This window comes from Balaenoptera physalus (genome assembly GCF_965194825.1).
Source record: "Balaenoptera physalus genome assembly, chromosome: 2".
In the NCBI taxonomy this organism is placed as follows: domain Eukaryota; kingdom Metazoa; phylum Chordata; class Mammalia; order Artiodactyla; family Balaenopteridae; genus Balaenoptera; species Balaenoptera physalus.
In genome coordinates this window covers 171281877-172435309 of record NC_138883.1, presented here as the reverse complement: position 1 = coordinate 172435309, position 1153433 = coordinate 171281877, and the positions used below count along the sequence as shown (strand labels likewise).

At 43.8% G+C, this 1153433-nt stretch overlaps 10 protein-coding genes, 6 long non-coding RNA genes and 2 pseudogenes across 70 annotated transcripts; 9 read left to right on the top strand and 9 right to left on the bottom strand.

Annotated features, from left to right (window-relative positions):
* The first annotated feature begins 200204 nt into the window (after positions 1-200204).
* On the top strand, positions 200205-667112 carry FRMD4A (FERM domain containing 4A). Of its 14 annotated transcripts, none has more exons than XR_014261317.1 (24): positions 336623-336765; positions 471549-471614; positions 521978-522072; positions 534188-534280; positions 545330-545414; positions 559340-559396; positions 560287-560309; positions 571905-571988; positions 576771-576836; positions 577079-577136; positions 581592-581678; positions 604566-604642; positions 609752-609890; positions 615817-615958; positions 632083-632216; positions 637196-637318; positions 640348-640576; positions 643020-643076; positions 644833-645070; positions 645870-646037; positions 647900-648801; positions 651098-651194; positions 653518-653684; positions 663860-667112. XR_014261317.1 is itself a non-coding variant. In XM_082452748.1 (24 exons), exons 1-24 carry the CDS (start codon positions 368809-368811, stop codon positions 663960-663962), a joined length of 3378 nt encoding a protein of 1125 aa, XP_082308874.1. In that variant the 5' UTR covers positions 366312-368808; the 3' UTR covers positions 663963-667112. The 14 variants fall into 14 exon arrangements, 12 of the variants coding, with proteins under 12 accessions (XP_082308881.1, XP_082308880.1, XP_082308874.1 ...); XR_014261318.1 differs by lacking the exon at positions 336623-336765 and adding an exon at positions 366311-368967; XM_082452748.1 differs by lacking the exons at positions 336623-336765; positions 653518-653684 and adding exons at positions 366312-368967; positions 511769-511864.
* On the bottom strand, positions 258508-284648 carry LOC309656479. Its single transcript, XR_014261398.1, has 2 exons — positions 283764-284648; positions 258508-262313 (listed from the first exon to the last, which is right to left on the bottom strand). It is a non-coding gene; the product is annotated as an uncharacterized lncRNA (long non-coding RNA).
* On the bottom strand, positions 504647-522038 carry LOC309656436 (uncharacterized protein). 4 transcript variants are annotated; one of them, XM_082452969.1, is made up of 4 exons: positions 521951-522038; positions 508804-508957; positions 506749-506899; positions 504647-505689 (listed from the first exon to the last, which is right to left on the bottom strand). In XM_082452969.1, exons 1-4 carry the CDS (start codon positions 521959-521961, stop codon positions 505571-505573), a joined length of 435 nt encoding a protein of 144 aa, XP_082309095.1. In that variant the 5' UTR covers positions 521962-522038; the 3' UTR covers positions 504647-505570. The 4 variants fall into 4 exon arrangements, 1 of the variants encoding a protein (XP_082309095.1); XR_014261334.1 differs by lacking the exons at positions 504647-505689; positions 506749-506899; positions 508804-508957 and adding exons at positions 516158-518442; positions 519550-519653 and having other exon boundaries at positions 521951-522028; XR_014261335.1 differs by lacking the exons at positions 504647-505689; positions 508804-508957; positions 521951-522038 and adding an exon at positions 507782-507844 and having other exon boundaries at positions 505761-506899.
* LOC309656446 lies at positions 654762-657561 on the bottom strand. 4 transcript variants are annotated; one of them, XR_014261339.1, is made up of 3 exons: positions 657253-657561; positions 655664-656549; positions 654762-655571 (listed from the first exon to the last, which is right to left on the bottom strand). It is a non-coding gene; the product is annotated as an uncharacterized lncRNA (long non-coding RNA). The 4 variants fall into 4 exon arrangements; XR_014261340.1 differs by having other exon boundaries at positions 654762-655863; positions 656232-656549; XR_014261338.1 differs by having other exon boundaries at positions 654762-656549.
* Positions 657571-671303, bottom strand: LOC309656448. Its single transcript, XR_014261346.1, has 5 exons — positions 669101-671303; positions 667445-667569; positions 665170-665273; positions 661894-662137; positions 657571-660933 (listed from the first exon to the last, which is right to left on the bottom strand). It is a non-coding gene; the product is annotated as an uncharacterized lncRNA (long non-coding RNA).
* A 157-nt stretch (positions 671304-671460) lies between these two features.
* LOC309656461 lies at positions 671461-680343 on the top strand. The gene is made up of 2 exons (XR_014261377.1): positions 671461-675386; positions 675680-680343. It is a non-coding gene; the product is annotated as an uncharacterized lncRNA (long non-coding RNA).
* Positions 680004-730123, bottom strand: PRPF18 (pre-mRNA processing factor 18). 3 transcript variants are annotated; one of them, XM_082452922.1, is made up of 11 exons: positions 729919-730123; positions 716064-716141; positions 715923-715949; positions 713274-713378; positions 711178-711291; positions 705489-705635; positions 704022-704090; positions 701818-701958; positions 701616-701687; positions 699247-699402; positions 680004-680601 (listed from the first exon to the last, which is right to left on the bottom strand). In XM_082452922.1, the coding sequence occupies exons 1-11, from the start codon at positions 729982-729984 to the stop codon at positions 680521-680523; spliced, it is 1056 nt and encodes a 351-aa protein (XP_082309048.1). In that variant the 5' UTR covers positions 729985-730123; the 3' UTR covers positions 680004-680520. The 3 variants fall into 3 exon arrangements, with proteins under 3 accessions (XP_082309048.1, XP_082309049.1, XP_082309050.1); XM_082452923.1 differs by lacking the exon at positions 715923-715949; XM_082452924.1 differs by lacking the exons at positions 715923-715949; positions 729919-730123 and adding an exon at positions 722308-722328.
* An 8013-nt stretch (positions 730124-738136) lies between these two features.
* On the top strand, positions 738137-764372 carry LOC309656431 (ADP-ribosylation factor-like protein 6-interacting protein 1 pseudogene; annotated as a pseudogene). The gene is made up of 2 exons (XR_014268284.1): positions 738137-754679; positions 754734-764372. The product of XR_014268284.1 is annotated as an ADP-ribosylation factor-like protein 6-interacting protein 1 pseudogene (transcript).
* Positions 764373-766017: 1645 nt separating this feature from the next.
* On the bottom strand, positions 766018-777628 carry LOC309654734 (uncharacterized protein; the record flags this gene model as incomplete). The annotated part of the gene is made up of 2 exons (XM_082449146.1): positions 766018-775434; positions 776629-777628. The coding sequence occupies 2 exons, from the start codon at positions 777626-777628 to the stop codon at positions 775409-775411; spliced, it is 1026 nt and encodes a 341-aa protein (XP_082305272.1). The 3' UTR covers positions 766018-775408.
* Positions 777485-853959, top strand: BEND7 (BEN domain containing 7). 4 transcript variants are annotated; one of them, XM_082452879.1, is made up of 9 exons: positions 777485-777687; positions 779956-780039; positions 800636-800935; positions 803673-803795; positions 807779-808044; positions 819266-819491; positions 839583-839702; positions 848001-848054; positions 853474-853959. In XM_082452879.1, exons 1-9 carry the CDS (start codon positions 777627-777629, stop codon positions 853500-853502), a joined length of 1263 nt encoding a protein of 420 aa, XP_082309005.1. In that variant the 5' UTR covers positions 777485-777626; the 3' UTR covers positions 853503-853959. The 4 variants fall into 4 exon arrangements, with proteins under 4 accessions (XP_082309005.1, XP_082309003.1, XP_082309006.1 ...); XM_082452877.1 differs by having other exon boundaries at positions 851618-853959; XM_082452880.1 differs by lacking the exon at positions 853474-853959 and adding an exon at positions 849751-850988.
* A 12468-nt stretch (positions 853960-866427) lies between these two features.
* LOC309656451 lies at positions 866428-939915 on the bottom strand. Of its 12 annotated transcripts, XR_014261350.1 has the most exons (7): positions 939684-939915; positions 918720-918984; positions 901944-902152; positions 895035-895183; positions 875204-875309; positions 874137-874854; positions 866428-871444 (listed from the first exon to the last, which is right to left on the bottom strand). It is a non-coding gene; the product is annotated as an uncharacterized lncRNA (long non-coding RNA). The 12 variants fall into 12 exon arrangements; XR_014261349.1 differs by lacking the exons at positions 901944-902152; positions 918720-918984 and adding an exon at positions 924234-924370; XR_014261351.1 differs by lacking the exon at positions 901944-902152.
* On the top strand, positions 938672-978859 carry SEPHS1 (selenophosphate synthetase 1). Of its 9 annotated transcripts, XM_082452919.1 has the most exons (10): positions 939104-939639; positions 941616-941885; positions 946446-946549; positions 948405-948512; positions 949420-949574; positions 952728-952818; positions 954783-954882; positions 963536-963748; positions 965335-965504; positions 967275-978859. In XM_082452919.1, exons 2-10 carry the CDS (start codon positions 941693-941695, stop codon positions 967278-967280), a joined length of 1140 nt encoding a protein of 379 aa, XP_082309045.1. In that variant the 5' UTR covers positions 939104-939639; positions 941616-941692; the 3' UTR covers positions 967281-978859. The 9 variants fall into 9 exon arrangements, with proteins under 9 accessions (XP_082309040.1, XP_082309042.1, XP_082309044.1 ...); XM_082452914.1 differs by lacking the exons at positions 939104-939639; positions 967275-978859 and adding an exon at positions 938672-938800 and having other exon boundaries at positions 965335-966603; XM_082452916.1 differs by lacking the exons at positions 939104-939639; positions 967275-978859 and adding an exon at positions 938832-938972 and having other exon boundaries at positions 965335-966603.
* On the bottom strand, positions 954892-1085144 carry MCM10 (minichromosome maintenance 10 replication initiation factor). Of its 3 annotated transcripts, none has more exons than XM_082452818.1 (21): positions 1084932-1085144; positions 1082931-1083017; positions 1076804-1077145; positions 1075893-1075997; positions 1075611-1075751; positions 1073773-1073944; positions 1071593-1071758; positions 1069705-1069872; positions 1068448-1068564; positions 1065584-1065783; positions 1064055-1064155; positions 1062969-1063079; positions 1062764-1062881; positions 1060830-1061058; positions 1059547-1059688; positions 1058803-1058921; positions 1056841-1056954; positions 1054805-1054950; positions 1050801-1050843; positions 1050615-1050714; positions 954892-955522 (listed from the first exon to the last, which is right to left on the bottom strand). In XM_082452818.1, exons 2-20 carry the CDS (start codon positions 1082935-1082937, stop codon positions 1050631-1050633), a joined length of 2625 nt encoding a protein of 874 aa, XP_082308944.1. In that variant the 5' UTR covers positions 1082938-1083017; positions 1084932-1085144; the 3' UTR covers positions 954892-955522; positions 1050615-1050630. The 3 variants fall into 3 exon arrangements, with proteins under 3 accessions (XP_082308944.1, XP_082308943.1, XP_082308945.1); XM_082452817.1 differs by lacking the exon at positions 954892-955522 and adding an exon at positions 1042342-1046266; XM_082452819.1 differs by lacking the exon at positions 954892-955522 and having other exon boundaries at positions 1046278-1050714; positions 1075611-1075748; positions 1084932-1085060.
* PHYH (phytanoyl-CoA 2-hydroxylase) lies at positions 979337-996938 on the top strand. Its single transcript, XM_082452925.1, has 9 exons — positions 979337-979495; positions 983094-983152; positions 984175-984285; positions 984924-985092; positions 988290-988371; positions 989766-989947; positions 992577-992726; positions 994615-994746; positions 996622-996938. Exons 1-9 carry the CDS (start codon positions 979421-979423, stop codon positions 996673-996675), a joined length of 1014 nt encoding a protein of 337 aa, XP_082309051.1. The 5' UTR covers positions 979337-979420; the 3' UTR covers positions 996676-996938.
* Positions 1028937-1041781, top strand: UCMA (upper zone of growth plate and cartilage matrix associated). 4 transcript variants are annotated; one of them, XM_082452972.1, is made up of 5 exons: positions 1028937-1029102; positions 1029425-1029490; positions 1029575-1029670; positions 1033029-1033127; positions 1041456-1041781. In XM_082452972.1, exons 1-5 carry the CDS (start codon positions 1029045-1029047, stop codon positions 1041509-1041511), a joined length of 375 nt encoding a protein of 124 aa, XP_082309098.1. In that variant the 5' UTR covers positions 1028937-1029044; the 3' UTR covers positions 1041512-1041781. The 4 variants fall into 4 exon arrangements, with proteins under 4 accessions (XP_082309098.1, XP_082309097.1, XP_082309096.1 ...); XM_082452971.1 differs by lacking the exon at positions 1041456-1041781 and adding an exon at positions 1037765-1038203 and having other exon boundaries at positions 1029575-1029634; XM_082452970.1 differs by lacking the exon at positions 1041456-1041781 and adding an exon at positions 1037765-1038203.
* A 1554-nt stretch (positions 1085145-1086698) lies between the features above and the next one.
* Positions 1086699-1131135, top strand: LOC309656459. Its single transcript, XR_014261375.1, has 3 exons — positions 1086699-1093172; positions 1124789-1124852; positions 1131040-1131135. It is a non-coding gene; the product is annotated as an uncharacterized lncRNA (long non-coding RNA).
* On the bottom strand, positions 1095954-1138724 carry OPTN (optineurin). Of its 5 annotated transcripts, none has more exons than XM_082452866.1 (14): positions 1138503-1138636; positions 1131120-1131296; positions 1130284-1130486; positions 1125039-1125197; positions 1122783-1122856; positions 1120517-1120651; positions 1112810-1112912; positions 1111191-1111306; positions 1109686-1109835; positions 1109217-1109310; positions 1107705-1107863; positions 1102161-1102291; positions 1101024-1101103; positions 1095954-1096891 (listed from the first exon to the last, which is right to left on the bottom strand). In XM_082452866.1, the coding sequence occupies exons 2-14, from the start codon at positions 1131283-1131285 to the stop codon at positions 1096764-1096766; spliced, it is 1698 nt and encodes a 565-aa protein (XP_082308992.1). In that variant the 5' UTR covers positions 1131286-1131296; positions 1138503-1138636; the 3' UTR covers positions 1095954-1096763. The 5 variants fall into 5 exon arrangements, with proteins under 5 accessions (XP_082308992.1, XP_082308991.1, XP_082308990.1 ...); XM_082452865.1 differs by lacking the exon at positions 1138503-1138636 and adding an exon at positions 1136518-1136656; XM_082452864.1 differs by lacking the exon at positions 1138503-1138636 and adding an exon at positions 1136518-1136655 and having other exon boundaries at positions 1101024-1101106.
* A 4813-nt stretch (positions 1138725-1143537) lies between these two features.
* On the top strand, positions 1143538-1152944 carry LOC309655487 (ras GTPase-activating protein-binding protein 1 pseudogene; annotated as a pseudogene). Its single transcript has one exon. The product of its transcript is annotated as a ras GTPase-activating protein-binding protein 1 pseudogene (transcript).
* The last annotated feature ends 489 nt before the right edge of the window (positions 1152945-1153433 follow it).

Genomic DNA, 1153433 nt, shown 5'->3' with positions numbered 1-1153433 from the left:
GACAATTTTACCAGTTTTTCATATTTTGTTCTTCCTGTATGTTCTTGTTTACCCACTAAGGCAGTGGTTCTCAAACTTGAGTGCATTAGAATCACCTGGAGGGCCTGTTCAGCTACAGAATGCTGGGCCCAGTCTCCCCAGACTTCTGACTCAGTAGGTCTGGGGTCGGCTCAAGAATATGCTTTCCCCACAAGTTCCCAGGGGTTGCTGCTGCCGCTGAGCTGAGCCCCCTCTTTGAGAGCCCTCACATGAACACACTCAGCCTAGCTTTGTGGGATTGTAGAGCAGCCGATTTAGAGGTCTTCAAATTGCCGTGATTGCAGCTGCTGTTCACCATGGCCTGGAGATAGGCTGCTACCTCCTCTGGGGAGGTTTTCTTCTGCCCTACAGTATGCAAGGTGTGTGTGCGTGTGTGTGTGTGTGTGTGTGTGTGTGTGTGTGTGTGCATGTGTGTGAACACAGACATGCCAGCCCATGACCTCTGGGGATTCTTCAAAGCCCACTGTTTTTCTGTGCAGACACTCTAAGTAGAAAGCCCTAGTCCCTGATACGGCTGGGAGAAAATCACTCACTCTTTTTCTGCTGTCTGTTTCACGTGATGAAAAGGAATAATGCTATTGTCTCTATTGCTCAGGAGTACACGAACATTTATTAACACCCATGAAAACCTTCTATCTCATTCAGACAGTTCATTAAAAAAATATTAATCGAACATCCAATTTATGATACCTTCGTTCTACATGCTGGAGATACAGCAGTGAACACAACAAAATAAGTCCCCGATCAAGTGGCAGGGATACGAAATAAACAAATAGAAAGGTAAATATGTTGTGTGTCCAATGGCAATAGCTGCTGTGGGGAAAACAGGGTAGAGTGTGGGAGGTAGGGTGAGGTGGGAGTGGAAGCATTTGCCCTTGATGTGTGTGTGCATGCGTGTGCGCATACGTGCACACGCATGCACACAGTGGTCAGGGAGGCGTCTCTGAGAAGGTGGCACCTGGGCATAGACGTTGAGGAAGTGAGGGAGTGAGCCACATGGAAATACGGAGGAAAAGTGTGCTAAGCAGAGGGAACAGCACGCGCAAAGACCCTGAGGCGAGAGCACGCTTGGCATTTCGGGGAATAGCCAAGAAGCTAGTGTGGCTGGCGCAGAGCCACGTAAGGAGGACAGGGTGAGCGGAAGGGTCAGAGAGGTAGCCGGGACCAGCTTGCATGGGACCTTGTAAACTGCTCCGAAGACTCGGTGGCTTGGGCGCATCATCGTCATCGGAGGGTTTTGAGCAGAGGAAGGTGTCCGGTGGGATTTACATGTTAAAAGGCTCTTCCTGGACGTCAGTGGAACGTGCATTGTAGGGGAGTTATGGGCAGGGGGAGCAGGAAGACCAGTTAGGATGCAGGTTCTATAACCAAGACAAGTCTTTTTTTTTTTTTAACATCTTTATTAGAGTATAATTGCTCTATAATGGTGTGTTAGTTTCTGCTGTATCACAAAGTGAATCAGCTATACATATACATATATCCCCATATCCCCTCCCTCTTGCGTCTCCCTCCCACCCTCCCTATCCCACCCCTCTAGATGGTCACAAAGCACCGAGCTGATCTCCCTGTGCTATGCGGCTGCTTCCCACTAGCGATCTATTTTACATTTGGTAGTGTATATATGTCCATGCAACTCTGTCACTTCGTTCCAGCTTCCCCTTCCCCCTCCCCCTCCCCCTCCCCCTCCCCACCCCCACGTCCTCAAGTCCATTCTCTACGTCTACGTCTTTATTCCTGTAACCAGGACAAGTCTTTTTTTTTTTTTTTTTTTTGGCTGTGTTGGGTCTTCGTTTCTGTGCGAGGGCTTTCTCTAGTTGAGGCAAGCGGGGGCCACTCTTCATCGCGGTGCGCGGGCCTTTCACTATCGCGGCCTCTCTTATTGCGGGGCACAGGCTCCAGACGCGCAGGCTCAGTAGTTGTGGCTCACGGGCTTAGTTGCTCCGCGGCATGTGGGATCTTTCCAGACCAGGGCTCGAACCCGTGTCCCCTGCATTAGCAGGCAGACTCTCAACCACTGCGCCACCAGGGAAGCCCCCCAGGACAAGTCTTAATGGTTGAGGGGATCAGGTTGCAGAGGTGAAGGTGATGACGAGTGGTGGGGTTTTGAAGGAAGAGCCAACAGGATTTACTCATTTAGTTGGGAGGCGGGAGAGAGAGGATCCAGGATGACTCCAGGTCCTTTGGCAACTGGAATAACAGTTGCCAGTAATTAACTGAGCCGGGGAAATCTGCAGGAGAAGCAGGCCTGTGGTCTATCTAGCTGAGCACCCAGGAGAAAAGGGAAATGGAACAGTAAAAGGAAAACAATATAAAATATAAAGGGAAATCACCCCGATGCTACAACCTCCGCAAAGCTGGTGTTTTTATTTTTTTGTGATTCTTTCCATTTCCTATTCCTATTCATTCCTAGTTTGCACATAGGGGTAGTTAACATTATTGAGCAGTTAATATATGATAGTCACTGTAATAAGCATTTCTCATGCATTATCACATCACATCCTCCCAACAGCCCAGAATAAAGATCACAAAAACTTAGACTGGTTGAGTAACACCCAGCTAGTAAGCAGAACTTACTGGAACTAGAATTTCATCCAGGACGGTTTGACTTCAAAAATCCAAGTTATTCCCTACTACACTACATTTCTTTATTATGTACGTATATATAAAACCCAGAGAACCTTAAGTCTTACATCTTTTGGAGCCATCCTTTCCTTTCTCTGGTACTGATGGAATTCCTCACCTTCCACAAGATTCTTTTTAGGGATCACTTTCCTTGGAATGTCTGAAATAAAGCGGAGATCTCCAGGGATAAACGTGTAATCTGCTGTGAGGCTTATTGACTTGTTACAACGGGGGAGAGCATTCCAGGGGAAACAGAGTGTCTTATCACACAAAGGAGGTGATGAGGTTATCACAGGACTGGGGGAGATGGTGGGATTTAGCTCAAATTCAAATAAATCAATGTGAGGGGTTTGAAGCAAAGTAGAGCTGTATGTAAAGGAATCAACATCAGCCTGGGCTAAGGGGCAGACTCAAGTTTCCTTGGAAATGACAGGGTTAAGAGAAACGTGGGCGGTTGTATCCAAAGCCCCTTATTTGAGGCTCTGCACCTGGGTTGGAAATCCGGGCTGCTTCGTCTGCGTCCAAGATGGCTGAGATCTCCCAGGTAGGAGAGAGGGGTTCCATTCTTATGGAAATGATTTCAAACAGGAAAGTTTCTGGAAGCTTATAGTTTTAGAGAATAAGGTTTCTAATGGCTGTGTCTTTTTGCTTATTAACAAAAGTGGTTTTTCCGAGATTCTCAGAAGGAAGCTGGCTTCGCCGCTCCTTGCCCTTGTTCCTGGGGCTCCTGTTTTTTTTTTTTGCCAACCAGGATCACCCTGCTGTGGTCCTGTGTCTCTCCATCCCATAAGTTCCACTCACATTGGCTGCTGATGCGTGTCTGTGTGTTAGGGGTCATGGTGTGGGATTACAGGACCATGAAGATGACGCTGCCAGATTGCACTACCAAGATGACTGTCTTAAAAATCGTTTCCTGCCTCAAGGAAATTGTCCACTGGCAAGTCTTACTTACTACCCTTTTCTTAGGCTTCTCTGCTCTCCTTGGGTTTCTGCGTCTCCGAGCTTTCCTCTTCTCTCCTGTTCTGAGGCTTCCACTGCTCTGCTCAACACAGTATCCCCAAATACGCCGCGCTCTCTTACGCAAAGCACTTCTAGCCTGTCTTTCCCTTTTCCTTCCAAATCCTGGCCTGGTGGCTGATGGTGGTCGCAACTTTCAAAGGTAAAGCGACTCCCCGGGATGGTGGTGCCAGAGCCCAGCTGCAGGGGCTCAAGAGAGCCCAGGAGATGCAAGGAAGGGAGGCTCCCGGGGCTCATCCACATAGAAGGTTCATGCCATGAAGATGCAAACGCAGGTGCAGTGTGGTTTATTTAAAATGCAGGGGCTTTTCTCGGCGTTACAGTAACATTACATTAACAAGATCCACCTGCTTTGGAATCGGTGTGCCCAGAATGAGCAGCCGGTGTCCTGTATCTTGAAGACAGACTTAGGAGAAGCGAACTGGAAGGAGATGGCTTGAGCAACAGTGTTACCCGCCATGGGCAGGAGCCGGGACCTCTCTCAGGCACATGCTTTAGGTAATTGAAGAGCTCCAGCTGGGCGCCAGAGCAAGGAAACCAGTTCTGAGTCATTTCACAGAGCAGCCGCTTATTTACTGAATACAATTTTTATTGCTTACCGAGCGCCAGGCACCGTGCAAGGCTGATAGGTAGAAGGTGAATCGCATGTAGACTTGTCCTCAAGGAGCATAACCCAGTAGGAGAGACAGAGAGAAAATAAACGATTTAAATAAAATGCACAGTGACAGCAACGGGAAAAGAACTTTAGTAACATGATACCCAGGAATAACGAGACGTCGGAAAAGGAAGGGAACTTAGTCTGGATTAGAAAGTCGGTACAATTAGGAGATGAAGTTTGGGCTGAGGCCTTATGGATGAAAAGGGGGCAGTGTGGGAGGGAACAGAAAGCGCAAATGGTCCATGTGCCTGGGTGGGAGATTCAGGTAGGAAATTGGCTGGCAACCAGCCTGGATAAATAAGCAGGAGCTGCTGGTGAAAGTGTTTGCGTGACTGAAGAGCCAGCAATTGTGGGGAAGCCATTAAGACTCCCTGAGCTGCCCTCCTTGAAGACGGGATGTCTCTGGTCCCCCTTTCATATGCACGGTACTTCACTCAATGCATGTGAACAGAGGTGAGTGAGGGCGTCCCATTTGCCCTTTAGGAAAGACATCTGGGTGCATGCAGATGAAGTACCAGAGGCAGGGAGGCCAGTTAGGAGGGTTAGGAGGCGATGTGGACAGTCCGTCCCCTGGGAGAGCCCGAACTGAGGCAGCTGGGGGAGGGTTGAAGGGGAGCAGAAAATCACATCCCAAGAAAGCCTGGAGGATGGCTGGGAGCGACCACTAGAGACTCTTGTGTGGTAACCAGGGCCTCACTGAGGACAGGAGCCCAGTGGAGGAAGAGACCCAAGCTCTGTAAAGTTTGGGAGCAAATGCCATGACCCTAGGGAGCCCCTAGAAGACACTCACCACTACCCAGGTCACAGCTGGTTCGGGCACATGGGAGAGACCATTTTAGGGTTGCTCTCTGTTTTTTGGGGGCTTGTGCCTGTGACTTGGTAGGTGGACCGGATGGGTTATTTCACCCTCATTTCACATTTCTGCTTCACTGCAAAGTGGCCGTGCCCGTCAGGGTGTGACTGATGCTCTCCATTAGGCTGCCTGGGGCCATGAGGGGTGTTCAGTGGTGTGTAATTAATAACTGCTAACAGCTCTATTATAATATACATTCAAGAGTAAGCCGTAGCATTTATCTTCACCACGTGAGTAAGAAGCATCATTTGATGAGATATTGGAGGAATTTGCTGGAAGACATGCCCGTGATATAGTGTGAGGATGAAGAACAAAGGAAGACCTGGCTTTTTTAAAGGTGACATTGCTGATCCAGCAAGTATTAACTGAGGACCTACTATGTGCCAGGAACTGTACTAGGCGCCGGGGATAGAGCAGTGAATGAAGGAAGCAAGACCCCTTCTGATGGAGCTGAGCTTGGTGGGGGAGGCAGGCAATTAACAAGTAACAAATAAGCAAGATAATCAGATGGTGGTTCAGTGCAATGAAGAGAGGGAATTCCTGTGGCTGAACTCAGGTTGGGGTGCTTGTGGCTCAGGAATCCGATACTGAGAGATAAGAGTTGGGTAAAAGGAAAGATAGCTTTATTGAGGAACCGGCAATGCTGGGGAGGAGACAGAATCATGTCCCAAAGAACCAGCTCCCCCTTGTGGGCCAGGGGGCAAGAGCTTTTAAAGGGGAGTTTCAAGGGTATGTGGGGAGGGGGGTCCGTGCAGAACAGCACAGGCAGCTCTGACCATCGTCTCGATACTGCTCATCGGTGGTCTGACCAGCGTCATCTTGATCGTTTCAAGTACAGTTAGTCTTCAGTTCCAGGGTACATTTGTTCCCATTTCCTTGAGGGCAGTTCTTGGAACTGTGGCAGCTTGTGTCTCAGCTGCAGTCTGCTCATCATGTAGTGAACTTCTTCCACCTGGTGAGGGTTTCAGGATCTACAAAACAGCTCAGAGGATGTGGCTCAGAATATTATCCGCAGCCCTTGAGGAGGAACTACAGGTCCTTGACTTTGTTTAACGGCTAAACTATTATCGTTTTGTCTTGTTGGACTGTTTTCCTTTGTTTCTGCATTTTCTCATTTCTCTGCTTAAATTTGTTCTTTGGCTGAAGTTCTCCTTCATTCAAGAGGCAGGGGGAGGATGTGGTTGGGGGGCGTGGTCTGTCCTCAGAAAGCCCCGTAGGGCCCTGCTCCGTTACGTTAACATGGCAACAGGATCGAGTGTATAAGTCAGGGTGGTCAGGGCAGGCGAGGCTGAGGCCGGAGGGTGAGCTGCAGTCAGCTGGTGGAGAGCAAGTGGTGCCCTGACGGGGGACTCTGGAAATCCAGAGAGCCTGGGTGGAGGATGGGCTTGTGCTGGAGCAGAGCAGAAGGGGAGGATAAACTGGGGGCGGGGGCAGTGAGCAGGTGGGCTGCAGATCGCAGAGCCCTTCATGTGGTCATGAATGTTCACTTTATTCTCAGAGCAGCTGGGGGCTGCAGAAGGGGTTAAGTGGAGGAGAGACTGGTTTGCCCTACGGGAACGTCACCCCACCACTGAAGGGAGGAGGAAGTGGAGAAGGGTAGGAGTGAAAGCAGGCAGCCCAGCTGGGAGGCCGAAGCAGCTTTCAGAGCAGGCACGAGGGTGGCTTGCATTAGGTAGCTGTAAACACAGGGAGCATAGGGCGAGGCTGGGAAGTATTCTTGAGGCAAAGTTGATGGGCTTGGTGTGTGATCCAGTGTGTGGTTTGAGGGAAAGAGGGATCCAGAAACACCTCTGCAGTTGGACTCGAGCACTTTGGGTGGAGAACGGGCATCCTTTACTACGATAAAGCGTCCAGGTAAGGCCAATGCGCCATGCTGGACACCTGGAGTCTGAGATACCCCTTGGCCATCCAGATGGGGACATCCAGAAGGCAGAGCTGGGCTCTGAGTCCGTTGCCCAGAATCCAGGCGTGGGATGGAAATTTGAGAGTCACCCATATATAGATGGTTTCATTCAGACTGTAAGACAGGACAAGCTCGCACGCAGAGGCTGGGAAGGAGGTTCCAGCCAAGGAAATGGCGTAGGAGCGGCAGGTCAGGTAGAAGGGAAATCCAGGGCACATGGCACACAGAAAGGGGAGAAGGAGAGACTTCTGGAAGGAGGCAGGTCAAATGCTGCTGACCCAACAAGTCAGGGGAACTGAGAGCAGAGGATGAACAACCCGGAGCAGCTGGTGACCTTGACTTAGTAACACACTTGAGCTATGGCACCACTGTTTTAAGATAGCAGGAGATGGCTGAACTGAGAACTTTTATTACATCTCAACTTGATAAGGGCCCTCCAGTCTCCCTGGGCCCCAGATCAGGTTGATATAAACAGTTAAGTAACAGTGATTGTGGTAAGAGCTGAGGATGGCTAGTTGTCTATATTGTCAGGAAACAGCCGCAGGCTTTTATCCTCAAATCCATCCTTTCTTTAAACAAGTGTCAGAGCAGAAACAGCAAAATCTGACTTCAGAGTGGGTTCCAGAGACTCACTGCCACATGTTCCTCCAGAAAAAACAGTCCAGGGGACTTCTCTGGTGGCGCAGTGGTTAAGAATCCACCTGCCAATGCAGGGGACATGGGTTCGAGCCCTGGTCCGGGAAGATCCCACATGCCGCAGAGCAACTAAGCCCGCGTGCCACAACTACTGAGCCTGCGCTCTAGAGCCTGCGTGCCATAACTACTGAAGCCACGTGCCTAGAGCCCGTGCTCCACAACAAGAGAAGCCACTGCAATGAGAAGCCCGTGCACCACAACTGAGAATAGCCCCTGCTCGCTGCAACTAGAGAAAGCCCGCGAGCAGCAACGAAGACCCAACGCAGCCAAAAAAAAAAAACCAGTCCAGATCTGACTATTCATTTGGCTCAAACCACGGAAGTCTCCATAAAAGGAAAGTTGAAAGCACTGGTGGTCTAGGCTTCAGGCAACTTTGATTAGGAATACTATAGGAACTCGCGTAATCACCGTCAGAACTCATGTAGCCGCCTTCTTGCAGTGGCCTCTTTCCATGTTCCTGACTACCTTGGAGTACAGGCTGCTTTGGCCTTGATGAGACATGGAAGTGTTGAGAAGAAACGAGAGCACAGAGGGTGTGACCTCCCCGGGTCTCAGGGCCACCGTGGGAGGAACAAGGACTGGGGCTTTGGACCCCCAGCCTTGCGTTCTTCCTGCTCCAGCCGGGGACCCTGAAAACTGCTTGTTGGTACTTCCTTTACCCACGTCCTCTTAGGGGCTTCCCAGTCATGTTAGCGGCCCTTGTCATCTGCTCCCTTACCTCCTTCTCTTTCCTACAGCCATATGCCCTGAAGAGAAAATGTACCTAGGGCTAGAGAGAGAGTTTATTACTTTATGGCCTTCTACTTTCTAGAAAGACCACGCAGGGATCAGCCTCAAAGACGCAAAATAAAACAGTTATCTATATGTGTGTGTGCAAGGACTCTCTCTCTCTCTCTCTCTACATATATATATATGTAAAATATATACACACACATATCTTTGTGTGTATATAAATATATATCTAAATATATTTTATATAAAATTTAAAAATATATTTCATTATATATATCTTTTTTTAAATCTTGTGATAAAATTAAAGTATCAGCCATTAGGTCCCTATAGGAATGAAATATTTGAACGTGGCCGTCCTTTGGCCTTGATGTCCAGTACAGACTAACCAGAGCAGGACGGCTTTGGTGGAAGAGGGACAGCGTCCTCTGCTCTTTGTTCAGGACGGTCACAGCCCTCGAGCCGTGGTGGCCAGGTGCTCAGGTCGCCCTTGGCCGACGCGCCTCAGGATGCCCAGTCCGAGCGGTCCGAGCCCACCTCCGGCGCGTGGTTCATCTCCATAACTGCTACAGCTCTCGGAGCCCCATGCTCGCTGTGCTGACCCGGCGGAGACCCCTGGGGACTCTTTCATGCTGTCACTGCCCGAGGCTGGCTGGGACCAGATGGTGTAGGTGGGCCCTGGACATCCGGGGAAGCTCTCTGCCCAAAATGATCCCCCTCACCGTGGCATGAAACACCCTTTCTGTTAAATACCAGCAGATCAGTTACTTAATGTGTTTATATTGAAGTATAGTTGCCTTACAGTATTAGTTCCAGGTGTACAGAATAGTGATTCAATATTTTGGTAGATTATACTCCATTTAAAGTTATTATAATATATTGGCTATAATGCCTGAATTATACACTATATCCTCGTAGCTTATTTATTTCATACATAGTAGTTAGTACCTCTTAATCCCCTACCCCTATCTTGCCCTTCCTCTCTTCCCTCTCCCCACTGGTAACCACTAGTTTGTTCTCTATATCTGTGAGTCTGTTTCTGTTTTGTTATATTCATTCATTCGTTTGATTCTGTATATGTGATAACGTATTACAGTATTTGTCTTTCTCCATCAGACTTATTTGACGAAGCATAATACCCTCCAGGTCCATCCATGTTGTTGCAAATGGCAAAATTGTATTCTTTTTTATGGCTGAGTAGTATTCCATTGTATATGTATGCGTGTGTGTGTATCATCTTCTTTATCCATTCATCTGTTGATGGACCCTTAGGTTGCTTCCATATCTTGGCTATTGCAAATAATGCTTCTATGGACACTGGGGTGCATGTATCTTTTTGAATTACCATTTTTGGTTTTTTCTTTTTGGATATATACCCAGGCGTGGAGTTGCCGGATCTATTTTTAGTGTTCTGAGGAATGTCCATACTGTTGTCTATAGTTGCTGCAGTAATTTCCATTCCCACCAACAGTGCGGGAGGGTTCCCTTTTCTCCACACCCTCTCCAGCACTCGTTGTTTGTGGTCTTTTTCACGATAACCATTCTGAGAGGTGTGAGGTGGTATCTCATCATGGGCATTTCTAAAAGTGCTGGACAGGGAGGGGGCAGTTTCTAGACAGTCTTCTTTTCTTCTGTGCCCAGGGGGACGAGGTCACTTAGGGGGAATGCATCTCCTCTTTCCTGTATTTATTCACCTGACAAATATTTGAGGGAGTATTGTGTGTCAGGCACTGTTTAGATGTGGGGATATGATGGTAAACAAAACAGATTGAAGCCCTCAGTCTCACAGAGCTTATATTCTAGCATGGGGCCGGGGGAAATAATGGAGAAATAAATGAGTAAAATGAATCGTGTGTGTAGTTGGTGGTTAGTACTTTGGAGGAAGATAAAGCAGAGGGCGGCAAGGAATTCCAGTGGGAGGGGGATTAATGATGCCCTTTTAAGTAGGATGGTCAGGAGAGGCCCCCAGGAAGGAGGGAGGTTATGCAGTTCTGGGGGCTGGGAGGTATTCCAGGTAGAAGGAACAGCGAGGGCAGAAGTCGGGAGGTAGGATTCTGACAGTGATTGAGAAGCAGCAAGGAGGCCCAGTGGCTGGAGTGGAGGAGGTGGGGAGAGTGGAGGGGAGGGGGTTAGAGGCTGGAGGGTAGCAGCTCATGCACAGCCCTCCGCTCTGAAAGCAGCGGGCACCATCGCAGGCTTTTAAGTTGGGGAGCTGGATGGTCACACTTAGAGCAAAAGTATCACTCTGGCCACCGTGTTCAGGATAGATGGAAGCGTAAACCGTAGGTCAGCTGGGAGGCTCTGGCCACGGCCCAGGTGGCAGATGACAGTGGGGACCCTGCAATGGGGAGGTCTGTACAAGGGATGATTCAGGGACCCTGAAGACAAGAGCTACTTTCTCCATAACTTGGTCTGTTGTGGAGTCTGCCCCAAATCTCCCTGGCAGACACACGTGACTCCAGAATGACTGATAAGCCCACTGGAGGGGGCGTCCACTCACCCTGCTGTCCCAGGCCCCAGGGCTTGGACCGTGTGTCCGCACTGCCACGCGTGTCCTGGCCCAGCCGCAACTTGTGCTGTGGCGCGGCACCTCATCACCTCCTGCTCAAGCAGGACGGGTTGAAGGCTCGTTGGTGGCGGGGCTGAAGGCACCGACGCTTCTCACCTCTTCCTCGTCCTCTACGCCTGTTCAGGTCTGGTCTCTGTGACCTTGGACATGCTGCTAAATGTATAACCTCCCTGAAGACCAGCTTTTGTGTGTGTGTGTGGGGGGGAATGTTTGAGCTGTGATTTCTGTGTTTATTCAGACAGGAGGCAGGAACCCTGAGTTCTTGGAAGGGCATCTGTTAGACGGATGCAGATGGACATGCCCACGGCCCGACCCTGGCACGTTTGCTGTCCAGAAAGGCAGCTCCTGCCCCTCCTCACCCGTGGACAGGAAACCACAGATGGCCGGGCAATTTGATGTGCTGTGATGTTTTCAAAGCTCCCAGAGTGGCGCGTGCGGCCACACTGCTTGCTTCCAGGAGGGTGCCTCCAGTGCAGGGAATTTGTCATTTGTCTACAGCTCCATCAGAAGCTCTGTAGTAGCACAAACCCCCGGCAGAAGTGGCCTTTCTCTAAATGCCAAGAAAATCACTGGGTTCAGATGCACTGTGTTTGTAAAAAGAGCTAAGCCAGAGTGATTTTTCACACCTGGTGCTTCCCCTGGTTCACTGTGAACGTGACAAAACATTCCGGTGATACTGAGATCATTTGCCCTATTTTCATGATCTATTTCCTTAGAAAAGATGATTCTTTGTTGCTCTTTTAAAATTTTTATTATGAGTTATTTTGAAAAGATGATTTTGTTTTTCAGTGTGCAAAAGATACCCTTCTTCAGACTTGGCTTTTTTAGGTTTTGTTTTAAGTTTAGGAATGCCATGCCATAATAGGTACAAAATGACAAATGCATTGGCCTTTTCATGCAGAATTCCCACTTTTGGAATTTATAAGTTCACTTCCCTGTGTATGAAATAACATCTCAGCATTGTTTGTAAAGACAAAGAGAAAACTCGTTTAAAAAAAACAATGCCACACCTTCACAGTGGGACCCTATGCCATGTAAAGAGGGATTAGGATGTGCTTTTTATCGACATGGTAAGGTTTCTAGGATATGTGATTCGGTGGAAGAGAGAAAGAAGCCAAACAGCATTAACTTCTGCATAAGAAATGGAGGAAAGTAACATATATTTATATTTGCTTACATATCATAAAGAAACACTGGAAAGGAAAAGAAATTGATGGAAATTATTCCTTCAGGGCAAGAGGAATGGAGTGGATGAAGACACGATGCAGGAGCCTTCAGTGTATTTTTCTTTTTTTTTGGCTTCGCTGTGCGGCATGTGGGATCTTAGTTCCCCCACCAGGGATCGAACATGTGCTCCCTGCATTGGGAGCGTGGAGTCTTAACCACTGGACCGCCAGGGAAGTCCCCTCAGTGTATTTCTTTATTAGAGTTTTGATATTAGAGTCACTCAAATGTTTTATCTCCGCAATTTTTCTTTTTTTAAATAAAGACAGACACACTGGACCATGTCCAGGTCCCAGTGCCTCGTCGCTTGACTTCTGACAGTGGTGCAGGGAAGTGCAAAGAGTTTTGATAATCATGTAATTTTTGAACACCAGCCAGTGAAAGGCAGGGGTTGAGAGGGGGCTCCAGGGGGAGGGACTAAGACCCAGGACCTGCCTGGAGGTAATTGCAGCCTAGTGGAGGGGGGGCAGATGAGTAAACAGCTGGTGATAACACATTGCACTGAGGGCCAGGTGAGAGGAAAGTACAGGATGCTGTGGTGTTGGGAGGGGAAGGAGAGGGTCATGGAGCTCCCACAGGGGATGGGGCTGGAGATGGAGGTGGGAGGTAAGGAGCTGGAAAGAGAAACAGAGAGGCTCAGCCCAGCAGAGAGAAGAGGACTGAGTATGGAGGTTTGGTGTGCTTGGGGAAATGCAGGTAGTTCAACACAGCTGAAATGGAGGGGGTGTGTGTCGACAGGGGATTAATGGGAGGTCAAAGGCAGGAGAGAAGTGACCTAATCTTAAAGGTCCTTATTTGTCATCCTGTGACAGATGGTGCTTGTTGTACTACCAACACCCTTCCTCCCTTTATCCAATCTGCCATTTGTGGTTGGCATATGAGCTCTTGGAATCGAGACTACATTACCCAGCCTCCTTTGTGAATGGGTATGGCCATGTGACTAAGTCCTGGCCAGTGGGATGTAAATGGAAGTGATATGTGCAACTTCCAGGAAGTGCCTTTCAAGGGAAGGAGTGTGCCTTTTTTCCTTTTCCCCTTCCTCCTGGAATGCAGATGTGATGGCTAGAGCTAGAGAGCAGCCATTTTGGCCCCAATGGAAGACACTTGTAGAGATGAGTAGAGCACTGAGACTTAAGTACCTACATTTATATAAGAGAGAAATAAATTTGTGACCTAGTTTAAGCCACTATAAAAGTTCTCTTTTACTTGTAGCTAAATCCAATACTAATTAACCTGGGTTTTAAATTTCTACTACATATATTCCTCAGTAGTTTGGGATTATGTTTCCAATATATCCAACTTCCCTTTAATAGCTTTATCTCAAGCTAGGAACCCTAAGTTTAGCCTGCGAATATTTTTGGTCTGCACAATGTCTTTGAGTGAACATCTCTTTATTCTTTCTACCCGTTCAGCATGTGTTTTTTGAATCATTGAAAACCCATGTCCTTCTAGCTTGATATCACATGTTTAAGTTAAGTCAGTATTTCAGAGTGGCTAAAAGGGTGGGCTGTGACACCAAATTGCCAGCATTCAAATCCTGCCTCTGTCACTTACCAGCTGTGTGACTTCAGATAAATTACTTGTTCTCAATAAATCCCAATTTCCTCCTCTTTAAAATGAGGAAACAGATAGTCCTTCCTTAATGGCCTTGTTAAGAGGATCGACTGATAAAATGCAGGAGGAGCAATTAGCACAGTGCCTGGTGCTTGTAACTGCCCGATATATACTAACTGCTAGTACATTTAGGGTCTCCCATTCTTGAGAATCTTTAAGCACATTTCAAAGTCTCATCAACATACCCCAAACTCCCAAAAGTCATATGAGTAACTTAGATTCACCCTTTCTATTAATAGGTACAAAGAGGTGAAATTGTCTTTTCTGCAAAGCATGGACACAGTAGAATCCAGATCTACTCATTTTCACAGATTAAAGTTAATATGCATGAAAAGAGTTTTGTTAGTTCAGAGATTTATAAAGGAAAGAGTCTGGCATTATTTCCTTGTCCATTTTAATCTAAATGCTAACATGTAGGCATCCTAGTGCTTGCCCCTTCCCTCTTGCATTTATGTTCCCATCTTCCTCTTTCCATCTGGCTCCCCTGGATGACAGAAGCCTCACAGGAGGGGAGAGACGTCCTTTCCCCCCAGTCATTACCACCAGACACTGAGCTCCCATTCTGTGCCTCTCCTTACCTGCCACCCACAAAACTTGTGCAATAAATGGGAAAAATTATTCCTTCGAGCATCTGCTCTCATTGGCAGGAAGAATGTGGTGAGTATAAAGTATTCAATGTGGAATTACAGGGCTGCTCCTATGGGGTTGTATCTCACAGCTGACAGGCGGGGCACAAGATGGCCCTAGAATTTGCATGTTGGATTTTGCATATATTGCCTGTGAATTTAGGAAAACTATTTGATGCAGGCTGTGTTCTGCAGTGAGACTGCCTGGATTCAAATTCTGGCTCGGCCACTTTCTACCTGTGTAGATTGGGGCACGTTCCCTAACCTCATCTGCAGGTGGGGACAAAAACCCAGCCCTGCCATAGGAGATGCAGAGATAGGAGAGTGCCATACGTGGAGCGTGCACGGCGTAGCACCTGGCCCCGTGGAGCACATGACAAGTGTTTGCTGGGTTGATTAAGTGATGTCTGTCAAGGAGGGTTAAAGTTTCCTCCTCCCTGAGAACTTGGCTCTCATTTGACTCCTAGCTGTAACTCACTGGGTTTCTTTATAGGCAAAAGTCTTTCTTCTCAACTAGATTATGGGCTCTCTAGTTTCTTTCTCCTTCTTTTCAGGAATCCTTTGCCAAGTCTAGCATGCACCTGTATCAGCTTTTGCTGCATAACAAACTACCTTAAAACTTACTGACTTGAAGTAATAATCATTTATTATGTAGCTCATCATTTTGTAGGTTGGCAACTTGGGCTGGGCTTAGCTGGACAGTTCTGGTCTCAGCTGGGCTCGCTCATGTGTCTGTGGTCAGCTGGAGGGCCAGCTAGGGGTGGGCTGGTCTATCACAGGCCCGCCTTGGATGGCTGGGTGCTGGGGCCTCTTTCCGCATGGCCTCAGATGCTCTAGCAAGGTAGCTTGAGTGTGTTAACAGATTGGCTCCAGGATCGAAGAGCACCATAGAGACATAAGCATTCTACAAGACCTTCCTACTGTCCTGTTGTGCAAAGGAAGTCCCATGGCCAAGCCCAGAGGCAGTGGAGGAGGGGATACCAGAAGCCATGGAGACAGGGTGTGTGAACAAATTAGGGCCCATCCTTGCAACAGTCTATCGTAGACCTCAGAGTAGAGTTTTCATAACTGTTTACCAATTGAGTGGTTACAGTCTGGCCCCCTTTCCAAGCTGGGTAGCTGTCAGAAGCTGCTGAATCTCTGCTTCATTTTCTGAGGATGGCATCCCAGCCAGTTCTCTGCAGCATCCTGGGCTCCACATGGGCAGCCAGGTGTGAAGTGTCTATCCCCCTCATTGGCTCCACCTAAGAAGACAAAGTAGCGAAGTCCAGGGATCCATGTTTCAAAATCCCAGGGGGTACCACTTCATTTTTTTGTTATGAATGCACTCCCTTAATTGTGCAGTGCATGGCCTGTGCAACCATATGTGCCAGTGCTGAGGCCCCAAGCAGAATCTCTCTCTGGTGGATGGGAAGGGTTTCCAGCTGTACTGGGGTGCTAGGGCGCTGTATGGTCCAGAGGGAGGGGGAGAGGTGGCACAGCCGTTAATTCTTCCATGTTTTCAGAAGGGGTTCATCTGAACCTCATCTTCGTTTGTAAACGAAGCAGCTTGCACCAGAGTCCCTCAAGTAAGTTTTCTTCCAGCTCTAACTTTCTTAGAGGTTCACAAAATACAGTGTTAATGATACCAGTTAATACCACTCTAGCTGAGGGGAAGGAATGGAAAGGGAACTAGCATTTATCTAAAGCCTCTTAAGTACCAGGCACTGTATATATATGTCATCTCATGTAATCTTCACACCAGTGATGAGGATGGTTAGCCCAATTTCTGTAGAAGCAGAAACTGGAATTCAGAGAGGATAAGTAACTTGCCTGAAGTCACACAGATGATATACAGTGGGGCTGGCATTTGAACTCTGGTCGGCCTGGCACCAAAGCCCTTTCCCCTCTGCTGTGCTACAGCAGAACCCGGGAGAATAGCAAACAACTTGTCTCTAACACTCTCCCACAGTGTTCCACTGACAGTCACCTGTTGCCGACATCAGACCTGGCAGGGGAATAGGGGCCTCGGCAGGTGACGGGGCGCTCCGAATAGCATCATGAGTGAGGAAATAGCGCAGCTGATCACCTAGGCTGGAGGGCAGGTCATTGGCTGACTGCCAACTTTGGGGAAAATCAACTGTTTACCGGACATAATCAAACAAGGAATCTTCCAGCATCAAGGTATGTGAGTTTTGGCAGGGAAAGATTTGATGACTTAATGGTGAGCACAGGAGGCTAATTTGAAAACGGCAGATAACTCCATCTATACCTAAGATGGTAGGCTGAGTTATTAAACTGGAGTGCCCGCGAGCCTGGAGACAGTGTCGTTTCAATTGGATGGGATAGAGGCTGCTCAGTCCCAGAGGATGGCTTCTATTACTCTTTAGGATCTGCGATGTGCTGGGCCTGTTCGGGACAGCGGCCTGGCTGCAGGGCTGGCACCTCCTGAAGGCTCAGTTGACTGGAAGCAGCTGTCAGCCCTGCTGGACGGGTCTTGGGGCTTCAGAAGGGGACGTGGGAGAAGCTCACAGCTGAGCGTCCAAGTCCCTCATCTGCCTCTGGGCTCTCTACAGCCGACGCCTTACCTGAATTGAGGGTGAGAGCTTGGCTAATCTGCAGATAATTGTGCATTTCGACCATGGCTGCCGATGCACCCATCTGGGCTTGGTGACGGACTGTGAAGGTGAATTAGCGTTTCCTTCTCCTGGCCTCACCTGTGGTTACAGGCGGAGGGCAACCAGGCAACTTCAGTGTGACATGCTAAGTGATCGGAGAGCGCGAGCGTGGGGCAGCCATGGATGGGGGCATGGGGGTCCAAATGTTTATCAGCCTGTCAGGTATCCTGAGGAAGCTCCCGTTCCCAGGTCGGACAGGGGAAGGCGATGCTGATGGAGCCCTGGATGCCAGTGGGGGGCTGCCTCCTCGGGCCATAGGGGCCCCAACCAGGATGCCATCATTGTCACCAGGCTGGTCATCTCCCTTGCCACTGTCCAGCCCCACTCCAGTTGAGGAGGCCATGCGGGGAGAGGGACCTCAGGAGGGTCAGGCGGGGCTACTTGGTGGTCATACAACAGTACCTCTGTATCAACTGGACAGTGTAGGTGGGCTGTGCGTTCATCTTTCCACCACGTTGCAGCTGGACCTGTGTGTACAGGGTCCATGTCACACAGGAAGAGCGCTAGGGCAGGGGGAAAGCTTCCTGGAAGAGGAACATGAAAGAAAAAGGTGAGAGGAGGGCTCCAGGAAGAGCGAGTGGTTTATACAGAGCCACGCAGTTGGGTGGGGCTTGAATTAACGGCAGACGTAGAATGAGGTGACAAGGCTGGAGACACGAGGGGGGAAACTCGAATGCCATTCTCGGGAGCTTAGAATACTTTCTGTTGGTGATGACATGTTGTTTAAGGGTTTTAAGGGGCCATTAGTAATAATGATAATAGCCATTTAATGAGTACTTATTACGTGCTATATTTATAGAATACGCTAAGTGCTTTACAGTCTTAATTCTGGAATTCCTAACCTTATGAGTTAGGAATTACTGTTCTCCATTTTACAAAAAAGGAAACCAATGTATAAGCTGACTTTCCACAGCTGTACACCCAGTGTCTAGAACAGCAGGGATTTATACACAGGTCTTTCTCCAAAACCCACCCCCTTAACCAGTTTCCTATGTACTACTTCAAAGAGAAGAGGGCTTAGACTAGAAATCGCCACTTGCAACATGGATGGCGACTTGAACGTGGACAAGATTGTAAGCCTTTGTCCACTGAGCCTTGTGCCTGGCATATAGTGGGAACTCATAAGGAATTCATTAAATAAAGAAATGATTGGAGGCGGGGTGGGGCTAGAGAGTGAGGAGACTACCGTGCTCGTGCATGGGCGGGAAGGCATCCTGAGCTAGAAGGTGGTCTCATGCATCTGGAATGGTTCGAAAGGTATGGAAGAGGTAAATGTCTCACACTTCACTGAGTGGTCTGTGAGAGACCTATTCTGGGCACAGCCAGGGTCGAGTGGGACAGCCAGGGGAAAATGTCTTTTGGGTATGTGTCTGTTGGGTGTGCGTGTCCAAAGCTCATGGGGAGGTTGAGGCAGCAGATAGAGACTTGGGGTCCGAAGATACAAAGTTAAAACTCCGTGAGTGTCCATGAAAGGCCAGGAAGATGAGAGGGGAACCAGGAGAGAGGGTGAGAAGGAGCCTGGGGACGGTGGGGGACAGACCGTGTGTGTGAGAGGCCACCCTTTGTTGCCGTGGAGAGGACAAGGATTCCCATGTGCTGTGCTCCCAGCATGCGAGGTCCACACTGGCCCCCCTGTGGCCTCTGCGGGCTCTGCTAGACTCTGGGTAGCCCCAGGGGAAAGGTACTGGGTGTTGAAGGAGAAGCAGGGAAGTAGAAAGGGTGCATAACTGTTTTTAAGCATCTCATTTGGAAGCCATGTGTGGGTGACTCTGATGTATACGGCGGTTCCCAAGGGTCTCTGTAGTGTGGTGTTACTACCATGTCTAAGATCTTTTACAGTTTAGCACGCTAAGATTTAAGTGTAAATATTTAAGTGTAATTGTAGCCTTTGCGACGGGGGGGGGGGTGGGGGAGTGGATCTTAAAATGTAACAATAGTGTATTTGTCATGTTCTCTTAACATTACAGGATGTGCTAGCAATCTCCCTTCCACAAGGGCGCTCTCTAAAGCACGTCCTACTTGGCTACTTTCTCTTGACTTCATATTTGCACCTGATGATACAGAAAAAGAGCAGGGGCTGAAAACACCTAATGTGTCTTGTGGTTAAGACTTGGGTTCAAAGCCTGCCTGTCACTTTCTATCATTGTGACCCTGGGCAAATCGTTTAACCTCTCTACCCGATCTCCTCATCTACACGACAGATGGGTATAATAATAGCAATAGCTGGCGTGGCTAAGTAGAAGGCATTTCACACGAATTTCCTAGTGAGTCTTTGCAACAATCCAGGAACTTTTATTATGTTTTTGGATTGAAAAACAGAGTCATTTCGGTGATGGAAATGTTATTATTTTAAATAAATTAATAAGTGGCTATTTAAAAAAATCTCAGTTTTAAGTTCTATTATGGAAAATATGAATAGATAAAATCCACATAAAGGAAAACTCCCTGGGGCCCTCAATTAATTAATTAATTAATTAATTAATTAAGGCTGCGTTGGGTCTTTGTTGCTGCACACGGGCTTTCTCTAGTTGCGGCGAGCAGGGACTACTCTTCATTGCAGTGCACGGGCTTCTCATTGCGGTGGCTTCTCTTGTTGCCTCCTTCCTTGGAATCTTAGGAGACTCCCTCTGATGATCAGCCCTCCCCTAGGCACGCAGGCTTCAGTAGTTGTGGCACGTGGGCTCAGCAGTTGTGGCTTACGGGCTCTAGAGCGCAGGCTCAGTAGTTGTGGCGCACGGCCCCAGTTGCTCCGTGGCATGTGGGATCTTCCCGGACCAGAGCTCGAATCTGTGTCCCCTGCGTTGGCAGGCGGATTCTTAACAACTGCGCCACCAGGGAAGCCCCGCTATTCTACCTGTTAAGAAGGCAGATGGCCCCTAGCGTCTAGTACAGGACCTGCGCATAATTAATGAGGCTGTGGTCCCTCTCCACCCTGGAATCCCAAATCCCTATACCATCCTCAGTTCAATTCCTCCTAACACTCAGGTATTTATAGTCCTCGATCTAAAAGATGCTTTCCTCACTATCCTTCTCTCCCGAGATTCTCAAGGCATATTTGCTCTTACGTGGACGGACCCTGACACCCACCGCTCTCAACAACTCACCTGGACCTCCCTCCCCCAGCAATTTAGGGATAGCTGCACCTCTTGGGTCAAGCCCTAGCTTCTGATTTATCCACCCTGTTACTTCCGGGCAGCACTCTTCTTCAATAGGCTGATGACCTCCTCCCGGCAGCCCAGACCACAGCGCCTCCCTTCCCCAAACCGTAGCCCCCCTCACCGACTTGGCTCTACGAGGCTACTGAGTCTCTCCTTCCAAAGCACAAATTAATCAGGTCACAGCCAAATGTCTAGATTTCTCTTGTCCCCAGGACAATGAACAATCACTACTCAGCACAAAGAGCTTACAGCCTTTCTCCTCCGCCCCATAACAGAAAGGAATTAAGGGCCTTGCTGGGCCTCACTGGTTGCTTTTGCATCTGGATCCCCACTATGGCCTTACAGCAAAACCTCTTTATGTGGCCCTCTAAGGACCCGAAAATGAACCCCTGGCATGGAACTCCTCTCTCCAGTCAGCCTTTACCTCTCTCCAGACAGCCCTCACCTCTGCCCCTGCCCTGGCCCTCCCAAACTTAGATAAGCCCTTCTTACTGTACACCCATGAATGAAGAGGGATCGCCCTGGGAGTCTTGAGACAAAAATACCACCCAGCTTTCACCTCTCAAAGTACCCAACAGGTGTCTCAAGCTTTAGACGTTAAATACAAACTACATACAGCCTGACATCCGCAATTGCAGGTAAAATAGAAAAGGCTCACTCTTCTCTTAAAAAGACAACTTACCATGTTTGCCTTTGAACTCAGTCAGAGCTGGTAGAACTCCTTCCCTGTGCCCTTTTCTGACTCCAGACTGCTCTGAAGGCCCCTCGTGCCTCAGTCCCTTTGAACTCATATACGGACGCCCAGCTCTTCTTGTTCCCTTTTCTACCATGAAACCGCCTCCTCTGGGCTCTTACCTCCCAGCCTTAGAACTAACTCGCAACCTTTTACGGACCCATACTAATAGATACCTACCCCAACTTCAGGACTTGCCCCCATCTACAATCCTACAACCTGGGGAATGTGTCCTATTAAAGGACCTCACCTAACAGAACCAATAGTGTGTATCTGTATCTCTCTCTCCCCGCTGCTCCCGCCCCATAGATAGATAGATAGGTAGATAGATAGGTAGAGAGAGAGATGTATGGATATACAGATACAGATATATAGGGGGAGATTTATTATAGGAATTGTCTCGTATGATTATGGAGGCTGAGAGCTTCCATGATCTGCCATCTGTAAGCTGGAGATCCAGGAAAGCCAGTGGCATAATTCAGTGCGAGTCTGAAAGCCTGAGAATCAGGAGCTCTGATGTCTGAGGGCAGGAGAAGATAGATGTCCCAGCTCGAGAAAAGAAAGGGAGAGAGAGAGAGAGAATCAATGCATTTGCCCTTCCTTCACCTTTTTGTTCTATTCAAACACTCAATAGATTGGATGGTGCCCACCCAGGCACGCTGGGGAGGGTGGTCTTTCCTCAGTCCACCAATTCAAATGCTCATCTCTTCTGGAAACACCCTTACAGACACACCCAGAAATAATGTTTTGCCAGCTATCTGCCTTTGCTCTTTCTGGCCTTTTGTATTTTCTTATGAATTTTAGGATCAGCTTGTCAATTTCTTAAAAAAAAACATTCTGGGATTTCGATTGGGATTGCATTAAACTTATAGATATATTAGGAGAACATTTAATTATAATATCACATCCTACAGTCCATGTACATAGCATACCCCTTGATTCATTTGCTGTTTCTTTATTTTCTCTGTGTAGTGTATTTTTAGTTTGCATTGCAGAGTTCTTGTATACCATAGCGGTTATTGAAGCTCTGAGATGTTTCAAAGGCAACAAAAGGATAAATTGAGAAGGCTAGACACATTCTATTGAGTGAAAGTTGAAATATTTTTCAATTAACTCAGCAACCACCAAACTACACAGCCATCACCACAGCAAGAATCTGGAGTGAACTTCAATCCTCCTTTCCAAAGGAAAAAGAAGGCTGCTGTGGTTGAATTGTGTCTCCCTCCCCCCTGCCCCAAAAGATATCTTGAAGTCCAAGCCCCCCTTCGCTTGGATGCAGGAGAGTCTGAGAAATACAGTTTTTGACATTTGAGTCTCTGTAATGCAGGAAGGCACACGGAGCAGCAGGAATGGGTGCTGAGTGAGCCAGCTCGCAGCATCGATCGCGAGGTGGAAGGGTGTTTCTTTACTGCTTGGCTTGTGTCAGGAAGAGGAAGCCCTCCAGGTCAGTTTAGAGGGTCTTCCCCATCTCTGAACTTCTCCCCAGTGTCTTCTTTTGGCGTACTGTTCATTTCTACTTACGTCTCACTCCTTGACCCCTAGTCGTCTTGGATTTTGAGATTTAACTCTTTCCTGCCCTTTCCTTCGTGAAGGTAACATTAGCACCGGTTTCAAAAGCTCTGACAATTCACAGCATCTATTCCCCAGTCCACAGGAAAAACTACCAGACGGTTGGTTCGTGTGCCTTTCCAACCTGTTTGAGGCAGAAGATGATTCTCGAAACCTCTAAGCCCCTCCTCCCTTTGCTGTCACTTTTGTTCTCGCAGTTCTATTCCTGGGACAGGCTGCAGCTTTGTCTAACGATAGCACCGCGTGGCATCCTGCCTCTTAGTCTACCTCTGATCGGCAGTACATTCTTCTCTCCCCTGGTGCAGCTGACTGTCGGGTGCTTTCGAAATAGGATCAACAACACATGCTGCTAGCTGGCACCAGTGCACACTCACACATATGTAATGTGTGTGGTCTAGCCACTCTTCCACTATGGCAACCGGGGCACAAGCCCTCCGAGATCGCCCTGGCACAGCCCACAGCAGCCAGTGGCGTGTGGATGGGCTCTGGCAATGGCACCTGTGTGATCTGGTGAGGAAGAGTGTGACGTTGCCACGGTGCCCAAACCCAGGCGCCATCTTGACCCTTCTTCAAGTGTGAGAATGACAGTAGAGCCGGTTGCACTTGTATTGCTTTGGTGGGAGGTAAAGAGCGGGGGTTTTCATGGGCTCCCGTGACGGTTGGCTCCACGTTCTCCGGAAAAGCAAGCTGCACTGAAAGCTGCTCTCTGATCTTGCCTAAGCTCTTTGGCAGACATAAACTTGCTGCTGCAGCTGCTCAGATCATTCTTAGTCTTGGGCAAAGGAGAGGCTGGCTCTTGTACTTGACAACGGGATGTGATTGGTTGAGCCAAGCTGGCTACCGCTTCCTTGATTCCTCGACCTGAATTCATTTTTACTGTGTGTATCAGGCAGGGTCCAGGCAGGAAACAGATGGACTGCTCTCACCGGTGAGTTAATTAAAGCGATTTTTATCAAGTGGAGGCAAGTGGTATAGGGGTACCAGCAAGGAGCTGTGAAGCATCTTTTGGTGAGATGAGGGGGCAAGAGGAGGGAGCAATGCTGAGAACTCTGGGGAGAGGGATTGTGCGGAGAGGCTGCCTGACTGGAGCTGTGACCTTCAGTTCAGAGAAGCAGCCACTCCGTGGCGCCCAGCAGGGAGGGGCTGGGGGAAGACACCCTAACCTCAGATTCTTCCTGCCCTCCAACCTCTTCCCCTCATTGAGCCAACCCAGCCAGAAACCACAGGGCAAGGAGCTCACATACAGCTTACATAGGTCAGCCTCCCGGGGTTCAGTGAGGGGTACAAAGTGGAAGTGGAAAAACAAGTAGAAAATCACCAACAACTACACTGGAACGTACTAGAATGAGTTCCCCCCACTACGCTTGGGCACAAGAAATGTCTCATTGCTTTATTTTTCTAAACCGAGATAAAAATGGCTCAAGATGCCATTATTGTCATAGATCACAAGTGAATATCAATCACTAGGAAGCACCGCTGTATGACACTGGGTGATAAAATATCCTGGCTCTTATGTGACTGTGGGAAAAATTGGAAGGGCCTTTTCCTTAGCTCACAGGGGCCCCTTTCTGTAGCAGACACCTGTGTTTTTGCCAGTTTGTTCCTTTGTTTTAGCAAACAGCCTCTCGTGTTCATGTGGGAAATCACTCCCCCTTAGTTGTATGTATACTGCTTGGGGAGATTGTGAGCGAAGTGCCCTGCCCTTCCTTGGCCAAGGGGGTGGGCAACCACCCCACCAAGCCAATCACCCTCAATTTTGAATTGAGTGTGATTTTGAAAGTTTGAATTGAAGCTGAGTACTGGATACCTGGACAGAAAATAGTTGAAACCAAAGCATCCCAACAGTGGAACCCCGAGGAGAGTGGATATCACTGGTTACCTTGATACCCTGAACTTCCCTGATTTCTGTCCTTTTGGAGACCTCGGTTTTCAGTTTTCTCTTTGGTTCTGTGAGACGCCCTTCTTAATCACTGCCATTGCTTTTTTTGCTTACAACCAAAGCATCCTTATAGCTACACAGTTGTTGCCATGGCAATGCCTGCTACACTGGTACCTTTGCTGCCCTGGTCCCTGATCTCCCAGCTGCACTGGGAGAGCTGCACGGAGCTCTTTGCTAAGGTCTTCTCCCAACCACAGGCTTGGCCAGAAGGAACCCTTGTCACGGCTTGGAGAGCTGCAGGCTTAGTGTCCAGCCTGTCATTCTGTCTCCAAGGAGCTGCCTGGGGACAGAGGGCATGTCCCCACCACTTGTACAAAGAACTGTCCCTGCACACCCTGTTCGCCTCCTTCATTCCTGAGGAGTCAAGACTGGGTTGGGCCTGTTCCCTCTCTTCCAATCCTCAGCACTCTCCTCCTTTGGACAAGTGACCTCTCTTACCTTGGTAGCCCACAATTTTAAAAATAAAATCTAACTCCTCCCAGGCAAGATAAGTTTTGATTTCTAGAGTTCAAAGGCCTTGGACTATCTTCTTAAATGGTGGAGTGCTGGGAAAATACATTATTTTGTTGTGAGAAAACTTCAGTACAAAACCAAAACCAAACAATACAAAAAAAAAGTTCATTTCTCAAATAGCTTATCCTGTAATATTACTTTCTATATCTTTTGATAGAATGAATCTAAACCTACAATGTGAGTATCTGGGGGATCTTCTCTCTTTCTATCTCCTCAAATATAATTTTCATGAATATAATTTACTACTAAACTATAAGGGATTTCTGTGTTTGCAAGTAAATTATATTTATCCATAATTGAGTATATGCCATTGTATATAAACAGTATTTCTTCTGAAACTGCTGGAAAAATGAATGAAATAATACCTACAATAAATGAATCCCTGCTGATTCACTGGCACTGATCTTTAATGATCTTAGTCAACATAATTAAGACTAAAACTCACTGTTTCGCCCTGACTTCCCTCACTGTATCCCTTTGTCATCACTCACTCATGCATCAAGGCTCATCACTGTTCCCTCCACAACCCTTCCTGTAAGCCTCTATCTTTGGTGGGTAATCTCCCTCTGGTAAACCTTCTGTCCTTCCATTCTTTTCCATGTCTAAGTCATATCTCACCACCTGTAAGAAAAGTTCCAAAATTGATTGGAATTTTGCCTTTATATAATATGAACGTATAATATAAATTCAAATACATGTTCACTCTCTTATGCTTGTATGTATTTATGTCTGTCTCTAATCTGTCTCTCTACCCATCCATCCATCATCTCTGTGCTTCTATAAGCAGAGACTTTGTTCATGTATTAAAACTTAATTATGAACAAGAACCCATTTATATATAAAGCAGAAGAAGCAAATGGGGGAAAAACTCTTCTTTCCCTTGAATATGTCAATTGGCATTTATTGAAGTTTAGACAAATAGAAATAATTTTCTCTAATTTGCTTCTTGAAGAAAATGAATTAAAACCATCTATAATAACTTAATGATAACAGATTAGGACTCTGTACTGACATGGGAGTCATGAGAGTACAAAAGGGCACAATGCTAAATGTAAGCAAAGTAGGGGCGGAGTCAAGATGGCGGTGTGGGAAGACGTGGACTTAGCGTCTCCCAACAGCTAGGGCGCCTGCCGGCTGCTGGTGGGGGACTCTGACCCCCAGGGAGAGGAGAGGAACCCCAGAGTGAACCAGTAGGACGTAGGGGGACCGAGGGGGGAGGAGAAGTGGAGGCCAGACAAGATCGGTGCCCCTGAGGCTGGGGAGATCAGGAGAGGCAGGTGGGAGGGACACTCCAGGAAGAGCGGGAGAGGAGTGGAGGGCGATCCCCTGGCCCACGTGGGCCGGGGAGCCTGCTGAGCTCCCAAGCCAGTTCCCCCGCCCTCCAAACCCCCCTCTAGGCCACGTGGGTCCTTGAGGGCATAGGAGGGAGGCTGGGGAGATCAGGAGAGGCAGGCAGGGGGCCCTACGGGAGGAGCAGGAGAGGAGCAGAGGGCGTTTGCCCTGCCCAGTCTGGCACGGGGAGCCTGCTGGTCTCCCAGGTGAGGTCCCCTGCCCTCTGAGAACAGGGGTGGGGGGCACGCCTGGGCCTCTTCTGTTCCTTGAGCCTGAGCCCCACCCCCCAGAGCCCCCAGGGCTTTTTCCAGCCCTATGGGTCCTGAGCATTGGCCCCACCCACTGCCCAAACCTCACCCTTGCTTAGGCCCCGCCCTCCACAGCCAAGGCCTTCCCCCCCCCCCACCCTTTTTTCTTTCTTTCTTTCCCTCCTCTTTCTTACTGTTGTGGTACTGATATACCTTCTGGTTGTTGATTCATCTATATTTTTATTTTTATATTCTTTCTAACATATCTGTTAGTTTCCTAGTCTAATTTTATTTTTTACTTTGTTCTCTTTTTTCTTTTTCCCACCCCACGCGGCTTGCAGGGTCTTGATTCACGAGCCCGGGGTCAGGCGGAGGCTCCTGTGGTGGGAGCTCCAAGTCTGAACCACTGGACTAACAGAGAACCTCAGACCCCAGGGAATATTCATGGAAGTGAGGTCTCACAGAGTTCCTCATCTCAGCACCAAGACCAAGCTCTACCCAATAGCCTACAAACTCCAGTGTTACAAGCCTCAGGCTAAACAACCAGTAAAACAGGAACTCAATCCCACTCATAAAAAAAAAAAATGAGATGGCAAAAAAATATGTCACAGATGAAGGAGCAAGGTAAAAACCTACAAGACCAAATAAATGAAGAGGAAATAGGCAATCTACCTGAAAAAGAATTCAGAGTAATGATAGTATAGATGATCCAGAATCTCGGAAATAGAATGGAACCGCGGACTGAGAAAATACAAAAAGTGTTTAACAAAGATCTGGAGGAACTAAAGAACACACAAACAGAGATGAACAACACAATAACTGAAATGAAAAATACACTAGAAGGACTCAATAACAGAATAACGGAGGCAGAAGAACGAATAGGTGAGCTGGAAGACAAAATGGTGGAAATAACTGCCAAGGAGCGGAATAAAGAAAAAAGAATGGAAAGAAGACAATCTCAGAGACCTCTGGGACAACACTAAACATACCAACATTCAAATTATAGGGGTCCCAGAAGAAGAAGAGAAAAAGAAAGGGTCTGAGAAAATATTTGAAGAGATTACAGTGGAAAACTTCCCTAACACGGGAAAGGAAATAGTCACCCAAGTACAGGAAGCACAGAGAGTCCCATACAGGATAAACCCTAGGGGAAACACACCAAGACACATATTAATCAAACTAACAAAAATTAAATTCAAAGAAAAAATATTAAAAGCAGCAAGGGAAAAACAAAAAATAACATACAAAGGAATCCCCATAAGATTATCAGCTGATTTTTCAGTGGAAACTGCAGGCCAGAAGGGAGTGGCAGATATACTTAAAGTGATGAAAGAAGAAAAACCTGCAACCAAGGTTACTCTACCCAGCAAGGATCTCATTCAGATTTGATGGAGAACTCAAAAGCTTTTCAGACAAACAAAAGCTAAGAGAATTCAGCACCACCAAACCAGCTTTACAACAAATGCTAAAGAAACTAAGTGGGAAACACGGGAGAAGAAAAAGACCCACAAAAACAAACCCAAAACAATTAAGAAAATGGTAATAGGAACATACATAATGATAATAACCTTGAATGTAAATGGATTAAATGACCCAACCAAAAGACACACACTGGCTGAATGGATACAAAAAAGACCCAAATCTATGTTGTCTACAAGAGACCCACTTCAGACCTAGGGACACATATGGACTGAAAGTGAAGGGGTGGAAAAAGATATTCCATGCAAATGGAAATCAAAAGAAAGCTGGAGTACCAATACTCATATCAGATAAAATAGGCTTTAAAATAAAGAATGTTACAAGAGATAAGGAGGGACACTACATAATGATCAAAGGATCAATCCAAGAAGAAGGTATGACAATTATAAATGTTTATGCACCCAACATAGGAGCACCTCAATACATAAGGCAAATGCTAACAACGATGAAAGGAGAAATCGACAGTAACACGATAATAGTAGGGGACTTTAACACCCCACTTTCACCATGGACAGATCATCCAAACAGAAAATAAATAAGGAAACACAAGCTTTAAATGACTCAATATATCAGATAGATCTAATTGATATTTATAGCCTATTCCACCCAAAAGTGTCAGAATACAGTTTCTTCTCAAGTGCACATGGAACATTCTCCAGAATAGATCACATCTTGGGTCACAAATCAAGCCTCAGAAAATTTAAGAAAACTGAAATCATATCAAGCATCTTTTCTGACCACAATGCTATGAGATTGGAAATCAATTACAGGAAAAAACTGTAAAAACCACAAATACATGGAGGCTAAACAGTGTGCTACGAAATAACCAAGAGATCACTGAAGAAATCAATCACTGAAATCAATCACTGAAAACACGAAGACCCAAAACCTATGAGACACAGCAAAAGCAGTTCTAAGAGGGAAGTTTATAGCAATTCAGTCACCTCAAGAAACAAGAGAAGTCTCAAATAAACAATCTAACCCTACACTTAAAACAACTAGAGAAAGAAGAACAAAGAAAACCCAAAGTCAGTAGGATAGAAGTCATAAAGATCAGAGCAGAAATAAATAGAAACAAAGAAAACAGTAGTAAAGATCAATAAAACTAAAAGCTGGTTCTTTGAGAAGATAAACAAAATTGATAAACCCTTAGCCAGACTCATCAATAAAAAAAGGTAGAGAACGCAAATCAATAAAATTAGAAATGAAAAATGAGAAATCACAACGGGCACTGCAGAAATACAAAGGATTATAAAAGACTACTACAAACAACTATATGCCAATAAAATGGACAACCATGAAGAAATGGACAAATTCTTGGAAAGGCACAATTTTTCAAGACTGAACCAGGAAGAATTAGAAAATATAAATAGACGTATCACAAGTAATGAAATTGAAACCGTAATTAAAAATCTTCCAACAAACAGAAGTTCAGGACCAGATGGCTTCACAGGTGAATTCTATCAAACATTTAGAGAACAGCTGACACTGATCATTCTCAAACTCTTCCAAAAAATTGCAGTGGGAGAAACACTTCCAAATTCATTATACGAAGCCACCATCACCCTGATAGCAAAACCAGAAAAAGATACCACAAAAAAAGAAAATTATAGACTAATATCACTGATGAACATAGATGGAAAAATCCTGAACAAAATACTAGCAAACAGAATCCAACAGCACATTAAAAGGATCATACACCATGGTCAAGTGGGATTTATCCCAGGGATGCAAGGATTCTTCAGTGTACGCAAATCAATCAGTGTGATGCACCACATTAACAAATTAAGGAATAAAAACCATATGATCATCTCAATAGATGCAGAAAAAGCTTTTGACAAAATTCAACACCCATTTGTGATAAAAACTCTCCAGAAAATGGGCATAGAGGGAACCTACCTCAACATAATAAAGGCCACATATGACAAAGCCACCACAAGCATCATATTCAATGGTGAAAAACTGAAAGCATTTCCGCTAGGATCAGGAACAAGACAAGAATGTCCACTCTCACCACTCTTATTCAGCATAGTTTTGGAAGTCCTAGCCACAGCAATCAGAGAAGAAAAAGAAATAAAAAGACAAATTGGAAAAGAAGAAGTAAAACTGTCACTATTTGCCGATGACATGATACTATATATAGAAAATCCTAAAGATGCCACCAGAAAGCTACTAGAAGTAATCAGTGAATTTGGTAAGGTTGCAGGATGCAAAGTTAATGCACAGAAATCTGTTGCTTTCCTATACACCAACAATGAAAAATCAGAAAGAGAAATTAAGGAAACACTCCCATTTACCACTGCAACAAAAAGAATAAAATACCTAGGAATCAACCTGCCGAAGGAGGCAAAAGACTTGTACTCAGAAAACTATACAACACTGATGAAAGAAATCAAAGATGACATAAACAGATGGAGAAATATACCAGGTTATTGGATTGGAAGAATCAATATTGTGACAATGACTATACTACCCAAAGCAATCTACAGATTCAGTGCAATCCCTATCAAACTAATAGTGGCATCCTTCTCAGAATTAGAACAAAAAATCTTACAATTCATATGGAAACACAAAAGACCCCGAATAGCCAAAGCAATCTTGAGAAAGAAAAATGGAGTTGGAGGAATTAGGCTCCCTGACTTCAAACTATACCACAAAGCTACAGTAATCAAGACAGTATGGTACTGGCACAAAAACAGAAATACAGATCAATGGTACAGGATAGAATGCCCAGAGGTAAACCCCACACATATGGGCACCTAATTTATGACAGAGGAGGCAAGAACATACAATGGAGAAGAGACAGCCTTTTCAATAAATGGTGCTGGGAAAACTGGACAGCTACATGTAAGAGAATGAAATTAGAACACTCCCTAACCCCATACACAAAAATAAACTCCAAATGGATTAAAGACTTAAATGTAAGACCAGACACTATAAAACTTTTAGAGGAAAACATAGGAAAAACACTCTTTGACATAAACCACAGAAAGATCTTTTTTGACCCACCTCCTAGAGTAACAGAAATAAAAACAAAAATAAACAAATGGGACTTAAAAGCTTTTGCACGGCAAAAGAAACCATAAACAAGACAAAAAGACAACCCTCAGAATGGGAGAAAATATTTGCAAATGAAACAACAGACAAAGGATTAATCTCCAGATTAATCTCCAAAATATACAAAAAGCTCATGGAGCTCAATATCAAAAAAACAAACAATCAAGTTCAAAAATGGGCAGAAGACCTAAATAGACATTTCACCAAGGAAGATATACAGATGGCCAACAGGCACATGAAAAGATGCTCAACATCACTAATTATTAGAGAAATGCGAATCAAAACTACGATGAGGTATCACCTTACACCAGTCAGAATGGCCATCATCAAAAAAGCTAGAAACAATAAATGTTGGAAAGGGTGTGGTGAAAAGGGAACCCTCCTACACTGTTGGTGGGAATGTAAATTGATACAACCACCATATGGAAAACAGTATGGAGGTTCCTTAAAAAACTAAAAATAGAACTACCATATGACCCAGCAATCCCACTACTGGGCATATACCCTGAGAAAACCATAAATCAAAAAGAGACATACACCACAATGTTCATTGCAGCACTGTTTACAATAGCCCCGTCATGGAAGCAACCTAAATGCCCATTGACAGACAAATGTGTAAAGAAGATGTGGTATGTAGATACAGTGGAATACTACTCAGCCATAAAAAGAAACGAAATTGAGTTATTTGTAGTGAGGTGGTTGGACCTAGAGTCTGTCATACAGAGTGAAGTAAGTCAGAAAGAGAAAAACAAATACCGTATGCTAATGCATATATATGGAATCAAAAAAAAAAAGGTACTGATGAACCTAGTTTCAGGGCAGGAATAAAGAGGTAGACATAGAGAATGGACTTGATGACATGGGGTGGGAGGGCAAAGCTGGGGCAAAGTGAGAGTAGCATCGACATATATACACTGCCAAACGTAAAATAGTTGGCTGGTGGGAAGCAGCAGCATATCACCGGGAGATCAGCTCAGTGCTTTGCGATGACCTAGAGGGGTGGGTTAGGGAGGTTTGGAGGGAGGCTCAAGAGGGAGGGGATATGGGGACATGTGTATGCATGTGACTGATTCACTTTGTTGTGCAACAGAAACTAACACGGTATTGTGAAGCAATTATACTCCAATAAAGATCTATTAAAAAAATAAAGGTTAGCAAAGTTGATCTACAAGGGCTTATTGTCTAAAAAAAGTTAACTATCTAAAAATAAACAATTAGTAATAATTTTGGTAGTCTAGAAGATGAAAATTTTTATGAATTACTGAAAATTCAAGTTACTGTTGGGAGAAGACAAAGAATACTGTACTGTGATTTATGATTATGAATCATAAAATATCAAATTTCAAAGTAAAAGAGAAAATCCTTTATTGTTTATATTTTATGTTCCAGGGAGCAAAGAGTGATTTCAGTTTCTTGGTGGTTTACGTCCCTCAAGTACCCTTCAAAGAATGCTTACAAATTTACGTATGTCTGCAGAAGTTGATGAGTCCCGCAGGAAAAGACTTCTAGGTACAAAAAGTTTTTCTTTACTATACTCAGGTGTCACACAGATTGGAATTCTATTAGAGACAATTCGTTTGTATGATATGTTGGCCATATTTTCATGATTTAAATTAATTTTGCAAACCTTTATTGAGCATCACCATCTTTAGGGAACTGCAGAAGAACATAAAGATGCTGAAGACTTGGTTCTGCCAAAGGATATTTAGGTTGGTGGGCTCCCTAGGCATGATAATAGATAACCATATGTGGTAAAACAGGAAATGTGCTCCAAGAGGATATAAACACAGTGGTGAAGGAGGGAGCTTGGGGAAGGAGTGAGGGGTTCCCATGGAAAGAGGTCTTCAGGGGTCCTGAAGCTGATGGTCCTTAAGCCTGCGTGGGGACTTGGAGAACAATGGAGTCCCAGGACCAGAGAGTCACTAGAGCACTGGGGACACAGACTCGAGCAGACTTTGCTTAGGATTGGCCCTGTCTACAAAATCACTAATGGAATTCAAACTCGCTAGGAACACATCCCCTGACATTTGAAAGCTGGCCTTCCAGGTGGATTTTTGTGGACTCTCACTATGTATTTTGAGCCTCTTGAGTCCAGAAGTAGAGGTGTCAGCAGGCAGTCTGACTTGTTGAGTTGGAGTTTGCTGTAATGCCTCCCTCTTGTTCTAGGTCCCCGCTCCTTCCTTTTAGAAACTTTTTGAATTCTGTCTGAGTGCACTTCTTGCTGCCCCGCCTCTTAGACTTGTCCCCGTTTTATTCAATAAGATGTCAATGCACCGACTACCTAAGGACCTGGGAAAGTTGAGCAGCATCCCAGATTGATTTCATTTCATCTCATTGGTCCCAACCGCTTTTCAGATACTCCAACGACTTTCACCTCCTGCCCACTGTATATGCCCCTAGAATTTCCCTGTCCCTACAGGAATCCATGCCAACAAAAAGGGGTGAATCAGAAAGGAAAAATCAATTATGTACATTTCTAATAAGCTCATTGACCAAAGTCTACCAGGCCATCACTTGTTCTGGTCCTTCGTGCTCTAGACCTTCAGACCAGTGTTTCTTTTTATACTTGTGTTAAGGAGTTGGGTTTGGATAGGAAGGAGTCTGAAGTACAGCACCGGTTGCTGCAGCAGCAAAAAGGATGCTGCCTGAGTTTCCACACTACCGGCCAGGATTGATGACTCAGCAGTACTGATGCGTGCCTTCCATTCAAGGTCGTAACAAGGGATTTGTCCTGGGCAGAGAGCCAGTACACCACCTAACTGGCAGATGCCTTTGCCCAGAGCTCTTAGGTTCTCTTCCCACGCAGAGGGGCCCTAGTGGTCCTGGGAAGAAGCAGTCCTATGACCTAGTATGTAAATGAACTCCTTGGAATGGATTTTGGGGACTTGGCGCCCTTTTGCAGGTTTTAAAAGAAGGGCTAATCCTCCTTACAAAACTCTTTTAGAAATTGTGCCAGCCTGGGAATGGCATTATAGGGCCCTAATGAGCAGATAACTGGGACATCAGGAGACCTGTCTGGTCACTTTGATGTAAAATGAGAGAGACGGATAGATGTTATGTATAAATTAGTCTTTGTCTTAATCACATTCCAGCCACATAATCAACACCTAGTCCCAACAGCAGCTACAGATGAAATGGACAAAACTCTAGTAATTAAGGTAGACTTCCCAAACATTTATATATATTCTCTCATTCTATGTGAACACATGGTGTATAGGAGCATTAATATTTAACATAACTGCATGGTTGAGACCATTTCACACTATGTGGCTGGAGGAGTCGGAAATTTACCATCTACTTATTGACTTTTTGGGCATTTGGTATTAATTATTTTATGTTGAACATTCTAAGCATTTTTTTTCAGGGACTAATTAGGATGTATTTCTGTTTCCATTTGGGAAAGCTCAGAAGGGGAGGGAGGCTTACCTCTGTACATTGTGTAATTAATTCTTTTTTAGCTCTTATTCTATCAAAAGTAAGGAATGAAGAGATCTCTATGGCTTTCTCATTCTAGCCTCAACTGTCTTTTGTTCTTGTGTTGGGCCCAGCGCAGGGGCTCCTAGGTCCCTCCTGTTAGCAACGAAGAGAAAGAATGAGGTGCTGGCTGCCAGCATCTGGTTTGATTCTAAAGTAGAAACAATATTTAAATTACATGTTAATGCTGGCCCTGCCCCTATGCAGCCCTGGGAGAAATAATTACTAAGACAGGAATTAATGTGATGAAAGAACAAGTGATAAACATGGAAATAAAGTACTTAATGGCAACTATTTCATAAGATAGTGTAATAATATTTAGCAGAGACATTACATTTTCTCTCTTACATTATTTATATTTTTAGGTTAATTTCCCTCTGGTTTCTATATTACATGATTTGTATAATTTTGTTTTTAAAAGTACTCTGGAATGGAAAACTTTCCTATATTGCATATGGTGAATTTAACTAGTTTATCCTTTAATATCTTTAGTATTCTTAAGGAGACTTCTTCCTGAGAATGTGATTAGAAATATTTAGTACATTCCTATGAAATGCTAATATTGTTCTCTTTTTTACATTAGTAAATATTTAAAGTATAAAACCATTTTTTAAAAATAGCATGTTAGTGGTGGATTTGCTCATGGTCATAGAAGCTACACCTTTGGAAATAATTCCTGAGATTCATTCCCAAACCCCTTTGCTCTCTCTCTTGTATTAAAACACATCGCTAGGGAGTGTTTGGTCTCCAATCTCCTGTGAGGGAAAAGTTGGAAGTCAACCCTGAAAGATACATTCACGGAGAATCGCCATGCAGGGATTTGTCTACTCAAATTCACAGCAATGCTGAGTTTATAAACCCCAAATTTTCTTTGCTCCCAGCTCTTTGCTTGACTTTTCCATCTTGACATTAGCTCAGGGTGAGGAGTAAAGATAGATGACTTCAAGTTGTGGGTTGTATGTCTTCAACTTGTTGACCTGATAGGGCCCAATCCTGTTGGTTCCTATGGGATGACAATGAATGTATCATTTATTGTCCAGTTGCAGGAAATTTTCCTTCTGCCTGATGCTCTGATTTCAGTTGTACAATTAGGGCTGAAACTCTCTGATCTTTGTGGTTGTTGCTTGGCTGGCTGACACCTGTGTTCTAGGGTGATCTTTGGTTTGACACAACTGGATAGCACAGTTTGCTGTTTGTAGAAGTATGCATTCCTTTAAATAAATATAGTGCATAGAAATCAAGATTTGAAGAATCCACTGGTAGTATACTTTACAAAGAGATTATTAGTTTTGAAAAAGTTTTTATCATAGCACTCAACTTTTACAAAGTGGGATCCATCCATACCTGTTCTTTATCTAACATTCCATTTGTCAGTTAGAAGCAGTGTTGCTATCTGATTTGTTTGGATTTTTGTAAAGATAGGCTACTTTCACAAATATAAGCAGCAGGAAATATTAAGACAATCATCTAGATAATTCAAGCCAAAAATTACTTTGACATCATCACAAAATTATAGGAAAAGTATACCTGAATCCATATTACCACTTATCTTGAATTTTCACATATAGCTTTGGAACTTTTTTTCATCATCAATTATGAAAATAAATCACATAATAATTAATATTTTTGGCCAAATTTCAGCCATGTTCACAGTTCTATTTTTTAAAATAAACTTAAAAAATTTTAGACCAGAGTTATATTTGTAGAAAAATTGAGAAGATAGCACGGAGAATTCTCCTTATAGTCCACACACAGTTTCTTCTATTATTAATGTCTTATAATGTATATGTATGGTACATTTGCCAAAATTAATGAATCAATATTGATATATAATTATCATATCAATAATAAGATAAAGTCCATACCTCATTCAGATTTTCTTAGTTTTTACCAAATGTCCCTTTTCTGTTTTAGGCTCCCATCCAGGATAGCACATTTTACTTAGTTGTCATGTCTCCTTAAGGTCCCCTTGGCTGTGACAGTTTTTTTAGACTTTTCTTATTTTTGATGACTTTAACATTTTTAAGGCACACTGGTTTGGTATCTTGTAAAATGTCCCTCCATTGGGATTTGTTTGGTGCTTTTCTCATGGGTAGACTGGAGTTAGGGCTTCTGGAGAGAAAGATGTTAGTAGAAATAATCTACCACTTTCATCACATCGTATCAAGGGTACATACTATCAGAATAGCTCATCACTGTTGACATTGACCTTGATCACCTGGCTGAGGTGTAGTGTTTGTCAGGTAGAACACTCTTTTAATAGGCAAATTCCCACTGCATATTTAAGAGATGATGAAGAAATTTCTTCATGTGCCACCTGTTAGGACACAGCTTTTAACTGGAGTAAATTATACCCATAATGTTAATTTTGGGCAGTGAGAGATTGCATGGATATGGAATGAATCAAAACTACTTATAATTGACCAAACAATTGAATTTCTGATCAAGTTAGAATTTCATTTGATTTTTAAATATTTGCAAGTATGAATAAAACACAAAAATTGCTTTTAAGTATTCTGAATCCTATACTGTAGTAAACACCAGACTTTTTACTATTGAAAGACAAAGGTTAATTGTAATTTATTCATTAAAATATTTGAATACTTCTCTGTGCTGGTATCACAGATAGATATGTTAGAATTAAAACCTATCTTTTACTTCTTCTTACCTGTGGACCTTTTATTTGTAGGAAACAGTAAGGATTAGGGAAACGGCTAGACGTTGGTGAATGAGTTAGGTCATTAAGGAGGTTAAAAGAAATTATAACTCGTGGGCTATGTAATATGACTATGAAACATTGTCTGCATAAAAGTAGTTGTTGATAACTGGAACTCCCGTCAACTAACCCAAACGCAGTCATTCATCAATATTATATACACAAACAAAGACGGCATATTCACAGGGGTCAATTTGAAATATGTCTGTGAAGCATTTTCTCTTCATCTTGCTTAGTTTCATGCTGGCCAAATCATTAGAATTTCCTCTTTTTTTTTTTTTTTTTATAAATTTATTTATTTTTTTTGGCTGCGTTGGGTCTTCGTTGCTGTGCACGGGCTTTCTCTAGTTGTGGCGAGCGGGGGCTACTCTTTGTTGTGGTGCGCAGGCTTCTCATTGCGGTGGCTTCTCTTGTTGCAGAGCATGGACTCCAGGCTCATGGGCTTCAGTAGTTGTGGCACGTGGGCTCAGTAGTTGTGGCGTGTGGCCTCAGTAGTTGTGGCGCACGGCCTCAGTAGTTGTGGCTCACGGACTTAGTTGCTCCGCGGCATGTGGGATCTTCCTGGACCAGGGCTCGAACCCGTGTCCCCTGCATTGGCAGGCGGATTCTTAACCACTGCGCCACGAGGGAAGTCCCAGAATTTCCCCTTTTTTGCTCTGTAGTGGATCAGCTAGTGGTCTGTATCCATGAGAAGGCAAAATGCCCAGTTGAACAATATATCCAGTACTTTTAGGAATATCTCTGGAGATTAATTTTATTTGACCATTTAAGGGAGAAATGTTTAGTGAAATACATTAACACTCTGTAGGATGACATAGTATATAAAATTACACCTGCCTGATGAGATGTTTAATAAAATTGAGCACCAGTTCTCAAACCTATGAAAAGAAGGAACAAAATATTGTTCTTTAACATGATAAAAAGTTCTACTTAATATCATAGGTAAAAATCATGCTGAATTTACATATATTCAGAGTTATCCACCCTCAACCTGCTACAAAACAATTTCATCCAATACAATACAATTCAATGCAATTATGTACTGAGCACCTACTTTCTAATGCTCAGGATACAGTAAGGAGCAAAACAGGCTTGCTCTCTAAAGCTTACATTTTAGTTTAGGAGTGTATGGGAGGGAGACAGGTAGGGAGATGAGAAATAAATACATATATGCAATGTCACATGGTGAGAAGTGCAGTGGAGAAAAATAAAGCAGGGAAGGCTTAGGAAGCCCAGGGGAAGAGGATGTAATTTAAAATAGGGGAGTCAGGAGAGGCATCACCGAGAATCTAGCACTCGAGCAAACACCTGGAGGAGGTAACAGGAAGAGCTCTCCCCATACCCGGGGAAGAACTTTCCAGGCATCCACAGTAGCAGGTGCAAAGGCTCTGAGGCAGGGACATATCTGATATGTTCAAGCAATAGTGGAGTCTCTGTAGCTGGAAAGAAGCTAATGAGGAACAGAGTCTTAAGTTGCACAGAGGGAGGAGGTAGACCATTTGGGGCTTTGCAAGGAACTCTCAGCACTTTGGAAGATTTTTGAGCAGAAGTGTGACAATATCTGACCTAAGTGCTCAAAAATTATTCTAGCTGCTCTTTTGGATTGTGCTAAGGAGGCCATTGCAATAATGCCTGTGAGAGAGCCGGGTTGCTGACACGGAGGAGTGGAAATGGTAGGGAGGAGTGGGATTCTGGAGGAGTTTTGCAGGTAGAGTCAGCAAGTTTTGCAGACAGGTAAAGGTGGATGTGAGTTTCTTTTCAGCATTGGCAGTAGGCAGGATGGAGTGGCCTTCATAATGACTATTTTATAGAGATTTCTATTTTCTTGTCCACATAATAACGTACAAAAAAGAAATGAGCTTTAAAAGGAAGTCCATTAGAAAACTATGATTATATGCCTAGAAGAGCTAAAGTAATCAAGCAAAGCTATTAGAGATAATAGAACAGTGGAGAAAACTGCTGGTCAGAAGATAGGATCACACGAATAAGTCCTATACTCAAATGCCTTTATTATCCAGCTAAAAAATATACTCAGAAAAGACTTCCAATTTATGATAGCCACAAAATTGGATTATGTGTTAATTACACTTGTATGACGGTATATAACACATATCAAAAAATCTACAAAATTTTCGTGGTGAAAAAAATGACTGAATACATAGAGAAATATGTCCTTTTTCTGGATACGAAGGTCGAATGGAAGCGGCAATTATTTTCTGTTTAATTTGTAGTTTGTTTTTTTTTTTCCCACGTTCTTTTATTTATTTATTTATTTATTTATTTATGACTGTGTTGAGTCTTCGTTTCTGTGTGAGGGCTTTCTCTAGTTGCGGCAAGTGGGGACCACTCTTCATCGCGGTGCACGGGCCTCTCACCATCGCGGCCTCTCTTGTTGCGGAGCACAGGCTCCAGACGCGCAGGCTCAGTAATTGTGGCTCACGGGCCCAGTTGCTCCGTGGCATGTCGGATCTTCCCAGACCAGGGCTCGAACCCGTGTCCCCTGCATTGGCAGGCAGATTCTCAACCACTGCGCCACCAGGGAAGCCCTAATTTGTAGTTTTAAGACAACTTCAGTTGAAATACCAGTGATGTCACTGGTGTTTTGTTAAAGAATTCAGAATAATTGGTTCTATGGTATACTTGGAAAGACAGACAAAAATATGAAAGTGTTAATGAAGAACTAATAATTATGAACTAGACTGTTTAAAAAACAACAACTGAGCCAGTGTAACCCTGGATTAGAAGGAAAAATATAGAGCGTTGAAATAAAATAGGGCTTGCATAAATATTTTTTAGTATGTATGAAAAGATAATATATGGCAAGTGAGTATAATGGAATTATACAGAGCATAATTATTTTATACATGCTTCTAGAATAATTTGATTTCAATGTGGCAAAAAACAAATTTACCTCAAAGAATTAAAATGGAAAATTAAGTCATATGCAAAGAGTTTATTTAAGCAAAGCCAAAAACCATTTTAGATTATTAGAGAAGTTATGAAGAAAAAATGGGCAAAGCTTTTAAAATAAAATTCAAACATCTGTACAATTAAAATAAAACAAAGATAAAATAGCAGCAAAATAAAGAAAATATTTTTAAGTACTTGCAGGAAGTCCAAGTGTCACATGGGCAGTGTTATTAAATGTTCTTTAGGGTTTCTGATGTTTTACAAATATATTTATGCAACAGATAGAAATTTAATAGGTAAAATATATAAAGAGCTTATAAAATCTCTAAAACTACCACCAGATCTCCCACAGACAAGCATATATGTCTACATCTATTTACAAATATTGTGTAAGCAAATAAGTCACACAAAAGAAAAACTTCTTAACCTCATTTATAAGAAAGTAAATAGAAATTAAACTAGTTCCAGAGTAAATTACACACCTATTAAATAAGTCAACATCAGAGGAAGTGCTGATGAATTCTGAAGGTGCCACGTGCAGTAGAGATGACACTATAAATTGATTCAGTCCTTCAACAGGGCAATATTTTAGGCAACATGAAAATATTTTTAGCTTTATTCTAGGAATCTTAGTATGGGGAAGCTTCTGTATGAAAATAATCTAAAGGAAAACGTTACCTGTATAAAAGTGAATTATAGTGGTATTACCTGGGATAGTTACAACAATAACTAGAAACCAAATAAATGTTCAACACTTGAGAATAGTGAAGTAACCTGTAGTTTAATAATCCGATGCAAGGCTGTTTATTATGAGCTTAAGGTGGGGAATTAGAAAAATAATTATCAGATAAGGATTATAGGGAGAAATAGCAAAAGACAAAATTTTGATCATGATCCAAATATCACAGAATGTTTACCTGTGGTTAAAGATGAGAGATGTTATCAAGAAAGGTAGTTGAGTCTAGATGAAAGAATTTGGGATGTAATTTGTGTAACGTTTTAAAAAATCAACATTAAAGAATTAACGTGAACATCTACGTATAGCAATGCATTAATGGGAGGTATTCGGGTGTTACAAGAAATGTATTGATTTGCCCATTTCCTACGCTTTGTCTTCCTTAAGCAGTATTGCTCATTGCATTTTGGAACTGGGGTGGCAAAACACCAAGACTGTTGGCACCTTCATTCTGTGGGCCCTTGGGGAGGGGAGTCCTGGAGTAGGTGGGGCTGGGGGAGTTGACCCAGGCCTCTGTGCTGCATGGAAGACACCTGACCTAGGGTTGGGGACAGAGCTGGAGTCTCTTGTGGAACTGGAATGCTGGGCATAGGACAAAGGCAGAGCCAGCTACGTGGATCCAGCCAGCCCAGCACGGATGTGGCAGATGAAGGCTGTGCGTACATCTTGGCACAGTATCGGATGCCACTGGGCTCCTTGCTCTGGTTGAGAGCTAAGAAGGACTGTGTTTGCTGGTGAGAGGCATTTGTAACCCCCCTGGATGGCCCAGGGAGGCCAGGGGTGGGGCTACCATCCGCAGTTGTACTTCAGAGGAGCAGGTAGAGACCTGGTGTTTGAGCCTGGGTCTGGGCTACAGCAGGACAGGGTAGGTTCTGGGCTGGGGTCTCTGGAAAACATTACAGAGAATGTCCAAGGGAAGCATGCCCTCATGTAGGCCTTGTAGGGGGTGGTCATCCACTCTGGAACCCTGTGCATTCATGTTAGGCAACAGCTCCGAGTGAGGGGCCTGGCATGGGGGGCAGGGTGGGGAGAGAGGAGGTGTGAACCATCCAGGGACCAGCGTCTCCCAGGGCATTTTATCCTGGTGAAGCAGAAACATGAGGACTGTCTACTGAGATCAAGACCATGGAGTGAAGGTGCTTCAAGCCCTCCTTAGCAGATTAAAATATCTGTTTCCACTCCTCCTTCACATTTTCTCAACATTTCTGTGCATTTCCACCTTTCTCTTCATCTCATGGGAAGACGCAGCCCTCTTTCCGGTGAAAAGTAATGCCTCTGTCTGGGATCCATTCTCCCTTGATTCCTTTGGGATTTATAGCACCCTTTGTCTTTTCGTCTTGCTGGCTTCTTTTTATGTGCCTTAAAACACAGCCGGAGCTCTTCTGCTTTCCATAGCTACAAACAAACAGCAGTGTCTTCTCTTGACCCTACTAGCTCCTCAATCTGTGCCTTCCTTCTTATTTAGGTATTAAATGATTTCTAAAAACATCATTATTTTACGTATTGAAAATATAATGTAAGGACAATTTGAAAAGTTTTAAACGAAAAAAATCAATCATACCATTCTAAAAGAACTAACTTAATTCTGGGGGTAATTATCATATCATCACGTTCCTTAAAAAACAACTTTATTGAGGTAAAATTAACATGCAGTAACCTGCAGATATTTGAAGTACACAGTTTGAAAAGTTCTGACACATTTCTACATCCATGAAACCACCACCCTAATGAAGATAATGACATACTCATCACCCTCCAAAGTTCCTCGTGCCCCATGGTAATCCCTCCCTCCTGCCTACCCCTTGTTAGGCGTCCACTCCTTCCCACCCCATCCCTATTCCCCAGGCAACTAGTGATCTGCTTTCTCTCACTATACATTAAATTTTCCGATCCATGAGTCCAGTATATCTCTCCATTTATTGTCTTTAATTACATTTAGTAATGTTTTATAGTTTTCAGTGTAAAGACGTTTCACATCTTTGTCAATTTATCCCTAAGTATGTCATGTTGTCTGATGCAATTATAAATTCTATTTTTAATTTAAATTTCCTATTCTTCATAGTTGGTGTATAGAAATACAGTTGATTTTTGAATATATCTTGTATCCTTCAGCTTTGCTAAACTTGCTTATTAATTCTAGTAGGTTTTTTTGTGTGTGTGTGTGTAAATTCCATAGGATTTTCTACATGAGAGATCAAGTTGTGTGTGACTAAAGACCATTTTATTTTTTCTTTTCCAAACGAAATATGTTTTATTTCCTTTTCTGGTCTTATTGCGCTGTCTGGTATCTCTAGTTTGATGTTGAAGAGAAGTTCAGAGAGTAGACAACCCTGCCCTGTTTTTGATCTTAGGGGGAAAGCATTTGGTCATTCTCACTAAATATGATAATAGCTGTAATTTGTTGTAGATGCTCTTTGTCAGGTTGAGAAAGTTCCCTTCTATTCCTGAATTTTTTAAAAAATCAGGAATAGATTTTGAATTTTGTTGATTGCTTTTTTATACATCTGTTGAGCTGATTTTATGGTTTTTCTTTTTTAGTTTTTTACTATGATGAATTATACTGGTTGCTTTCAGAATGTTAAATCAACTTTGTATTCTTGGGATAAGCCTTCGCTGGTCATGATGTATTATCTTTTTAATATACTGTTAAGTTCTATTTTCTATAATTTTGTTTAGAATGTTTGCATCCTTGTTCATGAGGGATAATTAATTTTTAGTTTTCCTTTCTTATACTGTCTTTGTCTGATTTTGACATCAAGGTAATGCAGGCCTTATAAAATGAGTTCAGAAATATTTCCTCCTCTTCCATGTTCTCAAAGAATTTATGTAGAATTCTTATTTCTTCCTTAAATATTTGCTATAATCAGTGAAGCCATCTGGGCCTGAATTTTTTTTGGGGGGGGGGTGGGAAGTTTTACTTCTTTCTTTCCAATCTGTTTGCCTTTTATCTACTTTGTATTTCTGAAAAAGTCTATATTTTGCTTTTGTTTTTTTAAGTTACTTTTGTTGGATTAAAGAATCCTAGAATGATGGTTTTTCCTTTAAATTTGTTAAAGGATGTTGTTCCACTGTCTTCTCGCTTATGTTATCAATATTTCTGATAAGAAATCTAATGTTACCTTTACATTTGTTCTTCTGTGTGTAATATATGATTGTTTCCCTCTGGTTGCTTTCAAAATAGTTTCCTTATCACTGATACTGTGCAATTTGATTATGATGTTCCTTGGTGTAGTTTTCTTCTTGTTCCTTATGCTTAGGGTTTGTTCAACATATAACATGGGGAAGTTCTGGCCGTTATTTCTTCAAATATATTTTCTGTGTCTCCCTTTCTTCAGGGGTACAAATTACACATATATTAGGCTGCTTGAAGGTACCCCACAACTCACAGATGCTCATTCTGTTTTGTTTAAAAAAATTTTTTTAATCTCTGTCTTTCAATTAGAATAGTTTTTAATCTCTGAAAGTTCAAATTGGTTCTTTTTTATATCTTCCATGTCTCTACTTAACTTTTTGAACATATTTAATAAAATTATAATAACTCTTTTAATGTTCTTTTCTGCTAACTCTAACATCTGTGTTAGTTCTGGATGATTTTGATTGATTTGTCTGTTATTAAATGGTCATACTTTCCTACTTCTTTCCATACCTGGTAATTTTTATTAGATGCCAGACATTGTAAATTTTACCTTTTTGGGTGCTGAATATTTTTGTATTTCTATAGATGCTCTTTAGCTTTGTTTTGGAACACAGTTAACTTACTTGGAAGTAGTTTGATGCTTTCATGTCTTGCTGTTCAGATTTGCTAGGAAGACTCAGGGGAGTGATCAATCTATGGCCAATTATTCATCACTACTGAGGCAAGAACTTTCTGAGTGTCCTACCTAATGCACCACGAATTATGAGGCTTTCCTGGCTGGATGTGTGAACAGGTACTATTCCTGGCCCTGTGTGAGCCCTGGTCACCAATCTTTCTAATCCTTTTAAGTGGTTCCTTCCCCAGTTTCTGATAGTTTCCTCTCAGTGATCAGTATTCAACTGAATACTGATATAAAAAGGGACCCTTTTATAGATCTCTGAAGTTCTCTCTCTCTGTACCTCTCTCATCTCCGGTACTCTGCCCTGTGAACTCTATCCATCCTGGTGTCCCCTGACTCTTAGCTTTGTCTCCTAAATTTGGGGAATCTGCTTGATTCCACTTGGGATCCCCTCTCTGTTCTGTGGCCTGGAAACACTCTTAATTCAGTAATTTGGGACAATTAGAAGGTGTATTGTGGATCATTGCCCTTTGTTGTCCTGCGCCCAGTATCTTGAAAAGTATTGGTTCATATAGTTTGTCAGTTATTTTCTTTGTTTTAGGTGGGACGGTAAACTTGTTGCCTGTTACTCTGTCTTGGCTGGAAGCAGAAGTTCATTCATATCCTCTTAAAATACAACTCTTTACATGGTTGCAATTAGACTATATGTATCATTTTATGGTCATATAAACATTATATCTCAGACAGACAGTTTCCCTATTTCTAAATAGTTTTCATAATTGCCCTTTTAGTAGCTGCAAAATATTCCACCGTGTGCCAAATTTATTTGAGAGCATCTTATACGTTAAAGAATGATTGATTCCAAAAAAGAATTTCAGATGGCTTACTGACAAAGCCTACTAAATAAGAGTAATACATTATGAATTAAAAGGAAAAACAAGGCTGAGAAAAACCAAGGAAGTGATAATGTCAACTATGATAATATCTGCTCTAATTGAAAGTAAAATTAAGCTTTGGGTATTCTGGCAGCCAAATGTGCCAACTGTGATTAGTTCCATTATTTTCATTATCCGAATGTAAAGGAGACTTAAGGGGAGCTAACAGTTATTGAATGCCTACTATGTGCTGCTTAACCTAAGGTATAATAATATTTGATTTGATTTTCACCTTACCCTCCTGCTACCCACTTGGGGTCACAGAGCAAATGACAGGATAGCTTTCTGATTTCCAAGAGTAAAATGGCACAGCCGGGATTCTGAGGCTGAAGCCATCGGTTACACAGGCTGCCTCAGGAGGGACAGACATTTTCCTTGTACTAAATTCCAAGAGAAATTTCTCACATGGGGCAATTTATACAGGCAGCAGTGAGTGACCCAAACATCAGAGTCTACCCAACAGTTTCATACTAAATACAGAAGAGGTTTTTATTGGCTATTTTTTTTTTTTTTTTGCAACAGCTTTTTGTGGGTATGACCTTGAACTGTCCTTCAACTGAGGAGCTTTTAGGAGGAGCTACACGGAAAGGAATTATGTAGCTTTCGTGGGATGTAACATTAGCCAAGGATGGAGCTTAGTTACTTAGAGGACAGGATTACTGTTCTCCACATGTCCTCGTTCTGTGATCTTGATTGCTCTTGGACAAGGTTTTGAAAAGACCTAGATAGCTCAAATCTCACTATTTGTTTGTTTGTTTGTCTGTTTGTTAAGTGTCTGTTTTACACTAATTGACTCTCCTTCCTTACAGATTGCCCCACAATCCTTCCACTTTGATTTCTAGGTCCATAGCTCTACTAAGAGCTCTGGGCATCTTTGTTGAGGGACCATTGTCACTGGAATTCTGGGGTTCTCTCCCTCCTCCTCTGTCAGACTGCTAGTTTTCCTCACAAACTCCCCATGTTGTACCCAGCCCTTCCCGGGTGCTGTCTTTGCCCCTTTCTTCTTGTATTTAACATTTTAGCGTCTCCACTGGTGCCTAGTTGAATATTACTGAGCACCTGCTGCTCTGAGCTTGATGCTCAGAGCTATAGGATTTCACAGAGAGGAATGGTACCTAGTTCTGACATCTGGTTGTCCATGACGTTTGGTTGCTCATGTTATTATACTCCTAGTAGGAGGATAATAAAAGAAAGTGAATGATTGTCATCAAAAACAGTAACTTAAAAGTTGTACAGACAAAGCAAATTTGAATGCCCAAATGGAAAAATTAGGGAATATTGCATGGAGGATATAACTTCTGACATTGAAAGTTTTGTAAACATACACACTTTCGCCGGACTCAGTTGATGTGGCTCCCAGCCTTGCTTGGCCCTGCCGTGGCCTCCGGGATGTAGCTGTGTGCTCAGTGGGGAGCCCAGCTGCGCCGTCACCGTCCCTTCCCTCCTCCTGGCACTGCCGGCCATCCCAGCCTCCTTCAGGGCGTGGGCCAGGCTGCGGGCCAGCTCCCATCACACGCACTGAGGAAGGACCATCAGCACTTCCAGTGCCTGCGTCCCATCTGACTGACCCACAAAGGCTGCGGGTGTCCCTCTGTTTCTGCCATGCCTTTCTGTTCACAGCTACCTGGAGGAGCTGGTCAGGTCACTCTGAGATGTAAGGGAGCTCATGACCTGTGGAGTCCCTTTGGCCAACCAGAGTCAGCTGATGGGCAGGAACAGGCTGGTGACCACCCCCTCCCCCCCACTTCCTCTCCTTGATGTACTATCCCAGGGAATAAAGTTCCCTGCCTGTCTGGACACCCTTCCTCACCACCAAGCATCTGTACTGTGACCAGCTGCGTAGGTACCACCTGGTACCCACTCTCATCCCCTCCCACCTCCTTCACTCTCACTGCCCTGAGATGACACCTCCCAATAATGTCTTCATGTGTGAGATCTGCTATAGGCTCTGTTCTCTAGATTCTTTCTTCTAGGGCAAAGATTCAGGGTGAGGCTTTACAAGCAAAGTACAGAGAGAGGAAGGCAGGTGTGCCAAGGTCCAACATTGGTGGCTGACATGAAATCTCTCACCCTGGTGTGTTTTAGGCTTCTCAACATCCAGAACTTCTTGGGCTGGGCCCTCTTCGGGGTACACCCTCCCTCTGCCCACATCCGCCAGTTGCAACAGCACCGATGTTCACTTTTTCCTTATGCTTTCTATATTTTCCAAGTACTTAGTCCATGAGGAATCATAAACCAGAAGTCATAAAAAAGAGGTTCTGCTTATTCCTTAAATTGCAGCTCAAAAACAATGACGTTCTTAAAGCTGAAAGTAAACTCTCTCTGCTCTGTGCTGCCTGAACAGTTTTTAGGTCACTTTATAGCATTTATTACATAACGTCTTGTACCATAAATGATTCTTGGGTATCATCACATCTACCAGATAAAAAGCTCCTTGAGGGGAGAGATTATGACTGAGTTTTGCACCTTCTACAAAGCCTGTCATAGAACACAGCACACAGTAGGCAGTCAGCAAAGATCAGTTGAATACACTTAGCAAACTATCCACGAGGTTAAGATAACCCTGTAGATACGTTCCTTAAATCATTACTATTATTATGGTTAATTTTGAATTTTTTTTATGAAACCCACCAGCACATCTAGAATGTTCTGACAGCTTGGTGCAAAGCCACACTCACGTGACTCAGATCATACTGTGAATTTCCAAGCACCTGACAGTGGGGAGTGATTCTCAAAAGTTCCTGAGGTCAAGGGCATTAAAGTCCAATCCAACAACATGGAAGGGAGTTTTGACCCATTGGGCCACCATAGGATAAACAATGAGAGAAGAAACTTTTCATTCACTCAGTTAATATTTTTGAGCACTTACTTTATGCCAAGCACTGTGATGATCAAATAAATTGCTTTTAAAAGTATAAATTATATAGGGGCAACAGCTATACCCATCCATAGGAACTTTTAAAAGTTATTCATTTCTTCCCCCCAGTTTTTATTTAGAAAATTGTTTTCCATGTTCCTATACTTCATACTGTGTAGTTAATTCTAAGGAGTTTTTGGAGTCATTACAGCAGGTGAGTAAAGGGAGAAATCGGAAAAGGACATGAGAAACTGTTGCCAGAAGTATTAGTAATTGCTATTTTTAGTTGAAAAAGTGGACTCCATAATAAGATATAAGCTTGGCAGTGCTCATAAAAAAAGATGCTTTAATTTTCTTAAGTCTCTGACTCTGGGAAGCCTTTGGAGCCAGTCATTATATAACAAGACTGGGCAGACTTCCTTTTTTTTTTTTTCCTTTGACATCTTCCCAGGAAAATGCTGCATGATATGATTTTCAAAGCTAATTTCCTTTTTTTCTTGTCTTAAGCAGTGTCCCTTGCTACAAATTAGCCTCCCTAAGCTAGAGAGTCTCCTTCAAAATTCCTAACAGGCAGCCTGGTGGAGAGATGGGAGGGAAGGGAAGGGAGGGAGCAGGGCGGGAGGGAGGGAGGGAGAGAGAGGTAGAGGGTGTCTGTCTGCCGTGTACATGTGGTGCAGGCAGGGAGATCAGAACGCTCACAGAACAGGCAGTGTAATTACATGGTCCTTGGAAGTATGTTAGCTCCACGGGGAACTCGGCTTGCCCTTCTACTTAGGGAGGAAAAGTAGATTTGGGGATGGTGGAAGGAGTCAGTTCATAACTGACTTCCTGCTCGGTAGTGATGAGGGCATCTGCTGATCTCCAGTGACTGCCTGATGCTCGTGGTCAGGCTTCACTCTCTTGCTCCCAGATACTTGATTTTGCAAAAGGAACACACCTTTCTGCAGGAAAGAAGATACTGACCAGCTTGCGAGCGGTAGGTTGACATCCAGCGTGTTTATGCAGCAGAATTGCTGAGAGATGCAGAGAAAGCGGGGGGTGGGTGGGGTGTTATTCGGGCTGATTGATTTATCTCCAATAGGAAATGATTTGTTTTAATTGTCAGTTAAAAGAAGAGCTGCTGCCTAGGCTAAGGTATCAGTTAAGCATCCTATGTTCTAAGCTTTTATGTTTGTGTTTGATGTGGCTTCTGTGCTTGTACAGCTTAGGGAAGCTAGGCAGGACTCACCTTTAAATAACCTGCAGCTTCCTATTTTTCCTTTTTTTTTCCTCTCTCCCTAAGCACTGTTCCCACCCCTTCTTGCCAACATCCCCCTGACCTCCCCTGCCACCCCATGTGAAATGTGGCCGCTCGCATCTCGAGCCCTTTGCATCCTGAGTCTGGATTTCTGGCTGTTTTTGCTGCAGGTTTCTGTGGATGCTTTGCAGTCACCCAGGGCCTAGGCGGACTGACTGTGCAGGAGGTTTGTGCGTGGGAATCGGAGACCATGGCAGTGCAGCTGGTGCCAGACTCCGCGCTCAGCCTGCTGATGGTGAGTGCTTGGGAGGCGGAGCGCAGGCAGCGCCCAGCTCCAGCCTCCCCGCATCACACCCCGCACACCGTGGTCTGCCGCTGCTGCTTCAGTGGCTGCAGACACGTTCAGACTCGCTCTGCTTTATCCCACATGCTCTTCTGAGATGATTTCTGGGGTAAGAGTCTCAGCCATGACAAAGCATTCCCAGGGAAAAGAAGCGTTAGATTTGCCATTTTAGAAACTTGTTGCTTAATGCTATTTTGAGTGATGTGCTGGCAGACAGGTGCTGAGAGCCCCTGGAAATAGATTCCCACCAACGCCTCCCCCTGGCTCTCCGCATCCTTCCCCCCTGCCCCACCCGCGCCTTTTGTATCTAAATCGGGGTAATCATGTTTGTTTACATCTTCTGTGGCAACTGTGGAATTTTTTTGCCCGCAGGGCGATCAGATAGGCTCTCCTTTCTAGGTACCCGTGTGTGTGCTTAGATTTCCCCATAGAAGCAGCCCAGGGGGTTGGCTGTGGCCTTTTGTGGCACTTGGGCTGCAGAGCTGGAGAATGCTTGTCTCCCAACCACATTGCTGGGGAGACCCTGGCAGGCCTCATGTGGATCACTGACCTACTTTCAGCTGCTCTGTGGTTTCCCTCATGTTAAGAAGGCCTCCTCTCTTAGTATATTTAAGCAAACAAGGTCAGTGGCATCACCTTGTTTTAACCCAGTCGACCTTTTGCTTGGCCCTAGGTTCAGGGTTTGCTTTTGCTGTCCTGTTGCTATACCCGCCTCCTCACCAAGTAGCCCACATGCCCTCAGAGATGCTGACGGAAGCTGCCTGTGTCAGCTTGGTGTCACAGTGGCCCGGGAGATTTTACACACAAAGCATAAGTACTTCTGCTGTGTATATTGATCTCTGTTTTCCCACTGAGAAGGGGAGATGCTGCTCTTTGAGACCTGGGGAGTTTATTAAGTTCACTGGGAAGAGGAGCCAGCTGGGAGCCTGTCTCCTGGGTGGTGAGCCAGGTCAAGCTAAGAGACAGAGACCTTGGTTCTGTGTTACCCCGGGTGTGGTTTCGGCCACAGAGGTATTTGCAGTGATTGCGATCTCACGGGTCTCTGCTGACTTCCGATGTCACTGGGAGAGAAGGATGGGAAAGAATGAAATTTGTTTTCTGGGGAAATTACCCTTTATACATCTTCCGTCCCTCATGAATTCTATTGTCTGGTGATGCTTTAGCCTCCATTGTCTGCCTGTGGCCACATAAGTGGATGGTAGGGGTTCTGAGTATTGGTGAGTGTGGCAGACACGGAAGTGGCAGTAACTGCGAGGACCAGGGGACTCCTGGGAAACTGGGAGTCTGGGTTATGTGCGAAAAAAAATAGACATGTGTACACTCATGTGCAGGTATGCACGTGTATATTATCTAATACTGTTTAGTAATACAGAAATAAATCCTGCATTATGCTAAGGCAGAGAAGAAACATGTTCTTGAAAAATGGCCTGGTTGCCTCCAGATTTCCACTCTGAATTCTCCCCCGTGCTTCTGAGCACTCGGATTTGTGTCTGTTTTACTGGGATCCCTAAGGATACATCCTCGGTGCCCAAGCAGCTCAACAGCCTGGCCCAGCTGCTCCTGCCACATACACACCCACGTTCTACTGTTCCCGGGGCTCCCAAATATCATGGTTGCCATCCTGGAGGTCTCTGCAGCCCAGACTTTATCCTCTGTTTGTCAGCGGCCTCTGCCCTCAGATCTCTCCCCAGCGCTCACCTCCTGCCCGGATTAAAGGATTATGTGCACGTCTTGCTCGGAAGCAGGGGGAAATAGCTCTTGACACTGTGATGGACCATTAGATTAGAGAACCCTGGAGCATTGTGTGTAATCGGGGTCAATGCATGTTTTCTGGTTCACATGTGGTTTGCGGGCATTTTCTGCTACGGACTTCATTGCTTTTTTCATTTTTAAAGGGTAAAACTTAAAGTAATTGCGTCCCTGATCAACTACATGATGAGTCTCAAAATTTATAAGCAAGTCCAGGAGGAAAGAAAGGAGGAAAAGAGGCCATTTAACAGAGTTGCTTTGGCTGTGAGTTCAGGAAGGAAGCTGTAAACATTATTACTTATTAGCTAATCAATCAGCCAATCAGTTCTCAGTATTTATGGAGCGCTCACTGACTGAGGGAAGCAGCATGGTGTAAGACCAAGAGCGGAAGCCCGAAAAAATACCCAGTTTGGGGGAAGGTCAGTATCAGGTTTCCTGATGGCAATTCTGGTTCTGTGCCATGGAGTCGCTGGGCTGCAGGGAAGGCCAGGCAGGGGGATACAGCCGTGTCCCTTGCTTTTGGATAAGGAGACAGCCAGAGGCTGTACTCAGTGTAGACTCTGAATGGCTCAGGGCAGAAGATGTTTACTTGGTTGTGGAAATGGCAGCAGAGTCGAGAGTGGGAGAGCCCTGTGTCCTGTTCCCAGCTCTGCCACTCGCTGGGTGGTCCTGGGTACGTCACATCCTCTCTCCGTTCCTTAGCCATTTGCTAACTGAGGGGGTCATACTCATCACTAGGGTCCTCTTCAGCTCTGTTAAGCGTGGTTTGAGACCTCTAGGGATGATATCTAGAGCAGAGCTCCTAATGCTTTATTCGGCGTCGTGTCTTATTTGCATCCTTAGCACGTGAACAGCGGTGCTTTTGGAGATGTGTTTCCATCCATGAGGCTTTTCAGCCAGGGCAAGTATGTTTCATAGTATTTTCTGGAATGCGTGATCACTAGGGTCCATTCACACTCTGCTATCAGGAGTCCTACCCCACGGGAGCTTCATTTGTACTACAGAACAAGAGCAGGTGACTTCTGAGAAATACCTAAGGTGCCTTTGCACCGTGGTGCTGGTTTGGGGCATCTGGGAGGGGTCCTGGGCTGTGAGCATGCTCTGACTCTTTATGGTGGGGGGATTTCACTGATGCTTTCAGTGGGGAGCTGCCATGGGGGTGATGAGCAGCCGTGTAATATGGAGCCCCTCAAACAACCAAAGAAGGGTGGTCTTGGAGAGGATGAGTGCCGGTGGTGGAGACAGCCTCCCGTGGTGTGGAAAAGCCCATCTTTGCAGAAATCTTGGGAAGCAAGAAAAGATAATGCTGCGTTCACCACGCTGTTGGGAGCCTTTAGCCTGATGTGACTAATTGTAGAGCAGGGAGCTCTTGGCTGTGTGTCATTTTCTGAAGTCATGTGAGTTTGGGGGACACTGCAAGGGCTGGAACGTACTAGAGCCAGGGATTCGTTGATTATTTCTGAGTGACAGGATAGAGATTCATAACCGAGGGCATACCGAGGTGGTATTATGACATTTTGCCTCTTAGATTCTGAAAGCTCTGACGCTGATTAAAATGGTTTTAAATGTAAATTAGCTGGCTAGGTAATAGTGCACATTATGCTTTTCTACAAACAAAATTTCTTTATATACATTATCTTACTTAATCCCTTCAACAATCCTATTTTTAAGACAAAAAAATTGATAATCAGAATTAGGGAAACTGTCAGTGGTCACACATCAGAATTTGATGATGCAAAGTCTCAAAATTGGGGTCCTCAGACTCTCAAGCCAGTGCTCTGACACTGTATCACAGCTTGAGAACTTGGCTACCAGGATCTTCTAACACTTTGGATCAGGCCCTCAGGGGGGCCTTACCTCGGAGCCCTTCTGCATTTTCCATGTTTCTACGTGGGTAACCCTGTCTTCTTGGTTATCATTATTCTTTTCCATGTAGAAATGTAAAATCAAAAATTGATACCACAAGTATGGCTCAAGACATGTGGTTTGACTCTAGCCAAATGAAGTATTTTTATATCCATAAAAGACTTGCCGTGTTTTCAACGTCCCATTCTCTTGGACTCTGTTTCTAAGAAATTGCCAAGATTCATGTTTTACAATAGGAAAATTAAATATGTAAAAACTCTAAATCATAATTTAGAGAAATTAGTAGGTGGTTATTCACAATGAATGACGGGTGTGAATTAGACTATCCTGAAGGTTCTTTCCATTCCAAGAAAAATTGATTTCATATTTCTGGGATTTTCTCTAATAGAGTCACTCCTTGATCTGTTTTCAATAGATTCCAGTTGATAACCTGCTGTCCTGTAACTTTATCTCTCTCATGTCATTTCATTTCATTATAGATTCTTCTGTCGTCAGCCATTTTCCTCATTTGGACACTTTCCTTTTTAATTATCCAACAAATATTTGCTGAGTATCTACTCTGTACAAGAAGACTATAAGGGGGTCACTGGCTTTAGCGGACTTACAGTCTAATTGGAGAAACAGGATAGAGACACATGGAGACTATGTTAGGAATTCACAGGACAGCTTCAGAGAATCACAGAAGAACTATAATAATACAGTGTATACCATCACCAAGCGAGCCCTGGGGTGTGCTGAGTTCAGAAGTCCTGGTGTGCACTGATTGTTAGAATGGAGGAACTGGCAAAGCTAGGCAATATGTTGAGGAATGGATGTGTTAAGAGAGCAGATTTGAGGTGAGGAGAGTGACTGAATTACAACCAAGTCTAGATTGTGTTTGCGAGATGGAAAAGTCATCTGGTTTAGATAGAGTGGCTGTAGGTAACACAGGGTTACATGGTCAGAAGGGCAGGCTGGGGTGTGACCAAGGTTCTAGTTCTATTACTATAACCTAATTTTCATCTAAATTCGACAAGTGACAGATCTGTATTCAGAATTTCTGATAAGACCACAGATTTTTCTCCAGATCCCCATTGGCAAAGGGCATAGAATAAAATTGAGTTCTGTCTCGAGGAATCTTGCTCTTGAGTTAATAATAATAATCCTTATGTTTTTTCAAAGTGCTTTTGCATCTGTTGTCTTACCAGATGTCCTCTGCAAGCCGAGTGGGACAGGCACTCTTTCTTTTATATAATGAAGCTGAGACTCAGAGAAGTTAAATGACTTGCCCAAGGTGAAATTGAGATATTACCCAGGTTTCCATGATGGCTAACTCATAAGTTTGAAAATGTGATATTGACGACCTTTATGGAAATTCAGAGACTATTACAGAGTGTAGCCATCTAAAATATTGTACACGGTGTGGGACCATCTAAACATGGGGCTTGGGACAGGGACCCTGGATGTTCTGGTCTACAGGTGTGACTGGTTCTTAGTATCATTTATCTTTCTGGTTTAGTTAAAGTAGAATAATTATTCAGAAGTCTCTGGGAAATCTCATGTCATTGTTACAACTAAGGCAGTAGCTAAAATCCTTCTTACACGCAATTATCTAGTTTCTAAGGTGCAATTTTCTATGGGTAAATCTGAAATCTTGATATCAACAATTTTTGTCATTAGTGTTTAATGTATAAATTTATCCGTCTCAGAGGGTGAAATTTGAAATCAGTGACAGTCACATCACCTCTCTCAGATCATTTTCTTTCACTAAATATGTTTTTATTTCATTTTATGTCAAATCTGTCTCTCTGGTTGAGACAGAGACCTACTCAAACTAACATTAGTGAAGAGAGAAAGGTATTGACCGATGTGATTGGGAAGTCCAAGAAATGACACGGCTCCAGAAACAGCTGGATTGAGGACTTTGAGTGGCTGCATCAGGACCCTGTTTCTCTGCCTCTCCCTGTGTCTTGATTCTAGTTTGCTGTCTGTCAACTTCAGGCTCTGACAGATTCTTCCCCCAGCAGCTCTGGGGTCACTTGTCCTTAGAGTTAATGAACCCAGATAAATGAGCAAGACTTTCCTTACAAGTTCCTTTCTTACCATCTGTTTGGCCTTGTTGGATAATAGCCTTGTCCCAGGCAAACCACTGGGTCCAGGGGTGGGTTCTTTGACTAAGCAGGTTGGCTTTTGTTTCTGGACCTGAGGTGAGGAAGGAGGTGGGTCAGTTGCCTGATAACTCCATCTGAATCACATGGAATGGGAAGGGCAGGTTCCAAAAGGAAAAGAACCTCCAGAAGAGGGGAAGGGATATAGCAAGGCAAAAACAATAGAAGTCCCTTACGGTGGTCATTGCACCTAGTTTACCATTATGGGGCGCCTACAGAACTAGTCAGGGAGGTAAAGCATCAGTGAACCCTAAATCATAGGTTCTGTTTCCCTCAAGATAAAGATAAATGGGAAAGTCCAATTGTCTAAATAGTTCATGTCAGGTTGAACTAGTCCTACAATCTCTAAAGTGGGATAATAATAGCTACTACATAAGATTTGGAATAATTCATTGAGATGTGCATGTAAAGTACTTAGCACTGTTTCTGGACCAAAGCCAATTCATAGTAAGTACAGTCGTACCTCGGTATCCCTGGGAGGTTGGTTCCAGGACCCCCGTGGATACCAAAGTCCTCAAGTTCCTCATATAAAATGGCATAGTGTTTTAATATAACCTACACACATCCTCCCATACACTTTAAATCATCCCTGGATTACTTATAATACCTAATACAATGTAAATGCTATATAAAGAGTTGTTATACTGTATTGTTTAGGGAATAATGACAAGAAAAAAGTCTGTACAGGTTCAGTACAGGCACAACCATCATAGGCCTAACTACGTAGTACATGTCCGCAACAATGTAATATTATTAGGGACTGCTTTCATTTAATGACCTGAAAGAGAAATACATAGAATAAAACACAGAATATTTAAAATACAAGTACAAATAGAAAATATAATTATAAATAGAAAAATATAAATTTAAATAGAAAATATAAATTTATTCTCACACACACACACACACACACACACCCCCGAAAACCCTGGTTCTTCTCTCTTGGTGACCCTCATGTGATGATGGTGATGGTGATAATGGTGATGACGATGGCTGCTGTATGGCGCCTACAGTGCGGATGTGATGAGGTGACAAGGCATGTGGGCTCTAGGTAAGTGGTGAGACATCAGGCTAACTTGAAGCTTCTCACAGGACGTCAGAAGGATCATCTGTCAATACGTAGGAAGAACTGGGTTCCGACTGTAGAAACTGATGCTTTGGAGTAGGTCAGTGATCTGTGGAGGTTGAGGGCTCGGGATCTTCAAGCGTCGAAGGTTGAGGCTTCAAGGTTGCAGATGCTTTAGTTAGAAGCATTGTTACAGGAAGCTGGTTCTTCCTTTTCTTTGCATCAGCAAACACATCTTGTGGTGGTTGTAGGCATGTTGTTATCCCTCTGGTGACACAGAAGCCTCGTTCCATGGAAGGATCGTGCCCAAGAATCATATCCTTTAATATCTGTGCATGTTGAAAGCCTGCCTCAAAATTTTCAAGTGTCCAAATTGATGGCTCTGCCTCCTATAATTTTCTGCATCACCATCATCTGTGGAGAATTTCAGCGTTGGTAAGGGTTTCTCTATGCTTTTCTACACGTTCCTCAACATCATCCTCAATCATGTCAGAGAATTCTTTCCCACCAATTTCCCTTGCAGCATTCAAGGTGCTCCTGACTTTTTTATCAAGAGCAGGGAAGCTCCTGAAATCACTGACTACCTCACTGCATAAAGGCTTCTAACGTGCATTGAGTGTCTCCACTTGATGGCATCCAAAGCCTCTGGAATTGTGAAGCGCTGCCACAAATCCGTGATGCTGCTGTCAGGTTGGCATCAAGGGCAGCACAAATCCTCCCGAAGGTGAGGGGGTGTAAGTCACCTTGGTGCACTTGATGATGCCTTGATCACGGGGCTGCAGCAGTGATATAGTGTAGGAGATGGGAACATCTCTTCCACACCCTTGGTGGCAAAGGAGAGAGATTGGAGGTGGCTGGGAGCATTGTCACTTACAAGGAGGACCGTGAATGGCAGCTCCTTCTTTTCAAGGTATTTCTTCACTTGAGGAATGAAGCGCTGGTGGAATCATTCCAAGAACAAGATGGCCATTACCCAAGCCTTCATGTTGTGGTGCCAGAACAAGGGCGGGAAGTTTTCATTTTTGTTCTTAAGAGCCTGGGGATCGTTTGTTCATTTGCTCATGTGACCTGCTGTGTCATCACACGACGCCAGAGTAAGAAGATCTTTCCAGGCTTTGAGCCCCAGGGCTTGCTTGGCACTGGCACTCAGGGATGGAGCTATGACTGGGCATCTTCCTCCAGAGCAAGCCCGGATCATCACAAGTGAAGGCTTGTTCTGGAAGGTAGCCTTTCTCTTCCGTGAGTTTCTTGAGCTCTTCTGGGAGCTCTGATGCTGCCTCGGCATCAGGTGATGTGGATTCTCCCGTGATCTTTACGTTCTTGAGGCCGTAGCACTATACATAGCTACATGGCCACCTCTCACTAGGTCTAAACTCCTTCCTCTTCTCGACCCTCTCACGGTAGTGCTCATACAGGCTAAGTGCTTTTTCACACATAATTTGGCCATCAACAGGGACATGCTTCTGTGACATGTCCTCTAGCCACACACTTAATGCTTTCTCAGTCTTGCAAGCACTTTATCACCAACCAGAGAGACCCCGTTTGTTGTTGGAGGAGCAGCGCAAACACTTCCATGAACTTCAGATTCTTTCTGGTTTATTGCTTGAATGTTGGATTTGAACTCACCGACTCTGGCCCTTTGGCAAGCGACACGACACTTTTCAAAAGATCTATGATTTTAACTTTCATATCAAGAAATAGCCCTTTATGCTCTCTCTCAGCCTTTGAGGGATGGCTTTGACCACTTAACTGCTTTGTAGGAGCCATCTTTTCACAGAGAGAAAGGGTGCACACAACACAAGCAATGAACAAATAAGACAGGAGGTGAAACATGGTTCACACAGCAGTGCTGTGGAGGGACTGAGGGCCTGAGAAGGTGGAGGCTACAGCAGGGTGTGCCTACACGTCACTTCATTTGCGTGGATTCAGCAGTGCTCAGCACACGGCTCATTTAAGTTCCACTTTTTGGAACTTTCTGGAATTCTTTTTCCGAATATTTTTGATCTGTGGTTGGTTGAATTTGCAGATGCAGAACCTATGGATATGGAGGGCCAACTGTGTTAACGGTTGCTTGCTTTATCATAAAATGATATGAAACGACCATCCACCTGAACTCATCTCATTGGGTTTCCTGCATGAGCCAGAGTCAACCTAAAATAAAAAGTTGCCCAATTCCCTCTTTCTGCAACCCAGTCTCTGGACGATCTGTGACCACTTTTGGACAATCAGCCAATGGTTTTAGAAAAACAGATGCTCCGAGGGTCAGGTGAACCATTCCAGTTGTGAGCAAATCTAAATTTGCATTCCCGTCTTGAATAACTAACAAAATTTTCTTACCCTCTGAGAGGAGATGATTAAAATATGGGCTGCAATATGTTCTCTCTGGCAAATGCAAAATGCACGCCATCCAGGCCTGGTACACTTGACTAGGCAGCTATTAGTGCATCTCTGCTCAAAATTAACTGTGTGGCTGCTTTGCAAAGTTTAATAGCGGTGTGGAGAGCGTATGCTCCTGGTGCAGGTAGCAGTTTCTCATTGAATTCTCTGCCAAAATAGGAAATTGGGACATATGATATGTAGTCTGGTCGTAATCAAAGGTCCTGGAAACATGCTTCACTAAGACCACGTGGTACATACTGAGTGAGACACAATTTCAATGTCAAGGTAACATTGACCTGCATCTCAGTGATGAGTGCTCTCTATAACCTTGGATATTGAAATCTTAGCCTCACCATCTAGACCTGGAGACCTAATTTTCCTGAGCGGTAGATGCACTTCCTGTCCCCAAGCAACGTCATGCACACCCGTGATTTTAACTTTCGTCTTACATTCTCCACTCTCTGATTATGTTTGTGGCTCAGGCTTGCCCCAAGCTCCTGATGACTACCAATCTAAATGCTTGTCGATTTATCCTCCTGCTTATCCCACAGGTACCTCAGACTCAGCACACCCCAGAGAGGACTTACGTTCTCCTCATTAGTCTGCATGTCTTAGCGTCATTGGTGAAAACATCATTTTGCCTGTCATCCCAGAATTCACCTTCGACTGTTTCTTCTCCCTCATCCACCTTGACCAGTTATCACCGGGTCCCGGTGCTTCTGCTTCCTCCTCTTCTCCCTCATCTGGCCCCTCCTCCCCATCCCCTTGCCTGTGCCATCATTCAAGTCTATAATCTCATGCACCTGGGCTACCTGGAGAGCCACCTGCCTGGTCTTCTTCCTTCTATGTCTGTCTTCTGTACATTTTCCAGAGTGATAGTTATAAAATGAAGGTCTACTTTCTAGACCTAAGATCCTCTGATTACACCTGATTACACATGGAATAAGGCTCAAGCTTTTTAATATAACACATATCACTTCTAGCTCTGGCCTCTGCCCGCCTGCCTGGCCTCATGTCCCACTGTTCCCTCCACCAGCCCTCAAAATTCCTATTCTAGCATTGAACGATTCCTACCCCTCACCCCTCACAAATGCCATGATGGCTCAAGCCCATGCACTATTGCCTTTATTGGATGTGCTGTTTCCACTATCTGGATTATCATTCTTTAAGTTTCTCCTTTATTTCATTCATTCATGTATATTTCATTCATATATTTTTGTCTGTCTCACTTATTGGTAACACTGCTGTATGATATTTGACTTTTATATCTATTTTCCTTAATAGAATGTGAGCACATCAAAAATAGAGAGTAGGTGCCATCCATTCATTCAACAAATATTTACTGAGCATCTACTATCTTCTGGACACTGTTTTAATGTAAAGGATGCAACAGGGAACAAGCCGGATGGGGCTTCTGCTGTGCTTGAGCTCACATTCTCTGGGTGAGAGATTGAAAATAAATAGAAATATCCAAGAGTCATAAGTGCCCTATCGGGAATTTAAAACAATGACGGGGAGACAGTACTCTAGCTTTAGAGTGGAGGACCAAGGAAGCCTCCTCTGAGGAGGTGGCATTTAGGCTGAAGGGTGATTGGTAAGCAGGAAACCGTGGTTGAAAGCTATGGCCTGGGCTTTCTAGCCAGGGAAAACGCTGTAGGACCGGAAGGAGTTTAGCAAGCCTCAGCTCCTGGCACTGCACTCAGTAGACTGGGTAGATTGAGGTCTGGCTTGAGCATTTCCAAGCTTTTGCACTGGACCAGGCTCTGGGAGGAATTTGAGGTAAGTCCAGCACATGGCCCTTACCCAGAGCTTTAATCTCATGAGAGAAATAGAATTACAGACAACGTCGTGGTACCATTGCATGAAAGGAAATGGCCCTGCATTAATGGGTGTGGTACCAACAATGTGCAGGAAGGAGTTCAGAGGAGTTGTGGTGGTCGTGTGGGCAGGGGGGACGGGAGGGAGGCTTAGAGACCTAGCTAAGATATCTGCAGGATAAAAGGACATCAAGCCATTTCAAAGGGTGCATTTCCCCCAGTTTTACTGAGATATAATTGATATATAACACTGTGTAAGTTTAAACTGTACAACATGTTGATTTGATACAGTCATATATTGAAAAATGATTACCACCATAGCATTCGCTAACACCTCCATCATGTCATATAATTACCAACTCTTTTTTTTTTTTTCTTTTGTGGTGAGAATATCTAAAATCTACTCCCTAGCTACTTTCAAGTGTGTAATACCTTATTAACTATATTCACCATGCCGTACATTAGATCACTGGAATTTATTTATCTCCTAACTGGAAGTTTGTACCCTTCAACCAACATCTTCCCTTTTCCCTCACACCCCAGCCCCAGGTAACCACCATTCTACTCTCTGTTTCTGTGAGTTTTGCTTTTTTAGATTCCATATATAAGTGAGATAACACAGTATGTCTTTCTCTGTCTGGCTTATCTCACTTAGCACAATGCCTTCAAGGTCCATCCATGTTGTTGCAAGTGGCAGGCTTTCCTTCTTTTTTATGGCTAAATAATATTCCACTTTATATATATTCCACATCTTCTTTATCCATTCATCTGTTGATGGGCACTTAGGTTGTTTCCATGTCTTGGCGATTGTGAACATGGGGGTGCAGATATCTCTATGAGATCCTAGTTTCATTTCCTTTGGTTAAATACCCAGGAGTGGGATTGGGGTGTGTTTATTTTTGATGGGAGAGGGAAGAGAGGAAGTGTCTTCCCAGCAAAAGGAACAAAGTGATAAGGGAGATTCAGGAGGAAATGATTATGAACAGCCAAGTGTAGAGAGGGGACGAGGGCAGAGGCGGGGATATGAAGGAGGGGTTGGTCGGGAGCATATGGGACGAAATGAAGGGCAGGAGTTGGAGGGGGAGGAAAGCTGGCGAAGCGAGCTGCGTCCAGATGAAGGAAGAGGCTGCAGATGCTTCTGTGAGCACCTGGAGGGGAGCCTGTCTTGAGTGAGGACTGACTTAGTGGGTGTGGCAGTGGGGAAGTCGAACGTGGAGGTGGCACGCAGGCTGCACTGGGGAAACGGAAGGGAGAACACCAGAGTCACTTGCACAAATTCGGGTGGGAGGTGAAGAGGCAGCGTAGTGGTGGCCATGAGCGAGGAGCAAAGTGGATGAATTCAAGGAGCATCCTGAAGGCAGACGCATCAGAACGATATGACGGGTTGACGACAGGGGACCGTGCCCAGGGAGGGATCAGTCAGGACGACAGCGTGTTGGCTATTGGAGCCGCAGGGAGTGGTGATAGATGGGAACAACTTCGGGGTGGGAAATACAATTTGAAGGAGAATGGGCTGCAATTCATGTAGGATCCTGAGTGGAAGGGGCTGAGGTAATAACAGGATTTCCCAGAAGAGATGTTTGATGGGCAGTTGGAGATGCTGGTCCCTTTAGGTCCATGGTTAGATTTAGAGGGCCAGAACCGGAAGTTAGTCCAGAAACTCAGGAACCCTGAAGAAAGATCATGGGGAGAAAAGAACAGGAGGCCAAGCCTGCGAAAGGGGAATTCCAACAGTTGTGGTTCGAAAGAGTTCATAGTAGCTTGGTACACAAGGCCACATTTGGACCAGATCAACGTTACCTTGACTGTGGAATTAATTTTCCTTACGTTAAATGCACCACATGGCCTCACTGGAGCAGCCAAGGAGCTTTTTTGCTAGGTGTTGGTTACAGATTTCTGTAGTGCATGGCTGAGCTAGGAATGTACATAAGCAAACTATTACTAAACTTCACAAAGCAGCTGGAGTTATCTATCCTGTGTGTGCATGTGTGCGTTCCGGTTAGTACTGCTGCGTAGCAACTATCCCACACTTCGTGACTTAACACACCCGTTTTATTGTGCTCACTAATGCTACGGGTCAGGAGTTCCAACAGGTGACAGCGGGAAAGGTTGTCTCTTCTCTACAGTGTCCAGAGCCTCAGCTGGGTAGGGTCGGAATCTGGGCTCACTGGACAGCTGGGCACTGGCATCTCCTGGAGGTGTCTCCACGCACATGTCGTGGCGGTGGTGTGCTGTCAGCTGGAGCACAGCTGGGTCTGTTGACCACAGTGCCCGTCCAGGGCCTCTCCCTGTGGCTTGGGCTTTCTCACAGCATGGCTGCTTCAAGGTATTGCACTGCTTACGTGATGGCTTAGGGCCCAAAGCCGAGTATCTGAGCTAACAAGGCAGAGCTGTATGACCTGTGGTGACCTAGCCTCAGCAGTCACGCAGACTTGCTTCCGGTTGCCAACCAGTCACTAAGGCTAGACTCAGAGGGAGAGGATTAGCCCTCACCTCTTGAGGCAAACATGTCAACATATTTGAAGATGTGTTTAAACCACCACAGTGTGTATTCATTCTTTGTAACCTGATTTCATGGTCCTTGAGGGTCTTTTACTTGTTGAATTACTCACAGCTTGTCTATGGGACTTTGCTCAGTGGAAGCATTCCATAAATATTCACTGATGGAATGGTAGGTTGATATCTGAAGAAGCCAATTTTTAATTTTTTTTCCATATTAGCAAAGAGTTGCATTAGAGTTTTCAGGTTTTCATCCGAACTCTGAATATCTGGGGAGTGACATGTGTTTAGTGCTTCTATGTTATACCTTCAAAGAATGTCCAGAGAATGTATGAGGCATGAAGAATGGCCTGACCTGCCAGATCTGTGACCTCTAAGGTTCCCGGGTTTAGTTCCCCCTGATGATTGGGAGCTAATAAAGCAATAGTGTTGCTTCCTTTACATGCTTGGTATTTGGACTCCTGATTTGTTTCATGTCTTTATTGCCCATGTGTCAAGGTAAAAGACGGGACGTAGCTTGGTGTTAGGACTGAAATGCTTTTTTTTTCCCTCTTGAGGAGTGTGAGCAAAATGGAGCCGTAATGAACACGGCTGAGGTCATTTCCCAGGGATTAATGACAGGGAGAATGTGTTCATGGCCTGAGGCTTAGTCTTCGGTCATTAACCTAGCTGGTCATTAATATTGTCGAGGAATGCTTTATGTTGGGCCATTACAACCACTGCCATATGCTGCTACAATTGGGGACATGAACATTACCCATGTCAACAACTATTTGTTTCCTCTCGATTCCCCATGATTACTGGGCCAGGCAGCCCTTTTAATAAACACTCGGAAGGCATGAAGCACCAAGGGCAGGAAAATTTGAAGCTTCCCTCCCCTCCTCTTCCCTTCCCTCCTCTTCCCTTCCCTCCTCTTCCCTTCCCTCCTCTTCCCTTCTTCCTCCTCCCTTACCCTCCCCTCTTCTTCCCTTCTCTTTTAAAAAAACATTTATAGGGGGTATAGCACTCAGACATACATTGTGGTAAAGCACTAGGATATGGGAATAGATTTATTAATACCACCTGGTCCCTGCTCTCAAGAAGTTTAGCGTTTCCATTGGAAAGGTCAAAAAACAAATAATTCCAACACAGCGAGTTAATGTTATGACAAAGAAATCGTCAACATGCTGTAGAGCACAGGAGCATAGAGCAGCAGCCTCTAAAGGGCGCTGGTGTTTCAGGTGAGTTTTGAAGGATCAGGGTTGGGAGGTGGACCATCGCGGTGGGGAGTTCCAGGTATAGGGAAGAGTAGACACAGATGCAAGTGAGAAAGTTGTACGTTTCAGCAACCATGTGACATTTGGGTATGGGAAAAGCAAGAGGGAATGGCAGAGGTGAGGCCAAAATCCTGGCTAGGGGCACACACAAACTGTTTTCTGAACAAACGGTAAGGAGTTTGAACTTGAAACTTACTAACATCAAGTCATTAATGATTTTAAGCAGGGGATGATGTGCTCAGAGCTGAGATGCAGAGCTATATCACTCAGGAAGCAGTATGGAGAATGGATAGAAAGGAGGAGTGACCGGAGGGGAGGGAGGGTGGGCAAGAAGATATGGAGGTCATTCTGTTGACAAGCTAGCTGGACTAATGCCGGGCCAGTGGGGATGGAGGAGAGGAATGGACTCATGGGCCACCGCCGTGGGAGACAGAGGTGGGTGGTTCGTCATGACTCCCGTTAATAAATAAAATAAATGCCTGCTCCAAGTAGCTTTAAAACGGAAAATTCTTTAGTTCATGTACCAAGTTCAAAGGTAAAGCCGTTGCCAGGCTCCGGTCCCACACCCCCTCCCACCCACTTTGATCTCTTAGCTCTGCTCTGGTCTGTGGGTTCTGCCTGCAGGCTGGCTTCCCTCACATGGTCACGAGGTGGCTGCCGGCAGCACCTGTTCAAGCCCAGGTGGAGAGAGGAAACATCTCTCCTCAAAATAGGAGCAATACATTCTTCCTTTCTTTTTGAGAGTGCCTACTCAGATCACCCACCCTCCCCAGGGGAAGGTCCAGCACCCATTGGCTGAAGCCTGGGATTCTGAACTGGCCACTAGCCGAGGGGCATGGAGTCACCCTGCTCAGCTTGGATGTATCAGTATTTCCTGCTGCAGCTGGGAATGGGGTCAGTTTCCCCTGTCTCACATAAAAGGGAGGGAAGAAGGTGGGTGTGCTTGCTGCAGAGACAACCAACAGTATCTATGCCTGGAGCACAGAAAAGGACACTGAACCCACCAGGGAAAGCTGGAAGAAGAAGGAGGTCGGTATGTGGACTGCAAGTTTCTTGAGAGCAGGACTTTTGTCTCATTCAGTTTTGCTTCTTTAGCTCTTAGCTCAGTGCCTGGCACATAGTAAGTGCTCAGTAAACATTTGTTGACTGAGTAAAGGCATCTAGGAAGAGGCAGTACCTGAGCTTGAAGGTACAGACCATGAAATGAAGTAGACGAAGGGTTTCAAGCCAAGTTAAAAAGAATTGGGGAAAGTAAAGAATCTTGCAGTTGCATGATACCTTTCAGAGAAGGCAAGGAGTTCAGAATCACTGGCACAGATGTCCAAGGCAGGGAGAGGCCAAGGGTGAGGCTCGAGAGGTAAGGAAGGACCATACTCTGCTGAGGAGCTTGGGTAATCACGTACAGAGAATGGAAGACACTTGAAAACTTTCAGGCAAGAGAATGAAGTCACCCCATCTGCATGCGTGTAGATCACTCTGCTAAGGAAGTGTGGCAGACTGCTGTAGGACCACGAGAAAGACGTGATGAGGTGAAGTCAGCAGTTGATTAGCTCTTGATTGGAAATACTAGGCAGAGGGAAGAGTCAAGGATGACCTCAGGTCTTTATGTTGGGTGAGGGGGCAGGTGGAGATCACAGGGAGGAACCGATTTTAAAGGACTAATGATACCTTCTTTTTGGACACGTACATTTCAGGAGCCAGTGAAATATTCTAGGGGAGGTGTTTAGCTGTGGTCAGATGTATGTGTGTGAAGTTGGGGAAGAGTTCTGGTCAAGACATGCATATTCAGAGTTGTCAGTATTCAGGGGATGGTTAGAACAACACAAGAGAATGAAACCACCCGGGGAGTATAGACCGGGTGGAGCTGTGAGCCCTGGGTGAGGCACTGAAAGGGTGGGGAGTGGAAGGACAGCCCATAAAAGAGGCAAAGAAAGAAAGTCAGGGAGGTGGAAGGAGGTCCAAGAGCATATGCTGTCTTGGATGACAAGAGAGTGGAGGGTTCCAGAAAAGACCGAGGTGTGATGATCAAGACTGTGAAGTGTAAAATTTAAAAAAAAAAAAAAAAAAAAAAAAGGCCTTCCCTGGTGGCGCAGTGGTTGAGAATCTGCCTGCCAATGCAGGGGACACGGGTTCGAGCCCTGGTCTGGGAAGATCCCACATGCCGCGGAGCAACTAGGCCCTTGAGCCACAATTACTGAGCCTGCGCGTCTGGAGCCTGTGCTCCGCAAGAAGAGAGGCCGCAATAGTGAGAGGCCCGCGCACCGCGATGAAGAGTGACCCCCACTTGCCGCAACTGGAGAAAGCCCTCGCACAGAAACGAAGACCTGACACAGCCAAAAATAAATAAATAAATAAAATTAAAAAAAAAAAAAAAAAAGACTGTGAAGTGCAGCAGAGACTAAGGAAAATAAACACTGAGACACTGGATTTGCCAGTCACGATGGCAGTGGTGACCTTATGGCGAGATGCTTCATGAATGTGGTAAAATCAGAAGACAGGTTACAAATGAATGAAGAGGAAATAGGAGGTGAGGAGTAAACACAGAGAGGATATAGGAGATGGGGAGAGGAGATGGTAGCCTGAGGAGTGGGAGGAAACGAGGTATTTCAGAGATGGGGAAATCACAAGAATTGTTATAGACTCAAGGAGAGAGGCTCAGCGAGACTGCAAGATTAAAAGTGTAAGGGGTTTGGGGGGATGTTGGCAATGCTTGCCCTCACAGTTCCAAGATGGCTGCAGCTCCAACCATCACGTCCCTCACTCCTGTGTCCAAAAGCAAAAAGAAGAGGAACAGTAAAGAGAGCTCTCCTTGTGTCTCTTAATTTCTATCAAGGAGGAAAATCTCTCCCAAAATCTCCCCTTATTTTCCTTGGTCAGAACAGAGTTCCCCTTATTTTCCTTGGTCAGAACAGAGTCATTTATGTGACATGTTGCAGATTGGTTCACTCAGCCCCCCTCTCATAACCCTTCCCCAGAATGCCCTCTTAAACTATTGGCTGGGGATCTAAAACATGCATTTCCCAACCTCCCTTGCAGCTGGGGTTCTGCATGTGATGTGGCTTCCGCCAGCCTAGCTCTCTGGCACCAGACTTGGAGGAGCGAAGTGAATGAGTAGAGCTGGCTGTTGCAGATTTTCTTGCAAGCAAGATGGCAGAGTGTTAGGTTCTTCGGGACCAGCTGTTGTGGAGGTGCTGGTGTCCAGTCTCTGATGTCAGAGGTGGTGGCTGAGTGACACTCTGGGGTCTGGAGGTATGCTTTGGCATCACTCTTGGCTCGGTGGTGAATGACCTTGATCATCTGGTTTTCCCATATATCCTTAAACTATCTAATACCCTGTAATAATTTCCTGTCTGCTTACACTAAGTAGAGTGGATTTTGTTGTCTGCAACAAAGAACCTTGAACAACACGCAAGACCGCTCCAGCTGTCAGGGAGGCTGGGAAAAAGAATCACTGATTTTTCTAGGCTCTTCCAGTAGAGATGAAGGTTCAGGGTAATGGCTGTTTTGTAGGGAACCAAAAGGATCTGCCATAGATAAGCATGGACCCAGATAGGTTTGCGAATAGAACAGACTAGGTGAGTGTTTTATTTGGTACACGATGTTTTTAGGGGACCATCAAAATATTTAAAGTATAACCATCATTCTGTGACAATGGCTTATGTGAAAGAGCTATTAGTACAAAAGCTAAACCTATTTCATCTGTGTTGTCATTGCTGACAACAGCCTTTGAAACACTATTCAGGCCACCATCCAAATTTGAGAGATGACAGTTACAAAATAGAATCCAGGGATGGGAAGGGAGGAAGGAAGAAAGATTGTCTTTTTAATAAATATTATAATTTTAATTATGATTATGTAGACAAACAAGCAATATGATTTTTGAAACTCTTGGTAGATATTTAGCCATTTGAATCTTGGATCCAAATCCTTTTGACTACTAATACCATTTTTTGCAAATTAAAGTTTTTGGCTAGTTTTTAAAAATACAAATACCTTTACATGATATATGTAGCTGGTTGTATATATATATTTTTTACACTCTGGAAACCTCCCATCCTAGTTCCTTAATCCTTTAGATTATTGTGTATCCTTCCAGAAGTTGTCTCTACATATGCAACATCTTTCCTTGTCAGTCCCTCTAGTGCTACCTCATTCTTTTTAAAGAATATATATTGGTAATATTATGTTGTATGAATGACTCATAATTTATTTAAACAATCCATTATTGATGGACATTAGGCTATTTTCAATATTCTATAATTACAAACAACCCTACAATGAAGATACACGTGCATCCATCTTTGCAGATGGCTTGAATATACTGTAGGACAAATTCCTAGATGGGGAATGCTGAATCAAGGGTATATCATTCAAAATATTTATGGATATGGTCATATTACTGTCTTCAAAAAGGCACCATGCAAATTTGTTTTTCAAAATTACACTTTCAAAGCTCTAGGTTTATAAGAACCCATTCCTGGGACTTCCCTGGTGGCGCAGTGGTTGAGAATCTGCCTGCCAATGCAGGGGACACAGGTTTGATCCCTGGTCTGGGAAGATCCCACATGCCGCGGAGCATCAAAGCCCGTGCGCCGCAACTACTGAGCCTGCACTCTAGAGCCCACAAGTCACAACTACTGAGCCCGTGCGCCACAACTACTGAAGCCCATGTGCCCTAGAGCCCTCATGCCACAACTACTGAGTCCACGCACCACAACTACTGAAGCCTGCACGCTCTAGGGCCCACGTTCCGCAACTACTGAGCCTGCATGCCTAGAGCCTGTGCTCTGCAGCAAGAGAAGCCACTGCAATGAGAAGCCCACGCACCACAATGAAGAGAGCTCCTGCTCGCCTCAACTAGAGAAAGCCCTTGCGAAGCCAAAAAAAAAAAAGGATCCATTCCTATCTGCTGGTACAGAATACAGGGACTATAGGAAAAGTGGGCTATTCTCCAAAGGGTATTTAGAATCTTACTGTATAAACAATTACTGCATTAAATGTCTGCAAAATTCAAGTGGCAAATGAGCAGTGAATATCAATTACACATCTGTTCCATCTCAAAGGCAAATGGCCTTTTAATTTTGTATCCCAAGTATTATACTCAAATTTCATCTCTTCCTCAGATTGCACCTCTCTCTTTTACTTTCACTGAGAAAATGGTTTATTGCATTTTTCACATATTAAATTAATTTTAACAGAAAGCACAATGGAACTTTCTTACACATTTTAGTAAGCACATATCTTGGATTGGGATTTAATCCATTAACATATATAGGGTCCCAGTAAGTGTTTAAACACTGAGGAGTGCCATTCAAGAAAAGTTATAAGGTCCCTGCCTTCAGTGATCTTACAGTCTGGGTTGAGAAATTGACATATAAAATGTAAATGATTAAAGGCCAAATACAAAGTAGTATCTAAATGCTATAATGTGTAATTTAACTATTCATACTTAGCAAAGCAAAGAAGGAAGAGGTTGCTTTGCGTGGGGGGCCATCAGGGATTCTGTGAGACAGATGGGTGTTGGTTTGGTTTTGAGGGGTGGGAGGGGAAATGGAAAAGCTCTCCCCAAAGAGATGGGGAGCAGGGTGTGGTTGCCATGAGCCAGTGGAACTGAGCGAGACCTGGGTTTGGATGGATGAGGTGGGATGTCGTAACAAAAGGCCATGCTTGTTGGTAGGAATATATAGGAAATAATAGAAACTAAGTGTGATCCACTGGAAGGAGCCTTTGGGAGAAAGAGGTGTAGTGTGTGCAGAATGGCCCCCGAGAAGCAAAGTGGCTCGTGGTCTGGGCTCTCACACTCAGCCACTTGAATCGGAAGTGGACCCTTCTTAGTGTCCCACATATAAATGCCATCCTTCTTTGTTCCAGCACTTTGTGAATTTATCTAAATTTGTCCAGCCTCTAGAGAATGAGAGAGCTGTTTTCCAGGACCGGATGTTCAAGAAAAGATTAAAGACGGGGACCGGTGGTGGGAGAAGAAGATGGAAGCTGGGCAGTGTTCCAGGCATTCAGCTACAAAGGGGCTGAGCTGGTGGTGCATGGGTGGGAGAGGGACAGTGCGGGTGGAACTCAGAGGAAGAGCAAAGCCAGAAGCCACTGGCCTTGGTGCTACATGCAGGTGAGGGGCAAGTCTATTCAATAGCCCAGTAAGTATTTACTGCTGGTCTGCTGTGTTCAAACCCCATGCTAGATGCTAGAGGGCAGTAAAAGCTGACCAAGGCAGCTTGAAGGAGCTACACATTGTGTGCATAGAGAAAGAAACAGGCCAAATAAGGTGAGAACCCAGGAGAGGTATCAACAAAATGCTGCAGAGATTCAAGGAAGAAAAGATCTTAGGTGGTTGGGGGTCAGGGGGACATCCGAGGTGGTGGCCCTTGAGGACACATTGGAATTCAGCTTGTAAGGTTGAAGAAGAGGGTCTGGGAGAGCAGATGCCCAGAAGCAATGAGCAAGAACAAAGGAAGGCAGGCGGAACAGTGGTGCACCCCGCCACTGACGCACGGGAAGAGTAACCGGTCGTTCTGGGGGGTTACACAGATGGCGGACGGGGAGCGGGCAAGGGAGGGCGAGGGAGTCAGGCCAGAAAGGGATCTTCTTTCAAGCTCTGAATTTGAGGCTGAGGAGTTTCCTTTGAATTAGGTAATGAGGATCCACTACAGATTTGTGAGCAGGGACGAGTGGGGAGGTGTTCATGGGGAGGGGCCATGGTGGTGAGCCGATGAATTGGGAATGGTCACAGGAGATCTGGAGGACATGAGTAGCTTGAGTGGTGAAAGTGGTGGCCCCCCCAGTTAGACAGGGAGTCGGGAACAAGGACCAGAGTGGCTGGAGTCTGAAATGCCCACTCAGCGCATCCCTAGTGACGGTAGACCTTGGGCCACCTTGGAGGTTCTCAGAACTTTAGATGACCCAAGAACCAGCGTGGCAGTCTGTTCCAAATTCAAGTTCCAGAGCCATAACCTCCAAGACTAATTCTCTACATCTGGTGTGGCTCCATGAATGAGCGGTTTGTAAAAACCACTCCAGATGATTCTGTTTCAGGTGGCCTGAGAAGCACACGTTGAGAGCTTCTCTGTCCCTAAATGTTTATCTGTGAATTGACTGTGGTTTCAATGCAGGCTTGCATAAAGCATTTTCCCCACCAAGGAAGAAGGGGATGGAAGGAAAGGAAAATGTCAAAGAAGGACATACCACTGAATCCTTGAATAGCTCTTCAGATACATTAAAAAAGTTGGCATCTGCTCATTGAATTTTCACAGTTCTTCCCAATATTAGCTGTGACTTATCGACGGATGTCTTATAAGATGATTAATCAAAGGGTGATTTGATAGGTTGCATTTTCAGTTTTTGTGAAAATGATGTGTCTGGTTCCTTCAATCCCAACCTGATTTTGTCAGTACCGTGTAATTATGGGGTGGTGGTTTTTTGCCTGTCTCAGAGTGGTGTCTTCCCAGCGATCAGGGCGGTATTTCATAACAATGGCAGCGATGGTCATGAACATGCTTCGCATCAACGCTTGAACCTTTTTAAAGAGTGTGCTTATCTTTCAACCTGAAAACAGACATAAAAGAGGCACAGTAACTACTCAGAGATGAAAGATATTTGCAGGGAGAGAAAAACCTTTGAATTTATAAAAGAGGTAGCTATTTCATACGAAAGCCGAGCTATATTTCTCCCTCAATCTGCTCCTGCATAATTTTATCCGGCTTTTCTAATTATGGTAACAGAACAAGAAAAATCCAGACTGCTGTTCACATTCTCACTACTTTCCTCAAGGGGGGAAAAAAATTGGTAGTCAGTATCTATGCCAGAGAAAGGGAAACAAAGACAGCATGTAAATTTTCTTTGTGTGAGTTATCCTTGGCATGTTTCTCCCTCTTCTCTTCCCAAAGTCATTTAAAAGAGTGTCACTTAAGACCAATTAAAAGGATTTGGATGAGAAACTTAGAGTTTACAATTGGTACCAATCAATAGTACAGTTTGTCCATCAGTAGACTCTGAAATGCTCTTCAAAAATGACTATATTTAACTGTGGCTAAATGATTAGAAAATGAAATTTCATTGAGCAAGGTCTCCTTTGTTTGAAAGACTGAGCTTCAGAGCACTGAAAATCAGTTTCCTTTTGTTTGTTTATGTCAAAGGCTTTCAATTAGGTAAGGAGAAACTGATGTATCTTAGATACTTTCCAACACAAAGGTTTTGCCACTGACTTTTCAATACATGCCTTGTGATGAATCCTGTGGAGAAAGGAAGTGAGAAATTGGGAATCAGGACCCCAGTAAAGACTAGGAACCAGGACTAGAGTCGGTTCTAAGATGAAGGCAAATATGTCTTTCTCACCCAGGGAGTATGTTTAAACTTAAAGCTCTGTTAAGACTAATTCCTTATCTTCTCTGGAGTTTGGAAAGGCAAATAAATGTTGCTAAACAAAAACTGTCCATGGAATTTTCCCACTGTTTTCTCCTCGTTTCTGAAAGTTGATGATCCCTGTCACAAAAGATGTCGCTCTGGGCAGGGAATACTTTTGTTTCTTCCCTTTTGGTTTTCTTCTGCAGTTACCTGAACAGTGTAGCTGGTGAGAGAGGTGTTTTCTCACCCTCAACAGGAGGGACAGTGGGTAGGTTAGTAGTTCTGGCTCTGGAAGATGTGGAATTAAAAGGAGAAGAAAGAGGTTTAGCGTTTGCATTTCAAGATATCTTTTAAAAGCATTGTGTAAATGTCACTACTGGCAACCTCAAACCAGACCAAGTAGAACGTGTCATGTGATCATGTTCTTTTTCTTTTCATGACTCATTTTTGGGGAGAGTGATTTCTCAGTTGGGGACATTCTCCTTGATTAGTATTGACATATGTATTAGTCAGTATATATTGGGCTGTCATAACAAAATACCACAGACTGCATGGCTTAGACAACAGACATTTATTTCTCACAGTTCTGGAGGCCAGGCATTCAGGATCAAGGTGCTGTCCAGTTGGATTTCTGGTGTGAACTCTCTTCTGAGCTTGCAGATGGTGTTACCAAACCAAACTTGGGTCTGCTCGCCCACATGCAGTAAAGCCAATCTACTGACACCGGGTTATGGTGAAGGAAGGTACAGCATTTATTGCAGGGCACCAAGCAAGGAGAACAAACAGGCAGCTCATGCTCAAAAGATCCGAACTCCCTGATGGCTTTCAGGGAAGGGGTTTTAAAGGCAGTGTGAGGGAGGGCTGTAGGGTGTGGGATCAGCTCACGCACATTTCTCAGATTGGTTGGCATCAAGGTGAAGTTTCAAGTAGTGTAGGGTCTGTGCTCTTGCGGTCAGCAGTTTTCATCTGGTGGAGGTCTGCTTCCTGTAAAAACAACTTAGGAATGTGTGTCAGGCCTTTATCTCTATCTTTCAGGGAAATGGGAGTTCGGTGATTCTGTGCTGTGGCAGAATTATAGTCTAAATTGTTACCAGTTCTCCAGCCCAACAGCTATTCTTTGTTTCTTCATCTTCACATTCCTAATCATTAACTCTTGAGTCAGCCTTTTGAGACTCAAGGGAGGCCTGGGAGACTAAAGCAAAAGCCTTTTACTTCAAAGGACAGATACACAGGGGCTTGTGTATACGGCTTCGTTGTCAGCCTTCTCACTGGGTCCTCCCATGCCAAAGAGAGCAAGAGAGTTCTTAGTGTCTCCTCTTATAAGTACACCAATCCCCTCAGATTAGGGCCCCACTGTTATGACCTCATTTCACCTTGATTACTTCCATAAAGTCCCTATTTCCAAATATTGTCACATTGGGGGTTAAAGCTTCAACATATAAAATTTGGAGGAACACAAACATTCAGTCCATTAAAACTGGTTGACATAGCTTCATGCAAAGCCTAGCCCTTTCTGGGGTGTTGCTTTTCCCTTCTAATTGTCTCTGATTCATCCTTGACTTTAAATTAATAGCTTTATTAATGTGTATTTTGTTTCTAGTGACAAATGCAAATGTGTTATCAAAGAGAAGTATCAGAAGTCAGAAACTGAGAATCAAAGAGAATTGATAAACAGTATTAATGGCTGATAAGTGTGAATAGATCCCTAAGATAGCAGAAGTATTTGACTTTTATCAACACTGCTGCTTTTCAGCTCTTGCATTTTCCTGGCTCCTATACTAATCACGGGAGTAGAGTCTTTTTGGAGGCTAAAAACAAATTTTTATAGGCTCTTGATTTTGCTAAATGTTATCAGATATTCTCCCTGGTCCCCCCGTCCCCCTCCTCACCATGCCCCCCACCAAAGTTTCAGATGTATAAAGTCATAGCTTTTGAATGATGGACAAGCCATTTTACCCTTTTCAAGAGCTGGAGAAATTTAAAATAAAAATTTTAACCACTACACCTTAAACAGAAGACTTCACTGAATATTTACTAAGCTGTTACATCTACATTTCTTCTTCTTCTTTTTTTTTTTTTTGTAGCATATGCATTTCCCTCAGAGGGGCATAGGGTTCCTATTATGGACCTACATCAAAATATCAGAACCGACTCCCTTAGTTCTTTTCCATGGAGAAAATGAGCAGATGTCTGGTGGGGAGTCCCTGTACCCCTCTGTCCACATCCTGAAGTTCAGAATTGCTTGGGTATTACTGCTGCCTGCTGTTATGACATCCATAACCTTGAAATGGAACATTGGATCTTTCTAATGGCATCTCAGTTTGTTCAGCTGTTCACTACATTCTCAGTATTAACTAGTTACTGTTTTCACTGCAACCTAGAGCAGTCTCCTGGCTTCTCTTGAGTAAACGTTTACTTTCCCACCAGGATGGTACTGATGACCTCTCAGTATTGGGAGAAGATATTTCTCAACTCCTTCCCCTCATTTCCATTTTGAACTTGGCTCATTTTAATTTTCACTCTCCTACTTGAAACGTGTATATAATTCCCTTCAGGAAAAAACTTTTATGTTTTTCATACAACAGTTGCTTTCTGGAATCTCACTCTCGGTATAAGAGTTATGAACCAGATATTTATGAAGGCGCAACTAACCACCAAGGGGAACCAATAGAAAAAACATCTGGTACAGAAGATTGCCATGATTATGAGCTGTATTATATTATTACTAGCATTAAACTCTATGAAGATGTTTCCTTGGATTGACATGTATGTGGGTTCTAATACATGTTGTACTGTGCTGGAGACTCAAGTATTTTTAATGGGAAAAAGTACAAACCATATTACTTAAAATGCTTTTTTTCAGCAATTTCCCATGTGCAGTATGCTATTTTGAAGTATTTTATAATTTGAGGTGAGTTTATGGGACATATGACTCTCCTTGAGGCACATGCATATCTGGGGAAAATGTGAATAATAGAACCTGGCAGAAAGGTTAAAGACAAAACACAGAGTCTCGAGCATTTTCACAGACCTAAAAATCTTTCCCTAACTTTTTTCACACCAACCAAGAAGAGGTATATGCTATTAACAAGTGTTGGTGGCTGAAAGAAGGATAATATCATCCGTATTGATTTGGGTTCCCCTGAGGCCAGGATTTGAGCACAGGTTGTTTATTTAGGATGTGATCCAAGGAGATGCGTGTAGGGAAGTAGGGAAGTGGGTCAGGGAAAGAAAGGAAGCCAGAATAGGAGGCATCATCAAACTAATTTCCACTGTGGACATGAGTCACTCAATCAGGAAACTCTTGGAGAAGTGGAGAAATGCCTCAGACTTATCCCAGCACAGGGGAGAGGCAGCTGGGGTATTTATCTACCAGCCCTCCATCTGCCACTTGCTGCAGGCTGCTCTGGGGCCATTCATTCTCCATCACTTCTGATTTGGCACTTCCCATATGCTCTGAGATGAAAGAGGATTCTCCCACTGCCAGGCAAAAAGTCCTCAGGCAGAGTTTTTAAGCAGTGATTGAGGAAGGGATCTGGGGGGACATGGGGAGTGCCCACCATAGTGTCAGTGGACAGAACAGCCACTCTGGCTTAGCTGGAATCGACATGATTCAAGCAGTCTTCCATCTAACTGTAAACTAAGACTGCCACCCATGAGTAGTAAATAATGAGATGCTGTCTATAAATGCTGAGAGTGAGATGATCTATTTTTATTAAACCTATTGCTCTCAACATCACTGATCAATAGGGAAACACAAATCAAAACCACAATGAGATATGACCTCATATACATTAGGGTGGCTACTATCAAAAAAGAAAGAAAGAAACCCAGAAAAGAACAAGCGTTGGTGAGAATGTGAAGGAATTGGAACCTTTGTGCACTGTTGATGGGAGTGCAAAATGCTGCAGCTACTGTGGAAAATAGTATGGCAGCTCCTCAAAACATTGAAAATAGAATTACCATATGATCCGGCAATTCTGTTTCTAAACATATACCCAGAAGAATTGAAAGCAAGGTCTCAAGGAGTTAGTCGTTCACCTATGTTCATAGCAGTTTATCTGTAATAGCCAAAAGGTGGAAGCAACTCGTGTCCATTGACAGAATAATGGATAAACAGTGTGGTATATCTGTAGAATGGAATATTATTCCGCTTTAAAAATGAAGGAAATTCAGACACACGCTACAACATGGATGAAACTTGGAGACATGACGCTAAAGGAAATAAGCCAGTCACAAAGGGACAGATGCTGTATGATTCTACATGTAGAATCATATGTAGAATAATTATGTGTATCGAGAGTAGTTAAGTTGCATAGAGAAAGCAGAATGATGGGGCTCAGAGGTCGAGGGGAGAGGGAATGAGGAAAGAAAAAAAATCTGCTGCTACAACTTTGTTCTTCTACTTCTTTTTACTTTGAAGTCTTAAATCCTTTCCTTCTGGCTGCAAATGCTGCCTGTGCCAGCCCTTGTCTCCACTCCCCAGCTCAGCACAGCTGAATTCACTGACTGCCCACGTGTGCAACCTCAGACCTGCCCGAGAGTCCTGACCATCTGGAGAAGAGCGTGATGGATTTCAGTGCTTTCTCCTTCTGTCCAGTGGGTCCTGGATAGAGGCACGCTTCCCAACCCAAGGACCTAGTAGCCAAGTCGCAGTTACTAAGCGGCCACTTGGGGCTTTTCTCCAGATAACGTGTGTGCTGCCCGGCCCCGCTGTCCACAGTCCCCCAACGAGCAGCCTCAGCCTCACCAGGGCACCTGTTAGAAGTGCAGAATCTGGGGTCTCAGCCTGACCTACGGAATCCCGATCTGCATTTTGACAAGAAGCCCCAGTATCCTTTGCACGTTAATAATGGAGAAGCAGTTGGATAAACTCCAGAGCAATGTTTCTCACCCTGGATGTACATTAAAATCATGGATATGGAGGAAGCTTTTTAAAAATTGCCAATACTCTGAAATTCTAATTGCGTTGCCTTGGGATAGAGCGTACTAATTGTTCAATCATTTACTGAACAATTATGTGCTAAGCATTGTTCTAAGAAGTTCATATGTGTTAACTAATTTAAGCCTCACAAAACCCCTATAAGGCAGGCCCTATTATTATCACCATTATGCATTGAAAGCACAGAGAAGGTCAGTAACTTGCTCAAGGTCACACAGCTGGTCCATGGCAGAGTTGGAATCTGGAGTCTGACTCCAAAGCTCATGTTCTTCACCGTTATGCTATTTTTGAATAAAGTTCCTTTAATACAAAGTGAGAAGGCCTCTGTGAATACAGGAGGGCAGGGCAGATCGAACTTACATTGTGTAAGTTCAAGGCAGAATACAATCCATGCAGGGCAGATTTCACTATGAAGCTCACTCGCTGAATTCAGCTTGACTCTGCATGACATATGAGTTTGATTTTTTAACACTTACGAGTTGCCCCTTACACCCACCCGCAGGCCAGCCAGGTCAGCCTCTGGTGGTCAAAATTTGTCATTGCCCTAGAACTGGTTTCAGGCAAGTTGGAAGAAAGAAGAATTCTGGAGAAAACCAGCATGTAAAGAGCGGACTGAAGGGGATGAAAAATGCAGGAAGGGACTTTGGAAGAAAGACCATCTGATGCACTATGTAAAAATCAAAGCTTTCCCACTTCAGTGAGGTCTGTTCCATAGCCACCTGGACTTTCAGGCCACAGTTTCTCAGTTCTTTTTCCCACATCCATTTGGAAAACTCCCCTGGGAATTATCCTCCTCTCTCAAGCCTTTCCTAACTGGCTTCCTTGGGTCAGTTGATGCCCTGCAGTCATGACTCACTGAGTTCCTTCAACCTGTACCCAGTCATTCAGGGTTCTGCCTGTTCCTTCTCCAGGCAATTTCTCTTTGCCTTTTTAAAAGCACTGGCTCAATTCCCCGTTCTTGAATCTCATTATCAATTTTACTCTCTGTAGATCTTTTCTGATTCATTATAAATTTAGCATTTCTAAAGCCTACCATTACATTGGAAGATATGTTTTCTTATAGGAAAATAAGTACTACACATAGTGTGTGGTTGTATTCATAGGTCTTGAAAGAAGATAATGTAAAAAACAAAAAACAAAAAACCCCAGCAGCATTTACTAGGCACTGAGTGTTTTTTTGTAATAGCCAAAATTCAGTCAATTGAGTAAAAGAGTGAGGCTTGGGGGTTTATACAAAAAACAATTTTGCTGTTAAGAGCAAATTGGCCCAGTGCTGAAAGCAGAATGCCCTGCCCTCTGCCCAGGGGACTTTTCCTCTTTCAGCACCTGAGATGGGAACAGTTCCCACAGGAGGCCATTCCATTCCACCAATTCCAAGTTTGAGGGGTTCCCCAAACCACCTTTAGTTTCAATAATTCTCTAGAAGGACTCTCAGAACTCAGTGAAAGCTGTTATACTTATAGTTACGGTTTATTACAGTGAAAGGATTCAGATTAAAACCAGCCAAGGGAAGAAGCACTAGGGCAGAGTCCAGGAAAGTTACTAGATGTGGAGCTTCCATTGTCCTTTCTTTTTTTCCAGCTTCAATGAGATATAATAGATATATAACGTTGTGTAAGTTCAACGTGTACAATGTGTTGCTTTGATACATGTATATAAGGTGCAACATTATTACCAACATAGCATTAGTTAACACTTCCATCCTGTCACATGATTACATTTTGTGTGTGTGTGGTGGTAAATTCAAGATCTATGCTCTCAGTAACATTCAAGTATATAATACAATATTATTAGCTATAGTCACCATGCTGAACATTAGTTCCCCAGAACTTGTTAATCTTATAACTGGAAACTTATACCCTTTGATCCATATCTCCCCATTTCCACCCACCTCCCAAACCCTTGTAACCACCGATCTACTCTCTGTTTCTATGAGTTCAGCTTTTTTTAGATTTCACATATAAGTGATACCAGACAGTATTTGTCTTTCTCTGTCTGACTTATTTCACATAGCATAGTGCCCTCGAGATTCTTCCAAGTTGTCACAAATGGTAGGATTTCCTTCTTTCTCAGGGCCGAATAATATTCCATTGTATATGTACATATAACACATCTTTTTTATCCATTCATTCATTGATGGACACTTAGGTTGCCTCCACTGTCTTGGCCATTGTGAATAATGCTGCAGTGAACATGGGGATGCAGATATCTCTATGGGAACCTGATTTCACTTCCTTTGGATATGTACTCAGAAGTGGGATTGTTGGATAATATTCCATTGTCCTTTCTGTGGAGTTGGGACGCATGTTACTTTCCTGGTATAGACGTTTGGCAACCTGCACGGAGTATTGCCAACCAGGAAAGCTCACCCAAGCCTTTGGTGTCCAGAATTTTCACTGAGGTTCAATCGTATACCTCCCACATGGCTGACATTCAGTCTCCAAGCCTTCCAGAGGTAGAATTAATGTAATGTGGTCCAAAGCCCCCATCATAAATCATATTGTTAGACTGTCCAGTGACCAAAGCCCCCAGGCAAACTAAGACATTCCTATCAAGCATCATATTCTGAGGGCCCAGTGATCACCTCCCAGTATCTGAGGCAAAGGCGAGACCTCTCTTTGGGTAAAAATTCTTCAGTACACAGCCCCCTCACCTCTTCCCTAAGGCCTCAGTCTTACTGCCCCTTCTTTAGGGAAGCTTTTCTTTTACCTCAGGGCTGTCCTTTTGTTTTGTGGTCTCATACACACCACATTCTTTTCCTTCATAATATTTCACACCATCTTACATCAATGATTTGAGTAAGTATCACATGAATCTCTGTTTCCCTCATTGGATTATGCATCTTGTGAGGTCAGGGATTGAGCCTGCCTTGGTCACCCATACAGGCCCAGATTTTAGCACAGTGCTGGACTCATAAAATTACCTAAGAAACAAATAAGTAGAGATCAGGGCCTGGAATTTAAAAAAAAAATACTTGGAGACAGGCTAACCACTTATGTGATCTTGGACAGGTGAATAAAAGGCAATGTTTATACAGCACTTGACTCAGGGACTGGCACAGTGGTACTTGGGTTAATTTTCCACGTCTCCAAACCTGTTGTCTTTTGTGTAATTGAGAATTGACTCTGGGGTAGAATTCAGTAGTTCAGTGTCACAAATGAGAGACTTGGGGATGATCCGAAGGCTGGAGAGACATGGAAGGACCTTGAATTTTGTGCTTTGCTAAGGAAATGCATCCCACTTGGAAAGAGGGAGACCAGAGCTTTTATGCATTCACCAACCTTGTCAAGTAGATCTTTCTGGATTACATCACACAGGGTGGGTGTCTAGCTAGGTTCCCTTCTGAATTCTGGGGCACAGTTTGTTCCGTGGGAGATCCTTCTAGAGCCTTCCCTGTGTGCTTCCACTTTCTTGCCTTCCTCTCAGCCATGCTTCCTTGTGCTGTCCTGAGCAGAAAGCCCACCCATTCTATGATGGCTTTGCTTTCTTTCTCCTCCCCACCCACAGCCTCCTCCTCCCTTGGCCTCAGCTTAGCCAAACCACACGTACTGAATTCTTCCAACCTTTCCTGACAAATCAATCCTTCTCAGACCTTAATTATACATGTGACTCTCCTCCGAATTCCCTTCAGGCTATTGGCTCTTTTCTGGCTGTTGACGTGTCTTGTCTAAAGCAGCTCATGCCGTTCTCGGGAGGTGGGCATTGGTGCTTATGGCCAGGACCCCACAAGGACAGATGAGGGGGTGACTGGAGTTGGGGAGGTAAGGTGTCCTGCAGGAGTAGAGGTTAGGGCGACTCTCACCTTAAATTCTGGCTCTCACACTTAATAGCTGTGTGACACTGGGCAATACTCAACCTCTTCAGCTACCTCGCTTGAAAAATGGGGTGAAAATAATACTTATATTGACTGGGTTCTTATAAATATCAAGTGAAGTTCTGGACCATAACAAGTACTTCTTCATGGGGGCCTTTATTATTATTAGCAGCCGTCAGCTTGCCCTCCCTCCTCCCCACAGCTCACTATCCATTAGCTTCTCCACTGGCCAGCCATATGCCTACAAATCAGTGTAGTCCTTCAGGGTAAGGTTTTGCTGCTAAAACGTCATGGTTAGAATGCACCTGGAACAAGGCATAAGCAGAGAAGAGGAGGCCTTTCCTTTCCACGGAAACTTTGGCAGGAAGTTGTCTATCAGAACAGAATGGATTACAGGTTCCTTAGCTTAGGAGTTTTGTCACCTTGTGTCTGGACTACAGGAATCGCTTCTGGACAGATCTCCTTGTTTCTGCAAGGCTGAACAAATGTCTGGTTTCCCAAGACTGTCCCAGTTTAAGCACTGAAAGTCCTACTACCCAGGAGACGGGGCAAATGGGAGCAGTAGGTCATCCTACAGAGAATGCCCCTTTTCCCCAATACCTTAGATAATTCCCTCCTAAAATTGATCTTGGCACACCCCTTTATCATGCGAACAACCCAGGCTTCCCCTTGTTCAGTCGGGCGGTTGTAGCCTTTGCCAGTATGGTCCCAGCTTGCTTCCCAGCCTCATTTGAATGTCCTCACGCCCACACTTTGCTCCCAAGGGCTCCTCCCTGTCCTCCTGGCATGTTCCTCCATTCATAGACCTTTGTTCTGCTGTTCCTACCCATTTCGAAGTGCTTGTCCCTATAAAGTCTGCTAATAACACAAATACAGCCAGTCAGAGAATAGTTGATCCCAAGTTTATGAGTGGTTCCAATAATTTCCTTAAACCTGGTGTACTTCCCCAATTTATGTTCCCTGTCTGATTCATGTAGGCATTTGAGCTTGGCAGTTATGATATAGTGCAGGGGTTGGCCTGCCTTCTCTTAACCCACCTGCTCCTATCCACTACTACCTGAAGGCAAGAAAACACAGAAGGCAAACAAAGAAAATCAGGAAATCAAAGCATGAAATAAAATGAGAACTTTAGTTAAAAAAAAAAAAAAAAAAAAAAAAAAAGAAACCATAAAAATGGACCAAACAGAAATATTATGTCCCACAGAGCCTAAAATATTTAGGGCTTTGTGGGACATAAGTTTACTGTTGCAGCAACTCTATTCTGTCTTGATGGCGTGACAGCAATCTTAGCTAATACGTGAATGAGTGACTGTGCCTGTGTTTTAATAAAACTTTATTTATAAAAACAGGCATTGGGTTGGGCTTGCCCCTTGGTGCATACTAGTTCCTGATCCAGTTTATCTCTCTTATTTTAGAGATGAGGAAACCAGAGAGATAACATCAGTTACTAGTTTGTAGAAGAATCGACACTAAGATCTCAGTGTTTTAGATCTCAAGAGCCCAACACAAATACTTCTACTTCGTGTCATCATTCATCCACTACTGGTCAGCCTCACTCCTGGGCTGTAATCCTGCCCTGCTGGATGCAGTGATATGATTGGAGCTGTAGGAATAAGGGTGGAAGGTACAAGTGGTGGAGCTTATTCAAGCCTATGATAAGGAGATCCTTCTCCCCTGGTGGTCTATAACAGCTTGACACTCATGCACCTTAGAAGTGGTGTATGCTTCACTACATTCTTCACTCTTTCTCTGAATATGATTTCTTAAAATGGAAGCCTGAATGATTTGCATAGTCTTCTTTATATCCTCTTTTCTAAGGAAAAAAATTTAGAAAAATATCATCTGAAAAGAGCCTATGGAGAGCTGGGGTTCTCTGGATCTGGCAGAACTGTAGCTGGTGGAGTTAAAGGGGAGATGACAAATAGGTTTCGTCTTGTGGGATATTTCTGTTCAGTTGTTCCAGGATGCCTGCAGCACTGTGGCAAGAAGAACTATGGAGTATTCAGGCTCAGAGAGAGAGAGAGAGACAGAGAGTTCTGTGATTGACCACTTATCTCTGCCGTGGCACAGAAATAAGGAAGCGGGCATCCAGGCTACGTATTTCCACCATTAATTTTAGGACAGGAAGATAATTGGGAGGACAAAGTTGCATTAGCTTTCTTCTCCCTTGCTGTTCCTCTCTGGGACAGTAATGAAGACAAAGCTGTAAGAAAGGAGGCTCCTGTGATGGAGAGATGCCCAAGAGGGAACCGAGTCAGGGAGGAGAGTGGTTGTAATTCATGGTGATGACTCTCAAGCAAGTAAATGAGCAGATAGACAGGAATTCATGCATTAATCTCCCTTTGGCATTAGGCACTTGGTCTCTCTTCTTCTCATGTGGTCTCCACATTAGCATTTTATGTTAATGAGCAGCTAGAGCTGCTAACCCGTTTTGCTGGTATGTCTGTGATCCTCTGAATGTTACAGATGATGTAGGGAGATGGATCTTGCTGATACCCGAGGGCAGATGGAGGCTGATAACAAATGCTTGGGGATCAGAAAAGTGGCTTCTGGATGGCCTAAGCCTGACAAGGCAAGGGCAGGAAGGCCTTTCTGAGAAGATGACAAACAGGATGTGGGGAAGCAGAGAGTTCCTGTTGCAGGTCAAAGGACATGCTGCACCCACATCTTGGAGCAAGAGACTAAGATCTGTTCTTTCTCTTGAGCACCAGCCCCTATTTTTCAGTCTGCATGTTCCTGCCTGTGAGTAGCCTTGTCAGGTCAGGCCAGAATTTTACTGCTTTGGCCAAAGGCCTTTACAGGAAATATCCTCATTCAATAAGTATTTATGACTTTGTGTACATCACCGGGTCCTTGGCTCTATTTTTCTTCTGGTGGGAGCAGGATGTGAGTTATGACTACAGTAGTTGCCCTGTCATGCCAGGTGACTCACTTTTGCATTTTATCTTAAAGCCATAAAGACACTTCTTGTTAAGTAATTAAAAAGATAGAAACAGTCATTGGGAAAAATTTTTCTTAACGAAGTGCTTAGGCAAAGAGAACTGTATCATGCCTCACCACTTCCAAAAGGATTGTTTTTTCATTATGTTTATTTCAGACAGATTTAGACTGCTGCATCCTGTTTTCTGAAACTATTTTTGAGATAATAGAGCTTTTTAAAAGCTTATGCTGTTGGATTTGTGTAATTTTAGTATTTGCAGAAGATTTTGACACTAAGCAGTAAATTTTAGTCTTTAAAATGTGTGTTAAAGTAAAATTTCTGTATTTCCTGCCCACCTCCCTCTCCCAAACTACTTGTGAGGGAAGGCTGTCCATCCAGGGCCCCTGCCGCAGTCTTATTTTATACGCTGTAGCCCCTCCCCCTCTCCTCTCACCCCGGCACGTTGGACAAGGGGTAGCCCAGAATTTAGACAGTGCCTTTGACATATGACCCTGATGGGCCTCCCACAAAATGTGATCTGGGTGCAGCAGATTCCTTGGTCTGGAACTGGGAAGAATGGAGAGACTGAGGCAGCAGAAACTGACATAGAAAGTTCAAGAAATATATGGGGTCAGAGAAGCTACAATGGGCTTATTCTTTGTACCTTGAAAAGCAAAACAGAAATGAAATTAGTCTTTATTTTCCTCTCGACGTATGGTTTTTTAATCACTTGACTTGTTAGCAAATTAGAGCTTCCCAGTGAATTATATCTTTGGTGGAAGTTAGTGTTTCGGCAGCTATGGTAAATCCTAGAGTAGACTAGGGCATCACCCAGAGGGAAATGTGGCCTAAAGCCACCTCAATGGGCTCAGCCCTTCAGGTAACCTGGAAGGGTCACATCATGTTGATGTGGGGCTCTCATCATCTCTTCCGCTCCATGTAAACTTGTCCCAAAGCCCAAGTCTATAGAGGCTGACCCTCCTCGGAGTCACTACTTTAAGGAGGGAGAGGATTAATCTCATTATAGGCAGACCTTGGAGATACTAGTGTTTGGTTCCGAACCACCGCAGTAAAGTGAATATCGCAATAAAACAAGTTTCACGAATTTTGTTTGTTTCCCAGTACATGTAAAAGTTATGTTTACACTGTACTATAGTCTATTAAGTGTGCACTAGCATTACGTCTAAAAAAAAGTATGTACCTTAATTTAAAAATACGTTATTGCTAAAAAATGCTCACCATCATCTGAGCCTTCAGGGAGTAGTAACAGTAGCATCAAAGATCTCTGATTACAGATCACCCTAACAGATATAATGAAAAAGTTTGAAATATTACGAGAATTATCAAAATGTGACTCAGAGACATGAAGTGAGCAAATGGCGCCTGTAGACTTGCTTGATGCAGGGTTGCCGCAAATGTACACAATTTGTAAAAATCGCAGTACCTGCAAAGCGCAATAAAGCAAAGTGCAATAAAACAAGGTCTGCCAGTACTAAAAATGCTTTGTCTTTGTCTGACTCTAGTTTCCCCGTTTACAGAAAGTGGAGACCCCGGTTTACCCCATCCCTGTGCTGCTAGGGTAGATAGAGAATTAATGTGAGACCCTGAAGTAGATGTGCTGAGTGATGCAGAGGGCAGACGCTATGCAAATGAGGGACAGAATAATAGCCGAGCTCAGCACACCTGAGCCCATCGTAACCTTTGCGTGGCCTCCTTGGAAATAAGACGGGAGCTGATATTTAATCAAGCTTGTGTTTTTTAGAAGACTGTGGTGGGGAATCTTGCCAAGCAGATTTAGGCTTCGTGACCTTTCTTTGCCATTACAAATAGTGTCAGTAGGTTAACGCAATGCAGGATGTACTCACTGTGGTAGAGAGAAAACCTTTATGCCTTTGTTAGGCTTTTTTTGGAAAGATACTAAAGGCCTCCATTTCACTGGTTTGTCCATTTGAATCTGCCTGAATTTGGGGCCAGGTTTCACTACGGATGAAGGGACCGTGGTCATCATGCCTCTATCAAGGGTCACTGAGCTACGGATTGCAGTACTTGGCAGGGATACTGCATTTACTGCAAAGCCACAGGCAAGGCCTTATTATTTTATCTGGAGGACACCTAATATTTGTACTTGTCCCTTTTTTATTAGTCCACACCATTTGAAGTCCTCGAGGTCCTGACTTTTAGCATCACGGATGGGTTAAAGCAAAGACTGCCTATTTTTTAATTAAAACGTAGGAGATAGGTCATACATACGAAAGAATATATAAAAATGTATGTCCATTCTAAAGAAGAAGAATGAAATGAACATCAAAGTACACTTCAGTCTGAATAGGTAACAGAATATCAACAGCACTTAGAAGTCCTGGGTCCCCTCCCTGTCTGCACCCTCTCCCACCCCACGTGGAGGTACCAACCTGCATTTTACGTTAATTGTTCCATTGCTTTTCTTGGTGATTGCACTGTGTCACTATCCCCAAGCAATACATTTATTTTTGCCTGTTTTTGAATGTTATAGAGATGAAATTATCCTGTATGTATTCTTCTCTGAATTTCTTCTTTAACTTGACAGGATCTTTGAGATTCCTTCACATGGATATAATGTTTAATTATGAATATGCCATCATTTATTTATTCATTAGACTGTTGATGAGCATCTGGATTGTTTCTGGATTTTTGCTAGGATGACAGTGGTGCATGAACATTCTTGAATGTGTTTTCTGGTGCACACGCTCGAGAGTTTCTCAAGGGTTTATACCAAAGAATGGAATTGTTGGGGCTTAGAGTAAACACAACATGTGTAATGCAAAATGTTTTCAACAAAGTTGCACTAATTTAACCTCTAACCTCTAATGCCATGGGTAAGCATTACCTGGCCTGTCTGCATCTTCATGAAAACTTATAATTGCCAACCTGATACTGTGAAATGATAATCTAACTCTAAGCATGAAATGATTTTTGTTACTGCCTCAGTTTGTGAAATAGGGCACTTTTGTTCACTGGACATTTGAGTTTCCTCTTCTATAAAATTCCTGTTCTTTCGCACATTTTTCTATCAACTGTTTGTCTTTTTCTTATTAATTTTTAGCAGTTTGTTATAAGCTCATAATACTTAATCCTTTGTCAGTTGTAAGTGTTGTAATATCTACATTTGGTGGCTTATATTCTCACTCTTCTTAAGATAATAGCTTTTAGTGAGCAGAAATTCTTGACTCTAATGTAGTCAAACTTATGAATCTTTTCTCTATGGATTATACATTTGTGTGTTTAAGAAATTCTACCTGGAGGTCATAAAGATAACTCTTACTTCTTCTAAAGTTTTATCATTTTCCCTGTGGAGTTTAATAAAATCTACCGGGACTTATGTTTGTATAGGTAAGAAGGAAGATATGCAATCGAATTTTTTTCATTGAATTGTCTGTCCTTCTCCCACTCATCTCCAGTGCTCTTCTGTGATAAGTAAAATCTCCATATATACATGGGCATTTTTGCCCATGGGCATATTTCTGAGCATTCTATTCTGTTCACTTGGCCTGTTTCTCATACCCTGTGCCAACATCAGGAAGTAATGTTTGAGTGTAAAAGATCACAATCCAGTTTTTTCACTTTATTTCTCTTCCCAACTTGCTGTGAATAAATCTCACATTCCTAAAGTGTCAGTTATTTACAATGGAGTCCAAAACCAATTTCACTGCTAGTAATAGATACCTTTTATTGAGTTCCTCTGTGCCAGACATTGTGCTAGGCATTTTGCATACATTTCACACATTTTAGAACCCAAGACACTGTGAGGTAGCTATCATTATTTCCATTTGACAGACGAGGAAACTGAGTTTAAAAGAAATGGAGTAACTTGCCCAAGATCCTACAAGATGGAAACATGCAAGACCATTCTCTTTCAATGCCTCAGTGCTGCTTCATTCAGTTTATTCAGGTATTTTTAATACATGGTGATGGCTTACTTGGACTGAGGAAAGTTTAAATTCCCAGCATGAAATTGCACATATTCCCTCTTGTATGATAAATTGCAGTTTAATTGGAGTAAATCGATCCCCCCCCCTTCTGCCATCCCCTCAACTCTAGGCAAACTACACTGGTGCATCCCAAGAGGCCTGGAGGCTTACTTTAAAGTAAGATTTTGCAGTTTCTCTCTGGGAGGACCGGAGCATCTCCGGCTTCGCCGTAGGGAAATTGGGCCATGAGCTTTGTGATGAATGCTCCACTCTTAGCCACCTCTTCAAATATTTTAGCCATAGTCACATTTCTTGAAAAAAAATAATGGTGAAGATGAAGAGGCTCATGGGGGGGTGGGTTGGCATACGTCCGTCCTCTCAGGGCTGGTGTCTTTTCATCCCCATGTTTTTCCCCTGGGGAAAGTCGTTTCCTCTGGAGCCTCAGTTTCCTCTGACAGTGGAGGATGAACAGCCTCTTCTCCACAGGGGTCCAGGGGCAATGCTGTACTTAGTTTGTAAGGCGCTCTGAGGTTCTTGGCTAAGAGTTGTTTTGTCATTTCTGACGTTAAGGAATTACTGTCTTAACATCCTAGTTTTCTGAAACCTGATATTTACCGTTTTTTCCATTTGCCTGGTTTTTGCAAAAGAGACCTCAAGAGCTGGCTGAGAGGAAAGGCTTAAGAAGGTTGAGAATACTTCTTTAATGGGGGTGAGGGGCGGTGATGTGTAACAAGAAAGGAATATGGGCATGGGTGAAGAGGGACCTTGTTTCTTCACTGGTAGAAGGACAAATATCTTTATGATAGGAACTGTCTTGTAAGAGTTGTTGTTATCTACCAATACTACTGAGTCTTAGAGGGTGTGGGTGAGGTATCCCGCCCCCTTTGACTGATATCTCACTCCTTGGATCCTAAAGATCTTCTGATCCTTTGTAATCTCTTCTACAATGTTTATGTGTCTGAGAGAAAGATACTGAAGGTGTTATCACTGGTATCTTAATCAATTTATTCAATTGCTTTAATAACGTATTCAGTAACTAAGTGTGAAAACCAACACTAAGGTCAGGGGATATAAAAAGAAAGGAAATAGAGCCTTCTCCCTTTAGGACCTTGCAGGCTGGGGCAATATACATAAGAAAGCTTTGTGTGTAGCAGGATCTCTGTCTACACACGCGCGCGCGCACACACACACACACACACTTTCTATAGAAACTCAGAAGAGGGCCATCCTGATCCTGATGGCCAGCCTGCGCTGCAGCAGGGGTGACCTGATGGCCATCTGAGAGCATGAATGTGTCATGGGGGGGGGGCATATCAGAGAATAAGAGGGTGACAAGAAGAGAAATTGGGACACTGGTAGGTGAAGCTAGAAGATAAACTTTGCTTGCTTTGCAGTTTTATTAAAGATTGACCCTAACAGTACGGAATCCCAAAAGCAACTTGAAACATACTCTTTGTGAGAATGGAAATGTGTTGTTTCTGTTGCTTCACGGGGGGCCATGGGACTGCCACCATTTCGAGTCTTTCAATGGTCCCACCGTGCGGGCAGCTACATTCCTGTCCCTGAAAGTCCTTGGCGAACTTCCTCATGTGGGCGTGGTCTCCTCCCGCCCCCTCCCAGCCTCCAAACCAATCTGATTTTTTGAAGGGTTACTTTTTTAGGTTTCATTTGTACAGAGCGGATCGAGGGCTCTCCATCCTCCCCATGCTGGGGAAGGACGGTGCCTTCCCTTTGCAACAATGAAAGTGGCTTCTGCCTTCGAGGCAGGCGTGCACCTGGCCTTGTGCTGGGAAACACAGCTGCTTGACTGCGGGGGGTTATTAGAGACTCAGCCTCACTGGGGAACTGGGAGGTATGTTTCTCTTCACGTAGCTCTTTCCCCATCATAGCAATTTCAGTTTTACTGGCACATTTTTCCTGAAGCCATTACTTAAGAGAGAGCAGCACGAATATGAATAATGGAATTTGAGCAGAACATTTCCAATGGCAAGAAGAGGCTGAGCCGCCAAGTCTCGTTCAGCCTGGAGACTTCACCACATGCCTGAGGAGCACAGGGGTCTGGGCCTGCCCATGCTTTCATTTAAGAGACGGGAGCTAGTTGAGTGAGAATAGACTCCAAAGCTATCATATCCTTTCTTTCTCTTTTTGACTGTGTTTCTAAAAGAGTGAAGAAATATCTAGCGAGAATCTGCAGTTCCTTTTCTCAGGCAGCCAAGTACAAATCCATTTGCTGAGTCCAAGAGGAACTGGGGCTTAGCTGAGAATGCCAAAGCTTTGCAAAGCAAAATAGGAAGGGCAATTTCTGATCTTAAATTAGCACCATCATGCATGAGGAGAATTCCAATGGTCCACATGTTGTGTTACACGGCTGTGATATTTTAGGAACTTTAAAGTTCTCGCACAGATCCGCCATTTTGCGTTCTTGAATAAATATGTAGGAAACTAGTATTTCCCAACCCAGACTGTTCAGACCAGAACATCATCACCACCATTAGATTAGTTTACTGGCCCTTGAGGCCAGTGGAGCTTCTGATCTATTGACTGCCAGTCAGCTGGCACTGATCCGTGATCTTAAAACTTGAGACGAGAGAGTCATTACTTTTCAGGGGAAGCTGGTGTTGGGCTCACGAGGAGAGCCGGGGAGCAGGTATTTATTGTGCATACTCAGTGCCGTGTCCTATGGTAGGTGCTTCACAGGTAGTACTTTTCTATAATCCTCACAACAGCCTCGAGATGTATTATGATCCCATTTTACAGATGGTCAGATAAGTTGAGTAACTTGCTTACATCTCACAGACAGCGTGTCTGTGAGGGGACAGACCAGAGTCACTCTGAAGCTGCCCTCTTTCCACAACACCAAGGCAGTGATGGGAACAGCAATGTCGGCTAGGATTCTGCATCCCATGTGCTACAGGGGTGGGTGCTGTCTAACGTGGCATTTTGTAAAACTCCATTTGCGTTAAAGGGAGAACCAATCTCGAAGCCTCCGATGTTCCCTTCAGTTGAACCTCACTATTCAGACTAGTGTTTTCCACCCATGTCTTGCTCATGTCTAGGATACTGGTAGCTGCAGGCGTCTACAGGTTGTAGCCCCAGTGGGACACTGAACCCTACAATGGGCTTTGTGAAGACAAGAATTGGGCCCAGACCCAAGAACGTAAATATGGAAATTAGGCACGTGAGCTGGGGGAGTCCTGCTGGAGGGATTCGCTTCGGGGGTCCATAGTATGCTTTGCTCATCACCCCAAGTCTGACCCTTCACTGTAGCCTTACTGGGAAGTGGCATCGCTCATTCTAATGTACGAAGTCAAATGAACGTTAGACTTTGCAATACTTAAACATATTAAACCCTGCTTTATAGTACCTCAACTATTCAGATTATTAGGAATTTTAAGCCAGCACATTCGAAGTATTCCTTCATTAAATGAACAATTACTGTGTACCTTCCATATCTCAAGCCCCATGTTGGACCTGGGTATCAAATATTTCCTAAGTGCAGTCCTCACTCTCGAATACCATCTAGGGGAGCTCCATAGCAGTGCAGAGGAGAAGGCACCTCCCTTCTGCTGTGGATGTAAGAGAAGGCTCCCCAGAGGAAGATACTTTTGAGAAGGGCCTTGAAGGATGAATAGGAGTTTTCTAGGAAGAGAAGGCAGGAATGAGGACTGGAGATACATTACCACCACACAAACATTTAGAATAAGTACTGCAGAAGTGCATATAGCACAGTACAAGTTTTGCCGTCACTACACATATTTTATTCCCAATGTGTTTAGCTCTGCAACAGTATTTTATAATTGTTTTTTTTTGTTGCTGTATATTTCGGTTACCACCATCACTATCTAAAAGTGTGATTTGGCATACCTACATTAAGTTCAAGTAAGTAGAGTTTATTCAATGGTGATATGCATAGTGACAATTTGGGGCACCTTAGGAAGGTATACAATATTACCAACCTGATATTTATTGAGTACCTACTGTACGTCAGCCTCTGTGGTATTGGTTACCCATGTAACCTCATTTAACTTTTACAACAATCCTATGAGTTGAGTATTTTTGCTCATATTTATCAGTTGAGATAACTAAGACTCAGAGAAGTATAATAGTATATTTGAACTGTTTGGGTTTAGATAACAACTCATTACTTACTAGTTTTTGTTTGACCATGAGCCAGTTACTTAACCCCTCCAACCAGCAAACCGGTAGTAATAATAGCGTACTTATCAAAAGGTTGTCGAAGGATCAACTGAGTTGATCTGTGTTCAGCCCTTGGCCCAGTATAGGTGCTCAATGAAGTATAACTATTTTTAGTTATTATTTCAGAGGTTAACAAACTTGCCCAGAATTAATCACTATTCTATCTGATTCCAAAACATGTACTTGCGTGTTTTAAAATTAGAGCTCAGATTCCATGACCTACAAGGATTATTCACGAGATAAGCAAAGTTGTTGAAACAACATGTATTACAAATAAATAGTTGAAGGTCAACACTACACACAATCAGTGGAATTCTTATAATTATGAGGCAGTGAGTAAATGGATGTAAACCCAAGAGAAAATAAATATTCAAGAGTTTTGAATGCCAATACATGGGCCAAATCTGAAATCTAAAAATCTTCCATTCTTGAATTTATTTCTTAGTCTATCTGGTTGGTTAAGGGTTTTTTTTTTCCAGTCTTTTCATCTTTACCATGGGTATAGAAATATATAGGGTAAAGCAATGATATAAGTCTGTAATTAGGTGTGTTAAATATTTTATATCCAGCCTTATTTCTTTTCAGTTAGCAGCTTTTCGACCATTACCAATTCGAACTCTGCTGCTTTAACAATTGCAAATTTTGGCAGAAGTCATTCTGATTTAAAGCCATTCGAACCCTGAAATCTTGCTAAGTTAAAGTCAGCTCCTGCTAGGAATCCGAATCTGAAGATGGGAGGTTTAGCTGAGAATTAGGTTGGAGGAGAGCTTGTGAATGACATTTAGCAAGTGCCACTCTCTGCAGACGCTGCTGTTTGATAATCCCGTCATATTTGTGAGTTGGAGCTTCAAGCTCATGCCTGGAACTCACAAGAGACAGTAATGTCCTTTGAGGACACAACTCTAAGTGTACAGTAGCAATGCTATCTGGACTTTGGCTTTCACAATCCTTTCTGGAGGGATGCACTTTGGTGTTAGGGCAAACCCCAAGCAACTGCTTTTTCTGGTTGTAGCTTAGGTGTAAGCAATGTTTCCTGACCCAACAGTCCAAGGAAGGGAAGGCAAGGAGGACCTTCCAGCCTGTCTGATAAGATCTCTCTGAGAGCAGGAGAGAGAAGGGAGGAGGTTGCGTGTATAAATTTTTGCTTGAGGACCCTGATTTCAAATTCTCACCACAGCTAAATGATTGATAATTGATGAGCAAACTTGTACGTATCTCTTTCCAGACGGGTTCTCATCAAACCTGTATCTTTCCAGTTACAAAGTTCATATATGACCTGGAGTCTGAGCTCTGTTGATTCTCAGTTTCTTTATATAGTTTATTTCTGCATTTTTTTTTTTGTCCTGGAAGCTTCCTGCACTTTTAGCTCCATTGAACTCCAGTTAGCATTGGGAGTAACTAAGGAGCATCTCTTTGGAAGCCTGTGACAGAACTGTATTAGAATGCATTTGTGTCCCCGTCTTTCCTACCTTTGTTTAATCTGCTAAGCTGTTGCTGCCTCCTCACAGCTAAAGCAAAGGTGATTACTCATTTTATTAGAGTGTTTGCCTGGAGACTTCTGAGCCTTCTGGAAGGATAGATGAATCACAGTTGCTAGTTTATCTTGTCTGTAAGCAGGAGAGTTGACTTAGCAAGCTGTGAGCTTCTTGGGATCACGGTCTAAAGCAAGCCCCTACCTTTAAAAAGGGCACTTGCCAGCCCCTCATAAATGCCTTCAGACATATTTAATTTATTGACTAGCTTGTTCCTACATGTCCCTGTATGAGTCTACTATGTCTGGGTTAAAGTCAAGCGAGAAGAGGTTATCATGGCTCAGAACAGGCATGGTTAAGAGTAGATTAAAATGGAGAGTTCGCATGTAATGGGTACAGAGTTTCCACTGGGGAAGATGAAAAAGTTCTGGGGATGGATGGTGGCATCGCATGGTTGTATGACATTGCGAATGTCCTTAATGCCACTGAGCTGTAGACTTAGAAGTGATTTAGATGGTAAATTTCATGTTATGTATATTTTACCACAGACTGGGTGGTATTTAAACAACAGAAATTCATGGTCTCACAGTCTTGGAGGCTAGAAGCCTAAGATCAAGCAGAGGTGGTTTCTTCTGAAGCCTCTCTCCTTCGCTTGTAGGTGGCCATCTTCCCCAGGCATCTTCACATGGTCATCCCTCTGTGTGTGTCTGTGTTCTAATCTCCTCTTCTTAAAAGGTCACCAGTTGTATTGGAATAGGGCCCATCCTAGTGACCTCATTCTAACTTACCTACCTCTTTAAAGGCCCTGTCTCCAAATACCATCACATTCTGAGGTCCTGGGAGTGAGAACTTCCACATATGAATTTGAGGGAACACAATTCAGCCTGTAAGAAAAATAAAATTTTAGAAAGTAGTTTGGACTTGGTTATCAGAAGGAGTTCAAAACTTGCAACTTCTAATGCAGTAGATCTCAAATGAGGCATGAGAATGGCCTACAAGTTCTCCACAATTCACACACCTTTCAGAATCTTAATATATGGGCCTAGATCTTTTGAAACACCTCCCTGGGAGCACAGTCTGGCAGGAAAGGAGGAAAGAATGGATCCACTTACTTTCACAGCTAAATCTAGAGCTGTTTGAAAAGGATTCTTTTTTTAATTTAAAAATTGATTTGGGTAAATTTAGATGATGTTGTTTATACATACAAGTCACTTACATGGTGGGCTTGACCTTGGTAGGTCTGAGACGTAAGCAATCTCATAATGTGCATGGCCCAGGTCAGGGTGGGATAAAGCTACCCCATCAGGAGGGGGAGTCATCATGATGCTTTTCCACCAGGTTGGGCTACAGGGAGCTTAGACGGCCCCCTCCCTTCCCCCTCTGCTTTGTCCCAGCACCACATTGCACTCCCCAATCCCAGGAAGTATTGTCCTTAAAAAATAAATGACCAGTTATGTCCCCAGAGGGTCAAATTCTACTCAAGATAGGTAAAGAGCTGTCAGGAGCCCAGGGTGGTCTGCTCACTCTACCACCAATTAACATGGTGATGTTGGGCAGTTCACCTCTGTGGGCTCCAGTTGCCTCATCTGTAAAGTGTGGGACACACACTGGATGGCAAGAATGTGTCGTGGTTACGCACGTGGGCTTGAGTCAGGCAGACCTGGGTTGGAAGATTGTGTCGTCTTGAACAAGTGACTTCATTTTTGACCCTCAGTTTCTTCAAAATGGGGGAGATAATGGACACTCTGTTTCTCGTAGAGTCGTGAGGATCAAGGAGATAATGCACGTAAACTCTACCATCTAGTAAACTCCCATGTCTTATCATCATTACCACCATTACCATCTACCATTCCAAACTCAGAACAGCCTGGTTCTATGATTCGAAATCACAATGAAGGGGATTCAATTTGACTAGATGAGAAACTAACTGTCTCTTCCTTTTTTTGGAATTGAAGTATAGTTGATATACAATATCATGTTAGTTTCAGGTGTACAACACAGTGATTCAGTCATATATATGGGGTTGGCCAGAAAGTTCATTCGGGAACTTTTTGGCTGACCCAATATATTTTCTTCTTCAGATTCTCTTTCCCCAAAGGTCATCAGAAAATGTTGAGTATAGTTCCCTGTGCTATATAGTAGGTCCTTGTTGGTTGTCTATTTTATATATAGCAGTGTGTATATGTTAATCCCAACCTCCTAATGTATCCTATCCCTTACCCCTGTTTCCCCTTTGGTAACCATAAGTTTGTTCTCTATGTCTGTGAGTCTCTTTCTGTTTTTGAAATAAGTTCATTTGTGTCCTTTCTTTCTTTCTTTCTTTCTTTCTTTCTTTCTTTCTTTCTTTCTTTCTTTCTTTTCTTTCTTTTCTGTCTGTCTTTCTTTCTTTCTTTCTTTTCTTTCTTTTCTTCCTTCCTTCCTTCCTCTCTTTCTTTCTTTCTTTCTTTCTTTCTTTCCTCCCTCCCTCCCTCCCTCTCTCCCTCCCTCCCTCTCTCCCTCCCTCCCTCCCTTCCTTCCTTCCATATAAGCAATATCATAAGATACTTATCCTTGTCTGGCTTACTTCACTTAGTATGATAATCTCTAGGTCCATCCATGTTGCTTCAGGTGGCATTATTTCATTCTTTTTTATGGCTGAGTAATATTCCATTGCATATACACACACCTTCTTTATCCATTCATCTGTTGATGGACATTTAGGTTGCTTCCATGTCTTGGCTATTGTAAATAGTGCTGCTGTGAACATTGGGGTGCCTGTATCTTTTTGAATTGTGATTTTTTCTGGGTATAGGCCCAGGAGTGAGATTGCAGGATCATAAGGTAGCTCTGTTTTTAGTTTTTTAAGGAACCTCCATACTGTTTCCCATAGTGGCTGCACCAGTTTACATTCTCACCAACAGTGCAGGAGGGTTCCCTTTTCTCCACACCCTCTCCAGCATTTAATATTTGTACACTTTTTGATGACGGCCATTCTGACTTGTGTGAGGTGATACCTCATTGCAGTTTTGATTTGCATTTCTCTAATAATTAGCTATGTTGAGCATCTTTTCATGTGCTTTTTGGCCTTCCATATGTGTTCTTTGGAGAAAAGTCTGTTTAGATCTTCTGCCCAGTTTTTGTTTGGGTTGCTTGTTTTTTTGATGTTGAGCTGTATGAGCTGTTTGTATATTTTGAAAGAAGTGTGAAGAACGTTATGAGCAGTAAATTCAGATTCTTGACCTGAGTTTATAAAAGCTGAAAAACCCCACTTCCTCAAGGAAATAGTTTACTTTGATAGTGTCTTTGGGTTTATGCTTTCTAAACACCCACAGATCAATGCCAGGCGATCGATGACCCAGGCCAGGTGCTCAGCACACCCTGAAATGGCTCGGACCCTGCGAGATGCCCATGTCTCCCCCAACTGTTGCACCAAGTAAACCAAAGTACAGGGGGAAAGGGGAGAGTTCCAACAGCACAGCTGAGAATAACTAGAGAAAAGAAATCCATGCATTTCATCCTGAGAACACAGAATTAAATGCAAAATAGCAGAAAATAAAGATTGCCCTCGCGCTGTCCTTGCTGCAGGTCTCCTTTGTAACATTTGTCAGACAGGATGAAATTGATGGCTTTACTGGGCCAGGCGCAAAGCTCCGTGATTGAGCTGCAGACTACACAGTCACGTGGTCACCTGGAAAATGCATGACCCCCGTCAAACTCCAGGCCTGGGGCCAGGTGGGATTCTTTCCCCCCATCTCATTCGTGAAACATCTCAAAGTATGCCGCTTTTTTGTGCCTTCATTTACGTTCCTAAGAAAATGGAGTCTGGCCCTACTTACTTATTTCAACGAAAGATTATAAGGAAAAACATGTTCAAAGCTGCTTAGCAGCTAAGATGTAGACTTGTATGAATGTGGGGAGATTGTTGAATTTTCATGTTGAATATGGTGACCTTAGATAAACGTTTTCCAGCTGACCCTTGAATAAAGTGGGTTTAAACTGCACTGGGTCCACTTTTACGTGGGTATTTTTCAATAGTAAATGTTGTAGAACTACACGATTCACAGATGGTTCAATCCACAGATGTGGAGGAATCATGGACATGGAGGGCTGACTATATATGTGGCTTAACCCCCTTCACTGTTAAGGGGTCCACTGTATTGGAAAAAAAATTACTAATTGATTTAAAGCCATATTCTGAGCCTTAGTCTCATAGCCCACTGGGGAAGATGGAGACCCCCTGGGTGTTGGGGACAGTAGAGTGGGGAAGAAATTAAACCTTGATTTGGAAATGATTTGTAAGTTAGAGGAAATCTAGAAATAAGTTAATGTAGCCTTCACTGGTTAAGTCCCTACAAACGGAGTTTCAAGCAAGGACCACTTTTCATCTTTATCCCTTAGACTGAACATCCTGAGACTAAGAACCCAACAGGGTTGCTTTCCTTTCAGGGGATCCACAATTTCAAATTCTTAGAGCATCCTAACTGATTTGAAATTCAGGGCTTCAGGCTGTCAAAGAGGTCCCTTCAGTTAGAACACCAGAAAAAGTGATGGACAGGACCCAGGGTCCTGTTGCTGGGAGCTGAGTTGGTGGGCAGGTCAGGTGTTGGCTGAGGGACCTGGGCTGGGGGAATTGGGTGCCATTCAAAACCTGGCACGTCATGATGTGTTCCCTTGGTGTTGAATTTAACTGCAATGTTCGAGGTGCAGAGCTCAGGCCATGGGGAGGAAGTGACCTTGAGAAGTCAGCGAATGCCAGGGCTCCCCTACCTCTAGGTCCTGCTGGGCTGGAGCCCCTTCCCTGGCAGGCGAAGAGCTTATGGATCCACAGAGAGCATCCTCAGTAGGCGCTGGACACGAGGGGAGGAGGGGCTGGAAAGGGAGACTGAGTGGAAAGTATAGTAACAACGTGTGGAAAGGACTTCTTGCCTCCTTGTTTGCTGAGAGGTTTCCCTCCATCTCTAAACCAGATTTCTCCATCCTTCCTCGTGCTCAGACGTAGATTCAGACCTTCCTCCCTAATGACTGTGAGGGCTTCTCCTGAGAACCTCATCTGGTTGGGGATGGCGGGACACTGGGCCTTTGACATCGCCCACAAATGTGAGAAACGTGGGCTGGGAAGCATGGAGGAGGCAGACACACCGCTGATCACATTGGAATGAAAGGCAAGGCTTAAAACCACAGAGAAACAAAAAATAAACGGAAAGCAAAGAAAACCCTCTTTGGCTCGGGAGGCTCTGGTGAGGTGAGGATTCTAGCCTTTTCCTCCTGCCTGTGGGAGCCTGTGATAAGGGGCCAGCTTTCCTCACATGATTTTAGACAATTTCCAATTTCCCTGGGAGGGAATGGAAGCCAAAGGCAGGGGGCCAAATGGCAAGTTGGACCTTGAAAACGGGGACATGGAGTTCCCGAGCTGAGAGGCCATAAGCCGAGGCCTTCTCAATAAGGGATTCTGGAGGGAGCTCTCTCCTTGAATGGGTTTCCCAAGAGGTGGGGAGGAAAGCAAAAGAGGGTGGTGAGGTTTGCTCCAAGTGACTGTTTGTGGGGGTCTTGGGAAGCCTCCTTAGAGGAAGTATTTAAGTTGAGCCACGTTGGGCCAGATTGTGAAGCTGGGTACTTTGAACTTGCACTCGGCTCTCGGAAGCGCACAGTGCACTCAGAGGGCGGTGTTTCAGGCAGCGTTTCATGGTCATGACACTGAGGCATGCATTTTAGAGCCAAAAAGGTCCTTACAGATTAACATAAAATACTGTCTTCTGCTGGGGAAAAAAAAATCCCTTAGAGGTCATTTGACCTGGTCAATGTCAAACACAGGGAGGCCAAGGCCAGGTCCTCAGTCTCCTGATGCACTCTGATGTTTTGTGTTTTTAAAGACCAGGGATGGACTCCTGATGGAAAAGGCTTCAGTGTTTACCTAAATACAGAGATGTTTGCATTTAACCACCTTTATCATCTAATGGCAGTCTGGTTGTATGTAAGACAAGGCAAAACTTCAAAACACACAGAAACAGCTTAAATATTATCTGAAAGTGTAAATTGGCTTGATGCTCTGCTCTTGGACATTTTTATTTGTTTGTCCTTTCTATATTCCCCTTCTTTGGGTTGCCTGACATCTTTTTTTTTTTAAAGTTCTCTTGGTTCTTTTTTTTTTTTTTTTTTTTTTTAATTTATTTTTGGCTGTGTTAGGTCTTCGTTTCTGTGAGAGGGCTTTCTCTGGTTGTGGGAAGTGGGGGCCACTCTTCATTGCGGTGCGCGGGCCTCTCACTATCGCGGCCTCTCTTGTTGCGGAGCACAGGCTCCAGACGTGCAGGCTCAGTAATTGTGGCTCACGGGCTTAGTTGCCCCGTGGCATGTGGGATCTTCCCAGACCAGGGCTCGAACCCGTGTCCCCTGCATTGGCAGGCAGATTCTCAACCACTGCACCACCAGGGAAGCCCCTGCCTGACATCTTTGAATAGGTTCAGCATATTCAAACGGCCACTAACCGGCTGGCTGATGATCGAAATACCACTTCTGTTTGAATATTTTGGCTAAAAAGAAAGGCAATATTGCTGTACACACTTCCTGATATTTTGTCCGTCTATGCCATAAGACATTATACATTTTTAATACTCCCCTTATAAAGCTTAGGTGGGTTTTATTTTCTTTAATCTTATTGGGAGAGGTTGAGACGGGCAATCAGCATTAAATGTTGTTCAGTCAGTCTAAGTGCTATGAGCATAAGTCTGGGAGGTCAGTGATGCATGCAAGGTTTTCTTGACAGTCTCCATGTGCCCAGGATGGGACAGAGAGCCTGACACCCAGGAAATCAGACCCTCCCCTCATCGAGACAAGGTGAAACTGCCTGGCACTGGCCAGAAGCTGGAGTCAGAAGGTGGATTTTGAAGGGTTGACCAGAGCAGGAAGTGTCTTACCAGTGACTGTAGGAAACAGGAAAACCAAGACTAAAGCTTAAGAGAGAGAAGGATGTCAACCTGGAAACTGAAATTCCAGTGCTGAGACCAAGAAGGGTCAGGGGTAGGAACCCGTTTGGGATTCAGCTGCCAAACTGAATCTTGATATCCAGAGATTTTAATCAAAGGACCCAAAGTCCCATCCCCATTCATCCAGAGGACATGGAGTCCTGTTTCAAATAAGAATCCTGGAGTCAACTCTGACCACCCAGAGCCCCGAGCTGAAGGTATGTAGAGATTAGGTCCCACCAAGACTCTTGCCACATCTGTGTCTAGTGTTTGGATCTGGAAGGTCTATGAAAAGGTTAGAATTCACTTCTACCTTGAATCTAAGCCCTGTTTTATTTATTTTTATTTTTTGGCCACACCTCATGGCTTGAGGGACCTTATTTCCCCGACCAGGGATTGAACCCGGGACAAGGAAGTGAAAGTGCCGAGTCCTAACCACTGGACTGCTATGGAACTCCCTAAGCTCTGTTTTAATTTGAAAAGGTGAGCAGGGAAGATTGCTATATTCATTTTTGTCTGCACTGGATCTTCGTTGCTGCACGCAGGCTTTCTCTAGTTGTGGCGAGCAGGGCTACTCCTCATTGTGGTGCGCGGGCTTCTCACTGAGGTGGCTTCTCTTGTTGCGGAGCATGGGCTCTAGTTGCGCAGGCTTCAGTAGTTGTGGCACACGGGCTCAGTAGTTGTGGCTCGTGGGCTCTAGAGCACAGGCTCAGTAGTTGTGGTGCACGAGGTTAGTTGCTCTGCAGCATATGGGATCTTCCCAGACCAGGGCAAAAACCTGTGTCCCCTGCACTGGCAGGCAGATTCTTAACCACTGTGCCAACAGGGAAGTCCCTATAACAGGGAATCCTTAACTGGCATTTCTCCATCTGGCTGTGTAACTTCAAATCACCATAGCTCTCTATGGTGGCAAAATTGGTTACTTCCTTGCCCCCAGGAAAGATATGTTTAAAAAAAAAATAATAGGATCAGGAAACTTGCACAAGCCTCTTAGACAGCCTCATCCACCAAAGGGCAGACAGCAGAAGCAAGAAGAACTACAATCCTGCAGCCTGTGGAACAAAAACCACATTCACAGAAAGATAGACAAGATGAAAAGGCAGAGGGCTATGTACCAGATGAAGGAACAAGATAAAACCCCAGAAAAACAACTAAATGAAGTGGAGATAGGCAACCTTCTAGAAAAAGAATTCAGAATAATGATAGTGAAGATGATCCAGAACCTCAGAAAAAGAATGGAGGCAAAGATCGAGAAGATGCAAGAAATGTTTAACAAAGATCTAGAAGAATTAAAGGAAAAAACAGAGATGAACAACACAATAACTGAAATGAAAAATACACTAGAAGGGATCAATAACAGAATAACTGAAGCAGAAGAACAGATAAGTGACCTGGAAGACACAATGGTGGAATTCACTGCCGTAGAACAGAGTAAAGAAAAAAGAATGAAAAGAAATGAAGACAGCCTAAGAGACCTCTGGGACAACATTAAATGCAACAACATTCACATTATAGGGGTCCTAGAAGGAGAAGAGAGAGAGAAAGGACCCAAGAAAATAGTTGAAGAGATTATACACGAAAACTTCCCTAACATGGGAAAGGAAATAGCTACCCAAGTCCAGGAAGTGCAGAGAGTCCCATACAGGATAAACTCAAGGAGAAACATGCTGAGACACATAGTAATCAAATTGGCAAAAATTAAAGGCAAAGAAAAATTATTGAAAGCAGCAAGGGAAAAATGACAAATAACATACAAGGGAACTCCCATAAGGTTAACAGCTGATTTCTCAGCAGAAAGTCTACAGGCCAGAAGGGAGTGGCATGATATGCTTAAAGTGATGAAAGGGAAGAACATACAACTGAGATTACTCAGCCCGGCAGGGATCTCATTCAGATTCAATGGAGAAATTAAAACCTTTACAGACAAGCAAAAGCTAAGAGAATTCAGCACCACCAAACCAGCTCAACAACAAATGCTAAAGGAACTTCTCTATGTTGGAAACACAAGAGAAGAAAAAGACCTACAGAAACAAACCCAAAACAATTAAGAAAATGGTAACAGGAACATACATATTGATAATTACCTTAAACGTGAATGGATTAAATGCTCCAACCAAAAGACACAGGCTTGCTGAATGGATACAAAAACAAGACCCATATATATGCTGTCTACAAGAGACCCACTTCAGACCTAGGGACGCATTCAGACTGAAAGTGAGGGGATGGAAAAAGATATTCCATGCAAATGGAAATCAAAAGAAAGCTGGAGTAGCTATACTCATATCAGATAAAATAGACTTTAAAATAAAGAAGGTTACAAGAGACAAGGAAGGACACTACATAATGATCCAGGGATCAATCCAAGAAGAAGATATAACAATTATAAATATATATGCACCCAACATAGGAGCACCTCAATACATAAGGTAACTGCTAACAGCTACAAAAGAGGAAATTGACAGTAACACAAAAATAGTGGGAGATTTTAACACCTCACTTACACCAATGGACAGATCATCCAAACAGAAAATTAATAAGGAAACAAAAGCTTTAAAAGTGCACAGTAAACCAGATAGATTTAATTGATATTGATAGGACATTCCATCCAAAAACAGCAGAATACACTTTCTTCTCAAGTGCACACAGAACATTCTGCAGGGTAGATCACAGCTTGGGTCACAAATCAAGCCTCAGTATATTTAAGAAAATTGAAATCATATCAAGCATCTTTTCTGACCACAACGCTATGAGATTAGAAATCAGTTACAGGGAAAAACACATAAAAGACACAAAGACATGGAGGCTAAACAATACGTTACTAAATAACCAAGGGATCACTGAAGAAAACAAAGAGGAAATCAAAAAATACCTAGAGACAAATGATAATGAAAACACGACGATCCAAAACCTATGGGATGCAGCAAAAGCAGTTCTAAGAGGGAAGTTTACAGCAATAAAATCCTACCTCAAGAAACAAAAAAAATCTCAAATAAACAATCTAACCTTACACCTAAAGGAACTAGAGAAAGAAGAACAAACAAAACCCAAAGTTAGCAGAAGGAAAGAAATCATAAAGATCAGAGCAGAAATAAGTGAAATAGAAACAAAGAAAACAATAGCAAAGATCAATAAAACTAAAAGCTGATTCTTTGAGAAGGTAAACAAAATTGATAAACCATTAGCCAGACTCATCAAGAAAAAAAGGGAGAAGACTCAAATCAGTAAAATTAGAAATGAAAAAAGAGAAGTTACAACAGACACCACAGAAATACAAAGCATCATAAGAGACTACTACAAGCAACTCTGTGCCAATAAAATGGATAACCTGGAAGAAATGGACAAATTCTTAGAAAGGTATAACCTTCCAACACTGAACCAGGAAGAAATAGAAAATATGAACAGACCAATCACAAGTAATGAAATTGAAATTGTGATTAAAAATCTTCCAACAAACAAAAGTCCAGGACCAGATGGCTTCACAGGTGAATTCTATCAAACATTTAGAAAAGAGCTAACGCCCATCCTTCTCAAACTCTTCCAAAAAATTGCAGAGGAAGGAACACTCCCAAGCTCATTCTATGAGGCCACCATCACCCTAATACCAAAACCAGACAAAGTTACTACAAATAAAGAAAATTACCGACCAATATCACTGATGAATATAGATGCAAAAATCCTCAACAAAATACTAGCACACATAATCCAACAACACATTAAAAGGATCATACACCATGATCAAGTGGGATTATCCCAGGGATGCAAGGATTCTTCAATTATGCAAATCAGTCATTATGATACACCATATTAACAAATTGAAGAATAAAAACCATATGATCATCTCAATAGATGCAGGAAAAGCTTTTGAAAAATTCAACACCCATTTATGATAAAAACTCTCCAGAAAGTGAGCATAGAGGGAACCTACCTCAACATAATAAAGGCCATATACGACAAACCCACAGCAAACATCATTCTCAATGGTGAAAAATTGAAAACATTTCCTCTAAGATCAGGAACAAGACAAGGATATCCACTCTCGCCACTATTATTCCACATAGTTTTGGAAGTCCTAGCCACGGCAATCAGAGAAGAAAAAGAAATAAAAGGAATACAAATTGGAAAAGAAGAAGTAAAACTCTGTTTGCGGATGATACGATACTATACATAGATAATCCTAAAGATGCCACCAGAAAACTACTAGAGCTAATCAACGAATTTGGTGAAGTTGCAGGATACAAAATGAATGCACAGAATCTCTTGCATTCCTATACACTAATGATGAAAAATCTGAAACAGAAATTAAGGAAACACTCCCATTTACTATTGCAACAAAAAGAATAAAATGCCTAGGAAAAAACCTACTTAAGGAGACAGAAGACCTGTATGCAGAAAACTATAAGACACTGTTGAAAGAAATTAAAGATGATGCCAACAGATGGAGAGATATACCATGTTCTTGGATTGGAAGAATCAATATTGTGAAAAGGACTATATGACCCAAAACAATCTACAGATTCAATGCAATCCCTATCAAATTACCAGTGGCATTTTTTACAGAACTAGAACAAAAAATCTTAAAATTTGTACAGAGACACAAAAGACCCCGAATAGCCAAAGCAGTCTTGAGGGAAAAAAATGGAGCTGGAGGAATCAGAGTCCCTGACTTCAGACTATACTACAAAGCTACAGTAATCAAGACAATATGGTACTGGCACAAAAACAGAAATATAGATCAATGGAACAGGATAGAAAGCCCAGAGATAAACCCACGCGCCTATGGTCAACTAATCTATGACAAAGGAGGCAAGGATATACAATGGAGAAAAGACAGTCTCTTCAATAAATGGTGCTGGGAAAACTGGACCGCTACATGTAAAAGAATGAAATTAGAACACTCCCTAACACCATACACAAAAATAAACTGAAAATGGATTAGAGACCTAAATATAAGACCGGATACTATAAAACTATTAGAGGAAAATGTAGGAAGAACACTCTTTTGACATAAATCACAGCAAGATCTTTTTTGACCCACCTCCTAGAGTAATGGAAATAAAAACAAAAATAAACAAATGGGACCTAATGAAACTTAAAATCTTTTGCAAAACAAAGGAAACTACAAACAAGATGAAAAGACAACCCTCAGAATGGGAGAAAATATTTGCAAATGAATCAATGGACAAAGGATTAATCTCCAAAATATATAAACAGTTCATGCAGCTCAATATTAAAAAAACAAATCCAAAAATGGGCAGAAGACCTAAATAGACAATTCTCCAACGAGGACATACAGATGGCCAAGAAGCACATGAAAAGCTGCTCAACATCACTAATTATTAGAGAAATGCAAATCAAAACTACAAGGAGGTATCACCTCACACCAGTTAGAATGGGCATCATCAGAAAATCTACAAACAACAAATGCTGGAGAGGGTGTGGAGAAAAGGGAACACTCTTGCACTGTTGGTGGGAATGTAAATTGATACAGCCACTATGGAGAACAGTATGGAGGTTCCTTAAAAAGGAAAAAATAAAATTACCATATGACCCATCAATCCCACTACTGGGCATATACCCAGAGAAAACTGTAATTCAAAAAGACACATGCACCCCAATGTTCATTGCAGCACTATTTACAATAGCCAGGTCATGGAAGCAACCTAAATGCCCATCGACAGACGAATGGATAAAGAAGATGTGGTACCTATATACAATGGAATATTACTCAGCCATAAAAAGGAACAAAATTGGGTCATTTGTAGAGACGTGGATGAATCTAGAGAGTGTCATACAGAGTGAAGTAAGTCAGAAAGAGAAAAACAGATATCGCATATTAACGCATATATGTGGAACCTACAAAAATGGTACAGATGAACCGGTTTGCAGGGCAGAAATTGAGACACAGATGTAGGGAACAAACATATGGACACCAAGGGGGGAAAGCAGCAGCAGGTGGAGTTGGTGGTGTGATGAATTGGGAGATTGGGATTGACATGTATACACTGATGTGTATTAAATGGATGACTAATAAGAACCTGCTGTATAAAGAAAGAAATAAAAAAGAAACCTGGGACAAAAAAAAATAATGATAGGAAGGTGTTTCAGTGCCTGAGATGACTAGTTGAATAAAATATTTGCCAATTAAATTGATTAAAATATTAACTTCAAACATAACTGAGAAGTTGGCATTCAAGCCCCTTTTGAAGGTGTAAGCTTTGAGTGAGTCAACATTATCGACCATCCTAAAGCTAAATCCTTCATGGAAAGACAAATGAGGTGGCTTCAAAATGTCAGTCACTGAGATTGCCATGACTTTAATGTAAATTAATTGTTTTAGGAAACCTTGAGAAACTGTCTTAGAGAAAATGAACCTGCCCTCAGAAAATTCCAGAGCTGCAAAATGGCAGAACAGCAATGGAGGTGTTAGGATAGAAGGTGGCTTGGATAGCTTAGCTGCAGATCACTTTTATTTCTACTTCCATCTGTTCATCTTTCACGATATGAAGGCAAAGGAAGTCAGTGAAAGGAAGGAAGGTGATGGTAGTGGCAAAGACAGTTAGCCCTGAGCAAAGGTCCCATGCGCTCCCCTCAATTTCCCAGCATCCTTTGAAGGCAAGGTAGGATCGTGTGACTATTTCTGGCCAATGTCCTGGGAGAGGAAGTGATACTTGTCCCTTTTCAGCTGAGGCAGTTAAGAGCAGGTACACCTTCTCCATCTCTTTCCTTCTGCCTACACCAACTTGGCTGTAGGAAACCATGCTTTTCTGATGGCGTAGCAACAGGATGGGGGAAGGTTACCTGAACTGCATCGGACTTTGCATGAGAAAAACAAAAATAAAAAAGCATTATTTTACCAGATTTTTTTGAGATACCAAGGTTTGTTAGGGTCAGTCTCTCAGAGTTATCTGAGACGTTGTGTCCCGGGCTTAAGTCCTCAGATTTGTCCATGGAATAAAACATAACTCTCAAAAAAAAAAAGAAATCAGGATTTGTTTGTTCCTGTATGATAGCCTGTCCTAACCTGATCAATATGATAGGTCTCTTTATGACTTTTCTGACAAGTGATTGGGTAAAGTAACAAACAAAATAATACATTATTAATTAATATAAAAATTGTAAATGTACTTATTAAGCTAATTATTAAGTAACAGCCATAAGAGTTCCAGTGAAAAGATTATAGAAATGCCATGATGTTGGCCACTTCCAGGCCAGGGTGGGTTAATTTTACCCCAGCTAACCACTTATAAAGTATGTTTTAAAAAATGCAGATTAAGTCACAGAACATCAAGAAAATGCCTCTCTCAGGAGTTCCCTGGTAGCCTAGTGGTTAGGATTCTGGGCTTTCACTGCCACGGCCTGTGTTCAGTCCCTGGTCGGGGAACTGAGATCTTGCAAGCCACGCAGTGAGGAAGGAAAGAAGGGAGGGAGGGAGGGAGGGAGGAAATGCCTCACTGTCTCCTTAGTTAGCTTAATTTTTTTTTATCAGATGCTGATTATTTAAATAAAAAATGATTTAATGCAAAGATACCCTGAATCCAATATTGTAAGATGTTCTTGAGAGTAAACAAGAAGGTTGTAACTGATTACAGCTGTATTCTTTTTTTTTTTTAACATCTTTATTGGAGTATAATTGCTTTACAATGGTGTGTTAGTTTCTGCTTTATAACAAAGTGAATCAGCTATACATATACATATATCCCCATAGCTCCTCCCTCTTGCATCTCTCTCCCACCCTCCCTATCCTACCCCTCTAGGTGGTCACAAAGCACCGAGCTGATCTCCCTGTGCTATGAGGCTGCTTCCCACTAGCTATCTATTTTACATTTGGTAGTATACATAATAAGTCCATGCCACTCTCTCACTTCGTCCCAGCTTACCCTTCCCCCTCCCTGCATCCTCAAGTCCATTCTCTAGGTCTGCATCTTTATTCCTGTCCTGCCCCGAGGTTTTTCAGAACCTTTTTTTTTTTTTTTAGATTCCATATATATGTGTTAGCATACAGTATTTGTTTTTCTCTTTCCGACTTACTTTACTCTGTATGACACACTCTAGGTCCATCCACCTCACTACAAATAACTCCATTTCGTTTCTTTTTATGGCTGACTAATATTCCATTGTATATATGTACCACATCTTCTTTATCCATTCATCTGTCAGTGGACACTTAGGTTGCTTCCATGTCCTGGCTGTTGTAAATAGAGCTGCAATGAACATTGTGGTACATGATTCTTTTTTTTTTTTTAATACATTTATTTTATTTATTTATTATTTTTGGCTACATTGGGTCTTTGTTGCTGTGCATGGGCCTTCTCTAGTTGCGGCAAGCAGGGGCTACTCTTCGTTGCAGTGTGCAGGCTTCTCACTGCAGTGGCTTCTCTTGTTGTGGAGCACGGGCTCTAGGCACAGAGCCTAGAGCTCCGTGGGCTTCCGTAATTGTGGCATGCAGACTTCAGTAGTTGTGGCTCACGGGCTCTAGAGCACAGGCTCAGTAGTTGTGGTACATGGCCTTAGTTGCTCCGCAGCATGTGGGATCTTCCTGGACCAGGGCTCAAACCCATGTCCCCTGCATTGGCAGGCGGATTCTTAACCACTGTGCCACCAGGGAAGCCCTACATGACTCTTTTGAATTATGGTTTTCTCAGGGTATATGCCCAGTAGTGGGATTGCTGGGTCGTATGGTAGTTCTATTTTTAGTTTTTTAAGGAACCTCTGTACTCTCCTGCATAGTGACTATATCAATTTACATTCCCACCAACAGTGCAAGAGGGTTCCCTTTTCTCCACACCCTCTCCAGCATTTAATGTTTGTAGATTTTTTGATGATGGCCATTCTGACTGGTGTGTGGTGATACCTCATTGTAGTTTTGATTTGCATTTCTCTAATGATTAGTGATGTTGAGCATTCTTTCATGTGTTTGTTGGCAATCTGTATATCTTCTTTGGAGAAATGTCTGTTTAGGTCTTCTGCCCATTTTTGGATTGGGTTGTTTGTTTTTTTGATATTGAGTTGCACGAGCTGCTTGTAAATTTTGGAGGTTAATCCTTTGTCAGTTGCTTCATTTGCAAATATTTCCTCCCATTCTGAGGGTTGTCTTTTTGTCTGTTTATGGCTTCCTTTGCTTTGCAAAAGCTTTTAAGTTTCTTTAGGTCCCATTTGTTTATTTTTGTTTTTATTTCCATTTCTCTAGGAGGTGGCTCAAAAGGATCTTGCTGTGATTTATGTCATAGAGTGTTCTGCCTATGTTTTCCTCTAAGAGTTTTATAGTGTCTGGCCTTACATTTAGGTCTTTAATCCATTTTGAGTTTATTTTTGTGTATGGTGTTAGGGAGTGTTCTAATTTCATTCTTTTACATGTGGCGGTCCAGTTTTCCCAGCACCACTTATTGAAGAGGCTGTCTTTTCTCCATTGTATATTCTTGCCTCCTTTATCAAAGATAAGGTGACCATATGTTTATGGGTTTATCTCTGGGCTTTCTATCCTGTTCCATTGATCTATATTTCTGTTTTTGTGCCAGTACCATACTTTCTTGATTACTGTAGCTTTGTAGTATAGTCTGAAGTCCGGGACCCTGATTCCTCCAGCTCCCTTTTTCTTTCTCAAGATTGGTTTGGCTATTTGGGGGTTTTTGTGTTCCCATACAAATTGTGAAGTTTTTTGTTCTAGTTCTGTGAAAAATGCCATTGGTAGTTTGATGGGATTGCATTGAATCTGTACATTGCTTTGGGTAGTATAGTCATTTTCACAATGTTGATTCTTCCAATCCAGAACATGGTATATCTCTCCATCTGTTTGTATCATCTTTGATTTCTTTCATCAACGTCTTATAGTTTTCTGCATACAGGTCTTTTGTCTCCTTAGGTGAGTTTATTCCTAGGTATTTTATTCGTTTTGTTGCATTGGTAAATGGGAGTGTTTCCTTAATTTCTGTTTCAGATTTTTCATCATTAGTGTATAGGAATGCAAGAGATTTCTGTGCATGAATTTTGTATCCTGCTACTTTACCAAATTCATTGATTAGCTCTAGTTTTCTGGTAGCATCTTTAGGATTATCTATGTATAGTATCATGTCATCTGCAAACAGTGACAGCTTTACTTCTTCTTTTCTGATTTGGATTCCTTTTATTTCTTTTTCTGCTCTGGTTGCTGTGGCTAAAACTTCCAAAACTATGTTGAATAATAGTGGTGAGAGTGGACGACCTTGTCTTGTGTTTGTGATCTTAGTGGAAATGGTTTCAGTTTTTCACCATTGAGAACAATGTTGGCTGGAGCACAGCTATATTCTAACGGTTGTCATTATGGCATCTGCCAGAAGGAACTTTGAGAGTTTGCTCTATAAATGAGCAAAAATACTAATGGGTTCTCTAGTGTCAATATGCAGCAGGCCAAATTGCTTCTGCAGTGGGTGGGAGGGATTTCCCTTTAAATGGGATGAATGGGTAAAGGATTCTTCAGATCATGGACCATTTTAGTAGGCAGGTTAATAGTTCCCAAAAGATATCCTCATCCTAATCCCCAGAACCTGTGAATATGTTACCTTACATGACGAAAGGGATTTAGCAAATGTGATAAAGTTAATGACCTTGAGATAGGGAGACTATCCTGGCTTATCCACGTGGACCCAGTCTAATCACACGTGTCTGTAGAAGCAGAGAACTTTTCCCAGCTGGGGTCAGAAAGAGAGATGTGACAATGGGAGCAAGTCAGAGAGATGCTTCTTTGCTGGCTTTGAAGATATAAGAAGAACCACGAGCCAAGGAATGTGGGCAGCCTCTAGAAAGTGGTAAAGGCAAGGAGACAGATTCTCCCCTGGAGACTTCAGAAAGTAATGCATCCCTGCTGACACCTTGATTTTAGCTCAGTGAGACTCATGTCATTAAATGTAAGATAATACATTTGGGTTGTTTCAGCTGCTACATTTGCAGTAGTTTGTTACAGCATCAATAGCATACAACCACGGCAGATTCTAAGGTCACTTGTATAAGCTGTGATGTAGTTGCCATTTCAAGCCTCTTCTTTGTTGGGCTTATGAGCAGTGTGGTATTTAGTGAGAGTACCCACCTGTCCCCCACTCCTTTCAGTCACCACCCCTTCCCATGGCCTTGCCCAACCAATGCATCCACAGAGCTGTTGTAGTATGACTTTTTGGTTCAGGATGGTTTCTCTGTAAACACAGAGAGAAATCGAAATTTATCTCAGGTTTCGCCTCTCTTAGCCCCAATTACTTTACCCAGACCTCAAGTAGTTGTGTCACTGGCTGCCTGTCCTTGGCTTTTATCCCAAGGGATGTGCTTAGTGGACAACTCTTACCCAGTGGTTGCTTCCAATGTGAGACTATTTTTTTTTTTTAATGCCATTGCTAGTTGATTTGGAGCATTTTTAAATTGAGGATGAGCACAAAATATGTAGAAACTCTGAACAGTTAGCTTTGGCTCTCTGGATGGTTTGTCGTGGCAGGGAATGCTGACTTGCTTCTATCGGCTGTTGGCTTAGCTTGGACAAAGCATTGTCTCTGACTGTCTCATGCATGCACATGAATTGCAAATGAAGAGCCACCAAGCTTTGTATTTCCACAGGGATATCGTGTCGATTTCATAATGCATCAGATGTTTTAGACCTTAAGTGGCTTTCTCCAAATATTAGTTAATCTGCACTAGTTTGTTGGAGCCCTTGGCAGGTAGGTAGCACATGAAGAACTATAGCAATTTATCTGCTATATTTTTTTATGAAGATGAATGAAAAAGCAAATGAATTGAGGGAGTCTTACAGCATATTGCATTTGCGGTGTTTAGGCCTATTTGCAGAAAATAAATAGACCTGTGGATGAAGAGAGTCCTGGGTGTTCATTGATTAGATGAAGACGTCTATACAGAGAATTCATGTTCAATTTGCTGTCATGTGTATTATTGTGGGCAGTATAAGTGACCTATAGCACTGGAAGAAACTGCCTCTTGCTACATAATGTATCTGTTGAAAAGTATCACTTGTTTCGTGTCTACAGCTATGCCATGATTTGACAGTTGTGTTTCATACTTGAAGCAAAAAACAGAACAAGACACATACACACACGCACACACACACACACACACATACCTACACACAGGTTATCCCACTAATAAATGGCTAAATCTGAGCTAGACACTTAAAATATGTGTCCTCTGTTTTAAATTAGATTGCATTCTAACATTTGTAAATCAGTTATTTAGAATCTAGGATGCATTATTTCCTATAAAATAATCCTACAGTGATGAGGTATATGGGGCCTAGGTCACAAACATCTATTTATGTCATAATAAAGCTAAGTGATGTTTGCCAGGATGCACAACTAGTAAATCGAAGAGCCAGGACTCAAATCTGAATTCTGAAAATGTGTTCGTCTGCTTCTATTAATTTATGCTAACATGCACATGATTTATAAACATTTAACCTAGAGTACTTAGAGTTCTAAAAGAGGTTTTTTGTTCACTTAAATGAATTCTCAATCGGCTGAATTGCAGACACTGAGAGAAAATGAATAGTCATCCATTCGGGAAATAAAAATATATATTTTGGCCAGAGAGGCTATATCAAGTGGCTTATGAGTAAGAGGAGGGCCTTGAAATTTGACAAAGCCATAATGTCTTTATTGCTTGACGTTGGGCAAGTTACATAACGGGCCTCTTGTTTCCTCATCTTTAAAATGGGTCAATATACACCCACTTCCCATATTGTAATGAGATGATCTATGAAGATACAGCTTTAAGCTATGTGTGTTTTTCCTGGTTTCTTCTCTTCCTTCTTTTAAACCTCCAGACACGTGTTCACAAGAAGTACAGTACACATAGACCTAATTTGTCTGAAAGAAACATGTGATATATAAAATAATAATTTAAAAAATCCCAAGGTCTTGATCTCTTACCTTTTTTAACCTCTCTTTCTTTTCTTCAGCCATAGACTTGATTTGTAGAACTGGAGCCAATTATGTTTTCTCTATGTGCTTTTGTTCTGCATCTATCTGCCTGCCTCAGGCATTGGGTCTCTCAAATAAAACATGTTTTGTCAATACACAGTGCTAGCAACACTGAAACTTAAATGCTGCTTAGGAATTCGGAAGAAAAAAATAGCTTTGTTCTTGATTATTTCCATGACACAGTGTGGGAATTCATTATATTTAATGGTAGCTCGATGATCTAAATTGTGTATGGACTACAGCATGAACATTTATACCCATCTCTTCACCCTAAAATTCTTAATGTCGTCCAGAGAGTAGTAAAAGGATATAATTTATAATAGTATAATTAACTTTTGATTATATTTGCAATTACATTTCTTGGAGTCTCTTCATAAGAAAGAAAATAAAGGGAGTTAAACTAATGTATACCCTCAAGTATGAAAATATGGTATTTTTTCTCATTCCTCATTTTTTCTCTATTTATGAATGTATTATCTTTATGTCATTAATATCTGGTGGAACATTTTTCAGACAGCTTTTTCTGCTTTCTGCTTTATTGAGTGTTTGTGTGAAACAATCCTGCATAGCCTTACACACACACACCCCACCCTGGGAGTTCCAAGCATCAAATGAAGCAGAAATGGGCTCATTTAATTCAGTGGTTCAATGGCATTTTACCAGAAAATATTATTAATAATCTTAAGGCGCCTCCCCAAAGTTAATCAAATTTGGAGAGAAACTTCTTGAGGGATAAGGGATAAGCAGTAGTTTTCAATCGGGGGCTATTTTATCCCCCCAAGACCCACCCACTAGGGGACATTTGGCAACGTCTGGAGAGATTTTTGTCTATCACAGCTAGGGAGAAGGGGTCACTGGCATCTAGTCCGTAGAGACCAGGGGTCTGCTAAACATCCTGCACTGTACAGGAGAGCCTCCCAGTACAGAGAATTAACCAGCCCCAAATTTCAATAGTACCAAGCTTGAGAAACCTGCTCACAGCTTGCAGCCAGTTCAGCTCCCTGGTCCCCATGACTCAGCAGTTTTTATGTTGGCTATCTTAAGTTTATCTTCTTTGTTTCCAAGTCTGAAAACTTGTGCTGGGGGCAAGAGGGGATTTGGGGGCAAGATGCTGAGCTACTCTACATACTTCTTTATTTTCAAAGTACATCACAACCTTCTCTCCATGTCTTCTTCCAGCAAATGGCTGCTCTTATCCCGTTTGACATCCAGATCATTCTTTCTCAATTAGTACGTTATAAGGTCCATTTTTCATCATGTTCACCTTTTTTTTTTAGACTGAATAAATAACTCCTGTTGAAATAATAGGGAGAGACAGACATGGCACACTTTGACAGTCCATTGTTGTAGTGGTTTTGGGGGCAGGTAGAGATGATGTCTTTGCTTCCACATGAGTTGAGGGGGGGCGGTGATGGGGCAGCACCAGGTGGGATTTATGATGAATGGTTGCTTCTTTCTCCTTGGTTGCTCTGGCAACCAGCAGCACACACATGTGAAGTCACAGTCCCAACCTATCTGGAGGGCACTGATTTGGGATTTTAATACGCAGATATGAAATATCTCTACTTCCTAGAATTCCATCGCTACATCCCATCACTTAGAACCATTCCTAAATCCTTGTCGTGTACCTAACGGGCCATTCCATTTTAATCCTGTTAGGATTATTAGAAGTCACTATAGAAATAATCAGTTTTGATTTTCTACCCTCGGAATGCATTGAATCTTTAAAAAATTATATTCTGTTGTTTCTAGCTGTATATGTATCAATACATGAGTCCTTGTCCTAAAGTTTATATGATTTACTTAAGATGTTTTCATCTAAGTTGGTGGGAATGTAAACTGATACAGCCACTGTGGAGAACCGCATGGAGGTTCCCTGAAAAACTAAAAAGAGAACTACCATACGACCCAGCAATCCCACTACTGGGCATACACCCTGAGAAAACCATAATTCAAAAAGAGTCATGGACCACAATGTTCATTGCAGCACTATTTACAGTAGCCAGGACATGGAAGCAACCTAAGTGTCCATCGACAGATGAATGGATAAAGAAGATGTGGCACACATATACAATGGAATATTACTCCGCCATAAAAAGAAACGAAACTGAGTTATTTGTAGAGAGGTGGATGGACCTAGAGTCTGTCATACAGAGTGAAGTTAAGTCAGAAAGAGAAGAACAAATACCGTATGCTAACACATATATATGGAATCTAAGAAAAAAAAATGGTTCTGTAAAACCTAGGTGCAGGCTATGTAAGTTGGCACCTTTGATCCCTGAACCTTTGAGTCTAACCCTGCTTCCTTCTGATTCCCTCTAGTGCTGGCTCATTGTTGCCCCCAGGTTAGACAGAGACATGATATGATGGTTTAGACCCACAGTGCCCCTCCAGCTGTCTACCCTCAGCGTCTCATAGCAGTGAGCCAGCTGGAGGTGGGCCGTGAGCTTGACGTTTCTTTAGGGCTTGAGCTTAACTCCATAATATGGAGCTTAACTGCATAACTTAATTTTCTTTGATCGGAACATTAATATTTTAAGTTACTCACCAGGTAATTGTCTTAACTTCTACCTCCTGAACCTTTGACAAGAGTGAACACCTTCGAAAATCACACATCGTTCACCAGCGGTTTCCTGCTCTAGGACGCGAGGAGTCATGCCTCCTACACATGTCTGCTGTGCTTTGGGAAACAAGGGGAGGGATCCAACTGTTAGCACAAGGGGCTGTGGGAAAAGTTCAGAACAAGTAATGGGCAAAAGGGTCTTTTCTTTTCCAATACTTGGGATAATGTTTATGGATTACAATATTAGGTGATTAGTTCATTCCTATGTCAATGAAATGTAGAGGAAGCAAAAGTTGAGGGCAGGGAAAATATGGAACAATGGGTTATTTTAATTAAATATTCCATAGGAATTCCCTCCCCAATATGCGTGTGCAACTTTTTTCCAAGATGGATTCCAGCCCAGAGGTCCATAGGGTGGCCTTAACATCACATACTATGGGGTGGTGCCCCCTCCTTTTTGACCCCCAAGGAGCCTTTCTGCGCATGTGCAATGTCTCCCTTTCCCCAAGGATGGGAGATACATGACCTCTTGATCTTTTCATCAAACAGGGTTTAGCCCCTCTCTGTCCGTGCCATAACTGTTATCTTCAAGGGTCCGCAGGAGGCATAGTCCAGCTATTTACCCTGTTCCTGTTGTTATTTCCATCTCGAAGTGCAAAGAGGAGGCTGGTTGTAATAAATATCCAGCCTAGAGCCCACCTGCCTCCTTCCTCAGGAAATGTAAACAGGAGGCTAGTTGTAAATGCCTAGCCTAGAGCCCATCTATCTCCTGCTTCAGGGATACTCATATCAGTGGAAGCTGGGATAAAAGAAAAGACAGGAAAATGCATCTCAGAGACTTGTGCTTTTTTTTTTTCTTTTTAACATCTTTATTGGAGTATAATTGCTTTACAATGGTGTGGTAATTTCTGCTTTATAACAAAGTGAATCAGCTATACATATACATATATCCCCATATCTCCTCCCTCTTGCGTCTCCCTCCCACTTGTGCTTTCCTTTATGGAGAGAGAAGGGCTGCAGTGTGCCTAGAGACTCCAGGAAGTAGCTTCATCTCTGCTCAGTTACTCCATCTCTGAACTGGGCATACTCATAATTACCAGCTTCACGGGAGGGCTGTGTGGATTAATGAGCTCATCTCATGAAGTGCTGGGCAGGTGGAAAGGTCTTGAGGGGTGCTATGATTGCACTCATTAGTTTTCGTAGACACTCCGGGAGAGAATCTCTAGCAAGGAGACGTGCAGTTAACGCTGCAGCTCTTTATGGGGAGTGTGGGGATGTTTGTGCAGGGAAGAGGAGCCTGCTGCGGCTCTGCCCAGTCTCTTCCCTTGGGTACCGCTGACTGCTTATGCCCCAGCTCCAGTCTACGCCCACGCGCCTTCTCTGGATCGCCTCTCCTGGCAACTGAACTGTCTGCTGGAATGTCTTAATTAGGTTTGGGACTTGCTTATTGCCTTAGTCCATTCAGACTGCTATAACAAAATACCAGAGGCTGGGGGGCTCGTAAACAGCAGACATTTATTTCTCACGGTCTGGAGGCAGGGAAGTCCACGATCAAGGTGCCGGCAGATTTGTGGTCTGATGAGAGCCTGTTTCCTGGTTCACAGATGTCTGTCTTCTCGTTGAGCCCTCACAAGGCAGAAATGGCCAGGAAGCTCTCTGGGGTCTCTTTTCTAAGGGCACTAATCCCATTCATGAAGGCTTCACCCTCATGACCTAATCACCTCCCAAAGGCCCCACCTCCTACTGCCATCACATTGTAGGTTAAGTTTCAACACATGAATTTTGAGAGGACGTGAACCTTCAGTCTACAGCTCGATCAAGGGCAGGCATGAGTCACAATGGAAATTAAGTGCCTTATAGCTCTTCTGATGATGCCAAGAGCTCCTTGAACATTGTCCCTGCCCTGCCCATGCCCTAACCCCAGAATACTACGGCGTTTGGGGGCCTTGTCTGGGATCTAAAGACCCCACCACTGACACTGCCACCTCCGTGATAGTCCCTACAGCATCTTCCTGGGGCAGTGGGCGATGGTATATGGTACACTGACAGATTCAGGAAACTCAGAGTCACCTGTGGGCAGGGGTGACTTTCCTGTGAAGAAGATTTACAGGGAACAACCTGGATATTTTGAGATTCCAAAGCACATGGAATGGATCCACTATTAATATTTGTTTAAAAAGAGAAAGTTTATGAAACCAAGGGAAAAAATGGAAAATTTTGGCAATTCTTAATAGCAAGCTTGTTCAGCAGCTTTACAAGTGATTTATGTGGCCAGCCCTCACCTCCTCCTGAATTAGCTGAAGGCAAGGCCACGGGCTCAGTTTCTGAGCCAGGGCCTCAGCTCTATCAAGAAAGAGCTTCGCTCGAATGGGGCCTGTGTGGAAGGCCCCGCGCTGGGCTATCAGGCTGTCGTGCCAGCACCTGAGAGGGGATATCAGTGTCCTGCTTCCTCGAATTAAGTCGGTTCAAACTTTATGGCTCTGTCTCCTTAAACACTGCCATCAGAAAATAGCACATGAGTCCCCTCCAGGCCATTTGTCCTGAAAGGAAATTTCTGAGCAAGGCTGGGACGGGGATCCAGGCCAGGGGGATGGTGTACTGGTTTATTTACCCCCTTTGCCAGCTCTGACTGACAGAATGAGAACAGCATGGACCGGATTTGCTGTTTCCTTCTTTTATGGCTTGCCCTCTGGTTTCCCTGATGAATTAGAGAGCTCTTCAGTATGCTGACTTGTTTAATTCACGTGTAAAAGAAGATGTTCTTGAGGAGGGGATGCTCGTCACCAGGATGCTTAACACACCTGAGGTCTGAGGCCCCAGGACAGCCACCCTGGGGTCTGTGATGTGCCTTCCGTCTTTTTCCCCATCACTAGAGCGTTATTTGTCTCTCACCCCCTCAGGGATGGGAAAGAGGCTCATTCTAAATGCCTTCTGCTGCTCACCACCCAGAAGCCTTTTGTGTATTTGTAGATCACCAGCTCTGACAAGGGTCTGAGTCCGCAGGACGAGGTGAGGGCAAGTCAAGCCTCTGAGGAAAGACCCTCGGCCCCAGCTCCTTTCTGTCTGCTCCGCCATCACCACGCCAGCGGCACTGTGTATGCTTGCGTTCCAAGGCCTTCTGGATGAGCCTCGTTACACAGAATATCATCACGAATATTTACATGTAATCATTACCAAGAATTTGCACGGTGCCAGGCGCTGAAATTTTTAACATGCATGACAACCTCATGCTGTATTTTAAGCGGGTATTTTAAGCCCGTTTTATAGAACCAGGATTCAGAGGAGGTGGTAACTTGGCCAGCGGTACCTAGTTAGTGTTAGAGACCAAGAGAGGAGATAAGCAGGCTAGGTAGGTGATGGGAAGCAATGTCTCAGCCCAGTTTTCATGTAGATATTTGGAGAAAAGCACAGACTGAAGTATGACATCTGTTTGCATTTTGCGGCTTTGCCACAAGAAGACGGGTTTTCCCCAAGACTCTTTCTACCTGTGAATCAAAGGTTATTCTTCAAGAAGGTTTTGGAAGTGTAAGGTGGAAGGAGTATGTTGAGGAATGAAAAAAGAGGTGGAGAGACAGAGAAGTCAAGATGGGGGGACAGGGGGAGATGAAGGGTGTGTGTGTGTATGTGTGTGAGACTGAATAGCTGCCTCCCACCAGCCCCTGGTTGGTTAACAACCTCCCTTGAAACCAGTGCCTGGGGTGGAGTCTCTCAGTTACTTTGCTTTGGACACAAGTGGCTTCAAAAGAACTTTGTAATTTTTTAAAATAAATTTATTTATTTATTATTTTTGGCTGTGTTGGGTCTTCATTGCTGGGCACGGGCTTTCTCTAGTTGCGGCGAGCGGGGGCTACTCTTCGTTGTGGTGCGCGGGCTTCTCATTGCGGTGGCTTCTCTTGTTGCAGAGCACGGGCTCTAGGCACACAGGCTTCAGTAGTTGTGGCTCGCGGGCTCTAGAGCACAGGCTCAGTAGCTGTGGCTCACAGGCTCTAGAGCGCAGGCTCAGTAGTTGTGGCGCACGGGCTTAGTTGCTCCGCGGCATGTGGGATCTTCCCGGACCAGGGCTCGAACCCGTGTCCCCTGCATTGGCAGGCAGATTCTTAACCTCTATGCCACCAGGGAAGCCCAAAAACTTAGTAATTTTAAAAGATGTTTATTAACTACATTAATATCGAAAAAAGATCCTTCCTGGCTCTCTCCTTCAGGCTATAGAAGAAGGGACTAAGGTACAGATAAGTTAAACGATTTACCCAAGGCCACCAAATGACCATCGGCAGAGCTGGGACGAGAGCCAGGTCTTCTCACGCGGTGCCTGAAGCCTCCCTCCCTGGGGCCGACGTGCACCAGGTTGAAATAGGACAGGGCAGCACTGCCATGGCATCCTCCCTGGAAGGGAAAGCGTTTGGAAAAGGCAGCTGTTGGAAAGCAGCTTCTCTGACAGCTGTTTCAATGGTGGAAGAAGCAGCTTTGATTTGGGTCCTTGCAAGGGAAGAGCTGGGCATTAGGGCTGGTGGTGAGGAGGTCACCTTTCAGTTCAGGACCACCTGGATGGCGGGATAACAGGGACATAGTGACAACCAGTTTTGCAGCAAAATCCATTCTGGGCACCAACTCTGATGTTCAGAAAAGACATCACTGGAAAAAGATTTGCTCTAAATTGACTCCAGAACGTCAGGCATTTCGTGATGCTTTGGGGATGTCTGCTCTCTTTGAGCCTTTGTTTCTTTTTATTTTCCTTCTTCTTCTAAAAGGGGAGCTACTGCATGGAGGATAATACTTAAAAAGAAATACCCCCTCCCCATCCCTGTGATGTAGGACTCCTTGGTGGCAGGGCTAATGATGACTTGGAAGTGAGGCCACATGGGTTTGAATCCTATAGTTAACCTTTACTCACCTTCTTCACCTCACTTTCCTCATCTGTAAAATGGGGATTAGGATAGTACCTACCCCATAGGATTGTTCATAAAGATCAAATAGGCCAACATTCATAAAACATTCAAAACTACCTGGCATGTGACATTAGGTCTGTATATATATTTGTTAAATAAATAAAAACAATTAACTACCAGCCAAGCAGAATACAGAAGTGGTGTTACGGGTCAAGTGTGGGTGAGGAGTTCATTCAGTTAGGACTCGGCCCCAGGTTCACTTAGATACATGGAATGTGGTCCATGTGTTGGCAAGTGCCACAGCCATGAAGGTAAATTCACTCTTTTGCCATCTTGGATGAGTGATCCAAGTAGCACGGCACTCATCAGCCTTGGATCAGTAAGTATAGGTCCCTTCTTTATTTTATTTTTTTTTAATTTTTATTTATTTTTGGCTATGTTGGGTCTTTGTTGCCACTCGTGGGTTTTCTCTAGTTGCAGCGAGCGGGGGCTACTCTTGGTTGCGGTGTGCGGGCTTCTCATTGCGGTGGCTTCTCTTGTTGCAGAGCACAGGCTCTAGACGCGCAGGCTTCAGTAGTTGTGGCTCGAGGGCTCTAGAGCGCAGGCTCAGTAGTTGTGATACACAGGCTTAGTTGCTCCGTGGCATGTGGGATCTTCCCAGATCAGGGCTCGAGCCCGTGTCCCCTGCACTGGCAGGCGGGTTCTTAACCACTGTGCCACCAGGGAAGACCTAGGTCCCTTCTTTTTGATACTCACAGTACGAAGGCATGAGTTCTCACCATATTCATAGCTAGAATCAGCTCCCCTCAATCACACTGCCCAGTTGTCCCTGAGGTCCCCCAAAGAGGTGCCCCACGTGCTCTCATTGTACACGTGTTCTCCTGTCAGTGCCCACTCCTCCCACATGCCCAAGACTGTTGACCTCAGAGCTGCTTGGAGCAGCCTCATGCCTGCCCCTGCCCTTCATGGGGAGGCAGTGTCCATGTCAAGGTAAGTCAGTCCACATGACTCAAATCAGGCCTGACATGCAGTAAGTGCTCAGTAAATGCGCACTATTATTGCTAAGACTGTTTTCTCGGGATGCCTCCTGAGCTTCTAGTTCCCACAGTGCTGTAGCCTGGTTAGTTTCCCTGCAGATGTGGGGAGACCGGATGCTTCCTACTCAGAAACATTTTATTTTCTGGGTGCTGCTGTGCCTACCATTTTATAACATTTTTCTTAAGTATTCCGGTCAGTTTCTGGCCCATACTCCTCGCGTGAATCCCATGAAGTCTCTCCTGAAAATCTTTTGTAGCTCTCCCTTTTGTAATCGGATGGGCTCACACTCAACCCAAGAGGTCAGATCGTAAGAACAGCCAACATTTATTGAACACTTGCTAGATGCCAGGCGCTCTTTTATGCGCCGGGTAACGGTGATATCATTCAATCCTCTCAACAATGCTATCAGGTTGGAATTATTAGCAATCATTTTATACACGTTGAAGCTGAAGCCCAGAGAGTATACCTTGCCAAAGGTTACCCAGCTAAGAAATGGTAGAGTGAGAATTCAAACCAGTGATCTGTTTCTGGATCCCAGCTCCTAACCAGTTCACCACAGTGATGGAGAACAGAGGTCATGTTACCCTAATCATACTCTGACCCTCCTTTATTTCCTACCTTGCCCAGTGGTACCAAAATCCCTTCTTTAGTCCTCAGTTGCGATAGGAATCGTTCCCCATATCTCAAACTGATGTAAACATTTCCTGGGATGCGTTGGGGTGGAGGAGTTGGTTATACCTTTGAAGCATCAGCTACACATCAAAGCTATCTGTTAATAGGGGCTGCTATCCTGAAGCACAAATAGCTGATTCGTATGGCAGTGGTCTTAACCCCAGAACCCAGAATGGTCTTATTCATTATCCTTAAAGATTCTGTCCATTGTCCCATACGTGTCACTATGCTCATTTAATAATGCAGTTGTAATGCTTACTGTGTAACTGCTATATATCTAATAGAAATGCTTGCTAAAATTCTCTTCTTCTCTTTTTGATATCTGTTCTTTCATTTATTGGTTTCTGCTGCTGTCCAAGTAGATGAGAGCAGTCAAGTTAGCTACATTAAAATGTGGTCCAGAGAATTCTTCACATTTAGTTTCTTTGTTCATTTATTCATTCATCAAATATGTATTTAGCCCACCACATGTAAAGAATTCATAAACAAGTGTAAAAGCAAATGTAAGGGGGATAATATTCCCGATATTAAGCCAGTATGATTTGATGCCCCCTTAAATCGTGAATCCATGCAGCCTCTACCTGCAAGACTGACTCATGAGGCATATTGCCCTGAGGAAGGAAAGATTGGACGCTGCCTGGAACAGAGAGACCAGGGACCATGTTGATGGTGCAAGACCAGACTCCAGCCTCTCAATCTCATGTGTTCACTGCCCAGACAGCCATCTTGTATTAAAATTCCCTCCAAGTGGTTAGGCATAAAGCTTTTAGAGATCATCTACCTCAACACACTCCTTTTCCCAGTGAGAAAACTGACTTAGAGAAGTGAGTGACATACTCAAAGAAGTTAGTGGCAGAGCCAAAATTGACCCTAATGCTCTTTTTGGAATCTAACAATTCTGAACTTTATAGCACCGTATCTTCTTTGTTACTGGGGGAAATATCTAGGTTTTCACCCATATTCATATTTTATTTTTAATTCATTTTTATGGTCAAGGAAAGAGTTTGTCCTGACAAAATCCATGTTTCATCATTGCTGGCAGAGTTTCTCTTAAGAACAAAGGCGGAGATGGTGAGCCTGGCTGTGAATGTGTCATCTGTTCTGCCCCTTGTCATCTGGTAGCTAGCGGTGGCCAATTTGAAGTGGTTAAGATCAGCATGTGCCTTGAATGGTGATCATTCTGGCTTCAGTTCTAATCTTCACAATGATTTGACACTGTCATTAAGGTGTCAGGCCATGAAAGAAAATACTCTTTACTTGTGATTGAATGAGTATTTGGGACAACTGGTAACCCCCTGATTGGATCAGTATGTGAACCTTGAGCCCTAGAGGACTTTTCATGTTTTCTCTGTGCTGTTGCAGCTGTTTTGGGCTTGACCCATTGACACAGTCACTGTTTGGTGTCCATATCTGCAGACTGGACAGTTTCCCTCTGCTAGATGGTTTGACCTGTGGGGACTAAAACTGCTTTATTGGTTTACTTGAGGATAAACAGATCCCCATCTAAAACTTGGATCACTATGAAAGCAAATGAGAGTCCACATGGTATAGAAGGAAGAGAGGGCAATGGATGGAAGTTGGATCATGGTGGGCTGGAGTCCGGGTCTTTCCATGACGTGATGAGGCTCTACTACATGTCACTTCATGCATTCCACTTTGTTGCCCTTTCTTCATGATGTCAGTGATATCCTGCCCTGTGAGTCGGGGTTAGCTGCCAACCAGACGAGGCACGGATTGTTTTTCTCCATCTCTGGACCTTATCTATGACATAGAGATCCTTAGAGATTTTCTCTTTCTTGAGAAGCTAGTATTAATTTCCTCTAAGTATTGTTAGGAAGAGGTAGAGGCATATGTGAGAGAATAAGCTGGAACCATGTGTGATTGGGAGATGCTAATGGGACACTGTGGTCATTGTGGTGTGCATCCAATGAGCCCTCCGGAAGCTATTCCATGGTGACAGTGTCATGCTACCCCTCCCCCACTGTGGGAAACCCATAGTCAATAGGTAGGAGACCTACAAGGTACATCCAACTCTTTGTGCTTGTACATTTGCCAAATGAAGCTAATTCAAAGATTTTCCTTTTTAAGAATATTTTCTCGGATGAAAGAATTTATGGTCACTGTTAAAAATGTGAAAAGAGGAAATTATAGAGGAGAAAATTAAAATGACTTCATATTGCAACATCTAGAGATATGAAGGTTTTAATATTGGCAAATGGCTTCTCTGAAAAGTTTTCCAGTTGCATTACCATTGCTGGAATATGAATGCCCATTTCACTGCATCGAAGCCACATTCATTATTAAAATTGAAAAGAAATGCCACTTTTATCAATGAGAACTGGGAGGCAAAGCATTGTTTTAAATAATATTTTTGTTAATATAATTGTTGAAAACTATATATTTTTAGTTGTGAATTTTTTTTTTACACTTTTGACTATTTTTAAAATTTGTTTATGTGTTCTTATTGAATTTTAAGGCCACTTTGTATGTTTGGTACATTAACCATGACATGTCATTGTTATAAATATTTCCCCATAATTTTTGTATGATTCCATTCTTTTTGTTACAGGGTTATTGAGGTATGATTAATGTATAATACACTGCACATATTTAAAGTGTACATTTTTTTTTTTTTTTTTTTTTTAAATTTTTATTTATTCATTTATTTATTTATTCATTCATTTATGGCTGTGTTGGGTCTTCGTTTCTGTGCGAGGGCTTTCTCTAGTTGTGGCAAGTGGGGGCCACTCTTCATCATGGTGCGCGGGCCTCTCACTGTAGCGGCCTCTCTTGTTGCGGAGCACAGGCTCCAGACGCGCAGGCTCAGTAATTGTGGCTCACGGGCGTAGTTGCTCCGCGGCATGTGGGATCTTCCCAGACCAGGGCTCGAACCCGTGTCCCCCGCATTGGCAGGCAGACTCTCAACCACTGCGCCACCAGGGAAGCCCTAAAGTGTACATTTTTGATAAACTTTGACATATGTATACAGTCATCAAACCATCACCACAATCAAGATAATGAACATAGACATCATTCCTAGAAGTTTCCTTGCGCCCCTTGTAATCCCTCCCCCCGACCCCCCGCCGTCCTCAGTAGCAACTGATCTGCTTTCTGTCACTGTATGTTAGTCTGCACGATCTAGAATTTTATATAAATGGAATCATACAATATATACTCTTTCTTTCTGGCTTATTTCACTTACCATAATTATTTTGAAATTTATCCATGCTGTTGCATGTATCAATATTTCCTTTCTTTTCTTGTTGTTGAATGGTATTTCATTGTATGGTTAAACCACAATTTATCTATCTTTTAAACCACTTGACGGACATTTGGGTTCTTTTCTGTTCGGGGATATTACACATAAAGCTGCTGTGAACATTCCTGATCAAGTCTTTGTGGAGCCATATGCTTTCATTTCTCTCAAGTAAATACTTAGGTACAAAATGACTGGATCACATGCCGGGTGTAGGCTTACCTTTTTAAGAAACTGACCAGCTGTTTTCCAAAGTGATTGTACCATTTCACATTCCCACCAGCAGTGCAGGAAAGTTCCAGTTGCTCTACGTCATTACCAACACTTGGAATAGTCAGCATTTTTTTTTTTTAATCCTTGTTTTAAATTGGGAGATAGTTGCTTTAGCATTTTAAATTTGAGCAATTCTAGTGGGTGTGTTATAGTGTCTTTTTGTGGTTTTAATTTGCTTTTTCCTAATAACTAATGACGCTGAGCATCTTTTCATGTGCATATCGCCATTCTTATAGCTTCTTTGGTGAAGTGTCTGTTAAAATCATTTGTCCATTTTTTATTTATCTTATTATTGAATTTTGAGAGTCAATATATGTTTTAGATAAAACCCCTTTGTCATATGTATGCCTTGCAAATATTTTCTCCCAGTCTGTGACTTGCCTTCTATTTTGTAACATGTTTTTTAAGAGCATAAGTTTTAAATTTTGATGAAGTCAAATTTATTGATTTCTTTTTTTTTATAGTCTGTGCTTTTGGTATCCTATTTTAGAAATCTTTTCCAAACCCAAGGTCACTAAGAGTTTCACCTATGTTTTATTCTAAATGTGTTGTAGAAAGTGATCCAGTTTTAGTCAACTTTTGTATCTAGTGTGAAGTAAGGATCAAGTTTTATGTATTTTTCCATATGGTTATTCAATATTTCCAGCGCCATTTGTTGAAAAGATTTCCTTTTCCCACTGAATTTTTTATTAGTGTCCTAGGGCTGACATAACAAATTACTACAAACGGGGTGGCTTAAAACCCAGAAATTAATTTTCTTCTAGTTCTGGAAGATACAAGTTCAAAATCAGGTGTTGGTAGAACCACACTCTCTCTAGAGATTCTAAGGGTGAATCCTTCCTTTCCTCTTCCCAGCTTCTGGTGGTCGTTGGCAATCCTCAGCACTCCTAGGCTTACAGCCACTCCAACTTCTGCTTCTGTCTTCACATGACAATCTTTCCTCTATATGTGTGTCTCTGTTTTCTCTTCTTATAAGGACACCAGTCATACTGGGTGTAAGGACCACCCTACTCCATATGAACTCAACCAATTACATCTGCAAAGACCCTATTCCCAATTAAGTCCACGTTCTGAGGTTCTAGGTGGACATGAATTTAACCCAGTATAAGTTACTTGGGCACCTTTGCTGGAAATCAATTAACCATATATGTGACTTATACTCTTTGATTTGGATCATTGCTTTTATGCTTCGAAAGTCATTTCTCATCCCGAGATCAGTTTAAATATTAACCTCTGTTTTATTCCAATTTCTTAAATGATTTAACTTTTAAAAATTTGAAGTAAATTTTGGAGTATGGTATATGGTTATACTGTAAGGTTATTTTTTTCTCCAAAATAACCAATTTCTTTTTTCCTGCCTAGTGCCTAGTATTTATTTAATGTTTTAAATTCTAAAGATATATACATGATACTTTATATAAATGTCTGTATATGATTACATATACTTTTTTAAAAGAGCCATTTTCCATTTGTGGGATAATTCATCTCTTGCCCTTTCTGCTGCTTCCTTTAAGTTCTTATAAACGTACACATTAAGACTAATTTAATGACCATTTTGTTCTATTACTGTTTTTGAGATTTGTACCAGTACTACACTCTAATAATCATTGTAACTTTATAATTGGCTTTAACAGTTATCAGGGAAAATCTATTACTTTCATTTTTTTTCCTGCTTATTTGTCAAAATGAACTTTAAAATAATTTGGTGAAAATTGTTCAAGTCCATTGTAATTTCTACTCAACTAGCATTGTACCAGTGCATAATTTTGTGGAAGACTGCCACATTTTCAATTTTAGTCACACCATAGAGAGATCTGTTTATGCCTTCTTTTATGTAAGTTTTTTATATCTTTCATTAAAGCTTTGTAGCTTTCATCACATGGGTTTCTATCACGCATTTCTTATTAGCAGCATTCCTCGATTTTTCTACTTATTGCTTTCTGTCGTAAACGGAATCTTTCTTTTCCCTATTATATCTTTTAACCAGTTTCGGCTAGTGTATAGGAACGTAAATGTCTTGGTATATTTATATTTTATCTGGTCACTTAAACTACCTTTATTAATTCTATGATTTTCAAAATTGCTCTTATCTCCTTTTGGCATCCAAACTTTAACCTGTGTTTACTTATTTATTTTGGGTCCCTTTCATGATTGTTTTCTGTTGTCCGAACTAATCACCTTTTCAGATCTGTAATTTGAGGCAGGTTTGTGTCTTCAGCTCATAACTAAATTCCCAGGGTCAGGTGGGTGCTATTCTGCTAGTCTGATTATCTCTTGCCTTCACTGCTTTGTTTTCTGAAATTCTCAACATTGTGGGGCATTAAAATGTACAATTCCCAGTGAACAGTACTACCAGGGCTCTTCTTTGGTCCCATCTACATTTCCTTTTGGAGGTCATACTTTGGCACAGTGTCCCCTGCCATTTCCTGTCCTGGGTCATAGCCTGCTTGTTTCCTGAGAACTGCTCTGTCCGGTCAGGTGGAGGAACTGGAGTGGGTCGTAGTGTGTTGGAATTCTTTGCCAAACTGTTGTTGAAATGTTAGGATAGTTTTCTTAAATTCTTAGAAGAGATGCTTACTATTTATCTTGAATGCGTCATGCTGTCATGCTCTGTAGAAATGATTAATAATGACACCAACTCAGTTACTTAGTCTTCAGTGGAACTAACCTTGACCAGAGCAAGGATGAAGACAACATAAAATTCTTAGCATGAGCAAAATCTTCACTCTAATAAAAGAAGATATACCCATGTCTTTTAGAGATGAATATATCTACTCCTGGTCCTTAAATGTTGTCAAAGCAATCTATTTGATTCAGAACTATTTAGATTTGTATTTGGCTTTAATACAAATTATGGAGAGTAAAAGATTATAACCTATTGAATAAAGTAAGAATCCATGAGTCTACACTGATGTAAATAGATAAATAAATAAATAAAGGAAAGCTTTTCCTTAAAGTAGAATGTCAACTAATAAATGCAAAATAAATTATGGAATTAGAAAAACACCGTTTGCCAACTAGCGTAGTGATAATTGGTTTTAGCATAGTGGGTCAAAGTTTGAGGAATAAAAGGTTATTTACATAGTCTCCAAGTATATCCCCACAAGCTACTTTTTGTTACAAAGAGAAAATAGTAACATTACAGTATAGATACATGGCAGACACCCCCTGAACCAATGATTAAAGGAAACATTGCCAGAAATGGCACGAATGGACAGCCTGTGCCACCTGACACCATGCTCTGAGAACTTTGCATTACTTCTAGAGTATTCCTGCCAAAAAGCATAACTGGGATCTAATTATGAGGAAGCATTGGACAAACCCAAAGTGAGGAATACTCTCCAAAATAACTAGCTTGTATTCTTCAAAAATATCAATATCATAAAGTACAATGACAAATAAAAGAGTCAAGAATTGTTGTGGATTAGACATGACATCTGAATGCAGCATGTGATGTTGGATTTTCTTTTGCTGTAAAGGGCATTATTGGGACAAATGACAAAAAAATCTCAATAATATTTGTAGGTTAGATGATAATGCATCAAAGTTCATTTCTTGATTTTGATGATTTTCTGTGGTTATGTGAGAAAAGCAAGTGGAAAAATGTTAACGTCTGACAAATCTAGAAGAAGAGTGTCTGGTCACTCTTCTTTCTCTTCTTGAAATTTTTTTGTAAATCTGAAGTTTTGTCAAAATGCAATACAAGCAAATACAAATTTTAAATTAAAAATACAAAGAATGATAGTGATGTCTCATTTTGTACTATGTTTTAATTGTCATAATGACAAGCACTTACATAACACTCTTTGGCACGTGTTTTATATATATATATATATTTATATATACATATATTTATATATATATTTATATATATATATATGTGTATATATATATATATATATATATATATACGCATTTAGTCTTTCTCCTGTGAGCCAGGTGGTGGTGTTATTCCCATTTTCAGACCTGGAAATTAAGGGACAGTGAGGTTAAATAATTTGCCTGTAGTTATATGCTGGTAAAGGGAGGACATAGGATATGAACTCCCAGGAATCTGGATCCGGAATCCACGTAAGGGCCGAATGAATCACATAGACTTCTTATTTCGACACTCATTAATACCACCTGGAACCCCTTTTTGGAAATTTCTATTTGGAGTCTGTAATAGTTATCTGCTTCTGTACAATGCGTTACCCCCAAACTTAGTGGCTTGAAATAATAGACACTTAATATCTCACAGTTTCTGATGGTTAGGACTCTGGGTGCAGCTCAGCTGGGTGTCTCCTGTCCAGGATCTCTCAAAAGGTTGCAGTGAAGCTGTTGGCTGGGGATGTGCTCTCATCTGAAGGCTTGCGTGGTGGATATTTGCTTCCAAGCTCACTCATTTGGTTGTCAGGGGCCCTGGGTCCTGTACCACATGGCCCTCCCACGAAGCTGCCTTGTGACAAGGCAGCTGGATTCCCCCAGGGCGAGCAAAGAGAAAGAGAGAGAGAATGCCTAAGACAGAAGCCACAGTCTTCTTATAAATGGATCTCAGAAGTGACATCCCATGCTATATTCTATTCATTAGAAACAAGTCAGTAAGATCATCTCACTTGGAAAGAGAGGGGATTTCACATTTCACTGGGGAGTAAATGGCAGGAGGTGGGGATCACTGGGGGCTGTCTTAGGGGCCACCTACCACAGAGTTTATGAATCAGTTGCGTACACGTGTTCGTATTCATTCCCGTTGGGTATAATGAGCTCTTGAAAGAGGCCAGTTTTTGAATGTAGCTAGAAACCACGTGGCAGGGGAATGGAATGGTAACTTACTAAGAGACAACCTTGCTTTGTCCTGGCAGTGAGTACAAATTGGCTTCCTATTACCTTTTTCAATCCAGTACCATTTTCCCTCTAGGTACTGGACATTCCTCCCAGTACCAGCAAGTAACCGGCTGTGACTTTGGGGCCTCCCCCAGAGACTGTCCATTTCCTTTCTGCTCACTGCATCCATGTCTTCATCGGCCTGGCTCTGCTGGATTAGTGGACTCCCTGAGGGTAGAGAATGTGTCATTTTTGCCAAATCTGTTACTTCCCACCTAGCACAAACCCTGGGCCAGGAACTGGGTTAAGAGAGCACTAGCTTCTTCCCTAGGAGAGCTTGATTGATTTTTGGCTGTAGCAGAGGGTCTGACATATGCCGTGTGCTTTGCACACTTGGTTGGTTCTGTAAGACAGGCTATTATACCTGTGCAGTTGCAATGGGGAGACCAAACCGATTTTGGACTCGATAACTTCCCAGGATTACAGCCTTAATCTTTTCCCCTTAATTGGAAAATCCTTTTGCAGGGCAACACCTCTGTGAAAGTAATCCAGGCAACAGTTTGGAAAACAAGACATCATTTCCACCCAGTTCTGTCTCCTGCCATTCCACGTGGCCTGTTTCCTCTTTCTTGACCCCCAGATTCTCACTGTTGGAGTTATGTTTTGGGGATAGGCGTGACTTTTTGGAAGGGGGAAACAGAAAAATAAAAATGAGAAAATAACCACCTCATTTAATTCCATCTCCCAAGATTAACTAAGTTAACCTGTTGTTGTGCTTCTTCCTAGTCTTTATATATATAGGCTTTTATTTAAAAAAATAATAAAGGTAGGGAATTCCTTGGCAGTCCAGTGGTTAGGACTCCACGCTTTCACTGCCGAGGGCCTGGGTTCAATCCCTGGTTGGGGAACTAAGATCCCACAAGCTGCGAGGCCAAATAATAACAATAGCAAAGGTAGAAGCATATTACACCACCTCTCATTTTTTCCACTTAATATTTCATGAATGTTAAATACAGCTGCTTACCATTCCAACATGAGTATATAGTTAGTTTAGCATGTCTCTCATTGTGGATGCTTAGTTTGTTTCCAAGTTTTTTCCCTTAAAAATAATGCTATCATGAATATCCTTGAGCTGAATAATTGTGCACATTTCTAATGGTTCCTTCTGATAAATTCCTGTAAGTGAAATTATTGGGTCAGAGGAAGGGATGCGAATTACCTTGGATTCTGAGAGCAGCAGGGAAGCTCTAGAAAGGGAATTGGCTGCAGAAAGTGGACATGAGGTCAAGGGCCACATGGGGGGAGCACGGGTAGTGGTGTTGGCGGTTCAGCACTTGGCCCTGCCGAACGGCAGTCAAACGCTAGCTTTTAGCAAAGTTACTTCAACTTCTGAACCTCAGTTGTGACCGGTAAAAGGGGGTGGATGATCTCATGTAAATCAGAACATAGGTCCAAAGGCTTTTGCCAAAATCATCCCTTAGGAAAGAAGGCATGTCCAAAAATTCAAATCCTTATAAAGTGTCTCAGATTTTGGGATGCTGTCTCACTGACTTTAACTGAAAAAAAGAAGAAAAAAAAAAAGGATTGTTTAAAGAAAATACATTGGCCTGAAATGACTTCAGTCAGTGCTTGTTTGGTATGCTTACAGAGGTTTTTTGACAGAATCAATCAACAGAAGGGAGGCAAATGACTTGAACACAGATTTAGCAGTTATTTCTGGGAATCCGACCTCATGAATTGCGAATGTTGGATGCCATTGTAAGCAGACCTTCTGAAGATTCCCTTCAAAGGCAACAGTGGTTACATTGTGGTCCTCGTAAATATACACCTATAGTTTCAATACATAAAACAGCTGTCCTAATGCTGTATTAATGGGTATTCGTGGCTTGGCATAAACTTTCCAGTGACTGTGTGCTGTATCTCAAACAACTGAGATGGAAATGAAGATGACGTGTCCTGGAAAAAATGAATTGACTCAAAAATTGACTCTGGAGATAATGAACATGCAATGAATAAAATTATGTAATGATATGTCAGACTGGAAAACGGCAATATTTCTCCATTAATGTATAATTTAAATAGTATGTGGTTATAAATATGTATGTGCAACCGAATTAATAAATTAAATTTTGTTAAGTCGTATTTACTTTAGCTACGGCCCTAAGAGTTTATATAATTGACTGGATAAAAAATTGGTGTTGGGGCTTCCCTGGTGGCTCAGTGGTTAAGAATCCGCCTGCCAATGCAGGGGACACGGGTTCGAGCCCTGGTCCGGGAAGATCCCACATGCCACAGAGCAACTAAGCCCATGCGCCACAACTGCTGAGCCTGCGTGTCTAGAGCCTGTGCTCCACAACAAGAGAAGCCACCACAGTGAGAAGCCCATGCACCGCAAGAAAGAGTAGCCCCTGCTCGCCACAACTAGAGAAAGCCCGCACGCAGCAACGAAGACCCAACACAGCCAAAAATAAATAAATAAATTTTTTTAAAAAATTGGTGTTGGAAGGATCTTCTCATTGAGTAAGATGGGTCTCCTTATATTTGGGGAGACGTATTAGTTATCAAACTCCTGAGGTTGTGTGAGAATAAAAATGTGCTGTTTATCAGATGCTCAGCCCTCTGCCTGGTGCATAGCAAGTGCCCCACTCACGCTGGCTCTTGTCACGGGGCGTCGGATGGCACTGCTGACTCTGGATGAGCGCCCGTGGGGGCTGGGGGAGGCAGGAGGGCTCTAGGGCAGAGGAACATAAGGCAAACTTGCTTATTCTATCACGTGGCTTAGGACAGGGTTTGACCATGTACAGTGGCTTGTTTCCAAAAGCAATTTTTTTTTTAACTCTTAGAAATAATGTTTTGGGTGGGGCCCCAGCTGAGCTTTCTGGCTCTTGTACAACGCGTGGAAGCACCTTACAAATTACAACCAAGCTATTTGATGTCCTCACAACACATAGAAGCGTGGAGTGACGGCTGGGCTTTAGTTCACGGTTGAGACTTCATGGTGCCGAGCGGGTCCCATGTTCTGTGCAGCTGTCCACACCCTGTCCTTCCCTTCATTTGAACCTCCATCAATGGGGCTCGTTCCCAAGCCACTTGCAAGGAAGAGGATAGATGTGTCTTCATACCAGCTTCCTCTGCCAGGCTGTGACATGTGGATCCTTGGGCCACTCTCCAGAACACTGGCTAGAGAGAGAGACAGACAGAGAGAGATACAGAGACAGAGGGAGTGAGAGAAACAGAGATAGAGGAGAGACAGAGAGAGATAGAGAAAGAGAGAGACAGACACAGAGAGACAAGGAGACAGAGACAGAGAGACAGAGAGAGATAGAAACAGAAAGATAAAGAGACAGAGAGAGACACACAGAGACAGAGAGAGAGAGACAGAGAGAGAGGCAGAGAGGGCTGTCTGCATGGTAAGCTAGCTAGTGTAGCAGAAAAAGGAAATGGGAATAATTTTAGCATGATCGTATTCTTCCTGACAGGTGCTCTGAGCTGCGTTTTCATTTGTCGTGTTTTGGGGACTGTGTAATGTCTTCACCCCAGGGCCTGAGGCCTGAACCTGTGTCTTCAGGAGTAAGTGCTCAGCAGTGGGACCACTGGGGAGATAACTGACCATCTTTCTGAGGCTGTCTCTGGCCACATAGGTAGCAAACCCAACTTCCCCTGGGAAGAAGGCAGGGTTCCTCTGGAGATGCCGTCGGTCTCCCACTAGTCTCTTGGGGTCACTGGGCCCCCTGTGTGGCCAGCAGTGTATACGTGTGGATGCCAGAGGAGACCCGCTGTTTCTGTCCCACCCCACCTCGTGCTGGTTTACACGCTGAAAGAGCTGCTCACGTAGCTGCGGAGAACTGCCATCATCCTTTGATCATTTGGAAAAGCCTCCTTTGAAGAAAAATGGTCTAGGGCTTCACGTCCCCGTAAAGGCTACCCAGTCCCTGCAGCTTTGCCTGTGGGCCTACGGCCTCCTTCCTTTCCACGTCCCTGGACTGGTCACCCTCCCCCCTCCTGCTGCTGGACGCGTGAGCTTTCCTTTCCCACAAACCTTCAGTCTCTCACTGTCTCCACGTGTTCTCCCTTCTCTGTTTCCCTTGAGGAGGGTCCTTACCTCCCTCTCTTCCTTTTTGGCACCATACCTTCCTTTGGCAATGGTGCTAAACATTTCTGCCTAGTGGACCTGGTGTTTTGTCAAAATAACTTAATTTCTCACAGCTCGTTCTATCAGTGGGATAAAGGCTCTGTGTGTGTGTGTGTGTGTGTGTGTGTGTGTGTGTGTGTGTGTGTTTTCTTAGTTGTTTTTGAACCAGCACTCCTTAGGCCTGTGTGTTTGAAAAGTACTTTCCTGATAAGAGTAACATTAGGTCTTGTGTTTGGCTGTGATATGTTTCTTCTTGATAAATTGACTTTGACTTCATTTCTCTGTAATCCTCCTAAATCAAAGACCTAGATTTTTAATTAGACCTGAGAAAACTTTGGTGGTTCAACCAGAAACCAAGCGCTGGCCAACTGGAAGGTTCCTACTGAGCCTGGGACCACGTCAGTGTTTGGGGGGTAGAGAGGGGATCTGGGGGAGTCCCTTGCAGGGGACGGTCAGCAGCCCTTGAAGCCTTCCTTTGGGTCAGTTCCAGGGTGATTACAGCAAAGGCCTCTGAGAGTTGGGGTTCTCTGTGGATGACGCGCTGCTGTGTCCTCATGGCAAAGCAGCTTTAATTGTCCAGCATCAGTAGCTAATGAAGGTTTTCAGAGTTGCTCTGGCAATTGGCAACCAGGAGAGGCTAGAGCTGCCATAACAAAGAACCACAGACTAGGAGGCTTACACAACAGAAGTTTTTTTTTTTTGTGGTTCTGGAGGCTGGAAGTCCAAGATCAAGGTGTCAGCAGGGTTGGTTTCTTCTGAGGCCTCTCTCCTTGGCTTGTAGACAGCCGCCTTCTCCTGGTGTTTTCACATGGTCTTCCCTCTGCATGTGTCTGGGTCCAAATTTCCTCTTCTTGTAAGGACACCAGTCCTATAGGACTGCTGCCCTCCCTAATGACCTTATTTAACTTAATTACCTCTGTAAAGACCCAGTCTCCAAATAGAGCCACGTTCTGAGGTTATGGTTTCAACATAGGCATTTAAGGGGGATGCAAATAGGCCTCAAGCAGCTTCTGGAAAGCACTTTGCTCTCCTCTAATGCTGTATATGTACTGTATGTGTTCCTCTCTAACTTACTCCCTGGGTGTTTTATAAGTAGGAACTCATTTTCTCCACACGTCCATCCCTTGGGTAGGTATTAATTTCTTCACCATTTCACGAGGAAACAGTAAAGGAAGGACAACCTGCCGATACCTCAGAGCTGGTCACCGGCCCGTGGACCAGAGGCTGGACTCCAGCACCACACTGTCCTCCCTGTGCTGATGATACACCCCAGCTCCTCAGCCCACACCCCTCCCCCAGCACCACTCATCCTGACCTCAGCGCATAAGAAAGGCTCCTCAGGACACAGGGTGAACTCTGCCGTGCAATGTCTGAGTAGACTCGTTGGAAGAATGAACATCAGGGTTTTATTACCTCATTTTACAGCTTGGGTTGTAGGATGTTGAGCCTTTTGTGGAGGATTCTGTATTCAAGGGATCCAAGGGCACCGAAGGGCTCTGCTTTCCAAAGAAGACTGTTCTTCCAGAAAGGTGGTCCTTATTTAGAGGCAAATCAAGTGAGGCAAAGAAACCATCACTTTATCTTGAGGATAAACAACATAGCCCTTTAGAGGTGACAGATAATAACTCATAATGGTCTTTAATGGTCAAACTAGACATGAATGTTAAAGGGAATATTATATTACAGTGGAAAGCGAACAGGTCCTGGGGTTTTAGCTGTAAGTACTACCTTACTGGGTATGATGTTTTGGCCTCAACTGCTTCATCTGGAAAATGGGAATATAATATCTCCTTGCAGGGTCACTGTAGGGTCACAGATTACAGGCACACCTTGTTTTATTGCACTTTGCTTTACTGCGCTAAACACGTACTGCGTTTTTTACAAATTCAAGGTTTGTGGCAACCTCACATTGAGCAAATCTATCGGCGCCATTTTTCCAATAGCGTCTGCTCACTCCGTGTCTCTGTGTCACGTTTATGGTAATTCTCACGATATTTCAGGTGTTTTCATTCTGATTATATTTGTCAAGGTGATCTGGGATCATTGACCTTTGATGTTACTAATGCAACTTGCTGAAGACTCAGATGATGCTTAGCGTTTTTTAGCCACAGAGTATTTTTCAATTAAAGGATGTACTCTTTTTTTAAACATAATGCTATTGCACACTTAGTAGACTACACTCTAGTGTAAACATAGCTTTTCTATTTGCTGGGAAAACAAAAAACTCATGTGGCACGCTTCATTGCACTATTTACTTGATTGAGGTGGTCTGGAACTGAACCTGCAATATCTCTAAGGTCTACTTGTATATATGTAAGGTACTCAGTTCAGTATCTCAGTTGTTTTTTTGATTCTGTTGCAAAAAATAGGCAAGGCTAAATAAACTGCAGTAAAAACTTACCCGCAATCTTAGTGGTATATCACTACAAATATTTATGTGTAGTATAGTATGTCTGCTCCTGACCCTTCACTCTGATAGAAAAGCCACCATCTCCAGCATTGCCAGTCACCAGCCATCTCTGGAGGATCTTGTACCAGCAATTAAATGCTTGTTTGGGAGTGACACCTGTTGCTGCTCCCAGCTCGTTAGCTGGACCTGGTCACGTGGCTCCACCTAAGTGCTAGGGGGCCCTGTGTGCAAACCTTCCAGCGCCTGCCAGGAGGAGCAGGTGAATAGCTGTAAGGACACTTCTCTCTACAGAGTAGGTGTTGAGTGCGTGGTACCAACATTCTTATGATGGGTCCTGCCTTTACTGAAAACCATTGTTCCATTTGCTCTCTTTCCAGCAAGACTTAATGAATCCTAATTCAATAGTGGGCTAGTAGATTTAGCTGCACGTCCTCTTACCCCCTCGCCCTTGGGGAAAATAGTCTATGAATATCCCGAAGTCAATTGTTATTCTCTGAGCTGTTGCAATAGAGCTGTGTAGGTTCACTTATAAAAAGAAGGCATTTCGACCATACGCTGGAAAGATTTTATGAGCATGTGAGTGACATTGTGTGTTTGTGTGTCTCGGGCAGAGAATGAGACTCAGAGGTAGTCATTTTTATCTGACTCGTACAGCTGAGGGCCACGCTGCTTTTTAGCACTGACCTGGCTGTGGTTACATTGCAGCCCAGTACTGACTTCTCCCCTTTACTTTTTGAAAAACTGTAGTAAAATGTACATGATATAAAATTTACCATTTTAACCAGTTTTAAGTATTTAGTGGCATGCAGACATTCACATTATTGTGCATGTATTGTGTATCACCACCATCCACCACCAGAACTTTTTCATCTTCCCAAATGGAAGCTCAACACCCACTAAACAATAACTCTCCCTTCCGCCTCCCCCATCTCCTGGCAACCACCGTTCTACCTTCTGTCTCTGAACTTGACTACTCTCGCATCAATGGAATCACACAGTATTTGTCCCTTTGTAACTGGCTTATTTCACTTAGTCACAATGCCTTCAGGTTTCATCTGTATTATAACAGGTGTCCAGATTTCCTTCCTTTTTAAGGCTGAATAATATTCCATTATATGTATAGACCACATTTGGTTTATCCATTCGTCTGCCAGTAGACACTTGAGTTGCTTCCGCTTTTTGACTATTGTAAATAATGCTGCTGTGAACATGCATGTGCAAATATCTGTTTGAGGCCCTGCTTTCAATTCTGGGGGGGATCTATACCCAGAGTGGAAGTACTGGATTTTATGGTAATTCTATTTTTAATTTTTTGAGGAACCGCCATATTGTTTTCCATAGTGATTGCACCACTTTCCATTCCCACCATCAGGATACCTTTTACTCTTTACTCCCTGGCTGACATCCCCATGGAGAACTTGGGAGTATTAGCTGCTTGTTTCACATTCTGGTACAAAGGACAGGGTCCCTCCTGCATCCCATCTATCATGACTTCATCTGGCATTTATTGCCTCCTTATCCTTGTTTTACTTCGTAATTTTGCTCAGAGGTCATGTACTAGAGGCGTAGGTTATACTTTCAATTCTGACACAGAACGTGTGAACAGGGAAGTTATCCTTTGTATGTTTCATTGGACTTTTGTCATTTTTTATTACCGTTACTATACTTGCTATACCTATGGGCTATCTGTCACTGAATTTCTCCAATATTCTTAGTAACAATGTGTAAGAAATACAAAGTCTAATATAGAAATGCAGCCTCTTAGAGATTTGTGGGAATAAAGTTAATTAGAGGAGTGCATTTGATGTTTAGTTAGCACCTGACTTTTAGGTGTGCTAGACATATCTGACTACATGCTACCGTATCAAAATACAAAACAAAACAAAACTTGGGGAATCTAGCTAAACCTGTGGATATTATCCTCCTCCGTCCCCTCTCTCTATGACTCTGGATGGTAATAAATATCCCATCAGTAGAATCTGTCCTCATTTTCTCAATATAATCTACGCCCTTTTACTTTGAAATGATGGCTTCTCCCATATCTCTTAGGTCCCCAAGCCTGAAAGGATTTTAATTTCCCAGGCTTGAGAGCTTAGCCTGTGAGGAGAGGTACAAATAAATGCTTTGAAGAGCCATATAGAGAAAACAGCCCCAAGTTCTCCAAGGCTCTGCTACTCACTCCTGCAGCCTGGCCATTCTCCCTCAGCTTTGTCTGAGCAAACAGCACTCCCCTCCCACCTGGGCGCTTAGCTTTCCAAGAAAAGCAGGTTGGTGGTGATACTAGCTTAGGAAAACAGAAGATATCCGAGCTGCGGCCTTGTTCTTCCTGCATGGCCAGGAAATCCCTACCAGGGAGCTCCTGGAGTCCCCGGGAAGCCATCTTCCTTTACTTCCAGGCAGAGATGCACATGCAAAGGACAGTTCTGTTATTTTATCTTATTTTATTTTTGTCACCTCTGTTCCTGACATCACCTATGTATAATTCTCAATTGACTTTTTTTTTTTACAAGGAAAAAACAATTCCCTCCAATACTTTATAGAAGGGGATTAGAGACACTGTGACATTCCAGGCTGGCTAATAAATAATTTGAATGTAAATTATATAGACTCTGAACACAAGTGTGTGAACTCACAGGTGTCCTTCAAACCATTGTACTTCCATATTTCTGCTCTTTATGGAAGACTTTTTTTTTTAAACCAAGAGTTAAAAATAAACTCATAATTGAAATCTATTTTATGCTAAATAGGAATATCAATTACTGTTGAATAATCAGCCTCACCTGATTATTTGAGGTTATACTCAAAATGCTGACAGTAGCAAAAAGGTTCTAGCAGCTATTTCAAATAACAGGTTCAGAAAGTTTCAACTGAGTCACTATTGGGTCGTTTAATATAAAGAGCCCAAGTCAAAGCCAAGCTTGTTTAATATACATTCTTTTTTTCTCTAAATGGGGACTGACGGGCTATTTTCTAAATATGGTGACATGAAATTACATTTTACGCTAGCTAGCTATTTTATTATAGGCTATTTTTCACACAGGCTATTTTATAGGACTGTTTTATTATATACCTTGAAAGCACTGCATTTTGGTAGAAGATATTCTGTTCTCATTAAACGAGCAGAAACCTGTGTAGACTGAATTAGTAGCCAACAGGACTCGGGTAACTGATTCTTCATTTGCAAAATGCTGAGCCATTAAGAGGATCAATCAGTAGGGGGTGGTGTAATCCACAAACACAGACATTTTTCCCCGTGGTTCTGTTCATGCATCTGAATGCAAAATTGTTCAGGATATTTTTTTATTTTTGAAGTGCATTAAGGAAAAAGGCATCCCAGCAGGGGCTTAATAAAGGACTTTTTTTCTCCTTTTTCCAAACTTTTTATATTCATACCAGGCTTTCTAGTTTGGAAACCATTTTGAAGTCAACGTTGTGAATATTAAACAGGGAAGGGAATGAGGCCAAGCTGTTACCTCATAAAAATCAGATACTAACCCTTTCCCACTCCCTGGGTGGAAGGTGTGATATGCTCAGAATGACCGTTTTGATCTTGTTAAGTGGTCAAATTTAGTAATAACGGTTAAATCTCATGCAAGCACAAGGGGGGTTGTAACTGGGGTGGATTTGTGAGGGGGTCCTAATCTCCAGAGCACAAACTTGAACCTCCATCTGGAGACCGAGGTGGTCCTGTTGAACTGAATTAAACTAAACATTGCTGGTGTTGCCCCTAACAACAGTTGCTAGGCGACCTTTGCCGGCATGTGGAGGGGTGGGAATCACTGCGCGTCACGGCACTTTTTATCATCATACACCAGCGGTCTTGTTTTGGGAAGGGCCCGACACATATATTGAGTGGGCCACGTGATAGAAATGTCACACACACACTGGGAAAGGGAGGCATTTGGGAACGGTCTGAGAAATCAGAAATAGTTGTCATGCAGCTGGTATGGCATCCCTGCCTGTGTGATCTCTGACTAAAACTCCCAACATGGGCTTCAGTTGATTGACAGCGTTGAATTTAGTGTGTGACCATCCTGCCCTGTTGGGGAGGCTGGGAAGGGAAGGGAAGATGGAACGAGTAAAGGTGAAGATGTCATTGCTCCATCAGTATTGGGATGGCAACTCTGGTAGCAATCTACGTGGTGCCCTGTGTTACAACATACTGCCCAAGTGAGTACACGTTGAAAGCATTCTCTCAAGCAGCACATGATTTGACTTACAGATCGCCACATATCTCATGGTGTTATTCACTTCCCGAGGTGCGAAGGGTCCTAATGCAGAAGTCTATTTACTCTTTTAAAGGGGTTACATCTATTGCAGCAGAAAATGTCGCCGCCGTTCATTGAACAGATTAGCTCAACACAAGCAGAGCCCAAATGACTGTTTCCAAAAATCACACTGCTCTTTGGGCTGAGCAAAGGCTTGGAGGGGCGTCTTTTCTTTTTTATTCTCCTCTTCTCTTTCCACGTGGCCAATCTATGCAGTCTCAGCAGCTGGGCTGAGATGCCTGTGGTTTGAGTAGTTAGATTGTAAATCAGTAGAAACCTGTCTGACCCCGCCCTGCCTTTACCGGTTTTAAAGGAGCAATTCTCTACAAGACTTTCTTTTAAAAACCAATTAAAAAGCTATTTTTAATTAGAGCAAATGAAAGCAGTTCATAAATTTATTAATCCCTGGAGCGTCATACAACCTAAACGACATCCCTGCTTCAGAGATTTCAACTCTTAAATGATCCAGCTCTGTTACCACAAAGGAAGCGAGCGTCTCCAGGACATTTTTCTATGAAGGTGCCAGATAATTAAAATGACAGTAGCTCCAGGGTGAAACGTCATACCTGCCTTCCCATGTTCTCAATATTAGAATTGCATTTAGAAGGCACTTTTATAGGTCACCAGGCAGGAAGGGTAGAAATAAATCAATGAAAAAAAAAGTGCATCTGGCTCAAAAAAGAAGGGGGGAAAGAAATAGATATTTAAAAGGTCCTTTGGAGAAGTGATGGGTCAGAGGACGTTATTATTTCCCTAAGGAAGAAATAAAGTGGGTGATGATCTGATTTCTGGACGGAAAGGCACGGCTCAGGACTCTGGCTCTGAGATCAGGTCTGGATTCATTTACTGTCACCAGCACTTGCTGATGACCTACATCGGGCAAGTTATTTTATCTGGATACGCTCCTGATTCTCCTACGAATTTCAGTTAGTAAATACATCTTACGTACACGCAATATATAACCACAAGATTTGATGACACATAATATGTAAGGCGCTTAGGCTTGTGCCTGGCACACGGTAAGCCTGCAACAGATGTTAGGGCGGTTGTTGCCTTATTTTTGCTGTACATCGCTGAGAAAGTTGTTCTTAGGCAGGATTCCTAAAGGGAGCAGTGAGTGTTATTTGAACGTGGGGAGCAGCGCTTGCTGGCAGGTTGGAAGCGTCCTGTCAATAGCGTGGACCTATGGCGGAACCCTGGAATGACATGAGCAGAGTAGGAACAGATGCTACCGAAAGCAGATGAGGGTAAAGGTGACACCTGCCCGCCTCTAGCAGATGTCAGAGGGAGGTCCTTGGCTGATGACTTTGAGCAGCCTCACCGTGGTGGACACTCACAGACCCAGAGTAAATAATGGGTTCCCAGAGGGACCTTAAGTGGTCAACATAATGAATAGCATTTGTGTTGAACTTCATAGTTCCTCACATTATCCTATTTGACCCTAGCAGCAGCCAAGTGACATAAATAGGGCTGGGATTCTTTCCTTCCTCTCTGTCTCTGTCTGTTTCTCAACAGAAGAGAAAATGATGGTCAAAATCTGTGACTTGCCCCTGATTCAGTGAGTCAGCCTGAGAAGCAGAGGCACAGGGACCTAGCACATGTGTTCTGACCCAAATCTCACACGCTAGAGCCTTGGCTTACTGTGATGGGGCTTGGTGTGCCCATGTCATATCACCGTGTCCCATTTGGCTTCAGTGCAGCTGAGCGGACAGCACTTACATGTGGTCAGGGACCTACCCGGACCACAGAACCTTGGTTTCTCTCTATCTCCCCTTCCAGGATCTTCCCAGGAGACTCCAGATCCTGAAGTAGGAAAGTTTAATGCCCTTGGAGACTATCCTCAACCAATGGGGGGGTTGGGGGGGTGGGATGGAGTTGGTGGATAAATGCCCCAGCTTCTGGTCCCTCTGGGGACAGTTTGGGGGGACATTCTGCAAGGCTTCTTAGGGGTCCCCAGTGAAGCTGAGCCCCCCTCCCCCTTGTCCTGGCAGTAATCAGCTCAATAATGAGCCTTTTCTGACTTCCCTTCCTCTGTCTCACTTTGCTGCCCTCTCACTGCTAATGCTCGGGATTTCCTCTCCCATAAACTATGCACATCCTGCATTCAGGGAAACCCAAAGGAAGGCAACAGACCCTTAACAAGGAAGCTCTAAAAGTGACATAAAGCTGTTCTAATCAGGAAGGACAAAGGCCATATTCCAGTTTAATAATTCAAAGGTACTCATTTGGTAAATGTTGGAAATTAAAAAAAAATATTCCACTTGGATTCAGAATTCAACAGGGCAAAAGGAAAACTTTTCCCCATGTGTTGCTTTTTTTTTTTAATTTATTTATTTAAATTTGTGGCTGCACTGGGTCTTCGTTGCTGCACGCGGGCTTTCTCTAGCTGCGGCGAGTGGGGGCTACTCTTCGTGGTGGTGCGCAGGCTTCTCATTGCGGTGGCTTCTCTTGTTGCGGAGCACGGGCCCTAGGCACGCGGGCTTCAGTAGTTGCAGCGTTGTTAAATGGGTTTGTCTTCTGTGGAGCCCAGTGGCCTGTGTCCTAGTGGGTTTGCCATCCCTTAACCAAGGTGCTGCCCAGATGCACAGAGCTGGAGCACAGCTGAGGGCCTTTGCTGCCTCCATGCAGTCTGGTTCCCTTTGCTGGGTTCACGCAGAAATGTAGAGGGTCCTCTGTCCGCCCGCCTTGGAAATCCCGCCACAGAGCTCTGTGTGGGAGGCCAGCCGGGGCCAGTGGTGGATCAGGGAGGGCTGAGCTCTCAGATCCGGTCCCCTCCCCCTGCTTGGGCTCCTCATCATCACTCGCGGGATATAGGGTAGAACTCTGGGTGTGAGTTCAGGCTCCTGCCTCCTGTAAAAGTCACTTATGCTCTCTCTCTGGCCTTTGGCTCCTCATGTGGAGAAAAAGGAAAGGGAGCAAAGCTAATGACGATGTGTGTATATAACTTATGGAGTTGTTGTAGTCACAGAGGTGGAGATATACGTGAAAGTGCTTAGAATACCAAAGGGAACAAAGCAAGTGTTAGCTCTTGATTTTTAGGAGGTGAGCAGGGGACAGGAGAAAGAGAGAGAAGAGAAAAGGTGACAAGGACCCTGCTTAGTAAGTTCCATCCCCTCGGGCTCCTCCCTCTGCCTGACCACGCCTCCCCTTCCCCTGCAGCCCCCTCTTTGCCTGGCCCACTCCTCTCTGCCTTCCGGTCTCAGCTTAAAGGTCACTTCCTCCAGGAAGCCCGCTCTGACTGCCCCTCCACTAAGTCTCTGACAGGTGCTTCTGTGCCCTTGTGTCAACCTGAACTTGACCCGTCAGAGCCCTTCCTTCATTGCCTGTGGTTTGTCTGCATTCCCTACAGCCCCATGACGACAGTGCCTCACCATTGGAGCATATCAGTACCTTACCCAGCAGGCCCAAAATGGGGGATAAAGGACTAATATGAGAACAGATGTGTTCTCTTAATCACTCCATGGCTGAGATTTTGGCGACGCAATATTCTTGGTCTGAATCATCTTAACCTTGTTACTAATCAACTACTGTAGTTATTAAAATACCAGAAAGTACAAACCATTGGGTGGGATATTTTTTAGTAGAAGAACAAATCATTGACTTATGTATAAACATTAGAGTTGCTTTATTCAAGTTCAGAATTAGGAGTTCCTGCTTTTCCTGAAGGTGAAGGAAGCCCTGAATGCTGCACTTTGGAGATCTGATCTACATAAACACTGTCTATTGAAAACTTGTCAATATACAAAGTAAACGCCATCAACAACTCACCTTATCAATATACTACATTGTAAACGTTAAAAAATAGGTTCCCACTCCATCTGATTTCATTTAGTGGAAGGAATATTTTTATTTACTGAGTGCTGAAGGCACAGTAAGCATGTGAAAATGAAAGACATATTATATATATATATATATATATATATATATATATATATACACCAAAATTCCTTGGGAAATTTCAGCACATTGTACATAACATGCATCTTTTTAAAAAAGCTTAAAATTTAAATGTCAGAAATATTACTGCTCTGTACTTAGTGCCTAAGTCTTTTTAGACACATTTTACAGATTTTCTTTACAGCAAATCATGCTCAGTGAAGTTACAGTTTAGTAGTCAATCTCTGTAGTGATTTAACACATAGGTATGTTTTCTTGTGACTTTCATGTTTGTAGCTCATCTTAACATAAAAGTATGAAACTACTACTAATGGTACAATGATAGCTATTGATCTTTCCTGCCCAATTAAGTAACAAAGAATAGAAAGGTGTGATGAGAGTTTGATGCAGTTGATGTCAAATTATGATCAGTTCATATCACTAAAGGCTATAAGGGCTCCAAGTGCTAAACGGGGCATAGCCCAGCCCCTGTGTTCACTGCAGCACATTCACAATGGCCAGGATGTGGAGACAACCTAAATGCCCATTGATAGATGAATGGATAAAGAGGGTGTGGTATATTCATACGGTGGAATATCACTCACAGTTCAAAAAAGAAGGAAATTCTGCAATATGCAATAACATGAACTTCAAGGACATTACTGAGTGAAATAAACCAGTCACAGAAAGACAATATTGCATGATTCCACTTACATGGGGTATTGAAAATAGTCAAATTCGTAGAATCTAATAGTGGAATGGTAGTTGCCGGGTGTCAGAGGGTGGAGAAATGGGGTGCTACTGATTAACAGGCATAGTTTCAGTCAAGATGAATAAGCTCCAGAGGTCAGCTGTGTAATACTGTGCCTGTAGTGCACAATCACATACACTTAAACGTGTGATGAGGGCAGGTCTCATGTTAAGTGTTCTTACCCCTATAAAATAAAATTTAAAAACACAGAAAACATAACAAAACAAAGCCGCCTTATGGTGGGCTCCCAATACAAGTGTTTTGATAGTGCTTGGGATTTTTAATTTGCTGTGGTCGTTCTTTATTTTTCTTACCAAGGCAGAGAAGCAGGTTTAGAAGAATGAGGGGGGTGTCCAATCAAGGTCTCTGTATTGATTTAAGATACTTGTTAGACATGGCAATGGTGACTAGACACCGAGCTGGAGCCCAGCGCTTGCAGGAAGTCTAGGGTGGAGAAATAAACGTGGGCAACATCGAATGGCCCATGCCATGCAGAGCATGAGCCGGGTGCAGTCATCTAAGGAGTGTAGCTAGGGAAAGAAGGAGGCTCAGCCAGGCGCTGCAGCGTTCAGCAGTTAAGCCAGGTTCTCCTGGGGCATTCTGCCCACCTTGACAGTTCTGCTCAGCAGGAGAACCCCAGGGAAGAAAGAGGCCCAGCTGACCCCAGGCACAGTAACCTCAGTGCCGAGAGGGTAGTTGCCAAGCACCAGCCAGACACAGTATTTATGCTGCTGTAAGAGCCTGTGTTCCAAAGCTCCCCCCAGGCCAGCACTGATGGTGGTCCCTCAATTCCCCCACCTCCCGCATTTGCCCCTGGAAATAGAGGTCTTGGAAACACTCCGCATCTACCTTGCTTCTGTTTCATCTCTATCAATATACCCTAGCCACCACAGGAGTCAGGGGCAGGGGGACTTCTCTTCTCTGCCTTCACCCCAAACCCCTCTACTGCCTAGTTGCTTTGCTTCCACTTGGAATTCCCGAGTTCAGGCCTAGTACTGGACCAACTTGTTCCCGGTCCTCCCTTTTATAGCATGGGCCACATTTTCATGTCTTTGGATTATGGAATTTTGCTTCTAAATCGTGCAGAGACAGTAAATGAGCCAGCTAGGTGTTGGCCCTTCTCTTACCACCATCTTCTTTGGTGAAGTCATTTTTCCAGTTTGAATAAGAATAAATCATTGACATATAAATAAATCAGTCTCTTGTGGGCACTGTATGCACAGTATCTCTAATTCTCACAGTGATTCCTGAAGTACAGGCTTTATCATCTGTCCTTCACAGATGAGTAGGCTGAGACCCCAAACCCCTAAGTCATTTGACCAAGGTCGCACAGACGAAGGTGGATTTTCCTTGAAGCCTTGTTTGGCCTTACTGTTCAATATCACCTGTTCTTAGTGTTTGCCTCTTGGATTGTTCACTCGTTTATTTATTGGTTGGCCACCATCTGAACTCCCTGCCTGTTTAAGGGCGTCTCGCACCCGATATGTAGGACAGGGTCCCACGGCCCAGGATGGAATGCAGGCAGTTGGCTGGCTGTGCCTGGTTCTCTGACTGTGCAGAGACAATGCACCAATGCAGGGGCAGTTACAGGTTATTAGAGGGCTTCCTAGTTTTAGTGGCAGCATCAAGCACCCAGCGGTCTGGGGCCAGCTGTCCCAACCGACTGACAGTGGGGGACCTCGGCTATCTCCTCTGCTACCTAGACCCCTGGCTCTTCTTCATTCTCTCACTCTGGTTCTCTAGTCTCCCTTTCAGTTCAAGTGTGCTTCTCTTCATCCTTCCAGTAATGCCTCTTTTGCTTGAATCAGCAGAACTGCTTTCTTGGATTACAACCAAGAGCTCTCATCCAATGCTGCTGAGGAATCCAGACCATATTCTACTAATGGGGTGTTTTACCCGACAAAAATGCCCCCCTAAAGAGCTATAAACAGGACAAGGCTGAAGAATGGAATGGGACCAAGGGAAAGGGTTTTACTTTGCTCTTCTTTACCATTGGATTGAAGGCAAGTGCAGCAAAAAAAGCATCCCTTTTAGGAAATCCTAAAGAATGTGAAAGAAAGACTCAGAGACTCTGTGGAGAACAGTCACGGATGAGACTTGATGGAGTTCTTTCTGTTTCACCCTCTTCCTGGACCTGTGAATTCTTGTTACAGGGTTTGTTGAGACTCAGATACACTCTCTTTTGCCCTGGGTTGTTGCCTCCTTCACTGTCAAAGGTTGGACTTTCTGTCTGATTCTTAGCAGAGTCATAGGTGAATATAATTCGGTATGAGGATTAGGATCTGGGCCTATTCTGTACAGTCCTTACAAGGTCATCCTAATTATTTCCTTTGCCTGGTAGATGGCACAACCAGCAAATAGTCCTGAGGACAGAAGTTATCCTTCCGCACGCCGGGATTCTCTCTTCATTTCTGTGAGCTCTACAACAGCACAGCAGTCTTGGGCTGGCTGGAGAGTTGTTGGAAAGAAGCTCCCCTATAGGACACATGGCAGTGGCTGATTCATGTTAATACATGTGTTAACAGGCATAACAAACATCCCATAAAAAAAACCCCATTGAAGCAGCAAAGGAACAGTTGTCATCACTGGTCTGGAAGATGTATTATAGTGTGACACAGGAAGTAACTCTGAAGTAAAGCACTTCTGGCAATGCAGAGATGGGTATGTGTGGGAAGATGGCATTGCTGCCAAAAGACTGCTGAGGCTGCCCAGAAAGCCCTCCCATTGAAGCATCACAGACCCAGAAGACATCACTGTGGTGAGCAGGTGACTACAGGTAGACTACTTGCTAACTGGAAGAGAGCTATACCTTCCACTTCTGCATGTGTCTATACAGGAGCAAATAAGAAGAAAAGTAACAGGAGCTACAAAAGTACAATTGATAAAGATAAATGCTTTAAAGCCCGAGCGTGGAGCAAGTTTAGAGCAACGCTCCATGAATCCTTCATGAGTCACAGAAGTGATTGATCTAATGTAGAGCCCCGAAGGGGCTGTTAGTAGATGTGGGACCATGAAGGTTGCAGAATTTGGTCAGAAATGAGAAGATCTGAAAGCCTAGCATAGAGACATTTCCCCAGCTCTTCATGGCTAAAAGTTTCCGCCATCTTAATAAGGAAGAATTGGTCTTTGGCATCAAGCTCACACTATAATTATTGAGTTCTGTTTCCAGAACAAGACCAGGTCCCTTTTGATTGTGGTCCACAGCCCACATTCATAACCCAGAGCCACATAAGACCTGCTCTGGCACTGAACACGTCTTCAGAATGCCTGAACCCAGCCCCGTGGGACACCATTCTGGGGCAATAAGTCTGAACATCCCTGTGTAAGATGGGCTCATTGCTGCCTATGAGAAATACCCTCGTGCCCAATTCACATCAACCCTGGGATCCCTCTGAGGTGGTCCAGAGGACCAGTGATAAGAACTTTATGTGCACACAAAGGGAAAACAGATCAGTGGGAGAGGCTGTTTCAGAACTTAAGGACTTCTCAGCAGGGACTGATGTAAACCAATCTAGTAACATAGGGTTGGAGCAGTTGATTCAACCAGTGCTGATTTTTTCCCATTCCGTGAAGTCCTAGTGAATAAGTAATCAAAATGCTAGACGCTTATCTTCAGAGATACTCTGTCAAGGGTTGAGACAGAAAAGATGCATTTCATTTATCTGTTTGCCTGGTCCGCAGCTCTGTAAGAGTACCTAGTGTTTGGGCTTAGTCTCGGGAGGGAAGACAGTAGCTTTCTATGCTTGGGATTTCTTTCCTCCCCCTTTGTCTTGGCGCAAGAGCAAAGAAGAGATGTTTGAATTCTCAGCAGTGGCGAAACGCTGCCTATTTAGAATCTTTTCCCCATGGCACATTGACTTATTATTTCAGACTCACTTTCAAAAAGAACTTTCCAGCTGTTGAATGTTGAATTAGAACTTGAAACGGATTCTGATCCTGACTTCAGTTCTCCGCACTGCAAAAGGCAATCAACTGCGTGGCTCTGAGGCTTAATTGTGGCTGTCTCTGCCTCTCCTGGCTCCCTGTGCAGAGCCCATTCTTTTGTAAGGAAGCAAAGCAAGCGGGGTTCTTTCGGCTCGCCTGTTTTTATTCTTTTTTAGTCTGTTTCTATTCTTGTGAATTTGCAAAGCTCTTACATTTTACACTGAACTGAATAGGGTCACAAAAATGCCCAGAATGATTGTGTTTTGTGGCGGGGTGGGGAGATGGGATACCGTGAAATCAGATGGTTTTGAGGACATATTTTTATGCCTCGGTGGAGGTTGAAGACCTAATATCAATAATGACCATTTAATGAGTACTTACTCTCATCGTCCCAATTACCTTTATATACATTACCTTTAATTCACAGTGCTCCTGTGAGGTAGGTATTATCCCCATTTCACAGATAAGTAAACTGAGTTTCAGAGGGGTTAAGAAAATGGCAGAGGGTCACATAGCTATTATGTGTCAGAACTGGGTTGGAATATAGATCGGTCTGATTTTCATAAAGTCTGAATTTTTGTTTTCGACTCTGCCACTCTGTCCAACTAAAAATGACTGTGCAGGCTTAGGAGTGCCAGTGATCACTCTTCTGAGTAGCAATAAGCAGCCGCAATAAAAACAAGCAACAGTACTAACAGCTAGTATTTACTGAGCACCTACCAGGTGCCGGGTTTGTCTGCATTATCTTTGTGATCCTCACAGCAATGTTGTGATTTAGATGCTATCGTTATTCCTATTTCGCGAACAAGGCAGCTGAGACCTAGCATGGCTGAAGAACTTGCTCAGGCTCCCACAACTTGGACATGATAGGGCAGAGCTTTATACCCAGGTCTGCAGTATCCAGACTGCAAGTTCTTAACCATTTCTCAGTGGCAGTGAACAAAAGCGTCCTTAAATCCGGCATCAAGTAGGTGGAAGAAGAGGGTCCCACATTCCGCATTTCTGGAATGAGAGACTGTCATGAGCCTTCTTTAGACTGTAAAGGAGAAGCACACGCCTTTGCTTCTGTTTTATTCAGGGAAGTGTGCACAGTGCTGTCCTTAGAAAGATGGGCAGTGATTGTATTTACAAGAAGCTCTCTGAGCAGCTGAGACCTGAAAGTTCTCTGACCGTTAGATTAGCCCGTCTCTGTAGACAGGGGTGGAATGAAGCAAATTGGATTTTCCACCAATTCCCAAAGGGCATGAACTCAACTTTCATAGTTCATAGGACAATTTGAGTTTTGATTTGAGGCTGAATGACCCCATGTAGAGAGGACAGACTGGCTAGATTGTACGAACGTTCAGCTCTGTTTCAATATGGGAGCTCTGGGGAGTCTGAATTTTAGTTTTATGTTTTGTGTAGAACTTGTTGACATTAAAATGCTTGGTTTTTGAAATAAAAATACATGTGTGTTTGTGTGTTTGTGATATACTATGACAGCCTCGTGTAATTGGCCTTAAGAAAAAAACAGGATCTCCAGATACATTTTACAAGCTTGAAAGTGTCTGTGGTTGCCATTTTCCCATACCTAATTTTAGTCTTAAAAAATGGCACTTAAAGCAGTGCAATATATTGAGTAGCACAAGTTTAAATGATGGTGTAGACATGCACAAAACCCCCTGCAACATGTCTACTCATGTCACCAAGTTGGCTTTAAATTAATTTTGTGTCTATGCTTATGCAATGGGTCTTCACTTTTTAAAAATATATATTTATTTATTTATTTATTTGGTTGCACTGGGTCTTAGTTGCGGCAGGTGGGCTCCTCAGTTGTGGCTCCAGGGCTCCTTAGTTGCGGCTCCAGGGCTCCTCCTTAGTTGGCATGTGAACTCTCAGCAGCAGCATGCATGTGGGATCTAGTTCCCTGACCAGGATCGAACCCGGACCCCCTACATTGGGAGCTCGGAGTCTTATCCACTGCGCCACCAGGGAAGTTCCCGAGTCTTTACCTTATTACCTCTGTGAAAGCCTCTTTTTCTGAATATGCTTTTAAATTTTGAACTATGTTAAGCAAACGATGACAAAGGAATCTTATCCTGGATATGAATCCATTCCACCCTCCCATCATGAAAAACGTCCACTTTTATCACAAAAACACTTCTCTAGTATGGGTGATGGAGAAGGGGAACAGGGTAAGGAAAATATACATGAACACTTAATCCCAGCAGTGCCTATATCAAGCTGTAGGGTGTATTCTTGTGCTTGTATTGCACGGTGGTTCAGCTGATACTGTGGGAATACTTAACATTTGAAACTAAATCACAAGGCAGTCTTGGGCAGTCCGATGCAAGAGCTCTAGAAAATGGACTTTGACATCCCACTTTATGCCTTTGAACTGTGAGGGCTTGATCATAATTTTTCTAAATGTAAGAAATTAATTGGATGTATTTCTCAGTGACCAAAAAAAAACCCAAACAGAAATTAGTGATTTGTATTAATCCAGACCCTAATTTGCTTTAACTCAATTACTCCAGATATATGAATCCTCTGTCAGCTCTATCACATATTGACTCAGATTTATTGTTTGTTTCCTTTATGTCAAAAGTCTGCATCTTACAAACTTCAGCTATTATCACCCTCTTGTTTCCAAACCCCACTTTCTCAAACAAACCTCATTCTGTATTTTTGGACCATAGCTATTTACTTTCTCCTAAGAAAGCAAAGTTAGGAAAATACTATTTTCATCTACAAAATGAGACATTTGTAAACTGGTGTATGGGTAGGTGACTGCGTAATTAATCGTCCAAATCTGTGCACTTGTGAGAGTGAATGGGAATGCTATTAAAATTATGCCTGAACAATAATTTGATGATCCCAATCAAAGGGAGACATGTGGTCACTGACAATTTGTGAAAGTATTATCAATGTGTACTTTCTGTGAGTATACAAATAGGATTTGAATTTTGCAGCTAAAACTATAGCAGATCTTCCAACATTGTTACCTACGTTGAATCTAGATTGATTAACATTTGATTTTGCTAAGATTTCTGGTCAGAAAGCTTTGTTAGAAAAATTAGTTACGAAGTTATTATTTTCTTTTTAAATTTATTTATTTATTTATTTATTTATTTATTTATTTATTTATTTATTTATTTATGGCTGTGTTGGGTCTTCGTTTCTGTGCGAGGGCTTTCTCTAGTTGCGGCAAGTGGGGGCCACTCTTCATCGCGATGCGCGGGCCTCTCACTATCGCGGCCTCTCTTGTTGCGGAGCACAGGCTCCAGACGCGCAGGCTCAGCAATTGTGGCTCACGGGCCTAGTCGCTCCGCGGCATGTGGGATCTTCCCACACCAGGACTCGAACCCGCGTCCCCTGCATTGGCAGGCAGATTCTCAACCACTGCACCACCAGGGAAGCCCCGAAGTTATTATTTTCAAAAAATATCTAACAATGCTCTTTAACACCTGGGACGAGCCTGGAACAACTGCTGGGTGCTAGGGATGCAGTTGTGTGCCAAGTAGATACAGTCCAAGCCGTTGTGAAGCTCACAATTCTAGTGGAGAAGGTAGATGACCAAGTGGACCATTTCAGTATTTTATGATGAGTAAAGAAGGGATGCCATGAAAATACAGAAAGATGACACTTCTCACAGCCTGGGTGCGAGTGATACCCAAGCTGGGCAGTGAAGGATGTGTAGAAGTTGCAAGGGTGAAGAGCTTAGCAGCAGTGTTCCAGGCTGAGGGAAGAACATGTTCAATGACAGAGGCAGGTAGGCGGGTAGAAGTAGTGATGGGGATTGTGGCGTGTCTATTCCGATCATTCTGTTTTCTCAGAGAAATGTGAAGGAAAGTCATCATCTGAAAATGAAGACTGAAAAATACTGTAAGCATTGTTGGCCAAAAAAAAACCAAGAAAAACTAAAATGTGACATAACAAAAAACGGAGTTGTCAACCATGTGAAACAACGGAAACTTGCCTACACTGCTGGGCATGAAAACTGGTAGACCCGCTTGGAAAATAGTGTGACAATATTCAGTAAAAGCAAAGATGTTCATATCCTATGACCCAGCAATGCCATTCCTAGTTATTTGTCCTATAGAAATGTGTGCACAGGCGATCGTGGCCCCTGTACAAGAATAATTATGGCATGATTGCTCTTATGGTAGGGAGTAAAATTATTTTAAAAAAATAATAATAATAACCAATCATCAACATAGTGGTTACCATTAGGAGGAAGGAAGGGGGCTGTGATCATGAACGAACATACTAAAAGATTCTGAAGTACTAACAATGTCCTATTTCTTAATCTGGATGATTTGTTAAACTGTAAATATATGTTTTTTGCACTTTTATAAACTGTTCAATTCCAACATTAAAAAGTATTTTTAATCCCTTAAAAAAAAGAAAAAAGAAAAAGACGGAGAACGTGGCCCCTTCAGAAAAGTGGAAGTAGGTCACTTTTGCTGGATGTGCAGCCCTGGGTGGGTTGTGGTCGAGCAATGTGGCTCAGTATGCGGACCCAGATCCTGAAAGGTCTTCAGAGCTGTGATGAGGACTTCTGATTTCATTTCGAGGGTAAGGGGGCCCCAGTGAAGTGCTTTAAAGGCAATAGCAAGTGAGCCCTCTGGGTCGAGGTGTGAAGAGTAGATGAAGGGTCTGGAGGCGGGGGTCACAGGAAGGAAACAACAGAGGCCTAGAAAGGGCAGTCACTGCGATGAAGAGACCCTCGGGGTGCAGTCAGTGGAGTGGACAAGGGCTTTGATGTGTGGGCTGGGGGAGACCAGGGGATTAAGGGTGTTCTCGTGGGTTCAACTCTGCTCCTCCCAAATTTACATGTTGAAAACCTAAGCCCTAGTGTCCTTCTGAAAAGGGCACGTTGGGACACAGACGTAGACGGAGGAAAGGCCATGGGAAGACACACAGGGAGAAGACAGTTATTCTAAAAGCCGAGGAGACAGGCCTCCCTCTCCTCCCTCTCCTCCCTCTCCTCCCTCTCCTCCCTCTCTACGGTGTTCCTTGCTTCCATAGATGATCCACTCCATAGGAACAAAGACGTGCTTTGTCTTTTTTTTTTTTTTTTTGCAGTATAGTTAATTTACAATGTTGTATTAGTTTCTGGTGTACTGGTGTACAGCAAAGTGATTCAGCTCATATATAATATCTATTCTTTTTCATATTCTTTTCCATTATAGTTTATTACAAGTGGTTTGTCTCTGAAATATGAATATCCTCCATCAGATTAAAGACTTGTCTTGCTGCCCTAAGAACCAGTCACTTGCTTTGAAATAATTCTGTATCTCGCTGCTTTCACCCATTATGCGCTGATTTTAAAGTTTCATTTCTCTCATTTCCACATTCTTGGCGATGGGGGTTGGAGATCAGGATTGGGGATGAGGCCTCACTATAGTTCTCATGCCAATTTCTTTTATTTTTTAAAAAATTTTATTTATTTGTTTATTTATGGCTGCGTTTTTGGTCTTTGTTGCTGTGCGCGGGCTTTCTCTAGTTGCAGCGAGCGGGGGCTACTCTTCGTTGCGGTGTGTGGGCTTCTCATTGCGGTGGCTTCTCTTGTTGCAGAGCACGAGCTCTAGGGGTGTGGGCTTCAGTAGTTGTGGCGCACGGGCTTAGTTGCTCGGCGGCATGTGGGATCTTCCCGGACCAGGGCTTGAACCCATGTCCCCTGCATTGGCAGGCGGACTCTTAACCACTGTGCTACCAGGGAAGTCCCCCAATTTCTTAAATAGGTATAAATATAATATTTTTAAAGCAATGATTTTAGTAATGGTTATTTCAGGCTCAATGTTTCGCAGCAAATTTTTTAAGATGTTCACTTGTAAAATACTGTTAACTTACTGTCACCTGGTGTATATTTAACCTTTCACTCATCCCACTATTTCTCACAAGAATGCCAGGTCTCTTTGGAGTCAGGTGACTCTCTTACCCTGGAGACTCTTGCTTTTAGAACTTTTTATAATTCAGATGACGTGGGATCATAATGGAAAAGGCAGGGCACATTTATTTCAGGTTTGCTGGTGCATTTCTTTGAGACCTCTCGGAAATTTTCCTTTTCCTTTTACTCTGTGAGGCATGGTTTCCTGTGGGGCTGCTCTCCATCAGTGACAAGTTGGACTTGCAAGTAAAGTTGATAAAATTTCCAACCTCTCTCCCTGTAGCTGCAGGCCAGTGAAATTAAGTTAATCAGGTCTTCCCTCTTAACATGACTGTCATCAAAAGTCATATGCTCTCAGGAGATAAGTACGAGTCTCTTTTAAGCTTCCTCTTTCATCTTTTGCTGCTTCTGGATAGTGATGGGGGCGGGCCCTTGAATGGCTGAAGCTGGCATTTGGAATTTTATCCACGTAGGCTTGCTTGCAAGTTGCTGGTAGTTTGAAGTTCTTTGCAGGAAAAATATTTCAAAATTTGGTCAAGGTGCCACTTTCACAGTCAAAAACGCTTCTCTTTAAGTATGTTAACTAGCCTTTTAACTGGCTAAACCCCAGATCTTTCTTCCTGGTCTAAGGAGCGGGAGTGAGGGAAGAAAAAACAAGTAAACACAGCTCGGCTCTCAAAGGGCCTCTGTCTGATGGGGAGACCGCACGTACACAAGTGACAATCACACAGTGGCAGGTGTCCCGAAGGAGCCACACAATGTTGCAGAAGGATAAGGATGGGCAGCTCTGCAGGTGTGTACCCCGCACTGAGAAATAAAGACCTTGATTCATAAGACACTCCTCAGAAACTGAGCTATTTTTATGGAGTTGGCTTCCTGCACACTTTTGGGGGGGCAGGGATTTGGAAGAGAGGGGCTTGTTTTTCCCATCAGAGGGAGCAGGGCAACCCTGTCCTGGGAGTGAAATGGGCAGGACCTCTTCCGCAAGCAGAGCAATGGATGGTAAATGTCACCTTGGCACAAAGCCCGCAGGGCAAAGCTCCTTGCTGCAAACGACCAGCTTTAGAGAGAAGTTCCCGAAAATCTTTGCAGCTAGCCCCTTAGCAGGAACAAGGGCGGTAGGGGGCTCCATGATACATGGGCCCGTGGGGTTGAAGAGGCGAGTTCAACCCAGAGCTGGAGGGTGGCCAGGGGGTCCCCTCCTCATCACATCAGCCTCTGCCCATATATCGCACTTGGCTCTTCTCAACACTTCTCCAAGAACCCCTAAGAAAATAATCGGAGCCACCGAAACCGGAGTCTGTCACCTTCCAGAGGGCAGCTCTTCCCAGAGAGAAGCACGGATGTGTCCCCCAGCCTAGGTTTGGGGAAGGAAGGAGGAGCAAGTGTGTGTCCCTGGTATGCATGGAGAAAGGGTGGTGCAAGGGTGAGGGTGTCATGCTGGCCTTGCTGAGCAGGTGCGCCTGAACCCCCAAGAAATGTGGGCCATAGAGGTCTTCCTCTCAGGGGAAGTGGAAATCACTAGACCAGTGGTTCTCCCTAGTTTATTAATTTCAGGGCCCCATGGCGATCGCCACTAGCCGGAAGCACCCCCTGAAAGCAACAAGAAAACAATAAATAATATTTGTCTCCTCAAGATGCGTTCACTCCAGTGATCTCCTGGACTTGCCTATTCAAGGCTGGTCCAATTCTGCAGCGAGTGGGGGAGGGGTGGGAGTAGCACAGGTTGGATGGAAAGGGGTCACACGTGATCAGAATCATATTTTGAATGTCATTTTAAGAAGTAGCTTCGGGCTTCCCTGGTGGCGCAGTGGTTAAGAATCTGCCTGCCAATGCAGGGGACATGGGTTCGAGCCCTGGTCTGGGAAGATCCCACATGCCGCAGAGCGGCTAGGCCCGTGAGCCACAACTGCTGAGCCTGCGCGTCTGGAGTCTGTGCTCCGCAACAAGAGAGGCCGCGATAGTGAGAGGCCCGCGCACCGCGATGAAGAGTGGCCCCCGCTCGCCGCAACTAGAGAAAGCCCTCGCACAGAAACGAAGACCCAACACAGCCATAAATAAATAAATAAATAAATTTATAAGAAGTAGCTTCTAATTTCTAAGTATCTGTTCCTACTGCTGGTTTAGAATATCCACTGTTACAGATGGCTTAGTTTCTGTGTCTCTATCTCTGTCTCTCTTCAAAGCAGATTCTCATATCTTCTGCTCTCAAAGGATGATTCTGATTATTCGACCACTGGATAACCTCACGTACCTCTTTTATTCATGCTCCATGGTGGGCACAAGCTGGGCTAGGTATTTTGCAGACCAGGGAGCACCAAGCAAACCTATGTTCTCTAAATAATGAGAACTTTTGCTAAGTGAGGCTTTCTAAGGTCTGTTGATAAGTATTCTGCGCTGCCAGTAAAGAACCCAAACACACAGGAGTTTCAAATGATTTCACAGCTGATTTATATGCACTAAGAATAATTCGCATCATGTAATTTTCCTTGCCAGATTGATTCTCATTTGAATATCGAAAGATATGTCGTTTAAAAATAATTTCATACTTCACTGCTGAGCTAAAATGGAGACATCGGACACACATGGCATGTGTGTGTGCTTGTGGGCAAGAGAACAATCACCTTCTCTCTTAGGAAGGCAGGGACAGCAAAACCCACTAGAAGTAATTAACCAGCTTTCAGAGAAGCAGCCGTCGTTTTTTAAGCCTGTTGTCTAGAAAAGTATACCAGGCCCTCACTGCTCAACAGTCAGCTGCGTCCCACCAGTAACACGGGGGAGTTTGGAAACAAAATCATTGGCATGAAAACTCTGCCAGTTAAGAAATACAGATTCAGGGAGAGTGCTGCATTAATCTTCTTCAAGGTAATGATTTGAGAGCTGCAGCAAACTGATTTGGGTTTGAAGAAAGGAAGGTATTGTGATCCATCTCCCCAGATCATGCCATCCAGGGCTGGCCCCGGCACACTGGGGTCAGAGAGCCCATCCTTGGTACCTGCCCCACACAGCGCCTTCTCTGGGGCATCTCACCCACATCCCCAGGCTTCCTTTTCCACGTTTCTCCAGACTCTGATATGAGGCCCCCATTGTCGCCAAAACTCGCTGCCTGGCGTCCCTCCTGAAAGCCCTCCGTCCCTGTAGATGCAGCAGTTTGCCCCGACCTGCAGAGGGCAGGCCCTCAGTCAAGTTCCGACAGGAATGCTCGCCTAGTCAAGAGGGTTTAAGGCCCCTCGGGTCAGTAGGGCAGCACCCACGGCGCTGGACCAGCCCTGCCTCTGCTCTGCCCACCCAGGATCCTGGATCGGCGCCTTGCTTCCCTTTGCCTAAATCTTGCCACCATTGGCTGCATGATCCCCTTTATTCTTCAGGACTTCTTTTCTCAGTCAACGTGGTAGGATTCCTGCCCCGTACACCTGCCTCAATGAGCTGTGCCCTGCCCCGGAGGTGCGGACCCTCTCCACCCCCGCCAAGCAACTCCTCCAACCCCTCTGCCTGCTTCCTGAGTGCCGAGGCCGCCAAGCAGCCCACTCAGAAGCCCTCTCATCCGGCTGGTCCAATGCGGGAGGACCTTGGGTTCTGACACTCCCTTCTCACTGATTTCAGTCACTTTATTTATTTATTTATTTAACATCTTTATTGGAGTATAATTGCTTTACAATGGTGTGTCAGTTTCTGCTGTATAACAAAGTGAATCAGCTATACATATACATATATCCCCATATCCCCTCCCTCCTGCGTCTCCCTCCCACCCCCCCATCCCACCCCTCTAGGTGGTCACACAGCACCGAGCTGATCTCCCTGTGCTATGTGGCTGCTTCCCACTAGCTATCTATTTTACATTTGGTAGTGTCTGTATGTCCTTAAAAGTCACTTACTGCAGAATCAGAATGCTTTCAAGCAGTTCAAGTGAATTTTCTCTAATTGGTGAGGTTTCAGCTAGCACAGCAGTGATGAGAGGACTTTCAGGCCATATAGCTCACACATACCAAACAAATTCAATGATTGGCTGAAAGGCTGGAGGTAGGGATGGGCCGTGCTGAGCCCCCTTTGGTGCATGGGGTGGGGTGTGGCACAGGGCACTGTGATTGTCGATTTCCAGGAAGGATTTCGAATTGCCCTGTCCAATTAACAGAGGTGAAAGGATTCATGTTTATTTTTGAATGGCATGACAAATTAGTAACATTATCAGTAATACAAATAAAGTTAGAATTGCTTTCTGGGATGAGGTGGTATAAATGGGGCATTTGAGGCTTGACTTGATGGAGTTAATTCACATTGACCTGGTGTTGGGGCAGTGTCTTTGGAGGAAGACGATAAGTGGCAGTTGGTCAGTGTTGGCCAGTTTGGGCCCCTAAAGGATAAGAGTAAACCAGTGTTAATCACTAGAACCTAGGTTCTGACAGCAGAGGAAAATGCAGGTCCTGGACATTCAGGGCCAGGTGGTCACCATGGTCAGTGGACAGTGTGGCTTAAAAACCAGCCTCTTGCTCCAGATAGTATCTGTGATGAGACTCATAATAAGTCATGTAAAATTCATCCTAGGAATCTCCACTTTCCTTTCTTGTCTTGAAAGAAAGGGAAAATACTTTCATCCCTCTTGACTGCTGGTACTTCCGAGCTTCAGGAAAAACTCATGTGATTCATCTTAAAAACCCAGGCCCTGACCCAAACCCGATGCCCTCCTCCCCACAGTCAGGTTTTGTTCCTAGACTGAGTCTGGACCGTGGACATCCACAAGCACCCGCCTGCCTACCCTCAGCCCCTCAGAAGCTCTCAGGACCCCTGTCTGAAGATATTCCATCCAGCTTAGCTGTCTCCGTTTGCTCCTCCATTCTTGAAAAGCAAAGCAATAAACGTAGGTATTGGAGACAGGATCGCACAGGACAACACAGCTCAGTCAAGAGAGCAACAGTTTGTAACCTGAGACTTGATGGACTCCCAGGTCCATCACTGCCTCATTCTGTCATCTCAGAAAGATGTTTTTCTGAGCCATAGTTTCCTCATTGGATAGAAACAGTAATATCCCAATAAAAATAAGAATAGTAATATCCATGTTGCAAATTCATGGCGGTGTTAGCATATGCTGACACACAGTAGGTGCTCAGTAAATATTTGCGGAATGTGGTGGATTAGCCAGTTTCGCACACGTCGGTCCTGATGTAGGTTCCAGGACATCCAGGTCCTCATCAAAAGCATCTCACAGAGATGACAGGGGCTGTTCTTGAAGAATCCAGCGACTCAAGGTGCCCACAGTCACAAAGAGAACTCACACCAGTGCTCAGACAATGCAAAGTAGGAACACTGGCTTTTGAGATTGTCTTCACTATTCTGTTCCTAGTTCTTTTTGTCACGCAGACTGAGCCCTGCTTATCTGACTTACTCTTGCTTATTCTTTGGCTTCCTCTCACCTCCTATTTTCCTGGCCCTTCCCTTTCTTCCTCTTCTTTTTTCATGAGCAACTCCATAGCTAAGATCCATCTTGATCCAGCCTTATGACCTACCACAATTTAGGTGAATTGCATGAGATGGCATGAGAGTATATACAAAAGAACTTTGTAAACTCTAAAATGTTATACAAATGTAGAGTGATGATGTTGGTGGTGGAAGTGGTGCTTTGTCATTTTGACTGAAGCCCAGCGGTTTAACCCTAGGGATGGTAACTCAGCAGTTTTGGGTTCTGATTTGGGTCAGTTAATGAGCATTTAGACAACTGTGCCTACTTGGTGAAAGAAGATCTGTGTGTCTCATCTTTAGGAAAATCTTCAACTTTATTTCACGCCAATTTAAACCAACTAAGTTGTCATGGAATTGGGGAAATGATTGGATATGGATTGCAAAAGAAAAGGAGAGAATAGAGATGAATGATGACAATTTTGGAGAAGACCCTGCTAGCCTACAAAGCACCTTTGTGAGAATTTCCATAGGTGGTCCTTCTTGTAGATGGATAGAGCCCTGTCCCAGGAGGGGAGGCCCAGACTTTAGAGAGCTGGATGTGACCAGGTGCTCCCGTGCAGGCCACCACCTGTCAACCCTGCTGGGTGGTCCAGAGTGGGAACCATGGGTCCGCTAAGGACCAACGCTTAGGATTATTTCCTTTGACATATTTTACGTTGTCTACAGGGTAGAGTGCATATTCATTTTGAAAACTTATTCTATATAGTAAAATGTTTAAACAAAAAGATGAGTGCATCAGGTGTAATGACAGAAAAGTGAGGAAGTGAAGGTAACACTTAGGAAATCCTGTGGACGGATTTTGGGGAAGAGTTCCAAGCACGTTCCTGTGTCCTTGGCAGCTAGTTACGTTTCAGGCACATAACAGATACTCAGGAAATGGATGTGAAAGAACTAAAGAAAGGGTAGGAAAGTGGGAAAAGGCGGAACATATAGAAGGAGGTTCTGGATACACAGAGTTTAGGGAATTGGTCCTTTTCTGTGGGATCTGTCATCTCACCAAGGAGGAAGGCTTGCTGGTGATTTGGTAGTTGGTACAAGACTGATAATTTACAGACTCTTTAAAGAACTTGAAGCATCCTTTTCCCCTGACCAAAGGTATTTTTGAAAAACCAGAAGTCTATTTTCCTTTCGAGCAAAACCAGGTCGTATCCCTACTTGGGATGGGGGGATGGGTGTGATTCCTGTCATTTTACCTCGAGAAGATAAAGAAACCAAGAAGGAGCCTGAAAATGTTGGGGTGTTTATGAAGAGAGGGGAGAAATGGAGTTTGATGATGTTTGAAGTCGATTTCATCATGAATGGTAACAATGGGGTAAATATTTGTTCAGCCAATCTCAGAATTCTGGAGGGAACTCGGAATAACCACAGTTTATGCGAAGCTGGTGGGTTTCCTAAGCCTAAACACAGAGTTCATGTCCCAAAGCAGCAGATTGTGGCCTTAGATACCACTGTCAGAACAAGGTTGAACTTCTTTTCCCAATGGGTAACGCAATGTTAGCAAAAAGAGTTTTAAAAAGAAGAAAATGAAATGACCTGCTCAGGATGGTAAGGCTTTCAAGGTAAGGATGCAAGGCAGCCAGGAGGCATGGAAAGTAGCCACTGAGACTCCCATGACTAAATTCTTAAATAGTGGGAAATGGTTAATTTCACAGTAGGCTTTCCTTGTTCTTTGGCAAAACTTGGTGAATTTACCGACTGATTGGTTAATATAGACTTTCACTCATGTGTTTGTACTATTCTTTCAAGCTTTCCACCAAGCTCTTTAAATAGAACCTCTAAGAAAAGCTTTCAACATGAGTGGGAGAAACAGCTGGACACCTTGACCTAGTATTCTATAGGGAACTGTGTTATTACACTCGGTTTTATTAAATTTGCTTTTCTTCCCACTTACTTAATGCTCTTTTTCTCTAAAAGAGGGGAAAAAAAGTATAAAGTCACACTTGTTACCTACAGTTTATGAAGTTAAAAAAGTTACAGTAAAAAAGAAAGCCATGCTTTCATGCTTTGGCTAAGATTAGGCATTCAGTAGTCTTATTAATGATATTCTGGTGTTATATTAACTTTTCAACCATACCTTGCAATTCAAGTAGCAGACGGCAAAAACAAAAAACAAAAACAAATTGCACATACTATTACATTTTTTATGAGTAAGAAATATTGGTCCCTTTCAAACCTGAGTAGTTCATATTGATGGCTTTAATTATTTGAGGGGCTGGCTTGTTTTTCACTTAAGTATACAGATGGAATTTAAAATAACTTTTGAACCCCTGGGATGTATTTATTTTCCATGGCTTTTCCATTAAAGTCAAGACAAAGGCTTCTGGAGCTGATGGCATCTACCGTTTTCCTGCTTCACTGGCTGCTATTGCGTCATTTCAACAGTCCAACTGTTGGCATTTTAAAATTCTCACATTCTTTTATCTGAAATCTAATCTAATGAAGTGACCTGGTTCATCATGCTTGCTCTAATTCAGCCACAATAATAAACTGCAAAACATTGGGATAATGTGCTTTTTATTATATACCTATTAGCTTTATTGGTGTGATTCTGCCTTACAAATTATGATATTCGAGTATAAATTAGCAAGGGGCTACGTTCTTTGTTTACATTTAGGCACAATACAAAGAAGACTTTTAAAAATCACAGCTGGTTTCCTTCCTTTCTATTTTTCCCAGAATGCTTCACTTGGTTGTGTCCATGATGACAGTGGAGTTCTAGACACAGGGGAAATGTGTCAGATACAAGGTTATCTGTGGACAATGGGACTCTGAACATCAAAAATCATTGTTTCAGTTGAGAATCTAGAGAGACCCTGCCTACCAGAAACTCACAAATTTTAGAGAAATATGATGGAAATAGATACGTGTGGAAATAATGATGCTGTATAAGATAATGTATATTAAGTACTAAGTTACAAAAATTTTGAGCTCGAAAGAGACAGGTTAATAGAGCTTTTGAGCTGGCAGGACCTTTAGACTCATCTAGTTCCACTCCTTTATTTTCCAGAGATAAAACTGAGGTCCGGGAAAGTCAAATGATTTGTCTAGGGTCACTCCAGTGTACACTCAGCAGAAGCACAGCTAGAACAATGTCCGCTAGCTCCCAGCCCAGAACTTTGGGTCCCATCACTGTCTCCCCTCATCTCCACAAGGACGACTAAGGAAGCCTTCATAGCACACATGGGATTGGAGTTGGGCTTTGAAGATCTCAGTTCAGAGCCTCTAGGTAGAGTTGTGCAGGTTGGATTCTGCACATCTCTGTTTGTGCCCCCGTAGATGCTCATGACCACCTCCCGGAGGGGAAGACAGTCTAAAAAAGGACAGGATTTATACAGGCAGAGAAGACGAAAGCTCTTCTAGCATCTCTCCCTCGGCAACTGTAAAGCCCTGTGTCCTTCATTCAGATGGCATCAAGACGGCTACAGTCTTCAAATGTTGAAAGGCCACCTCTGGTTCTTCTGTTCTCTGGGTGCTTCTGGTTGAGTAGACCACCTGAGCCCAGGGCAACCCTGAGGGATGATCTGGTCAAATCAACAGGACCTCCCTTTAGGACTGGTCCTTGGCATTGCTAAAAGCCTGGCTAGGGCCTGAACACTGGCTCCACTGCTTACTGTCTGAGTGGGTAAGTTACTTAACCTCTCTCACTTCAAAGATAATGATAGCACCTACCTCATGGGGTTGTTGTGAAAATTAAATGAGATCATGCTTATAAAGCAGTTACCAGGGCACCTGGTCTAGAGTCCCTTCCAGCTGCTTCGTCCATTACATGTCTTAGTCCATTCCAGCTGCTATAGCACAAAATACCACGGAGTGGATGGCTTAAATAACAAACATTTGCTTCTCACAGTTTGGAGGCTGGGAAGTCCTAGATCAAGGCGGCAGTAGACTCAGTGTCTGGTTCATAGATGACTGTTGTCTCCCTGGATCCTGACTTGCTGAAGGGAGAAGGGAGCTCTGAGGGGATCCCTTTATAAGGGCACTAATCCCATCATGAAAGCCCCACCTTTATGACTTAATCACCTCCCAAAAGCACCACCTCCAAGTACCATCACATGGAGGTTTAGGTTTCAACATATGAACTTGGGGGGGACACAAACATTCAGTCCACAGCAGTAAGTGTGAAATAACTGTTCACTATTTGAACCACGAGGGCTCTGATCCATATCACTTATATGCAGATCTAAAAAATAATACAAACGAATGTGTATAGCAAAATAGGAACAGGCTTCTAGATATAGAAAACAAACTAGTGGTTATCGGGCAGGGGGACAAGTTAGGGGTATGGGATTAAGAAGTACAAATTACTATGTATAAAATAGATAAGCAACAAGTATATAGTGTACAGCACAGGGAATTAAAGCTGTTATCTTCTAATAACTTTTAATGGAGTATAATCTGTAAAAATACTGAACCTCTGTGCTGTACACCTGAAACTAATATAATATTGTAAAAAAGAAAAAGACAGTTACAGCCTTCAAATGTTGAAATACCTTCTTGAAACACAGCTCACCATGGTGCCGGCGCGAGCCTTCCATCACCAAGTCACAAAGAGTCGTTCTCCTGCTCTCCTGCTCTGCTTTCAGGGCATCTTCATATGCTTTAAGGTTAGAGATCATTTCTCTGCCTGGTGTTCAGTGTCCACAGGAGAAGAGCTGGCTGAGCTTGTGGCTGGCTTCACAGGGACTAAATGATTTTCGGTATCGGGAGTGCAGATCTTCCATTAAGGAGGAAATAAGATCACTGGATGCTAGGAGCTCAGGGCAGACATCTGATCCAGCGCCCTCTTCTCTGATAAGGTGGCAGGGGTGGGGGTGGGGACATTTAGGTGAAGCTGGAGGGACAGCTGGGGCTGTTCCACCTCTCACTAGAAGCAGGAGGTCTTTGGAGGCAAAGGGTAATGATGTGCCGTCTCTTATAATTAATATTCTCCCGAAGGCTCTCTTCCCAGGGCGGCTAATACAAAGGCCTCAGTGCCTCTGTATTCTGGTGTGGACGCCGCTGAGCAGCCTTGTTAGCGGGGGGCCCCATCGGGAAGGCATCAGAGGGGGGTTACGGCAGAGAGGGCCACCCCTTTCTCCTGCTAGGAGAGGACGCCAATTTGGAGCTATCCTGGGGCACTTCTTCAGCCCAAACAATGGCTTATTGTCTCAAAGCATCAAAGGGGGGATGTCTGTTCATACCCCGGGCATCCTTTTGGAGCTTGAATCTGCTTCGTCGTATCACGCGGGTTCCCACTAAAGAGAGATGAAGAAAATCCGGCAGCCTGTTTCCCCGTGCGGAGGCATCTCTGAGATACAGTCAGGGCTTTTAAGCACTTTATATTGAAATACCTCTTCTGGCAGCCCGTCTACAACTTCCATTAGGAAATTGGATTATAATGTGTTGTAATGTCTGACAGTTTTCCAAGTCACTTAATTTGACTCATTCTTGTGATTCTCACTTAAATGTTAGATCCCAGCTCCAAATACTTTGTGGTCTCAGGAACGTCAGAATGCATTCTATTCCAGGCTGGCCCACACCAGACACTCATTTGTCCTTTGCTGTCTTGGGGACAGTGGGTAAAGCTTCAGGGGACCCAAGATAAGTAAAATACAGTTTTGCCCCCTAAAGATCTTAGCATGGCAGAGGAGGGGAGGGAAATTTAAGAGAAATAGTAAGTGACCCTTTACAAACAATATGTACAGTTTGGTCTGATGCCTACCACAGCGCTGTAGAAATACCTAGGAGCCTTACTTTCCTTGTCTGTGAAATGGAGATGGATCTCTTAAACATTTCAGTTCCCCTCCCTGGCTTTTCAGCATCATAAATAATACTGTGATGAACATCCCTGGGCAGAGACCTTTGTGGCACTATCGGTTTTTTAGGCTAGCTCCCCAGAAGTGGAGGTGTTAATTAGGTCAAAGGTTTTGAATGACTTTAAAGCCATTGATTGGGCTGGATGAAACTGCTTCCCAGAAATCTTGTATTATTTTGCATTTCAATCAGTGGAACATGAGCCCGTTGATCTCATCTCCAGTGTTTTATGTAATTTTTCAAAAATATATTTTGTTTCTCTTTTTAAAGATTGGCCTTTGAACTAGCTTTTCAATATGGAACATTTGGATCTACAGATAGGAGACAAAGAAAGGAAATTAAGATTAAAAGGAGCAACAGAGCATAAAGTAGATGAATATATATATTAAAATTCAAAACACAGGCTTCTAGTGTGGAAAAGACAGCGGCAATAGTTTTTTAAAAATACTGTAAGTAGTGGGTCCATCTTTTCATCTTCTTGTTCCAATTTAAGTGCTGGCTGGTTGTCAGTGGGTGGTTGGAATGGGCGGAAGAAATGTGAGCTCTCGTGTTGAGAAGGTTATGAAAACCTTGTGTGCCCGTGTGGTTATGTGAGAGTCTGTTAGATTATTCTGAATATTTAGCTTTGAAAATAACCAACCAATTATTATCTATTAGCAGTGGCTGGACATGATGCCCATCAAATGGGGAGGCCGACCGGGTCACTGACTCGAGGCCTGGTCCCTGGGTGGATCAGCCGAGAGCCAGCGTTTATCTGTCTGAACCCACTCGCTGCAGAATATACAATAAATCTCAGGAAGAAATAAGAGCCTCAAGAAGTGACAAGTTCTGGGGACAGTCATCGTTCTTGTTTAATAAGTGTACAGAAAGTCCTAACAGACCAGACCAAACCCTTCCGTCCCCCAGGGAAACAAGCTGGAGTCCTGGCTGCCCCCAAGTAGTCTCTGTTCGTCCTTATCCTGTTTATCCTTGGCATGAGCTTTGCTGTACTTCAAAGAGTGGAAGCGTGACCCCCTCCAACGGCTAGGCGCTAGTTGGTGCTTGTGCCCTTTCCAGGGCGAAAGGCCTGCGTGCGTATCATCTGGGAAGGTCAGGCAGGGCTGAGGAAGTTCACGGATGAGCTGTTCCATGGGCTTGAGTGAAGCATCCCCAGCGTTGTACACACTTACTGTGATGAGAAGGGTGATTGCAATTGGCTCACGAGATAAGGAGGCTGAGAAGTTCTCATGCCGAAAACTTGGCCTCTGTGCACCAGTGCTGAATCGAATCTCACAGACAGAGTTTTGGGTGAAGTAGAAAAGAATAGTTTTATTGCTTTGCCAGGTAAAGGGGGACACAGCGGGCTCATGCCTTCAAAAACTGTATGTCCCAACCCCATTTATAGCAATGGTTCAAGGGTGGGGTTGCTGATAAGCATCAGGGTGTGTGCTGGGACTGTAGTCCTTTAACCTGGCCTCAGGTGGTCTTCTGGTGAGCTTCTGTGATTCTGGAGGTCATCAAACTGTGACCTCTCTGGAATAAACAATGCTTCATCAAGTAGTTAACGTCTTCCATTTGTTGGAGCTGTTTTAGTTCTGCTGAAGGGTTCAAAGATATTGTTATGTGTATCCCTTGAGGTGGAACCAGGATCCTGTCCCAAGGCTGCGCTGTTGTTTCTTGACAAGGGCTCCTCCCTTGTCTCTGCATCCCCTCCCTTCCCTGATGAGCAACTGTTTGAACCTGCTCCTTGGAACTTGGAAAAGGTCTTGGAAGCTGAAGCCTATTTCCTACAAACAAGAAACTGGGGACAGAAAGGCTTCTGTGCCCAGGAGCCCCACAGGGTCCTGCTTGGTATCAGTCCCACGGTCTGGCATCCACAAGCTGGGGAACCAGGAAAGGCAGTAGTATAATGCAGTCTGAGTCCAAAGGCCTGAGAACCAGTTGAGCCTATGGCATAAATCCCAGGCCAAGGGCAGGAGAAGATGAGCTATGTCCCAGCTCAGGATTGAAGGGGTGAATCCCTCCTTCCTCCACTTGTGCTCTATTCAGGCCCTTGATGGGTTGGATGGCGCCCACCCACTTGGGGGAGGGCCATCCACTTTACTGAGTCTCCATTCGACCGTTAATCTCATTGGGAAACACCCTGACAGACACGCCTAGAACTAACCTGGGCATCCTATGATCCAGCTGATGCACAAAATTAACCATGACAATGACCTTGGGAGCCTACTTTAAAGATTAGGAAATCTTCTTTTGCGTCCCAAATAAAGCAGAGGCCTCATAGCCTGCAAGAATGAACACAGTTTCTAAACCTGAGTCACCTAGGCCCCGGGGAATTTCTGGCATCTGAGTCCACATTAGTAGTAATATCAGGAACTCAACCAAGCAACAGGGAAGGTAGGTTCTCAGAGTGTCAGAAAGCTTACAGCAATATAAACCAGCTGCATAGTGGAAGCTGAGTTCTGTAATCCTTCCATTGCCTGGAGAACTTTCTGCAGAGATGGAAAGGTTCTGTGTCTACACTGGGCAATATGGCAGCCATGTGTGGTTGGGTACTTGAAATGTGGCCCGTGCAACTGAGCAATTGAATTTGTAATGGTATTTTATTATAATTCCTTTTAAGGTAGATGGTCCCCTGTGGCTGTTGGCTGCTACATTGGCTAGCACAGAGGTTTCAAACAATAAAAAAGCTTTTTAGGTTTATGGCTAACAATGTTGAAAGCCCAAATCCTGTTTTAGGTAAACTTTTGATTTATACAAAGAAGTAAAGTGTTACTGTTATCGAAAGTGGGGTCTGGCTGCTCGCAGCTCTAAAGCCAATAAAGAAGGGAGGTTGGTGGAAAGGAAAGTTTGCTTTATTTCGGAGGCCAGCAACCAGGGGTGGGGAGGGCAGACTCCTGTCCGAGTGAAACAGGAGGGAAGGGGGCAGGACACAACCTTTGAAAGAATGACATAGCCCGAGGACATGACATAAACTGATCAGAACCAAATGGGCCCAAGATGGCAGACAAGTCAACTTCCACTAAACCTTGAGCCTCAGTATACGCTCACTGTAACACATCAGCAAGCTAAGTGACACACTCACAGGTACCATGACAGTCCCAAGGCCAACCATAAGGGTCAAAAAGTGGGCAATGGCCCAATTCCTGGAAATCCCCGCCCCTTCCCGAGATAGCTGGAATACTCCTCTCACTAGTTACCTATGAAATTACACACCCCTACAAAAACTGACAACCCCATGCCCTGGTGCCTTTCTCACCTTCTGAGATGGCCCACACTCTGTCTCTGGAGTGTGTTTCTCTCTAAATAAATCCACTTCTTCCCTATCACTTTGTCTCTCACTGAATTCTTTCTGCAATGAGACATCAAGAACCTGAGCTTCATTAAGTCCTGAAACCAGGTGTGTGATCTCAGTTGGAAGACCATGGGTTTTGACCGAGTTCAAGTCCCCACACGTGGGTTCAGGTCCCAATCTGAGGTACACAGTTTCACAAAGGCCAACTCCCCCACTGACCATCAGTGGGCAAAAGCTTTTATAGGCAGAGAGAGAGGGCTACATGCAGAAACAGCACAGTCAGCTCTGACAGTCGTCTTGAAACTGGTCATGGGGTGGTCTAATCAGCAACATCTTGATTGCTTTAAGTACAGTTAGTCTTCAGTTCCAGGGTCATTTTTTTCCCATTTCCTTGAGACCAGCTCTCGGAATTGTGGCAGCTTATGTCATTGCTACAGTCTGGTCATCATGTAGTTAACTTCTTCCACCTGGTGAGGGTTTCAGTATCTATAAGACAGCTCACAGGATATGGCTCAGAATATTATCTATAGCCCTTGAGGAGGAACTAAAGGTCCTTGACTTTGCTTACTGACTAAACTATTATTATTTTGCCCTGTTTGACTGCTTTCCTTTGCTTCTGCATTTTCTCACTTCTCTGATTAAACTTATTCTTTGGCTAAAGTTTTTCTGCAGACGAAAGGCAGGCAGAGGACATGGTGGGGAAGGACCATAGGGTCCTGTTGTGTTTCATTACCATTTAATCAATAAAGAAAAATGAGGCAGCAGAACTTGGGTAAAGAGCAGCTGAGGCAGAGGAATGTAATGGAGCTTGGAGAGAACGGTAATGAATTTTTTGAAATGCAACCAAGTTGGGTTTGCTTGCTGGGGTGTGCTTTGCTGGGGGCATTTATTCCTTTCCTTCCTGGTTGCAGAGTTATTTTCGTGGTGTGGTGTTTCGTGTTCAGTAGGCTTGGTTTTTCACACAGCTGGGGGATCTCGGCATGAAAGCTCTCTGCCTAATCTTCCTGATTTCTCCCTGCTCAGTCCTGCTGCACAGATGTGAGTGTGATGCTTTCATATTTCTCCAAAGACACTGATCAAGTATGACAGTTTCTATGATGTGCCCACTTAGAAAAATAAACAAAATGCAACTTTATTCCATAAAGTATAAACTTTATGGAATAAAGAGGTCTTGGTGAAAGGAATGTCATAGACCCAAGTGTTGCCATATCTTTTTTATTCCTTGGTGGAGTGGGTCCTAGTTGACTCATTTTACAGTTGTGAGAAAAAGAATTGACGTTGACTCTGGCAATCCACCTCGACTTGAGATAACTCAGTCTGTTGTGAGTTTCCACTCTCACATAAAGCCTCATTATACTAATCAATAATTATTTATGGATGGTTATAGTGATATCTTTCAGTAAGTTTCCCTTTCTTCTTTTCAGCCATTTTTCAATGCCAAAGGCACCTGGTGAAATAAGAAAGTTGATTATCCAAAGAAAAAACTAGCTTTCCCATCGCTTACAAAAGGCCTCGTCTCTCCACTTTTTTTTTAATGGTAATTTATCTGTTTTTTGAGGTATAATTGACAAAAACCTTATATGAGTTTCAGGTGTACAACATAATAATTTGATACTTGTATCTATTCTGAATGATCACCATAATAAGTCTAGGTAACATCCATCCATCGTTGTTACAAAAATTTTTTTTCTTGTGATGAGGACTTTTAAGATCTACTTTCTTAGCAACGTTCAAATATATAATACAGTCTTATTAACTGTAGTCACCATGCTGCACATTACATCCCATGACATTTATTTTATAACTGAGTTTTCACCTTTTGACCCCCTTCACCAATGTCATCCACCCCCCAACCCCTGACCCCAGCAGCCACCAATGTGTTCTCTGTATCTATGAGCTCCTTTGTTTGTTTGTTTTTTAGCTTTTTGAGATCATATAGTATCCGTCTGATTTATTTCACTTAGCATAATGCCCTCAAGGCCCATCCATGTTGTCTGATTTCCTTCCTTTTTCATGTCTGAGTAATATTCCATTGTGTGTATAGACCACATCTTCTTTATCCATTCACCCATTGACGGACACTTAAGTTGCTCTCATATCTTTCCCATTTCCTACAAAAGAATTTGGCAATCTATGTCTACTCTCAATACATGCAGAAATGGAAAAAAAGGGGAAATTGCAAAGATTTCTAATGATGATGGCACAGAGCCAAAGATGCAAACAAGGCAGGTGACACCCATGTGTCCATGGAAAGTACTTACTGATTCAGAAACCAAATGATCAGGACTGTAGGGAAATAAGAGTAAATGTAGTTGAGTTACTATCTGTTCTATATGTTTGATATTTTCTAGAATATAGTATTAGGTCAGCTATTTATTGGATTCCCCCTCTCATGAGTGTGACGTTGCAAAAACATTTTCTGTTAACTATAGGAAGATGACCTGTGTAATAATTAGGCTCAGTTTCAGACAGCCCATCTCTACCCAATTTTGAGATGGAAAATGAGAAAATAGTATCAGTTGTCAACTTCTTCTACATGATATCAAATATTCAAGTAACCGAGTATTTAATATTTTAAAAATGTATAGGTGCTGCAATGAACATTTAAATTAAAGAAGTGAAGAAAATGAAGCAAATGGAAAATAAGAAAGACAGCCAGTAAATGCTGAGTGTGCCACCACATTTCTGTGTTCCGTGGACCGTGGGCACCAATCTGATTCTAAATAACCTAGCAGCCCCTGCTTCCACTTGTGTCACCATCTCAACTCTTATGTTTGGGAACACACTTTGAAAACCTAGCAATTCCAGGAGACTGTTCAGGTACATTTCCTAATAGGATGCACGTTGCTGGATGAAAGTGAGGGTTGAGAAGCCACCAAAATCGGCCTGGTCTGTCCTATAGACTCCTGACTCCCCACAGAGCCCAATATCAGAAATAGCGGGATACAGGTCGAGCTGGCGTGACACGTGGTGGGGAATGAAGAAGTAGGACTTTTCTGTCTCTTCGGAATGGTTTGGGGATATTTGTTTCTCAAGCTTGCGTATGCAATGTTCTCATTTTCTACGGTTAATAAGCTGTAGACACTTAGGCATTAGCATGAAGTTGGCATTTTAACATGAAGTTTACATGTATGTTTGTATCACAAATAACTTCAAAGCTATATTATGGTATAAAACAGTTGTAGTAGTAGTAGTAGTAATAATAAAGTGTAAACCTTGCCATAACTAGGGTGACTTATATATCCTATTTGACCTGAATAGTTTCGGTTTATGTCTTTTGCTCCAACATTATTATAGTCTCCTTCACTCTTAAAAGTTATCATAACACAATAGCCATAATACCATAAATGGGGCCCCAATATGTTGGTTCTACCAAATATGAAGTTCCTTAATGGTGAGGTTAATGAATTAAACAATTGAGCTTCTGGGTTGGACTTTTGGTCACAGCCTTGTTGTGGCGCCACCTGGTGGCAGCTCTCTGAGCTAACTTAAATATCCATAGGGACAGTTCTGGGTATTGTGACTGGGTGAGACTTGGAGGACAGTAATAGCAATTCCAGGATTCTCCCAATTAGTTGGTTTCCAGTTCATGGCGATTGGGCTGGCAAACTGCTGGGAACTCATCCATTCATCCTAGACAGGGTTGCCTGCCTTCTCCTGCCTGGCCTAGGCTTCCCTTTGACAGCATCCTTCCCCATGACAAAAGCTTTGCCCACCCCATTTAGAGAACTAGGTCTGGACACAGAGGTGGGGGGCAAATCACTTTATATACGGATCACTTTATATTTGATTTCAGGTTATCACAGTTAGCATTGGTAATCACAATAATAGTTAACATTTACTGAGAGATTGTTGTGGGCCATCAGTGTACATTGAGAAAAGCATTTCTAATCAGACAGCAGATAAACATAAGCCTAAGTACCCTGTAGACTCTACTGTGATACACACCCTCCAGCCAACCCCACTGAAGTCAGTGTCTCTCCATGTCTGTGAAGTATGTAGGAAATATTATTTTACTTTGTGCTTGATGGTTTGTTCTTCTAAAAAGTAGAGCCTTCTGGTTTTAAATTGAATTTTAGCCTTTGATTTGAATCTTTCATGTTCTTCATGTGCCTCAAAGCCATTTGATAATAGGGATATTTTAATGTTTTACAACGTCTCTGAACTCTTGCAGGTTGAGCTAGTGTGTCTCTGGCTGAAGGTCAGCCTAGTTAAAGACTCTGGGATTCATCCTTGTAGGGTAGGTCAACTCTGAGTAGCTAACAGTTGAATTGATCTTAATTTCTGGTCCCACTCAGCCCCAGACACTCCTGGTTTCTAGTAATGAGATTCCTGCCATGGTCCCCTGTGACCGCACATGTGCAGGGTGTGTGTGTGTGTGTGTGTGTGTGTGTGTGTGTGTGTGTGTGTGTGTGTGTGTGTTTGTGTGCATGTGCATGTGTGCATTTGCAGTTATACTGGAAAGGTTTTTTTTTTTAATTTTTGAATTTTATTTTATTTATTTTCTATACAGCAGGTTCTTATTAGTTATCTATTTATACATATTAGTGTATACATGTCAATCCCAATCTCCCAATTCATTCCCCCCGCCACTTTCCCCCCTTGGTGTACATATGTTTGTTCTCTACATCTGTGTCTCTATTTCTGCCTTGCAAACTGGTTCATCTGCACTATTTTTCTAGATTCCACATATATGCGTTAATATACGATATTTGTTCTTCTCTTTCTGACTTACTTCACTCTGTATGACAGTCTCTAGGTTCATCCATGTCTCTACAAATGACCCAATTTCGTTCATTTTTATGGCTGAGTAATATTCCATTGTATCTATGTACCACATCTTCTTTATCCATTCGTCTGTCGATGGGCATTTAGGTTGCTTCCATGACCTGGCTATTGTAAATAGTGCTGCAGTGAACATTGGGGTGCATGTGTCTTTTTGAATTATGGTTTTCTCTGGGTATATGCCCAGTAGTGTGATTGCTGGGTCATATGGTCATTCTATTTTTAGTTTTTTAAGTAACCTCCATACTGTTCTCCGTAGTGGCTGTATCAATTTACATTCCCACCAACAGTGCAAGAGGGTTCCCTTTTCTCCACACCCTCTCCAGCATTTGTTGTTTGTAGATTTTCTGATGATGCCCATTCTAACTGGTGTGAGGTGATACCTCATTGTAGTTTTGACTTGCATTTCTCTAATAATTAAAGATGTTGAGCAGCTTTTCATATGCCTCTTGGCCATCTGTGTGTATTCGTGGAGAGATGTCCATTTAGGTCTTCTGCCCATTTTTGGATTGGGTTATTTGTTTTTTTGATATTGAGCTGCATGAGCTGCTTGTCAATTTTGGAGATTAATCCTTTGTCAGTTGCTTCATTTGCAAATATTTTCTCCCATTCTGAGGGTTGTCTTTTGGTCTTGTTTATGGTTTCCTTTGCTGTGTAAAAGCTTTTAAGTTTCACTGGGTCCCATTTGTTTATTTTTGGTTTTATTTCCATTTCTCTAGGAGGTGGGTCAAAAAGGATCTTCCTGTGATTTATGTCATAGAGTGTTCTTCCTATGTTTTCCTCTAAGAGTTTTATGGTTTCCAGTCTTACATTTAGGTCTCTAATTCATTTTGAATGTATTTTTGTGTATGGTGTTAGGGAGTGTTCTAATTTCATTCTTTTACATGTAACAGTCCAGTTTTCCCAGCACCACTTATTGAAGAGACTGTCTTTTCTCCACTGTATATCCTTGCCTCCTTTGTCATAGATTCGTTGACCATAGGTGTGTGGGTTTGTCTCTGGGCTTTCTATCCTGTTCCATTAATCTATATTTCTTTTTTTCTGCCAGTGCCATATTGTCTTGATTACTGTAGCTTTGCAGTATAGTCTGAAGTCAGGGAATCTGATTCCTCCAGCTCTGTTTTGTTCCCTCAAGACTGCATTGGCTATTCGGGGTCTTTTGTGTCTTCATACAAATTTTAAGATTTTTTGTACAAGTTCTGTAAAAAATGCCACTGGTAATTTGATAGGGATTGCATTGAATCTGTAGATTGCTTTGGGTAGTATACTCATCTTTACAATATTGATTCTTCCAATCCAGGAACATGGTATATCTCTCCATCTGTTTGTGTGATCTTTGATTTCTTTCAACAGTGTCTTACAGTTTTCTGAGTACAGGTTTTTACCTCCTTAGGTAGGTTTATTCCTCGGTATTTTATTCTTTTTCTTGCAGTAATGAATGGGATTAATTTCTCTTTCTGATCTTTCATTGTTAGTGTATAGGAATGCAAGAGATTTCTGTGCATTAATTTTGTATCCTGCAACTTTACCGAATTCATTGATTAGCTCTAGTAGTTTTCTGTTGGCATCTTTAGGATTATCTATGTATAGTATCATGTCATCTTCAAACAGTGGCAGTTTTACTTCTTCTTTTCTGATTTGGATTCCTTTTATTTCTTTTTCTTCTCTGATCACCATGGCTAGGACTTCCAAAACTATGTTGAATAATAGTGGTGAGAGTGGACATTCTTGTCCTGTTCCTGATCTTAGAGGAAATGCTTTCAGTTTTTCACCATTGAGAATGATGTTTGCTGTGGGTTTGTCATATATAGCCTTTATTATGTTGAGGTAGTTTCCCTCTATGCCCACTTTCTGGAGAGTTTTTATCATAAATGGGTGTTGAATTTTGCAGAAGCTTTTTCTGCATCTATTGAGATGATCATATGGTTTTTATTCTTCAATTTGTTAATATGGTGTATCACATTGATTGATTTGCGTATATTGAAGAATCCTTGCATCCCTGGGATAAATCCCACTTGATCATGGTGTATGATCCTTTTAATGTGTTGTTGGATTCTGTGTGCTAGTATTTTGTTGAGGATTTTTGCATCTGTATTCATCAGTGGTATTGGTTTGTAATTTTCTTTTTTTGTAGTATCTCTGTCTGGTTTTGGTATCAGGGTGATGGTGGTCTCATAGAATGAGTTTGGGAGTGTTCCTTCCTCTGCAATTTTTTGGAAGAGTTTGAGAAGGATGGGTGTTAGCTCTTCTCTAAATGTTTGATAGAATTCACCTGTGAAGCCATCTGGTCCTGGACTTTTGTTTGTTGGAAGATTTTTAATCACAGTTTCAATTTCATTACTTGTGATTGGTCTGTTCATATTTTCTATTTCTTCCTAGTTCAGTCATGAAAGGTTATACCTTTCTAAGAATTTTTCCATTTCTTCTAGGTTGTCCATTTTATTGGCATAGAGTTGCTTGTAGTAGTCTCTTAGGATGCTTTGTATTTCTGTGGTGTCCGCTGTAACCTCTTTTTCATTTCTAATTTTATTGATTTGTGTCCTCTCCCTCTTTTTCTTGATGAGTCTGGCTAAAGGTTTAACTTTTTTTTTTAATCTTATCAAAGAACCAGCTTTTAGTTTTATTGTTTTTTTTTCTATTTCTTCTTTGTTTCTATTTCATTTGTTTCTGCTCTGATCTTTATGATTTCTTTCCTTCTGCTAACTTTGGGTTTTGTTTGTTCTTCTTTCTCTACTTCCTTTAAGTGTAAGGTTAGATTGTTTATTTGATTTTTCTTGTTTCTTGAGGTAGGATTGTATTGCTATAAACTTCCCTCTTAGAATTAGGTTTTGGATCATCGTGTTTTCATTGTCATATTTCTCTAGGTATTTTTTGATTTCCTCTTTGATTTCTTCAGTGATCTCTTGGTTATTTAGTAATGTATTGTTTAGCCTCCAGTGTGTTTGTGCTTTTTTACATTTTTTCCCTGTAATTGATTTCTAATCTCGTAGCATTGTGGTTGGAAAAGATGCTTGATCTGATTTGAGTTTTCTTAAATTTACCAAGGCTTGATTTGTGAACCAAGATGTGTTCTATCTTGGAAACTATTCCATGTGCACTTGAGAAGAAAGTGTAATCTGCTGTTTTTGGATGGAGTGTCCTATACATATCAATTAAATCTATCTGGTCTGTTGTGTCATTTAAAGCTTGTGTTTCCTTATTAATTTTCTGCCTGGATGATCTGTCCATTCGTGTAAGTGAGGTGTTATAAAGTCCCCCACTATTATTGTGTTACTGTCAATTTCCTCTTTTATAGCTGTTAGCATTTGCCTTATGTATTGAGGTGCTCCTATGTTGGGTGCATATATATTTATAATTGTTATGTCTTCTTCTTGGATTGATCCCTTGATCATTATGTAGTGTCCTTCCTTGTCTCTTGTAACATTCTTTATTTTAAAGTCTATTTTATCTGATATGAGTATGGCTACTCCAGCTTTCTTTTGATTTCCATTTGCATGGAATATCTTTTTCCATCCCTCACTTTCAGTCTAAATGTGTCCCTAGGTCTGAAGTGGGTCTTTTGTAGATAGCATACATATGGGTCTTGTTTTTGTATCCATTCAGCGAGCCTGTGCGTTTTGGTTGGAGCATTTAATCCATTCACGTTTAAGGTAATTATCGATATGTATGTTCCTATTACCATTTTCTTAATTGTTACGGGTTTGTTTTTGTAGGTTCTTTTCTTCTCTTGTTTCCCACTTAGAGAAGTTTCTTTAGCATTTGTTGTAGAGCTGGTTTGGTGGTGCTGAATTCTCTTAGCTTTTACTTGTCTGTAAAGCTTTTGATTTCTCCATCGAATCTGAATGAGATCCTTGCCAGATAGAGTAATCTTGGTTGTAGGTTCTTCTGTTTCATCACTTTACATATATCATACCACTCCCTTCTGGTCTGTAGAGTTTCTGCTGAGAAATCAGCTGTTAACCTTATGGGAGTTCCCTTGAATGTTATTTGTCGTTTTCCCCTTGTTGCTTTCAATAATTTTTCTTTGTCTTTAATTTTTGTCAGTTTGATTATTGTGTGTCTCGGCGTGTTTCTCCTTGGGTTTATCCTGCCTGGGATTCTCTGTGCTTCCTGGACTTGGGTAGCTATTTCCTTTCCCACATTAGGGAAGTTTTTGACTATAATCTCTTCAAATATTTTCTCTGGTCCTTTCTCTCTCTCTTCTCCTTCTGGGACCCCTATAATGCGAATGTTGTTGCATTTAACATTGTCCCAGAGATCTCTTAGGCTGTCTTCATTTCTTTTCATTCTTTTTTTCTTTATTCTGTTCCGTGGCAGTGAATTCCACCATTCTGTCTTCCAGGTCGCTTATCCGTTCTTCTGCCTCAGTTATTCTGCTATTGATTCCTTCTAGTGGGTTTTTCATTTCAGTTATTGTATTGTTCATCTCTGTTTGTTCTTTAGTTCTTCTAGGTCCTTGTTAAACATTTCTTGCCATCTTCTCGATCTTTGCCTCCATTCTTTTTCCAAGGTCCTGGATCATCTTCACTATCATCATTCTGAATTCTTTTTCTGGAAGGTTGCCTATCTCCACTTCATTTAGTTGTTTTTCTGGGGTTTTATCTTGTTCCTTCATCTGGTACATAGCCCTCTGCCTTTTCATTTTGTCTGTCTTTCTGTGAATGTGGTTTTCATTCCACAGGCTGCAGAATTGTAGTTCTTCTTGCTTCTGCTCTCTGCCTTCTCGTGGATGAGGCTATCTAAGAGGCTTGTGAAAGCTTCCTGATGGGAGAGACTGGTGGTGGGTAGAGCTGGGTGTTGCTCTGGGGGGCAGAGCTCAGTAAAACTTTAATATGCTTGTCTGTTGATGGGTGGGGCTGGGTTCCCTCCCTGTTGGTTGTTTGGCCTGAGGCGACCAAGCACTGGAGCCTACCTGGCTCTTTGGTGGGGCAAATGGTGGACTCTGGGGTGGCTCACGCCAAGGAGTACTTCCCAGAACTTCTGCTGCCAGTGTCCTTGTCCTCACGGTGAGCCACAGCCACACCCAGCCTCTGCAGGAGACCCTCCAATACTAGCAGGTAGGGCTGGTTCAGTCTCCTGTGGGGTCACTGCTCCTTCCCCTGGGTCCTGATGCATACACTACTTTGTGTGTGCCCTCCAAGAGTGGAATCTCTGTTTCCCCCAGTCCTGTCGAAGTCCTGCAAGCATGTCCTGCTAGCCTTCAAAGTCTGATTCTCTAAGAATTCCTCCTCCCACTGTCGGACCCCCAGGTTGGGAAGCCTTATGTGGGGCTCAGAACCTTCACTGCAGTGGGTGGACTTCTGTGGTATAAGTGTTCCCCAGTTTGTGAGTCACCCACCCAGCAGTTATGGGATTTGTTTTTATTGTGCTTGCGCCCCTCCTGCCATTTCATTGTGGCTTCTCCTTTGTCTTTTGATGTGGGGTATCTTTTTTGGTGAGTTCCAATGTCTTCCTGTCGATGATTGTTCAGCAGTTAGTTGTATACTGGAAAGGTTTTAAGATGAGAGGCAGAATATGTTTTTGCAGTTCCTGGCCATTGTAACTCATTTGCCTTCCCTGAGAAAAGTCTTTGTTGAATCTCTATCTCTGGTGATCTTTCACAACAAGCTAATAAAGAGACATGATCACTGATTTCTGAATATATTGCATGAAATATTTCAGTGTTGTGAAGTGGTAAAGAACAAATTGACTCAGATTCGTAGTTCGTGTGTGGTCAGTGTGGGCAAAGGAATGTATGGCGGTGTGTACAATAGCCTTCTTCCTCTGTGAACCTCTCCTGGGCTGTATGTATGCTGAAGATTTTGATGGACCTAATCCAACTTGCAACAATTAATTTCCTAATGGGTTATACCCTCAGAAAAGGAACTGGTTTCACTCTGCTGTTTTCTAAGTGTTACCACCTCCTTGCCTGGCAATCATGTAAGGAGTTGAATGGACCCAGCTTGACTCTTCCTGTAGCAGGGACACCTGGAGATCTCTCATCCAGAAAAGTCAGAGTTGATGCTCAAAACTGAGCAAGTTTATTTATTATCTGAGGTGAGAATGGAATAAATGGGGAACCTTAGGGAAATGATATTTACAGGTAGTTTTCAGCCTATAACTGCAGCCCTGTGTGCCTCTGCTATTTCCTGATGGCAACTGATTTTTAGTGCAAAGAAACACAGGGGAGACATTTTACTTTTGTGAGAAAGATTTACTCTCTCACACAGGTATGCTTCTCTCCCAGGTATGTTTTCTTTTAAAATTCTGCTGAAATCCTGAGCCAGATTTTAGAGATTCAGTTTCTAGTTCTTGTTTCTAATTTACTGGATTATGATAGGCAATATCCTGAATGCCTCTGGGAATTTCCACTCAAGCAAAGATAAAAATTAGGACATCTAGACTCCATAAAAAGGATTGTCAGGGGAATACGGTAAATTATTTTTGACACTATAGAAGAAAGAAATAACATATACTACTACTAAAAATTCTTATTGTTTTATTTAAACCTGCCCTGAGAATAAGAATTGCTATTTAATTTTTAAGGAAGGAAGGGAAAATAGCAGAGAGACAATTACTTAATGCTTTGACCAGCCTGAAGTGGAAAAGGGGACATGCCTCTCCAAAACCAGGATGCGGTTCATAATTTTCATCTAATGGTCTCTGTGAAATCAGATGAGGCATTTTTTTAAAGGACATTTGAAATATAAATATGAATAATATTTTTTAAGAGCAAAAGGAAGCTTTTAAATTTTATTTAAGTAGATAAGAAGGAGGGGGATCATAAAATGTGAGATTTCATAAATTTCATCGTCTTAGCATTTCAGAAATTAAAAGTTCTCAAAGGTAAGAATGCTCCTTGGTTTTTTTTTTTGTTTTTTTTTATTTATATGATGAAAGCTTTTATTATTTATTTATTTATTTATTTATTTATTTATTTTTTGGCTGTGTTGGGTCTTCGTTTCTGTGCCAGGGCTTTCTCTAGTTGCGGCAAGCGGGGGCCACTCTTCATCGCAGTGCGCGGGCCTCTCACTATCGCGGCCTCTCTTGTTGCGGAGCACAGGCTCCAGACGCGCAGGCTCAGTAGTTGTGGCTCACAGGCTTAGTTGCTCCGTGGCATGTGGGATCTTCCCAGAGCAGGGCTCGAACCCGTGTCCCCTGCATTGGCAGGCAGATTCTCAACCACTGCGCCACCAGGGAAGCCCCCAGCTCCTTGTTTTTCTTAACCACGAACCTGCTCAATGCCTAGCCCAGTGGTGTGAAAAAAGGCCTCGGTGGGTTGTTGATGAGTGAATATAGGAATACATATGTGGATGAATTAATGAAGAAACAGGTGAATATTCTGGCATCTCCTCAGTGGTTTGTTTCTGCCTGTTTTAGTTATAGAAGTTCATTGTATGAAACTTGGAAAATGGAGATAAATACAAAAATGAAAATAATAATCACAGGGGTCCCATTATAAAGATTTCGGCATGCTTCCTTCTGGTTTTCATGAATGCAGACTACACACACATACACACATTGATGGGTTTATGCATAATTATATATTCATTTTTATAACTCGACATCATAATGTATCGTTGTGATTAACTATTTCTCCAATTAATATTCTATTGTGAATATTTTCACAAATAAAATGTGGTTAAAAATATGATTGGATGTACCTCGAGAGAATTAAATTGTCTTGCAGATTGGACATTTAAGTTTTACTATGAAATAATTCTGTAATGAGTTCCGTATGTATAAATAGTTATGCCATCTTAAGACGACTTCCTTAGGATAATTTCTAGATATAGAGGGAAGGTCATTCTTCAAGCTCTTGATTTGCTTTGCCGTGTGTTTATTAACATTTTCTATTTCTCCTTTTGCCTAGTCTTACCCTCTGCCTACAGGTGCCTGTTTTATTGGGGAAGGTGAAGCTTGTCTCTCCCGTAAGGAAGTACACACACCCAGTCACCTGCTGGGGAATAGGAGAGGGCAGAGAGCAGCTTTAGACATCTAAATCCAATCTTATGGGGCTCTCAGTATTTTCCAGCTTAAATCCAGATGTTGGTGCAGCTGCTGTGGAAAACAATCTGATGTTTCCTTAAATAGTTAAATACAGAATTATCATATGACCCAGCAATTCTACTCCGAGGTACAAACCCCAAAGAATTGAAAGCGGGGGCTCAAACAAATACATGCACACCCACATTCGGAGCAGCATTATTCCCGATAGCCAGAAGGTGGAAACAACTCAAATACCCATCAACTGCTGATTGCATAAACAAATCACCTGATGGATATTATTCAGTCATAAAAAGGAATAAGGTACTGACACAGGCTACAACACAGATGAACCTCAGAAACATTACTCTGAGTGAAAAAAGCCGGACACAGAAGGCCACATACTGTATGATTCCATTTTATGACAAGCCAGAATAGGTGAATCTATAGAGACAGATCACAGTTCGGTTGTTGCCAGGGGCTGGGGAGGGGGAGGAATAGGGAGCAACCGCTTAATGGGTACACCTTTCCTTTTGGGGTGATGAAAATATTCACCATATTTTTGAGGTTATGAAAATATTCCCCTTTTCCTTCTGGGGTGATAAAAATATTCACCTGTTCCTTTTGGGGTGATGAAAATATTTCGGAACTAAGTAGTGGTAGTGGTTGTACAACATTGTGAACGTACTAAATGCCACTGAATTGTTCACTTTTAAAGGGTTAATTTTATGTTGTGTGAATTTCACCTCAATTTAAAAAAAAAAGAAAATCCTTATATTCATGTGAAACTCAAGCTCTATCATAGGTCTAAGGTGCAGCCTACAGCATCTAGCGCATACCTAGATGAACGTGAGTCAGTCTATCAGCAGACTGTGAGGTTTGGGGATGTGGCAGGGATGGAGGTGGTGTAAGGATGGCTGAGTGAGAGGATGGGTGAGTGAAATGGGAGTGATGGTTCCTTTGTGGATAATGGGAGAGGGTCATCTCATATAAGTATCTATACATGCATATGCAATTTTTAGTTTATTGCTAATGTGCTATGCTTATGATAACTAATTAACAAGGTCTCTTGTTTATTCTATGGTATTTGGTTTTCTCCTATGAATCTTTTTGGCCTTTGTAAAGACTCACGTTTAAAGAACCACTTTAATTATTGCTAAAGAGGCAAACTAGAAGCATAGAGATCTAAGTGGCAATTTCCGACAAGCAGTACCCCCGTGTAATAGTGTCTCAGCAGAGACCATTCGGTTCTGTCTTCGTCTTCTGTTATTCTTGCCCTGCGTAGAGCTGCCCTCTGAGGTTATCTGCTCTTGCCTTTCCCTATACTGTCTCTGCCGTGTCTCCAGATTCTGCCTGTTTTGAAAAATCCAAACCACGTCTCCCAAGTGCGGTGACTTCTTTCCCTGCCCCCCACCCTAATTCTCCTCTTTAACTGCCTCTCTACTCTCTACATTCTTACAGGACTCTGGTCTCTACTGTATCATCTTGCTGGCTTCATAGACCATCTTTTATTAATTATGAATGATTTCTGGTCTCTTCTCTACCCCCCAAATTTGTTAAGTTCCTTGAAGATTCATCTGGATCTGGTTCTGTATTCATTCCTATGGTTTTTCATTCACTGGGCAGCTTTTTTTTATTGCACACTTGGTGTGTGATAAGACACTGTAAAGAATAGAAAGCAAGGCAGTATGACATTTCCATCTTATGGATGTTTCATTTCTCATTGGTGAGACAAGGTCTTCAGGCCTGAAACAGTTAAGTACAAGTGTCACCAAAGGCTCTCCCATTGCCTCCACAGCACAATTCTCAGTGCAAGGCACATCCCTGGGTGCAGTATTCCTGGTGGATTGATTGATTCATTAAGAGGCAACCTAACAGGAAAAAGCAAGGTAGAGTAAAGGTACAGTTCATTGGTGTACAGACAATCAAAATGTGTTTAAAAGTCATCTGAAGTAAGAGAGTGTTCTTCACCAGATCACGATTGCCAGAAATCTCATTCAAACATAAAACAAAATTAACCATGGTTGGCTCAGAGTGGAATTTCTGAACAGGGTATTTAACTTGACCTAGATATTGACAAGGATAACAGTGCAGTCCTTGATGTTGAAGTCAGCAAACACGGGCTGTTATTCTTTATTTTTTTTGTGGCATGACTCTCTGTGCAAATATATTTGGTGCACATTGCTGTGTACACAGCCCTGACACTGCAGCCCACTGAGGGTGATTAGAGATGTAATAGCAAATAAATACATCATCCTCTGGTAGATTCTGGTGACCTCTGGAAGAAAACGTTGACTCAAGGGTGCTTAAAAACTTCTTCAAGGAATTCATTATTTTTTAAATTCAGTTATGTAGAGGCAGAGATGTCAGTTCCTGGAAATTCACAGACTAAAAGTCACACATTGGTAGTGCCTTACCCACCAGTGTGCTTGAGTTTACTGTCTGACACTGTGGAGAGAGCAAGAAGGCTCTCTGGAGAGGTTTAGAGAGGGGAAGAAAATAAATAAGTCCCAGAGATCCTGAAACTCTCTTAAGGAAAGAGGTTCAAAGGAGAAGGCTTTTACATAAACCAGAAGGTTTGAAGAGGCTGATCTGGATGAAGAAGAAGAATGTGGAGGAGACCTTGTCACACAACCGTGTCCTCAACACTTTTCTTTGAACAGCATTTGTGTTTCCTGACTATGTATTCCAATTTTCCCATTTTTTTCTTTTACACCAACTAAGTTATTAGAGTTGTTATTTTTAACAGCTGATCAGTCTCTTTCAACATCTTTCAAATAAGGTAAACAACGTTTGTGTGTGTGTGTGTGTGTGTGTGTGTGTGTGTGTGTGTGTGTGTGTGTTTATTTCCAGAACGGTGGTTCGTAGTGTTAAACGAAATCCTTTTAGCAATTCTCATGGAGAAAAAAGTGGAAATGACATACCTATTATTCCAGATCCCAAAGGAAGATTTTCATACAAAGCCTGGAAATGTAAGTTGGGATCACCTTGGATGATAAGGTGATGGTAACTTCAGAGATAAAGAATCACCAGGGAGGCAGTTATGCACCTTTGACCAGGACTCAGAACTGTTGATTATTAGCAACTAAGGCTTAAAGTGTGATCAGTTAAGACCAGTGGGGATTGAGGCCTGGATGATGTTTCAACTAGGGATATGAAACATATAACTAAGGATATCCTGGTGAAAGAGGAGATCCACAGCCAGTGAGAAAATAATTTTAATTATAGAATAAAGAGAAAATAGGAAGCAGGAATGAAGCGACATCTAGGAAATACGTATATAAAGAGCTGCAATCGTGCATGAGGAGATAAAGCGTTTACCAGGAGGAAAAAAAAAACCAAAAAACCCAGCCAGTTGAATTGAAAAATCCCGTCTAAATATGAAAGCAGGGAATATATTCTGAAGCTGGAAATATTCATCAGTGTGTTAAATGTCACACATTCTAAAAATATGAGATAGATTTCAACAGCCCTATAGTTAAAGACTGATGATTGGAATTTTGCTTTTATGATGCCACAGCAATTCAGATGGTTCTTAGGTCTCCATAGCAACAGCCTGATGCTACTTTTTGTTCTTCTGAGTAGTCACATGATGCCTGATGCGCTGCATGGGAAACAGAAAAGCAGTTGATTGTATTTCCTAATTAGTGACACGGAGACCAGAACCATCATGAAGAACCTTTATTAGGTTTGGGTCCAGGCCTTGTAAACTAGAGCAATCCCATGACAATCTTTCTTCTGAGAGCTGGTACTTAAACTGGGTGTCAACCTTTGCTTTGATGAACCACAGCTCTATATCAACAACATTGTCGTTTTATGAATTGTGTGTCCATCTAGATAAAATTCCCTTAAGCAGATGACCCCTTCCACTTGTGATGCCCAATTTTCTTAGAAGTTGCCACCAATATATGAGATATATGAGTGGTGGTCATTAGCCATGAAAAGTCTCCCATTTTCACTCTAGGATGAGCAACAGAGTAGCTTACTAGGACAGGGGCATACTGGTGTGTCATGAATCAATGGAGAAGTCACTGTAATGGTCTGTACCTCAGTTTTCCCATCTGTGAAAGGGGGGTGATGAGCAAAGCCTTTTTCTTATAGGGCGATGTCTGCAAAACATTTAGACAAGTTTTGTCAAATGTTGTTTCAGAAAGTGATGTACTTGTCAAGAGAACCCCAACTGCCCAAGGTTTCAACTGCTTGAGAGGTGTCAAGGTGCTCCTTGGCTTAATCAAGAGTCAGAACACCATGAAGCTTGCAAGCATAAGGAAGACAGATAGAAGTCTCTCCCGAGCTCTCCTTAAATTTATAAGGGATTTCTTACTGAGGCCGACTTACATTCCCAACACTTTCACCATCATTCTCGTTAATGAGTATCTGGCTGAGTTAAGATCCATCTAAACTCACCTTGACATTGGCTGTTTTTCAGTGGGAGTCGGAAGTTTATGGACTCCAGTCCTAAGCAGTGACACCAACATTTGTTATCCTGCCTAAATCAATTCACTCCTTTATGTTATTCTTCCTTTGTATGAGAAGACATTGATGCAAGAACAAAGACTGTTACCTTGTGTACAGGAGGTAACCAATAAATACTTGTCCTCCTTCCTCTTATTATTCCTTTCCCCATCTAAAATTCTTACATTTCTGGAATTTTGCTATGGGGGGGGGGAAGAGGTGAGCCAGTGATGTAAGTGTGTCTGGAGCTAAGGATAACTTCTAGTGATGCTACAGCAGCAGCAGCAGTGCAAGGTGTTAAGGTCTTATTCTCTATAGGACACTATACATCGATAGAAATACAAAGAGCTATGAGAGGGTTAAAATGCAGTTGAAGGTTAAAAGATAGCAACAACAAAGGTAGCCTAAGCTAAATGTCAAGTAGGCAATATAGCTAAGGGGTGAGCTGGTTTGCTGAGGGAAAGCTCCCTGAAGGAAGAGGAATGGCTGTGGACTTTGAAGAGAGCTAATATTTATTGAGTGCTGATTAAGTAAAGGGCACTGGGCCCTTTGCCTGCTTTATCTCATTGATTAAGGGGGAGATTCTTGATAAGGGGATAGAAGTGGGAAAGTGGGAATGATTGAATTATGCATTTTGCAGGAGGGGAGGTAAACAGGAAAGAGGATGGTAGGTGACCCTAAAAGCCAAATTAAGGAGTCTGAACCACATTTTCATGTAATGGGGAGCTATTGTACATTTTTTAATGGAGAATGCTGTGTACCCAATTGTATGATTTAAGAAACAAACACTGGTGAAGTCAACCAGGAGACCACTGAAACAGCCTAGGCATTAGGTCTTGGGACCTGGGCATAGGAGGAGAGGTAGAAAGCAAGGAGGAGTATAAGGTTGACTGGAAGAATTATTACCATCAGTGACAGCATTTGGAGGTCTGGGGAGGGAGCTCATTTGGGAGAAAGAAGGTTAGAGTTGAGTTTTGGATGTATTAAATTTGAGGGGGCTCCACATAGGTGGAGATATCTTTCCTGTAGGATATTAGAGATGGGGAATTTGCACTGTGGGGTCTGCTGGGATACACCCCCTCACCTCCCTCATGGGGAACTGGGAAGGCCACAGCCTTCTGTCCCCAAGAATACCCTACAGCTGTTGAAGTTAAGTCACAGATGTCTCTCCTGGGGATGTTTTGGACTAAATGAAAAAAATGAAAAGAATCCATCTCTAAATCCTTCTCCTAAGGTCTCCCAGGAAGCAAGAGCCTTATGCAAATGGTGTCTCTGGGCTTCTTGAAACAGACATGCAGATTAGACCCCCGCAGTGGCTTCGGGCTATGCCATATTAGATACATAATAGGAAAAGTGGGGTGGAAGGTTATTTCTGAGCTATACATCTGGGAAAAACTTGTCTAGACACAGACTCTGGCAAAGGATGATCAAGATGTGCAATGGCCTTGTGTTGGTGTAGCAGAGAAAAGGTAAGCGAAATCAAGGCCCAGCGACCCAGATTCAAAGCATTCCTTTCTCCTGGGCATTGTTTTCTTTCATTCCAAGCTCTCTGGTTGTGTAACTGTCTAAACATATTCAGACATGAAAGGGAGACACCCTAAACTACTTTAGTGATCATGTTTGTTTATGCACCATTGTGCCTGCAGAGTTGCATCTTGGCGATCCCTGCCTGAGGATACAGTAAGGAAATCCAGCGTTTCCTTAAAAAAAAAAAAAAAAAAAGAAAAAAGAAATACCACTTTATTCCCCAAACTTCTCTCTTTTCATTTCTGACACATAGCCCATGTGCCATACATCTGGACTCCTTTGAAACAAAGCTTCAGGAGATTTATTTCATAGAGAGGTGAAAAAGGAGTTATGTCTTGCCCAGCCTGGGCATGTGCGTCTGCAAACAGTCAGGATGCCCCTCGGGAGATGGGCATGATGCCTTGCATAGGGAACTTTAATCTTTGTTGAGCAAATAAATTCAGGTAAATTGGAAAGAAAATACCATTTATTTAGGAAGATTTGGGAACATTTGAGAACTAGTAATTTTCCCGTTTAATAGAATAGAAAGTTGGTTAAGAGAAGCAAGGTAAATAACCAAGATTATTCAACAAGTTAGATATAGAAAATGAGTTCAGGTATAAGAACTTTGATGATCTGGCTTTAAAAGGTCCAATCCCTTTCCCCAGACCATGACCAGGGGGTCATTCCGTGATCATAGCAAAGTTTTAAAGCAATACCTATTTTTCTATAGCTGTGTTCCATATCATAACTTCTCTTGATGCTTATGATTAATTACCATTATGTTTAAAGGCAGTACTCTTCTCATTCAGAGTTTGGTTTCTCGGGGTCAGGCTGAGGTTCTGAATCAGAAAAATCATGTTTTATTAGAATTGAGGTAGAAATACTCCTCTTGTCTGATTAAAATGCCAATGACTTTGTGACCTCAGGCATGCCTCTTTTTCTGTTTATGAAAGAAAGTCACTAGTTTTGCTTTTAAAGCACATACTTAGATCTCAAGGTTCAGATACAGCTTGTGAACCAGAGTGTGTTTCCAGGTTTTGGGATAAAAGATGCCCATCAATATCTATCATTAATTCCATGAGTTTGACACAGTAAGAAATTGAATTAAGCAATTATTTTCCTTTGTGCCTCAGGTCAAAACTGGCCAACAAAATTTAAGTTGCAGGATTGATTTGAAAAACTCCTCAGAGCTATGAAAATAATGCACATTGAGGCACATTTGGTGTTTGAAAGGTCACGTTCTCAGCATAATTCCATTATTAGGTAATCTCACTACTGGTAATTAAAGAGACCATCAAGTACTGTGCAGGTATGCACACTTCAACTTGTCGTGTTAAATAACTTAAAAGAATCAGCACTCATGAAATAAAAGAATTTCCTGCAGAATGTGAAGTAAACTAATATGCAAATTTTCAAGAAAACACTGACAGTATAAAGTGAATTATGCCTATTATTTCATTTGTGCGTGGTGTCTAGATTTTTTCAAACACTGTGAGGTGTAAATTAAGTTTTAAATTAGGGAAAATCATATAACCTGGAGATCACTTGTCAGCACTCTGCACACCTTGGTGTTCTTACCTTTGCCCTCAAGCATCATGTTATTTTCTGCCTCTGTATTTCATTTTCATGTGTTACTCTTTCTGCCCGAAATCCTCTCTTCAGTCTGACCCTTCTCTGTGCCCATCCCACCATCTTGGCAACTGTAAGCCCCACATTGTGGCCTTGAAGCCACGAAAATAGCCCCCTCTGTGAAGCCTCCATCCACAGTGCCATGTGAATCAGTACTTCTCCTACCTTTGGTTCCACGTCAATTGTCCAACCCCACTCTGCTAGTTCTTCCTCAGTGTAATCATCTCCAATCCTTGGAATTCTTCAAGAGCCCTGACCAGTCTTCATTACTTTGGTAACCTCAGAGCAGAGCCTCTGGCTGGGCTTAGCATACAGTAGGTTCTTCCTATCGACAGAATGTTTGTGTCCCCCAAAATTCATATGTTGAAACCTAATCTCCAACATGATGGTATTAGGAGGTGGGACCTCTGGGAGGTGATTAGGTCATGAGGGTGGAGCCCCCATCAATGGTGTTAGTGCCCTTAGAAAAGGGACTCCACAGAGCTGCCTTGTCCCTTCCTCCACGTGAGAACACAGCGAAAAGACAACAGTCTATGAACTATGAAGTGGGCTCTCACCAGACAGTGAATCTGATGGCACTTTGATCTTGGCCTCCTCAGCTTCCAGAACTGTAAGAAGTAAATTTCTGTTGTTTATATGCCACCCTGTCTATGGTATTTCTATTATAGCAGCCTGAATGGACTAAGACATTTCTTAACACATACACGTGGCTTGAAAGAACCATGCAGCATCTCGGTGCCCAGCTTAGATGAGCTCAGTCATTAATGAGGTGCTTTTAGGATGAAGATGGGGGCTCTCTTTCATATCCCCAGAGTGTGTGGTGGGCACATTAGAGAAAAAAGTTCTTGTTCTGTTTACACAGCTTGAGGGTTCAAAAGTCTTCAAAGCAGAAACTGCTAGGATTCCCGTCTCTGCACATCACTGTCATTTTTGTCCCATCCATGTCCAGGTTTTGATTTTTTTTTCATTTGATTGTTTTTTTTTTTTAATTATTATTTATTTTATTATTTTTTTGGCTGTGTTGGGTCTTCGTTTCTGTGTGAGGGCTTCCTCTAGTTGCGGCAAGTGGGGGCCACTCTTCATTGTGGTGCGCGGGCCTCTCACTGTCGCGGCCTCTCTTGTTGCGGAGCACAGGCTCCAGACGCTCAGGCTCAGTAATTGTGGCTCACGGGCCTAGTTGCTCCGCGGCATGTGGGATCTTCCCAGACCAGGGCTCGAACCCGTGTCCCCTGCATTAGCAGGCAGATTCTCAACCACTGCGCCACCAGGGAAGCCCCAGGTTTTGATCTTTGAAAGTGATTTGTCTAAGGCCTGACCTTCCTGAACATTTTGAGAGAAAGATCAAGAAAAAGTGTTTTCCCTACATAATATCCTTCAGCACAATGACTTATTTGGAGCATTGAAATAAGGACCCCAACAGAAACAGGAGGCCTTAAAAATGCTAACAGATGCCTTCTTTGCAGGGAGGAGAGTGGAGAGGGGTAAAGGAACATCCAACTGCTTCCCCCTCCTTGGGGATCAGAAGGAAAGCAAGTGCCAGCAGCTTTCTTGGTGCCTTGCGCCCGGTACCCTCCTTCAGCTTTCTCCTTATCTGTGCTCCCAGAGGTCTTCTAAGCAAACACAGGAGTAATGGTGTGAGGCCACAGCAGCTGTTGGTTTCCTCTGTCTTGACAAAAGCACTTAAACCAAAAACCTTAAAGAAAAGAAAGAAAGAGAAATGTAAATACCTCTTTTCAACCACCTTGCAAAGTAATGTCATTCTGTTCTTTTTCCTTTTGTAAAACAGACGGGGTAGGTAGAGACCCATTTCCAGTTAAAGTTTGCATGAGGATGAACAAAAACAGTTTTCTTTTTCCCACCGTGTGGCACTTTTTCAGAAAGACAAGAACTGCTGAAGGAAGACGTCTCCCAGGGCTAGATTCCAATTAACTGCTGTACTGATTGCTGATAACTTTTGGCAATTGCTGTTCTTTAGAAAGTGGGACAGAGCATCTGAAAGATCATAAAGATGAGATGACTGATCAACCAAGACTTAGAACCTAACACCCACCTTCCCACAGGCTTCTGCAATTTTAGAATGAAAATAGTGGACGAAAAAAAGCACTGAGAATGAAATGTTGTCAGTCTTGTGCTTGATATTCAGTAATGCAGAAGTGCTAGTGTGTGTGTCTTGAAGCTCAGATAACTGATCCAGAGGTCTGGAAAATACTTGAATGATCATCATGTCCATCGCTCTACATGACTTGTTTTCGGAACTGTGTAGAGTAGGAAAACGAAATTTGGAGTTGGAAATCCTGTGTCTAGCTCTGGTTCTACTGTTTAGAAACTGTGATCTTGGATAAGTTATTGTATCCGTTAGCTGCCTAACAAACACACCACCTGGGATCAGCAGACTAGACGGGGTGTGCCCTCCCCATGGACATTGTCAACCTTCTATTTGTACCGCATTTGTTAGCATCCCACTGGCCCAAAGCAGTCACATAGCCACACCCAGAGGAAGTGAGAGAGCATGGCAAAATCTGAGTGGCAGACGGCATGGATAACAAAATGCATGAATAATTGAGGCTAAATGACGCAATCTACCACGATACTTAATTCTCTCCTTCTCCATTCTCTCATCTGCTAAATGGGGATAATAATGTACCATTGAAGACAAAATGATATGGCACTTAAAAGTACTCAGCTCAAAGCCAGAACAAAACTGATAGTCCGTAAATGTTACTTTCTTCCTATTAGCCTCTCCAACTTTTCGAAATGGAAATTAATACCTGCCACACCACGCAGGATTATCGTGAGGTTCTAAAAAGGTGATGCGTGTGAAAGCACTTGGGAAGAACGTCAATCAGTATATAATTTTTGCATTGCGATAACTTACAGAATGTTTCTCCTTACCGGATACAAACATAAATTCAAGCATTTGGATGTTAATTCACAATTTTCATTGAGCTGTTTGGTTTAGCATGTAGCAAGTGGAACTTTTCTCTGTGATATGTTTTGGTATTTACATTATAAAGCAATGTAAATACGTGTGGCCCAAGATCAAGGGCAGAGGCAGCGGAAAGTAGATATGGGAGGGAAATTTATGGCATGAGTTAAAGTAAGTCCCAGAGTGTTGCCCAGGAGATCTGGAACCCATCCGAGAATAAGGTCTTTTCTATGCTTTATCACCCGAAAGCCTAAGTCTTAATGAGGAGGTTTCCCAATAAGAAGTAAGGAGTGATGGGTCACAGAGGGAAAACCCTAATGTTGTCAGGTCAGAATCCTCTTATCTTAATAAATCGAAACTGCTTATGAAGCTGGGCAATACCATCCTCGGATAATGAGCCTTAAATGTGCAACTGGCTGTGGTCCCCAGAGACTACAAGGGGCCTAAAGAAATTAACCTTGAAAATGGAGAAATGTGGGGAAGAAAGGGTCAGCATCTTAATGCAAGAGAGATGGGAAATCTGAGCCTTTGACCGAGACCTGTCTAATGGCCTTTGTGACATTTCCAAGTGCTCCTGGCCTAGAGAGGTTTATTATGAAGTTCTTTCTTCTTTTTTTTTAATGTCAGAACGGGGAAGAAGGATGGCCAAAAGGAGAAAGGTATTTGCTAAGAGAGGTTCCTTGGTGCAGGGATGTTCCCTCCAAGGTCAGAAGCCCCTACCACGCCGTGGAAATTCCTTGAGGCAGACTTGAGCCAAGACTCCCTTTCCCTATGATGCAAACTTAATTGATATTTTACTGGTTTCTGTGTATTTGATATCCATTGACTTTTTCTTCCAAGGCTGCGTTAATCCCCGATGGTAACTCCTGCCCTTTTTGAAGCGGAAGGATCTCTTTCAGACCATGAAATTGTAAGCGGAGAGTGCCTCGACCTAAGGAAATCTAGGGGGAGAAATGTGAATGATTGTTCCCACTTTTGCATATTTTGGCCACACTGATCTTCCTTAAGAGCGTCAGGAGAACCAATGAGCTGGTTGTTATTGTCAACTGACATGGCACGTCTGTTGCCCAGGTTAGAATATTTCCTAAAAGCTCCCCCACCACTACCTGCCCCTTCTCATCCCCCAAATAAATCTAACAAATTTAGATATAAGGGATGGATTGGTCAGTCTTTAAAGGACTTGGAAATGACAGGCAGTAAATTGGTTGGTATGGTCCATCTCACAAATAACTCGCTTTCTTTAATAAACACCAGACTTGTGCTTGATGAGTATCTTACATGGTAACTGGCTTGAGGTGGTTGGCCAATGAATATTGTTTTCATGAACAAATAAGTGAATGAGGTACTAAAGTTTACACAGTAGCCTAAAATCATACAGTTTCAAATGCCTAATTTGCAGTCAGTAGCTAATAAAGAATGGACCATGAACTCTTTATATGTCTTATGTTGGTGGAGGAGATGGGAAGGAAACAGTGTTCCTACTGACGGTGGCCTCATTGAGCTAAATGGAGATCCATTGTGTGGGCAAATTACTTAACCAAAGCGTCTGCAAAATAGCAATAAACGGGGCTTCCCTGGTGGCGCAGTGGTTGAGAGTCTGCCTGCCAATGCAGGGGACATGGGTTCGAGCCCTGGTCTGGGAAGATCCCACATGCCGCGGAGCAACTAGGCCCGTGAGCCACAATTACTGAGCCTGCGCGTCTGGAGCCTGTGCTCCACAGCAAGAGAGGCCGTGATAGTGAGAGGCCCGCGCACCGCGATGAAGAGTGGCCCCCGCTTGCCGCAACTAGAAAAAGCCCTAGCACAGAAATGAAGACCCAACATAGCAATCAATCAATCAATCAATAAATAAATCTTTAAAAAAAAAATAGCAATAAGCATAGTACCTCCCTCATAGGGTAGCTGAGTGGGTAGTATGAGCTAATTCATGAAAATCGCTTAGTCCAGAACCTAGTACAAGATAAGTAGTTGAGAGCCATCATCATTTCCATCTTTACCATGACCATCAGCATCACCTCAAGATCCTAATTTGGTCCAGGTCCTATCAATGTTCAAAGGTTTAGGTTAGTCAGGGAACTCTCAGCCTGATCTCGGGTGGCCTCGGCCTGCAGCGGTGGCTTGAAGCAGGTTTTGGTTCCCGGGCAGAGATTGAGGTCGGGTCGTGGTGGTGACAGCACCGAATCCCAGCCACTAGACCAGTGGTCAGTGGCAAGGCCCTGGCCCTACGGCCTTGCAGAAAAAGAATTCCCACAGAGACGGAAAGTAGTGAAACAAGTGAAGTGTTCATTAGGAGAGAAAAGAGTACAGTATGTGTGGATAGGCACATGGCGGGGCTCAGAGAGAGAGTCGCGCCCTCGTGGTAGCTTGAATCACTTAATATGGGGCATTTCTTCCGGGTCTCCTTTGGCCAGTCGTTTTGATTTGCCTGGTTCAAAGTTTGTATTTGGTATATCTCAGGCTCTTCCCATGAGTGCACACGCATCTCTTAGCCAAGGTGGATTCTACCGAAGAGGCCTGTGGGTAGACTTAGCCACTTAGCGTCACTCCCCTCTTGACCTCCAAGGAGCCTTTCTGTACGTATGTAGTCGGGGAGGTCTCCTGACTTCGAGAATGAGGAATATGTGGTCTCTTACCTTCTATCTGGGCAGGGCCCAGCCTCCTCTCTCAATTGTCCTGTTATTCTCGTCTCGGAGTATCGGTCCACAGGACACACACTCCAGCCGTTTGCCCCAGGGGTCCATCTGTATCCTGCCTCAAGACTACTGTGAACATGGTGAGCAACCCCAGCCTCCAGGAGCTGGAGGACTGGAGTGTGAATGCCCAGAAGAGTTACACTCTCCTCCTTTGGTGTGATAATACAGGAGGTTCCAAATTCCCTCCTCAAGCTTCTTCCTCTGGCTCAGGAAGGCTGTTCTGGTTCCAAAAACTATGCTTGGAATTGGGCAGAAACCAACTAGCCTCAAACATATAATCAGTCTAATTTTTTTTCTAACCTGACACAGTCCTGTTCTGTTCTACCACTTTAGCCCTTTGGGAGATTTAGGGTCAAAGAGAGTAACAAGAAGCAGGAGGTTATCAGTTGTGCCAAAGACGAAAAAAGGTCAAGGAGAAAGCTCAAGAAAAGTGATTCAAATAGGTCATCTTGGTGAGAGGGGCTCCACGACTAGGAAGGGACAAAGACCAGAACAGAATCCTTCAGAAAAGAGTTGTGGGAAGTAAAAGGTACGCGATGGATGTCCCTTTTCCAGGTGATTGAGGAATCAAGCAGGATGAACACTGAATGGAATGAGTGACGTGTCAAAGATGAGTGGAGGAGCAAACCTGTTTTAATGTCCAGGGCTAGGAGGTGGGGCAGATGAGCGTTGCTATCTTGAAAAAACAAGAGTGATTTTCTCTCTCACTCCCCTGCAAAAAAATAAAGCCCTTGATGGGATAAAGGAAGGATTTGGGGAAGAGGGAATATAATTAAAGATGGAGGTGGAGGAATGGCATTCTTGTGGAACAAATTAGTTTTTAGTTGACTCAGAAAGTGAATAATGGGTATCCTGCTAGCAGGAGGGTCTCAGAGAGTGGAGTCATAGTGGAAGGGGAATCTCATGGTAGGGTTTACAATCTTACAGAGAAACACAAGAACATGGGTAGAGGTTGATATAAAAACTGAGGTGACAAGGACTTTCTCTATCCTATTCTCCGCTGTATCACCTGAAACTAGAACAGGCCCCAGCCTGTAGTAGGTACATTACAACTCTTTGTTGAATAACTGAATAAAAAAAAGATTAAGAGACTCCCAAATACTGGTACACTGAATACAAAAAAAGTCATGGTTAAGCTAATAACTAGAGAAACAAGGTCCAGAGTCCCCCAGAAATGGCAGAGATCAAAGCAGAGTGTTGCACTCAATATGCTGGGGTTATTGAAGTTTTGTCAGGATGCTAAGACTCCGGCCAAAGGATGGAAGTACCTGGTTGAATGAGAATGAGGTTGCAGTTGTGCACCTGAGATGTAGTAGGGAAAGGTGAAGAGGAGAAGACTGGTGGTCAGCCAGGTAGAGGAATCAGGGGGTGATAGAGTTGACGTAGACCCTGGGGTTCTTTAGAATGCAGGTGTATGAACTGGAGGAGAAAACATGGGTTCATCAAGGATGAAGAACACAAATGAAGGAAGAGGCTGGGTAAGAGGACCAACCTCTGACACCATCTGGAGGTCAGCATGCGGGTTGCCCCATCTTGGAGATGTATCAAGACTCAGGCATAAAAGCAGCAGATAGAGAGACAAGTTCCATCCAAGGGACAGGGGGCATCAGCCTTAAATATCGTTGCTGAGGTGTGACATACGGTATGTGTGTGTCACATGTATATATGATGTAGAGATTTCGAATTATTTCCACACAGAGAATTTCTCAAGCATGAAAACGTTCCAGAAACCCTCATCTTTTTCAATTTCATTGTGCCCTGACCCAGGTCTTGGCAATACTTTTTCACTGTCTACTTTTTACAAGGGACCAACAAGGCTGAATGAAACACTCAGTCCTGGTTTATGTAGAGTCCTGGACCACACACACACACACACACACACACACACACACACACTTAATATTTCATGCCCAGCTGTTCAGGAACCGAGTCCATAAATCTGCTTCTGAAACTTTTCCTAAGAAGAGGCTTTGCCTATATGCTTGTACACATCTGGTCAAGCAGCGAGAAAACCCAGTTCACTATCCAGATGTTATGTCAACACTGGGCTGAAAAACGGGAACCTAGAAATATCCAAGTGGTGAGATTTCTTTTCCGGCTTTCTGCGCACCAGCCAGAACACCAGCTGAGTAATGGTGGCAAAACCTTTACATGAGCCTTGCCACCATAGATGCAAGGCTGTCAGGGTCCGTTCCTTAAAAGAGGAATGAATGAATGAACAGCTCCAGCAGTGCCTTAGGCTGTCAGCTCTAGAGAGAGCAGCCGTGGAGCCAAACCTGGGGAGCCGGGGGCTGCCCAGGCACAGCTCAGCCCCCCTCGCCTCCTGTCCTGGGTGAGATGCCCCTGTGCTTTGGTGCAGATCACTTTTCTTGGCTCAAATGCAGTACCTAAGACAGGAATCATTTGTCAAGTGAGGCTGGGACACAGAGAGCTGTAGGCAGATTATGGAAAGAGAGAGGGAGGAGAGAGAGGGAGGGGAGAGAGAGCGCGGGAGAGAGAGAAAGAGGGAGGGAAGAGGGTGAGGAAAGGAGCAGGCTTCTCCAGGAACAGGGCTTTTCCCCAGGCACTGGGGATTCAAGTTAGACAGGGTGGCAGTTCCGTGCCACCACCGGGGAGAGGGGAGTGACCAGCAACTCCTGGCATGGCTCTTTTCATGTGGGATGCTTAAGGGCTGCGGGCAGAGAGAGTAACTTGGAGGCGAGGGAAGCTGGCATGAGGATTCCACCAAAATGGAAGGGCTCCTGTCTCCGATGAGGACGAAGGTAAGGAGACTGGATCTCAATTCCTTTTGATTGCGCTTGGAGGTACAGAAAAGGCCGCTGAGGTGCCCGAAGCCTCGGTGAATGGGAGGCTCGCAGAGCTTTTGTCTTGTTTCAGAACTAGGCTGGCGAATGCAACTGGATCTCTCAAAGAATAGGCTCGCCTCAAAGGCAGCTTGATCAGGAGGAAGGGGAAAGCAGGGGGGAGAAAACCATCTGTCAGCGTGGACAATGGGAATCTTAGTAAATGAGTTCTCCTCTCGGTGATTAGACAGCCATATTTTAGCAGGATTTTCAGTCACTCTTCCTTGGAGGCTGTGCAGCCCTCAGAGCTGTTCATTGCAGGAAGTACCGATTTCTCTATTGCTGTTTAGCAGAAGGAGTAACACGTTTTAAAGGAGAGCATGCCCAGCTCCCACTCGAAATATCCTCTTTCCTCCTCCTCTTCTCTAGAGCAAGAGGGCAAGGGAATTCTCAGTGGAAAGTAGGTTAATGCATTCTGGAAGCCAGCGTGTTCTCAGAGAACTACCAGACCCACGGAAAAGAGTCCAGTGCACTGGACTAGCCTGCCGCCTAGAACTCGGTGCTGTAACATTTAGAGACGCTCGTGGGAAACAGCTCTCTGGTCTCCGGGAGGGTCTGGGAACTTGTTCTCCTGGCTGGAGTTTGTTTTTTCACTTGAAAAGGGGAATGCCGTGAAGATGGGGCATTAAAAGCTCAGATGATGAGGAGTCGATTTGATATCTAGTGTATCCACATGTAACTCTAAATGGGTGTGCCAAAAGTTCTAAATCGTGCTAGAAATACTACCTTTCCGAAAAATCAGAGGGAAATTGGCTCCAAAACCACACAGCAGAGTTGAAGCCAAAAGATTAAGGCTTTGATTTACCTCATCTCTTTGATGCTCCATTTAGTGATTCCAACACAAATAGACTCTTTTGTCATTGAATATTTTTTTTTCCCCTGCTAGTTAATGAGCATGACCACAGTATTTTAAGGGGATGTTAGAACTAGAATCTTAAGCATGAAAGCCTCCCATTCTTCGGGAGAATTCCCCATTTCCCCGTCGTGTTCCCCAGTCATTTGACAGTCATTCATTAGAAGGATCGCGCCAAGTGAGTTGGTTACCAAAGTTTCTAATCACAGCCTCAGCTGATCTCGTGCAAGAGCCCCTCTGTGACCCGTTTGCTCTCTTGGAGCACATAGCTGACATTGTTCTGGTTGCAGGCTGCGTACCTCAATCCAAGGTGCTGTGGAAACAGCAGGTATCGTTTCCCATGTTGTCCAGCACTGCAAAGAGAATGGCAAACGGCATTGGATTCCTGTGTCTCTTTACTGACAGGGTGGGGTGTGACTGCTTTAGAGGATGGCATGAAAATCTGTTCGTTTGGCCAGCTTTTGAAATTGCTGCCACTGACCCTCTACCGTGGTCTTGTGCTCGGTCAGGCTCCCATCAGAGCTGTGAATCTGCACTCATAACCTTAATGCAAGTACAACTCTCATAGACTTGGAGGGGAGTTCCCAATGCAAATGAGTCAGAACCTAAACACTGCGTCAGTCACACTGGAGGCTGATGAAAATGGGAGAAATGGATGTCAGTGGGTCAGACTACTCGTATATTATGTTTATCAGTTTAATTCACATCATGGCTTGTTCCTTAACCATTATATCACACAATGAATATTGAAACTGCCGGGGCCGGGAGGAAGGCTCCCGCTAGAGTTCAAACATAGAATCTCTACATAGCAAACCGACTGTTACTCCAACCCACTAATTTTTAGGTTTCGTGAGATTTGTGTGTGTGGATTAAATTGCTCCTGTGAATTCTTTTTAAGTCTCTTTCCTTCTGACTCTGGAAATCGATAGGTCCATATTGAAGATTCAAATTACATTTGAATTTGGTAACTTCCAGCATCATCATGACTTAGGGGACAAGACTTCACTGTGTAGAAGTCAAAAGGATATCCCTTTGGTGGGTCTCAGCTTTGGTTCCTTAATTGCCCTGTCCTGTGTTGTTGAAATTACCCAGTGGTTTTTAAAAGTGTATCCAAAGACTTAGATGAGCGGCAGTGGGTTGATGTTCTTACACTTTGATCCACGTTGTGTCTCATTAAGTCTATTCTGGGATATTTTCCCCCTTTCATAAGGATTTAGCTGGAAGTTTCTGATTTCAGAGTATCCCAATGGGTTGGACAGAGAAAGCCTCCTAGCGCTAAATTTTGATGTGTTATGGTTACTTAATAACTTACTGACAGTTTAAAGCAAGTGTTGAGGTAAATTGGACATCAGGCACTAATTTCATTATGCCGTGTAATAGACTTAACCAGTCTAAATCATGGGTGCTTAATGCATTTTTATCTTGGGATTTGCATAATTGGCACATAAATATGCATGAGATTAACTGGAAGTGGCAAAAGGAGGTGGGCAAAATGTTCACGAGTGTTCAAATTAAGGCATTTGCAAAGAGGGCACCTGAGCACGAGGGTCTCCTGGGTGGTGGCCACACTTGACATACCTGGAAACAGACAGGGTGGCAGCTGGCCTCCCCACGTCACAGTCAGTGTGCTGTCAGTGATGCGGGGACTTACGGCAGCTTTTGGCTTGTGGCTGGATTCACTTGAGTACACTACTTATTCTTCCTTTTATATATAATGCCATCTCAGAGCGTCTCCAGGCTGATGGATATACTTGTGACTGGCCTCCTGGCGGGCCACGACGCAGGTCTCAGAATTCTAACCATAACAAATGATGTTTGCAGAGGCTGGGGGAAGAAAAAGAAAGAGGGGCACCGATTGAGTCATTTCTCCTAGGAGGGTCAAGGAAAGAATTTTATAATTAATCTTCTTTGTGCACTTTTTAAAAGTGTCCTTTTTTAATTTGATTTTTAATCTCCCAACTTTCATAATTCTCGTTAATCCTCTGTGCACTGCCTCCAGTGAATGAAGCTGGCAAAAAAATTCCTCTCATTTTCAGCTTCTGGTGATTCCTGCTTGCCAGTGCCTGCTACAAAATTCGCAAGAGGAGAGGAGAGAGGAGGAGAAGAAAGGGGAGGGAAGGGGAGAGGAAGGAGGGAAAGGAAGATGGCTTGGTTAAAGGTCTGACTTCTGGTTTTTCCTTTCCGTTCTACTGAAATGTAATTGACATACCATGGCGCTGTATACGTTTAAGGCGTGGAGCGTAATGGCATATGTATGTATTTCAAAATGATCATCACAGTAAGTTTATTTAACATCCAGCCCCTAATATAGTTACCAAAAAATGTTTTTCTTTGTGATGAAAACTTTTAGGATTTACACTCTTAGCAACTTTCAAATATAACATCCAGCAATGTTCACTGTTCTCACCATGCTGTACATTACACCCCTAGTACTTAGTGATCTTATGACCAGAAGTTTGTACCTTTTGACCGCCTTCCTCCAATCCCCCCTCCCCCGTTCCCCGCCTCTGGTGACCACAAATATGATCTCTTTTTCTGTGAGTTTTTTTTTTTTAATTCCACTTATGAGAGAGATCATACAACATTCATCTTTCTCTGTCCGACTTATCACACTTAGCATAATGCCCTCATTCCATCCATGTTGTCACAAATGGCAGGATTTCCTTCTTTTTTATGGCTAATTAGTATTTCATTTTATATGCGTATATATATTAAAAAATTTCTTTTATTTATTTATTTGTTTATTTATTTATTTATGGCTGTGTTGGGTCTTCGTTTCTGTGCGAGGGCTTTCTCTAGTTGCGGCAAGCGGGGACCACTCTTCATCGCGGTGCGCGGGCCTCTCACTATCGCGGCCTCTCCTGTTGCAAAGCACAGGCTCCAGACGCGCAGGCTCAGCAATTGTGGCTCACGGGCCTAATCGCTCCGCGGCATGTGGGATCTTCCCACACCAGGACTCGAACCCGTGTCCCCTGCATTGGCAGGCAGATTCTCAACCACTGCGCCACCAGGGAAGCCCTAAAACAATTTCTTCATCCATTTATCCACAGATAGACAGTTTGGTTGCTTCCGTGTCTTGGCTCTTGTAAATAAGGCTGCAATGAACAAGGGGGGCAGATATCTTTTTGAGTTAGTGATTTCATTTCCTTTGGATAAATACCCAGAAGTGGAATTTCTGGATTATATGGTAGTTCTATTTTTCATTTTTTGAGAAATGGGAGGTCCATCTTTTATATCCAACATTACAGATATGTTTTATCAAGCACTTGCACTGTAAATGGATTGAAATTAACTTCTCTACAAAGGATGGAGTATTAACTTTTAAAAAGTTTAGTTTGACAGCTTAGTACCTCTTCTGTGTGCTAACTCGGGTTTTTAGAATACCGTGATACTCTTGCCTTTATTATCTGCTCGCCATTTATAATTAGCTAACTCCCCAGAGAAGGTGCTATTTATGTCTGATTCCCTAATTTCTGCCTCAAAGATATTGTGTCGTTTACTGCACTTCAGTTACTTTTTTTGAAGGAATGACTTCTGATCTGTGGCATGAGGTAGATATCTAAGGGAAGTCATTCTGAAAGGATCAGGCCATTTATGAAAGGGATACTGAGGAGAAATGTAAGCTGAGCTGATAAAGTGTAAGCAATTGAAATTAACACAAGAATTGTGTCTGGCTCTTGTGCACCCAGGGTAAGTACCCCACGCAGCAGCTGCTGTTAGTTCAAGGACGATCCTTCTCCACCACACTGCACTTTTGGAAGCACATTAGATACAGATGTAAGATGTGAACATCCTAAAATTACAGGCAATACAGAGAGCAAAAGAAAGAATCAAACGAGTACAAAGGCTCTCTGGCTCTTTAGACCAATTATCATACAGTATAGGAAACCCTTCAAGTCACTTAGAATTGTGCTAAGGCTGCTTGAGACTTTGCCAGGACTCCATGGAGGAGAGTGTCTGAAGTGACTCATTGTGTTCTACCTGCTTGATGCAGAGATTCTGATAAAATATTGGAATCTCCCTTTTAAAGAACTCTCTGAACTGGAAGTCAGTACAGACTAAAGAATGGTGTAGTCTGAGTTGGGAAGACTAAGGGGGGACTTGACGATTACTTTCAAACACATTAAATATACACAAGATTATTCACCAGCTAATGACAGGCTATACTTTATCTTAATGGAGACTTGAAGCAGAGGAAAACTGCTGGAGCTGAAACATGTCAGCTGTAGATTAAATTCAAGGCAATGTTTCTTGACATCAAAATGTTTTCCTGAGAAAGGTTTATACAGTTTCTAATCTAGAGGCTTCTAAGACAGGTAAGGATGATCCTACCTGTGAAGCCAGGAGGAGACTTTGAGACATGCCCTGTTTCTATGATGCTGTGAATATTCACCATAAAGCCAATAAAACCAGAAATAGGTTTGTTTATGAGGCATGCATCAGATTCCTTTACAAAGAGCTACTGTAGTGCATTTCTTGAATCCCTCACCTCAGTTGGGTACGAACAAGAAACAACTTTATTCTTTTTTCAAACAACCTCTTTCGAGGAATCTGTGAATTGTGGAGAGGAAGTTGGGGACCATAGGACAATTTACCTGGTTAATGAGAGGAGATGCACAAGTCACCATAGCCTCTCCTGGTCAGACTGCAGACTACTTTGAGCTCCTGTAGAACTTGTGGTTCAAACTCTAGCTCTGCCACTGACTAGCGTGTAATTTCCTGAGCCTAGTTTTCTCATGCATAAAATGCATACAGTGATGGGACCAATACCGTAGGTTGTTGTGAGAAGTAAATAAGATAATTGCTATAGGGTCTTGGCACGCCATAATAAATGTTAGCTATTACTAGTATCAGTGTGTGAACAAATATATAAATGAATATATACAGAAATGCAAGTCATGTGACAAGTGTTTGGAACGAATGGTCATAGTCATGAGTACAAGTAGGAAAGGCAAACCATCAATCTTCGAGCTGAAACACAGAAGGAAAGCCCCTCCCCCCTGCAAGACCCCTGTGAAGTCAGGGCCTTGCCTGTCGAGGTGCAGCTCCAAGAGCTCAGAATAAAACAGATGCCTTTGGAGCGTAAATCAGCTCTCATTACTGTCAGGCCTTTCACAAAAAATAATTATGATAGGGAGATTGTTTAGAAGAAAAGACTGTGGATTCAGCTTATGCTGAAATGTTTCCTCTCCAGGACCTCGAGAAAATCACTTTTCTGCCCCAGGTTTTGGTTTTGTCATCTCTTCACTGACACCTTCATAAAAGCACAGTCTTTCTTTTGTGCTTTAGATCTTGTAAAGTTGAACGTGCATTATCTTATGTGATCTTTACTGCAGTGGTTACAAGCCCCCTGGGAGGAGAGAGCTGGGAACAGGCAGAGGGGTGCATCTGCTGGGTCTCCCCAGACAGAACAGCCCTCCTGTTTCCCAACAGTAAGGGCTTGGTGCTTGGAGACCAGACCTGGGCAAATGCAGGACCCAAGGCTTGTTCCACCTTCCATGCCCCAGAAGACAGGTGAAAGAGCCAGGAACAGACTGCGAAACAGCCTGGCAACTGTTGGGCTTTCAGAACCATGTTTGGTCCTTTTTCATCGTGTACCAACAAAATTCCTGTTGGCCCAGGAGATTTTATGAAGTCACAGAGGAGGCCGCCTGGATGGCCCTGTGGAATGAGAAAAGGCATGGACCACTGGCTTCATCAGATGAGATAACAGGGCCCCAGGTGGCCACTCCCAGGGGCTGGTAAGCCAAGCTCCACTTGTATTGAGGGAGGGTGTAAGATGAGGATTTTTGAGCATTTCTGACACACAAAAAAATAGGGAGTTGACTTATTTGTGGTAATTCTGTTAATTTTCTGGTCAGATCTGTTTGGTGCATTCCCAGCAGGAGAAGGGTTCTCTTAACAGCAAAGCTGCTGAGCAGGAGAAAGTAACCCGGCAGTTCTTCTGTCTCATTTACCTGTCCGCCCTACAAGGATGGAAGAAGCGCTCGGATCGAGTGTCAGGGAATAAACTCATTTCCTTCTGTCAGGGTTGTACAGACAAAAGGGGACGGGTTAAAGGGCCACAAACCAGACAAAGCAACCCAATCCCTTTCCTTGAAAACAATCTGAGCACACACTCTAGAAGCTGGAAGCAGGGGCAAATGCTGTTTCCAAAGGGCACATTCCTTCTCACTAAGTGCGATGCTTTTTAATACAAGTGGATGAGCGCAATTGGATAAATTAACTCCACGTTGGTATTCAAAGGGAATTACGTTAGTGGTAATAACTGAGTGTCTTCAAAGGGAGAAAGATGCCTCAGGGAGGACCCTACTGAGTCCTGGAAGGTTGCCTTTGTCTCACGTGAAGAGCGTGAGCTCCAACGTGTTTTCTGAATGGGGAAGCTGAAACACGTAGTCATTTCCCCTAAGATTTCCAAGTCAGACACTGTATTTAGCGCTGGGGAAAGCAGTTTAGAAAACACAAAGTAGGGTACTATGAAATTTGATAAAGACCAAAGTCCTTACTTAAACAATTTGTTTTGAGAACTAGAATAGCCCCAGGTACATACATGGACTTTCTATTATTCTTCTGTCTCTACAGATTTTTGGTGGGAGATTCATATTGTGTGTGTGTGTGTGTGTGTGTGTGTGTGTGTGTGTGTAGTTGTCATTGACTTTCAAAATTGATGCTTCTGAAAATGATTCCAATGCGAGTGTACGTGGTAGAAATGGAGTAGGATTTAGATATCTTCCTAAAGGCTATAAAACAACTTTTAGTTTATTTTACAGGTTAAGTAAATCATGGCTAGCTCTTGGGTAGGGCTCTTGGGCATGTCTATTACGGATAGATTGGAAGGATATTAACATTTACTCTAAGTTACTTTGTTTTCAATGTTAGGGATAAAAGCATAGTATGTGCCGAGGATGTGCTGTAGTATGTGACAAGGAGTGAAGAGTATGCAAGTTCTCTAACTTGGTGCTGGCCAATAGAAATATAATTTGAGCTACAGGTGTAATTTTAAAGTTTCTAGTAGACACATTAAAAAAAACCACACACACAGCTATAATTAATTTTAATGATATCTTTTATTTAGCAAAATATATCTAATATATTATCCTCTCCCCATGTAATCAATATCGACATTATGAATGAGATATTTTATATTCTTTTTTTGTACTGTCTTCAAAATCTGGTGTGCATTTAATGCTTACAGCACGTCTTGACCCAGACTGGCCACATTTCAAAGACTCAATAGACACACGTGGTTGGTGGCCACTGTGCTAGATTCTAGGGCATCTCTAACTGATTTATTGGTACAACCTACAGCTGGGATTGGTCTATACTGGTAAATTGCAATTGCTATTCTAACAGGTTATTTTGACAATGTCGGCTCTCCCCAGTGCTGCTTTGTCATTGGGATTTTGACACAGCCCGGGAGCTCCGGTACAAACATATTTGGTGGGATGAATGCCCAGAGTGCTTTGACCTCTACAGTGAAGGCTAATGGCCACACACAAAGAATGAATGAGCTCAATGCCCTCATTGTGCAAGAGGGACGGGGGTCAGGTCAGAGGGGACATGTGGACACCAGGGAACAGAGCAGTTCTAAGTGGTTCATGGGGTTGTTTTCCACACTTTCCTCCCAGTCAATTTAACATTAATCTTGAGTTTCTCTCTCTTTTTTTTTTTTTGCCATTCCAAGTGTTGTATCAGGTCTTTGCCTTTGGTTTAATCGCATTCCTGTAAGGATTTTCTGTAGCTGGTTGCTGCAGACACCAGGGCACTCTATGTAGAGGTATCGCTAGCCGGGGGGACAGTTTCCTCCACCATCCCCAAACAACGGAATCCAAGTTCTTGGCCCTGCTGACCCTGATTATGGGAGGCCTCCAGGATCCCTACCCCCAGCCCCCAACTCCCTCTCAAGTTTCATGGCTACACATCCAGATAGTTGTTTGTTTCTGTTGTTCTTGTTTTCATCACCCCCTGGATATTCTGGAGACATTTTTAACTTAATATAAGCATAAACTCATCATTACCCCCTCAAGCTCCTCCTCCTTCTGTGTCCCCATCTCACTAAGTGGAAGCCCCCTCCATCCAGGCTCAAGCCAAAGACCTGGTCTTTACACCCTCTCCTTCCCCGCTGACTCTTCACATCCCATCAGTTTCCACGTCTTGGTGTCTCATCTCTGCGCTGTATGTTGTGTCTTTTCCTTCCTCTTTATCCACGTGGTCACAGTTGTAGTGCAAGTGGCCATCTTTTGGGTGAATTCTCGCTAGAGTCTCCTCGCTGGGCTTCTGGTCTCCAAGACTCCCTCCTTCTAGTGCATCAGTTTATTCCTGATAGAGCCACTGTTCTTAAACACAAACCCAATGATGTCATTTTTCTTCTCTAGCTGCTCCCATCGCCTACAAAGAAAATTATCCCCCCTAGTGTGACATTCAGGTAATTGTTACCGACCAAGGTCCTTGGCCTCCTTAGTCAGTAGAAATTGATAAGAGGCCAGACAAGAAATTCAGGCAAGCCTTTATTGGGCCCCTGTTGCAGCAGAGGGGAGTGAGAACCAGTAACAGTTTCCCTTGCTCGCTCCCTGAGCGGGGGGCGAGCTTGTTCCTTACATGGGGTGAGGGTAGGGGTGTGTCCAGGGGTCTGGTCAGAGGGGTGGCTTAGGTGTTTTGCCCACACCTTTGGAGGTGTTGAGTGCAGGGGGCATGCGCAGTACCCTGCTTTTGCTCTTGGCTCTTCAGAAGTAGCAGTTGGGTTTTTGGTCTTTTTGTATCTTGTGGTCCATAATTTGCCCCAACTGTGCATGCACGCAGTTATTTTTAGTCCCTTATAGTTTCTTTGTACTTTGTTGCTCAAGGAGACGTTTGTCCAGGTGCAAGCACTGAAGCAAAGCGTCCCAGGTCTCAGGTCTCAGCATGTCTCATAATCAGGCCCCTCACTACCTGTTCAGTGTCTGCTGTTGCCACTGCCCCCGGGATGTTCTACTGTAGCATTACTGACGCTTCACCCAAATCCATGGTTTCCCTGTCCTCTGTGCCTTCGCACACACTGAGTCTCGTGCCTAGATTCAGCTCTCCTCCTCGTCTGCCTAAAAATTCTGTAGGTCTCCCCTAAATAACTCAAGTGTCACTTCTTCCATGAATCCTTCCCTGAACTGAGGTCAGAGTTAGGTCTCCTTTTCCCACGTCTCCACTATTGCACCCATACACCACCCCACCCATGCCCCGTACACGTCACACTAAGGTGTTCAACAGCTCACTGTGGAAAAAGGCAAGACCACCATCTAAGGGTTAAGCTCTCAGGCTTGTCCCACATGGATAGTAAGTTTGGCCAGATGCAGAATTATCATTTCATTCATTCAGTGTCTGCCTCATGTCCTGTGCATGCTGTTCCTTGGATGGCTAACATTCACCTACAGATGTGTAGGTGCCAGATGCAAAAGCCAGGGTGTCTCCACTGCAGCTGGAATAACGGGGCTCAGCTGCAGCAGGAGCTGTGTCAATGCTGGTGTTGGCCAAGCTCCAGTACAATGGCGCCAATGATGCCATCTGCTGAGTTCCACCCACTGTGATTAGCACATGATTAGGTGTTTTCATTCCCATTTTAAAGCTGAGGAAACTGAGGCTTGAGAAAGTCAAGTAACTTTCCCAAGACCCCACAACCATGATGGGGATAGAGCCAGGATCTGACCCCTTAGTTGGCCTCAGATCCCACATTCCTTCCACCATACCAAATGCCTCCCAAATCTGTGATATGGTTGGTGGTGATATGAGTATGGTATACAGGTGATCTAGTTCCTCAGGAAGAAGAGTAAAGGACGAGCCAGATTACAGTGGGTCCTGGGCTCCACTTGGGCACAGAGACAGACCAGGAGCCATGGAGAAGACTTAAAGGCTCTCCATGTAAGGTCAGTTCCTACAGCATCAGAGCAAACACCGTGGATGCTGTCTTATTAGGTCGATCTGATATGGGACCTCCTTCAAGGAGAACAGGGGGGTTGCTTTGCCATTTGGTTTTAGAGTCAGTTCACTGCAGCTTTCAGAGCTGAGCCCCGAGGCTCCCAAGGAGTGGTGAGTTTTGTCTGTGAAAATACACATGTTCCTTTGTTCTGCTCCCAGGAGCTTCACCTCTATTAAACAAATGAACCAACCACAGCAACGCAACCAACTGCTTTGGCATGAGTGCATTTGCTCTAAGAAAACATGTATCCAGATTGCTGTAAACTACCTTTTGCCTTACAGACTAATGTTTTCATGGGGAGGGACTTGATGGACTAATGAGACTCTTTGATGGACCCAGTGAGATCATCGGGCAAGGCTTGTGCTCAGGTTTACAAGCTGTGGTCCAGGAACATCTAGGAGTTTATGAAAGCTTCAAAGGTTTCCACTGAAGTATTTTCCAAGCAGAGTTGAGTTTTATGTAAGATGGCAGATTTGCTAAAATGCCTTATTTATCATGACTTATTTCAGGTATACAAAAACACATAAAGAGTATAGACCTATATAACTATATGTGTGTCACCCAGATTCAGAAATAAAACATTGCTAATAGGGCATTATCCCTCTCCTTACCTTCTCAGACGTGACGTCCATTTTATAACTTTATTTATATTTTTACTACCAATGTTTATAATAAAAGGTCAGTGATATTATATGTGTATTTTAGTGCTTTCCGGAAATTGTGCCTAAGTATATGAACCTCCTGTGACTTGTTCTCTCCACTCAGCAGTTTGTGTGTGCACGTCACCAACATGGATGTGTACAGCTGTAGGTCATTCATTTTCCCTCCTGAAGGAATTGCTAGAGAACAGCAGTGCATGAATCTACCACAAGTCCTATATCCATTCTCTTTCTTTTCTTAGTCATGGCAAACAATATTGCCCTGTCCATCCTTATATACATCTCCTTGAACTCATAGGGGAAAGTTTCCCCAGTGTCTACACCGGGAGGGGAATTTCTGGGCTGGGAGGTGTGAACATCCTAACATTTACTAAATTGCTCTAAAAAGACAGTGACCATCAAAACACATTTTATTTCCCTGTATTACACCTTTCTCTTCACTGTGTTCTTTGTTAGGCATATCTGTGTACAATTAAGGATGATACCAAGAATAGAAACAGCATAAATGTTTCTGTCTATATACACAACATTTATTATACTTGTTGCATTATGTCTTCAGGATGAAAGTAAGAGAGATATTTGATTACTTCCCTCCAAAACCTCCATCGGCTGTCATTCTACTCTAACATGTACATTCTCTCCTTTTTAAAAAATTTTATTTATTTATTTTTTAAATTGAAGTATAGTTGATTTACAATGTCATGTTTGTGTCAGCTATACAGCACAGTGATTCGGTTATACATATATAAAAATATATTCTTTTCCCTCATAGGTTATTACAAAATATTGAGTATAGTTCCCTATGCTATGCAGTAGGTCCTTGTTGGTTATCTATTTTATGTATAGTAGTGTGTATATGTTAATCCCATCCTCCTAATTTATCCCTCCCCCTCCTCTTTTCCCTTTGGTAACTATAAGTTTTTTTTCTATGTCTGTGGGTCTATTTCTATTTTGTAAATAAGTTCGTTTATATCTTTTTCTTTTTAGATTCCACATATAAGTGATATCATATGGTATTCGTCTTTCTCTGTCTGACTTACTTCACTTAGTATGATAATCTCTAGGTCCATCCGTGTTGCTGCAAATGGCATTATCTCATTCTTTGTTATGGCTGAGTAATATTCCATTGTATATGTGTATCACATCTTCTTTGTCCATTCATCTGTTGATGGACATTTAAGTTGCTTCCAACTCACATGTACTTTCAATGTCATCATCCCAATATCCCAGTGCCCTCCCTACTGTGCATTGCATTATATGTATGGCATTAATATATGTCACTAATGTATGTATATATGTATTTATGGCATTAATCAGTATGCCCTGATCTGGGGTGACTTGATTTTACTGGGGTTTTTTATATGTGCTCCTTTGCTCTGTCCTTTACATAAGAGAGCACATATAGAAAAAGAAATTTTCTTTACAAAAAATTCATAAAACTATAATGAAACCTGCTAGACTGGTACTAAAGCCAAGCCCACCTCCTTTAAGGCTGTCCAAGGAAGGAGAATCTCCACATGGAAAGAGATGACAGCTAATCCTCCAAGCTTCTATTCCTTTTTCTGGAGGCCCAGCTTCCCAGAGGAATTGCTCAGTATTTATTGCCATCACTACTAGGCTGGCCTCAGAGACACTATTGCCAGTTCTGCTTCTCAGGGGGCCTCTGTGAGCATTTTTATTTTACATTTCAACCCAATAATCTTCAAAACACAAATAGTAGGAGAGGACTGTGTACCATCTGATGCTGCCTCATCTGATGACTGCCCCCAAGCACAGGCCCACGATTGTACCATCCACTATATTTCTTTCAGGCTAATGAGGAAAGAGCAGAGATTTACTTAGTAACAGATGACGTGGTTCTGCCACATGCAGGGCCAAGGGCATCACCCTGTATCATTAAAGGTTTTGCAGAGGTTTGAGCAGGAAAAAAATGAGAGGAGAATTGACTTCTCAGACCACACGTGGTAATCTCGGCATGCCACACTCGAAAGAACCCACCGTGTGTGGGTCAAACATATTCACGCTGAGAGCAGCAATTTCGTTTCAGCCAAAAAATATCATCAGTTTAAATCGATGTTAATTTGAATTTTATTGATTTTACACATATATGTGTGTATTTAATTTACAAATTTGACATTTTAGTTATATAAGAACTCTAAGCATAAAAAGATATCTTTTTTTAATGGTTGCAAACATTTAAGTAACTAAAATTATTATAAAAAGAAGTGAAGCCAGCCCCGGAAGTCTGGGAGTAGGTTGTCCTTGAAAGGGGTTCACACATTTCTCAAGAGAAATCAAATCTCTTGGTATAGCTGAGACCCAGATGGAACATTTCCCTGTGACTTTGTCATCTCTGTTGGGAGGAGTAAGTCACTCATCTTCAGTCCTTGTGGAGGCTCCTATTTGTCCCCTTCTTTGGCAGAGGCCTTCCTTCTTCATTGCCTGCGGTTCCTGCAAAGCTGCCGGAGGCTCTCAAAATCCATATCCTGGAGCTTGAGGTCAAGAGAGAGACAGAACCTCCCTGCCCAACCTCTCTGGGACCACCTCCTGTCTGTTACTTCCTGTTTCAGTTGGGTCCAGTCAAGTGTTTCAAACCCAGATCATTTGAGACAGGGAATTGCTTACCCAGGTGCTGGAAGAGGTGAGACGCTGAGCAGGGGATGGTGAAGTGACAGCAGGAAGCCACTATCTCCCCCGTAAGGCTGTAGGGACACAGGGAGGGAGCGAGGTTACCTGAGTGCACCACCCTGAGCCAGCTGTCAGGAGTTAGGGTCCCAGCGGAGGCTGCCTGGGAGGAGCCAAGTTCATGGAGGGAGAGACGGCCAAGGAGAGGCAGCCCTAGAAGCTCAGAGACAAAGGCATCTCCCTCCAGTCTTCCCTCACCACTTCCCATTGTCAAAGCCAACAGCCAGTGAGCCTGGGAATGCACTTGCCTGTGACCCAGAGCAAGGGAAAAGAGGGAAACAGGCATATGAAGGCATGCCTATTGAGTTGTATTTTTTGTACAACGACCCTCTTCTTCTCTCAGATAACTGACACTGGGAATGACCCTTTATGAGTGACACCCCCTTTGACACATTGGTATGGCCTCACTCTATGTTGGGAACGGTAAATAGGATTCCTGTTTTGTACCATTGTCATTGGTTGCTGTGGCTGCCTGGGTCCCCGTGTTGATGTTCCTGTGACTCTGTCTGTGCATGTGCAGTCGGGAAAAGAGTGAGTGATTGATTAATCATGCCTGTCATGAGTGCAGAAGGCGAGTTTCAGCACTCATGTTTGGTATATACCATCTCTATCTTCTGGCTTTATCCAGAAAGTCATTCAGGAGACAACATATAAAAGTTAGCATCTATATGTAACAGATTTGAATCTTAGTCTGTCTACAAGGCGTAGGTGCACAAGAGTGTCCATTGCTTTATTTTCTCAAATTGAATTAATTTGAGTCTGAGTTTTCAGCCCTGTAGATGGGCAGGGATTACTCTCATCACTCTTTTTACGTGGTGCGTGGAAAATGGAAAAAGACCTCTTTCCAGTCCATCACGGCCACCACTGACTACTCAATGTCCAGCCTCCATGAGGCAAGTTGGGTAGCTCTCTGCTTTCCTGCCTTGTGTGGGACCCAGGAGTCTTTGCCAAGGTCTGGAACCCTAGTGCCCAGGGTCCAGCATTCCCAGGAGCCCCTTGCTGCCATCTCCCCCTTGGATCTTGCCTTCTTCCTGGGGCTCCACCAGAGAGTGGGGTAAAGATCTCTACTCTCACAGAACACGGAACCACCTCACCTCTATCTGCATCTCAGGCTGGGGGAGTCTCTCTTCTCTACATTCTTAAGTCCAAGAGGCTCAACAGAGGGCGTCCAGAAGGAAGACATTTGTCCCCAGGTATCCCCTTTGGTCAGTGCAACCAAGATGCTGACCAGATATTTTTATTTCCGTTTCACTGGCTGAGTTACTCTCTTTAGACTTCTCTAATGGGAGCACATGGATATATCTGGTTTGGCTACATATCTATTTATTTTTTGGCAAATTCTGGTGTATTAAGAGACGGCATGAATGCATTACATTGCCTTCTCTTTGTGTTGCCCAGAGTCCCATTCTCTCTCCCTTCTCCCCCTGGGAATCCTGGCAACATCTTTTCAACGAGCTGGGTTTTAGGAAGCTAGAAACTGGGGTAGAACGTGTCCTGCAAGCAACTTCTTCCTTTGGGCTGAGGTGGAAACTTTCCTGAAGTGAGAGGCACAGGAGCCTGCTGCCTTTCTAAAACAAAGGAAAGAAAAATATAAGGAGAAAAGAAATTAAACATCTCCAAAAGTAACCTACAGCATTTCTAAGAAGCATACCCTGGAGGTGGGAGGGAGGGAGGGAGAAAGGGTTACAGGGAGGATGGGCTGCTCTCCTTGTAGAAGGTTTTCTTCCTCTAATCAGACATTCATCCTCCTACAAAGGGCAGAAACCCTCCCAGGCACAGGGGGTGTGCCAGCAAATAAACTACCAGAACTACCTCAAGGAGCTTCGAACTGGGAAGTCAAGGTATTTCAATAACCTTGGTCTTCGCCTCTGACCAGCATGTGAAATCCCTAGGCTATCACTAAGGTGTGATTCTAAACTGAGATTGCTTTAGAAAAACCCTGTAGTTGGCAATTACAAGGTCTTTCCGTGAATGAGTATGAAATCGGTGGAGTAATTTATAGAGTAATTTTTTAAAGTACTGATGTATTTACACCTTGTTTCATTAGCTAAAGCTTCCTGGGAGAGGAGCTGGGGAGGAAAATGGAAATGTGTAGTTTGGGGTTCCTGGCTGTGAGCGTGTCTCCTAGGAAACCACGTGTGATGGAGTGCGATAGGGTCTCCAAAACGGGAGAGGAGGAGTGAGAAATACGAAGGCGAATATGCACAGGGAAAGGAAAAAATAAATCATTGGCTGAGCCCCACAGTCTTCAATTCATAAAGAAAATACTCTATTTTTAGTGAAATCTTTTGGAACTGCTGATAAGGTTGAGGTGGGTATAGGGTGGGAGAAGTCAAAACGGATATATTGGTTGGACTGGAATGCAATCTAATTTCATTAATATGCAAAAAATTAAGCAATGTACAAGTGAAATAACAGCATCACCTCTACTTTGGCATCCCAGCATAAATGAAAATAACAATCTAATTATCCTCTGAGAATGAAACTGATACTACTTACTCCCTATCAGCAAGTCATAGGCGTTGGTTTCTTTTGACCAATGGAGGCCAGGAAATTTATGAAATGCCCATGCTCCTTCATCTCCTTCCTTTTATGACCAAAGCATCAACCTAGATCCTAAATGAAAGAGCGCTGGCTAGGATGGGGATGCCACTTGGGGACAAGAAGCCTATGAGTTAACCCCCTGTCCTCCAACCTCCCTGAGGATGGGAAGTGGAGCTAGCTACATGTTTAAGGTGATGGGGGGATATTTAAAAGGCATTTACAGCAAACCCACTGGATATTTCTATGCCTCTAATATCGATATAATTAATACTGAAGTACAATATTAAGTACATTATGGCAGGAATCCAGTTGCATGATGAATGTTGTAATTTCTTTTTCTTCCCCCATGCTGTACATTACATACCTAGGACTTATTTTATAACTGGAAGTTTGTGCATTTGGAACCCCTTCACCCAATTTACCTGCTGCCCCATCGCCACCTCTGGCAACTACCAATCTGTTCTCTGTATCTCTGAGCTTAGTTTTTGTTTGTTTTTGTTTTTATTTTGTTTTGTTAGATTCCACATATAAGTGAGATATATGGTATTTGTCTTTCTCTATCCGACTTATTGCACTTAGCATAAATGCCCTCGAGGTCCATCCATGTTGTCACAAATGGCAAGATTTCATTCTTTTTTTATGGCTGAATCATATTCCATTGTATGTATGTATGTATGTATACATACACACACACACACACACATGCAGGCACACACATTTTCTTTATCCATTCATCCACTGATGGACATTCAGGTTGTTTCCATATTTTAGCAATGTTTCCAAATCTTAAGGTGATGGGAATATTTAAAAGACATTTACATCAAGTTCACTGTATATGTCTATGCCTCTAATACTATTAATATTGAAATATTAAGCATATTATGGGAAGCAGTTGCCTGATGAGTACTGTAATTTATTTTTCAATTGAAATTCTTCTGTGACACGTGTTTTCTGCGAAAGCAATGGACCCTGAAAGAGTACAGTTTCACTGTAAACAGTACAGCTCAGTAAGTTTTAAGAACTTGGCATTGAGTTGATCATGATGTTTGTGGGTTCTTAGAATCACCCTTATCAATGTTTTGTCATTTCTGTGCTTTGATGTGTGAATTAGGTTTATTTTCAGTGATGTGTATACACGTATTATACCTCATTTATAATTACAAGTGTGTGGGCATTTGCCTATATCTGGGTCTGTATGTGGAAGTAAAATCTCACTGTAAACCTTTAATCATCTAAGAAGTACATTAACACTATGAGGTCTTGCCCCAGATTTTAACGTTAAACATTCCTGGTTCTACAACTCCTCAAAGAAACAGGGGGAAAGGTTTTTTTCATTGTTTCTTTTAAAAGAGGGAGGGGTTTCCTCTGGATTTTAGAACACTTTGAGAACGTCTTCTTTGTTCATTCATTGTTTGCAAGGGAGAGTTCCCGGTTGAGGACGTGGTCAACTCATGGCCATGAGTTCTGGTCGAGTGTGTTGAGAATGGAATGGTGATTTCTATAGAATGGATGAAAAGAGTAAAACAGTCCTGACATGTAAACGTCCTGGAGCTCATTAACCTGGAAATGGAAAAAGGGCGGGTAAAACACTGTATTTCCTTTCCACATCTGTCTACATCTCATGGACTCCAGAATGGTAAATAGGGCATGTTCACTCTTCAAGGGCGTGGTGGGACTGAGTCTTCCCCCAGACCTTCTCGGTAACACTGTAGCACAGCACAGTACTTATTAGCAGAGGGTGTACCTCTTAAGGGAATGAGGACAGCTAACGTTATTGAGAGCGTTCTTAAGAAATTAATGGAATTAAATGATCCTCAAACACCTTGAGATAGGAAGAATTTCAACCATTCACTCCTTTACAGATGAGGAAACTGAGGCACAGAAACATTAAGTAATTGTTCCAAGATCACATAGTAAGTGAAGGAGCCAGGATTTGAACCCAGGCGGGGTGGGTCCAGAGCCTGCATCCTTAGCAAGTCTCTGTGGCACCTCTGGTCTGGAGTTGTGGCTTGGCCCCAGCATCTAGAGCCAATTGACTCCCATTAGGAACATAATGGACACCCATCAGGTCTGGCTCTGGACCTTCTCACCCCCACCTGTCCTTCAGACTCTCACCTGATTTGGCTCATAAGCTATTCATTAGCTGCAGGTTGGCATGAGGAAAGGAACATTTGTATCTTTTCCAAAAGCTACTGTGTCCTAGGGTTCCGAAATCTGTAAAATCCAGGCCATCTTTCAATGAGCTGTCCTGTCTGGCAATTTGTTTATTTATTTATAATTTATACTTTTTGTCTAAAGAGGAGTTGAAGCAGCATAATAAATATGTAGACATGTGCTTATTAAATGAAAATAGAAAATTGCAAACCTAAAGAGGAAATGAAGCAAATAGATGATGATATTTACTATAATTAAGCATTGCTGTCATTTGCCCCGGCTGATCACATATAAAACTGCACATTTATTTTCAACCCATCAATGAACTCATTTGTACTGGGAACCTGCCTCGTGCCCAGCAAGTGGGTGCTCTCGGTGAGACAGAGATGTTGAAGACGTGGCTGTTGAAGACATGGCTAGATACTGACATCGAACCTCAGGGAAAGTCTGGCACGCGTGCACCAAGAGACGAGAACAAGATCACATCTCATGCTGTGCCATGTTGTGTCAGAAATGGTGTCAGGAGGGGCTCTGCGAAGTGAAAAACCGGCCAGGTGTGGGAGAGTTCATCCCTAGATTTTCAGAATTCCAACAGGTATCAGTTACCTCATCATATACTGATAATGGCCATGATAAGAGTCAACAGCTGGAAGATGAGTAGGGAGCTGCTCAAAATGGTAAACACTGCTTTGCTATCTACTGCGTTGTGTCCTGTTGTGTTGAATGGTATCACATTGTACTACTATTGGACCCATGCATCTTCAGAGGAGATGCCTGGCCTGCTTACCTCCTACACTATGTAGGAATCATTTCCTTCCTGTATCATTTCTGTCACATGATCATCTAGCTGCCACATCCAACATAGTGGAGGAATGATGACAAAGAGAAGTGCTAACGTTTATCGAGCACTTTCCGTGAGCCAGCTTTTAAGCATTCCCCATGTAGAACTCACTGAATCCTTACACTAGCTTTATGAGGTAGGGCCTGTTACCAACCCCATTACAGAGATGAGGACATTGAGAGGCAGATATGTTTAGTCATTTGCTTAAGGCCACAGGGCCGGCAGACAGCAGAGCTCTTAACCACTAAGCCTTCTGAGATGATGATTTCATTTCCAGATTGTATTGTTAGGAAAATGTTCTAAGGTTTATCTGAAATCTACCTTCGCCTGCCGAGATCCAGTGATCCTATTTTATCCTATCAGTATAGAATAAGCTGGTTCCTCTTCCAAAGGAAAATGTTCCCAAACCTTTGTCAGGAAGCCTGCTCCTTACTTCTAAGAAAGGCAAACACACCTCCAGTTATTTTAGGAATTTTTTGTTTTTGTATTTTGGATCAGTTTCTGTCTCAGGCAACATAGTGAGAGATTGAGAGCCTGTCTTCTGGACCCAGGCAGTGTAAGTTCAAGTCCCCGTTCTGCCAGCCATTAGCTTTATGACCCTGGACATGATGTTTAACCTCTCAGTGACTCAGTTTCCTCAGCTAGTAATAGTAAATATAATTTTTGAAGATATAATTACTAAACTAATAATAAAATCAGCAAAAAAGCCTCGTCATAATGTTTAAATTGTTTGTGTGTATAACACAGGGCCTAGCACAGGGCAGGTAGGTCTTATGATTGCTGGAACCCGCCTCCTGAACCTGGGGAACAATGTCTTAAGAAGCAGCCCTCAGAACTGGACACAGATAGGATGAGACACTGAGCGTCTCAATGACCTGTGTGTAGAACTCATTTTTTAAATTGGTGAGCATTAGTTGATTGTATATATTATCTCGATATGGGGAAGAGAAGGAAGAGTGTGATCTGGGGGAGGTTTATTAAGTGACTCTTCCAAAGTCACTCAATAAATCAGTGGTAGAATTAGGATTACAATTCTCGTTTCCTGTGGCTTTCTTGCTTACTTAGCAGTTTTCCTCTGTGGTCGTCACCCACCTTATGTAGGCTACTTACGCTTCTTCCGCTTGTCCTTGTATGTATGTGTTTGCTTTGTCTTTCTGTTTCAGTGTAAGCTTGCTTCTGTTCACGGTAACACTATTCTCCAGGTCACCCCAGAAATGAACCTTGAAGTGACCTTGGATTCCTTTCTCTTCTTTGCCACCTACATCTCATCAACCACCAACAATTCCTGCAGGCCTCAGTAAAACGAAGGAGGAACATTAGATGGTTTCAAAACACCTTTCAGTTCTAAGAGTTTGTCTTGCTAAAGCTGGACAGTAGTTAAAGCAGTAAAAACAGATTTTAACCAGGAACTACTGCAATAGAGGAAAAGAGACCTAGGGGAAATGGAATAGGGCTACATTCTGAATACAGCATGGACAAGTGGGGATTTATAGCCAAGGAGCGGAGGGGGGATCCGTGGATAGAAAATTACTAAGAGGAGACTTCAGGGGTAAGGGATGATTCTGGCTAAAACAACTTGATAGGATTCTTGCTGAAGGGAGGCCGGGGTGATCAGACATCGCCTGAGGAATCTGATCAGATATTGACATGATCAGATGTCAAGGGTGGGTATTCTAAACCAACTTGACAGGATTCTTGCTGCAGTTGGATGATGCCAGCCCCACAAGGACACAAGGATGGACACTGAATGTCAAGGCCTGGAGGATTTAGAGGAGCCTGACTGGTGAAGGGGAGAGTCTGTCTCGGTTTCCACGGCTTTGTCTCAACCCCATGATTGCCATCTCCAGAATTTCTCTTAAACCCACATCCTTCTCTGCAGTGTCCCATTCATCAGGCTTCATCACCCAACCCCAGAACCAAGCAGGGTATGAAACAGTTTTGGGTTTTCTCATGCCAAAGCTACTCCCCGCTCGAACCAAGGCTTGAGAGATTGTCCCCTGTCTTTCAGGCTCAGAGATGGCCATTTCGTCTATCAGAATAAATTCCCATGTGGCACCCTGGCATGATAATACCCTTGTGAGTAACGCAAATTGTGCTGAGACAATTACCAAACATGATAAAGCCGCTGACAGCAGACAGAAAAATGCTGTAAAGACACATTTACTGCCAGTGGGATGGTTTAGAGCAGAAACCCATCAGAGTTTTGTGCTTTTCAATTTAGACAATGTAAATTGTGTGTGATGCCGACGAAAAATAATTATTTCTACTATTTGGAAGTTTCACCTAACACACCAGAGATTAAAAAGTAAAAAGGAGGGCTTCCCTGGTGGCACAGTGGTTAAGAACCCGCCCACCAATGCAGGGGACACGGGTTCGAGCCCTGGTCTGGGAAGATCCCACAGGCCGTGGAGCAACTAAGCCCGTGTGCCACAACTACTGAGCCTGAGCTGTAGAGCCCTCTAGCCACAACTACTGAGCCCATGTGCCACAGCTACTGAGCCCACATGCCACAACTACTGAAGCCCGCACGCCTAGAGCCCGTGCTCCGCAATGAGAGAAGCCACCGCAATGAGAAGCCTGCGCGCCGCAACAAAGAGTAGACCCTGCTTGCCGCAACTAGAGAAAGCCCGCACGCAGCAACGAAGACCCAACGCAACCAAAAATAAAAAATAATAAATAAATAAATAAATTTTTTTAAAAAAAGTAAAAAGGAGCAAGAGAAATAAGAAAGAATTCTGTTGAGTTATTAGACTCTTGTTTTCCCTCCTCCCCTCTCCCCAACCCTGAGAACCAGTTCCCAGGGGAGTTTGTGTCCTTGTTGTCTGAAGGCACTAGTGACTGTGTGACCGAGTGCTGTCACTCCCAGGAATAATGCTGATTTGCATTTACACAACCTAAAGTGAAATGAATGAACTTCCAAGGAAGAAATTTTGAATATCAGCCAGCAGGTGGGGAGGACTTGGGGACCCTCAAATCCTCCCCAGTAGCATATAGGCGTCCCCTCTTCCACTTCCATGTTACCCACACTTCCACATCTTTTCAGTGTTAACACTTTACTCCACCTCTTCCACACTCTCACCCTTTGTCCTCACTTAGTGAAAAGGGTACAGACACTCTACCTTGTGTTCCATTTTTATTACACTAACAGCATGTACTTTGGCAGCCAGAAATGGCAGGAAGATTCAAGCTCAGATGTCTAGGAGGCTCAAACTTTAATTCTACCCGTTAAAATACTCTCTGGCTTTAAGCACTTCTCCGTACCCTGTTCTCATTTTCTCTCATCTGGAAAGGAGGGTGTTGGGTTATATTATCACTCAGAGACTCTTCCAGCTTGGAAAGCCCTGACGCTAGTCATGATTACAAATGCTGGTTTTGGAGAGCTTATTGGATGCAGACTCTTCAGATCTATGTCCTAGAGCCAGATTTCCAGTTAAGGGTGCACATCTCAGTGTTTCTGCTTCTCTTAATTCTCTTAGGGTGTGGGATGGGTTTTTGACAGTATTTGTACTGGAAGAAGCAATCACCATGAGATTACAGCTTCTGAAGGGTCAGCATTTTACTAGGTCACATCTTCTGCTTAAATTGCTTGACAGTTACCCTTAATAACAGAGAGTACCCTTTACTTAGAAAACCCGCGCTCAACAATTTAGAGGAGGTCACCAGATCATGTGTATAAATGATGCACTCATCCTGAATAACCAGAGAGGAAGCATACTGAAGGGGGTTAATGATGAGAAAGCTGGAACTTTCTGACAAAAACATCTTTCCTGTTAGTAGCACCTTTGTTTAAAAAACTACTTTTCCATTCCTTATAATGTCTATTATTGATCCTAATAAAAGCCAGTCACCCAAACTGTGTTTTTTTCACGAACCTTCCTTTGTGACGGCTGAGCCAGCAGAGCAGATGTGCATTCTGTGATGTTTAAAGGGAAATGAGATCTTTCAGTCGACCAACCTTTGCTGAATATTCCATCACTGTGCCAGGCATCAGAGGATCCAAAGACACAAGAAGCTGGTAATGCTGGGGAATCACACACACACACACACACACACACACACACACACATATACACACACACACTCAAACCCCAAACTCTAAACCAGAAAGACCGCGTGGCGAGAAGCACTGGAGAGAAGAAAGTGGAAGCAACCAACCTCGATGTGAAAGTATCGAGGGAGGAAGCAGTTCGTCTTGTCTGGGGGCGGGGAGTGGGGAGGGCTGGGGCGATCCTCAAGGGAGGTGTTAGGGGAATGGTAACCTCTGAGGTGAACTTTAAGGAGAAGTAGGATTTCAGTAGGTGGAGGGGATGGAGATGGAGCTGTGGAGGAAAGTGTTATGGGCAAGAGGAACGGCTCCCCTATTAGGGTTCTCCAGGGAAATAAAACCAATAGGATGTGTGTGTACGTGTGCGCACACACACACACACACACACACACACACACACACAGACTCTTTATATATATGTAAAGAGATGTGTTATGAGGAATTGGCTCACGTGATTATGGAAAACAAGTCCCAAGGTCTGTAGGGTGTGCAGCGAGCTCTAAGACCGGCAGGCGTGAGGCTCAGGGAGAGCCAGTGTTTCAGTTCTAGTCTGAAGGCAGGAAAAAAGCTGATATCCCAGTTTGAAGACAGTCAACCAGGAAGAATTCCCTCTTACTCGGGGCAGGGTCAGCCCTTTGTTCTATCCAGGCCTTCAACTGATTGGACAAGGCCCAGCCACGTGGGGAGGGCAATCTGCTTTACTCGGTGTAACCATTTAAATGTTAATCTCATCCCGAAACACTCTCACAGTCACACCCAGAATAATGTTTGACCAAATATCTGGGTACCCCGTGGACCAGTCAAGCTGACCCTTAAAATTAACGATCACAACCTGGGCAAAGGCAGAGCAGAGGGTAGATGCTCTGTGTGTTTCTGGATGAGTCCCCGACGTGAGAATGGGCAGGACGTGATGAGCGATGAGGCTGAATAGGTTGTACAGGGTCCCGTGGTGAAGGGGCTTAGGTGCCCTGCTCTCTGGACCTCTTTTACTTACTTGTAAAATGTGATAAAAACGCTTCCCTCACAGTTGCTGTGAGATTTAAGTGCAATTCCTGCAGTGGCTTCTGCGGTGGCTGGCACGTTCTGGGAGCTCAAAAATACTCATACCTTCCCTTGCATCTTCTGAGTGGGGACTTGTAAAGGCTCCTTGTCTACCCATTCCTGGGCACAGGCTCCTGATAAAATATCAGATCATCACTGTCTCTTAAGCTCAGAAAACGTGTCCAATCTTCATCTCCTCGAAATCTTCCCTCTCCCTGGAGTGTCTTCTTACCAGTGCCTGTCTCTGCCCCCCACGGCTAGCACCTTTGGACAGATGCCCCTTTGGGACAGACTGCCACAGCCTCCCTTTGTGGTTGAGTCTCTGCTGTCCTTGGGGGTGTGCTGATCAGTCACTTGCCATTTTGTGTTTCGGTATTTTAACAAGTAGAGGTTGTATTAGCTGAATATCATGGATGCTAGTAGATAGGTTAAAATTACTAGGCCTCCAACTTGCTACTGGTGGTCCCTTGTCCCAGCAGCATTAGGAAGATAATAAAGCAGGTTGGATTTATTTATTTTGCTATCACTGTCATCAAACGTTTACTGCATTACCAGAACTAGATCATTATCTTAGGGAGAAAGATGAGCCACTTACAAGGCTGTAGAGAGTCTTTTCCACGAGACACCGTTGGATTCAGCTGCTTTGTTCTGCCCACCGTATTGTGAAATCCTGGAGAACAAAGGAACATCTTGGGTACCTTGGTGTTGCCAGCAGTGAACACTGTGCTAGGCGTGTAGATAGTTTGTGAATGAATAAACAAGCTTATTCTTTTTCGGTTTTTTTTTTTTTTTTTTTGGTTAACCATTTTATTTCACTAAGATGATAAACACAGGAAAAGATAATTTAGGAGAGAAGAAGTGGATTCGTTTGGGGATGTGTTGAGATTGACATGTGTCTATGTGTAATCTTAACTGCTAATCTTGTCCAGACTATTATTTCTTACCCTTAATCTTACTATACCTTCACCACATCAGTTTCCTCCAAATCTTTTCTTCATACAGAAGTCAGCCTGATGTTTATAAAAGCAATTCCAAATATATTCCTCTGCTTGATACTTGATAGCTTTTTTATTGAAGTATAGTTGATTTACAATGTTCTGTTAATTTTTGCTGTACAGCAAAGTGATTCAGTTATACATATATATATATACTTTCTTTTTTTTAAATATTCTTTTCCATAATGGTTTACCATAGGGTACTGAATATAGTTCTTTGTGCTATACAGGAGGACCTTGTTGTTTATCCATTCTGTATATACTAGTTTGCATCTGCTAATCCCAAACTCCCAATCCATCCCTCCCCCAGCCCCCTTCCCCTTCCCCTTGTCAATCACAGGTCTGTTCTCTATGTCCATGAGTCTGTTTCTTAAACAAGCTTATTCTTGATTCCTTTAGCATCCAGAGCTAGTTGAAAACTCAGTGACCCATTTTCCATTCCCATTCAGTAAATACGTTGGTCACATTTTGGTCTCTCGGCTTACCTGCCGGGATGCTGAAGTGCTCTTTCTACCTAACAATAACTTCATATTGTGAAGAGCCTGCTTACACTTGCTTAACTGGCCGGGTGAGTGCAGAACAACTCAGTTCAAAAATTTTGGTGTGCCCAGCCCCGAAATGCTCCCCAGGGCAAAAGGACTTGGGGCTTAAATAATCCCATAAGAGAAGGAAAAGAGGCAGGAATGAAATAGGTTCAGATAGGGTGAAAACAAAATTAGAGAACAGAGAAAGGAGGGCAGCAGAACACTCTTTCATATTCAGAGGTGGAGAAAATATATAAGCAGGCGGCAGCTAATGAGAAGAGAGATGATCAGGGTAGGCGAGGAAGCTGGGGCGGGGGACGGGGAGAGCTGGGGACCACATCTTGGAGGTGTTTCTATGCAGTGAGAGCAGGTTTTCCTGGGCTACGTGGCGTGAATTCTTATCATGCCTCCCTACTCATCTCCACTCAACTTCAATCACTTCACTCATATTAGGCAAACAACTTCTTAACGTCAAAATCAGTGTGTGCTGATGGCTCTGGAGGTGCAGGGGAAAATTCAAAGGGTGGGAGTTTCAGTGGGAGAGGAAGAAAGAGAGAAAGATGCCAAACCAACTCAAAGGTTCCGTTCAGTCAAACCCAACATCTTTTTGTCACTTGTCGTTGCTTCAAAACACACACGTTCCCAGGTAGAATTAAAAGCCCGGCTCAGATAGCCAGATGTGCTTGCAGATAGACTGCAAATCTGGTTTCAGAGTCACAATGCATCTTTCCATTGGGGATGGGGCATTAGTCCTATAGAGGAAGATGATTTTTAATGAATTCAGGGTCGATTATACTCGTTCCATTCCAGTGGAAGAAAAACAAAACAGAAGTCGTGAGACCCTCCTTATAGGATTCACCTAAAGAAAATTCCTCCACGCGTGCTGGCTTTCAGGAGGTCAGAATAGCAAGACCCTTGGAGTCTTCACCTAATGAATAGCATGGCTCTCGTTGAGTTGGAATAATTGGCAAGTGCTGAATCAAGGTGGGAGTGACATCATGGGGATGTCACCTGTAGGGAGGGGATAAGATAGGTGCATGCACGGGAACGTCACTGCAATTTGGCATTGCTTCATGGCAGTGCTCTTACACGTCTGCAAAATGCATAAAACTAATTATGAACACTTAAAACCTATGGTTCCTAGAGATTAGTTAACAAGATGATAAGAAAACTTTGAGCAACCTGGCTAGAAAGGGCAGTGAAAGGACCAGGGCTGCCTTTGATGAAGATGGGAAGCCCATTTGGGGAGGACCCAGGGTATGTTGTCAATAGGTTGAGCGTTTAGAATTCATCTCTTGACCATGCACCTCTGAGCACTTGAAAAAGTGAATCAGAAAGCTGAATTCTTAGTTCAGTACTGCTCTTGTACTGAGCACTCGCTTTCTTATTTAAAATTTTTTTCTATGGAAATAGAATGGCAGGTTACCTGTGCAACCTGTAGTCCTAAAACAAAATAGTGCCTCAAAAACTCTTTGATTTCCCTCCTATGGAGTTGTCAAGGGCATTGTATTCTGAGCCTTGACATGATAGGGCTTGTGACCATGTGTTTCTAAACTTGGTCGAGTCCTCATCCTCAGTAATCCTTCTATTTTTTAAAATCTCCCTTGTCGACAGCCAGACAAGACAGGGGTAGTGAATATTTTTCCCCCATTGCCTTAGTCTCCATCACTCTCTCCACCTCATTTATCTTTCTATCTCTCTGATTGTCCTTCCATTCATCCATCCACCCACCCATCTATGTATGCTTTCCAAGGCTCATTGAAATCAAAAAAGAGTTCAAGACATCTTGTAAAAGACATGCTTTATAGCAGAAAAGGAACAAAGAGAGAAATACAAAGGAAAAATGGTCACAGGAAACCGAAGACTGTTAGTCTTCATTTACCGGAAGTCTTGTAGAAATTATCAAAAGGTAAATTACCGCTGTGGCTCTAAATTTGCTAGTAGTCACAGCAAATAGAAGAAATCAGCCTGTCCCGAGACTCACAGGTCGTATCAGATGCTAAAGAGAAACAAGTCCTGCAAACCCCACCTCATCTTCCCCTCTCTCTGCCCATCACCATGTGCTCATAACAAACTATTTTCCCATCTGAATTTACCTTGTGTAGGACTAACTTTTAATACTAGAGGTGGAGAAAGAGGGAGGCCCTTTGTCCTCTAAATGATGGGCTTTTTTCAGAGGATACAAAATCACAAGATATGGGCAGTAAGTAAGCATGATTTAAAGCCGACTCCCATTCTCCAAGCAGGGAAGAAAGGTCCTAGCTGAGCAGGGGAGGAAAGGATTGTGTGCCCACCTCTCTGCATGGGATGCAGCACACAGGAGGGAGTGAATGTTTGGGAGTGGATCCCCGGAAGAGCTGTGTCCTTACTCTTCCAGCAGGAGAAGGACCAGGACATCTGCCAGCTGGGCCTCGGCAGCCGCTGGATGGGGTCCTGCTGGCTCAGGCTGTCCCCCAGCCATGGCTACCACACTCTCCCTACGTGGTCCATGGTCCTGTTGCCGATTGAGATGGCCAAGCGTCTAGAGACCGTGCTGCCCGGGCAGGAGGGACCCACAAATGCTTTGAAAATATATGGCCAAACGCCCGCCTCATTTTTACATTCTCCAACATTACTTTAGCACCTAAAATCAAACTCAATTATTCACTCAATTTTCACATGCCATCTTTATAGTTAAAGCCTAGAGGCTTTTACAAAGTGCTCTTTGTTTGGCCCCAAATAGCCATGTCCCAAAGACCCCTTAGCAAGGTATGATCCTTTCCTGCTAATTCGACATCTATCGATTCTATCACAGGCTGGATTGGAATCACTTGTTCCTTCCACAGCCAAACTTTTGAACCAAATCTTTGAAAATTTGGTCAGAATTCACTTACTCAGATTTCGCTGAGATTTTCCCTCCTTCTTTTTATTGATCTTGCTGATGAGGGCACAGCAAGATAAAATAGGACTAGCTGTTCGTAAATTAAATAATCGGGACGGCTGCCGTGTCTTTAGAATTCTAATGGTACAAGAAAATACAGTTGCTGTCAAGGACCTACTGTAGAGCACAGGGAACTATATTCAATATCTTGTTATAACCTATAATGGATAAGAATCTGAAAAAGAATATTATATATATATATATATTTTATATATATATTTTATATATATATTTTTTATATATATATATTATATATATATATAACTGAATCACTTTGCTGTACACCTAAAACACAGTAAATCAACTATACTTCAATTTAAAAAAAGAGGAAAAAGAAAATACAGTTGTTGAATCTATTGAAAACCATGATAGGGGCTCAACCCCTGTTCAGCAGGTCACAGTGAGGCCAGACCACACCTATGTCAGAATAAGACTCGTTTCCCTCCACCCATGATGTGACCCACAGAGGCAGGACTGGGCTGGTGACACGTCTCTCTGGTGGTTTCCCGTGACGGCCGTGGTGTGTCGTGGTCCTGCCGTGTGCAGAGAAAACTCCAACATCAAATGGAGGGTTTTAAAAGAGAGGAAGGGGGGATGGTGGAAAATACTCAAGACCCAGCTGTCCTACTCAACTCGGGCTGTTATAACACATTATCATAGACCCAGTGGCTTCTACAACAAACATTTATTTCTCACAGTTCTGGAGGCTGGGAGGTCCAAGATCGAGGTGCGGGCAGGTTCAGTCCCCTTCCTGGTTTGCACATGGTTGCTTTCTTACTATGTCCCCACGTGGCCTTTCCTTGGTGTGTGCATGCAGGGAAAAAGAGAGAGACAGAGATATTTTGTGTCTCCTCCTCTTTTTCTAAGGATGTTATTCCCATCATGGGGACCCCTCATGACCTAATCTAACCCTAACCATTTCCCAGAGGCACCATCTCCAAATCCCATCACATTGGGGATGAAGGCTTCAACACAGGAATTTGAGGAGGACGCAGACATTCAGTCCATAGCACCAGCTGTCCCTGTCTTCATCCTCCTCCCTCGTTCCGTGACAAGAGCCTCACAAACTCCCAGGTGCCTGTGGGGTAGCTCGTAGGAAACAGGTTCAGTGTGGCTGGCGACAGTCAAAGACATTAGGAGGTGAAAGCTTCCTGCCGTCTGCTGCTGCGAACCCTTGACAGCCTCCATCCTCAGCACACATGCTCTCCTCTCCTCTTCCTTCAATATTTCTCCGTCTGGTTGGTTGGCAACTTAGAAAGGCAAGCGTGACTCCCTGGGAACTCCCACCTGACTATGTATGTGTACGTCTTCTGCCCCGTTGGTCAGGGATAAGACATTGGAGAGTGCCTGTATGACTGCAGGGCAGAGGGTGACTGCCAGCAGAGCAGGGGGCTTGGGGTGGGAGTACAGAGGTGGGGTGTTTTGATCAAGAGTGAAGAGGTCATTGTAGTGGTCACAGCAACAGGACAGAGGTCCATGATTTCAGTAGCCCAGCTCCCAGCCCTGACAGCGTGGTGCAGCCCTTGCAGGAAAGGAAGAACGGGGCTTCCTGGGTCGGCAACATGCAGAAAATGATCCCATCCATCTAGGGGCACTGTGTCTTGTGTGTCTGTCTCTCCTGAGCCAACATCCTAAAATGTATTTTCGTCTATGCCCAAATTTCTTGTAATGGCCTGGCAAGTGGTTCAGAAGCTTCAGATGAAAGCCTCAGACATTTGATACAGGAGCCGGAGAGCCACACAGCTGAGCCACAGACACTTAACTAAGTCACTCTGTTTTGTTCGTGGGTTGGATCTTTGTCTTTTCCAACAGTCTCCAGGACGGTCACACTTAACTGGATTTCACCATCAAGGCTGAGTATTGAAGCAGGGTGTCCCAGGACAGACACCAGATAGAAGAGACAGCAGGGTGGCGGGAGAGCAGTAACTTGGACGAGCTAGCTAAGCGTGCAGAAGCTTCCCTTTCCTTCTCCCTCCTCCTGCCTCCCGCCTCCCGTCCACTGTGCGGTTCCACATCACCTTACCCTCCCCTCTCTCTGGTGGTTTTGCCAGTCCTGGTGTTTCATGTGTGGCGTAATTAGAGGAGAGATGTGTGAACTCTGCAATTCATTGTTTCCTTTGTTGTAGCAAAAGTATAATTCGGGGATTTGTGTGGTTCAACTCCATACTACAAACGCTGCAGTTCGGTGCTTGTGGTGTAACAGGCCAATTATAGGGGAGCTGCGGAGAAGGTACGCGAGAATTTAACACTGTCTGGTGCAGCTAACCTTTTCCGAAAGAACAACAGACCTGTACCTCTCCAGGTGACAGACATACAAACCAAAGATGCTGGGTTCCACCTGGGCACGTTAACCTCAGACCGAAGCTTGAGCTCCAATCTGGGATCTAGCTGGGATGTCCCGCTGGACAGTTTAGGAGATGCGGGGGCTTAATCTCAAGCTAAATAGATTTCGAAGCCTCCTGGGAGCCTGGTGTTAGGCGTTTTGAGATAAGTATATAAAGCTTTATTTCCTTTGTCGAGTCAATGTACACGTCTACAGATGGATGTGTGCAGGTATGTTGCAATGCTAATGCCTCAGTTGTGTAGCTTATATACAGATGTTTAGGTATGTGATCATCACATTGTTTTTCAAACATGAATGAGAAACTACAGTATGAGTCCTGTGTTAGGTGTCACTTAACAATGGTATCAAACATTTGCAATAAACCCTAAGGAGAAAAAGTAAGAACATTGACAGTGGCAAGTGAAACAGACAAAGGTTTCCAGTTTGGTGGAGGACAAAGGTCTCTGAATATAGTAAAGACAAGAATGGGAGACATGTGGGCATGTGGGGGGGAGAAAGAAGTGTCATGACAGCAAAAGGAGGCGTACTCCCTCCATCTGTGACTGTCGCCTGGGGCTCAGGGGAAAGGAAATCTTGGGTGGGGAGGAAGCATGGTGGGTCCACCAGGCAAGGAAACAGCCTGAATCCAACGGTAGGACCACAGCCCATGGAGGCTGGCAAGGAGGACAACCCCGGGGAACCAGGAGAACAGAGAGGGCATGCTGCAACATGGAAGGAGCTGGAAGGATCATCTACCCAAAGCTTCAGCTAGGTGCCCGCAAGGTGGAAAATGTGGCAGCGTGTGGGCAAAGAGGACTGACAACCTCAAAGGTCAGCTACTGACTTCTTGTTGCTTCATGTTAATTAAAACTGTTAATATCACTTAACAGTAAGACTTCCTGTCTCGTATGTCAGATATTTCCCAACAACCCTGAAAGATGAGGGAGAAGGAACAGGTCAGCTCAGCAGTAGTACACAGGACGAATTACCTAGGGCAATGCATGCATGGCCCCACTGGCAGGTGGCTGAGAAGGGCCCCTTCCTCCCAGGTTGGTGGTCTGCGGGTGGATGCCTCTGTTTCCAGGGGCTGGCCTCCTGCCCAGCAGATGGGCTGCCTGGGAACTCTGTTTCCTAGCAGGGAGCTACCTAAAGTCAGTGCTAATTCCACCGTGGTATTGACCTTCTCTGCAACCCCGAGCTGGTTTTTAAATTGCTGATTCCAAATTGCTTCTACCGTTCACATATATCTAGGAGTAGTAATGGTATTGTTATAAATTATGGGTGATATTTAATCAGTAAGCAGCCCTGAGACTCTTAGAGGAACTGTTTTTGTTTGGTCTTTTCCTGATTTAAGTCAAATGATCAAAGGGAAAAATGTCTCTGTGCTTTGGTCCCTTGAATTATTAGCTAGATAGACTGTAATAAGATGCTTCACTCCCATTCACAGTGGTGGAAAAGAGAGAAAGATTAAAGGCTGTTGGGGTGAGGCTGCTATCAGTGGAAAGGTCCATGCATATGAGGAAAAGCATGGGTTTGAAGAGGAGGTAGGGGCAGGAAACATGTTATTTGGGTGATAACGCCTGTACTGTTGATATACAAACTTGCAAAGGAAGCTTATTTTCTCAGCTAGAAAACAAGCAGCGTACCTTCCATTCACGTACCCGGCACTTCTGGTGATGATGATGATAATGATGGTGATGGTGATAGATGACGGTGATAATGATGGTGATGATAATGGTGATGGTGATGATGGTAGCAATTGATATGCATATACAGTCAGACCTCATTTTATTGTGCTTCGCTTTATTGCATTTTTTTTTTTTTTTTTAACAAATCAAAGGTTTGAGGCAACCCTGCATCGAGCAAGTCTATCGGCGCCATTTTTCTAAGAGCATTTCCTCACTTTGTGTCTCTGTGTTACATCTTGGTAATTCTCGCAATATTTCAAACTTTTTCATTATTATTATATCTGTTGATCTGTGATCTTTGATGTCACTACTACAACTCACTGAAGGCTCAGATGATGGTTAACATTTTTGAGCAAGAAAGGGTTTTGTTTTGTTTTTTTAAACTTTGGATTTATTTATTTATTTATTTATTTATTTATTTATTTATGGCTGTGTTGGGTCTTCGTTTCTGCGCGAGGGCTTTCTCTAGTTGCGGCGAGCGGGGGGTCACTCTTCATCGCGGTGCACGGGCCTCTCACTGTCACGGCCTCTCCCGTTGCGGAGCACAGGCTCCAGACGCGCAGGCTCAGTAGTTGGGGCTCACGGGCCTAGTTGCTCCGCGGCATGTGGGATCTTCCCAGACCAGGGCTCGAACCCGTGTCCCCTGCATTGGCAGGCAGATTCTCAACCACTGCGCCACCAGGGAAGCCCAAGAAAGGGTTGTTTAACTAAGGTACATACATTGCTTCTTTAGACATGATGCTATTGCACAGTAGAGTGTAGACGAAACTTTTACACGCACTGGGAAGCCAAAAAGTTGTGTGACTCGCTTTATTCCAGTATTCATTTTATTGCAGTGATCGGAACCAAACCCGCAATATCTGAGTCGGCATGCCTGTAGTGCTTTACAATCTACAAAGGTATCACAGGCTTCTTCTCATCACACAACTAGGACACCCATCTGCGTAATGTATGGGACACTGAGTCAGGAGGCAGAAAACCTTAGACCCTAGATTTGCTCAGCTACCATATTCAAAGCCAGGTACCAACCAGCACATTTATTTTATTTTTACAGGGAAAACGTACCAAAATTTGCGTGAGATTTGAGTGCCAAGGATTCTTGGAATATAATGATTGTGCAAATGGTGTTTGCCCTCAATAATGTCACAATCGAGTTAGAGGGAAGAATCACATGTGCCTATCACTCTTGAAGAAGCAAAAGATAAGAAGTGATAGGAAAAGTGGTCCAGCATTTAAAAGTGAGCTCAGAGAAAGTGAGGTGGCTGGGGGTCATTGAAGAAGGCTTTCTGGAGATGGAATTTGAATTGGTGTTTGGAGGATGGGTTGGATTTCAATAGGAGGTGGGCCAAAGTTATTTTGGGGAGAGAAAATGTCTTGAGCAATGACATAGAAGAGATAAATGTGAACACGTCGAGGGAGTAATGAGTGATCCACTTGGGATACAGCAGAGGACACAGGAAAGAGGGTTCTGAGTTAAAAGACTGAAAAGGTAGGTAACTGGTCCAATTGTGAAGGGTCTTAGAGGCAGAGACGGATACTGTCATCTCATTACACAGGTGAGAAAATTGAGGCACAGAGAGGACACGGTCAGAGAGCCAGGGCACGGATCTTGGTGGTCTCGCTCCAGAAGCCATCCTCTTAGATAGTACATGACAGGGCTTCTAGTCTGGATGCTCTAAAACCCTCTACGTCTTCAGCTTCCCCGGAGTGTGGTGAGGCCTCCTCTCTACCTCACAGGGCAGTGCAATCAGCGTCACTTATTTTGCTTTGGGTTGCAAGCAACAGACCCCAACTCAAACCAATCAAAGGGAAATGGATGACCTCACAGAACACAAGTCCCGAGGTCAGGCAAGAGCCATCGCCGGTCAATGCAGCGGCTGAACAGGGACATGCAGAACATGCTGGTCCCCGCCCCTCCGGCTCCAGCCTCTGGGTCTGCTTCCACCCATGGCTGAGCTCTCTCCACCCCCTGCCTACTTACCTCCCGAGTCTCAGCTCAAGTGCCGCCTCTCCAGGGCAGGCTTTCTGACTCCCTCACGCCGTCCCTTCACTTCCAGGGCTCCTGCAGTGCACGTGGGTCTCCTCCTCGCAGCAGGGCTGCACTTTCTCTCGTTATGTGACCCTGTCATTAGTGTCAGCCCTTCCTGTTAGGCTCCAAGCTCAGTGAGGGAAGGAACTCTGTGCATTTTTTGTTCACTCTCAGGTTCCTAGTGCCTGCCACTCAAATACTTGTCAAGTGAATAAATGATAGCTCTGCCTGGTACCTGGGGACCCAAGGACTACAATAAATATGTAATATGGCAAATCACTAATTTTGATTTATTCTTCCATAATGGCTTTTCCCTGAGGCAAATTACTATTGCTTTCTTCCCCAAGAAGCACTTTCCTCTTTCTCCTTCCTATGAAACCCACTTTTGTTTAGATAGCCACACAATGCCCTGTTCCAGGAGGAGATTCTGATTATTCTGCCACCCTGGGGTGTTTCTCTGGCAACTGCTGTTGGCCCAGGAGTGACCCATGTCCTAAGCTGCCCAGACTGAAGGAAAGGACATATTTTTGGAGGTGAACGAGGCTGCCTGTTGGCTCAGCTGATGCTGGTGGTCATTTTGTGGCCAAGGTAGTGCCAGTGGAGTTGGAAAAAAATGGAGAGAAATTTAGTAGGTAAAAGTGAACAGGACTTGGTGATATTTGGGGACATAAGGAGTGAGGGAGAAGGTGGTCTTAAAGACCCCTTATTTTCTGGCTTGGACCACTGGGTGATAGATAAGGGTTCCAATCACTGTCTTGGACCACTGGGTGGATGAATGGAGATTCCAATCACTGGGATAGAAAATACTGGATAAAAAAAGACTCATCCAGGCCAGATTTTCATGCACTGCTCCGTAATCGGTTCCATAAATTAAAGTAAGTCCTAATTCATCTCCTGCTCTTGTTTGCTTCCATTGTACCATGTTCGGCCCCCTGTTCTATTTATTACAGTTCTCCTTGTATCAGACTTATTTACGAATGTTTGCATTTCTTCCTTGGACCAGCCTGAGAGCTTCGAGATAACAGGAGACATGCATTCCCTTGTGTGTGTGTGTGTGTGTGTGTGTGTGTGTGTGTGTGTGTGTGTGTGTGAGACTGCATTCCCCACAGCAGATGATTGCTTTGTCCGCAGTCAGTGGTAGATAAATATTTGCTTGATTTAGCTGGGCTGTAGCTTTGTGAGGGTCAGACAGCCACGCTTTGGTGGAAGAGCTGCATTCTAACCTTGGAGCTGACAAAACGCCCACCTCATCATCTCCCCTCCCTCCTGACTGTGCCTTTAGTTGTTGCGTGTTTGAAGAGTTCATCCTGCAAGCTTCTCCAAAGTTCACATGGACCTTTGCCAGCCTCGGGCTGTTGGCAGGGTGGCTGTGTTTTTGAATGTCCTCGAAGGAAGCTCGCCGCCCTTTTGTCTTTGGAAGGTAGAGGTACTGGCTCCTCCCTGTTCTTATGAATAAGTTTGCAATTATTTTGGCAGATCTAAAATATTTCAAAGGCAGTGGAGAAGCATCTGGGGGACATTACTTATAATTGCTTAATATTATTATCACATTTGCTTACAAGAAAAGAGAGGCAACCTGCCATCAATCAAGGGAGGGCATATTCATAGGCACGGATCACGGAGCTTGCTTTGGAATGTCATGGCAACCGTCCCACAGTCCGGACTTGATGACTTCCTGCTGCATTCTCGGTCGTAGCTGAGTTGCTTCATTAACTTTACTTTCTTTAACCTCATTTGTAAAAGGAAGCTGGAAAACGGCCCTACACAGGACTTCATGCTCCTCTGCTCTGAAAAACTGATGTTACAAAACAAAGTAGAATCTCTCCTTTCTATCCTTCTCCAAATACAGTCTGTAGTTGTACTCAGAGGCTCATGGGTCCTACTGTAGCCACCAAGGAAGGACTCACCCAGAGGTGAAAGGAAATTCCACACTATCCAAACCTGTCTTTTTACAGGTGAGAAAAATGGAATCAGGAAAGGTGCACGCCCAGCAGTGGATAGTCCTGTTTGGTGATCAGGCACCCTTGGGTTCAAATCCCGGCTCCATCACTTACTACCTAGTTAGTTACTTACCTCTGCCAGAGCCTCATTTTTCTCCTCTGTGAAATGGGGGATCATAACACCTGCCTGGGAGCACCTGTTGTGAGAATCCCAGATCAAGCAACCATCATGATACCTGGCACAGAGCAAGGGTTTGGTACCTGGGTACTGAAATTATTCTGTCTACAGTCACAAAAGGAGGTGGCGGGAAAGCTGGAACTCAGATTCTCATGTCTCCTGAGTCTGGCCTGATTCGACCACACCACTCTGCTTGAGTCAGGAGGCCTTGGAGTCGGGCGCTGACAGTATCTGCTCCATAAAGGGTTTCCCTCATTTCGAACCCAGAGACTAGTGCTGTCCAGTTGCAGGGGATCCCGGTGTGGGTGGGTAAGCTTTTGGTCGAATGTTTGCCCTAAGCCCCGCTCTCTAGAGCATTTTACAGAACCCTCTGCATTCTCCTAGGGGACGTGGGGAGAATACATGGCTGTACAGGGAGTTGCCAATAACATGGCCAGTCCCAGTCTGAAAGACTCGGGGGCCGCCTGCACGAAGAAGACGACCACTCCACTCAGATCCAAGTGACCACTGGGCACAGAGCTGATGACAGCAAGCTACTCACAGGAGTCACAACGCTGGTGGATGTTGAAACTTCAACATCAACGCCAAGACAGCACGGTGGCCTCCCTCCTAGGACTGGGGCCAAGCACATCAGAGGTCTTGAAGTTTCTGAGAGGTGAACGGCATTTCTAGGAGACAGAAGGCTTTTCCGTTGAAGAAAGGCTGTATGTGGAGTGTGATTAAGAAAACAGGCCCAGGGTCCCTTCACAGCCAGAAGGAAAGATGGGGGAGCCCGGCGGGGTGGCCCTAGACCTGAAGAGGAGCCTGACCCTTCCGGTTTCCTTATGCAGGGAGAGGACAGGGGGCCCTCCAGTCCTGTGCGTTTTGCCTTTGTTTTCACAAAGTTATCCTTCCAGTTGGTAAGAGAAATGGAACTGGAGACAGTTGATGGAAGGTTAGGCCGGAAACCCAAAGATGCTGGCAAGAAGGAAAACTTCCGGAGCAGAGGTAGAATAGGGGGGGGCACGTGTGTGCTCGCAGGGCACCCCGGTAACACGCGGTTGTGAAGCTGCCGGCTCTCAGCCAATGGGGAGCGTGACCGCAGAGCAGATCCAGCTGATTGCCCGCCTCGGCATGGCGGGGCCAATGAGAGCTTCAATCTGCCTGAAGTCAGGTTTGTGATTAATTTCAGCAGCAGCTACCTTTCGGGTCATGCAATGCTTTATGTTCACTTTCTCATTTAATCCTCACAACATCCCTATGAAGCAAGTACTTTGATTCCCCTTTAACAAATGGCGACAACGAGGCTTAGAGAGGTTAAGTAATTTGCCAGGGGACAGAGCTGGTAGGTAGATGAGCGAGATTAGAACCCAGCTTTCTCGCCCTCTGATGCACACAGTCGCGCGCTCTAATCGTGTAGCAGTAGAGCCATTCTGTGCCAGGCACACACTTTCCCTATGTTAACGTAATGCTGACATCCGCCTTGTAAGGTCAGTACTACGGCTAACATCGTCTCCATTTAACTGATGGGGAAACTGAGGCACCAGGAGGCTGTGATTAGCTCCAGGTTGCACAGCTAGGGGGTGGCAGGGCCGGGGGAAGAGCCAGCTGGAATGGGTCCCACATGCTCGCCGTTAGCTGTGAAGCTGGTGGCTCTCGATGTCTGGTCCCCGGAACCGCAGCACAGACATCACTCAGAACTTGTTGGAAATGCAGATTCTCAGGCCTCGAATACCCAGAATCAAGGCCCCCAGCGATCTGGCCCTGCCCACTCACACCTGCAGCTGGTTTCTCTCCAGTTCACAGGTGATGGTAGCTTAAATGCTTGCTCGTCGAAGCGTGGTCTGTGAACAAGCCGTGTCCACATCAGCTGAGGGGGGGAGCTGGTTAGCACGGCAGGGCTCCACCCATTCTACGCAATCAGAAGCTGCGTTTTAACAAGATCCCCAGGTGATTTATACGCAAGGTAAAGGTTGAGAGGCACTGACCTGTAACAGATGAGGTCACGCCCGCAAGACCACCCTCTGATCTGCTGCTTTGGAGACAAGGAAGAGAGGTGAGCTGGAGGGACAGCAGCCGGGAGACGCGGTCCTTGCCTAGGATACTTGTGTGCTGTTAACGTAGCAGTAGCTGCTGTAGCAGGTAAACGAAGTCTCCGTGAATTTACAATAAGCATTTCTCTCTTGTGTAGAATCTAATCAGAGGGGAGGGCTCTGCTCCCAGTAAGCTGGAAGTGAAGCCCATTACTTGGGCTAGAACTCCTTGGCTACCTCTAAGCGTAAGGGAAGGTGGAAAACGTGGTCAGGCTGTGTGCTCAGGAAGAAGCTGTAGTGAATAGCCTGCAGTCCCCACCCCAGTTCAAAGGGAACTTTCAGCTCTCAACTGTTCATTTATTCATTCAGTGAATGCATAAATGCATGAATAGTACTGAATAATGAATACAATTCATGTATGCACCCGTTCACTCATTTATTCACTCAACAAACATGTGTTAATGTCTGGTATATGGAGGGACCTAGAATAACGGGAATGGAACTGTTCCTCCTTGCCGAGAACTCAGCATCCAGAGGGGAAGATGAGCAGCCCAGTGACTAGAGACCACGGACATGAGTAAGCAGGAGTGCTCTGGGAACCCAGAGACTATGGGCACAGGCAGGGATATCAGGGAAGGCTTCCTGGTGGAAGTGACACTGAACTGAGTTTAGACATATGGAAAGATAAACAAGGCAAAGAGTGAAGTCTGAAGACTCAAGACTGCAGTGCAAGCAGCCTGTGTGGAGTCGTGGAGGAGCTCAAGTTTGGGAAACTGAGACATTGGTCGGCTGGATGATGGTTTCGGGGAAGGATGAGGGATGTAGGGGAAGACAGTTCAGAAGGGCTGAGTGGCCTGTCTCCTGGAAGGTGGGAAAAGGTGTACCTGCGGTCTGGCCCAGGCTGGCAGGAAAAGATGCCAAAGGTTCTGACCACACACTTGCATGTCACTCTCATGCCTAGTCAGCTGGAAAACAGACACACACACACACACACACACACACACACACACACACGAATGAGCTTCCTCCCTAAAATGCCCCTTTGTAACTCTGCAAGAATGGAGGTGCAAGCTGCTTTAAATTACCCCATATTTTATAGACCTGGCACAGCTGTCACCTGTCTCACCCTGGGGAACTCATTACTGAAGGAGGGACATGCAGATTTCACCTGTTCCCTTGGTCTTGGGTGGCCCTGGGTTTTCAGAACAGCCAGAAACCATATCTCCACCAAACTGTCAGCCCCAAGTATGTCCTTCAGCAGGTCTGTGGGACAGGATACAAAGCTCTGTCGGTCGTAATTAGGGAATGATTAATAACTTAATCAGAACAAAGAGCAGCCCACAGGATGTTACCCCCTCTCATGTGTTGGGCTCTGGACCCCCATTAATCACGGGACGTGCCGAATGCAGAAGAGACAGGTTGATTTGAAGCTTAGCGTTGGGGTAACCTCACCATTGCTCCCTGATCTTCTTGTAAAGTGCTGCCAGTATATCACAGCGAACGTCACCGTCATTCTGTCTCCCTCGATTCCCAGCCTCTATTCCTGATGAGCTTCTTGGGCAGGGAAATGTCATTTCTGCACGTCGAGGATGCTTGCTCCATCCCACCTCCTCCCACCGGGGGTCCTCAGAGCTGCTCCACAGCAAATGCACAGGCGAGGAAGTTCCCTGAGGTTCAGTTCCACCCCAGCGACCCCGAGCTCTGCTGTCGCCGTCATGCTGTCTCCCACAGAAGGCAGGTTCCTCCTCCCTGACCTTCTCTTCCTCTCCTAAGGATGCTCCTGAGAGATTCTTCTCTTGCAGCTCTTGGTTCATAGGAGCCTGTAGCCCCGGTGTCTGCAGGGGTGAGAATGTCATCCTCCATGTCTGTCACCCCTCTGAACTTGGGCACTCGCTGGTTTGCCCTGGCTGCCGGCAGGCGACAACCCCTGCATCCCTCAGCACTGCTCCTGGCCACCTTCCTGGGCTGCACACTCAGCTGGAAACCAATTCCTTCTCCAACAAAAGACTGCTGGGTCAACTGGGAATCTTTGTCCCTCACTGTAGAAACACATCTGGCTGATTATGTAGGAAGGAAATTGGTTAAAAGGGAGACCACTCAGGAGGTTACAGAATTTCCACGAGAGCCAGAGAATTGCTGGGATTCAGGGTTAGATGGCTGGGAGAGATGCCCCAAATCCCACCACCCAGTGGCTCCCTTGAGGACACCACCACCTCCACACCATGCCCAGATGCTGCAGCTCGCACCCCTGGACACCAGACACCCTCACTGGGATGGCTGCCGCCACTGCTGGCCTGAGGCCACACGCTCTCCCACAGCTGCTGCCATTGGAGATGCCTCTTGGTGCCCAGGACTCCTTGGCACCAGCCTCTGACTCCAGATATAAGGCCAATGCATACGCTCAGGTCCCGTGCCCACACCCTACCTCCAGGGAGGCTGGGATAACAAGTAAGCGCCAAACATTTTCAGCTTCCTTGGCAGGAAATTGTCTCCAGGCCACCAAGTCTCATCTGGTGGGCATGCCCCAAACAGGAAGGAGGTTCATTGTTGGCTGCTTCTGTGTCGTGCCTCTGTGGGATGAAGTGAGGGTTAAATACATCAACGCTGGGTGGCTCGTAATATTATTTATAACAGGTGGTTAACACTTTCAGACACTGATTTGTGGGTTCACTCTCCATCCTTCCTGCCACTTGCCCAGAGTCTTTGCTTGTAAACATCTGCTGTCTGTCTCCCCACCTAATAAGGGCTGGTCACCTGTGACACGCCGAGTCTTCAGGGGAAGAAGGCCATGGGAGTTTTGCTTCTGTTTGGCTAGTGATGGAGGCCGTTTCAATTAAATTTCTATCTGTCATGTCCCTACCTTTTCAGTTTGATGCCAAAAATGGACTCTGTCGCTCTCAAGATCTCCAATTGCTGTGTCTTTAACACTGGCCGTGTAGACTACACTTAGGGCCAAGAATTTCAGGGATGCTTGTGAAAATTCAGATTCCAAGGCCCTGGCTCCAGAGATTATGGGGTCTTGGGTGTTGGATAAAACTGGCCCAGAGGTTTGAAGTTTACATTCTTTGGCAATTTCACAGTGTCTCTGGACATCACTGTTTCCCAGGTGCTGTACTCACTGCTTGAATATTTAGGGCATCCAACCTCACCCCAGGCTCTAAACAGGCTCACACACCTGTAGCCAAGGAAATACATCGCAGCTGTCCTAGGCTTCCAGGTTATGCTGCATGTGCTTCCGTGAGTCGCCAGGATGCTCTGTGGGAGTGAATCAAGGTCTCCGCTCCATCAGTAGATGCCCAGGCAATGCTATTCACATTGAGATGGGAGCCAGCTCCCTCCACCCTCCCTTTCCCAGGGACCCGGCCTATCTTGCTTGGAGTTAACTTCAGCAGACCATGTTGGCCTCATGATGGAGCCTCCTTTCTCAGCCCCACTGGGTGAAAAAAAAGAGTGTTCATTGCCTGATGCCTTAGGGACACAGAGATCAGTGAAGTCAGCTGCTGAATTCTCAGAGTCTCAGAGACCCAAAGTCACTGTGACCCCCTTGGCAGTACAATAATTCCCCATCAGCTTCTAGAAAATAGGACTTCTGCTTCCTTAGAACTAGAGGGCAGTGGCTCCGATGATAAGGAGGCCAGCCAGCTGACTGTCACTTTCACAATGAATGAAGGTTCATCTTTATAGTTAGGGCTACCTCCTTAGCTTAGTAAGGGACTCTCATTCATTCATTCATTCATTTACTCATTCAGCAAATATGACTTGAGTGACTGCTACATGCGAGGCCCTGTTCAGGCCCTGCCTTGTGATGAACTCAGGCCCTCTCCTGGGTCAGTGGAAAGGAGCTTGTGTGAATCTGGGCCTTGCAAGAAGCAGACACCAGGTCAAGGTTACACATGCAAAGATTTTATTAGGGGAAATGCCTACATGAAAGGCAATGGGGAAGAGCTGGGAAAAGCTGGGTGAGCCCTCAGAAGGCAATGCAAATCTGACCTGGAGTGAAGGGGAGAGGGAGCGCTATGATCTGAAGGTTTGTGTCCCCTCCAAATTCATAGGTTGAAATCCTTACCCCCAAAGATGATGGTACTAGGAGGTGGGGCCTTTGGAGGTGCTTAAGTCATGAGGGTGAGGCCCTCCTGAATGGGGTTAGTGCCCTTGTAAGAAAAGCTCCAGGGAGATCCCTCACTACCTTCTGCCATGTGAAGACATAGCAAAATATCTGTGACCCAGAAAAGGGCCCTCAACCAACCATGCCAGCACCCTGATCTTGGACTTTCAGCCTCCAAAACTATGAGACATAAATTTCTGTTGTTTACAAGCCACCCAGTCTGCGGTGTTTCTTATAGCAGCCCAAACAGACTAAGACAGGTGGAGCAGTTTGGGTGAAAGCATCCCAAACCACTGTGCTTGTGCCACTGGGGAGTACTTGAGCCTAAACTGGCCGACAAATGAGTCCAGTGTCTCCCAGGAATGGGCCGCCTTAGCGTCTCTGCTGCACTTGGTCGTAGGTGGGGAGCAGCCCTTGGGTGGCGATGCCTCAGGGTCAACATAGAGATGGATTTCAATGCACAGAAGAGGGCTCTGGATCAGTTACGCTCTCTGCTCTAGGAGGTCTGCCAGGCGCATTCCCCTGGTGGCCACAGAACCATGCTTTTCACCAAAACCAGAAAGGAAGCATGAGTGAATTTTGGCATGAAGTCAGAGCTATGGTAAGAGGAAGTTACATCCATCTTCCCGAGATGGCTTAGGCTTGCTTGGATGATAACCGTTTCCTGTCTTCTAAAGACAAGGAGTAATTTATGGCGGGGTGACTATAAATTTTGCCAGGTGCTGGTCTGAGTTCACTCTCTTATTTATGGGGGAAGGGCGGACTGGGCAAATGTTATGAGATGGCCCTTGTTTGCTTCTTGTTTAAAAACTGCTGCAAATGGGGGTTTTGCATGGTAAGGAAGCTGAGTTCAAGGATTAGCCCCCCAGGGCTCCTTTCTGCTTCAAGATCCTGCAATCAGAAGCCCTCTTTCACCCCTTCTGCCACTTTGTACATCAGGGCTTCTTTATTTGCAATGTCAGGGCTCGGTAAATCCCAGGATAAGCAAGTATTCCAGTAATTCTTAATATCCTCTTTCAGCTGAGCTAGAAAACACAAGAGGCCTAACACTTAAGTCTGTTCAACCCACCAGTTCCAACAGGTTCAATTTAATCGTAACAGAGGAAGAAACATGCAAAAAACCACCCACCAGTGTGCATTCTTCACCTGAATCCGAGGTGAAAAAACAAGCTGTCGTGGCAGCTTTTGGGTTTTCCCGACAGATGCTACACACGTTTCCAGAGTGAAACATGTTCCTGTTTTCCTGTGTCAGCTCTGGTTCCTAATAGGACAGAGCAATGAGGCAGGGCATGAAATTTTCATAACCAAGCCCTCCATTTACATGCAGGAAAGCTAAGATAGCCTGGGGAGAAAAACAACTATCGCACTGAGATCTGAAGTGTTTCTGAATATTGGTGCTGTTTTGCCCGGTGCTTTGAAATTGATGCGCATGGATGACATTTACAAAATATTTCTTCAGTCTTTCACTCAAAGATATTTATTAAGTGTCTATTATGCGCAAGAGTTTTTTTTTTTAGAGATACAGCCAGAGATGCTAATAGAGAAGGAGGTGGGGTTCAGGGGAGTTAAATGGAGTTTTCCATCCATTTCTATGCATGAGGTAGAGGAGAGTTTAATCATATAAGCAATACCTTAGTCTGTGGTAGAAAGACTGTAAGACTAGGAATCGTCTGTCTAACTAGGTGAAAGAGTAATTATCTCTGATTTTTCTTATGTAATCTGTGATTCCATGAGAACTATGGGATAAGCTATAATTAGCCCAACCACTGATGGGTTGGGACCTTTGCATATGTAATGATCAAGGGATAACCAGATATGCCTGGACCTCCATGCACTGGGCTATGCAGTGGCCGCTCACACACGTGGTTACTGTACACCTGCAATGTACCTGGTAAGAACTGAGGTGCTCTAAGTATAATCGACACACTGGATTTCCACAATGGGGCTGCTCTATAGTGTAAGCTCCTCGGGGACGAGTTCTCCTACTGTACCCTTAGAACACAGCCCAATTCCTGGAATGTACGAAGTGGTCTAAGATGTTTTCCAGGTAGGCGAGAGCATGAGTTCAGCACTGCAGCACTGTTGGTGGTGGGAAGGTGATTGTTTATTATCTCACTCGGCGCCCACTCTTAGCAGCCCATTCGCTTTCCTTCCAGTTCTTTTGTACCTTCTGATCGGTCCATTTGGAACTTGCTCTGAGGCATCCAGATGGCCATCACAGGTCCGGAAGCACACCTACTTGTGCTAATCCTGGCAGCTTAAATGGGGGTTTTGCAAGCTCAGTTAACTACCAGTGGATCTGTGGGGTTCAGAAGCTCTCTGAAGGGGGCTTAACTGTCCATACTCAGATTTCCCTTCATGCTTTTTACCTCTTACATTTTCCCAAACATTTTAGTTGATCCAAAAGAAGTGTGTGGCCATCCTTTCTGTTATCTGATGGTTCTATGGCCACCATCCCTTCCTGGAACCATTCTTCCGACTGTTCTTTCATCGTCAGGTTTCCATTGGTCCTTTCTTTCTGCTCTTTGTGGGTCTGCCCCTCGTAAACTACAGGCTATAAGTGCTTGAGAACTAAGGAAGCAAGAATGGGCTTTTTTAGAATTGTGTCTACAAATAAGAATAAATCTGTTTCAAGTGAGGGCTTGAAGAGCCATCCTGTAAATGACATTGACTTTGGAACACAGACTTGCGCTATTTCTGTTGGCTGTTCTGAGGACTTCTGCTCATCACTGGTCCTGGGCAACATTTCAGGTGAGGGGTGTTATTAGGGAAGTAAGCTCTGAAAAATGAAGTTAGGTTGTATCTAGGGTGATGCTGTGTTTGGAAAGTTAGAAGCCAGTGGAGTGCGGTTAGGACAGTGTTTGGCCGAAGCATTCAGATCTACCCAACCACACTTCCAGATGAGTATTTCTAAGAAAACATATGCACAGAGAACCAAGAACGGTGAAGGTATATCTCCCTGCTAGCTGGGCTGTGGTCTCCTGCACCACGGTGGAGCTCCAATAATCTGCGTGAAATGCCCTCAGAGGACTGTCTTACTCAAGCCAGGCTACTGTGAGCGGAGAAGAACCAAAGCAGCCTTTTTTTTTTTTTTTCCAATTGAAGTATAGTTAACTTACAATGTTGTGTTAGTTTCAGGTGAACAGCAAAGTGATTCAGTTGTATATATATATATATATATATATATATATATATATATATATATGTATTCTTTTTCAGTTTCTTTTCCATTATAGGTTATTACAAGATATTGAGTATAGTTCCCTGTGCTATGCAGTAGGTCCTTGTTTCTTATCTATTTTATATATAGTAGTGTGTATCTGTTAATCCCAAGCTCCTAATTTATCCCTCCCCCCACTTTCACCTATGGTAACCATAAGTTTTTTCTCCATGTCTGTGAGTCTATTTCTGTTTTGTAAATAAGTTCATTTGTGTCATAGCTTAGATTCCACATATAAGCGATATCATATGATATTTGTCTTTGTCTGACTTACTTCACTTAGTATGATAATCTCTAGGTCCATCCTTTTTGTTGCAAATGGCATTATTTCATTCTTTTTTTTTTTTTTTGATGTGGGGCATTATATTAACACATTTTTTTTTTAAACTTTGGGTTTATTTATTTATTTATTTATGGCTGTGTTGGGTCTTCGTTTCTGTGCGAGGGCTTTCTCTAGTTGCGGCAAGTGGGGGCCACTCTTCACTGCGGTGCCCGGGCCTCTCATTATCGCAGCCTCTCTTGTTGCGGAGCACAGGCTCCAGACGCGCAGGCTCAGTAGCTGTGGCTCACGGGCCTAGTTGCTCCGCGGCATGTGGAATCTTCCCAGACCAGGGCTCGAACCCGTGTCCCCTGCATTGGCAGGCAGATTCTCAACCACTACACCACCAGGGAAGCCCTATTTCATTCTTTTTTGATGGCTGAGTAGTATTCCATTGTACATAGGTACCACATCTTCTTTATCCATTCATCTGTTGATGGACATTTATGTTGCAAAGCCGTCTTAAATGATGCACTCAGAGCCCAACCTGCATCTCAGAAGGTAGGACCCAGTGGGTGGCAGGCCAGAGCTTGCCCACAGAGAGGAGAGAACCCAAGGAAAAGAGTGAGGGAGAATGGGGAACAGATCTCCCCAAGTCTTGGAGAGCTTGTCCAAGCCACCCTCCCTAAATCTTTTTGGAGCACAGAGAAGGCAAAGGGCAGGGGTGACCTTTCAGAGAAGCCTCGGGGGTGGAGGGGGAGACTGAATTCCAAAGCAAGCCATACCCAAGCGTGTTAAGCCTTTGGAAGAGCCAGCCACTGAGACGTAGCGCAGTCCGTGCACTGGAGTCTGACCAGCCCACATCAGCTCTCAGCGTCCTTGGAGACAGGATGGGTTGGGGTAGTGTGAGGCGTAGAAGAACAGACCTTCTTGACCCTTGACCCTGGAGGTCAAGAGGTCTGACTTCCAGACTATCCAAGTAGGAAACGTAGTGTTTGCTCCATAATAGAAACCTGAAGAAGAAGAAAAACATATGCATACATATACACACATATATGTACATTTCTAATTAGAGCTTCACTAATTAGTCTTTGATTCGGATAATTGAAGAGACGAACAACAAATGATTTCTGAAAATGGGTTTGTTATTTATAGTCGCCTTTTTTTTCAGAGGAACATTTTATCCAATAACAGTGATGACAAATGAAATGAAAATCCAAGTACCTCACAGCATTCTTTGAGCTGGTTTTCCCTTAAAGAATGCAGAGCATAGAGTCACTAAAAAAGATTCTAAGGATGCATCTGTACTAGACACACCAGCTCCTGTCCCCTACCTGCACCAAGTTATTCAAGCGGGCCTCTTGGGTGTACTTCCCAATTAGCACACACTTAAACAGCCACTATTTAATAGCCCCTTTTTATGTCTCCTTAATTATAATAATTATACCCATTGAGTGAGGATGGAGATGGACGCATAGAATGGCATGTCCTTTTGAATTTGGGAGAAATAAAGTTTAATCATTACCTTCCCATAATCCTGACCTAAAGCATGCAGATGGGGAGGTCCCAGGGGAGCTATTGTGAGCTCTTCAGAGCCGTCTCATTCTTTTGAAATCAATTGAGAGAAAATGCAGACCTGGCCACATCCAGACCCTGGCAAAGCATTCCTCACAGCTCTGTCTTCCTCTCTCTTCTCTGCACTGATCCATCGCACATACCTGCCAGATTAATCCTCCTAAAATGCCACATTAATCACGGTACTCCTGCTCGCCTCCTAACTACACAGAGCGTCACATTCAAAACCACAAGCCGCTGCTGCAGGGCTCACGTTCTCATATCTGACATTCCCCTTCAGGTACCTCCAGGCCGGTCCCCTTCCTTCTGGCAAACCACTCTGCTTAACGTGTCAGATAGTGCGTGGACTTTCCCAGCACGAAGCATTTGTTCACACTATTCCCCAGGCTGTAAGTTTCTTTGCCGTTTCAAATGCTACCTTCCTTCCTGCAGTAATCCTGAGCACCTACAGTGTGTGAAGAACTGTGTGTGAAACACCCTCCTTCCCCAGAGCACACAGCACTTAATTTTCTGTCATTAATTTGTCAATTAGTCATAGAATCCTGTGACAATCTCTTATGCTATTACAGTCCACTGTATTGGTCTCTTCTGGCTGCTATAACGGAAGACCATAGGCTGTAGGCTTGTGAACAACAGACATTTATTTCTCACAGTTCTGCAGGCTGGAAGTCCAAGATCAAGGTGCTGGCAGATTTGGTGTCTGGTGAGGACCTGCTTCCTGGTTCATAGACAGCCGTCTTCTTGCTGTGTCCTCACGTGGTGAGAGGGGCAAGGGAGCTCTCTGGGGTCTCTTTTATAAGGGCACTAACCCCATTCAAGAGGGCTCCCCCTCTGCAAGCTAATCACCTCCCAGAAGCCCTACTTGGGAGTGAGGATTTAGTGTATGATTTTAGGGGGGAAGCAAACATTCAGACTATAGCATATACTGTTCATTTTTCACATGTGTTTATCTCATCTCTCAAGGAGATTTCAGGTTTTGCAGTACAAGGATCATGCCTTATTCTTTTCAGTACCTGACATAATGCTTTGCCTGAGCTAGGTATGCCCGATACATGTTTCTTCTATGGATGAACCAATTAATGAGTGGATTGATTTTATTAAAATTCAGTCTTAATGATGTCTGTACTCTGATCTTTCCCACAGTAGCGATCTTTTCCCAACCGTAGCATTTCAAGCTTAGAAATCCCTCCAGGCAAGAGGCAGCAGTGCCGCCTAAGTAACCCTTTCTTGAAGGGAGGGCTTTGGAGGGGAGAGTAGTCCCTGAACTCGACACATGTGCACTTTACAACCATCCAACAAAACCATGAGCCTGATCGCAGCTTCCGGTGTTAACCCAGCATTCTTGATGGATCCAAGCCTCAGGGAAACCCAAGGCATAGAGCCCTGTGGTTTTACAAAGCAGAAGTAAATAAGAGTTCAAACATCGCCTCTGCACTTGAAGGACGTTACACTGAGTGAAATAAGCCAGTCACAAAAGGACAATTACTGTATATTCCACTTCTGTGAGGTACCTGGAATAGTCAAATGCATAGAGACAGAAAGCAGAGTAGTGGTTGCCAGGGGCTGAGGGAGGGGCGTGGGGAGTTGTTTAGTGGCTACAGAGTTTCCGTTTTGCAAGATGACAAGTGTTCTGGAGATGGTTTGCACAGCAATGTGAATGGACTTCCCACCACTGAACTGTACGTTTTTAAATGGTTAAGATGGCAAATTTTATGTTGGGTGTATTTTATCACAGTTTTTTAAAATTTAAATGACCATTAAAAAGAAAATGATAACTGCTCATGAGAGAATTCTCACAAGTGTGTTTGGCAGATTAAAATCATTTCAACAATGGCAAAAAAATTCTTATTGATTTTCAGCATAACAAAAGGATTCACAGCTGTTTCTCAAAATAAGGGAGAAGTCTGACTGAGGGTAGTTCAGGTGGCTAGATGGACCCTTCCCTGGAAGGTCTTCCAATCTTGTCTTTTTTTAAAAATAGATACACGTCTCAGTTATCTAGAATGCGTATTTCTGCATCATCTTCTTGAATCATAAAAAAGAAGAAAGCCTTACAGATCACTTTACAATTTATAAAACTGCTCATATTCCTGTTTTCAAAGACGAGAATGGCACAGATGTCTTCAGCACCCCATTTCCATGTTTGATCATGAGCGAGAGGGTATTTTCTTTCTTTCAAATGAATTCTTTCCATTCTTTTTACAAACCAATGTCTCTTTATTTGGTCTTCTAAATTAAACTGAAAGATCTCAGCAGCCTTTTCATGCAATCCCTCTTATACTTACATAGTTGAAAGCAGTGTTTGTGTGTGCATAACTTTTTTTTTTAACCATATCTACTTTTGATAAGATTTTCAGTACTTCGGGGGTGAAACATTTAGGAATAGAGGAGAGACCATTTGTAACATGTAGAAATAGTGAAGACTTTTAGGCACCTACATGGAGCAGTTCATGCCCATTGTTGACGAATTTTGCTACAAGTTTTTCCGGCAGCTTAGACACAAAGGGAAACACATCCGATTATGTGTTTTGTTTTCTACCAGTAGAATATGTTCAAAATTAAGTGGACTTGAATACAGCAATGGGACACCTCCTTTTACTTTCTTTAGAAGAAGTATATATAATTCTGTTTACTTTTCCTTATAACACTAATTTTCCATTTTTTGGTCAAGTTCTCTCTTTGTAGTTCTTTCCATTTCTCTGTAACTTCCATAACACAGTGAACCAAACTGGACCTTATGCTCTACTGGAGAGCTGACTGGATGAGAATAAATGAATGAGTCTTTCTCAGCCTGTGCAGGGTATAATATCTCACTCATTGCTACAGCCTCCAAGGCTTTTTCTGAGATGCTTTGAGCCAGCGTTTTCCCAGCACATGTGTCGATCATGAATGCCTACTATTCTGGAGGTTGTGAAACTTGAAGTATCTTGCACTTGGTGGGAATGTAAATTGGTGCAGCCACTATGGAAAACAGTATGGAGATTCCTCCAAAAGTTAAAAATAGAACTACCATACAATCCAGCAATCCCACTCCTGGGTATATATCCTAAGAAGATGAAATCACTATCTCGAATAGATATCTACACTCCCATTTTCATTGCAGCATTAATCACAGTAGCCATGACATGAAACAACCTAAGTGTCCATCAACGGTTGGATGGATGGATAATTATATATATACATAAATATAATGAAATATTATTCAGGCATGAGAAAGAAGGAGATTCTTCTGTTTTCAACAACAAGAATGGACCTTCAGGGTATTTTGCTAAGTAAAATAAGTCAGAGAAAGACACATACTGTGTGATCTCACTTCTATGTGGAATCTAAAAAGGTCAAGCTCATAGAAACAGAGTAGATTGGTGGTTGCCAGGTATGAGGGGTGGGAGAAATGGGGAGATGTTGGTCGAAGGGTACAAACTTCAGTTATAAGATGAATAAGTACTAGGGATCTAATGTACAGCGTGGTGACTATAGTTAACAATACTGTATTATACACTTGAACGTTGTTATGAGAATAGAATTCAATGTTCTCTCCATAACAATTACAAAATGGTAATTATACAAGGTCAAGGGTGTATGAACTAACCTTAGTGGGGTAAACATTTCACAATGCAAGTGCATATCAAATCATCACACTGTACACCTTAAACTTACATAGTGCTATAGGTCAATTATATCTCAACAAAGCTGAAAAACAAACTTTTTAAGGCCCAAAGAAAAGAGGAAACCATGAAAACACATTTAGCTCTTAATACAACCCATTGCTTACAGGTCAGGCTCGGTGCCAGGGACCCAGTTGTAGGTAAGTGGGACATTCAAGCTGATATTGTAAGGATGTGGGGGGCGGTGGGGAGGAGTCCACCAGAGTGACAGGAGGGCACCCCGTGCCCAGAAGTCCTGCCTGTGATGGGGAAGAGTTTGGTGTAACTGAAGTTGGTCCATTAAACACTGAGAGTCCTGCATCTTCCCTCCTCAGATGTCATCTAAGGACACAGTTCTCGCCCTGCCCCACAGCACATGCAAGTAGGAACCTTTCAAAGGTTGCTGTTTGGAGAGGATTGTGTGAGGTGCTTTTGGTTTTCCCCTCACAGGAGAGGAGCAGACAGTAAGAGCCATAGGATTAAGTTGAACCACATGAAATTGCCAGCTTCGTGGGTCAACAGTGGTTGACCGCTGGCAATTTCACACGCTCCAACCTCATCACTCTGAGACTTGGGACTGGCCCATGGAGACAAGAGTGGTCAGGAAATGTCTCTTGGCTTTATGTCTCCCTCACCTTTCTGCAGAGGCCAGGCTGTTGTTACAGCACAGACTTGGTGTCGGGGGTGGGGAAGGGAGGGAGGAAGATAGATAGATAGACAGATAGATAGATAGACAGGTGGATCTGGGTGACCTTCCGACTAACCATTTCAATAAAAATTCTGGCAGTGGGCAGACAAAGTAAGGCACCCCCTTGCAGAGCTCTGCCTTCATTTAGCAATTATGTACTAACTGGAACCTGATATTTGAAAGATGCTAATTATATCAATTAGGTTTACATTCAGCTGTTTATAATTTTCAAAACTAAGGCTTGCCAGGGTTACTAATAGTGGCCTAAACAGGATGCATATTTATTGCTCTCTCACGAACAAAACCATCCACAGGTAGTCAATCCAGGACGGGTGTGGAGGCTCTGTGGTCAGCAGGGACCCAGGCTTCTTGAGTTTTTGTGCTCCATCGTCCTTAATATATCACCTCATGCCCCCAAATGGCTGCTTGAGAGCAAAACATCACATCTGTATTCCAGACCGCAGTGAGGCAGAAGGGGGAGAGGCTATGTCCTCCTGGTTAAGGAGACTGCTATTAACGTCCCCCTAGGCAAAGCTTAGTCACAGAACATATCTTCCTGAGAATGCACCTGTATACCCTTTTAGATGGGCTCATTGCTGATCTGATTAAAACACATGTTTTGTTACATGGAGCAGAGGATAGAAAAGCACGTCAGGGTTGACACCTCAGGCTCTGTTACTTTTGCAGTGGAGCCTGCCATTGGCCAAGGCACCTGTGTCAAGGAGAGACTCATGTCATGAAACCAGATACAAAAGATGCCCAAATAGAACAAAAAGCAAATCATGTCATGCTCCTCACCCCGACTATTTTTTAAACACTCCTGATTTTTTATAGGCTGGGTTTAGAATTTCAGAGAAAAGAAAGCTTCAGGAAGTAGCTGTGACAAGTTGCCCTGCGTGAAACCTCCCGTGCATATAATCACTGCACCAGATATAATTGGGAGCTAATTTCATATTTCCTGGATATCATATTGGAAAATTGAGCTGTCAGATCTATTTAAGGGCTACATGCCAAATGAGAACACCCAAGCCCTGCTCTTTTCAAGCATACATTTCTGCAAGACCTTATTTTTCTCTCCTCAAGACAACAATAACATTGTACTAGGAGCCAAATCCATCTAATTGAGGAAGCTTTTGAAGTTCAGATATTTGCTGTATATAAAATTTAGGGGCTTCCCTGGTGGCGCAGTGGTTGAGAGTCTGCCTGCCAATGCAGGGGACACGGGTTCGAGCCCTGGTCTGGGAAGATCCCACATGCCGCGGAGCAACTGGGCCCGTGAGCCACAATTACTGAGCCTGCGCGTCTGGAGCCTGTGCTCCGCAACAAGAGAGGCCCGATGGTGAGAGGCCCGCGCACCGCGATGAAGAGTGGCCCCCGCTTGCCGCCACTAGAGAAAGCCCTCTCACAGAAACGAAGACCCAACACAGCCATAAATAAAATAAATAAATAAATAAATAATAAATAAATAAAATTTTAAAAAAATTTAGAAAACTTACAGGAGACAATATATAGCTGAGGGGAATCTTCTCTGAAGTATCTTTTCCCATGTAAAGTCCCTTACGTTTCAAAGCTTTTAAAATTGTGGATTGTAATACAGAAGGCTGGTGTCTTATGCATTATGTGAGGTTCAATTGAATCTTGATAATCCATGGTCAGGTTGCCCTGCCACACCTGTGTCATCACAAGCTTGGTGAATAAGAAATAAGCAGGGCATTATTCAGTCTGTCTCTTGAGAGAGATTAAGCTACATGCTGTGAATGTATATTGCTGAAGCCTTACTGCTGGTGTGGGACCGTAGGTTCTGTCACTTATCAAAGAATCTTCCAGTCACTGGACAACCCCATCTACATTCTCTTCCCGTAGCTTTTTCTGAAGTCTTTTGCATCTTGTGTTTTTTCAGAATATGCTTAACTGGGAGGAAATCTGCATCTTCTATTCCCTAAGTGTGGTAGTCCACAGGTTGGCCTGAAATCCACTGAAAGCAGCTTGATTTTCTCATTTGATTTCTAGAAATGGTTGAGAGATGATGGTCCTCAAACATCTGGTGGGAGATATCCTTAAAATTAGATGCGATGACCTTGACAGGAAATGCAGAAATGAAGAGGGAGCTGGGGAGGAAGAGAAGGAAGAGAGTGTAGTTCTGGGATTTGCTCCGTGAGTGCTTTGTGGGCATTATTCACGAAGAGAGATGTGTTGTGTTGTGTTGTGTTAGCATAGAGGCCAGGCTCAACACTGGAAGGTAGAAGTTCTCAAGCACAAAGATGGCGACTACACAGACCAGATCCAAATATGAGTAGGACATGAAGCAGGTAGAATGGATATTGGTTTCTTCTTCATCTCCTTGTGTTGTTTTTGTTCTTCACCTGACGTTCCTTTCTACTTTGATTCCCAGTGTCATTTTTTTCCTCTCTTCTCTTGCCTCAAAAGAGTCTGTTACAACTAATTTACACCTAAATTGTTATAAAGTATAATGAATTCCATTGGAATTTCAGCCAATGATGATTATCTGAGAAAGGATCTTTTGAGCAGCAGATCACAGAGGTCTTTTTTACCAATTCGTAAGACTAACTGTGTGGCAGGTAACTTTTTATCATAGATTTGTCTTTTTTCATTGATTTTATTTACTTTTAAGTGAAGTAGAGTTAATTTACAATGTTGTGTTAGTTTCCGGTATATAGCAAAGTGATTCTGTTATACATATATATATATTCTTTTTCAGATTCTTTTCCCTTATAAGTTATTAAAAAATATTGAGTATAGTTCCCTGTGCTATACAGTAGGTCCTTGTTGATTATCTGTTTTATATATCGGCAAGTAACTCTTGTCAGAAAAAAGCCTGCGACGTGTCTTAGCAAAGTCAACTCTCTATAGATTGCAAGTCAGTTCAACTAGTTTCATTGCCCCCAGTGTAGTACAGGAAGTTTTAGGTGATCCTGTAATTCTTCATGAGATATAGAATTGACAAAAGGATTACAAAATCACGGGTGAGAAGCTATCTAACTTCACTGAGCTATCACCTAGCCCAGAGGTTTATCAAACTTTTTGGTCTTAAGTGAAATATTTTCAAGTAGAAACAGTATGGGATTCTTAACACGTAAAACATTGAATGGATAAAGCAGAGCTGTTTTGGGGTAAACCTGGATGGGCATCAGGAAAGAAGGATTGGTGAGGGGGAGAGAAAGCCAGAGGCTCTTGCAGGGACCTCTGGGGTTTGGAGCCCGGAGTCTAAACATCATGGCACCATCTAACCCACACATCGCAAAGATCCAGAAGCTTGAGTTCTGAGATGCTAAAAGACTTGCTCACAGAGTTACACAGCCAGGAGGGGCCGAGTTAAACCAGACCCAACACTCTAAACTTCTAGTTCAGAGGTTTCCCATAACAGTGAGCAAATGACTGATTTTCCCTTCGATGTTTATTTTTTCCGATTATTTGAAAACCTAGAAAGTGTAGGGAGTGTAAGGGAAAAAATGAAATCCACCTAAATCCCATCAATCAAAACAAATGTACATGCTATATTTCCAGTATAATCTTAACTTCAACAATCGTAGACAGATTTGACTTTTCTCAGGTTGATTCAAATGTGTGGTTGATTCTGAGACCCAGTGAATATACAGAATCAAATGTCCCAGGCCCTAGATCATAACTGTGTATGGAAAGATTGAGCTGTTTCATTTATTCAGATTTTTAGGAAGGAGAAATCTATGGTGGAATAGTCTTTTTGAAATTGTTCTTCCTAGGGACTTCCCTGGCGGTCCAGTGGTTAAGACTTCTCCTTCCAATGCAGGGGCTGCAGGTTTGATCCCTGGTCGGGGAGCTAAGATCCCACATGCCTGGGGCCAAAAAACCAAAACACAAAACAGAAGCAATATGGTAACAAATTCAATAAAGACTTTAAAAATGGTCCACATCAAAAAAAAAAAAGAAAAGAAAAGAAATTGTCCTAAAATCTCCCTAACTAGTTATCCCAGCACCCAAACCCAACCTATCCTTGCTGAGAATGATAGACTAATTTTAAAATATTTGCAAGAGGGCATTTTTCTAGGCATTGCTCCCCAGTATTTCTAGGCATTGCTCCTCTGAGTATATCAAGCTCTGGCTGCAGCTGAATGTTTCAAATTAATTCTTTGAAGCTCCAGCACAGATGCTACTTCAAATAAAAAAGCGATAGAAAAGGAAATGCTTCTTTTACCACATGCATTAAGTGATTTTAAATTCATAAGTTCAGGTGAATCACAATGAGAGTGGAGATGAAGATGACATAAATCATAGGGCATCCCACGTGGAGCAACTGGCTTTGCTGGGCTGATTGTAAGACAAGGACGGGATGAGCCACAAAAATCCGGCACATTTGGGGTAAAAACCAGAGATCTGCGCTCTACCTGAGAGTTTGCATAAATGTCAGGAACAGGGAATTGAGGGGAGAGCCGGTCAGTGGAAGGCGGGGAGTGGGGGATCATGCTTACCCGAATGCCAGGTTGCCTTGGTTCAAATCAGGCTCTGTCACTTGAAACTTATTTAATCTCTCTGACCATTTACATCCCCATCTATAAAGAGGGGAACTAAAAGTGGTACCAATCTTTTAAGATTTAATAAGCCAATATACATACATCATGTAAAGCAGAGTCTGATATATCATGTTCAATGAATATTAGCTATTTTGATTATAATTATTATGCAACTTTCTGATTTTTACCCTCTTTGACCTCCCATCTCTCTTCTAACTCTGCCCTGGAAATTTAGACTAGAATGACTATTTTACCGGATGCATCTGGAAGACCAAAAGAAAGATGAACCATAGCTATGGGTTTGGAGCTTAAGCCAAAAGTCAGGCCTGAATGTGACATTGATGGAGTGTGAAGGTCAATTAGATAGAGCGAGCCCTGTATGCCTGGGCACCCCCTGAGACACAGATGGAAGAGAGGGCACAGAGTTTCCTGAGGCAGATAAAATCAGCTTCCATTTACTGAATGCTGTGTGCTGGGCACTATGCTAAGTGGAATGTATCTGTTCTTCCCTTTGATGCTGTCAGCACTGCGTGTTTTCAGATGAACAAGTAAGGGTTAGCGACGTCACACAACTAGCCCAAGGTCACACAGCTGGTAGGTGGCAGAGCTGGGATTCCAGTTGAAGTCCAGTCAACCCCAAAGCTCATATGCATGCCCACTGTGCCATACTGCCCGCCAGAAGGCAAGCCAGATTGGGGCCATAGCATGAACAAAAGTCTTGGTCCTTTTGAACACTGAACAGTGGGGTTCACGTGACTATGAGGCATATGAAAAGGACATGAGGCTGGATCAGGGGCCCTTAAGCGCCATATTCAGAAGTATTTTCTTTATCAGTCAAGTGAAAGGAGTCATTGAGAGCTTTGGATATTGGAGAGAATCATCTGACTTGCATTTTAAGAACATAACTCTATTGGCAACTTATGGGGATGGATTTGTTGGCGAAGAGACAGGAGTCGGGGTGGCCAGTTTGAAGACTATGACAATAGTCCACTGAGAACTTCCTAGGCTAGGAAAATGGGAATAGAAAAGAAATTGTATATATATATTTAAATAAAGATCTAAGACATCATCTAACCATAAGTGTAACAATTAAGGACACTGACTCTGGAACCCAACAGTCCAAAGTCTGAATCTCAGTTCTGTCACGTATTAATTGTTTAACCTTAGACAATCAACTTCCTCCTTTGTAAGACAGAGAAAATGTTTGTCTTACTTAGTTACAGCTGCTATAACAAAATACCATAGACTGGGGTGGGGCATATAAACAACAGACATTTATTTCTCACAGTTCTGGAGGCTGGAAGTTCAAGATCAGGGTGCAGTTATTAATGGGTTCTGGTGAGAGCCCTCTTCTTGGTTACAGACTGCCAGCTTCTCGTTGTAACCTCACATGGCAGAAAGAGGGCATGAGAACTCTCTGGGGTCCCTCTTATAAGGGCCCTAATCCCATTCATGAGGGCTCCACTCTCATGACCTAATCTCCTCCCAAATGTCCTCCCTCCTACTACCATCACAGTGGGGGTTAGGATTTCAACATATGAATTTTCTGAGTACACACAAGCTTTCAATCCAGTGCAGTGATGTTATTTTAAAGGGTATTGTGAAAATTAGGATTTAAAAAGATGAATCACTTAAAAACAATTATAATACAGTTGCCTAGCACATGGTTAGTGCTCAAAAAATAATAGCTACTTTATTATCATTACAATAATTATTAATATTCCCTGCCTTAGTCCTTCCTATCAACCAGAGAACAAAAGTCTGCGGAGAAACAGAATTAATGAATTTTTAAAATTTCATTATGATCTCATTTAAACAATTTAAATTTTTCAAAAATTATATTTCTCATGTTTCCTTCGGACCAGTAGGGTTGAGAATCTGTGGTGTGTAGCATGGTGTCTTCCACAAATAGACATTTGTTGTTGTTCTTCTTTAGTGAATGAGTAAAATGCAGTCCATCTAAACAAGCCGTCTTCTTAACGCCCCCCATTGGATGGGTGGGGAGTTACGCGCTGCTGTCATGTTTCTTTTTCATTGCCTTTTTGCCTCAGACCCCCCTGGGTCCCCAACTCCTGGACAGCGGAGTCCAGGTCGGCCTGACTCTTTTCATGGCCAAGCAGAGTGAGCCCCATGCAAAATTAGTTGCTTAAAATTTACTTTGTCTCCGTGAATTATCTGTTGTAAATTAGGAGGGAAATATCTAATAACTAAAAACATATTTATTTGCAAAGTTGGGTTAAGGAGTCATTTTTTTGCAAAGTTGCCTAGATTTCTGTGAAGTCAACTCCCTACCTCTAGGGAGATTTGGGAATCACAGGATCTCCAAATTGCTGCCAGGGAAAGTACTAATTAAGAATGCTTGGCACTATTTTTTTCCCCAAGAACAGGATGCTGAGGGTTATTTTTACAACCTCTCTCAGTTGGGCACAGACGATCCAAATTCATAGCATACTGGAGTGTTCTAGTTTTTCATTTTTACTCCTCAAATCTTGTTGTTCTACTGGTTTTATTGATCCTTGGAGAGCGGGTCCCCTGTCAGTCTCACACTGGTGCCCTTTGGACTTGCCCTGGGGTGGGGACACCAACCTCTGGATGAAGCACAGTGTAATTAAACTCTGGAGGAGTTGGACGTTGTTTGGAAAGCACGTTAGCTGTGCTTAGTTATATGCCACATCGTCGTATGTGGGCTAACACCTTTACATGTGGTCTTTGTTTCGTTCCTTCGTATTGTATAAGGATTTGATCCACCATGTAAGATAGGAACAATGATTCTGGAGAAATGGATCCAGTGAACAACACTGGCCCACTGGCTGCACAGTGCTAGAGTTGAGATGACGTTTAGAAGTACATCCGTAAAGTAATTCAAACCGAGTGATCCCCTGCGATATGCTTAGACTCTTTATGCATTGCTCTATTAATAGCTCAGGTCCCCAAGGATAGAGCAAGCATTCGAATTCAATTGACAACTGTTAAGTTACAATACAAATAGCATCAAATCAGTGAATGACCCAGTGCCAAAATATCAATAATAATATCACCATTTTTGCAACGGGGCAAATCTGTTCTGAGGGTGAAAGTGATGGCTAGCAGGAAACACACACAGTTACAGAGTCTTTTAACACTGAACTAGTTACTCTGGAGGATACCTGGGGGAGACATGTCATGAGTTGAATGGTCCATGGTCTCTTGAGTGAAAAGAACAAATCTTAGAGTTTCATTTTGGTCTCATTTAATTATTAAAATCAGTGGATTCTTTTTCCTTAGTTTCTGAGCCAAACGGCCTCCCCATTTCCTTAATGATCAGATTCATTAAAACTCACCCTTCAGAGACAATGTACAATAAGACAATAAGAGACTGGATGTCATCAGTTTCTTAGTGTTCACATAGCATGTACACACACATGCATGCGCATGTACTCGCACACATATACTACCATGTACGTGTGTGCACATGACACATGCTCCAATGGCAATAGCCACTGCACATCTCATTTGCACAAGTATCATTACCTGAACCTGAGCAATCCACTTCTCCAGCATGTTCACAGAACCTGGGCAGGCCTGAGAATCTGGGCAGGGCTGAGGGCTCTCATGATCCCAATAGAGAGAGAGGTAAGGTGGATTCTGAAACAGACGGACAAGATTGAGCCACACGGCAGCGCTCGCAGAGTCAGTGCCCACGGCCACCTCCCTCCGACAGTTCTGTGTGCGGCGTGATGGAGGAACAACGTCCTTTCAGTGCCCGGTGACCCTGGGTGTGAGCAGGAGGCAGTTACCCTGGCCCGCTCTTGATTTGGGAGGTTACAGCCTTTGTGTTCACACTGCAGGGAGATTGGCAAAGACAGCTGGGGGTTAGGAAAGCTGCACATGATTGCATTTCCGTTCTGATTACATTTCCCTCCCTTCTGTGATCGTCCCGTTACCATAGTTTTCATGCCTCCGACGCACAAACTCTGGAGCTTCGGCACCAGCTGCTTCATTCCAAACACCTTTTTTCTCTACCAAGCGCTTAACGTCTGTATACTGGGCCATGCGACATGTGGCCCTGCCTTTGGGGTCAACCAAGGGGCGGGCAGAGGAACAGACTGATTCTGTCCAGCCGGGCTGTCCTGATCGGCAGCCCCATGCTGTCATGAACTGCTGACCTCAACCTGCTCTTTCCAGAAGGTTCCACCGGACAGCGGCTTCATTTATGTGCTCTGCTCCAGTGGCTTGAATTTCATTATCTCCTCCGTGGCCCTTTTGGCAAGAGCTTCTACCTTCCTGCTCCGGGCACCTGTTAAAGCTATTTGCCTTTTTTTTTTTTTTTTTTTCGTCTATAAGTTGAGCTTTATTTTGAGTTCACATGATCCCCAAGGCAGCTTTTTTTTTTTTTTAACATCTGTATTGGAGTATAATTGCTTTACAATGGTATGTTAGTTTCTGCTTTATAACAAAGTGAATCAGTTATACATATACATATATCCCCATATCTCTTCCCTCTTGCGTCTCCCTCCCTCCCACCCTCCCTATCCCACCTCTCTAGGTGGTCTATTTGCCTTTTAAAAAGCATTTCCTTTCCAGCTCTGGTTTCTTTTCCAAGTAAATTCACTAGGTGGCAGCGAACAGTGAGGGAAAGAAGATTGCTTTTGAAGGGTTTTCAGGGCAAGTGCGGCTGAACGGTCTAGGATATCTATGAGCCCTGGGCTCCGACATCAATTACAAATAGAGACCAACCTGCACTTTTAAGGGAACACCTCGTATTTTACTAAATGATGAAATGCAAGATTCATTGTCAGACCTCCTCTTAGCTCTCTGCTCATTTCTATTCGGGTTGTATTCATAACATTGTTGAAGCTGACAGCATTTATTCATCACCTATGAACGTATTACCTTTCCAGAAAACAGTGATTACAAGCAGGTTCTCCTCATCCAGTCAAAACTTCCATTGTGTGTGCAAGTGTGAAGGTGTGTGTGCTTTCTTTAGAAGGCAGGAGAGCCTCACGATTCCTTGGAAGATTTAGGTGGTGCTGTCCTTTGATTAATTTCTCTACGCTAACCATCACCTCCCTTGCACCCTATTAGATGTAGGCTCACAGTTTTCGCAGCAGCTGGAGCCTGGAATCTTATATTGCCTCTGCCTTGGGAAGACTCTAAAACTACAAGTTTATGAAAGGACACTAAAATCTTAGTGCCTATGCTCTCAATTAGTTTATTGATACGCTGCCTGGTTTTTAACCTAAATGCACTGTGTTTAGAGGGGAAGAAAACGGTTCTAAATCAACCAGAAAGGCAGTTTCCATAAACTACCTAGTCTTGCCTGTGGCCGGAGAGGTTGACCTCACTGGGATCAGGAGTGCAGACACTGTCATGTCACAGCCTTTGCACCCCCTGCTCTCTACCCACGGCCCTACCCTGGCCCTGGCCCGGGGAACTTAACAGAAGTGAGGCAGGAGGCTCTGTTTCTAGCCGGACATTCGGGGGCCAACAGCATCACTGCAATCAGCCGTGTTGCTGCTCTAACCCTCATCCCATAGTCCAGCTCTCATGACTAGGCTTCTCCCAACTTCTAGATCCTTCTCGCCATCCAGGTCTCTGCCCCGGTCTTGGTAACCAGTCCCTCCCTCTAGTCCTGCCTTGCTCTCGCCAGACACCTTCCGAGGCTTTTCCATCTGAGCCTGCTCTCAGGACCCCACTCTCTGGTGCAGACCGTCCCCCCTCCAGTGTCTCTGGTCGCTGGGTATTGCTAAGTTCTGGGTCCCTGAGAGTGTCCTCCACTGCGCTGTTTGGATGCCACGTGATTCCCCTTTGACCCCCCTCCCATGAGATCACCACGAAAAACTCCAGCTTTGCTGATGCCTGCGCTGGATGAACTCTGTGGAGGGTTACTATGTGTGGGGCTCCGAGCTGGATACTGGAGATGCAGTGGAAATCAGACACGGTCCCTGTCATCAGAGAGCTTACACCCACCTCCAGATCTGCGTTCTGCCTCGGCACCTTTTCCCAAAGCCAGCGGCAGGGTCTGTTCCTGTGCTGGGCCACGGTCGATCCCGGTGTCCCCGGTCCTATTGCTGCAAACTGGGGTGTGGCTGGCTGCGCCTGAGGCCATCAAAGCGTCCTGCTCAGTTTCAGGTAAAACTCCTTCGGTCACTGTCCTCCAGCACGTTGGGGTTACGGTTAATCAGCACGTGGAGGGAACCGGAGAGCTGAATAGCCACTTACTCGCTGTCTTCCTGGGTCAGGTGTCCCCACCAGCAAGTGCAGCACAGAGCAGACATGAGGAACCTTCCTGGCTTGGGGTGTGAAGCCCTGGACCACTCACATTCTGCCTGATTACCTTGCTGTAAGAGAGATGAATGTGTCAGGAGTGTAAAATCACCCCGGCCTTGGGTTTAATCGCATAGGTCATCAGGAGATCCTGAGGTGGCGTTGAGCTGAAAATAAGCCATCCCTTGCTAAGGAGACAAAATTGACTGAGGTCAAGTTTCGATATGTAGTGGATAGTTGTACCTTCTAGAAAAGCTGTGCTTGGGATACTTTGTTAATTATCTTCTAAGTGAGTAGCGTGGGTTGTTAATAACACTGGCAATTCCAGTTGGGGACTTAAAGATACACATAATAAATCTTAGTGATGTACTAGCTGGATACACATAATAAATCTTAGTGATGTACTAGCTGGAAAGCAAATAAGTAAAGCCAAGCTCCTCTCTGGTGCTCCCATTGGAATGAGGCAAGCATGGTAGAAAGATACACTCATAGGGACACTTAAGATTGGAAAACATCAGTTCAATCAGTTCTTAGGAAAGAGAAATCGTTACATACATGGTGCAGTTTTGTCATGCAGCTCTTTTCTCTTGCAGTTATGGGAGTGTTTTGTTTTGGTTTGTTTTGAATGCTGTATGGAGCTACCTTGTCAACCGTGTACATATACATATACATACACACACACATGCACACAAACCACCTGATTGCTTTTTAATGCATTTTTCAAAGATCAAATGACTTACTTAAGAAGTTAAATATACAAGGAAATCCCTTTTAGGAGTCTGAACATTCTTCCCTCTCTTTCTTGCAGCCTCGTGCATGGCTTGTAGTGCGAAGAGGTTTGGTGTCATTTCGTGGTTTGCTGGTCTATACTGTCAGGATCCAAGGGCGGTGACTTCATTGTTGGTTTGGGTGCTTAATTTGCGTGCTTCTCTTTAACGAGAACTGAAGCTCAAGAATTTATACCAGTGACAGAAAGATGCATTGCAAAGTCCTGAACCCATGCTAACAAATTACCCTTGATGCAGTTCATAAAGTTAGAGGGACTTCCCTGGTGGTCCAGTTAAGACTCTGCACTTCCAATGCAGGGGGAACAGGTTCAATCCCTGGTCAGGGAACTAAGATCCCATATGCCGTGTGGTGTAGCCAAAAAAAATTTTTTTTTAAAGTTAGAAATAGAGAAAGAATTACAAATAGTACCCAGGCCCTGTTGCAGTCTGCTTCCCTCCTCCTTGGCCAACTGGCAAAGGCTTTAGCACAGAGGGGCTGGCTGGGGCGGTGCATCCTGATTTGAGCCCGGACGCTGGTCTCCTTGCCGCAGTTCTGTGTATCCTGCCCCTGCCTAGTGCACGGCCCGCAAGGGGGCCCCTTCCTGACCTGATGACCGCTATCATGCAGATCCTAGAGTGTCTTTGGGCTCCGTCACTGCGGCTCTCCAGCGTGCAGTGCAAAATGCCCCATTCACGTTCCTAATACTCTCCCTGCTTCCCTTCCTGTTTCCAGTTCCTACCTGTCAGGTCTGGGCAGCGCAGAGCTATGAGAGGATTACCTTTTGTGCACTCTGTGAATATACCAAATATTCTCTCCTGTGTGGTGAGGAATGCACAGCTCTCCAGGGTTTCAGAGAAGAGCAAGAATATCTTCTAAACCGAATGCTACCTTGAAGTCCCGACTCCTGTTACTCAGAAAGCTTTTCCTTTACAGTTATTTCTGGGTCCCTGCTATAAATATCCTCCCAGCAGCCATCTGCCCCTGCGGCAGAGTTTTACAATTTTATGCTGGCTGTTTGGGTTACACAATCACAGGACTGCCAGCTGCTCTAGAGCCATTTCAACTATTCCTCTCTCTCTCTCTCCTAGAGAATATCGTCCCTGCTCTGCTAGGAGAGGGCAAGATTTATTTTTGTTGCCTGAAAAATCTGTGCAGTTTATACAAAGCAATCAGCAGGTGGTCAGCTCATGTGGTTTAATCCATGAGCTCATGAAGAGGAGGGAGGAAACAAAACGAGGTCTGGAAATTACCTCGACATCTGGGCTGTGAGCTCCTGCTCCGTGGTGCTGGGCCACGTCCCTCCAATCAATCCAGACTGTGGGTGATGGCATCTCTCAATGGGGCAGGGGAGAGGTTTTCCCACAAGAAAAATTTCCAGTAAAACTAGAGCTTTCTTTTTTTTAAAAGCTTGAGAGGGTATACTGTTTTACAATTCACGACAAATAAGGCGCTTTGAGGCCAAGACCCTAAAGAGATAACCACCGCAAAAGCGGCCACTGAAAGGAGCATGTTTGAAAACGTATTGAACACATAGAACGGGCTGGCCCTGTTCCCAGTGGACTGCGTGAGAGGTGGGGGAACGGGCCTTTGTTTTCCCTGTAACAGGTGACCGTTCAGAGTTGGACCAGCCCATCCTGTCTGGGAACCGGGCTGATGCGTGCACGCAGGGGCTGGTTGGCCGGGTCCCTGGGGGGGAGAGAATGGGTCACGGGTGGGAAGTGAGCCAAGGGCAGCCACCCCGTTCACTGTGCTGTCCCCGTGGAAACAACTTCCAGGGACCCCTCGCCAGGGGCTGGTGGGAACATAGATAAAGTCAGGAGTAGGCTTTGCGGCTGTAAAACCCGCTGGGAAAGTAAATGGACTCCAAGCGCTGGGGACATTCCAGGAAAGAGGCTTTGAAGTGGTGGTGACCAGAGGTTGGCTGAAAAAGCCCCACTGGCCCCCTCATAAATGAGGGCTCATCTTACAGGCCTTTCCCGACACCTCCGACCGCTGCCCCCCAACCCTTGCTCCTCCTCTTTCCAGACAAGCCGGCAGTTGCTGGGTGACGGTGGTGGCAGAGCTAGGGATCTCCTAGAGTCAGACAGGAGAACAAGAATGAGTCCACTCCATGTTTCTTTATGCTGCAGTGATCACCCATAATTCTAAGAAAACATATAGTATATCAATAAAATCTCCAGGAGACATACGCACGAAACATCGTCAAGATAGGCTTTCTTGGCAACATTGAACTATACTCTGGTCAAGGAGGGCCACAAACTTTGCCCCAATATGACCCTGAAAAAAATGGGAAATCCATGAAATCAATGTTGGAAACAGCCTTTGAGCTGAGATGAGGGAGTTTATGATACAATACTTTTTAATCAAACTTGATTATCCCAAATTCTATCGATGGGAAATAGACCTATTTCACTTACCGAAGGTAAGATGTAAATCATAACAAAGTACATTATGAAGAATTTTTTAGCATAAGTATTTTCTAACCTTTGTTTAGAATACATGAACATGGATTCACATCTTTTATATTGGCAGACTTGATGTTCATATTAGTGAATTTGAGTTGCTGTCAGAAGCTGAAGTATCCAAGATTAATCAAATGTTCAGTCTACTGAAGCAGAAAAGCAGGCTGGTACATTTGAAAGATTTTTTGTCAGAATGGTGGAAACCAAACTGAGATTTTCGTTTAGACTTAGTTAAATAGTAATCAAATTTAATCAGTATATCCCATTCCCCAGCCTACCTAATTAGTTTTACTTCTTTGGTGATAAACAGAAATGTATATCATTTCCATTTATTTCACACTTATAATAAATGTGGACATTGACTACAGAAGTATATATCTAAGGTGGAAGTGCATGCCTTTGTATATATGCTGGAGGGTTCTTGAAAGACCGAGGCACAGAAGGCTTACTGCCAATCCCATTAAAGTTGAAGGCAGAGGATTTTGCAAAAGAAGAGAAAAATTGCTTGCAATGCTCATCAAAATGATCCGCTGTGTGCCTGTTGCCGTCCAAAAAGGGTGCTGATGCTCAAAGCTGTGAAATGAAGGCATGGTTCCTGCTGCTGAGATGCACAGTCAATGCACTTCCCTCCAAGTTCATGAACCACATTTGGGACCAGGCGGATGGTCCATCCCCCAAATCGTGACTACACCAATTTCACAGAGAAGAGGCTTCAACAGGATAGTGAGCACAAATGAATAGATAGGAAGATTGCAGCAGCCCCCAGACCTCCTCTCTGAGCTCCACAGGCTGAGCTCTCACTGCCGTGTCACGGTACCCAATGTATGAGGCAGGCAGCCTCTTTTCCCGGCATCCCCAAGGGCACTGAGTTGAAAGGCAAGCTCCCTGGATATGAGATTCTGAGCCCTGTTTAATCTCTCTGCGGCAGAAAGAATTTCTGATAAGGGGGAATGTTCCCTGCAAGCTGTCAGAGCCTCACCCAGGCGTTGTCAAGCCACAGTACCAAGACTGGTGATTGGAGAAAATAAGAATGCCTGAAAGCTACCCTTTGGTTAGTACTTACTGGAACCCACATGAGGGGCTGTGTCCTTTATAGACACCATCTCGTGTAAACCCACAACCCTGGGGGGTGGCGATTCACATAACATTTATACAGATGAGAAAACTGGGACTTAGAGGGAATAACCCGCCCAGCAAATAGGAGTTAGGATTCAGCCACTTCTTGCCGCTTCCAGTATCCAGGCGCTGTCCTGTAATGGCACAGGGCAGCCTACCTTGCAAGGTTTTCAGAGCATGGGATGAAAAATTCTTGATTTACAAACAGAAGGAGGAGTGATTCCCTTAGTAAAAATTAGGAGAATTTTTTCTGGCATTTAGCAAGGAGGTGTTTCAAAATGGACCTAAGATTTTGTTTTTATTCAGGTATGGTAAGGCCAACAGAGCAGGAGATAATTGCCATGGAAAAGAAATTGTTACTCAGAGTTCCCAAGGGGAGGGGGCATGGCATGCCATGCAGGGTCACACAGGGAAGCACCAGGGTCGGTCGGGAGGCAGAAAGAGCAAGGGAAAGGCATGGGTAAAAGCCTTTATTGTGCTTTTTCAGGGGAAAGAATGGGCAAGGATAGGTGAGCAGCTAGGCAGGCTTGCAACTGAATACTTTGATTAATGTTGGCAGACTCTGGGGTATAGACGTGGTCTCTAGCTGTCCTGCATCTGGCCCTGGGGTGATTTAGGGCAGGGGGATAATGTCCCCTGCAGAAGCCTGACAAAAGGAGGTAGGTCGGGGTATGGACCCGGAATTGGTTGGTTTGCATACCAAGGTGTGTTGGCGGCAAAGTGTTTGCTGCCTCTAGGAATTACAGGAGCCACACCCCTTACCCCGTTCATGGTTTTGCTTTCCATGGTTTCAGTTGCCTACAGTCAACCTTGGTCCAAAAATATTAAATGGAGAATTCCAGAAATAAATAATCTGTAAGTTTTCAGTTTCGAGCCATTCTGAGTAGCGTGATGAAATCCCGTGCTGTCCTGCTCCGTCCTGCCCAGGATGTGAGTCATCGTTCTGTCCAGTCATACCCCTTAGTCACTTGGTAGCCACCTCAGTTATCAGATCGACTGTCCAGTTATCACAATGCTTGTGCTCGAGTCACCCTTATTTTACTTAATAACAGCCCTAAAGCCCAAGAGGAGTGATGCTGGCCATTTAGATATGCCAAAAAGGAGCTGTAGAGAGCTTCCTTTAAGTGGAAAGGTAAAAGTTCTCGACTTAATAAGGACAGGGGAAAATTGTATGCTGAGGTTGCTGAGATCTAAGGTAAGAACGAATGTCCTATCCGTGAAGTTGTGAAGAAGGAAAAAGAAGTTCATGCTAGTTTTGCTGTTGTTCTTCCAACTACGAAAGCTACAGCCACCGCGGGTGGTGAGTGCTTAGTTTCCTTTAATGGAAAAGGCATTAAATTTGTACAATAAGATATTTTGAGAGAGGTTGAGAGAAGCAGACCACATTCACATAAATTTTATCACAGTATCTTGTTATAATGATTCTGTTTTATTATTAGTTATTGCTGTTCATCTCTTACTGTGCCTGATTTATAAGTTAAACTTTATCATAAGTGTGCATGTGTAGGAAAAAACATAGTATATATAGGTTCAGTACTAACTGCAGTTTGCAGTCATCCACTGGGGGCCTTGGAACGTATCCCCTGCAGATGGGGGCGGAGGGTAGGACAGCAGTTAATCCTGGGAGAAGCAGTCCATCCTCCAGGCCACAAGGCTCCAAGATTTCGAAGCATCATAAAATATAGAAAATAAAAACTATGATTAGTTCAAGAGAGCACCTAAAAAACCCTCTGTGCATGTGCCTTTTTTACTTTTCCCCGTGACAACATAAGCAGCAGTCACGGCTACAAACATTTTATGGGACAGTTTTGCTGCTTTCAGAGCACACTGCCTATGGACTGTTTACAAGTCTAAGAGGACTGAAACATGGGCTTGTTTGCTATTTTTCTCTGGGTGTAACCTCTCATAAATGAGTCTTTATTAGCTCGGGCGCTTGACTCATGGAAATATTTCTATAGAAATATGATCATCTGCTTCTTTAACAACCAAAGTTTTCATTCCCTGGAGTTTCAGTGGGACAAAGGTGGGGACGAGATGCCTAACAAGAGTATGGATGTCGTTATAAGCTTTGTATGATGCTCATACCAAGTTTTTCTGTTTTATTTATGTCTTTTGCCATTAGCTGCCTTCTTTGCTACCAAAAATGAAGGAACGGTGGCTAAGAGAGGTACCTACCCTAAAATCTACTCTAAACGCCTCCTCATCCATTGGTGGGCACTAGAAGGGTGGTTAGAGACACTGCCAATTGCTCTATCAATTCACAGCTTAGCTCTGCCCTTAGGTGTGTCCCCAGACTGAAGCCATGCCTGATAGGGTCACCTTGGCCGGCCTTCCCTCCCCCTGGAAGCACCTGAGGATCCAGCTCCTTTTACGCTCAGACAAAACTGAGTGGAGACAATAACAGTGCGTTACACTCCACCCTCCCTCCTCGCCCTTCCTTTTGCAGAGGCTGATGGCCGAGAGCAGAGGCTCTGCAGCACGACACTGGGTTTTCTCTTCTGGCTCCGTACCTGACCAACTCAGTGACCGGGGCTGGTCACCCAACCTCTCTGTGCTTCAGGGTTTTCCCCCCTAATCTCCAGAATGCAATGATAATAATAGAACCTATATCATAGCATTGGTGAGAGCATGAAATAACTTTTCCAGGGACAGAGTAAGGGCTCGTAAATGTCAGCTGTTATTAATGATCTTTGGAACAGCATTTGTCCAAGTGGGGCCTGTGGTCCATCTGCACCAAAATAACCTATGCTGCTGTGGCAAAGTGTCCTACAGAATCCAAGTCTCTAGGGGAGGTTCCAGGATTCTGTTCCCCAGCCGGTTCTTAGACATACACAGCCCACTAATGTGTGAGAACCACACCTTAAAATTTACGGTTGAAAGTGGTTGGGATAGAGGCTTTTCAGGCAGGCAGATCTAACTTCAAATTTCGCCTTACCTCTTAGATGGATCTATGTGATGCAGAACAAGGTACTGGATTTCTAGTTTCTGGCAACTGCTGTTTCGGTACATTGAGATATTAACATCTATTTTGTTCAACAAATATTTATTAGTGATGCTATGTATACAACACGTGCTTGGTGTGGGGGATATAATAGTGAACATTCTTGAAAAATCTATTTGTTTAGATCATTGTCAGACCTCTTGCAGGGCACTATAGATAATTCCCAGTCAAGCCCACCCAATTTAATGATTATTTATCATGATCATTGGTAGGTCTGAAAATGCCATGGAAGAGATGATCTGTAGAGTCAGCTATGGGCTACAAAGTCATTCCCTTTACATTTTGACAGTGTCCATGAAGACCAATCACTAATCAGACGCACCTGAGTTTCAGATGCCTCCTCCTCACCTGGCCCCCACCTCACCACAGCTTGGTTGCAGGGAAATGCCAGAGCAGTGGGTCATTGGTTGTACCACTCAGCCCAAGAGATAGCATTACATGGAGGAAGGAGTACAAGGGCTTAAAGTAACTAAGCCAGTTCTGTCACCAAGTAGCTGGTGACCTTGGACACAGTACTACAGAATCCATGAGCTGCAGAGCCCTCTCCTGCAGAACAAGGATGTTGGACTCAAAGAACTCTACCATCTCCTCCAACTTTATCAGCCCATGGGAGATCTATTCCAAATGCAATTAGGAGTTCTAGGCTCTCCTTGAATAAGTAGCTTTCGGGACCCCCAATATCTACCCCTATCTCCCACCCTCCACATCTGTAGGGCTTCTAGTCACTCTTGGAAAAGAAAGGTTGAGTTCTGTACGAAGCCTCTTGCATTGGTTGGCAACAAAGATGGCACCTCTTTTGCAGAATCCAAGCCTGGAATATTAATAAAAACATCCTAGGTTGTATCTGTGTTTTTAACAATGAGTAGAAAATCTTTGAAGAGTATGGTTTGAATTAAGGCAGATAAACCTTAGTAAAAATTACATGTTGAATGGTCTAGGGCAGTGCAAGACCATGACTAGAGCCAGATGACCAGATTGGAGGGCTGAATTTCCACAGGAGGAATTTGCTTGTGTCACCTCCAGCAAGTTACCCATCCACTCTTGAGCCCAAGGAGAGTGATACTTGCCTCCTAAGAGTGCTGTGGGCATCAAAAACAATACTGAATGTCTAGTGCTTGGCATAGATATTTATGTCATAGAAGACACTCGGTATATGATATTTATCACCATCATCATTATATTATTATTACAACATGATCGCACTTTTACATTTTCCAGGACATAAAGCTTGCTACTGAACTTTCACTTACTTTACCCTCCATCACCCCTACCTACAGGGTATGCAGAGCTGGTACTATTTTAGATGACAAGTCACATGCTGGGTCAGCCATGATTCCCACCCAGTTCTTCTTCAGAGAGTCTCAACTGAAGGTGGTTTTCGGGTCTCTTCCATCTGAGCCATCCAGCGAGGTGCTCACACGACCCCCAGGGCAGGCACCCGGACGCTGGGCGAGGCAGCCAGGCACACTGGCCTTCATCCGGTCACCTAACGGGAACTGACAGATGTCTCTCCACTTAGTTTTTGTTTTGTTTGGGGCCCTTTCGTCTTCATCGCACGTGTGCAGGAGGAAGTTGATACCAGAAATGTCACTTCAGCACAGACCAGAAATTGACTGCTGTGCTTTTACAAGTCAGGGGGAGTTTATTAAAAACTAAATTGATAGCTAGAAAGGGCTCTGACTAGAAGAAGCCCATAAACGTAATGGTATTTATTAATTTATGGGCTATTATTCCAAAATGAGTCATCTCTCTGTAAAAGCCTCGAGAGCTGGGATTTGGTTAGGACAGTGCTTGCCGTCTCCCCTTACAGAGATGACGACAACCACCAACATCTGAGCTGGGTTAGACGCCCAGCTCCACTGTCCCCACTTCAAGCCGAGTGCCTTTCTCCTTGACTTGACACATTTATATGTCTCGTTGAGATCAGTCTCGTAGTCCGATGACACAAGCCTGGCGGGTGATCGGGAAGGCAGTAGATGAGCCTTAATGAGACCCCGACTGGGTGCTGGTCCCCAGGCTTCTTCTCCCAGCTCAGCCTCTTTCTGGCATGCCGGGTCTCCTCTCAGGCTGCAGTTTCCTCATCTGCAAAGTGAGGGGCTAGCATCACTAGCTTCCGATGTCCCTTTCCTAATTGCAAGCCGTGCTCAGGATCCAAAGGCATCTGGCCCAGCAAAGTCCTGGGAAACAGTCCCCAGCCCAGGAGGGGCTCGCCGTCTCATCTTAGCCTGGGCACTCACGTGGCACCAGGAAAGAGAGGCCCCAGCAAAGAACATGCCCTGCGTGTCAACTCACTGATCCCCAAGAATCCAGTGAATGAGAGTCCAAGGTGCTGGAGGGCTTGACATCGTGGGTGGGGTCTCCCTTCCTAGACTAATCCGTGCACAGGACCCAGTTCCCATGTCCGCGGCTGGGAAAATATGGAGGAAAGGATAGAATGTCATCACAGCCTTCAGTTGGTGGGTAAGAAACAAAGTGGGAAAGCAGCAACGGAAGTGGATATTGGGAAGTCTGTCTCTACAGGACACCCCGGGTGGAGCGGGGAAGGGGTCATCAAGTGAGCCAACACTAGAATCACGCAATCTTGCTGAGCGCCAAAGGTGTTTGAGGCACTAAAGGACACGCAGAATCATCTGCACGGTCTGTTACTCTCTGGCCAGTGATCTGTTGTCTGAAACACTGTAGGTTTCACCCATTTCATTAAACACCATTGCTCTATAGACTTGATTATCTCAAAATTAGTGCTAGACGCCAAAGAAAGATGGAATCAGAAACCATCATTTTCATTAATGGAAGTATTAGAAAACACTTTTATTGTTTTTATCTCATTTGCTTTCTTTACATTTTTGAGGTATGTAAATATACCTAACATGTATTGCCACTCACTCAATGCTGGCCCCTGTTTTAAGTGCTTTCTGTGGCATCACATGTTTAATCTTCACGTTGACCTCGTAAGGCATTTGATGTTATTATCCCCAATATGTAGACAGGGGAAGGGAAGCTGGGTTTACATATGCAGGTGGCAAGTGGAAACGTTGGGATTTGACCACCTGCAGGATCTACTGTTAACCTCTCTGCTACACTGGGTTGCTTCCCTCTGCGCTGCTGCACTTGACTGCTGGGGTCAGGGAGAAGGAAAATGAGGGACCCTGGACCCTCTGAGATGACCAAACCTGGGTTGTCCCAGTCTCTAAGGGAAATCCTTCAAGACCTGGGGGTATTACTGTTTCCCTCTTCTAGTGAGGAATTCTTAGGACTCATCCAGAACATGGAGCCTTAATGCAAATGGCCAGTTGGAAGGGGCTGCGTAGGATACACTCGTTCCCACAGAGAGGGATGACAGCCCAGGACAGCAAGAGGTTGAGTGGTGCAACTGTAAACGTAGGTTTGGAGCCAGAAGACCTGGGTTTGAACTTCACTGTCTTTGGGGAACTCTCATAACTTCTCTGAGCATCAGTTCCTTTGTCCATCATCTAGAGGTCATAACCCCTACCATGCCCAAACCCAGAGAGTTGTTGTGAAGGTCACATGGAAAACAGATGTCAGACACTATAAAGTGCAACATGTCTCAGAGACTGCCTCGCACATAGTAGGTGCTCAGTGCATGACTGAATGAGGCAGCTTTATTCCGTGTGCCTGTGTATCTTGTGGATGGGGAGAAAGGTGGCTTTCCTCATGTGCCACTGAAAATGAATCTGTTGCCCCAGACATAGTCTGGCCCCGACTAAATGAAAGATGCGTGTAAGATTTGACACACAGTAGGAAGACTTCCTGAGAGTCAGGGTTTTAAAGCCTGGAGTGCATTCTCACAGGAGTATCAAGGTCCTTCTTACCCCTGTTAGGTTTGGTTTCAGGGTAATCTTGCCGGGAGACACAGACAAACCAGAGACACCCTATGGGTCCTTCCTCCCCTTTGGATTCTAAAGGAACGGACCTGAGACTATTACAACCAGGGCTGCTGTTCCTTTAGCGTCCAGCGAAGTAGACTCTAGAAGATGAACCTCTGGCTTGTATTTATTGCAGTTGTGTTTATCATGATTATTCATTCATGGGAGTGGTCCTTTGCAATGGGATGCTGTCTGCCTCAGAAATCTAATGACAAGGGTCATTAATCCTTGAAGCCAGGGTGATCGTCAGGCGGATTGAGGCTGAAATGATTCACCATCATGTAATGTTTTGCACAACTGGGTTCATTTTATAAGACCCTTTCTCATCTTCTTCTTTCCCTACCCCATGCCCTACTCACGTGTGGGTGAGGGCGCCGGCACATGCACACGCCACGTAACACACACAACCACCTAGCCACAAGCAACAGGAATATTCGAGATGGATGTGGAGCCTATGAAAATGGGTCTACTCCTGAGGATCTCAGGGGACGCAATCTCTGATTTAATTATGTAACCCTCTTAGCGTTAGACATAAAACCTCAATCCAAACAGGTCTGCTTCACCCTGTGTTTGCTTCCCAAAAAATGAATGCATTTATCAAACCTTAAGAGACGGTTTCTCCAAATGCATCACTCCCGACAAGCTTCCGTGTTGCAAAGGCCATCTCAGAATTGACAAGAGTGACCTCCTAAGAGAAGGGCAACAGAAAGGCCTTCCACTCAGCTGGAAAGGGATACAGAAATTGACATGTTGCCAGTACTAATAACAGTGACTGCAAATACTTAGGGCCCACTTACGAAGTATCCTCCTGTACATTATCCCCTTTGAGCCTCATAACAGCCCTGAGAGATCATGGAGAAGGCATTGTTATTCCTATTCTTATTCTCACTCGAGGATGAGAAAGCCCAAGCCCTGAGGTTCCACGGGCGTCTGGCAACAAGGAAGGGCCAGCATTCCCGGTGACCGGGTCCAAATCTTCCATCCCAGTGAGAACAGCTTTTGGTGGAAAAGCAATTTGGGGCCCAGAGGACAGTTCTTATAGCATCTATTTCTTGTCTCGTACATGGTCCTCAGTCCCAAGCAGCATTTTTAGTCCCTCGTGATACCTACCCAGGTACCATGGCAGAACCTGGGATCCCTGGAGTCTCCTCACTTCTCTCAGTGTTTGAGCGACACTGAGCTGGCCCTGAGGGAAACTGCTAGAAAGTACTCCTAGACCCAGGCCCTCTGTTAAGAGGATCAAAGTGCAAAACTCCAAGAGCTGTCTTCTCCACAAGCCTCTGGACTCTGCCCTCTCCTGCATGTTCACTCACCCCATCTTGTCTACATCCTCTCTCAGCCCCTGTATCTCTTCATCTGTTACTCTCCCCTCTGTCTCTCCTACTTGCTAGCTCATTGAGGACAAGACCCACACTTCATTCAGCCTCGTATGCTACGGCACGTTGTCCCATTCGGGGAATATGTGTGGAATGAACATAGGAAGACATTAATTAAATAATTCTTGACTAGGGAGAAATCCAGACGAGTGCTGGAAAAGGCAAATTAGTGGACTGTATCTATCTTGTTCCTTCCCCACCCCCAAATGAATAGTAATGGATTTAATAACTACACACATTTTAGCTTCTTAAGGTGATGGTTTTAGCCCAGGCCTAGAAATGACAAAGTAAACCCAAGCACACCGTATTCTTTTGCTATGCTCACCAACTCCCCAGTCCTCGTGAGCACACAGATAACCCGAGAGACACCAGTAGGAATTCACAGACTGGCCCTCGTGACACAGCTGCGGGCTGCTGGGGGCGACCCACGCTGGGTGGATGAATAGGTAAAGGGATGCGTGGGGGGCTGGCCTCATAGCACTGAGGCTGGTTTTTCAGAGGCTCAGGAGTGGCAGACAGACCCAAGACTGGGTAGCCATCCAGCTAAAGTCAATTCTTCTGGCAAATATTTGTACCTTCCTGTGATTAAAGGCAGGCGGTATATTACAAGCTCATTTTAAGCTAAAGTATACTTTGCCACTGTTGGTTTGGAGAAGCAACATGGTCTACCAGGAGGAGCAATGGCGCTGGATGCAGGTAGATGGGAGTTCCGGTTCTATCTCTGTTCTTAGTGCCTGAGAAAGCTACATCAACCCTTCAGACCTTCGTTCCTTGATTTGGAAAATAGAATGAATGGTAGGTAACGCATAGTGTTGTTCTGGTGATTGAATATGATAAGGGAGGGAAAGTATTTACTATGTACCTGGATTGACTAGGTTCCAAGGAAGTATTTCCTCCTTGCCCTGCCGCTCCTTTTCCCATTATAGTAAAGTAATCAGATGAACAGGATTTCACCAGGACATAAAGTGCTTACTGGAGAGAGGGAAAAAAAACATTTTTTAAGAGATGTAGATCATTGATTATTTGTATGCAAATGTGAGTATAATTTATAATAAGCCAGATCTAGTCATTGCTGATGATCTTGCAGAACCTTTCCCTCACAGTGCTCTACAGGCCAGCAGTTGGCTTGAGCTAGTGTAGCTTTTTTCTTTAATTATTTTTATTATTTTTTAAAATAAATTTATTTATTTTATTTATTTATTTTTGACTGTGTTGGGTCTTCGCTGCTGCGCGCGGGCTTTCTCTAGTTGCGGCGAGCGGGGGCTACTCTTCGTTGCAGTGCGCAGGCTTCTCATTGTGGTGGCTTTTCATTGTGGAGCATGGGCTCTAGGCGCGTGGGCTTCAGTAGTTGCAGCACACGGGTTCAGTAGTTGTGGCTCACGGGCTTAGTTGCTCCGCGGCATGTGGGATCTTCCTGGACCAGGGATCGAACCCATGTCCCCTGCATTGGCAGGCGGATTCTCAACCACTGTGCCACCAGGGAAGCCCCCTTTTTTCTTTATTTATTAAGGGCATCTTTCTTTGACTATACTCTATGGAATATGTAGACTGTCAGCTAGTCCTGGGTAATCCCCATGTCTGTAGTGTTTGCTGTGGTGTAAGCTTCTGAAGGACATAGATTAAACCATCTAAGAGTAAGTCCCCTGAAGTCAAGACCTGAAGGCTTTTTTTCAAATGTGAGTTATGCCTCCTATTACCCAGTCCCGCATGCTTAGCAGGTGTTTACCTGTGTTATCATCTTTAAAACCCGTCTTACCCCTGTGTGAGTCTCTCTCTCCTCCAGTGGAGTCCCCTCCGTTCCAGCTGTGCATAACCATAAGCAGGCAGATGGACCGCAGGTCAGTCCAACACTGTCCTGGATGAGACATTTCCTCTTCTATGTGTTCATTAGGCATGAACTCTGAACGCATTCCTCCCCAGGGGCGTTGTACCTGGACACAGAAATGCTTTCGCACAGCAGTTTATAGCATTCACAGTAGCTGTGATTGTCTTCTCGACTGTTGACTTCGATCACTGTTGCTTTTCTCAACTGTGTGTATCCGTTTCAGACATGAAACAGCTGATAATTGATCTTGTTGAAGACCCAGGTCTTAAAATCAATATTTACACTGCTGACTCTCATCCTTAGCTTCTGGACAAGTGGAAGAGTGGAGAACAGAGCCCAGGTTGAGGGGCAGTTGACACACCCTTGAGTTGTTCATCCTCCCTGCCCCTTCCACTGCTTCCGACTTTGCTCTGTCCACTACTGAGACCCCATTCCATAACGCGAACCCTTACAATTCAGCTTGACTACCCTTCTAATTGCCACCTAAGTACTTTGTTGGTGCCATGGTACTACCTGCACAAAATTTAAAAGGAGATTTTGGTGACTCAATTCATGCAGGGCAACTTCCAATCTTCCAACACCTGAGTTATCAGGAATTTTAACCTGACCATTCGGGTGGCAGATGACTGCCCATGAAAAGGGCAGACTCTTTCCCCTGAGCTGCCCCTCGCTCCATCCCCTCCCCCTATAGCAGTCCTTGGGCAAGCTAAGACACCCCCAACCTCATCAGCCATCCTCTGAGATCTTTCCCACCGTGGATACCAGCCATGTAGTATCTGACCACAGATCCCACTCATGTTTTGGTTTTGGAGGGTATATTCAAGGTCCTATGTGTTTAGTTTCAACCACACAACCACAAAACCAACCATCCAGAGATGATGGGCAAATTAAGTGAATCACCTGGGAACCTGAGGAATGTTAACATTTCTTGCATACAACCCAATGGATCTAGTTCTTCATGACCTAAAACACCTCCTTTCATACAAAGATGCTTCCAAGTTTCCCATCCCATCAATCTCCTCGCAACCCTTCCCTCAGCTCCACCAACATCCCAGCATGCAGGTCACCCTCACTCCCCGCCTACCAAAGGAATTGTAAGAAGTACATCAATCAGCAAGATCCCCAGAGACAGCATATAAATAGAAGACACTGCCTGGCACTAACATCTGAGCCAAGAGACAGGGACCCCCTGTTTTGCCTGGAAAGCTGGTATGGGTGCAGGTAAGACTTACTCTATCCTCACAGAGTGAGTCTTGTTCTTGATTCTTTTCTCTTTTTCTAATACTAAGTTATTTTTCTTTCATCCTTTTTTTTGGCCCTTTCTCTCTCTTTCCCTTCATATAAATTATAAACGCGTGTGTATATTTTTCTAGCAATCAGTATCCCTAACTATAATTTCCCAAGACTTGCATTGAAGAAACAAACCACATAACTGGGAAGCGTGTGGGGTTAAGGGAAAGTAGAAAGCTATTTTCCAGAAGCATGTTTTATTACTTTTATGACTCAGATATCTCCATCTCACCTCATTTTCCTTTCAGGCTAACAGTGTAGCAAACTGAGATGCACAGATAGGGATCTCGGGGGTGGGGGTGGGGGATGGGGATGTGTGCAGACAAAAAGCTTATTAGCATAGTTTCCTCTCTTCTAAAAAAAAATCCTCCCCTTTCCCAAAATAACTGATAAATGATCCTTGGTGGTGGTGGTTTGTGGTGCTGCTTCTATGTAGTCAGACGCCTACTGTGTATCTTGCTGAAAATTAGAGCTTCGCAGCTGTGGAAAGCAAATGTGGATGCTTGCTCACTGGGTAACACCACTGAGGTTGGGCAAGCACTAGGCTTTAGAAGACCAGCTGAGGCCAACTCACAGAATTTAAAATCTTTAAAATATTTTAGATTTCGCAATTGCCAAAGAACGCTTACAACTTTGCAGAGTGAGGGTTGCGTGAACCCTACATTGGGCCCAAACGTTGCATAGCCACAGTTGTTATTTTTGGCTTATTCTTCCTCGTGTCTCCTTCCCTTGGCACTTTGAGGACATTATCCTGGGGAAGTAAAAACTTCTGACTTCCCAAGACCCCACTTGTGCCTGAACTCAGCCCCAGCATCTCCTTGACACCACATTGCCTTGCCTCTTCTTAACCACTTGGCCATCGAACTCTCATTGTGCAGCTGACCTCAGCTAGAGATCCAGAAGCAGTCCTGTTAAACACTCGTCGTGAAAGATGAGCGGTCAATTGACTTGAACCTTCCCAAGAGAATGTTTATTTTAAAGAGGACATTGTTAGCATGAATCAATGTCGAATAGGTGGAATTTCAGGTAGAAACGTCAACATTTATTGAAGGCTTATTAAACATTGGTCACAGTTCTTTGGGCTTTATGGCAAAACCACAAAATTAAGAGAAGCAGCCTTGTGATACTACAGGGAAAGAAATACTTCCCAGCGCCTCTTTCACTCTCCCCCTACCCCAGCCGCCAGCTCCCACTCATCCAAGTGTCCACCCCACTGTCACCATCACCCAGTGTTCTCATCGAGTCAGTCTCCTTCATTCAATGATTGCCTTGGAGAAGATGCCCGGTAAGCACATATCTTTCTGCACATGTGTCTGGTCATCTTCTCTGCCCCATTACCACCCGTATCTTAAGCCACCAAGAGCACCCAAGTCCTGTCCACTCACCTCCTAAGAACAGAGTTTAGGGACAATAATAATTCAGAAGTTGAGTTTTCTTCCTATACTGTCTCCTTCTCTTGCTCTCCTAGTTTAAAAATATTTTCCAATCCAAAGTAGGTTTTTTTTCTCCTAAATTAATTCTTTACATGAAGTATTTTCAGATGTTAAGAAATTTCGGGATCATTTCCAAGGACATTTTTTTTTCTTTACATTTTTAAACGTAATTCATCCCAAACCAAAGGTTTCTCCTGTGTTTTGGGAACGGAGGCATGATGTATGAAGGGTAAGCTTAACTTTAAGCTGAAAAATCAGGATTTACGCAGTGGCCATTGTTGACACGAACTCTGTTTAAAAGTCATCTGCATTAAGTAGACTTCGTCCCCAGCTAGGTCAAGATGCCAGCCTGATTTAATTTTGAATCTCTTGGAGAACTGGTTGCCTTTCTGAATGTGGCATGGAATTTGGGGGGGATTATGTCAGCCTTGGATTTATGTTTGCTCTTGACAAGCTTCTGAGAAACTGTGATCTAAATGCCCTCGCAGGTGGAATGGCCACAAGGAGCAGCAGAAAGGCAACTCGAGAAAATGAGGAGGGTACCAGTGGTCAGGGATCTGGGCTCTTTCCCTGGTAAGGGGTGTTCGCCTTGGCACATCAGTGACCTCAGTTTATGACTTTTCCCTAGAGAATAATTACGTTTATTTCCCTAGAGAATAATTACTTTTCCCTAGAGAATAAAGGTTCACCAGTACAGATCTTATCTTGCAAATTTTCGATTCTCTTTGATTCGATTCATCAGTCTTGTTCTGAAATCCTTGCATCTCCCTTTAAGAAACTAAGGAAACTACCTTTGGCAATGAATCTGTCAACTCAGTGATCTTGAAACATAACCTTCTCCGGGATCCTGCTGGTCAGTGGTGTTCTGAGCCGCCATGTTTGCAGAAACCATGTCTGCATCTGTTTGCTGTTGCATCCCCAGCACCTAGCACTGTCTAGTACACAGTAGACATTCAATAGATAGTTGTCGAATTAATGAATAAACCAAGATATAGCATTAAAACACGGATAACAGTCCAAAGGAGCTCCAGAGCCCTGAGATAGATGAGTGGTTAGTGCTTCTGAAGCCCCCAAATGGACAGCGTTGCATTATCAAGTCCATTCTTGCTCAGATGGAAGACTAACTCTTCCTGTCGCTGCCTCTCTTCAGTGCTTACTCTCCTTGACCATTTTACTTTCATCCAATTCTTCTCCGGTGGGCTGCCCTATTATACTGCTAATAAAGTGTTGGTAGAAGAAAGATACTGGGGGAAAAAACAAGTAAAATAAAAGATTAAGGGTGAGGAATGTAGTGTATAGTTGTCTTTTTTTTTTTTTTTGAAAGTATAGTTGATTTACTATACAGTAGTTGTCCTTTATGCGTCTCACTTCTTTGAACTGTAACTCCATTACAAGATGAAGGATCTTACCTTCCAAATTTCCAGGATGACTACTTGGGGAGGAGGTGGGGGAAAGAGGGTAGAGTAGATGCTGGATCGCACCCCACAGGGGTCTCCCCAGGAGGGAGCACGGGATGGGGTATATCACTGTCCTCAGAAGGATACAGGGAGGGGGGTGGTTGGCAGTGTGAGGACAGAAGGAAAGAAGCGGAGCAAGAATTTAATTAAGTTCTGGTCACTGTGAGATTTGAGGGGAAGGAAAGTAAATGCACTGTGGTGCTCCGTGTGAACCATCCCTGCAAGATCACCCACAGTGAAGACCTTTTGTTCTTCTAGGCTGATGGCTGTTGATTTGTGTTGAATAGACCAGCCCTAGAGGCAGCCCAATGCTTCTTTTTTTTTTTTTTTTAAAAAACATCTTTATTGAAGTATAATTGCTTTACAATGGTGTGTTAGTTTCTGCTTTATAACAAAGTGAATCAGTTATACATATACATATATCCCCATATCTCCTCCCTCTTGCGTCTCCCTCCCACCCTCCCTATCCCACCCCTCTAGGTGGTCACAAAGCACAGAGCTGATCTCCCTGTGCTATGCGGCTGCTTCCCACTAGCTATCTATTTTACATTTGGTAATGTATATATGTCCATGCCACTCTCTCACCCTGTCACATCTCACCCCTCCCCCTCCCCATAGCCTCAAGTCCTTCTCTAGTAGGTCTGTGTCTTTATTCCCGTCTTGCCACTAGGTTCTTCATGACCTTTTTTTTTGATTCATATTACTCTCAAAATAGCCAAAGACAGATAGCAAATGTTTGAAAGGAACATTAAGGGCCAGGAGAATCTTCTATAAAAGCTGTAGTTCCCAAATATTTGGTTTCATGAGCCATGAAAATATTAAAAATCTCTTTGAACCTAACCTTAACATTTTGCCTTGGGAAGCCACTGGGGCAGAGAGCTGGGGGGACCACCCTACATTAACACCATCATAATAGTAAGTGAAACAACAAAACATTGGAAAATATACACTTTTTTTTTCAATTTTTTTTAACATCTTTATTGGAGTATAATTGCTTTACAATGGTGTGTTAGTTTCTGCTTTATAACAAAGTGAATCAGCTATACATATACATATATCCCCATATCTCCTCCCTCTTGCGTCTCCCTCCCACCCTCCCTATCCCACCCCTCTAGATGGTCACAATAGTACAGTCTTTAAAGTTGAATCCATTTGGCTTTATGGAAACTCCCTTACAATTTTTCTTATTTTTCACATTTCCTCATGGACCAATACAAAATTCTTCATGAGTCCCCAGACCAGTGTTTATGCACAGCTGTCCTGGAGGCTCCAGGGCAAACGGGCTGAACTCAGATGAAACTCACGAAACCTCTCCCAAGAAAATATGCAGATACACACAAGCTTTTGCAAAGAACTTCAGGAAGTTCATCTCTAAGATAAGCACTTGTGCTGCAGAGATCAGTCATTTGAATTCATCATACCACGGCCAGTCGTTTTTGCAATCTTATCTTAATTTTATAGCTGTGCATACCAAGGCATGGCAGTTCAATAACTTACAGTCTATCACCATGTGAATTAGTGGCAGACCGAGGAATACAATTCACATGATCTAAGTTCAACATTGACTTAGCCAAACTACTTAACACTCCGAGAATATAACATAGAGGGCAAATGATATTTCCCCAACAGTACTGAAAAGTAAATCAGCAAATCCACTTTCTCCCTACCCTGGAGGCAGGAGTGGGGATTGGGAATCAGGGGAGATGGGGGTGATTGGAAACAGAGCAACACTACAGAAAGAACAAAAGTGATGCCCTTGGACATGCGAGAATAAAATAACCGCAAATCATTCAGGATATTTTTAAGAGAAAGAGAAAACTGGCTAGATAAGACAGCTTCCTTCATCTCACTTAGCCTAGGCGGGGGGGGGGGGGGGGGGGGACAGGAAGCAATTCCAATTAACCCTAATAAAGCTAACATCCTAATATGTGGGTAGTTCAGCTGCTACCCAGCAGTGTATGATAATAGATGTGTGAGAACTTCAAACTCACACATACGTAAGTGATATCATACAAACATAATGAACAAAATACAGTAATAGAGACATTTACTAGATTATAATTAATCAAAGCTTTATTGAGCTTGAATTTTTCTATACCACACTTGAATGATAAAATCACAGGGAAACAAATAAGTAGTGGGGATCTGGTCTATATTATCCATTCTTGATCACAGCCAGTTCAGCCTCCCAAATGTTTCCTTCAGGCATGTGGTATAATTACCTCCTAGCGGAGTCATCAGGGAAATGGCATCCTGTTTCTTTCATTGACATCAGCCGAGCCCTGGGGCCTGGGGCTGGAAAAGGCTGACTTTATAACATTCCCCACAATTCCAGCTAAGGCGTCAGTGACTTCATACCTGACTCCGCTCGGGCATACTTAGGCTGCGAAAGATGATCCTAGAAAGCACATGACTTCATTTATTGAAATGAACTTCTAGTGGTAGGATGTCAGGTGGAGTGGAACACTGGATGGAAAAGATATTTGGAGTGGAAAGAAACGTTCCCAGCGCCAGTCTTGCTCTGCTCGTTCTGATTTTTGATCCCTAGAATCAGCCCTGCTCCTGCGGCTACTATTCCTGTCAATGAGATGCCTCCATTTGCATATATACGTATGGGTGTGTGTGCATGCCACCCACTCCTCCCCATTTCACATTTCCGCTGCTTTTGTTTTCCGGAAGTCACAGGATTCTTATCCCAGTGTGACTATGTTAGCAGGGAGAATTAGGGGCTAGGGCTCTGATCACCTCTAAACCATCCCATGGAGAAGAGGGTACTGTGACATTCTTCATGCTTTATTCAGTCCCTGGGTCTGTATGCCAGGAGGTGAGGCATCCAAAAAAGAAGGGACCAGCTGTGTTCCTCTTCTTTCATGGGGGCGGGGCTTCTTTGTTTCATCAAGTTAAGCAATGTTAGGCCACTGTTTATTTAACTTTAGTTCCAACAGCCTTTCCAATAGTGGAAATTTCTCCCGGGTTCTGTTATTTGATGTCTTAATGTTGGATACTGGAGTGAGTTCTTAGCATTTTCTGTGACTTAGGTATTTCAGTGGGAATTTGGAGAGGTTGCATTAAGGCCTCCCCTCATAGGCTACTTCAAACAAGAACTAGAAAAACAGAGTTGGACTGAATGAGGCTAGTCTCCCATTCTCCATCTGTCTCCTCCTATTACTGGCAGAATAAAATATCAGAGATGGGTGTGAACAAAGACCCCATAAGCCATCAACAGGGATTTACAATACTCTACCATTCAAATTAGGAAGCACTGGGAAAATGCTTAAAAATTACAAGTCATTCGATAAATGCTTGGTAACATTATTATAGTGTATTATTATCACTGCAGTTTTGCATGCTAAAATTGCCTCTGCTGCTGTTTGAATGACTGATCACTTCCTCAATGTTCAAAATAAGCATAGTATTCTGATCGCTGAAATTCACCAGGAGCTCCACAGTAACGGGCACCAGCAAAGTGCCCTTAAAATTTCATGCAGAAGAAATCATAATTTCCCGAGAATAAGCATTTATTGTTTTCCAAAGGCTGAAGAAAAGCCTTCCCCACTGGTGGCCATGGCAATGTAGGGTGGAGGAATTAGCGACTTGGATGGTCACTTTCACATGGCGCCCTTTTACAACAAGGAATATTTCTGAGGCTGCTGGATGCGGTCATAACGACGTGTTATTTAAAAGCACATGGAAGGAAAAGTGAAACTGTGAACACATGCATTCTTTCTGTGAGGCTGTAGTTAGGGAAAACACAAATATAAAAATAGACTATTTTTAGGACCTCAATATCTCCGGCTCCATGAATGCTTCTGAGTCATATGTTATGAGGACACACTTGGCTACTGTTGGGCTGCAGCTCCCATCCAGCTGGGGGGCAGGATTAAGCGGCATTCCATTGTTGAGCGCGTTCCAGAGAAATTGCTAGTGCGCTCCTGATTGCAAAATCTTTACTCATGGTATTGACTTAAGTAGCAGGAAGAATATGACTTGATTTTTCAAATCCCTGGTAGATGTATGGCTGCTTTTAAGCTTTTGAACCATTCAGTTGGCCTCAAAAGTCTCAGGGAAGCTGTAAAATGTCTATTTTCAGATCCTTAAGTTTAGTGCGCTTAAAACTCATGGGGCAATTTTTTAATGAGATGTATATAGCAAGTAGACTTAATTCTTATGTTTTGACTACAGCGTCTTTTTTACTGAGGTAGATAGGAAACTGTAAGGAGTTCGGAATGCATCAGCAGGAGAACGCATATCAGATGGGCATTAGCTAAATCCACGTGCACTATTGTGTGGTTTAAAGCTGTGATGCCCCATCCATCCTAGTTTGATTGGATAATGGCCAGATAGTTATTAAGAAATAACTGCATGCCCAGCAGTGGTTTGAACCTTGTGGGGTTTCAACAGAACAATAACAAGTTTATCACTAAATTAAGGACATGCAATTAAAGCTTATGATGTAAGACTTTTTTTTTTAAGAGGAAAGGAAAAAAAGGAGAAAGAATTTTGGCTTTATCTTTAATCTGGGGTATGTTGCTTGAACTCTCTGAGCCTCTGTTTCCATATATGTAAAATCTCCAGAGATAATAAAACCAACCTAATAGTGTAGTTGAGAGAATAATATATTAAATGTAAATGGCATAGCAAATATTTGGCTCATCTTGATGAGGCAAATCAGGGCTGAAATTAAAAGAAGAATCTGGATCTTGCCTCTGCTTTGAAGAGTTGGAGACTGACTCTTGTTAATGTCCAGGAGTAATTCAAGCTGGAAAGATGGACACAAGGTAACCATGGCATCCAGAAGACTGAGATGGGTACCAAGATACTAGAAATTTTGATTTATTTTTATCATTTGAGATTTATTACTTCGACTGGAAATATTTATGTCTGCAAAATAACTACATTCTCTCCTTATGTATAAAGCTCTTAAAATAGTGTCTGGCTCATATTAAGTACTTAATAAATAATCACTAAGATGCAAGTTGTATGATTAGAGTTAACATGAGAAGCACTGTCAAAAAAACAGGAAAATAGCCAGGACATGGAAGCAACCTAAATGTCCATCAACAGACGAATGGATAAAGAAGATGTGGCACATATATACAATGGAATATTACTCAGCCATAAAAAGGAACGAAACTGAGTTATTTGTAGTGAGGTGGATGGACCTAGAATCTGTCACACAGAGTGAAGTAAGTCAGAAAGAGGAAAACAAATACCATATGCTAACGCATATATATGGAATCTAAAAAAGTGGTACTGATGAACCTAGTGGCAGGGCAGGAATAAAGACACAGATGTAGAGAATGGACTTGAGGGTGCGGGCTGGGGTGGGGGGGAAGCTGGGATAAAGTGAGAAAGTAGCATTGACATATACGCACTACCAAATGTAAAATAGATAGCTAGTGGGAAGCAGCCGCATAGCACAGGGAGATCAGCTCGGTGCTTTGTGACCACCTAGAGCGGTGGGATAGGGAGTGTGGGAGGGAGGCTCAAGAGGGAGGGGATATGGGGATATATGTATACGTATAGCTGATTCACTTTGTTGTACTTTGTTGTACAGCAGAAACTAACACAACATTGTAAAGCATCTTTACTCCAATAAAGATGTGGAAAAAAACAAACAAACATGAAATATGCAATGTCTGTAGGATCAGCACATTGTGTCCCTGGAGACAAAACCACTGGGAATTAAAACAAGGGAGTTGGAGGAATAAAATGAGTGCCAGCAGAGTGGATGAGTGGACACTATAGTATGCCCACCCACCACCCATGTAACCCACACGTCCTCTGAATATTACCCTGATTTTGTTCAATACCCCCCACTCAGGTAAAGCCAACCCACCCCCAGTTCTGATGGTCAACCCCGTTGGGCTGGGACAACACCGTCCTTACTGTAGCAATTAGTTCCAGTCCGGCAGTGGGAATGCGGTTAACAAGATGAAAGGGAGGTCTGCTGGGAGGCGACTGGCAGAGCTGCAGGAAGGGATGCCTCTCTCCTCTCTCTGGACAGTGTCTGGGCTGGATGTGACACGTAATTCAGTCATAGCAGAGAGCTTCCAAGAAATCCCACCTCTAGCTTTTACATTACTCTTGGTTTTTAAGGTAATAGCACTGGGACTCCAGAGGAGACAGGAGCTAATACTAGCCACCTGGTTTCATTTACACGCAAACATTAGATTCCACAGTGACGTTCACAAAACATAACTAGATTTGGACCAGGTTTGCTCCCTCTTTCAATCCTGATAAGATTTGCAAAAAGCTCTTTGATTTTTGTTTTTTTTTTTTAGTTGTTTTTAACCAAAATTATTGGATAAAGTAGGTATGCTTTGCATTTTGCTTTTTGTATTCTCTGTTATATCTCAATTCATCATTATTGCCTTGACTACAAGAAACATTTTTAGTTTGACCACAGCATTTTTTCCCTGCTTCCACCCACCTTCCAAACCAAGGGTAGACATTATATGTGATTATGGCAGCCTAAAATGCCACTTTGGGCCTCTGAGTGCTTCATATCCCATTTGGATCTGTGGTTTAGCTGGTGTGTGTGTGCAGCCAGTCTGCTCTCTGGAGACCCTGCAATTGCAGGGTTCTCTGTGGCATGTTCCTTCACCAAAGGGCTTCATGGAGACTTCAAAGACCGCCACGCTGGGATGTGTACAGTGTTCCCACCAGCCGACCCCCTTCCGGTCAAACAAGCTGCCGAGAAAGGACCATGAGAATCCAATCCCTGCTCACCTAGATGAGGTTCTCAGTCAACAGCGAATGTCTGTATTTATCCTTTTTGTGAAACTTAGTCAATTTTTTCTCTAGTTTCTACCACACTATATAGTAAATGGAAAGACCTGGATTTGAATAGTCACATGATGTTAAAAGATACCTTTCATATTTCGTCTCTCTCAGACTCTTCCACCCTCTGCCAGCCTTATTGATCCAGACTAGACAATGTACCTAAAAGATAAATGGAGGAAAGATTCTAGAAGGAGAAATGAAGATTTTGGAAGTATGCATTTCAAATTGCATATATCCAACTACATTTTGTCCTTGAAAAAAGCAAAAGATATGTAAGTTTAAACTTCAGATTGGCCCTAAACCAATGAATTCAACATGATGGATAAATTCATTATGAAAATACCCCAAATCTCCTCTGCTTTCTCATCTCTGAGGGCAAAAAGAAGGAAAGGAAGCTGGCATTTGGGAATGTGGTATATTTGGTAAGAGGAATCTCCGCCCACCACCACCTCCTTCAACCAAGCCTGAGTTTTACTAATCATTTCTCTCCAGTTTCACCTCTTCAAGGAACCAGAAATAGACACACATCTATTGTGGGTTCAATTTAAGACCTTAGTGAATGTGAATTAATTGATTCCTTTGTAGGGAACTAGATATTACTTCTCTGATCAAAACTGTTATTTCTGTATGAGTTTGACTATTATTCTTTAATCATGTTCACCAACACAGACAAACTAAGTTTGGTTTCTAGAGACTGGGATGCATCAAATGAGTGTCAAGAGTATAAACAAACACACTAGATGGGAAAGGGGTCTTTTGGTTTCAAAATTGGCTGAGCCCACATTGACTTCTGTCTTGCTGGATTTGTGTTTCCCTCTCTTTGAAATGTCTTGAGTTGAAGCAGTAATGCAAAATAGCCACAGAGCCTGATGTTTATTATTTTCTTGTGTTTGTCAACATAACATATTCTCATAAATCCAGCTCTAGAGTGAAGATAACGTGTGAGGAAGATGCTATATTCAGATTGTGCTGAATAAGACATGTTCTCTCTCTTATTGCTTTCATCTAATTAAGAATGTTGCTGTATTTACTGGGATTTGAAAAGTAAGGTACCAGTGTGTTCTCTGCCTGTGTTGCCTCAACGGAGAGGCAAATAAATAACGGAGTCTAGGGTCTGTATTGACAATATTACATGACGAAACTTCCACTGACCTAAAAGCAAACTACTGTCATTGCAAAGCTCTTTGAGGCCTCGTTCCCCATGCCTGGCTGAAAATTCTTGCATTCTTATTGTCGGCTGCTTTTTATATATGACAAGCCCAAAGAAGTCCAGAATATGTCAGTCCACTTACTAAGGCTTCAAGGTTTTGTGGCAGAAAGTCTGCCAGGCCTGGCAGGGCTAAATATAACCATAGAAAAATTCACTAAGGTGGACGTCGGCAACAATGATTTTTTTCAAAATATCCCATAAGCAATACCTTTTCTTTTTCTTTTGAATATATTGATATGAGGGGCAGAAAGCAAAAACTCTCGCAGGAGTGCTTTTCTCTCACTAGGGGAGACAAAGACGCAACACAGAGCTGAGCTCTGCATTTGAAACGCCTTAGTATTTGCACGTGAATGAACCGGAGCAGATGGTGGGGGGAGGCCTTCCCTGGGCTGTGGGTTCGGATAGGGTGGAGGATGCGTGAGTGGCAGGTTAGGTGGCCAATAGCAAAGCAGTGACGCCACACACACCACGGCGGGTACAGAGAAGGGGCAACTGGGGCCGAGACTGGTCCTGAAGAAATACTGGGGGAAAAAATCTTTAAAAAAAAATTATTTTCAATTGAAAAAAGGTCAGGAGGTTGGTACGTTAAAACTGAAAAGCGCAAATATCTTTAAAATGAAGGCAGGCATAATTTAGTCTTTTTAATCCTTCAGTTGTTTCAGAAGTTCTGCGAGAAAACAAATCTGGGGATCCTTCAGTGCCTGCTGTGTGCGCAGTTCACTGATTTTAGGTTTTGAGTATATATGCATGTGTGTGTGTGTGCGTGTGCGTGTGTGTGTGTGTGTAGCTGGAACAGTGTAGGGGTGGAGGGTACAGGGAAGTCAGCAAAGGAGATGCAAGCCTTACTTTCTATTCCTGAGGATCTTACTGTCTGCACGGGAACACAGATCATTACAGGCACGAAGACGAACGAACGTGGCGTCTGGGAGGAACGGATCCACTAATGCACGCTCCTGTAAAGGGACCCGATAACCTAACCTCCTTGAATCTTCCTTGGAAGAACACAGAGTATTAATTACTTTATTAACCAAGTGACTGTGTTTCAGTTTCTGGGGACAAGGACCAGATAACACTTGGGTGGTTAGAGGTGGGGTTTTCTCTGGGGTGAATCAGTGCTCTCTCCAGCCATCTTCCTGGGAGGAGGCTAAAATCGAAGCCCCAGCGAAGTGGACTTGAGATGGGGGTTGGGAATAAATACTCCCTCTCTTAGGATCCGAGAAGACAGTTTTTTCTGAAACTGAGGCCTGGAGAGACCTGGGCATGGGGTGATGCTGGGTAGCCTGGCCTCGCTCCTTGGACACTGTCCAGGCTCTATGTGGGATGCTGGTTGTGTACCAGATGGTAGGATAGGACTGTACCTGTAGGGCAATTTCCATTTTTCTTTGCACTCTTGTTGAATGTTCAATAAGGCCTATAAAAGTTGCAGCCTGGTCTCAGTCGTGGTTTGGGAAATTAGGCTTAGGACAGAGTTGGGCAGGGAAGAAAGAAAGAGCAATGTCCCCAGTCCCAAAACCAGAATTGGAGTCTCAGGGTCTGGGCTAGGAGAGGCAATCTCTCCAGGGTCACCAGCAATGGAGGAGGTGGCAGGGACATAACTATAGATGAAGGGCTAGGACCAAGCACCCTGAGCTGTTTGTTCCAGAACATACTGAAGACAGGGCCTCAGAAAATGCTCAAAAATAGCAGGGGTCTTTTTGACGGAGGTGGGCTGGTACCATAATAATCTGGGTATAAAAAGTAAGTGTAACCTTGTCTAGAAGGCAAAGGTGGGTGACTCCTAGGCTATAGGGGTGAAAAATCAACAACTGAAACCAAGTACTCAGAGTTACAGACTGAATGCTTGTGTCCCCAAAATGTGTGTGTTGAAACCCCACCCCCAATATGATGGTATTAGAAAGTGTGGCCTTGGGAGGTGATTGGGATTAGATGAGGTCATGAGGATGGGGCCCTCATGATGGGATTAGTGCCCTAATAGGAGTCAAGAGCTTGCTTCCCCTCTCTGCTCTCTGCTGTGGGCAGATATAAGGAGAAGGCAGCCTCTGTAACTTGGAAGAGGGTCCTCATTAGAACCCAATCAGGCTGGCATCCTGATCTCAGACTTCCACCCTCCAAAACTGTGAGAAATAAATCTTTGTTGTTTATAAGCCACCCAGTCTATGGTATTTTTGTTACAGCAGCCCAAAGAGACTAAGACACTCAGGGAACCTAGAAGAAAGGGGTTGGCTGAGTTGGGTGAGAATAGAGAGTTAAGAGTCACAGGAAAGGTGTATTTGAAGTGAAGTTCTAGGGAAATGGGGACATGGAAAAGAAAGCATCCCAACTTACAGCTGGGGAAACCTGCAGGCTGGGCTCTGCCGATATCAAAGCCCTACGATTGACGAGATTTTCAGGCTGCACACGGTGCTTCCTGCATACGCTGTCCCCAAGAGCCTCACATCCTTTGTTTTGTTTGGCCATGCTGTGCAGCTTGCGGGATCTTAGTTCCCCAACCAGGGATTGAACCCGCACCTTCAGCAGTGAGAGTGCAGAGTCCTAACCACTGAACTGCAAGGGAATTCCCTAGATCCACACATTTTGAAAGGTGTTAACTTGTGCAGGAGCAGAATTACTCATGGAGATGTGATCCTCCTTTGGCACAGCCGATCGGCCATGCTCTGCCATCACTTAACTTCTCTAAGCCTTCGGTTCATCATCCACACGACGGAGGATAGTAACAGTAACCACCTCACAGGGATCTTGTGGGAACTAAATGAGTTGATTCACACAAACCTCTCAGGACAGCTGCTCCTGGCACCAGGGAGAGGCCAGTAAGTGAGAGCTGTTTCTGCCTAATGTGACTTTGCTCTCTGTTCTGACTGCTTTACATGGATGAACTCAATCTTCACAACAACTCTGGGAGATAAATACCATTAACCCCATTTTACAGGTGGGAAAACTGAGGCCAAGAGACGTTAAAAGAATTGCCTAACACCGGTGTGTGTGTTGTAAGTGATGGAGCCAAGCCTACACTCACACAATGACTTTTTTGCCTCCACATATAGGTGCTCAATAAATACTTCTTGGTATGAAAAGATGGGCTGGAGGGAGATGTGGTAAGCATGCTGGGGAGGGCAACTGTGAAAGCATGGTCAATTCATAAAAGCAAGATTTTCCCTCATGCTTAAAAAAATCTTTACAGAGTAAGGCACAACTTTTTTTTTTTTAATAAATTAATTTTATTTATTTATTTTTGGCTGTGTTGGGTCTTCGATGCTGTGCGCAGGCTTTCTCTAGTTGCGGCAAGCTGGGGCTACTCTTTGTTGCGGTGTGCCAGCTTCTCATTGCAGTGGCTTCTTTCGTTGTGGAGCACGGGCTCTAGGGTGTGTGGGCTTCAGTAGTTATGGCTCACGGGCTCTAGAGCGCAGGCTCAGCAGCTGTGGCTCATGGGCTCAGTAGTTGTGGCTCACGGGCTTTAGAGCGCAGGCTCAGTAGTTGTGGCGCACGGGCTTAGTTGCTCCGCGGCATGTGGGATCTTCCTGGACCAGGGCTCAAACCCATGTCCCCTGCATTGGCAGGCGGGTTCTTAACCACTGCACCACCAGGGAAGCCCCAAAGGCCCAACTTTTAAAAAAAGATAAAATCCAATAGCCCCTAAGGACATTTAAGAGAAAAGATTTACTGTAGACCACTGTGAATTATGAGGAGGGGAAGGACACAGTTTGGCTGACCCCTCTCCTGATATGCCAACAACCAAACTGGGGGTAGGAGGGGTTAAGGAGATGGGGGTGGATTCCAGGGGGGTTTTGGGGTTTTTTTAAGATTTTGTTTATTATTTATGTATTTATTTTATTTACTTTTGGCTGCGTTGGATCTTAGTCGTGGCACGTGGGCTCTTTCATTGCAGTGCACGGGCTCTTCGTTGTGGTGCTCGGGCTTCTCTCTAGTTGTGGCGCTCAGGCTCCGGAGCACGTGTGCTCTGTAGTTGGCAGCATGCAGGCTCTCTCTAGTTGAGGCACGCAAGCTCAGTAGTTGTGGCATGCGGGCTTAGTTGCTCCACAGCATGTGGGATCTTCGTTCCCTGACCAGGGATCGAACCCACGTCCCCTGCACTGGAAGGCGGATTCTTTACCACTGGACTACCAGGGAAGTCCCTGGATTCCAGTTTTAAAAGGCCATGGTTTACCTTTGGTTCTTAAAGTTCTGGAATGCTTGCCAGCATCTTTCTTCAACTTCCTGTTCTCAGCCTGTTTTGAAGGCTCCGTCTAGTGTGAAACTGTCTGCTTCACCATGAATTCCTTATTTATATTGACGATTATCTCCTCACCCCCCAAGTCCCCAATGCACATTCGTAATTCTAATGATCTTAATTGCTCTGTTTACAATCTTTGTAAACTTGTTTATTTGAAAAAAGGTCTCAGGTACAAATTAAACCAGCACATCCGTAGGTGAGGAATACAGCAGTGGACAAAGCCAACACTTATCTCCCAGAGTGACTGGCTTCTCAGCTTTTTTCCACATGACTCTATGAGCCCTCGGTTGGTCCTGAACCCAAAATCCCAGTGGCCGTGGTCATTTCATGCATCCTTTTTGAACTACAAGGGGGTTTCTCCACGTTCTGCCAATAAGAGATGTTGTCGTTAAAGACCAACTTTTAGTTTGTCGTTAAAGAGCAAACTTTAGGAATTGGAGGTCAGTTAGTGAGTGGCAGTCTCCAGGGCCAGAAGGAAAGAAATAGATTTGTCTTAATAACAACGAGGGAGAGCCCGTTCTGTTTCCAAAAATCACTATTGTTTTTATTACTGTAAAACGCTGCCCTATGTAATAAGTGGGGAAGCTTACAAAAATCCGTCACACAAAATGAGGGATTATACTCGTAAGGGGAAAACAAAGTGAATCAGGCATTCTCAAAGCTCACTGACCAGAATTTCCAAAGTTTCTGCTTCTCCATCCAGATCCGTTCCAGGCCCAGAAGTTGTGTGCTCTGGCGTGAGTATCCGTGGGGACCATTCTGGGTTCTGTAGCTGGATGGGACTTCAGAGCACTGGCGTCCATCCTAGTAATATCTTGGTTGGCTGGTTCACGCTTCAGCCTTATTCAGGGTCTTTGGTTACTGGCCCATCCCCACTCCCACGTTCCTCCTCTTCCTCCTTCCCCGTAAGAACTCTACCCCACTTCCCCATTATCTTGGGATTTTACTGACTAACAAAGCAGAAACAATGTCTAATGTTTCCTGAGTGACCGTGTGCTAGGCTGTGTGCTCAACCCCGTATACATTGTTCACTGAGTGGTCAGAACCTCCTCTGAGGTGGGCACTGTCACTCCCCCTTGGTGGGGAAGGAAGCCAAGACTTGACCTCAATAGTCTATCTCGGGCCCCACAGTGGGGAAGCAGCAAAGCCATGCTTCTCTGTCCTGTCTAACTGCAAGGCCTCTTTCTATTCCATGCCAATACCTCGCTACTCGTTGGTATTCAAACCCCAAGGAGTCCCATTCTCCCACACTTCTTGGACTTGGAAATCCCTCAAAGGGGCATATCTCTAGGATGGAAAGTACTTCTCATCCTAAAGTTTCCCTTTTCATGTTACAGTCAGTTTTGCTTTCTGGATTATTCAGCACTAGTACAAGGGGGTTCTCATTTGGGTTTTCAGAACACAGATAGGAGAGAAACCAACAGGAATATTTAAATTATCTTCCTATCAACTGAGATAGGAAGCAGCTGTTGAGCATTTGAGATTGTATCAATGAAAGATTGGATAGAGTTTGTATCAACCTCCTTGACCCTTCGGCCTCTGAAATGAATAAAACTGACTGTGCTCTGGTTTGAAAAACTGAAATGAACCCAGTGGCTTCTTTTTCTTCTTTCCTTTCTTCCTTCCTTCTTCTTTCTTTCCCTTGTTTGTTTTTGTCTTGTTTTGTTGTTGATGATGTTCTTCTGTTTGGGATCTTGAGAGCCTGGTTGATAAGCTGATAAAACCTTGGCTCCTCTACCTAGAATCAGGCACCTGTATTTATTTACACAAATTTTGTCTATGGTCTTTGAAGTTTCTCAGTCCTCTTGAAGACAAGTGTCACAAGGTAAGAATCCCTATAAACACAATCGACATTGAATCAACAGTCTGTAAAAGGAGATGCTGCAAAGCCATCAGATGGTCAAGCTCAGGCCTGGGCAGTGGGTACGGGGTGACTCTAGCTTTAAGGCCCTCTTCTTTCTCTCCCAGCCTTTTGCAAAAGCAGCACCACCTCAGACCTGAGTTGCAGAGAACAACCTGTCACTTTGTCCTGGATGGATGGGGTATCAAGCTCTGGGCCACTTTCCAGTGTGGTCTACAGTGTGCTAGGCCTGAACCTTTTGCCTCTCACAGGCACATTTAGCTGGCACTCCAGAAATTTCCACGAAGGCCAATTCCTACAGAGTTCCATAAGGGAAGACGTTCCCATCAGGGGACGAGAGGAGAGAGCAGAGAGTGTCCGTGGACTACACACTGGGAGACGGGCATTTGAAGAACTTTCTTGCCACAGCCTGGAGCCCAGCCCTTCAAGACTGTGGTATTGTTCGGGGGCTTCACTGCGAGGTGCTGGTCTACTACAGCCAAAGCACATCGGAATCAGTGGGCAACCTTTGCTCCCAAGTAACCAAGGAGATGTTCTTCACATCTTTTCCACCAGGCAAGGACAACAATAAAAGCGAAACTCCAAAGGATAAAGAAGTTCAAACAAAACAATATGCATCGGTATATTTCCACCATGAAGAATCTATTCTTTCCTCAACAAACCTGTTTAATGGAATTAATATTTTAACACAAGAGCCATCAAAATTCTGTTCAGACGAGGACATCACTCTGCCTCACAGAGGGTCATTCCACAATATTCTGAGAGTGACATTGGAGTTGGAAGCCCACCACTGCATCTCCTGACAAATCAGAAGGAATTTGGATTGCAGGGGCCCCAGGACAGAACTGTACAGTTTATGAGTCTTTCTCTTCTCCAGATAATCTCCAGTGACCAGCCCTGATGACCAAGCTTAATAATAGAAGCAGCTACCACTCGGTGGGAATTTTACATCCCCACATTTGGATCAATTTGGATTATCCTCATTAGAGCAGGCAGAAAATCGCTCCCTTATCCAGTCTTTGGGCTGCTGCATGGCAAATCCAGGCAGGATACTGAATGCCTGACCATCAAAGCATGATAGCTGTGAGCACCAAAGGCCTGATCGTCATCCTGAGTAAGCAAATGATTTCCTTTATTGATCACGAACCAGAAAGTCTGGAGTCAGGAATCTCATGAAAGAAACAGCAAAGTTGAAAATGACCTCCACCTTAGCATTAACAAATAGTAAAATAATTCTGCCTTTGTCTGTTTGTTTTTTGGCCACACCGCATGGCTTGCGGGATCTTAGTTCCCCGACCAGAGATTGAACCCAGGCCCACGGCAGTGAAAGCACGGAGTCCTAACCACTGGACAGCCAGGGAAGTCCTAATTCTGCCTTTTGTTTTCTTAAAATGTGGTCAAATTAGGCCCCCTGGACTCAGCTGATCTGGAAAAAGAGTTTTTCTGAAAAAGTTATAGAACAGTTTTGCATGTTGCCATGTGTCTTTATATACTATTTTTGAAGATTCCTACAAGATAATATAGAAAAGGAAAATCGTGGCCTCTCTTGTGACATCAATAAGCTTTCACCTCCAGGTTTTATGCAGAAAAAAGTGTCACAGTTCCTAATCACTGTAGTCACTTTAGTGCAGCGGGGATTGTAAAGTTCGATTGTGTCTTAATTTTCATTGCTGTGTTTTATTCCCTTATGTGATTACACAATAGGAACATACTACATATTTATCTGTTATACCTCTGATGGGCATTTGGATTGTTTTTATTTTGGAGCTACCATGAATAATGCTGCTATGAAAATCCCTGGACATGTCCTCTGGTGCTTATATGGACACTTATTTGGAGGGAACTTATTTTTATGGGAAACTTATTTTGTGGGACGGTACATGCCTAGATGTAAAACTTATTTGCAAATGTTTCCTAACTTTAAATCTTGTTTAATCAAATAACTCAGGTATGAAGATTATAATGTGTTTCCCTTTTGGTGCAGAAAACAAATTCATTTATAAACAGACGAAAATAATTTCAGTTAGTCAGAATTTCAATGACAGAAAGTTAATCTGTAACTACAATGTCGAACTATTGGAAGTACCGCCGCAAAGCAAGGCTTTTCAGAGAACATCATCAGAAAGGCTTTTTTGAAAAACGTCACCAGGATGCCAAGTTAGCTTCCTTGAAAAGCAGCTCTGAAGAATTCAAAGGACAGAAAGAGCTCTGTTTTATTTGGAGAAAGCAGAAGTGTTCCAATTGCCCCATTTCAGCATGAAAACTAAAAGACAAAGCGAAAAGAAGCGACTGGAACTCCACATACTTTATGACTTTTTCAAAGCCCTCCTAGTTGCTGTTTCCAAAACTGCATTACGGTCAGATAAGTCATTTTGCTGTCTCACAAGGGAGTCCTATAATTCCTTTAATTAAGAGGAAGTAAAATAGTTATACCACTCTGAAGGCCTGGCACATGTTACTTCACAGCCCCAAGAAATATATTTCTGCAGGCTTGTGGGTCAGACACCTGGCCGTTCCATCTCTTCACCCCCCGCCTCTTCTGGTCCAGCCACCTTCCCATCAATGTCTCCGTTAAAGGAAGACCTGTGTGAGTGAGCACTGAACCACTGTGACCACTGCAGGCCGGAGCTCTCTCCTTATGCCCTCAGTGCCTGTGAAGAATGCGTTTCAGAGCGGGTCAGGGAGATGCCTGAGCTGATCTAAGGCCTCTGAGGAGTCCGTAGTTCTGTTAAGAAAGGATGGAAACGAGAGCACTGCACCTGGAGATGTTACGTCTGGATCCGGGTCCCTGGGTCCAAGATGGCTGCCAGCAGACAGGCCAAATGAGGCCATAGTCCCCGGGGCATGTTCTCTCATCTCCAGAACACAGTCAGTCTCAGATGAATCTTACACTCCTCCCAATTTTAAGAATTGCATCACTCTGTGTTTTTTGCTCCAACATTAATGTCAACTGAATTTCTTTAGTACCATTATTGAATCTCTCCATTACACAATGGAGATGCTATTAAGATTATCTTGTAAATGAATACCAGACATTTTCCAATGAACCCCACCATCACCACCACCACACACTTTTTAACCAGCTTTGCTTCCTCATAAGAACTCTCTGTTTCATCCAACAGAAGAATGATTTTCCCTCCGTGACAGGGAACAAGTGATGGTTCACAAAACTAGAATGTTGAACACACACAAGCCCAGTGTAGTGGTTACATCACTGAATCTGGAGCCAGAAGGCTTGGGCTCACATTCTGACTCCACCATTGGACTGGCTGTGTGACTGTTAGCAAGTGTCTCTCTGTTCCTGAGTTTTCCCACCTGTAAAATGGGGGTGGAAAAATGATAACCACCTCATAGGGCTATAGTGAGGATTAGATAAGTTCATATTTGTAAGGCAGTTAGAACAATGCCTGGCACAGGGTTAAGATTAGATGGGAGATAGATAGGTAGATAGATAGAAAGATAGATAGATAGATAAATGGATGGATAGATAGATGTTAGATAAATGATGGATGGATGGGAGAAAGAGGAATGAAGGAAGGAAGGAAGAGAGGGAGGGAAGGAGGAGGAAGGAAGGGAGAGAGAGAAGGAAAGAAAGATAGAAAATGGATGGATAGATAATAGATAAATGATGGATGGATGGGAGAAAGAAGGAAAGATCAATCGGTAGATAGACAATAAATGGATCGATGATGGATAAATGATGGATAGATGTATGTATGTATATATGTACGGATGGATGGATGGATGGATGGAAGAAAGAAAGAAAGAGAGGATAGCTTGATCGATAATTAGATAGATAGATAGATAAGCAAGTAAACAAGCAATAAGATCTTACTCAGAAACTAGAAATACAAATTCTTAGATGTGAAAGACCTGCCTCACCCATAGTATGTATAACATCTGCCCCTTTGTGAGCAAAAAGGGATATTATTAAATAGCAATACAAGTAAATTGTCTAAGTACAGGTCATGTTCTATAAAATAGTCTTCTAACAATTCATGAGTCTAAGCATTTCCAGCCACAGGATTAATAGCTTGGTGCTTGCGGCACATGAAAAAATCACTACAACCTCAATGCAAATCCAATAGAAAACAACAAGCTCAGTAAATATTTAATATGTTTAATTAAGTTAAATTAATTAAATTAATTATTTAGTTTGTTGGCTGCCTTTCTATAATGATTTTTTTACATGTCCATGAAATAACTGATATCTACACTGTCCTTTCCAAAAATGCTCAAGAAATGGTGTCCTGAAGATCAATATTATTATCATTTTGTCCAAACACAGCTAGTGACCTTGAAAGTAAGTGGAAACCTAAACAGAGGTGAGCAACAGCAGAAAATAGAGGCCCATCGTAAATTCAGTGAGGCACTAGGATCAACTTTACTGATGGAAGTCAGTGGTCACGACTCTTTGATCAACAAAGTCACCAGGGAATCTATAGCTGTACCTAGAGGAGTTGACATTCTCGTATATCTTGGCACATAGGGGAAATTCTGAGGACCTTTATTGTCTACCCTGCTGATCCTTTATGAGATTAGCTTCTGAGTTTGGTAGATTTGAAATGGAGTAGCTGACAAATGTTATCAATTTTATACAGTCCGCATCTGATCAAGTGTCATGGTCTGAAGTCTTTCAAGAGTCAACCTTTTCATCGCTTTGATATCTCTTTTCAAGGGCAAAGGGAAACTTTAGGAACGAATGAATTACCCTTTGCTCTTGCTTAGTGTCGTTGTAATTTCCAGTCATCCTAACAGGTGCATTTTGGAGTAGGTAATACAGAGATGCACGAGGGAGCCATTAATAAAGATTCTCTTAAATTGCCTTTAAGCGTGGACTTCAGTGGGTACATGGGTCTAACATCTTGCTGCTAATCATTAGTTTATGCCCGTTACCAGAATGTTCATGAGACACAGCTGGACCCATCTGGATCAATGAAGACTTGGTTTAAAAAAAGGGAATTCATGTTAGGGAATTTTTGTGAACCACTATTTTCAGTTAATAAAGGAGATTATAAATTGAAGTAAAAATGAGATGCCATTTTTCACTCATCATATTACCAAGATTCAAAAAGTTAGCTGTCACACCGTGTGGCTGACAGTGTCAGGAATCAGGCACGCTCTATTTTCTGTGGGGTATAAACTGGCACAAACTCTATGGAGGGTAAAATTTTTTTTAACGTACGTGACCTTTGAGTCAGCAATTCCACCTCTAGAAGTCTGCACCCAAAAATGCATTTTCATGTTGTGTTAGTGACACATTCGAATTCCCATCAGTAGGGTGCAGATTAATGAAATATTCCAGACAGTAAAGTACTATTTGCAGTTGTAAATACTTGTGATATACCTTCTATATATTGATACATATAACATAACAAGTGGTAATATTTTACGCCTGAGTCTGATTAGAACACCTCCAGAAACAGTAAAGGTGCTTGCCTCTAGTACGAACTGAGTGGCTGTAGGTCAGAGATATAAAACAGAGAAACTTTTTCACCTGTTCTCTTGTTCATTTTTAATTTTGTATCATCTGCATATGTTACCATTCAAAAACCATTAACAAAAAGAGTTTCAAAAAAGGGGGACTCAGTCTTGTGCCTAAGAATCAGTTGTTCATCCGCAAGCACATGCGTAGGGAAGAGATTTCATCGTGGTGAGGAGCGGTAGCACCCAGGGAGCCCTGATGTTTCCAGAACACACCTGGAAGGACTTGGGTCGACCAAGAAGCAAAATAAGATCACTACACTCTCCCTTGGTCTGGCTTTGTCCTTTCTCCACGCTTATAAAACTGAAAGCAGAGTGTTTGTTTCAGCTTCCCTTCTCTGCCTGGCCGATGTGCTCTTCCGTGGGTTGACACTGAACTTGTGGGAGAGAAGGAACACATGGAGAGGAAGGTGGAGGGTCTGTTTGCAGCGATTCACCGATGAGCTGTTTCTGCATATCTCTAGTCTGTGTTTTAGTAGCAGTGTGACGACGCATTGAAAACCAGGGATATAATCCCAGATGTTAGAGCTGAATTGTAGCTGATGATCCTCTGGTTCCAGGCACCAGTGCCTGCCTGTAATAAACTCCTCACCATCCAGCAGCACAGAAAATACAGACAACAGAGGGAGTTCTCCATCCGGCTGAATGCCATCCACTTTAAATTCTGAGATGATCTCCTATTTTTTTATTTTATTTATTTATTTATTTATTTATTGGCTGCGTTGGGTCTTCGTTGCTGCTCGCGGGCTTTCTCTAGTTGCGGCAAGCCGGAGCTACTCTTCGTTGCAGTGCGCGGGCTTCTCATTGCAGTGGTGTCTCTTGTTGTGGAGCACGGGCTCTAGGTGCGCGGGCTTCAGTAGTTGTGGCGCACGGGCTCAGTAGTTGTGGCTCGCGGGCTCTAGAGCGCAGGCTCAGTGGTAGCACGGGCTTAGTTGCTCCGCGGCATGTGGGATCTTCCCGGACCAGGGCTCAAACCTGTGTCCCCTGCATTGGCAGGTGGATTCTTAACCACTGCGCCACCAGGGAAGCCCCCTCTCCTATTTTTGGTGTGTGTTAAAATGTCTTTCCTTTAATAAAATTCCAGCGATGGCAGATGGTCATGGCCTTGTTTTGTTATTTATTCTTGTTAACGCCCCAACTTAGCGTATAAGATATTGGCAACCCTTGCTTGGTCCTCCCAATAGTTAATTCGATGTGCAAATTGTAGTGTTCCGTGATACCCACTGTCTGGAATCCCTTGTCTAGGCTCGGCCCGGATTTAGACACATGCAGAAGCTGAGCCCACAGAGGCTGCAAGCCTCAGGCCACAGATGAGGGGACCCCAGTGTGAGTCCGGCCTCAGCTGCACTAGAACAGCCTCCCTGCGGGGTGAGAGGGAGCACAGGCCTCACCGGTAGCCACACGAAAACCCAGTTATGGCAAATCCTGGCCGTTGTGACGCCATCCATGGGACAAAGCTCTCAGATCACTCACGCTCCATCTTCAGCCAAAGGTCCTTCTGTAAAAAGGGGGAAAGCGATATTAGCCCTTCTAGGGCAGGCCTCAGTGAAAATGTAAGGGCCTGGTCTCTGGAGCAAGGCTGCCATTGTGAAATAAATTCAGGTCATTTCACGTCCTTCTCTCTTTGGGGTTAACACTTAAGCTAAACTTGAACAGAGGGATTTGTCAACTGCATGAGGAGCTCAGGTTATTTATTGATTAGGGCTGTGAGTTATGGGTAGAGACCCACCCAAAGCCCAAGATCTGATCATCCTTCCCCCCCAACCCCCGAGTACTTCTTATGAAAATATTTGTCTTGTTGTCTTGTGGAAGCTTCGTTTTTCTCAGTGATGTGATTATATCAATCTCATAAGCCTTAAAAGCCAAGAATCATCCTCACATTGCCATTTTTCAGCCAGCTGTACCCAGAGTGCTCTTCCAAGATCTGGGGGGCAGGTGTGGAAAACGCAGGGCTCTGCCGGCTGAAGGATGGAGAAAGTCAAGAGTCAGTCTCTGGATGCTGACCTAACCACCTGTGAACTCTTTTTTTTTTTTTTTTAGTTGAAGTATAGTTGATTTACAATGTTGTGTTAGTTTCAGGTGTACAGCAATGTGATTCAGTTATACATATAGATATATCTATTCTTTTTCAGATTCCTTTCCCTATAGGTTATTTAAAAATACTGAGTAGAGTTCCCTGTGCTATACAGTAGGTCCTTGTTGGTTATCTATTTTACATATAGTAGTTTATATATGTTAATCCCAAACTCCTAATTTATCCTCCCCCCCCTCCCATTTGGTAACCATAAGTTTGTTTTCTATGTCTGTGGGTCTATTTCTATTTTGTGTATAAGTTCATTTGTATTCTTTTTAGATCCCACATATAAGTGATATCGTATGGTATTTGTCTTTCTCTGTCTGGCTTACTCAGTATCATAATCTCTAGGTCCATCCTTGTTGCTGCAAGTGGCATCATTTCCTCCTTTTCATGGCTGAGTAGTATTCCACTGTATATATACACAACTTCTTCTTTATCCATTCATTTGTTAGTGGACATTTAGGTTGCTTCCATGTCTTGGCTATTGTAAATAGTGCTGCAATGAACATTGGAGTGCATGTATCTTTTCAAATTAGAGTTTTCTCTGGATATATGCCCAGGATCACCTGGTGACTCTATTTTTAGTTTTTTAAGGAACCTCCATACTATTCTCCATAGTGGTCGTATCAATTTATATTCCCACCAACAGTGTAGGAGGGTTCCTTTTTCTCCACACCCTCTCCAGCATTTATTGTTTGTAGACTTTTTGATAATGACCATTCTGACCAGTGTGATGTGATACTTCATTGTGAACTCTTAAGAGAGCTACACTCACAGGAGGCCAGCCTGCCACAGCTGTAACAGCTGTTTGGGCTGCTATAACAAAATACCATAGGACCAGGTGGCTTTTAAGCAAGAGAAATTTATTTCTCACAGTTTTGGAAGCTGGAAAGTCCAAGGTCACCGTGCCAGAAGATTCAGGGTCTGATGAGAACCTGTTTCCTGGTTCATAGTCCTATCACTTCCCGGTTTGTAGATGACTATCTTCTAGCTATAACCTCACGTGGCAGAAGGAAGGGACAAGGGAGCTCTCTGGGTTTCTTTTCTAAGGGCACTAATCCCATTCACAAGGGCTCCGCCCCCATGACCTAGTCACTTCCCAGAGCCCCCAGATCCAAATACCATCACACTGGGGATTAGGTCTTCTACTTATGAATTTGGTGGGGACACAAACATTCAGTTCATAGCAAGTAGTAACCATCCCATAGTTCACATGCCCACAGCATCTCATCTTAGACTAGCTCATAGTGCTTTATCGGATTCATGTTCAAAACAACCCTGGAAGGCATGGAAATCTTTAACTCCTGTGCCACTTGAACAGATGAGAAAGAGTTATCAAAAGTGTCTGTAAAAGATTTGGGAGGATATGGTAAGGATCTGTGCTTCCACAGCCTGCATTTGAACTCCAGAAATCAAGGTGCCCTGGGAGGTGCATGTGGTGGAGCTGGGGCGATTATCCTTGGTGCATTCCCAAGGTGCCCTGCTGGGGGTGAGCTCAGAAGCTCCACAAGCCTCTTCTACTCCAAATGGTAGAGCAAGTGACAGGTGTCGAGACTGAAAGAAATCAGACGAGTATTTATGTGTTCTGTCCATCATCAGCCCAGAGCACCACTGCATGTGCCTGACACGAGTTTCACAGCCTGTTAGTTTTGAAAGTCTTGAAATTCACCCTTGTGAATGGGCAGGGGATGCAGGTGGGAGAGGCAAGGCCAGAGTGGGGTAGGGGGGACAGATGTGGAGGAATAGAGCCTTTGTACTTGTCAGAGAGGCTGTCAAAATCGAAAAGGCATGGTGAGTAGGGAAGACAAGGTTGCTTGTGTAAGCCCTGTGACACAAACATGGGAGGAACGAGGCAGACACTGCGAGCATGGTCTGCTGATAGATACCCCCGCCTGGAGCCACGGCAGTGCCAGTCTGCCAAGGGCTCTATACAGGCAAACCTTTTTTTTTTTTTTTTTTTAATAGATCTTTATTGGAGTGTTTGTCCTCCGAGAGACAGCTCAAGCAGACAGGCGAGCCGTTATTACTAGACCCAGACAGGCAACTGTCTGTAGGGCCATCAAAAGAGCCTGTTTTACTTAAACATGCATATCCTTAAAAACCCTCTCTTTCTAGTTTTAAGGTAAGGCAGAAGCTTGACAGATAAGTATATCAATAGGATAGTGATATCAGTTGCTTTTATATGTATCATTGGGAATTTTTTGCACTATAAACTGGGCTTATGGGACCTAACTGAGTGATCAAAATAAAAGCCAGTGGTTTTGCTTTTTTAAAAAAATCTCAATAAATATTTCATCACTTTCAAATCACTGTTCACATTCACCAATCGAGGCACTAAAAGGGTCAACTAGATTATCTTCGTGACCAATTCTGATCAACTGCACGGTGGTCTGATCCACTGCTTTGTAGTTGACCTTCAAAGGGTTTTGTTGAGTAGAAATTCACTGCAGTAGCGTGAACAGAGAGAACCCTCCAGAAAAACATCTTTGCATATTCAATTGCTTACTGCATTGGGCTTGCACACCATTGTACTTAATAGAGATTGTTTGATATGACTTGAACCATGATCTCTTTGAACTGAGGACCTCACCTCTGCAGAGTGTTCACACTCTAGAAGTGGATGATTTGTTTTCAGGGCTGCGGAATAACATAGTTCTCTCTAGAAGACTGGTTCGCCCACAGCTTACCTAGGGAGGATGGAAGGGAGACTGGCTTCATGTCTGTACAGGGAATCCAGCCAATCCCTACCTTCCAAAGATTTCCCTTCCATCTGCGTCCTATCAGCAAAATATTGAGGCTGCTGGAGGAGGTTTTTCATGGACTTGGGAGAAGGAAATGGTCAATGAGATTGAAACAGAATGAAACTGGAAATTTAAAAACATACCCACAGGGGCTCCCTGGTGGCGCAGTGGTTGAGAATCTGCCTGCCAATGCAGGGGACACAGGTTCGAGCCCTCGTCTGGGAAGATCCCATATGCCGCGGAGCAACTAGGCCCGTGAGCCACAACTACTGAGCCTGCGCGTCTGGAGCCTGTGCTCCGCAGCAAGAGAGGCCGCGATAATGAGAGGCCCATGCACCGCGATGAAGAGTGGCCCCCACTTGCCACAACTAGAGAAAGCCCTTGCACAGAAACGAAGACCGAACACAGCCATAAATAATAAATAAATAAATTTAAAAAAAAAAATACCCACAAAGGTTATTTGAATGTGCAGAGCAAATTCTAGCCATTGCCTACCATATCAGGTGTGTTGCTGATTAATTGTCCTTAGTTCCAGCACGGTGGCAAGTGTCAGATCCTTCTCAGGTGGCCACTAAGTTTTGATCAATAGTTGGAAGTGTATTTTTTTTTCTAAATGAGATGTGTACCATTAAAATGATGTCTATGGGATGGTGTCAGGATCCTGTGCTGCCGATACTGAGACGTTGGCTGCTACCTTCTCAAACCCAGTGGTCTCTGGGCTCAGACCCCTAGGATCCATCAGTGCCCCCAGCCATGCCCTTGCCACTTATTGCTGCAAATCCCATCCTCAGGAGGCATGCTCTATACCTGACTCACTCTCATTCATTTCCCATGGGGTGGGAGTAATGTCCTTTCTTTTTTATCAGTGAGCCCTCTCATCCCCTAAGTCCCAGAGTGAGTGCTCCCCAGTAAGGAAGTACGCTCTTCTTTCATATTCTCAATAAAAAGTATAAAATTCCACCAGCGCCTCTTGCCAAGTCTTCCCTAGACTGTAAGTCTTGAAGAAAGAGCTGTGTCTTGACCTTCTTAGCAGCAATAGGACTCATCCCAATATCTGGGCCAGTTGCTAAGTAAACATTTGTCAAAAGGATGTGTGAATGAATGAACAAATGAATGTTCAGATTTTATATAAGCATCAATAAAGTGTCTCCATAGTTACCAAAAATGTTTATCAATTAGAATATATTTACTAAAAAAAACTTCTGCGTTCAATCTGCCCAAGCCATCCTTTACCGTATGCTCATATATTGATAAGCACTGATGCCAGCGAGCTTGCCTTATCATGATGCATCTTCAGCAATTTCCCTGCCTTAGGACTAGTGTGGTCCTGCTGCCTCCAGGGTACCCAACTTCCTCCCCATGGTTCATATCACCCACTAACACCGGAACTCATACCAAATGCCTCTTGTGGGTGACATCCACAATCCACTACCTATTTCCTCATTTTCTCTTCATACTAACTCTCTTCTGGTCTGTGTTTCCCCTTTGGAAACTGTTAAGGTGACTTTGTTTCTAAAAAGTAGGATGTTCTTGATACATCCTCCTTAGAGCTCTAGCTCAAGAATATTAACTCCTCACGCTGCCCAAATTATTCAGTCTCTTGTCCTGAACTTTGCTGTTTATATTCTAAGAGAAGCCATGCCTTGGACTGACTATAAAACCATGTAAAGTCATTGCTGGGACTGGGAGACTGGTTGCCTTAAATGAAAAATATTAACTGTTCTGCATTGGCTGATCCATCCCAGGAAAAGGATTAATGAAATACACCAGTATATCTTCTTTGAAATTCTAGATTTTTGAAATACTATGTCCAAAATGAACTCTTAAGGCAAGGGGCTCAAGAAAACCTGATTTTGAAAGCTCTCCTGAGATTCTCAGGAGACCAGAACAGTATTGCATCTGTGTATACATCTCTCCTCTCCAGCAGTCTCCTGGTTATGGCCGATTGTTTATCCATCGCTCTCTTACCTGGTAAGAGAAGGTACCTGGCGTTCTGAGTTCCTTCAGGGCAGCTATAGTTTTAACAAAAGACGGCAACTACATGGCAAGATGTCAGCTAGTGCTGAGTCTTGGCGGCCGACATCGTTTGCTCTGGTCCTCGCCTCCACTGCAGACACGGGAAACACATTAGCTAATAGGGAGGTCTGTGAATATGAGTTTGCCCATCAGGGAAATATATTTTCTGTACACTCTTGGCTATAGGAGCCATTCATCACCACAGTGCCCCCCCCCCGGTGCCTCCGCCTAACAAGAGATGCTTGTCATGAAACCCACTCTAATTCCCCTATTAGAGGCTCGAAAATGGAATCGAAGCCATAATTCAAGGAACATTTATGTACAATTTATGACCGACTTGTCTACTCTGAGAGACTCCAAATCTGCTTTATAAATAATATGATGCTTCGTATCGGTTTTTTTCTTGGTCCTTTATTTTATGCTTGCTTTGTTTAAATGTTATATGCTGAGTGAAGTGGGTCTGCATCTCCTTTGGGAAAATGAAAATTCATGGAAAGGTACTAAATTGGAGAGTTTCAGCTGTTCCCACTTTAAAGAGCTCTGACAAAAAGGGTTGGGGGGAGTTTTATTATAGTCCAGAGGGTTTCATATTTTTGTTTCCTTCTCCGTACCATGTGGGCCACCTTCTTCTTTGGCATAAGTATTGACTGTTAAGTGGTCATAGCCTGTTTGGAGTCAGAGGCTAGAATTTGCATGGATTATTCAGTTCAGCAATTATTTAGGGAACAGGACAGAACTCACTTAGTAGACCAAGACTGTTTCTGTTAGAACACTCACAGGAAGGATGGCCACTGTAGGCTTGACAACCAAGTGTTCCTGAGAGATTTACTCAGGCCTGAAAACTTGTCCAAAGTAGTGGTCTTTCTTAAGATGTAAGATTTCAGCCTTAAAAGGGAAAGATGTTCTGACAAAGGCTGCAGCCTAGATGGACCTTGAAAACATGATGCTAAGTGAAAGAAGCCAGACACAAAAGGACAAATATCGCATGATTCCACTTATATGAGGTATCGAGAATTGTCAAACCTAGAGAGACAGAAAGTAGCATGGTGGTTGCCAGGGGCTGGGGTGAGGGGGGTGGGGAGTTGTTTAATGGGTGTAGAGATGGAGTTCTACAAGATGAAGAGAGTTCTGGAGGTTGGTTACACAACAACGTGAATGTACTTAACACTTCCAAACCACACACTTCAACACAGTGAAGATGGTCAGTTTCAGGCTATGTGTATTTTACCACAATGAAAATCTTTTAAGTTAAAAAAAGAAGAAGAAGAAGAAGACGCTGCAGCAAACTTCAGAAGCAGAAAAGGAGAAATGGCCTTTGCAAGATTGGATTGTCTTTCACTGGCAGAAGCTTGAGGAGTTGACACAAGAGATTCAATTTTTTTCCTTGATGTTTATCTACTCTTGAAGAGGAGGGGGTGGGGAGGACGCAGGACGGGGGAGAGTCTAAGGATCTAATAATATTCTGAGGAGAAATTTCGTTTCCTTGTTTTTCACAAGACTATGTGCTTTTCTGTCATCGTGTACAGAACAAGGTCTGATGGGTGTTTCACAAAGAACCATTGATGGCGTGTCTGTGTGAATTGCCCTAGCATTGGTCACAGCCAACTTCTGTAGGACCCACTGCCCCCATTCTACAATACGCTCCAGTGTGTTTGGCCGTTTATGAAAGGTCACAAACGAACTGAGAAATGGGCTGGAGTCAAAAACATGTGGCCCTATAAATATCAGAGTCAGACGGTTTATTCCATTTTTTCCCACTCTCCCTACTCACCCCATCTTGCTTTCTCTCTCTCTTTCACCCACTGCCAGGGTTTCCCTGTGTTTCCTACCGCACCTCGGACTGTGAAGTTATCAAGAGCCAGGCAGTAGCTGGATTCTTCACCTGGTGACATCACTTTGTGCCCAGTCTGGTCCCACAGCATCCTTAATACAGCTTTTTTTTTTTTTTTTTTTTTTTCAATCCTTTAAGATTTCTGGCTACGAAGCTCCAGCCAGACAGTCTGCAATGCTCTGTTCTCTTTTGAGGGTTTCCGCCTCCCATTAGCAGCGATTCTGCCTTGTGACTAAATTTGTCTCCGCGTGTTCTGAGCGGAAGAGTTTGCAAGTTTGGGTCGTCAGTGGGGCCTGATCACCCATCGGATCATTCGTTATGACTTTAGCTGCCAAACTGGAGGACTTTGAGGTGACGCTGGAACACCTGCTCATGGATGTGTTTGTAAGTAAAGGCAGACCCTCTTCTGCCACCCCCAGAGTCTCCCTGTCCCCATCACTGAGTCTGATTCTCTTCCACAATCATCCAATCCTCACCGTGCTGTTAATTTCTTCCTCGTGGGCCTCTGGGGGGAGAAAACCGTAAAGTCACTAAGTGCCTGAGCTGTGCGGATTGGTCTATACAGATTACATAGCAGGGAAGCAGCTTTTTAAACCAAGTAACATGCAGAAGTCGAATGAATGGGGTGAAGAAATAGAAAACATTTGCCAGAAGAGACCAAAGCAGTTTCAGAAGGCATTGCCTAGGAGAATCAGATTCATTTGTAAAGTGAAGTCATTGCTCCTGAAAAAAGGGAGAGGGTATACTGAAAAGTCTGTGCTCTTCCAATGGAGAAGGCGGAAGACAGGGTAGAGTGAGAACTCCCCTCTCCAGGGCCTGGATCCCTGCCTCCTTCGTAGGTGTTAGGTTACCAAGACTTCCTCAGGAGTTGATTTTATGGGGTGAGGCTTTTCGAGTGACTCTCTTTTAAAGAAAAAGCAGCTGACAAGGACACTTCTGTGCCTGTGATGAGCTCAGAAACACAATCTTTGAAAACCCCCGGCGTTCATAGCAACCTAAACAGCATTGCTACCTCCACGCCGACCACAATCTTTCTCAGTCTTTTCTGGAGGTTTTCTGTCCGTGATAGGTCTGTCTGTTTTGTGTTCTTGGCGGGGGCTTAGGGAACTCCAGACTGTGTGAAACATGCAGGTGGTAACCCAGCTGGGAGGTGTTCTCCTTCCAAGAACAACACCGGCTCTGCCCTGGGAAAGGCAGCTGGGGTAACATTTCGAGGACAGGCCAGTCTGCCTCTTGAATCTGGAAGAGGCTTTTAGAGGGTTGGCTCTTTCTATATTGTGCATCACTGAGGCCCTTTCAGGAACCTTTCAGGGAATGGTGTGTTTTGGCAGACGTGAAAGTCTGGGGTTTTTTTCCTTTATTAATCTCTAATTTGTCTTCAAATTGAGGCAACATGATGCTGGCAGGATTCCCAGAGGGAATCAGCCTTTCCAGGGCTGGGTACCAGGATCTCAGTGACTCGCGGTCGTTCTGACTGTAGGGTCGGGAGGTTATGCCTTAAGAAAGAAAGCTGTCAAGAATGGAGAGGGTCCTTCTGGGTTTCCAGTGATGGGAGATCCACGGCCGGCATCCTTACTTTATCTGAAGTATAAATAGAGACTGAACAGCAGAGACAGAACAGCAGGGAGTTTCTTTGATAGCTGAGAGCCTCAGCCTGCCGTGGTAGGGGCTGGTGGTGGGTGGCAGTGGCTCTGGGGTCTCGCGGCGGGGGGGTGTCTGTGGCATACCAGAGGTTCGGGGTGAGTTTGGTTTGGGGGGAGAGGAATTAATCCAGAAGCTGTTTTATTTAAATACCACAAAGTCATTAATGCGTCGCCCTTCTCTCCTTGACTGCCCCCATCCCTGTGTTCTTTCCCCAGTACTTCCACCTCCATAATCTTGTTTGGAAGCTGCTGGAAGGGACTGCAGTCATACACTCCATCCTCCTCGGTAAACATAACCCATAATTTCATGGCACCGGTTTAGGTCCTTACTGCCTCTCACTTGGACTAACCATCTAATTATTCCCCTGCGTCCAGCGTTTCTCCTCCATTTCATCCTAACATTATCATCTCTAGATCAACCTCCCCACACTATTTTTTTAATTTATAAAAAATACTTTTAGACTAGTCTTTAGATTCATAGCAAAATGGAGCAGAAAGTACAAAGATTTCCCATATCCCCCCATCCCCACACACTCACTGTGGATATCCCCTACAAGAGTGGTACATTTGTTACAACTGATGGACCTACATTGACACATCATTATCACAAAAAGTCAGTATTTTACATTAGGGTTCATTCTTGGTGTTGTTTGGACAAATGTATAATTACATGTATCCACCACCGCTGTGTCACACAAGATAGTTTCACGGCCCTAAAAATCCTCTGTGCTCCATCTCTTCATCCATCACTCTCCCCTAATGCCTGGCAACCACTAATCTTTTTACTGACTCCATAGTTTTGCCTTTTCCAGAATGTCATATAGTTGGAATCATACAGTATGTATCCTTTTCAGATTGGCATCTTTCACTTAGCAATATGATTTTTAAGTTTCCTCCATTTCTTTTCACAGCTTGATAGCTCATTTCTTTTCAGTGCTGAATAATATTCCATTGTATGGATGTACCACTGTTTATTTATTCATTCACCTACTGAAAAACAACTTGTTTGTTTCCAAGTTTTGGCATGTATGAATAAACTTCTGTAAAAATCCATGTGCAGGTTTTTGTGTGGACATAAGTTTCAATACATTTGAGGAAATACCAAGGAGCTTGACTGCTGGATTGTATGGTAAGAGTATATTTAGTTTTGCAAGAAACGGCCAAATTACCTTCCAAAATGGTTGTGCCATTTTGCATTCCCACTGAATGAGAGCTCCTGTTACTTCACATCCTCAACAACATTTGGTGTTATCAATGTTTTGGATTTTGGCCATTCTAATAGGTATGTAGTGGTATCTCATCGTTGTCTTAATTTGCATTTCTTTAATGATATATGATTTTGAACATCATGTGCTCACTTGCCATCTGTATATCTTCTTTTTTTTTTTAACATCTTTATTGGAGTATAATTGCTTTACAATGTTGTGTTAGTTTCTGCTGTATAACAAAGTGAATCAGCTATATGTATACATCTATCCCCATATCCCCTCCCTCTTCCGTCTCTCTCCAACCCTCCCTATCCCACCCCTCTAGGTGGTCACAAATCACTTAGCTGATCTCCCTGTGCTATGCAGCTGCTTCCCACTAGCTATCTATTTTACATTTGGTAGTGTATATACGTCAGTGCTACTCTCTCACTTTGTCCCAGCTTACCCTTCCCTGCCCCCTGGGTCCTCAAGTCCATTCTCTATGTCTGCATCTTTATTCTGTCCTGCCCATAGGTTCATCAGAACAATTTTTTTTTTTTAGATTCCATATATATGTGATAGCATACGTTATTTGTTTTTCTCTTTCTGACTTACTTCACTCTGTATGACAGACTCTAGGTCCATCCACCTCACTACAAATAACTCAATTTCATTTCATTTTATGGCCGAGTAATATTCCATTGTATATATGTGCCACATCTTCTTTATCCATTCATCTGTCGATGGACACTTAGGTTGCTTCCATGTCCTGGCTATTGTAAATAGTGCTGCAGTGAACATTGTGGTATATGACTCTTTTTGAATTATGGTTTTCTCAGGGTATATGCCCAGTAGTGGGATTGCTGGGTCATATGGTAGTTCCATTTTTAGTTTTTTAAGGAACCTCCATACTGTTCTCGATAGTGGCTGTATCAATTTACATTCTCACCAACAGTGCAAGAGGGTTCCCTTTTCTCCACACCTTCTCCAGCATTGTTTGTAGATGTTTTTGATGATGGCCATTCTGACTGGTGTGAGGTGATACCTCATTGTAGTTTTGATTTGCATTTCTCTAATGATAAGTGATGTTGAGCATCCTTTCATGGGTTTGTTGGCAATCTATATATCTTCTTTAGAGAAATGTCTATTTAGGTCTTCTGCCCATTTTTGGATTGGGTTGTTTGTTTTTTTGATATTGAGCTGCATGAGCTGCTTGTATAATTTGGAGATTAATCCTTTGTCAGTTGCTTCATTCGCAAATATTTTCTCCCATTCTGAGGGTTGTCTTTTCGTCTTGTTTATGGTTTCCTTTGCTGTGCAAAAGCTTTTAAGTTTCATTAGGTCCCATTTGTTTATTTTTGTTTTTATTTCCATTTCTCTAGGAGGTGGGTCAAAAAGGATCTTGCTCTGATTTATGTCATAGAGTGTTCTGCCTATGTTTTCCCCTAAGGGTTTTATAGTGTCTGGCCTTACATATAGGTCTTTAATCTATTTTCAGTTTATTTTTGTGTATGGTGTTAGGAAGTATTCTAATTTCATTCTTTTACATGTAGCTGTCCAGTTTTCCCATCACCACTTATTGAAGAGGCTGTCTTTTCTCCATTGTATATTTTTGCCTCCTTTATCAAAGATAAGGTGACCATATGTGCATGGGTTTATCTCTGGGCTTTCTATCCTGTTCCATTGATCTATATTTCTGGTTTTGTGCCAGTACCGTACTGTCTTGGTTACTGTAGCTTTGTAGTATAGTCTGAAGTCAGGGAGCCTGATTCCTCCAGCTCTGTTTTTCTTCCTCAAGATTGCTTTGGCTACTCGGGGTCTTTTGTGTTTCCATACAAATTGTGAAATTTTTTGTTCTAGTTCTGTGAAAAATACCATTGGTAGTTTGATAAGTATTGCATTGAATCTGTACATTGCTTTGGGTAGTATAGTCACTTTCACAGTGTTGATTCTTCCAATCCAAGAACATGGTATATCTCTCCATCTGTTCGTATTGTCTTTAATTTCTTTCATCAGTGTCTTCTAGTTTTCTGCATACAAGACTTTTGTCTCCTTAGGTAGGTTTATTCCTAGGTATTTTATTCTTTTTGTTGCAGTGGTAAATGGGAGTGTTTCCTTAATTTCTCTTTCAGATTTTTCGTCGTTAGTGTATGGGAATGCAAGAGATTTCTGTGCATTAATTTTGTATCCTGCTACTTTACCAAATTCATTGATTAGCTCTAGTAGTTTTCTGGTGGCATCTTTAGGATTCTCTATGTATACTATCATGTCATCTGCAAACAGTGACAGTTTTATTTCTTCTTTTCCAAATTGGATTCCTTTTATTTCTTTTTCTTCTCTGATTGGCATGGCTAAAACTTCCAAAACTATGTTGAATAATAGTGGTGAGAGTGGGCAACCTTATCTTGTTCCTGATCTTAGAGAAAATGGTTTCAGTTTTTCACCATTGAGAACGATGTTGGCTGTGGGTTTGTCATATATGGCCTTTATTATGTTGAGGTAGGTTCCCTCTATGCCTAGTTTCTGGAGAGTTTTTATCATAAATGGGTGCTAAAGTTTGTCAGAAGCTTTTTCTGCATCTGTTGAGATTGTCATATGGTTTTTCGCCTTCAGTTTGTTAATATGGTGTATCACATTGATTGATTTGCATATGTTGAAGAACCCTTGCATTCCTGGGATAAATCCCACTTGATCATGGTGTATGATCCTTTTAATGTGCTGTTGGATTCTGTTTGCTAGCACTTTGTTGAGGATTTTTGTATCTATGTTCATCAGTGATATTGGCCTGTAGGTTTCTTTTTTTGTGACATCTTTGTCTGGTTTTGGTATCAGGGTGATGGAGGCCTCATAGAATGTGTTTGGGAGTGTTCCTCCCTCTGCTATATTTTGGAAGAGTTTGAGAAGGATAGGTGTTAGCTCTTCTCTAAATGTTTGATAGAATTTGCCTGTGAATCCATCTGGTCCTGGGCTTTTGTTTGTTGGAAGATTTTTAATCACAGTTTCAATTTCAGTGCTTGTGATTGGTCTGTTTATATTTTCTATTTCTTCCTGGTTCAGTCTTGGAAGGTTATAGCTTTCTAAGAATTTGTCCATTTCTTCCAGGTTGTCCATTTTATTTGCATATAGTAATCTCTTGTAGTAATCTCTCATGATCCTTTGTATTTCTGCAGTGCCAGTTGTTACTTCTCCTTTTTCATTTCTAATTCTGTGGATTTGAGTCTTCTCCCTTTTTTTCTTGATGAGTCTGACTAATGGTTTATCAATTTTGTTTATCTTCTCAAAGAACCAGCTTTTAGTTTTATTGATCTTTGCTATTGTTTCCTTCATTTCTTTTTCATTTATTTCTGATCTGATCTTTATGACTTCTTTCCTTCTGCTAACTTAGGGGTTTTTTTGTTCTTCTTTCTCTAATTGTTTTAGGTGTAAGGTTAGGTTGTTTATTTGAGGTTTTTCTTATTTCTTGAGGTAGGATTGTATTGCTATAAACTTCCCTCTTAAAACTGCTTTTGCTGCATCCCATAGGTTTTGGGTTGTCGTGTTTTCATTGTTATTTGTTTCTAGGTATTTTTAAATTTCCTCTTTGATTTCTTCAGTGATCTCTTGGTTATTTAGTAACGTATTATTTAGCCTCCATGTGTTTGTATTTTTTACAGTTTTTTTCCTGTAATTGATATCTAGTCTGATAGTGTTGTGGTTGGAAAAAATACTTGATATGATTTCACTTTTCTTAAATTTAACAGGGCTTGATTAGTGACCTAAGATATGATCTATCCTGGAGAATGTTCCATGAGCACTTGAGAAGAAAGTCTATTCTGTTGTTTTTGGATAGAATGTCCTATAAATATCAATTAAGTCCATCTTGTTTAATGTATCATTTAAAGGTTGTGTTTCCTTACTTATTTTCATTTTGGATGATCTGTCCTTTGGTGACATTGGGATGTTAAAGTCCCCCACTATTATTTTGTTACTGTCGATTTCCCCTTTTATGGCTGTTAGTGCCTTATGTATTGAGGTGCTCCTATGTTGGGTGCATAAATATTTACAATTGTTATATCTTCTTCTTGGATTGATCCCTTGATCATTATGTAGTGTCCTTCTTTGTCTCTTATAATAGTCTTTATTTTAGACTCCATTTTGCACAGGGAGATCAGCTCGGGGCTTTGTGACCAGCTAGAAGGGTGGGATAGGGAGGGTGGGAGGGAGGGAGATGGAAGAGGGAAGAGATATGGGGATATATGTATATGTATAACTGATTTACTTTGTTATAAAGCAGAAACTAATACACCATTGTAAAGCAATTATACTCCAATAAAAATGTTAAAAAAAAACTATTTTATCTGATATGAGTATTGCTACTCCAGCTTTCTTTTGATTTCCATTTACATGGAATATCTTTTTCCATCCCCTCACTTTCAGTCTGTATGTGTCCCTAGGTCTGAAGTGGGTCTCTTGTAGACAGCATATATACAGGTCTTGTTTTTGTATCCATTCTTTCAGTCTTTGTCTTTTGGTTGGAGCATTTACTCTATTTACATTTAAAGTAATTATCGATATGTATGTTCCTGTGACCATTTTCTTAATTGTTTTGGGTTTGTTTTTGTAGGTCTTTTCCTTCTCTTGTGTTTCCTGCCTAGAGAAGTTCCTTTAGCATTTGTTGTAGAGCTGGTTTGGTGGTGCTGAATTCTCTTAACTTTTGCTTGTCTGTAAAGGTTTTAGTTTCTCCATCGAATCTGAATCAGATCCTTACTTGGTAATCTTGGTTGTAGGTTTTTCCCTTTCATCACTTTAAATATGTCCTGCCACTCCATTCTGGCTTGCAGAGTTTCTGCTGAAAGATCAGCTGTTAGCCTTATGGGGATTCCCTTGTGTGTTATTTGTTGTTTTTCCCTTGCTGCTTTTAATATTTTTCCTTTGTATTTAATTTTTGATTGTTTGATTAATATGTGTCTTGGCATGTTTCTCCTTGGATTTATCCTGTATTGGACTCTCTGCGCTTCCTGGACTTGATTATTTCCTTTCCCATATTAGGAAAGTTTTCAACTATAATCTCTTCAAATATTTTCTCAGACCCTTTCTTTTTCTCTTCTTCTTCTGGGACCCCTGTAATTCGAATGTTGGTGCATTTAATGTCCCCGAGGTCTCTGAGACTGTCCTCAATTCTTTTCCTTCTTTTTTCTTTATTCTGCTCTGCGGTAGTTATTTCCACTCATTTATCCGTTCTTCTGCCTCAGTTATTCTGCTATTGATTCCTTCTAGAGAATTGTTAATTTCATCTATTGTGTTGTTCATCATTGTTTGTTTGCTCTTTAGTTCTTCTAGGTCCTTGTTAATCGTGTCTTGTATTTTCTCCATTCTGTTTCCAAGATTTTGGATCATCTTTACACTCATTACTCTGAATTCTTTTTCAGGTAGACTGCCTATTTCCTTTTCATTTGTTTGGTCTGGGGGGTTTTTACCTTGCTCATTCATCTGCTATGTGTTTCTCTGTCTTCTAATTTTGCTTAACTTACCGCGTTTGGGGTCTCCTTTTCACAGGTTGCATGTTCGTAATTCCCATTGTTTTTGGTGTCTGCCCCCAGTGGGTAAGGTTGGTTCAGTGGGTTATGTAGGCTTCCTGGTGGAAGGGACTGGTGTCTGTGTTCTGGTGGATGAGGCTGGATCTTGTCTTTCTGGTGGGCAGGGCCGCATCTGGTGGTGTGTTTTGGGGTGTCTGTGACTTTATTATGACTTTAGGCAGCCTCTCTGCTAGTGGGTGGGTTGTGTTTCTGTCTTGCTAGTTGATTGGCATGGGGCATCCACCACTGGAGCTTGCTGGCCGTTGGGTGGAGCTGGGTCTCAGCATCGAGATGGAGATCTCTGGGAGTGCTCTCGCCGATTGATATTATGTGCGGTCAGGAGGTCTGTGGTAGTCCAATGTCCTGAACTCAGCTCTCCCACCTCAGAGTCTCAGGCCTGACACCAGGCCGGAGCAGCAAGCCCCTGTCAGCCACACAGCCAGGTACGTGGGGATTTTCTTGCCTTTTGGGAAGTCTGAGGTCTTCTGCCAGCATTCAGTAGGTGTTCTGTAGGAGTAGTTCTACATGTAGATATACTTTTGATGTATTTGTGGGAGGAAGGTGATCTCCACGTCTTACTCCTCCACCATCTTGAAGGTCCCCCTGCAATAGGAGACTCCACTGAAGACACCACCCTCCCTCTGCAAGAGCTAGAGATGCAGAGGCATTTTTTTTCAGAGGGTTTGCAGCTTGCTTTTTTTTTTTCTCTCTTCCTTTGTGCTTTGTCTAGTTTCACTTGTTCACAGGGTGCTTCATGCTGAGGCCTCACACCTGGCACTTCAGATCAGAGTGCCTAGTGAGAAATGGCTGCGCTGACACCTCTGTATATCTTCTTTGGTGCGGTGTCTGCTCAGGTCCTTTGTCCATCTTTTTTTTTTTTTATAAATTTATTTATTCATGTATTTATTTTTGGCTGTGTTGGGTCTTCGTTGCTGCCCACGGGCTTTCTCTAGTTGTGGTGAGCAGGGTCTGCTCTTTGTTGCATTGCAAGGGCTTCTCATTGCAGTGGCTTCTCTTGTTGCAGAGCATGGGCTCTAGGTGCACAGGCTTGAGTAGTTGTGGCACGTGGGCTCAGTAGTTGTGGCTCACAGACTCTAGAGCACAGACTCAGTAGTTGTGGTGCATGGGCTTAGCTGCTTCAAGACATGTTGGATCCTCTCGGACCAGGGCTCTAACCCATGCTCCCTGCACTGGCAGACGGGTTCTTAACCACTGTGCCACCAGGGAAGTGCCTCTTGTCCATCTTAAACCTGGCTGTTTGCTTTCTTATTGTTGAGTTTTAAGAGTTCTTTGTATATTTCGTTACCAGTCATTTGTCAGATATGTCTTTTACAAATATTTTTTCCCAGTCTGTGAAGTTTCTTCTCATTCTCTTAATATTATGTTTTGCAAAGCAGAAGTTTTTCACTTTAATGAAGTCCAACTTATCAACTATTTCTTTCATGGATCTTACCTTGGTGTTATATCTAAAAAGGTATTACCATATCCAAGGTCATCTAGGTTTTCTCCTATATTATCTTCTTGGAGTTTTATAGTTTCATGTTTTACATCTAAGTCCGTAATCCATTTTGAGTTAATTTTTGTGAAGAGTATAAGATCTGTGCCTAGATTCATTTTCTTGCATGTGGATGTCCAGTTGTTCCAACGCCACTTGTTGGAAAGATTGCCTTTGCTCCATTCTACTACCTTTGCTCCTTTGCCAAAGAACAGTTGGCTTTATTTATGTAAGTCTGTTTCTGGGCTGTCTATTCTGTTACATTATTCTGTTTATCTATTCTTGTACCAATGCCATACTGTCCTAATTAGTGTAATTTTCTAGTAAGTCTTGAAGTTAGGTAGTGTCAGCTCTCTGACTCTGTTTTTTTCCACCAACTAATCTGGGTCTTTTGCCTCTCCATATAAATTTCACAATCAGTTTGTTGATATCCATAAAATAACTTGCTGGGATTTTGATTGAAATTATATTAAACATATAGATCAAGTTGGGAAGAACTGACATTTTGACAATATTGAGCCTTCCTATCCATGAACATGGAATATTTCTCCATTTATTTATTTCTTCTTTGCTATCTCTCATGAGAGTTTTCTCATTTCACTCATATAGATCTTGTACATATTTTGTTAGAATTATACCTAAATTTTTCATCTTGGCATGTGCTAATATAAATGGTAATATATTTTTAATTTTAAATTCCACTTTTCCATTGCTGGTATATAGGAAAGCAATTGACTTTTGTATATTAACTTTGTATCTTGTAACCTTCCTATAATCACTTATTAGTTCCAGGAGTATTTTTGTCAATTCTTTCAGATGTTCTACGTGGACAATCATGTCATTTGTGAACAAAGATAGATTTATTTCTTCTCAAATCTGTATAACTTTTATTTCTTTTTCTTGTCTTACTGTATTAGCCAGGACTTTGTTCAGTAAGATGTTGAAAGGAATGATGAGAAGGACAACCTTGGCTTGTTCCTGGTCTTAGTGGGAAAACTTCAAGTTTCTTACCACTAAGTATGATGTTAGTTGTAGGTTTTTGAGGGTATTCTTTATTAAGTTAAGGAAGTTTACCTCTAGTCCTACTTTACTGAGACTTTTTATCATGAATGGGTGTTGGATTTTGTCAAAATCCTTCTCTGCATATACTGATATGATCATGTGATTTTTCTTCTCTAGCTTTTTGATATGATGAAATACATTAGTTAATTTTTGAATGTTGAAACAGCCTTGTATACCTGGGATAAATGCCACTTGGGTATGGTATATAATTCTTTTTATACCTGTTGTATTCAATTTGCTAATACCTTGTTGAGTATTTTTGCATTTATGTTCATGAGAGATATCAGTCTGTAGTTTTCTCTTCTAGTAATATCTTTGTCTGATTTTGCTATTAGAGCAATGCTGGTTTCATAGAATGATTTAGGAAGTCTTCTCTCTGCTTCCATCTTCTGGAAAAGATTGTAGAGAATTGGTGTACTTTCTTCCATAAATGTTTGGTAGAATTCACCAGTGAATCCATCTACCCTCTGGCTTCTCTCAAGTTTTTTTCTTTATCATATATGCACCTCTATGTTCATACCAGCACTATTTACAATAGCCAAGACATGGAAGCAACCTAAATGTCCATTTACAGATGAATGGATAAAGAAGATGTGGTACATATATACAGTGGAATACTACTCAGCCATAAAAAAGAATGAAATAATGCCATTTGTAGCAACATGGATGGACCTAGAGATTATCATAAGTGAAGTAAACCAGAAAGAGAAAAACAAATATCATATTCTATCACTTATATGTGGAACCTAAAATATGATACAAATGAACTTATCTATGAAACAGAAACAGACTCAGGAGACATAGAGAACAGATTTGTGGTTGCCAAGGGGGAGGGAGGGTGGGAGAGGGAAGGACTGGGAATTTGGGATTATCAGATGCAAACTATTATATATAGGACGGATAAACAACAAGGTCCTACTGTAGAGCACAGGGAACTATATTCAATATCCTGTAATAAACCATAATGGAAAAGAATATGAAAAAGAATTTTTTTTAAAAAAAAGATATTTTTCTTTATCTTTGATCTTCTGAAGTTTGACTATGATATGCCAAGGTGTAGTTTGGTTTCTTGTTGGGTGGGGGATTGTGTGTGTGGTTTTGTGGTGTGGGGTTGGTTTGGGGGTTTTTTAGGTCGGGGAGGGGGATTTATCTGGTTTGGTATTCTCTGAGCTTTCTAGATCTGTGGTTTTGTGCCTGACACTGAATTTGGGGAAATTCTCAGTCATTATTTCCTCACACATTGCTTCTGGTTTTTTTCCTCTCTTTCTTCTCCTATTTCCATTATGCATATGTTACACATTTTGTAGTTGTCCCACAGTTGTTGGGTATTCTATTCTGTTTTGGGTTTTTTTTTCCAGTCTTTTTTCTCTTTGTTTTTCAGTTTTAGGAGTTTCTGTTGTCATTTCCTCAAGCTCAGAGATTCTTTCCTCAGCAGTGTCCAGTCTACTGATGAAACCATCAAAGGCAATTCTTCATTGCTGTCACAGTGTTTTTGATCCCTAGAATTTCTTTTTGATTCTTTCTTAGAATTTCCATCTGTTTTTGTTATCTGTCTGTTCCTTCATATAGTCAACTTTTTCCATTAAGGCCCTTAGGATAAAAATCACTGTTTTTGTTGTGGTTGTTATTGTTTGTCTGTTTGTTAGTTCCTGGTCTGATTTAATTCCAACATTCCTGCCCTAGCTGACTCTGGCTCTGATGCTTGTTCAGTCTCTTCAAACTGTTTCTCGCCTCTGAGGATGCCTTGTAACTTCATGGTGGACATGATGTACTGTGTAAAGAGACCTGTGGAGAACAGGCTTTTAGTAATGTGGTGGTGAGGCCAGCGATGGGGCATTCTACACTCCTACGTGAGGTCTCAGTCTTTTAGGAGCCTGTGCCCTTGGACTGTGGACTTCACAGTACTTCTCAGGGATTTTCCCTCCTTTAGGTGGCACAGGATGGGAGGAGGAGGAAGCTGGAGTTGGCATTTCCCTTCCCCCAAGTAGGTTATACTCTGATACAACCTCAACTGTTTAGGCTCTGGTGAAATAGTTTCTTCTTGTTAAGAACAGAATGCTCTGATGTATCTCCACATACACATCCCTAAAGAATACTGAGAATGAGTTTCAACATCACACGGACTTGGGGTCTCAACCCCAGGTTGGCAAGTGTTTAATCTTTCTGAGCTCTGATTTCCTTGTCAATAAAGTGTAGGTAATACTACCCAGGTTACAGGATCACAGTGAAGGTTTAAAGAGGTCATTTAGAGCAAGTGCCCAGGGCCATGCCTGATGCAGAGGAGGCACTGGGCAAGTTAGTCTTCTTCTTCCCTTTGCCTTCCCCTGGAAAAGGCATTGGTTTTAAGTCCCTAACCATAAAAAGTAATTTCCCATTTCTTCGCCCTTAAAGCTCTCTCCCACTCTCACCACCTAACCTTCCCCTTTGAATGATCAGGGATTTGGGTTCTGTCGAGGCACAGCACTGGCTCCCTGCCTCAACCAGATCTGCCTCTGGCCGTTTCTCCTGCCTGCTTCCGAAATGGCAGGAGGTACCCGGTCCTGAACTCGTGCAGCAGCCGGCAGCGGGGTAGAGCACCAGGCACGGGCTGTGCTTGGCTTCTGCTCTCCAGCTGGGCTCCCCTGGTGGGGCCATTTAGCAAGGGGACCTGGGTCTCCACCTCCCAGAAGAGAGCCAGGGAGTGTTCAACATCCCACAGGGCTTAGGAGGATAAAAACCTATGTAAGAATGAGGGGACGTGACATCTACAGCCCAGTGTCCCCCCCACTCCGCCTTCCTAGGGACTACAGGCATTCTCACTTGCGTCTAATTGTCTAGAAAGAATATTTGCTTTCGAGTGCCATTAGCCTTGGGTTTCCTCCATAGCTCATTAGACTGTCGTCTCACTATCTCAAGAACAGCTGTTTCCATATTGACACTTCCTTTCCAGGATTATGAAGGGCCACTGGGGGTTTCGTGGGAATGCAAGGCTTCTGCAAGATGAGATAAAAGGAACACATCAGGCCTGGTGTTTTGTAATTAGTCGTCACCAGTCTGGGGCCCTTGTAGCTGCGATGCTGCCGGGTTCACAAGAGAAAATAACACACACGTGTGTGTACATGAGTGTGCACACACACACACACAACACCACACCGAAGTAAAGAGCTCAAAAGGTGACATCAGGACTTCCCTGGCGGTCCAGTGGTTAAGGCTCAGCGCTTCCACTGCAGGGGGCACCGTTTTGATCCCTGATCGGGGAACTAAGATTCCACATGCCACGTGGCATAGACAAAAAAAAAAGGTGTGATGAGTCAAAAGCATGAATGACCCTTCAGGACTGGTTCCAGAATTGATGGCAGTGCCCTTGCTGATGTATGTGCCTTTCTCCTTTTTGTCTGTCTATCCTCATCTTGTTTCAGAGGATTTAAGGTGCTCCTTTCCGAGGTATAGTTTAAAGGCTAGGCGTTCAACAGCTATTTCAGTAGCAGATCTGTGGACGGAGAGCCCTGTAACATACACTGAAGGGAAAGAAACCAGACGAAATGAAGCAGGTCTCCTGAAACATTTACTTGTTGGATTAAGTAACCCAGTATCTGGACTCAGATCTGTCCATTCAGAAAGAGGCCAGGCGGCCCAGGTCTCCTTCCACAGCCCGGCGTCTGCTATCTGCGTTCCATGCACACATTCTCAAGGCCATGGGTGCCCTTCTAATTACCACCCACTGCTCCCAGGCCCCCTCTGGCTCAAACCGCCTTGAACATTGTTCCTTCTCTTTACAGTTTCTCGTTTTTATCAAAATCATACGTGTATGTGGCAATTTTCATAACATGTTAAAGTTGAAGAGTACTAGAAAACTTATAAAGAAAAACACCAGGCTCCATTTCCCTTCTTTCCATCTCTGAGTCCCTCCCCAGGGGCACTCATGGACTTTCAACTGTTGCTTCAGATTTCTCAGTCATCTGTTTATACTGTGGTTTCTTTTTTTTTTTTTTTTTTTTTATTTATTTATTTATTTCTGGCTGCATTGGGTCTTCGTTTCTGCGCACAGGCTTCTCATTGTGGTGGCTTCTCTTGTTGCGGAGCGCGGGCTCTAGGCGCACGGGCTTCAGTAGTTGTGGCACGTGGGCTCAGTAGTTGTGGTGCACGGACTCTAGAGTGCAGGCTCAGTACTTGTGGTGCACGGGCTTAGTTGTTCCGAGGCATGTGGGATCTCCCCAAACCAGGGCTCAAACCCGTGTCCCCTGCATTGGCAGGCGGATTCTTAACCACCGCACCGCCAGGGAAGTCCCTATACTGTGATTTCTTAATTACTCAATTTTTGGTATTTTATGCTGCCACCCTGAAAGATGAGGCTTAAAATTTACTTCCATTGTACTCCACATCCCTACCGGCACACACATATCTCTTCTCTACTATCTTTTCAATATATCTGTATCACAGTTTAAGTCAAAATTCAGTTTTATTGTGACTACCAAGATATTGTTCACAGCTGAGGACAGTTGTATAGTATCATTGTATATCCTGGATTTTCCAACTTTATGTTTTTCCAGGAATTAACAGTTGCCTTGTTTCATTGTTCACTTACTTAATATTCTATTGTACCCATCATGCATTTTTCTCTACAGTCTTCAGTAGAGCTGTGTCTCTCCTCTCAATTTGGAAAACTCATTAGACCCTCAACCTATTCCTTTTTTCTTTCTTTTTTTGAGGCATCCTTCCTGGATCCCTCCATCCTTCTGCACCAATTGGACTAGCTCTGTAAGTCTCTTGTACCACTGTCTTCTTGAGGCTCCTTTTTTCCAGTACTCTGGGAACTCCCTTTGCACCAGTCCTGTGATCTGTTCTCCTTTTCTTGGAACTCATGTTCCCCTCTTTGTAGGTTTAGCTTTCTTTTGCTGGAGATTGTCTTCCAGTAAGCTCCTAAGAAAAGGTGCCTGAGAAGTAAATTTTTGTGTTCTTGAATGTCTGCCCTCACACTTGACTAGTAACTTGTCTAGTGGTTATTTGTCTGCTCTTGAAATCCAGACCTACATGTCCAGGCTTGACTCCCCTCTTCAGTACCAGGTCAAAATGTTCAGGCACCAGAAATTCTGTCCATCCAGAGCTACACATTATCATCTCTCCAAACCTCCCCCTTCTCCTGTGTACTTATCTTAACTAAATAGGACCATCCTTCCTTTAATCCCTCAGTAAAGAGGAACACTGTTCTTCCTTCCAGCATTTATAACTCGCCAACATCTTGTATTCAACCTCTCACCACCATCCTAGTTCTGGACTTAATCATCACTCGTTTGGACAATTTCAGTGACATTGTAACTGCTCTTCTTGTCTCTATACATCTTGGCTCTCCATTCTACACTTCATCCTTTATCACTCAAGTTCAAAATATTCAGGAAGATAGTATCACTTCCTTTCAAAAAGTAACTTTTAATGATTCCCTCTTGCAAATAGAATAAGATCTAAAATATATTCTTCTATAGTATGAAAGTCAGAATCTGGTCTCATTGTCATTTCTGACCATCCTCGTTGTTACACATGTGATTCCACTGTCTCATTCAAGTTTCACAATAGTCTTATTATCTGTATCCATGCTACCGAGGTTTAAAGTTCAAATAGAATGGAGTACCCCAAGCAAACAGTAACAGAATCCCTCACCCATCCTCATTTACATCTAGGGATTTGCCCATTGAAGGTCATTTTGCCCCTTTCGGCCATGATCTGATATTGGGAAACCCTTTGGCATTTTGACTTATGGGACCCCTCTAGGGCACACTTAAGGTAAGGCATATTCCTACAATATGAGACTTCTGGACACCCATCTTCCTAGCAGATTCAAATTCTTTCTTTCCTCTCCTTGGGAAAATACAGGCCATGTCGCTCATTCCAGAGACCCCTGGGCAAATGGGCAGTTACCCTTGTAAATGACATGTTCCTGGGCACAGGAAAGAAAGCAATCTGCTGGCCAAAATGGAAACCACCCTTTTTTGCAGCATCAGAGGGATCAGTTAAACCAAGATGAACCATTCTCCTATTGAAGAAAATTACATGTTAAATTTCTCCTCCCGGAAAAAGGAAGCATGGAAATTAGAAGCAGATTTAAGAGTTGGTCATTTACCACCCAATGCTTAACTGAAATTTGAGAGCTTAAAAAAAAAAAAAATCAAAAGTCAACATCCATTGACTGTTTGGAAGTATGCTACATATATATATTAAGCTAATCCTGGGTAGTCAATACCACAGATAAGGACATTATTTACTTGTCCATTCTAGGTGCAATTACACAGTTTAACCAGTGCAAACAGCACTTCATAAATATAGCAAATCAATGCTAGTTATCAAAATCCATCCACAACTGATAGCACATGAAAAAGGGCTTTGCAAATGGCCTCGAAAGCCAGTCTACACTGCCAGCCCCACACGGGTCAGGCTATTTACTGCTTAATCACACAGGCATCCCAGCAATCTTATTGATTCCTCAGGACCTGGCCACGACATCACTCCTAATAGCACGTGCAATAAGCCATTACCACCATGCAGAAGAGCCATCATCCCAGGCTGCAGCCATTGATTGCTTGACTTAGCCTCATGCTGGGAAGGGCAAGTGAAGCTCTGATGGGGGCAAATCATACCCGGGTCGCATGTGAAGAAACTTCCTAAGGAAGAATAAGATCCATCAGCTGCTTGCCATCAGGAGCTCTGCCTGCTCCCTCTTTCCATGGGTGGATCGTTGAATGATGCTGCCACCATGCTGATGGACCTGTTACTGGATGTCCACGGAGCACGAGTTGCCAGGACAGAATGTGGACGGATCTTCCTCACAGGCCATTAATACTTTCCACTTGACATTCTCTTTGGCTTGATCATTGCCATAAAGATTGAAGGAGATTCTTGGATGCCTGGTTAGTACACAAGGTTTCCATCAGCACAGGCTACATCTTCTTCCCTATCCTGGAAGAGGGTGAGATCTGGTTTCCTTTGTGATGGGATGTGTGTTTTTGAGTTGATGGGGATAGAGGGTCGTATTCTGGGCCAAATTCTCTGCTCAAATGAAACATCCTCAAGAGGGAGTTTTCAAAGGTCCGAGAAGAAGCCTCTTTACCCCTCCCCCCCAAAAAAAAGGGGCTTAACTGCATGACCTTTAGGGAATTCAGACGGATGAAACATGGCCATCATAGCAGGCTATGTATGAAGAGGGGGAGAGGTAGATGGTGAGGTCCAGGAGGGCTGTTGTGGTGACAGAGTTAACAGGAAAACTGTGTGTGTGTGTGTGTGTGTGTGTGTGTGTGTGTGTGTGTGTGTGTGATTTACAAAGAACTTTCACAAACATGATTTCATTTCCTCCTGTGGGGTAGGTAGGTGTGCAGTAACCTTCCAGGTGCCAACTCAGGTATAAGGCCGGTGTCCTTTCACTTCCCCATCACAGAGGGGAGCTGAGTTTCAGGAACAAAAAAGTCTTCCAGTAAGCAAAAGTTCTCTTGTGTCCTCAATTCTTGGCCCAGCACCTGATACACAGTAGCCATCTAGGCGAGTGTAACAGTTCATGTACTGTGAGGCTGCTTACAGGGGAACTCGGACAGGTGACCTCAAGGCTCCCTGCCTCGGTTTCTTCATCCAGGGAGAACAAGATTATCTATTTGATAAGGTATTGTGAGAATTAAACGAGTGACTGTACTTCTAAAAACCTTCAGAAGAGTGCCTGTAATAGAATGTGCTGGGTAAGGGGGTTGCCATTATGTTATTAGACATTCAGTCAAATAGTTGTTGAATGAAGGATGTGCAGCCCAAGCAATGAAAAGAAATGACAACATTGGTTTAGACAAGGGCAAGGCCAGTGTGGAGCTTGGTATGGAATACAAGAAGACCACAGGCAGTGTCAACTCAGAAGCGAATAGTAAACTCATCCTCATCCACCAAACCTTTTCCCAGCAAGGATAATTGGGAGTCAAACTGAAGGATTCAGATGAAGCTTCATTTATTTTCTTTGCCAGGCTGGTCATGGAGGGGAACTGTTCAGTGAAGCCCAGGACAGAGCCCAACTAGGCAAAGGGAGCTTGAGACAGAAAGAGAGAGAGAAATAGGGAAGGAAAAATTCATCTGCCTACCCAAGCTCCCTACAGTTCTACCCACTGTTTCTTCCAAATGCCGTAGCAGGAGGGAAAGTCTGTCCAAAGATGGGTAATGCCAACCATGCATAGCATCAGTGCAAACCTTAGCTCCAACCAAGAGAAACCTACACTGTCCCGCACGGGGATGCGTCAGTAATCCCGCAGGCCCTGGGCACGTGAGGTCTGGTGACACCAGAGTTGCCCCACGTTCTCTTCTTAGGGATATTGGGTTTCGTGTTTGGCCTGAATTCCAGCCATTTTCAAACAGAAAATTATGGCTGTCAGCAGTATTTCTGTTTGCATAGTCTCAGTCACAGCTTACTCTAATAAGACGTGACATGAATCACGCAGGTTAGCCGAGTTAGGAGCTAATGGAAATGGTGCTGGAATGTTGAAGAAAGACAGAGCTTCCCTCCCTCCTGCTGGAGGAATTTTCCAAATTGGTTAGGAATGTGTTGTCTTCACGTGTGTGTTTGGGTCAATCTCTGCCTATTTACTCTCTCATCCGTTTTACATGACAGTCGTTAAAAACTCCAAATGTCATTCAAGGCTCCAGCGCCCCCGTCCCCCAGCTCAGGGTTGGTGTGGGGTGATGCCGGGTGTGGGGAAGGTAGGAGAGGTCGGGGCAGGAAAGTCTGTCTCTGGGACTGGCAGGTATTTAAACCCAGTCTTGTCCTTGCAGGGTTCCCGTGGGTTCTTTGAAGACCCTGCCCTGACCCCTTTCTCACTGCTGGGATTTCTCACTGCGGTTCCCAGGCACACGTGATACCTCTTAATATCCTCGAACCCAGTACCAGTGTGTCGGGGGCGAGTGGTCCCCACACTGACGATTCTCCAGCGCCAGCCGCTGTCTTACAGTTCAGCTCAGTTCTGACACTGTCTACCCAAAGACGGCACTGGATCCCACAGGTTGAGGGCTCAGTCCTACAAGACTGCCCTGCCCCACTTCAGACGCCAGCTGCAAGCCCAGGTTATCACCTGAGCTTCTGACCAGATGGCTACAAATCAGACCCCCTTTGGGGGTTTGATTCCTTTGCTAGAGTAACTCCCAGGACTCAGAAACATTTTAGTTACTAAATTACCAGTTGATTATTAATGGATGTAACTCAGGAACAGTCAGATGGAAGAGAAGCATAGAGCAAGGTGTGAGTGCACCAATCTCCCCCAAATCTCCAACCCAGAAGCTCTCCAAACCCCAGACCATTGGGCTCTTTAGGGAGGCCTCCTTACATAGGCATGATTGATTACATCATCGGCCCTTGGAGACTGACGCAACCTCCAGCCCCTCCCCCCTCCCCGGGGGTCAGGGGGGTAGGACTGAAAGCTCCAGCCCTCCAATCACAGGCTTGGTTCCTCTGAACCAAGCCCCATCCTTAGGTGTCCTAGGGACTTTCTAAAAGTCACCCGTGAACATAACAAAAGGCACCTGTTAGGAAATTCCAGGGGTCTTAAGAGCTCTGTGCTGGGAAAGGGGACTAAGACCAAATGTATATTTTTGCTTATAGATCACAATATTCTACTCTCTCCCAGTTGGTCATGTAAAATCTTCGCCCCCAGCCTCTGTCAGCCGCCCTTCACACAACACACTGAGCACCTCGGATGAACCGAGGCGATGGGATGGGATGGGACTTATCTCCCCTCCCTTTGCTGCCAGCAGCTGCTGCACTTGGTCCCTTTCCCTGTGACCCTCCCCGCGGGCACCTCACAGCCCCTCTCCCCGGGCCTGCGGCTCCCCCTTCTGCCTCTTCCCCCTGCCCAGACAGCCTGCAGGGCGAGGTCGCCTGAGGGCTTCAGACCCTCCCTCGCAAGCCCTGGAGTAGGTGTAGGCGAAGCTGGCCCCTGCTGCCTTGCAACCGCCAATAAAACCGAGAAAGAGCCCTTTCACGTCCTGCTTAATGGACAAGAAATAGTGGCTTGAGATGGACGTTAGGAGAAGCATCTCATCTGTCCGCTTTCTGTTGTCTTCATTTCCCTAATATAAGCCATATTCCACCTTTCACCAGAGAAAGAATGAAAATGAACAGAAAGGCCAGAGATGACCTTCTTCAGATTGATTCTGTCCTTCTTTCCCGAAGGGCGCTTCAGCTCACCCTCCAACACGTCTCAGCTCGCTGCCCTTTGACCCTGACCCCAGGCTCACAGGGACCTCAGGCTGCCCTCTGGCCCTGGAGCTTCATTATGGCACCCCTCCCCCTCCCCTACAGCGTGCCCTCAGTCCCCTCCCCCAGCCGACACCTCTGTGTCCTATGACCCCTTCTCACGTTCTGCCGAATGAACAAAATCAAGCAGTGCCAGTGAGCTGACTAGTGCTGGTGAGTTACAGTCTGCGGTGAGTCAGGCATCCACGTGGACCTGCCAAGAGCCGAAAAGATTAGCCTCCCCGATGGTCGCTGCAGGCCCTGGGCCAGCAGCTGGAATGAGCCCTCGGTTCTGGTATGTCAGGCTCACTCTGGGCAGGAGGGTGCGATGACCGGTCCCCATTTCTGTTGCCAGTGTCCTCCCAGGAGGTCACCCGCCTTCCCCAGGGCTGCCTAGCAGGCGCCAGCACGGTCAGCCGTCCGACATGGGGGTCAGCGCTCGCACCCGTGCACACGTCACCCCGTGGAACCTTCCCTCTCCTGCTTCCCACCAGCACTGGTGTCAGCAAAGGCTTTCCCCCTGACAGGCCATCTTCCCCAGCCCCCTCTTTCCTCTCCTGCTATCCCTGACCGTTTGATTGGATACATCTTGCTTTGGTGTGTCAAGACCATTGATTTTCCTGAAGTATGGCTCCATCGATTCCTATGCCTTTTCATTCCAGGGTTTGAATGTGAACACTTTCACTGAGGCTGGAAGGACATATTCAAAACGAACAAATACAAAGCTTCACCAGGGATTTCCCTGGCGGCCCAGTGGTTAAAGACTTCGCCTTCCAATGCAGGGACTGTGGGTTCGATCCCCGGTTGGGGAGCTAAGATGCCGCGTGTCTTGTGGCCAAAAAACCGAAACATAAAACGGAAGCAATATTGTAACAAGTTCAATAAAGACTTTAAAAATGGTCCACATTTTTTAAAAAAATCTTTAAAGAAAAAGCTCCACCAGCCTTGAGTGGGTGCTGGCCTGCCAGAGGCGTCAGAAGCGGCAGCTTCAGGGACTCTAGAACAGAGGGGCGTCTTCCCCACGCCATCTCCCAGCAGCCTTCACTGATACCCCGGCCCGGCAGCACCCTCCCCGCCTGTCCCGTGCCCACTGGGCTGTTCCCTTGATGCACAGGGAACCGCCCCCCTGGTAAAACCCTGCTCTCTCTAAGTAATACAGTCCCTCGCTGCTATCCGCAGGGGCTTGGTTCCAGGACCCATGCGGATGCCAACACCTGGGGAAGCTCAAGTCCCTGATAGTTGGCCCTCCGTATCTGCAGGTTCCACATCTGCAGGTTCACCCAGCAACGGATCAAAACCTATATCCATGGTTGGTTGAATCTATGGATGCGGAACCCACGGATGGGGAGGGCTGGCTGCACTCGGCTCCAAAGGCTTAGCTCCAAGGGACGCCAAAGCAGCGGTTCCAGAGACTCTAGCACTGCTCAATATATCGCCATTTCCTGGATTGAAATTCTCTCTTTTTCAAAGACAGTGGTCTTTCCATTTCCCTGATGGGCCCCATGGATACATCTCCTTTCTACATTTCCAAAGTGCTGTAATCTGATAAAGTCCTCAGTGGCAGGTGAGAGTATAAGGGACCAAGTCAGGCCCTGAAGTCACCCAGATTGACTTTGGTTTCCATCTTAGCTCTGGCAGTTCTAACTGTGCTACCTTGGTCAACTTATTAACCGTCTCTGGGCCCCAGTTTCATCACCTGTAAAACATGGCTAATGGAACTTAATTCCGCCATGGAGTTAGCCCTTGGTGACCTTCCAGCATGTTGCCTGGCAACTGCTGGGTACTCAGTAAGCCTAAGTTACCCTTGCCTCTCCTAAAGTGGTCATATCCGCTAAGGTATGAGTGCATATCCCCTCCCAAGAAACATATTTGTATTGTAACAGTGTAACAATGGTCTCCTGGAAATAAATAGTTTAGACTCAATAATCAATTTAAAATGTGTAAATCTCAAACACCCACAGCAAGACCGTCAGAAAGATCGTTTTGCACAAGCTGAACTTTGAGAGCCTTCACACCTCTCTGGGGAGGTGTCCACCTACTCCATGGGGACTGGGGAGGGCTCTCTATTAGCTGGGAGGAGACGCCAGTGCTGACATGAGAAATGACCCTGCTCTCCACACCCCCAGGGTAGGGAATGGGGGTAGAATGAGTGGGGCTCAAATGTGTGGGAGTCTGGCCAACGGTTATTTTTGTTTCCATTAACATTCTCTTCTATATGTATTTTAACTTTAATCAAAGGCATATGTTTTTGTTTTATTTGCACTTAGTTCATCAAAGTGTCCCTTCTGATCTGAACTATGCCACGAAGCCTTGAGCTCTTCAGCGAAACACTCATTAATACCCCTGGGAAACAGGAAGTTGCATTTAGTCAAATATAAATAAATCCAGCTCCCAGGGGCTTTGCCCTGGCCTGGGTCAGGAAAGAGACGGTGACTTCTCAGTTGATCTGACCCATGGCCCCCGCTCGAACTGCACTTGCAAACAGAATCCCAGAGCTTTGGACAGATAAGGGTTTAGAAAATGTGCCTATCCTTTGTTCAAAACTGTTATGGAATCGAACAGGGTTTTATAAAGGAAAGAGAGTCTATCGATCTAGCCAAGCTATTGGGTAGCATTCCAGATGTATTTCCACGGGGCAGTGCAGAAAGGAAGTGAGAAAGAGGAAGAAGGGTCTGTAAGCCTAAGCCACCTCGCCAAAGACTCTCTGCAGGTCATGCTGGAGAAATTTCCATCTTCCCCTGTCTCCCCCCTTCCCTCTCACCCTTTCACAACTCTCAACGGCACATATGGAACCCATTACGAACAAAGCCCGATTGTTGTATATTTGGAATTTCCCACATCAACTTGATGCTTTCTTTAACTGCCTCTTAATGTGTGTCTGAGTTGGGTGCCCAGACCCACGTCTCCATCCCTCCCACCCCACCGCAAGGGGCACCCCGCTTCTAAGAGTCTTTTTCCTGATTCATTTTCGAGCAGCGTAGAATTCCACTTTTTTCCCTCTGCCCCCCCCCAACGCCCACTTCCCATCAGACTCTTAGAATAAACAGAACTTTCTTTTCCGTCGTTTTCAATAAACGGGTCTGTAGAGAATAAATAAAAGCTGGTTCCCAAAGCATAAGAGTGATATTAGGCAAACACCCAAAAGCATGGGATTTTTTTACAAAGGAAATGGCATCCCTTTCATAAAACCCCAGAACAGAGTGAAGCAGCGGAGGCAGAAACACGTGAAAAAGAAAGAAACTAAAATACCTCCAACTCTGGAAGCCCCTTACTTGTTTATTCTTTTGAGTAATTTTCTCTGCTATAGAAATAAGCAGATTTAGGAAGGAGTAGAGATGGAGGCAGTTGCACAAATGAACGATATATCAGAAACACAATATTACAGGACACTTAAATTTTTAGAGCATGTGTACCAGCAGTCTGAGAAGCTTGTTCGATGTGGAATTATACCATCTGATTAGAGAAGAATAGACAAATGTGATGGGTAAATCTGAGCATAGACAGTCCTTTTCAGAGCCTTGTAAAATCAAACATAATTTCTTCATGTTTATTGGCACACATAAAAATCAATGCTCTGTAACACAAACATTTAAATGAGGAGATGCCAAATGCGAGTCTGTCTGGTATATTTGATGTGATTCATCTGAACCATGGGATACAAACATTTTCTCCTTTCTTCCTTCACACTTCCTCTTTGTCGACGCCATTCACATATATAATTAACTGTATGCCTACATTTATTTTCTACCCGTTGGAAAGCAGGAAGGAAAAAATATGCCTGTCTGATGCTCAGGGTCATACTTATAATTTATGACTGTGAAGAGCGTTTCCCAACCAAGTCCCCACTGTGTTATGTCACTGCCCTTCAAATATTTTTCCTGTGTCCAGAAGAGAGTGAAATCAGAATGCAGGATTGCACATTAATCTCCACACCAGATGGTGATATTCCAAATAGTCTTTTTAAGGTGAGCATGTGACCTACTGTATGGCCAAGGGGCTTTGGAGTCACGTGATGGGATGAATACTACGTCTGATAGGGCTTCGATTAGACAACTGACCTGGTTACCGTCTGCAGCCACGAGAAGCAAAGTTGACATTTCTGGATCACTCTCCGCAGAAGCGTCATTTGCCCACCCCTAGGACATGCAGACTCACCGAGGGACTGACTGACAGGCAGGGGCAGACAGGAGGGGGCTGGGCTGAGCTGCGGGAGACGCGCTGAAGTTGCAGAACTTGGGCTCTTTTTCTTCTTCCCCATCCCCCCACCTCCTGACACACCACATCTTGGCTCATAGGTCGGAAGAAAAAAACTCTTTCAGTTATTTGATATTTGGGAAACCTCCAGGAGTTTCCCAGTTTTGAGGACGCCTCCGTCTCTCCCTTGGCTGAGAACACACACACACACACACACACACACACACACACACACACACACACACACACACACACACACACACACACACACACACACACGGCTCTACACCATGGTGGTTCAGGCTGCAGTGGCTCCGAATAGATCCCAGAGACTTTTACTGAAAATTCCGTATGGATCTCTGAGAAGACGCAGCGTGGAGAGGGTAAGCGACGTGGCGGGCTGTTTGTTCTTCACCCGAGCAATTGCTCCAGAGAAAGGGAGAGGTTTCTTTTCGTTGTACATGGCATCCCTTCTGGTAGTCATGTTTTCCTGAAAAATTCAAATTCCTGCGACTGGGGAATACTATGGCATATGTAATTTTTTTTCTTTGTAGATAATGATGAGAAATTTGAAACAAATGTTGGTCGGCTGTGCATGGGGGTTGGGACTGTTAGAGATGAAACATAAGAGAAAAGATTGGGGTAGAGACTGCCCTCTGGAAAGAGCATGGACGATGAGAGTGCCCGTGGAGAAGAGCTTCGGGCTGCAAAACCTGTTTTCCTCTCTGTTCAGTGAAACAGATTCATTGGTGCAGCAGGGCTGCAAATTTCCTTTCCTCTGCTGGGTGACAGTGTCTTCAAAGGAGGCAATGATAAGGAGCTGTGACGCTTTGAGGGTTTAAATGATGCACCTGGTTGATTAAAATCCCCTCTGTTGTCTAGTTGTGGTTGTACTGTTTCAAATACCTTGCTATCATTTGGGGTTTTTTACCATTTTGGATTGTGGCTCTCTGTTAGTTTTCTGAAAACATGCTTACTTTACGGTAGCACCTGGCAGAGAAGATGCTGTAAAACAATAACAGGGATTTGTCCTTCTCTGGAGTGACTGATGTAGTTTGGGGGATGACGGTAGTTAATGCAAATCTGGTCATCCTCAGGACGTTGGGCTCATTCACGTGGGGACAGCGCCTGTACCCACGCAGGGGTGGAATGGTTTGCGGGTCTCAGAAACCCCCAAAGCCCCTGTTTGCATAATGGCAGATCCCTCTGCGGGCTGCGGATGTCTACTTAGACATTTTAGGTGAAGGTGTAATCTAAAATCAATAAGGCAAAGAGGATCACAAACCGCTGTCGTGATAGATAAGCGACCTGCCGCGTCTTATAAAGGGGAACAGCATTTAATTCAAGTGACTTTTTCTGGTTTGTATACTGACTACTCGGTGATTTTTAAATTTAAGGAAAACATGAGTCAAGCTTTAAAACTACGAGGGGCTATCGAGATTTCCAGGTGGGGTTGATTTCCTGACTTTTGATGAGTTACATTTTATTCTGCCATTTGAGTAGTAATGGAAAAAACTTCTCTTCCTATTCTGGCTGTGTGTAGGTCTTTCTTTTGAGACATATTTCTTGGGCTCCATATCAGGGTCATCAACTTAAATGTATTCAGGGCCTAATGCGTGCTCCCTTTTATACCAAGAGTTTTACAGTACAGGACCAACTGTTAGAGCAAAATTTGCAAATTGATCATTATATTAACAAATGTAGCTTATCTTGAATGTGATTTTAGGTTCCGGTGAAATTTTTTTTCCTGTATGGTAACTAAGTTTATATAATATGTTCTGTTCACAAAAACTCCCTTGGAAATGTGAGTTGCCCGTACTCGAGTTGTACCACATGACAAAACTAAGGAGAGAATTATCCTGCACATTTGCACAAATAATCCAGAGTAACCTATTTAACCATTAGAATCTCCAGATGGATGTTTAATAAATCATGTATGTTTCATAAATCCAGATATATTCACGTACCATTTCTGTTATTTGTTTAAGAAAAACTGGCAAGATATGAACACAGGGTCAGATACAAAACCTGTCTACTGTTGTATGTGCTGGTGTATACCGACATTCAAGATACAGACCTATGTCCTGTCCTTGGGCACACACCAGTGTCTTAGAAGTCTGATCTGAAAACTTCTAGGCCCTTAAGAGAAGCATGTCCATCACTGGAGCATCAGATGTCCTGTTAATCTTCATTGCCAGCTGTGAAGTGGTGGGGCTGAGACACCATCACTCACAAGAAGAGCCCCCTTGCGTTCCTACAAGGCTACCCTCTCACCCTCCACCATGGGGAAGAGTGAGACTAATTGGAACATATAACGTCATGTCGATTTCAATTGGATATTTTATGCCATCGCTGGTTTTATGACAACTTTCACAATCAGAGTCATCTATTTATATAAAGGGGGGGGCAGGAAAGGTGAGAAATGGCATCTGCTTTCAGGGCAGACACTGACAAACAGCATTCTTTTCTCGGGACTCCCTGAATTAAAAGCAGCAACAGCTTTCTCGGTTACATCTGCAGTCTAGAGTGTGCCAGACATCCGAGTGATCTCTATGGTCTCATGATATTTAATGATGGTAAGACCTCGCATTTCTATAACACCTTTGCCCCAATGCACTTTCTTATCTGTTACCTCCCTTTACAATCGTGAGCTGCTAATGAGGCACAGAGAATGGGGATTATTACCCTTGTCCTGTATGAACAGGGAAACCAAGGCATGTGGAGGTTTAATCTTCTGTCCAGGGACATACAGTCAAGGACAGAGCAGGACCTCAGTCTAGGGACCTGGTATCTTACATCCGTGCCATTGAGACAGTGTTTCATCACCTTTGCTCCTTGAGGGAGCTTCGACATTGCAGCCTGGCCCTGAGAAATGGGATATAGCCAACCTGCCACGAGCACTTCACAGGAAAGGAAACTTACCAAAGGCAGAGATGCTGACAACCAAAGAGAAGAACTCATGACCTAGCGCACTGACAGTCACGGGCCCTTACGTGTCCAGGATTAAAAGATGGCTTCTGTTTTCCAACTGCCTGGAAGTTGAGTAGAAAAAACAGAAATGCACCTTTCTAACTCTGCTACTTAGACAGCCGTCAAATCCTGATTACAAAATACTCAGGCTGGTTGACCAAGCCTGGTTCTTGTTCATATGTGTTCACAGACAACCATCAACCAACCCATCACCATCCTAGGCAGGGCAGAAAAAGAAATCTAAGATGCCATGTTTGGAGATAGGAGATCTGAGGTTTATATAAATGAAACTGTTATAAGTCAATACAATAGGGCTCTAATCCAGCTCCAAAATAAGTAATGAAGGTGATTCAGGTGCAACAGGAAGCAGCCAAGTGGGGTGGAAAGGGTGGGGCTTGCAGCCACACTGTCCCAAGAAACAAGAGCCTCACTACCTACTAATTGTGTGACTTTGGCAGTGACTCGGTCTTTCTCAGCCTGGTTTATTCATCTGCACTATCTATCCTTGAGGACGGTTATTAAGGATTAGAGGTGATGTATGTAAGGCCCTACCATGATACACGGCGTGCAGAAAGAAGGTAATCATTAATGATGGGCATATTTTTAAAATTTATTTTATTGAAGTATAGTTGATTTACAGTATTGTGTTAATTTCTACTGTACAGCAAAGTGACTCAGTTATATATTTTTATATATATAACTTTTTATATAAAAAATATATATTTTTTCCATATTCTTTTCCATTATGGTTTATCACAGGGTATTGAATATAGTTCCCTGTGCTATACAGTAGGACCTTGTTGTTTATCCATTTTCTATATAAGAGTTTGTGTCTGCTAATCCCAAACTCCCAATCCATCCCTCTCCCACCCCACCCCTTGGCAACCACAAGTCTGTCCTCTATGTCTGTGTATCTGTTTCTGTTTCGTAGATAGGTTCATTTGTGTCATATTTTAGATTCCACGTATAAGTGATATCATATGGTATTTGTCTTTCTTTTTCTGACTTACTTCACTTAGTGTGATAATCTCTAGGTTCATCCATGTTCCTGCAAATGGCATTATTTCATTCTTTTTTATGGCTGAGTAGTATTCCATTGTATATATGTACCACATCTTCTTTACCCATTCATCTGTCGATGGACATTTAAGTTGTTTCCATGTCTTGACTATTGTAAATAGTGCTGTGAACATAGGGGTGCACGTATCTTTTCAAATTATAGTTTTGTCCAGATAAATGCCCAGGAGTGGAATAGCTGGATCCTATGGTAGTTCTATTTTTAATTTTTTGAGGAACCTCCATACTGTTTTCCGTAGTGGCTGCACCAATTTCCATTTGATAGGCATATTTTTGAAGTTTGACTTTGAGTAGAGGAACACTTGGCTTGTATTTTTAATAACCAGTAGCCTTTTACATACATTCTTAGTCACACTTACTGTCACCCAAAGATGTCCTTTAAGGGATATTCACCCAAGAAAGCCAAGACAGAAGTATTTCCTGGTGATAACTTCCCTTGAACTCCCAATTTTATGTAAGACATAAAAAATAGAGTGTTTCAAATTCATTGCACACCAGTGCCAAGTAAGTAAACTTACTCAAGCCCAGGTACTTCAGTAGGGTCTTTTCCTTCTCGAGCTGGGAAGGTAAAAATGAACTTCATGGAAAATTCTAAGAATGTAAGAACATAACATATAAATGAGTTAAGGAGAGAGCAAATGTGGACCTTTTAGGGGGGGAGTTTGCTGTGGAGACGGGGTGAATGTTGTATTAAGTTTCTATGACCCTACAATATGAGGAAATTGTTCCACATTGGAGATTACCGTTATAGGTCCAAAACCTAGGAATAAGCGGGCCAAGCTGTGTGTGGCCCAGCACGCATTGTTTTAGTGTGTGTGTTTATTAAGGATGCCCATCTCCCCACTGATTTATCCTCTCTGTCATCCAGACCCACGTTTCCTGGGACTGGATGACCCAGGGTGGAGTGGACGTCTCTCTTCTCTTGAGGCTCTCAATCCCTCACGTTCAACATGTTCAAAGTGGAATTCATCCTCTCACCCACAGTCCTGCTCCGATTCCTTCAACACCACCAGCCATCTAAACACCCAAATGAGAACCCAGGCATCTTCCCTGCCTCTCCCCTTTCCCTGGGGTCCGCCATCTAATCAGTCACCAAGTGCTGCCAATTCCAGCTCCAGAACCTCTCTCACATCTAACTCCTCCTCCCCATTTCTTGGTTCAGGCCTCCATCATCTTCCACTTGTCTACTTAAAATCCCTGCCTCAAGATAAGTACAAATGTCTAAACATAATTATAAGGCCCTCCATAATCGGGACACTGCTACCCTCTCCAGCCTGGTCTCTCCCCATCCCTTACCCCGGGTACTGTACACTCCAACCACACTGAACACGTCTGCAGTTCCTCCAAACTACCATGCTCTCCCTTGCCACAGGGCCTTTGCACGTGCTTTTGTAGGCTTGACACACACTGCATCCTCCCTCCGCCTCCTTAACTTCCTATTCACACACTTCAGCCTAAAGATAACATCCTGTCAGAAGGCTTTCCAGGTACCCACCCCCTCCCCAAGTATGAATAACGGCTCTTCCTTCCTTCAGGCTCTCAAAGCTCTCTGTATCTCCCTTACAGTAACACAAATGACATTGCATTGAATCTGCCTGCTGCCTGTTTCCTCCACACCCGTGACAACAAGCTCCTTGAGGACAGGGAACACACTTCCGCCCCTGGTTCCTAGTAGGAGGGCGAAACATTCGTTAGATGAGAGAATGAATGAAATCTGGAAGTTGCTAGAAACTTCCCTCAGGGAGAGAATCTGGGAAGAGGATCAGAATGAAAACATAAACCGGAACAGCCTCACATCTTATGTTAAATGACCACCAGCCCCATTTTTGCTGGTGGAAAATGTGTCCACACTTATATGCTGATACAAACTGAGGAGACAAATGCTTTTCTCCTATTTATTCTGAAATCTGAGATGTATCTTGAAGGGGAACAATGTGTGTATGTGAACAACGAATCAGACTCATTCTATGTCTCTTCACAGAGTAATAGGAATTGGACACTTTTCTTGAAAAAAATAAATAAGAAAGCATTCTCTTTTGCCACAGTTACTGAAATATCTAAGTAAAAGGGTTTTTTGTTTTGTTTTCGTTTGTTTTTTTTTTGTCCTGGAAAGACTGAATTGGTGTGGTATTTCTGGAGCAGTATTTTTAACACAGTGTAAATTAAACCTTTTTGCACCCACATTATTCATTATTTGACGTGTTATTCCAGGTTGACGTGTGGCCTGTCTATTATTTTGCAAACCGTTACATTATCACAGCTGCTAAGCTGCATAACTTAGGAATTCAGAATACAACAGAGTCTCTGTCGCGGAGTGTGTGGTGCTTACATTCTGAATGTATTCATGCAGGGAAGTGTGAGACTTTACCAAAAACACATACAGCAGACGGCTTTTAGTGGATATTTATTACCATGGAAAGCAGACAGCCCAGAAACGGTTCAGACAGATCAGTGTATTTATTCACACATATTATTATCCAGCCCCCCTCATCCTGCATAGGTTCTGTTCTTTCTATAAATACACACCTCTCTGGAGGAGAAAGAACATGCACTGTATCAGGGGCTCCAATTCTCGGGTTCACGGGCTGCACTGAAGGCCGTGTTCCCCACGTTGGTTAGTCCCGTGTGATTTTAAGTGACCCCAGGTTGGTGCACCAACATTTATTTTATTTCTCGCAGCAGCTCATGTCAAGTTAAACCAGTGACTTCTCATCTTGGCCAGAATGAGGTGGCATAATGGAAAGGCTGTCCCTCTACTGGGTACCACTCCAGGGTTCTCATTCCTCAGGCTGGTGGGGAAAGCAGGACTGGAAATGTCTCTTCAAATGGTCGAGACTCCCAGGAAGCTCACCATCCTGCCCCGAGCTACAGCTCTCAAGCTCAGCATGAAACCAGGTGACGGTTTCCCTCTTTCGACTACTCATCCCCAGGTCCTGAATCCTTCTTAGGACTCTCTTTAATGTCTTGGGTCAGATGACATCACTCATCCTACAGCAGTGCTTCTCAACCTTGGCTTCACTCTGGAAGCACCTGAGAAGCTTTAAAAATCCCAACACCCAAGCTGTACCCCAAACCAGTGACTATCAGCATCTCTGGAGAAGGGACCCAGGCATCATCCGTAGTTGAGCGCCCACGTGATTCTACTGTGTGGCCGCATTGACAACCACTGCCCCAAGGGGAGATTATTGCCAAGATGGAGTGTCTGGGCAAGATCCTAGCTTAAAGAAATTAGCCAGTTCCTGTGCTTTCCGGTGTCTTCACATAAAAAGGGAATAAATGAGTCAGTTGTGTTGGATTTTCAGTCAAGAGTGTCATTCTCAATAGGAAAAAAAAAAACACTTCATCTTTTAAAAGTGTGTTCGTATACCTGGGACATCTTATGAAGTGTCCAGCACTTTGAGGTCACTTTCTGGATAATTGAACACAGCCTTCTGAAGTCATAGTGGCTAGTACCATACAGGACTTCCTTTTAGATAATTTGAGATCAGAAACACCCAATCCAGCTACTCCAGCAAAGTTCTTCTCCACTGGAGCAGGGACAAAGTCCCTTCCGGGTGTATTTCAACCTACCATCTTGCAACCATGTTCATAAAATCGATCCTGTATTCGCAGGACACTCTCTGTAGGTATTTTGAAAGCAGATCTCTTATAAATTGCTCTAGCAGAGTGAATGCTATCCACCTGTGTGATATAAGAGTTTCTTTGAACAAATAGTTGAAAACAGTCCCCTTTTATTTGTACTGATTTATCAATACGCCTCTGAGAACAATAACATCTTATGCGTAGGAAGCAGTATAGAAGAAACTCTGCCATGGATCTATGTTTTCTAATCTGGGAGTGGATGAATCACATCTGTGGATTTTTTCATTCTTTTTTCTCTTCCCTTCCTGGTCACTCAATTACTAACTGCTTCAAAGGACTTGATCAGTTTTTCTACTAAGTCCCAGAGCCTAGAGCCATGCCTGGCACATATATAGCGTGATTATACATTTATTGAATGAATGTGAATAGATGAATGAAAAGAATGTTTTTATGGTTATAAACTCAAACAGAATTGTCACTCAAAGAATAGGGTTGCAAAGTGCCTGCATTTCTTATGCCGATAAATATTTGTGTCATTATCAGTTCTTAACAAAGTGACTCAAATTAGGATGCTAGGTCTTCTTGGTAGAGAACTTGCTCATGAAAAACTTCTTGTTCTACTCAATACTCTGTAATGACCTATATGAGAAAAGAATCTAAAAAAGGGTGAGAAAAAAGAAGAAAAACTGCTTGAAACCTTACTACACAATTAACCCTTCTGAGTATGTGGGCGGCCGTTTTCCTTCCCAATCAGAATCTGTGTGTATATTTCAAGATAGTCCATAAACACGCCCCTGATCTTTTTCCTCCACTGCCTGCTGAGTTTTCTCAAACATGCCAAGGTCACATTTCCACGTGGATAGGTTGCTTCCAAATGGTTCTTCCCGTCTCTCTATTGGAACATTAATCAGGAAAACCAATGAGGCTTTTAAAAGTATATTTAATCACTTCTGGAAAACATGGTTCAACTTCAATTAAAAAAAAATCAGTCTCAGAATATAAATACCACAGGGAATCTAATATCTAGGACCCAGCACTCTATTTTTTAATTCTACAGATTTTTATTTAATACCTACTACATGCCAGGCAGTGTTGTAGGCCCAGGGGCTGTAACAAAATCTCTGCTTTCATGTTGCGGTGGGCCTCCCTTTTACGCTGATGTGGCACCTGCAGATACAGAAGGCTGAAGTACTATGTACTGTGCCATTTTATAGAGGAGACTTGAGCATCCATGGATCTGGGTCTCTGCGAGGGTCTTGAAACTAATCCCCCACAGATACCCAGGGATGACTGTAATTGGTTCTAAGGCCTCTAAGGAAATACACAGCAGGATAAGGAGGGAGGAGAGAAGGGTGTGCTGCATTTTCTACGATGTGGCTCTCTGTTAAAGTGGTATTGGAGGAGAGGCATGACGAAGTGAGGGAGCAGGCCACGCAGCCATCTGGGGAGAGAACACGCCGGGCAGAGGACACTTCACGTACGCAGGTGTGATGCCAGAGCACACCTGATGGATCTGAGGAGTAAAGGGGGGAGGGCCGGGGGTAAGCGGTCAGGAGCAGCAGACAGCGAGGTGTTAGGAGCCCGTGTGACCGAGGGCTGCTCAGGCCAGGATGAGGACTTCGGGGTTTTACGCTGAGCAGGACAAAAGGAGATGAGTGGTTTGGGGGAAGAAGGATGACCTCAGCTGACGTGTTTTAAAGGAGTCCTTGCAGCTACTAGGCTGATGGGGAACCAGGCATGGAAGCAGGTGACTCATTAGGTCATGAGTGTAAGAATCCTGGTGAGAAATGCTAACTCTGGAGGTGGTGAGAAACGAATGGATCCTGGATTTGTCTACAGCGTAGAATTGACAGGATTGGCTGATGGATTGGGTGCTAGAGAAAGCGGAATCAAGAAGAGGAATCCCCACCCTGAGCAGCTGGAGAGTGGAGTTGCTGCTGAGATGGGGAACACTGCAGGACCAGCTTGGGGTGATGACAGCAGGGGCGGGGAGATGAGGGGTTCTACTGGGATGTGTTAAACTTGAGATGATAGTTAAAAACGCAAACGGAGGATGTTAAAAACACGTTTGGTGTTTAGGCGAGAGTCTGGACTGGAGATATAAATGTGGACGGTAATCAGGGGGATGATAGAGCTGACTTATCCCAGGCTCTGTGCTGACTGTGTACATCTCTTCCTAGCGCCACATGCAGTGCCCACATGTGGGCAGGTTGAAATGGTCAGTGATGGGAGAATTTACACCGTGGAAACTGGCAGACATTACAAATCGGGGCTTTTTCTTCTGGGGAGTCAGTGGTTGAACATTTTCTGGTATACCCTTGGAAGATAGTGTAAATAGCCACAAGACTAGGTGATGTTACCTGGATGGTGGCACAAAGAAACATCACGGGACTGGACCCAAGTTTAGAGATCACTTCCAGGAGGAGGAACCAGCAAAGAAAGACAAATAAGTGCATCCAGTGAGGTGCAAAGAGAATTGAAGAGAACTTCTCAGAAGGGAATGTTGGGCTGTCCAATGCTGCTGATAATCAAGTGCAATAAGGACTAGGAAATCATCTGATTGCTGTGTTGTGAAAGAGCTTGTGTGCAAGCTGCGTGCATCAGAATCACCCGGGATCACTTTGTCATAAAGCAGAAACTAACACACCATTGTAAAGCAATTATACTCCAATACAGACGTTAAAAAAAAAAAAGAATCACCCGTGTGTTCTCTAAACCCATAGATGCATGGTCTCTCCCCAGACATACTGAATCTGAACCTCTGAGGGTTATAACATTGACTAAAGTTTGAGAATGGTACCGGAAGTATAGCTTTCCAGAAAAGGAAAAAAAAAAAAAGGCACCAGTGAGGTAGAGAAAAGAGCACAGCATAGGGAGGGGGAAATAACGGAGACAGGAAAAGGAAGAAACTCTCAGGACAATTCTTGCTCAACCTGAGGTCAGTCCTGGAATGAGCAAGTAGAGACCAGGATAAGGAATAATGGGTGAAAGTTATGGCAACCAAAGCCAGTAGTAAATCTTCTTCCCTACAGTATCCTAGAAACTCAGTGCTCTTGTTTTAAACAACCCCCCTCAACTTAAACCACTGTGTCCGAAAAATAAAACTGCAATCAGTCCCTTAGAGCTAGTCCAGCCAAAAAAAAAAAAAGGCAAGAGAGAAGATGAAAGACAGATTTCAACATCTTACGTTGATCACCTGCGTCAAAAGCCAGTACCCCACCACTCGGCCTTAGCTTTCCTGAGATCTCTCTCAAGAAAACCTCTTTTCTTTTGCTTTGTTTTGTTCTGTTTCGCTTCTGAAAATATTTTAAAAATGGGTTGCTGCTCTCATGTGTCAGAGCTTCATAACCCAGCCGAGTCCCAGAATAGATTTAGAAAGTATAATTTAGGGCTGAGCCAGCTACCAAATGCCTGAAATGAGCAGGTCCTGATTTGAACCCTGAATGTTGGGGTTTAGACCTATTCTGTAAAAGTGAATGGATTTGGATTGAACTGGAAGAAATCACGTCTTTGACATCAGGTTCTGTCTCATTGGGTTTTTGTGGTGTTTCTTACAGAAGAAAATCTTGGTCTTATCTGCCAGTTGGGCTGAAGAATGGTAACGGCCTTTAGTAATGGGAACATAGCCCTTTATGTGGATCCTATCAATCAAAGAGTTTCTACCTGGGACAACTGAGAATATCCACCCAGTCAGCACATGCATAAGTCCCCTCCCCACCCCCTTTCATCTTCCTTTTAGGAACATCAGATTCGGACTAGTGAAAGGGACGCTTTAAAGGCAGACGTGTTGTGAGTCCCTCCCGCGATTCCAGGCTGATGTTGGGGAATTAGGCTATTTCATTTTCCAAGCAGAATCAGGTGTGTCTGGGTATGGACGAGCTCAGAGCCCAGCGCCCCGAGAAAGCTCTTCTCCTCCTTGCCTTGCACTGCCGTGTTGCACAGCCAGGTCCATCCATGTAGGCAGCAATGCGGGCGCAGGGTTTTACAATCCTTCTTGTTAAAATGTCCACCTAAGGGAAGAATGAGGAAAGGGAACCCCCCATCCTGCTGGGTCCCAGCTTTGGGTTTTCAAGCATCAGAGCATTTAGGGAGAGGAGCTACTAAAGAAAGAAAAAAATCCTCTGGAAACACACAAGGGGTACTCGTTGATTCGAAATCAGCAGCATAGAATGCTATGCTCACGCCAGGGCCCCCGGCTGGCAGCTCTGCCGTCCTCCTGAGGGCCTCTCCCAGGGAGCAGGAGCCAGGGTCCCCAGGCCACACACCACCCCATTCCAGCACCTGGGGGCAGGGGGGCGGGGCGTGGTGAATACCAATATCCTGCAGCATTTGGCTTGGCCAGAGTCCATTCTTTTTTTTTTTAATGTTTATTTATTTTATTTATTTATTTTTGGCTGCGTTGGGTCTTCATTGCTGCACATGGGCTTTCTCTAATTGCGGTGAGCAGGGGCTACTCTTCGTTGTGGTGCGCAGGTTTCTCATTGCGGTGGCTTCTCTTGTTGCGGAGCACGGGCTCTAGGCACGCGGGCTTCAGTAGTTGTGGCATGCGGGCTCAGTAGTTGTGGCTCGCTTGCTCTAGAGCGCAGGCTCGGTAGTTGTGGCACACGGGCTTAGTTGCTCCGTGGCATGTGGGATCTTCCCAGACCAGGGCTCGAACTTGTGTCCCCTGCATTGGCAGGCGGATTCTCAACCACTGCGCCACCAGGGAAGCCCCAGAGTCCATTCTTAATCATCTTAATAGTCCTTATTTCTAGCACAATCCCTGGACGTGTGTTTTGAGGTTCCCTCTGAAGAGCCCAACAGCAAACAAAAGTCTCTTCGGGACTCTGTGACTTCCTTTTTCCTTCAGTCAAATGGCCTTAAGGTGGCATGAGACAAACATGTATCACGTGTCTTAGAAGAGGGCCTGTGCAGGGCAAGACTGTTCTTGCTCCTTCGGGGACTCACCCATCAGAAATTGGCTGTTTTCAAGAGTTAATATCTATCTCCTGTGGTACCCTTAGGACCTCATCCTTCATCTTAATCCTGGGCTGCCTCTATTCATGCTTGTCATCCTATAAAATAGGGCCTTACACAGGCATTATAACTCAGATGACCACAGGAGTCAAGCAGGTCAAATACATGGAGGTCAAGAAGGAAAGCTGTACGTTGCAAACTGGAGATCTCGTATCTTAGCAAATGACCACCTACTACTCAGCTTTGCCACGGGGAAACTGGGGCTGGTGTTCCTGGATCTTCTGATTTTTCAAAGGAAAATCTTTGTGCAATTTTCTTATAAGTAAGAAAATATATATATGTGTGTGAGAAAGAGATGAAATATCTCAATTTTTATATGCTGGCAACAAATCCAAGCTTAAAGAAAAACATTGCATGCCAAATAAAGCATGTTTACAGGCTACATTTGGCCCACAAGATGCCAGTTTTCAACTTCTACAATAAAATGAGCACCATCCCACCCCAAATATCTATGTATTCTCTCTTCCCAGTCTTGAATATCATAAAAAGGAGACATCATGATACAAAAAATGAATCTTGGAGTAGATCCTCAGGCCCTCCAGCTGGCATCCTAATCCTACTGCTAAATCAGAATTAAAAAAAAAACTCTTCTGATAGATCAAATGCAAATTTTAAAATGCATTGAATGCATGTCCTCCAGCTATAGGAAATAGGAAGACAGCATCCTGTTTGTTGAGTGCGTGGTTTTATTACCTATTAAGAGGAATAGCACTCAAGAAGCTCCTGAACCTACGATCTAATTATGACCTGATAGGGCATCTAAGTGTCAGCCCATTCTTTTGCTTTTGGCAAATGTTCTCTGGTATCAAAGTGGACCATATCGAACAATTTCATCCAGTGAAGCAATTGCTCCATCACCTCGAGGTTTACTTTGCTACTAACTCATATTTACAGACCAGCAGTGTGTGGTCTTACCCCAAACCAGACATAGCACAAGAGCCAAAATGAGGTTCTTTTATGATCCAGGTGGTTGGCCGGTAACAACGGAACTAAAATTTTTTTCATTTTCAATCATCTCTTTCATGCTCGATGGAGGAGAATTCTGGGGTCTCAGCCAAGTCCTTGAGCAAGAACTTGAATGGATTCACAGTTCCTTTTCTGATGAAAGCATTGGCTCTACCCACAGGAATTCTTGATCTTACCAGGATGTCAAGGTAGAATGGTGCTCCAATGGGGGGACAATACAAGGCATGCTTCTCAACTGTCCCTTCTGAGTGGCAGCTCTCACTTGGACCCACAGCAGAGATGTATCTCTTTAGTTTTAATCTCAGAATATCTTCATTTCTACCTCTTGCTGGAGGAGGCCACTGTGAAATGCCTGCCCTCCAGCACTTAACCAAAGCCTTCCTAGGGACATCTGACACCCAAGAGAAGCAGATCAAGGGATATGGTAGCTATTCATTACCTCAGTCCTTTTTACTTTATCCTTATGAAGTTAAATAATCAAATATCAATATACCTGGACCATATGTTCTCAGCTGCCTGCTGAGATTCTTTTATTGAGTTAAGATTTAACTCATCCTTATTGAAGGCTGATATCCTTTTCTTTAATCATGCAGCACCCCATTCTGGGCCTGAACTCGGGCCAAGAGAGCTAGGACTTGGGCAGGGCATGGAGTGTGGTGGGCAGGATTTATAGAATATAAAACCAAGGCAAGGAATGAGAGTTTGCTGGTGGCAGGAATCCCTAAAACAAGCCCCATGGACAGGTTAATGGGTCCTGAGGGAGAAAGAGTTGGATGGAGCTGGAGAAATCTGGAATGACATGGTCGATGGAGACCAGAGAAATTAGAGGAGAAGAAGTAGGTTCAGAGCAAAGGTAGGAGGAAGAGTCTGGAGGAATCTCTTGATCCGCTTACAGAGCCGAGGGCAATGTCTGGGCACAGCCTGGGCTGTGGACAGGCAGAGAGTAGGTAAGGTACCACCTTGCTCAGAAAGCCAACAGAAGAAACATCAGTAAAAATGCTTCTGTAGCTTTTTCAAAATGACAGAAATAATGTTCCTCGTGTTTTTCAGTATTCCTTCTATAAAGTCCATCCTGTTCATTCCTTTTGGAGCTAATAAGACATAGATGATTCTTCTCTATTACCTTTTTACCTTTGCCGCCAGGAAACTCAGAGCTAAAGTTGGGGCCCAACTTGCTTGTTCCAGCTGCCTTTTCACATTATCTCATCCTTTTAACTCATTTTTGTCCTTTTCTTTTTTTCTATTTTACACTGTCCTTAATTTCCTAGTTTACCCTTATATTCCATGTATACAGTTGACTCTTGAACAATCCAGGGGTGAGGGGAGCCAATTCTTGGCACAGTGGAAAATCCACGTGTGATTTACAGTTAGTCATCCAGATCTGCAGTTCCTTTCTATTCACAATTCCTCCACATCTAAGATTCCACATCTGTGGATTCCATCATCCACAGGTTGTATAGTACTGTAGTATGACTACTGAAAAAAATCCACATATAAGGGGGCCCACACAGTTCAAACTGTGTTGTTAAAGGGTCTGCTGTATATTTATGTGCATCTATTTTGCTCCCTGCCCAGCAGCGTGGAGTCCTGTAACTTTCTCTTCTGTTTGGGTTAGATTCTGTAAGGGAAACCAACACAGTGGGAAGAGAGTCAACTGGGAGTAAAAATAGAACAAAGCGTACTGCTTCCCTTCTCTTGGCAGCGCTAATGATCCCAACAGGTGTATCCAAAATGCTGCCAGGTAAGCCGAGCCCTGGGAACTTCGTGCTCTGAACAAGGCAGTGCTTTTTCCCAGAAGGAAATGAATTCATTTGGAATGTTTGGTCCTGAAAAACAGAGCCCTTCCATTGTGTGCTGTGTGGACTCAGCAACTTAGCGCAGCTCCTTGGTGGCGGTTGGAGGAATGCTCTGGGGAAGATCAGAGAATACACTCTAGACAGTATCCCCAGGGGCGCAGCAGAGGTGCACCTCCTCATTCTGAATCTCCGTGTCTGACGCCCACCTTCCATACAGGCTGCAACTCTGCCTGAGGATGGTTCTTCTGTAGAGTCCTAACTTGTGCTGAGGGCCGAAAGAGAGGTGTTTCTGCTTTTAAGTTCCCACCGGGATGCTGGAAGCCTCCGTCTTGTCCTTTTCACCCTCCGCTTCTTTTTTCTTTTCCTTTCTAAATTTTGCTGTCAGCGTGCTCCGCTGTAAACGATCAGATGCACAAATAACAATAGCTTCCTGGGAAAGCTTTGCTGCTGCAGGTGCTGGGTCAGTGCCAAGCAGAGGAGGAAAGCCCAGAACACAGTTTCAGGGAAACCACAGCATTCAGATCGCAGTTTCGGGAGAATTGTTTGATTTCCATGAGGGATGCTGGCTCCGTATCCACCGTGAAACCTGGCTCCAATATCTCCTCTTTGGGGGGTGGGGGGACTTGAGCCCCACCCCACCCCCGATACCTTGGCTTTCTTGTTTTATTTGTTTAATGTTGAAGAACAGTTCATTACCAGAATCTAGTCTCTGATCTTGGCGTTCATGGGAACAAAGGTGAAAAAAACAAAAGCTGGGAGGCGATGAGGCTTCAGGGGTCAGGTTTACTCCAAGAGGAAGAAGTAACACATCCCAAATGCTGGCTCCGGTACTCAGCAGCTTTTTGAGAATTTCTGACCTTGAAATGTAAGGTGTGACTGTCCTGGGGCTTGTCCACCTTGCCAGGCTATCAGAATGCCCATTGCTCAGCTAACTGTCAAGGAAGCAAGATATCGCTCCCTGATGGCTAAGACATCCGGCCAAGAAGCTCTGGCAGAGGAAGGTCTCCTGAGTGCACTTCCTTCCATCCTGCAGTGAATTAACTGGGTCAGCCGGGGTCAAGGAGCAAATATCAAGTGACACATTTTCCTCCCTCCTTCCCTAGTACATCCCCCGACTCGGCCCCCAGGGAGAGAGAGGGCGGACATGCAGGGGCTAGATGGTCGCACCAGGCCAGGCCCCTCAGAAAGGAGAGGAAAGCATCCCCTTCTGCGGTTTTTCAGGCACCATGTCCTTTTCTCCCCTCTCCTCCCTCTGCAGATTGATCTCAGGTCTTCAAGAAAATGACCAGGAGCCAATTCAGACAGAAAGGAAGTTGCTGAAACCCACGAGATCTTGACCTGATAGACAACAATGTACATTTATTCAATGAGCTCCTACTTTGTGCTTTACAGATATTTTCTCCTTTAACCCCCAAACAGTCCCGTGAGGCAGGCTTTCGTGTGCATCCCCACTTTACAGAAGAGGGAGGCAGAACAGAGAGAGATGAAATCATTCGCCCAGGGTCCCACAGCCGCCAGCACTGGCGAGTCCGGGGTTTGAATCCAGGCAGAGACATCTCCGGAGGGAATCTGATTGGGGTCTAATCTGGAAGGAGGGCCTGAGCTTCAGAGAAGAGGGTCCTCGAGGAAGGAATGAGGGTTGCTAGATTCGGCAAATGAGAATACAGATGCCTAGTTACATTTGAATTTCAGATAAACAGCAAACAAATAGTGCTTTAGTGTAGGTCTGTCTCATGTTGTTTATCTGAAATTCAAATTCAGCTGGGTGCCCTATATTTTGTCTGGCAGCTCTGTCTATAGGGCCACTTTTGTTTTTCTCTTTGTCTTGTCTTTCTCCCATATTAAGTATGCTATCTGCCTGCTCTCTTTGATTTTTCCTATGTCCTTTTGTGCTTCTGCACATAATCTTGCTTCAGAATCACTTGTTAGCAGTGATCTAATACTGCCTGAGCATCCATAATATGCCGGGGCTTAGATGTTGTTCAGGAAGTGGTGGCCTGTGCCTTCTGGGACAGGAGGTGTTAGGGTACAAACATTAGGCATCCTTGCTTCCCCCATAGAAGTAGAAGTAACTGCTGGTGCTGGTGGGAGGTGCCACTAGGGGGCCGAGAAGCCTTAGATAACTCACCCCTGACTCAGCCAGAGGAGTTCCACTTCTAAGATATTTGTGTTTCCACCCACAGTTTCATTTGAGCAAATATTTCCAGTTATAGAAGATCACTCTTCTAGACTATTCTGCTCTAAAGCAGCACTGCTCCAACATCAGTGGACAAAGGGATCATCTGGGGATCTTGTCAAATGCAGATTCTGATTCAGCAGCTCTTGGGTAGGGTCTGGGAACCTGCATTTCTAATAGGCTCCCAAATAGTGCTGATGCACTAACATGTCCGCAGAGGACATTTTCAGTACCTCGTGTCCTAACTGATGTACATGAACATAGATTATTTTGCCTATCTTTGTTTCGCATGTCATCTATCTGTCCTCTATCAGTCTGTGTCTGTCTCTATGTCTGTCTATCCATCTATCAATCTATCATCTTTACCATGACTATTTTATACAAACGTTTGGTCAAGATCACTGTGAATGTCACTAACCCATTTTTTTTTCTCTTATACCATTTATTGGTGATGGGATTACACTGGAAATCAATCCCAGCAAAAGAACCATCCTGAATAGAGTCATTTTCTAAGTGAAACATTGCTTTGAAACGTAACATGTAAGAGACTCAACTATGTCATCAGGGAAGCCCTTGGTTTTGTGTAGACACCTCAGCTGGGTGTCTCACAGGTTTTACTCCATAGCACATCCATGAATTGGTGTGTGTGTGTGTGAGTGTGTGTATTACCTGTATCTGTGAATGAGGAACCATATTTTAGCCGGGCTTCTTGGAATAGATTTGCTCATATTGAGATGCAGGAAAGAAAGGAGTTATTTTTGGTCAGTGGGTTAGTGACATTCACACCGATCTTGCCCACTCAACGAGCAATGAAATCCGCATGGTGCCAGGGGGTCGTAAGAGAGAAAGAAAGGGACACAGCACATTGAGGTGTTCCTTTCTGAAAAGTATTCCCTCCTTGGATACTGTGGGTTCTTAAATATCTAATCCACTCTGAAATGGTCCATCCCGCCTTGATGTCCAATCAAGGTCAGAGAGTCCACTATGAGAATTTTACATTTGCCAAATTTGGAAGTCCAACAGACCTGAAACAATTCTGGGTCTTAAAAGGTCTTTAACCCTTGCATGACCAAATGGGAATCTTTATGGGTTATGCGTTATCCTAAGAAGTCCTCTGCACAGATTAAAGGCAGATCATGGTTCATATATATGAAGGAGATCATTTCCATTTCCCTCTCAGTTTTGTACAAATATTAAATAAAATAATTAGGCCTAAGACACCAGCCCTGGCCTATTGTCCGATCAGATTTTTTTTTTTCCACTTTCTATCACATCTCAAATGTACATGTTTCTGTTAGATGTATTGCTCTTCCTTTTAAAAAATAAAATGAAGTGTTTATTTTTTGGCCACAGATGATATCAAGTGCTCCTGCCTTGGAGTGATTTAATGTTTTTTCCCTCTTCCTTTACAGCTGTGACCTAGTTAATTGTAGGTGGGGGGCAAACTCTGAAATCGTTCGACTTTCTGCTTTGTTTGGAAATCTCGCTCCGTGAAATTGCAGGATGTCCTCCTTAATAACAGGAAGTCAGGTCTCGAGATCAGCACCATTTGTGTCCTTTGTGCATTGAGATAAAGAAGAGTGTTTCGTCTGCAATTTCCTCGTGGTTAAGGGAGAGGGGAGAGGGGAGATAGAGACATGAAAATGACCCAGAGATGAGTCACTTATTTCTAAAACAAGAGTCTAAACGCCCTTTGTTGAGGGCAGATTGTAACCTCTAAAATGTTCTGCCCTCCCGGCCACAGAGACAAAGGAGTAAGTGATTCAGGCTCTCGGTTTGGCTGCTTCGTGCCTGCCTTTAGGGAACTCAAGTCCTGAAATACCACATCATTAAGAAACCGTTTTAATTTAGAAATAAATGTGCATTACTAAGAGTCAGGCTTTTCAAGTCAACGAGCAGGTCCTTGTGGTGGGAAGAAAACTTGGATGCCTTTTAACAAAATATTTCTTTTAACTACTGAATTATTTTTCGGGGGGTTGGGGGGGACAGTGGTGGGCAAGGAATCATTGGGTAGAAGGTCCCTAAGTGTTGATTTTCCATTCCCCAAATGGGGAAAAGTTCATTTACTAGCCCCTACCATGACACTCAGAGGTAAATAGCAGTTCTTCTGAAAAGAATGTCCAAGAATGAAATTGTAAACAGTAAAAACCGTGACTGACTCACTTCCACTTCTCCCCATCGCCCTAAATCCAAGAATCAAGGGGTGTCGTGGGCCTCGATCAGTGGCTCTCGGAAAGTGTAATCCCAGAGCCAGAGTTTCAGTCTCACCTGGGAACACGTTAGCAATTCAAATCCCCGGGCCCTACACCTGATCTACTGAGTCAAAAAACTCTGGGGTGAAGCCTGGAGGTCTGTGTTTGAACACATCCTCCCGATATTTTAATGCAAGCTAAAGTGTGAGAACACTGACCTGCGCTCTTAGGTAACATTATGAGTGAAAGGAACTCATCTTCAAGACGCAGGGAACTCAGTGTTGGTCTGTGGCCGTGGTTCTTTTCCATGGCTGTATGTTAGAATGACTGGGATATTTTGTTAAGAGTAGTAATACCAACTCCCTCCCCCAGACTCATAAAGTCAGAATCTCTAGGGATGGGGCCCAGGTAAATGCACTTCATAAAAGCTTCCTGGCTGATTCTAATGGGCCAGCCAGGGCTGGCAACCAGTGGTCCATGGAGGGACCAGGTAAGGGAGGGTGCTAAGTTGGCTGAAATGCTGATGCCTGGGGAGAGGGGGGCTGCAGTCCACGGGGCAGGATCCAGGCAGGCCCTGCAGACTTGACATTCCAGGCAAGGGAGATGCCCAAAGCCAGTGGTGGCGTCCCTGTGATCGGTGGCCACAGTGGGGCTGGGGGAGTTTCATTTGGAGTCACTTGGTGGTTGTCAGAGCCCACCTTGCTAGACCTTCCAGGTACAGATGTGAAAGCTGCCAACACGCCCTTCCTAAATCAGCACAATGGACAAGGTCAAGGTCAAGTCTGGCCAAGTTCCAGGAGGCTGAGCAGCGCTAGCAGGAAGCATCTACCGGCTCTGAAGCCTGGTACCCAGTGGCTTAGGTGGTGCCCGGGACCCTCAAGTCCCCGGGTTGGAGCTGTTAACCCCTAAACCCAAGCCAAACCAGTGGGCTTGTGCCCTTGACCCTGATCTGCATCTGCTTTCCCACGGAAGCTGGAGCCTGAGGGGCTGCAGTCTTGCTCACCCTGCTCTGGCTGGGGGCCCTACTTCAGATCAGAAAGGACCCCAGTCCGTCTCCTGCATCTTTCCACATCCTGATGCTGAGTCTAGCTCAAACCCACCACCAGAAGCCAACCTATGTTCAGGGTAATTTAAATGGGGTCACAGCCTCAATCAGCCTGAAGCCACTGACCCCCAAAATACCCTAGGCCAGTGCGATCTGCTCAGAGGGCACCACCCATTCCCAACTTCCTTTTCTTGCCCTTGGCCTTCAGTGGAGGAACTAGCCCACCTCATGGCTAAGGCCCCTTGGGTCACGATGAGCAGAGTGGTCCGCGCGGAGGGTCCAGGAGGAGGCAACTGTGAGGGCCACGCCGGCTGCCACTGGCACTGGGCTTCAGAGCTGGACTCTGGTTCCAGCCTGGGAATGAGAATGCAAATCAAGCAGATGTAGTAAAGGTCAGGGCTGCTGAGGCAGGTGCATGCCAAGTAGCATAGGTTCACCTGAGGGCCACCTGAGCAGAACCCATTTACATAAACAAGTCCTAGAGGTCAGCAGTTGTGTGTCTGCCCGCAGGGAAGGTCCCAGGCTGTCTCAGGAGCTGCCCAGGAACAGGACAGAGCAGAAGTAGTAGGTGAAAAAGATGACTATCTAAGGGTATGTCCGTTCCTTCCAGACTTCAACATAGACTCATCAGATGATCCAGCATTCCATTTCTGGCTGCAGACCCAAAAGAAATGAAAACAGAGACGCAGCTATTTGTACACCCATGTTCATAGCAGCATCATTATTTTCTTATCGAGGTATAGTTAATTTACAACGTTGTAATAGTTTCAAGTGTACCGCAAAGTGATTCGGTTTCATATATATATATATATATATACACATATCTCTCTCTATATATATGTGTATATATATATGTATATATATGTATGTACGTGTATGTATTCTTTTTCAGATTCTTTTCCATCATAGATTATTATAAGATATTGAGTATAGTTCCCTGTGCTATACAATAGGTCCTTGTTATTTGCCTATTTTATGTATAGTAGTGTGTATATGTTCATCCCAAAGTCCTAATTTATCTCTCACCCGGCCCCCTGTTATCCCCTTTGGTAACTATAAATTTGTTTTCTATGTCAATTTCTCTTTTGTAAATAAGTTCATTTGTATCATTTTTTTTAGGTTCCACATATAAGTGATATCATACGGTATTTGTCTTTGACTTACTTCACTTAATATGAGAATCTCTAGATCTATCCATGTTGCTACAAATGGCATTATTTCATTCTCTTTTATTGCTGAGTAATATTCCATTGTATATGTATATGTATATATATACATACACATATATATACACACACACACACACACACACACACACACACCACGTCTTCTCTATCCATTCATCTGTCAATGGACATTTAGGTTGCTTCCACGTCATAGCAGCATTATTCACAAAAGCCACAAGGTAGAAGCAACCCAAGTGTCCATCAACAGATGAAAAGATAAACAAAATGTGGTATACACATACCATGGAATATTATTCACCCTTAAAAAGGAAGCAAATTCTAACACAGGCTACAACATGGATGAACCTTGAAAATATTATGCTAAATGAAATAAGCCCAGTCACGAAAGAACAAATACTGTGTGATTCCACTTGCATGAGGTACCTCGAATAGGCAAATCCAGAGAGACAGAAAGTAGACTCGTGGCTGCCAGGTGCTGGGGGGAATAGTACGATAGGCACGGAATTTCAGTTTTGCATTCTGAAGATGGATGGTGGTGATGATTGCACAACAATGTGAATGTACTTAATACCGTTGAACTGTATGTACACTTAAAAATGGTCAGAATGGTAAATTTTATGTTTATGTATATTTTACCACAATTTTTTTTTAAAAAGATCAATATCTGAAACCCACAGGGGTGGAGGGTAGGAAACCCAACAGGTAAATACTTCCATGCCTCACAAAGGAAATGAGGAGGGGCTGTCATCCCGGCTTGGGCTCTGAACACACATTCAGTTTCATGAAATCCCTGCCACATAGGCTGCTCTGTTTTTCACATTTTGAAATGCAGCCGGAGTTTTGGTGGAGAAGGTAGAGTGTTCCCTCGAGAGAGTGCCTCAGGCCACTTAATCGTGGCCAAACTCAGGAAGGAGATCTCAGACCTGCCCATTACCCGTGCTTAATTAACAAGAAGCCTGCTCCCAGCTGTGGTACAATGAGGGCGTCGTCCTGGGTTTATTAAGAGACACAAACAGAAGGCACTTAGCTCCTAAGTGTCTCCTTACAGCCAAATCTTAAATCATCACCTTTGTTTCGGCATCAAGGGGGAAATAAACAATCCCCTGATCCAATTTCCTTTCTCTCTGGCAGAAATTTACCTCAAATTATGCCACATAGAGACTTCATTTGAAAAAAGGAAAGAATTCATTTTATCTTTCGTAACAAGTCAAACAAAGTCTCAGCTAGTTTTCCTTATAGGTTTTCAGATGCTTTCATGGCCTGGGTGGGTATAATTACATTTTTTCACTTGCATCATTAAAGGGCATTACATTTCTTTCCATCTCCTGTTTCCCTGGCCCTCCTTCCTGTGCAATTTTAGGGTTGCCAATTGAGGGAAAGGACCTCTTGCAAATTAGGAGACACAGTGAGCCTTGGGTTAAGTAAATGTTTCACTTATATGGGCCGCTTGGCCTCTGTCAGAAATTGGGAAGACATAGGAGAGATCTAAATAAAAGGACTTTTAGATGGCTGATACGGGTACCTGCTGGAGCCTTACTTCCTCCTGTCTGTGCACTTGGATTCTGGCAGGTCCCAACTCAGCTGCTTCTACCTGCAGTTCATTACGCCCCTCTAGGAGCTTGACCACTGCTGTAAAGGGAAGGATGTGAAATTCCCTGGCACAGGCAGATGGAGGAGGGTCCAGCCAGCTATGCTTTCCCTCCAACCTTGCATCCAGCAGTGAACCCCTGGCTTGTCTTTCCTTATATCTTTTGGTCTGTTTGCTCTCAGCCCACCTAGTTTCTGGCCTTCTGGTTGACCTGAACTCTAAATTCATTGTTCACAACTGTTTTGACTGCCCGCTTTGAACTCATTGATTTACCTTGACCTTTAAACTCTGGATGACTCTGGATATCTGTGACCACTGACGTGATTTCCTAGCCATAATTTGCCTAGATCTCCAACCCCAATATAGTTCTTGGTTTTCCACCTCTGTTGCTAAATCCTAAGCTATCTCTATTATCCTTGGTCAGCCATGGATGCAGAACAGACCACGCTACCCATAATCAGGCTAATTTTTTTTTTTTTAACTTTTGGGTTTATTTATTTTATTTATTTATTTATTTATGGCTGTGTTGGGTCTTCGTTTCTGTGCGAGGGCTTTCTCTAGTTGCGGCAAGTGGGGGCCACTCTTCATCGCGGTGCGCGGGCCTCTCACTATCGTGGCCTCTCTTGTTGCAGAGCACAGGCTCCAGACGCACAGGCTCAGTAATTGTGGCTCATGGGCCTAGCTGCTCCGCGGCATGTGGGATCTTCCCAGACCAGGGCTCGAACCCGTGTCCCCTACGTTGGCAGGCAGATTCTCAACCACTGCGCCACCAGGGAAGCCCCCTCAGGCTAATTTAAATGGTTCCGAAAAGCAGCACTCCAAATAAATATTTTTATCCATAAGAGATCTTAATGAGAACGTACAGTATTAAATTCTTCAGTGGTAGTTTAGGTAACTCACTACATTAATAAGCTTATCCTAAAACAGGCCTAATTTTGTATATATCAAAGGATTTGCTTCTTGGTTCGCTTTGAATTTGTAATACAAACATCCAGTCCATGGACTGTTTCAGTCCCCCTTGACAAAGTCAACTAAAGAACTCGTGGTTGCTTTTTGTTTTGTTTTATGTGTTTTGGGGTTTTCTGTCATTGCTATGGAGATTGTTTCATGAGAGGAATTTTATTAACTCTAGAAAATGTGATGGACTAGAGTAAAACAGATTTGTTGACACAACCATGTTGGAATATAGTCTCTGGAACCAGGCGTAGCTGCGGGACTTCTGAACTTGGTGGTACTAAGGGTAAAGAGCTCTGGGGTGGGCCAGAGTGATGGTCAGGAGATAGTCTCCCAGCTGGGTTCTTCGGATGGCAGACGTATTTCTGTATTTCTCTGCTTTCTTTTTCCCCTTGGGAAAAGCATTCCAAGAAAGCAAGGGGAAAATGTAGCGTAGAGAATGGCTTCCCAAAGTCATTATCTCACCAAAATTGCATCTGACCTACAAAAGTGTCATTGACCACACCTCCATTAGCACAGCCATTCCATCCCCATTCATCAAGCCTCCAGCATTGTCATTGTCATAGCGCGTCATGTCTTCACAACCAAATAAGAAAGGGGATGTAGAGCTGAGCCTACATGCCTGCTCTTTGAGAAACCAAAGCAAGAAGAACAATGGAAACTCCTATTATGGAGCTTAAGCTACTCCAGGGTGGATTTTGTGAAGACATGTCACCCAAGAGCAGCAGGAAAAGCCACAAGCCTATGCTTTTATATAAAATACACATTTTCATTCATTCTTTGTCATTACATTTCTATTAAGCTCAAGACGCTGAGGATTTAAAAAAAAAAAGTAGGTTTGCTACATGAGAAGGAATTTTAGAGAAATGAGTAACAAATTTCTTAAAACCTTCTAATATGTTATGAACAACATAAGACATAAGAACATCAGGCCTGCAGTTGGGGCAAGGGTTAAAAGGAATTTAAGCCATAGGTGAAAAAGTAAGTGTTCTTATCTTGATTTACCTCTTACCAATTCTACTTGCCTTCCTTTATGTCTGGAGGAGAAACATTAACTTCTGCCTCACTGAGTTATCCTTAAACCTTTTCACAGCTTCTAGACACAAGTTTTCTAACATCTTCTTGGTTCCCACTTGGAGGGAAAGTTATCTCTCAACAGCTCTCCTCTGAGCAGTTAATTCATCTTAATCTCCCTCCATGAGAAGGAAGAAGAGATGGTTCTCAACGGAGGGCAGGCCCTGCTCCCAACTTTACAACTTCACTCCCGACAGGCCCCAGACCATTGCCCTCCCAAGCGCTTACAACCCCGAAACAACACAAGGCATCTATTTTTTTTTCATATAAGGCCATGATCACATAAACACAGGCTTGCAAAATATATGCTCAAAAATCATCCTTGGCCACTGAGTCCCATGGAAACCAAGTAACAAGAGATTAAGAAAGAGAAGAGCTGGGGGCATTTAATTTCTCTTCAGGGTCTGGACTGATTTGATTCAGGCGGCCCTGATTTTATTTCTACCGGGGCCTGGCATGTATATGAGAACTGACTTTTGTAACCAGGGTAATTGATAGGATGACATCACTTTTATGGCCCTAGGATCCCTTGTATAAAATGGTTTGTAGCACTTGTGGGAAATATTTCTAAACATAGCTCTTGGCGTGCAGCTCTGGAGCGCTTAAGCCAGAGGGCAGCTCCTGCCTCTCTGCTACTTTCCCAGGGACCCAAAATATTTTTATGTACACAGCCAAGCATTTTTTAAAAATTATTCTCCTACCCCCAAATGATCAGAGCGTGCTCCCCAGCATTTACACGAGCGGGTCATTTGGGATCCCAGGTTGAGGCATGATGACGCACTGATGACTCTTTGTCAGAGCTGGGATGTTTTCCAGACCCAAATATGGGATTCAGTGTGTTAGTGAGCAGTTCGGAAACGCCTCGGGATTTCAAGAGATTGTTTGGGTTTGGGTTTTGCATGTCGCCCACTCACTTCACCAGACAAGTGCTATTTCTAAATATCCTTTTCCCAAAGAGCTGGCACTGGGATTATAAAGTGACAAATGGGAACTTCCAAAAGCGTTTGGACTTTTGCTCCCGCTGGTGGGCGTGACAGTGTCAGAAGCAGAAGGAGAAGGAGGGGGAGGGGAAATTCTGGGCTCTTCTGTGCCTTCTGCCTCTGTTTCCCCAAAGTCCATCTGCACGCTTGGGGCTAAGTCAGGAAAGACAGCAGGCCGGCCCTCGAAAGGCAGCACTGCCTGCTGGCTATTGGGCCCCACCCTACCCAAAGCCGTATCTTAGAGCCCAACCAGGAAAGTAAGATCGCTACCACTTCATAACCACTAGGATGGTTATAATCAAAAGGACAGGCATTAACAAGGTTGACAAGGATATGGACAAATTAAAACCCTCATACACTGCTGGTGGGAATGTAAAATGGTGCAGCAGCTTGGGAAGACAGCTTGACAGTTCCTCAAAAGGTTAAACATGGAGATGCCATATGATCCAGCAATGCCACTTCTAGGTAGCTCTCTAAGAGAGATGAAAAATATACCTCCACACAAAAACTTGTACATGAATGTCCATAGCAGCATTATTCATAATAGCCCCAAAGAATAAACAACCCAAATGCCCACCAGTGGATGAATGGTTAAACAAAATGGGTTATCTCTACACGATGGAATTTTATTCAGTAAGAGAAAGACATGAAGTGCTGATACAGGCTACAACATGAATGAACCTTGAAAACATTATGCTCTGTAAGAAAAGCCGGGCACAGAGATCACATTTATATAAAACGTCCAGAATAGGCAAATCTATAGAGACAGAAAGTAAATTAGTGTTTGCGGGTGGCTGGGGGAAGGAGGGAGAAAAACGGGTAGCTGATAGGTATGTGGTTTCATATTGGGGTGATGAACATGTTATAAAATGAGGTCGTGGTGATGGTTGTACAACCCAGTGAATACACTAAAATCCATTAAATTGTATACTCTAAATGGGTAAAGTGTATGGGATATAAATTATATCTCAGTCATGTGTTCTTTTTTAAAGAATACTAACAAAGAATGCTGGGCCACCTTCATTTAAAAAATAAAGTTTCCAGTTCTGCCCAAACTGGCCTTTTTGATTACACATGGAGATTTAATAACAAAAGCATTCAATGGATGGAAAGAACTGTATGTGCAATAGATTTCAACCCAAGTTTGATCCTGTGTTGGAAGTCATGGCGGGGAGGGGATATAGAATTAAAACGTGAATTAGCAGCTAAGGCTGGAAAGGTCTGTGACACAGCAATGTTAACTGTACACAAAACCCAAAAGAAATCTGCTTTCTACAAAACCTAAAGATATGGTTGACAGGTGTTTCTGAACACACCCCTGCTTTTCCACTCACTGTTGTGGATTCGTTTGTTTTCCAGCACCTTCTCAGGCTCACTTTGGAATAAGTTGCCTGTTGATCCTCTTTAGGTCTTCCAAAAGAACAGATGTGGCTTTTAGCAGGCCTTAATTCTGGCTGAAACGTCTCGGCATTGGGTCTCAACGGGACCGGGCCTTGATGTTGGAGAAACTGCCCTTTCTCTTCAGGTTCTATCAGCAAAGGATAACATAACACAGGGGTCCCCAACCCCCGGGCCGTAGACCACTACTGGTCCGCAACCTGTTAGGAGCTGGGCCGCACAGCAGGAGGTGAGCGGCCGGCGAGCGAGCAAAGCTTCATCTGCCTCTCCCCATCGCTCCCCATTCTCGCATTTCCGCCTGAGCCGTCTCCTGCCTTCTGTGGAAAAACTGTCTTCCACGAAACCGGTCCCTGGTGCCAGAAAGTTTGGGGACTGCTGACATAACGCATCTAAGAGAATCCTTTTAAAAATGGTATTTATGCCTCCCAGTAGCTGAATTTAACCTGACACAGAGTATGGGAGTTCTCCAGTCAATCTTATGGCTGACATTTTCTAAAACAGATGTCAGTAAATAATCAGTGAATAATTAACATGGGTTAATTAGATTGCATTTCTGAACATATTTCTTTGGTTGCTGTAAATAGACTTCTCCGCATGTGTGCCATTTCCTGTCTTTGTGTATTTGCTAATTTTGTTCCTAATGACACTACGCATTACTTCCAACTTAAGAGTTTTTCCAATTTCTTCTCAAAGCAGTAATTATGTCTGAAAACATCCCTGGAGTCAAGCAAAGGCATTTATTGCTTTTTTAAAAATTCCTCTGTCTTTACAAAAATAGTGAGGAAAGTCTGGGAGCAGGGGTGGAAAACCCAAAGGCATGGAGATGGAGGGAGCTGGACCAAGGGTGGAGCAGCTGAGAGAGGGGGGCCCAGGTAGGGCCCTGCCAAGCCTCCCCCACCCCCCAACCCCCGCCATGCCCTATGAGGCCCCACCCACCTCTCCTGCCTTTGACCTGGGCACGAAATCCTGGCTTCACCAGGCTTGCCTCTCCCCAGGGTTAGCACCTGATTTAGAGCCCCCTCGATTCCCTTCCCAAACGTGGAACCACAGAACCAGGACTTCAGTTCTCCCTGTGATGCTCCCCCCGCAGGGCAAACGGTAGGCAAACAGGCAGCAACTGACCCAATCCTGCCAACTAACTCAAGACTTACACTCTTCACCCCAAACATAAGCAAAAAGGTTCATGAAAGGAGGGGAGATGCAGGATGGATCTTGACGATGTCTCCTGGGCATCTCATGGTACTCCTCTCCCTTTAGATACCCAGCGGGTCACCGATTCATTACTCCTTAGGTTTAGTGATCAACTGTCTAAATGGCGAATCACCTAGAAAAACCCAATTTTCTATTATTTTTGAAGAAAGAATAAAGAAAATGATTTAAAGGAGTTGGGAGTCAGTAAGACAAATCCAGGTCATTTGTTGGCCTGGTGAGCCCTGGTATCATGTCCCAACACCATCGCAATATTCACATGGCCCGGACAGGTCACTCTGATTTCCTTCTCTGCGACCTGAAGGCGCACACACAGAGACACACATACACACAGATGCACACACAGACACACAGAGATACACAGATCTGTATCTGATTGCTTGAGCATCATAAATCCCTTTAAAAGCACAGGGCATCACAGTCAATGGTAGCGGTGCTGTTTGCATGCACAGCCTCAGATGCCATCGGGAAAGCTGCCCTGTGAAAGTCTGAATTAGTGACCGAAGGTCTAGGGCAGAAACAGGCATGACTGAAGAGACGGGGCCAGCGAAACTGGGGCGCGTCGTCCACCTGCACTTGGGCATGACCCGTCCCTGTCACCTGTGCCTCCACGGGCTCGAAGACATCTGCTGACGTGACCAGGCTCAGACTGCAGGCTCCAGAGCCAGTCTCCGCAGAGGGCATCCCTGCCCCCATGTGCGGTAAAGACCTCAGGGCAGCTTGAGTAGGTCTTGCTCTTCTCAGGAATTGATATGTTTATATTCAGGCATGTTTTAAAAAAAAGCTTATTATGGCACATTTAGACTTCAAAGATTCCCAGACCGTAAGCTAAATATATATTTAACTTTTTTTTTTTTAATTTTTAAAGTCACATTATTTAATCGTAGATTTAAAAAGTGGCTTTAAAATTATCCCTATCCATTCCATAATTACATGCTCTGGATAAGAGCCTGGTTCACGGCCAAAATCCCCAGAGGTTGGAGAGTGTGAGCTTGGGGACACAGAGAACAGCTAACTATGATACAGCTTGCCTTTGTTTTTTCTTGAAAATACCACGGCAGTTAGCTAATGTTAATGGAGCAATCACTGTCCGTATACTATTTGGTTTTTTTAAATTTACCTTCCTTCCTTTCTTTCTTTTTCTTTCTTTCTTTCTTCCTTAGTAAAACTATCTCTGCTGATGCCTTTGTAGAAAGACTAGATTCCTTTGTAACCCCCGCTGCCTTTTATTACGGGGTGTGTGAAAATAAAGGAATAATACACAGGAATGAAATCATGCAGTATTACCCTGGAGCCATGACTCATGGAAAAATGATAAAACTCATCCAAGAAGAGTTTAAATGAAAATGGTCTTCACATAGTCATTAAATGAATGAATACATTGATCCACAGCAAAAGGAAAAAAAGGGATTCCAAGAAGGTGACTTAGAGAAACACAAATTTGGAAATGATCTCAAGAGTTTTATACTATCAGTGATAGATAATATCCTAGAATTACCTGATCATGGGAGACGCTCCAAAAAATTAAACTAGCGTACATGCCACACCCTGCGTTATCCATGTTAAGAATATCCCCTGATAGGGACTTCCCTGGCGGTCCAGTGGTTGAGACTTTGCCTTCCAATGGAGGGGGTGTGGGTTCGACCTCTGGTCAGGGAGCTAAGATCCCACATGCGTCGCGGCCAAAAAAACCAAAACATAAAACAGAAGCGATATTGTAACAAATTCAATAGAGACTTTAAAAATGGTCCACATCAAAAAAATCTTTAAAAAAAGAAAAAAAGAATATCCCCTGACTTAATCCTCACAACAGCCCTGTGAGGTTGGTGTGATTTCCATCACTATGGATAAAGAACTACTAAGTCAGTGAATTTAATTTGTCTGACCTCACGCAGTAAGTGGTAGGGCCGAATTCAAACTGTTATGTCTGATGTCAGGACATTCTAGAAGGTAGTGAGTTATGAGTTCTGTGAGTTATGTTCTACTAGTTTCCTGATGACGTTAAAGGTTTGAGTTGAAGAGACAAGATAATCCATCAATCAATCAATATAAAGAATGTGCAGAAGGCAAATATGCCTCAGTGACTACCACGCACTGAAAATGATGTTGAGACTTAAACACGCCCTTCTCTTAACTGTACAGCTTGTGTTATGATGGAATCTTCTCCTACCTCTTCCCTCCCCTTCTGACTTGGGCATCTTGTCTTTTGATCTATAAGCTATTGAATTAGAAAGCAGATGCCCTTCTGAAACATGGTTTAAAATAATCAAAATAATCATAATAAAATAATAATAAAAACAATAATCAAAAATAATCAAAACTCAAAATAACTTGATTGACATCTCAAATAGCTGTACCTTGTTTAACTGGAGGTCCTTCCTTGGATTAAGGTCGCCACAGGGCTTATCTAATATGTGATAAAGTCACAAGAGCATTTATAGAAAATGACCCTTCATGGGGAAAAGGAGATAGGCTACCTTTACCCCCTTTATCTGCTTTCCTCCAAAATCGCAGATGTGGATATTACATCTAATAGATAAGTTTTCTTACTGCCCTTTTCTTCCTAACCTAAACTTGGGAGGTTTCCAAAGTAAATGCCTGGCTTTTTACAAATTGCCCACAGAAATAGCAGTTTTTCCTAGTGTTGATTTAAAAAAAAAAAACCCAAGCTGGCCTTTTGGCTTGCCGTGCAGAAACTCTGGTTCTCGAAGTTTTAAAGAGTTAAGAGACTAGATGGAATGCCTTGGGAATGTTGGCGCAGAGGCTGAAAATCCATCCCCTTTGTTTCTCACCCTGGATGGAATCCCGGAACCAGGAGCACAGTGATGACTCCGGGTTCACGTTCTTCTTTAAATTCTGTTCCGATGTGCGCCGAGAGTCAGCCGGGGGTCCACCGAGGTCCACCGAGTACCTATCCACAGTGGGGGAGGCTTACCTAGTCCCTGGGGACTTCCCAGAGGCAGCGAGAAAACATTTTCATTTAGGAGCCGTTTGCTCATCCTTGAAGGAAAACAGTCCCAGAAGATTAATGAGGGTGGTGGGGAGGGAAGCCGGGGATGAGGACAAAGGACCAGGAGGAGACAGAGTTATTTGGATTGCATTTTCCTGGCCCGATGACATCTCAGTGACATTTGAACTTGGCGTTAGGAAAAGAACACAGCCCTGCGTGCATGTGGGTCCTGGGACCGGAGGGGCAGAGGCGGGGCCTGGGCTGGCATGGCTGCGGGGCCGCAGGGCTCCGAGGACCTGCTGAGAGGCTGGGACCGGCTGGTATGGGGCCTGACTTGCCGGGTGCTGAGGACGTGCCGAGGGGGGAACCTGCGGGTCCTGCAGCTGATGCTGAAACCATGGTGCATCTCCAGGGCTGTCTACCAGGTGGGACCCGATGCTCCTCTTCTGTTTCTTTGCAGCATGAGAAACCCATAGGGGATGGTGGGGAAGGGGTGTCAACTGCTGTCACTTGTGTATTATGTCCAATAAATAAAGGGAGGGGTTCGCTTCAGCTGGCATCTCCTAGGTGCCAGGCGCGGGGAGAGGTGTGTCGTAAGCAGGATCTAACTCAGTTTTCCAAACAACCTGATAAAATAGGCATTTAGGGCACCTTTTGGAGATGAGGTTATTGAAACTCAGAGAGGGATGTAAGTTGTTCAGAGTTACCCAGCTGGTAACTGACAGAGCCCTGTGATTTACACCCAAGTAAAAGATGAGAATGCCCTTTCCACAAATTCATGCCCCTCTCACAAGAGATGCTGTTTTCTCAAAGGGAGAGAGAGTGTGTGTGTGTGTGTGTGTGTGTGTGTGTGTGTGTGTGTTTGTGTGTGTGTGTGTGTGTGTTTGTGTGTGTGTGTGTGTGTGTGTGTGGTATAGAGGTGGCAACAAGCTGATAAGGGACGTTGGCTGCGCGGTACACGAGGTGAGGAGGGAAGAGCGCTGAACAGCAATATCGGGTCCCCATCCTGCCCATCCTCACCTCCCTCCCCTTTGGTGGCTCCCCTAGTCAGACATCCCCACACAGAATGTGAGAAAGCGGGAAAGTTTTCTGCAGGAGGGTGGCCCTTCTGAGTCAGTTGGCTGGGGATGCAGAGCTCTTAAAAAGAGAGAGACAAGAGAGTCTGCTTTCCCATCCAGACTGGTGGCATGAAGCCAGGGCCCTGCCGGCCACGGGCGTTTCAGTCCTGACAGCCCAGCCGAACCTGAGGAGAAGGAGCCAGACTTACTGAGGGGGGGGGTTGAAGGCAGATGAGCAAAGGGGTAGCTCTGCCCCTCCCTGGTTCTTGAAGGAAGGTGTCACTAGTTCTTCCTCCATTGATGCTTTCTTATAACGCAGTTGATTTCGCTGATTTAACTTGAGTGGCTTGGGTCCTCTCTCTTTGCTTCCCAGACTGCTTGAAAGCAAGCACGCACAGCTGGCCTTTGTATTTTTAGGCATAATTTGGCGTTGTAGAATTCTTTAATGAACCATAATGGCTAAACAACCCAGGACCGTGTAACCACCCTTCCCCCCAAGCCCTCCTCATGGAATGTCCAGACTTACATTGAAGGGACAGCTTCTTGGAAAACGCACCCAGGAGCCCTGAGTTGATTTTACAGAGGGGCAGAGTTCTTCCAGAATCCCCATTCCTTCTTCTTCTGCCCACGGGCAGATGGGATGAAGACTTTTCAAGTGGCTTGCAGAAAGGGTTGTTTGGTTTTTTTTTTTCAGAATTCTTGTGTCTGAAGGGCTCATACCCATGGTTTTACTGTAAACGGCAACTATGTCTGTAATAGATCATATATAAAAGAAACTTGAGAGAAGTCTTCTCAAATTTGACAACAATCTGGAAAGTCTACACAGTGTTTCCCATGACGAATTGTGAATCTGAAAGACTTCTGGAAAAAAAATCTCCCAGATGGGAGATTCAAGCAGTAACTATCATGGTTAGTTGGTCCATTTTTTTTTTTTTTTTTAAACCTTGGTTTTAGAGTCAGTTCTCCAACAGCTTGGTGTTTGGGGGTAATTCCTTAGTCCAGATTAGTCTGTCTTATTTGTTGCTGATTACGAATGAGTTTGGGGGTCCTGGCTTCTTACCTCTGTCTCCCCCTTTCTTTTTATCTCCTATTTGTCCTCCCTTATGTTTCATCAAGTTACATAAAAATCAAGATTCTAAATCGAGCGAGCAGGGTGGGCTAGCCCCACCTCAGGGGGGCTTTTTTAGGAACCTCCCTTTGTGTTACAAGTGTGTTGGAGAGAACACTGAATTATCGGACACCAGGCCTGGAAAACATTTTCTTCCTGCTTCAACCTCAACTCGATTCATCAGACACTTACTGAATAACAGTTGTGTGCCTGGCCCTTGGTAGGCACTTGGGACTCAGAGGCTAATTACACCTCATGCTTGTCCGTGGTTTGTCTCGGGCCAAGCTGCGCTGGTCAGCCAAGCCAGGGTGCCCAGAGGGCAGGTGCCTATGACCCACACAGCCTGTCTGCAGCCAGCAGTTAATCCCCGCAGGTGGGTCTGGAAAGCATTTGTGGAGGGGAAAGTCAGGACGGCAGGTCTAAACTAGTTCACTGACCGAAGAGGCCAGGTTGACCAGTTAGCTGTCTGCAGAGCCGGGCTGAAGGGCCTGGAGACCAAAGGGAAGCTGAAAGTAAACGGCAGCTGCACTGGACCTGGGTGAACTGAAGGAGTCCCAGATGAGACTTAGCATCTCCTGGGCAGCTTTACCTGCTCCCAGACCTTTTACCTGCCAGATGGGTAGGTTTTCCACACCAAGCAATTCTGACACTTAACTGCCTGGAGTTAGCACAAGTTCAGGTTAAGGGCTCAGGTTACGGACTGCCTCCACACTTCAGACACCAACCAAGCAGGGTTGGTTTAATGGGACACGTACAAAATACCAGCCCATCCTCAGGAGCTCACAGCCTCCTGGGGAAGAGTCAAGAAAACAAATTGAGTTTTCAAGGGAAAAACAGGAGAGTAACTAATTTTCTCAGGGAAGACTGTTCAGAAAGTCTTTTATTCTCTCAGAGCCTTTGCTTTCTCAATTATAGAGTATAGCTTCATAGCAGTATAAGGGATAAATCAGGGCATATTTGTGAAAGTGTGCTGTAACTATAATACTAAAGTATATACAAATGGGAAATGTTGTTTTTATTGAAGTATTGTTGCTGTACAATATTATATAAATTACAGGTGTATAATATAGTGATTCATAATTTTTAAAGGTTATATTCCATTTATAGTTATTATAAAATATTGGCTATATTTCCTGTGTTGTACAATATATCCTGGAAGCTTATTTTATACCTGATAGTTTGTACCTGTTACTCCCCCACCCCTATATTGCCCCTCCCCCCTTCCCTCTCCCCACTAGTAACCATTTGGTTGTTCTCTATATCTGTGAATCTGCTTCTTTTTTGTTATATTCAGTAGTTTGTTGTATTTTTTAGATTCTACATATAAGTGATATCATACAGTATTGGTCTTTCTCTGTCTGACTTATTTCACTTAGCATCATGCCCTTTAAGTCCATCCACATTGTTGCAAATGGCAGAATTTCATTCTTTTTTATGGCTGAGTAGTAGTCCATTGTATATATGTACCACATCTTCTTTATCCGTTCATCTGTTGATGGACATTTAGGTTGCTTCCATATCTTGGCAATTGTAAATAATGTTTCTATGAACATTAGGGTGCATGTATCTTTTCGAATTAGTGTTTTGTTTTGTTTTGTTTTGTTTTTCGGATATATACCCAGGAGTGGAATTGCTGGGTCATATGGTAATTATATTTTTAGTTTTTTTGAGAAACTTCCATATTGTTTTCCACAGTGGCTGCACCAATTTACATTCCCACCAGCAGTGTATGAGGGTCCCCTTTTCTCTACATCTTCTCCAATATTTGTTATTTGTGTTCTTTTTGATGATAGTTGCTTCTAAATCTTGGCTATTGTAAATAGTGCTGCTATGAACATTGGGGTGCATTATCTTTTCACATGAGCGTTTTCATTTTCTTCGGCTATATACACAGGATTGGAATTGCTGGATAATATGGTAGTTCTATTTTTAGCTTTTTATTATTTTTTTTAATGTACTGTATTCTTACCGCTTTTTATCTTGGGAAAAGTTCATCAAGAGTGCCTTTATTTACTAGTGGTAAGGTGATTAATGGCCATTTTTTTTTTAATTTATTTATTTGTTTGTTTTTGGCTGTGTTGTGTCTTCGTTTCTGTGCGAGGGTTCTCTAGTTGCGGCAAGTAGGGGCCACTCTTCATCGCCGTGCACGGGCCTCTCACTATCGTGGCCTCTCTTGTTGCGGAGCACAGGCTCCAGACGCGCAGGCTCAGTAGTTGTGGCTCACGGGCCTAGTTGCTCTGCGGCATGTGGGATCTTCCCAGACCAGGGCTCGAACCCGTGTCCCTTGCATTGGCAGGCAGATTCTCAACCACTGCACCGCCAGGGAAGCCCGAATGGCCATTTTTATGTATTTCGTTTAGGCAATTGTCTAAGGAAAAACTCTCTGTTTTCCTTTACTTTCACTCTGCTTTATACTCACAATGCTTCTGATGCCAGATGGGTAGGTTTTCCACACCAAGCAATTCCTACACTAACTGCCTGGAGTTAGCACAAGTTCAGGTTAAGGGCTCAGGTTAAGAACGTCCCCCACACTTCAGACACCAATCACAAGTCTCCAGTTTACCCACAACTTCTGGCTGACTTGGCTACAAATTGGAGGTTCCCACGATCCCCTCCTTGGATTTGGTCATTTGCTAGAACAGCTCACAGAGCTCAGGGAAACACATTTATCAGTTTATTACATGATAAAGGAGATGAGAAAGGATACAGATGAAGAGCCAGATGAAGAGATTCATAGGGCAAGGTCTGGGAAGGTCCTGAGTGCAGGAGCTTCTGTCCCTGTGGAATTGGCAGGCACCATTATCCCAGCACATGGCTATGTTCACCAGCCCAGAAGCTTTTTGAACCCTGTATTTTGGGGATTTTTGTGGAAGCTTCATCACATAGGCATAATCAGTCATTAACTCAGTCTCCAGCACCTCTCCCCTTCCCAGAGGATGGGGTGGGGCTGAAAGTTCCAAGTTTCTAATCATGGCTTGATCTTTCTGGTGACCAGCCCCCATTCTGAAGCCATCCAGGAGCCCAACAAGAGTCACCTCATTAGAACAAAAGACATTCCTGTCTTCCAGGAAATTCTAAGGGATTTAGGAGCTCTGTGTCAGGAACCAGAGTCAAAGACCAAATATTAGAACCGAAGATACTCCTAGTGCTCTTAGGAAATTACAAGAGTTTGAGGAGCTCTGTGCCAGAAACGGGGGACGGAGAACCATATATGTTTTTTTCTATTATTTCATAGCAATGTTTTCATGGTTTACAGTTTCTCCATTGGCTGAAGTGATGGCTGTCAGTCCCTGGCTGGACTTTTTTTTTTTTTTTTTTTTTTTTTATTTATGGCTGTGTTGGGTCTTCGTTTCTGTGCGAGGGCTTTCTCCAGTTGCGGCGAGCGGGGGCCACTCTTCATCGCGATGCGTGGGCCTCTCACTATCGCGGCCTCTCCCGTTGCGGAGCACAGGCTCCAGACGCGCAGGCTCAGTAATTGTGGCTCACGGGCCTAGTTGCTCGCGGCATGTGGGATCTTCCCAGACCAGGGCTCTAACCCCTGTCCCCTGCATTGGGAGGCAGATTCTCAACCACTGCGCCACCAGGGAAGCCCCCTGGCTGGACTTTTGATTCAATTGGGGAGCTTTTAAAGCAACCCATGCCCAGGTCTGACTCCTAGGGATTCTGATTTAATTGATCTGGTGCCTACATATGTATGTTTTTAAAGCTTTCTAGGTGATTCTATTGTGCAGTCCAGCTGGAGAGCCTCTGAGCTCAAGGAGGCTTATTCCACTGTCAGATAGTAAGCAGATGCTTACAGAAACCCCAAGAGGCCACATCTGAGTCACTGTGGGGGCCACTTTAAAAAAAAATATATATATATATATATATATATATATATATTTTAACATCTTTATTGGAGTATAATTGCTTTACAATGGTGTGTTAGTTTCTGCTATATAACAAAGTGAATCAGCTATACATGTACATATATCCCCATTTCTCCTCCCTCTTGCGTCTCCCTCCCACCCTCCCTATCCCACCCCTCTAGGTGGTCACAAAGCACCGAGCTGATCTCCCTGTGCTATGCAGCTGCTTCCCACTCGCTATCTATTTTACATTTGGTAGTGTATATATGTCCATGCCACTTTCTCACTTCATCCCAGCTTACCCTTCCCCCTCCCCGTGTCCTCAGGTCCATTCTCTACATCTGCATCTTTATTCCTGTCCTGCCCCTAGGTTCTTCAGAACCATTTTTTTTTTTTTTTTTTTTAGATTCCATATATATATGTGTTAGTGTACGGTATTTGTTTTTCTCTTTCTGACTTACTTCATGCGATTCATGAGATTAGTAGGAAGCACTAATAGAGATCAAAAGGGATTGTGTGACATCTAAGAATGAGGGTCACGAATAATGGTTTGATGAGGTTATCATGAGGATTAACTCAGTTCAAAAGAAACCCATTGCTTGGCACATAAGAAGCACTCAGTAAGTATTAGCGGCTTTTATTATTACAAGAATAAACATGATCACCCATGGTTGCAACTGTGAGAAGGGTATGATTTGACCCTTAGTGCAGCAGTGGCTTTCTCTAGAACAGGACTCAAGTGTGGCTCTGGAGGGAAGCCTTCCTCATTTCCAGAGCCCCATCCCAGTCTCAAAACAATGGCTCTGGCTCTGCTGGAGCCTGTCAGGCAATGCAAGTCTCTTCTCTGCAGGGACTTTTGTCTTCCTGAAGTGACTCTTCCTCCGGACTTCTTTCTCACAAGGGTTAATCATGGAGCCTGAATGTTATATAATTGGGGGTGAGGATGTTTTAAAAGAAAAATAATAAAAAATTATACAAACTTAGGTGTGGAAGGAAAATCACAACATGTTACAAACAGAAGAAAGGTGACAAATACCATAAGCATCATGAAATCCAAAATAGTAACAAATTTATTAATTAACTGCCTAATACATCTCTATTATACATTTTTTCCTACATACTTCGGCTGCCTACTCTTCCGTCTGTTCTTCACGAGGCAATGACTTTGTAATATTTTCTGTAGCAAAGGAAGAGAAGGAGAAGTTGGTCTTCCCTCTAACATGGCTGATCAAAATCTGTGTTTTTATTACTGTTAGTTTAGAAAGGTCTTGTTCAGATTCACAACTTGTCTTTGGAAATATTGGGCACATTTTTAGGATTGTCAAATTTGGAAATCCTTCTCTCAAGTTTCTTCTATGCATGATCTATTATCAAACATACTGTTTATAGTAAAACTACAATAACAGAGAGCTCTAAACAAAGGCATTCTGGAAAAATTCAGTTATGTTCTATTTCCTTTGATAAAGAAAAAAATTACATGATGCTTTTACAATTGCCTTTTTATATTATATACACTCCTGACAGAGACAACACTTTCACTTTTGACTGGGGGTTATGAGAACCAAACTCTCTACTTATAATTTTGCTGGTCTGTTGAATGGAAGATTTCTCCACAGACTAGGTTCTGGCTCCCTGCATTTATATATACATACTTTTTATTGAAATATAATTGATTTACAATGTTGTGTTAGTTTCAGGTATACAGCAAAGTCATTCAGTTATACATATATATACAAATGTATATTCTTTTTAATATTCTCTTCCGTTATAGGTTATTACAAGATACTGAGTATAGTTCCCTGTGCTATGCAGTAGGTCCTTATTGGTTACCTATTTTATATATAGTAGCGTGTATATTTCAATCCCAAAATCCTAATTTATCCCTACCCCCCTTCCCTTTTGGTAACCATAAGTTTGTTTTCTGTGTCTGTGAGTCTATTTCTGTTTTGTAAATAAGTTCATTTGTATCATATTTTTTAGAGTGTATATATAAGCAATATCATATGATATTTGTCTTTCTCTTTCTGGCTTCCTTCACTTAGTATGATAATCTCTAGGTCCATCCATGCTGCTGCATATTGGCTCCTTGCATTATAGATCTGATTTCTCCTATGTGGGGGCCACACACTTCCATAGCCAGGTGCTGTAAGATGTAGTAATAGCTGTGTAAGACCCCGGGCCCTGTACCTTCATGGGCAACAGAGAGTAAGTCAGCACTTAAGGGTGAGGATTAAGGCTGGAAACCATCCCTTCAATGGTATCATCCATTTCCATCTGTTCATAGATAGATGGAAATGACTGTGAACTTCATATGTATATATCCCTCTAAACCCAAACTACATGTATCCCAACTCAACTTTCCCTGAGCTCAATTCCAAAAAATACCTGTGACCATTCCAATGCTACGTGATCAAGATGGGAAGCTTAACAGAGGGTAGGTCAGTGCAGAAAGAGACGGTAGTCATAACTGATGGCAATTAAAATAGCTCCCTTATGCAAATATGGCTATGTACACATATTACTAGGTATCATCCCAAAGACCTGGAAAAGACCCCAAGAAGTGATGGGCCCTGAAGTTTAAGCTTCATTAGCATCGTGATGAATCCACCTTTGTACCCTACCACCCCACCCCTTATCACCAGTATGAACTATGGGAAAATTAAGATAAATAAGACCAATAACCTGAATTATTGCTGTGCCATAAATTGCTTCTGGCCCCAAAGATGGAGACCACATATGTAAGGCATATGGAGCCTGTTTTAGATTATTTTTTTTTTCAGTTGGATGTCATTCATTTTTTCAATTTTTTCATTTTTGGTCTATTTGTAGAAACAGTACCCTTCATGAGAGTTGTCAACTTTGTTTCTGTTTTTTATTTTCTGAAACCTGCTGAACAAAGCCCAAAGAGGAAACTTACCTGCTCTTCCTGACTTCAGGATATAAGCTGTAGGGAAGAAACTAGGAGTGGGAAAATGTCCCAGTGTACGTTCCCATCTTCTTCCAAGAAGTGTGATTTCTTACATTGTTTTAAAATCATCCATGGTTCACCCATCACTGCTTCTTCTAGAAGAAAATACGGACCAGTGGCTAGAGTGACAACCAAGTGTCAGGAATTTGGGAAGAGTCCTTTTTTTAATTATATAGAGTGGTTCTGACCCAATGTTCTGACACTGACTGTCTGTGGCCCACAGAACCAGGCCTACATTGACCTGTATGTACTGCATTTCCCACAAACGCTGCCAGAAAACAAAAACAAAAACAAAAAAATGACAATAGGCGAGCCAACAGAGGAGATTGCTTTATCACCCCAGGATGGGGTTTATAGTCACAGAGAATGATTCGTGCATTTTCCTCTTAGTAGGAATTGTGCTTCTGAAACTGAGAGGTTCTAGAAATAGGAATCATTTTGAAACTGCAACTTTATCAACTGTCTGCATGATGAGTTATAATGATATCAGTGGTAAATTCTCCTAATGATGAACATTCCTCTAAACGGGGATTGGGTTTGCAGTGATTCATTTGCATCTTCTAAAGCAACTAATACAACCAGCCTGGGACTGATGGATGATGCCTGATTTCAAAAAACATTCCCACATGTGCAAAGCTAGGCTTTGATGCTCAATTTGCTATTTTTGCTGTTCCTCTTTCATCATTTCATTCCGGCAATGTATGTTTTCCAAGGGCTGTGCTTTTCATATTATTTAGTGCCCACATATGGTACGGGGCTGAGCCTTTTCTCTGATGATCTATAACATGTGTTATGGTTATAGCGGAAAATAATAGACTTGCACCAAGAAGAACAATTAGCAAATTTATTCCGTTCCTTTCTACCTTTTGTCAAGTTTGTGCATTTGTTTGCTTCAACCTTTTCTGCCACTCATTATGGCTGTTGGTGCCTGTCAGTAAAGGATGATGTGTTTGCGTTTCTGCAGATGTGCTTGAATGTTACACACCCTGTGTTTGCAACAGCATTTTCTTACATTGACAAAGAATCACGTCTTTGCAATAGGACCATTCAAAACTCTTGAGTTTGCAAAACTCATTCTTGAATTTTCTAACAACATATTTACAAACAAAGCAGGAGCTCAGTTTTTACTTTGTTCAGAAAATATTTTTGAGTCTGACATGGGGTATGTTTTCATCCTTCTTGAAAGCACTTTCCTTGGTTCCAGTGAGAAAATAATACTTTCAAGGTTTAAAATTAGCTGTCAGTTACTACATCAAGCAACTCACTTTGGGCCAGTCCCTCCCAACATATGCTAATTTACTATGAAAGCATCGTGGAAATCAACTCAGAAGTTTTTCTTTTGACCAATATCACACACTACCTTTGAATAGTGAGGGCTTCTAAACTTCTACTCAGGTGGGGCTTGGAGACAGTAATCCCATCAGAAGGAGAGTAGCCAGTTTTTTGGTTAAATTGTACGTTTGTTTAGGGGTCTTTTGGGCTGAGGCTGATGGAGACTGGGGAATCTAATTTCTCTGCCATTGCCTAGAAATAATGATTATTTAACTAAATGGCAAGTCTTCGCCTAATCGCCTCAAAATGCCCTATTCTTCACAAAGTGGTGTCTTTTCAAAATCCCATCAATTGAGAGACAATTTTTTACACTTTCTAACTTCAAGAAAAACATACATGCATCTTTTTATAGTTTACAGAGTACTGTCAAGTGCATTCTCTTATTTTTGATTCTTGACACCAGTGAGAGGGGTTATAAATGAGAGTACCACATCAAGGCTCAGAGAAGTTAGTGGCTGGCCTCTTGTCAGGTAGGACTTCAGCATCTATGTTATCAACATTTGTTCTGGAGTGATGATCACCTATGCAAGTGCCAGCTGATTTCAAGGCGTCTCTTTCTACAGAGTGATTTGGGAGAAGATGGGCAGTAGTAGCTGCAGAAATCAAATATTCTAAATTATATTTTGTAGCTATACTAATAAATTGGGGTATGGCATATTTCTACCTCAGTTTCCTCACTAAATGAAGATTCATTCATTCACTCAGGTGTTTGTTCATTCATCTAACAAATAATTAAAGAACACCTGCTAAGTGCCAGCTATTGTGCTGAGTTCTAGAGATAGGATGGTGAACAAAACCAAACATGATTCCATATTTGTATAGAGATTATGTTCCACTGGGAGAGTTCTGACAATCATTCACTCAACAGTGCTAATATAATAATTATGCAAACTCATGGGAAATTAAAATTGGAAGTCAGTGCTTTGAGGACAAGGTACCCAATAGCCTAAGAGGGTTTAAGAGGAGAACTTACTTGTTCTGAGACATCAGGGAAGCCTTCCTGAGAAGGCAATAGATGAGCAGAAATCTTAAAGACAAGTGAGGGTTAACTAGGCAAAGGGGATGGGCAGAAATAACACAATGTACCAGCCCAAAGCTGCTGCAGAAAAAAGGAAGACAATTAGACTGAATTTGTTAGGCTTAACAATCATGCATCCTTATGTAATAAGTGTAATGTGATTTATATCATTTACAATAATGGTGACCATAGCACTTGACCACTGGTCGCTCTTCACGAGCCTTGTCCTAACCCAGCACTGGACCTTCTGAAAACAGCTGGCCTGTTCTGGAAGCCTCACCATCCAGCCTCAGCTGGAAATTTTCTTTATTCTCAAGGGTATAAGCTCATCCCCACACCAGATGGGTTCCTAATAAATGATGATTGTGCAATCTGATTATTTTCATGTCATGCTAACCTTCTTTGGAAGATGGAAACAGGGCCTGGGGTCTCTTTATCATCTTCCTAAGTTGGAGGAGAATTTCCTCATTATGGTTGCACACCCTGTATTTTGAGAGAAAACTTACATTGTAGAACTAGGTGGCAGTTCTGCCCTAAGGGTCCACTAACAATAACGTTTTAACTGTGGACAGTCGATTCATTTTTCTCAAAGGGTGCATGAATTAAAGTAAGTTGGGCTTCTGCAGTAGATACCTTGGAAATCTCAGTGACTTATCACAACAGCAATTTAGTTCTCACTCATAATATAAGTCCAACATGTTCTGGTTGCTAGACGGCCTTCCCCAGGATCTTTCAGGGTCAACTTGTGACTCATCCCTCCTCTAGGGTCTCAGTGACCTATTTATTTAGTAAAGAAGAACATGGAAGGGAAGCACCCCTGAGAGTTTTTCTAGGTCAGACCTAGAAATAGAACTCTTCCCTTATACTCACATCCCATTGGCCAGAAGGTGGTCACATGGCCAACCCCCAACCGTTAGGGATGCTGGGAAGATCAGGTGGACGGGCAGCTGGCCCGCCTATCACAAAGGGTTTAGGGCTTGTGCCCTGAGTCAGTGAATTCGGTATAAAATCCCAGTCCCCAGACCAAATCTTCTTATCCGGAAACAGAAATAACTCTATTTACCACTTACGGTCATCTTTAGGGTTGAATGAGGCATTATATATAAAATACTTAGACCAAGCCTGGTAAATAATACCAGCACAATAGATGTTAAGCCATTATTATTAATTTATTCATTGGCTACAAAATGAAAGCAAATGTAAAGGTACCTGAGCCTTTCGTATCCTCTCCTCTGAGAAATGAATGGGGATATAAAACAATATTCTTTAACTTCTAAAAGAAGAAAAAAATACTCAGTTTCCAAATTTGTACAAGACTATTCTTCATGAGCGTCCTTTAAGTTTCTAGGGGGAATTTAAGGAAGTCTTTTGACAGACAATTGTGTCAGGAAATAAGCAAGCTATGATCCAAGATTCTAAGTAGGCAATCTTGGTGTCTTAGGTAACGGTGGCCTCTGGGGACCCAGCGCTGAATGAAAGTCCCAAGGTTGGTGGTTCCTAGAAATCTGAAGGGCCCTCTGTTCTCTCCTCCCTGTGGAGCCAGGATCCAAGTGCGGGGGCTGCCTCCCCCACACCAGGCAGCTTTGTTGGTGCTTCCCTAGGCGAGCATTTGGTTTGTGATTTCCCTGTTTTGGGGTGGCCACTGTGGCTTTTGCACAGTGTCTGCTGGTCTGGGCCAAATACCCTGCAGTTTGCTTTCTCTCTTGGCCAAGCCCAGAGCACAGGGCACCACCACCCCCAGCATTTTCGGAGCAAGAGGATATCCTTGTTGCTCTTCAGCCCTGGGCGCCAAATTGCAGCTGACACCTCATTTGAGGGCTCTGATCCAGGCTTGGCAGCGGAAGGGCAGCGAGTGCCAGCTCTCACTGTATGCTCAGAGGCAGGCATGGAGGACCCCCGTGAGGCGGGTTTGACCTCCTTTAACACCTGAGGTTATATTTAGTTTCCTCCCGTGCCCACGAAGCCGTAGCTAAACCCCTGCAAAAAAAATTGGCTCAGCTGTGTGTCACAACCTGGCCTTCCTCTAAAAGGTCTCTGCAGGGTATTGAGAGCAAATCCTTAAAAAAAAAAATCCCAGCTTTTGAAGAATGCAGATAGACATTATCTGAATACCAAGGAGGGGGTTGCTGAGAAGAGACTGTGAGAATTCCAGCCCATGCTGTCTAATAAAATTCCCTTACTTAAGCCACTTAGTAGAATAAAATACTTGAAGTGCTGGGGAATCTTGTTAACTTAGTCAAGAGTAATCTCTTCTCTGCTGCTGAGGCTACATCTCAACCACCCAAGGAAACTACGTGTCTAGACTGGCGATAACTATAAAAGTAAAATAAATTGAAGGTGTTTGTTGAGTTCTGTTCCAAGCGCTTTACATATACATTAATTTTCTCCATGATCCTACAATGATTATCCCACTTTATAGGTAAGAAAAGGGAGGTTAGGTCACCCAGTTCAAGGTCACGCAGCTCGTAAGAAACAATCAGAGGCCAGATGTTTAGTGATTGTAGAAAACCCCTATTCACATACTGCAGCGTTAATCATCTACCACCAGGAGGTCCCTCCTGTTGCCACCCTTGGTTCCTACAGCCATTTGAGTGATGAGTTTCAGGTCAGCGTGGCATTGGCGTATGTGGTAATCCTTGAGATACGGTCCTTGGGTGGCCTTTCTCTCTCTTCAAAAACTCCCTACCGGCAGTTTCCTTGTTGCGTTCGGGATTGAAGGATAAAAACAGAGCTCTTTCCCATTGCCTGAAATCTAGTGAAATACACAACCATTTCTGCCTTTCAGCCTAGATGCTATTACTTTGGTCTAAGTTAGAGTTTTGGTTTTGTTTTTGTATTTTTTTTGGCTGTGTTGGGTCTTCGTTGCTGCTTGTGGGCTTTCTCTAGTTGCGGCGAGCAGGGGCTACACTTTCATTGTGGAGCACGGCCTCTAGGAGCATGGGCTGCAGCATGCGGGGCTCAGTAGTTGCAGCACATGGGCTCAGTAGTTGTGGCGCACGGGCTCTAGAGCGCATGCTCAGGAGTTGTGGTGCACGGGCTTAGTTGCTCCTCGGCATGTGGGATCTTCCCGGACCAGGGCTCGAACCCGTGTCCCCTGCCTTGGCAGGCAGATTCTCAACCACTGCGCCACCAGGGAAGTCCTAGAAATTCTTGATAATAATAGCTGACATTTATTTAAGGCTCCATATATGTGCCTTTCACATGTATATATTTAATCTTCAAGACAACAATATGAGAGGGTTCCATTATTGTCCACGTTTATACCTGAGGAAACTGAGTCACCAGGAGCTTAATGTCACTCACCCAAGGTCAAACAGCTGGTGAGCTGTGGAGCCGAGATTCAAACCCAGTCAGTTTGACTTCAGAGTTCAGAGTTTGAAGCACAAGGCACTGGGGAGGTCCCGTATGAGAAACTGCTAACTGCAAAGCTGTTTTCATGGAATCCTTGCATTATCTCCTTCTTGCTTCTGTTTCAGTTTCATGGTCACCTGTCTACAGCCACGTTAACCATAAGTGGAAATGTCCCTGCCTTGTTTCATTGTTGTTTTAGTCAGTCATCACATATTTCTTGATTGGGGCAGGGTAGCATGGCACTGATGGAACCCTGTAGCTCTAGGGCTGAATCTCAGTTCCAACATGTAATAGCTGTGCGATCGTTATCTTGTTACTGAGCTGCAGTTTCCTCCACTGTAAAATGGGGTTAAATAAGACCTCAAAATTGTGTCGTCGTGAGTGAGATATTGACATAAAGCTCTTAGCATCCATCTGGTGGGAAGGAAGCATTCAATAAAAGGTAGCCATTGCCATTGTTAACATTGCTGTTTTACATTTCAATCAACAAACATTGACTAAGTCCCGTGCCAGTCAGTGTGCTAATACTGAGAGAAGAACAAAAGGCTAGGTTAAGGCATTTGCTACAAGTTTCAAAGCAGCCAGGTAAATCAGTCAGGTAAGTAGTGAAAAGATAGCTAGGGATGTGTGGCAGTAGGCGATAGATGCCAAGTGAGAAGTTCAGACAACAAATCCTGTTGGATTTCAGAGAAAGAAGGGACCAGGGCTCAGAGCAGGATTCAGGGAGGAAGACAAAGACCAGACAGGATTTAGCAAGGCTATTGGCGAAGGGAAGGTTCCCAGATAGAAAAATTATTGCAAATATGGGAAAAGGTGTGAGAGAAACAACATCGGATGTATTCACAGTTACCATATATGATCCACTTTCTAAGTGGGGCTTATAGTACAGAGGGAGAGAGGGAGAGCTGGGGGCCAAAGAGATACAAGGACCAAAACAGGACTGAATGGAAGGGGGAACTGAAGGCAGGGAAAAACTAGTGATTTGCTCAACCCCATGAATTAACACCAAGGATTCCCAATTTCCAGCCAGATTCTGAATGTGAGACACTGTGCTCTCCCCAGCAAAGGAGGGTTTACACTCCCTCCTTTTTCTTTAGACTCTGCTTATGATAAAGTACAAGCCAAAGAGAAGTGGAAAGGTTAATAAACATCAACAGTGAGGCAGTAGAGCCCCTCAGAAGTACCTGCCTATTTGTTGAATCTTTACCCTTCAAGACACACTTCCCTTCCCACCCGCATCTGTATAGAGGCAGAGAACCACCTCCAGAGAGAGCGCTGATCTTGTTATTCACCGACTGTTTGGGTTACCCTCTGATTCAGGGCCTGCTGACGCTCTCCATGACTTTCTAGCCAGTTGTTTAACAAGAATGTTCTGGATAAGCAGACACTCAGTTCTCAGGAACTGAGGAAGTACCCGGTGTGGCGGCTGGAGGGAGGCTCGGAGCTGAATGCAGAACTCGTTGTGAATCTCAGGTCTCAAAAATGCTCAAGATCTCCTGCTTTCTGCCCCTCCCAGCCGCTTGCTGAGGGCCAAGACTCAGAAGGAGTCCATTTGTTTTGTTTTTCTCCTCCAACCCTGTACTGTCCTCCAAATCATTATTGATGCTCAGGAATGCACGTCAATTCATTTGACTCTTAAAACTCACCGCTAAATCCATTTTCTGTGCCACTGGGAAAAATACACAGCCATACAGCCACGATTTTTTTCTTATTTTTTCAGCTAGTAATTTTTTTTTCCAGTTTTCTTGAGATATAACTGGCATATAGCAGTTTAAGACATATAGCATAATGATTTGACTTACACATATTGTTAAGTGATGACCACAGTAAGTTTCGTGAACATCCATCATCTTGAATAGATACCCCCCAAAAAGAAAAAACTCTTTTTCCCTTGTGATGAGAACTCTTGGGGTTTACTCTTTTAACAGCTTTCATCACCATACAGCAGTGTTAACTACAGTCATCATGCTGTACATTAAATTACATCCCTAGTATTATTTATCTTATAACTGGAAGTTTGTACCTCTTGACCACCTTCATCCAGTTCTTCCCAGCTCCCACCCCTGCCTCTGGAAACCACAAATATGATCTCTTTTTCGATGAGTTTGTGGAAGTGTTGCTGTTGTGTTTTTTAGATTCCACACATAAGAGACATCATACATTATTTGTCTTTCTCTGCCTGACACACTCAGGTCCACCCACGTTGTCACAAATGGCTGGATTTCCTTCTTCTTTATGGGTGAATAATATTCCATTGTGTATTTATACCACAACTTCTCTATGTATCCATCACTACAGAAAATTCGTTTGTTTCCATGTCTTGGCTGTTGTAAATAACGCTGCAGTAAATATAGGAGAGCCACTTGTAATTTTCGATTAGCATCATGGCGTATCTGAGATGAGCAGGGACTTTGCTGTCAGACTGATACAGGTCCAAATTATCTGTCTCCACCAACTACAGGTCCATCATCTACCTGTTGCATGAACTTGGCAGGCTTCTTAGTTGTCACGAGCCTCGGTTTCCTCTTCTGTAGAATGGGGGTGAAAATCAATTTCTTGTTAAGATTGTTTTGAGGATAAGATAGCCTACCTAAAGCCCTCAGCGTATTGTATACGCATACGAGATGCTCAGTAAAGGGTAGTCATTCTGTTATTAATCTTTCATTTGTCACTTAAGCACTCATGGAAGTCTAGCTTTGCTAGGAAGGCCCTTTGCAGCAGCTGTAGAGATAAGTGTGAAAGAGCTTAAAATAAAAACCACCTTGATGTTTTTCACATGCATTACCAATTTCAAACCAAGAGTGGGAGAGCCTGAAAAATATAGAAATATACTTTTGACGTACTGCGTTATATATAAGAAATATGTTCTTCTCCCAGCATTGATTACTAATCAATACCCACCTTCCCCCCAATTGTGCCTTTCTGGAAGGCTGGGTATCTCCATGAATGGAGCATGGTTTTTCTGTAGGGCCTTTAATACACTAGAAATTCTAAAACAAAGTAGACCTCGGCAGGGCACTGGGTCCATGTCGGCAAGTAAGCCTGCCATCAGGCAACACCGCTGCTATTACAATGTGTTTTTAATTAAGGAAGGAATTGTAACGCCAGACTTCAAGGGTTAGCTCCTAGCCCCACATGAAAGCCCATGGGCTAATAGTACCACTCATCTGGGAACAGGTGCCTGGAGCCAGAGAGAGCTTTCTTCACTCCTGCGGTATTTCAGCCTCACCAGCCACCAGATTCTTCTTCGTGCGTTTACACCTCAGGAGCTTGGGTCAGAAGAATGATTAAATAGCATTTAGGAGCAGAATTATTCCAATTGGGTAGAATGACTACCTTACACAACTGAATATGACGTATGCTTTGCTAAGATCCTGTGACGTTTGAAAAATGGAGCAAGTCCAAGAAAGAAAATCATGTCAATGGCTAAAAGAATCAAAGTCAAGGTCCTTTATTAGGAGAAAATGCGAATTGCTTTTAAAGACAATGTGCTGATGATTTCTAGCCTACCTGCGACCTAAAGTATCACAAATTAAAAGGGTAACAACAGAGTCAAGATAGCGTGGAGACCCTGCATTTCACACGGTCGCTCTGGGTGGGTTTGGTGTGGAGTTTTTTACCCCAGTGTGCAGGTCCGTGATATACTCCAGGTGTGACCTTGGAGGAGCTTGGCTGATGACCCCAGCCAATCACACAGGCTGCCAGCAGGAGGGGATGGGGGTGTCCTGCCATGGGACTGTGACACCTGTGTCTGGGCGGGCTCTGGTGGTGCAGGGACCACGATTCTCACTTGGAGACGCTTTCCCATTACATGAACAGCCAGAGCCACGGGGCACCATAGGAAACTGATCAGAAAGAGGTCTCTCCTTTTATTTATTTCTGTGCAAACATATCCCAGCCCAGAGAAGAGCAGTGAGACTTGGTGGAGAAGTGTAAACTGCACACATCTGGGTCTGTTTCTGCCCTGACCTCCTAGCACAGCGCTAGATCATTCATTTTTGCTCCTGATTTGATTTTCGTAAAGAAAGAATGAGGATGGGCAGCTGCCCTGTGGTGATTCTTTGCAAAGTGAACTTCTTGTCTGATTATGCTAGGCTGAGTTCTGAGGTTTTACAAAGGGTAAAAATAGTTGATACTGCCAGGGTAGTGACAATACGTAGTTCTTTCATTTCTTAGAGGAAACATGCCATAGCTCACTTTAGAATAAAAAGGGAAATGTTGCACATGTTACAGGAAAACGTTCACAAGGTAATGGTATGTGGGAACAAAAATAGGATATACAACTCTTCAGGCACAGAAATTCCCATTTCCCAAAGAGAACATCTATGTGGAAAAGTCAGGTGAAAAACGCTGTTATCGCAAAATTGGGATATCCATACTTCCCATATGTCAGGCAGGAGGCGGTGTGTTCTCAGACGTAATTTTATCTTCATGTAATTCAGTCCTCACCACAGTGCTGCTAGGCAGTGGCTGTTACCACCATCTTCATTTTACGTATGAAGACGCCAAAGCTTTAAAGTTTATGTAATTTGCGAGGGTCCCTCAGTAAGAAGTAATAGAACCAAATTTGAACCATGGCAGATGTTCCTGGAATTCACGCTCTTAAGCCACCGTGCTGTAATATAACAGTTATTTCTGGGTAGTGGAATTACAGATACATTTTCACTTCCTTCCACTTTTCTGTGTTTTCCATTTTTTTTTTTTTTTTTTTTTACGGACAGCACATATTACCTGAAAAATCAGAAAACAAACAGCATAAAAAGAGGGGTGGGTAACTATATACGTTGTGGGGAAAAAAAATCTTGCTTCATCTAAGAGATGTTAAATTAAGCCAGATTTAATTGGTTCTAAAGTGAGCCACTTCTAATTTAAGATGAAAATGTTAAAGAACATCTTAACTCCAAAACATGGAAAAGCAAAGAGAACAGCTATTCTCACCTATCACTCGTCTGTAAAATTTTAGGTCCTAGTACCTGATCATCCTTCATGTTTTCCCACTGATGAGGATGACATTCCCCACCCCCAAACTTGGCTAGCTGAATCCCTTCATTTGTACTCTTTTTCTCCTTCTTCTCTCACCTCTTTCAGAAGGACTTCGCCTCTATAAACTCTCCTCTGCTTCTTTCATCTTCAGTGTCTTCTGAACACTGGTTTGGTTTCCTCCCGGTTTACACTCAAACTGAGATCTCCCCGTCTAACCTCAGAAGTACATCCTCTCAAGCCGCCACGATTCCAAGACAGCACACTAACGCTGTCCTCCCTCCTCTGCTAGCCATCAGGTGGAACTCACTGCTCCTAGAGTCCCCTGCATCCTCACCAAGCACTTCCTAAGCCCTTGTGATCTTGGCCTCTGCCCCTCCTGTCCTGTTTCTCTCAAACATCACCACTGACCACCTGTTGCATCCAATGCCAGGTTCCCACCCCCCTCAATGTGTCTGTAGCTTTCATCACCTTTTCCTTGGAGGCACTCAGCACCCTTGGCTTCTATCCTCCTGTGCTATCCTCCTCCCCTTCCTTCTCAGCTTGCATTGCCAGTTTCTCTTGATCCTCATTCCATCTAATGGATAAACCAAAGATCAATTCTCAGTCTTGTTTTATTCTGTCACTTTGAATCTCAGCCTTTTTTTAGTGCTGCATGTTCATGGCATAGTTTATTCTTGACTCTCAAGGATATATATGGGAAGCTTACATGCTATTGGGCAAGAAGGATAATAACTAAACAAATAAGCAGGATAAGGTCATCAGGAAGGACTTCCTGACCTGGCATCTGAGCTGAGACCCAAACAATGAAAAAGAACCAGGCAAGCAAAGTTCTAGAAGAAGAACAGAGGGCAGAGGGAAGGGCAAGTGCAGAAGTCCTGAGGCAGAAACAAACTTGACCTGTTCTAGGAAGAGAAAGAAGACAGGATGGCTAGGGTACGGTGAGCAAAGGACAGAGCAGAAGAAAGGTCGGATGGAAGGGTAGACTTCTCCATGAAATATTAAATTTCTGCATCCCTAGGTTGCTTTATTATTATCATTATGCCTTCAAACAGCATTGTTTACAGAATGTCTCACATCTCCTACAGGAGGCATCTCAAGTGAGAAGATCAGATCTTACTTATTTTTCTATCATCTCCGGCCCTAGATCAGCACAGTATTAAATTAGTTGAATTTCAGTGAAGGAGATAAGAGAAGACAGAAATGAAATCTGCTCAGATGCAGACTTTCCCCAAGTTAAAACCAGTCTTAGAGTCACTAATCAAGATGATGCCAGAAATAACATCACACTGAAACATCAGTAAAATTCAGCCAGAACAACTAAGGCAAGTGTCCCCCCTTTTTGTTGCGTCCTCCTGGCTGGGAATTCAGCATCCCTCAAAGCCACTCATCTGGGGCAAGATTTTAGGGTGTGTGCCTGTTTTTCATCTCCGTAGGACCAGCTGTGGGTGGAGGAGAATTCCTCACATGAGATCAGGTCACACTGCATTAACCCAGGAGACTCTTTCCTGGGGAAATCGTCTACATGTTGCAAAGTTGGTAACACTGCTAATTAAAGAAACATTTTCTGAGATTCTGTGATCGGTCATAAGAAGTATTGACTCTTGATGACATGGAGAATGACTACCATCTCATTTCGTGCATTCCGAAGAGGAAGATACACAGATGTGAATGTCTGTTCTCCCTCCCCATCGCTTCTGAAACGAGACGCTGAGAAATCTCAGTGGCGTAGGGTGCAGCTTGGAGTTGGAAAACCGAGTGTAAAGGGAAAACACTCACATTGCCCCTCCACTCTCAGGACTCTGCTACAAGACTGCTTCACTCCTGACTCCAGAAGTGTGGATTTTCCACACATCAGGCAATTCTGTGACACCAGCTGGCTGTCCTGCAATTTAACACAATTCTGAGATTGGAGATAGCATCAGATCTCACAGGTTAAGAGTTCAGTCCCACAGGACTCCCCCCCCAACCCTTTTCAGATGCCAATCGCAAGTGCAGGTTGTCACCTGTGCATTGACCTACTGGATGTCAGAAGTTCCCACCACCCCCTCCTCAAGTTCTATTAATTTGCTAGAGTGGCTTACAGAACTCAGGAAAACAGTTCACTTACTAGATAACTAGTTTATCATAAAAGGATATAACTCAGGAACAGCCAGGTGGAAGAGATGCATAGGGCAAGGTATGTGGGAAGGCGCGAAAACTTTCCATGACCTCTCTGGGCACCACCTTCCCAGCACCTCCCCGTGTTTACCAACCCGGAAGCTGTCTGAACCCCGTGCTTTGGTATTTTTATGGAGGCTTCAATAAGTAGGCATCGTTGATTAAATCATTGGCCACTGGCGATTGATTCAACCTCCAGCCCCTCTCCCCTTCCTGGAGGTCGCAACCCTCTAATCACACAATGGTTTCCCCTGGCAACCAGCCCCCGTCCTTAGGGGCTTTCCAAAAGTCACTCCATTAACATAAACTCATATGTGGCTGAAGGGGCTTGTTATGAATAACAAAGGACACCTTATCACTTAGGATATCCGGGGGTTTTAGGAGCTCTGTGCCAGGAACAGGGTTGAAGACCAAATATATATTTCTGATAAATCACAGTATCACACCTAGGTTCAGTTATCGGCGTGGTAGCAATTATTAACTGTCACCCACTCTGGAACTCAGTGTCCTTGTCTACAAAAGTAGGGACTTATAAAATCTACCCAATAGAGTTGAGTGAAGATCACTAGTTTGTGAAATTGCTTTGTGAATCATAAAATGTCTTACAAAATTTAAGTATGTTTGAAGCTTTTGAAAAATCTTGGCAGTATCGATTCTGGTCTACTTTGTGTTCCTTTTGATGAAATCTGGCCCTGGACATGAGCTGCTAGGACCCATGCTGTATTTCCCAAATCAGGGTGGTGAGTACAAAAAGAAAACTCCCCTTGAAGTCATGTATTAATTCACGTGTGAACTAAATTGCTGTGTAAGTAAGCAAAGCTCTACCTACAAAAAGTAAGTTTTAGAAAATGCAAGCAGAAAACCTCTCATTCAGAACATGATGAAAGTTCCTCTCACAAATCCCCCCTTAACAGGGTCAACAACTTCTTTACCCTGGGTGTCATCATTCACCAGAACGGTGCAGTTTTTGCCAAAGATCAACTAGCACTGACACACTGGAATCACCCCAAGTGCATAGTTTATCTTAGGGTTCACTCTTGGTGTTATACGTGCTATGGGTTTAGGCAAAAGTATAATGACATGTATCCATCATTATAATATCGTAAGAGTATTTTCAATGCCCTAAATCTATGCTCTGCCTATTCATCCCCACCCCCAACCCAAAGAACCCGATCTTTTTATTGTCCCATAGTTGTTGGCTTGCTGGTTGTTTTCCTATAATCATTATAGGCTGTCCATGCTGATATTGGGCGGGAGGGGGGGAAAGAAACCAAAATGGTCTTTTTTTTTTTGCCTTTTTTTTTTTAATTGAAGTGTGGTTGATTTACAATGTCATGTTAGTCTCATGTGTACAGCACAGTGATTCAGTCATTCTTTTTTAGATTCTTTTCCCTTATAGGTTACTACAAAATATTGAGTGTAGTTCCCTGTGCTATACAATAGGTCCTTGTTGGTTATCTAGTATCTATTTTATATATAGTACTGTGTACATGTTAATCCCAACCTCCTAATTTATCCCTCCTACCAACCCCCTTTCCCCTTTGGTAACCTATGTTTGTTTTCTATGTCTGTGAGTTTCTTTCTCTTTTGGAAATAAGTTCATTTGTATCTTTTTTTTAAAAGATACATGCTGATTTTTAACTGATCACTTTATAGCTCAGCCAGGAGAAAGGTAGTAAAAGAAAAGAAGTGCAAGTTGGAGGGTGTAAAAGAAAAGATGAGAAAAAAGACTGGATTCTATTCCCATGGTAAAGTTCCATTAAAAAGTGAGTCAGCGGCCACTAGAGTCTGTGGAGGGACCCAGGGGAGATGGAATGCATTCCGTGAATAAAAGACACATTTATGTGACTTGGGGGAAATGAGGGAAACAGACAAGTGACTATTACACCAGAGCACCTGGAATCTTTGCAAAGATGAGAAAAAATTTCCCCTGTCCTAAGACACCTCTGGCATCAGCTGGTTTCTGAGAAGGAAGAGGTAGAGCAGGGAATTCTGGGTAACCAGCGCATCTCAGCTTCCTGGTTCCAGCCTTAGACCTTCAACCCATCAAATGTGTTCATTGAGTTCAGGGAAGGACTTGCCTGGAAAGTCCAGCTGAGTTTGTTCTTCTAGCTCTGAGCTTCAGGAAGCATCCATGTGTGCCTCTGATTTCACTGGCTATCCCAGCCTCCTCGTGGCCAGGCATGCTGGGTCAGGTTAGGGCTACCACCAAACAGAGTTAAAAGCAGATCGGATCCCTTCCTTTGCCCGTTTGGATCCCAACTCATCATTGTGGGACCCAAAATTATTCCACACCTGGGCAGTGCTATTTTTACCTCCCTAAACCACTTGGTGTATCGCTCTGAGAGTTGGGAAGGCAAATCCTGAGGATGTGCAAATAATGCTCGGGCTCTGATTTATGGCTCTGGTTTCAGCCAAAGGAACGTAAAATTGATGCATCTAACCTGGCCTGGTCTGGCTTCTTCCTCGCAGACTGGAGAAGTCAGCAAAAAAATGGACTTAGTTGCTGCTGATACCTGGATAAGGAGAGAGAAGCAACAGCCAAATGCATAGACTCCTGCACTGTTTAACTGTGGAGGAGGCAGGATTTCTAGGGCTGACCCTGGATATATAATAGAGCACGCTTTATTGAACTACTTGTCACACCGAGCATGAAAATTCTCCCAGCCCAGTTTATATAACGTACTCTTCCAGAGGCGGAAACCGGTTTGAATTTGAACCTCCCCAGAGCCCTGCCTGGCAGATTTGCAGACAGCGGTGCCCATGAGACATCTCAAACTTTACAACTACATATTTAAGCATTTATGAGACTTGAACTGTGTTCCATTAAAATGAAAAAAAAAAAAAAAAAAGAAAAGGAGAGAGAGAGGCAGAGGAAAAAAAAAATCCTGAGACTTCCAGCAAGGGTAATTAGCCCCAAATGTTTCATAAAGGATTTGATAGCGTTCTGGTTTTAAGTTCCTTTCCCAGGTCTGTTGTAGGAGGGAAAGAAAAGAAAGGAACTTATGAAAAATTCACCATTGCTTTTAAAAAAAAAGAAACTTGTAGGACCAAACCAAGCGGCCAGACCCATATTTAGGAGGGACCTAACCACACAGACCTCAATCCCAAGGTAACAGATTAAAATTTTACCGATCAGAAAATATTTAAGACATGGAGTTGGCAGTTTTCATCTGCCACACCCAGGAAACACCTTTTTTTTTTTTTTTTTTAAATCCCCTTGTGTATTTACTCTACATCTTGCCTGTTGGGTCTGGGCTTGGCTTTGCCCAGCTTCCCTCCAGCTCAGGTATATTTCTCAGCTGTTACTCTTACTGCACCGATGCTGGTAGAGAGGCATGAAGGGGCTGTAATAACAGAGATGCTCCAGTAGAGCCAGCGCTAATCCCCTGGCCAGGTGACATCGCCTAAACGTGGCTCTACCTCCCTCAGTGAGGGCCACACCACAGGACTGTCCCCAGCAGCCTGGGTCTCGCAAAGACTCCATGTTCCTGATTGGAGGGCTAAGGGTCTCTCTCTTCATGTTGCTGTGGGTACAGGCAGAGAGGGCACAGCACCAGGAGGTATTTGTCAAGCCTTCCCATGTCACAAAAGAAGCTTCCAGAGCAGTCAGCAGCTGAGACAGCACTGGTCTCCAAAAATCACTACGAACTTATAAACAGGGGAGTTTTCTGTCCAATGGCAGGGAAAACACCTTGAAGGTTAAGCAGATCAAAGAGTGGTGTGCTCTGTCACACTCTGCTAATGGGTGTGTGGTTCCCCAGCTCATAAAAGAGCCTCAAGAAATAAGCAGACCTCCCGGATGGTTTCAATATTCACCTGCCGGGGAAGGGGGTCCTAGACAGATGGCCTCTCCTGGTTTCTCCAAGTCTTTCATTCTATTGCCTCAACATGGAAGAAGCATCGAAAGTTCTTCCTGATGCCCCAGTGACACATGACCTTATCCCTTTCACGGCCACATGAGTTTGCCTGCCTTCCCACCTTACTTAGCAGGACCCCTGCTCCAGGCACCTCTGAGTCAGACTTTCAACAGCAGTTTAACCCACAAACATCAACCTACTGCCATATCAGGTATTTGGAAAGGCATAATAGCTATTTGGCTTTGGTATTATTTAAAAAGAATAAAAATTATTGGCTTTATGATTATGCCAAAAACATTACTTTTGGATTTAGGTCTGTTTTTCATCAAATTATCTGTTTTGATCAAGAGTTGGAGCTGGCTTTTGTGTCTTCATGCTGGACATTTTGCCATGTGAAAAAGCCCAGTTCTTCGCAAATGCCATAGAAATTCACAAAATGAAATATATAACCCATAGTTTTAGGATGACTTAACAGTGTTTTATAATTCACGAAATCCCCCCTCCCCAACTCTGTGTAAGATCAGACATTTTATGACAGAAACCACAATATATCTGCTTCTCTCAAGGCAAATAAAAGCAAAAGATACATCTTTTTTTTTTTTTAACCCATTCATTTTATATGGGAAGAAGTTTTTCTGTTTTTGCAGAAAATTCAGAGACCTCTGTAAAATTCATCCACATTTTTTCTAAGCATCACAGTCACAAAAAATCAAGCCGAATGTCTTAGCCATTTCAGTTTGTTGTAACAAAACACCGGAGACTTAATAACAATAGAAATTTATTTCTCATGGTCTGGGAAATCCAAGATCAAGGTGCAAGCAGATTCGGGGTCTTGTGAGACCCCCTTCCTGGTTCATAGATGGTCATCTTCTTGCAGTGTCCTCACATGGTGTAAGGGTCAAGGGAGTTCTCTGGGGTCTCTTTTAGGAGGGCACTAATCCCATTCATGAGGGCTCCACCCAAAAGCCCCACCTCCAAATACCATCACATTGGGATTAGGTTTCAAGATATGAATGGGAGGAGGGGAACACAAACGTGCAGTCTGTAGTGCTGTAATGTCCTGTACACTGTTCCAATCGTGGAAACCCAGGTGTGCCCTCAACCATCCTCCCTCCTTCCCTGGTGAAGCCTAGGTAGCCTGCAGGGAGCCCCTGATCTCTTTCAGATGCCTTCAAGCTGGACGTGACTTTCAGACTTGAAGGCATCCTGGGTTCACAGAGTTCAGCCTCAGCAAGTCCGCTCTCCTGTGAAGGGCACAGGGACACAGCATTGCAGTGAGACAGCATTGGAGAAGCCACGATAGCACGATAGCACTGGGGGGGTGGTGGTGAAAGGGAGACCTCATTAGTGCCTTTAATGAACCTTCCCTGGTTTCATTTGTGGCTGAATCAGAACCTTTCTGAGTCATTTACCCTGTCACAGAGCAGTTTTCAGAGCAGGTAACCATCCTCAGAAAGGCTAGGACTCCTCCATCCCAGGGAGATAGCAGTGAAAATGTACCACTGCCCAGAACGGAGGTCGCCGTGCTGGCCTGGGGATGCTGGGTACCTGCCCCTCAAGCTCACCTGAACAAGGGGCTATGGGTACGAGCTGGGCGTGCTGGCCTCCAACCTGCATGTCCGGTGGTCCCTCCAGTCTCTACTAATAGGCTCGGAACAGGGTCTAGTGTCCTCAGGGACCCCCTGGGGAGCAAGCTAGAGTCACCGCTCCAGAAGACCTCAAGCCTTTTCTGGGATCACCCTTTGCTACTTGGCTCTCCTCCTGTGGGCACCGCCCAGAAGCAGGGAGATTCCATACCGGGGCAGGATTGATCCTGCTGAGATTGCAGGAGAGGTTCCCTCCCTTCCAGGGGCAGTCATGAGGTCGCGGCCGCCTTCTCTGCAAGGGCAAGCACAAATCCTAACTGCAGTTCTACCGGCCTGAGCCTCTAGGTAGCAGAAAAGTTCCCCTAGGTCACCTACCACCTGAGATTCTTCCCTCACCTTTTCATTTAGTTCCGTTTAGTTTCACTCTGTGTTTCTCGTTTTTTATTGAAGTATAGTTGATTTACAATGTTGTGTTAATTTCAAGTGTATAGCAGAGTGACTCAGTTACATAATACATATATATGTGTGTGTGTATACATATATTCTTTTTCAGATTCTTTTCCATTATAGATTATTACAAGATATTGAGTATTGTTCCCTGTGCTATACAGTAGGGCCTTGTCGTTTACCTATTTTATATATAGTAGTGTGTATATTGCACTTTGTTTTTCTGAGCCTTAGTATGAGTGTGCCCTGTTTTGGGAAAGCAAGGCTATGCGTTTTCTTTTCCACTGGCACTTTGAACTGAATTTAATTGGACTCTTTCAACACGTGGTCCTTGGACACTGGAATGTTGAATTCTTGGTGTCTTTCTCCATCCTCCTCATGGGTTCATTAGAATCCACCCATCCCACTTTCTTACTTTGTTGTCAGTGGCACCATAGAGAACTGGTCCCATCCTGGCCTCTGACTGGCGGTGTAATCATTGACCCACTAACAACTCTGGCCCACAGCTTACTGGAGGGTAGGACTGAACAGCCCTAAGGACATTGCTGGGCTGCAACCTTCCACGAGCCTGTGGATAAGACAACAGGGTCAGGTCGTCTGGCAAGGCAAAATGGATAAGCCCCATCTTGTAGCTGTCTTCCTAGGGCATCAACCAGACCCTTCCCCTGGCAGTGTTCTCTTCCCAGCACTATCCACATCACGCTCCATTCCTCGATCCCTTCAGAATCCACCAGGTAAGAGAATTAACAGGGTGTGAAGAAGCGGAAATGGAGCCCTTTCTGCTCCAGACTCATAGCTTGAGATTGAGAAAGATAAGTATTCCCAGGGTAACAGATGGACATGATGCAGAAATCTAATTTTGACACGAGGACAGTTTTTTTTTAATGGAACAAGAAATGACATATATGGCATCATATTAAATGTAAAGGCTCCTGACTTTTTTTATATGAAATCAACACAACACTGAAGGATGTCCTTTCTTGGAAGTGGACCAGGAGTAATCCTACATTCTTGCCCCTTCCAACTACAGCAGTCTCATATTCATAAGTGGACACTAGGGAAGGCTTGCAGGGCTGGCTTTGGCCACAGGACTTAAAGAAACTGGCTGCCCATGGGACGAGTCAACCCATGACCTTGACCTCAGATGACACTGCTCTGCCTGAAATAGTGTCAGACCCACAGGGAAGGAAGGATATTGCTCATAACTCCTTCAGGCTCACCAAGCAAAACATGGGCGGTAGTAATAGTTCTCTCTTTCTAACTCATAGGGCCACATGGCTTGTGGTACAGGACTTCAACAAGTATCAAGTTGTTTTCCTGTAATTATTTCTATCAAAGAGCTGCACTGTTGCTTTGCCAGCACACTGGAAATGAATACCTTGGTAAGCCTTACAAGAGTGGATCCCACTGAAGTTTACAAAGTAACTGCCTGTTACTGCCAACTGCCTGTTAGGACGTGGAACCTTATTTTCCAACCTGCGTGATGAGATGGGAAAATCTTTTTGCTGCCAGGAAGGGAAATCTGTTTTAACGTAGGCTCTGTACCGACTCCCCTTGTGGCCATCCTGTTGAAAAGGCATGTAACACATTTAGAAGTTGTCAGGCAAGACACTCACTCTACAGCACGGTAGATCATTATTGTTCTTGGCTCCACAAACCCACTAGAAGGTTTTGTTCCATTCTATATTTAGTCACGCCTGCTATGAAGTTAAGAATACTTTTATATCGTTGACATTTGACACATAGACATTTTTCTGGAGGGACAAAAACATTCAAGCTCTCTTGTTAATGTTGGGAAAGTCCAATCCACCCCCCACCACCAAATGTGGCAGTTTCTAAAGTCAGAGCCAGGGACTAACCAGCCAGAAGTTTATATTACAAATAAATCCCACACGTTATGCCAGGGAAGTATGTCAAGAGGCTGACAGTGAAGCTGGCCAAGCCAAAATGTTTCCTGAAAAATTAGAATTCCCAAATAATGAATTACAACTTTTACCTGATGAAAAATAGAGGCAAATTGGGTTGGTAATCCGACAATAAAAAAGGACTAGGTCCAAAGCATAACGAAAATCATGTGGGTAAGAATTTTCAAAACCTCAAATGATCTCCAGGCTGGTTTCTGTCTCTAATCTCACTCTGCATTGATTAATCCCGCGAGACTGTGAAACATTTAAACTGCACAGTCAATACCGGAGTTGAATTTCCTGCAGCTGTTTCAGGGGGTCTCTCCTTCCCATGTAGCTCCACTTCCTCCAAATCCAGGATTTGCCAACCTGGACACTATGGACTTTTCAGTCCAAATCATTCTCTGTAGCAGGCGCTGTCCTGTGCATTTTAAGACCTTTAGCGGCATCACTGGTCCCTACCCACCAGATGTCAGTAGTAGCTCTCAAGCTGTAGCAATCAGAAATGTCTCCAGGGCTTCCCTGGTGGCGCAGTGGTTAAGAATCCACCTGCCAATGAAGGGCACACAGGTTCAAGCCCTGGTCCGGGAAGATCCCACATGCCGCGGAGCAACTAAGCCCGTGAGCCACAACTACTGAGCCCACGTGCCACAACTACTGAGCCCACGTGCCACAACTACTGAAGCCCGCACGCCTAGAGCCCGTGCTCGGCCACAAGAGAAGCCACCGCAGTGAGAAGCCCGCGCACCCAACTAACGGTAGCCCCTGCTCACCACAACTAGAGAAAGCCCACGTGCAGCAACCAACACCCAATGCAGCCAAAAATAAATAAATAAAATAAATAAATTTATTAAAAAAAAAAACCCACCACAACAGGAGTGATTTCTGAACACCAGAAAAACTTTCTCATATTGAGGGTCATTAATTATGACATATATCTGATAACAGGACTTTTGAAGGTCTTTAAAAATTCTATTAGAAGACTAGTGGGTAGTGGATGGTTTAGGTCAGGGCACATAAATAGAAGAGAATTTCCTTAAAGTCCTTTTTCAAACTTTCTGTTTACTTTTATATGGAACAGAAAAGATGTGAGTATACAAGAATACAAAGGAAAAGTAGATTATTTTGCAAGAGGTTTTTTCCTTCTTTAACTGAAGAACTGGCATTCAAAAAAAAAAGAAAAAAAAAGAAGACACCAAGAGTATGCTTCAATGAGAAACAGTGGAGAATGAAACTGAGAGATTAGTGGCTCATTCATAACAGAATATAATAGTTACAATTAAGAGATTTGCCTACTGGTAAATGTTTCAGAACACACGTGTTACTAACTGTTCCTCCATCCCTTTCACTGGAAATGGATTTACAGATTGAAGAGCTTTTTAAATTTAAATTTTAAGTCCCCGTTTTTTAATTTAGATTTTATTAATCTTCACCATAAATATTAATATATGGGCACCGATGCCCCAAGGGCCTCAGCGTAGCCTCTCACAAAGGATAATGAAGATCACTACTGCAGTTCACCAAAAAGCAGCGTGTAAAAGAACCTGACAATTTGCTACTCAATTTGAAGTAGGGCTAAAGCAGAAAGACAGCCCTCCTTCTCCACTACCACATTTAAAGTAACGACGCCCTAAGTATAAGTAGGATGTATTGAGAGGCTTGTCACTGGGTTGCAGTGGGAGGGATTTTGGCTTCCACTGTTTAACGAGTTCATAGCTATCAGCACAGAAACCTCAAGTTGTTTTTCCGTTTATCTGCTAACTATTGTTTCACCTCCCCTTTCTGCTTCACTAAGTACATTCTCCATGGGGTCAATTATTCCAGATCTTGCTGGAAGCACCTCTGTCATCCGGAGTCCCTTAACAATTCACCTGAGGTTTGCTATTAGCAAAATGAGAGCTCCTCTTTCCTCTCTCCAAAGAGGCATAGCTTCTGGGGATGGCAAGCATTTCATGCTTTCCAGGGATAAAGGGGGTTACCCGCCAAAAGGATTGCAAAAATGTCACCCCTGGAGGCCTTTTTCAACCTCTCGTTTGCTGTCAGGAGACTTTCCATCTTGCTGAGAAGCGAAGGCTCCCTGGGCTAGCCCAGCCAAGGTTGCTACCGCTGCCTGTCTAGCCATTGTCAGAAGAGACTTCAGCTGCATTTATTAAATGGATCAGAGGCAGCACAAAGAAATGTCAAAACAATTTATTTAAGGGGAAAAGCTTAGTTAACACATGAGTCTACAGCGTAAGTGATGAAAGCATAACAACAGGAGAATGTTTTTTTCTTTTTTATCAAAGTAGAACATAGACTTGTAGATCTTTAGAACTCAAAGCAACCTGGGCATCCTTGGTTCACCGCCTCATTTACAATGAAGGGCCATTCTCACCCCACCCACAAGGGCCATTCTCACCCCACCCACAGTAAGAGACTGGGTCAAGGAACCCCGTGGGGTGCTCAGATTCTAGCCCTGGGCCGTTCTTGCCTCTCCACCACCCCTTGGTGATTTAAAACTGTGACTACTATCCAGCCTGAAACAAGCTGAAGCTCTTGACTTTCCCCTAAGCTCATATGCTGATCCCTCCAGGAAGCTTTCCTGGATGTGCATGTCAGTCTTATGGTTATTTGTGTACCAGCAGGTCAGGGTAGGAATTATATCCATTTCCTTATATCTTGTTTGCAATGTCTGAACCCCTGGCTTGGACAAAGGAGAATCTATAGAACCTCTTTTTGTACAAACACATCTTCCTTTATTTATGCAAATCTTGCTGGGGGGTGGGGGGGGATGGTCAAAGGGAGCAGAGGAGAGAGGTGCATCCTGGATAGATCAAGCTGGTTCAGGGCACTTGGACTTGAGGGGCAGACAGACTGTGATCAAGTCCGTTTTTCCACTTAAAAGATGCGTATCTTCAGGGAATTCGTGTGACTTCCTAAGCCTCCGTTTTCAGTCTGTAAGAAGGAAGGGAACCTAAGGGACCATGCCTGGTGCGAGACGGCAACAGGGTGACAAAGTGCGAAGAGCCCAGCGTAGCCCCGGGCACGTAGGGGATGCTCAGGACAGAGCTCCCGGTGGCTCTTCTCTCCCGATGGTATTTGCTTCACTTCCCCTCTGAAAAACTCATACCAGAGATGATCCACTTGCTTTGACCCTTTGCCCGGAAACATAGGCACACTTTATATAAAGATATACTCACAACACATTGCACGCAGATCATCCGGGGACTTTCTGGAATACCATCCGTCAGTGGGTATCATTTCCAGAATGAGGGCTGCCGTTCTAGTCTTAAATCTACATAGTTCTTGTCATAACTTGATATCGAATTTTTTTTAATTTTTTTGAATTAATTTTGTTTATTATTATTATTTATTTTTGGTTGCGTTGGGTCTTCGTTGCTGTGCGCGGGCGCTCTCTAGTTGCGGTGAGCGGGGGCTACTCTTCGCTGCAGTGCACGGGCTTCTCATTGCGGTGGCTTCTCTGGTTGCGGAGCACGGGCTTTAGGGGCATGGGCTTCAGTAGTTGTGGCGCGTGGGCTCAGTAGTTGTGGCTCACAGGCTCTAGAGCGCAGGCTCAGTAGTTGTGGCTCACGGGCTTAGTAGCTCTGCGGCATGTGGGTTCTTCCCAGACCAGGGCTCGAACCCGTGTCCCCTTCATTGGCAGGCGGATTCTTAACCACTGGACCACCAGGGAAGTCCCCGAATTTTTTACAAGGTAATTATCATGTGGTCCATTTTTAGTTTCTCTGCAAGAAAGCCAAAATATTACTTAGCATCCTAGTCTAATGCTGTACTAGTCTAATGCTGTACATGTAAAAACATTCTGCAAGTGACTGACAGGAAAGAGGCAGATCATTTTATTTCAGCAGACGTGTAGAGACTAAAGCTTATACTCTGAGGAAGCATCAATATTTACTAACCAGATGTAAGTGGGATTATCTGCAAAGTTTGTTTTCCTCTGTCCTTTGGTTAATGAATATGAAAGGACAGTCAACTTCTCCAATTTTAAAAAGCATTTTTTTAAATTGAAGTATAGTTGATTTACAATGTTGTGTTAATTTCAGGTATACAGCAAAGTGATTCAGTCATATACATATACATATATGTATATATTCTTTTTCATATTCTTTTCCCTTAAAGGTTATTACAAGATATTGAGTATAGTTCCCTGTGCTATACAGTAGGACCTTGTTGGTTATCTATTTTATATGCAGTAGTGTGAACATGTTAATCTCAAACTCCTAATTTATCCCTCCCCTCCCTTTCCCCTTTGGTAACCATCAGTTTGTTTTCTATGTATGTGAATCTGTTTCTGTTTTTGAAATAAGTTCATTTGTATCATTTTTTTAGATTCCACATATAAGCGATATCATATGATATTTGTCTTTGTCTGACTTCACTTAGTATGATAATCTCTAGGTCCATCCATTTTGCTGCAAAGGGCATTATGTCATTCTTTTTTATGGCTGAGTAGTATTCCATTGTATACGTATACCAGATCTTCTTTATCCATTCATCTGTCGACAGACATTTAGGTTGCTTCCACGTCTTGGCTATTGTAAATAGTGCTGCAACAAACATGGTTTTCTCCAGATATATGCCCAGGAGTGGGATTGCAGGATCATATGGTAGCTCTAGTTTTAGTTTTGTAAGGAATCTCCCTACTGTTTTCCATAGTGGCTGCACCAATTTACATTCCCACCAGCAGTGCAGGAGGGTTCCCTTTTCTCCACGCCCTCTCCAGCATGTATTATTTGTGACTTTTTAATGGATGGCAAGGACACTTTGAGAGCCCTGTTTTTGCAGCTCTAGAAGTAAGCCTGTCTCTCCAGCAATCAGATGAATAAAGTGGATCCCCAGGTATTTGTTGGGGGAAGGATTCCAACTTTTCTCCAAATTCTGATGTCCACGTGTTAAAACGAATAGTTCCCTCCGTCCTGCTGACCAGCACAGTCGGAAGCTGGGTTGTCTGCACCTTAACTAGGATCTGTTCCTTGTTCTCTCAGTCCTTTGATTTGGATATAAGAAATCAGATTAATGCATCCCTAAGACTGAACTCCGTTTAGCTCTCTTCAAGACCTCCTTCCATATTTTTCACCACCCTGGATGCTGTCATCATCAATGTTTTTTAGGCATAGAACTCATATATTTTTTCCAAAGTGTGAAATTTTAATTAACCCCGCATACAGGTGCTTGCCAAATCCTGTAGTGCTTTTTTGGATCATGGCTTTTAGATATTCATTCATAACAGTTTTAATGTTACTTTACAACCTTGGATGATTCCGGCTGTTGCTGTTTTCTGCATAACAGTTATTGAGCTGTCAAGGATACTATATTTCCCCACACAGTTACATGGGTGATGTTTCTATATTTTGTTCCCAGAGTTCAGCTCTCCTGATGGTTCACAGAAATGAGTTTCTCCTCCACGTCTGTCTCACCACCTGCCTCCCCCTCATCTGTTGCCCAAGTCCCTGGGGATGCCAGGTCCTTTCTTTCTTTGCCCCGAGTACCCCTCGGAAAGAGAAGCAGAAGGTAGGCAACACACATTGGCCATGATCATCTAAAATATCAACAAAAACAATGAAACTTCTCCTTACCTTGAAAAACTGAAAAGGAACCTCTGTTGTTTTTTTTTTTTTCTGAAAGGGAAACTTTTAAACATAGACAAATCCAACCTTTAAAAACATCCTGTTCCCCTACTGCTATTGTCTGTATTGATTCCTTCCCGTTATGTTTGGAGTGTGACTTCTGTCCTGTATATAATTTAGAAACCATTCACTCTTCTAAATGCAGCCAGAAGTGTTCTTTTAATTACAGTGAATAAAGTCAATTACTTGAGTATTCACATGCCTAGATATTGCAATGTGTTATCCACTATCATTTTATATGTGTTCGTAATTTCTTCAGCTAAACTGAAAGTTCTTTGAGAATGTCCCTTCTGAAAATACACGGTGGGCTGGGATGAGTATAAGTTCAAGATGAGTCAAGGGTGTTGCCAGCGGCTAAGGGAGCCCATGCAACCTTAAATCTCATTCATAGAATCATGGGACCAGAGAGTGCGAGAAATTAATCAGACTGGCCAGCCCTCCCCATCTGGAGTGCAGTGTAGCCTCTGCTGAATCACCATCTAAACAGAACTTTGAGAACCTGTAGTTTGCTTAGAAGAGGTTTTCAGGTGATGAAGAGTCTGGAAACCATGTCTTTTGAGCAACAGAAAAAAAAAAGAAATGGAGATGTTTAGCTTAAAGAAGAAAAGACATAGGAAGGACGTGGTTGATTCGTCATCAGTTAAAATTAATGCATTCATTCAATTTTCATTAAACAAACATTTGTGGAGCACCTTCTGTGTACCAGGGAAGGGACACCACAGGCGAAAGAGAGGGACTGGTCACAGCTTTTGCAAAACTTAGAGTTAGTTGTGGGAGAACCAGGAGAAAAGGTTTTCCAAGGGGGCCGTATGGTTTGGTTAGGAACTGCTTCTCTACAGTCCTGTGGGCAAAAGAGGCTGTTTCTGTTTGCCTTACTGTTTCTTAATTCTGGATCCTTTCGTTCCTATTTAACTGCTTTTTTTTTTCTTTCTCAAGAACAGACAATTATGCTCGAATGGGAGATGTGTGGTGATTGGGGGTGATGGGGGTTTAGAAGCTCAGGCAGGAGCAGGCAGCCAGCACTCGGGGGTCAGAAAAGCCCATTCTGAGGAATAATGCGGTGAAAGCTCTGAAATGGGCAGGGGGAGGTGGGATTCATCAGTCAGCAGGTCCTGGGGGTGCAGAAAGGCATCAAGGCTGGAGGGAGACTGGATTTGGTCAGCCCTGCCTGGAGCCATCCCAGCCCTGAAGGGGTGAGTGGGGTGGCCTGAGCCTTGGTTGGGGGGCGTCAAGTGACCTGCATCCTGGACCTCCCTTGGTTTCAGTTTAGCTGTGGGAACTTGAGCAATGGCCCAGGCTCTCCAGGGTCTCCCCTTTCCTGGCCGCATATTGAAAGACTGAATTATCTCAAAACTTCTCTCCCCTCTTGACTTCTACACAGCTGCATCACGCTTTGGGTCTAAGATTAAAATGTTAGAAAGATTTCCCAGGACCAGTATCATTTAGGCAAAGACTAAAAAGTCTAGGCTCTGGGATTCAGTGGTAATTAAAGGGCCCGTTTACCTTATTACTCTTAACTCTGCCCTGTGATGTTCCATAATTAAGTGTTCTCTCACTCTGACCACATTTTTCCCTAAAGCTGAAATCCCTTTATCTGTCTCTTCCCCAACCCCCCACCCCCACCCCAACCCTTTGGGGACTATCTAGCAGGGATGCTCTGCTTCTGGCTGGATTTTACAGTTGATTAGAGAGAATCATCTTGTACACCATAGGAACAAACCGTGCCTCACTGCAAAACTATCCAAAAGCTGTTTACCAGCCTCCACGGCTGCAACTGGCCTGTGGAGCTGATGGCTTCCTCTCTGATTCCTTGGAAGGTTCACACAGGACAGGAAACTCCTGTGGCTTATCTAGCGGAGACCAGCATTATCAAACACTCAACGGGGAAGTTGGGTGGTGGCAGGAACTACCCTCTGCTCACTCAACACCTCTCTGTTAAGGTTCTCAGCGAACCGCACAAGCCACCAAATCCAGAGAACTGTCTTTGATCAAAGCAGCTTGCCGTGAGTGACAGAGGCAGCATCGACTCTGCCCTATGAAGTTAGCCACTGGGATTTTAGCCAGAAGTGCTCCCACCACACATAGTTCTGTGCACCCATAAGATCATCTCTGCCTTCTGACTAAGTTTGAAATGCCACATTATTACACGCATCTCTTCTTGATGGAAATTCAAAGTCTTTTTCTTGGAGAAAAAGATTAATTCTCACACTCTGTCCTGGCCCAGAATAATAATTATTATAATCATTTTGGCTAACATTTATTGCATGCTGATTATGCACCAGGCTCTGGGCTGTGTGATTTTCATGGAGTATCTCATTTCATCTCCACAACAACCTTATAAGGCAGTTTTGGTCCCCATTTAAGAGGTGAGCTAACTGAGGCACAGAAGGTTTAATTTAATTCGCCCTGTCAAAGAGCTGGGAAGTAGCATGGCCAAGACCCAAACCCACAGAGGCTGACCCCAGATCTTGCCTCTTTACCACTGCACCTTACTGTCATTTTGCCGGCTGAGAATTTAAATACCAAAGATTGTAAAAAGTGGGCATAAGTTCACATTTGGGACAATATCAGAAACTAGACCTCCAGCTTCGGGAGCTCTTGTCTCCTCCCCTCCTTTTATTCCACTCGTAGAATTAGGCTACGTGCCATGTGTTTCTCCATCTCAGGGTTCTCCTTCCATAGATGACCTTGTTTGTCATCTTCAGAAACTGGCTTTCCCTCTGGAAGCAACAACACTTCCCTGCTCCAGATCTGACCATTGGAAGCCTTAAAGGTGCATCACTCCTGTGAACAGGAAACCCAAGACACGGGCAGGCTTGATGCCAAGGGGGCTGTGCCTGGCGCTCAGGAAAGTCTTCAGCAAGCCGTCATCCTGGAGAACATATAAGGAAGTCTTCCAGACTGCCTCCTAATTATTCCATACGGAAAGGAACGGACTGGACAAATTGTGAACCATGGAGCTGTCACCGTTACTATAGGACGAGGAAAATTTACATTTTGTATGTCGAGCGGTAACTTAATTTAAAAATAAAAAATTGCCGCAGGCTGCCATCCCACAAACCATGTGTAGCTTGCTGGGCAAGCCAAACACTTCTACAAATCATAAGGAAATAAAACGTGAGGCTAATGGGATGGCTTGGCACAGGAGGAAAAGGATCTCAAGCATGTCCGGTTAATTTCAGGTCAATGTCTAATACACTATCAAATGCTCAATCATGTTTGGAGCGAAACAGAGGCGTGGCTACATAAAAACTCCATGTAACACTATTCCAAGTAGGCCGCCTGCTTCGCGTTATTCTGTTACACATATCTGTTAAGGTGGAAGGAAGAGGGAAGGGAATTGGAGAAAGTCCCCCGTGATTTACACCCCCTGGGCCTTCTGAGTGGCTGAGTGTCCACTTGGTCCTCTAGCCCTGGGGTGGACTGAGCAGTGATGGACCATTCCCAGAAGTTCCCATCCCCTGCCCCGCCACACCGCCACACATCCCGCGGGCAGCCTCCAGCCAGCCTCAGAGCGCATGTGAAATCACACAATGGGCTATTAAAGAAAATATATAATCTCCACTTATCACTGAAGAGAAAAGGAAGTGAAATGGAGCCACTAAAATAAAAAACCCAACTGCTAGTCTTCTAGAAAGAGTCTTTATCTTTTAATTCCACAGGTTAAAAAAAAAATGCCTTAGATCATTTGCCTCAACCCAAGACACAAATGCCAATCCAAATACTTGCAAATAGTTGGATTTTCATTGACTCAAATTCACAGTTCAGGATTTTATTTTATTTTTTTAAGTAGAAGAGGAAAACAGGCTCAGTTGTGAAATCAGCTAAAGATGTGTTAAGTAGAACCATCCTTTTTCTCCTGGCTGAATTTCTACTTTTTCAACTAGATCATTGAGTGATCATTTTGAATCCCGAACGCAATTCAGTTGAATTGTGAAAATGGACTCTAAAAATGATACTAGGAAAAAAAATCAATTTCATTTCTTAGGATCTCCAACTTAATGTACATGTTCCAAAAGAACTTAAACTTCTTGGACTTCTAATGCTGCCAGCTACTTTAGAATTTAAAGATCAAATTGTGTTCACCTTTCATATATTGTTATGAAATTACAGCCCCTCTTCTGTGCTGACCGTCTCTCCACATATATAGAATTTGTAGAGTCTTTGCATTCATGGTCATGTTAGCTTCACTTTTAAGAGTCAGCCTAATGGAAATAACTAGACTCTTTTCCTGATCCTTTCCTGCTACCGAGGGTATTCCTTGGCTTTTTTTTTTTTTTTAAACTTTGGGTTTGTTTGTTTGTTTGTTTGTTTGTTTGTTTATGGCTGTATTGGGTCTTCGTTTCTGTGCGAGGGCTTTCTCTAGTTACGGCAAGTGGGGGCCACTCTTCATCGCGGTGCGCGGGCCTCTCACTATCGTGGCCTCTCTTGTTGCAGAGCACAGGCTCCAGACGCGCAGGCTCAGCAGTTGTGGCTCACGGGCCTAGTTGCTCGCGGCATGTGGGATCTTCCTGGACCAGGGCTCGAACCCGTGTCCCCTGCATTGGCAGGCAGATTCTCAACCACTGCGCCACCTGGGAAGCCCTTCCTTGGCTATTTTTAAATGCTCTTGCTGCTCCTTGTATCCAGATAGAAGGAAGAAACCCACTGAACCCAGTTGAAATTCAGATTTTTTACTTCTTCAGTGGTGTGAGAAAAATCGGACACCCATATATGATTCAGGATGCTGTACAACTCAATCTTCAAGCAGAAATTCATGGGCAGACATGAATTTAGGGTAAGTCTAGTGCTATGGTCTGAATGTTTCTGTCCCCTCAGTATTCATATGTCAAAACCTAACCCCCATTTGTGATGGTGTTAGGAAGTGAGGCCTCTGGGAGGTGCTTAGGTCACAAGGAGGAAGCCCCCATGAATAGGATTAGTGCCCTTATAAAAGGGACCCCAGAGAGATCCCGAGCCATTCCATCATGTGAGAACACAGAGGGAAGTTGGCCACCTGTAACCCAGAAGTTTCTCACAAGTTCCCAACAATGCTGGCACCCTGATCTGGGACTTCCAGCCTCCAGAACTCTGAGAAATGTCTTTCTGTTTTTTATAAGCTACCCAGTCCATGGTACTTGTTATAGCATCCTGAACGGACTAAGACATTTAGGTTCTAGGAAACATTTCCATTATTATGGAATTGGTCTTTCTAAATAGATGATTTTACATGCTAGGGGAGAGAAGAATGAATGAATGACCTTGGGCTTCATTCTAAATAGAAATCATAAATAGAGATTTATTTTGAACTCTCTGGACTGGAAAGAACTTAACCAGGCTATCTTCTTTGGAAAGGTGGGGGATTCGATTAGTAGGAACAAACATAGAAATTCCCGAGTGACCCTGCAGTGGCTATTTGTTTCTCTGTTCTGAAAGTATCAGGTGCTCAGTGGTGCCTCTGGATGTCTTTCTTCCCTTTATTCTGTGTATCCTTGTACATTCTCACCTCAAGCACATTTTTCTTATTTGTCTATGTAAGGAAATTGTCTAAGTCGAGGAGGACACATGAAGATCAGCGTACTCAGGGAGCTCTGAGTGAGGAAGCATCCTCTCTTACTGCTCCAGTCAGAACTGTTGCAACAGCAACTGGGGGCCACAAAGGAAATATTGTGCTTTACGCTGGTGTTTGGAAGAGGTGGCATTAAGAAGCCTGCAAATAAATAGCCAAGTTTCTGATCTTTACCTTTGACTTCTAGATTGCTGGCTGGTCATTGGCACTGCTGTTGAGTTGCTTTTTTACTACAGACAGGAGCTGCTTTGGGTATTGCCTTGCCCTTAATCAATACCCACTCCAAAAGAGAACAGCCTATTAGATCATCTTTAGCCCTCCTTCCCCTGCACCTTAAGGGGTCCAGACAGGATTATTCCCTACATCTCAAGTATTCCCTACATCTCAGACCAGCCTGGCTGCAAATGACTCCAACAAGGAGGCTTTCACCAGCTCTCTGGGGATCTGTATTCACAGGTTGAGAAATGTTTCCCGATACCCAGCCTTGCTTTCTCTGCTCTTCTATTTCTTCACGTAACTCTCAGTTAATGCCCAATACACCAAAGCAGAAACAGGTCAAAGCTGAATGTATTTTTTCACTCTGGTTTTCAGATCTCTGTAGCCAAGAATTTCTTTTTTGAACCAGATGCCTAAAAGGAAGAAATGCAAAGTTGATTTCCTTGAGCAGCAAATTTTTACCATGTACCATATTCAATCAGTCAAATACATTTACTGATTGATAACATGAGATTACCTAAATAAAAAACCTTTATACTAAGACAGACAAACAAACAAAAAACAAACAACAAACACCTTTCACTACAATGGAAAATTTCATAGTGTTACAGTAAAAGTGGGTTTTAATGAAGAGAGAAAGGGTAAGATTAAAAAGCATTGACATCCCCCTCTTGCCAAAATTAACTTTCTTAGGGAAATGGTCTGAATAAACAGGAGCTGTAAGTGGGAAGTGATCAGATCAGCGAGGCTGAATTTTTTTTTTTACATCTTTATTGGAGTATAATTGCTTTACAATGTTGTGTTAGTTTCTGCTGTATAACAAAGTGAATCAGCTATATGCATACGTATATCCCCATATCTCCTCCCTCTTGCATCTCCCTCCCACCCTCCCTATCCCACCCCTCTAGGTGGTCACAAAGCACCGAGCTGATCTCCCTGTGCTATATCCTGAGAAAACCATAATTCAAAAAGAGTCATGTAGCATACTGTTCATTGCGAGGCTGAATTTTTGTACACAAAAGTAAACATGCAAGTGCTTTTGGCTGACTGTAAAAAACTGCGATTAGAGGAACTTCTTCATATGATGTCTGCATCTCTCTCTCTCGGCCCAGTGGTCAAGTTCAAGGCCCATCCTTGGTGCAGTGATTGAATCTAAATCCTGACCAGTGATGTGACCAGTCTCAGCCATCCTAGTCGTCTCTCCAAGTGACTGCAGGGTCTCTCCAGTGGTGTCACAGACAGACATGCAGTCAACATTCAATGAAGAAACACTCCAATCAGATTCTCTATGAAGTGCTTCTTTCAACAAATGGCTGTGATATGCCAAATACTCCTCTAAATACTGGGCATAAAGCAGAGACCAAAACACACCCAACCCCACTGTCATGGGAGTCCCTTTGCGTGGAACAGGGTAGGCAGAAAATAAACAAACCTGTACTGTGTCCAGTGATGGGCAGTGCCATAAAGAAAAGTGAGGCAGTCTAGGAGGACAAAGAGGGGTAGCAGGGGAAAGGATGTGGTTTAGATTGGATGATAAGTGTGGCTTCCCTTTGAGAGAAGTCCTTTATAAACCGCGAGACTCTGTCTGGGGAAAGAGAGTTCCAGGCAGAGGGAACAGTAAATGCAGTGGCCTGGAGGAGGGAGCATGGCTTGTCCAGGGACTGGAATAAAGGGAGGCAGAGAGAAGGAAATTGGGAGGACATGAGTGGGAGTTGGGAAAAGGTATTCCAAATAATGTTGATTTCTTTTCTAGGCTGGGGTATACACTTTAGGTTTTACTCTGAATTAGATGGGAAGTATTGGAGGAATTTGAGCTGAGGCATAATGTGCTCTGGCTTATGATTTTAAAGAATTGTTCCAACCGCTGCTTGGACAGTAGACTCCCGGAGGCCAGGTTCTAACGTCCACGTTGTTTAATTATCCCCTGACTGGCCAGCACAGAAAGCATGTTCATGAGACTTGCAAACAATACGAGATAGGGAAAATAAGAGAATCAAGATCTTAAAACATTTCTTCTTAACTTTTAAAACCCAGCTAAGTAGCAGCCTGTCTCGGCCCCATACCCCTAGCCCCTACGCCCCCTGTCCTGATGGGTAGATTCTCTCGGGGGACGCTCCCTTAACCCCCGTACACACGTCAATCATCATGTTCTGGGATTTGCAGGTTTAGCCCTCTCTCTCCCCTTCAACACTGAGCCGTCCTTGAAAACAGGATGGCGCCTTAGTCACCTTCCAAGGTAGGGATTTAGTAAAATTTCTTTGAATCAGTGAATTCTTTAGCAGTCTGTTAGGACGGATCTGAACCAATAAGATGAAATTTATTAAAAATCAACTGCTTATGCATACGATAGATAAGGCTGACCTTACAAAAGTTCAGGTGAAAGAAAAATCTGATTTTTAGCCGGGCTTGAACTCAGTATGAGGTATCCATGTGATAGAGCTGCCTTAAAAAAAAAAAAAAGTTGGTGACGTCTTGTGGTCTAAGCAGGTTAGCCATTTGCTGATCAGAACAAAAGCTCTGTATGGGATACATGATGCTGTACTTATCACCTGGTTTGGATTTGCGTGTATAGTGGTGTCTTTATGGGTATGTGTGTGCCCGTGTGAGCTGAAACAGCGTAATCTTTTCTTTCATCGGAATAAGAGCCCAGCCAGCAGAGCCTGAATCTGAAATTGTGATGCCAGTAGTTTGGAAGCAGAAAAGTCCACACTCAGGAACACCTGTCTGGCGGCTGGGTGTGTTGTGTCCTTGGCCTTTTAACTTGGCCTCGGACTTTGTAAACACCTGAGGAAGAAAGCTGTACATGTGCATGTACACTACAGTATCCCCTGAGACGAACAGGGAGGCCTGATTTACTTAAGTACCCCCTTCAAGGGAACATGTGTGCAAGTTTATAAAATTCAAAGAGATGGACTTTTTTATATAAAATTGCCCTTGGCAAGCCTCGCTCCCATAGACCTCCCACTCTAGAGTCTTCTACTACATGATTTCTTCTGTGTCCAAGTGTGTTCTTTGTTATTTCTTTCAAGAAAATACATGATGATCCTGGGTTATCATTATGGATGGAGTGCATTTTTTTTTCATCCCATTTGCTCAGTTCTTACAAGTATAATTTAACTAAAGAATGAACTCCTCACAGTTGGTTATGATACTGAATAAGAAATCAATCCTGCAGTTTGAATATAGTCTATTTATTGCTGACAATTACTGTAGTCTGAAGAAGTCATAAATAGACAGACATGGCAGGAATAGTCGACATGCTTCATTGTAATGATTCAGTTCTACTGACCATATCCTGGAGAGAGAGGAAAAAATGACAAAGCACTGTACTTGTTGGCTTCTGAATTATTTTTAAATGGCATCATCTGATTCTAATTGTGTCTCCTATTTTGGCTTTTTCTAGTCAGAAGCAATGTGATCTTGTCATTAGAATAATAAAACAGGAATTGTACCTACTACTCTTAGTCAAGGTGGGAGGAGAATGAGAGCTTTGTATTTTTAGAGTAGACTCCACTTAACCTTATAGATAGAAATCAATCTTCTCTAAACACCGCAAAATAAACAACCTTGTTCTAACTTCTATGTGACTTTGACAAGTCACTTAACCTCTCTGGGTTCCACTTTCTTCTATAAAATAAAGGGGTTGGACCACATATTCTCAAACAAATTTTCTGGCTCTGTAAATGCCTTTAATTGCTGTTATAATACGTGCATTGACTTTGATCTTAAAGATCACTGTCTATCTGCTTACTTTCATAGTTCCTTAACTTTTTATTCTTCACTGCATATCTCAACATCAGGGGTAGGCAGATAGACAGATGGGCAGATGAATTGCCATATCTTAGTTCAGGCTGCTATAAAAAATATATATACACCATAGACGAGGTGGATTAAACAACAGACGTTTATTTCTTACAGTTCTGGAGGCTGGGAAGTCCAAGATCAAGGTGCCAGCAGATTTGTTGTCTGGAGAGGGCTCTCTTACTGGCTTGTAGACGGCCACCTTCTCACTGTGTCCTCCTATGGCAGAAAGGAAGCTCTGGTGTCTCTTCCTCTTCTTATAAGGACACTAATCCCAATCTCATGACCTCATTCAGCCCTAATCACCTCCCAAAAGTCCCACCTCCTAATACCATCACACTGAGGGTTAAAGCTCCAATATACGGATTTGATGGGGGACACAATTCAGTCTATAGCAGCCACCATACAAAATGTCTAAATTCTTAACATATAAGGAGGCAAAGCTTGCTAGAGAAACAATATGGAATAATGTAAGGGCACTGGACCCCCACAGTTTGAATTTCATTTCGGCTCTCACTAGCTCTGTGACTCTTCCTTATCTGTGAAATGGGGATGTTACAAGGTTTAAGTGAATTAAGATAAATGGAGTGCTTGGCATGGTGCCTGCCCACAGTAAGAATTTATTATATGTTTGTTACTATTCTGCTATTGAAGCACCTGTACTGAACTGATCCCATTCTAAGAGCTGCAGAAGGATTTTTAAAAGAAAAAGAAAACGATGCATTAAATATAAAAGTTGGCTCTCAGGCCCTCATAAACATAATATGTGTAAAATAATAGTGAAGGGCACTTGCCTAAAACAGAATGCTCCCATGGGAGAACCCAGTATTTAATTTCTGACTTCCTAGTACTGTCAGGGAAATATTCTTAGATATAGTGGTTTTCCAATACACATCCACAGTATTAAAATTCAAGTTCTGATGGTATGTCCAAATTTGGATGCAACCAAAGGGTATATTGTACTGTAGGTTCTTACATCCTGGAAAGAATTCCTATAAATCACCTTGAAAGTCTGCATTCTGGACAAACTAGTTCAATATACTAAATAATTGGGTCTAAATAACTGGGTAGATGTAGGTAAGGGCAGGTGGGATGTGAGGGAGGCGATGCAGGTGTTCAGTTAAAGAACCTCATCACGACCTTGAGGACAGTATTGCAGTGTTGTCTGGAATGGATAACATTGTGTCAGTAGCTACCTAGTTTTGCTTCCACCAAAGTAGTGCCTAGGTGTTAGAGGAATGCTAAAATGCCTGACTTTATTTTTCTTCATCTAACTGGTTTCAGAAAAATTTGCTGTGACTCTGGAACTGCTTTACACTTGAAGGCTTTCTCCCATTGCTGTAAACTCTTTACCAATTTAAAAACCCTGCTTTCTTTCTGATAGGAGAGATTTGGGTCTATGGGGGAGAGGTTCTGGAGTTATCAGGGGCCTCTTTGATGGTCAGATGTTCATGTAGGGGCATAATTTCAATCCAAAGTTTTAAAGAATTACTGAGGATTTCGAAATAGGTATTCTTCCACTTAATTGCTACTTTTGCATTTATTGGCGCTTTTTATTGTATATGTATATATGTCATTGGAAGCATTTTCTACACTCTAACTCCAGCAATAATGTGTTATTCTTTGAGATACACATACCACAAACATATTTCTGAAGGTCTCTAGCTCTTTGTAAATTTTCTTTCCTTCTCCACGCTTCCTTTCAAACTGTTTATGCTGTTACTGCGCAGAAGTAAAGTGGGACACATAATTGGAAAATACAGGCATCTAGTTGCTTATTAACCCAGTAGTACAATGATGAATGAGCCACTTCCTAAGTAAAACGATACCCAACTGCAGCGTAAACAAAGTACCAGACAACTGGCTCGTTTAAAAGTCATCACGTTAGAACAGGGATTTCCTTTTTAACCTTTTCCACTAAGGGAAAAGGTTTTCTTTTTGCACATCAACCTTATTCATTAATGTTATCTTGTAAACCCACTTATCTAACAAGGATGGACCTAGAGATTATCATACTAAGTGAAGCAAGTCAGACAGAGAAAGACAAATATCTTATGATATCACTCATATGTGGAATCTAAAAAATGATACAAATGAACTTATTTACAAAACAGAAATAGACTCACAGACACAGAAAACAATCTTATGCTTACCAAAGGAGAAAGGGGGGAGGGAGGGATAAATAAGGAGTTTGTGATTAACAGATACACACTGCAATATATACAACAGATAAGCAACAAGGTCCTACTGTATAGCACAGGAGACTATATTCAATATCTTGTAATAAACTATAATGTGAAAGAATCCGAAAAAGAATATATATACACACACACATATATATAACTGAATCACTTTGCTCTACACCTGAAACTAACACAACATTGTAAATCAACTATACTTCAATTAAAAAAAAAAAAAACACTCAAAACTTTCTCCTGCTTCCGTTAAGTCAAACTTCAACAGCCTTCATAGTGGAGGTTGGCAATAAGCTGAACTGAAGTTCAAGTTTTGCTTTGCTTGGAAATTTTTATTTCCTTTTTATCGTAAAATAGGTATTAACTTTTGCATTAAAAATGAGTGGGGGGGGCCGCCTTCCCTGGTGGCGCAGTGGTTAAGAATCCGCCTGCCAATGCAGGGGACACATGTTCGAGCCCTGGTCCGGGAAGATCCCACATGCCACGGAGCAACTAAGCCCGTGCACCACAACTACTGAGTCTCTGCTCTAGAGCCCGTGAGCCACAACTACTGAGCCCACGCGCCACAACTACTGAAGCCCGCGTGCCTAGAGCCCATGCTCCGCAAGAGAGAAGCCACCGCAATGAGAAGCCCAAGCACTGCAACAAAGAGTAGCCCCCGCTCGACGCAACTAGAGAAAGCCTGCGCACAGCAACAAAGACCCAACGCAGCCAAAAATAAAATAAATAAATTTATAAAAATATATATATATTTAAAAAAATGAGTGAGAAGGGACTTCCCTGCCTGTCCAGTGGTTAAGACTTCACCTTCCAGTGCAGGGGGTGCGGGTTTGATCCCCGGTCAGGGGACAAAGATCCCGCATACCTCAGGGCCAAAAAACCAAAACATAATACAGAAGCAATAAAGTAACAAATTCAATGAAGCCTTTAAAAATGGTCCACATCAAAGAATCTTAAAAAAAAAATGAGTGAGAGAGGCAGAGGTTTTTAAAGAATGTCATATTTTCCTATGTGTACATAGAAAAGAATGTTAGTCAATATCTAATATCATAAAAATAAATTCTACCTAAATTTTTGTGCAGAAAATCCCACGTATCTATAGTAATTGCAAACATTTTCGAAGCAAGTGTGGAAGAAACCAAAGAGTACAGTATCTCCCCCTCAGCGTCCAACCAGATGCCACTTTGGAAATTATGAGAAACCTCCTAAATCTAAAAAGAAGCCACCAAAAGCAAGATATCTATAAATGAGCTGTAAGGGTACCAAATAGAATGGACCCTGGGTATTAGGGGGACATTTGTCATTTAAATATGTATTTGAGGGCTTCCCTGGTGGCGCAGTGGTTGAGAATCTGCCTGCCAGTGCAGGGGACACGGGTTCGAGCCCTGGTCTGGGAAGATCCCACATGCCGTGGAGCAACTAGGCCCGTGAGCCACAACTACTGAGCCTGCGCGTCTGGAGCCTGTGCTCCGCAACAAGAAAGGCCACGATAATGAGAGGCCTGCACGTCGTGATGAAGAGTGGCCCCCGCTTGCCACAATTAGAGAAAGCCCTCGCACAGAAACAAAAACCCAACACAGCCATAAATAAATAAATAAATAAAATTTAAAAAAAATAAAAAATAAAAAAATAAAGCAAATAATTTTTAAAAAATTGTATTTGAATTTTCTTTTTTTACAAAGTCCATTTTGCTTTGTTTTACAATATTCTTGACTGACATTCATGCCTCACACTTGGATGGTTCCTTCGTTGCCTAGCCCAGAGCATTGCACATAGTAGATACTCAATAAACATCAGTTAAGTGAATGAATAAATAGATGAATAAACCACTTTCAAAACCTCCTTCCAAAACAATGTTCCTAAATCGATGAATTTGTGACTGCTTATTCACAATCTTAGAGCTGGGGGCTAAGAGTGGGCCACTGAGACTAGAAATATCATTTGACATTTATTCATTCAACAAGAATTTACTGAGCCTAGTGGGTGGCAGGTACTGTTCAAGACTCTGAGATACAACACAGAACAAAATGGATGGAAACCATGCCATCATGGAAATCACCTAAGATGGGGAAACAGACAATGGACAAGTCATCAAACATATGTTAGGAAGTGATAAGCACAAAGGAGAAAAACAAGTCAGTAATGGGGGAGAGAACATGTTGTGGGCAATTTTAGATCAAGGATCTCCTTTTTAAAATATTTTTAAAATTTTTATTAGAGTATATTTGATTTACAGTGTTGTGTTAGGTTCAGGTGTACAGCAAAGTGCATCAGTTATACATGTATGTATGTATGTCTATTCTTTTTCGGATTCTTTTCCCAATAGGCCATTACAGAGAATTGAGTAGAGTTCCCTGTGCTATACAGTAGGTCCTTATTAGTTATCTGTTTTATACAGAGTAGTGTGTATATGTCAATCCCAATCTCCCAGTTTATCCCCCTGTCCTTACCCCCTGGTAACTGTTAAGTCTGTTTTCCACATCTGTGACTCTATTTCTGTTTTGTAAATTTTTAATAGCAGATGGGTTGAATTCTCCCCACCGGAAAGTCTGTGGACGAAAGTAACAGTAACCACTTTCCATAGAGAGTGCTTTAGAGTTTACTATGCTCTCTCCCACGTTTTTCTTGATTTATCCCCCATTTTATTGATGATAAAACTGAGGGTCAGAAGCTGATGAAACAGCTTGGCCAGAGCCATACAACCAGTGAGCAGTGGTGCCTGGTGCTGGCCCGGATCTCCTGTCCCCTCTGCCTGGTGATACAAAGTATCCGTCTGTGTTGCTCCTGCCGACAGGGGAATTAAGGAAGACTGTGATGGTGTGCTTGTGTTCTAGTCAGAGTTGCTGACTCATGAAGTTTGATATTTACATAAGTTTGATATTTACAGTTTCCGTGTTTGGGGTTTTTTTTCCTCACTAAGGGGATTAAAAGTACAGTGCATGCTTATTATTTTTTTAAAACATCTGCACAGTATTAAGATACAAAAAAAGAGGGGAATTGGGTAAAATTGAAGGATTTCCCAACACTCTGGACATAACCCTCCTCATCCATCCTGTGCTTATAAATCTTGAATTATGCCCTAGCTAGGAGCTGCCACGTTGGTGCGGCACACATTTGTCATCTGGGCCATCACCTGACTTGTTATTCATGAAACTCAAGCCACTTCTTGGTGATGAGAGTCTTTATCAGATAGTGTGACTCATCCCTGCTCTACTGAATTTTTACAAATTTCATTTATAATTTCAATTAAGTTTTGAGAGCCAAAACTTCAGTAGACCCTCAGAGATGATTCTTTTCCCATTTAGAATTATCCAAGTATAAAATCTCAAAGCAAATTTGTCAAACACAGAGCTTTCATTTTAAATGTGCTCAACCACTGTTTAGGTAAAATCCTAAGATCGTGGCCTGTTTTTTGGAAAATGAGTAGAATGTTTTTCTTCATCCCCTAAAAACAAGCGAATGAATAAAAAAGCAATAATCAACCAATGTTTACTGAAAACCTGGCATCATTTTAGTAAGGTGCTGACTCGAAACTAGAGGAAAATATAGATGTGAGAAGCAGATGGAGAGGTTTGAATTCCAGCTCTACTTCTCACCGAGTAACCTTGGGCAAGTTAGCCTCTGAGCCTCAGGTTCTTCTTCTGTAAAGTGGGCATAACACCTGCTCTGAAACGTCACAATAGGGACTAAGTGAAATATAGACTGTTATGTGTCTGGCACATAAGTAGATAGTCAATAAATGGCATGATAGTGGGGCTACTGAGTGCCAATTTTACACCTGTTGGGCCTTCCCTCTAGGGCAATGAAGACCTTGACTTGGGCTACGAGCCCCCAAAGCCAGAGGGGGTAGACAGGGCTGAACCCCAAGAGCAGCCAAAGGAGCCAAAGGAGCAGTGAGGTCCAGGAGATGGATGAAGGCAGCCTCAAGAAGTGAGGAACAATCCAGAAAACCCAAGAGAGGAGGCAGAAAGCAAAAGCAGAGTGAAGAGTCTACAGCAGGGACCAGGCAGATTGGAGTGTGTGGTTCAGACGACAGAGCTGAGAGGGGTTCCCTGAAATTGTCCACAGGGGAGAGGGGATAAGATGAAACCTTCTAGAAGAGTCCAAGCCAAGCCAGGTCAGGCAGCCATGGAGGATGAGGGGCTCAACAAATGAAAAGCAGGCTTCTGTCTTGGAGAGATTTTGCATTTCTAATTGACCTGCAGTCAGCACCATTCCAGATAGTGTTTATTTCTCAAATGCAAGGCTTCAGGGGTGCTTAAATTCAGACAATGTTACATTTGTTCTCTAAATACAAATTACCAGTGTTGGGAAGCCACAGTGCCTGAGCCAACCATTCAACTGGAACTCTTTGTTGGTGGTACTTGCTCCCCAACTCTGAGAGTCAGAAGAACCTCAGGGTCGGGAGTCCATCTACCCACCCTGGGAGGAGTTCCCACCCCTGCAGGATCACAGGTGGTGCCCAGCCTCTGCAGGGACACTCCTGGTGACGGGACACCCACCCACTGTGTCACAGGGAAGCCACCCCATTGGTTAGCACATCTGAATTACACAGTCACGGTAAAGTCTGCACTCTTAAAGCCCCCTCCACCCCGGCAGGGGTCCTAGTGTCTTGCACCAGCACTTAACACTCGGAATCTCCCCGAGATCAACTCTCCAGGTAGCTGGCTCCCGCCTTCCCTCCACCAGAGCTATTCTTTCAGGGACTAAACACCACTGTTCCCTTCAGTCACTGAAGTGGGCCCTGAAAGTTCCCCATCCTTAATTACACTCATCTTGACAGAGTTAAATTTGCAAGCATTCATCTTAAAATGTAGCCCACGAAATTACACACAGTAATTCTTATATGTTCTGAATTGGTCCTGTGAATGCCCCTGTCAAGAACACTGTGATTTATTTTGTCTACTAATATTGCACTAGATTTCGAGCCCACCCCATGACACTCCAGGTTCCTAATTAAGCATATTGTCAATAAAATTCAGGATTTTAAAAATATTAATTGCTTTTTTTCATCCTAAGTTTATGCAGCTAGTTTGGTTAAACCCACGATTCCCGCTGTTAAATCCATCATTCTCTCTTCTCAGACCTTTTTGAATCTTGCTTTTTATCTCTCTTTTTAAGTGTTTGTCATTTTGAAAATTTGATAAGAATTCTTCATAATTTCAGCCAAGGGATTACTAAAAGTAGTTATCTGTACATAACCAGGAACAAGGCTCTCTGATACACAACCAGAGATGAATGAAACTCTTATTAGACTACAACTATTATTCTTCTTAATAATATCGAATGCCATTGATTATTTATATTAATCAACAATATTAATTGAGCTTACTCTTGCTAATGGTATTACTGTCAGTGCTTATCACAGGCATATTGAATGCAGTTACTTAGTATCTACTATATGATTTCATTAATTGACATTCTTTGTGTATGGTTATTTTATAAGTTATGAACCTACCCATGGTAAGGATATACCCCTATTTGTTTTGTTTTGTTTTAATTTTTATTTTATTTTGTTTTCAATTTTTATTTTATATTGGGGCATAGTTGGTTAACAATGTTGTTAGTTTCAGGTATACAGCAAAGTGATTGAGTTATACATATAGATATATCTATTCTTGTTCAAATTCTTTTCCCATTTAGGTTATTACAGAATATTGAGCAGAGTTCCCTCTGCTGTACAGTAGGTCCTTGTTGGTTATCTGTTTTAAGTATAGTACTGTGTACTTGTCAATCCCAAACTCCCAATCTATCCCTGCCCCCAGTATACCCCCATTTGAATATTTCCAGACCTCATGTTACAATTATAGAATTCAAGTACATACGAGGAACTTTGTAAAACGTTCCACTGAAACTAAAGTATACTCTGCTGATCAGCCCTAGCAAAAAGGAAACGAGGCTAGGACTTAACGCCAGCTCCTGACGCCTTTACAAAAGGAGGTGTCCACTGGCGCCTTCCCCTTCTTGGGCACAGCATGGGCCACAGCTGAGTCACTCAATAGGTCTTGCATCTTGCCCATGGCCATCCCCTTCCCAGGATGCAAAGATGCCCCAAGGAGGTGGAGAGGTGTTGGGTCTACAGATGGTCAAGCCTCATCTCCCTTCAGACTTCTTCACCCGCTCATGACAGTCGCCTTTTGGAGGCTCTGCCCTCTCTCCCTGCAATCGGCTTCCGCAGCATCTACCTCCCTCCCCGACCACAGACCCTTCCCATCTTATAGACTATGGACTTATTTACTTATCTGTTTGTTGCCTGGCTCTCCCGCAGGAATGCCAGCTTCGTGAGTGCAGGGACAGGGACTCTAGGGGCTGGGGGGTGGGTCTCTTTTGTTCACTAACTATATCCTTAGGACTAAAAATAACACCTGGCCTGTTGTAGGATCTCAACAAATGTTTGTTAGATGAATGAATGGGGATCATGTACTGGAGAGGATTTATCTAGACCTCTACTTAAATGTCTCCCGAATTCTTATGATTATAGGGTCCTCCAGCACCAAGGACCCTAATGGCAGAGAAGAGCAAAGACATGTTGCAGAGCCTGGGCACAGTGGCCCTAATGAAAGCAGAATGCTTTTGATTCCCGTACCATATGGTTCACCCATTACAGTGTACGATGCAGTGATTTTCAACAAATTCACAGAGTAATGCAACCACCCCGACAATGAGTTTTGAACATTTTCCTCATTCCCCGAAAGAAATCCTGTACGTCTTAACCATCACCCCCCTACACACCACAACTGTCCCATCCCCTCAACCCTAGGCAACCACTAATTTACTTTCTCTATAGATAGACTTGTCTATTTCAGGTAGTTCATGTAAATGGAATCAGACACTACATGGTCTTTTGTAACTGACTTCTTTCACTTAGCATAGTGGGTTCAAGGTTTATCCATGTTGTAGCTTGTTTCAGGACTTAACCCCTTTTGATAGCTGAATAATACTCCATTGTGGATACACCACATTTTGTTTATCCATTCATCAGCTGATGGACATTTTGGTGGTTTCTACTTTTGCCTCTTATGCCTAATATTGCTATGAAAATTCACGTACAAGTTTGTCTGATGTATGTTTTCATTTCTCTTGGGTATATTCCTAACATTTTTGAGGAACTTCCAGACTGTTTTCCAAAATAGCTGCACCATTTTGCATTCCCACCAGCAGTGTGTGAGGGTTCCAGTTTCTCCCCATCCTCACCAACACCTGTTTCGGTAGGCTGCCTTTTCTTAGTCTCGTTGTTTATCATACATTCCTTGTAAATTTTGCATTATTTTTAAAATATCAAAGGTTCATTTGTTGAATTTCAATTAGTTACTATGAGGAAGAATAAAGCAAAACCCCAAATTGAAAGGATTTGGATTGTGCCTATGCATTTTGGAAAACTGAGCTGCGTTCGAGAAAACTGAAGAAAGCTAAAAATGTCTGTTTCAGTGTCCAGAGAGTTTCTCTTCTCCGTTTTGGTGCTTCAGTATTCTGAGGACTCAGACATCCCATAAATATGTCGGGAGGAAGAGCAACGTTTCTCTCCCTGCTTTCATGCTACGCCAGCATAATCGCTAGAGATTCCCAGAGATGCGACCAAACTATGGAGCATTTTTAGACTTCTGCAGATGGAAATGTCAAAAATGCTTCCTCTTGCATATGGTGAACGGGGAGGGTCTCTGGTCCGTTAGCCAATCTCTTTTAAATCCTCAGGGACCTCAGACTTTCAGTGAAGTAAGATGACTGAGGGTGTTTTTCTTTATTTTACCCCCAGCAGGATGGTTTTCATAATATGAAGGAACTTAGAGTTACATAAGACTGTTCCCCATCAACTCCTTGCATTCATTTCCGGAACCTTCTTTTTATGGAGGTGATCATCCATTTTCAGAAAAAAATATTCATAGCTTTGCTTACCACTGGTTAACTGTGAAAGGTCAGCCTTGAAAAACATTTTGTGAGCCATTCTTCAACATTAGTAACTTTGTTTGTTTGGATTTTTTAATTTTTTATACAATTTTTAAAGGTTACACTCTATTTACAGTTATTACAAAATATTGGCTATATTCCCCGTGTTGTACAATACATCCTTGAGCCCATCTTACACCCAGTAGTCCGTGCCTCCAACTTCCCCACCCTCATATTGCCCCCTCCACCACTGGTAACCACTAGTTTGTTCTCCGTATCTGTGAGTCTGCTTCTTTTTTGTTATATTCACTAGTTTGTTGTAGTTTTAGATTCTACAAATAGGTGATACACAGTATTTGTCTTTCTCTGTCTAATTTATTTTACTTAGCATAATGCCCTTCAAGTCCATCCATGTTGCTGCAAATGGCAAAATTTCGTCCTTTTTTATGACTGAGTACCACATCTTCTTTATCCATTCATCTGTTGATTGACACTTAGGTTGCTTCTCTATCTTGGCAACAGTAAGTAATGCTGCTATGAATATTGGGGTACATGTATCTTTTCAAATTAGTGTTTTGTTTTTTTCAGACATACACTCAAACGAGGAATTGCTGGGTCATATGATAGTTCTATTGTTAGTTTTTTGAGAAACCTCCATACTGTTTTCCACAGTGGCTGCACCAACTTACATTCCTACCAGCGATATACAAGGATTCCCTTTAAAGGTTGTAGTCGGCTGGGGGGGTGGTTATTTGTTTGTTTGTCTGTTTTTATTTGCTTTCCATGAAGAAAACTAACAATTCATCTCTGAGTTTGAAAATTCCAGCTGGCAGTTTCCTCTGGCTGAGGGAAAAGATATGCTCAGAATGCTATTTTTCAAAAAGTCCAATTTCAGAGGCACTTTTCATTTTCCTAAAATTTCCTTAAAATGACAAGTTTTCAAACTACTAGACTTTTGCCTTGAAACTCCCAGAGGCTTAAGAGTCGACTGTTCCTGGTGAATGCTGCAGGGACTGCTGGCGCAGACTCCAGGGCAGCATGGTGTGACGCAGCTGTGTGTCCGTCACAGACGGGTGCCAAGCTGGGTACATGACCGTTTACTGGTTCCAGCAGCTGCTGTGCTCAATAAAACATTCACAGATCTTGTTGGAAAAAAATTATGTTATTTGGCCATCAAGCCCTTTGCAAATTAAGATATTTTCACCCATTTCATCAGCATAAGTATAGCAAAAGGAAAGAAACTGAAGAAATTAACAGCTCTGCTTTCTGTAGGGTGAGGAACCAAGTTAGCCTGTGCATCAATAACCATTGCTGTGTCACCAATCATTGCAAAGTGTAGCGGCTTCAAACAACCTGCCTTTAGTCAGCCTGTGATCGTGTATGTCAGCAATCTGGGCTGGGCTCAGCAGGGCAGTTCTTCCGGTCTTCCTCGTGCATCTGTGCTCAGTGGCCAGTCAGGCAGGCAGCTTGGCTGATCTCAGCTGAGCTCTCTCACCTCTTTAGGAATTCATCTGGGACAACTCAGCCGACTCAGCTTTGATCCACTAGGTCTCATGTCTTCCAGGCTTGTTCCTAGGACAGGAAGGCAGTGTTCCCAGAGATCAAGTACAAGCACGAAAGACCTTTTGAGGGCTAATTTTTGAACAGGCACGTTGTCGCTTCTGCATTTTACTGGCCAAGGCAAGTCAGAAGCACAGTCCAAATTCAAGAGGAAGGTAAACAGACTTCACCTCTACACATCCCTTCACAATCATTATAAGGAGCCTAGATTCAGGGAGGGATTGTGGTCATTTTTGCAAAAGATCACAACCTATTTTTTGACTGTTCAAGAATGTATTAAGAACACATTAAAATGTGTCATTCCGTTATATTCTTTGATCACACAGCCTTTTTTGGGGGGGGGCCATGCTGCGTGGCTTGCGAGATCTGAGTTCCCCGACCAGGGACTGAACCTGGTCCCTGGCAGTGAAAGCACCAAGTTCTAACCACTGGACCACCAGGGAACTCCCAACACACAGCTTTTAAAACTTATAGCTTAAGTTCTTCTTTTGGATGTAAAAGAGATTGACCATATCTGTAACAAAGGACTGTGTCAAATTTCCTCTTTTGATATGGGTTTCATGTTTCTGAAAATTCTGAATCTGATCCCAAAGAACATTCCATGCAATTTTTGTGGAGGTTTTCATTTTATGGCTCTCAGATAAGACTTCCTCCTTTTTAGTTGAAAAAATAATAAGGTGGCTTTTCTTCAAAATGTGTATAATGACCTTTTCGGTGTCACTGAAACAGTAATGGGTTGGAGCAATTTTTGTTTGTTTTCTTACACAAGAGGTACCGTGGCTTAGGAATGCATCTATAATAATTAACTCATATTTTAAATAAGCACTGAAAAACATCTGAAACCTTTTCGATGAACAGTTACTGTTTTTTATGAATTCATTAGTTGTAATTCACTAGTGAGTATCATATGTTTTCATGCTGGTTTCAACTATTGCTACAAAAATTTTAAATTAGTGTATTTCTAAAGGGAGGGAAAGAAAGAAGAAAGGAAGGAAGGAAAGAGGAAGGAAGGAAAGAGAAAGGGAGAGAGGGAGGGAGGAGGGAAGGAAGGAAGAAATTGAAAGAAAGAAAAGAAAGAAAGAAAGAGGAGAAAGGGAGAGAGAGAGGGAGGGAGGGAGGAAGGAAGAAGGATGGAAAGAGGAGAGAGGGAGGGAGGGAAAGAAAGAAGGAAGGAAGGAAGAGAAGATAGTGTGAATATGGGGAAATGGGGAATTTTATACATCGCTGATGGGAATGGAAATTAGTTCAACCACTTTGAATAGCAATGAGAAATAGCTAGTGAAGATAGACATCCTACAAAAAACAATTCCATTTCCAAGTGTTTATCTTACAGAAATTCACAGACATATACTCAGGAGACATACACAAAGATAGTCTTTGTATTATTCCATTCATTCATTCAGCAAATATTTATTGAACACGTACTATGCCTCACATACTATTTCAGGTATTATGGATATAGCAGGGGACAAAACAAACAAAAATCTTGCCTTCAAAGAGCTTAGGAAGGATGACGGAAAATAAGCAAAATAAATTAGGAAAATATATGGCAGGTAAATTCGTGATAAGTGTTATGAGGGGAAATAAAACAGAAAAAGAATTGGAAGTGTTGGGAAGGGGTTAAAAACTTGAAGAGGATGACAGGAATGGCCTCATTGAGCACATGACAATTGGGGTTGCTAGTTTAGCAAATAAAAATACAAGACACCCACCTAAATTTGAATTTCAGATCATCAGTGAATTTTCTAAGTATAAGCCTATCCCATACAGTATTTGGGACATGCTTATACTACACATTTATTCATCGTTTATCTGAAATTAAGATTTAACTGAACATCCTATATATATTTTTTAAATTTATTTATTTATGGCTGTGTTGGGTCTTCGTTTCTGTGCGAGGGCTTTCTCTAGTTGCGGCAAGTGGGGGCCACTCTTCATCACGGTCCGCGGGCCTCTCACTGTCGCGGCCTCTCTTGTTGCGGAGCACAGGCTCCAGACACGCAGGCTCAGTAATTGTGGCTCACGGGCCTAGTTGCTCCGCGGCGTGTGGGATCTTCCCAGACCAGGGCTCGAACCCATGTCCCCTGCATTGGCAGGCAGATTCTCAACCACTGCGCCACCAGGGAAGCCCTGAACATCCTATATTTTATCTGGCCATCCCAGTGACAATTGAGTAAAAACCTGAAGGAATAAGGAAGCAAATTAAGCAGACATTATAAGAATGTTCTTGAATGAAGGAATAACTGAGAAGTAAGCATGGCAGGCAGGGGAAAGAGTAAGAGCAAAGGCCCTGGCCAACTGTATTTGTGAAAACTTAGAAGTCACTAATCCCTCAGTAGGAGAAAGATAAATGACCTGTGGGCTATTTGCACAGTGGATTCAAATGGGTGGACTAAGTCTAAATGTGTCAACATGGACAAGTCTCAAAAACATTCTGTTGAATGAAAAATAAATTGCGAAAAGCTAGACCTGTTCTGGTGCATTTGTGTAAGGTTTAAAAGCACACATAATAGTATATACTTACAGTACCTATATGTATGCATATATAATAGTATATGCTTATGGCTATGTTTGTATGTAGTCAAAGGATAAAACAAACATGGAATATGGGAATGATATACAGAAACTTTAGAAGAGTCTCAGCCTCTGGGGAGGGAAGGAGAAAGGATGAGAGCTCGCTCTCTCTCTCTCTCTCTCTGTCTCTCTCCCCCCCTTTCTGTCTCTTGTCACTCTGTCTCTGTTTCTCTCTTTCAATAAAAACAGTCTACCACTTGCAACATCATGGATGGACCTTGAGGACGTTATGTTCAGTGAGATAAGTCAGACAGAGAAAGACAAATACTATATAATATCCCTTATACGTGGAATCTAAAAAAGCTGAACTCCTAGGAGTAGAAACAGAGAGTAGAATAGTGGTTTCCAGGGACTGGGGGATGGGAGGATTGGGGAGATTTTTTTTAAGGGTACAAACTTACAACTAGAGTATGAATTAGTCCTGGAGAGCTAATGCACGGCATAGTGATTACAGCCAACAACACTGTACTCTAAACTTCAAAGTTGCTGAGAGACTAGATCTTATTTATTCTCACCACAAAAAAGAAATAATTATGTGATGTGATAGCAGTGTTACAGCAGGGGCCAAATTGTAAAGTATAAATGTATCACATCAGCACCTTGTATTCTGTAAACACACACAATGTTATATGTCAATTATATCTCAATTAAAAAAATTAAGTCTAGAGCAAATAAGGCAAAATGTTCAGTCTTAATGGTATTCAGGAGTCTATTTTCTGTACTTTTCTGAATGCCTATGTTTCATTTTTTAAAATACTTTTTAAAGAAGGCCATCAAAATTTAACAAGAAAAGAATTTTAGGTGCTTTTGTATTATGAGGGACTCACTACAGTGGGAAGGAACTTAGGAGTGTGGACATATCTGGTCTTGTAACTACCCTGCATACATACTGGGAGGGGACAGTATTGGTGAGCAGTGCTCAGGAAAGGCTACCTGTTTTAATTCTGAACGTCCCACAAATTCACAGGGAGCCCTTGGGCAGGCCACGAACTCCTTATTGCCCATTTCCGCATCTGTGCAGCAGAGGTGCTTACACAAGCCTTCAAGCCTCAGAGCGCTTCTATGAACAATGCCTACGGACACAGCTGCACAGGCACTTGTTAAGTGTCCGAGGAACGAAGGGTCAGGGCATTTAGTTTTGTCTAATCTGCGATCCACCTTGGTTTTCCCATTGAACTGGAGATTGAACAGACCTTAAAAAGTCAGGCTCATTTTCTAGTTCTCTCCAATGTGCCCTCAGTGGCTGAATGAAGTTGTAGGTGTCCTAAATGGACCTGAATCCCCTCTTAAGTTAATCACAGATGAGCAGGGTGAACACTCCCTACAAGGACAGGGCATGCAGGACACTCAGAAGAAAGGGATGGAATTCAGGACACTATTCTTTAGGATCAGGGTATTTCCTATGATTTATTTACAGGACTTACATCACCTGGCATCTCATTAAAGCTCACAGCACTTAGGTACAGGGCTTAAACCAAATATCAACATCTAACACAGCAGGCAAGGGGGTATTGTATATGGACAAAAGCTGCCAGATTTCATGCCCTTAGTTGACACAGGTCAATGCAAATAAGAATATTAATAGCATATGTTTTATTCAGCGTGTGTTCTGTGCCAAAAACTATCCGTTTTGCAATGCAATCCTCATAGCAACCCTCAGGAAACTGAGGCTGAAAGAAGTGTAGAACCCATTAGCCCAAGATTGCTAGTATGACTAGTACAACAGCTAGTAAGTGGTTGACCTGTGGTTCAAACCCAGGAAGTCCAGTGCCATAGCCTGCACTCCTAACCACTTTGCTATGTCTCTCGGCGTCTTGGGGCAGGAAAGTGGATCCTAATACGGGTTTCAGCCTGCCGTGTAGACAGATAAGGAAGGTCCTGCCTGAAGAATTAGGTTGACCTGTTCAAAGCTGTACAGGAACGAGGAGCAGAATCAGAGATGCCAACCACTAAGATTACGGTGACAGCAGAGAACAGAGAGCATCTGCCAAATCACTGTTGGCAAAAGTACACACCAGGGGTTATGCCGGGGTTAGCCAGCTTGGGGCAGCGCCGAGTCCGCTACGTGCTGTCACTGGACGTGCCGGTGGGGACCACCTCCTGATGCCTGCAGAGCTCTGCTTGGGTGGGGATGATTTTGATGACCAGAGGCAGCTCGGGGCAGTGATCGGCAAACCCGTCACCTAGATGAATATCATCTTTGGTGTTTCCCGCTTTCCATTCCTTCCGGGAGCTCCCTCGCCATCCATCCACTCCACCAGAAAGCAATCCTGAGACTTCTCGCTGTGAGCCCTTAGTTGACCAACTTCTGGTTTTGCTCAAAATTAAGCCTTGCATTTTGGAGGCTTAAAAAAAAAAAAAATCTACATTAAAACCCTTTGCTGGAATGCTTTACACTTGCCACAGAACAGAAACTAAAATAACCTGTTATACAATTAGTCACAAATACAGTCCTCGAGTTTTGGAGCAGTTGAATACAGACTCAGATTCAAATCTGCCTCTTTCTGGGTATGGACTTTCGGCAAGTTCCTTAATGTTTCTGAGCCTCGATTTCTGGATCTATACAATGGAAATGAATAATACCTACTTGCAGCGTTGCTGCGAGAATTAAAGATGATTCACATAATGTGCCTGGTGCCACTCAATAAATACTAGCCATCGTTATTACCATCATCATCATCATCCTATCCCAGTTTAGGTTATAACCCATTTCCAAGGGAATTTTCTTTGCAAATAGCACAGAAGGCATCCTCTGAAGATGCTAAAGATACTTTCCTTTCTCTCCGCTGTATCCCCTCTTCTACTGAGAACTCAAGACCAAAACTGTCCTCAAGCATCCTCACCTCTGCTCAGGATCAGCTATTCAGACCAGTGTTTATTTGCTTTATTTTGCACTTTCGAGACAGTGAAAAAGAGGGTGAAATCCAAGAAAAGACCTGTGAAGATCTTCCCAAGACCCCACTAGAGAAGAATGTAAAATACGAATATGAAAGAATATAAGCCAAGAAAGAACCTTATGTTTCTGAAAGCCAACACCAAAACAATTTAGAGTTTACTAGGTAGAGACTGAGAGGAGAGATGGGAAAACATCCCTTTCAAGATAGAAATGACAGCTGCGGGATTAGTAAGTGTTTTTATCAGGCCTCCACAAACGCTTTGAGAAATCTGCAGAACGTTCCACACCACTGGCAGCGCACACACCACACCACTCGCCCCGGCTCAGTTCTGAGCGACAGAGCTCATTTATAGCTTCAGATTGACTATAATTTAGGCCGCCTTTATTAAAACAATTACACGGAATTGCATATAAACACCGGTCAAATGCTGCTTCCTACCATCACAGACGCTTCTCCTGTTTTTTATTAGCTGAATGGATTTCACTCTAAAAATCTATTGGGTAATGATCGTAATGCTTGGCCGAGAGAAAGTGATAAAGCAACATTAAATATACTGTGTACAGATGAACAAACTTTGAGGACTTCGAATAAAATAAAAACAAAAACAAAGCACCACCATGATTCCTGCCTTGGAGGAAATCCTGAGTGAGGCATATAGACAAATGCAGAAATGGTTACAATAAAGTGCTACAAATGGGTAGAGAGATGCATGGGCTATTTCAGAGCAGGGGAGGGTTTTAACCAGGTTGTAGGCAACAGGGGGACGGGGACCACGTCAGAGTCTGTTCCCTGCCATGTCTCAGCCCCAACCAGTGCCTACGGGAGAATATCCAAGGATCTTTGGCTTTATCCCGGGTAGAAGAGGAGATTTTTCTTTTTTTTTTTTTCAGAATGGAACAACATGGTCATATTCATTTTTGATATGGAGGCAACCAGTTATGAAGGGTTTCCATCAGAATTAAATTCTTAAAACCACAATTCTACAGGCAAGAATGTTTATTCCTTCATTTAATTCATCCTTCAATGAATACTCATTGAACGTCTAATATGTGCCAGGGACTATTCTAGGCTCAAGAGAGTCAGCCAAAAAGAAAACAGACATAAATCCCTGCTCTCCTGGGAGAGACAGATAATGAACAAAACATACAAACAAATAAGTTGTATAGTCTGTTAGAAGGTGATAAGGGAAACTGAGAAAAATAAACCAGGGAAGGGATGAGGGTGAGGGGCAGAAGCAGGAGGGCGAGAGGGAGGAGTTGCTTCCTTAAGAAAGATGGTCATAGATCACAGTGAGTTTGGCATTTGAAGAATTGAGTGACAGCTATGAAAAAGAAATAAAACTTGCTTCCATTTCTTGCTACTGGAAAAAAAAAAAAGATGGTCAGAAAGGATCTCTCTAAGCAGGTGATATTTGAGCAGGGACCTGAAAAAGGTTTGGGCTTGAATGGGCTGCTATCTGGGGAGGTGCATTCCAGGCAGAGGGAGGTGCAAAGGTCCTGGGCTAGAGAGAGTTTGATGAGTCTGGACAACAGCAGGGAGGCCAGGGTGCCAGGAGCAGAGCGAAGGCCGCTCTGGCAGAGGAGAGATGCTCGGAGACCGGCAGCGTCAGCATCCCAGGAACTTACTAGAAATGCAGATCCTTGCACCGCAGCCCAGACTTATGAATCAGAAACTCTGGGGGGCCTGGGGGAGGTGAGACCCAGTGATCTGTTTTGACAAGCCTTCCAGGTGATTCCAATGCTGGCTTAAGTCTGCCTGAGAGCTAGGTCCTGAGCCCTCTTTTCCCCCCGACAGTATCTTTCCTGGACAACCTCGTCAATTTCCATAGGTTTAAGTGCCCTCTATGTACAGGCGCCGCCAACCTTTTCTCTTTTCCACCCAGATATCTCTTTCTGAGTTCTAATCTTGCGTATCCAATTTGTATCTCAGCAAACAGCCTAACCAACTGCCTATTTGAGTCAGAACCTTAGAAACTTGCTTCACTGAACCCACCTTATTTATAACGTGAATTATAGCAAATTCTTTGCCATTGTAATCTGGGGTGGGTCTGATCTTTATTTGGTGGCAGGAAAAATATCATCACATCACAAGTCATCACTCGATGATAGTTTTCAGCCCCATCTCAACTCCAGGAAACTGACTTGCCTTTTCTCCCTGGGGCACAGGTGCCTCTGTTCTCTTAAATCCTGGAGGCCTTCCTCCTAGACTGGCTCATGGTTCCAATACATTCTTATTGCTTGCTTGAGAGATTGAGTAATTGATGTCACCTGCACAGAAGCCTTCTCTCTATTATAAGTTCCAACCGAAAAAGGAATGCTTGCTGAAAAATTTTTTCTATTCAATTTCACAAATATTTCTGTCTTAACTCCCTTTCGTAACGAGGTGATGGGCCCACGAATAAATAACGAGTATTGAGTCCCAGCTGATAGGCACTGTGTTAGGTAATAAGGGATGCAGTGCCTCCAAATACGTGACCAATGGACGGTGAGATGAGTGAGGGTTAATAATCTCAACTCGGAACTCAGACCACCCAAGTTTGATAACTGGCCGTTGCCTACTTTTCATCTGTAGGACCTGAGGTGGGTTATAAACCCTCTCCCTGACTTATTCCCTTCCTTCCAAATGAGGCTAATAATAGCACCGACCTCCCAGGGCTGTTGAGAAGATTAAATGAGTTATTGTATATAAAGCACATAAGCAGTATCTGGCACCTGGTAAGTGCCAAGTGAGTCTTAACTACGGTTAATATATATTTCAGAGCAAATAAACAGAAAGGGTTTGGTGAGAGAGTTAACCTATGTCCTTGAGTGTACTTCTAATGTACACCGATTTTATAGTATGGTACTCACCATAATACAGCTGCTCCCAGGGGCTCCAAATGACATTAATTAGCTTGTGATGTTTTGATTGATTCTTGTCTGTGTTTCACAGTTACTTGCCCTGGGTTTTAACTGCCCTGAGTTGAGACAGTCTAAATCAAGATCCCCAACCAGGAAAAAATAATAAGCAACAATCTCATGTAATGAGAACATAACAAGATTATAAAACATAGCTATTAAAAAAATGACATTGCTATTTAAAAAAATAACGAACTAAAACACAGTTATTAGATGGTTTCTTCATATACCCCAGGGACCGCGGTCTTAAGTGCTTGCTGTCTGGCCAGGAGAGGAGATGGAATTCTTTCTTTTTGATTGAAGTGGCTCAGAATTGGCCTTTAATTGACCTGGGAGTGAGGAGAGAAAAGGATTGGGTATAAAAATGTAATAGGGTTCACTTAAAACCAGTCAAGGACTTTAACCTGCCCCAGAGGAGTCTTGCTCTATCGTCAAAATCTGGTGAAAGTAGAAGGAAAAGATGCCAGTATTATTTTCCGGAAACATCTGAACGGAATGTAAATCAATGTCTGTTTGGTGCAGCTTAGAAACTAATATAACAACACAACATACTATCACCTCCTAGATGCTACCCAACTCCAACTGTGGCTCAATCCGTAATTAATAGTGTATATAAAGTAAGTGCGTGGCCATGCTCACCGTGATTGCCAATATATTTCATTTGTATTAGTATGAGGTAGTCAAGCTTGCAAGATAAGAGCTCAGGGTCACAAAAGGATGACTCTGGGTTCAAATCTGATACACAGAGTCCCCTCAGCTTGTTACTTCACCTTTTTAGACCCCAGGTTCCTCAACCATAGAAGAGAGAGAAAAAATAACTTCCACCTCATAGGAATCTTGTGATGATCAATGAATGTTTTGGAAAGTTCTTAGCACTGTGCCTGGCACAGAATATGCACTCGTAGTAATGTTAGTTATCAACTGTCATCAGTTGTGTGGTTTTGAAAATATTTAATATGTGTTGAATCCATGGTCTTCATAAGGCTAGAGAGAGAGAGAGATGATTCTCAGGCCAGTTTTAAAGGTGAAGAAACGGGCACCAAAAAATTAAGAGACTTGTTCAAGGTCACACTGCGCCTTCAGAGCAGGATTCCAGGGCTGTCCCATGTTATTGGTTCTGAGCAAAGGATTGTGCAGCCCAGACTCAGATCCAGCCCACGCTGGTATCTGTCCTCAGCTGGGCAGATACACAAAGGAATGAGTGGGGATCATCGTTCTCCAGCAGCAGTGGTACTCTGGCTAAGATCCACGCTGAGGCATCTTCTCCTAACGGCTCCATGTACTGCCCCGAGCTTGTTAGGAAAGCTGTGACTGCAGACCCCAGAGTTAAGAAACAGATACTTTCTATTAGTGAAGTGGGTCTAATTTTTGCTCTGCAACTTTGGGTGTAAAAAAATCACATTAGTTTACTCCTCTAAACCCAGTTCAATCTATGTCCTCACTCACCTAGGTGGCAGGAATTCACTCATTCTTTCCTCTCCACCAACTCACATTCTATCAATACCTCATGACAGAAAAAGGGTCTCTTGTCATTGATCCAGCATAGATGCCACTGAGATGCTCACGTACCCAAGAACTTGAGGTCCATTTTAAAGCCAAAGACTCCATCCCTCCTGGCCGAACCCCAAGATCCTTTGCTGTGCCTAAGACACACCTCTTAGCATTTGGTAACTTCCTCCATTGTCCTCAGGCTGCCCCAGCAGGTGACCAGCGCCCTCTTGAGGCACTCTGTAGACATGGAGTATGGGTCTCTCCAATTGCAGGTGGCACCCCTTTCCTTCCTCCGGGGGTGCTACTACCTTTCTCCATGCTTTTCTCCATTCCCCATTTTCAAGCTTCAGAGCACCTCTCGTCTCTTGGAGACTTTAGCTCCTTTCAATACAAAGCTCCCTAACTCTTTGTGAGAACCCCTGGTAATCAGGTCTCAAAGTCCTGCTTGCCCTCTGGAAGAACCAAAGGAAAAGTATTTCTCCTTCTTTCTGAATCTTCTCCAGCAGTAAAAGCAAAACACAAAGGCATATGTCCAGAAACCAGCCTTCCATGTTTCTTTTTTCAGTTAGGTTCTTCAAAAAGCATCACACTCGAGCTGAAAATGGAAACATGCTCTATTCTTTCATCACAACTACATGTTAGGGCTGGCCGATGGTCCAACACTTTGCAAAGATCCTTTGATTCTTTATGTCTTTGCAAGAAACTGCCTGAATTGTCAGTGGTAGAATTGGCCTCTCTTCGGAAAACAGACCATTACAAAATTCTGACTGGCAAAGCTTGTCATCCATGAACTCCAAGGATCACTGTTGGTGAAACAGAGAATATATTTCCTTCATATTTTCATTAACTTCCAGATGATTTAAGTTTGAATTTTTATCTCATTCATCAAGTTTTACCATGGCCTATTTCTCTCAGTACTTAAATTCTTCAAATGTAGTTTTTCTTCCCGAAATTTGTATCCATTCTCAGTTTGGACTCCAAACACAAAAGGCTTAGGGGGTAAAGACAGCCTGTGTTGGGGACTAGCCTAGGCCATGGGGACAGAGTGAGAATAAAACACATAAAGGCCCTCACATGTATACGCTTATATTGCCAGGTCCTGTTCTAAGTTTTTCACGTATATTGATTCATTTAATCCTTATAACAACGCTATGAGGTAGGTAGTATTATGATCCCCAATTCATAGGTGAGAAAACTGAGGCACAGAGAGGTTAAGATACTTGCCCAAGGTTGTACAGTTAGCAGGTGGCTGAGGCAAGAGCCAGGCTCTGGAAGTCTGACATCAGTCTGTGCCTTTCACACGCAGCTGTGAATACCAATCATAGTTAAGAAGGAAATAAACAGGCTAATGATACAAAGAGCAGCTGGGGAGGTCACTTCCCACGTGCTGATCAGGGAAGCTTATCTAGGAGGCAGGGTTTGAGCAGAAACCTGAAGGATGGCGAGGAGCCAGCTATACAAAGAGGGGGTGGGGCGGGGCGGGGGTGGGCGGTGAGCATTCCAGGCAGGAGAAACAAGACATGCAAAAGCCAAGAAAAGGAAAGAGTCATTCATGGGCAGAAAAGTGGCCTGGTGGCAAATCATAGAGAGGGACTCGGAGAATAACACGTGATGACGATGGGGCGGATACTTCAGGAGCAGTGAGAAGCCCGGATATTTGTAAGCAGAGATGTGACATGATTGGAGTGGCTTCTACAGTCATGGGCTGCTGGGGGACAAGGGGACCAGTGAGAACCAGGAGCACAGGGGACCTGGAATAGGGTTATGGAGCTGAAGGGAAGAGAGAGCGATGGGTCTGGTGGCCGCAGACAAGGCTGGACGGATAAGGAGGGCCTTATGCTCCGGACATCCCAGCCATCTAAAGAAGCGAGGACTTTATTCCTAAGAGCCAGGGAAACCTTGAATGGGTTCAAGCAAAGAAATCCTATGATCAGATGTGAGTTTCGGAAGAGTGACTCCAGGTGGTGTGGTGAATGCATTTGAGAGACAAGACTGGGGTCCAGTCAAGAGGTTGCTAGAGACATGGCGGTGAAAGGTGATGTACACTGACCGAGGCTAGGGGCAGGGCCTACTCATGCAACAAAGATTAAGCAATGGGCACCAGGCACTGTTGGAACAAGTCAGACAAGGGGCTGCTCCCAAGGAACTTTCCAGATCTATTAGGATAGGCCTGGTGATAATTTGACAGTGAGGAATGAGTAAAAGGAAGGAGATGAAAGATCTCTCTGTCCCTGTGGGGAGAGGAAGGATGCTGTTTAGTGAGACAGGGAACCTGGAAAGGGGCTTTACCAGTGGGTCAGCTTGATTCAGGACAAATTGAGAATTCCAGCGGCCAAGGTGGAAAGGCAGGAGGTGGATGTAGATGGAATCCAAAGACTCTCCTAAGGATGCAAACTATCGGAAGAGAAAGGTTTGAACATTTCCTCGATCCCCACCTGTTGGGTGTTGCAGTCAAAACAAAGCAGCGCTGGAAATAATCTGCTTCCAAAGCAATAATATTCCCTCTAAAGGCCTCAGAACACGAGGAGATGGGCTTCAATTGCAACATGGAAGAACCGGGCTTGGCATGAGAACAATCCTCAAGGACTTCAAAAATACAGAAACCTCCCATTCAGCTTCCCATTCCTCAGATTCAGATAATCAAGTCCCCCAGCCAGGAGCATGTGATCACCACCGCCTGAAATAAGATGGGTAGTCCTTCTCACAGGCGTTCACCTTTTCCTGCAACACTGACTTGGAGGAAAAGTTAGATGTTTCCCTTCTGTGGATTGTGAGGCCTTCTTGAACTGTCAAAAATGTTCACCAGAGATCATCAGAGAACACACAAGCTGTGTCTGGAAAGATCAGTTGGAAGACAGGATGTGTGAGATTTCTTTTTATTATAAAGTTTGTAAGTTTTCACTCCTGCCAGTGTCCTGGAAATAATCGTATCAGTATACCTGGGTCTCCTTCAAACTAGGCTGAAAGGGGAAACAGTCCCTCCCTTGAAGGATGGGTGGATGGTTGGATGGATGGATGGGTGGATGGACGGGTGGCTGGATATTGGGAATTCAAGTGACGAGTGAGTTCTAGGGAAAGATTTTACCTCTGAGACAAGCTGGCTTTTCCACCTTCGCTAAGCGAGTGCTCCCGCCTCCTTCTCCCTTTATTTCATCAACCGTGTTTTGACAATTCATGAAAAAAGGGGGGAAAAAAAGTGTCTAAGGCAAATTGAGCTCCTGAAGTAATAAACATTTAGACATACAATGTGAATTGAGTTACTGTTCTCGGGATAGTCTCCCAGTGTGTTTCTCTTTTTTGGAAAGAGAACGTGTCAGGCCGTCTTCCTCCCCCAGGCTCTGGAAATGGGAGTCTCCCCTCAGCAGTAATTGTTGCGAATCCTGACAATAGCCCCACGACTGGGTTATCTCACAGGAACTTCCATTTCCAAAGAGTTGAGGGGAGATTAATGCAAGAAAACTGGACTAGATCGAGGGATAAGAGCTGCACCTTCCGCCAAGTTCAGCCAAGGTAGCCTCTTCCTCCGGCTCCCAGGGTGGGAGGGGGCCTCCCGCAGCGGGTTTCTGTGGGTTTGTCGGGGACGGCGCCGGGTGCGCGGGCGGTCCCCGGGCTCGGAATCCCCGCTCCTCTCGCGCACGCCTCTGGCTCCGCGCAGCCTCTGCGGCTCGGCGGCTGATTCGGGACCTAACTTGGTCCCGATCGCGTGTGCGGCGGAGCGGGAACCGGGGGCTCGCGGGCTGCGCAGGGGCCGGGCCGGGCCGGCGCGTTCATTGTTGTCCGCGTGCGGGCGGCTCTCGGGGGTGCCCCGCGGCGCGCGCGGGAGGCGGCGGCGCGCTCGGCCGCGCGGGACTCGCCGGAGCCGGCCTAGCCCCCGGCCGCCGGCCGCCGGCCGCCCCGAGCGCGCTCGCCGTGCCCGGGGGCGCCGCGCGGGGCCGACCGCGATGCGGAGGGCCGGGCGCGGCGGCACGGTGCTCGGCGCGCGGGCGAGGGGCGGGCCGGCGGCGGTGCGCCCCGGCGCGCGGCCAGGCTCGGCGTGAGCGGCGCGAGCGGGCGATGGGCTGACTGGGGACCCGCGGGGGCGGCGGGGCGGCGGGGCGGCGGCGGCGGGGGCGCGCGGGGACCGGCGGGGCGGCTGCGGGCGCCGCGCGGCGGAGGCGGGGGCGGAGGCGCTGGGCGCGGATGCCGCCGGCTAGGCCCCGGGCCTGCGCACCCGGGGCGCATGGGACGCCCGTTTCGGCGGATCCGCCGCTGCAAACCTGAAGTTCCTCGGCTCCCCGGGAAGCGCCACGAATAAAAGGTAATGTGTCTTTGTTTCCCAGCCGCGACTGCGGGCAGGCGGTGGATTCTGCAGCACTTCTGGGTCCATTTCTGGGCCGGTGAGAGGGACATGACACTTCTGCTTTACGGAGGACGTAGAGCATTTAATGCCGCAGATGTGACATTGTTCCAGTGCACACCCCACGTGCGGCACAGACTCTACTCCCTCCTGCTACCCGCTCTCCCCGCACCCACTTTCTTTGGCATCTCGACCTCACACTGGCTGGGTCTACCCGGGGAGAAAGGAAAGGACCTTGCTGCAGGCAGACCTGGGCGTGATTTTGTTCTTTTTTTTTTTTTTTCTAACCGTTTTTCTGGAAGTGACAGGGCAGTCCTGTTCTTTGGGTGGGTTCAGGAGGCAGGCTGCAGATCGCCGGCTGCCTGGAACTGCTAAAATGGACTGCTCTTTCACACTCCAAATGGCTGCAGCAAGTTTAATGCAGGGAGACAGCGGGAGGAGGAGGAGGAGGAGAGGAGGAAACCCCCTTCAGGACGAACCCCCCAAACGCAGTGCTTCTGTATTGCAGGCAACTGCCCAAATGTGGGCGCCTATTGCATTTAGAAAAGATGAACCGGTCCTGTACTTGGAGAGCCGTGTGGGCTGCCCGTGTGTAGTCAGGAACTCGGTGCCTTTTCTCCAGTACCTCGTTAGGAGAGTAACTGCTCGGTAGATTCAAGCAAATTCTGCGAAATTTCCGAGGGATGGCTGTTCTAATAATAGGTCTGGCGGAGGCTTCTTAATAGACACGCTCATTCTGAACGGTGCAGCAATGCCAGTCCCCCCGGAAGCTCTGCTTGCTGGGAAAGGCGATCCCCTGACCTCCCCGTGGATGGAGGAGGCTTTCTCCCCTATGAATGGAACATCCCAGCAGAGGTTGTTACCGCTGTTCTGGCTTCTCTCAGTTTGAATCCTCCCAGCATCTGGTGAAAGGGATTCTCAGAACACCTAAGCCAAGCACACTTCTAAATCCGAGCTCTTCGGTGGGGATGGCTTATTCGGTGTTGGAGTAGCCCCAGCTGTATTTAGACACCTGGTCAGGCTGACTTGATCTGCATTTACCTGAGTGGGTTTTGAACAGCTTCTCACATACCTCTAACACCTCGGCACTATAAGTCTGGTCCTTTTCTCAAAGCATGACTGTGATGTTCGGGGAAAGCACCAGTCCAAGAGCCAGGGGCAAACTTATGACTTCATCCAGGGAAGCCACCGCTGACCCTGGGGGAACTGTCTCAGGAGTTGGATGCAAAATCTATTCCGTACACGTAGTAGAACTTAGCTCTGTGTGCCATTTTTCCAATGTGCAACAAAGTGGGAGGTTGATGGGGGGGTGGGGGGGGGCGGATGGGAGGACACATTTCATTGTTTTGTTTCTGGTTTTTAAATTGCTTCAAGTTCGTTCATAGCGTTTGGCCCCCTTTTGGAGTCTGACTTGGACATGGTGGGAAGACTAAACCTTCAGATCAGCAGAAATCTGATTTTGATTCTCAGCGTGTTCATCTCTTGCAACCTAGAGGGTCAGAGGATGAGCCTCTTCTGTTGGCTGAGGGGTCCCTTCTGCTGTGAATGAAATCTGGGTTTATTTAAGGTACACCAGGAATGGGGGGGTCCCGCAGCAGATAGACTTGAATCTCTTTGGTCCCAGAGGTTAAATAGCTGCAGTTAATTTGATTGGAAGCAATATTTGGACTTGCTTTGAAATCAACACTATATTGTCCTGCTAGTAAATACAGTGTTGCCTCCAAATAACTTGGAAAAAAGTGATGCTTGATGTGCAAAATTGTGTGGGTAGAAGTAACCTTTTAGAAAAACAACAACAACATTAAACTCTTCTTGTGTTAAAAGGGAATAGTGTTAGTTGAAATGAGGATCAGAAAATCCCTCCACCCACTTAAAAAAATTTTTTTTCTTGAAATATAGTTGATTTACAATGTCCTGTTAGTTTCAGTCATGTTAGTGTACAGAAAAGTGATTAATACATATATGTGTGTATATACATATATATATTCTTTTTTAGATTCTTTTCCATTATAGGTTATTACAAGATATTGAATATAGTTCCCTGTGCTATACAGTAGGTCCTTGAGGATTATCTATTTCATACATAGTAGTGTGTATCTGTTAACCCCAAACTCCTAATTTATTCCTTCCCCGCCTTTCCCCTTTGGTAACCATAAGTTTGTTTTCTCTGTTTGTGAGTCTGTTTCTGTTTTGTAAATAAGTTCATTTGTATCTTTTTTTTTTTTTGTAGATTCCGCATATAAGTGATATCATATGATATTTGTTTTTCTCTGACTTACTTTACTTAGTACGATAATCTCCAGGTCCATCCATGTGGCTGCAAATGGCATTATTTCATTCTTTTTAATAGCTGAGTAATATTCCATTGTATATGTGTACCACATCTTCTTTGTCCATTCATCTGTCAATGGACATTTAGGTTGCTTCCATGTCTTGGCTATTGTAAACAGCGCTGTAATGAACACTGGGGTGCATGTATCCTTTCGAACCATGTTTTTCTCCAGATACATGCCCAGGAGGGGGATTGCTGGGTCATATGGTAGTTCTATTTTTGCTTTTTAAGGAGCCTCCATACTGTTTTCCATAGTGGGTGCACCAGTTTATGTTCCCACCAACAGTATAGGAGGGTTCCTTTTCTCCACACCCTCTCCAGCATTTGTTATTTGTAGACTCTTTGACGATGGCCATTCTGACTGGTGTGAGGTGATACCTCATTGTAGTTTTGATTTGCATTTCTCTCATAATTAGCGTTGTTGAGCATCTTTTCATGTGCCTGTTGGCCATCTGTGTGTCTTCTTTGGAGAAATGTCTATTTAGATCTTCTGCCCGTTTTTTGATTCCTCCACCCACTTTTTTTCTGACCAAGTGTGATCTGCCACTGTTGTTGGTAATATTCTTTCTGGCACTTGAACTAATTTTATTAATAAGACTTGTTATTTATGGCATAGGGCCTCTTTGTAATTTGTAGACATTGTTGCCAAGTCCCCTGACAGCCTAGCAGGTGGCAAGTGCCATTAGCATGATCTTGTCATGGGAGAAACCGAAACCCCTTGAGGTTCAGTGAGTCACTGATTTCATAATCCATGAGATCTGCCTCCCAGATGTGGGTGGTGCTCAGCTTTATTGTAACGGCCCAGTTACACTCTGAGGTCAAAGAATAAACCAAGAATGAGTCCTTGGGACTTCCCCGGCTGTCCACTGGTTAAGACTTCCTGCTTCACTGCCAGGGGCACGGGTTCGATCCCTGGTTGGGGAGCTAAGATCCTACATGCTACACAGTGCGGCCAAAAAAACAAAAAAAGAATGAATCCTTGCTTGTGTTCTGGAACTTGGCAAAAGGTTCTGTGGACTAGTGAGAATGCCAGAGTTGTAAAAGAAAGGGGTCCTTGAGTCATCCTCTATGAGCTGATGAGAAAGTGTGATCGATTTGTGATGGGAGAGGCAGTGATGAGATGAAAGGTCCAGGAAATTGAGGGGACCTGTCAGGGTACCTTTGTATTTAGTAAATGTGGAGTTGAGTGTGACTGCCTCCAAAGAAGATCATTACTGACTTTACTGAGTAAATATACCACTCGTGCTCACGTTATTAGTGCTAGTGTGTGTGTATAAGTAAAAGACTTAGAGTTTTATTCATTTGTCATATACTTATCAGTTCTAAGAGTTGCATTTAGCCTGACACACTGAATGACTGAAAATATGATGGGGCACATTCAAAACTCAAGCTTTGTTCTGAGAAATTTTTGCATATGTCAATACTTTTTTTAAAAAAAGGAACAGTGTAGCTTCTGGAGAATTTCCATTTAAACTAGGTAAAGTGAGAAAGACATGCTAACAGTTAAATAGGTTTTGAAGTTAGTTTAAACCACACTCTACACAGTATCAGAATGTATAAGTCTAGATTCACCAATGGCTTTCATTCCTATCTTTTATTTATTTATTTATTTATTTATTTATTTATTTATTTATTTATTTATTTTTGGATATCAGCTGATGTGTCAGTAATCTTTGTGGCAGAAATTCTCTATTTGGGTTTATTCATTGTGAAAAATTCCAGCATCTCTATTAGAAAGGATCTCTGAGACCTCATGGGGAGAGAAGCCATGGGATAAAGATCTTCGATCTAAATTTCAAAAACTACATTCCTCTTGAGCTAAAGATGCAAAAGAGGAACTACCTTACAGGATTAGCACATACTCATAACCTCCCCAGGACACTGGTTATCCATTCTCTCCCATCTTGTCCATTTCTGATTCTTTGCTGTCCATTGCTCTCTGAATAGGTAGTTAAAGGAACAAAAGTAGATATTGGATGTCTCCTAAAAGGTAGGAGTTGATGGGAGAAAAGGAAGAGAAAGGATCATTCCATCAGTTATGTAAGATACATAGATGCTTGAACTTTTCCTACCGTAAGCAAAATCAAAGACTTAAAGAATCCGGGGGACTTCCCTGGTGGCGCAGCGGTTGAGAATCTGCCTGCCAATGCAGGGCACATGGGTTCGAGCCCTGGTCTGGGAAGATCCCACATGCCGCGGAGCAACTAGGCCCGTGAGCCACAACTACTGAGCCTGCGCGTCTGGAGCCTGTGCTCCGCAATAAGAGAGCCCGTGATAGTGAGAGGCCCGCGCACCGCGATGAAGAGTGGCCCCTGCTCGCCGCAACTAGAGAAAGCCCTCGCACAGAAACGAAGACCCAACACAGCCAAAAATAAATAAATAAATAAATATTAAAAAAAAAAAAAAAAAAGAATCTGGGAAAAGTGGCCACTACAAGTCGAACCTGTTGGGGAAGGATGAGATTTGAGTATTTTATCTTATGCTGTTTATTCTAGCCGTAATCAGACTGAAGTGTATTGGCAGTATTTTCCATTTCTGTTTTTGCATTTTCCAGGACATTTAATCTGAAGAGCTGGTACAATAGCTCTTGGAACTCTGGGCTCCAGGGTCACCACTGCACACAAAGCCTGCTGGTTTTGCTACTCTCTTTTGCGAGTTTTCCGAATCAGCATAAATCCAGCTTATCAGAAATTCTCTCCACAGCACTTTCCTTTTGGTTCCCTAAATCCGTCAGCTGCCACTCTTTCCCCTGTCCTGTGGGATCAGCATGTCTTTCTCTTATTTATAAGGAATAATTTAGACACACCCTTACTTTTGAGGCTACCATCTCTACCACTAGCCGCATTATCCTAAAAGTATCTATCATTATGCCTCTCTTACTTTCTCAGAAGACGATGAGAGCTCTTGCTACCATTTAGTGAGTTGCATTAATGCTTATTTTGGGTGCTGTTGAGTGAGTGAGTATGTGTGTTTGTGGGCAAGGGTGTGTGTGTTCAATTCTTAACTTTATCAGTAGAAATTAGGTATTTTTTCCCCAAAAGAGAAGTACTTTTCTCCTTGAAGATGGAAATTACTGCTCAGAATAAAGGCCATGGTTGTTGGAAGGGATTGAAGGGATCTGGTTCAGTTCAGTGATCTTATGACTACCAAATGATCAAGAAAAAATAGGCCTGTAGGTTCCGTTTGAACTGAATGGGTAACCCCTCTGTAGATGATCAAGCATCGCTAACTCCAGTTCAGAGATGGAGCTGATAGGAGCCAACTTGTTACAAAGCCTGATCTCCATCGTATGTGGTGGTTTCTGTTTTTTTATTTTAAAACTGAAGCTCTGGCCATTCCTTGATGCAGTGCAAGAAGACGTGAGTTGTAGGTGGTCAAGAACATTTGCACACGCACACCCTTCTCCCCAAACTCTACCTTCACACGCGCCATCTTGCTCCTATCTTATTAGTGATTATTTGCCAGTCCATAGTTACTGCGCACTTTCTGTTCACTGAAGGATCCCTACCTTTACCCTCTGCTTATGGTGGGCACTCAATAGATCCTGTTTGAATAAGAAAAATCACTGAGTGACTCTTCATACCAACTGCAACACTGATATATTTCAGCATCTTCAGAAACCTGGAAGACCCAGTGGTCTAAAGAAAAATGTCCTCTTAGGTCCTCCTGTATCTAACTTTTTTTATAAGTCTGTTCTGTGGTGTGGCCCCTCATTCCCATTTAGCAATACCTTGCCTGTCTTGGTACTCATGCAGAATACCAAACTTTTTGATGGTACTTCGAATTAGCCAAAAGCTATCCTCTCAACCTTGGGCTCTAACTCCACAATTTCCATCAGAGTTAGCCTGTTCTTCTGGTGATACAGGCTTCTTTGCAGGGCTTTTGCCTTTCTTTGTCCTTGCTGTATGAGGAATGCATGAAAAAAATGGCATGTAATGGGGAATTAGATTGATAATGCATGACAGCAAATGGAAATAATAATCGGAGAATTGCCAGGCTGTGCCATTCATAACCATAAAATGCACAATTATGCTCTCCCCACATGCCTGTGAAAAAGTATATACTTGTGACAAACCCAAACTAGGAAACCCTAATAGTGTGGAACCCTCTGGTGCTGGGCAACACACCTACATACAGTGGGTAGTGCACTGCGGGCTCACCGATTTCTCTGCACCCTCTGGTTACCCCCAAGAGATATTGGATACTTATTTCTCTGTTGCTCAGAGAGAGAGCAGAAAAGAGGGGAGGGTGGTGAGGACAAGAGCGGTGGGAGCTGAGCACAATGCAGGGCAGTGTTCTGCCTTCTCAATCCCCTTTTATTGGGGTGGTTGAGTGTTTTGTAACAGAGTAACTACGGAGTGACCAGTAGCACAGATGTAGCCGGCAGGTCTTGGCAGGAGAGCAGAGACCACGGATAACAGTAAAGCATCAAGGGCTGCAGTCACACTAAATGCTGAGCAGAGACTGTGGACCACGCACATACGAGATTTGGGGATTCTCCATCAAGTCAGACATCTCGGATGGAATTTTTGGAGTGAAAGGGGGCATAGAGATCATTTTTACAAATGAGGAGATGCTCACAGATGTTCAGGGACCTCGCCAGGGTCTCCGTTGCAGGGCCAAGACTAGAGTCCCTGACCACGTGGTTTGGCACACAGAGGGGGTAGGGCTGTGGTGTCATGTCCCTCAGGCTTGGACTTGTGGCTCTGCCCCTTCCTGGCTGTGAGGCCTTGGGTAAATTACTGAATCTCTCTGAGCCTCGGTTTTCTTATTTATCAGAAAAGTTATATTCAGTGGAGCCAATGAGGTGATATCCGTGAAGCACCCAGCACAAAAAAAATAAGGGCGCCTCTTCTAGAATCAGAAATTTTGTCTTTGCACTCTCCCCTCTCTGCTTGGCTTGCTTATGTCCCTGGAAGCCCCAACAGGACTAACTGCAGGAGGTTTAAAACTTGAGGGGTGTAAGAAGGCCACTGGCCGTGGAAGTGGAGGTATTACTGAAATAAATGGCACCTCCTTACCTACAATCCTGGAGTGAATTTTATAAATAGAAAGTAGCCTTAAGAAAAAAAAAAAAAAAACATTAGCTCTGATACTCCGTAAATGTCACCCACCCTTGCAGGAAGGATTCTGCCGGTAAAGACATCACCCTAGTGATCCTTTCCTTATTGGGACAGAGGAGGCTTATTAAGAATGGGTGGCATCCTGCTGTACCCGTGAGTCTTGACTGAGTCCAGGAACATTAAAGTGGTGAGGAGTGGTTGGGGGAGGGGAAGGAAGAGAAGAAATATGATTTTGCCTTTGCACTCATGGATTCTATCACCCTGCCTTTCTGAAATTCTTCAGTTTTCAGGATTGATCTGAAAGCTCTTAGGGTTTTTATTTTGAAAAAATTCTCCAGTAGAAATAAGGGTATGTCAGTCAATGGTTATGCCATCCTTTTTCTTTTAATTGAAGTATAGCTGATTTAAAATATTGTGTTAGTTTCGGGTGTACAGCAAAGTGATTCAGTTATGTATGTATTTTTTCAGATGATTTTCCAGTATAGGTTATTATAAGATATTGAATATTATTCCCTTTATTGTACAGTAAATCCTTGTTGCTTATCTATTTTATGTAGAGTAGTTTGTATCTGTTAATTACATACTCCTAATTTGTCCCTCCCCCCTCCCTCTCCCCTTTGGTAACCGTAAGTTTGTTTACTATGTCTGTGAGCCATTTTAGTTTCATAAATAGATTTATTTGTATTATTTTTTAGATTCCACATATGTGATAGCATATAATATTTGTCTTTGTCTGACTTACCTCACTTAGTATGATAATCTCTAGATCCATCCATGTTGCTGCAAATGGCACTATTTCATTCTTTTTTATAGCTGAGTAATATTCCATTGTATATATATATACCACATCTTCTTTATCCATTCATCTGTCGGTGGACATTTAGGTTGCTTACATGTCCTGGCTGTTGTAAATAGTGCTGCAGTGAACACTGGGGTGCATGTATACTTGTGAATGAAGTTTTTCTCTGGGTATATGCCCAGGATGGGATTGCTGGATCATATGGTAACTCTTTTTTTAGTTTTTTAAGGAACCTTAGTACTGTTCTCCATAGCAGCTGTACCAATTTACATTCCCACCAACAGTGCAGGAGGGTTCCCTTTTCTCCACACCCTCTCCAGCATTTATTGTTTGTAGATTTTTTGAAAATGGCCATTCTGACTGGTGTGAGGTGATATCTCATTGTAGTTTTTTTTTTTTTAATAAATTTATTTATTTTGTTTATCTTATTTTTGGGTGAGCTGGGTCTTCGTTGCTGCACACGGCCTTTCTCTAGTTGTGGCGAGCGGGGGCTACTCTTTGTTGCGGTGCGCGGGCTTCTCACTGCAGTGGTTTCTCTTGTTGCAGAGCACAGGCTCTAGGTGCTCGGGCTTCAGTAGTTGTGGCACGTGGGCTCAGTAGTTGTGGCTCGCAGACTCTAGAGCACAGGCTCAGTAGTTTTGGCTCATGGGCCTAGTTGCTCTGCGGCATGTGGGATCTTCCCGGACCAGGGCTCGAACCCGTGTCCCCTGCATTGGCAGGCGGATTCTTAACCACTGCACCACCAAGTAAGTCCCCTCATTGTAGTTTTGATTTGCATTTCTCTCATAATCAGCAGTGTGGAGCATCTTTTCATGTGCCTGTTGTATGCCATCTATTTCTTAACAACAAAGGCAACAATCCAATCAGTATGTAAAATTTTTGGTTATTTTCCATTCATGGTCAACAATTAGAAGGATTTTCACCTCCAATTTTCTTATTTATATTTCACCCAAGTACTTAACGCAGCAAGTGAATGGAAGAAATAAGCCTAGAACCTGAGTGTACCACATGTTTGTGTGAGTTTTATTAATTGTATCTACCATCTGACCGCTCTGAAAATACTGGGAGAGTTTTCCTCACAGTAGGAGAAATCAACATGCCAATTAGCAGAATATTCATCAAAAATTATCTAAGCACCTAATAACCTTTGAAGTGTTAAATAAAATAAATTAGAATGAGAGATGGTCCATCTTCTGGAGATGGATTAAACAGGCACACACACGGGCAGCAGAATAAAAGCATTAAACAAATGTAAAAACAAGGAAAGTATTTATAGAACATAATAACCACATCCAGAACAAGGATATATTTTAGGTGGATCTTCAGGGACAGCTTATAGGCTTCGTTTGCCTAGACAGGGTGGAGTGTGTCTGTCATTTTATGCAGAAATTGTAAACTGGTATTTGTTTGTGGTTCCATCTTTATTGTGGAATATGTGGTTTTCGCTCGCGCACGACAGTTTAGTTTCCCTGCCCTCCTGTTCCTAAGGTTATAACTTTATCAATGCAGATTTTGTGCCCTTTAGATACAGATATCTTGGAAAGATACTCAAATATATCTTGATAATAATATCCAAGAATAATATCCCAAACCACAGTCCTTTGGTTTTTGTTTTTGTTTTTTGTTTAATTTTATGGCTCTGTTGGGTCTTTGTTTCTGTGCGAGGGCTTTCTCTAGTTGCGGCGAGCGGGGGCCACTCTTCATCGCGGTGCGCGGGGCCTCTCACTATCGCGGCCTCTCTTGTTGCGGAGCACAAGCTCCAGACGCGCAGGCTCAGTAGTTGTGACTCACGGGCCCAGCTGCTCCGCGGCATGTGGGATCTTCCCAGACCAGGGCTCGAACCCGTGTACCCTGCATTGGCAGGCAGATTATTCTCAACCACTGCGCCACCAGGGAAGCCCAGTCCTTTGGTTTTTTTAAATGACTAAGTTCTTTTTGTCTCGCCGGTAGGACTGATCACACTCCTGAAGAACGAACAAAACCAAACTGAAGAAAATCTAAAAACTGTAAATTTTGTACTGTGACTTTGGGTTTTATGTTGGAAATAGAAAACCGTTCGTGTGTGAGCCTCCTTGCTTCTTGTTTGTGGAAAGGTGGGAGCGGGGAAGCTCGTGTTATGCAGCTTTCTCTGTTGCCTAGAAGGTGATGATGAAATAGCACAGCATTTGCCTGCCCCTTCCCATCAGACCCTCCCTGGTGGGATTGCCTGTCAGACTGGCTTTGGAACAGCTGAGTCTTTGTTTGGCTAGTTATCAGTATTCAGTAAATACAGTTCCCCAGAGGAACCTCATTATTCTAGTAGTCCCAGAGTCAGCCAATGCTTTGCTGCGTGTCCCTTTGTATTACTAGTTCCACCTGTGGTTTTTTTGATTACCCTGTTCCTCTTCCTCCTAAGGCTTAAACATCGTTGTCCTGTGATAAGTGACTCACCATGTCTCCTCACTCTTCCTCTTTGCTACATTACTAGCATCAAACTCTTCTGGCCTTTTACCGTCAGTTTCTCCAATGCCTTGTTCGTATGTTTTCTTCCCAAGTTCTTTTGGGGTGAGGTGCTGACAGCCACTGCCATGGTTCAAGGTTTCCTCTTTCTTTTCTGAGTTATTGTAAAATGATCACCACTTATCCCTTTACCACCATCCTACTGCACACACACACACACACACACACACACACACACACACACAAAAGCACGCACACAGGCATCCCCTCTCTCTACCTCTCCTTGCCGCCCCCCTTCATTCCCTGTAGACCACAGCCCTTAACATGGAATAAAAGGCCTCACCACAACCTGGTAGCTTCTTATTTCTTAAACTTCTTTTCTCACACTATCCTTCATACACTGTCTTGGTCTGTTCAGGCAACCATAACAAAACACTCGGTGGCTTATAAATAACAGACATTTATTTCTCACTGTTCCGGGGGCTGGGGAGTCAAGGCACCAGCAGATTTGGTATCTTCTGAGGACCCGCTTCCTGGTTCATGAATGGGGCCTTCTCACTGTGTCGCCAAACAGTGGGATGGGGCGAGGGATCTCTCTGGAGCCCCTTTTCTAAGGGCACTAATCCCACTCACGTGGGCTCCACCCTCATGACCTCATCACCTCCCGAATATCCCACCTCCTGATACCATCACATTGGGAGTTCATGTTTAGCATATGGATTCTGGGGGGGACACAGATACTCAGTCTGTTGTGCATACACCACCACACACCCTTGCCTTTCCCCACGTACATTTAACCTTTGCTGGACATCAGCTTCTTGCAAATACTCACCCTTCAGATTAAGAGGCCCATCCTGTCCCTTGTCTGCCGGACACCCCTGCTCATTCTTCAGTTCCAGCCTGCAGCGTTACCTCCTCCTGTCCCTCCAAGTGGAGCGAGTCTTCCTCCTCTGTTCTCCCACAGGAATCTCACCAGGTCGCTGTTCCAGTTTGATCTCAAATTCGAATGACCCGTTAATGTGTATGTCTCTCACTGTAGCTTCTAAGGGAAAGAGCATGTCTTTATTTTTTTAAATTTAATTATAGTTGATTGCGATATTGTATTAGTTTCTGCTGTACAACAAAGCGATTCAGGTATGTATGTAGGCATATACACATTTTTTTTCTGATTCTTTTCCAGGATAGGTCATTATAAGATATTGAATATATATATTGAATATAGTTCCCAACAAGTAGGACCTTGTTGTTTATCTCTTTTATGTATACTAGTTTGTATCTGTTAATCCCAACCTCCTAATTTATCCCCCCTCCCTTTCCCCTTTGGTAACCGTAAGTTTGTTTTCTTTGTCTTTGAGTCTGTTTCTATTTTGTAAATAAGTTCATTTGTATCATTTTTTTTAGATTCCACATAGAAGCGATATCATAAAGTATTTGTCTTTTTCTGTCTGGCTTACTTCACTTAGTATGATAATCTCTAGGTCCATCCATGTTGCTGCCAATGGCATTATTTCATTCTTTTTCATGGCTGAGTAATATTCCACTTTATGTATATGTATATATATATATATATATGTATATATATATATACCACATCTTCTTTATCCATTCGTCTGTCATTTGGGTTGGACATTTGGGTTGCTTCCAGTTGGTGAGTCAGCTATTGTAAATAGTGCTGCTATGAACATTGGACATTTGGGTTGCTTCCATGTCTTGGCTGTTGTAAATAGTGCTGCTATGAACACTGGGGTGCATGTATCTTTTCGAATTAGAGTTTTCCCCGGATATATGCCTAGGGGTGGGATTGCAGGATCATATGATTGTTCTGTTTTTAGTTTTTTTAAGGAAGCTCCATACTGTTCTCCGTAGTGGCTGCACTTAGTTGTCTTTGATTCTGAAGCACCTTCTATTATGCCCGGCATTTGGTAGGTGCTCAGAAACATGAATGAGTGATTATTTGTCACATATTGTGGTGGTGTCTCATTTCTTTCCTTGCTTGCATATAGCTGGAACTGTTTTTTTTTTTTTTTTCCTGCTTAAGCTTGGTGTCCTTACCTGTCTGTCAGCCCTTCTCTGTCTGCACGTGTCTGTGTCAAAGAGTAAACAGTAAGACAACAAGGATGGTGCAGCACAGCTGACATCCTTTATATGAGGGCGAGCCTTGCACCCCAGCTGGCAGAATGGCAGAACGTGCCTGCGCACGCAGTTCCTTCATTTATTCATTCATTCAGTCAGGTGGTGAGTCAGCCAGTCATTCTGACTCATGCACTTACTCATGTGCCTCTTCTGTCCCAGGAATGTGTCAGCAAACAAAACGAACCCAACTTCTTGCCCTCATGGAGCTTGCACTCTACGAGGAAGAGGCGGGCAAGACACATAATAACTAAGTAAATTATGTAGTGTGCTAGAAGGTGGTAATTGCTGTAAGAAAAATAAAGCAGAGGCTGGGAAGTATGGCAAGGTTGCTATTTTAAATTCAGAAGTCGGAGGAGACGTTATGAAAAGGTGATATGTGAGCAAAGCTTTGAAGGAAGCGAAGAGGTGAGTCATGTGGGTGTCTGGGGGGAACATTCCAGACAGAGGAAGGAGCTCATCACAGGCCCCGGGCAGAAGAGTGACCTGTAGGGAACAGCAAGGAGATGAGGGGGGAACAGCAGACCGAGTGAGGGGTTATAAAGGTAGGCATCACGTGGGGCCTTGAAGGCTTCTGCACTGGGGGAAATGGGACTGAGCGCTGGAGAGTGTGGACGTGGGCGGCACCCTGCTCCCACTTGGGCTGCACAGGGACGGTTTGGGTGCTGTGTGGGGACCAGACTGCAAGACAGGCAGAGGGAAGAGCAGGGGTGCCACTTGGCTGGCCATTGCCGGAATGGGGCAAGTGATAAAGTGAAGGTGATGAAAAGGGGCCAGGGTCTGGATACTCTGAGATTTTCTGGTGAGTTGGAAGTGGGATGTGAGAGGACAGAACGTGGTGATGCAGAGCTGGAATGGCTGTTAGCTAAGAGGTGAAAGCTGCGGGTGGAGATGGTTTGCAGAAGAAGGTAGGTCAGTAATTCTCTTTGAGTTTGACATATTTAACAGCTATCCAGAAGGAGACGCTGAATGGTCTCAGCTTTACGTATGTCATATACAGGCCTGGGGAAGGAGAAATTCCAGGCAGAGACACGAAGTGGGACTCAGCCAGATAGAGTTGATATTTAAAGACTTCATGGCTCAGTCCTGGATATGACAACATCTGAGAAACACCATAAATCCAATTCACACTTCAAATTTAAAAAATGTAAGATATAAAAAATGAAGTAATTTCTCCTCAAAGTGTGAAGAACTCTGCTGAGATGTACGGCTCCATACGTTGCACTCTTCGGTCACTTATTCACTCAACGAACGTTCCTTAGGTGCCAAGTGTATGGTGTGTGTACACCAGACGTGGCTATAATAAAATTCAGGAAAGTAACAGCAACAACAAAAACAAATTGGACTTTTCAGATCATCCTGATGGTCTGTCCCTTTTTTAATGCGTGAAAGGAGTGACTCTCATATTTTAAACGGATTTATTGATGTATCACTGACACACAATAAGCTGCGCGTGTTTAAAGTGTACCGTTTGATGAGCTTTGACATATATCCACACCTGTGAAACCATCACCACAGTCAAGAATTGTAACTCCATATTTTCAATCAATCATACTTCCCAAGAGTTTTGTGTGTTTCAAGCTCCATGCTGGACACTATGAAGGATATAAGATGAAATCGCTGCCTCATGTATTTGTTCATATTTAAGATTCTGCCTTTCCCTAAAAAGTGATCTCATCACACACTCATTTCCAGGTCTTTTCTCCGGCGTATGCTGAAAATACACTCAAGTTTGGTTCCCAAGGCTTTGGAATGACATGTGTAAACCATTTGACACCCGCGTTCCTGGTTAAATCAGGAAAGAGGAAAGATCAGGAACCCTGCCATCTTTTAATCAGTTCTGATACAAGCAGAAACTTCTCTCGTTCCTTCTTGTGTGGAAACAGCCCAAACAGTAGGCTCTGTTTCCTCCTTTTTTCCTTTGTGTAGGCAACAGAATAATTACCTCCTGCCGAAAGCTTGGAGAAATCATTCTGTGTCCAATTAGAATTTTTGATTTGACTAACAGATCCAGGATCATGTCTTTTTTTCTGTAACTGCTCTCAGTGAGATGCACCCAGGATGTTTCTAGCTCTCCCGTTTGCCATGGCCATTGCATGTTACGGCACTGCGTTACACCCTGCGACCGCCTTGCCACCGAGGGGCATCCTGGGGTGAAAAGGAGGTGGGAGCCCTCCTTTGGTTTTGGAATCCTCTCCCTCTGCCTTCCCCCCCCCCCATTTCCCTTCCTTTCCTAGTCTGATGCTCCGCCCCTATTTGTAAATGGTGCTGGGGAACAAGGGGTCCTGTCCTGTCCATGACGCTGCCGCAGCAGAAGCAGGAGGCCTGGGAGCAGGTCTTCAGGAAGCCTCTGCGGTGGCGCCCCGGGCAGCTGGCCAGCATTGAAACCTCCGAGATGAATGGAGGGTGAGATCTGCCAGCACAGCTCATGCAAGAGCGAGCAGTCCCTGCCAGCGACACTCCAGCCGAATCCCTTCCAGAGAACTCGGTTATGTAAACATCTAGGCGGCAGCCTCCAGCCCAGATGGACTGCCCTGTGCCGACGTCTAAGGTAGCTGTGAAAATTTCCCTCAATGCAAGCAGTCCAGGTTCCCAAGCTCTCCCTGGAGAGCTTTTTATTGGGGGCCTTGGACCGGGGAGGGACAAGGGCTTGCTTCTACCTCCTGGAGCTGGGACCATCCTGCAGGGCTGTGGCTTTCCAGATCAAGGCACCCATGTGCCCCGGGTCTGCTGTGCTGTGATGCCATTGGAAATATGATCTGATTTAAGCGTGAGTCTCAGAAGGATCAGCTCTTGGGCTGGAGCGCTTCCTTCCAAGCCGGGAAGATTTGGCATCTGCGCACTGGGCCCCTGGACTCAGGCACGAGTGGCGTGTGGCTGCTTTGTATCTCATGCAGGTTCTGTGAAAGCAGGTGGCCTGGGGACCGATCCACTGTCTTAGGCATCTGTTCTCTCCCACCTTGCTTCAGAGTCACCAAAGACCCAAGCATGGAACTCCAGGAGCTTGTGGATGTCTAAAATACTCTTTTCTGCCCCTCACATCCCTCGGGGTAGTGGAGAGTTTGACTGTATAATACACAAAGCGGGTTGTTTGTGGGAGGGACAACCCAGTCCCAAATTCTCTTATCTGTGTGGCAAGGCACCCCAGCTATCACTGATGGCAGACTGATGATAATTCTGCTCATTTGCTATGTCATCACGCAGATAATATAAACCACAAAGAATGCATGTGTTTCTGAGCCTGGGTTTGGGGGTATGTTTCTACAGAATAGGCAAATTAAAACATAGCTCATTAAATGCAAATCAAGTTCTATAGTACCTATAGTTTGGAATTGCCCTTGAAATGATATATAAGAATATATGTTATTTGAATGTATATTAATGTATGTACAAATATTTATTGAGTGCCTGTTAGGATAGTCATGTCATTCTATTTCAATCATATATATATATATATATATATATATATATATATATATATATATATATATATATATATATATACACACACACACACACACATATATATAATTTAAGATCAACAAAATAATTTACAATAAAAATGTGGTAACCTATTGCTTAATAAGACCCATGGCTATAAATAGTGTTGTCTCATCCCACTGAGCACAACATAAGCAAAAATAAAAAATTAATTTAAAATGACAGATTGAATTAGACATTGGAATAAAATAGGCAGAGTCATGTTACCAAGAAAATGTCATTGGTTCTTGGTTGTCAGTTACATGAAGAGCAAACCAACTACAGAAACATATAACCACCCCATACAGCATTGCAGTTTCATGTGTGTGTGTTTTTTCTTTTAATTTTTATTGAGGTATAGTTGATTTACAGTGTTGTGTTAGTTTCAGGTGTACAGCAATGTGAATCAGTTATACACATACGTATATCCACTCTTTTTTCGATTCTTTTTCCATATAGGCCATTACAGAGTATTGAGTAGAGTTCCCTGTGCTATACAGTAGGTCTTTATTAGTTATCTATTTTATATATAGTAGTGTGTATATGTCAATCCCAATCTCCCAATTTATCCCTCCCCCACCTTTACCCCCTGGTAACCATAAGTTTGTTTTCTATGTCTGTGACTCTATTTCTGTTTTGTAGATAAGTTCATTTGTACCCTTTTTTTAGATTCCACATATAAGTGATATCATATGATATTTGTCTTTCTCTGACTTACTTCACTCAGTATGACAATCTCTGGGTCCATCCATGTTGCTGCAAATGGCATTATTTCATTTTTTTTTATGGCTGAGTAATATTCCATTGTATATGTACCACATCTTCTTTATCCATTCCTCTGTTGATGGACATTTAGGTTGCTTCCATGTCCTGGCTATTGTAAATAGTGCTGCAATGAGCATTGCGTTTTAAATAGAGGACTTTTTTAAAAAAATAAATTTATTTATTTATTTATTTGGCTGTGTTGGGTCTTCGTTGCTGCACGCGGGCTTTCTCTAGTTGTGGCGTGCGGGGGCTACTCTTCGTTGGCTTCTCATTGCAGTGGCTTCTCTTGTTGCGGAGCACGGGCTCTAGACACACAGGCTTCAGTAGTTGTGGCATGCAGGCTCAGTAGTTGTGGCTTATGGGCTCTAGAGTGCAGGCTCAGTAGTTGTGGCGCACGGGCTTAGCTGCTTCGCGCCATGTGGGATCTTCCCGGACCAGGGATCAATGTGTGCCCTGCATTGGCAGGCGGATTCTTCACCACTGCGCCACCAGGGAAGTCCCTAAATAGAGGACTTTTGATTGCACGTTTATACAAAGGAAATTGGTAAGGGAAAAAGTAGAATAATGTGTTTGTGCCTACCATCTGTAGTGTGATTTTCTTAAAGTCTTCTGAAGCAGTCAGTGGATGTGGTGACTATTTGTTTCATCAAAGTACGTGTAATATTGTAGCAGGAAGCATTATAAGTAAATACATGAGTTATTAGAATGAATCTGTTTTGGGGGGAATTCTTGTTTATAGGTGTACACGTATATCCGTGGCTCATACCTTAGAATGTGTCCATCCACCTTCCCCCAGAGTCCAGTAACCCTTTCTACAGCATCGCAGGCTGACAGTCTTCTGGCCCTTCCTGATTACTTGCAGTGGTGGTGGGGCAACTTGTTCCATTTTGAACAGTGATGCTTGTTAGAAAGTTCTCCCGTCTATTGAAATCTGATGTGTCTTTTGAAACTTCTACTCATTGATCCCATTTCTGCCCGCCAAAGCAAAGTTCTCCCTTCTCATTAAGTTATCAAACATAATCATCAAATTAGCTTTAGATCATCACATTAGCAAGTCCCCACGTCCAGGCCTTCCCAGGACAGTCCAGTTTATACCTGGTACCCCCGTGGGATCCATGATAGCCTCCCTTTTCACTCGCAGAGGTGTCTTGCGTGGGGGATAGATGACAGGGTCCCTCTCACCGAAGCCAGCATGCAGCTTTTCCATCAGCCCCGAGAAGACATGGTTTCCATATCTTTACCCAGTCTGACTACCCTTCTTTGGTCTTGCTCCGCTTTCTTTCATGTCCTACCCGAAAATATGGTACCCAGAATTAAACACAAATTTCCAGAAATAGTTTAATCGTAGTAGAGTGTAGGAGACCTCTTGATTTCATTATTCAGGATGCTGTACTTCTAACTCGTGAACTAAGAACAGGACCTGAAACCATAAACAATATGACCCCCAACCTGTAGACGTGGAAGCTACCATCTAAACAAACCTCTTGTCATCTACACATTTGGTCAGCACACTTTCTGTGTCTGGTTACAAATCGTTGGGGGGTAATATGGATATGGAGAGCTTATGTTTAGTATCTCTTTATAATTTACCAACTGCTTGTGCGTTTTCTAAGGCAGTGAGCCTCAACACCTGCAATTAGAACCCTCTTTCCAGGCTCCCCTCATTTTTACACCAGTTAGGATTAAATTGATTTGGAAACGTGGTCCAGTGGATACTTAACTATTTCATCAATGGTTTAGCCATCCTCAGACGATTGATATAAGTTGCTCCTTCTTCCTGTTGTCATAAGTAGGGTTCTCCAGCTGTATTTCTCACTGCTCCACGCCCACCCACCACCCTGTGCCCCAGCTCTACTGCCTGGCTGATGTTTCCAGAACATGCCACGTTCTCTCCCATCCAGCTCTTCTTACGTCAGGTTGTCTCTGCCGACGTGCTGTCTTCAGATATCACTTCCTCACCTGAGCGCTCACCCATCCTCCAGGTATGAGGGAGGGTCCCCCCGACCCTCTGCCTCATTGCATCTTATGCCCACCCCATGGTCACACAGATTACACTGTAATCTCCTGTTGACTTGGGTATTTCTTCTGTTGGACATAGAAGCTCGTTAAGTATAGGAACAAAATTGTGTTCATCATTATATATCTAATAAAATGCCAGGCACATAACTATGTAGCATAAACATTTGCAGAATGAATACACACCATGATGGACACTACTTTGTATAATCCTTTAAACCCATTTCTCTTATTTCAGGAGGGGCGGTCACTAGATTACTCTCTGGATTGCTAGAAAGATGGATAGATCTTTTCTAGAGGAGAAATTACTGTCAAAGAAGATGAACTTTTTAGCCATTTGCATCTTAGTTTTATTTCCTGTAGGCTATTAGTAGTCTTCTACTTAACTTGTAGTCATCTACGAATTAATTAATTTTATCTTTAACATAGTAACCCTTCATTATAGTTGTTGTCTCTTCCCCCCCAACTTTGCATTTGCTTTTTCTTTTTGCTGATGGTGATTTATGGAGTAAAATTATTTAAAAATGTAATCAAATCTATACATTTTTCACTTTTGGCTCATCCATTGCTTTTATGCTTAGAAAGACCTGATAAACCTATCTATTTTTAATATTTAACTGTATGAAGCACCTGAGATTTTTTCCGGGGAAAGAGGTGCAGTTAGTTTATATTCTTTTAGTCGTTAGTCCTACCGTTTCCCTTCTTGGTTGAGAAGATTAAACTGAGTGGTCCAGCAGCTCATCTTTTAACAAAAATCCATTAGCACCAAACAATGAAAACTTTCCTTTCCTTGCTCTTCTTGCTTGGAACGTATCTTTAAAGGCTCTTTCATTGTCCTTAGACTTTCCTTATTTTAAATCTCAGCTTCAGTGTTCCACCTCTGTTCCTCTAAACTTGTGACACTTTCTCATCTATGTATCGATACAGAATATGTATAATGTACTCTATGCCCCTGACACGTTGTATATATTATACTACAATCTAGTCACCTTTGGGAATCCTCTGTGCAGATACTTTGTGTTCTTTGGATGTCACAATCTTCACTTTCTCATTCAATTTTATTTTTATTATGTTGTTTTTATCTTAAAAGTTTATGTGTTAAAGTTTCGACCTCATACAAAAAATATTCTTTTCGATCCACAGAGTCAACCTTATCTTTTTTTTGGACTTTTAAAAACCATTTTCCTTGAGTCTGGGGTCCCCGTCAGACTACCCCATCAGTCCTCCTTTTCTATAAAAATTCCAAGTACAGTCATCAGAACAAAAGAAAGTGTAGATATTTGCCTTTTCCTTTGGAAAAAGCATCTCCATTTCAACCAAAACTCTATCCCTGAGATACTGAAGCCAGAACTCCATGTGCCAAAGCCCAGGTGTCATTTTCCTTCTTCTTTCCTCCCTTCAAGGAGAACAGCGGGATGTCAGATGGCTTAGAAGGGTTCTTGCTGCTTCTTTGTATGTTTTGTTTCTTCAGAGTTTATACCTTCTCAGCCAGCCTTGAAGGACGTCTGCACAGACACCTGTGTCGTGAACAGTTGTCAGTAAGAATAACACCCTGAATCTGCCAAGAGAAACAGGCGAGGCCTCCTTGCCAGCAAGAGGCCTTCGTCTCCTCCTCCAGTGACAGAGTGTGTATGTGGCCTGGCAGTTCTTGTGGTCGCCACCGTCGTCATCTTACACGTGACGCTGGCACCCCTAAACCTCCATTCCTCGTCTGGCTCCGGCATGCCTCCCACCAGCTCTCTGTGGACGCTGGCAGGGAGCGTGGGATGAAAAGCAGCCATTGCTGTTTGGGGGAGGGCTGGACCTCCAGGTGCTCTGTCTGGGTGGAGTAGCCCCTTTACCCGGCACCAGGGCCCCGTGGCCTCTGCTCTGTGAAGACCTGGTACTTGCTCAGCGCTGGGGACAGCCACCCAGATGTTGCCCGCCCAGGCCATTGTCCTCTCCCATCCGGCCACAGCGGCAGACAGCCTGGCATGAGTGGCCGAAAGCTGCAGCCTCACCCAGGCCGTCCTGCAGGTGTGGAGGTGGGGGCGTGGCAGCAGTTGATGAAAACCGGGTTCCGCCCTGCAGGGCAGGACACGTAGTCTCTCGTCTCCCTGACACTGCTGCTCAGAGGAGTGTCACCTTCCCTGACTAGAGACTTTTTTTTCTTTTTTTTTTGGCTGCGTTGGGTCTTGGTTGCTGCACGCAGGCTTTCTCTAGTTGCGGTGAGCGGGGGCTACTCTTAATCGCGGTGCGCGGGCTTCTCATTGCGGTGGCTTCTCTTGTTGCGGAGCACGGGCTCTAGGCACGTGGGCTTCAGTAGTTGCAGCACGCGGGCTCAGTAGCTGCGGCGCGTTGGCTCTAGGACGTGCAGGCTTCAGTAGTTGCGGCACGTGGGCTCAGTAGTTGTGGCTCGCAGGCTCTAGAGCATAGGCTCAGTAGTTGTGGCGCACTGGCTTAGTTGCTCCACGGCATGTGGGATCTTCCCGGACCAGGGTTCGAACCCATGTCCCCTGAATAGGCAGGTGGATTCTTAACCACTGCACCACCAGGGAAGTCCCCTGACTAGAGACTGCTAAAGGTGATATTGAGCCTACTCCGTGCCATGCACACTCTATGTGTGTTAACTTAGTTATCCCTTTCACCAGTTCCACGAGGTTGGCACGAGGATGGTCTCCATTTCATAGACTGGGGAGTGAGGCACAAATTGGCAAAGTCCTTGTGGGGGGTTACACCCAGCTAGCCCCCAGTGAAGCTGGGATAAGACACGAACCCAGGTGGTCAGGCCCCAGAGCCCTCCTCCCATCCTCTGTAAACCCCGGCGCAGTGACCTGGGGAGGACAGGAGGGAAGGCTCCAGGCCTGGCATTGTAGCTGCCAGCCAGGGGTGGGAAAATCCCCCCACGGGGAGGAGAAAGCATGTGTATCAACACAGCTGAGTCTACAAGAATGAGTGAAAGTCATGTCCGTCTTCCCCTCAAGCCAGTGACCTCTGAGAATCAAGATGGTGCTTCCTTTGGTCACCGCTGTGTCTCCAGGCCCTGGCTTGGTGCGTGGCCTGGACCAGGCAGGCAGCCAGGGATGGTCCTTTGTGTACATGAGGGAAGAGAAAGTGTTTCCAGGCAAAAGAGACAGCATGGGCCAGGCCCTGAGGTAAGGGTGGCCCTCAGGGAAACAGAACTCAGAAGTCCAGGGCAGGTGAGTCCTGGACTTGGACTGGTCTTGGAATTGCAGGGATGGGGCCTGGGGAAGGAGAGCATTTGAAAAAACCAGATGTGGTGAGGTGAGGCCAGATCTCAGAGGGCTCGTTATCCAGCGTTCAGATACTCATCTCTCACAAATGGTAGCCACGGTGCTAATCAACGAGGGATGTTTTATAACCACGTCGGGAATCTCCTCCTCAGGCCTTTATTCCCCAAGGCCTTCCATCCAGATCTGCTCAGGATTCTGCTGGCTATACATTCCCACCTTCTGTTTCCGGCCGGCCTCTATCCAGGCTGCCTGAGACTCCCTCTCTGGTCGGAACTCCCAACTCCCCTTCACCTATGAGAAAGCTCTATTCCCTTTGCCCATCCCTCTCCAAATAATAATAACAATAATAATGGAATGTCAAGTAGCATGGAGTCTCCGTGAATCTTCAGAGACTTTAGTTCTTCTGGTTGCAGAACCAAAGCTTTGTGGGACCCTAGGCCTGGGTAGAAAGCAAAAGCTTGCCTGTAGATGTGCTGTGAATGAGGTGAATATGGGTTAATATGTGTATTTTGGGTAGAATAATGGATTGAGATCTTGCTAATATACTCAAAAGGGTGGTCAAGAAAATCCTGTCTTCGGAAGATGCTCTGGCAGTGGCAGGAGAAAGGACAATCAGGTTATCGTTCTTTCAGTGTCCAGCTGGTCAGAATGTAATTCAGAAAGCTCTGCTGGGGGCTTCCCTGGTGGCGCAGTGGTTGGGAATCTGCCTGCCGATGCAGGGGACACGGGTTCGAGCCCTGGTCTGGGAGGATCCCACATGCCGCGGAGCGGCTAGGCCCGTGCGCCACAACTACTGAGCGTGCGCGTCTGGAGCCTGTGCTCCGCAATGGGAGAAGCCACGATAGTGAGAGGCCCGCGCACCGTGATGAAGAGTGGCCCCCACTTGCCACAACTAGAGAAAGCCCTTGCACAGAAACGAAGACCCAACACAGCCAAAAATAAAATTAATTAATTAATTAAAATACTTATAAAAAAAAAAAAAAAAAAAAAAAAAGAAAGCTCTGCTGCCTTCCAGGGGCTGGAGGCCTCACCTGCACTTCCGTTAATTTCTGTTAACTTCTGTTGACTGAACTGCAGTGGCTTCACTGCTCTGTGGTCGCCAAGGTGGTGTCCGTGGTGCATAACCAGGGCCCCTGCATGTGGCTCTCGCAGTGTCCCTTTCCTCCTGACCATTTAGTCAGAGGGTTGGCTCTCAGATGGGTGAGGGCAATCATCTGTCACACTCTGGCCCTGGGCTGAAATTCCCCACTTGGGCCTTGACCTTCTGTATCTGAGACGCACCTGTCCGACTCCATGTCTATAGCTTGTCCTCAGATTGCAGTGTCTTGTTGGAAGGGGAAAAGAATCCCCTCCTTCCCCACATCCCACAGCGGAGCTCTGGGTAGGAGTTCCTCTCCACTGGGGTCACATGAGCCCATCAGTGGAGCTCCCAGGTTGTCCTCTCCTCCGACCTATCTGAGTCTATCCCTTTCTTCTCAACTTTAGGCCCAGAGACCGATTATTAATGTTTTTTGACCCTCTCCCCTGCAGTCCCATCTGGAGAGGATTGAAATGATGGTCCAGTAGGACTTGTGGCTTGATCACACACAGCAGTGGTCTGCAGGGTGGCAGAGTCGGGGTCTAAAACGGTCCACCTGTTACCAGGTCCAAGCTCATGCTGCTTGCTGCATGACAGGCCAGTAAATCAAGAGATGAGTTGCTGGGGTAACGGATAGCGACTTTATTCAGAAAGCCAGCAGGTCGAGAAGATGATGCACTCGTGTCCCAAAGAACCAGCTTGCCCACGTTGGAATTCAGGCTTCTTTTATACTAAAAGGGGACGGGGTGTGGTTGGCTGGTGCACACTTCTTGCTGTCGGAATCCTTTGTTCTGGCAGCTGTCCCCATAGGTCTGGTCACAACGTTCCTATAAACCTCCAACAAGACAAATGTTGTTATGACCCAGCAATCCCACTCCTGGGCGTATACCCAGAGAAAACCATAATTCAAAAAGACACATGCACCCCAATGTTCATTGAAGCACTATTTACAATAGCCAGGTCATGGAAGCAACCTAAATGCCCATCGACAGATGAATGGATAAAGAAGATGTGGTACACATATACAATGGAATATTACTCAGCCATAAAAAGGAACGAAATTGGGTCATTTGTAGAGACGTGGATGGATCTAGAGACTGTCATACAGAGTGAAGTAAGTCAGAAAGAGAAAAACAAATATCGTATATTAACGCATGTATGTGGAACCTAGAAAAATGGTACAGATGAACCAGTTTGCAGGGCAGAAATAGAGACACAGATGTAGAGAACAAACGTATGGACACCAAGGGGGGAAAGCGGGGGGCTGGCGGGGCGGGGCGGTGGTGGTGTGATGAATTGGGAGATTGGGATTGACATGTATACACTAATATATATAAAATAGATAACTAATAAGAACCTGCTATATAAAAAAAATAAAATAAAATTCAAAACATAATGCAATTAATGGATTTGGGAAAAAAAGACAAATGTTATTTTCTGTTCTGTAATTTTTTATCTCTTAGGAGTGGAAAAGTTATACCTTTAAAGGTCAGAGCCTTGAGAATGGGGTATCCTGTGTATTGTAGGCTGTAGGCAACATTCTTTCAGTGATTAACTTGCAGGAAAAGCAATAGGATACAAAGGTTAAAGAAAAAGAGACAGATCCAATATGGAGTCAGATTTGATCTTCCCTGTGACACACCTGCCCACGCAGCCCTCCACTGTCCCCAAGCCCTTAGTACCCACACAACACCACGACTCCTCTTCTTGTGTCACCAGAGAAAACCCAGTTTCCTTTCGCTGGAGGCAGAGAGACCCGGGCAGTAGCCACACCTCAGTCTGCTTTCCAAAGATCCTCCAGTGAAACACTGGCCGCACTCATGACCTCATCAGGTGCACACTTGCAGCGGGTCAAGCTTTGAAGAATGCAAGGCTGTTTCCGTTCTTTTTTTTTTTTTTTAATATTTATTCATTTATTTATTTATTTGCTTGTGCCAGGTCTCATTTGCAGCAGGCGGACTCCTTAGTTGTGGCTCATGGGCTCCTTAGTTGTGGCGTGTGAACTCTTAGTTGCGGCATGCATGTGGGATCTAGTTCCCTAACCTGGGATCGAACCCGGGCCCCCTGCATTGGGAGCATTGGGCCTTATCCACTGTGCCACCAGAGAAGTCCCTTCAGTTCTTATATTACATTGCATTGTGATGTGAATTTGTTTATAATAGGGCCACGCATTTAGTCACTTTCATCTGGGTTTTATCAGTTCTGACTGTATTCAGCAGCCAAGAACCTCAAGGACATGCCTGTGTGTGTCCTTCTGAACCCAGGAGACTCATAATAAAGGCAGAGGTGAAATAACTTGCCAGAGGTCATGGAGCAAAACTGGGACCAAGTCATTCTCTCTGAATCAGACTTCTGCTGTCTAATACTTGGTATCTCCTTTCTTTCCATTAGCATCTTTATTTTAATATGATGTCACTTAGAGACAAAAAAAAAAGGTAATAAGCTTGAGATAAATCAGACAGAGGGAAAAATCATAGTAAAAATGGACAGTATACCTTTAACATTTTTTAAAAGTTATAGGCAGAGGCCCCTCATGCACTTTTTTTTTTTTTAACATCTTTATTGGAGTATAATTGCTTTACAGTGGTGTGTTAGTTTCTGCTGTATAACAAAGTGAATCAGCTATACATATACATATATCCCCGTATCTCCTCCCTCTTGACCCTCATGCACTTTTATTATAATGTATGAAATACACACTATAATAACTTATTATATTATATCTGGTGTGTCCATGGTACAGGTTAGGTGTGAGCAGCAGACGGATGGATATTTTTAACAACCTTTAATTTGCCTGAAATCCTTTCTATCTGTGTAGTTATTTACTGTGGGCTTGTCTTTCTTGAGGCCACTGTGAATGTGTTGCATTTATTCGTCTCCTGGATGTGACAGCTTCATAATGATTGCGATTCTGGTATCCTGTGACTTTCTGGTACTTAGTTGAGTCCTTGGGTCCTCATTTATCTGCAGAGGAAACTGAAGTGGAGAGAGGGATGTGACACACTGAGGTGACCCAAACAGCAGAAGCCCCAACAGTGAATTTCCCTGGGAACTTGTAGTCATGTCTCTGGAATTTCCTTCCGAGCCACAGAATGGCCTGGGTCAGAGGGCAGATTGTGAGGTGCTGCTGTCATACTTCTGGCATCCTTGGGATGCTCCGTGGCTTCATGGACTGCGCTCACAGGACGTGCTCTAAGACTTACGTCTCTAGGTTTGGGCCTTGGCTTGGACACTTCAGAAATCGGAATTTTCTCTTTGATGATAACGTTTTAAAGGGTCGGATTTCGGGTTGTTTGGGGGAGTACTGACAATTCTCCAAAGTGTGTTTTGGAAATGTGAATTCTTCGTTTTGTGCAATTCCAGTGAGTCTTTAATATTTCTTATTTTATTGTCCCATGAAGTATTGTCTCTAAAATGAATCTGAATCACAACTTGGTAACTTGTGCAGAGCTATAAACAAGTAGGCACGTGGTAACGTGGCTCTCCTCCCCCTCCCTACCCTCACCCCAGCCCCCAGTGTCTTAGTGATAACAGTTCCAGTATAAATGAGTCTCAGGAAATATTATGGCAACATGTGTTAATTGAATGTATTTTAGTTTTTTATTTTTTGAAATCGTATGTTTTTCTAAGTTTATTATCTGTTAACCCTGTTGTCATTTGCACAATTGCATTAGTTTTCTCTGAAAATATTATGAACAGGGGAACTAGGGTTATTTCTTCAGAGTACTTCCTCTGCATGTATATACCATAGTAGATGATACATTTGACAAGGGGCAAGAAAAAGGGGAGAGTGGACATCCAAGAAGTGACTCAAAGAGGGAGAGAGAGGAGGGGGTGATGGGTAGAGAAAGAGGTGATAACAAGAAGCATATTGAAATGGGGTTTACTTAGTTTTGAATTTGAAGAGAAAACATTCCTAATAAAACATATTTTCACACGCTGAGCCCCGTACCCCTCCATGTAAAGCTCTTCAGAATCGCCCTTTGGGGGAGTTTGTCGTTGCTGGTTAGGTGGTTATTTGTTTTTCGGTAATGCCCTGCAGAGGGGCCTCCTCTGTCATGTTTGGACAGAACCCCCTTCCGCCATCAGGAGTGTGTCAGGCTCCGGTAGATGGAGGCCCTCAAGCACAGGTATTTATAATCCCCGCCTTTCGGATCCTGTGCTCCCTGAACCCCTTCTGGGAGCACAGTCTGTCTCCCATGAATTCCTCCCACAGGGAGAGAAGGTGTGAGACTTTCGGTCTTGAGATTTCTCACATCTGTGGACAATCATAATTCTCATTTGTAAATTAATTAGTTTGATTTGAGATGTTAAGATATAGGCAATCTAAGAAGAATTTGCTGAGAAGGAAGCTTCTCGAGCTCCATTTCCTATGGCAGACCTCAAAGTGTCCTTCATTCTTCTAGATTAAGTTTCCTTTTTTACATTTTTTTTTAAAATTTATTTATGGCTGTGTTGGGTCTTCGTTTCTGTGCGAGGGCTTTCTCTAGTTGTGGCAAGTGGGGGCCACTCTTCATCGCGGTGCGCGGATCTCTCACTATCGCGGCCTCTCTTGTTGCGGAGCACAGGCTCCAGACGCGCAGGCTCAGTAGTTGTGGCGCACGGGCCTAGTTGCTCCGCGGCACGTGGGGTCTTTCCAGACCAGGGCTCGACCCCGTGTCCCCTGCATTGGCAGGCAGATTCTCAACCACTGCGCCACCAGGGAAGCCCCCAACTGTCTTATTTTTGCCTCTTCATTCCTGTACATGTTCACGACAATTTTATTGGCTGCCTTTATAGTACACGTCTCATATTCTACTATGTTCACTTAAGCTCATGTTACAAATGCATTTCCATGTTTATATGTAGTTTTCGTGATTCGGTGTGTGTCTTAACAGCGAAGTTGGATAAGTGGGGTGGACACCTGACTTTCAAAATAACACATTTCTGTGTATCCTTTGGGGTCACAGTGCACTCGGCGGGCTTCTGCTTGGTATGGAATTGTACCGTAACAAGTCGATTTATGGCTGGAGTGGTAGCCAGCTGACATCTGCAAGAAGCCTTGTTCTCCAAAAGCATCTCCTTTGAGGGTGATGCCGGCCCTCCAGTTTGTGCCTGAGCAGCTGAAAACAAGAACAAGGAAAGCAATATTTGTTTACAATTGTTAGTATTCAGAAGAAAATTTCACTACGCCCAGGAAGCCAGACGAAGCTACAGACGTCCAGCCACTCTTTCTCCACACACACCCAGGATGGCAAACTTCTTCTGAACTGATGACGAGAATAGGCTGCTCCGATCTCCCATCCGTGCAGAATAGACAGGTCTCCCTTTTGAGAAGAAAAGTCACAGCTGTGCTGTCAAAAGAAAGTTGTGCTTTCAAAGACGTGATGATTCAAGGTTGAGTTTCGGTTTAGACTCACTTCTCTGTGCTGACTTTTCTCGGGGACAGTTTGCCTTCCAAAAGGGAGGCAGCTTGTAAATTTCCTATTAGAATAGGGAGTGTGCTTATAAATTCCTCAGGGCTTAGTAGTGAGATTTTGTTGAAGAGGAGAATGAAGTTGGAAGCTCCTTGGGTAGATCTTAACATCTGGATGCATAGCTACTTCTTTAAACTGCTGAGCAGATAAGGTGAGATTAAGGGAATGGGAATTATATGTTTCAGATTAAAATGAGAATCTCACGATACACTTTTAGGTATGGGTATGAACTCGGGGTCACATCACACTTTACATGCTTGGAAATATTTTGAGAAAATGATAGGCTACCTCTTCTTTATGACTGTGATTAGAACTTTATTTGATACAGTAATGTCTTGGGTACCAATTTTCCTTGGTTTTTATACAGCTTATTAGAACGTGAATAAGTAACTCAAGAACGTGTTTATACCCTTAACTTTTTATAGTAAAAGGAAGTTCAAAACTTTGTGCTTTAAATATGCACAGGACAAGCAGAATTGCTTTCTAAAAATTCCTTAAAATTGTCCCCACCTTTCAGAGAATTTTCTCAGATTGTTAATAAATGTTTTTGAAGGAATTCCAAAATAATATGCCAGGTGGTTGTAGCACTCTCCTTTCTAGAACTCCCTCTCTGTTGATCTTGAGTTCTTCCTAATGAGAACTCAAGTGCTAAATATCTAAAATGCTATCCAAAGTACCTGTGCAGTTGCTGTCAGCTGCCCTATTGAAACTTGAACATTTTGGGTGCACTTTTCTTTTTCTTTTTTTCTTTTTTTGTCTGCGTTGGGTCTTCGTTGCTGCGCGTGGGCTTTCTCTAGTTGCGGTGAGCGGGGGCTACTCATCGATGCGGTGCACGGGCTTCTCATTGCGGGGGCTTCTCTTGTTGCGGAGCACGGGCTCTAGGCACTCAGGCTTCAGTAGTTGTGGCACGTGGGCTGCAGTAGTTGTGGCTCGCGGGCTCTAGAGCGCAGGCTTAGTAGTTGTGGCGCATGGGCTTAGTTGCTCCGCGGCATGTGGGATTTTCCTGGACCAGGGCTCGAACCCGTGTCCCCTGCATTGGCAGGTGGATTCTTAACCACTGCGCCACCAGGGAAGCCCTGGGTGCACTTTTTTGCTAAAAGAATAATTTATACATTTTGGTATGGAAGCATATATTTTAGTGTAATTTAAAATTATAGTAGTTTTCTTTGAATTTAGAGGGGTCAATTATTGAGATGAAGCTGATAGATTTTTTTTTCCAGCAAAGTTTTTTATTTACTTTGTAAAACTTGTTTTCTTTTTTTAAATTGAGATATAGTTGACTTATAAGATTATATTAAGGCATGCAACATAATGATTCGATATCTGTATATATTGTGAAGTGATCACCACAGTAAGTCTAGCTAACATCTGTCCCCATATATGTTACAAAATTTTTTTCTTGTGATGAGAACTTTTAATATCTGCTGTCTTAGCAACTCTCAAATATACGACACAGTATTATTCATTATAGTTAGCATGCTGTACAATACATTCCCAAGTCTTATTTATTTTAACTGGAAGCTTGTACTTTTTGACCCTCTTCCCCAGTTCACAACCCCCATGTCCATCCCATGTCTTTGGCAACCACCAGTGTGTTCTCTGTATCTAGGGGCTCATGGTTTTTTGGTTCTGTTTGTTTGTTTTAGATTCCACATATAAGTGAGATCATACAGTATTTGTCTTCTTCTGTCTGACTTATTTCACTTAGCATAATGCCCTCCAAGTCCATCCATGTTGTCACCAATAGCAAGATTTCCTCTATTTTACGGCTGAATCATATTCTTATGAATCACTGTGAGTGATAATATATATGACTTGATGGAAGCGTGACTAATAATATGACTTCGATGCCTTCTTCAGGTGAAGGAGAAAAAATTCTCTCGTAGGAGTATGCAGCAGCTTTGCACGTGCCGATGATCAGGGAATGAGCCGGGTTGGGCAAGAAGAGAAGAGGCCACCTTCTGTGTGTTTCCTGGAGGAGGCGCTTCCAGGAAGGGACTCTGATGCCCATGTAGTGAGGCAGGGCCGGAATTAGCCCATGTGCATCCTTCCTTTGGATCTGCATGAAGTGGCTGGTAGCTGGGGAAGAAGAAGGTGGTTTCAGTGGGGGCTACAGTCAGATTAAAAATCCAAGGACCGAAAGGAGTCCTTGGGTCTTCTGGTCCTGGCAGCTGTACTGGGGCAGCTCATGAGCACCAGTTGTTATATTTTCAGGAATTTTGTGCTCCGCTTGTAAAACATAGGCATTATTAACACTGAATTATATAAACTTACAGTTAAATAAATTATATTAAAAACAAGGGTAATGAATACTATAATAACCACATAAATCAATCCGCTTCCTAATTATTTTACTGTCCTTTGCTAGCATCTACACTCTTGAGGTGTGTGTATTGGTTTTTGTTTTGTTTTGTTTTGTTTTGAACTTACTAGATTACTGGTTTATTATAAAAGGACAAAACTCAGGAACAGCCAGGTAGAAGAGATGCACAGGGAAGGTATGGGGAAGGGGCATGCCCTCTCCCAGCGGCATTCTATCTGCAGGTGGTGTGTATTATATCTGTCTGTTAGAAACACTCAGTGTTGTCCTGACAGTAGCTTGAAATCAGAGATGGTGAAGATACTTGGAGCGGCAAGACACTTTTTGGTTAGAGTGGTGTCCAGCTGTGACATCTACCAGAAGGCTTGCTCTTCAGAGGATTTCCTTTGAGGGTGATGCCAGGGCTCCAGCAAATGCTACTAAGTAAAACTCTCTCCTTCCAGAAAGCCAACTGTTAAACATTCACCAGCACTCCCATTGGGCCTGCCCACTCGCTTTTGTATCTGAGATTGGGGTGCAGAGATGAACAGAGGCTTGTTCAAAGTCCTGCAGCCAATAAGCGGGGGGGCTAAGATTTGTCTTGGGTCTTCCAGTTCCTGCCAAGATGCTCTTTCTATATTACACAGATATGTTAGTGGTGAAAGGCACAAGCGTCAGGGGTCAAGTTCAGCTGTGAGCACTTATCTCCAGGCTTCCTGTAACATAAGTGAAAGCTCTGTACGGAGTAGAGTCATAAATGAGGAGAGGGGATGATTAACACAGAAATCAAATGCAGTTGCCAGTGGGGTGGTCGTCTGCTCCCTGCGATCAGTTAGGGGGATAAGTCGAGAGGTGGAGAGACCAGATACTGAACTGTGTCCCTAATGCATGGTGATAAAATTATTGAATGGAAGAATGACTCAAGAATGAAGAACATTTATCACTACCTGATATTATGTTATATACGCATTTGCTAATTTATTTTACATCTCCCCCGTAAGAATGTAAGCTCCATGAGGGCAGACACCTAGTCTTGTGTGCTGCTATACACCCAGCTCTCAGAATAGTGCTTGGCACACAGAAAATGCTCAATAAATATTGTTGAATGAATGAATGACCCAATCCTGCTGCATCTTGGCCTCATATGGCTCCAACTCCCAGGGGAAGTTTTGCCCAGAGGAACGTGCCTGGTGACATCCAGCATTGGGGACCCTCTAACCTGTGAAAGGCAGCTAGACTGTTGGTGACCATCATTTCTCTTTTCTCTTAGATGACGGAAGGCCGTCGATGTCAAGTACATCTTCTTGATGACCGGAAGCTGGAACTCCTAGTACAGGTAAATGACTTTTGGCCAACTTTCTAAGTTTCTTCTGTGACTGATATCGTTCAGACTTTGATTCAGCTGAAGGGTGGGTGAGAATATAAACTATTTTAAAACCTCTATTAAAATCTACGAGTGAGGACTGGGGCACACCGTGGTATTCGTGTGTGTGTGCGAGTGCTATTTTTGTTCATTCTGTTTCTTTGTGCACCACGCCTAAGGCATTCGAGGCCAGATGTAGATCTAACCTATTGTTACAAATCTCTAGAAAAGGAAATTCCACAACTGCCATTAACTAATCTTTCTACATGGAAGGAGTTAACTATAATATAACCTAGAGAACTCTTGCTACAATTAAGACTGATTTTGTCATCTTCCTGGCTCAGAGGGGAGAAACAGTTTGTTGTTTTCAAGTTACGCCTTCATAGATGTGAAGAAAGAAAAACGATCTCTTGGCTCTGTCTTCCCTCTAAGGGCTCAGTAACCCCCGACCCCCGCCCATAGGTCATCACTGTCATTGCCGTTGACCATCTATATGTCAGTTAACACACAGGAAATCAATCCATTTATCCCCAAACTAAGAACATATCAGTGGCAGAGAGGTCAGAGCAGGAATTGGAATCATAGACCCTGATTTTGTTCAGCTTCAAAAAATACGTATCATTGTTTTCCTCAAAGCCCCAAAGAATGAAGTTTCCAAACTTGATTTAAAGAACTTAATTCTAAATCTGTTGCTTGCTTCCAGCTTTTCTAACTCTACTTGCTTGATATTCTCCAATGTCTATAAAATTCTCAGGGCAGTGCTCCTTATCCCCCCTCATATTTTGCCCTGAAGAAGCTACAGTACATCAGGAGGTTGAAATGACGCCCAGACACTCAGATCTCTTACTTGTACTTGCTGCTGGGATTTGAAAATGTTCAAACTGCTAACTTAAAGAGTGAATAGTTTTAATAAGATTTCAATTATAAAGGTATTACAAATGCAGTGTAGGAAAGAGAGAAGCCGTAGGAAGAAGCTCAAAACCATAACATACTAGTTTGACTACTATTCTCACTTTGGCAGATTTCTTTCCAGCTTTTTTCATGTTTGTATTTCTTACATGGTTGTAATCATAATGTGTGAGTAATTCTCTATTTTATTTTTTTCACTTAACGTCTTTCATTAGCCTTTTCCAAGTTACTTAAGTTGTCATCTCTGTTAATAGCTGCATAAATTCCGGAAATGGATATTCTATTAGTATCAAATCGTTTGCCCATTTGGGTCCATTGAAGGTTTCTTTACAATTTTTCCACTATTACAAGTAAATGCTGTGATTAATTTATCTACCTGTGTAGGGTTCTTTCACATTTTGGATTACGTCCTTGTTAGACTAGATTCAGAGGATCACATTCGTATTAAGAGTTAAAACCTCCGCTTGGATTTGGAGGGTGGGGCAGTGGACAGGACTGCAAAGTGAGCAAGATCTCTTCAATTAGCAGCGTCACTAACTAACAAAGCACTTGGAGCTTTAAATTGTTAAGAATCATCTTCAGATGCTTAGAGGTGAGTGGTCTGGTGTGTTTTAGATGCTTTTTTTATACCAACTCTTAAAGGCTTAGAAAGCGGCCACCCTCTTAAATAGGAATTAAGACCTCAAGTGGCAGTGAAATGACAATCCGTTGGCCAGCCTGCCCTGGGAACGTATGATTGGGGGCATCTGAAGTGGACCCGAGTCACAGAAAAGAGATGTAATTACTGATGTACAGCAGTTTTGAAAAGGTCATCCTCAACCCTTCACCATCAAGAAAATGTTGATTTAGGCTAAACAAGAGAAGTTCATACTCTTCCCATCCCTTTTTAGAACATGCTTCAAATGTTATTCCCTCTTCCTAGAACACTCCTTCCTGTACCCTCACCTCTGTCCCTGGATGGTTTCTGTTAAACTTTCAGTTCACAGCTTAGAAGACACTTTCCCCCCCCAAGGCTTTCCCTGGCCTCCCTGCCCCTCCCAGGTCTGGGTCTTACTGTTACCAAACCAGACTTGGGTCTACTCTCCTGCATGCAGTAAAGCTGACTGCTGATACCAAGTTGTGGTGAAGGGAAGTGCAGCATTTATTGCAGGCACCAAGCAAGGAGTTTGGGCAGCTAATATTCAAAAGGCCTGAACTCCCAATGGCTTTCAGGGAATGGTTTTTAAAGACAGGGTGAGGAAGAGGGTTGCGGGGTGTGTGATCAGCTCATGGACATTCTTCTGATTGGTTGGTGGAGAGGTAATCGGGAGTCAACATCATCAACCTTCTGGTTCCAACCAGTCTGGGGTCTGCGTGCTTGTGGTCAGCGTACAGTTAACTTCTTCCACCTGGTGGGGGGCTTAGTGCCTCCAAAACAGCTCAACGGATATGGTTCAGAATATTATCTATGGCCCTTGAGTCCTTGATTTTGTTTAATGGCTAAACGATTATTGTTTTCTCTGGCTTGACTGTTTTCCTTTGTTTTTGCATTTTCTCACTTCTCTGATTAAATTTGCTCTTTGGAACTTGGGGAAGGCCTAGGAGGCTAAAGTTCTTCTATAAACAAGAGGCAGGCGGAGGACATGGGGTGTCTGTCCCGGGAAGGCCCCTAGGGTCCTGCTCAGTGACGTTAGCTGTCACCCTTCCCCCTGAGGTTTCCCTCTTACTGTCACAACTCATCACAACTCACTGCCATCACCTGTTTACTTGTCAGCATTTCCCAGAGCCACCAACAATTTGAGGGCTGAGTCTGTGTCACGATCACTGTGTGTCCCCAGCACCCAGCCCAGTGCCTGGCACATAGGTCACTAAATAAATCCCTGTAGAATGAAAGAATGGGCAAATCCTAAGATACCGTGGAATTACCTCCCCCAAGGACCATAGAACCAATTGCTCTGCAGAGAACAACAACAACAACAAAAAAAACATGGAAGCAACCTAAATGTCCATCGATGGAGGAATGGATAAAAACAAGATGTGGTGCATATATACAATGGAACACTACTCGACCATAAAAGAGAACAAAATAATGCCATTTGCAGCGACATGGATGGACCTAGAGATTGTCACACTGAGTGAAGTAAGTCAGACAGAGAAAGACAAATATATGACATTGCTTATATGTGGAATCTAAAAAAATGGTACAAATGAACTTATTTACAAAACAGAAATAGAGTTACAGATGTAGAAAACAAACGTATGGTTACCAAGGATGAAAGGGAGGTGAGGAGGGATAAATTGGGAGATTGGGATTGACATATACACACTACTATATATAAAATAGGTAACTAATAAGGACCTACTGTAACCAGACAACCACAGAGATTATTTCCTGCACCGGTGCAGACCTGGCCACTGTGAATGGAAGCATTTCCCTTCTCTGGGTTACAGAGCACAATGGCGATAATCCCAACATTGAAGGCTTATTATAAAGCCGTTTGAGATTACATAGTGGAATCTGCACATTCAAATTCCTGTTGACCTTGAGTAAATCCCACATTACCTGTACAGGGGAAAGAACAAAGGTCAAGAGTGCACGTACGGGAATTTAATATTCGAAAGGCTTATCCCTAAATCCACAGGCAGGTCCCTGACACCCATGACATTACCATGTAACTCCCTAAGTCCTTAAATTGCACTTCAGGACAGCTGGAACGATGCTATGACACAAGGATGTCATTCAGTAACAAGTCAGGCCTTCAACTTTGGTCATCCATTTGGACTTTGTTCAGCTGCGTCACACTCCCATCCAACCCGGAGACAATGGCATTTGCTCTGTTGCCCAAAACTGTTTCAACCAATTAGAAATGAACTCGAAAAAGCCTGCATCAAAATGAGAGAGGCCACCATCGTGTACGTCTCTCAATCAACCTCTTCTTGATGCTTCTATAACCAGACAAGAGGGTGCCATGCATGTTTTGTATTAAACTGAACTTCTCACGTCTGGTCTTCATACAGTTATTCCTTTAAAATGACTTTCTTCACTTTTTTTCTGACCTGAATGCATGTTTAAGGGAGCATTTTGGAAGCAAAGAAAGAGAAATGTGCTTTAGCCTTAGTGAGAGTCATTGCAATAAGATGGAGAAGAATTTCCTGACAGTGAGGGTCGGTTGGTGGAGAACTGGAAGCCATAAATGGGAAGATTCTGGGCCCTTTCTCTTGGGTTTTTTAAAAATAGAGTAGATTTTCGCTAGATTGGAATGCCTGAGGTGTGGTCCTTCCTTATTAGGGTCTCTTGAGGCTTATGATACTATATGACATCCTGTCCTACAGGAAGAAAGGCCAGTGCAAGAAAAACAGACCTGTTTTTTAAAGCCCTTTCCCAGCACTTTAGATGAGTGGGTATTATGCTCTGTTGGCAGAATTTCTTCCCTTTGATGATAGAGCGAATTAGAGTCCTCTCCATCCCCCACCTCTGCCACAGTGGGAGCTGTGATGTGGGGCAGATCCTAGGATTACCGTGTCTCTCTAACCCCATCTCTAAGTGGCCATTGGCAGCACGTTTATAACTGTCTACTTCATTAAAATAGAGGAACAGAGTGTCCTGTGATTCTGAGAAATGGAACAAACTTCAACAAGTCAGTGTTTTTCAAGAGAATTAAAGATAGTAGCTAGACTATTGTTCTAAGTTACATGGTGTCCCTAATCTTGAGAAAACCAGTGGGACAGAAACATCAGGAGAGATTTAACGCTACACTGCAGAGTACATTGGAGCCCTTGAAATGTGGCCAGTCCCAATTAAGATGGGCTGTGAGTGTAAAATATGCACCAGATTTTGAAGCTTCATATTTTTTTAAATAAAAGGAAAATATCTTATTAATGATTTTTATATCGATGATTCCATGTTGAAATGATAATATTTGGGGTGAGATGAAAGAAAATACATAATTAAAATTAATCTCACCTATTTCTTGTTCCTTGTTTCATGTGGCTACTAAAAACGTTAAAATTTGCTATTGGGCTCCCATGATATTTCTGTTGGACAGCGATCTTTTTTTTTTAAAAAAATAGATCTTCATTGGAGTATAGTTGCTTCACAGTACTGTGTTAGTTTCTGTTGTACAAAAAAGTGAATCAGCTATACATATACATATATCCCCATATCCCCTCCCTCTTGCGTCTCCCTCCCGCCCTCCCTATCCCACCCCTCTAGGTGGTCACAAAGCACCGAGCTGATCTCCCTGTGCTATGCGGCTGCTTCCCACTAACTATCTGTTTTACATTTGGTAGTGTATATATGTCCATGCCACTCTCTCATTTCGTCCCAGCTTACCCTTCCCCCTCCCCATGTCCTCAAGTCCATTTGCTATGTCTTCGTCTTTATTCCTGCCCTGCCACTAGGTTCATCAGTACCATTTTTGTTTTTTTAGGATTCCATATATATGCATTAGCATATGGTATTTGTTTTTCTCTTTCTGACTTACTTCACTCTGTATGACAGATTCTAGGTCCATCCACCTCACTACAAATAACTCAATTTCGTTTCTTTTTATGGCGAATAATATTCCATTGTATATATGTGACACATCTTTATCCATTCATCTGTCGATGGACATTTAGGTTGCTTCCATGTCCTGGCTATTGTAAATAGAGCTGCAATGAACATTGTGGTACATGACTCTTTTTGAATTATGGTTTTCTCAGGGTATATGCCCAGTAGTGGGATTGCTGGGTCGTATGGTAGTTCTATTTTTAGTTTTTTAAGGAACCTCCATACTGTTCTCCATAGTGGTTGTATCAATTTACATTCCCACCAACAGTGCAGGAGGGTTCCCTTTTCACCACACCCTTTCCAACATTTATTGTTTCTAGATTTTTTGATAATGGCCGTTCTGACCGGTGTGATGTGATACCTCATTGTAGTTGTGAATTGTATTTCTCTAATAATTAGTGATGTTGAGCATCTTTTCATGTGCCTCTTGGCCATCTGTATGTCTTCTTTGGTGAAATTTCTATTTAGCTCTTCCACCTATTTTTTAATTGGATTATTTGTTTTTTGATATCGAGCTCCATGAGCTGTTTGTATATTTTGGAGATTAATCCTTTGTCCATTGTTTCATTTGCAAATATTTTCTCCCATTCTGAGGGTTGTCTTTTCGTCTTGTTTATGGTTTCCTTTGCTGTGCAAAAGCTTTTAATTTTCATTAGGTCCTATTTGTTTATTTTTATTTTTATTTTCATTATTCTAGGAGGCGGGTCAAAAAAGATCTTGCTGTGACTTATGTCAAAGATTGTTTTTCCTATGTTTTCCTCTAAGAGTTTTATAGTGTCTAGTCTTACATTTACGTCTTTAATCCATTTTGAGTTTATTTTTGTGTATGCTGTTAGGGAGTGTTCTAATTTCATTCTTTTACATGTAGCTGTCCAGTTTTCCCAGCACCACTTATTGAAGAGGCTGTCTTTTCTCCATTGTATGTTCTTGTCTCCTTTGTCGTAAATTAGGTGACCATATGTGCGTGGGTTTATCTCTGGGCTTTCTATCCTGTTCCATTGATTTATATTTCTGTTTTTGTGCCAGTACCTTACTGTCTTGATTACTGTAGCTTTGTAAGTACAGTTTGAAGTCGGGGAGCCTGATTCCTCCAACTCCATTTTTCTTTCTCAAGATTGCTTTGGCTATTCGGGGTCTTTTGGGTTTCCATACAAATTGTAAAATTTTTTGTTCTAATTCTGTGAAGAATGCCACTGGTAATTTGATAGGGATTGCATTGAATCTGTAGATTGCTTTGGGTAGTATAGTCATTTTCACAATATTGATTCTTCCAATCCAAGAACATGGTCTATTTCTCCATCTGTTTATGTCATCTTTGATTTCTTTCATCAGTGTTTTATAGTTTTCTGAGTACAAGTCTTTTGCCTCCTTCGGTAGGTTTATTCCTAGGTATTTTATTCTTTTTGTTGCTATGGTAAATGGGATTGTTTCCTTAATTTCTCTTTCTGATTTTCCGTTGTTAGTATATAGGAATGCCAGAGATTTCTGTGCAGTAATTTTGTATCCTGCAGCCTTACCAAATTCACTGTTTAGTTCTAGTAGTTTTCTGGTAGCATCTTTAGGATTTTCTATGTATAGTATAATGTCATCTGCAAACAGTGAAATTTTTACTTCTTCTTTTCCAATTTGTATTCCTTTATTTCTTTTTCTTCTCTGATTGCCATGGCTAGGACTTCCAGAATTATGTTGAATAAGAGTAGCAAGAGTGGACATCCTTGTCTTGTTCCTGATCTTAGTGGAAATATGTTCAGTTTTTCAGCATTGAGTATGATGTTGGCTGTGGGTTTGTCATATATGGCCTTTATTATGTTGAGGTAGTTTCCCTCTATGCCCATTTTCTGGAGAGTGTTTATCATAAATGATTGTTGAACTTTGTCGAAAGCTTTTTCTGCACCTATTGAGATGATCATATGGTTTTTATTCCTTAATTTGTTAATGTGGTGTATCACATTGATTGATTTGCATATATTGAAGAATCCTTGCATCCCTGGGATAAATCCCACTTGATCATGGTGTATGATCCTTTTAATGTGCTGTTGGATTCTGTTTGCTAGTATTTTTTGTTCAGGATTTTTGCATCTATGTTCATCAGTGATATTGGTCTATAATTTTCTTTTTTTGTGATATCTTTTTCTGATTTTGGTATCAGGGTGATGGTGACTTCATAGAATGAATGTGGGAGTGTTCCTCCCTCTGCAGTTTTTTGGAAGAGTTTGAGAAGGATGGGTGTTAGCTCTTCTCTAAATGTTTGATAGTATTCGCCTGTGAAGCCATCTGGTCCTGGACTTTTGTTTGTTGGAAGATTTTTAATTGCAGTTTCAATTTCATTACCTGTGATAGGTCTGTTTCTATTTTCTAATTCTTCCTGGTTCAGTCTTAGAAAAGTGTACGTATCCAAGAATCTTTCCATTTCTTTGTGGTTGTCCATTTTATTGACATATAGTTGTTTGTAGTAGTCTCTTATAATCCTTTGTATTTCTGCGGTGTTAGTTGTGATTTCTCCTTTTTCATTTCTAATTTTATTGATTTGCGTCCTCTCCCTTTTTTTCTTGATGAGTCTGGCTAAGGGTTTATCAATTTTGTTTATCTTCTCAAAGAACCAACTTTTAGTTTTATTGATCTTTGCTATTGTTTTCTTTGTTTCTATTTCATTTATATCTGCTCTGATCTTTATGATTTCTTTCCTTCTACTGACTTTGGGTTTTCTTTATTCTTCTTTCTCTAGTTGCTTTAGGTGTAGGGTTAGATTGTTTATTTGAGATATTTCTTGTTTCTTGAGGTGAGATTGAATTGCTATAAACTTCCCTCTTAGAACTGCTTTTGCTGCGTCCCATAGGTTTTGGGTCATCGTGTTTTCATTGTCATTTGTTTACTTTTACTGTGTACTTTTTATTTCTTCTTTGATTTCTTCAGTGATCTCTTGGTTATTTAGTAGCGCACTGTTTAGCCTCCATGTATTTGTGTTTTTTACAGGTTTTTTCCTCTAATTGATTTCCAATCTCATAGCATTGTGGTCAGAAAAGATGCTTGATACAATTTCAATTTTCTTAAATTTTCCGAGGCTTGATTTGTGACCCAAGATGTGATCTATCCTGGAGAATGTTCCATGTGCACTTGAGAAGAAAGTGTATTCTGCCACTTTCGGGTGGAATGTTCTATAAATGTCAATTAAAACCATCTGGTCTGTTGTGTCATTTAAAGCTTGTGTTTCCTTATTTATTTTCTGTTTGGATGATCTGTCCATTGGTGTAAGTGGTGTGTTAAATTCCCCTACTATTATTGTGTTACTGTCGATTTCCCCTTTCATGGTTGTTAGCATTTGCCTTATGTATTGAGGTGCTCCTACGTTGCATGTGTAAACATTTATAATTATTGTATCTTCTTGGATTGATCCCTTGATCATTATGTAGTGTCCTTCCTTGTCTCTTGTAACAGTCTTTATTTTAAAGTCTGTTTTATCTGATACGAGTATTGCTACTCCAGCTTTCTTTTGATTTCCATTTGCATGGAATATCTTTTTCCATCCCTTCACTTTCAGTCTGTATGTGTCCCTAGGTCTGAAGTGGGTCTCTTGTAGACAGCATATATATGGGTCTTGTTTTTGTATGCATTCAGCCAGTCTGTGTCTTTTGGTTGGGGCATTTAATCCATTTACATTCAAGGTTATTATTGATATGTATGTTCCTATGACCATTTTCTTAATTGTTTTTGGTTTGTTTTTGTGGGTCTTATTCTTCTCTTGTGTTTCCCACCTAGAGAAGTTTCTTTAGCATTTGTTGTAAAGCTGGTTTGGTGGTGCTGAATTCTCTTAGCTTTTGCTTGTCTGTAAAGCTTTTGATTTCTCCATCGAATCTGAGTGAGATCCTTGCTGGCTAGAGTAATGTTGGTTGTAGGTTTTTCTGTTTCATCACTTTAAGTATATCCTGCCGCTCCCTGGGTCATTTCATCCGTTTGAACTCAGTTTCTAATTGATACAGTGAAGATGTACAGATTTGACACATGACGAAGAGTTTCTACAACGTGTCGAAGCCTGAGGGTATCAGGTGTGGAAGAAACTTAGACAGAAGCAGATTAAGTAATTCTTGCCTTCTCATCACTTATCTCTGTCTGACAAAGATGCTAGTGATACTGGCTTAAAGGTTAAGTAAGTTAATATGAGCTCTGAATAAAGCAGCACTGAAGGCAAAGTAAATATTCTTACCTATAATGGGCTTAAAAAATACAACCTGGATATGACTTGTTAAGAAAACCTGGAGCTCTGTTAGTGCTACATGGAATAAGTGAACAGCCCTGGGTTCTCTGCATGTGCACACACACCCACATACACACCCATATACACACACACCCTCTCCCCCCCATCCTCCACTACTTCTGTGGTTTATCATGTTCTTCTGTAAAAATACAAAGGATTGTTCTCTACCAAGGAAGCCAGGAATTCCCCCAGAACACACTTTGCCAAGAAAAGAAATATACAGAGTTGATTCTGTATCTTCTCCACCGAGAAGGGTGGTCTGCTCCACTCGCTGGCCCGTCTGCTGAAGCGTGAGCTGGCTCGGCCATCTGCTTCTGTCTGGTCTGAAGTCACCAGGAGGTGCAGTTTCAGCCAGGGGTGGGAAGCCCTGTGCAGAAGCTGGGAGCAGACCGAGGGCCTGGGGCGTGATGAACCTTCTGTCCGGGACCTCCCAGGCCACCAGCCCACCTCATAAAACGAGCCAGAGGGGGAGTCAAGCAGCACTGCTTTGGGCTGACCTCAGACGTCACTGTGAGTACCGTCACCATTTATCAAGCTTCTCGCTGCAAAGCTGGGCACTCCCCCAAATGAGCCAAACAGATGTCTTTCCAGCCCCTGGGGGAGGCTGATAATATTTAACATCTTAAAGGCACATGGTGAAGCAAATAGATGTTAAGGTATAGATTAGAGGTGGCGAACATAATGGTATGAAATGGTCACTCTACATGGAATCAAAAGCTCATTTAGTGGCTTGGAGAAATAAGAAATAGTCCTTAAAGTATACCCTTGGGAGCCACGAGCAGCTCACGAGTTTCCCCCTTTGGCGAGAAGAGGGAGGGGCCTGTACATCCTCCCTTCTGCATCAAGGGCCTTTCTGGAAGAGTTGGTGAACTCTGCTGTGCTTGACAACAAAAGAGAATCCCAGTCTCCTGGCAGGGCTGTGACAGAGGAGTGTCAGGATATGGCAGATTGATGCAATCATCCAGGGGCCCCACCCAGACACGCATCCCAACATACACGCACACACAGGTCCAGGAGCAGGCAGCTCAGCCGGCCACAGGGCGAGGAGGGGAAACCATCTCCCAGGCAGTTGGGGTCCAGGCTCCGGCTGCCTAGCAGTATCCCCTTCTTTGCCCCCCTCCCCTACCTTACCCTCCTTCCATGCCCACCCCTCCGTTTCTGTGCCCCATTCTCCCTTGATGTTAATTTTAACCAGCCTTTAAATGTACTGCTTGGAACGATTTGAAACGGCCAATATTTGGCTGACTTTGTCCTGCTGAAAGGACAGCTTTATGGGGTTGTGTGGAGGACGAGAAAGGAACTTTTAAGAGAGGAAGACAGTGCATCTCCTCCCCTCCCAGGAACGAGCCTCTGGAAAGTTGACATCGCGGCTTGGTTTTGTGTGTGTGTGTTACTGCTGAGTTATTTGTTTCTTTGATCCCTTCACAAACTCGTTTCCACAAACCCTCTAAGGTAGCCCAAGGCAGTGTTGGCAGAAAGGAGCCTTGGGAGACGGGTGGGAACTGTGGCCTGCTGGTTTAGCATCTCTGGTCAAGAGGGATGAGAAAGGTGAGGGATAAAGACGAGCTCAACGCACAGTGCAGGTCAGCAAAATGTGAATAATTGTGCTTATAGGGGAAAGACACACAAAACACACACGCATGCGTACCCACTGCCCTCACCCTCACCCCACCCCCCAGGGGGTGTGGAGATGGAGAGGGAGCTGGCCATCTGGAAAGGGTGGCTTCACAGGAATCTGGGCGTTAACAAATCTGGGTGTTGTTTTGTTTTTCACCGCTAACTCGCAGATTGATTTTTGGCACATGGCTCATTTCAAGTACGTGCGCATTTGGTGAATCTCTATTATTCATCTTTCCCTGCGCTGTGCAGATCTCAGTGTGCCTCCCTTTGGGGCAGGAGGTCATGTCTAGAGGTGAGAAATGATTATTTGGGCTGTACGACTTTTTACACATCCAGGGGTGGGTGTTCTTAATTCTAAAATGGGCTGCATGTTCTCACGACTTGCTCTCCAGTGACCGCGACAGCCCCCCTTTCTCTGTGCAGTTATACCAAGGGCACCCCGTCCTCCATAATAAGGAGACAGTGCAGGAGGATTCGGGGGGCAGAGCTGTGCTTTCTGGCAGCCTTTGCTGCAACTCGTCCCATCTGGCCCAGAGATGGACGGAAGGGAGGGAGATGGGGGAAGCGATCCCCTCTCCTGGGAAATACGGTGTGATCCGTATCAGAGGTGGTGGAGAAGGAATCGGAGGTCTGGGGACATCTCAGCTGCTCTGTGCTTTCCCCTGCCTCTTCCACTGCTGTGGCCCTGCCTCAGAGCCCTTGAATCTCTCTGCTGTCCAGTTTCCTCACTTGCCCAGCAAAGACCTAACAATTTAGCTGTCAAACAACACGGGAGATTTCCAATCTTTCCAAAGCCCCCGTCTCACACCTCAGCCACCTCCTAGGTACAGGCAGACCGCGGAGATATTGCAGGTTTGGTTCCAGGGACTGCAAAAAAGCAAGTCGCACAATGCTTTGTCTTTCTCTGTCTGACTTATTGCACTATGCATAGTACTCTCCAGGTCCATCCGTGTTGTTGCAAAAAAATTTTCATTCTTTTTTATGGCTGAGTAATATTCCTTTGTGTGTATGTGTGCGTGTGTGTGTGTGTCATGACTTCTTTCTTTTTAATTTATCTTATTGAAGTATATTTGATTTACAATGTTGTGTTAATTTCTACTGTACAGCAAAGTGATTCAGTTATGCATAGATATATATTCTTTTTTATATTCTTTTCCATTATGGTTTATTACAGGATACTGAATATAGTTCCCTGTGCTGTACAGTAGGACCTTGTTGTTTATCCATTCTCTATATAATAGTTTGCATCTACTAACCCCAAACTTCCAGTACATCCCTCCCCCACCCCCCTCCCCCTTGACAACCACAAGTCTGTTCTCTATGTCTGTGAGTCTGTTTCTGTTTCATAGATATGTTATTTGTGTCATATTTTAGATTCCACATGTAAGTGATATCATACGGTATTTGTCTTTCTCTGTCTGACTTATTTCACTAAGCATAATACTCTCCAGGTCCATCCATGTTGTTGCAGATGGCAAAATTTCATTCTTTTTTATGGCTGAGTAATATTCCTCTGTGTGTGTGTGTGTGTGTGTGTGTGTGTGTGTGTATCATGATTTTTTTATCCATTCATCTGTTGATGGTCACTTGAGTTGCTTCCATTATCTTGGCAATTGTAAATAATGCTGCTGTGAACACTGGGGTGCCTGTATCTTTTCAACTTAGTGATCTCATTTTCTTCAGATACATACCCTGGAGTGGGACTGCTGGATCATATGGTAGCTCCATTTTTAGTTTTTTGAGGAACCTCCATACTGTTCTCCATAGTGGCTGTACCAGTTTACGTTCCCACCAGCAGTGGTACCAGGGTTCACTCTTCTCCACATCCTCGCCAACATGTATTATTTGTTGTCTTTTTGATGATAGCCCGTCTATAAAAATATCGAATCACTATGTTGTACACCTGAAACTAATATAATATTATAAATCAGCTATACTTCAGTTTTAAAAATTACGTTTACACTAGTCTATTAAGTGTACAATAGCATTGTCTAAAAAAATGATGTACGTAGTTTAATTTAAAAATACTTTACTGCAAATACAACATTGTAGAGCAACTATACTTCAATAAAAAAATACTTTATTGCTAAAAAATGCTAACCATCACCTGAGCCTTCAACAAGTCGTAATCTCTGCTGGTGGAAGGTCTTGCTGACTGATCAAGGCAGTGGTAGCTGAAGACCAGGGCAGCTGTGGCCATTTCTTAAAAGAAGACAACAGTGAATTTTGTCACATCGGTTGACTCTTCCTTTCACGAACAGTTTCTCTGGAACATGCAATGCTGTTTGATGGCATTTTACCCGCAGTAGAACTTCTTTCAAAATTGGAGGCAGTCTTCTCAAACCCTGCCGCTGCTTCATCAGCTAGGCTTATGTCATGTTCTCAATCCTTTGCTGTCATCTCAACCACCTCCACAGCGTCTTCGCCAGGAGTAGCTTCCATCTGAAGAAACCACTTTCTTGGGCTTCCCTGGTGGCGCAGTGGTTGAGAATCTGCCTGCCAATGCAGGGGACACGGGGTCGAGCCCTGGTCTGGGAAGATCCCACATGCCGCGGAGCAACTAGGCCTGTGAGCCACAACTACTGAGCCTGCGCGTCTGGAGCCTGTGCTCCGCAACAAGAGAGGCCGCGATAGTGAGAGGCCCGCGCACCGCGATGAAGAGTGGCCCCCGCTTGCCGCAACTAGAGAAAGCCCTCGCACAGAAACAAAGACCCAACATAGCCAAAAATAAATATAAAAAAAGAAACCACTTTCTTTGCTCATCCATAAGAAGCAACTCCTCATCCATTAAAGTTTGATCACGAGATTGCAGCAATTCAGTCACATCTTCAGGCTCCACTTCTAATTCTAGTTCTCTTGGGGTTTCCACCACATCTGCAGTTGCAAGAGTGACGTCAAAGATAAATACAATGAATAATGAAAAAGTTTGAAATATCATGAGAATTACCAAAATGCGTCACGGAGACATGAAGTGAGCGAATGCTGTTGGAAAAATGGCTCTGATAGACTTGCTCAATTCAGGGTTGCCACAGACCTTCAATTTGTAAAAAACAAAACAAAACAAAAACAGAATATCTGCAAAGTGCAATAGACTGATGTGCAGTAAAACAAGGTTTGCTGTATGTGGAAGTGATCATCTAAGTGGCAGCTCCAACTCCACAGACCAGCCCCAGCACTTTCCATGCTCCTCTTGAAATCCAGGTCATCTTTTCTTTGCACCTGCTTTAAAGGTGAGCCCACCGTTCTCCAAGGCAGCCAAGCTTAGGAACCCAGGCTCCTTTTTTGACTTACTCCTCAACGCTTTTCCCTTCCTGAAGTCTTGCCGGGTTTTTCCCTCTTAAGGAAATACCTTCCTTCTCCAGTTCTGCCGTCACCCTTGTGGGTTTGCCATCGCCGGCATGCTCATTGTCACCGTCTGTTTGCCCTGGTCCTGTCGTAGCCTCCTCGCTCACCTCCGTAATTCCATCCCAGTTTGTCCTGCACATCACACCCAGGTTATTCTTTCTGAACTACTGCTTTGTAACATATCTCTGCCCAGAAGCCTTCAGTCGTCCATCCTGTTTGAATTCTTCTGTCGGACTCTTACTTCCCTCCATAACCTGACTTTGTCAAGAGCAGTGTATTAAAGAGATGAAGGGTGTCATTTTGCCCCAAACTGCCTCTTCCACTGGGTGTGCCCTGTGGTGTCGTAGGTGCTACCCTTGGGCCAGCAGAGCGGGGGTCCTAAACTTCACAATTGCAGGGAGTTGTGTGTATAGTGATAGACAGGTGTCGCCACGTGACCCGACTCTAGTCTTTTAGACCAGTGGTTCTCAAGCTGCTTTTAGTTCCAAAATCCTTTGTCCAAAATCATCTAAATGGAGGAAGTCTGAACCTCTCCGGCTTGTTCCTTACCCCTGATAGGGATTCCCCTGAGGGGGTCTCCACAGACCCCTCAGGGTTTGGAAATCAGTCTTCTAGTTAGAAACCAGCGGATGGAGAATATAAGTGTCCTTTGCTTTATGCAAATGAACACGTTCCTGAACAGTTCAATGTGACTTGAGCTTTAATTGCGTAAGTCAATTTTTAAATGCTTTGGGAAATTTTATAGCTTAGAGATTCATCATCACATTAGCTAACTGAGTACTTCTTTCTGTACCAAACTGTTCTAAGTGTTTCCTATATGCTGAATCATCAGATGATAATTAGCTCCATTATTCTTCCCATGGTTCAGATGAGGAAATTTCGGCACAGAGCAGCTAAGTAACTTATTCAGGGTGGCACAGCAGGGAAAGAGTAGATATCTGATTCAAAATCAGGCTGTCTGGCTCTGAGGAAGGGCCGCTTGTCACCAGTACACTGAGCGTACAGGTTCTGGGGCCAGATGGCCTGGCTTCAAAACCTGGCTGGAATTCAAAACAGTCAAGGTCCTGAAGTTACCGGCTTAACAGTTAGTAGCTCCATCACCTTGGTCAATCGTCCAGCCTCTTTAAGCTTCAGTTTCCTTAATAGTAACCTGGGAATCATTACTGCCTCCAGTCCTCCTGCTATAATTTCATCTGTAAATTGATACTAGAACCTGTCTCACAGAGTTATGATTAGGATTCAATGAATTAGAACATGTAACATGCTCAGAAGACTTCCTGGCACATCACGGGCCATCAGATGCCCAGGCTGGACCACTTAGTAGCTATGGTAACCTGGGCAAGCTACTTCCTTTGCTACCTCTCTGTAAAATGGGAATGTTAACTACCTCGGCCTTTGGGGAAATGCTACGTAATTTGTGGTGTTATTATGCCTAGGAAGTAATTGGTCTTCCTTATGACTCTGTACAAGACTTTACGGAGTTATTTCTAGAGTTCGGTGCAAATTCATTTGACAAGTGATGGGGTTGAGTGTCAATCAAAAATGTCTTAATTGCTTAACCTTTTAGGCTTCCCAGCACATTGTCCCCCGATCTTTTTATGAACACTGGTTATCACTTCTCATCCTTCCAATGTCATATACAACTCATATGACAAGGTCGTAGAGTTCAGGCAGGATATCAGTGGACATGTAACCATGCCGAGTACTGATAAGCATCTAGCTGAGTGAATTCGGTTGTGACTTCCAATTATGTCAAAGCATGCTAATCACTCGTCATTCTGGGGGATAAAATAGGAAAAAAATGATTTTGATGGTTGCAGCCTAGTATCTTATAAATGCCCCTATCCATAATACTTTACATTTAAAATGATCTTGAAGCATAAGCATATATAAATGGCTGTGACATGTGGGAGTGTAAAAACTGAAGGCAAACACTATGCCTCATGAACAAGTTAGTGATTGGTTTCCCAGCTCATGATTCACAATCTCAAATTTCCCCAAGTTCACGCATTTCCCATTAAGGGCTGTATCCTTCCCAGAGAGTGCGGCGCACTTGCCAGATTTTGTAGCCCAGCGTGGGATGGACATTTTTGGGCATTCAAATGCGTTCTTTGGGACTCTGCAAGGCTCAGAAGAACATGTGCGTAAGCAGGCCTGGTGGAATCCCAGCCATCTGAGATCATTCCCAGGAGAATTGCCTGGCTCCGGAAACGCCTAACTGCCAGTTCAAAACTGGTCGCAACCTTTTTCTTGGGGGGAAGATTTTAAAATCTCACGCGGAGTCCTTTGCCGCTGGCTTAGATCAGTACAGTGATTCTTTTTTTAATCTTTATTTTATATTGGAGTATAGTTGATTAACAACGTTATGTTAGTTTCAGGTGTACAGCAAAGTGACTCGGTTATACATATATATGTATCTATTCTTTTTCAAATTCTTTTCCCATTTAGGTTATTACAGAGGATTGAGCAGAATTCCCTGTGCTCTACAGTAGGTCCTTGTTTGTTATCTATTTAAAATACAGCAGTGTGTACCTGTCAATCCCAAATTCCCAATCTAACTACAATGATTCTTCCATTTTAAACTGTTGATAGATCTTAGGATGCATTACGAGATTAAAGCTAGTCATATGTCGCTATTATAAAAATCCTTTATTAGCTTTCCTTACTTTTATAATAATAGAGTCAGTGATTTTTAAAACAGCAGAAAGAGTATCCGTAGACTCATACAAAGGTATTTTGGACTGTAATAATCCTCCAGATGACCCCAGTTCTCCATTTCATTTAACAACATATCTGTAACAGAGTCAGAGAGGTGTGGGTACATCACTGCCTTCTCACCCGCCTTTCGGAGATTAGTAAAATGATACATGAACTAATGAATACTGTGATATCGAAGTGTCTGCACCGTTCAGTTGGCTTTGTCTCACACACACACATACACACACACAATATGTGTATCTTAGGGAGTAGCACTGCCATGTAACCCTGAGTTCAACAAACAGCGCACTCACCAGATTGTATTCATAAGAACGAAAACAACCATCTTTCAGTTCAGCTTCACTTTGCGCTCAATGAGATTAAGTGCAGTTCCTCCTGTGGAAGTTCTCAGGCTCCCTGACTTGAGTGGTCACGAGCTGGCTCGCAGCAACTCCAAGTGCCACATCTTCACGCAGCCACGGTCCAAAGCAGGAAGGGAGCTTCTCCTCTTGTAACTCTTTTATCGTGGAGGGAGAGCCTCCCCTGTCCCCTACTTCCCTACCCACCCCAGACTCTAGCTGGTTCACATTCCCGTATCCGAACCAGTTCCTGACAAAGGGACTAGAAATGATGGGATGGGCTTAAACCAGCGCTTCTCAAACTGTTGTCCTCGATGGGCAGTGTTGGCACCACTTGGAAGCATGTTAGAAATGCAGATTCTCCAGCTCCACTCGGGATGCACTGAATCAGAGACTCTGGGAGTGGGGTCCAGTGATGGAGCCAGAATCTGGTTCCATGCAGCCAGCCTCTGGAGCCTGCATGCTCACCGGGCACACTGTATATTAAGGCAGTAAGAATCTAACATAGAGGAAAGTCCAGATCTCTACACCTTTCTGGAGCTTCCCTCTGGGGCTCACAGTTAGGGCCAGTGTGCTGCTGTGGTTCCCAGACTTTGGGATTTAAGGGGCTATACAATATAAAGATGAAAGTAGGGCTGGAATGTTTTCTGTTTTTGCCAAGTAAGGGTATTAAAAAATATTGCTGACTACGTTAACATTCATTTATTTAATAAAAAAGAAAAACATACCAAAAAGGATATAAAAGCAGAATAAAGAGCAGTCTTTTAAGTAGGATACATTTCGCTTTATGAAACGTTTACATACATTAATCTTGTTTTCCTTATTTCACCACCGGCCCTTGGTGAAATGGACCAGGGTCAGTGGTGAAACAAGTAAAATAAGATTCATGTATGTGGGCTTCCCTGGTGGCGCAGTGGTTGAGAATCTGCCTGCTAATGCAGGGGACACGGGTTCGAGCCCTGGTCTGGGAAGATCCCACATGCCGCGGAGCAGCTAGGCCCGTGAGCCACAACTACTGAGCCTGCGCGTCTGGAGCCTGTGCTCCGCAACAAGAGAGGCCGCGATAGTGAGAGGCCCGCGCACCGTGATGAAGAGTGGCCCCCACTTGCCGCAACTAGAGAAAGCCCTCGCACAGAAACGAAGACCCAACACAGCCAAAAATAAAGAAATAAAAATAAATTAAAAAAAAAAAGATTAATATATATAAACATTTGGACCAGGGCTCCAGGAGCCATTGATGTGATAAAGCTCGTACTTTGGATAAAGTCAGATCCCAGTTTGAATCCTGACTCCCTCTTCCCATGTGGATGGTGTGTGGGCTTGGGAAACATTTACCTGTATGAGCCTCAGCTTTCTTGCTGCTAAAATGGGAATTGTAATAACTATTTTGCAGGATTGTGGTGAGGATTGTGGTGAGAATTAGAGATAATGAAACCGGGGCTTCCCTGGCACTACAGTGGTTAAGACTCCGCACTCCCACTGCAGGGGGCACGGGTTCGATCCCTGGTCAGGGAACTAGGATTTTGCATGCCACACGACACTGCCAAAAAAAATTAATTAAAAAGAAAGAAAGAACGAAACCAAGCACCCTAGTCACGGGTGTCCCATAAATGGTGGTTGCTTTCGTCCAAAAGTTGACTCCACACTCTTGAACGAATGAACAAATGAATGAATAGCTTTCAAAGCAAAAACTTCTTGATTCTTCAATTTAGGACCTCTGTCCTCATTTAATTATTGTGACAAAGGGGCAACCAAATTCTTTTTCAATGAATCCAAGCGTAGAGACTAGATATACTAAAAAAAAAGAGAGGAACATAAGAGTGGGCACAGGCTCACTAAATTATTATTGGATAATCATTTTAATTCCTAAAATCAACCAACCTTGAGCTTGGTTGTTCTTTAGCCTCTAAACACCTCTGCCTTCAAGCGCTCAGCTGCGTAATAATAGCCGATCTGTGACTGACCACGCCTCAGGTTGTGACATTCACAAGGCAGCACAGGGTCACAGGGCGAGGGAGCGGCTGGATGGAGGAAGGAGGCTGCAACAGTGCAGTGTGTTTCTGGCACCAACCACTGGGAGTTAGTGCAGACCCTACCCGTCCCCAGCAAGACCGCCCGCCCTTCAGAGACCTGCCACAAGCTGCGGGGTCCACGGGCCCCCTGCACTTCTGACCAGCTGGCTGTAAATGTGGGGCTTCCCATCAACCTCTGAGGTTCAGCAATTCACCAGGATGACTCATGAAACTCAGGAAAGCATGATACTTAGGATTATAGGGTTTTATTATAAGGGATACAAATCAGGAGCCACCAATGAAGAGACACATGGGATGAGGTCTGGGGGGTCCCGTATGCAGAATTTCTGTGCCCTCTCCCTGTGGAATCAGGACGCATCCCTCTCTCAGGGCAAAACCACGTGTTCACCTAGCAGGAAGCTCCACCGAGCGTCAATGTCCAGAGTTTTATTGGGGTTTCATTACAGAGGCATGATTTTTCTTCATTTTTTATTGAGATATAATTAACACATAACATTGTTTAAGTTTAAGGTGTACAATGTGTTGATTTGATACACTTCTGTATTGCAATATGGGTACCATTAAAGATCTAGTCTCTTAGCAACTTTGAAGTTCATAGTACAGTATTGTTGACTATAATCTCTATGCTGTGCATTAGATCTCCAGGACTTATTGGGATGGCCAAAAAGTTCCTTCGGTTTTTAAGTAAAAATGAAAGACACATTTTTGATTTTCACCAAGAACTTTATTGAACAACATATTCACCCTTTTGCTCCACTACCTTCTGCCATTTTTCGGGCAACTTCATAATTCCATCTTCCCAAAACCTTTTATCTTTTTGAGCAAAGAACTGTTCCAGGTGCCTTCTACAGTCTTCCAGGGAATTGAAATTTTTTCCATTAAGAGAATTTTGTAAAGACCAAAGTAAATGGAAATCTGAAGTTGCAATGTCTGGTGAATACGGCGGACGAATTAGAACTTCCCAGCCAAGCTGTAACAGTTTTTGCCTGGTCATCAAAGAAACATGTGGTCTTGCGTTGTCCTGATGGAAGATTATGCGTTTTCTGTTGACTAATTCCAGGAGCTTTTCGTCGAGTGCTGCTTTCAGTTGGTCTAATCAGGAGCAGTACTTGTTGAAATTAATCATTTGATTTTCCGGAAGGAGCTCATAATAGAGGATTCCCTTCCAATCCCACCGTATATACAACATCACCGTCTTTGGATGAAGACTGGCCTTTGGTGTGGTTGGTGGTGGTTCATTTCGCTTGCCCCACGATCTCTTCCGTTCCACATTATTGTACAGCATCCACTTTTCATCGCCTGTCACAATTTGTTTTAAAAACAGAACGTTTTCGTTACATTTCAGTAAAGAATCGCATGCGGAAATATGGTCAAGAAGGTTTTTTTTTTGATTAACTTATGTGGAATCCAAACATCAAAGCGATTCGTATAACCAAGCTGATGCAAATGATTTTCAGCACTTGATTTGGATATGTTGAGTATGTCGGCTATCTCCCATGTGGTATAACATTGATTTTTCTCAATTAATGTCTCGATTTGATCGCTATCAACTTCGACTGGTCTACCCGACTGTGGAGCATCATACAGCGGGAAAACTCCAGCCCGAAACTTCACAAACCACTTTTGACACGTTCGATCAGTCACAGCACCTTCTCCATACATTGCACAAATCGTATTTTTTGTGTTTCAGTTGCATTTTTACCTTTCTTGAAATAACAAAACATAATATGCTGATAATGTTGCTTTTTTCTTCCATCTGCAATATTAAAATGGCTACACAAAGATTCACCAATTTTGATAAGTTTTTTTAAATGCACGCTGATATGACAGCTGTCACAATACAGTCTAACAAAACTGTTTCAAATGAGGTTAAAGACAACTAAGTGCTACTAGAGCCATCATACCGAAAAAAAACCGAACGAACTTTTTGGCCAACCCAATACTTACCTACTAGTTGCGGTTTGTACCTTTAAACATAACATCTCCCCAATTCCTCCACCCTCAGCGCCTGGTAACCACTAGTCTACTATTTCTATGAGTTCAGCTTTTTTAGATTCCATGTGTAAATGAGATTATGCAGTATTTGTCTTTCTCTGTCTAGCTTATCTCACTTAGCATAATACTCTCAAGGTCCATCCATGTCACTGCAAATGCAAGATCTCATTCTTTTTTACAGCTGAATAATATTCCATCGTGTGTGTGTGTGTGTGTGTGTGTGTGTGTGTGTGTGTGTGTGTGTGAATATCACATCTTTATCCACCCATCTGTTGGCAGACACTTAAATTGTTTCCACGTCTTGGCTGTTGTGAGTAATACTGAAGTGAACATGGGAGTGCAGTTATCTTTTGAGATCCTGTTTTCATTTCCTTTGTACATACGCCCAGAAGTGGGATTGCTGGATCATATGGTAGTTGTATTTTTAAATTTTGTTGGAACCTCCATACTGTTTTCCATAGTGGCTGAATCAATTTACATTCCCACCAACAGTTACGTAAGCATGATTGAATTGTTGGTCATGAGACTGAACCTAATCCCCAGCCCCTGTCCCCTCCCTGGAGTTTGGGAGGTTGGGCTGGTGACCGACCCACTCCTCTAATGACAAGGTTGGTCTTTCTGGTGACCAGCCCCTACCCAAGACATCTCATTAGCACAAACTCAGGTGAATGGCGATTCATGGTTCCAAGGGGCTCATGAATATCAAAGATACTCCATTACTGGGGAAATCCCAAGGATTTAGAGTCTCCTTCCCAGGGACCAGGGACAAAAGCCAATCAGATTCTTTATTATACAACAGTAGCTAATGATGCAGGCATCCAAGATCTGAAGGCTTGGACTGAGATTGTTGAAACAAGACCACATTTAATACATGAACTCTCTACTGCCCCCAAGCATGAACTTTGACACCAGACCACTTTTTAACTGTGTGACTCAGTCAGTTTGGGCTGCCATAACGAAATACCACAGACTGGGTAGCTTAAACAACAGAAATTAGTTCTCTCACAGTTCTAGAGGCTGGAAGTCCAAAATGAAGATGTTGGCAGGTTTCGTTTCTCCTGAGGTCTCTCTCCTTGGCTTGCAGACGGCCGCCTTCTTGCTATCCTCACATGGTCTTTTCCTGTACACGCATCCCTGGTGCATGTCCCTGTTCTTAAAAGGTCACCAGTCCTATTGGATTAGGGTCCCACCCTTATGATCTCACTCAAATTTCATTACCTCTTTAAAGACCCTATCTCCAAACACAGCCACAGGGGGTGAGGGCTTCAGCATATGCATTTGTGGGGGGGCAGGGGGACACAGCTCAGTCCATAAGAGTAATCTTGAGCAAATCACCACTTTAAGTCTTAGCATCTAAATCTGCCTTTTTTTTTTTCAAGAAAGTAAGTAAAAGAAAATAAAAGTGGATGACGACCCGTCCTTCGAAGGGCGGCTGTGAGGCAGAAAGGTGTGCAGAGCTGCTCAGTGCTGGCGTCCTAGGCAACACGGGCCTCGCACCGTCATTGTTTTTATAGGGTCGCCCTGGCATGCTGCCTGGGGGGAGTCTCTGGCTTCTCCCCCCCTGGGGAGTGGGTGTGTCATGGGGCTGCTTCTCTCGGTTCTGGCTCTGAAGGCAGCTGTTGCCCTCAGACTCAGTGCTTTCCAGAGGGAGTCAGAGCTGGGTCAGCACGTGCCAGCTCAGACCCAAGTCGGCGCTCTGGTGGTAGGTGTCCACTACTTCCTAATCTCAATCACCATGAAACCTGGGTGTCAGCTGGTAAGGCCCCTTCCTCTCCTGATCCAGGTGACTGTGTGCATTGAGCAGTGATGTGAGTCTGGGTTGGATGACCACTGAAGCAGCCATCTTTGACATGACCACAAGGCATTCTGGAAGAGTACATGAGGCTTAATCTTAAATTCTCAGTGTTCAGCAACCTAAATGTCCATCGACAGATGAATGGATAAAGAAGATGTGGTGTGTGTGTGTGTATATATATATGTGTATGTATATATATATATATATATATATATATATATATACACACACACACACACACACACACACACACACACCCTGGAATATTACTCAGCCATAAAAAAGAGTGAAATAATGCCATTTGCAGCAACACGGATGAACCTGGAGATTTTCATTCTAAGCGAAGTAAGAAAGAAAAAGACAAATACCGTATGATATCACTTATATGTGGAATCTAAAATAAGACACAAATGAACTTATCTGTGAAACAGAAACAGACTCACAGACATAGAGAACAGACTTGTGGTTGCCAAGGGGCGGGGGTGGTGAGGGAGAGAAGGAGTGGGAGTTTGGGATTAGCAGATGCAAACTATTATATATAGAATGGATACACAACAAGGTCCTACTGTATAGCACACGGAACTATATTCAATATCCTTGATAAACCATAATGGAAAAGAATATGAAAAAGGATATATATATGTTATACACATATATATGTATAACTGAATCACTTTTCTGTACAGTGGAAATTAATACAACATTGTAAATCAACTATACTTCAATAAAATGAATTTTTTAAAAAGTTCTCAGTGTTCAAAAAGCTTAAAGAAGAAAGAAAAGAGAGAAGAATGCTAATTGTGTCCTAAAGCCAAATCAACCAGGACCTCAATGAAAACCTCTACAGACTTCCTCAGAATCATCATAGTGGGCATTTTATGGCAGGAATCCTGTTGGCTGAGATGATTACCGAGGAGGGTCATTCAAAAAGTATTTCCTCATAAATATAATTTCCTTCATCTTTTGTTCAGTTAGATGACTAAATACTTTATCATTTTGAGGTGACCTCCTCAAAATGTCTTCAGAAATAGCAATTCTTCAAGCCATGCCCTAAAGTTATGTCCATCATTGTGTTTATCTTATTCTTCATCAGCTGGCTTTTCTTCAATGTCATGGTCATGGTCAGTATTTTTAGACCAGATAATAATGGGAAATAGGCAATGTCCCCACCTCCCAGGAGCTTACAATCTAAAGAATATCATGCCAGTGCAGTCAGATACATAGAAAACAATTCAGAGGGTAAGTGATGCATTAAACCAAGGAGTGCATCAGGAAGAAATGAATTTCCAAAAGGAGACTGTAAATGGAGTACTGGAATTCAGAGTCTCTTTCCCATGACGTTTGGAATAGAGGAATGACCACAGAAGAAAAGTTATGCCATGTCTTTCACAGGAGGGATGATTTCTGTGGGAGTTAAGCCTGCTTTGCTTCTCCACCCTCTTGAAAGGTGTTCACTGGGTAGGTTACCATGGAGGCCAGAGACAGATTCCTGGCTGTTCTCATGTTGTCAGAACATGAAACAGAAGGAAGAGAGGGAGGGAGTGAACGGAAGATGCCCAGGGGTTCGGTGTAAGCGGAGTCATGTGGATTGATGGTCACCTTGCAGAAGAGGAGTGGAATTGGGCTTTGATGAGAAGGAAGCAGGAGGTCATGCAAGCAGCTCACTTTTGAGTTTCTTGTTGGTGAGTGCACAGTTATACCATCAGAGTTGGAGCCCCGGCTGAGCATCTATATGATGCCAGCACAGAGGTAAGATTAACTTTGAAGAATCATATTGCCCAAGAGGATAAAAACTCAGAAGCTGCTCGTTCCAACAGACTGTGGCTGAAAATATGACCCTCTGATCCTTTGTAACAGTTGTATGTTCCCCACCGCTGACTTTCTATGATTCATGGAAAGCTCTAAACAGTTTCATTGAACAAGGTCAGGAGTCTTGGCTGGAATTCTTGACTTCTTGGCCCGTGTCATGGGAGAAGCGGTGATTCAGAGCCCAGCTGGGACTCCAGAACCTGAGTGTCGGGGCCCTTGAACCTTGCTGGCCTCGGCCCATTGTGCTTTGAGAGAAGTTTCCAGCTTAGTGACCATATTCAGGGAGAGAGAAAGGAGGCAGTTTGGTTGGTTTAAACTTGTATTTCTAATTTGGGATGGTTTTCTCAAAAAGTCACCCTTCTAAGGAAACCATTCTCTGAACCAGCATTCCCCAAAATGTGCTCCCTGGAACACGAAGCCCAGAAGGTTCTCCATGAGGGGAGGGTCCCGTATCAAGGAAGTTTGGGAAATGCCTCACAGTACATTTCCATCTGAGATATGGGCGCATTTGCCTGTTAAAACCATTGAGGAAGCCTACAGTGAAGGCACCTGGTCAGCTAGTCTTCCAAGGCCTCCCTCCCCATGAAAATCCCTCCATCTTAGACCATAAACTCCTTTTGGGTGGTCCAGCTTAGTGAGGTCCAAAAGGACCGGGGTCTACATCACAACACTCTGCAAAATGCTACATCAGACTCCATGTCTGGACGCGTCCTGTCTCAGCCCCACCGGGGGCCAGTGGGACAGCTCTGAGCAAGCCACTCAGCCTTTCTGTGCCTCAGTTTCCCTAACAAAGAGTACTGATTTCTGTACCACCTCTTTTTCCTTCTCGGGAAAGCTACCAAGATCATGACAAGATGACAAGAATGTTTTGAGTGCTTTAGGAACCTGGTGCCACCACAGTGTTGGATGAATGTCCTGAGAGTTCCTTCCAAGAAAGAATGATGTCCATTCCTTAAAGACAAAATTCCGTGCTGAGCTACGTAATGCCAGGCCCATCGTCCTTGCTCTCTAGATATTCGTTGAATCAGTGAATAAAAATAATAAGGATATATAAAGAGTATGTAACTGTATATTAAAAAAAGTACCTAAAGATATATAACAATCGTGAATACTTACATGCCATGCACACTTCTAAATATATTTGTATGTTTTGGCCGATTTTCATGACAACTCTGGGAGAAACTGTTCTTATCTCCACTCTACGGTTGAGGAAACAAGTCACAGAGACTTGAATAAATTGCTGAAGTTTGCACAGCTCCAGGAGTGAAGGAACTGGGCTCAGACCCCAGTTCGTCAGATATCAGAGCCCTCTCTTAACCATTCTGTATGCTGTCGTGCTGAATGAAGGTATTTTGAAAAGGAAAGAAAAGCATTTGCAGCAGCGTGGATGGACCTAGAGATGATCACACTGAGTGAAGTAGGTCAGACAGAGAAAGACCAATGTCATATGATATCCCTTACATGTGGAGTCTAAAAAATGGTAAACATGAACTTACTTACAAAACAGAAACAGACTCCCAGACTTATGGTTACCAAAGGGGAAAGGTTGGGGGAGGGAGAAATTAGGAGTTTGGGATTAACATATACGCACTACTACATATAAAATAGATAATCAACTACTGTATAGCACAGGGAACTCTACTCGACATTCTGTAATAACCTATATGAGAAAAGAATCTGAAAAAGAATAGATAAATGTATAACTGAATCACTTTGCCGTATACCTGAAACTAACACAATATTGTAAATTAACTATAATATAAAGTAAAAATTAAACTTAAAAGAAGGAAAGAAAAGTATATTTCTTTCTAGTCCGCTGTGATGACCTCTGTCTCAGGCCCTCCTTTGGCAGCCGGACTTTTTGGTCTTGGGCAGATGGTGGTGTGGTGATCACTTGACTGTGTACATGGCCTTCACAGGGAAGGATCTGGTTGTCTGGGTGTCCCTTTGCCCAAATGGGACTAAGGAAGAAACTCAACAGAGCAGAATTCTAGAGGTAAGAGTGAGATCTGTGTAGCCAAGAGGAGAAATGTTAGCCCTGTTGGCTTAAAAAGCCACTCGGCCGTCTCTCCAACGCCTTTAAATCACCCCCTTTTAATAGCCTTCCTGGAAGTATGTCATACATGGGCCTCACTCCTTTTTCTATTGATGTCCTTTGTAACCCTGAAGACTATTCTCTGGACCAGAAATTTCAGGCATGTCAATTTAGTCTTTCATATGCCCTGACGGATGACGTCAGTCTGTTCAAAAGCTTTCTTTCTAACGTTAGGCTTTCAAATCCTGGTTCCCTGTGACGATTCAAACATTAATGCTTAGAGGAGCTCAGAGGAGGCTTGGGGGTAAGGAGTTTGATTCCTCCCCATTTTTTTTCCTCCTGGAGAAGAGGACAGGGGATTGAGCTCATGTTTGCAGGCAGAGTTATATTTTAGGGAAGATTAAACTAATTTGTGTCCAGAGACTGGTTTCTTAAGAGGACTGGCTCTCCTGCCACAATTGGTATTTTTCAGACTAGCTTACGTGTCCTCAGGGAAGAGAACTTCCTTCCTCGTTATGTGTGTCCACTGTGGGCTTAGCTTGTGAACCCACTTCTGTGTGTGACCAGATCATCTGTCTAAAAACTCCCTGGGGGCTGGCGCTGGGGGGAGGGACTTCCTTTTACATACTTTTCACTGTGGATGTCTTTTACTGTTTGAATCATGTGCCATCTTTCTTTTTAAAATAAAAAAAAAAAGTTTCTAAGTATCTTTAACAGCTTTATTGAGACATAATTGACATACATCAAACTGCATGTATTTAAAGTGTACAGTTTGATCGTTTTGGTGTGTGCATACATCTGTAAAACCATCAAAAAGTCTAGCTAGGTCTGTAAGCACAGCCAACAATGCATCTTTCCTGAGCCCACCAGAGACCCCCAGATACTCAGTATCCCTTCCTGATGAAGCTGTTGTTGGTCATGAAACTCCATAATGTGGTCCCTGGATGGCCTGGCCATCAGCTTGTCACGGTATGCTCTTGGGCTCTCTGAAAACCACGTAAGGAATTTTAAGGGTTCTGTAAAAAGGAAAGGCAAGCATTTCTTTTTACTTCTCCACGTCTTTACCCCCAGACTCTAAGCTGGGGTATTCTGGGTCATGAATGTAACACAGGATGCTGTCCTGGCCTTGGCAAGCTGGTGGGGACTGGAAACTGGGCACACTAATTTCTGGGGCACACTCAGCATGCGCAGAGGGTTTCACTTCTTCATCTGCTCCAAGGCAGGAAGACTGGGCAGAAAGAGTCTCAGGAACGGGGCGTTTCAACAGGAAGTGAACCTGCAACAAATGCTGAAGGAGGGCACCAGTGGCGCGGGCTAGGGTGTGTATCAGGCCTTCAACTCCTGAGAAAGTTCCCTGTCATATTCCCAGTGTGTAGACAAGAAACCAAAACAAGTAAAGATGCCCAGGGTTCTGTTACTTTTAAAATGTTGAGTTATGAAAGTTTCATTTCAGACATGCCCCTCTTATTTATGCCTCTGACTTCCACACAAAGGCAATTATTTGCAATCCAAATGCAAAAGGTCGTGCTCCAAGCTTAAGGTCATGGGCATCTTTCCTCATGGTTGAGTGCAGTACATGAACAGGCAGTATAGCTTTGCTTATGGTCGAGAGCTTTGTAAACAAACTTAATCCAAATGATGTATCTAACCTGGCCCAATTCCCAGCATGCCATGTGCCCTTCCTGTTCTGTGTCATGCTGTGGCCTGGCTCCGCGGAGATTCTAAGTTTGTTCCTGTGGCTTGCTGTTCAATGTCACGGTTGTGATTTATTCAGAAAGAAACGGGTAGGGCTTCCCTGGTGGCGCGGTGGTTGGGAATCCACCTGCCAATGCAGGGGACGTGGGTTTGAGCCCTGGTCCGGGAAGATCCCACATGCCACGGAGCAACAGGGCCCTTGTGCCACAACTACTAAGCCTCTGCTCTAGAGCCCGTGAGCCACAACTACTGAGCCCTCACGCCACAACTACTGAGCCCTCACGCCACAACTACTGAAGCCTATGCTCCTGGAGCCCATGCTCCGCAACAAGAGAAGCCACCGCAATGAGAAGGCCGTGCACCACAATGAAGAGTAGCCCCCGCTCACCGCAACTAGAGAAAGTCCGCGCGCAGCAATGAGGACCCAACACAGCCAAAAATAAATAATAATAAATAAAATAAATATTAAAAACATATTTAAAAAAAAGAAACGAGTAAAGATAAGTTGAGAGGCAGACCTTTTGCACAGTCCTGTGTTGATTAAAAGTGAAATGTAAATGGCATCTGTAATGCATGGAGAACAGAGCATGCTGCTTTGAGTGACACATAGAGGACACACACCCCAGTTCAGGCCACGAGGACCTAAGCGGCGTCTCAAATCACTAAGAGTTTCCTTTCAGGACTGCTCTTTTGAAATAGAATTTTTTTTAAGTTCCATAGTTTTCAGATTCAGTTTAAACAGTATGAAATGTGTGTATCCCTTGTTGGAAAAGTTATGGTGGGGCTACAAACAAAGATACTCTTAAGGTTGGATTCTTAGGGAATTAGTGTGTTTTCTGTACAACTAGACTTTCATGTTTATTATCTTTGTATCTTACATTTTTAATACGTTGTACTCACGAAACATCAGAGTGAAAGATCAGGCAATAGAAATGCGATAAATGATAGAATTCTGAATTAAAGGTGTTAAAGGTGTTAAAGACCTGTAAGTTTATGTACTTCTTCTCCTTCCCTCTTTTGAGGCCATACCCACTCAATTTTGAAAATAACCCTTGCCTTCAAAATATACTTGATGCCTTGTTTCACGGGGCTAGAGTTTCAGTTTTGCAAAATGAAAAGAGTTCTGGGGATTGATTGCATAACAAAGCAAATGTCCTCAATGCTACTGAACTATACACTTAAAAATGGTTAAGATGGCAAATTTTGTATTATGTATGTTTTACCACAATTTTAAAAAAAAGCTGCCCTTGATACCTTGCCACCTTCTTGGAAAGCATGTTGGTGGTCAAAACCTTCTTTAAAAAAAATAATTTGATTGAAGTATAGTTGATTTACAATGTTGTTAACTTCTGCTGTACAGCAAAGTGACTTAGATATATATATATATATTCTTTTCCATATTCTTTTCCATCATGGTTTATCACAGGATATTGAATATTGTTCCCTGTGCTCTACAGTAGGACCTGGAAAAAACCTTCTTAGTGAGGGAATTCTTAATGTCTTTGCTAATTCCCTCCTCATAGAATTTCACATCATAGCCTCTTTAGGAGAAAGAAAGAGAGGAGCTTAACACCACCTGTAAAACACGCTTTCACAAGCACAAATGGGATTAAAGAGTAACCCTGCTTAGCGTTCCCTGACCCACTGGATACTCAGGAGGAGAGGAGGAGGGGAGAGTTCTTCAGAGGCTCTGAGACCCCATGGGGAGGGTTCAGACCATCTTTCCTTAGACCTGCCCCGTGAAGGAGGCCAGAGTCAGCCCGCTGCCCTGAGGTGCTCCCTGGAGAAAGATGGGAAACGCAGATGACACACTGCCACTCCTGCAACTCAACAATTCCCGGGGAAGGAGAGTAGCCAGGAGGAGCTTCCAGAAGCGGGGAGGTCCCTGCAGCCAGGGTCAGAGGCTGCTCCCTTTTTGTGCCTCTTCCGCCCACACTCACTGTCCCTCCGGGAAGCACAGAAGATTCCTGGACAGACCTGCTCAGGGTGGTGCCCTCTGGCTTTTCTGGAATGTTCTGCTCCTGGCTGCATGTTCAGACCTTGGCTGTAGGATACCACCCAGCCTACTGATCACCCAGGCAGAATGCCCGGACATTTAGGGTAGCCTAAAGGGCATGAAATTACAGTTTCTCTTCCGAATGGAAGTAGAGATGTTTCAGCATTTCCCGTGGACAGGCAGTGATATCTCTCTGCACTTAAGGCAACTCAGCAGGCGGTCCACCCCCAGTTTAAATTCGGACTCTCCCCCTTGCTAGCTGTGTGATCTGGGGTGATCTGTCTCGCCTTGGTCTCTCCAGACATACGGGGGGGCTTTACCTTTTTCTTCAGTTCCTGACTGTAACGGTCACATCTGATCACATAACCCCCCTTAGCCTGTAGAATCAAATCCCAACTTTGTGACGAGTTCCAAAGATCTATTATCTTCCTTCAAGGTCCATCCTCTGTGGGTCTTACACACCTTCAGATGTGTTACCATTCGTCCAAGTTTGATTGAGTCATGCCAGGCCCTGCTTCTGTTATAACCCTTGCATATTGTATTACACGTAGTGGGTTGGTTTGGGGGTTTTGTTTAATTCTTTCTTCCCCACAAGCAGCATCAGAAGCGGGGAGTTATGGTCTCATGGTTCAATGCAGAAGGTCTAGAGTCAGACCGCCTGAGTTTGAAGCCCAGCTATGGCGCGTAATAGCTGTGTGACCTTTCCTGTAGGAATAATGTTAACAATAGTACTTGCTTGTCGAGAAGATTAACTGCAATGACGTGTATATTACTGAACACCTGACTAGATGCCGGGCACCGTTCTAAGGCTTTACCTGTTCTAAGGCCTCTAATCCTCACAACACGTGGATGAGATACTGTTTTTTCGTTGAGAGGTTCATTTAACTTGCCTGAGACCCCATAGATGGTGAATGGCTTCTGAATCAGGGCTCTGAACCCCGTGGCGTGGGGCAGGTGAACGATGTGTAGTTGTGGCTGCTTCGCTGTGAGCTCCTTCAGGTCGGGGAGTGTGGCTTCCCGTCGTGGACCCTCACACCTTGCTCACCGCCCAGCACACGATGGTTGCTCCATAAATACCGCCCGGCATCCAGGGGAGACATCTATGGGAAGGCAGCCTATAAACTACAAGTTGTCGGAATTCTGATAACATCACAAAGAATCTCGCCCCCAACACACTACTGCTTCCTTCAGAGCAGCTCCGTCCCAGCTAGAATCAGTTAGAATCAATGATTCCTGGGCCTCCCCTCCCCCTCAGATCACTTAAGCCCCACCTCTTTAGGGTGGGACTCAGGCGGCAGTGGCTTCTTTGACTTCCCAGGTGGTCCTCACATGCCGCCAGGGCTGCTTATTGCTAACGTAGAACATCCCAGCTGACGTTTCTGCGCAGACCTCCTGCTTCCCATTCTAGAACCTCCCGTTTGGAGGAACGCATTTTTAGAGCACAGTGGAGAGTCCTGGATTTCACTGTTGCTGTTGGTGCACCAGGAGGGCACTTCAATCAAGTAGTTCGAAAAGTCAGCCTAGAGTGTATCTTGTAAGAGATGCTCAAAGACAGTACAGTTGGCCCTTCCTATCCGTGGTGCTGCATCCGCCGATTCAGCCAGCCACGGGTCGTAAATATAGTACATGATCCTGGTTGTTGACTCCACAGATGCGGAACCCACGGATCCGTAGGACCGACTAAGGGACTTGAGCATCCACAGATTTCAGTCTCCTCAGGGTGGTCCCGGAACTGATCCCCTGCAGACACAGAGGGCCGACTGTAGTCAGTGTATGCAGCAAACGCAGCATTAGGTTCAATCTCCAGGGACCCACATGGGGCAAACTGGTCCTCCTGATCTAAGGTATCACCACAGCCCACCTCACACGCATTAGAGTGGGTTTAATTTTTGCTTTTGCTCTGTTTCATTTTTCCCTCCACTCTCTGACTAAGAAAGTGAAAGTCCTGAAGATGAAGTGCCAAGAGATCTTTCTCTGACTCTGCTAAAACGGTCCTGAGGGATTGGGCTTGATGAGTTCTGACGGACGGGTGAGTCAACCCGGATTGAGGCTCATCCCAGAGTAGCTCAGCCCCGCCCCCAGTGAAGGCCAGGATGTCCCCAGTGATGACGTCTCACAGGAGGTCCTCCCCAAGGAAGGCAACATGAGACGAGGATGTTGATGGAGGTGGGGCTGTGGAGGGGGAGTTGCAGAGAAGGTGGCAAAGAAATTAACGAGCATGAAGTAATAATCATACGTCAAAAACTGAATTACAGGGGCTTCCCTGGTGGCGCAGTGGATAAGAATCCGCCTGCCAATGCAGGGGACACGGGTTTGATCCCTGGTCCGGGAAGATCCCACATGCCGCGCAGCAACTAAGCCTGCGAGCCACAACTACCGAGCCCGCATGCCACAACTACTGAAGCCCGCGGCCTAGAGCCCGTGCTCTGCAACAAGAGAAGCCACCGCAATGAGAAGCCTGCGCGCCGCAACGAAGAGTGGCCCCTGCTCACCTCAACTAGAGAAAGCCCGCATGCAGCAACGAAGACGCAACGCAGCCAAAAATAAATAAATAAAATAAGAATAAAAATAAATTAAAAAAGAAACTGAATTACATTTTACACATACTCTCATTTCATCTTCACAACATTCATAAGGTCAGTGGAATTACACCCATTTTACAGAAAAAGACTGATTTCTCTGGGAAAGTAAGCTCCTTGGCCATGACCCCACAGCAGTTTGTGAGCCATGGTCCAATCCAGGTCTGTGACTTCAAAGCCTTCCTTTTTCCAGACAATGATTCTGGGTTCTTAAGGCCGCAGTTAGAAGCCCAGGTCTCCAGAGGGCAGCCTGTGAAGTGGACCTCATCCAGAGGAGCACTACTTGGGGACCAGAAGACTTTGGCCTGAAAACGCAGCAGAGACTGGAAGTGAGGGTCCCACTTCTCTCTCTGTGCCTCTTTGTCCAACTGAGAAGTGTCTTGTGGGAAGACTTAGGTCTGGAGTAATTTTTAAAAATCAGAAGTTACGATACTGAGCACACGTGTGCCGTACACACACACACACACACACTCTCTCTCTCTATCTTTCTGGATGACATTGAACATGAACGTAGAGGGTCAGACTTTCCTTTTAGCCTCTTATGGAGGGTTCAGTGGCCGTGCTGGGGTTGCATTCATGGGGAGCCTCGTGCTGGCTCTGCGGGGGTGGGCACAGGTGAAACGGAGCAGTTGGAAGTTGGCTACATCTCCCAACTTCTCTGCACTGAGAACCAAGAACCCCGCGGCCAGGAGAGTCAGTACAAGACCAAGGATCTCTGCTCTCGGCCCAGGGCTCTTCCTCCTACACCCTGACTTTGGCGAAGCTCTGCGAGGGAATCCGTCTTATTTTCATTATTTTTTCCCCTGCTCATTGTAACGTTACTGCCATCTTGAATCCTTGACTTCTTCGATAGGAAGCCTTCAGAGAGGCCTGGCAAGGCAGCAACACAGAACAAAATCTCTTTTGTGCCTGTGACCTGGGCCAGGGTCTGACCCTTTGTCGCACAAGTGGAGGAAAGGGGGACCAGGAGTGACAGCTCCCTCCCCAAAGGACACCCTGCCTAGCAACCAGTGACACCGCTGCCACGGGGTCAACAGCCTGCGATGATTTCTCTCTCCAGACTGACACGCTATTAAGAATGTAAAGCGTACTGACCCGACTCTACAAAGGGAAATGGAGGGCCTTAAGAGAGAGGGTGGGTGAAGGGAGTCTGCCAAGGCCCCAGGTCAAGCCCCCAGATGAGTCATCGCCTGGCCCAAGCACCAGCCACGCTCGGGCGGGGCGCGGAGGGTCTTGGGCACTGCGTGTGAATCATCTCTCTGCAAGTCTAACAATTCAGTGTCGCAGATGGCCCTGCCAGCCGCCCCGGGTTTATTTTGATGAAATGATTTTTGACTGGAAGAGACAGGCAGGTGACTAGGGCAAAGGCTGGGGTGCACACCTTTGTCCTGGCTTTCCTTTATCCCCACTGACAGGCCCCTCCCACTTCCTCAGTTGGGGCTCACAGGATAACACACCGAGAGAAGACGTGAGCCCCCAGCCGGACCCTCCTGTGGAAGAGTGTCGCTGAACACGTACAGAGATCCCGGCAGCTGAGGGATGGCTCCCTGACGCCTCCTGAGGCAGACGTCCTTGCTGGCTTTGGAAGGCACTTGAGTCTGGTGGGACCTAGAACGAGGAGAGACGAGCTCACTCAAGGCCCGTGTGAAGACTGAGAAGGACCTGGACCTGGGAACGGATCTCAGGGGGAACACTGGTGTTTATCAGTATGAAGGCTTCCCTTGCTCCAATCATTCCTCCACCTCACTCTTCACTGACTGATGGACGGATTCATCCATCCACTCATTCATTGATCAACCCGGGCCGTCACTGGACATTGACCATCTGGCTCAGGCTCTATGGAAACAAAGATACAGGCGATCCTGCTCCCCAGACATGGTCATTCTTGAGGAGGAATAGACTCTGAGCACAGATGCGTGTGTCGTGGGACCAGAGCATCCGGGGAGGCTGATGGACCCCGTGTGCGTGACTCACGTGGCGCTGCTGGGGCAGCCTGGGTGGGAACCGGAGAGAGGGTGTGAGGTCAAGGCAGCTCTCTCCGCAGAGGGACTACGTGCAGGGTCTTGAATTAAAAAGGTAGTTGGGGGGACTTCCCTGGGGGTCCAGTGGTTAAGACTCCGCACTTCCACTGCAGAGGGCACAGGTTTGATCCCTGGTCGGGGAGCTAAGATCCCACATGCCACACCTAGCAGCCAAAGCAAAAAAGGTAGTTGGGGGCAGCAGAGAAAGAGGAAGGGGCCCAGAGGCCACAGGAGCAGATGTGCAGTGGAAGAGCCCGGCAGTAAGGGAAAGAACAGGGCCCCCAGACACAGGTGGAAGCTCCCTCCCACTCTCCCACCCACCCGCCTGGCTTGGGGGGTCTCCTCAGGGTGGGCTTGCAGACCTGCCCAAGAGGAGATGCAGATCCAGACCGTTCCCCACCTCCTGGCTGCCTGTACCGGCACCTCCACTCCATCCCGCACGGGTCCGAGGGCACTTGACTCAGCTCACCTGGCTTTGCTTTTTCCCAGCGTGATGTTTTGGATGTTGCCTCTCGCCTTAACAGTCTGCAAGGAGGCCGGTGCACTTCGCCAGAATTGGGACTGACTGCCTATTTCTTCTGTGGCTTGGCTTCAGAATCAAGACAAGACGTCAGTGCCAAGCTGCCTAATGGCTGACGTGAGCATGTGTTAAGAACCTAATAAAATAGCGCCTCCAAAATTTCTGGCCAAATTCACTTATGTAAATACATCTAACATAAGGCCTCTCCCAGAATATCCCATCGGGCTTCAGGAGACAGCTTTAAAACCTGCTGCAAGCGGAGAGGGTGGTGCATAGGGGCTAAACTACGAAACGGTTCATGGGAGCTGCATTTCTGTCCTTCCCAGGGACCATGTTGAAGACATGCTGTCTGCTGTCCCTCACGTGTGGAACCAAACGATAAATTCCTTCTTGGATGTACTCCCAGGAAAAGGCTTGCCTGCGCGTGTTAACTCAGCCTGCTTCTTGGGTCCGTTGACAAAGACAGTGTAACGTAGTCAGCAACAGGAGCTCGTTTATTTCATGTGTTTGAGCATCTTCAATGGACTCTGTCTTATTTTGTGTTTTAATCCCCCTATTATATACCATTTAAAATTTTGTAAGCCTCCTCCGAATCTTCTGGAAATGGGGGGTTGGGGGGGGTGAATGTAGGCAAATAATAAAATAATATTTTCGATCTGAGAATGAGGGTATTACAAGCACACAATTTTTCTTTGGACCCCGCGGCACATCATCTGTTCTCATCCACTTAATTAGCACGGCACGTGGGAGGGGCTGCAGTGCTTTTTGCCTTGTTGTCTGACTTCAGTGAAATGGCTCCTCAGGAATAAATATTTCTCAGCCAAAAGTTGACCTCCCCTCCTTCGTTTCCTGGGACACCAGTGCCTGTGCACTTTCTCATCTCTCTCCCACCCCGGCGAGAGTGCCTTTTTAATTATATTGAAAATGACATCATCATCGGGCAGCGCGCACTGTCTCTCTCTAGCATGTACCTGCCAGCAATTTGCAAGAGCGATGGGGGAAGGGTCCGCAGGGAGGAGACTTGGGGAACTTCCAAACATCAGAAAGCCAGCGCCGTGTCTCCATACATCCCTGGAGCAGGAGAGAGACTTCTTTCTCTTCTGGCCAGTAAACGTCGTTTTAACCCTAAAGAAGCAGGAGGCAGGGACCGATATGAGAAAGTAAACCAGTCGAGTGAATGGAGGCGAGCATCAGTGAGCAGACACTGGGAGCAGAGACGGGGTGCTATTTAGGGCATGTCTACCCAAACAAGTTCACTTCCGAGGGAAGTCGTCTGCTTTCTGTTCTCCTGACTGCCTAGCGATGATTTATTCATGGTTCCTGGGATAAAGGATATGACAGTTCACTCAAAAGAGGATTTAGATTGCGATCAGAGCAGGTCCTTGTCAAAGTGATGAGAGGATAAGTCATTTGTATGGGGAGTCAGTTACTGACAGAAGGAGAAAAGGGGAATCTGCCTTTATTCAGCATCTTTCGTGCACCCGGTACTTTATAAATGATCATGTATTGACTCCTCACAGCAACCCATGAAGTAGATGTTATTGTTCCAATGTTTCAAAGTGAAAATAAATGCTTTATTTATACATGGAATAGAATTGGGTTTCCAAGCCCTGTGGTCTGACTTCAAATCCACTGCCCCGATTGCATGAAAGGGGTGCTTACGTTTTAAGATCCATCACAGCATATATAGATGGATCAATCACAGCCATATATATATATATATATATTTTTTTTTTTTTTTTTTAATGCCTCACAACTCCCCACTCTCCCCATCCTCATACTGGAAGGCAAGCTTTCTATTTCCGGTATGTGGGTGAGGAAGCCATATTCTTTGAACATCAGCCGTGCCCTTGGCAAAGGACAGTAGGTGCCACCCTTCTGTATATTACATGAAAGGTAGCAATCAGCCTACCTGTTCCGGAAAATGGCTCTACCCTAACCCTTCCTCTCTGCCCTATTGCCGTATCATCCCTTTACTAATGAAACTCCTAAGAGGTCCTAGCTACCGCTGACTACACAACTGATTGGAATGGTTGAGCCTTGCCTAAGATTCCGTGGCTTCCTATGGACCACACAGAGCTAATTGCAAAACTCCGATGTCCTGCGCTCTGGGATGATGCCCTTCTTCACTCTTCCCTGAACATCAGGCAAAGGGAATAATTCAGTGTGCAATGTCGTGAAGACCTTAAGTTGGAATTGGTCTGGGTGCCATTTGTCCCACTGGAAAGGTGACCAGTTGGCCGGTTTGATCCTGGGGAACTTACTCCAGGATTCACCTCCCAGTGAATGTATGGGTGGTTTACATCCAAAATAGTAATTTACTACTCACTGTAGAACAAGATAGGGTCATAACCCAGAATGCAGGGCAGGCTTTGAGTTAAAGAAAAAATAATAGAAGGGGTAGACACAACGACTGTGGACGATGAATTCCAAGACCCTTAGCATCCCCTGTATTTTCTTCAAGTGTCTCCGAATTGGGGCCGCAGACTTGTCAGCCTGACCTTGGTAAAGGCAAGTTGAGTACCGCACATCTTTTTGTGTTTTCGCCTCACTGAAACCGTTATCATTTCATGAATGCGGAGAGGCTGCCGAGGGGAGCCACCCTGGACGAGCAGTCCTTGTGACATTGCCCCGAGCAGGCTGGAGTCTGGGGGTTACTATGTTAATGAGCAGGCGCTCCCTAATGAACACCTGCCCGCCCGCCCGGAGTCCCAAGGGGAGCAGATCCTGAATAAAGCAGGCTCCCCAGCCAGCTGGCAGAAGCACTTTGCATTTCTGGAGGAGTAATAATTATGTGCTCCTGTCAAAGCCTTCCCATTGGGCATCATTCAAATGCATGGATGAGAAAGACTCGGCTTCCCAGACTGATTTCAACCCCAACTTTCCCCCATGCTGGGACCAGGGTGAATCTTAGCAAAATGTGGAAGAAACCATGTGGAAATAAGAGGATGAGAACAAGGGAATAAATTAGTATCATATAAAGAATAATACATAGGAATAGTACAAAGGGCGGGGACGAGCAACTGGGAAACAAGCAAGGTTAGTCCCTGATGCTGGGTTAAAGGGCAGAGTCTGTTGAAAGGAATACAGACACAACACATCTTTTCCTGGGTGTACAAGTAACTTTCCCAAAGTATATGTCACAGCCTCCTTCGTGGGTGCCTGGAGGTATGTGACCCCATTGAAACCCAGGGGCTCTTTTGCATCTGGGCATATGGCATCTGGACCCATCCTTCTCCATGGGGTACCACAATCTCTGCCTAGCAGCTCTGTGCTTCCAACCAGCCTTGAGAGGGCGTGTGGGTTTCATCCTCCCTGTGGTCAGCTTTCCTGCTAGGCTGGTGTAACAATCAAACAATGACCCTTCAGTCTATCCCCATCTACCAATTAAAAAAACCTGTGTGTCAGGCACGGTGCTCCGGGGGCCGGGCTACAGATATTGATCAAACCTGATCCCTGCCCTCCGGGAACATATTGTCTGGCAGAATTCTATTGCGCTTAGAAAAAGCAGCTTCAGACCCCTCCTGTCTGTGCTGTTTGTGACTTGCTGGATCTGTACCCGGCATTTAAAACCAAAGCTTTAGAGTCAGTCCCAGACTCAAGCCCCTCGTCTGCCCTGTGCCCTTGGGGGGTTGTGACCTTGAGCACAGTAGCTGTTCTAAGCCCCAGTGTCCTCATCGGTACAACGTCGCAGGGTTGCTTTGCTTTGAAGATGAAATAAGATCGTATAAGTGAAGCATGGAGCCCAGAACCTGGCAGAGGGAGGCCTGTAGAATATGATGGTGCTGGGGCCAGAGGGGCAGCAGATGCAGGAGGGAAAGCTGGGGAGGAGCCAGGAAACCTGGACCTTAGCATAATGTGTGCAGTGACTGCTTTTTGCCTGCCAGGACCCACATGTGACTGACGCCCTTTGGTTTTCTTTCCTTCCTGTTTCAGATCGTTGCAGCCTTTTCTGAAACCGCCTACTTAAGTGGTCTAGCAAAAGACCGGTCAGGCGCTTGGGTCCCATCCCCACATGTGCCGGTCACTAAGGTGACCTCCCTTGTCCATGGACCGGCTTCTCGACCCCTTGAACCTTAGTTTCCTGCCCTGTCAGTTAAGTGGGTTGGGTAACCAGTCCCTCTGGCTCTTTATATGATCCAGCGTCCCTAGGTGACTTATACCCACCTGACTGTTGAGTTAAATCTGCGGGTTACTAGCTGTGTGCCTTTGGCAAGTTACTGCTTTCTCTGTGCTTTGGCTCCTTCTGTATCCAATGGGGGTAATCCTGGCATCTGCCTGCTGGGTAAGGATTGACTCAGTTCTGCGCTGGGACAGAGGCTGCACCCAGTAAATGGAAACCGTTAGTATTGGCTGTGTCTGGAGCCAGCTTGGCTGAGATGCTCTGCTGCTGGTCCCTCCTGAGCCGGAGGTAAAGCATTCGTCTTCTGTCCACTAACGAGCTGGGGTTCTTACTGGATGGGGACCTCCCAGATGGAGAGATGCTCCCTCTGGCAGGACCCACTGAGCTTTACACGCCCCCCACCCCTGCCTATCCCAGGCGCCTGGGAGCCCAGAAGAGCAAATAACCCTACGTAAAGGAAGCAGTGCCCCGTTTGCCCCCAGCCACGGAACCCAGGGGCTGCTCAGACGCGGTAGGAAGGAAGCCAGCCTCCCCAGCTAATCAGCCGGAGCGTCAAGCGGGTGACGGGGAGGGGGAGCGCGGCCAGACCCGCGTCTGTGTGCGCGATGACCTCACGCTTTCTCTCGATCACCGGCGCCCCCTCCCCAGGACGAACGAACAGCCAATGAGCGCTCGGCTGCTTAATGCGGAGCCCCCAGGGGGAGGGGGAGGGGGGAAGGGAGGGCGGGAGCCAGGCTCCCAGCTGCTCTGGGAAACACAATAACAGGCAGGGCTTCAAAGAGGCCGCAGGCTCAGGCATCGTTGATTCCGAGCTGCCCCCCTTCACCCCCCTCTCTCCCTCTCGGTTTTCAGAAAGGTTGGAGAGAAAGGGCGCGCTGACCACGCTTTCTTCCCCGCTCTCAGCACTGGACTCTCTGCCACCTCCACTGACGCGGCCACTCCTCCGGGGCCGGGAATCACCCTTTCCTGGGATGGGGCTGGCGGTGCCGTCGGAGCGGGAGGGTGTGGCCCAGCTGCGGAGCTGTCCCCGGCAGCCTGGCGGTCCCTGTGGGCCCTGCAGCCAGAAGCGAATTGTCCAGATCAGCCTTGGGGAGGAGGGAGAGGTGAGAGGGTCAGTCTTTGGGCCGTGATTCCTCCCAGACCACAGATGGGAGCCGTGTGATGTTTTAATTTTTTTTAATGCAATTCAGAAGTGGCCATTCCATTGATTTTGAATCTGTGAGCTGCCCCCAAGGGAGTGGCGGATGACAAGAAAGGGCTTGAGGGGAGAAGTCCCTGAGTTGAAGCCCACGCTGCCAGTGACTGACCCAGGGTCAGTTCTGATACAAAGGCTCCTCCACCTGGACTTGCGTATGTGGCTTCCTTGCCCAGAAAGTCAATGGCATTATAAAGAGAAAGTGCAAATACTAGTAAAGGGCTTTCTGCTGAGATCCCATTTTATGTCTCAAACAACCAGCAGATTTGGGGTTTCCTGCTATTAGGACCTGCCAGGCACTGCGGGGCTTCTGCCTGAGGGTGTGTATTCGTTTCCTGAGGCTGCCGTGACAAATCACCACAAACTTGGGGGCTTAAAATAACAGAAACATATTCTGTCACAGTTCTGGAAGGCAGAAGTCAAAATCAAGCTGTCAGCAGAGCCAAGCTTCCTCTGGAAGCTTGAGGGGAAAATCCATTCTTAGCCTCTTCTGGCTTCTGGTGGTTGCCAGCCTTCCCTGACATGCAGCTTCATCGCTCCCATCTCTGCCTCTGTCTTCACACGGTCCTCTAGTGTGTGTCTGTCTCTGTCAGAACTCCCCCAGTCTCTCTCTTAGAAGGATCCATGTGATTGCACTTGAGGTCCACCTGGATAGTGCAGGAGACGCTTTTCCTCTCAAGGATCATAATCACATTTTTGTAATGGGAGGTCATGTTCACAGGCTCCAGCATTTAGGATGTGGACAGAACTTTTTGGGGGCAACCATTCAGCCCATTACAGGACACAGCAAGTCATGTCACAAAAATTCACCATGTTCATAGCAGCATTATTCACAAAAGCCAAAACAGGAAAGCAACCCAGGTGTCCATTGATGGATCAATAAATAAACAAAATGTGGTTTATCCACACAGTGGAATATTACTCAGCCCTAAAAAGGAAGGAAATTCTGACACCTGCTACAATGTGAATGAACCGTGAGGATGTTATGCTAAATGAAATAAGCCAGTCACAAAAAGACAAACGCTGTATAATTGCACTTAGATGAGGTACCTGGAATAGTCAAATTCATAGGGAAAAAAAGCAGAATGGTGGTTGCCAGGGCCTGGAGGGAAGGGGAATGGGGAGTTGTTGTTTAATGGGTACAGAGTTTCTATTTTGCAAGAGGAAATATTCTAGAGATTGGTTGCACAACAATGTGAATATACTTAACAATACTGAACTGTGTACTTAAAAGTGCTTAAGATGGTCAATTTTATGTTGTGTGTTTTACCATACTTGTAAAAATGTTTTAATTAAAATAAATTTATCACAACACAAGAGCATGCATGCCAAGCGTGAACCAAGTCCCTGTGGTAAATGCTATAGGAGTTCAGAGGAGAAAGAGACTGTTTGGAGGTAGGATGATCAGGGACGCCTTCCTGAAAGAAGTGGGCCTTGAGCAAGATGAAATTCAAATGGGCGGGGAGAGGATGTTGTGGGCAAAGTTTTGGAAATAGAAACGAGATTGGTGTTTTCTTCACTCTGATACAAATAGATTGGACAAAAATGAGTACTTTTGGAGGGAATCGGGCAAAAGTGAGGTTGGATAGGAACTAGATTCAAAGAGTGGCCTTAAATACCAGACTGACATATATAACTTGATACCATTTAGGAGATTATTATAATAATTCATAGGTGAGATAATGAGGGTCTGAAATAATAATGAACACATAGAACATTCGCTTTGTGCCAGACACTTGCTCTAAGCACCTTATGCAGGTCAATATTAATTCATTAAATCCTCATAGCAGCCCTGTGATGTGGTGTGGTCCTCATCCGCATTTTGCAGCCGAGGAAACTGAGGTACAGAGAGCTCAAGTGACTTGCCAGAGCTTATATAAGAAAGATGGCTATGTTAACTTGACAGATTTAAGAGATCCAGGGGGGATCCAGAATGGTTGCAAAGTTTTTTAGAATGAGTGACTAGACCCTTGAGAAGGTTGGGAAGGTTTTAGAGAAGGAAGAAACTAAATTTGATAATAAGTTTAATGAATAAAGAATCAAATTTAGGGCAGGAGTTCGATTCATCAGTCTAGTTCATCACTTTATAGAGGGGAACACTGAGACTCTGAGAAGTTATACAGTTTGTCCAAGAGCATCTCTGTGGGATGGATCCATGTTAAGTGGAAAGTAGAATATGTGAGTGATAATAAAAATTTTCTGTGGGAAACTGGAGAGGAGCTTGGGTACCACCTGGTCAGCTGACGGCTCTCCCCAGCCTGCCTGCACAGCTCACGAGTTCACTAGAAGGATCATCGGCCAAGGGATGTGCCCAGAGCACTGTACAGCCATACATTCGTGTGAAGTGTTCTTTTGATCGTTACAATCCAGTCATGTCCCACCTCGGAAGGCAGCATAGACGGGGCCCGTTCCAGAACCTTGTACATGCTGGTATGTGCACGGCTTCCCACTGGAACAGTTCAGAGCCCTTGGGAACTTAGATCTGTGTGGTAGAGTCAGACGTTTATAAAGAGATTCTATTCATCAGATATAAGGAGGAATAAAAGCTTAGAAGGACACATTGGAAAAAGAATCTGAGATAGAAAAAGAAAATAAGAAAAGCTATTGAGTGAACAAAGTTCATTACAGGCTGAGAGAAAGTCAATCTTTTTTTTTTTTTAACATCTTTATTGGAGTATAATTGCTTTACAATGGTTTGTTAGTTTCTACTTTATAACAAAGTGAATCAGCTATACATATACATATGTTCCCATATCTCTTCCCTCTTGTGTCTCCCTCCCTCCCACCCTCCCTATCCCACCCCTCTAGGTGGTCACAAACCACCTAGCTGATCTCCGTCGTGACCTTGGCGGGCCAGGATGGCACCAATGACCCAGCACAGGCTGTTTCTAACCCAAGACGCGCAGGGCTTGCCTTGCTCACATCGGCACTGAGGCCCCGGCCCGGTTTGTCCTGTAGAACTTGACTGGGCTACAGGCTGCCTTTCTGCCCTCACTCCCAGCAACAAAGTAATTGGCAGATTGTAATCAGCAGATTCTGTAAACATCCCTTCAAAGTACATAACAGCATAAAGCTTTCTACCCAGCAACGTTCACCAAATGAGTTTAAGAAATGTAGTTCATTAATCACCATCGCGTCAAGGTGGGATATTGTCTTAGTTTGCAAGATCAGGAAATCACAGGCTGATGCCTTAAATGGTTTTAAACCTACCATACAGGGAATTAAAGTTTTGGTGCCTGAACCAATCAGGATAGATTAGGTTATGCTGTGATGACAAACAACCGCCAACGTCAAGGTTACTTAACAACGAGGTTTATTTCTCACTCATGCTACACGTCCATCAGGGGGATGGGAGAGCTCTTTGTCATTGATGGAGCAGCTACTTGCTGGGGCATTGCCAGTCACCATGACAGCGGAAGAAAGAGTGTGCCTTTTAATGGGACTTGAGATTCAGCAGTTCTAACCTCAACATCTTCTGGCATCTGTTACCTCACCCTTCAATGCCTTTATTTCCCCATGTATATATTGTGGGTAATTAATGTAGGCTTTTCTTTATTGAGGGTGGTGCTTAGGACCTATAATTACTGTTGTATGAAGTAATGGGACTAACCTTTTTTTATTTTTTTTATTTGTTTATTTTATTTTATTTTATTTTTTTATAAATTTATTTATTTATTTTTGTCTGTGTTGGGTCTTCGTTGCTGTGTGCGGGCTTTCTCTAGTTGTGGAGAGCGGGGGCCACTCTTCATTGCAGTTTACGGGCTTCTCATTGCAGTGGCTTCTCTTGTTGCAGAGCCTGGGCTCCAGGCACGCGGGCTTCAGTAGTTGTGGCACACGGGCTCAGTAGTTGTGGCTCGCAGGCTCTAGAGCGCAGGCTCAGTAGTTGTTGCTCACGGGCCCAGCTGCTCCGCGGCATGTGGGATCCTCCCAGACCAGGGCTCGAACCCGTGTCCCCTGAATCGGCAGGCGGATTCCCAACCACTACGCCACCAGGCAAGCCCACCTTTTTTAATTTTTTGACCAAAGATATGCATCCAAACGGATCCTATCCTTGAAAAGAGTTAGGCTGAGATGATAAAGTTTATTTGAGGGATGCTGCTATTGCTCAGATCCTTTTAGCTGCGTTCAGTGTATGCGTCCCCAAGAAAATTTGTTTTTTTACTGTAGAAATTCCAATGTAAAAAAGGATTGCGGTGACAGGCTAAATCATAGGGATGTGTCACCATGGAGAAACCAAAAGTCAGTGTCAACAAGGCTCCTAAGGTGACATCCATTATTCTGGTGAATTTTTCAGCATGTCAAGTCAGTCCCCTAGCTCTGCAGTGCAGAAACCCGATTGGTCATCCTCGGGGGAAGACTCACATTAACCAAGTTCAAAGTACCTGATGTATAAATCAGTATTGATGCAGAAAATGTCAGTGTTCTGGTTTCAAGTGAGCAATATAACCCTCACCCAGATAGGGCCCTCAGAGCTCATGATCCTTGACCTCTCACCCAGGAGGTAGAGTCAGTAGAAGTGGGGTGGCAGAAGGGTAGTACATGTGACCTGTGAGGCCAGTCTGACTTCAGTTGGAAGCCTGGCTTTGCTGTGAGACAGCCTGCCTGATGTCTCCAAGTCTCAGCATCATCACTGGCAGAGGAATGACAGTCTCTTATTTTAGAAGATAATGCAGTCATGTAGGAGACTGCTCAGCAGCGTATGTAGGCATGGCAATCACACCTCAATAAATTCTTTGGAAGCTATGAGATTGGAGGAAGGGGAGTTAAATAGGTAATTTGAGTGTTTCAAATGACTGGCTAAGGTCATGCCTCCTCATGCCTCCATGTCTGCCAGAGAAGAAGCCTTACCGCTGGGACTCAAATATTTAAGGCCTATTGGCTAAGACTGCATTTGTTTCCCCAGCTCGTTTCCTTTTCCCAGACTCCCCTCCATCCGCCACCCCACACACACCGGTCATTCACCCAGCCCCTTCTATGGAACAATTACTATATTTAGTCATGTTATAGATATACTATTATTCCGACCCTAACAACAATTCTTTTCTCTTTCTGGGTAAATGTATGTATCACTGGTCAATTCCACTGGGATGTTGTCTTTCAAGTTTAACTCTCAAAGAGAAGGAAATCTTATTCTGTCATTTCCAAGTTTAGGCTGGAAACCTCACCATCACCCCTAAGAGCCCACAAATAATGACTTTATAGTCATACCTCATTTTATAAAACCAACTTGATCCAATGTGCTCCTCACCTCCGCCACCTCTGTCACCATTCACCAGACTTGACTTAACGTGACTTGTGAAAAAAATCAAGTCCATTCTGAGTACAAGAAGACTTATCACCAGTGAGGATGCTTTTATACATGTGATACAAGCTTCAAAGGCAAACCCCAAAGATTATCAAAATGTTTAAAGAAATAGCAGATTATAGAAATGCTGTGACTGCTGTGAAAGGAACGCAGACATTTGGATGGATAAGTTACAGTACATCACAGTGTAAAAATCAGCCATGTTACCTTACATTTGGTCACAACATCTACATTAAATGCTTTATATCTGGGCAGCCAGGCACCTTATGGGGATGGAGGTGATGCCAGCAACATGACCTGCAGCATCCCATAGCAAACACAGTCTGAGGCTTCAAGAGCCCCCTCACCTTGGATTGATACTTTGCCATTTATCAGTGATGCTCTGAGATGTGCCACGATTATTCCCCTGCCTTCCCCTGTGGTATTTATGAAGGAGGGTCTTACATACAGTCTTGAATTCCCTAACGGTTACTTTTTCACTTTTTCACATTTTAGTGTGAATGGTAGTATAGAATATTAGATGACATTGATTTATCAAGATGGATTTTCCTGTTGATTTATTCATGTCTTCTAGGGGGAGGAAGCTCTGCCCTCACTTCAAACCCACTCCCATCATTTCTGGCAGTTTTCATTGGTAAATTGATGGTGATTGAGGCCCGGGGGCTGCCATCCTGGGAGCTCAGGATGAGGCAGCAAAGAGGGAACCATCTGCTTTGGCTTTTTAAAATGAACCGTAGCTCTTACTCTATGCCCTGATGAAAGTTTAAGGTCCTATTGACAAGTACTATGTGCTGTGCATTTTTGTATCTCCTGTAGGATTGGCTAGTGCCCTATACATATTAGACAGTAAATGTTTGTTGAATTAAAAGGAAGTACACCTGTCTTAGTCTGCCTGGGCTGCCATTACAAAATACCACAGACTGGGGGGCTTAAACAAAAGACACTGATTTGGGGGACTTCCCTGGCTGTCCAGTGTTTAGGACTCCATGCTCCCTCTGCAGGGGGCATGGGTTCAGTCTCTGGTCAGGGAACCAAGATCCCACGTGCTGCACAGTGCAACCAAAAAAAAAAAAAGAAGACACTGATTTTCTCACAGTTCTGGAGGCTGCAAGTTCGAGGTCTGGGTGCTAGCCAGGTCGGGCTCTATGAGGGCTCTCTTCCTGACTTGCAGATGGCAGCCTTCTCACTGTTTCCTCACCTGGTGGAGAGAAAGAGCAAGCAAGCTCTCTGGGATCTCTTCTTATAAGGGCACTAATCCCATCATGAGGGCCTGCCCGCATGACCTCATCTAACCCTAATTACCTCTCAAAGGCCCCACCCTCCAAATACCATCACATTGGAGGTTAAGGCTTCAACACATGAATTTGGGAGGAGGGGACACAGTATAGTCCATAGTGGCACCAAAAAAAAGTGAAATAAGAAACTAAACTGTGATGTAACTCTCTCTCTTTTTTTTTTTGCCACCTTCACCCATTTCACCCACCCGTACCCCCTCCTCTGGCAACCACCAGTTTGTTCTCTGTATCAATGAGGTATTTTTTAATTTTATTTTTTAGATTCCACGTATAAGTAAGACCATACAGTGTTTGTCTTTCTCTGTCTGACTTATTTCACTTAGCAAAGTACACTCAAGGTCTATCCATGTTGTTGTGAATGATAAGATTTCCTTCTTTTTTATGGCTGAATAATATTCCATTGTGTATGTATACCACATTTTCTTTATCCATTCATCCATTGATGGACACTTAGATTGCGTCCATGTCTAGACTTTTGTAAACAGTGCTGCAGTGAGTATGGGGGTGCACTTCTTTTCAAGTTAGTGTTTGTTTTTCTTTTAATTTATGTATTTTATTTATTTTATTTTTGGCTGCATTGGGTCTTTGTTGCTCTGCGTGGGCTTTCTCTAGTTGCGGCGAGCGGGGGCTACTCTTCGTTGTGGTGCACGGGCTTCTTATTGCGGTGGCTTCTCTTGTTGCAGAGCACGGGCTCTAGGCACACAGACTTCAGTAGTTGTGGCTCGCGGGCTCTAGAGCGCAGGCTCAGTAGTTGTGGCACACGCGCTTAGTTGCTCCGCGGCACGTAGGATCTTCCCAGACCAGGGCTCAAACCCGTGTCCCCTGCATTGGCAGGCGGATTCTTAACCACTGCGCCACCAGGGAAGCCCCCAAGTTAGTGTTTTTATTTCTTTTGGATAAATACCCAGAAATGGAATTGCTGGATCATATGGTAGTTCTAAAACAGTCATATAACTCTTGATTTATTGTCTTATCCACCCTCTTAATAGAGAAAAGCAACAGAGTAACGACCAGAACAGGAAATATACTCAGGAAGGGTATCCTAATGTGCATCAATGCACACACGTGTACACACACACACACACACACATTTTCTCTTCTCGAATCTGTTTCTGCTCTGAGCTTGGAGTATGCGTGGAACAGAACAGTCATCGTAAAGGCAGTGCATCGCAAATACCTGAACCGGGAGGCAATTTAGAAATAACTGTTCCCTTTTGGCCCCGTGTCTCCATCATCAGCCTTTCCCTCCTCCCTGACCTCTGAGCCTGGTGGTCTGTGGTCATCTCAACAGTGATAGACCAGAGTGATTGATGTATTGACAATACAAACAGCCGCAGTGATTTCACATCTAAGGCTCTGGCACACTCCTTTGGATTGGCAGAAAATTTTAGGAAAGAGTTCATGATAAAAACATTCTTGGGTAAAACTGTTCTCCTTTGGAAAGGCAAAGTTTCAGTTTATTCTTAAATACTATTCCCAAGGCCCTTTGGCCTTAATGTTAACATTTCTTTCAGGGAGGTACTTCTGTTGTTTGGATTTTAAATTATGGGAGCATATAGAGTGGTCGAGGGCAGTCTGTGGAGCCAGGACTCAAATCACAGCCCCAGCACTTACACAGAGGTGCTCAATCTTTGGGCACCTGTTTCCTCCCCATACAATGGAGTTAATAATAGAACCATCTCACAGGGTTGTGATGAGGGTTAAAGAAGCTGGTGTTTGTAAAGTGCTTGGAACAGGGCCTGGCATGTAGCAAATACTAAATAAGTGCATGTGAAATATATATATATAATCATATTCTATGACATGTTAATTATAGTATTAATATAGTATTATATAACATATGTGTTATACAATATATATTTGATATACATCGTAACATATATTTACTACATATATATGTGTACATATATATTTTTAATAAGACATCTTCCTGTCAATTCACTGTAAAATGTTCTCCTGTGTGGGGAAGGAAGCCACAGGGTTTGACAGCTGTGTTGGTGAACAAGTACCATTTGCTGATAGAAGAAACTACCAGGAAACAAGGTCTCAGTCCATTGATGGCCCTGTCCTCATTGTCTACTCCTTTGGGTTTTATAAAAATCATTTGTATGGATGTTCTTGAGCTTTGGGACATTCCTTCCAAAAAATTATGTAAACCTGAGATTGCACGTTTTAGGAAGAGTAATCTCTCATCACTTACCCTTTTTCCATTTTGTTCTCCCTCCAGCCCAAGCTTTTGGCCAAGGAGCTGCTTGACCTCGTGGCATCTCACTTCAATCTGAAGGAGAAGGAATACTTTGGAATCGCCTTCACAGATGAGACGTAAGTGCCCCGTGTGCTTGGAGAACCTGAAGGGAAAATACAGAACCTGAAGTCGTACTATCTCAGCTGTCCACGGTGAAGGCAGCTGCAGGCCACTTGGGTCTTGTGGTTCAGGGTCAGTCCAAGTTCATCGTCTGAATTTCAAAGGCCTTGTGATCATGCCTGGAACGGCCAAAGGATATAATTAGGGTGATGCTCATATTATGAAATTATGAGGTAAACCAGTTCTTATAATCAAGCCGGTACGTGTTCAGAACCGAAATGTTTATTTTTAAAAAAGTGGATTTGTCTGGGTTTGTTTTCTATTAGAGTTAAATGAAAACTTCTGGAAATGAAACATTTCTCTCCAGTGTTGGAATAACAATAACAGGAAGTCAATGCAATGATAAATTCAATATGAAAAGTATATGTGCAGTTTCACTGTCAACGCTGAAATAGAATATAAAATTCGAAAATTCAGATTGTTCATCTGTTGAAAAGTACATTTGCATTCAGTGATCTTACCGTTTGGCTCTATACAGCAGTGTTTTGCAACACAAGGAAGGAATATCTTTACTAAAATTTCAATTTCCTTCTTAATAAACTGTTCGCAAAAGACTGCAGTGAACACCTGCACAGATTCCTGGATAAAAATAAGCTGTTCTAAGCAAGTGTTTCACAGTTTTCTTTCCTCTGTGTGTACACATACACACGCATGCACATACACTCCTCCAAATCCTCAGACTTACAGAGGTGACTTCCTACAATACTAATAGATCAGGCTTCGGTTAGCGGCTGGACAAGACAGCTCAGGGAGGCTATGCCCCATCAATCAGATGGAACCATCAAGGCAGGATGGGCTCAGAGCAAGGGCAGGGGGCATCCCCGTTGGTCAGTAGGAGAGATGACCAGGTGTATCTGCATGAGGACCCTCCGGGAGCTGCACGTGGACGGGGTGGCCGTAGCATTTATGATCTAAATCGGGACCCTGTGAGTAAAAGGGGGTGTAAATCGGTACTGTCGTGGGCAAACTGGACAGGTGATCACCGTCTAAATTAGCAACCTTTCAGGTGGTGATGTGATCCGGGAGCAGCGTTGGGAGCAGAGTCACACCTGCCTCAAGAAAGCCAGGGTCCAGCGGTTAAGACTCCGCGCTTCCACTGCAGGGGGCGCTGGTTCGATCCCTGGTCAGGGAACTAAGATCCCGCATGCCACGTGGTGCAGCCAAAAACAAATTAAATTTAAAAAAAAAAAAGAAAGCTGGAAGGAACAGGTTACGCCCTGGCCCTGGAGCCTCAGGGAACGGAGCCAGAAGGAAGGCAGGAGTGGTTGCTTCTGGTCTAGAAGGTTCTCTGTGCCTGCGGGTGAGATCCAGTAACCGGGTCTGTGAACCGGAGGGCTGGGATGGGAAGGAGCCGGCAGAGTAATTTGAAAACGTGCTTTAAGACAAACACGCGTCGAGAATAACTACTTCCGCAAACGCAGATGTTTTCTACCCTTTCTCCTGAGAATCACTGTAAACCCCCTCGATCGCCACTCAGATGTTTTTTCACTAATTAGAAAGAAACCACAGTTTGAATGCATCACATTGTTCACATTTCCCAAGTACGTTTCCTCTTCTAAGAGAGCCAGTGAACTCGAGAGGAGTCCCAATTAGACTTCGCTTTTGAGTAAACAAGAGCCAGAGAATGAGCTTGTTGTCCTGGGCCAAGGAGCAAGAAGTCCGCTTGCTGAAGGTTTTAGACCACAGCCCTGATGGCACCAGCCAGAAGGACGTGAACGTCAGGGAGAAAGTGGCTCTTCTCCCGGGAGAGACGCAAGCAGGAAAACCACACAGCACCGTCCGCCTGTCCCATCGAATGGAGCCTGTGTGCTCCGGGCCTGTCTTGGCGCTTCTGGTTCCCTTGGGCCGGCAGGGAAGGCTTGTGTGTGTCAGGGGTGGAGGGCAGAGAGAGAGTCCAGGCTGGAGGGGAGGGTCCTTCCCCCTGGCCTGGTGGAACTGGCAGCTGGAGGGCCCTCTGGGGGGCGTTGATGGGGAGGATATGAGCCATCTTCTGGCACCGTCCAGGGGAAGAGTGGCCACCACCAACCTCTTCACCCCGAGCCTGGGCGCGGGCGTTCCTCTGGGGACTGTAGGAGTGGCAGGCGGCCAGCCGAGATCAGCGGACAGGGCTTTGCAGCTGGCAGACGGTTCCTGGAAAAGAGGTGGCAGATGAGCCTGACTCACCGGGAAATGGTGAGTGTCAGGAACCCCGAGGAAATCAGGAACCGGGCCTCCAAGGGACTAGGATGAGGAGACAGAACAAAGAGGAGACGGGATGGCGGTGACTCGGGGATGGCCGTGACTCAGGACGTGGTCAGTCATGGGCTGACAACACCTGGGGCCAAAGGCGTTGGCTGGGGGCCTCTTTGGTCATCTGACCTTTTCTCCTTTTCCTGCTGGAAAAGGAATGAATGAAAGCTGTCACCACAGAACGGTGCCTGGGCGGGGAGGCTTGGTCTAGGGTGGTGATCACAGGGCAGTAACCACTAGGCTTGCCCTGTGGCCCCGCCCCCCAGCCCTCACACTGGGCACCACTAGACACTAACACAAGATCATTTAATAACTGTGTTTTCAAATTGTGCATGTGTATTGTGTTGTGTGTGTGTGTGTGCGCACGCGTGTGATTTCTGCAGGTGCTACGCTGCATATTTTATAATAAAATGCATGGAACTTTCATCCTTTATTGCAACCCATGGTGTACTCCATGCATTTGCCTTTTTTCCTAATGCAAATCAAAACGAGACTAACTTAGAAAGTGCTATAAACTATAAAATACTGCACCAGTGTTAGGTATTCCCAGCAGTGTCATCATTCCTAGTAGTAGAATATATGACACCTAGGCCATATGTGTCATAGGTCAGTGAGTCTTTCAATATGAACTGCTGTTGATGACATTTTGTAGGCTCTGGACGGGCCTGGAGAAAAGAAACATAGAGCAGAATATAGACAAAATTGCAAGATTCTTTAAGTAGAGGTGTCCTGATCCCTAAGTTGTATTCATTAATAGTGTGTCCAAGGCCACAGTGCAAGACTCAGTGCCCAGAGAAGTTTCCTATTGTTAGTTAATCAACAATTGTGTGGGATTAATACTAGCTCCGCCTTCTTTTTCTTAATTCAATTTTTAAAACTTTTAATTTTGAAATAATTAGATTTACAGAACAAAGATAGTACAGAGAGTTCTCCTATACCCCTCACCCAGTTTCCCCTAATGTTAATATCCTACACACCATGTGATAATTATCAAAACTAAGAAATTAACATTGGAACTATATTAATAACTGAACTACAGACTTTATTCAAATTTCATCAGTTTCCCATGAATGTCTTTTTCTATTCCTGGATTCAAGTGCGTTTAGCCCCTTTTATTTTTAATAATTCTGCACAGATAAAAAGAGATATACAGGCATACCTCATTTTATTATGCTTTCCTTTATTGTACTTCACAGATACTGTGTTTTTTACAAATTGAAGGCGTGTGGCAAACCTGCATCGAGCAAGTCTGTCGGTGCCATTTTTCTAACATCATTTGCTCATTTCGTGTCTCTGTGTCACGTTTTGGTAATTCTCACAATACTTCAAACTTTTTCATTATTACTGTATTTGTTATGGTTTTCTGTGATCAGTGATCTTTGGTGTCACTTTTGCAAAAAGATTACAACTTACGGAAGGCTCAGATGATAGTTAGCACTTTCTAGCCATAAAGTATATTTAATTAAGGTATGTACCTTGTTTTTTTAGACATAATGCTATTGCACACTTAATAGACTACAGTATAGTGTAAACATAACTTTTATGTGCACTAGGAGACCAAAAAATTAGTGTGAGTCACTTTATTGTGACATTCACTTTATTTCGGTGGTCTGGAAGCAAACCCCCAATATCTCTGAGGTGTGTCTGTAGATGATTATCTGTGAATATCTGAATTGTGGTGATACATGCACACAATGACGTTTTGGTGGTCTTTAAAACATTCTGAGGCCAAGTAAGAGCCTAGTATAAATTTGATCTTAAAATAATTATTAATGTTTTGCTACAGACATGATCCTCGACCTTGACTCCACATTGAAGTCACCTAGGACACCTTATAAAATGCCAGTGCCTGGGCCCTACCCTCAGAAATTCTGATTTAATTGGTCTGAGTGTGGCCTGAGCATCAAGATTTTTGAAAGCTCCCCAAATGATTCTCAGATGCAGCCAAGTTTGAAAACCCCTGTTCTAGAGAAAGGGTAATGTTGGTGTAAATTACCTCTGCTCCCTCCCTCCAGATGCAGGAAGAGAAGCTGAGTTCACTCAAACTTTGAATGTTTGGGACCCATCAGGACACACACCAGGAACCTGCAAAGTTATAAACTCTCCCCAACTCCAGACTCTGGAAACCTGTTTGCAAACCAACTCAGAAGTTCAGATTTAATGTTTCCTTGAGTGCAAATAGAGTAATCAAGATTTTCATTTATCAAACATTGGTGTCCATCATTTAAGGAAAGTTATTTTTACATGTTATTTTCAAAATATTTCCACTGCTGTTTCAACAACCAAGTTGATTTTTTTTTTTCAGAACTTATGGTTCTGATTGATTGTACAATTTAAATCCATAAAGCCCTATTCTTGGTTATATGATCTAGTCTCAGTCATAATTTTTATTTCCTCTGTTTTGGTGTCTTTACAAAAAACTATATTGAGGTGTAATTGACATACTAAGCTATACATATTTAAAGTGTGCAATTCAAGGAGTTTAGACATAGACAAACACCTGTAACACCCAAGTTTTTAATTTTTTTTAAATTTTATATTGGACTATAGTTGACTTACAACGTTGTGTTAGTTTCGGGTGTACAGCAAGGTGATTCATTTACACGTATAGATATATCTATTCTTTTTCAAATTCTTTTCCCATTTAGGTTCTTATATAATATTGACATATGCAAACACCTGTAACACCCAAGTTTTTAATTTTTAAAATTAAAAAAAAATTGTTGACAGAGAATCCCATCATCAAAAGCAATAACTAAACAACTTTTAGACTATTCAGCAGAAGTTGTCAAACACACCCCAAGCTGAGGTCATGATTATGTAAAATATTTAAATTTGAATCTCTTCTTGTAAATGTTAAGGATTGTTTGTCAAATGCTGTAAATGAGTATCCATGTAAAAATACTTTAAGAAGTACTTCGGAAGTTGAGGGAAAAGGTTAAGAAACTCAGTTAGCCATTATTGCACATTTTCAAAGCCACATACAGTTAGAATGTATTTTCACCTACCAGTTAAGAAAATGAGCAGTTCTTAACCTCTTATTTAATCACAGACCCCTGTGAAATTTCAGTTACATTCCCTCACCTCCACAAATGTTTACAAACAAAATAATTAGTGCTTAAGTTTTAGAGGGTTCACAGATACTCTGAAGACAGAATCTAAGTTTAAGAACCAATTAAGGCTTTTTTTTTTTAAACAACATGCTATGTCTTAATTAATTGAGTCATGGATAGGTACTGTTTAGGGAGTGTGATTTATCTGGATAATTAAGGTCCAAAATGCCCCCAACACACTGGAAATACATCCGTAGACCCAACGCCAGGACAATGGGGAGACTCCTCTGTCCTACAGCGTCCTTGGGTCCTGCATCCCAGGACTGGCATTGACTGAGACATCTGGAAAGGGTCTAGTTGATGAGCATTTCCCAGTCATAAGCTAATGTACAATTTAAAAAATAAAGTAGAAAACCAATTTTCCAATTGCAGAAGAAACCTCCACAAGATGCAGCCCTGGGCATGTCATTCATTTAGAAATAGGTTTGGGATTTCCATTCATTAAATGCTCTGTACCATGAGACTAAGGAGAAAATCAATGGCTACAGCCTCGGTGCCTGGGTTGTAATAGCTGCTTCTGGGAACGCAGCATTCAGCCTTCGTTACCCCCTCGGAGGCGGCCTGCGTAGACCCTCAGATGCTGCGGAAAACAACAGAAACTTCTGTTCAGTAACTGGAAAGGGGCTTTAGCAGAACTCTTCCTGTGTGCAGCTAAGAGAAGTAAAAAAGAATGAGGCAACCAGAGGGGACCTTAGAGATCCTGGCTTTCTCCTGACCTTTTCCTTCCCAAAGCGAGTGGTTACGGGGGCACTCGGATCCTGGACGAGGTGAATTCTCATCGACTATGGAGATGGTTTAGTTAAGGCAGGAGCGGTGTCTATACGTGGAGGGCAGTCATGGCACCAACAGCAATATTGATCTGTGGGGCTTATCTGAGGCCAATGTATTCACTTCTTAGCAAATGTTTATTTAGCATCCACTGTTAAGCCTGGAGATACAGAAGTAACTGGCCTTTGACCCCTTGGAGAGCTTGTATTTTTAGTTTAGGAGGTAAATGTTAAGATAGAGTGTAGAAGGTACTAGAAAAGAAAATTTGGGATAGCCTTCAGAGGACATAGTGGAGCAAACAATTCCTCCGTATAATAAAAAATTAAAGGCATAAATTCAGATGGACAAAAGAGCCCATGATTTAGTCATCTGGGCTCGCCAGTACATTCCTTACCTTTATCTGTGTGCGTGCATCTCTCTTGCAGGCTCTCTCTCTGTCACTCATACACTCAACATATCAATACTTGAAAGCCATTATTTGAGGGATTCTAGCTAAATCAGTATGCCTGAGCTGTCCTTCCTGAGCCCACATACTTCTGATTCAAAGACACTGAAGAGCAATATCTTCTTCCTTTTGAAGAACTCTCCACCCCCTCTCTCCATCCAGTGACATCTGTAAGAATTTCATCTCTTGTTTAGACTTTCTTTGGAAGCTCATTCCATACGAATCAGCTGTCTACAATAAAAACCTCTGAAGGCACAGAGTCTCATTCTACCCTGGGGTCCAAAAAGTGATGGGTTCAGATAGACTTATCACACACCTCCACCCTCCAGTGACTTTCTTCGAAGAAAGCTCTCCTTAAGGCCATCTCTATTGAAGGTGCCAATGCTTGGACCAAAAATCTATTTGTATTATATGTAGAAGCTAAAAGCAATCTGTTAAATAAATGCATCCAATTTCTGTTGCCTGGAAGCAACTGCATATTTATTACTGACCTAACAGTTTGACCTATTGCCACCATAAACCAAATGGGGGGTGTTATCTCGCTCAGCTTTAAAGATAGTTATCAGTCAAGCAATAACAAAAATACCCTGAGGGTCTGCTGGGACTTTTTTTTTTTTTTTTTTTTTTTTTGCTTTGTTATCGGCAAATGCACTGATGTGCATTCTCAAATGAAAAATCAATGAGATAATGAAATCCAAGCTATCGGGGATCTCTTAGTTAAACTGTATAGAGAAAATACTTCTTTTACTCTTTGCTTCCCATCCCACCCTAGCTTAAAGGAAAAAAAGAAAAAGAAAAAAGAGGTTTGAGGAAGAGACCTGATGTCAGGAACGTGAGGTGTTACATATGAAAGAAAAAAATCCCAGACATCGAGGAATCCTTGATACTGTTGGGTGTAGGAAATGTGACTTTGAACCCAACGCAATCAGCAGAAAATATTTTAACAAGTTGGAAAGTGGTGGCCTCAGAACTGGGGTTTTTAATCCATCTCTTAGCTTTTGCCTAAATATTGGGCAGTTATCCTGAGGGACCTGGGGTGGGTCACTGGTCCCTCAGTCCTTCCCTTTGTAGCACCTTCAGTGGAGAGATTTTTTTACAGGCACATAAAGTGGAAGGAGTGACTTCCTTCCACCTGAGGGTCCCGGGACTCCAGGTGCAGGAAGCCCACCTCCCCGCAGATATTGGAACCCTGCCTCTGTCTGTGTGTGTGTGTGTGTGTGTGTGTGTGTGTGTGTGTGTGTGATGCCATCCCTCACAGAACTGGGGTTGAGGAATCCAAGTAGGGCACATGGGGGAAGGAAATTCATTTTTCTTCCAAGGCCAACTATTCACTTTAGGGGGAGTTCTGGCCTCCTTGTTCTTTCTGGTTTTTGACCATTTTCTCACTTTCTAGTCATTTCATGGCTTGATCAGTGCTAAACTAATATATGGCTGGGAACCAAGGAATTCGTCCCTAGAGTGCTGTTGTTTTAAAAAGTTGAGTGTAGGGAATGAAATTACCTAGGGAGGGGGGATCCATCTACCTATTTGTCCTCTGATAACGTGGATGAAGAAGATGGGCAGTGAGCAAACCCAGTAGAGCGGTACCCAAGTGCTGTGCATGTCTGTGTCTCTTCAAGCAAAAGGTCCCCATTTTCAGGTTCTCCACCAAGTGAATTACGGCCCCCAGAAGCCAAGTCAAACCCCCAGTGGTCTGAGTGGTCAGAAATGCTGTGCCCTTGGGGTGGGGTGAGGATTTCTCAAGCCTGGCCCATTGACTGATCTTGAGAGCACAGGTAAAACATTCCATCTCTTGGTTCCTCCTTATTCCTTGAGTTTGGGACCAGAGGAAAACCACTGTGCCCCATTCTAGTCTGTCTTTCTTGAGAGGATCCTTAAGAGGTTATCTCGCCAGACTCTTTATCAAGAATTATTGCCAGGCAAAAGATTAAAATTTAAATCTGCATGGTCATTGAATGGATTTCTGTTCCGAGTTTTTGCATATTCTGTATTTATTTGGCCTTATTCATTACAGGGCCAAACTAACAGCCAACGTTGTTTCCATCCCCCCTGTGACCCTGAGGCCACACTCTGAATCACTTCCTTTATGTAACTCTCACATCCCAAGCCAACATTCTCCCTGTCCTTAATCACCCGGGGGGGCCAGTTACCAGAGAACCAGGGACAGCTCTTATGCCTCAGGGTCCACCAGGATTGTTCAGACTAGCCAATCCTAAGCTGTTCCCCCTGCCTTTTCCACAAAAACCCTAAAAAAGTCTCTGGCCTATGTCTTCCCCATATTCCTTTCTGCCTTATGACCAACACTGGTGCTTCTCCTCATGGCCCTGCGTGGTGTAGGTGCCTCTCATTTCCAGGAAACTGTGAGGAACATTAAACTTTCCCTTCAGTGGCATTGACCTCTCTGTGTTGTCACTCAGTCACTTTTATAAATTAAGATCAGGGCACAAATCAGCTGCTTTTGGAGGTAGTTATCCGATCAATGAGCAAGTACTTTCGAGTCCATAGTATTTGCCAACTGCTGTGCTAAGATCTGGGGATGATTTTTTTTGTTTGTTTAATGTTGAAAACTTACAACTTAGATGGAGAGACAGGTCATGTTTTTTTAAATAACTAATTGCACAAGGCAGTGCTAAGTGCCTTGCAGATGACACAAACCAGAAGCTCTGGAGATGTTTGAAAGAAACCCCAGACGTAGGCAATCAAGGAAGACTTCACTAAAAGTAAGACTTGAACTCAGCCTTGAACAATGGCTATCATTCAGATAAAGAGGATGGAGAGACTGTTCCAATGAGGAGAAACCGCATGATCAAAGTCCTGGGGTGAGTGTGCATATGGCGTGTTTGCAAGAGGCTGAGCACAGAGAGAGAATCCTAGGAGATTTGGGACATTTTCAGAGGCTGGAAAGCAGGGGCTATAGCTTATTACTCCCCAATGATGAGGTCGTTTGTCTTACCTTCCAATTAATCAAAAATGCACATGCTGTCACCTTATAGGATAGATCTCTCTGTGCTTTTCAGATATAAAAAGTCTGTTGAGGAAAAGTGTGTACACAGAGTAAGTTCCGTAGACTTCGGGAAGTGCAGCAGCAGAGGTGTGCCTGGGATGGGTGCCGTGTGAGTCCAGAGGAGGACCCACAGCCCAGGCTGGTGTGTGGTGTGAGGGAAGGGGTGTCGGGGAAGGATTTCTGGAGGAGACATAGGAGAGCTGGGTCTTGAAGGATGGGCCAGACTTCGCTGTGCTGTGAAAGAGAGGAAAGGCATTTTAGGCAGAGGGAACAGCATGAGCTAAGGTGCAGAGGTTTGAAACAACATGATCCCCGAGGGGCATTGTCGGCATTCAGGTGTGACCAGAGACAACAGCGGCCTCCAGGCCTTCTGTTTCCAGATCCCATGTCCCATTGGACGAGAATTTATCCCGCCTTTCTGGAAGATGTTGGTCCAGTCGTTTTGCTTAGAAAACTTCTTTTTTCATTCTTTTTTTTACCCTTACTATACTCAGAGAAGAGTCACCAAGCATGAAACATAAAGTTAATAGAAAAAAATTTCTGTCTAGGTGAAAATTCTTGGAGAAAGAGGCCAGGTTCCTCAGGCGGACACTCTTCCAAAGCAGCTCTCATCCTCACCCCTAGAGCCACAGGTGTAGGCTTAATTGAAGAAAGGATTTGCTTTTTTGTGCAAAAGGTGCAGTTTGAATGACATCTCAAAAGGGAGATGGAAGCCTCTGGAGTGTTCTCTAGCTTTCATTTTTTGGAGGCTTAGAGGAGCAAACGTTTTAATACAGTGATGCAACAGCTTTTGTTTAATAAGCGCCAGCCTTTCACACAGGTATCTACATTATAAACATCAGTGTTACTCAGCATCAGGCCCTGAGGAAATGTTGTGCAGTTGTGTCTGTTCGGCATGAGCTTACTAAGTCAAGGCGGTTATAGGACTCTGAGACCTCCAGGATGATGGACCGAGATTGGGGAAGGAGAGGAGAGGAAAAGGACAAGGGTAGATTGCTCTGCTCCTACTTGTTCTGTGATCCTGCCTTGCTCTTCAAAGACCAACCTCCTCAACTTGACTCCAAGGCCTTGGTCACCACTCTCCAGCCTCATCCCTTTCTACTCTCATGACACCAAGATTTCTTCCCACCTCAGGGCATTTGCACATGCTGACCCCGCCGCTTGGAAAGTGGTTTCCCCTTCCTCTTTGCTTTCCTCTTGTCATTCTTCAAATCTCAATCAGACGTCAAGCAGTACTTCTCAGGCCTCAGGACTAGATCAGGTTCTTACAGGTTCTCGTAACTCATCGTCCTAATACTATTAGTAATTACATAATTGTGGAAATAGTTGCTGAGTGTCTGTCTCCTAACGAGAATATAAGCATCAGGGGAATAGGGACTGTGTTGATTTCACTTACTGCTACATCTCCAGACCCTTATTTGAAGAAGGTGGTCAATTAATTTTATGGAAGGAGGCAGGGAGAGAGGGAGGGAAGGAAGAAATAAATGCAGAAGTGACCCCATTTATATATCATCAGATATTTCCGTGGTTCACTTTAAAATAGCTTTAATGAGGTAAAGTTGACATGCAATAAACTGCATAAAGTGTACAGTTTCGTAAGTATTGACATACGTCTACACCCATGAAACCATCACCACCATCAAGATAATGAACGTCTCCATCCCAACCAAAAGTTTCCTTGTCCTCCCTGTGATTCCCCCCCATCACCCACCCCCAGGCAACCACCAATCTGCTTTCTGTCACTGCAGATTAGTTTGTACTTTCTAAAGGTTTCTATAAATGGAATCATACAGTCTGTACTCTCTATTGTCGGGCTTCTTTCGTTCAGCATAATTATCTTGAGATTCGTCTTTGTTGCTGTGTGTATTAATAGCTCATTGTCTTTATCACTGGGTAGTACTCCATTCTATAACTCTATCATAATTGGTCCATTCCCCCGTTGGTGAAAATTTGGGTTGTTTCACGTTTGGAGCGGTTACAAATAAAGTGAACATCTGTGTGTAAAAGTCTTTGCGTGGACGCCTGCTTTCATTTCTCTTGGGTAAATACCTAGGAGTGGAGTGGCTGGGTGGTATGGTCGGTGTACACTTCATTTTGAAAGAAACTGTCTCTGATTCACTTTGCACCCCATCTGCTTCCAGCAAGATGTTGTGAAGATTGCTAACATGTTTCTGAAGTGTGTATGGAGGCCTTCAGGAGAAAAGGCAGTCAGGAGTGTGGTGGTTAGGGAATTCAGGACAAGAAAGAGAGTATGATTGCCTTTTCATTTTAGTGCCATTGAGGAAATGGACTGGGGATCTCAAACCCCCGACTTTGACTGTCATGCAGTATCTCCCGCTGACGCAGTATTCCCCCGATAATTCCCTTGGGTTCTGCAAATACTGAGCACTTAAGAGTGAGGCAGAGGGCCACGTTTATCTGTGGTCCGGCATGTTTTGCAGCACATATACCTTCGTCCCAAGACACTCCGGCAAAACCCAAAGCCCTAACCCACTGGTCTCTCTTTTCCTCAGGGGACACTTAAACTGGCTTCAACTAGATCGAAGAGTCTTGGAACACGACTTCCCCAAAAAGTCGGGACCAGTGGTTTTATACTTTTGTGTCAGGTATGTACATTGGGTATCCATCCTTTCGCTTTTTTTTTTTTTTTTCCCCTCTTTTGTCAGAAAAGTCTGGGAGGGTAGAGAGATCAAAGAAAAGGGAAGTCAAGTTTGTCTTGGTTCACTGCCAGGAATAGAGGTTGTGGTATAGCTTCATTCCCAGCAGATGTAAACACAGGGCGTGAGTGTGTAAGGCATGTCGGCGTGTGTGCGTGGACACACAAGTTTGTGCTCTGACAATAGGATGCTTGTGTGGAATGAAAATAAAACCCTTTTTCTTTTGCTTTTTTGCGGGGGAAGGAGGGCATATATCTCAAAGGAAACTAAGTCTCTGAGAATAACACAAATCCGTGGTTTCTTTTGGCGGCCTTCGAAGCTACATAGCAAAAGTCTGCGTATTCTTTCCTTCTGTCACAAGTGCTGCTTGGCATCTTGAAACTTGCCTGTTTTATCCCAGATAGGAATAGTTGAAACCCAGCAGCAAACCACAGATTAACGCATTTCCTACTAAGGGAGGCTATGGTGTAATAATATATCAGAAACGATAGTCATTTTCTGTTCATTAACGTACTGTAAGAAGTTTTATTTCGTGACTGCAGGTAACTGTATGATTCTTAGAGTTCATATCTGCAACAGTCTTATGAAGTCAACCAGGCTGACCACTTGGGTTTGCAGAAGGTTGTGTGAAGCCAGAGGGGGATCATGTCATGGGTTCAAGGGCAAAGTACAAATCGCGCGTAGCAAAGCCAGGATCTGAGCCCCCAGACCTGGCGGCTCCCTGAGCACCCAGTCTGGGGAGCCATCAGGCTGCTTCTGTCTACACAGCTGCAGAGGTACTTGGGTTCACGTGTCTAACCCTTCCACTCAATGCATAGACCCAGCACTTTTTAAAAATGGGAACAGAAATTCAACAGCAGGACACCAATGCTTCACAATTCAGTTCCTCCTAAAAAGCACAGCCAAGAACACAGTTTTAAGCGTACCCGTCCTGATACAGCGAAAGGCAAACATCAGAGGTAAAGGGTCCCTTTCACAGGCGGGAGTGTGTGTCATTATCTCAGCTGGTTGAGTAAATTTAAACTTGCATTTAATCCCTTTTTGATTTGTTTAACAGCTGCAAACATAGCAGAGCTAATCTTCGCCATTTCCATCCCTGATGGGCATGATTTCAGTGTCATCTTCTCTTTAATGGCGGCTCCTTTTTCTCAGATAAATGGAAAAGTCATCCTATACAGCCAAGAGGAACAGTAGCGCCGGGAGGGGTGGCGGCATCAAGGGCGACACGGTTGCATTTAAGCAGGTCATTAACCCGCAGTGGGAGATGGGTGCGTACACTTGCCATGGATCAGGCCCCCCTCCTTCGTGATGCTTTTTGCGAACATTAGCCAAGAAGAGAAAACACTGGGCTGGTTGCATATTAGCTGTTTTTTTTCAAGTGTCTGTTATGAGTTGAGTTATTTGTGGGTTTGGGGAGCAAGCCTTGGAGAAAAGCCTGGAACGCCGTGAGATTGCTGGGTTGAAGTGTTTGTGGCCGAGGTTCTGCGTGCAGATGGGTCCAGATCACTCCAAGCCAACGTCTCTGCATGGAACCAGGTACACAGAGAACTGCCAAGGTAGATCCAGCCTAACAGTAGAACTGGGGACGGGGTGACTGAAGACCCAGGGACATGCGTTTTCCTAGTTGGCCAAAGCAGGCGCCTCCCCAAATGCTCATTAGGAAAAACTCTCCGAATTCACATTTAGGGATGGACATCTTACAGAAATACAAGGCAGAGCTTTCTCTAGCTCATCCTGCAAGCGGATCTTTCTGGAGAGCCCCAGGTTTCTATTTCCAGTGACCTCTTGGCCACCTGCGTACATCAAACTCAACGGGTCCAAAGCCAAATTCATCATTCTCCCAGCCACCCCCCACCTCCCCAAACCTGTGGTCCCATCAAATCTGACGTCATTATCCATTCAGTTATATAGGCTTAAATCTTAAAATCTGTCCCCCTTTCCTCTCCCTCAAATTCTTACGGGCATGAATTCTCTGCTGCTACTTAGGAAATCTCTCTCCGCCCTGCCTTCTCCTCTTTATTACGTGAACTCAGGCCCTCATCTTCTGTCACCTAAATTTTTACGACCGCCTCCCGGCGTGGGTGTCTCCCTGGCGCTGGCCACGAAGGATCCTGGTTCCCGGAACCCCCGCTCGCCCGAGTCCCCACTTTGCAGCCGGCTGAACAGCATGGTATCAAAATACTGATAATTTGTCTTCTCCCAGAGAGGAAGCAGGTTCTCCCACAGGGGTGAATTCCGCACTTTTACCTTGATTTTCAGCCTGGGAAGAATTCCCAATTTATAACTCGGTGCCTTTCTGAGGATGCCTATAGGCTATTTTCTACAACCGAGTGGTATGACAAATTATCTTCATAAAAGACCCGGACCTTGGAATATGCTGGAGTCTCTAAAAGAGCTTCTGACCAGCTGGGCTCTTTCCCTGCGCGTACACACTGACCTTTCTAAACAAGAACCCAGCTGTCCATCACCCGTGCACCCCTGAAGCAGGCTGACTCCCCAGCCCCTCATCGCCTTTCTCCTTTCCTTTAAACACCTATATGTTACATCTATATAACACGTGTACAGTTACATAGGAGAATAAAAGCAAAATAGAACCACCTGATAAAAGAGACCGTGGAAAAGATCAGCTGCCCTAAGCCAAGATTTAAGAATTCATGGAGTGGACATCTTAACCCTGTGTCACCGAGGATCTACGTTTGGGCTGCCACCCAGCATAGCTTGTTACTTGGCATTTATATATTCTTCCGCTGCGATGCATATTCAAAACATCTGTGAGAGTGAGGGCAGAATTATGGCCTCCGTTCAACCAATTAGGAAAAATAAGACCCAAATATATTAAATAACGTGAATTGGAACTCACAGAATTTTGCTTCATCCTCTAAGCCAGGAAATAAGCATTTCCTCCTTGGAGGGTGTGAAAGTGGCTGCAGGACAGTCTCAGAATGACAGGAAGGAGGGCTAAGAACCTGTCTTCACGGACCCGTTATTTAGCCTCACAGGGACTTGATCCCTGCAATTCTCATCAGTCAAATGACCAGGAATGGTCACAGTGGCATCAGGGTCTTAATAATTACCTAAAAAGGAAAAAGGTCAGAGAAGAGGGAACTGTCCATTATTACGGATGAATTATCTTCACAACAATCCTTGAAACAGGTATTATTTTTCCTAATCAAGATAAGGAGATGGGGGCCCAAGATGTTTAGGTAGATTCTGCCCCCAGGCATGGCTGGTAAGTTATTGTATCGGTTCAGCCAAATCTGACCCCAGTGGTGGGGGCCCACCCCTTACACCACGCGACCTCCGTCTCACAAGTGAAAAGTGACATCAGGATTGCTAACCAGAGAGCCTGCCGTTGCTGCCTGTGCGGCAGGGCCAGAGGACCCAAGTTGAGGTCACTGACCTTGGCCCATCTCGGCTCCACGCTTGGCCACACCTGCAGCACCAGCGTCCATCTGCAAAGGACAGAAGCCCCCACCTCTGGGCAAGAGGTGTCGTGGAGAGCAGCCCTCCCAGGCCTGACCTCGCTGCTCTGGAGCTACCCAACTCAGCACCATGACAGAGTGCCCCCTGCGGGGGACAAAGCAACCTGTAGTCCCAAAGCTTGGCGGCCCTATTGGAAACCACCTTGGTGGAGGAAGGGGCATCCTCAGTGGGAAAGCAGGCGTTTTCAGAAGCTGAGGTGTGTGCTGTTAGTCCCACTTGAGAAAGACTTGCCATCTGCTGACAAGGGGGACGTCCAGTGGGGAAGCGTTCTGCCCTGCCCTGTGCTCTCTCCTCTTCTACAAAGAACACTCCTCAGTCCCACCAGCCCCTTTTTGTCACCCTGAGCTGCGTCACTGCTGGGCCTTAAGAGCCAAAAGCCACTCTCATTTCAACTGTGAGGTGTCAACAGCTTTCTCACTTGTGAACTCCATGCTACGTACTCACCATTATCGATGGATTCGGTTGTTGATTCACGGATATTCATTGGCACTTGCTATGTTCTAGGTACCATTTGAAGAGGTAGGAAGAGAGAAGTGAACAGGTGAACAAGCACCATCCCCAGCTTCCAAGGTCTCTGTCTGTCTCTTACACACACACACACACACACACACCCACCCCCCTCATCCCATCTTCCGTGGCTGGTGGGTCCACCTGCCCTCCAGTTCCAGCCCCTCCCACCACCTCAGGGAGCTCTAGTCTCCCCTCCCTTTTTCTCTATCTTAAGGTGCTTCTCCACTGACCCCTCCCCTCCACGGTGCTCCCACCCTTACAAAAGTAATTACCCTCCCTGACTTGTCTCCTCCTACAGCTACCACCCCTGTTCCCCCTTCTGTTCACAGCAAAGGTTCAGAAGGATGGACTTGCTGCCCCCTTTCCCATGTCCCATTGATCCCTCAGTCTCTGGGAGTCCAGCTTCTGGTCCCATCACCCCCATGGTCACTGGAGGTCTCTGGGCACCAAATTCCACAGGCGCTTCTCTGCCCTCCCCTATCTGAATCAAATAATATCATCATCTTTCTGCCCCCAATTCGCTCTTCTTTCCCTGACACCTCCTTATCTCTGCCATGGACACCACCACCCATGCAGCCCCCCAAGCCAGGAACTTGAAAGTCGGCTTTGAAGTCATCTGCTGTCTCCCACCTGCTCCCTTCTCTGGCCTCTTATGCATGAACTCCTCTTGTTTTCATGTCTTTAAGAGCTCCATCCCTTACTTTCCATGCACACCCTCCCTGGCTATAATTAGGGCCTTCATAAGCCTCTCCTGGTCCTGAAATCTCCTTGTTCATCTCTGCTTCTGGTCTTGGCCCCTTCCATTCTATCCTATGTGTTGCCACTGAGCACCTTTCTAGAATTCTTATCTGATCCCCTACTCATGGTGTTCCTGGCTTTCCATTATCGTGCTAAGGCCGCCCTCCGCATGTCCCTTGTGACCTGGCTTGTGCATGCCCGTCCAGCCTCATCTCTCCCCACTTCCTGCCCCCTCACACACATCCGTTACAAGCAGCCCAGTGATCAATGTATGACCAAGATCGAACTCAACGACAAGACCCTTGTTTAATGCTGTGAAGCAAGCTCCCCAAACTGAGAACAATGACCCTCTGGTAGTGTCCACCAGGCAAGCTTAAGAAATAGGTCGAGAAAAAATAGAAGGAAAATATGCCTACCCACCCAAGGGAGCCCCTCTGTCCTTTTTTTTTTTTTGTAGATACAAGTTTATGCTCAGGACGATTCCTCCATGTCTGGGCTGTTCCTTTCATTGTGTATTCTCCAGCCATGTCCTTGGAGCTCTGGTCATCGACAGTGTTTATAGGAAAATAAATAGAGATTAGATATGTCTCCTCAAACTTAGAGTTTCACAAACAATAAACAAAAGTGAGCTACAGAAAAGAAAAAAAAAAAAAAAAGAAAGAGAGGAGATGCCAGGAAGCTTTAATCTGGGAGAGGGGATTTTACAATTGAGTTCATGACCTGACTGTTGGTGTCTTTCCTGGCTGATTAAGACAGCAAGTGCTGTTTCCTGTCACTCACGGTAACAATGATGGCATGGATCTAAAACGAGGTGCCTGCTAACCAGAACTTGCTAGATCTCAACTGGGTGTCCCAGTTAGGATTTGCAGCACTGTGGAAATTCTCAACATCAGAGATACTTGGCCGCAGAAACTCACAGCAGTATTAATTATCCTTCTCATTACGATCGCTCCTTTTTGCTACCAAAAGCAGGCCTTCCAAATGTGACATTTGTGTTCATTACAAAGTGAAATCACTGGGCCATTTAATTAACACTTGCTGTAAATAGTCAGTGATTCCCAAGTGCCAAGGGGTGGATGTGAGAGGGAGGAGGAGGAGCGAGGGGGCCCAGTGGAGGAAACCTAGCTGATGTCATCTTGCTGGATGGTGTTCAGTCTGTGTTCAGTCTGCCGCCCCCTGAGACTTCTACACGTTAAAGGGGACCAGACTCCCCAAGGCTTCAGAGCCTTCAGTGTTTAATATGCTCAAACCTATAATAGCATAGCACATATTTATTCCTACTTAGACCTTCTGATAATATATCCTCAGATTAGCATCATCTGGGTCAGGTTGGGTGTGGCATCAGTCATGGTACTGAGCCAGCTTTGCCCTTGGCCTAGAGCACCATTTCCTTTGACTCAAAAAGAAGCCCTAAGGGACTTCCCTGGTGGTCCAGTGGTTAAGATTCCGTGCTCCCAATGCAGGGGACCCAGGTTCGATCCCTGGTCAGGGAACTAGATCCCACATGCCACAACTAAGAGCCCACATGCTGCAACTAAAAGAACCTGCATGCCACAACTAAAGATCCCACATGCCACAACTAAAGATCCCACATGCCTCAACTAAAGATCCTGCATGCCACAACTAAGACCCAGCATAGCCAAATAAATAAATATTAAAAAAAAAAAAAAAAGAAGAAGAAGCCCTAAGATTCAGTCCTACTGGGAATTCCCTGGCAGTCCAGTGGTTAGGGTTTCACGCTTTCACTGCTCAGGGCCCGGGTTCAGTCCCCATTCAGGGAACTAAGATCCCACAAGCTGTGCGGCATGGCCAAAAAAAAAAAAAAAAAGATTCAGTCCTACTAAATATGCTGAAGGGCCTGTTTTAAATTGTAGGTTTTATTAGTATTCAGGTACTTGGGGCCAACAGATCAGGAGATGACTGCCATTGAAAAGAGAGATTGCTACTCGGTTCCCAAGAGGAGGGGGTACCCCATGCCAGGCAGGGCCACATGGGGAAGCACCAGGCTCGGCCAGGAGGCAGAGGGAGCGAGGGACCTGTGGGCACCAGCCTTTATTGTGGTTTCTGCAGGAAAGAATGGGTGAGGCAGGGTAAGCATGCTTAGGATTGGCTAGCTTGAATAATTTCAGCAGGCTTTGGGGCATGTTACAACTGTCCCAAGTTATCCAGCTGCTGGCCCTGGGATGATTAAGGCAGGTGGATAGCGGCCTGGAATGTGAAATCCCCATAGGGGAGGCGAGGAAGTGTACGTGGGCGCTGGATTGGCCGGTCTGCCTGCAAAAGGTGTGCTCACAGGTGAATCCTTTACCATCTTTAGGAATTGGCTAGGCCTGGGAGGGGCCATCCCTCCAGGGCCAGCAAGGCCCCAGACGTCAAAGCATCCAAAACACATAGTTAATACAGAATCGGACTTGGAATTGTCCACACAGACCCTCTGAACCTACGAGACATCATTCATTTCCTTAGGTTTACCCAGAGACCTGGAATTTTCTTTGTGAACCGGGTCTTTGAGGAAGCCCTCTGCGCTGGTAGGTAAGCAAATGCAACATCGCCACCTACTGCCCAAAGGGAGGACCTTTGACCAGGCTCTCAGGAAAATCCAAAGAAACAGAACTGGCATCAAGACTTTGAACACACACTGTCAACCCTCCCCATTTCCCTAGAAGTGTCTTCTCCGGTAGTGTGCGCTGGGCCTCGGTGTGGGATTGAGACGTCTGAGGTCTGTTTTTCTCTGGGCACTTTTTACTCACTTGCTCCCTAGCGCAGATGGAAAGTTCGGGATGAATTAAATATCCAGGGTTACAGAACAATAATATGACAGGCCTGGAACTCACAGGATTTCCCAGGCTGTTTCTTGGTGATAAAGGTTAACAGGAAACTGCTTTCCAGTTTCTTTCAAAAGGAGGTGATTTTTTTTCCCGTCCATCTCAGAATATGCTTGTTATTTCCTCCACCTTCCTGTCTCTTGTGCAGCCAGGGAACAAAATACTGTCTCAAAAGGCATAGAATTTGCCATCTCGCTTCAGTTTTCCATTATTAGAGAGTTGGAAAAGGAAGTATTACTTTTTTTTCTTAATATGCTGTTGAGGAGAAAATGGGGGGCAGGGGGGCAGAATGTCTTCGCTCCTTAATTCTCAAGAATTGAAGCAAATGGGATCAAGATGTAAGGCATGGCTTTGAAAAAATTGAGTTATTTCAGACCCAACAGCTTTAGACTCAGAATTATTATTCCAGAGCTAAGGTCACTGACTGGCAAACTCTAGAAGCCTCTGCTGTTCTTCTGGCTCTAGGATTGAAAGTCATCAGCAGCCCTGCGTGAGCAGCTTTCCATGTTCACAGTGAAAGAAGGGGCAGAGGGACCGGGGCTGGGCTTGGAGTATAAGACCCCCAATCACAAATGGTCTGGGAAATCATTTATTATTTTTTTCTCCCTCCTGCATTGTCTTCATCGCCCATTTCACTGTCCAGTAAGAACTCCTACCAACGGTGTGTGGAGGGGAGAACAGTTGAAAGCGTCTTTCATTCATAGAACCTTAAATGTTGGTGCCAGGCTCTGGATTAGTGCTGGGGATGCAAAAATGAATGAGATTTGGTCCCAGGCCTCCAGGAGTTAGCAGCCTACTAAGAAGGCATCTCAGGGAACAGAAAATCACGGGACCACGGGGCCACGGGGCCACACAATAAGCAGAGGGAGTCACCGGAGCCCAGGAGAGGAGGTCTTCTGTGGGGACCGTCCGCAGAGTCAGTGAAAACTTGTGGTGACCCTGAGTGAGGCTGAAGGGAGCAGGAGTGAGCTGGGGTGTGCAGGAGGATGGTTCTGGAAGTGAGAGGAATAGCTCGGACACAGGCACAGAAGCAAGATTGATGTGTAATAGGCCACGCCTGCAGGTCACCCAGCTGAGCTGGCTTTGCTCTGACCCACCCAGAGCCCCATCCTGAGCCTCTTGTCACCCTTTCCCCCTCCCCTCCTCTGCTTCCTTTCCCTTCCCTTCCATCTGTCTGCCTTCCTTCCCTCCTTCTGATTTTGCTATTCTGACTACCCCTTGCCAAAAACTTTACAACGGATGTAGACTTTTTAATTACATCAAATTTAACTTACAGTCGGTTCTCCATATCCACAGATCAGATGTGAAACCCGCGGATATGTACTGACTGTATTGCACCATTTTATTTACTTTTTTAAACTTTGTTTGTTTTAATTTATTTATTTTTGGCTGCGTTGGGTCTTCGTTGCTTCGCACGGGCTTTCTCTAGTTGCAGTGAGCGGGGGCTACTCTTCGTTGCGGTGCACGGGCTTCTCATTGCGGTGGCTCCTCTCGTTGTGGAGCACGGTTTCTAGGCGCGTGGGCTCCGTAGTTGTGGCTCACGGGCTCTAGAGCGCAGGCTCAGTAGTTGTGGTGCACAGGCTTAGTTGCTCTGCAGCATGTGGGATCTTCCCGGACCAGGGCTCGAACCCGTGTCCCCTGCATTGGCAGGTGGATTCTTAACCACTGGACCACCAGGGAAGCCCTACTGCACCATTTCATATCAGGGACTTGAGCATCTGAGGATTTTGATATCCTGGGGGAGGGATGGGTCCTGGAACCAATCCCCTGTGGATACCAAGGGAAAACTGTGTTTTGCTTTGAGATGTAGAATTTGCTACTATATTTCACGTCTCCATTATTAGGGGAGTGAAAGTAGTACAGCTTTACAGTCCCTCTGAGATCACCTCAGACCCTTTATGGAGACCTCCATGACCTAGAATACTTGCTCCAAAAGCCGGGGGCAGGTGCTTTTTTTTTTTTTTTTTTTTTGATAGGGAAGGGGGTGATGGTAGAGATCAACCAGCCAACTCATTCCCAGGCTTTGCATGAATAAAAACTATATTGTAATTTCCAAAAATTTTGTAGACCCTCCATGATGGTAATTGTCAGACTAATATCTGTAGATTGAAAATATCTACTAATCTCTGAAGTTACTCTGGATTCAATTACAAATGTAAATGAACCTGTGTTGTATTCATCACGACAGCCTCTGCACACATCTGTAAAATGGTCAAAGAGGTTGTCTACTTAGTCTGTAGACAAGAGGCTGCAAACTGGGGGGCCACGGGCTTGCCCAAGCCTACACACACATTTTGCTTGCCTCCCAGTGTTGGTGTGTTGGTTTTGCTGTCGTTGTTGTTGTTTTAATCTGAGTTAGGTTCCAGTATTTGAAAGCAGCAGACTTCTTAGGTGGGGAACTGCTGACCACGTCCTGCTGTCTTTTACAGACTGGCAAGCAGAAGCCCAGCAAGGTTATGGGACTTGCCCTGAGTCACACAGCGCTGGGCCCAGATCACTGGGCTCTCGGCTTCCTCCCCAGGATTCTTTCCATCACATCGTAACGCTGTTCTGGATGATCATAGCACTTGTTGCTTCTCATTTCACCTCCTGCCCCCTCTTGGGGCCTCCAGTTCCCATGAGACAGGTACCCAGTGCCCTCCAGGGGTTGCCACCCCACTCAGAATCTCTTCCCCTCCAAGGCTCTGCGTGCCAGTCATTTCCTTCTCCCCTCTCATCACAACTCCCTCAGTGCAGCTGATCCTTAGACAAGTACAGGTGCCGTACCTAATTAAGGAATTGAATAAACTCCACAGTCGATGTGTAAAGGATCACTGAATGTAAACTTAAATAATTTCAGCATGTGTTGTCTTGAAAAAAATCCGTAAGTTTCATCTGGATAAAAAATCCAATTCTCATTTGGCTTCATGTGCATGAATATCACGGCTTTAAGAACACCAGCCACAGCTCTCTGGATGTGCAGATGTCAAAGCCCACCTTGCCATCTTCACGAAGATCTGTTGTCACCATCTCAAGGAGAAATAGGGCCCTTTTTTCAATTAAGCAGAAGAAATTATCTTTTAAAACTCCAGCTCAACAGTGATTAGGACAAAAAGTAATGCAGTGGAAACAAATGACATTATAAAAAAATTGGAAAGCAGGTAATGAAAAAGGAAGTAAATGGTCAAGTTCAAGTTTACTCTTAGAGGTTGATGGCAGGCCGGCTCTTTGCTATGAGAAGGACTGTCAGTCGTGATGGTCCTAACCCACGGTAAACGAACTTGAAAAGCACTGTTTTCTCCCAAAAAGGAATGGTGGAAGCAATAGATGATGCCTTTTTCTTTTGTTCCTGTTGGATTGGGAGTCCTTATCCTCAGGTCAAATCGTGTAACTTGGAGAACACTTGATTTTCTGCCTGATTGGTTGATGCTTCTGTAGTTCACTGGCAGTTTTTCTCTTCCAGGTTCTATATAGAGAGCATCTCATACCTAAAGGACAATGCCACCATAGAGCTCTTCTTCCTGAACGCCAAGTCCTGTATCTACAAGGTAAGAACTTCTTCCTGTTCAGAGTTTTCCGTTGAAATCTGAAAGTCTCCTTTGAAGCTGGGAATCCCAACTTGCTGCCTCTAATGCGATTTTATTGATTAGTAGAAGTAATTTATAAATTGTTGACTATAAATAAATGAGAACTCCGTGGAGCTAAAGCTATCGGGTGTTCATAACGTGACTACTTCCAATCCCGTCACTGTGTTGTAGCTCCCTGGAGGTGTTCCTTAGCTTGATTTTAGGGGGTCTCCTGAACTTGGCAACTGTGGCCAAGAGAGGGAAACCCAGACCAATGTGACAAATGCACTAGGTCTCACAATTATAAATGAACCTCTTATGACCAAATGCATGTATATTTGATCATTTTTGGATGTTCTGGAAGTATCTCTCAAAAGGATGCTATTGGCACTTTGGGTGAGACAATTTTTAATTTTTTTTATTGAAGTATAGTTGATTTACAATGTGTTAATTTTTGCTGTACAGCAAAGTGATTCAGTTATACATGTATATACATTCTTTTTCATATTCTTTTCCATGATGGTGTATCCCAGGATACTGAATATAGTTCCCTGTGCTGCACAGTAGGACCTTGTTGTTTATCCATCCTATGGATACTAGTTTGCATCCGATAATCCCAAGCTCTTACTCCACCCCTCCCCCACCCCCTCCCCCACCCCCCTCCCCCTTGGCAACCACAAGTCTATTCTCTATGGGGTGGGACAGTTTTTTTACCATGATAAAAGTTACCATGGTCTCCATTGATAAGTGTACAGTTCAGTCGTATTAAGTACGTTTACCTTGTTTTACAGCCATCATCACATCCATCCACAGAACTATTCATCATACAGAACTGAACCTCTGTACCCCTTAAACAGTAACTCCCCATCCTCCCCACCGCCAGCCTCTGGCAGCCTCCATTCTATTTTCTGTCTTTATGAACTTGACTACTCTGGGTACCTCATGTGAGTGGAATCACGCGGTATTTGTCCTGTTGTGACTGGCTTACTTGACTTAGCATAATGTCCTCAGAGTTCATCCATGTTGTAGCCGGTGTCAGAATCTCCTTCCTTTTTATGGCTAATATTCCATTGTATGCAGTTACCACGTTTTGTTTATTCATCCACCAGTCAATGGACACTTCTGTAGCTTCCACCTTTTGGCTGTAGTGAATAATGCTGCTGTGAACGTGGGTTTATAAATATCTGTTCAAGTCCCTGCTTTCAGTTGTTTTGGGTGAATACCCAGAAGTGGGATGGCTGGATCATATGGTAATTCTCTTTTTCGTTTTCTGAGGAGCTGCCATCCTGCTTTCCATAACGACTGCACCATTTCATATTCCGACCAGCAGTGTGGAAAGGTTCCATTCTGCACATCCTTACCCTCACTTGTTATTTTCTGGGGTTTTGTTTTTGTTTTTTTTTAATAACAGCCAGCCTAGGAATTCCCTGGCAGTCCAGTGGTTAGGACTCTGTGCTTTCACTGCTGAGGGCGCTGCTTCAATCCCTGGTCGGGGAATTATGATCCTGCAAGTTGCACAGCGCAGCCAAAAAATAAGTAAATAAATGATAGCCATCCTAGTGGTATTAGGCGGTATCTCACTGTGGTTGTGGTTTGCTTTTCCCTGACGATTAGCGATGTTGAGCATCTTTTCGTATGCTCTTTGGCCATTTGTACATCTTCTTCACGGACACGTCTATTCAAGGGACAGTTCTTAATTGAGTGGGACAGTCCCTTGCATTCCGTTCCCCCATATGCTTGTAGTGTTTCCTGTCATTGGACAACCGCAAACGCCCGCAGAATCCAGCACACACCCCGTCCCGGGGGAGAGGGGCTTGCAGAATACCGCTCCCCACCCTGGGTTGAGACCCATAACTAGGAGAATGTATTTAAAGTAAACACCCACTCTGCACCCACCCCCCCAACACGCCCCCTCCTGTCTCAGGAGTGCAGCCTTAGGTCAGCTCATTGATGACCAGGGAGAAGGACGGCTGATACTTAACGCCCATGGCGCCGTGGCGGGCTTGGTGCTGAGTGCTTTCTGTAAGTTGCGTGGCTGCATGTTTGCACCATCTCTGAGATGAAGACTGTTCTTTATCTTAGTTTTCCCTGTGAAAAAGGGGAGGCGCAGGGTGGTTACGAGATTCACCCGGGGCTGCATATCTGCTGAATGGCAGAGTCAGTCAGGGCTGAAGTTGGCAGCCTGATTCCAGATCACAGATCTCACCCACTGGGCTGCCCTGTGCCCTGGAGGGCAGACTCTCCTTAGAGAGCTTCAAAGCCAAGTACACCTGTTGTAACATGGTCAATGGCTGTATTCAGAGGACATCCCGCTGCCTGTATTTTCCTGTTTAACTAAACCTGGTTTGGAGGGATTGCAACAACTGACTACACATTAAAGCACACACACAGGTGAAGCGGTCTGTCGGCCATCACTTTTCCTTCTGGAAGTTCTTCAGCACATCACTGCACAGAATAGTTCCACTGAATGCAAATGTTCAAAATCATGGAGGGCGTGGTAGTGATCAAATTCAGTTCTGTGAAAGAACCTCGCTTGGTGACAGCTGCTGAACCAAGACTTAACCTGGGCTCAAGCCCAGAGTGCTCAGATTACAGTATTTGGGGGTTTTGCTGAATGGAAGAACAAAGATGCTGCATGTAGTTCCAGGGACTTGCAAATGTCTTCCTCTCTCTAAACGCTCATTTTCTCATTATAAAGTGGAAATAATAATACCAGTCTTACGTACCTCATAGGTGGCAAGTGTCTCTGATGGTGTTTGTTTAATCCATGTGAAAGCACTTTGGAAGAATTCAGGAATAAAAAGTGAGGACTGTCCACCAGGGGGCAGACTTGGGCAATAAATGCCTGGGAAGTTGCTGATGGGGTGAAATCGCCCTCAACCCCAGCAAGTAAAAAGTTGCCCCAAACTGTGCTTATACAGACCCCTGGGTTAAGGGAGCAGACATGGTTTTTCTCGGAGTTGTTCAGTTCAGTCTAGTCACAGATGCTAAGCTGAAGGTGAAGATTTCAGTGCTTCTGAACATAATGATCACAGAGGACTCTGGGATTAATGGGAAATTAAAAAAAAAAAATCCCCAGAACTAAAGAGGTGATGCATTCGGAGCCAGCCACATTGAGGGTCCAGGTGCCCACAGCCATCAGCCTGCCTGCTGACCTGGGTGGTGTGTGCCCTTCTAGAACCCCAGCTGTCTCTTCTCAGCATCTGTCCTGGAGCTTAGTGAGTCGCGTCAGTGAGCCCGAGATGGCTCTTCTGAAGGTTACATAGGAGACAGAATCGCGTCACAAGGCCACCCGTCTCCTTCCCGTCATCAAAATAATATTTTCATTTGCATAAGTTGACACTTATAGAGTCTATAAAAATTGTTTCACTTATCTTACATTTTTTGAGGCTCATGAGTGGGATGGAATCGTCATCTTTACTGAGGGAGGAAACCGATGCTGGAGAGATTTAGTAACTTAGTGAAAGACAAGGAACCAGAAGTGGTGGAACAGGCTTGGCACAGTTGTAAATATGTAAAGATGGCGGAAGGCCCTGGAGCAGAATGATTGTGATTAGGGGTTTAGACTCCGTGGCTCATAGACTTGGGTTCCCTTCCTACCTCTGCCTCTTAGCAACTGCAATAAATGTGGACACCTTCTGTGACGTCTCCAAGCTTAATTTTCTTCTTCGGTTGAACAAGGATATTAAAAGACCCAACCCACCACCTTCCTGGGGAGATGAAGCGAGATAGACGTGAAGGTGGTTAGCACCCAACCAGGCACGTTATTAGCTCCCGCTGAGATAGAATTGCTTACTTGGAATCAGATCTGAGTTCATCTTGGCTGCAATTTTCTGTGTGCTGCCCACACTGCCCTCTGGCACTTTGGAGGCCTCAATGGACCTGAGAGTGGTGCCAGACACGTAACCGGTAGTTGATGCTGATACCAGCTGACCCAGCACCCTCCCTGTGTCTTGGGGAGCGATTCCTACAACGTACTAGAATCTAAGTTGTTCAGATACCATAAGCTGTTTATTCCTGCTTCCTCCAAGTCCTTATTTTATTCGCTTTTTTTAACGCATTCACATTTATTTTTATCTAAGTAATATATGCCATGGTTTAGAAGCCACATGGCTCTAGGAGGCTGTTTATGAAAAAGAGCCCATCTCACCCCTCCCTGCCCACCCCCCCACAACTCCTGCCACTTCCAGCAATTTTAGCTGTTTCTTCTGGTATTTGCCTCTCTCTGTTTCTAAATAATGGGCACAGGGTGTTATTCCTTGATTTATCCATTTTTGATGTACTGAATTCCTCGTAAGGTAGGTGAGGATTGAGGTCTCCTATGCAACCACCCACACTTTCCTTTTCCCATTTTCCCAGTATGGTGATAGCACAGTTCTGGGCAAAAGCCATACCCATCAGCATTACATTATTATGACTAATCCAAGTAGCCTCCTAAGGTTGTGATTCCTTTTTTAGACAACCAGTTATTTTACCTAAAGGTAATAATAATTGCCTTGCTGTTACTTGTTTTAGTTTCTATGTACCCATCATTTTTTTTCCAAAAGCTACAGGTTCCCAAATGTCTACCGACGTCAATTTGCATATGCATCAGATAATTCATCCATTCCTCTCTTTAGCTTGGTTTTTGTTGCTGCTGCCTTTGTTGTTTTTCCAGGCACCTCCCTTTTAGAGTCCTGTGTCCTTCTGTTCCTGTCTGGACATGGCCTCATTCATAGACCTCAGCCCAAGGTGCCCCTTTCCTGTCCCGTCTTCCCTTCACCCCCAGCTCTGGATTGGGTGCTTTGCTTCCTGGATCCCGAGTCTTCCTGTGTTTTGTTTTACACCACTGTTTCACTGGAGAACATCCTGCAGTAATCCAGAGAAACCGTATATGAGAAGTAAACTGTTTGGGTCCTTGCATATCTGAAAAAGCCTTTGCTCTACTTTTATATCTGGTTAATAGTTTGAATGGATGTGGAAATACAGAATGACTTCTCTTGGAATGTCAAAGGTGTTGCCTCAGAGTCTTTGAGAGTTGCTCTGGTGAAGTCTGTAGTCCCTACACTGTATGTGGGCTCTCCCCACCTCCATGACCACCTACGGGATCTTTTAGGATTTCTTCTTTATTTCTCTTCATCTGAAGTTGCAGGATGGTGCGCCCTAAAGTAGGTCTTTGTAAGCCCACTATGTTGTGTATTCAGTGGGCACTTACAGTCTGGACATTCGTATTCTTCAGTTCTGGGAGGTTTTTTGTATTGTTTCTTTAGTGATGTCTCTCTGTTTCCTCTGTGCTCTCCTTCTGGAGCTCCTGTTAATCAGATGCCGGGCACAGCCTCCTGCTTCGATATCTGGTTTCTCCTATTTTCCATCTTTGTCATTTTGTTCTACTTTCTAGAAGATTTCCTCAATATTATCTTTAATCTCCTCTATTGACTTTTTAACCTTTGCCATCATGTTTTGAATTTCTCAGACTTCCTTCATATTATCTGATTTTTCTTTATATACATGTAATCCTATTATTGTCTTTGAGCCTAATATCCTCTTATCACTCCAGTAATATTAATTATCATGCATGTTCTGTTTCCTTTGTGTTTCTTTCCAGTTCTTTCTTTTCTGTTTATTTATTTTGGTCTCTGTCTTTCATGTAGGAGGCTTTCCATCCGTATTTAAGAGTGAAGCACTCAAAAGCTCCAAGTGCCCAGGTGGGGGTGGTCCTCTGTGGCTGTCCCTGTGGAGTGTCCCAGTGGCAAGCTGTTTCTTTCAGTGGGAACCCCAAGTATCAGTGCTTGGTGACTTTTCTCTTGGCTCTTCGTTGTCTCCAGAGGATGTAATGTCTACTTCCCTCCTGGGATGTCTCCTCCCACTTCAGGGTCTTGGGGACGGAGTGACCTCCATTGGGGTGTAAGCCCCCTTTTTAATCCCTGAGCTCTCGGTCTACTTCATCCTAGCTTCCTACGCATCATCTTCTCCAGAGAGCAGACCTCTGATCTCTTCAACAGCACAAAAGCGAGGAAAGGTGTTTTGCTTTGTTCATTTGTTTTGTCATTTTCCCCAAACCACGAATGCCAGCTCTCACTTTCCACTCTTCACCAGAAGACAGAAAGCAGAACTGCAGTGGATTTCTCTCTCACTTCTCCTTGCTTGACAATCCCCCTATTTTCTACCAAAAGAGTGGGAAATTACAGTCATAATCTGTCCAAGATGCAGAAAGTTAGAATCTGGTCAGGAACGAGCCGGGCTCTACTCGTCTCCTTTAAGTGGAGCAGGAGGAGGTATCAAAAGGGGTCGTCGACACCCCACGTGGCCGCTGCCTTCACCAACATTTCTGTTGTGTTTCGACTCATTCAGGGGACGGGGGGGGTGATGGAAAGGAAACTTATGACCAAGGGATGGATGAAACTCATTGAGAAATGTGTGTCTAGTTCCGAGGAAGACTCCCATGGGAAGTGAGCCTGGGATGATGTGTGCTTCCTGGGAAGTGACATGGGAAAGCAGAGCTCTCCTGCCAAGTTTTCCATCTGGCCGTTTCTCTCTTGGGATGTGGCTTCCTCTGTCAACTGGAGAAGGCCCATCAGTCAGCCCCGTGGGGGGCAGTGGACTTGCTACGCTGGAGGGGGTGCTGGGGTGGGCGTGGACCCTAATCTCAGCACTTCCACCACCTTCAGGACTGACTCCTGCCTGCTCAGACTTCTCCACCGGCAAAGTGAGCTTGCTGTCAAAATTAGGCACCACAATAATTTTCAAGAGCTCTGCGGACAACAAGTGCTAGGTCATAAAACGTCAAAATGTTTTTTTTTAATTTTTAAAAAGAAGGATTCTCTTAGATGATAGATCTTAAAGTTATAAGGGAAACATAGAATTCTGAAATCCAGCTTCCAGTCATCTTCAGAGGCGTACCTTCCGAGAGATAAGAAAAGAGGCTCCCGGGACTTCCCTGGTGGCGCAGTGGTTAAGAATCCGCCTGCCAATGCAGGGGACAGGGGTTCGAGCCCTGGTCCGGGACAATCCCACATGCCGGGGAGCAACTAAGCCCGCGCGCCACAACTACTGAAGCCCGCGTGCCTAGAGCCCATGCTCCGCAACAAGAGAAGCCACAGCAATGAGAAGCCCACGCACTGCAACCAAGAGTAGCGCCACAACTAGAGAAAGGCCACGCACAGCAACGAAGACCCAATGCAGCCATAAATGAATGAATGAATGAATGAATGACAGAAAAGAGGCCCCCAGGCTGAAGGACCTTCCACTGCTATTCAGCTCCTCAGAGGAGCAATTTGATCTTTAGATGATTTAAGTTGGGTGAAGTAAGGGACTGGTCAAAATAACTAGCAGCTGCCCTGTTATGAATCTCACGTTTGAACGGAAGGGGTTGACCATCCACTCTTTATATACATCCATCACATTTAAATGCTTGATCTCAAAATTTATCTTGTCCGAAATGATGACCAAAGAAACAGGGCCCGTGGTCACCATCTGAAGATGCACAGAAATATGTCTCCTGGGTTGGAGGAGAAGTTGGCACCAGCATTTTTCTGAGTGAATTTTGACGATCACCTTCCACTGACCTCTCACTAAACAAGGCGCATAGTCAATGCTCAGTAAATTGTTTTTAATGGCTTCGTTTCCAATCCCAGGGAGAAAGGATTTGCATATTTCCTAGGAAATTACCAAGTTTGGAGCCTACATGTACCCACTGAGAGCAGATCATGTCAGAAAAACAAACAAACTTAAAATTCCTCCTTTCTGTGCGCTGGGGGGGGTCTTGTCCAGCCTTCTGTGCCTAGACGTCCCCATTGAACTAAGAGCGTCACATGTGATTGAAGTTCAAACAGTCATCCCTGGGCCAAGTTTGCTGCTTTGGTCTAAATACCATCACTCTTGCTGAAATTAAAATAAGCAATCTTTATCCAAGATCTTCCAAGAGATTTGCTAATGAGCAGAGGATATCTCATCTGAAGATGAGAGAAACAAAAGCCCAGAATCAAGTCCCACAGGACAAAGGAACCAACATAAACATTTGTCTCAGACTCACAGAATCCTGGTCCTTATCTCGTAGGTGGAGGGTTGCCAGCTTGGTGTGTGTGCTCACATGACAGAGAGAGGAAGGAAGGGAAGGAGGACAGAGAGGGACTTCCATCTTCAACCCTCTAGAAATAAACGTACGCAGACCCATGATCTGGGCTGTGCCCGTGGCCTCTACAGGAGAGATTCCTCAGGATCGTGAAATGGACTCTATGCAGTGGACAGCGGGAGAAATACCCGGGCCACCGAGAGAGAGAGTGCCCCAGACAAACATGTGCCCCAGAGAAACATGAAGGGACTTGACTGATGAAAAACCAGCAAAGGGCTCAGAGAGGAATTGTGCAAGATCACATCAGTCTCATCCTGCTCCTCAGCCCCTGATGGCCTGGGGGCACCTTCCCGTAGCCACTGTAGGTTGTGCAGTGAGACAGGGCGTCACATGGGCTCAACGAGGCTGAATGTGGGTGTCAGGACCCACTGGGATGGTATACGTGGTGACCGATACACACACACATGTAGACACACACACAATGCTGCCCACCTCTTTAAAAAATAAGTCTTACTAAAGAGTCCAACAACCATTATGGAGAACAGTATGGAGGTTCCTTAAAAAACTAAAAATAGAACTACCGTATGATCCAGCAATCCCACTCTTGGGCATATATCCAGAGAAAACTCTAATTCAAAAAGATACATGGACTTCCCTGCTGGCACAGTGGTTAGAAATCTGCCTGCCAATGCAGGGGACACAGGTTCGAGCCCTGGTCTGGGAAGATCCCACATGCCACGGAGCAGCTAAGCCTGTGCACCACAACTACTGAGCCTGCGCTCTAGAGCCCACAAGCCACAACTACCACAGCCTGTGCGCCTAGAGCCCATGCTCCGCAACAAGAGAAGCCACCTCAATGAGAAGCCTGTGCACTGCAACAAAGAGTAGCCCCCGCTCGCCGCAACTAGAGAGAGCCCGCGTGCAGCAGCAAAGACCGACCTAACGCAGCCAAAAAAAAAAAAAAAAAGATACATGCACCCCTATGTTCATTGCAGCACTATTTACAATAGCCAAGACATGGAAGCAACCTAAATGTTCATCGACAGATGAATGGATAAAGAAGATGTGGTACGTGTATACAATGGAATATTACTCAGCCATAAAGAAGAATGAAATAATGCCATGTGCAGCAACATGGATGGACCTAGAGATTATCATACTAAGTGAAGTAAGTCAGACAAAGATGAATACCATGTGATATCACTTATCTGTGGAATCTAAAATAATGATACAAACGAACTTATTTACAAAACAGAAATAAAGTCACATACATAGAAAAGAAACTTATGGTTACCGGGGGGAAAAAAGGGGGGAGGAATAAATTGGGAGATTGGGATTGACATATACACACTACTATATATAAAATAGATAAGCAACAAGGACCTACTGTATAGCACAGGGAACTCTATTCAATACTTTGTAATGACCTATATGGGAAAAGAATCTAAAAAAGAGTGGATATATGTATATGTATAACTTCTGTACAGCAGAAGTTAACACAACATTGTAAATCAACTATAGCCCAATAAAAAGGTTTTTAAAAAATAAAATAAAGTGTAAAAAAAAATAAAAAAGATTGCAATAAATGCTATAAAATGCTGAAGAACAGACAAAATTGTGGAGTTCAGATGATTCAGAAATACCAGTAAGTGAAAATAAATAATGCAGACCCGATATTTGTAGTGAGTCTCAGAGTTTCCAAATCACCTCTACATTTCCGCCCCACCAGACTCAATACAATAATTGGAAAAGAAATTGTTCTCCCCATTCTACTGACAAGGAAAATGAAACTCAAAGAGGTCCAGGGATGTATTTATTCAATGCCCCGGAGTAGAAATGGTCTTCAAGAGAATGGCAAGAAACCATCCTCTTCAGGCGTTTTGTGGGTACAAAGAAAGATGGTTACAGTGGGTGAGGATTTACCAGGAAAACCATCGGGCAGCCCTGAAGGTCGTTCTGCTTGGACTTGGCAAAGGTCGTTCTCATTGAAATCTTTTCAACCTACCATGTGGTTGCTCATCGTCTTTCCTGTTATAAAGCTCTCATGAATCTTCCATGAAAGCTGGAGTTTCTCTCATTCCTGGCCAAGGAGGAAGGCTTTTCATTAAGCTTCTCAGTTGAGTCTGCAGACCACCACCAAGGCCCTCGGAGCGAGGGGGTCGTGACGAGTTCCTCCAGCTCTCAGGACTTTTGGAGGCCGTCCTTACACCTGTCACTGGGGATTCTCATGGGGCCTCTCTGGAACACTCAGAGACCCTCAGAATGGAAATCTTTTTGAGCATGTTGTTAACCGTGAGGCTGCTGATATATGACCTCAGGCCTCCTCCTTCAGCAACTTGTAGAACAATGCAGAGTGCCATCCTCCCCAGCCCTGTCTGAACACACACACACACACACACACACACACACACACACACACACACCCTGCAGAGAGTCACGTTTTGTCTGTCCATACCACGTGGCAAAAGATCAGAGAAAGCGGCACACGTGATTCAGTAGTAAGTAAAACAGATGTCCAGAGGACACGTGAACTCCGTGACATCACTTTCCCTTCCATCAGCATCCCCCTGTTACCCGTGAGTCTCAGGAGAAAATGACTCCATGCCAGCCAGACCACCCTAGATTCCCAAGGAAGACTCCAGCTCAGCAGACAGCCCTGCCGACACCCCTCCTCAAATGGCTGTCAGAGCACTGGGGGCACAGAGGAGTGTCCCACGTCCAGCCTGTGGGCGATGCCAGATGGGAAACACCCGTACGTCTTCCTTGAAGGGCCTTCTACTCCCCATCCTTCTCCATTTCATCCTCGGTCTGGGGAAAACCCAGTGCCCCAGGAAAGTAAGGGATTTTTGCATGCACTCTTTGTGATCTTGTTCAGTTTATTTGCTCTGCTTGAGCAGAAACACTTGAAAATAGCCACCTCTGCATTTGAGAGAAGCCAGATGAGAAAAAGGTGGAGTGATCTTTGGAATGTTATATGGTAGGCGGATCCCTGGAAACATCTATCCGCTCCTCCCCACGGGGACTCAGCTCTCAGGGTTTGAGGTACAACGGGAGGTGTGTGGTGTGGGCAGGAAATCTAGAGCTCTGTTCCATCGCAGGGGATAAAATCACCCGGGAGGACGAGGTGTAAAAGGGGGAAGGTATTGTAAACAGGAGACATCAGGGAATCAGGCAGAGGCTGCGAGATAGGAAAGCATTTTCTTCGCCATTAGGAGCATCTCTTCCCCCGCCCCCATCCCCGTTCCTAGATTGGGTCTTATAAACACCATTTAGACTCTGTACTGATTCCTCTGAGGACAGATGATGCCATGATTCTTGAACTCAATAAATACTAAATGGAAACGGTGAGAAGGAATACTGCAGCTCTCTTTCCCATCAGATTTTGCAAGAGTGGGGATGTCTGGGCCACCTCATTCTTCAATCCTTTTCCCTCTTACCGGTCACGTTCTGGCTCTCATTGTTTTTAATATCTTCACTGGGAGATGGTCAAGGTCAGAGAAGGTGGAAACTCACCCCAGTTAGAGGCACTAGTTCCCACTTACCCTGAGGACACATACGGTCGGTGAGAGAGAACTCGTATAAATCAGGTTCGATGTTTAAATGGGCATCTTTGGTAGCTTGATTCTGCATATTGGTACATTACAGTTAATGCTGCCATGCGATTAGCGTCTGACAGTCTCTCCTGGACCTGCAGAATGGACTGTGTAAAATCAAATCAAATAGAAAACGACCGCCCTCCGCCTTCCCCACTCCTGCCCCCCTTCCCAAAGGTATAGACGTTTCCCTTTAGCAGATGAGTCAAGTAATGAGCTAAAAACAATGTTCACACTTAACAGGGTTGTTCCCGATGGTTGGTTTTGAGTTGGCCTCTCCTGGGACGTTAACTATTAGCCACCGTTGACCGTTGCCTGCAACCTCGGTGTAAATGTTTGACGGAGTACGCTGACAAGTACACACCAGCGACTTCAGGAAGTCGACTGGTGGGAATGGAAAGGCACATAGTGCGAGTAGAAATGATCCATTGTGGAAACCCTGTACGGTGTTTCTGTTAAATCATTTGTCCACTGTTAAATGATTTACATTCTGATGGGACCTGGTAATCCCAGGACTGCAATTCCAAGCATTCCTGCACACTCCAGCACTGACAGTCTGTATCAATTACAGTGTCCGTAAAGCTCCTTCAGCTGGTTAAGCATAAAGAATTATTGTCCCCAATCCTTCCATGTCTCTCGTTAGTTCTCTCAGCCCGCGCTCCAAGGTGGTTCGGTGGCAAACGTTATTATCCATATTTGAAATTCCTAAGCTCGAAAGAGCCTGCAGGATATCCTTCCCTCGAAATACACAGGCTTGCTTCAATGCATTGTTTTGAATTACAGGGGCCACTTCTGGATCACACAAAAATAATTAGAAAATCTGTGAATCAGAGTTTGGTTTATACTTCGAAAAAAAAGTAACCCTTGTTTTGGCTAACTTTGATGCCACATGTGGTCCTGAGACCATGTTGGCTGAGACTGTGACCTGATTGGTTTGGGGGAGAGCACGCCCTCCAGAAGGTCAGACGCTGGACCAGAGGTTGGGGGTGCTTTCCAGCCCCATCACAGCCGCTAAAGCCTTGTGACTTTTGGGGGGTCCCTTGATGGTTTTTGGTTTCTGTTCTCAATGAAAGCAGGTGGCTGGGCTAGCTGAGGTCTAAGTCGGTGCTAGCTCTAATTTCTCGTGCTCCAGTCACTCACTGTAGGATCTAGTGGTATTAAGGAGAGAAAAGAAAGGTGGGCATTTCTAATTGTACTTGATAACAGAAGTACAACATCAATGAATTTGGTTATTCTTCTTGCGTGCTGGTGGACTCCAGGTTTCCCTTTGTCTTTAAGATCTGAACTGTAGATCAAATACAGTGTTGTGCACTTAAAATCTTGTTAGGAGGGTAGATCTCACGTTAAGTGTTCTTACCTCCCCCGGAGAAAAACACACAGAGGGACACAAGGAAACTTTTGGAGGTGATAGATGTTTATTACCTTGAACATGGTGATGGTATCACAGGTGTTTGCGTATGTCTGAACTAACACATTATATATATTAAGTGTGCAATTTCTTTCTGTATCTATTATACCTCAATCAAGCTGTTAGATAAAAGGAGATGTGGACTATATACATTTTGAAATATATATACATAGGAGTTTTTAAAAACCTACGAGAGGCTGATGTCCTTTTAAGACCATGTCCGTAGATCACAATTAAATATTTGGGGGAAGAACTAGAGAACACAGTATTTTTAAACTTGGATTCTCTAACAGTGCGGACCAGTAGAACTTTCTACAATGAGCGAAGTGCCCTGCATGTGCTCTGACATCATGGTAGCCAACAGCTACCTTGAAGTATTGAGTACATGAAAGAGATGTGGCTAGTGCAACTGGGGAATTATATTTTTCATCTTATTTAATTTTAAAAGAGTCACAATCCCACTGTAACCTTTTCTTCAATAAAGCCTTATTCCTGGTTCTGAAGTAGAGTTTAGAGAGAAAAATGCGTGTGGTTATCAAGTAACCTTACTCCACTGATTAATCAGGTTGACAGATTTGTAAAAAGCCGGGGACTGGCCCATCCCTTAATTTCTCATGAAGACAAAGATGAAGCCCTGGAGGCAACTGTGTAGACCCAGGACCACTGGATTCATTCTAACAGCTGTAAAAAGCATGTCAGGGAGCATTCAGGTCCAAGTAATTCAGAGAAGACATTCTATGAGTGCTTGAGATTTTAGGGAACACCTTAGAAAAGAAATACCCATCCTCTTTGGGGAGAGATCATAAAGAAATCATCTCTAAAGGACCAAACTTATCTTCCTTGGTTTTCCTTTCAGGAGCTGATTGATGTTGACAGTGAAGTGGTATTTGAATTAGCCTCGTATATTTTACAGGTAAGTCGTCTCCCCCTCGTCTTTGTATGCCAGGGCCATACACAGAAGAAAGAGGAATAAGACTTACCATGCATGGCAATTGTTATATCCACTAGCTGTTTGACTTCTTAATTATTTTTAGCCACAAGCAGGAAAGAGCTACTGGGGAAACTACACCATGGCAGCAAATAGAGTCTTCTCTATTCTCTGTTCTTCTCCAAAATTTTAAGACTGTATTTCTCTGCAAAGGAAAGTTGTGTGTATAACCTGAGATTGGGGGAAACTGAGACCATCCAGTGACCCCCTTTTCTTCAGGTCACTGGGGAAAGCCAAGTAAAAAGCAGGAATTAATTGCCAGGAGAATGACTGTCATGAAAGACAAGGAAAAGATCCTTAGCTTATGTGAAAAAGAGGCATACTGAATATTAGAAACACTGGCAAGATGAACTAAAATGATGTCATTAATTTATTCCTTCAGCAAGATTTAGTGAGCAACTACTATGTTCCAGGCATTATGCTAATGCATTACAGATTCCATGGTTCCTGCCTCCAAAAGCCCACAATACAAGATAAAACAACAAATAACACAAGACATAGACACATAGTGCTATCCAGACAGACATCCAGGTTCAGAATCTTTAAACTGGAAAAAGTTAGATCAGGGCTTAGAAGTGGAAACTTTCCCTTTGTCATTATGAATCACTTTCTTTGTATATAACTTTCTAAAGTTTAATTGTCTCATATTCAAGCGGTAAATACACGTGTCCTTCCTTAATTATATTACTATAGCTGATAGGACGAAACAGCAGTCAGTCGGACTGATTCAGTAGAGGACTTCATTACAATGTATTTTAAAATCTGTAACGGGGGATCAGAATGTGTCACTGATGCTGAATTTTCTTCTTCTACAGGAAGCAAAGGGAGACTTTTCTAGGTGAGTTTACAAAAGTTTTTGGCTTAAAAAAGTATTCTGTTGCATCTCTATTAAAAGAAACTATTCTGTCTTTTCTTCGTAGGAGGGCAATTTATTAATATTATATCTAATGTTGAAATCCAATTCCCAACTTGTCAATGGAAATAGATACATCAGGCAGAGAAAGCGTAGTAATAGGAGGATATTCTGTACCAAATGAAAGTTACTAAAAGGCTGAGATTAGAACCCACTGTCACACATGGCCATTGTACTGAGGTGTGTCAGGTTGCCCAGGTGTCTTCGTGGAGCCTTGAATTATCACTGTGGTATGAACTTGACTAGAGATAACCCCATGGATGCAAACATCTTTTTTTTCCTCTGTTTTAGTTCCAACCCTGAAGGTACAAAATCCTAGCCCGCAGGAAGATGTCTTTCATGAAAGTGTTACAATATAAATATCCCACTTCTACTGTCTTTCCTTTTCCAGATGTTATGTTAGGGAGAGAACATAAACAGACTTAACCGTGGGGGAAAATGTGCCCTGCTTTAATAACCCTGTCGATCCACAAACTTCAGTCTCGTCATTCATTTCATTAAGCGTGGCCCGTTGACCAGTAGGGCTGAATTGCCAGTCTCTCCTGATCATTACTGGAGACAGAGTAGGGGTTGTAACCATCCACCAACAGGACTGTCTGCTTAAAGACAGACATCATTCCTGGGATTCTGTTTTATTGAACTCCCCTGAGGGAAGTCCAGTATAGCTCATTCTTTAGAATCAAGGTCTAGAGATATGAAGACTCAACCACATGTACAAGAACAGCATCAGGGCGTGGGATCCTGGCCCATCATTAGGAAATTAGCAGAATTGGTATGAAAAAGAAATGCAGATTATACCTCTGCTCCGTGAAGGAACTTGGGTGTTTTCTCATGCTTTGGGGGATCTGATCTGCAAATGCAGCCTAAACTACTTCACCTGGTGGTCTACCTCTACTTGTCCAGCTTTCTCAGCTTCATGCTCACTGGTTTTTCAGGTCTTAGCTGCCTTCTCTCTGCTCCCCATGCATTTCTAAGGCTTTCTAGCAAAGGCGGAGGTATATTTTCTCACTCAGCTATCTCAGCAAAACCAAAAAAATTCTTTGACGATCTAAAACAAGGGTCAGCAAACATTTTCTGTAAAGAACCAGACAGTATATACTTGGGTTTTGCAGGCCACCCAGTCTCTGTTGCAACTACTCACCCCTCCCTTTCTAAGTGCAAAAGCAGCCAGAGACAGTAGGTAAGCAAATGAGTATGTCGGTGTTCCAATAAAACTTTATTTGTAAATTCAGAAATTTGAACGTCATATACATTTTCATGTACCACAAAATATTCTTCTTCTTTTGATTTTTTTTCCCCAACCATTTAAGACTTTTTTCTTAAGATTTTTTTCCCAACCATTCTTAGCTCACAGGCCACATAAAAACAAGCAGGGTTGGCCAGTGGGTTGTAGTGGGCTGACCCCTGATCCTAAAATATAGTCCCTTCAGCTCAGTTTGATTATTTGTAGAAAGAGGCCTCCAGGCCCCTTTGATTTAGGTTTCCCAAGTTCTTGCTATGAAACAGAGGTAGTCCTTTTTTTGGGGGGGCGATGAAGGTTTATTTATAGCCTTAGCAGGAGACCTTGTAGGTAGCCAGTAACTGTTGACCGAATGCAGCATTTTCAGGATCTAGAAACTATACTTTGTTCTGTTTTTCCTTTGTTAGTTTTTTATGCCTTTCATTTGGTATTGGACTTGAGGCTCTTGGTAAGTGCAGGTTCATATCTATTTACAAAGGGCTCTGAAGTCCCATGAAAAAAATGGTTTAATAACCACAGATCCAGTGGATTCCATTGTCTGGTCTACTTACTCTGAAGATACTTTTCCCCGCCTTTTCTTTCACGGGCTCTGAACTCCGCTGTAAATATTATTTATTTTTGAGAGTCCCCTGACAGGATGGAATGTGAGCTGGGGACAGCGTCATCTGGCCCCGCAGACCCTGGGAACGTGGGGCTACAGGGATGGTCGGCGGGGACGAAGGGCAGGCCTGGCCTCCTGTAACTCACGGCCCCCTCATGAGCTTGTGGAATCCCAGCTTGTTGGCTGCAGAGAAACAAAGGATCCTGGTTTGGCTTCATTTGTCAAAGTGTTCCCTCGCAGTTTGTTTATAACAGCAGCTGTCTGGGGTGAGAAATAGCTGTCAGGGGAGGGGAGAGGTCAGACACCTTATCCAAAAGGTCAGTTTATCTCCCAGCGTAAAACTCACGTCACAGAAGTTGGGATTCCCTGATAAACACCGTTCTCTGTACAAGCCCACGGTTAGTATGCTTGAGTGGCCCGGAGTTTCGGAACAAGAGAAGTAATCCAGAATTCCTTGATTTTACCTCTTCCCATCCACATCTGGGAAAATCCCCATAACGTTGAAGTGGACCACATCTGGTCTGGTGGCCAAACGTCAGGCATTTTAGATGTCCCGTTCTCATAGTTTAGTATTGTAGAAAGTTGTTTTTGCTCTATTAACGAATGCTGGACTCTACAACCTTAATTGTATTTAACTGAATGGCTTTGACTTGTATACATACCCTGTAAATACAGTACATTTTCCTGAGCAGCATTCATAACGTAAGATGTCAACTTAGAACACACAGAGCACCGGGGAAGCGTTTTATATAGCACGTGGTCCAGGGCTTAATTCTGAGATCTTCTAGAATCTAGAGGATCAAATAACCTTTGAAATTAATGGTCGCACACAAAAGGCAAAGTAACTCTTTCATAGCCTGATGATCCTGAATCTCTACCTTCCTAAAAAGCTTCTTTGCCCAGGATGCTGTTATCCTGTATGTTTACATTTCAGTGAATACATGCAGATTACATTTATGTGGAATGAGTATTAAAAATCTATATATTATGGGAATTCCCTGGTGGTCCAGTGGTTAGGACTCGGCACTTTCACTGCTGTGGCCTGGGTTCAGTCCCTGGTCAGGGAACTAAGATCCCACAAGCCACTCAGTTGGGCCAAAAAAAATCTACATATTAATGGGAGCAAGTTCCTTGATGTACAAGAGGAAAAGGGTTCTTTTTACAAAAAGGAGAAGTCGAAAGTGCTGATATTACTTTAATAGAACGAGAACTATGTAAGGTCAACCCAGAGCCGTAACTACTCTTTCTCATGAAACTCACAAGCTGTTCTGTTTCTCCTTTTGGACTCTTTTGCTCAGCAGACCCCTGAAGGCTTATTCTTACGTAACCCCCTTTTCTTTCCAGTTAATGGAAATGTTCACTTCCTTGTCTTATTGAGCTTGAAGGATTATTCTTATGTAACCCCCTTTTCTTTCCAGTTAATGGAAATGTTCACTTCCTTGTCTTATTGAGCTTGACAATGAAATCTTGGGTTCAGTGTTGCTGAAAGAAAATGAATGAGGTATAGATAGGAAGTATTGTCCATGATAGGAAGAAATATATGTCACCCATGTTCATATTCTAGCATAGACAAATTTGTAAGGTATCGTGAAAGGTTGAGGAAATCGTCTTATCTAAAAATATTTTTTCCCTTGTATTATTTTCCTTAGCACAGCATGTAGTGATCGTATTTCATTTCCTGGTACATATGTATGTAAAAAAAAAAAAAAATGTCCATCAACAATGAGGAAATCAGTGAAGTTGGCATTTCTGTTTAAAAACAATTGAATAGCCTAAGAACTGTTCATCATGGCAGCTATATAAGCAAGTATTAGGTTGAAAAGGGTCAACACAGTTTTAAAAACAAAAAGTTCTCCTTTGATAATCACTCCTGAGCATTAGTCAGCTAATACACATTTTCTAGGATTTATACATACTTTATTCATCACAGACTCTGCAGTGGTTTAAGTGCCGAGCACTGATTTTTCTTATTAAAAAAAAAACTCCTTGTAAAATAGATAGCTAGTGGGAAGCAGCTGCATAGCACAGAGAGATCAGCTCGGTGCTTTGTGTCCACCTAGAGGGGTGGAATAAGGAGGGTGGGAGGGAGACGCAAGTGGGAAGGGGATATGGGGATATATGTATATGTATACCTGATTCACTTTGTTATACAGCAGAAACTAACACAACATTGTAGAGCAATTATACTCCAATAAAGATGTTTAAAAAAAATTATTTTAAACATTCGGTTACCATAGAAAAATAATACTCTTGTCTTTAAAAAGGTTAGTTCAGGGAACACCTAATTTAGTCAACTGAACAGGACATTCAAACTGTATAGTTACATTCTAATTTAATGTAATAGAAGACTTATTAATACACTGCACTAAGCAAGGTATTACTTAAAGAATTTGATTTTTTTGCTTTTTTCCCCTAAGGGGACCTTAACTGAAAACCCTAGTGGCTAATCTTCATACTCTGATTTTGAGAATAGCCTCACTTTTTACTTTCTGTCAGCCTTTCTGAAAGGGGGCCACCAAAAAAAAAAGGAGGGAAAAAAATCATTTTAAACAACATTTTACCAAATCGGTGAATTGATTAAAAATACTTTATGCTGAAGCACATAAATACATTCCCAAATCACACTGCCTTTGATATAAACAATCATCCACAGATTAACAAGAACTAGTAAAAAAACATCTGTTTTGTAGAATTTTTTGTTAACAAGATTTATTGAAACCAGACCGGTAAAGCTCGGTTACTCCAGGCCGTCTGTTGGGACCTGGAAATATCTTTGTTACAGAGAACCGGATGTATTGATGCTGATCATTAAAAGACTTATAAGGACCAGTAAGCAAACGGCACCTGAAAAGGGCTGATTTTAAGGAAATCCCATGTAAAGTTCTGTGGGTCACATTTTGCTTACCTGTTAGGCAAAGCTCATCATGTGCTTTAGAGGTGATGGAAGGCTGCCCTCCATCTGCAGGTTGTCTGTTCCAAGGAAACACAGCAACCAACGTCAAAAAAGCAATGCTGTGATTGAACACAGAGGGGTCAGTTTCTGTGACATCTGTACAAAGTTAAAGGCTGGTGCCAGTGGGAGAATATCTGCTTATCAGAGTGCCAGGGTCAGTAAGAGTCTTACTGTGACCCTGATTTATCAACCTACAGGGTTCCAATTCTGCTTCTTAATAATAATAATAATGCTTTAGAAATAGAGCAACACATTACTCCATCAATAGAAATGAGTAGCAGGGAAATTGAGTTTTACCTCCATTTTAGAAAAGGAGTTGGAGTATTTATTTGTCCTGAAAAATTCCTTTCAGCTTCCACAGACTGCCTGGTCTTAGGTCTCTAGAAGAGCAGCTAGAAGCAAAAAAAAAAAAAGTGAAGACCTTTTAATATTTCCTCTTCTGTAAACCATGGGACCATGTGTTCACTAAGCCAGAAAGATAAAATGAAATTTCTGTGGGAAAAAAAAAAAGTACCCTCTTGATTTTTTTGTTCTTTGTATGAAATCTCGTCTGCCTTTTTTAAGAGCATTTGTGAATTACTGCAAATGAAACTTGGCTTACTGGTATCTGAAAATTCCCTATTTGTAGGCTTTCGTTGTTCATTTTGTTTTTTTGTCAGACTAGATGATGCCTTTTAGGCAGTCATAGGTTAAAGGAAGAATTTTAGAAGATCAACAGGAAAAGAAGATAAAGGGCTGATTTTCTTCTAAAAGACTTTTTTTGGTAACATAAACATTTGTACAGATTACTATCTTTAAAAAGATGACAACATTATTTTCTTGCCCTGCTAAGAGACAGCGTTGACAGTTGGTTAATCTCAGGCAGTGGTCTATAAATCACAATTCTGAGTCTACTAACATCATTACTTTGCACTTACCTAAGTGGTTTTACTACTGCAAGTCATAGCCGGCTCAGGGTTAAAGCAGTATTAGAGCATTTGATCATTTGGGGTATATTTTCCTACAATGTTTTAATTGGCCTCTTGAAAGAAAACAGCTGATAGGATCATATACTAAGAGAAATCGATTTGCTGAGACTTTTAGATAATTAGTAAAAAAAAAAAAAAAAACTCAGACAGCTGTGTTTGGAAGAGTCAACATTTGGAATACAACTTACATAACCTAATAGTATCTTTAATACCCAAACTTGCAAATTTCCCTATTGGAAAATGACTAGAAAAAAAGTCATCTGTTAAGCTTGAAATACATGCAGCCCAAAGGAGAGTTTTTGTGGGAAGAATTTAAATTTATATAATTCTCGTATGTTATTTTATCAAAAAAAAAAAAAAAAGAGAGAGAGAGAATGGGGTGTGTGATATTTTCCCATGACTTCTAAAGGACTTAGAGGGAGAAGCAGCTGGAATCTTTCATGCCAGCAAGACCTTTTGAAAGGAACAGAATCTGAAATTTTGAAACAAAATGTTCAAGTGGAAATGTTATTACAGAAAGCTTTGTTTTGTCCACAAAAGTCCATTTTACTGAGCTTTTCAAGTGTGTAATTCACAGTTTCCAAGCATAGAAAAGTATTCAGATAGGATATTTTGCAGGATGATATTCTTCCAATCCTATGGGAATTGTTTAGATATACAGTAAAGGAGGAAATTTTGTATTACGACAGCTTGTCTCGTTTGCTAAGCATTTCTTTAATATCAATATCATATTTTGAGTTGACCTTGGTAATAACAAAAAGGTTCACGGCTATGACATTATGTCAGTTTTTCAGAGTTAAGATTTTGACTCAAAAGGATAACATAGAAAATTAAACAGCTTTTTGAGTAAAATTATTGTCTCAAATTGTAGGCTTATAAAAAAATTTGTTTTGAATTTTTACAAGTTTACAACTATGTGAGAAACTCAAAAACGGTTTCCTGTCATCCTAGAAAACCAAACTCACTAATCAAGAAAGAAATCTTTACTTAGATAAAGTAGCCATTACCATCAGAAATAAAGGTACATAGTTCATAAATGTTGGTAATTTTGCCCCTCTGTACAGGTGGCAAATTAGTGTGGCATATTTATCCATGATACATGCCCAGAATCCAGAATCCTCTGCTGGAAAAATCTCAGAGAGACCCGCAGGTGCTTCCCTGGTGTCTGCAAATGGTCACACAACTACAAGAGAACCCCCACAGGTGTCATCCTCAGCCACCAGTTCTGTGAGCCTCCCTGTACCCCTGAAGGAGAGTATGTGATAGGGAGGAGGTAGCCAAGTGTCCCCATTTTCTTTGCTTGAACCTGAAGTTCAACTTGGTTACAAAAAAAAAAAAAAGGAGGAAGAAGGGAAGGGAAGGAGAGAAATTGTTTCCTGCATGGTTATTAAGATAAGCGAAGAAGAGAAAATCTACAGCTCTCCTTATTCATCTGTCTCAGAGTTTTCTAGATGTATTGTACCGTTGAATAAAGTAATACAGATCCACAATGCATCTCTGAAACTTTAGGGTCCCAGTGTTTCTGAACCCAGAACTTTGTGGGGTTTAGATGGGTAATGCGGAGTAACACCCACGGCAGCGTCTGAGGCGGCTCCTGGAATCCAGTCTGTTCACGCTTCTGCACCAGATTATGGATATTCACACCAAGTGGAAGAGAGAGAGAAAGGTCAAGCATTAGGTTCACCACCAAGTTGGTTAGAAGGCTTTATATCTTAGAGATTTTCAGATTTTGTAATTGCAGATAATGAGGACCCGTAATACTCTTTTTAACTTATGAAGTTTGTCTCCCTGGAAAACTTGACCTTCATGATACACTCATGAAATACGGAGGAGTTAGTAGGACACTAGCATCATGTTACTGTCTCTGAGTTTCGTGTTAGTCCTTTTTTGTGACACTAGTGTAACTTTCTGGCTTTAGTGCTCTAGTGTTTTAGTACCAGGACACCTCAAAACCACTGGTTTCAGGAAGAATTCTTCCACACGAAGCCAGTTCTGTCTGCCCCAAGTTTGTCCTGCAAGTTATGGACATCTCATTTAACCCAAAGGGAATCTTCTGAAAAAGCATTTTGTCACTTTTTAAAGGAAAACAAGCACCTTGTGGATTTTGCTAATCGTCCTATGAAATTTCATTTTTGCTTTCTTCACTCTGTGGTGTCTTGGTTAAATTTGTTCTTGTTGTTATTTGTGACAGATCCCCTAGTTGACGCATATTGCTAGAAACCTTAGTTTTCCACAGTAGATCATTCAAACTTCCCATGTTTTATGAGCAGGGTGGACAGTAGAAACACGATCCATCATCTTAAAAAACAAAAAACAAAAAAAAAGCAAAAAAACCCAAATCAAAGACTAAAAAAGCAAAAAAACCCAAATCAAAGACACTTCATTGAGAGACCAATTTTTTGCTGGCAGCATTAATCACTACCTAAAAGTTGTGAATAAAATCTGGTTAATATTAAAAATAAGAAGACTTCAGTTTTATTCTCAGTTTAGCAAATGACTTTCCAAGAGACCTTTTTTCTTTTGCTAGAAATGGAAACTGACCGCTGTTTGGAACAAGGAACTGTTTTAGAGTATTTTATAAGTTGGCATTTATCATGTGTCCTGACTCTGGGGGAAATGTCCAAGTAGAAGATCTTGAGAGAGGAAGCTGGGAACTTCTAGCACATTCTTTCAGTTTCAGCTTCCCAAGTCTCTGGAGATAGAGTGATCAGGTCTCCCATTAAGGCAGCTTTGTGATTTGCAGCCAGGGTATGGCCAGATCATCTGACAGGGCTGGCCCCCTCTAAGTCATTACAGATGTTTACAGACAGCAGAAAGGCAAATAGGACATTTCTACATAGTTGTCCTTTGGGACGGTTTAAGAGCCCTGGATCCCTTCCAGAATGTAATGGATTTGGATGGGCTTCACGCCTTCGTGATTTCTTGTTGTATTTGTCTGTGTCACCTGGCCCTGGGGGAGCGCTAAAAAAAAGCCACTGCAGCTCCAGCCAGGAAGTCAGACCTGGGACTCTCATCAGGGACATTTGTTTGCCAACAAATGAGTGTTTAGTGGGTAAGACAATCTCTTCCTCTTTTCGTTCCTTCCTTCCCCAAATATACTTTAGATGTGATGAGTGTGAGTTAAACCCACACTCGTGCTTCAGCTTAATTGTCTTTCTCACAGTTCCATTCAATAAACGTTCAACCCATAAGGTGCCACCCTAGGCACTGATGCGTCCATGAAACAAATCCCTGTTCTCAGGGAGCTTAAAGTTAATAAACAGGGAAGATAAGACCCAGAAACTCATCATTGTAGGCTCTTGGGTGTTTGGGGACCTGAGTATTCCTTTATGCCTTAATAACATGCAAGTAAAAATTCCAAACTCTGCTTGGGAATTGAATTTTCCTAAACACAAGGAGGTGACCTGTTTGAAAAGCTCCAGTGCTGACCCTTGCCTCCTGGCTAAACTTGAACTCTACCAGCCTGGCATGGAAGGTCCTCAAAATCCTATGCCTAATCTGCCATTTATTTGGTCTGCTTAACCCTTCCATACCACCCGTTCTAACTGATCTCTTCAGTTCCTGGCCTCCATACTCTACTGTATTCCACTGAGAAGAAAAATAAGATTCCTGTCCTTTTCTCCATGTGGGCCCTGCCCCAAAGTCTGCTTTTACAACAGAGCCCACAGGGGCCTTCCTTTCCTGCAAACTTTTTAGTTTGTTGTTTGAATCGACATGATCCAGTGCTGCCCATGTAGTCAGTTCTCTTTTTATTTGCACCTCTCACTCCCTGCACTGAATTGTGAGCACCTTTTGAGTGAGGACTATGGCTTATCCTTTTTTTATATATCCCTATAGCAGGGGCTCCATAAATACATTCAACTTATTGATTATTAATCAATAAATCCTTGCCACCTATGTGATAACCATTCAAGGACTTAGATTTATTGATTTCAACAGTTACAAGTTGAGATTTTCCTTCCGGTTGGTTGTCCAAAGCCAAGATTCACAAACTTCACTGTCACTGTTTCTTAGTCCACTTGAAAAACACCCTTTCTGGGAGCAGCTATAAGGTCACATCCACGTGTTTCTTTGTCACCAGGTACATGAACTTGAAGTATGGAAATGGTTTTGCCCACTGGCACTTGGCATCCAAAGGGTAGCTGCTGATTCCTAGCTGGAGGCAGTGTTTCTGGCTGGGCGGGGGCCCACGGAAAGGCATGTGACTGTGGTGTTCCCTCCTTCCTTTGTATTTACCTGTGAGCTCCTATCTCGTTGCTTTTTAGATGCTACTGCCCAAGGTCCCGGTGGTCGATATTTGCCTTGATTTGCATGAGCAGAACAGAAGCTGCTCCCATAGCCTAGGTTAGAACTGTGTGTACATGCAGGCTTCACGGGGTGACCTCTGCTCCCCAGCAAGGGCCAGGAGGCGCTCTGGTGGACCAGTATAGGGAGACACCTTTACACAGCAGAGCCATCCCAAGTGGATGCTGCTGATTGGCTCTGGAGGTAGACAGTGGGGACCAACGCCCAGACGTCCCTGTCGCAGCAGGGGTGCGGGTCTGCTGAGTGCCCATGCTGATTGTCTCTGGAGGTAGACAGTGGGGACCAATGCCCAGACGTCCCTGTCTCAACAGGGGTGCGGGTCTGCTGAGCGCCCATGCTGATTGGCTCTGGAGGTAGACAGTGGGGGCCAACGCCCAGATGTCCCTGTCCCAGCAGGGGTGCGGGTCTGCTGAGCGCCCACAGGGGAGTCAAGCCTCTGAAGCCCCCTGATTAAATTAGGGGAATTTAAAGTACCTCCCAAACCTGAGATCATTCGAATCTGAAGGGAAGGAAGAATTTCTGGTCCAGGGACCGGACGCATAAGACCTCCTCCTAGTGCCTGATAATCCACTTCACACTTTCTAAGTCGTTTCTGGATCTTGTCAAAAGCAAATGACAAATGAACTTATATACAAAACAGAACTAGACCCACAGACATAGAAAACAAAGTTATGGTTACCAAAGGGGAAGTGGGGGGCGGGTAAATTAGGAGCTGGGGATTAACGGATACACACTACTATATACAAAATAGATAACCAACAAGGACCTACTGTATAGCACAAGGAACTCTACTCAATATTTTGCAATAACCTATAAGGGAAAAGAATGTGGGAAAAAATATATATATATATGTAACTGAATCATTTTGCTGTACACCTGAAACTAACACAACATTGTAAATCAACTATAGTTCAATCAAAAAAAAATTTTTTTAAAGCAAATGTTATTCATTTGTCATATTTTGGACAACAGTTTCTAGCATGTGGTCAGTCCAGGCAAAGAAAACTGGCCTGTGTGGGTTAGTGAGGGAAACAGCTTAAGGAGAAAACAATCGAGCTGTCCATTCTCAAAGCCCACGGCGGGGCCCTCAAGACCTCCCTAAGGTCCCCCCGTGGGGAAAGTGGTGACCCTTCTGCCCACATTCCTGCTGCCCGGGGACACTCCTCCGTGCCCCCTTGGCATGCAGGGCTTGAAAAGAACCCGCAGGCATCCGAGACGGCTCTGCCCGGCCCTGCCCTCTACAAGGAAAGGCCGCTGGGCTCTGCGTGCTGTGTGTTCTTTTGCGTCTCTGTTAAGTAAATAAGTACAAAGAAAGCACCACTGTTCACTAAAGGGGAACAGATGCGGGGTCTGAGGGCAAGACTGGGCCGGGTCGCCTCGCGTGGTGCTGTGGCTTTCTCCGAGTCTGATCGTGTCTCTGCCGCGCTGTCTGTCTGTCTGCCCTGTCTTCCAGCAACGAAGTGGTGAGGACGGACTTGAAGAAACTCCCAGCACTTCCCACGCAGGCTCTGAAGGAGCATCCTTCCCTGGCTTACTGGTAAACCCCCCCTCCGCGTGCCCACGCACCCCCCGGACGGAGCCCCTTCTAGGGATGCAGGGGGCTCCGGGCGACTGTCCGTCCTCGCCGCCACCACGGGTCCACCTGCACCCCAATCAGACAGCGACTCCAAACTGTATCGGGTGGCTTGAGTCTTCATGAACCTGTTTTCTGCATTTATTTAAACAACGTGAAATGTGGGAGACCTCTTTTCCCTATTTGCTTTCTTTAAAAAACAGAAAAACAAAAAAAAACCTTCTAAAATTTCCCTCTGGATGCTTTGCCTCCTTGGAGATTCTTTCGTGAGCTGCTAGAGTTTCGCTTTGGAATCCTTGTCATTTGATGACAGGATGTGTGGGGTTTTGAGATGTGGGAGCAGGGCAGGGTTTTTTTCTTTGCAGAGGAGAGAGATTGAGTCTTTTATTTTCCCACAGTGTTTAATATCTCCTGATTTAGCTTCCGTGTAACATTACACCACAGTTCGTCTGTCGGGCCCTAAATTACTGATGCTGAATGAATCGCGCACTTGAACGGTTCCCAGGTTGTGGTTCGGGTCACAGTGGAGCGGGGTTTGCATTGCCGGGCAGTGTGTTGAAATACTGCTGGGCTAGCGAGCCCTGACCACTGTCCTTTGAAAGCAAAATGCCGCTCCCCCAGTCGTCCTTCTGACTCCTTGACAAAAAGCACTGTAACGGCTTTTATTTAAAAAACAATAATAAGATAAAACAAAAATCGCAGAACAAGTCAGTCTTATTGAATTATAACATATGACTTTTAAGCACTTCTGTAATATGCTTTATGAAGTTGCCAGTTTACTAACATTTCATCTTGTCCAGACACCTTTCCAGTCGACAGACTAGTTATTCAGTCATCCGGGTGGCTTTAAGGGATTCCTTTGGCTGGGATGGGATGCGTCTTGCTGCAGAGGGCATTAGCAGGATGAAACTCCAGTACGTAACTCATTTCTTGCCAAGAGACCAAGTGATGGGGCAGCTGCACGGGAAACAAAAGAGCTGAAGCCTGAGGCTGAGAGCTCCCACCCGTGCGCTGGCATCCCCAGTTTCATCTCTCTGAACTGTTTTGTTGCCATTCTTTTTTTTGGTAACACAGGTGTCCATAAATAGTGGCTTTAGATCCTTCTAATTTGCCCCCAAAGAGCAAAATTGGTTTAACGTGCAAAGACTTTGCACGTGTCAATTTCCAGACTTCCAACCTGGCGGCGTGCACATACGAACACCCCCAGATGGCACTCCTGTTCCCTTGTTCGTGGAACCCGATTGGCCTCTCCCCAATTCCTTATGCTCCCTGGGCCTTACCTTCTCTATCCTCCCATCGGTTCATTTTCAGGAAACCAGTGGTGAAGGAGCTCGAGATACAAGGAAGTAACTCGAGAAGCTGGTAGATCCTACCTGGTGAAATGTATTTGCCAGCCGGGGGCTGTAGTGTTGCTGGGTTGTCTGGAATCAGAGTTGCTTTCAGCCTAATCCCTCCCTGAATTATCTCATGTGTTTGTTTCCAAATGTTTTTTACACCCTGTGCTCATTTCAGAGCTATGAACACCTCCTTTCCTCTCCTCTTTCTCTCTCTGGATTTTCTTCTGTTACCTCCACAGTCTGCTCTGTATGCAAACATTATCACCAATACAGAGACTCCTTCCTTCACGCTTATGCTTTCTCTTTTGTCGTTATGAAGAGCTTCATCCAAATCTACATCCGTAGCTGTCCTGCCAGAACAGCCCTCTATCTCTGTGACCAGGCCAGCGCTTTCCCCGGGCCTCATTTGGACCCAGAGGTGCCCGTGTCACTGTCTAAATGCACTGGGAGGATGGCAGGACCGAGGGAGGGATGTTTCTGAAGCAGGTACCCACAGCTGCTCTACAGCTCAGCTTATGCACAAACAAGCCAGTAGCATGAACCATTCTGATGATGCGTTGCTTAAAAAAAAAAGTATACACACGCACACACACATTCACAGATGCAGTGGGCAACCTTCAGGCCAAAAGAAGCCACTGGGAGCCCATCCGCCACTAGTCAGGGAAGGCATTACAGCCTAGTGAGCAAAAGCAGTGGGGTTTAGAATCCCAGCCAAGCCTCTGAACTGTGGGGTAATGATAGTCCAGGAAGCTCGTGTGACTTCTCTGCTGCCTCGATTTCCCATTTCTAAAATGGGACTAACCCTATCGACCAAATTCAGGCTGTAATTAAGAGAGGAGATAAAAAGGCACAGAATGGCATCAGGAAGTAGGGGAACGGCGCATAGTGATGCTGAGTCATCACGTCATAATCCTTTCTGCTCGTTTCCCCCAAGCGTTCAACAAGCTTGGACTTCTCACCCCACGTGATTTCTCTATCGGGGAGGCAGCCGGGGCACAAAGTGCCCAGGGCCACAGAACAAGGCAGCATCAGGGCCCCGAGCTGGATTCTCTGGAGCGCCTCTGCTGCAAATGCGGGACCACTCATACCGCCCATTCCAGGTGTCAGGGGACGTCTTCCCGTCACAGGCCGACGGCTCCTCCGAGGCAGGGAGCCCTGAGGCCATCGCCTTGTTTCAGGGCTCCTTGTCTGCAGAGATGGACCAGCCATCCCATGCCTGGGGCATGGTCAGCCTTGGTCATTTGCCTTTTTCCTTCATGTGACACCGTGTCCTCCAAACGTGTTTTGGGATCCCGTTTCCTCTGCCTCACGGGTCTCTGATGATAATCCCGTTTAGTCCGCGCCGAGCATCTGGGGTAGTTGGTGCGTGTGAGTCATCTGTCAAAGCCTGGAGAGGGGCAGGAGCGGGGCCGGGGGCGGAGTGGGTCTCAGGCGGCTCTTGTCACACGCCAGCCCGTGGAGTTTCCACTGGGGCAGAAGACGTGGGAAAAGCCAAGGAAGAAGGAAGATACTGTGGCCTCGCAGTGGGTCTCAGACAGCAGGAGGAACCAGGCGAGGCAGGGTGACTGATCTGCACAGCTGTCAGGCACGGTGAGACCCCCCAGGCTCGGACCAGTCAGTTTGTGAACAGCTGAACAGCTGCCTGCCGGTATTGCTGACACCGCTGGTGTTTTTCCCGACACGATGCTCATGTTCACAGCCACGGCACTGTGTTAAGTTCCGTCTCCCCTCCTCAGCCCAGGGAGCCAGGGACCCTCTCTGCAGCTCTGTACCAAGGAAGCAGGCCTGTAGCTATGCTGCGTGGCTGGACCCCGGGCCTAGGAGTCCACCTCCCCAGATGCCACGTCGTGTGGCCACCCGGCTGTTGATTCAGTGGCTGGCTGGGGAGGAAGCTGGAGGGGTAACCCCAGAACGTCCTGACACGACTCTGATGCTCTGGGAGGCTGGTGTCGACCCCAGAGAGGACGCTTCTGGAGAATTCTCTGTCAGGAGAGGGCTTTGTCCCCCTCCGCGTAGAACTTCCGTGGTGTGTGGGAGCCGAGGAGAAACACGGCTGCAGCTGCCCCCTTCTGAACAGAGGTGCCCGGACCCCATAGACACGACCCTCAACTAGACCAAGGCCCCTCGTAGGCAGCCATTCCCCATCCGGGACATTAGAGAAGACACGTTCCTGTGAGGGGCCAGCCTTACGTGCGTCAAATTTCAGAATACTACAGTGAAGAGAGATTCATGGAAGATTGGGAGAGTAACGAGAAGATAACTAAATGAGCCCCAAGTACTAGGTGATGAACACGTAGAACGTGTGACCCCCCCAGAAGTGGCCTCGCTGGCAAAGAAAGAGGGGGGTGAAAGAAGGCTTTCCATCAGTTCCGGGATACTAAATGAATAATAGCTCGTAAAGGTCAACCAAGGAGGTCTCGAGGGTTCGTCCCTGGGGTCGCCTCCTTGTCACGGAGTCCCCGGGCCAGCGGAGAGGAACGTGAGGCAGAGGCGTGAGGAGGAAGGCCATGCGGCCCGGTCCCAGAGGCCAGGCCTTTGGCCTTGACCCCCCAGCAGGTGGGATGTGCTTCCCCTGTGATTCCCAAGGTTGCTCCTGAGCCTGCAAAGGCAGCCGGGCACGGGGTCACTTCCCAGAGGGGCCCCTGCTGCCGTCCGCCCCGTCACAGGAGGGTGTGGCCTGCATTGCCCCTCAAGGAGCGAGCTGGCCTCTTGCTGTGTTAGAACTAAGGTTTCAGAAGGTTCCGGGGTGCCCCTCTGATTTCTGCCTCCTTCTTATCTCACCAGCGCTCCTCTGGGCCTTTTATTGCTTCACGGTCTGTGTTAACCGGCCCCAGATTCCAGAACTTTCCCATCCTCCTTGGACGCCCTCAACCCTGCCTGCTAACTCGGGGTGGGGAGGCCGTGGGCGTCCTGTCAAGAGTCCACGCCTGCCTGCCCCACCCCGGAGGCCCCGGGAGCTCAGGAGGGGGAGGAGGACCCGAGGGAGGTCGGCCAGGGCGTCCACGCGGACCTCCGGCCAGTAGCCCTCTCCCTGTCTTCTGTCCCGTGTTCCCCCCCCCCCACCGCTCGCACGCACGCTCCCCACTTCGTTCTCTGCTCCCACAGTATCATTTCTTACAAGGAGCCAACCCGCAAACCCCGGCTCTCCTTTTACTGATGATAAGCCCAAGACAAAGAGAACGCGAGTCCTCTGAGGGGAAAACAGAAGGTTTGGGCACATCCTTCGCCCTAGGCATCTCACTTGGGCTGCGTTCGGACATGCTACTTTCAGGACAAGTCATTTTTCCAGGAGCTCTTGGCTCCTTGGAGCTTCTCATGAGGATGCTGGGGCTCACAGATCTCTCCGTGAGCGGGGAGCGGGGCCGTCGCCCTGGGGACTGAGACAGAGGCTCCTTTCCTCTCGTTCTAGCGAGGACCGGGTCATCGAGCACTACAAGAAACTGAACGGCCAGACCAGAGGCCAAGCCATTGTCAAGTAAGCGCCCCCCAACCCACAGTGCTGCTGAGGCCGTGTGTGTGTGTGTGTGTGTTCACATAGTGGATGTCAGGGTTGTTCAGTTCTGCTGGGAGAGACGTAGCTCCGGGGGCGGGTGGTTCCATGTATTTTTCACGGAAATGATTACTCTGAGAACTTTATCACGTGCACACACACCCCAATACGTATATGATACCAGTTCTGCCGAATAACCAGGTGTGTGTGTTGTGTTGTCTTCCCAGCTACATGAGCATCGTGGAGTCTCTCCCAACCTACGGGGTTCACTATTACGCAGTGAAGGTAAGTGAACTCTTTTGGTGAAAGTTGCCACCATGCCCTTAAAAAAAAAAGTTCTCATTTTTTTTTCTTTTTAATCTTACTGAAGATTTTTTGGGGAGTGGGGAGGACTTGGACAGGAAGATCGCATGCTAGGGGGCGTTGGGACAATGGAACGTCCCCCCCTAGTGTAGTGAGACTTGATTCGGGTTCTCTCCAAAACTCACTTGCCTTTTTGTGAAGTGGATGTGGTAAATACCTACTTCTTCATTCTCAGAAGAATCCTGGAGATCAGGACTGCAGAGCCTCTCAGTAGGAAAATTCCATCTAAGCGCAAAGAACTAAAACTTTAATCAGAATCAACAGTGTTTTTCTTGGTGGTCAAATGCCACATAGGCAACTTAATAGGAGAAGTGGGAGTATGGGCTGACAAATGACAGGCTCTGTCTTCTTAAAGAAGACTATGGGCAATGGCAAGTCCAGTGTAACACAGGCCCCCTTCTAAATTCTCTTGCGTTTTATCCATAATGTCCCAGGCTGGGATCTCCTCTTCGAAATAATAGGTAATGATGTCCTCACATGCCCTTTTCTATCCTGAGAAAGGATAACTTCCTTTCCTTCGTTTACCCCAATGTGAAGTTTATCAAAGTCATTGCCCAAAGTCCAGACAAAAAGAGCAGAAAACACTTTGAACTCAAGACAGTCCCACCAACCAACCCGAGATTCCATGCTTTTCCACCAGTTTCCTTCCCTGTGTTTCCACCCAACTATATATATTTTAAAAATATTTTCAGGTGAAGTTTTATTTATTTATTTATTTTTAAATTTGTTTAGTTTTGGCTGCGTTGGGTCTTCGTTGCCGCGTGGGCTTTCTCTAGTTGCGGTGAGCAGGGGCTACTCTTTGTTGCGGTGTGCGGGCTTCTCATTGCGGTGGCTTCTCTTGTTGCAGAGCATGGGCTCTAGGTGTGCGGGCTTCAGTAGTTGTGGCGTGCGGGCTCAGTAGTTGTGGCACACGGGCTCAGTAGTTGTGGCGCACGGGTTTAGTTGCTCTGCGGCATGTGGGATCTTCCTGGACCAGGGCTCAAACCTGTGTCCCCCGCATTGGCAGACAGATTCTTAACCACTGTGCCACCAGGGAAGCCCCCGACTATATTTTTAATTCCTTTAGACCAAAACATACACCGTGTTTCATTCATTGTTGTGTCGCCCACGGCAGTTTGCACGGCACTTTGCACGTCCTTGGTATGCATTTTAACGTAATGGCCTGTATCTTCCTCTAAACTGCAGCCTTTTGATGGCAAAGACTGTTGCATTCTGTTATATTTTCCCAGAACCCAGTGTAGTGCCTGGCACTTAGTAGATACCCAGTAAATATTTACCAAGTACCATTATTGAGAATTGAATTGAGTAGTTGGATGTACACATTTCCGTGGTGGGAACAAATGTCAGAATGATATTTGTGGAGCTCAGTTATGAGGCATGTATGGGGACTGCAGTCCCACCCAGCAGCTCAGCCCAGGATCTGTCAGAGCCTGCAGTGGTTCAGTTCTTCCTGATGTCCTTCCAACACCCTTCCCACCAATGGAAGCTCTTCATCCCTCTTCACCATGATGCACAGACCTCATAGGACCATCACAGCCATCCCTGCCCTGCTTAAGCCTAAGCTATGGTCTGTCATGAGAAGTGTGACCTGGCCTCCTGGGCTATCTTCTGTCCCACATGAGAAGGATGGATCCTCTAAGGAGACTTACCCCCTGTACAGCTGGCTGTGCCCTGGGATGCGGCCACTGGAGCCAGTGGGCAGTCAGCTCCCCAAAAGGAAATGGAATTGATCATGAAAAGAGGCTCAAAATCCCCCTTTCTGGCTGCCAGGGTTCAACTCTTACACTGCTAATGAGAGTTTGGAGCCCATGTCCATCTTGCCATCTTGCTACCAAAAAGGAAACAGAAGGGTCCAGCAGTAGTCCTGACGTTATTACAAGAGGCATGTCACAGAAATCAAACTGTGAGTCTCTCCCTCAGTTGTGGAGATATTCTACGGTGATGTTTAGCAAAGGGGTCTGCATTCAGGAATGGGAGCCAGGAACTCGAGAATCCCCGACTCCATTCCATTCTCTGATTTGCTGTTTGTTCTTAGCTTGACCTCACCTCCGTCGCTCGTAATTAAAATAGAGATTATGAAATTTGCTTCTTCAGCTAGCCCGCAGAAGTTTTTTAGATGCTGGAAGACTGTTGAGATGGCTTGAGACAGCTAGATGGGAAGGCTTTGAGATAAAACCTCATCTGGTCTTTTACTTGCTTAAACCTGTGTTCCATTTCCTCCTCAGCCCTAGAACTTGACAGAAAGGCAACCTCTGATAATGCATGCTTTCTGCCTTCCAATCAAACTTTAGAAATATGCTCCTTTGCAGCTTGTTAGAGGCCAGAAGCAGACCTTGCGATTTTCCAAGTGCCAAGTGTGCCTGTGTGTTTGGCTCTTGGAATCTCCAGACGTGAGTGATTGCCCTCCTATCTATTTGGAGAAAGAGCCTAATTAACTATATCGAGACTCACTGTTTGGTGGCCTTATAAATTTCACAATGCCACATTTCACGGTGTGATGAGAGCTCTTACCTCGACAAACTGAAATTGCAGTCGCCTTCATCTCTCCTCTTGTTCTGTTCTCTGAAACCATTGCAGTCACCCGGGCCCTTTCCAGAGACAGGGGTTTTATACCTTTAAAGAAATTCAGAAACTTTTGTAAAAATTCAAAATGTATTTCTTTTTCCCTTTACCTTTGTGCTTACCTTGAACGAACTCTTGCCCCACATATATTTGAAAATGCTGAAGCCAATTGTGAGTTTTCAAGACATCCACGATGGGGTATGTTAGATCATTCACGCATGTGGCAATTAGGACAAATCCAGGGAAAGGCTGTTTGATATGCCCACTGTCAACTCCTAGCATTTGGGAGCTTCTAATTAACAGTCTTGAATGTAGATTTACAACTTACAATCTGGGGAGCCAGAGGTCTCTGTTAGAGGAATAAAGATGGTATTGGTGTTTTTAATTCAGTTCCCAGAGTGTCTAAGCTTCGATTTTGCTTCCGCAGTCCTGCCAGGTAGCCACTGTCTTCATGAGGTGAACAGGATACACACCTTATGAGCACCTGCCTACCCTGCACTGCCATTGGCCTGCTGGGGGGAAGGGGAGGGTCTTGAGTAGAGTAGGACGCAACCTTTGCATGATTTCTTTGTCTATAAAATTAGAGGAGTCCCTAATAAGAACCTACTGTATAGCACAGGGAACTCGGCTCAATCCTCTGTAATGGCCTATATGGGAAAAGAAGCTACAAAAAAAAAAAAAAAAGTGGATATATGTATATGTATAACTGATTCACTTTGCTGTACCCCGAAAACTAACACAACATTGTAAATCAACTCTACTGCAATAAAACTTTTAAAATAAATAAATTTATTCAAATAGGGGGAAAAAGTGATATAGAAAACTTGAGCTAGTTTTGAGAGCATTTCCACTGTTCTGGTAGGAATAAAATAAATATGCATGTATGAGCTACAAAATTAAAAAAATAAAATTAGAGGAGTCTTAAACGCATATTACTAAGTGAAAGAAGCCAATCTGGAAAGGCTGCACATTGTATGATTCCAACTCTATGACATCCTGGAAAAGGCAAAACTGGTTGCCAGAAGCTGGGATGAATAGGCAGAGCACAGAGGATTTTTAGAGCCATGAAAATACTCTGTGTAACACTACGTATATGATGGATACATGCCCTTATACATTTGTCCAAATGCGTAGAATGTACAACACCAAGAGTGGACCCTAAGGTAAACTATGGACTTCGGGTGATTAAGACGGGTGAGTGTAGGTTCCTCATTTGCAACAAAGGTACCACTCTGGTGCAGGATGTTCTTCACGGGGGGGCTACACATGTGTAGGGATGGGAGTACATGGCAAACTCCTGTACCTTCCTCTCAATTTTGCTGTGAACCTAAAACGGCTCTAAAAAAATAAAATGTTTTAAGACAAAATTTTTAGAGGAGTCAGCTTCCGTAGTCTCTATGGTTCCTTCCAGCTCTGACAGTCAATGACAGTTTCTCGGCTCAGAAGGTCATTCTGTTAGAATGTTCAGCATCGCTCAGATTTTCCCTGTTAGTAGGTGAGGGGCCCAGCTCGGAAAACCTAAAGTCTTAGAAGGAGAACAAAGAACAAGGCGTCCACTTCTTACTCAGAAAGGGAGAAAGGACCCCAGCTGGTTAGGAGCAGAGCTGGGTCCCCAACCCAGGGCACTGTCTAAGTCACTTTACTGAGCATCCTTTGATGACAGGGCACACCCGTTAAGGTAAGGCACAGAGAGGTGGGCTCCGTCCACTTCAAGGAATTTGCATTTCCCTTTGTCTTCAGGTGAACCAGGAGATCTCTTGGTTCTTGTCTTCTTGTCTGGTCCCATGCTTACCCGTACTCCTTTTGATGTCCTAGGACAAGCAGGGGATACCGTGGTGGCTGGGACTGAGCTACAAAGGCATCTTCCAGTATGACTACCACGATAAAGTCAAGCCCAGGAAGGTAAGCGTGCTCTCCTTTGTGGGAGGATGGCACTCAGGTGGAGGGAGAAACAGGCAGAGAAGTGACTACAAATGTTACCCCGTGCAGCCTCAGGGCCTCTGGGCACCCCCCCCCCGGTCTCCTGCTAATTTTGGGGGTATGCAAACTCTTCCGCAGTCATCCAGCCTGCGTTCCCTGGGGAAATATTTTTCCTCTCCATCACTAAGGAAACGGAAGCTGTTAAAATTATTTAAGGTAAGCAGACTAGATCAGCCCACCCAGGGCAGATGGACCAGAGGACTTTGAGAGACTGTCCTGTTCCTTCGTTTCCTGGGGTGCTGTGTGCTTGAGAACATCTCTCTTGAATCCCGAGGCTAATCTGAGTTTTCCCAAAGGTTTGTTTTTGTTTTTTTGTTTTTTGGAGGAGGGGAACTAAAAGAAGAGATTGTAGACCCAAAAGAGGTGAAAACTAAAGAAGCATGAGAGGCTTTCCTGCAAATCCAGTAAATATTTTCTGGCATATTAGAAGTGATCAGAAATCTGGAAGAAATAAGGTCATTTGCCAAAAAAGAGAGGGAAGCAGAAAGGAGTCTGCAAACTCACAGTGAAGCCAAAACAGAATGTTTGAAGAGGACACAGGGCTTGAATTTTCTCTGTTTTTGTTTCCACACATTTTTTAGACCAGAACAAATTGAAAAATTATAATGGAAAAATATCTCTGAGGTGAGAGCTGTCATTCAACTCCTCCGGCAGAGAAAAATGGGGAGACGGTATGCGGTTCAGACCCTGAAATACATATTAAAAGTTTATCAAAACCACACTTGCTTTCGGAGGGAGAAAGCAATATAGGTTCATTATGTTATTGCGTAATGCTTTCCAAGCCTCTTTATCCACGAACAGGATGGAAATCCACACTACACATCCGAGCTTATTGTAGTCTATCCAGTTAACATCTGCCTTTAACCAGTTTCTTTATTAAATTGACAGAAAAAAAAAATGGCCCTGTGTTGAGGAGGATTTTCACTCAATTGATCAGTCAGTCAGTTAAGTTCTATGAAAAGATCTGGAGCATATGATGGAGGGATGCTTCCTTGGGGACAGTTCCGTAGGAACCTGGCCGTTTCGGGGACCATCGTTTCGTGACTGTTTCCAAAACCCCTCCAGTTCCCTGCTGTAGGACGTGATTTGGACTCTGCGTTCTTATTTTTTCCGTCTTTGTTTTTCTCAGTCACTGGGTCTGTACTTCTTCCACACTCTTTCTGTTTCCTCTCTGCCTCTTTCCCTTATGACCTTTGTAAGTTTCTGTGCTTTTTCTTCTCTCTTTACTCCTTCCTTCTTCTTCCATCCACTGTCCCCTCTCTCCAACTTGCTTGGCCATTTTTTTCTGCTCGCAAGAGCCACGGATACTCCTAGATCTTTTAACCCAGTCCTGGTTACAATGTATCCAGCTCTTGATGGCCCACACTGGTGGAGACCAAGGCCAGCTTGGACGATTGGGGTCTACAGTGGAGTTCATTAAAATCCCACAGTTGAATTCTTCTCTCCCTCTGAGTGTTTTTGAAAAACGTGCTTACAAATATCGGTATGTGTTCAGTTTAATTTATTAATATGTTTAAGCTCGCTTTGTTTCTCTAGTTGAGGTGCTAATGAAGATTTTAGAGATAATGAGGTAGCGCTTGATGTATGTGATATATGTAAAACGCAGGGTGTGACACAGCGCAAGGGCTCAATAAATTGTAACTATTCTTGTCAGACTCCAAAACGGACTTCAAAATATGGAAAAGTAGGAAGAGCAACATGTGAATAATCAGCCTTTGAATAAGAGAATTTACTCTCATTGGTTGAATTTATGCAGGTCAGTGGATTAAAAATGTTAAAAGGTCAACACGTTTATTCCGGATATTGCCTGTATTCAAACTGAGTTGTTATTTAAAATAACGCACGCTTCTGTGGCCTCTAAGGAAGTAGTTGGGATTCTCAAGTCTATTGCTAATTGAGGGACAACCAAGCCATCAGAGTCATTAGTCATTCATTCAGAAATGTTTATTGCGTACCTGTTATATGCAAGGCAGACCACCAGGTGCTGAGATAATTAAGACACACATCAGGTCTTCAGGACCTGCGCAGGACATCAGGGAGAGGGGTGTGATAATTGCATCTTACAGATAAGAGAGGTCTGTGTGAGGGTTGGTGGTGAATTAAAGGAGAGAGTCATCAGCTGGGCTTAAGGAGAAACGTCTTCACAGGCAGCAAAGTAGGAGCTGAGTCTTAAAGGGCGGACAGAGGTTTTGCAGATGGACGAATGGGGTGAGGAGGCACACAGGTGTGCATGAAAGCGCCGTGAAGGAGAGCAGCGTGGCGTGATGGAGAAGCACACAGCACTGCTTGGGCCGGAACGCAGTGGGAGAGGAGCCAGAGGGGAGGCTGATGGGGCCCCAGCAAACAGAATCCTGAGGGTTTGCTAAGAGGGTTTCATCTTTGAGACAGAGGAGTGACCACATCAGACCTTCGTAGTCAGAGAAACATCGTCCTGGCACCTGGTGGAGGTTGAGTGGAGTGATACAGGGCAAGACTTGCCAACCGGGACATCGTGACATTAGTGTAGGCCAGAGCTGGTGGCGTGGCTTTGGGGGTGGCTCTCCGTGCCCGGGATAGAGAAGGGGAATTGGAAGTGAGATGTTTAGAAGGTGATGTGACTGATCAATGGCGGGAGGCGACAGGGTTGGAGCAGGAGGAGAATCTAGAACAACTTCTCGATTGACCAAAGCCTGGGATATAAGAGAAGGGGAGGGAAGTTCAGTTTAGGACATGCCGAGTTTTGGGCCGATGGGACATCCAGGTAGTGGTGGCAGATAGGCAGCGGGTATTCAGTTGGAGCTCGACAGTATCAAGAATTTCGAACCAGAGACTGAACAGAGAGAGGAACGGGAGAGGCACTCGGCACGCTGGAAAAATGACAGTAGCTGTGAGTGGCTTTCAGCTCCCCATCGTGACATCCCCTGCGAGGCAGAAGGGCAGGGCGGGGACCAGGACACCCTGGCCCTTCTGTAACCTGGGGAGCCGTCTTTAGGAAATGAATGTGCAATCTACGTATAAAATTAAGAACAGGCCTTTGAAAAGCCTATGACGGGAATTCCCTGGTGGTCCAGTGGTTAGGACATAGAGCTTTCACTGCCCAGGGCCAGGGTTCGATCCCTGGTCGGGGTACTAAGATCCCACAAGCCGCCTAGCGCAGAAGAAAGGAAGGAAGGAAGGACGGGGGGAGGGGAGGGGAGGGGCCCACGAGGGGAAGAGACCCAAAGTTTCATTAGCCCGAGGGGTATCCGCCTCTGCTGAGACCTGCCATGGGCCCTAAAGACTTAGCCTGAGCCGTAGATGAGAGGTCCCAGCTGCAGGGGGAAGGATGCAGGGCGTCTCTTCCTTCCGCTCACAGCCAGTGTCATCACCTTCATAAAAAGGCCATCTCTGTTTCGTGGAAGGCACCTGTGAGTCCCTGAATGCACAGGGCACACTCCCTGGCTCCGGACCTGTGAACCTAAAGAGACGCGGGCACGTGGTAGTGACCACTGGTGCACATCACATACGAGTGCCCCAGTCTGTCTTCAGCTAAAAATCAGAAACTCACGTGAAACTGTCAGGATGAAGAGATGCCCCAGTCTCCCCTGGCCCCACCCTCTGCCATCTCTGACCCGGCCGCTGACCGTTTAGAAAGCCTCCCAGCTGATTCCGACGTGCGGCCAGAGTTGAGAACCGCCGCCGCGGGCCTCCTTTCCGAACTCAGACTCGGGGAGGGTCAGCCAGGCGCAGCAGGTGTGTCCGGCAGGGCCTCTGCACTCGAGGAGCTGGGGACAGGGCTCAAGTCCGGGCCGGCCCCGAGTGATGGGTGACCCTCCAGGCGGCACCACACCCTCGCAAAAGGGGCCAGGCAGAGCTTGGCACCCGGGACCCCGGCAGTGCTTGGGAAACTGGGAGTGATGCCCAGTTCTGGGCACCTGAAGGCCCTTTTGTAGCAACAGCTGCACCTCCGGCCCAGGCCCAGGCCTCCCTGACACTCTGACCCAGTTACGGCAGCTGTGTCACATGGTACCACCATGCTAAGAGCCAACATTCAAGTAGAGGCAGGGGCAGGGCGAGCGACTCCCTCGCCTTCGGAGGGCCTGGAGGCCTTGTCTGGCATCCACAGCTGCAGAGCTTCAGCAGATAATGCACACAGCAAGCGGCGCTCAGCCTCCTACGAGACTGCGCTCAAGTGCTTCCACATGGGCCACCAAGAAAGGAGGGGTGGGTAGCTGATGACTGCCCAGAAACGGGCGGCACCGTAGCTGTTCCAAGTTCCCCGGGTGGCGTGCAGTTTGCCACTCTGGTGGCAGAGTCTACCCTAAACTGCTTAATCCTCACTCTGAAGCCCTGGGGGCTTTGGGGGGGATGGAGTAAAGCACAGGGTCCCTCACCCACGGAGTAGGGAGAACATTCTAGGCCCCTCCCAATCACGCGCCCCTATCTGCTACCTGGATCTTCTAAACAGACGCCTGGCCTTGCAGAAGCACAGCCGAAAATGCAAGCTGCTGATGTTAGAGGAAAAAAAAAAAAGACAGCTTCTTTGCCCTCAGGGCACATGTGTCAGGAACAGCGAGACACGTGTGGACACCCAAAGAGGGCGTTTTGGCTTTTGTGTATGTTCAGAAGCTCAAGGCCAATTTCAGAAGTATTTCGGAATGATGTGTGCAAGAAAAGCCCCCCAAATCCCTAAAAAACCCACACATAGGACTAAAAACAGTTAAAATATACAGTACATCCACATACACCAGGATAGTGGCCCTTGCTTGTGTAGATGAGCTCTTTTAAAAGATCAGACAGAATCCCAAACCGTATCCAAGGACAGATTGCAGAATTTTTATGTTATTAACTATCCCCCTATCAACTCTCACTAAATCCTATTTCCCTCCTTCACCCAGTGATGTTTTCCCTCTCACTCTGCCTGCCTCCCCATTTCTGCACTCTTGTTCCTACTAAAATACTGATCACACTGCAAAACATGCCTCTCTTCTTCCCCATGATTCTGGGGTGATAATTTTAGGCACCGTTTGTGAGTGAGGTATCAAGAGTACAGGAATGGCAGTATTTACATGTTTAACTGTCTGGGTTTAGCAATGGTGAGAAATGTGCAAAGAGGGTCACAGTGGTGAAAAAAAGAAAGAAAAACCTTGCAGCTACATAGATGATCTTACCCTGTTTTCTCCTATGTACCACATTCCCTTTTAGCGTGTGTTTGCGTGTGTAGGAACGGAGCTCTTCGCAGGTGAGAGGTCCTTTATTCCACCAGGTACTGTTCTGTTGGCTTCAGGGAATCATGAAACATTGTCAGACCAGCATTTGGGAACTTGAAGTAAATCCCAAGCTTCGTCTTAGGTTGCACTTATGGCCAAGGAAAGACACCCAAGCATCAAAAAAGAGCAAATGCCAGCTACGTAAAGTGACCATCAGTGGGGACATGCCGCAGAGCCACTGGCTCGTCAGTCTCAGATAGTTGTGTTAGTACAAGCAAGAGTGTTTCTTCTTCCCTGAGAACATTTGAGTGAAAATCAAATGATATGTACTGAAAAGGCATTGCTTATTAACTCCTGCAGAACCGGGATCAGCTGGGGCAGAGATAAATAAAGCTGGACGTAATCGATCACAAAGGGCTCCCTCTTTTAGAGGAGGACCTTGCATTCCTTAGATCAGAGCCTGGAAAAGTCCGAAAGCTCTGATCTCTGGGACAATCTGCCTCTTCTTTGTAGCACCAGGACCAAAGGCTTTGGGCGATTAGCCTCTCCCACACTCAAGACTCAACCCCCAGCAGGGCCAAGCTGAGCTGCCTTCTCTGTCCGCCCGCTGGAATTTGCACTTTCCAAACCTGTGGCCAGACCAGCCATCGAATCATGAGAAAACGTTATCATTTACAACAGAAAATGCTTTCCGAATGGGGTGCCAGGAAGAGTTAGGATGAAGATCTGTCCTGCAGGCTGTGTCAGAGAATATACGCATTAAAGAACGAACAGTGTGAAACACGTAACTCCAAAAAAACCTCCCTAGAAGGCGTATTCAATATCTGTAAATGATCATCTACAGCTGCAGCCCATTCGCCAGCCTATATTTAATGAAATCTCTCCATGGGGGGAAGGGTGGTAGTGCTGGTCCTTGTTACGTATTCAGCAGACAGCATTTACTTATTTATTTGATGTGCAATTAGGAGCGCTTTTATGTTCACTTAGGTGCACAATTAGGTGCACAGAGGGCTCCCCTCTGAGACATTAGGAGAAGGAACCAGAGTAAATGGTCGCCCCTTTCCCCAGAGCAGCCAATGTAGCTTCCTATGCTTCCTAAGAGTATTTCAGAATTGGGGGCATTAGCTCAGAGAATTGATGCATTGGTGTCGCTTCCCCAGATTAGTAAAGATTTTTGAACTGGATGAGATGATGAAACAGGAAGAGAAAATAATATTTACAGGAAATACTCCATTAACTGTGAACCGACTCCCAGCGCAGTCAGCCTGCTGAATTATTCAGCGTGATAAGCACGCCATTAAGTGCTTTGCCAACTTATTTTTCAGCTTCTGTTTGGATGCACTTGACTCATCGTTGGGCTGCCGGGCCCTCTGCCTCAGCAGGCCCTGGGCGGGTGCCTTCCTCATTCCGTTATCTGTATTCCCCTGGGAAACCGCACCCTAGGCTCTCTGAGGAGGAAGAGCTCCACGGACTACTTTTAGCATTCCTAGCATTTTGCAGCCTTTGCTTTTTCATCGTCAGATCGAACGAAGGGCTTCTCTGTTGCCTCCTTCAGACCTCACTCAGCGCTGAGCGGACCAGGAAGGGTTCCATGCCTGTGGGTGACAGGCCCTGGCCATGGGTCATCAAGGGGAGCCAGCCTCAAAGCTGAGGGGCAGGCCTGCCGGAGGGACGCTAGGGTGCAGGGCAGGGGAGGGGGGCAGAGAGAGTCACCAGCGTCTGCCATCTTAAAATAACTCCCCAAGAAAGAAAAAAGCAGTTGTATTCTAGGAAGACTGAGACGCTCTTCTGAAAGCATCAGTAGACAATAGACATCCTCTCCTCAAAGCACGTGTGTTAGGCATGGCTGAGTTCTCTCTCTTTGGAATGGGAACCCCAGTCTCTCCTCCCATCTAAGAATTGCCGTCCCCTGAAAGCTCTGAGCTAGGGCTTTAGACCAGCTCCAGTAGAAGGTGTTGAATGTGAAATCCTCTCCAATAAACTGGACCCCGTAGGAGAATTACCAAGTGCCTATCGTAAGCCAGGCCCTGCCTGAGGCCCTGCAGGTGTTACAGTGAACAAAAGAGACGGGTCCCTGCCCTCAAAGAGCTTAGAGTCTAGTGGCAAAGACGGTCAAACGATCGCATTAGGTAAATCTGTAACGTAGAGTGTCAGAGTATTGAATTCTACGAAGAGACAACCAATCAGTAAGGAAGAGGGGGATGGTCAGGGGTGGTCTTGCCAAGGAGGTGACTTTAAGGGACTCCGCTCCGAGTGTTGCATCCCCTGGGAAGCAGAGTTAGGGATTCTCGCACAGGAAGTGTATTGGGAAGTGGTCTGGAATCAACAGCAATGAGCAAAGGGAAGGAGACAGGACCCGGCAGAGGGAGAAGCTGAGCTGGGATACAACCTTAGGGAAAGCTGTGAAGCTGCAACAATGGGCCGTCAATCATCAGACCCATCGCCTTAGCCCAGCATCAACCAATCATTAGATACAGGTGAGCCACAGGCGTGGGGTTGTGACCTTGGGCAAGATGGCTCTCTACAGCTGAGGGCAATTCCCGGAGAGAGGATAAATCCTTCAGTCCTGAAGGAGAGGCTGGCCGATGCAGTAGCTTTTCCTGTAGTGGTTCCCCCAGTGTGGCCCTCGGACCAGCAGCCGCTACATGACCTGGGAGCACGTTAGAACTGCAAACTCCAGGTCCCCACCTGAGACTTCCAGACTCAGAAATTCAGAGGCTGGGACTCGGCAGTGTGTGTTCTCACAAGCCCTTGAGGCGATTTGAAGACGGGCTACAGAGTTTGAGGACCATTGCTCCACACACAGGTAACGGGAACTTTCTTCGTGATCCTACTTTGTTGTTTTGTTGTTAAGATATTGTAGTCTGAGTTAAAATCAAATTCCTTCTTGTAACAGTTATGCCTTTAAAAAAAGATGTTTTATAAGCCAGTGGCCTCCATATCCATTTAAAGGCCCAAAATAAATCTCAAAATCTCAACCAAGGAGGAATTTGAGGGCTATTGACTCACTCCCAGGGTATTCAGAGTTGTGATAAACTTGTTTAACCCCTCTGTGCCTCTGTTTTTATGTCTGTGAAGTAGAGACTCTAAAACAGGAGTAATAGTCTAGTTATCTTCATCTTGAATATGTTTACATCTCAAAGAGTTGCCTGTTCCCCAAGATAAAAGCGCTGTTGCCCTTGACATAGCAAATATCGTTACAGTCTCTTTTACGCTTAAGACAAGAGGCAGGATCACCGCGAAGAGCAAACAGAATCCCTTTGTTAAGAGGATTGATTTTTTTTTTTCCCTTGGTCATTGGATCTGGGAACCCAGGGTCCCTTGGTTCCCACAGGTTCTTCTGGAGGCCGTTTCCAAGCCTGGTCCTGAGTAAGCCACCCCTCCAAGGACACCTACTTGTATCCTTGTTGAAACTGTCTCCATAATACTCGTGCTGGTATCAGACTGTCCCTTTTGAAAACGATGCCCGTGAGCAGAAAATAAAAGCATGCCTCCATCCAGGTGGATAATCCTTAGAAGCTATAACGTGAGCGTCATTTCTCCGTGGAGGTACCGGAGGAGAGAAATGCACCTCTCCCTTTAAGAGAGGCAGGCCCAGCTCTCTCCTGGGCTGACATGCTTGGAGGTAGCTCTTAGAGGGGGTACACTCTACTCTGAAGAACTCACCCAAATGTTCTCTGGTTGCAAGGGTTAATCTCCAGACCTGGCATCACCCTCTGGGTGCTCTGTTCCTGCGCCCACCTCCTACTGTTATGTCTGGTGGGAAGATATCTGGCCTGGTGGTCAAGCCCCCTCAGTTTTAGCTCCGGGTCTGCAAGCTGAGTCGCGTCCGTGGGCCTGTTTCCTCATCAACAAGGCAATGATACAGGTGATGGGGAATCTTGAGGTTGAGAGAAGCAGGAAAGGAGAAACAGGGGAGAGGAATGAAGCAAGGGGCAAGCTCATTGTAAAGCCAGAAGGGAGTCCTTCATAAAAGAAAGAGAGAAAAGCAACATTTTCCCGGAAGAAAATGGTAGAGGGAGAAAATGCCAGTTTCTAAGTGGGTAAATCCCTGTCTGTCTTTGACTGTTGTTCGCGTTAGCCGAAGTGCCAGCTAGATCTGAGCAGACAACCAAAAATAGTCTCCCAGCCCCCCCCCACCCCCCACCAGCTGGGGCCTCTGTCCCTTGTGTGGGGTGTGAGGTCTCCCGGGGCTCGTCCTCGTGTGACAGCACTAGGATGGCCATAAACAACCACGTGGATTGGGACGGAGAGTAGGGGTCAGACTCAGCAGTCTGTATTTATCACATGCGAATAAACACCCGCGCAGCCAGGCCAGCGGCCCCCTTGAGACTGACGAGCTTCTAAATAACTCACAGAAACAGACTCCCGCTACTCGGGGCGCCCCATTGACCTTGGGTGCAATCTGCAGATGCAAATCAAAACCCAGTGCTGTTGCTGGATCTCCGTCCTGAGTAGAGGCGCCTCCAGAATCCCCGCCCACTCCAGTGAGCCCTGAGCCAGTCGTAGCTTAAGAGCTGATGGGTTTTCTCTGGCTTAAAAACCAAAGACTTGGCCAGGTTAACAAGAACATCGACCACCTGGGACTCAAAAAGGCACATTTCTTCTATCTCCCACCGTTCTTTTAAAAGCGTTCTTCCCTAGAGGGAAACGCAGGCAGCCCGTGATTTCTCTGATCACTCCCAGGTAATACAGAGTCATGCAGTCGCTTTAAGCAGCAAAGTTAATTTTATTAAGAAATGAGCGTCCGGTCCTTGATAACAACCAAAGTTCCAAACTTGGTCTAAAGTTAAATCCTGCCCCCTTTCCCAGCTGGACTGCCTCAATCTCCCCGTCAGCTCCTCTGAGGGCAGCTAGCAGCCCACTTCTCGTGACTTAGATGTCAGCAGGAGCCAGGGACAGTCTTAGGTGGCCCTTAACTTCAGGAGACACCTGTCAAGCTCTCCAGGCCACCCTAGCGAACCTTTTCTCACTAGGTTTGCAGAAGGTATCCTCCACGTGCCCCCCTCTGGGTCAGGGAAGCTGACAGCACACCTCTCTCCCTCTCAAATCCTCCCTCAGTTTCCACCTTCCTAAACACTTCATACCCCAATGGAGGGTGAGAGCTTTCAGAGTCACGTAAACAGTAATGTTTTTTTAAATGTAAAAAAAAAAAAAAAAAAATTGTGATAAAGTATGCATAACATAAAATTTACCATTGGAACCACTGGTTAGTGGTTCAGTATTAGGTATATTCCCACTGTTGTGCAACCCGTCTCCAGAACGTTTTCTTTGTGCAAAACTGAAGCTGTCTCCGTGAAACAATGATTCCCCAGCCCTAGCGCCCGGCAACCAGCATTCTACTTCCCTCTCTATGGATTTGATTCCTCTAGAGATCTCATATAACTGGAATCATAGAGTATATTTATTTTTGTGACCATAGGGTTTTAATATCCAAACCAGGACACTTTTGAGAATGGAAGAGGGCACTGGTTAATGATGACACCCCAGCATCAGGCAAACCCGGGCTGCCCCAAGCAAACCAGGGCACATGGTGGCCTCTCGAACCAGGGTGGTGACCCGTGAAACGGGCTCTTGGCCCTTTTGTTTGTTTGGGTTTTGCCTGTCTTACTGGGTGGTCTGCTCACTACTCACTTTAATGAGATCGATCATCGTAAAGTCTCGGCCAGTACATCACTGTCATATCCTATGGCTCTGGCTGTGCCGTGGTGGCATCACCCACCGATGGCATAACTCCTGACCAACTGTGCTGAGTTAAGAACTGGGGCAACCCCAGAGAGCCCCGGCCAGTGAACCTGTAGACCATCCCGGCACCCAGGTCTTTCTGGCATTCGCAACAGGTGTTTCTGATGCTTCATGGGGATTTGAAAGATTCCTCGTCAATCCTGAGAATCTTTCTGGAAAGCGTACACGGGCATTGAGTGTGGTCCGTGGGCAGACCCAGGGCAGACCCAGCCTCCCTGTGGTGGGTGCCCCTGTTCTGGCCTTTTATTAGGAGGTCAAAGAGCCAGGGGAGCTCCAGATGCCCGTCTCTCCAGGCCTCCCGGACCGTAAACCAGCCCCCAGCCCTGCCTGTAACAAGGCTCAGGAGGCACAGCTGAGCGAATGGCCTGTGCATGGGCGTGCACACGTATATATCTTTACTGATACATATTGAGCTGATGCTTGGAGCTGTGAGGGTTGAAAAACCATCTGAAACCCGGTCCCTGGCCAGATTGCTCACATGGCGGTGGTGGAGAACACCCCCCCAGAGGTGCCTCGGCCATGACAGCCCACAGCGGTCAGGCTGGAGGTCAGTTGGCACCTGCAGAGCCCACCCCAGGGGACCCGAGAGGAGAGCTCTATAGGAGGACCATCCGACCAGGGGGAGTGGGGGGCTGCTTATGGAGAAGGGGCAGCCCTGGGATGAGGGGGCTTTAGCCTGGACTGCTGGCTCCTTTTAAGTAATTAGTTTTACTGAGTTTTAACCAAAGAGCATCTTCTGATTTATGGTTAATGCAGAGTAGGATTTACCAGTCAAAACAGTGGAAAGGCCTCAAGGGAGCTCTTGACTACTCCCCATTTCTCCCCAAGCCCCACGAACCTACTTTTCTCTCTGGTCTTGCCTATTCCAGACATTTAGTATAAATGGAATCATAGAATTTGTGGCCTTTTCTGCTTGGCTTCTTTGATGTAGAATAATGTATTCAAGGTTCATCCATGTTGTAGCATGAATCGGAACTTCATTCCTCTTTATGGCTAAATAAGATTCCATCATTCCCTGTTAACTTCAGCATTTTCTGCGCTAACATAGCAAACACACACACACACACACACACACACACACACACACACACACACACACACATGGTGCCTTGGGTTTTTGCACTTCCTGTGTTCCCTCACATGGGTGTACGGCTTTGCCCCAGTTTCCTTCTGGTATCCACTCAGCTGTCACTTCGGTGAAGGCTTCCCCGACCGCTTTATAAACTGTGACAACCCCTGTCCTAGCCTCCTCAGAACCTGCTACCCTCTAACTTCCTCACTGTATAGTTCTCTTATTTGCCTACCTGGCCCCTCACAAAAATGTGCAGAGACTTTTGTCTGTTTTTTCTCTATTGCATGCCTGCTGGTAGCGCAGTGCCTGACCCATGGTAGATAATAAATACTGGTTAAGTGAACAAAAGCAGCCAGAGCAGAATATCTACTAGCTTGTTGGAAGCTACCACTAATTTTGAGGTCATCTCCATGTATATGTGTGTAGTGGCCTCAGAGATAGGATAGTGTAGCTCCTATAAGGAAGGGTTGGAGAAAGCTCCACGTGAAAGGCCAGAGTCTGTAAAGAAAGGGAGGGAGGAGGGAGGCATGAGAGCTTTTTACAGCTTAGATTTGTTGATTGGGGAAAAAAAAGCAGAAAATTTCCCCCCCAGTCCATCTAGACTGTCTCTTGATTTTATTTTTTGTCTCTTGGGGCGAAAGTACCCAAATTGCTGCTAGGAACTATATGTCGAAAGTGAATTGCAGGAGGACACAGACCGCTGAACTACTATAGTTCATCTGGATGCCTTTTCCTGCTTAGAAGCAGGAAATGTTAGGCTGAGAAACCCTGCTTGTTGAATCCAGTCACCTCTGCTTTGTCTCAGGGAATCTCAGCTTGTTTCTGCTGAGCCATATGATACTTGGGGAGCTCTGTGAGATTTTTTTTTTTTTTTTTTTAATGAGCATGATTCAGAGGGGAAACCCGGGCTGAACTGATCTTCCTGAAGTGTGAACCTATTCAATACTAAACCCTAGCACAGCCAGAACGGTGTCAAGCTCTCCCTCCCAGCGCCTGCAGGTAGGGCTGGGGGACTCTTACCAGGAGGGTCCTGCTCTGGATCATGACTGTCAAAGAGCCCTCAGCCAATCGAGGCAGTTTCTAAGCAGAATGGCATGAAGAGTCACTCCAGGTCTGTACTAGGATGCCAGCTCGAGCCCTTGAGCTCCTGGAGACCGTAACTTCCCCCATTCACTTCGGAGGAGAGTTGAATTCAGACAGAACTACCAGAAGAAGGAAGGGCTGTGGTTCCTGGGTTGCAGCTCTCGGGCTGGCCCTCACTGCCACTTCCCTGTTGCCATATCCTGTGCAGCTTAGAAATGTATTAACAAGAGGTGCAGGTTCAAGGGCTGGTGGTTCCTCATGGCACGGAAGTTACCTGAATTTTGAGCACCGAGGGGTTCAAGTACCATCTGCCACCATTTATCATCTGTGTGACTTGGAGAAAGTAACTTAACCTCTCTGAACTTTGGTTTCCATAATACCTACCTCATAGAGCTTTTCATTCATTCACTTAGTCACTCAACAATCACTGAATATCTAATATGCCCCAGGCATTGTGCTAGGTGCCAGGAAAATACCCTCAACAAGCCTAGAGTCGGGTAGGAAAGATAACTGAGTAAAAAAGACGCTTGTGACACAGGATGCGAATTGCTTGGCAGAGGGTAGTACATGAATCTCTGGGAGAACTAGCCCAGGTTAGGCCTGTTAAGTCGGGGCGGAGGGGGGGGGTTGGGGACAGCAGTCATGGAAAGAAAGTGGTTCAGGGCAGGCTGCAGAGAAGTACCCATTTCCTCCTCTGCCCTCACCCCTTCTCCCCCAAATTCACACTTCCCCACATTGAGCTGCCCACTTCAGGATTCCTCTAGGAAAATGGAACAAGGGCAGAGCTTGAAATAGGAGCAGTCCTCCTGGGAAGACAGAAATTCTAGAATTTCTGTCCTTACCTCTAAGAAAACATCCCCTTATGTTTCTTCTTTCTGGGAAGGCTAAAAGGTGGAGCAGATACAGAACTGCTTAGTAAGAGGAACCCGAGAGAGAAAGAGAGATGACCAAAGTCAACCAGGGTGCCAGCTGCAGAGATGGCGGCTTAACACCGGCCTCCCTGCTCCTGCTGGCTGCGGCCACCATCACAGAGCAGCCGGCTAGAGCGCACGTGGTCTCGGCAGCAGTGTGACTCGCCGAGCAAGCCTCCCAGCCCTGGCCCCGTGCCTCTCCGTCCTCCACACCCCCTGAGACACTTTCCAACCAGGAGAGCCTGGGGTTCACACCTGCCGTCTCCGCAGCAGTGGTCTGCCCCTCTCCTGGTACCCACAGCAACCAGGATCTGCAAGGCCTTCCCCTCCCCAAGAGGATGAGCCAACCCTTGAAGCACTGGGTAGTTTAAAGTGCACATAAGCTGCTCTTAAATAATTATCCCCGTAGAGCCCTTGCTAGTTGACTAATTTTTTTTTTTTAACTTTTGTTTCCCAGATAACACAGTGTAACAGAGTATTGTCATTTCTTTTTGTTTTTTTTTTTAAGCTTGATTAAGCAGCGGTTTTGTTACGATTGTTTACCTTTATTTATGTAGCACTCGTTGCCAGTCCATTCTTCTGCATTCTACCCCATCTCTCACGGCTTCAGCCAGCCCCCATCAGGGTCTCACTGTGATGCCACACCTCTGGGCAGGGCCGCCAGGTGTAAGACAACTGATAACTGCCAACTCCTCTCCCCCGGCAAGAAAAATATAGAAAAATACAGGTTTCCCCAAAGTCTGTCCTCCAAAGTAGTCAAAACAAAAACCCTTACAGCAATCCAGGAAGAGATCTTTGCCATTGCAAGTGGAATGGTCCATCATAATTCCCCACCCGAGATGGACCAACTACTTCTCAGACTAATTCCCTCTTTGAAGCATCCCATTCACTGAAGTCTTCACGGGTGTGATTAGCCTTGAAGTTTTTTTTTTTTTTAAAGGAAAGGCTGGAGCCCAGAGAAGTGAAGCCACACCAAACTGGGCCACCATGCTCATTGCTAGAAAAACCAAAGCTGGACTCAGGTAACGTGAATCCCTGGCCAGCTTCTTTCTCCCTTTGGATACTAACTCGCATCCATCCCCCAGAGGCACACAGAGGAGGGAAGAAAATTCCATCAGGAGGCCAAGGATAAGAAAGGAAAAACACTTTCAGCTTCTCTTGAAAGATTTTACATTTGCCAAAGCTTTATGGTCAGGTTCTTCCCCAAGAAAAGCCAAAATACACACAAGAAAATGATACAGAGAGATACCCCCCTAGGGAGAAAATTAAAAGGAAATTGCGTCCAGTGGGGACAAATAAAATGGCCTGTTTTCTCCGGAGGCCTGTTAAATATCTGTGGATCTTCTTTCCCTCTGTCTTCCCCTAGTAATGACTCTGAAGCCAAAGGAAGCTAAAAGGTTTTTGATGGGTTAAAAAGAGGCCATCCATTAAAGGGTCAAGGCCCAGCGCTCTGGGCATCTGTCACTGAGTTAACCAATCAATTGAGAGCTCCTGTGGTCTGACACTGAGGAGTAGGCAGCCGGCCGGAAGAACATCTTGATTCCATTAGGTCTGGCTGTGCAGAAAAATTAGCTGTTGTTTTCTTTGCTGGGTTATGTGGTCCTCTTGGAAGAAAGTGGAAGCCAGGGAGCCCTCCTTCAACGCAGGTCCTGAGGACACTGGTAGGCTCACTTTGCGAGCTAATAATCTTTGGACATAGATTGGCTGTCTTGGAGGCTCTGATTTGGATCCCAGTCTGGCCCATTCAGGGTACTGCTGAGCTGTATCACAGGAGGGTACTTTCCTCTCTGGGCGAATGTTGTGAGATGAGAAGTCATAGCAGGGCGACTTCCCTGGTGGTCCAGTGGTTAGGACTCCGTGCTTCCACTGCAGGGGGCACCGGTTTGGTCCCTTGTCAGGGCACTACGTTCCCACAAGGCGAGTGGCCAAAAAATGTCATAGCAGGAAAGTGGTCCAAACTGACTCTGGTCAAAATTGTGGTGGACCCAGGAATTGACTGGAGAAGGATTGGAAGCAAAGAATCCGAAGAGAATACGTCAAACACCAACTCCAGTGGATGAAGGAGAAGCTGGGTTAGGCTTACACTTGCATCGTGAAAAATCCAAGGAACAAAAAACATTTTTTTAAATGCCCATGGCACCATATTAGCCATCTTTTAAAAAAAAAAAAAATGCACAAACCTGTGCTTTGGGCTACGTGTTCAAAGTAATCAGAACTTTTTTTTACGTGAAGAGTAGCGTGTGAACGATGGCAGGAAGAGAGCATGATGGCTGCTATTTGAGTGCTAACTGCATACCGGGCTCCACTTGAAGCACTTCGTATGTATTAGTTCATCAATACAGCAGCCCTGTGAAAGTAAAACCGGTGTTGTTTGGAGTTGTATTTCAAAGACGAGAAAAGAAAGACACAAAGAAATTTCATTGCCAAGAATACACAGCCAGCAAGTGGCAGACAGTGTGACTTGGAAAACCGTGCTTTTAATCAGGAGAACAATCTGCTCCTTTATCTGCGGGTTCCACATCTGTGGATTCAACCAACTGCAAATCGAAAATATTCAGAAATAACTTTTAAATTCCAGAAAGTTCCAAAAAGCAAAACTTGAATTTGCTGCGTGCCAGCAACTATTTACATAGCATTTACATTGTATTCGGTATTGTAAGTAACCTAGGGATGATTGAAAGTGTACGGGAGGTTGCGTGTGGGGTATATGCAAACAGCACTCCATTTTATATAAGGGACTTGAGTATCCTCAGATTTTAGTATTCGAGGAAGGTCCTGGAACCAAGCTCCTGAGGATGCCGAGGGACAACGGTATTCTGTACTGTCTCCCATAAGTAGGAAATGTTTAAAACAAGCTACTTTGGAATTTAAAAATAAAGAGTAGCAGGGTGGCATTCCAAGGATTTACAATGCTGACCTTCAACCCGTGCTTAGGATGCAGGAATGCCCACACACATGCCCCTCCTTATGCGGAAAAGGAAGCCAAGATAAAGAGCGACTTACAAAGTCAGGACTATCACTGAGGCCTCCTGATTTCCAAGTCAGAGTTCTCATCGCTAAAAACGTTGAACCGAAACCCAGGAGACTCTCAGCGATGGTCACGAATGTTGATTCTGAAACAGAAGCATGAGACCTATCTTCATAAGCTGGTGGGGTGCCTCCCTAGAGTTTTAAAAGCCTGAAGCTATAGATGGTTTTAAACTCCATCATGAAGTTAGTTCCTATATCGTGGATACAGTCTGCTTTGTGTATGTCGCATGCTCCCAACTAGGTTGTAGGCGCCTTACACATATAAACGTATGTGAGGCGTCATGTCCTTTCTCTGTCCTATTAGCATAGGTTCATGCAAAGTAGATGTCACAACTTGAATATTTGGAAGAGGATTGGGGATTGGTTGTTACCTAAACCCCCAGGGCCTTGTTTCTCTCTTTTTTGAGCATAAGGTAAAATGTCTTGAATACCCATGCAACCGATATAGAAACCTCTGACATATGGTGTTAACCCGCTAAAAACAGCGCTGCTTCTGTTGTTCCCTAGAATTAGTTCTTGCGTGACAGTAAAGCCTCATCAGGGGACACCTGATAAAATTCTCTGAACGTGCAGGCTTGGGGTTTCTGTGTTGTGCTCCCATTTTAATTCAAGTCCATCCTGTTGGGGTTGAGTGATTCCTTTTGTCCTGTATCCCTCACGATGTGTGGCAGCTCATTTTTATTTGCCGAAGTGCATAAATACACCTGGAGATGAGTGAGTGACAGCCCTACTTCTAGAGGGTGAACAGAGCAGAAATGAAATCAGGAAGTGGGTGTTTTTTAGTTGGTATGTTTCATCCTGAGTTCGGAGGTTATTCCTGGTTGTGAGTCTGATTCTTCTTACGAGAGAACTCCTTGCTGGTGTTTGGAAGGCAGGCAGCCAAGAGCCTTTGGAGAAGTGATCACTTCAAGATCGGCTTGAAACAACTCTGTTCTTGCTCATCGTCCGGTCCTCCTGGTACGTTAGAAAGAACCCAGGACAGAAGTCCCAAGAGTGGGCCCGGCATCAATTACTTATTTAACCTCTGCCCCCCACCCCGGCCTTGCTCTATCTGTGGGAGATGGGGACTGGCCAGATGGCTGACGGGATTCAGTATAATGGTCCCTCTAGAAGCAGCAGGAAGTTAGTCAGAGAGAGGTCATTAAGAGGCTTGGTGACTCAGCCTCAGAGACAGGAGGAAGACGAGGCTCCCCCAAGTCCTGGTCAAGAATCAGAGCCACTAGAGCGGGCTTCCTCTCAAGCCTTTATTTCCGCCTCGTTCCGAGAGCTCACCCACCACCCCACGTGCTGTGCTAGCGCCCAGTAAACACTGGCTGTGGAGGAAGTCTCAGGGATCCAAGGCCCCTCTGCCTGTCCCCGCTGTGCCTTCACCCACTGAGAAAGAACAGGACATGAGTCCTCCTTGGCCCTGACTTTCAGCGTACACAGGATGTGGGAATCTGGCAGAGCAGCTACTAGGACCCAGTAACCTGGTCCTGCTCGTTCAGTGTTTTTAGTGCATCCTGCTGTGCTCAGGGCTCAAAGGCTCTATTTATTAGCCACTCTTGTCTGCTTTCCGTGGATAAACGTTTCCCATTTCCTCTTTTATACATTATGACATTGGGGCCCGGAAAGGGGAAGTGGAGGGCCTGTGATCACTTGGGAATCACACATCTGGGTCAGAAGCCACGAATCCACATCCAGGACCAGCCATGGTCCCAGCCATGGCGACAGGCACGCTCTCGATGAAACCGCTTCTGGATGGTTTCTCTATGTTTTTGTTTTCCAGGCAAGGCCAAATTATTAAGGCTGTTCTTAATCATGATTCTTGTTGTTTGTTAGTCCCTGATGGAAAGCTACGGATACTGAGGCATCTCTGTATGGAAAACCAGAAGAACCCAGGTCTCTGAGACAAGAAAGGAGTGATATGTATTATCGTTTACAGCCTGTAAAGGAAAGAAAATCCAGTGTGTAGGATGGAAAAGATGTGGCTTTTTACTTCCTACCTAGAGTCACATTGCTGCTTGTTTGTAAAAATCATTCCACTCATAAAGTTAACCATCCATTAGTGAGTAAGAGCTGTTCCCACTAATTGGGGGACCTATGGGGAAAGGAACAAGTTAGAGGTTAGAGTAATGGGCCAGGTGCCCTTGATTCCTATTTCTGGTTCCTTCACTGACTTGCTGTGTGGCCTTAGGCATTTTCCTCTAATTTCTCTGGGCCTTGTTTTCCCCAAGAAGAAAATTTCCCACTTGGTCTTCTTGGGGGGATGCTAAAGGATCAAAGAAGAGACATCTGCTTTTTAAAGATGCCCAGATGAAGTGCATTAGAAAGGCCTTTTTCATAGGTATTAATAAGCCCTTTGATTACTGATAGACTGTGTGTTTGAGCTTTTAGGTACCTCCTTGGACAGAATTGGCCATAGAAATTAGGCAAAATCCTAAGGGCTCTAGCCCAGTTGTAACCATCATTGTGTGTCCGGCGAGTCTTTATGGGGTGTCTTTAGCTGGTGATGATGGGTTATGATGGCTGCACTGAGCCCGGGAGGCTCCCCCGAACTGACACAGACGATCAGGGGCCGTCCCCAAACCAGCACATCGGAGGCCAGTGTACCCTGTTCATAAAGGGAGGCCCGGTCAAGCGTCTGCTCTTTATCTGCTTGTTGTTCAACTCTGCCAGCGTCAGAGGGGAGGGTGTGGTAGGTGGGGTCCCTGTGCCCACCATCAGCCCACCTTGGTGCGTGGGGGCGTCCAGCTGCCTTCATCCCCCTGTTCCCCAACACCTCCTGTCTCCCCGAAGTGGGGGGGAAAGGACAAGGCCATTGTTCCCTCGTGAGCACCTCCTCTTGGGTTCCTGGGACCTTCCTGTCCTGGAAAACTGCCCTCCTTCCCTCCCTCCCTTCCCAATATTTCATTTGGAAAAAAAATCCCTGCCTAGAGCAAACATGAGGCAAAGCCACTGCTCTACCCGCTGTTGGAAATGTCTAGAGACAGTACATCCATCCTCCTGGGGAGATGCCAGGAGCCAGGCCGTCAGGGTTCAGTGCCGAGAGAGCAGGAATCTGGGCAGGGGCAGCAGGTGGGAGGGCCACAACAGAGCCCGGATGGTTTTGTTTCGGTCCTTGGCAGACGTGAGACTCTCCACACCGGGGGAGCACTTCCGGGGAAGGCCCGGCGTGTATTCTGTTTTGCAAAAAGTCGGGGAGGGAGGAGTTGCCAGGGAACCCCCCGCTCCCTGAGTGTTGGGCTTTGGGGTTTTTCACCAGGTGGGGGGGGGGGCTTCCGACCCAAGGCCCAAGAGAGGTGCTCGCAAGCACACCCACAAAGAGAAAGCTTGTGGAGGTGTGCCCATCAGATGCACCTTCCCCCAAGCGCTGCCCAGCCCAGGACAGCGCCCGTGGCATTAGCACCGGTCAGGACCAGTGACATAATCTGCAGGCCCGGGACAGAATGAAAATGCAGGGCCCGTTGATCAGTCTTATTGAGAATTTCAAGATGGAGACAGCAGAACGTTAAAACCAAGCACGGGGCCCTCAGGTCACATACCTGTGAAGCGGGTCCTGGGCAGGTGGGTTCAGCACAGGGGCTGCGGGTCCCCCTCAGGGACAAGCCATCTACCACTCACCCCTCTCTTCAGAGGAAAGGGCGGGCAGGGCACTAAATCTGTACACTTCCTTGAAGATTTCCAGGATGCAGATCATCAACCTTTATTGTCTTAAACCCTGACAACAGGGCTTGAGTTTAAAAAAAAAAAAAAAAAAAAAACTTAAGAATTATTTCGGTTGTTCTGGAGTTAATCTCCTTTATTCGCCAGGATTTGGGAGAAGTAAGAACAACTAGGAATTGCACTGAGATCCGAGTTCATTGAGCATTTACTTTGTACCGGTACCGTGCCGAGGATCTGTTGCCTCTACCTTAGAGGAGCGTTATTGCCATTTTACAGACGGGAAAACTGAGGCTGAAGGAAATGCAGTCACTTGCCTAAGGTCACACAGTTTGGATATAGGGGAGTCAGGCTTCAAACGGATGCAGTCGGAGTCCAGAGCATGTGTCTGGCCACGTTGTTCTGTGTACTACCTCCAGGTTATAAGGTTAAGGAGCTGTGAGTTCCGGTGCTTTTGTGTCTGTAGCTAAGTTCAGGTGGACCATCTGTATATATCTAACAATGGGGGGGGCGGTCAGAGAGGAAATTTCCACATTTCACTGAGGGATTTAGCAGAGCATCAGATAAGAGCATAAGACTCAGACCTGGGACTCAAGTAATCGACTACACAGGTGGCATTTCACCTGTGATCTGACACAAGGCTATCTGAGCTCATGTAGGACTTGCTTTCCTTGGAACTGACCTGAAAGGAGAAAAAGAAGTACAGTTTTCCTTGGACTTCAGAGCAAAATGTACTCTGAGCTGGGAACAAAAGAGGTAGCTCTGGAATCAGAAAAAAGACATGTCCTCCTCCCTATTAGTCAGACAAAATAATTGTAAAATTCTGCAGAGCAGGTTGTGAGAAGCATGCAGCCATTCTAGAAACAGTTTTTATTCCAGCCCAGTTTGACAAAGGGGCGAAGTCCTCTGGCCAAGCCGGGAGGAGCCGTGTCCTGGGTAGATCAGGGCCGGGTGGCTGGGACACAGAAATTGTCATCTTTAAGGAGAAAATGTGAGCAGGTCAGAGAGGGTCAGGGGCCCCCGTTGAGAGGATGCTGGGTCTAGGATGAGACCCTAAAAAGCATTTGCCTTAACTGAGTGGGTGAAGAAAGGGAGGGTCAGGGGAGAAATCAGCCTCTCCCAGGATGAAACTCTGACCCTTCTTTGGGCTCAATAAACTCAGATTCTCAGTCTATACAAGGGGCTACAGTATGCATCAAATATAACTATGAACGTTACGGGCATAACTTGAACCTCTTTTGACATTTCTCAGAGAGTTTAAGTAACTTTCTTTTTCATCCAATGAAAGAACCCCCTTCCCGAGTAATGCTGCAGCCTTGATTACTCCCAAACATCGTAGTTAACAGGCGTACTCGTCCCAGGAGGAATGTCCACCAGGGCCAGAGGGGCCCATCAGGCAGTGCCAGGAACTCTGTTTAGCTCCCACTGTTCAGAACTGCCTTAATTTCGCTCTCTGCCTCCCTGAGCGCAGCAAGCTCCTGGCTGCAGAGTCCTGCCAGCCCCAGGACTCCTGATATTCTTTGTGCTGCAGAAAGAAGCCGGGCTTGACAGGCTCATATTGTTATCTTGAGTTGCCTGCCCCCAAATAGAGTCCTAGCAGCCCCCCGCCCTTGTCGGGGAAGCTTCCCCAGGCGCCCCAGATCACCAGGGCGAGCTGGGCTCTTACACATTCATGGGCAGGAAGTAGAGTCCCGAGGGGAGGCTGGGAATGTGACCGCCTTCCCAGTTCGGCCCTGGAGGGAGGAAGCTTGGTTCCGCATGCAGGCAGATGGCTACTGGTCCCTCCCTCCGCCAGCCCGCCCTCCTCTCCCCCCACCTCCCCCTCTCCTTGGAGGGAAAAGTCTGCAGAGCTGGGAACTGTCTTGGAGAATTCAACAAAGGCCAAGCAGAGCCGGGGAACCACTTGAAAAGAACTTGTTTTGTTCCCGTTGAGAAGCCTTCAGGAAAATCCACAGCCACATTGCTGGGGTTTTGAACTGAAGAGCAGCGTGCGTGTGTGTGCGTGTGTGTGTGTGTCAAGCAAGAGGCACAGGAGGTGCAAACAACTACTGTTTCAGCTTTGATAAGGAAACTGCCAGCTGTAAGTTCAGCCGCAGAGGGAGGACTACAGCCGTGAACCGCCCACTCTTGAACTTCAACTGCATTGTTTTCTGTCCAGATATTCCAATGGAGGCAGTTGGAAAACCTGTATTTCAGAGAGAAGAAGTTTTCTGTGGAAGTTCATGACCCACGCAGGTAAGCTAGACAAGTCCTTTTCTTCTGGGAGCGTGTGGCCTCGCCGGCATATTACTTATATTACTGTTTCTGTGCTGTCACTGTTCATGTTAATTTGGGGGGGGAAGAGGATGGTTGATCGGGAGAATAGAGTTCAAATAAGACAGCAGAGCTTTGTTTTTGTTCTATGTGTTGAGAAATACAGTGGGTTCGTGTGTGTGTGTGTGTGTGTGTGCACGCGTGCGTGTGTGAAATTAGCAGTTCCATGGTCATCTCATCTGGCTACACGTATTACTTGCTCATACGCGTGGAGTTGTCTTTACAAGCCGGGGCATTTTAGGAAAGATTTGTAGCACTTCAGAACAATCACCAAATTAAAGGGAGCGGTGGTCTGAGTCCTTCTAGGAAGTTTCTGCCAGAGGAGAGTCTGAAGGATGGCTTGTCAGAGCTCCTGAGAACGTGTCAGGTTGAAGAGTCAGCAGCAGAACGAACCTACGGCGGAAAGAGTTGTGCTAAATTGTTTCATTCCGTGAGCTGTGATTTTAGGGTGTTTGCCGTGGTGGGTAGATGTGAAAGAAATACAAGTCTTTTTCTCTCCACCTCACATTGTATCCCAGGGGGCACTCGGGTCAAAGTCAATGCTCTCCAAGTCCAATGCCAAACAATAGGGTCCCATTTTGGAACGCAGCAAGCCCGGCGTGGAAGGTTCTCGGGGCAGCATGTACCGTGGCTTTTCCTCTCTTTGTCTGCTAGTCCTAGAGTTATAGGCAGCCCAGAAGCGGCAGCAAAATTCCCTAAAAACAGACCTAACGCTCAAGGATAAATCGCTTTCGATAGGTCCAAAAGCCGACTTAGAACAAGAAGGTAGCCCTGGGAAGACAGTGGAAAGATGAGGCCCTGTGGAGGAGAAGGTGTGGCTGTTAGGTGCTGTCTGTACCCCAGCAGCCCTGGTTCGGGAAAGAGGGGCTGTTGGCATCAGTCCCTCACACACATGGCTTCTGGGCACTCAAGCCGAGGTGCCTCCCAGAAAGTTCTCAGCATGAGAATAAGATTTTGCCCCATCAGAGGATGAGGCTTGTGGGGTGATGTCCGTTCCTGCAGCCAGTGATAACCCAGGAGGACTGCTGTGCCGCTTGCCTGGCCACGTAATCTGCGTGAAACAGAACTCCCCCCGACACCCCGTGGTTACTATGCAACAGGCAAGCGGAGAACATCTTAGAGATTCGTGTCTCGTTGTCAGGTGATGATAGAGAGCGTTGGCAGTATAACAGCCTGTGCAGCGTTTTTTCAGGGTCCTGTGATGAAGGGTCTCAGGATCCAGAGACCCTGTCTCTGCAGAGCAGGAACGCATTGATTCAGGCCAGGCAGGGGGGCGAGGGATGCTGAAAGTCATGTCCCAGAATGAATGTTGCCACAGTGGGTCAGATGCAGAAAGCGGATGATTGACAGAATAAAGACTGGAGATTGGATGGTCTAAGAGGCTGAGCGTAGGACTAGCCAGACTCTCCAGGCCTGTGCTCTGCTGGGAATTCTGCTAATGCGGAGGCACCTTGGACGCATCCTGGAGTGAGTGGGCGGTGTGTGTGTGTGTGTGTGTGTGTGTGTGTGTGTGTGTGTACTCGTCGTGTTCTTTCTGTGTCTGGGTCTATTGTCCTATTCGTGATGTAATACTAAATTCCCTTCCCTTTCCCAAGACCCAGGGATATTGGAAACAGTCCAAACCTCATGTTACTATCATGTGGGCTTTTAGCCTATTAAATGAAAGTGATCAGTCTCACATTTGTTGAGTAGCTCCTATGTCCAGGCACAGTTACGTGTCCTGGGGTATAGAAGGAAGCCCTGAAAGAACTTCTAGCACAGTTGGAGAGACAGAAGAAGGAACTTGATGTTTATTAAGTGTTTACTATGCACAGTCACTGTTCTAAACACTTGGATAGTTATCTCATTGGGTCCTCGCTATAACCCCAGAAAGTAGGTACTAGTATTCCTGTTCTACTTGGGAAACAGGCACAGAAGAAGCAGAGTAACCGGCTCCAGGTTACAAAAAGCTAGTTAAGGGGTAAAGGCAGGATATGAACCCAGGGAGTCTGGCTCCAAAGCTCATGTGACTTACCGCCATGCTATACACAGACAGCGGGTACCAAGTGCCAGATGGCACAGCCTGTAAATGCTGAAGGTGGCCAGGCTGGTCTGGGGAGGCTTCTTGCGAAGGAGAAATCTTAGCTAAGGATATAAAACTCAAGGTGGGCCCTCAGGGGGATAGAGATGTCGGGCAGGTGGGCCTAAGAGAGAAGTGCAGGAGCCAGAGGCAGGCTGAGCACAGAACGTGAGCACGTCCCCTCAAGGAAAGTAGTCCTCTGTCAGCCTAGAGACACGCAGGGAGAGGCGAGGGGAGACAAGGAGAGGCCAGGGACGTGGCTTCCTTGATGGCAGCGGTGGAAACCCAGGTTGACAATGCCTTTAAAGGCACCTTTTCCAAATGCTCAGCAGGGCAGGCAAAGGGGATTGTTCCAGGTTAGCTACTTAGTTTAGTGGCCAAGCCAAAGCTCCAACCCCGTCATCTGGGGGGTCGGAGCCCCACCTGGCGCTGCAGTAAGCATTCCTCTACGGCCTCCTGGCTCTGCTCCAGTTAAACCTGTCATCCTGCTGCTGTTGCCTTGTTTATTTGAACACAGAAGAGCCATCTAATCAACTGTACTGTGTTGGGATGGTTCAGGGGTCATCCCCTCCCCCAAACCAGGAAGGAAGCCAGGACCAAAGTTATAGGATGGCAAGTGTGGTGCAGAATCGTGTCCTGAAGATGGATGTCCTGGGACACTGTGAGGGCAGGGCATGGCTCGGCTGTCCCAGAAGATGCTTCCAGATTTGCTCTCCTGGACCGCTGTCCTAATCAATACCCAGCGTTGTTTCTGCGGTTCTCTGGGCTTGGCAAATATTCCGTTTCTAAGGTTTTGGCAAAGCAGGAGAGTTGGTGGGGTGGGAAGAGCCTGAAGCAAGCAGTGTAGAGAAGAGATAAATTCATAATCAAGCAGGAGAAACACTCTGAGAGCATCTGATTTAGGTGCTCCTGGGAACTCCCAGACCAGCCAGCCTCTTCCCTCCCCTCCCCCGCCTTACCTGAAAAACACACCTAGCCTGGCACTGCTCTCACTACCGCCCCTGAAATACATTTCAAGTTACTTTTCCTTTCCAATTCACCTTTTCTGGGAGAAAAAAAAAAAATGAATTTACTCCCAGGATCAGCCATTGCCACGGAAGCCAGAGTGAGTATTCAGATCAGTTTCTTTTTACGCGTGCAGAGACCATGCGGGTTTCCTCCTCACTCTCTTGCTGGCTCCTTTGCCATTATTTGTAATTGTGTGTTCCTTTGTGAGCTGGCATTTTCTCTTAACTTTAGTTACAACCAAAGGGAAGAATAACACCCTGCTTAGAATCAATAGCATTAACGAACCACCAGATTTAAATTCCTCCTTAAAAGTGGGTCTGGAGAACACCTACTGTTAAATCTTGAGCCCCCAGGGGAAGGTGATCAGAGCAGCTTCTAATCTTCAAGGGAAAACTTGCCATGAAAATAATGTGATTATTCACAAGTCCTGACTACCCCAAGGTTCATCCAAATGAGATAGCTCAATCTTGAACACACATTGTTCTTCTGATGTGCACGTAAGATACCCCAAACCTTACCCCACTGTCCCATCACATTGCCCTACACACACACGCACACACACATGTGTGCACGCACATGCACACACATGTATGGAAACACATTCTCAGATTTCACTTGCAAAATCATGTACCCATCCTATAAAGTATACTTCACTGAGAACATAATCATATAACTCTTTTTCCCCTTGATTCCATTAATGTGATGAATTACGTTGGGACCGTTCTTTCCCACCTTCAATTTAAAGTCTGACTGCCTCTCTGCTCCGTGCATATGTCCTCCACATCTCCTACACAGACGTGTATGTGGACATGGGTAGTCGGTCGGCATTGGCCGGGCTCATTTCTTTCTGCCTTTCCTCTCCTGATTCTTTATACCCCACCTGCCCTCTGAATATATTTGAAACTGATAACCAACTTTCGAGGAAGATGGCGTGAGAGTAATGTAAGGAGCCCTGATTGCCTTAGATGCTGTGGCAATTAGAAGAGAATTTACTCATCCTTCACCGTAGGCAGCTTTGCCTGGTTAATAAAGGACATTGTCAAAGGCTTTTCCTGTCTCTGAAGTTTGTCTTGGCCCAGTGCCAGGAGCTGAAGACCAGAAAAGACCGTCCCGTGACCTAGAATGACCCGTCTGATTCCAGACAAGGCAGAGGCTTAGCCAAATTCTGAACCCTAAGGAGCCAGTAAATCAAAAGATTAGCATGATTCACGGTAGCCAAGATATGGAAACAACCTAAGTATCCATTGATGGATGAACAGATAAAGAAATTGTGGTGTATAGTCACAACGGAATATCATTCAACCTTAAAAAAAGAAAAAGAAGATCCTGCCATTTACAACAACATGGATGGACCTGGAGGGTATTTTGAAGTGAAATAAAGCAGACACAGAAAGACAAGAACTGCATGATCTTACTTATAGGTGGAATCTAAAAGAGTCACAGAGGCAGAGAGTAGAACAAGAGTTACCAGGGATGCGGAAGTAGGGGAAATGGAGAGAGATGCTGGTCCAAGGGTATACAAAGTGCTAGTTATGTAGGATGAATAAGCCTAGAGATTTAATGTACAGCCTGGTGACTGTAGTGAATAGCACTGTATTATACACTGGTAATTGGCTAGGAGTGGATTTCAGGTGCTTTCATCACACACATGCACACACGATGGTAACTGTGTGAGGAGAGGAAATGTTCTTTAGCTTGACTGCAGTGATCACTTCACTGTGTATATGTATCAGTACATCAAATCATCATGTTCTGTACCTTAAATAGAATGAACTTTTATTTAAAGAATAAAATGAAAAGATGAGCTCCGCCAGCCAGTTCCGTGTGTGCGTGCACGCTTGCTAATCTGTTACCTTTATGCCGGAGCTTTTAGGACCCAGTGGGTTCTCGGTAGAAGCTGTTGACGGAGGATTATAGCCCCTCATTGTAAGCGTGTTTGACCCTTCTGATTCTTGCTCTCCCAGGGCTTCAGTGACGAGGAGGACGTTTGGACACAGCGGCATCGCAGTGCACACGTGGTACGCGTGTCCGGCACTGATCAAGTCCATCTGGGCTATGGCCATTAGCCAACACCAGTTCTATCTGGACAGAAAGCAGAGTAAGGTAAGTCCCTTTCCTGGGACCGGGAGGGCCTCTGACAAGACCAGACCTTTCCCTGAGCTGTGAGCAGACGAGGGCCCTTGTCTGGATCTTGTAGCTGGGGGGTTAGGAGTTGGATGGCTGGGGAGACCCTGCATCCCTTGCTCTGAGATGTGCACAGGTGAGACTGGCCTCTTAGGACCATAGGAGGCAGCTCCTGAGATCAGCTCTTGAAGAGAATAACATGTCCTCAGCGACTTGGTCAACCACGGTCAGAGCCACTCAGACCATTTGCTGCAGCCAAGTAGGGCCCTTTTGAGGAATTCCCCCCCGTGCTTTTGAACCTCAGGAGCCTCTCCTGGAAGTAAGCAGTCAAGTCCTTTTGGGTGTGTAAACAGTGGCATATTGTTTTCCTTTTGAGGGAAAAAAAAAAACAAAAAGGAACCATTCGCAACTAATAGACACCACCTAACTGTTGAGGATAATTGCTGTGAAAACCCTCCAGGCTTTTCCAACTGCCAACTCCATTTCTTAAAAATGCAAAACCGGAAACATTATAATAATAATAATTTAAAAAAAGGCAACGAGTCTGTTTCCCTAAGGTAGACCTGGAGCCTCAGGCCGTAGTAAACAGTCATCCTCCAAGGGAGGTTTGACCCAGCCCCAGTTCAGACACACACATGGGCGCGGTGGGAAAATGACGTCTCCTTGGTTCACACACAGCTTATATCAACCCTCTGCCCCCTCTTCCTCCAGCCTTGTCTGCGTGCTTCCCTTGCCTTCCCCGCACAAGCCACTCCCATTCATTATCCGTCAGGTGAAGAGCCATATCAAGGTGGGCTCTGCACCTTTCTCAGGATCCTGCTGGCTTGGGCCAGGTGGGGAGTGGAATACAGAGCTTCAGAGGGAGGTCGACCTTGGCCCCTGGTCTAGTCAGTACCACCACCTGTGGGAGGTTTTATCCCATCCCGTGCGTCCTAGAGAGGGGAGGAAGTGGCAGGACCCTGGGCTTACTGGGCCCAAGATTTATTGGATTGGTGCCCTTTTGGATGCTTGTGGCTTCCTCTTTTGCCTTATTTTCCTTCTGAGTGGAGTTGCTCTTTCCCTGGCTTGGGGGGGGAGGATTGGAAGGGAGAGAGTTGGGGTTGAGTGGGAGGTAAGAGAAAGATAGTAAGAAAACAGGACAGGAAGAAAGCAAACAATCCCTCAAGTCATAATTCAGTTTCAATCACAGCCTTTCCCATGTAGGAGTCACGTTCTCCTTTGTAACACATTTTCTCTTCTCCTAAGTCTTCTTCCTCCCCCCCTGTTTTGGTCATTTTCGTGGGGTGAATGGGAACAGTGTGGAATATTTTTGTTGCCAGGAATAATGAGAGTATTCTACATCGCTCCTGGTGATGGTGGGCATTGGCACAGGAATTTGAGGCCCGATTAGATCCAAAGAAACGGGGCCAGAATCTTTTGACTCATGCTTTAGATTGAGACAGTGGTTGGGTGTCAGTGTTTTGCCCTCCAGTGGCAGGAGCTGGAGGTCAAAACCTGAGAACATTGATTCCATCCTCCGTATTGTTTGGCAGTGCGTCATGAGGGGTAGAGAGTCTGGCAACCCACCTGAACCCCACTGCCAATTCCTCTTGCGGGCAGACCCTACACACACTGATTTTGAATGGGGAAAAGAAAAAGCCTATCTCACCCTAAGGATGGTATATTAGCTGTTAGAACTCCTCCTCCCTGTGCTGGCTTTTTACATTAGAGGATCTATGGGGTAAGGCAGGAGGCCCATACTTAGGGCTCTGCAACCCTGCTCTCAAAGATGGTCTTACTCTGCAGCTGGAGAAGCCTTATTCAGCAGGCTTACAGGTCAACCCACTGATGTAACAAGTAAACCTCAAAAAGTAACTATCAAAAGATCACTTATTAACAAGAAGTGTCTTTCAAGAGACCAAACCAAATGCTCACAGCAATAGGGAACTTTCAGCTCGGCCACCCCTGGGGGACTGAAGGAAATGCACCTACTCCCAGGAGCAGAATTTTCCCCAGATAAGCTCTGAATGTTCATAGTGCTCCGGAGCCCATGTATTTCTTGTTGGAACTGGTTGCTCAGCCTGTGGTGACTGGTGAGGAACAAGTTCCCCCATAGGGAAGTCCAAGGACTCTGCCTTCCAGTTCTCTGACCCCGGGCAAGTCTTTCCTCGCTCCTTGCTTGCTTTCCACAGTTAGAGAACAGCAAAGGAAATTCCTGACCAGAATCACTGATCAGTCCAGTGACACAGTGTTGGTGAAGTTGCTTTAGGAGATGTGTGCTATCTCTCACTGTTATCGTTACTAATCCAACATACTGTTCCCTGGCCGACACCTGTGTGTAAAGTTTAAATTCTCTAAAAGTTCCCCCAAATTAAATCAGAGATGATCAAATTCACCTTAGGAATTGTGTTACAACACCTTTCATTTCTGGAATGTTCTTCAGACAACAGTGATGTGACCCATCTCCAGTGGGCAGGATGGTTCGGGGTGAGTGATGGTTGGCAGGCCTGGAATGAAGTGTTTTCAAATATTTCTGAACAGCCAGTGTTGGCTGGCATCCTGGCCATTGCTTCACACTCTACTGTATCAGGCCATGCCAACCATTCCTTTCTCTGAAGTGCTTCAGCAAAGCCCAGGCCTCCCGAGGGATGCCCATGAACCCCAGAAACAAGTGCAATCTAGTGGTTGGAGCCAGCAGGGGTGGGTAGCTGAGAAGTCTAGTGTCCTTCCCCTGGCACTTGGTTATTTTCTTCTTTCAGGGTCCTAGTGTAAATCACTTAAGAAAATCTCTCTCTCCTTGTATCTCTCTCTCTCTCTCTCTCTCTCTCTCTCTCTCTCTCTCTCTGTCTCTGTCTCTCTCTCTCTGTCTCTCTCTCTCTCTCTCTCTCACACACACACACACACACACACACACACACACACACACACGCCTGCCCGCCCACCCACCCACCCACCCTCCATCACCAAAGACAGGGCAGAAAGAGGCCGTATTGGTTCCTTTCTGGCAGCTCATTCAGAATGAGAGGCTGTGCTGGCATCAGTCACATTTGGTAAATTATATCCGCTGACCCCAAAGATCAGAAATGTTGTCAGCTAGATCCTGCCAACATACGAACCCCAGAGCCAAGGAATGTCTTGTAGAGTTCAGAGGAAAATACTTGAAAGCTTAAATTGTTTAGTCACTGTTCCTCTGAATTCAGATTGAGGAGTTGTTGAGTTGGCCCCCAGTCCAAACATCTTTCCTTCTTCTTAATCTTTATTTTTTTTTTTCCTGATCCAGTCTGCTATTCTTCATTCCATCTAGATCAAAAGCCAAGTGAAAGCATGTCAGGAGCCAATTAAACCGTGCTTACAGAATACCCATAATAATACTTAGTACAGCAAGACCCTCCAAGCAAAACATCCAAAACTTTGGAGACTCTTCTGCTTGGGCACAAAGACTTGACTTTATAAGGAGAGAATCTCCCCATCAATTCATCTCCTCTTAGTGGTCTCTCTCCACCTGGTCTATTCAGTCATTGTGATATTTCCATTCTAGAGAGAAGCCAGTAATTTCCTAAAACTTCTAAGAATCTAGTCTCCCTTGGGAAGTGTATCTGTTGTCCCTTTTCTGTATTTTGTTTCCTGCCTCCGAGATTGGTGTGGCAGGGCTGGAGGTGGGGTGGGGACAGGTCTTCCTTGAGATTAATGAGATCCCCCAAAATCTCCAGTTGAGTCATTCATTGAACCTCACTTAGCAAATTCCTGCCAGGCCCTGATTTATATCCTATTTCTATTCCAGTGTCACTGGCCTTGATGTCTAGCATCTAATTTCGTCCTGATATCACACCTCCGTGGTGTGGGTTTTAACAGCTCCATTTTACAAGCAGGGATCTCAGTATCAGAGAGGTTGAAAATCAAGGTCAAACTGTGATTCACTGGGAAGAGCCAAGATTTCAGTCCAGATCTTTCTTACTTCAGAGCCCAGGTCCTTCAGCATGCTGAAGTGGTCTGTGTCTTCATGAGTTATTCTTGCATAACTGCAAGCGTGGGCTTCTCTTGGTAAAGCCTGGGCCTTGGTAAAAGAATAGTGCTGAAAGAAAGGAAGTGACAGATTGTGCTTTCTGTGCTTTGCTCAGAGGATAAAACTCAGCCAGGTGGATGCAACTGATATACTGTGTCAAAATGAAGCAGAGGCGCCCCTGCTTTCCGCTACAAGCCAGAAAACCCTGCGAGGGGCTGGCAGCTGGGATTATATTATGAGCAAGGAAGCCCTCACCCCAGGAAGGCAGCCTGGTTCTGAAGGCAGGGACAAAAGTTGAGGTCAGAGAGGAGACATCAGTCAAGGAAGGACCAGTGAGATAGAAGAGGGTAAGGAGGAAAATGGGTCAGACCCGGTGAACAAAACAAACAGAAAGTCTCAGCATTTCCTCTGCCCCTCAGACTCTCATCTCGTTCACGTGAGGAAAGTACTTGGCGGTCAGAAGTCATTGTCTTTCACCAATTTTGGCATCAACACGGAGGCCAGAGGAAGGGCTTGCAAGGCCTCAGGGTTCAGACAGACCCTGCTGGACCACTGTGGGCACCTGGGCTCAGGATGCGAATAAGAGGGAGCCGGGCACTGGTCTGCCCATCCTCCGTGGCTTCTCCTGTGTGGCGGACAGACCTAGTCTCACACCAGTGAACACGCATCAGAACCTCAGTTGGGACCCTCAGCTGGCTCCATCCACGCATCCCTGCCTAATCACCAGTGGCCACAGAAAGATTAGCACATGTACAGGTTATACTAGGATTTATAGTTGTTTTCCAAAAGTCTGCAGTGCAGCGAAAGCCGCTTCCTGAAGCATTGTCACAAATTGATTTCTTGAAGAAGGAAAAAAAAACCAAAAACATCCAACACACGCAGGGCACATGCAAACCCACCTCTACCTCCCAAGGTGGGAACTAGAGCAGAAAGCTTCACTGCAAACAGTTGATTTTAGGAACGTAATCGTGAATGCAGAGTCCTTTTCAAATTGCTCTAACTTGCTGTTACTGTTCGACAAAGTGGGCCAGTTAATTTGTAGAATAAATGGAGTGGACTTTTAACCATAATCTGAAGACTTTGGCTCATATGTTTAGGTACCAAAATAGAAGCAAAGCACCGTGTCAGGTGCCCCCTTAGTGGGAACCGAGCATCCAGATGAGCATTTGTTCCAGAAGCCCTTACACACCACGCTTACACACCACGCTTACACACCACGCTTACACGCCACACTTGCAGGCTGACAGTGTGGTCACTTCCCAACCCTCTAAGTTTTCATGGCTCCATGGCTAATAATTTAAGAGTTTAAACCACCTTAGAATTTACTGGAACTTCATAAATTTGCTTCAGACATCTCTTAAATCATTCACAAAGCTGAAAATTATTTTTTTCCTCCTTTTAAGCACAAAATCACGTAAAATTGCTACTGTTCATTGAGAGCTATGTAGGAGGCGGAAGGGAGGGAAGAAGAGGGGGAGGGGAGGGGTGGAGGGAGGCCTTCACTTGCCTTACTTCTTTTGACCCTAACAGAACCTTGAGCGGTCGGTGGTGCTTTCCCTGTTTTATACTTGGGAGTAATGAGGCTCCGTGAGGTGAAGTCCTTCCCCAAATCAGGACTCCACCGAGGTCTGTCTGACTCCGAAGTCCACACTTGTAAGCCCTGTACAAACAGCCTGTGGGATAACAGGCTTCGAAATTCCTCGCCGTGTCACCTCTGGAGCCTTATCTGCTCCCACCGGGAAGCTTCAGGGGATGAACCATGGGCCCTGGGGACACAGAAAAATGCGGCAGTTCGCAGGCCCTGAGGCCGTTTGCTAGATCTCGGGAAGACAGGCGGCGAGCTAGCGATCGCTGTCGTCGGCGTGTCCTGGCTGGGAGGGGAGCGTCCCCCGTCTAACCTGTCCAACCCGGTGGTCTCTCTAGTCGAAGATCCATGCCGCCCGCAGCCTGAGCGAGATCGCCATCGACCTGACGGAGACGGGGACGCTGAAGACGTCCAAGCTGGCCAACATGGGCAGCAAGGGCAAGATCATCAGCGGCAGCAGCGGCAGCCTGCTGTCCTCAGGTGGGCGGCGTCCCCCGCGGACCCCCGAGAGGGGCCCCCCGGGGCGGGGCGTGCTCCGAGGAGGCGGGGCTGAGCCGCTGGCTCTCACGTCCTGAGCAAGGTTTGCGGCCCAACGGGGATCCGAGAAAACGGCCAAGAGTATGACCGCGTGGAAGCAGGGGAGGGGGAGAAGCGGCAGTAGAGCCTCACGGTGCGGGAAGGCCACCTAAGTGCCTTCGAGCAGCCCCCAGAGCCTTCCCAGTGCTGATGGCTGAGCGGCAGGAATGCCGGCTCCAAGGACGGAAGGCGCGGGCTGCCTGTGTGTCACTCAAGGAGAATTAGACGAGGAGGGGCTGAAGGTCAGGGTCGGTGACCTACATTCTGTTCCCAGGGGGACTTCTCGAGGCTTTCCAAAGTACAGAAAACCCTTGATCGTTTGGAAGGGAGAGACCTGTCGCAGAGTGTGGTCTGGTGCGCTTTGAAAGGGAGGGTCAGGGGATCCGATTGCCGTCTGTTTCTGCCGGGCCCTGGGTCATTTGTCTTGAGGTGTCGGGAGGGGCAGAAATGCCCCGAGGTTTGAGATGGGGCTGGACTTCAGGAGGAGGGATGCCATTGGCTGGGGTGACAGGAAGGGGAGCGGTTTTGAGTTGGGCAGGGAGTGAGAGGGAGGCAAAAATTGTCTGGAACTGTTAGAAAAGTACAATGCAGTTCACTCCCCAGGCCACGTGGTCAAGGCCTGATTATTCTGGGAGCCAGTACACACTTCCTTGCCTCCGAGCCAGAGAGTAAAACAAGAAGTCTTTGCCCTACCTCATCTTCCAGGGTCATCTCTGTACATGTGGTGACTGCAGACGGTAACAGAATAAAATAAAAGAAAAAGACAGAGGGGGTGGGGAAAGCCGAAAGCTGCCTAGTTAGCTCCTGGGCTGGTGGAGTCCAATCAGAGCCAGGGAAAACCTTCAGACCTGAAGGGCGAGGGTGAAGATGGACAGGCCTTTCTAAGGTCCTGGGAGGACCCAGGTCATGTGTGCACGGGGCCAGGCGTTTTATAAAATCTGTGAACGTAACACATTTTGCATTCTTTTTCTTAAATAGAGCCACCAAAATTATATGTAGGTTTCAGGCTCCACGAAGTTGTTTCTGCCTCTGCCAGATCACCGTTAAGGTTCACCGTAAAGTAAACCTCTCACTGTCCTGGATTCTTAAAAAGTTTTCATCAATACAATGGGCCAAGTAATCATTGTTTCTGAGGCTTAGAGGTTTACAGTGAAGACCGTGGACAGTGCTGTAGCAAAGAGAATGCCATTCAAAGTCCAAGACCCCTGCCTCGATTTCCAGCCTCTTCCTATCCCCTGCAGAATGATGACGGGCAGGGCCAGAGTCAGCCCTGTGATTGTCTTCTAGAGATGCCTATCCCCCGTTAAAGCCCAGAGTCTCAGATCTGAGCCTGGATTTAATCTGTCCACTGTCCTCCTAATCCAGCCACAGATGAGGCTGCCTCTTCCTTCAGCCTCAGTGAGGGGTGCACCCCTGCTGTGGTTTCATAGCCCCTTGGAAATCTACGTCCGTTCTGAATGTGGCGTGTTATACCCAGGAGAATAGATTCTTCCAGCTCAGGGGTTCCCTGCCCTCCAAGTGCATCGGAACCCCTTGGAGGGTTCGTTCCAACTCAGATAGCTGGGCTCCAGCCCCGGAGTGTCTGATCTGTAGGTCTGGGGTGAGCCTCGGAATTAGCATTTCTAGCAAGTTCTGACAAGTTCCCCGGTGATGTTGATGCTGGTCTGGGGACCACACTTTGAGAGCCACTCTTCTTGGTGAAGACGAGATAAAAGCCTGAGGTGGGTGTGCAGCTCAAGATCAAGGAACCTAGGTCTCCCCACTTTTACACCTGTGTCCTGGTCCACCTGCTCGGGCCCTTTGTCTCTGGCAGCCGCCAAGGGTACAAACGTAATAGCAGGTAGAGAGGAGGGTGGTGAACAGGAGCCCCAAAGCGTCTAACACGGAACTGACACCATTCAACCGTCAGAAATGAGATCCAGGGATTTCCCTGGTGGTCCAGTGGTTAAGACTCTGCGCTTCCACTGCAGGGAGTGCGGGTTCGATCCCTGGTGCGGGAACCGGGATCCCCAGGTTTTTTGGCGGCACGGCCAAAAAAAAAAAAAAGGAAAAGAAAGGAGATACCGAGATCCAGGCATCTTCAAGACTGGAAAGCAATTCCTCTCTGTTAACGCCAACAGCTTGACATTAATAATCAATCCCGTGGGCTAGGAGATGAATCAAAAGAAAACTTTCCTGCTGAGTCCACTCCCACACCTATTGTAAGCATCTTTATCTCAGGATATTAGTGCAATTTTTTCGTGTCTGATAACTTAGTGACGAGGACCCCAGGCAAAGCTGTTCGGGCATCGATGGAGGTAGCCGAGGCCCCCTGCCTGCCCCACTTCTGTGGTGGCTCCATCCTTAGGACCGAGACCCTCGGCCTTTTCCCTGCCCACCTTCTGCTGCTCAGCTAAGCAAGAGGAAAGCTGGGCAGACGGGGGAGGAGGTGGAGAGGTGTGAGCCGTGCCCCATGACCAGGCCAGGGAGTGCTTCAAACTCAGCCCAGCCCTGCAAGTTAGGTCCTGAAGAACGGTCCTTAACTGCTGAGGCTCCGTGGGGAGGTTTCCCCCGCTCTGACTTAGGAAAGGCCATGGGTCAGTGGAAGGAGAAACCTTGCACGGGAAGTGTTCCATCAGTCAACTCGGGGAACTTCTAGGACCTGTCGATCTGGCCATCACTGCCACCAGGTCTGCGATTGCTGCCCCTCTGACTTTTCATGTGCAGGACAAGATGCCTTCACCTGAGACCTTGCAGTCCCACCTGGACGGGACAGTTTCCCATCCCCTACCAGATGGAAATCTAGGCTAGCCTCCCACCCGTGCTTTTCATCCTTTAGTGCGTCCTGCCTGACTGCGTGTGGAGAACACCTTTTAGTGATGGGCTCCCAGAGAAGGAGAGGGCGTCGCTCTTTAGGGATGGCCTTGGTTTAAGCACTCTTTTTTTTTTTTTTTTTTTTGATAGAGGAAGTAACTGCAGTGGTTTTTAAATTTATTTATTTATTTAAATTATTTATTTATTTATTGGCTGTGTTGGGTCTTCGTTTCTGTGCGAGGGCTTTCTCCAGTTGCGGCAAGCGGGGGCCACTCTTCATCGCGGTGCGCGGGCCTCTCACTATCGTGGCCTCTCTTGTTGCAGAGCACAGGCTCCAGACGCGCAGGCTCAGCAGTTGTGGCTCACGGGCCTAGTTGCTCGCGGCATGTGGGATCTTCCTGGACCAGGGCTCGAACCCGTGTCCCCTGCATTGGCAGGCAGATTCTCAACCACTGCGCCACCTGGGAAGCCCTAAGTACTCTTTTTATGACACTTTCCAGACCCTATGATCTACCTCTCACTCAGGAAATAAGATACAAATAACCTAGTATCCTATTGGATCAATTATTGTCTCTCCTTCACCTACTGCCAAATGCTAAAAAAAAAAAAGATGGTGTCTGGTAAATAGTCCTGAAAAGCATTTTGAGAAACTGATGATCACTTGAGAATTCTTTCTGCTACCTCTAACCCTGTGCCTAACACTCAGTAGATGTTCCATACACGGTTTTTTAAATTTTTTACATGATTTCCCCATGACTCATTTATTTACTGACTGGAAATTTGTACCTTTTGACTCGCTTTACCCATTTCACCCACCCTCACCCCCTGTCTCTGACACCCACCAGTCTGTTCTTTTTATCTATGAGCTCAGGGTTTTTTGGTTTTAGTTCGTTTGTTTTTAAAGTCTATGTATCAGTGAGATCAAATGGTATTTGTCTTCCTCTGATATACTTCACTTAGCATAATGCCCTTGGGGTCCATTTATATCGCAAATGGCAAGATTTCATTTTTTTGGTTATGGCTGAATAATATTCCGTTGTGTGTGTGTTATAGTTACAATTTCTTTATGCATTCATCCACTGGTGGACACTGAGATTGTTTCCTTGTCATGGCTATTGTGAATAATGCTGGTATGAACGTGAGGGTGCAGATATCTTTTCCAGTTACTGTTTCATTTCTTCAGATAAATAGCCAGAAGTGAAATTGCTGGGTCATATGGTAGCTCTATTATTAGTTTTTTGAGGAACGTCCACACTGTTTGACATAGTGACTGCACCAACTCACATTCCCACCAACAGGGTATGAGGGTTCCCTTTTTTCCACATCCTCGCCAACATTTGTTGTGTTCTTTTTGATGATAGCCATTCTAACAGATGTGAGGTGATTTCCCACTGTGGTTTTGATTTGCATTTCCCTGATGACTGCTGATGTTGGGTATCTTTTCATGTACCTGTTGGCCATTTGTATGTCTTCTTTGGAAAATGTCTGTTCAGATCCTCTGTCCATTTTTTAATTGGATTTGTCTTTTGTTGTTGAGTTGTATAAGTTCTTTATATTTTTTGAATGTTAGTCCTTTATCAGATATATGGTTTGCAAATATTTTCTCCCATTCAGTAGATTGCCTTTTCTTTTTGTTGATGGTTTCCTTTGCTGTGCAGAAGCTTTTTACTTTGATGTAGTCCCATTTGCTTATTTTTACTTTTGGTGTCAAATTTTTAAAAATCATCACCAAGACTGATGTCAATGATACACGATTATTAAAATTAAATTTTGAAGGATACTAGTAAGAATCCTGCATGTGCTGCATTTTAAGACCCTTCTACATTCCCAGAGTGTGTGGTAAGATCCTCGGTCCTTGCCAAGATCGCTCATAAACCTGCCACTAACATTTTCCCTCAAATTGTACTGTATCGCTTTTGTCATGATGGTGTCAGACCTTCAGAGGTTAATCTTGTCAGATCAGGCTCCTCCTGCAAATACCATCCTTCCTCATTATCTTTCATTTATCCTTCCACCCTTGTCTGTACCCAAATTGTGCCGTAACTGAGCCGTGTAACCACACTGTGATATTGCTACTGTATAAACATTTTTTCTAGCTCCCGAACTTTGCTAGGGACTATGCATAACATTTAAAAAGTTACAGCTTCTCTCCTCAAAGAGTTTGCGTACTATTTACTGATGTAAAACAGAGATAAAATATTTCCAACTCTTAGTAACTTTGAAGGTGATTTTCCTATTTAACAAGAGTACATCATTACAAAGTACTGGACTTCAGTCATTTTAAAGCTATCTGAGGTCTCAGATGCTAAAGAAATGTTATTGATACCATTAAAGAAGTCAGAAGTCCACACTTATTAATGACCTGAGCCAGGGGCTAACATCTCAAAAAGAAAAGGTCTGCAGAGTTGAAATGATTTACTAAGGCTCCGGGCCAAGACCCTCTGAGTTCTTTGGTGGTAACACCCGGGGCTGTCCCGTGGGAGACCTGTAGTCCTAGTAGAGACCCTTAGAGGTACTGAGCCTTCTGAGCTGTGTCGGATTAAAAGGGGTCAAGCCCTCACCTCCCAGAATTGCACTGGATGAGATTCAGACCCTAGGAAGGTTATGGAACCCGCGTCCCAAATCCATTCGTGAAGGGGCTCTGGCAGGCAGGCTTTGAAAGGAGGTGAGGACCCTTGTCCCAGAGCGTCCCCTGGAGGAAGGGACGTTGAGGCAGCTCAGGGCGCAGCCCCCCTTCCAGGCCAGCAGAGCCCCACCCCCACCCCCATCTTGGTCTCCTCACAAGCTCTGCACCTCTGGGTAACCAGCCAGCCTGTTGCCTGACCACTGCGGGGTGGGAGAGGCGGGGTGGTGACAAGCAGGGGACGATGTAGTCACTGTGCCCTAGGAGAGCCTCCAGATTTTCCAGGGTTCAGATAGAGTTTGAGAGGACAACTGTGAATTCAAAACATTTGGTGATGATGATGATTTCAGAATTCAGAAAAAGCATCCGAAATCCTTTCTGTGGGAACTTTAAAGGGTTTATTCCTCTCTTCCTTACCCCCATTTCTTGAAATCTCAAAAACGGATGGGAAAGGGGAAAAAAATGGAATGGCAAAAGAAAAAACAAAACAACTGCATGCTGAACACGCATGGCATTTCCATAGCTCCTCTGAGAGCGAGAAAAAGTGTAGGATTGTCCCAGCGTTGCTTCTGGAATTTGCCATCCCAGAACAGTTCTGGTTTCAGTAGGAGGGGAGGGGCTCAGGGAGATGTGTTTTTGCTCTCAGCCGATTTAAAGAAAATGGCACAGACTTGCTTAGGAGACACCCTGTGTTCTGCAGGCCCATGTGGGTTGTGCATTAACTGCCCCCAAACAAAAAAATGTTACTGCACATCCTTTCTTAGAGGAATAGAACAATGAGACTGATGCTGGCTTTTTGAATGGAAATACAGGGCCAGAAGCCACCCACTGTCTCCAAAAACAAAATGGCATGTTGTGTCTATAAATAGGAATTGGGCTGTGGGATTAATGATACAGCAGTTGAGTCATCTTCATTGTCAAGGGCAGGATTGCAAAGAATGTGGTGATGGATATTTGGTTAAAAAAAAAAAAAAAACGAAATATAACAAAACCCTGCAGTCTGCTGGGATCCCCCGGCTCTGTCTGACCCTTTCCGCTCTGTAGAAAAACATGTTGTACTGAGTGTAGGGCCTGCTCTGCCTGGGACCCATCCATGTCCATGACTCAACTCTTCACACGTTCGCCCTCTCTGAATGCCAGCACTTCCTGCCATTGTTGGGCAGTTTATTAATAACTAACATAATAACGAGGGTGCCAGCTGTTTGCTGTCTCTCCTTCCAGAGAACTGATCTGATAGGGGTCTGCCAGCTTTGTGGTCAGGGCTGTATTCAGCTTAAAATACACGACCTGAAGTTGGTATCAATCACATGATGTTTGGGGGCTTTTTTCTTCTTCTTTTCATCTTCATCCTTTTTTTTTTAAATATAGATTTTATTCCTACAGTTCAAATTTATTTCCTTTATGTTTTGCAATTATTTTATGTCAATTTTTTTTTAATTGGGGTATAGTTGTTTTACAGTGTTGTGTTAGTTTCTACTGTACAGCGACGTGGGGTTCCCTGTGCTATACAGCAGGTTCTCATTAGTTACCTGTTTTATACACATCAGTGTATACATGTCAATCCCAATCTCCCAATTGATCCCACCACCACCCCCTGCCACTTTCCCCCCTTGGTGTCCATATGTTTGTTCTCTATATCTGTATCTCTACTTCTGCCTTGCAAACCAGTTCATCTGTACCATTTTTCTAGGTTCCACATATATGCGTTAATATACGATATTTGTTTTTCTCTTTCTGACTTACTTCACTCTGTATGACTGTCTCTAGATCCATCCACGTCTCTACAAATGACCCAATTCCGTTCCTTTTTATGGCTGAGTAATATTCCATTGTATATATGTACCACATCTTCTTTATCCATTTGTCTGTCAATGGAACTTTGTCAGTTTTTTTGCTGCCCAGCATGTGGGATCCTAGTTCCCCAAGCAGGGATGGAACCCACGCCCCCTGCATTAGAGGCATGGAGTCTTAACCACTGGACTGCCAGGGAAGTGCCATTTTCATGCTTTCTTTTTGGCTCTCATTCTATCTCTTCCCTCTGTTTCTCTCCAGCCTTTCAAAGGTTCTGTTATCGGCTGCCTGTCTCTTCTTAAGTCTAATGATGCCCAGGATTCCAGGGGCCTTTCGTGTTGGTCGCGGGCTCAGTGCCCTGCAGATGGGCTTAGCCGGCAGCACTGCCAGAGGGCTCGCCTTCTGCCAGGGTGTGTTTATATGGGACTGTGTAACCGGTGAGGGCTGCGAAATCTCTTTCTGTGGCATGGATGTTTCTGGCCGTGGCTTGAGCAGGACAGGCCTGAGTCAAAACTGTGAGAAGACAGAATGGTTGTCCCTTTCTGCTCTCTCACTGGGGGTAAAAACAAACCTAATAAAGCCATTTATACTGATATAGTTACACCCTCCCGTGTAAAGGAATATTTGCCTGCTAAAGAAAACCAGGGCAGAATGATAATCTGTAACCTAAGTGAACGACTTTGATGGAATTTTAAAAACTGAAAAAGAAATATCGCCGTCCCCGCCCATAGCCTTTGCTCTCTCTTCCCATTTATTGAGACCAGCCTTCTCAATATTACAGTCGAATCACAGAATCTTGGAGCCAGAAGGATAAAGCCCCCTTATTTCACAGTATAAGAAATGGAAACCGTATAAATTAACTCATAACAGTAGTTTCAACTAGGTAATTTACCAGATGCTGCTAATTTTTTAAATCAGTGGTTCACTTCTCTCCCTCCCTCCCTCTCCCCCAACCCCGAACCTTTCTCTTTTTAATCATCTTTGTACCCTTCACCCTTCGGTAAAAGTGCCACTGAGCACTTTTTTTTTTTCTGAGTCCCAGAGACTCTTCGCTGCCACCAAATGGTGTTTATTTTCAAAGCGCTCCCATTTCACTGCTCTTTTACATGCACTGTTTTATTTTTAAAATATCCGACCCTAATGAAAAGTTCTCCAGGCGTGCACTTTTCATGTGAAAAAATCACATTTCATTCCCTGAGATGCTCTCCAGAGATCACACACAGTTATCCTGAAATCTGCCAGGTGGCTTTATTTCCCATGTTCTCTTAGGACATCTTTTCTGTAAGGAATTCATAATTGAGGATTTGTAAGGCAAATAAATATTCTCTTCATCATAAAGGGTTCAGACCTTTTCCCTTGTATTTATTCCTGGGGTGTCTGCCAAAACTTTTCCTTAACAGCTTTTGTAGATCTGCTGGGAATATGCCTACTTTCTTTTTTTTTTTTTTTCCGTAAAAGTCTAAACAGACAGATTGTCATTTCCTTCCCTTACTTTTAGGACAACAGATTTCTTTCTTCTTTGGGGTACTGTTTGTTTCAAATTTCCCCTGCTTTCAGAGAGGAAAGAACCCCTTCTGTCTCCTGAGATCAGCGGGGCTGGTCATCAGAATTCCATCTGTGTAAAAACAGATGAGCCCCGGTTCCTGACAACATTCTGTTTAAGAGGATGCGTTCTCATATCCGGTGCAGAGTAGCCCAGAGTCTTTTGAAAGATTGGAGCACGTTCTCCATCTCAGCCCGATGAGGACATCCTTCCCCATGTTTGCCGGCTGGGAGGGGAGCTGCCGTTTGTGTGAGCTGGCCCTCCCCACGCATCCTGCCCCAGGGCACCAGCTGCCCACTGGGCGACATCTGGAGTTCCCTAGCTGGAGCACGAGAAAGTCCAAGAGGCGGTTTCTCCAGAGGTGGCAGAAATATCTCCGCCAACAACATCCCTAGCATCCGGGAGTTCACTCGGGAGATTTCCAAAGACCCACTGAAAGTGACTTTCTGATCTTCAGTGCATCATTCAAACACTCCCGGCTGTGTTTGGATTGGAATTGTCTTCTTTGGGGTCAGATCTTTTTCTCCTCCTCTCCAGCCAGCTGAGGAGTGACCTATTTCTATAAAGGATGTGGATTGAAAAATGATCATCAGAGAGCCAAAAACAAAAGACATTTTCAGTCTGGGCTCATTCAAAGAGATACTGACTGAGCAGTAAGCAGGATGAAAGGTTTTCCAGAGAACTAATCCGATGCTGATCATCCTGGCAGCGGACCACAGGGCGACTCAGCCTCCTCAGACCTCGTCAGCCCTGCAGGTTAATTGCCTAATTGGCCTCGGGATGTGGCAGCTGCCATCTCTCCCCTTCAAGTGCGTGGTTCATCTCCTCCTTCCTCCCACTGGACAGCTTTTCATGGCCGGACCCCAGGCTCTCTGAGGGCTGGACCCACGTCCAGTTACCTGTTTCCCCCACCCCACCTCGCACACAGAAGGTGCTTCAGAGACTTCTGTGGCTTCCTTGGCGCATCTGAAGGACCCGTGGGCTCCTCCTCTCTGCCTACGTGTTCCTCCATGCGGTCCCGCAGGAAGGGTCTGGGCTGGAGAGGCAGATAGGCTGGCACACTAACCGTGTTTATTACAGCCAGACCCAGTTCCTGCCCTCATGGTGCTTCCATTCTGGGGATGCAGCAGACCAAACCGCCAAGTTGGAATCCCAGCTCTGCCTCCTAACATCCCAATGACCTCTTCTATGAAAATGGGGATAATGTTTCTGTGAGGATGAAATGAAGTAGAACGTGTGGGAAGCTCCTACCAGGAGTTCTGTAAAAATCCCCTCCCTTCCCTTCTTCTCCCGAGTTTCCTGCATGTGCACCTTCCACCAGCCTTCCAGCTTCTTGCCTATTCACTGTTCTTCCTCTTTTACATTATGAGGCTCCCCAGAATTGGGGTGCCAACTCCTAACAAAGGCCAGGGGACACTCCTGAATACAAATAACTACAAATACTCATGTAGTGCCTATTACGTTCTGTTCTAAGCGTCTTGCAAGCCAATGCGAATCAATCTCATTTGATTCTCCCAACTTTTGAAGAAGTCCTGTTTTTTAAATTTATTTACTTATTTATTTATTTATTTATTTTTGGCTGAGTTGGGCCTTCGTTGCTGCGCGGGCTTTCTCTAGTTGCGGCGAGCGGGGGCTACTCTTCGTTGCGGTGTGCGGGCTTCTCATTGCGGTGGCTTCTTTTGTTGCGGAGCATGGGCTCTGGGCACGCAGGCTTCAGTAGTTGCAGCACATGGGCTCAGTAGTTGTGGCTCACGGGCTCTAGAGTGCAGGCTCAGTAGTTGTGGCACATGGGCTTAGTTGCTCTGCAGCATGTGGGATCTTCCCGGACCAGGGCTCGAACCCGTGTCCCCTGCATTGGCAGATGGATTCTTTTGTTTTGTTTTGTTTTTAATTATTATTTATTTATTTGTTTTTATTTATTTATTTGGCTGTGTTGGGTCTTCGTTTCTGTGCGAGGGCTTCCTCTAGTTGAGGCAAGCGGGGACCACTCTTCATCGCGGTGCGCGGGCCTCTCACTGTCGTGGCCTCTCTTGTTGCGGAGCACAGGCTCCAGACGCGCAGGCTCAGTAGTTGTGGCTCACGGGCCTAGTTCCTCCGCGGCATGTGGGACCTTCCCAGACTAGGGCTCGAACCCGTGTCCCCTGCATTGGCAGGCAGATTCTCAACCACTGCGCCACCAGGGAAGCCCGGCATGTGGATTCTTAACCACTGAACAACCAGGGAAGCCCAGAAGTCCTGTTTTCATTGCCATATGAGAAGGGAGGTAACAGGCTTAGAGCAGTCATGCGACATTGCCGAGTCCTCACAACTAGTACGGCACAGAGCTGGGACACCAGCCCTGACTTGTTAGCTCTAAAGTACTACCAGAAGTCTCCGGAAGCTGCCAGACCAGTTGACGTTTCCCGAGGTGTATTCACATCACTCTTTCCTACAAACTTGGTGCTACTTGAAAGTTTGACCACCACCAACAACGAAGTATTTATTCGCTACTTAGATCTTTCAAAAGCATTCAGATCACTCCTGTTTTTCCTTGGGTTCGTGCACCAATTGATTATGCTTGGACAGTCCTTTCCAACTAGCACTTGGCTACTGCTCTGTCACTCTCTACATTTTGAAATCTCACTCTTCTGGCTCCGGTAGAGAGCATCCATCCATCTTCGTACTTCATGAATCCCAAACAAAGCTCAGATTAAACTCTTACTTAGTATTCAGGTTTACAGATAATTTGCTTTGGCCTGTTGATAAGATGCAGAGGTCAGTCCTTTAGGTGCTGGTTGATAATTAGACATTTCCTTTTGAGTTGAAGCAAACTATAGCAATAGCTGGGAGAAGGACCAGAGTTGGAGGGATGCGTGTCTGTTCTGGAGGCGGAGATGGGAAAGAAAAGAGGAGAAAGATGGCGCCGTATGTAAGGGTCCTTTTGTAAAAATTGCAAAACTGACTGCTAGAGGTGAGAGGGAACTGCCTCAGTAAGCTGTTTATTTCAGTACTAGATTCTTCGAGTTTGGAGGAATCTTGGGGGTTAGTTAACGGGTCATTTTCTAGTTGGGGACATCATGGCTCTGAGAGGTTAACAACCCGAGATCTGACACCAATTAACAGCTGACACGTCTTGGAAATCCAGGTGTCTTTTATCCTTCACTGCTCCTCTCAGAGATAGCGGATTTCCATCTTGTTAATTTCTAAGGGGCTGAACGTATAATCTTGGAGTGGGGTTGCCTGTGAAAAGGCACGTGTGTGTTCACGTAACCGGAAATGGACAAATCACGGTAACTGAGAGCTTCTATACCGTTCATCAAGTGCAGCTGCCGACTGGAAATTATTTCTGTGTCTAGAATCATTTTAGATGTGCTCACAAACCTTTAGTTTGCAAGAGTCTCGTTGCCCTGCGCCCCTGAGGCTCTTCTGACTGCGTTTCTCCCTGGATTCGTTCTGTTCTGTCACTTGAGAAGATGAAGAGTGACTCTCTGCCTCCCGATTTCTGCCTCTCTGGCTGGCCTTCCTTTCAGATGTCACGCGTGCCGTTCAGGGGATGTCTAGAGGGTGACAGCGTCAACATCTCAGAGCACTTGGGGCTCCTTCTTCTGATACTCTTGAGTTTCTGTCAGTGCTCTGTGCTATTGGTGTGGTCATCTTGTCCCTGGGCACTCGGCTGCACCCCACCCCAGGGTTGCCACATTGGCCTGGTTGCAGGTAACCGCCCGACAGCTTCAGATCCGACAAGCTCCAAAAGAGAGCAGCACTCAGCACATTGCCCAGAGAGTGCATTTCCTTTACAGAAACAGAGGCACCGGGAACCTCTTTTTCAAATGCACTGTGACAAGAACCCCACTGCAGAGCTGCCCTAGCTCGAGGGTGGAGTGGGGGGCCCCAGAGCCTGCCGAACCCCTTGACTCCGTCCCAGCCTCATCCACAGGCGCACCAAAGGCATAAATGCAAACCCAGGGGCTCAAGAAACGAAATTTGAAAACAGTGCCTAGACCTCTGTTGCTTCTTCTAAAGATGAGCTTTGGAGCCCGAGTGGTAGCTGCGTTGCACAGAGCTTCTCTTCTTTGGCAAATGGCTCCTTGAGTAACAGTGAGGAAGTCATTTCAATCATTTCTGTCTTTCTAATTCTAACCGGAATGTCCCTGTGTGGGTGTGTGCACTCACTCAAGTTAAGTCCACCCTAGATACGGGGGGTTTACCTGTCCCAGGTACAAGCTAATGCCGAATGTGCGTGATCTCATTAGTCTTTACAGCAGATTGAGGAGGGCAGGTCACTTGTCCAAGTTCACCCGTCTAGTGAGTCGTTTAGAGTGCATTAAAACCAGATCGTTTTACCCTTTACCCACCATCCAGGTTAGATGAAAATGGAACTCTGCATGTCTAGGCCAGGCCAACTCACTTAATTTGCAAAGACTTGACTTGGTACCTGGCACCATATTCCTCGTGAAACAACTTCAAGAATAAAGGTGTGAAGCAGAGCCAGCCAGCATTGGTGGTGCCAGATACGGAGAAGGCCTCTTGAGCCATCACTTTGTCTTATATGGGTTTGGTATTTAGGCTAATTATTATAAGTAATCATAATTTAGGTACTGCTAATGAGCTCAAGACCAAAGCTTAACTAATGCATAACTAGAGATCAGATCATCCAAAAATTCTGGGCTTTACCACCAGGAGTTTAATGTTGTGATTTTTGCCATTCTTGAATATAGTTCATTCTTAGATTTGACTTCATAAATCATCATCTCCTATTGAGAGGTTAGGCAGGGGTGAGAGGGAAAACAATGAATTTTTCATTTGTGCTAGAAATCCTTTCATCTTCTTGGACCCAAGTTTCCCCAGGTCTGTTTTTTAAATCTAAAGTCTGACTTCCTTCCAGTATTATTTTACCTTCCCATTAATTCTTTAGATGATGGAATAATAGAGCGTAGCTCATTAAATTTTCCTGCGTCTTCACCTGTGATTGGTGACTGTGACTCAGGGAACAAGATTAAGATTCAAAATGATTTAGCTGTGTTACATTAGATGAATGTAGACTGGAGATAGTTCAGGACTAATAAGCTTAGGGTAATTGATTTATGGGGGTAGAAAACCTGAAGCATTTCAAAAAGGGGAGCCTGCAATAATGTCCAGCCATGTGTCACATGAGTATGACACCATGTGGATTTAGTATCTGAGAACCATGAGGTAATGGAGCCTTCGTGAGGGTCAAGCTTTCGCTTGAGTTTGCTATTGAATTTGGAAACATGCAATTGAAGCAGGACGAAATCCAGGAAAGAGCTACAAAAATGATTAAAAGTTTGGAAGGTCGATTCTATAAAGAAACAACCTACAGGTACTAGATTTCTTTACGGAGATGAGATACAACTTAATTATAGCATCCAACCATACGATTGACAACATTTATTCGTTTGTTTATTCAAGCTAATATTTATTAGCTACTGTGGAGGCATAAAGATGGTAGATTCCCGCAGTGATGGAGATTCTCTATTTCAAGCTAGAATGAGTCAAAATGTATTGTACCTAAACACTGAGAATTCTTGAAGATTAGGGTTATAAGAACTTAGGTGCCTGGTAATTGAGGGAATATGGGGATTCCTGCTCAGAGCCTAAATAAGAGTCAAATCTTATATTTATGGGGATGATTTGAGCATCACAGGCTTGTTGTTGGTTTTTTTTTTTTATTATTTATTTATTTGGCTGCACCAGGTCTTAGTTGCGGCATGCAGGAACTTTGTTGCCACCTGGGGGATCTTCGTTGCAGCATGCGGGCTCTTTAGTTGTGGCATGCAGGCTCTTAGTCGCGGCATGCGGGATCTAGTTCCCTGACCAGGGATCGAACCCCGGCCCCCTACGTTGGGAGCGCGGAGTCTTAACCACTGGACCACCAGGGAAGTCCCCATCACAGAGTTTTTGATACAAAAGCATAGAAGTCCCTTCTAGTCTTGTGATTCTTAGACGCCTTCTTTAACCACTGGAAGAAACAGAACAGTCGACTCTGGGAATTCTGATTGGATCATTGTCAAATCTGTCATTCATTCACTGAATTGTCCCGAAATGTTTCCTAAGGAAATACAATTCCTACCCATCCCTCCAACAAATCCCGCTAGAATTTTTACTGGTATTGCAATGATTCTCTGATTTAGTTCCTGAAGAATTGACATCATTACAACGTCTGGCTTCCAATCCATGACCAGACTACATCTCTCTCTTGTTTGAGGTCTTTCGTTTTTCTCAGCAGAGTATTATACTTTCCATTGTAGAGATCTTGTCCATCTTCCATTAGATGGATACCTAGGTGTTCGATGTCGTTTGATGCTGTCGCAGATGGCGTGATGTGAGCCCCTTGAAGGCACACCCAGTAATGCCCATCCATTTCTAAGACTTCCGCTGTCCATGGACACGAGAAGCAAGCAGTAATCAGCTTTTCCCTTCTCAGGGAGTCAAGGCGCCTTGTCTAGCCATCCAGGTAGAAAAGGTATAATAGCTTCACTGCAGGAAACCTATTTCAGAATCCAAACATTGCAGCCCAGAAATGATGCTCTGGTCTACCCTAAATCTCTCCAGTTGGCATTTCAGCATATTTTCCTTTTGTTTGGTTTACAGTTTTTGCCTTCCACAAAGGTTTCCTATCTAGCAGTCTGCTATTTGAATCATCAAGCAGATAGTTCTGTGCTGCATATAAAAATATGTATAACTTTTATTAGGAGGGAATTTGCTCATGTTACAGTCTCGAGTTCAAAAAATACAATACAAATCTAATTTTATTTTTTAAATATATGTGCTTAGGTAAAAGGGCTAAAAGAAGATGCAAGACAGTGGTTATCTCTGGGTGACTAGCTTCTGGATTATTTTTATACATGTCTACATTTTCAAAATTTTTGTGATAAACATGCGTTATCTTTGTACTAAGCAAAAATAAGTATTTTTAAATAGAAAAAATTAAAACTTTGTATTAAAATGGCTAGCTTAAACTTTACTTTCCCCTTCACGGCATAAAAAGTCTATTAAAATTTGCTAGTGAAATTGAAATGGGTGTGCGACATATCTTAAGATAATCAAAGAAGAGGCGTGTAAATTTTCCCGCCGGTCCTTCTGACCAGCTGTAAATTACCCGAAGTGCTGAGAATCCGCCCCTCACCCTTGGAGCTCTGAGCACCTGTTTTATTTCACACTCTCTTGATTCCTGGGGTAAATCCCACAGTCACAGCGTGGGCTCCGGTTCAGTTCCTTTGTGGTCCAGATGTGCGTCCCCTCGTCAGCTGGCCTAGTAACCCCACTGTTAATTGACAGGTTCTCAGGAATCAGATAGCTCGCAGTCGGCCAAGAAAGACATGCTGGCAGCCTTGAAATCCAGGCAGGAAGCTCTGGAGGAAACGCTTCGCCAGCGGCTGGAAGAGCTGAAGAGACTCTGCCTACGAGAAGCGGTAAGCATGGCTGCTTCGTCCTGTGGCACTCTGTGTTGTCTGTGCCCTCATCTGTCTTCACGTATTTATAAAAGGCAAGGGTCGGCGTCATAAAGGGCATAAGAGGGAAGCCAGCCCTCTTCTGTTGACGACCCCCAGCCCCCGGGATGAGCCCCATCAGAAACAGGAGTCTTGGACCATAATGAAAACACTCTGACAGCAGTGAAAGTGGGTCCTGGCAGAATCCCAAAAGGGACCCCACTAGGGGCCAAATGCCAAGTAGTAATAACAGTCATAATAACAATTGTAAACAACAACATTTGCATGGTGCCCCATAGTTTATAAAGCATTTCCTCATATGATAGTTCCCACGCTGGATGGAATGGTTTGCCAGCTTCCTAAGATCTTGTGCCTGAGTTTATCCTTGTGGTGGCTTTTGTTTCTCTTGAGTGTATTTCAGATTTATCTTTGGAAATCATAGTGAGGAGCACCTTTGGGGATCAACAAGGAAATCAGGATTTCACTTGATATAAAATCCCCTTCAAAACTCATGATCTGGTGAATCTTTCACTTTTTTTTTTTTTTTTTGGTAGATGATGCATTTTTTTCCTTTAGTTGTTTGTTTTTTGTTTTTACAGTAGGTCCTTCTTGCTTTTCTGTTTAAATATAGCAGTGTGTGCATGTCAATCCAAACTCCCAGTCTGTCTCACACGCCTTCCCCCCCGGTAACCATAAGTCCGTTCTCTAAGTCTGTGAGTCTGTTTCTGTTTTGTAAATAAGTTCATTTGTATTATTTTTTTTAGATTCCTCATATAAGCAATATATGATACTTGTCTTTCTCTGTCTGACTTATCTCACTCAGTATGACAATCTTCAGGTCCATCCATGTTGCTGCAAATGGCATTATTTCATTCTTTTTAATGGCTGAGTAATAGTCCATTGTATATATGTACCACATCTTCTTTATCCATTCATCTGTTCATGGACATTTAGGTTGCTTCCATGTCCTGGCTATTGTAAATAGTGCTGCAGTGAACATTGGCGTGCATGTATACTTTTGAACCAAGTTTTTCTCCAGATATATGCCCAGGAGTAGGATTGCTAGATTGTATGGTAATTCTATTTTTATTTTTTTAAGGAACCTCCATACTGTTCTCCATAGTAGCTATACCAATTTACATTCCCACCAACAGTAGGAATTACATTCTTCACACCCTCTCCAGCATTTATTGTTTGTAGATTTTTTGATGATGGCCATTCTGACCGGTGTGAGGTGATATCTCATTGTAGTTTTTTTTTTAATATAAATTTATTTATTTACTTTTGGCTGTGTTGGGTCTTCGTTGCTGCATGTGGGTTTTCTCTAGTTGCGGCGAGCGGGGGTTACTCTTCATTGCGGTGCTCATGCTTCTCATTGCAGTGGTTTCTTTTGTTGCAGAGCACAGGCTCTAGGCGCGTGGGCTTCAGTAGTTGTGGCACGTGGGCCCAGTAGTTGTGGCTCACGGGCCCTAGAGCTCACAGGCTCAGTAGTTGTGGCTCGTGGGCTCTAGAGCGCAGGCTCAGTAGTTGTGGCGCACGGGCTTAGTTGCTCCGCGGCATGTGGGATCATCCCGGACCAGGGATCGAACACGTGTTCCCTGCATTGGCAGGCGGATTCTTAACCACTGCACCACCAGGGAAGCCCCTTTCATGGTAGTTTTGATTTGCATTTCTCTCTGTGATGTTGAGTGTCTTTTCATGTGCTTTTTGGCCATCTGTATGTCTTCTTTGGAGCAATGTCTCTTTAGGTCTTCTGCCCATTTTTTGATTGGGTCGTTTGTTTTTTGGATATTGGGCCACATGAGTTATTTGTTAATGAAATCCTAGCCTAGTCATCTAAAAAATCTTTTAATTTTAGGCAAAGCAATGCTTCCTCAAGTGTATATATACACAAGGCTCATGTCTCATTGGGATTTAGAGACCGTGGCAGGTCACTGTCTCTATTTATTTGAACATCTATTTCCACCACCTTCTGCTTATTCCACAACTCCTTGTTATCATGTTTGAAGACTTGCTTTTTTAATGCATCTCGCGTTATTGTGCGTATGTGTGTATGCACACACGTGTGCATGTGCTTGCACACAGACACCATGGGGTGGGAGCCCTCAGGAGAGAGAGTGTTCTGTATATAACATTACAAGGAGCTCTGTTGGTCAACAGTTCAGAAAGGGAAGTGGAAAGAGGTTCCCAGACTAAGTTGAAGAGCCCTACTCCCCTCCCCCCAATCCTAATGCCTTGCCCCAGGAAGAATGAAACAAGGGGCCACAGAGTGAGATCATATTACAGTTCAATTTGGCTTAATTATGCTCTGGATTGATTCAAACCGGAGCTGGCTCAAAGCAGACCCACATTAGCGCAAATCCTTTGCAAATCTTGGGAAAGCAATTGTCCCGGCTGGGGGATGTGCTCTGAGATACTGTTAATATCAGCAATCTTTTTGTAAAGAATACGCTGGAAGGATTGAGAAAACATGGGTGTGGGTGTCTGCATTTAATAATTTGTAAAGCCTTGTTGTGTTTTTAATAAAGGCAGCATCCCTAAACCCAGCAGGGAATCAGCATCAGAAAACTGGCGAAACATGTCCGGGCAAGGTTAACATGTCTGGTGAAGGTCTCTGTGCCTCTCGTAAAAATAAAAGCAAAATAAGGAAAACAGAGCTCCTGCTTCTTACTATGTGGACACCAGAAAACAGAACTTGAGCAGCAGAAGAAACTTCACGAGAAGCCGGCCACATTGTCCTGACTCCTCTGAGGTTAGGGGACAGGAGAACTTCTGTCCTGACTCTGTCCTGCTCTTTCTGTGTCACACACACACCCTCAGCTCAGGGTATCCAGAAGTACTTTTTGTCCCCTGGGGTGTGGGGCAGCCAGAATGAGGTGCTGTGGGAGCGTCTGGCAAAATATAACCAACATAAGAAGAGAAAGGGAACCAGGCCGAGCCCTCCACAAGAGTGTGTTAAATTCCTCCTTCCCCAGGCAGCTCTCGTTACACGTGATGTCAGATTAAATATGGAGAATCAAGGCCTGGACTCAAATACCCCCAAGCAGATGGTGGAAAATCAGTAGCTTCATTTTTAAAAAAGATATTTTGTTTTAAAACCAAAGACTCTTTTTTTGTTCTTCTTCTTCTTTAAAGTTTTTATTTCATTATTCTAGGGAGACCTGGTACTCTCGCTGGGACAATACAGATTCTCAATTTGCACTAATTACTAATACAGCTGTTCAATTTTTCTTTTACGTTGTAGTAGCTTAAATTCACAAACTTAGAGACAGCATTTAAATTTTTCATAGATTTTAAAAAATTTTTATTTTATATTAGACTATAGTTGATTTGCAATGTTGTGTTAGAAAACCACAGGCTCTTTAGAGTTATAAATCAGTGGCCATTTTAACAACTTTTCCCTCCTTTTTATAAGTTTCAAAGTAAAAAAGAAAGTCCTAATAGTATAAAATCCTCAATATGTTATTTATAGGCAGACTTTTAGGGAAGCAAATAAAATGTTGCAGAATAAACACACAAACTACTTGGGAGACATTTAAACCACGTTTAGAAAAAGAAGAAAAAAAACAGGGAAGAAAATTGCAGAGCATTTCATACTCAAAGAGTTGGCCACTGTGCTCTGAAATGCTTACAGTGAGGAATAAAAAGTCCAAGAGGTCATTTCCCAGTGGCCTGAACCCAGGAGGAAAGAGGCCCAGGATTGCAGGGAGTGTGGGTGTGCTTGTACATGCCGGGTGTACCCCCCCAACACACACATACCCCAGTGTGTACAGACACACACCCCAATGTGTACACACAGCAGTGGCACAGAGAAGCCATGTCGCTCCTCCTCTTAGAAGGTCAGACTGCCCGTGGAATCTGATGATCAGGGTTTTCCTGCCCTTACGAGGCTGCCCGGCACAGAAGCTTTCTGCATGGGTGATGGAGTTCCCGAGAAGATCCTGCCTTGGGTCTTTGTGCAACCTCTGTGTTGATTTGGGACTAGAGACCAGGGCTGGGCTCTGCCTGGAAGGGCCACCGGTCCCTTGGAGGCAGGCAGTGGGTCTCCCAGGGTTTTCTGGTCCCTGGAAGTGTCTCCTTGCAGTGGACGCCTGGACTCTACCACATGGGTTAGCTGCTGACTCAGATTTGATCTCTTTTGAGCCCAGACATAAGCTGCTCATATAAAGCCTAATTCTAACCCTGAATCATCCCACAGACCTTTCAGCGATTGCCCGGGACTATTGTCACCACGGTGGTCTGTCAACTAAATCCACTGTCATTATACTCACAACAGTTAGATTTCCAGAGCCCCAAACGCACATACACCAGATTTTTTTTAAGTGGCCTTGTCAGTAATACGGATTATATTTTCAGTTTCGACTGAAACTCGTATTTGTACACATTTAATGTCTTTTCAACTCAGCCTGTTCCTTGAGCATCTGGCCAGAGTAGAATAATTATTACTCATACTCAGTTTCTAAATTATATAATAATGCCCTTTTCTGGAATTTGCCATATAGATACCACACTTCCTAAGAAAACTCATTTGAAAGACCCATTTTAAACTCAGATATTGGTGCAGTGAAATAAGCACAGAGTTTGGAGCCGGAAAGACCAGAGATCTCATGTTGCCTCTGCTCTTACTGGCTGTGTGGCCTCAACAGGTTCGTAGTAGACACGCCAGACACATGTGAAATTAACAAGTGAATGAAATTCGGGTTTTTATGATGAAAATCAGTAGTGATTTTATTTACCCGACAGGAATTTACTTTGGGGGAAATCTTTTCCAAGTGCCTCTGTTCTGGAAAGGAAGGACTATATTCTCCTACGTTCTTGGAGAAATGAAATTGTATTGCGTAAGGTTATGGTTTCGAATCTGTGCATTGAATCTGTGCTTTGAAGTGTGTGTGTATGTCCTAGAAGCCAGTCGTGTACCCCACTCTGATTCCTTCTCCCCTCGTGCTGTCACACTTCTGCAGGAGCTGACAGGCAAACTGCCTGTGGAGTATCCCCTGGATCCAGGAGAGGAACCACCCATTGTTCGAAGAAGAATCGGGACAGCCTTCAAACTGGACGAGCAGAAAATCCTGCCCAAAGGAGAGGTACGTGCTTCTCTCTGTGGCTGGATTCTCTTACACCCGCCTCACTTTCCCGTTTGTGAGGGTGCCTCGGTATTCTATTAAGGATGTTTCCGTTCTACCGGATGCCATTTCCTCTTTCCTCCTGAGTTGCTCTCCTTTTACCTTTTCTTAAGTTAGCTGCTTGGTCAGTATGTGGCTCCCATTGGTTGGATTGGCCACCTTGCGCTAATCTGTAAGCATTTTGATTTCTGTGGAGGCTGTGTGTCTAAGTCAACAGGCCTGTCGCAAGCAGCAAAGTTAATGGGAGAATAGTCCGTAACACTCATGTGTTCTCCCAGCTCTTTGTCACTGAGAGCCAAGCATACTGTCTGATCTATGACAGAAAACGACCAAAAAAGAAAGAACACTGAGGGCACGCCAGCAGGTGCAGCGATGCCGCTGGCCGGGGAAAGACAGTCGGGCCTGCCCTCGGTGGTCCTAACTCCACCCGGCTGCTAAAATCACTGCCCGAGCGTGAGCAAGACACTGCGCCTTCCCAAAGCACCCCTCACTTGACCCTCTTTGGACTAAACCTCGGCGGGGGCTGGGACTGGAGAGTTCAGATCTGGGGGCAGGGGAGCCTTGGGTCTCCAGCTGGTTAATAAGTGATCCAGTCTCAAACCAAGAGAAATTCAAGGCCAGGCACACCTCAGGCCCCAGGGGCACGTCCAGGAAATGTCTTTCCAAATTTATTCCGAATACAGTTACTCATTACAATGCTATTGAGCAGAGGACTTAAAAGGGCAGGAATCGAAGCCAGTGGAGACAGGAGTTCTGTGCGTATTTAGTCTTTTTACAAAGCGAGGGGAACCGACGTTCTCGCGTGACACGTGCAGTGGGCGAGCATGGGGCTGAGTTGAGAGGGGAACGCACGCGCCCTGGAGACAGTGGGAGGGGTGGCTCGGTCTCCTGAGATCTGTGGTAGCAGGGCCCCGTCCCCGGGTGCTGGGAGTACTGGTGGATGCGCCAGAATGCCTCACCCAGCTCTGGAGGCACTTTTCCTCTTCTGTAAAATGAAGTTCGGAACCCTCATTTCTCTGACTGTCGCTGGGATTAAGAGAGCCAGTGCACGGAAAATACTCAACTCGGCGCTGACACCTGCTGGATGCTCAGTAAACAGGAGGAGGTGTCGGAGAAGGTGTGCCGGGCTGGGGCTGGGCCTGGGACTTTACCGGGGTCAGAACTGGGGTGCAGGCCGGTGGGACTTAGGAAACCCTCTGGTGGAGTATTTTTCAAACCCAGCTGTCATCCGAATTGCCTGGAAACTTCCAGTCCTCTTGTGCTGGGCAGACACCTGCACTAAAGGATCCGGGGGAGACCCCCCCATGTATGAGCGCCACCCACCTGCACCCCGTTGTTCTTCCCAAGGTCCCATCACACCTACTCGTGGTGCCTCCTTCACACTTTCCAGTAAAAGATGACTTAGGCTCCCTGAGAATCCCACTGCATCCCTGCCTCCTCACCTGCCTCTGCAGACATCGCTGGGAAATGCCTGTTTCTCCTGGGAATGCCCTTGACGTCCTTGTTCACACGGCGGGCAGCCATCTGCACACATGGGCTGCCGGCCTCGTCCTGGGCTCCGTTTAAGTAGCAAGAGTTTGTCCTGGGCTCCCACAAAACTCCGGGTCGGTGTCTTGGGCCAGGGCTGCCCTGACAGCCCGCGAGCAGCTGCGAGGCTTTGTCCTTGGTGACTTGTCTGTCTCAAGGCCACGGGCAGGAGTCCACCTCGTCACTCTTCTCCCGGGAAGAAACGCAGCGGGCATTTGCAGGAACTGGGGAGTTTATTAGACCCGTAATGTTAATAATAGTTCCTTTAATCCTCACCTTCCCCTCTCACCCCTGGGCCCCCTCCCTTCGGTGCTCAGGAGGAGGTGAAGTCCAGCTCAGAGTTGTGTGCCTGATGGAGGCACCCAGCCTGGCACGTGGGGCTGAGAGGCGAGGCTCTCGTATCGGCCTTTAATTCGGAAGGTCTCTTGTGGCTCCAGCAAACTTGGTGACCTGCTCCTCCACGGTTAAATCCGTTCCTTTCGGGCTTTAGCCAGACCGGGGATCCCCCCAGAGCAAGATGCGTGCTTGGGCTCCCCTGGCCTCGCTGGTCGGCGTTTGAAAAAGGCACCAGCTGAGCCGCAGAGAAGCCACAGCTAGTACGCTGGCCCTGCTTTCATCCTTTGGGTCCACCGGGCATCTTCTGGCAGCCACAGCTGCATTTCTGCCGGGTCCGAAACTCCCTTTGAGGGAACATTCATCCATCTGGTCCTTTCAGCCAAAGTGAGGGGTAGAGAGGAGGGAGGGAGGGAGGGAGGGAGGGAGGCACACAGGAGAGGAAGGAGTGCCCAAGAGTGGTCCAGGAGGCAGGGGACCCGGCTCCACCACCGGCCGTCCACACTTGGGGCGCGGCCGCTGGTCACCCAGTGGAAGTTTTACGTAGAGGCAGGTGTGAGCAGACAGCCGGAGCTTGCGGAAAGAGCTTTCAGAGGAGGCGTGAGTGAGTGCAGGTAAGGCCCAGCGTGCAGGGCTCAAAATGCAAGAGGCAGAGGGCGTGTGTGCAGGGGGGGCACCCATGGGAGCCCCCTGGTAGCAAACCCCCAGTAAAGCACGACAGAGGCCACTCTGAAAATAGCGCTGCCCCCTCTGCCCCAAATGGGAAGGAAACACCAACCCAGTGGGCTCTGGATCTCCAGGAAGGCTGGGTCTTTGAGAGCCTTGCTGGAGACCTTGGAAATGAACCCCAGTGACCCCCAGGCCTGCAACAAGGAAGCTTCTCAGGGACGGTGTGTGTCTCCAGGATGGAACAGGGGCCAAGGGTCTCAAAAGTGGGCGTGTCCAGGGCCCTGGCTGCCGCGGACGGGAGGAGGGGGCGCTGCGGGGCGGGGCCGGGTTGGCGTGGGTGCCGAGGCTGCTGCTTCCTGTACGCGTGTCTCCAGGGACGGAGGCTCGCTGGCCTGGCGCGGGCGCAGGAGGACGGGTGTCACCCGCTCGGCATCCCCCTACGTGTGGTCTCCTTCTCACAGGAGGCCGAGCTGGAGCGCCTGGAGCGGGAGTTTGCCATTCAGTCCCAGATTACGGAGGCTGCCCGCCGCCTGGCCAGTGACCCTAACGTCAGCAAGAAACTGAAGAAGCAGAGGAAGACCTCTTACCTGAATGCACTGAAGAAGCTGCAGGAGATTGAAAGCGCAATCAACGAGAACCGCGTCAAGTCTGGGAAGAAACCCACCCAGCGGGCCTCGCTGATCATCGAAGGTCAGTGCCAAGGCCACTCCCCACTGTGGGCGCCGCCCTCCCCCACCGACCCTCAGAGGACTGGGTCTTCGTCCAAGGCATGAACCGAAAGCCCAGCCTCCTGAGCGACCTGGCAAGCTGCTTAACTACTTTGTGCCTTAATCTTTCCATCCATAAAATGAAACTAGAGAGACCTGAGCACAACGAGAGCAATAACATGCAGTCAGAGCCAGAGATGAAAGGGGTTTACACCAATCAAATGGTCATTGTCCCTCCTGATGGCCTCTTGGGAGAACGCTCCTCTCAGCCCTCACGGGGGGCTGAGCCCGCGGCCAGCCCAGGCTCCAGCGTCCTCAGAGACCTGGTCACCCTACCCAGGTCTGGAAGGAAAGCCGGGTGGCTCAGGCACCCTGAGGCCGGCATCCCCGCAGCCCTCCTCTGTCTCCAGGGGCTCCTGTCCCAGTGCTTAAGCTAGGGAGGACCGGACTGCCCCCCTCTGGTGGTCTAGAGCCCCAAACTCTGATCAGGAGGGGTTAGGAGTGGGTGGGGATTATATTCAGTGAACACGAGTAGGAAATACCCTAGAATTCACCACCAACCGTCAAGTCTCTCCAACTATTATGATCCTTTTTTTTTTTTTTTTTTAAGTCAGCAAATTCTTTTTCTTTTAATAGAAGTATAGTTGTGTTGTATCACGCTGTGTTAGTTTCAGGTGTACAGCAAAGTGATTCACAAAAGAATAGATACGTGTATTCTTTTTCAGATGCTTATAGGTTATTACAGGATAATTTAACATAGTTCCCTGAATACAGCTTATTGTTTACCAAATTCTTTAAAATATCTATCAAGTCTTCTTTCATAGTTTATACACATTTAAAATATTTTTGCTCCAGGAAGACAGAAAGTAGAAGAGAGGTTACAAGGGGGCACTGGGAGAGGGGAACAGGGAGTTACTGCTTCATGGGGACAGAGTTTCAGTTTGGGAAGATGACAGAAGTCCTGGAGGTGGATGGAGGTGACAGCTGCACAACGATGCACTTACTGCCCCTGAACTGTACAGTAAAAATGGCTAAAATGGTCAATTTTACATTATGCCTATTTTACCACCATTACATATATTGATATATTTTGCTGCAACCTAAAAATGTGGGCATCCTGGGGGAGGGATGATTTACTGTTGACTCCAAGATGCTAGTCAAGGCTGTGTCTCCTAATTGTTCATAGTTCATCAAGTGATATGAATAAAGCGAATTCCTAGTTCAAAGTGAGAGAGATCATAAAGAAAAATCCTTTTGCTCTAGGTAATTTGGAATAACTATCCTTCCCCACCTCGTCCCTTTGTCACTGGCCAAGACTTTGTCACTTTCCCTAACAGAGCTGTATTCAGCCAGCCCTCCTCTGTCTAATGCCTCTTGGGACCTCCTTCTGCCCCCTTGAAGGGACTTAGGGGGTCCCAGCACTATGGAAACATCAGCAAGGCTGACAGAGCCTGGGAAGGGCACCGGAGGGACGGACGTCCTGCTGGTCGACCACAGAAGAGCGTGGTTTGCCGGCCTGCCCAGTGAGGGCCATTCGGTGAGGACGGCCAGCAGAGTCTGTTTGTAAATCGCTATCTGACCAGCTTGGTCCCATCTATGCCCGTAGCCGTTCGTTTTTAACCGCTCAAGGATGTACCTTCTCCATTTTGCTGCCTCCTTGAAATAACGTTTCATCACACGACGAGCCCACTTCAATTAGAGGAGTGATTCATGTTCTTCTTCCTCGCCTTAGCCTGGTTTGTTATTTGAAGAGAGAAAACATTAAGCTTGGAATCTAAAGACCTGGGACCTTTTGCTAACTTAGCCAGGAGAGCAGCGTAGCCTCAGACAAACCACTCCCCCCTAGACGTCCCTCAGTTTCCCCAGATGTTAAAGGGGGAGGATCATCTTTCTGTCTCCCTCTGGGTGTGTTCTCATGGTTAATTGAATAGTGTCTATGAAAATAAGCTTTGGAGAGAGAAGCCGTATTTATTTAGAAGCTTGTTTTGTCTGCTAATGACTCAAGAAGTTTATTGAGAAGCCATTTACTGCCATATGAGCCAAACCAAGCTCCTCGCCCTAGTTTCACTTGTGTAGAACAAACGGCAGTTCACTTCCTTGGGTTGAGTCAGAACACGCCCTGAGCTGGGACGATGATGTGGCTTGGCCAGGCCAGGTGGCCTTTATATTGGATATTAAACTGCTGAGCATTGTTTTTGCCAATGAAACAAAGACCGGGCACATTGCAGTGTCAGGGATGGGGGGTGAGTCATGACCCACCACAGGGACTGTCAAAAGAAATGCCCAACAGCATTTTGATTGTGTTTCATGGGTTGTTTTCTGATAGAGGAGGGTATGGGGTGGTGGGAAACCCACTTTTTTTCACAGATAGGGCTTTGTCTAAGGGATGTGCTCACCTCATAGACTTTTGCTTTTTGTCTTCTCAGATGGAAATATTGCCAGTGAAGACAGTTCCCTGTCAGATGCCCTTGTTCTAGAAGATGGTAGGTTGTCTGTTTCCTGCTTGAGAACTCGGAACTGGGATTAAGCTGTGTGTAGTCTGGGACAGCCCAGTGGGAAAGCCAGGAGCCAGACCAACATGGCGCCGGGTTCCCTGTGATTCTTTCATTTCTCATTGGTCATCTGTTTGAGAGTGGGTGGGAGCTACAGAAACACACGTCTATTGGAATTTTATTATGTTCTGTGGCCCGGAGGTAAGATTTAAGGTGATCGTGAATGGTGTTCTACTTTTTTAGTTGCCAAAACCACATTTTTATCTGAACAGACAATTTAAATACCACGCATAGTTTCCTTTGGAGTATTTATAATTTCTGGAGGAAAGAGGTGGCCATTGGTTTGGGTCACAAAGATTGAAACCTGCTAGCAGAGCCTGGGGGTAGCCAGAAGCAAACAAGCCTCTGCACCTTCCTGAGAAATAGTGAAAGTGAAGGGGAGATGTCCCTTTAGACTCCTGGTCAGGCCTAGGAAACTGTCTTCTTCTTTCCCATTGACCTTTAAAAACCTAGTGATTCTCAGAATCTTTTCCTGGGAGATTCTTACAAAAACAGAAGTGACCCATCCCCTCCCCCCAGCCCATCACCACCACCACCACCACCACACATCGGGGAAGAAGGGATGCCAAACCCAGAAGCATCTCTGAGAAGGTTCCCATGGATTTAAACCCAACCTGGGGAGGTCAAGGCGTTAATGACGTGGAAATCTATTAAGTGGCAGTTACTTTTTTTTTTTAATTAAGTAATTAATTAATTTTATTTATTTTTGGCTGAGTTGGGTCTTCGTTGCTGCACAGGCTTTCTCTAGTTGTGGCAAGCCACGGCTACTCTTTGTTTCGGTGCGCGGACTTCTCATTGCGGTGGCTTCTCTTGTTGCGGAGCACAGGCTCTAGGCACGCGGGCTTCGGTAGTTGCAGCATGCAGGCTCAGTAGTTGTGGCTCGCGGGCTCTAGAGCGCAGGCTCAGTAGTTGTGGTGCACGGGCTTAATTGCTCTGCGGCATATGGGATCTTCCCGGACCAGGGCTCGAACCCGTGTCCCCTGCATTGGCAGGCGGATTCTTAATCACTGTGCCACCAGGGAAGTCCTGTGGCAGTTACTTTTTTTGCGCTTTAGGGAAACCTCAGGCGGGCAGTGGTAAGTGGCGATTCAGACAGAAAACATGAAAGATCTGCGTGGCTCCTAGCCATAATGATAACCGCAAGGATAATAATCACTGACATTGATGTGGGGAAAGGCTGGCGGCTTATTTACCCAGTTGTCTTGGCCCTGCTCTTTGCCATCAGATTGTCATATTTTAATTCATTACACTGGTGGGAGGAAAGGACAGGCCTGCAGGGGAGCAGGGGGCGTGATTTGAATATCAGAGATCCAGCCTGTGGCCTCTGTGCACTCCAGTCTCTGCAGGGGAGGAAACGGGAACGTTTGAGGGAGACTCCTCTGTGACGGGGCAGGTATAGATTGTCATTAGCTGATGTTGATGCAGCGCCTGTGATCAGTTTCCTCCCCATGTGTCAGACCCCGGACCTCCCAAGGGGCATTACTGCTTCACGTGGGCCGCCAGTCCCATCACAGGCTTGCTCCTGCCAGGGGCTCTTTCCTTACTGATCTGAGGGTAAAAGAGTGAAATTGTAGCACGTGCCCGCTGACGGCTGATGTCTGGGCGGAGGTGGGGTAGGGTGGCGGCGTCCGGGGGGTGGGCGGGAAGGATGGCCCTTGCTCACTTCCTCTCTTTCCTCTTCGTGCAGAAGACTCTCAGGTCACCAGCACACTGTCCCCCTTACAGTCCCCTCACAAAGGGCTCCCTCCTCGGCCACCGTCGCACAACCGGCCGCCCCCTCCCCAGTCCCTGGAGGGACTCAGGCAGATGCACTATCACCGCAACGACTATGACAAGTCGCCCATAAAGCCCAAAATGTGGAGCGAGTCCTCCTTAGATGAGCCTTACGAGAAGGTCAAGAAGCGTTCCTCCCACGGTCACTCCAGGTGAGCTGGGCCGGGAAGGCCACACGAGGTCACTGTCCACGCTTGGGCAGACTCCCAGGGCTGTCCTAAGTAGCATCCGCAAGTCACCCATCCCCACGGCCCTGGGTGCGCCGCCCTGGGGCTGCCTTTCAGCAGGGCTGCGCCACAGCGCCCTCTGCTGCTGACCTGCTCGAGGTGCAGATTCGTCCTTCCCAGGGAAATGGGGGTCTGGGCTCCCAATCCACGTGTTGGCCCCTGGCTTGAATGTCGTTAAATTCCCTGGGAATTAATTAATTAGGAAATCTTAGGCAGCAGTACTCTGAAATGGCAAATGAGAGAGCCCACTCGTTAAAAATCCCATAGTGGCTCAGAACCCTGAACTATCAGCCGAGAGAATTCTGGAGCCAAACAGCTGTAATCTTAGCTGTGTATCAGCAGCTCGTTACTCAGCTGATGTGGGAGAGAGGGGTTTGGGAAGGCGTTTCTGGACTGCTGCTCTGTTTTTCTCCTTTCCTTTCATTATGTCCTGTAAAGCTCCCAGTGGGTACCCAGACAGGTAAATATCTGTCTCTTAGAAACTGTGGCTCAGGGCAGGGGCTTCGCAGAACAGTCACACTGCCTGTCCCGGAGAAGGCTGGTGAGGGTCTTCATCGCACGTTGCCCTGGGTGTCAGGGATAAGGGCTCACCCACTTCTGGGGGAGTCCCGGGCAAGCTTCCCCGACACCGAGATTGAAGGCCCAAGGCCATACATAGTCAGCGACCTGGGAGAAGGTGCAGCTCTGTCTGGCGGTGACCAGCATGGCCTCCTCTGCTTTGCAGTAGCCACAAGCGCTTCCCCAGCACGGGGAGCTGCACTGAAGCGGGCGGGGGAGGCAGCTCCCTGCAGACCAGCCCCATCCGCAGCCTCCCGCCCTGGAACTCGCAGTGCAGCATGCCGTCCACACCCGACCTCCGAGTCCGGAGTCCCCACTACGTGCATTCCACGAGGTGAGTCCATCCATCTCCCTCCCTAGACCAGACCTGCCTTTGTAGAATCTGGCATTGCTGGACCCACGCTGGCCCAGATAAGCCGTGAGCTGGAGTCAGGACTGAACCAGCGAGGTAGGTTCTTCTTTAAGGGAAGCAGAATCAAGAACTGAGCTGGCAGCCGGAAGCCCGTGGGAGCCAAGAGACACATTATATCCCACTGTCCACGCCCAGTGGGTAGTTGGTCGGGAGTTGGTCGGATAATCCCCTGAAGACAGTGGGCATGGAAGGAGCTTTCCTAAGCCACAAAAGTGGAGGCCGGAACGGCTACCCAGGTTAGCAGGGAAGAGCACCGGGACCAGACAACCTTGCCCTGGTGGGGTGGTCTTTACTGGACAGTCCTCACGTATCTTTCTACTGGACAGTCCTCATGTATCCTGGACTTCCTTTAATGCCCCAAGGTGTAAATTCATTCAAGAGCAAAAGGAACAGGCAAACGTGTGAGGCTTCAGTGAATCACACCTTCCTTTCCTAAAAAGAGGCAAAACCAAAGCCATCACTCCATTTTCTCTAAAACTAAGTCCATAGGGACCGTAGCTCGAAGGACAGATGGTGTGATATTCTGTAAGTGGTGAACCATTTATGTAGGGTACGATTGAGCTCTCCAGGCAAGAGTCTCTTGTCCATTCATTCTCATTCACTCATTCATGCAACAGATATTTATCAAGTGCCTATATGTACCAGGTACTATTCTTGGGCATAGAGCCGTGGACAAAACAGACCACGCTGTGCACTCATCAGACTGACGTTTTAGTAGGAAGAGAGTCACAGTAAAGAAATAAGTCAGTGGTGACAAGTACTGAGAAGAAAAATGAACAGGGCAAGTGAGTGAAGAGAGAGACCATTTAAAGCAGAGCATTGGAGAAGGCTTCTCTAATAGGGTGACATTTGAGCAGAGACCTGGATGGAGGTGGGTAGCAAGCTCTAAGGATATTCAGGGAACAGCAGGGTCAAGGCCCCAGACACAGGCCTGCACTCAGCATGTTCCAGGAGGCCGGTGTGGCCAGAACAAAGTGATGGAGTGGGGTGGGGCCAGAGAGGAAACTGAGGCCCGAGTCAAGGAGGGCCACACAGTGGGGACTTCGCAGTCTACCCTGAGTGACAGTCAGCCCTGGGAATCGCCTCTTCCTGTACTTGGTCAGCCCAGCCGTGGTGAATTTCTGTGCAGTCCTTGTACTCTGCCCCCCCCCCATAGTGATGGATATTTCTCGTGGGGCTCCAATAAGCAGAATGGATTGTAAACAAAGAAGTGGTAAGTATTTGCAGCCGTCATTTTTAAGGGTTCCATGTGCCACCAACCCTCCGTTTTAGACAAGTGTTCATGGGGGAATGGAGATCTGTCCAGTACTCACAATAGTACTGGGTGGAACCATATGATTGCTTCTGCTGGGCTGTTTCTTGACCTACAAAAATGGGCATTTCATCTGGCTTAACATAATACCAGAACGGGGATGATCTTGGTTCGCTGGTGTCTATAGAATCTCTTTCCACCTTTAAAAAAAAAAAAAAAAAAAGACCTGGCTATTGGCATACTTTTTTCAGAAGCCCTTACGTGGGCACTTTGTCCCCATCGCCCATTCGGAATCGAAAATCACGGCGGGGATCAGCGTCCCCTTCCGGCCCGGTCTTCACCTGGGAGGGATGGGAAACACCTAGATCCCCAGGGTCCCCGCCCTTAGACGCGCTCTCCTAGATGCGCGTTTGCGGGAGGCTCTGGGCCCTGCGGCGTCGCGCTCTTTCCGAGCCCGACGACCGGAGCATCGCCGAGCCGCCAGCCCCTCCCCCGGGCGCCCCCGACCCAGCGCGCCGTGGTCTCCCCGCAGGTCGGTGGACCTCAGCCCCACGCGGTTGCACAGCCTCGCCCTGCACTTCCGGCACCGGAGCTCCAGCTTGGAGTCCCAGGGCAAGCTCCTGGGCTCGGAGAACGACACGGGGAGCCCCGACTTCTACACGCCGCGCACGCGCAGCAGTAACGGCTCGGATCCCATGGACGACTGCTCGTCGTGCACCAGCCACTCGAGCTCGGAGCACTACTACCCGGCGCAGATGAACGCCAACTACTCCACGCTGGCCGAGGACTCGCCGTCCAAGGCGCGCGCGCGGCAGCGGCAGCGGGCGGCGGGCGCGCTGGGCGCGGCGAACTCGGGCAGCATGCCCAACCTGGCGGCGCGCGGCGGCGGCGGCGGCGGCGGCGGCGGCGGCCACGGCCACGGCCACGGCCACGGCCACGGCGTCTACCTGCACAGCCAGAGCCAGCCCAGCTCGCAGTACCGCATCAAGGAGTACCCGCTGTACGTGGAGGGCGGCGCCACGCCCGTGGTGGTGCGCAGCCTGGAGAGCGACCAGGAGGGCCACTACAGCGTCAAGGCGCAGTTCAAGACCTCCAACTCGTACACGGCCGGCGGCCTGTTCCGGGAGAGCTGGCGCGGCACCGACGAGGGCGACGCGGGCCGCCTGACGCCCTCGCGCTCGCAGATCCTGCGGACTCCGTCGCTGGGCCGCGACGGCGGCACCCACGACAAGGGCGCGGGCCGCGCCGCCGTCTCGGACGAGCTGCGCCAGTGGTACCAGCGCTCGAGCGCCTCGCACAAGGAGCACAGCCGCCTGTCGCACGCCAGCTCCGCCTCCTCGGACAGCGGCTCCCAGTACAGCGCCTCCTCCCAGAGCACCTTCGTGGCGCACAGCAGGGTCACCAGGATGCCCCAGATGTGCAAGGCCACGTCAGGTGAGGGGGGGGGGGCGGTCGGCGCGGCGCGCACCTGGTGGGTCTGGAGGTGAACTGGTGGGGATTGAAGGTGTTCTTAGAGCAGGCAGGAAGGAGAGACGGTTAATTCTAGAAACCTAGCTGTCAGATGTGTGAGACCTTCCTTCCCCTCCTTCCTCACCCCTCCCACTCTAGCCTAGGTTTTGCCGAGTGAGGAAGACCTGGGCAGGGGTGGGGCAGCGCATCCTAAACCCCAGCCCAGCCCAGCGGGGTGCAAACCATCCCTGCAGCCACTTGTCCTTGTAAGGACGGAGATCCAAGCAGGGGTGAAGTCCGTGCCTTTCAGGGTTTATCCAAAGGTGCGCCTTTACCCTGGTGAAGGGGGCGACAGTAGTAGGTGAGAGACAGCAGTGGGTTAGAGACCTGAGCGGTACCCTTGCAGGGGAGAGGAACACTTGAAGCCCTGAGATTTGGCCAGTGTCTCCCCCAGGTGGCGCAGACCGGCTGCAGAATGAAGTGGCGAGCTCTGCCTGTGACTTGCCCTGGTGACTTCACGGAAAACTCGAGACTGCTACTCGAGATCCCGTTTCAATGATGTTATGTTCTGACCAAAGTAATTTTTGTAAAGTGCTTCTGATGCCCCGTTGTTACATCTTAAAGTTTTCATCATCAGAGGAAGGGTTACCGCATATGCTTGTACTCAGGGCATCGAGCAGTACCGAATCAAGTGAAAAATGGAAGAAACCGTTCTCTCCCTTAAGTTAATCCCCTTCCCACTCCTTCTCCAAGAAAGAATAACGATGATTAAAAAAAAAAAACAGTGTTTGTCCAGCAGTCTCCACGTCCCTGCGGGGTTTTCAGCGCCAGCAGACGCTAACTCATTTATGTATCTTAGCGCCCACAAAGAGGGGAGATTGTGCGGTGATGAGAGACTTGATCGGAGCGCCTTTCTAGTTGGTAGATGGGATGCTGCCCGATCATGAATCGCCTGATAAAAGCCAATTACAAAAAGACCGCATCACACTGACTGTAGGAAAGAAAGTGGGAGAGGATTTTGAGACATAATGAAAAATGATTTTTCAAGTATCAGAATAAAATAAGAGCAGCAAATGAAAGGAAGTGCAAGTCAGGATTTGACTTGTGACTGGAAAGAAGGCTAAGGGCAGGCAAAAATCCAGGGAAGGGAGAGTGATCTTATAGACAGAAACTGGGGGGAGGGGGTTCCTCTTTGGGGGACTGAAGGAGATTCTTGGGGCCTGGGGAGAACCGGGCGAAAAGGAAGGACCGGCCGGCTGTCCGGGTGTGCCAGCTCACAGGGCTTCTGCGTCCTCTCCCCCGATTCCCAGTGACTCGTTTATTATGGCGTTTATTATGTCATTGCCAAATGACAAGTTGCAGAGACAGGAATAAATATGGTTCAGGCAAGGGTGAGAGAACCGTGGACTTCAAGGCCCGAGAACCTTCTCCAGATTCCTCTGTCATCTGTTAAAATCAGCCCAGTGAATTATGCCATCAACTTCCTAGGAGGATTTTTGAGAATAATGAATGAATATATTATGTATATCATTTAAAGACCATGGTCCCCTGTAACCCTATTAGGAGAAGCTGAGGTTGGACAGGTCAGGAGTATTTATGTTCTGTCGAAACTGTAGCACTTGTCTAGTAGATTTGCTTTACCTAAAGAGATTCAGTAAATCTTTTGGAACATATTTTAGACTAAGCATCCTAATGAAAAAGATTGCATTCCCAAGGAAGCAGAGGGATGCATTTAAGTAGGATTTACTTCCTACTGAGTTTTCCCAACTAAAAAATCTTGCCCACATCAGTAAGCTCCGAGTAGTCAGATTTGGATGAGCTTTGAAAAGCCCTGCCCCATTTGAAGGGTCCTAACGTGGTAAATTATAAGCCTGAAACGGCAGAGACAACAAGCTCAGAGAACCTTTCTGGAGGTTTTCTGTTCGTAATAAAGAACAGCTTTAACATTGGGGCCGTATCTGGAAACGCCGTGTCCAGAGAAACAGGTCCTCCCTGTGCCAGGCCAGGCAAGGTCCCCCTCCGAGGACAGTGGGGGCTGTCGCCATCCCTGTGGCCACTTGCCAGTGGCAAAGCGGGGACCTAGGACCCCAAGCGAGCTTGACTCAGAATGGAGCTGCACGGCTGGGGGGAGAAAACATCATTGGCCAAACGTGGGGAGAGGAGAGGGGTGGACGTTTTCCCACGGGGACCCTGCCACGGGGTCACAGGCAGAATCTCTGGAAAGAAGCTCCTTCACTGCCGCGTGTCTGACCTGTGTCTCTTCTGCGCCACCTACACGCAGCTGCCTTACCTCAAAGCCAGAGAAGCTCAACGCCGTCCAGTGAAGTTGGAGCGACGCCCCCCGGCAGCCCTCACCACATCCTAACCTGGCGGACTGGGTGAGTTCCCCTTTCAGACCTCTGACCCTCCCTTCCTGGTTTGCAGTGATCCTCCGCGTTCTTCGTCAGTTAGAGCATAGCAGGTATAAGATCCTAGTGACAGAGGGCTTATCGGCAGAAGGGTGAGGTACTGGGAAACCGGGAATGATGTACAGCGCTGGAAACTTCCTCCTCTCCGGAGAAGCCCCAGGCACTGCTGTTACCTTCCACCCCCTCCTTTCCGGCGCTGTCCCTTTATTCGGGTGGATTCTCTCTACTCTCCTTCAAAGTTGGTGATGGTCCCGAAAATGTGGAGGGAGCCGAGTGCGCTTCTTTGGCCAGAATTCCAGACAGCGCTGGGCTTGGGTTGCGATCACCCCAGGCCAGCCAAGGAGAGATTCAAGAACGCACCCACACCCACCCCCGGCCTGAGCCCCAGCCTGCTGCTTTGCATGCTTGGCAGTGTGTCCACTGTCTTGGTGTCAGGATGCTTCTTAAGGAAAAAAAAAGCAGAAGGCTCAGATTCTCTCTCAGTCCCGGCCAAGCCCTTGTTCAGAACCAACAACAAAGGGGGTCGGGTACCTTGAGACCCTAAGAGGTGGCCCACAGTAAAATGATGAAACCAAAACTCAGCTCCTTTTTCAGCTTTAAATGTAGGCAGAGAACACCACATAGAACAGTAAATCTCATGGACACTTAGGATGTTTTCATGTACAGAAGAGTCCGGCAGGTGCACGTGACCTGCTTCCGGCTCCCCTCACCATCCCTGCCTCTTCCGTTGCTCCTAAGACGTGGCCTCTAAGTGGATGGTCCATTCTGTCATTATCCAGTGGCTAAAGGAATAAGAGGTCCCTTTATCCAGCTTTATTCAGGTTCTCGTTTGCTGGGGCATCCGTGGGGATGTCTGGGAAAATTTGACAGCTGTGAGTTACACCAGAGGGAAACTACAGGACCCAAACTGGCTCCACCTTTCAGGCTCTGTTCTTGGCAGACATTTTTTGTTGCTGCATATTTATCTCTAGCGATTTTAAACCGGGCTTTATTCAGCCTTAGTATTTGACAGAAGGGGAGCTCACATTTATTGACTGCTTGCTGTGTACTCAAAGGCTGGAAGCTTCTTCTAACATAGCTGAGCTCATATAATCCTCACTGCAATCTTGCAAGGGAAGTACCCAGATTTTTTTGGTTTTATAGACGAGGCTCAGAGAAAATCAGTGTCTTCCCAATGTCGCACAGCTGGATGGTGCTGGAATTTCAGCCCTGCACTCTGTGAGCCCACACCAAAGCCTCGTCTTTTTCCAAGCCAGTGGTTCTTAAAATGTGGTACCCCAGACCAGCAGCATAAGCATCGCCTGGGGTCTTGTTACAGATGCACTTGTCGGGCCCATCCGTGACCCAGTGAATCAGAAACTCGGGGTGGCGCCCGGCGGCCTGTGTGTTAACGAGCCCTCCAGGGGACTCTGACGCACTCAGGTGTGACGGTCCATCACCGGCCCACCCCGCGCTGCCCCTTACTCTCTCGAATTAACAGACCCTGCGGTCCCGACCGCCGGTGTTCTGTGTCCACTCCCACGGCCTGGTCTGTCTGTAGGGCAGCAGCTACCCCCGTCCTTATTACACACCCTTATAACACTACCTTACGTGCCACCCACACCCCACCTCTAGCTCGTGTGGTCAGGCAGCTGCTGCAGGGCTTAGGGCCCGAGAGTTTCAAGAAGAAAGATAGATAGATGGATTCATAAAAGAATGACAGATCTTCTGTGTATACGGTACCTCCACTGGCCAACCCATCTCACCCCGAATAAGGACCTTCAGATTTCAGGCTGTCTGTCTTTCTGGCTCCTCCAAATTTTCTGGATCACACCCAGTCTCACCTGATCTAAATACATGATTGTTACTTGACTGACAGCAGGCTTTGGAACTTACGAGCTCCCCTCACCTGCCTTTCCCCTGGAGTGGATCTGGGAACATGCCCATGTTTGATCACACACAGCTAGTGAGGATTCGAGACCAATTTGAAACAAAAAGGAATTCTGGTCCTTAAACTTTTATCGGATTGAGTTGAATTATCATTAACGAACAATAACTGTTCTCTGTGATGTGATAAGAAAATAAGAAATGGGTCAAAAGTGCCAAAGCCTGGCTGCCTTCCTAACAAAACTAAAGAGGTCTTTGACGCCCGCGAGGGGGCTGAAAGTTGCGCAAGGCCTGTGTCATGTGTCACCAGCGCTTGGGTGCATAGTCAGCTGGGCTTTGCAATGCATTAATAAGCTACTAATCGTGTCTGTCAGCCCCTCTCTTTAACCTGACCTCTCTTCTCTTCCTTCTGCTTTCCTTTGTTCAGAGAAGCAACAGAAAACTCGCCCATTATGGACGGGTCTGAGTCTCCAACTCACCAAAGTACTGATGAATAGAGGTATCGTAAGGGCATGTTTCGTTCTTACAGCCTTCCCCCTTCACTGCTCACGAGTCTGTGATCTCAGATGTGCTGCACCTGTGTTGCCTTTGCCCGTATGTATCAATTTCCAGAAGGAAACATCTGAGTGGTGTGGAAGCCGTTACTTTCATGTCTTATTTCTAGATACATGTGGAAGTCGATGTTTATATGTATGTTTTTACATCAGGTGTGTGTTTGTTAGATATCCCCACTGCTGCTTCCCAGAAAAGACCACAAAGTATGTTTTAGACTTTCCCAGGCTCTTCGTACATGCAGATACTTGCAGAAGCTTTTACGGGTTTTAGTACTCAATGTTTGTTGAAAAGAACAGCATCGTGCAGTTTATATCTCCAGGCGCCAAGGGCAGACCGAGTTGGTCCAGAGCCACGTGATCACCCACGATTTCATCCCAGTGCGCTTGAGTGACGGCTCTGCACTCTACCAAGCGCCGTAGGGCCCTGCTTTCCAGAACGTGATCCACAGACGAGCACCGTCCTCACCATCACCCAGGAGCTTGTTAGGAGGCAGATTCTTGGACCTACTTAATTCGAATCTGCATTTTAACAGGATCCCTGGGTGAATCAAATGCACGCTGGAATTTGCAAAGCCCTGCTACAGCGGGCATAAAAACATGAACACCTGGTCTGGTTCCTGTCCTCAGGGGGAGACAAGGTATTGAAATTGAGAGCATTTCAAGGGTTAACTAAAAAGGATACTATTCAGAAGTGGCTGAAAAAAAAAAAAAGTGGTAAGTTTATTCAATCAAAAAATGTCTCTTGCAGCACGTACGTATTAAATGCCCTGAGACTTTAAACAAACTGCTAAAAGGTTTCCAAGGGGAGAGGGATCCCTTCCAAGGCCCGGGGTGCGAGGAGGGGGCTCGAAGGGTGGAGGCCAGTTCAAGGGCAAAAGCAGCACAGATGCAGAAACAAGCAGGGGTGTCTGGGGAACAGCAGAGTGTCATTTTGCTGTAGAGAAAGAGTGAGACTTCAGCCTGAAAAGTAGGGTAGGACAAGATCCTGAACCAAAGCGGGGAGACATGGAACAATTTTTACTGCAAGTGCCCTGAGCTGGCAGATGGGGGATTCGGAAAACAGGGGCTGAGCCTTTGAGAGGAAGATGATGGTGTTAAAAAAATTCAACTGAGTATATTTGAAAGAGCTTACGGGCTTTATTTCAGTGATTCATGAACCAGGCAGCAGCCAGTCCGGCAGATAGAAAGGAGCTCTGGGGAGCTGTACAAAACGAAAGACATGCAGGCAGAAAGGAGCAGGAACGAGGAAGTTACACCAGGTGAAAAAGTGGGTTGGCTGTAGCCCACTCGATCTCTGTTAGGGGGCGGCAGGGGTCTGTCGGGCAGACGCCCTCCCTCGTGCTGATTGGCGAGTCCCGATTTGACTGGTTAAAGATTCCTTTCTGGGGGAGCTGAAACTATAACGTCACGTCTCGGTTTGGTGATATGGAACCTAGCCTAAGCGACTTCATTTTGGGTCTGCTGTCTTGTTTTTAACAATTCCCCCCTTTTCATCAGACTCTGAGCCTAATTAAGAGAAGTGATCAAAATTTAAGGCATTAGCGCTACTCCCAGCTATGGCTTTGGAGTTCTTACCGTTTTTTTTGCTGAATCTCTGTGTGGTCTTCACAGGTCACGGCATTGGGTTCACGGTCTTTCAGTCGGTCATTCTCTTTGTTCCTTTTCTGACGTTCTGTTCTGAGGGAGATCATTTGCTTGGTAGCTAGTGGCTGCAAAGCTGCATTTAAAGCTTTTGCGAGAATACAGCACACTACAGCGACTGCCGTGACTATTATAAGCAGGAAAGATCCCGTTGGCTGGTTTGTTGGCCTAAGAAAGTGACTGGTTTGTTCAGTAATCTTGCGTGGCTGAGTCTCACCTTCCCCAGAAGTGTTGATCCAGGTGCAGCAAGTGGTGGTGGTCACAGCACAGACATCTCCTTGTTCAGCTAAAGGATAATCAACCAGAGGCTTCTCTTATTATCAAGAACAACTTTGGCCAGAGAGTCTAGGGATTTTCATTGGGCAGCTGTTGCTTTACCAGCAGATTCTGGAATCTTCAAGAGGTAAGGAGAGATTCGTGGTCACGGCCTCATTTGCATCAGCTCCTGGCCGGCGGAGTTGGGCTGCTCCAAAGGAAGCAGATTTTGAACCACTGAATGCTTCCCGGTAATTCCTGTTTCCGTCTGTGGCTCGGGCCCCAAAAGGTGACAGCCGTAGAGGCCAGTACACCTGAAGGGTCTGTAGACAGCACAGGTGGTTTTATTCTCGTTTCCCTTGCCTTGTGTCCCTTTCTTTGTACAGAGCCTGGATGCAGGGTTCCCCAGGGTGTTAACCAGAGACAAGGAAGCAGATCCCCAGGGTTAGGGAGTGGGACACAACAGAAAGGTGGGCTGGCTGAGGTTGGTCCAGAGAATCAGAGGCATTGGAAATCAGGGAGCAGTTCGTGATGGACAGAACAGCGTAATCCCCGGCATCGTGATAATTCAAACAGTCTTTGAGGTTAGATTTACCCCCCTTTGCAACGGCCTTAGGTATGTGAACCAATGGCATTATCTTTCCAAGCCAGAGCAAAGCAAAAAAGATGGACAGCAAGAAATCATAAAAACCTTCACAGTGTGAGAATTAGGAAAAGGATGGTCCGAGAGGGAAGGAAGAATGGAAAGACATGTTCTTGATCTGACATCTTGGGAGGAGGCAGTCTCTATCTCAATGGTGGCTACTTCTCTTGCTAGTCGGTTTGATTGATTTGAGATCTCCAGCTTTTTTGCACGGGAACAGAAGTCAGGTGGAGCCTTCATCAGTTGTGAAATACGTACCCAAGGTTGGACCCCTTGTGATTTGGCAGCCACGTGGTGGCCGAGAGTTCGTGGTAGGTTCCTTGCTATGAATCTCACTTTTGCAAAAGCATCAGAGTAAAACAATATCTGTAAATGACAAAAGAACTTAAAAATGCCCATTGCTAAAGATCTGATGAGAGTTCATTATAATGGAATTGACAAGGAAATTTGGTTACTTCTGTGATAGACAATATTTTAAGATAATAAGAATTATGACTGATAACATTATACCAAGACATATCAGATTTCTAGGAATGTCACACAATTTCTAGAACACTTAATTATATTAATAATTAAGTGTTATTAAAATACAAATAACCCAAGATGATTTATCATCACTTAGTTGGCAATGCTTCCCATGTAACTGAACAATAAACCTAAGTAGTTTAACATCTCTCATGAGGTAAGAGACAAATCCTTTGAAATCTGATTTAGATAACCATAAGAACATGGGGGGCACAAATGTACTACGGTTTACAAGATACTTGTGTCAATTTGGGCAAGGAGAGTTATGATGAGAGAAAGGTAAAAATAAGGCACTGGGAAACCAGGCTGCAAAAGTTTAACACTGCAGCTGACATCGAAGGGACTTCAGCTGTTGCTTATGATGGCACTAAGGATGATTGATAGAAGAAAAATCGGGTTACAGGAAGGACCAGGGAGTCTCCAACCTTACAGACAGATCGGAGTTTTAAATGACAAATACAGAGTCTGAAAGGTCACCTCCCTTGGCAAAAACACGGGCAACCCAGAGAGAAAACAGATAAGTGGAGGAGTCTAGTTAACTTACCCCATCGTGATTTCCACAGTAAAGAGAACAGTGGCGGAAATCAAGTTAAGTTATACAGGCCTGGCCCGTTGTCTTGGGATAGCTGTCTATGTCTGATGTCGTCTGCTTCTGGTGCCGGGAGATCTTAAGTGTGAGATCACCAGTGGCTTTGCTGGTTCATTCTGGTCCTGTTACTCCTTTCAGGTGGGCCAGATGCCTTCAAGTTTAGCTGTGCAGGAACTGGCGAGCAGTACCAGAAAAGATCCTTTCCAAGGAGCAAAGCAGGAGTCCTTTAGTTGGGGTCTTTTCCAGCGGATGTATTCTCCAGGAAGTAGGCTGTAATCTTGTTCAGCATAAGCTTTTTAACCTGTAGGAGAAATAGAGAATAGATGACTAGCAATTTTTTAACAGGTCCTGTTGGGCAATTTGAGGGTCACAGTTTGGAGACTGAAGCAGATGCATGGGCCTGCCAGATACTGTTTCATCGGGAGTGAGCTTAGGTTTTTCAAAAGGCAAGGACCTTAGATGCAAAAGGACCAGTGACAGCACCTTGGTCAAAGTCTTAGGAAATTTTCCTAATTGGGTTTTAATGATGTCACTAGTCTTTTCTCCTAGTCCTGAATGCAGCCTGTACAGCATAAGAAGGACTCTCCAGAGTTCTGGCTTACCTGGCCAGTAAAATGAGTTCCTCAGTCACTATGCAAAAATGATGGGGGTGCCCCCTATAGGGAAGATGTTTTGAAGTAATTTCTTTGCTACAAAAGAGGCAGTTGCTTATCAACAGGAAAAAGCTTCTACCCAGTGAGAAACATACAGATCATTTGTTCTTAACAATTCTGTTTAGATTAGTCATGAAAATTTCTCAAGGCATTAAACAGCTAGCCAACATCTTAAGTTCTCTTCCTTGGTGACAAATTTTGTAACAGAGATTAACGTGAACTTATTTGACTAATAAACCCAGGTAGAATAAAAGTTGTACATATGCATTATATTTAACATACCTACTTTAATTAAACCAACAAACTTAAGTTAGCTTTCATTTACTAAAGATTTTTCCTAGATCATGCAAACTTGAAAAACATTTGGGTTAAGTTTCTGTATTTCAGAGTTTTAGAATACTTAATTTGATAATCGCTTATTTTTCTTTAAGCCAATTAAATATGCTCTTTTGCAAATTAATTTTGGCAATACCACTCAGAGGTAGAAAAACATTACAAATATACAATGTACATAAACATACAGACAGATGCAGAGAGATCATAAAGCTTTTGTTTTAAAATTTTAGCCATGAGACAGGTACAATAATGCAAAACTTACGAGTTTATAGAAGAACAGTTTTATCCAAATCCTGTTTCTGGAAGTTGGAGTAAGGTAGGGTTACCTGCTCAGATGGCTAACGCTTTTCGTTACTATTTGTGGAGAAGACACTTAAGATTTTTCACTCACCTAAGCTCCAAACAGCCTTCCCCATCTTTTTTTCCTTCTGGCGAGAATTACCTGCCTGAAGTTTGTGTTTCTAAGAGCTGGCCTAGGTAAGAATTCTTGGAGGAGACCAGGTAGAACATTCACAACTCAAAGGCACAGGAAAAAAATGGAAGTTCGTCCAGGAAGGACTTTTCTTTCTTAAACCCAGGTATTTTACAATGTCTGCAAGCCTTTTGAGATGAAGAAGGGATGTCTGGGGATTGACAGAAACGATAGGTGGGCTTTGAACTGCCTCTAGAGCGGCATCTCTGTTCGTGTAAAGACTAGGTCTGTAAGACAAGGACAGGCGGGGAATTGGGTTGCAACGTGAATGACATCATAGCCCATCCAACTGCATCATCTTCTATTTGCTTCTTTAGATCAGGGAGAAGATCTTCAACTAAGATGGAATGCAAGAGATTCCTATGCTCTAGATTTAGAGCTTTGTCTTTGGAATGTTTTTCTTTCCCTCTGGGCACATAGCTTCATTTTGACTTGGGGGACAAAGCCTTTAAAAAGTTCCTAACGGGCTCTGTATATCAGCTTCCAGTTTGGCCAACTTCTGACCATAGAGCTACTTAAACAATCCTTTTAAATATCTTGTCAGGGGGACAAACAGTAAATATTCCTGGCCATATTGAAAGACCCCATGGATGCAAGAGGCATTCCCAATGAGGGTGCAAAGGACACCACTCTCCCAAGCTCCAGAGCCACTCCCAAAGATAACCAAAAGAAGGAAAGACTTAGTTCCCCTGAGGGCTGGCACTAATCGATAGGACCTCAGCCACAAATGTAAGGTGCAACTTAACACTTCTGTTATAGCTGCCCAACCTGACGGTCGCCAAGCCAAGTTCTCAGGACACAAAACGAGACAAACAAGAAGGCAACAGCTGTCCCTGGGAGAGAAAAGATCAACCAGTGGGTCTGGATTTGGAAAGGAAGGGACATGAACATTTACCTTTCTATCTCAACTGGGCACTGCAAATAGAGATTCAGGAGAGCTGACTCTGGTCAGAATTCTCACCCCTTCCAGCTTCTGCCAGATTTACCAGGATCCCATCTGCAGGCTCTGGAACAACAAGGATTTAGAGAGTGTAGCTCCACTAATCTACCAGAATTTGGCAAGGTTTTCCATTAATTTTAGTTTCCCCTTGGCTTGTGAAGGGAATAACTGGTAGCAGTTACAGGAGATTCCATGGAGTCCCATCAGCCCTGGGAGAGCCCAAATGGGGGTCCTTCTTTGAGAGCAGATATGGGAGTGTCCGTAAGGCCACCAACTTGATGGGCTTCTGTTTACAGTCATGCGGCCTCTTCAACGTGGGGAGACGGTGCAGACAGAGGACGAGTATGAGGCAAGGTGGAGAGAGGGCAGAGTAGGAGTTAACATCAGTCTTACAGTCTTTTATCTTGGGTATCTCTTGTATCTTAATTGTTTTATTATCCTTTTGCAATGACTCTTTCAGTGAAGCTATTTGGGAATTTTGCAGCCTTTTGGAGGCTTCCTCACGCCAATTAAAATAGGTATCCCACTCCACTTGTTTGATTCGGGAGCCCTTGCTTTCGGGTGCACTTCTGAAGTGAACAGTCTTGGCTAATTGGAACATTCCTCATGGTGACCATTGCCATTTTAGTTTGTCTTCAGTAAGATTGGTCCATGTGCATGCAGACAGACCAAAAATTTTTTTAACACAAAACTGCTGGGGGTGGTTCCTAAGGCCGGCGGGGCGGGGTCGGGGGGGCACCCTTAAAGCATTTTGATGACTGGGATCCCATTTTCGGAGTTTTTAATCCTCGATAGCCTAAGGCATGAGCTTAGGGCTGGGACTTGGGTATTGTTTGACAGTTTGCCTTTCACAGGATACTTGTTTGTCCTGGTGGACAGCCTTTGCCCATGACCAGGGGTCTCATTACATGGAATTTTCCTGCAGGTGGCCAGTGACCTATTGTGAACCTTGCTTGGCTGTGACCACCTTATCCTTACCCGGGAGCCTTGTGTTTTGCAGACAGTTGTCTCTCGTTAGGTGTTTGACCCATGCCCTCCAATTTTTGTTTTAGTTTTGCTCTCGGGAAAACTACACGTTTGAATGTGAACCAAGTGCATTCTAATTCAGAAACCAAAAGAGTACTCACCAGAAGGACAATCTGTCCTTGCCTAAATCCTGAATAAAGTCGGACAGATCAACCAAAAGGAGGGAGCTTGAAATCAGAAGTCTCCTTTGGATCCCAGGGCTGCCACCACTGTTAAAAAAACAAGTTCAAAGTTTAAAGATCTTGTTGGCTTCATTCATTCAAGTTGCAACCCAGTTCCTTATGGAATTAGAAACTGTCCTTGTCTTACAAACCTAGTCTTTATAAGAACGGAAATGCAGCTCTAGAAGCAATTCAAAGCCCACCTATCCTTTTTTTTATCAATCCCCAAACATCCCTTCTTCATGTCAAAAGGCTTGCAGACATTGTAAAAGACTGGATTTAGGAAAGTAAAGTCTTTCTTGGAGGAACTCCCATTCTTTTCCTGTGCTTTTGAGTTGTGAATATTCCACCTGGTCTCCTCCAGGAACTCTTACCTAGGCCAGCTCTTAGAAACGCAAACTTCAGGGAGATAATTCTTACCAGAAGGAAAAAAGAAAAGCAAGGCTCTTTGGAGCTCAGGTGAATGAAAAACCTTAAGTGTCTTCTCCACAGCTGAGCAGGTAACCTTAATTGATTCCAGCTTCCAGAAACATGATTTGGAGTCTACTGTTCTTTTATAAACTAGTGGGATTTGCATGATCGCACCTGCCTCATGGCTGCGGGCAAACACGGAGCCTGCGTGTTCTCTTTCCATCTCTGCCTCTACTTCCTGCGCCTGGTGATCATATCCTTGGGAGGAAGCGCACAGCCCTGTGGTGTGAAAGCTGCTTGGCCTTGCTCGGGCATTGGCCCGCCTCTGACCAGTGACTGGGGTTAGAGGACTCTGGCCCTCCCGGGCCACGTGGCCACCCTCAGTGAGGGTAGGGCAGACACCCTGGTGGAACACACCACCAGGACGACGCAGTTAGGGAGAGACTGTCCCCCAATGAACAGCGTACGTCCACCGTGGGGTCCAACCACCTTTTGCCACGAAAAGTCTCTCAGTCCCTCAGGCACGATGGCACAGGTCAGTTTTATCAGGGTGGAGAGAGAGTTTGCAGGGTGGGTAGGATGGGATCAGCTACTTACCACCGGAAGACAGTGATAGACGGGCAGGGCCAGTTCCGGAATTAGGGCCTTGATGTTACTTTGCTTCTGAAGCCACCTTTAAGCATATTAACCCCAGTATATATTTCAGGGGTTCCAGGCACAGGACTCTCTTTAAAGGCCACGGTATGCTCACAGAGGCCTTGGGTTTTCCAACGTTGATGGGTTTTTTAAAAGCCAGATGAGAAACCTTCACGAAATCCAGAATGCCTTCATCCACTTGTTCCTAGAGAAATCAGCAAATCAAATAGAAAAATGGCGATGATGGCTTATTCTCAGTCATAAACTGGTTCACGAGGTTGTGCTGAAGATGCTCCTGAAACCTGCTTTTCTTTGAGTCTCTTCCTGCCACCCGTCCACAACCATAACGGTAGCGCAGGGCATGGGGAGATCAGCGGCAGGGGAGGAAATCATCTTCTGACATTTATGCAAAAAGTCCTGATGCTGTTTCCAAATAGGTATTTCTACCCCCAAATCGGCGTGTGCTCTGGGGAGGTCAAACTTGAAAACCCAGCTTGAACAAACCCACACCTACTAACTCAGAGGCACAGACCCGTGTCCCTCACAGGAATGTTATTCCAAAAACTGAAGGCTGTGGTTAAAGGCCTACAGGTTTCATCCCTTTAGAAATCAGCACAAATGAACACTCAGAAGTTACCAGGAGTAAAAGCTCTAAACAAAGGAAGAGCACAGGCGGTAATCCAGGCCACTCTGCAGCTGTTCCTGCACAGGGCACCGAGGTCAGCCATGCCCACGTCAGGGGCTGCGTGCGGCCAGCAGGGTAGGGAGAGGAAGGTAGGACCCCATCTCCTCGGGCCAGCGTCTGGGCGCCTCCTGGGCAAATTCCAGCCCACTCCTAGATTCACTGAGATGAAGTGTGATCTTTAGCCCTGAAAGAGCTAGTTTAGGATCAGTGGGGAGGGGCCGTTTCCCTAATAATGACGCCTAGTAATGATCATGGGCATCAGCATATCCGTGTGATTGCTTCTTGATATGTAAAAACCACAGCTGACCCTTGAACGACACAGATTGGAGCTGCACAGGTCCACTTATACTCAGGTTTTTTCCAACAAATACAGTCGGCTGGCCCTCCGATCCACTGATGAGGAACCCACAGATACGAAGGGCCAACTGTACTGCACCAGTTTATATCAGGGACTTGAGCATCCTCGGACTTTGGTATCCAGGGGGGGCTCTTGGACCCAATCCCCTGCAGATACCAAGGGATGACTGTACCCAACCTGCGTCGTGACGCACAGCTGCCAAGTATTTTTTTACAAAGTCTTTTCTATACGCTTTTCTATATATTTTCAATACTTTTTTTTGATAATCACACAACAATACATGTTATTTCAAATAAACAGCAGTAAGACTCCATTCAAAATATCACCTCAGTTTCCCTACAGGGAAACCTGCCATTTCGCATGTGCTTCCGGGATAGAATAAATATCTGGGGGACGCTGGTTACACCTGGGATCTCAGGGAGGACAAAGCAAACCACTGTTCTGAGAAAAAAAAAATCCTGCGGACTCCAGCCGGAGGGGTTCTGGGCCTTGGCTGCATAGGAGAGTCACGTGGGGGGATGTGAAAGCTCCTGACACTCAAGCACACCCCAGACCAATTAAACCAGCATCTCCACGGTGGGCCCAGACAGGAGTGTTTTGGGGGTTCCCTGGTGATTCCCAGATGCAGCCGAGCCTGAGGACCACCGCATAAGTGTTGGCTCCGTTTCCCTCCACAGCTGTGCAAGGTTTAGGTCCCCTCTGTGTGAATGTTTTCCCGTCGGCGCGAGCCGGCTGTACACTCAGCCTTGTCGCAGGCCTGGTTCCTTATGAACAGGGAAGACTAGCGATCATTATCGGCCCCCTGTGAACACGTGCTTCTGAACGCAGACTGCTAAGTGACATTCCCCCCTAACCGTCTCCTCTCGTCCTTGGATTCCCTGCAGGAGCTACAACGATAGCTGTTGCCTGGATTCCTCCCTCTATCCGGAACTAGCTGATGTCCAGTGGTACGGGCAAGAAAAAGCCAAGCCCGGGACCCTCGTGTGAGCCAGCCGGCCTCAATCTGGCCGCCTCGACGCCATTCTGAGATCACCTCACTGCCTCTCATTTGCCTTACCCAGACGCAGTGTCACCCTGCACCAGCTTCGGCCCTCAGCACTTTTCTTCTCCTGTCTCCGCGTCCCCCTCACCCTCCAACAACCTGACTGAGGAGACATTCTGGAAGGTTCCGGTCCCACTGTGTGTCCCCTGGCTCCCTTGCCCAGAGAGCCAGGCACCAATCCTCAACGGCACCTTGGTGGCTCCCCCCTGCCGCGACAGCCCCCTGGCCGGGAACCATCAGGGAAGCTGGCTGGCCTGGATTCCTGTGGGCTAGTGGCATTGGTGGAGACCAGGAGAGGGGACTTACGTACAGGGCGATCCAGAAAGACTGTGAAAGCTGGGGCCCCCCTGGAGGCCCACCAAGCCCTTGGTGACGAAGATGCCTCGTGCGAACATTCAGCGGACAGCTGAACCGCTTCCTGGGAGGAGTGACTGTGGCGGGAGCAGGGAGAACGGAAACAGAAGCTGAACACGTCAGAGATGCATCCAAGGATCACAGTCAGTTATGCTGCCAAAGATTTTAAAAAATTAAAAACTAAAAACACACAAAAAATTAAGAGGGGCCAAGAGGAAGACGTTCTTTGTGCAGTGAGACCTCCTTTAAATCCTCCACTGCTATTGCATCCCACACGTGAACGTCAGCCATCTGTGACGGATGCCCCTCTTCACCCCTCTCCATCGAGAGCCTGAAAACTAACCCCATGTGATGGCCACGTCGGGGGACCCCTGGCTGGCACTGCTGACTTGGATCTCCACGAGTCTGGACCCCAAGGAGAACAGACCCACGGGGAGTAGCGGAGTGTCCGCTTAGCCCCGGCCTGCATGGGGGGTTCAGCCCAAGACACAAAGCTGCTTTCCTTTGCGGATTTGTAGGAAACGTAAGGTGATGGTTGCCAAAAGTGGTTCTCTCTCATTAAAACAGCCAGTAAAAGTGTACCCTATTTTTTTCTCACAAGGTGTTTCATGTGATTTTCTATGGGAAGCCAAGGGAAAGAGCACACTGCGATCCATTCAAGTGTTTAACTGTCGTAGCCCATCTTCTGTTTGTTAGCACTCGTGTGACAAAGAGCTCAGAGCCGATGGCACCCGGCTACCAACGTGTCACTTCTTCCAGGAACCCAACTATGCCCTTAGGTAGGAAGACCGTACTCACATGTCTACTAGCTGGCAGGCAGAGCAGGGTTGAAAAAATATATCAGCTCCCAGAGGGCCCATATGCCTACGACATCATCAGCGACCTTGATATGTCACGATGGTCTGCAGGTACCAAAAAAGGAAGAGAGAAGAAAGGTGTGTGGGAGCTGCACGTTTACATGTGTTTTGAGCTATGCTTAATACACAACTGGAAAGCCATCAATCTTCAAAGGCCTCAAAAATAGTTTTATAATACTAACAAGTGCACACTCGTAGTTGGGTTATTTCAAATGGCACAAACACGGTCTCCACAGAGGTGGGATGCTGTGCTTATTGGCGCAAGTGGCGGGGCGGGGGGGGGGGGGGAATTTCTTTTCTCACTTGTAATGACTTCCTACTGGAAAGGCAGTGGACAGCCAGAGACAGGAGCTGGGGTGGGGGAGATTTGTGGGCAAGCAGAGTTGAAATTAGCTTTAGCGTAACAAGAAAAAGCTTTGTTTTTTATGTATAGGTAATCCAAGAATAAACAACAGACTCTACCAGACCAGGAGGGTAAGAACGGACACTTAGCATTGGTTAAAATGAACTATCAGGAAATACCCACAGTGCTCCCCCTGCGGGCTCACAGCAGGCTGGGGCCAGGCTGGACGGCTCAGGGCCGGGCTTCCCTGGCTCTGTGTACGGCTGGGTTGGTGATACCAGCTTGCGGAAGGGATTAATATTCACAGAACACTTTAGGGGTGAACCCTGCAGGGCAAATAAAATTGGTTATGATGATATTAAACGATTCTGGGGATTGACACGGGCAGGGGTGTTGCTCTTATTTTGATGCTCAGAGCTACAAACAGCAGGTTTTTCTTTCCCCATTCGGAAACATTCTGTATTAGGCCAGATTCTTTCTCCCAAAAGAAGATGCATGAATAATCAAACTGAACTCTGTCCCAGAGGAAAAGTCAAAAGGGAAATAGACGAGGTGACCAGGTTACATACTGCGGATGATACAACAGGGATAGTAGTTTGAAATCAAGTCTGAAGTCAGTCGGATCAAATTTTTAGCCCAGTTGGGTTACAATGACTGAGAGACAAAAATTCTTTCTAAACACTTGGGTGTGGGATTCGGGGGGCAGAAAGGAATGGAGGCAGGATAGAGGGGCAGAATTACAGTTCAGGCAAACAGTATGATGGTCTGGTAGTAAAGACGGAGATTAAGTAAAACAGGTTTTACTGTTGAGCTGCGTTCAGTTCCTACAGGATGTACGTAAAAGTGCTGGTCCTTTGAGACTGACGTGGTTAATGATGAGTGTGGTGGGAAATGATATAGTTACTGTACACAAGCACTGGCAAGCTCTTTATGTATCCCTATTTCTTTAAGGCAAATTAAGATGAAATATGAAACCCCTGGTCTGATACAAAGCCCCTACTGGATTCTTTGGATACGTATAAGAAACTGCCTGTTTAGCCAGAAGGCTGGTGAAAACACCTACGTCAGACTTTGTTATGAGACAGGTGGGTTTTTCTAATTTGATCATATGCAGGTGAGTGCTGAAACCGTTCAAATTCCAATTTGTTTTCATTTGGTATTAGTTTAGTTCTACACATAGCAAACCCCATCCAGGTGCTATCAGATGACCAGTTACTGCTTAATTAACTAGGTGTAAAGTTTTACATATACATTAATGTCAATAGTTTATTACAAGTCGTGTAAAATGGACTCTAGTTTAATAATGGGGAAGAAAGGATTAGGTCGCTCCTGAAACTGACTTGTAGAGCATGTAAAATGATTTTACTGGATTCTGTTCAACTGTAATCAATGACAAAGATGTATGTTGTAGACAAAGTTGCAGAATTAAAAAGAAATCTGCTTTTAATTTATTCTTTTTGTATTAAGAATTTGTATAGTACCTTTACATTTTGCAAAACAGTGTTGTCAACACTTATTAAAGCATTTTCAAAATGAAAAGATCTCAGTTGCCTCTTGGACATTCTGTTTGTTTCTAAGTGATAAATACGCATGCTCCGGGGATCTGTCATTCAGTTGCCTGTGCCCCATCGGGCTCCTTTTTTAAAGTCAGTCTATATAGATGATATTCTCAATGGCTTACTCCATGATGTAGACAGGCTTGGTTTGTTTAGTAGAGGCTAATTCCCTCTTATTCTAGTTTCCTTTTTTAATTATACAAAGATAATATATTCTTAGGTATTCCTCCTACTACAAAAAGGATTTGAGATGAGAGGTCAGCCTTTGTTAGGATGCTATTTTTGTATTTGTATCACTGCTCATGACAAATAGTTACCTGTGTGCAGTATGTGCTAGGCTGGGTACTGTTCCCACAGAGCAGTGCCACGTGGAAGAAACACCGAGGGCGTCTGGGCTCTGGAGGTCGTCGTCCTTCGTCTCTGTCCCCTGTGGTCCCTGGTTCTGTGTAGGACAGAAAGGGCCAACTGGGGAGACAGGCAGGAAGCTCAGGCTCTTTACCACCACTGCTGTTCATACCACAGCTCAGACTCCTGTCACCCACCCTCTAAATCCTATCACCAAAGCAACAGTCCGCTGGGCCTGCAGGTACAAAAAGCCCACACTGATGGGCAAATCGGTGACTGGCTTACTTTAGTGGAACTTTTGCTGCAACTACATCCCTGGCCCCCTAACCCACACTGCATGAAACTAGAAATCTGGCCGCCAAGAGCATCCCGGGATGGAAAGCCTTGCTGAAGCATTTGCCACCGGTGTGGGTTAACCCCTGCCAAAAATGGAAACAAGCCATTGAGAACTTGAAGCACGTCTGGAAGCAAGCCCATCAGGACAGCATCTTATACTTCCTAAGACTGTCCTTGGCAAAGCAACGAGGGCCTCTGTACCGAGGTGATCAACACTGATTGCAAACAAATAGGATCTCCCGTTAAGCCTTTTCCATGTAAATATGTCGCCGCTCAGGAAAGAAATCTATCTCCTATTAAGCTCTATCACGTGAAAGCAGCTGGCCCACAGGACGCTGGGACATTCCCGTTTCTTTCCCACTCCTTCCTACCTTTCACCACCCATACACACACACACACAAGCACACACATGCACACACACGCACTCCCCTTACGTTGTGTCAACAAGGCAATTCCAAACAGTCATTATTTTGGTTATTAGAGAACACGGTAAATACCTGATTGCTGTAGAAAGCACTAGAAATAGCCAGGCCTCTCCTTCCTTACTCCCAGAATACCAGTTCAAAAAGGCTCAGACACGAAATTCTCTCTAAAAAGAGGAACATCAGAGAACCCCTGATGTGGGCCAGCAAGCAGGCAGGGGCCCGCTGTTGAAGCCAGTCATTCACTCCATATTGTGTGATGGGTCCAGGTCCTCAAAACCTTACATTCTCGTGGACTAAACAAACAGGCACACGACCATGACATAAGGGGAAATGAGGTCACCAGCATTAAACAGATAGAAGGCAGAGAGTAAAATGAGCCCCATGGATAAGAGGTCAGCAAGTGTGTAAATGGGATCTCTCGCTCGTCTCTCGTTCAAGGAGCTGCCTGGTCAAAGGGATGGCAGAGAAAAGGTGAAAGGATGTGCAGAGGTATAACCTCTCTGCCTTGCACAAAATCACACCCCCAGCATAGGCAGTATCTGTTCAGGTAACAGCTGAAGGACCTGGGTTGCAATTCAGGAGTATAAACAGCGAGCAGGTTAGCTGATAGGGCCCGTGTGTGTGCAATTGCACCAAGATTTTTTTTTTAAATCAGAAAACCCCATTTTTCTCTCCATACATTTTTATCCCCACAAAAGAGTAGGTTCCTTTTGTTTTTCACCCATTCATCCATTTTCTATCAAACCCCCTCCAATCATGCTTCCATTCCTCCCACTCTACCAAAACCACTCCTGTCAAGGTCAAAGATGCCTCCCCACAAGGCCAAATCCGATGGTTGATTCTCTGTTCGCGTGCTATGTGACTTACCCGTAGCAATGGGCACAGCTGATCCCTCTGGCGTCCTTCATGGAAACCCACTCGCCACCTGAACCCAGGACAGCACATCCTCCAGGTTTTCTTCCTCATCACAGTCAGGGCTCCTCCCGCCAACCTCCTTGATGGTTTTTCTTCATCTGCCCGAGGTCTGGGCGCTGGAGTGTCCCAGAGCTCAGTTCAAGGCCTCCTCTTTACCATCCACAGTCATTTCCTGTAGCTCTCCTCTTGTCCATGGTTTTAAGTGTCTTACGCTGAGGACACCTGTGTTTCTCCCTGTACCCTGGACCTCAGCTCTAAAACTGGTCCAATCCTCCAGCCCACTCAACAGCTCCACATGGATGTCTAACGTGCTAACACGTCCAGAGCTGAATTTCTGACGTTCCCTCCAAACCTGCTCCATTAATGACCTTTCTCAGCTGAGTCAGAGGCAACTCCAGTCTTCCAGGGCTCAGGCCAAAACCCTTGGAATCAACCATGATGACTTTCTTTCTCACCTCATGGTCAACCAAATGGATGTGAAATCCCTGCTCTCGGAAGATATATATTCTCCTGGGAGTAGAAGGAGGGAGAAAATGAAAGCAAATTACATGGCACATTAGGAGATGTGTCATGAGGACAGTATTGGGTAAGCAAGGTTGGTCAGTGGAAGATCTAGCCCATGACAGGAGGAGCAACCCCTTCTCCTCCAAGTAAGGTAAGAACAGGTGGTGAGTGTGGGAAACAGACCTGAAGCTTTGCCTCCATACTCAGCCCGGTGTGAGAAAAGATAGGTGAGGCCACCCTCCAGGTGAGACAGGAAAGGAGGGCAGGGTCGGGCTGGAGCAGAGTCACAGGTGAGAACAGCCCCGAGAGGAGAGGAGGTGGAGAATGCCCTCCAGGCATCACTTGGGGCCCAGCTGCCACCGGACGCTTGGCGTGTGAACTGCCTCCAGTGGCACCTGCTGGTGGGCGCGGGAGGGGACAGATGGAACGTGCCGGGCCCGGGCTGTGTAGTGCAGTGTGGCCGGAGGGCAACAGGGCAGGAGAGTAGACGGTCCTGGTGATTGAGTGAAGCGGTGACAACGGGATCTAGACGGACTACACAGAAAAGCAAAGCCAAGAAGGTGACGATGAAGTAGCACCGAGCAGAGGAGTGAATGGACAGAAGGTCTTGAAGAGACTGAGGACGAGCAGGGTGGGAACGGAGGAGACGGGGCACGAGGACAGGACTGCACGCCCGCACAGGAGGTGAAATACCCACTTCTCCATCGCCTTAGTTCTCCGCGCTTGGGGTGAATCCCAGGATCTAGGAGCAAAGGCCACGCGTGCCAGCGGGAAGCCAACCTGAGCTGGGGGTGCCGGAAGAGGACCCGGCCTCATTCCCCCTTGCGCAGGAACTGCGAATCTGGCTGCCTGTTCAATCAGGAGGCCAAGACCACGCCTCCTGGGCTGAATATCAAGGGTTGTGAACAGGATAGTGCAGAGGCGACAGAGGTGATAACCAAGGGAAGCAGCCCGTACCCCTAGGGCTGGGAGACAGAGACAAGGGACTCTGAAGACCCAGAAGCTGCAGGGGGCGCCCGCGGAGCTGGGAGTCAGGCCTCTGAGGCGTGGACACCGCGCAGCTGGTACCGGTGCCTCGGGACGTGGCAGGACCTCACGGAGCCGGGATCCAAAGGTCTGAAAGGGGCACCGGCTGATGGCGCTGCGATTTTCGAGAGGCAGAGCTGGTTCTATGAAAGTGTGGCAATCCTGCGAGCCAGGACCTCCTCCTCCAAGAATGAACTGTCACTGCTGGGCTGCGACCCGCGGCTGGGCCACCACCGCCAGGGACAGGAGGCAAACATCGAGCAACAGGCCCCTTCTTCCCTCCTCGGGGTTCCCATCTCCCGTGCGCCCCACCATCGGTAGAACCCAACAAAAAGCCAGTAAGCAAAGGAGAAACGTGGTTTGCAGGGTCTCATCCTGAAGCAGGGTGTGGCAGGTGCCGCAGGAGAGGCAAACACAATTTTTTATAATTTTGCAAAAAACACATGTACCCTTTCGGCCCACGTTAGCGTAATGTGAGTTACTGTTCTAGAAGGGACCGTGGTAATAACAGGTGGAAGCGTATCGAGATACTTTCCCCCGGGACTTCCCTGGTGGCGCAGTGGTTAAGAATCCGCCTGCCAATTCAGGGGACACGGGTTCCAGCCCTGGTCCGGGAAGATCCCACATGCTGCGGAGCAACTAAGCCCGTGCGCCACAGCTACTGAGCCTGCGCTCTAGAGCCCACAAGCCACAACTACTGAGCCCGCGTGCCACAACTACTGAAGCCCACATGCCTAGAGCCCGTGCTCTGCAACGAAAAGCCACTGCAATGAGAAGCCCGTGCACAACGAGGGGTAGCCCCCGCTCGCTGCAACTAGAGAAAGCCCGCGTGCAGCAACGAAGACCCAACACAGCCAAAAATAAATTTAAAAAAAAAAAGATACTTTCCCCCCAAATGATGAAAGCACAATCGTGCATTTTCTCAAACACCTTTCACATCCGTAGAGGTATTCAGTTTATTCCTCTCAAAGTCATTTCTAAGTCTAATGGAGATTTGGCAGTAACACAAGAGAACAAGAGCTAGATGCCTCTGTCCAACGGAGTGACAAGAATCTCCACCACAGGCCAGACCTCTGTCTGCTCTGAAACCTGGCTGTCTCTGAACTGCCCTTAACGTCCGTTTGGCTCATGGCTTTTCTGCAGTTGAAATGACCTGGTGCCGATATCCAGAGCTCATTCCCGCACACACTGTTACACTTACGTGTATCATAGTAGGATGTGGACGTGGCAGAGTCAGGTCTTGTTCCCGGTGGGGTAGACGGGACCTCAGGGCACTGGGACACACTTGCTACACGCCTCAATGGTTCTGAAAGCTGAGAAATCTAAGTAACGTGTATATTGCTTAGGGACTGAATTCCACAGAATATATGGAAACACAACTGCAGGAGCTTACCCAATACTGTCCTCAGAGAACGTGAGGTCCAGAGGAAGGCAGCTGTGATGGTTAATTTTATGGGTCAACTTGACTGCGACCCGGGTGCCCAGATGTCTGGTTAAACATTACTCTGGGTGTGTCTGTGAGGGTGTTTCTGGATGAGATGAACATCTGAATCGGTGAACTGAGGAAAAGATTGCTCTCCAGTGTGGATGGGCCTCATCCAATCTGTCGAGGGCCTGAATAGAACAAGAGGTGGGGTGAGGGAGAAGCTGCTCTCTCTGCCTGACCGTGGAGCTGGAATGCTGGTCCTCTCCCTCCCTCAAAGTGGGACTTCCCATAGGCTCTCCTGGATCTCCAGCCTTTGGATTCAAGACTGGAATTTACACCACTGGCTCTCCTGCTTGCAGACAGCAGATCATGGGACTTCTCAGCCTCCATAATCAAAGGAATCAATTCCATATATACAATCTCCTTGCAGGTCTGTTTCTCTGGAGAATCCTGACTAATACAGTGGTTCAAGGTTTGAACAATGACCCCCACAATGCCATTAAAGAACTGACTCCACCATCTTTAGCATGGGTCTCCCACTGTCAAGACTGCAGGATGGCTGCAAAGCACTGAAGCATCATGACCACTTTTCAGGAAAGAAGAGAGAAAGGGCAACATTTTTCTTAACTAAGTCTATCTCTCTTTTTTTTTTTTCTTTTTTAGAAAAGCAATAGGTTTCCTGGAAGTCCCACTCAAAAGACTTCTATCCATATTTATTGGTAGAACCTGTCACAAAACCAACTCTAACTTCAAAGGGTCCCAGGAGAGCAAGTAGCTTTTACTGTGCTCACTGCAGCTCTGCACAAAGTAGGGCTCTGTTGGTAAAGGAGAGGAGAATGAAAACAGGGTAAGCAGCTGGCCACACCACACATATACGGCCCATAAACTTGCAGACCTAAAGAAGAAAAATACAAACCAAGTCTCAATGAAACAGTAATCTAATAAAACTACAAAGTTTGACAAAAATACAAAAACTCTCACGATTTCCTCTTCTCTCAAATCCCACACTCAGGCATGCCACTATGAAAAGATTATGTTATTTAAGATTCACATGATTTGATTTTTATAAAATCTATCTGGCAAAGATAGCTGACAAAGGTTATGCCTGAGCTAGTTACAAGATTATTTCCCCTGTGCATAGAAAACCCTACATAAAGGCAAGCCACAGGGCGGGAGAAGTATTTGTAATATATATATATCTAACATAGGACTCATAGCCAGAATATATAAAGAACTATAAGTCAGTAAGAAAGAGGCTGGGAAGTCAACAGAAAAAAGTGGACAAAAATAAAATCTTGAACAGAAACTTCACAAAAGATAAAATCCAATGGCCATTCAGTACGTTATGAAAAATGCTCGACTTTACTTGTCCTCAGCGAAATGCAAATTAAACCCACAATGTGATACCATGTTAACCCCCCAGAAGAGCTGAAGTGGAAATGACAGAGCACATACCAGGGGACGCTCAGATGTGGGGCACCTGGACCCCTCAAATCCTGCACGTGGGATGGTAACCTGGCACAAGCCCTTTGGAAACCTCTTCAGCGATACCTTCTGAGTACATGCATATCCTGTGCCCCAGAAATTTCTCAGCTTCGTATATACCCTACAGAAATTTATACTCACCAAAAAATGCATGTACAACATTCATACACAAACTGGAAACAACTCAAATGTCTATCGAGTAGAACTGGAGAGAGCAGTGAGAATGAAAGAACCACACAGACACACAAGGATGAATATCAGAAACTAAGTTGAGACAAAGAAATAAAATGTAAAAGGAGTCACATATAACTGACTTCATCTATAAATGGGCAATTAAAAACAAGCAAACTCCTTTTTATGGCTGAGTAATATTCCATTGTATCTACGTACCACATCCTCTTTATCCATTTGTCTGTCGATGGGCATTTAGGTTGCTTCCATGACCTGGCTATTGTAAATAGTGCTGCAATGAACACTGGGGTGCATGTGTTTTTTTGAATTATGGTTTTCTCAGGGTATATGCCCAGGAGTGGGACTGCTGGGTCATATGGTAATTCTATTTTTAGTTTTTTAAGGAACCTCCATACTGTTCTCCATAGTGGCTGTATCAATTTACATTCCCACCAACAGTGCAAGAGGGTTCCCTTTTCTCCACACCCTCTCCAGCATTTGTTGTTTGTAGATATTCTGATGATGCCCATTCTAACTGGTGTGAGGTGATACCTCACTGTAGTTTTGATTTGCATTTCTCTAATAATTAGTGATGTTGAGCAGCTTTTCATGTGTTTCTTGGCCATCTGTATGTCTTCTTTGGAGAAATGTCTATTTAGGTCCTCTGCCCATTTTTTGCTTGGGTTGTTTTTTTTGATATTGAGCTGCTTGTATATATTTTGGAGATTAATCCTTTGTCAGTTGCTTCGTTTGCAAATATTTTCTCCCACTCTGAGGGTTGTCTTTGCGTCTTGTTTACGGTTTCCTTTGCTGTGCAAAAGCTTTTAAGTTTCATTAGGTCCCATTTGTTTACTTTTGTTTTTATTTCCATTACTCTAGGAGGTGGATCAAAAAAGATCTTGCTGTGATTTATGTCAAAGAGTGTTCTTCCTATGTTTTCCTCTAGGAGTTTTATAGTGTCCAGTCTTACATTTAGGTCTCTAATCCATTTTGAGTTTATTTTTGTGTATGGTGTTAGGGAATGTTCTAATTTCATTCTTTTACCATGTAGCTGTCCAGTTTTCCCAGCACCACTTACTGAAGAGACTGTCTTTTCTCCATTGTATATCTTTGCCTCCTTTGTCATAGATTACTTGACCATAGGTGCGTGGGTATATCTCTGGGCTTTCTATCCTGTTCCATTGATCTTTGTAGAGACGTGGATGGACCTAGAGACTGTCATACAGAGTGAAGTAAGTCAGAAAGAGAAAAACAAATATCATATATTAATGCATATATGTGGAATCTAGAAAAACGGTACAGATAAACCAGTTTGCAGGGCAGAAATCGAGACACAGACGTGGAGAACAAATGTATGGACACCACGGGGGGAAAGTGGTGGGGCGGGGCGGGGGGGTGGTGGTGGGATGAATTGGGAGATTGGGATTGACATGTATACACTAATATGTATAAAATAGATAAATAAGAACCTGCTGTATAAAAAATAAATAAAATTAAATTAAAAAGCAAAACAAAACAAGCAAACTAACTCATTCAGGGAATGACTACTAATGGGTACCAGGTTTCTCTTTGGGGTGATGAAAATGTCCTGATGAAAATCAGGACCATGGCTCTGACTATAATGAGGCATGGGGCTTCCCTGGTGGCGCAGTGGTTGAGAATCTGCCTGCTAATTCAGGGGACACGGGTTCGAGCCCTGGTCTGGGAAGATCCCACATGCCGCAGAGCAACTAGGCCCGTGAGCCACAACTGCTGAGCCTGCGCGTCTGGAGCCTGTGCTCCGCAACAAGAGAGGCTGCGATAGTGAAAAGGCCCGCGCACCGCGATGAAGAGTGGCCCCCGCTTGCCGCAACTAGAGGAAGCCCTCGCACAGAAACGAAGACCCAACACAGCCAAAAATAAATATAAAAATAAATGAGGCATGAAGAGATTTCTGGGGCATTAATAACATTATCTTTCCTGACTTGGATGCTAGTTACTTTGGGAGATGTTCACTTTGAAAAAAGTTATGATATGGTACTCTTCTGATTTGTGCACTTTTCTGCATATGTTACATTTCAATAAAAAAATTTACAATAAAGGAAATGTAATCTAGCCCTGAGTCTTGGGAAATAGTCTTCAAAGGGCTAAACAAACCCTCAACGGGTAACTGATTAATAATACCTGACTCCTGGTATCTCTGCCCCAATCCTAACTCATGCTTTCAAAAACCTCTTATTTATTTTATAATATCTTGTTTATTCTTGCTGTACACAATGTACAGCCAGCCCAAGGTTGTATCTATCTTTACTGCCAAATTTCTTACAGGATTATATGAGGCTTGTCCTGGTGCTTCTTCTATGGACAAGTCTCTCCATTTGAAACCTAAGAATTATTACTTCAAAAGTATTTAACATTTGAAGCACTCGAGGTTTTATCATCTGCTAAATTTCACATTAACCTTGAGAGTTGAGTGTTCTCTCTCTTTGAATTAAAACAATAAAAAAGAAGTAGAGTCCTATTGCCCTGAATTTATCCACCAGGTCATTTCCTTCCATAACTCTTATAACTCCTTTTAATCCGTGGTTTTCAAACTGCTGGTCACAACATATTAATGAGCTGTGAGCCACTTTAGAGGGTCACAACCAGCATGTTTTTTTTAAAAATAAGAAACAACAGAAAAGAAAACATAAGAACGCACCGCACATGGCATGGTCAGTGCTTCCGTTACATATGCATATACGCAAGGAATACTGGGTCTCCACGCACTTGTTATTGTTGTGAGTTGTGGTCAAAACGTTTCAAAGCTACAACTTTAATCCTCCCACTTCACAGGATGGCAGAATCTCGAAACCAGGCTCCGACAACAACACTCATGGTTTATGATGTCTCCTAAGCCTCAGGAGGAGGGCAGTTGGAGAGCAAAGGCAATTTGGTCTTGGCAAGTTGTAAAATCTGGGCGTGCAGAGGGCAAGGAGAGCCGTCTACGCCAGTGACTGGATTGTGGTGGCAGGAAGCTCGGTGACTGCATCTGTGATCACCAACGATGCTCAGAAAGCAGCTCGAACCTTCTTAGCTGCCCTCCGTGGTCAAAGTAATGGGTTCACCTTGAATGCTGTGAGAAGGCTGACAATTATTTCAAAGCTGGTGCTTAAGGACATAGAGGAGAGGCTAAACAAAAGGAAGTGGGCTAGTTAAACAGAGTAACCATTACCATCAATACAAGGACTAGTTTGGACAAGCTGTGTAAGAGTTTGTGGAAAAAGAAGTAAATAATCAATGCTTTCATAATAAACTGTTTTGGTAAACGTAAAAAACTTTTTTTTAAATGAGCCTGGTTCCAGAATCTTGAATGGGCTCGGCTCACACCACAGCTGCCGCTGCCCACACTGCATTCCCCCAGTTGGTCCACACCACCAGAACTTATTTTTAAATTTCAAAAGATTTTAAGGTTACTGTTAACCATTCCAGGACTACTGCGTAGTTGTAACTCAGCCAATCCAACTGCAGAGTCTGTGATGGAAACCAGTTGCCGTAATGGTGTTCCCACAGCGACCCTCCGGGAACTGGAGCTGGCTCCTGACACTCTCGACAGCTGGAAACTCTTACATAAACCTGCCATGAGAAAGTGCTTTCAGTTCAAGCCTCCCAATGTGACTCCATACCATGAATTTCTATGGGATAAACATTCTTCCAGGGGCTCCAGGGGCTTCATGGGCGAGGACGGGGAGGAGGGAGGCATGACCCACTAAGTTACGCTCTTTGAGATATTTGCACAAAGGAAACGGCCGCATCTCAACCCAAGCTCCCCTTTCACTGAATCTGCCCCACTTAGTTCTACTACCCTTCCAGGTCCAGAAGCAATAAAGGGGGTTATTGCAGGGCTGAAAAGGAGCCAGTGATAGGAATCCCCCAAGTTCAAAGCTACCAAACGCTTACTTTCTTTCATATAAAAAGACAATTGTATTTCTACAGTATTTACTGGTGTCAAATCCCGGGACAATCTAAAGGGCTAGAGTGGGTCAGGAGATCACCGGAAGGAAAAACTTAAGAAGTCGCGCTGCTATCAACCCTATTTTCTATTCCTCCAAATTCTTCCTGAGAGCTCAGAGTCACAGCGTATTCTAAATGCTGTTGCCAGTGACAGCTGCCTTCCTAGCTCTGGTCTCTCGGGACTCCTCCTCCTTCCTACAAGATCAGGACCATCCTTTCCCTCTCCCCGCTGTGTGTCAATTGTCTTTGGCCTCAGCCTTCTTTTCCTAGTTTTCCCCAAAGGCCAGAATCACAGCCATGACCTCCAGACGGCCGCAGCCCACTGATGCAGTGCTGAAAAATACTGCTCAGTCTTTGCAGTTGGCAAGAACACGCCTAAGAAAAGCAGTATTTACTTCTGAGGGAAAACCAGTGTTTTACTAAATTTGAATCCAGAAAGACACGACTCCTTTGGAAAGGAGTCTGAGCAGGTGGGAGATAGAAAGGGAAAAATATACTTAGTTCAGGATTGTGACTGATTTTAAAAGACAGGCCTTTATTGTTTTAGAAATAGCTAAAAAATAGAAATACGTAGCATCTGGTGAACTAAAACTTTCATGATTTGGAGACTGTGAGAGGTCATTTTTTAACACACCCCCATGATATCTGCAATCCTCTGAAGATCTTTCACTTCAGGGAAACGGAAGACTTTTCCACAAGATCTACGTCTTTCAACCTAAGCCCAAAATGACCAACATTCACAGCACTGTAGAATACAGTACAACTCTTTTTTCCAACCATCTATCCACACTGATCAGTTTTAGACGATACTGGTGTCACATGACGCAGTTTCTTCTTTGTGGTGGGATATTAACTGACAGCAAATGGGAAGACAACACGAAATTAGCTGACTACCATGCTGACTGGGAATTAAAAAGAAGTGACCTGGGGAGTGTTCGTTCAACAATATTTATAAACAAGTCCTATACAACAAGACTACACAAGAGAAGTCTAGACTGTTGTCATATCTTATGAACGTCTGTCTCTTATTTGCTCTAGTAAGCTCTCTTCGGTTGTAATTTAGTAAGAAGAAACGGCTTCTAAAGTAGGCAAGGAACCCTGATTCAATTCAGGACAGCAGGCCTCAGCCACCATCGCACACATGACCAGCGGACACGATCGGCCAGGCACAGCCACAGACCCCACCAGTGGCCAAAACTGGCTTTCGAGGCTTCCCAAGAGGGGCCAGAAGAAGTGACTGTGAGCCCACCTGCACCCGCGCAGCTGACTCCAGCCCCACCACACTCTCGATCCTTCTAAACTCAGAACTGGCTCAAAGTGAGAGCAGCTACAGAGCCTGGACACAGTAAATGCTTAATAGACGCTCCTATTAGCACTGCCGACGCTGCTAGCACGCTGCTGCCACCACCGCTGTTCTCATCACGTGAGCCCACACTGACCCTGACGGCAGGCTGGGGAAAGCTACTTTGTCTTCACTCTAACAACAAGGACACAACTGTTATTTACTGAGCTCTTACTTGCCAGGCAGCGTGCTAAGCGTTTTCTTTTGCTTAAATACAACAGTGATGCCATGAGGTATGTACAAGTATCCCCACCATTTGCAGATAAGGAAGCTGAGGCTTGGAGAGATGAAGTAACTCGCTCATGGCCGCACGTGCATACTCACACCCTTCCGTGCACGGGTGCGGAGCTGCAGTCCGAGGCGAGTTAGTTCTGACTTCGGAGCCGCACTCCCACCTCTTGCCAGCAGTGCCAATCCACCTACTCAGGCCACTTTCTATTTCCCCACCTGCCTCTATCCACTGAGTCCTCTCAACCTCTAAAGCGCAGTGATTCGTCACAATTATCTGGGGGTGACACTGTGCAAAAAGAAGTCCTCGTTTGTGCAAAATCAGACCCAGGACCTACTGTCTCGGGCAGCGGCCAAGAGTCCTGGCATCCTCCTCTTCTGCTGGGCAGGATGGAGCTGGGGCAGCTGTCCACCACCGGTCTCGGGAGGATGGCGCTCGCGGGCAGTCCTATTCTAGGAAGAACCAGCAGCAGCAAAACATCCCCGTTCCTGGCTTGACAATCCATCTCCCCACCTTGAACCTTGATGCACTGAGGTTACTGAATTTGAACTTCTGTTGGTTTAATATACCATCTTTGTGTTCCAAACTTCTATTTCCTGTTAATTGTATCTGTCCCGAGAGATGACCAATACTAAAATTTACACACTTTAAAAGATAAAAGCAAGCTTTGAAATGCAAGAAAAATAACACGTAACAGTAGTAACATTTACATTCAAATCTATTGCAAGATGGCAAAAGTTCAGCAACATTTAAGCACTATCAAGTTTCATTAAATGGTTCCATGTTTTTGTTGAAAATATAAAAATATTTTTCTATAAACACTTCATAAGAGGCAATGTGAAAATTACCATATTTTACAGAAATAATTAAGTCCATCCTCAAATGTTCCTTTTTAATCCTCTAACTGCAACTTCCAGCTCTAGAGGGGAAAAGTTATTTTAAACCCTGTCCTGTGACTGTTGTCTACACATTTAACTTATGAGGAAAAGTCTTTAGAACTTAATTTTTCGACTATTTAAAATAAAAGCAAGACACAAAAATCACTTGGCAGTCAGATGTGACATGAGAGCCAACACAGTTCTTAAAACCAAGAGTTGCATTAGGCAGAACTCAGAGACCAGAAATTCCTTTTTCTTCTTCCCTCGTGCCTGCTGGCAATTCCACAGGTCCACGCCAGGCTTAAGTTTCTTGTGATACCCACGGGCCGCACACAGATCTCACAGCGCATTGTACTCCACACATTTCGATGGATCTGTAGGAAAGTGCTTCTGGCAGATGGTCATTAACCTCTTCAATCCCTAAGAAAATAAAAATAAATAACGGTTGGTTGGTTATGATATGGTTAAACTATTCTCAATCGCCCTCCTCTGTACTCACTCCAGTTTACCAACGTCCCCGCTAAAATGCAGCAGTCCCCTGCAACACCACTCAGATGTACACTGAGAGAAAGATTTAACCGTGTGCACTCAGAGAAAGGTACAAGATGGTCACAGCTTGTTCACAAAAACAATAACATCAAAAGTACCATAAACAACCCAAATGTCCATCATAGGAGAATATGTGAATAAGCTTTAGTATGCTCACAAATGGAACATACTACATCAGTAAAAAAAGAATTACCTAGAGCTACAATTCAGCCTTTCTCCACCAGGTTCCAGTAGAGAATCAAGCCCTGCTGGCTAGCCTAAAGCATCCATTATAGGTAATGAGACAGCCCCTCTCCGACGTACCCTAAAAGGGTGCTACGTGTGTCCCAGCCTTGGGAGGAATGAGAAAATGGGCACTCAAATCATCTTCTGTGTTCTACGGTCCAGATGAGGAACTCTGGTTGAGAACAATGGATATACATGAATTTTAGAACGTTAAATGTAAAAAGCAAGTGGCAAGGGGCTTCCCTGGTGGTGCAGTGGTTAAGAACCCACCTGCCAATGCAGGGGACACGGGTATGAGCCCTGGTCCGGGAAGATCCCACATGCCGTGGAGCAACTAAGCCCGTGTGCCACAACTACTGAGCCCGCGCTCTAGAGCCTGCAAGCCACAACTACTGAAGCCCACGTGCCACAACTACTGAAGCCCCCACACCTAGAGCCCGTGTTCCGCAACAGGAGAGGCCACCACAGTGAGAAGCCCGTGCACCGCCAACGAAGAGTAGCCCCCACTCGCAGCAACTAGAGAAAGCCCGCGGGCAACATCGAAGACCCAACGCAGCCAAAAAAAAAAAGCAAGTGGCAAAATGCTATATACAGTATTATACCATTTAAAACTTTTTTTTTTATTATATATAATTTTTACAGGTTACTTTCCATTTACAGTTATTACAAAATATTGGCTGTCTTCCCCATGTTGTACAGTACATCCCTGTGCCTGTCTTACACCCAACAGTTTGTACCTCCCCCTCCCCTATATTGCCTTTCTCCCCCCGCCCCCCAACTGGTAACCACTGGTTTGTTCCCTGTGTCTGTGAGTCTGCTTCTTTTTGTTACGTTCACTAGTCTGCTGCATCTTTTAGACTCCACTTGTCAGTGACGGCACTGTCTCTCTCTGACTTGTTTCACTTGGGCACAACACCCACAAAGTCCGTCCCTGCAGCTGCAAAGGGCAAAGCTTCACTCTTCATGGCTGAGCAGTACTCCATTGTGTATATGTACCACCTCTTCTATCCATTCGTCTGCTGATGGACACTTAGGCTGTTTCCATGTCTTGGCTACTGTAAATAGTTCTGCTATGAACATTAGGCTACATGTATCTTTTTAAATTAGTGATTTTGGTTTTTGTTTTCTTTAATTTTATTTATTTATTTATTTATTTATGGCTGCGTTGGGTCTTCGTTTCTGTGTGAGGGCTTTCTCTAGTTGCGGCAAGTGTGGGTCACTCTTCATCGCTGTGTGCGGGCCTCTCACTGTCGCGGTCTCTCTTGTGGCGGAGCACAGGCTCCAGACGCGCAGGCTCAGCAATTGTGGCCCACGGGCCCAGCTGCTCCATGGCATGTGGGATCTTCCCAGACCAGGGCTCGAACCCGTGTCCCCTGCATTGGCAGGCAGATTCTCAACCACTGCGCCACCAGGGAAGCCCTGTTTTTGGGTTTTTCTGGATATATACTCAGGAGTAGAATTGCGGGGTCATATGGTAGTTCTATTTTTAGTTTTTTAAGACACCTCCTTAATGCTTTCCACAGCGGCTGCACCAATTCACATTACCACCAACAGTGTACAACAGTTCCCTTTTCTCCTCATCCTTGCCAACATCTGTTAGTTGTAGACTTTTTAATGATGGCCATTCTGACAGATGTGAGGTGATATCACATTGTGGTTTTGATTTGCATTTCCCTGATGATTAGCAACGTTGAGCATATTTTCATGTGCCTGTTGGCCATCTGCATTTCCTCTTTGGAAAAATGCCAATTCAGTTCTTCTGCCCATTTTTTAAGTGGGCTATTTGTCGAGCTGTATGAGCTGTTTATATACGTTGGGTATGAATCCTTTATCGGTCATATCATTTGCAAATATTCTCTCTCATTCAGTAGGTTGTCTTTTAGTTTTGATAATGGTTTCCTTTACTCTACAACAGCTTATAAGTTTAATTAGATCCCATTTGTTTATTTTTGTTTCCATTACTCTAAGACAGATTCAAAAAATATTGCTTCAATTTATGTCAAAGAGTGTTTTGCCTGTTTTCTGCTAGGAGTTTTACAGTATCTGGTCTTACACTTAGGTCTTTAATCCATTTTGAATTTAATTTTTGTATATGGTGTTAGAGAATGTTCTAATTTCATTCTTTCACATGTAGCTGTTCAGTTTTCCCAGCACCACTTATTGAAGAGACTGTCTTTTCTGCACTGTATATTCTTGCTTCCTTTGTCGTAAATTAACTGACCATAAGCCATGGGTTTATTTCTGGGTTTTCTATCCTGTTCCATTGATCTATGTGTCTGTTTTTGTGCCAGTATCATAATGTTTTGATGAAAGTCAGGGAGTACAGTTCCTCCAGCTCTGTTCTTCTTTCTCAAGATCGTTTTGGCCATTCGGCGTCTTTTGTGTTTCCATACAGATTTTAAAATTAGTTGTTCTAGTTCTGTGAAAAATGCCATTGGTATTTTGATAGGGATTGCATTGAATCTGTAGATTGCCTTGGGTAGTATGGTCATTTTAACAATATTGATTCTTCTACTAGTATACCATTTTAATACAACTCAAAAACAACTTAAAAATAATATATTGCTTAGAAATACACACATAACATGGTGGAATTATTTTTGAAAAAGCAAGGAAATGACAAATTGTGGATAATGGTTACTTCTGGGGTACAGGAGGAAAATACAGATTCTATGATCTTCAGAAAGTTCTAGTTCTTAAGCTGGGATTAAGGCCTTTACACATCTATCTTATTCTTTGCTTCATAACTTACATATCCCATGTATTCTTTTTTACGTCCCAAATATTACACAATAAAAAAATTGTACTATAATCATAAAAACTAGCACAACACCCCAAACATGACCTGGCCAATTCTGCAGAATGTAGTCTTAGTACTACTACACTGCCTTTGTTCTGTACCTTTGGCATCTGTTACCATGGCCTTCGGTTCTTTTTAGACAAATGCAATACACACCACAAATTCCCATGATGTCACAAATTTCAGATGCTTTCTATCTCTTCTACAATTTGGCCAGTTCTCATCCAGTCTATAACTTCATAGTGATATTTTTAACTGATGACAAGAACTGCCACAATTAAGATTCAATCAGTCCCTTTCAACTCATCCTTCAGTCTGTGATCTTTTAAAATCCTTAGTGGGCATTTTATTTTCAGTTATTCTTCTTAGCTTTCTCATCCACCAGCAAGCAAACATGCCTCTAAGTCATTATCCAAATTCACAAACAGGCCAGGGACAAGAGCAGAAACCTGCGATGTGCCACTATAGATCTCTCCAGAACAATTCTGCAAGTTTTACAACTAGCATTGAATCCTATTTACTCTTTTATCTACCAGCCTACAAATGTCCTTGTTTACAAGGAGAGACTTTGTCAGATGTCTTACTGAAATCTAGACATCTATAGCAATATTGATAATTTATTAAAAACGACAACCAAGAACAGCAGCACTTAATTTTAATGATCTCCAAAGCAATTTTTGGCACAAACTATTTTAAGGTTTCTCACCTTGCAGTCACAAAAACTGAAACGACCCAGTTCCTATCACAGTAAGAAGAACAATGAAATCCCATCAGAAGCCAAAGGTTGACTATGTTCAGGTCTATATTAGATACGAAAAAATATATAGCACACTGCCTGGTACTTAACTAGTATTCCCCCCAAATTCATTTCCTTTCCTAAAAATGATACAATGAAATATCATCTGCTCTTAAAAGAAGAAAGAGTTTCATGACCCAGTGGGAAAAGCAGAGTATGTTGCTGGAATTATACAATCTAATAACAGAAAAGTGCATCTAGAAGTCTGAGCAGGAAGGGTAAACCCCCTCAAAATACATACTAATGTTAACAGGTAGCGAAAGCATCACCAAAGATCTAGAACTCTTACTCTGTAATTACCTACATATTCAAAGAACACTTAAGCTAAGTGAAATCACCAAAACCAAAACAAAACAATGAGGTAAAAAGCCTGCCAAATCTCTTTGGTCCCACAGTAAGCAGATAACACAAATATAAATTACTTCTATGAAGTGAGCTATAATCTAAGAGATTCAACATCAGAGAAACATGGTTTTCAGACATTTTACGTCAAGCCCTTTGTGGATTCAAAGATTGTCCATACTATGCTATTTAAGGAGTGGGAGCGTGGAGGGAGGTTACCTTTCAGCTGATTTCCAAGAAGGAAGACTTTTGCCAGCCAGTGCTAAGAAAGCCCAGGGAATCTGCCTGCTCCGCGTTCTGCCGGCGCTGTTGCGCCTAATCGGGTGTTCGCTTTAGGACAAAGGCCCTGCCCTCTCATAGTCCATCGTCTCCTGCTGGGAATTCTAATCATGTGGCTGCAGAACTGGATCTGTAGCCATGGAAATGTATGTGATATCACTAAAAGGATCCTAAGTCTCCTGAAGGAACAGGTGAGAAGAGAGGCAAAGCTAGGAAAGGGAACAGTCCAATGAAAGACTAAACAGCTTTAATCTGCAGCAAAACACAGCAAGAATTATATGAGCCAATGAAAGGCAAACAGATGCTAAGACGGCTGGGGGTCATTTTCCTTACACTGTAGGAATTAGAATTTAGGTGTCTGTGCCTTATTGAAGATATCTGTGATGCTTATTTACACTCACTGAACAGACTCTATGCTTAAAAAGTAAATATTAAGAGTACCCTGTCTGAAATCTTAGCTGTCAAACAGTTGTGAAACTCAACAGTCTCCATCATAAACAGTTACCATGGAACGTTACAGTAAATTTTTGCCATAAGGACTGACAGCACCCAGCACAGAGTTTTAAAGGGGCATAATCTGATGATAACATATGAGTATTTTCCAAATGGAAACAAATTTTTTCAGTTAGGTCCCTCAGGATTTTAGTTTCAAATTGCTTGGGGACGCTTAAACCAGTAAGACAAGGAGCTGCTTAGCTTAGCTAATTGCAAATAGCTTTTTAAAAACTAGTAGTATTTTTAAATATAATTTTCACTTTTGTAAAAGCAATACATTTATTCAATAAATCCTCATTCAGTGCCTACTACGTGCCAAGCACTGCTCTAGGCTCTGGGAATAGAGCAGGAGAAAAAAAGAGAAAAAATCCTCACCCTCATTGAGAATATTTTCTAATAAAGGAAGACAGACGAGAAACAAAATATGTAAAACGGACAAGAAACAAAATGAATATGTAAATATCTAACGTGTTGGATGGTGGCAAGTGTTATGGAGAAGGTCAGGCAGGCAAGAGGCGCGTGTGGATGTGGGAAGTGACTGGAAGGGCTCTGGCTCTCCCTGAACTAGGGAGCGACTGTAGGGCTCTGAGCAAGAGAGCATCACAGTCTGGTTTGTATTTTAACTGGATCCCTCTGGGTGCCGTACAGAGACTGAACAGAAGAGGGGCAAGGAAAGAAGCGCAGAGAGGAGACACTGCAGTCATCCAGAGAAGACAGTCAGGTGCCAGACCCAGACGGTGGCAGTGCAGGTGGTAAGAAGGGATCACCCCAGATGTAATCTGAACATGAGACAACCATGGTTTGCTGACATGACATGGGCTGAGACAGACAGAGAACAGCCAAGGGTAATCCCATGTTTTGTGTGCATGTTCTTGTATGTATTTTTAAAATCACATAGTTCTTCTATCAAATAATAGCAGTCCCCTGCCTCACCCTTTCCAATCCCTAATTCCAGCACCCCAAAGGCAACCACTCCAAATCTCTTAAGCGTTTCTTCTGGTATCTACTGCCATATTTCTAAATACTACACGCTGACAGTGCTTGATTTTTTCCCAGTTTTTATTTTTCTATCTCCTATGAAAGGTGAAGATTTCATCTCTTACACTACGTGCACTGGCCCCACGTATGCACACACGCGCCTTTCTCTCCCTCTCTTCCCCCAAGTCACAGTTCTCAGTGAACACGATGTTCAGGATATACCTCATAATGTCTACACAAATACTGTCCAAAACAGTGCCAATATCCTTTTTCTTAGGTATTTTTCCCCATCTTTTTGCTCTTCTGTGTAGATACCAATTCATTCTCCAACAGTGAGACTACTCTCAATACGACCAAATACATCAGGTAGTGTATCTGTTCCATTTTTTTCCTGGAGCCCTCTGTCTTATCTGTTCCAATCTAGATCAACTGAATTCCAAACCTCCTTGTACTGCTACAATCCTAGAGCATCCCTTCACCTTCAACCTGGGAATTCCTTTTGCCCTGCTCCTGTGCTGGATCTTGTTTCCTGGATCTTTGTTTGCTTCCCTCATTTTGGTGGGGTACATCCTCAAGTATTAGCAATATAACATAGTGGAGTTAAGACTATCCAAGTTCAAATCCCAATTCCACCACTTACTAGCTGTGTGACCTTGGGAAATAACTTTTCCATGCCTAAGTTTCCCCACTTGTAAAACAAAGAAATCATAGTATCATCCTCTTACTACATATGTGAGAGAGAGAGAATATATATGTGCTAAATTGCTGCAGTGAGCACACAGTAAACACCATATAAGTGTTAGCTACAATGATAATGATTCCAGAGCATGGGTATGTGACACAAGATGGGTCACATTTTTGAGACTTTTCCTGTCTGAAAATATCTTTAACCTATACTCACACTTGACTGCTCATGTGGGAATAGAATTCTGAGTTGGAGACTTTTTCCCTTACTAATACAAAGGTATTGCTCCACTGTCTTCCAGCTTCCAGAACCGTTAATGAGAAGTATGAGGGCATTTTAATTCCTGAGTCTTCATAAGTGACCTGTTTCTTTTCTCCAGAAGCACTGAAAATCTCTTTATCATTGGCCTCCAATATTTCATTATATTGAGCCTTGATGTGAGATCCTTCCTATTCATTTGCTATGAATTCAGTGAGCTCTTTTTTCATTCTAGAAATGCATGTCCTTTAGCTCTGGGAATTTTTCCTGCATTAATTCTTTATTTCCTACCCTCCAATTTCTCTGTTCTCTTTTTCCTGGAATTTGAATAGTTGCAGACCTTATAAATTGACTCTTTTGTTCTCGTATCTTTCAAAGTTCTGAGATTTCCTCAACTTTATCTTATAACCCTTTTATTTAATTTTTAAATTTCTGCTATAATGTTTAACTTCTGAAAGCTTGTTTTAATTCTCTTTTTTTGTAGCTATTGTTATTTCATAGTTACAACCTTATCTAAGGATATTAATTTTTTAATCAAAGGGGTTTTTTCTGTTCCCTATGCTATAATTCAGTTTCTCTCAACTCCTTTTTTGCCATGTGTTTTGGTCTCTGTCTTTCATGTTGGAAACTTTCCCTGAATGTCTGATGATCCTAGGTGAACATGCATATTTATGAGTAAGGCAATAAGGAGCTAAAGGAAACTCAACGAATGGGCAGGGCTCATCAATGGAACTTCATTTTAGGACAATATGGCAGCAAGTTAGTTTTTTCATTAGCAGAATACTAATTGTTAGTAACTGTACATCTTTTCCGTTGGGTCAGTTCACAGAGAAGAACCCTCCTGTTTCCTGAGGTGGGATAACAGCCTGGCTGCCAGCATCAGAGGGACCAGTGGAGAAAAGGAACCAGAGGTCTCATCTGTCAACACACAGACCCTCACTTGAGTTGCCTGTTTTGAGTAGGGCATCTCACCCTGCCTGAGGCTACAAATCCCTCAGAAAGTGAACCTGTTTTCTGCTATAAGGGAGAAAGGCAGGAGGGCCCACTTGCACAGGGTAGACGGAACCTCTGGACTACTTATCATAATTCTCAACCACTCCTTCATTTTCAGTACCATCCCATGGTCCAGTCTTTAATTTTTTTTTTTTTTAAGATTTTTTTGATGTGGACCATTTTTTAAAGTCTTTATTGAATGTGTTACAAAACTGCTTCTGTTTTATGTTTTGGTTTTTTTTTTTTGGCCTTGAGGCATGTGGAATCTTAACTCCCCAACCAAGGATCAAATCTGCACCCCTTGCAGTGGAAGGTGGAGCCTTACTGGACCGCCAGGGAAGTCCCTGGTCCGGTCTTTTAAAAGCACCTGAAAGTCCCATGTCTTGAGCCTTTCCAGATTCTACAGAGTCCTCATTAATGGCTCCTTAATGACTTTCTCCCCATACAATATTTAACTAAAACTGATTTTTTTAAAAAATCAATATTGTTTCTAGGAAAACATTCTGCACTTAAAAGTCTAACTGATGTGGAGCTTCCCTGGTGGCACAGTGGTTGAGAATCTGCCTGCCAATGCAGGGGACACGGGTTCGAGCCCTGGTCTGGGAAGATCCCACATGCCGCGGAGCAACTAGGCCCGTGAGCCACAAGTACTGAGCCTGCGCGTCTGGAGCCTGTGCTCCGCAACAAGAGAGGCCGCGATAGTGAGAGGCCCGCACACCACGATGAAGAGTGGCCCCCACTTGCCGCAACTGGAGAAAGCCCTGGCACAGAAACGAAGACCCAACACAGCCATAAATAAATAAATAAATAAATAAATAAATAAATAAATAAATAAATTTTTTAAAGTCTAACTGATGAACTGTACACTTAAAAATGGTTAAGATGGGGCTTCCCTGGTAGCGCAGTGGTTGAGAATCTGCCTGCCAATGCAGGGGACACGGGTTCGAGCCCTGGTCTGGGAGGATCCCACATGCCGCGGAGCAACTGAGCCCGTGAGCCACAACTACTGAGCCTGCACGTCTGGAGCCTGTGCTCTGCAACAGGAGAGGCCGCGATAGTGAGAGGCCTGCGCACTGCGATGAAGAGTGGCCCCCGCTTGCCACAACTAGAGAAAGCCCTCGCATAGAAACGAAGACCCAACACAGCCAAAAATAAATAAATAAATAAATAAAAATTTTAAAAAAAAATGGTTAAGATGGTAGAGCTGAACAAAGATTTTCTTTAAATGGTTAATATTTCACCACAATTTTTAAACAACCTAATTGCAAGCACTACAGCATATTCTAGATAAGGCATAAAAATATCAATTACATATACAGTTTGGTGTATCACAGTATGTGATACAGGATACAAATCCTGGAGAGAGTTGTTTATATCCAGATAAATCAATGAACCATTAAAACAATCAACCTGCATCAACTCAAAAAACAGCAATTTTTTATCACTGCAGAAAACAAATGCTTTTTAAAACCAAACCAAATTACAATCATACCCTTTTAGCTAGATTTGCCTTTTATTTTATAAACTATCATTAGTTAATAGGACTTGAGGAAGACTTTTTTTGTTTTTAAGTAATCTCCTTACTGAAGTATAAGGAAGACATTTTATCAATTATTTCTGTTCCTGTCACTAGTGTACCCTGTAAGAACAAAGTCTTGAAAACGAAAGCACAGATGCGTTTAGTGGTGCAGCCTAGGAACATGAAGAACAGGGATAAGTTGAGAACATTTTCCATGCAGCTATTTAAATTCTGTCAACAAACTGCCAAGGTTCTAATAAAGGAATGGATTACCATGAGATATTTAAGTTACTAATTAATCCTAATTTCAGACTAAAGGAATACATATTTGACTCGAAATGTGATTTTCAAAAAATGTGTACTTAATGATGAAAAGCTAATTTCTACAATATCAACTAACATTCATAGCCATACATAAAAAGGCCAAGCCTTCAAGAAGTGTCCACAGGAATTCTTTTCTTACAAGTATATGATTAAAATTGAGTTGATGTGAATTACTCATTCTAGACTTTTTAATACCTGATCTGGATCTAGCTACTTGGGATGATGGCAGATGAAGGCAATCTCATGCTGCTTCTAATGAAGAGTCCCAATGCAAGTATTAAATGTATTAAAATACTCAGGATCTGTAGGACTTAGTGGAAAATTAAAGAAAACTAATAGTTTGGGACTAAATCTTCTTCTGGAGTGTATGGTAAGAAATAGAGAGCTGCTCTCAATTTTTACTTGTCTGAATATTTGATATATAAAAGAACATTATTTCCAGTTCAAAGGTTCATCACTTCACAGAAAGGAACAAATTACAAGTGATAATTCCATTTTGAAAACAGCACTCATGTACGTAATGAAGTTAGCTAAAAATGTATGCCAAATGACCAATTTGAGCAAAGATTTTATTTATTTGACGACAAGGCCTTCACACTGCAGGGTGATCTGACTTTTTTTTTTAAGCATGTGGTTGAGAAATATAAGAGTTAACACCCCAAGTTAAATGTCTATTTAGCTGCCAGCTAAAAAGAAACGTGGCACAGTTTAGACCAGCATTCCCCACAATGTGCTTCTACCCAACAATGGTGTTCTGTAATATTAAAAGGTAATGTATGTGAAAGAGAAATGATAGCACTATTTTCCTCTAAAAATTTGTTTTAATATGCCAGGAAGTTATTAAATGGGTAAACAGTTTGCTACCAAAACAACTTGCCTTTAAGAAATGGTTTATCAGAGCCAAGAATGCCAGGAGGTAGCATAAGGCCACTTGACCCACAAATGTGTGACATATAATCTGATGCATAGGGAGTGTTTATCAGCTAACCATGACATGTGCATACAACACATGAATCAAGTTGTGATCACTCACTGCAGTAATGTTTCTGTTATACCATTTTCAGCAATTCACGAACATATTATAAATTTACAAATGTTCCATGAACAACTAAATTTGACAAATTCTAGTACCGGTGAAACATGCCAAAATCTGAAATGCGGATATAAATATCTGACATAAAATGCTGGAATGATGTTTTTACCAGGGAATTTACAAACTTAAGGTTATTGAACACAACTTGCCATAGAAGATTACGGGACATTTTGCCTTTTGGAACAGTGAAAGCTCGAGAAAAATTATTTGGAATGAATATTACTCCTTCATCTTCTAATCCCCAAAGAAACCTGTGTTGTAACACAGCACACAGACAGACTAATCTGTAGGAATCAGGGAGGGTATCCACAGGAAACAAAGGGCATACTCAAACTGGGTAATCTGAAGGTAGTAGTCCCAAGGACTTTACAAAGGCATGGGCAAGACCGGGACCCATGAGCTGGCAACGCTGCAAAGCTGTGGCTAGCTTGTTTTCTAAGGGGGCAAGAGAGAAGAGTGGCTACCAGAAACCCAGAGAGGGTAACTAACTGTATGGAGACGGCTGTGGCCTTGGGTGGAAGGGTGTAGTGACTCTACACGGATGAAGCCAGGGAAATAAACACCCCAAACTCGTTCTTCTCCCACCTACACAATGCCTTCCAGTCCTCTCATCGCCTGCCCCGTTCAGAAGTCAGAGGGCAAGGGAGCCTGTCCATGTTGTTCATAAAAGCCAGGTTTCCAGGGCACAGAACAAGGTGAGGAAGGATGGAGGGGATCTGGAGGACAAATCACCGTGTGATGTCAATTTCAGCTTTTCTTCCTGCTCTTCTTTACCAACAAGTAAAGAACACCCAAGATATGAACCTTTTCAAGAGATATCTTGAAATGACTGAATTATAAAAAAGACTCTAAATAATCAAGAACTTCCTTTAATCTGTGTAGAAGAAGCTTTACCCAAATCTGGGCCAAAGGCTACCTCTGCATTTGGCAGACCAACCAAAGTCCTTGAAGTTCCTACCAACAATTTCCATCTCACCCTAGATTTCAGGCTAGCCAATAAGCTATACAACTTCTCTTTGATCTACATGGTGAGCAAACCCTCCCTGTGGTGTGTTTAATTTTTGTGAGAAAGAGAACACTTCAAACAACTTTCACAGTTTAAATTCTATAGAGGTTTGCATAAAACCCAAAGATGAAATCATGTTACAGTAGAGAGCCCCCTGAATTGTTTTTGCCATATTTCAGAAAACAGTTACTTCTCACCAATATTTCTACATAAAAAAAATAATTATATATTGCAAGATTTCATTTAAATGATGTCCAAGAACTGGCAAAATTAACCAATAATGACACATGTCAAAACCGTGGTTATTTCTGATGGGAGGAGGAATTAGGCTGGGAAAAGGAATGAGGGAAACTTCAGGGGTGCTGCTTGAAATCTCCTATGGTCCAGACCTCATTTTATGTCTTGATAAATATCACATATATATGAGGAATCATTGAGCTGTACAATTAAGATTAGTACACTTCACAGGCTCCACTGTTTACTAAGGTTTATTATATCTCAATTTAAAAAGAAAAATTTTATTCAACATAGTTTTGGAAGTTTTAGCCACAGCAATCAGAGAAGAAAAAGAAATAAAAGGAATCCAAACCAGAAAAGAAGAAGTAAAACTGTCACTGTTTGCAGATGACATGATACTATACATAGAGAATCCTAAAGATGCTACCAGAAAACTACTAGAGCTAATCAATGAATTTGGTAAAGTAGCAGGATACAAAATTAATGCACAAAAATCTCTTGCATTCCTATACACTAATGATGAAAAATCTGAAAGAGAAGTTAGGGAAACACTCCCGTTTACCACTGCAACAAAAAGAATAAAATACCTAGGAATAAACCTACCTAAGGAGACAAAAGACCTGTAGGCAGAAAACTATAAGACACTGATGAAAGAAATTAAAGATGATACAAACAGATGGAGAGATATACCATGTTCCTGGATTGGAAGAATCAACATTGTGAAAATGACTATACTACCCAAAGCAATCTACAGATTCAGTGCAATCCCTATCAAACTACCAAGGGCACTTTTCACAGAACTAGAACAAAAAATTTCACAATTTGTATGGAAACACAAAAGACCCCGAATAGCCAAAGCAATCTTGAGAAAGAAAAATGGGGCTGGAGGAATCAGGCTCCCAGACTTCAGACTATATTACAAAGCTACAGTAATCAAGAAAGTATGGTACTGGCACAAAAACAGAAATATAGATCAATGGAACAGGACAGAAAGCCCAGAGATAAACCCACGCACATATGGTCACCTTATCCTTGATAAAGGAGTCAAGAATATACAATGGTGAAAAGACAGCCTCTTCAATAAGTGGTGCTGGGAAAACTGGACAGCTACATGTAAAAGAATGAAATTAGAACACTCCCTAACACCATACACAAAAATAAACTCAAAATGGATTAAAGAGCTAAATGTAAGGCCAGACACTATAAAACTCTTAGAGGAAAACGTAGGCAGAACACTCTATGACCTAAATCACAGCAAGATCCTTTTTGACCCACCTCCTAGAAAAATGGAAATAAAAACAAAAATAAACAAATGGGACCTAATGAAACTTAAAAGCTTTTGCACAGCAAAGGAAACCATAAACAGACAAAAAGACAACCCTCAGAATGGGAGGAAATATTTGCAAACGAAGCAAATGACAAAGGATTAATCTCCAAAATATACAAGCAGCTCATGCAGCTCAAAAAAGCAAACAACCCAATCCAAAAATGGGCAGAAGACCTAAATAGACATTTCTCCAAAGAAGATATACAGATTGCCAACAAACACATGAAAGGATGCTCATCATCACTAATCATTAGAGAAATGCAAATCAAAACCGCAATGAGATATCACTTCACACCGGTCAGAACGGCCATCATCAAAAAATCTACAAACAATAAATGCTGGAGAGGGTGTGGAGAAAAGGGAACCCTCTTGCACTGTTACTGGGAATGTAAATTGATACAGCCACTATGGAGAACAGTATGGAGGTTCCTTAAAAAACTAAAAATAGGGCTTCCCTGGTGGTGCAGTGGTTGAGAATCTGCCTGCCAATGCAGGGTACACGGGTTCGAGCCCTGGTCTGGGAAGATCCCACATGCCGCGGAGCAACTAGGCCCGCGAGCCACAACTGCTGAGCCTGCGCGTCTGGAGCCTGTGCTCCGCAACAAGAGAGGCCATGACAGTGAGAGGCCCGCACACCACGATGAAGAGTGGCCCCCGCTTGCCGCAACTGGAGAAAGCCCTCGCACAGAAACGAAGACCCAACACAGCCAAAAATAAATATATAAATAAATAAATAAATAAATAATTTTTTTAAAGTCTAACTGATGAACTGTACACTTAAAAATGGTTAAGATGGGGCTTCCCTGGTGGCGCAGTGGTTGAGAATCTGCCTGCCAATGCAGGGGACACGGGTTCGAGCCCTGGTCTGGGAGGATCCCACATGCCGCGGAGCAACTGAGCCTGTGAGCCACAACTACTGTGCCTGCAAGACTGGAGCCTGTGCTCTGCAACAGGAGAGGCCGCGATAGTGAGAGGCCTGCGCACCACGATGAAGAGTGGCCCCCGCTTGCCACAACTAGAGAAAGCCCTCGCACAGAAACGAAGACCCAACACAGCTAAAAAATAAATAAAATAAATAAATAAAAATTTAAAAAAAAAACTAAAATAGAACTACCAAATGACCCAGCTATCCCACTACTGGGCATATACCCTGAGAAAACCATAATTCAAAAATTCATGTACCACAATGTTCATTGCAGAACTATTTACAATAGCCAGGACACAGAAGCAACCTAAGTGTCCATCGACAGATGAATGGATAAAGAAGATGTGGCACATATATACAATGGAATACTACTCAGCCATAAAAAGAAATGAAACTGAGTTATTTGCAGTGAGGTGGATGGACCTAGAGACTGTCATACAGAGTGAAGTAAGTCAGAAAGAGAAAAACAAATACCATATGCTAACACATATATTTGGAATCTTAAAAAAAAAAAAAAATGGTTCTGAAGAATGTAGGGGCAGGACAGGAATAAAGACGTAGACGTAGAGAATGGACTTGAGGACACGGGAAGGGGGAAGGGTAAGCTGGGACAAAGTGAGAGAGTGGCATGGACATATATACACTACCAAATGTAAAATAGATAGCTAGTGGGAAGCAGCTGCATAGCACAGGGAGATCAGCTTGGTGCTTTGTGTCCCCCCTCGAGGGGTGGGATAGAGAGGGTGGGAGGGAGACACAAGAGGGAAGAGATATGGGGATATATGTATACATATAGCTGATTCACTTTGTTATACAGCAGAAACTAATACACCATTGTAAAGCAATTATACTCCAATAAAGATGTTAAAAAAAATTAAAAGAAGAAAAATTACCCTATTAAATGACTTTCACTATTACCTCCTCAGCAAATATCTTAACGTAGAAAAGGTTTGGGTTTATACATTTACCAGGGGTCAGCAAACTACGGCCCACGGGCCACTCGCCCCTTTTATAAATGGAGTTTTACTGGAACACGGCCACTGGCTGCTTTCACACAGCTGCAGGGTTGAAGAGTCGTAGCGGAGACCTATGAAGCCCAAAGCCTAAAATATTTACTACCTGATCCTTTAAGTGTGTCACTTCCTGACTTAAACTTCAAATAATATATTTAAACTGTCCCTTTGTAGGAATAATTCAACTCAACCTCACCCAAATACCAAAATAAGAGGAGAGAGATTTAAAAGACAGCTTAGGAAATCACTCGGTTAATTGTAATCAAGAATTTCGTAAAACGCTAACATGGGGGTGGCAGCATTCTGCCTTGAGCTGCACTATGGGTTTATTTTAAGACAGATCAAAAACTGGTACTTTATTTGGCCTCACACAATGCTAATTTTTTGTTTTTGTTATTGTCAATATTTTAAAAATAGGAGCATATGCTTTTTAAAAAAATTAAGGATTCTAGTTATCTCACTAAAAAATAAAGGAAGATGGAACAACACTAGCACCATATTCCTACAAGGTAACAATGAGCTGAAGTGACTCCAGTAACGCTGAGGCTAAGACTCCGCTGACACTTCACACTGTGCTTGCGCTGTCCACTTTTTAAAGTTTTTATTTTATATTGGAGTATAGTTAAACTAACACAACATTGGTAATCAACTGTCCACCGTTCTTATCACAGAGCTGAGAGGAAAACGAAAATACTGCTTCTACCTGTGGCTACATGAAAAAGGAAAAGTAAAGAGAGCCCGAGGGTCAGGGGCTTCTTAACACTCAGCTCACCTGCTACCGGACTATCCTGGCTGTGTGAGTTTGCAACCTCAGGTTTAAGCAATGGTCTCCAGGGAAAACGGCAGAGAAGTGTCAGAGAAATCAACAGACCAGAAGGGGCAACAGTTAACTGGATGTTTGCACACATCAAGTGGTAGGGATCGCCCCCATATCTTCTAAAGCAGCCCTACTCCTATTTTGGGGCAATTCTGCCTGTTAAAAAGGTTCTTTGTACTATTTTTGCAACCTCTTACCAGTCTCTCATTGTTTCAAAATAAAAAGATTAAAAAAAGAAAGAATCCTTTCCTTACACTGATTAGAAATGAGCCTTCATTCCTATACCTTACCTGGTCCTTAACTGTATGGGACAAGTTTAATCCCTCTTCCACCAGAAAGTTCTCTCATTAGCTATAGTTACCCAGACCCCCACCAAGAGTCTCCTTTCTCAAGGACTAGAAAAAAAAAAAGGAAGACTTTCACCTCTCTCGTCCTCTAGAGTATTCATTCATTCGGCAAATATTTACTGAGCACCCACCATGAGTACTATTCCAGACTCTGCGGATACGACAGAGAACTATGCTCTTGCCTTGTGGAACTTATACTACATTATTACATCTAATAATGTAGCATAAGCTATCATTAGACTTTCCAGTAGCCATACTGTACTGCTGTTATTGTACTTAAATTCCCTAATTCTTCCTCATATACATCGCTCAAACTGTTCGCTCAAGTCTAACTTGACTTGCTAGAAGTCTAACTGGGTTAGACTTCCAAATTTCTTTACGGTCATCATTGCTAAATATTATATTTTTAGAATCTGCTTTTTTCTTCAGTCTGTCAAGAACTTCTGGAATGCAAATTTCTTTTCCACCTGAACGCACACCCTATCCCTTCTGTTCTTACTGTCTGTTAATCTGATAAATATACCTCTCAGTACAGTCATCCAAACTGGTCATTAAAATTGTTGAATAGCACAGTATTGAGGTCACTAAGAGCCCCATGGCGTGTCCCTAGCATGCACCCAAACAGACACGGATCCATTATTTAGTATGCATGGCTTCTCTCACTCAACAAGCTGAGTCCACCTGATTATTCTATATTTACATCTGTACACAAGAATATTATTGGATTTAGGTCAAACACCTTCTTAAAGTTCAGATACAGTATGTTTGCCAATTTTCCCCAATCACCTTGGGAAAAAGGGGGAAAAACATTTTAATGGGAAGAGAAGAGTTAAAAAGGAAGAAAAATGGAGGGAGGATAGGTCCTGTATAGCTTCCAAAATAAACCAGAAGTCTTTAAAATACTAGGCATATTTTTAAACAGAAAAATCAGTTTATAAGATGATGGTAATCATACCATTGTCTAAAGAAGATGTTGTCTTTAAGACAATTTATCTAATTATATGAACTCTTATACACACTATAGCTTTGGCCATGGTATAGCTGAACACAATTAGCAAATTTAATCACTGGCAGCTGTTTTCTATTAAAGCCAAACCACCTTTTTTTTTCCCCAACTAAAAGCTTTTTGCCTTCGATACGGTCAATGGTGGTTATTAAGAAAATGGAAATGTTTTGAATTTCCACAAGTATATTTGAACTCTGTAAGTTCTACAGTTCACATTAGGGGGTCAGGTTGAAATCATATCTTAAAATGCTAATATGTATGAATAAGGTACAAAGCATGACACAAAATAACCTTTAGCACTTGGAATTGAAATGAAATAAAAAGATAATCCATGAACATGATATAGACTGCTGTCTGGCACAAATTCTGAAAGCACTTGCGGCATTTTAAGTGAATCTTACACTTTAAATAAACTTTCAGAGTTTCATCTTCAAGCTTTAGAGTTAACGTCCAGCAAAAGTCATTATACAGACACAACCTGGGATTTCTGACACCTTGGCAAAAGCTAGATTACAGTTGAGGGTTTTTTCCCACTAAAAAGAAAAGTTTAACCCAATAGCAGTGTAACCAGGTTTATGTGAGGCAGGTATAACTTTAAGAAAATAAACTATAAATACTTTAAATCTATTTGTGTACCGAAGTGTTGTTATAAAGTATTTAAAAATATTTACTAGCCATATGTTTACCATTCATACCTTTTTAGCCTAGATGTTAATCTACCTTGAAAGTAACAAAATGTGAATTATTGCAAAATACTCTAAATTCGTCATTCTTTAGTAAACTCCCAAAGCGAACAGCAATAGTTTTATTTCACTACTGAGGTAATTAAAGCACAACACTTCACCCTGTCTTACATCATATATGAAACCTAAAAGGTTTCTATTTTACAGTACAGTGCAAGGTGTCTTAAATACAAGTACAACTTACATAAAGAGTGGACTTGCATCCTATTATGCTATATCCTATCACTATAATTCTCCTCCTCTCAAAACTTAGTTTAAGAACCGGGGAATGTTAACCTCCAGAGCACTTTGCCCTCCAAACTGCTTACCTGAATATATTTCCGCTGCGTCTCATCATTTAAAACATGTGCCACGTGCTTGGAAAAAATCTTTTCCCTACCAGTTCTGGCATGGATGCCCACCATAGTGACACCAATGGGCCAAGGGGCATTTCCAATGGCCATCTGAAGATAAGCGTCATTAGCCTAAAAAGAGAGTTGAAGAAGACATCAGGAAAGCAGAAATATTCCGCTGGTCCAAATTTTCATTTAGTATTTCACAGCCCTTCGTGATGAAATTTTCATCCATCTCTTGGGCGTGTTGAAAATATTACCATTCCCATTATTCGAACAAAAGAAACTAAAATATGGGGTGACTGACATGCTTACCCAGGACCACAAATGTCTGTGGAAAAACAGAAACCAACGCTAACCCAGTGAGTAAAAAGACAAAACATTCCTTTGAAGCCCTGGTGCACTGGAAGTTAATACATTTCAGATCTGGAATTACCAGGCAGGTAATCTGATGCACTGACAAAAACGCTAGTCTGAGTTTCCGTTAGACCTAGTCTTCTCCCTAGGTGGTCACAGAGAAGACAGAGGCTAACTAGTTTTTCATAATCCAACCTGAAACTACAACTACTCCCTGCACAGCAGTGCAGACCTCTGAAAGCAGTGTGGGCTCTGTGTGCTGGGACCATCACATCGGGCCCATAGCAGATGTGTAAACAGAGATTAAATACTGGCCCTCGAGCCAAATAGCTAAAGGATGAGATCATTTCACTTTGGCCCCCCAAACCTCCCACCTGCCAAGAACCTTAAAAGCGACAAAATGAGAAGAGAGAAAGCAATGAAGAAAAATGGCTCTTTTTCTAAACCAAGCCTGGCTACCTGGGCTGGGGTGGGGGACAAAACAGAAAGCAAGTAAACTCTAAAAGACCCCAACGGTTTCAGAGAGGCTTACACAGCAGGCCTCAAAGAGATCTTTATTTAAAAATCAAACAACTATGAGACTGATATATGGAATTTTAAAACAGCATATACACATTTTTTTAAATCACTGATACTTGTGTGTGTAAAGTTTAATACTGGATATTAACTGATAAAATTTCCAATATTCAGTTTCCCCAAATTTCCAAAGAAGACTGTCCTAATATTAAGTTTTAGTTCTTTCTGTACTTTATATAAAATAAACTTTCACCAGCTTCTCATATACGAGAATGAGAAAAGTAACAAGAGGGAAGGCATCGCCTCTAGTAGGCAAGTGCCGTGAATTCCTTCTGCACTGATGGTGACCTTATCCATCGATCCCAATGCAATCATCCCTGGTAAGCTCCAGGCAACTCACAGAAACTATCCAAAAATAAAACTCATAAAGCAGAAACGCTTTCTTTGACTAACCAACAGGCTCTCATCTAGAGGGATTAAAAACACTACTTTAGCCCATTAGCATGAGGCTCTCATCAAGGAGACCTCCAGTCACCCAGGATCACCCACAGTCCCTTCTGAGGACACACACTCAGAGCACAGGAATAAGCAACGCACCCCCACTTTTCTGGCAGAGCCCCATCGAGGCTCTGGAACCGTCACTGGAGATGCTGCACGGACCCCCCCACTCCTCCCCTCTTGGGAGGCACAGCCACTGGAAGCCTCCCTCCTCACACTCGGCTGATGGCCCACGAGCAGGGGTGCACTTCCAATCCCATTAGTGGTGCAAGAGGCCCTTCTCTTCTTGTTCGCCACACTGACTGATGGCCTTCCACCTCCTTTCTAAACTCTACCCAAGGAGCACGTGGACACCAGAGCTCTCTCCTCTGCCACCTGGCCCCAGAGTCCGTTCAGGAATAAAGGCACTGCAGCAGGGGAAGAGTCTCCCCTCCTGGGCTTTGCTATTGTTGCAGTACTGAAATGGGAGAGAGAAATTCTGGCAGCCTTACTTAGAACATTTTCTCAGAGAAACCAGCATAAAGGGCGGTTAAATTCCACTGTATCATTAGTACAATGGTTCAGCTATATTATGGATTAAGTAGGTTTTTATAGCTGGCCTGGGAAACTAATCTACATAACATTGCTTCTATGGGAAAATTTGTTCCAAGCCATAATCAACAATCTAAAAACTTTGAAATTCAATCCCATTCATGAAATGAACGCTGCCTATATCCAGTTCGTGAAGAATCTTTACACCTTCCTTAAAAATGACTAAAAAATACAGTGTGGTCTGAAACTTTATTATTCATGCCTAACAATAAAGCTGACAATATATTAGCAAATGAAAGGTTTTTTTTTTTTTTTACTACTAATTCATTTCACATTTATTCTTAAATCTTCTATTAAAATACACCCACACAAAATGAACATATTATGCACACAACCTAGGAATGCTCATAAACATAATTCTGATGCACAGCATGGTAATGTACCTTCACATATTCCCTCTGCAACATGAATTTAATGATATCTGTTATGGATTCTTTAATATCGGCAGGAAGATTCTGGAAAAGAAAAAAAGCATAACTAACTTTTGGAAGCTACAGTGTGTAGTTACAGACTGCATTTATTCTAACTTCATATATTCTATTTTTTTAAAATCAGTTAACAAAAGCATTTTTTGCGAAACCTCACCCTTTTCCGTAGCTTTCTGAAAAGGGGTCTGAGATAGGACTCGGTCTGTTTCTGAGTAGCACTGTTCAGTTTACCCTGTACGCTGCGCTTCACATAATCCTCTCTGGCATTCAGCTCCTTAGCCCAAACACCAAGAAGAAACTGTGGAAAAAAGGGTAAATTTAGACTACAATGCCACCCAGTGGTTCTGTAAGTTTAAAAGTTCTCTGATGCACAAAATGGTATACACTCATCCTTAGAGTAAATGTCTTGACTGACTAAAACATCAACCAATATGTAACTAATGAACTATCTCTGCTTAGTGCGTCACGTATGTTTTAATGTAGTACCTTTGGCAAGTCACAGACTTCCCTATTCTACACCTCTCCCAGCTCAGATGTGATCCATTTCCCCTGAAAGAGCTATCAAATTTCACAGGCAACTGCTTGACAGAACTTTTTTTTTTTTTTAACATCTTTATTGGAGTATAATTGCTTTACAATGGTGTGTTAGTTTCTACTTTATAACAAAGTGAATCAGTTATACATATACATATGTTCCCATATCTCTTCCCTCTTGCATCTCCCTCCCTCCCTCGCACCCTCCCTATCCCACCCCTCTAGGTGGTCACAAAGCACCGAGCTGATCTCCCTGTGCTATGCGGTTGCTTCCCACTAGCTATCTATTTTACGTTTGGTAGTGTATATATGTCCATGCCACTCTCTCACTTTGTCACAGCTTACCCTTCCCCCTCCCCATATCCTCAAGTCCATTCTCTAGTAGGTCTGTGTCTTTATTCCCATCTTGCCACTAGGTTCTTCATGACTTTTTTTTTTTTCCTTAGATTCCATATATATGTGTTACCATACTGTATTTGTTTTTCTCTTTCTGACTTACTTCACTCTGTATGACAGACTCTAACTCCATCCACCTCACTACAAATAACTCAATTTCGTTTCTTTTTATGGCTGAGTAATATTCCATTGTATATATGTGCCACATCTTCTTTATCCATTTATCTGATGATGGACACTTAGGTTGCTTCCATGTCCTGGCTATTGTAAATAGAGCTGCAATGAACATTTTGGTACATGACTCTTTTTGAATTATGGTCAGAAATAAACTTGTACTTGTATTTCTATTACATAAAATTCAACCTACCTAGACTCATCAGCCATAATGCCATATGTGCTGTGATATTTAATCAATCTTCCAAGGATGATGATGTAGTATTTGGACTTTCTATTTTTGCAGTAGAGACCACAATTCAATTAAAAATTCCCTCTAAAGTGCCTGACCAAAGGAGAAGGAAGGAAAAAACGAACGAAAATAAAAGAAACTATGACCAGCCCCCACCCTGCCCCAGAAAACTACCCAGGTGCCCACTGAGTTAAACTGCACAAAGAGCATCCTTCCCAGAGGCAGGTAAACACTGAAGGCTGAGGAGGCCATACTCCCCTAGCGGTGTTACCTATGCATGTCCTACATAGGGAGAGGCTGTCACTCAAAGAGGAAATTCTAGTTCATGCTAGATCCCACCACGCCCTAGCTAATTCCATGCCAAATCCTCAACGGATTGAGAATCTTGATGACTAATTGTGTTGTATTTAAACTGTAAATACAAGTAAAAGCATTTCTTGCATTTATATCTCTTGTTCTGAACACAAATAATTTGTGAATAAATGTTAAAAGAATCTGGGATTTGCACATACTCTACCTAAACCACTGAAGAGAGGAATTCCGGGAAGAATGAATGAGCTAATCGCAAGTCTCTGAAAGGTTACTCGAGTGCTTTTTTCCCTGTCAACGTCTTCCCACCTCCTTCCATTCCTTACTGTCATCATCTCTCAGAAAAGCTTCTCCTTATTGCACTCCTTCCCGGAGTGTTTAAAATAAATTTTTTAATCCTTAAAACTTCTTGTTCATTCCACTGCTATGATTCTTTTCAGTGTATTTACATTAATAAGTCAGCCTTACAAGTGCTATGAAGAAAGTAAATATACATTTTCTTTGTTTAACCTCTATATCCAAGCACATAGCAATATCATAAACACTGTACGTGCAGAAATGTTTAGGGAGGATTTCCCTTTCCAGTCTTTAACTCTTAAACAATTCAAAAATGAAAAACCAAAAAAAAAAAAAAAAAACCAAAAAAAAAAAAAAAAGTAAGACCAGTTCTTAACTAAAGAAAACGTGTCCTCCTTTCCGAGCCAAAAAGTACATACCTTAAGGAATTTGGTAATGATGTCCATGTCTTTATGATCATCACCTTTTCCTAAAGACTCTCCCAGTGCCTGAAGAAAAAGAATGCTTCTGTTCATTAGTCAAGAGCAACAGGGGAATACATACATTATCAACACCAGACTAAACATGGCTCCTTATTACCTATACGTATGGTCCAATTTTGATTTAAAACCCTGATGGAATTTCTAGATAGATTTAAAAAAAAAAAAAAGACAATTTGTCATTTAAATTTAGAGAGCATGTTATCTTTTATGACTCAAAGAGGGAGTAAAGGGAGTGACTGCTAATGAACATGAGGTTTCTTTTTAGGGGAACAAAATGCTCTAAAATTAGATTGTGATGATGGTTGTAGCAACCTGTGAATATATTAAAAACCACTGAATTGTACACATTAAATGGATAAATTGTATAGTATGTGACTATCTCCAAAGTTGTTTGAAACGAAGGAAAAAGGAAAAGAATGTCCAGAACTGGTTGCTCACACCAATTATTGCAGTAAAATTTAGGGGGTCGAGGTATAATTAAAACGACATCTTCCTTAACTACAATCTCACTCACAGCATGCAATGTGGGTTAAGAGCCAGGAATGAAAGGTGACAGAAAAAATAACTATGTTTTATTAACCATTAAGAACTTTAAACTAAGTCATATTATTTTTGCTCATGCTAGATATTTAGATAATACAACTTTTAAATAAGATTACATATATCACTCCACATTCGACACACTGGCAAAAGTAAGAAAGCAAGATACTGCCAAGTGTTGGCAGGGATGCAGGGATACAAGACACTCACACAGTGCTGGTGGAGGGTGGAGACTGGCAAACCCGTTACAGAGAGCAATTTGGCAGTACTCAGACAAGTTAAACATGTATCAGAAGCAATCCTGCTCCTGCTCCAGAGGGGTCATGTGCAAGACTGTCTGTCACAAAGCTGTCTGTGGTAACAGGGAGCTGGGAGCAATCTCACTGTCTGTCATTATGGCGAACAAAAAGTAAAAGGCAGTGAATGCCACAGTGTATGAAATGCTATGTTAACAGTTAAAATCAAAAGTTTAGATGTACAAAAGGTATCAAGGATGGAACTTAACATAGTTCTAAGTGGAAAAAAAGTGAACAGAATGAAGAATTTCACAGTAAAATATCATGTATGTATATACCAAAACACATGCAGACAAAACACTACTGGTTCTACAAGACCATCAACAAATCAAAGGATACACATCAAACATATCAGAATGAATACTTTTGAAGGCAGGAAGTAGGGGAATGTGTATAGGAAATGAGAAAAAAGGGAGTGAATAAACAAAAGGCACGGAATAGAAGAAGGGCCTTTGTGGTGACCAAAGACGCCAGCACGCTGTACACTGAACCGTCTGAGGAGCTCAACCACCTGCTGCAGGGAATGAAAGGCGTGACGGGGCATCAGGGAAGGTGGGGGAGGGATCACCTCTAACTCTTCAATTGTGGTGTTTTCCTCATGAACTTTCAAATCATTCTGGGTGTCTTCCTCTCCAGGTTCTTGGCCACCCACAAGTTCATTCAGGTACTGCTGATCAATCTTATCCAAAGCTGCTTTCAGATCATTCCTCAATCCCTGAGGAAAGGTAAAAAGTTACATCTGGTATGAAATTTCACTGATTTCTTCTCTAATAATGAGTATAATCCACCTTCTTCTCCACAAAGAAACTCAAATAATATTTCAATTTATTATACAGCTATCACCACTGTCCATGCAAAGTCAATTCTTATGAACATATTTAAATTTAAAAGAATGTACACACAATAGGTAATCTGATGGTCAGAAAAATAAAACATACGAGTGACAAATCCAAATAAGAATAGGCATTAACGCTGTAATTTTCTAATGAGGCCCTAGTGAAAGTGACCAGGTCTCCACTGGTCCCCAATCCATTTTCCTGGTTCACTGAAAATGTCTAACAACTGCAACTACTGATACTTTGAACTCCCAAAACATTTGGAAATGTCAACAGTATAAAACCAGGGTCTCAACCATATCCAAGGATTTCACTATGTTTCTAACAAACCAGCAAATTCCATATTCTATTCACTTCCAGTTGGTGACCACTTGGTAAAAATGGAAGCCTTAAAGCTAGACCCTTGGCATATACCACATACAAAAATTAACTCAAAATGGATCAAAGACCTAAATGTAAGAGCTAAAACTATAAAACTCTTAGAGTTAACTAACAAAACAGAAAACAACCTGATTTAAAATGGGCAAAGGACTTTAACAGATGACATACGAACGGCCAGTAGGTAAATGAAAAGATGCTCAACATCACTGGTCATTAAGGAAATGCAAATCAAACCACAAAGAGATACCACTTCACAACCATTAGGATGAATATTATCAGCAGAAAACATAAAATAATAACTTGGCTAGGATATGGAGAAACAGAACCCTAGAGCACTGCTGGAAATGTAAAATGGTACAGCTGCTGTGGAGAACGGTATGGCAGTATCTGAAAAAGTTAAACACACCCACACCAAGACATATTATAATTAAATGTCAAAAGTTAAAGACAACTCCTACAATACAACACAGGCGGAGCACTCTTTGACATAAATCATAGTAATACTCTCTTTAATCAGTCTTTAAGGCAAAAGAAATAAAAGCAAAACCAAACAAATGGGACGTGATTAAACTTGAAAGCTTTTGAACAGCAAGGAAACCACCAACGAAACAAAAAGACAACCTACTGAATGGGAGAAAATATTTATAAATGATGTGACCCACAAGGGGTTAATATCCAAAATATACAAACAGCTCATACAACTCAATATCAAAAAACAACCCAATCCAAAAATGGTCAGAAGACCTGAACAGACATTTCTCCAGAGAAGACATGCAGATGGCTAACAGGCACATGAAAACATGCTCCACATCACTAATTATTAGAGAAATGCAAATCAAAACCACAATGAGGTATCACCTCACACCTGTCAGAATGGCAATCATCGAAAAGTCTACAAAACAAAAGTTGCAGAGGATGTGGAGAAAAGGGACCCCTCATACACTGTTGGTAGGAATGAAAATTGAGATAGCCACTACGGAAAACAGTATTCAGGTCCCTTAAACTAAAAACAGAACTACCATATGATCCAGCAATCCCACTCCTGGGTATATACCCAGAAAAAATGAAAATATTAAATTCAAAAAGATACATGCACCCCAATGGTCACAGCAGCACTATTTATGATAGCCAAGACAAGGAAGCAACCCAAGTGCCCAACAGGCGACTGGATTAAGAAGATGTGACACACATACACACACACACACACACACACACACACACACACACACACACACACACACACAGAGGAATATTACTCAGCCATAAAAAAAGAATGAAATTCTGCCATTTGCAACAACATGGACGGACCTGGAGAGTATTATGCTTAGTGAAATAAGTCAGACCGAGAAAGACAAATACTGTATGATATCACCCATATGTGGAAACTAAAAAATAATACAAATGAAAGTATATGCAAAACAGAAACAGACAGATATCGAAAACAAACTTGTGGTTACCAAGGGGAAAAGGAAAGGAGAGAGGGACAAATTAGGGGTATGGGAGTAACAGATACAAACTATTATATTTAAAATAGATAAGCAACAAGGATATACTGTATAGCACAGGGAATTATACCCAATATCTTGTAATAACCTATAATGGAATATAATCTGCAAAAACCTGAATCACTATGCTCTATACCTGAAATTAACATAATACTGTAAAACAACTATACTTCAATTAAAAAAAAAAACCCCAAAGTTAAAGAAGGAGAGCATCTTAAAAGCAGCAAGAGAAAAACAGCTTGTTTTGTACAAGGGAACCTGCTCCCCCCATAAGACTATCAGGAGATTTTTTCAGCAGAAATTTTGCAGACCAGGAGGGAGTGGCACAATATATTCAAAGTGCTAAAAGAACAAACTTCCAAGAACACTCTACCCGGCAAAATTATCATTCAGAATTGAAGGAGCAACAGTTTCCAGAGAAGCAAAAGCTAAAGGAGTTCATCAGCACTAAACCAGCCTTATAAGAAATGTTAAAGGGACTTCTTTAAGCTGGCAAGAAACGGCACTAATTAATAACAAGAAAACATATGAAAGTATGTATCTCACTGGTAAAGGTAAATATATAGTAAAAGTAGTGAATTAATCACTCATAAAGCTAGTATGAAGATTAAAAGACAAAAGTAGTAAAAACAACTCTAACTACAATAATTAGTTAAGGGCTACACAAGACATAAAGACGTAAAATGTGGTATCAGAAAAATAAAACGTGGAGGGAGGGGAGTAAAAATGTAGAGCTTCAGAATGTGTTCAAATTTATGAACTTTTAGACTGCTCCAGTTATTTATAAAATAAATAAATCACAGGGATATAATGTACAGCATGGTGACTAAAGTTAATAATACTGTATTGCATATTTCAAAGTTACTCAAGAGAGTAATCTCTAAATAAAAAGTCCTCATCACAAGAAAAAAAAATTTTGTTGGAACTCTGTATGGTGATGAATATTAACGGGATTATTGTGGTGACCATATAAAATCATTATGCTGTACACCTGAAATTAATGTTATATGTGAATTATACCTCAGTTTTTAACAAGTACATAAGAAACTCCAGTATTTGGGACAGGCTTGAATAAGATTAGAATACAGCAGGTTGTAATAAATTAATATTAAAAGCTAAAAGATTTTTCAAGTAATGAAATGAGCAGTAGAAAAATTAAATCAGGTAACAAAAACTGAATAGTTCACATTAGCATTTTAGACTATCTTTTGATAAGGAAAGTGACTCAGGAGATAGAAGAGAAACAAATATTGGTGAAATGAAGCATTACAAAACCACTTACTCTTTCCAAGAATTTAAGTTAGGAAAGTTTAGACAGGACTGAAAATAAAGAAAAACAAATTGCTGTGCACATTAATAATATAAACGAAGAAAAATTTTTAAATTTATTATGCTTTAAAAAAAAGTTAGACACAGAATCACGATATGATCTAGCAATTCCACTTCTGGGAATATATGCAAAAGAAGTGAAAGCAGGGACTCGAACAGATATTTATGTACTTGTGTCCATAGCAGGATTATTCACAATAGCCAAAAGGTAGACGCAACCTACATGTCCATCGAGGGTGAATGGATAAATAAAATGGGGTCCATATATACAATGGAGTATTACTCAGCCTTAAAAAGGCAGGAAATGCTGACACCTGGTACAAAGCAGCTGCACCTTTAAGGCAGCATTCTAAGTTAGAAGGCCGGTCCAGGGAGCCCTCAGATGACCTCAGCCACAGCCCTCACCTGACTGCATCACATGCAAGACCCCAAGCAAAAAACTGCCCAGCTTAATTAGCCCAATCGAACCACAGAACTGTGAGGGAGAATGACAAATTACCTTAGGTTACTAGGTTTCAGGGTGGTTTGTTACCATCATAGATGACTGAGAAAGATTTTATAATAATGAATTGTTTTAAGTTGTAAGTTTTGGGGTGGTTTGTTACACAGCCACAGATAACCACACCTGTCTCTCACTGAAAGAGCAAGTAAATAAGTTAATAAGGCCACAGAAGATCTGAACACCACCACTGTAATTGACATTTATCCAAAGCATAAAACATACTCTTTTCAAGAGTCCATGGAATATTCACCAAGACAGACCATAAGCTGAGCCATAAAACAAGATTAGAGTCCTAAAAGTAAAGCTATAACTATTAAAGTTTTAGAAGAAAATACCATCTCTTTAAGACCTTAGGGTAAGCAAAGATTTCTTAAGCAAAACACCAAAAGCAATAACCATAAAGCGAACTTCATCAAAATTTGGAAGTCCTGCCCATGAAAAGGCACCATTAAGAGAACACGTAAGGCCTAGACTAGGAAAAAATAGACACAAAACATGAATCTGTATATCTGACAAAGAATCCAGAATACACATAAAGAACTCCTATAACTCAAAAATAAAAAGACAAACAACCCAACTGAAACATGAACAAAAGACACACTGCATAGAGAAAGATATGGCCAATAAGTCTATGAAAAGATGCTCATAATCTTTAGTTATCAGGGAATTGTGAATAGAACCACAATGAGATACTACCACAATACAAGAGAATGGTTAAAATTTAAAAGACTAACAATAACAAACACTGATGAGACACTGGAAATATTTGGCATTTCCTAAAAAGTTGAGCATACATTTACTCTTACTATACAGCAATTCCACTTCTAAGCATTTACCAGAGAGATAAAAACATATTTACCCAAGAGGAATAACACAGATCCAAAAAAGATCTGTGTAAGAATGTTCACAGCAGTTTTATTCATAACAGCCCAAAGCTAGAAACATATTCTGATATATTCATACAGCTGAATATCATCAGCAATGTAAAGGAACTACCAACATCCACAATAACATGGATGAATCTACAAAATATCACACTGAGCAAAAGCAGCCAGACGTATCCTCCAAGTTCACTGATGGGGATAGAATTTAACAAGGTGGTTGCCCAGAAGTGGAGGAAGAAGAACCCGGGGACTGGCCAAGGAGTGCTGGGGAACTTTCATGTGTGTGTGATGAAAATACTCTATATCTTCATAAGGGCAGTGGCTACACACTTGCATGTATTTGTCAAAATGCACTAACTGCATGCCCAAGATGTGTGCTTTTTAAAAGAAAATTAAAGAAAACCTGGGACTTCCCTGGTGGTCCAGGGGTTAAGAATCCACCTTCCAATGCAGGGGACACAGGTTCGATCCCTGGCAGGGGAACTAAGATTCCCACATGTCGCAGGGCAACTAAGCCCACACGCCGCAACTACTGAGCCCGTGCACCACAACTAGACCTCGAGTGCCGCAAGTAAAACCTGATGCAGCCAAAAATAAATAAATACATACTGAAAAATAATAAGTAAAAAAAATAAACTCACGCACACCCAAAAGTTAAAAAAGAAAAAAAAGAAAATTTACATTCAGCAGCAGTAATCTGGCAACTTTATTTTTCCTTTTTTCTCTATAGTAATGCAATTAGTCGAGCTCTGTCGAAGTCCATACTATTCTCATTTATATGGTACAATGACATTCTTCTAGCTTTGTTCTGACTTCTTACCTTGTTAACTTCCGGTGTGAGGATCTCTATTTTTCTTAAACGTTGAAAAGCATCATAATCAGTTTCTCCAAAGAGTCTGATTGGTTCTCCTCTTTCTCTTAATCTCCTGATAACCTATTAAAAAAAATACATCAAACAACAATAGTAATTCCCTATGACATTAGTAATAGTAATTCCTATTTTAGGAGACCAAACACTTATTTTGGTAAGTGAAAAGTAGATGCAAAAAGTAAGTTATAAAAAAAAAAAAAAAAAAAAAAAAGTAAGTTATGCTTCTTTTTTCTTTAGTTTCCATTAACAGACATACTGAATTATTGTCACACCTTAAATAACCCTAATGGTTTAGGTCATTTGGCGAGTGTTTCAGAAAGGACCAATCTGTGTAGTAGAATACATAAGAAAAACATTACGATGGGAGGGAGTGATAACATTTATAAAGAGAAAAAAATAACATAAAACCAAGCCTGGGGTCAGCGGTAAGTCAACGACCATAGCTGGCCATGAGTCGGCACTGCAGTACTACATTAAAACCAAAAGCTAGTCCCTCAGAAGAGAAAGTGAGTTACAGATGGAGGGAGGCGGACGTGCAGGGCTTCTGAGGGGCTCATAATACTCCTCCTTGACTTCGGCCATCGTCATACAAGTGTTTGTTTTGTAATTATCCACTAGATCGCACATGTTTTACACACTCTTTGTATACATGTGGTATTTCATAAAAAGGACAAACAAGAATTATAATTAAGACAATAAGTTGTAATTTTAAAAATACCAAGAACTTTATCTGGGAACGTAAATGGTATCACACTTAGAAACCACTGGCAGGGCTCCCACTGGATTAACTGAAACTCGGTATTAAAAAAACTTAAGAGGTCATCTAGTGCTATCTCCAATCCATGCAGAAATGACCTCAAAAACACCTTCTCCTGGTCCCTGTCTGACAAATGACAAAAGTCACACCCCTTCATGAAACAGCCCATCCCATTTTTGGACAGATATGTTATGCTTCTCAAAATAAATGAAAAGCTACCTCTCTCAGTTATCTCAGTCCTTCTTTATGAACGACAGAGAATATTCAATGCTTTTTCAAAATTAGAACTGTGGTCAATGGCTCTTTTTAAAAATCTCAAATATTCGTTTCAGGCCAAGTATTCAAAAGTCCTTCACCTAATTTTCACACACAGCTTCTGGAATCAGCCCTCCTTTCCTCTGAGAGTTTCCTTTTGCTCAAAGTTAATTTCGTTGTGTACCTTGTGTACAGTCTGAATTCTTTTTTCACAGGAATATCTTAAAATTTTGTTGTTGGTGTTATTGCTGAAGGAATATAATAGTTGATACTGACCAGGGTATGGGCAAATACTACAGCTGAGAGCATGAACTGCTATAACAAGTCTGCAGGGCCTCTGGTAATATGTGTCCAGAGCCTCAGGCATGTCTATAGTCTTTAGTCTTTAGAACAGACTCCAGAAATCATGTTTCTAGAAAATTTTCCAAAGGAAAGTAATCATACATTATTACACATGCACTGACATCTGTATGAGGGCGTTCATCTTAGTGTGATCTAAAATAGGGAAATGCTGAGGCAACCTAAATGACCATTAGCACAGAATTGATTTTAAAAATAATAAAGTAGTTTTTAAAATATGGGAAATTATGCAGTCATAAAGAATCATACAGATCTCTGTATTTTGACTTAGAAAGATGTAATAAGAGGAAGTAAGTTACAAAACACTAACTTACTTTCTCTTAATACATAATTTATATTATTTTAAATAATTTCGACAACTTACCAAGTACAGTTATTTAGAATATATGCATTTAATTATACTTACTTAGAATGTGTTTAGTTTTTAAAGTTCAGAATGATACATTCTTTAAAAACAACTTAAGACATAAGATATTCGACAACACTACCAAGAAAAGCAGAGATTAATTTAGAACCTCATGAAGAAAACTGAACTAGAACACTGTGCAGCTGGCCAGTTAAGTCATTTTATATGGGAAATAATGACAAAAGTTATTGGAAAGAACCAGAGATAAATGCAACTGCTGTGGAGATTTTTCTTTTTTTCCCACAAAACATTCATATAAAAACTTACCTCTTGCCTAGAAAGAGTCATGGGTAATTTTTCTTCTGCCAGTTCAAGTTCTAATACTGGATTCGATGAAGTTAATGGTTTCTGGTCCTCCTCTTTTGGCTGTATCTACATTAATAGCCAAAAGAAACGAAATTCTCCTTTTAAAATATAATATGGTTTAACATTTATCATTCTATACATTAGGTATTCACTGAAATTAAACATGTTTTAAATATGGAAGGTTTTCTAAATGTTCCTCTGAGCAAAGAGCTCATAATTGATGTACATGCTTGTGAGAGCTCAGGGACACCCAAGCAGAGAGCATGCACCCAGGAGACAGCATTCTTGCTACAGAAGTATAATGGTTTCCACAATCAAAAACTTTAAAAGGCTGAAATTTAGACTCATTTTCTCCCTAGACTCCAAGATTTTTACTCTCTTCTTAGAAACAATCAGCTTGCTCTTCTCCTCTTTGAGAAAATCATCTTACAGGGTTATTTGATCCTTGCTCTGGGTTTAAAATGAAGACCAAAGAAAGGAACTGCTCTCTAACAAAAACCTGTGAAGCCTCAAGCTCCAGCTCTTTCCTCTCCTGATTTTTGAAAGGTGTTTTTCCAAGTGCACAGGAATCACTGCTAGATGTGCAGAAAACTTTCCGACGCTACACAGAACTTGCCCACAAACTGAGCTGCGAACCTTGTGGGAAAATAATGAAAACCAGCACCTCTCTACTCATAGTACACAAAGAACAGAGTGGACATTCTTGCTCATATGAACCTGCAGAGAAAAAAATTTCTTCATATATTTTCTTGAGTCTGCTGCCCAAGTCACAGTTTACGAAAACTGAGTTCAGCAATTTATAAGTCCCACTGTGTGGTCTGTAAAAAAGATATTGAAACATGGTTTTCCATCTGAACCATAAGACAAATCTCAGATGCCAAAAGAAGATCAAAAAACAAAAAAGATCAACATTAAGGAAAAACTCACATTCAGTTAAGAAAGGCTATATGATTAAAATGATATAATTTATGATTCTATAGGTTAAAGATTATGTTAATCAGTGTTAACAGTGGTAACAGAAAATTTAGGTAAAAAAACTAAACTTTTATATTTTCACAGACCAAATCAGCATCAAGCCCTAAAAAAAAACGGTAACTGGTTTTTATAAAGGAATAAAAGTAACACATGCTGTATTTTCATTACTACCAAGAAGGAAATATTAAAAAGGCTTTAGATAGAAAACCCTGTGCTTTCTTTTTAAGCATAAAAACAGATATTGCTCCCAAAATCTCAGGATAAAAAGCATTTTCAATTATAGAATGGCAGTGAATAGCTTTAAGGAAAAGATCTAAGACATTCTGTCAGCTGGACTCAACGTTACAAGCAGTACCTTTACAGTAATGATTTTGCTTCAGTGCTTTCCTCTATATAAGCAAGAAAGTACTGCCGTTATCACGGAAGCAATCTAAACAAAGCAAAACCGTCACTGTTTAAATTATTTTCCTACCTTATCAGAAAGTTGAAAACAATCAAATTCAGGGATCTGGGAAAACAACAAGTCAGCAGACTAAAACCCATGGTTAAGTGATTCTTATTCTAGTTCAAGTGTGAGTTTAGATAATGCTGGGCAAACAAAAGATGAGAATTCTTCTTTCTGAATATCTATTTGATGGCTATTTACATAAAACATATCTTAATTTCCTAAACTAGAAGCAAATGAAATCAATGTACCTATGGAAAATATCAAAATACAAACTTTCATATTTTAGAAGCCTATCAGAAATACTACATTTTTAACACTTGCCCTCTCCCAAAAGTACCAAAAGAAAGCAAACGCATATACATACCATTTGCATTCCTCATGCTTCTTTCTAGAAATGCTATGCCAGATAAAATTAATTTCCAGAACTTTCACCATTACATGCACAAGAGTATTACTTTATATTGATGTTTCAAAAGCAAAAAGTCGATTTCAAATTTATGATTTGTCAAAATTATTTCAATAGAACCTCTGAACTTTGTTTAAACAATTATTCAACTAGATTTAGCCTTCTTATAAAATAATTTAAACACAACTTCACCTCGTTACCTTTAACCCCTCCCAATAAAAACCCCAATACATTATTAACTAGGTAATCTCAAAGATAATTTGTCATGCTTCAAAAGTATACAAAGTCTTCCAGACAACTCATTTATTTCTAACAAATATTTCAATATCACATTTTCTATCCAATAGACTAAGCAGTGTTTGAAATGTGATACCGTATTACAAAAAATGACACTGTATCTCAGGCAGAGGTACTTAGGGCCAAAAGGGATTATTAACACTGCAAACATAAAAACAATGGCTTACAATATTCAGGAGAAAGCAGGGAAAATACCACTGCTAATGCCACTGTTGTTGAATGAATAAAATCTTTTGAATCCTTTAAAACTGGACTTTTATTGGGAGAGGTGAGGAGAGGAGTGGTGGTGATGGTGATGAAAATGAGGCAGAATCAGATCCAGGACTTAATTAAAAAGAAAAAAATTCAAGCTTTGATCTCAAGCCACTTCATGCTGTCCACAAAAAGCCAAACCATTCCAAGCCAAAAGTCATGCATGTATTTTCCTGAATTCAAGATTAAAAAAAAGAAAAAGGAAAGAAAAAAGAAAAACAAAAACTCATACCTCTCCAGATGGCTTCTCATTTATAGGCTAATGTATAACATTAATAAATTGAACAGAGATCAATCGTTTTGACACTTTAACAACAGCTGTATAAATTTAAACTCAGAAATATAAATTTAACATAAAAGCAGGCATTCATACCTTGTAGCCACATCTTTCAAAATATGCTTCCTCTTCTTTTTTTGCAAGTTCACTACGCTTGAAATATTTTTTATTTTCCTATTGAAGAAAGAAGTAAGTTAATGCCTTTGGGTAAAATTTCATGTCCCTTGGTCAACAACGTTGCAAGTTTTTCAAGAATTGTAAAGTTTTTTGGTTCACGGAGATTATACTGATTTCCTGAACACACCACCTGTGCTCAGCCCCTGTTCTAAACATAAGGTATTTCTCTTGCAGCATCAGTTTGACGGACATATCCAACAGCACAAAGAAGAAACCACCCACATTTTCCAAATGTTCACATTGTTTTTTTTTAGTTTCCCAGTGTTTGAATTCAATTTCTACAAATGGATTCATTATGAACCACGTAAAATGAGGTACTTTAATTATTTTCTCCTAACAGAACCAATCAAACCAAAATTATGGTAGCTTCAGCTGACATGTTAAATCTCATTACGAAGAGAGCTCCAAGGGTGTGTCCAAATTCTTTTTTGTCATCTGGAATCTTATTGTAATGATCAACTGTATTAGTATTAAACAAATTTTTATAATAATCGAGACACAGAATGGTTCTGGAGAGTCTCTTTAGTAAAAAGATGGTTCAAAGGTATTTGTTTTAATATGACATGCTGTTAAGAGACAAACTCTAAATCTAGTGTGGCAGGGGAAAAAAAAGGTTAGTTCTTTCCATGCTATGCATAAAATTATCCTGTTAAAAATATAGTCCCTTGATCATTTTGTAATGTATAAAACTATCAAATCACTATGTTGAACACCTCAACTAATGAAATATTTTACGTCAATTATAATGTAAAAAATACAGTCCCTAATTTGGAGGCTTGTTACTATATGCTTCTTAGATATCATGTCATTGATGACTTAGCTCAAATAAAGATACTGCCATACTTTAGTAGTAACCAAAATAGTACCTCAGTAATACCTCCACACATGTAGTTAGCACCTCATAGCTCCACAGCTCACTCACTCAGGCAGTGATCATCAATGGATGCTACAACCGTGACAAGAAAGTGTGACGGCGAACAATGTAAAGATAAGGCTGCCACACTTGAACCCACTGCTCAAGTTTGGCATCAATACCACGTACGTCCTATGTGAAACACGTAGGAAGTACACAGCAGACCACTTAGAAGTGTCTCCCTAAAAATCTAAATTGGAATCTAATCAAACAATTAACTTCCAGTTTACTAGAAATGTAAGGCATAGAGGAAAAAGCTCCAAACACCACTGGGAAGCAATCAAACACGAGCACATTTTACAAAACTAGCCCCGGTTTCTCCAACAAGTTGATGCATTAAAAAAAGTGGGGGACCTGGAAAATGTTTGCAATGAAAAGAAACCAAGAGTCATAATAAACAAATGTAATGAGTGGACTTTGTGTGAATTTGATTTGAATAAACCAACTGTAAAAACATATATATGTATTTATTTTAATTCAATTGGGGATATTCGAACACGAGAGGAGTATCTGATGGTATTAAGGACCCAATTTTAATTCTGTTGGTTGTGATCTTAATTCTATAAAAACATGGTCTTATTTTCTAGAGTTATATGTGTTGAGGAAAGACAGGAATTCATTATACAACTCTATTTGTGTGTATGTTTAAAACTAACAGCTCATAACAGTTTTTTTTTTTAAGTTAATTCATTAACTCAATAAATATTTACTGACTTATCTGCTGTACCCCAAGCACAGCTTTACAGGTATAAAAATGAAGATGTTACCCGGCGTAAGGAACTGATGGTATCACCCGAACATCAAAACTACTCTAAGAAAGGTGGGCGCAATTAATACTAATCCCACTGTGGAGGTGAGAAACCTGAAAATTAGAAAGGTCAGGTGACTTTCCCAGAACTCAGTGAGCCTCATGAGTTAACAGAAGCAGGACTAAGAACGCTGGTCCTTAAATCCTTTGTGCTGATCTAGTATTCAAGTTACAGTTCTTCACTCCCAAAACTCATTTCAGCATCATAAATTGTTCCTTTTGACTATGTAGCATGTACTGGTCATATTTCAAATAAGTGCATTGTTGACAAACATGTACTGGCAGCCTCTCAGAACGAGTTGATACGTAGGAAGAAAGTAAAAGGACTCTCCAGGCCAGAGGCCATGGTCCAATCTTTAACTATGGTATCTTTTACTACCGTCTCTCAATTCCATTGAACACACCTAACAAAACCTTAAGCCTTGAACATCAATTCTCAAAATGTGGACTTCTGGGGGGTCCCTAAGACCTTTTCAGAGGTTCCACAAGGTAAAATTTATTTTCATAATAATACTAAGATATATGTGCCCACCCCTTTTTCGCTGTGCTCAGACCTGCACTGATGGTACAAAAGCAATGGTGACGAAAACTACTGGAACCTTAGCATAAATGAAGGCTAAGTTTATGTACCAGTGGTCACTGTATTCTTCACCACCATGCACTTGCAGGAAAATAAAAAAGCCAGTTTCTCTTAAGAATATCTTGATAAAGTACAATTTTACTAATTCTCACCCCTTGAGTACATGGCCTTTTAATATTTGGTATGACGAAATGAAATGAAATATATGAAGCACTTCCACTACATAATGGAGTAGGATAGTCCTCTCCAAGAAAAGCAAACTGGTTGATTATTCAGACCTGCATATCTGGCAAACATTTTCTCAAAACTGAACAAAGCAAACCTGTCACCTAAAGGAAAACAATGATAGTATTTGTTGCCTATGATAAAATTCCACCTGTCAAGCGAAAATCAGAAGGGTAGAAAAGTGGTATCCCTCACTGTGAACTTGATGGCTTCCCAATACTTAAAGGCTTTTCTGATGAAATCAGTGGTGACATTAACAAATGTAATTTTTTCAATATTGTCCAATGAAACACATCAACATTTAGAAGATCTGCATAACTCAGCAAAGTTGAAAAAACTCATGATGTTAACAAAGGCAAGAGTTTACAAAATCATGCACAGGCAAAAGATCTATGACCAGGATAAATCAGAATAGATCTAGAGCAGAACAGGTCAATGAATTTTAATACACGAAAAGTCTATTGATATGCGTCAGAATCTAAGCTCTTAGCTAATCTTTAAGAAACTTACCACTTACCCAGTTTTGGTGTAGTATCAAAGAAAAACGTCCACAATTACTGAAAAGGCTATTAAAATACTCCCTTTTCCAACTACCTCTCTGTTTCAGGATAAATTTTCTTCACATACTTGAACAAAAACAACATATCGCAACAGGTTGAAAAAAGAAACAGGAGAATCCAACTGTCTTCTAATATACCAGAGATTAAAGAGATTTGCAAAATGTAAAACATGCCATTCTTCTCAGTAAATTTCTTTTGTTTTGGAAAACATAGTTTTCGTAAAAATGTATTATTTACGCTAACATGATGGATTTTTTACTGTACTTCTACAGAGAATATAAAAATACATTTTTAATATCCCAGTTTTAATTTCTAATAGAGTAATTATCAATAAATACATTCTACATAAACAAAGCTCTCTGGAGCTATCAGTAATTAAGAATGTAAAGGGGTCCTGAGACCGACAAGTGTTCTGTCCTACAAGAGTCCACTTGCTGGCACTCCCCACGCCTGCACCTAGCTCTTAAATGCTGGGAAACCACTTGCGTCCCAATGCTGCCCACTGATCCTGGTGTATTTACCCAGCTTTCTCTCCTATTGCCTACACTGATCATTATTCATTCTCCATTCTCTCAAACCTCTAAGCCCTTTATTTCTCCCCTTATTTCCGGCAAATGACTAAGCCACTCTACAGAGAAAAGGGAAGCCAGCAAACAAGAACTCCGAACTCCTCCCAGCACCAATCCCCTCTTCATCTCAGAAAGGAAGAGGAAACCCTCGCCCTGTCTAAGGCCAACCCCTTCCAGCTGTCTTCCAGATCTCAATTTCTCCTGCCTTTCTCATAGTCAGCTATCTATTTTCTGCATCTTCACCTTTTCCTTCTCTATTGGCACAAATGATCATCACTTACATATGTTCAAGACTCTGCAACCTTAAAGGAAAAATTCGTTACTCTGTGCTGGGTATCATGCTAAGTACCAATTACAGCAGAAGGACAATAAAACATTTCTCTATTCGGTCTCCATTTCCTCACCTCCAGTTCTCTTTGCAGCTGCCCAACAACTGGGAGTCCATTCTTAATGCTCCACTGAAAAATCCCCTTAGGTCATAACTAACTTCCAAGGTGCAAAACTAAAGGATCTTCAAGTCAACTGCTAATTCCCTCCTTCTTCAATTGCTTTCTTCTCTTGGCTGTCAGACAACTTTCTTGTTTCTTCCTTACCTACTGATTTGTTCAGATTTTCTATTTCTTGTTTTTTTGTCACTTATTTCACTTTGATTTTCCAATTTATTAGAACATATTAATGCATTATTTGCCCTAATTATTGTTTTATTATTTACTGTTTTCCAGTAACTTTCATATTGGTTACTATAGTTCTTTCTTTTACTGTTTCAATTTCAGGGTTTCCTCGGTTTCTGTTAAAGGAGGGGTTTTTTTTTTAATTAAGTGGTTTCTATATTTTTATAAATGAAAAAAGCAAGTGCAGAAGAGTGAATCTAGTATGCTACCGTTTGTATTCAAAAAGGAGAAAAGACATTTGCTTCTTCACATTTGCTTTTATATGCATGAAATAACTCTAGGAGACCCCAAAATTGATAATGTTAGCTGCTCTGGAGGAGGTGAGCTGTACAGCTGCGGGACATGGGTAAAAAGGAAACTTTTTATTGTACACCCTTTAGTATGTTTTGAATTTTGAATCATTTGAATGCATTACCTATTAACAATAAATTTAATTTTTGAAAATTAATTTGCTTTTCATTTTAAAGAGTCCTAGTGAGAAAAATATAAACATTTTGCTTCATACTATGTGACCCCTCACTTCAGGACAACAAAAGGTTATCAAAAACAAAAGGTTCCCTACCATGTTTCAGATGTCACTCTGCACACTTTTTGTTTAGAAACAAGAGCAGTTTACATAAGAAAAGCAAGTTAAGCAGTGACATCTAATTATAAAACATTATTTTATAAAGCACACTGAAAACATACTTTGAAATACAAACCACGGTGAATACATTTATGACAGAATTGAAATTGTAGGATGTAAGGATTAATAATACACCCCCCTTTATAGGTAAGTCAGGCAGGGTAGAGAACTTGCCCAAAGTTAAAGAGCTCTCTAGTAATGGAGACTTTAGGCCCCAATGAGACTTTAGGACTTGTTTACTCATTTCACAAATTTAGTTTCCTTTCTGGCTATATTCAAAGATTTTGAACTCTAAGTTTGCTGAATTAACGACAGAATATACAACAGCACCCTACAAACACAAGTCTGAAAGTGGGTGGTAAGGATTTTAAGACAGCATGTGAACTGACAGTAAATTTATTTGGGTTCTCTCCTAAAGCACCTGACCTTTCCATTGGGCCTCTCACTCCTGCAGATTTCAGAAACGAGTTGAAAAGGGTATACATAAAGAGCACTTCTCCTTTTAAAGACAGAACCTAATTCCTGGTGGTGCTTCATTCATGTTATTCTTGGACTTTGGCCAAGCTGTACTGTCTGGATTATAAACCTGAGATTCGCAGGTCTAAAGAGAACAAGTCTTTCTACCCCATCACCGGAAACGTCGGCCCACGCTAATGAGGGAGAGTCAAAATGTAAAAACCACAGGCAACGTGACTGTCACCATTTCATTAACTAGAAGCATCACTCCTTCAATCAGATTAAGGTTTTCAGTGTTTATATAAATGAAACACAAACATCATGAAGAGTTCTACAAAAAGACACTGGAGAGCTAACATACACAGCCTGGACATCCAAAGCAGAGTAGTATGTGTGAGACCACAAACCACGTGGCAGGGTCAGTTTCTGGCTGAAGAATGGAAATAAGCCTTAAAGAGTCTCAGGTAATAAACCTAATGGTTGGGCACTCAAACACAATTTAAAGAGACACAATGATTTTCAAAGTGAAAGAACTGCCAACTGTCAAGGGATTCTGTTAGCCAGGCAGTATGTTTTCTCAATGATGCCATCCAAAATAGGAAACTATACCAAAATCTACCCTGCACAGGTGAATTCTATGTACTTCATAATTATATATATTTATATCATTACATATAAAATTATGTAAAAATGTATGCAAGAAATAACACCAATCTTGCAAAGTCTTTAAGAAAATAAAGTTAAACAGACACTTACTGTATGATCCGACCACTGCACTCCTAGGCATTTACTCAAGAGAATGAAAGTGCACGTCCACACAGAAACCTGCACACCAATGTTCACAGCAGCTTTAGCATAAGAGCCAAAAAAATGGAAACAATCTGAATGCCCATCAACAGGCTAATGAATAAACAAATTGAGGTATATCCATACAATGGTGGAATACTGCTCTGTAACAAAAATAATGAAGTCTTGATACAGACAAAGGCATAAATGAATCTCAAAATTATTAGGCTGATTGAAAGAAAGCAGATAAGAGAGGAACACACTGAACAATTCTGTTTACATAAAACTCTACAAAATGCAAACTAATGCAAAGTAACAGAAGGCAGACCGGTGGTAGCCTGTGGGCAGGGTGGGTAGGGCACAGGCGGGGCTGGAAAGCAGGATCACAAAGGGGCACAAGGAAACTCTGGGGTGAGATGAACACGTTCACCCTCTTCACTGTGGTGACAGCATCCAGGTGTAAACATGGCAAAACTCACCAAACTGTACACTTTAAATATGTGTGGTTTACTGTGTGTCAATGATACCTCAATAAAGCTGCTTAAAAAATATATAGCACAATATGGCAGCAACCTAGGTGTCCATCAACAAATGAATGGATAAAGAAGACATGGTATATATACACAATGAAATACTACTCAGCCACAAAAAAGAATAAAATTTTGCCATTTGCAGCAACATGGATGGACTTGGAGGGCATTTGCTAAGTGAAGCAGACAGAGAAAGACAACTACTGTATGATATCACTTGTATGTGGAATCTAAAAAGTACAACAAACTAGTGAATATTTTAAAAAAACAGACTCACAGATATAATAGAGAACAAACTAGTGGTTACCAGTGGAGAGAAGAGAAGGGGGAGGGCAATATAGTGGGAGGGGAGTAAGAGGTACAAATTATTAGGTATAAAATAAGCTACAAGGACGTATTGTACAACACAGGGAATAGAGCCATTACTCTATAATAACTATAAATGGAATACAGCCTTTAAAAATTGTGAATCACTGTAATGTACACCTGTAACTTATATAATATTGTACAGCAACTATACTTCAATAAAAATTAAATTAAATAGAGTGGTAGCATTTACACTGCCTGACATTACAACTCACCAGACTGCAACAGCAATCAAGACAGTGTGGCACGGGCATAAGGATCAACAAACAGATTAGGACAAGGGAGCAGAGCACCCAGAACGGAGCCACAGTTAAACTATTACTGATTTTTGATGATGCCAAAAGCAACCAAAGGGAAGAGAAAAATATTTTCAATACACGGTGCTGGAACAAACGGATAATCACATGGAAAACAATAAACCGCACCCCTGCCTCCCATCATACAAAGAAACTGAGTCAAAAAAGTTTTAACTGTTTCTTATAAAAGATGAAACCATAAAGCTTTTAGCTCTTATAATAAGAGTATCTTGGGCTTCTCTGGTGGCGCAGTGGTTAAGACTCCGCCTGCCAATGCAAGAGACATGGGTTCGATCCCTGGTCCGGGAAGATCCCACGTACCGCGGAGCAACTAAGTCCATGCACCACAACTACTGAGCCTGCGCTCTAGAGCCCACGAGTCACAACTACTGAAGCCCACGTGCCACAACTACTGAAGCCCGTGCACCTAGAGCCCGTGCTCCGCAACAAGAGAAGCCACCGCAATGAGAAGCCCAAGCACCGCAACGAAGAGTAGCCCCCGCTCGCCACAACTAGAGAAAAGCCTGCACGCAGCAACGAAGACCCAAGGCAGCCAAGAATTAATTAATTAATTAAAAAAAAAAATCTTACTCTCCTAAGTAAATGTCTAGGAGTGGAATAGCTCAATCACGTAGCAGGCCTATGTTTTCTTTATAAGACATTACCAAACTGTTTTCCAACAGGTTATACTATTTTATATTCCTAGATAGGATACAGTCAACAATCACCATGAAAAATTGGTAAGTTGGCTTATTACATACACCAGAATGGCTGAAACTAAAGACTGACAACACAAACTGTTGACACAATGTAACGATCTGAACTCTTTTACTTTGCTAGTGGAGATGTGACAGGGTCCAACCACTTTGGAAAAAGGTCTGGTGGATTTCTATAAAACTAAACCCATAACGTACACCATGACATAGCAATTCCACTCCCTAGCATTTTCCTAAGAGCAATGAAAACATGATACTTGCACAACAGGGTCCAGAGCAGATTTATTCATAATTGCTAAATCCTGGAAACAGCCCAGCTGCCTATTATCAGAACAGATTAACAAACTGGGTCTATTTGTATAACGGAATACTTCTCAGCAATAAAAGGAGTAAACAACTGATACATGCAACAACATGAATAAAATTCAAAACATTATTCAGATTAAACAAAGTGGGTCATATAAGAGTACATAGTATGATCCCATTTATGTGAAGTTATAGGGCTGGCAAAACCAAGGGACAGTGGAAAGATATCAGTACAGCGTTTCTTCTCGGGGGGAGGGGCTGACTGGAAGGTGGAATGAGGGTAAGAGTCTGTATCTTGATACAGACTGGGATACACAAGCATATGCATTTGTCAAAATTCACTGAATGGTACACTTATGATTTGTGTATTTCTTCATACATAAAATTTTGCTGACATACCAAAAAAAGTATAAACAAACACTGAACACTAGTCAATGATATACATGCCATATTATATTTTGGCAATTATGTTACATTACATTTTAGGGGTAAAGTGTATCCACGTCTGTAAATTAATCTGAAATGCATAAAGATCAGTACATTGTCTTCATGACCCTGTCTGCAGCTGGAAAACACTTGTCTATGGATTTGCTGTTCCACAAGAGCCGCCTCACCTTTGGTCATTTCAAGTGGTTTCCCAGCCTTTTATGGTTCATCTGTGATAGGTGAAACAGTAATGACTTAGCTTGTGAGTGCCTCTTGTCAACTGTGGAGAAGCGGCCTTCCACTATCCTAAAACGTTCTGCCTGTTTCACTATTCTGAGGTAAAAGTAGTTTCTGCATTGCTAGGTGGATTGATGAATGGACGTACAATGATGGAGAGATGGACAGTTACATGATAAAACAAATATATTAAAATATTAATCGCAGGTTTACTCGCAATATCTAGATGGTAGGCGTATGGGTGTTCACTGCACAATTCTTTTGAGTTTTCGGTACATTTAACATTTTTCACAGTGAAATGCTGAGGAAAATATATCTTCTCTGCAGATGTCAAAACATGGTATCAACATGACAAACTCCCTACCGCACTGTTTTCTGACTATACCAAAAAAAACCATGAAAGGCTCCTAAATGACCACTAAAGAAAGAGGCGTTGGAGAGGATTATAGAAGACCGTGCAAGCAAAGCGAGGAACAAGTGTGAAGAAAGGCAAGTTCAAAAACCTGAATAAATGAAACAGGTTTAGAACTGGAACAGCTGACTGGTGGTAGGGATAAATGGGCACAGAGATTTTCACCAGCCCAGAAATGACTGGTTCTTGACCTTTTTGTCAAAGATCCCTTTTTTTTTTTTTAATGTATTTATTTATTTATTTTTGGCTGCGTTGGGTCTTCATTGCTGCGTGCGGGCTTTCTCTAGTTGCAGCGAGAGGGGGCTACTCTTTGTTGCGGTACGTGGGTTTCTCATTGCAGTGGCTTCTCTTGTTGCGGAGCACGGGCTCTAGACACGCGGGCTTTAGTTGTGGCGCACGGGCTCAGTAGTTGTGGCTCGTGGGCTCTAGAGCGCAGGCTCAGTAGTTGTGGCGCACGGGCTTAGCTGCTCCGCGGCATGTGGGATCATCCTGGACCAGGGCTCGAACCCAAGTCCCCTGCATTGGCAGGCGGATTCTTAACCAGTGTGCCACCAGGGAAGCCCCAAAGGTTCCTTTAATAATATCATCAACAGGAGGAGGGGAAGAGGGGTCACATGTATACATACATGCAAAATTTTTTATAATATTTCAAGGAACTGATGGATACTCTGAAGTCCATCCAAAGGCTCCACTTAAGAACCCATTACAGGTGGCAACTGAAATCTAGAGGTGAATATGAAATTAATATAAGAGAATTTTCAGTGTGAAGAGAAAGTAGCCTAGGCCTGAACTTTAAGGAAAACCAACATTTAAGGGATTAAAAACTAAACAATAAAAAAACAAAGAAAGAAGACGCCTGTAAAGGAGATCAGGAATAAGCAGCCTGAGAAGAAGGAAAAACAGGACGCTGTGGGGTAAGAGACGTCAAGGGAAGACTGAAGAAAGTGGACCAGCCAAGTGCAAATGATGCTGAGGTTAAGAAAGCATGGAGGTCACTGCGGCCCCTGATGAGGATGGATTCAGTGTAACTGTCAGGGCAGAAATCAGGTTAAGGAGTGAGTAGGAAACAATAAGAAGCTTGGCTGTAAAGAAAAAGGACGGCTGTGTTTTAAAAAAAAAAAGATGGGAGAGATGTGTATGTTTCGGTGCTGCTGGAGATAAGCCAGTAGAGACTGAAGACAGAGACAGAAAGGAGACAAGCGCTATTGAGATTCTGATGACGCTACAAAAGATGACAGCTGGGCTCCAACATGTAAGTGGAAGGTTTGACCCAACATACAGCCAATACCTCAGCCGCTTTAACAGGGGAAAGGGGAGGCATTTCTTGCCTGATGGCTTCCCTTTTCTCTGTAAAACTGAAAGTAGGTTCCTTAAAGAAAAGGACCAAGCATTACTTTTTAAAAAAATCCTCTGTGGCACACAGTGTAGTATCTTGAATATAAGAAATATTCAAAAAATATTGGAGAAAAAAACAAAGCTAAAATTCTACACAAAGTCCATGCTCAAAATTGCAACTAATAAAACTGCTAATTAAGCCCCGCTGAGTCCTGCAGTAGCCTGGCTTTCCCCATAAATGAGGCTTTGTGTTAAATGAAGACTCACCAACACCAGGGCTCCAAAGCACTGGCATTCTAGCAATACAGATACCACATTTACCTCCAAGTAGTTACACCAGGTGGAGCATTTAGCACAGGTGACAGGAGGCTACTTTAGGAGCTCCTCCAGTTTCAACAAAGGGGCTCTCACAAGCTGGGTGTTTACTATCCAACTCTCAGACTAACAATAAAAAGCTGGGGCACCATGCTATCTATAGGATGGATAAACAACAAGGTCCTACTGTATAGCACAGGGAACTATATTCAACACCCTGTGATAAACCATAATGAAAAAGAATATATATGTATAACTGAATCACTTTGCTGTAGAAATCACAGCAGAAATTAAACACTACATTGCAAATCAACTATAGTTCAATAAAGCTTAAAAAAAAAAAAAAAAAAAGCTGGGACATCACTCAAAATGACCAAAGAGGAGGTGGCGCTTCTGGAAAAACAATACAACAGAAACAGGCGTTTCCCAGCTACAGAAAGAGTAATGAAAAGGATTCACTGACCCCCAACCAGAATTGTTTTTAAAAATGAAACAGGATGGATTAAAACAGTGAAACATGTGATAGAATCACATGTAGTTAAGACAAGAAAGGTTGCATGAAACTTTTTTCATACTATCTGATGAAAATACAGATTTATTTCTTACTGTGGCTAGGGCAGTGAAAAAAAGTTTGAAAGTTACTGACAGACACTATGATACAGAAAGATAAAGGCTATAAAGCAAATGATTCTGTGTAAAATTTTACAGCTGCAAAGCAAATGACTGTCTCCCCAGGCCTAAAAAAGAAAAGTTGTCCAGTTACACGTGCGGCCCTATGTTATGCAGGAGCACTCACCCACAGGTGGGGACCTGAGATCCACCCCGCCCTGCCACAGGGCTAGGAGAAAATGATGCAACCCTCACGGGCACGATGAAGTCTCGGCTTCGTCATCCGTGGAAAGAGCATCCTAACTGCCCTATGCACCAAGCAGAGCCGTTGTAAAGCTCAAATGAGAAAGCATATTAGGGTGCTTTTCACATATGTGAATTTAATTTTAAGTAATTTAATTCTTAGATCAACCCTACCAAAACTAGTTCTATGTTCACAGGGTGGAGATAAATAAACAGCCTGTATGTAGTGGTGAAGAGAGCAAGCTTTAGAGTGGGAGCGATGGATTCAAATTCAGGCTCTATCTCTTGCTAGCTGTGCGATTCTGTAAATCAATCTAACTTCTTTTAGCTTCAATTTCCTCATCTATAAATGGGAGTAGCAGTAATTTTATGGGACTGCTGTAAAAATTATATGAGGTATGAGATATGAAGCATTCTGCATAATGCTTTGCAGATTACTATTAACATTACCAGAACTATGACTTTCAGTATTTTAATCCCCATTTCATGTATTTCCTTTGCTGGTATTAATTGGGAAATCAATCTTACCTTCTGGCCAGGGTTATCTGAGTAATTAAATCAACTATCAAATTACAAAATGAAAGACGTTCCAGAAAAAGTTTATATGTGATGATAAATTAAGAACAATTATGTAGAATCAGTGTTTTTGTAATTGATCATTTTTAAAGGCTGGTCTATTTCCATGACAAAGAACCTGATTATGCAAACACAACACTGTAAGCCCGGAGAGTGAGCTCAGCTTTTCCTGATTCAATTTTCCCTCTAAAGCACTTTAAATTTCAACACCTGGCTCTAACACCCACTATGCATTTCAACATCTAAATTAGCTTTTTCAAATACTCTGAAACCACTCATCAAAAGAAAAAGGCCCCTGAGTTACAGATGAAAATACCAGTTACAACTATGGACAAGCTCTCTCCCCGCTCCCCGCGCATTTGCTAAATAACATTCTATTTAATTAGTTCCACTTTGTTAATTGTTTTTAAAGTTTCAATGATTAGGAAAGCTGCCATCTGCCAAGCAAACAATCCCAACTTACTTGCACTACATCATAAACATCAATTATACACTACATCCAAAGACCTAAGTCAGACTGTTCTCAAAGTGTGGTCCACGAGACCCCTGGAGTCCTTGAGACTCTTTGAGAGGGTCCGTGAGGTCAAAACTATTTTCAGTACTAAGGTATTATTTGCCTGTTCACTCCGTTACCATTTATACGAAGGATGAAAAGCCACGGTAAGTCTCCTGAAGGCTTCACAAGAATCAAGACAATGGCACTAAACTGTACCAGCTGTCACTGATTCTTCAATGCTCAGCACTAATGGGGGAGGGGGGGCAGTTTCACTTAACTATCTCCTTGATGAAGTAGTAAAATTATTAACTTTATTAAGTCTTGGTCCTGGACCACAACTCTGTAATATCCTGCGAGACAAAACAAGAAGTATACATAAAGCACAAACCCTTCCTAAAACGACAGAAGTGAACGGCCAGAAAAACTGGGGCACGTCCGAAGAATAACCGGCAGATGGGAACGGGGATAAGGAACAGGTGGGGGGGCGGGTAGGGGAAATCGCCAAAATCTCGGGGTTTCCTGCAATTCCCACACCTCCATCCCAAAGGCTCCCAAGTGACTGCCAAGGGCACAGCGGTCTAGAGGGAGCCGCTCCGGGGTAGCGGCGGGGCTCTGGCTTAACCCCATCCGGCAAGGACCCTTTCAGTACCGTTCCCCTCCCCCACGCAAACGCTCAGCTCCTCCGTCGCCAACGCCCCACGACCCCAAGGATCCTCACCACCAACAGGTTCCTGTCCTCCACCAGCTGCCGCTTCCGGAGGATCTCCGATTTCAGAACGTCCATCTCGCTGCCCGGGTTGAAGCTCGAGTTTTCTTCTTCTCTCTCCGGCTCCCTGGACCAAGCCTTTTCATCCAGCCAGCCTCCGTGAACGCACTACACATACCGAGCCCAAAAACCGAAAGGCAACAACTGACAGAGCCGCTTCCGGCGGAAGCTGAGGTGAGCGAGAGGAAAGAGCGCTCCAGGGCGCCTGTTGTTGACGAAGCCGCTGAGGGTGAGCGCCCCTGGCGGCGCCCTCCGGCAGTGCGCTTGTAGTTTCCCATCCATGGACGCATGAACAAACGTGGGCTGAAACACGAGTCTTCTAAATCGATGCTGCATTGTTTAATAAGTTATATACCTATGTCAACTATACTTCAATTTTAAAAGGAGAAAAAAGTTATTATACCTGCTTGTACCTGCTAGTTCAGGTGCAAAAGCTCCTTAGCAAAACACCTCAATTATGTTCATTAACGCCAGATCTTTACTTATTATACGAGAAGTTCACGTCGGAGTTCCTGAAGTTACCTGCTTGCCAAAATCAATGTGCTGGAGTGAGAAAACCCTGGACAATAATACTAGCTCAAAAGTATAGTGTTCATTGCTAGCCTGTGAAACTTCCAGTAAACTTAGGCAATTACATCCATTTAAGTCATTTCAGAGGTAGAGTTGTCTCTCCTCCCTGAGTTCTAGACTGCTTACATATCTTGGTGATAATTTACCCCAGGAATCTGAGATAATCTCTTTGGTCACGTGTTCAGCAATCAAGATTTTCAGTGAGATGATTGGAGATGTAATCAGAGATTTTCATTTTTTAAGTCCAACCCAAGAAGAAAAATTGGTGAAAAAATTATATCAGAGATTTTAATTTTTAAAAGACCTAAAAACTAGGGCTTCCCTGTTGGCGCAGTGGTTAAGAATCCGCCTGCCAATACAGGGGACAGCAGTTCAAGCCCTGGTCGGGGAAGATCCCACATGCTGCGGAACAACAAACCCTGTGCGCCACAACTACTGAGCCTGTGCTCTAGAGCCCATGAGTCACAACGACTGAAGCCCGCGCGCCTACAGCCCGTGCTCCCCAACAAGAGAAGCCACCGCAATGAGAAGCCGGCGCAGCAAAAAGAAGAGTAGCCCCCGCTCGCTGCAACTAGAGAAAGCCCGTGCGCAGCAGCGAAGACCCAACGCACCCAAAAATAAACAAACAAATAAATTTATTTTTTAAAAAGACCTAAAAACTGTTTACAATGCATTTATTTTTGGTTCTATGCCATTGAAGCTGTTTTTAAATTTCTAGTTAAGTCATTACTGAACAATATTTGACACATTACTTTTCCCCACCCAAAAAGGAAAGAAATATTATTCAGTTCAGTCGGTTCGTAATGGGTGAGATGGTTTAGCAAAATAAAAGAGAATTGTTTGTTTCGATTTACAAAGTATTTTTATTGTATACGTGTGTGTTGGGGTATATTTCATCTGAAAGATATCTGACTTTTGCCAGAAATAAATTAACATAGGAAGTTAATTCACTCTGAGCTAAGATGCTTTGCTAATTTTTAGGGCTTTTGAAAGCTTTTACCACAAAAAAAAAAAAAAAAAAATCCTTGAAATAATAAACATGGTAACATTCTTACATGGATTTCTGTTTCGTGAGTCACCTATAATTCAATAAGCAAATAATAATTTATTAGCTTTTTCCTGATTTAGGGTTTAGAAATTATGACGAAAAAACCTGAAGAGTTGATGCAGGTGATTGTAACAGTAATGGAAGTTTACAGAGAAGGAACACCTGGCCAGATGGGAGATAATTCGTGTAAACCAGGGAAGATAGTGCTTCTGTAAAAAGGCTCCTTTTAGGGGGGCTTCCCTGGTGGCGCAGTGGTTGAGAATCTGCCTGCCAATGCAGGGCACAAGGGTTCGAGCCCTGGTCTGGGAAGATCCCACATGCCGCGGAGCAACTAAGCCCGTGAGCCACAACTACTGAGCCTGCGCGTCTGGAGCCCGTGCCCCGCAACAAGAGAGGCCGCGATAGTGAGAGGCCCGCACACCACGATGAAGAGTGGCCCCCGCTTGCCGCAACTAGAGAAAGCCCTCGCACAGAAACGAAGACCCAACACAGCCAAAAGAATAAATAAATAAATAAAAATAATGATTAAAGGTGCTAATAATTAAAAAAAAAAAGGCTCCTTTTAAATTTCAGACGTTCATTGATTTTGATGTTTATGTAAACATGCGCATTAAATCCTGATAAGGGCCTGAAATGGAAGAATAGGAAAGATGTGTGCTTGAACAAGCAAACTGATAAGGAAGCTTTTCAATATAAAAGGGGAAAAAAGATGACCAGGTGAGCTTAGAAACACTCAATCCTGATTCTAAGGACTCGTGCATCCCCTTCCATCACAACAGTTATGTAAAAAGTGAAATGTTGGAAACAATCCAAATGTAGTAAATGGGGGAACGGTTAGATAAGTCATAGTTCAGACGTACAACTGAATAATATGTTCCAAAAAAACTCAGTGATATGAGAATGCTCATGACATAATGTTTAATAAAAAAGTAGGATAACGAAACTAGAAAAATAGCATATAGTCTCCATTTGGTAAGAAAAGCATATAAACCTAGAAAAATGATTGGAAGGAAACATATCCAAATATCAGATTGCTACCTGTCAATGGACCCTCTGGTGATTCTTCTTCTTTATACTATAATTGTACAAATTCCATAATTTGGAAAAAAAAAATCCAGAGAGCAGTCATTTTCTGTTTTATTTATTATTGAAATTCTTTATAAAATTTCAGCACTACTACTTTAGAAATTATGTATGATAAATTTTAAATAACGCCAGTAAAAGAAAACAAAGGATCAGACAAAAAAAAAAGAGAATTTTTTTTAACCTTCATACTTATTCAATCAATATTTAAATGTCTTCTATGAGCTCTGTAGTATATTAAGTTCTGTGGCTTAAACCAAATACAATACATAATCCCTACCCTTGAGGATGTTACCAGCTAAAAGTTAAATTATAAAAGATAAATACAATTTAGTAGCATGTATGGGGCTATTTAAAGTATTCACAGGAATTAAAAGAAGAAATAGTAAAAATCAATATGTATATGATTGATGAGATGATTCTTCTGTTGAAGTAACCCATCCTAAGAGAGTATCTGTCATTTCTGGAGAATGGAGGAAATACCAAATTTACTCAGGACCATCTGGGTTTGTTTTGTTGCTGTCCTAAAGGATAGAATGTAACTTCTTTTTTGAAAGCTATACAATCACATATAGGGAGTACCCTGGTGGTCCAGTGGTTAGGACTCGGCACTTTCACTGCCAGGGCCAGGGTTCAACCCCTGGTCATGGAACTAAGATCCTGCAAGCCAAGCGGTGTGGCCACAAACAAACGAAAAAAGAAATTTTTTTTTTTTAAATCTCATACAGTAGCCCTCCATCTTCAACACGCCTCCGAATAACCCAGAGGAGTTTTTGAAACCTGGTCTGGGGGTCTACATCCCCCAGAAAAGGTCTGTGGAGGAGCCCAAGAATTTGCTTTTTGAACAAGTTCCCAAGTGAGGCGTTTGCTGTGGATCCAGGGACCACACTTTGAGAACCACTGATCTAATATATTATGTTGAAATCTCGGGGGGCAGATGAGTCAGAGCGTCAGTTTGCACGAAGTCCTGATAAACAGGACGGGGGAGGAAGCTGTGTCAGTGTCTGCGGCACTGTTACGGGGCCTCTCGGGGTCCCTGCCCACTCACAGTGGTGCTTCTACAGATTTCCTAAACAGAAGATGCAGGCTGCATTTGGATCCAGCCATATTCACAGGCCTGCTTTCGTGTGGTCACACCGTGGGCTGGTAGCTGACCTCATCTGGGCCAGAGTCTGTGCCCTAGAAAATTGACATTGCAATTGAGTCAGTCTTTGCAAGTGCAAAAGGTGTGACCTGGAGAGCGGTGGAAACCGTTTCAGTGGCATGCTTGAGCCAGACCAGTCCATTCTGACCTGCAAGAGCCCACGGCTCAATTTTTAAGAATTTTGGAGTCAGCTGTTAAGCATAGCCATGGTTAAAAGTTAAATGTTTATTAACAATTAAATACATTATGTTATAAACAATGGTAATAAATACAAAGAACCTATTACTTACTAATTATATTACTGCATTTTACTATTATTTATGCTCTTGGAGTTAGTTATGACTGTTGCACCGTTGTGGTAGAAATATAATAATGTTGAACTAACTGCATGTCTTTCCCTGACGCCACAGTTGAGGACCTCATGTTGGTAGCTTGAAATTAGCCATAATGGGAATATTTACACCACAGAAATTGGCAAATGCTACCAATCTGGACTTGATTTACTGTTTTGTTGATTGTCTAAGCTTTAAAAACTTATGGGGAAAACGTTAAAAGTGTTAATAAATGTTTCTCAACCTTGGGCCAGATAATTCTTTTCCGGAGGAGAAATGTTGCTAACCCTACCCAGCAGATGCCGGTAACACCCCTTCTATAGTTGTGACAACCAAAAATGTCTCTGGACACTGCCAAATGTCCCCTGACAGGCAAAATCTCTCTCCAGTTGAGAACCACTGATGCAAATGAAATTTAAAGCATCACGTCTATAGCCATTACATAGTAAAGAGGACAAAGATTTGAGGAGATACTCTTCCAGGATTTGAAAACTATTATGTGATTCAACAAAGTCTCTTACATCACTGACACACATGTGAAGTTCTGACGTGCATCTTTGTTGTTTCACTTTTGTTTTCTTCATTAATTTAAGTAAGGATTCATGTCAAAGCTGGACGCATTCATCAATTATTACTATAGGTTGGCTGGGAACACAAGAGTTCTACAAAAATCAATGAAAGCATTCTGTGAGAATCAATTGGCTCTATGGAATTTACAATAAAGAATATAGTATCATTCATTACTGCCTATAAATTGTCCTCCATATGCTTTACATCATTAAAAATTATACGAATATCTGTGCACACTTCTTTTCCTTCAGGGGCCAGTTTTTAAACATTTACCAGCACAGCACTGGCCATTACCCACTTCCCATGTGGGCGTTGCTAAACTATTCAGCAGAGAAAGTTTGAATATCAAGGAAAAAAAATAAAACAAGTTTGCAGGAAGAATCATGACTGACAGACAATGGAGACAAAGCCTCTGGATTTCCAATTCTCTACTTTGGTCTTCCAGGAGTCTAGCTTCCACTTCCGTACCAAAAACACTACTGAATTTACCTTTTTAAGGTATACTTTTTTCACATTTTACTGTTTCTGAATTCAGGATTCATTTCACAACAAACGTATTTGTAGTGAGTGCTGTGGGACTCTGCACAGACACTCCGTTCAGGGCCAAGGCACCCATCCCCCATCTGCCAGGAGCTGGGGACACACAGCTGCCTCCCTCATGGGTACAGACCCAGGGTGCAGGGACCTGCCTCAGCCAAGGTTACAGCCCCTCCCAGGGGGGCGCCCACCACCAGGGACTGACTGGAGATTTCAAGGCCCAGCCCCATTGCCTCAACTTAGGGCAACTCTAAAGGGTCATTTTAGCTCCCAGCTCCCCAAGGACCACAGCAGATCTCAGTTGACACTTCCTCGCAGTGTCAAAGCTGGACGCTTCTCCCTCTGCCAAATCCTGCCTTCCTCACTTCCTTACAAATGCATCTTCAAGAGCAGTCGCTAGGAAACCACAAACACGCACCTGCAAAGAGAAGAAATGCTTTGGCCGGTAGACACAGGTACGGTGGTTCAGTTGTCAGGAGACTCTTAAATCGGCATGCTAGTTTTTACATCAGTCATTTCTGTGAATAACGTTAGCCAGTTACTCCAGAGCTGGTGACACTAGCGAAACTGAATTTAAGGATGCTCAAAGTTGAGAAGCAGAGCTTGGATCCTGGTAGGCTTGTAAACAGCAGTGACCCTGGTTGAGAGACCAGCGGACAATCCCCACTGACATCTTTTTCTCTTGGACTTTCCCAGTGATCAGATGAGAGGGACAGACCATATACCACATCAGTCCCCTTTCCTTCTTCCTTGACATTTCTTGTTTACTCTGGTCATCCCTTCTATTCTCTTTGTCCCAAAGCTTTCATACTGTTTTATTAGTGGGGTATGTAAAATGAATGAAATAAAGAGTGAGTCCAGTGCCATTTGCAACAACATGGATGGATGTAAAGGGTATTGTGCTTAATGAAATAAGACAGAGAAAGACAAACACTGTATGTTTTCACTTATATGCGGAATCCGAAAAATAAAACAAACAAATGAATATAACAAAGCAGGAACAGACTCACAGACACAGAGAACAAACAAGTGGAGAGAGGGAAAGGGGGAGGGGCAAGATGGGGAAGGGGATTAAGAGGTACAAACTAGAAGGTATAAAATAAAAAAGTTGCAAGGATATATTGTACAGCATAGGGAATATAGCCAATATTTTATAATAACTTTAAATGGAGTATAAGCTATAAAAATATTGAATCACTATGTTGTATGCCTGAAACTAACATAGTATTGTAAACCAATTATACTTCAATTTTTTAAAATGAATAATAAATTGATTAAAATTTTTTAAATAATTAATTAATTAAAAGAGTGAGTCAGGAGAAAAAAATCAAGGTTAGGAATAAGAATGGAAAAATAACCAAGGATACAACAAGCACTTAAGGAAATATGAGAAATACTACCTGCAACTCAATGGAAATAAATTTGAAAACCTAAAACATATGAATGATTTCCTAACAGAAATTTAAGCTACCAAAATTGTTCAACAAAAGGTAGAAAACTGAAATAAGCAATAACAGCAGCAAGAAAGAAAATGTGATTGTAGATCTCCCATTTTGAAAGGCACCAGATTCAGAAGTTTTCACTGCTGAGATCCATGTAATCTTTAAAGAACAGATAACCTAAACTTTCCGGGCTCAGAACCTCTTTCTATTCATAAAAATTCTTAGAGATTTCAGAAAGACTTTGTTTATGTGAATTATAACCAACAATATTTATCATACTAAAAATTAAAACAAAATATCTTAAATTATTAATTCATTTTAAAATAACAATAGCAAACACATTACAACTTAATAGAAATAACATTTTTGTGGAAACATGACGTTTTCAAAAAATTTAGGGAGAAGAGTGGTATTCATTTACATTATTGCAAATCTATTTAATGTCTAGCCTAAATAAAAGAAATCCAGATTCTCACATCTGCTTCTGCATTCAATCTGCTGTAATATGTTATTTTGTTTAAAGTATGTGAAAAAGGGAATTCCCTGGTGGTCCAGTGGTTAGGATTCTGCACTTCTACTGCAGGGGGCATGGGTTCGATCCCTAGTCGGGGAACTAAGATCCCACAAGCCTCACGGTGCAGCCAAAAAAAAAAAAAAAGTTTAAAGTATGTGAAAAAAATCTAGCTTCACACAGCTATGTAGCTGGAAAAGAGGAATAACTTTTTTTTTTTTTTTGAAAAGAGGAATATCTTAATCAGATAATTGTGGGCTTTCTTCTTTGATACTACACCCAAACATGACAACTGGTAGTTTTGTAAAAGTTAGTTGCAGTATGGAATCTGAAATCATATCGATAAACTTTTCCTACTCTGTTACATTAAAATCCATCAGTCTATCTTGAACTTTATTTATTATTTTTAAAAAATTTTTATTGGAGTATAGTTGATTTACAATGTTGTGTTAGTTTCAAGTGTATCTTGAACTTTAAATGTATCTTTTACTTGTGCATGATTTTATAACATCATGCATTGGTCATTTGGAAAATATTAGTTCACTGATTTATGAAGGTCTTCCAAACATTGACATACTATATTACATAATATTTTTAAAATCACATTTATTAATATCACCCCTTCCATCTCCTTAGAAAAGCCTTTTATTGTTGGTGGGAATGTAAATTGGTGCAACCACTATGGAACAGAATGGAGGTTCCTCAAAAAACTAAAAATAGAGTTGCCATATGATCCAGCAATCCCACTCCTGGGCATATATACAGAAAAAACTATAATTCAAAAAGATACATGCACCCCAGTGTTCATAGCGGCACTATTCACAATAGCCAAGACATAGAAAAAACCTAAATTTCCATCAACAGATGAAAGGATAAAGAAGATGTGGTATAGATATAGACATAGACATAGACATAGATTGATATATATATATATATTTATACACACACACACACACACACACACACACACACACACACACACAATGGAATACTACTCAGCCATTAAAAAGAATGAAATAATGCCATTTGCAGCACCATGGATGGACCTAGATAATCTAGAGATTATCATACTAAGTGAGGTAAGTCAGTAAAAGAAAGACAAATACAATATGATATCACTTATATGTGGAATCTAAAATATGACACAGATGAACGTATCCATGAAACAGAAACAGACTCACAGAAATAGAAAACAGACTTGTGATTGCCAACGGATGGGGGAGGGAAGGATTGGGAGTTTGGGATTAGTAGATGCAAACTATTATATATAGGATAGATAAACAACAAGGTCCTACTGTATAGCACAGGGAACACTATTCAATACCCTGTGACAAACCATATGGAAAAGAATATGAAAAAGAATACATATATGTATAACTGAGTCACTTTGCTGTACAGCAAAAATTAACACAACATTGTACATCACTACACTTTAATAAAAAAATTTTAAAAGCCTTTTAATTATAGGGGAGATATTAAGCTCATGGTGTCAGATACAATTTGCTAATTGTAAAATGCTCGTTTTTACTGAAATCTCATATTTTATCACTAGCAACAAATACTGTCAGTTGTTTCCTTTAAGTGGCAGGCTCACTTTGTTCTTTTGCAAGAAAATGTCTCCCAATACCCAAGTCTGAATAACCATATTCTGTCTATTGGTTATTATTTTAAGTAAAAGTAGTATCCTACAAAAAAAAAAAAAAAGAAGCTAGTTCAGCTTGCAGTTCAAACATCACACATGCTTTTCCTAAAGCTGACCATGAGACTTCAGCATGCAGCAGAATTGCTTTATGAGTACTTTCTGTTTCATCACACAGGATATTAAGAAGATGCCTACCCATGTGGCAAGAGTTGATAAAATCAATCATTTTTACTGCTTTATTAAGAACTTTTTAAGTGAAGCTGGCTTTTGTGTGTGTAAGTGCATGAAAAGGAAGAATCTGTCTAATGGTATAGTTTAGAGTCACCACTTTGATTCATGCCACTGCATCAGTGTACTTACTATTGCTTTTCTACCTTCAGTGCAGATGTCAGCTTTCCAAAAAGTAATACATAAATTCCGTGTTTCACTTATACTTTTTATGGAGTGGGGTTTTGTAAGAGGAGAAAATTATCTTAAAGATCATATGGAAGTATACCTTTCCAACAATAGCCACAAAAATGGTGAAAAAGTGTAGTGGGTTGTTACTTCTAACCTGAAGGACTAACAGCTAAGGAACTGCTGTCCTACCGTAAACAATTATAAAAGTGGGCAAAATAGGTGAAACCACAATTTTTCAGACATTGGACGACAGGCAGCACAGCGCTGTGATTCTAAGACCAGGGAAACCAATGAGGTGAGCTACTACCTGGAGGTAGTTTCCAGGATACAGCACAAAGGCAAGCAGAACCCAGTCGTCTCACCGACTTGACGAAAAGAGTTCTGGGAGACTAAGGAAGCTACATTTGTAGGGCAGAATCCCAGGGAGAAGAGAAGCATTGAGGGGGAGATCTCAAGAGATCTGCAGAGGAGGCCCTTCAAATCATTGGCTGAATCCTGATCTGCATATGTTTAGATGAAACTCCCAAGGCTGCTGAAGAACCACCATAAAGCAGAGGCCACACTCTGTGCAGAACTCACACAGGGATAGGCATACACGAGGCATAGCATAGAGTTTTCAGAAGGGAGTCACCTACGTAGTGATGATCTAAATGATCTTAGACTTCAGGCTGCTCTGACTCACCCTATAAAGCAGAAAAGCCAGCCCCAAAAGAGTCAGTCTGATTCCAACTAACTGAACTGTGTGTCAGGTCAAAGGCCAATATTTCTGAAGGAGTACGACAAAATCCAGCACCTGACAATATAAAAATCCAGTGTCCTGAAATGCAAACAAAATTTTCAGGCATGCAGCAAATATAATCCACATCCAAGAGGAAAATCCATCAATAGAAATAAACCTAGAAATGACAGAGATGATGAAATAGGAAAGCTTCTAAACCAGCTATTATAAATATGCCCCACATGCTCAAAAATGCAGAGGAAGACAAACATAATGGAGAGAGAAATGGAAGAAAAGTCATTATTTAAAGAGGAACAAAGAAAAGATTGACTACAGACTTCCTATTAGAAATGATGCAAGCCAGGAGACTTATTTTAAGTACTGAAAGAAAAAACCATCAATCTAGAATTCTACACTCAATAAATTGATATACTAAAAATGAAGGCTAACTAAAGATTTTTTTTTCATGCAAATAAAATTGAGAGGGTAAATCAGCAAACTGCACTATAAGAAATGTTAAAGGAAGTTCTTCAGATGGAAGAAAAATGATACAAAAGGAAAAAGAAGAGTGTAGAAATGCTAAACATGTATGCAATATATAAAAGATTTTTTCTACTTTTTAGTCTCTTAAAAGAAAAGTAATTAATTATGTTTTTAAGAAAGGTAATTTACTATTTAATTAATAATTGCATTAAATGTAAATTGCCTAAATAGCACAATTGAAAAGCAGAGATTATCAGACTAGATTTTTTAAAAAACTGCATATGTCTACAAGAATCCCACTTTAAATTAAAAAAAACACAAATAAGTTAAAAGTAAAAGGATGGGAAATGATATATGCATGCAGCCATTAACAAAAAGAAATTGGGAGCAGCTATATTAATATCAAAGAAAGTCAATTTCAGAATAAGGAATATTACTAGGGAAAAAGAGGCATATTTCAAAATGATAAAGTTGTCAATGTATCAAGAGACATAACAGTCTTAAATGTGTATGGACCTAATAACACAGTGTCAAAATATATGCAGCAAAAACTATTAGAACTGAAAGGAGAAGAAAACAAGTCACAATTATAGGCAGAGATTTCCACACACCATTATCAGTAAATTGATGGAATAAGTAGACAGAAAATCAATAAGGATAGATCACTATCATCTAACCTGACTTAATTAAAATTTATATAACACTCCACCCAAACTTCAGAAGGCACACACACTGTTTTAAAGTGCATTTGGAACATGCACTAAGACAGATCACATTCTGGGACATTAAACAAGTCCCAGTAAATTTAAAAGAATTAAAACCATACAATGTATATTCTCCAAAAACAAATAAATTAAATTAAAAATCCATAACAGTAAAATATCTAGAAAAATCCTCCAATATTGGAAACTAAACAACACACTTAAAAATAACCCATAGGACCAAAGAATAAATCACAAGGGAAATTAGAAAGTATTTTGAAGTGAATGAAAATGAAAATGCAGGGTATAAAAATTTGTGGGATGGAAACAGAACTGTCCAGGCCCTGATAGAGTCATTGAAGAAATTACCAAATATTTAAAGTAGCATTAATACATCTTTTGGACAATTTCTTCCAGAAAATGGAAAAGGAGGGAATACTTCCCAACTTATTTTATGAGGCCAGCGTTCCCCTGATACCAAAACCAGACAAAGACAATACAGAAAAACAAAGCTACTGACCAATACCTCTTATGAACTTAGACACAAAATTCCTTAATATTTAGCAAAATATTTAGCAAATTGAATCCAACAATGTATAAAAAGAATTATATACCATAATAAAGTGGAATGCAAGGATCCTTCAACATCTAAAAATCAATGAATGCAATCTACCATATTAATAGGCTAAAGAAGAAAAAGCACATGGCTACCTTAACTGACAGAGAAAAAACATTTGACAAAATCCAACACTCACAGCAAGACAACAAACTAGGAAAGAGCATTTACAGAAAACCTACAGCTAATATCATATTGAATGGTGAATGAATGAATGGTTCCCCATTGGCTTGGATAAACAACCCAAATGTGCATCAACTAATAAATGAATAAACAAATTGTGGTATAATCTTTTCAAAGGAATAATAACTATTCTGCAATAAAAAAGAATGAACAGCTGAGACATGCAACAACATGTAAAAGTCTCAAAACATTGTGCTAAGTGAAATATTCCAAACACAAAATACCATATACTGCATGATTCCATTTTTATGAATTCTTTAAAAATTAAAGCTATAGTGATTGAAGGCAGATTAGTGATTGCCAGGAGCAGAGGTTGGGCTGGCAATTGACTCCAAAGGGGCAGGAAGGAGCTTTTGTTGTGGGGGAGGGAATGGAACTATTTCTATATTATGAAGTGGTTCAATATATCATGAAGTGGTTACAAAAAAAAAAAAAGACACTTCTAGACACTCCCAGACACTCCCTAAACTTCCTATCGTCTCATATATTCCATAGTCCTCCAACTGCATCCGTTCCTTATCACCCCTACCACTCTCTTCTTCATGCTAACCACCACACCCAAAATATGCACACTCCACTAGTTTCGGGGGGAGGGCACCATTTGTGACCGCAGCTGCTACAGTTCATAGCGCCCAAAAGGAGAGACAAAACATTGCAAGTTGGCAGTAGCAATGATCATGAGAAAGCTGGCTATGAACAGCCCCCAAGTGTTAGAAAAATCTATCAGAACACGATTATATGCTCTATTTCATCCATCTTGAGATGCTCTTGCTTTTTTCACATTTTAACTTCTCTGAAACAGGGATGCATCTTCAGTTGATGACATCATGCAATTGTAATTGGCTATGTTTCTTTTCCTTAGCGATACATGGTGCACCTTAGAACTGACGGCATCCCCGGCGTCAACAAACTGCAGGATGGCTGGACAGAGGATACACAGGCTATTGCTGTGGCTTACCGGGGTAAGACAGCAGAGATGGGAGCAAAGTCTGAATCTAGAGGACTGGAACCCATGCCCTGGGCCAGAGTCTCCCTGTTATGTTTGAAATTAACAGCCCTGTCCCCACCTATTCCTGTCCCTTGTTAAAGCTGAGGAGGTACCCTGGCAAGTGGTGCCAACAGACTCTGGAGCAAGAAGTCACTAAGAGAAATTGCTGGAAGAGATAGTGCTAGGGAAAGGTAACAAGAGCAGCCTCCATCTCCAGCAGATGGCGCCACAGAGAAGACAAATAGATGGGTTTGGGCCTGGCTTGCTGGAGTTAGAGCATGGTTGGTCAACCGCACTATGAAATTAGGTAACTAAGGAACGGGCCACAGTGCTACTAGTGGACTAGAGGACGGGACCTCTCCACTATAATGACTTATCTTCCTGAACGTCAGTTTCTTCAACTGTAAAATGAGGGGTAATAATAGTACCAACCTAGTAGAATGAGTACATTGATTAAAAAGACATATAAAGGGACTTCCCTGGTGGTGCAGTGGTTAAGAATCCGCCTGCCAATGCAGGGGACACGGGTTCAAGCCCTGGTCCGGGAAGATCCCACACGCCGCGGAGCAACTAAGCCCGTGCGCCACAACAGCTGAGCCTGCGCTCTAGAGCCCGCGAGCCACAACTACTGAGCCCACGTGCCACAACTACTGAAGCCCGCGCGCCTAGATCCCGTGCTCTGCAACAAGAGAAGCCACTGCAATGAGAAGCCCGAGCACCGCAACGAAGGGTGGCCCCCGCTCGCCGTAACTAGAGAAAGCCCACGCGCAGCAACAAAGACCCAACGCAGCCAAAAATAAATTAATTATTTAATTAATTTTGAAAAAAGACATATAAAAAACATATGTTAGGACTAAAAACAGTGTCTGCCATATGGTAAGTACTCAATAATTTTATGTAGCACCACAGTCATTTCCATAAATATTTAAAAATACATCCATTCATTCATTCACTCATCCTTTCAACAAACATACTTAGCAGTTATGATGCTAGGTGCTGAATAGCTTATTGTATTTTGTTACTGTTCTTTACATCTTTTTAATCTGCTTAGAAATAGCCAGTAGCAAATGCCAATTCCTCATAAGTCTTACTTACCCTCCTCAATATATTTTATTTCTGTTCCATCATCCTGCCAGTTAAGCAATTAGTTGAAAATACAGCCAGAGTTTTTACTCTTTATATTAAAACCAATACTATTGACTCATCACAGAATATCCCAGCTGTTAGCATGCCAGCAATGATATAGAAAAACACACAAGGCTGAAAAAAAGAGAAATAGAAAGTGGCTTTGTCACTTAAGGACCTGTGATTGTAAGACAGTCATCTGCAAAATAAAGATAATACTACACTGGCACAGATTTTTGAGAGAAACAAATGAAATTTTGGACTTCCCTGGTGGCGCAGTGGTTAAGAATCCGCCTGCCAATGCAGGGGACACGGGTTTGATTCCTGGTCCAGGAAGATCCCACATGCCGCAGAACAACTAAGCCCGTGTGCCACAGCTACTGAGCCTGTGCTCTAGAGCTGGCGTGCCGCAACTACTGAACCCACGTGCTGCAACTACTGAAGCCCATGCGCCTAGAGCCCGTGCCCCTCAACAAGAGAAGTCACCGCAATGAGAAGCCCGTGCACGGCAAGGAAGGGTAGCTCCCGCTCTCCACAGCTAGAGAAAGTCCACACACAGCAACGAAGACCCAATGCAGCCAAAAAATATATATATATATACAAAGTTTCTGGACTTACAATAAATTGTGATAAATCTGCTTTAAAAAAAAGAAACAAATGAAATTTTATATGTGAAAATACATAAATTTATTATTATGAGTAGACCCTAATCATAACAGGTTTTGTTATCAAAAATAACATACTACTCCAAAACTAATATATGTCAATTACACCTCAATTTTTTTTAATTAAAAATTATTTTCTTTTGATTGATAAATATTTTTAGCAATAAATATATTTATATAGTAATTTCCTACTGAAGAATTCATGAATTTAGTTCTCAGAATTCCTAAGAGAGCTAAGAGACAGAAATTAATATGTTACTCTGAGTTTATATACCATTTTTTATTGTATTGAAGAAAGGAAATTATCCAAGATTTATTAATGGGCACTAGTGCTAGATCTATAATTTGTACTTCCTACTTCCCAAATTTGCATTTCTCCCCTTGATTCTAAGCCCCTTAGCCTTTCAAAAGGAAAAACATACTTTTAGACCAGTGGTTTCTCAACCCTGGCTGCTCAGTAGAATCATCTGGGAGCTTTTGAAAAATACTAATGCCCAGGCCTTATCCCAGACCAATTACATCAGAATCTCTGAGTGCGGAGTCTGGACATTTGTCATTCTAAAAGCTTCCCAGGTGATTCTAACGTGATCCAATGTTGAGAATCACTAGTAGTGAATTAAGTATCAGTTATGCAATTTAAAAATCACACACGTGCAACAATACACTTTCTGATGCCAACTTCTCACCTGACATGGTTTCATTGAGCACGACCTGCACACAAGGCACAACACCGATTGTTGACTGTCATGGCATCCCCATCACCCTTTTTTTGTATCCCCATCACCCTTTACTTATATTTTTCTTTTGTGGTTAATAGTCCACCTTATTGTATAGATATTTGTGTATGTATTTAAGCCATCTTTTAGAATATACCTTTCTTGAAGACAAGAACTATGACAGTGCCCTTTAATGGCAGAACTTCACTAATTGTTTCAGTTGCCCACCTTATAATTTCACTGTAGAATGGCCCTGTATCCCATCTCCCCAGCTTTCACTCCCACCTTGCACCTCCCCTCTGACTAATACACCTATTTTCTTTTCCTATTTTCAGCTTTCACATCCACACACTTAATTTTGTTTTCATAGAATTCCATTCACCCTTCATACTCATTCTTCCAAATGTCTCCCCCCACCCCAAAATCACCAGAATGGCTTTACAATTCTTCCTCTCCCTCCATGGTTCTTCCCTTACAGTTTCACCCTTTTCCACTTCCTGCTAACTCTTTGCCTCATTCCCTCTGCCTATCACTTAACCGCCTTTCTTCTAGGTTTCCCACAAGGGGTATTAGCCCTATTCAAAAGCATTAGTTGCCTGAGGGACAGAGCTGGGGTGTTCGTGAGCATCACTTCTGGCCAGTGTTGGCGAGGTATTCCATGAGAGCTAGACCTTGAAACAAAAGAAAGGGTAGCAGTGGGTAAAACCAGATCATCCATTCATCCGTACTGGATAGGCAAGGTGGGGGACAAGCAGTGGGTGAGGGTATGGGCCGTTGTTGAAATGCCAAGTGGAAGAGGTAAGCCAAGAAGAATAGCCAGCAAGTTCATGGATCCAGCCAAGAGGAGATAGGTTAGAGTCAGGGACAGATAGAGAGGAAACATAGGTAACAAAGTGCAGAGATCAGAGTCCGTGAGCCAGTTAATGAATGGACTATTTACAGCTTCGACTTTGAACAGCACTCCACACCTCTTTTTGCTGCACCCTGTCAGTCTTAGAGCACTTAGATGCTTTCTCACTCTGCTCCTTATAGACCTTTCTCCTGAGTGTTATACCACATTGGGACTTGTGGGCATAAGAGGTGAGAAATGCCATGAAGCTATAGTCCTTAGACGGTAGACAGATAAATTATTCTTATATGTGGTTCCTATTAACAGGGGGAATAAGGAGGTAATGTCAGGAGTTATGGGGGCTGGGCTGGACCAGGCAGAAGTGCTGACCCAGAGAGGTGGAAGCAGAGGTAATCTTAGGGGTAAATGCAAGTTACTGTTGTGAAGAGAAATTGAAAGTCCATGCTGAAAGGACAGCATCAAGCATGAGATTGGAGGGTCAAGTATAAAGCCATAAATAGGAGGAGGGGCAAGGGATCAAGAGCCAAAGGGATCAGAAATATTTTCATGAAGCAGAGTGCAATCATGAAATAAACATTCATCGTCCCAGCCTGTGCACAATGTATCAGAGCAGGCATTCATGAGGATTGGACTCATGTGCTAGGGGGAGCTAGCCAGTTTAAGGACACAGGGTCAGATTAATTTCCTCCAATAGGTCCATCCTATCAGGCAGGATAGGCCCAGAGCTGCCCATCTGGGTTTTCTTGATGGAGGATGGAGCTGCTCTCTTGGGTGTGTATGAGTAGCCCGTGGCCATCCTTCAGTCTGTGCCCCTCCCACCGGACCAGAGTTGGAACAGGTCTTGAAGGCTGTGGCTACATCAGCCTCACTAATCATTTATCTGGGCCTCATGTAAGGTTGCTGGGGTGAGTCTTTAGAGTGTGTAATAGAGGACAGGTGCTAAAATATGTGGAATAGCATGTACAGGGGGAACTGAAAACGGAAGGCAATCAGAGCTATGAACTTTGTAACTCCAAACTTTGTAATAGACTCCCGGGCAAGTACAGATGGGGAGGATGGTGGAAGGAGAGCCAGGAGATCTCCCATCTGAATCATTCCCCTTGCTATCTGGTGCTTATTGACCATGGCCTTGGATTGTAATGTCCCTTGTAATGCTGAGGGAGTCCTACTGGTGTTTCTGAGCAGCCTGAGCTCCTGTACAGAATTGACCAGGAGCTGGGCTCACAGAGGTTCTGGATGATACCAGGAAGAGGTGGTAGTAAAACCATAAATACCACAAAAGGGAGTATTCAGGGGACATGAGTTCAGAGAGCTGTTGTTTCTGGACTACTCGCTTATCGTGTTCATCTTTGCCATCATTAAGGTGCACAAAGAGTGCTACTTTCCAAGTCTCCTCTGAAAATTGTTGTCCACAATAAATTCTGTAGCTGCATAAGAATATCTGGGTGCTGATGATGGTGAGTTCCAAACTGTCCCAGGAGAGTCATTAATGCAGACAATGTTTCAGACTAAATCACAAGACATAGGGTCCTTGAGCACAGTCCTGCCCTGACCTCCCCCAAATGGGGGGTAGAGGATCCACTTGGGGGTCCTCTACCCTCAGCATAACTTGGTGACAGTAAGTGACAGCTCTATCAGTATCTCTTCCTTGGCCTTGTTACAACCATCCTCCAATCCCATAAGGTGAATAACATCACCACCTGGGCAAACAGAGACACGGCATGATCAAGTGACTTGCCCAGTCACATAGCTCTGAACAGAGGACCCAGAACTTGAAGCCAGGTTGGCCTTGTTTCAAAGTCCATGATCTTACCAACTAAGTTAGCACTGCCTCAAGGTAGAGGACAGTACTGGGGGACAAAACAGCACAGCTAAAGGCCACGTCAATCAGATGACGGTCAGGGCTTGTTGATTTCAACGTTAGTTCCCATCACAGCCAAAAGGGAAGGGAAAGTGAGTACAAATTATGGGCACCTGGTGTTCCAGAAGGGCACTGGAGCCCAGCTATGCTAGAATCCATCTAAATCCAATGTGGAGGTTTTCAGTGAGTCTTTGCTGGGCTGCCTAGAAAAAGATGTTTTCGCTGTTGTTGCTTGTTTGTTTTTATTTCTTTTTATCAAGGGTCAAACCTGCTTCTGATGGTTAAATGATGACTTTCTCAAAATGGCTATGTTTATACTCACTCAAGGCTCATTCTAGGACCTAGGAAACATCGGGACAGCAATAAATTAATCAAAAGAATCATTTAAATCAAAGAAAGAGTCTAAATAGGAAGTAAGAATTACAGTATCTTTAAAACAAATACAACCATATTATAGAAATTTGGAAAATAGAGAAAATAAAATCACATGTAATTCCAACTCTATTACACAATCACTGTTACCATTTGATACCATTTATATACATATTTTATATGCATATTTATAGACTTGTAATAATTCTGTGCATATTATTTCATATCTTTTTAAAACAACATTATATCATATGCACTTTTCTATCTAGAGTAATAATCTTCATAAGTTTATCTAGTTATATAATATTTCATTAAGTGGGCTATAACTAAAATTAATTTAAATCATTCCTCTGCTGTGAGATATTTAGGTCATTGCAAGTTTTTGCTATTATAAATTATTCTGCAGTGAACATCTTTATGCAAATGGCATTTTATTTGCATAAAATATTTTAGATTCATTACTTCTTATATTTACTACCACTCTAGGCCAGATCTTAAGCACCACACAGTTCCATTAATGAATTCATGTGCTAGTCAGTGCCCCCAGTTTCTGATCTACCCTGCATAACACTAAGAGATTAATCATCCTAAAAATGCCACTTTCATCATGTCACTTTCTCACTTGAGATATCCTTCTCTGCCTGCCTTCCACCACGTGGTCTAATTTGACTATTCTATTATAACCTTTATAGACCAAATTGGAAGTATATTGGGGCCCCAAAGGCTAATCAGCAGGACCCAGGAAATAAACTGGAGCCAGTGGGACTAGATTTAGAATACACCAAGCCAGGAACAGTGTTGGGTCCCAAGATGCACGTCACAGTGTCTCTGGAGCAAGAAATACTTGGGTCCAGTTCAAGTTGGATCCACCCAGGTGGGCTCATCCGGTAAGGAAGGGCCTAGCCTTAATGCTTACTGAGCAGTGGTAATGCACATGGTCAGGATGAACCGGAAATGAGAGTCCACGGGAAGTTGATCCAGGCTGAATGAGACTTAGAGTGGATGGAGCAGTGTCACACACTGGGCACAGAAGCCAGCAGAAGCTAGACAGGGGATCAGAGCCCAGTAGGTCTAGGTTTGTGCCGTGGTTCCAGAACTACCAATTACTAGAGTGCAAACAAGGAACAGGACAGAAGCCCAGCAGTATAACCTAGGATTTCGTGGGGAGCAACAGGAAGGGCTGTACCTACAAGCAGCAGGCAGGCTTGTAAGCAATCGGGTTTTCAGGGAGTCACTACATTAGATGTGTGGTTGACAGCAGCAGACTACACCTGGAACTAGTGGACCCCGGTTCTTAATCTATTACCCATAGACAGAGAAAATCTATGACTCAGAGACTGTGAAGACTTAGCCTGTGGATGTGGGCACCCACTATCTGTAGGTGGCAGAGACTGACATCCAGAAAGATCCTCCACCAAAGACAAAATAAGGAAAACACACATCTATGTGTGTAGAATAAAATGCACATGTCTGCGGCAGCCCACCAGCCTCTCAGCACTCCTTTTTTTTTTTTTTTTTTTGGTTAGAAGACATTATATGGTTAAAAAGATATATAATGCCCTATCAATTTCACATAAACAACACTCTAGTGTAAATTATCTATTTCTCCACAAATTAAGAATTAGCCGAAAGCTGATTTAGGTTGAGGGCAGAAAGAAGGCAAGAGAAATTCAGAGCAGGTAGTGCACTATTAGCCACTGTATTAGGCAGGGTTCTCCAGAGAAACAGAACCAATAGGCCATATATATATATATGGAGAGAGAGAGAGAGAAATTTATTTTAAGGAATTTTAAGGAATTGGCGCATGCAGTTGTGGGAGCCGGCAACTCCAAAATCTGCAGGTGGGCCAGCAAGCTGGACCCAGGGAAGAGGTGATGCTGCAGTCTTGTGTCCCAAGAAATCCTGGAGATAGAATTCCTCCCTCTTTGGGGAACCTCGGTCATTTTCTCTTAAGGCCTTCATCTGATTGGATGACCACCCTCAAACCCCATTATGGAGGGTAATCTGCATTACTCAAAGTCTACTGACTTAAATGTTGGTCATATTGAAAAAGCAACATCCGAACCGGTTTTTGACCAAACAACTGGGTACCGCAGCCTAGCCAAGTTGACACACAAAAATAACCATCACAGCCATGAAACAAATCGAGGTCGTTGAACCCCTGAGCTTGGGAGAGAGATAAAGACAAATGTATCTTCTCCCAACTCTTCCTAGATGGTGTGACCAAACCCAAATTTCTCATTCTTATAATTAAGGACTTAGTCCTTGTGGCACCTGAACACAAGCCTTGAGTCAGGTCAGCTCTGCCGCTTACCCATTCACTAGCGTTCACTCGCGGCCACCCCTGATGCTGTGAATCTCAAACCTCTCTGCCTGTCCTGTCCTCCCAACTCCCTCAAGAACAAGCTCCCAACAACGCTTCTCTACCAAGATCTCTTTCGCATGCGGGCTCACACCTGTGGTGGCACTTTCCTTCTGACCAGCTCTTAAAGGAAAGATACAACACGGCATCAAAAAAAGCCACAGTTAGAGAAATGAAACCTGGAACTAGAATTCTTCCCTCTGCATGTTAGTCAACCTGAAAGACCAGCCATACAAAGGAACGCGTTTGAGAGCCATTCTCCACCTATTCATGAAGCTCAAGAACACGGCGGGCACTCTTCAAGGTCAGCAACACTTTTTCATAGCTGAGTCCTGGTTCCTTTAAACTTTCCCGTATTGCATCATATATTTAGTTGACTGTAGCCAAATTAAGCACAGATGATAATACAGAGTTGATTTTTTATTTTTGAGATAAAATTTACGTGCAGTTAAATGTATAGATTTTAAGTGTACAATTAAATGAGCTTTGATGAATGTATACACGTGTGTAAACACCACCCTGGTCAAGATAAAGACATTTCACTACAATGCTTTCCTCATGGAATTGACTTTTTAAATTTCTTCTATTTTTCTTTAGTTTTTAAATTAATAGAATTTATTCTTTAAGAGCGGTTTTAGGCTACAGAAAAATGAGCAGACTGTGCAGAGTTCCCATGTACCCCCTTAATCCTCCAACCAAGTTTTCCTTACTATCAGCATCTTGCATTAGTATGGCACATTTGTTACAATCGATGAGCCTATATGGATACATTATGATTAACTAAAGTTAACCTTCTGGGTAGCTCTTTGTGTTGTACATTCTATGGGTTTTGACAAATGTATAATGACGTGTATACACAATTACAGTATCATACAAAATAATTTCACTGCCCTAAAAATCCCTTGGGCTTCACTGATTCATCCCTCTCTCCCTCCCCTAACCCCTGGAAACCACTGATCTTATTATTGTTTCCATAATTTTGCCTTTTCCAGAATGTCATACTGTTGAAATCATACAGGGTGCGTTTTTCTGATTGGCTTCTTTCACTTAGCAATATGAAGTTAAGTTTCCTCTATGTGTTTTCATTGGCTTAATAGTTCATTTCTTTTTATCACTGAATGATATTCCATAGTATGAATGTAGCACAGCCTGTTTACCCAGTCACTGACTGAAGAGCTTCCAGGTTTTGACAATTATGAATAAAGCTGCTGAAAACATTTGTGGGCAGGTTTTCATGAGGATGTTAAGTTTTCAACTCATTTGGGTAAATACCAAGGAGCATGACTGTTGGATCATATGGTAAGATTATGTTTGGTTTTATGAAAACAAACAAATAAAAAAACTACTGAAGCGTCTTCCAGAGTGGCTGTATTCTCTTGTATTCTCACCAACAATGAATTAGTTCCTGTTGCTCCACATCCTCACTAGCAACTGGTGTGTCAGTGTTTTGGATTTTAGCCATTCTAATAGGTACGTAGTGATATTTTATTGTTGTAATCTGTGATTCCTTAATAACATATGATGTTGAGCACATTTTCATATAATTATTTGCCACTTGTATATCTTCTTTGGTGAGGTGTCTGTTCAGATCTTTTCCCCATTAAAACAAATTGAATTGTTTTCTTATGGTTGAGTTTTAAAAGTTCTTTATATCTTGTGAATATCAGCCCTTTAACAGATATGTGTTTTGCAAAGATTTTCTCCAATCTGTGGCCATTTCTTTCTCTGAACAGTGTCCCTTGCAGAAGTTTTTGAAATTTTAATGAAGTCCAACTGATCAATTTTTTCTTTCATGGATCACGTTTTAGTCTTTGTTTTTCTTTTTCTTTTTTTTTTTTTTGGCCGTACCACGTGGCATGAGGGATTTTAGTTCCCTGTTCATCTGTCGATGGACACTTAGGTTGCTTGCATGTCCTGGCTATTGTAAATAGTGCTGCAATGAACATTGGGGTGCATGTGTCTTTTTTTTTTTTTTTTTTTTTTTTTGCATGTGTCTTTTTGAATTATGGTTTTCTCAGGGTATATGCCCAATAGTTGGATTGCTGGGTCATATGTTTAAATGCCTTACTTTTAAATGCAAAAGGACAGCCCATGATCACTAGGCAATCGAGGAACACCTCCAGTGTTGTTCTTTTTCAAGATTGCTTTGGATATTTTAGGTCTTTTGCCCCTCTACATAACTGTTCTGATTTTTCCGCCATAGATTTGTTTTGTCTATTCTAAAACCTCATATAAATGGAATCAAATTGTATGTATTCCAGCTTTGTTCACTCAGCATAATGCCTGTGAAATTCACCCATAATGCTGCATGTACAAGTAGTACATTCCTTTTGATTACTGAGCAGTATTACACTGTATATCACAATTTTTAATACATTTTCCTACAGATAGATATTTTTTCTCCAGATTTGGGCTATTATGAAGAGAGTTGCCACAAATATTCACGTCCAAGTCTTTGAGTGGATATACAGTTTCATTTCTCTTGGGTATATACCTAGGAGAGAAATTATCAACCCTTTTCCAAAGTGATTTTATAATTTTACATTTTACTCTCAGCAATTTCTGAGAGCTCTGGTTGCTTCACACCCTCCTCTCAACATTTTCCGTCATCAATTTTTTAAAATATATTTTAGCCATTAGAATGGTATCTCACAGGTTTTATTTTGTTTTCAGAAGTGGGTATTTATTTATTTTGGAAACAATCTCAAACTTAAGAAAAGTTGCAGGTAAAGTACAAAGTACATTCCCCCACTTGAACCAGTTGAGAGTAGTTGCCAATATCATGTTCTTTACTCCCAAATAGTATTTTCTACAGAAAAGGATATTCTCCTGCATAATCACAACACCTTCGTCAAAATCAGCAAGTTCGCATTATTACATTACTACTATTTAATCCTTTTACCCCATTTAAATTTTACCAATTGTCCCAATAACATCCTTTAAAGCAAAAGGAGCCAGTCCAGAATCACATACGTACATTGCATTTGTTTGTCACATCTCTTTAGTGTCCTTCAGTCTAGAATAGTTCCTCAGTCTTTCCTTGATTTTCGCGACCTTGACAATTCTGAAGATTACAGAATAGTTATTTCGTAGAACGTCCCTCAGTTAGATTCAGCTAATGAATCCTTGACAGGATTGCAGAAGTGATGTTGTGTGTGTTTTTCTCATTGCATCCCATCAGGTGGTTTTGACTTCCATTTGTCCCATTACTAGTGATGCTATCTTTGCTCATTTGATTAAGATGATGTCTGCCACACTTCTCCACTGTAAAGTTACTTTTTCCCTTTGTAATTAATAAGTGCTGTAATTTCAGACTATGTAAATATCTGTTCCTCATCTAACTTTCAACTCATTCACATATTTATGTATTTCAAATGTGGATTCATGGATTCTCGTTTTATCCAATGGCTTCTAATTCATTACTATTATTTATTTTGATGTCATACTGTCCCAGATTTTGCCAGTGGGAGCCCATCCGAGCTGGATTCTCTGTCCTTTGACTGATTCCCACCATTCTTTGGAGATTTACTTATTTTCTGGCACAAAATGTTCCAGGCTCATTTTGTACATTCCCTACCCCAGTCCTCAGATCAGTCATGTATTCAAAAAGCCTTGATTCTTTTGGTTGAGAATGGTTTTCAGAAGTCAAGATTAGGCCTTTAGATGTGCTCATTGCCGTTAGGATGTTGATGCTTTTGAGCCTTGTCTGTGATCAGAGCTAGAAATTACATGGGTGTGTGTGTCTACGGATATATATATCCACATATATACACATATTCATGGACATATATACAGGTATATATATATTCATGGACATATATACAGGTATATATACAGGTATATATACAGGTATATATGTACATACATACACATATTACATCTATATTTATGTGTTTACTTATGTATATATTGAAAGCCATTGATTCACATGAATTCCAATACTACTGGTTCATTCTAGTTTCCTGCTTTTATATTTGTAAACTCCCTTTTCTGACCATAAGAAACATAATACCCACTATCATTAATATACTTTCTGCTGTTTGTTTTCTATTTGTCAAATGCATTCTCTGTTCCTCTGTACCTCTTTTCCTGCCTTCTTTTGGGTTATTTGAACATTTTATAGTATTCTACTTTGACTTCTCTGATGGCTTTTTAGCTACATATCTTACATTATTTCTAGTACTTGCTCTAAAGATTTCAGTATATGTCTTCAACTTGTCACAATCTACTTAGGGTTTATATTGTACTACTTTACATAAAATATAGCAACCTTCTTTTACTATAATTTTATTTACTACTCCCCCAAACTTTGTAAAATTTTTCTCATATTTATTACATCTACTTACATTATACACCCGACAACACAGTTATAATTTGCAGTATGCAATCATATGACTTTTCAAGAAGTTAAGAAAACAAAAGAAAATATGTACATACCCTTATATGTACCCAAATACTTACCATTTCCTGTGTTCTTTATTGCATCCACTGAATCCAAGTTACCATATGGTGTCATTTCCCTTCCACTTGAAAAATTCCCTTTAGTACTTCTACAAGAAATGCTAAATATACAAATCTGCTGGTGATACATAGTCTCAACTTTTATCTGAAAATATCTTTTTTTTTTTTTTCCGGCTATGCCACGTGGCACGTGGGATCTTAGTTCCCCAACCAGGGATCGAACCCACTCCCCCTGCATTAGAAGTTCAGAGTCTTAATCACTGGACTGCCAGGGAAGTCCCAATCTGAAAATATCCTTATTTGCCTTCATTTTTTGAAAGATAACTTTGCTACACATAAAATTCTGGGTTAACAGTTTTATTTACTTCAGTACTTAAGGACATTATTCAATTGCTGTCAAGGGTTGGGTTCCCTGGGAGATAGACTCTGAAATGGAGTTTATCCAGCAGTTTGTTTAGTAAGGAGTTTCCTTGGTATCAAAAGCTTGGAAAGGGGAAGGAAGCAAGAGTAGCGAAAAGGAAAAGTTGGGCTGTGATGCACGCCCTATAGCAGCCTCAGCTGACCCCCTGGGGGAGATCTGGAGCAGGGATGGCTCTTTGGATTGTCTTGTATTGCGCCAAGATGGTCAGTTCTTTATACTCCTGCATTGATCAGTCACTGGCTGTAGGCATTCCAGGAAGGGACATGACCTTGAGCGAGGCAGCTCTCTACGGCCGAGGCAAAGCCTGAAAGAGGCTGACAACTGAAGGCTGTCTGCCAGCAGCTGGGGCAACAGGTTTTTCACTGAGGGAATCTGGGTGTGCACCGCGGTCTTGTGGCCTCCATTGTTTCAGATGAGAAGTCTGCCATCATTCGTGTTACTGTTTCTCTTTATGTAATGTATAGGTTGTATTTTCTCCTGGCTCCTTTCTCTTCAGCTTTCAGCAGTGTGTCACGGGTCTAGTGTAGCTTTCTTTGTATTTCTTCTGCTTGTGGTTCACTGATCTCCTTGGATCCATAAGTTAATGTTTCTAATAAAGTTGGAGGTTTTCAGCCATTATTTCTTTAAATATTTTTTCTTCCCTCATCTCTCTCTTTACTCCATCTGGCACTCTAGTTACATGGATTAGACTTCTTGGTATCGTCCTACAGCTCTCTGAGGATCTGTTTATTTTTCTTCTATATTTCTTCTCTTTTTCCTTGAATTTGGACAATTAGTCTTCAGAGAGTTCATTTTTAATATTTTCACCCAGATTTTATCTTTGTCATCTGTGGGAAGGTTAGTCCAACCAAGCTAATCCACCACTCCCAGGAGCCGAATTTCCCAGTATTACTATTTTGCTCCATGCCGGAATCACACCCCCTTCCCCATCCCAGTTTTCTTTGTTAGTAGAATAGGAATTTTATTAAAATGTCCATCCTCCTCCCATGTATCTCTGGGGGTAAATCCTGATTTGTCTATGTCAGTGCTGTAATTCATTTCCCCTGCCTCAATGATCTATTTAGGAAGGGTCATCTCTCAGTCAGGAAACTAGAAGCTACTCTCTGCAGGCTAGATATAAAGGGTTCTAATATAGGGAACTGGTGGTTTACCCAGAAAAAAGGCCTAAGGGAGCAGTGGTTAGATAAATCACAACTGACCTTCTCAACTTGAAGCACTCAAGCAGACCGCTCTCAAAACTCACCTTGAAGTTTCTCTGAGTATCACCTCCGCTCACAGTTCTGGCTAAAACAGATGGAGAATAATGGCCTCTCCATCACTCTGACTCAAGGGTGCCTCCTGCCCACATGCTCTAGCTTGGAACCGTACGCTAAAGGGGATTCTAGCAAATGTAGCTCCTGCCTTCTCCTCTTCAGAGCAAAGGAGACCTTAGAAGGGGTGGTGACAAGGCCAAGTCAACCACGGGTAATCCAGCACGTGTGCCAAATCAGCCGAAGGCACGGGAGGCGAAGGGAGCTGGAGAGCTTCTGATAAAGATTTATTTGCTGATAAACTAAAGAAAACAAAGACTCACAGTAAGAACAGTCTCTCTTCGTTTTCCACTGGATTTTTTTTCCATGTGACTCTTGGAACCAAAGACTCGATCTTATGATCATGGGGGGAGCCAGCTGAGACGCAGGCAGACAGCATCTGTGTGAAGCTTGTCCAATCTGAATTTCTTGTTATGTGAGAATAAATGTTATTATTTAAGTCATTTTCAATTGTTTTTTTCTGTTACTTGTAACAGATGTAACACATTACTTAGATCATGGAGGTAAGTCCCAAAAGAAACCATTTACAGGAGGAAAATGGGAGCCTTGATGGAACAAGACCAGGGGTAATGAGATGTGGTACAGAGCACATTGGTTTTTATTCTATGCCTTATGCTATTTCACATCGTAAAGAAGACATATGCACTACTTGGACAAAAAATTGAATTAGAAAAGGGACAGTCTGACATCTCATGTCCATCTCCACATTGTGCTTTTCTCGATTTACTCTGATCTGTAGAACAAAAAGAAACGGCAGCTAAATGCAACAGTTCGTCCTTGCTTCTATTTCAGGCGATCATCAATTCCAGCTGCCCGCTGAAGAGCTTCCTAAGTGAATTCCATTCTCATCCCCCTTGATCTACTATCTGTCACCAAAATAATCATTCCTCAGGGCAAATATGATCACATCCCTCTTCTGCTTAAAATCTGTTATCGAGGGACTTCCCTGGTGGTCCAGTGGGTAAGACTCTGCGCTCCCAATGCGGGTGGCGGGGGTTCGATCCCTGGTCAGGGAACTAGATCCCGCATGCATGCCACAACTAAGAGCCCGCATGCCGCAACTAAGAAGTCCGCATGCCACAACTAAGACCTGGTGCAGCCTAAATAAATAAATTAAATAAATAATAAATAAATATTTTTAAAAATCCTGCTCTCGCTAGGGTTGTCGTGAGTGGCTCTGAGGAAGGCCAGTTTTGGGGGGCGTCTTGCGCTCACTGAGGGGGCACCTCGGGAACGATGGTGGAAGGAGATAATCGCAGCACCAACCTGCTGGCCGCAGGGACTGCAAGTCTGGAAGAGCAGCTGCAAGGATGGGGAGAAGTGATGCTGATGGCAGATAAAGTCCTCCGATGGGAAAGAGCCTGGTTTCCACCTGCCATTATGGGTGTGGTTTCTTTGGAGCTTCTGACTATCTACTATCTAGATCCATCCGTTCTGTCAGGTGTTTCCTGTTTTGTTATGTTTCTGTGCTTGGCTGACTACCTTGTTCCCATTCTAGCGCCTAGAATTTTTGGCTCCAATAAATGGACCACCGAGCAACAGCAGAGATTCCATGGAATTTGCAGCAATCGAGTAAAAACTCGACGCAGAGCTGTGGGCTGGTGGAAACGCCTCTTTACGCTAAAGGAAGAAAAGCCTAAAACGTACTTCATGACCATGATCATTTCTCTTGCTGCGGTTGCTTGGGTGGGACAGCAAGTCCACAGCCTCCTTCTCACCCTCCTGAGAGTGACTTTCTTACTCTTGCTTCCTGGACTAAACCAACATGGGATCATTTTGAAGCACATTGGAATGGCCAAAAGAGAGAGAAACAAGCTTCTCAAACAAAAAGAAAAGAAAAATGAATAATGCATCTGCTTTGTTCAGTGTGATTAACGGCGTATACGCTGTCCTTGGGGACAGTGTCTGTTATGCTGTCTGGATACTAAAACGTTGTAGAAGTAGCTTTTGCTGTCCCTCATTCTGCCCTTAGTTAGTAGAAATTCCGACCTGCCAAGTAAGGCTTTATGCCCAGTGTCTTCATGGGTGTGTTATCATCAGCTGGCCTTATATGGACAACTCATTCATCATTACCACTTGCCTTGGTTTTTCTCACCCAGGGTTAACTGAACTCTTACTTTTAAAGTAATATAGTGGTGAACTTCATCCTTTAGTACAGTTAACAGTGGCTTGGGAGAACTGTTCAAGTTGATCTTTGCTTTAGCTGGATACAAGATCGTGGTCTGTGGCTACAGGAAGCTTGTTCTACTGTCTGCTTCCACACTCTGCTTAAACAACTGTCTGCCTTCATGAATATACAAACCAAGTTTACCACTTCTGATGAAGAGACCAATTAAGATGCATTCCTCATTCTGTCTTGATACCGTGGGAGAAGAATCCCCGTGGAATAAAATGAAAGTAATTCCATGGCCTAGTATGTGTTGGCTTCTCCCTTGTGCAGAATGTAGCAATTTGTTGGAAACATTGATCCTTCCTCCCAGATGGGGAATCTGACAGGCTTAGAACTCTTGTTCCCGTGCACTTAAACTTGAACTTAGTACATCCTTAAAGGCTTTTTAGTAGCAGGCTTACACAAGATGGTATTTAGGATTTTTAGCATACCTTTAATTTCAGATTTTCAGCTAACTGAAACTAAAGTACATAATAAGTTAAGAGTCATGTCTATGGCCTTCACTCCAAGACCAGCCAATAAAGAACAAAACTCATCCTGTGTTTAGTAAAATTCATTTCAGTAGAAAATCCTACTAGCTTTTCAAGACCAGAATAAGCCTTTAAAGGTAAGCCTCAAGATTCTCATTTTATGGTAACACTGGCTGCTTTTTGTCCCCATAGATGGAGTGGTTGAAATCTGTAAGAATGAACCTCTGAGGGCTGGAAATGTGACATATTTGGGAACAATTCTTAAACTGATTAACTAGCTGTAATAAAGTTTTGTGAATTTATTGCACTGATGCTGTAACATCTGGACCTTGTGGTATATCTGTTCCTAAATAAGTGCTGTTTTCTCCCCTTCAATATTGCTGTAAACAGTGGCACCCATGTAGCATATGTTTGACTTCTTTTTTAATGTTTCGTATACAAACTACCATAATTTACATGTGTTTCCTCATTGTAAATAAGCTTGTCTTCCTATCTGGATTTTTGTGTGTATGTGTGCTCTACCAATTAACTACTTTTGCACTTTTAATCTTGTATTATTTCTTCTACTTTTTTTTGTGTAAAAGGGGAAAAATTAAAAAGCTGGAATCCCCCCACCCCCCCAAAAAAATCCTTAATTGGGATAACCAGCAAGGACCTACTGTACAGCACAGGGAACTCTGCTTAATGTCATGTGGCAGCCTGGATGGGAGGGGAGTCTGGGGGAGAATGGATACATGTATGTGTCGCTGAGTCACTTTGCTGCGCACGTGAAACTATCACAACATTGTTCATCGGCTATACTCCAATATTAAATTAAAAGTTACAAAAAATCCTTAATCGGACTCACATTGTCTCTACCAGATGAAGTCCAAATTCTATAATACAGTATCCAAGACTCTTCATGATTTGGCCCCTAACGCTCTCATGTACATATTCCAGCTATTCTGAAAATTTTCCTTTTCTTCGGACATGCCACGTTCTCTCAGACTTCCATTCCTTTGCATACACTGGTTCTTTGGTTTGGAAGATCCTTCCTAACTAACTCCTTTTACAGCTACCTCTTCTGTGAAGATTTCTTACCACTACCCTCCCCCTCAGTCCTTCTGCAATCTTTTCTTCCCAGTGTGTCATGAATACCTATAGTCTCCATCAGCACAAATTAGATTACAGATCAAAAGTCACTTACTGGGAAGTCTGAAATCCAGAAAAATCTATGAAAATGAAAATATTTTTTGGTAACTCATTGGATGGCCAAAACTGAACTATTTGTATTTATAACCTCAATTGATTCTGCCTTGTGTGAATATTCACTAATTTTGTTGCAGAAATATTAATGAGTTTCATTAGAGTGAAGCCTCAGACCTTACTGGTGTTCTTATGTAACATGTAGCATATGCACCTGAGGCCCATTCCAAAAATGGCTACTGCAATATTTCTCATCCCACAAGTTCTAGAACTTTCACTACTCATCAAGAGGTGAGGTCTATTTCCTCTCCCCTTGAAAATGAGAGTAACATTAATATGGCCTTGATGAGTAAAAGCCATGAATGACACCCATTGACTTCCAAGGCAAAGTCATAAAAGGTGATATGCAAGAACTTCTGCCAGTTCTCCTCTCTCTCAGAATTCTTCCCTTGGAACCCAGCCACCATATCGTGAGGAAGCCCAGCCACATGGTAAGACCACTTGTGGGTGTTCTTGCCCACAACCCCAGCTAAGGTCTCAACCACCAGCCAGCATCAACTGCCAGATATGTGAGTGAGTGATGCCTTCAGATGTTGCCTGCCCTTGGCATTCAGGTGCCCCAACTGTTGGCCGAATGGAACAAAGACAAGGTGGTGCCACCACGCCCTGCACAAAATGCAGATATATGAGAAAAATAAACATTTTTGTTGATTTAGGGCACTAAGTTTTGGGGTAATTGTTCCGCAGCCGTAGTAACTGGAATCCCATCTTTGCAAAAATGTGAAATATTCTGAATTCCAAAACCCATCAAAGGTTTCAGATATGTATACTCTAATTGTGCATTTATATATCAATTTTCCAATGGAATTAGAAGTTTCTAAGAACAAGAACTAAGTCTTTTTATCTTGGTATTCTCAAAACCAATATCTAAGATTGGGTAGGTCCATGAGGCATGTTTATTGAATGAATTTTGAATGAATGGATCAATAAACAAATGAATAAACACAGTTCCAAACAAACGGTTATTTTAAAATAGTTTTGTGGGGGACTATACTTTAACTCAATACATTGCTCAAAAATAATTCAGAATGACTTATTTTTATAATTATTTTCAGTTGAGGAGCTATACAAAAAGTGTCATTAATTTTGCTACTTTGTTTTTATCCAAAAGTGTTACCTGTTATGATTACATACTTTACCCATCAAAGTATGTTCCAAATTGTCTTTGGCTGTTTCCAAAAGTCAAACGCATCTTCAAGGATGAAGATTTTCCATGACTGAGAACAATCAAAACAATTTGACGTAAACTCTGAAAGTAATTCCAAAACAGGGATCCCAGTGTTTTTGAACAAGGCAATGTTCAAATGCAATGCAATGCAATGATGCCTAAATGCAAAGATTTAAACATCCATGTCGACAACTTCGGGGAAAAAAATTCCTTTAATTTGGAGTGTAAGTTCTACTTTGCATGACAAAAATATGTTTATCTCATGGTCACACATATATTTATCTATATGAGGGGAAAGGGAGGAAAGGAGGTAAAGAGGAAATCCACAGTGTCATGAAGACATGAAAAGATGATGTCAATTTATTTTTTAATGTTCCTGTTGAGAATAACTGTTTTAGTGCTCCCAGGGAACCTTATAAAGATGGAATAAACGAGGCACTAGTTTTACAGTTTTGCTGCCCAACATTTGTTTGATGAGAATTTGGTGGATCCTTACTGCCCTGCTTTTCCCCCTCTTCACTTTGTATGAATAGCATAAGCTAGGTTGTATGTAGGGGTACCCGAGGATAACTCGCATCCCGAGGAAACAGCACTGTGACAGCAAAAGGTCATTAGATAAATATAAATATTGGGCGCTTCCCTGGTGGCGCAGTGGTTGAGAATCCGCCTGCCAATGCAGGGGACACGGGTTCGAGCCCTGGTCTGGGAAGATCCCACATGCCGCGGAGCAACTGGGCCCGTGAGCCACAACTACTGAGCCTGCACGTCTGGAGCCTGTGCTCCGCAACAAGAGAGGCCGCGATAATGAGAGGCCCGCGCACCGCGATGAAGAGTGGCCCTCACTCGCCGCAACTAGAGAAAGCCGTCGCACAGAAACGAAGACCCAACACAGCCAAAAATAAATAAATAAATTTATATATAAAAAAAAAAATTAACCACAGTGTCTCAGAAAATGCCAAAAGGGGGACAGATCTTACAAACCCCAGCAAAACTTCTTGAAAATCCTTTCTTTCTCCTCTCTGAAATCTTCACTGAGCCCCACAGGAACAGTGCCTCCAGACTCCCTTCTTTCTCTACATTTCCCCTCCAAACTCCCCTGTCCCCCTCTGTCTCATATCCCCCTTTCCACACACACACATCGCCTTCTTCCTTTTCTGCCTTACCGCTCTCATCTTCTGAATCTGTTCCTTTCTCCTTTCGTCATTTTCTGAGATCAGTGGAACTGTCCTCAGCTGCATTTCATTCCCTCCCTCTCCCATTAACCTGGTGCAGGGCAACCTGGGACCAGAGACACAGTGTCGGTGAAGACAGGATTCTCCTTGCCAAGGTGAGAAGCGGGAGAGGCTGTGAATCCTCAAGTATTTTTTTTCTCTTGTCATACCAACAACCTACAGGCAGAATTACGTTTCACTACACAGCATGATTGGCAACCTTAACCAGATATACTGTTATGACATCACTGGGTACAACATGGCCTAGCTATAGCACCCAGGTGAACAATTCAGGGAACATACTCACTGATAAATATTGCTGCAGCCCTGCTGGAAGCTGGTTAAATTGGTATTGATTTCAATGGCTGGGTAAGCAGTCCTACGAGGAGCTTTCTCATGTCTGGGGCTGCCTCATTCCTGAGGACCTCTTCCGTTTCCGGATACCTCAGCACCACTTTTCTAGGCCTAAGATGGTGTTTAAAGCTCCAGAAAGTGCCAAGAACCCTCCTACATCCCCATACCCTCCCTTTCTCTCTGGACTCTGAACCCTGGGTGAAGTTGTGGAGACTGAAGCGTAGGGAAGCTGCCAGAACAGAAATTCCTGTTAATGATAGGGTTGCCAAATAAAATATAGGCCACCCAGTTAAATTTGAATTTCACGTAAAGAATGAATGATTTTTTAAATAAACTATAAGTATATCCCGTCAATATTGGGGACATACTAAGAAATTATTCATTCTTTACGTGAAATTCAAATTTAACTGGGTGCTTCTGTTTGATTGTTTGCTGCTACCTAGATCTGGTAACCCTAATTTATGATAATCAACCAAGAGTGAAAACCTTAGGCTTAAAAGTGGGAATTCCTAGGTATATACTGCCTCTTGAGTTGCCCACAAGAAAATATACCTGAAACATCAAAATATCAAAAAAGCAGTCTCTGAAAACGTCAAGATCAGACAGAGGGAGTCTGCAGCATTAAGATGCTTAAGTAGCTGGAAATGTTTTACTGGTGTCCTACAGACAGAGACCAAGTCAGCTTGTCCTTAGAATATATGGTGTGGTAGCCATATGAAAATGTACTTGTCAGCAAGCATAGATGAGCTCAAAGTCTCTTCTCAGTTCCAGGAAAGGGAGTTGGGAATTTCCAAGCAAAGAGCTTATAGGAATGTTTAAAAATCGGAAGGAAATCTACATTGCCAAACTGACAGATGATGCAGATCAAAGACACTACAACGAAATATAACTACACTGACTCAGAAAACTTAAAGAGGGGTGAGGGTAGTCATCGGCCAAAGTGTTCAAAAAACCCATGATTTTTTTTTTCCTTGAAAAACACTAATACAATTGAGTAGAAAAGTGAAAATGTGGAGTGATAAATACAGTCTAATCTGGCTAATTCTCACTTTCCTATCTTCAATCCTGATCATTCTCATAAAAGAAGAAAAAAAAAAAAGAAATTTCACCCTAATTCTTCAGAAAATGAAACTATTGCAGTGTCACTTCATAGGGCTAAATCATTATTTTAGAAGCAAATATGGAATATATTTTTACATAGTTATACACTATTTCAGTTAAATTAGTAAAAATTATTAGAATTGTATAGATGTATCTATATAGATTATTGATTACTAATAATCAAATTATAAAACCAGAAGAATCACCAAATTACCCGTTTCATGGCAGATATCCAATTTATTTGTTTTGCTTTGCTGTTTTAAAAACTATTGCTACATTACCTCCACTAGATACAGATCTCATCAAAGCATTCTTGAGCAAAGGTTTTAACTACAAAGGATTTCACAGGTGAAATGAGCCTATTTGGTCCCCCAACAAGGATGAAACAGAGCCCGTACAAGTTTAGGGGCAGCAGCAGCTGTGGAAAGTAATGAGCGAGAAGCAGCTTCCTGTACGCACAACTATCTCCTGTTGCCTGAATAGGATGGGGGCTCCCAGGTGAGTTTGAGTTAATGATAAGATTCAGCCCGAGCAAAAGCAGAGCTTCCCTGAGAACAGATCAGGGAAATGGGAAGAGGTATTCGGAGCATGTAAGAGGAGTGGAACAGGAAGAGGCTTCAGAGTGAAGGCACAGGCAGTAACAGATGACAGTGCTGTTTATGTCTCCTCCGAAGAAGTCCAAAAACGACTTCGCACGTTCAGCGCTCCGTTTGAAAGGATGCTATTCTGCTGAAATATGACTTCAGAGTCATGATGGTTAATTTTATGTGTCAACTTGACTAGGCCATCGGGTCCCCAGATTGAACGTTATTTCTGGGTATGTCTGTGGGAGTGTTTCTGGATGAGATTAGCAGTTGAATCAGTGGACTCAGTAAAGTAGATCCCCCGCCCCAATGTGGGTGGGCATCATCCAATCCATTAAGGGCTTCAACAGAACCTTGAATAGAAAAAGGCAGAGGAAGGAGAAATTTGCCCCTTTTGCTTCCTACCTGCCTGCTTGAGACGGGACACTGACCTTCTCCTGACCTTGGACTGGGATTTGCACCATTAGCTCCTTTGGCTCTCAGGACCTCAGACTCAGACTGGAATTACACCACCAATTTCCCTGGGTCTCCAGCTTGCAGATGCATTTCATGGGACTTCTCAGCCTTCGTAATCACACGTGCCAATTCCTCACATAAATCTCTTTATCTGTATGTCTACTGTTAACCTAAAACAATAAAGCAGCCAATTATTTTACCAGGAAAATGGGTTTATACTGGAGCAGCAAAGAATTGCCATTCAGGGTGCACAACTATGGCGAACCACCTGCAAGTCTGGTAAAACAAAGGAGAGGAAACTTTTTATAGAGGAGAAGGGAGAGTTGGGAGGGGCTATTACAAGCAAAGAGTCCATTGGAGGAAACTGGGAGTTGGAAGTACAGTGGCTTTTCATTGGCTGAGTTGTAACAGTCTCTGATTGGCTGAGCTGTTGCCAGACAGAGAGAAAATTTTCCTTCCTCCTACTGGCCTTATTAAAGTAGTGTCACTTCGTGCTGGAGATACAAAGTAGGTCTCTTTCTATTGGCATCTGTATTGACCTCAAGCGGTATGTGTGTGATCGCTGTTCTGCCTCCCAACTCCATTTCAGTGAAGTTCCCTTCATTAATTTTCACAGTATGTATATGTATTCTATATGTGTATGTATATGTATATCTATATATCTATTGCTCTTCTATTGGTTCTGTTTCTCTGGAGAAGCCTAAAGCAAGTCCGTTAAGCATCACAGAGGGAAATGAACCCATACTCGCCAACCTGGAGGCCTCCTCTGGCACTTCCTCTCTCCCCACCCCCAATCACTCACCATCTGAATTCCATTTCCTATGTTTCATTCAGCGTTTTAGAAGTGACCGCCCTGTGAAAACAGCAGCTCTTTCTCATTTTAGCAGCTAACCAAACTGTAAACTCACCGCAGGCAGGAGAGGTCTCTCAGATCTGTATTTCCTAGGGGCCTAAAACCTAGAAGCAAGTGCTTTGCGCATGGATAGGAGTTTCAGTGAATTAATGAGTGTAATCTCCAAATTGCTAACATTTACAAACAGTAATTAGCATTGTATTATTAATCTCCAAAATCAAACAAGACTGAATCACAGAGACCATTCTGCCTTTACAGTTCTCACACAGACTCCTTCAGAAAAAGACCGAAGTACTCTGTCAGGGGAGTGGAGAACAGACTGCAGACTCCGGAGGTATGGCTGTGGCTTTACCAAACTTTGACCAGCATTAAATTAGCCAACAGAAAATGAATGAAAGTCCTGTCAGCATGTTACACACATTGGGGAAAAGAACATATGAAATCGTATTAACAAAATACGCCTCTCTTTCTATAGAATTTGTTCATTTGATCTTTATCCCAAACCTTCTTTGACATGATTAACTAAAGACTGAAAACCGAAGATGTGAAACACACAAAAGCCCATTAGATTACGTAGCCCACGTTATTGGGCCCCATGTACAATTAAGTGTTCTTTATAGAAATATTTTCTAGAATGTTGTCTAATCCATTTCCAGTAGATTTGCTCTAAATGTTTCTAAGTCTTTTTCTGAAGAACTTATTCCAATTAGGCACATCTTTGATACCTGACAGTTATTGAGATTTCTATTTCAATTTGTCTTATTTAAATTTTGCCCCATTACTCCTACTTAGACCCTTTCCCTGTCACCATATTGTAGATAGTTTTCATATTCCCTTTTAGGCATAATTTAACCATGCTTCACACATTAACTTGAGTAGACAGTATATGGTATAAATTACAGAGAACAGCGATGTGTGAAGACATTCTGTGAATAAATTAAAGCATTAATTTCAGACATATCAAACTAACACTTTTCAAATTTGTGGTTCCTATAATTTTCAGACCTGTTTCTGAGGTCTTTGGAATGGGGGAATTGAATGGAAAATTAGTCTAAAACTTCTACTTTTATTTCATAGGATGGAGACCGGCCATTCCCATGAATATTTAAAAGAGGAAGAATTTTAAAAAGTGAATTTAACACAAAGGACCTACTCAGATTTAAGGAGATGTTGACATTCAGACATACAGGTGAGAAAGATTGTGTTTAGCAACTCACCAGACGTAATCACCACCAATCTAGCAGTGAAGAGAATTAAGGCTACTGCCAATCAAGAGAGGACTTTACGGCCCTCTGAGTATTTCTGCAACTTGGAACAATGAGTCTGGGTTGACTGAAGAAGTGAACATGTTTATATTATGAAGGGAAGATTTAAAAATGAGAACCTAGGGCTTCCCTGGTGGCGCAGTGGTTGAGAATCTGCCTGTCAATGCAGGGGACACAGGTTCGAGCCCTGGTCTGGGAAGATCCCACATGCCGCTGAGCAACTAGGCCCGTGAGCCACAATTACTGAGCTTGTGCATCTGGAACCTGTGCTCCGCAACAAGAGAGGCCGTGATAGTGAGAGGCCTGCGCACCGCGATGAAGAGTGGCCCCCGCTCGCCGCAACTAGAGAAAGCCCTCGCACCGAAACGAAGACCCAACACAGCCAAAAATAAAAAACAAACAAAAAAAATACTAAAAATGAGAACCTAACTCAAATTTAACCGAAATCTCTAGGTGGAAATGAAAATATTCGCAGCACAGGCTCTCCTGGGATTTCTGGTTTCCACAACTGATACAGAATCACAGGATATACATGGAACTGGCACCAAAACACACACACACACACACACACACACACACACACACACACACACTTCTTTTTAGGTAGTGAGACTTGAGAAAAAGGATCAAGTTCATTCTTGTTCCCAGTTTTATTACTCTTCATAGTACTTATCACTTATGCCATATGTTTTATTGCATCTCTCCCCCAGCTCCACCTAGAATTTAAGCTCCATGAGGACAGAAATTTTGTTTTCTTTTGTCTTGTTCACTTCTGTGTCCCTGGGGCCCAGATACTGCTTGACACATAGTAGAAGTTAATAAATATTGGTTGAACAAATTCATTTATTTGGCACTGATTTCTCTAGTTAAGGAATCAAATAGAAAGATACCATGCGTACTTCTCTGCTAAAAAGAGCTAACCCTCCCCCCGCAAACCAATATAGAATGGGAAAAAGTTCTTTAATTTCCTAAAGGTAGGCTTTGAGATAGTATTAGTCCTCAAAATGTAACTGGGAAGCATCTAACATCTGACCATCTAATTAAGGTCCTAAAGATGACGCTCATGAAGGCAGAGGCAGTGTCCCATTTTTCTCTTGATATCAGCTCATGACATGGGCCTGGGATGAGGTAATAAATAAGAGCCAGTTGGAACAGCTGACCTAGACTGTGTTAGCCCCCTATCTGAGCACTTACATGCTTTTTTGGGGGGGGCTGCACTGGGTCTTAGTTGCGGCATGCAGGATCTTCACTGTGGCATGCGGGATTTTCTTAGTTGCGGCATGCGGATTCTTAGTTGCAGCATGTGGACTCTTAGTTGCGGCATGCATGCGGGATCTAGTTCCCTGACCAGGGATCAAACCCAGGCCCCCTGCACTGGGAGCACGGAGTCTTACCCACTGGACCACTAGGGAAGTCCCCGTGAGCACTTACATGCTTTAATTCTTTTACTTTTTACAATAATTCTGTGTGGGGGGTATAGTTCTTACCCCCAGTTTCCAGTTCTTACCACAAGGCATTGTAAGAGGATTAGTATCAATAAGTAACTGCCAGTTATCAATGTATTGTCTCTCAGCTCCAAACCCACCCTTCTGTGAGCGGGAGGCTGGCGCAATGTGAGGCTATCAACAGAGGGCGCCAGAGAGACACTGCAAGGCCACAGCCCCAGGAAGACCCTCCATGGCAGGTATTCAGCGTGGGAGCCCGGTGGCTACCTTGGAGGAGTCCAGCTGCACTTCGGGCCACAGTGTCCTCACTGGGAGCTGTCTCTGCAGACCAGCTCTGGTCCCACCTTCGGGAACGTCTCTCCCCACTAGCAGGCTACATGTCCACGAGGTAGCCACAGCATCTCGGAAGGGGAGTGACTCCCAGCCTTGGGGTTGGGGGTGGGTTAGGGGGGTGGAGGTGGAGGTGGGAGTGGGCCTCTCCCTTCATCCTAAGTCCCTTTATTGTCCCCTCTCCTTCAGCCAAGAGGCAGTGGTTGCAACCTCTGTACCCCTTGGATGCTTTTCACCCCGTTTAGGAGCTAAGCTCCTTCTACTGGTTAGGAGTTCTTCACATTAAATTGTCCCGATATAGCGCTGGGAGGATGCTGTATTATATCAGACCCCGAACTGGCCAAGATGGTGCCACTAGGAAGCAATCAAGCTGGACTTCAAAGCCAGAAGGTCTGATACCAGAGGACACACTCCAAACTTCAATGCTATGTTGTCTCAAACATTTGGGAGAAAATCCAGGTTAACTTCCCCTATGGCCTGGGCACCACTAATGCCACAGGAAGAATTTACTTACCTAGGAATTCCATTCAATGGCAAAGATGAGAATTGCGATACAGAAGTGAGGTACTCAATTGCACCTCCTCAAGTATGGCACAGACTAAAACCATGACCATAGATTTTAATATTTCAAATCACTTTCACATGCAGGATTTTACCCAAACAACTTTGTAGAGGGAATAAGCCATGTGTTATTATTCCTGTAGATATAGAAACTGAGGCCTGGAGACATTAAAAATTTACATTGGTAGTTGTACTAAGGTCTCCCAACTCCCAGCCAGAACTTTGTCTATAATACCACCGTCTTGTCTTGAAGTTTAGTTGCTCTGGAGTCAATCTGACAAGGAGACCAAAAAGACCCACGTCCTAATTCTTGGAGCCTGTGCATATGACCTTATATGGAAAAAGGGTCTTTGCAGATGTGGTTAAGTTCAGGATCCTGAGGCACAGAGATTATCCTGGAGAATCAGGGCGGCTCTAAATGCCATCATAAGAGTCCTTATAAGAGACAGGCAGAGGGCTCCCCTGGTGGCGCAGTGGTTGAGAATCCGCCTGCCAATGCAGGGGACACGGGTTCAAGCCCTGGTCCGGGAAGATCCCACATGCCGTGGAGCAACTAAGCCCGTGCACCACAGCTACTGAGCCTGTGCTCTAGAGCCCACGAGCCACAACTACTGAGCCCGTGTGCTGCAACTACTGAAGCCCGCGTGCCTACAGCCCGTGCTCTGCAACAAGAGAAGCCACTGCAATGAGAAACCCACGCACCACAACGAAGAGTAGCCCCCTGATCGCCACAACTAGAGAAAGCCCACGTGCAGCAACGAAGACCCAACGCAGCCAAAAATAAAATAAAATAATAAATAAATTTATTAAAAAAAAGAGAGAGAGACAGGTAGAGTGAGACTTCACACACACAGAGAAGGTGTCGTGAAGACAGAGGCAGAGACTGCAGGGATGCGGCCGCAAGTGAAGGAGTGCCTGCAGCCTCCAGAAGCTAGGGAGGCAAGGCCCAGAAAGAGGCCAAGAAAAGTTCCCCTCCACAGCCTCTGGAGGGAGCACAGCCCTGCTGCCACCTGAATTTTGGCCCAGTGGGACGGATTTCTGACTTCTGGCCCCCAGAACTGTGAGAGAACAAATTACCACAATTTTAAGCCACCAAGTTTGTGGTAATTTGTTACAGCAGCCTCAGGAAACTAATATATTGACAAATTCAAGTTTAAAAGAAAAGCATGCATATAGAAAATAATTTATTTTCCTTTTTTCTTTTTTTGGCTTGCAGCTTGCAGGATCTTAGTTCCCCAACCTGGGATCGAACCCACACCCTCAGCAGTGAAAGTACGGAGTCCTTACCACTGGACCACCGGGGAATTCCCTAGAAAATAATTTCTTAACGTAATATAAAAAGATCTATACGGTTGATCCTTGAGCAACACTGATTTTAACAGCACGGCTCCACTTATACTGTACTTGGATTTTTTTCCAGTAGTAAGTGTTACAGTGCTGCATGACCCGCAGCTGGTTAAATCCTCGGTTGCAGAACCTCTGATGTAGAGGAACCACAGATACGGAGGAACCGCATATACAGAAAGCGGACTGTAAGTTACATTCAGATTTCTGACTGCGCCGAGGGTCAGCGCCCCTAACCCCTGAGTTGTTCAAGGGTCAACTGTAAACCCACTTTCTTTAAATTTCAGAATGTTAAGAACGTTCAGAATGAAAATACAAGCTACAGATTCGAAGACATTTGTAATATAAATATTCTACAAAGGATTTATATCCAGAATATAGAAAGAACTCCTTCAAATTAATGAAAAAGACCAACAACTCAAAAAGTTTTAAACGGCCAAGAGACTTGAACAGGTCCATCACAGAAGAGGATGTCCAAGTGACCGACAAGCACATGAAAATGTGCTTAATGTCACTGCAAGTTAAAACCCCAGTGAGACAATGGTATACCACTACACCCTGATAATACCAAGTGTTGGTGAAGATAAGGGACAGCTAGTGCTCTCATACACTGCTGGTGAGAGTGCAAATTGGTACAACTATTTAGGAAAACTATTTTACAGTACCTACTAAAGCCAAACATATACACATATATATATATATATACTATAATTCAGAAATTCCACTCATGAACATATACACAAGATAACATGTGCTTATGTCCACCAAAAGATACAAACTGAAATGTACAAGAATATCCATCAAGAGTAGAATGGATAAAAATTTGTGGTATGTTTATAGAATGAACTAATATAGAGCAAAGAAAAAGAATGAACTCCTACTGTACCCAACAAGAGAAATGAACCTCGCAGACCAAATGTTGAACAAAAGAAGTCTGACACAAAATGGTACACACTGTATGATGCCATTTTTATGACGTTCAAGAACACGTGAAACCAAGCTATAGTGGTAGAGGTTAGACTTGTGGCGTCCTTGTGAGGGTTACCTGCTGGGAGGGGAGCAGCTCCCACAGGGGAGCTGACTGGTGTGCTGGAAGTATTCTAAATCTTAACCTGGAGGGAGGGCGGTTATACGGATGCAGACGGAAGCAAAAGAAATTGATTGAGGTGTACACTTAAGAGGCATGTTCTTTACTGTATATGTTAGATCTTAATAAAAAAAGAGCATTAAATTTTTATCTTAAAGAAATGGCAGAAAGGTAGTAAGGTTAACGTATCATATTTAAGAGTCAGGAAACCGGTATGGCAATCGAGTTTCACTAAAAAATGGTCTTATGAAAACTGATTTTCCTCATTTGCAAAATTGGAATATTAATATCTACCAACCTCCTATAGCAATTAAGAGCATGAGATAATGTGTAAGTATTCTTGAGTTCCTATAAGAGAAGCCTCATATAAATATAAGGTAACATTTTGGGTGGCACATTCCAAGATCTCATTTTCACTTAAGTAATCTCTTACAGATACTACCTCCTGTCTTTTAAGTTACAGTCGCTAAACCCATAAAGTAAATGAAAGTGGAAACTTGAGTTATGCCAGCAACAAATTGATAAACTGAGGCTCAAGGAGGGCCGCCTCTTATTCTTTCTATGACCCTTCTGAAGGGCGATCATCATAAAATGAAAAGTTAATACTTATTAAATCTTCCTGAAGGATTCAGAATCTACTTACAGGATTTTCAATTCCAGAGACTCCAATCAAAGATTTATAAACAGCCTCAAGCCCTAATACCATCCCGCTTATCTGCTTCTTTTTGAGGGTTAAACAATAACCAGGTGTAGTCATATCTATGTACACAGCATGGTTGAAATCATATAATTCCTCTAAATCTGAGCCGCCTAATGTGGTAGCACTGGCCTTATGTAGCTATTAAATACTTGAATTTGGCTAATCTGAATTGGTTTGTCCTCTAAGTGTAAAATAGACACCATTTTCAGGACAGTGTACACAGAAAAAGAATGTAAACGATCTCATTGATATTTTTATATTGATTACATGTCAAAATGATAGTATGTCTAATATACTGGGTTAAATAAGATATATTATTCAAATAAATTTAACCTGTTTATTTTTACTTTTTAAAAATGTGGCTACTACAAAACTTTAAATTTAATTTATGGCTTGCATTATATTGTTATTGGACAGCAGGGCTGTAAATAAAGATGGAGATCTTCATAATGCTATTCCTCTCAGGACAGAGTTTTCAGAAATGGAGTTTTAAAAATTAGGGTTAAGATTGCGTAAATGTTCTCTGGCCAAATTACCTGTCTTATGTCAGAGATTAAAACCTACATTTAATCTTTATAATCAACTGAGTTTTAGAATGGTCATATGATAAGATATTTGGCCTACCTGAAGTCATGGAATATTTGACCAGTTTTCCCTGAGCTTTAATAATATGTAAACCTGCGGTTCTAAAACCTGTGGGGAAACTTGAACTATTGAAACAGAGACGTGACCTTAGTACATCTCCTACAGGACTATCCAGAACACCCCAACACAAAAACTATATTCAATTAACCAAAAACAATACTGCTACAAACTGAACTGTGTCCCTTGTCCCCAAACTCTTATGTTGAAGCCCTAGCCCCCAAATGTGATGGTATTGAGAGGTGGGGCCTTTGGGAGGTAATTAGGTTTAGATGAGGTCATGAGGGTGGAGCACTGATGATGGGATTAATGTTCTTATAAGGAAAGGAAGAGATCAGAGCTGTCTTTCTCTCCACCGTGTGAGGTCACTGCAAGGCGGCCATCTCCATGCCAGGAAGGGAGCCCTCACTAGGAACTGACCCTGCCAGACTTTGATCTGGGACTTCTAGCCTTCAGAACTATGAGAAAGTAAATTTCAATTTTTGAAACCACCCCATCTACTGTATTTTGTTATGGCAGCCCAAGCAACTATTACCTACCACTTGAAGCAACCTCTTTCTAATTAAACATCATAATTTATCTTTACTTAATGCTAATTATGAATATATACCTTTTTGTTATATAAAGGCATGGTGGAGAATAAACAAATATTTGTTGATTTTCTCTATATGTTAATAGGACAGGCCTGACCTATGGCCTCTGGAGACCAACTTGCTCACAGACCATTTTTGTTGAGCCAGGAAAAAGGGTCAGGGAGAACGATCATTATTTTAAAACATTATCACAATGAAACATTTTTTCTTAACTGTATCAAAATTATTTTCTTAAGCAAATGGAATTCATATTCCCACTTGAACTGAAAATGCTAAGTTGTTAATATCCCCCTAGGGATGTGCTTCCTGGTATGTCGCCTTCAATGATTTTATCATAGCTTAAGCATAATAAAAATCTCATTGTATGCTCCAAGGCATGAACGATCCTAAATGTTCCTCAATCAGTACAGTGCTCAGCCTTGTGGCTTCTGGAATAACATTTTTGTTTGTTTGTTTTTATTTATTTTATTTGTTTATCTTTGGCTGCGTTGGGTCTTTGTTGCTGCATGCGGGCTTTCTCTAGTTGCGGCGAGCGGGGGCTACTCTCCCTTGTGGTGCGTGTGCTTCTCGTTGCGGTGGCTTCTCTTGTTGAGGAGCACGGGCTCTAGGTGCACGGGCTTCAGTAGTTGTGGCTCACGGTCTCTAGAGCGCAGGCTCAGTAGTTGTGGCGCACGGGCTTAGTTGCTCCATGGCATGTGGGATCTTCCCGGACCAGGGCTCGAACCCGTGTCCCCTGCCTTGGCAGGTGGATTCTTAACCACTGTGCCACCAGGGAATTCCTGGAATAACATTTTTAAAGGCATTACAAAAAAAGAAAGAAAGGGTCCCAGCCCAGGGAGCAGCTTCATACGCTTTGTTTCTTTAGAAATCTTCAAAACATCTTTAGGTGCTTGGTTTTAAAGAAAGAGGGGGAAAAAATGGTAGAGAACCAAACAGGGTAGTTGATCAACCCTTGTTATCACGTTAATCCCTTCTGCCACCTTTTAGAACTCCAAAAAATCTATACAAAATTTTGTCCTGCACATATCTTCTTGGAAAAGGCCCTGAGCTCTGAACATAATCTCCAAGGAGACAGTGACCAAAAAAGTAAAGAACCTCTTATTGAAGGGTTTGCTTTAGCGAACTCAGTGAATGGTCCTCTTTCTCACCTCCAAGCCAGGTAAAACCAGCCTCCCCACTTGGCACATACAGGCCACCTAACATAAGACCTCAGAAGGCATACCAGGCTCTGCTTCCACTCGTTGCTGGGTTACCTTGCTCCTTGATTTAATTTCCTGGTGTGTATATGTTTACTCAGGTTGCTGTCTCATTTGAGCGAGACTCGCAGTGGAACCTGTTACCACATTTATCAACATACCCTCTCCCCTTACTCCTCTCTACTCTTTTGAGGCCACCTGAACTTGTCACAGTGCTGGATGGGTTCTCCATCTGTCTACTCTCTTTGTGTTCTGGTCTAGAGATGATCAGTTTGGTGGCGGTACTTTTAAGCTTGTCAGATCACATTTCTGTCCCGCCAGTCCCAGGTGGTATAGAATTCTCTTCCATTCCCACAATAACGTTGTTGTGAGAAAGCAATGGTGTGCTCTTAGCTCCCTAGAAAAGAATATTGTATAAAACTAACACAAGCTTTCGGTTTCCGCCAATTATTCTGGCATTGTCACATCAAAAGGCATAGCCCTCTGCACCTGCCTTGGCCATTTCTTCCCTAAGAGTCAGCAGAGCGCTCGGGCACCCCCTGACGTCGCACCGCTCACCTCTTCTACCCTCCCCAAAGCCCCCATTTCAAGTTCTCTCCTTGAACATAACTCCCGATCTTCCTACAACCCTCCTCGTATTGGGGTAAAGAACTGAAGCTCACTCTTTTCCATACTCGACTCATCAGTCAATTCTGAAAGCTCTTTTCCTTGCAGAGCGCAGATGGGTAAGTTTTTGGGTTTCGGTTGATTTTTTTTTTTTTTTCCCCTAAAACTTGCCTGAAACCAGTGAGTCTGGCCCTCGCGCACCCGGAATCTCAAGGCGGGGAGTGGGCTGGCCAGGAGGGTCCCCGACACCCAGGGCTGTTGAGAACGAGATCGGCCCCGGGGAGCGGCGAGGAGACGCAGGCGAGCTCGGGGCCCGGAGTCGGGCCCCCCGGGCAGCCGCGCCCCGACTCGCCGACCCCCGCGGCGCCGGCGGCCGGACCCCCGCGCCGGGCAGGGCCCTCGGTCCCGGGGGGACGGGAGGGCCGGCCGGCCGGGCCGAAAGCGCCGCGCCGCGGCCTCCGGCTCCTCCTCGAGGCCAGGCCGGTGGGTGGCGGCGGCCCGGGTCCCCGGGGATGGCGGCGGCCGCGCTCCGCCAGCAGGTGGCCCCGGGGTCCCGGCGGCGCCGCCTCCTCCCGGCGCCCCTCCTCCCGCGGGGACGGTCAGCGCCCCGACCCGGCTGGCACCCCGCCGCCGCCGCCGCCGCCGCCCTCGGCCCGCCCGCCGCGTCCCCGGGGCCGCGCTCGCCGCCGCCGCCGCCGCCGCCGCGTCCGGAGCTGCGCCCAGGCCGGCCCGCGGCGAGCGCCCAGAGCGCCGGCAGCCCCGGCCCGCCCTCCCCGCCCCCCCCGCCCCCCCCGCCCCCAGCTACGCGCTCCCCAACGGAAAGTTCGGCTCCGGCGGCGTCTCGCCCGGCAGCCGGGGATGAGCCGGGGTCGGGGGGCGCGCTGAGCGGCGGCCAGGAGGGGGCAACTTCTCCCGGGAGAGCGCCTCCCGCCGGGCCCCGCCGGCCGCAGCCCCCGGCGGGCTCGAGTGGTTTTTCCCTTGCCTGTGCCTCCCCCCTGCGGATCCAAGAGACGGACCTAGGTCCCCGCGCTCCCGCTGCCGGGTGACAAGAGCCAGCGCCGCCGCCGCCGCCGCCTCGGCCGCCGCTCCCTCCGTCCCTCCGCCCGGCCGGCCGGCCGGCCGCTCCCGGCCGCAGCCCCTGCCCTGCCCGCCCGCCCGCCCGCCGCACCATGGAGTTCTCGGAGAGGAAGCGGAGCAGGAAATCCCAGAGCTTCAAACTGGTGAGCCGAGGTAAGCGGCGGGCCGGGCCGGGCCGGGCGGGGGGCGTGCGGGCGGCGGAGCGAGGACTTGGCGCCGCGTAAACAGCCCCCGGCCCCTTGCCCGTCGCCCGGGCCGCGCAGCCAAGTCCCGGGGGCCCGGGGCTCCCGGGACCCCCCGGCCCCCTCCCGAGGGGGGGCTGCGGCCGCCCACACCGGGCGGCGAGGAAAGTTGTGCCGGGGGGAGGCAGGATGTGATTCCGCGTAAACAAGTCGGAGGGCACATCAGGAAATTAGCAAACAATGACACTTGGGGCGCGGAGAGCCTTCTTTGGTATTCCACTCCTGTGGCTCGGCGGCGGGGTGGGGGAGGACGCCTCTCCATCAGGCCGTGCGGACACCAACCCGGACCAGTGCTTGTGGTGGGTTGGGGGTCGGTGTGTTTTCCAACCCCCAAAGAGGAGGAAGAAAGGTGCTGGTGGCGTTTGGAAGATGGAGAAAGACGCTCTTTAGGTGTCCAAGCCCAAATAAGAATTGTTGACATTCAGCATCTTTTCTGGGTACGTTATTTGGCCTGGAAAGGTGTTTTCGAATAGATCACTTATCCGTCAGGTAAGTATCATTAAAAAAAAAAAAAAAATCCAGCCGACCCTTGACGATTTAACAGGTGTACACCGCAGTCTCTGGGCTTGGGTTTATTTCATCAGGCGAGGGGAAAGTTGAATAGTCCTGCCTGTGGTCAGTGACTTGTTAAAAAGAGTCTCTGTTTTTCCTGATGTGACTTCGAAAAACGATGAGAACTTAAGGGCAGACGTAAAAATGTGTCTATCAAAATGCATCGTGTCACCTTAAATTAGAGGCAGGTGACTTTTTTCTCTCCATCATGTCACAAGTCCCAATATTGAGTTTAGAATGATCCTGTTTAAGTATCGCCTTTGAATCAGCTTGAAGTCACAACCAAACCAGAGAACCTGTCCACTTTGGTCCTCTGTTGTTTTATCTAGCATGGGCATCAGAGCAGAGAGCAAGGCGATTGTGTTAACAACCTGGAGAAGTCCCATGTAAGCTGATGAAAATTCGAGGGCGATTGCAATTTCCAGCTAAGCTGAGCTAACTATGATGCAGGTGCAGTAAAGCCTGCTTTGGGTTACTCTGAAAATGGTTTGATTATAGACATTTTGGAGATCTACTCCTGTTTCCTCCGATTGAGCTTGGATACTGTTTAATGAAAAAAGCCTGAAGTAGTTTTACGTATTCAAAATATTTGGCTTTTCCTTGTCTCTAAGTACGTTTATTCCCCCTCAGCAGTGTTGATTGCTCAGTCATTTGTACTTTAAAAGTCCCTCCATATTTGACTGGCCTGTTGGTCTATCTGATTCATTCTGGAATGTAGGCTGCTTTCTTATTTATGACCTCAGGGAACCTACTACTTTATCTTAAAAGTGAGAGGAGTTTTGTAAACCTTGTCCTGGGAGGTCTAAGGCCCCAAAAAGGGAATCTCTGTTAACAAGGGACCTAGTCTAGTTTCTTACCTAAGCGATCCTACTTTTTAGAAACAGACAACTGCCAAAGCACAGTAGCCTCTATAGAGAAGCTTGTAAAATACTGTGTCTTAAAGTTTGACTGACATAGCAAGTTTGTTTTTTTCCTTTTTTTAAAAAAAATTATGGGTCTGATTTTTCTCTCTGCTCTGCAGGTGCATTTTTAGAACATAAACGGTTGCATATTAAAGTGCAGTAGCTGAATGCAAGACTCACTTTCTTATCCAAATTATGCTATACTTGAAATAACAAATCAGTATTTTTCATGTGTGCTTGCCTGTAAGCTGCTCAAAGGCTGGGGTTTTTCTGGGTAAACTGAGAGTACCAGGTAACTCTAAAGCATACTATTCATCTACTCATGAAAATGCATTGTAGAGATAAATTTGGCATCTTCCCCTGGCCTATGATTGGGCAAGGTTCTTTCTATTCCTTGTAAACATACTTGTCATTTGGAAGAAAAGAAGCCTCGTATGTAATTGGCATCTGTGGGCCAAATTTCCTGTGAAAACTGTGTGATCAAGCAGAGCCGTTTTCTAAAGTCAAAGTAATAATTTCAAGTCTGTGTACTTCTCCAGAGTAAGCAAAGTTGTAGGGATGACCAGTGACTACAAATTCTGTGATTAACCGAGTTCTCGAAAATTATATTTATAAATTAAAGTATAGCTTATACCTACTATGTATAATGAGATGCTAGCCTTTCTTGCTTATTCATATCTTGTAGGTCATTAGAATTCTAATTTTTCGTTGTCTTCTCACCCCAGATTATCACCATGAGGTCTATAAGATCTCAGAATTCAGCACCGATGTTAATGGGGAGGCCAAAGAGACACAACCCACTTTTTTAGGTAGGTTCTTATATCAATTAATTTCTCAGCAAAACAGCATGGCCATTTGCAATTAGAGAGAAGGAAAAAAAAAAGATTGTGCCACAATGGGAAATGTCTGCCATTGCTTAATGTATGACATTCTTTTCAAGACCTTTTATTTTACAGATTGCCAATATATCCCTTATTAACATTGCTAAAAGTTGTAATTTCAGACATAAATGTTTATTAGTGTCTACACACAGTGCTAATTATCACTCACACCCAGAGCCAGATGCTGACCGTGCAGTTTTGTGGCTCTGCGTTCACCCCATTTACATTGCGTATTCACTGGCATGCTTCACTGGCAATAGTTTGTGTAATTGGGGTATTACATCTTTGACATCTGGGTAACAGAAATTCAGTTTCCAAGAAGCTGCTATTTGTTTGGTTTTGCCTCTGCCTTGGGTGGGATAGAGGATTAATATGCTGTCTGATGATAATGTCCCTTCACCTCTGTGGCCTGGTTGCTAATCCTGCCATGACAAAATTAAATTAACTCTCCAGCCAAAAAGCGGAAGGAAGAGAAAAGTGTGATTGTCCGCCGAACCACCTCTTGATAGCACTAGCGATCACGGAGCCACTCCTCATCTGTCTGGCTTTGTGTTCATTTCACACCAGCATCGGTGGTCAGAGAGAAGAGCCAGGCTTTGCTCTCCCCACCCTCCTTCCCAGCTCACCCCAGGGCCAAGCAGAGCAAAGCAGCATCTTGGAGGCCATCCGACAAGAGTAGCTGCGTGATGGATGAGTAGGTCCCCCAAGAGGATGCCCCTCTTTCCAAGTGTGGTTTTTGGTGCACATACTGTACCTGAGGGGCCTTGCCCATGCAGTTTGTTATTTGCAGACCATGAGCCAAAAATTAAACGATTTAGGATTCTGCCACGAAGAATGAAGTACCCGTGAGGTTGGAGTGGAGGGTACATCATGGCGCTTGCCCTTCACCTTGCCCATCCCCAATACCTCCTCGAGCCCCAGGGGCAGGGTGAGAGCTGGGTGCCGCACACGAGGAAACAGAACACGGGAGACGGTCCTAGCAAGAGCCACTGAAAGCAAGGGCCAGAATGGCCGTATCTCTGGGGAGAGTTGATAGGTCTTAAGGAAGCAGGATGTGTGCTCAGACCCAATGTACTGCCAATTAAAACAACGAGGAAGCCAGGCAGTGGGGCTTTCTCACTCTTTTGCTTTGAGGAAGAGCAAGGGTGGGTTGCAAAGGACCGAGAAGTCAAACAGATAATAAGTAGAGGTAAAAGGGGAGGGAAGTAATGGCATTTCTTCCACAAGTGAGCACCAAAGGCACGTGAATCTTTCCATCCAGGCAGAGAGCATGACTGAGGCCAGCACTGTTCTTGGCACCTGTTTACTGTTCAGAGGTCTAGAACCCAAAACGTTCACAGTCAAGCGAAACGCTAAGACCCAGCAGGAGGATATTCCTGGCTTGTACTCTCTTCAGTTCCTTCAACTTACTCAGAATCCTGTATTTTCAGTTCCCTAAACTCGATCGGTTGGAATTCTATATATCAAAGCACCACTCGATCTGACCATTTGAAATGAAGAACTTGCTTATTAGTAGAAAAACATACATTTATCATAAAAAAGAACATCACATCCTTGGTTTCGTTCATCTCCAACAAAGCAGGCTTTTCCCCCCTTTCTGCTCCCTACTTGGAAAATGGTGAGGGCGCTATACAGTAGGTGGATTCTGGGTACGAGAGAGTGAAGGATGCAGGGCAGGAAGATGCCAGCGCTTGGAATTCGGTAAAAGGTAAACTCTCCACGGGGCAGGCCTGGCTTCGTTTTTCCTAGAGCGAGTCCAGGGAGATAGGAGACCATCAGTGAAAGGCCAGGCTTGGGATAAGTTTCTCAGTTGTTGGTCAGGGAGGCCCTTTGACATCAAGAGACAAAAGATGGACCAACATGAAAATGCCTGGGTTATTCTCAGTCTTCTGCTCATTCTGGGAAAAGTGTGATATGGTTCCCAAAGAACATTTCTCTTTTGTGATCTTCAGGTCAGTTTGGAAAAAAAAAAAAAAAAAAAAAAGTGGAAGCGCAAATGATGACGCAAACCCGATTTCGAGAGTAATTGAGAATAGTTACTGATAGCTTATGAGAATCAGAATTCTGTTGTTGACAGTGTAATAAAGTGGACTTTTATTTAGCTAATAGCTCTTATTCACAAATGTAAATCACGTTTGTTTTGTAAATGGCTTGAGTCTACCCGTAATATTACTCATCATGGCGCAGAATTCTGCGTGAGGTCTGTGACATCCAAGGGAGTTTGTTAGCAAAATAGCAGAACTGTTTCACCTATAACGCGTTCCTCACACATGGCCCTCGGGATGGTGTATGGGATCTTCTGTGTTCAGACGTACATGTGTGTCATCTTTGATACTATCTGCGCCTCTAAGATTACACTTCATGTCTCAGGGAAAGAGAACGCTCCAGAATCTGGCAGAGGTTCCCACCTCAAATCAATTTCCTCGGAATATTTTCAGGCTGTTGATTCATGCAGCACATCCAGCGAGGTAGGATAGCTCAATGGTGTGAATGGCTTGGCTGAGCGCTTTGGGCGTTCCTCCCACATTTTTAACTTGATAACAGGATCCGAAGAGGTTACTTTACCCTGTGGACGTTGGCTTAGTCAAGTTGGCCGTGATGGGCCACTATGAAGATTGGGTCACTCTTTTGGAGAAAAACAACTTAATTCGTTTTGATCCATTCAACAGGTGTTTTTTTGAGAATATGTGACGAACTCAGCACTTTTCTAGAGTGGCAGTGGGGTCAGGGGAAACCAAAGAAGTGGACAGGACAGGGACCCTGCCCTCAAGGATTAAAATCCAGTTGGGGTGACAGGACAAATTCAGGGCACAGTGAAGGAGCAAAATTCAGTCCGCCGTAACAGCTGCGGTTGTCTGAGTACTTGCTCTGTGCCCAGCGTCGAGTCGCGTACTTGACGTGAAGGATCTCATTTACTCCTCAGAGCAAATCTGTGAGAGTTATCACCATCCCTGTTTTCGTAGATGAGACTTAGAGGTGTCAGGTGGGCTGCCACAGGTCTCCCAAGGGACAAGCGCCATAGCCGGGACCCCACGCAGGTCCACCTGAGCTGGAAACACCCCATAGCACGCACAGCATGTATGCGTGATAAATCACAAATGTGAACCTTCCGGGCAATGCGCAAAAGCAGAGCTGGAAGGGAAGGATCACATTCAGGCTCGGGTGGAAAGCTCTGGAAGGGGGAGATCTTGAACTAGGGGAGGATTTGGGTAGGCAGAGGGGAGCTGGAGAAGGTTCCAGGTGGGAGGGGCGATGTGAGTCTCGGCAGAGGGCCAAGCATCACCGTCATCGGACTTTAAGTGCCAGGTGCACTTCGTAGTTTGGCCAGCGCTGGCGCATCTGTCATCCCATGACTTTTACAGTGGACCCGTGCGGTAGGCTGGGCGGTGGTGTTATTCCCATTCTCCAGAGGAAGAAACTGAAGCTCAGAGTTGAGTGACTTGCTCATAAGCAGCAGAACCTGGAGTAAACCCAGGTCTCCTGTCCAAAGATCCTTTGCCTCCGCCTGGTTGAGCCGGGCAAATCCCAAGGATCATCGGAGAGACCTCAGCTGGCAGCAAGGCACTTTTAGGAAGTATTTTAATGAGACAATGAACTTACTATTCGTAACTATAATACAAACATTTCATAAAATCTCTTTTTATATTTGGATTTTGTTCTAGATTTACTATTACAATAGATAAATATGAAACATGTCTCTTTTTCAGGTGTCTGGTCCATTTATTCATTCAGATATTTATTGCACTCCAATTATGTGTCAGGCCCTGGTCTAGCTGTTCTTTTTAACATTCAGTCTCTGACACAACTTTCAGGAGATGAAGCTCAGGGTGCAGTAGCCCAGCCAAGTGAGCTGGGTCTAGATCTCCGATATTTTGAATCTCTTTTCAATGGCTTTCTTGATGACAGCGGCCTCTACCAGGGTCCCCAGAGTCTCGAAATTCTGTTCGGGTTAGAAATGCAGCCAACAAGAGTAGGTGTCATTCATCGAGTTTGCTGTGTGTCAGCTACCATGCTAAGAACTTTGTTTTTTGTTCTTTGGTTTTTTTTGGCCGCACCGCACGGCTTGCGGGATCTTAGTTCCCTGGTCAGGGATTGAACCTGGGGCCACGGCGGCAGTGAAAGCACCGAGTCCTAACTACTGGAGCTCCCCGGGAGTCCCCATGCTAAGAACTTTGTTATCCCATTATTTGTCCCATAAAAGATATTATTATTTCCACTTCACAGGCGAGGAATTTGAGGATTTCACAAAGTAACTCAGTGACAGAACCAGGATACAAACCAGGGTCTGTCTGTCTCCAAAACCGTGCCCTTAACCACGGGAAAGGCTGGTTCAAATGAACCCCTGGCTGGGACCCCAATATGTACAGAAGTGGAAGAAGAGTGGGGCAGCCAGGAGCAGGCAGAAGAAGCCCAGAGTACCGTGTCCCATGTCCCACCCTCCTCTGCCGGCCTCTGCAGAACTGTCAGGGTGCCCTCATCACTGTGTAAAAGCCTCTTGTCCAGATGGTTTCCGAGAATTCCTGCGGCACTGAAAGTATATCTGGTTCTACCGTGGGTCCAAAAATGGCTTCAAAAACAAGAGCAAGCAAAGTCAAATTTGAGAGCCTCTTGAGACCTAAACACTGATGGCTTCTTTCAATATAAGTGCACATAAGTACATGTGCTTCTGTAGCTGTGGGTGCAGACTTAGTTGTCCTTGGAGAGCACTTACTTTACTGCCTGAAGTTCTGGAGCTTTTGCTGCTAAGCCTGTCTCATACTTCCATTAATCACTGAGTTAATATCATAACCACACCATGAGGTAGGTGTTATGTCCCTTAGACAAATGGGAAGCTGAGCTCAGAGATGACAGTGACTTGCCCGAGGTCACACAGGAATTAGTAGCTGGCCCCGCTTTAAATCGGGTGCTTTGACATCTAGTTCTGTCCTCTTTTCCTTAAGCCAGAGCGGCCTGTCCTCCCCGTCCCCTTCTGCCCACACGAGCTGATCTTAGTATGTAATTCATTATTCTCTCCCCTGCTCAGAGGCTTTACTGCCTTCTCATGGATTCTAGGGCCAAGGTGAAATCCCTTAACTGAGTCCTGAGTATCCACAGTCTGCCCCTAATCTGCATCACCATCTTCGACTTTGATGTGACTTACCTCCCTGGAACCCAATTGCCCCCCCCCCCCAGCAAAGTAGGACCTCCAGGTGAGAAAGGGGGCCCCACCACAGGTAGAAGGAAAGGGGGCGGCCAAAGGCTTGGGCGCGGGGAAGCCCGGGACTCATTTAGGAAGAAAGGAACTAAGGTTTGTTTAACATCCACCAAGGTCGGAAAACCCCAGCTTGAATCTCAGGTTAACAGTTCAGCACACCTCGGACAAGACTCTTGAGGGTTTCCTTTATCTTCCATAATGAAATACTGGTGGTGGTCCTGGGTTTCCTTTATCTTCCATAGTGCAATACTGGTGGTGGTCCTGAGCCCCTCATCAGATGCCCCGACAGCATGCAGGACGTCCTATACGGTGAAGCACATTTTCAAAGTAGAAAATGCTGTATTCTTATTTTTATCCCCTTCTCCCTTCTCCTCTGACTTAGAGGTTATGCTTTCTTCTTGGACACCTCAGCACTAAATAGGAACACCGCTCTCCTATGGCACTTACCGTGGACTGCCTAGTAGTTCCTCATTTTTGTACGTGCCTTTGCTGTGCTCCAGGTCACCCCAAACACTTCCCACGCTGAACTGTGGTCGTTTTTGCCCCATCTCTCCTCACGTACATTGGAGGATCACAGAGCAAGTGGCACCTGGATTCTATCTTGAATCCTTTAGACCACTTAGCACAGCATTTTGTTTGATCACAGTCGGTACCCAAATTATCGGTACTCAAATCTGCGTTATCTCATTGCATGAGTATACTGGATACGGTTGCGTAGGACTCTGAAGATTTGCTTTAAAATATACTACCGTCTTGAGACTTTAGAGACAGTTAGTGAGCCAAAGATATGCCTCATTTAACCGAAGAAGCTTTGGTCATGTACTAAACTAGCGTAGAAATTGGGGATTTCTGATGTTGATGGGTGAGAGACAACTCGAAATATAATTTCTTTTTCAAATCTAGAAAAGACCAAAAAGGAGAGGAGCTCGCATATGAAAGCAGCGGCGTGTTGCAAACCCAAACTGAAAAATAACATATGTTCTGCTGGCTCCGTACTCCGCTGTGATCTTGGCACACCTTCATAAGGGGGCTGAAGACTGTCTTGTCCTGTTTGTAAGCCCGTGTTTAGAACTGATTGTCTGGCTCTCGGGCTCCACCTGCAGCAAGTTTTCCTACCTGGATTTAAGAAAATCCATGCAGTAAGCAGCAGCAGACCTTGGTGAATGGCCCGTTTGGGAACCCTGCCCCGACCCCATCGCACAACTGCACGCACCTGTCTTTCTGTTTCTCATAAGACCTTGGTGTGGTTCAGTAACCGCCGTATAAGTGAAACGTGTGATGGGTTGTGAGACTTGGCTTTTCTAGTAACGATCACGACCGTATCACTAACACAAAGAAATCTTCATGAGGGACAGAATCTAAGAAGATGTCTTAACAATTTAGCCTCCCTGGTTCCCATGGGAATATGGATGTTTCCTTTTGGAGGAAAAGAGCACGGCCGTCCATAAGGTGAAAGAAAGACTCCGGAACAGTGTGTTTTGCATCTCAAAGTTGAAAATAGATCTAGGACGTTTATGCAACAAGTCTGTTATTCTTGAAACTAATAGATTATTGGAGAGAACACTACCTGGGAAGGAATGTTAGCGCAGTAGCAGGATGCACGCCGGGACCTATGGTGACTGAGGCAGGGGACACATGGAGGGCCCCTGGAGAATCGCCCCCTTGCCTGAACCTCCGGTTGTCTGTGGCTTTCAGATTAGGACCCAGATGACAGATAAGACGCTGCATGAACTGCCACCTGCCTGCCTCAAGCTTATTCCTGACACTGCCCTTCCCACCAAACCACTTCCCATTCCTGCAGCAGCCTCACTTCCCCTCTTTACCTCTTCGCCTCGGTGGCTGCACGGACCACCCCCTCTGCTGGCAACCCCGCACCTGCACCATGCTCCCTCCGCTTTGCTTGGCTCTCTCATCCCTAAAGCCTCCAAGCTGACCTCCTCCAGGCAGTCTTCTCTGATTTCCCCCTCCCCTCTCCTTCCACAGTATCTCTACCAAAGCGAAGGCACTACCAGTTTACTTCTGTCTCGCCCCCCAGGGTTGGAAGCTCCCTCATGGTCATCTCTGTGTCCCCACCGCCCAGCGCCACGCTGGTCATATCACAAACATCCAAGGATGCTTGGCGAATGTGCCAGGAGCCCGATTTCAAATTAAAAATAAAGCAGCGAGATCAGCCATCTTGAAGCCTTATCATTCACCTCTTTTACCTCCCAGCTCCCGTTCTGGCTGCACGAGGTGAAAATCTACACATCCTCCTCAGTAGCTACCTGGTCCTCACATGGCAGGAGTAACATACACCAACACTGACAATGGAACAGTTACTTTTCATTACACATTTTTTTCCCTTTCTTACGAGGTTAACAGCAGGCCCCCCTTTTATTTATTTCTTTATTTTTGGCCGAGCCACACGACTTGCGGGATCTTAGTTCCCGGACCAGGGATCGAACCTGCGCCCCCTGCAGTGGAAGCGAGGAGTCTTAACCACTGGACCGCCAGGGAAGTCCCCAGGCCCCCTTTTAAGGTTTAACTTGGGAATAGGACGCCCTTGTGTGTCTCCCTGCCCCCGCCCCCAGGGCCTCGCAGGCTTAAGCTGCACGGTGTGAAGGTGCCCCTGGAATGTTGCAATACCGTGGGCTTGGCATCTGCTCTGCTGGTCCCTGCCTACAACCACCTCTACTAACTGCCTTGCCTGTGAGATCCTCTGTTGACCGCTTGAGTCTCAGCTTGAATTCCTGCAGGGCAAGACTTTGAGCTTCCTGTGTTCCCAGTGCACAATACCTGGCACGAAGTAGACTCTGGATCGCTAATTTTGGGTAAATGAATGAGGACCATGTTAAGACACGTTAAAATGTAGTTTGCCGCCAGTTATCAGCTGATCCGAGTGGGACAGTTTGTTGAACCGAGACAGTTTTCTTGGGCAGGACTGTCCTGTGCGTGGAAGGAGGTCTAGATCTCACCCTCTGAATGTTGGCAGTATAAATACACATGAAGGTCGGGAGCGTCCCACCCAGTCATTGCGATGATCAGAACTGCCCCCAGCACACGTGAGCCAGAGCGTGGTCCTTAGCAGGCCAGGGCTGTGGGGTCCTTTAGCTTTGAGTGGAGAAAAACTAGTGCATTGCCATAGACTGGATGCCCTTCCCTCGCCGTTCTCTCAGATGCCCGTATGAAGGGGGACAACAGATGACAGAGGCTGTGATGGACCAATTCAGCTGCATCACCATCCCGAGAAGAGAGAGATCAAAGGGCACGTTCCGTTCAAGGTCAGGTTACTGTGCCTCCTTTCCGCACAAAGGACAGCTTATTGCCTGCATATCTGATCATATATTTTAAAACCATTAAGAAGTTTAGACAGATTTTCTTTCGAGATTCCAGACAATCAGTATCCTTGTAAATAAGAATCCATAAAATTGTTTTCTTAGTATTGCATTTTTTTCCCAGCATGTACAAATATATACTGTGTTATTTGAATTCCAAGGGTTTTACAATGTTTTTTTTTTTTTTTAACTTGGAAATCAAATTTTATATCTGAAAGGTTAATGGAGAAAACTAATTATGCTATCTGGTAACCAAATGTGTGATGAGACGTTTGTCTCTGTAATTAACAGCAAGGAACTTTTATAGTTTCATAAAATTGAATGCTACATAGAGTATTCCGTGAGCATTTGTTCGGACGAGGTGTCCAAAACAGAGATGTTTATGGATGATATAAAGTTGAACTGAAATGTAATGCAGGTGTCTGTTGTGCATCTCACAGAATTTCTCATTGTTGAAATGGAAGCCAGAAGATTAATAACTTGACTTTGTCATGATAAAATAAGTAATGTGTTCTTGGAACAGTGGTATGGCACATAAGTTACTCAGTAATTCCAAGAATTTATTCTGTTCCAGGAATAATATCCTGAACAATTTATTTTTACAGAAAAAGTTGATGCAACATAATAGCCTACGAAGTTGCTTGTATGGCTAAAGGAATTATATCTCAAACGTGACTTCACACCCACACATAAAGTGTAAAGAGCCCCACAGAAACGCAAGGTTAAGGCACACCTTGAAAGGAAGAAGTCAGGAGGTGCAAAAGTAAAGGTTCTTCTGTGAACATTAACTCATTCTCCTCGCACATATATAATTTTTTCAATTACTAGCAAGGCTTTAACGGGTACCTTAATAAGCATCGTGTGGAATATGGCGGCGCAGCGTTTGCTGCAGGAGTGGGAGCTCTAGCCGTCCCTGTGAACTGCTTAACTCCGCCCTGAAAGAGGGAGCAGTGCAGCCACGAGGGGCCCAGACCTAATCCGTCTTCCTCTGGCTCCCTTTGGTCATTTTGGGTCACTCAGTCTTATCCTTTGTGAAATGGGGGAAACGGTGCCCTGTCTGTCGTCTTCGATAAACTAGGAAGGCGCTGAGGATGAGACGCGTTCCCTTGGGAGAGCTTTCATAAAAGACACGATTGACTCTAGGCACCAAGTGGCCTCATCTTGCAAACCCCACGCCCCACGGAAACCGGGAGAACTTCCGTCACAGATGCCACAGGTGTTGGTTTACGCCTTGTACATCAGTAGTGTTTGGGTTTTTTTTTCCCCAGCTTTCCTCAACAGTAGCGTCCCAGCATAGCTGATACTAGAATTCACCCATTCCTGTATCCATTGGTAGGTCTTTATTGAGCAGCCCCTGGTGCCAGGCTAGGAGATTTGACAGCCCACTAGGGTGTGACAGGAACACAGAACCAGGGGACCTCACCTGGGGAGTTAAGGGATGTGACCCTTGAGAAGAGGGCATTGAAGCAGAGAAAGACCTGAAGACTAAGTATGGGGGTGGGGCCGAGGCTGTGAGCCGGCCAGGAAACGACAGGGCCCCAAGAGCCGAAGACCTTCCTTAGAGCGGATGCAGGGAGCCCTCTGGCCATCCAGGACAGTCGCTAATGGCATTCGGATTTAATTGTCCTGAAGTGAGGCCTGGGCGCTGGTATTTTGTCACAGTTGTCCAGGTAATTCTACTGTGTGTCAGACCCCAGAGCCGCCATCTAGAACAAGGGGAGACGTGGCAGGAGCCAAGGCTGGAGGAGCCCCCAGCACAAGCGCTGGCCTCCATCCCCAGGTGGCCGGCATCCCACCGAGGCAGGCCACGTGATGCGGTTTGCATTTCTGAAAGATCACCCTGGCTTCAGGATGGACGTGGCTGGGCGGGGAGCAGCGCTGAAGGCTTTTGGCCGTAGCCCCATCAGGTGGTAATGGGAGGCGAGTGGAAGGACTGAAGAGCAATCTAGAAGTTATAATAAGCAGGACTCAGTGATTAATTGGCTGTGAGAGGGGAGGGATGGGAAATGAGGCCCAGGTTTCTGGCTTGGACAGCGGGTTGGTGCTATTTATTAAGGCTCGGGGATAGTCATCATAAAATACATTTTTGGATGTGATTTTAAGGTTGCTCTTGAAATGTGCAAGTGGAGCCGTCCAGTGGGCAATTGGATATGTGGGCCTGGAGCCCCGAAGTGGGATCGGGCCCCCCACAGACAGATGGTCGCTGGAACCAGAGAGAGGCTGGGGGATCCAGGAAGTGTGCGGAGAGGGCCCAGGGAAACTTGGCATTTAAGGCAGTGACCGTGACCTGTAAGTGCGTGGTGAAGTCAATTTAGCAGATTGTCACCAACAGGAACAAGAAGAAGAAGAGAAATAGAAAATATCAGAGTGTCTTGCATGCAGGAAGGATAAATTCATGAAACTTTGGTTTTCTTGCTGTGAATCACAATCAAAAAAGATTGGAAGCCTCTGATTTAAGCTGTGGTTGCCTCACCCCTGGAGATTTCCCCTTGGCCTCACTCAGGGAAGGCGACCACTGCCAACCTCCAGGTGCCTTTGGGCCCAAAGTCATCAGAGTTTCTTGAGATTCTTGGAAGAGAAAGGTGCTGTGAATGTGATCCGTTTTCATCATCATTAACATTATTTACATTGAAGATGAAACTGTACGACAGCATGTGTATTTAAGTTGGAATATTTTTAAAAATTTAAATGCCTGAAGAAATATAATACCGCCAGTCCTTAATCTTGTTCATCCTTAACTGACCCACGGTGTAAATACGTGAATTAACATCTCAGTCAGGAGGGGGGATGTGTACTTCTGTACTAGCGTTCTTTTTGAGTTTTCTGTACAGTAGAGCAGAGGGTCAAGATTTCAGATTATATTGAAAAGGACTGTCTCTTTCCAGACAGTAAATTATGAACATTGTCTCTCATATTGAATGAAGGCAAGATTTTGGTTATGCTACTCTAGGAAAATGGAAGCAGCCCTTGATCTACAATCTTGTTATATTTTTCCTGTGCGTATTGTCAGCCTTTGAAGACTTTTGCTTTATGTTTCACAGAACCGTGAACACAAAAAAATTCTTATTCTGCTTTTTCCAAGCTAAAATATTTGGCTTTTGTAGAACCAACAGGAATCACATGAACCATGTTTTGAATTTATAGGACACGCCTGAGCCTTCTTCTTTTAGTTTGAAACAGTACAACTAAGTTGGACTCCATAAAGATAGTTTGGTCCAAAGGTTTCATTGTTTCCACCGTGTGTATTAAGATAAGTAGGGGGTTAAGGTGCTGACTAGTTGAAACAGCGCCCAGCGCAGGTCACAACAGCTTCCTGGATGCCACGCAGAGGGACTGTTTTGTGGGTGGAGCCCTTCCTGCCATCCAGCTAGTTAGTTTACCGAGCGTCTTAATAGAGCAGTGAGGCTCATGGACCTCGGAGTGTGGCGGGTCTCTAATGTCTAAACTCAGAGTCTCTGTTTTCTCCTGGGTGAGATGTATTCATAACATCCGAACCTCTTAGCTTGTGATCAGGATTAAGTGCAGGCGGCGTGCTCGCCAGAGGGCCTGGTACACAGTAAGCGCTCCATAAGTGGTAACTTTAACACTTTTCCCCCTAAGTACGTCCAAATTCCTTTAAAAAATACATGACTTGTAATGAGCGTCAAAAGAAAGTCATCTTAGGCCTATACCCCAGGGGTTGCAAAATATGCCCCACCCAGGCCCCTCCTTCCTTGACTTTCTCTTGCTGCCGTCTCTGGCCACCTACTTCCCCTTCCTGCCCAGCTTCATCTTTCCTGGGTGACTTAGAGAAGATTTTTTATGTCCAAAGCTGCCTCTACCAGTTGCCGTATACCCAGCTTTACCTTCCCACAGGGAGAAGATTGTACATAATTCTTCCAGATTATTTTTTTCTTACAAAAAAGTAATACATATTCATTCCAAAACCACTTTGAAAGTTTTAACGTATAAAGTTGAAAACAAGGTATAAAGTAAAAAGTCCTGTCCCAGTCACACTCTCCAGCAATAACCACTGTTTTTGTTTTTTGGTTGCACCAGGTCTTAGTTGCAGCAGTAGGCGGGCTCCTTAGTTGCGGCTCCAGGGCTCCTTTAGTTGCGGCTCGCCAGCTCCTTAGTTGCGGCACGTGGGCTTCTTAGTTGTGGCATGTGAACTCTTAGTTGCGGCATGCATGTGGGGTTTAGTTCCCTGACCAGGGATCAAACCCTGCATTGGGAGCGCAGAGTATTATCCACTGCGCCACCAGGGAAGTCCCGATAACCACTGTTAACAATAGTGTGTGTGTAAAAAATACACGTGTGTGTGTTACAAAAAGGAAAATTGAATCATCCTGTATAACGTTTTGTATAACCAAATCTCCATCTGTTCCACACAGGTTGAGTGTCTAGTTTGAGCCAAGTAGTTAGGCCTCGATTATCCAGTGCTGAAGGAAGTAATCATGGTCTCAGACATCATGGAGTTTCTAGTTTATCCTTCACTTACTTCCAAATGACTATAAAAGGTCCATTTCATTCTTTACAGACATGTAAAGATATACTGTAATCTCCTTGTACGGATATGCCATAATTCACTTATCTAATGCTCACTGATCGATGTCTGGGTGGTTCCCAGTGTCTCCCTAGCAAAATGAGGCTACCGTGAATGTCCTCATACTTGTGTCATGGGTACTTGTTGGAACGTTTCTGTGGGATAAATGCCTGCGAATGGAATTGCCGAATTCCCTCCAAAAAGATCCCCCAACAACAGCCTAGAGAGGGGACCGTAACCCTACGCCTTCACCCAAAATAGGCTTCATGAATCTATAGTCTTTGCCAAATTAATAGATAATTTCACATTATTTAATTTTCATTACATTAGTAATTAGGGACATTAAGAGATTTGAACTATTTATTTCTCGTGTGAATTGCATGTTCACGTCCTGTGCCCATTTTCCATTGTTAGTACGTGTCTTTTTCTTCATTGACTTATAAGACCTCTCCCGTGTATTTGGGATTTTAACTCTTTGGCTTGATTATTCCTGAACATTACTTGAAGTGGTGGCTTCTGACCTACCCACTTAATGTGGCTGGAATTACAGTCCATGTCTGATGAAGGAACGTTCTATTGGGAGGCCATGTTGTATTTATCGTAAAATCAAAGTTTTCCATGTTATAAGAACACCTGGCGGAGAGGAAAGTAGATAAACTCTCTGAACTGGTTGGGTAGTTCTAGTGGTATCATAGCACTCTCTTCTTCTCATAGAAGTTTATTCTCCTCTGTAGATGTTCTTTGAGGGACACGTTTGAGAAGCAGTGTGACAGCCCATTTTGAGTCATTTCCTGGCATTTCTCTGCTCCCCTGGCCCTTCTTACCCGTCTCAAGCCTTTCTTGCCCTTTCTGCTTTGAAGGCCCGTTTTCCAGCCTGGACCCATGGCATTCTGTCCTGGGACCTGTCCTGGCGTCACCTCCTCAGCCTTGATTAAAAAGAGCTCCGGCCTCCCGCCCTGGCTGTGGGTGGGCCTTGCTGGGTGCGCCTGCCCACGTGTTAGGAGAGAGGCCCTGGGTCCTTAGAATCATTGTGCATCCATTTGGGTCCCATGCTAGGCTGTAAACTCCTGCAGGGGAGAGACCGTATCTTGTATTTCTTTTCTTTTTCTTTCTTTGCTCCCACAGTATCTCATATTTAGTAGTAGTATAGTAAATGTTTATTGAATGGATGAATGAAACTGGTATTATCTAAATAGATTTGAAAGGAACTTCATTGTCCTTTCAGTGAAAACGCCATGTATGTGTTGAGCTGCTTAATTATTTTCCACCTAAAACTTCAGCTGAACGGGAAGGTCCTCCAGCACGTGGCAGCACGCATGCGGGTTAACGCCTCCTGTTCAAAGCTTTTCTCAGTGGCATTTAGACTCCGTTGTGTCCTTGAATGGACTCCAAGGGCTGTTTCAGGACTGCGGATTCTGGCACGTTCTCTTCGGTAGAGCTCGGCTCCTTTTTATTTTGGGGGGTTCCGCTTGAGATCGCTGGGGAGGGAAGGGCTCGCTTGGCAACCGCCGCTCTTTTCTGTAGGGCTCTTCAGACCGCTCTTGCCGAGTCAGAGCCCCAGGCTTGCGTGTCCCTGGTAAACATGGCTGTGGTCCCCGGGGACGGCCAGTTGTGACCCTGATAGCATCTGCAAGCCAACACGGGTTTGGAGTGGGGATGCCAACCCTGGGTCTTCTCAGAGCGCAGAGTGTGCCCCAGATGCCTGGCTCTTTGGCTCACTTGTCAAGCCATGTGGTGAAGAGAGCCGGGGCCTGGGCCTGATGGACCCTGCCTCCTTTTTCCTGCTCTTCCTCTCACTGCTGTCATTTGACAGGTTGTAGTTCAGCCTTTTCTGCAACATGGCTCCATGCCAACTTCTACTCGTGTTTGAGAGGAGTTATTTGCAACATTCAGTATAAATCCTGGTCATCTTAGTATTTCTCACTGATAAACTCAGCTTGTTTCTATTTAACATATCATTACCTGGAAAATGCAAGGAGTTTTAAAGTTTTTTTTTTTTTAAACGTATATTCACAGTGACACGCAGCCATCACCACTGCTTCCAGAACTTCTTCAACATCCCAAACAGAAAGAGTTCTTGCTGTCACTCCTTCTGCACATCTTCTCAGATGTCCCGCCTCTGTTTCTAGAACTGGCAGGGTCAGCTCTTTAGACCATAATGTTGCCCAGCCTCCTCCCTGGAAGCTACAATTTGAGTCTACTTTTTCCTCGTGGATAAAGAACAATGTCCGTAATAACTCGTAGTGTATTTGAAGATAATTAAGTCACTCAACAGCCATTTATCTCTCAGAGAAACGATCCAACTTCTTTAACCTTTCCACGTTCCTTTCCTCTTTTTTGTTGACTTTTGCATGATCTCCTCAAGTTTCTCAACAGGCTCTTTAAAAGAGCGCAAAACCTGGACCTGATGGGAGTTCCCTGGTGGCCTAGTGGTTAGGATTCCAGGCTTTCACCGCTGTGGCCCGGATTCAATCCCTGGTCAAGGAACTGAGATCCCACAAGCCCCGAGGCCCCCAAAAACAAACAAACAAACAAACCCAAAACTGGACATGATACCCTAGTAAGAGTCGGCCCATACTGGATGCAGTGGTGACTGTTCCGCCATGCTTTAAGTGTCTGTTGGTCCTTTCGTAGAGGTGAGTTACTGAGGGGCACCCTGGGGATGGACTTGACGGTGGGTCAGGGCACATGAGGCGCTGGAGGTGACACGGTTCTGACCGCTGTGACTGCTGCCTGCCACGGGGACGGGGGTCCAGGAGGAACAGGTGGACTCCTTCCCCAGCTTGGACACAAATCAGGTGATAGCTCTTTTAATGTTGAAATGAGGGTTTTGAGCTCTCTACGTTGTTAGATTAATAGGAAATCTGGTACCTCCGAGTACGATGACCTTCCACCCCCTGAATTGTTGGTGAACCCCAGGGGCTGACTTAGTCCAGAAGGCCAGCTACCACTGGTAGTAATAGTAGCTACTGCTACTATGGGAATAGTTCAGGAGCATTGCTTCACCGTCAGCTTTGTGTACATTTCCAACTGCCTGCCGATTATCTAAGTTGCCTTTGTCAAAACTAGCCTCGTTGTATCGCCACTTCCCTGCACCCTTCTAATTCTCTGACTGGTGTTAACATCCATCCGGTCCCCCAAACTAGAAACCTTGGAGTTACCTTTAATTGATTCTCCTTCACATCCCACCCCCATCCCCACATCCAGTGAATCACCAAGTCTCTCTGGTGAACCTTCTTAAATGTCTCTCTTTCCATCTTCTCTCTCCAGCCCCATCCCCCAGTGCTGGTACAGACGGGCACGGTCACTCACATAGCCTTTAGCAACAACCCGCTGGCTGGTTTCCTCTGCTCACACCACTTTCACCATAGTTTTGCCAGATTTGTTTTTCTAAAGGAAAGGTCTGATTATTGACCATCCTTACGTTAAACGAGATAATGAATTTTAAACTACCCAGAGCAATAAACCAGTTATCTCCAGCACAAAATTTTTCTTCCTTAACCTGGTACCTTACTGCGATGACCTCACTGTACATTTCCACTTCATCACCTGCCACTTCTCTTGATGAGCCTTAAACTCCCGGCACACAGACTGCTGTTCAGGAAGAAGGGTGGGAGGTGATACAGCTGTGGCATCAACTCAAACAACAGTGAGCTTCTGCCTGGGGCCAGAAGAGTGATGTTTGGGGGGGGCCACCGTCCCCAGCCCCGAGGGAATGGGAGGCGAATAATTTTCATGAGGGGCTGCAGGGAGGCAGGGTCCTCAGAGAAGAGCTGATTTTTATCTCTAGCAAGGAAGCAGAGGCATCTACAGATCGTGGGGCAATCTGCTACCTAGAGTTCCGGGGGCACAGAGCTAAAAGAGGTGTAGGGTCAACAGAATGGGGAGAATCAGGACCATTTCTTAGAACAACAAACCAGTATAAAGGGATTTGGGTAGAAGATGTTGAGAGATTTGGAGGGGGAGTACCTTTCAGTTTGAACAAGATGATTTTTGTATCTCTGGGGCGCAGGAGATGCTTGATAAATGTTTATTGAATGATTTATTTCTGGTACTTTTTCAGTCCATCCTATTAATATATTGTTTGTTTATAACCTTAGGATCACATTTAATTCTACTGGACTTCACTCTGCTTTTGATAGGACATTTCTTTCATTTACTTAAGAAAGGTATATGGAATGCCTACTGCATGTCAACACCAGTTAATTTTTAGGGCAAAGATATGGTGACTGTTCTTTGTGAGTCTTTGTGAAAAGAAGGCATATAGAAACGGACATACAATGTTTATGTACGTCATCTCACTCTATGTTTGGGCATTACCGTCTTTTTTTCTTTTATTACCCCAAACCATGAATAATTGTGTTCTGCGTAGTATTATCTTTCTCTCCTGGCCAAGTTGAAGGAGATCCTGTATGGTGACTTGTGTGTTGCAAGACTCTGTATGTATTATATAAATTCTTTACGTAAAGGAAAGTGATCTAGTAGAGTCTTGAGGTTTAGCAAAGGGTAGAATCCAGCCTACTATCTTTTGTAGACCTTGTCCAAAGGAGTCTAGTCAGTAAACACTCAAAACATTTTTCATTTAAGGCTGTTTTACCCATAAGGCAGCCACACAGCATGGATCCATGTTAGTAAGATTTCTTACTGTTTTGTCTTTTCTAAAAGGATGCAGCCCCTTGCGGTTAAACATAAGTAAAGGCATAGTTAGGTTTGGAAAGGAATCAGGAAAGTGCACAGCTTTCCTCAGGGAATCGTGCTTCTTTAGAGCTTCCTTTTCCTGACATTTATACCTGGAGAAGACATTGCCTTAAAACTGGAAAGACAAAGAGAGGTCAACTAGGGCTTCGAATCTCAATCTCTTAATACTTCCTGCCCTTTTTTTTTTGTTTTGGAATCAGGGAACTCGGCTTCACCGTGACAGTCAGAATAAGCCCACTTTTTCTGAGAAGGACTTTTAGAGGCATTCGGTGCCCTGTGAACATCTTGGTAACGGAAAAACCTGCATCCCTCCTAGGCTGCCCTGTGTCCCCCTAGGTTATGCCCAGCAAGGTCTGGTTCAGAATTCATTTTACGGTTCAGGAAGCTGAAGTCAGAGAACGGCAGGTGGCTTGTCTTGCATCAAGTAGCAAGTCAGCACAGTTGGGAAGCGAGTCCAGGCCTGGGGAGCACCAACCCCGGCCTGTCCCCTGACCCACACACTAGCATCCGTGGTCTGAGCCTCTGCGGTGCCCCTGCTCGCCTGCGATCCGCACCCATTCCATCCCCGTGCATGCAGGCTGCTCAGCTTTTTCTGTCGTCCCCACTTTTAGTCTTCAAGTCTCCCCCCCGGCCCTCTGCTCCGTCCCTCCCAAATGTGCTTGTGCGAGGATATTCTCCCCCTCTCTGCAGAGCACATCATCGCCAGCCAGCGTGTGATGTGTGATCCGGTTCCAGGAGCTCTTCCCCCAGGCGGTATGGTCAGGGCTGCTCCCGACTTCTCTGGCTAAAGGAAGGACAGTTCAGTTACCCGTTGTCCCCTGGGGACGCCCAGCGTGTGTCCTCTAAGAAGCTCCCCGCAACCAGCCCGTTTCCAGCCTTCCCCGAGTCTCTCAGTCTCTCAACTTTCCTCTCCTTGACTTGGGCAATTGTTGCACTTTTCTACGTTCCGTCCCTTCAGATGTCCCGCAGTCAGATGTACTGTGAGCTCTCTTCTCAGGAAGTCAGCCAGCTCTGCTGCCCTCCTTCACAGACCCCTGTTTTCTTCCTCCTCGGTCCCAGGTCCTGGTCTGGTGTTGTGGTTGGTTTTTTGTTTTGATTTTAGAAGAAATGTTTCTAAACGTCAGCCCACAGCCAGGATCCCCCTTGATGCTTGCGCCTTCTTTCCTCTACCGAGGAGCCTGGACCTCCACATGAAAATACCAAGTATGCAGACTTCACACGGTAGTTTCAGTCTTGTAATTTTCAGAGCTACAACTTCTGGGGCTGTGAAACGAAGGTCATGACAAAGCAGATTTGCTCTTAGAAAGTTCCAGGATCCTCATGACTTCTTTCCCCGCCCAAGACAGCACTTTATCATAGAATTCAGTCCCCGGAGCAGAGGTGGAACCTTTGAAAAGAGCATATCCCTGTTGCTGTGATGCATCAGGGTTCATGTGCAGCTGGCACTGACCCAGGAGCCAGGCAGTGTGCCTGCCTTCATCTGGCTTGGCTGGTGCAGCTCTCGCCAGGCAGCCAGGAGGGAGGGCAGTGGCAGCCACCAGCTGGTGCCAGCTAAGATCAGCGTGCCGCAGGTGGATGCATGTATAACGCCCTTGATCTAGAAGATCAAGAATAAAAACCCTGCAGGAAAGAAGCTGCTCCTTGCCGAAACTGTGCTGCTAATCTAGCCGGGAAGGGTTAGGTTTGGATGCTGAAACTAACACCAACCACACTGGCATATAGATGTATCTTTCAGAATTCCTCTGGGACCTCTTCCAGACACACCCTGTTCCCCAGACATCTTGAGAAACGTGTAAATTTTGCTGACTCTGCATTACTTAAATTGTGCTTGGTCATTCATTCTCATAAAATCTGGAACATGATTTATTGTTTCTATGTTGTCATTGTCACAGGTGTTTGAAGTGAAAAGAGTTTTATTACAAATTAAAATATTTCTCCTCTCAAGCATATGCCCACACAGAGCAGAACTGTAAATTTGGAAATCTGTGTTATTTCTGTGTTTGCTCATGTTAGATGTTAGACAGTTAATATTTTTATTATTTTAAAAATTGAAGATACTTACTTGAAAACAGTATATAAAAGCTCCCTTATATTCAGTAATGTATTCATATATTAATTAGCTAAATATCTAACTAGACAACACAAAATACCTACATTCATTGTGCAGTTAGTGCCACAGAGAAATCTGGCTAATATGATGCTGAGTGCATTAAAACATGATTGTATTAAATGTGCTAGATTTATCTGCAAGAGCTGTGTTTTTCCTAATAGATACTTTCTGTGGGCCTTTTCCTTTTCTTGTAGTTGAAATTGCAGGCATTTAGTAGAGTGACCGTATGAGTGTGTACACATACCCTGGCATTAGACTTTTATTTTAACACCCAGATTAGAGAAGAAAAAAAAAACAAAAAACTACTTGTCTTAATCTTTGTAAAGATACTGGCTGATGACAATTTAAGAAGATAGTATGTTTGAAATAGCTCCTAATAGATCTGGGCATCCTCTAATGTTATTATTTATAGAAAATATTTTATAGCTGTATAATTTGAGTCATGTTTAAGTAATATTTATTAAGTACCCTCAGTGCAATACAGATACCTTGGTTCAAAAAAGAAAAAAAAAAATCCTCTGAGGAAAGAAGATTCTTAAAAGAGAGGCTTGCATCTGGAGTCAGTAATCATTCCCATTTCCAAAGAAGGAAGAAAGGGTGGCTTTTTTTTTTTTTTTTTTTGGTGGTGGATTATTTTTTCTTTCGCTAATTTACAGTGATATCTCTGGCCCCATTTCCATTAGGAGATGAAAGCATGGAAATTAAAAAACAAATTACAGGAATGAGAAGATTACTGAATGACAGTGCTGGGAGGATCTACCAGCGTGTGGGCAAGGAGGGGGAGAAATTGAAAGAAGAGCCCCAGGATTTGGATTCGATCTGGCCTCAGCGTTTGAACTCTGTGGAGGCCCCACCTAGCCTCCACCCGTCTTCCCGTGGTGCATGGAACGAGTTGCCACCCCAGAGTGGGCAGTTCTCAGGGCAGTATGGCACCCGCTCCAGAACCTTCCAGAGCCAGCCCCACTCCGCCGGGAGCTCCAATGGTATGGCCGTCTTCAGACGCTCACAAGGCTTTCGGGGCCGTTGCCCCAATGTGTTTTCTGTCTAAATATTCAGTATGTTCTTTGAGTTCAACATATTAAACCCTCCCTTAATCACCCACCCGCCTTAGCTGAGTTATTTTAAAAGACCGGGAAGACAAAAAGGAAAAAGTTGAAGAGCATCAAAAACCAGAATTGAGACGCAGGAAAAACTGGGGGTTCTCCATTAGAAGGGATAGTTTCTTGGTAGAGATTTTAGCCCTTTAAGAAGTTTAAAGCCATCATTTGCAGAGATAACGATACTATTGTCACAAAAGACTGAACAGTTAGGGCAGAAAGAGCTCCGCTCTGTCATTAAAAGAAGCTTCCTGGTCACGTGGTGTAGTAATACATCCCCTTGCCTAGTCTTGCGCTTTCTGCATTAGCGGAAGAGTCAGTTAAAGGCAGGACTGATGACCTGGCCCCCAGGTGACAGCTTCACTTTAACCTCACGTCCAAGCTACAGAACCTGGTGATCCATATTTTACAACCTGCTTCATTCAGGTTGAAAATTCTTCCTTTAAAGTAAAATTTCCTTAATTTAAATTCCTAATCTTTTTTTTAGTAACTTTTATTGGAGTAGAGTTGATTTATAATGTTGTGTTAGTTTCAGGTGTACAGCAAAGCGAATCAGCTATACACATACATATGTCCCCTCTGTTTTAGTTTCTTTTCCCATATAGGTCACCACAGAGTATTGAGTAGAGTTCCCTGTGCTATACAGTAGGTTCTTATTAGTTATCTATTTTAAGTTCCTAATTGTTAAGAAAAAAAATCAAATGGCAAATGTTTTTTCAAAGCGTAAGGAAAAACTTGATCATTTCTCCATTCACGTTAATTTTCCCTCCAGTGACACGGGATGTTACTCGTTCTATAAATTATGTACAGATGTGCACAACTGTAGTTTACACAAAGAGAACAAGAAGAAAGGAAGAATGCGTTTTCAGTTTCCTTGAAAAGTTAAGGATTTTTTTTTTTCCCCATACATCATCCCTCAAGAAAAAGAGAACGACTGTGATTTTCTTTTTCTTTTTAAACACAATTTGCAAGAACCAGTTCAGAGGTGTGAAGAGCCATCCTGAGCCACTGCTGATGAGACAGGGAGGGACCCCAGGAGATGTATGGGTGTCTTCTCTCTCTCTCTTAATTTTACATAAGCCAATATCAGCTTCACATGCTGGCATGCTTCCAGGTTAGAAGGAGATGGCTCTTTAAAGACTGCTCCATAAAAATAAGAAGGGCAGTTCTCTTTAAAATTAGAAAATGATTTATAACAAGCTGAAAAGGGTTGGTTTTGTCCTCTAAAAATGAGAAAGCTAGACTTGGGGTAGTGACTAGGAATATTCTACAAGGTCCTCCTAACTCCGCTGCCATGTGAGAAATGATTAGAGAAATAAAATAGCCTTAGGTATGTAGGAAGTTAGTAAGCCCCACATCAATAAGTGTTGGGTGAGCAATGTTCTGTTTTCCAGGATGCAGCAAGGACAGGGGATTTACTTTGGAAAATATTAGTAATGGTAAAAGTTGCAAACCTGAATTCCCCCATATTCATTTAAAAATAGATCTTTTTGTGTTGATTGCTTGCATGTTTTCGATAGGAATGCATTTGGTGTCTCATTGGAATTATCTGCAGTTTTAAAGTTGTAACATCTCAATTTGCTACAACTTTGAATGTAAGTAATTATGCTGCTCCAAACATTAAGTATATCCACAAATAATGCATACTGCAGGATGTAAATTCCATTTACTGTATAGTAAAAGATATCACTGGACCACAACCTTAGAACTTCCCCCTTCCACCTGTGAAAAAACCGGAGTGACAGCAGTCTCTTATCCTGATCCACTTAAAGGTAGCAGGGTTGGATACTGAGACTGGGAGAACTGCGTTGAAAGCGTGTTTTTCCAAATGTCCCGTTTTATTACAGGGGTAGTAGGAAGATATTTGTTTACATGTAAGGGAAACAGAATAGGATAGTTTTATGAAGGAACAGATACTAAATTTAAACAGTGGAAAAGAGACTAAAGTGAAATTAAAGAAATGGGAATGGAAAAAAGATGTAGAAGGATCTCCTTTATGAAGCTGGAGAAAATCCAACACACCAGCACCCTCTAAACCCTCAAGTTCAAAGGGATCCTCCCAGACCCTTCTTCCCCGGCTTTCTCCATCCCAGACATACCACACCCAGAGTGAAAGTTTAATGTGTTGACCGTTCTTAATTTTTGGAATAACATGATTAATGATAAAACTATTTTTTAAACAGACACATTTAATTCTTAATATGAACCCTCAGGACATATCCAGCTACCAGGTTGTTTTTTCTTTTTTCTTTTGGTAACACCGTTCTCAGAGCTAGTTTTGTGTGCAATAGCATGAGTGTGTCTCTAGTGAATTTTTCTGTAATTGTTACCTGAGATGCACTGGGGTGACAGTGAATTGTGTGTGTCTGTTCACGCAGGCTCTGCCACCCCGAGACACAGCACACACCTGACAATAGAGAAGCCTGGATAATTAGATGAAGGCAGACCGCAAAATTTAGGTTGTCCAAATTACTGGGTACATTTTCCTCAGGCACGATTTCCTAGTTAACTGCACAGGCTTCACAAGCCTGTCACGGTGCCTTCCTTTTTTTTTTTTTTTTTTTTTGGCTCTTTATAATCTTGCTGTTGCTTGGCATCCGTCATTCTTTTCTTTCGTGCTCAGGAGAACTTCCAGTGGTGAATTCGTCAGTTGGATCAAACTGCTGTACTTGTAACTGCCAGTCAACGTTGCAGGCCATTCTCCAAGAACTCAAGACCATGCGGAAATTGATGCAGATTCAGGCAGGTACGAAGATCAGGCCTCGGATGGAGGCCTCGGGTTTCGAATGCATATGTGACATCTCTAGTCAGGATGTTCATGGTGCTTTGATTACTCTCTGCTTCCCTCCTTGCTATCCTTTTTTTGTTTGTTTGTTTTTTTAGTTTTTTTAAAAAAATTTTTTACTGGAGTATAGTTGATGACACGCTTCTTCAATTAGCCATTTTCTCCACTTTTTCTACAACCCATCTTCCCATTAGCAGCTCTAACAAATGCTTTATGGCTGGTACACGTGCTCCGGATACTTCACCCCGACTCCCCACACTTCACAAATGTCAGCTAATTAAACTTTGAAACAATTATACCCGAAAGTGGGCCGAGCGCTCCGGCTCATTTTCCTAACGTGAATCAACAAGGAGGTTCACGTCAGGGAAGGAGGCGAGAAGGCTCATCTTCGCTCCCGAGGGGCTCAGTTTGGGGGCTGCGTGCATCTCACACACTCCCACTCCTGCACAAGTTCCCACACGCACGCACACACACACCCGCCCCCCCCCCCCCACTGGGCTCCGCGTGACAGGTGGGGCGCCGCGCATTTCTGTGCACACGAAGGAGCCCTTAGGAAGCGTGGGCTCCGCTGGTGAAGATTCCAGAGCATCAGCTGACAAGGAACGTTGGCCCTCGGGCCCTGCTTGTGGCTTTTCTCCTTAACACGCAGGTCAGAGAAGCTCAGAGACACCTCCTGTTTTGTCTTTTTATTGACGCGACGCTGTTTCTGTTCTCGCCCCTGCTGGACAAGTTGAAGAGAAGAGCAGTGAACCTGCGGTTCGGGGTCAGAGTCCCCGTGTCTCCCGTGCTAGCCTGTTTAACTTCTCTGAGCCTCAGATTTCTCGTCTGTAACTGGAGTATTAATATCTAACTCACAGGGTTGTTGTGAAAATGGAATGAGGTAGTAAACGGAAGTGAACTGTGCAAAGCACGATCCGAGCCTCAGCTGTTTCGTTAGCGTTGTTACAAAGCCCGGGAGCATTTCACAGAGGTCTAGAAGTCCAGGCCCTTATTATAGTGGATGTGTTTTCTAGTCTCCACAATTAGGGGAGAGAAAAAGGACATTGTTGTGACAGGTACAGAAAGTAACAAATCATTTTATTAAGCGCCCCCACCCCACCTCGTCAGGGAAAGCTGCTCCTTGAGCAGGAAAATAGCACCGTCTTTTATGACTATCACCCCTACCCCCCTTTTCTCTGTAAAGGTATTCAGAAAGGTCACTGTTCAGAAAATCGTACTTGGTGCCGTTTAGTGAATTCTAGTACAATTTTAATATTCAGTGATGTGGTTTGATGTAAAAAGCTTCAGACGAAAACATATCAGTCACCCAAGATCACGTGAAAGTAAAATGGGCAAAAGGCTTTCTGAGAAGCGGCATCTAATTTTATGCGCTGGATTTGGTCTTATCCCAAGGAAAAAAAAAATAAGCATTTTGGTCAGGCCAGTAAGCATTTAACTTACCTTGTTCCACCAGGATAATCTGTGTTCTTATTAACCTGGTAAAGGTTAACATCTGCTAAATAAGGAGCTCAGAAAGAAAGGTTACTTCATTCGGTACAGATTCTTTCCTCAGTGGAAGAATTTGTTAGCACTTAAGAAAATGTGCGTATGAAATTGTAATGATTTATTTTGTTACTTAAGCTCCTTACTCCTGAAACGGCAGACTACAAATTGCAACCATTTAAATCCTTGACTGAAGCCTTTTTAGGATCTATTAAGTAAATGCCTCTATGTCACCCTGTTTTCTTTTCTGAACCTTTGCAGATTAGGGTGGTGAACGACTCCAAAGCTGTAGGAGAACCCAAAGGATAAACTGAATAAATTACTCTCCTTTTCTTAAACTTAAGAATTTGTGTTGAGTGCGTAGATTTACTTAACGTTTATTGCCTATAAAACGTAGATTTAAATTCTATTTAGAAAGTTTCACCTTTACTTCAGGGAGAAAGCCAGGACTAAGATCAAGCGGTAAGATCTGGATACAAAAGACTACGGCTCGCTCTGTCCAGACTTGCGGAAGGAGGAGAAAAACTTAGACAGTACCTGTGTTCTTTAAACTTAAATCATTTTGTTTTCAATTTTGGAAAGTGAGGCTGGAGTCCTAGACTGTAGATAATTGCTTCGGTCGTCCATCTGACTTTCAGGATGGAGACCCAGCCGCCTCGGGTGAAAATTCGGACCAAACAGAGAAAAGTTCCTGTCCGGCTTGCATATGAGGATCACTTGAGGAGCTTTAAAAAAATCCTGATGCCCAAGCATCACCCCTGGAAATTCCAGTTCAGATTAGTCTGGGGCGAGGCTGAGGTACTGGCTTTTTTTTTTTTTTTTTTTTTTTTTTAAAGCTCCAGGGTGATTCTGATGTGTAGCCGAGGTCGAGAACCGGTGAGCTAGACTAATTACTGCATGGGCGGTTAAAAAACTTCTCTGCTCATTTTGCAGTGCAAGTAGTTTGTTTCTAATACTTATTTATAAATTTCTGTCCAGCCTAGAGATGCAGATATCAAGTTCAGAGTACAAATATTCTTTCTTTGCAACCTGATAGGAAATGATCCATATTACGTGCACGTAAAGATCTTTAGATTTTCATTTGGCTTATTTTTAGACGTGTACTTCTGTAAAAAAAAACAAAAGTGGCTATGTCCTGTGGTTGTATTTATCAAACCATATTAACACATGAAGATTTAAGTAATAATGCCATATTTTCCTACTGAACTTTGCATCAGAGTATTTTTATTTATTTATTTATTTATGTATTTATTTATGTATTTGGCTGCATTGGGTCTTCGTTGCTGCGCGCGAGCCTTCTCTAGTTGCGGCGAGCAGGGGCTACTCTTTGTTGCGGTGCATGTGCTTCTCATTGCGGTGGCTTCTCTTGTTGCGGAGCACGGGCTCTAGGCGCGCGGGCTTCAGTAGTTGCAGCACGCAGGCCCTGGAGCTCGAGGGCTTCAGTAGTTGCAGTGCGCGGGCTTCAGTAGTTGTGGCTCGTGGGCTCTAGAGTGCAGGCTCAGTAGTTGTAGCTCACGGGCTTAGTTGCTCCATGGCATGGGGGATCTTCCCGGACCAGGGCTCGAACCTGTGTCCCCTGCATTGGCAGGCGGATTCTTAACCACTGCGCCACCAGGGAAGTCCCCAGAGTATTTTTAAATGGTTAATAAACGTTACTTCTCGAAGGGCACCTATGAGAACTGTAATTAGCATCCTTGGTTCCCTTAAGTACATAGGCAGCATCAGCACCCAGTTCTTGATGGGTGCTTTTCGTCTTTGGAACTCAAACTGTTTCTGGGTCTTACTGATTTGCTCTCCTTGTACAGAATTATAGCCTTCCTCTTTTTCAGCTACATGAAACTGAGGCACAGAGAAGCAGCCTGGTCGGAACCCAGGAGAGTAGTGTGTGGAGATAGTTGATGTGTGCAACAGCATTGGTTTGTGAGACCGGAGTAACTGGACCTGAAATTGACCGGCAGGCCTGGCCCACATGCTTACTGGTCATTCCTGAATGACGCTTTTGATCAGCTTTGCCCCAGTGACCGTCCTTGCTCAGCCTTTGTCAGTTTTGGCACCTGTAGGTTGCTGGCTACTGATCAGTTTAACCTCAAGTGACAACTGGAATATTCCTGAGACTGGCTTGCCAAAAAGCGTGGACATCCACACCGCAATTTAATTTCCGGAGTTCTCAGTTATACAAGAGTGTCATGGGATGCGTAAAGTCATGCTTCAGTGTTTTTTCATAGCTCATCATCCTTTCCTCCTGTTGATTACCCACCAGCGTTTGAAGCAGAGTTTTCTCTTGGGTTTTTCTGCCTGTGGACCTTTAAGGCTGCATTTGGTTATCTTCAGGTCCAGCGTGAGGTTGATTTCAGGGTGCCTCGTCCTTGAGTGAACCCCCTTCAGCCTCAGTTTATGATGCAAGTACGTACTCCTGAGTTAGAGACAAGTGCCTGTACCATATTTTTGTTTGTTGTTCGCAGTTGGAACCCAAAACAGACAACAACCCCCAATTTCCCTTATCTGCTCCCAGCGAACTGCCGTCTCGCGCAAGAGAAATAAAAAGAAAAAAGTGCCCCTGAAGACTGTGGAACCTCTCACTGTGAAACAGAAGCCCAGTGCGTTAGAAGCCGAGAAGAAGGCGGTGGCGGCCCCCGAGAATCCCAGTCTCCCCTCGGCCGAGCACGCCTCCCCCAGGGAGAACCACATCCTAGGATTCGGCATCGTCCTCGAATCACCAGCCTCTGATGTAAGTGGATGTTTTCTGGCTGCTGACGCTAATGTGTAACTTTGCCCTTAACTAGTTCTGCCCAAGAAAACCAGGGAAACTTGCAGAATACACGTGGGAAAGAGGAAAGGAAAACTCTTAATAATTTCTTTGCCCAGGATTTTCTCTTCTGAAAATCTTAGGCCTTATTTCCTTAAACATGTTTGCATTCTCTCCGAAAGAAGAAGGATCATGGAGTTCTGCTCACTAATTTCGTTAACATTTTTAATTTTGAAGCAGCCGTTTTCAGTTTCCTCAGCGTAGTGAGCTAAAAGAACATAATTAAATCCTTTGTAGATGGGCATAAATGAACAGAACCCTACAGATAAGGTCACACCTTTCTAGAAACACAAACTAATAATAAAAAAAAGAACAGCGGTGCTACTTCTATTTTATAGATGCAAGCCACACTGCTAATTAAGTTGCAGTGCCGTGCCATTGAGTCTGCGTAATGATAGGTTAACAGCCTGCAAAGGTTTCTCTATTTAAATATCATCGCTAGAAGGTCGTCGCAGCCCAAGATGCTGAATGACATCTAAGACGTTCGTCTGACTTACCATTTTATAGTCCCACGGCCACAAATGAACGTCTTCAGTAATGTGCTCTATCGGCCACGGCGTACTCTCCCTGCAGTACCTTGATCTGAGTACACTGATGCCGTGAACCCCAGCTCGTTGGGAGAGTTCCTAAAATAAACAAGGATGGGTGAGCTATTATTACCAGATGGCATAGGATGAGACTCCCGCTGAGAACTCCCACAGGCCTATATAGGATGAGAGTTTGGCCCTACCTCTTCAACTTTAAATAAGAAATAAATTGCTGTTTTAAATCAGTTGTTCCTTTCAAGTTGCAGAAAGATGGTCTGCTAGCACGGGTCTTTAAAAAAGGGAGGCAACAAAAAGAATCATCTCGTGATTTGGTTAGACTAGAAAATCATTTGACCTTTTATCCAGTCCTTGGCGTGAGGGGTTCCTGTTTATTTGTTTCTTTACCCACGAACACACACGCAATTGTTAAGAAGTTCTTCTAGACTAAAAACTTAGTTTTAAAAAATCATTGACGACGACAGCATTCTACCCTGGGCCAGCTGGCTCATTTGATCCTACCCCCTGTTACTGCAGCTGAGGCCCTGGGTTCAAAGCCCACGTAGATCACACATTTGGAAGCAGAGGTAAATGATTCCACAACACAAAGTACATTCAGTCTGAAGCAGTTTTCATAATACTTTTACATTTTTCTTGAATTTTTTAGGCCTTCTTTTCTGTGATAGGCATTAATGTATCAGGAGCAGTCATTTGAGTTGTGAAAATCATCTCCTGCATGAGTCGATCTAACGCTAATAACTGAACTTGCTCCTTTTTAAAAAATTTTTAAGGTCTAAATGGACTTCAGAGATACATTGAGAAAGATGTGTTAAAGGCTTTATGTACATTAGTGAAATAGAATAGAATTTTTCTTATCTTTACCAATATCAGTATTGTAATTTAAATACCAAAAAAATAATTTGCTTTTTATTCATGATGATTTTTGCTAACAAGAGGTATTAAATTTAATAAAGCACGTTCAGAATTGTCCATGTAAACTCAGTTAGGTGCTGACTGTCTTTGACTGAAAAATAACATGCTTCTAAAGAAAAGCAAAAGCATACATAGATATTGTCTTTACATTATCCAACTGATATGCCCTTTGATTCATCTATTCCACGGAAATTGTCACTGCACCTAGAGGACCACGCGGTGAGTCCCATCATTAGAAATTTTGTCCCCGGATAGTCTTGCTGGCATGAATGAGGCTGGCCCTTTAGGTGATGAGACCATCAGTGCTAAGGCATCTAAATTTAGGTGCCCTTCTAGTCTTTTATTATTTCTTAGCCGTGAGCCTTTTAAACTTTGGTGGAAGTCCACAGGAGGAAACAGAAAATAGATCATAATCTTGTAGGAATTATTCTATAAAATCAATTGGAGAAAAGGTAATATAACTGGATTATATATAAGAAGATGGGCATTGTGTATCTGAAGATGGGCTCTGAAAAGTACCCAGTGTTGGGACGATTAAGTCCAAAGTACTTATAGGATTGGGCGTGTGGTCCATTGTAGTTAGAGCAGCTGTGTGGCCTGCACTGATAGCAGATGATGATATAAACATGGGATCGAGTCAGACAGTGAAAGCCCTGACGTGTCCTGCCGAGGCCCTTGGGCCTTTTTTATCTTGTGGGCACTAGGGAGCCACTGCAGATTTCAAGTAGAGGAATAATCATACCTGTGCTTAGAATGGAATCTGGAACAGCACTGTGGATGATTGATAAATATAGAAAAGAGACTAGAGGCAAAGAGACCAGGAGGAAGATAATTCCAGGCAGCCAGGCAAGAGACGGGGAGGGTCTGTACGTGAGCAGTGAGCCTGCAGGGACAGAGAAATGAGAGGCACCCGGGGGTACCCACACAGAGGACTTGGTGACTCAGGAGAAGTAAGCCCCACATTTCTATCCTGGAAAACGAGGTTGGTTACTAGATGGTACTGATTTCCTTAACTGAGACAGGGAGGACAGAGCAGAAGCAGGCCTTCAGTGCTGGATGGGAAGGAAAAAGAAGCTGAGTGTCCTCAAAAGGTCATTAGACGTTTGGAGCACAGGAGAAAGATTAGAGCGGGAAGCAATGAAAAAAGCACACATAAAACCTGTGCTTTATTGCTTTTTAAATGTAAAAAAAAAAAAATTACTGTAAATTGTTTAAAGTTCACAGTGCATTAAGTTATCTCTTTTTATGCTGTGACTTTTAGAGTCACCCAAATACAAATTTGTGTATGTAGGTACAAGCACGAACATGAGGGGCTGTAGATCACTGCAGGTGGACCGCCGACCCTCTGCCCCCTGACGGGTACCCCTGCTCAGTGCAGAGAAACAGGGAGCCCTAATCAAAACCAACTGCAGTCCAGCACCTCAGAGTGCTGTCAGCACTAAATGACCTAGAGCACATGGGGAAACCCTGCTGTGGCGCCTGGCACATAGAAGGTACTCAGTAGATGGCCACACATCTCCATTTGTGTTAAGCACAATATACAAAATCACCTTTTAAAACTTTGGGTCTAGGACTTGGCTTGGCGTTAATCAGAACCCTCTCGTCAATTTAACTCCTATTTTCTTGTTCTTTCCCTGTTATTCCTCACTGCGCACACATCCCCCCGCCCAAAGCACCAATACGATTTCAACAATCCTTTATAGAACTTGCTATACCAGTTTGTAATTATTTACGTGATTTCCCCTCCTTCCCCCTTGGCTTCTCAAGGGCAGGGAATAAATTTAAAAAAGAAAATAATAATAATAATAGCATTAATAGTAGTAGAAGTAGTAGTGTTTGTGTGCTATCCTTTGCCAAATGATTTTTCAAATTTCATCCTTAATCTTTGAGGTATGATTACTATCCTCAATTTATAGATGAGGAGACGGTGGCATAAAGGGCTTAAGTAGCCTGCTCGAGCCCACAAAGCCAGAAGGGTGGAACTGGTTCCCAGACCAGGGCTGAGTGTGCCCTTACCCACTGAGTGCCAGACTTGGGCCCCTGCTCTGGCCCTGTTCTTGAACGTGACCACCGCTCACTAACTGTTCATGAGACGATCGTAACACAAAGGAGACCTGAAAGGTTAGACTATGGCTGTGTATGCTGTTTACTTGGAAGTCTCCGGGGGAGAACTTCATGGTTAAGGGTGCAGCCTCTGAGGTCAGGATGCCCGGGCTAGAAGCCCAGCTGTGTGACCCCGAGCAAGTGCACCCACCCTCGCCTCCCGCAGTTTTCTCTCCATAAAGTGGGAATGATGATAGTGCTAACCTCAGAGACGGGGCTGGCTGGAAGAGTTAAATGAAGACATCTATGTAAAGCACTTAGAATGGTACCTGGTATGTTTTAAGCACTCAGCAAATACTGGGTCTTTTTTAAACCTTAGCAGTCCTAGCTAAGTACCTTTATAGGGATAAATATACATGTTTGTTAAGTAAACTTATGTGTCATATACATGAGCAAATACACATGAGCTAATAGTGTCTTTAAAAAGAGAGTGGCCAGGGCTTCCCTGGTGGCGCAGTGGTTGAGAATCTGCCTGCCAATGCAGGGGACACGGGTTCGAGCCCTGGTCTGGGAAGATCCCTCATGCCGCGGAGCAACTAGGCCCGTGAGCCACAACTACTGAGCCTGCGCGTCTGGAGCCTGTGCTCCGCAACAAGAGAGGCCGCGATAGTGAGAGGCCCGTGCACCGCGATGAAGAGTGGACCCCGCTCGCCACAACTAGAGAAAGCCCTCGCACAGAAACGAAGACCCAACACAGCCAAAAATTAATTAATTAATTAATTAATTAAAAAAAAAAAAAAAAGAGAGTGGCCAGAAATCCTGCCCCTCTTTGGCACATTAAATAAAACTGAAACCTGAACTACACAGAAGCAAAAGCAGAAACCCCAAACTAAATTTCAGATTTCAATACAATATTTAATTCTTTCTTTAGGAGTTCCCAACCCAGTACTCTACCAGTACTCAGACAAGACAGTTGTGAATTTTTTACAGTCACTGTTTTTCCCTACCTAGTTGGATTTATTGGTTTTTCAGGGCAGATGTACGTGGCTTAGGTTTATCTCCTTGTTGTTGCTTCTTGTTTGGCTGGTTCTTTGGCCACGGTGAAACACTAACATCAGTTTTTTAAAATATTTCAAAATGTTTTTTAAAAACATAGGAAATGTTTTTCTATTTGTTGTCGTTACTATGAATATTTTCCAGTAATCCTAGGCAATACAGAAGTTATCAGAAGATACAGCTGTGGATATCCATCAACTTAAGATAATTTTGTTAATGTTTATGTCATTCTTAAAATAAATAATTTAAAATGCATTGGTGCTTTCAGCATAAATAGCTCCTGAATTCAGAATCTGTTTTCTTAATTTCTTCTTAGCCCAATAAATAAAGTAATCCACTGGGAACTGGTAAAGCAAATCAATCAAGCAAGTGATTTTTTAAATTTATTCATAGACACACTGAAATTAAGGCAGTAATATGCTTGAGGGTTTAAGTTCTAGTACAGACTGCCTGGGTTCACATCCTTGCTTCACCACTTATTAGCTGGATAACCTTAAACAAGGTACCTAATCTCTCTAAACCTTAGTTTTTGCATCTGCAGATTGGGGATCACGAAAGTGGCCGCTTCATAGGATGATGAGAATTAAATTAGAAAACCCACGTAATGCGTGTTAGCCTAGGGCCTGGACTATATATAGTAAGTAGCAAAGACATGCTAATCGTAGCGCCATTTTCCAGGGCTACTGAAATGAATGAAGTAGTCCTCGCCCTTCAAGTATACCATATGAGGAAGACACATAAACAGTCAGCACAGGGCAGTAGGACGTAAGGCTAGCAGGCTGTCAAAGTGAGGCTGGCCTCTGCCCACAGGGTCAAGGACTGGCTCTCAGCGGTGGACACCTTCTCCGAGGAGCAGTTTCAGTGGAGTTGTGATGGAGGAAGCTAGACTGCAGTGGTTGAAATCTTATGTGTTAAACATTCTGGCTCAAATAGCTTGAGCATAAATCAAGCCCAAGTCCTCAGTCATTAATTTACCACCTGAGAAAGGAAGATGCTGAAAACATCCCTGAGTGACTTGACAGTGTCTCATTATGCAAGTGCATGGAGGCGTTTTCAAGGAGCCAAACTGTATTGTCTTTTTAATAATTAATTAATTAATTAATTAATTAATTTTTATTTATTTATTTTTTTGACCACGCCACGAGGCTTGCGGGATCTTAGTTCTCCGACCAGGGATCAAACCCAGGGCCCCGGCAGTGAAAGCACCGAGTCCTAACCATGGACCGCGAGGGAATTCCCCCTTGTGAAATTCTTAGTTCTACCAAAATTTTGTCGAATAAAAATCCATAATTGACTTAATAATCCAGAATTGACTCTTTAATGACTTCCTGTAATTATCATCCTATTCAACATTCAGTATGTGCTAGTCTAGAGATTACGCCTACTTTTGGATAGAACTCTTGCCTGAGCATTTTTTACTTGCCTTTTTACACAATGGGTCCACCCACCATGGGGTCTCTGCCCCCTTGATGCAGTGGTTCTCGGTTCTGCCACGTCCCCAGGCCACGCTGTTTTGAGCTATGCCAGCTGGACCAACGAGAGCAGGCCCGCCTTCCAATCCAGTGGGTTCTTGGGGCTGCCCAGCTTATTGGCCATGGTCTTGGAGTGGCATTTAATAAACAGTAACAGTAATACTTGCTAAATCTACCTGGAGCAGACCTGAGTTATAGGGAACAATTTCAGTTTTTCTCAAACAGAAGCAGATTGCATTTGCGAGCAAAATACAATCAGTTATGAAGGGGTTTTGTGTGGTTTTCTTTTTATTTCATAAACTAAAACATTTTTGTAGAAGTACATCTAGTACACCACTAAATAAATACTAAGTGAGAAAAAAGGATCATTGTATATGATAATATTATGAACAGGAAGGTTGAATTTATAGCTTTTAAACATTCTTAAAAATGCTGTGGGTTTCCCTGGTGGCGCAGTGGTTGAGAGTCTGCCTGTCGGTGCAGGGGACACGGGTTCGAGTCCTGGTCTGGGAAGATCCCACATGCCGCGTAGCGGCTGGGCCCGTGAGCCACAACTACTGAGCCTGCGCGTCTGGAGCCCGTGCTCCACAACAAGAGAGGCCGTGATAGTGAGAGGCCCGCGCACCGCGATGAAGAGTGGCCCCCGCTTGCCGCAACTAGAGAAAGCGCTCGCACAGAAACGAAGACCCAACACAGCCATAAATAATAAAATAAATAAATAAATAGCATTCCCTTTAAAAAAAAAAAAAAAGTTAAGGGGAAAAAAAACCTTGCAAAATACATGAAAAGACTAGAGAAAATAGTTATTTAAAAAAAAAAAGGAAAAAAATGTTGTTATATGTTTTCAGTCCAAATCCTGCCTTTTCATCCATAGTTTTCTTGTAGGTTTCAGTCTTGAGCCAGTCTGAAACTTGACTAGGTAGCAAGTCAAGTGTAAGAACTATTGTGTATAATTAACCAGTCTGCAATTAAAAATCTGGGGCTAATGCCCAATATGAACAGTCATGCCCTTCCTTTTACTCTTTTAACCAATGACCACATGTAGCTTTTTACATGTCTTACTGTAATTTGCTACTGACAATACCTTATATAAAATAGCCAATATCAGAAATGTTCCCTGTGTGATTAATTTGTTACGATTGCCTTAAAATAGTTTTACATATTTTTCTTTAGATTATACAGGGGAGTCACATGATATGTTCAGAGAGACTTAGGGGAAAATCTTTTAGTCTACCAGGTGTTATGGGATCCCCCAGCCAAACTAGATCTTGACCCCAACTACTTCTAAGCAAAGGGAGACCACAGTTGAAATGCAGAGAGAAACAAGACGGTTAATGTCCACAGGCCTGGGTCCAAGAACATTTTCAAGAGTCTTCATGACTACATGCAGTTTTTGCCTCCCTAACTTCACTGGGTGTAAGATGTAACACCACTGGATAGGAAAATTCAACATTTGACACATAACTGTGCGAAGTGGCTGAGGTACTGAAACTCGGCAAGACACACATGGAAATCCAAATTTATAGTGGGAATTCAGACTCTTAACTCTTAAAATGGTGACTCCAAGTGTCGTAAATCCTGCCCCATACTTTGGATGTCATCATTTAAAGATCATATTACTTCAGTAATCAGTAGAATCTGTAAATTAGTGTATTAGCTGTCTGTCCTCACTCGGGTATCAAATAGTAATTCTGTCAAAGGAAGTGTAGCTTTTAAAATGATATTCATTTGGAATAGTGGTGGTTTCTATCATAGCCATCGTCCGTAAGCAGAGAGATCTCGCTTTGACTAGACAGTAAACAAAAGGAAGAGATTCAAGCATACAATTAAAGAGTTTTAACCTGTTTTTAAATATAAGTGCGAAGTTGTGGATCATTACACGGCTGTAATCCACCTGTGATTATATTTCTAAAGTGGAAGAAATACAAAGGTTTCAGAGTAAAAATTTGAGATTAATCAACCTTGTATCTTTTCTTCATGTCTCAGGACGTAAAGCTCCCCTCTTTTTTTTTTTTTAAAGAAACTGGTTTGTTGCTTTGTGGCCCCTTAGTGCTCGCTGACAACCAGCTAAGAAACTTGCATGAAAGAAAGGATGTGAGGAGCAGGGAGGGGCAGAAACCAGTCACCTTGGCCTCTGCTGCTGGCCTCCACCTAATAAAACTGACTCCTTTGTAAGGGACGCATAACTGGGCCAGTTCATGTTCCTTGATCTGGAAGGAGCGCTCCAAAATAACAACAACTGTCTGGCAGTAGAAAGTAGAACACAAAGCATCGACAGCTTCTGCGTCGGGAGAGCATCTCAGAAATCAACATGCTACTCTGATCCCATAGGCAGTCTCTTGGCTCCACAGAAACTTCCAGAGACTTAGTTTTAAGGGTTGCAGCAGATGCCAGAAACAGCAACTGCATCTCTCTCCTAAATCCTACCTCCAAGGCCCTGATAAAATGCTATCCTGGCCCCCTAACCAAAACCCCTCCCCCACCTCACCAGCCAAATGCTGCCTAATGGTCTGTACCCCTCTTGTAGCACTTATCGTTCTCCACTTTGTGTGCTGGGGGTTTATGAACATGTCTCGTCTAGTGAGCCCGACCTTAAACTCCTTCCACACGGAGGATGCTGAGTAAATATCGATTGACTGAGCCAGGGCCGTGTTCTCTAGGTAGCCTGCTCCCTGAGCCAGCATGGGCCCTGCGGGGAGAAGACTGGCGTGCTGGACCGGGCAGGGCAGACTCCACACATGCTTCCTTTATGTGGGGATAAAAGACCTCGAAATCAATACTAGTCATTTTGAATGAATTCTTACATAGTGTTTTGTTGATTCTGAGAAAAATCTATCAGGCGCTAGTTGGGTGTTTGGCACTCTGAATGCAAAAGACAGTACACATTCTGATGAGAAACAAACTCCCGACTAAATAAATGCAGTGTGAAAAGTGCCAGAAACATAGTTCGTAGAAAATACTCTGCATATGGGAAGAAAGAAGTGGCTAGTTCTGCCTGGTGGCTAGTTTAGGTCAGAGTCTCTCAAACCGGGTCCAAGTCCTACAAGATGGCTGAATTTTAAACACCTGCTTGGTGGTATCAGAATCCAGCAGAGATACCTGAACGAGAGAAGATGGTATGGTATCTTTCCCTTTTCTCTCTTGCAAATTTAAGGGCTACTGTACCCCCCAGCCCAGGTCCTCAAATCGCTGTGAGTTGCTGTTTCTATAAAGTAGACTGCAGTCCTTTTTTTTTTTTTTTTAATGGCATCCAAATGATACAGGAGCGCTTAGCAAAAATCTGTGGTCAGTTCATTTAGCATAAAAGGTCTAAAGGCAGCCATAGGATGTGAAAAATCAAATTCTGATTATAAATAAAACTTCATCTTCGATTTTGATGGTAGAATTCTCTCAATCCTAACATTGCTACATCGAATCATTCAACAACCGTGCATTGAGTGCCGAGTGTACAGCTTCTGTCCCGGGAGCTGGGGGCACAGAAGGTCGGCCTCTGCAGACCTTCACCAGCACTGAGGTGCAAAAGTCAGGAAACCATCCGGCAGCACTGTGTTCATAGTGATATTTACCAAGCATTCAGAGACCAAAAGCCAAATGGCAAAGTAGAGCGGAGAAGTGAGATGACTTTCTGGAAAATCCAGTTGGGAATTCCCTTTGGGAGCAACAGGGCCCCAAGTCATCCCCACGTCATCTGATTCATTTAAGCCCTTCTCTGAGCCCTTTACTCTGACCGCAGGACAAACAAAAATAATTCCTACTCTCCAGGAGAAAAACTAGTCCCAAATCCTCACATTTCTAATATGACTTAGAAAATCTAAAGTAGTATCAGGTTTGCAAAGTTTTAACTATGATCTAAGAAAAAGCTTTTATGATACATCCTAAGTGAAGTTTCCTTCTGACTTTTTTCTAACGAAAGTTTACCAACTGCATTTCTTCACCTTAAAGTTATTATTTTAAAGTCGTCGTGTTATAATCAACAGTAAATGACTTAGTAGTTTAGATAATGACTAATGAACTTTTATCTATTTAACAAGAATTTATTGAGTGCCTACAATGTGCCAGGCCCTAGAGATAACAAAGCCTGAGTTCCAGGCAACAGGAAGGGCCGTGATCTAATCAATAATTATAATACGGTATAATAAACACAGTCATATAAGTATGTCAAATAAATAGCAGTGACAAAGCATGCATAGCTGCCTCCTCGGGAAAGAAACAGTTAGGAAAGGCTTTTAAAAGGAAATGGTGTGAGCTGGGTTGAAAAATGGAAAGGTGGGTTGTAAACGTCCATGGCGTGTACATAGAGAATGTATTACCAGTGTCTGACCTTATGTGGTATAGAGTCCAAGTTGAAAGGCCCCTAAACGGCCTTCTGATCCAGTATCCCAGCCAGGAAATCCCAGCAGGGAAGCACTTTGACTTGCGCACTGGTTTTCCACTGGTGCTCTGGGATAGAGCTTCGGATTTTCCTCCCAAAAGCAGGGATCAGGGCACCTGCTCAGCATTTTTGTTTATTTTATGTATTAGTTGACATAAGTTTTCACTGGAGGAAAAAGAATACAGCTCCACAACTTAAAACCACTGGCCTAGTGCCAAGAGCATGGGACCTAGAAGGTAGCCTCGTGTTCGTGTCCTTAGGCAAATGAGGTCAAATTATTTAACACAGGAGAAAGTGATCTGTAAACAGTAATGCACTGAGTACGTCTAAATTATTTTTAAGTCATGTTTGTTATGATCTCTTTGGGCCTGTGTTCCCTCCTTTACAAAATGAAGACGTTTCACCCAGAAGTCTCAAGTCCCCTGGGTAGCTCTAGAATTAAATGCTTTGGTAATTATCCAGCTTTCTCTTAACTTTTTCTAAGGATGAGAATGCTTTTTCAGCGTACTCCTTTCCACTGCTTTTGACACGACTTAATATTGGAATTAGAGCATCTCATTTAGTGAATTGTAACTAGTAATTGGTTTTGTAAATCGCAAACACTGGCACACAAAGCTGAGGCTGTGTGCTTTGCAGAGTATATGGCCATTGCAAGAGCTAGTGATGTATTTTTGTTGCACATATGCCCAAAGTTGGTTGCTTCAAATCTTGCTTTTAATGACATATTTATGTTCTTTTGGTAGCCAGAAGTGCAACTTGCTGAAGGCTTCGATGTGTTTATGCCTAAATCTCAGCTGGACTCTATACTGTCAAACTACACTCGCTCAGGAAGCCTTCTGTTTAGAAAACTGGTGTGTGCATTTTTTGATGACAAGACTTTGGCTAACTCCTTACCCAATGGGAAGAGGAAAAGAGGACTCAATGACAACCGGAAAGGACTAGACCAAAATATTGTGGGTGCAATAAAAGGTTGGTCTGCATCATTTCATTTTACGGGGTCTTTGTTAAGCTTTGCCTTCATTCCATAAAGATGCAGCTGAAAGTGTAGTAAATGAACTAGAGACGAATTTAACTTGCCGCTGGCCATCTGCCCACCAGCCTGGCTTTTGGGTGTGAGCTCCCTAACTCTCCGCCCCAAATACCACTAGAATTTGCTACTTCAAGGTGATGTTAATTTGTTAAAGTCAGAATTTAAGAGCCAGTCTGATCTGCTGCAGAACCGAAAAGATGTTCCTTAACTAACTTTGAAAATGAAAGTATTTTTTCCTTTCAGTCATTTCTAACTAAGAACTTCATCAAAACAGGACTTGTACTTAGATATTTAAGTAAGAATAAGTAAGAATAAAGCTGTGATGCTCTTTTGAAAAGAAGGTAAAAGAGTTCTCTCCAAAGTTCAGAAGTTGCTTTACCAGGTCACTGCTTCTAAAGATACTTTAAATGGAAGTGATCCCACTGTGAAGCCAGACCCTACTCTGCTCCTTCTGGTTTTGTGACATGCAGTCGTGCCAGTTACATGCAAACAAGTACCTGGGTCTCCCCATTAACACCTGTGAAGGTGTGTCTGAATCCCACTGCGTTACGATTAAATTTAATTTTCCTTCTTATTTATTTCTTACTTTTAAAATGTCCTTGGGACTTCCCTGGTGTTCCAGTTGGTAAGACTCTGCGCTCCCAACGCAGGGGGCCCAGGTTCGATCCCTGGTCAGGGAACTAGACCCCACATAATGCAACTAAAAAAAAAAAAAGATCCTGCATGCTGCAACTAAGACCTGGCACACAGCAAAAATAAATAAATAAATATTTTTTAAAATAAATAAAATAAAATGTCCTTACTTAGGACTCTGATTAATGTAATTTTAGGTAACAGAAGTATTTAGATGTGACTTTCAGAAAGAATGTAAATGAATTTGCAAATATAAACACAACTGCCATGAAAATGAAATTTCGGATCAGGCCTCAGTTACCCCAGAATCACTGCTCGGGATGTCTCTCCCTGCCTGGGTTGCCATGTTGTCTGGCTGTGCACTGGGACAGACACACAGAGCACTGCCCCCCAACCCCTGCTTCCCCCACCGTGCAAAATGAGTAAATGAATTCAGTAGCACTTAGAGGGTACTTGGAATCCCACAATTAACTTTGCAAAATAATACGATTTTTAAATGGAGTTAGCAAGTACCAGGCAGCCTTTGTTCACGGCCAGAAGGACATGAGCCTTCCTTAACAGAAAACTTCTCATTCTCCAATAGAGTTTTTTCACTTAAAGTGACAGTTGAGTTGTATTAAGTAAGCTACAGAGATATCACAATCTGTGCTGTTTCTGAAAAGAATGATTCAGCCTGAAGCGACACTAAAAACAAGATTACAGAATTTGACAAATAGTCAATGATGTAACTAGGACTTGCTGAAGTGAAGAAGGGTCCCATTTGGATTTAATGTGGCTGGGACTTCTGGAAACATGAAGCGTAAGGCTGCTGATGCTTTTCATGCTGAAGCTTTTAAACATGCTGACATGTAGCCAGGGATTGTTTTAATGTTCTGTTTTTCCAGGGCAGTATATTAACAATATGAAAGTGTTTGGAAATTAGGGAATCATAAATGACTGTGTTCCATTTTAATGACAGAAGAGTTACCCTAATCATAGATGACAATGAAATATATCATTACAAGTAGACTGATACGGGTTTTACGCTACCATTTTCAATCTAGACTGGACATCATACAGTAGTTTGAAAAAGTATATTAGAAACAGAAATAGAAAACATGCCTTCATCTTCTTCACAGCCCTCCTCTTTAACTAGAAATAAAAATGGCAATGAGGGCTCTTCTGCCCCCAATGCATAATAAAGCAGATTATTCAAACCAAAGAACTTACACTTTCCATACTCTTCTTTTATTGTTGAATTAAACCTGGCATTAAAAAATTCTTTTAGAACAACAGAGTAACTTTAAAACAGACAGAAATCCACCCATAAGGCACCAACAACCTAAGGCCACAGATATTGTATCTTCACTTGTTTACTTGCCGTGTTGATTCATAGAAATATTTCAGTTTTGACTGTTTTTTCCTTGATTACAAAAATAACACACGCTTGTAAAAAATCCAAACCATAAAAAAGCATAGACAGCTGAAAGGCCTCCATCATCCCACTCTTCAGAGGGTACCGTGTACATTCCTACAATCCTCACTCAAAGTATGAATGTGGTATCAGGTTTGTCTCTCGTACGAAGACATCCTGTTCATACAGATCAGCCAACGTTCTTACCTGATTTATTCTGACAATTTCTTACAAGCACCTTGAGAAGAAGCTTTGTCTTCCTATTTTTTATTACCTGTTGCACTTCACTGAGAGCTCTACACACGGTCGGGTTCCCATGAAGACACGTTGGGTGAGTGAATGGACATAGGTTTTTATTTTTCATCTTGACTTTGCCCTTAATTTATTGACATAATGGGCCTAGTACTAAACGTCCATCCTCAGGTCTTCTCACACCTAATTTGGAACGATTGATGTCAAAATGTTGCTGTAAATTTCTACCACTTAATAAAGTGCCCATGAAACAAAAAAAAAAAATGGAAACCAAAACTGAATATAAATTTGAATATAATTCTCTTAATTCCCTAATACTTTTTTTCTTTTCATGCCATACTTTGACTCGCTAAAAGTTTATTAACCCACATACTATACTATAAAGCGATTTTTGGAAGTAGCTATTAATTGAAGGTCTTTTTTTTTTTCTTTAACAAGAGAAAAATCACACAAAATTTAATACCATGTATACATGGGAAAGACCCAGGAAATCTGAGCAACTCCTAATTGACGGTCTTATTGAATAATTATACCCAGTTTTTCATGCTATTATTAGAGTTAAAAAAAGAAATTTATTTCCCTAACCAAGTCTTTCGAATCTGAGTAATCTGGCAAAGCGATAAAATTGTTTCTTTCTACATAATAATGGCAAGAAGACTACTCATGTTACTACTGCTGTCTACCACATATTTTGAAAAGATTTTGCAAATACTAAATACTCAGTCTTTCTTCCTCCATCCTTTATGGGACAGTGCACCAATACTGTATTAATTTGAAAAGTTCTACAACCTAGGAATATACATAGACTGGTTGATTTTATAAAACCTTCAGTAAAAACAACAGTGGAGGCTGGATTTTGTTTCAAACAAAGTGATGAGGTTGGTTAAGACAAGAATGGGAAACAAGATAAGGAAAACCTGTAAAATGCTCATAAATAGGAACAGAAGTGGACTGAAAAAGCAGAGTTTATTGTGGGATTGTTTACATAGCTCTTCGTAGTTATAATTAAGATTCCCCATAGTACAGTATCTTGAAAAATATGTATAAGCCTCTTTGTAGAGATCACGCTTTTCACAGCCTCATCTGTTTTATGGTAGGTACCACTTATTGGTAATTCACTAAAAATTCATTTATAGGTATGACCCAAGGTGTTGATGATCCTTAATTAGAAACATTCACCTGAGCACTTTGAAGTTAAGTCTGGGAAGAAGCAACTTAGGATCTTATTAAGTGGAGTCTTAGGTTTTGGTGCTAAGGATAGTTTAGTATCCTAGATTTAATTTGGAAATGATTTTACAGCCAGGATGCAGAATGGAGGTCAGGACCCAGGTGTACTCTCCTCCCTTCATGCTTTACCTGCCAAAGACCACCTAGTTCTTGGTGTCCTATGCCCAGGAGACCACACAGGGTGACCTAGTGAGAGTTATCAGATATTGACATAATCATTGCACGTCTGAATACTCTTCAGAAAAGTGTAGTTGCAGTAAAGCCATTTTTAGAACCTGGGTTATGGTTTTTAATTCAGCTTCATAGTGATTAACTGAGAAAGTTTTATTACTATCAAACTACACTAGGTTTTTGAAGCCTCTTGCATTCAGAGGAAATGACGTCTGCTTATCAAGTGCAAGAACCACTCTATTGCCCTTGGTTCACTCCACGTAGCACAAACTGCACTGCTGCTCTCGGGGCGCATCAGTGCTGCTGACCGGCTGGGATGGCCTGCGGGGATCAGAGCATCCCTGGGCGGGAGCCCTCCTTGGGTGGTGGTGCTCCAAACACTCGACTATGCTTCTGACACTTCATGTGACCTCACCCTTTCATAGGCTCTGCGGAACAGACCACCAAAACCTCTCCTTTTATTTCAGCAACTCTAGAGACACGTAGGGTCTATATTTGCCATTTTGGAATTCCTTTATTTTCCATTTTTATTGTATATCGTCACTCATTTCCTTGGATTTATTCCCCAAAAGTGAATAGCTGTTTTCTATCTGATCTCAAATAGACTTTAATATGTTTGGGAGTGGAATCTACATCTGATTTCTTATTTCTTGATAGTAACTTCTGCGTGTTCTGAGAACTCCCTGTAAGAACAAGGCTGAAACATCAGTTTGGATTCGAATACCCCTACGATGTTGATGATTTTAGTTCCATTTATGGGAGAGGAAACTGAGGCTATGAGAAGTTAAGTAAACTTAAAGGAAACAACTAGTAAGTGGGAGAGCCGAGATTTAACCCCAGGCCTCTCTCACTCCAGAGCCATTACTTCATACCTTCCATGAGGACTATATGAAAAGAAAGAAAGGGGTCTCAGCTTTAAATTTCTATCTTAAAATTTAGCACTTTGGATTCTTTATAAATTCCACTGGGAAGGTGGCCATACTAATGATTTTAAATGACCACTCAGTTGCTGTGTTGTATTCAGAATGAATTTCTAGGTAAAGCTTAGCTGTCCTTCAGTTTATTTACTAGCTTCAAGAGCAGGTCTTCCTTTGAAGACACTGAGAATCAGTCCCGTCATAGTAGAGAGAAAAATAGAAGTGTGATCCCTTCCCTAGGGAAAGAGACTCTTCCAGTGCACAGAACCACAAAGAAAGAGTGTGCAAGTTGCCCTGCGTGGAAGTAGTCTTCCAGCGTTGTATGTAAATTCAATTCTAGTTGAAGTGTTTGGCCATTGGAACCAGTTGATAAATGCTTTCATTCAAGAAATCCTTTTGGAAAATGAATATTCATTTGTTAACTAATCTGTTCAGATTTTTACATATCGGATCAGCTTAAAACAGGATAGACCTGCAAAATATATGACAACAAAATAATCTATAATGACTATTTAATGACATCAGATTCATAGCTTGTCTGTAACTGTTACCTAGGTGGTGTTGTTTGCCATTCTCCCTCTTTTTATGGAGGCCCAGTGACAGGTGGGTGACGTTGAATCTTGGTCATTCCATACGCAGAGCCCTGTGTGTTCAGCCCCTTCCCTAGCTGGTCTCATATTTCAGTGTGCACCAGAATTACCTGAGGTATTGGTTCAAAATTGCCAGATTTCTGGGTCCCATCCTCGGAGGTTAATTCAGTAGGTGTAGGGTAATCACGGGAATCTGGATTTTGAACAAGCACCTGCAGGTGACTGGGGCAGGCTGTTCCCAGACCACCCTGGGAAGAGCAGGGCCATCCCAGCTCCGATGCTGACCGCTGGTTCGATCAGTCGCGATCCGTACTGGCTGCACAGCCGTCCTGCACACGTCCGTCCTCCCCTGTTGCTAAGAGCGCCCCTTTCCTGTAGGCTGCCCTGCGTCTCTCCTGGAGCAAATGAGAAGATAACGTGTGTCAGCGGCTCTCATCCGATGACTCTCCGGGGCTTAAACTGATTCTTCCCTGTTGTGTTACACAAGGGCCCTGGTTTCAGACGAGCCCGCAGTGCCTCCCAGGACTTGAGTGGTTAACTGCCTCGTTTACCAAAGTGGAAGAGGAGCATTGCCAGACTTCAGCGCGAGTCTAGCAGGTGGAGCAATAAACAAATGTGTCGTTTTCTGCGAAGCTTTATCATCACTACAGAAAATGTCATCTCCGTTCTTGGCAAGCACTCGGCCAGGCTCCCCGATGGCATATTTGAAGCACCGAGCCAGCCAAGTTGCGCACCAAACAGTGCGATACAGAAGACCCACTGGTCTTTGCCGCTTTTCCGATACTGGATAAGTCACGAGAGCACCAAACCGTTGGCAGTATTTTCACTGACCTCACAAACGTAGAAATCATCAGCAGGCGTGACGCTGCTGTTAGCCACGCTCGCGCTTATTACGCACCCACTGTGAGGCAGGAACGGGTGACAAAGACTAGTGAGGCGTGGCCGCTGACCTTCAGGAGCGCGCAGTCCAGCGGAGTGACAGACATGTAAACGGTGAGCCAGGACCTAGAACCGTCTCCAGGATAGAACAGAATAAACGTCAAGTGCCCATTATTCGTGGAGGGAGAAAGCACAGAGGCTGGAAATCCCAGTTAGAGAAGGGCTCACGGAACAGGTGACATCAGAACCAGACCTTGAAGGATGAGCAGTGTCCCAGAGGCAAGGAGAATGGAAGAGGTTGACTTACAGAATAATTTCAATGCAGCTTCAGTGAAGTAAGACGTTGCGTGAAAGCCTTTCGCCTCCAGAGCTGTTGAAAGTCTGTTCTAAGCGTTGGGCCACGAGTCCTCACCAACCCGTTCACCTTTAAGCGTTTAACTTCTTGCATATAAATGCCATTGCAATGGACCCAAACACAGTTTGCCCCAGCGGTTTTTAACCGGGGCTGTGCTTCTTAAAGCTGCCTCGGCCCCGTCCCAGACTTAATGGACCAGAATCCTTCGGGTTGGGGCCAGAGAGAGTGGCAAGACTGTCCCTGCTTTGTCACTGGTCTTCCGTAAGCTCAGAAAAGGAAGCTCCCCTTCCTCAAAACGACAACTCTATCCGCATAAGGAGCAAAGGGAAACGTGGAGATGTTTGTTAAGAAGGAGTTTGTGGCTTTTGTTGATCTGTCTTCAGCCCATCACACCACGGATGGCAACCCATTGTGGATTAACTCGCAGGGACTCAGTTCTAAGTCCCGGTTACTGAATTCTCACCCAGCCTGCGTTTCATAAACAGCCTGCATTTCATATGTTTATGTTCATAAACATAAACAGCCTCCTGTCAAAAGAGATGAGTTTCTGCCGCACAAGCAGGGCCACTGTAGCATGACTGTGTGTTTTGCAGTGTATGGGCACCCTTCCCCTTGTGGACGTTGTCGATTTGTTTATTTATTATGACAGTTTTCTGGCAGAGGCAAGTCACATGTCCCAAGGAAGGGGCAACTTTCTAATTTGCATCATGGCATGACGTGGGCTAGCCACAGCCCTGAACCTAGCAAACAGTGTTTTCTGTGTAGCCCGTCTCTTCTTCCTTTAGATCCCTGAATTGTGTGGCTGATCTGAAACGCTCACGAGTATCTTCAGGTAGTGCCACATCTCTCCTATTTTCTTTCCCACTGCTGGGAAGCAGAATTGGATAATGAGTCCAAAATTGGTCAAATTGCATTCCTCGTAGCTTTTCTCCTGGACCTATCGTTGGTGCTAGTGATCTGGCAATTATTTTAATTCATTTCCACGAAGAGTTATTGACTCTCTCATACAAGGTATGCTGCAGAAATTTGAGAGACTCGGGAATTGACATTTGCTTGGATCGCTGCCCTAGAGGGGTTTATGCAGCTGATCATGGAATAGTTGCTGTCACTGTAGTACTAGGGACTGATGGTAAGCCCACAAAAAAACTAAGGATCTGTGTCAGATTCCATTAAGAAAATGCCTCAAAATCCATAGACCTTTATTCAAAATTGAACTGAAAGCTGTCATCTATTGTGGCTGCCTTGAAGACATCTTTGTATGAGAGCGAGCCTGGATGCATCTGTCTGGTTAAAAGCATCCTTAGAAGAGAGAGACGCTGCCTCTTGGAATTAGTCGGGTTTTCTCACTGACTGCTCCTTAGAGTCAAGTCTTCTGTTATGCTGACTGTGTTTCCAGGTTCTTCTTTCTGGTGCTTCTGGCTCTTGGTTAGATTTTGACACTTCTCCATCATCAGCTCCTGGGATTTCTCAGAACCCTGGTGCCCCTGCATCCACCCTGTCCCTTTGATCACAGAGCACATCCAGTGTTGGTTATGTTATGCACATGTCTCCCCCAGCCTCTTCATCTCCCCCCGTGTGGAGGCAGCTTAGCCATCTACAGCTAAGTGCGGGCAAATCCTAAGTAGAAACGTGGACGGAAGCCCTGAGCAAGGGAGACAGTTGACAGCAGGGACCAAGACATGCAGGACATCCAGCCTAACCACCGAGCATGGGGGCCTGTCCTGGCCTCTTTCTAGAGTCAGGGGCGGTCCTTCTTACCCACACGTGCATCACCTGATAGGTGGCCTGGGGCTTCTAACACTAACACCCCCTAGCAGACACATTTTTTTATGCAAGCTATTTATTCATTCATTCATCTATTCATTCATTAATTCCTTTACTGTGTGCCTCTGTTACACACCAGGCTCTGGGTAGAACCCACTCCCTGTCCTCAACGAGCTGGAAGTGTTAGTATGGGGAGTAACTGATAGGAGTAGAGAACAGAGGTCGGGGAGATAGATACGTAAATAGGTTATTGATGTAGCAGACACATTATTTTTGACAGAGGCATCAACATTCTCCTACTTTTCAAGTTTGAAAGTTCAGAATCACCGTCAATGCCTTTTTTTTTCCTCTTCTGCTACTAACCCCAATTCACGACCCGGTCCCGTCTGTTCATTTTGTCCTTCCTCTCCCATTCTCCGGTCTCTGGCTTCTCTGACACCATCCTAGGCCAGCTGTCCATCACCTTGTCCCTGAAGTTTGGCAGAAACACTCTTTAAATATCCTCCCTGCCCCTCATTTCTTCTTCTGTAAGACAAGAGTTCATGACGTTTTTCCTACCGCTTTCCTACCATGAAATCAAGTGCAAACCCTGGCCTTTCCCAGACTTCCCATAACTTGATTTTCCTCTCCTCCCAACCACATCTCCCTGGGCTCCTACCCGGCGACCCAGCCCAGCACTGACACTGTTCCTCAAGCATCACATACTCATTTTGGACTTGGAGTTTTGCTGTTTCCCCCAGGGCTACAGTGCTCTTCTCTCTTTGTAGACAAATCCAGCTCATTCTTCTTAGTTCGGCCCAAGTCTCATCATCTCTCCCATGAACTTTCTCCTGATGCCCGAGCCTCCATTGATTTCTCCTTTCTCTAAATTCCTATGGCACATGTTACCTTTAGACCGCTTAGCAATACATCCTGACCCTTAGCTTTGCTACTCATGGTTTATGTGAAGGATGACTGTATCATTTATTGCCCAAACTGGGACTCTTTTGAGAGTGAAAATGGTGATGTTAATCATTTCACCAGGAAAACAGACATTTTGAACTATCCTGGGCAAATCAGGATCTATGGTCATCCTACTTGTGTTTAGACATCTTATCTTTCCAACAAGACTGTAAGTTCCTAGGGAGCAAATCTTACATGGGGAATATTTGCTTTGTATATTCCGCGGCACTGAAACATAATTAACGATCAATAAATGCAGGAAGGAAAGAAAGAGGGATGGAGGGAATCAGGCAGTCACTTCATCCTCACTGAAAAAGACAGTTTCTTAAAAATCAAAACACAACTCCAGGACTTCCCTGGTGGCGCAGTGGTTAAGAATCCGCCTGCCAATGCAGGGGACACGGGTTCGAGCCCTGGTCCGGGAAGATCCCACATGCCGCAGAGCAACTAAGCCCGTGTGCCACAACTACTGAGCCTGCATTCTAGAGCCCACGAGCCACAACTACTGAGCCCATGTACCACAACTACTGAAGCCCATGCGCCTAGAGCCCGTGCTCCACAACAAGAGAAGCCACCGCAATGAGAAGCCCGCGCACCGCAAGGAAGAGTAGCCCCCGCTCGCCGCAACTAGAGAAAACCCGCGTGCAGCAACGAAGACCCAACACAGCCAAAAGAATAAATTAAATAAATAAATAAATAAATTTATTTAAAAAAGAAAATGCAACTCCACCCCATTGGATGTATACAAGGCATGAATAACAGGATAAGCACACAACTTCTCCATGACCAGTTGGAAGAGGGCAGCTGAAATTCGAGAAGGCAGAATATAAGTTTGAAGATAGAAGAAAAACAGCAACAGACAAATCAAGTGGTGCAGAGCACTCAAGAAGGGTATAAATCGTGTCAATCAAAACCATCAAGGCGATCCTGAGCATAAACCCTAATTTGTATTCCGTGGGGACTCTGAAAGCGTGGATTATTGTTAAATGTCAAAGAGCAGTCTCCACAACGCGCAATACAGGAAGTGTAGTTTCTCGCACTTCCATTCATGCCAGAGGGTAATCATCTCCACAAGGTAAAGTGTAATAATTTTCTTGTGGGATTTTGATTTTAAATAAATCCCAAGATGGAATCCCTAAGCAGGCTAAATGTGCCATTTTCTGTCTTTACCATCTCAAGACTTCTTGATATATCTGTATACTTATCCATCCCTGTATTTTTTTAGCATCCATCCTGATGGCACCTTGGTACCTCAAAGAGAGTATCAAGGAAAAGTTTGAGAACTTTTCTATTGTCTGCCTCAACATAAGCCCCAGATTTCCTTCAAGCTGATCTCAATTAGAAGGGAGTTGTCACCGTTAAAAAAGAACAGGAAACAAAATCTGAGGCATCAGCCCTGTCCTAATGCCCAGCATCTTCACCCCAATGTTCACTCTGCGACATCAGCCACAGGTAGATGCAGGCAGGGATGGGGCAAGTGTGTTGCTCTGATGACCTGATCCCCATGGGCAAGGCCCGCATCACCCCCACTGCTCTCCCAGCTCATCATTCTTATTCTTCCCACCTTGGCCATCTCTGAATTTAGGTGGCTATGAGGGATAGGATGGTCCCTGAACTTCCCAAATGTGTCATAACTCATTCTGGTCCTGTGGCTGTTACTGGCTAGTGGGTGAACTCAGGACCTCATGGAATGACTTCGAAAGTTCATGTGCCAAGAAACCCTAGGCTTTAAGAACTCAGAGAAAAACTCAGCACTTTCTCCTCATTCATTTCTATAAAGAACAGATAAACATAGAAGCATTCTATGAAGCAGTGCTTGGGCACTTGGCGGACACGTGCTTTTGTGCCACTGACCAACTGTTTGAACTGATGATTCTCGACCTTTTAAATTTTGTTTCACTTGAGGCTCAGTTCCAGATCTATGAAATAAATGAGTTATACTATTTCCAAGATGCCTTCCAAGTAGAATTTCTATAAATCTATGACCTTGAAATATTTCTCTTTGCCAAAAAATGGGGTAAAGAGTAAAACACCATTTTATCAAAGTTTGTTATTAACCAGATCTTAATATTTAGCAGATATAATACATCCCCTTAAAATACACCAAGCACGTGAAGCAAACGTGTTACAGCACTGCAAGCCCAAGCCGAAGGAAAGTGTTGTACTTCCCACTAGTTGTGTTGCAGATTAGGCCTGCTGAGGGCTTTCTTAAATAAAAGTAAATTAAAATGAACTTTGTTTAATGTAAGACACCACTAAAGGCACTTCCTCTTAGACAGAGACGCCATTGTAGCAAAAACTAAATAAAGGGAGACAGAGGATACTGTTCTCTTCCTCCTACTCTGGCCTCAAATCTTTGAGAATCACTGTGATTCCACAAGATTGTTCAAACCTCCAAGTCCCAGCAGTTTGGGGACAGTGAAAGGAGCATCGTGGGATGTAGGTTTATTCCCAACTCTGCCACGTAAGGTCTTGAAACATTACCTTCTCTTGAAAAAAAAGGAGTGTGGCTTGGCTAATTTTTCCAAGTCTCTTCCAGTTCAGAAATACTATGGGTCAGTGAATTTTGTCCAAATTCTCATAATTAAATAAATATGACTGGGAATCAGTTTTATGGATAACTAGATTGCTTTTCATTACAACAACCAACTGGAAGTTACAGCCCCGTGCAAGGACCAGCACTAAGGGACGAAGTATTCGGTGGTTGTTATTGGTAGCTATCACCCTGCTGGACCAGCTGATTGCCCTGCAGTCGCCTGCATATGCAATTCAGTAGGGTATTCCGATCTCATCAATAAACACATTATTGTTTGCATGACTGTATTTCCTTATCTTTACTTCTAATCTGGAGACTTCGTATTTAGGTGCATTCGTTGACGAACCACTGTAAGTCTTATTGTTAAATCAAACCTGAAATGAATTCCAGGACTCTGTGTATTTCAAGATCAATGGCTATTTACTGAAGAACCTCTTCCTTCAGTTCTTTCAAGTTAAGTCAAAGACCAGAGAAAAAGAGTTTCTCAGATTTATTCTTCCACAAACCATACATTTACGCTGCCTGTTATGTGCCAGCCATGAACGAGAGAGCTGTGATCTCTGCCCTTGTTGAGTTTGTAGTCTAGACGATCACTAGATGGTATTATTTAAAAACCACTGGTTAACCAACTCAGGGAGTCCTTGCCTGCACCTGTTCCTCCCAGGAGGCCGATCACCCAGTCTTCTGGTTCTCTTTTAGAGAAAGCTTTTGGTGCTCATCCTGAGAGAGTGTGTGTAAGGAGTGTGCTTGAGACTAGTCAGCACTGGCATTTGCATGGCCTCATCCTAGGAGACACTGTCTGATTTCTTCATAGACTGATTGAAGAACAGCATTTGTCCCCATTAGCAGTAAGTAGTCTTGAGGTCAGAAGTGGAAATAATGGTATTCCTCTTCATCTTGAATGTGTTGAAGACATTTTCCAAGATTCCTTTTCTCTCCGTCTTACCACTGAGATTGAAAACAGATGTTAGATTTACTTCATACCCTCCCCCCACCCTGCTCCTTTATTTTTTTAGGAATCAAAATGTTCCTCACCAGACTCTTTCTCCCTCCTGCTCCAGAGTAACGTGAAGTTGGTGTGAATCTTCCCTGTTCATGCCGTTTTTACTTTACTGCTTAAATGTGTATCCATACCTCACATTTACTATCGTTTTGCGAATTTGTGAGTCTACATATGATACACGGCCTCATGCTGTACTTTTGCAAGTTTGTGTCTTTTTTTTTCTCAAGGTTATCCATATCAGTACACTTATAAAACTAGTGTATTCATTTTAACTGCTCACCACTGTATAAATAAAGCACTTTCTTTCCCCAGCCTTCTGTTAAGAGACAGTTAAGTTGGTTCTCCTTGCTCACGATTTTCCACGGTGGGCAGCGTGCAGTGGGCAGTGGAATTGAGTCTCGGGGTAGAAGCAGCGTCAGCACCACTAAGTGTTGCCAAATGGCTCCCTAAAGCCAACAGTATCATTTAGACATCCACCAGCAATGGATACAAAATCCCGTTTTTCCTCATTCTTGCCAACATCTGGTGTTAACAAATTGTACTCTTTGCCAGTCTGATTGGTCTCAAATGACACCTCAGTGGTGGGTTCCCCGATAATTAACGAGGTTGAGCGTCATTTCATATTTATTACTATTTGGTTATTTTGCTCTGTGAATTTCCATCCTTTTCCTATTTTCCCATTAGGTTTTTGTTTCCTTATTGACTTACATGAATTCTTTCCTCTGTTACAGGTATTAAAAATATTTTTTTCTCACTTTCCGACTTGTAGAAACTTTGCCGGCGAAGTCCTTTATCATACCAAAGTTTAGATTTAACAGTCAGATAGATCACTTTATGCTTTGTGCATTTCTTGTGCCCTTTTTAAGAAATTCTCCCTGCCCTGATTATGTAATGACATTCTCTTTTTTTTTTTCCAGCAAAGTTTTAAGGTTTTCTCTTTCATATTCAAGTCTGTTATCCACCTGGAATTTACTTTTGCCTAAAATGTGAGGGAGGGACTGCATGTGTTTTTCTCTGTGTGTCGTCAGTCATTTTAACACCATACTTCTTTTTTTTTTTTAACGTGAATTGCAATTCCACCTCTTTCATAGACTAAGCTCCCCTTTTCCATGTTTACACTTGGTCTTTTATCTGCCTCTGAGCCAGTACTACACAGTTTTCATTAGTTTGGCATTGCAGTAATTCTTAATATCCTACAGGTCATGCCCTCCCTTTCTTACCCTCCACCCCCATCTTTCCTTCCACATTTGGTTTCTTTTTCCTCAGGTACATACAGCCTTTAGTAATTCTTTGAATGCCGGTCTGTGTGACATAGTCTTTCAGTCTTTGTTCTGCAGATGTCCTTATTTCACCCTCACTATACACCCAAGCTACCCGAGTCCGTGTCCCTCTCCCTTCCATACCAAGGCCACCTGGGCCCCTTAATATGGGGGGACCATGATCTCACAGACCTGCCTGGGTCTCCCTCCCCCACTGGCTGCCACGCTTCTGCTTTGTGTGGTTGAAAGTAGAGCAGCATTCACGGCTCTCTCGCATGGAAGCATTACTACCTTAGCTGTCAACTTGCCTCTATGGAGAATTCTGTCATTATATTCCTTTTACAGAACCTGTGTGCTCATATACAACGTTAAGTTAAAAGTTAATTAATTTATGTGGAAAATAATCCCTATTAGCTGTGCCATCTTGGGCTGGTTATTTAACCTGCCCGAACACTGAGCTTGTCATCTGTCAAATAGGATCACAATACCTGTGCCACCAGGTTCTTGCCAAGATTAAATGAGATAGATAGATGGTACTTAGCACATGGGAGGTTTCAAATCATAGCTTGGAAAGAGTCAAAGGGAAGAGGGAAGTGTGGGAGGGGCACTGGCTTTTATCCTCACTCGATGGGAGGAGGTGGGTACAGCCCGAAGGGAAACCTTGTCCTGTCCGCTCTGTTCTCTTTCTCACCCTTGACCCAGGCCCGCACAGCCTCAGGTAGTTTGGCAGATCTAACAAGGACCCCACTTTCAGTTCTGCTTGATGTAAGTCTTGATTTCCGCTTCTCTGTCTGACCAGAAGTTAACACTGAGTCAACAAATCAGAAGCTGGGCTCTCACAGCTGGCCGGAGTTTTAACCCAGTTAGAGGATTTCACAGTGAAATTAAAGCTCTATAAGTCTTCTCCTGCTTCTTGAATTGTCTGTGTGATCCAGTGGCTTTCTTTAAACATCCGTACCATATCCTGCTTTTCTCAGTGCAGAGAGCCAGAAAAATCCTCACAAAGAGTCCTCTAGGAACTATCGTGTGAACAGACAGCTGTTTGGTGAACGCAGCCGATCTGCTCTGTTCCCAGCTCATCACATTCAGACACGCTACACACCGCCGTGTCCATTGATGATTATATTAGATGCCAGGTTCCCAGGGAAGGATCCACTCAGCCACCACTAGCTTATTCATTATTGATACACAGTCAAAGGGCATGGCTCGAATGGATGCAAGCATCTGAGAAAAGTCCTTATTCACGTACAGATCAAATTGAACATTTGTCATTTCCCTGGTGACTTCACATACTCTTTGGGCCTTGGGACCTCAAAGTATGTTAAGCAGAGTAGATGCTTCCACTCTTTTATTTAGTTTAATTGTTGGGCTTAATCCACTTGTTCAGATTATTTGGACTTGTTTAATATTATCCCTTGCTTCCCCTTAATATATTACAACAGGAGAAGAGGGAAATTTCTTTTTAGGACCTACTGCATTCTAAGGATAAATGCAAATTGTTCTACTCTGATTCTTAATGACCCACTATTAACATAGTAGGAAACCCAGCTCAGAAATGCAATACCTCTTTTCACATCATTACTCCTAATGGAACTATTACCAGGATAATAGCTTGACCTTTAGCTATAGATTCACATAGCAAAAAATATGTTCTGCTTACCCGATACCTCTATCAACATAGCATATGGAGTGTTTTCAGATCAATACAATGACCGTCCTTTGGCCCTGTTCTCAGGACTCCTCTGCGCATGTAACAGAAAGAATAGGATTTCGTCCTCTGTAGGTAGATTCTAGTTAAAAGTTTCTTTTGAGTGTAAGCCATGAACTAGAATGTCAATAATATGCCCGATGGAAATATTTGTTTGTAGAGGTATTTTTCGGAAAGCCCAATGCTTTGCAAGCAAAGGGAGACCCAGGAGGCAGAGATTTCTCTGGCTTCTTATGATTGAAACCAGATAACTTTTCACTGAAAGGAGAAAAAAATAACCAGAAATTGTCACCTTTTGAACAAGCAGCAGAATACTTGAGCTTAAAATGATGAGGAAGATCCGCTTGGAAGCCACCTACACAGTGGGAGACCTTCCCTCCGTTTCTCCTAAACTTAGTCGTTGACACACGTGGTTGCCGGGAATCACTTTGATGTTGGCATAATCCAAATCTGTTTTGTTAATTTTGAATCTCTACTTCCTAATGTGGGCTGATTTGGATGCATGCATTTCCCAATCTAAGAAGAGAGGCGTTGCTATGGAAATTAATTACATAAATAACATTACAAGGAAGGAGGGAGATGTTTACTTGCTAAGACAGTGTACTCAATCATTTCTGTGGTATACATTTTCCTATAATCGAATAGGGTGCCAAATACAAATATTTCCTTTTGTTCGTTAAAACACGATTTCAAGAACTTTTCGGCAACCCTCTGATTAAGAAGTGTCATTGTGGGCATCTGAATGTAATAAAACCTTGTTTCTTTAAATATATGCTATTAAGACTTCCTACTAATTCAGATAGGCCTTTCTCTCCCAATTAGCCTAAATATCTGAGCTACTGTATTTACTTCCATTAGAAACAAAAGTAGAAAATATGTTTGTTTATTCTTCAAATGTTTATGGAGTTCTTAGTCCAGGGCACTGCAGTAGGTGCTTTTAGGGAGACAAAATAAACAAAGACCCCCGAAGACCCCTGCCTATAATCTGGTACAGGAGATTCAGAAGCACCCCTACCCCAGGGATGTTGTCCCCTCTGCATCTCTCCCAGGTGGAGAGATGCATGCTTACTTGCATGCCCCATGTATCATAGATCGGGCAGCCTGGTTGATATTCTCCCTGGACCTTAATTCTCCCTCCTCCTCGTCTCTCCTCCTCTTCTCAGTTGGGGCTAGGATGGAGCCTTTCCATCAGCACAGCTCTGCATCTTCCTTCCTCTCACTCCCAGGTCCTGCTGCCATCTTGGATAACTTCACCATCCACATGAGAGATCCCTGTGGCCCCCTAGCTAGATTGCCCAGACCTCGTCCACACTGGCTTTCATCTCCACTACACTTGAACCCCACACCGTTGACCACACGTCCTGCTTGCTGCCAACATTTGATGCTCCACCATTATACTCTCAGTTGCCCTGGCAACTGAGAAAACCCTGGCAGCTCCTTGCCAACCCCATTGATATATCCATTCCCTGGTCTCCATAGATTTGCCCAAGTCTAAGCCATTTTCTGGCTTCACGTGCTTCCCAGATACGGGTGGAAAGGAAGGGTGGGTGAAGAAAGCTGTAATTTCATTCCAGGGGGCATCTTCACCACCATCTTCAATGCTTTATATCCTGTCCTTCTGCCAAACCTGTCCGGCAAACTCCTAACCCTACACCAGCCCTCCCATCGGGTGTCTCCACCCCAGACGAGGAGCTGCCAGGTGCCCTGGAGAAAACACCTGCCCTATGGCCGCTGCCGCCACAAGCACGCAGCCCCGCTCCTTCTCGGCATCCTGCGCCCTCGTCTGCTGCCTTCCCGTTCCTGTTCTCCTCTGGGCAACTCCAGACGTTCCCGCACTCTCCACGCCCTCCACCATTGAGTTCATTGAGGCGTCAGGAGCGATGATGACCCACCTGGACCCCTTCTAAGTCCACCCCTGTCTTCCCCTCCTCTGGGTTCAGAGGAGGAAATCTTCCTCCTGGTCCCTGCCGAGGGTAACGCCCATCCCTCTCCCGAATGCCGACCCCCCACCCCAGTTCCTCTGGTACATGGTTCCTTAGACTCTTCCCTCCTCCTCCCTGGACCCCCACTGGCCACAGTGCGGGCCGCCTCCCCCATCCCCAGCCTTCCCCCCCCCCTTCCTCCCCCCAAGCCCACCGCCAGGCCTGGTGTTTGGAGAGTGTCATCTGTGGCCACCCTCCCCACGCCCTTGATGACGGCCTCCAGGGACCCTCTCCTCACCTCTTTCCTGGCCCTTTGTCTGCACTCGGGACTGTGGGTCCCTCCTCTTGGTGATATTCACACCACTTCTGCCTGCACAAGACCTCGCTTCCCGGCTCCTTCCTGGACTCCTGTGCCTCAACCTCCTTTCAGCCCCGGGGGTTCTCTCTGCTCTGTGCTTGGCCAGTGCTCTGTTCACTCGCAAGCTTCTCCCTGGTCCCTGTTTTTCCTCTTGTCGGTTTAATGACCACATATACGTTTGTGCCCCCTCGAACCTGCATCTTCCTCCAGGACCCCTTCCCTGAACCAAAGGCTTCTGTGTTGAAATACCTGCCAGCTGTCCCCATGTGGGGACTCCGCAAACACCCCAAACTCAACGTGTTCCAAACCACACCTGATGCATCTCGCAGCTCCCCTCACACACCTTCCTCCTGTATTCACCGGGTCATGGGATTCTCCAGAAATGCCAGTTCCTGATCTGTTCCCGTCACCCCTTCGGCTTCGCTGGCACTGGCCCCGATTCCCGTGATTCTGTCGATCCCTGAAAGGCCTCCCCTGCTCCCACCCCCTCACATCTGCCCGCCCCTTGCTGCCCTGCATCTCTTCCTGCACAACTGGATTGCTGATGTTTGTACACTAGGCCCCTCGGATCCACAGGCTCTGCCCCTGTAGGTTCAACCAGCTGCCAATCAAAAATATTTGAAAAAGAATTCCAGAAGTTCCCAAAAGCAACACTTAAATTTACCAAGTGCAGGCGCCTATTGACATAGCATTTACATGGTATTAGGTATAATAAGTCATCCAGAAATGATTCAAAGTATACAGCAGGATGTGGATAGGTTGTATGCATATAATACACATTGTATATACGGAACTTGAGCATCCGCGGATTTTGGTACCATGGGGGTCCTGGAACCCATGCCCCACAGAGTCCAGGGGATGACTGTTTATGACTCTTTCCCCTTCTTTCATATTACTATTTCCTTAGGATAAATTTCTAGGAATAGGATTACCAGTCCCAAGGAAGAACAGTTTTATGTCTCTCATTATATAGAACCATCTTATTTCCCAAAAGGGTTTTGCCAATTTATGCCAACAGTCATATTTGAATGTGCCAGATCCACAGAATTTTATCAATATTAAGTATTAGCTTAATTGTTTTTCTACGTTAGTAGGTATAAAGTGTTTTGCAACTTGGGGGCTTCCGTATTATTTGAATGTTTTTTGCTAAGTGTACTTTTTCCATTTATCGGTGGAGGCTTGAAGTTGCTCTTTCGTTTGGGATGAGGTCTTCTTATCATGGTAGATTTAGTGCAACTAGCTCTGCTCATTCAAATGAAGTGTTTATTTTTTATTCAATAGAAATTTTACAGTTTTATGTAGTTGAATCTGTCAACATTTTCCTCTGTCCTTTCTTTTTAAAAGAAACCTTTAAAATGTTAAAATTATCGATGTTTTAAATACCAAGGAGGCAGTGTGACGTGACCACATAGCAGGCCTTGACCTTGAGGGGAGCAGGTTGAAAAGTGCTCAGGAATGACGTGTGAGGCAGAAATGCCAGCCCCGGCGCTGCGTGCACCATCACACGCTGTGCGGCTTTACTAAGATAACTGTCATGGCACGTGACTCCAGAGTTTCCTTTGTGCTTACTAGGGAGCTCTTTCCCAGGAGCTGCTAGTACAGGATGCAAGAGGTTGACTCAAAGCAGGATTGGAACTTTCACTAACACCCACCTGCACTGCCTCTATGTTGAGTGCCGATCGACGTGGCAGGAATCACCACGAGAGTATCATCTTCTTGTGTAATTTTCCATTTGATTTTGGGTTAACAGAAAAGTGAAATATGTGGATACACTTGCAGAATTCTGTCATGGGGCCAATGGACCCCTAGGAAGCATTTTCTCCTCTGCCCGTAAGACACATACACATGGACGTGGAGCAATTAGAAAGAGTAGTTTCCGTAGAACTACTTAATATCTGTAACCGGTTTCATTCGGAAGCACAGGACATGGTATGTAGGATGGGCCCTGCCAAGCTCCATCTTCACCAGAGGAATGCCGTATGGATTTTGAGACTGTCCACTGCAGAACTGACATCTTTTAGAAGTACACTCCTTTTTTTTTTTCTTGGGGTTATGTTCCTTTTTCAGAGCTGCATATTTTCTTTGTTAAAATATTTAACAATATTTCACATTTTCTTTCAGTCTTCACAGAAAAATACTGCACTGCTAATCACGTGGATAAACTTCCTGGCCCAAGAGACTGGGTTCAGATTCTACAGGATCAAATCAAACTGGCCAGAAGAAGGTTAAAAAGAGGCTCAGGTATGAATAAGCTGCAAGAAAATAATTGCAGAAGCGCTTTATCGAATTTTTAGATGATACAAAGTACAATTCTTTGCTCTCGGATACTTCATTGTCTTTTGTCTTTTAAAGGAGAAGCTTTATATAATGTGCTTTGGTTTTGTATCTTAAAATCTTAGTCAAATGATTTTGAAATTCACCTTAAGATTAAACAGTGAAAATTATGTCAGGCCATTTACTTTAAATAGTACAAATGAAAAAGATTGCTAATCTCACTGGTGGTCTTATGTATGAAATGAGGTCTCTCTTTCGTGATTTGTTTCTATTGCCTATTGATTTTTATTTGTTTGGATCTGCATGACTTCATAAAAAGTACTAGTTGCTTAAGGTAAAAAAAAACACACACACACAAAAAGAAGATTCTGTAGAAATATATTTAATTGCATGGAAAGGTGTTCTTACTGTACTAAGTGAATAAAATAAATTATAAATTAAAACACACACACACACCCACACACACACACACTCACATACACACAATAATCATCTTACCAGAAACACCATGTAAAATAGAAAGGGATTTTTAAGTCAGATCTTTACTTTTTTCTTTTTTTTCTTTCAATCTGGGCTTGGTGGTTCTGGGATCATTCTTCCAGGAAAGGTGAACACCAGTTGAATTATGACTATTTAGAGTTGGTCATTTGAAATCTCATTCTCCCCAAAGTGACAGTGGGACAATTTACCAATGAAGAATCCTTTTGAGGTCAGTTTTCTGCCATTATGTAAGAATAATCATCCCTAGGAGGCCACAAGCCTCTAGATATTATTTTTAAAAAACAAAACAAAAAACAACCGATCAAACCTCAGGCCCCCTGGCCTGCTGAGAGCCTTCTGTGCTTCTGTAGCTGTGGTGTGAGAGTTTCGGAGACAGGATTTAGATGCTTGAATGTCATGCTTTGGGGGTCCATAGAACAGCAGTACAAACTCGTGAGACTGTCTGTAACACAGCCCCTTACTTGAACTTTCACTGTGAGTAGAAGTAACCGTGACCAAGCCTGCCGAGGAGCCCAGCCACCATCCCCAGGGAGGAGAGCTCCGGGCTCAGGCTGGGTGTGCCCTTGACTCGACAAGACACAGGGCACCGAGGGACCGAGTGGATTTTCAGTGTGAAAAACCTGACAGTTCTATAAAAGTAGCTAGCAAGACGCTAAACTATCCAGCTATAACTGGATGAGCTTTTTTTTAATTAAAAATCTTCCCTCCCTCCTTTTTTAACCTTTTGACTTCTTTTACACTTAACTGATGCTCTTTTTATAAGGAGCAACGGACTACTAATATTTTTAATGGGTAACCAAATGGATTATTGCATTAGGTAACAAGTCACGTCAGAGTCCGTAGATCTGGTTTCCAAGGCTCATGTCCGCTCTTCACCAGCTCTGGACCTTGGACAAGTCACTCAATACGTCTCATCTCGGGTCCCCATCACGAAGTGGACATAGAGGTACAGCCTGCCTCAGAGCTGTCCTGAGGCTCCAGGCGCGGGTTGTACATGAACGTCTTTATCAGTGAAGCTAGTGTACCCGTCGGAAGATGTCTTTGTGCGCAGCCATGCTTGGCGGCATGGAGGTCACTGAGGCAGCCCCACGTCGTGTGCTCGGCCAGGGGACCGGCCAGCCTGCTGTGCTGGGGCAGCTGCTTTGCTCCCGTTGTCCCGGCATGATTGTCAGTGACGCCCCTTTCACTCTCAAAGGCTTTCAGGCTTGGGCAGTAAATCAGGCCCTCATCCTCCTCCTCCGTCTCCCAGTTTTCACTGGTGTCTTCTCCTGCATCCCCAAATCATCGCAAATAAACACAGTGTGGTGCAGTGGAGAGAAGAGGTCTGCTTTCCTGGCTCTGATCTGCCATTTACAATTTCCTGGGAACCTGGACCAATTTCTCAACCTCTCTGAGCCTCGGGTTCTCCATTTATATAACGAGGCTGATACCTAGCTCGGGGTGTTTTCAGAGTTAAAATTAGATAATGCAAGTATTGCCACCGATAGAGAGCAGACACGTAATAATGCTCAAAAAATGCCCACGACCTTACCCTCCTTCCCTTTGCTAACCAAAAACAAAACACAGCAGTTCCTTTCTCCTCCCGACATTCTTGGTCAGATTTCTTCCAAAAGGGCCTGCATTCCGAGTCCGCCTCCCCACCCAGTTCAGTTTAGAATCCAGGGCATTTTGCCCCTGACCTCACTCCTCCACGTACGTGAACCTTTGCCGCGTTTGCGTCCGGGTCATCAGATTTCACTTGTTTATATTGACACTCAGACTTGACCTCCGTATTGATTTTTACCCTTCCGAATCGCATCCTTCTTTAAACTCTCTTCCTCCAGGCTCTGTGAGTTCATTCTCTTTGTTTCTCCTCCAAGTTCCCTGTCAGTGCCTTGGGTCTCCGTCCCCACCTCTTTCTCCTCTGCCCGCCTCCTAAACCCGGGTCCTGGTTTCCCTCTTCGGTGCTTCTTCTCGTTCTTGTTGTGCGTCCTCCCACGTGACTTGCACTGTCCCATCATCGGGGGCTCTCCAGTGTGCAGCTCCAGGCGCGGCCACATCCTGGGACCCGAGGCTCCACTCCCTGAGCCTCTGCTAATGAGGTCCGGTCATGCCCCACCCCCCCGGATTAAATACTTCTGGCTTCCTGTCCGCCCAGGTAAAAACCCTCCTACATCCCCCCCAGCATGGCGCGCACGGTCCTTCACGGCCTAGCGCCGCCTCACCTCCTGCCATCGCCCGGTGCGCCCCTGGGCCACAGCGGACCCTGCCCCGCCCCGCCCCGTCTGAAGTCGGCGGGCCTCCCACACCCAGGCCTCCCCTCCGCCTGGAAGCGCGAAGCATCTCAGAGGCTACTTTCTCCTGGAGGCTTCACAGGCGGCTTGGCACTTTGATCTTCTGCCACCTGAATAGTGACAGGGACACACCTGTTTCCTCCACGAGATCCTCAGGAGCAAAGGCTGCATGTTTCTGTCCTAAGTGTTGAGAACACTGTGTGACACAGTGTGGACACGCCCGGATACTTGTTGAATGGACCAGTGAATGGGAATGAAGGGACAGCTGTCCACAGCAAAAAGGTCTTAGCTCATCGCGGTCCCGGGAGATCCTGCAGAACATTCCATCAGTTCCTGACTGGAGGTTCAGAGACTTCCTCACCCCCCGCCCCCAGAACCCGCGGGGCGGCCACGTGCTGGGTACACCTGCAGCCACTCGCCTGGCCATCCCTGGGTGCCCCGTCCTTCGTCCTCAGGCCCTTTCTCTCACTTCTCTGTCCCCGTCTCCTGAGGCCTCGTACTTCACTCCTGATCGCCCCTTCTCCCAGCTCCCCCAAAGGTTCAGAGTCTCGGGTCAACGCGCCCAGACCTCACTCTGGGTGGCTTAACTGGGAAACACCTGGGAAGGTCACCCTCCTGCCGGCGGCTCTCTTATCTCTTCTTAGGCTAAAGGTCCCCTGCCTCTGCCTGGAGACACCTCACAAAGGCCCCTTTGTGACTCTGCCCCCTTAGATTTCAGGCTCCAGGGAAAGCGCTTTTTGCGATTGACTGACAGGTGTTACAAAAGACAGCACCCCGCGAGTAACCCCTCCTTAAGCACTGGTGTCCTGCTGGGTGCGTGTCTCCTCAGCTTTATTGTCAAGTATAAGCTGAGCCGTGTCCTTGCTAGTTAAGTATTAAGTTGGTCTTATGTTGCCTAAGTTCTGCGTTAGCAATCCTGATGGTTTTGAATACGTGAGAACTTGTACCTACCTGTTGCTTTTCAGAGCAAGTTGTCAAACCCAAAAGACAAAGACACTAAATACAGTATCAGAGAGATCTAAGATTTGTCATAGTGACGAGACTGAAATGTAATACTCAGTCCGAAGGAAAGGCAAAGGGCCAGAGTGGCCGGATTCCATCCACCAGCTGCCCTGTGGTCCCCGCGCCTTGGCCCCAGCTGTGCCACCAGCTTCTAGCAAATCTGCACTTGCTTCCTCTACCTAGGACCTCTTCCTGCATCACAGGGGGTGGTGGCAGGACATAGGAAATGCTTGGAGCTCCTTGGGAGCTTGAGGGAAAAGGACGGTATAAATTCAGGATCCGGATGTTACTGACTGAGGGGCTTCAGAGACAACCCAGAGGAAGCAGGAAGAGGGCTTGGTGTCCCAGAACCTGTGCCTTTAGCTGGGGAGAGTGATTAACAGTCCCTAAAGGAGCTGAAAAGTTTCCGTTTGAAGAGTCACCTCCAAAGGTGGAGGACATACACGTGGGGAGCGGAGCGCTGGGCGTATACTGAGTACATTGGAGAAGGCTGTACTCAGAGACACGGGAGCAGCTCTGCTGCCAGAGGCCACGTGACCAGAAGAGCAAGTTCTGCTGCAATGTTGTTCCCCTCCTGTATGTAGTTTATACATAAACACACCTTTTTTTTCTGTTGTCAGATGCTGAGACCAGTTATTATTACAAGTTCTGGTCTCCACTCCCTTCCCCACAGCGTACACATGCACACAGTGGGGACCTTCCTCCACGTTCCTGCCTCTCTTTCCCCCAAATAGATTGGCCAGTGAACACGTTTCTTAACCATCTCAGGGTTTGGATTAGTAATTCGTGTGCCTGTTGGTACAGAATGGGGTGCAGTCTCCCCCAGCCCCCTGTGGAGCATCTCACCCGCTCAGATGATCGTCTACCCTGTTCCGGAGTCGTCGTCTTATCTGAGTGAGGATGCTTCCACTCTGACACTGGGTTTAGATTCTCTGCCTAGAGAGTTGTGGTTGGCACCTTGGCAGGTTTCCCCAGCCTGTCCAGCAGGTTCCATTAGCGTCTGAGAAGGGCAAGGTGGCTGAAGGACAAAACTAACCCTGACACACAGACCACACAAGAGCAAGATGACAGCACATCCACAGTGACCTGCCAAATAGGCTTTGTCTCCCAGTTTTGTCAAATCCTGTCCCACCTCATTCTCCCCAAGCGGCACAGAAGTGAGATCCCAGCAAACTGGAACCGGAGCCACGTGCGTTGCTGTCGTCATGCCGATGAGAACTGAGGGGCCAGGGTCGGTGCTATTGCTTGCTCTTTTTTTGTCTCCTTTTCGGTCTAAATGACAATACAGCATCTCATGGATATTCTACAGCTTCAGTCTTATTTATCATATCTGGCTCACTTCCTGGAATAAGGTACACACTCTACCTGGGCAAGTAATCAATTCGCTGCTAAAGGCAGCCCGCGAAGCCTCCAGCAAAAGGAAGTGCCCCTCACAGATGTGAAAGGTTCTTCTGCGAATCCAAATAGAAATTCATTTGGGGCTCTCATCACATGTAATAAATTTTTTTCGATAACTGGAATGATTCCTTTTCTGGTGTGGATTTTTATTATTTTCATTAGATCATTTCCTCAGCGCAAAAATTGCAATTTTTTTATTTGTGTTTGATCTAAGAGTAAAGCTGTCGCTGCTATTAAATTTTTATTGGACTTGCTTAATCTTTCCCAAATTTCACAACTTGCCTGTCACCAGAGAAGAAAGATTGTGAGCTTGTCGTTACAGACAGATGTTATAATCAAATTTAAGTTAACAGTCGTGTTCTTCATCTGCAACACTTGGCCCTGTTTGTGCAGCGGGCAGCTACTCATTTATACATAATCCTTTACAGATTTGGGGTTGTGTATGTTTGGTTCTTAGTAAAGCACATAATTGCACAGGCCTGTTTTTTTAAAGCGAGGAGAGCTGAATTACAAAGGGAAGATCAACTTACACCCAGAACTGATTTTTGTCATCACTAAATGAAAGGCCGCTTTTCATGGAAGGTAGAGAAAGTTACTAAAGTGTCAAATGAACTAAAACTTGAAGTTTTACAATTGTAGGTTATAGTGATGCATGTGATTTATATTTGGACTATTCATAGCGAAGAGGTCAAGCCCAGGCATTAACCTGAGTCAAACCCTTGGTACGTCTTAACGTCTGTTTGTCTCCGTTGCCTCATTTCTTAAAATGGGCATAAGATAGACCTGCCTTGTAGGGGTTGCCAAGGGTTAGCTGACACAATGCATATAATAACTGCTCAGTAGGTGGTATTCAGTAAATGGTGATGCCTATCATAGCTATTATTATTATTATTACTGAAGAATCTTTTAAATCTTCTGGTTCCTCTAGCCAAGATGCCTAGTCCAACTTTTTTTTTTCCAATTAATCACATCCTGGGATTGATGATAAATCCAGTATTGCATGTCTTATGCATAACTGTTCTAAAGGATCTTATTTTATGTACTATATGTATCAGAATAGTGTACATTGCCATGTGATGTAAAAAAGAAAAATCGACGAAAATAATGCAGCCAGCTATCTAAGTGTTATGCCAACTAAAACAATAAATAAACCTTGAACGGTGGAAAAAAAAAAAAATCCCAGACAATGAAAGAACTACCATGTACTTCATCTTCCTATTCAAGTTCACTTAAGCCAATCAGAAGAGAATAATATCTTCTAAATATAAAAATAACATGTTTGTTATTTTTTAAATATATAAGAAAAATTTAAAAACTCAAAGAACAAAATTTTAAATACCCATAAGCTTTTCATCCAGAGAGAAACACTGTTAACATTTTAGTATGTCCTGTGTTTTGTCCATAAACCTATTTATAGAATTCTAATCTTACCATTTATCCCATTGCTTGACTGGAATGTTTTATGCAGTATTAAACATTCATCTACAACATAATTTTTAGTGGTTGCTGCTCTTTTTTTTTTGAATTTTATTTTTTTTTATACAGCAGTTTCTTATTAGTTATCTATTTTATACATACTAGTGTATATATGTCAATCCCAATCTCCCAATTTGTACTGTTTGTTCTCTACATCTGTGTCTCTATTTCTGCCTTGCAAACCGGTTCATCTGTACCATTTTTCTAGATTCCACCTATATGCGTTAATATGCGATATTTGTTTTTCTCTTTCTGACTTACTTCACTCTGTATGACAGTCTCTAGGTCCATCCACATCTCTGCAAATGGCCCAATTTCGTTCCTTTTTATGGCTGAGTAATATTCCTTTGTATATATGTGCCACATCTTCTTTATCCATTCGTCTGTCGATGGGCATTTAGGTTGCTTCCATGTCCTGGCTATTGTAAATGGTGCTGCAATGAACATTGGGGTGCGTGTGTCTTTTTGAATTATGGTTTTCTCTGGGTATATGCCCAGTAGTGGGATTGCTGGGTCATGGCTACTGCTCCTCTCCAGCCAAAACTGGTCTTGACGACTCTGTCTCGGTGTTTTTGTGGTGGATTTAGCAGGTGAGGGGCGATGGGTCTTTCACCGCGGCCAGCGTGTGGCAGTCTGAGGGCAGGATGGTGGAGGGGTGAACCAGGGGAAATCTCTGAACGTCTCCATCCATCTCTGAACCCTGATTGTGTTTAAAGCCACGGCAGTCAAAACAAGAACATACCATTAGTTTGCTTCCCAGCAACTCAGCATTACAACGTGTTACACGGGGCAGCCCTCACCTGACTGGCCTCACGGGCACACGTCCAGGAAACTTACAAGGGGGCGGCAGCCCTGGGACAGAGGGAGCAGGGCCAGAATTATCCCAGCAGCCGTGGAATGTTCTGGCCTGTCCACAGCACGTTGGGGAAACTGACAAGCCCAACACTTATCAGGAAACGTATGGGCACCTTCTTTTTTGTAGTTGCTGGAAGGTTTTCTGTGACGGAAGGATCTACCTTTGGGAAACTCTTCAGGAGATTGAAATATATCAGAGATGAGCAAAGTTTTGCATTTTAAAGCACAGAAGGGACAAATCATTTGAAGAACGCTTACTCCTTCTGATTTTATTCATGACTAAATTAATGCCGATTTTAGATTGAATTTCCAGTCATCTCCAAAGAAAGTTTCGTTCCCAAGCTGTCCTAAGCCTGCCCCACTAGAATGGTTCTGAGGATGACGAGTAAAATTCTACCATAGGAATTCACTGACCTCCATGCCTTCGACGATCATATTTAAACAATTTACGCCAGATTCTGGGTGGATACTTAAGCCTATATAAATAAGTGAAAATGAACTGAAATCATCAATGACTGATAGAATAATGTTCCTAAGATATAAAAAATTTTAATAGAGGAAGATGGATTTTATATCATCATTTTAAAAATATTTAAATCATGGTACTAAAATCTCTAATGTGAACTGGCTGAAGCTGAGAAGGGAAAAGAAAGGTGAAAACTATCATGTGCGCTGGAGTTTTTAAATTGTATTACCTTATTCGGCAGAATGAATGAGCTCCCTGAAACTAATGAGATTTGTGTTTCATATTTGTAACCAACAGAGGCAGCTGACGGTGATGAACGGCTGGACTGCGTCTCTCTACCCCCAACAGGTAAAACACATTTCCATTTTCATCACCTGCTGGAAAACACAGCACGTAAGAATATTTGCATTGAAAATGTTTTTAACATCAGAGATACAGATGCTTGAGCAAACTGCTTCTGTAAGAGGCCCAACCCCTAGTAATCAGAGGAGCTCAATGCCCTGCATTCAGAGAGATTTTGCACATTGAGTACGAAAAGCTGCAGTTTTCTCACATTCTGTTTCATCTGCCTGATAACCTCAGAACAGCAAGTCCTAAGAACTTAAGTGTCACAACGTTTTGCCTCCCCAATCCCTGGGACATTAAAAAAAATATTTTAACACGAAATGACATTTCTGTTTAGATCAGGGATCATCCATTTTATGATGAAATTCACAGGCGTTCTGGCCTCACCCCCCTCGCAAAAAGCTTTGAGAGGCAGTGTCATTGCTGTTCCTATAATGGGCACCCGATGAATACTGTGTCTTAAGTGAGGGATTGAATGTGCCGTTCCATCTAGCCTGGGTGGCTCATTCCTAACGCTGTAACCCGATCAGCCGAATACACCATCTCACTGCCGCATCTGCTGCAGGGTTAAGCCATAAACTTAATTCTGACTTCTTCTTATTTGACTCTCAAGTAATCCTTCCGACCCTGGGCTCCTCCCTCTGCATCGGTTCTCGCCAGAGAGCCTGAGGGACAGGTGTCTGATCAGTGAGCCATGTGACAAAGAGCTTATCCCCTCAGTTGGTCTCAAGACTCTTTATTCACTTCCCTCAAAATACCTGAAGGTTCTCTAACAACCAAACCCAGACACACACACACACACCCCAAAAAAACCCCTGTCAATGAAAAAGCTCAACTCCGTGTTTTCTCTCCATTTGGGGTGGTAAGTTTTAAGTTGGATCCAGCAAGTATGAGAGGAGTCGTTAGTCTGTGTAGGAACTCTGCGAGGCCCCGTGTTCACAGACAGCGCTTGCCCTGAGTTCACGGTGTAGCAGAGATGTACGTTAGTGAACTTCAGAGCAGCCAGAAAACTTGGACACGCAAATGATACGGTGCTTTCTCTGTCACTGAGTAGCTAAGCAACAGATCGATGGACAAATAAACGAAATGACTGCAGAGGGCGAGAGCAACCTGCTTCTATCGCGTTCTCACTGTATATAGTCATTATAGAAATTACAGAAAGGGGAGTTCTTGTTTGGCTATGTTTCCACACTTATGAATCAAGAGAATTGAAATGCATGATCTCTATTGTTCCTTCCCAACCTGTGCTCCTCTGAGTATCAAGACAACTCCGATTAGCCTCGTTCTGACCACCCACTGCAGGTAGAGGCATGAAGCACTGCTACTAATGATGAAACTGTGCCCTTTCGGGAGGCTCTCTGGAGGAACACCTTGCTGTTCTAGTTGTACTTTCCAGGGTTCCTCCCCCATCAGCCCCCCATGACCCCAGGACATTTGCACTGCCCGTCCTGGCCACCATCTGACACAGTGGGCTTTTAAGAAGTATTATTACTGGAAAACCATTCCCCTTGAAATAATACCTTTGAGTTTTCCTGTCTGAAGATGGAGGCAGAGAGATGTTTCAGATGAGAAAACTGAACACAGGATGGTAGAACCACCTCATGGAACCGAAAAGAATTTCAAGGAATCTGAGAAAGAAGGAATGTTAGAGATCATCTAGTCCCGTCCCTTCTTTTTATCCAGTCCTTTTATTTTACAGGTAAAAAAGCCTGAGGCCCAGAAACACTATATGACTTTCTCAAGGTCTCACAGCTGGTTGGTGGCCTGGCCGGAGCCCAGGCCTCTCAACTCCCAGCCAATCCACCGCGTAGCTTTCTTACACCTTCTCTGCATGTTTCCTAAAGATCCTAAGAGGTGATGGATGTACTAATCCCTTTAGGATTCCATCTCAGTGTCGCCCCGTCTTCACACTTAGCGCTCAGTGTCGCCCCGTCTTCACAGTTAGCGTGTCTGTCGTAAGTCAGCCTGAAGTCCGCTGCAGCTTCAGCTCTCGGGTTCTTCCCAAGAAGACCCTACCCAAGGCCGTGAGGCCCTAAGGAGGACAGTAGTAGAGGCCCTAAGGAGGACAATAGTAGGACGCCTCCCGCAGGTTTTTCCACTAGACTCCTGATAGATATCTGATACAAATCACTAAACAGCATGATAAATAATACCACTTATCACCTCGAAAAGGGGAAGAGAAGTCACGGATTGGTGCCCAAATTTTGCAGTAATGGAATTAAACAATCTTGATTAGACTGGCATGTCTCTGGAGTGCCTCTCACGTAAAATCCCAGCCTGGGGCTTCTCTGCACACAGCACCACGACTTAGTCCTCCCTCCTCACGTGTCTCCTTGATGAGACCGTCCGAGGGATGAACTCCACCTTTCTTGTCCATGCAGCTTCCTCCCTGCACTGGAGACTCACTGGCCAGACCTTCCTCATCTGGTCTGTCTGAGCTGGCAACAGTTGGTCCTTTTTAAAGATTTAACAGTGCCTTTATTACCTTGTTAAGGTCTTTTTTCTCCTTCCAAATTCATGTGTGTTGGGAAGGGGTGGGACGGGGGGATAAATCCCCAAGTGTTTCTATGAACTAGAACCGACCAGGCCACGGTTACAGTCAGGCGTCAGATGACATTTATCTCAGTCCGTTAACACTTAAGCAAACTTCTGTTTGTCTAGTTTTAACAAAAATGGATACAGATTTTTCTAGTGGAAAAACATATTTTCTTAATTTCTTTCCCCTCAACCCTGTCAGTAAGCGTTTTTGAGCGATGCCAGGAATCAGCACTGAGATAGGTTCTGGTGAACAAATCCCACCCTCAGACCAGAGGCAGAGGCTACTACGGCCCAGGGGTGGAGACAGAGCTCTGATAAAGGAGAAAAACCACCATAAGGGAACAATTTGGGGGGAAAAAGAGTACAGAGAATAAAATCGAAACAGTACTAACATTTAAAGGCGGCTTCTGGATTTGAAATAGAATAGTACAAAGTGCACCTAGGCTTAGCATTGTTTGGTCATAAATTGGCATTCTTTTACACACATTTTAGAAATTAATACAGAAAAGTGTAAGGAAGAAAATGTAAATTACTTTTACCACCCTGAGATAACCATTATTGTTGGGTGTTTTTTCCCAGACTTTTCTCTATATTTTTAAAATTTATATAATGGAGGTCAAATCCATCCAATTTTGTTTCCTAAAGTTTTGTTCTGTTTTGTTTTACCACCTAACAAGCGTTTCCCATTTTATTACAAATCTCCATACACATTATTTTAATAGCTGCACTACATTCCGTCTTACAGGTCATATATTTTATTTAGCCATTTTCTACTCCTGGATGATAGATAATGAACATACTCTAATAGTAACCCACATTCATGAGTTTTCCTATAAAAATCATCATTACAGATTTCTAATGGCTAAAATTACTCATCTGGCACACCTAAAGCCTTGGCTAAAAAATACTGATTTAGAGGTGAAACAGACACCTCACCAATGAGGTCCTGCATCTGGCCGTGTCACAGAAAAGCGTACAACTCTTCCTTAGAGAAGTGGCCCCCCTTCACGTTCTTGTCTCTGTTGTAGGTCATATATTTGACACCAGGAGAGAAAACACGGAAGACACAGAGACAGCTTTCACTGCCTAGACTTTCCTTTAGTGACACTGCTTAGTGCACGCATCTCCTCCATTGGAATTTCCTCAAAGATCCACTAGCATTTCAGGTTACTGCAAAGTGTGGGCGTTCTGTGAAGCTGACCCGTCACGTTTGAATAGTTTTCATATTCTTTCTTTGTAATGTGTGATAATCAAGCCTCCAATTTGGTCTAAGATTTTTAAAAATCATCTTTAGAGTTGAATTCTCAGCCTTTAAATGTCCAGCATATCACTGGGTTGGTTCAGTGTCCATGAAAAAGCAGCAGTTTTATTTTCCGTTTTTTTTTTTTTTTCTTTTTCAGTGTGAATATGGTATAGAGTTTTGAAGCGTATTTATTTTAATGTAAATTGCTTAGTTGCAGTATACAGGAGAATGGCTCTTTCCGGACCAAGGAAGCAGTGTTGAAGGCCAAACTTAATTAGAATCTTCACCAGCTTAGAAGATGGAAAAGTTGTTTTGGGAGACAGGACAGCTCTGATCTATTAGATGAAATCATTTGTGGCATCATATCTCCCCAGAATAATCATCTGTCACTGATAAGTGCAAACGATACGTAAATTCTTAGGAAAGAAAAATCTTTCATGTAGGTTGTGTCGACACAGAGACAAAATAGCTAATTAAAAGGTGAGAAACAAAGTAACCAGCTATCCACATGACACCTGACAACTGTTTTAACAGATGGTTTTAACTGAGTGATCCAGGGGGTTGTGGCATCATGTGGCAACTGGCCACAGATGTGCTTAATCTTATATACTTCACGTGGTTCTGGTACACTTGCCCCTCCCACTTTATATAAAACCAACAAGTGAAAAGGTGGATTCATTTTAAAGAAATATTTTTGGCATGTGGATATTTGTTTCACAGAGATATTTGCCTCCAGATTCCTTTCTCTAGTAAGGTGGTGAATTTAAAATACCTGTTTATTTGGAGGCATTGCATTTACACTTCATTTATTGTATAAAGCAAATTACCGTGAATCTTTGGCACTTGACCCAAAGGCCAAAAGTTGGCTTGAAAGAAATCTGGACAGTAGAAACACCGAACCCCCGGGGCGTGGGGAGGGGAAATGCTGTGCTACCATTTAACACACGTCCCTAGCACTTATTTTATCGAATCGGAGAGTGTAAGAGCTCAGAGTTACCATTAGTCCCCCTCCCGCGGTCTGTGGTGAGGCGGCTAAGGAGAAATGAGGACCACGGCTGCCCAGCGCCGGGCAACAAGCCATCAACGCGCTGGCCAAGCCGGGAACCTCAGTTCCTTACTGCCCCATCCCAGGTACCTGTGCCATCACGTCACTCGGGGCGGCTAACCCTGGGCTAGGAGGGGAGCTCTAGGGGGAGTCAGTACCCACTAAAGACCAGCTAATCAACCCAAGACCATAGGAGGCATTCCTGTGATGTGACAAAGCTGGTCTAGGCGTGGCTTATGGAATCAATCCACCTGCTAGACAGCTACATCTCATACACGTGTGTCTTTTATCCTCTTTTCGGAGCCCCAAGGAAGGTTCAGATCAATGGTTTCCATCACAGGCTTAGCTAGCCTTTTCGATCTCAGGCCAGTTAGTAACCCTTCCCTGACACCAGCCTCTCTGTTCATCAAGGAGTCTAATGAAGTACCGTGAACCCAGGCTTTTGTTTTTCTGCAAGATATGTTTTAAAATTTGTCTTCTGCCTCTCAGAAGGAAGTCTTTCTCAAGGGAATTGAAAAGATTAATTAGTGACCTTTCAACTCTGTTACAGTAAGATGAATACATGGCGAATAAAAGTAGAAACGTTTACCTTACAGCTGTGGAATCTGTTAAATATACACCATGAACCTTCAAAGCACTTCCTGCCAAGACTGGGCGAGAGCTTGAATTTTTCACTACCTGAGGGGTGGGTGGGGATTGTTGGGCTCTCGAATGTGTGCAATGGATTCACAGATTGGAAATACACGGCATAAAACTGCAACCGTAAAATCATATTTTATAAATTAAAACTGTGTTTACTTAACTGCGACTACTGTTCAGACTTTATTCAGAAATCCTTTTTATAGGCTTTCTTAGCAAAAAAAAAAAAATTATTCCATATCTATGGATAAGGTCTCAATCTTCTGTATATATGTTTTATTAATATGTAAATATTTAGATTTTTTTAAGATTACTATGTTCTTTAAAAAAAATTCAACACAAGGCTGGTTGTGAAAATGGTGTATAACACGTGCTGTGATATCAATTCCCAAGACGCCCTTTATGTCTGTTCTGGAAGAATACAATAAATTACTTTAATTGAATGCGCCTGTCTCCTGCCTGTGTGCCAGCCCTCCTGCGTTTATGAAGGGGAGCCAGTGCTAGCCATTAATTAAAAGGTATTTATTAGTACTCTGGTGATCATATGCAGAAAGTTTTCTCTCCGTATGAAGTTAATTTTTAAAAATAAACGAACGAACCAGATTGCCACCAGAAAGAGTGTCTCGGAATGCATTAAGTCACAGGCTCCGCCTGGCAGTTAGATCAGCGGCAGGTCCCACAGTAACACTTGAGCAGTAAGTAGTGATCTGCTTGAAGCCTAATTTTAACTGAATTAGGTAGCTTCATAAGCCTCACTTAAACGGTTAAGCCCTGCTTCTATGGAAACAACACATCAGAAGGACAAATCAATCTTCTCTAACGCAAGTGGCTGTTCAAACCTAATTGCTTTATTCTCCTCTCTGAACACAGGGGGGCGCTACTCCTCATGGGGACTTGCCCCCTCCTGCCTCCAAAGGCACCCCGGGCTGGCCCGCCAGCTCTGTCGGGGCTTTGGTTCGGGGTCTGGTTCTTGGGCCCTCATGTGGAGGCATTGGCGCTGAGCTAGTCCACAGCTGGGAGGAAGGCAGTAGTCGCGGGTAAGAAAGCAGCCGGATTGCAGGAGGGAAGGTGACAGGGTGAACTGCTTGCAAAGAGAGAAAATCTAAACTACTGCCAGCTAGAGTCTTCCACGCACGCGCAGCCCTTGGAAGCTGGGGGCCTGGCACCAGCCTGCCCCTCCTGCTGTAATCCCCGCAGGGCTTGGTGCGGCCCTTTGTGCGGGGAGATTATTTGTATTATTGTATTATTGCCACGTCACATGATTTGGCCCCAGGCCCCTGGGATGCCCTTGCTCCCACTCGCTGGCAAGGATCTGTGCCTCGTATGTCGCCTGGCTAACACCCTGAAGGGCTTTTCTCATCCAGTGGGAGGGGATCCAGTCTTACCACCAGAAGGGGCACCATTTGCATTCTCGTAGAATAAGAGCTCACACACCTGCCTCAGTTGTTTCCCCTCCTACAGGCCCAGCCTTAAAACCAAGTGATGGGGGCTTCCCTGGTGGCGCAGTGGTTGAGAATCTGCCTGCCAATGCAGGGAACACGGGTTCGAGCCCTGGTCTGGGAAGATCCCACACGCCGCGGAGCAACTGGGCCCGTGAGCCACAATTACTGAGCCTGCGCGTCTGGAGCCTGTGCTCCGCAATAAGAGAGGCCGCGATAGTGAGAGGCCCGCGCACCGCAATGAAGAGTGGCCCCTGCTTGCCACAACTAGAGAAAGCCCTCGCACAGAAACGAAGACCCAACACAGCCATAAATAAATAAGTTAATTAAAAAAAACAAAACAAAACAAGTGATGGGGGGACGGCAGCTGACTCATTTCCCAACTGCCCCTGAGTCCAGCTTAAGCACTTACTGAACACCCACTGTTGGTAGATGCTGTGTTGGTTTAGCACAGCCGGGGTTGGGATGCAAGGGACGAGGGCTGATGCTGGGGAGGTCTGTAGGCCTGGTGCCATCCACGCCAGGCCTTATGGACCAACCCGAAAAGCTGGGAGCACGTAGGGGCCACTGAAGCATTCTGAGTAAGAGGTCCAATCAGAGTCATAGGCCCTCTTGATCGGTCTGGCTGAAGTCTGGGACGTTAACTGGAGGGGGCCCAGCCTAGAGCAGGGAGTCCCATTAAGAAGCCGAGGGAATAGCTAGGGATGGATAAAGAGGACCCAAGAGGACAAAGCCCCACATGCTGAAGCACAGGAGGACCAACACGGCTTGGAGACGCACTAGCTCGGGGTGGAGGAGGGAGGAGTTGTGGAAGCCGACACCCAGGTCTCTGGCTGGAGAATCGTGCGCGTGTTATTGGCGCTCCCGAGACTGGGAACACGGCGGGGAGGGGCGACTTGGAGAAAGATGACGGACAAGTTCAGGTGCACACGGTACTCCATTCCTTCCTTCACCGAGTGGTCGCTGAACATTTTGGGTCTGCCTGGTACTGTTCTGGGGTCCAGGAGCACAGCTGTGAGCCCCGGGGAAACACCAGCAACATAAGGCCCGTTGAGCTCCTGAACGAGAGGAGGGAACTTAAACTGGGTAGCTCTGTCCCAAGCTAGAGTCGATCAAGATTTGAAGCCCCATTCATTCCACATAATTCGAGTCTGAACTAAACGGCATCATCACAGAGCTCACAGGTAGCCCCCAGTCTGCATCAAGTCACAGTCTTTTCGTCCCTTCGGGTCACTTACCACACTCTAAAATTGTCTTGCTTATTTATGTGTTTACTATCTGGTTTTTCTCTGGAATCTAAGCATCGTGATGTCAGGGATTATCTTTAAGGCCACTTAGATTTCAGTCCTTGGGGAAAACATGTTTTTAGGAGCCCCGACTCCCCATCCTCCCCAGCAGAGGCGGACTAGGACGGACATTACCCTCTCCCGCTTCCGTGTCTCGTAGCCTTAGATCACGTGGACCTGCTTTGTCCCTATGTCGACACTCCTCAGAAATGTTGGCGAAACCGTGTCCATAAATCTGCCAGAGAGATACTGGGTGCGTTCCATGAGAATCTGGTAACTCTAATGATTCAGAGCAAAGCTTTGAATTTACACAAACCAACTCCTTTTGCATTTTGTGACCTCTCAAAGCATGCTATTGATCATTTCCCCTAAAATATATATATTATATATATGTTTATTATTTATTTCCATTTTCTTATCAGTGAAATTAAATGTAAAGAGTCATAATGGAAAAGCCGAAGAACAATCTAGAAATGGAGCCTATGTGGGGTAATCCACAGCACACTGTGGTTTACACATACTGATGTTCCAAATAGACTCGATACTTAAGGGCCTTTTTAATTGCGTTTTACTTTTTTTGCCATTTTTATCTGTTAATGCTGAGAAATTGAAGGACATTTTAAACCTAAACTTTGAAACTAAGCTACTTCAGCTAATTCCTTTAAAACGCCTTCCAAAAATGAAGCTGATTGTGAGTGTGTTAAAAAGAAGAGCTGATCAGAAACCAGCTCTCCTGAACTCCAGGTGTGCATACTCTCCACCAAGGTGCCGCCCAGAGGCAAAACGTGGAGGGCCCTGGATGTGAATATGGAGCAAAAACTCAATCTTACAAAGGAAATTTGAGCATCCTAAATTGGTTCAATGAAGTGGTGGACCAGCTGCACATTCCGGTAGAAGAACTACTTTCTGCTGTCCTCTAGCAATGGAGGGAGAAAGAATACATTATAATTAATAACACTTACTCTATATGTGACTGAATTAAGCATCCTCCAAAAGTGATGTATGTCTAACCACTGGCTAGGGAAAAATCAGACGCAGTTAACAATCTCATGCCCCTCTTGGGATCAACACTGCAGCACTGCACCGTCTTCAGGAGAAATATTTCACTGGTGTGAAGCAATGCCACCTTCCTCCACTCCTACCTCACTGACACTGACACTCTCTGTAACACAGACCTATAGCTGTGGGCAGCTTTGACTCAGTAAGATTTTTGTTTATTTCTGTGGTTTGTGTCATGGACTGTTCAAGTGTGTTTGCCCTACCCGCCTCCATAATGTTGGTGTTCCCTGGAAGCCATAACCACAGCTGGTCTTTCCCTTTGTCCCGGTGGATGGGCTCAACAGGCATGGTCGACAGGGTAGATTTTAAATGTCCACCTGACTCCCAGATGCTGGAGACAGCAGCCAAAGAGACAGGAGACGAAATGCACCTTGATCATGCCTAGGCTAGCATTTTAACATACAGCTTTAGAAAATGAGCAAACTCTCAAAGACCAAGAAACGACTTTTGATTGGAAAGTACACAGTGACTTTGGAGGAGGTGGTGGAAGCTCACAAAATTAGTCTGAATTCACTTGAAAGCTTGAATGCAGGAGAAAAGTCAAGAAATCCTTTAAAAATTGTGAGAGACTTACTCCCCTCCCGTCCTTCCCCCATTTAAACATAATACCACAGAAATTGAAGCTGTGGTTTTGATACAGGAATAGACAGATCCATAAAACAGAATGGAGATTTAAGGAAAAACCTTGTCTCTATACAGCATATATTAAAGGTATTGTAATAATTAGTATAACATATGTTCAGCTGCTGTAACAAAGAGGCCCCCCCCCAAATAAAGTGGCTCAAATGCAATACAGACATTTTCCCCTCCAACTCATAAGAGCCTAGAGGTGGGTGGGTTGTCCAGGGTGGTGGTAGGCAGCTCTGCTCCATGTGGTCATCCAGAAACCTAGTTACATCCATCTTATTGTTCTGTCACCCCTGCGGAGACACCCACGTCCACATGGTCAAAGCTGGCTCGCCAGCACAGGTCTATATTTAAGACTATGCAAAGGGCGAATAATGATGGAGGGGGAGCAATTTCCTTATGAAGACATGACCTTGGGACTGCATACATCACTTCTGGTTATATCCTATTGGCTAAAACTTAGTCAGACGGCTACATTTAGCCCCAAAGGAAACTAGGAAAGAGAGTCTCTAGCTGGATGGCTATGTGCCTACCCAAAACTTTGATTCTATTACTATCAGGAGGAGGGGAAGAATGAATACTAGTGACAATCAGCCGTTGGAACCACTGGTGCCATCTTCACTGTTCAGAAAAGGATGAATTCTTCAGTAAAAAGTGTGGAGGAAAACTAGCTAGGCATTTATGAAAAGTTTAGACATATACAAAATTAGCTCAGAATGGATCATAGACCCAAATGTAAAAGCTGTACAACTATAAAACTCTTAAAAGAAAACACAGGAGTAAATCTTCATGCTATTGGGTCAGGCAATGACTTCTTAGATTTAACACCAAACACAGGTGACAAGAGAAAAATGAACAAACTGGACATCATAGAAATTAAAAACTTTTGCCCTTCAAAGGACATGAAAAAAGTGAAAAGACAACTCACAGAAGTGGAGAAAAGATTTGCAAATCACGTATCTTGTATAAAGTATAAAGAACTGGTATCCAGAATAGACAAAAGAACTTTTACAACTCAAAAATAAAGACAACCCGACTTAAAAATGGGCAAAAGATTTGAACAGACTTTTCTCCATAGAATATATATAAATGGCCAGTAGGCCAATAAGCATGTGAAAAGATGCTCAACATCATTAGTCATTAGGAAAACACAAATCAAAGCCACAATAAGATCACTTTACACCTACAAAGCCGGTTATAATCAAAATGACAAACAAGAACAAGTGTTGGTGAGAATGTGGAGAAATTGAAACCCTCAGTTGTTGGTGGGAATGTAAAATGGTTCAGGCTCTTTGGAAAACAGATCAGCAATTCCTCAAAAAGTTAAACATGACCTCGCAATTACAGTCCTAGGTATATATGAAATACAGATTTTTTTTTTCCCTCCAACTCATAACAGCCTAGTAGTGGGTGGGTGGTCCAGGGCAGTGGTAGGCAGCTCTGCTCCATGTGGTCATCTGGAAACCCAGTTACATCCACCTTATGGTTCTGCCACCCCTGGGAGACATCCTCGTCCATGTGGTCAAAGCTGGCTCACCAGCCTAAGTCTATAATGAAGACTATGGGAAGGGGGAATAAGAGTGGAGGGGAAGTTCAAGAGAGCTGAAAACATCTGAGCGCACAAAGACTTGTACACAAATGTTCAGAGCAGCATTATTCATAGTAGCCAAAAATTGGAAACTTGAGTGCCCATCAACTGATGAATGGATAAACAAAATGTGGTATATCCATGCAATGGAATATTATTCGGCAATTAAAGAAAATGAAGTACTGATACATGCTAACATGGATGAACCCTGAGAACATTATGCTAAGTGAAAGAAACTAGATACAAAGGCCACATATACTATGATTCCATTTATATGAAATGTCCAGATTAGGCAAGTCCATAGAGACGGAAAGTAATTAGCGGTTGCCTAGGGCCAGGATGGGGAGCAGTAATGGGAAGTGACCGCTCATGGGTGCAGGGTTTCCCTTTGGAATGATGACTATGGTCTAAAATCAGACAGTGGTGATGGTTGTGCAACTCTGAACATATTAAAAACCACTGACTTGTATAACTTAAAAGGGCAAGTTTTATAGTGTGTGAATTATAGCTCAATAAAGCTGTTAAAAAAATTATAGTTAAGTTGGACCCTCTTACTCTCTGTGTGACAATTAATTCCAGATATTTCAAGGATTTAAATAATAAATAATAAAAATACTAGAAAATAATAAAATAATTATATAAATTATGTATTATATAAATTTTTATATTATCTAATATATAAATTTTATATATTATATAAATTATATAAAAATACTAGAAAATTTGTAATTAATATTTATATAAGCTTGAGGAGAGAAAGGATTTCTCAAACATGATGCCATAGGAAGAAATGATCAAGTAAAAATTGATTAAAAATTTTAAATCATACTTCAAAAGTTTTACAAAGGTAAACAGCAAGTGACAAAATGAGAAAAACATTTGCAGGATAAATCTTTTAAGAAAGAAGATACCTATCATATATCCAACTCTTATAAATCAAATGTCCAATAAACATTAAAATGCTAAAATTAAACCAAGAAATGCAAATTAAAACAGTAGTAAGAAAATTTTGGTTATTCAGTTGGAAAATATTGAAAGAAAGGTAGCAACAGTGTTTTTTTATGATGAAGGGAACTGTTAGTTACTACTAATAGGCATGTTAACTGGTACAATATTTCTGAGGACAGTTTGTCAATAAATATCAAATTTGTTTAAAACTTTTGACCCGGCAATTTTACTTGAAGGAATTTATCTGGAAGAAATAAAGATCTGCCCAAAGATCAAGCTGCAGGGTGTTCATCACCACATTGTTTAATATTTTTAAAAATTAAAATGATTTACATGTCAACAATAGTTTAAACCATAATACATTCTTAAATCAGAATACCGTACAGCCATTTTCTGAATTAAAGACTTAAATATAAGACACAACACCATAAAACTCCTAGAAGAGAACACAGGCAAAACATTCTCTGACATAAATCATACCAATGTTTTCTTAGGTCAGTCTCCCAAGGCAGTAGAAATAGAGGCAAAAATAAACAAATGGGACCTAATCAAACTTACAAGCTTTTGCACAGCAAAAGGAACCATAAACAAAATGAAAAGACAACCTACAAAATGGGAGAAAATATTTGCAAATGATGTGACAAACAAGGGCTTAATTTCCAAAATACAACTCAACAACAAGAAAACAACCCAATTGAAAAATGGGCAGAAGACCTAAATAGACATTTCTCCAAAGACATACATACAGTTGGCCAACACGCACATGAAAAGATGCTCAACACCGTTAATTATTAGAGAAATGCAAATCAAAACTACAATGAGGTACCACCTTACACCAGTCAGAATGGCCATCATTAAAAAATTTACAAATAACAAATGCTGGAGAAGGTGTGGAGAAAAGGGAACCCTCCTATATGGTTGGTGGGAATGTAAATTGGTGCAGCCACTATGGGAAACAGTATGGAGGTTCCTCAAAAAACTAAAAATAGAACTACCATATGACCCAGCAATCCCACTCCTGGGCATATATCCAGACAACACTATAACTCAAAAAGATACATGCACCCCTATGTTCATAGCAGCACTATTCACAAGAGCCAAGACATGGAAACAACCTAAACGTCCATCAGCAGATGAATGGGTAAAGAAAATGTGGTAATATATACAATGGAATACTACTCAGTCATAAAAAAGAATGAAATAATGCCATTTGCAGCAACATGGATGGACCTAGAGATTATCATACCAAGTCAGTCAGAAAGAGAAAGACAATACCGTATGATATCATTTATATGTGGAATCTAAAACATGATACAAATGAACTTATTTACAAACCAGAAACAGAATCATGGACATAGAGAACAGACTTGTGGTTGCCAAGGGGGAGAGAGGTGGGGAAGGGATGGATTGGGAGTTTGGGATTAGCAGATGCAAACTAGTATATGTAGAATGGATGAACAACAAGTCGTACTGTATAGCACAAGGAACTATATTCAATATCCTGTGATAAACCATAATGGAAAGAATATGAAAAAGAATGCATATATATATGTGTGTATAACTGAATCACTTTGCTGTACAGCAGAAATTAACACAACTATACTTCAAGAAAAAAAAAAAAAAAGAATACCACACAGCCATTTTCAGTGGTGTACACAGAGATCAACAGTCAATTGATTGAAAAAGGCAGGTCACAGAACAATAGGTACTTTAGGATCTTTTGGTTTTTTTAATAATTGAACTCAAAAAAAAGTCTAAGAGGACATGCACCCAACTATTGATAGCTACCTTTGAATGGTGAGATTACGGGTACTTTAAATTTTTCTTCCTGTTTTTTACCTCAATTAATTTTCCTGTAATGAACATGTGTTGCTTTTGCAATAAAAATAGAAGTTATTTTTTAAACATTTTAGTAATGTAAAAAAATGTTTATAGCATGGAGAAATGTTCACAATATATTTGCTATTAAATAGCAATGTTCAGCCTGATCATACTTTTTTAATTTCAGAAACTCATTTATTTTTATAAAGTTAGTTTAATGGTCATTGTGTGTAACTACAGACAAATTGCAGCATGTCCAAAACTATACTGACATAAACAACCTCCTACGCCTTTAAAAAGTTATAGACGATGTGTCACCCATTGGCCTGATCACATTCTTTAAAAAAATATTTATACACATGCACAGAAAAAAAGAAGTTGTTAATAGTTGTTAGCTGTGGGTGGTAGAATAATATGTGATTTAAAAAAATTATTTGTGTAAGTTTTCTAAAATGAAAATTTATCATTTTCTAAAATGAAAAAAATAAAGGTAAAGGAAGAAAAGGCTCAGTGGTCTTTGTATTTGTATGTTATGCTCACTGCTTGGATACTGTTAGGAATACCTGAAATATCGATGTAAAGTCTTGTAATACAGGCTTCCAAAGTATCATATAAGCTCCAAAAACTTCAGCTTGTTACTCTAATAATATGTACATTTGAATTGATTTACAGGGCTCTGGAAGTTAATGCTTTACTTTGAAGGGGGGAAAATCATTCTGCAGCTTAACAGGAAAAGGATATCCTCTCTGCAGCTTGAAAGGAAACCAGAGCTGATGATTTATAAAAAATGTATTAGTTGCAAGATACAAAACCCATCTGAGGTCTAAGTGCATTTGACACATCAGTTCAAAAAACAATTCCGCCAGGGCCTTTGGGATTTAGGGAGAATGGCTACCTAAGAAAAAGAAAACGGGTAGGTTCCTGTAACAAATGAAACCAAGACACAGGCAGCAAGGCCACGACAGTCTTCACTCACATGCTTATCCCTCTGTGCAAGGTGACAGGGACCTAACCGGAGACGTGCTTTGGAAAACAGATTGAAGGCTGTCAGGCCCACAGGTACTGCCCACTCTCTGTGAATACCAGCCAACACGTATTGGACACATAGTACAGGCCAGGCACTCTTCTAATGCTTTAAAGTCCAGTTTAACTCATATAGTCCACAAAGCCATCCTGTGAAGTAACTACTAGGGTTATCCCCATTGAACAGATGAAAAAAGTGAGGCAGTTTGTTCCAGTTCACTAAGGAGTTGTTTTTAGCCAAGACTTGAGTCCAGGGAGTGTGACATCAGCTCGCATTCATCTAGACATTCAGTAAAGTGTTCAGAATAACCCCGTTGAAAGGCCAGGCCTATCTGAGTTGCCTTTACCATGCCCTTTATACTTTAGTTTGCACAAAAGCATTGAACCAGAAATGATAACACCGTCCTAAGTATTTTACAGATAAGAATTCAGTTGATCTCCGTTCTAAGTCTGGAAGTACCACTATTATCCTCCCCATTTTACAGATGAGGAGACTGGGTTACAGAGAGCTTAACTAACTTGCCCAAAGAGCTAATAAGTGGCAGAGCCAGGATTCAAAGGCAGGCATTCTCATCTAGAGCCTATGCTTCTAATCTCTGTGCTACAGGATGTACTTCTGTGTACATGTCTTGGATGTTTGTTCTATGTCAGGCCTTGTTTTAAGTGTTTTAATTGAATCATCTCGTTTGAAATATCCCCAACACACTGTCAGAAAGAGCCGGGGAAGTAGCTAGTGTCTTAACCCGACAACAGGTTCTTTGTTAAAAGGTTTCCAAAAGCACATAGCAAAGTGGTTAACAGAGGGAGTTTTGTAATCAGAATGACCACGGTTTAAATACTGGCTCTACCATTTACTGAGCTCGGCTATCTTTTTATCCCTAGTTTCCTCCCCCACTCCACTGTCCATCCGTCCACCAAAAGAATTAGAGGAGACACACTGAAATGGAGGTGAGACTATCCCCAGCATGATGAAAGCCACTGAAAACCCCTCACTTCGGTGGGGAGACATTTGCTGCAGGTGGCAGGGCTGGGGAAGCCGGAAGGGCGTGATGCCCAAATCAGTGGTTCTCAGAGTGTGATTCCCCAGACCGGCACCATCACCATCACCTGGAAAACTTGTTAGGGATGCAAAACCTCCAGCCCCGCCCCGGACCTGCTGACCTAGCAGCTCCTGGGTGAGGCCCGGTGTGTTTGAACACAGCCTGCAGGCCAACCAGAAGCACACGAAAGTTTGGAAGCCACAGTCCTAGGAGACCTGGGCAGTATGGCAAGGCCCCAACCTCAGAGCACGACATGGATGACCAGTAACTTGTGACTACGGATAACAATGTGAATTCGCTCCCTTAATGAGTCAGAGCAGATTCAAAGCTTTCCCTGTGATAGCATCACTGCCCCTTGCATTCTCATCGGAGAGAATGGGAAGGCATTACAGAAGCAACTGGAAGTGCCAGTTCCCCAGTGACCGGTGGAGGCGGGGCAAGCGTGGGGAAGAGTTCAGACTCAGCCCCCTCTTTTTTGGCTGCTGGATTGAGGCCCCTAGAGGGCAGGGACTGACCCCAGAACTCTCACCTCCTTGGGCCACATACTCAGCCGGTCACTCCCTCCCAAGACCCTCTCAGCGGCTGTGTTCCTCCCGGACCTCCCCTCCGTCCCTTCCATGGTTGCCCTAGACAGTCATGTAAGCCACTCAGCAGCCCTGACCGGCACTCCGCCCTCCAGGGTGACCCCGAGCCGCACAAACAGGATGTCCAGGAGGTGGGGAGGCACCAGCTGAGAAGAAACCGAACCCACAAATCCCAAAAGACACTCAGCAAACCGACAGCTATTTACCAGGCCCCCACCTCAGAGGGCCCTGCACCAGGAAAGGGGACTAAAAGTACCTAGCACATGGTTACTGCTTGTAGGGGGTAGATGAGGAGGCAGGACATCAACCCAGCACAACTGCAGAGGCAGGATAAGTTCCAGGGGCTCTGGATACGCAGTTCCTCTAACCACCAGTAGAAAACATTCGGGAAAAAAAAATTCCAGAAAGTTCCAAAAAGCAAAACTTCAATTTGCCCCATGCCTGGCAACTATTTACATTGCATTTACATTGTATTAGGTATTAATTGTATTAGGTGAGTTATATGCAAATACTAGGCCATTTTATATAAGGGACTTGAGCATCCGAGGATTTGGGTATCCGCGGGGGTCCTGGAACCAATCCCCTGGCTGACTGTATATAGAGAGGCATGGGAGGAAATGAAGCTTGCAGCCAAGTGGTCAAAAACCTTGGAAACCAGAGTAAGGAATTCCAGATTGATTCCATAGGCCAGGGTTTCCCCAAAGTGTTAGTATACGTCTCAGAATATTCTCTTGGTAGAATTTTAACAGATGTTATGGGACTGAATGGGTTCTAGTACCAAATCCAATGTGGGGAGGGGATCCCACACCAACAAGCGATTCTCGGGACACCAGCTGGGTGTCCACAGTGCCTACCCAGACGGCATCAGATCCCACAGGTGAGGGGCTCAGTCCTAGGAGACCACCCCGGCCCCCCACTCAGACCCCAGGCACAAGTCCAGGTTACCGTCTATGCTTCTGACCAACTGGCTATACATCAGAGGTTGCTACAACCTTCTCAGGTTCGAGTACTTTGCTAGAGCAGCTCACAGAACTCAGAGAAACATTTTACTTACCGGATCACCAGTTTATTACGAGAGGATGTAACTCAGGAACAGCCAGACGGAAGAGATGCATAGGGCAAGGCAGTGGGAAGGGGCTGGGAGGTTCCATGTTCTCTCCAGGCACCACTGTTCCGGCAGCTCCATGTGTTCACCAACCCAGAAGCTCTCAGAACCCCACACTTTTGATTTTTTACGGAGGCTTCCTTACGTAGGCGTAAGTGATTACATCATTGGTCATCAGCCCCTCTCCACTGGATGTGGGGGTGGGACTCAAAGGTGCAACCCTCCAATCACAGGGTTGGCTCCGTGGCAACCAGCCCCCATCCTCAGGTGCTTCCAAAAGTCACCTCGTTAGCATAACAAGCGACACCTTGAGGCTCTCACAAGCTCAACCTCTTGAGCTTGTGCAGGACCTCTTCAATTGTGAATCTCTGGAGGGAGACCTCGTAGGCTGCACTTTACAAACATTTCAATATAGAACCCTTTTTCAGAGGACTAGCGCTCCATGTAACAAACTCAGTTTGTAGATTTCAGTGGGTGGGTTGGTGGGTCTGTTCCTGCTGTAATCTCCTCAGTAGCTTGTTGAGAATACGGCTTCGGAGGTCTCCTCACAGCTCCTCTGAAGCAGAAATACTGCCCCAGGTGAGTCCGATGTATCATCAAGCTTGGGAACGATCGGTTTCCATTGTTGCAACTGAATTCTAAGGGCCAATGATATTGAGAAGGGGCAGGTGGGAGGAAGAAGGAATAATAAGCAAGACCGTGTGGCTTAGACATGGGGGTCGTGAGGGGATCTGGAGCGTCACCTACAAATTGGCACTTGCCATCTACCTCTACGAGGATTCAATTATGAGCCGCTGCAGCTGCTGACCTTCAACGCCCCCTGAAAGGAGCTCAGGGTGAAGATCAGAAATGAGGCACTCTGTGCTCTGGAGAAAACTGGCAGAACAGATCTTCAGATAGGTATTTTCAGGTGAAGATTTTCTGAGCCCAGTTCTTGCATCTCCTCATATCTAGAAAAGCACTAAAATCCTTCATGGTGACGTCTGCTCCTCGTGACTAGCAGAAACCTTCTACAAAAAAAATATGTGCTTGATTGCATGTACTCCCCCTTCACCAAAATCACATCTATACTGACCTTCCCCCACTAGCTCTTTGGAGCGGTTTCTCAGAGCTATCTGAAATGCCGTCTCCCGGGCTATAGTCCTCATTTTGCCCCAAATAAAACTTAACTCACAATTCTCATGTTGTGCATTTTTTTCAGCCAACAGGAGGTAGTGAGGGGATATGGGGGTCATGAGGGGATACGGAAACCCTGAGGGGGAAGAGAGGTACACCGTCAGGAAGAGAACAGAGATTGGAAGGAAAACCTCACTTCTTAGTAGAAACAACCCACACTTGTGGAGGGGCTCGTGGCTTACAAAGTATCTTCCAAAATACCAGCTGACCTTCTTACAATCCCATGAGGTGGTTAGGAAAATGATCTCCATTTTTCTGGGTTTGAGGAAACCAAGACTAAGTGGATAGGCGCTTGTTTTTCTTTACACTGTCCCATATCTGACTGCTCTCTTCGCTCTGAGCAATTGCTAGAGAGACGCGGGACCATCAGCATCCCAGGCAGCAGCGGCAGGGATGCCTGTACCAGCAGCTGGCATCGGCCCAGACCTCGCTCAGGGGCCGACCTGGCTGTGGTCACTGCCGTGCAGCCCCCTGGAATGCCATTTTCCTGCCTTTTTTCCAAATCTGGTTCCCCGGTCTTCCCCCCTGCCTATTGTGTGAGCTACCCCATCTCCCTCCATACCTACCTTTTCTAAGTTAGCCAGAGTAGGTTTCCACAGTTTCTAAAAAGCTTGACTTGAATGAGAAAGGTCAAGTGTGGGCATGAACGTCCATTTCAAAATTCAAATCTTCCGCTGTCCCTGGCTGGGGTATTGAAAAGTATAATGAGTTCGAGTTTAGTCTTATGATAATGTCAGTGATGAATGTTCAAGTGGGAATTTCCAGTAGGCATTTGGAGATGCAGGACTAATGTATAGAATAGAGGTCAAGGTAGAAATATGGGTTTAGGGATCAATTCCACTGAAATCATGGATATGAATGAAATAGCTTGTAACAGGTCAAGCTGTGACAGCAAGCAACTGAAAGCACTCTGGTGATCCAAGGCGAACAGATTCGCTTGAAAAGTCCTAAGAGGAGCTTTGGAAAGAGAAGAAGCACGGCTTGGCCGAGGAAAGTGGAAAGGCAAGACGTTTGAGAAGACTCCAAGGTGGATGCCACCTACGTTTAGAGAGGCAGTTTCTTAATATTGAGGGGAAAAGTAACAGTAATACAAAAAAAAAAAATACCTTTCACTCAACAGTATGTATGGTATGATCCCATTTTATTTTATTTTTTAAATGTATATATTTGCATCAGTCTGGAAGGATCTACATCAAAGCATTTGCAGTGATTATCTCTGGATGCTACAATGACAATTTTTGTTTCCTTGTTTTCTTATTTTCCACATTAAGCATTCATTGATTTTTTTTTCCAGATACAATTCATAAAGCATAAAATTCACCATTTTAGAAGGTACAGTTCAGTGTTCTGAGAATATTCACAAAGTTGTCTGACCATCATCACTCTCTAATTCCAGAAAATTTTCATCCTTCCAAAAAGAAACCCTGTGTCCATTAGTGGTCACTCCCCATTCCTGCCCTAACCTCCCAGCCCTAGGCAACCACTAATTACTTCCTGTCTCTATAGAGCTGTTTATTCTGGATGTTTCTTATGAATGAAATCATGCTGTATGTAGCCTTTTGTGACGGGTTTCTTTCCATTAGCATCATGTTTTCAGGGTTTATCCATGTTGTAGCTTGTGTCCGTACCTCACTGTCCGTTGTTGCCAAATAAAATTTCCTGGCATAGCTGTTCCATATGTTGTTTATCCATTCATTAGTTGCTAGACACTCGAGCTGTGTCTTTCCACCTTTCCACTACAGCAAATAATCCTGCGGTGAACATTTATGAACCAGTTTTTGTATGAATGCATGTTTTCAATTCTCCTGAGTATATACCTAGGGGTGGAACTGCTGGGCCATATCTGTTTAGCTTTTGAGGCGCCACCAAAGAGTTTTCCAAAAGGTCTACATTCTTTTACATTCCCACCAGCAACGTAGGAGGGTTCTGGTTACTCCACCTCCTCCCTAACACCTGTTAACTTGTTAACATCACTTTTTAGAAAGGATGGAGAAAACATGTGCTAAGGGGGCCCAAGACCCACCGTTCTTTTCAACAAACTTAATCCTTCTTGTGATTTTTCCACAGACGAAAGGTAAAGCATGCAAGCATTCTTCTGTAATAATATGATAGAGAAGCTGGCATTTATTGGATTCTTATTGGCCTCTGGGAGGGTTAATGTCGAACTCTGTGATGTATTATACTATTGAATATTTACAGAAAACACTGAGTTTGGAACCTATTCTAGAGATGAAGAATGAGGTTTCGAGGTGAAGTGACTTGAGCATAATGACACTGACCCAAATCCGAAATTCTTAACCATCCACTGTGACAGCTAAAAACCTGCCTCTCCTTCTGCTGTTTCTGGCTGTACACACCATGTGTCATTTCCATATTTTCCCAGGGGGAAAAAACCTTTCTCAAGATGATTTTTCACAAGTAAGTCAGGTACAATTTATCATACTCTTAATGCTAACGTATTCTGGAGATGCAAAGCCTATAGCATATGTAGAAATAACTTGACTCAGCAGTGTAAACATTAACTCAATGCTTTTTAAAAAAATGAACAACCTTGTTTCTCTGAGTTGATGTGATACTTCTTCTCTCCTGCTGGATCTTTTATTGGTGCCAGTAGGAATGGGTTCTAAAACTGATTAGCCCGGAGAAAGACTGTAATCAAATAAATCTCAAGTTAGCCATGCTTTCAATTTTGTTTAGAAGTGAGATTTTTTTTTTTTCCCCAACTGTGCCTTGTTTCCCAAAGAAAGCATGGTAGATTTTGTGTTCGAAAACATGTTTGCTTCTGTGACTTCCAATGACAGCAGAACCAATTCTGTTTTGTAACTGGCCAATTTCAGCTCCTGAGATAGACCCGTGGAAGAAGAGGGATGTGAATAAGATCTGAATAAAGCATATTATTAGATCTCAAAGAGAATCAATAGAATTTAATGTAGTTTTCCTTGCCTTGCGTCAATAAAGCAATGTTGTTAGGAAGGCATTACAATCTTGTCTTCTCTTGTGGGTTTGAAAGCTTGTTTTGTTGTGGTGGTGATGGTTGATTTGCCTGAGTCGCCTGTCCTAAGGACTGATTTGTTTGGTTTTGTAACGCATCATCCCTGCATCTGTAACTTAAGGCTCAGAACACCTAGGGAGGTAAATAGATGTTATTTTTATTATCTGTGCTTTATAAATAAATTTTAACCTGGAAAGATGACATGGCCTAAGTCACACGTTCAGCTGCACTTGGTAGGTTGATGCACAATTCTAGGCTGAACCTTAATCTGCTTAAAATCAGGAGAAATCTGGAAAACCACAGGCTCACCCATTATTTCTCTGCTGGTGAAATTGAGACCAGTTGGTTAAAGGGCTCTAATGGGCTGAATTGGCCCCAGAATTCATATGTTGAATCCCTACACCCCCAGGACCTCAGAATGTGACTGTATTTGGAGATAGGGCCTTTAAAGAGGTAATTAATTTAAAGTGACATGATTAGGGTGGGCCCTAATCCAATATGACTGGTGTCCTTATAAGAAGGGGAAATTGGGATACAAGACACGTACAGCGGGAAGACAATGTGAAGACACAGGGTGAAGACAGCCAACCACAGGCCAAGGGGAGAAGCCTGGAACAGACCCTTCTGTCACAGCCCTCAGAAGGAACCGACTCTGCCCACACCTTGATCTCAGATTTCTAGCCACCAGAACGTGACACAAGAAATTTCTGTTGTTTAAGCGGCGTAGTCCGCAGGACTTTGTTATAGCAGCCTGAGGAAACGAATACAGGGCCCTCTGCTGCCACTTTGCTGATGACGAGTGTCAGGCCCCAGGTCTCCTGACATTCATCTCAATGCCCCAAGATCGTGCTTTTGAGGCTTACTGAGCGAAACCCAGAAACCACAGACATACCAGCTGTTTGGTGCTCACATGCATCATATTTATCTTAGATCCCATGGAGGCCAGTCTCCTCTCTGGTCAGAGCAGCATCCCCCAGAAAATCTGAATGCAGGATTTGAAATTTGAGCCATCTGGTCAACCGGTCTGAGGTTGAGCTGACATCCTACCTTTCTTGCTCCAGTGCTCTTGCTGGGGAAAGTTTCTCCAGGGAAATCTTCACCCCTGTCTGGATTCCCAGAAGTTGTGCTGACTCAGAACCTCTTTTCGGACATCCTGTGATTTTGTGAAAGAGGCCCCTTTGCTCTTGTCAAGCGCACGCCTCTCTCCCCTGGGGCAGAGTCCTGCCTCTCCACTGGGGCCCTTTTTCAGAGGAAGAAGGAAGAAAGAGTGATGGGGCACCGTGCCTAGTTCAGGCACGTCTCACTTAATCTTCACCTCCCTGAGGGGAAGCTCCCTGAGGGGAAGCCACCATCACCTCCATTTGCTAGATGGAGAAACTGAGGCACACACCGGTTAATCGCTCACCCCAAATTCACACAGCTCACAAGTGGGGGAGGTAGATTTGCCTTCCACTCTCTGACTCAGGCCTGTGCTTCTGCTACCTCAGAATGCCACTGAGAGAGAGGCAACCAGATTACCATCCTCCTTACAGACCCCACACGTCCCAAGATAACAAAGGTGAAAAGGCCCAGTGAGGACCTTGCTGAGCTGGGGCTCATGACATTTTGTCTCTGGAAGCTTCAGGTAACACCTCTCCATGGCTGATGGCGTACTTTCTGTGGAGCTCTAAACAGAGCCACTGAAAGGGCGGTCTGCAGCGGGAGGGCCTCAAAGGCTCGGTCCCTGCTCCAGAATGAGATGGAGACAGAAAGCAAGCAGGAGCATTCAGGGGCATTCATGCCAATTCAACAGCAATGCTAGGGCATGGAACCCAATCATAAAAAAGAAATGAGCTTGTATTTCATACAATCATCTCATTTTTCTCAGCACACATCATACTTCCTTGTAAATAACGAAAATGATCCTTGGGACTTCCCTAGTGGTCCAGTGGTTAGGACTTGGCACTTTCACTGCCATGGCTCTGGGTTCAATCCCTGGTCAGGGAAGTAGGATCCTGAAAACTGAGCGGGGGGCGGCCAAAAGAAAAAAAAAAAAAACTGGTTCCTTACCATGGACACCTTGAGAAGCACTGCCCAGAGGCCAGCATAAATGACTAGGGAGACAAAGAGATGATGGGGAGGCATGGAGCCCAGGTGTTATGGGCTGAATGTCTGTGTCCCCCCAAAATCCACATGTTGAAGCCCTGACCCCCAGTATGATGGTATAAGGGGGTGGGGCCTCTGGGCGGAAATTAGGTTTAGATGAGGTCATGAGGGTGAGGCCCCCATGATGAGATTAGTGCCCTTTTAAGAGGAAGAGACACCAGAGTGTTCTCTCTCTGCCCTGTGAGGACACAGCGAGAAGGTGGCCGTCTGCAAGCCAGGAGGAGAGGCCTCACCAGGAACCAAGTCTGCTGGCACCTTGATCTCAGACCTCCAGCCTCCATAAGTGTGAGAAATAAATGTGTGTTGTTTAAACCCCCCAGTCTGTGGTATTTTGCTATAGCAACCCGAACGGACAGAGACTCTGGCTCTGCTACTGACAACCCAAGGCCCCGTGGCTGAGGCTGAGCCTCCTGCAGTCTGGTGCTTCCTTTACTGGCAGCATTTCCTCCCTCGGGTCCTTAACAAAATTGGCAGGGTTCCCATGACATGACATGACAAAGCCAGTTCCCCAGGACACAAACCTGCCCCTACAAGGTGCTGGGTTTGAAGGCAGGTCCTAGGACACATCACATGCCATCCCCTTCCTACTGCCTGACTTGGGGGCCACAACCTGCCCTCATGCCATCCCTCAGGTCTCCATCTCAGGAAGGAAGGGCTGGGGCTCATAATCCCATCCCTCCCACAAAGCCAGTCCCACCTCGAGGTGGGATTCCTTTTGGAAACTCTCCTACCCCCTTCTTAGCAACCTTGAATCTCCTTAGAGCAATCATTTCCTCCTCTTCAGTATAAATGGTACGTTCCACTTTTCTGCATTTGTGAAATAAATTTGTATCAAGAATAAGACCATTTTTATATAATGCAACGTGCCTGAGACTGATTTTGTTGTTGTTTTAGAGAAAGGTCCAGATGCTTTAAAAGTTTATGAACAGCCACCCAGCTCTCGACAGCAAGCAGAAGCCTGCAGCCCCCATCACTCATTTCTCAATTATCCTGGGAGAAGTAGGTCAGGGATGAAAGCAGGCCCGGGAGGCTGGGGGGTGCAGCAGGACAGCAGGAGACTGGCCCTGCCGTTAACGAGGGTGACCTTGGGTAAGTCTGTGACCCGCCCTGTACCTGGCTCCCCACAAGGGTTTGGAGCTCTGTGACCCCATCCTTCTTGATAAGGTCACTTTCTACAGCGGCCATCCTGTCCTTTAGCTTATCAAACAAGAAGCCAAATGGCCTGAAATGAGCCTCCCTCCCTGCCCCCGTCATTCCCCAGGCTGTCTTGTTAATAGGAAAGTAGCCAGAAGGTAAGCAGCCGAGAGAAGGAAGAGACCCCCCTGACGAACATCCGGTCCTTCGAGGGAACCTCACCCCCAAGGGCCGGGGGGACGGTGGCTTCAGCCTCCTGGACTTCCCAGCAAAGTCTGTGCTTGTCTTTGTAGTTGCTGCTGCCCACGAAGCTGTACCTGGCTTCTCTTTCCTGCCTAACAGACACCGTGGTTTCCATCAGCCTCAGGCCACTCCCCCTCCTGGAGGCTCCTTCCTCCTTCCTCCCCTGCATCCTGCACACTCTTCTTCCCATGGCCCCAGTTCTCCCGCCCCCGTCCTTCGACACCTACCTAGCATTTACAGCGCACAAAGCACATGCATCGAATCCTCGCGATGTTGTTGATTTATTGGCTTCTGAACAAAAATCTCCAGGTCTGGGGAGCTGAGTGTAATTTTTGCCTCCGGTCCCCTGTCTACCCTGGGCCACCACAATCAGAGGGGGCTTGGGGACATCAGACACTTTAGGTACATACCGTTCTTCCTGTGAGCCCGGCAAACCCTGTGAGACCGGGGTGGAGAGCTCCCTTTTATAAACATAGAAAGTGAGGCTCACTTGGATGCCTGGGCACAGACTGGATGCCCCGGGGTGTCCACTGGTTTCAAAAAAAAAACAAGCACAGGCTGGTCACGTGCTGACTCAGGGCCAACGCAGAGCCAGTAAGAGGCAGAGGTGGGCTCAGCCCTGGGTCTGTGTGATGCCAAAGCCCCCTCTCCTCCACCAGACGTCCCACTCTGGCCTCTGCCTTTACCCCTCGGGGGTGTGGCCTCTAGGATGCCCAAGCAGCTCGGAAAGGTAGCAAACACAGAGCCTCTGGGATGCCCAGTGGAGAAGGAGGGTCTAGACGAGGAGAACCAGCTCTCCACCCGGAAGCTGCAGAAGGCTTGCCCTTCACCTACACAGCAGATCAGAGGCAGCTGCCGGGAGCCCAGGGTGGGTCCCACCAGGAAGCGGGGGTGGGGATTGGCTTGGGTTGGGTTGGGACAGCCCAGTGACTAGGGATACTGGATACTTGATGGGGTTGAGGACACTGACAGGTCCGTCCTGCCCCAAATGCCAGTAGGGCCCCCTGAAGAATCACGAGCCCCTTCAGCCAGCTTCTCCTTTTGCATCTGACCCCTCACTGCTGTCTTGACGTTGGCCCAGAGGACACCGCCCAGCGATTCTGGGGCCCACGGGCTGCTTTCAGGCTGCTGGAGAAGCAAGGCATTCAGAAACCCGTGACCAGCCCTCCCTGCGCTTGGGGCTTTTAATCTCCTTAATTGAAATTGATTGGCCTCTTGGGAGGCAGCTCTGCATTGGCCCTGAGCTTCAGCAGGTGATCAACTCCTGCTTCGTTCTTTGAAAGACCAATTGACACACCAGGGCATCTGATCTTCTCCCTGAATCCTGGGCCCCTTTCCTGACCAGGAGCAAAGCCAGAAACAGGCACACTTAACAAAACAGCTCAGGAAATAAAAGCGCCCGATAAAAATAAGGGGAGAATATTCCAGTCCCTCTGTGGCTTAGCATTATACAAAAGGCCAGTCAAAACCCCATTACCGAGGAAAGATGTAATCACACGGGGACGGAGCTGCCGCAGGGGGAGCGTGGGCCTTCGGCAGCTCACAAGATAAACAGGCGGGGCTGGAGCATCTCGAGGACCCGGCTGCAGAAAAGATAAAAAGGGAAGAAAAGTGAAAGCCCATCTTAAGTTAAAAGCAAACCAAACATCGAGAGAACGGTTTGAGCGTCCGGATCGGTGTTCATCTAGACACACAGCCGTTCACTCCCCACCCCCATGTGGCTGGAGCTGCTTTACAAACCGGTTTGGTCCATCGTACCTCTTGGAGAATCTTCTAATAGGGCCCCTTCCTTACCAGGCTGATCCCATATCCTGGAAACATCCCTCTGGGGGTTCTCCTGGGATGGGCCGGTGGGTCATTTCACCGACTGGGAGCTGGGTTTGAAAGGGCTGTGCTGGGGGACTCGGGCCACCTTATGGTTTCCAAGCCCTGGGCTCTGTCCCTGCATTGGCTGTGCAGGGTGGCACCAGGACACAAGGCTCACGTTAGAGGTAAGGAAACACAGACCTGACAAGGTAGGTAATCATTAGGAGTGGCAAACTCATCCTAAGACCATCGTGCTGCCTGGCCTTCTAAAGATCAAGTTGAAGGGACCAGGATGTGCCATCCCCAAATATGCCACTTTGGCGTAAGGATTATTTTAAACTGAAGGCAAGTGAGAATCAACAAGACGCAGGATGAGTTCTTCCTTCCCCTTTTCTGCCTAAAAGCAGGGCATAAAATTCCCTTAGTGAAGGTTTCCCCCTCTCCTGTACTAGAAAGAGGAGAGAGACTCTTATCACCAAGACAGAGTTGTCACTGAGATGAATCTGCATAAACAGACCTTATTAAAATAACCCACAAGAATTCCCTGGCGGTCCAGTGGTTAGGGCTCCACGCTTCCACTGCAGGGGTCACGGGTTCGATCTCTGGTCAGGGAACTAAGATCCCACAAGCCGCTCAGGATGTCCAAAAATTAAAAAACAAAACAAAACAAACAAACAAAAACCATTATCTTCCATTGGTTTCCTCCTTATATTTCCTAGTCACTTCTCCACAATGTATTGTCTCTAGAAGCCTAAACCTCCTTTCCTTTGTTGAAGATGATATATAAATGCCCAAATTGAGACTACCTCTTTGAGTTTCACTTTTTTTCTGTGAACTCTGTGCATGTAAAATATTAATCAAATTCATCTTCCTTTTCTCCTGTTAATCTGTCTTTTGCTGGTTAAATTCGCAGGCCCTCAGGTACTGAACATAAGAGAGTAGGGGAAAAGTTTTTCCTCCCCAACGAAGTCCAGACATCCAGATTTTAAAAGCAGAGATCCAACTTGTTTGCTGCAGAAAACTCCATTTTTAAGTAAATTCAAGTTGAAAGTGGCTCTTAACCTCCACTTTCTCTAGCAGCAGGAACATGACAGAAGGATGAAGCAGAGGGTGAGCTCTGTAAAAACAAGGGCCATATCTGTCTCAGTCATCATGGAGCTAGTGTCTAAGGGTGACTAACATATAGTAGGCACTCAATAAACATCTGTTGAATAAGTGAATAGATCAATGAATAGAGGGATGGATGGAGGTACATTGGATCAAATAGGGTTGGAGCAACTATATTGTGCAGAAAGTAAAATTGTAGCTTATTGAATACAGGCTCCCATAAAATACCACCAAGACAGCCTGTTGATAAAGCAAAGCTCCCAGCAGTAAGCAAGGTCACTACTTGGCAGTCTTGACAGCGTCTCTGAGTCGGGCAGGTGAAGTCAGGATATTCAGCTGGTCGAAGGTGGGTCTTTCAGTGTGGGGATCACAAGGACGGTGTTAAGTCTCCTGATGTAATAGTTCCGGATTGTGGGCACAGCAAGGTGTGTTAGCAGTCTATCGATGTTATATATTGAAAGGCTAAGCAGTTTTAAGTGGGTTTGGGGGAAGTTCCTAAAATAATAAAGTTATCTGCAGCTTTTATCTTCTTGGGCAAGCATTTCCAAAATGGTTAAATCACATTGGCAAAGACAGTGGAATCAAGTCATGTCGGTGAAGACTGCGTGGTACAGGTCACATTAACGCAGACGTAAGTAAGCTCTGTGGACATGGACGCTTTCCTTGAGCCAGTGACCTTAAGTAAACCACTCTCCCTCTGCACTGCGACATATACAGAGAAGTAAAAACCATGTTTGTCCACAGGAGTACAGCAAACCTAAGTGGGCTCTAGGGTAAGTGTGGTGGCTAATTTCCGGTTAAATAGGGGTGACACATGTTAAACCATCCAAGGGAGAGGTGATTCAAGTATGCCTTAGACTTCAGTATCTGACAATAGCCCTGAGAGGCAGGACCAGCAACATAACTTGCAGAGCCCAGTGCAAAATGAAAATGCAGGCAAGCGGGGGCCACTCTTCGTTGCGGTGCGCAGGCTTCTCATTATGGTGGCTTCTCTTGTTGCAGAGCACGGGCTCTAGGCACGTGGGCTTCAGTAGTTGTGGCGTGTGGGCTCAGTAGTTGTGGCTCGCAGGCTCTAGAGCACAGGCTCAGTAGTTGTGGCTCACGGGCTTAGTTGCTCCACGGCATGTGGGATCTTCCTGGACCAGGGCTCGAACCCGTGTCCCCTGCATTGGCAGGCGGATTCTTAACCACTGCACCACCAGGGAAGTCCCAAGAAATAATCTTAATATAAAAGGATAAATATTGTATGATTCCACTTACATGAAATATCCAGAATAGGCAAATTCATAGAGACAGAAAATGCCTTAGAAGTTATCAGGGGCTGAAGGGAGAGGGAAAGGGAGGGTTATTGCTTAATGGATTTAGATTTTCTATTTGGAGTAAGGAAAAAGCTTTGGAAATAGATAGTGGTGATGGTTGTACTAAACTGTGAATGTAATTAATATCACTCAATAGTATACTTTTAAAATTTTTATTTATTTATTTATTTCATTTATTTTTGGCTGTGCTGGGTCTTCATTGTTGCACGTGGGCTTTCTCTAGCTGCAGAGAGCCGGGGCTACTCTTTGTTGCAGTGCGAGGGCTTCTCATCGCGGTGGCTTCTCTTGTTGCGGAGCACGGGTTCTAGGCGCGTAGGCTCCAGTAGTTGCAGCATGCAGGCTCAGTAGTTATGGCATGCTGGTCCTAGAATGTACGAGTTTCAGTAGTTGTGGCACGTGGGCTCAGTAGTTGGGGCTCACGGGCTCTAGGCGTGCGGGCTTCAGTAGTTGTGGCACACGGGCTCAGTAGTTGTGGTTCGCAGGCTCTAGAGTGCAGGCTCAGTAGTTGTGGCGCACAGGCTTAGTTGCTCCGCGGCATGTGGGATCTTCCCGGACCAGGGCTCGAACCCATGTCCCCTGAATTGGCAGGCAGATTCTTAAGCACTGGACTGCCAGGGAAGTCCCAACAGTATACTTTAAAATGACAAATTTTATGAAGTGTGTGGGTGTGTTTTATTTCTAATTATGGTAAAACACTGGGACATATACTTTGCCACAGTAGGAAAGTGATTAAATAAGAAAAATGAAGGATTTCAAGATGGCAGCAGCAGAGCATTAGCCACGTGCAGGGCCCTTCTGAGCACGGGGTTCTGTGGGAAGCCAGCTCTGCCAAGAGGACAGAGACCCCCAAATGTAGGTGTCACGCCGCATTCTGGAGACTGAGTGCTGCCTCTGGGTCACTGAAGACCTCCTCAAAGTGCCCAGCCTCCAGAATCTTCTTGTGCTCAAACAAGGATGGTAAACATCGCAAGCCCTCACCTTCCTGCTACCTGCCACGCCCTCCTTGGCCTCCTAACATCACGTCCAGATGCAGAGCTCAGGAGACTTCCCAGTGTCAGCCCTGGAGGTGACAATGTTTATGGGATGTTTTGCCTCCTCCTTCTGACCTCCGTTATGGTACTTTAACCCCGTGGTGCCATTCACAGGGCAGACGTGTGCAGCCAGGGACACAGAGGGAGCAGCAATCTAGCTGGGTCACTCATCTGGCAATTAGGCGGCCAGCCACCTCCCCCACTGCCTGGCATTCGCTGAGCGCCCTCCCTCCATTCCTTCTGCTTTTGCCTCCACGCCAACTACATCCCTCACTCCTCTGGGCTTCCTCTCACTCTGGATCCATTAGGTGGGACCTACTAGAGTTCCCCTGGGGGCGCTCTGGAGGGATAAAGATGAGGGATGAGAGGGTGGTAGAGTGCGGCCAAGAAGGAGCTCTGGCCTTGTATCCAATTCAATCAGAGTCTACGAATAACATATATTAGGTACCAATGAGAGGTGAGAAGGTAATAAAAAGGTGAGCCAGGCATGGCCCTATCCCGGGAAACCTAATGAAAGACTGCCTGCCACCTTTGCCTCGCATACCTTAGATGATCGGCCCTTGATCTGGGGTCTACTGAGCAGAGAGGATGCCCTTCTCGTGACCCAGACCAAGCACGGGCGCTCACTCGGTGAGCTTTCCCAGCCCTGAGGCCACCTCTGGTTGTTTCTGCTCATTGGTGGCCTCAAGCTGCTCTACCTCCGGGCATTCACTCAATAGGAGGGTGGGAGCTCTGCTTGTTGGCTGAAGACAGGCCCCAAACAAGACATTACACAGTAAAATTACATGAAGTAGTTCTCGAGTTCTGACCCTGTCTACCATTGTAGGATTTCCTGGCCACCCCAAAAGCCTCTGTCATCATTTCTGGGACATCTCATGGGGGGATCTCATGGGTGTGTGTGTCCTTTCACAACCACGTGGCATGCACTTCTTTCTCCAAGTCTAACTGTGGTTGCCTACTAGGCTAGGCGCTGCCCCAACCTCTCAAGGCCTGAAGGTCCCAGGAAGGTTCCTCCCCCCAGTCCTGTCTCCTGCCGCTCAGGGGTCTGCAGTCAGGCTGAGGCTTCTCTTCAAGGCCCTGGACATCAAGACAGCCCACCTGCTAATGCCCGTTCTCCCTAAAGAAGAGAGAAGCCTGAATCACACGCCCCATCCTCCCCATGGTGGGCCACTGTGTAGGTTTCTGAGCACTCCTAATGCAGTGAGGAGCATTCAGGAGGATGGTGTATGGACCTGCTGTGCTAAGCTTGCCCTTCAGCAAGAATATTCAGTGGAAAAAACACAGTCACTTCAGCAAGTAGTGATGGGGAAGCTGGACAGCTGCATGTAAATCAATAAAGTTGGAACGGTCCCTCACACCATGCACAAAAATAAACTTGAAATGGCTTAAAGACTTAAATATAAGATAGGACACCATAAAACTCTTAGAAGAGAACATAGGCAAAACATTATCTGACATAAATTGTACCAATGTTTTCTTAGGTCAGTCTCTCCCAAGGCCACAGTTATAAAAACAAAAATAAACAAATGGGACCTATTCAAACTTACAAGCTTCTGTACAGCAAAGGAAACCATAAACAAAACAAAAAGACAACCTATGGAATGGGAGAAAATATTTGCAAATGATGCAACTGACAAGGGCTTAATATCCAAAATATACAAACAGTTCATACAACTCAACAACAAAAAAACAAACAACCCAATCAAACAATGGGCAGAATTCCTAAATAGACATTTCTCCAAAGAAGACATACACATGGCTAACAGGCACATGAAAAGATGCTCCACATTGCTAATTATTCGAGAAATGCAAATCAAAACTATGATGAGGCACCACCTCACAATGGTCAGAATGGCCATCATTTAAAAATCTACAAATAACAAACGCTGGAGAGGATGTGGAGAAAAGGGAACCCTCCTACACTATTGGTAGGAATGTAAATTGGTGCAGCCACTATGGAAAACAGAATGGAGGTTCCTCAAAAAACTAAAAATAGAGTTGCTATATGATCCAGTGATCCCACTCCTGGGCATACATCCAGACAAAACTGTAATTCAAAAAGATACATGCACCCCTATGTTCACAGCAGCACTATTTAAAATAGCCAAGACATGGAAACAACCTAAACGTCCAATGGCAGATGAATGGATAAAGAAGGTGTAGTATTCCATATATACAATGGAATACTACTCAGCCATAAAAAAGAATGAAATAATGCCATTTGCAGGAACATGAATACAACTAGAGATTATCATACTAAGTGAAGTCAGAAAGAGAAAGACAAATACCCTATGATATCGCTTATATAATATATGGAATCTTAATATATGACACAAAAGAACTTATCTGCAAAACAGAACAGACTCACAGACATAGAGAGTTTGCCAAGGGGGAAGCGGAGTGGGGGAGGGAGGGATTGGGAGTTTAGGATTAGCAGATGCAAACTATTATATATAGAATGGATAAACAACAAGGTCCTACTGTATAGCACAAGGAAATATACTTAATATCCTGTGATAAAACATAATGGAAAAGAATATGAAAACAAATGTATGTATATGGTTAACCAAATCACTTTGCTGTACAGTAGAAATTAATGCAACATTGTAAATCAAAAATACTTCAATAAAATAAACTTTTTTAAAAAAAGATTGCCCTTCAGGATTGGTGCTAGGCCTGGGATCTGCCTTGCCAGCCATCCAGGCAAACCCAGATGAGTCCTGAATCCTGGAGATTTAAGTTTGGTCGGCAATTTCCAACATACTAGAAGTGTAAGGTCTAGGTGTGTCACAGCAGAGAAATATCCGTATATTTTAAGTCCTCTTAAATATAGAGGACTCTCTCCTCCTCCTCTTAGGGCATAAGTTTTAGCGTCAGAGGGACGAACATGTGCCATGCTCCAACTACCTTTGTCAGGGGTTTAGTCAAACCACTCTTCTTTCAATCATGTACTGAACAGACCTGCTTTTTCTAATGTCTTTTAATCAAAAGACACTACCTTTGGAAAATGTACTGGAATATCTCCCCCTGCAGAGGCGGGTCCTCTACAGCCATGCTCTGATTTCACAAACCCACCTCCCCAGCATTCACAGGAGGCTTCCTTTGCAAAAGTGTACCCTTGCCAGGCTCTGAAGGGTAAATTCATCTTTTTGACCTTGAAAGGACACATTTGCTGTAAACACTCACACTCCTTCCATCTTCCTAGGCTAGTCCTTTGTCTGGTACAGAAAGAAAGTCTAGAAGTCAGAGTCTGAAGATCTGGACTTGCTTCCTGGCCCAACTTTCCATTATATAACCAGGCAGAAATTCCCTAATCCCTGAGCTTCTATTTTGTCATCTGGGAAAAATATTGAATGTGAGGATCAAATTAAGAACGTGTGTTAAGTTGTAAATGCTTTGCAAACCGTCAATCACAGTGCATGGGAGAAACTGTGTCCCTTTGATCAGCTTGGTTGAACCCTTGAGTCTGGGCATTCCTGGGCATCATACGCAGGAGAGGTAATCGCAGGCTTTCTGATCATGTTCCTGAAGAAGCTGCCCAGAATGTCCCCTTCCTTGGGCAGGGTGGGGTTAGGAGATGTTGGGAGACCATTGTAGTAAGACCCTCCCTGCTGAAACAGCTTTTTTTTTTTTTTTTTTTTAAATGTCTGGGAGAACAATTTCTCTTGGCCATTGCTCTTTTTTTTTTTTTTTTTAAATAATCCTTTATTTTATTTATTTATTTTTGGCTGTGTTGGGTCTTTGTTTCTGTGCGAGGGCTTTCTCCAGTTGCGGCAAGCGGGGGCCACTCTTCATCGCGGTGCGCAGGCCTCTCACTGTCGCGGCCTCTCTTGTTGCGGAGCCCAGGCTCCAGACACACAGGCTCAGTAGTTGTGGCTCACGGGCCCAGTTGCTCTGCGGCATGTGGGATCTTCCCAGACCAGGGCTCGAACCTGTGTCCCCTGCATTGGCAGGCAGATTCTCAACCACTGCGCCACCAGGGAAGCCCCTGAAACAGCTTTTATCAGTGGCAGAGTGTGAAGGAGGGAGCTATATGTGGGGACAGAGAGGATGGGGTTGGGGGGAGACCCCCACTGAGTAATTTGATTAGAACAGCCCAGTGCTTACTGGGGGTAGATAGGAGAACAAGTGGGATACCCAGCCAAGCTCAGGACAAACTTAGGCTGGCGAACTTGACCCTACTTTAGGGAGATTGGAAAGCTCTTAGGGATAGAATTCAGTGGAAACATTTGTGTTTTGATACAGAATCTTCCCACTTAAGTGAAGAGTAAATACCAAAGAAGAGACACATGTCAGTCTGTGGAAACTGACCCATCAACCTGCTCCAGAGTAGCAAGCAGGGGCCTCAGAACAGAAAGACGTGTCACTTAGTACCACAGCCTCTGTCAACAGAGCTATTATCAATGAGAAGATCAGCTGGGGAACGTCTGGGATCCCTGTTCCTACCACATGCAGGGAGGACTGACCCGAGAGAGCAAAGGAGGAAGGGGCAACACGGAGGGGCGGGAGGATGAGGGAGGAGCCTGGGGAATGAGCCGCAGTATGCTGGCCCCTGAGAGAGACCATCACAGCGTTCTAGAAATCAAAACAGCCCCCTCGCTACATCTTTCTGCAAAGTCACCACTGAGCTCCTCCCAAACTGCTTCCTTCAAAAACTCACGGAACCCTGACTGTCCACAAAAATGTTCACCAACCCTGCCATAAGATCAGGCTATTAGGTACATCAAACTCACACCTGGAGCACAGATGCCCTCCTCCCCCTGCAACGCACCCAGGAGGAAAAGGCACACATACCATCCCTTGATTTACATAAATGTCAGCCCATCATGCAGAGCAAACAAACCCTGGGCTGAATCAGAGGAAGGTAAAACCAACAGAGCCCAGCTGTATGAATGGCCTGCTCGCCGAAGTTTAAGACGCCGTGGACAAGCTTTCACAGTCTGTCCATTACTACAAGATCACTGCTGTGGCCTTGAGCCCCTACAGGGCTCTGCATGTCATACAGGCCATAAAATTAAGCCTTGGAAACCCACTACTGGGCATATACACTGAGAAAACCATAATTCAGAAAGATACATGTACCACAATGTTCATTGCAGCACTATTTACAATGGCCAGGACGGGGAAGCAACCTAAATGTCCTTCGACAGATGAATGGATAAAGAAGATGTGGCACAGATATACAATGGAATATTACTCAGCCATAAAAAGGAATGAAATTGAGTTATTTGTAATGAGGTGGATGGACCTAGAGTCTGTCATACAGAGGAAAGTCAGAAAGAGAAAAACAAATACCGTATGATACCACATATATATGGAATCTAAAAAAAACGGTACTGATGAACCTGGTGGCAGGGCAGGAATAAAGACGCAGACGTAGAGAATGGACTTGAGGACACAGGGGGGAAGGGGAAGCTTGGACGAAGTGAGAGAGTAGCATTGACATATATACACTACCAAATGTAAAATGGATGGCTAGTGGGAATCTGCTGCATAGCACAGGGAGAGATCAACTCGATGCTTTGTGACGACCTAGAGGGGTGGGAAAGAGAGGGTGGGAGGGAGGCTCAAGAGGGAGGGGATGTGAGGATATACGTATACATATAGCTGATTCACTTTGTTGTACAGCAGAAACTAACACAACATTGTAAAGCAATTATACTCCAATAAAGATGTGAAAAAAAAATTAAGCCTTGGGATTATAATCTAACCCATACCTAAGGGCGGCACAAAGATCAGAAAAGCTACAGAGCTGTTCTTAGAACGCTGGGTGATAAACAGCTTTCAACATCCAGAATTCACTGCCTGGAATGTGTCCCCAGCTCCCTGCATTTCTGATCCCTGGGTAATACCACCTTCTGCCTTTTTTCTCTCCCAGCCCTTCCACCAGTTTTATGACTCAATTCCCTATATTAAATCCCTCTCTGTTTGAAATGCCTAAAGTGATTTCTGGTTTTAATGACCAAACATTTACTGATGAATCCTTCTTCAATATTTTTTTTCTTTTGGATATTTGTGTACAGGCAGACCTCCTTTTATTGTGCTTCGCTTTATTGTGCTTTACAGATACTGCATTTTTTACAAATTGAAGGTCTGTGGCAACCCTGCATCGAGTTAAGTCTATCGGTGCCATTTTCCCAACAGCATTTGCTCACTTTGTGTCTCTGAGTCACATTTTGGTGATTCTTGCAACATTTCAAACTTTTTCATTATTATTATATTTGTCATGGTGATCTGTGATCCGTGATCTGTGATGTTACTACCACAACTTGCTGGAGGCTCAGATGATGGTTAATAACTTTTAGCAAGAAAGTGTTTTTTCATTAAAGTATGTACAATGTTTTTTAGACATAATGTTATAGCACACTTAACAGACTACAGTAGAGTGTGAACATAACTTTTACATGCACTGGGAAACCAAAACATGTGTGCAACTCAATTTATTGATATTTGCTTTACTGCAGTGTTCTGGAACCAAACTCGCAAAGTACACCTGTAAACACCCAACTTTTCATGTTTGGGCGCTGTCCTTTGTCCTCATTTGGCTAAATTCTCTGACAAGTACTTTCTGCTTTTAATTTTTTCAGTTGTCAGTGTTTCTTCCCACCACCCTCTCAACGTTGGCGCACTTTGCTGCTTGCCCCTAACTGGGTTCCTCTGCTTTTAGGCCACTGTTATATTAAACTGCAGAACAAACTTAAGCACTGGGCAGGCCCAACCCCTCCCTCCGGGGACAGCTGGGGGCTCCACTGAACCTTTTAGTCCACTGGGTCATTAACGAGAAAGGTCTGCCTCAGCAGGACCCTAACCCTGTCGATGGGAGCTATGCATAACTAATGAAGAGGAAAATTGGGAGCCTGGTCCGTCTCAACATATCCCTAATAATCTCTGCATTTCCCTGTATATCTTCCTTCCTTCCAACATGAGTACTCCAAATCCACCTTATCCCACTAACGGTTTCAAGTCTATGTTTTCTCTTCCTTTCCTCCTCATCTCATGGCACTTGGCTTCATAACTGGTTACCCCAGCTTCTCAGTAACCCTGTGCACATTTTAAATACCACTTGCCTTGGTCTCTGGTTGTGGATCCTAAGACGTCAGTAGGTACCCAGCAACCTGGGAGATTTAAGAGTAGGCACAGGGACCATTCTGAATTTTACTATCCTAATATTTACTCATCGTTACAGTAAAACCTTGGATAAACCAACAGGGATGGAGTTGTTGTAGACAGACACATGTTTCACAGAACTGGAATTTACACACTTAGGCAATAAAATACTGTTGACTTTTAAATGTTCTGAGGAAAATATTTATGAAGCATATTCAGTGAAGGAGCGTGACACAGTCTACCTTTTCTAGGTGATTCAGGGCTCACCCAGGTTCCTCCCCTGAGGGGCTAGCGCAGGCTGTGACCTCTGCTTAGAACGGTCCTTCCCTGCCTTTGCCTATTTAAATCCTTCTCATCCTTTGGCTGTCAGCTCCAAGACAATCTTCCTCAGGCACAACTATATCAATTTACTAAAACGCGTCAAACTGTTCACTTAAAATGGGTGAATCCTGTGGCATGTAAACTGTACCTCAGTAAAGCTATGAAAAACAAAACACATTGTCAAGGAGGCGGAACATACCAACCCTCCCCCCTAAAATGTAGCTGCTTCACAGTATGTAAAGGGGGAGGGAAAGACCTTCACACTGGAGAAACCTGATGAAAACTATGTCAGCCAGATGGTCAAGGTCAACATCAACAGTGATGTCATGTGGACAGGACGTACTCTTGATATGACATGATGAAAATGGCACTTTATCTCTGTGGTCTTCCTCCCAGAAACCATAACCCCAGTCTAATTATGAGGAAAACTCCAATACAGGTGCATCCTACAATATACCTAACTAGTTGTCCTCAAAACTGTCAAGGTCATCAAAAACAATAAAAATCCAAGACACTGTCACAGCCAAGAGGAGCCTAAGTAGACATGATGATTACAATGTGGGATCCTAGAACGAAAAAGAACATCAGGTACAAACTAAGGAAATCTGAAAAAAGTATGGACTTCCGTTAATAATAATGTATCAATATCGGCTCATTACTGGTGACAAATGTGCTACAGTAATGTAAGATGTTCATAATAGGAGAAAACGGGTTTGGGATAGATGGGAACTCTCTGAACTATATTCACGATCTCTCTGCAAATCTCGAACTGTTGTAGAAAATAAGGTTCATTTAAATCACATTAAAAAAAAATGTCCCCTGTTTCTCAAACCAAATCAAGTCCCCCCTGCTGTAGGTTCATATAGAAACGCAGACTATTGACTAAATGAATTAACCTATCACCATATGCAATTATGTTTGTGTGTTTTGCCCACTGTATCCTTGGTATAAGGTTAGAGCCTGGTTCTTGATAGGCATTTAGTAATAAACATATAGCAAGTGCAGTGTCAGAGAATGTTAGTTCCATGACATCAGAATTGTGTCTGTTGGGACTTCCCTGGTGGCGCAGTGGTTGAGAAACCGCCTGACAATGCAGGGGACACGGGTTCGAGCCCTGATCCGGGAAGATCCCACATGCCGCGGAGCAACTAAGCCTGTGTGCCACAACTAGTGAGCCTGCGCTCTAGAGCCTACGAGCCACAACTACTGAGCCCACGTGCCACAATTACTGAAGCCCACGTACCACAACTACTGAAGCCTGTGCACCTAGGGCCCGTGCTCCGCAACAAAGAGAAGCCACCACAATGAGAAGCCCGTGCACCGCAACGAAAAGTATCCCCTGTTTGCTGCAACTAGAGAAAGCCTGCGGGCAGCAACGAAGACCCCAATGCAGCCAAAAATAAATACATTAATTAATTAATTTAAAAAAAAAGAATTGTGTCTGTTGTGTTCTCCACTGTATCCTCATCACCCAGAGGTGCCTGGCACATGGAGACACTCAACAAAGTCTCGTTTCCAAGTTGAGCCAAGGAATCCTTTCCCCAGTGGTTTGTTTGAGTTTGGGATAAAGACATGTTAGCTCAATCTGCTTCGTTTCTTCAATAAAGCCTGTGGAAGTATTGACGGCAATGTTTCTCACCAGATGAACCAAAGGCACAGGGATCTGGGCTGTAACAAGAGGGAAGAATGAAGTCAACACTCAGCGTGAAGGAAGGACAAGACACTGAGCAAGAGGCCCCTGGGATTCCCCCCAGGGCTGTCCTCTCTAGTTCCAGGCAATTCCTGGGATCTTCTGTGTCCGGGAGACCCTCCTGCTATGTGAAGTCCAATGACATTGACCATGAGATCCTGTTGCTTAGTTCAACTTCACTGAGACTTCATCTGTGTCATGTTTGACTAGCCTGTGTTTCTGCTATGAAAGATGTTGAATCAAATTAATGTGGGAACTATCACCTGTGCTATGATGAAGAGAAGGAAAAAAGACAATAGAGCAGAAATGGGGACCCTAAAGGGAAAGTAGAGGCTATTAAAAAGAAAGAAGAGAAAGAACTGGAAAGAAACGAAAACGGCCTGACAAGTACACAGAAACAAACACGGGTTTCAGAGTGCTGTGAATGCATGAGGGCTTAATTTCCAAAATATACAAACAGCTCATACAACTCAATAAGAGAAAAACAAACAACATAATCAAAAAATGGGCAGAAGACCTAAGTAGACATTTCTCCAAAGAAGACATACAGATGGCCAATAGGCACATGAAAAGATGCTCAATATTGCTAGTTATTAGAGAAATGCAAATCAAAACTACAATGAGGTATCACTTCACACTGGTCAGAATGGCCATCATTAAAAATAATAAATGCTGGAGAGAATGTGGAGAAAAGGGAACCCTCCTGCACTGCTGTTGGGAATGTAAATTGGTGCAGCCACTATGGAGAACAGTATGGAGTTTCCTTAAAAAACTAAAAATAGAGTTGCCATATGATCCAGCAATCCCACTCCTGGGCATATATCCAGACAAAACTCTAATTCGAAAAGATACATGCACCCCTATGTTCATAGCAGCTCTGTTTACAACAGCCAGATCATGGAAACATCCTAAATGTCCATCGACAGATGAATGGGTAAAGAAGATGTGGTACATATATACAATGGAATATTACTCAGCCATAAAAAGAATGAAATACTGCCATTTGCAGCACCATAGATGGGCCTAGAGATGATCATACTAAGTGAAGTAAGTCAGAGAAAGACAAATATCATACGATATCACTTATATGTGGAATCTAAAATATGACACAAGTGAACTTATTACAAAACAAAATCAGACTCACAGACATAGAAAACAAACTTATGGTTACCAAAGGAGAAAGGGGGGGGAGGATAAATCAGGAGTTTGGGATTAGCAAATATATACTACTATATATAAAACAGGTAAACAATAAGGCCCTACTGTACAGCACAGGGAACTATATTCAGTATCCTGTAATAAACCATAATGGAAAAGGACATGAAAAAGTATGTATATATATATGTAACTGAATCATCTTGCTGTACACCTGAAACTAACACAACATTGTAAATCAACTATGCTTCAAGTTAAAAAAATAAATAAAAATCAAAGCGTTGTGAATTCGTTCCTTCAGCAAAGATGTACTAAGCATCTACTATGTGCCAGGTTCCATTCCAGGTGTCAATGAAACAATGGACATGACCACCCTCAAGGAGCCTGCATCCCGGTAGGGGCTGGAGGTGGGAACAGAAAGTCAACCAATAATTAAACAAAAGAGATACCAGAGACCAGTGAGTATTTAGACAGTAATTTAAAACAGAGAGTGGGAGTGACAGACTACTTTGTATGGTATTGGTTGATCAGGGAAAGTGACATTATTTAAATTGCTCTCCGAAGGACGAGAAGATGCTGCAAGTGTGAAGGTGGAGGAAGGTGTGTGGGGGCTGCAGTCCAGCCAGAGGGAGAGCCAGTGCTCTAAGGCTCCAAGGCAGGTTCTGAGGAACAGGGCGGGGGTGGCCCCTGGGGAACATTTGCTAACGTCCGGGGACATATGTCCTCACAAGGTGGTGGACGGGCAGTGCCACTGGCATCTAGGGGTTAGAGGTCAGTCAGGGGTGCTGCTGAACTACAGTGCAGGGGACAAACCCCCATGCAAAGGGTTATCCAAAATGTCAGAGGCGCCGGGTGGAGAAACCCTGCCCTCAGGCCATTACACGCTTGGCATCTTCACGGTGTAGAAAGCAGGACACCACACACGGAGAAGAAAAGAAGAGAGGGCAGAGCTATGAAACCACCCGCCTTTGTGTGCCTTGGCGAGGAGCCCACGAATGTTTTAAACCCAGCAGTAAACACGGACTCGTTTATTTTTGGAAACAGTTACTCTGGCTCTTGTGTGGAATGTGGGAGGAGGGGCCAGGGTGAGTGAAGGAGACCAGGTGGGTGACTTTTAATAGTAGAGAGAGGGGATGGCGGCGTGGGCGCTTATCATGGAAGGAGAGATGGAGAAGTAAAGAGCTGAGACTGATTTCAGAGGTGGAACTCACAGCTCTTGCTGACAAAGTGAACTTGGAGGGTGAGGAGAAAAGAGGAATCAAGGATTCATGGAAGTGAGGTCTCACCTCACACCCGTCAGAATGGCCGTCATCAAAAAATCTACCAACAATTAATCCTGGAGAGGGTGTGGGGAAAAGGGAACCCTCTTGCACTGCTGGTGGGAATGTAAATTGATACAGCCACTATGGAGAACAGTATGGAGGTTCCTCAAAAAACTAAAAATAGAATTACCATACGACCCAGCAGTCCCACTACTGGGCATATACCTGAGAAAACCATAATTCAAAAAGAGTCATGTACCACAATGTTCATTGCAGCTCTATATACAATAGCCAGGACATGGAAGCAACCTAAGTGTCCATCGACAGTTGAATGGATAAAGAAGATGTGGCACAGGGACTTCCCTGGTGGCTCAGTGGTTAAGACTCCTCTTGCCAATGCAGGGGACATGGGTTCGAGCCCTGCTGGGAAGATCCCACATGCCGCGGAGCAACTAAGCCCGTGCACCACAACTACTGAAGCCCACGTGCCACAACTACTGAAACCCACGCGCCTAGAGCCCGTGCTCCGCAACAAGAGAAGCTACTGCAATGAGAAGCCCGTGCACTGCAGCGAAGAGTAGCCCCCGCTTGCTGCAACAAAGACCCAAAGCAGCCAAAAATAAATAAATAAAATAAAGAAATTTATAAAAATAAATAAATAAATAAAATATCACCATGTTACCTTTAAGAAACAACAACAACCCGCATAGCACAGGGAGATCAGCTCGGGGCTTTGTGACCACCTACAGGGGTGGGATAGGGAGGGTGGGAGGGAGACGCAAGAGGGAGGAGATATGGGGATATATGTATATGTATAGCTGATTCACTTTGTTATACAGCAGCAACTAACACACCATTGTAAAGCGATTATACTCCAATAAAGATATTAAAAAAAAAAAAAGGATTCATTGAAGGATTCACGGCCAGCTTCATGGGGGTGTGCCAACAGCCGTCCCCACCCAGGGTTGGCGGGGACCTCAGGGTGGCTCTCGGCCACCATGGTTCCAGGTACTGGGCACATCCCAGCACGGAGGCTGCAATCCCCCCAGGGTGGCCGGTCCACTGGGGCCTGGGGCACAAAACTGTAAGAAGGGGGATTTGGCTTCCCTGTTCCTGCCTGGGGCTCCCCATCTTCATTTAGCACCAGGTCTGGCAAATTATGTAGCTGGTCCCACTTAAAGGTTTCCATTTTGAGCAGCCAGAGTTTTAATTAGTGTCATTTACCAAAATGGGGAAGAGTAGGGTGGGGTAAGAAGTGCAATTTGGGACTTGTTTAATCTCGAGATGCCTGTGAGACATCTAATTGAAAAGACCAAGTGGGCAATTGTGTAGTCTACCTACAGCTCAGGAAAAGTATGAAGTTATAGATATAAAGCTGGAATTCATCAGCCTGGAGATAGTGTTTAAAACCATGAGAATGATGGTGCAGCTGTTGTGAAAAACAGTAGGATTGGTCCTAAAACAATTAAACACAGAATTACCATAGAATCCAGCAATTCCACTTCTGGGTATGTACCCAAAAGAAGTGAAAGCAGGGACCCGAACAGCTATTTGTATACCCATGTTCATAGCTGAAACGTGGAAACAACTCATATGTCCATTTACAGACGAATGAATAAACAGAACGTGGTGTAGACATACAAGTGATATTATTCAGCCTTAAAAAGGAAGGAAATGCTGACACAGGCTACAACATGGATGAATCTTGAGGTCATGATGCTAAGTAAAAGAAACCAGTCACAGGGCTTCCCTGCTGGCACAGTGGTTAAGAATCCGCCTGCCAATGCAGGGGACACGGGTTTGAGCCCTGGTCCGGGAAGATCCCACATGCCGCAGAGCAACTAAGCCCGTGAGCCACAACTACTGAGCCTGTGCTCTAGAGTCCGCAAGCCACAACTACTGAGCCCACGTGCCACAACTACTGAAGCCTGCACACCTAGAGCCCGTGCTCAGCAACAAGAGAAGCCACCGCAACGAGAAGCCCACGCACCGCAACGAAGAATAGCCCCCGCTCGCCGCAACTAGAGAAAAGCCCATGCGCAGGAACAAAGACCCAATGCAGCCAAAAATAAATAAATAAAACAGATTTATAAAAAAAAAAAGAAAAGAAAAGAAACCAGTCACAAAAGGACAATACTGTGTGATTCCAATTATATAAGGAACCTAGAATAGTCAAATTCATAGAACGAATGGTGGTTACCAGGGGCTGGGAGCAGAGGGAGATGGGGAGTTATTGCTTAATGGGTGTAGAGTTTCCGTTTTGCAAGATGAAGGAGCTCTGCAGGTGGATGGTGGTGATGGCTGCACAATGTGAATGCCCTTAGTGCCACTGAACTGTGCACTTAGAAATGATTAAAATAGTACATTTTATGTTATGTACATTTTACCACAATAAAAAAGAACTTATTATTATTTACTGAATGCTTTCTCTATGCCCAGCACTGATCTAAGTGCTTTCCTTGTTTAAAACTCATATAACCCTTCACAACAGTCTTTAAGGTAGGTCTGACATTACCTACCCCATTTTACAAACACGGAAACTAGTGACCAGAGATGTTAAGGAACAAACCTAAGCTCACACAGCTTCTAACTGGCTGGGGTAGAATTTAGACTCAAGCGGTCTGGTTCCAGAGCCTAAGCTTTTTTTTTTTTTTTTTAACACACTGTACTACCTGCCAACAGAGATTATGTCGTATGCTATGAGAATACACGTTTCACAATAAAACACTAATTTTTAAAATTAAAGGCTGAATTTACAGCCCACAAGCAGCTAGGTCCTGGCCTTTCACCGTACTCCAACATCACTTCCCAGCACGGAGCCTGGCACTGCAGAAGTGAAGAGAAATCATCCAGGGATGATCACCGTATCGTCTCTGAGGAAACTGTTGTATGACCAGAGACATCCCCAGGAAATACATACCAGAGGGTCTCCTGCTGCGTGTGAAAAGGCCAGGATCACCCATGGCCCCTTTCCTGGTCCTGAGGAGGATACAGCGTGGACTGAGCCAGCCCACGAGGCCAGGCCAGGGCCCCAATCCCAGGACAGGTACGCTTGGGGAGGAGATGTGCAGTTCCTTGGCGTTGGAGAGAGGCAGTTACTGGGCTATTTTTAAGTTGCTTCATTATGTTATCAATTAAACCTCTCAAGCAGAAGCAGTGCCAAAGCCGTGGAAACTCCAGGCCTGCAGCTGGGAAAAACGCCGGCGGTGGCTGGACCACGGTATACAGAAGCTCTTAGTTATGAAGCAAAGTTAGAGCTGGCTGGCAGCGGGAAGGCGCAAACCGCTCGTGGGGATTCCCTTTAGAGATCAGAATTCCCTCACTCAGAAACACATCCCAGACTGTCAGGAACCCAGGGGCCAGTGTCGGCGCTGGGCAGGCCTGGGTCACTGAAGTGGACGGAAAGCAGGAAGGGTCAGACAACAAGGATGTAAAGTGTCCTCTTGGCTCAAGTTCTGGGCGGTTGGAAGAGCGTGAGCGGCCTTAGATTGATCTCGAGGCAGAATCCCCAGATCTGAATGCATCCTTTAGATAGGGGGAGGCCCAGGCCCCAGAGCGGTGAGCAGGCAGCCCCCTTCCTAAACCTCCCTTCCAGGTGGAATTTAAGTTGACCCATCGCCATTGCCTTTGAAGTATTCCTTACCTCTCAGCACCCCCCTTTTTAAATTTACTTATTTTTATTTATTTATTTTTGGCTGCGTTGGGTCTTCGTTGCTGTGCCTGGGCTTTCTCTAGTTGCAGCGAGTGGGGGCTACTCTTCGTTGCGGTGCGTGGGCTTCTCATTGCGGTGGCTTCTCGTTGCGGAATACAGGCTCTAGTCAGTAGTTGTGGCTCGCGGGCTCTAGAGCACAGGCTCAGTAGTTGTGGCGCACGGGCTTAGTTGCTCCACGGCATGTGGGATCTTCCCGGACCAGGGCTCGAACCCGTGTCCCCTGCATTGGCAGGCGGGTTCTTAACCACTGTGCCACCAGGGAAGCCCCTCAGGCCCCTTTCTGAGGTGGAAGGACTCTGACCTCAGCTGTGCGACCTGGGTCAGATGTTCTGGGTGAGCACGGCCAAGGCTCCTCCTGGTTAGCGGGCCCTGCCCTAGTGACAGTCACACCGACAGAAAGAGAATGAAACAGGGGTTCCTTTCTCTGGTCCCAACTTTGAGGAGGGCAACTTACTTTAAGTTCCAGTTTTTAAAAAATCAGCACCTTCTTCCTTCATTACTAAATATTGGGTTGGCCAAAAAGTTTGTTTGGGTTTTTCCGTAAGACGTTAAAGATGAAATTTTGGCCAACCCAATACAAGCTTTAAGCACATACTCATCTCCACGCACCGCCCCAGCACACACCCATCTTCCTAACGCTAACTGCTCCATAACTATTGCTGTCTTGAGGTGTTTGGTATCCTCAACACTTGATATAAACACATTTAAATATATATGTATGTGTATTCGTCTGCTAGAGCTGCCATAACAATATACCACAGACTGAGGGGCTTAAACAATAGAAATGTATTGTCTCACAGTTCTGGAGGCTGGAAGTCCAAGTTCAAGGTGTGGGCAGGGTCAGTTACCGCGGAGGCCTCTCTCCTTGGCTTGTAGACAGCTGCCTTCTCTCTGTGTCCTCACATCGTCTTCCATCTGTATGAGTCTGTCTTAGTCTGTTTGGGCTGCTGTAACAAAATACCATAAATTAGGTGGCAGAAATGCATTGCTCACACTTCTGGAGGCTGGAAGTCCAAGGTCAAGATGAGGATAGATTTGGTGTCTGGTGCGGCCCACTTCCTGGTTCATAGACAGCCGTCTTCCTTCTGTGTCCTCACATGGTAGAAGGGGTGAGGGAGCTTTCTGGGGTCTCTTTTATAAGGGCACTAATCCATTCATGAGGGCTCCACCCTCATGACCTAATCACCGCCAAGGACCCCCACCTCCAAATACCATCTCACTGGGGGCTAGGATTTAGCATATGAATTTTGGGGGGACACAAACATTCAGTCTATACGTGTCTGAGTCCTAATCTCCTCTTCTTAGAAGGACACCAGTTGTATTGGATTAGGGCCCTTCCATATTTCCCAATTTTGCCTAAATTACCTGTTTAAAGGCCCTATCTCTAAATACAGTCACATTCTGAAGTTCTGGGGGTTAGGGCTTCAATGCATGAATTTGGAGCGGGGGGTGGGACACGATTCAGCCCATACAGTATGGAAATGACCGAGGAGGTTCTGCTGAATACAGCGTTAGCACAAGGCCCATCAAAGATGTTTTGTTGGGCTTCCCTGGTGGCGCAGTGGTTGAGAGTCTGCCTGCCAATGCAGGGGACACGGGTTCGGGCCCTGGTCTGGGAGGATCCCACGTGCCGTGGAGCGACTGGGCCCGTGAGCCACAATTACTGAGCCTGCGCGTCTGGAGCCTGTGCTCCGCAACGGGAGAGGCCGCGATGGTGGGAGGCCCGCGCACCGCGATGAAGAGTGGCCCCCGCTTGCCGCAATTGGAGGAAGCCCTCGCGCGGAAACGGGGACCCAACACAGCCATAAATAAGTAAATAAAAATAAAAAATTAAAAAAAAAAAAAAAAGATGTTTTGTTTAACTTCTCGGAAATAGCTAAATTTATAGCAAGGAGGCAGAGAAACTACGTTTTGTTATCTTCATTTCCAGTCTCACCACTTCTAAAGGAAATTTCAAAAACAACACCTATAGCAGTAAATCTCAGCACTCATTAGCTATGGTTTTCTCCTAAATTTTGTTTTAATACTTCAGTTCTCTGATCCTTCCTCAAAGCAAGGCAAATATCAAAAAACAACCCCCCCCCAAAAAAAACAAAACAAAACCCAACATGTTAGCATTATCCCCAGGAAACGGCAACCCAGTAAGCAAAAGAACCCAGCCTCCCTGGGTCACTGGACTCACAACCAGAATCCCACCAAGCAGAAATAACAGGTGGTAACATTTAGTGCATTCCTTGTTTTTTGTTTTCCTTTTTCCTACCTATCAGTACCTTATGTTGCAGAGAACGCAGTTCATATTGAAATCAGTCTTGCTTTTTTCTGCTACACTTGATCAGACTCCTTTCCTAACATCGTTAAAAATTATTCATCGACGTGTTGAACGGCTGCATAATACTACATGCTGTTTCATGACGTCATTTACCTATTTCCAACTGTTGGAAGCAACATTTAGGTTGTTTCCAGTCTTTCTCAATTACAAATTATGATGACAAACATCTTTGGTTCATATCCTAGCCTGTGTTTCTGAGCATTTCTTTAGGCTAGATTCCTATTAGTGAAATTACTCTGTCTAATGTACATACACTTATTTTGAAGGCTTTGGGAACATAGGAAAAGAGCTGTCTTTTCAGATTCTGTGACTTCGTGGGTCAGGCCCTCCCCTGATGTTAATCCAGCATTTGGTCCTATGTTCTTACCAAGGTATCTTTGCCCTCTGCCACCTTTCCACCCAAGCACAATTATTACTTCCAGTAATTACAGGCTGCTGTGATAGGTACGAGGAATAAAAAGCACCGCAGCCGCTCATGGGGAGAAAAAGGTGAGGAGGGGCGTAGAAATGCTTGCATTTACGAAGCACTTTTCCTCCAAAGAGCTCGAAGGTTTTCTGAGACATGGTCTCATTAATCTTCATAGGTCTGTTATTTTTCCTTCTGATACAGATCCAAACATAAACCTTTTTTGCTGGCTTGCATTTATGCACTCACTGTGCTCCAGTTTTCTTGATGTTCCCTAAAGTGACTTTTATATTTGGGACTCCTGTTCATGCAGATGACAAAAAAGCCCCAACCGGGTCTATTCATCGCTCACCCTTAAGACCCACAGGAGGAAAAGAGGAAGGACAATTGGTCTCATCTGAAGAATGAACAGAGAAGTTCAGTAGCCCAGAGAAGTTAAGTAACCCAGCACAGGGTGAAAGGGGGATTCAGGGCAGAAGCCCTAAATGACAGCTGCACACGAGGCAGGTTGCTTTCTTTCAAAGTTGCTTGCTTACATCTTTTTGCACAAATACATTCACAATTTCTGACTTTGTAGACATTTTGAAATGAACCGTGGTAGACGGAATATTGGCTCCCCCAAAGATGTCCACCTCCTAGCCTCAGATCCTGTGAGTACATTACCTTACGTGGCAAAAGGGACAGACTTTGCAGATGTGATTAAATTAAGGATCTTGAGATGGTGAGATTATCTTGGATTATTAGGTGTAATCACAAGGATCCTTATAAGAGGGAGGCAAAACTTTTGTGCATCAAAGGACGCTATCAAGAGAGTGAAACGACAATGTGAGAATGGGAGAAAATATCTGCATATTGTATGTCTGATAAGGGATTAATATCCAGAATACATAAAGAACTCCCACAACTCAATGACAATAAGACAAACAATCCAACTAAAAATGGGCAAAAGATTTAAATAGACATTTCTCCTAAGAAGATATACAATTGGCCAGCGAGCACATGAAAGGATGCTCAACATCATTAGTCATTAAAGAAATCAAAACTACAACAAGAAACCACCTTACGTGCATGAAGGTAACTATAATCATAAAGACAGACAGTAACAAATGTTGGTGAAGATGTGGAGAAATTGGAACCCATGCACATTGATGGTGGGAATGTAAAATGGTGCAGTTACTACGGAAAACAGTTCGGCAGTTCCTCAAAAATCTAAACATAGCATTTTCATATAATCCCACAATTCTGCTCTTAGGTATACAACTGAAAGAAGTGAAAACAGGAACTTAAACATACTCCAATGTTCATTGCACCATTATTCACAATATGGAAAAAATGAAAATAAGCCAAGTGTCCATCAACTGATGAACAGATAAACAAAATGTGGTGTATGCATTCAATGCAATATTATTCAGCCACAAAAGGAATGAAGTTCTAAAATATCCTACAACATGGATGAATATCAAAAACATTACGTTAAGAGAGAAGAACAAACACAAAAGGATAAACACTGCATGACTCCATTTACATGAAATATGTAGAATAGGCAACTCGTAGAAACAGCAAATAGACTCGAGCGGGGAGGAGGGAATGGGGAGTTATTGCTTAACAGGTAAAGAGTTTCTGCTTGGGCGAGGAAGGGTTTTGGAAATAGTGGGACTGTTGTACTACATTGTGGCTGTAATTAATGCCACTGAATTGTACACTTAAAAAAAGGGTTAATGCCAAATTTTATGTTATATATATTTTACAACAATAAAAATAAAGAGGGAGGCAAGAGGGTCAAGGTCAGAAAAAAGAGATGCAAGGACGTAAGCAGAGATTGGAGTGACGTGCTTTGAAGACAAAGGAGTAGGGCCGTGAGCCAAGGAATGACGGCAGCCTCCAGAAAAAGGTAAGAAAACAGATTCTCTCTGGAGCTTCCAACATCTTGATTTCAGCCTTCTAAAACTCTTATGGGACTTCTGACCTCCAGAACAGTAAAATAATAAATTGTGTTGCTTTAAGCCACTAGGTTTGTGGTAGTTTGTTACAGCAGCAATAGGAAACTAATCACGGATGTAAAACCTTATTATATTATATTATTATAGTTCACTCACACGATACATGAATTCACTGTTTAGTTGATCCACGTGACTTTTAAATTTCCACACCAAAGCACCCTACAGTTTGGGTACAAGAGCTGATGAACTGGCCTGAAGGGCCCACTGAGTTTAACCAACTTGTGATAGATCAGACTGGGATTCTTCGAGTGACCCGGGCTGTCAGACAGTGGTCCCCTTTCATGAAAAGATAAGCTGTGGAATGGATTCAATTAACGACATCCCAAAGAAAAATATTTCTACAAAAACACCCCTGAAAATTCATGCATATGTGAATTGTGTGATTTATGAAAATTAGAGCTGTGTGACACAAGTGGGACTGAATTTAGAGACCACATTCTGTGTTCACTGCTCCCACGTCTTCTTGCACTTCTTGCGTCTTCTTTACACCCCTGTAGCACCTGGCCTGGCCTCTTATCACACTGTTCCCTTGAGGGCTGGGACCAGGTCTTATTAAGCTTGGCCACAGAATTTACATTTTCATCCTTATCTCTAACTATGGAATGAAAAGCTTTCTTTTTGATAAACCACTAGGAGGGGAGATAAAGTTCTGGAGAGTATCCGAAAAGATCAGGAAAAACCAGCGTGTCCCAAGGACATCTACATCCTAGTAAGAGACAACTAGAGGTATAATAGGATTAACTTCACAGCACCTACAGAACTGTCATACCCAGCCCTGCATCTCTCCACCCTCTCTCCTAACACCAGCATCTTGATTCCTAGGCATATCCTGGTGGTTTTTCTCTAAAAACACCAGCCTACAGTTGGTTCAGTCCCTAAGATTCTCTGCTGAATTCCCAAGCTGCTTCTTATGCATTTATCACCCTTACCTGACTTTGCTCCATGAACTTGATAATGGCTAATCAAGTATCAGACAAGTGCAGCCGGCTCCATCACCTAAGCTCCAAGCCAGGGGCTGCAGATGTCCTTCATGTGGTGGCACTGGGTGGGTACAAAGGCTCTGCTGGCGGGGGTGTCACAGCCAGAGATATGGACTCAACCATCATCCCCAGGCACCTGTGGCCCATGGTGGAGGTAGTGGGTTTCTGCCAGTCGCAGCGGTGCCCTTTGTAACTGCGGTGACGGACACAGAACCAAGGATGAGGGGCAACCAGGTGGGACGGCAGATGCCCAGGGCTGCATTTAGCGCTCTGCCAACTCACTTCTTCCCAAGAGTGACCTGATCAGTGTTTGGTTTCTTGCACTTTGCTTACAGGCTGAGGTAAAGAAAGAAATACTGGTAAATCCACCTGCCCTTTCTTTCTTCCTGTTCTCCCCAGGAAAATCACAAGTCATACACAGTGGATCAGTAAACAACAAAGACCTTTGTCAAAAAAGAGCAAGGGAGAAAGTGAACAGCAGTCTGATAATCTGTCACTGCCACTTAACAGAACATTTCTCCAAATCGCTTTAATTTTTTTCTAATTACAGAAGGAATGCATGTTTATTGTAAACAATTTGGAAAATAGAGAAAAACACGAAGAAAAAAGGCAAATTATCTGTAATCTTACCATCTTGAGATACCATTGTCCCTGCTCTAACACCCTCTATACTCTTACTCTGCCTTAATTTGGTTCAGAGTCTTGTTATATTATTATTACTATTACTGTTGTTGTGGTTGTTGCTTGTTGCCTGACTACCTCAGTAGAACATGAAGCCCATGAAGGCAGGGAATCTGCATCCCTGTGCACCAAGGACAGTGCTCAATAAATATTTGTTAAATGAGAAACAGTTGAAAAGACACACGCATCCCAATGTCCACAGCAGCACTATTTACAATAGCCAGGACATGGAAGCAACCTAAGTGTCCACCAACAGGTAAATGGATAAAGAAGATGTGGTACACGGGACTTCCCTCGTGGTCCAATGGTAAAGAATCTGCCTTCTAATGCAGGGGACGTGGGTTCGATCCCTGGTCAGGGAACTAAGATCCCACATGCCACGGGGCAGCTAAGCCTGTGCGCCACAACTACTGAGCCCACCTCAACTAGAGAAGAGAAAACCCACATGCCACAACCAGAGAGAGGCCCACAGGCCACAACGAGAGAAGCCCGAGTGCCACAACGAAGAGCCCACATGCCACAACGAAAAAACCCCGCATGCCTAAGGAAGATCCTGTGTGCCTGAAACTAAGACCCGACACAGCCAAAATTAATTAATTGATTTAAAAAAAGAACCATGTTTATTTAAAAAAAAGATGTGGTACATATATACAACGGAATATTACTCAGCCATAAAAAAGAACGAAAAAATGCCATTTGCAACAACATGCATGGACCTAGAGATTGTCATACTAAGTGAACTAAGTCAGACAGAGAAAGGCAAATACCATATGATATCACTTATATGTAGAATCTAAAAAAATGGTACAAATGAACTTACTTATAAAACAGAAACGGACTCACAGATGTAGAAAACAAACATATGGTTACTGGGGGGAAAGAGGGGGAGAGATAAATTGGGAGATTGGGATTGACATATACACACTATGATATATAAAACAGATAACTAATAAAGACCTACTGTATGGCACAGGGAACTCTACTCAATACTCTGTAATGGCCTATATGGGAAAAGAATCTAAAAAAGAGTGGATGTATGTATATGTATAACTGATTCACTTTGCTGCATGGCAGAAACTAACACGACATTGTAAATCAACTATACTCCAATAAAATTAATTTTAAAAAAACAACAACAAGAAAAAGAAAAACAAATCAGCTTTTAATCTTTTTTTCTAAAACAGCTATATACATAAATTATGTTTATAAAGCATTATTTTTGTTAATTTTAAAAACCATTCTATTACCAAGAGCCCCAAAGAGAATATCTGAAATACTCATGGTCTGAAAAGTAGAGCCCGATGGACTCACCTACACATTTATTCCTCTCGGGGGGAGTTTCAAAGCAGCAGCTCCGGGGAAAGGATGACGTCACTGCTCCAGCCAGGGCTGACGGCCTTGGAAAGGTGCACTCAGCTTACGTGCTTTGCCCTTGGCTTCATGCAGCTGCTGGTGTGCGCACGGATACACTTGAACAGGTGATCGGGTTGCCCAGGAGGTAAGGTTGAGCAGGCTGGACGCTATGGAAGGTCAAGGGCGTGAGGGCACCAAGGAGCAAGTGCAAAATTAAGGCATCTGAACAGGTGATTACTGGACTCTCCAGCTCCCTCCATTCCTCACCCTCAGATCTGCTTTGCCTTCAAACATTTGAGAGCATCTGAAGTGACCTACTTCAACACGCCTTCGCTTTACGTCAACGTCTTCCTGACTCTCCACCTATTCTTCTCTTCTCAGGAGCAAAAATCCTCCTTCCTTCCCCTGGTTCCTCCTTCCTTGTACTTGTGACCTTAATGATGTCCCCTCCCAGCATCGCTAGGATTCTGCTCCATGGTTATCTCCTCTCTCTACTCTTATCTTCAGTTTTTCCAGATACATTCATTCCTTCCCCTCTTTTTATGACTGTTCTCGAACTACCCAGTCCCCCAAATAACCCTCCTTCCCACTCATGCTACCCATCTCACCTCTTCCCTCATCTTCATATCGATCTGATTGAAAGAGAAGTTTACACCTGTTGTAAATATCTCCCTCCACTCACTCTTTCCTTAACTTCCTGTAATCTGGTTTCTACCTTGATTCCAGGACTGTCAGTGACCTTCCACCTGCTCTGTCTGAAAGCCTTCACTCACATCATCCTCTCTGTAGCATCTTAAACTGTCAACTATCATTGTCACCTGTACAACGACTGGCAAGCGTGGTCTCCTTCAAATTCCATGCTCACCTCTCTATGCGCCCTCCTGATACAGCATACACACTGATGACAAATTAACCTTCCTAAGGCATAATCTTTCTAAGGTGTTGTCTAAGATTAATTTCTTCCTATGGCTAAACCAGTAAATTAGAAAAAGTACTAAATATACTGGGTCAGGACTTGAGCAAGTCATTTAATAAGCCTCTCATCCTTGGACAGAAGGTTGAGTGATGTGGACTAACATATAACCCAGAAGCATTTTAGCAGAAGACCTTACATCGATGCAAACAAAGCTGGTCCGGAGTGCAAGCTCAGTGATGGGGCTCTACCCACCGTCAGCTGTGGTGCAGTGGGCGTGGCCACTTCCACTGTCAAGAGTGGTGAAACTGAATACAGTAAGTGCTAAGCAATGTCCTGCAAAGTGACTGCAATTTGTTGCCTCACCTATCCTGCTCCTTCTAAGTTTACCTTTAGTGTAGCGATGGCCAAGACGAGGCATTGTGGAGCCATAATACTGATTTATCAGGTCCTTAGACCCGAACCAACACCGGGATACCGGTCTGTAATACCCAAGGAGGTCTCCAGCACCCAGGCCTCTTCGCCAGCTCTCACTGTCCTGACTCAGTCCTTTCCTGCCCAGGATCTCATCCTGTCTGCTCAAGAGCGTCCTCTCAAAACCCTCCTGTCCTTCTCCTGAGGTGCATCCGCTAGACACAGGCTTCCTTAGGACCAGGTTAATGTGTACTTATCATTATAATATCATTAGCATGAGGAAGTGCCCTCTCCTCCAGTCTGTCCACCTGCGTCTTGGCTGGCTCACTGTCTTCGAGCCCAAAATGTCATCATGGCAGTCACCTCCTCGTTCTCCTAGATGTTTCTGCACTATTTCTGCAGGCTGGTAACAGACCTTAACTTCATTCACTTAACGCATTGTTTCCACTAACCAACCCCCCAAACTCCCCTTCTCCAAAGCAATACATTTCTCCTACTCAATACACTCCTTAAAGATCATTAAGGACTTTTAGTGCAGGTGAAACTGGTCTATTTTGGCAAAGGGTATCCATTCGAATGTAAATGAGCAAGGAAGGGGAAATCTATGACTGATCTAAAAATGATCAAAGTCAGACCTGCATCCATCATTAGAGGGAATACACCCGGGGACGGCAGTTTTTTTGTTTTTTAAAGGAAGCTGTTTTTTTTTTTTTTAAAGTCTTTATTGAATTTGTTACAATATTGCTTCTGTTTTATGTTTTGGTTTTTTGGCCCTGAGGCATGTGGGATCTTAGCTCCCTGACCAGGGATCAAACCCGCACCCCCTGCATTGGAAGGTGAAGTCTTAACCACTGGACCGCCAGGGAAGTCCTGGGACAGCAGTTTTAACCCTTCTTAATCACGTGGAATTTATGCACAAATGGACTTATGAACAGCTTGTTTGTAAGTAGAGGCACGTTGGTATGGTTCAGTGGATTAATAACTTGTTGAACAACTTTACCAAAAGATATGGGTTGGTAGACCCATGTCAATCTTTTTTCTTTTTTAAAAAACTTACAATTTAAAAAAAATTGACAATATGATTTACAAAATTTACAATATGATGTCAGTTTCAGGTGTACAACACAGAGATTCAAAAATGTTATAGCTTACACTCCATTTACAGTTCTTATAAAATATTGGCTATATTCCCTGTGCTGTACAATATATCTTTGTGGCTTATTTATTCTATACATAGTAGTTTGTACCTCTTAATCCGCTACACCTATCGTGACCCCCTCCATCCCTGTCCCCACTGATAACCACTAGTCTGCATAGTCTGTAACCACTATATCTGTGCATGTTTCTTTTTTGTTATATTCACTAGTTTGTTTTATTTTTTAGATTCCATAACATACAGTATTTGTCTTTCTCTGACATTTCACTATGCATAGTATTTTCTATGACCATCCACATTGCAGCAAATAGCAGAATTTCATTCTTTTTATGGCTGAGTAGTATTCCATCGTGTGTGTGTGTGTGTGTGTGTGTGTGTGTGTGTGTGTGTGTGTGTGAGTACCACATCTTCTTTAGCCATTCATCTGTTGATAGACACTTAGGTTGCTTACATATCTTGGCAATTGCAATCCACGTCAATTTAAAATGAGGTCTCTATTGCTTGATCAGTCTTCATTTCTGCCCTGTTCATGCCTTTCCAATTTGTGAAGGGATAAGAAAATCAGTGCTGAAGAATAATTTTAAGTAAGAATAAGGGTTCTCATACTAATATAAAATGAACATGTGTCCATTAATTAACTCATTAACTAACCATGAAGGCAGTAAAACATTACAACTGCCTCCAAGGGGAATCCAAAGAACGGACAAGTATAGAAGCAATCAGAAATGCTGAAATAAATGTGCTAATCGATGCAAGCCTGGCAGCCTCTTTCACGGGGTGAAAATCAATTGCATGTCCACCAGACAAAATTCATTTTTCTCTTTCTGGACAAGAATTCTTTGCATTACCACTGTGTGTTTTCTACAATTTATATTTGCAAAACAGTTCAGTCAAAAACAATGAAAGACACAGACCCCCGTAGAACCAGACAACCCAGAAGAATCCGCTAGATGATACCCAGCAATCCACTGAATGGAAACTCAGTAATCTTTTTGCCCATTTCAAGGCCTTTCACAATTTTTCCTGAAAATAAGAGGAAACAATCATAAAGCAATCTGAGGTCTTTTGCAGGGACCAAGTACAAGTAGAGAACAGAAAAGGTTATAGCTTAGCAGTAGTGCCTTCGGGAATGGCTTAGGAGTTGAAATCAGTATTATGTTCATCAGTTCAGTGTGATGAGTGCCAGTATTACATTGAGTGTGACTCCCAAAAAAATCTTAAATTTTTTTTCCACTTCAGGCATCTTCTGTAGAATGAGAGAAGGGAAGGGTCTGCTCTGGTCAGCTGTGATCAGACAACTGGGTTCCATGTCCCACATTTATTTATTTGTTTGTTTGTTTATTTGGCTGTGTTGGGTCTTCGTTGCTGTGCGCGGGCTTTCTCTGGTTGAGGCCAGCGGAGGCTACTCTTCGTTGCGGTGCGCAGGCTTCTCATTGCTGAGGCTTCTCTTGTTGCGGAGCACGGGCTCTAGGCGCGCGGGCTTCAGTAGTTGTGGCTTGCAGGCCCCAGAGCGCAGGTTCAATAGTTGTGGCACATGGGCTCAGTAGTTGTGGCTCGCGGGCTTAGTTGCTCTGCGGCATGTGGGATCTTCCCGGACCAGGGCTTGAACCTGTGTCCCCTGCATTGGCAGGCGGATTCTTAACCACAGAGCCACCAGGGAAGTCCTATGTACCACATTTTATAAGAACTGGAGACAGTCAGGCAGGTAAAGGAATGTGGAGTGGTGGAGGAAACCAAGAATATTCGGTCTAGAGAAGAAAAAGCTCAAATAGGAATGGGATAGCTGTCTTCAAAGTCTTACAGGACAAATGTGGAAGAAGGCTTAAGGAAAACCTTCCTAAATTATAACCCAATGTATGGTGATGTTGACAACAGCAGTCAAGATTTATTGAGCTTTACTCTCTGGCAAATCCTGAGCCAAGCACTTTACAAGTGTCATCTCATTAAACCCTCACAACAAGGAGAATCTAGTGGCCAAGTCTAGACTTGACAGTCAGAGATGTCAAGCTTTGGATGGAACCAAAGGCCTTTAAGTCCCTTTGAGCTCAGAGATCACGCAGTTCTGTGTCCCTCTGCTGCTCAAAGACCTCCAATAGATCCCTATTGGCTACTATGTTAGGTACACATTTCTCAGCCTGCCAATAAAGGCTCTTCATGGCATGGCCCAAATCACTCTCTCTGGGTTTGTCACCTGAATACTAACACCCAAAAACGTACCAAATCCAGCCGTGCAAGGTTCTCAACCAACCCTTCTTCAACTGGACCACCTCTCCACATTCTATCCATGCTTTTCCATCTCCGATGTTACCTCCTCCGCAAAGTCATTCTGGTACCTTCTTTCCCTCCTCTTCCACCCTCCTCCTCTCTCCAGTAGCATTTTGCACTCTTTCTGCCACATGCTGGTCGCTGTCATAGTTAATAAGTACTTGTTTAATCTCTTCTACCAGCTTACAAACTCCTTGAGGGGAGGGCTGTTGGATGGATGTGTTGAGTGGCCAGAGAAGGAAGGTGGGACTTAGATGGGGAAGAAGAAGCTTGAGGAAACTTCCAAGGCAACAGGAAGAATCCCAGGTCCTTCACCAGGGGAGCAATTTCTGGAATGCCTTTGTCACTTGTGCTCCTCTTAGTTATTCTCTTTTTTCTCACCTCTTAACAGAAGGGAGGATGGAGCACTCTATTCTTCTGGAGGCAGCCTGGCTTACCTGCAGAGGATGGCATTCCCTGTGAGATGACAGGGCAGTTGGGGCTTCCTCCCTTCGGTACCCAGACCCCAACAGCAAGTCAACAAGGGTTTGATAAATGACTTATTTATTTATTGTAGTTGGCGTCAAGACTGGACAAGTACGTTTGGGTCCAGATTATAGAAGGCCTTGAACATCAAGACAAGGGGAGCGCCTATGGATCCTTGACCCAGAAAGTGACTTCCGTACACGATTCTCTCCAATTGTATTGTATGCATTGATATTTTTTTTCAAAAGTGTTTCGCAAATATGAATTATCAGGTCCAACAGGACAGTAGGAGGAGCCAGTACGAATAACCCGCAGGGATGGTCCACAGGGGCTAAGGGCCCTTCCAAGACACATATAAGTACAAATTCCAAGTGAATATTTTTACCTGGGCTGTTCCCTCCAAATATTTTTAACAGGGCCCAAACCCATTGTAGAGCACCTGTAAATTGTTTGTATAACATTAAAAGATATATTTATTGTCACTTATTTGATGAAGGCATTGAAACAATATAAATCCAACTTTGTATTCTTGTATGTATTTTTTTAAAGATTTGTTTTTTGATGTGGACCATTTTTAAAGTCTTTATTGAATTTGTTACAATATTGTTTCTGTTTTCTTTTTTTTAATAAAATTTATTTATTTATTTGTTTTTGGCTGCGTTGGGTCTTCGTTGTTGTGAGCGGGCTTTCTCTAGTTGCGGTGAGCGGGGGCTACTCTTTGTTGTGGTGAGTGGGTTTCTCATTGCGGTGGCTTCTCTTGTTGCAGAGCTTGGGCTCTAGTTATGGCACGCGGGCTCAGTAGTTGTGGTTCGTGGGCTCCAGAGCACAGGTTCAGTAGTTGTGGCAAACGGGCCTAGCTGCTCCGCAGCATGTGGGATCTTCCTGGACCAGGGCTTGAACCCGTGTCCCCTGCATTGGCAGGCGGATTCTTAACCACTGCGGCACCAGGGAGGCCCTTGCTTCTGTTTTATGTTTTGGTTTTTTGGCCGCGAGGCATGCGGGATCTTAGCCCCCCAACCAGGGGTCCAACCTGCACCCCCTGCATTGGAAGGTGAAGTCTCAACCACTGGACCGCCAGGGAAGTCCCATTCTTGTATGTATTTTTTAAAAAATATGCTCATACAATCTTTTTTTGACCTCTCATTCACCCACGTCTTGCTCTAGTTGCTCGAAAATGTTATCGCAGATATTTGATAGTTTTGTGTTTCCCCTGCTTTTTGTCATCTCCCACCTAGACCTAGAATACGCTTCGCCCCTCCTCCACAGGCACAGAAATGTCCTTTGCCAGTTTCCCTCTCCCCCAAATCCATAAGAGCCTCTTGACATGTCTGCTTTTCTCTGGAGGATTTTCCCTCTTTCCTCCCTTAGCTGTTCCACCACTCTGTTTCAATGAACTGTGATTTACTTGGGTCTGGGGCTCTCTGGTTCCCATTACGGAGGTCTGACTCTCTTCCTGTGCGAGGCTGCAGAGAAAGCGAACAGCCCAGTAAACCAGCAGGAATTTCTCGCTTATCAGTGGGTTGCCTGCACTTTTTACATCTTTTTTCCAGAACCACGGAGTAGGCACCTCCCCACCCAGGAGCTGGGTGGTCTCCTAGGACTCTGGCCATCCTGCCCAGTGGAAATAATATGAGGATGGTGTTCTGAGCTGCCACTTCATTGTCAGCCTTCAAAACAATCCTCTCACGTGGGTTACTACCCCGATACCACTGATAGAGATGCAATGTGGAGAAACTGAATAATATCCCCAAAGTTCCAGAGCTAGTGAGTGACAGAGCCAGGATTCAAATCCAGCCTTCCTGACCCAACATGTATACCCTCCCTGTAAACTTCATGTTTTGCACTGGGTTTAGAAGACTTACATTTTCTTTAACATGTTGCCCTAACACAAATTTCAAAAAGTAAAAACAAATCGCTCCATTAAAAATTCACATCTCCTATTTGCAGCAACATGGATGGACCTAGAGATTATCATACTAAGTGAAGTAAGACAGACAGAGAAAGACAAATATAATATGATATCGCTTATATGTGGAATTCAAAAAAATGATACAAATGAACTTATATACAGAACAGAAATAGACCCACAAACATAGAAAGCAAACTTATGGTTACCATAAGGGGAAAGGGCGGGGAGGGAAAAATTAGGAGTTTGGGATTAACATATACACACTATTATATATAAAATAGATAACCAACAAGTGTATATAGCAGAAGTGTGTATAGCACAGGGAACTGTACTCAGTATTTTGTAATAACCGATAAGGGAAAAGAATCTGAAAAAGAGCATACACATATTATTGAATATGTATATAACTGAATCACTTTGCTGTGCACCTGAAACTAACATGACATTGTAAATCAATTATACCTCAATAAAAAAGTAAAATAAAATAAATTCACACCTGAACACTCTCGCACAATAATACTAACCCTCTTGTAAACGTATTTGCTTCATCACCTGTACAAACATTCCTCATCAAAACTGCCCTTTGTCTGCTTCTCATTGTGAAATGCAGCAACTATATAAAACGAAGGATCAAAAAACATGGATTAATTGCTTAGGGGACGCATTTGCCTTATTTCTTATAGTCTTCTTTTCTCTTCTTCTTTTTCCGGATTGTCTCCCTGTTTCTGTTTCTAGAGGTTTCCTTTTAAAAAAAAAACTGCCAAGATTTTAATGAACCCATTCACATTCATTCCCTGCCTCTTAACAGCTTCACCATCCTGGTCTCCTGTCTTTGGACCCTGGATAAGCCCACAACACGCTCACACATTGGAAAGCACAGCCCCTTCCCTTAGACCACTGTCAAGTTTACAGCACCCTCAAATTTTGCTCAATTGAAGGGGATGCATTTATGTCCTTCCCTGTTCTGTTCCCTGCGGTGACCTTCCATCTAGAACATAAATTCATTGTTTTCCTTTTTAAAATTTTCTCAAAGGGGTGCCAAGAAGTACGAAAAAATCATTTTAATTACTCAAACAAATTATAGACAATTTAAAAGGTGTAAGGGACTTCCCTGGTGGTGCAGTGGTTAAGAATCCACCTGCCAATGCAGGGGGCACGGGTTTGAGCCCTGGTCCGGGAAGATCCCACATGCCGCGGAGCAACTAAGCCTGTGTGCCACAACTACTGAGCGTGCGCTCTAGAGCCCGCGAGCCACAACTACTGAGCCTGCGTGCTGCAACTACTGAAGCCCGTGAGCCTAGAGCCCGTGCTCCGCAACAAGAGAAGTCACCGCGATGAGAAACCTGCGCACCGCTATGCAGAGTAGCCCCTGCTCGCCGTAACTAGAGAAAGCCCGCGCACAGCAACGAAGACCCAACACAGACAAAAATAAATTAATTAAATAAATAAATTTAAAAAAATAAATAAATAAAAACAAAAGGTGTAAAAGGGTATACGTCCTTGTCCCCGTCCCTCGGTTTCCTACACACAGGCTACCACTCTCACCAGTTGGTTGCCATTTCAAACAAGAAAGATCTGTGCAAATAGTTTCCTGCTCCCTGTGGCTTTCAGCTGCTTCACAGAAAATTCACCCATTCAGTTCAGCCTACTTGAATCACTACTCCACCTTCAGTCTCGACTTAAATGGCACCTCCTCCTGGAAGCCTCCTGTCCCTCCCAAGCCTGTGACACTAAGCACTTACCCCATCGTCCATCAAGCTTACCAAGCAGGATGGAAATTGCCTGTCTGTTTCTCATCTCGGGGCAGGACCAGCACGGCACCTGGCACACAGATGTATTCAGGAAATATTTGCTTAATTAATGTAGTATCTGAATACCAATGTATATTCCAAACTATGCATGAAGTCCAGGGAATGCAAAGGCAAATAAACCAAGGTATCTACCTTGGCATCTTCATATAGTTTACCAAGAAAAAAAACAAAAGCAGCAAGAGAAAGATCCACTTTCATTCATCTTACTTTCAATCTAGGTTCATTTAGTAGCAGTAGCTCTCATTTGCATCACCTGTTCTTCCTCTCACTGTTACTAAGTGTTCTGCAGTCACCCTTTATTGCCAAAATGAGTCCTAGGAACCCCATTAGTTTGTGTTGGCCAAAGCGTCAAAGGCTGAATATTTCACCTTGCCTTGCTTGCCATTTTTCCTTTCTCCAAAGTGGCATCTGATTGACTCTCCAGTGCCAGCTATTGAGAATACTGGCAGGCAATTAGCTGGGGCGAGGGTACCACTTATTTTTATGACTTCAATCGAAAGGTTACATACAGTTTACAAATATACAGTCACCCCTCGGTATCAGCGGGAGACTGGTTCCAGGACCTCCGCAGATACCAAGATCTGAGGATGCTCAACTCCCTGATATAAAATAATAGCACAGTATTTGCATATAACCTACCATACAATCCTTTGTATACTTTAAACCATCCCTGGATTACTTATAATTCTTAATACAATGTAAATTTTATGTAAATAGTTGCCAGTGCCCGGCAAATTCAAGTTTTGCTTTTCAGAACTTTCTTTTTTTTTTTTCCAAGTATTTTCAATCCACGATTGGTTGAATCCGCGAATGCGGAACCCGTGGGTACAGAGGGCCCACTGCAGTCTCGAAATATACTCAGAGGCAGCATGTGTTGCTGCCCTGGAGAGTCAGAGCAGAAAAGTGGTATTAAGGCTCAGCGGATCTGTCCGGGTCTTCTGCCAGCCTCCAGACCCAGCTCAGGCTGGCAACAGCTCTGAGCTTCTGCTGTGTGACAGGACAGCATCTCTGAGTCGTCATCGTGGGGTTTGTGACACGTTAACTAAGCTAACAAATGCAAATGTCCAGGACAATATCTGACTTGTCCTGAAGGTTCAGTATTGCTAAGAGAGGAGAAGCAATTCCTGCACGATGATGACATCTTTGGTACTTATCATTTTTAAATTATTTTAAAATTTAAAGCTACCTTACTACAAAATCCTACTTAAGTGAAATGGAGCATATGCTCTGTGCATCAGCCTTGGGCAAATCCCCTTATCTCAACAGTATCTTTCTCCTGTCAGAAATGATGAGTTTGGGCTAAAAAGATTAGACTCCCAAGAGACAAAACAACCAAACTCGATGGGTGAAACTTAATTGGATTCTTCTTTAAAAAACCAAAAAAACAAGAGCTTAATTATTCTTGGCATTGCTGATATTTAAATATGACTGCCTATTAGATATTATGGAATTATTATTTGTTTTCTTAGGTGTGAATTTTAAAAAAATTTTTGGTGTGATAGAGTTTTCATGGGCAGGTAGGAGTACGTTCATTACTAACAGGAAATGCATACTGAAGTATCATGATGCCTGCAAATGTTTAGGAAAAAGAATATTCAAGTTTGTGTACAGAAAGAGACTGAAAGGAAGAAATAGAGAAAATATACCATTTTTACAAAATGATCTTTGAATTCCCTTTTTGCAGTCATTTCAAATTTCCAAGAGTGCATCAAAACCCTATGACCAAATATATTGAAAATCATTTTTTTAAACCAACAGTCTAGCCGAACAAGAACACATTCTTTATGCTCTAATTTTGGTCTTGAAAAGTCTAAATATTCTGTCCCATCTGCATTATCTTAACAAAGTTTCAAAACTTCTGAGTACACTAAAAATTATAACTTTTCAAAGGACCCTCCTTCACTGGTGGGAATGTAAATTGGTGCAGCCACTATGGAGAACAGTATGGAGGTTCCTCAAAAAACTAAAAATAGAGCTACCAGGGACTTCCCTGGTGGTCCAGTGGTTAAGACTCTGTGCTCCCGATGCAGGGGGCCTGGGTTCGATCCCTGGTCAGGGAACTAGATCCCGCATGCATGCTGCAACCAAGAGCCCGAATGCTGCAACTAAAAGAGCCCACATACCACAATGAAGATCCTGCATGCTGCAACTAAGACCTGGCACAGCCAAATAAATAAAAAATAGAGCTACCATGTGATCCAGCAATCTCACTCCTGGGCATATATCCGGAGAAAACCATAATTTGAAAAGACATGTGCACCCCTATGTTCATAGCAGCACTATTCACAATAGCCAGGACATGGAAACAACCTAAATGTCCATCTACAGATGAATGGATAAAGAAGATGGGGTGTATATATATATATATATATATATATATATATATATATATATACACACACACACACAATGGACAATCACTCACCCATAAAAAAGAATGAAATAAGGCCATTTGCTTGGATGGACTTAAAGATTATCATACTAAGTGAAGTAAGTCAGAAAGAGAAAGACAAATACCATATGATGTCACTTATATGTGGAATCTAAAATATGACACAAATGAACTTATCTACGAAACAGAAACAGACTCACAGACATAGAGAACAGTCTTGTGGTTGCCAAGGGGGAGGGGGTGTGGTGGAGGGATGGATTGGGAGTTTGGGGTTAGCAGATGCAAACTAGTATATAGAAATGGATAAACAACAAGGTCCTACTGTATAGCACAGAGAACTATATTCAATATCCTGTGATAAAACATAATGGAAAAGAATATATATGTATAACTGAATCACTTTGCTGTACAGCAGAAATTAATACAACACTGTAAATCAACTATACTTGAATAAAATAAATTTTAAAAAATTATAACTTTTGAAAATTATGTTCATTAGTTTTATTTATCCTAATTTTTACCAACATTTTGACTCCCTTCCCTTCCCTCAATGATCCTTCATGCTTCCGGCTTTCATCAGGACCTGTCTTGCCTTTCCCCTTTGGATTTTACTCTTGTATGTCTTCATTTTTTCTCTCATCTCCATCATTTACAGAGATTTCTTTCTTCCTTGCTGTCAATATTTTCCTGTAGATTTGTCTCCTGTTCTGGGCAGTATTTTAGTTCTCTAATTTATCCTGCCTTCACGGCACTTCTTGTTACCTCTACATCTGTTTCATTATCTGCTATCATCCTCCATTCCCTGGAAAGGGGGACCCCTGGACATCCCCACTGATGCCCCACCCCTTTGTCTTCCTTTGTTAAAGCAACCCTCTGAGTGCTTTTTCAAATCTGGCGTGGTTTTATTTAAAATAGAAAAACTTGGGCTTCCCTGGTGGCGCAGTGGTTAAGAATCCTCCTGCCAATGCAGGGGACACGGCTTCAAGCCCTGGTCCAGGAAGATCCCACATGCCGCGGAGCAACTAAGCCCGTGCGCCACAACTACTGAGCCTGCGCTCTAGAGCCCCGCGAGCCACAACTACTGAGCCCGTGTGCCACAACTACTGAAGCCTGCGCGCCTAGAGCCCGTGCTCCGCAACAAAAGAAGCCACTGCAGTGAGAAGCCCGCGCACCGCAACGAAGAGTAGCCCCTGCTCGCTGCAACTAGAGAAAGCCTGCGCGCAGCAACAAAGACCCAATGCAGCCAAAAATAAATAAATAAATAAATAAATAAATAAATAAATAAATAAATAAAATAGAAAAACTTAAACTTTTTTAAAAGATTGAAATGTCAAGGCAGTAGGAATTTTCTCTCCAAGAATGTAAAAAAGGAGCCAGCCCAGAACCAGTCCTCCACCGTCAGATCTAGTCTGGTCTTTTGGCGGGAGTTTACTTGGTTGATTAGGTGCTTTGCGAGAAGAAAGCCGGCCCGCCTGCATCAGTGTACTTGGACTCCCATCCGCACGCGGTGGAGTTCACCCAAGTGACTGCTCCTCTCCCCTCCCCCACCCCCTCTGTCCCCACCCCCCCAGCCACTCCCAGAGCTTCCTGTCATTTCACCTTTTCTCTGGTTCACAGAACCCCTGAATGATAATCCTCTTTTATTTTCCTGAACTTCTGAACTCTTCTTGCTTGCGTCTTTTACCTCCGGTCTTTGGCAGTCAGCCTCGGATTCCTTTATCTGCGCTCGGCCTGGCTGATTCTTTTTGCCCACGGAGAATAAGAAGGACAGGTTTCCACCGTCTTTTCTCGCTTTTGACCACAATGCCAGGCCATGCTGCATTTTTTTGTTTCCCCTGTTCTCTCCTTCGTTTTAGTCGACTGAACTTTTCCTTTCGTGTCTGGACTCAGAACCCAGTGATCTTTTTTCCTTTTTCTCTGCTCTCTGGTCTCCATCGTGGGAGCTACCTCGGTGTGCTACCCCTACCCACCTCTTTTATTCTGATTCTGGGCAAACTGAATCGTCCATCAATCCCTCATGTACCACCTCGTCGTGGAAGGAGTTCCCTGCAGTCTGCACACCTGAGCTGGTCAGCTTCAGGAGTCCTGTGTTCAAGGGCTCCTTCAACCTGTGTTTACAGGTTTACTGCCCGGGGTTCTTCATAATCATATAACCTTGCTCTGCTCTCAAAGGTGGAAGGATCATTCCATCATCTCCCTGCCACGTGCAACATTCCTCTGTCCACGCCCCGATCTGGCCCAGTACTTCACTTGGTATTGCATTGCTGTGTATTTCATTTCATTTTCCCGGCATTATTTCATGGTCGTGGCTTATTAGCCATCTCAAACGAGCATCTTCTGTAACCACGTTATTTCTCGTTTTAGACGTAAAAGCGTTTGTTTCTTGTCCTGCTTGGGGCTGTGCCTCCGGAACATTAAATCACAGGCTCCCATATCAATCCCCAAATGCTTTTTCAGATGTGTCATGTATTGTCTTCCTTTGAAGGCTTAGTGCCACTTATTCTAGGGAACTAAATTTCACCAGTGTGTCTCCTGGGATGACAGTCAAAGACTTTGTACTCTAAATTCTCTAAACAAAATTCCTGCCTTGGAATGTTTTTCAGATGACAAAACGCCCTTTCTGAATGACTGGGTGATCAGTTTCTCTCAAATCAGCCAACAACTTGTGTTAAGTCCTTACTCCTCATGGAAAACAAGAAACTCAGTATCACTTCGTACCTCTGACTCTTCTCAGTAAGCAGTTTTTCGTCTCTTCTCCCAAGTCTCAACTTAACATCTGACTGCTTCTATCGCTTTTCTATTCTAGGTCTGTGACTAAAACTCATCAGAAGAAAAGCTGTTCTCTGCGAATTGCCGTTAGCATGCCATCAGCCAGTCGGTCAACAGGTATTTACCAAGCAATTCTGGTGGACAGTCATCACAAAAATAGCCTTGGCAAAATCCCACGATGCCAAGGCATTGAATCAAATTGCGAGAAGTCCCCCTCACCTCTAATGGCAAAACAGCAGCACTCCTCTGGGTCATCTGCCCATCTTGCAGGACACACGGTGTCAGGGAGGAAAAACCTTTCCTCTATCCTCTTAAACTCTGTCACCGGGGGCCTGCAAATTACACTAACAAAAGACAAAATAATTGGAGAAAAGGCATACAGTTTTTACTAATATTTTACATGCATGGGAATTTATAGAAAAGAACTAAAACTCGGGACTTCCCTGGTGGTCCAGTGGGTAAGACTCTGCAGCCCCAATGCAGGGGGCCCGGGTTCGATCCCTGGTCAGGGAACTAGATGCTGCCTGCTTGCTGCAGCTAAGAAGTCTGCATGCCGCAACTAAGACCAAGCGAAGCTAAAATAAATAAATATCAAAAAAAAAAAAAAAGAAAAGAACTAAAACTCAAAGAGTTGATTAGACTCGGGGGCATATATATCATTTTAACAAAGGAAAGGGGGTTTGGGCTTCGAGGCACAATAAATTGTGGGGAAGCGGCTAGGATGTACGTGGAAGAGCTAATGGAAGATAAGGGTTATTTCAGTAAAGTCTGTTTATGCAGCCTCATCTCGGTGCCGATTCTCTCTCTCTGGTGATATGAGTCGTTCTCTTCCTGGTACAGGAGAGAGGGACTCTTGTCACCAAGGGAAATTTATGCCCAGCTCTAGGTGGATAAGGGGAGGCCAGAGAATTCTTCCTGCATCTGTTGATTCTCAGTTGCCTTCAGCTCAACATAATCCTTATGCCAAAGTGGCATATTTGGGGCGGGGGGGGGGCACCTCCTGATACCCTTCAATGGTTCCTCCAATAAGTGCAACCGTGCTGACATTTTCTACTGGCACCTTACAGAGAGCAGTGCTTTCTGATTAGCATTCCCATTTTTCAGTTGAATACACTGCAGCTTTGAGAGATGAATGCTTTTCCTTCTCTGATCCAATCTCCAAATGACTCGATTCAGTTCCCTTGTGCAGTTCTGTAATCTCACTGTTCTTCCCTCTCCAGCTCATTCATGTAGCCGCCACTGAAACTGTTGAAAAAAAAAAGTCTATTCTGCTCCTTAACCTTCATAGTGGGGACCCCTTGGTTTCTTCTCCCTGATTTCTCCCACTATCCCTGAGCAGAAGAATGAAAGACACTGAAGCAAGGAGAGACCCAAAGGCAGCTCAACGTTTGCAGCCATAGTTAGAACCCACATCCTGTGCCCCAGATGTCTGTGCCCTGTGGTTCATCCACAAGCTTGCTCTTGTGACCATCTCCTGCTTTAGCCGCGAGGGTTCCACGGAATTCAAACCCTGTCCGCATTGCCTCCAGGGGGTGCTCCTGAGCTAATGGTCCCCCTGATTTCCCAATTAAGGGTCTCCCTAAACATTCCAATATCAAGAAATGTGAGCCCTTTGGGGCAGAAACAAAGTAAGGACCTACAGAATCACAGCGTTTCAGAGTCCCAGTAACTCTAGGGCAGGGAGTGTTTTCCCCACTGGAAGAGCGTGCAGGCTGTGAGTTTGATGACGGTGATAGGTCGGTGGACCAGGGGGGCGGCACACGCCTCCAGCCAGAATCAAGTCTGTTCAGAAGCTTCACTCATGTTTATTTTCTTCTGCCACTAATCCTTCCTAGTGCCCAAATTTCATGATGTTATTTGAGTGGAATTAAATTGGAACAGCTTACATTATCTGATTAATTAGAGTCAGCTTTGACTACAGTGATGAAGAGGTCCAATCCTGTTAGTGTAATATTCCGCCCGTCAGGCTGTGGTTACATAACACTGGGAGGGGCTGGGTGAGAGAGTTGGTCTATTCGTTTATGGATATAGGTAATTAACCTGAACTTTGTTTTAAAAAATTAGGAGGGCAACACAATGGAATATTATTCAGCTATGAAAAGGAATGAAGTACTGAGGCATCCTGCAACATGGATGAACCTCAAAATACTATGCTAGGGACTTCCCTGGTGGTCCAGTGGTTAGGACTCCGTGCTTCCGCTGCAGGGGGCATGGGTTCGATCCCTGGTCTGGGAACTAAGTTCCTGCACGCCTTGGCATGGCCAAAAATATATACATATTATGCTAGAGGATACAAGCCAGATACAAAAGGTCACTGACTGCATGATTCTATTTATAGGAATTGTCCAGAATCGGGGAATCCACCGAAAGGGCCCACAGATGGGTGGTTGCCAGGGGCTGGGGGAGGAGGGAATGGGGAGTGATTGGGAGTGGGGTTTCTTTGAGGAGTGATGGAAATGTTTTGGAATTAGATAGAGGTGGCGTTTGCACAACATTGAGAATGTACTAAATGACACAGAATTGTTCACTGTAAAGTGGTTAATTTACATTATATGAATTTTACTTTGATTAAAATACATGTATATATATAGACAGAGAGACAGACAGACAGACAGGCAGACACAGGGCGTAAGAACTCACCTGATATTGATCTTTTTTTTTTTTTTTGGCTGCGTTGGGTCTTCATTGCTGCGCGCAGGCTTTCTCTAGTTGCGGCGAGCGGGGACTACTCTTCGTTGTGGTGCGCGGGCTTCTCATTGTGGTGGCTTCTCTTGTTGCGGAGCACAGGCTCTAGGCGCGCGGGCTTCAGTAGTTGCAGCACGCAGGTTCAGTAGTTGTGGCACATGGACTTAGTTGCTCTGTGGCATGTGGGATCTTCCCGGATAAGGGCTCAAACCCGTGTCCCCTGCATTGACAGGCAGATTCTTAACTACTGCCCCACCAGGGAAGCCCACCTGATATTGATCTTTAATTTTTGTATTAATTCTTTAATGGGTCCAAGTGGTGTATAATCTGAAACTCTTGCCATACGCCTTAAAAGGGTTTTCTGTGTGTATGTTTTTAAAATAACTAGAAGAGGAACTTCCCTGGCGGTCCAGTGGTTAGAACTCTGTGCTCCCACTGCAGGGGGCACAGGTTCCACCCCAGGTCAGGGAACTAAGATCCCGAGGGCCGTGGCACAGCCAAAAAATAAAAAATAAAATAACTAGAAGACTATGAAGATGAAAGGCATATTTGACAAAAGTTTATGTTAGATAAAGTGGCTCTGAGAACCAGTCAGCAGAGGTTGTTCAGGTCAAGGCCACAAGTGCTAACCGAGAACCCAGTGTTCAAGGCCCGACCCCCCCACCCCAGATGCGGAGGCGAAGAAGACCCCAGCCCCGTCCAACTGGAGATTCTCAAGGAGGGTGTGGGCACAGGAGTGCACAAAACAGAGTATGATAAGTGTGCAAATAAAAAGTGTAAACACAGTCTGACCGAGGGTCTAGGCTCCAGTGCCCCTCTGTAGGGGCTGCGTTTGAGACGGGTCTGGGAGGATGAAGATGGTGATGTGAGTATTACAGGCGGAAGGATAACGTGATAAATGGGGGGGGGGGCGCGGCAGGAGACCCTGTTTATAGGCATCATCTCCAGCTCGGCCTGAGAAGAACTGGAACTGGGGTGAACCACAGACGTGTGACGGCTGGTGTTCTCACTCTCAGTTTCCATCCTAGTCTGCAAGTCGACTTTCACTTCAGTCCTGTGTCATTTGTCAGGCCCTCAAGCAATGCTGATCTGTGCGCGTGCGCACGCGCACACACACACACACACGAGGTACCTATCTCAATATTAAGCTTTCTAACACGCAGGTGGTTTGAGTGATCTCCCTGCCCCTCAAAATCCTTGCCTACTTGATCCTTAGGCTTACGTTATTTTAACCAAAGGCAAAGACTGTCATTCTATAACTAAAGGTAAAATTTAAGACATAAGTACACTCAAAGAGGTGATGTAGCATAAAAATATCCTAAACACAGGCACCACATAAAAAAATAGATACATCAGGTTTCATCAAGATTAAATTTTTTTGGCTTCCAAGGAAGCTATCCAGAAAGTAAAACGATGATCCACAAAATGGGAGAAAATATTTGCAAATCTCATACCTGGTAAGGGTCTGGTATCCAGAATACATAAAGAACTCTTATAGCTCAACAATGAAAAGACAACCCAGTTGAAAAATGGGAGGAGGATTTGAAGAGACATTTCTCCAAAGACATACAAGTGGCCAATAAACACATGAGAAGATGCTCAACGTCATTAGTCATCAGGGGAATGCAAATCAAAACCACAATGAGATAGGACTTCACATCCACACTTATGACCGTGACCAAAAAGGCAGACGGTAACCAGCATTGGTGAGGATGTGGAGAAATGGCTCCCTCAGATATTGCTGGTGGAATGTGAAATGGTGCAGCCAATTTGGAGAACAGTTTGGCAGTTTCTCAAAAAGTTAACCATAGTTCCCACACGACCCAGCAATTCCACTCCAAAGTATATAACCAAGAGGAATGAAAACATTTATAGCCACACAAAAACCTGTACAGGAATGTTCATGACAGTATTATTCATATTAGCCTCAAGGTGGAAACAACACAAATGTCCATCAACGGATGAGTGGATAAACCAAGTGAGGAACACAGAATATTCTTCAGCCATAAAAAGGAATGAAGTACTGATTCATGCTACAACATAGACGAACCTTGAAAACATTCTTCTAAGTGAAAGAAGCCAGACACAAAACTCACATACTGTAGGATTCCTTTTATAGGAAATGTCCAGAAGAGGCCTAGCTCTAGAGACAGAAGGTAGCTTAGTGCTGGGGGTGAGGGGAATGACTGTTAAACACAGAGTTTCTTTTAGGGGTGATGAAAATGTTCTGGAGTTAGCGGTAATGGTTGCACAATGTTGGAATATACTAACAAACCACTTAAAAGGAGTGAATTTTATGATATATGTATTACAGCAAAAAAAAAAAAAACCCAAAAACTAAGGTATAAATCACCTTGATGAGCTCCTGAGAGCAAACGTTAGCTGGGAGGATAAGGGTGAAGCAGCAGGAAGTTGCAGGCGCCCAGGCTGGCGGTGTAGACAGGCCCAGACAGGAGAATGGGCCCTCTGCCCTAAACTACAATCTGTCTTGGTCATTTTAGGTCATATTTCCTGCCCATCTTTCCTCTCCCACTGTAGAAGGAAAGTCACCTCAACCACAGGAGGGAAAGTAACCAAAATCGACATTCATAGCCTTGGAAGTCATTTCGGGCACCAAAAAACAGACAAGTGACTTTCAAAAAGTGCAACCAGCAAAACATGTATCTATTTTTCTCACAGCTAAGAAAGAGAAAGGATAGTGACAAATCCTGGCTTCGGGAAACGCTCACTTGCCAAAAGATTATCGAAAGCATGTGGTCCCAACTCGATTGCCTGTCTCTCCACACACGTCTCCAGATGATGGAGTGAGCTGGGCGTGTTTACATAAAACACAGTCCTCGGAGCCCAGCAGATGTTTGCTGCCTTCCAGGAGGGGCAATCGGATGGCCGGTTTGGTTACGTGGCACTGCCCACTTGAGAAGGTAACTTGGGAGCTTAGTGCTGAAGGAGTATCCTTGGGGGATCTACCAGCTGGGATCAGGTGTCTGAACCTGGACGGAATAATTACACACCCCCTTTCACGACAAAAGGAGATACCCATTCCGTAACCCGAGAGGGGGATTTGACTGTCAAATTGTTAACAGACCTTGGATCAAGCGAAAAGCTTGGGAGGGAAAAGCAAGCAGCCTTTGGATGAGTCCTGAGGTAGGTTGGATGGTCTCCTGAAAGACTCCTAGTCTCTGATTAAACTTCTGCCATCTTCCCTCCTACACTACTGTCCAGAGCAATCACTGAGAGTTTCGAGAAGGTCTTTAACTTATGGCTGCGGTTCATGGTACAATTATGCGGCACTGATAAAGAACCACATGGATTAATACGTGGGATCATAAAACGTTTTTTTTTTACAGAGGCACGTGAGAGGAACTATTTCACAACAGGTCAGGAGGGGACCAAATATTTCAAGTCTGTGGCTTCTTCTGTCTGGGGGAAGAGAGCTGGCCCGAAGATGAGACGAAGTTGGGGGAGTCGGTATGGGGAGTGAAGAGAACGCCAGCTCGCAGACACAGTGAAAAGGTTGGGACCACAAAAGTGGGATGAGACGGGGAACAAAAATTGCCTCTTGCTAAAGAGTTTGAGAAGTGGCTGCTGCTAACGTACGTGATTTGAAGATTTAAAAAAAATCACCGTCCAGCCTCCACCTATAGACACCCAGAAGCAGAGAAACACAAGATTAAAGAAGAATTCAGAGCGGTCAGTAAACACAAGACCATACCACCTCCTCACCTGGACCATAGGTGCCTCTGCCCATCTCTGCCTGGGGTTTTAAGAAAAATGCTGATATTGGTCAGTTTTTAACCCTAACTTAAGTTGTTGTCATTTAAGCCTTTTCTGGACAGTCTCTCTTCTAAGATCTTGGCTTTTAAGTTAACCTAAATGCGCCTTCTATTCTTTTCCATTATTCTCCCTGTAACTTCTTGGGGCCTTTTCAGGTTCTATTGGGGTTCCCTCCAAGCACGGATTCTCTGAGCCTGAGTCATACTACATCACGTAACTGCTAGCTCCGTGTGGTCCCAGAGCACTTGAGACGTGACTAATCCCAACTGAGACGTGACTAATCCCAACTGAGAAGTGCGCTAGGTGTTAAAATACGTGTCGTCTATCAAAGACTGAGATAATTTAAACTCTTTTAAAATATTGGTTACAGGTTGAAATGGTACTATTTTGGGTAAATGGGGTTCAATAAAATATATTATTAAAATCGATTTCATCTGTTCCTTTTTTCCTTTTTTAACGTGGCTGCTAGAAAATTTTAAGTTGCACCTGCGGCTCATGTCCCATTTCTATTGGACAGAGCTACTTGGAGCTTTTAATACATGGCAGCACACGGTGAATCTCTAGGAGGAGACTGTAGTATGCAGGGTTTCCAAACACATATGACCACACAACCATTTTTCACATGGTATCTTGTTCTAGTTGTATATTGATTCTCCTTCACAGGTCCCCAAAACATAATCATGTCCATTAATTCCCATGAGCGGCTTGGAATCCTGTTTAGTGAATGACAGTAGCTGCAGTGCTCAGCCCAGAAGTGCACCTCCCAAAGAAATTCACTTATGGGGAGAGAAAAAGCAGTTGAGGCCTTTTGAGGATGTAGCTCGTGATCCTGACCGCTTTAACATGGTCAAGATCAGCAGAGTAACTTTTCTGTCGGTGTTCAACGTGAGGGTGGTTTTAACAAAACCAAAATGAAAGTACATTTTATCATTTCACTATATCCCACAGAACCTGATATTTGGATGGTACCTAATCCAATGCCCCACGTCATATTCTAGATCAGGGACCAAATATCCAGCCACTAATAACTTACTGAAATATCTACTGAATGTCCACTATGTGCCAGGCTCTTGTTTCATGTTCACCAACAAGCTTACCCAGTTGGTACTATTATGACCAGTCCAATTTCATAGGTGCTGGGAAGATCAGAGAGGTTGGACCACCTCTCTGAGGTCACACAGCTGGAGGGAGGGGCTGGTATGCGTCTCCACTATGCTTTGCTGCCTCTGGGAAGTGGAGGGACTTGCAAATATAATACATCAGACCTAACATTTCAGCTCTTGCAGAGAGTAATGTACAGTGTTTGCAACAGACAAATGACTGCTTTAATATATTCAAAAGTAATATAATTGTTTTAAACAATTTTAGAGTATTAAAGTAACAAAATGGAAATGGAAACGGCCAGAAAAACCCTTGCTTTTCCACTTTTTCATACCTACAGGTGGAAGTTTGCTGTGATGTTTATTTTAGTTTACTTACATCTACATACTGGACATCCTTGTCTTTTGTGAATTTACATACTAGAGTTTCCGTTTGCAGAAATGGGAACAAGACTCCCTTGTAAAAAGCTTTGAGCTTTTCAGATTTCAGGGCCAAGTCAGAGAGAGATTGGGGTTATATTCAGCTGTGATTTCTACCCGGCACCCCCAGATCATTTAACGTTTTGAAGGTGTTTGGCTATTAGTTAGTTCCTACCTTTTTCAGAAGGTAGAGAAGGAAACGGAAGCACAGAACAGAGGGAAGCCTCCTTCCCTGGGCCAGAGCCGACTCCAGCAACAAGGATACTGACTCAGAGCATTAGGTTATGCTGCCTCCTACTGGCCAGAGTGAGACTGCACAAAACACACCGGGAGGAAAATTGTAATTCAGCGCTTCTCCACTTAATTACTATAGACTCTTTCTAAAGGGAAAAATATATATCTTAAATATACCTACAGTCCGTAGATTGAAAAAACACCACTCTAAATCATGCAAATAATGAAGTTCAAATAGCAACCAAGCCTTAAATTCAAAGAGGTGCCTTCAGTTTCCACGGGAGATCCTGCAAGGCAATTAATTACCTTTGTTCTCAGGTCAGGTACCTCCTGTAGTTCCTGCAAAAAGTCTGGCAGTAAGGATGACCTTGTATCAAGGGCATCTCCCTACTTAACTTTTGGTGCTGATTCTAACTCCATTCCTACAGAAACATATTCTTCCCTTGGCTTCTGTGAAAAACTGTACTTACCCCTCTTCTTTGCCATCTATACCTTTCTGTCTTTTCTCCTCGAAAATGGGGAGGACATCTTTGCCCTGTTTCAGCCTCCCGTCCTCTTACACGTTCTTGTAATGAGATCTCCTCACTCTGATGCCTTCCAGTCAGACCTTCTCCGTCAACCCTTCCCGCTTCCAACGCCTTCACAGGCAGAATCAGTCTCTCTCTCCTCCAGGCAAACACATCACCCTATCCTGAACTCTGTCGCCTTGTGTAAACAAGGTATCTGTCTCCCCCTCTAGTCCTCCAGTAATCTGAGGACAGAAGACCACGTCTTAGACACTTTGGGACAATAGCCTTGTTGATATCACCTGAGCTTGAAAGTATGCTCAGCCTCGTTAAAGGAATCATCTCGACTAAGATGTCTGAATAAGACAATAAGCTAAGTTCATGACTTAATACGACAAATACATAAAACACTGGAATACAAAATGAAATGGGAGAGATAAATGGCAGGTTACAGAAGCCGATAAAGCCTTGGACCAAGAGAGCACGAAGGAAGAAGCGATCGCCTCCAGCTAGAGAGAGAGAGGAAATGGCATTTGAGGCTGATCTGAAATGATAAGTATGTTTGGGGGTTGAAGTGGGGAGAGTGGAGTTGTCATATATAGAAACTACTCCGGACAGAAGAAATCCAAATAAAATAAGATAAAATACAAGCCTCTGAGACAGGAAAGTGTGAATATCTTCTATGAGCAAGGAAAAGTGCTGTTTTTTCCAGAGTCTTCTTTCAGGAGGGAGAGAGAAAAAGGCAGATGGGGTCAGGTCACTGAGGGTCTTAAACGTGAAACTAAGGAGAGTAGTAGGACATCTTGACCAGGCAGGAGCTGGGATGGAGTGTCCGTGGGCCGGTGGAGCACAGACATTCCGGTACCCAGGTATCCAACTGCGTCCAACTTGCCCTTGGGCGCTGTAGTACTTCTGGGAAAATGACTTGAACTCAGTCAGCCCCAGGAGTTCGGACATATGTAGACAGAGGACCTGGTGCGAGCAGCTTCGAGGGAGGGTCCATGGAGGCTGCGTCTGACTGGGAAACCAGGCACAGCCCCAAGGCTGAGCGTGGGGAGGGGACAGGGGAGGGAGGCCCAAGCGCCCCAGGGCAGCGGGCACCAGAACTGGGGTGGTGTATGCAACCGTGATGAAAGGGCATTTTCTTCACCTCTGGAACACCTTGGGACATGGGCAACTTTTGGAGGGACACCCCCTGCCCACCTCCACCTCAGACTGAGTGTACAAAGGAGATAACATTCTCTTCTTTATATAAGAGCAATGATTTCCAAATTCGAGCGTGCACCAGAATCGCCTGGAGGGCTCGTGAAAGCGCCCCATACGGGGCCCCACCCCCATAGCATCTGAGTTAACAGGCCTGGGGTGGTGCCCCCAAATTTGCATTTCCAGTACGTGCCGAGGCCAGGCGGATGCTGATGGTCCAGGCGCCTCTCTTTGAAAACCGTTGTGCGAGAACATCCCTGGGAGGAAAATGCTGTCTAAGAGTAGGACCCATGCCTGTTCTGTTCATCATGGAGTTCCCAGCGCCTAGCAATGTGCCTGAGACATAAAAGGACCTCCAGAAATATAAGGCTAAGAGCTGGTCCTGAACAGATGCAAGGCCAGAGAGCACAGGACACATAAAAGCCCGATCACAGAGGGAGAGACTGCCCCCGTCTTCAGACGGAACAATGTCGAGATGGGTGTAACACCTATTTTGTTTTAACATTTAATGAGTTTTCTTAGATTTTTTTTTTTAATAAAATGTCACAGATAGAATTCTACCACAGCTACCGCCTCAGCCTTTCCTCCTCTCCCTCCCAGCAGGCAAGCATATCTTCATTCGGTGTGATTCCTTCTCATCTTTGTCTTTAGGAATTGGTCATATATATATACATATTCAATGTTTAATGCTTTATTTATTTAGTTATGATTATTTAATATTTTTAAATGTCATGAGCACATCATCTAATGCATTTCGTGGTGTGCTTAATTCTGTTCATTATGGGGGGGTTTTTTCCCCTTAAATTGTGGTAAAATAGATATAACTTAAAATTTACCATTTTAAGTATACAGTTCAATGGCATTAACTACATTCATTTTGTTGTGCAAATATCACCAACCCATCCATCTCTGGAACTTTTTCCTCTTCCTGAATTAAAACTCCATACCCATCAAACACTAATTCTCTTAACATTATGTTTTCACGGTCCTTCAACTGGAGACATTGACTTGTTCTATCATTGTAACTGCTATATAGCATTCCATGATGTGACTGTGCAACCTGTATTTTCCCACCTCCTTTTTGATGGAAATTTAAATTATTTCCAACTTGCAGCTATTACAAATATCCTGATATATGACTCTTTCTTTGTACATACATCCCCCTAGGAGAGGAATTAATAAGAATTGGAGGATATATCCATCTTTACTAGAGAGCATTCAATCCCTCCCCAAAATGGCTTTACTAATTTCTATTCCTGCCATTAGCATAAGACAACCCCAATTTCCCCACACTCCTAACAACATTTGGTCTCACTGGACTTTTAATTTTTGCCAATCTGGTGGATATAAAATGGTGTCACATTTTCATTTGCATTCTTTTTTTGTTAAGTGAAACCAAGCTACACATGCAGTTTTAAAAAAATATTTATTTTATTTTTTTGGCTGCGTCATGTCTTAGTTTTGGCACTCAGGATCTTTCGTTGCGGTGCGCGGTCTCTTCTTTGCAGAGCCTGGGCTTCTCTCTAGTTGTGGCGCACAGGTTTTCTCTCTCTAGTTGTGGCGCGTGGGCTCCAGGGAGCGTAGGCCCTGTAGTTTGCGGCACGTGGGCTCTCTCTAGTTGAGGCGCCTGAGCTCAGTAGTTGTGGTGCGTGGGCTTAGTTGCCCCATAGCATGTGTGATCTTAGTTCCCCAACCAGGGATGGAACCCATGTCCCTTGCATTGGAAGGCGGATTCTTAACCACTGGACCACCAGGGAAGCCCTTCATTGGCATTCTCCTGATTTCTGGTTAGGTTGAACATCTTTTCATGTATTTATTAGCAACACAAATGTCCTCTTTTCTGAATTCCCTGTTCATATCTTTACCACTTTTTCTATTGGTTTGTTTACTCTTGTTGATTCATAGGAGTTCTTTACATACTTTAGAAAGTGTTCCTTTGTTGATTATGAGTTACAAATATCTACTCCCAGTCTGTGGCTTGCCTCTTGGTGTAAGTATCTTTCTTATTCCACATAAGTTTTAATTTCAATATAGCCAAATTTATCATTTTTTTTCCTTTTTACTTGATGCTTTTTGCAACTTACTTAAGAGCTCCTTCTTGCTCTGAGGACATAAAGAGAAACTCTTATACTTTCTTTGATAAGTGTTGATTTTTTGTGTGTGTGAGTATGTGTGTAAAAGCATTAATTTATTAAATCTATGCATTTTAACATGCATTTTAATGTGTATGAGGGTTGGGACCACAGTGTGGAAGCAGAGACATCAGTTTGGGGAATGTCTTAGTTTGGGATGCTATAACAAAATACCATAGACTGGGTGGCTTAAACTACAAATATCTATTTCTCTCAGTTCTGGATGCTGGGCAGTCCAAGATCACGGTACTGGCAGATTCAGCATCTGGGGAGAACCCTCTTCCTACTTGTAGATGGCCACCTTCTTGCTGTATCTTCACATCACAGAGGCGGAAGGCTCTGATCTCTTTCTCTTCTTATAAGGGCACTAATCCCATCATAGGGGCCCCACACACATGACCTCATCTAAACCTAATTACCTCCCAAAGGCCCCATCTCCTGATACCATCACATTGGGGGTTAGGGCTGCAACACATGAATTTTAGGGGGATACAAACATTCAGTCCATAGCAGAGACCATTGCAAGTCATTCAGGCAAATGAAATATGAACTTAGGAAGAACCGGTGGAGGAAAATAATGAATGGATTTGAGCAATATTCGGTAAAGTAGAATCAACAGGAAGCCAGACCCAGGAGAGGAAATCACCACCAACAAATTGTCAGGGGCGCACACCCATTTTAAATGAATCACAGAATCTCCAGGTAGAAAAGGATCTCAAGGCTCATCCAGTACAACCACCCACGTGTTGTTTGGACCCGGCCACCAAGCATGGAAACGGAAACATGCCTGCTCACTCTCTTTGAAGAAAACAGTACCACCGCAGCCAGGTAGACTGGCTCAGCTCAGAGAAATTCAAGCCAAGGAGGGCCAAACCTGAACCACGTCCAAAACCAGACATGGTCCCTGCATTCCAGATGTCGGTGCCCTGAGAAACTTAAACTAAAACCGATTTCTGCCTCCGCCGTTATTTATTTATTATTCCTCACTTGTATCCTGTATGTCTAGTTTCGTGTCTGGAGGCCCCGAGGCCGGGTCCACCTCTGAGCCGTGTCCAGCGCAAGCCTCACACATTGCAACACAGAGCAAGTGCCAGACAAGGACAGGAACCCTCGGGTAGGATGAACTCAATCTGTAATTCTTTTCCCAAGCAGCCTCACAGCAGAGGAGGTAATTAAGGAAGATGGTGTATTTGGGAGCAAAGGGCGAAGTCAGCTGCGGATTAAGTATGGGGAACAAAGAATGTGAATAAATAGCTGCTCCTCTGCTGGCAGAACAGTGAACTCTAGCCCATTTAGGGCTTGGTTCTGGAGCCAATTTTTATTTAACCAATTGTGAGAGCAGGAAATAGACAGGAAGCCTGAATCTTATATCTGCACAGACACATCATCTCTACCTGTGTTCTCTGCTTCTCCCCTTCCTCGCCTCTTCCTCTCTTTTCTCCTCCCCCCACCAAATACTAGGGAGAATAGGACTTCTAACACTCATCATTCATTACAATATGACTTAGACACTAGGGGGCAGGGGAGAGCCAATTACACGCAATTCAGAAAAGCGGGAAGAAATGCACCCAAACCAAGTAACCAAGACCCTTCATTTATTATATTGCAGAACCAACCCCTGAAGGACAGGCAGCTGGAAATGGCTGGGATAGGATCTCTGGCTAGAAGGCAAGAGCAGCTTTCCTTAATGGAAGAGGGAATGGAATGGTGGAGGGAAAAACTGGAAAATGAATCAGGAGTGGATGGCTCTCGAGGTCTCGGGATTTAAGGGGGGCGGGGGGAGTAATCTATGCATTTTTGGAAATTATGTGCAAAACCTCACTCATTTCAATCAGTGAAGACAGGAAGAGAGAGGGATGTGAAAATGCAGTTAAAGAAAATAGACTGGTTTTATTTCCCTCCGTGTTATCTCTCATGTATCAAAGAGACAAAGGGAAAACTTAATTAATTTTGTAGCCTTTGCTACTCTCGGGGTGCAAACAATGAAATCTTCACTTTAAAGCACCAAATTAATCACTTTTGTGCTTAAGAAAAACGGGATTCGCCAGGGACAACACCACAGCATAGTGGGATCTTGTGGAATGTGGCTAAATTTTGGGTGGTGCAGAGCCAGAATTTCGGAAAGCATCATATTGTTAATTGTATTTCAGTGGAGAGTACCCTCCTCGGCCGATCACACTCAGAGCCATGCATGCGGGGTGCTGCAGGAAGTGGGTCTCAGGGGGAGCCCCAGGCTTGGTGGGGAGAGGGGAGACCCTCCAGGGGGCTTGCAGGGGACTTCTTAACTATGGGGTCTACTCCAACGAGCTTCCTTCCTGTTGAAGTAACCGATTCACTTCTTCTTAAGTCAAACACCATGACTTGAATTTCTTGTGACTTTTTTTCTTGCCAAAAAAGCTACGGTTTTTACCAAAGATTGTAAAAGACCACTGAAGAAAATAAATGATTACTGTAATGACTGTAGCATTAATGAACTAATGGAATAATGCACTCCCTATATTTCCAATTGCTCCTCTCAATTCAGATTCTGTTCTCCCCCAGCACTTGCCACCATATTACTCAGTTTGGGGGGATCACAGACCCCTCCGGGGAGCTGATAAAAGCTAGGAACTCTCTTCCCAGAAATGCACAAGTAGGTACAATTTTGCATGTAATTTCAGAAGGTTCATAGATCTCCCCCTGCCCTTTCTCTCCAAAAAAAAAAAAAAGAAGAAAGAAATCCCTGAGACCTTGACTTAGCACTTGGTATTACAGCAATTCTCTTTCATCGATTGGGATCTTGACCTGTTCACAGAGTCCCAACACTGAGCACAGCACCTGCAAACTAATAGCTGCTCAAAGATAAGGCTTATTGTTCACCTGACTTTTCAGGCAAGAATGATGGAATGAGGGACTTCCCTGGTATCCAGTGGCTAGGGCTCCACGCTCCCAATGCAGGGGGCTGGGTTTGATCCCTGGTCAGGGAACTAGATCCTGCATGCCACAACTAAAGATCCCATGCTGCAACTAAAAAGAAAAAGAAGATCCCGCATGACGTAACAAAGATCCCGTGTGCCACAACTAAAAAAAAAAAGAGATCCTGCATGCAGCAACAAAGATCCCTCACAGCCAAATAAATATTAAAAAAAAAAAAAAAAGAATGGTGAAATGAGAGAAATGATATTTAAAAACACAGAGAAAGCATATGTATGTCGCTCAAGAAAAAAAAAATTGATTGGCCTTTAAGCTGTTACCATTTTTACTGGGATTTGGATCACTGGAAAATTTCATAGTGTGAAAAAAGAGCCAGTTTCTCTTATATAGACAGGGATCTGCAGCCTTAGCCCTTGAGAGAGTTAGATTGATCTAGAAAGATGTGTAGTTACAAGAATAAGCCTAGGGACTTCCTTGGTAGGACAGTGGTTAAGAATCTGCCTGCCAATGCAGGGGTCCCAGGTTCGAGCCCTGGTCCGGGAAGATCCCACATGCCGCGGAGCAACTAAGCCCGTGCGCCACAACTACTGAGCCTGCGTGCTGCAACTACTGAGCCTGTGCGCCTAGAGCCCGTGCTCTGCAACAAAAGAAGCCACTGCAATGAGAAGCCCGTGCACCGCAACGAAGAGTAGCCCCCGCTTGCTGCAACTAGAGAAAGCCTACAAGCCCGTGCGCAAAAAAAAAAAAAAACAACAAACAATAATGCTGGCTGTGAGGGGGGTCGACAGTGAGTGGTTCCAGGCACAGACGCTACTTTGCTTTCCCACGAGAGCTGCCAAGGCCCCATCTTTCCTTTCCAGGCTCTGAATTTTTTACCTCCAGCACTCCTGCTTCTGGATCTGAATTTCTGCCCCGCTCCGCCCCCCACAGAAACCTACCTTCCGTAGGGGTTCTGACACTCGCCCCCAGGCCCTAAGCCCTGCTAGCAGACAGTTCTAGGGCTGCAAAGCCAGGCCTGCAGGGGGTGATGGGCCGTGCGGAAGCAACACTTGTGTAATCTGCTGGGGAGCAAGGGATGGCCTAGTGGATCCTAGTCTGGCCTGGGCTGAGAGGGAGGGAGAGGGGAGAGCAAGGTGTCCAGAAGGTGTCATCCTAATGGAAGCAAGCATTTGTAGTCCCTGCCTCGAGGTGGAGTGTAAGGGATAATGTCTCAGGCATCTGTGTGACCTCAACCTTGGTCCAGCAGACTGTGACCCTTCCAGTCAGGCCTCATTTGTGTGAGAGGACAATGCAGATGGACAACACCCCACTTGGGGGAGGGGGAAGGTGGCTGCAGGAGGGTAAACCATTCTGCTATTTGCGGGGAAGCATAAGAAGCAGGCTGCGTTCTCAGTCGCTTGACAACTGCTTAGTGAGTGCCTGCATCTTCGAGTGTGGCCTTGGGGGACAGATGGCCAGGGTTCAAATCCAAGTCCTCCACTTTCTGCCACTGTGACTTTGGACAAGTTACTCACTGTCTCTGTGCCTCTATTTCATCACCTATAAATGGATAATAATGGTACCTACTCCATCCGGTTGTTCTGAGGATTAAGTGAATTAATCTGTGCCGTGCTCTTAGAAGCCTGCCTGGCATGCACACAGCAAGAGATTTGAAGTGTTAACTGTCGTCACTACGTTGAACCCATAGCCATGGTCCTTGCCTGCATGGAACTGACAGTCCATGAGGAAAGCAGAACAAACACTGTACAATCCACCCACAAAACTTAGCTACCAGAACATCCATACCTGCTTCCTCTTCTGTCTCCATCCAGGTGCCAGAATGCCTCGCCTCTCCCCTCCTTCCAGGATCTTGTTCTACCAGCTACCCTTCCTCATTCCTACATCTTTCGTCTCCTTTGCTTTGCTTTATGCACCTGTTCAAAGCTTTTCAGGTTCTAAGAAACAAACCCCTCCTCCCCCTCAAGTAAATGTCTCTCTTCTTCTGCCCCTTCTACAGCACGCTTCTTAAAAGAGGTGTCTACACTCATTATCTGCACTTGCCAACCCACACTCACTCCTCGGCCCCCTACACCCCATCTTCCACCTGCACTTAAGTACCCCAAGGCCACTAAATCCAATGATCTATTTTTGGTCCTTATGTCGATTTTCTGTAGCACATGACAATGTTGACTCCTCCTACCTTCTTACAATTTTCGTCCCCCAGTTCCAGAGTAACTCTCTCCTGTCACTCCTACCACAGGCCAGAGAATGCACGAGGCACTGGGAGGCAAAGGTATTCAGTCTCCCCAGGAGCTCGTGGCTTTTAGTGGGAGGGGGGAGCGGGGGGAGGTGTGGAGGAGAGATTAGGTACATGGAATAATTGCAAATCAGCGGGATGAGTTCTAGGATAAGGACCAAAATAGGACGGCGCAGCTGGTTCCTTCAGGACGCTCAGGGGAGAACCCATTTCCTTGCCTTTTCCAGCCTCTGGAAGCTGCTCACATTGCTTGGTTTGTGGCCCCATATCACTGTGACCTCTGCTTCCTTTGTCACAACTCTTCAGGCTCTCTTGCCTCCCTTTTTTTCTGTATAAGGATTCTGCTGTTACACTGGTCCATCCAGATAATCCAGGAAAATCTCATCCAAAAAAAATCCTTAATGGGACTTACCTGGTGGTCCAGTGGTTAAGACTCTGTGCTTCCACTGCAGGGGTCATGTGTTCGATCCCTGGTCAGGGAACTAAGGTCCTGCATGCTGTGTGGCACGGCCAAAAAAAAAAAAAAAAAAAAAATCCTTAACCACATCTGCAAAGTCCCTTTTGCCAGGTAAGGTAACACAGCCACAGGTGATTAGGATGTGGATATCTCTGGGGACCACTATGCTGCCTACCGTAGATGCAGTGCTCCCTGGAGTAGCCAGACAACTGTTCAGAGAGAAGACTCTCGGAGGGGAATTTTATAGGGTAAGTTCTCATTTGCCAGAAGGGGAGATAAGGTGGTACAAGCAAAGGACTAGCGCCTGACGAGAGGCTAAATGTAGAAAGAGAAGGTGAGCCTGGAGATCTGTAAGCACCCAGCATGGTTGCATGGCTGAAGAACAGGAAGAGGGTACCTTCTAGAGATTATATGAGAGAGGAAAAGTAGAAGCTGGATCGTGAAGGTTTTTTTTTTTTTTTTTTTTTTAACCATATTGAGTCTGAAATGTATCTGAAATGCATTTACTTGGCCAATGCCATTACTTTAGACTGTGCTATTTTTTCTTTAAAACGTTCTTTAGGGACTTCCCTGGTGGTCCAGTGGGAAAGACTCCATGCTCCCAATGCAGGGGGCCCGGTTGGATCCCCGGTTGGGGAACTAGATCCCGCATGCATGACGCAACTAATAAGAGTCCGCATGCCTCAACTTAAAAAAGATCCTGCGTGCCGCAACTAAGACCGGGTGCAGCCCAGATAAATAAATAAATAAATAAACCTTGGGAATTATCATTACAAATAAATAAATAAATAAAATAAAGCAAATATTCTAAAAAAAACAACTTTAAGTTGAGTCACTTTTTGTCCTAAAGAATAATGCCCACAAAATCACAGGTTTTACATGTTAGTTATATCTTTCCAGTATGTGTTCAAATGTGTATATAACTATAAAATGTTCTTCCCTGTACCCCCTAAAATCACACACACCCATGAATGAGTACCATACTTTGAGAAATGGAGCCAGAGGTACAGAAACCACCTAAAGGTTTTGAGCAGGGAAAGAAAGAACGTGATCAGGGTTGCCTTGGATCAATATCATTCCTGTAGCATTAATCACTTTGGACTGAACGGAGACGGGTGAAAATCACAGCAGAAAGCCCGTAAGGGGCTTCCCTGGTGGCGCAGTGGTTGAGAATCTGCCTGCCAATGCAGGGGACACGGGTTCGAGCCCTGGTCTGGGAAGATCCCACATGCCAAGGAGCAACTAGGCCCGTGAGCCACAACTACTGAGCCTGCGCGTCTGGAGCCTGTGCTCCGCAACAAGAGAGGCAGCGATAGTGAGAGGCCCGCGCACCGCGATAAGAAGTGGCCCCCGCTCGCCACAACTAGAGAAAGCCCTCGCACAGAAACGAAGACCCAACACAGCCATAAATAAATAAATTAATTAAATTTTTACAAAAGTAAAAAAAAAAAAAGAAAGCCCGTAAGTTAGGAGACTTCCACAGTAGTTGAGGGGAGAGATGAGACATGAAGAGAGACAGGGACTGTGGGAGGGGAGGGGAGGGTTTGGATGTGAACAATATCAAGGCGGTAGAACTGATGGGTAACAGTGAAGACCGGAAATGGAAAGGGAGGAGCTGGGGATGACTGCCAGGGTTCTAGCATGTGCAGTGCAGCAGATACCCGTCCATCCACCAAGATGGCACATAGAGGGGGAGCTGATGGGCGGGGGAGGGGGGCAGGGTCAAAAGGAAGAGAATTGCTTTGGTCTGGAACATGATCGATTTGAAGCGTCTGTGGAGTACTTGAAAGCCTGTGTCTGTGGCTCTGGGGACTGGGGCATCATAGAGAGCCAAGCTGTCCAGTAGAAATAGGCTGTGAGCAACCTATGTCATTTTAAATGATCAGGTGGCCATATTAAAAAAAAAAAGTAAAGAGATAAAATGATATATTTTATGTAACACAACATATCCAAAATATTCTATTTCAAGATGAATCAATAGAATAATCACAAAGATACTTTACATTCTTTTTTCATTTTCAGTCTTCAGAATCCAGTGCATTTTTGACAGAGAGCACATCTCAGCTGGGACATTCCAGGCACTCAAAACGCACCACGGAGAGTGTTACCGTATTTATTGGACAGCACGGCTCTAGAGGCACTTGCTGCAGGCAGGCCAGGGTGATCAGATGTTCACCTGCGGGATGGTGGAGGCTGAGGACCCTGGTCAGATACTGAGGGTGATCGGATTGGCTAAAACTGGATTTTACAAGGAAGCGCACAGATGGGTCTAGGAGAAGGTTCAGGAGCCTGACTGAAGTTTGGCCGAGCAAATCATCTTTGTCACAATTCCACCCATGACACCTGATCAATATAACCTTTGGAGTGGGGCTGGTAAATGCGTATTTTTAACAAGCCTCCACCAGGTAATGCAACCCAGGAGACCCATCTTTCAGTTGGAGCCAGTAGGACCTGAGAACTCAGGGGAGATGGTTCCCAACAGGATGGGGCTCTGATGAGCCGCCTGGGGAAGACTCAGAGAAAGAAAAAAAGCTGATGGGGGGAAGCACAGAGAGAGGCTTGTGTTTAGGGCAAAGGAAGGGAAGGACGAGAGCTCTGGTGGAGTATCTGTCCCCAACACTGTAGCCTGGCTCCAGGCTAATCAAGGCATCGTGGCTTAGACCAGAGTCTACAAACTCTGCTCGGGAGAATCTGACTCAAGCTGTCCTGGAGCTGCCGGAGGGCTCCAACCCCAGGGGCCGGGGGAGGAAGGAGTGGGCTCTGAGGATGCTCGCCTCCCACACAAAGCGGGGATCAGCCTCTTGCTGGCCCAGACATTCAGTTTTGAAACTCCGCAGGGCTCTGTCCAAGGTCTCTTTCTTTTTCTTCCTCTACTCTCATTCCTGGTTAATCTCACCCCTTTCCGGGGCTTCAAACTCCATTTACATGCTGATGGTGCCCACATTTGCATCTCAGACTCAGTGCCCACCCCTACTCCAAGGGCCAGACCTCGTTTTACCAATTGCCTTCTGCCTAGAGTATCCGGCGGGCGCCTGAAATTTAACATTTCCAAAGCTGAACTAACCCCCAAACCTGTTTGCCTGCTAGTAAGTTCCTGTTTCAACTAGTAGCCTCACTACTCACCCGGTTCCCCCCAAACTAGAAATCTGGGTGTCATCTTACGCTTCTTCCTCCAACCATACACGAAATCACCTGAAATTCCTTCCTTTGTATTCCTGCAACTTCAGTTCGGATACCCTCGACCCCATGCTTGACTAAGTACAATTCCCTCCTCACTAGAGATGTGGCCCCATTCTCCCTTCTGGGAGAGGGCATCCTCCCAAATGTGGTACAGCCTTCGTTTACAGGCTAAACTTGTAAAACCCAAATCTGACAAACTCTGCTGACCACGGCATAAACAGCAAACTCCTCAGCATGAAACATGCATCCTCACAGAGGGCCCTACTCACCTCTGTTGTCACCTTCCCCCAATCCCCAAAATCTTTTTTTCTAGTTGTGACACTTTTTTGTTAAAAGATAAACACAAAATATCAAAATGCGCCAAACAACTCACAAAATCGATTTTAAAAGGGAGGAGATGAGGGGAGTTAAGATATCTGTATCCTCCTTCCCTGATTCCGAAGGTCTGGAGTGTTGCCTGGGGACTGCCTGTACCTGCGTTTCCCCAGGCGATTCAGAGGCAAATCTAGGTTTGTCAACCAGTGGGTTATGCCACTCTGACAAAAGTCCAACACATCAAAGAATCTAGGCTACTATGTTCTTTCCTAACTTCCTGTAGGGCTGCAGAGAAAAGACAGAGAGGAGCCTGCATCAGCCTGGTCTCCTAGACCGCATCACGATTGCAGCCTCACCTAGATCAAAACCCTGGGGAATTGCCAAGCAGAAATTTTAAGAATGAAAAGGCCATCTGCGTAGCCTACAAACCTGACAACAGAACCTACAGCACCTTTCGGTTAAAAAACACTCCTGCCCCAAAATACATTTGGAAAACGTTGAACCACTCTAGAAAAGTTTGATCGGCATCCCCTCCGTCACTTCTCGGTTTTAAGGGAAGCCCTAAAAGACGTCATAGGAAAGCATTTTGCTTTATTTTACTCAGCAGTGCCTTAGAAAGTTGAAAACCTGAAAAAAGTCATCTCAGAAGCTGAATCGCTCCTATGGGTGTTCGTTCAAACACAAACAGTATTAGGCTGCCATGTTTACTTGAATCCGTGGAGAGCAAACAATGTAACTGAGGAACCTTAAGCTTTGACTTCCTACCAAGCACATGAAACGTTCAAGAAACTTTGCAGAACGTGTGCACGTTCACTAATGCTCATATTAACTCCCGAGCCAGGCTGAACAATAGAAGGGAGACTCGTTATTAACGAAACGCGCCGTCTGTGTTTCGCAGTCCTTCATCGCAGCAGAGGGGGCCTTTCCTCTGCTCCGATTCGATTTTCAAATTGTTTCCACGCTCACTGTCTGCCGGTAGGAACAACGGCAGCGCTCGGGGGAGCAGGTACAGCGTCCCGCAGAATGCAGCGCGGTTGAGCCCGGCCAGGTTTTGGGACATTCCCGGCCCTTCCAACGGATCAAGGAAAAGGAGGTGGCCCGGGCGCCAAAGGCTGCTGCCAATGCAACTCGCAACTTTTGAAATCAATCCTTTTTGCATCATGCAACGGATGCCACCTCTCCTCGGGCTTGCAACCCCCCACCCCTCCCCCGAGACCAATCATTGCCGCGCTCGGGCCTGCACATCGCCCCCGCCCCCTTGCCGGGCCGCACGCAGCTACCGAGCCGCTCCGGTCGCGGCCCGCCGCCTCTTAAAGGGAGGGAGCCGGCCCTTAAAGGCCCCTCGCGCGCGGCGCACGGCGGCCCCGTTCACGGCAGGGGCCCGCCGAGCCAAGCCGAGCCCCCGCGGCGCCCAGGCGCGGCCCGGGGCCCTCCCGCCCTCCGCGCCGCCGCCGGGAGCGGCCTTTTTATTCAGGCGACGCTTAAGGGAGCCCGGCGGCGCCCGGTGCATTGTGGGAGCGGCGGAGTCCCGTTCGCGGGAGGAGGCGGAGGGCGCAAAGCGAACCGGTAAGCGCCTGGCTCGGGGAGGGGGGGCGAGACATCAGGCTTAAAGGGGAATATTCGTCCGCAGGCCCAGGGCGGCCGTGCGGATCCCCTCGCGGGCCGCCTGGGCGCGCCGGGAGCCGTGCACGGTCGGCGCTCTGCAGCGCAGCCTGGAGAGGGGCCGAGCCAGGGCTTGGTGGGGCCGCTTTAAAAAAGAAGCACCGCCCGCGCCGCCGCCGCCGCCGCCGCCGCGCGGGGCCGGGGAAGGAGGGAGGGAGAAGAGGGCGGGGGAGGAGTGGAGGGGGAGGGCGGCGACGCAGGGGTTAATTTTTTCGCCCGCCGACATTTTTGTGTGGCGGCGGCGGCGGCCCGCGCGCGCGGCGGGAGAGCCCAGCCCGGTGCCCGGGGCGCGGCGCCCGGCGCCTCCGGGCCCTCCCCGCTCCCCCCCGTCCGCGCGCGCCCTTCCTCCGGCCCCGCGGACGCAGCCTGACCCCGGGCGTCCCGGCCCGGCCGGCCCGCGAGCCGGGTGACCCGCCGCGGCCGGTGGGCCGTGCGCGCCTCACGCCCGCCCCGCGGCCTGGGCCGCGCGGTTCCCGCCGCTGCCGCCGGGACAGAGAGAGGGCGGGCGGGCATGGCCCCGCTGGCCGCCCCGCTCCGCCTCCACCGGGCCGCGCCGCACAAAGAGCCTGGGCCCGGGTGGCCTTTAAAGGCGGCAGCCGGGGATTTAAGGTGTCCCCGAGCGCTGCTCTGCGCGCACCGGCCGCCGCCCCGACGTGTGCTTCCCGGGGGGTGCGCCGCCCCTGCGCCCACGTCGCCGCGTCCCCCCCGTTGTTTATTTTCTAGGCTTGGGGACCTGGGGGGAGGTAGGTACCGGGCTGGGGCTGCCCCCTCTCCCACCCCCACTTACCGTGCTCCCTCGGCTCTGCGGCCAGCTTGGCGCCCTCGTTTGAAAAAATTAAAACGTGGCCGAGAAGGAAAGGGTTAACTGTTGTTTTTAAATATTCATGTCATTGTTTAAAGGTGTAAACAGGCGGCTTCGGGGTTGGAGTGGACTGCGTATTGTGCCAGCCCCCCACCATTAATTACGCCTTTCCTCACGTCCCCCTCCACCCCCCCACTTTCTCATCCCGTCCAAAAAATGTAAGAATTTATTTTTTTTATGATTCGGATGCGATGTGTGTGATTTACGTCCCTCGTTCCATTTGGAATTTTAAAACTCCCGAGTGCCTTTTGGGCTTAAGGTGTTTTAAACTTTTTGCCCTTAAAAACCTAGGAAGATTTAAAAGGAAGTTAGCCCCCTGAATTCCAAATACCCCTCCCCGCCTTTTTTTTTTTTTTTTTTTTTGGATAGGGATTGGAGGTAGGAAAATAACTGGATGCCTCGTGAGTTGGATTTTTTTTTTTTTCCCCTGGTAGGAGTGAGGCGGTGTTAAGTGCGAGGCATTTGGTGAGGAAAGGACTGTTGTTTTTGTTCCAAACCCTTCCAAGTCAAACTGCTATTGGACTTTTCCTAACTCTAAAATGGCTTCAAAATTCCCAGCTCCGTAACTTAGCTCTCCTGGCGCCCTCCTTTTGGACAGGTGGTTTTCTTGGAATGTCGGAAGGTTTACTCCTTTACGGTTGTAGGTTTCAAACGGAAATCATTGCTCACCCCAAACATGGTTTTGTAAAGACAGTTTGGATTACTGCCCAAATTCAGGCTCTAGGAGATTTATTTTAAATGAGTGATGGGCTTCGCAGGGGATCGAAAACTATAAATGGGAATTATGTTCTTAATGATAAATTTTATAGGGGAAACTGACCCTAAAACTTGGGGTGTCTGTAATTCTATGCCCAGTAAAGTATCAGTCTGGAAGTTTTGTAAACCCCGGGAGCACGTGGAAGGTTTTCGTTTAGCTCCAAAGGCTTCAAGCTTAGAAAAGTTTGTTCCAGAAACTTCCAGTGGTACCAAGTACCATAAATGCTAGTGATTTAGTACAGTTTATTTTATCACTTTAGGTCTGCAATGAGACAGTAATGAGCAGTAGCATATTTTATCAGTGATGTGTGTGTGTACTAGTTTGTTGGGCGGGGTGTTTGCTTTCTAGGAAATAGCACTGAATTAAAACATCAGAAAACTTTCCACTGCTCTCTTGTAGAAAATGAGCCTTGCTGTGTTTAACAGCCATTCCAGTTTTCAAGTTGTGTTCTTTAGAGAGGCTTCCTGTTAGTTTTGGATCATGTCGTGTACTTCTGGCTCAGAGTGAAAACCTGTTTTTCTAAAATTGAACTTAGCATCGTAAAGAATTTCATCAAATGCATATCCACCAATGTCCTTTCCATGAAAAGTATCTGTTAGGCATATTATTTTTCTTTGTGAGATAGCAAAAGATGGCAAAAGGTCTTCCTGAAAAGTCACTTTAGCCAGGGCATTTAATTTCTAAACCATAGTACTTCCTGGTTGGTAGGTGAAGTGACTAGTTTCCCTGTAATGCTGCCGGCTAGAAGAACGTTTGGGACTTTTTACTCAAGATGGCACTGTGTCCTGTAAGTCAGCTGGCCCATAGTTCCGTCTTCCTTGCAGCCCCTCAGAGCCACCATTATAACAACACAGACATCAGATCTCCTTCCATAGAATATGTCTCTAATGGTACAGTCACCTTTTAAAATGACTTCTTCTAGCTTATGCATCACTGCGACAAACTATTGTGGTCCCAGATGGCTGTTTCCCTGTGGTCTTGGTGATTGCAGCCCTTTTCATGTTTACTTTTCACTGTCACGTTTTCACTCAATAGATTCTTGGCGGGTACTGGTAAGAAGAACTCTTCTAATGGTGTCTGTGTGTTTCGGTGCTACCCAGGTGGATCTGTAAAGAAACCAGCCGCGTAGGAGAAGGAGGGGAGGAGCCCAGCGGTGAGGTGTGTGCGCCCAAGAACCATGTCTGCGCGGGAGTCCTTTAACCCGGAAAGTTATGAATTGGACAAGAGCTTCCGGTTAACCAGATTCACCGAACTGAAGGGCACCGGCTGCAAAGTGCCCCAAGATGTCCTGCAGAAATTGCTGGAATCCTTACAGGAGAACCACTTCCAAGAAGATGAGCAGTTTCTTGGAGCAGTTATGCCAAGGCTTGGTACGTGAACCGCTGTTTCTTTCATATTTCCCTGAGTAGAGCATCTTGGCTGCTGTGTAGTCAGTGAGTCAAAAACTAGATTTCTCCTCCCATGTTGCCTTTTTTTTTTTAAATTTCTGCAAGAAGGATGCAAAGAGCAAAGCAATGGTAACTGTTACCTTATTGTAACTTATTTGGAGGAACCACTTGAAAAGCATCAAGAAATGTGCTCTAACCATTTTTAAACTGTTACTATGCGATTGAGACAATTGTATTACAGTAAAAGCATTTTTTATTAAATCAGAGTAGGAAAGGTGTCGTGTAGGACGCCTTTAAGCATCGTCGTGCAGGACTGGGAGAGCAGTGCCTGGCTTGGGAGCTCGGGGTTCCTGTGCAGCAGGCATTGTTTGAAAAGCTCCCATGGGGAGGAGGAAGACACAGCAGGTGAGAACACTGGATGGGGTCTGGACCCCAGGATGGCATCTGGACTTGAGAGCCGTGTTTCCTTGACCCAGCTCCTGCTGTCATTAGTGGTTTGCCTTTTCTCAAACACAGAGCTCAGAAAGAAATTCTAGGCTACTGGGATGCTGTTTGTTAGCTTCTCTTACGTGCTTTGTTAAGTACATGATGCAAGACTGTGATCACTTTGCCTTTTGAGTGTTTGACATGTATTCTAGGAGTTTGTGGGTGTTTTGTAGTTACGGTGTGTGAGTTGATCAGCTTTCTTACATAAGGTTTTCTTTTATGGTCACGTTCTGTCTTACAACATTAGTTTTGAACCTAGGGTACTCCTTTCTTTCCTGATGTAGAAAGCAGATAAACGCAGAGTTGCTTTGGGTGGGAGAGGAAAATTCACACCCTGCACTCTCGGGGCCTGTAGGGCTTGCAGGAGCTCAGTTAGAAAATCGTCCTCATCTAGCTGATGTCTCAGCGTGGAGAAATACCACATGAATGAGGTGGAGTGGATGTCAGCTTGCTTGTCAAGAAATGAGAACATACTGAGAAGGGTCTTAGATAACTTTTGTCGGGAAAGATAAGCTACCGAATGAATGGGCAAAGACAAATGCAGTCAAAACCTCATGGATAAAGTAATCATTCCCTTCTGTAACCGCCCCCGTTGACTTATTGAGCTCTCCATGGAGCTCAGGAAAGCCGGGTAACCTGTTCCCTGTCACTTGGTGGGGGGTCAGGAACTGGCATCCACAGCTTCCAATTCCTCTGCCCACCATACTGCTTGTCATCTGGTTTTTAAGTCCAGACGTGTTCATGGGGAGAGGAGCTGCGTCAGCTGTAACTCAGCAGTGGCAAAAGGGGACAGATGTCGACAGCAAGGGTACAGGCAGGAGAAAGAGAAATAAATGTTACTCTGTGCAAGTTCGTAACCCTCCTGAGCCTCAGTTTTCCCATCTGTAAAATGGGGTAATACTACTCACTGTTTGCAACTGTTGTGAGTACCAGAAATTATCCGTGTATGTATGTATATGCACCGTGTGCATCTGTACCCATATACATAATACTTGTGTATGTATGTATATATGTATGTTTATATAATGTATACACACAAGTCTGTTGACCTGTTTTTTAAAATTTTTTTCTAAAAGAGTGTCATATTTCCTGGATTCTAAGGATGAACCGTAACAGTTGTTAAATATACACGTTTGTTAAATGTATTCTAACTAAAGAAATGTTAAGATAAGTGTGTCTTAGTACTTGGTACCTCTGTTGCCTGATGCTTAAGAGCTGCCGTGTGTTGATGGCTGCTGGCAGTGGGGGTAGAGTGATGATTTGGGTGATTATTATTATTATTATTTTTTTGATGGATAGTTTCAGTCTTGCTGAAACCTAGAATTCCCCGTCACCGCCCACTGATGATTACATACACCCTGCTCGGTCTGGTATTTGAGGCTGCCTCTACTCGGGCATTTACCTGCCCTCTGCCTGGACTGTCCCTCTCTCTCTCAACTTGATACCCTCGTTTGCAAGGCCCACGGCCTGTCCCATTCTCACCCTCTCTCTCTTCCTTTCTTGAAATTTGGTAGGTGATTTGTAAACCAGTCACTACAGACCAGTGCTGTCCCAAAGAAAAGATGAGGTGAGCCACCTGTGTCATTTAAAATTTTCTAGTACAGATAGTTCCGTTAAAAAAAAAAAAATAGAATCAGGGGAATTGAATTCTAATATATTTTATTTAACCCAGTATATAAAAACTATAATTTCAATGCATAGTTAATGTAGAACATTGCTAACAAGACGTTGGTTTTTCTCGGTACTACGTGTTTAAAATCGAGTGTGTGCACTTGCAGCGCATGTCACTTTGGAATTGTCCCATCTCACATGCTCGGTGACCGCGTGTGGCTGGTGGTTCCCACGTGGACAGCCCTTGACCCTCCTTCTAACACGGAGTGGTGTCCTGGTGGAGAGAGAGGACTTGTAGGTGACGGAAGCTTCTTGTCAGCCCCAGGAGAGCGCTGGGGAGTCATGGTTCACACGCTCTGATGCTGGGTATCAAGAGAAATTAACTGCTTTACAAATCAGAAAGACTGAATTCCAGTTTAAGTGTCCCACATTACAAAACATTTAAAGCTAACTTTCAGCAACTCTTTTTAGTGTCTCTTTCAATAGTCCTATAGTTTATATGAAAATCTAAAAGAAAACAGTATTTCTTCCCTCTTTTCCAAAGTGAGTGGTAATATACTTGGAATTCCCAGTTGTTGGAATGATCAGTTTGGGGAGCGGTCAGTATGAGTTTAATTGTGGTTCTTGCCCTGTTTCCTCTTGAGTGCTATGGAACGTCGTTAGAGGGCATTTCTGCATACATGCATCGTCGAGATGAATTATCACACACTTTCTGATCACTGGTAATGGGTGTCCCGTTGTCACGAATGTGTGAGACGTGCCATTCTGAAGCAAAGTCCTCCATTCCCTAACTGGGTCTTCCACCAAGAGTTTCTGCTTTGCCATCTAGTGTAGTAATAAAAAATCAGCCTGCCTTCACAGAGTGATCTTTCACTAAACTTGATTTTATTTTAGTGTTAGTAATAATGGATTGGGACTTGACACGGTGCTGGGGTAGTTGTGAAAGAAAGCTCACACGTAGTCCTCTCTGTGTGACTCGGGTGTGGTTTATTCTTACTCCGTTTGAAATTCTGAATCGAGAAGGTAAACATCTACCTGCTTCCTTTCTACTTTATGGGATTTGTCCTTTGCTTTTGGCCATTGGGCTGCAAGGTTGAAATACTTCCTAAGGGCCAGAGGGCATCCTCTTGAGAGAGGTGAGTGTACGAAAGCACTCCATTAGGCTTACCTGGTGAGAGGCCAGTCTGAATTTGAAGTGTTTGCATTACAGGTGATTTTTTTAAAAAATGTAGCCTGCAGTAGCTAGTCTTGACTGTTTCTAAACTGATTTCAGGAAAAGGGAACTGTTTCTAATTAGCCCATCAGTTGTCTGTGTTATCTTTCTAAATGTTTAGAAACAATTTTTAATAAGTTGAAATATATCCCATAGGCTTGTTAAGCAAATTTTTCTTTCCCTGCTCATTAAGTTAGTAGAGGTGACATAAGTTTCTCATGAGTGGAATGCATGGAATTTTAAGGTTTCTTGGGAGCCACAGTGTTTATATACATGCTTGATTGGAATCAATGAATACTTGTTCTAGCTTTGTCCTTTTCTTTCTTCTTTCCTTCCTTCCTTCCTTTCTCTCTCTTTCTTTCTCCCTTCCTTCCTTTCTTATTTTTGTCATTTTTGACTAAAATGTAGTATAATAGCATTTTTTAAATTTTTTATTTATTTATTTATTTTTGGCCGTGTTGGGTCTTCATTGCTGTGCGCGGGCTTTCTCTAGTTGCGGCGAGAGGGGGCTACTCTTCGTTGCGGTGCGCGGGCTTCTCATTGCAGTGGCTTCTCTTGTTGCGGAGCATGGGCTCTAGGCGCGCAGGCTTCAGTAGTTGTGGCATGTGGGCTCAGTAGTTGTGGCTCACGGGCTCTAGAGCGCAGGCTCAGTAGTTGTGGCGCACGGACTTAGTTGTTCTGCGGCATATGGGATCTTCCCGGACCAGGGCTCGAACCCATGTCCCCTGCATTGGCAGGCGGATTCTTATCCACTGCGCCACCAGGGAAGCCCTATAGTAACATTTTATATGTGTAAAATATTTTACAGATTTTCTGTTGGAAAAACAGAATGATGCCCAAAGATATACTCCTAAGTAACTATGGAGAAGACAACCCAAGTTCCATTTGTGCTGTTCTCATCTTTACAGAAATTCTACATGGTGCCAGTCACATGATACAGTAACACAAAGGAAAATTTCTGTTCAAGGCATCATTAAAGTCTAAAAATTGTACCATGTTGAAGTTGAGTCTTTATGACTAACAAATTGTGTTCTCATTTTCTATCTTAAGCTAGTTTTGTTTCACGTTTATTTCAGTTATGCTTCTTGATAGGAAACACATTGCTTTGTTGGCGGTGAGCAGTGTTCCATAAGTGTCTTATGCAAAACCCCTCCTATTCAGAACACTGCAGGTACAAAATGATATGGCTCTTCCTGTTGACTTTTGGATGATGATGACCCCCATCTTTGCAGGCATCGGGATGGATACCTGTGTCATTCCTCTGAGGCACGGCGGTCTTTCCTTGGTTCAAACCACAGATTACATTTATCCCATCGTCGATGACCCTTACATGATGGTAAGTTTAACCCACGTGTTTTTACATCTGGAACTGCTTACTCGTTTGGTTTTGGGTGGTGGCTGGGGTTTTGTTATTCGTGTGTGGGTTTTTTTGTTTTCGTTCTACACAAACTGCTCTCATCCTACCCCTGCCCTGACTCCCGTGGTTGTGGATCTGATCAGGTCGATCCCTTGCTCACACTTGGCACCGTGCATGAGGCAGGCAGTTAAGGTGGATGGGGGGCGTCCCCTGCTGCTTTCGTACCTGCCTATGTGTCTGTGCCAGAACACCTGTGGTCTGTTAAGCGTGTCTGTTGACTGATGTGTTTGTAGTTTTCTTCTTCATTTCCTTGTACTTTTCTTTCTTTGACATTTGTAAACGCCACGCTCCTGTGTCTCACCGTCCTCTGTAACAGGACTGATCCTAGATGTCTCTGTCCAGAAAGGAAGAGCTTAGCATCTCCGCACCGTTAAACCTGCCCGTTTATTCTCATTCTGGTCACTGCCCTCGCCGTGTCTTATTCCACCGTTCAGCGTGTGCATCTGCCTACTGATCACGCTCTGCTCAGATCCCCCCTCCTGCTCATCGCAGGGCTGCTGCCAGCAGCCCCTCCTCCTTCCCAGCTGGACCCTCCACCCTGGCAGCTGGGAGGGGCTGATGGAGAGATTGGCAACATCCTATCATTAGAAAGTGCCGGAGGCCCTTCCTTGTGCCGAGGGCACTGGGATCGAGCCGCACACGTAGGGCCTGAGGCCGGGAGGTCTGAAGGTGGGGAGGGTTGCTCACCTCTTTGGGTACCCGCGACAAGCACGCACGCTCCTGGAAACCTGTTTCTCGCCTCTCCTCTGGCTCAGTGCTCTTGAGAGCCTGCGCACGCCACGCGCCCGGTGTCCCACCTGTCCGGGGGCCCAGGTGGCTAGAACCAGAGTTCATCCTCTGCCAGCATCTCGAGCGCCCACACAGAAGGGGCAGCAGATCGCTGCAGCCCGAACCTGTGTTTGGCGCCTCCCAGCTGCTGACCCCGCTGCGCCTGTGACCTCGAGTGAGTCACAGGAGGTCATCAGGCTCCCTGCCGACCTGCCAGGAAGTCGTGAGACAACGTAAGCGGGCAGTGGAACGGCCACTGGAAGTGATAGGAACTTGTGGTTTGATTACCCTTACGTCAGAAAGAAAAATTGGTCACTTTCTCCTTTACTGTCGGGAGAAAGGCAATTTAAAAAATTTTTTTACATGTCTGTTGGCAGTAGAAAATCTTTATTACCACATTTCTGTTGAGTACTGTTTCAAAGTTCCTCAATAAAACCTTATAGTTTACTGGGAAATGCTTCTCTTTGTCTTTAGAAAACAATCTGCTTTCAGGCCTAGGTGTTGTTTATTTCTTCTGTCTTTTTGTTTCTCAACTAAGATGATTTTCCTGTTTATCTCGTACAAGAAGCTCCCAAAATTTCTCCATCTAAGTATATAAAACCCATCTTCTCTGTAACCAATAAAGTTGACATTTTTAAGGATCTGTTCAGGATAAGTGGCTGTTTCCACGTTTTCTTTAAGACAGTTGTTTCCCAGCACTTTCACTTTGGCTCCTCTGAAACCAACCACTCCAGGCTTTTCCCCGACATCTCCCCGCTCCCTGTTCAGCACCTAAATAAACTGCAGACTTCTCCCTAAATTTTAGAATGGGAGAGAACCTGGAAACGATGTGTGCTGCCCGAGAAAGGAGAGGTGGTAACGGGAATGTCCGAGAGTGGGTCTGTGATGGAGGAAAGGCGGTGAGTCTGTGAAGCACGGAAGCTGAGGACCACGTCCTGGAAAGTCCCCTCCTGGGTGCCCCGGAAAGTCCCCCGTGGCGCCTGCTCACGTCTCCCCTCTCTTCCAGGGCAGGATAGCCTGTGCCAACGTCCTCAGCGACCTCTACGCCATGGGGGTCACAGAGTGCGACAACATGCTGATGCTCCTGGGAATCAGCAATAAGATGACCGACAGGGTAAGCAGGAGCCGGTCCGGCTGCATCCTCGGCCCCGGTTGTGGTCCTGTCACTTGTCTGTGGCCTCCTTTCCCGCTGTGAAGTCAGGCTGTCCACGGCCCGTCCGCCCTCTGCTTGTTGGCAGCTGGCAGCGAATTAAAACAGGCTGGCCTATTCGTGTTTCCGTCCCCACCACCTGCTTCCGTTTCTCTCTCCTGGCGAACTGAAGCCAGCATGTTTGCGTGTGTGTTTGCTGTGGTGACGTTTAAGCCGCAGTGACAGCACCTCCGGGCCAGGCCTGGCAGCCTAGGGTGCGGCGCCGAGGCCAGGCACCCGCCTGTTCGGTCGCGGTTGGCTGGTGACGTAGACAGTGGCGGGGCTGGGGTGTCCCGTGCTTCCCGTGCTAACCCGCTAGCATCTGTGGCCTCGTCCCCCGACCTCTTCCTTGGCCCAGAGATGAATTCCTGTTTAGATTATTTTTGACAGGTAATTGGTTTCGTCCCCGCCAAACGTTTGCCCTGCGCATAGGACTGAGCATTCAGCAGGCCCTTCTGTGCCCTCACAGCGTGCTCTCGGGCCACTGCTTGTACACAGACACCTGGAGCGGGCGCGTGGGCACGCGTTAGCTGGTCACGGGATGGTTAAGGGCCGTTCAGAGAGCTGGCTCAGACACAGGGCAGCCCTGTGCGCCCAGCCTGTTCCGGTGTTTACTCCTCTGTCGTCTGGGCTACATTCATGTTGTGACCTAGAGCCTCTTCCAACTTTTGATAAAAGGGCTACAATGTGAACTGTTCCCTGCCCCTTCTGTAAACTCTCAGGGCTTCCTGTAAGGGCTTTATGATCTTTTTATAACTACAGGTGTAGACTCTCTTTTCTGGGTTTTGAACTGAATGATGTGACTTTTAATTTGTGTCCTTTTAAACCGTAGGAAAGGGATAAAGTGATGCCCCTAATTATACAGGGTTTTAAAGATGCAGCAGAGGAGGCCGGGACGTCTGTGACCGGCGGCCAAACAGCGCTAAATCCCTGGATTGTTTTAGGAGGTGTGGCTACGACTGTCTGCCAGCCCAACGAATTTATCATGTAAGTCGATTTCGGTTTCATGTCCCCTGGCCAGGTTCTCTCTCTCTCTCTTTTTTTTAAAAATATATTTATTGAGATACTAATTCACATACCATAGAGTTCACTTACTTAAAGTGTTTATAAATTCAGTGGTCTTTGGTATAGTCACAGGGTTTTGCAACCCTCACTAGAGTCGCCTTCACGACAGTTTTATTGCCCCAGCGAGAAACTCCCATCCACCCCCTCGGCTGTCACACCCCACCGCCAGCCCCCATCTCCATCCCCCAGCTCCATCCCGGCTTCTTTCACTTCACAGAATATTTGCATAATTTTTTTAAGGTGCATCCATTTTGCAGCATGTATCAGTACCTCATCCCTGTTCATAAAAAAGTTTGAGATTTTTTTTACTGAAGTATAATTCATATAACAAAATTTCACATAACATGAAATTTAGCTTTTTAAAGTACGCAATTCATTGGTTTTTAGTATTCACGAAGTTGCGCAACCATCACCACTATCCAATTCCTGAACATTTCCGTCTCCCCAAGAAAGAAACCTTGTATCCACAGCAGCCACTCCCAACTCCCTCCTCCCCCATCCCCTGGAAGCCACAGATCTACTTTCTGTCTCATGGATTTGCCTGTTTTAGGCATTTCATATAAATGGAATCATGCAACATGTGATGTTTTATGTCTGGCTTCTTTCACTTAGCATGTTTTTAGGGTTCATCCATGTTGCATGTCTGTCACTACTTCATTCCTTTTTATGGGTGAATAACATTCCATTGTATGGACAGACCACAGTTTATTCATCCAGTCATAGGTCATGGACCTTTGAGTTATTTCCACCTGTGGTGAGTGATGCTGCTATAAACATTCGTGTGCAAGTTTTTTGTGTGGATATACATTCCAATTCCCTGGGGTAGATACCTAAGAATTACTGGGTCATGTGGTAACTATTTAACTTGAACAAACTAAGGCAGCTCCCCACAGCCATGGATGGGACCCTGATGTCTCCACATCCTCACCAGGACTTGTTTGACTGTCTTTTTGGTAATAGCTGTCTTAGTGGGTATGAGGCGATATCTCACTGGGTTTTGATTTGCATTTCCCTGGTGGTCAATGCTATGAGCGTCTTTTCTTGTGCCCTCTGGCCATTTCTAGATCCTTGGAGAAGATTCTCTCTTAACACAAGTTGGCCCTTTTCGTGTTTGATGTCTTGTTAAGAAAAGCCACCTTGTCCTATTCTCAGAGGAAGCAAAAGCTCCATTTGTTTTATCTGATTTTGTGAGCCGGCACTGTGTTCAGAATTCCGGGGGTGTGAAAGGCCCTGTGGTGCAGAATCCCTCACCTGCCCTCAGTCATCAGTGTCCCTTCTTGAGGCAGACACTTTTACCAGTCTTGGATATTTTTAACCAAGTAACTCTTGACATTCAGATTATCTTCAGTTATGTTGACAATATACATAGTACTCCAGCGCATAGATCATCTTGCATGTGTGACTCTTGGTAAGAAATGTTTCAAAATGGAATTGCTGGGTCCAGTGCCTGTGCACCATAATTCTGATCGATGTCTTCAGTTTGCCCTTCATAGAGGCTCCACCAGCAATGGGTGAGAGTGCTGGGTTCCCCCATCCTAACTAGCACAGCCTGGTGACAGCCTCCTTGGTCTTTGCCTTACTCCTGTGAGTAAGGGTGAGTGTAATTTTCATGTATTCATGTCTTTGGTCCATTTTTTGACTGATGGGTGCATCCATGTTAAGGGTCTTGCCTTTTACCTACATCCAGGTTTTATTTTCCTATGTTTTATGTTGGTAGTTCTCAACCTTTCCACTTAGATGGGACAAGAGAACTTCCATCTGTCTCACCCATTCCAGCTTTCCCATAGAAAAGGAACCCAGCAGTAGCCAAAAAATGAGAGAGGAAAAAATAATAAAACAGGCTTCAATGAATTTTTTGTCAACAACATGTATGCTTACTTCGTAAAATAAGAAGGCACCTATGCAGGTGATTATATTTTGTAAAAGACTGCCCACAAACTTAAAAATAACCCAGCAATTTTATCATACTTCACTTGCTGATACAAATTTGTAGGTTGCACATAACCAGTGACACACAAGAGCACATCAGCTCTCAGGTACAGTTGAGTCAGAATTGAAAGACATTTATGTCTTAAGGTCCCATTTTTGGAAAAAGAGTTTCTGGTATATCCTCCCAGAATTAATATTTTTCAAAGCTAACAATGGATATAGATACTACAGGATGAGTCAAGGAGCTAGTTGTTGATTTTTAAGTCTGTGCCCCTGGCTTTTTAATCGACTTGTATGAGTATTTGAGTTGTTCGCTGTCAGGGGACGGGATGGCTGTGTGGACAGCTCCTTGAACTTGGACAAGAAAGACATGAGTGCTAGACCCATGTCCTGGTCGTGAGGATACAAGTGAGATGGGAGTTTTGTCTGAGGGGGGACAGTCTTTCTGCTTTTAGGGCTGCCTTTTTTAGTATTTGCCTTCTGTCTTTAAGACAAGGACCAACCAGGGACCCTGTGTACCAAGTAGGAAACTTACTGGTCATAACTCTGAGTCTGAAACATTGATGCTGAAATCACCAAAACATTAGACCCACAGATTCTAGCCAAATCCCACATCCTGAGAAATCCCACCTGCATCTCTATCATATAAGTGATTGTAAAAAAAAGAAAGAGAGAGGGAAAGAAAGAGAGAGAGGAGAGAGAGAGAGAGAGATAGGAAGGAAGGAAAGGGAGGGAGGAAGGAAGGAAAGAAAGAAAAAGAACAACAGTTTTTGTTCCAGAAGTCTTGTTGCCTCAGAACCCTGGTGGGTCTATGTTGAAAAGTACACGAGAGCATGGCTGAATCAGGGCCTGATGAGGCCTTTGAAGACTAAGCGATTTGCTTTTTTGGGACACTAATAAGTCACTGGCCTAAGTGTTGTCGAAGTCTGTGGCCTCCTCACTTTTCATTTAATGTTTTGTTCATCAGTCATCCTAGGAGTAAACGGCAAAGCTCTAATACATGGCATTAGTTGGCTTAAGTATAAGTGAGTGTTTGCAAACACACATGTGGTTTTACCAGCCTTTTCTTTCTCCTGTTTAACCGACGATGATGAACTTATCTCCTCAGTTGATTTGACAAGGACCTGCCTGTGCTCTCTTCTTCAGGCCGGATAACGCAGTGCCAGGCGACGTGCTCGTGCTGACCAAGCCCTTGGGGACGCAGGTGGCTGTGGCCGTGCACCAGTGGCTGGACATTGTGAGTGACCTTCACCTTCCGGTGTCAGCAGTGTGGTTTCTAAAATAAGCTCTTCTAGTTTTAGTACCAGGGAGTGTGCTGTCCATCTAGGCCTTCAGAAATCCTGGGAATTGTCCCTATTCTTTTATTAGATCCAGGTTTCATGTACTGAATGCTTTAAGTAGGTAAGCCCTTGCTCGGGGTTCAGAGATAATCCATAACGAGAATTTGGGGAACAGTGAGTGCGGTTTATCTGTTCATTTGGTGCTGAGATGGGTGTGTCTTTCATACTTAAACAACACTAAAAAATAATACAGAGGAGGCAGTTCCCTGGCAGTCCAGTGGTTAGGACTCCACACTTTCACTGCCGAGGGCCCAGGTTCAATCCCTGGTCGGGAACTAAGATCCTGCGAGCCGTGCGACGGGGCCCAGATAATAACAACACAGAGGAGAATGTGTGCAAGGTTTGATATTTGAGGTATAAATAAGGCCAGGCTTATTGACAGTTTAAATTATTTTAGTCATGAGTTTTTTGGTTATTTCTGGTTGCTTGTTTTGTCTTTTTAAGCTAATTAGTAACTCAGAACATTTTGATAAATAATTATGTCGTGGAGAAAGCATCTAGAATATGAAGATATTTATCCTGAGTCACTTTCCAAGTGAGCTATGATCAGTCGTTCTTCATTTAAGACTTTTCATTGCCATAACAACTCAAAAATTAATAATGATTGTGGTATATTCTCACATATCTCAGTGCTTTTAATTTCTCCAACTGTCATCTGAAACCATCAGTCCTGAGAAACAATTGAAAAAGAACAATTTTATGTTGTTCATCAACGAGGTATATCTTAGCTTGACAAACAGAGCAGAGAAAATCTCTTAAGGAGGCTGCATTCTTCAGTTATTTTTCCCTTCTCATCCAGTGAGGATGGGGAGATTTCCCATTGGGTGTGATCACCTGTGAGTCAGACCACAGGGCTTTTATAGGGCAGTAATCCAGAGGTGCTTTCCAATACGACTGCCCAGGTGAGGCACAGGGGGGTCCAGGAGGAGGGGCTCTGGGATCCTTCTGTTTGTCCCACCCCCAACTTGACACTGCCTTTGCTTTTTTTTAACCAGTTTCTTAAAGATGCTCAGAATTGAAAAAAGCAAGTTTCAAAGACAAAGTAACAGCACAATACACTTTCATAAAGGTCAGAAGCAACCCAAGAGTATTGTTTGGGCATCTATACGTACGAGGATACTATTTTTTGAAAGGCAGGGAAATGACAAGTATAAAATTCAGAACCATTGTTACCTCTGGGGGAGAGATGGGGGCAGGGGGATAAGGGAGGGACGCAGAGATAGACTTAAGTTACTGTGTTGGGCAGTAGATATTGGGTATTACCAAGAAAGGAACGAATGCACGAAGCCGGCTATTAAAATGGACCGTGATGACTGTGTGTCAGGAACTCAGCATCGTGGTGCCAGATCCTCTGAAAATGAGACTGAGCAAGAAGCGGGCAGACGGCAGTCTTTCAGAGGATGTGCGTTGCGGTCACCATGCCGTCCTCATAGCTGATACGGTTGAAGCTGTTTCCCGTTCATTTGTCCCTCAAGAGGACTTGATCCCAGAATTCAGGGAAAGCCAGTAAGAGTATAAATTACATGAAAAATGAAAGCCATCCGCTTACTAGGGGAGATGGAGAAGAGAACCCAAGGACATTCAAAACTGTCTTGCTGGTTTCATGTTTCTAGTACACTGCAGCGTTTGACGACAGAGGTGTGGCTGAGGACAGAGAAGATGCCGGATGATATGTCTAATGGACACCTAAAGCAGTAGTCACGGGGGGAAGAGCTAGAAAACTTAATATTGTGTGCCGAATTAGGGAAGCAGAACTCCCCAGAAGGTGGCTAAGGAAAAAAGACGCTCTTCCAGTGGTTAGAAACAGAGACTGATCACACTTTTTCTCTCTTTGCTCCCTCGCCTGTGTTCCTGTCATTAGCCTGAGAAGTGGAATAAAATCAAGCTGGTGGTCACCCAGGAGGACGTGGAGCTGGCGTACCAGGAGGCGATGATGAACATGGCCAGGCTCAACAGGACAGGTGGGGCCAGGGCTCGCCTCGCAGGGGTTGGCCAGCTTTCTGAGCAGGGCCAGGGCGGGAGACACTTTAGGCTTTGTGGGCCGCAGACAGTCTCAGTTGCATTGATTTTCTTTTCCCCCCATGACTCTTTTAACACGTTTTTTTTAAAAAAAACCAGAAAACAAAAAACCAAAATACATTTTTAGCTGGAGGAACTGGCCATGGGCCAGGTTGGGCCAGTGACTGCAGAGCCCCCTCTGTTGGTGCCTGGAGCACCGGTGGGACTCCAGCTACGTCACATGTTCTTGACAGAAGCGTGGGGTAAATGTGACTCACCTTAGAGGAGGTAAATGGCTGGCCACTGGCCTGAACGGTGCACTAGGTCAGGTGGTGAGGCCATGAGCGTTTGTCCCCAGCCACTCCTCTCTGACCTGTGCGTCTGGAGTTCTCCAGGGCACTGCGCCTGTGCCAGCGTCTGTGTCCCCTCTGGCTTAGGATCGCTCACCGTGGGGGCAGTGCCAGGCACCGGGGAGAAGCAGAGAAGTATGGATGAAGTCATCAGTTCACTTTCTGAATCTATGAAACGGAGAGCTGAGGTTACATTTCCTCTCTGTTGCTTCAAATTCTACATTCCTGTGATGATGGGCAGCATTGAATTCCTCTGCACCCCAATACAAATAGAAGAGAAATTTATACAGCATGTTTTCAGAAATACTTGACTTACTTATTAATTTAAAGTGTTAACCTTGTCATATTTTTAATTCCCAGATTTGTGTATATGAATGAGTAATGACACTCATGCCATAATTTTTTCTTGACATTTCATTTCTAGTTCTAGATTCTTAATACTGATTAGAAAGTAATAATAATAATAGTGGTTACCATTGATTTGGTAGTTATTATGTACCAGGAACCTGACATATTTTCTCATTTAATTCTTCCGACTACCTTATCAAGGTAGCTACTGTTATTCTCATTTCACAGGGAGGCCAAGCAACTTGCTCAAGGTCACACAGCTAATCGATGGGGACCTAGGATTTGAAGCCAGATACGCTTTTAATGCTTTGAAACTACTGCTTATAATGCCTTTAAGTGTTATATTCTATCCTTTTCTTAATGATTTAGTAAGAAATCAAGGCCATCTCCACAGTCTTTGTGCATAGTAATTGAACCAGTACTTTTGTACTATGCTAAGAATCTTAAAAGCAGTTTAAAATAAAACAGGAAAGTTGAGGAAAGGGCCAGAATTCATCTTCTGGGAAGCAGCAAGGCTTGCCAAGGGACTCACTTGATGCAGTTTAAGCATCTTACAGTTGATTTTTATTAGCGTTCATACCTGTCTAGAAAGCACCAGGTATATTTTATAATTAAGAAGGAAGCCCTTCTTGGGTGTCTTTGAAGTCCTAACCTCTGACCAGCCAGAGGAACCCTTTCTGGAGAAGCATCTGTGCGGGTCGCTCTGTGCAGAGGATTTGGAAGCAAACCAGCATTTAGAACGTGAGCTCCGGGAGGGCAGGGGGCTCTGTTTTGTTCACTGCAGTGTCCCCAGCACTCAGAAGAGTGGAGGACACACCACAGGGGTCATTAAATCTGGATGAACGAGTGAACTCTGTGCTAGCCCTTCTTTTTGGTACTCCATGGACATCTTTTTAACAATCCTGTGAATTGGATCCTGTTTTTCAAATCCTGTGAATTGGATCCTGTTTTTCAAATCCTTTGGCTGAAAAGATATACATGTGAGAAATACACACAGGTCTATTCTCAAACCCAAATCTGTCCAACTTTATAACGGCCACTGTTTCTCCAACTTGTTCCATCTACATAAGCCTATGATAGAAATTGGTACAGTTTTATTCTGGAAATACCAGTTTTCTTCCTCATCATTAATTGCATGTTGTATTTAAGGACCTGGGTTTGGGTTGTGTGGCATCCTATTTTGGAACTTTGAAGATACCTGAAGACAAAGTTCTAGATGAAGTTCAAAAATCTTACCCTAAAAAAAGTCCCTGTTTATTTAGTTACTCAGGGTTCCCTGAGCCAGCAGTCAGAAATCTCATCCTCCCTCCCATTCTACAACTTCCCCCAAATGACTCTGAACCCAATATATGTAATACTTAAGCCGTGAAGTCTTCAATTCTCTAAAAAGAAGAAGAAATTTGACTGTTGAACAGGGGATCTCAAAAGATCTTCTCCGAAACTCTGATTTTGAAGTCACTTTAAAGTGTGAAAAGAGGGCTTCCCTGGTGGCGCAGTGGTTAAGAACCCACCTGCCAATGCAGGGGACACGGGTTCGAGCCCTGGTCCGGGAAGATCCCACATGCTGCGGAGCAGCTAAGCCCGTGTGCCACAACTACTGAGCCTGTACTCTTGAGCCCACGAGCCACAACTACTGAGCCCGTGCACCACAACTACTGAGCCTGAACTCTAGAGCCCACAAGCCACAACTCCTGAGCCCGTGTGCCACAACTGCTGAAGCCTGCGCATCTAGAGCCCGTGCTCCACAACAAGAGACACCACCACAATGAGAAGCCCAGGCACAGTAACAAAGACCCAACACAACCAAAAATAAATAATAAATTAATTAATTAATTTTAAAAAATAAAATAAAATATGAAAAGAGATTTTTTTCCAACATCTGCCTTTCCCACCTTCTTTATTAAAATTTTTTGTTAGATAGTTGATACAAAAGTTATTTTATAAAATATGTGCAGGGCTTAAGGAACAGCAGTACAGTACCCATGTGTCCACCATCTCATGTGAGAAAGAGAACATGGCCTTACAAGCCCAGAGGGGCCCCTCCCACACCCAGCTTGGGAAAAGGGGCGACGCTGTTCTGAATCTAATGTTTATTCTCACGTGTTTTAAACTGTTTTTGCCACATAGCCTTGTACCCTTAAGCAATAAGTTAGTTTTGCATTTTTTGCTTCATTAAATCATACCTGTGTCTGTTATTTTATTTTTGCTGTTTTGTACACTTTAATATTCCTGAGTGTCATCCCTGGGGTGTGTAGCTGTATTTCATTGTCTTCACCGCTGTATAATCCTCCACTCCATGACTGACTGCTGCTGAGAACTTCTGGTGCACATGTGTAAGAAAGAGGGCAGTACTGCCTCAGCTTTTCTAGAAGGTGCTAAATGATGCCCAGAGTGGTGGTATACCACAGTTTTTGAGAGTATGCTACATTTTAAAGATTTCTTTAATATGTTTTCTCTTCCTGTTTATTTTCTATAGTTTTTCTACTGTAAAAAAAATCATATGCTAACTATAGAAAAGTTTTCAGAAAATGAAAAAAGGGAGAGAAAAAACATTGTTCATAATCCCACCAGCCAAAAACAGCTTCTGTTAATATTTTTATGTATTTTTCCAGGATTTTTTCCTTTGGTTGGTTGGTGGTTTACTGTTGTCTTATTGTTGATGTTGTAAACTAATGGTTAGCGTACATTTTACTTATATTTGGAATTTGCTTTTATTCATTTAATATCACTAAATTCTTTTTTCCATATTATATAATCCTAGTACACATAATGTTTAATGGCCAGATGTTCTACCAGAGCGATATAGCATAACTAAATTACTTTTTGCCTACATTTGAACAATTTATTTTGAGATCAAATTTTTTTATAATTTTTTTTTCCTGCATTCCAGGAGTATTTCTTTGGCAATATTCAACATTAAGTTGAATTGTAGTTATTTAATTCTGTGTTCTCAGATGTTCTCATCACTTACAACCAAGGCTTTTCATTCGTACTTCTCTTCCTGTGCCGTTCAAAATGTCTAAGGAGTCTTTTTCCATTTTTGGTCCTTCAAATTAAGTAGTTTAACAATAAGAAAGTAATTTGTAATGGATTTATTTTTACCCATGTGGGTTATTAGTTTGTTTATAATTTGAGCATTTAAGATTCCCCATCCTTAAGTTGTAGACATTGTTGGTAGGGATACAGTATGGCAGAACACTTATGCAGGAGTGTTTGGTCATATCTAGCAAAATTCTGTGTACGTTTATTTTGACCCAGAAGTCCCACTTCTATGCGTCTGTCCCAGAGCTACAGTGGCCAAAGTATGAAATGACTTGTGTACAAGGCTACTCATTGAAGCACTGTTTATAACTGCAAAAGAAGGAAACAATCCAAATGTCCATCACTAGGTGACTGATTGCATTATCTCACCTCCATGCACAGAGGAATACTATACAGCTATAAAAAGGAACAAGAAAGCTTTATAACTAGGGAGCTATCTCTAGGATATGGCCAGATGAAAAAAGCAAAAAGGACAAAGCATGTATGTAGTATGCTACATTTTGTATGTTCATAAATGAATATGAAGTAATAATATGTATTTTATACTTTCAAAAAGAAACAATGGAAAAAATAAATCATTAATAAAAATTGTTACATATAAGAGGGAATAGGGAGGAAGCAGACCCTCTCTGAACATGCTTTGTTTTGTAAGTTTGACTTGGAAGTAAATGTTTTATATAGTTTTCTATACTTAAAAGTTAAATTAAAAGAGCATATTTTACAAATCCGAACCAAATTTTTTTAAGGTCGTTCAACATATTTCTAAGTTAGTGGCAAAATCACATGAAGAATTATCTCAGATCACTTTGAGCCTGGTAGTTTCAGGGCACATCCTCAGAACAAAAATCCACAAAAATATTTCATTGTTATCAGTGGGTTTGTGTTTGTGAGAATGTTGGTATAGTAAGATAAAGCAAATAAGTTAATGTAGTTAGGAACAAAGATTTTAAGAATAAGAGAGAAGTAATAAGATCAAAGAAGCTAAGTGAACTCTGTAATCTTTAATTTGGAATTAACAGTGTGAACTCAGGATTTTTTTTTCTATAAAAACGTTTATTTCCGTGCCTATTGAAAAGGCCTAGAAGTAGTGATAACCAGCAGGCCTGAAGTCCTAGTGCCCAGATTCTGTTGGGAAAGTTAATGTTTTCCACTAAAAAGTGCCAGGACTCCCTGGGGAAATGGCAGATTCCAGTTCTGGGACAGGAAGTACAGAAGCTAAGCCTGGACTTCCTGTGCCTGAAAGTGGTGGCACTGTCAACGACTAGTGGGGTTGTGTCACTTCCCCACAGCTTGAAGGGGCTCCCGCCCGTCACAGGGGAGAGGGGGGTGCAGTTTGAGTATCAAAGACAAGAGTGACCATATCAAGTATCTAAACAAATGGTAATTAAAACTTTTTTGGTCACCTTTGGAAGTTGCTAGGGCACCAACTTGTTCTGAAATAAAAGGAATCAACCCCCTATTTTACCTGTTTTATATGGAGTGTATTTCAAGGAAACCATATTTTCTAAAAAATTCTTTATAGACGTCACATCTAATAAACACACGAAAAATGATGGAATTACAAAGTTGCCATTTTTGCTGCTCCCTTGACTTAATGAACCTCAACAGCAAACATCAGTGGCTGCTAAAACCTTTTGGTGACAGGTTCTCATTGAGATATTCCCCACCCCCATGAAGTATTTTTGCCAGCAAAAAATGAACCTGAGTCTCTTGGAGCCTTGGTCCTAAACACCAGTACAGGAAGTCGGGAAGATGGTAGAACATGTCAGCATCGGGGAAGATCACCACATCCATAATGCAGGAGATGCTACAGAAAAAAATGTCTCAGTTTCCACAAATAAATGACATGGGGGGAAAAGGAGGGGAAACTGTTAAAAATTAAGAAGTTTAAGAGAGAACAATCAAATGTAGTGTTCATTTTGTTGGTGTGATAATGACACTGTGGCTGTATTACAGTTTTTTTATCTTTTAGAGGCACACATGGAAATACTGTATTTATAGGCGAAATGATATGATTGGGGTTGGCTTTAAGGTTGCCCACGCCCCGGACCCTCCACATCCCCCAACAAGTGGGCAGGAGTAGATGAGGCCCCAGAAGAAAGGTGGTGATGGTTGAAGCTGGGTATTGTTGGGTACGTGGGAGTTCGTTGTGGGTTGCTACTCTCTCTACTTTGTGTTTCGTTGAAATTTCCGTAGTAAAAATTAGCAACAGTAATTCCCCATACAGGGAAGGAGTGGTAATCAGTACCTCAAAAATTGAATCCCTCTTATTGACTGTAGGATTCAGTGGGTCCTCTTGTCTACTGTGGTCCTCAAAGCTTGTCTAGGACGGCACTGGGAAGAGCTGAAGTGCAGGTCTTGGCTTTGTTAAATGTCATCGGCTGCCCCACTGCACCAGGTGCAGGTGTGTTAATAGGATGGCCCGTCCTAGTTGCTTATCTAGCACCATGGCCTAGAAGGGTCGATTCTCCTCTCTGCATGTGTCGTTGAGATTGCACCCAACTAAAAGAGATCTCGGTCTAAAGGGAGGAAATGCACCCCAAAAAGGCATTCACCCCAGAGTACTTCTGTAAACACAGGGCATATTTCATTCCAAAATTAGCCTTTCTGTTACTCTCCCCCCTAAAATGAAATACTTAGGTGTGACTCTAAAATAAATATGTACAAGCTCTATATGAGGAAAACTACAAAACTGGTGAAAAAAATTAAAGATGTAAATAAATGGAGGTATTCCACACGCATGGATAGGAGGACTCAACAGTATCAAGATGTCAGTTCTTCCCAACTATAGGAGCGATGCAACCCCAACTAAAATTCTAGCAAGTTATTTTGTGAATATCAGCAAACTCATTCTGAAGTTTATATGGAGAAAGCAGCGGACCCAGAACAGCCAACACAGTGGTGAAGAAGAGCAGGTTGGAGGACTGACACTTCCCAACTTCAAGACTTCACATAAAGCTGCAGACATCAAGACAGTATGGTGTTGGTGAAAAAAGAGACAGATAGATCAATGGAACGGAAGAGAGAGCCCAGAAATAGGCCCGCGTAAGTATAGTTGAACTGCTCTTTGACAAAGGAGCAAAGGTAATTTAATGGAGAAAGGATAATCTTTTCAACGAACGGTGCTGGAAAAATTACACATCCACAGGCGAAAAACAAATCTAGACACAGGTCTTAAACCCTTCATAAAAATTAACTCAAAATGGATTGTAGACCTAAATGTGAAATACAAGACTGTTAAACCCCTAAAAGATAACACAGAAGAAAATGTAGGTGACCTTGAACTTGGCGATGACTACTGAGATAACACCAGAAGCTCTATCCATAAAAGAAAAAATCGACAAGTTGGACTTCATTGATACATAGAAACTTCTCGGTGAAAGAGAGAGGATGAAAAGACAAGCCAGAGACGAGGAGGAAATCTAAAGCTCCACAAAACACGTCTGATGAGGGACTGATAATCCAGAATATACAAAGAACTCTCAAGACCCAACAATAAGAAAATCCAATTAAAAAACGGGCAAAAGATCTGAACAGACACCTCACCAAAGAAGGTACACAGATGGCAAATAATCATATGAAAAGATGCTCCACATCATATGTCACTAGGGAATTACAAATTAAAACAACAAGGTACTACTCCACGTCCACCAGAACGGCTGAAATCCAGAACACCAAATGCTGGTGAGTATGTGGAACGATAACTCATTGATTGCTGGTGGGAATGCAGAATGGTACAGCCACTTTGGAAGAGAGGTTGGCAGTTTCTTACAAAACTAAATCTAATATGATCTAGCAGTTGTGCTCCTTGGTATTTACCCAAATGAACTGAAAACTTCTGTCTACCCAAAAACCTGCACACGGATATTTGTCACAGTTTTATTTATAATTGCCAAAACTTGGAAGCAACCAACAAGTCCTTCAGTAGGTGGTGAACAGATAAATAAACTGGTCCATCCAGACAGTGGTATTGTTCAGTGCTAAAAAGAAGTGAGCTATCAAGCCATGAGAAGATACGGAGAAACCTAAAGTACACATTACTAAGTGAAAGAAATCAATCCGAAAAGACCAAATATTGTGTGATTCCAACTCTCTGACATTCTGGAAAAGGCAAAACTATGGAGACAGTAAAAAGATCCGTGGTTTCCAGGGGTTGGAGGAATGGGTGAAAAGGTGGAACACAGAATTTCTAGGGAAGTGAAAATACTATGTATGATACTCTAATGATGGATACACGTGATCACACATTTGCCGACACCCATAGACTGTACAACATCAAGAGTGAACCCCAGTGTAAACTGAACTGGAGTTAGTAATAACGTATCAATACCGATTCATCACAGCACCACACTGATGCTGGGTGTTAATGCAGGAGAAATGGGGTTGGGGGGGGACCGAACGGCAACTTCCTGCACTTCTGCTCAATTTTCTCTAACCCTAAGACTACTCCATAAAATAAAGTGTATTACTTTTTTACATTAAAACATAAAAAAGAGATTAACCTTTTAGACATCAGGAAAGTACCTTGAATTTAGGTCAGACAGTCTTAAAAGATCTTGTTCTTTGATTTTAGGAGAGTTTAGACAGGTTTACCTTTTGTTGAGATAGCATTTCCTCTCTACAGATATTTTAGTTTACTGGGAATTTACTGTTGGTTGAAGCTGCTGTTCTGAGTGGTTCAAATTGAACTAGGAAACCAACTTTCAGAATTGCACCCCAGGTTGTGTTGATTTCACTTTCATCATATGCTATCTCCGACCAATTAGTAGGAGTTTTGAGATCAAAGCATAGGTAAGATCTTGAGTTGAGGAAGGGTGTTTTCTCGGGGTCTCCATTCATGACACCAGATAATAAAGGCTCCTCTGTCCTCTGGCAGCGGCGGGACTCATGCACACGTTCAACGCCCACGCGGCCACTGACATCACGGGCTTCGGGATCCTGGGCCACGCGCAGAACCTGGCCAAGCAGCAGAGGAATGAGGTGTCCTTTGTGATTCACAACCTCCCAGTCCTGGCCAAGATGGCAGCCGTGAGCAAGGCCTGCGGGAACATGTTTGGCCTCATGCACGGGACCTGCCCAGAGACATCAGGTACCAGGGCCCCAGGCTGGGTTGAGGGTTAAGCAGGGAGGCCAGTGGGACGTCCCCGAGGAGGAGGAAACCAGGTCCAGGAGCTGGACACCCCCCAACCCCATATGAGGTTTTGGCTGCAAGGCTTCTCAGCCCCCTGCAGCGTCTCCCTGCCTGTGATGCCGTCCTGCCTGTGATGAGCAGTGTCATTTTCAGTCCAGTGTTTGTGTGTTTGGTGATGGGATGGGAGGGAGGGAGGGAGGGCGGATATGGGGAAAATAGGTCATCATTCAGTTTCCATTGACAACTCAGCATTTTAAATAATCCATGTATCCATAGGTTACATTGAAGAGGCTGTATTTGCAAAAAAAAGTCTAAAATTGCTGTTTTGAGATGAAATAGTATACTATGTCTCCAAAGTACCATTTTTTTTTGGTCCCGTTTTTTTTTTTCCTCTTTACCTGGATCTCTGTTTCATCTTTTCAGTTCCCCCGCCCCCTTCTTTTCTCCCCCTAGTTTCTTTTACTTATTTTATTTTTTCTATAACTCAGTAGTTTCCCTACCCTGGTAAAACAATTGAATCATCTGGGCATTAAGAAAAATACCCATGCCTAGACCGGACCCCTAGGAAACCTAATTAAGTCAGTCTGAGGTGGGCCTGGTCATGAGAAATTCTGACGCCCAGAGGCCAAGACCACAAAGCCCCACCCACGCACAAGCCCTGTAAGGGGGCCTGGGGTCTCTGGTGGGCCTCTCATGGCAGTAGAGAGGACCCTGCCACTTCCTGGCCTCGAAAGAGATATGAAATCCATTTCCTAGAAATAACCTCCAGGAGGGCAACTGAACTGCTAGTAGAACGGCTCCTGCCGCCTGGAGGGCATGGAATCAGTTGGAATAAACTGACGAATATTCCCAACTAATGCAACCTGTCTCTATTCAAATATGAGAAGTTTTCCCTTTTTTGTAAAAGTGTAGTATATATTTTTTCCTGATTTGTGTTTCTTCTACTTACAAATGTATGAAATATTCTGGCCTAGCTACTCAAGTACCAATGAAGATTTCTTTTCATATAGCTTATATTTTTTCTATTTTGAAGATAATGACAGAACCAGTGACAGAACCCAGATACTTTGAGGCACGCACACTTTCTTCCTGACCTTAATTTTTAAATTTAAAAAATATATATATATACCAAAAGCCTTTTTTTGTAAAATGAGGACTCCATGTAGAGAGTCAAATAGAAAAGGAAAAGTTCTCTTTTGTCTTTAAATAATCCTTTCAGCGCAGCCTGGAAAAGATAGCCTCCACGTATATTACTGAGCCTCAAACACCTCACTCCTACCTCCACAGCGTCAGACGATTCACAGGTGGGGCATTTTCATGATTTAAAGTTTGTTGTGTGTGTTCTGAAATACAGTAGGAGCTGACCAAGGAGCTGCTTAATGACTCCGCAGAGTAGTCTGTGGAAGAGGTGAAGGCAGTGCAGCCGGCTTCTTGGTAGAATGTAGCTCAGTGCAGACGTTTTCTAGAGAGATAGTGGCAGGGAGACTGCAGACACAGCATCACAGTTAATGGTAATCCTTTTTTCTTTTTTTTCCCTTTGCCAGGAGGCCTTCTAATCTGTTTACCGCGCGAGCAAGCAGCTCGGTTCTGTGCAGAGATAAAGTCCCCCAAATACGGTGAAGGCCACCAAGCATGGATTATTGGGATCGTGGAGAAGGGTAACCGCACGGCCAGGATCATAGACAAACCCCGGATCATCGAGGTCGCGCCGCAGGTGGCCACCCAGAATGTGAACCCCACACCTGGTGCCACCTCTTAATCTAGGCCGAGGCAGCTGTGTGGTTTTGTTTTTAAATAGCTCTATTTCCTTTATCATCATTTCAATTAAAGACTATAAACAACAATGAAAAAATCTCATTGTGTCTACACATCTGGTGACCTTAGGTCGATTTGTGAGTGGATGCAATTAATCAAATAAAATCCATTGCCTTTTTTTCCCGTTACATTAACTGAAGATGCACCTGATCTTGAGGCAGCTTCTGAGTTGAGAATTATATTGTTATCCAATACTGTTGATTCATTTTGAATCTTTAGACACTTATCTCTTGCCGAGTAGGCTCTTTTTAAAGGTGCTTTCACGTAGCACGGACATTACCCATCGTAGTGTCAAATAGCAGTTTGTGTCTTTTCATTTTGTGTATATTTATCAGTATCAGTCTGATCCTTTTTGAAGTGTCTGGAATGGTATTCTGGAAAGACAGAATTGGTGAGTGAGTGACAAAATGGTACCCCAGTAGCGAGAGGGTTGCGTGAGTCCTTTGAGTCTTCTAATTCCAGAGCATCTCTTTGACCCAAGAGTGCATTCAGTTAAACCAGGCGAGTGCTTAACTCTGCATGGGAAGCACTTTGAAGACAAAAAAGAAATGTTACTTCTTTGTTTTGTAGCCTTCCTAATACTTACAGTAATATCATTAACTGTTTTCTTTATCAATAGCAAAAAAAGGACACTTTCTGCAATGTAATTAGATGTTCGATAGCGCAGCAAGGAATTGCCCTCCGAAAGGGGGTTCGTGTATAATACTCATTTACAAGTCAACATATAATTAGCTACACAAATAATTTTTAAATATAATCAAAAATAAAGACTGTTCTGTGGATAGTAGTGTTTAATACATTTTATATTTTGTATGGTGATTTCAGGCCTTTTGATTTCTTAAAATCAGCGGCTATTTAGCCTGATCCTTAGCATTACTTTGTCCTTTGCGCCAGTACTTTTCCGTGCACGCTTCCTGTGATCTGTGTGGAAACGCGTATCGCCAGCTGTGCAGCTCGGACTTCGACTTGTTATTCAAATAAATATTTAATTTTTTTTATTGCTCTTGTATAATCAGATGCCCCTTTTAGTATTATTTTAGAAGCATCGGGAGGGTTTTGGCTAAAATACAGTTTATTGGGGGAAAACTAGATTTTAGTTTTATAAAACTTTTAAGTCTTTCACGGGACCTATATTTTCTTGAGGTAAATTTTGTAGTTCTAGAACAAATAGGCAATCTAAAAAGGTGTTTATCGGTGTTAACTTAAAAACAGAGGCTTCCTTATACTTTCACCTATGGAATGAGTAGGAGGGGGCTCCTGTCCTCAAGCACAAGTGCACTGATTCCTCACGTGTCTGCGCTGGAAGCTTCTGAGCGCTTCCTGCCTGCAGGCGCCGAAGCCGAGAGAACAGCCAGACTTCTTGCCAAAGGAAACCACCACCTGGGAGACGAAGCCCTGGAAGAGGCTCCACCCTGGACGCGTCCTTCTTCAGGGGCCAAAGCGCAGCCTCTTCGCACGTGTTACTGGAACTCAAGCCATAAGTTCGGTGCGCGGGACCGAGGGGCTGCCGCAGAACTGAAATTAATTGGACGTTTTATAGGAATTGAAACCCATGTTGGTCCTCAAAAGCTACAAGCAGGTGGTCTGCAAAATAAAATGTGTTGGAAACCTGAGTAAGAGAAACCTACTGTTGAGCTTTTTTTTTCTTTCTTTCTTTCTTTAAATACAGGCGTGACGGCTAAATCTGAACTACTTTCAATGTTGACCATGTCTTGAATGCTGATGGTTTCCTTGGTGGCAGGTCTGCTGAGAGGAAGTGAGCCAATTGAATGATGCACTTGAGGAAATCATCTTCGTGAAGATTCACGTTTATAAAGAGAAAATGCTGGGTACTTAGAAGTCCATGTAATCGAGGAGGAAGAACTGGGCTTTAAAGGGGTGTTTCTTAGAGAGCGAGTCCACATCACACCTGCATCAGAATCACCTGGGGATGCTTGTCCCAGTCAAACTGTTGGGCCCACCGCAGGCCAGCAGCATCAGAATTCGGGGGGGTGGGACTAGGGAAGCCCGCTTAAGTGAGCGCCCTGCGTGGCTAGGCACACTCGTTGCAGAGGCACCGAGGGAGGGAGAGACCTTGCTTTTACCACACGCTTTTCTGGGAATTTTCAAGTCTTGACCATTCTGTTTATTGACATCTGGGTCCAACAAAACAAACAAACAAAAAAACCCCAAGTTATCTTGCACGTTCTTTGAAGAATCAAGTGATTGTCACTGAGTATTTGAGTTCTTGGCAAAATCTGTGGAGGCTATTTTAAAATTCGGTGGACAGTTAATAAATAGGCAATTATTTGACTTTCTGGTAGCACTTTAAAACTTCACACTGAGGCGTGTTCATCTTGGTATAGAGATTTATTGCCTTTCAACCCTATGATGTTTTGGCATCCAAAAATACAGTTTGTTAGAATGCACAGCATTCTGTAGGACAGCCTACAGAGCCTGGACCCTGAGGAGCTCAGTAATTCCTTTAGGAAACAGGAGTCATTTGCCAGTGAATATCAAAGCTGGGCCTGTTAATTGCACAGGCTGTGTTGAAGGATTTATTGTGATTCAGTCCAGGAAAAGAAACAAGTACTGTGTTAAGCGATATGTACTTTGGGGCTCAGTATTTTTAAATAACTTAGTATATTGTAGTTTCCAAATCCTGCATGCCTTATTATGAATAAATGCAAGTGTTTCAAAATCATTCTGATTGTAGATGTATAAGCCAGCAGTTTCCAGCCTGAATTTAGCATTGCCCTTGAAAGAGTTAATCTGAATTCTAAATTTTACAGTGTTATTCTGTAAAGAAAGACCAGAATAGCTATACTATTCTTAATTTTTAGAAGTAATAAAGCAAGCATAGATGTTGATGCTTCAGATACTTAACTGTCACGTGTGCACGTGTGTGTGTGTGTGTAAGTGTGTATATATCTCCCTGAGCTGCTCATTTCCACACCAACTCACCCTTTTCCTCTAGATTAGGTAATGGCTGCGTAGACAATATAATTTACTTTGAACGGTAATTTGTACCTTTTCTCATTAAAGATCCACAGTGAACCATGCAATTATTAAACGTGCCAGGGTCCACCAGGAAAACCCACAAAGCCCTGGTCTTAAAAGTGGAGCATTAGAATATCATTTTGCCTCTGGTTTTGTCTCCGTGTCTTGAAAGACTGGGAGTCGGTGGATTGTTTCGCCTTCATCCAGTGAAACAATCGGTAAGATGGGGAGTTCACAGGTGTCTAGACACGTTCAAGAATTGCCGGAGGGACTTCCCTGGCGGTCCAGTGGATAAGACTCTGTGCTCCTAATGCAGAGGGCCCGGGTTCGATCCCTAGTCAGGGAACTAGATCCCACATGCTGCAACTAAAGATCCCACACGCTGCAACTAAAGATCCCTCATGCTGCAACGAAGACCCGGCATGGCCTAAATAAATAAATATTAAAAAAAAAAAATCGCTGGAATCCAAGTCTGCAATCAATGCCAGTTGCTTTGGGTTAGCAAACACTGGGGGAATAGGGTTCCTGTGGTTCACAGTCCTTGAATATCTGAACTCTGAGAATGCAGTTGATGTTTTCAGTGGTTTCTGACGGTCCTTCCAGTACTGTTGCCTCTGGAGGGGGTCTGTGCTTGGGAGGACTGCATATCCAAAACCCATCGAAGCTTCGTGTGAGGAAACAGAAGACCCACGAGAGTGCTGATCTGGTGGCGGAGGTCAGCGTGCTGTCTCCTCTCTGCATTTCAGGGACGTCAGCCTGCTCACACTGAAGTTTAGGGAGACCGATGAAACGTTACGTTGGTCATTACCAATGATCAAGTCCTATATCTTGCCTGGTTCTTAAAGCACAGCCGTATAAAACTGGTGTCTGAAACACAGCCCTGCTTTGGTCCATTTTGAAAAAATGAAGAAAATGGTAAGAGCTGAGCATTGCTGTTTTGTTTCTTTTTTATAAAAAGGCAGATTTTATTTCTAGTACATTAATAAATAATACAAAGGAATCAGAAGACAGCCAACCTGGACAATTTTAAAAGTTAAAGGGACTTCCCTGGTGGTCCAGTGGGTAAGACTCCACGCTTCCACTGCAGGGGACACGGGCTTGATCCCTGGTCAGGGAACTAAGATCCCTCAAGCCGTGCAGCACGGCCAAAAAAAAAAAAGGTAAAAAAGTTTAAAATTAAAAAAAAAAAAGTTATAGAAGTAAGTGGCCATGGCCACCTTATGCCACTGAAATCGGTCTAGTAAGTCTACCTACATTAAGAAGTTTTGGGGTGTTGCTTCAAGTCCAGGGAACATTTATTTATTTTCCCCTTTTTATTTTGAAAAAAATTAAACATGGAAAAGAAGAAATAGTAGAATGGACACCCCTAGAAATGTTAAGTTGTTGATATTTTACCACACTTCTTTCTCTCCATGTATAACACAAGCAGGCACACATTCATACATATATACATACACAGTCTGGTTTGGTTGTGACCAAGCCACTCACATAGGTAGACTGCAGACCTGGTGACACTGTAAGTGGCAGGTGAGGGACGTCACACTGTCCTAGCAGGTACTTTCCTCGGCTAAGCAGACTGCCTTGCCTCTGGCCATGGTGTTTTCATGGCAGTTTTTATATTTTAAGGGAAGAATGAAAGAATTTCCAGAGTCTGAAATAATGGAGGTGAACAAAACTAAGAGAAATGCCAAACGAGTAATGGAGCTTTTAAAAAATTGGCATATATTAGATACATTGTTGTGCAACATGTTTCTTTTCACTTAATATACCCTGGACCTAATTTCTTATCATGTTTAATGCCAGAACTATCCCCGTTCACTTCAACCCTCAGGTAGTATCCCCTGGTATGGCTGTAGGATACTCAGGCATTGAAACAGAAATATCGAAGATGTTTCTAATTGTCTCCAGTTCACTCACCTTCAGTTTTGTTGAACACTAATCCTTGAAATGTTGAAAACCTAAATGTTCACTCCTGTTCGAGGCGACAAGTGTTGGCTCAAACACAGTACTTAAGTTCCGTTCCGGGAGCACGTTCGTAAGTCCAATTTGTTCATAAGTCCGACAAAGTTAGCCTCGGTACCCAACTAACACAATCAGCTATATAGTACTGTACTGTAATAGGTTTAGAATACTTCTCACACAAATAATACATAAAAAAACACACAAAAAATAAAGAAAATATTTTTAATCTTACAGTACAGTCCCTTGAAAAGCCCAGCAGTACAGTACAACAGCTGGCGTCCAGGGGCTGGCATCATCGAGTGAGCCGGCAAGAAGTTACTGACTGGAGGAGGGGGAGGAGGTGGGAGATTGTAGAGCCGAAGGATCGTCAGCGGTAGGAGACGGACGGCAAGCTGCAATTTCACGTACGTCTGACGTTGATGGCACAGGTTCTGGTTCCTTGCTGGATTCAAGTCTACCTACCCTCTTGAAAAACGATCCAGTGATGTCTGGGTAGTAGCTCTTTTTTTCTCATCAGAGATGACACGGTAGCACTGGATTGCATTCTGAATGGCTGCTGCAACCTTCGTCTGCCAGTCTACGTTCGGGTCCCGTGCCTCAGAAACTAACAGTGCCTCCTCAAACAAAGAAAATCCCCTTGCCGTCTCCTCATCGTGAATCTCTTCAGTTTTTCAGTTTACTTCTTCCTCTCGTCTCTCTTCGTCCTTTCTCTGGAGGCAGATTCCATCAGATCTTCATTAGTAAGCTCGTGTTGCACAGCAAGGAGTTCAATGAGACTGTCCTCTCACAGATCTAGCTTGAAATAAAGATACTGTACTACTGTACTCTATACAGTACTGTAGAGTAAAGTGCACAAAAGCACAACCACTTGTAGAGGATGCACTCACGTGACAGTGTACACCAGACACGTGAACTAACTTACGTGATTGGACATGTAAACGCCGTTCTCATCTGGGAAAGTTTAACACTTGAAGGTTCGTACGTAGGGCACTTACTGAAAATCAGTTAACAAGCGCTGCTTACGTGGCCCTGCCAAGTGGGGCCGGCCGGGAGGAAGATTTCTTCACCACTCACTGCTGAGCCCTGGGCACCTGGCAAGCCTGGGCCTACGGGTGCCCTGTGGTATAGTCTGCTTTTCTGACGTGCAAGGATAAACCAGCAGGTTATAAGCGGTATTTTAAAGAAACATCCAATCCCCAAATACTTGAATTGTAAAAGAGCAGAGAAATCCTGGTCTTGACACATCTTCTAAGGATCTTTCCCTCCCCTGGTTTATAGTGTTTCCCTCTGACCCACCAGTTCCCAGGGTCTCTGGTACCAACTTCTCTCCCTGTCCCCTGTCCCCTCTGGCTGCATGTACTCCCCGTGGAGAAATGCCTTGTATAGATCCTGAAGCCCCTGCCAGGTACTTACTATCTTCCTCTTTAACTAGACTGTGAACTCTGTGCTAACATAAATGCTTGCCCGCATCCCTCTCTATTTTTCCCTGTACTTTGTGGACAGCCCTGCACAAATTCGGTACCCAAGAAGTGTGTGAAGTTGTGCTCGTTGATTTATCTTCATTTCATGTTGGACACTTTACCCTAGTCCTCTTGACATTTTTCAATCCAAACAATTCCATAAAGTGATAATTTCATCCTTTCATTTTCTGCTGAATTTGTACATATATAGCCTTTAGTTTCTAGTTCCTCCCAAAAGATTAAAAACCTCTCTGCACCACACATTGTCTCAATTCTGCAGACTTGTTTGAATTATGGCTGACATCAGAAATGGGCTTGGAGAAAATAAACTTGCATTTCTTTGTCCGGAAATGATTTATAGGAGGTTTGTATTATAACTTCAACACACAGCTTAATTATATTTGTGCCCTTAGAAATATCTTTATGCTGTTTTTCTTAAATTATTTTCATAAGAGAAGACCATGATCTTTATGGGACAGATGCAGAAATTGTTAAGTCACAGCTAAAGGAATGGAAATGAGTGCTCTGTGTGTGTCTGTGTGTGTGTGTAATTTTTTTTTTTCTTGTTTCCTTCCTCCCTACCCTACCTTCGCCACAAAAATGCCAGAAATCAGTGGTTCTCAATGGGATGGGAGTGAGGGTAGTGATATGTCAAAGTCACCTGGAGAGATTCTTCCTTGGGTTTAGGGCTCACCCAGGATAAGCTCATGGCTAGATCCTTAACTTAATCACATCTGTGTGGACAAAAAATGTCACCTTCCATATCAGGAAACAAAGGATGTTGTGGCCATCATCCAGCAGCCACTGCAGCCGCCCCAGACTGTGCACCCTGAGGGGATTCAGGGTGGAGAAAACACGGGATACCAGCCTTAGATAGTTAAGGTGCACATCAGAGGAATGATTTCAAGGAGCCCAGACTCTTGCATCTTCCCATACAAAAGAAAAGTGCTGAATTCATTAACTTGAGACAGCTCGTTGTTTTTCTTTAACTAATGGTAGTCTTTTGACGTTCCAACTACCTGGGTTTTGTTTTGTTTTTGTTTTTGTTTTCTTTTGGCAAAACTTCTCTATATCCTGGCTCCTCCTTTACAGTCGCTCAGACCTATCTGAGAGGCTGTCTCTCTCCTGGGCTTATGCCCTCAGCAAGTCTGCCGAATAAAACATAATTCTCCTATGCATTTTCTTTTCAATCGACATCTGCAAAGACCCTTTTTCCAAACAAGGTCACAATTACCCTTTCCAGGGGTTAGGACATGGACATATCTTCTGGAGGGGCCTCCGTTGTGAGGGAAGATCAGAAATTCCGTTCTGAGACATCTGTTAGAAATCCTAGTGACGACGTGAAGTAGGCAGTTGGATACACAGGGTTTGGAATTTATTGGAGAGTCCAGACCAGAGATATAAATTTAGGGATCACCATTTTACAGAAGGAACTTAACATCCTGAGGCCGGAGATTACCGAGGGAACTAGAGTTTACAGAAAAGAGATGTCAAAGTGTTAAGGAACCATTGACCGAAACCACCCACCTGGGCCAGGCACAATGATAACCGCTGGCCTGAGCTGTCTCACATGACGAGGTCCCGATAAAGAACATGGTGCTGCCACTGAAAACTAACCGGGAGAATTCGGGAGGGGCCACAAGGAGGGAGGAGATCCCAGCCCATAGTATATCTTGTAAAACTAACCCAGAAGCATTCGGGAGGCGCCACAAGGAGGGAGGAGACCCCAGCCCATAGTATGTCTTGTAAAACTAACCCAGAAGCATTCGGGTGGGGAAAAAGGAGGAGGGGGGAGACAATATGTCCTGCTAACCTCCCAGAAACCGTCGCGCTGGAATCCATCTGGGCTGAGAGCTGCGCGAGCCACCAGGAAGGACCCTGAGTCAGACTACGGGGTTAAGCAAGATGACTGGCCAGAGACAACCGGGAAACTAACCCCATCACCATAAAACCCGAGACTGTGAGCCACATGGCAGAGCAGTTCTCCTGGGTTCCCTCACCCTGCTGCTCTCCGCCCGGGCGCCCCTTCCCAATAAAGTCTCTTGCTTTGTCAGCACGTGTGTCTCCTTGGACAGTTCATTTCCAAGCATTAGACAAGGGCCCACTCTTGGGCCCTGAAAGGGGTCCCCCTTGCTGCAACAAAAGGACTGAATTGGGAGCCCAGGGAATGAGGAAGAACCAGCAAAGGAGGCTGAGAAGGAGCAGGAAGTGAAGTCACTTCAGTGTTTCACTGGGTCCAAAGCTGCTCAGGCATCCAGTAAGTCTCGAAATGAGAATTGACCATTGGATGCTCAACGAGCTCGTGATTACTGGTGAACTTGACAAGAGCAGTTTCGGTGAAATGATGAGGCTAAAAGATTGACTGGCTTCCAAAGAAAGATGAGAAAAATTGGAGACAGTGAATTTAAACAATTTTCTCAAGCTTTGCTGCAAAAAGATAGAGAAATGTGAGTGACAGCTGGAAGGAGAGGTGAGGCCAACCGGGAGCTTTTATAAAATAAGGGGGAGAAGAGCATGTTGTATGCTGATGGGGGAAGGACCCAACAAGATGGAGAAGGAGAGGAGGAGAAACATCAAGACAAGGGATGCACAAGGGGAGGGCTAGCTTCTGCTGGGAGCACTGAACAGTCCTTCAGCAGCAGAGCTGCAGGTAGATAGCAAGTGTGCTGGCTTCTGGTTTGGTTTTTTTTGGCTTGAGGGATCCTCAGTTCCCCGACCAGGGATTGAACCCCCGGCCACAGCAGTGAAAGCCCGGAATCCTAGGCCACCAAGGAACTCCTTAAGTGCACTTTAAAACTCGCTTACTCAGCCCTAAAAAAGAACTAAATAATGCCATTTGCAGCAGCATGGATGGAGACTTTAGAGATCATCATACTGAGTGAAGTAAGTCAGACAGAGAAAGACAAATATCATATGATATCACTCATATGTGGAACCTAATTTTAAAAAATGATGCAAATGAACTTATTTTCAAAACAGAAACAGACTTACAGATATTGAAAACAAGCTTCCGGTTACCAAGGGAGAGGGATAAATCAGGAACTTGAGATTAACATATATACTCTACTGTATATAAGATAGATAACCAACAAGGACCTACTGTATAGCACAGGGAACTCTACTCAATATTCTGTGATAACCTATATGAGAAAAGAATCTGAAAAAGAATGAATATATGTATATGTATAACTGAATCACTTTGTTGTACACCTGAAACTAACACAACATTGTAAATCAACTATACTCCAATAAAAAAAAAAAAAAAAAAAACTCGCTACTAAATAACGTGGCCTATAGTCATATCTATTTTTCTCAAAAGGAAATGGTATTTTTCAATCTGGAATTGATTACATTTTCTCATTCATATAATGAAATTTTCTTAGTGTGCACAACACTTGAACAATTTAATCCAAGGTTTTCCTAGGTCCTAATTTTTCTTAGCTGCTCAAATATATGGCTATTATCTAAAAAATCATTTCCTTTAACATCTTACACATTGGGAAAAACTATTCCTTAGATGATTTTGAAAACTTCTATGTTTCAACATTTGTCTTCAAGATTACTTTCAATATTTGGGTAAACCAAGTACATTGCTTGAAGGGGGGAAAATAAATATTTTATTTAATAAGAAATGAATAAATATCAAATGCTGAAGAAGAAATTATCACTCCTGTGATAATGTTCACATTCCATTAATGTTTTGTTTCAATGGTTGTAAACTATTTTTATTTTAATAACACAATTACTAAAGATGCCTACATAGAGAATTTCCAAATAATCCAAATTACTATTTTTTTTTTTTTTTTGGCCGTGGTGCACAGCTTGTGGGATCTCAGTTCCCCGACCAGGGATTGAATGTAGGCCACGGCAGTGAAAGCGCCAAGTCCTAACCACTAGATCACCAGGGAATGCCCCCAAATCGCTATTTTAAAAAACTAGTAACATTAAAGATAAAACAAAACAAAACAAAAAGCCAGTAACATTTACCTCTTTACCTAAAGGACAATTTATTGTTTTAATTCCCAATGGAATCTTAAATGGAAAATTTAAACCCAGCATTCCCTCTAATTTTAAAAAGGCAGATAACAACTGGAAGTACTCAGGGATTTCCTCATCTCTTCTAACAGTCATAAACTTATACACATCCATTGTGTAAATGGCTGATGGTAGAGAGGGCAGGGATTTTCACACACTTGTAAAATGAGGATATTTTAAGGTAACATTAAAAATACAGGTGTAGATAACTTCATTTCATTCCGATTTCTCATTGGTCAGGAAAGCCAAGGTTTCTCGCAAGGCCTGTGAGGATAAATGTCTTAATCTTTAAATAATTCGGGCATAAAATCTAAATAGACATTTCCCCAAAGAAAACATACAGATGGCCAACGTGCACATGAAAAGATGTTCGTCACCACTAATTATTAGAGAAATGCAAATCAAAACTACAATCACCTCACACCACTCAGAACAGCCATCGTCAAAAAGTCTACAAATAATAAATGCTGGAGAGGGTGTGGAGAAAAGGGAACCCTCCTGCACTGTTGGTGGGAATGTAAATTGGTGCAGCCACTATGGAAAACAGTATGGAGTTTCCTTAAAAAACTAAAAATAGAGTTGCCATATGATCCAGCAATCCCACTCCTGGGTATATATCCAGAGAAAACCGTAATTCAGAAAGATACTTGTATCCCATTGTTCATAGCAGCACTATTTACAATAGCCAAGACATGAAAGCAACCTAAATGTCCATCAACGGATGAATGGATAAAGAAGATATGGTATATATATATATACAATGGACTATTACTCAGCCATAAAAAAAGAAGGAAATAATGCCATTTGCAGCACATGGATGGACCTAGAGATTATCATACTAAGTCAGACAGAGAAAAACAAATATATGAGATCACATGTGGAATCTAAAATATGATACAAATGAACTTATCTACAAAACAGAAAGAGTCAGACATAGAAAACAACCTTATGGTTACTAAAGGGGGAGAGGGGATAAATTAGGAGTATGAGATTAACAGATAGACACTACTATATATAAAATAGACAGACAACAAGGACCTACTGTAGAGCAAAAGGAACTATACTCAAAATCTTGTAATAACTTATAATGGAAAAGACTCTGAAAAAGACTATATATACATATATGCATGTATAACTGAATCACTTTGCTGTACACCTGAAACTAACACAATATTGTAAATCAACTACAGTTCAATAAAAAAAAAAATTTCAGGTAGAGGTGGACTGAATTGACATATTTACTTTTTTTTCCTCCTCCCAGCAGTCTCCACTTTTCACCACGCGAGGGCAGTAACGAGATACCTATTTGACCATTCCCGTTCCGTCAGGGGTTTTTCTCAGAAAGATGCAGATTCTCTTTCCTGTACCTATCAAAGGCCAGATACTTCGTTTCAAACTATGATAAACACAAGCGTATCTCCTGAAAACCCTTAGAGATCCAGTCGACAAGTTCAGGGTCAGGTTCCAGCCACGGGATGAGAAGTTTAAGGGGAATGAGGTTAAGAGCTAATAAGGGAAGGCCCAGGGCCCTCCTGTTAAGTAAAAGAATCTGGGAGTGTGGGTAAGGAGGAATCATGGAAAAAGAATAAAGAACCCAGAGGTGGAAGCCCAAAGACAGTCCTTTCTCCTTTCTGCCTTGGAGAAAACAGGCAGCAGCTTACAGTAATTCTGAGTTCTGCTTCTCTCCTTGACTACGGCAGTTTCACCACGTTATATAAAGGCATCATTAAGAAATCAAAACATGTTTACGAGGTGAGACGTTCTGAAAGTAACTCTTTAAGATAAAGAAACAATTAAAAAATGAGAGAAAGAAAACCCAAGGACATTCTTAGCCAGCCATCTGTAGATACTAGATGGAAAAGAGATCTTATGGAAAGAATTTCTAGTTCTTACAGCCACTATGGAAAACACTATAAAGGTACCTCAAAAAATTAAAAATAGTACTACCATATGATCGAGCAATCCCAGTTCTAGGTATTTATGCGAATGAACTGAAATCAGGATCTCAAAGAGATACATACACCCCCATGTTCACTGCAGCATTATTACAATAGCCAAGATATGGAAACAACCTAAGTGTCCATCAATGGATGAATGGGTAAAGATGACAGGGTATATACATACAATGGAATGTTATTCAGCCTTAATAGAGAAGAAAATCCTGCCATTTGCGACAACATGGATAAACCTTGAGAGCATAATGCTAAGTGAAATAAGCTAATCACAGAAGGACAAATACTACATGATACTACTTGTATGTGGAATCTAAAGGAGTCAACCTCAAAAAAAAAAAAAAAAAAAGTCAACCTCATAGAAGCACAGAGGAGAATGATGGTTACCAGGGCATGGGAGGAAGACATGGAGAGGTGGGTCCAAAGTTTCAGTTATGCAAGATAAAACAGTTCTGGAGATCTGCAATACAGCATAGTGCCTGTAGCTAAAAATGCTTCATCCTATACTTAACATTTGCTAAGAGGGTAGATCTTATGCTGTGTTCTTACCACACACATACACACACACACACACACACAAATGAGATAAACAGTGTGGGAGGAAACTGAGAGGCAATGGATGTTTATGTCCTTGATGGTGGTGATGGTTTCACGCACTCATCCCCAAACTCATCCCATTGGGGAAAAAAAAAAAAAAATTCTAGTTCTTTACTAAATTTAAAATTAGGGAATTCCCTGGCAGTCCAGTAGTTAGGGCCCCCGCGCTTCCATTGCAGGGGGCACGGGTTCCATCCCTGGTCGGGGAACTAATATCCCGCATGCTGCGTGGCCCGCCAAAAAAATAAAAATAGAAAAATAAAAAATAATGTTATACTAGACCGTGGTTTAGACATTTCATAGAATCATTTATTTCCTACACTTTTTTAAAATGACCAAACTGTTTCTAATATTTCGGACTGGATTCCCACTAAATTAAAGGTCTCTTTTGGAAAGCACATGTTACTTCCAGGGCTGAACATTTGAATTTTTATTCCTTCAGCAGTTTAGTGGAAGGATCAGTCATACAGCATAAAATAAGTGGAAACTATGCCATTAAGCATGAGTTATGTTCTGGCTGGATTTCTTCCTGGGCGATCTTACCCTAGTGACTGAGCCCTTGGGGACTAGCTTCCTGCTCTGTGTGACAAAGATGACCTCTGCGATCTGCTAGGAGCAAGGGGCGCAGGCAGCGGCCCAGAGCTGTGGTCGCCACGTGAAGCTGCGCGCAGCGCCCTATGCCGCTCCCCGGAGGCGGCGCTTCCGCGAGCCCCGCGGCCCGGGTTGAGCTGCGTCCGTGCCAAGCCCCGCCCGCCGCGCGGAGGCGGGGTCGCCCGCAGAGTTAAGTGCGGCCGAGGCCGGGCCACGGGGTGTCCCCCGCGCCCGATGCCATGGACAAGGATCGCGCCTCCGCCCGCCTGCGCGTCTTGCTGCGACACCTCGGCGGCCGCTCGGCCGGGGCCGTCGTATCCTTTGGGTGCGCGGGGCTCGAGCTGGAAGGGTGGTGGCTATCAGGGCGCATCACACAGCCGCCGCGCCGGCTCTTCCTTGCTCCGTGCCGCCTGTCCCCGTGATGGTCACGTCTCTTCCGGGCCCTGGGGGCGAGGACAGGTGCGTCCCCAGGAGCCAGTGGTCCCCAAGGCCCCAGAGGGGACCGGCCCGCCCGGTAGGCCCGGGACTGCTGGCCCCAGCGACTGGAGTGGCGTCGCTGCAGCCTTCCGGGCCCTCAGGGCCTCTGTTCCCCGGCTTTGGGGGGGGATGGGAAGTCGTTACCGAGCGGGCCTGCTCTCTGCTGCCTTGTCGCTTTCTGCACTTGGCCGCGCCTGATGGCCGCGGCTGCCCAGAGACCGAGACCGTAAACGGGGGCGCAGAGCTACCTGGAGGAGCCGCGGAGCCCTCTCAGGGCGGAGCCGCCCCCCAGCTCTTCCTTCTCCAGGGGAGCCCCGTGGAGCTTACACTGTCTCCTGGAGAAGGGCTGGGTGCCCCGTGTCCGCTCCTGGTCAGGCCTTGAGAAGTTTATCCCCGGGAGCATGTGTGCGCTACGGGCGTTGGATCCAGAGAGATGTCACTGTGCGACACAGAAGTCAAGTTGATCTATAGAATTGTTTTTGTCTGCTCAGATTAAGTGTTCTCGTTCAGCGCGAACTTTTGGAAGCTCCGCAGAAAACTGGGCCTGGGATTTTTTTCCCTTGTGACCTGTTCTGCTATATTTAGGATCCTGAAATCTTTCCTAAAACGATCTTACTGGCTGTTTCTTTTACTTTCACTATTGCTCTCTCTGCTGAATTCCAAGCCTTGATGAATCAGAACCGTTGTCAATTTAAAATCTCATCCACAAACCGATGAAGGGAACCCAGGTGACTCTGTAATCTCATTTTACAGTTGAGAAAACAGTTACGCTAGGAGAGATGAAAACTCCTGACCAAGGTCATTAAGGGAAGCAGTGGTTGTCAAACTGCAGTCCCCGGACCAGCAGTATCAGCGTCACCTGGGTAATTGTTAAAAACGCAGATACTCGGGCTCATCTCAGACCTGTGGTATCAAAATACCTGGGCATGGGGCCCAGCGATCTGTTTGCACTTGTTTCTGATACATTTTAATTGTGAGAACCACCAATATACTGGGACTAGATATAACTGGAACTAGATTCAGGTTTCCGGGCCCAGACTGTCAAGACTTTTATTTTTATTTATTTTGTTAATAAATTTACTTATTTTATTTATTTATTTCTGGCTGTGTTGGGTCTTCGTTGCTGCGCGTGGGCTTTCTCTAGTTGCTGCCAGCGGGGGCTACTCTTCGTTGTGGTTCGGGACTGATAGTGGGACTGTCCTGGCTTTTTGCTGAGAACAGTTGACAAAGAGGTTAACTCTCTCCCTTGGGGAAAACACAATAGCTGGTAACTCTGACTCCTGGCGCCTGCCTCTCTCCTTGACGTTTTTTTTTGGCCTCACCACGTGGCTTGTGGGATCTTAGTTCCCCGACCAGTAATTGAACCTGGGCCCTATGCAGTGAGAGCGACGAGTCCTAACCATTGAACCTCCAGGGAATTCCTATCTCCTTGACTATTATATTGTCCCCAGTTATATAAAGACATCATTCAAAAAGGATAACATGTTTAAGAGAAGTGACATTCTGAAAGTAACTCTTTAAGCTAAAGAAACAATGAAAAAATGAGAAGAAAAAAACCAAGATGCTAAGTCAGTCATCTGTGATTACTGGATAGAAAACAAAAAGGAATTTCTAAGTTCTTTAAGATATTTAAAAAGATACTCTACTATGTGGATCATATTTTTCTTGGAGTCATTGTTTATTTTATAGACTTTTTTTTTTTCTTTGAGAAACCATAGGTAATTCAGAGGCCTGTGAAAGGCTGTATCGCTGCAAATCTTAAATCTAAGGCAACTAGTGTTTCTTTTTTTTTTTTTAATTTTTTTTTTTTTTTTTTGGCTGTGGTGTGCAGCATGCGGGATCTTAGTCCCCCAACCAGGGATCGAATCTGTGCCCTCTGCATTGGGAGCGTGGAGTCTTGACCACTGGACCTCCAGGGAAGTCCCTCCTTTGTCAATTTTTAATTGGGTTATTTATCTTTTTATTATTGAGTTGTAATAGTTCTTTATTATATTCTAGATACACGTCCCCTATCAGATATATGATTGCAAACATTTTCTCCTGTTCTTTGGGTTGTCTTTTTTTTTTTTTAACATCTTTATTGGAGTATAATTGCTCTACAATAGTGTGTTAGTTTCTGCTGTATCGCAAAGTGAGTCAGCTATACATATACATATATCCCCATATCTCCTCCCTCTTGCGTCTCTCTCCCACCCTCCCTAACCCACCCCTCTAGGTGGTCACAAAGCACCGAGCTGATCTCCCTGTGCTATGCGGCTGCTTCCCACTATCTATTTTACATTTGGTAGTGTATATATGTCAATGCAACTCTCTCACTTCGTCCCATCTTGCACTTCCCCCTCCCCATGTCCTCAAGTCCATTCTCTACATCTGCATCTTTATTCCTGTCCTGCCCCTATGCTCATCAGAACCATTTTCTTTTTTAGATTCCATGTATGTGTTAGCATATATTTGTTTATCTCTTTCTGACTTATTTCACTCTGTATGACAGACTCTAGGGCCATCCACCTCACTACAAATAACTCAGTTTCGTTTCTTTCTTTTATAATTTATTTATTTATTTTTGGCTGTGTTGGGTCTTCGTTGCTGTGCGTGGGCTTTCTCTAGTTGCGGCGAGTGGGGACTACTCTTTCATTATGGTGTGCAGGCTTCTCATTGCGGTGGTTTCTCTTGTTGCAGAGCACGGGCTCTAGACGCACGGGCTTCAGTAGTTGTGTCACGGGGGCTCAGCAGTTGTGGCTCACGGGCTCTAGAGTGCAGGCTCAGTAGTTGTGGCGCACGGGCTTAGTTGCTCCGCGGCATGTGGGATCTTCCCGGATCAGGGATCGAACCCGAGTCCCCTGCATTGGCAGGCGGTTTCTTAACCACTGCGCCACCTGGCAAGTCCCAACAGTCCTAGTCTTGAGCCAGGGTTGGCAAACATTTTCTTTAAAGGTAGACTTTTTTTTTTTCTAATGACCAGACAATATTGCTAATATTTTGGACTAGACTCCTACTAAGTTAAATTCCTCTTTGGAATAGCACATGTTTCTCCTTATTTCTAGAATAGAGCCTTTCCATTTTTATTCGTTCAGTAGTTTGGTAGGAGAAATAGCCAGGGGGAATGGAATAGATATAAACTCTGAATACCGTGTGGAAGCCTCGGCTCAGCTGTTTTCTGCTGGGTGACCTTGGACTAGTTACTGAGCTCTCCTAGCCTAGGGTTCCTGCTCTATGCAACAGGAATAATAAAGCTCCTGGCTCCCAGCCACCTCCTCAGGCTATTGTGAAATGAAATGAGGTAAGCAGCAGTGCATCAGAGCTTACGTGTGTAATCAGTTTGCTTGGTGACCATTTAGGGCCCGTCTTCCCTCGTGAAAACCAATCCAGGGCAGACCGTTCCTAGAAAAGGTTGACACCTAAATTTTACTTTATTTGCCTTAACTCACATCCTAGATAGCTCACCACACTTCAGGGACTGTTCCTCCTGGCAGTTTCCACCCTCAACAATTCCAGTGAGTAAATCTAATTTTAATTTTTAACCATACAATGTATTTAAAGGTTTTTTTTTTTTTCTAGTGGTAACTAGGATATAAAATACATGTTGCCCAATGAGAATTCATTATACAAATCCTCCATTTCCAGGATTTGTTCTAACGATCATGGAAAATTTTGAAGACCCTGACTTTTTCTATGTGTATTTTAAAGTTCAGAAAGGAGGAAGAATGTGAGAAAGTGCATAATCTTATTTTGTAAAATTCAGGCATGGTACATCTCATTTAAATTAGCCTGTTGTTTGGTTAGTCTGATGTATTAGCTAGCATCTTTGGTTTGTCTTAAAATCACCTTTGAAGTGGAAAACATTGATCTCCATGGAATATTCTCATAGGGTCACAGTTCCAAACCAGAGTAATGGACAAGGTGATCTGAGTTTGTGTGTGTGTGCTGTACACTTATTTAGATTTTTGTTACTTTGATTTCTTCTGTGAATGCATGAACTAGACAATTAAAAACATAAAATATATCAGTTTCCCATCTGAAAAACCCATCATAAAATATATTAGTTTCCCAACTGAAATACATATTCATTACAGAATTTTAAAATCAGAGAAATAGGAGGAATTAAAAAAACATCATCCATAATACCATTACATAAAGGCAATCACTATTAAAAAATTTTTTTTGTATTTCTTTATAGTCTTTTTTTAAAACAAGTAGTGTCTTGGTTTTACATCATTGTCATCATATTTTAATTTAATAGGCATTGTCCATGCTATTATATGCTCTTTATTTTTAATGCTTGAGTCATATCCCATTGAATGGATATAATATGATTAGTTAATTATTCCTCCATTTCTTGGTGACAGTAATTAATGCTTTGGATCTAAAGCTTAAAAATTTTTTTCAGATTATTTCCTTAAAGTCTTAGAAATAAAAATGCTTAGTGGAAGAGTACATACATTTCTCAGGTTCTTGATACATATTGTTAGGTTGTGATTTGTAAGTTGGACTTATTTGAGATTTTTTTCTCCTTTAGGTATACTCGGGATAATAATGTTCTAAGCCTAGAACAGAGAAAATTTTATGAAGAAAATGGATTTCTTGTCATTAAAAATTTGGTGTCTGATGCTGATATTCAATATTTTAGGTACAGTAACACTATTTGTTATATAACAGAAATATGTATTATATGTGTGTAATGGGAATATGAGTAAGATTAGCTTGTGTATGTACAGATATTTTTCAGGGATTGGGTTTGTTAGGAAGTGGTTTGTTAGAACCTGGGCTCGAGCCAGGGTGGCTGGCTTTAATCTTAGCCCTGTCGCTTAACACTGTATGTATGAGGCAATTCCTTAACCTTTCCATGCCTGTTTCCATATCTGCAAAACGGGGGAAATAACAGTACTTATGTCCTAGAGTTGTTCTTAGGACTAAATAGGTAAAATAGAGAGAGAATACTTTAAACAGGGCCTGGCTTATTGTAGTGCTAGGGAAGTGTTTGCTCTTTTATTCAGATGAAACCAAATCACAAATATTTCCCCACTGGTCTGCTAAGCTAAGGAATATTTGAATTCTGGGAGCAAGTTTCAGCCTCACAGTTAGGAGGCAGGCACTTCTGAGTTGGCTATTTTCTCCTTCCTCCCATCAGAACTATTCAACCTGGGGCTAGAGGCCAACTTGGTGCAGAAAAACCACCCCCAAACCTTCGAGTCTTTCCACAGAACAAGGCCAGGGAGGTGCTTGGAGCCTGCGGTAATGACATCATTTACCAATTGAATTTTCTAGGGACGAGTTTGAAAGAATCTGCAGAATGAAGGTGAAACCACTGGGATTGATGGTGATGAGAGATGTGACCATTGCAAAATCAGAGTATGTGCCAAATGAGAAAGTGATTACCAAGGTCCAAGATTTCCAAGAAGATAAGGAACTCTTCAGATACTGCACCCTCCCTGAGGTTCAAGGCCTTCTTGTGTTCCTTTCTCTTTAAGCTAATTGCCCATCTGCATGCCTGCCTCTGATATATTATTATTATTATTATTTTTTACTTTATCTAGCTAGCCCTTTTCTACTGGGGTCCTAGAGTGGTGGTTCTCAACCAGAGATGGACATTTGGCAATGTCTGGAGACATGTTTGCTTGTCAGGCAGGAGGAATGGTGTCCTGTTGGCTTCTAATGGGTAGAGGTCAGAGATGCTGCTACTTGGGCCCAGGGATGCTATAATGCACAGAATAGCCCCTTCCCACAAGCAAAGAATTATCCAGCCCAAAATGTCAGTAGTGCCAAGACTGAGAAATCCTGCTTTTGCTAATTATTTTTGGTGAAGAAGAGCAGGAATTCTGTGGTAAGAGAGCCTTTCTCACACTTCATACAGGCACTTCCACAGGGGTGATAGTACTGAGGCTATTTATTGTAATATCCATTTATTTTTTCTTATTGTTTTATGATCTTGTCAGTAGAGGTGTGAGTTTGTTTTCAAATGTAAACTAGGGCCTCCCTGGTGGCGCAGTGCTTAAGAATCCGCCTGCCAATGTAGGGGACACGGGTTTGAGCCCTGGTCCGGGAAGATCCCACATGCCGCGGAGCAACTAAGCCCATGTGCCACAACTACTGAGCCTGCACTCTAGAGCCCAGGAGCCACAACTGCTGAAGCCCGCGCGCCTAGAGCCTGTGCTCTGCAACAAGAGAAGCCACCGCAATGAGAAGCCCATGCATTGCAACTAAGAGTAGCCCCTGCTCACCGCAACTAGAGAAAGCCTGTGCCCAGCAACCAAGACCCAATGCAGCCAAAAAAAAAAAGCAAACAAATAAATGTAAACTAGTTTTTTAAAAATTATTCTTTAAGAGTAGTTCATATTTATAAAAATATCCAAGTAGTATAGAAGGACATGAAAAGTGAATTCTCCCACCCCCAGCACCACTCACTGTTCAGTTTTTTTATGTATTCATCTAGAATTATTTCTGGTATAATCAAGCATATCTGTATAACCCCACCTTTTGTGTAACAGGGAATATACTGGTTGTCACTTTGTTTTTCCACTTGCAGTAGATCTGAGACATCTTTCCATATTAGTATCTATGGATCTACTTTATACTTTGTAAACTACTGCATAGTATTCCATTGCATAAATGTAGTACAGTTTATGACCATTTATTTAGAATGGTTTCAAAGGACACTTTGCACAAAGTACTTATTAGAAACTATAACCTCAAGTGCTGTTAAAAAATCTGATTCATGAAGAAAGACTGTACAGCTGAGCCGCCTGGGATGTCGGGCCCCTTGGGTTGGGGATGGGAGGAGAAGTGGCCCTCTGAGCCATGCATTCTTCCCAACCTCAAGTCCTGTTATAGAAATGGAAGTTGTGTGGGTGGATCGAGGATAAAAAGCTGGAAATCACAGGCAACATGTGGTAGATTAAGCTCTATCGGGACTTTCAGATTTCCTACCTCTGTAACGTGTGAACCACATATCTGGTGGTTCATGAAGATTTTTAGGAAGTAGGCATTCTTTTAATAGCTGGGTATTTATTTTAATATGTATTGGAAAAATGAACCAGCACCTCAAATCCATGATTTCAAGAATATTATTAATCAGGATAAAACTAAGTAAAAGAGGGACTTCCTTGGTGGCGCAGTGGTTAAGAATCCGCCTGTCAATGCAGGGGACACAGGTTTGAGCCCTGGTCCGGGAAGATCCCACATGCCGCGCAGCAACTAAGCCCGTGTGCCACAACTACTGAAGCCCGCGTGCCTAGAGCCTGTGCTCCGCAACAAGAGAAGCCACCGTAATGAGAAGCCCGCACACCGCAACGAAGAGTAGCCCTCGCTTGCCGCAATGAGAGAAAACCTGTGCACAGCAACAAAGACCCAACGCAGCCAAAAAATAAATAAATAAATTTTTTAAAAAAGAAAAAAAACTAAGTAAAAGAAGTGAGTTAATTTAATTTAGGGAGAATATTGGTTAAATATATTGGGAAATTCTGCAAAGCAGGACAGAAACGGTGAAGATGGCTCTTGAATGACGAAGGTTTAGAAAATAGCAGCCTAAGTGAATACTAAAAAAAAAAAAAAAAAGACAAAAACAAACTTCTTATTAAAAAAACAAGCATGAGGCCTGACTCCTGAGATTTTTGTAACATTTCAAGTGTTTCGTACTCAAACTGCCAATATTCCTTATACACAAGAGATCAAATAGTGAGAAAGCCGTAGAATGTGCTTCATTTTTTGGAGTCAGACAGAAAGGGAGTTTGAATACCATCTTTTTCATTTAACTGGCTCTGCAAACTTAGGCATCTTATGCGTGTGGGGCATTCATTTCAAAGTATTATTAATGAATGGGGGCATTAACTTTCAGGGACTATTGTGAGGCTTAACCGAGCTGAGGTGTCAATATATAGAAAGCCCCTGGCAGGTAGGAGGCATGCAATGTTGAGTCCTTTCTGCTTTTTACCCCTTTCTAGTGGGTCTGATGCAGGAGGTGGTCATCCCTGTCACCTGCTCCCATTGCAGCTTATTCCTCGTAGCGTGGGTCTCAGCCACATCGCCCGCGTCATTATGTGTTTAACATCTTTTTTCCCACCAGCATATAAACTCCTTTGGGGCAGGGACCCGCTTATCTTGTTCACTGTTGTGTCCCTATTTGCTGTCACTCTGCCTGGTTCAGAGACCTTAGGAAGGAGTTGTTGAATTAACGGCCATGCTGATTGTGAAGTGGCCTCCAGGCCCCTGTTCTCCTTCCCTCGGGGTTACTCATGACAGCTGCAAACCTGTCGGGGCCTTTTGTGGTCCCTTCTTACGAAGAGTCTCCGTGAAGGAAAAGGAAGCTGCCTTCTCACTGGGCAACTGCCAACAGCTTTGGTGGAAAGAAGGGCATTCCTGCCCTTTGCAGTTGGTGTCTCACAGAAACTCATGTCTCTCTTGTTGAAGAAGCACTCACGTTTCCAGCTGGCTCCAAAAAGCCTGTCTAGTTCAGAGTGTTGTAAATTTCCAATGATTTCCAGTTGCTGGCTTTTCCATGGTTGGTTTGCAAGGTTGTGAAATATCTATTGATTGTTTTAAACAATTGCCATCTGAGTTCTTGTATAGATAGATGTACTTTGTGCCACCTGCCTATGTATCTGATTTCCCATGAACTTTTTTCCCCCTTTCCCTTAGATTCTGAAATATGTGGAGTGCTTCACTGGACCCAATATTATGGCCATGCATACAATGCTGATAAACAAACCTCCAGATTCTGGTAAAGAGCTCTGATTTGTAAAGGAAAAGCAACAACAACAACAAAAAAAGTGTTTAAGTACATAAGGTTGATGTCCTAATAGCAATGTGTACAACTGCTAAACTTTGCGTAAATGAATATATGTACTTTTATTTAAGTCTTAAGATAGCTTACATCATAAAAACATTGAAGTATAGGGTTATCGCTGGGTTTTTACACAACTGGCTTCTGAAAGATGCAGTTTAGTAAACACAACTGTCCCTACACCCCAGAGGCTCCTGTTATTCAACATCCCTAAGCCTTGTTACCACTCTCACCCATGCATGAGAGTGTGGACCTTGCCTTCCTGATCTGAAGACATTATTATTACTATCAAAGTTAAAACTATTCTTAAAAATCATATACCACAGTTATTCTTAAATTTTCCTGTGCTTGCTAAAATGTAGCTTCTAAGGCCTCCCTCCTAGAGAGACCAATTCAGAAAACAGAACCCAGGAATCTGCATTTTTATTAACCATACCCAGAGATGCTAATGCAGATGGCTCTTGGGCCACACTGAGAAATTCAGCTGTACCAGCGGTAGTAAATTGGCCATTAGAGATTCTTGATCCTTTTCTACTTTGTTGTCCTCCTGATGGCTGGGAGAGGTTTATGTGACAGGTCTGTAATTTAACATCAAGTCTTTCCCTCCTTGGGCGTCTTGCCTGGAGAGATCCGGTGGCCTGGGGGAACCACGTTCAGAGGGCAAAGCTTGGGAAAAATGTAAATGTGGGCCTAGTATCTCTGATTCTCCACATTGATTGTACACCAAATGCTTCTAGTTTGGTGGGGAAACCTCTGAGAGGCCTTTTATTTAGTTAGTTAGTTAATTAACGAATATATTTTTTTGTATCAGCCACTTTGAAGGCTATCAGAGGACCTCAGATTTGACCACTCTCTTTAATTAATCAACCTTTTTTTGGGAATACTAAGCTCTGTGCTCAAACCAGAGTTAGGAAGGAATAAAGCACAGTCGAGATGATGACATATGTACAGCATGCTAGAAAATAGTGTAAAGTAGTCCTTGGCTACCAGAAGCCCAGAAAGAATTACAGGATCCAGAGTTACTGTGCTGATGGGAATTCTCTGGTGGTCCAGCACTTAGGATTCCATGCTTCCACTGCAAGGGGCATGGGTTCAATTCCTGGTTGGGGAACTAAGATCCCTCATGCCTTGCGGCATGGCCAAAAAAAAAGACAGAGTCACTGTGCTGATTCAGTGTTCCAATTTGGTGCTTATCCGTTGAGGCTGGTTTTCTTTAGCATTGTTTCATCTGTTTGCTTTTGCAGGGATAGGTCATTGTTCTGGTTTTTCAGGCAGAGGAGAAGAATTCCGAGACTTGAGTTTATTTATTTTAACAGCAGTTTCTGTTTTAGGCAAGAAGACATCCCGTCACCCCTTGCACCAGGATCTGCACTATTTCCCCTTCAGGCCCAGCAATAGCATCGTTTGTGCCTGGACAGCCATGGAGCACATCGACCGGAACAACGGCTGTCTGGTCGTGCTCCCAGGGACACACAAAGGCCCCCTGAAAACACACGATTATCCCCAATGGGAGGTAAGTCTGCCTGGTGGCTGAGTCTTGATCAGAATCTTTTGTTGTTTTGATTTCACATCAGTATATATAAGGAGCTTTGCCAATAAGATGACATTTCCTTTCTTAGCAAAACATTGTTCTAGGATTTAGAATAAGGATCAGGGAAAACTCAAGGATGTCAGAGAAAATGATTGTCTTTGTTCTTTCAACAAGTGCTTGAAAGCCAACCAAAGTGGGGAACTTTGGTGATGCTATAACAGATCTGAGATTATGAAGCCTAACTGCAGAGGTAAGACACAAACACGGCAACACCAGATGTGTGTGCCAAGTGCCACATGAGTCTTACACCCTGATTGGTGGGTCTCGCAGTAAAGAAGTGGGATCATCTCCTTCCAGCTGAACAGACCGGCAGAGAGAGGCTCTGGGGAGGACTAAGTAGTATCCTGTTACGAGGCTCTTCATGGTTTATCGATTCAGCTGATGATACTGGAGGACTGTTTAATGCTTTGGGGCCTTTGAGTGATGAGATCAAATTGGTTCTTCAAGAGCGATAACCCTGTGGTCTGGCACAGAATGTACTGCAGGTGTAAGAGTCCAGAGGCAGAGAAACCAGAGAGGAGACTCTTAGCGTTTTAGGTATAAGGCAATAACGTCTCAAAAATCCCATAATGATGATCAAGGTGGGAAGAGCACCTGTTGTTAAGGCAGACAGAATGGACACGGTTCTGTGGGATGTAAAGAATATGGCTCTCAGGACTTCTGTGCCAACTAGTGAGAATTCTTCTTTCTTTTAAAAATTAATTAATTTCATTTTTGGCTGCATTGGGTCTTCGTTGCTGCGCACGGGCTTTCTCTAGTTGCGGCGAGCGGGGGCTACTCTTTGTTGCGGTGTGTGGGCTTCTCACTGCAGTGTCTTCTTGTTGCGGAGCACGGGCTCTAGGTACGTGGGCTTCAGTAGTTGTGGCACGCAGGCTCAGTAGTTGTGGCTCGCGGGCTCTAGAGCGCAGGCTCAGTAGTTGTGGCGCACGGGCTTAGGTGCTCTGCGGCACGTGGGATCTTCCCAGGCCAGGGATCGAACCCGTGTCCCCTGCATCGGCAGGCGGATTCTTAACCACTGAGCCACCAGGGAAGCCCCTAGTTAGAATTCTTGCACTGAGGATTAGTGCTAAGTGAAAATATTTGAGTCTAGATTCTGATATAAAATCTGAAATTCGTCGATTAAGTTGAGGTTTAGGAAAGGTTGGTGCAAGCAACAGAAGTGGGTTTTCACTGACTTCAGCCGAAGGGAATGTTTTGGAGGGCTGCAGGGGCATGCAGAATCGGTGGGAAGGCTGGCCAGCTCTGGGGGTTGGGGGATGGGGAATGAAAGAGGGAGTCCTTGCTCGGTGGGAACAGTTGGGTGGGGTACCTGGCATGGGCAGTGAACCCTGACTATGTCTGGTCTCTTCCATCCTCTGCTCAGATTCAAAGTGGCCACAGTGGGAGGTCAGATTAGCTTATCTTGGTTACATATCAACCCTGTGCACGAGAGAAGCTCACTGGGTCGAAGTCCCAATACAGTGCAGTACGAAAGTAGTCATTCCCCAAAAGGAATCTGTATTTGGGATAGTCTTAGGAAAGGAAATGGGATGCTACCCTCCAAAGACCCATAAAGGTTTGCAAACTTTGTCACTTCTCGCTTTAGCTTCTTCCATAAAGACATAACCATTACCTAATACAGTAACTAACTTTGAAAATAGTTATAAACAAACATAATGTTTTATTTATTTTATTATTTTTTAAAATTATTCTTTATTTTATTTATTTATTTTTGGCTGCATTGGGTCTTCATTACTGCACGCGGGCTTTCTCTAGTCGCGGCGAGCGGGGGCTACTCTTCATTGCGGTGCGCGGGCTTCTCATTGCGGTGGCTTCTCTTGTTGCGGAGCACGGGCTCTAGGTACGCGGGCTTCAGTAGTTGTGGCTCGCGGGCTTCAGGAGTTGTGGCTCGCAGGCTCTAGAGTGCAGGCTCAGTAGTTGTGGCACACGGGCTTAGTTGCTCTGCGGCATGTGGGATCTTCCCGGACCAGGGCTCAAACCTGTGTCCCCTGCATTGGCAGGCGGATTCTTAACCACTGCGCCACCAGGGAAGTCCCCATAATGTTATAATTTACTGTTCTTTCTTTACTCTGCACGTGACATGAGTGGTTTTTCAGCCCAGAAAAACTGAGTATTTTCTCTCCCCTAGTTTGGGAGAATAGTTAGCTTCTCAGAGATGCTCCTGAGTAACAGAAGAATGATTTATGCCAAGTTCCAGGTGGGAAAGAATGATTATGGGTTAACCTGGAAAGGTGGTCTCCTGCATTACCACAAAATGCAAAGCTGATCTAGATCTTCATTTATAATTCAGTAATGAAGGGTAGGTGGAAATTCCAAATTTTTCATCTGGTCTAAAAAGTCCATGATTTTAACATCAACATGTGGCTTTCTAAAACCAGTCATCTGAGAAGCTTTGGTATATGTAAGGTTTTTTTTTTTTTTTAAATCTAATTTATTTATCTGTTTCTCTTGGAAGAACTTAGAGAAGCTTTGTTTTTTCCTGATGAGTCATTGATAAGGGTTTTAATTAGTGGCTTCCTCACATCTGGACTTGGCTTCTCTCGTGTTTTAGGGAGGGGTTAACATCATGTTCCACGGCATCCAGGACTACGACAAAAATAATGAGCGGGTGCACCTCCTGATGGAGAAAGGAGACACTGTTTTCTTTCATCCTTTGCTCATCCACGGATCTGGTCGCAACAAAAGTCAAGGATTCCGGAAGGTATGCGTTCACATCACGGCTCTTTCTGAAGACGAACGGCTTAGGAACAAAAGTGCCGCGATATAGTCAAAGTTAAAGGATTTGTGACTTTTAACTAAACTGCCCTTTAGTCTGGTTTATTTAGCAGGAAATATATTTGCCTCCCTCATGCTTTCTTGCTCACAGCAGTAAGGAGCCAGGTGACCTCAGGATCCCAGCCTACTGAACATTCATGGAATTGCTTCAGAGCGAGAGCTTACTTCCTTGGAAGCTGCTAGCCTATGGTTTCAGAGGCAAAAGCAAAGGCAGACGTACCAAATAAGAACATCTGGAATGTGTACAGCTCATATAAGAGGAACGTGTGTAATATTATTGCTCCTGGGGAAAATATTATTGATCGGAAAGGAAGGTCTGAATTGGCCACCCGGAAACCAGATATGGCCATGTTTTTCACCCCTTAGCCTCAGTGTTTTCAATTTCATGATTTCAGTGCTTACATTAAAAATTGACATAATTTCTCATAAATTCCCAGATTTCTTGCCTTTCTAAGATTCCGCAGATCTGACGATACTATGGGCTCACATTTCCCTACGATGACGTGGCTGTTTATACTAAATATTCGGGGCTTCTTTGGGGCTGAGTGAAGTTTTCCAGTCTGTCACAAGAATCCCTTTTGTCTCCCTGAGGCTGAGGGTTAGTTGTCAGATTTCATCTTCCATTCATTCGAATATCCACCAGGCTCAACAGGACTGGGACGAGCATGAGGCAAGAAGGCACCCCCCTCAGGGGTACCCCAAAACCTCAGCAGTCCAACTACATAATATTTTAATGTAGTAGTTTAAAAAATCAAAATGAATGCCAAAAAATCCATGGTGAGCACAATGCCAAAATTTTAAAGACGAGGTCAGACCCTCCACTACCATGACCCTCAGAACTGTGCAAAGGGGTACAGGCACTACGCTGGAAATAATGTGTTTTAATATACTGACTTTGTAATTTTTCAATATTTTTTAACTGCTTTAATGTTTGGGGAAATATTAACCATTAAAAAATACATAAAAGGGTACAGGTAGGACTGTACATTTTTTCCCTTTTGCTTCAGGCTCCAATATGGCTTGGTATGGCACTAGGGCTTCCATGGGAAATAAAGCTTGTGACTCAACTGCCTAGAAATTTGATATTTGGGGCAAAGTAGGAAGCTCTTCTGATGGGTTCAGTCACCCTAATATAACTAACCTGTGACAAGGAAGGTGAGTTTTAACTACCGCCTTGCAAGTTAGATCTGTTTATAACTCCTTCGAGAATGGGGAGAACCAAGGAACTTCCATCTTACCTTCAAAAGGAAACAAGATGGGTATTGTATGTGAATGTGATCAAGCTTTAAATATCCTTTTGATTCAAGACGGGTGTCTGCCTATTATTTTCTTTACAAGGTCTTTTCAGTTTTTTCACCCCATAACTGTGGCCATTGAAATACCAACTCATTACAAACTGAACTGAGTAACTTCTGTAACTGAGGTGATGAGAAACCCTGCAATACATTCCTTTGTAGGACTTGGCAGTATCCACTCATTAGAAAAATCAAATGCTAAAAAGTTAAAGACTTCTTACTTACATAATTCTGTTCCCTGCCCCGTATATACCTTTGGAAAATAAATAACACAGCTAGTGAAAAACGTCTTGTAATTTCTCCATTAGCCTTTAGCTGGGTGGAAAAAAAAGCAGCTGAGCCATCAAGAGACTGATTTAGGACACATGGGAACAGCATTCAATCTAGAAATCAAATGCTCAGTGACAGAACTGACTTTCTAAAAGAAGCCTCCTTGCTTGGTTGCTGGTGTTAACGGGGTGTTTTTTGTTTGTTTGTTTTTGGTTTTTTTTGTAACATGAATCGATTCACTTTGCACAGGCAATTTCCTGCCATTTTGCAGATGCCAACTGCCACTACATCGATGTGAAGGGTACCAGTCAAGAAAACATTGGAGAGGAAGTTTTAGAGATAGCCAGTAAGATCCATGGAGTGAAAGACGTCAGCCTGAAGGTATGTTTGTATGAAATGACAAGGTAAAGATCTTGGTTTTTCCTTTTCTTCAGATGCTTAATAATTCTCATACCTGATTTAATTTGAAAGTATAAAATGCTTGGGTTTAGAGCTCGTTTCGGAAACATTGCTGAGACCTAAGAATGGCAGTGGAGTTTGTTTGTAGTGCTCGCTTCCCCAGTGTGGGAGACCTGAATTCTGTAAGTCTCTGGGCTGTCCTGTGGTACGCAGGCCATCGTGTTGCAGAACGGACAGGTAGGAGAGGAGGTAGATAAATTCAGGAGAGGAAATGCAAGACAAGGCTACCTTCTGAACGCACACGTTTTAAAGGTTTGGGCTGTCAATCACAGGCCTCCTTTGTTTGGAAAGAAGAGAGTATATGCATTTGGAATTCCAGTAAGACTCCCAGAAAGCAATTCTCAAGCAAGTGTTTGTTTGGGTCAGTTTGCATCCGGAGTTTAATGAGAGCCTGCATGTAGCAGAGATGAGAGATCACTGATGTTTGTCGTAGCGGGCGTAAGACAGTATTTCATGTGCTTTCCTAATTAATACACCTCATCTGTAGATTTGTTTTTAACTGGTGAACATTCCATGCTGCTGCTGATTGATTACAAGTTATCAGTCAAGGCAAATAAATAAGCTTATTTGCATCGTAGATTATGTACGTTTTAGCATCTGAACCGAGAAGCTGACCCTACTTGTTAAATGTGCATTAGATAACTAAGTGCATCTATTCTGGGGGCGACATGACCCCCAAATAGGCTGAGTGTAATGATAACTCAGGGCCTTCTGGTACTCTGAAGAGCCTTGCTCACCAAAGGCAGGGTACCATCTTCTGAAACAACTTCCCAGCGCACAAATCTTCCTCCACCCTTAACCCCTTTTCTCTTTAGAATCTATGAATGTATCCCATATCTGAAAATGCTCTGGTCTCACATTTGCACATCCTGGAAGTCTTGTCCTTCTCCCTTTGTCCAGTACTTAAATGTCCTACAAAGGCAACATATTTTGCCAACTGGAACTTCCATCCAACACCCTGAATTTCAAGGCAGGAAAAAAATGTATATATTATGTTTGAGGTCTGTCACAGTTGTACTAAATGAATCAGTTCCTGTATTTATTTTTCGTTACTCTCTCAGCTATAGTTTATTGGCTTTACTTAAAAGAACAATACTAACTTCTGCTATAGAGTTCTTTGTCAGGTACAAAAGCACGTTCATATCCCTTTTCTTCTTTTCTTCACCAAAACCCAGTGGAGCAGTCATTATAGCTCCAAGCTCTTAATGAGAAAATGAAGAGTTCAAGAGATTGGCCTCAATTACATAAGTGACGGAGATTTTCAGAGTCAGGTCCAGTTCCAAAATCGTTCTTCCCAGGATACCTTGCTGTTTGCTCAAAAATAAACAAGAAAGTCTGAATTGTTTTATTAGGAACAAAGAAGAAAAAAACCAAACCTAGCCCAGGACATCATTTTCATGATAATGATCTAATCAGGGGTAGATGACTCAGAATGGGGCAGGCAAACATCACCAAGGAAAGCAGCAGCTTGGGTACTAAACTGTTTGTATTGTGACCAGACTTAAGAGCCAGTTCCAACACCTGTAATCAACACGAGTGCCAAATAAAACAAGACTGACAGTGTGGGGACTCACTGTCTTGGCTTACAAAACATGATTTTAGATGTTGGCAGGTACATTAATTGGAGTCTCAGAATGTGGTTTATTTACTAACTGTTATGACTATTGCGGATGGTTTTTTTTTTCTTTTTTCTTTTTGTATTTAACCACTTGTAGATGCTAGTAATCTGCTTTGTCTTATGGTGAATAGGTAAATCAAAGTGTCCCATAAACTCATTGTGTTTGGTATTATTTCCAGGACGTTTGGAGATTTCGAGCACGCGTCGTGAAAGGAGAAAGAATCAACCTTTGAAACAGCCCTTTGCTCAAACTCTTTTCAAGAAAACCAGGATAGAACAAGGTCTTGGAGGAAAACCTTTTCTCAATGAGATGATGTAATCTTTTCTATCCACTTGTTAACAAAATCAAAGTGCACAGATCCGGTACTTAATTGCATACGGGTAATTCTGCAGCACGGTGGGGTGGCTTTAAAGGATATAAGATCAGTAAAAGTGAAATATTACTGCTTTAAGGAAAACTTGGGGTTGCAACTAATAAAGGTGATGCGTAATTGAAGTCTGTTCGATCAGTTTCTTTCACTCAATTAGCTCTTTCCCCAAGCAGGGATTAATGTTCTGAAACGCAAAGCCCACCACCTCCCAATTTTGTGTTGTGAGAGATTTCTTTTCAAATCTGGAACAATGAATATTAGAGGCACAGTTAGTGGAGGGCCTAAGAAGGGCATCAGGGAGTAAAAATATGGGTGGAAACTCATGTTCTGACACAGGCTTTCCTTCCATGGCCTCTCCAGCCCAACCACCCTCCTTAAAGACTGGATCTTTCCAAGTCTTTTTCTCTAAAGCAAGAAGACCAGGGTAACTTTCTCTGCCAATTCATATTGGGCAGGGCAGCTGAAAACCTTCAGCATTTACGAATGAAATCTAACCTCTTTCAAGGTCCTGGAAAATGGTTAGATACTTTTGATTTGGATTTCAAGTAGTGTGGACTGGGGGAATTTAATAGAGCACTGTATTTCTACACCAGCGGAGGGCAGCAAGGAGCCACAGTCCTTATTCTTAAAAATTCTAGTTAAAGCTTGAATAAGAAAGAAAGAGTCCCCTTTTTTGTCATTCTGCTATGCACGTTTTCCTAAATCTAGCTTCACTGTTTTTGTCAGTTTCTCTGTAAGAACACCCAGTTTAAGCTCAGCTCTAGCTAGATACTGGGGAAGACATGAGAATCCCTGACAGGGTCTAAGGATTATGGAATAATTGGAAATAAAATGTACATAGGGAAAGCCAGCGTAAACAGCATGTATGGGGCACTGTTCTGCAATAAACTTTTCAAACTAATTTTGAATTTAAAATAAATGTGAAAAAATAGACTTCAGCAGGAAAACCAGAGAGCAGAATTTGTCACTTCCCTTGTGCTTATTTATTTATTTATTTATGGCTGTGTCGGGTCTTCGTTGCTGTGCGTGGGTTTTCTCTAGTTGCCGAGCACAGACTCTAGGCTCATGGGGTTCAGTAGTTGTGGCACGTGGGCTCAGTAGTTGTGGCTCACAGGCTCTAGAGCACAGGCTCAGTAGTTGTGGTGCACAGGCTTAGTTGCTCTGTAGCATGTGGGCTCTTCCCGGACCAGGGCTCAAACCCGTGTCCCCTGCATTGGCAGGTGGATTCTTAACCACTGTGCCACCAGGGAACCTCCCCTGCCCCCCCCGTGCATTTTTGAGTGAACTCCAACTAGTCAATTGGGAAACATTTCCCAGCTTAGCCGTGTCCCTTCTGCCTACTAGTTCATCTAACAAATATCCAAGCATCTGTTACTGAACCAGGTTCGTTTTGCACCAGTTTCTAGAAAGGTTTTTCCAGCCGAAATGCTGAGACCCGGGGTTTGCAGCCAAGAGAGGAGACGGGAGAACAAAGTCTCAGATCTGCCTCCTGGAAGGCGAGGGGCTTGGGCTATTTACGGGATAAGGCAGCAGGGCGGACTGAGGCATGGGGGCATGGAGAGCATGGGGAAAGGTGATTGGGGAAAGGTGCAGTCAGGTCATCACTGTTATTCTGCGCAGGTGTGGCTAAGCCTCAGGCCTCTGCACGTTCAGAAAGGCAGGCGCTCTGCACAGACCCAGGGTGGCGTCTTCAGCCCCCTCATGTCAAAAGGTCACTTAATGGAGACTCGCGCATGCCCAGTTGGAGGGTCGGTGGTCCTATCCGGTCTTAACCAGTTCACCTCCAAGCAGACACAGCTGACTCCAAGTTCTGGGACAAGAACTCAGGCAAACGTCTTATAGCAACAATTAAAACGACCTTGGTTAGTGGAGGCAGGTGAAATGGATTTGACTAACGATTACCCACGCTTTCACATTCACTCCGTGTAACAGGACCAAGTATGGAAGGAAGGCAGTAGCAGGATGAACTTGACTGCTTATTTTTCTTATGGGACCCCTGGAAAGGTGGGAGCCTGATGTCCGCTGGAAATTGATGGGCTGGGATAGGAATATCACTAGATCTTGGCAGAATAAGGAAAAGCCTGGAAGAATAAGGAAAAGCCTGGCTTCACAGTGGGTGAAGGGGATTTATCCTGGGCTTATGTTTATTTCACCAGAGACCCATCTAAAAAGAGTATATGAGGTACTCAAAGCACAGAACAAAACAAATAGAAAGGATCCTCTTTTTCTACGATATTTGGGACTAATCATAGGAAAGCCAGAAAACTTTGCTCCTGGTATCTGCTTGGCGCTCTCCCCTTTTAAGCCACAGATTAAATGAGTTTGAGAAGCTTATGATTGCATCAACAAAACATGATAACATTTCCCAAAGCTAATTCTAGTAACACAGTGCCACGGTTCAAACCATCTCAAATTTACCTGTCAAAATCTTTCCTTACTAACCCAACACAACCTGAATTAATCTCTCCTTCAACTCAACTCTTGTACCCATCCTGTATGTATAGTACATACCACCACCTGGCCCTTAATACATTTCCTGAAAGTATGATTTTCCCGTTTGTAAATATCCTGCCTTCCTGAATAGAGACAGTAAGACCCTTGAAGGTCCTGCCTCTTCCTTTGGGCACCTCTGTTACCACTCACAGTGCCCTCACATATGAGACCCTTGCTATTTATTGCTTATTCAATATAAGCACCAAACTTCTCATTTTTGGGGCTGTGCTGCACGGCATGTGGGATCTGAGTTCCCTGACCAGGGACTGAACCCCTGCCCCCTGCAGTGGAAGTGCAGAGTCTTAACCATTGGACCACCAGGGAAGTTCCTCATTTTTGTAACTGTTTCTCTTACGTAAGAGAGTATGTCCCTCTACCCTCCTACACTGTTGGTGGGAATGTAAATTGGTACAACCATTATGGAAAACAGTATGGAAGTTCCTTAAAAAACTAAAAATAGAACTACCATATGATCCAGCAATCCCACTCCTGGGCATATATCCGGAGAAAACTAATTCGAAAAGATACATGCACCCCAATGTTCATAGCAGCATAATTTACAATAGCCAAGGCATGGAAACAACCTAAATGTCCATCGACAGATGACTGGATAAAGAAGATGTGGTACTTAGATGCAATGGAATATGACTCGGCCATAAAAAAGAATGACATGATGCCATTTGCAGCAACATGGATGGATCTAGAGATTATCATACTAAGTGAAGTAAGACAGACAAAGACAAATATCAGATACCACTTATATATGGAATCTAAAAAAATAATACAAATGAACTTATCTACAAAACAGAAACAGAGTCACTGATGTAGAAAACAAACTTATGGTTACCAGGGGGGAAAGGCGGGGGAGTGGGTGGGGAGGGATGAATTGGGAGATTGGGACTGACACATACACACTGCTATGTATACAATAGATAACTAATAAGGACCTACTGGATAGCACAGGGAACTCTTCTCAATAATCTGTAATGATCTATATGGGAAAAGAATCTAAAAAAGAGCAGATATGTACAACTGATTCACTTTGCTGTATGGCAGAAACTAACACAACATTGTACATCAAAAAAGAGAGAGAGCATGTCCCTCTTAAACACACTTGGCCTGTGCAGCCTTGGCCCTGATTTCCGGTTCCTGACATGTTTTTCCCTGAGCGTTCCAGCCACCTCTCACTCCACTGCACTCTTCACCTCTTCACCAGTACCTCTTTCATATATGTTGGGGGACAGGGACGCTGGGAAAGGAGGTGACTGTGACTGAGAAGTTTGGTTACTCATCAGAAGCTCCGCAATAGGTTTGATTGTGCTGCGTTTGATATCTATTTTTTAGGTGGATATGCTTTAAAAAATTTTAACTGTAGTAAAATGCACATAAAATTTACCACCTTAACCATTTCTAAGTGTACATTTGAGTGGTGTTAAGTACATTCACATTGTTGTGCGACCATCACTGCCATCCATCTCCAGAACCCTCTTCATCTTGCAAAACTAAACCCCTACTCCTCATTTACCCTTCCCTCCCACCCACAGTACCACTAGTCTACCTTTTATCTCTCGCTATGAATCTGACTACTCTAGGTTCCTCACGTAAGTGGAATCACACAGGATTTGTCTTTTTGCGACTGGCTTATTCCCCTTAGCATACTGTCCTCAAGGTTCATGTATGTTGTAGCAGGTGTCAGAACTTCCTTCTTTTTAAGGCTGAATAGCGCTCTACTGAACGGATAGACCACATTTTGCTTATCCATTCGTCCATCTGCAGACACTTGGGTTGCTTCCAACTTGTATCGATTGTGAATAAAGCTGCTATGAACGTGGCATACAAATAACCCTTTGAGACCCTGTTTTCAATTCTTCTGCGGAATTTCAGGATCATATGGTAGTTCTGTTTCTAATTTTTTGAGGACCCACCGCATTGTTTTCCACAGCAGCTGCACCATTTTACATTCCCACCGAAAGAGCACAAGGGTTCCAATTTCTGCACATCCTCTCCAACTCTTACTATTTTTGGTATTGTTATAGTAGCCATCCTAATGGGTATGAGGTGGTGCTGGGTTAGGTATTTTTGACCAAAGTAAAATCCTTAGCTCAGACTGGTAAGGACAGTTGAAAGTTGACTACCTTACTGAAATAGAGTAGGTGGAGGGAGGTGGTGTACATCTCTATCATTATGTAAATTCGCTCACTGTTCCAACCTGGAAACTTCTCCATCTCACAATACTTTAGTCTTTGGCTAAGACATTGTCTCTGAACTATCAATTCTATCTTCTTCAGAAGGATACCTTTGGTTCTGGAAGGTCACAGGGACAAAATTATTCCAAATAAACATAAGCCACTCTTGGGTTTTAGTTCTAATGCCATTATCCTGAACAAGGCAGGTCCCACATAGGCTGACCCCCTTTGTCATGTGTTTGCAAGAGGGTTGAGAAGGTTCCCACTTCAAATCATCTTCCACCCATGTCACAAATTCCACCCTAGCCATGAGTTTGAGGACCGAGCCTCTTTCTAGACGTTCTTTTTTAAAAACTGGAATTGACTTTATTTATTTTTAAATTAATTAATTAATTAATTATTTTTGGCTGTGTTGGGTCTTTGTTGCTGCACGCGGGCTTTCTCTAGTTGCGGTGAGCAGGGGCTACTCTTTGTTGCTATGCGCGGGCTTCTCATTGCGGTGGCTTCTCTTGTTGCGGAGCACGGACTCTAGGCACGCGGGCTTCAGTAGTTGTGGCGCACGGGCTTCAGTAGTTGTGGCTCGCAGGCTCTAGGGTGCAGGCTCAGTAGTTGTGTGCACGGGCTTAGCTGCTCTGTGGCATGTGGGATCTTCCCGGACCAGGGCTCGAACCCAAGTCCCCCACATTGGCAGGCAGATTCTTAACCACTGCGTCACCAGGGAAGTCTCTAGACCTTCTCTTTTAAAACTCAAGTGCCTCTGGAAGTCTGGCATTAAATCCTAACATCTTAGTGGGACATTTCCTCCTTTTTGATAAGAGAAATGGAACAGCCTTGGGAACAAAGGAAAGACAACACATGGGGATAGAAAAGCAAAAGGGAAGAGGGTCACGGGAGGTGTGTAACAGTGATGCAAGGTGACATAGGCCAAAACTGGCCTTTCACCAGAACTGGCACTGAGCCCATGTGTACCAGAGCAGTTGTATCTGCTGCTGAAATACGGAAAAACCGTCATAACAGTGGGTAGAGAGCCGTTGTCCCGAGCATTTCCACCACCACCCCCCCAGGCCAAGTGCCGCCTCTCCATCCCAGTTGCTCCCACCTCTTTCCTGGGACTCCTCCCCACCCCTTCCCAAATCCAGCAGCCGAAGGGGACCTGCCCCAGACCGTGGACATGCCAAGCCTCACTAGTTATTCAACATCTTAATGCCACCTGCTTCCAACAACTGTCAAGTGGACTATAAAAGCAAGTCTCGGAATAAATTCTGCTACCGATTCAAACAGCTGTTGGCACAGGGACAGAGGAGTCAATCATCTAACCTGGTCTGTTCATCTCAGATCTCTCTCCTTTGCCATCCTGGGGTAGGAAACAGTGATCTGAGGGCAGGTGAGCCTTCTCATTTGATCCGGCCACAGGGTCCTTGTGAATGAGGGTCCCTGGACCTAGAATGCCATACCATTGGGGTCTGGTGGCTGTTTGCTTCTGTGTTGTATATGCAAGGAGAGCTGTGCCCACACACTCTTTCTAGCCACAAGCCACACTCTATTAAGGATGGAACACTGTTTCTATCTTCCCTTATGGGAATTACAAACCCTCTGGTGCAGATTTAGATAATGATCGTTAAAGTACTTGAACATGAGTTCCTGGTGGGGATGCTTCAAATGCTGACTAATCACTCCGAGGGTGCAGATTAAATTTAATTAACACGCACCCATATTCTGCACTGTTGATTTTTTTGAATATCAGCTTTATTGAGATATTTTGCATATCAGAGGGCTCACCCATTTAAAATACACAATTCGGTGGCTTTCAGTAGATTCACAGATATGTGCAACCATCACCACAGTCAATTCTAGAACATTTCTGTCACCTCAAAAAAGAAAGCCGGTATACACACAATTCTGCTGAGAACTGTCATTTCTTGGAACAGAGTTGGGTGGGGAGAGGAAGGACCAGGACTTTTCTCTTTTATTTGATTTTGATTGAACCAGGTGAATGCACTCCCCATTCAGAAACTAAAGCAACATTTTAAAGTAAAAAAAATGAACAGGAAGAAATTGAGAGTGACTCAGAGACTGCTCACTAAGGGGTGCAAGCAAAACTCTCTCCGCCCTTCTCCGGATTTCTGCCCTAGGTCAGGAGTCAGTGATCTTTCTCTGTCAAGGGTCAAAGAGTCAAAAATATTTATTTTTGGCTTCACCGGTTATACTGTGTCTATTGCAACAATTCAGGGAGGCAGCCGGGGACCACACATAGCCGTGACCCCATGAAGCTCTATTTACAAAAACAGGCGGCCTGTCAGATTTGACCCCAGCTCCTGTTTGCCTGCGTGCTCTGGATGAATGCACGGAGTCAGCAGAGCAAACAAGTCCTTTGCACCTTGGCAAGAAGCATCTGGCCTGGTGGCAGCCGTGCCTGGGGTGCACCCACGGTGCTTCTTTTTTAAAAAATAAATTTATTTATTTATTTATTTTAGGCTGCCTTGAGTCTCCGTTGCTGTGCGAGGGCTTTCTCTAGTTGCGGTGAGCAGGGTTACTCTTCGTTGCGGTGCGCGGGCTTCTCACTGCGGTGGCTTCTCTTGTTGCGGAGCACGGGCTCTAGGCGTGCGGGCTTCAGTAGTTGTGGCTCACGGGCTCTAGAGCTCAGGCTCAGTAGTTGTGGCGCACGGGCTTAGTTGCTCTGCGGCACGTGGGATCTTCCTGGACCAGGGCTCGAACCCGTGTCCCTTGCATTGGCAGGCGGATTCTTAACCACTGTGCCACCAGGAAGTCCCCGCACGGTGCTTCTTTACGACAAAGAAGGTGCCGTGAGCCTGGCCCTGCCCAGTGCAGAGTGTGGCTTGCTTTCACGTGTGATGGACGGCTGTTTCCTTTTCTGCTTTTCTTTTTAAAAATGTATTCTTATTTTATAAAATTGAAATATAATTGACATATACCATTGTATTAGTCTTAGGTGCACAACATAATGATGATTTACATATATACTGCAACATGACTACCATAAATTTAGTTAACATCCTAATTTTTTTCCTTGATGCGGCCCATTGTTGATCTCGATTAAGTTAGGGACACCCCCGAGACCTGTGGTGTAGTCTGTAGCCCAGAAAGGAGCTGCTTTGAGGTGCAGTGGAGATGCTGATAGAGTCACAGAATCCACTTAATTATATACATCAATGTCCATCAAAACTCTTGGTTACAAACAACAGACACAGATCATGACCACAGGCAAAAGTCATGCGCTGTGCTGGCAGGCTCTCCAGGGCTCAGAGACATGCAGGCAGCCAGGAGGCCCGGCGTGCAGTGGACAAGAGCACACACGAAGGATGGGCTGGGCCAGTGGCCGCAGCAAGAGCTGTGACCCTCCCACCCCCACCCCTGACCCTGGGGCCCCTGTTCTGGAGCCAAGACCTGGGGACAAGCTCTGGGGACAGAATGTGAGCCACATGCCACCTGCTGGCTGCCACCAAGGCGGGGAGAGAGGACACCGGCTTAGAGACGGCCAATATTTGTTACCGGTCTGAGACAACTTTTAAAAATTGTGGCAATGTGTGGAGGTATCTCTAGTGGAAAGAAGGAGTTAGCAGCCAAAAGGATACACAAAAAAGACCCAACTTTTGTCTCTCTAAGTCACTGATTTTGTGTCTCATTTCCAGAACAAAAGGCCTCAAAGAACATAGACTTTATTAGGATAAATGTGGTCAGCAGTGTCTTCAACTCCCAGAATAGAGTTTTTTTTTTTTAAAGATTTCCTTGTGCCCCCTTTTTTTTTTTAATTAATTAATTTATTTTTTATTTATTTATGGCTGTGTTGGGCCTTCGTTTCTGTGCGAGGGCTTTCTCTAGTTGTGGCAAGCGGGGGCCACTCTTCATCGCGGTGCACGGGCCTCTCACTATCACGGCCTCTCTTGTTGCGGAGCACAGGCTCCAGACACGCAGGGTCAGTAATTGTGGCTCACGGGCTCAGTTGCTCCGCGGCATGTGGGATCTTCCCAGACCAGGGCTCGAACCCGTGTCCCCTGCATCGGCAGGCAGATTCTCAACCATTGCGCCACCAGGGAAGCCCCCAGAATACAATTTTTAAAAAACTTTTTGATGCTACTATTTCTTTTTTAGTATTTATTTATTTATTTGGCTGTGCCAGGTCTTCGCTGCGGTGTGCAGGATCTTCAGCCGCGGCGTGCGGGATCCCCAGTTGTGGCATGCGGGGTCCAGCTCCCTGACCAGGGATCAAACCTGGGCCCTCCCACATTGGGAGCACAGAGTCCCAACTGCTGGACCACCAGGGAAGTCTCTGACAGAGTACATTTTACTATCTATGTTTTGTGGAGTTGAACATATTTTCATATGCATTTCCTCACTGGACAAGCAGGACAGTACAGTGGAAAGAAGAGCTTGGAGGTCAGACAACCTTGCATTTAATTCCTGGCTCTGATATTAAATAGCTGTGTGACCTTGGGCAAGTTACTTAACCTCTCTGGGTCTCAGAATGCTCATTTGAAAAATGGAAGTAATAAGGCCTGTCTTTGGAAGTAAAAATATCCAGTTTGTTGGTGGAATATCAAAAGAGATCATACAGTGTAGTAGGCATTCAACAAGTGTTAGTTATAATGTTTTTTTTTAATGTTTATTTTTATTTATTTTTGGCTGCGTTGGGTCTTCGTTGCTGCGCATGGGCTTTCTCTAGTTGTGGTGAGCAGGGGCTACTCTTCGTTGCGGTGCACGGGCTTCTCTTTGTGGTGGCTTCTCTTGTTGCGAAGCATGGGCTCTAGCCGTGCGGGCTTCAGCAGTTGTGGCTTAGTTGCTCTGTGGCATGTGGGATCTTCCCAGACCAGGGATCGAACCCGTGTTCCCTACACTGGCAGGTGGATTCTTATCCACTGCACCACCAGGGAAGTCCCTATAATGCTTATTAATCCTCACAAATGTGAGATATGAGGACAAACATGTGTTGCCCCACGTTTTGGTAATCCACTCTCTGAAGAGTAATTTAGTTGGTTTGTGCAAGAGATGAGACTGGAAAATCCAGGAGTTCTAATTCCTAGATCAGATGCTTTCTATCACACCACACTCAGAATACCTGCTGATGGTCTTTACTTATAATCACAAAGAAAATTGTGGTTGTGGTTTATTTTCCTTGGTAGAATGTAGAGGATGCATGACAGGAAGTGTCTATGTGAGCTCTGATTCCTTAAGTCTCAGAGCTGGAGGCAAAAGCTTCTGCACTGACTCTGTTGGGGAGGTGAAACCCCAGGAGACGAGAGTGAGGGAGGGGAGGGGAGGCTGGGAAGGAGAGGGAGCAGAGGCCAGATGGCTGGTGTGACACTGAACCAGCCACAGCTTCACAACAAAACAGCCTGCAGCTTGGTCACAGGGACATCTACAGAGAGGGCCTGGGGAACTTCTGCCGTCGGAGGATGGCGTGGGGCAGCAACGGAGCAATTTAACTGCTGACTCTTTCCCTTATCCCGGGGGATAAAGATGGCACGGTCAAAAAATTTGGGGAATGCTAAACAAAAACAGATTTTCCAGCTGCAGGACTTGTCAGAGCCTTTGGCCAGTCAGCACCTTTGGCCCCATATATGGAGGCACCTTGGCAGTCAATTATTTTTTAATAATATCAATTTCTCCTTTAACCAGTAACAGCAGTAGCAGCTAACACTTTCATTATGCCTTAGTACGTGCCAAACACCATTGTAAGCACTCAACTTTATTGATGCTTTCAATTCTCATAACGACTCTACAGTCATTATCCCCATTTTACAAGAGACAACTCAGGCACACAGAGGGTAAGTAGTTTGCCTAAGGTCACACAGCTAGAAAGTGGAGAAGCCAGGATCTGAACACCTGCAGGCGGGCTCTTGAGTCCTTGCCACTTTGTCATTGGACTAATGCATTAAAAGATCATATATAACATTGTTTATGTATTTTTAGGCTTCTCCCCACTTGGAAAGACTTAGAAAGGGGCCCCCAGTGGGGCCCCACCCACCTGTGCATAATGCACCTCTGCCTTAATGCCACAGCTGCTCAAGTCAGTCGCAAGCAGAGAGTTAGGCCAGTCCTTCCTGCACACAGTTCAGCACTGATTCTGGGGGCTTTGTGACTCAGCCCTGGGGTCTGGCCATGGGCTCACCTCTGAGGAAACATAGCTTTCTCCTCCAGGTGCCTTGGAAAATCTCCTCCTGGTCTTGAACCTGCACTTCCTGATCTGTGGGCATTTCCCAGACCAATGTCAGAGCCAAAGAAACAAAACCAAAAGCAAAACGGTCCCCAGCTCTCCTCAGGGACTCCCCTTAAGGGTCTCCCTCTGACAGGCTGGAGGTGAAATCCCAGCTCTATTATTTACCCACCATGCAAAGTCACTTAACATCTCCAGACCCCAGTTTCTTTTTTTGTTTGTTTGTTTTTGGCTGCACCACACGGCTTGTGGGATCTTAGTTCCCCGACCAGGGATCGAACCCAGGCCCCCTGCAGTGGAAGCACTGAGTCCTAATCACTGGACCGCCAGGGAATTCCCCAGACCTCAGTTCCTTTATTTATAAGATGGGGCTTCATGGGGTGGTCTTGAAGAATAAGAGTGTTGGGTATACTTGTTTTCTGCTCTTAATTGTTTGTTGAGAAGCCTATTCAGACTTCACTTGGTAGAGAAGTTCTTAAAAATGAGGTCCAGGGACTTCCCTGGTGGTCCAGTGGTTAAGACCCCACTCTCCCAATGCAGGGGTCCCAGGTTTGATCCCTGGTCAGGGAACTAAGATCCCACATACTGCAACTAAGCCTGTGCTCCGCAACTACTGAGCCCGCGCGCTCCAGAGCCTGCACAGTGCAACTAGAGAGCCCGCGTGCCGCGATGAAGACCCAGCGCAGCCAAACATAAATAAATAAATAATATAAATAAATAAATAAAATAAATGAGGTCCATGTTATCAATAAAAACAAAGAAAATCACCCCCAGGTCAGAAGAGGGGTGCCCCAGACCAGCTTCAGTGAGGGTGACCTTTGGGCCCATAATCTTGTGTTGGTCCCTCGTTGCCTTGATGGGACCAAGCATCTTCCTCCGAAACAAAACCAACAAAAGCAAAAACACGCACATATCTTCCATCATCCTGTGGTTGGAGGCCCTCAGATTGTTCCCATTCACTCCTCATATCCTCATAACTTTTTTTTTAAACACCAGGGTTACACATATAATAGGTGATGATCTGCTTGTTATTAGGGCATTTTGCCTCATTAAATTCAGATTCCTTGAAACGGATGTGGAAAACTTGGACAGGGTGAGTGGGAATGAAATAATTAGAGCGTTGGAAACTAGGGCTTAATAGATGGCAAAGACAGCGTGAGACAAAGATCTGGGGCTAACCAGCATTTTGAGTGATCTGAAAAATTTATGTATGTTCCTTCCACACTTCTGACTCAACCCTCAGAATTTCACTCCAAAAAGTCTCACAGACTCCCCAGTCACACAGACAAACTCCCTTTCATACCTCTTTACACAGAAGACTTCACTCACACAAGCCTACATTCACCCACTTGTTAACACTTGTACTGTTCACACAGACACCTTTTCATGCAATCCCTCAATGGAGAAACCCAGAGACCAGCTGATGCGTGTGTGTACACACAAACTCACATCGCACAATAGCATTCCAGTCCTGTGCTCTCAGATTTGCGTGGAAGCAAAGAGATTTGCTTCTCTCAGCTTTCATCCAAGCTCCCCACAGAAATCCCCTTCAACAGGTATTTATTAAGTGACCATGATGTGCCAGGCACTGTCGTGACTCCCGGGAGCAAGAGAACTGAGTAAGATGTGGTCTGTGCTCTCAAGGAGCTCAGAGTTGACTAGAGAAGGTGGCTGGGAAGGGAGGGAAACCATGTTAAAATCTAAATGCATGGGGTGAGACTGGTCCTAAAATTGATGTGGGGCATGGGGAAAAGCAGGCAAAGGGGAGAGGAGGAGAGGAGGGGACATGAAGGAGAGAAGGTCTCTCCTACCTGGAAAGGGAGGTATTGAAAAGAAGGGGGAGCTTGAGAATAATCTTGAAGAATCAGAAAGACTTTGCCAGGTGGACAAGGAGGAGAAGGTTGTTCACCAGAAAGAGAATGTGAAGAAAGGGAGAATCTGCACGGCATGGCAGGGGTGTGATATGCCAGACAGAGGGAGAGGGGGTCGAAGAGGTAAACAGGCACAGATGACGAAAATCCTCTTACATCATGCAAAGTAATGTGAAATTTATTCACTATTCAGGGGTGAGTCACTCAGGATGCTTTTGGTGGCAACTGACAGAAGAAGTTGCCTCTGGAGGTTTAACCAATAAACAAAACGGATTAACTCATATAACTGGAAGCCCAGAGAAAGGGCACAATGTATTCAGTGTCCTCAAAGGCTCAGGTTTTTTTCACCTCTTTCCTGTTCCATCCTCATCATGTTGCTCACTCTTCTCATGATCACAACATGGCTGCAGTGGCCTCAGGCATTGCATCCTCACATGGCAACATCCAGAGGCAAAAAAGAATTGTATCTCTTTTTTATGCGGACATTGCCATCCCATGCAACAACAAGGGAGCTCACTCAGGGGGTCTGATGTGGTGGATGCTTGCCTGGGAAGTTCTGTGCATGTGTGGCACCATCTCCCGTGAACACCCATGGTAAGTCATGCCTGATCTCTACTTCTACAGAGATCCTGAAGAGATTGAAAAGGAAGAGCGGGCGGCAGCTGAGAAGGCTGTGACCAAGGAGGAATTTCAGGGTGAATGGACCACTCCAGCTCCTGAGTTTGCTGCTACTCAGCCTGAGGTGGTGGACTGGTCTGAAGGTGTGCAGGTGCCCTCTGTGCCTATTCAGCGGTTCCCCACTGAAGACTGGTCTGCAGCTCCCCCTGCTCAGGCCACTGAATGGGTAGGAACAACCACTGAGTGGTCTTAAGCTGTTTTTCCACAAACTCTTAAAATGGAAATAGGTTGATGGAAAAGAAACAGTTTCTAAAAAAAAAAAAAAAAAGAATTGTATGTCTTTTATGTGTCTCCTTTCCAGGACTCAGGAGCCCTTCTTTGTGTTTCTTTTTAAAAACTAAGAATCCAATAAATAAATTTATTAAAAAAACCCCAAAAAACTAAGACTCCTTTCCCAGAATCTCCCCCATTCTAGCAGGCTTGCTCTCATCCCTCAAGTTCTTATGCCCTTTCTTAAGTCAAGGATTAGCAAGAGGAATACTTGATTGGCTTGACTAATCAAGACCCATCCCTGGGGCTGGAGATGGAGTCCAGGGATCCTGGAAGCCAATGGCTGATAGAGAACTGGACAAAAATCTTGGCTCTACGGACAAAGAAGGGGGTGGCGGCCACCATCACTGTGCTGTGCATCCCAGGAGGGTTTTAGGTAGTGGTGCGATATGCCTGTGCCTGCCTGAGGTGTCTCAGACCTTTTCTCTTCTCTCTCTCCTCATTCTTGACATAAGAGAAGTGACTGAGATCTTCCTGTTTGGGCCACAGAGAGTTGTTTGTTTGTTTGTTTAATTTTTTTTAAGGTATTTAAGTATCTATTCTTTTATTTATTTATTTATTTATTTATTATTTTTTTATTATTTTTGTCTGCATTGTCTACTGAAGCCCGTGTGCCTAGAGCCCGTGCTCCACAGCAAAAGAAGCCACTGCAATGAGAAGCCCGTGCACCGCAATGAAGAGTAGGCCCCACTCGCCACAACTGGAGAAAGCCCGCACACAGCAACGAAGACCCAACACAGCCAAAAATAAATAAATAAATAAAAAGATTCAATGCTTCCTTGTATCTTACAATTAAAAAAAAAAAGTCTGGGACTTCCCTGGTGGTGCAATGGTTAAGAATCCGCCTGCCAATGCAGGGGACACAGGTTCGAGCCCTGATCCAGGAAGATCCCACATGCCGTGAAGCAACTAGGCCCACGCGCCACAACTACTGAGCCTGCGCTCTAGAGCCCGCATGCCACAACTACTGAAGCCCATGTGCCACAACTACTGAAGCCCGCCTACCTAGAGCCCATGCTCCGCAACAAGAGAAGCCACTGCAAGGAGAAGCCTGCCCATCACAACGAAGAGTAGCCCCCGCTCACCACAACTAGAGAAAGCTCGCATGCAACAATGAAGACCCAAAGAAGACCCAACACAGACATAAATAAATAAATTAATTAATTAAAATTTAAAAAAAAGTCTGTGTGGGCTGGTCTGACTTTATGATGAGAGGATACAATGCACTTTGCAATTTGGTGAGGTGTCAGGCTTTCCCCTAAAGTAAAGAGCAAAATATGCAGCTCCAGTATTTGATAAAAATATACATGTAAGGCAAAAAATTATATATGTGTGTATTGACATATATATGCATATTTATATATGTATGTATATACATATATATGTACAGCATGCTTGTGATGAAATTTTTGTTAAAATAATTTATTAGCTTAATAATAAATAATTTTAGAAGTCTTGATAAAATCCTTCTTATTCAATTTTCCAGAAGCTGGGAAAGCAAATGACTTTAAAGAAAGGTAACACAATCTTTTCCAACTCTGGTGGTTTCCAATTTGCTTTCATCAAAATTGAAAAAAGATGTAATAGATCTGTCAGCTGATAGGTCCTTATGAATGACATTCGACGACAGATCACCTATGTGATTTTTGGCATATAACTCAGAAAACTTTTGAAGAATTTCAAAGAGTGACCTTGCTATAATAATAAAACTCTCTGCTTCATCTATTTATTTATGGGAAAAAGCTTCATCAGTTTTCTACCAATGAAAATGAAAAAGTAGGAAGAATATTGCTGAATCTTGTCTCAATCTAGCATTAAGTAAGAGTCAGCCACATATATATATATAAAATCTAATTTGTCGGGACTTCCCTGTGGCACAGTGGTTAAGAATCTGCCTGCCAATGCAGGGGACGGGTTTGAGCCCTGGTCTGGGAAGATCCCACATGCCGCGGAGCAACTAAGCCCATGCACCACAACTACTGAGCACACATGCCATAACTACTGAAGCCCACGCCCCTAGAGCCTGCGCTCCACAACAAGAGAAGCCACCGCAATGAGAAGCCTGCGCACAGAAACAGACTCAATGCAGCCAAAAATAAATAAATTTTAAAAAAAAATTTTTTTTTAAATTAAAAAAAAAATCTAATTTGTGAAGAACTATGCTCAATTCACAAGGAAATGTTTAATGATTAACATCAATAAATAACCGTTTCTTTACCGTATAATAGATAACAATTACTTGATCAGTTATGCACTAATATTAATTGTAATAACAACTCAATCCAGAAAAAGAAATTAACACTAGGGACCATGGTTTCGGAAAGAAAAATGTACTAGCAGAAAAGTGTGACAGAGTGATAAATGAAAGACTTACAAGCTTAAAAATATATTGCATTAGGAAAATACTTTGTGAAGAAGCGAATGAAAAGGCCCTAGGGCCTTAGCACTTGCTATTTCATCCCAGTGGACTGGATATAAGAATTCAAAGGGCAGGGCTTCCCTGGTGGCGCAGTGCTTAAGAATCTGCCTGCTAATGCAGGGGACATGGGCTCAAGCCCTGGTCCGGGAAGATCCCACATGCTGCGGAGCAACTAAGCCCGTGCCCCACAATTACTGAGCCCGCGCGCCACAACTACTGAAGCCTGTGTGCCTAGAGTCTGTGCTCCTCAACAAGAGAAGCCACCGCAATGAGAAGCCCGCGCACCACAACGAAGAGTAGCCCCCTGCTTGCCGCAACTACAGAAAGGCCAGGCGCAGCAATGAAGACCCAACGCAGCCAAAAATAAATAAATTAATTAAAAAAAAAAAAAAAGAATTCAAAGGGCAAAAGGAAAATATGTCAAATTTCCAATTGTTAAAGAAGAGCATTCATGTATTTATTCAAATGGATGCTGGTGGCTATAAAATCACTATTGTATTTAGAGTCCCTGAATATGTTTAAAAGAGAGCAATGTTAACTTAAAAATGTGAATGACTATAACATCTCTAAAATTATTTGTAATTATTTAAATTTATAACAGAACTGTAGATAACATCTTAAAATGAGTGAGGAGAATCACAGTTTTTCAAAGTTCTTTTAGAGGCTAACTGACATTTATAGAACATTACACTCAACAACTGTAGAAATCACTTTTTCTTTGCAAGTGAACCCAAATTTTTATCAAGATACACCATATGCTGGTCACAAAACCAGTGTCAATAAATTTCAAAGGACTGAAATCACACTAAATATATTCTCTGACCATAAAATGTTTCAGGAGGAGATAACTTGGAAAATCCCCAACTACCTGGAAATTAAACAACACACTGTTAAACAACACACAGGTCAGAGAAATCACAGGGGAAATTAGAAAACATTTAGAAATGAATGACAATAAAAATACAACATATCAAAATTTGCAGTATGCAATTAAAGCAGTGCTGAGAGGAAAATCTATGATTTTAAATGTTTACATTAGAAAAGAAGAAAGAAGAAAAGAAATAAGCTTGGATCAATGATTTAAGCTTCCCTCTTAAAAGAAGCTAGAAAAAATACGACAAATTAAACAAAAAAAGTAAAAGAAAAGATTTAATAGTCAAAGTCAATTAGACACAAAATGGACAAACAACGGGGAAAAATCAATGAAAACAAAAGTTGGTTCTTTGAAAAGATTAATAAAGTCAATAAATACTTAGCAAGACTGATAGAGAAAAAAGAAAATTTGAATTTCCAATATTACGAATGAAAGAGGGGACATCAAAACATGTCATTGAAACACAAAAAGTTTAGCAATAGGAAACTATGTACAGCTTTCTGCCAATAAATCGGACAGCTTAGATGAAATGGAAAAATTCTTTGAAAGATACAAGTTTCCAAAGCTGACATAAGCATAAATAGAAAATCTGAATAGTCCTGTATCTGTTAACAACATGGAAACTGTCATTTGTAAACTTCCCACAAAACTCCAGGCTCAGAGGAAACTCCAGGCTCAGATGATTTCACTAGTGAATTTATCAACCATTTAAAGAAGAAATAATATGAATCTTACACACACTCTTTGAGAAAATAGAGGAGTAGAGAGAATATTTCCTGACTCATTCTAGGAGGCCAGCATTACCTGATGCCAAAATCAGTAAAAGATATTACAGGAAAACTACAGGTGAATACCCTTGAACATAGATGCAAAAATTCTACACAAAATATGAGCAGTATTTGGCAATAAATAATAAGGATAATTCAGTATAACCAAGTAGGATTTACCCCAGGAATACAAGAGTGGTTTAACATTTGAAAGTCAATCAATATAATTCATCACATTAACAGAATAAAAGAAAAATCATACGATTATCTCAATAGATGTAGTAAAAGCATTTCACAAAATTTACTAACAATAACAAGTCTCTCAGTATATTATACTAGGAATAGAAGGAAACTACCTCATTCTGATAAAGGATATCTGCAAAAAAACCAACCATTAACATCATACTGAGTGATGAAAGACAACACTTTTTTCCTAAGATGGTTCTCTAACATCTCTATTCAGCATTGCATTATAAGCTTTAGCTGCTGCAATATGGGAAGATAAATAAAAAGAATACAGGTTAGAAAAAAAAGGATAACTTTTACTCACAAACGATAAGACTGTGGACATGGAAAATCCTAAAGAATCTACAAAAAACTACTATAGTGAGGGAATTTAGCCAAGTTGCAGGATAAAAGGTCAACATACAAAAATAAATAGCATTTCTATATATTAGCAGCAAACAAGCAGAAAATAAAAAATTTAAATTCCTTTAAAAAAACACATAAAATACTTCGGGATAAATCTACAACAGCTGTGCATGGCCTCTACGCTGAACCATAAAAAACACTGCTGAGAGAAATTAAAGAAGATCAAGATTAATGGAGAGAGAGGTCATGCCCACTGATTGGAAAACCTAATACTGTTAAAATTGCAGTTCTCTCCAAATTAATCTCCTTCAAGTGTTTCTATAATGTATATGGAAATACAGAAGAACCTAGAATAGCAGAAGGAAGACCAAAGTTGGAGGGCTTACACTATGTGATTTTAAGACACTATAAAAAGCTACAAAAATTAAGGCAGTGTGGTGCCATAACTGACATAAGGAGAGACAAACAGATCAATGGAACAGAATATCCCCACAGGAGTATGGTTAACTGATTTTTGACAAAGGCATGAAAGCAATCCTATGGGGAAAGAAAAAGATTTCATCAAATCGTGCTGGAACGATTGGATGTTCATAAGGAAAAGATATGAATATTGACTCCTATCTCATACCATACACAAAAGTAAGTCAGACAGGGGACTTCCCTGGTGGTGCAGTGGATAAGACTCCGTGCTCCCAATGCAGGGGGCCCGGGTTCGATCCCTGGTTAGGGAACTAGATCCCACGTGCACGCGGCAACTAAGAGTTCGCATGCCGCAACTAAGGAGCCCGCCTGCCGCAACTAAGGAGCCCACGTGCTGCAACTAAGGAGCCAGCAAGCCACAACTAAGGAGCCTGCCTGCCACAACTAAGACCCGGCACAATCAAATAAATAAATAAATAAAAATTAAAAAAAAAAAGTCAGAGAAAGACAAATATATGATATCACTTATATGAGGAATCTAAAAAAAATGATGCAAATAAACTTATTTACAAAACAGAAACAGACTCACAGACTTCAGAAACAAACTTATGGTTACCAAAGGGGAAAGGGGGTGGATAAATTGGGAATTTGGGATTAACAGATACACACTACTATATATAAAATAGATAAACAACGAAGACCTACTGTATAGCACAGTCAACTATATTCAATACTTTGTAATAACCTATAATGGAAAAGAATCTGAAAAAGTATATATATGTACATGTGTATATATATATAACTGAATCTCTTGGCTGTACATCAGAAACATTATAAATCAACTATACTTTAATTAAATAAATAAAAATAAAGCAACTAAAATAAAAAAAACATTCAAGATGGATAATAGATATGAACATAAAACTTATATAAGAAAATAGAGAAGATTTTTGAAACCTTGGAGTAGGTAAAGAGCTCTTAGAGCACAGAAAGCACAAACCATGAAAAAGAAATCACTAGGCATACTTTATGAAAATTAAAAACGGCTGCTCATCAGAAGACACAGTTATGAAAATGAGCAGGGAAGCCACAGACCTAGAGAAAATATTTACTGACCAAGTATTTTAAAAATATATTAAAAATTTATATCTGACAAAGTAGTATACCGAGAATATAGAAAATCTATAATAAAAAGACAAACCAATACAAAATGGGCAAAAGATTTAAACAGAAACTTTACAAAAGAATAAGTACAAATTGCCAGTAAGAACATGAAAAAGTGCTCAATATCCTTAAATATCAGGGAAATACAAACTAAAACCATAATGTAATATGGTTTCATTAAAGCCCACTTGATTGGCTAAATTAGAAATACTAACAACCATCAGGTGCTGGTGAAGATATAGAGCAACTGGAACTCTATACATTCCTGGTTCCTCACACTCTAGATTTTGAGTCATAAAGGTGACATTTAACCGTCACCTTCCACTCTGTTTTATTCTTTAATTTGTCCAGGACCCCAGTAAGAAGAAGGTGGCCCCAACAACTCTCATCCCTAAACTGGTGAAAATCCCCACTCACCTCCTGCCTCGGGGTTATACTGACACTCAAGTGTGGTAATGCAGGTCCCGGGACATCACAGAAAATCAATCATACACAAGCTCCCTTCTCATTTTTTCCTCCAACAGCTGTCCCTATGCTTGGAAAGGTCTGTTCCTGCCCCTTTTATGCCACACAATAGCCAGTCTCTGCTTCTCTCGCTCCCCAGCTATTTCCAGAAGGATGAGAGCTTCAAAGATCACTAACCCTCCTGCCCAGCCCTCCGGGGGCTGCTTCTCTGCCTGCCCCAACACTAGGTGCCCTCCCTGGAATTAGCTGTGACAAAAAGTACAAGTGGCAAGGATTTGTGGTAGGGAGAGGGGGTGCTTTTTTCCTTTTTAATAATTTCACCAGAATTGACAACTCATGCTGTTAAGACACTTTAAGGTCTTGGAGTAGCCACTTTCTTGCTTTCCTTTAGTGAAAACAAAACTAAATTAAGGGACTTCCCGGGCGGTCCAGTGGTTAAGACTTCGCCTTCCAATGCACGGGGTGCGGGTTCGATCTCTGGTCGGGGAGCTAAGATCCCACATGCCTCATGGCCAAAAAAACCCAACACATAAAAAAACAGAAGCCATACTGTAACAAATTCAAGAAAAGACTTAAAAAACGGCCTACATAAAAAAAAATTAATTAATTAAAACAAAACAAGAGCTGAGCTTCAGAGCTTGAAGCCTTTCTTAGGGATCGTCTGGCAGCAGAGAGCTGGAGTGGGAGCCTGCCTTGGAAGAGAGGTTGCCACTTGCCCCGAGTCCTACCAGGGACGTCAGGAGAACTGATGATGTGAAGGATGGTGCTTCTGCAACAAGGTGTAAAGAGTCACGGTTCTTAGGATAGATTTGCCATATGCTTAGGTTTTGGTCATGTGCAAATGGAGAATGATTTTTGAGCTTCCATGCCCTAAGTTGGGCTGTTTTTCAAAACGGCGCTACTCAGAGTCTAACCAGGTCATAGGTCAAGACACCATTTTCACCTGAAGTCCCCTCTGGTCAGAAGAGATGACCTTGAATTCAGAATCTTTCCAAGTTGACCCAAAGTCGGATGCATGAGGGAGATGATTTTCCTTCTTTCCTATGTCCATATCTATACCTATCCTTCCTTTGTTGGATTTTTTGCTTTTTCAAATGAGAAGACCAATAACCCCAGTTTGGAATTCCTCCCCTGCTCTCCGTTGAAGGCACGCTGTGTTCACATCTTCCTTTACACCAGGGCTTTCTTAGAAGCTTCCCTGCCTACACTGACTGCTCTCCTAGACAATTCTATCTCTCCCAGTGCCTGTGGTGCTCACAGCTTATTGTCATTTAAAAAAAACTGTTTCCAGGGAATTCCCCGGCGGTCCAGCGGTTAGGACTCTGAGCCTCCAATGCAGGGGGCACAGGTTCGATCCCTGGATGGGGAACTAAGATCCCACAAGTTGATTTACAATATAGTGTTAGTTTCAGGTGTACAGCAAAGTGGTTCAGTTGTACATATACATATATCCATTCTTTTTCAGATTCTTTTCCCATACAGGTTATTACAGAATATTGAGTTCCCTGTGTTATACAGTAGGTCCTTGTTGTTTCTTTTATTTATAATAGTGTGTATATGTTAATCCCAAACTCCTAATTTATCCCTTACCCCAACCTTTCCCCTCTGGTAACCATAAGTTTGTTTTTGAAGTCTGTGAGTCTGTTTCTGCTTTGTGAATAAATTCATTTGTATCACATTTTTGGACTGTATATTATTTGAGGGCAGTACTATATAATTATTATGTAACACTTATTACATTATGTTTGTTCTTGGAAATTAGATTATTGACAAATGCCATTCTAGCTACAGACTCTCTTGCTATTAAATGACCAAGTCAGATCTTCCCAAAATAGGCCATGGGATGTTAAAGGGTACTCCATGAATAAAGATGGCATGGTCAATTCAATTTGGGGAATGCTAAACAAAAACAGATTTTCCAGCTGCAGGGCTTGTCAGAGCCTTTAATATGCTCCTGTGCATTGTGAATCTGGCGCAAAGGAGGAGGATAGAGTCTATATAGTACTCCCCAAATTTATTTGACCCTGGAAGCCTTTCATCTCGGAGTATCTTGTAGTAGAGGGTATCCAAACTTTGGGGAACCTACACCCTAATATATTCTCCAGTGCTGGGCTGTCACTGGGAGTGACAGGATGATGCCCTCTCCCTCCGGTGAGGTGCATTTTGGCGTCTGGTGGGAGGAAGAGGGTCAGGGGTCTTGCCTGCTATTTACCAGTCCTTTTGGTCCCCCAGGCCTGTCGTGTAGGACTTTGCCTAACAGAGTCCCCTCGCACCCCAGTCTTGCCTGCAAAGCTGTCCCCACAAGTTGGGCAAGACGGGGGGCCTGTGTGCCTGTCTTCCTTTAACACGGCTCAGCCCTGGCCCAAGCTTCTTGACATGACTTAGTTTCTCTCCTCCCTGGGCCCGCCTTATGTCGTGCCGAGCTGTCGTCCAGACTGTGGAGAACACAGGATAGAAGCCTTATATTCACAGGATTCCTGGATGGCCAGGGACCCCAGTTAGCTTGGCCCACACTTCTTGTCCCACAGACCTCGTCTGTATGCTCTGCCATGGGCCTTGCCTTTCTGTTCCCCCAGAGAGCCCATCGTGAAACTAGAAATCAGCTCTGTATTTCATCTCCAGAGAGATAGCGCGCCTTTATTGAGAAAAATGCACAACTTTCTAGGTGCCACTGCAGATCTAGGTTATCGATAATACCTCTGTCCCTGCAAAATTAAAAAAAAACTTTTTAAATTGAAGTATAGTTGAATTACAACGTTGTGTTAATTACTGCTTTACAGAAAAGTGACGCAGTTATACATATATATACATTCTTTTTCACATTCTTTTCCATTATGGTTCATCACAGGATATTGACTATAGTTCCCTGGGCTATACAGTAGGACCTAGTTGTTTATCCATTCTACATAAAGCAGTCTGCATCTGCTAATCCCAGACTCCCAATCCATCCCTCTCCAAGCCCCCCTCCCCCTTGGCAATCACCAGTCTATTCTCTAGGTCCCTGATTCTGTTTCTGTTTCATAGATACGTTCATTTGTGAAAGACATGAATTTTTCAAATTACACACACAAAGACTCTTAGAGGTTGAGGCCCAGTGTTGGTATTATTTAAAATAATTTATTTTATTTATTTATTTTGGCCACACCACGCGGCATTCGGGATCTCAGTTCCCCAACCAGGGATCGGACGGGCGCCCCCTGCAGTGGAACTGCGGAGTCTTAACCACTGGACTGCCAGGGGAGTCCCCAGTGCTGGTATTTTTAAAGCACCAGGGAGATCTGAATTCACAGTCAAGTCTGTGAACCGCATCTCTAAACCCTCTGGAGTAAAGCTGATGCATATCCATCCATCCCAAGAGTGAGAACATTCAAGTCTCTCCATCCGACAGCAGGAGCAGAGTCCAGAAGTTTAGTCTCTCTCCCATTGTACATCACGGGTCCTGCAGGCAGCAGCACGATCTGCCTTGGTTGCATCTTGGGAGGTTAATCTTGGGACCATGGCCTAGTGAGATTAGGGTTTGCGCTGGAACCTGGCCTCGGTGAGTTGAGTCCGTCAGCAGGCTGGGTCAAGTCTTCAGTTCCTAAAGTGGTTGCAATTGCTAAGCTGCTGTCCTCATGTAGAGCAGTAAACCCTTGGGGGTGGGCTTCTCACCTTCAAGTGTCACCTTCAGGACAGGGGCTTCAAGCCACTCTGACCGGGAGGCTTTTTAAATCCCTGACGGGTCAACTTCTGAGCAGTGAGGGCTAGGGGTGTGGTGTACCAATAACCCAGGCACCGAGATGCCACTCCTGAAGCCTGGGGCGGCTCGGAAAGTGGGCAGCGGTTCAGTCCCATGGGTCAAAGGCAAGAGGCTGCTGAGGAAGGTGGGAGCCAGCGAGTCTGGGTCAGAAGGCTCAGGCTCCTACGGTTAGGGCACAGGCGACCTTGGAGGCACAGGGCGCTCCAGAGGTGGAAGCTACGTGCTCTGCTCTAGTTGCTGCCACGGGTAGTAGAACAAGGGTCCTTCACTTTGTTTCTTTGGGGAGACATGAGCCCCAGGTGACTCTCAGTCTAGGGTCTTAAGCCCAAGCTATGACAAGTCTCAGCAGTCTTGGTGATCAGCTCTTGCTGGCTCCACTGACAAGAAGCCCAAGGGATGCTGGGTGAGGACCTGCCCAAGACCCCCTTTCACTGACCTGAAACATCCCTCCACCCCCTCTTCTTCCTCTTCTACCCCTCCTCCCCCTCCCCCTCCCAGAAGACCTGCCAAAGTGACTAATTTTCACAACAGTGAAGATCTACCCATTCCAGGTGATTGATCTTCTTCCAGAAAAATGGGCCCAACTCACCTTTCCCTTACATCACTAACTTACTTTACTCACCCCTACTCTAAAGGGATTCCTCAGCAAACCAGGAGAATCTGTCACAGTGGAACACCTTTCTGGTAGAGCATTTGGCCACCTACACTGCTGTGGCTTCTCATCAGCAACTACTATACCATCATGTTCTCCATCTTTCATAACATTTCCAATAGGTACACACTCTTCTCCCACACATACACCATAATGTGTGCCCTGCTGTTTCATTTAGACTGTTTCCACTTTTCACTTTTGTAAGTATAGATACTTTAAACCTCGGTGCACACGAGTCTTTGTAATAGGTGTGGGATTTTGGGTGAGGGTTAGGGATAGTACTTCGGTGTGAGAAACACAAGAGGTGGCAAAGAGGAGAGGTGGGAAAAAATATAATGTAATTTTAGATGACTCGTGAGTAATTAGAAATCTCTGAATTCAGAGGGATATTAATATGTTCAGCTGACACAGGACAGACACTGACCAATCAGAATCAAGGCCAGCTGTGGGAGCAGAGCAGGGTGCCCCGCTGGGCCAAGCATCATCCCCTTGGATAATGGACTATGGAAAGTAGGGGTCCTGGGAGGGAGCCTGGGGTACCTGGGGCAACAGTGGGTGAGAGATGGCTCAGGAAAGTGGCTACTGAACAACTGATAAGGAAGTATTCTGATATTTTAGTAACTTGTTTTAGCCATAACAGTGCTTGCCTGCTGAATATCAACCCAGATATTCACAGCAGTACTCCATGCAGCTGTAGAATACCCCATGCCCTTTTCAGAGCTTTCTCCGCTTATGTGTCATATAGCCTAGTGGTGATGGTGGAAGACAAATGCTTCCTGGCTTCCTTGTATGGCATGTGGGGAAAGCAAGACACAGAGAAAGGTTTATAATTTTCTCTATAAACTCAAGGAAGTCGCTGTTCACACTGAGAACGGAACATTAGCCTAGTGATGCCAATTGCACCGAATGGAGACATCTCCTGCCAGACTTAATTTCAGGGGGAGACTTCTAGACACCGTTTTCATAGGGACTGATAATATTTCCATGGCACATGAGGGAAAGAGCTATAAAGAAGCTCTATGACACTCTGGCTAGGTGCTTAGAGAAATGAATGTCTTTCACAGGAAAATAAGAAACCAGAAAGGTTTTAGAAATGTTGTCCTGACTCACGAAGCCCTCATTTTCCACACCCACCTGTGTCAACACAGTCAGATCCAGAGGGACTTCAAATGAGTTGAAACTTTATTTTTTTGCAAACTATCACTCTCTTGCCCAACAAATAAGCCTTCACATTCACGTCTATATGGTGTTTCCTTCTCACTGAGGAGGCGGCAGGAAAGGTGTCCATCTACGTGCTCTGTGAGGGCTCCTGGGGGGGCCGAACTCTGAGGACCTCCTGGTTCCAAGGGTCATGAGTCCCCCTTTTGGTACAATCCTTAACTCACCTCTACCACACGGGGAGGTGCTCAGGGGCATAATTAGTCCATTGAAAAGGAAGTGAAATGAAAGAACATAATATATTCTTAGTATTAGTTATAGACAACGGGCTTTTCTATATTTAGTTCAGGATAACACTTACAGTTGGGCCATGGCATCTGGTGACCTCACCTGCACAGACCCACTCCCTAAGGATCATTTCCACTTACATGAGTTATGCCCTCTTTCCCTGGTGGATCAAATGAGATGTTGAGTCAGTGCCCTTGTCAAAGTTAAAACTGCACCAGACAAAGCAAGGAAGAAGTTATTCAAGACTATTGCAATAGGGACTTCCCTGGTGGTCCAGTGGTTAAGAATCTGCCTTCCAATGCAGGTGACGCGGGTTCGATCCCTGGTTGGGGAACTAAGATCCCACATGCTGAGGGGCAACTAAGCCTGCATGCCACAGCTACTGAGCCCACATGCTCGGGAGCGCCCCGTCCCCATGCCACAACTAGAGAGAAGCCCGCGTGCCGCAATGAAGAGCTCGCACACTGCAACGAAAGATCCCGCATGCTGCAACTAAGACCCGACACAGCCAAATAAATTAAAAAATAAAACGTAAAAAGACTATTGCAGGGCTTCCCTGGTGGCGCAGTGGTTGAGAATCTGCCTGCTAATGCAGGGGACACGGGTTCGAGCTCTGGTCTGGGAAGATCCCACATGCCGCGGAGCAACTAAGCCCGCGAGCCACAACTACTGAGCCTGCGTGTCTGGAGCCTGTGCTCCGCAACAAGAGAGGCCGCGATAGTGAGAGGCCCGCGCACCGCGATGAAGAGTGGCCCCCGCTCGCCGCAACTACAGAAAGCCCTTGCACAGAAACAAAGACCCAACATAGCCAAAAATAAATTAATAAATAAATTTAAAAAAAAAAAAGACTACTGCAATAGAGGAGAGAGACTGATCTCAACTCTACTGAAACAAAGGGCTGGAGATTTTTTTTCCAATTGAAGTATAGTTGACTTAGAATATTATTTTAATTTCAGGTATACCACATAGTAATTTGATACTTTTATAGAATATACTCCATACAAAGTTATTATAAAATATTGACTATATTCCCTGCACTGTACATTACAGCCTTATACCTAGTAGTTTGTACCTCTTAATTTCCTTCCCCTATCCTGCTCCTCCCCCTATACCTCTCCCCTCTGGAAACCACTAGTTTGTTCTCCGTATCTGTAAGTCTGTTTCTGTTTTGTTGTATCTGTTCATTTGTTTTACTTTTCAGATTCTACATATTAGTGAAAACATACAGTATTTGTCTTTCTCTGCCTGACTTATTTCACTAAGCAGAATACCCTCCAGGTCCACCCATGTTGCTACCAATGGCAAAATTTCATTCTTTTTTATGGCTAAGTAATACCCCATTGTATATATATAGCCCACCTTGTTTACCCATTCATCTGTTGATGGGCATTTAGGTTGTTTCCATATCTTGGCTATTGTAAATCATGCTGCTATGAACATTGGGGTGCATGTATCTTTTTGAATTAGTGTTTTTGTTTTCTTTGGATAAATAACCAGGAGTGGAATTGCTGGATGGTATGGTAGACGTGGACAGGTTTTAAGAGCTAGGGTAGGGGGAATCACAGGCCACCTGTGTTTGCTAATTGGTCGTCACAATTGGAATAAAGTGCCCACCAAAGTCAGGTGCCTACCCTCCCACAGAGGGCAAAAATGCTATCTCCTTTGGTGTGAGATAGAAGTGCTATCTCCTTTGGTGTTTTCATTTCAAAAACATGATTCCCAGGTCCTTGAGAAAGACACTTCCTGGCTTGAATGTCTGGCAAGAGGTTAGAAGATTTGCATACATTTCAAAGGTGCAGGGTAAGAATTTACAAGTGCACGTTTTCTAAATTAAATGTTCTTACAAAAGGGAGGTCAGGGGCTTACAGTCAGAAAGAAACCTGTCTAAAGTTCAGTCAAACTGAGGGGAACATGAAGGCCTTCTTGGTTGCCCTCTAAGACAATCCACAAATGAACCACAGAATTCATGGCTGCTGCTTGAGAAGGACCCGGAACCCAGTGATACCTAAACTTGGAAATTTCAGGTCCCTGTGTAGGTACCTTCCTATGAATAGCCCATTGAAGCGAGCTCATAAATGCTTCCTTTTAATGCCCTCACTCCAGAGTATTTTCACTGATAAATGTTTATTGAAACATTTAAGCATCAGTTCAGTGCCAGAGACCATCTCAGGTATGACCAAGGTGGAAACTCCTCCTCAAAGAGACCTCACAGCATTGAAGGAGACAGACAAGTAAATGAACATTTTAGTTATAATGTGAGAGTTCCTCAGAAGTTAAACATGGAGTTACCATATGTTCCAACAATTCTACACCTAGGTATCCACCCAACAGAAATGAAAACATACGCCCACACAAAAACATGCACAAGAATGTTCATAGCAGCATTATTTATAATAGCCAAAAGGTAGAAACAACCCAAATGTCCATCAACCAATGAACGGATAAATAAAATATGGTATGTCTGTACAACATGACATTATTTAGCAATAAGAAGGAATGAAGTATGGATGTATGCTTCAACATGGGTGACCCTTGAACACTGTATTTGAAGTGAAAGAAGTCAGTCACAAAAGCCACATAGGGTATGATTCCATTTAGGTGAAATACCCAGAATAGGCAAATCCATAGAGACAGAAAGCAGATTAGTGGTGGCCCAGGGCTTTGAGGGCTGGGGAAAATGAGGAGTGACTGCTAATGCGTATGGAATTTCTTTTTGGGGATGATGAAAGTGTTCTAAAATTGATTGTGGGGATGGGATAGTATAGTCACAAAATTACGGTTGTGGGAAAATGGGAAGAACACTGGATTTGACATCAGAAGACCTGGTTTGAATCCACAGATCACTGGACTTGATTTGTCCAATGACACACCCCTTGAACTTTCTGTTTTCTCCACCTCACAGAATGATCTTACCATCCATCCACCCAGTTATCCAAACTAAAAACTCAGGAGCCACCTGAAATGCACACCTCCCAATCCATCACTCCCTTGAGCTAATTAGTCATCAAGTCTCACTGATTCTATTTCTTCAATCTTTTTAAATATCTGTCCTCTCCATTCCTGAGCTTCCTGCCCCCTGCCGACATCATTCTTCACCTGGACGAATGCAACAGCCTTCTCTAAGTGTCTCCACTTTAGTCCAATCCCTCTCACCCTCCACATCATGGGTGTGGTGTTCCTAAAAAAAACCCTCATGTCACTTCCCTGCTCAAAATCATTCAATGGTTCATTACTGTGTCATGAGAGCAAACACATATACATTGGTCTGTGCATGCCAGGCACTGTTTTAAGAACGGTGGAGGCATTGTCTCCAATCCTCATATCAATTTGTGTGACAGAGGAGGGAATTGGGCGCAGAGAGGTAAAATGACTTGCCCAAGGCCATGCAGCTGGTTCAGTCCAGAGCTGGGGCTGAACTGGGGGACTGGCCCCGGGATATGTGCTTAGAGCTGTCACACTAGTCTCACAAGGATGGAGGCCAGACCCCTTACACCGTGACCTAGGCCCTGGCTACCTCCAGCCCCTCCGTGTGCTCCCGTGCTCCGCTATTGCTCATTGCCTGCAATTTCTCAAAAGGGCTTCATTTCTCTGGGCCCTTTGACAATGCCTTCTGTCTAACTGGGCTCTGGAAACCCTCATCTTTCAAGCTTCATCTCAGCCATCACTGCTTCTTTAAAGTCTTCCTGACCCTCCCCCAACCCCCATGACCCCTATAGATGAGTATCCTGAAGCTGTTTCCATATTGTGTAATATATGTGTATATACACGTTTTTGTTGTTGTTGTTTTTTAATATTTATTTATTTGGTTGCACTGGGTCTTAGTTACAGCAGGTGGGCTCCTTAGTAGTGGCATGTGAACTCTTAGTTGCGGCATGCGTGTAGGATCTAGTTCCCTGACCAGGGATCGAACCCGGGCCCCCTGCATTGGGAGCGCGGAGTCTCAACCACTGCGCCACCAGGGAAGTACGCTATACACGTGTTTTTGTAAGAGCTTTTTTGAGATATTGATCACGTACCATGCAATTCACCCACGTAAAGTGTACAGTTCAATGGGTTTTAGTATATTCATAAAATTATAGCTGCATTAGAATCATGGTTTTGCCTTGAGGTGGGTGGCTTGTTATACTCCGGGGTATGATGTCACGAGGAGGCCACCTCTGCAGCACAGACAGGCGCGGTGAGCAGCCCCAGAGGTGGGCGAGCTGAAGGTGGGAAATGAAAGAGGGTGGGAAGTGTAGACACCAAAGGGTCTAGAGGGAGAGAGCTCTGGAAGAACTGAGAGATTATACTTTGAGACCAGCCGTGGCCAGACCATTCCTTGGAGCACATCAGTGTAGCCGATAGAAATCTCAGGCCACCAGCCTTGGTACGTAAGAAATGTAAGCTTGTTTTTCCAGAACAAAGTTTACATCCCATTGCAAGCCTCCATCCTCCATTCAGTGAATTCTGGATCTCCTGCCCTTTTCTTGCCGGCTGGGTCTGAGAGAACTTCCTAGGGCTTGAGATTCTTTCCTAAGCCTTTCTGCGTGGACAGTGGATGCACAGTGTCCGACCTGGGGCGGAAGGTACTTTGGAAACGTTGGGCAGATTTACTAAAAGCTGGTGAGCGTGTGACTAGCACGGGTGCCTGGCTTAGAGTAGATGTTCGATAAATATTCATGGTTGAAATGAATGGAACTAAAAAAGGCAGCAAGAAGAATTAGTGTATCAAGGATGTCACAGGTATTTCACACACCCATTTTCTCACCCACAAGTCCCATCAACATCGCTCTGCCTCGGGGCCCTTCCCTCTTTCAAGTGACAGCTAGTCAACCTGACAGATGAATCCTTGCTGATGTGTCCTCCGGGTGGATCATGCAGAACCCACCCGCACCTGGTTAAGTGAGGTCAGCCAGTGTTGAAGGGAAGCCCTCTGTGTGCTCACAGCCACCAAGAGCTGGCAGACGTCAGTCGCACTTCCCTCCACTGGAAAACAGCCCATTTATCTTGTTTGCTGTGCCTTGCTTATTTTTCTGCTATTAACATTCTTTTCCTGCCAATGGTCCAAGTACATGTGGGATGTTACTACACGAGTCTAATGAAAGGGGAGCTTTATGTGGGTGGGTCTAGGGATGGTCACTATTAGGACGATTCTAAACAATGCCCGAAGGCAACTCTTTGGATGGTTCAAAATAAATGACAGTGTCAAGAACAAAGCTCCTAAGGGACTGGGCTCTGATGGCCCCGTAGGGCTCGGATTCCAGCAGCATCCCCGTTTCTGGGAATGCACTTCCTCCCCTACACGGGGTGCACCGTTGAGCAGCGTGCCCAGAGGAGGGGCTCTTTACACACTGTGTTCCTCCCCTCCCCCGTGGAAGGCTGACTGCCTCTCTTTCTCAATGTCTGGAAAGGGCTCTGGGACCCCAGGCCAAGGGGTCTGTGCTTTGTTTGACAGTGAGCATCAGCTGGGGTCAAGTCGGGGGCTACTGTCAGAATGGCCCACGTGTCCAGGCCAGAGTCACCCTAAGGGGGGGTCTTCCAGCCTTTACGGTCCCTGCTGGCCTGACAGCTGAGTCAAAGTCCCCCACTGAGCCCCACCTCCCTCCCCACATGCTTCAGCTTCCAGCACTAGAGTCCCCACCTCCCCTGAAGCAGATGCCAGGGGCTCTTTGAAATTTGCCCTTGGTCTTTGGAATCCTGACTCTGAGGCTGGGCATTCCAACAGCAACTCCTTGGGTGCGGATCTTGGAAAGGCCACTTCAGAACTGTTCTGGCTGAGGCTCCGATGACAGACTCTGCTTCTGTGTGGTTTGCAAGGTGCCAAAAACATCTCCGGTGCTCTGGCAGGAGCGGCCAATGTAAGTCGCGGCCGGGACCCCTCCCACTCCCTGCTCCCCACCCCCACCCCCACCCCCAGTGGCATCCCAGCCTCCTGCCTCTCTCCCTCCTGATCTGCCTGACACAGAAGTGAGGACCTGGCAGCCTCAGGATCTGTAGAACCCTCTCTGTCTGTAGTTCCCAGACAGAGCCTCGGCTTTTCCAGAGATGGCCTGGAGACAGCTGTTCCTGATCTCCTGTCTCTCGGCCGTTGTGCTCCTGTCCAGTGAGTATGGGGAGGCTCCAGGATGGACTTGGTGTTAGGTGAGGCTGCTCAGGTGACCCAGGTAGAGGGGGTACCTACTGTTAAGAAGACTGTACCTGGGTGTGTGTGTTTGTGTGTATGTGTCTGTGTGTATAACACAACGCAGTACAGAGAAACCAGCACGCCTGGCGGTTTCTTGGGGAAGTTGGCTCTGTGGCTGGTATTTGAGGCATCCAGGTCTCCAGGGCAAGTCACAGCCCTGGGAAGGACTGCCCTGGCCTGGCTCAGGGTGAGGGCTCCTCTTGGGGTGCGTCAGCCCTCACGCTGTGCTCTCGTCCCACAGTCCTGCGGGAGGGGACAGCTGTGTCGGTGGGCACCAGGCGGTTGGCAGGACAAGAGGTGCAGGAAGGTGAGTGCCGGGGCCACCCAAGGGGCTCCCGAGGTAGCCCTGGTGAGCATGTGCCGGTTGTGACCGGCTTCTCTCGGGTTTCAGGCGTGGAAGAGAAGATTTTCATGCAGGAATCAGATGCCTTGAATTTCCTCAAGAAGCGAGGCAAACGGTCCCCCAGATCCCGAGAAAAGGTCAATGGTAAGGATGCTGGTGGCCTGCCTTTTGCTCTTGCCTCGTGTTCCTTCTCTCTCCCACAGTCAGCCGGGCTGCAGGCACCGCCAGGGACCTAGGGCTCAACCTAGGCCCTCAGGTCTCAGTGGCTGCAGCTCTGAATTAGAAGTTACATCACGTTCCCTCGACTGTAGGTCAGTCTTTGATTGGCTATGCTGTCAGGGTAAGAAGCAAAGAGGATAGGGCCACACTGAATGCACTTAAGTGATGAACTGCATCTCAATTTCTGAAAGTTAAAAATGTTAAGGTCGGGGGCGGGGGGCACTTCCCTGGTGGTCCGGCGGTTAAGACTCCCTGCTTCCACTGCAGGGGGCATGGGTTCCATCCCTGGTCGGGGAACTAAGATCCTGCATGCCGCGTAGCGAGGCCCCCCCAAAAAAAATGTTAAGGGGAAAATATCTATTCGGTGGAGAAGGGACACAATAGCTCAGTGTGTGCTTTCCGGGTAATTCATGGTGTACCCTACAGGCAAGAGAGCAGCGCTGTAAGCAGGGAAGAGGGCAAACGGGACCGGGAACTGGAAATGTGGGTTTGGTGACAGCTTTGCTGCTAAGTGGCCTTGACCACTTCTTCTCCCTGGGCCCGTTTCCTTATTTATAAGCCCCTGAAAGAGGGGTGTTCAGCCAGCAGTGGTTTTTTTTTTTTTTTTTTTTTTCCTAGTTTTTTTTTAAACATCTTATTGGAGTATAATTGCCTTACAATGGTGTGTTAGTTTCTGCTGTATAACAAAGTGAATCAGCTATACATACACATATATCCCCATATCTCCTCCCTCTTGCGTCTCCCTCCCTCCCACCCCTCTAGGTGGTCACAAAGCACCGAGCTGATCTCCCTGTGCTATGCGGCTGCTTCCCACCAGCTATCTATTTTACATTTGGTAGTGTATATATGTCCATGCCACTCTCTCACTTCGTCCCAGCTTCCCCTTCCCCCTCCCTGTGTCCTCAAGTCCATGCTCTACATCTGCCAGCAGTGTTTTTAGAAGTCTTCACTTCCAATGCATTTGGGAGGCTTTTGAGCTCGGAAGTATGTCTCCTTCTCAGCCTGAAGTAGGCCCTGGTATCCCCTGCTTGGCAGAGACCCTCATTTACATGACCTGCCGACCCTTGAAGGGATTTGAGTTTTCTGTCCTTGAACTAGATTCTTCCAAGGACTCAGCTCTGACAGACTCTGAGTCCAAGGCTTGATTCATTACTTATGTGTCTGTCTGAATAAACTCTTTGTGCCTCTCAGCACACTCAGCAAGGTAACTTGCTCAGTGAAAATAACAGGACTGTTTTCAAATGATGGGCAAGAAGTGAGATGAAAATGCTTGGAGATGAAATTCTCTTTTTTTTTTTAAGTGGAGAAGTACAACCACACTGGGAAAATCTCCAGGCCTCACACAATTTGGGATTTAAAGGTTAGCAAATGTCAAGAAACACTTTAAAGACTGATGGAGTTTGGGCAGTTCTTGACGGAAATGAGAAGCAACCTTTTGGCAGACTCCCAGCGGGGAACGTGCATGAATTTAAGAGGCAAATAGTTTCCATTCTCTAAGTGGATTCAGAACAATGAGACGCATGATTAAGCCAGAGATCTGTCACCCGGGTTGGAAGCTCGGGGTTTCAGTCGTGGGAACCCAGGACAGCCTGGTGAACACTTAGGATACACCTGAGTTAATCTGCTGTTACCTGGTCAACTCCGGTGATGGGTAGAACAATGCCCAATTATGTCTGAGGTTCAGTAAAGGCAGGCAACACTTTGATAAGCTTGAATCTGGAACCAGAAAACAGGCAATTCCTATCTCTAAGCTTCTGCCAGACTAAAGATGTAAAGGTGTGAGGGCAGAAATGGATGAACCTAGAAACTTATTTGGAAAATCTAAAATCTAGAGAGATTTTTTGAGGGGGCTACATTAGAGCAGATGAGGGACAGCTGCACCTGCTGGTGAGCTGTGACCTGGTACCTCAGGTAAGGTTCCCTCTGGTAAGCTTCATGTTCAACAGCCAAGGAATGTTTACGTGTTCTCAGTGACAGTTTTCAGTTATCACTGGGGGTATTTCTCCAACCAGAGGTGTACCTTCAGCTTTATAATGTGAAACTGGGACTCCTCATAAAAAAGTTTACAGCCAACTTTACTGGAATGCATTGCCTCACAAACTAAGGGATACCTGAGGTTGGTATTTTCATCATCAGGGAGTTTACCTGATCACCCCATATCCTGTACTAGTTACCTACTGCTGTGTAACAAATGAGCCCCAAATTTAGCAGCTTAAAACAACAAACATTTATTGTCTCAGTTTCTGGGGTCTAGGCCCAGCTTAGCTGGTGGCCTCAGGCTCAGGGTCTCTATGGGCTGTAGTCAAGGTATTGGCTTGGGCTGCATTCATTTCAAGGCCTGATTGAGAGAAGATTCGCTTTCAAGCTCATGCACGTGGCTGTTGGCAAACCTCAAGTCCTGCTGACTACTGGTCAAGGACACCAGTTCCTGCCATGAGTGGGCCTCTCCACAGGACAGCTTACAACATGGCAGCTGGCTTCCCTCCAAGCAAGAGCAAAAGTGAGAGATAGATAGATAGATAGATAGCTAGACCAACGAACCCAAGACGGAAGCCAGTCTTGTTTGTAACCTAATCTCAGAAGTCATATCCCATCACTTCTGTCGTATTTTGCCCATTAGAAGTGAGCCACTAGGCCAATCCACACAAGGGGAGAGAAGCACCTAAGGGCATGAATATCAGGATCATCTTAGATTCCCTCGACCACAGCCATCATTACGCCCCGTGGCGATTTCTATCACAGCAGCCATAATGCTGCATGTAATTTATTTTCATATCTTTCTCTGTAAGTGGATTACAGGCCTCTTAGGCAGAGGGACAGAATCTTTCTTACTTGACTTTTTAATCCCAGTGCTTAGCATATATTCTGGCCATGACAGGAGCGCAAAGATGCTGAATGGACTTGCAGGTTAATTAATGTGAAATTAAGTTGGATTATTCCCTCATAGAATTCATTTCTATCATCAAATTCCTAGCTTCTAAGAGGCCCAGCATGCTTGGATACACCATTCATTTTACACCTGGAGCTACATGGCTTCACCTTTTGGGGGTCTGTCCTCTCACTCACAAAACAAGGCAGTTGGATGGGACGCTCCCCCAGGTCCCTCAGGTTTTAAAGTCTGTGTCAGGAGTGAACCATTTCAGTGAAGCCCCACTCTTACCCCCTCACAAACAGCCCCTTTTGCACCTGATTAAGGTTCTCAGGCAGAATGATTGGTGTCCCCCTAAATGCGTGCGGCTGCCCCTATTCTTGGGGGCAACTCTTGCCTCTTCCCCTCCCCCAGCGGAGAAGAGGCTGAAGCTGCAGGCGGACGAGCTATGGAGAGAACATCACGAGGAACAAAGGAACGAGTTTGAGAACTTCGTGGAGGAGCAAAACGATGGTAAGAGCTCATCAGCCAGTGACTTCGGGGAAGTGGAGCTTTGCAGGAGAACAATGTGATTTGCCTGTACTTATCCCTAAATTTTAACTAGAGGAGGGAGGTAAGAGGAGCTCTACTTTCAATTTATATCTATGGGAGTCTCGGAAAAACAGGGAGAAAGTCACAAAAGTGGCTACAGAACTTGGGAGGAAATGAAAGAGGACAGAACACCACTGGCTTGGAGACTGTGGGGCTGGGGGAGTTTTTGGTTGATCGTATTTTCTCCTCCTACTTGGGTGTGTTCTGTCTTCGCACCTGCACTCGTGGCTTAGTTCCCGTTAGAGCTGAGTTGGGGGGATTTCAAACTCACTTTCAAGGGCCTTGGATTTCCATCAATGTCGTGGCTCTAGGAACTGCCCATCCTGGAAAACCTAGGCCTTCATTTACCTAATTATTATCATCAGCACCGGGCGACCAGTGGAAGCAAACCAGGACAAGTGAGCTCAGAAGGCTCCGGTCACGGGGCCCCGCTCTGTACCCTCCCCACCTCCAGCGTCAACATCTACAGCCCATGGGGCGGCTCCCCTCACCCAGATCAAGTTTCTGCAGGGTTTGCGTGTTCCTGAGCGTCTTGTTTGCAAAGCCTTGACCTTTGCCTCTGTGTCTCTCACCAGACGGTCAGCACACCTCATCCCCACCCTCTGGCCTTGGGAGACAGGGCTCCAGCTGCCCCCCAGGAATGCTGGTTTCAACCAGGCCTCTGGGTGTGGGGGAGGGGGGAGGGGGAAGGAGGCTCTGCCTTTGAACCCCAGCCTCCCATGGGGGATGGGATTCAACTTGGTATCTATTAAGTGCCCTCAAGGGTCACTTATAGCAAAAAATCCACAGAACAGGTAATAGGGATCAGACCAGGCAGGCCAATGTGTGTTTTTATTCCTGTTTTGGTCTCTTCTGAAACTTCAAGATTGAAATGCTTCCGAGTAAGTTCCTGGATGCAGGTGAGCTTGGACATAAGACCCCAGTTAAGGTGACCTTTGTTAGAGAGAGCCTGCAATTTCAGTTCCCAAGTTGTTAACCCCTCGCTTGCTTGCTCTGGTGGATTTGGGAGGTAATATACCCTTAGGGCACCTCTTAGTGGAAAGGACACCATCACCAGGTATCAGGGGGCTGCAGGCCATGCCCGTGGCCTTTCGGGTGGCACCTGGCTGAGCCCTGCAGACAGGTGTTGGGCAGGATTCCAGCAAATCAAACATCCTGGGGAAAGCTCAGATTGTTGTAATTCAGAGGCAAATACTTCTGTTAAAGATTTGTTTACCTTGGTGGACAGCTTGGGGAGAAGCATTTGGGGAGAAGCATTTAAAAAATGAGAATGTGGCCTCTAAAATTCCTTCAGTGTTTTTTTTTTTTTAACTCATAGTATTAATAGCAGCATTTTATTTTGTGCATTTTTAAATGTTTCAGGTCCAAATCCCTAGCATCTGGATGAAAAATATTCACTGTTTTCCCTCCCACGATGGATTAGGATGAGGGGTTAGGCACCTGAGGGATGCCAGGTCCTCCACCAAAGCCAGAGGAGACTAAGGTCAGGGGCCTCAGGCCTTGCCCACAGAGGAAGAGGCTGCAGGGCAGGGCACAGGCCTTCGGGGACTGTAGCGACAGCAGCCGCTGTCACGGGCTGAGCATGTGCCCTGCCAGACACTGTACGGAACCACGTGATCCTCACGACCAGCATCTCAGGTGCTAAGCATCTTACAATTTCCATTTTACACTTTTAAAAACTCAGGCTTAGAAAGGATACATGAATAACCAAGGTGACGTAGGTAGTGAAGGATTTAAACGAAGGCGAGTTTGCCAGCAAAGCCCATGTTTTTGTACCCAAGGAAGACCAAATGCGTAGAGGTCTTGGAGAGGTTCTTCAATCCAAGGATTGGCCCATGAGGATGGAGGGAGGGAGGGGGTAAGGCAGAGCGGCTCAGTGGGGGTCGCCCCTGCCCCGAGCTTGATGAAAGAAGGAGAGGCAAAGAGGTGCAGGGGGCCCAGCCTGGCCGAGGGTAAACGCTGACCAAGGTGAAGCTCACTTCAGCTTCCCCCCTTCCCTTGCCTCTGCCCTGGAACAGACCACGCACAGAGGTCAGGTTGCCGGAAACCTCCACTGGGAGCAGCGCTCAGAGCCCTTCTCTGAGGCGCCCACATTCCCCGTCGGTCAGGACCCCAGGTTCGGTTAGCACTCTTGATTGACAACATCACCTATTCTCAGAATACTGGAGAGCAGCGGATGATCACACTCTCCCAGAGGTGCTTGCTGCATGAAAGCGAATGCTGAGAGATACCATGGGTGACGGGAAGGACTTGGGTTTCCAGTGGAGGAATTTTAGGCAGGTGGTCTAAAGGGAGATTTCTGGACACCAGTGACCTTGCTGAGGGCCTGAAAACCCCACCTTAGTCAAAGGCCCCTCTACCAAACCCCCCAGGACACTGGCCCTTGTCTGGGGAAGTGGGAGGGGGGGTGGTTAGAGCCTCACTCGGCTCTGTCGTGGCTCCAGCTTGTAACTCTACTCAAAACTACCAACTTCAAGACAAAAATAACTGAGTTCTGCCTCCAAAAGCTCCAGGATAAACAGCGTTGAACTCCCGCTTCTAAGGCCTACGTAGTAGCAGCCCAGATCTGCTTCCACCTTCAAAGCTGGAAGCCCGGGTCAGGCCATCCCAGGCTGGCTGCATGACGCCTGGCCACAAGTGGTCCCTACACAAAGGCTACAGTGTCCAGGCCTTGGGTCTTTACCAGGGAGACCTTCCCTTTGTCTAAATGAAATGGTCTAAGAAGAGTTTGGCATGACCTGGGAAGAAAAAATCAACTTCTATGTCAAAATCATGCTCTCAAGATTGACCAAGTGTAGCTGCTCTACGTGGCCTGAGAAAGGTGTGAATGGCCCAAGGCTAACAGCCTGGCCTGACTCTGAGCTCCAGGTTGTCTCTGAGGCACCAAGTCCCTAAGAGGATTCTCAGCACCCAGGGTAGCGCCGACCCCAAGCTCACATAGAAGGAAACATACCCAGCAGACATGGCGCCTGAACACCCTGTGGTCACAAGGGCCCTTCCTGTTGCAGGCACCTGGCTCTCACAGGTGCTAAGGACCACGGGGACACCCACTTCCTCCACATCCTGAAGCCACCAGGCTTTCCTGTTTGCCCAATGCCACAGAGGATGCGTGTCACTAGCACCAAGTCAGGGTCACAGGCTTTTTGGTGAAGCCCACATTTGAGAAAACAGGCAAGGAAGACATTTTGAGTTTTGAATCCTTGCTATTATCTTCTATTAACTTTCTATCCTCTCAACGTTTTCTCCAAATACTCAAAAAAAAATTGTGGTAAAATATCTAGAACATAAAATTTGCCACCTTACCTATTTTTAAGTGTACAATTCAGTGGCATTTAGTACATTCACAACCATCACCATTATTTATTTCCAAACCCCTCAAACAAACTTTGTACCCATTATGCATTAACTCCTCTCTCCCCACAGCCCCTGGAAACCTCTAATATATTCTCTATCCATACGAATTTGCCTATACTACATATTTCATAGAAGAGAAATCACACAATATTTGTCCTTTTGTGTCTGGTGTATTTCACTTAGCATGTTTCAAGGCTCATTCATGTTATAGCACATATCAGAACTTCATTCCTTTTTATGGCTGAATAATACATACAGACATATCTATACATTCCTATCTATCTATCTATCATCTCACATTTTATCTATTCATCTATTCTTGTTTTAAGAACGGTTGGGTTAATGCTAATTCTGTTTAACTTTTTGAGGATGCTTTTTAAACACCGATAACCTTGGGATATCTGCTCGTGATTTAATGGTACCTAACAGTGAGTGACAGGCAGTCTTGAATTGGCATCAGGAGCCTAATTCTATAGCTTCACAAAGGCGTTATTCAGAAACATGTCTTATCAAAGACAGAAAAATCAGGACTTTCTTACTCATTAAAAACTCCCTTCTGCTCTTTTTAGCCTTTACTATGAAACATTTCAAAAACATGGAAAAGTATATAGTATAACAAACCCTCATATAACCATCACCCAGAATCAGGGATTATCAAGATCTTCCTGCACTTGCTTCGTCCACCCCTTTCCCCAGTTAGCTTTAAAAACATAACTTTATTTTTAAAGCTAAGAAACAGTAAGAAGGAACACCTTACTCATACTCCCATCACTCGATGTTGACAATCATTTCCGTGAGTTTTTCAACAGTATGGTTTGCAGTCTATTCTTCTGCTGCTGCGATTTTGGATTCTGTCTTAGTTGGTGTGTCTCTGGGCCAGTTTCTGCACGCGGCTCTCCCCCCCTTCGCTGGCTGTACAGGGAAGGAGCACTGAACTGAATGCAGGACCCCGGTCTCCGCACTCTTGGCAATCAGCTCTGTGACGCTCACCTATCTGGGTCTGATCTGTATTAAAACGAGGCCTTTAGATTCGGCATCCTCTCAGGCCCTTCCAGCTGGGACATTCTGTCTGTCACCCACGCACGCAGGCACAGTGGTTCATGTCACATGTCACAGGCTGGGGGGGGGGCTTTGGGTGGACTCGGTGGCTGCCCCCAGATCAGAGCCCTCCATCCTCACACGATGACTTCATCTCTCATCCCCAGAACATGCAGAGAGAAGCCGGGAGGCCATCGAGCAGTGGCGCCAGTGGCATAATGACGGCCTGTACCCATCCTATCTCTACAACCGCCACCATATCTGACCTCAGCCCGATGCACCCAGAAGATGGCACTTGACGCATCCGCCCACCCTTGGTATTCGGGCACCTCTTTTGCATACAAACAGGCCCCTTCCCAGGGCCTCAGCCTGGGGCCTTCTGTTCTCGTGGACGGAAATGCCCTGGCTTGCGCTTCTGGGCAGGTGAATTTCTGAGGTGAGCCAAGGCCTGTGGGGCCTCCTGGCATCACCCCATGATGGTTTCCCACTGCTTCGCTATGGTTCCCACAGTGAGACTCCTGGCCCATAGAACAATGAAAGAATCACAGTAGAGAGAAAAGATCACGTGTCTGCTTATAGTTTCTGAATAAAAACGCTGAGTCAACACTCTGTACCATCTTCTTCAATCTCACACTGAGCGGCACCAGCTGGTCCCTCCCAGGTGACACTGGGACTCTCACTGACTTGGGTGTCGGGAAGCTTGGACTCAGGAGCACTGCTCACTATTTCCGCAGCCTGTCTCAGCAGTCACGTGACTGGAAGGGACCTGCTAATGCAATTGTTTGGGAAAAACCATTCTGTAAGCCCAGGTGCTTCTCATGTCTCTGAAAAAAGTCTTAAGGTTCAACGGTGGTTTCTTAATGGCATCACTTAGAGGCCAGGTTAAGAGCAAGGCCAGCTGTAACCAAAACTAGACAGCAGATAAGGTTTAGTTTTAGTATCATGTCCTTTTTCTTCATAGTATTAGTTTGCTAGAGCTGCCATAACAAAGTGCCAGAACTGGGAGGCTTAAAACAATGAACATCTATTCTCTCACAGTTCTGGAGGTTAGAAGTCTGAAATCAAGGTGTGGGCAGGGCCACACTCCCTCCTAAGGCTCCAGGTGAGGGTCCTCCCTTGCCTCTTCCAGCTTCTGGGGGCTCAGCTGTTCCCTGGCTTGTGGCAGCGTCACTCCAGTCTCTGTCTTCACTGTCACTCGGCCTTTTCTCCCCATGTCTCTACACACTCTCCCCTCTGTGTTTCTGTGTCTCTTCTTATAAGGACAACAGTCATTGAGTTAAGGGCCCACCCTACCAGCCTCACTAACTTGATTACATCTGCAAAGACCCTATTTCTAAATAAGGTCAACACTCACAGGTCTCAGGGGTTAGACTTCCGCATATCTTTTTGGGGAAACAATTCAGCCCATAGCAGTGCCCTTTCTTCTGTCCCAAGGGCTCTGCCTTCCTGCCCCAGACTCTGTACTAGGCTACTTCCAGCCTTGCTCCCAACTGCCTTCAGGAATTCCACACTAAGAACACAGAAAACTCAAGAACAACCTAAGTGGGCACCTCTGTGGGGTCAGCTCTCGAAGATAAAGCGGACTCTGGATGAAGACTAAGCACCCACTCCTGGCCATCTCCCTGCCCCGCTCCTGGGCCCTGTGCTTCCCCCGTGACTTGGGTCCCAGGCTGGCTGGTCCAGCCTGCTTTGGAGGCTGGGTTTCCAGAACAGTAAAGGGCAACTTTGTTTTGAGGAAAAGCTGCTCAACTGTAGTAAAATACCCCACCAGAGGTGGAACAATTAATTAGATCTGGACACCGTGCAATGAATGCAAAGTAATTTTTTAAAAGACTGGGATAAAATCTTTAAAAACATTTAGTGATCAAGCAATCATGCACATTCCAAACCACCTCATGTAGAGCCAGCACTTTATCTGAAACCAGGCTAGCAGTGAACACCCCACCTACACGATCCACATTTTCCCACTGGCCACCCCCCGCCTTTGGGCCTGTCTTCAACAGACAGGCTCTTCAGGAAGCCCGCTGCTCCCCACAGCTCTCACTACAAGTACCAGGAGCTTCAAGTTAGAAGGCGACAGCAGTGGAAGAAACTGGCATGAAATAAAAACTCTGCAGATGCCTCAATATTTCATTACTGTTTTTTCTTATTAGCTGATGAGACTGAAATTATTTGGGAGGAATGAGTATTCCAAAGTTTCGGAGCGTAAAGCTGAACAGACCAAAAGGGAGTTCTGCTATTTGTCCTCCATCTCTGCAATCGCTGGTCTACACTGGAGAAATCAGTCAGCTTACGGGGAACATAGGTCAGAGATGGTCCTCTCTGAACTACAGGGCAGGAGCTTCATGCACACATCCCACCTGCTTCCTACCGCACCCCTGAAAAGAGCAGAACAGGGAGCCTTAGCAAACGGGCCGGATAGACGCCCTGGTCCAGGGTCTATGCTCTCGGGGGTGGGGCTCCTCATGGCACCCGGCCACACACACAGATGAGAAATTCTTGCTACAGGCATGTAGGAACCACAATGCCTCTCCTCAGCTCGGTTACTCAGGGAAGCGAGAGACAGGGTTGTCACGGGGCAGGTGCAAGTTCTGCTGACTGCTAGCTCAGGTCCTGCGTCAGGGCTGCCAGCTGCTGGGCCAGCGATCCAAGTGGGCCTGTGCTCTACCCACATGAAACGCCCTCTTGGTTGACCAGGAGCCAGATGCCAAGCCAGAAGATCCAGCCCCTGACCCTTTAGGTTGGTAACCCCAACTGACGAGGGTGTGCATGTGTTTTCACACACCCAGACGTACAACAGAGGAAAGGCAAAGCACTGCTCTCTCACCTCAGCCAGGAAACAAAGGAGCCACAGTCTGGCTCCTGTGGTGACAATCACACACCCAACGCCTTGTGACAGGAAGGCCAGGAACCAGGTGCACGGCAGCCGATGGAGTCCGACTCAAGGCCACATTCTGCAGCCTCCTGGCTCAAAAAGCCTGCTGCTTACACAGGAGGGAACGCTGGGGCCATACAGATGTCAAATACCAAGAATGGTCTGGGTGAGCGGCCAGTTTAAAAGAAAAACAGCCTTTCCTTGTTTGTTCAAGAGCCAGGCTTGGCATGTCAGCTCTAGATAAAGAATTCTGGCAGAAAGAAGAATTCTATTACCTCTTTCTACCCCATCCTTAACAAGGGCCCCATTATACCTCAGGGTTTTAGAATTCCTTCACTCAGAACCAATTGCAGCCATTTCCTGGGTAGGCAGAAGGATGCCAAAGGAAACATGACCGGAATCTGGGTAGCTGAATTTCATAGGAATTAGTAACGGAGGATCTATATTTTCAGAGACAGGCTTTGTCAAAAGGGTGGCCTTTGGGACATTCTTCTAACTAACTCTTCTCTGTTCTTTCCTTACCATCCCCAAGTCCTTTAGGGGTTCCAGGTAAGTGGTTGAAAACAAATTTTGTCAAATGATGAATTGGTGAAAACTCATTATTTTCTTCCACTAATTTTGTATGTTGTCATTTTATTTTCTTCTTCACCTTCTTCTTTTATTTTTTTGAGAGTGTGTGTGCTCCAGGGGAGATTTTGTAACTTATTATCATGTGCCTTTGTTTACTTAGATTTCTGGAAGGAGGTGGTAATTTGCCTGAGAGCCAGAATGATTAAAAATTTTTTTTTTTTAAATGTCATATGCTTTTTAAAAAAACTTAGTTGGGAAAATTCATTTCTAATTCCTTTTCAACCATTACATTCTAATTCTTTGGCAAGTTTTTCATAATTTAAAAGTTCTCAAGGGATTTGTCCAAAAGCAAATTGGTTAAGTATGGATATTCTAGTTCACAACTGTAACTGGTATACTCTGTGATCTTACAGTGTACTACCACTTTAAAAAAAGTTTTGTCGGGCTTCCCTGGTGGCGCAGTGGTTGAGAATCTGCCTGCCAGTGCAGGGTACACGGGTTCGAGCCCTGGTCTGGGAGGATCCCTCATGCCACGGAGCAACTAGGCCCGTGAGCCACAATTACTGAGCCTGCGCGTCTGGAGCCTGTGCTCCCAACAGGGGGGGCCGCAATAGTGAGAGGCCCGCGCACCGCGATGAAGAGTGGCCCCTGCTCGCCGCAACTAGAGAAAGCCCTCGCACAGAAACGAAGACCCAACACAGCCAAAAATAAATAAATAAATAAATAAATTTTAAAAAAAGTTTTGTCCACTTTCCACGTTATTCTGATATTTTTAATTAAAAATATTGTGCATTGGTAATGTATACACATGATTTAAATTTTTCACAGGACAAAAAAGAATTCAATATCGTTTCCCTGTCTCCCAAAGAAAGCCATCATCCCCAAGTCTTGAGCATCCTTCAAGTGACCTGTGCACATCTAAGTATCCAGCTATACTTCTTTTCCATTTTTTTAAAATTTTTATTTATTTATTTTTTATTTATTTATTTTTAATAGTAATACTAGTTCTTTTTTTTTTAAATTAATTTATTTATTTTTGGCTGTGCTGGGTCTTCATTTCTGTGCAAGAGCTTTCTCTAGTTGCGGCGAGCGGGGGCCACTCTTCATCGCGGTGCGTGGGCCTCTCACTATCGCGGCCTCTCTTGTTGTGGAGCACAGGCTCCAGACACACAGGCTCAGTAGTTGTGGCTCATGGGCCCAGTTGCTCCGCGGCATGTGGGATCCTCCCAGGCCAGGGCTCGAACCCGTGTCCCCTGCATTGGCAGGCAGACTCTCAACCACTGCGCCACCAGGGAAGCCCCATTTTTATTTTTAAACTTTAAAATTCATTTTTGACCAGTGATGCCTACTTTACATATTAAACTAATTTTCTACCACTGAAAATCTGTATAGTTAATTTACAGTTAAGCAGTTTTCATAAAGCCTTCTTAAAGAAAAAGCTTCCTATGGGAACGGCGATATTTGAGGGGACATGCCTGAAAAGAACACTGATTTAATACATAAAGCGAAAGTGAAAAATATTTTTCTAGATAATTTCTCATTAATTTAGACCCTGTAATAATGAGTTTCAAATAACACACTAGTGGGCCTGAATGATTTAGTGTGTAGGCTCTCAAATTAAAAACTTTCTAAATAAAATGACAACGTCATTAATATGAGGCAGTGAGGTCTGGGAGCCTTCGAGTATGATTTTATTAGCTCATGTTTGGTTGTTTATCATGTACCCAGCACAGAATTGTAGTAGCAAGGTGCAAGATATTTTGTATTTTGTAAGCGGATTTAGATGATAAAAAACCCAAATATACCATTAGATTGGTCCCTTGAAATCACTGTTGAAAAAAAGAGAAGAGTACATTCCTTTAGTAAGTCAATGAAGACCGCTTTTCTTGTACCTTTAACTCAAAGTGTACAAATGACACACAATTGGACACTACTTTTGTTTTGGCATGATTAATAATTATGTAATAACGTCAGCATCACCACCTGAAAATGTACTTAGCCCAGGACTTGAATCCACTTCCTCCTCTCAAGGTTGAGCCCACTAATGCTCAATTGATAACATCACTCCAGGGAATATAAGAGAAGACAAACAAAAAACCACACCATTATTTAGAGATCTTTTCCAACCTTACTCAAAATACTTTCTTGATACTTAACGGTGAAGGAAAATGCTTTCCTCCTCACACTGGGAACAAGAAAAAAAAGTCATACAAACAGGAAATGAAATGTTAAAACTTCTCAGGCAACAAGATCCCTTAAGAAAATCCTAAGAAATGTATGAAAAAGTTGCTATACTAGTAAGTAAGTTTGGCATGGTCCCAGAACACAAGGCCAATAGACAAATATGCACTGTATCTCTGTATACTAGCATGTATGCAGAATAATAATTGGAAATTAAAATGGAAAAAAATACCGTTTATGACACCATCAAAACTATTGAAAAATAAAGACAAAATATATATACGATCTGTACACTGAAACCACTAAACGTTGCTGAGAAAATTAAAGAAGACCCAAATAAATGGAGAGACATATTCATAGATACAAAGTCTTAATATTAAAGATTAAACACAATCCTAATAAAAATTTCAGCAGGGTTTTTGGGATAGAAATTGATAAGCTGATTCAAAAATTTACACCGAAACGCAAAGGACCTAGAATTGCCAAAACAAATTTTAAAAAGAACAAAGCCGGAGAACTAATACTACCCGATTCCAAGACTTATTATATAGCTATGGTAATTAAGAGAATGGTACTGGCATAAGGAATGAAATACAGATTAATTTAACAGAACTAAGTCCAGAAGTAGATCCCAAAATGTATGGTCAACTGATTTTTGACAAAGGAGTGAAAATAATCCAATGAGGAAATTATAATCTTTTCACTGAGTGGTGCCGTAACAACTAAATGTCCGTTTGGAAAACAATGACCCACAACCCTTACCTCACAGCTTATACAGAAATTAATCTGAAATGGATCATAGACCTAATAGTAAAAGCTAAAACTATATTAAAAAATTCTATAAGAAAATCTTTGTGATCTTAAGGCAGGTAAAGATTTCTTAGCTAGAATACAAAACACATGAACCATAAAGTGATAAAATGGGCTCCACCAAAATGACAAAAATGCTCTTTGAAAGACACTGTTAAAAGAAATGAAAAGGCAAGCCACAAATTGGGAGAAAATATTCACCATACGTATATCCACAAAAAGCACTTGTATCCAGAACACAGAAAGAATTCTTACAACTCAACCCAGTAAATAAGTGAACAGATAACGTCACCAAAAAAGATATACAAATGGCCAATTGCACAGGAAAAGATGTCATGAGGGAAATGCAAATTAAAACCACAATGAGATACCACCATACACCCACCAGAATGGCTAAAATTGAAAAGACTGACAATACCAAGTATTGGTGAGGATGTGGAGCAAATGAACTCTCATGCATCATTAGTGGGTATGAAAGACCACTTTGGAAAACAGTTTAGCAGTTTCGTATAAAGCTAAACATACTTACCAGAAATCCCACTCCTAGATATTTACCTAAGAGAAACAAAAACATATCCATAGAAAGACTTATACCTGAATATTGCTAATGGCTTTATTCATAACAGCCCCAAACTGGAAACAAGCCAACCCAAATGTCCATCTACAGGTGAATAAATAGTGACATATCCATACAGTTGAAATACTCAACAATAAAAAATGAACTACGGACACAGGCAGTAACATGGATTTATTTCAAAAGATGCTGCGTGAAGTATAAGAGTACACTCTGTATGATTCCATTTATATGAAACTCTAGGAAAGACAGATCTAAACAGACTGTAAACAGATCAGTGATGGAGGGGACCAGGGCATGTGGCCTGACTGGGAAGTGGCAGAGGCAACTTTTTGGGGTGGTGGGAATGTTCTCTATCTTGCTTGTGGTGGTGGTCATGTGGATGTATAAATTCATCAAAATTTACCAAACTATACACTTAAGATGTGTGCCTTTTGCTGTGTGAAATTTAGCCCTTAATAAAGTTGACTTAAAAATATACCAATAGAGAAGTCTCTGCTCAAGCAACATTACCACAGACTTGATTGCAATCCTGGTTTCTTCCCATATTTTCAAATCACTTAATTTTCTAATCTGCAAAATGGGGGCACTCCCGATCTGGCCCTGTTTTGGGAAATATTACACAGTTGCTCCTCATTATTTGTGGATTCCATGTTTTTCCAAATTCACCTAATTGCTAAAATTTATAACTCCAAAAGCAATACATGTGGTGTTTTTGTGGTCACTTAAGGACATGCACATGTGCAGACCAACGAGAAATCTAAGTTGTTCTCAGCTGAGGTAGAACAAAGCAACAACTTTTGCTGGTTTCAGCTCTGATGCTGTAAAAAGATGTCCTTTTCATGCCATGTTCATCACATTTTTGTGCTCCTTTGGTGTACTTTTGCTGCTGAAAATGGCCCACAGGCATAGTGCTTAAGTGTTCCTGAGGGCAAGAAGGCTGGGATGCACCCTCTGGAGAAAAAGCGTGTGCTGAGATCAGCTTTGTTCCATTAGGAGATACACTGCTGTCGGCTGTGAGTTCCATGTTAATGAATCAACGATACGTATTAAATAAGGTGTCTTTAAACAGAAACACACATAATACAAGGTTATGTATTGATCCGGTGAAGAAGACATGACCAGAGGCTCAAGGGAACCTAAGCCTATATTTCCTCTAGGAGCAGTGATTGGGTATCTGCTAGTTCAGCTGGTGACTTTATGAAACATAATTACTGTGAATAACAAAAATTCACTCTCTATATATTTCTAGTTCCTTCTTCCTTTCTTTGGTGAAATGGCTTTGAGTTTTCACCACCTCGATTACTGATGTCCCGCTTTTCTCCAAAATGCAGGTAAATTTTACTGGATACGTGGTCTGACTGTGCAGGACGTGGCAGGCCTCTTCCCCATTTTGATCTGGAGAGTTCATCTGTGTGGCTATATTCTTGTCTTTCTTTAATTTTCTAAAATTCCACAGCTTTTTCACAAACTGCTGCCCACTTACGCCAACTGATTTCTTCCACCTTTTGTGCCTCTCTGTTATTTACTTTAGATATATCACCGTTTCTTTCTTCAATATTGGCAAATACAGAATTTCATTTTGGGGGCCAGTCATCCTTCTTCTGAGCGGTGCTGTTTCCAAATCTCTCCTCATGGCCCCTGAGATGTCTGTTTTACCTGTAAGAGCAGAGGCTCTGATGGGCTGCTAGCAGTGACAACTTAGGCAAACAGACTTACTCTCCTGATTTTAAAAAATTAATGTTGTCAGACACATTTAACCTCTTATAAACATCAAGCTTTACTTCTATCATCAACTTTTACACAAGAACCCAGTCGTTCAATCACTGCCTGTCAACTTAGCTATATATCAACTTGTAATGTTTTTAAAAGTTGAAAACTGGGAAATTTTTAAAAGTGGAAACTTTAAATGTTTTAAGTTCCCTTTGGGGACAATTCCACACCAATCATTCAGAAGCTTCTCATTTGCTATTCTGGATCATTGTTATCTACATTAGTTCAGTTTTCCTTTTGTTGTTTGGAAAGGCGAAAGTATAGTTTAACAAAACTCAAGAGAAAGATGATTTTCTTTAAAAAGCCACTTAATTCCTCTAAACAGAAAAAGGCATAGGGAATTCCCCGGTGGCCTACTGGTTAGGATTCCAGGCTTTCAGTGCCGTGGCCCAGTTTCAATCCCTGGTCGGGGAACTGAGATCCTGCAAGCCCTGTGGCACGGCCAAATAAATAAATAAAATAAACCAAAAAAGAAAAGAAAGGAAAAAGGCATAGAAAAAAAAAAAAAGTCTATTGTAAAGATCAGAACATTGTGATCAACCACGAAGGACATGGCCAGTTTTTGTGTACTAACTTAGACCACTGTGTGCTTACTCTTCTGATGGCCCGTGATTATACAATAATCTCTACGTTGCCAAAGACAGCATAAGAAAAAAACACACATTTTGGATTTATATGAAAGCATTTAATACGCATTGATAAAGAAGGTGGTAGGATTAAAGACTGGCCTCACGATGAATCATATTTTCAATGCAAACAAGTAAGTGCCCCCTCCAGCCCACCCATCCCTTCCCATCCCTGAATAGTCTAACAAAACACACACACACACACACACACACACACAAGGCAACCCCAGTGGAAGCCCCCCAACACCTAGAGTAACTGAGAAGTAATTCAATTATATTTTTAATTATTTAAAATGTAAAAATCAAATTTAAAAACAGAGGGCATCTAGGTTCAGCTCACCCATCAACCTCTATAAGAATGTTACTACATGACTCATACACAATATACAAGTGAATCTGGACTCTCACAACACCCCTGGTTCAAACAAGAACAGGTTTCTTGCACAGGAAGGGGCTCCTCAAAGAGCAACCTGGCGTTCACTGTCCAGGCAGCTGCTCAGTTGGGACCTACTTCAGATCCATGGCTCTCTTTTAGGTTTATGGGACAAACACATCTACTCAAAATGAGCCATCAAGAATATCAGAATTTCAAGTGCTTTTGGTTCTTTTTGAAACTTAAACATTTTCTCTGTTAAAAATTAAAGAAAAAAACCACACACACACCTCCTGGAAAGTGAAATACTCCTAAAGATATAGCTATAAGGATGTGACCTTAGGGGGAACACAGGCGTCAGACACAGCACCTTCTACGCACAGAGAGCAGACGTCGATGAAACCTAAGGCGTGTGAAATTTATTTCTGGCTCTCGGAAACCTAAATCAACCATCTCTCACAACCACCTTATGCCCCTACTGTAACACCATCTTGGGGGAAACCTAAATTATTCCTAGCTAGAGTTTAAATCCCAATATAATAATCCTACCAATTGACCCAATCTTTAAGTGGCATTCACTTGGGTCAAATGGTATTTGGAAAATCAGGCCGCCCCGGCAGAGGACTCTCGTAAATGGGACTTTCTGGTGGTGACCTGCGTGAGCTCTGGCCTATACTTCTATTTTTTTGTTTGTCTGTCTGAACAATTCAGAAAACGTTAAGTTCCTTGTATTCACAGTCTGTAAAATCCCTCCACCCACCCAACATTCACTGAGCACCAGTAGGGCAGCACTGTGTTTGGCACCTGGAAATTGAACCACAATAAAATATACAAGCAAGCAGGTGACATGGATAAACAGACCCATTACAGTAAGTTCCCTGCCAGAGCAACATTCAAAATACAGCAACAACCTGGAGGAAGGAGCGTCGACTGCTCCCAGGGACGCTGGGCAGGCGTCACAGAGAAAGCAAGCTCAAGCTGCTTATCTTGTTTTCTTCCTTTTCATCATGACATCTTACAACATAAGTGACAATATAGACATGAGCGCTAGTCTCCATGTACCCGTGACCCAGCTTTAACAATCAGTAACTCAGCCACTTTTGGTTCACCGAAACCCCCGTTGCTGCCTTCCATCCCTTTATTTTGCTGTGAAAGCCAATCCTCGACATTTTTATCATTTCACCCATAAATACTGCGCTGCGTTTGAGGAACGACCTGGAAAGGATCTTCCATGAGTAACATTCATTTCCCCATCTACTCTTCTGCCGGTCACTCTGCCAGAGTCATATACCCCGATTCCTGACAGTGACCCCAAAGCCTGGGCTGGTTCAGGGCAAAGACCCAAGACATTCTGGGTGCCTCTGAGTTGGCTGAAGGACAAGACGGAGCTGACCCAGTGAAACCCCATCCTGCCTCATCTGGAACGCTGACCACATTCTTCTGGCCCTTGGTCCTCATAAAATTGCTATTTCTGTAGAAGCATATTGAGCACCTAATGTTTGTACAAAATGGTGGCTACAGTCCACATTCCCACGTGCCCTTAGCAACCTCCGGGGGAACCTCAGACAGTATGGGTCTTGCCCTGTGGGCCAAGATGCCCCAGAGTTGCTTCCTGTCGCCCCCTTGATCTCCCTTGGGTGGGGAGCCTGGTGCATCTGAACGTCTGGGCTGTCTGTCTCCCACCTCTTCAGAGTTTCCTCTCAACATCCATGCAGTTAGTTCCCTAACCCGGAACGCTACCCTGGCCTCCCTCTCCAGCACAATCTGCCTGTTCCTTTCAGGCCATCCACCGCTGTCCACCTCCATCATCACCCTCCCGTTCAGGCCGCCGTTCCTTTCCCTCAAGTGCTGCGATCTGCCAGCGTCGTTCTGCCGTTAGCACCCCTGCCCCCACCTCATTCTCCACGCAGCAGCTGAGTGGTATCACAGAAGCCCCTGCTGAAAACCCTCGCGTGGGCCCCGGCACACACAGGACCAAGACCCACGTCCTCACCACAGCCAAGGAGGCACCGCGAAGTTCAAGGTCTGCCACCGCCTCCTTCTCCAGCCTCACCTGCGACACCGCCTCCCTGACCCGCAACCAAACTCTCCTTTCAGGGCCTGCTTTCTCGGGTCTCTGTGCTCTTACCTGGGAAGCGTAACAGAAGCCGCACCTACTGATGAGCCCTTGCGCATACGCGCCATCTCACAGGAGTTCGCGCCACCAAGACATCATTGCCTTCGTTTTGCAGACGGGGAAAGTGAGGATGGGCACCTCGGCTGACGTCACAGAACTAGCGAGCGGAAGGGCTGAGACTCGGGCGTAACCACGTGTCCCAGGCCGCCCCCCACCCTGAATCATGCAGCGATCCCCGACCTAGAATTCTTAACGTGCATGACAAAGCATATCTGCAAATCCCAAACTCCAGAGGATCCTCCTTGTGGGATGCTTCTGTTTTCCAATTGGGCTTCACGGCTTCTCAAATTTTATGTTTGTTTTGGTTAGAGGTTTCACTTTCTTTAAGCCATATTTAAATAAAGCCACATTTTAAAATGATGAGATTTTAGGCATTTCTATTACAGAGCTCCACGATATTGTAACAGCACAGACACCATATAGATATGAATTGAAATGCCAAGTGGGTCAGTGACTTGATTTCCAAGAACAAAATAGAGGTAACAGTAGAATCAACGGAAGGAACCCGGCTTTTAATATCAATACAGCAAGACCATATCAAGGGCGACGGTCATAATTTTCTAGATGGCAAAACATTATATTATTTTTAGACTTTGAGTGCTCAAAGACACATTTCAAGATCATTTAGTCCAACCTTCCTCATTTTACATATGAGGAAACTGAAGCCCAGAAGTTAGGCAGGTTACCTGAGCTAAATTCATTCTTTTGTCTCTGGGTGTCCATATAAATACCAAAACCTTATTGTGATTAAGAAGCGACACTGCATTCTCTACAACCCAAGGGAGAGAAACACAACTCTCTATCTACCTTCCAGTTTGGGGCATAAAAACTGTGTGAATTCTGCCATCAGTACTAAGAACAGGGAAGACAATGATACCCTGAATTTCCACTTAAAGGTCAATGTTAAATTTGATGTTAAACCAACACAACCGAGGAAGGAGGCAAAGTTGTAGGCTTAGCAAGTATTCGTTCTGACTGTGTCAATCAGGAACACGGGCAATTCAGAGCCAATACGCTTGCTTTTCCAGAACCACAAGAAGCAATGTAGGCTGTGGGTACCTGTTTGAAGTCGGGGCTATTTAAGGCTATTCAGGAATTTGGAATGTTCTTCTCCTCTTGGTAACAGGGTTTCTCCTCCTATCTTTGGACCTGTCTTTTCCTAGAAAAATAAAAATAGTTTAATAAGAAATGGGTCAATATTATTTGCATGGGTCACTAAAACCCATCACCTTGAAGATGACATACCTTTAACATTCCGTCCCGTTCCCACTTGAAGAGGCCACAATTACTGAAACAGAAAAGATGGGATTGACTCAGCAGTGAGGTTACGGGCCCACACACATGAAGATAGCAGTGCTCCCTGCACTTGGGGGCAGATCTTCCCCATTTAAGCAGAAGCTGATCAAGGTGACATTCATATTCCAGGCTATGCTCTAGTGCTACTGAAAATACTCCATGATTTGAGAAATGGTCTTCAACTCTGCAATAAGCTAGATACTTCAGAGAAGGAAGTTCAGATGGTAGTATAACAGGGCTACACATGCTATAGGTGATGAGTGCGAGCTTAGTTTCTAGTGCTGGTCACTGGGAAGACCCTTGGATTGAGGAAGCCAGCCTACAGCTACGTGCAGCCTATGGCTTGCCCCTTTCTCCTGTTCTGGAACTAAAAGGCTGTGATAAGAAAGGATTACTCTTCCTTCTGGTTTGAACAATCCTCCCCCCGCTTTTTCAGTAGTAAGAACAGGGAAGACGGTGATATCTTGATTTTCCACTTAAAGGTCAATGTTAAATTTGGTGTGAAACCAACACAACAGGAAGGAAATCTTTTCATAACCCAAAGATTTTGACTCTCTTCACTCAAAGGGCCTGGAGACTCTCATTCTCACTTTTTAACGTGGTAGGTGAATCCAACCCTGAGGAGGCATTGGGATGCTATGGGGAAAGCTCATTGTCTATAAAGTTTACTCTGGAGAAGAGAGAGAGAAACAGAAAAGAAATATAGTGAAGCCATGGGACTATGTCTCCCAGCAGCTTTGGATCTGAGAGGGTCCGGGCCGTGGGGGCCACCCCACCAGCCTCATCCTTCCTCCCCATCTGGCTTAGACTCCACTCCCGCCCTGAGCATCAGCTGCCAGAGGACTTAGCGCCGAGCCTCTCCACCACCTTCCCCAGCTAGAGACCAGCTGAATGTCTACTGAGAGACTTTCGTGGCCTACGACCAGATCAGTGATGATATTACGCACAGCTTACTGTCAGGGGTTGGCAATTATAACACAAGGGCCAAATCCAGCCTTCCAGTTTTCGTGAGGTTTTGCTGAACACAGCCAAGCCTCCTTGTTTGAGCACCACCTGTGGCTGCCACAAGAGCAGTGAAACAAACCACAGTGCCTGCCTAATATATTTACTATCTGCCTTTTACAGAAACAGTTTGCCCATTTCTGCTCTAGATCAAGAATTGACAAGAGAGAGACCAGAGAAAGCAGATGTTAACAAAAATAACAGTGCCACCTGGAGGCTGAAAGGCGTCATGTTCTTCCACTTGAGTTGTACTTACTGCTTATCCTCAATGAACACATTTCTCTGATAATTAAATGTTTTACACAAGCTCTTGCTGTTACAATACTTTGGAGAGAACTCAAATATCAATATACAAATAGCTACTTAGAACAATTCTAACCTAGATTGTAAAAAGATGCACAAACCAGCTCCTGACAAGGTGATGAACGAGCCCCCACCCTCATCCCAAATCAGCTTTGGAGAAACTGGAAATGAGAGTGAAGTTCGGGGTCCAGGAAATAAACAACAACCAAAACGAAATGAGCAAACAAAAAGGTAGTGAGAATATCCTGGTGAAAAGGTGATAGTGAGATTGCCTCAAATTCCAAAGAATCAACATCATACAAATTATGTCCTTCAAGAATAATGCAATGAAGTTAGAAATTAATAACAAAAAAGATAAAATCAATCCCATATATATTACTAACTCTTGGGTCAAAAAGGAAATCATCCAAGACATTAAGAAATAATTTTAACTAAGCATCAAACTTTGCAGGTGACTGCTAAAGCAGAACTACTTAGAGAGAAATAGGAGTTTTAAACTGATTTATGAGGGGACTTCCCTGGTGGCGCAGTGGTTAAGAATCTACCTGCCGGGGCTTCCCTGGTGGCGCAGTGGTTGAGAATCTGCCTGCTAATGCAGGGGACACGGGTTCGAGCCCTGGTCTGGGAAGATCCCACATGCCACGGAGCAGCTAGGCCCGTGAGCCACAACTACTGAGCCTGCGCTCCGCAACAAGAGAGGCCGCGATAGTGAAGAGGCCCGTGCACCGCGATGAAGAGTGGTCCCCGCTTGCCGCAACTAGAGGAAGCCCTTGCACAGAAACGAAGACCCAACACAGCCAAAAATAAATATAATAAATAAATAAATAAAAGATTACTATTAAAAAAAAGAAATTCTTAAAAAAAAGAATCCACCTGCCAATGCAGAGGACATGGGTTCGAGCCCTGGTCTGGGAAGATCCCACATGCCGTGGAGCAACTAAGCCTGTGTGCCACAAGTACTGAGCCTGAGCTCTAGAGCCTGCGAGCCACAACTACTGAAGCCCGCACACCTAGAGCCCGTGCTCCGCAACAAGAGAAGCCACCGCAGTGAGAAGCCTGCGCACCTCAACGAAGGGTAGTCCCCACTCGCCACAACTAGAGAAAGCCCACGCGCAGCAACAGAGACCCAACGCGGCCATAAATAAATAAATACAACGCTGTTGGAAAATTGGTGCCAATAGACTTGCTCAACTCAGGGTTGCCACAAACCTTCAATTTATATTTTTTAAAAAATTGATTTATGAGGCAACAAGAAAGGTTACAAACTAATAAGTTGAGTTTAAGCTTTTAACTGAAGAATGTACACAAAACGGTACAAAGCAAACCCAAAGAAACAAGAAGTACATAAAGATAAGGGTGGAAATCAGGAAAACAGAAAGAAAATCAATAAATGTTAAGAAAACTAAAAGATGGTTTTCTGAAAAGGTTAACAGAACGAAGAGACTTCTATCAAGGTTGACTTTGAAAAAGAGAAGAAAAAAAGCAACAGAACAAGATATAATAAATGCCTATTAATAAAATATAGCAAGTAAGAGACTGAAAAAAGTACATTAGGGACAACTAAATGTTAATAAATTTGAAAATCTAAATGAAATGGATTCCTAGAAAAATATAAAAAGCTGAAATTGGTAGAAAAGAGACCATGAAATTGAAATGGTAATCAAAGCCACCCCTTTCCTCCAAGAACAGGGCCTAAATAATTTTATAGCTGAGATTTACTAAACTTTCAAGAAATAATTGCTAGTTGATATGTTATTTCAGGAAGCTGCCCAATTCGTTTTATAAGGCTCACATAATCTTGGTTCGAAAACGAGATAGGTGTACATAAGAAAAGGAAAAAAAAGGTCTAATTCACTTATGAATAGATATAAAAATCACATATAAAATATTAGCTAACTGATTATAACAGTGTGCTGAAATAAAAAAATCATCACGATAAGTCATGTTTATCCAAGGAATAAAAAAGGAAAGTTCAACTTCAGAAAAACTTAACAATGTAATGTAGCACATTGATAAATCAAAGGAAAATAAGAAAAGATATCTAACAACACTCATAGTGAGTGAGGAAGGGGACAGAGAAATACATAAATTAGGAGAGCACTGAACGCACCAAGGACAATGTTCTACAAACTGCACCCCGAACTGCACAGGTATTACTCAGGCTGTTCTACATGAATCATGCCCCCTGAGTAGTCAAACACAGCAGCTCTGCCTCTGTATCCGAAATTCCCCCCACAAAGTAAAAGCAAAAAGTCCCTTAAAACACACATACTCACATATTATAAAAATTTAAACAAATAACTCTTTACAGCAGAGAAAAAAAATTCCCTATCCGAGCCCCCCACAAACACACATATTTCCCCAACCCACCATACATAGGCTCCATTTATTTACTCAACAAACACTTCTGATAACCTACTATGCACCGGGCACTATATTTAGTATTGGGGATACAGCTGTGAAAGGGGCAGGGGCCCTTCCCTCCAGGAGCATTCGGGGATACCCAGGAGCCGTAAGGTGGCACAGAGCAAGGGTGACCCTCCCGGGGTCAAGGACTGTGCACAGTTCCAAGGGAACAGCATCACATGGGAACTGGAAAAAGGTTCAGGAAGCCTGGATGAGACCAAGAACCCCAGCAATTCTCATACCTGCAGTGCTTTTGGGGGAGCCTGTCGAGGGAGACACTTCTGTTTCCACAGGGACACTTGAAAAACCTCTTCACACTGTCGTGCCAGTGGTAGTTGTGCTGCTCGCTGACGCAGGTCTCCAGAGGCTTGAAGTGGGTGTAAGCGCACTGCACAGAACCAGCAGAAAGAAGGCACATGTCCGGTCAAGAGCTCCAAAGGAGAAATGAGCCAGCTGCCACAAGGGCAGCCTGTCCCGAGAACTTCTGTTCTTTCGTCGCCACCAGGCAGGGGCCGGTGGAGCTATTATCTTCTGGCTGCAGTGATCATGTGATTTCTTGACTTTCCCCCTACTGATACCACTTTTTCTCATGTTTGCCCCAATTTCAGGTGTAAAACACACAATAACCTTCTGTGACATCAAGACAATGGCTAGGGCGAAGGAAGAAAAGGATTGGCAATCTCTAAGTAGCTCTGATTGGTCTGCCCTGTCTTCACTGCAGTCCCTGACTGTAAGACAACAGATGACGACCACAGGGCCTACTCAGGAAGGATGTTGAGTCGCTCTTCCCTTCTCTCTTACGAGGCCACTGGGAAGGGTTATAAGCTTATTACCACTCCTCTTTCATACACAGCAAAACCAAGACAGATATTAAGTAATTTACTTTTAATATTGATCCTTCAAAGGACTGAAAAGAACAAGAAATGATGGGTGAAGGCTGAAACAGAGCCAGACAGTGCAATGTAATCACACGGAGTCTAGATAAATAACTTTTGGCCTTGGCAGCCTCAAAGAGGGCAGAGCAGAGTGGTATGCCAATTGTGGCAGGCAAAATAATCCCCCCAAGATGTGCACACCCTATTTCCTGGAACTTACGAGCATGTTATGTTACATGGCAAAGGCGAATTCAGGTTACAGATGGAATTACAGTTGCTAGTCAGTTGATTTGTGACGAGAGGACCCCACCTCCCATTGCTGGTTTCGATGATGGAGGAAGGGGCCACGATCCAAGGGATGCAGGTGAGCTCCAGAAGCCGGGAAAGGCAAGGACGTGGTTTGTCCCCTAGAGCCTCCAGAAAGGAACGCACCCTACTGACACCTGGATTTTACCCCAGCGAGACCCACTTCTGACCTACAAAACTGTGAGATAATAAATTTGTGTTGTTCTAAGCCACCCAGTTGGTGGTCATTTGTTACAGCAGCAACAGGAAATGAATACACCAGCTCTGTCCTAATATAGCCATGCTGTCAGAGGAAAAGCTGTCCTATGCAGTAAAAGCTTTACTGATTCTCCACGGTCTGAACTTTCTCAAGGAAGCTCCACCTTTTGGCCCACCCCTAAATGTAATGGAGAATCTAAGGTTTTAAAAAGAATAAAGATAGAGAAAATTGCACTGGGTAAGCTAAACCTCTTTCTCCTCTTACATGTGCTCACAAAGCGGATTAGCCATGCAGGCATATTTCAAAGAAATGGTAACGGAAGGAGTAGTGTTCAGCAATAACTTTTTTTTTTTGGCCATTTTTGATTAATGTTGAGGAGTAGAGGATTTTGAGTTTTCTAATAGACTCAGGGTAAATATTCTGCAAACAGAGACAATAATACAATTCACACTCTGCCCTGAGATTCAATCTAGTAGGTTAGGCCCTGAGCAGAAGGGAACAACAGTAGTTGATCATGACATCTGATGCCAAATCAAGTTGTTCAACCAAGGCCCCAGGGACTTAGGAACTATGGACTGAGGGAGTGCTAAAACTTGAGGAGGAGAGATAAGAATACTCGGTCCAGTGGTCAAAGGGGAAGAGGCTCTTCCACAGAACCAGGAGCTGTGGCCAAATGAGGAACATCTCAATACAAAGGCTCTACCATCAGAGCTCAGTGGATGGGTCATGGGAAGCCCGGTGCTGGGCTATCGGACGCCATTTGGTTTGCAGCCTAATTAAATGACCCGGGCAGGACTCTGGTCATAAGACGTGGGCCCACACCCCACAGACTCTCCACATCCTGCTGAGCCACAGCAACCCCAGACAGGTCGTGGGGAGAACTGTCTCCCGCACTCACCGTCCTGCACGTCACGACTCGACATTTCACTTCCCGGGTGTTTCTCATCTTTTCTTCTATTTGTTCTTTTTTCACCAGGGGCTCAAAATAGTGTTCCTGCAGCTCAGCCTCGGCCTGGAATGACAAGACACCCAGAAGACCTTGTACCAAATCTGATATAGACTCAGGCAGCTGCTTAATAATAATCAAATCTGAACTGAATAGACAAGCTAACTTTATGAGGACATGGATCAATGAACCGCAACCCAAAAGACGGTAAGTAGAAACAAGCCCTTAATGGGCAAAAAGAGGGTATGAAAGCATTTGGTGATGTGTAAGACACTAAATACAAATTTAAACTACTGATGTGATTAACAGCATCATCAGGTCAAGTGCGCCCCAGAAGGGAACTGTTTGCACTGTTCCAGTACAGATTCAGCTCTGGGAGGTGCTGGATGCTTCCCCAGTGATGACGCCCATTCTATTCGATACTACTCTCCAGACCAAGCACTTGGCAGGAGCAATCCCTGCTTGTCTGGAACACAGGTAGGAGGTGTGAGGGCAGAGAGCTATTCAGGGCAGGATGTGGTCACAGCTCGAGTCAGTGCAGCTGCACCAGGCAAAAGGCGCAAGGTCTTTGGTGGCCGCAAGAACCAAGGAACTCAGCTCTACAGCCTTTGGGGTCTGCTTGAGCACCTCTCCTGACTGAGTTTCAAGTCCAGTAGAAAGTTATATCATTGTCTCGTTAGTCCTTTGTTAATCAAAAGAAAGGCAGATCATTTGGCATATTGGCCCTAAGTGGGGGACATTTTGAAAATCTGTGGGAGTACTTTTTTTGTTATCCCAGTGACCATAACCTTTGCCACTGGAGGGGACCACGGACGCTACACCTTCTGCAATGCACGGAACAGTCCCCTACACATCAAAGGACTGTTCTCAATGTTCTACAGGGCATCCATGTGGATGAAACACCCGATTATAACCCTCAAACCTAACAGCTTTATGTACAACACCACAATACTTGTGCATGGTTGTCACATACAATGACTGTTCCAAAAGCCCTGTGGATATGGAGAGACAACTGTGCTTTGATGTCTTCAAAAGTTTAAAAAAATAAACCACATTGTCAAAGAAATAGGCCCACGGTATTCAAGTTACTAAGAAGACACATCTACTGAGTATTCATTGCTAGCTGCCTGATAAATCCACTTATATATACTTACAAATCCAAGCCTCTATTTTATTACTTCTTCAAGGGTAGTTGTGCCCGTGTATTTTACATAATGAAATACATATTTTTATTACAAACATTTTCCTTTTTTCCTCTTTATATTACAGCTAGGATATTATATTGGTATTTTTGAAATTACTAGCTAGGTAATTTACATTATCCACAAATTTAATTTCAGGATAATAAGAGAACAATACAAAACACTTGTTATTAAAAAGGGGCATTGTGAGTGTTGGGTTGAGAACTACTGATTTAGAGCATTTGCAGGGTCCATATAAAAATGTATGAATGGAAAAATCCCTTCCCACACTGCAAGGCAGAAAATAGTAGATAGTGGAGAGCCATTAAAACATAACTTCACAGCCATTAACTACAGGTAAATGTTTTAAGGAGTTAATTAATCATTTAAAATTGAAGTATAGTTGCATTAACAATTTTATATTAGTTTTAGGTGTACAACACATTAATTCGACATTTTGATAGAATATACTTAAATCAAAGTTATAAAATATTGACTGAAACATTTTATAATACTGAAGTCAATTTAAATAATGTTGAATGATATTCTTCAATGCAACAAAGGCAAAGCTAAAATCTATTAGCAATATTCCTGTTCTTCAAAACAAACTCAAACAAACTGATATACAACTAACATCTCGGCTGAGAAAACAGGAAGAGGTTCTTAGCCCACGACAGAGCGCCCGAGTCTGAGGACATCTCTGTCACCTTTGACCTTCCGGGCTCTTTTTTACCTCTTTTAGGATCCCCGTGTGCCTCGATTTTGCTTTTAGAATTGTCTGAAAATCCTCAGATTCCAGGTAGGCAAGCTGTTCTCTCCTTTTTTTCCTGGCAGGCTCCAATTCATCCTCAGCTAGAGCAGAAAGAAAAGGAGTGAACAGAGGAACCTCAGAGGGCCGGCGGGTCTCGCCGACTCAGCTGCATCTCCCCCTACAAGACCCTTCAAACTGCATTTACCCCCACTTGGTATGAGCAAAGGATGGCTCTTAGAAGAACTGAGTTGAGAAGTACAAACTAGAATATGCGGGAGGGGATGGCAGACTTGACCACTAAATTAGAATCGTTTTCACCTTAAAATAAGAGCCAATTATGAAAATAGGTAACAACAACAACAAAATTCCTATTTACAAACTCATGTTAAAAGGACACTGCCAGCTTCAGAGTTTTAAAAATAAAAATAGGGCAATTTAAAACAAAGGAATTCTACTTCTTTCAAAACAAATCTTTATACTAATATGTATGTGCAAAGATCCAATGAGTAATCTCAAGTTTTCAAATTGTGCATAATTTCATTTTAATTTAATGTGACTATAAAAAACAATCAGTTCCAACTGCAGGAATTCTACTTAGGTACTTTCCATAGAGGTAAATGGAAATAAAATAATGACTTTTGATGTCAGGGAGGCTGGTTATGTTTTGGAACATTTCCTTTATAAGTAGTGTCTCTTTCCTACTGCTAAGTTTCCCATTCGCAGTACCTTGAGGAGAAAATGTGTTGTTCTTTTCTACACGTTCCTTCACTTCCAGGACATCCTGGGGTTCCTTTAGCTTCTTAATGCTGTTTGGGTCTGTTTTTGTAAGAATCTGGCCTTTTGCCCTTAATTTGGTTATAGCAGCCAACTAAAAAAAAAGAAAGAGGGAGATAAAAATCTAAAAGATGAGATAGGCCTCTGTAGCTCTGTACCCCTTTCCAGTGATTAACCAGTGAATTCTCGCTGTTCTTAAACATACATTAGCAAAATATATCTTCATTTTACTTAGCATTATTAACACAATTATTAAAATTTCAAAGAATGGAAGACAGGTCTCTAAGTTAGTAAACAAAATCTCAGCTTATTTAAATATCAATAGTTAAACTTCAGCGAGTCCTTCAGCTAGTGTGCAGGCTTTTAGACCCACAGAGGAACCACATAAACATTTTGGAAGTTTGTTTCAGAATAGACAGATTAGGATAGAATTCCAGCCCTGCCACTTACTAGTTTATAACCTGACTTAATCGTTCAGCTTCAGTTTCTACATTAATAAAATGGGGATGACAGCACTAACCTACCTTTTAGGGTTGTGGTTTTAAGGATAAAATGAGACAATGCAAGCCAAGCATGTACTTGTACATAGTAAACAGCATGTATGCACATATCACAGACACATAGTAACATATGTGCATAATCGCTATTATTATTACTGTAGGTACGGCTTTGGCTTGCAGCTAGCCTTTGCCCTTCATGTGGTTCTAGCTGCTAACTAGAATAAAGAGAAGACAGGCTCAAGTCAGGGGCTCAGGGTGACTTAGGAAGAGGAGAGACAGAGCTTGCTGAGGAGGTGGGGTTCTGACCACCCCCAATTCCCACTTCAATCAGAGCAGCTTAGCTTTTATCTGTCTACAGACTGGGTTTCTGTGTAAGATTTCTTTTAAAGTAGTATTCTTTAAACCACTATTTGACAATTCAATTGCCTCAACAATTCCAAGAATGTTTCCCCCTATTACTAGGGTCTCCAGCTGTATAACAGTATCTTCTTCTAGGTTATCTCCTGCAGCCTGACAAGAAATAGTGTGGAGACAGTAGCTAGTTCTCTTGGATTAAATTAATGGCATTATGTTGATACCCATTATCATTTAAAATTCCTTTGACTCTAATTATCATGATCAATAAATAGGTATGAGGTAACTGTCTTTCCTGGTCACAGGTATATAAAGTTTGAAATACCAGCTGTGTCTCACAGAATACAAATTCAAGTGGTGAAGAAAAGAGATGCCAGTTACCTTTTTGGCTTCTGCTAACACACTCAGTTTTGGTCTTGGTGGTGGTGACTCATCAAAAAAGAGGACATCATCTCCTTCTGAGATGTCTCTTCCAAGCTTTGGCATCTGTATGGCTGGGGCTCCTTTCAGCTTGGGGAACTCAGCTCCCGTTGGTGGAGACCAAGAAGGGGGCTGCCGAGAAGAGGATGGCACAGCTGGGCTCTCAACTTCACTCGCACTTTGGAGAAATCTTTAAAGAAATAGGCAGTCACAAACTATGCACACGAGCACAAAACAGGCAGACTGGGAGACCGCAGGCAGGCCACTAGCTGATAAGCAGTTGTCAGTAAAATAATTTTCCCTTCTTGGTTATTAATTCAGATTAGTGCACAGTAAAAACAATACTAGCCTCACTAACTCTTAAGCTAACTGATTTTTCATTGAATAAGTGCTAATTGTTTCACCAGTTTAGAACTGATTACTATTTTTATCAACTGGGTTTCCAGTGGGTGCAGACTATGGAGCACCTTCAGTCCTGAAGGCGAGCTGTGGACTGTATTCCTAGCCCTCTGGTTAGCTGAGATCCTTCAGGAACTCACCGAATCTCTCTGTATTTTGTTTCCTCTACTGGGAAGAGATAACACATTTGTTACATTTGGAAGTCCTAACAGAAAGGTGCTATAATTCACACAGTGATTATTTTATATATGGCTTTAAGGACTATTTAAAAACAACAAAGATCAGAAATCATCTAGGCCAAACCTCTCATTGTAGGGATAAAGAAATTGAGGCCCAAGACCCCACTGCTCATAAGTGACAGGCTCAGGACTAGTACCAGATAATCCTGGGCCAGTCTTCTCTTCCCTACCACATCCCCACTCCTGTAAGCTCCAGGCTGAGTTTGCAAATTGCCTAGCAGATCCTGCCCAAAGGTATGTTTTGTTTGGCCAGCAAAATTCTGAAAAACTTCAAACTAATGCCTTTAAACTGACGGGTGCTTTCTACTCCCTACAAGGTTCACAACTCCATATACATTTTTATGTCCATATATATACATTTACGTCACCTGTAGGCCCCTGATGAATACTTCTATAGATATCCCACCAGCACCTCAAACTAACCTGCCTGAGGCCAAATCCATTCTCTTACTTTTCCAAAGCATTTCCTCTTGACTCATAATAGGCGTCCTTTTCCATGGAACTAGGTACCCTATAGGAGCCTAGATCTGGGACAGCATAATGGTTCAACACTGGAGCAGAACAGGTAGGTGTGAGTTCAAACTTGGCTCCACCACTTACTAACTCTCTGGTCTTCAGTTACATTAGTCATAAAACAAGGATAATAACACCTCGCAGATTATGGTAAGGACCGATGAGACGTGTGTACAGTGTAAAGCATGGTGGCTCAGCGCATGCTGGGTAACTGTAAACAGCAGCTCTTACTACCATCGGATAACTTGAGTTCAAGAATCTTTGATTTGTTTACCCTACACACCCATTTCCACTTGATTCTGCCTCTGAAATGACTCTCCATTCTCAGTGCCTCATTTTTATCACTGACCTGAACAAATGCAGAATCCACACATTGGCCCAGCCTGTAATTAAAAACCTAACTGTGGCAAAACTGAGAAACAGGCACCAAACAGCTCAACGCCTACTTTCCCTTTTCACAAAACTGTCTTTATATGTTACTCCTTCCTCGTTTCCACAGTGATATTAATTACTGCAGCCTGTACCACCAGGTCTCAGGATTTACCAGCAATTCAGAAATACATAACTTTAAATGCTTTATAATTTTAAAGGTTATGTTAAAATTAATTTTTTAAAAACTTCCAAAGTTAAAAACGTAGCCAACCACCCCAAATCCAAAGTCACACTTTTGAAATCTATTAAGACAGCCTCAGAATTCCCGAGATGAGCTATCTAAACAGGGAACATTAAATCTGTGACTCCTACCGTTTCTGTATTTCTTCTGATTTCTTTTTCCGCATCTCTAACATATGCTGCTTCTGTTGCTTCAAGAGGGCTGATGCCGAGATAGACTGGAAAGCAGGTTTCGGGCTCCCCATGATCCCTAAAACACAAGCCACAGGCTGAGGGGGTTCTGAGAGGCTGTGGGGACCCACGCGTAGACACTAGAGCAGGTACAGGCTGACTCTACCTGATGACTTGACTTTGGCTAAATGATGTTTCAAGTTTCTGGCTCCAGATGTAGGCAAGTCCATCAGTTCCCTGAACTCCTCAGAGCAAGACAAGCTCTTCTGGGGTATTCCTGGAATATATAAATATCAGCGTTAGAGGATTCAAAATTCAGAGTATTTTATGTCATGTGACTTATCCCTTTTAAAACTCTGCTTTCATAACTTTAGTTATTTGTAAATGAAGTAGATGGAATATCAAGAGAAAAGAGAATCTTTCACCTCTAACCTCAGACCAGTAGGACTGCACGGGTAAGACAAATGTATCTTATTTTTGAAAAATGATTAGAATACTAATACCTGCGGGGTCGTTTCATACACTATTCCTGGAATATGCACTATGCATAAGGATCCATGCTAGACCTTGACCACTGTTATGAACAGAGCCCCAAGGTCAGGGTGGAGGTGGCATTCTCCGACCTACACCTGTTTTAATGAAAGATAACAGACGAGTTTGACTAGGAACCTGATACTACTGATTCTAGTGCTGGACACTAAGAGTTAGACCCAGATACATCAAGACATTTTATTTTATTTTTTACTTTTTTGGCTGCATTGGGTCTTCGTTGCACACTGGCTTTCTCTAGTTGCAGTGAGCAGGAGCTACTCTTCGTTGCAGTGTGCGGGCTTCTCATGGCTGTGGCTTCTCTTGTTGTGGAGCACGGGCTCTAGGTGTGCGGGCTTCAGTAGCTGTGGTGCACGGGCTCTAGAGCACAGGCTCAGTAGTGGTGGCGCATGGGCTTAGTTGCTCCATGGCATGTGGGATCTTCCCGGACCAGGGAACGAACCTGTGTCCCCTGCATTGGCAGGCAGATTCTTAACTACTGCACCATCAGGGAAGTCCCCATCAAGACATTTTAAAAAGCTAAGACACAGCTAAGATTAATATGCTGTTTTTTCTTAAGATGCCACCAACCAAGCTTGGTTCGTTCAGCTGAGGCCACATCACTCACCAAGTGTAACTTAGTGTTAGGATCTAACCAGTTTCAACCCTGAAGACTACATGTTTAAACCGGAGAAAGAAAAATAGTATCTAGAAACAAAGTTACCGAGTTTTTGTTGAGTTTCCTGAAGGATCAAGTCTGCGCCCTTAACCACCAGATTAGTCAGAGTGGTTTGAATCTTCTTTTTAGGTGCGACAGCAGCTGCACTGAAATGACAAGAGTCACCCCCTCAAAAAAGGAAAATCACTGAACTTCAACGCTCTGTGAGGTAAAGAAGGCGCAGAAGTAGTCATTTATTACAAACTGTCAACGTTTCTCAAATCACCATGTAAGTAGACTTTCTTAATATCGTGGCCCTACAGCATAACTGGTGTGTGCATTACGTCACAGATATAAAACAACAGGCAACCTACAAATTTGACTGAAGGCCATTCCGGAAGAGCAAGTTGGCAAAAGAAATAAAAAATATGCCAACACTTTGATCAAGTAGACTAGGATTTATCAAGTAGTCTAGGATTTACCTAAGACCTATACAAAAATTCAGGATATTAATGGAAGCTTTGTTTGTATTGTTAAAAGTTGGAAATGCTATAAATGTTTATCCATGGAGAATTATTTAAATTATCACAGAGCCATGTAAAAGAACACCATGTAGCCACTAAAAATAATGCCATAAGTGAATGTTCCACAAAGAAAAATTCATTATTTTATGTGGGAAAAAAGAATGTTGGCAAAGTATAGGTATATTATGATCTCATTTTATACTATTAAAACTTTATACATTTCAGAAAAAAGGACCCCCAGAACCATATATACCAAAACTAACAGTTATTATCTAGGTGGTGGGATTATAGATGGTTTTTACTGTCTCCTTTTGGCTAAACTGTACATACATTTTTAAAAAATAACATATGTGTATTGCTTTTTGCAATTTGGTAAAATACAGAAATTATTTTAAATCTTAAAAATGTGCTTGATATCACAAAATATACAGGAAGTGAGAGTCCTCTAGCCCAATTTCTGTTGGATCGAGGACAAAATCTGTTTTGTTCTTGGATCAAGTGTGGCTCCCTTGAGCCAGGTCCCCACCTGCCGCATCCTCAGCCGTACTTTCTAGAGAACAGGGACGAGGCCATGGATCATGTACTCAGCGACTCCAGGGAGAGGATGAGATCCCCAGAGGAGAGGCCAGGCATGCCAGCCTCACCCTCCCCCGTGAGGCTCCTCTGCATATTCACTCGCTAAATTCAATGTGGGTTCCACGAGGTCAGCAACCTCACACTAACAGTCATGAGGGAAATGATTTCAAGTATGTCAACACTGTGATTAACACTTTTAACGGCCGATCAGACCTGACAAAGCTGCACTATTCACATTAGAAGCCAAAGAGGAAGTGTGGGTTCCCTGTTAAAGACCATCATGACCTGACTTAGTTTCTCTGCCTTCTGAGTGCTTTCCTCTCTTCCCGGGAATGAAAGAGGCCCTCAGCCATCTTGTTCCAGGCAGCACGTTATGAAAGATAAAACCTGTACAAGTCTTCCAGGACTGGGACAGAAACGTACAACCACTGGGTTTACTCTTAAAAGAAGACAAGCAAGACCCCTGACCCCAAAGAAGCCCTGAGAATGTCTCACATTGAGGCTGCATACGAGGCCGAAGAAACTCCTCCGTAGTAAAAACCATCCTGACACAGCCTTTCTTTCAGGCTGATGCCTTTGCGGGCGAACTTCTTGGGAATTCGGCCGCCGGAGAAGGTGGACTGCAGGTCGGCCCGCCTGGCACTGAGCTTCTTGTACTGGGCCTGGATGTGATACTGACAGTACTCACAGTCATTCTGTAAAAAGGAAGAGCGGCTCATCAGCGTTAGGGAGACAGGCCGGGGACAACGTTAATAGACACAGCTCCTTTCTCCCAGTCTCACAGAGGGCTATTCTGCGGGCAGAAGCCTCCCTGCTGACCTCTGAGACCATTCTCAACGCACAGCTAAGCAGCAACTTAGAAGTTCTTTTCCTAGGTAAGGATGGGGGGGTGGGGATAAATTGGGAGATTGGGATTGAAATATACACACTACTATATATAAAATAGATAACTGTAAGGACCTACTGTATAGCACAGGGAACTCTACTCAATACCCTGTAATGGCCTGTATGGGAAAAGAAGCTAAAAAAGAGTGGATATATGTATTGATATATGTATAACTGATTCAGTTTGCTGTACACCTGAAACCAACACAACACTGTAAACCAACTCTACGCCAATAAAAATTAAAAACAAAAAGTGGGGTTGGGGGGAGAAGTTCTTCCCCTAAACTCCTCAGAACAAACTACTTGGGTGAAAGAAAAAGTGGCATCATTCACTGTCTTTGCCCTCTTTCTACAATGGAAGTAAAATCAGCTTCTAGGATGAACCTTGAAAAGGTTATGCTAGGGACTTCCCTGGTAGCACAGTGGTTAAGAATCCGTCTGCCAGTGCAGGGGACATGGGTTCAAGCCCTGGTCCGGGAAGATCCCACATGCCACGGAGCAACTAAGCCCGTGCGCCACAACTACTGAGCCGGCGCTCTAGAGCCCGAGAGCCACAAATACTGAGCCCGCGTGCTGCAACTACTGAAGCCCACGCGCCTAGAGCCCGTGCTCCGCGACAAGAGAAGCCACGGCAATGAGAAGCCCGTGCACCGCAACGAAGAGTTGCCCCTGCTCTCTGCAACTAGAGAAAGCCCGCGGGCAGCAACAAAGACCCAACGCAGCCAAAAATAAAATAAATAAATAAATTTATTTAAAAAAAAAAAGAAAAGAAAAGAAAAGGTTATGCTAAGCGAAAGAAGTCAGACACAAAGGTCCCATGTTGTATGATTCCTTTTATGGCATATATCCAGAGACAGAAAGCAGATTACAGGTCACCAGGGAAGTGGTTACTTAATAGGGAGGGGGTGTTTTTATGGGGTGATGAAAAGGTTTGGAAGTTAGAAGAAGCTGGTGGTTGCACAACAAAGCGAATACACTAAATATTACTGACGTGTACATTTTAAAATCGTCAATTATACATAATGTGAATTTTACCTCAATAAAAGTTAAAAAATAAAACAAAATCAGTTTCTGGTGAGGTTTTCTGTTTCTCTGGTTGACTCCTGGACGCATGCTACCCTTTCAGTGAAAGGAACAAAGAGAAACTCTGAAGTATTATCCTATTGGGTGAACCTCAGAGATGGTGGCAGTGGCGGTTTAAGTGATTTGTCAAGTACTCCCCCTGAGACCTCTTTTTCCAACTATCTCCCTCCTTCCTACGTCCTGCTCACTAGTTCATCTGTTAGACAAGAATGAGGGAAATAAAAAGAGATGAAACCAAAATCTGTCATTTAATCCTTTCAAAGAGCTCTAAGAAGTACCCCTTAGATGGATAGTATCCACTGGGATGGCTGTAATCAAAGACAGACAATAACAAGTGTTGGCCGGGATGCGGAGAAACTAGAACACTTACACACTGCTGGGGAGAATGTAAAAGTCACTTTGGAAACCAGTTTGGTGGTTCCTCAAAAGCCTAAACATAGAGTTACCATAAGACCCAGCAATTCCATCCAAGGCATATATATACCTGAGGGAACTGAAAATGGACAGCCACACAAAAACCTGTACGTGAATGTTTACAGCAGCATTATCCGTAACAGTCAAATGCGAAACAACCCAAATGTCCATCAACCAATAAATGGATAAAAAGAGTGTGGTCATCAATGAAATATTATTCAACCATAAAAAGGAATGAAGTGCTAATAAATGGCTTTGTAGCATGGATACATAGCACAGATGAATCTTAAAAGCATTATGCTAAGTGAAAGAAGCCAGACACAAAAGGCACATATTATACAATTCCATTGTATGAAACGTCCAGAATAGGCAAATCTATAGAGACAGAAAGTAGATTAGTGGCTGCCAGGACTTGGGGGGAGAGAAGAATGGGGAATGACTGCTAACGGATATGGGTTTTTTGGAAGGGTACTGAAAATGTTCTGAAATTACATAGTGGTGATGGCTGCACAACTCTCTGAATATATTAAAAATTACTAAATTGTGCACTTCAGAATTGTGAATTGTCTGGTATGTGAATTCTATCTCAATAAAGCTTTTATTTTTTTAAAAAGAAAGCTCTAAGAAAAGGTATAATAGAGTTAAGTATTGACTGAAATAAGGTTTCAGTGTATTTCATCATTAGTGTTTAATCTCCAGCACTACAAAGAATTGAGGGCAAATTAAAATTCTCTCTTTCTTATACCTCCTAGTCAGCTAGCAATAAAAGATCACTTTCCTAAGAGGTTAAATCTTTCCCCCACGCTCAGCTTTGTAAACTGGCCATTATTAACCACACATTCAATTTTCTCACTTTGATGCTTCCTGTTATGTAGGAAACTCAGTTCCAAACAGGTCATTACAGGTAAAGTACCTGTAATTTATTCCTATTAGTTTCTGTCTTTAGCAAAAACCACCCCAACAAAGCTGAAACCTACCAAATTCACAGTCTGTGTACACGGTTCTCCATTCTTCTTCTTTGCTTTACAGGTTCCCAGGTCAAGAGCTTCCCCCATAATTAAGATCTTTTGAGGATGATCAATAGATAAGCACACCTGTAGAAAAAAGGGGGAGTTGGAGTTAAAAGCAGACAAAGGTATGGCCTTTCAACAGCAAGAATGGATATAGCAACAGTTGGCGCGAGTTAAGAAGGCTTTTTATCCTTTTTATCAGTGCACTGGAATTTGAAGCCAGTGCTCCATAAGACAGCTGTAGAAATGGGAGGTGTAGAAGACACATTTAGTTCTCCACCCACTATCTATTTTCTCCTGTGTCTTTGTTATCAGAATCCAAACGCTCAGCCTTAGATGATGGATCCAGTTCCCAGTTTTCCCAGCATTCTTTGTAGCTAGTGATGGTCATGTGACTCCACTCAGCAGGGAAGGTAGCTGGGAAAGCTTCTGCTTTCCTTTAAAAGCAGAGCAAGGAGCCTGGTTCACTTCCTGCCTTGAATGGAAATGTGATTGCTAGAGCTTCAGAGCCATCTTGTGACCAAGAGGAAAAGGCTGAGAGACTCATGGACACCAGCCCTGGCGGCACCACACTGCCTATGTCTGGATTTTTTATTATGTAAGAAAAACAAACCCCAGGGTTTACTATTCAAAAGAAACTGTAGTGAAGTTTTTCTGTTATTTGTAGCCAAACACCTTCCTAACCAATAAATGAAGACTTGCTGCCCTTCTCTGTGAAAGCAAGGAATGAAATAACTTAGTCTCTCACCCCTTGTGATATAATAATCTGTCTACAACAGAAGCAGTAGCTTCTTGCTGGCTTGAGTGGAGAAACTGTTGCTATTTATACTGTATCTAAGTTTGCAATTTACTAGAGAATCAGTAGGTAGTACCCAAACTCTAATGATGCTTGAGAAGATGAAAATTCACTTTAAAAATGGAAATTCATGGGAGATCTAAGGGAACCTGAGCCCAAGAGTTGAAAGAATTCCAGGAACCTTGGAACGAATTTGAAAAGATATAATGAAAGAAGTTATTATAAAATACTCTAGAGTAGTCTGAAATTCAGAATATTGGTGGGTGAGGGGTAGATGAATAAACAAACAAAAAGCCAGTTTAATGGAGACAAAAGAATATAAAAGCTTGACTACCTGGAGGTAGACCAACATAAATGTTTTTGATAGAACTCAGCTAAGTTATAAAGACCAAAAAAAAAAAAAAAAAATCATGTAAACAGAGCCTTACATCCTCTGAACCATCCTTGGGCTTCATGGGGTTCGCATTGAGCAGCCCTATGACGGTACCCTGCTCAGTCTTCCAGAGTTCTTTGTGAACCTCTCCAAACAGGAACAGTGACACATACCGCGTCAGGTCACGAAGATCATTCAGTCGCCAGATGCTAAATGTTTTCCCCTGGAGCAAACATTTATTCTTATTTTTAATAAATTTTGAACAATGGGTTACAATGTCTCCATTTACAGTTCGAGTGTTCTACTGTGGAAAAATATCTAAGTATAACCCACCCTGAATATGTAATCATCAGCATGTCTGTTAATTATAAATTAATCCTTTCTCTAGGTTTTGGTATGACTCTTCTCATTTTAGAAATGAAGGTGAAGAAAAGCAAGCCAATAGCAAACTTGTTACTAGCAGATACAAACTATGATATATAAAATATTTAAACAACAGGACTACTACTATATAGCACAGGGAACTATATTCAATATCCTGTAATAAACCATAATGGAAAAGAATATGAAAAAGAATATATATATGTATAACTGGATCACTTTGCTGTACACCAAAACCTAACACAACATTGTAAATCAACTATACTTCAGTAAAAAAAAGAACTTACTGATATAAATTTAGTAAATATTATTTATCACTGATTATGTTATTAATATTAATAAGGAGGTTTCAGCTTAATGTTTCTAAATCTTTCCTTAGCTTAGAAGAAAAAAGCATCATTTAAAGAAAACTAGTTGTATTTAACTGTAAAATTTTGGAAATACTATGACATATCAAGAAGTGCAACTCAAAATGCTGCCCACTTATAATATGAACATTTTCCATGTTTACAGATTTTTTTTTAAACAAAATAATTCACACAACATTGAATCAAGCTATTTCAGAGGCAGCCCAGAGTGGGTATGGTTACAGGTTACGGTGAGCTATCACCTAGACTCAAGTATTCTAATTATTCTCCCAAGGATTTGTACAGAGGAGTTCAGATAAATTTCACACCTATTATTTCCATGTCATTATAGCCAGTAGTGATGCAATTAGGAACTTAACCAAATGAAAACCAGACTTGTTCACATTTAGCGAGATAGAACAGGGCTAGAGCAGGATTCAGAATCTGAAACTCAAGCCCTCGTGTCAGAGCTCATAAAAAAAATCTAAGGTTGGCCAAGATCTAAATTGGAGAATGAATTAGTTTTGAGCAAGATTATTTGCAGTATTTTAGAGAGAGCCTTGGAGATAATCAAAAGCCAGTTCCTTCATTTTACAGGTAAGGAAATGGAGGTCCTCAAAGAAAGATTTGGGGTCACCCTAAGGCCACAACTCCTGCTAAATGGAGAACGAGGCTTAGCATCCAGATTTTCTGACTTGTCAGGCCATAAAATAATTTTCCTGTTATGCCTCAGTCTACTTTATTTTAAAACTTGCTAGATCTTTTGTAATATCCATCAAATTAAATATACCATACTGTACTGGCACAAGTCAGCAATTTCAGGACTTTTGCAATTGACATCTTACACCTAGTAAAGCTTTCCAAAGGATCTGTGAACTCAGCCTCTTTGAGGACCTGCTTCCCTTGCACAAAAGGGATTGCAGTGTCACAGGGGCATCTACACGCATCAACAAACAATGACAAGTGAAATAAGAAAGAATGACATGGACAATAAAAAGCCCAAGAAGCCTGTACAACCAGATGTTCTTTAAGTAGGGCCCTCCTTACACATCTCCCCCTCGGGTACCAACCCAACGATGGTGTGGCAACTTGGGAACTTACTAGCAATGACTTCAAAATGAAATACTGACGGGCTCTGGGTAACAAATCAAGAACATATGAGTCCCCACTGTCAATCTGTGATGAAACAGCTGAGAAATCAATAAAATGGCTTACGCTGTTAGAACTCTGTGGAGTGATTTTCTTCAGTATAACCCCAAATGTCACCCAGTCTATTTCTTCCAGCTTCTCACTTGCCATCTTTTCCTTGAGCTGAGATAGTCTGATCAGTCTTCGGCCAGTCATTTTCTTGTTCATTTCTGTGGAGGATACTCGAGGCTTCCTGGGTCAAGAAACCAGCGACTGTTAGATTATTATTCTAAGAAGAGATTATCTGGCACTGTAGCAAATTGGTTAGCAGAGATGTAATTGGCAGAAATCTCTAAAGCACCTGTTTTCAGGGAGGTGTAGTTATGTAGTAATGGACAAGGCACATATTTTTACAGCAGATAAAAATGAGATAATTTTGGGACTTCCCTGGCGGTCCAGTGGTTAAGACTCTGTGCTTCCACTGCAGGGGGTACGGGTTTGGTCTCTGGTCAGGGAACTAAGATCCCACATGGCTCACAGTGCGGCAAAAAAAAAAAAAAAAAAAAAAAAAAAAGAAAGATAATTTTAAAAGCTAGGTTTGCTTTTCCTTGGATCTAGAACTGGGACCTCTGTAGAAAATAAAGATAACAAATTCTTTAAGTTCTTATGAATTCTAATATAAAGTTATAATATCCTTTTTAAAATAATCTCGACTTTATTACAAAGTCATGAATTGCTTAAGTAAGATATTTCAATTCCATCAATTCTGCAAGAATTTCAAAAGTTCTACTATTTCTAATTAGTTTTCTTTAAGCCAACCTTTTCACATAATAAATAAAAGCTTTGAAGCTAGCTTCAATTAATATATTTTTTTTCCTAATGAGTGGCTAAAAACTTATGAATTTGCAAATTGTTTTTGTCTAGTAGAATATTAACATCTGTTCCATGTTTGATCATATTACATATTCAAGGACAAGAGAAAACAGGAAAAAACATGCTTTCTGACTCTTTCAGAAGTCTTCTGGAATACAAAGTCCAAGAGCTACCTCTGAACAATGAAGAATATTCAGGAGGGAAACACTGACGTAGGTGAAGAAATCCTTTCTTTGCCTGATTTCTGTGAGTTAATAGGTTACTATCAGGCAGTGATCCTTCGGAGTATTTTTAGGTTCTGTGGTTCAGGTAGAACAATTACAGAGACTCAAACAATTCTGCAATCCCCTAAATTTGTAGGCCCCTCAGAAGCTTTGGCTGAGTGTTTCAACTTCGTCTACTTCCACTCAGTTCAAACGTTCAGCACGCTCACATCAGCAACATCTTTCATTATCTGTAGGGAGTTTCCACTGGGAAAGGCAGTATCATCTCAGGAGGGCCACATTTACCTTGAAAAAGAACCCTGAGCCCCCTCAATGAGCTTTTACTGTATTCCGTCCCTCCGACTCTGTCTCAGATGTAATTAAGATACTGATTTTTCCCCCAATTTTGGAGAGTACGGAGTCTTTACAATAAACTTCTACTGCGTGTTAGCAGTCACTTGTTCTCCCCCTGCTTAATAATGTACTATTTAAGAGCGTAGTAGTTTTATTTTAGATCGACAAGGCTCAGGTCTTCTAGACGGGTTGCACTTGGCTACTCAGATAGACAGTACTAAAGGCAATCGGGTTTCAGAGTAAGGGTTACTGCTCTTCCCTGGGCTTCAAGAGCAGTAATAATGGAGATGCAAGGCAGTAGTGATGCAAAGCACAGATTTCAAAGTCCAGGCTTTTCCCTGAACCGATCCTGGGATTTATTCCTCTTTTAACTGAATATCTTAATTTCTCCACGGAACAGATACACAGAATATAAATTGGCCTTAAAAGTTATCAGGAAGAAAAATAGCACAGCTATTTCTCTTAACATCAACTATAAGAAGATACTACTATCCTGGTAAAACTGTATATACCTTTAGGTGTTTAAAAATAGTCTCTATCACTGTTTCCATCAGTTTCTGATTAAATACAGTACTTATTATTTACTGATCTCCTTTTTTATGAACATATATCTTTTATTCTTTACACAAGCAAGAGAAAGTTTTCCTTATTCATATGTAAATATACTGAGTCAAACCCAGTGCTGATGGCCTAGTATGGTCCAGTTCAAGAGCTGTAGGTCTTATGCGGATCCGCGGTACAAACACACTATTTCTGGAAGGCCAGGTCCCTAGGAAGGAGGAAGAGGCATCTAGTGGGGCCTATGAGCAGAGTGAGAGGCCCGTTACAGTTACTGACCTGAGCCTCAGGCCGGAGAAGGCTTCCACGGAGACTGTCTGAGTTGTTTCCCCAGAGCTCCTGGGGGTCCCTGTACTCTGATCCCTCGTCATCCCAGCAGGTTTGTTTCCAGGAGTCGTTCGGAGTGGTTGGGAGGGTGCACTTGTCATCCTGAAAGATGAGCTTTGGGGCTCTAAAAAATGAACATAAAAATTAAAAAGAAAACCACACCGATAACTAAACATTAAATGGAATTGTTTCTTTTTTTAATCAACATATGCCATAACCAAATCTTGAGAGAACAAAGGACGCCCACAGGATCATTTCTGTACTAGCCCCAGATCTCTGCAGCGTGGTCCAAAGAGCTTGCTGTGTATGAAAATGTTTTATAGCACCGCTGTCCAGTGTGGCGGCCACCAGCCACAGGTGGACATTGATCACTTGAAACTGACTGGTGTATCTAAGGAAATGAATGCCTAATTTATCTACTTAGCCACATGTAGCCGGTGGCTGCTGTAGCAGTGCTGCTCTAAAACACTGCTCCTCTGGGCAAAGCCATTTACTGAGTATTCACCATATACAGAGCACTGCAGAAGATTCCATGAGGGAATTAGAGCCCTCCTATAGAAATCAGTAATTAGTGGAGATGTGTGCACAGGTCAAATTCCACCTGAAAAACATCCAAAGTTAGCTCCCCTTTGTTTTCTTATTTCTTGTTTCATCTCATTTCAATCCATTCCATTTTACTTGGTGGGGGGATAATTAGGGGGCCCAGGGTATTCTGACATGGTTACTTTTCATATTTTAGAAGCATTTGATAATGCTCCTGATGGTCAGAAAGCTTGGGTATTCTCCTTAATAAAATCTCTCTCTCTTAAGTAAGATTGTTGTTTACCTTCAAAGCGACTTTGGATCACTTCTCGCAAGCCAGGGACCAGGACAACCCTAGAACTTCAGAATCTCCAGAAACCGTGCCCTTGCCCCATCCCTTCAAAACCCAACTTTGGACATTGCCTAATAAAACACCTCAGTAATATATCAAAGGTCCTAAGGGGATAAACACTATTAATAAGTGGATACATGGAATATATAATTTGTTGTCAAATAAATATGAACACCAGGAGCCTACAGCTAGCTAGTCTGTACTACTGTGTCATATGTATCATACTGTAATCAAAAGGGCCTCTTTGAACATGTATGATCACATGTTGCTTACTCTAAATGTTGCTTACTCTAAACTATGTTATCTCCAGACCATTTTGTCTTAGATCTTCCAAAGAATAATCACTTTGGGCAAAAAGGCAGTACAACAAAACCAATACACAGAGCTTATAAATCCTTTTCATTTTATTTTGTGTGTATATATGTATGTGCTGAAATAGGATTTTAAGTACCATTCTATACTCCTGGCAAAGAAGCCTTTTCTAAAGAATGGACCCTCTGGTTTAAAACAACCTGGCTTCAAATAAAACTTGATCATTTTATAAGGGGATCTGTACCTCAGTCTCACAGCCTGAAGATTAAATCTCTAGATTGCTAGCATAAGAACTCAACCCAGTGGTTATACTTGACTATAATTCAAGTCAACTACAGGACTATAAGAGCTGAAAAAATATTGAATCCACTAAGCATTTAGTTAAATACCTATTCTCTACCTAAGGATTTTCTAAGCACTTTGAGATGTAGAGAAAGATTAGGAAGTATAGCATATGGTTTCCATTCCCAGGAAACTTACTTTTCTCAATGGGCAGGTAAGATAGACCAAAACACACACACACACACACATACGTGACAATGCCAAAATATATTGCAAACAGAACCCAAGCAGTGAGAAACCAGGGAGGCCTCAAGTACTACACCTGCAGGTGAAACCTTTGGTGTCCGAGCCACCCGCTTGGGTTTTGGTAGAGTAGGGACGTCAAGCTCCGCAGAAAAGCACGACGACTCCTGAATTCTCTGAACTTTCTTCTCCTTAAGAGGGGGACGTGGAGACTTATCTACTTGATTAAAAGTAAAAGAAATTAGTAAAGAAAATTTAGAAAGGGGCTCAAAAACCGTTTTACCAGGAGTTGGATGCAGAAGTAATGTTATAATTTCTTCGTAACAGAAATGCATACTATCCTTAGAATTAGTCTGATTACCTGGGGTTTTATGCAGACGGGCTGGACTTGCAGGCTGTTTAATTGTCGTTAGTTTCAGCTGTTCTTGTAAGGACTTCATTTGCTCTTGCAACTTCCTTAATTCATCTAGGGAAGAAAAATATATTGATTTAAGAACCAGACCAGAGGAAATATTATACATGATGAAAGTGCTGAAATGACTTTTGACGTCCACCCATCACCTCCACAACCTTGAGACCCACAATAGAATCACATACCGAAAACTCACAATTAACTTTTGTACTTCGAAGGGGTCCCCTCAGAGAAAGAAACACGATTATTTCCAGTAATCAAATCTCTAATACCAAAGCTGGTTATGAATTTGTACTACTGACAGATAATCACAGATACATGTCCATGGTTGACAGGTTCTTAAGAGTCAAGAAATGATTATATTTATTTCGTAAATCAAGTACCATAATTAATACAATGAATGCTGGCTCCTGTATTAGAAGAAATAGCCCATTGATTAGAGCAGAATTTTACTGTAATTTAAAAATACATGAGAAAGATGCCAGGAATAAGAAAATGGCAGTCCTCAATGTGAGTGTTCAGAAATGGTCTTCTGCTGAAACAGAACGTGTAGCTGCTTTGTAGTCTTGTCCCTGGCTCCCTTTGCTAAATCCTGAAGTATTATTTTTCTGTAATAAGTGTGAGAAATGTTAGAGCCTTTCTGCGAAGGATCAGTCACACCTGGGTGACCCTGATATAAGGGGGCCTCTGTACCCTCAGATGCTGGCTTTAAATGCTCGCTCCACTAACTCGTACAATGTTCCTGGCAAAGTCATTTATCCCTACCCCTGACTCGGCAGCTATTTTGAGGAAAGCTGTCAGATGGGCGGTCTTCATCATGGCTACTGTAAAGAAATTAGAGAAAGCACGTGGTTAGGCACCTTGCAATTCCTGATGAGTCTTCCCTTGACTGGGAGCAGGAGCAGGGAGGGCCCTGTGGTTAGTTGATTGCGATGCAGGAGCTTCTTCCTCATCTGTTAAGTCTTCCATGTCTCCAAAGAGAGCATCCAAATTCTCCTTTTGGTCTTCAGCCTTTTCCACTTCTCCCTCATCAGCCTCCTCTGTGTAAGATTCACCATCACCGTCAGCATCAAAGAGCTCATCGAATGCATCAGGTTCACCATCTTCCTGGGTCAAGGGCTGACTCTCCTCTGAATTACAGTCCAAGGCCGACTCATTCTCCTCCAGCAGTGCGGTCAGCAGAGACAAATCATCCTCCTCCCCTATGGGAAAAAGAAGAAAAAGGAAAGAAAGAAAGCCTACCTGTGAAAAACAGCCATTGACAAACAGAGTTAAAACATTCAACATTCATAAGGCAGTTAAAATGACTCGGCAGATTCACCATTTTGCCTGGTATAATTATTGTTCTTGTTTCTACCTTTCCTCTCCCCCAGTGCTTCTTGGAGGGCACTGGGCTAAGAAAGCAGGAGCCAGTATCTGCTTAGTGACCACCGTGGGCCAGCCACTGGGCTAGATCTATTTACCTGTGCTACTTCAGCTAATCAGACACTTCCTGCATACGAAATTCAACCCACAAGGGAATAACTGAAAAACACGCTAAGTATACATTTAGGTTCTAGATGGATATATTCCCTCACTTTTTAATTGTTTGAGCAATTTTTAAAAACTATAGAAAGTTACAAAGCATTACATTAAATGTATTCATATCCCATCACCCAGAATTAGCCATCATTAACATTTTATCATGTTTGCTTTTAGCTTTTACATTAAATGGTTGGGAAAAATAAAAGTTTAAGAAGTTTATCATGTCAAATCTTGTCCCAACTCGTTACCACTGCCTGGCTCCAGGCCCCATTGCAATCACTGTCATAATTTTGCTATATCACTCGAGGCCATCCTTCATACTTTTAACATAAATATATAGGTATTCGTTAACATAGTATTTGGTTGCTATAAAAATATTTATATAGATTATTTCACACTGTACATGTTACTCCTATCCTGGTTTCATTCAACATTGCATGTAAGATTGATCCAAATCAAAATATAGTTGTAGTTTATTTCTTTCAACTGCTGTATAGTACTCCATGGTAAGACTGTATCATGTTTTACTCACCCATTTTCCAATAAAGGCCATTTTCCAATAAACGGGCTAGTTCTAATTTTTTCCCACTACAAACTATGCCACAAGCACGTATCTACCTTCCTGCACATTTGTGAGAGTTTCTCCCTACTACCTCACCAACACCTGGTACATCATCTAAGATGTTTTGCTAATCTGACGAATGATTTTAAAAGATAGCTTGCTGCTTTGATTGGCATTTCCAGGATTACTGGTGAGGTAGAGAACTGCTTATGTTTACTGGCCAATTGGATTTCTTCTTTCTTGATTTATCTGTTTATTCTGTTTGTTCATTTTTCCCCCCTATTTGGGCATGATTCCTTTATAAAATCAGAGGCATTTAAAGCAAAAACATTAAGAATATGTGATGCACCCCCTCGCTGGAAAGACAGGGGCTGAAACCTAGAGAGGCTAAGGGTCTGTTCAGGATCACATGGTGAAACAGGTCAGCACAGGAGCCTGGGTTAGGATGGAGAGCTCTAGATCAGTAAACCAATATCCTTTCCGCTGCTCTATGCTCCCTTACCAGAAGGAAATGAGCCAATAGCCAAACTCAAGGCCTAGAATCTGATGAAAGAGTCTAAAGTTTAAAGTCAGAGGTTGCATAACGATTAGTCTGAATTGCTTAGTCAACAAAGACTCCAAGACTGCAGGATGCAGCAAGAGAGAAGAGCCCACCAGACTCCCTAGGCGCCAGTTGAGATCACCACATCCCCAAACGGAGCCAGGAGGCCCTCCTCTCTCTCCCATTCCAAGCTGCTGTATAGAGCACACCCCGGAAGAGGCCTGGGCCCACACCATGGGGAGCCACAGGTGAAAAAGGTTGCCTAGTGGCTCCACACTCTGGGCCTTGAACCCATCTTTTCATGAGAGAACCAGGGCTGATCCCGTGATGCCTTCCATCCCAGTTTACCTCGATCACCACCCCAAATCATCTGTCTTCTCCATGTTGTACTGACCCCATCTTCCACCCTCCTTGCTCCCAAACTCCTGGGATCTGCTCTCTGGACCCAACAGAATCTACTACCAGCCCATTTCCTATATCTTCAGTGGCTCTTACAACAAAAATCTGGCTGCCCTGTGACCCTCTTGAGTGGAAGTTCTTTAATCATCCACACTGCAAATGCTGGAACAGTGCCCAGCACGCACTAGGCATGCAGTAGATGTCTGGCGATCAACTCCAGGGCTCTGACGTCTTCTTTGCTTATCCCTGTTCACTCTGGAACCACTTAACTTCCTTCAAGCCACAGTTCATGACAGAAGATTTTTTTCATCAAGATCCCCTCCTGGTTGCTGTCACTGACTGATTTCCCTTCGGATGCCTCCCTCTTCCCCTCCATCTCTACTGCTGTCACCATTCTCAGTCACTACAACCTGCACAAGGACGATCCAGCCAACGCCGTCGTCTCTCGGCTTCCTGACCTCACCTTCAATGGTCCTGTCCTCCCCTCATCTTAGCCACTTACTCCCAAGGTCATTCTGTGTCATCACAGCAAAGGTACAACCTACCTCTGAGATCCTGATTTCAAGCATCCCACTCTGATCCCCACCTCCTATCCTTCCGCCAACTCACTCTAGTGCTCTCATCCGCCATCTCCTCCACTTTATTAAGATGTCCAAATCAAAACTACAATGTGGTATCAACTCACACAGGTCAGAATGGCCATCATCAAAAAATCTACAGACAATAAATGCTGGAGAGGGTGTGGAGAAAAGGGAACCCTCCTGCACTGCTGGTGGGAATGTAAATTGATACAGCCACTATGGAGAACAGTATGGAGGTGCCTTAAAAAACTAAAAATAGAACTACCATACGACCCAGCAATCCCACTCCTGGCCATACACCCAGAGAAAACCATAATTCAAAAAGATACATGCACCCCAATGATCACTGTGGCACTATTTACAATAGCCAGGTCATGGAAGCAACCTAAATGTCCATCAACAGAGGAATGGATAAAGATGTGGTACAGGGGCTTCCCTGGTGGCGCAGTGGTTGAGAATCTGCCTGCCAATGCAGGGGACACGGGTTCGAGCCCTGGTCTGGGAAGATCCCACATGCCGCGGAGCAACTGAGCCCGTGTGCCACAATTACTGAGCCTGCGTGTCTGGAGCCTGTGCTCCGCAACAAGAGAGGCCACGATAGTGAGAGGCCCATGCACCACGATGAAGAGTGGCCCCCACTTGCCTCAACTAGAGAAAGCCCTCGCACAGAAACGAAGACCCAACACAGCCAAAAATTAAAAAAAAAAAAAAAAAAGTAAATTAATTATTAAAAAAAAAAAAAGATGTGGTACATATATATTCAATACAATGGAATATTACTCAGCAATAAAAAAGAACAAAATAATGTCATTTGCAGCAACATGGATGGACCTAGAGATTGTCATACTGAGTGAAGTAAATCAGACACAGAAAGACAAATATCATATGATACCGCTTATATGTGAAATCTAAAAAACAAGGATACAAATGAACTTATTTACAAAACAGAAGCAGAGTCACGGATGGAGAAAACAAACTTATGGTTGCCAGGGATAATGGGGGTGGGTGGAGGGATAAACTGGGAGATTGGGACTGACATATATACGTTGCTATATATAAAATAGATAACTAATAAGAACTTGCTGTATAGTACAGGGAAGTCTACTCAATATTCTGTAATGGCCTATATGGGAAAAGAATCTTAAGAAAAAAAAAATAAAAAGAGTGGATATATGTATAAGTATAAATGATTCACTTTGCAGTACACCTGAAAGTAAACATCATTATAAATCAACTCTACTCCAATAAAAATTAAAAAAAAAAAAGATGTCCAAATCCATCGACCCTCCTACAGTGTTTTTACCACCCTCATCCCCCATCTCCTCACTCTGGATCCACGTTCTATCATTATAATCACTGCCTTCCAAAGCTTCTTAACTCCCCTGCTTGTCTCTCTTGCCCTCATGGTTCTTAACCCTGATGAAATCCAACAGGCCACCACCTCCCTGCCTGCACCCCAGCTGGTGAACTTTCCTGGACAAAGACCCACCACCATGACTGGTTTAACTTTAAATATACACCCGCCAATAACAAGCGGGCAGTCATCACTGCTTAAAAATCCCCACACTTCCCTGATACACTTGCTTTCCTATTCTCTAACTCCTTCACACGTCTCTCCTTAAACCTCTGATGCCCTCTCCTCCCACTTTAATCTTGGCTGATCGATCTTGTTTCGTATTTTATGGGAAAAAACATAGAAGCAATCAGACTTCATCATCCTTCACTACCAAACCTGAACCTGTATTCTCTGCTTTTCCTCCAGCGACGACAGATGAAGTGTCGAGTCCTAGTTCTGGCCAATTCCTCCATTTAGACACTGGTTCCCACTACTTTCAGCTTCTCCAGGACTTCAGTTGACAATCACCAGCTCTCTCCCACATCACCGGCTCTTCCCTGTCTCCCGGCGCATTCCTCTCAGCATCCAAACTCATTCCGGCGTCTCCCATCTTACCAACTACCTGATATTTTCCTACTTGTTTGTTTATTATCTTGCTCTCTCTACTAGCATGTAAACATGGATGTTGTTCAACAGCACCTAGCACCAGGAAACCCTTTGATTTCGTCTATACTGGACCAAATCGTGAAGCCATGCCAACCAAATGAGACTTTATTTAGATACAGTGATTTCTGAGAGAACATAGACCCATTCACCACTTCTTCTCATGACCACCTCATAGCAAAAAGTTACACTTTGTATTACATCAATGGCTCTGTAGGTAATTTGGTGATTTTAAGAAATAGGGAACTATCATTATACCAATGGTACAATCAATCTCACATATTATCACAGTGTGATGAATTTCAGCATTTGGTTTTAATTTTTTTAAAAGGCAAAGTGTAATAAACTTGGGCTTTAAAATTACCAGCCAGAGTACACCTGAAACTAACACAACACTGTACATCAACTATACTCCAATAAAAATTTTGAAAAGTAATAAACAAAATTACACAACCAGAAAAATAATTCATTTTACTTGTGAGGGTCTCTTCACAGCCAGCACAATCATTTTTGTGCTGCTCTCAGGCTAAGCTCTGCTAATTACAGCAACATCACTTTGCTAGGTAAATATTTTGCACACATCCCTGCAAGATGAACAAAATTTAAAAGCACTATAAGAATTTAAGTCAGAGCTAGACTAAAACCACTTCAACAGATTTCAATATCAAATGTCAACTCTGATGTGAGGCTGCCTGGGTTCAAATCCTTGCTTCTGACAGTTACACTTGTGACAAGTCACCCAGACATCTGTCTTCCTGTCTATGAAATAGTTGCTGTGAGGGTAAAATCAGTTAATACAGTCATCTCTGGTATCCACAGGGCATGTGTTCCAGGATCCCGCATGGACACCAAAATCCACAGATGCTCAAGTCCCTTATATAAAATAGCGTAGTATTTGCATATAAGCTATGCACATCCTCCCGTACACTTTAAATCATCTCTAGGTGATTTATAATACCTAATACAATGAAAATGCTATGTAAATACTTGCCAGCTCTCAGCAAATTCAAGTTTTGTTTTTTGGAACTTTCTGGATTTTTTTTCTCGAATATTTTCTATGTGCAGTTGGTTGAATCCGCAGATATGGAAGGCCAACTGTATACGTAAGATCTTCGAGCAGTGCTTGGCATATTGTAAGTACATGTCAACTACCGTTATTATGAATGACAATCAGTGCTGTCAGGAACAGAAATCTCACCTGATTAAAACAAATAACATTCACTGACTGAAGTGAGATTTCTTTTGAAACACTCAGACAATGCTTGAGGGGAGGGCAGCTATTTTCACTATTTTATAAGTGGAATAAGTAACAACAAGCCCATGAACACAAGAGTGATTTTCCATGAAACAAAGAGGAACTGAGAAAATGGCCAGGACTCACCATCCATGCTGTCAAGAGAACAGTGGAGATGGAGAACTGTCAGGGAGGAACAGGTGCCCAGGAGATGGCAGGAATGCAGGAGCTTGGCTGCGTGAAATGAACATAAGAAAAGTCACCCTTGAGTCTTCTCTCTCGCATCGCACATGTATCCAGCAAACCCAGAATCCTACAAATTGTAGGGGTTCAAGCTCAGAATTCATCCAGACTCTGGCTATTTCTCACCCCACCACCAACACCATCTGCCTCCTAGTATGGAAGCAGTCCCTTTTCTTGTCTCCAAGCTATGGTTACAGAAACCCGGTTGAGGTACAGAGTAGTTTGTTTGATATTAGGTTACACAGACGAGACAAATTGTGAACAGGTATTATGAAGGCTGGTCTAAATAGCGGGGCTATTATCTGTTTTATTTCTTGTAACATATTTGTGGTCTACATTGTCCATAAGAGCCTACTGTGTGGTTCTACTTAGTGGCAGCCTTAGTCACATCAAGATTTCGATTCAGTACTAGTTAGCAAAGCTCAGAGGAACAGTTGGCATAGCTAATTAGGATAAAGTCATATAATTCTGTGCACTTTCCTTTTTTCATTTAAAATGATTTTTAAAACTGCAAGAAGAAAATATAAATTTTTCTAGGCTATTGCTTAACTTACATAGGCTCTATAATATATATGACCTTGGTAAGTCCGATGTCAAGTATTAATTATGGTGCTTTCTTTTCACTTATTCAACAACATTTCTATGGACCCATCATGTGTCCTGCACTGTGTTGTCTACTGGGGAATCTGCGGGATTGTAAGCTTCCTGAGAGCTAGGTAGGAGCAAACTGTCCTTGTTTATTTGTATAACCAACTCTGTTTTCCCCCGAACAAACCCACGCACCCTTCCTCACCCTCACACCTAGGACCATCCGACAAGTGCTAGGGGTTCTATCTCCAGTATATTGCTCAAATCTTTTACTTCTCCCCAATTTCACTGCCAAAAAGCCTAGTCCAAGCCACCATCAATCTTTTGCCTGGACTACCGTGTTATCTTCCTGTATTGGTCTCCCTGTCCCTCTGTAATTTATCCTCTGTACAAAAGCTACAGTAATCTTTTCTTTCCTTAGTAGTCTTTTAGGAACGTTAAGTCAGATGGCAGTATTCCCTTGATAAAATTTCTTTAATGATTTTTCCATTGCCCTTAGAACAAAATTTACAAAAGTTCCTACGAGGCAATGGCTACTCTCTCTCCCGCCTACTTCCACTTCCTCAGTTTCTTCTAAATCCACTCCGCCCACCTCCCCCTGTCCCCCCCACCCCCCCGCAACGAAGGATGCTCCAGACAGACTAGCCTGCTTTCAACTTCTTGAACACACAAGTGCTTTGCGGCTTCAGGTTCTTTGGAAAGCTCTCCCCTAGCTCCTTCTCAGCCCTCAGTCTCTGCTTAACTCTCCATTTTTCTAAGCCTTTCCAGACCACCCTACCTGACCAGGCCCCTGGAACCCTCTCACCTCCTCCTTTTCACGACTTTATTGCACATTCCACTATGGTGTACCTGTCTGTTACCTGTTAGGTACTTTAAAGTGTAAACTTCACGAAGGCTGAAGTGATGGGTGACGCATTCAGTAACTATTAGCAAATCAATTTGAGCAAATGAATGAATGAATAAGACAGTACAGACGGCACGCGTTTAGCAAGCGTCTTAAAAGGTTACCTTTAAAAAGAAGAAACTGGACCCTTAAACAGCCTGGACGGCCGAACGCCTTGCACCTCTCGGTGCATTTCGGAACTGCCCGCAATCCCCCAGCCCCGGAACCTCCGCCGCTCAGCACTCAGCGCCCACCCCCGCGCCCGGCCCCGCGCTCGGCCCAGGTCGCCCCCGCGCTCGCCCAATTCCAGTCTCGCCCACCTGAGCGCCCCCGGACTCCGCGCCTCCCGCCCTCGGAGCTCGCTAAACTCTCCCACAGACGCGCGCGGACAGTCCCTCAACCTGCCCCTCAACAGTCGCAGACCTGCATCTTACCCGGCGCTGCACCCCTTCCTTTTCTACAGGCGGACCCGCCAAAATTCCAACTGGACTCCGCCCCCCCCGCCTCTGACGTCAGACGCACGCCGGCTCGGGGCTGCACTGATTGGCTACTTCAGAGGTCTTGGCGGAAACGGCCGCGGGGGGGCGGGGAGAAGGTGACCCTTGCGTAAGCAATCTGATTGGCTCACGTGACCGGCGCCCTCTTTGTTGGGGGCAAGGAAGCTTCCGGTCGGTGCAGCCCTGGCTTCCTCCGGTAAGTGTTCTAGCGTCCCCACCGGCGCCGGGAAGTAGAACTGTCCCTGTACGGTATTTTCATAGGAGGTCAGAAGTTAGTTCCTGACACTTTCCGGCACTGACCGTGTCATCCAGTTCTGAGGCTCGTTTTCTCTTACGCTTGACGCAGAGAAGCCTGCACATTGAGGCTCAAACCGCGGAACCCACTGCAGACCTTCCCCCTGCCCTCACAGATTGCCTGTGGCTGGGTTGACTGTATAGAAGTCTGAACAGGCTGGTTGATAATTTCGCTCGGTTGGTTATTTTACAACCTCGTGTTCAGTTGAGATAATGGGACTGAAAAACAAACCAACAAAAATCTGGTTCACTTCTCCCTCTCTCTGACCGTCGTCACCGTCTGTAAAATGAGAAGGAAAGACTAGATGAGATTCTTAGACCCAGTAGAAACCACTGTTTGCAGAGGAGTTCGTGGTCCTTAATTGCGTCAGAGTTGGGAATAACTCTTTTCTGCTTCTTCTCACCAAAATGTCAGCATCGGGAGACAAGGGGACCGTGTCTTTTTCATCTTCCTAGCTCTTCTTCTGTCTTCTCTCTTGCTGCTGGTGCCTGGCACACAAGAAATGTTTACAGAGAGAAAAAGTCGAATAGAGTATTTGCTCCTGAACAAGTCACTTAGCTTTGGCGGGGGGCGGGGCGGGGGGTCAATTTCTTCATCCGTAAAGTGCTGATAATAGCGATAACTAGAGGATTTCAGGGAGGATCAAATGAGAATTTCCAGTACCTTTTCACACACTGGTTATCAGCCATAATCACTTAGTGCCTCAGGTGTACAAGTTTGGACAAAGATACGGTCCATATTGTAGGCATTTAGTCTAGTTTGGGAGATGTGATCTATGCATAAAAGATAAATAACATAAGGTGACTACCAGGGAGCACCAGTCTTGCTGATGAGGAGGTAAAAGATAGGTGGAAAGATGAGGTGGAAACATTTTAAAATGTAGGTAAAACAAATAGTGTGGCAGATGATGAATACTTTATTCTGTAAGCGGTAAAGAGACCCTGTTTGAGCAGGTGGGGGAGGAAGGTAGGTGGATAAAGGTGTGGCTAAGTGCTCAGACTCTGCAGTTAAGACTGCATGATTTTTAACTGCCACATGCTCACTGTGCAACCTCGGCTAAGTTACTTAACCTCTCTGAGCCTCAACTTAACTCATCTGCAAAACAGGGACAGTCATAGTTATTTCATAGTGTATTGTGAGGATTCATGAGAAAAACTTGAAAATATGCAGTGTGCCCAGCACATGTAAGCATTTAAAGTGTAATAACTTTTATTCTTACTACTTTATAAGGCAATGCTTAGGACGATTAAGCTAACAAAGATGGTTGCTCAGGAGAATTCCCTGGCGGTCCAGTAGTTAGGACTCGGCGCTTTCTCTGCCGTGGCCCCAGGTTCAATCCCTGGTCAGGGAACTAAGATCCTGCAAGCTGCGCAGCAAGCCGCGCAGCGTGGCCAAAAAGGAAAAAAAAAAAAAAAAAATCAAAAGATAGGTGCTCAGGAACTGGATACACCAGAAATTGAAGACAAAGAAGCTTGATAGGAGATCGTGATAGTCCCAGACTGTGAGAGCTGAAGGGAAGGGACGAATTGGAAGCACGTTACGAGGGAAACCTATCTGCTTTGGTAACTGACCAGAGGAAAGTTACCTTTGGAAGGAAAAGGAGAGGAGGATGGCCAGGTTGGCAACAGCTGAGAGACCGGCAGACTTATAGAGGAGGAGCTTGCTTTGGACAGGGTAGAGATGTGAGTTCAGCCTGAGGCGATGGTCGGGAGATTTCAGCGCTACCTTTAGATATGTGACCCAAGCCGAGGGGACATATCAGGGCTGCAGGTGTAGGCTTAGTGAGTGCAGTTGAGTTCTCTAAAGTAGAGATTGTAGAAGCAGAATATCTTTGAGTATGTTTCCAGGGCTAATGCACCAGATGATTAAATCGATGCTTCCACCTTTTGGCCCAGCAGGAAACAATGCTATTCAAAATCAGAAAATCAGATCTGCTGCTGGGAGTAACAGCCGGTTTCCAAAGCACCCACACCACCTCCCTGTAGACATCTGTTTACATCTGCCGTCACATCTCATGCTTTATGGCACAGAATTCTCTAGAGTCTTATCCCGAACTTGAATTTGTCCAACTAACTGAACAAAAACGCTTTACTGAGAAAACTGTCATCCTTCCTCAGAGGCAGTGCTCTACTTGGAGATGAATGGCCCTCCTGAGAAAGGAAAACCCAGCCTCCTTAATTTTCCTAACAGAATATTGTCTTTGTTGCCCAAATAAATGTCTATTGCTTTTCAAACAATGTAGAGGTTACTTCAAGCAACAGGGTATGTTCCTCCATCTGGACTGATGTTTTGCAAAGAGAAGCCAATAAAAAAAACTCTAGCCTTGCTGGTTTTAATTAATTCATGAGAATGCTCAACACATTTCTTCCTTGGTTTTGCTGAGTTAATAACTACAATATATACTTTATGCATGCAGAATAAATCTTACCCGTGATTATGGCTCCATATGTTTAAAGGACAAAATTGCTACATAAACCTATCAGCTTACTGAGAGTTCCTAAGCCAATATTTTTTTGTATTATACTTCATATCTTTGCAATTACTTAGCCAGAAAAAAAGAACACTAACAATGCTCAGTGATGACCAATATCTTCACAAAGAGAACATAATGTTATTTCAATAATTGTTAAAATGACAAACTCTGTAAGTCAAAGGATACCAAAGAAGATGGTAAAATTATTTCTACATTTTGCTTTCATAGCAAAGCAGTTTTGGTACCTGTCCTTTCACTAAAACATTTGAATATTGGTCCATATACTTAATTCCTGTTACACTTAAAAGCTGCAACTAGCTGTTCTATCAGCTTTCTTCCATTGAATTAATGATTGCATATTAAATCTGATATTTCATTAAAAGCAATTCCAACTTAGCCCTTTCATTATGGGTCAAATGAAATTGTTGGTCAATTTTCACCATAATCTTGATTTTATGATTTAATGTGAACACATTTTGTATGTGTTCATATTAAATAATCTTATATATAGTTAAAAGGGTTTTTTTCATTTTTAAAGAAAATAATAGACTTTATTTAGAGCAATTTTAGGATTACAGAAAAATTGTGTGGAAAGAACAGAGTTCCCATATAGCCCCTTCCACACACACAATTTTTTTTTTTTAGTAGATCTTTATTGGAGTATAAGTGCTTCACAGTACTGTGTTAGTTTCTGTTGTACAACAAAGCGAATCAGCCATATGTATACATACATCCCCATGTCCCCTCCCTCTTGAGCCTCCCTCCCGCCCTCCGTATCCCACCCCTCTAGGTGGTCACAAAGCACCGAGCTGATCTCCCTGCGCTATGCGGCTGCTTCCCACTAGCTATCGATTTTACATTTGGTAGTGTATATATGTCCATGCCACTCTCTCACTTCGTCCCAGCTTCCCCTTCCCCCTCCCCATGTCCTCAAGTCCATTCTCTATGTCTGTGTCTTTATTCCTGCCCTGCCACTAGGTTCATCAGTACCTTTTTTTTTTTAAAAAAAGATTCCATATATATGTGTTAGTATATGATATTTGTTTTTCTCTTTCTGACTTACTTCGCTCTGTATGACAGTCTCTACATCCATCCACCTCACTACAGATAACTCAATTTCATTTCTTTTTATGGCTGAATAACATTTCATTGTATATGTGTGCCACATCTTCTTTATCCATTCATCTGTCGATGGACATTTAGGTTGGTTCCATGTCCTGGCTATTGTAAATAGTGCTGCTATGAACATTGTGGTACGTCTTTTTTTTTAATTTATTTATTTTTTGGCTGCGTTGGGTCTTCGTTGCTGTGTGCGGGCTTTCTCTAGTTGCAGCAAGCGGGGGCTTCTCTTGTTGCGGAGCACAGGCTCTAGGCACGTGGGCTTCAGTAGTTGTGGCTCGCGGGCTCTCGAGCGCAGGCTCAGTAGTTGCGGTGCATGGGCTTAGTTGCTCTGCGGCATGGGGGATCTTCCCAGACCAGGGCTCAAACCTGTGTCCCCTGCCTTAGCAGGCGGATTCTTAACCACTATGCCACCAAGGAAGTCCCACATGTCTCTTTTTGAATTATGGTTTTCTCAGGGTATATGCCCAGTAGTGGGATTTCTGGGTCATATGGTAGTTCTGTTTTTAGTTTTTTAAGGAACCTCCATACTGTTCTCCATAGTAGCTGTACCAATTTACATTCCCACCAACAGTGTAGGAGGGTTCCCTTTTTCACCACACTTTCCAGCATTTATTGTTTCTAGATTTTTTGATAATGGCCATTCTGACTGGTGTGGGGTGATACCTCATTGTAGTTTTGATTTGCATTTCTCTAATAATTAGTGATGTTGAGCATCTTTTCATGTGCCCCTTGGCCATCTGTAGGTTTTCTTTGGCACACACACAATTTTATTATTAACATCTTGCATTAGTATGGGACTTTTTGTTACAACTGATGATCCAATATTGATACATTATTATTAACTAAAGTCTATAGTTTACATTAGGGTTCACTCTTCATGTTACACATTCAATAGATTTTGACAGAGGTATCCACCATTACAGTATTATACAGAATAGTTTCACTGCCCTAAAAATCTTCTGTGCTCTTACCCATCCCTCCCTCCACCAAACCTCTGGCAACCACTGACCTTTTTTACTGTCTCTGTAGTTTTGCTTTTTCCAGAGCATTATACAGTTCAAATCATACAGTGCGTAGTCTTTTCAGATTGGTTTCTTTCACTTAGCAATATGCATTTAAGGTTTCTGCATGTTTTTTTGTGGTTTGATAGCTTATTTCTTTTTAGCACTGAATAATATTCCATCACATGGATGTACACCATAGTTTGATTATCCATTTATCTGTTGAAGGACATCTTGGTTGCTTCCAAGTTTTGGCAGTTATGAGTAAAGCTATTATGAACATTCATGTGCAGGTTTTGTATGGATGTAAGTTTTCAGTACATTTGGGTAAATTCCAAGGATTGTGTGCTTAGTTTTGCAACAAACTGCCAAACTGTCTTCCAAAGTACCATTCTGCATTTCCGTCAGCAGTGAATGAGAATTCCTGTTGTTCCACATCCTCCCGAGCACTTGGTGGTGTTATTGTTTTGAATTGTAGCCATTCTAATAAGTGTGAGATGGTATCTTGTTGAAATTTGCAATCCCCTAATGACATACGCGGTTTAGCATCTTTTCATATGTTTATTTGCCAACTGTACATCTTTGGTGAGGTATCCATTATCTTTTGCCCTTTAAAAAATTGCGTTGTTGTCTTATTGTTGCATTTTAGGAGTTCTTTGGATATTTTGATACCAGTTCTTTCTCAGATATGTGTTTTGTAAAGATTCATTCCCAGTCTGTGGCTTGAGTTAGTTTTTGTGAAAGGTGTAAGGTCTGCAACTAGATTATTATTATTATTATTCTTTTTGAATGTGGATGTTCAGTTGTGCCGGCACCATTTGTTGAAAATACTATCCTTTCTCCATTGAATTGCTTTTGCCCCTTTGTCAAAGACCAGTCTTTGTCAAATACTCTCTGGGTCTATTTCTGGGCTCTCTGTTCTGTTCCATTCATGTATTTGTCTATTCTTTCACCAGTACCACACTGTCTTGATTACTGTAGTTTTATAGTAAGTCGTGAAGTTGGGTAGTGCCCGCCTTCCAACTTTGTTCTTTTCCTTCAATAGCGTGTTGGCTATTCTGGGTCTTTGCTTCTCCATATAAACTTTAGAATCAGTTTGTTGATAGCCACAGAATAACTTGGGATTTTGATTGTAATTGCGTTGAATCTGTAGATCAGGTTAGGAAGAACTGATATCTTAACAATATGGAGTTTCCCTATATGTAAACATGGAATATCTCTCCATTTATTTCTTTAATTTCTTTCATCAGATCTTATACATATTTTATTGGATTTATAACTAAGCATTTCATTTTGGGGTGTTAATATAGATGTTATAGTGTTTTTTTTAATTTCAAGTTCCAGTTATTCATGGCACACTGATATTGGTAATCTCTGTCTTCTCTTTTCTTAGTTAACATGGGTAGAGGTTTATCAATTTTATCAATTGTTTCAAAGAACCAGCTTTTGGTTTCATTGATTTTCTCTATTGAGTTCCTGGTTTAAATTTCATTGATTTCTGGCCTCAGTTGTATTAAGTTATTTTCTCCTGTTTATTTTGCGTTTAACTTGCCATTCTTTTTCTAGTTTTTTTTTTTTTAAAGAAGCGTTAATTATTGATTTTAGATCTTCTTTTCTATATATGCAGTTAATGCTACACATTTCCTGCTAAGCACTGCTTTCATTTCATCCCCAAATTTTGATGTTATATTTTATTTCATTTAGTTTAAAATATATTTAAATTTCTCTTCAGACTTATTTAATCCATGTATAATTTCCCAAGTGTATTTAATCTCCAAGTGTTTTGAGGGTTTCCAGGTATCTTTGTGTTATTGATTTCTAGTTTAGTTCCACTGTGGTATGAGAACATACTGTGTATGATTTCTGTTGTTTTAAATTTCTTAAATTAAATTTAAATTTCTGTGTTTAATGGCTCAGAATGTGATCTGTCATGGTAAATGTCCTCCAAGAGCCTGAGAAGAATGTGTATTCTGTCATATGTACACTATGAAGTATTCTATAAATGTCCGTTAGATCTAGTTGATTGACGCTGTTCAGTTCAACTATGTTCTTAATGATTTTTTTGCCTCTTGGGTCTGTTAATTACTGATAGAGGGATTTTCAAGTCTCCAGCTACACTAGTGGATTGGTATATTTTTCCTTGTAGTTTTTGCCTTATGTATTTTGATGCTGTGTTTTTAGGTACATATACAGTAGGGATTTTTATGTCTTCTTGGAGAATTGGTCCCTATATCATTTTGTAATGCCCCTTTATCCCTGATAATTTTCCTTGCTTTGAAATCTTCTTTGTCTGAAATTAATATAGCTACTCTTTCTTTTGATTAGTGTTAGCATGCTGTATCTTTCTCCATCTCTTTACATTTTATCTATATGTGTCTTTATATTTAAAGTGGGTAGACAGCATATAGATGAGTCTTGCTTTTTTATCCACTCTCAAAGTTTCTGTCTTTTAATTGGTATATTGAGACCAATGATGTTTAAAGTGATTACTGATATAATTGGATTAATATCTACCATATTTGTTACTGCTTTCTGTTCACTGCCCTTGTTCTTTGTTTCTTCTATTGTCTTTCATTCTATTTCTGACTTTTCTGGTTTTAATGGAGCATTTTATGTTATTCCATTTTCTCACTTCTCTTAGCGTATCAATTATACTTTTTTAAACTTTTTGGGGGGGTGGGTAGGGGTGGTGTTGCCCTAGAGTTTGCAATATACATCGACTAGGAATCCAAGTTCACTTTCAAAGAATACTGTTATCACTTCATGGGTAGGGAAAATACCTTGTAACAGAGTATCCCCAATTCTTCCCTCACATCCCTTATAACATTGTTGTCATTTATTTCATTTACCCATTAGCTATAATCACCAAATACATGTGGCTATTGTTACTTTGAACAAACTGTTTTCTATTTTGGAATTCCCCGGCAGTCCAGTGGTTAGGACTTCATGCTTTCACTGTCAGGGCCTGGGTTCGATCCCTGGTCGGGGGACTAAGATCCCACAAGCCGTTCAGCACAGCCAAAAAAAACCCAAAAAACAAAAAACGACAAAACCTGTTACCTGTTCATTAAGAATAAGAAAAATAAAAGACTTTATCTTCATGTATTCTTTCTCTAATGCTTTTCTTTTCTTTTTATAGATCTGAGTTTTTGACCTTCTCTGAAGAGCTTTTACATTTCTGGCAAGGCAGGTCTACTGGCAACAAATTCCATCAGCTTTTGTTTGTCTAAGAAAGTCTACTGCTCCTTCACTTTTGAAGAATAATTTCCATGGACACAGAATTATAGGTTGGTGGTTCTTCTCTCTCAACTTTCTTCTTGCTTGCATGGTTTCTGTAGAGAGGTCTGATGTATTTCTTATCCTTGCTCATCTACAGGTAAGTTATTTTTCCCTTTTGGCTTCTTTCAAAAAATTTTTTTTGTTTTTGATTTGCTGCTTTTTGCCCATGATATACTTAGGTGAAGACTTTTTTGGCATTTATCCTGTGTGGTGTTCTCTGAGTTTCCTGGATCTGTGGTTTGTACCTGTCATTAATTTTTGAAAATTCTCAGCCATTATTACTTCAAACATTCCTCTGTCCCCTTCTCTCCTTCTGGTATTCTCTTTGCACACTTTCTGTAACTGCCTCACAGTTCTTGGATATTCTGTTCTTCTTCATTCTTTTTTTAAAATTGCTTTTCAGTTTTGGAAGTTTCTCATGACATTTCTTCAGGCGCACTGATTCTTTTCTCAGCCATGGTCTTTCTACTCATGATCTCATCATAGGCATTCTTTATTTCTGTTACAGGCTTTTTGATTTCTAGTATTTCCTTTTGACTTTTTCTTAGAGTTTCCATCTCTCTGCTTACATTACCCCTCTGTTCCTGCATATTGTCACTTTTTCCATTAGAGCTCTTAGGATGTTAATCACGGTTGTTTCAAATTCCCAGTCTTATATCCATTATGTCTGAGTCTGGTTATGATGCTTTCTTTATCTTTAAAAACTGTTTTTTGGTCTTTCAGTATGCCTTATAACGTTTTGTTGAAAACTGAACATGATGTACTAGGTAAAAGGAACTGACGTAAATAGGCCTTTGGTGTGGGGTTTTTTGTTTATCTGGCTAGGAGTTGGACCGTGATTAGTGTTTGCTGCAGCTGTGTCATATGCTAAGATTTCCTCTGGTGCCCTTGTTTTTGTCTCCACTGTTGTCTCTGGGTTTCCTATAGACTTCTTCTTAGAGAAATTCTAGGGTGTGCAGTTCTTTCCGTTGTAATCCCTTGTTATCATACAGAAGCCCTGTTGATGTGGTGGTGAGGGGTAGCGGGGAGGGGAAGCATTCTATAGGTCTATGGTTAGTCCTTTCGTGAGCTTGTGCCTCTGGGCTGTGACCTTTACAGGTTTTTTCCCTCCTCCTTAGGTGCTAAGAATAAGGGGGCAGAAGTTGGGTATATCTGTTCCCCCAGGTTGGTCAGGCTCTGATAATATCCCAGCAAGTTAGGCTCTGGTAAAAAAGTTTCCCTGAGGGCAGCCTTCTTCAGAAGAACAGAATGCTCTGGTGTATTTCAAAATGTCTACTCCCGCCTGCCCCCCGGCCCCCGCTGGAATTATGCGGGAGTTTTTTCTAATCTTTACTGTGGGAATCTGGTAGGACTTGTGGAGATAAAACTCATGAACGTGCAGGGTTCCCCCTAAGACTGGGCTCCCCCTGGAGTTTTTAACTCTCAAGCTCGTCCACACTGAGACTTTAGCAATCCTTCAATTACAGTTTACATTTTCCTACTCAGGTACTGGCTCCTACTGTGGTTTCTGCTCCTGAGACCCTGGTCTGGTAATCAGCGACTCTCTGTATCTCCCTATCTGTCTCTCCAGTTTGGGGGCAGAGGTTTACCCTGTGACCTCAGTTGTCTGAAAGATTTAAAAGAGTTGACGATTTTAAGTTTGTTCGGCTTTTTTCTTATTATAAGGATAGGAATGATGACGTCCAAGCTCCTTACGTGCCAGACCAGATCAAAATTATTTTTAAACATAATATTTAAAGACTTAATTGTGTAAAATTATTAGCTGTAAAAGTTTCTTTTGCTCACTCATATTCCTTCACATTTCCCATCTTTCTGTTGTTCCCATTAGCCACACAAGAATACAGCATGGCTGCCCGTAGAAGAGGGGCCTAAATTCTGACGAGGTGTAGTTGACTGGTAACATGGAACAAGGCCTTTGAAGACTAAATTAACTGGATAAGACATGCACAGACTTTACAAGTTGTTTACCAAACTGTTTGATTCCCCCAAAACAATAGCCTTAATTTAAATTGACCATATGAACTTGCCTTCATCTACAATCCTTCTAATTAGCAAGGAAACAATTTGATCACAGGCTTAATAAGCACATTCACACTGTTATTTCACATTGGGGTCAGGTTAATATTTTTACTTGAACAAAGTAAAAGGATATTCCCAATAACTTAAGTGTAGAACCATTTGGTTTGCTTTTTTATTTAGGATACTGTAGAAATCTACCTTCTCCAATATAAGATAGTAAGGAAAAAAAATTTAAACTAGAAACTATAAACAAAAAATTAAAAGTAAAATTTTCATAGTTATTTTAGAAATGTCTTTAACAAACCCCCTGGGGTGAGGGGGGGGGGATCTAAATTACTGTTGAATTTGTGCAGTGTGTTCTCCTGGCATGAAGCTGTAATTAACCATTTTGATTCCTGTTTTAAAATATATATATACCTATACACATATGCACACACAAGTCAAGTTTGTCTAGGAGAGATGCTTATGACAAAGTCAAACAGAGGAGATTTAAAATTTTTCTCTAAAATATTTTAGGATATAGATACATAAGGACATTGCTAACTTTTATGGCTGGTAAACTGTAGGTTTACAAAATATGGCAAATCCCTATCTTTTCACCTCCTTAGAAAGAACAGTTTCTAATTCAAACACCACTTACTGGTATCTAGTAAAGGGATTTGCTCATATTCATGGAATTAACAAAATGGTTCTGAGTAAGTATTAAGCTTATATGAAGCTGAATACAGAAAACACATCCTATGAAATTAGCTAGTCATATATGAACAATATGAAAGATTCATAAGCAAAATTTTATTTTGCAATAACTATTTTTGTGATTATGAATATAGAGCCTGATCCAGGAAGAAAATTAATAGATAGCTATTCTTTTTAGAAATTAATACACTGTTTACTGTATAGTTGATAAACATATACCTGCAGCACAACAAAAGAAAAAGAAAACTTTACACTGGATGATTACATGAAATCCAGTGAACCTAATGTATCCGCTTCATGTAGGTCAGTATTTTTTCACTTGTCCTGATGATCAAGTAAAAGGTCACAGGGCTCATCTGAAAAGAGCCACATCATAACTTTGGTGCTGTGGCTAAAATAAAACTGTAAGATATACACATATACACAACCCCAGACAGATCTGTCTTAAATGAATAAAGAAAAATAACAATGTAATTTATTTAAAAATACTTCAGAGACACTTTTCTTGATTAAATCTGTGACCACTTCATTTTTCCTGCCTCCTTAGACAGTTCTTAATCAGTGAGGCTTCTTCCATCTTATTACCACGTTTACTCTATCCACGACGTCACACACTCATAACCCGCATGGACAGTTCAGTGCTCACATCAACTGAATATTAAAAAAAAAACAAACCTCTTATCAGAAGAGTGGTACGTTAAGGATTCTATTTTGCGAGTTTATGGGAATGCACCCAAAAATGTCCTTTTTAGAAGATAATGGTTTTCTTTCTCCTAAAATAATGAGCCAAAATATTTGAGTGAAACAAATGACACAAAAGTACAACTCTTGGAGGAAAAAATCTGACATTTACCAACAGTTTGGGGGAGGTGAAAGGTCAACACTTAAATGATGCAGTCCGTAACGTGAATCAGTAGTGTATCTATGTCGGGCAGAACTTCTCCACATTTGGGGCAAGAATGAACTGGAATATTCTGTTGTTCCTGCTGCATCCAGTTTCTATCCTCAGCTCCTGGGAATAAGCATTAAATGAAATGTTAATCCATTCTTTCCATGCTGCAAGCAGTTTTTAAAAACAGATGGTGAATTTTAATTTTAACATCAGTTAAACTTGGTAATCAATACCTCGTGGGAAATGAATACAGGGTTTTTTTTGGTCTTTAACTGAAGTAATCGATACACATAGAAAAATATCTCCAAAAGTAATACCTGCTTCCCTATCATATTAGGATTTAGGCTCTATTCCAGGTTCCAGGTATGTGAAAATAACGTGGTTTCGGTTTTAGGTACAGGATGATACATGTTCTAGTAAAAACTAGAATATCTGAGAGGGGAAAAGAGATAGATGAGGGTGTAAGCTAAGGAGAAGCGGAGAACTTGGACAGTGAGCAGAGCACAGAGAGGGATCCTGGGACAGCAGGTACCTTCTCAGAAGCAGAGACAACAATTACGGCCATTCAGGAGGTGCTTCTGAGCACGTGGGAGACGGGAGAGAGGGATACAGACATGGTGGGGACATCAGGCAAGAAAAAGAGACAGTGGCAGGACGTGAGGGGAGCACTGAGGCTGTGTCAGACACAAGGTGCTTTTGTGGGGGAGGGCAGAGAAGGGCGCCTGGCTCAGACTGCTCCGTGCAGACAGGCCCCCTGATGAGACCAGCCCCACTTGACAGGAGTCTTAAGAATGAACAAGAGTTATCCAGGCAAAGGAAGTGAGGAGAAGGAATTGAAGAATCAGTCCTATTGTTTCCCCCAATTCTGGAGTTGGACTGAGGTTCAAGTCTGAAATCAAAGAATGCTCTGAAGAAGTCATGGCTCTCGGCAGGTCCCCTGTGTGTAAACCGCGCTCAGTACAGGAAATGTTTTCTAGCTCCCAGAGCACCTCATTGATCTGATCTTTCTGCACCGATGCAAAGCATTTTAGTTTTTCAGCGTCTCCACCCAGGTCTCTAGATTTTTATTCAGCCCCCAAAATGTTTGTTTTTGTGGATGATAGTGGAGGTAACTTTTTTTTTTAATTAATTAATTAATTAATTTTTGGCTGCATTGGGTCTTCGTTGCTGCACGCGGGCTTTCCCTAGTTGCGGCGAGCAGGGGATACTCTTTGTTGCGGTGCGTGGGCTTCTCATCGCGGTGGCTTCTTTTGTTGCAGAGCACAGGCTCTAGGCGCCACAGGCTTCAGTAGTTGTGGCACGTGGGCTCAGGAGTTGTGACTCGCGGGCCTTAGAGTGCAGGCTCAGTAGCTGTGGCGCACGGGCTTAGTTGCTCCGCGGCATGTGGGATCTTCCCGGACCAGGGCTTGAACCCGTGTCCCCTGCACTGGCAGGCAGATTCTTAACCACTGCGCCACCAGGGAAGCCCGAGGTAACTTTTAATATGGTTATTTGCTTCTGAGCATATTATTTGAATTCACTAACATGGGAGACTGTTACGGATAGTTTGTGTTAAGCAAACTTTAGAAGCACCCTTGAATAGAAATACTGATCACAAGGCATGATTTCTGAAGCAGGGAGCTTTCTAACAGTCTCATTGTTTTAGATCAGGGGTCAGTAACTTTCTGTAAAGGGCCAGACAGTAAATAGTTTAGGCTTTACAGGTCATAAATTTCGGTCATAACTACTCAAGTCTGCCACTGTAGCATGAAAGTAGTCAGACAACATGTCAATAAGAGAGCACGCCTATGCTGCAATAAAACTTTACTTATGCAAACATGTGACAGGCCAGATTTGGCCTGTGGGCTGCAGTTTACCAAACCCTGCTCTAGATGACAATCTGCCACTTATCAGGGACTGTTAATTCGTCCCTTTAAACTTTATTGCATCCGTCTGTGCCTTTATTTTTGTCCTGGTCTAGGTTTCAAGATGCAGACTGTGGCTGTTTTATCAGTCAGCTAATGGGTTCCCTCTACCTCCTGGCTCTTCACTATAAAATAAGCTTAGTCAGTTTTCATTATTAACACATCACACTCATTTCTGCCTGTGCCCTTTTATTCTCATACAGAAGTTATCTAAATCCTGGCTTCCAGGTCAAGCTTAAAGCCACATCTTTCCAAGGCCTTTCTCAACCCCACTGGCCCTTAGGGGTTATCCTTTCCTCTTATCTCCAGCACTGTTATTTCTATTCCTTACTTGTTATCTTGTATTATGAATTCATCTTTTTATGTGCACATCCTGTCTCTCCAACTAAACCATAGGCCTTCACGGATCTGACCATGCCTTATGCCCGTTTGTTCCCTCGTGTTCAGTCAAGCGCCCAGACCAGAGTAGACACTTGGACGGCTGCAGACGGCAGAGGACAACCATGATGAAATATATTGAGAGGAGCTATTGTTTAAGGCAGCTTTGTTAGGAAACAAACAAAAAATCTTAAGACAATCTCTGGAATATTGTTTTTTATAAGACAAAAAAGCTTATTAGGATAATTACGAATACATTTGCACTCTGTGGCAATTTTTAGATAAGTCAGAGTGTTTGACCAGTTTTTTTTTTTTTAAGTGTAAATAGATATTTGCCTTGTATAGCTATGAGGAAGGGAAATCTTCCCCTAAGAAATCCAGGTGCAAGAGATTGTCCTTTTTTTGAACCAAAACAATCTTGGAGGCACTTATAGGTATGGGGTATATGGATGTTCCTAGGATATTGAAATTCACGTTAGAGAAAAGGCCTGGTGGTGCTCACGTGGGTAGATGCAGCCTTCAGAGGACACAGCGTTACCTGCTGATGCTAAAAGTGCCTGAGGCTACTATTTATGTCAGCCCCTGTGCTGCTTCTGCACAGGCCCCATGAATACTGTGTGTATTTCTTTTTTTTTGGAATTTTTTTTCTATGTGTATTTTTAACCTGAATTACTACCTCTAATATTTACTTTAACCTAATTTTTCCTGTAAAAGAACTCTGGCGGGGGCATCGGTGGAGTTAGGAGGTAAAAGAGATACTCAGAAATTTCCCTAGGATTTAATAGTTAACTATACATACTAATATTGCTTCCTTGCTGTTGATAACACTGTGATAGTTCCATTTCAATAGTCTGTTGGTATGTGGGAGGGACTTAGACTCAGCCAGCATTTTAAAAAAGTTAAAGAACCAGTTATGTGAAATTTGGATAACATCTCTCTCTTGCTCTCTCTCTTTTTTTATTTTGGATAACATCTAACACCCTGATTCTTCTTAGTGGCATTGCTATTAACTTTTCATCTAGCTATGTCAGTCTTTGATCCTGTGAATTTTATGTTTTTTCACATCTAGACTCAAGGAAAATACTTCCCTTTCAGTGATGTAATTTACTGTAAATGACAGAACATTATTACTAGAGTATTAAAACCACGTAATAAACAAAGCACCATACTTTGAATAAGTGTCATGATCAATTTCACTCAGGGAATTAAAATCTGGATGTAGTACATAATTAGTGCCAGTCTGTTACATGCAGTACCATGTAGTGGTGAAGAGTCAGATAACCTTGGGTTCCATGTCCAGTTCTGCCCCTAACAAGCCTCGTGATCCAGGGTTATTTAACCTTGTCTTCTGGAAGATGGTGATACTATGTACCTCGTGGAAGTTTTGAGGATCACATGAAATAATATGTATGAAGGGATCAGCACAGCACCCACGCATAGTAAACTCTCAATAAATGGGAACATTACTATGTGCAAAACAGGAAGCAGGTGAGCATATAAGCTCCGAGGGAGCTTATTTATTAGAGTACTTAAATGCATATTTAGAACACATAAATAACGGGGTAAGAGTTCACTGGAAAGAGACTGTAGGAAGAGAGATATGAATGAGGGAAGGGCATCTACGTGAAGGATACCGCATAAGCAAGTATATGTAGCTATATAAGCTTAGGATAAGCTCAAGGAACAGGAAGTGATTCCATTGGCTAATATCTATAGGGGAACAGTGAGAGAAGGCTCAAAAGTTTGGCTGTGCCAGGCCTTAACTGCTAGTGTGAAGAGTCTGGTCTGGATTCAGTAGAGAGTAGATGGAGTTTGAGGTACTGTGGAAATAAGACTGATAGGTGCCATATTTTTGGTAGCTTGATTTGGAATCCATTGCATAGAATGTAGTGGAATTTTTCTTCAAGCATCTTCTTCATAGGATAGCTAACCCCGGGAGCCCTGACAACCTAGAATCCCACGTGACTCACCTCTTTGAACGAGATAAGCCTGCTGGTCGGCGTCACTTGCTCTCGCCCCATGACGGCTCTGCATTTCCATCAGGGACTGCCTGCTGGGATGAAAAGCAGCACTATATGTGAAACCCCGAAATATGGCAACATTAAGCAGGCATTCAACAGAAGTATGAGGAAAAAAAGACCTAAACTACAAAGCCAAGGTTCATAGAAACCAGAACTTAAGAGTAATTTGAGTTTTACATATTACTGGCACTAGGACACAACATAGTAAGAGTAAAGAAGATTTTTAAAAATCAGGAAACAAACAAAATGTCAATTGATAGGGGACTAGATTAGAAAAAAGTGGCATATTTCTAAAACAAGACACAACAGAGCAATTAAACAGAAGGAAGTAAATCTACATATATATATATATATACACACACACAGAGTTCAAAATTAGTTATGTAAACCAAGTTGCAGAATAATACCTATAGTGACCATTTTGTAACCTAGGCACCTTGTTTTAAGAAATTAATATTACCTTGTTTTAAGATATTATATAGATGTGTATATATGCAAAAGTACAAAACAGCTGGGGATGCTATCCCACCAGTTCCAGGCAGTGTGGGGAAGGGAGAGAGGACTGTAATGGCGGGGGGGGGGGTGGGGAGAAGACTGCAACTTCATCTACAACTCCTTTTTCTTTTAATAAAAATATACTTGAAGCAAATAAAACAAATATTAGTAACTGTCAATTCTGGATGGATACATATTGGTGTGTATTATTTTATTCTCCGTATTTTTCTATTTCTATTCCTCAATAATTCATTTTTTTCTCAAAATGAAAATTTTAAAGATAGAAGTAATTTTAGCAGTATTTTCTTTTAAAACATTACAGAATTATTTAAAGTGTTAGGAACATTTCATCCATGACAATGGCAGGATATGACTTCGGAACACATAATGTCACGTTTTTACAATTTATCTAAAAGAACTCAATCAGGTTCCCACAAGATGCTGCCAGGCCTTGCAGGGCAAACTAAGTGTTACGGACACCATCACGCAAAATGTGCTCAGAGCGATTCTTATAGCTCAAATTAGGAGACACTGTGGGTCACCTCTCCCACAGACCGGGTGATGTGTGCTCTAAGTCTTCCCCTCATTTACCTGCCTCCATCTTCAAAAGCATTATTGTCTCTCAGCAAAATTGCCAGCTGCAATGCCAGTTGCTCCTTTTCTTCATGAATCTTCTCTCTTGCTGCTCTTTCAGCATGAAAGTCAGAACAATAAACCTCCATCTGTTAGAGGAAAAAAAGAGACAGAAGTTACCACCTAGACAAATGTGGATTCTCTACAGCTCACCGGCTGATAAGGTGAAGAGGCAGTGCTGCATCCTGTGACACGTCTTGCAAATAACAGGCACATGTTCCTCCTAGAAACCAGTGTAATCACCATGACTTTCCGACTACCTTCAGATAGAAGACACAAGTTACACGTGTGTGTGTGCTTTAAACTATCAGAGCCCAGCAATTACACAGATATAGGTAGTTTAAATACTGCGTGTACCATTAGTTCAGTAAAATTCTCTGGTCTCTTTTTTAAAAATAATATTCAGCACTAGCTTAATATAGTAAATGGTTTACTTACCCTGTCAGGTATATTTATGAAGGCTGGCCTTAAGCTAAATTTAAAATAACAACAATAGAGACTTCACTGGTGGCGCAGTGGTTAAGAATCCGCCTGCCAATGCAGGGGACACGAGTTCAAGCCCTGGTCCGGGAAGATCCCACATGCCACGGAGCAACTAAGCCCGTGCATCACAACTGCTGACCCTGTGCTCTAGAGCCCGCGAGCCACAACTACTGAGCCCGTGTGCCACAACTACTGAAGCCCACGTGCCTAGAGCCTGTGCTCCACAAGAGAAACCACCACAATGAGAAGCCCGCTCACCGCAACTAGAGAAAGCCCACACGCAGCAACGAAGACCCACACAGCCAAAAATAAATAAATTAATTAATTTTAAAAAAACAACACCAATAAATAGATACTATTTATTGAATTCCAAACATCTGCAGGGTCCTATGTTTGGTGCCCTTATTGACCATTTTATTTCCTCCTTATCCAAAATCCTGGGAAGGCAGAATTGCTATGCTCATCTTACATTTATAAATTTAATAGCTCTTAATCTTGGGGAAATTAGTTAAGTGCTCAAACCAGCATTTGAACCCAGACTGAAGCCCATGTACCATGGACGCTTCCATTTACCATACTACTTTCCACAGTGGTAGCCAGCCTCCAAGATAGCGCCAGTGATCCTTACCTCTTGGTAATCATACCCTCATGTGGTCCCCTCCCACAATGAATGGGCCAACCTGTGTAACCACTAGGATGTTACAGAAGTAATGGTGTGTGGCTTCTGAAACTAGGTCATAAAAGACACCATGGCTTCTGCCTTGTTCTCTTATGGATCACTTGCTCTGGGGGAAGCTAGCTGCCATGTCATGAGGGTATTCAAGCAGCCCTCTGGAGTGGCACACATGGTCAGGAACTGAGGCCTCCCGTCCATAGCCATGAGAATGAGCCATCTTGGAAATAGATCTTTCAGTTCATCCTGAGCGCAGCCTCATGAGAGACCCTGAGTCAGAATCACCCTGCTAAGCTGCTCTTGGATTCCTGATCCATAGCAACTGTGTGAGATAACAAATGCTTGTTGTTTTAGCTGCTACGTTTGGAGAATAATTTGTTACCTATAAAAAAGTAAATATGCCATAATATGTAACTTCTTCACTGTTACAAAAATTATAAAGTAAAAATGAATGCCTTAATAGTGAATTGAGCATTATTTTAATACCAGTTTTTAACTTCCTATATTTAAAATTGGGTTTTTCATTTCAAAGTTAGTGGTTCTCAGATACAGATTTTTATCCATTACTTTAAAAAGTAAAATTAATAAAAATTTAAATATTCTAATCACACTTTAGTTACCAAAAAACGTATGAAATAAAGAGATCATTTTAAGGGACTTCCTGCCATTTGTGAGTGATCCAACATTTTATGGTTATCATTGAGAGATTATGGGCTTTTTTTGAGTCAGACCTAAATCTGAGTTAGAGTCTCACCTCCATCACTTATGAGCTTTGAGCCAGTAAGAACTGGGCCTTTGTTTTGTCCATTCCTATATCCCTGGCAGTGAGAACAGTGTCTGACATAAAGTGCTCAAAAAAGAGTTGTTGAATGAATGAATAAGAGTATCCATCAAAACAAAACAAATGTCTCTGTACAGAACATGGCAAAAGTACATGACTACAGTTATCATGCACAAACAAAGGAAATGCCTTAAAGAGCTCAGGTTGAAATTCTATTCCTGTCGAAATAAAACTAAAACCATAAATTCAGTCAACCACTTCCATATTTCACTGGGCCAGCCACTCTGGGCAGCTGGTACTGAATATGTATATAGGGAATAATAAACTTCTGGCATTGTTACACTACAAATAATCTGTTCATCTTCTTTAGATTGGCAAACATTTAAAAGAGTGATGCAAGGATGTGGGGAAATAGGAGCTCTCATCTACTTTTGGTGAGAGAATAATTTTCATTATGCATTTTTGGAAGACAACTTGGTAATACTTATTTAACTTAAAAACAGGCATACCCAATGACCCAACCATTCCATTTCTGTATCTTACTAGAGATTCCACAAGTGCACAAAGACATAGATACAAGAATGTTCAGTTCAGCATTGTTGATAATAGCAAAAATATTGGTACAGCCTACAGGTCCATTAATAGAGGACTGGTTAAATCTGTCATGGCAATGTACACTTTGGACACCATACAACTGTTAAAAAAAAGTACGTATGGCTGTGAGTAATAACATGGAGAGATATCCAAGATATATCATGAATGAAAAAGTAGTACAAAATGTATGGCATGATCCCACTTTTAATGAAGCAAACAAACAAAATAGAAACAAACAAAAAAAGGTTTCCCCCCACTTTTTTGGTGATTTTACATCTCAGGCAGGATGTGTGTTCACTAATAAAACTCTCCTCTAAGGACTCCACCCACCAGTATGAAAAGTGGGCCAAAACAGTCACAACCAGCCAATTGTACACAAATTCTTCCAGAAAACAGTGAAAGAAGAAATGTGCCCCAACTTGTTTTTATGAGGCCAGTAAAACCCTGAAATCCAAACCCAACAAGGACATGAGCAGAAGGAAAATTCTAGGCCAATCTTACTCAAGAATGTAGATACAAAAATCCTAAGCAAAATATGAGCAAACCAAATCCAACAATATATACAGAGGATAATTCAAGAAAGGCAAAGTTTAATATTTTAAAAATCAATGTGATTTACCACATTAACAAATTAAAGGAAAAAGGCTTATAATTATCTAATTATATCATTATATGAAGAAAAAACATTTCCTAAATAAAATTCAACATCCACTCAAACATTTTTGGCAAACAAGGAAGAGAAGGGAATTTTCTTAATCTAATAAGTGATATCCATGAAAAGCCTATAGCAAACACCACACACTCAACAGTGAAATGCTGAAAACACTGCCACTGAGACTGAGAGCAAGGCAAGGCTGCCTGCTCTCTCCACTGTTACACAGCATTGCACTGGGGTCCCAGCCAGTGCAATAAGGCAAGAAAAAGAAAGAAAAAAAATATAATGAACTGGAAAGGAAAAAAAAAAAACTATTACTATCATTATTCAACGGATCTTAGTGTACCAAGTCCAAAGGAATATTCAGAAATATTATTAGAATTCAAATGTGAGTTGAGTAAGTTTACTGCATGGAAAGTCAATATTAGAAATCAATTGTATTTCTATATAGCAGCAACCATTAGAAAATGAAGTTTTAAAAAAGATGCTATTTATAAAAGTATGATAAAAATAGAAAATATCAAAAAAATAGAAAATATCTAGGAATAATCTAATAAAAGATGAGCAGAATCTTTACTAAGAAGATTAAAAATATTATTGAAAATAATTAAAGAAGATATGTCATGTTCATGGACTGGAAGAGCCAATGATGTAAAGTTGCCAATCATCTCCAAATTGATTTATATATATTTAATAAAACTCTAATCAAAATCCCAGGGTTCTTTTCTGTGTAGAAAATATCAAGCGAATTCTGAAATTTATAAGAAAAGGAAAACCTAAGGTCCTCTTGAAGAATCTCAATGAGGTAGGAAGACTTTTTCTACCAGATATCAAAGCATTTGATTCTTTATAATAAGACAGTATGGTACCAGAGCAAGGATGTACAAATAGCCCAATGGAACAGTATAGAATCCAGAAATAGACCCGTGGGTATCTGGACACAATATGTGACAAAGAGGGCAGCAGAGTCCTTAAGAAAAGATGACCTTTTAAATAAATGGCGCCAAATGAACAGGATATTCATGCAGAAAAAAATATGAATCTTTACCCTTACCTCACTCCATATAGAAAAGCTAATTCCAGATGGTTTTTAGATCTTAATGTAAAAGGCAAAACCATAAAACTTTTAGAAGACAACATAGGAGAATATGTTCATGGCCCTGAGATAGTGAAAGTTTTAAAAACTGGACACAAAAAGTACTATAATCATAAATAAAAAGACTCATAGGGCTTCCCTGGTGGCGCAGTGGTTGAGAATCTGCCTGCTAATGCAGGAGACACGGGTTCGAGCCCTGGTCTGGGAAGATCCCACATGCTGCGGGGCAACTAGGCCCGTGAGCCACAACTACTGAGCCTGCGCATCTGGAGCCTGTGCTCTGCAATAAGAGAGGCCACGACAGTGAAAGGCCTGCGCACCGCGATGAAGAGTGGCCCCCACTTGCCACAACTAGAGAAAGCCCTCGCACAGAAATGAAGACCCAACACAGCCATAAATAAATAAATTTAAAAAAAAAAAAAAAAAGACTCATAAACTGGACTGCATTAAAATTAAGAATTTTTGTTCAACAGACACCTTCATGAGAGTGGAAAGGCAAATCATAGAGTGAAGAAATCTGCAAAAAGTATAACTGGTAAGGGCTTGTATGTGGAATATATAAAGAACTCCTATAAATTTAAGAAAAAGCCAGAAAACCAGAAGAAAATTGGGCAAAGACCTGATCAGGCTCTTCACAAAAGGGGATGCTTACAAGGCCAGTAAACATCTGAAAAAGTACTCACTCTCATACCATCAGGGAAATGCAAATTTAATGAGACACCATTATAAACCCACTAGAATGGTTAAAAATTCTGATAATACTAGTATGGGTAAGGATATAGAGCAATAGGAGCTCTCTGTTGGTGGGAGTGAAAACTGGTCCACTTTGGAAACCTCTTTGGCATAATCTATTAAAGCTGAGTAACATGCATACTCTATGAACAAGCAGTTCTACTCCTAGGTGTGTACCCAATAGAAATGAATGCACAGGTGAACAAAGAGACACGCATAAGAATGACAGAGCAACATTAAACACAAAGCCCCAAGCTGGAAATAATCCAGCTGTCTATAAACTGTAGAATGGATAAATTCAGTGAGTAATACACTTAAAAGTGTGGTGCACTTTCCACCTGTGATATACTTCGGTAAAAAGGTTTTTAAAAATATTTTGGTGGAAACAGTATAAAATCAAAAAATATATTTTAAGCACTATCACTTTCCTGTTAGAGAATATAATCGGGGTTGGCCTGCCTCGGCTCACATTTGGGAACGAAGCCTACCTGAGCCCTGAGAACAGCCATGGTTTCCAGGTCCTTCTCCTGCTTGGCGACGGTCTGTTTCATCTCATCCATCTGGAGCTGCTTGGAAGCCAGGGCTTTCTCTGCCAGTTCCAGCTTTCCATTCAGTTCCTGCAGCACTACCTTATCCACTTTTTCCGACTGAAAAAGACAAACTTATTCTAGACATGGTTTTGAAATAATTAAACCTACTTTAGTAAAATATTAGATGAAGGTTTATTTTTTAAAAAATGACTGGCTCTAAACTGTTCTGTTAATCAGCAGTGATAACTTATTCAGCAACTTTCATGCACTTAATTTACAGCTTGAAGATAATAATTTCCTAATTTAAAATAATGATTTATAAAAAGAAAACACTAAAATAAGGGAGTTAATAACAAACCCTATCTCAGGGTGGGTGTAACTTGCTGATACTCCTATTCTTCCACTCACATTACTCTTACTTTATGAAGTCAGTGGAATGTTTAAATTAAATATTTACTAGGTCCTAGAGAGGAACAATAGTCTAGTAAAAGTAAATGAAAAACAGAAAGTATATTTCTAAGAATATAAACTCCAAGTCCCCTTCTAATTCAAAGCTCCCGTGGTCTTTATTTATTCCAGCTTTATTGAGGTAAAACTGCCAAATAAAATTGTAAAATATTTAAAGTGTACAACGTGATGATTTGATATACATATACATTGTGAAAGGATTCCCACCATTGGGTTAATTAATACATCTATCACCTGACATCTCTATCCATGGTGTTTAAATTATCACACCATTCTGGGGGCATTATTACTATTACTTTTACAATAATTTAAGATGCAGCCGGATAAGTCCAGGGCCTCAAGTTCACTGACAGCAGGCAAGCTAGCCTTGTGATAGCTCCAGGCAGCAGTCTCACTATACAGTCATTACTCATGTAGGAGCCCAGGCTCAGCTCTCCTACAAACCCATCCACTGTTAGAAATGCTAAAAGCTTAGCCACGGAGCAAGTAAGCCCATGCGCCACAACTACTGAGCCTGTACTCTACAGCCCGTGCTCTAGAACCCATGAGCCACAACTACTGAGCCTGTGTGCCACAGCTACTGAAGCCTGCGTGCTTAGAGCCTGTGCTCCGCAACAAGAGAAGCCACTGCAATGAGAAGCTCGTGCACGGCAACGAAGAGTAGCCCCCGCTCACCGCAACTAGAGAAAGCCTGCGCACAGCAACAAAGACCCAATGCAGCCAAAAATAAATAATAAATAAGTAAATAAATTTATATAAAAAAAAATGCTAAAACCGTACTCCGACCATAGGACATGCACATCACCTCTGTACACAAGGCACATTATACGTGTGTGGAACATCAAGAGTTATAAAATGTTATAAACACTTAGACACAAGAAATCAATTATAAATGGAAAAACAACCCTTGAAACCAGACTTAGTTAAGGATTATCACAACTACCTTAGATATTTACATAAAATGTTAAATGGCTATGAAAGTAATTTTTTTTCTATAAGTACCTCTCTTCTTTTTAGTTCCTCAGTTGTTTTCAGTGCATTATTGTATTCTTGAAGAAGCCTGTTGTGTGTCAACTGTAGAGTGGCTAATTTGGACCTATTTAAAAAGAAATTTTAAAATGGAATCTTGGGAAAAATATCATAGAAGCTTAGTCTTACCTCCCAACCCTCTTCTGAACACTCAGGTGACAAAATCTTCCCTCCCACCCTTATCATCCCACCACCTACTAGTATGTTATTACTTGCAAAGAAAACAATTCCCCCCTCCTCAATCAAGATAGATTACAAATAATTTTCATAATCGTTATTATAAAACTTAACTTTCATCTCCTCAGGAAAGTCTACTAGTACGCCTTCAAATAAATAAAAGAGAAAAATTTTTTAATTTATTCTTAAATCCTGATTCCAATCTGCATAAAAGAGCTATTCTATCTTCTTTTAGCAAGTAGCCATTCAGTCACAGCATACTCACTTTTCATCTTCTGTTTTCGCTTGCTCCATTTTGATTTCTGATCGCATGCTTTCTACTTGGAGCTCTAACTTTCTGTTATTATAAACAAGCTCTTGCTTTTCATTCAGCTCTGATGGGGTTGCAGAATTTTTCCTTTCAAGGGCCTGACATCTAAGAAAGAGCAAAATTTCATGAGGACAAACAATACTTCATTTCTCAGTGGCTTTTAAACGAATCCCCAGATTACGTAGCAAATGCAAAGAATTTTAGGATTACATTTTTCAAAAATTTAACAGTACAAAATTAAATATTTTATCCTCCCTGCTTCTTTACTAGAAGTAATATTTCTGAACCGTTATGCCTGAATATAAAAAAATACAGATTTTTGTAAAAGAAATTTACATATTTCTGAACCCTTATGCCTAACATAAACAAGTACAGATCTAAGATCACACAAGCTACTGTCTACTTGGAGTAATTGTTTCCACTAGTCATGCAAATATATTTCTGTGATTTAGATACAGACCAAAGCAGTAATTGGCTAGAGGTGCTTCTCATATAGTGATCCATGGATATCTTTAGTATTTTTAAAACTATGGGCTCTGTTAAGCAAAAAAATATGACTTCTGACAAAGATTCAGTAGGGGAGAAGGAAATGCTTTCAGTCCTCTTAAAGATCAGAGGGAAAATTTCAATATAACAGCAAATACACACCAATGATAGCTATGTGCAAGGCATTAACGCAAAGCATGTTAAACATTAGCTTACTTAATACAAAGTCAGAATTATGACACACAGTTCACAAATGATAAAACAGGCTCAGAGAGGTTAAATAAATAACTTGTCCAGGGTAATACCACAAGTAAGGGGTAGATCCATATTTCAACCTTAGGTCTGTTTATCTAAAGTCCTTAGCGTCAGCTGCTATGCTGTACTAGATAACCATTAATACTGTACAACCTTGGTCAGTGTAACTCCATGGAAACATACACTTGTATATTGTGCTGGAAATATGTTTGCTAACTAATCCAAAAGAACAACATCAACTTAGCTTTCCTAAATTTGGGATAACTTCTTACATCAAGAGAAACAAGCAAATGCAAAATTCTCTCAATTTATAAATTAGACTTCATAACTGATTAAAAATCAATTTTTTTTTCCTAAGTAAATCTCACTCAAGTTCTTCTTGCCCTTTGTAGCTTTTATGTTTGTTCACATCAATGCTGTCAGCTCACGTAAGTCACAGGAAGTCTGGCTCACTGCTTTTTCCAGGTCCTCATATACGCTTAACAAATGTCCCCAAACAGCAGAATCAGAGTCCCTTGGGCCCATTCCCCCATATTACTACAAGGACTTCATGTTTCTATATTAACCTGAACATTAGTGTTTTCTGAATTCATATTTTAATTAGGTCTCTTTTTCTTTTACTCAGTAAAACAGTAATAAAACTATATTTTTGTATATTAACACATTTTGTAAAACTGTACACTTTTCGAAGGAGGATAAAATTCATCTCTCATTCTTACTTTTCCTGAAGTCTCTTCTTCATTAGCTCAGCCTCACTGAGTTTCGTGTGAGCCTCCTGAAGCTCCTTAAACAGGGTTGTCACCTGAAGGTTCAACGGTTCCACTTCACTTCCAACCTGTCATCCAGGCAATCACAAACACGCATTTATCAGAGGCTAAATGAACCTCTTTGTGAGAAAACAGTGTGAACCACTGGTATCTAAACTAAATAAGACTGTTGAACTGATTAAACTTTTGGCAATTTACACCCCAAATATCTTGTATGGAAAAAAAAAGCTTTGGGTACAACTCTGTTTCCTTATAGATCATTAACTGATCAGTTTGGATGCACTTGTGATAAAGACTTTATCTTAATTAAAATGAATCCTGGACTTCCCTGGTGGCGCAGTGGTTAAGAATCCGCCTGCCAACGCAGGGGACATGGGTTAGAGCCCTGGTCCAGGAATATCCCACATGCCACGGAACAACTAAGCCCGTGAGCCACAACTACTGAAGCCCGTGTGCCTAGAGCCCGTGCTCCACAACAAGAGAAGCCACCACAATGAGAAGCCCGTGCAGTGCAATGAAGAGTAGCCCCTGCTTGACACAACTGGAGGAAGCCCGCACACAGCAAAAGAGACCCAAAGCAGCCAAAAATAAATAAATTAAAAAAAAAAAAAAAAAAGAATCCTGATCATAGTTCAAGGGATCATAGATCACAGTGATGTCAAAGCACAATCTAATTTATCCAGCTAGCAACTCATGCCCATATTCCCTGGCTGATTTATTTTTCTAGTTTACTCAACTATTTTCACTGTACTGCCTTTTTCCTCGCAGCTCTAGAATTTTTGTCAGTGAGTTTTATGGTGCCATGGGAGTCTCAGTACTTCTCTATTATTAGTTGTCGACTAGTTTTAGTCAACAGGGTACTAACCCTCACAGGTGTTCTCTTCATCTCAGTTTTTAAAATATTCTCCATTCTCTTGAAAGTAGGGGACTCAGCCCAGAGCATGGCATACAGTAGGCATTTGATATCTATTTGCTGAATAAATAAATTAGCTAAAGTATTTTATGTAAATGCCTTTCTCGTGGGCTACTGTGGGTCTTACAACTTCCTGCCTTCATCACCTTTCCCTAAGCTTCGGACTGTGTTTGAAGGCTACGAGGCACGTCTCTGAGTTGCCACAGAACAGAAATGTATATAAGCATGTATATAAACATGAACCTTTTTTGTTCATACTGTTTTATTCAAACCAGTAGTGGGATAGAACCAAGATCTTTCAATTCTACCTTACGTTTCTGGGTCACATCCTCAAATGATCTCATTATAAATTGGACAAAATTCCTTTATCAATTAGTGGGCCTGTCCACTTAGGAATTCTGGAGAGAAAATCAGCCAAGAAGAGAGAGAGAGAGGTGATCTCCTAGAATCACTAGGATAGGAATACATCTCAGTACAATTTACAATGAATGAAATTCAGATCAGGACAAAGAACTATGAGAGAAATAGAAAATCTTCAACATGGAAATTATTTCTCTATTGCTAAAGCCAATAACACGTCACAAGACTCGGCTCCAGCGCCTGCACTACTCTCTGTCCATCGGGGGTGCGGTAACAGTCTTAGACTCTTAGTACCCACAGTTTCTGTGCCTTTCTCCTCTTCTTTCTCTTGTTCTGTGCGCCCCTCTGTCTGGGTCTCAATCTCACAACGATCCTTCGCTTTCTTTTCAAAATCAGAAATTCTGAAAAATTAAAGAATATAGAAAAGTTACTTTCTCTTTGGCTTCCAGAGGAATAACAATTATGGAAGCACTGAAAAGAACATTGTTCAAAATTTGGATAAAAGATCAATGTTTTCAAAATCTCTTTGCAGTCTCTATATTAGCTCTGGTTTTGCTTTCAACCTGATATTGGCTAGAATTGATTTAAGGGATGAATGCACATGGAGGTATAAGATATATTATACTTATAATTTATCTTGAACACTGAAAAATACTGCCTCTTTTCACGTCATTGTCATGCACAGAAATATTTTTTAAATTTGTGTTTTATGTGTGTATACATGTGCATGCATATGTGCTACATGAGAGTGGGTGTCCCTTTATAAGGATTCGGCAGAGAGGGAAAGACTTGTTTTTTGGGACCCATCTAAGTTTATGAGGTCCTGAAAACAAACAAATATAGCAACATTCTTACACTGAATCATAATCATATGAAAGCCATCCCGATACAAATGAAATAAAGAGACTTGTGGTTAAAGATGGTAGATTTAAATATACGCATGTTATTTTTCTCCCACCTTGAATGCCACCAAAATGACTTTTAAAAGCCACATACCTACAAGAACAAAGAGAAAGGGAGAGGAAATAATAGCAAGAAAATTTGGGAAGCATTAGGTATGAGTGGAAACTGACTAGATAGCCCAAGAGGACTGGATCTGAGCCAACAGTAGGGAAAGCCAAGATGGAACCCACTTCATACTGTGGGACCCCAAAGGCTCAGGAATCAGTGACACCAGGTACCTCTGGACGTGGGGATAAAGTTGGGACCTGTTTAAGAATGACTAGAAGGTCATAAAATAAAGGGTCTCTTGACTCAGAGTCATTAATCAGAGTAGGGGGGTTGGGTTCCCTACTGAAAAGAGGGAAACTTACAGAATACTAAGACCCTCAGCCTTCTGTTCCTACTCATCTCCAGAACGCTGGCATCTAGAAAAGTACCCTTCAGACAGGAGACTGGAAAAGTCTCCTCTGGAGAATTTGATCAGGATAAGGAAAAGATTTAAAGTTTCTGACATAAGACTTCCGCAAGGAAACCTCCTGGCCAGATCTCCCTACACATGCACACAGCACTTTGTTTGTTTGTTTTTTAATAAATTTATTTATTTATTTATTTTAGGCTGTGTTGGGTCTTCGTTGCTGCACGCAGGCTTTTCTCTAGTTGTGGCGAGCGGGGGCTACTCTTTGTTGCGGTGTGCGGGCTTCTCATGGCGGTGGCTTCTCTTGTTGCAGAGCATGGGCTGTAGGTGCACAGGCTTCAGTAGTCGTGGCTCACAGGCTCTAGAGTGCAGACTCAGTAGTTGTGGTGCACGGGCTTAGTTGCTCCGTGACATGTGGGATCTTCCCGGACCAGGGCTCGAACCCATGTCCCCTGCATTGGCAGACGGATTCTCAACCACTGCACCACCAGGGAAGCCCCACACAGCACTGTGATCAGCATCTAACCCCCCAGTCTTAAATCCGATCAACCAGTAAAGATTACCAGACATTTCAGGAAAACCTTAAAATGAAACAGACAAAGTAAACCAGAAAATAAAACAACTTACTGAAATTAGAATATGCCAAGGGGAAAAAACTTCAAAAAAAAAACCAAACCTATCATTAATATCCTTAGGGACAGAAGGAAACATATTACCACCATAATAAAATGGAAGAGGAACATTCAAAGGAACTGTCCCCTGCCCCACAAAGAAGATGAAAGTTGATCAAATGTATCAGAAAGCAGAAAAAGGGAAAGAGCAAGAGTGAAGGGGGGATGGAGAGAAAGAGAGATAAGGAGAGAAAAATGGAAAAGAGGAACACCCAGTTGAGAAAGTCAGAGGACTGGTCCAGGAGGTCCAGTTAAAAGTAACAGTAGTGCTAGAATGAGAGAACAGAGAAAACTGAGGATAAGAGATTATCCCTGAATTATTACAAGATCATTTTTTGAGAACTGAAGGACATGAGTTTGCAGAATGAAAGAGGCCAAGAATGTCCAGAACAAATGGATGAAAACAAGGTCACACTAAAGCACATGTGAAATGTCAGAAAACTTGGGACAGAGCAAAGAACCTTTGGGGGAGAGGAAAAACAAAAGAAGTTTTATACCAAAAGATTAAGAATCAGAATGGCAATGAGTTTTTCAACATTAACACCAAAAGCTAGAATACGATGAAGTAATGCTTTCAAAATTTGGAGGGAAAATTATATCCAATTCAGATTTCTATATCTAGCCAAATTATCCATTAAGTATAAAGGTAGAAACAGAGATTTTCAGATATGCAGATCTCAGAAAATATCCTTCCCATATATTCTTCTTAGTAAGTTAGTGGAGATATTTAAAGATATTTAGAGAATGAGAAAGGCACTGGATTCAGGAAACAGGTGATCCAACACAGTAGAGATGAAGGAATTCCACAGGACACTGACAAAGGGAGATTCCAAGATGACTGCAATACAGCAGGACCTAGATAACAACCAGGCTGACTCCAGGAGAAAAGTCTTCCAGAGAAAACTATTAGACTACTAACATGTTTGAATGTAATTGAGATTTCCTCATTGGAGAAGAGTATGGTGAAACTAAGCAAATTTTTATAAAGGTTAATTCTGTATAGAGATTTTTTTTTTAAAGTATAAAAAAGGAAAAGTGGTCAAAGCATAGAGCACAGCTCAACAGAGAACTGTATGTGTGCGTGGGTATGTACGCATAATAATAATAAACACTGAGTAGTGATCTAACTGAATGTCAATATAATCAGTTTTGGAGTGGGGTGGGAAGAAGGGTCCAGAAGTGTGTGTAGTGACAATGGTGAGAGTGAAAGGCAGTTAAATCCTCATCCTTCCTAGTGGGACGTCAATAGATTATGTCTAAAATAGGAAAAAAAAATTTAAGTAGCAATTTAATCTTGATATATGGGAGTAAGTATCAAAAGAACCAGCTAAATATGTTGAAAGCGGTTGTCTGAAAAGCAGGAAAAGGAGGTGGGGGGTGGAGGGGGGTTGGTCAAAGAATTACTGTTTTTCCATAAAAAGCTTGTGGAACCAATTCTTTAAACTATGTGAATTCAAACCTGATTTTTAAAAAACTTAGTGATAATAACAAATAAACAAACAGCATTGGTATCTGTTGCAAACTGCCCAACCTAATTGGTGCACAGGCACTGTTTCTAGCTAAGCAAATAAATGGGCTAAGAGCTGGTTGGTGCAGGGTTGAAGGATGGGCCTTTATCACACCACTCACGTATGACGCAGGCTTCTGACCTACATTTGAATTTCAACTTAATGCTGTAGGGCAAATTTTCATCTCGGGCTGACTTTTCCCTACTACCTCTTGATTATCCTGGGTCACACTTCATATACACTTTCCCTCTCCTTCCTGGCTATCAGTTTAAGTTTGTTCAGAAGACACAAATTGCACGAAATATGAATCCTGGCAAACAATGGAAGAAAGGCAAGTCTCTTGTCCGCTGTCCCCACAAATCCCTAAAACTTTTCAGAGTAAATTTTAAACTGTCTATTACCCGTTTCTCATGACTAATGAAAATGGTTGAAGACTGACTTATGTATTTGAGAAAAAGACATGTTAGCTCTTGGAATGTCTTTCCATCATATCCCACATAGTAAATCAAGCCAGGTTGTCCAAGAATCAGTGATTTTATTTCTTGGTTTCAGTCCGCCCTTAGCCAGGAGGTCATCCTAATACCCACATGGGGAACATTACTCTTGGCAACCAATCACTGACTTGCCAGGTGTTAAATACTGCAAGAAGGCTGACTCACAAAATGGAAATTTAATGCTATTGAGAAAGGGATCCTTTACAGGGAGCTCAGGGTGAGAGAGGGAAACACCCATCTCAAAGGCAGGCCTGACTTCCTAGCTGCAATCTGAAAAGCTATACCTCCAGACAGAGAGCTATCATTATTTTGAAAGCAGGAAATATATACTAGACTATATGAAAGATCCGGATGTATAATCAGAAAATTCCCAAGTTTACACTTTTATTATTAAAGCTAATCATGTTATCTGAGGAAGGATGAATTACTGGCTAAACTTGACTTCTTAGAATGGTGTGCAGAACTCAGGAGGGTAAACGTGCCAATGAAACAGAAACACACTGATTACTCGTGACTATTAAAGGTCTTTTTCAAAGCAAAACATCTTCCCTTTAAAAATCAGCTGGAATAGTTAAGGTGTAAAAAGAATGCTTTTACTTAATTATTTTTCTGTGCATTATTACTAGATTTTGGGACTTGTCAAAAAGGCAGGACGAATATTTTACTCCATTAGAATACATGGTACTAGTTTCCTGGAAGTTAACCCTGAACTTTTCTAAGGGACAGCGGTAGGATATGGGGTAAAAACCTATGATTCATAGCTATCATACCTTTTTCACCTTTGAAAAGAGCTGACGATCAAATAAGTCATTGGACAAACACTGATTATTCTAGGTTACCCTCATTCTGAATAAATAACTTATGCTTCATATTTTAAAAACAGATCTTATAGTTAAAAATTTCAACTGCTTCATTTAGAAAGTGCTTCTTACAGTGCTTTAATTTTAAGATTAATGAGCCATTTATAATGTCTGAGAGAATTAATTATGTCTCAGACATAATATATTTATGTATATTATAGTATATCCTATTTATAGTGTATTTATTATTAGATGCTGCAATCAATGGAACCCTAAAACTGTTGCATTATCTCCCCCATTTTATGTGGTTTCGTACTTTGCCTTCATAAAAAGTTCACTCACACGTAGAAATTCATTGACTTCACAATGAATTTCTATGAGGTAAATAAATTTTATCCCAAAGTGTGTGTGTATACCACATTCTATGAGGCCAGTATTTCCCTCATACCAAAGCCAGACAAAGACAACGTAAGAAAAGAAAACTACAGACCAGTACCCCTTAGGAATACAGATGCAAAGATCCTTAACAAAAGACTAGCAATCCAAACCAGCAACATATAAAAAAGATCATACGTCATGACCAAGTGGGATTTATCCAGGGATGAAAAGTTAGTTTGACATTGGAAAATCAATCAATGTAATACATTATATTAATAGAGGTTAAAAAAACCCATACAGGGACTTCCCTGGTGGTCCAGTGGTTAAGACTCTGTGATCCAATGCAGGGGGCCCGGGTTCGATCCATGGTCAGGGAACTAGAGCCCATATGCATGCCACAGCTAAGAGTCTGCATGCCACAACAAAGAGCCTGCATGCCGCAACTAAAAAGATCCCGCATGCTGCAGTGAAGACCTGGCGCAGCCAAATAAATAAATTAAAAGTAAATATTAAAAAAAAGAAACCCATACAATCATCTTCATAGACTCAGAAAAAGCATTTAACAAAATCCAAAACCCTTTCATGATAAAAATTGCAACTAGAAATAGAAGGGAGTGCCTCAACTTGAAAAAAGCATCTATGAAAAACAAAGGTAATACCAGCTTAATGGTGAAAGACTGAAAGCGTTCTCCCCTAAGATCAGGAACAAGACAAGGATGTCTACTTTCTCCTCTTTTATTTAACATTGTACGGGAAGTCTAGCCAGGGCAATTATGCAAAAAAAAGAAATAAAAGGAATCCTGGTTGGTAAGGAAGAAGTAACACTATTTCTTTGCAAATGACATGATCTTGTATACAGAAAATCCTAAGGAATCCACTAAAAAAAAGATTAGCACTAATAAATGAATTCAGCAAGGTCTCAGGCTACAAGATCAATATACAAAAATCAGTTGTATTTCTCTACACTAGCAATGAATAATCCAAAAATGAAATTAAGAAAACAATTTCATGTATAATAGCACCAAAAAGACTAGAATACAAAGGAATAAATTTTGAAAAAGAAGTGCAAGACCTGTATGCTGAAAACTACAACACATCATTGAAAGAAATTAAGGATGACCTAAGTAAATGGAAAGACACCCATGTTTATGGATCAGAAGACTTAATATTGTTAAGATGGCAATGCTTCCCAAATCGATCTCCAGATTCAATGCAATCCCTAACAAAATCCCAGCTGGCTTTTTCCCCCAAATTAACAAACTTATCCTAAGAATTACATAAAAAAAAAACAACAAGGGACCCAGAATAGCCAAAACAATCTTTTAAAAGAAGAATAAAATTGGAGGACTTGCATTTCCCAATTTCAAAATTTACTACAGAACTAAAGTAATCAAGACTGTGTAGTACTGACATAAGGATGGACATATAGATCAATTGAATAAAATTGAGTGTTTAGGAATTAATCTTTACATTTATGGTCAACTGATCTACACCAGGGGTGTCAAGACAATTCAGTGAGGAAAAGAATTATCTTTTCAACAAATGGTGTGGGACAGCAATATATCTACATACGCAAGAATGTAGTTGTACCCTTACCTCACACCATGCACAAGAATGTACTCAATATGGATCACAGACTTAAATGTAAGAGCTAAAAGTATAAAACTCTTAGGAAAAAACACAGGCGTGAATCTTTGTAACCTTGGGTTAGGCAGTGGTTTCTTAGATACAACACCAAAAGCAGAAGGGACAAAAAACCAAACAGATAAGCAGGACTAGATCAAAATAAAAAAATTTTGTGCTGCAAATGATACCATCAAGGAAGTGAAAAGATAAGTCACAGACTGGGAGAAAATATTTGCAAACCATATACCTCATAACGGACTTGTATCCAGAATGTTAATGAACTCTTATCATTCAATAATTAAAAGACAATCCAATATTTTTAAATGGGCAAAGAAGAAGATATACAAATGGCCAACATGAAAAGATGCCCAACATTATTAGCCACTGGGGAAACAGAATCAAAATCACAATGAGATTTTCACATCCACGAGGATGGTCATAATCAAAAAGATAGACAACAATGGTGTTTGTGTAGATGTGGAGTAAGTGGAACCCTCATACATTGCTGGTGAGAATGTAAAATGGTGCAGCCACCATGGAAAACAGTTTGGTAGTTCCTCAAAATAGTCAACAGAGAGTAACCATGTGACCCAGCAATTCAACTCCTAGGTATATACCCAGAGAATTTTTAAAATATGTCCACACAAAATATTGTGCATGAATGTTGAGAGCAAATATTATTCATAATGGGCAAAAAGTGGGAACAACCCCAATGTTCATCAAATGATGAAGAGATAAACAAAACGTTATCTAGTTACATCATGGAATATTATTTGGCAACAAAAAGGAGAAAAGAACTGACACATGCTACATCATGGATAAACTTTGAAAACATTATGCTAAATAAAATAAGCCAATTACAAAAGACTACATGTTGTATGATTCCATTTGTATGAAGTGTCCAGAAAAGGTAAGTCTATGGAGACAGAAAGTAGAATTACTAGGAGGAATGGGGAGTGAGTGCTAACAGGTATTGGGTTGCTTATTTGGAAGGAAAAATGTTCCAAAATTATAATGTGGTAAAGGCTACATAACTCTGTGAATATTCTAAAGAAAAAAAAAAAATTGAAACATACACTTCAAATGGATGAATTGTATGGTATCTTAATTATATCTCAGTAAAGCTGTTAAAAAAGCAATGTATGCGTATTTCACGTGGCCTACTTCATACCTTTCTTTGGCTTCCTTGAGGGCAAGTTCAAGTCTCTCCACCTTCTGCTTTCCTTCCCTTAGACAAAGCAGGAGCTGGCTCACAGTTAACGCCTCAAATTCCAAATAATTCCTGGCACCTTCTGCAGACTTGCTCCTGCATCGGGACAGCATAAAGGTTAAAAGGTTTTCATGAGAAAACAAAAATGTCAGAGTCTAGGAATATTACTGGAACCAGTTTAAAGGAACTGCTTTCCAGAATATTCTCCAGTTAATTCTCATTTACAGACCAAGCACAGCTGGCCCGGTGACCACCAGTGCCTCACTCCTCCATGCTTTCCAGGGAAGGAGTGGGGACTGATGGGTAGGCTCGATTTACACTGCACGTGCTCACTTCCTCCAAATGGTCACCATGGCCACGGCACCAGACCACAGGACCCACAGAAACAGTGGAGCAGAGGTAGCCCTGGTTTTTGGTGTCCGGCTTTCCTGGAGGTCTAATCTCCAGGAAGACCACAGTCATACAAAGGGCACAAGCACGTGTGCTGCCCATGGTGACATGCAGACCACCGGCCTTTCTCCAACTCGACCGAAACCACCACGTTCTCTAGTCAGGAGAAGAAAATCATTTTTGTTTCTGGTTTCAAACAATTAGAGCAGAGAAATGTAGGCACTGTTGGCATGTCAAATATTTTTCTTGATTTCCAACTCTGATTAAATCAAGAGGCAGTTCAATGACGAAGAAAACCACAACGAGCACTGCAGTAACTAAACATTCTGGACAACTATGCTGATGCCAACGGCAGCTGCTCTTTCAGTAACCTACTCAAGGTCACACATCTAACAAAAAGCCAGGATTCAGTCCCAGTTCCCATCGCCAAAGCTCAAACTCTGAACCTAGAAATCCATCTCTGACTCCTTCAAATACTTTCAAACAGGGTAAGGAAGCTGTTATTAAAAAATAGCTGTGTGGGGACTTCCCTGGTGGTCCAGTGGTAAAGAATCCACTGGATTACAATGCAGGGGACGCGGGTTCGATCCCTGGTCGGGGAACTAAGATCCCACATGCCACGGGGAAACTAAGCCCGTGCACCACAACTGCTGAGCCGGCGCGCCTCAACCAGAACCCGCCTGCCGCAAACTACAGAGCCCAAGCGCTCTGGAACCTGCGCCACAACTACAGAGCTCACACGCCCTAGAGCCTGTGCGCCACAACTAGAGAGAAGCCCATGCACTGCAACAAAGAGTAGCCCCTGCTCGCCGCAACTAGAGAAAGCCTGCGTGCAGCAACGAAGACCCAACGCAGCCAAAGATAAATAAATAAAAATAAAAAAAATAAAAAAAATAAAAAGCAATAGGGGAGAGGGGGAAGCTGAGGAATTTCTAACTAAAAAAGGGAATAACTTTCATTTCTGCCAACTGCCCTGTTTGATGAAAAAATATTATCTAATCCTGATTTTCTCCCTTATACAAAGGCTTGGGAGCATAACTGAAAAAAAAAAACCCATTTTTATGTTTGATAAGTACATTCATCAAGTTATAGAAAAAAGATGTTAAAAGCCTATGAGGGAAGAGATCCTTTGGGAAATTTTCAGATAACTCTTCTTAAGCAGAGTCATGCAGTAGGAACCTGCTTACAGAGCACGAGCTGACAGCGCATTCTGGGTCAGAGCTACTTGCAAGAGACTCAGGTGCCCAGTTCCCCTGCCGTCTCCTCCTCAAGGTCCCCCCACCTCTTAAGATGTCGGCTTCCTAATATCTACTTGTCACAAGTCTACTTGCAATTCCCCAGGTAGGATATCTGGGCACTTTCAAAAAGCAGCCACTGTCACTCAGAGCAACAACAGCCATTGCTATGGAAGATTATCCTGAATTAGTCACCTTGGCTTGTACTCGGGAATGAACAGGGAAGACGAAATGGAAACATCCCCCTTATCAGCTGGGCAGCCTGGTCCGGATCAGACTGCACTGGTACACAAATTAGGAAACACGGGTCTCTTAATTGAGAAGCAGCTTGTTTTCACTGCCCATCTGATGGAGATGAAACACCTCTACACAGAGTGGTGAGGGGTTAGTTCGCCGACAAAGGCACCAGACATAGTTTTTCTTCTCCACCAGTTTGGGCTGCAACATTAAATAGCAATTCAAATGGAACATTCTTGAAAGGTCCTGGTATAAATTAATAAGTGGCTTTTTCAGCCCACCATGTTTGGCCTCCCAGGGGAGAGCTGAAAGTGACAAGACTGCCCAGCGTGTCTGTCCGAAAGCCCTAGTCTGTCTTCACATACGTGTCAGTGGAATCAGTTCTTGTGGGCCCAGGACTTGGCTTGATTTCTTTCGTTGCCACATCTGCTTCTCCCTCCTGTAAAAGCAGAAATGAAAGGGATTTAACCTAGTATGTCTGCAAGACAAATTCCTTATCAAAAGAGAAAAAGGCAAAAGAGCAGGAATTTGGATGACACACAACCCAAGGAACCTATCAAACGTGGAAATGTGAGATGTTTAAATTCGGTCACTCAAATGTAATGGAAATTTACCCTTCCCTCAACCTGCACTCCCTGTCAGGATTATAAACATCCAGGCGAAGACAAGAAGGTCGAGAAGGTCGGGCTCCTCTCATTCAGCACAGTCAACCTGACCGCCCACACAGGAAAGCTTATCTTCTTCTCTTTCTCCTTGGCAGTTCCCTTCTGCCCCACCAGGTTAAGGTCACACAGAGCTAGTGACAGTTCCACATACCTTTCCCACACAGTCCTTTAACATGCAAAATGTTAGAACTTGTTGAAGCCACGTTGAAAAGAAGGCTGTTTTCTGTGGGCAAGGCTCACAAAGCATAGGTTGGCTCCTATTAGAAATCTGTATGCATCTCAGGCCACTTAGGGAACAAGAAGACTAAGACCACTTAAATGATTTGAAAGACGTTTTTGTTTTTGTTTTTTTTTAAATATTTATTTATTTATTTGGCTGCGTCGGGTCTTAGTTGCGGCATGCGGGATCTTTCGTTGCAGCGTGCGGGCTTCTCTCTAGTTGTGGCACGTGGGCTTCATTGCCCTGCAGCATGTGGGATCTTAGGTCCCTGACCAGGAATCGAACCCACATCCCCGGCATCGGAAGGCAGATTCTTAACCACTGGACCACCAGGGAAGTCCCTTGAAAGACATTTCTATTCCAATGAGCTAGCAGAAAGATCTTCCAAAAATACAGAGATGGTTCTAGATAATTCTGTGTGTGCACACTGTTCCTAAATCTTGGGCACTGTTTTTCTGTTCACAGAAGCAAGGCAAGAAAAACATGTTGACACTAGAAATAACTGTCACTCATCAGTGAGGGAGAATATTACGCTAACCATTCATCCTGAAGAAAGAAGCCTCATTTGGAAACTTCTGATATGCTCCTTGGGCGTCCTGAATTTTATCAGTTATCTGCAGAAGGTTAACGCTCTTTGATCAACGCTGTGTTTTCATAATCTTTGCTCATTTGCAGAAAGAGTACTCTGACATTAGTGTACTTCCTGATGAGTATTTTACTTCGCTTGACTTCAGCCCCTATTCATCTAAAATTTATGAGGGGCGTGGGTGGTAGGGTTATTAAGAGCCATTTTGCAACTCTGTTCACCTTGTGCACAGCAAACAAATGAGAAGGTAAAGGAAGTCGCACTCGACCATTTCAGACACATCCATTAGTAAAGCTTTTCGTAAGGTGCCCCTCACCCCGCCCCACTCCCACTTACCTACAAAGTCGAGTTTTCTCTTTCAGAGACACAGATAACCTCTCTGCCTGTATCAGACATGTACTCTGACAAAGCTGGAATGACTGTGTGTATGAGGGAGGATTTCCTCCTCCTGTGCTTGTCTCCCTCACCCTGTATGCAGTTTTTTTCTAGTAGCAGAGAAGGAGAGGTCCCTCTGGGCTTCACTTACCTTCTGTGCTCTTTAGCAGGACTGCCTGCATGCCAGCTGGACATAAATGCCAGTTAGATCACCCTGGCTTCAAACCCTGTTCTCGGGGGTTCCCTAGCAGCTGCTGTTAGAGGGGAGGGACAAGCCAGGGTATTCCCTGAGGGTACAACCAGAGCCGCTCTGCTCTTTCTTTTCTCCACTTCTTAGTTTTAATATACCAACGTTCCTCGTAAGACTTTGTTTGAAAAGAGGGTTCTGTTATTAGTAAGTGTTTTAAAGCCTTTTGATTTTACCGCATCTGATCATAGCTCCCCTTACCTAAGTGAAATGCTGAACACAGCTTTGAGACCTGGGCTGAAAAAGTTTACGCCTTTTTTTTTCTTTTTTCTTTTTAGGTCAGTCACATAAATTTGTCAGGACATACTGGAAAAAAAAGGACTATCTCTTTGGTCATAAAAGGTAATCAGTATTTTCCATTTCAGCTATGATAGCCACAAGCATTATGTTATACATTTACATTGACTACGCTGAAGTTTCCCCACTATCTGGCTTCCTCGTGTTGAAAGAAAATGGTGGTATTTGTAGCAACTGTCCAGGTGAGGTTTTGTAACTTGCTTAAAACAAAACCAAAACCAACACACTTACAGCCATCCTGATTTCAACAAAGGAGTCTTCGCAGCCATCTGAGTTCAGCTTGAGTTGTAATTCAGAAATGATGCCCAGCAGATCGACCTTTTCAGCTTGAAGGCGTGCCACCTGGGTCTTCAGCTGTTCCACTTCCTGTTCTGCTTCTGCCTTGGGGACCTTGGGGATGAGGAGCAAAGTGAATTAATGAATCATGCTAGGGACTTGGCCATCAAACTCGAGTGCCTCCATACCCATTGGCAGGACAGCTCTGCTTTACAGTAGGATATTCTAGCTTATCCTTGGCAATTTATTTTGACATGCCAATTAAAATGGAAAAGCTTACATTATTTTATCATATGCAAATAATTGGAAGTTAAAATAACCTCATGACAAGAAAGGCCTCCTCAGCATGCTGAAATGATTTGATGCCATGAAAATAACCAACCAGACTTTGGCAATGGTAGACTTGTAAATTCTAGTCCAAAATTCCACAAAGAACTGCCACAACTCAACCTCTTGCCTTTTTTTTTCCCCCCTACAAATGCATACCCACCCCTACCCTCCCCATTCTTGTCATATCTACTCAGAAGCCAAAGCACCAAGGGCATAATGTTATAGTAATGGCAGAACACAACGAAAGGTCCACAATTCTCCCAGGTATGTAGTCTGGTTGCTACAGTACTCTATGCTCGTGTTTTAAGGTTGCTAAAAATAAGTCTGGTGAGAAATAAGAAAACTGAAAATTCAGAGGCTGGTACCAAGGGTGGAAAAATTAAATTTCGGCCTCTATAAACATTAATAATAAACATTAATATCTCCCTGAGTACTTGCTGTGTTCATCCTGTTGCAGTTACTACATATGACAAAGTCATAAGAGAAAGAGCCTGTTGACATGTGGTGTTTTTACTTGGGAGAAGGGAGAGCAGATTCTAGTCAACACTCTGCTAATTAGAGCATGTGTCACCCTGAGCAGATTCACTCAATGTCTTGGCTTCAGTTTTCTCGGCTCAGAAAGAAAGACGTGGTACCACGTGGTCTCTGTGGTCTCTTCCAGCCGTGACCTTAGCCTCTCTGATTTCTTCCCTCACTGCTCTTATGGACATGGCGCCACCAGAAACACATACACTTGAGATTATCAGAGGACTGCAACACACAGAAAATTCATACACACACACACACACACACACCGTATGACAGATCTCCTAAGGAATGGTAAACAGGCCCAAAGGCTTATAGTAAAACCAAAAAATTATCAGAAAGGCTTGTGCACGGACCATACACCAGCTAGTTCATGAAGTACTAAGAAGAGAGGGCTTGGGTTTCCCTGGTGGCGTAGTGGTTAGGAATCCACCTGCCAATGCAGGGGACATGGGATCGTGCCCCGGTCCGGGAAGATCCCACATGCCGCGGAGCGGCTGGGCCCGTGAGCTACAACTACTGACTGCGCGTCTGGAGCCTGTGCTCTGCAACGGGAGAGGCTGCGACAGTGAGAGGCCCGCGCACCGTGATGAAGAGTGGCCCCCACTTGCTGCAACTGGAGAAAGCCCTCGCACAGAAACGAAGACCCAACACAGCCAAAAATAAATAAATTGATTTAAAAAAAAAAAAAAAAGAAGAGAGGGCTTGGTAGTAATTGGCAGCATGGAAGTGCCCCTCACACCAGTGGAATCATGCTCTGCCTTCATTTGGACCATTCTCTTGCTAGGAAACTCCCACAGGCGTTAGAAAAAAGCAACTCGTTGTAAAACTGAAGCGTTAGGTCTGTAAGGAAAGGTTCGAAGCCTGTGCAGTCTCTCCTGGTAATGACTCAGACCAAAGAAATGTATATTTAAAGGCACGAAAACATAAAAGAAAATGTACTGCCTAGCCTGGTACTAGGAAGCAGGCAGGGAAGGGCAAGACTGTGCTCTGTGAGGGATTTTCACATCCACCCTCTTGCCCTCCCTGAGGACACTGTGTAGAATGGACTTTTAAGGAAGGAAGTAGAGTTTTAAACAAGGGTCTGAGGACCAGGGATATAAGGCCATGACTCTAGAATCTCAGATGTCAGGTTAATTTTCTTTTTTGCAACTGTGAGGATCTCCTAATTATCCTGGGGAAATGATGGATCTGCTTATTTGGCTATAAAACACCTTGTGAGGTGACACTTTAAATTTCTCTTCATTTCACTGTTAAGGCTCTGTCCATCATCTTCCCGGACTAAACTTCCAGGGCTTATTCTCTGGATCTCAAGCCCAACTCCATTATTTGTTATGTCTTTCATCAGTTTTGAGCACTTAGCATTGATTAGCCTTCATGACACAACAATTTCTCCGTCTTTTTCTGTGCTTGTATTGTCCTGGAAATGTGCCTAGGCTGATATGCCATTTTATAATCCAAAAACAATAGTCTATCTAATGACCTTTGCCAGGCCATCTGTAGTTAAAAGTTAAAAAGTACTCTTTAGAGATCATTATGATGTATAATTCAGTGAAAGTGGACAGAACCAGTAATGCCTCGGCCTCACCCTAAAGATCAGAGGCAGGTTTCCAAAGGACATTCCCTGCTCCCTTCCCTTGTGTGACACAGACCACAGGAGAGGCCCTGATGGCTTGTGGGGGTGGGTGGGTGGGGAGGAGGGGCACATCCTGCAGAAGCAGCAGCAAAGATGGGCCAGCGTGAGTGAGGAAAACCTGAGGCCTTGAGGGCTTTAGTAAATCAGGAAGATGAGGGCCTAAACTAAAAAACAACTGGGCTTCCCTGGTGGCGCAGTGGTTAAGGATCCGCCTGCCAATGCAGGGGACACGGGTTCGAGCCCTGGTCCAGGAAGATCCCACATGCCGTGGAGCAACTAAGCCCGTGCGCCACAACTACTGAGCCTGCGCTCTAGAGCCCGCGAGCCACAACTACTGAGCCTGCGCTCTAGAGCCCGCGAGCCACAACTACTGAGCCCGCGAGCCACAACTACTGAGCCCGCGTGCCTAGAGCCCGTGCTCTGCAACAAGAGAAGCCACTGCAATGAGAAGCCCGTTGCACTGCCCCCGCTCGCTGCAACTAGAGAAAGCCTGCACGCAGCAACAAAGACCCAATGCAGCCAAAAATAAATAAATTAAATAAATAAATTAAAAAAAATTTTTTAAAACCCCAAAAAACAACAACAACAACACAAGTGGTCCAGGAGACAAACATTACAGAAGAGACAGAGGGGCAAGGGGTGGGCCTGGGAGGTACAGTTTGGGGGGATACAGCTGATGACCAAGGGTTTTTAAGAGTCCTAAACGTCACTTTGTCCCAAGGACTCATTTCTGAGTCCTGCTTGTAGTTTGCTTCAGCTGATCCTCTGCACTGAAAGAAGCTGTCCAGAGCTCCAGCTTCAGATCTCAACTTCTTCCAATACTGGGACCTTTTTGGAAAACCTACAGGCAGACTACCTCAGGCAGACAAACTGCTTCTGGAAGCTTCCTTTTTGGCTTCAAAGTGATGGGCCCCCGCAGGCTGAAGCCAACTGTCAGCCCACATCCCCAAAGCCAAGGGAGGAAAACAAAGTGAGATATTTTCTTCCAGCAAGTAGAAAATCACCCATATATCCCAGTGATCATTTCTTCAGAGTATTCTACCTCAAAAATATTTAGACAATGAGAGGTTTCTCCCAAAGAAGTGACTTAATGCTCTTTGAACTGTAAGACAGACTGAAGCATCAGACATGATAAATCTTATCAACAATGAAACATTTCCAATACAAATACAAATTTATTAAAGCTGAATGTTTTCATTGTCCCATGAGCAGGAGTTGATGAGTAAGATCATTGATATAAACTATGATATTTTTCTAAACAACTTTTCATTCTTTAGATTATTCCATATTTCTCTTTTCCTTATTTTCTTTCCATTTTATTTCTTTGTTTGTATTCTTTACCTATTTAAGAAATTAGACATCAACAAAGTTCAAGGTAAAGTCTCAAGAAAAATCACTGATGAGGGGAGGGATAAACGAGGAGTATGGAACTGACAGATACAAACTACTTCCTGCAATAAACCATAATGGAAAAGAAAAAAAATAAGGGAACAGATACAAACTACTGTACATAAAATAGATAAGCAACAAGGATTTACTGTTTAGCACATGGAACTATACTGTGTATCTTGTAATAACCTATAATGGAAAGTAAACTGAAAAAAATTTATATAACTGAATCACTTTGCTGCATACCTGAACTAACACAATATTGTAAATCAACTGAAAAAAAAAAGAAAGAAAATCACTGATATCCAAGAATTAACCCAGTGCTCCATCCTCCCTGAAGCTGTTAAGTTCTAGGTTTGGAAGAAAATGAACTGCAGATGTCCATCTAAATAAATAATACCCAGTGAGCCTTAGAATATGGGCAGAGGCTTCAAATGTGCTCTGATTTGCTTTTTCACTCACATCTTTGATACCCGTTCTCAGGTGTGAGCACACTTCTTGGGTTCTTTGGGTCAGTGGAAATGTGGCAACCCTACAGCCTCATATCACATGACATTTGTCAAAGCAGTTTTCAAAAGTAAATGTAAAACATAAAGCGAGGAGTCTATTTTAGACGGAGAGAAAGGACAAGGTCAATAAGTGAAAATTCTGAGTGATAGATTTTTGAAGTGTAATTCTATATCAAAGACATAAACTAACAACGAACACTTGGATGTTTCTAGGCAGAGGTCCTTCCGTACCATCTATAATGAATACAAAATATTGACTTACAACCGTAACACTCTTTTGACTATAATCAATATGGTCAAAGCTTTACCCATTTCTTTCCTTCACCAGAGATTATACATGACCCTTAAAATTGTAACCAATCTTGGGCTTCCCTGGTGGCACAGTGGTTTAGAATCCTCCTGCCAATGCAGGGGACATGGGTTCAAGCCCTGGTCCGGGAAGATCCCACGTGCTGCGGAGCAGCTAAGCCCGTGCGCCACAACTACTGAGCCTGCACTCTAGAGCCCACGAGCCACAGCTACTGAGCCCACGTGCCGCAACTACTGAAGCCCATGCGCCTAGAGCCCATGATCCGCAACAAGAGAAGCCACGGCAATGAGAAGCTCGCACACCGCAACGAAGACACAACACAGCCAAAAATAAATTAATTAAATAAATTAAAAAAAAAAAAAAAAATTGTAACCAATCTTCTCATCAAGCACGCTTCTTTCAAGATAATGCAAAGCACCCATCTAGCCTGAACCGTGAAAGGTTTTGGTCTAGAAGTCTGGTCAAGTAAGACTGCACTACAAATATGAACAGTCTGCTCACCTCGAATGACCTTTCAGTTTTCCCTTTTAGTTTTCCGACTTCTTGCTTCAGTTTTTCATTTTCAAGACTCAGCGCCGTTAGGCGCTCTTTGGCTTCTTTGCGCTGGGTCTCAAAAAAAAGGCGTTCTTCCTTCTGCTTTTCTGTCCAGGCCGAAAGCTCCTCAAATCGCCCTTTCATAGCTTGATTGTTCAGCTTCATGGCTTCTGCATGGGTGCAGAGGGAGAGTGTCACACCAGGGGACTGGACTTGGGGTCAGGAATGGAACCCGCCTGTGGACCACCTCACCACGTAGCTCTGAATCTCAAGATGCCAGGCTTGGCCTGGGCCCCAGGGTCAGCCGGAAAGACTGTGAAGCAAGATGAGTGAGTGGTTTCCGCTTCCAGACAGGACTAGCAGGGTCTAATGTCATCTCTAGTCCTCAAGAGTCTCAAGAAAATAAAATTGATTTTACTGATTTATTATAACAAAATGCCTATTAATAACTACATAGACTGAGGTCCATCACTCCTGGATTCGAACACTGGTTCCGCCAAAAACCATGGCTGGAGATATTAGAATGCTTTCTTTTAAGGTAATATTTAGGACTAACTCTGTAATCATAGCAGCCTTTTTTTCTTTTTCCTTTTAAATGGGCTAAATGTCATTATGCTATTTCCCGGAGATGCATACTGTTTATTTTTACCTGTATCCAAAAGTAAACAATGGAAACAGCTTTAGCCTCACTCAAAGCTAATTCTGTGCTCTTTCTTCCCCCAGGAAACCAGGCGCAGAGAAAGGGACTCACCTACAAGCTATTACCAAAGGATGGCATTCCCGAAGGCCCAGGTGTCGCTCACCTTTCAGCTGATGGTTCTCAATTAGAAGCTCTCTCATCTGCTGCAGCAGCTCATGTGGGGTGAACGTGTCCAGGTTCGGGTGAGCCAGACTGGGGGGTCCATTTCCTGTGGTTTCGTTGGGGCTGTCCCCCTTTTCAGTCAGGCAGCTAACTGGCTGGTGGGACATGGCAGCACTTTCTACGGAAAAGTCACAAACCGAAAATATAACTGTTCCCCTCTGCACGGCGTCCTCACGGGTCCCACAAGCCCCTGTGCAAGTGCTAATACGTATTCTACAAGGTGCCTTCTCTCCCATTATATTTTGAACAATCTTGATTCTCCCTTTTTAAACAAAAAAGGTGCATCCTAGCTTCAGTTTGTATGTGTATGTCTGTGTATAAGAGTGTATAAAGGGGTACAGTGAGGAGTTGGGGGATGGAGGAGGGAGAGACGGGCATGATATCATGATGATCAGGAATCCTAACGTGGGGAGTTCAAGAGGCTTTCCATATATACATCTGTAGATTTGGGCAAAGTATTATTAAATGGATTTTTCCCCAGAAAAATCTTTAAGCTCAAATCTTCCTATTTTGGGTGAATTGTATGGTATCTGAATTATATCTCAATAATTGATTGTTACAAAATCTCCATATTTTATTTCTTGCATATTTGGCTGAGAGGAAAGGGAGAACTAACGTATTTCGGATGCTTACTATGGCCTTGATCACCGCACCAGACTGTCAGTTTCCAATCCTCACTAAAACTCAACTAGACAGCTATTTTCCTGGTGATGGAGCTGAGTTCACAGAGGCTTTATAGCTCATCCAAGGTCACTCAGTGAAGGGCACAACCGAGCATTAAGGATGATTCCAAAACCCAGCCCTGTCATACAGTGAAGGTGGCACTGAATACTTAGGCTTCCATAGTCGATACTTTTGCAAAGCATTCTAAAAGACTAAGAAAATCTTGCTTAGTTGTTGCCTATTCTGAGAATATTTTAAGCATACCACTTTATTTGTCGAGGGGTCAGTGTGGCCATAAATAAGATAGACGGGTGTATCCCAGCTGTACTTCTGTATGGCCTACCACCTGGGCAGACACAGAAATCAAATGCTGTGGGCAAACATTTTCCTTTTCACATTTCACAAAGATGATGATATACCTTTTCATGAGGAATTGCAGAGTTACTGCATGAGTCACTGGAAGCTGAGGAGAGAGAAGTGCTCTCTCATCTATCGCTGTATAACCTCTGGGTGTGCTCTATAGATAAACATGGAAGGCGGGCCCATTCACCTCACCCAGAGTTCAGATTCCACTTCACCGATCCATCGCACACTGCCAGAAATCTTAAAGAAATAACCACGGCTGCCAGAAGGATTTTTTCTTCTTACTTCTTAGCAATAACAGTCAATGAATTGCTTACAAACAAGTTACTAACAAATTTTCACTGCGTCCAAAGAACCTCGTCCCTGTAAGAAGTTCCCACGTGTGCTGACAGAACCTGCCACTGCCGACAGGAGGGCAGAGTACAAATGACTATCTCTCTAAGAGGCTGCAAGGGAAGCTTCAGTTACAGTTTTTGTTGTTAAGTCCCTGTGCATGTTAGGGCAGAAGCTGGGGAAACTACCATGTATTAGTGCCCGTATATTAATGCACCAAACCCTTGGGGTGCAGAGCGGTGCTTCTTTCCCACTCTGGCAGGAGGCAATCCCTAGGCTCTCTGGAGGTCTCCTGGAACTGAGAGCCTGGTGACCTGCTTTTGGTCTAAAGGACCTGTAAGGTAAGCTGGGACGAAGTGAGAGAGCGGCATGGACTTATAAATACTACCAAATGTAAAATAGCTAGTGGGAAGCAGCCGCATAGCACAGGGAGATCAGCTCGGTGCTTTGTGACCACCTAGAGGGGTGGGATAGGGAGGAGATATGGGGATATATGTATACGTACAGCTGACTCACTTTGTTACACAGCAGAAGCTAACACACCATCGTAAAGCAATTATACTCCGATAAAGATGTTAAATAAATAAATAAATAAAATAAAGGACGTGTAGGAAATCAGAGACAGTGCTGCTACTGAGGGGACAGCCGGCCCCCAGCACTGTGGCCTGCGTGATTCCTCTAGAGCAGCTGGCACAGGAAAGGCACCCTCATGGAATTCTTTAATGAGGATGGCAATTCTATGAAGTGAAAAACACGGATAAAGCATTTTGAGCCTTTTGAAAGCATCTTTGTTTTACATATCCTGATTCGTTTAGAAAGAGGTACACTGCTAAAGTGTGCTATCTCTTAGCATTAAGTGACCAGAATAGACTGCTTTTGTTTTCCCCAATAAAATAATTTGGATTATTTTGCATAAAATAATTTGGATTATTTTGCATAAAATAATTTGGATAAAGCCAGTTTCTGACTTTCCATAAAACTCATTTTTGCATAGAACTATGTTGGCGCTAAAATTTCATAAAAATGGGTTTTTACTAAATAACAGTGCTCCTATCTATTTTGCAAAGAATACTAAAATTCTAAGTAATTGACAAAGATAAAATCCTTGTAAAGTGTGTCATTCACTTGTCAATATTAAATTTCCTCAGGTATTCAAGGATTAGACTATACTTCGGAGACATTTAACAGATTTGTTTTTATTTTTTTATTTTAAATTTTAACATCTTTATTGGAGTATAATTGCTTTATAATGGTGTGTTAGTTTCTGCTTTATAACAAAGTGATCAGTTATACATATACATATGTTCCCATATTTCTTCCCTCTTGCATCTCCCTCCCTCCCGCCCTCCCTATCCCACCCCTCTAGGTGGTCACAAAGCACAGAGCTGATCTCCCTGTGCTATGCAGTTGCTTCCCACTAGCTATCTGTTTTACGTTTGGTAGTGTATATATGTCCATGCCACTCTCTCTCTTTGTCACATCTTACCCTTCCCCCTCCCCATATCCTCAAGTCCATTCTCTAGTAGGTCTGTGTCTTTATTCCCATCTTGCCACTAGGTTCTTCATGACCTTTTTTTTTCCCTTAGATTCCATATATATGTGTTAGCATACTGTATTTGTTTTTCTCTTTCTGACTTACTTCACTCTGTATGACAGACTCTAGCTCCATCCACCTCACTACAAATACCTCCATTTTGTTTCTTTTTATGGCTGAGTAATATTCCATTGAACAGATTTGTTTTTAAAGTATCTAAAGCAGAGGGAGGGAACAGTAGGGGAAGAGGGAGGAGAGGGGAGGGGAGAGAAGGGAAGGGGGAGGAAAGGGGAGGGGAGAGAAGGGAAGGGGGAGGGGAGAAAAGAGAGACTGTTCCTTCCAATATTTTTCCTCCTTGACTTTCCGTTACATCTCCACCAAGACTTGAGGCACAACTGTAACAGTTAAAACCGATTCTACTTATCAACTTTCTGGTTGCCCAGATTTTATAAGGACATGAGAGAAAAAAACAACAACAGGGTTATGCTGAGGGAGACAGTAGAAAAATAAACTGGGTGCCACTAACCAGACACGTGACCTTGAGAACTCATCTGACCTCTGTGATGATTTACTGACTTGCCTAGCTAATGATGATCACTATAGCTGCTTTCAGCTCAAAAGCCCTATGAAAAGTATTAAGCTTCTAGCAAGACCACGGTCCAATCCGCACTGTCCGACACGTACACCCCGGCACCCTCATGGCCATGCTGCCCTCTCTCACTGATACATACGCCCGTCCCTATTACAGGGAACTCTTCGCTACGCAGCATTGTTAGGAAAACTATTTGGTAATTCGAATGTCATAGTATATAAGAGGTTAACATAAATGCCAAACATAAGCACATAAATACTCATAAACAAAATTTTACTAAAAGCAATTTGATTTTTGGTGACTCAAAGTGCATTTTATGATTTTAGAATATTTGGGGGGCGTCATTATAAGCTATCACAGTACAGTGCGTATATGAGATGTCTACTGGTAGAATGCCAGTTAGAGAAAGCTGAATTCTCTAAATGTTTAGCATCACCTTGAAATATTTTCAATTGAGAAAATGCAGAGATGTATTATAAATCCTTGCACACATCCTCAAAGGTTATGAACTAAGGAACTAAGCCATTTACTCCAAGGTTCTGTCTAATAACAGAATTTCTCATAAAAATCCAACCAATGATCAAAAATGCATCATTTCTAAGCAAAGGTTTGTTTTTTTTTTAACTACAGAAGGGTGAATTAATTTAGCACAGGATTTGTCAACATTTCACCAATGAGGAAAAATAGGAACCACCTGGAAGGTGGAAGATCAAAAGCAAAATCTCCTAGATTTTATTCCTGGATCTGCTATTCAAATTCCTGATTATAATTATTGTTCTTAATTCCAGAGGTCAAGTAATTATAGCAGTGACTTGACTTCGTAGGCATGAGCTTAAATCTTGTTCCTGAGTTGGCCTTAAAAATGACCCAGCTCAACTTATTCAATGCAGGAACGTCCTGTCCGGTTTCCATGGCAGATGGTCATATAGACCAGGCTCGAATGACTTCAATGACAGAAAAAATGAGCACATGACCTTAGCAGGCAACTGCCCATTCTATTCCAGGATGGCTCTGACTGCCAGAAAGCTGTTTTGTATCCAACAGAAATCTGCCTTACACTGACTTCTCTCCACTGGTCGTTGGACCATCAAGAATAATACAGAATAAACCCAGGTCCTTACCCTGGTGTGGCTGATTCTCCGAACCTGCTGATTAAGTATTCACAGGTTCAATCCCCACATGGATAAATGAGTTTTAAACAGTGAAAACCTATTTCCTGATCAGAGACAATTGCTGGCTATTGGCAAATTCTGGTTTGGGTTTTCAAGGGGATTTAGTAACATTCCAAGATTGCATCAACTAAACTCATCACCATCCTGGAAAAACAACTCCAAGTACATATCCTATTAAGGGGGTAAAAGACTTACCTTTTATGCCAGAAATGGTACTCTGACTTTCGTAACTGCAAACATACAGAAAATGGAGATAGCCTCATCACCCAAGGCAGGCACCTGAGAGTTATGCTTGGTTCTTCCTATTTGCTCTTCCCCCAAGTCTAACGGGTCACCGAGTCCTGTCACTCCCACCTCCTCTCAATCCCCACCAGCTTAGGTCAGGCCCTTCTTGTCTTGTCTGGCCCACAGAGTACGGGACTTTCATCTGTTTTGTCCACTGCCGTGTCCCTAGCACCTAGAACGTTACCCGACATATATGGGGGTTCAACAAATACTTGCTGAATGAATCTGCATAGCTCCCTCCATGGTTGGACTCATCTCCTTCCATTGCAGCCCCACTACCTCCATGGTTTCTTTCCTAATACCAGGGCATCCCCCTGCTTAAACCCTTCCCATACAGACAGAGCTCCAGCTCCCGAGCAAGACAAACATGGCCTTTCAGAGTCTGGCCCCCACTTACCCAGCAGTATCATCTCCTGTCACCAATGCCACTCATGCCTGAGGCACATTAAAGAGCTCACAGTTCTTGGCCTTCTTTTGCTTTTCTACCCTTCCCCGAGATGCCCGGATCTGCTTTTACCCTGGCAAACCCCCACTGGACACTTCAATGTCCAGCTCGAACAGACGTCCTGTGTAAAATGACCTGTTCTTTCCTCTGAGCACGCAACAGCGCTTTGTGTGTTCCACCCCCTTGGTCCTTTTATGTAAAGTACTGTGATCATACCATGCCCGTCAATCTTCCCATCAAACCTAAGTCAAGGTCTCTGTTTTACTCTTCCTACAGACGGGCACACTGAGAGCAGGCTCTCAGAAAATGTCTGTTGAAATGAAATGAAGCTATAGTATAAGAGGTAAAGTCATACAATTGTAAAACACAAACCCGACATACTAGTATTACGAGTTTTTCTACAGTTCAGTGGCACTCATTTCCAGATTCTTGAACTCAACTTATTTTGAAAATGAGTACCACTTTTAAACTATCACTACAAAGGTATCTGGATGTCATTTCATAACACATATTCCATTACTCAACCCACATACACAGGCCAAAGTGAAAACGAGAACTTTCAATATAATTTTTTTCTTTCTCAGTGAAACAGATTTTATTTTCAAAACACGGAGTTTAATTTCTTCCTTTTCCTTTGGATTTACTATTCCGTAGATTCCAAAGAACATATCACACAGTCAAGTCTCTATAAAATTCAGGAAAAGTGAGGCTTGGAGGAGAGGATACCCATATGCCCCTACCTAAGGGTGGGGATTCCATGGGAGGGTAAAACAGTGACCAGTTCCTTTCAAGAATAACGTTTGTTTTTGTTTTTTCGGAGAGTTTAGTTGGAGCCCATCACATAATATGCAACTTGAGGTCAGTTACCAAAAAAAAAAAATATTACTTTTATAATGTTGTACACAATACATAAAGAACAACTAAAACTGGCCCAGTAGCAGAACTGGCCAATCACCAGGAAGACTCTAATTACGGTCCTCTCTACAGGCTACATTTCGACTTGTCTTGCCCAGGGCATTACGGGGCAGTCCCTGGACCCGCCTCTGCTACTGGACCTCCCCAGCCCACTCCAAACTGGGCACATCCTGGGCGGGGTGGCCAGGCCGCCTAGCTCTTCTCTCCTTCCAGCAAAGAGCAAGGGTGAGGGGCTCTTCTGTTAATAGTGCGTTTGCTTAACCAGATCCCAGGCTTTTGATGTTTCAAGTTTCGGTTTTCCGTTTCATCCTTAAGCAGTGCTGTGGCATATAATTTCCATACAGCAGTCTTCCTGGTGGAGGAAGGAGGCTAGACGGAACCTGGGTTACATTTTCTCTTAGCGATGTGCACTGCTTGCAGCTTACACGATAGAAACAATCCCTTTGGGGTTCTCGGCCTCCTCACGTATTCATATTCTCTATGTGTTTATTATCTATAAACACACACAAACACATACATACACACATGCCCTCCCAGACACAACGGTTTATGAAGATTCCTTTCAGCTGTTCAGTAATCCTGCCACCTTAGAGAGCGGTCACCTGTTCTTTAGTGTCCTGGGCCATCTCGTAAAGCTAGAGTAGTTTGTACGTCTTCCAAAGGTGTGTCCTTAACCCCTTCCCTTATAATGAGGAACTGGCTGTACAATCATTCCCAACCTGCGGAAGGATGTCACCCTCAGACCACCTTCATGACCTACAGAGGAAGGCACGTGCGGCCAGCCTGGAGGGTAAAAAAGGGGGAAGGGGCGCTTTGGGCTGGACGCCCCCGCTGCCCTTCCGCACCAGGTCAGGATCGCCAGGGCCCGGAAACCCTCCCAGCGAGCGCAGCCGTCCCACCCGAGGGGACACCCCACCCTCGCCACCCACGTCCCTACTGGCTCCGGGTCGCAGGGAAGGCGGCTACGGGAACCGCTTCCAGGGCGGAGAGGGAGCCCCTGCCCGCCCCCTGCCCCAGCTCACCCGGCGCCCGGGCTCCGGCCTCCCTCGGGGTCACTGCCTCCTCGGCATCGTTGCCGCTGGGAGAGGGCTCTGGACCCGGATGCAGACGCCGACCAGGGGACCGGCCGGGGGCGGGGGCGGCGGGGGCTGGGGAGCCTCTGGCGGACGCGCGGCCTCGCGACCCCACCCAGCGCTGCTCAGCTGACAGTCGCGCCAGCCTCCTCACCTCCGCCCGGGAATTTCCCGGGCCCCGCCCGCCGCAGGCCCCGCCCCAACGCCCCGCCCCTCGGCCGGCTGCTCCCCCGCAGGCCCCGCCCCCACTCTCCGCCCTGCCTGTCTCGTGGGCCAGCCCACAGCCTCCCAGCGAGCCCCGCAGCGCTCCCAGGGTCCAGGCCCGGACGCGGGTTAATGCGGGTTGCGCCAAGGTGCCAGTGTGACTGCCCTGACGGACGGCGTTAATTAAAACACACTGTTAATTAAATGGAGTGTGAGGTGTCGGTCTTAGCCGTAGGGGGTGCCTGTAGAAGTCCAGAGCCACGGGGGCCGCTGCGCCCCACCGAAAGAGGGCGACGGTCCCAGGCATCCTTGGGACGAGACCTAAATCTCTGTTAAAGGCTTTACATTTAGATAGAGTTAATTGAGCATGCACGGCTTTCCACCCGATTTTGCCCTTGAAATAGACCTTTAATTAAAAACACAAAGCCTGCCGGATGCTTCTGGGGCTCTTGTTCCCGGGAAACAGGCCAGCCGTTGACACTCGTAAGTTTCAGGTGCTCCAGGCAGGTGGGATTACTAGATCGATCTGGACTGTACCTGCAAGGCAGAAGTATCGATCTACTGGACCGGAGGAGGGTGGTTGCCTCCAAACTAGACAGCGTGAAAAGTGAGGAAACAAGACGAGGAAGGAGGGAGAGCCGCCCTAGTTTGCATCCTAAGCACCGCGAAGAGGGATAAGCAAGGACGCAGACACAAGACACACAAGGCGTCTGATCGCGAGGTCAAGGTCTCAGCGAAGCCGGTGCGGCCGGTTCTCCGGTAACAGGCCCCTCGTGTAAGATAAAACAAATTAGGGCGGGGTCCCAGGAGGTGAGGGAGAGAGGGCCTGGGGGCAGGTTTGTGCTGAAGACTAAGAAGGACGCGTCGCAAGTGGGAAGAAACTTGATTTACGAATGAAGAGGCTGACGCTGCTCAAATCAGCGGGATACCAAGCACGTTGTTGCTCACCCAAACGGCTCTCTGGTTAGACGAAAACGAAAAAAAAAAAAAAACCTAATCGACATAGGAAAAGGGGGACGCGCCCTCTCCTGGTATCCTGAAGGATTCAACTCCTCTATTTAGACCGCCTGCTCCAGGCCAGCTCTTCCTGCCCGACTCTTAACACCACCCAGAGATTAACCCCCTGCTCAAGGCAAAGAGGGCTAGCAAGTCAGTACCTGCCCCAGACCCAATTCTGGAGGGTCCCTCCTGGGCTTGTTAGGGGTGCCTGGGGCGAGTCAACTCTACGGGCTCACTTCCGGTATTTTAAACCATGTTAAAGGAGAGAGTAAATTTGAGTATTAGAGAAGCTCGGAGCAGGGAGGGGATGGGATGGGGTGGGATAGTTACGGGTGGGGGGAGGCGTCATACACAAGGCTGCCAGCAGCTGTGGAGTGAGAAGGTTGAGGGTGGGTGAGTTTCTAGTAGAGAAAGTGGTCAAGGTCGTTTTCTCCAGACCCACTTGCTCCTGAAACATTGAGCACTCCCACCACTTCTTAGCTGTGTGACCTTGGACAAGTTACCTAATCTTGATGTGCCTCATTCTCTTTATCTGTAAAATGGGGCCTCTAATACAGGTCCAAAATTCCAAAGGTCTGAGAATCCAAAGCCTTTCTCAGTTCATTTGATGGCAGAACCAGACCCAAACTGATGCAAAGTTATTTACATTATTTATTTACATCACTTAATATGATTATTTGTTTCACTGAAGCCACCTTAATTAGATTGTATGAGATCTGTTTCAGACCCTCTTGGGGAGTTATATTATGTAAATTACATGCACCTTATTACCCTCCTGAAATCCAAAAAATTCTGAGTTCTGAAATACAGCTCACACCAAAGGCTTTAAAGTAAAGGATTTGGATATACAGAGCTTACTGCCTAAGGTCACTGTGATGATTAAGGGATAATACATGTAAAACACTCAGAACAATGCCTGATGCACAATGTTAGTTGCTATTCTTACTGCTAGTGTTAGAACCAACTCTGGGGACTTCCGTGGTGGCACAGTGGTTAAGAGTCCGCCTGCCAATTCAGGGGACACAGGTTCAAGCCCTGGTCCAGGAAGATCCCATAAGCCAGTGCGCCACGACTACCGAGCCCGTGCTCTAGAGCCCGCGAGCCACAACTACTGAAGCCCGCAGGCCAGCCTGTGCTCCGCAACAAGAGAAGCCACCACGAGGAGAAGCCTGCGCACTGCAACGAAGACCCAACGCAGCCCAAAATAAATAAATTTAAAAAATAAAATAAAACAAAAGAACCAACTCTGTTTCTTAGCCTGAATAGTCCAGCGGGGTGCCTCCTTCCTCTCTCACACTTCCATGAGTAGATAGAGTCTAAGTGCAGCTAAGAAAACTGAAATTATGACATGCTTTCCGCTGTTCACTGATGTGGTTTTGCGGTAGGTGAATACAAAGCAGTGTGGTAGGCTATTTAGTGAGATACTCATTTGTTTCATGCTTTCTGTGCCCCTCCCTACCCACCCCCTTTGTTTGGAGAATACAGCTAATCCCTTTGTGTTTCCTATCACAAGGGTATTTGCAAGATTCTTGGAAGACCAACCTTTCTTCTTGTCTCTTGAGAAAGCCCAATCATCATCTACCCCAGGTGTCCTGGAGAGAGAGAGCAGAGAACCCAGGTGGGGTGGGGGGCTTTCACAGCATTTGGGGGAGTGGGAGGGGGGTGGAGGTTGGTGGTCTCCTGAGCATCAAGGACTCAAGCCTCAGCCCCTGCAGCACCAGGACACATGGCCAGCCCTTGGAGTGACACAGCTATATGAGACGTCTATTGGACCTTGGGGACTTGGCCTCACAGCTTCTGCAGATTCTGGAATGCTGGCTTGTCACTGGAAATAACAGAGCAACCTGCCCTCTCCTTAGAAGAAGCTTTATGGTAGATGGTGAGGATACCAGCATCAGTGGGCTGATCAACTTAACCGGCCGAAGAATAAATGGCCCAAACTCCAGTGGATGCCAAAAGCCCTCCTGGATTTTTCCATGACCCCAGGGAAGGAGAGCCTCCACTCAAGGCCTCAGTGATGCTCAAGAGTGGATTTCCCTACACTCCTACAGGGCAAGGGCTGGGTGGGCAGAAAGTAAAGATATGTAACATATTTATGCATATCTGAGCTACTGGTAGAAAAATATACACACTTGGGACACCAGATCCAAAGACTACCTAAACTATGATCTACCTATACTATGACTCCATATATATGAAATGCCTAGAAAAGGAAAGCATAGATGGAAAGCAGACTTGTGGTTGCCTGGGGCTGGGAGTGGCTTGGACTGCTAATGAGCTCGCGGGAATTTTGGGGGATTGAGGAAAATATTCTAAAACTGGTTGGTAATGAGGATTGCACAACTCTATCAGCATAAAGATTATTGAATTGTACACTTACAATGGGTGAGTTTTAAGGTATGTAAATCATATCTCAGTACAGCTGCAAAAACAACACCGAGGGAATTCCCTGGCGGTCCAGTGATTAGGACTCCACGCTTTCACTGCTGAGGGCATGGGTTCGATCCCTGGTCAGGGAACTAAGATCCCACAGGCTGCGTGGCACGGCCTGCCCACCCCCCCAAAAAAACAAAAGAACAACAACAACAACACAAAAAACCACCAAAAATAATACCAGAAGTAAATCATCATGCTATCCGGTAAAGGGTATGCCCCTTCTTCTGTTGGGCCAGCAGTGAAGTGGCTGTGTCAGTCATCTGCTCTGTAGCTGAGCTGGGTCTGGGCTTCGTTTGAGCTTTAGTTAGATTCAGTTCACAATTGGCTCCAAATATTCTGAGGATGGCTTCCTCAAAAAGAGTTCAACAGAATTACCACATAACCCAGCAATTCTACTCCTAGGTGTACACCCTGAAGAACTGGAAACAGGGACTCAGGCAAGTGCATGTAAATGCCTCTAATACGTCGCTTCCCTCTTACTGATACCTGGCATTGCAGCGACTCCCTGGATGAGGAGTAAGGCTTCCGTCAGAGCCAGGCTCTGGGATTAGGGGCTAATCTGTTGCCAATTTAGCAGCAGCCTCAGACAAGTATCTGGAGTCCCAGGAACAATGCCTCCACTTTGAGAAAAGCCGGAGCAAGTGTGTGTGTGTTTGTGTGTGCGTGTGTATGTGGTCTCTACTTCCTTCCTCTCCTTTGCCCCCCAGCTCTAGACCTTGGAACAGTAAACTCATTGGGAAGAAGCTGGGTGTTTATCTTTTAGGTGATCTTCAGTCCTCTGTGAACACTGAATAAGAAGACCACAATAATACTACTACTTCCTACTTCTTCCCATTGTGTAAACACAGAAGCTGTCATACTCCCTGCTACCTTTTCCATCAAGTCAAAGTAGAGCATGGAGGAACATTAAATTCTTGTTTCTTGATGTGGCACATATATACAATGGAATATTACTCAGCCATAAAAAGAAATGAAATTGAGTTATTTGTAGTGAGGTGGATGGACCTAGAGTCTGTCATACAAAGTGAAGTAAGTCAGAAAGAGAAAAACAAATACCATATGCTAACACATATATATGGAATCTAAAAAAAAAAAAATGGTTATGAAGAACCTAAGGGCAGGACAGGAATAAAGACGCAGACATAGAGAATGGACTTGAGGACACGGGGAGGGGGAAGGGTAAGCTGGGACAAAGTGAGAGAGTGACATGGACTTATATATACTAGCAAATGTAAAATACATAGCTAGTGGGAAGCAGCCGCATAGCACAGGGAGATCAGCTCGGTGCTTCGTGATCACCTAGAGGGGTGGGACAGGGAGGGTGGGAGGGAGGGAGACTCAAGAGGGAGGAGATACGGGGATATATGTATATTTATAGCTGACTCACTTTGTTATACAGCAGAAACTAACACAACATTGTAAAGCAATTATACTCCAATAAAGATGTTTTAAAAAAAAATCTTGTTTCTTTGTTTTACTTTAAAAGTGTTAAGAGTTCCTGGAGCAAAATTTTCTGTTGAAGTATTAATTAGCCAGCGCCCGTTGATTTGGGAAAATAATCACAGTGAGACACCACAATTCTTCGTCATGGTCTGAAAAGCATTGCCATTCTCTTCTTTGTGTGCCTGAGGAGTGAGAAATGGCCTTGGTGTCTCACTTTCTACACAGTTTCTTGCTTCTGATTAAATAATTCATCTGTCAGTGTTGAAGGACATGATTTCTCTTTTTCTCATCTCCCTTATTCTTCCAAAATGAGACGTCTCACTTCTCAGAAGTGCATGGGGGAATGGGGGGACACAGGCCTGGGTGTCAGACTATATATTTTATATATCTTACATATTTATGTATATTATTATATATGTTATATATCATATTATATTTATATTATATAATTATACTTTATATATCAATATTATACTCTATTAATATATAATTATATTATATGTTATATATTGTATAATATATTTATATTATATATCATATTTATATGATATAATTATGTATTATATATAATTTTATTTTGATTTTACAGTTTGAAATACATATATATATATCGAGAGAGAGAGAGAGGAAGAGAGAGAAAGATTGATTTATTATGAAAAATTGGCTCATATGATCATGGAGGCTGCCATTGGCCAGCTTGAGAGGCAGGATTAGGTGTGATGGAGAGCTGAAGCTGTGGTCCCAGGCCAAAAGCTGGCAGGCTTGAGACCCATGAAGTCGATGTTTCAGTTTGAACCTGAAGGCAGGAAAAATCTGATGTCCCAGCTCAAGGCAGCCAAACAGGAAGAATTTCCTCTTATTTGGGGGAGAGTCAGCCTCCAGTTCTATTCAGGCCTTCAACTGATTGGATGAGGCCCACCCACATTAGGGAGAACAATCTGCTTTATTCAGCCTTATCAATTTAAATTTTAAAGCCTTATCAATTTAAATTTTGGATCACCTGATCCAAAAACTCCTTTGTGGAAATACCCAGAATAATGTTTTTCCAAATGTCTGGGTCCCCCATGGCCCATTCAAGTTGACACATAAAATTAACCATTGTACTCCTATAGACCCTGACTTAAGGCATGGCTAGTTAAATTATCAGAAGTGATTTTGCAGTTTGAAAAGTTACAAGTCCCCTGTTTTCATGAGAAAATGTATTCATATATGGCTTTCAAACAGACTATTGTAAACCTGGATACAAAACCTTAGCTGGATTGCCCATGACCTTTTGTCCCACAAAACCTCAGGGTTCCCGTCACCAGACTACGTTACCCCTTTTCTGATTTTGTGGACAGAGTTCCCATTTCCCTTGTCACAGACCAATAGACAGTTATTAGATTTATAGACATAATGCCCTGATGAGCCGTAATACAGCTTTCTCTGGGGCTGGTCCCCTCCGATCTTCACAACTGGATGCCAGGAGCATACCTCTCTCTTTCCCAAGGTCCATGGTTCAATTCTCCAGCTGATATAGCTTTAAATTTTGCAACCGGTGCAGACGCAGTTGCGTGAGGGGTTTTTTGCTTTTTGCTGTGTGTGGAGCAGAGCTTGTTCCTCTCCTGCTCAGCCGTGCAGGTTGAATTGACCAAAGCTATGGTTATGGAGAAGCCTAGTTCCCTGCTGGTCAGGTGGGAATTTGTGAGACAGTATTACACACTGCTGAACCAGGCCGCAGACATACTACACAGACTTTATGGAAAGAACTCTTCTTATGTCCATGGGGGATTGGCTTCAAATGGAAAGCCAGCAGATGCGGTCTACGGACAGAAAGAAATCCATAGGAAAGTGATGTCACGAAACTTCACGAATTGCCACACTAAGATCCGTCATGTCGATACTCATGCCACTCTGAATGACGGTGTGGTGGTCCAGGTGATGGGCTTGCTCTCTAATAACAACCAGGCTTTGAGGACATTCATGAGACCTTTGTCCTTGCTCCTGAGGGCTCTGCTGCAAATAAGTTTTATGTTCACAATGATATCTTCAGATACCAAGATGAGGTCTTTGGTGGCTTTGTCACTGAGCCTCAGGAAGAATCTGAAGAAGAAGCAGAGGAACCTGAAGAAAGACAGCAGACACCTGAGGTGGTACCTGATGATTCTGGAACTTTCTATGATCAAACTGTCAGCAATGACTTAGAAGAACATTTAGAAGAACCTGTTGCTGAACCAGAGCCTGATCCTGAACCAGAACCGGAGCAAGAACCTGCGTCTGTAGTCCAAGAGGAAATGTCTGAGCGTATTGGAAGAAACTGCTCCTGAGGATGTTCAGAAGAGTTTCTCTCCAGCGCCTGCAGACATAGCCCAGGCAGTGCAAGAGGACTTGAGAGCCTTTTCTTGGGCCACTGTGACCAGTAAGAAGAACCTTCCTCCCAGTGGAGCTGTCCCAGTTACTGGGATACCACCTCATGTTGTTAAACTACCAGCTTCACAGCCTCGTCCGGAGTCTAAGCCTGAATCTCAGATTCCACCGCAGAGGCCTCAGAGGGATCAAAGGGTGCGAGAACAGCGAATAAATGCTCCTGGCCAGAGGGGACCCGGAGCAGTCCGTGAGGCTGGTGAGCAAGGTGATGCTGAACCCCGAAGAATCGGGAGACACCCTGACAGTCACCAGCTCTTTATTGGCAACCTGCCTCATGAGGTGGAAAAATTAGAGCTTAAAGATGTTTTTCAAAGTTATGGGAATGTGGTGGAGCTGCGTATTAACCGCGGTGGGAAATTACCCAGTTTTGAGTTCTTTGTGTTTGATGATCCTGAGCCCATTCAGAAGGTGCTTCGCAACAGGCCCATTATGTTCAGAGGTGAGGTCCGCCTGAATGTGGAAGAAAAGAAGACTCGAGCCGCCCGGGAAGGGGACCACCGAGATAACCGCCTGCGGGGACCTGGAGGCCCTCAAGGCGGGCTGGGTGGTGGGATGAGAGGGCCGCCCGCGGAGGCATGGTGCAGAAACCAGGATTTGGAGTGGGAAGGGGCAGTGCTCCAAGGCAGTGATTGCTCTTCACCGATCTTCAGGCAGCAGTACAAACCCTAGCTCCCACAGAAGGGTGAATTTCTTCAGCCAACTTTTGGTATCTTGGAATCTGATCCTAGTGTATCATAAACTGCTTAAGTTTGTACAATTTTACTTTTTGTGTTAATGGTGTGTGCTCCTTCCTCCCCCTCCCCCACCGCACCTTTTAGTCCTTCACTTCCAGTTTTGTGGAATGATATTTTAGGAAAAATGGATTTTTAAAGAAGAAGAAAAAAAAAAGACTGCATTTCCTTGCTTTATTTGCATATACAGACTGGATTTTATTTTTAACAGTTTCCCCAGAGGAATGTGTCTTGCTTATTACTGACATTTGGTATGTTTCATTCATTGGAATATTTCTTTTTTTTTAAATTTTATTTATTTTACTTATTTATTTTTGGCTGCATTGGGTCTTCGTTGCTGTGTGCGGGCTTTCTCTAGTTGTGTCGACGGGCTTCTCATTGCGGTGGCTTCTCTTGTTGTGGAGCACGGGCTCTAGGCGTGCAGGCTTCAGTAGTTGTGGTGCATGGGCTCAGTAGCTGTGGCTTGCGGGCCCTAGAGAGCAGGCTCAGTTGTTGTAGCGCCCGGGCCTAGCTGCTCTGCAGCATGTGGGATCTTCCCGAACCAGGGCTTGAACCCGTGTCCCCTGCATTGGCAGGCGGATTCTTAACCGCTGCACCACCAGGGAAGCCCAGAATATTTCTTACTTATTTTGTACATGTTTCAAAAGCCTGTGAGAATTACAGGATTTGATAAATATTTTGAAGGCAGGAAAAACCCAAATTGTCTCTTCTTTGAGAGTCATGACTACCTTCTGGTGTGGAAAAATTGCTGTTGGAAAAATTGACAGTTTAGATTCTCTCTGGTGTGGTTAAAAACTGAATAAAAGGAGTGTTAGTGGAGTATTTCTTTGGATACATGATAACAAAACAGTTCCAAAACCTACTGTTTTTACCACTGAAATTTAAATTGTGAGATAGGTTTTAAATGTCCAGAATGCAACTGATAAGCTTTTCTTGAACTGTTAGATTCTTTTTTTTTTTTATAAGTAATTCAGTGAGGAAGGCAGAATAATTCTTTATTTTATTTATTTATTTTTGGCTCTGTTGAGTCTTCGTTTCTGTGCGAGGGCTTTCTCCAGTTGCGGCTAGTGGGGCCACTCTTCATCGCGGTGCGCAGGCCTCTCACTATTATGGCTTCTTTTGTTGCGTAGCACAGGCTCCAGACACGCAGGCTCAGTAGTTGTGGCTCACGGGCCTAGCTGCTCCGCGGCCTGTGGGATCGTCCCAGACCAGGGCTCGAACCCGTGTCCCCTGCATTGGCAGGCAGATTCTCAACCACTGCGCCACCAGGGAAGCCCTAGATTCTGTTTGAAGTAGAGTTTTTTCATGTTTAATTTGTATTTGTAAAAAAGAAAAAATTTTTAAATCTGAATAACACAAAACCAGAGCAAAACTGTTGTGCCTTCTATTTATCTTTGATTCCAGTCTTGGCAATTGTTTAAAGAAAAATAATAAAAAAGAAACCTAGAAAAAACAATTTGCAACCAGTTACCCCATTGTTATTCCTGACCTCATTAATTTCTCTTTCTGGTTCCGCTGGGAGCTAAGGAAGGAAAATGAGTTAGGAATGGAATATACAGGAGTGATTGGAATGGAATATTATGGCAAAGGTGGCCAAGTTTTGAAGAGCTGGCTGTGAAAACTCCAAGAGGAAGATCTATTTGTGAACTTAGAAGTGCTTCGGCAGTATTTCCCACTGCAGTAATTTCAGAGATCTCACATAAATTTAGAACTTTCACATTCGTTGGGTCTTATTGTAATAAGACCCAATAATGGGAAACTGCTCCATTCTGTTTATTGTAGAAACAGGAGAAGAGTCTCTGTAAATCTTTTTATAAAACGATTTCCTGTCTACCTTGGCTCCCATCCTTGTGAGTTTTTAAATTTACCTTTCAGTGCAAAAGTATATTTTAGTTGATTCTGGCTTGGTTGGCTCAAGCATAGTTTCTTTGTCTGTATGTTCATGAAGTGTCACCCCAGTGACTACTCTCTGCCCCCTGCACATTTTCTTCCCTGCTCTTATCCCTCACCCTCCAACCCTCCAGTTTACACCCTTACTCTCTGTGTGTCCCATCAACTTTCCCACTGGAAGGCTATATGATACAGCAGTGACACTTTGGTGTGTTTTCAATATAGGATGTCACCTTTCCAGAGCCTTTTGCATTTAAGATGATTTCTGATTCTGTAATAAAAACCTTGTCTGTTAGAGGAATTTCAGGGATCCACCATTTCAGGGAGGAATTTTTTTTAGGGTGGGGCCCTTCCCAGTAATCTTGAAATCAGACATATAGGAAACCTCCATCTCAGCTTCAGAAGAAGCCATATATTGGACTCTGTCATAAAAAAAGGAGATACATTTGGGAGCTTTTATACAGGTGAAGTGGACAGAATTTCAGGATGACTAGATATGACAGGTGAGAAAAAGAGAGTTATTGAAGAGTATTGAGAATTTCTGCCTGGGTGACTGGGCAGATGGTAGGACCATTAGCTGAGATGAGAGACACAGAATGGGCAGCAGTGCTGGTGGGAAGATCATTCGTCCTGTCTGAGGAATTTGAAGTACCTGTTGGACAGCTGAATGAAGTACATGTGGGATAGGTGTGTGATGTCCACAACCATTTGGGAAAATGGGTCTGAACCTCAGGAGAGAGATTAGGCTTGGAAATATGGCCTTAGGAGTCATCTTCAGAGATCTCATCTGCAAAGGTTGAATTCTAGAAAGTTCCTCCATTTAAGAGGTGCTCCAAGGAAATAGAAAGTTGAAGAGTAGAGCAAAGGGAGCAGCCAGAGGGGAAAAAGGGAAACTGTGCCATGTCCCAGAAGTCAGGGGAGGAAAAGTGTAGAGAAGAAGGAACCATTGAAGTTTTCAAAGGCCACAGAGCCATCGTAAAGGCAGGAGCAGAAAAGTAGATTTGAGATTTGAAGACTTTAGTCAATCAGTTCCCATCGACTTCAAAAGAACAAAACAATAACACAAAGTTGTTTACCTGTGTTCTTTATGTGACTAAATATGTCCATAACCAAGTGTTAAATAATATACTCATTATGTGAAAAATGACTTTCCCAAAGAGTTGGCCATTATATGTAAGCTGCAAGACAGAGTTTTATATGGTCAGCTATGTATTTCTTGGACCTGAACCAGACCCTGGAGAATTTGAGCAGCAAATTTTTTTCTAAACCTAATTCTACAATTTTTACAGTTGCTAAAACATTTCTTCCCTCCTTCCCATCTTGTCTCCCTGATGCTGTTTAATGCCTCATTTCCCTCTTTTGCCTAATTTTTTGGAGATGAGGGCAGGCAGGTGAAAGGCAGCCTGTCTGAATCATTATATTCACTTGGTGGCTTCGATTATTATTATTTTTTTAAATATTTATTTATTTATTTATTTTGGTTGTGCCAGGTCTTAGTTGCAGCACACGGGATCTTTGTTGCGGCATGCGAGATCTTTAGTTGCAGCATGCAGACTCTTAGTTGCGGCATGCATGCGGGATCTAGTTCCCCGACCAGGGATCGAACCTGGACCCCTGCATTGGGAGTGCAGAGTCTTACCCACTGGACCACCAGGGAAGTCCCCGATTATTGGTAATATGTCATCTCTGGGAGATCTGCAGCTTAGTTTTCATCCCTGATTCCTTTTTGAGATCTTTCAAGATCAACAATCTATTTCTCAATGTTATTCATTCTACCTGGAGGCTTGTGCTAATTATAGTTGATACTGACATTGCTGGCTTTTAGGGGATGTCATCTTATGTTGTCTCTTTCTTGTTTGTAAACACTGGTTTAGTCAATTCATATCTCTCCTTCATTTATTCTAAGATTTGTCTCTCTCCTATGGAATTGGAATCTTTCTATCTTTGGAGATGCATGTAAATCCTTTCTATCCTCCTCAGCATTATTTCTAAACTGTTGAATCTTTTTATGATAACTAAGAACCAATAAAAAAAAAAGCCAATTAAGATGACTAAATGGTGAATAAGACTGCCCAAACTTCCTGTATATATATTTGCTAACATGAATTTACTATGGTTTCATCTTGCTAGGATTTGATTGAGGCTGCTACGTACGGTTGTGCAGGCTACTCACTGCACAATGGGGATGAATACGGGCTGAGGTGCAGCTGGCAGCACACTCATTAAGCCACATGCTTTGGTGTGGGGCTGGATCTTTCCAGGGACACAACTCCTTATTCTAGTTCACACAAAGGCCCTTTATCGATCAGCAGAGTCCTGAATCTTATCATTTTACACAGCTCCTCAGCCTACAACGCTATCACGAAAGGGAGGGAGCAGTACAGACCTTGCCCAAATGGTCTTAATGTGAGCACACCTAGAAAGTCTGGAAGAACACATAAGTCTTATCTTCAGGTCCCAGCTGTACATCCCAGCCCATTACAGAGTTCATTCATAAGGGACTTCCAGCCACAGCTCCTCTGCTCTACAGGACTAGTTCCCCACTCCAGATTCTCCACTGGCACCAAACCATACTTCTCTCTCCAACATGGCCACTATCTTATAAGAAGGAGGAAAGGTTCTCCCCTTTGGACCTCCTGATTTCCCCTCCCACTGCACATAACCCTTCTGTGCCTTTCTCTCACCCACCCCACTTCCAGGGTCTTGACTCCTCTTGTGCTGGTTCTCAGGCTTTCCATCTGGTCTTCTGTTACTGGGTGCCCTGTTGTTGATTCCTGATGGGTAGAGGAGCAGGGGTGGGCATGGAGAAGGCAGAGGACCAAAGAGGCGGTGCCAGAGACCGTCAGCACAGCCCCTACTCCCTGATGTCACAGAGGCAAGCAGCCTGGGGACTAGATTTCTGAGGCTCCAGGACAGGGCTGAGAAGGGGCATCTGTGCCATGGCTGCAGCAAGGGCTTCAGCAGATGGATTTGCAGCCCCTCTCACGTTCCTTGGACCATTCTCAGCCCAGGACTGTGGGCATCTGTGACCATCGGCAGTGGTTTTCTGCATTTTACTGACCTCTGGGTGGCAGCTGCAGCTTCTGATTTCTTGGACCACAGCTCTAGAGAGAAACCTGAAAGCTAGTGGTGAACCTCCATATGCTCGTTGTACAGCCTTTTGTAGAGATTCAGAGTTTTATCCGTAATTCCCCCAATATTAAGAACAAATGCTGTAAGCTTTTTTTGTTTGTTTTTGGGGTTTTTTGGGGCCGTGCTGTGTGGCTTGTAGAGTCTTAGTTCTACAACCGAGGATCGAACCCAGGCCCGCTGCTGTGGAAACATGGAGTCCTAACCACTGGACTGCCAGGGAAGTACCCCCCCCCCCCCCCGCTTTTTTTGGTAAGTTTTAATATTGACAATAAGAATGACTTGGAATTTTTATGCCAACTTCTTTGGAAATATCTTAAAAGCATGATTACCCATCTATGCTGTATTTAAAACTTACAAGTTTTGCTTAAAGTCAGACAGAGAAAGACAGATAGTGTATGATATCACTTATATGTGGAATCTAAAAAATACAACAAACTAGTGAATATAACAAAAAAGAAACAGATTCACAGACATAGAGAACAAACTAGTGGTTACTAGTGGGAGAGGGAAATGGGGGAGGGGCAAGATAGGAGTAGGGATTAAGTGGTACAAACTACTATGTATAAAATAAATAAACTACAAGTATATATTGCACAACACGGGGAATATGGCCAACATTTTATAATAACTATAAATGGAGTGTAACCTTTAAAAATTGTGAATCGCTGTTGTATACCTAGAACATATAATGTTGTACATCAACTATACTTCAGTACAAAAAAGAAAAAGAAAAAAGAAGTTTATAAGTTTTGGTTTTCACTTTCTTTCATTTATCATTGATATAGGATGTATTTACCAAGCAAAAGCTACTTGATTATTAACTCCTTGAGGGATTTGCTCCAAAAATTACTCTCTGCTTCTCCTATTGGTCACTTTCCCTTTCTTAGGCCATCTTCCTTTGACCTAGAAACATAAGGAAGTCCCTACCATTCTAAAAATAACTCCATCACTAGATAAATAAGCCTTTTCTTGGTTCTTCTTTTCTCTTTACAACATCTGTTCTAGTTCATTTCCTTTGCCCCCAAATGTCTTAGGTGATACTTGACTCCCTGAATTTCCAATATTTTATGGACTATTCATAGATTTTTAGACTGAAAACGGGGGTTGTGGGTCAAAAGCTCTTCATGAAGCAAAATTTAGGAGAATCTCTGCTTTCTGAGGCCTTTAGAATCTGTGTGATTCACACAGAGTTTGGCACTTCCTGAACGCTTTTGGCTGAGAACGCTTTGCTCTGTCCAAGATCACTAAAGACCTCCCATTGCTAAATTCAATGGATGTGTAACATGGTGTAGAATTGTTTTTAGCACAAGATGCTGACAAGTCAAAGTTGCTAGCCATTTCTATTTGCAGCATGGGGACCCCAAATCATCTTGGAGCAGACCTTCTTTGTTCTGGGAAGAGCCACTTCGGGGACCCCTCACTGTAGTGTTTTTGGGGTGGGTGTGCACAAGCACACGTTCATGGATTTTTCCCTGGCGAGGGCTGGGACGCTGGCTTGAGGCAGGCCTCTGCTTTGATCCATGTCTTATGGTTGTCAGGTGGTCATGGTGCTTTGCCTGGCAGTCAGAGAGCTCTGTGGCGGTGGAGGAAATGGACACTTCAAACTTTCTCTTTGTCGTTCTGTCAGGGTCTTAGAGGG

What these genes read in the sequence shown, in the direction of transcription:
- BEND7 (XM_082452877.1), top strand. Translation starts at nt 777,627, where the DNA reads ATGGAGTTCTCGGAGAGGAAGCGGAGCAGGAAATCCCAGAGCTTCAAA. An exon ending in GACACAACCCACTTTTTTAG is followed by an intron (nt 780,040 to 800,635) that starts GTAGGTTCTTAT and finishes CATTTCCATTAG; the next exon opens with GAGATGAAAGCATGGAAATT. An exon ending in TATTGTGGGTGCAATAAAAG is followed by an intron (nt 819,492 to 839,582) that starts GTTGGTCTGCAT and finishes ATTTTCTTTCAG; the next exon opens with TCTTCACAGAAAAATACTGC.
- SEPHS1 (XM_082452914.1), top strand. Translation starts at nt 941,693, where the DNA reads ATGTCTGCGCGGGAGTCCTTTAACCCGGAAAGTTATGAATTGGACAAG. An exon ending in TCGATGACCCTTACATGATG is followed by an intron (nt 946,550 to 948,404) that starts GTAAGTTTAACC and finishes CCTCTCTTCCAG; the next exon opens with GGCAGGATAGCCTGTGCCAA. An exon ending in GACCTGCCCAGAGACATCAG is followed by an intron (nt 963,749 to 965,334) that starts GTACCAGGGCCC and finishes TCCCTTTGCCAG; the next exon opens with GAGGCCTTCTAATCTGTTTA.
- OPTN (XM_082452864.1), bottom strand. An exon ending in TGAGAACCATCAGCTGAAAG is followed by an intron (nt 1,130,487 to 1,131,119) that starts GTGAGCGACACC and finishes GCACCCATGCAG; the next exon opens with AAGCCATGAAGCTGAACAAT. An exon ending in AGGAACTAAAAAGAAGAGAG is followed by an intron (nt 1,107,864 to 1,109,216) that starts GTACTTATAGAA and finishes TGTCTTTTTCAG; the next exon opens with TCGGAAAAAGTGGATAAGGT.
- PHYH (XM_082452925.1), top strand. Translation starts at nt 979,421, where the DNA reads ATGGACAAGGATCGCGCCTCCGCCCGCCTGCGCGTCTTGCTGCGACAC. An exon ending in ACGATTATCCCCAATGGGAG is followed by an intron (nt 989,948 to 992,576) that starts GTAAGTCTGCCT and finishes CTCGTGTTTTAG; the next exon opens with GGAGGGGTTAACATCATGTT. An exon ending in TGAAAGACGTCAGCCTGAAG is followed by an intron (nt 994,747 to 996,621) that starts GTATGTTTGTAT and finishes TATTATTTCCAG; the next exon opens with GACGTTTGGAGATTTCGAGC.
- FRMD4A (XM_082452748.1), top strand. Translation starts at nt 368,809, where the DNA reads ATGGCTGCGGGGCCGCAGGGCTCCGAGGACCTGCTGAGAGGCTGGGAC. An exon ending in ATAAAGTCAAGCCCAGGAAG is followed by an intron (nt 581,679 to 604,565) that starts GTAAGCGTGCTC and finishes TTTTCTGTCCAG; the next exon opens with ATATTCCAATGGAGGCAGTT. An exon ending in GATGTGCAAGGCCACGTCAG is followed by an intron (nt 648,802 to 651,097) that starts GTGAGGGGGGGG and finishes ACCTACACGCAG; the next exon opens with CTGCCTTACCTCAAAGCCAG.
- PRPF18 (XM_082452922.1), bottom strand. Translation starts at nt 729,984, where the DNA reads ATGGACGTTCTGAAATCGGAGATCCTCCGGAAGCGGCAGCTGGTGGAG. An exon ending in AGGACAGGAACCTGTTGGTG is followed by an intron (nt 716,142 to 729,918) that starts GTGAGGATCCTT and finishes TTTCTTCAATAG; the next exon opens with GAAAATAAAAAATATTTCAA. An exon ending in CGCAGCGGAAATATATTCAG is followed by an intron (nt 680,602 to 699,246) that starts GTAAGCAGTTTG and finishes TTATTTTCTTAG; the next exon opens with GGATTGAAGAGGTTAATGAC.
- LOC309656436 (XM_082452969.1), bottom strand. An exon ending in CTCTTGCAAATTGCTGGCAG is followed by an intron (nt 506,900 to 508,803) that starts GTACATGCTAGA and finishes TCCTCGTTCTAG; the next exon opens with GTCCCACCAGACTCAAGTGC. An exon ending in GGGGCTCACGTCTTCTCTCG is followed by an intron (nt 505,690 to 506,748) that starts GTGTGTTATCCT and finishes AAATTACTCCAG; the next exon opens with ACCTAAGTCTTCCCACAAGA.
- MCM10 (XM_082452818.1), bottom strand. An exon ending in GGAAACTCAACAAAAACTCG is followed by an intron (nt 1,063,080 to 1,064,054) that starts GTAACTTTGTTT and finishes TATATATTCCAG; the next exon opens with GAATACCCCAGAAGAGCTTG. An exon ending in CTCCCCCAAAAGCACTGCAG is followed by an intron (nt 1,050,844 to 1,054,804) that starts GTATGAGAATTG and finishes TTTCTGTTTCAG; the next exon opens with TAATTGTGGCCTCTTCAAGT.
- UCMA (XM_082452970.1), top strand. Translation starts at nt 1,029,045, where the DNA reads ATGGCCTGGAGACAGCTGTTCCTGATCTCCTGTCTCTCGGCCGTTGTG. An exon ending in GGCCGTTGTGCTCCTGTCCA is followed by an intron (nt 1,029,103 to 1,029,424) that starts GTGAGTATGGGG and finishes CTCGTCCCACAG; the next exon opens with TCCTGCGGGAGGGGACAGCT. An exon ending in ATCCCGAGAAAAGGTCAATG is followed by an intron (nt 1,029,671 to 1,033,028) that starts GTAAGGATGCTG and finishes CCCCTCCCCCAG; the next exon opens with CGGAGAAGAGGCTGAAGCTG.